Consider the following 924,532-nt stretch of genomic DNA (forward strand, 5'->3'; position numbering starts at 1 on the left):
TTAGTACCGTGTGTCCTTCACTCTCAGCCAGGATAAGATAATTCATGCATCATTGGAAAGATGAGTAATGGTTCAGAGCAGAAATTCTCCAGTGGAAGCTTGAATCAGCTGTTAGGGCTTCTACACTTGACATTTGTTTGGCTGTAGAGCTCACCTGCTGCCTTGCTTCATTGTGGTATGTGGCAACTAGAGCTGAGAGGAGGGCATTTCATATTAAACCTCTTGCAATGAAAGCTATAACAAATACCTTTTCTTTACAAAAGAGATCAGCTGTGCAGGAAGGTGATCCTAGTAATGTCTAACAGTTCTGTAGTGGTTGTTTACGTCATCAAAGTGAGGGGGAGGGACAAACTGCATGACTTATATGTCCTGGTCTGGGAGTTTGTATGCCAGGGCTTCTGGCACAAGATCAAAGTTCAGATCAAACACATTTCCAGTAGACTCAATGATTTGGCTCATTTTCTGTTAAGAAGGGTCCAGACTCTTCACATGAGTCCTTTGATCTTTAAGTGGATTTGCATACTTGGGGGGCATCTGACAATAGTTCTGTTGTGATGAGGTGATAGATATCTCCCAGGAAAATCCAGGCAAAATTCAATGTTCTCAAATGACCCTGCTTGCAGGTGTTTCATCCCTGCCCAGACAGACTTTTTCTTTTTTTACACTTGGCTTCTGCTCAGGAAAGACATTCAACCTTCAGTTGTGGAGATAGTCTCATGAGCCATAAGGATCTTCACTTTGAAGGCTTATGAGGGAAAGTGACTCTTTTTAGGGACTGGCAGGTGCAAATGTAACACTATTCCTTTCAGTGGAATGATATCTCAGCTACCTTTGTTCCCTGGCTTTCTGAGGAATAAATTGTAGCTCCTGTCATTACAAGAATATATTGCTCCATGATATTTAGCACATTCAGACATCATGGTAGAATATGAAGCAAAAAGAGGCTATGCAGAAAGAATCATTATAATGAGACATTAGCAGGTAATTTTTTCCTTAATATGCATTTTAATCAATTTTCAGTTCCGAAATTCTATTTTACATATTGCAGAAAGCTTGAATTCCTTTTTTGATTCAGACTTTTCACATATGATCCTATCCATTATTACATGCATTAGTTATATGGATGTTAATAGACGTCTTCAGTAATCCATCAGGATAGAAAGGATTTGAAATCTTGTTATGGTAGTATGGATAGATGATTGGCCTACATACCAGTCCAATAATTCTGAGACATCTCCATAGTAATAGAACTTGGGGAGTAGGAATGATGTAGCAGGGTTGTAGGGAATGATAACTGAAAACTGGAGTAGGGTTTGGGCAAATATTCCTTTACTGCAGATTTTAAGTTTTGGTTTTGGTTTCTATGAGTTTTGATAAGTGATCAAGATCAGGGCTGAAAATGTGTTAAGTTTGCCAATCAATTATTCATCAAAGATGTAAGACTCATCATCATTATAATTGTTTCCATGCATGCATTAAACTTATCAGTTTGAAACATGTTACTGTGTGGTGTGGATCCATGCTTCTGCTTCCCCCATCTTGCAAAGCCACGGAGGCTGACTTTCACTGGTTTGTGTCTCAAGAAACTGGTCACTTTTACATCATACACTGTCTCAGAATGTTACAGACATGTTAGCTAATGACCATCACTGACCAGCTGAAACCTTCTCTAAGTGGAAGTTCCTATTAAAAATTTAGTAGCTCTGTGAGCAATTTGTTTACAAGTAAAGTCATTTTGCATAACTTATTCCCATTTAGATATATTTATAAGGAATGCAGGGTGAGTTTATATTTACAAGCAATGCAGTTGAGTTTATTTTTATATGATGCTGAATGGAATCTGCATTTTTGTAGATGTCCATCAATTCAGTTTACAATCATACTAAAATTATTTAAGCTTGAAGTAGGGATCTAAATATTTATATTTCCAGTATTCTGATATAAAGGGAGAGACATATTTCAAATTTCCAAAAATCTATACTAAAATTTATTTCTTATTCAATATTTTGCTGTATATTATTACTAGTGAGCAGTGGGGAAAAATCAGATGTTTTGGGAAGGTATTCAATGATGGCATAGATTGGCCAACTGAAACTCAGCAATGATTGGACAATGTGGCATAGTGAGTTTTTTTTTAAATCAACAGTATTTGATGTGTACAGTGAAGTCTAGTCCATTGAATATCATAAATTGAGGTTTTGTACCAAAGTTAACACTATTTCTTTGATGGATATAATGGGTAAAGTATTGTGAGTTATTTTTTGGGGGGGTGCCACAAAAATAATGATTTAGCCCCATATGGATAACCAGATTTTTTGTTGATGATATTTAATCAATACTTAATCATGAATTTTACTGGATTACAAGTACATTTTACTGTGACAAGTGAATAAACTTTAAAATGTCTTCCAGAATTCCCTGAAATTAGGGCCATTACAAATGGTGAGTTACAGTTCCTGACAAGGACAAGTGTGGATGATTCTCTTTTGAAACCGCTGATAGACTTGACCATTGGCACTATACAGATACAAGTAAAGGTTTGTATGAGGCCTACTCCATACATAGCTAAAGGAATCAATTAAGGGATTAAAAAGATAAAATCATATAGGAATGTTGTTATTTTGTAATTAACAACAGTAGGTAACAAACATGTTTGAATTACAAATGTAATCCTTGTAAGGAGATGTTTGAGGACTGTTTCATTTAAACATACATAGTACCTAGGGAAGACATTTAAAAAAAAAAATATGCCAGGGTACTCTGAGTACTCTTAGAGTTCTAATGGAAATGATACAAAGTTTTAAGTTGAATCTATGGATGACTGCTCCACATTAGTAGAGCTTTTTCTGGGGCTCAAGTGTAATTTTTAACTTTAACATCCCTAAAGTTAAAAGTGAAAGAAATTTGAAGATATATCCATAGATAAAGAAATACCCAATAAATGGTTGTATGGTTAAGAAACACATATCTTTTGTTATACTTGGAGCTATGATGGTGATATCAGAACCCATTATTACCTAGTATTTCATACATAATTCTCTTACTTATCGTATATATTTTTAAAAAAACTGAACAAGTTTAATTTCTTGCTTGATTATGCCTCTCGGCATATTTCTTTGCTGAGAAATTTAGTTCTTTATATGATTTAAACAAATGTAAGAATGTATTACACTACCTGACATCAGCCATTTAAGGCAAAAATCTACAGACTATACAAATCCCCCAATTTCCACTTGGCAAATATATTTTTAGCTATACTTATCATACATTTGGTATGATGGAGTTTCTCAAGAATTTCTGAGATGGTTTCATTGCTTTAATAGCAGTTAAAAAGAATAATGAAACTAAAAATGAGATTTCTCATGGATTCCTGGAAATTCATTTTTGCCAGCAGAGCACAGATCCCATACCATATGAAAATTTTGATTGGCTTTGGCAATTTTGGTAATTTACAGTTCCAACATAGAAATATATGTCTATATAATTCTTTGCAGGTAAGGAAAGCTCCAGTGGAGAAGAATCTGACACAAGTCCTAGAGCATGTAAATGGAAACTTGAGCTGTGTTGTGAAACAACCGAAGGGAGGTAAATAATAATAATTTGTGAACTGAATGTCAAAAAGTAGCAATGGCAGAACTGTACCTTACTAGTCTCTACTACCAGTATAAATGTCTCAGATTTTTAAAGGCAAGGATGTGCACTTCCTCCTTACTTTTCATTCCAAGCACACATGTTAGGTTTTTTTTAAGGGAGAAGCCATCAGAACATGCAAAATTGACTGTTGTTTCTAGTAAAGTATAGTATAGTCTGTCTAGATGAATAATTTTAATAGAGCAAAAATATTCTTATTTTTTTTTTCCTTTTGGCAAAAGATTTAAATGCAAAAAGAATACAATTCACTTCTTACTGACTTTAAAGTTTAACATTTCATACTGATATGAAATTCATCGCAACCTTTCATGCCATTAGAGATATATACTTGATGTGTCTCATTTACACCTCATATTAAAAAATTGCAAAAGTTGGAGTTTTCCTCCCATTATTAAAAAATATTACATTGCATTTGTCATGTTTATGCCCCTACCATTTTCCAAGAAGTATGGGGTATAATATTATCTCTGTATCTTGTAATCATGTATGACATGCATTTTATTGGTACCCATTAATTTTTGAAAGTCTTTATATCATTAGATTCAACACAGATTTGATCTGCAGCTTAGTATAAAATCTTGACTGAATTATGGCAGAAAAACAGAATTTTGAATTATAGTCCAATGTTGACCCAGAAGCTTGTCCTCGCATAACAAATTTATTTTGCTCAAAACATTTTGCAGCAGTAAAATTTTACGAAACTTGTCACAGGGCTTCAAGTAAAGAAATTGTACATCAAGTTAGATATTCCATGGCTATTCAACCAAGGTTTCTTTAATTCAGTTATATTTTGGGGGTATCTTGATACATTTATAGTTATGAATAGGTTGTAAATTGCATAGTTGATAGTTTGCTTTAACCTGGCTTATGTTTATTTGCTCATCTAATTTGTGCAAGGTAGTAATTGCAAATATGCATCGCATTTCATTTTACAGCTTGTTCAGTTTATTTGAGAGATATTTATATCCACAATTTTAATGCAATTTTAATGTAAATTTTGAGATGAATAACACTCAGACTACATATAGAAATTCTCAGTTTTGAGACAGTAATGCAGCATCGTGTAGCCTGGATTCAGACACAAGTAAGTAGATTTCCAGAAGGATTTTTTATCTGGATGATCATAACATTCTCTTGAAAAAACTTTATGTATAAATGTACCTATACAAATTTGGTGAACAACAGGTAAAGCCAATTGAAGCCATTATCAGTTTTCACTAACATTTACCATGAATGCTTTGTTAAATTGGTCATCTGATTTGTCTGTGAATAAAAATTTACATTGATTTTACATAACTCAAACTTGTATAAAAGAAACCAAGCATTTTATCTAACTGTTTACAAATAGGACACACTTTTTTGACAATCTTTCTCCTTTCAAGTCCTTCAAAGCCCTTCTAGCTCTATATTTGACTGTGACAATAATTTACATTCTTGCTCCTGCCATGATAAAATTCTCTCTCTCTCATGAACCACATCCTGATTTTTTTCCTTCTAGTAATATCCTATTGTAATAGTTGTTTCCTGCTCCTGTATCACATTACAGAGAAACATTATCTTTTCGGTATGCTCTAAACTAGAGATCCATCTCTTTAAACTCTGTGTTTGTGTCTGCTTTCCAACCCAACTTCAAAACTTGATACAAAAATAAACCAAATATCATTGCTAACTTTCACATTAAAATATCTTCCAGTCTTGACAACACAAAAATTGACCTTACAGAAATCCAAAAGTCATTTGTGCCTGTAGCACATCCTTGGCTTATAAAACAACCCAAGGTACTTTTTATTTTGCATGAAGGAAAACATATCTGATACAAATCCTTATATTTTTCATAACTCTTATAAGGAACTTCTTTCTAAATTTAAAGAACAACTAAACAACAATTTATACTGATGGTTCAAAAGGATTTTGAATAGTTTCAGAGATTGGTTTAAATGACCACTTTGCAACTTTTCTTATACATAATGTCTAAGGCAAATAATAAAAAAACATAATATTCATAAATCCTTTAATTTAATAAGTTTGATACTGTTCAATTCTTGGAAGATCTGAAACAGATTCTATGGAATACAGTCCAGATCTTTGAAGATATTGATGATGTTTTATGTACTTGGATGGATCTTTTCATGGAACCAGTTAACAAACATGCCCCTTTAAAAACACACAAGATAAAGACCACAAGCCAGGCTGGGTCTCCCAAGAAATTTTAGATGCATAAAGAAAGAGACCATCTCAAATCTGTAGGAAATCAAGCTGAATATAAAATTTGGAGGTATTAAGCTAATGAAATGATATTTGAAGCCAATCGGACACACTAATAAGAAAATGCTGGATGAAAATAGAAAGAACCCGAAAGCTATCTGGGGAGTTTTTAGAGTTTGGTGAAGGGAAATGTAAGGATAAGATGGAAATTTTATTCCTCAAACATGAAGGCATTTATGCTGGTAATCCATGTGACATCTCAAATATATTTTATGACTTTTTATGTTAAAATTGCAGAAAATCTTAAAGAACCTAAAATTCAACTGATCATCTGGAACTCAAACAGTTTTGTACTAAACAGCTCCCAAACAATATAAAGTTTGAAATTCCTGAAGTGAGTTCTGAATTTGTGTTGAAATAAATTCAGTAAAATAATGATCATAAAGCTACAGGACTTGATATGACTGGACCATCCAGTGTAGCTGCCAGGGTGATTGTTTTGAAAATGTTGTTATTACTACTTCTCTTGATTTGATAGTTGGATTGACATTCTTATATCTAGTTGGTCCTAAATAAAAATGGTGCTGATCAGACCTTAACTATGGCTGCCATAGTAGCCTTCTTGAAAATGATTTTTTATCGCTTCTTCAGAACAGTTGGTTACATAGACATGGGATTTTCACAGAATGACTTCTAATGATACCATAGGGGCATCTAAAAAATCTTACATATCTTGAGACAGATAATTTCAGTTACTTTCTATCCATAACGGTTGAATGGTTAGAGACCAAAGCAAACAATTTGCACTGTAGTTAAATTTATATTTTGAATGTGTCAACTTACATGTGTAAGAAAATGGTGTTAACAAATTTGTTATGTTAGAGTTTCAGAATTATATCAGAGAGGGTTTAAAATCAGCAGTTTAAATGAAGACATGGACAGATGAAGCAGATATATTGTGGGTTTCTGGAAATTATTTATGGTCAGCAGAGCATTTTCCCCTTTGAGGGTCTCTTATGCCATTATGTGCAATGTGTTGCATGGTAGTTAAATGTCTCAAACAATGTTAGTGTTTTGCTGGGTTCGCTAATTTATTCAGAGACAAGCCACAAATCAGACAATGAAGTTACTTGATTTGGAATTCCCTAAGCAAAGGAAGGTGCCTTCATTACCAGCACAGTGTGGGAAACTTGATGTTTTAAAATAGAATAAAATAATAGTATTACTTGTGAAACATCGTTAGTATTGATAAATTTATGGCAGAATACTCTCAAAAGCAAATCATCTTATGTATTTTTTATCTCTATATAGGTTGTACCAGTAGTCAAGATGATTTACATTTAAAAGACTTTGGTTGAAAACAGAATTGTTTGATTTTGTTGCAAAAAAATAGCATTTTATCATCACATTTGCAAGTATCTGTAGAACCTTTAATGTTTTATCTTTTTAGGCTCCCCAGAGTTTATTCACTGTTCCATGCATCTGGAGAGAGCATTGGGAAATCTACCCACATCTGAGCTGGAGAAACTTGCTGATTATCACTTTAGACGTCCAGGGTATATTAAATGTTTTCACACTATAGATTTATAAACAACAGTAACTTTTAACTGTCTTAAATCTCTGCACAAATTTTGGTATATGAAATGAATTAGCACACAAATTTGCATGTTTATAGATCAAGTTTCAATCAAAAGGTTCACATAATTGCCATGAAGGGAAAGACTACCTTTTTCTAATACAGAACAGTTATCTGAATAAGTTTGAAGCGTGTCATCATTCATCAATTATATAAAGTATTATATATATGTTTCCTGCTTGTTAGAGAAAAATGGGGTATTAAAGATTTTTTTCTTCTGCCCATACTTCCTTCATCTGTTACTATCACTTTCATGTATTTACAGTAGCACTGTTAATTATATATTGACAAGATCTCAAATGTTACCTAAATTTGTGGACAGTTTGTACTTGGTAAAAGGAAAGAGATTATTGATTCTGGATTTAAAGTCCAAGATCACTTTTAATAGAAATTAAAAAATGGTTTCTGCTCAATAACATTGATTCTACATGATGTACAGGTGCATCAGCCACATTTATGGATTGCCTGCATCTGGGATAAGGAAGAAGGACTATTTTGGTGTCAAAAGGCCAAAGGCCAAGGTCACCAACTGGAAGAATAAAATTAGTTTCTGCACAATAATATTAATTCTATTTTACAGACCTGGCTTAAAATTTCTTGTGGTGTATTGGGCATCACATTAAGAGTCATATATTCGTGTTCTAGGTCTCAAACCAAAGTACTGTTGTTTTTTTTCCTTCAGCTTTTTTGATTAGGAAGCCCTTTCAGATAGAGACATAAAACTTTGTACATACAGTTATCAATTCTAAGAGATGAGTGTCACATTTGGGGTTAAATTTTCAAGGTAAAGGCCAAAGTTTTCAGCAGGTGAGGCACAGGACATACATTTACTAAATTGGCTTGTTTGTTTCAGATGCATCTATTAATTGCCTTTTTGAAATTAGTCTAACAAATGAGAATTGTCAATGCGATAGGCAGTGATGTGTAACATCTTGATTTGAAAGCAATTTCTGAAGTTTGAAATAGTTTTTGCTAGCATGAAAACATATATAGCTATCATTTAGTGGTACAGTTGGTTTCAAATGGCATCATAAATTGGCATCTAATGCTGCATTTTAAAATATATTAATACATACAGGTTGAAAAATGCATAAAGAAAGTTTCTATTACATGGGTTGTGCTAATTCCACACCTTATTTGCATTAGTGCATCATTTAATGATCAAGACGTTTGTAATGTTAAAACTGCCTTCATGTTGTCCTAAGGTTTCTTCATGCAGTGGTAAGCAGGTTATAACTTTCCAGTTATTTTTAGTCATTTACTCTTTTAGCAATTGTTTTAAACATTTTATTTGGTATCAAAGAAAGTTCTTCTTTTCCTAAATAATCTTTTTATTAATACTTTTAGAGATTGCCAGTAATGCAGGTGACAGTAATATGTGATTGTTTAAGGTCATACTAATCTCTGGTCAATTTTTGGGGTGCTGAAAGTTTACATTATCAGAGCCTTGAACTTTTGAGGGTGAATTGTATGCATTTTGTTCTAATTAATGGAATAGGAAAAGGTAATATGAAGTTAATTGAAGTCTGTGTAAAACAAACTCAACGTTTTATATATTCTGTGAGTGATCCATATTAATTTCAGAGGCATAAACTGTCTAATGGGTAATACATGATAACACAGATAAACAAAAAATAACAGTGTCAAAAATATGACCAACGGTAAAATCTGTCTTGCGAGCCAACCTCTTTTAATAGCATAAATTGGTCTGTCAAAGAAAAGGTAGACTCTCTAAACAGGTATGTGCAAAAGGACCAGTTTCCAAGCTTGAAATTCAGCAAATATACGTGAATTGTGAAATGAACCAAGGCAGTATTCGTCCAGTGCTAGCATTGTTCTCTTTTTCAATGGAGGTTCTGCCATAGTTTTATTAAGGTGTTAATGTTATTAGTGATCAGTTGTAATTATGACTTGCAGTTTTGATCAGGCTTTGGGGAAATGTGTCGTATATATATATATATATATATATATATATATATATATATATATAATATATATACACACACACACAGAGAAGAATATTCTGCCCAGTGGGTGGTACATAATAACACAGTTAAACATTAAATAGCAGTGTATAAAATAAGTTATATATTGTAAGACAGATTTTCATGTAGACTTGTTTTAAAAAATTCAACTCCAGCTGACATTTATGGAACGGACATCTTATCTTTATTCCTCAAAGACAATAAGTGGAAATGAAATAAGAAAGAGAAATATTGTGGCTCAAACCTTTCAATGACATTGTGAAGAATATAAAAGAGGTTCTCATATTGTGAAGACTGTTAAAGAGATTTTAATATTGTTTGTATAGTTTATGATTGAACTTGTTTGTGACAATTCAGCAAAAATTTAATCTTAGTTTCTTACCTAAAAATGGAATTTTGGAAATTGGAAGGTTCTGTTGTATCAGAAATGTTGTTTTAAAAAAACAGATTTATTTTATCTCTGTGAATCAAACTACATCCTTCTCTGAGTCAGGGAGATGCTTTTCCATTTTAATTTTCAATTAATAGTTCATACTTTTATAGATTACATATCTATATTGGCAAACACTTTCTAGCTTTTCATTAATGCATACTGTTCAACAGTCTGTTTTCTTTACTGGTTGTTGCAATATTTATCCATATTTAGTATTTCAAAAAGTGGTATATATTTTATGGTCCATTTGCAGATGATCCTTTGCTGTGTACTTCATCATACTACAGTTGACCCACAATACAGGCCCTACTTTTGTTTATGTTAATATTGTTACAATTAAAAGAAAGATGTACCCTGACTTTGTCCTTACACTGCTGATAATAGCTGCTTTATTTCAGGATGGGTATATTTTTATATGTGTGAATAAATGCACTGTTGTAGAGTCTAATGTAAACTGTTAATTTCCCAACATTAGTCTCATAATAGAATTGAACATAAAATGTTAAAGCATTTTTTTATTCTTTATTTGTAAACAATGGTACATCTACTGATCTTCCTGTTAGTAATGGTATTATTTCTGTGATAAAATGACAAAGTTCACACATGTCAAGCAGCAAAATTGTATTTAATATTGTATTGCCTGTCAGTTACTGTTTACCTTTTTTACAAGACAAATTAATAAAATTGTTTAAAAACTAAGATTTATTGTGTTTGTGTGTACAATACTAGCAAGAATAAATGGAGACTGTAGAAACTGCAGTGCTGTTTCTTAATACATAGTGGTGACTGAACAAGAGGCAGAGTTGAACAGCAGCAAAATGCAAAAGCTATTTGGACAGTAAATCTTTTTTCATTTATAGTACGAGTTTAGCCTTGCTCTGTTGATTTGTTTTGTGAAACAGGCCTGTGTTCATAACATATTTTGAGTTTGAAAGTTACTATTTTGCAGTTTCTAACACCAAGGTTGTCCTCTGGTATGAAACAGAAATCTATATAGTTACATAAAATACATAAAAAGTTTCATTTGTTTTGTCAATAACACATTGTGACAAACTGTAATTAAATATATTAATATTCTTTTTCATAAATACAGGGTCAGAAAATGGTCCTTATTCAGTATTGTACTTTGCTATGACCATGTTTTAAAAGATTTGTCCTTATCTGAATTGGCTTACAGGGTTTTCAAATGTTTTGGTTCGATGTGTAAAAATGCAAGGCCAGGTCAACACAATCAGATCAGGTACATACATAAGCAAGCAGGTACATATTCTGAGGTCTACTGCCACTGTTTTATACCCCAGCTTATATAGTGCAATAAATTTTGGTGTAAACAAAAACCAACACATGCAGGTGTTGATTGACTTAATTTATTTTTAGGGTGTTATGTGGATATCATGGTTGCTGTAGAGCACAAAATTGCAAAAAGCAAGGTAAACATGACAGGAAAATAGAACTTTATTTTTTTTATTGGGCATATTTTTGACCCACATGGTGTGACAAAAAAAATAATGATATCAGTGAAAAAAATAAACCCAGATTCTATGAAGTAGATTTTGAAGGGTACATGTATTTGGTTAAAGGAATGGACAAATTGTTTAAGCCAACAGCTTCTTCGACACTAGACTGTATTATCTATTTATGGCATTGCACATGTGTAGATCATTGCAATCCAGTAGGAAAAGAAATTTTTGTATTCTATAAAATTAGCAGTTGCCTTCAAAGCTTAAATACTTAGGAAACCTAAATGAGGTGTTGGCTTTAAACCACTGAAGTAACTCAAAATATTTTAAAGTCATATTAGATATTTGGCTGAGCAGTATATATTTGGTAGTAAATGTATAGAGTAGATCAGAGCATGTTGACTTTAATAGAATCACATGTTAGACTTTTGAAATCATAAATTAGGCAATATGAATATAAAGAAAGTTGTTATTGGAGAACTTACATTTTACTGTGAAATAGCTTTTTTTTGTGTCGTACCAATTTTTATGGGTTTTATGGTTGCTAGAAACTAAAATTAGGGACTCCATGAACCATGAACCTTCCAAGGAAAGAATAGAACACCTTTACAAATCCATGAATTAAGTTGCAATGGACATGTGATATATTTTCCGAAACCATAAAATTGATACTCATGAAAATATGTGAATTCACAGTATTTGCTCTCATGTTTGAGTTGGGTCATGACACTTTCCAATTCATATGATATAATTTAGGTTTTCATAAATTTCAAGTTATGAGTAAAAAGGAAAGGAGGGATTTGAACTTTCTTTGGATGCGATATTACTAGCCATTTTTTGTTTGTTTAATATTGATTATTGAGGTGAAGAAAAATGTAAAGTATGTACTTAAATTCCAGTAAGCAGTTTAGCTCCTACACAGCCCAGGCAGAGCAGGATGCCATGTTGGATGCTTTGGGCTCCCTTCAAACCAACGCCTCCCAAATGATCCTGTATAAGTACATATTTGATTCTGATAAAGTGGATGAAAGACTGGTACAGAGGCTGCTGGTCCATATCTCTGTCATGGATGAATTGCCAGATCAAGTAAGAGCCTGCTGATTTTTAAAAAATCCTATGTCTGGTTAGAAAGAAAGAAAGAAAATAATGTTTTTTTTTAAAGCTCATTTACATATATTTTTGTGCCCCCAACATACTCATTTTACAAAGCATGGTGCCACCCATGCCATCTGTCCATTCATCTGTCACAGTGTGTTTTCTGCTCATTATTTAGGGAAGTTTCAATAGACTGCAGCCAAATTTGGAATGGATCATTATATTACAAAAATCTTATGCCCCTCTCATCTCCTGCCACTGCTCTCCTGCCACTGCTTCTAATGCTAAGTATTACAAAGCATGAAGTCTTGTAAGTATAATAATATCAAGAAGACAGGAAAGTTCAGTTACAACTTTGGTCAAAGTTTGAGTATTGTTGCCTTTGGACCCAAGGCATTACAAACTATATTTGTTTTAAATCAGTGATTTTTTAGGACTAAATGGATATATAAACTAACTTTTAATAGCTGCAATACATTATCTGCTACTATCGCATTGTGTACATTTTCCAAGAATCAAGCCCTCAGTGCAAGCTAAGTATTCCTTCCTCCAATTAGTATATTTAGGCCCAGAATTGGAAGGAATAATTCCAGTTTCATTCTTAGTCATAGTAAGCATATGGAATATCTTCCTCTTTTATCATGGACTTCATATGAGTAACACACGTGCCATGTTTGCTTATTGAAATATGCCTTGTTGTTGTTCTTAAAAGTCTTTTTGGAAAATCATATACACCTCTTCCTTGATAACTTTTGCACAGTTGGGTCCAAAAGCAAATTAGACCACAGTATAAGCGAGAGCATGAGTTACTGAAGTACCTCTGAAAAATTAAGAAAGTGATGCACATCAACAGTTAGAAGAGAACTGGAGAGGTTGGGGTGGGTGCAGGTAAATGGATGGGTGGTTATTTGCTTCATAATCATGTTGGGAATTATTCTTATTCTTTTCTAATGGACTTGTTTGCTTTTCTACATTTTCAAGATAACCAATCTTTGAAAGATTGTTGAAACATTACTGTAAGAGGTTTCAAGACACATTACACGTGTATCAGCGTATTACATCACTGCTTTTTGCATGTGAATGTGGATACATTCTAGTCAATTGTTGATTCAGAACAAGACAAGATTCCTTTTTTCAGATGAATGAACAGTTATGTTGAGAACAACATTGAACTTGATTTTCTATTCTATCAGTAAAATATTTAAGCTGCAACTTCACTGCATGTAGTTCTGAAAATTCTGTTTATCCTTAAGGAAACCTCTGAATGACAATTTAAGACTTTTAAACCCACTTCAGACTTTGCCTCTTGCTTATTCATAATTAACCCTATCTATGAAACTAGAGGATTAGGATGACTCACTGATTAATGTTGGATACTTTAATGATGTTGCTAACTTTAATATTTAAAATGGTATTTTGGTTGTCCAGTTGAAATGAGTTAACTTTGTTACATAGCTGTGATGACTAGCTCTGATGCAGGTAGGATTCCATTCTTTTAATGGTTTTTATTCAGCAACTTGATTTGATACAGTAGATGTAATTATTATGATAATTAAATTCTGTCTACTTTTAATTGATTGAAATAAAGTAACAAACACGTTTGTTAGTTGCAGATTAGAACACAACTGGCACAATTAGGTTCTTATGAAAATGTTTTTGGGCATTGCTTCGATGGTCAGTTAGTGCTTTTCATGCTTGAATACAAGAGGGCACATCACATTTATGATGATTATACTGAAACTGAATTAAAAGATAAAACTGAAACATGAATTTCACTTGACAAGACTTGTTTAAATGATATCTATTTCTTAAAGTGTTGGTATCACTTGGCATTACAGACATTTGCACTGATCAATATTTCATTGTATATTTTTATTTATAGTACTGAGAATTTTAAAAAAGAAAATTTAACAAAATATATGACTTCTTGTTTCAAGTGGTAAATTTCAAGCTGTTGATTCTTGGCACTAACTGCCATTTTTGATGATAAAACAAGCATATATATATATATATATATATATATATATATATATATATATATATATATATATATATATATATATATATATATATATATATAAAGGTTTTGTGTATCAATTTTATTTATGAGTTTATTCATGTTCAGCAAATAGGGCCTACTGTTTTGGTATTTTCTATCAGAAAAAATGGAATCCACACATGCCTCTATGTTATAAGTGGGTTTGTGAGTTATCTGGGTGCACTGAAATGAGGAGAGCTGCATCTTTCTGTGACCATTGAGCATTTTTCTTGCATTATATGAGCTTTTTGGTTCCATTTGCTAATTTTGAAAGGGTTTGTGCCTTGTTTAGAAGGTGGTGCTTCTGTTCATTGTCCATCTTCTTAGTAACTGGTGTTCACGTAAGTATGACATACCCTTGCTTGGTTTCTGGTTATTTTGGTTTTTTGCAATTTTTTCTTGTCACAAGAAGACCACATGGGGTATACCCACCACCTATCTCTTGTGTACTGGTTATTTTAACTGGACTGATCAAGTGTTGGACTTAGCAGGAAGTTGCACACCTAAAGAGGAGGGTGGAAAGGCCCTACTTCCTCATCCTCATCACAAGACAACCCCCTCCATTCAAAGGAGGGCTCTGGATCCCTTCTCAGTTTAGGGAAATCAACTTCCCCTGTTGGGCTAAAACTAGGAGAGATTCTGTATAGTTTGGAGGTCACCAAAAGGCCAAGGTTCCTGGATGTTTAGGCCCATGCTGTGAGTGCTGGTGAAGGATGGATCCTTGGCTGCACAGAAGGTAAAGTGCCTGAAAGCGAGTTGCACTTTCCTTGCATGGATGAGCAGCATCATTTCAAGGTAGACATTGTGCCAGTGATCTTTATAAGCAAGTTATGTCTTCCCAATGACAGGAAAGAGTAGTGATTTTTCCCTTATATAACCAAGGGATTCTTATTTGTAAGATCTTTGTCATCTTATTGGTCTTTAACTGGTTACCTGGTCACCTTTTGCCAGCCACCAGGTGCCAATTACTGGCCACTGAACGCTGATCACCATTATCACTATCACCAGATACCAGCTGTGCCTTTTGAGCAACTGGATGCAGGGCTTTGATTGTTGTTCTGGGGACAGGAATCAGATTGATAACCCTTTGTATATTACTGTTCAGTCCCTTTGAAGTTAGATTGTTAGGTTGCTCACCTACATGGCAGAGGGAACAGATAAAAATCCATCCCTTCCTTATGTTCCTGTTTAATCCTTTGGGCTTTATGGACCCCACCCCCTTACTTGGTAGTGCATCATCTTTCCTGCAATGACATCGTGGATGTCATGACCATGGTTTCAAGGTTATGATGGATATGACTGGCCAAGGACCTGCTCAATCACCTCTTTGTCCAACAAAACGGAGGTAAGCTGACACTCTTTCTTCTTTAACTACATCACTCGATCATAATATCTTAGGAGAACTACTACTATCTCACAAATCCAGCTCTCCCAGCTGAAAGACTTGCTAAAAAGCTAAAAGTTATATATTCACCTAGGTGGTTATCAGGCAGAGTGATCTCCCCTTGTTACATGGATTGGTGCCAAATCCCCAAAATATCTCATTTACTACTTCTGCATGTGCCAAGAAGCATTCTCTCATCACAAGAGATCATGCAAATGCCAGAATCTGCTTAGAAGATATACCCTTACAAGTTTTTCACAAGCCAGAATCCACTTAGAAGATATACCATTACAAATTTTTCTCTTCAAAGGAAAGCATACTCCATCTATATTTCCAACTTTTTCTCTTCCTATGCTGACAAAGTTCTGCCTTTACAATTTTTATGTGCATGCAAGTCTCTACTACCTATAGAAAACTCTTAATACATGTGTAATTCCATTATGAATGGGTGCATACAGGTGAGTGTTTCAGCACCAAGGCATTCTTAGTGTCTGGATGCGCTTGTTCAATGATTTTACTTGATCAGGCCATCCTTGACCCTTCCTATAGGTAGTATTGTAATTATACCTGGACACTTCATTGCTTTATTAGCTTGTCTGCTATTACTAAATTCCAAGTAAAACATCATACACTATAGCATTGCATCACACCCCGAGTTCAAAGTAGGTGCACTGAACTGACCTGTACAGGCTATCATTGAGCCATCCTACAGGTAGTATTGTGAATTGACTTGAAAAATATATTTACTCTTCATTGCTTTCATTAGGACATCTACTTGCGTAATTCATAGTTGTATTCATGACACTTCATTGATTTTACCTGTATGGAATATCATTGGGGCCTTTTCCTATGAGTAACATTTTCTTATAATGGATATTGTTGCACCTACACCTCTCCCTCGATAACTCATCCAAAATCAATAAAGAAATCGACGTAAAGGCAAAATATGGGGTGGGTGGGTTGGCAGGTTAAAGTGTTGAATACTCAACTTATAATCGTGCTGAGATTAACTGTGAACAAATATCTCTTCATAACGGTGTACTTTGTTTATTTTTTCATAGAGCAACATTAATTTCAGGATAAATTACAGTATATTGAGGAGATCATCAAAAACATTATTCCACATAGTTTCCGTTTGCTTAACACGTGTACCACTTCACACACTGTGTACTACATCACTAATTTGTGTGTTGAATTGGATACATTCTAGTTTTATTGTTTGATCCAAATTAGACAGGTTTTTTTAATACAAAAGATCGACACTCTTTTCGAGAAATGTTGTCGATCGAACGATAGATAGATTTGATTGTGGTAGAAGTAAATGAAAAAAAAATCACAAGATTTAATCATTACAAACATGAATTTAATGGGTCTACAAATTTAAAGCAATGTAAATTTGAACACGATAATACTTGCCGTTTGTGACACGCTTGACAAATATACAATGCTGTAGGGCATTTCTGTGCACTTAAGGTTTTCGTCTCCAATATTGAAGTAAAACGCATACCGAATTCGACCAATTGATGAAAATAAAATACAGCAATGCTTACCATTTGAAAAGAGGCAATTGTCACCAGAATTTTCTGTTTAAAATAATATTAATTTTGGACACAGGGGATACCACCCCTGTGTTTTTTTGACTCATGATATGTCGGCCTATTCTGTGCACAGCATTGAAAAGATGTAATGTTTATCCATCGGGCTATAGAAATGAAATACATTACTTTGGACTGTTTCTGTCAGCAGTTCAGTCGAGTAATCAGGTCAGGTTTATAGCTATTTTTACAAAATTAAAGATAAAAATTCCAATAAATGGCAAGAGATATTAAGCAAACTAAACCGTTCTTGTAAAAAAGTTAGTAAAGTTCAACGTTTTATAAAAAATAACTATTATGTGAAAGAGAAACAACAATGAGTAGGATGTAATGTGTTTATGTCTTATTGATGGTGAAAAAATTACTAAAGAATTTATAAACAGACTATACACTGGGGAATTTCTTGAGAATTTATGTTCTAGCGGCAGGTTGACACGTTGGGTAGCAGATGATTTTGTACATGTGGGACAACTTCTTGCAAAATTGGAAACTTGGATTAAAATGCAGTATTGTTTAAAGGTTTACATTTCCCTCTTTTATATAATGTATTTATGGCTGTCACTACCATTTACTGCATATTGCTGTGAAAATTGCCACAAAGAAACTGATTTTTGTGGATACTTACTTTTATTTGAAGAAAGAATTAATGAAATTTCAAGAAGAGTATGGGACTCAGTTCTAAACATTTTAAAGCATGACCCCACAAGATAGTTTTCCCTCACAGAAAATATCAGGTGTTCACTGGAAACAGTGGGGAGCCACTTAAACTGATTCTGCACAAAAGTATCCCTTCATCCAATGGTCTTGCAAAAAATGTGACAAAGATAAACCAGTTTTTTGCTAGCAGCATGTCCAAACTATATTGCCTGTTTTTTTTACTCATACCAGTCATTACAAAAGCAAATCTTGCTCTTCAGAAAGATGCTTCAGTGATTCATATCCTCAAAGGAGACTACATGAGGTACTTGCAAATCTGTTTGCATGTTTCCTAAAACCTGAAGCTGTTACTTAGGCTTGCAGTTTCCTGATTGTGGACTATATGAAGTCAATTATAAGGAAGCTGAGTACTGGCTTGATGATTGTGCAAGAGTCAAGAAAGTACATGGCACTTGAGAAAGGAAAAGGAAGTCATACAACAGATCAAATTTTTTACATTTCATGCAGAGGTTAGGCATTTCTTTAGAGAGGCCTGTAATTTTGTGATTAAAAAATTCCCACTTGGCAGTGAGATTTTGATCCATGCAGAAGTTTTGCAAATCAGTGAAAGACTGCTGTCAGCTGTGGAAAATATTGATTACCAGCAAATTTCAAAATTTGGTGAAAGAAGAACATTTGGATGCACTGAAGACTGAATTCTTCAAATTCCAGATTGACTCATCATTGTCTTCTCTTGTTGATGCAGAGCCTAGGAATAATGTAGCTTGGGGATAAATATTGAAGATAAGAAAGAATAACCCAAACTAAAATTGCAAGCTTAATTTTAAGGTTGTGGCAAGCTTGCTATGTAAGCTTGTGGCAAGCTTAGATTTGAAACCATGGCAAGCTTGCCTAATTGCAAGCTTGTGCAAGCTAGTAATAGGGAAGCTAGCTCAAGTTTGTGTGTGTGTGTGTGTGTGATTTTGATTTTTAACGTAGCTTTAACACTTTTTCAGTCATATCGCTACGATGTCTGCCATGTGACAGTTTATAGTGATGTTCTTTGCACTGGGGTATCATGCGGCAGACATGTAGCCTTATGTCCCACCCAGTCACATTATCCTGACACCAGGCCGACCAGTCCTAACACTAACCTCTTAATGCTGAGTGTCAAGTGAGGCAGCTGTTAGTACCATTTTTGTAAGTTTTTGGTATGACTTGACCGGGAATTGAACCCACAACCTCCCGCATCCAAGGCGGACACTCTAACCACTAGGCCACCGGAGCGCTCTAAAGAGAGAGAATAACCCAAACCAAAAAAAAAGCAAGCTTAATTTTAAGGTTGTGGCAAGCTTGCTATGTAAGCTTGTGGCAAGCTTAGACATGAAACCATGGCAAGCTTGCCTAATTGCAAGCTTGTGCAAGCTAGTAATAGGGAAGCTAGCTCAAGTTTGTATTTGGTAAGCTTGCAATTAGCAAGCTTGCATGAGCTTGTCATGTAAGCTTGCTGCAAGCTCAGATTTGAAACCGAGCAAACTTACCAATTACAAGCTTGCAAGCAAAAGCTGACCTAGCTAGCTGCATCAGAAATTATTCTATACATGGTCATATACCTCCATTTTTCTAGCCCTTGATGTGCGAAAAGTATGATAATTTAATATCAAATATTAAAATTAAAATCTTAATATATGGTGAACATTAATTAGCATGAGATCTTTCTGTCACAATGAAAGAAAAGAATGAAGTCATCAAATCATTTAATATTTAATTTAAAAAAGATATAAGAGCATATCAATGGGATCTGTGTGAGGAAACTCTTATACTTTTGTTCTGTATGCCTTTGCAAATGTTCTATTAATTTACTTCCACATCAAAATCTATTTGGGGGAGGCTGGTGTCAGATGGTTAGTTTCCCTTTCTCATCTGTCAAAATGATAAACTATTAGGTGAAAACAAGAACTTTTGCCATTTTAATTACTCTGGACCACCTCTTCTAAAGAAAATCCTCAGAATAAAATTGTGCATCCTCCTCTGCTTCTGGTGTGATTCAAGTATCATCCACTGAAATGATTACAGCAACATGTACTATGTAACTATGTAATTTTTAGTTCAACATTCCAAAATCACTTATCAAGTCCAAAATATATCAGTAAGTGTTATTCAAGATCATCCTTTGATGAGCTCCTAAATTTAGTTTTACCATCCATTTTGAAAGGGCTATGACACATGTCAAACAAATGGCAGAGCTTTATACAAAAAATAAAAAAATAGGTTGAGACTGTTTAGGTACCTTAAGACATTTTGAAATGAAATAACTGTCATCTTCTTTGAAAATGAAAAGAATTAAATGTAACAGCCTCGGAACAATTGTGTAATTTGATATACAAGAGGAAAAAAAGACCCTAAGAATAACGGAAATGAGATTCACAAGGGCACATTTAATTTTATAATCTCGTACCCCTTTTGTTGATATCTGACAGCACAACATCGATTACTGCAGTTTGGCAAGCGCAGCAATAAATAATAATGATCTTTAGAGTTGTCATATCAATCATTGGGTGAAGCAACATTACAGAGTTGTTGTTGTTGTGGGGTTTAATGCCATTTTTCAGCACACGATAGGCTATGCATGGCAGCCAGTATCAATGGTGGAGGAAGAACCAGGGAAAAACCACCAACCCACGAGAAGTTACTGGCAAGCTTTCTCACATACCCACATGTGCTGAATCCTAGACTTGAACCCACACAGACAGAGGTGAGATGGCAGTGATCCGTAATGGAGAGCGCCTTAGTTTAGACCACTCGGCCCCTTGGGGCCCCTAACAATACAGAATCATTTTTTGATGTATTTAAATTGTAACAGTGAAAGAGAATGCTGCCACCAATATACAGTCCCAAAAACTGGCAAAATACTACACACTCTTGAGTTTACTCACCAACAAAATAACTCCGTTACTTCTAATTATCTCTCGGGTTATAGGATTGTTTAATACACATACATTGGTTCTGTGTGCAATGAAATTTACAGCATTAAGGAGCTAAATTGTGATGGTTCAACTTTGAAAATTACGCCTAATTTTGTAACACGAGGCTTCAATGGTTGTTTTGCGTTCTTGCCACTCAGATATGTTGTGTGTGTATTTAGAGTTCGTAAACCAGTCTGCTGACTGTAACAGGGGGAAGTAACCGCTTTTATGACTCTATACTGAATTAAGTCTCTGTCTCGGAAAACCACATCGCATCTTGCATGCTTTTATTTGATTTCTTTTTCAACAAGCGAAATTCACAAAGCTCAATTCTTTTTAGAATGTTGGCAGAATGGGATGCATCTCTCTCTCGAAGAAAAACAAAAATTGTAAATATATTTAAATTTTTATTTAGTAAGTAAATAACTGACAATTATTTTTTTTCTTCTCCTGGCAGCAGATTGTCATTGAAACAAATATATGACAATTCTTTCAAAAACTTAATGCCAGAAGTTAATATTACAAGAGTTATTGAGACTATATTTGATGGTGCATACATTGTTAGTAAATAGCATTTACGAGTACTTGACATCAGGTATCATGCTGTATTAAATTAGTCTGTAAATAACTTTGCAGTCAGCAATTACTATCTATTTTGCAGGATTTTACTAAATGAAATTCTTTATTCAGTCTTCCATTCTATGACAAAATGACTGCATAGCTATTTAAAAAATTTCCTTAATGCAAAAAAACTCAGTTGTTTCTAACATGTATAATATTTGTAAAAATTTGAAAATGAGAAAAAAATACATATGTATGTAGAAAAAATATTTCATAAATTGCCTTGGTCAAGAAATAATTCAGTTTGTTTTGAAATATATTAATAATGTTCATAGTTAATTTAAACATAGAGAAATGTTGGAATAATATATTTTATTTATGTATCAGCTAAGTACAAGTAATTAAAGTTTTTAGCATTTTGCAACACTGAAAATGTATGTTATTTAACTCAAGTGCATTATCCGATGCTATAAACAAAAACTAGATTACCACTAACATCTCTTAATTTGACAGTGTAGTTTCTGATACTGAGCGTGATCTAGTCACAACATATATTCTTCAATATTTCAGGAAGTACGGCATGATCTCATGTAGAACTGCCAACTTTAAACTTTCACAACTGATTATTGCAAGCTTGCGCAAGCTTACATCAAGTATTTTAGATTTTGCAAGCTTGCAGACTTGGACAAATTCCTTTGGCAAGCTTGTGCAAGCTTGAACTTAGATTTTGTAAACTTGCAGACTTGGAAAGATTCCTTTTGCAAGCTTGCACAAGCTTAAACTTTAAATTCTGCAAACTTGCAGACTTCAAAAAATTCCTTTTGCAAGCTTGCTCAAGCTTATGCAAGCACCATTACTAGCTTGCACAACCTCAGCTAACTTGTTGTAAGCTTGCAACAAGCTTTGTCATAAGCATGCAGTTTGGTATGGGAAACATGCTGGCTAACATTGGGGATTGCCTTGAAATGGTATTGGAAAAAAGATTCTGGCAAAGCTGAAAAGAGCCAGAAGAAGTTTGCAGGACAATTAAAATAATACAAAGAGCTGTGTACTGTAAATAGTGTAATATAACGGCACATAGATATGTTTTGTAATGTTATTAATTGATTTTATTACTATTCTAATGTCCACATGGAATTTTAATTTTTCTTTGCTGTGTTGAGTGTACCTAATGTTTATATAGAATCACTCATTTTTTTCCCTCTTGTCCCTAACTTCCCTGGTGGGCAATGGGCATCTCTATATTTTTCATTAAAGTTCCAAGCTGTCAGATTCACAAATCTGAATCTCAGTTTTTTTATTTGGGTGTTAAATAAAGCATACTGTAAAAAGTATTTGTTAAATATTTGGACAATTGAAGATATTCAAGTTTTAAATGTTTTTTAAGGAGATTTTTCATGAAAAAAACTTAGTATATACATGTATGTTTATTGTACCATTACTAGGTTCTTATTAATGGCATGAAGCAGATTTGTGAGACTAGGTGTTTGGGTAAGCAGCAACTGTCCACAGAAACCTACCACAGAACTCTTCTATCACTTGGATCAGTAGCACGCAAACTGGACAAACATGGGCAGAAGGACCAAGCCAGAGAAATTGCTCAGTACCTACAGAATATGCTTGGTTTGCATGGTTAGTGGTATGATTAGAATATCTAAAATAATGATAATTCACTTTTTGTGTAAATGGTCACGTTCATTTGGCTGTATTTGTATATGATTGTTTATTATGTCAGCATTTAGTCTTGTTAGTATGACCAGTGTTTTCAGTAGATGTTTAGTTGCAGCTTGATGCAATATACTGAATGATTTTCATAGGCATCCATATTTGTTTATGTAAATAGATTTCATTGTTATATGAAATTCATGGATTGGTGAAGAGGTCTTCTTGTCTCCACTTTTCTGTGTCCTATGACTTATATGCATGCAAAAAATCCAATTTTGGTGTCTAATAGTTTGCATGTGCATATTTTCTGATTTCTCCTGCATGACATTAAATAAAGGTAAATAGAGACTTCATAATTCACAGGCTGGTTTGATTTTACCCAGGGGACCAGGCTATAGTATATTGAATAGTACTGACACAGTGCAAATCATGCTTAGCGTCACTTAAATCCTTGTTTATTCCCAAAAATATTAGATGCAGATTTTGCTTTATTCATTGTTTCTAGTAAATTGCATTCTTCCAGATTTCATTTCAGCTAGATGTGCATTTCTGTTTCATTTATGTTGATCCATGCACACATGAGTTAGAATTTGTTAGTGATACAAAGATCCTAAAAATTGAGGTAATCTTTATGAAAAGGTACATGTGTTTAATTGTGCAAGGCATATAACTGTTATATATCCTTAATATAGATTCTCAAAGATTATCATTGATCTATTTTAGTTTTCTGTTTTGGCTGAACAAAATCATAATTTTCCACACACTGGAAAACTTGTTGTTTCAGCAGCTCCTTTGTTTATAATTGGCAGATTTTGTCTTTTGTTTTTGGACAGCAATGCAGGCCAGTTAATTGTTAAAACCCTGAAACTAACTTGGGTTAAGAGGGAATTTTGACTCTAACATTATGACCAAGAATTTTGACCAGTGGCCTTGCCAGTACTTTGAAGTGTAATTGCCTTTTACTCCATAATATCAGCAAGATTACCATAGTTGCGTAAAACGGGGTGTAAGGTCGCTTACATCAAAGCAAACTCCAACTCAGATTAGAGTATTACCATAATTTTTGAAGCTTTACTTCTGAAACTTCGTTATTGTATTAATATTATTAAGTTTAGTGCAGTGGTGCCTATGATTCAAATATGAGGGATGTACTCAGTTCACTGTGATGTACTTCATTCAGCGCAAGTTCCAACCTTCATTGTACATGTGGTGGCGCCCTGATGTAAATATGCTCACTAACCTAAATGCAATCATTCAACCAAACACTATTGTTGTTTGTTGTTGTCATGCAGAGCTCACATTTGAATGAGTTAGGTATTTACAGAAAACAGAGCATTAAATAAATTTTTTGGCTGTTAAAACAAATTATATTAACTTCCATGTAATAATCATACATGTCAACCTCGAGAGAGGTATATGCAAAATTTTGCTAATATTTTTGTCTCAATAAATGCATTTACAACTTACTATGTGCATCTTGTGATGTGATCTTGGACTTGTGGGTCGGCTTATGCATGGGTCATGCACTTTTTAATGTTTATGCCTATTCAGTTTGGGGGTTGGCATTTAATTACGCGAATGGGCTTATTCTAAAGTATATATGGTATTTGTTTTGTATACGGCTACAATTTTATGTTATGACCTTATATGTCCTTCCATCAATTGTTCTCCTACCAATTTTGATTTTGCACAATAATTTGAGTTGTCCATCAGCAACAGTTAACAAACTTTGTGGATGGCTTACATTTAGAGTAAGTTTTAGAGTGAACCCTATTGATTTCAGATACAGAAGATCAAAAGTCCGGAAAACTGTGGCGGGAGGAAATAAAATGGTTTCCACACAGTAACTAGAGTTTCCCACCATCAGCAGTTACTAAAAACATTATAGATGGCTTGCACTAGAGCTAAGAAAGCACTCTTTTGATTTTGGTGTCAAAAGGTCAAAATTGAGAAAATAGCAACTGAAAGAAAAAAATTATTGCTGCACAAAAATTTGAGTTCTGAGTTCTGCATAATTTACAGCTCCCTTGTGGTCATGATTCCAATGCCTTAATCACTGACTCATAGTGGCTTCCGGAAGAAATACAGACTGTGGAGCATTATTGAATGGACAGAAAAATGTTCTGTACTTAAGAGCAGAAACTTCCTGTGTCCAATTTGGGCATTTTATGGTGGATAAAAATGTATGACATACATTGACCATGGATTAATAAGAATGACAAATTTTTCTCAACCATCTTGTAGCAGAAATGATTGAAAATTTCATGACTGTGTGTATGAGTGTTGTGCAGGTTCTTGGGGGAGAAGAGAATACTGTTTTGGAATGGAAGTAAGGCTATAATACTATACTTCATAACGTTTCATTCAACCCATATTGTCATACATTTGATAGGCTGATTCAAATACAATTGTTTATATTTGGTCATAGGTCCATAACCGTACCATGTTTTATTTTATGCTAGGCCATGAAATGCAAGATTTTTTGAGAGATATAACTCTGAGATTTCACTGGAGTGAAATACGATAAATATTTTTACACTGCCTGTCAATAGACATTGATAGCATTATGACCAAGAAATTTTAAAACTTGTGAATGACAAGTGTTCTAGTGGTAAATATGACCACTTTGCACATGGACAACTCTGGTTCAAATCCAACAGTGAGAATGTTGCTTTTTTTTCTTCATTTAAAAGAAATTATATACTGTATGCTGTTTTACCTTGAATTTGTGAGGAGAATTATGTTTCTACTTACATTTTCTGTGTGAATATACACAAAACAAGGCGGAACATACTGGCAAACCATTGGCATTATCACAATGGATTCAGTAAGAAATCGGCTTCAGTTTATTGTACATATTGCCTGCCGATATGTTTGAGCAAAAAATAAGACTTTTCTTGCTCATAGTTACTAATGGATAGATTTCATTTTCATCTTGGTGGTGAAAAACTTTTCACCCACTCGGTGAAATGTATCCATTATTCATTTGGAGCAAACAAATATCCTTTCTGTATCTCAACTGTGCATTAACAAAACTCATTATAATTGGGGAGAGCTGTATATATGGAATTTCATTATAACTCAGTTTGATGTAATCAGGTCTCTTTGTATGTCTGATAATCCCTTAAAATATGTTTATTCTTTTAATTTATTCCATTCAGACCCTTGGGTATATCGTCAGAAGAGGTCCATTATGACAGAAGAAGAATCCATTGAATATGATACGTTCAAGGTGACCCTTGTTGGAGCTCTTGGTAATGCAAGGCATGATGACTCCTACCAATACATTATATCGCATATGAATGATACTAACTCCCCCTGGATCAAGAGAGCTGCTGTCTATGCTCTGAGACATTACGAACATCAAGGAGTAAGTTTTCATTGTAAAGACTTTTGTTATGATATTTTTGTTTAAGAAATACCATGTGAAATAAAAAATATATTTTTTTCAATATCAATTTTGTAGGTCATTTGTACATAAAAATAGTTACAAGAGTTCATGACTGTTTATCACAGTCTTGGTGTACCAGGATCCAATTCGTTGGGAAGTAGGTTTAAATGTGATGGCTTCTAAATTGAACACTATGAAAATACTTATCAATTCTAGAGTGTGTGAAAAGTGAATATTACATGTAAGTACCACTTTTAACTTAAATAATCTGACCCTCCAGCTTATCTGACACCATATTTTAATAATTTGTAATAACTTTATGCAGTAGAAAAATTATTGGGACACCAAAATGCATACGTACCAGCCATTATGCTTATGGCGTATCATTACCTTTTTTCCCCCAAATTATGTTTTGACAGTTCCGGTGGCCTAGTGGTTAGAACATCTGCCTCGGAAGTGAGAGGTTGTGGGTTTGAACCCCGGCTGAGTCATATTAAGACTTACAAAAATGGTACTAACAGCTGCCTTGCTTGGCACTCAGCATTAAGAGGTTAGTGTTAGGACTGGTTGGCTTGGTGTCAGGATAATGTGACTAGGTGGGACATCATGCTACATGCCTGCATCATGATGCCCCAGTGCTAGACATCACTATAAACTGCCACACTGCAGACATCATAGTGATATGATTGAAAAATTGTTAAAGCTACATTAAAAATCCTAATCACACACACATACACCAAATTATGTTTTACACTAGACTGTATATGGATTAAGCTTTTTTGGGTACATTGAAAAATAAAATAAAAATAAAGCAATAATAAGCTTTTATCATTTTAATTATCATCTCTTTAATTCCAATCATATAAATTTGAGAATATTCTTAAAAAGGTGACTGATGCAGAAGAAAAGCATAAGAGTACTTTCCTTATTTGTTATTTATAGCAACTGTATATGACCCATTTCCAAGAAAACAGACGGGTTTCTTCAAATGTGACCTTTGCCTAACAGATTCATTTTTTTTATAAGCTAGTTACTGAACCAGTCTATCCTTTTAAAGAAAATCATGCCAGATGTTAAAAAAGTAAAATGCTGTATGGTATGAGTTGTGGATGTTATGTGATAGAAAATGTTATAGCAGATGGATCTATTCAAACTTCAAAACATGTCAGATCACACAAAGAATTCAAATCAACACTTACAAATGTTCAAAAAGAATATGAGAGTAATGTAATAAAGCACTCTGAGCATCCGACCATGATCATTGCAGAATTCCAGTTCATGATCATTCAGTGAAAGTGACACATGTAGACTAGTTGAAATGAGTGCTGAAGATAAATAATTTTTTGGTATATTTTATGTCTGTACTCTGGTTCTAATCCATGTTGATTTTGCACTTTGTGACTAGAATTTTGACCAGTTGCAGAACCAGTTTAAAGCATAAATGTATCTTTTTATATATGCTGTAATTCTGGCATGTAATATATACATTACACTTTGTATTCCCAAATTATGCTCTTTTGTCACTTATAAGAGCATACTTATGTTATACCTCTCTGGGTGGGGTGGGATGGGGTTTGAACGTATGAAAATGGACACAGAATGAAATAATTAAAGTTGGAGCATAAGCTAAGAAATGCTTTACGTGTACTCAAAAAAATTGTGATTGAGTAGTCAACCCTCATACCGTGAGACTGCTCTCAGTACCAGAATTATTTGAAGGAGTTGTCAGTAGGTAGCAATATGTTCCACAACTTGTGATTGTGCAATTCTCTAAACAAAGTCACTTGCAAACTAGGTAAAGTTAATGATAAAGGAAACACTCTATTTCATCTAAGTACAATGGATGGCATTGCTAAATACAAAGTTAGACACATCAGTCATGTACATTAAATTGGAAAATTTTTGAGTAACGTGAAATGAGACCATTAACAAGTGTTGTTAATTAATTGTAACTTTTTATGAATTTATCATTATTGTATATTTTAACCAATTAAAGTGGAGTTACTGATAAATAACTGTTGAATAACTTAAAAATACTGTGCATGTTGGTAAACTTTATCCAATGAAATATCTTGTTGCAATTGGTAGATACCCTCCTCCTTATCTATTGGTTGAAAACATAATTATGGGTAAAACCACTCTTAGGGTATATTAACAAAACTTAGTTTATTAGTTTATTTTAAGCCATTTTTTCAAAACTACCACGACTGACACTCTTTAACTTCTTTTTGCCAATCACTGAGGGGAGCAGTCTGTATTCTGTTGCCAGAGAAGCCATTTTCATAACCATGAAAAAGAGGAAAATGTGGACTGAGTCAATCAAGAAAAGCCCCTGTGGCTGAAAATGACAGTGCCAACCCATTATAGCAGAGATATTTGTGATACAGAAGCATTACCCAAAATTGTGGATGTTAACACATATGGTGAAAATGCATAAAATAGACAATATGAGAGAAGTATGAGATTGTAAAGGAGGCGATGTTGGCTGGTATAAAACCAGAAGCTGCAAAGTAAAATATTGTCCAAAAGCAGCCACTGTGACTGGAAAAAACTGTTTATTTTTTTTCTTCTATCAATGAAAACAGTCATATAATGAATATATACCTTGGCTGGGTGCATGCTGAGCTATTCAATGGAAAATGAACAGGACATTTTTTTATGCCATGGATTCTAATCATATGGGATCACCATATTTCTATAACAAAAAAAATGGTGCAGGATTATGCTTTCACACTAAAGGCAGACTGTATGTTATGTTTGTGATACATTCTGTTGTCAAAAATAATCTTTATGTTATGAAACAATATTGATATTAGAACTGGGTCACACCTTCATAGAGAGGTTTATAGAGAGTCATATAAGTATCAAAAAATGGCTGTACATGTATTCAGTGATTAGAAAAACAAACACCAGCAATGCAGCAAAAGTCTTTTTATTTGACTATAATTATGTTGCAGATGTCTTTATTAGCAAGCAAGGATATGATGCAAACTAGTTTATCTACCTAGACCACTACCAACTAGCATCATATTTGCGTGGTACATCCATGCAGAATATGAAAAGAAAGATATTAATTTTCTGTACATAATGTTCATGGAAATTGATAATTTTCTTTAGTACATGAATTATCCTGACAGATAAAAGAAACTATTTTTTTTCATGCAGAATTTAGCTCAGGCCTAAGTGTTCAATAACTCATTTCATAATCATACTACAAAAAAGTAAACATTTGTTCTGAGTCTTCTGGGTGCGCAGATTTTCCTTCAGCAATATTTTGATATCTTATTTGAAGTTGGTAGTTTTTGTGGTATGTATTACTCAGATATGATTACTTAATTGACCAGCTTCGGTGCTTGCAACTCTCAACTAGTGTCTTATATTTTAAAGGCAGCAGATGCAATATTGACAGCAGCACTGACAGATGAAGATGAGAATGTGAGATATGAAGCTCTCTTGCAGTATCAGAGCCACCCTCTCTCTCGGATCATCATGCCATTATACACAAGGTAATCCCTGATTTGCCCTTGCAGTTTCAAAATACAGTCGTTTTTGCTTTTATACCCACACATTCCCCCTGTAAGCTTGAAAAGGTCACTTCTGTTAAAAGGAAGCTAAAGTCAATTCTTTGCTGCCATGTTTAATTTTACTGTTTATATTAATAAGTAGGGACTACAGAGTTCTAGATCGCATTACTTGATAGAGTTGATACTAATTTCAGTCCAATCAAAAACCCACTTCCCAATTTAGGTAATAAGGTCTACAATTAACAGGTAAGAAAATGTTTTAAGTTCCTGAGTTTTATATTTATCTTGCATAGTAGATTTTTTACTCTGCCAATGTCTGTGACTACTGAAGAGTTTGAATTGTAAATAATTTTAGTCACCTCTGCAGAAACAAAAGAGAGGGAGATATTAAGATTACTCTTTGCTGGGAGTTTTTACATCAATGATCAGTGTCACAACAGACAAATATAATTTATCTAAACAAAGTTTATAGCAGATACAACTATTTAACTTGTGAAGTGGAAACATTGTATTATAACAAGCACTGAAGCCACAAGTGACAATACAAAGTGCTTCCACTTCACAATTGAAATATTTCCTTATATCTACTAAACAAATGTAGATTTGGTTTTACTATATATATATATTTTAAGGCAAAAACCTTCAATTTGCATGGATTTGTTTCTCCATTCTGCGTAATGTGATTAGCATCTGTATAACTGAATTGATAAAAATAAGTCCCAGAATTTTACAACAATTTGAGGACAGCAACTTTTTATTACAAATTTAGATTGTACATGTAATTGTTTCAGATTGTGCATTATGTGAAATTAATAAAGGTTTTCATGTGAACAGGAAGAGATTTTTAATTTTGTTAACACATTTTTGGCACAGATTGATAGTGAACATTGTTTGGGTGGCAGTACAATAGCAACATGATAACACTCCAACAGACTTCAGAACATAACATCATTAAATAACAGATTTTAATGATCGTGAGTTAACTTGTAAGGATTTTGGCTGATATTTTGTATTATGTTTGCATTCAGTTGTAAATGTTGTGTGTTTGTAGGCTGGCAGTCTATTTTGGTAATAAACACTACTCTGAAATTACCATTATCACTTAACGTTTGTTTGCTGTTAACTCTCATTAATACCTGATTTCTTGGTTGTTCTCAGACTTGACTATGATTGTGGTGACAGTTAAAATTGCTACTTAAACAATTTTATTACTAGATGTGATCAGGATTTTTTTTAAAAATGTGTACCATTTGTTGTTGAGTGTAATGTGTATATTATACTGTATGAGTGGCATAGAATATTGAATAGCAACAGGTCATGAACTTGCAGGATTCATATGGAAAATGAATAAAAAATTAATACTTGCTGCCTGCTTTTTGTTTTGGGGATCATTTGTATGCATTCATTGGCCATATAAATGTACAACAGCTATTGTTTACCCTGGACTAAGCACACAGGTTGCAGTGAAGACAAACACAAAGAAGACGTAATAGCCTTATCCTTATTGTTGATCATTCAGTAATGATTAGATTAACAGTTATAAGCTTATAAGAGTTGACATGTTTCAAAAGTAAGCTAAGATCCGAGTGCAATATTGAATAGTGACACAATTGAAATAAACACTCACATATAGAAAACTTTTAACATCTTCATTCATAAAGAGAAAGATGCAGTGTTAACACATTTTCTTTTACTGCAAGAATCAACATATCTCGCCATATTATTAAATCAAGCTTTTGTTTATTTTGGCACTAAAACTTTGTACAACTTGATTAAATTGGTAAAATTACATTTAAACTTTTTGAAGCCACGCCATGATTGTGCTTCATCTGAATTCATGTTATATTAAAATTTGCTATAGCAGAGTTTCACTGCAGTAGGCAAAACAGAGTTAGGGTTTGCAAGTTATGCATGAGTGTTGTTGCATTGTTTAAATATTTGGTGTGATTATTGAGAAAATACAGTTGTACTCCTCTCATAAGAACACACTTTCTGCAGCAGGAACGTTATCTTATGAGAGGATTAGCTTTTCTAGGGAATGGGGATTACACAAATGTGAGGAATAATTACATATAAATTATGAAAAGTGGATCTACTTTTTTAATATTTCATATTTTCATTTTATAATCATGTTATAGAATCAGTATCTTAAATCTTAAATGAGTGTTATTTTAAAGAAAATTAAATCCATAATCATCAGTCATGGTGCAGAACTGTGTTGCCAATAAAATCAGGGTACAATCATCTGGCTGTATCTATCATGGTTCATCCTTTCCATTTTCCCAGTTCTGTACAATGTATAACTAACGATGTATATTTAAATCTTTCTGATCTCAAATTCCTCAGCAATGATCAAAGGATGTCCATCCATTCTTTTTATGAATGATAACATATAATTTATGTTTAAATCTTTCTGACATCAAATTTCTGAACAGTGATCAATGGAATCTTCCTCTTTTTGTTTAATCGAATTGCTTTCACTTTTCCTTTCTAGACCAATAATGTTTGATGATAATTTGCACTTTTTGCAACAACTTGTTCCTTCATTGTCAGTTTGTACTTATGACACATAATGCTGTGCAATTAGAAAGGAAGAGAATTTGTTATATGATTAACTGGTTTTAGTCTGGCTCCCTTTCAAGTACATTTCATAATCTATGAGAAGGAAGGAATTCACATTGACTAACATCATCTTTGCATTTGGGCAACCAGATGACATGCAGACCTGAGCGGAACAATACTTTGCTTCTTAGCTGTTAGTTTTTCACATCTTGATAATTATCAAAGTGACAAAACCTAACACCTAAAGAACACACACTGTAGGGATAATCTGATTACTTTACGTCTTTGTATGGATTAATGTTACCCTAACGGCATGTTGGGGCAGATGTCAGTGTGTTGAATTTAGGAATTAACAATATTCATGAAATTTGTTTGTTTGTAAACCCCGTTATGTGGCTGTTCAGGATAGGTAAATTTGACAATCTTTGTCATCATTGGGAGGGGTTGACCTCTGATTGCCTGCCCTCCTGACTTTTATTTCTACAGATTAATTTTACTGATGATTGTAATATTTTTTACTTACTGCTCAATATTTTATAAGATTTTTATTGAGTGTGATTTCCTTTATATGGCATTATGTATAGAACTTATGCCCCTGATTGCACATACTCCTGACTTTGGTTTTTGCACCATGAGTTTGCAAAGATATGTTGAATTTGAACCAAATTTGGCATATGCTGTTATATTGATGAAATATTGAGTTAAATTTATAGTGTTCCATGACATTTACATAATTTATCATATAAAGCTTTATATTGGTGAGACTCTGAATAAATTCAATTTCCAGCATTCCGTGATATAATTTGTCAGAGTTATGATCCCCGAATGCCTGATTTTCTGACATACATTTTTACAGCATAAATGTACCAAAATGGGTTGGATTTCAACCAGATTTTTTATGCAGTTTTATTAGACCTTGAATTTCATGGAATTATGCTCCCTGATTGTCCATCCTCCAGACTTTGGTTACTGCAGCATGGCTTTTCCAAGGATTGTTGGACATCAATCAAATTTGGTATGCAGTTTATTTTTATGAGAACCTTTAATGAAACTAATTTCTAATTTAATGAAACTAATTTCTAACTTTCCATGACATAATTTACAGCTGTTTTGTGTCATGATTGTTCACCTTTCTGACTTTGATTTCTATAGCTCTAGTATTTGTTTGTGAAGTGTTTATTTTGTAAAAGTTAAACAGAAAAGGTATCTAAGTTGCTGAGTAATAGACTGCATCAAATAAGATAGCATAGCTATGCACATGTTAAACTGCACACTACAGTCTGCATAAACCTCATACTTTGGATACATTCAAAGAAGACTCATTTTTTATGTTGCTTTAAGTTCTGTAACAAAGCCTTTTTGATGCTCACTGGCTTTAAAATGCACTAAGAATATGGTTTCACTTCAGTTATAAAGTCAATATTTAGACTGAAGTTGGCTAGCATGCTTCATTCTGAATGGTCATATTCTTCCTTGTACATGTAGTGCAGAAAGAAAGAAAAAAACAAAGAAAACAATGAAAATGGTAAAAAATAAATTTTTCTACACCTTCATAGTAACCCTTACCAAATAATTCTTAGACTGAGCGTGAACAAAATGGATGATGCAGAAACAATAAAGTACCATGGCTGTTAATGAATGTAGATAAGGAGGGGCTGAAGTTTCTCATTCATTTTCTTGCACACCCTCCACATGGAATAATTAAAAACATATTTCAGTATATTGCATTTATATTTAAATTAAAACTTTTGTGAAAATATCAACTTTGTTGTTGTTTGTAGAGGTACGTGTAGTTGAAAAAGCAAAATACTTTTTGAAATATTTGGTGACCTCCTTTTGCCACCGAGCATATGCAGCTACATTTTTGCAACTCCAGCAGGATAAAAGATATTAACTGAAGGAAATAAAATCCTAAAGAATTTTCATACTTTAATGCAATTTATGCCATTTTCCACCCTATTATCCCTTGCCCCACTTGGCCCCATTTGTATAAAAGATTTTGATTTGTATGTACTAAAATCAGAAGCTCACTTTCCATGTAAATTCACATTTATATACAGTATTTGTAATAAAAATTATAAAGAACTTTCTTATTATAATGGGTTATGTAATACTGGCATTCTAATTTCAAATAATCAGTTTAGCAAATCCGGATGTTGTCAAGGTCTTGACATTTTGTAAAAAGCAAGCTTAACTCAGAAAGTAGAATTAAGCAGATCTAATTCAATACCATACTCCCTTGCTTGTAAGCTTTTATCCTCAAAGAAATTACCTGTTTTACCGTCTAGTGTTGTCTGTAACCCTTAATCTTATTCACTTTTGTTTTCAGATGCAGGAACATTTTGTATGGAAAAAAATTAATTTTAATTTTCATAAGTAGCTCAATTGCTTAAATTGCCAAATGAAGTTTAATAAATGAAAAAACTGAGGAAAAAAAGACCTTCTGGATTGATGTATGAAAAATCAGAATGAACAAAGATTTGTTGTTGTTGTTCTAGGGTTTAACACCATTTTTCAGCACAATATAGGCTTTACATGGCAGCCAGTATAACTGGTGGAGGAAGAACCCTGGAAAACCCAGGGAAGAACCTCCGACCCACGAGAAGCTACTGAATGAACAAAGATGTACAGAAGACAGATGATATGGTTGGTGGTCTAAGTTTGGTACCATTTATCAATATACATATATTCCATAAAGAATCAATATTTTTAATTTATATTCAAAATATCCAATATATTGTGATATTGAAAACATTGAGTATTACACATATTCACTGTTAATTACTTTCCTTATCAGGAAAGTACTTTCTTTGTAGTTGTTGTTGTTCTAGGGTTTAATGCCATTTTTCAGCACAAGATAGGCTATACATGGCAACCAGTATAACTGGTGGAGGAAGAACCCTGGAAAACCCAGGGAAGAACCATCGACCCACGAGAAACTATTGGCAGGCTTTCCCACGTACCCATGCTAGCTGAGCCTTGGACTCAAACCCACGCAGACAGAGGTGAGATGACAGTGATCCATAATGGAGAGCACTTTAGACCACTCGGCCTCTCGGGGCCCCACTTTCTTTGTAAGGAATATGAAACCACACCCACTGGAATATAACTATAGGAACTTGCCATAAGCCATAACCCTCTTTCAGCATTTGACTTGAAACTTCTCATGGAAGAACACATAAGGTTGAGCAGTATCCTTAGTGGAACAACAAATGTCTAGAAATTTAATTTACCCCTCAGCTGTGTAAAATGCCAATTCAAGATATATATATATATATATATATATATATATATATATATATATATATATATATATATATATATATATATATATATATATATATATATATATATATATACATACATACATACATACATACATACATACATATATATATATATATATATATATATATATATATATATATATATATATATATATATATATATATATATATATATATATATATATATATATATATATATATATACATACTTGCGTATAAACCTGTTTGTGTATAAGCCGACCCCCCCCAACAAACTGAATATGTACAAACACTAAAAAGTGCATGACCTGCATATAAGCAGACACACAACTCTGAGACATCACAAGATGCATGTGGTAAGTTCTAAATACATTAATTTAAGCTAAACTTATATTAATAAAAATTACACATACTTCTCTTGCGGTTGGCATGCATGATTATTGAAAAGAAATGGTATAAACTTGTATGAAAAGTAATTTATTTAATTTTCTGTTTTCTTAATGTTTCTGCCTAATTCAGGTTTGTGTATAACTTGATCGAACAATGACGACAAGAATTGAGCATTCGTAGGCTGCTGTAACACTACCTCTTCCTTTTCACTCAGTTATTGTTTGTTTATGTGTTATTGCATTAGACATTTTATATCAGTGCACCAATAATTATGTTTTTATTTTGCCTTAAAATTGTATATGCCATACTCATTAAAATGTGATCCCAGTATGATAACACAATGAACAACAATATGGTTCGTATCACTGCCCGCAATTATGCTACTGAGTATATTTACATGATGGTGCCACCACATGTACATTGGAGGTTTGAACATGTGCTGAATGAAGTAAATTCCACTGAATGAAGCACATCCCTTGGAGTCAAATCATGGGAACCACTGCACTAAACTTTAATAATATCTCCGATGTACAATAATGAAGTTTCAGAAATAATGCTTCAAAAATTATACTTTGAAAATTATGCTAATACCATAAAACCTGAGTTGTAGTTTGCTTTGATGTAAGTGACCTTACTCACCATACCTGTCAACTCTCACGCCAGGAGGGAAAAAAAATTCAGATTTTTGGAATCATTCTACGCCTACCTCCTGATTTCATATCTCCTGATTTTTGCAGAGAACTCCCAATCATTACATTATGTCTTCGATTTTCATTTCTCCTAAAAAAGAAAAGTCCTACATAAGTAGCTATGTAATCCATGGAAGTCATCTTCCATCACTTGTGAATATTGTTGTGACAAAATAATTACTAGAAAGAATTGGCTTCTTCACCAAATAGAATGTTAAGTTTAAACATTATTCATGTAAATTTATTATTTTTTTCTTTACCTCTGTAACAATACAAAATTCAACAGATAAACCAGAACAAAAAATAAGCCACAACAATAAAATTGCTGACAATTAGTTTCAATCCCAAGAATGATCACATGAATGCTGTAACTTCATATGCAATAGCTCCATTCCCACCAAAGAAACTTTCATGAGTGAACATCTGGCATTTTTATACTGTATATACAAACACTAATTACCATTGTTAAATTAAAAGAAGGAATGAAAATATATATTATGTAGCATATGTGTCCTCAAAAAACTAATTTAGAATACATATGTTTTATAGTAAACAATACCATTATGAGTTGACAATAGGGAAATAAGGTTGGATATACGAGGGGAAAATAGTTGCAACATTTGGCGGAGTACCATGAGGCTGCCTATTTAGTTACCTTTTGTTCATTAAAATTTAGTATCCTTTATTCGCCAATCAATTGCTGGTGCTTGCATAACACAGTAGTGTATACCATGGTTTCTTTGAATTATGACAGAGGGCCAGTCGTTTTCACAAAATAGATGCATCGATAAGGATTAACTTTTAATTAGTCGTGCTGGCTTTGTTGCTTGTTCATTCAAGACTAACCTTGGGCTATTGTGCACTTTGGCCACAGCTGACCAGAATATGAAAATAGGGCATGTCCTGGGGGAAAATAAGGCATGTCATGGAGAAATGGCATGTCCTTTGCAAATTCATGCATATATGACCCGGAAGATTGGTCAATATTTAGTGAAAACAAGGCCTAAAAAATGCCATGAAACACCTCTCGAGTTTAGGTCCCAATCTCCCTATTTTTTTATTCAGTCTCCCTACTTGGCTTTTAAAAAGTTGAGAGATATGTGTTACACACCATTTTACAAAACTATGCTAATTGTGCTAATATTATGGAGTGAAAGGCAATTACACATCAATGTACTTCTATAATTGCTGGTCAAAATTCCATCTTAACCGAAGCTTGTTTCAGGGTTATAATGATTAACTGGCCTGTATTGCTGTTGGGAAACAAGAAACAAATCCGCCAATTATTAACAAAGGAGAAGCCAAAACATCAAGCTTTCCATTGCATGAAAAGTTATGCTGTTGTTTAGCCAAAACACAAAACTAAAATAGATTGATGATGATCTTAGTTGATCTATAATGAGAATTTTAGTCTTTATTATTACCACTCTTCATGAACATGTAACAGTTATGTTGGTCATGTGCCTTATACAATTAAATGTGTGTACTTTTTCATAAATATTACCTCAGTTTGTAGGATCACTTATATCATTGAAAATGAGTAACTTGTGAGCATGTGATTCAACATAAATGAAACAGCTATTGACCCATTTTATCCTGAATACGCCTGTGGTTATATTATCCCATTTTGTCCTGAATACAACTACGGTCATACTCTACTACGTATGTGTGTAGTGTCTCGAGAAACATGTGTTATACATCACAAATATTTGTGTACTACTTCATCAACACAGGAAATGGTTAAAGCATGTGTGAAATTTAAAAAAAACATGGTTAGAAAAGAACTTGGCTTGAAAATCGATCGATAAAATGATGGACGACACCTCAGATGTAAACATGGATGTTTTTAGCGAGGTAAGCAACATTGAAGTTGACGATTTGGATGATTCTGATGATAATACTGACTTAAATGATAGGTTAGAATTGAATCAAGTTGATGAAAGAGATGATGCATGGCTTCAAGTACTTTTTGACAGTGATTTGGAGAATGAAGCTGACTTTGAAGGCTTTGAAGAGGAATGGGTCTGGGATGATTTTTCACCATGGCAATGTGATGTGGACATTTTTATTCACCATTAAAGTAATATTGTTATTACTCACATAGTGATGATGTGGACTTCAAAATTTGGACAAAAAGTGTTGTGATTAACTGCCTTTATCTTACTGAAAGATTTCTAGGATTAATTTGTGATACATTTTCATGAGAAACTGCACGTTGAAGTACATGTTCTGGAATGTGAAGCAAACAAATTGTTCCAGGTTTTTGTTGTCCAATTTTAGTAAAATTATTATAACTTCTGAACTAACAGTGCTAGAAACTTCAGATTTAGACCAAAATACTAGAAATAGAATTATCTTTATTTTATTCGCGTACTATTAGGAGCACTTCATTCATCTTCATGAACAAAAGATTCATGGTAAGTTTTTTAATTTGTTTTTTTTCTTTCAAGTCATATTTCAAAATGCAGTTGTGAGAATGTACATTGGTAAATGATAATAAAACACACATCACTGTGTTGCAAATTTTATTACCTTTTCAGAGATACATATTTTTATGTACTTTAAATAAGAAATAACAATGTTACAACATGTTTAGTAAACATGGTGAAGGTCATCACAATTTCTGCTGCTGCTGCTGTATGAAGCTCCATTTTACCACAATGTATTTAGAATTGCCTCTCAGGAATCAGGCACTGCATTTGAAATTGGTAAACAGGATAAAATGTGTTAAGGACTTGCTGAAATGTTATCTGGAAGAATGCAATTTGGTTGAAACAATGAATAAAGCAAAATCTGCATCTGATATGTTTGGGAATAAGTGAGGATTTAAGTGACGCAGTGCATGATTTGCACTGTGTAAGTACTGTACATTATAGTTCAGCCTGGTCTCCCTGGTAAACTCAACCAGTCCACGAATTATGAAGTCTGTATTTGCCTTTATTTAATTTCATGTTGGAGAAATCAGAAAATATGCAAATGCAAAAAATAACTAAGTCAGTCAAAGTACTTTGTAACAGTAGAAAAAATGTTGGGACACAAAAATATTTTTTTTGCATGCATATAAGTCTTAGGACACAGAAAATATGTTTTCATGTCCCAAGATTTACAGCCACAAAAAGACTTAAAAAGTGTCAAGTTTAGACACTGGCCTGCATATAAGCTGTCCCCCTCCTCTTATTCCAGGCCGTTTTTTTCCCCAAAATTATTTGGCTTATGTGCGAATATATACAGTGTATATATATGTACTTGTACACACATACATACAGTTTGCCTACAACCATATTTCATACCATTTCCTTGTATCTATTTACAGCTTTTTCTGCCATGCAGTTTCATTCATTTATACATATGTGCATACAACAAGTTCTTCTTGTTTGTTTAATGGTTTTCAACACCATATATTTGCCATATTCTAATTTCATGGTATTTGTTTTTGTAATCATATTACATGTTTTTTATCTTATAGGTGTTGTCTAATGTTGTAAAGCGCTTAGAGCTTCTAAAGATTAGGTGCTATACAAAGTCCCCATTATTATTATTATTATTATCTAACATGAATAGCATGTTATATTTTCATAGATCTGATGGCAATGGAAGTTACATAGCAGATCCATATGAATCTGGTATTGTTGATATCCAGAATCATCCAGTATCTAAGAGGGGAATTTTAGATGAGGGATTGAAATTTCGACTGGAGGCACCATCAGTTGACTGGCAGAAGCGACTAGGTACTAATGACATTGGAGCATCGTTTGGATTAATTATGGTCAATCTGTTTGACCTAAAAGTTGGTGAGTTTTAATGTTTATGAAATATGCACTGTAAAACAAATTCTAAACAACTATCATCCACTTGGAATGCCTAGGAAGAATAGTATTTTGAATAATTTTTGGAAAGATTCACAGGAAATGAGGCATCAAAATATCTCCACTCCCCGTGTAACAAATGTTGCACAGCACTGGATTAGCTCGGTCCAGGTACTTGTTGAGCTTTGTTTTGGACATATGATTGAAGGCAAGAAGTGGAGCCTTTCAAACAGAAAAGTTCCTAATTTCATTGGCAAGAATTTGGAACTACCTTGGCTATTTCTGTGAGACAAAATTATTCCTCAGATGTATGCTGTTGCAGTAATTTACAGAAAAATCATACATTTTATTTACCCGAAATTTCTCCACGAAAAATGGAACACATTTTATTTGGATCACCTTGGCTATTTCTACAATTGGGTTGACTGTAGGACTGACAAAGAGGTTATGAATGAAAAAAATAGTTCTGTCGTTCATAAGATCTAAGTAAATCCTTGTTTCATAATTAGCTGAAGCAGTCCAAATGACAGCTGTCAACATAAATTTGAGGTATGATCTATGTGATTGATCCCAAAGTTACAATTATAGTTCTTCCTCCACCATTAATACTGGCCGCCATGTATAGCCTATTGTGTGCTGAAAAATGGCGTTAAACCCAACAACAACAACTCTTGAACATCTTAGAGCAAAGTTTTGTTCTTGGTTGTATGAAGACTCTTTACCACTCAGATATTCATAGTATTATGTGTAGTTTCTTAGGATCTTAATAATAACAGACCAACAGACTTAATACAGAGGATTTAGACATGCTAGACAATAGTTGTCTTGTTACATCTGGCTCAGATCAAGAGACATGCTAATACATCAGGCTTATTCAACATTTATGTGAGCCCATGGGGGGATTTATTATGGAAATACTGAAATGTGTAGATTACTTCCATCTTCAAATTATGCTTGGCTTTCTTTGCAATCTCTTGAACATTCAATTCATTCCCAATCCATTTTTGTATTAATTATGCATAACAGAATAGGACTTGCATCAGCTGCAGTGATATTTGGTGAATTTACCATTATTATTTCTATACATGCTATGTGATTATATGACAATATAACAAGATAAATGTTTTTGGCATGCATCAAACATCAATAGACATCTTTCTTAAAGAATATATATATCTTCTTTATATCTTTATGCTGTAGTCCAGAGTTTGAATGTACATTATGCTGCAATTAAACTCTCACCCAAATCATGCATTTTTGCCTTCAACATGGAATTGCATGCTCATTGTCTTTTCCTGATAATACATGGTGTGTATTGTTGGTTTTGCAGGTCTGAAAATTCCAACTCTCATACTCACAAAATTATGTTTGCCTATAACAATTGGTGTTCTTGAAAAATATATGTTACTCTCCAGAATAAAAAACTTGGGTTGTACATTGACATTTAATGAGAGCTGCTTGTAATTTTGTTTGTACTCTTGAAAGTTTCTCATTCATAAATTGTGGAGAATTCACCTTTATAAGACACATTAGACACTTTTTATTCAGTCATGTGACATAGCATTCAGGATAGATGGACAGAGCTTTCAAGACACACCCTCAAATTTGCTAAGATGATTGATTACCTGTGTTCAAATTAAATAATTCACTAGTGTGTCTGGTCAAGGGAGTGACTACCTAAATGTTCCTACAAGAACAATATGGGGCCTCCAGAAAGGCCTTTTGTTCAGGACTCATGGTACTAATTCAGTTCCCATAGTAAATCTATGCAAACACCATGATATTAAAATTTCAATAACTTAAAATTTTTGAGTGCTCATAATCAAATCTATATTTATCAGTATAGATGAAACCTGGACATCGGCTTCTATGTAGAGGAAAGGATATGAGCTGCAGCATTTTCTGGACCTGCATGTGTTTGAAACATGTGCTTTCAATTCTGCACCAAAGAGTCAGGTGCTAATTTTAGTAATGAGTGTTCCAAATTCAAGACTGTTAAAGGACTGAAATTCCATCAATAAAACAATGTCTCTATTTTTTCACTTACAACTAGGATAAGCTCTCAAAAGATTCTTTTTCCTAAAACATAACTTACATTATTAACCAATCCTGGTCAGCCAAACCCATATACACTCTATTTTATGTTCACCCATTTCCAGGCTGGTTCCCATTTTTCCATAACATTAAGATTGGCCATTGTGGGTATGTGAGAAAACTTGCCAATAGCTTCCTGTGTGTTGGTGGTTTTTCTTCCATCAATTATACTGGCCGCCATGAATAGCCTATCATGTGCTGAAAAATGGCATTAAACCAAAACACAACAGCAACAACAAGCCTTCAGTTTCAGTACTGTTTATGTTTTTGTCTCTCAATCCGTCTGACCATTATCCACATTTATTTCCATGGCAAAACTCCAAATTATGTCAAATAACTCTATGAAATTTTTAATTTGCCACATATTACATGGTGTTGTGGATGTACCTTTTCTCTCCACAATTCTTTAGTTTCAATATTTTTCATTTATCATCTGTTTGTTAATCCATATCTTTATGAAATTTGGTTCCCTTATTGGAATTGTGATATAGGTGTGCCTTTTGCTATTTTCAATTCCTGATTCAACAGTTTTAACATTTTTTGTGTCTGTTCATTCATCCCTCCATTATTCACACTTTGATTACAGAGCATAACAAAAAAAATTCTTCAAGCTACATCTTTGATTCCTAGTGCACATTTTAAACCATTGATCCAGATATGTCTCTTTTGCTTTTGAGAATTCTTCAGTTTAGTATTTTTAGTGTTTTTGTCCATCTATTAATTGTTCTTTCAATTGTACACACACTTTTGGTTCCAGGGAAATGCTACAAGACCTTTCAAGATATCTCTTGTAATTTTATAGCATATATTAGACTAGTGATTTAGATATGCCTTTTGCTGTTCAGAATTCTTTAGTTTCATAATTTTTGTAGTTTTTGTTTGTTTGTTCATTATCCTTGAACATGTGTTGGGTACCAAAAACTTGGATTACTTTATAGGATTATTAAACAAAGTTTAAGATCATGTCTAGGCTCTTAATTCCAATAGCTTTTCCCCTAATGCCACTAGCCTTAGAGTAAAGATACATCTTACCATTGTTATGAATTTACCTGAACATGATCATAAAAATATTGTTTTTAGTTGGTTTAAATGGCACTTGAACACATTATTCACTTTAAGAACATTATTGTATTATACTGAGGAAAGGCTAGGACAAACCATGGCAGCTGACCTTGGATGGTCTGCTCGATTATTGGACCTGTGACCCTTGGATTATGAATTAATTGCTTTATCAACCAAGCTACAGCAAATTTAAAATATCAGTGACTGATTTTATGTCCTGACTGCAAGTTCATCAGTAACATCAAGATTTGTTTATGTTTGTCAGTTGTTCTGTGGAACATCACATATACATGTCTCTGACTAGCTTGTTAGCACAATTACAGTAAAATCAAACCAATTGACCTTGAGTGCAATTTTGTCAGCATATTTCTTCATTTAAATACAGTTATGTTTTTATTTATTAGTTTTTGCTTTTTTGGACCAAGACTTTATGATGAGCATTTACTATATTTTATTTATCATTATTTACATTATCAGCCATAATAAGACCATGTGTATGGTATAATAAAGTTGTCAAAAGAGCTGGGGCTAGTCTTATGATCAATTATGTCCTTACTAAATAATATTCCAATATTCTTTGATAGGTTGAGTTTGGGGTCTGGAGTAGGCTTATTAAGCATTTGTTTATCATCAGTTAAATAGGTATTATTTGCACGGTTTGGCAGAAATTGTTGGACCTTGGTAGATGAAATTAGGAAGACATTTACATACATGGATGACCTGATTTGATTTTTCACCATTTTATTGGGGTTGTTGTTAATTTTGGAATTTCCTGGCTGCACTGCAAGCTGACAAGTCTTGCAAACACAAATTAATATGGTTTTTCTTTTCTTCTGTCTTAAATGAGTTATTTATCTGAAGACTCTTGAATACAACTTTATTGAACAAGTGTTTGATTCTTGGTTCATTCTTTCTAATTGCAGCCCTTTCCAGTGGACACATTAAAGTCAACATTCATGATGAGGCATATGCAAGAGTTCATCTTGGAATAATCAGGATGAACTATAATTTTTTTACAGCTAGATTATGCTTCAAAGGAGGTGCAAGTTATAAATTGAACATTTTAAAGGTATACTGATTAGATATGCCCCATTCATTTTAATATGGAATTCGCACAAAAATTATCTTTTATCATTTTATCATCTAGAACAGTTTCCAATAATATGGATTAAATTGTCATAGGTTACAAAAAATTTTTTCTCTCACATTACTAGGTATATGTTCTTTGAATGTAAGATAATGTATCAGAAATTGTATGTTTTTATAATTGAGGTTACCACATGAAAAGCTAATAGATTCAAACCATTTGAAATTTTTTGGCAATACATTGTCAGAATTGATTGAAATTATGAACAGTAGCTTCCAGTTCTATATTTTCAACATGGACATTTTAAGTTTTGTATCTAAAGCAAGTTTTGGGTTTAATTTATATGTCTAGTATGATCCTACTACAGCACAATGGTTGGGGTCCATAGTGCCTGACTTTGATATAATTTTCTAAACCAAACTGTTATAACCAACCAAGCCAGTTACGTGATGAAAATTATGCATATGCTAAAAATGATGGCCCCGGGGTAGTGTGGGGTGGGGGTGATAAAGGCAGACAGAAAAATATGAAATTTTGATGAAATAAAGACAAAACTAGTAGGAAATACACTTACATATTGACAACTTTCATTTGTGTAGTATTATATTATTGAGTCCATAATGTGTTAAGTACTGTACATGTGTATGAAAAATCCATGAATTTTGAGTATAAATCACATGTTATGACATTCATGTTTCTGTTGCATTCTGTTAGGAAATGAAAATAGCATATAAAAAATGTAATCCTCATTTGATCTATATAGCATAGTTAACAAACACATATCACTAAACAGTTCACTAGGATATTGTCGCCCGTAGCTCATGGCTCTAGTTGTTTACATACTACATGAACACCTACTTCAAATGGCATAGATTTGGGTCAGCTGTCATCTTGCCCAGGCTACCCAGGGGAGACTATCAACGTGAACAAATTAAAAAGTTACTTTTTTGATGGCCGTATATATGGTGTCATGAAATTGAAAATTTAATTAGTGTTTTATGCTGCTGTTTATATATATATATATATATATATATATATATATATATATATATATATATATATATATATATATATATATATATATATATATGTATGTCATTGCTTACAGGATTTTGATCCAAAATTTGGATTCAACATTGTGAAGCAGTTCATAGGACAAATCCAGAAGATTGTAAGCGCTATTAAAAGTGGTGTAGATACATTCACTGCTTTGATAAATGGAGACTTGTCTATCCAAAGTATTGTGGAGGATTTCATTACAGCACTAAAAAATATTCCAGGCAGGGTGAGTAATACATGTTTAATTTAGCCATCCTTCATAAGCAGTAGGTATGCTTTCTCTTTGAATTTATTGTGAAAATAACTGGTTGTTTGAAGTCAAAAGCTCCCTTTAAGGAATTCCTTGACATTTGTTGACAAAAACAATATACGTAGAGATTAATTAGAATCATTTATTTGACCAATTTTACAGGGAAACTCTGTAATAAAAATGGTTGGGATCCACAGCATGCTATCATGTTAGACAATGTATCTTGCAATAATAAATAGCAACAAGTCATTTAACTGAAGAAAATATTGCATGCATAGACATTTGGCTCTCCATGATGGAGTATGGGTGTGGATGGGCACAAAACTATGGGCTTTAAAAATGCAATTACCAACTTAAATCGGTGCACATTAAACAAGAAATATTGAAAACAAAGTGCTTACATACTTAATATCTGGTTTTCTGCAGAGAACTGTGCGTTGGTACATATATATTTAAGAAACTCAGAACATGACTGACACGCTGGAGAAAAAAAACAGATTTAAGACCATTAAAAAAATTAAACAATTTTATGTAACATCTGGAATGTTTATCACCACTCTTTCTTTATAAATGGTCATAGTGACATGGGGTTTTCACTAAAGGATTATGATGTCTGGTTTGTTGTAAATGAAAATAGTGCCGATTGAATCCCCAACATACCTGCCAAATCTTGTTATTGCTACATCTACTATAAACAGATTACTGTCATGGCATGGGTTTTCACAAAACTTCTTATCAAGTCTAAATGGTCTTAAGTGAAAATGGTGCCAATTTAACTCAAATATAGCTGTGAGGTGGCCTTCTTAAAAATCCCATGACTACTTTCTAACCAAATCATCATATAGACATGTTGTGTTTCCTAAAGACTTCTTATGATCTTTAGTTGGTCCTAAATAAAAATCTGAGCTGATCAGATGATGAACATGGTGGCTACCTTGAAGATCTTATCACTATTCCTGTTTAAGGAATAGTCATATGGGCATAGGAATTTCACTAAAAGACTTTTCTTACTATATGTGGCTGGTTGTAAATGAAATTTATGGCAATGTGACTCCAAAAATGTAATAGTTCTCAGAATAGCTACTTCTGAGTGGATGTCCATACCAGCATATAATCAGAGATCCTGAAATTCTTATTCCCAAAAATTAACATAGTGGCCTTATATTTTTGAAATTTAATATAAAATCATTCAAAAGAAATATAATTGCTTACAAACTGTCTTGAGAAATTTTACCCAACAAGAGTATCTTATTCCAATCTTCTCTTTGAAATAAATGGTTATTAATGGAGAAGGTGATGTACTACACTGAAAATGCACAACATATAATTAATGGGTATTTCCTGTAAATTTGGATTATGAAGTTTTACTTGATCTTGTTGCCAAATAAGTCTTGTAGGATGATAATACAAGTTAGTTATTCATGCTAGTCTTCTTAATTTTGGCCTAAACTTCACATATTGTATTCTAAAGTTATCATGTGCTGACACTGATAAAGGATTGATATGATTTTCATAAGTCATGGAGATAAATATTCACATTTCTTTTATCTTGTGTTTTGAGGCTACAGTGTTTAGATTATTGGGAACTATAATGATCAAATTTGCTTGGTCATCGACACATCTATTGATTGTCCAACAAAGTATGACTGTAGTTAAGTTTTGAATTAAGCATTGTTCGCAACATTTTTATTGTTTTTTTTTACAAAGAAACATCTGCAAATTTGACCTAAGACCACTGATTTTACTTTATTATTTGGCAGCATAATCGATAAACAAATCAAGGACAAGTTTACATAATGATGTTTGATAATCTGATGTCAGGTTGTTTAGAGTATGTGCTTGTCAAAACTATTGACCTACAAAATATGTCACTAAAACACAAGTATTTTTAAGGATCTCTGCTTGCAGTATATAATCATTTTTGTATTAAAATGATGCTGATCCAATCTCCAAAATGGCAATTTTGACAGTGATCTTGAAAATCTTTATATGGCTTCACTTGTGGATAATTGTATCAATATGAGGTTTTCAGCTGGTTCTGAATGAAATTGTGTTCATCAGATAAAGGCTGTCTTGATAATCTTGTTATCACTACTCCTCATGCATGAATAGTGGTATAGACATGGGTTTCTTCCTTAACCCATTACCTCATAGAGTGTATGGCTTTTTAGCCCTTCAATACACATGCGGCTAAGTTACCCAGTGTAGTGTGCTATAAATAGAACACCTTTTACCTATTTGACTCCATACACATGGGCCTGCCTGTTAGCTCTTAACACATGAACCCCTAGCCACGACTTAACAGGGCAGGAGGTAGTAGCCTACTGCCGAGCTCTGTAGCGTTATGGTCGTGCATGATACACTAAAGTGGATGGTATTATAGAAAGGTAGATATATGTAGCTCTACAATGATACCAAATAATCTGGAATATCTAGTTGCACTACAAATATTTAAGAGTCAAGTCCGATCGTTATAGCTGTGTAATTGTTTTCACAGAAGAATTTTTTATGTGCTTAAAATCTTGAGACAACTCAATCACTGTCAAGTTAGTGAAGCCGCGTGATCAACTATAGCTGCCATTTTTCATACTTGAAAGTTACAAGTTCTTTTTCTGTGTCTACATCACTAAGTCATCTAAATTTGATAATTTATAAAAACTAATTGCTGCCTACGTCAATATCAGAGCCTTTACCTAAGTTATTGAAGCTTTCATAGTTGTGATTCTGGTCATGAAAACTCTGTAAGTACTGAAAGAAATCCATGACCTCCATTTTGGAGAGTGGAGATTATGATCCAGTTACTTTAAGTAGCAGATTTTGACCAGAGCATAAACAGCGACCACATAATCTGACAGATATGAATGTATTATCAAATAGGTGGTTTTGTCCGAAGATTGCGCTATAAAAACCCGCTCAAATGGTTCATGTTTACAGCAGGCATCAAAAAGGCACTTGTATGCAAATTGGTTATAGGTTCCCAAAGGCGCTTGTAGGTGTATTGGGTAGAGGTGTCCAAAGGAGCTTGTATGTGAATGGAGTAAAGGCATCAATGACGTCATCAATCTTGCAAATAGAAATCACTTAGGGAAATCAAGATAGTCCCTCATCTGCTCAAGCAACCAAGTTGGCAGGTGTTTCACCCCAACCCAGAGTTGCTTAACCTGCAAGTCTGGATCTTATTAAACAAACTCTTCTTTCAACTAGTGTTAGAGAAATCACTCAAGTGAGATGGTGCTCCAGTTTACACTTACAAAGGCAAATGGAAAATCTTCACACAATTTCATGCCCATGAACATATACCACTGCAGGCATCACTACCTCAAATAGCTAACTTCCTACTATGGCACTTTGATGAGTTGTTGTTGTTGTTGTAGGGTTTAACGCCATTTTCAGCACAAGATAGGCTATACATGGCGGCCAGTATAATTGGTGGAGGAAGAACCCTGGAAAACCCCGGGAAGAACCACCGACCCATGATAAGCCACTGGCAGGCTTTCTCACGTATCAACGTTAGCCGAGGCTGAGACTCGAACTCACGCAGACAGAGGTGAGATGGCAGTGATCCGTAACGGTGAGCGCTTTAGACCACTCAGCCACTCGGGGCCCCCACTTTGATGAGAAACTTTTAGCACCAATGTGTCATCAAAGAAGAGAGGATAAAAACAAAGATCTATCAGATCTTCTGTCTAATTTTTTTTTACATACACGTGTCCAAGATGTTGGCATTTTGCTTAAAGAAGAATCTATAATGGAATACTAACCTGGCTGAACAAGACAACATCTGAACTGCTGTTGTTGTTGTTGTAGGGTTTAACGCCATTTTTCAGCACAAGATAGGCTATACATGGTGGCCAGTATAAATGGTGGAGGAAGAAACTGGGAAAACCCCAGGAAAGAACCACCGACCCACAAGAAGCTACTTGCAAGCTTTTTCACATACCATCATTAGCTGATTCCAAAACTCGAACCCACGCAGACAGAAGTGAGATGGTAGTGATTCTTAATGGTGAGTGCTTAAGACCACTCTGCCACTCAGGGCCCCTTATCTGAACTGCTCTCAACAACTTTGCTTTGCTTCTTGCTTAATGTTTCTTGGCTTATGAAATTAGGTCAGTTGCCATAAGCATTGCATTTGAGCAGAACTGTTCTCTGTCATTATCTGTGTCATGGAATCAGGAGTTCCCAGTCCACTTCTCTAGCTTTTATCTCAGAGATATTTCATCCTAAGAGATTCACCTTGATCTCAGGTGGCACTTTTAGCTGTAGTGCAACAGGTTACCTTCCTTAGTAGTTTGACAGCTTCATAAGAATGCGGCTTTATGATTTCCACTGGATTTGCAGGGTAGGTGATTTATCCCCTTGGAAGCCACCCCCACGCCCAACAGATGGAATCTGTTTTCCAGTCTTGTTATTTTAAAGCTGTCGCAGATACCTTGAGATAGGGGAGATGGTCTCTTTGTGATAACTGGATGTATCTCTCTCCATCTCTTACATGTTCTCCTAGGATATTATCATCAGATAGCATATTTCAAGAAAGACCCATTTTTTATAGTTTAGTACGTTTCCTTAATAATTATAAGCAGATGTGCACCAAACAACAATACAGTTAAAACTATAGGATAAGTGACCATTTTGTTCTTATGGATGCACCCCATCCTCTTGCACACTTGACTGTTACCCCACAATAATACAAAATACATTTGATTGACCAACTTTCATGGCATTTGACCTTAAAAACAAATCTCGGAGAGTTAACATGGCAGTCCATGAAAAACTCCAGGTCTAGTTGTGCAAACATTGTAATACACTGCATAAAGGTACATGAACAAATATGGCAGAACCAAAGAAGATTGTTGATATGTGCATCTTCAGTTGATGACCATAATGATTACAAAACTCATGGCATTTGAAGTTAAAAACCAGTCTCAAAGAGTTGTTTACTATTCAGACTTTTTCTGCCTAGAATCTCAAAAGTATAGGTGGTAGATTATAGTCTTCATTGTCAACATTTCCTCTTTTTATCAACAAACTCTCTAATGTCAGCTTACTGTCTTGCACAGGGTCTCAGATATAGTGTAAGCTTAATTAACTCGTGTTAGAGTTTTAGATCACAACTTCTATAACAGTTAACATTCACAGAGCAAATTCGCCTACTCTAAGGTATTGACCATTTAATTTTCAGGATGGGGAATGGGCTGTGATTTTCTTTTGAGCTGAGAAGTTTTATTTTGTTTTATCTCAAGAGAATTAGATTTTTTTTACAGTTATATACTGGATATAATAAGGTGTCATTTTGCTATAAATAAGAGCAAGCTATATTTTCCGCCTCTATAACAGTTGGAAATATTTTTTAAAATTCATCAGGCCTATGCCACAGAACATTAACTTGTTGGTCTATAATATAATTGCAGTATACAGAGTTACATCTTGAAGTATATTCATAAATACTCTAGTACATTTTTTTTTTCTTGGCACCCAGCTCTAATATATTACGTAAGTAAGTGGGCTGGGTGGGTAGGTAGGTTGGTAAGAAGGTATTGGTGGATGTATAGTTAGATTGGTGGGTAGGCTTAATAGTATGTCAGCACAGTACTGGCTATATAGTATTAGCTGGAAGTTAAAATGTTAAATTGTTAAAGGATAAAGACAAAAAATGCAAAAAGAAACAAGCTTGAGTTAGAAAAGAAGACAGCTTCTTGTCAAGATCACTTTGGTCTAAACTTTGTATTGCTTGATAATTAATGATTGCATTGGCTGCTGGAGACTTCAAAAAATGAAGCTGAACTATGTAATCATTAATTAAACACTGGTTGTATGGCACCCTATTAAGACCTTCCATCCATCTGACTATTTTGTTTTGCTCATTTGACTGGACTTTGTGCATTTTTAAAAAATATGTATTCATCATCCTCTATTTTGGGTCTTAATTTGTGATTTTTATAAACATGCTCTCCCAAATGTTTCTGATTATTTATCTATTGCTGTATATTTTCTCATGATAACTAAGAATAGCAGTGTCACAGCATTTGATTAATACATTTTGGTGTAGTTTCAAGTTGGAAATACTAATCATGATTATTTTGTAGGGTGTTTTACCTGAGAACAGAGTTATTCCTCTTGTTATATTCAGTTCTTCATCAAAGTGTTTTGAGATACATCACAAGTTTAAACATTTGTAGGAGTTAAATAAAATGACTGAGTGTAAACTTTTGTTTGTTTTAGGTGATGGGCTTAGGATCCAGAATTAATCAAGTGGTAATGCACCTGCAGCAGATAAGAATTGAGAAGTTGCCATCATTTGTACGGCCTCTTCAGAACCTGGTCAAATACGTCACTGGTTTCATTGACAATATTCAAATGGATGTTATGACATTCTACAATGTATGTTTTCACTGTATATGTATATTAATGCCAATACTTCTAGTAGAGAATGATATTATTTTTATCCCTGGGTGTCTCTGGCAATCTGTCCATCTGACTGTCAGTCCATCTGTCCATGACATTTAATTTTGCTTCCCACACTGCTTGCAGGATTTAAATTAAACTTTGTAGGCTGCATATGCTGTTGGTTACATATGTGCAAGAAATATTTGGAAAACATTAAATTTGATGCATCTAAGATCTTTTATACAATCTGGAATGTGGTCTGTACTGTTAGCTGCCTAGTAACATTATTATTATGGGTAATGAAAGAGCTGATAAAGTAGCCAAACCTGCCCTGCAATCATCTCTTTCAGAAGGGAATATAGCTTGTTCTGACTTGAAATATGTTCTTCATACTTGGCATACTCCACAACTAGTTTTGGAACATCAGACCCACTATTGGAGAGGAGCATCCCTCGTGTAGAAATAATTTGCAGAGATGAGGTGGTATTGCACTAATTTTGTTTCAGACATACATATTCGACTCATGTATACCTCCAGTATGGTGAACCTCAACTAGAGTGCATACCCTGTCAATATCCATTGACAGTGGAATACATTCATGGCAAATGTGTTAACTTTGACACATTGAGACCGAAGTATTTTGAGTAAACTTTATGACAATATATCACTTGAGAAAATCATAGTCTTTTTGTGGGAATTTGGTTACAGCATTATTCTTGAACAGTTACAGAGATAAACAGTCTGATATTTCATTGTTTCAAAGCTCTTGCAAGAGGTGGAATGTATGTTATCATATTTATGTAATGTCTCTGTGTATTAATCACTTTATTAATCTGACACTGATAACAGCAGATTTAAGATTAAAATATTTTGGGAGAAAAGAAAATACTTTAAATTTAGACTTGAAAGACCAATACTTTATGAGACCACCTATTATTTAATAGCACTGTAAATGAACACCATTTATGAACTTTGTAAGATTATATGAGAATTTAGTTTCTTCTCTCAATAGGATATTTTCAAATATAAGATACATATACCACTTTAAGGCAGTGGGTTAGGTTTGACAAAAATGTGTGTTATATATTTTGGAAATACATTTGCCATATATACTTATGCATTCTAAAGGCAAGACTGTGTTCTGCAAAACTATTAATAAGAGAAGGGTTTGTTGTTTATTTTATTACCATTAAAATATTTTGACCTTTTTCTATCTTCAGAGAATAATTGAAACAGTCACAATTATCATACCTCAGTCTGCAACACAGATCTTCCAGTCTGCCAAGGACATAGTTACAAGTTTTGCAGGAATACTCAAAGATCCCAAAACAGCACTTGGAAATATTGGAAAAGCAGTTCTTAAGTAAGGAAAGTCTATTCAGTTAATTATCATGACAGATGAACCAACTTGGAAATTACTGCAAATTCTTAGTTATTTTGTAACAATTTAAGTTCATTGTTTTGTAAAGACCATAAAATGGGTAATTTTGCCAGTGAAAAAAAACACAGAATGTAGAACATATGAAATATCAGTGGAAAATAAAGGAAGAATGAATGCAGAAGGAATGCAAATAAAATAATGAATGCATTTTGAAGAAAATGGAGAATGCAGATGTAGAATATACAACATAAAATTGTGAATTATAAATGAAAATGAAATAAAACATAGATGTTTCTACTGACTGGATTGAAAAATTGATTACTATTGAAGCTGCCACTGAACGTCCATGGTCAAATACTCTTTCACATAATATTCCTTAATTATATTCTTGACATCCATTTAGCAATTTTTTTCATTTAGAGGCAGATATTAACAACTGCCACATATGTGATGACCTCATCACTGTTGATTCTATCTGTAAGGTGATTATTTGAATGAAATATTAAATAAAACCAACTTTGAGAAATAATCTAAATCTATATATTTTCATTCATTGCAGTTGTTTGTTTAGTATAAATTGAATTTTCTCTTCTGAATTTGATGCATTTTCTAGTTTTTTAAATCACACTTTTAAAAGGAGAGGCTAAAAAATTACTTGTTGTCTCCTTTGAATACCCAGAAATATAAAATCCAACTTAAGTAAATGCATTTTTGCTTTGTTCTAAGTGAATTAAAATGAAAGAAAACAATGAATGGAAGCACAAAAAAGTGCATAGTCATGAAGCATTTATAAGGCACTAAATGTAAAATAATGCAAACATATCTGGAATGCAAATGAAACAGAAGTGAAATACATTCCACATGCATGTCAAATGCAATTGAAGTTTATATGAGCTGTAAATGGAATGTTGATTTGGTTAAATTACCCATTTTAGGATTTGTACAGCTCTGCATGGCCTGCCATGTGTCCTAAATCTTCTACGATTATCAACAAAAAAAGATTTTTTTCTTGTACAACTTCTTGGCCAAAAACTTGAGAATGAACAAGGTCTTGACCTAGTAATGTTTGGTTTTTCATAGTAGTCAATGTTGAAACATTTTTGTGTGAGGATGAATTTCCTATCTTAAGGTTTTGTCTCCCTTCCTAGCAGCTGTTTTAACTGTTTACTTGTCTACAAACAATCCTCACATCAAGTCTCTTGATATATCAAGGTTTTTCATAATGTTAAGAGCTCATTTGTTGTTTTCCATAAGAAAGGCCCTCATTCATGGTGGGGAATGACATGGTCTTTACTGGTATACACAGCAGCATTTTGACCAAACATTTAAGTTACTCTCCAGTTATTGTGTTGAACATTTTGAAAAAAAACAGATCTTCACTAATTCCTGTCTAACAGTATTTAAGTGTTTAATATGGTCAGTACTGCAATGAAAGATAGAGACCCAGATTTTACCTCAGCTGAATGAGGAATCACTTCAAAGTACCCTGAGATAAAATCTTTCTAGTACTGTGACTTAAATCTTTTTGCTCCTGTTGGATTTGTGACAGAGAGGATTTTGAATTTATAGATATTTGTTTATCTCTGTTGTAGTCCTTTAATTTTCAAGGCAGTTAGTGGTGTAAATGTTGTGCCCATCTACTTTTTGTTTTAAATCAGATTGTATTACATGGTTTAGATAAACCAAATGATTGTTAGGAGGCCTTTATAGTCAGTATACACAATATACTGCTGACATTAGATTCTTGGGGGAATGGAATGAAGTGAATGCTGGGTTTATTCTGTCAGTGGATAATTTAGCAGCAACAGCATCCTCTTTCATCCAAAAAGGCAGAGAATGAATCTTGCCTCCACCTGCCCCATGAGGTTGAAGCAGCAACCTCTCTACTCGCCCACAGCTTGGTGTGGCAAGCTGAAAGTAAGTCGAGCCTCCTGTAAGGGGGATGGTGGCATCACCCTTTCAGTCCATGGGACCCAATGTTTGTGACAGGATCAAGCAATCCAGTACGGGGGCAAGCTAAAATCTAAGTCTGTCAGATCTGGGGAGGGATCTTCCAATAGATCTGATTCTCCTGACTGGCCTGTGCCCAGTGACCAGACATCAGTCACCAGGCACTAGCCATTGTATCCCCTATGGTATGGAGATATGAACTGGATCAAATCTCCCTTCTTTCCAGACTGCTGTTTCACCAGATTAGGAAAGGGGATTGGATCAGCATTCCACCTTTCCTTTTGTCTCTTTAAATCCCTATGGAATATGGGGCCTTCCTCCACAGGGAAGAAATTGGTCCTTCTCTGTAGGCAGCCATGAACTTCTTGACCATGGCCATATGGTAGTGAAGCTGCTGTGAGCTGTGGACTCTTCCCCAAACTCTCTAGGAGGTAGAGAGTCACTCTCACCCATCTGCTGAGTCCCTTCCTAAGGAGAGATCATTATCTCCACGGGAGGAGTTACTAGTTCAAGTTCCTCTATCCCTCTTGCACAGCAACTGGTGTCCCAACCATCAAATTCTGGTGACTAACATTTTATCTAGTTGAGTTAAACATTCTGGAGCAAACTCTCAATCTCTTGTTGCTTGCTCACTTATTTATGATTAAGGGGGTCAGTTAAAGGTTTAGCAAGGGTCAAGACTTTACTAGACAACATAAAGGGTGGTTTGTCCTCCAATCTACTTTGCAACACTTGGTAGCTGCATCTAGCTATTAGGTCCATACCCTACCTGGCCCAATAAAATGCTCACTTTGGATGCTGAAGTAGCCCATGTGTTGATTTTCACAGGGATGTGAAGTACCATATTTCATGTAATTGTTCCTACACGAAAAAATAATTATTAATTTCAGTGTACAAAAAATTACTTGTGATACAAATACTTATTATTCTGTGGTACTGACCACATATGAAAAATAAAGCGATCATACAAAAACAAGTTCCATGGAACACATGCCACATGAGAACCTAATGGTACAAATGTACAAAAAACTTATTTTCTGTCTCATTCTGCCAATTACAATAAAAATAAAAGTACTCAAAGATTTGTGTTGTTTGGGGGGGGGGGCAAGCTTGTCTGCATTTAGAGCATACTTCTTTGTAGCTGTTATGCTGTGCAATGTTGGCAAAATGATTATGATGGTTTGAACATGGAATAGTTATGGGTATTATATATTGGTAAATTGTATGCAACGATATGAGTCCACAATGTCAAGAATTCAGTGCAGCTTGAATTCTTACAGCAACAGTAACCTCATTATCAAATTGCAATTAAAAAAATATTTTATTTTTGTATGCCTATAATGAAACTATAAGACTAGTTGATCAGTGGTCTGTGGTCTTCACTTTAGCATTTACTGAGATATATTTTGTTTTGGATAAGAAAACATCAGTGGCCTTCCAAACTCATTTAAAAATGCATGTATTGTTTTGTTATGGTGATGGACTTAATAAGGAGAACTAATTAATGATAATATTTAGGCATATGTTCTGTGAAGGCCTTTGTCCAGTTGTTAATAAACACCAGTAGGTATTGTAATGACAATGAAAGGGCTTATGCATCAATCATTGTCTTTTTTCACCAACAATTATTAATTTTTGTAAAAACAAAATGGAAATATGGTATTTTCGATCTTTTTTGCAAATGTAAATCTTCTTAGTAGAAATTTTGTCTCCAATAATTTAAAGAATTTTTTGACAAATACAAAGTGATATGTATGAAAAAATGATACATTTAAATAATTATTATTTTGATAACTGGATTATATATGAAAAATTAAAGGGTACAAAAATATAATTGAAATTCAGTAGTTCATATGATTTCCACAGGGACCTGGGCTCACCTTCAGGTCAAACTCTGGAATCCATTGAGTGAAAGTCTAGGCTACTAGCAACCATAGTTGCACATGCTGCCCTATTTCAGTGGCCTCGTTAAGCCTGATGAAAGAGGAATATGTCTCCAATGACTTCATTGTTTATTGGAAGCAGTGGCAAAAACTTGTTGGCATGTGTTGTCCTTTTCCATGGCCTTGTCAGCTGAACTTGCACCTCATGGATGTTGCTCTGGATGCTTGCAAGGCTAAGTCTTATTTGAGCATCATAAAAACAAAGTAGACAAGATCCTGTCTTTTTTCGAGGCATTGAGAGTAAAGACCACATTGTAAGTTGGTCTTTTTCTGTCTCTGCTCGGGACCTTGAACTCTGTTGTGGACCTGGTTCCCCTAGGCAGACTGCACTTGCATCCCCTTCTGGTAATCCTTTTGACTGTGGAAAATGCACAAGTACCCTCAGAATGCTCTGATTTCTCTATGCCTATATTTCCACCATCATCCGTGTCCTCATGCATCCTCTGAACCCACTTCTAATTGTTAACAGATGCATCAGATTCAGGGTGTTTTGGAGGGATTCAGGGTGTTTTGGAGGTTTGGAATCTCATTCACTGGGCATCATCAAAGTAATTACCATCCAAGTTCACCACATTATGTGTAAAAAAGAATACTTTGGTGGACAGTATATGTTGGAAAGGTAAGATAGTCCTCATGAAATGTTTGCTCCACCAATCCATAGATTACTACCTGTTCCAACTTTGGGTGACTCTTTTGGGGAACTTGTTTGTAAACAAGCTAAACAACAAGCTCCACTTTAAAATTTTCATTTTTTTGACCTTAGGGCATGGGCAATGGATGCTGGCTTTCAGAATGATCCCACAGGTTCTGCAAGAAGTCATGCACTGCACTGTTCAGCTCATTTTTATCACCACAAAGTGTCCCCATCAATTGTGGTTAAACAATCTTTTCGATTTGCTGGCAGACCATTCCAAGACCTTACTTCAGAAGAGAGATTTCCTGTCTTCCTGTCACAGCACCAGGGCTGTCTCCTACACAACAGCCCATAGATTATCCACCATCACACTTGGCTCATCTCAAACGAATGATCTATCTACAAAGAAAAGATTTTGATCAAAGTTGCAAAGTGCATACTTAAGTCCAGGAGAAGATCGATGTCTAAGGCATATAATGGTTAAACTTTTGTGATTGGAGTAGTAAAATCCTGTCAGTCCTAGCTGTCCCTCCTTAAGTGCAGTGGCTGATTTTCTTTCCTTTCTTTTTGAAGAGAGACAGTGTTTGGTTTCTACTATTAAGGGCTATCAAGAGTCCTTTTTAATACTCTTAAAAGGTTCGTTCATTAGGACAGAGTCTCACTTAAGTTAAGAGACTTGATGGTATTTTAAGCTGCAAAGACCAGTGTCTTGCTCACTAATGCCTATATGGAATCTTTCTTGTGTCATGTGTTCTCTTAATAAACCACTCCCTGAACTGTTTGGTGAATCTTCCTTCAAAAACCTTACCTTCAAGATGGTTTTTGTGCTCTCCTTAGTGTCTCCAAAGTGGTGGAGTGCACTTCATGCCCTCTTTTAGAGCAGGGCTATTGCAGATTCAATAGAAATTATGAATCAGTTTCTCTTTTGCCAGCCTGGTTTTCTTTTTTTAATATAGCAGAAACCAGATTCCATCAATTGCTCCACTCCCAGCTGAGATCCCAAGTCTTGGCTGTATCTGTGCTGGGGATGATAAAGATAGACTTTTATGTCCAGTTAGGGTTTTGCATTTTTATTTTGCAGCCTCTAAAGGGAAAAGAAAGGATAGGAAGTGTCATATCCTCCCCACTAAAGTTTCAACTGATATTTCAGCTTTCACCATTCCTGGGTGCATTGCATTAACTAACAAGAGAGCTTATCAGTCCTTTGCCAATAGGAACCTGCCATTCATGAAAATTAAAGCCCACAAGGTATGAGCAATTGCTGCCTCATGGGCCTGTCTAATGCATTCGTCTTTGGAGGATGTGATGAAAACTGCCATTTGGCATTCTCACACTACTTTCTTCTCCTTTTATCTTTACTGGTTATCTATCCAAAATGAAGGCCTATTCTCCCAGGGCTTGATTGTCATAGCTTAGAAAATTACCCATACAGAATCCAGCCCGCAGTTGTCTCCTACTCTTTAATGAGAGTGTATATTGACTTTGTTTTTACCCGCCAGTTGTGGGACTTTCAGTCTCCCACCAAACTGACAAATTCTGTGCAACAGCGAAGGTATGGCAATGCTGATATTAAAATTTAGTTTTATGGAAGGATAAAACTAATTTTAATGATGTACTACTTATCTGTTCCTGTTGTCAGATTCCTTTTTTTTCCCCATGCTGATGTCTCACTAAGTTCTGCTGTGTCCTATAAAAATATGATAGACATTGTGCATGGGTAATATATCTGTGGGTGTTCTTGTGATCCAGTGTCTCTGAATCGTTTGGTTCACCCTGTTGAGGAGATGAATTCTTGTTATGCATTTGGGGTATTTTCTGCCCAGAAAGGTACCAGCTAAGCAATAGCAACAGGAAAGTATTACATCATTAAAATTAGTTCCCACCCCTCAACAATTTTTATTTTTTTATAAATATTTTGGAATTGTTTGGGACTTTTTATAAAAGCAATGCTAGCATAATTACTTGAAATCCACTTGATCCAAACAAATCTAATTTAGTAGACATGATTGTATGAATATACTTATCAATTATTAGGTTTTGATGGCATTACATCCAGTTTTTAAATTTTATTTACCCCTTATACACACAGTTACATGAAAACTTTTTTTAGCGCGATTTTGTAAAAACCACTTGGCTTAGACAGTGATAATTGCTGAAATTTAGTAGGTGTTTTTGTATGCATGTGTTAATGGCCTAATTATATATTTTTTTACATTTAAGTATTTTTTAAAACTAAATAAGTAGTTTGCACTTTTGGGTCTGAGAGTTTTTCTCTACATTGGGGCTTACATGTTTTGCAAATGCAAATCTTCAAATTATATTTCCTGTTGTAACAACATAGAGACAATTTCAGAGGTAATTTGGTTCACCATTAAAAGGAAAGTTTGATAATACAAGTAATGCTTGTCGTATTAATACAATAATAGCTTTATAAAACTCATCATAAAAGAAAAAAAATGTTTTTCAGCATCGTTCTGTCTGTAAAGCGATTATTAAGTGCCAAGGACAAATTGCTGGAAGTCATTCCTAAGAAAGGTAATTATATTTCTTAAATGATAAAATTCATAACTTTAGGTTTTGTGTATTTGAGTCATATCATTGAAATTCTTTTTTATAGGCATTATATAACTAGCTAGGTGTAAAGATTCTTAGTATTCACAAGGGAGAAAGGAGAACCAAAATGCACTTGAATGAAAAAGTGAATACATGTTTGGGAAGAAGATTAATTTACCTGGATATACATTTTACCCTATGTACTATGTTGTACAGAAAAAATAGAATACAATGTGAAAGTGGGATGAAGAAGGGGCAGTTTGGAGAATCTGGTTCTGATTAGGTAAACTGAGAAACAACACAGTTGTTCAGTTTATGGTGTCTGCATCACCAAAACCTTGACTGACTTTTGTTATGTGCATTCATTCTGTAAGGACCTATACCAGCAAGAAGATATGGCAGAATATTTGTAATGAAATATGTATCTCTTGATTAGCAAGTTGAAGTAATTCAGTAACATTGATATTATGCATTTCATTCTTTAAACCATTATTTTAATTTCTTAGATTTAAATTTTCTGTAAATTTATATTATTCATTTACTAACTGATCTCTCAATTGCAAAATGCTGAAGTTTGCAGACTAGACTACCATAATTACACATTGTAGTCATGAATAGAAGATACAGAGATGATCTTGTAAATCATGTACATATGCTGTCAAGATTTGTTCTGAATAAATTTACATCTTGCTTCATTGATAATAAATTTTCTTTAATATGTAACTGCATCATTTGACAAAAATGATATATTTTAACATATACACTGTGCACAGTAATCATGCAAGCATATCAACGTACAAAATAAGCACCTTGAAGGGAACTGTAACAAAGCAACATGAAGGTACAGCCCCCCACCCCCCTTATAAAGGACACCTGTGTGTAAATTGATCTTTCCTTTATATATAGATTTTGCTGTATCTGGAAGTACACCTTCTAGTTTTTTCTGGGCAAATCTGAAAATATCAGGTTTATCAGTGTAAAATATACATCAATTATTGATCATTTTTTCAGCAGTCTTTTTTGTGTTTTTATGTTTTTGAAGTACTCTTCTATTTTATTGAAATGTTTTTCACATAAATAATTTGCTGGGTTTTTTTAATAAATTTTTTGTGTAAAGTCTGAAATATTATTGTTTATTCCAAAAATTTGAAGGAATGGGTCAAAGTTTCAGAAGAAGTATATATCTTGCAAAATGGCAGCAAAGTTCACATTCTAGCTCATGACATTCTGTTTAATTGATGTTTGCATTAAGAAAAATGTTGTATGATACTTTTTATTCCAGACCCTGTGTCTTATTGGATGAATATTAGTAATGTGAGAGATGAAGTATCAGAAAAGAGTGATGCGGCTCTTCAGGCTTTAGAGAACTCTGGAGAGGCTTGGATTAGAGAGCAGCTTAACCCAGGAGATGACCTTATTAAGAAGTTTACTAATGGAAATTACTCTCAAGTAACTATTTGTTTTATATTAGTTATACAAAAATGTTAGCAACATTTTGAAAGTGGTCTTTTGGGGCATAAGTTGTGCAGTTTTTATTTTAGGGTATGAAATTGCAACATAAGGCCTTCGTGATGTCATGCATATTTTTCACTGATTTTCATTTTCTTGCACATGACTGTTACTGTGATTATTAAAACTGTATAAGCATTTTTCTTGTTCATTTTTAATAAGTGAAAGAGGTCATAACATTTTACATCCAGTCTCTCTCTGAGTTCATAACCGTATGATACACTTGGGTAACAAGTGATGTCATATCAATGATGTCATAATGCAATGATCACGTTATTTTTACTTGTTCAGTAAATGTTGAGTTTTCAAAAGTTAATGTCCTTTACTGGAAAAGTTTACACTTTTTCATAGCTAAAAATACACAGTAGCCAATAGGAAATATGCTACCTGATACAAGGTTTGTGTATCCAGGCAAAAGATCTGATGGAAAACGTACGTTGCTAAGGATTTTAAAGGGAGAAATGTCCTAGCAAAAGTAAGATTTGAATTTTACTGATAAAAAAGAATCATTCCATCACCTTTATACTGCAAAGGTTTAAATTGCAAATATATATCTCAGAATGAAAGTTGGTCAGTTTGTTGTCTACAGTTCATGGAATTATTTAGTAAGCATTTTGACAGAGATGATCAAAATGGGCATGTACCAATGAAAATGAGAAAGAATAGAATTTTGCCATATCCCTCTCAAATAAATCCCTGGCTGTTGATAACCTTGATGATAGGTCCATGGAAAAGAAGTGGGAATGAGCCAGAGGCACATTCATGTCAACCTGTGAGGAGATGCTGGTATTCAGAAGATGGAGACTCAAGAGTTGACTGTCAGAAGATACAACCAAGAAGTTTGAAGACAGAAGAAATCAAGCAGAGACTTGTAACCAGAGCACAGAAACAGTCTTCGGGAGAAATACAATGCAAAGAACAAGAAAGTTAAGAAGCAGATGAGGAAAAATAAGTGGAACTTGCCACAGATGCAGAAGAAGCTGCTAAAATAATAAATGAGCTGTAGACCCTCTATAACATCACATGGTAATTATCGGGAAGATAAACCAATGCAAGCAAGCCTATATGTGGAGTGGATGAGAATATCCTTAGCAAATCAGCAAAACAGCTCAACAGGTAGAAGACACATTTCAGCAGCTTGGTTAAGGCCACAACTGTGGAAAACCCACCCATCATACAAGTGGGAGAGAAATTGGACATCAACATAATGCCCATTACTTAAGAAGAGGTCTTACAGAGAGCCAGGAGAAACCTTTTGTGGTAAAGTCCTTGATGCAGACATAATCTCACCAGAAGCATTAAAAGTAAAAACCACAGTTACAGCAGACACCTTGTTTGACCATTTACAGGATATATGGGACAAAGAAGAGGTGCCAATAGAGTGGAAGAAGGGCTACATTGTCAAGATTCCCAAGAAAAGAGACTATAGCAGCTGCCAGAACTGGAGAGGTATTAGCTCTTATCCTTACCAAGAAAGATTCTCACAAAGTTGATTTTGTAAAGGATGAGGTCCTCACTAGATTCCAGGCTCAAGATGAACAAGTAAACATTCTGGGCTGGGAAGTCATGTACATGCCAGATAGCTATGCTATGTATTATTCCTGAACATTCCTAGAATGGTGTCACCCCTGCATGTAAATTTTATAGACTTCGGGAAGGCATTTGACATGGTGAATAGAAGCACAATCTTGAAAAATCCTGCGGTACGATGGCATTCCAGAGAAGATTTTCAGGATTATCCACTGCAAAGACATGACCTGTCGTGTCATACACAACAAAGACTTTTGCAAATGATATTGGACTGTGTCACACACTCCAGCATAATCAAATATAGATAGAGATAACATACCATAGTTCAAACTACCAGCCTGGAGAACAATGCTGGCAAGACAAAATGCCAGTGAGTCATTTCAAGCTAGGATGCACAGATTCTCTTACAGGCAAAGCATTGAGAATGTTGACAATTTTAGCAGTATTGTGAACATGTTTTGTTAGAACAGATGAGGACATCAAGGTCAGGAATGGCAAGGCATGCTATGCCTTTACCACTCTAAGAGGAATAATATCATCAACCTGAAAGCAAAGCTCAGACTGTTCAACTCAAGCATCAGATCAGCACTGCTCTATGGTGCAGATACCTAGGGACACAAAAACTTGTCAATGCTTGTCACTGATGGTTCCTGCATAGATGGCCGCACCAAATCCCCATCCAGGAGTATTTTTTTTATTGTATGCTTGCAAGAACACAACAAAATTCAATATCTGACACCATTAAGGAACACAACTGGAAATGGAATGGACATGTATTGCAGAGAGATCAGCACAACATTGCTTCCCATGCCCTGGATTTGAACCTTTGAGGCAAATGCATAAGAGGAAAACTAGCCATGACTTAGCAAAGAACCATGGACACTGCATTTAAGGCCATCCATGTATCCTGAAGGAGCAGAACAGATAGACCATTAGATGATGACAAATTGAGAGCTGCAGTGAAGGCCCTGTGCTCCAGTGGAGAAAAAAAAAAGAAATGATGATAATGATGATGATGACAGATGAAAATAGTATTGATTGAAAGCATCTATAAAACATGGATCAGTTGAATGCATGTGCAATTCATTGTTTTTCTGCCCAAATGTCATAGCAGACAGCATATTCCATATGAGTGAACTATAACATTATGGATATAAAAGAAGTTTCTGATGTAGCAGAGGTCAGGTAAATATGTTGCCACTTGGTAAGCCATTTCCTATTGGATTTACAGTGTGTAGCTAAAAAGTTGCTAGTTCAAACACTGATTTTGGTAGAAGAATTCAGGCACATCTGCACTTAGATAAGATTCTACAAATTTTAAGTCATTTAACCAAGAAAAAGTATCATTCAATTGATAGGTGATTTATTGGTACTTCATTAAACTAATCTATGCAGAAAAGGGGGACTTTTCCACCTACAAATGTTTATGTTTACTTGTTACCTTAACCCTAGTATAATTGATCAATCTAATAAGGTCAGAGCCCTCATTTTATGAATTAGGTAGTGCATACCAGTTAATGGCTTGTTTTGGATGGAATAGTTGATAGTGATCAGTCTTTTTGCTTTATCTTTTACATGTTTTATTTCGCTCATTATACACCATCATCCACATCTCAGCAAACAAAGTTTGGGTCATCTAATACTCTTTTGTTTACTTAATACTTCATGAACCCCTCAAAATATTTTTTGTATCAAGACTAGATATTGTATCTTTTTAAAAATATAGACTCTATTTTTAAGACTTATTCTTTTATTTTTATTGCAAGTGGTGTCTGTCAATTACATTCTTGTCTGGTTAATTGCTCCAAAACTTAAATATCTTGATGAAACTTGTTCACAACTTGAATAACCAATGTTGATAGGGTTTTTAATCAGATTTTGGTATACCTTGCTCCATTAACAAATAGGTTTCTCTGTGAAACACGTGTTCAACTTAAAGTATCTTCACCATACTTTGTAGTTTGGTTGCTCAATAATGGGACCAATAATCCTCTTGATTTGGTGGAGTTTAAAAGGTTGAATAAAATAATTGCTGCTTCACCTACATAAGTCTTTACAGTGGATTGCCTATTTTTGATTTGGAACTTGATTGATTTTGGGATCAAAAGGTCAAAGGTAAAGATCATTGTGACCAACAGTAGGATAATGGTTAGTGTGCCATAACTAGAGTTGTACCAGATGTACCTTTACCAAACTGTATATAAGTTGCCCTTTAATGTTTAACTTAACCTGTTGATTTAGAGCGCCAAAGATAAAAGGCCAAGATCACATAACCTGAGAAGGTAATGATTTCCATGCAATGTTCTTACATTCTACTTAAAATATTTTCATTAAACTGTGTACATATGTTGTCCTTGATGCAACAAAGAAGCATAGTTATTAATTTTATAAGTCAGTGGTTCAGGTGACTACAGTTTGATATGGTGAACAGTTATTATCGTAATAATGTTTTCTGACATCCCAACAAGTTTATGTATCATCACTCATACATGTAGAAGTTGTGGTTTAGGTCTGTTAAAATTGAGTTATTTCTTCAACTTGTTCTTTCAAAGGTTTCAGAAATGACACAAAAATTCACATTACAGAATTTCATTGACTGTTGAGATATCATTTAATGTTCATTTTGAAGTGTACTTTTTGTTATAAGGACTTTCTTTGCATATTTAGTTCTTCCACCAAATTACCCAGTTTTAGAAATATCACTACTACTCCCTTTCTGTGAGTTGAGTATATACAGTGTTTCTCGGAAAGAGACATGGATGTTCTCTGTGAGAATTAACTGAATGGTTTCAGGATTCAAACAACACCTATCCATTTAGTAGACATTTATTTCTTTACTTATTGCACTCACACTATGATATGATTCATATCTCTTGATTAAATCAGCCTTTATTTTAATTTATTTTCTCCTGATGAGTCTTTTTTATAGTCATGAGCTGGAAGTAGGTGATGTACACTTCTCAATGTTGTATTGATCTAAAGTCATTCTAGGACTAAGGTGATCTTACTCCCTTCAAGGTTTATTGGAACATCATTTATTAATATTGCTCCAGGAATAAACTGGCTGTTAGTTTTTAAATTGGAATTTTGGTCTCCCGCACACAGGAAAAAAGCTTTCATTGGAAAATTATTGTTTTGACAGATTTGGTGGTCTGAAATTATCATATTGTAAAGTATGCATTTGTTTTCTTTTATTAGTGAAGCATGCAGCCATTTTAGTTTCTGAAATGATTTCCTTGGTAATATTTGATATGGAGAACTGGACACTCACACATATTTCCTTTGAGTCAGTTAATTGGTTTGCATAATGCATAATGTCTCCACCAAATCAACTGAGAATTCCTTTTCACTCTCAAAGCATTTTATCATGAGCTGATTTTGTAGAGATAAGTTTAAGTCACAAAAATGTTTCCAAATGTGAGTGTCATTATTCTAATATTAGAAGTGAAACTCTTGAATATTCCTAATACCAGGGATTCTTCTCAGAAAAGCAAATCTATCCACATAAACATCATGAAATTTCCATAAAATAGTGACTGCAGATAGTTGACTCAGTCATTAAATACAGTGGAAGAGGTCTTAAAAACCTTAGGTAATAGTCAAGTCATTATCTGTGGTGGTAATTCATCATATGCTTGATATGATCAGAAAAACAGACTTCTTTCAATTTGACATTATCATCATCAGTGTTGGAGAAAATGATGTTAACAAGAACAATGATATTAAACAAATTGAAAACCCTTTTTAACATTTTTTGAATAACACCTACTTAGTCAACCCAGTTTGTAAGGTGTTCATTTGCAGTTTTGCAGAGTTATCATTGATGTTTGAACCTTGAATGCCTTAGTAGAGCAACTATGCCATGAACATGATCAATAAATGATTGACATTGAAAATGCTAGTCTGGCTGGGTGCTGGAACGCTTGATGGTCTAAGGACAGAATTTTTTTAAGCAAATGAGACTTTGACACCTTCTGCATGCTGTAAATGAACATGTACCAATACTTGAAGGCAAATACATTAAACAGAGATATAACAGGGACCAAGATAACACTTGCAGTGAACCAGACAAGCCAGGAGGTGTTACAATTTCTGTGAACCTGGGAATGGCTAAGATTCATGCAGACACAAGGAAAAGTTCAATGCATGACTATCTGGAATATGAACACAAGGCAAAGTACCATGAAAGTTTATTGGAGCAAAAGATGCAGTAGGCAATTGGCTATAAAGATATTGCCCTGTTTATAACATAATTTCTCAGCTGTTTCAAGACAAGCCTTGGGAACTGTACTGGATGATGATGATGCCCATGTTGTTACTTTTGGGACCTTGGTTAAACATTTTATCTCTCAAACGAATAACTGTGATGGATCTTTTGAAAGTTGAGGTTCCTTATGTGATTGTGAATGTTTAAACAGTAACTACATTCATGTTTCAAGAAATTGTATAAATGTCAAGGTGGATCTTAACTCCTTGTTTGACCCTCCTAGTAATATTTACTTGAATGAAATATTAGGTCTAGAAATTTAATGAAAATGTATACATTGGAAAATGTCAACAGAGATGAAGAATCAGATCAACAGAAATTGGTTGAATGTCATAGAAACATTTTGTCTGAACCAATTAATGGATCAACCAACATGAGAAACTGACCACTCCAGAACTTGTAATAGATACAAGTATGGAAGAAAATGTGAAAAAATACATATTCCATGAGTAGGTTCAGTGATCACTTCTCTATTTTCCTTACCTGAAAATCCAGCTTAATAAAAGCTGTAAAATCCAAAACATATAGGTCATTTAAACATTATGATGAAGGCAAATGTCTGGAAGATCTCAGTATTGTTCCTTGGAGTAGAGTATCTACGTTAACTTTGATGATGTGGATGATGCTCTGGCTATATGGACCCAACTTCTTTTGCAAGTGGCAGAGAAACCTGTACTTTTGGAAACACAGAGTAAAATGGGACTTCATCCTGACCAGTTAACTCTTGACTTTCTAGAGGCTTTGAAAACCCATGATTATTTGAAATCTGCCAATCAACAAGCAGATTACAAAACATGGAGAAATAAAGTCATTAAAATGTTAAATGGGGCAAAGAAAAATCAATATTAGTTAGTGCCAAAAAAATAATTGCAATAAGAATTCTATGTGGAAAGTTTAAACTTGCTAGGTGCAAATAAATATTCCACAAGTTCATCCAAACCCAACAACTTAGCATGGAAGGCCCAGTTTTTGATCAGGATATTGAAATACTGAATACATGCAATGAAGTTCATGTCACTATAGCTTTCAAAATTAAAGAACTCATTGTAAACTTCAGTCATTATGACCTAAGAAATTTCTGTTTAGAAAATACTCAAGCTGACACAAAAGAATTTGTTCACCACAATATCAGATGAAAAGTTATACAATTTTTGCAAACTATTGAGACAGTCATAGCAACAGACCAAGATAATATTGGAGGCCTGAGGGCCACTGCAAATAGCATAAGTGACATATGTAATCAAAGCATATCCACCCCAGACATGGATATAGCAAAAGTTGCCTGCATTCACAAGTCAGTCAAGAAAGATGTCAATAACTACAGACCCATGCCTAACTTACCTTGTCCAAATTACTTGAAAACATGTTTACAACAATGGTTTAATATACCTATCAAATCAGGGTTCTGTGAGACAACTTTAGTCTTCCTAACAGAGGGATTACTGCCTAATATATCAAAGGAAATTAGTTGATATCATGCTTGGTGATGAAAGCCTTTGACCTTGTTGATCATGATATTCTTATAAACTGAACATTTATTAACATTACAATTTTACAATTGATTGATTTACATCAGATCTTACAAAGAGAAACTGTATATCAAAATAAATGGCAGTTTTTCAAAGTCACATGTCAAGTACCAAAGGGATCAATGCGAAGCCCACTACTCTTTCTCATTTTGACAAATAATTAGCTAGAGAAAATAGGCAACTGTATTCATCTGCTGACCTGTATGCAGAGGGCACCACTGCTTCAGATTTCACACAGCTAAAATCAGACTTAGTGATACCCCTTCAGATATCTGTACTTAGAATAGGTTCTTGGTGTAAGGAAAAGAGAATGGAAGTAATTACAGACAAGGCTAAAATATTAATGATTAACACCCAACAAAAGAAATCAAAGTTGGGAAATAACCATTTGAATCATAAGTTGAATGAAATTTTGTCTACAAATGGTTTCCCATGACAAAATCCATGGAGTGATGGTGGACACAATTTGCAATGGAATGATGACATTTAGGTCATACCATATATACATGATTATATGTCAACCATTTTCACTAAAAAGTTGATAATTGCAGAGTAGGGTCATCTTTTTAGTGAGATATACAAAAATTAAAATCTGATATTACTTTCTTAACTCGCAAAAGCAAACTTATGTTGTTTTCTCAATTCAGAATGTTTTAATGTTGTTGTTGTTGTTGTAGTGTTTAACGCCATTTTTCAGCACACGATAGGCTATACATGGCGGCCAGTATTAATGGTGCAGGAAGAACTCGGGAAAACCCTGGAAAGAACCACTGACCAACGAGAAGCTACTGGCAAGCTTTCTCACATACCGACATTGGCTGAATCTGAGACTCGAACCCACGCAGGCAGCAGTGAGATTCAGAATGTTTTGATAGAGCTGCTAATTAGATAATTCCAGCCCTAATCCTTTTGCATGTAAAAGCAGCTCTGCTTTGTTTTCCACAGTGGACAATCAGTAGCACTCTTGTTTTTCTCTGCAAAGTCTATACCTCCCAACTGACGCCTATTTTGCTGTGGTAGTCCTTTGATGTGATTTCAAATACTGTATGAGCAAAGTGTCACTTACAGACCACAAGCTCAACCTCTACATAAATAATGGTTTATGAATAGTCATTGTTCTGTCAATTACAGTGTACTTTTGTCACTTACATATAGATTGCAAACTTCTAAACTTAGGTACTTTCATCCAGTATGGGCAAAAGAAAATGTAATGTGTATGATGGTTCATTTAAGTTAAAGGTTATAGACATTTCAGAGAAAGACAACAGTATTAATGCAGAACATGAATTTGATGTGTCAAAGAATCAGGTGTGTGACTGGTGCAAAAAAAAGTCAGTTCTAGATGATGGTGCCAGACACCTAACAAAATTCAAATAATGGAAAGCCCTTATGCAAATAGGGAGTTTGCTTTGATCTCTGGTGGTACCATATCACTACTACAACCATGATATGCTTACCTAAACAAGCCGTTCAAGGCAAATGTTGCATAAATAGTGACACAAATAGATTGTAGATGGACACAAAGAATTTGCAAAGGCAGGAAATGTAAAGTGTCAAGGGGTTGAGTTAGTATCTCGGTGGGTGTGTAATAAATAGGAAGAAATTCCAAATGATATATGTCAGATTTAAGAAATGTGGTATTTCAAATGCAGTGGATGGGAAAGAGGATAATGAACTTTTTAGCGATTTCATTCAAGATAATGAGACGAGGAATTCTAGTCAGATTATGTTATTGATGACTGGATGACAGAGGATGATGAATTCAGAACTTTATTTGGTAACTCTTGATGATGATGAATTTTTGAGATTTAAACCAGAAGATATTAGACAGTGTGAATAACAAAAGTATGGACATTACTTTGCTTATTATCATACTTTGAGAATTAATACATTAAATGATATAGTGAATTGCATTGTGCAGGATTACCATTTTTTACCCTTATATGACATATAATTAAATGCATGGATTTATTATATAAATAGATTAAATATTAAGCATTATGGATTTCATTACATGAAGATGGACAAAATAGAAGTTGTCAGTTTATTTGTACATATTCACCCCAGTGATACAAATGTATTTATTTTACATTAGCTTTTGCTTGCCTATCTCTTTGTCTATCCATCTATCCAGTTTGACTTGAAAATTTTCCCCAAGTGCAACTCTGACTGAGCAGCCACATGTCACCCCTTGCAGATGGATTTGAACTGCAAAAAAGCACCTCAATGTTTAGGAGGGTTATAGAGATTTGCTTTTTGTAGCCCTGCAATGGGGTGTCAACTTAGTCAAATTGTCTTCTAAGCAAATATATATGGTATGTCATAAAGCCAATTTATGTATGTGGCTATTAACCAAGATAAGGCCATGTCTATCAATTAAACATAGGTTTGTATATTATAACAGCTATATACAATCTTACATAGACTACTGTAATGCTATTTGGGGAAATACTTCTGTCAAGAATAATTGCAAATTAGTCCATTTGCAAAAATAGAGCTTGTAGACTTGTCCTTGATAATGCTGAAAACATCCTAAGTGCAATGAATGATATTAAAATGTTAACAGTCAGTGAACACATATTTTGAAAAAAAATCATTGGTGTCTGTTTCAAACAAAATAGCCCCATTATATCTCAATGAACTATATCATATTAGAAAACAAGGCAACACTTCCATTTAAGATTAATTTCAGATAACCACCTTTCCACTTCAAAACCAAATAAAGAACTCTTTAAGAAACATTTCAGTATTAGGGACCACTAATTTGGAATAGATTCCAAATGAAATCAGAGAAAGTACAAAATATAAATGCATTTAATTATAATCTAATTAAATGGATGATGGGTAGAAATGGTTTGATTTAACAAAACCTTCCACTTTGTTATGTTGCTAGTTTTGTACTGTATATACACAATGTACCTAGATTAAGCATGTTCTTAAACAAATTATGTTTATTATGTCCGTATGAGCTTTTTTAAAATTGTGTATGGAAATATACATATAATTAATAGAGGTTCACAAGGAGGATTAGTTCCATGCAACTAATTGTGCCACCATCTTTAAAAAAAGATTCTCATTATTATTTTTATTATTGTTAATATTATTATTCATGAAGCCAGCAACACAGGTGGAAGTTACCAGGTCATATTCAAATTTAATGAGTCTTCTGAAATTTGTCTCATTATCCACTACAGGAGGACCTGAGGAGACAGATTATTGAAGAGCTAAAGTCCATCACATACGATATTTTGCATCCTTTTAATGATGTCCAGGACCTGGGTGGAGAATTCCTAAAGCAGTTTTTCAAGCTGTTTAATCTTGTGAAAGACATCAAGGAAGCCTGGTCACTCTTGAAGAATGGGTAAAACATCTTGACAGCTAACAAACTTTAACAACTTAAAATAAGTATTTACAAAGGCACAATTGTAGGCATAGTGTTTTTTTTATCTTTGGATATGCAGAGAACATGGAATTTTGTGGCAATAAGACAATACTCATGCTGGCATGATGTTCCTTTTTGTACCAGACTGTAGATCAAGGTGAAAGGCATGTGCTGTTCTTGTGTAGATATGCCAACATCTCAGATTTTAGTAGAGTTTCTCAATTTTTGTTTTTACTGAAAATTAACACTTTCAATTATGATATCTTTTTCTCTGTTATTTGCTATGTGATTCTTGCAGTAAAATATTTAAAAGTGATTTTCCTTGGTAGGAAAACTTTATCACAAGTTCTGTTCCTTGGTAACTTGTAAATTTATTTTTCTTTGACCCTCACTGCCAGATACATTTGAAGAAAATGAGTACCTTTCTATATGCTTAAAATCATATGGGAACATAGCAGCCAAATGGAACATCACTGGGGAAGAAAGAATAGAAAGTTTCATGCAGCACAATGATTTAAATACCCAGATATCAAACTAATATCTCCACATCTTTCTTTTTCCCCCATTTGAGTCCTTGAAAACATTATTCTGATGAATTCCAACACCATAAGTGGAATAGTTTACAATACATCACATCATTTTTCAGTTAAGGGGAGGCTATCTACAAGTGAAAAATTTGAGAGCTGTACTTACCTGCAAATGCTGTATCTACATTAGTCATTTTGGTGTGTATGACATCCAGGATGTTTGACACTTCCTCACAGTAATGCAGACAAAGAAAAATTAATTTATGTGCTAAGATAAATTTAGCAAGATCTTCAATTAGGTTTGAAAAACAGTTCCATCCCATCTCTAATTGGCACAAAATTTGAACACAAATGACACTTGCATTATCTGTAGACTCTCTACTGAACTATTGAGAGCTGCAAAGGCTGCATCTTATTAAGACTATGTTCCACTGTCCACTGTCAAGGCGATTTAAAGACAGAAACCCGATGTATTTTTTTAAATTTAATGTCTGTGTTGTTTTGCTTATGTGAGTGTGGGCACCTGTGCATGTTTTAATAATTTGGACACAAACTAAGCATACAAACTTTGTTATTTTTTATATTTTTAAGATATGATTTTTTAAAATAGAAACATGTATAATTTCAAATTTGAATTTACAGCAGTTTTTATAGGCTTGTGTGATAAGGTAACATGTTTTCCATTGGAAAATGTTGCTTTTTGGTGGTTATGCACATTGTCTCCACTCACTCCACTCCACAGGGGTGAGTGGAGTGTCTCCACTCACAGGGGTGAGTGGAGACAATGTGCATAACCACCAAAAAGCAATACAACACTGTTTGGGAATATGGCAGGTGTGCATGAGTTAAATTGGTACTATGTCTTTTGGTATCTGTGAAACCATTCAATGAAAGAGAGTTTTACATAAAAGTGTAATGATGCTATTTACAGCATTGTGGGTGAATAATGTACCATATACGTTATTCTTAGAACACATACTGGTCAAAACCTTTGACCTGTTCGTCACATGTGGCAAACACATCTATTCAAGTCTTCTTGATATATACACAAGAAAGTATCAGATTTAATTTGGTTCTAGAACTGTATGCTATCCTAACATTGTACATATTTTAAATAGAAATAAATGGTTAGAGTACTAAACTATAGCTTTGCAAGGACTTAAAGAATAACAATGACAAATCCTGTTTCTATGGCTGGACTCCCAAGTTTGGATGCAACAGCCTCATTTCAATGAAATGTATATTTCTTGTGGAGTTATTTTCTTAAGTAAAAGAAAATTCTCTAAAGAAAAGTGTAAATTTGAAGGTTTTGTGTTGTTTCCTTTTGGTTATTTTGCACAGCAGCTCACTTGAAAATTTACCATGAATCCCTAAAGTACTTCACTAAATTTGTATGTGAGTTTCTGTGTCCATCTCTTTATTGTAGCTAAGCCAAGGTTACATTTTTGGTCTTGATCTTGTAATCATATGAGGTTCACTTGAAGATACTTAGTTGTGGTACATATTATGTCACTATAAGTGTGTATTATTTCACTTGAACTGTGAAAATAATTAGATGTTAATTTTGGATTTTTCTTATTGGCATGGCAGGTATAAGACAGACTAAATCAGTATCAGAAAATTCATGCTGTATTCCTTAAATCAGTGCCTTACTTTCCATATTTGTAGGTATGAAGAAGCAAGGTCATTAGTGGATAAAATTTTTGGTCCAAAGTGTCACAAAGATTTTCCACGAGACATACGAGTTAGTGGTGGTGGCTGCAGTAAGGATGGTACTTTTCCTGGTCTAAACCAATATGAGCATGGTGGAGTTGATGTAGAGATTGTGGAAGGAAGAGATGTAAGTATATACCATTATTTTCACCTTTGTCATCCTGGCCATAGAGCTTAACAGTGAACTCAAGACAGAATTTGTCTTCATTTTAGATTACTGACATAATCCCAAATCAAGCTTTATGAGATAAAATTTTAAACAAAATTTAGATCTCACCAATGAAAAGTTTTAAACTTAGCTCAATTATTTTGGCAGTATTTTTTATGCTGGTGTTATGGTCAGTATCACCACAGAAAAATATTATTCAAACTTTTGTTTAGTATCATCACAGGCCATAAGTTTGCATCCAGATGTGATTGGGAACCATTAATCACAGAAGTTCGATATTCTTGATCCTGCATATTAATGGCAGACATTTATGTCTGAGGTCAGTTGAGTGAAAAAAACTCACTGTATCAAGCCTGATTTAAGTATTATCCCATCCAGTGAAATCAGCAGGTTTTATAGAGATGGGTGTTCATCATTCTCTTTGGCCATTACACTTTTTTCTGGTGCATACTATAACTCCAGAACTTTTCAGGATATCTCTCTAGCAGTTGATACACAGAATAAACTATTGGTTGAAATGTTCCTTTGGCTATTCACAGTTCTTAGGTTGTAGTATTTTTACTGTTTTATCTGAACATCCTAGAATAATTCATATGTTCATTTCTAGGTCAAAATGCAAAACTGTTTAAATATCTCCATAAAATTTGATACACATAATAGACTAATTGTGAAACTGTGCCTAATACTATTCACCAAATTATAATTGGTGATTTTTTTAATGTTTTTATCACTTTGTATATTCATTCATCCATCCATCATCAGTTGTTGATATCGCATGACTATTGGACTTCTGATGTCAGTGTCTGAGAGTAGTGAAGTCATGTGACTATTAACGCAAATGGCGAGTACCGGGTCAGGTTTCATCTATGCCAAGTTTCATCTAGTCTGTCAGTGGATTAAAGACATAACGATTATAATACTTGCCATTTTTGAGAAAATAAAAAATTTTCCTATCAATTTCCTGCAGGTATAAGTCGATATAACATAGTTTAAATTTGCTCTGCCACCTGGTAAGCTATCTTAGGGTGGCAGCAGATTCCAATTTTTTTTTATATATAATTGCTCTGAACCCACACTCCATCCTAAATGTCCAAATATGAAAAATGGGGTTGGAATATTTGTAGGAAACCCGGATTATAAAAATTTTGAATCTCTGAGCTGAACTTTGGTGTGAATCTATTACAGTGACATGTAGCTTGAAGCATTGGTTTCAGATCTTAAATAGAATGCAGGTGAAATGGGAAATTGTCATCCATTTTATTATATATTACAAAACGATAAGAGCCCATGTATCCATACAGGTTTTGGGACTGGTTTCTTGAACTTCAAGAACACAAGTTGATTTTACAGAAAATTCATTCCTTGTTTATACAACAATATATAATTTTGAAGGTCTTTGTTAAAATTTAAATCAACCCTTTTGTAAATGTCTTTAAATGATGGAATTTTTAACCAAATCGTCTTAAGGAGTTTAGGCTGGTTGAAAATTCTTGTTTGAGATTTTATTGGCACACATAAATTCAGGGTTAAACTTTGTTTCATTACAAGATAAGATTCTAATACATTGAATTTATTGTTGTTTTTTTTTTCATACTGTGATAAGAAATGTTTATAACTTGCACATATATTGATCTAGAATTCTTTGTAATTAAAAGTTTGAAAGGGAACAAAATAATTTATGTTCATTATGTTGTTTCAACAGCAACATAATGCAGGTCAGCAAAGTTAGAATTTGTATTCTGTACACTGAAATGACTTTAATTGCCAATGTATAGGAATATAGTCAAATTTGTTTTGTGTGATTCATTTTGTGGTTCTTTACATGATTATCTTTTCTGACATACATGTTTTGGATCGTCTTGAAAGAGAAACATCTTCATATTCGGAAAATGCATGTTTTATAATCCAAAATGCTTTTTAATTCCATTCAGTAATGGTCATATGTTAACCTTGAAAAAATTAATTTCATCCTGGAAAAAACCTGGAAATTTATATTTAGAAAAGCGTGGGAACTAATGTAAAGGCCAAATTTCTGATGAGACTTTTATCAGATGATATTATTGAGATTTAATGTAATACTCTTGATAGAATGCACATCTTAAAATTGCATTTCGAATATGTTTCTTTATGAAATAGTCTACAGCATGAACCTGGATGTCTGAGTGGTCTAAGGCACTTGCCTTTGCAGATCATTTGCACATCTCACCTTTGTGTGGGTTTTGAGTTTCAGGCTTGGCTATTCTGGGTATGTGATAAAGCTTGCTAGTGGCTTTCACTGAGGTCAATGGTTATTAAATTCTTCCAAATAATCTAGCCATGATGTATAGCCTGTCACATGCTGAAAAATGGCATTAAACCCGCAAAAACAAAACAAAAATGAATTTCCTTTATATGAAATCTTCAACAGAGCTTTTCATTTGAATATAACAGGCATTTTGGTAGGCTAGGGGAGCATACTTTTCCTTCCACTCTGTAACTTTTGAACCAGCGGGAAACTTGATATACTTACAAAATGTCATTAGCATGTGTTTGTGTACCATATTGAGGGTGGTTGTACTATCTTCAAGGTCAAGGTTACAGCTCATTTTTTTAATTTTCCAAGACACTTCCTCTTGACTCTGTAACTTAACTGCTGGTTGAGATTTAGAAATGCATCTTTATATACCAATATGTCATCATTTGCAACTCATGTTGCACTTGGGGATCATTACCATATATACTCGTGTATAAGCCAAATAATGTAGAAAAAATTACGGCCTGAAATTTGGGGTGTCAGCTTATCTGCAGGCCAAGGTCTCAACTTGAAAGTTCTTAAGCCTTTTTGTTGACTGCCATAATGGCTGAAAATCTTGAGACATGAAAAAATATTTTTTCTGTGTCCTATGACTTATATGCATATAAAAAGAACATCAGCATTCAAACACTGACTAAACCGTTATAAACTGTTATAATTGAATTTGTTATTATTTAGCATGTGCTTATTTTATGATTTTTCCAACACAAGATTAATTAAAGGTAAATAGAGACTTCATAATTCATGGGCTGTTTCAAGTTTACCCTGGAGACCAGGCTGTAATATAATGTACAGCACTTACACAGTGAAAATCATGCTCAGCATCACTTAAATCCTTGTTTATTCCCAAAAACATTAAATGCAGGTTTTGCTTTGTTCATTATTTTGACTAAATCACATTCTTCCAGATAACATTTCAGCTAGTCATTAATAGCTGTTTCATTTACATTGATCCATGTGCTCTTGAGTTACTATTTTTCAGTGATATAAGGGATGCTATAAATTGAGATAATAATCTTTATGAAAAGGAACACATGTCTAATTGTACAATGCATATAACCAGCATAAATGTTACATGTTCATGAAAGAATGGTAATAATGAAGGCTTATATTCTGAACATAAATCGAATAAGATCTTTGTCAGTTATTTTTGTTTTGTGTTTTGGCTGAACAAAATCATAATTTTTCACACATTGGAAAGCTGGATGTTTTGGTGTCTCCTTTGTTTATAATTGGCAGATTTGTATTTTGCTTTCCAACAGCAATAGAGGCCAGTTAATCATTAAAACCGTTAAACTGGCTATGTACCAGTACTTTGATGAGAAATTGCCTTTCACTCAAAAAATTAGCATTCAATTCACTCAAAAAGTTAGGATGATTACCATAGTTTTTTAAAACATAGTGTATGGTCACTTACATCAAAGCAAACTACAGCTCAGTTTTTATGGTATTAGCATAATTTTTTTAACCTTATTTCAGAAACATCATTATTGTATTTTGGATTATCATTAAAGTTTACTGCAGTGGTGCCCAATATTCAAATCCAAGAGATGTACTTTATTCAGCAGAACGTACTTCATTCAGTGCATGTTCAAACATACAAGCTACTGTAATCATACATGCCAACTCCGAGAGAGATACATGTAACATTTTCTGACACAGCCTAACTTTGCCTAAATAAAGGCATTTAGAATTTAATGTGTGCATTGTGTGACATCGTATAGGACTTGTGTCAGCTTTAATGCAGGCCATGGACTTTTTAGGGTTCATACCTATAAAGTTTGGGTGGTTGGCTTCTCTGCAGATGAGCTGATATGTGAGTATATATGGTTTCTTACTAATGAATGTCTTCATATATGTTCAATTTTTTTATTACGCTTTTCTTTCTGCTCTATAATTTTCAACCCATTTGAAAAGAAGGTCTGTGTTGTGATAAAATTATATATCGTTACTAGAAGGTGTGCTGCATGTCATTTTGTAGTCTTTTTCTAGGTCAAGGTCACAGGTCAGTACTTCAGGTCTTATTCACATTTTATCCTTCAGCTTTCTCACTTAGGAGCTGTTTGGGATAATAGAATGAAATTTGGCATTAAGGTCGATGTCACAGGTCAATATTTTAAGGTCTATTATGTTTCTGCTATATATCATAAAAGTTATGTGATGTTGAGAGATGAACACTTGTGATTCTCAGTTTGATGGTATCATATTTAACACAGTCAAGACTTTATCTTTAGGCTTATGGTCACTTTACTTTTGCTCTAATGCCATAATCTGAATTGTGTATAAAACATATTTGCTTTTCATGTTTATCCATCAACCTTTTCGCTAAGGTGTTCAAGACCTTAGTCACATTTCCCTATTGTGTATTTTATGACCTCATCAAGGTAGGCAGGGGTTACAATAACTTAATGAAAGTTACTAAATTTGCTTATTTTTATTTTACAGGTTGTTGCACCATTTTCTGGTGTAGCTATACTGTCAGAAAAACCAGATGAGATAAAGATTATAGATTCTCCAGACCTAGCTCTTGGTAGTGTCATTGTGTTGACAAATGTTGCCCCAGATGACAGAATTCAGCACCCAAATGATGCTTCCTACACAAAATTCTATGTAAGTGGTGGCTTACCGCAAACAATGGAAGCAGCAGAGTAGGATGGTTAGATTCAAAATGATTAATTATCAAATAATAGTAGAGTAGAATACACTTTATGTGATGATTTGGTACCCTCCCTTGAACTTGGCTCAAGTTAGGTCAGACATTACAGAAAGTACATGAGTATGAAATAACATGGAGCCATGGTTTTGGTAAGAAAATAATTTCATATGTGCACTTTTATTTCAGCTATGTATTTATGGATGCACATTAGATGAATGGATGACAATCTGTTAAAGTCTGTCAGGATAAATAATAAAAAATGAATTGCATAGTATCAGTGTGCTTTGCTTGATTTCTTTTATTATTTACTATGTCAGTGTCGCTCTGAATACCAGGCAAATTTTCAATAAATGTTTTTAATTGTGGTTATTAAGAATAGAAAGAAAATGCAGAAAAAAGTAAATGGATATAATAGATATTAGTTAAGTCAAATGAACACAAGGGGAAGAACAGTATACTATGTTTTAAAATGTATCCTTCATGATTTTTTGATGATATTGTTGGTGTTGGTGTTGGCAATATTTATTTTATGTTATCTAAATCTGTAACAATATGCAAAACAAATATAAATGAAAGAATTTATTAAAACATAATTACAACTAAAATTATTGCAAAAATAATATAATTTAGAAAGAGAACCATGATTAGTAATTTTAGCTAGCATCTCGGGTTTACATGGTTATTGTTTTTTGCCAGAACTTTTACAGACCTGCCAAAGTTTATGATTTTGCCATAAGTCTTACGAAAATTACCCTTAAAATACAGACTTATGGTATACTAGCAAAAATTACAGAAAAATTGATCGTTGCCAAAAAATCCAGATAATTGGTTCATCTATGTTTTATTTGGATCAAGGGTTCATCTTAGAATGAGTAAAATTAGTCAGAGAACCAGACTAACTTTACAGCAGCACCCCAAACGCTTTAAACTGCACCTGTTAATTCATGCAAAGCATCTGTACGATCAAATTGTTGATTATAGAATTTTTAAAATGGCATTCAGAAAGCAATGCATGTTTAAGACGATAGGGAAAATAAGCTTCTAGAAAAGTGTTAATAATCAACACAGAAGAATAAATGGAGTATTCAGATTCTTGTGAATAAAAGCTGGAAAGGGCACAATTAGTTTATTGAACATCACATGCCAATTTGAGGATGTCTCGTGGTGGAGATATGATTGCTGTTGTCATGTGAAAAGAATTTCCATTAATTATGTAAAGTTGGGAGATAGCAAGAAGCCATTGAGCTGCATAGGGTTTGGAACTAGAGTTTGTGCAACTGTACTAGTAGTGAATAAAGTCTACGCGTACTTTACAAACTTTTCAGTTGAACATAATGTTTATCATTGATGCGTCAAACTTTTAATTACATTTTCCAGCTTTACAATAGCTGTTATTGATATTTTGTTACACCTTACTGAAAACTGGTCAATCTTACAGAAGAAAATCAACTGCTTTACTGAGACAGACTCGTCAGGGTTGGCAGGTCTACTTTTGTACAATGAGCAAAGCCAGAATCCTTGTCCTGAATATATCAAATACAATATTCTGAGTTGAAATATTTGTGAATTTCTTTAGTTTTCAGTCTTGCAGTTTTCAAACAAATTTTGTGTTGTAGTAATATCTGGACAAACTGAAAATGAAATTCCTAATCAGCTTGTTTGTAATGTCTTGTCAGTTAAAGTGATATTAATGCTATTTTACTTAAAAACCATTTTTAAATTTCTTTTTTAAATGAAATATTTAAGAAGCTGTATGTAAACCAATCAGATGATACCTTAGGACTTTGACATTTCCTTCATGAAAATCTTGTGATCATTTTTTTAATGGACAAGACGATAAAACTCAAACTTATGTGATGATGACAAGATGATGTGCTTCAATGTTCAATGGTAAATTTCCTTTTTAAATGTTGATATCCAGCTTTAAATTGTTCACATTTCACAATCTATTGAGTTCATTGAAAGCATTTTACAAATTTGTTTCAGTCAGTAAATTAATCTTATAGGCAAATAAAGGCACAGGATGTGCAGGTCTCAGGAGGTAGTGATGTTAGTCAGCTAAACAGGTAGTGGAATTTGTCATGCATCATCACATGCTGAGTACATATACAATTTGCTCCTTTGATTTGGCTAAGAAGGTAGCAATGTTATCTTTGCTCCAGGCAGTAAAATAGCATGAGGGCAGTACAATCAGATTTTTGCCCTACTTTGCAAAGTTGTGTGATTCAGTTTACAGTCAAATTGTACACAAGCTGAAACATACACAAGTCAAAACATATCCAAACTGAAACTTACCCAAGTCAAACAATTATTAGCATCAGTTTTGAAAACTAATTCTGTTTTCTATTTTACAATACAAACAGATATGTAACATCTGATGATTAAAAACTTCTTTTGATTTACTTTTAAATTAAAAAATTAAAAACATTGAATAATTTACATCGTTTCTTTATTTCCATTACATTAATTTTCCATTGAGTATTTTGCTTTATTTTCATGTCATTCATTTTCATTTTTCCATTGTGTAGTTTACTCACAAAAGCATCAATTATTAGGAATAATTTTCTTCAGCATCTTGATTTGTTAAATACTATTGATTTTAATTAGCAATATAAAACATCTAGCTGCATTAAAATCCATTATTCCTACAGACTTTTAGATTAATCAGATGATCTGAAATCAACCCAAATCCAAAGTAACATTTGGCAGAGATGCTAATTATCAAAAAAAGCTCACTGGCTGACAATTTTCTTGCATTATGTCCTCTTGCATCTCTTTGCATGGAAGTTCTATAAAATGCAATTATTACATTAATCAGATTTTCCACTTATTGACAAGTGAACTAGAAATATGTGCTGACTCGTATGCAAAAAATCCCTGCATAAATCCAGTTGAATTTATGTTGCTTCTCTGTTCTTTCTATGTTTAGTGTGTTTTTTTATAATGTCAGGAGCAGTTAATTATCACAGTGACTGAGTTGTGTATACATGATTTTGTCACTGTGAAAACTTTTACATATGCAATGCTTTGATCTTGATGGGAAAGCTAAATATGATCACAAAGCATTCTTGCTGACAATCATATTACTATACTCCAAAAACATCTATGTTTATTAACAACTTCATGAGAATCACTTTCAACTTGTAAAACTTAACAGTAAAGGGCAGGACCTCTTGCTTTAATTGGGTTGGGTAGGTTTTTAATTTGGGTATGTTTTGACTTGAGTACATTTTTACTTTTTGGTATGTTTTGGTTTGGGTACATTTCAGTTTGGGTACATTTTGACTTGGGTATGTTTTGGTTTGGGTATGTTTTAGCTTGAGTACATGTCAGTTAGGGTACATATTGATCTGTTCTCTGTATTTGTAATGGAATGTTTATTACAGCATTACTACTAGCCTTGAACTTGATAATTTAATTTTCTACTAACTTCAGTAAGAAGTATCTTTTCGTAATTTTGAGCATTTAGCATCTAGTTTAATATTTAAGTGTCTGTTATGTATATAATTGCTAGATCTGTTCAAAATAAAGAAGAAATAAATGAAGCCTTTAGTATGAGGACAAGAGCTTCAGGTTAGTTTTCTGTATTTTTTACATATGTGATATAAAAGTTCAAACATCAAAGTATAGGAATGTGGTGTTGACTTGATGTTTATTTTCAGCATAAGTCAATCCTTTGTCATGACACATGGAAACTGATTTGGAATGGTAGTTAACACAGGGTCTTCAGCTACTAGTTTTCTTTTTGATTTCAATCTCTTTTATAAGCTCCCTTTCAAATTCCCATGTCTGATTTGCCATTTCTATTTATGTCACTTATTATTTTCAGAGAGCCATTAATAAATTTGTGTGAACCAGTAGCTGTTTGTCCTGGCCATTCCTATTCACAGGTGATACATGTAGAGTATATTTATTTGAACCCAACCCCCCAACCCTGTACTTGTGTAAATAAAGGTTGATGCATGTGACAGCTAGACTAAGTGTAGTTTTTGTATACTATTCAGGTTGGTAAAGGAGACAAAATAGGAACTGCAACAAAGTCACCCTGTACTGGAATGAATCACATTCATTTGGCAGTTGTGAGAGATGGAGGAGCTGTTGACCCTACAAACTTCCTTGAGTCTAAATTTGTTGAAGCACCTAAGTGGGTACAAGAATGTGATGACATGAAGCTTGTGTACAAGGTTGGTCAATCCTTTGTCTTGATAATATCAAGGTTGTTTCATTTGTTTGATCTGATAAAATTGCACAATACAGCTGTTCTTGGTAAGAGGCCTTCCAGTCCATTAACTGAGTACTATGCAGACTAATTTGAAAGAATAAATGGATGCAGTGGAGCCCTTTTAAACTGAGACAAGGATAGAAACAATTTCTGGTAAAAACAATGTTGATTTAAGTAAATATTTAAATGAAGTCTACACGTTTATTATTTTAAATGCTTTATATCTTTAAGATATAGGTTTCATTAACATTGTGTATGGTTTTTGTTAAAGTTTGTTTGTATTAAGTTCCAAATGCTTGTAGTGACAGTTATAAATTTTGGACTGTAAAATTAGTCAACACTGACATTTCATATCGAAGTACTTGTATCCTCTCTATGACATTAGCTCAAAGTAAATATCATTTGGAAATATTGGTCAAATTTTTTGGCAACATTTTTCTATATGGTTCTATATGACCTAAACCCTGAAAGGAAGCATATCAGGTTGGTCTGTAAATTATGAAGCACTGTTCTTTTGTATCCAGTAACCCCTACCCTTCCTATGACTCAAAAGGCAAAGTAAGGTCTTTGAAAACTTTGGTTATGTTTTTGATAAAGTTTATTATACTTCTGATGCACTTTTATTTACCTAATATCACCTGAACCTATTGAGATATCTTCATGAAACTTTGTATGCTTTTAGATCATGACAAGACATTGAGTCCCGTGGAAAAAAAGGGGTCTGTCTGATTTCTGATTGAGATTTTTAGAGTTATTGCCATTTATTTTACAAATTGTTTCAATCACATTAATTTCTAGTTAATGTCTCCAGAACTGTTCAAGATAAAACTTGATATGTATTGTATTATGATAAGAGTTTGAGCCCCTTTAAGAAATGAGTCCTAATACATTAATTAAGTATATTTAATTTGCATGTTGTGTTTAACCTTTATCCATAGTTGTAAGTTGTAAACATATTTACATTGATAAAGTTTGTCCATGCTTGTTTGTTGAAAACAACATGTTTAGATGGCAAGAGTTCAAGGTCAGTCATGTTTACAGTCATACTAGGTTTTTCCATTGGAAATCTTCACAGTCTGTTACATTATAATTGAAGTCTATGATGTTATGGTTCAAGAGAAAATTTGTATAAATAGGGATTTGATAAATTAATAATTAAATCTTTGTTTAGATCAGGCTGTCAGATTTAGTTTGAGAGAAATTATTTATTTAAAATGCTCCTTGGAATTACTAAAGTGCTCATTAACTTTTAGATTTATCTACACTACTTTGGGTTATTATGAACACATTCAAAGACATGCTGGATTGCATCATTACATTATATCAGGACATTCGAGACTTTTGGAATTCATTTGGAACATTTGATACTTTTGGACTTGGGACAGGACATTTAGGAATTTTGGGGATTTAATTCACAATATTGTCTCTTGAATTTTCACTTTGTATTGTATAGAACTAAATAACTTGTTGATTTTACTGAAATTGATGGTTTCACTTCTTTCTGTTACTTGTTTAACCCTTTACCTAATAGAGCATAGTGACAAAGTACAGCGCGCTATAAATAGAACACCTATTACCTAGTCGACAGCATATGCATAGGCCTGCCTGTGAACTGTTAAGCAATTTAGTGTATGTTACGTTTCACAGCAATTTTAACCATTTATTATATGTGGAAAAATTTAAAAGTAAGGTCCAATTGTTATAGCTATGTAATTATTTTTCACGGAAGAATTTTTTATGTGCTTTACAATCTTGAGAGAACTTGTCCACCGTCATGTCAGAGAGGCCACATGGCCAACCATAGCTGCCATTTCTACCATAGCTACTCGAAATTTACATGGTTTTTGTCTGCGTCTACATCACTAAGTCATCTGAATTTGATAATTTATAAAAACTAACTGCTGCCTACATCAATATCAGAGCCTTTACCTAAGTTATTAAATCTTTCATAGTTGTGATTCTAATCGTGAAAACTTCATAAGTACTGAATGAAATCTGTGACCGCCATTTTGGAGAGTAGAGATTACGACCCAGTTACGTTAAATAGCAAATATCGACCAGTGCGTAAACAGCGACCACATGATCTGGTGTAATTGTCATTTGCAGAAATTAATGTAGTATCTAATGGGGGGGGGGGTCCCCAAAGGTGGCACTACGAAAACCAGCTCAAAATGATTGATGTTTACAGGAGGCTTCAAAAAGGCGCTTCCATTTGAATGGAGTAGAGGCGTCAAAAGGCGCTTCCATGTGAATGGAGTAGAGGCATCCAAAGATGCTTGCATGAGGTAAAGGGTTAAGAGCTGTAACACATGAATTCATAAAATGTACGTGTATTTCATGCTGTTCTCATTTATGGAAAGTATTCCTTATTTTGCGCCCTCCATTTTCTTCAAAATGTGTTAATTTCATTTGTGTTCATTTCTGCATTTCACATAAGATTTCATTCGTTGCCCATTCTGTTTGCATTAATTCTCCATTCTGTTTGTATTTATTCTAAAATAAATTATTTGGTGACTTTATTCTTTTTAGGGTCTGTTAGCATTTTCTTGACTGTGGACTCCATCATGGTACTCAACTCCATCATAGGGGTAGGGGCTGATGTGTGAGAGAAGGGGGTATATTTATATGAGCATATTGTTCAGCATTTCCTCCAGTTTGAAAACTGTTCTTACACTTGATATCTTTTTGAATCTAATTTATTTGAAAATGAAAACGTCACTATTAGGAAAAGGATTTTGTGTGTGATGATTTTAAGAAATTTGTGTAGTAAGTTCCTCGATCCTCAGCTGTTAATGGAATGCAAAACCATTGACCATATTGTCGTTAAGTCAAGTTTTACTCAGTAATTAGATGAAATTATAAAATCAGTTTTTTATGATTTATTCTGCTAAGTAAAAAATAAGTAACATTATTTACTAGTCTTATTCTTTTGTGCAGAATGAAGTTCTGGTTGACAGAGCCTTAATTGGAATAGGTGGGAAAAAAACTGAAGATAAAACACCAGATATTCCTGAAAGTGGAGACAAACCCAAGGAAGTAGATGAGGATAAAAGACCAGGGCAAGATCTGGATGGGTATAAGTGTTAGTATCATTCATCTGTTATTTTCAAATTCATACTTCATATAGAAAAAGAGAAAGCATTATGGGCTCCATTTGTGTAAATGCACTGTGTGAGCAGATGAATGGCTTCATAGCATGGGTTATTGAAAATGATATAATTTGAGAAACCAACAGATTTCAGCTCAACTGGCTGTAGTGCCAAATGCACTTTTAGTATGGCCTTGTCTCCAACATTATTTATCTGTCATGTGTTCTCTGTCCATATGGTTACTTTTAACTTCTTTAAATAACAACTGGACCATTTTCAATCATGGTAGAAATGTTCTTCAAGACTTATTATCTAAAAAATATATACACTGCAATCAGAAGCAGTTCACTTTTATGGGTTCCATGCAGTTTTTCAGCATATGATAGGCTACACATGGCAGCCAGTATATATGGTGATGTGAGAACCTGGGAAACCCTAAGAACAACTAACCCATGGGAAGCTACTGGCAAGTTTTTCACATACCCACATTGGCCAAGCTGAGACTCAAACCTATGTGAGCAGCAGTGATCTGTCTGTGTTCTGTAAAGTTTAGCACCTTTGACCACTTGGCAACCCAGGTTCAGGTCCCAATTGGAAACAGATTAACTACTGAAAATGTCAACAGAATAGTGCTAATATAGCTACAGGGTGGTTCATGTGAATATTTCAGTATTAGCATAGCACTGGATAATGGAAGGGAAAGAAGGATGGTGCATATTTTCAGGTGTTAAAGGTAAAAATTATACCACCATGTAATTTTCCTGATGCCACCTTTATTTAGAAGCCAAGGCGAAGATACTTCTCTCCTGCTAATTCTTGACAGCATCACTGCAGTGTCTTCCATGGTATATGGAAAACATGTTTTCAACTTCTTCTCCAAAGCGGTTGAGTCAGTTTTAATCTATCATAGAAGGAATGTTTCTTGGGACAACATTTTATTTAGAGTGGGTCCCCTAATAACAATATTACATCATTAACAACCGTATGGAAACTCAAGTTTTGACTTTTGTATGGCTGGTCAATTTTTCATCGTATTTGGTAGGAATGTTTTTAGGACATGATCTGTCAACTAGTCATAAGGGTTGGCTTCTCTACTAACCATATGAAAACCTATTTTCAGCTTCTTTTACCAAAAATCAGAGCCAGTTTCAATACATTTTAATAGGAGTCTTTTTTAGAACATGAGTGTGTTATAATTTTGTTATTGTTACTTCCGAGGTAATCAGATGGGAAGCCTATTTTTGATTTTGTCTTTGGAATGTTTGAATCATAGGTATTTCAGAAGGGCAAATCTCTCTTATGCTCTTGCTCACCTAGACTTAGGGTAAATGATAATCCTTTGATTTCAGGCTTAAATGGTTAAATATTGAGGTTTATTTGACTGAAACAAGAAAAACGGTTCTGGAATTTTCCATTATTGGTGGTTACCAAACTTTGCAGATGGTTTGCACTTTTTTATAAGAAAGAAGACTATTGATTTGGGGGTCAAGGTCACTAAAACACCAAAAGAAGAAAAATGTTTTCTGCTTAATAACATTGGTTCTATATTACAGACTTGGCCTAACCTTTGTGAAAGGCTTGCACTGAGAATAAGGAAGAAGCCTGTTGATTTTGGTGTCAAACCATCAAAGGTGTAGGTGACTAAAAATGAAAAACGTTATTTTTTTTATAGACAATAAATGTAAAACCTTGTAAACAGATTTCTTTCCAAATTATTGATTCAAGTTTCTTCATAAGAAGCATTTCCTGTTCTAAGATATACAGTGTAACATTGTTAACAGATCTTATAAGAGAATTTGTTGATCAAGAAAATGCAGAAAAAAGTTATCTGTACTTCTTCTCTATGTATACTCTACAAATAAACATGAAGTCAACACTAAAATCTTGGGTAATCTATGTCTGTACTTGTGATGCTTTTATAATATAACAGTGTTAACTGCAATAAAATATTGTAATTGAAACTTAACAAAATACACCGAATAGTTGATATTCAGCTGAAAAAATGTCATTTAAAACTACTGAAAAGTGCCCAAATCATACAAAACCCTTAAAGAAGGCTTATTATAACCAATCCAGTTAATTGTTGTACATCTCTGATTAACTCAAAACTACCTTTTATGCAAAACAAAATCTTTTTGCTAACTTAATATTTTTTTGTGTCTAAGATGTGGCACAATAAATAATTAAAATTAGAAGAACAGATGTATTTTGTATGTTGATTGTTATGAATTAGCCTGTGGTCATTATTCTGGACCTTCAAGGAGGGGGACATAATTAGCTTTGACTGGGGAACTGACATCCTGCAAAAAGATAAGCAGTGCAATAGTAGCAGGTAAGTATTAGCTAATTAAATTTAAATTTTTACCCCTCCCATGCAACTATATTTTGATCTGGCCCATCAGCTTTTATAATACTTTAAAAATACATTATGTGTTGCATTGACTTAGCCCTCAGTAAAATTAAGAGAAGGCTGGGAACTAGAGACCTCACCTAACATATATTGAAACATTGGCTGCAGTAGCTCACTTGGTAGAGCATTGAACTTGTAATCCTTGGGTCACAAGTTTTATATCTATCCAGATTAGACTGGGTCTGATACCTTGGTGTGTTTATTCAAAAGCATTTTCTTAGTATGATATAGCCAATAATTTTTCTAAGTGCTGTTAAACAAACTTAAACAAACCAAACCAATCATCCTGAGAGAAAAAGAATGGTCCTCAGATTCCACATTCTTCCTATCCTGGGTTGATCTCATGTTTATTATTATCCATTGGTGGAGCCAATGGGTCATGAAGTAGTTAATATTTTATCCTGACATTTCAATAATTCCTGACTGAATTTTCATAACCAATCTTATTCAGCTCTCTTTGTATTTTAAATAAAATATTATATACTTACTTCTCTAAGTGCCACCCATGCCTCCGGGCTTTGCTCTTCACTGGGGTCATTTAGGTCAAGAGTGAGATTTGGTCTCACATTTTGGTTAGCCAATTAAGCCTACTTCCTCTCACCTTCACTGACAGTATGAACTGACCAATCACATATACGCAGTATCTGCTGATTTTACCTAATTAACAGCACAAGTCTTGGACAAAAAGAACTGTCCATATTCAGTTGAATTATATAGTAACCTTGAACGTAAATACTTAAATAATTCAGTACAACATTTTGTGAAATTTATTGGTTATATTCAATGTCATCAGTACTATCATGCCTGAAAGTTTTCATTAATAAATTGTATCAGATAAAAAATGACTGCTAAAAATGTTGGAGTTGGAAGAGGTCTTCTGCAATTGTGTCACATGAATTCCATTTTTTAATATAAGTTAGTTAGATCAACGTATCCTTATTTTGTTCCTAACCTTTTGTCAAAACCCTTGGAGATGCCATGGAGTCAATATTCAAGGCATTCTTTTGGTTAAAATTTCGATTTCATCTCTTATGTTTTAATGAACGTTGTATGAATGTTCACTACAAATTTGTAATATTATCTGATTCCAAATTCTGTCTTCTCCCTAAACTGTTTTGTACCCTGGGTTACATTGCTAGATGGGCTCAGTAATCAAACAGTAGGTCTGTGACCTTATAGTTTGTTTTCTTCTAAGATGTAATTAACCTGTTACTCAGTTCACAGTTGGAATATTATATTATCCAATGCTTCCCTTTATCCACATACCACTATTACCCTGGGTTATATGCTGGGTGGGGCAATGAGATTACTTCTTCTTCTTCTTCTTATTATTATTATTAATTTCAGTAAAGCAGTATCCAGATCAAAGCATGTTTTGAATATGCTACAGTCACAATCTTACCAGACACCTTGTGCCACATCTTGATTGTGTCCTTAGTTTTGGCATTTGGGTCAAAAAGTATAACTTGTTGCTTACAATTATTTGTGCATCCAGTTTGCACTCTGTATGGAATATATGACATCATATGTTTTTCTTATGTGGCATTCCTGTCTTTGGGTCATGCCCTGCTCCAAGGCATATGATGTCATAGGGTTATGCCTTTTGATATTTGATCAGTTCATCTCAGAGTGGGGTGGCTCTGATGGCTGTGGTTGGGATGTGATAATGTATTGACCATAGTAGCAGTAGCACTACAAATGGAATTGAAGAACCTTGTATTAATAGGTCTTAATGATCCTTTAGTGATAGTAAGTTGTAGATGAGTCAGCTTGTGTTTGCAGTGTTATAGGATTGGAAGACTTAGATCAATTTATGAATGTATCTGAAGTGCAATGTAATAATTACAGTTCAAAATAAAAGTTTAATAAATCGCTAGACACTACAGCTCACTAAATGTTTCATTTCTCCACCCATGGTAACCAGGGGCAGTTAATCCCCTTTATGCTTGCTCCATCTTCAGCACCAATAGAAGGGCAAATACCTACCAACTCAACATCTAAGCTCCATGGGACACATTCACTACAGTGTGGTTGGGAGATTTCAGAATGATATGCAGGTGAATAGCCAATGCAAAAAGACCTGCACCCATGGAAAGACAGATTTCGAAGTGATTGAGAATTGGATAAAAAATGAATAATAGTCTTCATGTAGATTATATTTTGTATCTAATACATATGTTGTAATAGAACCAGGACATGAAATCCAGAGTTCAAAATTTTGTTGATAGATTCTAAACCTTATTGACATAAATTTTATATGTTTTAAAGGTATCAAAAACTAAACAAGTGCATATTTGGCCATAATCTATATTCTCAATCTTCTGACTCCTGTACCTGTTTTTAGCTTCCCAGTCTCACTGGGGGACCAGGACCTGAGTGACAATATGTGTTCTCTGTACCCTGGAATGAACATAATTGTGCAATCTCTTAGCCTGAAAACATAACTTTATCCAGTTTCATAAACTGTTTTGCATTGATGGATGGTAAATTGTGCTCTGCCACAAAATTTGTAAACACAGTCTCAGCAAGTACACTTTATCCCATTTTGATCCAGTCCTAAACAAGGCTTTCAAAGTGGATGTGTTTGTTACAGAAATGCAGTTACAGTGTCCTCATGTGCTTGGTGACATCATTTCTTCTTTCTATATACTATATCAAAACTGACTTAATGAAACAAACTCAGGACCTACTTGCTTGCACACACTTAAACTCAGATTTCCAGGTATTGCTGAACTTGTAATATTTCTTATCCATGGTTTTTAGTATTGGAGAAAAGTGCATGTTTAGGCATTTTGGCATGAATCGACCAAAAGAGATAAGAACTGCTATTAAATATTCCTCTTAAGAAACATTACTATATTACTTCAGTATTTCTGCCACAACAGCTTTTTACTCAATCTCTCCTTTTACATCATCACCTAATTTTAAAAGATTTTGTTCATATTCAATAAATGTTTCTTTAGACAAGGCTGGTCTGCTTCTGCGATTGACCCCTGCTTGTCTTTCATGTGCATTCCTAAGTCTGTTTAAACAATGTAGCATGCCAATTGTACATCATGATCAGAGGAATGTTGATATCACTGATACTTCTAGGAATTTTATGTTGTTACTTTAATTCAAAGATATGAGAAATGACTTGAGCAATGACTTGACCAAAGGTGAAGCTTTCATCTTCTTTATGAGTGGCATAAATTTATCCCATGTTACAAAAGAAATGTAATCCAATAATATGCTTAATGATTCCAAGTGTCATCAGTGCTATCTAAAATAAAGAATAGGAAACACTTAAAATGTATACTGAAATATGAATCCTGTGCTTGGTCCTTGCACAGTTATGCCAGTACAGTACATACTGTTAACTACAGTATGTGTTCCCATTGATGTTTAATGTACAACTTCTAGCCAGCTTTAGATTCAGTGCAATAAAGGCTACTGTGCAATAATAATAATAATGACTTTATTTAAAGAGGGTAACACAATTAGCTAAGAACTAATCTACCTTGAGGCCCTCATACAAAGGAATTTATTTTAGCTGCATCTCTGAAGCCACTGGATATATTGGGTTTGGGCATTTCTAATATCAGTTGGAATACTATTCCAGAGCAGAGTTCCAGAGTATTGGAAATTTTTTTAAAATAATTCCTTATTTGGTTTGGGAATTTTGGTAGACATGGATCGCAGGTGGGGAGTATTGCCAGGTAGCCCATACTGGAATAGTGATCGTAAATATTCAGGAGCACTATTATTTGATATCCTGTACATTAATTTGGCTTTTCTCAACCATGTGCACTCCAACCATGACCTCACCTCTGTTAATGTTCTACAGATATCAAGGCTAATTAGCTGTTGTCAACATTTATAAAATAGTGACTTAATTAGCAGCATCAAAAGATGATGTCATTTTCAGGTTCCAGTTTAAAGTTTTTGTTTAAATTGCATGAAACCATCTCACTTGAAGCATCATATTTGACAGCCCGAGTTATAGCTGTCCAGAAATTACCAGTGAAGTTTGCTAATTGTCCGTACAGTAAAACTTGTATTGAAAAACCACTGCTGTGCAAGACCACCTGTCTAGAGAAACTATATTCTCAGTGCACAAACTTATTGATTATATGGTATTAAGACCTGTTATAAGAGACCACCTGTCTTGGGAGACCATAATTTTTGGGCAGAGGGATAGTCATTCAAGATAGGTTCTACTATAGTAATACTCCATTAAATTTATTGCTGAAATTAATAAGTGGGAAATTGTAATGATTTCAAAACTTAAAGCTCTCTATCCATCTCGGTGATGACTTCGTTGCAATCTAAGATGCTCAGATATATTTTGTTTTTTATTCTCTGACAAATAAGCAGAGGAGAACACATCATTTATAGCTCTGACTCCTGCATTTCTGTGATTAAGTCTAAAATTACACAAGGTTGGTGACTATGATATAGCCCTCAGTGTCCTATATTCTCTCTCTCTCTCTCTTGCAGTAAAGCTTACTGATTCTGTAGAGTGTTTTTTAGATTATGTTAATTGCAGGAAAGATAATCTGTTATTTATGACAAGCTACTATATTTTGGAGTGTGAATAATGCTCAACAGTAAAATGTTATTATAGTCAACACTTTTTACACAGAAATAAGTAGGTCAAAATATTATTTCAAACTATTATTCCAAATTTGCAAAACAAAAAAAGACCTCATTGTCCAATAGCCATTATTATTTTATGTAGCTTTATCAAAAGTTTTTGTGAACATATGTGCAATCATGTTGGTGTCTGTCTTTGTTAATTCTGTTCACAGGTCTTCTATCCTATCTTTCTATATTTCTCTTTAATTTGGTGGCTTGGTATATTGTATTTTCATTTGATGTTTAGATGACATTGAAATTGCTACATTTTGATATTCTGTTGTTTGAAATGTTAAGACTACACATACCCACTTGTTTTGCCACAATCTTTAATCTGTACCCTTTAATATTCCATTTGTTATTCTCGCATTTTAATTTTACATTTTTTCTTCTTCTGATTGTGGTAAATTTTGAACTGATCCGTTGGCTTATTTTTTTTAAAAATCAGTTCAAAGTTGCAATTCAGATTTAATTGATAAATAAAATTACAATAAAGAGCAAATATAATATAATTCATAGCAAGCTCATTTTTATGTCTGGACAAATGAATGTAGATAATAGGTTACATGTCATATTAATTTTTTAATACATATACTCAGTAACCATTTGTCTTTCCGAAGATGACTATTTGAATTTCTTTTCTGGTTTGGTATATTATTATAAAGAACATCTTTGTTAACATTTGGACTTTAATTTGTTAGTTTTTCTGCTTCAGACAAACATGCATTTGAAGAAAACCATTTCTTGCTGGGAGAATAGATTAAACATATTTTTTAAAAATACAGGCTGCGCATAAAGTTTATCTTCTAGTTTACAGTATTGTTTATGTATTAATTTCGGAAAATGTGTTGTGAAAATATGAAAATGGATTTCTTTCTCAGCTGTTGGCAAAATTTCATGTTACCACAATATTTATTGTTCTTTCTCTATCAAGGAATCTGATGATTAGAATATATTGATTTGATGTTGAGATGATCAACTAAATTATAAGTCAGAATTTTCTTTTTTTTCTCCAGAATAAAAATGGGACTACATTCATGCTCTCATTTAGCCTAATCTTTAATTCTGATCTTTTGTTATTACTTCCTGCCTTCTCTCTGTTATTCTCTCAGATTAATTTTTCATTGTTTGCCATCCATAGTTAGTTGAAAATATTGAACATTAAATTTTAGCTGTAACTCAAGATCCTGTAGTGCATTTTCAGTGACTGCTCACACACACACACACACACACACACACACACACACACACACACTTAATATATTCATTTGGAAAGATACTTATGCAGGTAACTATTCTTTAATGAGACTTATTCTGATTTAAAATTTTTCCATTACTAATATGCATGGTTATTGTCTGTATTTATTTGTATAGATTTTGAGAACTTTTTTAAAAAGTATTTTTCATTTTGGCAATATTGAATTGCATTTAAAATTCAAAAATATTTATTAAAAGTTCAGTATGGTTAAACTTCATACATATTTGCCTGTTCTTATAGTATGCAGATAAACTTTCAAGTTGGCTATGACCTCACCACAGCAATTCGGTAGCATGACATGAGGATACATATATATGAGTCTATTTTCCTCCTTCAAATGCTGCAACTCTACAAGTTTGTAACATGGCAACATTAAGATTTTTAAAATTTGTAAAGAACTGAAAAACTTGCATCAGCTATACTGTATACAGTGTATTTTTTTATTTACTGAGCTTGAGTCAGTAACTCAACATGGTGCTATGATTCACAAGTTGTTGTAACCAGTCAAATTTCATAAAGGGAGACAATTTATGAGCATATACTTCATTAAACTGTCATCTTATTTAGAAAGATCAGACATGTTTCACAAACAGAATTACTGAATCATTTCAAAATATGACATATTCTATTCCACTGACTTGATAAAAGATCTACATCTCAACAAAATACACTCCTATATATGTGATTCAGTCCTCATCCTAAATCCACTGAAGTCGTCATCTTATCTGCCACAATTAAAGAGTTTGGCAATGTCTGTTGATAATAGTTCATTAGGATTGGCATTGGAGGTGTTAGTGCTTGCATTTTCCCTATCCATCTTTGTGTGATCATTTGAATCAGATGATTTTCCATACCGCTTAATCTGCAATTAATTGATTTTTCATCAGCTAAGAGTTTTTCCCTGAATATACAAATTGCAGTTTGTGTTGCAGACAAGAATGGTACATAGTGGCCATTTCTGGATGCATAAGCTGTACCCTTTTATGAATTTCAAATGCATGTAATGGTGTAATTAGCAGCATGCAGATTGCTTTTTGATGGAGTCTGCTATTAGGCTTAGATCATCACCTCTTACAAACATAACAGTTGCGTGTTCATTAGTTGATGTGTCTTTTGATTTGCATACCTTGCAAACTGTATTAGAACATATTTGATTGCAGTCATATGTATTGATTATGTAGTATCAACATCAGTCATTTGACCATGGCAATACATTACAATCACCCTATTTGCTACATTATTGCAGGTAAGCTATACAATGAGTAATAACTGTATGAGAAACATGATAGTCAATGTGGAGTTTACAGGTTAAAATTGTAATTTTGTTTGCCATATCCCAACCAATAAACTATCATATACTAGGGTGTGGCAGCCCTACCTCCCTCTTTTAGTCTTGTTCAGTGAGTAATTCATCTGTCCTGCATCAATTTTTGTTTGTGATGTTTTATGAAATTTATTTTACAGCTGATGCCAACAGTATGTACACCAGGGTAAAATCCTCTTTATCGGAGTACAGCAGGAAAAAAAAATCTACGTCTGCTCTATCTGATGCATCTGACAGTGGAAGCAATGGTTTTGGTAAGGAGGAACCATTATTTATCAATAACATAGGCTTTGTCTGAAACTGCAGATTATCTGGGATACTTGTGCTTGTAGTAATTTTGAAATCTACAAGACAGAAGTGCATGATCCTTTAAAATTATGCAATGCATTTGTAAAGAAAACTGGCTCACATGAACGATAATTTGTGTTAGTGGTTACGGGATGTAAAGTAACCATAAATTCCTTAAAAATGCAAACATTTATTAATTTTTCCTAAAATTACTATAAAATAAATGTATATTTAAAAAAGAAACATTCTGGTCTGAAATTTTAAAATTGGCAAACTATTTGTTAATGTCTTTTAAAAAGCAATTTGGGTTCAAGAATGGAATGGTTCCACTTGAAAATTTTACTCTTTTGCCATATAGTATGCTTTTCTATATGTATCTTACCAAGAACTATCATCTAATGTAAGCAGATTAAACTATTCTTGATTTTGGAAGAGTCAGCCAAAATTGCCATGTTTCTAGGTTCTTTGACAACTGTTCAACTTTTCTTATGTTTGATATTTATATTAAAATAACCAAAATGAATTTGTAGCTAAAATAAGACACATGGAATCTTGTTTGTCAGTACTAGTACATCAGACTTGGAGGAAGGCCAATATTTGTTGAACGCGTCATTGAAATGCAGTCAAAGATCTCAGATGTCTTGTTTTGTTGTTGTTGTTGTTGTTGTGGGGTTTAATGCCATTTTTCAGCACAAGATAGGCTATACATGGCAGCTGGTATTGATGGTGGAGTAAGAACCCGGGAAAACCCCAGAAAGAACCACTGACCCACAAGAAGCTACCAGCAAGCTTTCTCATATACCCACATAGGCCAAACCCGAGACTCAAACCCACGCAGACAGAGGTGAGATGGCAGTGATCTGTAATGGTGAGCGCTTTAGACTACTTGACCACTCGGGGCCCCTATCTCGTTTTGTCAATCATAACATTTAAATTTTTTATAAAACTACTAATTTCATTGGCCTAGTCCTGTTTATAACACATTCAACTCAAATAGCTGGACCCACCAGATTTCCAGGCACTACATTTTCAAAATTTGTAATAATGTTAAATATTACAAACCTTATTTGGACACTTACACATATTGTTTTAAAGCTGATAAATCAAAAAAACTTTTGGTTGAACAGTGAACCCTCAGGTAGTAAAGTTGCCTTGATTACATTAATTATCATGTGAATAAACTGAAGGTGCTATCAATAGGCAGTAATACAACATCAAAAACAGCTGACATGCCCCAACACATGATCAAGTGGATCCCTAAATGAGCCTGTTTAATGGTATTGATAAAGGAAAAATGACTTTTTATCTTGAGACAGTTGGCAGAAGTAATTAATGACTCCTTTTTAACCATAAAATCAAAGGTCATCAGCATTACATGAAGCTAATATGTGATTGCAAGCTTCTTTTATATTAACTGCTGAGGATTATAATTCATGTGACAGTAAAGAGAAGTCAGCTTAGGAGAAATCAGGAGGTTCAGTCAGTAGTTTTGACTTCAAAAGAGGGAGAATCTTCAATGAGAATGGCAAATTTTTCATTCTGGTACATGTCTAATTTTCTTATCGTCATGTGGACCCAAAGCTTGGGTCACAATGTGAATAGTTTTCCTCCATTTGTATGAAAATGTTTTGTGTGATTTCCAAATCAGGGAACATTTTTACAGGACAGAAACTTGATATGCAACCATAAATGGGATATTATGTTCAGCTATAAAGCAGGCAAACAGTATCTTGGTATGTATATCTTTATCCACATTTGATGCATATGGACTCAAGCTCTTCGCTGCCATTCTTGACACTCCCAAACATCCCCATTGGTACTCACTTGGACCTCTTTTCCTGGATATAGGTGACTCCTTTCCATCAGGAGCAAGAGTCACTGACTTTTGACTCCTTTTTCAGAACAAACCTCTCTATCTCTGACCCACATGTTTTTCACTTGTCTAATTGCGTGAACTTGAGAGAGGAGATACACACTCTTTGCAGAAAGCGGCAGTCAAGAGGGTCCTGAATGACCAGTCTCCTGCATTTTACTGGGTTTGCTTGGACCAGGAAAGTTTCCAGTTCTGGGTTTTGCCACATGGAATTGCTTCTGCATCAGTATCACCTAAATCATGGGAGTAGTAGCATCTTACCTCTTGTTACTGGGAACCAATTTTCCATTACTTTGACAACTGGTTGATTCAGAATGTTTTTGCTCAGTCCCTCTATCAGGATCTGTTTGTTTGTTTGTCCATAAGGAACTTGGTTGAGCATTGTACCCAACCTCAAGAAGTCAGAGGTTATTCCATCTTGGGGGTTTGTTTACGTGGGAATGAACTTCCTCATGAACCAGAACTTAGTGAGAGCCCCACAGGATTAAATCGGCACTTCAAGAGCCACAGTGAGCATAAACATTGTTTACTTGCCTTTACATGGATCTGCATGCCTGCACCCATCCCCCTCTCCTATCTGTTCAACAACACATCAGATTCCAGTTGGAGTGCACATTTAGAGCCAGAATGCATAATTATCCAGGGTCACTGGATTCATAGTTTGTAATTCCTGCGCCCCCCCCCCCCCCAGATCAGCATTCTAGAAATGAAAGCTGTATTTCCAATTTTGCAAGGGTACATCAGCACAGTAAGAGGCTGACCAACAGCAAGTCTTTTGTAGTGTATCTCCAATGTCCAGGAGGCTTGCACCCTCCATTTTCTTTGCATTGAGGTTTGGAACCTCCTTTGCTGTGTGCCTAGGAAGAGATTACGCTTTGAGCCAGCCACATTACTTGTAAAACAATATTTTAAAGGAGGAAGAACATATTAGTGGAGAGTCTGTACAGTCTGGTCAAAATAGTCCCCATGAATTAGTAACAGTTTTTAAATTACAACTTTGTCAACAATTGACATACTCATAGCAAATTCATCAATGGTAAGGTACTAACCATTTCATTTTGGGGAGGTAGGGCTGTGATTTTCTTTTGAGCTGAGTTATTTTATTTTATTTGATCTCAAGATAATTATTTCGCTTCAGACAATATAATGGATATGATTATGTGTTATATTGCAATAAATCAGGGCAGGATATTTTTTTTCCAGTTATTTACAGATGGAATTTGTTTATATAAAAAGTGACAGTCCCCTGTCTCAGGATATTAAATTGTTAAATTAAATTAGATCCCTAATATAATTGCAGTACACCATGGTACATATTGTTGTATGTTAAGAATTCACATGGAACAAAATATTTTTGGGTACCCAGCTCTAATGTAATGTGGGTGTGGGTATATATATATATATATATATATATATATATATATATATATATATATATATATATATATATATATATATATATATATATATATGATTCTGGATCCATGAAAGTTAACAGTTTTGCTAAAAGAAATTTTAGTGAAGAGGTTTTTCTTCATTTCTTTAGGTGCAACAATAGGAAATTTAATAAAGCAGACTGCAGCATTCCTGGAGAGATTCTCTATTCGACGTCTGAAGATGGGTGAGATCATTTTCTTGCTGGACGTTCTGCAAATGACAGAGAGCCGAGATAAACTGGCTGAACTTTTAAAAAAGGTCAAGGTAACAGTGAAAATATTAATTTACAAAGAAATGCAGAGTGAATTCACAAATTATGTGATTGACCGAGCTGAGAGATGTTCCGTCAGAAAAGCATAGACCATTCAGTCACCAATATTAATAAAATTCATTAAATTATGCATCATGGATGTACTATAATAATTTAGCACCTGCTTCATGAAGTTGACAGAGCCATATAATTATTACATCTGTCCATCTCTCACTCCATATGCCTGTTAACAATTTGGTTTCCACAAGACAAAAAACTTTAATGGGATTTGTTGGATTTTAATATAATTTTGTATGCAGCCTTATACAGATGCATAACTGAATGTGCCTCACATGAATAGCAAAATATTTTACTCCCATACCTCATGACTTGGTCATGTTTCGAAATACATTATTTTCAGTAATTGTACTTTTAAAAAAGTAGACCTTTCTTGAAATCTAGATACATGTACTTAACCTGTGTAAAAAGTAAACATTTGTACTTAATGCTTACAAAAAACTCACCTCAGGGCAGTGTATACAGTTGACAGTCAGTCTAAACAAACAACCACCCTTGGACACATTACTTTATAGACTGACAATAGGTAGGGTGATGTTGTGATAAAAATCCTGTGGTGAAACAAATTTGCATAGGTATGTCAAAGAAAATGTAACAACCCATTTTATTTATGTAGTAAATGAAAGAGATACATTTTGAAGAAACCAAAATTATTACTCTTCCTGACCCTGAATGCTAACGTTTAAGTCATCTTTATTAAAGATTATTGGCAAAGTTAGAATCACCAACAATGTTTATTATGGTTGTTGGAAAATTGTTTAAGTATATTTACTTTTTGTAAGGCAAAATGCTGAAGCAACTGTGATTTAGGGAAGGATGAGTCACTGGCAAAATGAGCAAGCCTAGCAATAATAAATTTGATTGCTTCTGGTTGAAGGAGTTTTAATTTGTGATGCAAAGCAGTTGGGGTGGAGGGTGGGGCTTTTTATTCTTTGCATATATTGCAAACACCATATTGAGCTTAGATACAACATCCATTGTCATGTCATATAGTACCCAGCATTGGGACAGTGCAAAAATGCAGAGCTTAATTCCAAAAGTAACTAACATCTTTAAACATTCTAACTAGTGTGGCCATTGCTTATTTCATGCTCTCTCCTAGCAGTGTAGATGTAGAAAGATTTCTTTACATGCTAAGAAGAAAAAAAATCAAGATTGTTGGGAACATTTGAATTGCAGCAGCATCCAGTCTCCAATGTGTGTAAAGGTGAACTCTAATGACACTTGAATCACCTTCACCCCTCCCCCTAATGAACTGTCAAGAGCAGCAAAGACTGAAGACTATATTCCATTATCCATGAAAGAAAAAACTTGTTGTATCTGGGGTTTTTAATGTCTTTGTGGTGGTGATTATGTGTGTGTGTGATGATTTTGACAGTGCTAAGTCTGCTGACTATTGTCTGTTTGAAAGTGTTGTTAATACATCAGAAAAAAATCAGATATTTTATTGTCTTTGATTCAAATATGAATTTCCAGTTAATTTCTGTTGACTTATACGAGTAGATAACTTATTTTCAGCTGTCTTAAAAGTATGACTTTTTAGTTTACAAAACCCCCAACACTGATGAGACAGAGAATTTAATTCCTACTCTTCTCTCTCACTATTTGCAGGAGTTATAGCTGCTGATTATTGATCCCCTTCCAAAAATTGGCATTTCCACAGCTTAACTTTTGCAATCATTTTTTAAAAATACTTTAATCAGATTTGGCATGAAATTCTGTATTGATGGGAACTTGAAAGAATTAGATTTTTACTATTGTAATGTAATTTGGGGTAATACCTCTAATTCAAACATAACACCACTTTTAAGACTCCAAAAGAGGGCTTGCCATTTAATTCTAGATCAATGTATAGACAATTTCCAGAATGCAATGAATGATATAAAGATTTTAACAATACATGAAAGAATATTTCTTGGAAAGGCCAAATTGATGTATAAAGTGTACAGAAAAGCCATTCCTGTCTATCTAAGCAATATCTTTCACCAAAAAGATGCTGATGGTACTCCATATTTAATGTCCATAAGAAGGAAAAATAACATTATGCCAAGGCCAACAACATTCCCAGTGACATAAGGCAGGCTCCTAGCATTTCTTCTTTTCATAATCAGTGTCTCAAATGGATGAAATCTTTAGACAACTGAACAGTTCTAGTACAATAAATACTGCAAGCTATTCTGTAATTTTGCATAATTTACTCAGTTGAATTTTTCAATGCAGGGTGATATTTTATATTTTTTATATGTTTATGTGTTCACAATTGCCTGTGCATGTGTTCAACGCTAGAGACTTTGATTTTTAAAATCACTTAATTATTTAGTGTCAGGCCAGATTCTTCACACCTTGTTGTATATACTGTATATATTGTTCATAACAGATAAAAGGCCTAAAAGTAGATTAGTTCCGTAACTAATTGAGTTACCTTCTCTAAATTAAGTTTTGATTGTTATTATTATTATTATTATTATTATTATTTTTAGTGTTCTAGCATGTTCTTCATAAGAGTTATGTCCCTGATTGCCCATCTTCCTGACTTTGGTTTCCATCATTACCAAGGAATGTTAATTTGAATCACATTTGGTATACAGTTTGATACTGTTGAGACCTTGCATGAATTCATTTTCCAATTTTGCACACCATCATTTACAGGAGGCATTTTGGTTTCTGCAGCAACAACTTTACAAGTGAATTTTGTATTTGAACCAAATTTGGTATGGGTCTTTATATTGAAAAGAGCTTGAATCAGCCTGTTTCCCAGCATTCCATTAGATTATTTACAGCATTTACATGCTGCCAAGTGTCCTGTTTTTCTCATATTTGTCCTGTGTTTTGGACATGACTATGGCTGTACATTTTTTGTCAAAAATCTGTTTTTGTAATTTAAAAGAAAAAAATAAAAAATTTCCTTGCACTTTTTCTGTCTAGAATGGGCACCCAGTTCCATTCTTAGGGTAAATATATTGATGTATATAGGGATTTAGAGTTTTAAAATATGATTGGTTCATTCAAAATTGAGGCTTCCATGCCAGTCTTTAACCACCATATTCGATTGTGCAAAGCATGTGCTACTTTCACTGTATTTCATCTTCTTCATGTCAAAAAGGAAAGAAGAGGATTCAGAATTTCCTCCAGCAATGAAAATAAAATAGAACTGGAAGGAGAGTTATGCTGTCATATTTAAATTTGTGAAACCATTTGTAGTAAAGGTGTAAATTTTGCATTTTGCTAATTGTGTAATTCTGATTTGCTATTGGGCATTGTGGTACCCGTGATATAAAACATCATGAAAAGCTAATAAACATCAGCTTGCTGCTTCATCATCAGCTTGTTTATAAATACTAGAGAGATGTAATGTGATTGGAAGTTTGTTTTACAAACTTTCTTTTCAAAGGAACCTTCCTCTTTCAGTTGCTAGTGACATGGGCAATTTATTTTGCACACTTTTTCCGGACAGTAAAATTGCAAAGGATTACTCATGTGCAAGAATGAAAACAGTTGTCTGAATTATTTTATATTAGGACTTCTTTCTTTACCACACTCTAATACTGATTGTGATAGGATTTTTAGCTCAGTAAAGATAAAAATTCACACAGAATTCAAATCATCAGTGAAAGAAAGTGCATTGGAATCAATAATGATTGAAAAGACAAGGTGTGGAAAAGGCACCTATAAACAGCCTGTGTCAGATGACTTACCTAGAAGGTGCAAGAGTGCAACACATTCATCTTGGACGTTAAATAATTATCCAAGTTATTGTCCAGCTTTACTGATGGTTGTAGATGTTGTAAATAGTTACTTATGCATTAAAGTTTTAAAAATCAGTATTTCTTCCTGAAAATCAGCATTTTTGTCATAAGCAATCAGTATTTTTGTACTCTGGGGTTGGCAGCTAAATATTTATGTCTCCTGTTTGCCTGTCCTCTTGGTTCTTACTTTTGCAGCATAACTTTATTGGAATGTGTTGGTTTTTAACAAATTTGGCATTGTGATTTATATTGATGAGACTTGAATGGGTTGGATTTCCAGCTTTTCATGTCATGATTTGCAGGACTTATACCCCTTGATCAACTATCCCTCTGACGTTGGTTTCAGAGGATTTATTTTTGAAGAATTGATGGATTTCAACAAATTTGGCTTGCAGCTTTATACATTTGAGACCTTGAATGAGTTTGATTCTAGCATCCCACATTATCATTTAGAAGAGTTATGAGTCTTTGCTGTCTGTTTTTCTTTGGTTTCCATTGTATAACTTGACTAAGAAATGTTGGATTTCAATTAAATTCATCATGCACCTTTATATTGATGAAGCCTTGAATGAGTTCCATTTCTAGCATTCCACTTGATTATTATCAATGAGTTATGCTATTGTAGATAGCATAACATTCATATTTAATTTAAGTATTGCAACCTCATCTGTCCCCAAAATATGGAAAACTGCAAAAGTAACTCCTATTCACAAATCTGGTTCTAAGAATGATGCTGATAACTACCGACCAATCTCAATACTACCAAACTTGTCAAAATTGATTGAAAAACATGTCCATGACTCATTGTTACACCCTAATCAATCAGGTTTTAGACAGAACCATTCCTGTGAGACTGCCTTGATCTCCCTAACTGATAAATGGCTTCAAGCACTTCACAAGGTAGAATAATAGGAACTGTATTTGTAGATTTCAGGAAAGCTTTTGACATGGTGGATCATGAAATCCTTTTGAAGAAATGGAAAATCTACCAGTGTGATGAAAGAACAATTAGATGGTTTACTTCTTACTTAAGTGAGAGAACACAACATGTTTACATAAATAATGTTCTGTCTGAACCTGAAACAATTAGATATGGAGTACCACAAGGCTCAATTCTAGGTCCATTACTATTCATTTTATTTATTAATGACCTACCACTTTTACTAAGAGACTCAATAACAGTTACAGATCTCTATGCAGATGACACAGCATTGTCAGACATCCAAAACACAAAGCATGAACTCGAAATTTCTTAACAGAATGCCATCAACAAACTGGAAAACTGGTGCACATGTAATGGCATGGTGGTAAATACTGGTAAAACTAAAATATTACTTATCTCAACACGGCAAAGAAGGACAAATCTTGATAGTGATGAACTATGTCTGACATGGAAGGATACAAATTTGCAAATGGTCTGTCATGATAGACCACTTGGTGTTCTGGTAGATAATAACCTATCATTGACTGAACATATCAAACATATCAGTAAAAAAGTCAATTCAAGTTTATGGCTTCTCAGTAGGATAAGACATTTTCTCCCAGAAAGGCACAGAAAACTATTTTATAACAGTTACATACAACCCTATGTGGACTACTGTAGTACAGTATGGGGTAATTCAAACGATAAAAACATAGCAAAGCTGGCACATCTTCAAAAAAGAGCATTTGGGCTAATATCAATCCAGAAAGAAAGCAAGGAAAGTTTAGCTGGTAGGTAAATATATATTACCTATTAAAGACCGAATCTGTTTGAGAAAAGCCAAATTAATGTACAGGATATCTCATAATAGTGCTCCTGAATATTTACAATCACTATTCCAGTATAGGCTACCTGGTAATACTCCCCACCTGCGATCCATGTCTACCAAACAGTATAAAATTCCCAAACCAAATAAGGAGCTATTTAAAAAAAGTTTCCAGTACTCTGGAACTCTGCTCTGGAATAGTATTCCAGCTGAGATTAGAAATGCCCACTCTATTTCCTTCTTCCAAACCCAATATATCCAGTGGTTTCAGAGATGCAGCTTAAATAAATAAATTCCTTTGTATGAGGGCCTCAAGGTAGATTAGTTTTTAGCTAATTGTGTTACCCTCTTTAAATAAGGTCATTATTATTATTATTATTATTATTATTATTATTATTATTTTTATGCTCCCCAGTTACCCATTTTCCTAAGTTTGGATAGCAATAATAATTTCCTGTTTGAGGTTCATTCTTTGAAAATTGTAGTGTGTCAGTTCTTTGCAATGTTGCCATTACTAATAGCTCTTGATTTTACCTGGAATTGATTGGAAATGACCTTGTTTTATCCTCACTTCTAGAATATTGGGAAAATGGGATCTTGTCTTTTTCTTAGGTGCCATAGTGATCATTTCCATATTTAAAACTTAAACATCCAAAGCTCTAATGCTAGGTCAAAGATGGAAATTGAATTAGGCAGTTTGAGGAATGTTTTAGTTTATCTGTGAATCAAGCCTAAAAATTGATTTATTTAACCACAGAGTGGATCCAATCTCCTTTTGTATATATATATATATTCCAGGATGTTGCTATATTCCAGGATGTTGCTATATTCCAGGTTGTTGCTAGTGATATGATGCCAATCTCTTAAGTGATTCCTAAATGTGTCATCTTACAGTGATTTCATAATGCATGCAAAGATGGTATCAGAGAATGTAAAAAGATGCTTACAAAAATCAATGCCAATCCAGTAAATGAAAATAAGAATAACTATCATAAATACTGAGCTAAAGCTCATCATATCACAATAGAAAGCAAGATGATAACTAAGATTTTATGTGTTTAGGTTGAAATGTTACTCCTCTGTTAAATCAGAATGGAATATGGTTTGAAAAAGCACTGGCAAAAAGCAAAAGCTGTATCAAACACCAATAGAAATCTGATGAAATGTTCACAACCTCATCAGAAATCTAACATTCTCAAAAAAGAATCTGCACAAATGAATTATTCTGTTCTGTCAAAAAGCTGAAAGATAATGTTCTTTTTAAATTTATAATCTGCTAATGCTGAAGATTACAATAAACCTTTTACTCTGAGGGAACTATTTATCCGATGACACTTCATTTGGACCAGATGGTATCCACTGTCATCTTTTGAAACACCTGCTACAGCTCTTAACAAACTAATAACCATTTTCAGTAAAATCTGGGAAACTGTTTATATCTAGCCATCTTGGCCATAAGAAACAGTGATCCCAGTACATAAACCTGGAAAGGATCATACTCTCCTTTCTATCCATCATCCCATATCACTAACAAGATGTATTTCAGAATGATGGAATAAATGATAATTGACAGGCTTCTCTGATATCTTCAGTCCAACAAGCTATTATTAGACCTCAAGTATGAATTCAGATGCCAGATAATCACAGTAGACTATCTAGTCAGAATTATTAGAGACATTTTCATAAAGAAATAACTTATAGTTGCTATCTCATTTGACATTGAGAAAGTTTATGATACCACATGAGAGTGTGGCATAATGAATCATCTATTCATTCTAGGTCTAAGGGGCCTTCTACCTGACTTTATAACTAAATCTTTAAAGATCAAAATTTGAAAGCTAAGTTGTATCCACCCTATCTAAAAACTATCCTAAGGATAGGTGTACCTAGGGGCATCATATTGTCAGTCTGTCTATTCAGTATCAGAATTACCAGTCCCATTTTTAAAAAAATTGTTTTCTGCATTATGTGCCAACTGCATTTTCCCCCAGCAATGAATTGCATCCATCTGACCATATTGTCTGGTGTTGTTTTATGGGTAAAATCTGTACCATTAATGCTTGTTGGGACAATGCCAGGGAAATGTTATTAACTGCTATCTCATTCAAGACAAAGTCTGCTTTCACAGTTATTTTTTGACCAATCATAGTGAAAAAACAAAACAAGGAAAAGACAGGGGGTGACTTTTTTTCCAGTGAAAGTTGTTTTGACCTGAAATTGTTAAGAAACTGTATGAAGACTTTCCACCTGAGCAAATCTTGGACTTTTTTTTATAGAATGCAGTTTAAACAAAAAAATTTAATGATTTTTTTTAAACAGGATTTTGCATGTGTAAAATTATCTGGTAATTTATATACATCGCATAAATTTCAACATCTTTATCTTTTATATATTATTGAGTTGTACATACAGTGCGACCCCACTATAACATGCCCAGTGATGACGCAAATTTGGATTTAACGTGGTTGTGGTGGGGCTCCCAAAATTTCATATATTATTCGCACATGAAAATATATGTTTTTTCAAAGTACATGAAATAGTGTATAAAAAATTTAATATCATTTTGGGGAAGAGATCGTGTATGAATTTTGAATATAATACAATTGTGGCGTGGTTCCTGAAATTTTAAATACATGTATGTGTATATTTCTTGTACCCGGAGAAAAAAAAATTCTTCTAAAGTACAAGGAAATAGTGTGTAAAATGTTTATTATCATTTGGGGGAAGAGTTTGTGTATGAATTAGAATATAATATGATCATGGTGTTGCTTCTGAAATTAACAAGTTTACCAGGTTCTTGAAGTGTTATACCAAAATAAACATTATTGGAAATGTTACTTATTACTGATCCATGAGTAAGCCAGTAAGTCTTCTTTGTGATTGTCTTAAATTAATTCTTTATACAATCGTTGCTCAAACAATAGCCAACATGTGTTTTTCTGTAACTGCATACACAAGCAAGCAGCAGACAATGTGGTGGTTGTTAAAAGATTCCCACAATTTAAAAAAAAAAAAATGAAAGCCACCAACATGTTTGCTGGGCTTGGCAGTGTTATTAGATGCAATTAGTTGACCAGTAAATAAAGTCCACTTTATTAGCTGGAATTTAAAAGGGTATGAAATTATACATGCGTTCAGCTTAAAAATCTTTATAAGAGTATTTTTCACATGTTTCTTTCGCTATTCACAAAATCTGAAGTAAAAGTTATATGCACGCTGAAAGCATGTGTTGTTTGTTAATTATTTCTTGCTGTCATTGTTCACATGAATAGGCATAGAAGTATTAATTATTGGGAATTTACAATGGATAAAGGTACACAGAAACTCATGTGAAATTTTTTTAGCAGTATGAAATTTGTACAGAACCGTACATGTGCTTCGCCTTTGTTAACCTAATTTTGCTGTTAATTTTTCCCATTGAATTCAGACACATAATGATCTCTGACAAAATTACTGAATAGTTTAAATATGTATGCAATTTGTGCAATGGAATTACATGTATTATGAATTAAATGCATGCCACGATGGTACGATATCAGATGGTATGTAAACAGTGTTAATACTCTGTTCATGCTATATATTAGATATTGAATTTAGACACAATGATCTGTGACAAAATTATTGAATATTTTAAATCTGTGTGCAATTTTTCAATGGAATCACATGCACTATGAATGAATTGCATGCCACAACGGCACGATAGTAAATGATGTTGATACCCTATTCATGAGATACATTAGACATGAATGATGGTATATGTGCCAATGCGTTGTTCTCTGAAAAAGTAAAATGCTGTAAAACCCCACATTAACATGACCCTGATATTAACGCTATCCAATTTTTTTTTACCCCAATTATTGTGTTATAGTGGGGATCCACTGTATTTATTTGCTTACTTGGAAGCAATTTTTAAAAAAAAATTTCTGTGCAGTTTTATTTTACATTTTCTGAGTATAACTTTTTGTTGAAACTATGTATCCACTTTTGTACTGAGGTGCCATTAAACAACATACACACACACACACATGTTGATGCATGTCATAAACTCCATAATGACTTATCTCAGTATGGTGTTTGTCATATGTGCAAGGTATAAACTGCTTGCCTTTTCTGATGCACTGCACAAGATCAGACTCCATCAACCAGGAGTTCTAAAATTTAGTTTCTGGGCTGCTGGGCACTGTGTTTTCTTCTCTCATGGTTCATCCTTCACAGAATAACTAGTGTATTTCATCACGGATTAAAAAAATTAATGACAATTATGCACTCTATCATGTCTACTGTAAAATTCAGAAGGAAATGTTACTGATCACAAACTATCCAATAATCCTTAACATTAAGATGGCTTAAATATTATTGTTGAAGGCAAGGAGAGTAAAAAAGTTTTGTTTCTTCAACAGACATCTCTTACTTAACTTCAGTAGAATTGGGTTGTTCCACCTTGTATACTTTGCTAATGGAAATAAGCCATTAGTGTTCTCCCACAAAGAATCATTATACAGCATCACATAAGATACTGTTGGTCACTTAAGTAGTCTATGCAAGTATGGTTGTTTATCACTGACTGATGTACATTTTAATCAACTCTGTGACTCTAAGCTGTACAAAACTGTCCTGAGCATTCAGCATGACTGTTTACTGTTTATACAGGTTCCTGGCACATATTGTGGTGTCAAGAAAGTTCTCTCACTGTATCTGTTTTGTTTGTTGCTAAGCTGACTTGTATTCACGTTTTTCAAAACATGTCGATGACAGTGGGGATGGGAGTTTATCATGAGACACATCATGTTAAGCGAACTATGATGTACCTAGCTACTACTATGCATGTGTTGTACATGACTGTGTAGGTAAAATAGATAAATTAATTATAGAAATTACCATACATAATCATTTCAGTACAAAATGCATGGAAAAATATCATGATGTCTTATGACTATGTTAGATTAAGAGAGAGAGAGAGAGAGAGTGATAATAATTCTGACTATCAGACTATCCTTCCAAATAAAGAGAAATTATGTTATCAAGGGAATGTCTTTTAGGATTAGATGTTCATGGCAGTAACTTCTGCAAGGCAGTGTTTATGCCAACAGATATGAATCCTTGAATGGGATTTTTCTTTTCCATACTAAAAGGATGCATTTCGTTGGTCATTTATTAAGTCTCTGATCCTTTCTTCTAGCTTTTGGTGGACACCAAGCCATGTATGAATCCATACGTCATGCCTGATGAAGATCTTCAGGTTGAATTAATGAACCGAGGTTTGGACACTGGGGGCTCACGAGAGCAACAGATCGAAAGACTTGCATCCATTAGCCACAGTAAGTCATATTAGGTGTTGTTTCCTTTTTTTTTTATCTCATCACCATTTATGAGTTAGTTTGTAGCATATTCAGTATAATGTCACATCTCAACAGCTTTAATTTTTATTTAATCGTTTGTAAAGATCACTGTGTAGGAGGGGTTGTTCTAAACTTACCAGAAAGTTTAGTCTGGTTACTTGTTTTATAAAACCTACATTATTTGCTATGAACTGTAAGCCAGACTAAAGTACATGTTACTAACCAAGATTGTAATCCTAAAGTCATGTAAATCTCCATTCTTCAAAGGGAGAAATCAAGGATGTACATAGTTAATTCAGTGATCCATATTGTTTCTTTATCTTTGCCAAAAACCACAAGGGGCCCCGAGTGGCCGAGTGGTCTAAAGCGATGTCTGTTATGGATCACTGCCATCTCACCTCTGTCGGCATGGGTTTGAGTCCAGGATTCGGCCAATGTGGGTATGTGAGAAAGCTTGCCAGTAGCTTCTTGTGGGTCGGTGGTTCTTCTTGGGGTTTTCACGGGTTCTTCCTCCACCATTAATACTGGCCGCCATGCATAGCCTATCGTATGCTGAAAAATGGCATTAAACCCAACAACAACAACAACAACCAAAAACCACACAAACCCCAACAATGTCATATATAGAAACCTTCTTTAGCATTTCATTGAAGTGGTTAAGTACATTGTTTGTCATTTGAATCAATCATTAATGCATAGGGTAAATTAGGTCTATGTCTTTGTTTAACTCATTAACCCCTGGCACCGTGTTTACGTGGCAGGAGGTAGTAGTCTAATGCCGAGCTCTGTAGCGTCAAGGTCATGTATGATACACTAAAGTGGGTGGTATTATAGAAATTTAGACAGATGTATTTCTACAATAATACCAAATAATCTGGAAGTTCTAGTTGCACTACCAAATACAGAGGGAAAAACCTCATGTTTGGAACTAAAGTTTGTCAAACTGTACTAGTAGTAAATAAAGCCTATACATACTTTACAAACTTTTCAGTTGAACATAATGTTTAATGTCGCTGCGTCAAACTTTTAATTATGTTTTCCCGCTTTACAATAGCAGTTATTGATATTTTGTGACACTTTACTGAAAACTAGTCAATCTTACAGAAAAAGTCAACTGCCTTACTGAGACAGACTCATCAGGGTTGGCAGGTCTAAAAATGTGTTTCCTACTCACATTTCAGGTAAAAACGACAATGTGACTAGTTGGGACATGATGTTACATGTCTACAGCATGATTCCCCATTGCTCATCATCACTATAAACTGCATACATTATAGCAATATGACTGTAACATTGTTAAAACTGTTAAAAATCTAAATCACACACACTTACACTCATTTCACCTCATGGTATTTGTGTATTTAATTTTGTAAACACCTTTCAACCTAGATTGTCATACATTTATTAAAACCAGTTCATGTACAGTGGTTTAATTTTTGACAAGCCAGTATCATTTCAGATGCAGAATCGTATTATAATAAATGGCATGATAACAATTACAATTTAAATTTAAAGAGAAATTTGAAAAAATTAGTGAAAATGGGGCCTGGATAGACTTCAGCTTTAAATAAATGCAACCATATTCATATAGTTTGACATGATGGTCCATATGAAATACACTCCCCAGTGAACTTGGGGATCTACCAGTAGGCCTGATATGCACTGTTGCATGTTGTCAGAGGTGACTAATGGAGGTAGAAGTTGTGGTTGAGTGGTTAACATGCTGGACTCAAAATCCTACCATCAGGTGGTAAGGCTCTTGACTCCCCCAGTTATCTTTATTGTCACTAAATAACCTTCTTTTGTAGATGTACCATTAAGTAACCAATCAAACAAACCAATGAATCTCAATATTTATCACTGGGCACCAAATTTTTGCATTTTATCACAAACTTTTAACACCCATTAAACAATGACCTATCTGTGGAAACAATTGGATCCCTTCCTCAGTCCACAGATTTAAGTACCAATCAAAATACAATACACTGTTTTGCCAAATGAACAAAAATGTATACCCACAAAAATAAATAAATCTGTTAGAATCAGATTATGAAGACTTAATGTGATCATAATTTAATGTTCAGTGCTGGATTATATACCTTTTCCAAACATGCAGCAACAAACATTTTTTTATTATGTAGTGCAGTGTGGACTGATAGCACATTCAACTTTACTTTAGTATCAGTTTGTTCACTACAAACAACTAACATTCAGACACCAGTACATGTAGATGAGATCACTTAACAATACTGGCATGTTATTCTATACTTGTAGATAGTTATTACAGATGTCTCCTGTTTTATAAGGTTTACTAATAGCTGCATGTTTAAAATCTTCAGGTTGTCCCTTGATTTCCCTGTCCATGCCTGAGACAGAACTGATGTACTGTAGTCTAGATGAGCAATGTCTAGGTTTGGAGTGCTGTATCACCATCAATGTCTTTGACTTGCTGCAGATGACAGTACGTGCCTTTGTTCGATATGATCCTTGTGCGAATCAGATTCATATGGGCTTCAGTGACTGGGAGAAGACATTTGATGTGTTAGAAGAAGGTATATTCCTATTATATGATACAGATGAGTGCAACACTCATGAGTCTAGACTAGTGGATGATTTAGCAAGATAGAGACTCCATAGAATGACAAAAAATGATGTTATCCTCAAATATGTCAAAGTTGACCTCTTCACCCCTTTTTCTATTTGCCACAGAATAGTTTTGCATTCTGAGTTCTATATCAACTCCCATGTCTTGTGTTTGTTGCAAGTTTGATAAAAAGGTATTTTAATGCTTTTTGATAATTTGTTTTTACTATTTAATGATTTTGTGTACATTTGCAAATGCAAGATTTCCACTGAAAATTCACATGTAGCCTTGCCTAGAAGTGAGTGAAATTCCATACATATGTATCCTAGCTACAACTATATTATTACTCTGTCAAGGTTTATAGAAAGCTAAACAAGTTTATTTCATATTTTAGTCTGTAAATGTGGGATGAGAGCAATTAAACCTCAAGATCTTTCAGTTGTTTTCATTTAAAACCTATTTTCAAACTTAGACTTTTGTGAAAAACAAGTCATACAACAATTTTTTAGGAATACTTTGCAGAAAGTTCATTGATAAATCTTTTGTTTTTAATATTATTATGCTCTGGTTTACTTAAACAGAAGTTTAATGTGACTGCTTTGCAGTTTTAAAATTTCACCCTATCTACACTCATTTCCCAAACCAAAATTGCAAGCTTGTTTTAAAGCTTGCAGCAAGCTTGCCACAAGCTTATTTATAAAGCTTGCGGCAAGCTTGTATTTGGAACATTGCAGCAAGCTTGCGCAAGCTTATTTATAAAGCTTGCGGCAAGCTTGTATTTGGAACACTGCAGCAAGCTTGCGGCAAGCTTGTATTTGGAACATTGCAGCAAGCTTGCGCAAGCTTATTTATAAAGCTTGCGGCAAGCTTGTATTTGGAACATTGCAGCAAGCTTGCGGCAAGCTTGTATTTGGAACATTGCAGCAAGCTTGCGCAAGCTTATTTAACAAAAGTGTCATAAGCATGCACAAGCTTGCGCAAGCTTAAGCTTGCACAAGCATGCGCAAGCTTGTTATTTATTTACCTAGTACAATAAGTATACACAAGCTTGTGCAAGCTTGTTACTAGCTTGTTGCAAGCTTGCAGAGATTTCTTGCTACAAGCATCTGGGCTTTCAAAAATCAGACATGATTGTGTTTTCCCCCCTTCCAAAAAACCCCCTGAAAATGTGAAAGGGGGGGGGGTCTGGGAGTCCGAAGGCCCCTGTCCAAAAATGCATTTTAGACTCAACTGCTCCTGGTGGACCAAATTATCATAATATATTGCAAAGTTTTACTTCATTCCAATGAAGTAATCTGCATATTTAATGATTAAATAATGCAATCTTATAGTTGCAATGCAGTGGAAAACAAATCTGTTCTGCCAAAACATTAAGTTTAATTCCATTGTTCAAGTTTATTCATTTACTGCAAGCTTACCCAAGGCTGCAGAAGCTTTATGTGTTCCCCTAGCTGCAAGTGTCATGCCCCTATGAAATGATTATGAATAATGAATGAACTGTTCATGAACTTGGTTCAAGAACCATTCATGAAAGTTCATCAAAAGGTTCATGAATTATTCTAGAATGTGCATGAATTGAAAACAGTCCACAAATTGGATCATCATCATTCATGAACAAGTGCATGAACATATTCATGAACTATGATGAACAAAGTTTCTCAATGATTCATGACTTCACGAACAGTGCCTATAAAACAAAATATGATAACCTGACAAGTCACAAATACCTATTCATCCTGAATCATACAATAACCTTAGATGGGGGATGGGGTTAATACAGTATAAAATGCAACATATTATCTTAAAAACTGTATTTGATTTCAGATAAATTTAAACTGACAAGTGATATTCTTTTTTTTTTACCCTTAGCAACACTTTTTGTATGTTCTGTAATTTTTCTTTGAAAAATGTTCAAGAGATATTGGGGCAGTTGCCTGCAATCAACTGTTGAAGCATATTTCATCGTCATGGGGCTGTCTTTCAGCTGGGGTTTCTCCTGACCAATCTTCTTCCAGAGACTGACCTGTCTGATAACTCTTTTGTGAAGATGTTCAGGGTCTATAATTTAATCAAATCCTGTCCATTGTCACTACTGAATGTCTCCTTCTGCAACTTAAGCTGTTCCATCTGATTACTGTTTGGATCTTTAACATTGTTGCAGCAGTCACAATTTAATGTCTCTTCCATCTTGAATCCTCCAGTTTTCAAATTTTCATCCTTAACCTACAAACTTCATCCTCTAACAATTTTACTTTTCTGCTGTCTGGTCTGAAAAAAAGGTAAAGTTAGTTAATTACAGATAATCTCTGATTAACATTGTTTTTAGCTTTTAGCACATTATCATTGTACCCCACTTTACTTACTGGAATAATATGATCCAACTCAAAAATGATCTAATCCCTTACACATAATACTGAGCATTTATATTATTGCAGAATTTTGTCACTGTTTTATATTAACTGAATCTGTCTAGCCATAGGTATAGTCACAGGAGACGGATGTTTTATATGTTTTATTCAGTAAAATATGACATTTTTTTTGACAACACCGTTACACTAAATAACCGTATATATTACAGATAACGGTTATTTCATGCTTTCAAATATTTTCGCCATTTTTTATTAATAAAACGCCAGACTTGTGTGGTATAGGCCCTTAGTATGTCACTAATGCAACCACTCCGACTCCGCATGTTGCGTATAGCTGCTTCCGGTTTCATTACGTTGTTATTTGCACTTTTATTGTGAACAGTTTAACGCATTAACTATTTTCTTAAGGTTTTTTTTTTAAATTACGAAATTACATCAGATTATAGAAATAGTGATGTCATGTAAAAGAAAACGATCTCGAACATCTCAACTCCTATCGATATCGAACCACGTCTGGTATCGAGAACTGGGGGGTGGGTGGGGGTGATAATGTTTAGTGATTTTCAAAACTTCGATGAGCAAGTTTAAATTAGGTCTGAACAAAATCGTGTCATTAGCTTGGTTATAAATAATATGATGACATATATAAACCAATAAAATATCCATATAACTTCTACTGAAATAATCACGAATGACAAAGAAAAAGATACTCACCGTAATTCTGGTCATCCGGGCTTGGTACGCTTTTCCGCCTAATTTTGCTCTCACCAAATCATTTCCTTCACATTCTTCAAAGTCGCTTCTCTGCACTTCTACTTACTTTAAAAAAATGACATTGAAAATATTCTCATCTGTCCATTCCATGGAGTCCACGGTTTTTGTTCGAGGTTTTTGCCTAACGGTCTGCATGATCTTTGGTTTCTGAGGAAGCTTAACTGTTGAAATCGCGCGCGTATATTAACCAATCATATCACGTCTTTTTTCAAAGTCATCCAATCAGAATAATCGTTGTTAATATATTTCGGTTTTTACTGCAAATTGGCAACCAGTGGCTAAGTCAATAGAATATGCAGTTTATAACAGTAATGGAGAGAAGAAAAAAAACGTTAGGACAAAGTCATTGAAAGCTTTTTAAAGCAAATACATTTTGTTGATGCTGGCCAGAAAATATTTTCCCATATTAATCCAGAAATACTCAGGTTAAGTAAACAAGTATTGAATTAAAGATCTGTATGAACATTTATACAGTATATCATTTTAAAAAAAGAAGAAAAAATTCACCTTTATTTAAATTTCACTAATATTGTGAGAAGTTTGTATGATAAATTTTCATGAACATTTTATGAATATAATGATATAGATATTTAATATACATTTTTTTAAGAAATACCATGGTATTGCATCAAAGTACTTGAATTGTTCATGAACCATTAGTTCATGACATTTCAGGAACTTCAAAGATATTATAATAGTTCATAAAAATTCATCAGTGTGTTCATGAACTTCAAGTACATGATTCATCAAAATTCTTGAAGTTCATGAACTTACTTGAGGAACTTTCATGAACACTTCATGATTGTTCATCAAGTCATGACTTTGTTTTCGTAGGGGCGTGACAGTGATGGTGTCTGCTACTTGGATACATGGTCTCAAACTTTCACAAGCAATGGATATATATATATATATATATATATATATATATATATATATATATATATATATATATATATATATATATATGAAGAAACTTGTTGCAAGCTAGCTTAAATTTACTTTCTGAAACATACAAGAAAGCTTGCGCAAGCTAGTTTTACTTTCTGAAGAAAACAAGCTTGCGCAAGCTAATTTTACTTTCTGAAGAAAACAAGTAAGCTTGCGCAAGCTAGTTTTACTTTATGAAACAAACAAGAAAGCTTGTGCAAGCTAGTTTTAATTTCTGAAGCAAACAAGAAAGCTTGTACAAGCTTGTGCAAGCTTGCGGTTATATCCAGCTATCTTGCCTAAGCCTGCACTTGCTTGTACAAGCTTGCGCAAGCATCCATGTTAGCTTATAAACATCAAACTAGCTTATCGCAAGCTTACCGCAAGCTTGCCACAAGCTTTCAGCAAGGATGCATTTTGGTTTGGGTTGTCCCAATTTTCCATCCACTTTGCCATAATCTGATAGGGTACAGAAGTTGCTTGTCAAATTTGAATTCATGATGGACCTTGGTAAGAGTTGTTTTTGCAGACTCAATTTTAGAGAGATAATACAAGATGATTCACTATATAGATGATATAGTAGGTAATTTCAAATATCAACGTGACCAAATATCTTTGCAGTAGTCAGCTGCCACATCTATTTAATTATCTTACCAACATTTTCTCTTGATGATTCCTTTTCTGTCTGTAAGGGAAACGCATGTGCTTGTATCTTGTAGAGGTGTTCTTTGTTTTTTCAGCTGTAATTGATACAGAAGTTCTCTTGAAAAGGGAAGAGTTTCACATCCTTGGAACAGTAAACAAAAAAAAAACAAAATTGAAAAATTTAGCATATAACGTTTGAAAGTTACCAACCAATAGTTGTGTAAATGATTTATATAACCTGAAGAAAAACTTCATTAGTTTCAGAATAATGTCAGTTATATGGACAGATAATAATTTCTGATTTTAATGATTGAATAATGACTACACTTTGCTACAACATGTTTTTTCTTTTGTTTATGGCTAGGTTTTGAAGACACAATCAGAATTGGAAGCCAGTTAAAATTCCTTGGTGGCTTACAGTTATTGATAAAGTAAGTAATATGGTAGTTAAAATGTTTCAGTCTTTCATATGAAAAATATCTTCACCATTTTATGATATCTGTGAATGTTTTTTTCAATATTAACTGGTTTTATTGATCTATTTAACATACACCTAATAGTGAGAGGAGCAATTATAATTTTTGGCCCAAAATAAAATTTTAATGCCTTGAGGGATTGAGGTAAAATTGATTATAATTTGATATGTCCATCATAATTTCTTGTCTAGCCTTTGAGAGAATAAAATGCAGTACATAGTGATTTTGATTTCATTGTTTGGCAGCAGCTTTTTCTTAAAGTCTTGTTCAAGCTAATGTTAAAGTTTTTGTGCAGGTCCATATCACCAAAAACAGCAAAACATAGCATTCAGCTGACTGCCTGTCGACAAGTTCAGTAGCATATAAGAATATGGCTAGTCTGCTTGACATAGTCATATCTATTTTATGTAAGTGATTGCAATTTATTTATTGCTTTTATAGGTGTATTGTTGAAAGTTAATGTAAAGACAGTAGGTCTTTCATACTGATTGTGCATAAAATATGAAGATATTTGTTTAGATACTTGGGAAATACTTTAGGCTGAGCCATTTAATTGAAATCAGATCCTTAGTCATCAATAAGTAAAAGTTTGAAACTCTTCATATGTAGTTTCACCGTAACAGGATGACATTTGCCCTATGACCATTTTACATTAAAATTATTATAGATATCAGATTCGGAAAACTGAAGCTGAAGTGGTTGCAACAGTCGGTGCGGGAGTTTGCAAGGATAGCAATACTAAAGATTGTCCAGTATTCTTCAATCTTCTGGAGGATGCTGTATTGCCAATCCCAGTGTGTAATCCAGATGGTTCTGTTACTTGGCCAAAAGGTTGGTCACATTTCTAATATTGTTATTGTTTTCCTAATTACAATAAACAATGTCAGTATGAAGAGGGTCAGTATTTAAGAAAAGGCATGAATATATTTTAGTATAAACCATCTAGAATGATAAGATGGGGAACAGTGTATTCAAAATTTCACTTCGGTGTTTAGGTCCTTTCATTAGCCCAACATTGGAAGTCTTGGTATATAAAAGCTGAGATTGTCTATTGCTTAAAGCTAATCCAAATGAACTAATTAAATTTTGTGTCGACAATGGAAAATAACCATGAGTAAGGCAATGATATAAATTTACAAGTTATCACTTGTTTCTGTTACATTGGTTACAACAAGTTTAGTACACTGAACAAAATACAAGTTACACCTTACTTTATATTGATGCATCTTTTGGAAAAATATTGACTGCCATATTGAGATCTCTACTGGGTTGGTAGGTTTATCATTGTGACTGAAAGAAGAAATGGTTTTTGCATAATAACTTTTAGTTCTAGATCATGAACCTCAATTTCAAGTTTGTATCAGTCTTGCACTTTACATATGGAAGAGGTCTGCTGAGTTTGGATCAAAGGTTCAAGGCAATAGAGTCCCACTTATGCAAACTGTTGTGCAAATTACAGAGATGAGGCACAATATGCTTTCAATGTGTGTATTATTGATGAAGATAAACATGTAGGCAATAAGTGTTTTCAGCCTGTAAATACATGATTCAGTATGAAATAATATCATACAATCCTAAGGATGTTTTACTCAATTATTCAGATATTTTCAGCAACAATAATTCTTAAAATCTGATATCACTTATATGGTAAAAAAATGTAAATCAAATGAAAAAATGGTAAGGCTACAAAACGAAGTAGCACCTGATATAGTAGAGAGTACAGCTAATCAAACTATTAAATCTAATAAATTTCCACTGACTTGCAAACTGCCAAGATAACAACATTGCATAAAGCTGGAACAAAAGATTATGTAAATAACTTTAGACTCAATCTGCCCTTCCTAGTCTTTTTCAGATTACTTGAAAAACATAGTTATGACTAAGTCTTAAAATATGTAACAGAAACAAGTGAAACCAACATGTTTAGTACAATTGAACAAACAATTTTTAGTAAGGTAAAAAGTGAAAAATTAAGAGGAACTTACAGTATTGTGAAATAAATCCAAAATAATCAGAAACATCCTTTCACAAGTCTAACAGTATGTAATGTTCTGAATTAATTGCAATGGTGTTAAATATCTTGATGTATCATATTGATATAATCCAGAATGTCTTTAAATGAATCCTCGATAATCCCAAAGTATTGTTTTAGTCCAAAAATCCAATGATTTCTTCATAATTCCAATGAATAATTTAAATAAATAATTCTTCTAGAATTATATCTTTACACAATTACAAGTGATTCCACAGATTGATCATAAATAGGAATGAATAATTGTGTACAAAATCTTATACATACTAATTTCTTTGAACCTAAGACACAGCAGCATTTCCTAGGGAAATAGCCAGGTCTTGAACTCAAATCCAAGTAAACGTCTTGTTTACATCTTAGAAACATGACATAAATAAGTTAGGCATTATCCTCAGTCATGGACAGAAATTAAGCATAAATATAGAAACACATAACAACATGTATATGATTCTCTTAACAGCTTTTTGAACACTTATGATCTTATTCTTGATAATCAATCTGGCTTTCAGAAGAATCACATATGTGAAACTGCACTCATATCAGTGATGGATAAATGATCTTGAAGACAATAAAATTTTACTTGAAAAACTGAAACTATTAATGTTATTAAAACTCCCTAAGCTGGCTTAAAAAATAAATGATTTCTTGTCCTATAACTTATTGTTCCATTTTTTGTTACCTAGATCATGTCTCAAGTGAATGGACACAAAAACAAAATTGTGTTGAATTTGCAGCCCATGAATGTGATTAAGCATGCATATCCATAGTGTGTACTGAGGAAAGACTTTGACATACTAGTCATTGTTGTGAATATGTATAAATGAGTTGGGTTTGATTCTTCTCAAGGGTTTGAACATTTTATCAGACAGAAAATTGGATCCAACAAAATCACAAGAGAAAGAGAGAGAGAGAGACAGAGAAATTGCTTCAAGGCAACAGCTATTCAGGCATGACAGTGGTGCAGTATAACAGTATTTTCCCAAAATAAAATATTAAATGCATTCACTGTGAGTGTAATTGACAATATTATTGTTTGAATGGGTTACAAGTGTATTCTTAAAGACAATGCTGTGCATGCGATTTTTCCTAGCAGACATCACTGCTGGTTTGTATCAGTTATGATAAAAAAATGTCAAACAATAATAACTTATGTGGTGAATAAACACACGCCAACTTTGGATTCTTTTAAGTATGCTGATTTTTTTTATATACAAAGTAGACTGACCCTGGTTTATTTGTACTGGTATTCACAAGAAGCTTAAAAGTAAATTGAAACAATAGAACAGTTGGGGCTCTGTAAGTGACAAGTTTAGCATTCATTTTGTGAAATCTGTTTTAGCTTATGCTGCAACTGGATATGATTCAGATGTGCTGTATAATCACATGATATTCAGATAAACTGTTAATTGAATATTGGACTACGTGGAACAGTGTTTCAATTTATGGCTTGGTCAGAGGTATGGGAAAAGAAAGTGCTGTCATTTCAAGCTAAGGCTTTGCACTAGCAGATAACTAAGGAAATACAACTTGGGAATTAGACCTTGTTGTCAAAAATGCATATATAAATCAAATTAGGGTTTTTATTGCATCAAACACAGTGTAGAGCCAAACACACAATATAATACAAATATGAACTGTTTTTGGACTTGCATGATAATGGAAGCAATATACTTAATAATAAACACCTGAGGGAAACAACATTGATGAACTCTTTACTCTGTGGCAAGTGATATTTAATTTGATATTTTAAGTTATACAAAGCAAAAGAAATATAGATATTAGTATCATGTTTTGAATACCATATAAAAGCAGATAAATGCACTCCATACTATAGTTTATATGCATTTTTTAATGGGAATAGTGGCATGATGATATAATTTTTTTGCATCTAAAGTATTTTGTAAGTACTCCAAGCCTCTAGAGTTCCAGTATTGCACCTGGATTTAGTGTCAAGTGAAATTTATTACATTGTGCTGTATATATTGTGCATAAAAGAACCTCAAGGTGGATTAGTTCTGTAACTAATTGAATTACCTTCTCTAAATAAATTCATTATTGTTATTATACTTTATATTATTATAATGTTGAGTGAGGTAGGGCATGTATATTGTCTTTGGGTTTTATATAAATAGCTGTCACTGTATGCCTAATGTGCAGATTGAGGGCAAGGTTGAGTTTTCAATCATTTAAATTACACAGTATTTGCTTGGTTATTATATATTTTGTACATGTTTAGAAGTTTTGGTAAATGCTGCATCCTTGACTTTTGATGACATACACACTGGTGCATAATGCACTTGTAGATAAGGATCTGTACTGTGTTTCCAGATGATTCAGAATAAAACACTTAAATCAGTGGCATAATGCATAGACAGATCTGAGTGTACATCATTGGCAGCCATACATGTTTTATTATCCTCTGAAACAAGGTAGCATATTATCCTGATGCATTTATCAGTATTGAGTTCTAAGAAGGGAGCAGAGGTAACTTGGTTTTGTTTTGGACTTGTAATTAAAGGTCTTGGGTTCAATACCTGCCCATGCCAACCCAGGTCTGCTGCCTCTGTGTGACAATAGAAAGGACACTTAGCTTAAATTTCCTGGGATGATATAGCTAGTAATGTGTTACAATTGTCATTAAAACCAACAAAACACCACAAAATTACCTAAAAAATCTGAATGCTACTCCTGAGTTTGACAACTTGGAGGTCATCTGACTCTTAATGGGAAACATCCAGTGAGAGCTCGGGTCATGGCCATTGTATCATGAACGAAAATCTATTTTGTAGAATAACATTTTATCTTGGGTTAATTCTTTGACCATACTTTGTGGACTGCACCAAGAGTGGCAAAGTAATTTGTAGATTCCATGTTCTAGAGGTCAGAGGTCACAGTCATGTTAAGTCCAAGAAGAAAATAATGGTTTCTGCATAATAACTTAAGGATTGCAATTCCTTTGCCAAATTTCATTTTCACTGAGACCCATTGTTAGTAATATACAGAGTTAGCCCTGCCCTTTTTGTTCTTACCGGAGATCTTTTAAACATGGGGCAGACATAAAATGGATCTTTCATGGTACTCATTTATATATAATAAATAACATTACTATGGAGATTGTTGTCCAACAAAATTTGCCAGGTAATGACTGTTTTGTTGTGAAATAATCTAACAAAATTAGTGATGTTGGTTGGGATTTCTGTAATTTTTTAGGAGTAGCTATTCCTTTAAAATTAACAGAAGTAAAGACTATAATCTGAATAGACCTCCCTGTCCATTTGTATCCCCCTGCCAATTTAAAAAACAAAACACCTTGATTGCCAGTCATTTCCATTTCCTGGACAAGTGTCCATTATCAGCTAAGGGGCGAATGCACAACTACACATGTATGTACATGACAAATACTGCATTGTCTGCTTCCGATGATTACAATGTCAAATCAAGCAAAGGAAGAGAATGACAACTATAAATTTGTCTTTATGTGGATTTAACAAGTGGTATAATTTCTGTGTACATGTACAGTTTCTGGACAAGTCCATTTTCAGTGAAGGAGTTGATGCATGACAACACATGTATGTACATGGAAAATACTATGTCATCTACTTCTGTTATTTACAATGTCGAATCAAGCAAGGAAGAGAATGACAACTATAAATTTGTCTTTACATGGATTTAACAAGTGGTGTAATTTCTATGTACATGTGTGCAAAGGGATATAACTCTAAACTCTCAACCTTTATGTAAGTTATGGATTATCCAGCAGTTAACGACTAGGCTGAACTGCATCATTCTGTTGTTGGAGGAAAATAGACTTGCCCATAAGTGTACGCAATATGGTGCTGTGTTAGTATGGAAACTCTGTTAAGCATGAAATTTGCAGACAATGCCAGTTTTTGGGCACCTCTGGTCATAGGTTAGAAATTATATATTAGTGATTGAATTGACTAAGTTATATGTACTTTTTAACACATTAAAGATTTTAGTTATTAAAATCAGTAGAGGGGTGCAAACAAATGGGGATTTATGCCAAAACTGTAATACCGCAGAGAAATGTAATAATTTTAACACCAAAAGAATGCCTGATAACCTTTTGACCATGCAAATGGAGGTTGTTTAACAGGTGTTCCTGGATGTACTTATATGGAGATATGGCAGAGGTGCTTACATTGAAATGCAGTAGGGGATAACAATGCATTTTCTTTGATATGAATTAGTCACATTCAGATGCACTTGTATGGATGAAAGGGTTTAGCCAGTTGAGAGTGGGGGATGTTTGATTGTTGATTATGTTTTTTTATATCTGTGTTCATTTAGTTTATTAATGACATTTTCAATCTTGCAACATATTCCTTTTCTGTGTCTGTTATAGAAAACTTGGTTGCATAATTGTCCTTGATTGTCATTTTAGTGGACTGGAGTACCTATTTTAGTAAAGAGGCAGTTCGTAAAAGACTTCAGGAAAGTGCAAGAAAGACACAAGAAAAGCTTCTAGAAGAAGTAATTGCCAGTGTTTTGAAAACCTTAGGTTTGCCTGAGGTGAGTTAATGTAATAGTTAATACAAGGGCTTTACTTAAATTTGCAAAGAAAAGTATCAATTTTGTTGAGACTGGTTCCCATAGCAATGGATATTTCCAATATCAAATGATAAGCTCCACCCACTTAGTTACTGTTGCTGCGACTCCCAAGCTATTGAGAAAATGGCAGATCCAGTAGTATCAGCAACAGATTCATTGGACGATATTCTCGACAGCATTTCTGAAACTTTTATTCCTGATTGCAAGATTCATTTAGATCATGAGTTAAACTACTACACACAAGGATATATTCATGAAATTAGGATTTTTTATGGTGAAAATTGTGTCAAAGTTGCAGCACTTTGCTGGTGATCTATGATGAAGAATGAACATCCATTCAAACTTCATGAAGACATTTATCAGAATTTCTAGTATGGCTTAATTTTTTATAATTTAAAAAGCTTTCGTTATCTATTTGTTAAATTTATTACTGTTCATCTAATAATTAAATTATGTTTAAGAAAACATATCATATTGTTACAGTATATAAATTAACAATTTATACAAATTTGTCTGAGTGATTGAAGGGAATGTTTTATGTTCTTTATGCTGCATTAATGTGAATCCTCAGTTGGACAGATAAACATTTCATAAGGATATCATACCAGTAAATTTAAATTAGAGTAATGTTAAACAATGATTTATCATAATCTCTTAAAAAAAGATGGAAATAATTGAAATACGCCACTTTTATCTTTGTTCGCCAGTTAGTGTAACTCATTTGACCTTATTTCATTGATGTGACAACATTTTGCAGGTGTTATAAAGTCAGTAATTTGTAAGAAATCAGTTTTATTTGAGTTAGCATGACAACAATTTAAAATAAATGGCAGGATGTAGATTGCTGTTATTTATAGTCCCAAGCCTAATGAGGAAAAAAGAAATATTTTATTACAGTTTTGAAAATAATTCACTTTAAAATTTAAAATAATTGGTGTCAGAATCCAGTTTTGCTTTTATATATATTTGAATAGAAGTAGGGACAGTCCAGAATTTAAAGTATAAGGTGGTGTTTTGTCAAGTAGGTACCAATTGCAAGTAAAAGAATGCTCAGTAGTGAATTTTTTAATTAAAAAATCAGCATTATTGAAGCATGATGCAGATGTCTAATATTCCAAATATATTTTTTTAAATAAAAAAGCAAGATAATAAAAACGACAAAAAACAACACATATGCGCACATTTCGTTTATTGCATCTTAATTTATAACTCAAACATATATACAATTCAAACATAAGCATGCAATTAGCATAAAATTGTATTCAACATTTTCACCAGCATGACAAATAATACCATTATTGTGTTTTTATATATGAAATATGATTAGATATAATGTATCACTTCCAACACAGATGTTTTTCCACGCTTGAATTTTTCAACCTAGTTTTAAGGACAACTGAACTAATTCTAATGAAATCTTTTACGAATGTTTCAAAGGACACTGCCAGAATTTCATTTGAGATGGTGCCCCTTGCAATGGTGTGTCTTCCATACTAGCCATGTGGAAAACTTATTTATGATTTCTTTGTCCAGACTGGCTTTCCAGACACATTCTACAATGGATTTTTGTTACAGAAGAGAGTCTTTCTGGGCAGATCCAAAGTTGCTCCTGTTGCTGCTTCCTCACTCGGTGATGTTGTAGGAGCAGAGTCAGCAATTGTCTAGTGACCAATAAGGGGCAAGACAGTAAAAGGGGTGGTGTGTCCACTGTTTTGCGGTTTGGCCCCAATTGTCAGCTATTAGCTACAGAGTCAGTTTGCCTGTTTATTCCCTTTGGCTTCAATTTATTTATTTGGGTGCACTACTGGGAGGATTTTGGTCAAGATCTGTGCCCTTCTGTCCATTAAGACTTGCAGGGCTTTGGAAATGAAGTTGCATAAACTAGTTGCCATAGTCTCACCTGCCAATCTTTCTTGGTTTCCTTCAGTCTGTTGAAGGAGTAATCATTATCTCCAGCAGCATTGCAAGATTATTTGAGGCTTTTGCATAGATGTCATGAAGCATGCTCTCAATGTCCATGGAACTCTATGCAGAGGTTCTTCACCTTCATAAGGAGGCTTCCTTGGAGACATCAGAGGTCATGTTGGAACACATCCCTTCTTGATGTGGCCAATGTTATTTGGAGTGCTAATCCCAATAGTGGCCTTTGAAGAATTGTGCAGTCAGCAACACCAGTCTCTGGCAATGTTTATGGGCCAGCTAATCTGGTGAAGAAACACACCCATTCTAAAAGGTCCAAGGCTTTCCTCTTAAACAATTTAAACATGCCAGTCATCAAAACCAGAATCAGACCCAGTTTAAAAGTCCTTTCTGCCTGTCTCTCTCATAATCTGGCCTGATGGGTCAGGCGTGGCAGTCTATTGAATCCTACTCCATCTCTAAGGAGGAAGGGAGTCACACTCTCTTCAGATGAGTCTCCATTTCAAGGACTTTCAGTTCCACCTATCCCAGCTAATATGCAGGAAGATGTGTGCACCCTCTTCAGGAAGGGTGCAGTAGAGAGAGTGGACAACATGTAGAGTCCATTAATTTATTTGCAGATCTTCTTTGTTCCAAAAAGAGGGTTGATATTTACCCTTGAACAAATTCCTTCTGGATGAACAGTTCAAGATGAAGACAACTGCTGCAGTCAGGAATACCTCCAGGCCAAACAACTAAATAGTCTTCATAGATCTTCAGGATGATTATCTTCATATAGTCATATTCCCCGCCCACTAGAAATTCCTTCAGTTTTGTCTGTAACTGGAGATTTTCTGGTTTGGGCCTCTTCCCTTCAACTTAAATTCTGATCCCAGAGCCTTTACAAAAATGTTGGGTGTAATAGCAGTAATTTAAGGTACATAGAAGTTCCCATCGTGTAGTACTTAGACAAATGGTTGATGCACATCATCCTTCTGAGGGATATGTATCTCTGTTGGGAGACAGTAACTTGTCTGGGCTGGAGATGAATTTTTTTTTCATGACTGAACAGGACGACTTTGTTGTCTACTTGTCTCTTCCTCACTCTCCTGGTGAATGTAGGGGATGTAGTTTTCCTAAGGCTTCATATGCTATCCATCAAGCTCTTGCTTCAAGCAAGCAGGAGACCACCCAAGGACCCCTATTCACAAGAATCCCCTTCTGATCCAAGTTTCCTCACCATCTGAGATGTTAAAAAAGTCAGGAAAGGTTTTTGACCAGATAATGATTCATATTCTGGAATCTTTTTCCTTCATTTTCACCAACATCTCAGGCTTGTGGAGCTCATCTAGAGTAGAGTAGAGCAATGCTGCCGAGTCTGTGGTCTTGGGAATAAACTTTCCTTCACATCAACAATCTAGCAATAAAAGTTGTTTTTCTGGCATTTGCACTGTGTGTTAAACACGTAAGACATCACTGCATCATGGTTTCTATAGACTGTATACATTGTTCCATTATTGTTTCACACTTTTCATAGAAAATGTTAAATTGGGCCTTTCCATCTGTTCTTTTATCTGCCTGACACTTTCATTTCCATCAAATATCTCCCTTAATAATTATTTGATTGAAATTAAATGAAGTATACAGCTAGATATTGATGAGACCTTCACCAAGTCAGATTGTTAGTATTTTGTCTTCATTTAACTGGGTTATAGCCTCATATGATCTAATTCACCCACTTTTGTTTCTGCATAATAACTTGCACGCTTGTTATCAGATATAATCAAATTTTGGTATGCAGTTGATGAGACCATGGCTGTGCCTAATTGTCAGTCTTTTTACGTTATTGTTTAGCAGAATTATTACCTCACATTAATGGAATCACACACTTCAATTCTCCTCAGTACCTCCTTTAATTATTATTACGATCAAATTCGCTATGCAGCCTGATACTTATAGGACCTTTGCTGAGTTCAGTTGTCAGCTTTCTGCATTGCTGTTTATCAGAATTAGGTCTGAATCTCAGACCCTTGTTGTTCACAAGAGTCATGGACCTGTTTGTGGCATGCTTCAACAACTATCAATCTAATCTCCAGCTGAATTTGTGGCTGTTGGTGTTGACCTCATGTAGACCTCTTTGTAACTAGGTGGATTTCAAAGCTTCTAGTCTTTGTCTCCCCAGTCCCTGATCTGAAAGCCTGGGTACTTGACACTCTGAATTGGAATAGTCTTGATGCATACACCTTTCCCCAGACTCCTCTGATTCAGAAGATGAAGAAATTCAAGTATAGGCTAATCTATATTGCTCTTCTTAGGCCAGAGAAATCTTAGATAAATGACCTTTTAAATCTAGTGGCAGATATTGAAGGGAACTTTTGCCATATAACTTGAAGTTCTTTTAATACATTGGGAGGCTAAAGCCATGCCAGCTTGAGGAACCAAACATTTAAATCCCTCTGCCTATTGTTTTTTAAGAAACCAAGTTCTGCAGTAATAGTGTTCTTTGAGATAATTACCTGATCATAATACAGGTACTCCCTCCCAAACCCTTCCAGCATTTACATTCATGTAAGAACATGCACATTTGCTTCAGTTGCTGTACAGTTGTTGTTATGGGGTTTAACAACATTTTTCAGCACAATATAGGCTATATATGGTGGCCAGTATAAATGGTGGAGGAAGAACCCAGGATAACCCCAGAAAGAACCACCAACCCATGAGAAGCTACTGGCAAGCTTTCTCACACATCCACACTGGCCAAGCCTGAGACTCAAACCCAAGCAGACAGAGGTGAGATGGCAGTGATCTGTAATGGTGAGTGGTGTAGACCACTCAGTCACTCTGTTTACTTCAGTAGTAACTGATGAAGGAGTTTGATGTGAGTCCTTCTATTGACAGCAAGACATCTCTTGTCTGATTTTGTCTCTCAGTAAGCATTCATGTCAGCACTTACATTGTTAAAGCAAATAAAAACATGTGGTAAACATCTTTTATTTTGTTCAGTAGGGCTGGATTTGCAAGGTATATGAAGGACTGCTAACATATTTTTAACTGGATGACATTGTATTTGAAAATGGCAAAATCGCAATTAAATTTGTTTTGTAAGACAAGTTTATTTTGGAAGTTCTTTTTTTGTCTTATTGTTTTTCAGCATCCACCATATCTTGAGTTGATAGCATTTGTGAATCTTCCTGTCTGTAATTGTTTTTGCTTTTCTACCTAATAACATATAAAGTGATGTATGGATCCAAAATACCCCAGTTCAAAGATATACATCCATGCTATCATGGTTGAGCATAATTTTAACATTTTGCTATATATTTTGTATTTTAACAAGTTTTAACCCCAGCTTGATTTTCCTTTTATTATGACTCTATGGTCTTACACTAAATTATGGAAAAGAGCAAGAACCAATAAGTTTCGTAAAATTCTACATATAATTTATTTCTATGGAGTACAAAGTAAAAATTTAAAAAAAGACTTACAGTAATGCAAATTAAATCCCAAAATAGTCCAAACAATTATATCACATGTCCTAGTGGTGTTTGAAATAAGATCCAGTGCTGAAAGTGTTGATGTGCCTGTAATGGCCTGTGACATGGTAATATGACAACAGTCTTTTGATGAATCACAATAATATAGTCCAAGATGTCCTTGTTTGAACTCGCTATGATTCTCAGTCAATGTCTCTGTCCAAGAATATTACTAATGAGCCCATTGTATTTTCAGCAAATAAATAATTTCACCTAAATGAAATACTGGACACAAAAATACAAATTATTCTGCTTCAAGATCTTACAGCATGAATGAATAATATTTGGATAAACAAGATTATAAAGCCCTCTGCATGACCCAGGTCATAATTAGCATTTCAATTAATGCTATTACTTGTTGGAATTTTTTCATTATAGAACAATCTGTTACTTAAAATTATAATAGTACCCACCTCCATTGTGAGAGGTTGTGGGTTTGATCCCTGGCCAAGTTATACCAAAGACTTATTAAGATGGTATTGCAGCAGCCTTGCTTGATGCTCTGCATTAAAAGGTTCTTGTTAGGACTGGTTGGACTGGTGTCAGGATGATGTAACTGGGTGGGACATGATGTCATATGTATGCGGCATGATGCCCCTGTGCTAGACATCACTAAAATCTGTTACACTGTGGACATCATAGTGATATGACTTGAATTATTAAAACTACATTAAAAATCATAAAAAGCACAGAACCCAACCTTGTTATAGATTAGACTGTGTTATAACCAACCAAGTCCGTTAGCTGAAGAAAAGGATACATTTACCTAAAATATGGAGAGCGGTTAATAACTGCAGATGCAAAATTACATGCTTTTGAATAAATGAAGATAAACTGCTCTGAAAAACACTTGTATATTGAAAAATTACATTTGTGTAGTATAGTCCATAATCCATTAAGTACTATACATGTATATAATAAACTCATGAGTTCAGGTATAGATCACATGTTCTAAAAGCATCTATGACTTGCATTCCTTCAGGAAACACAAATCAGATGTATATTATCACATATATAAAAAAATTGGTCCCTCATTTTGATTTATATCCGATTTTTACTAAACAATTCACTACAACTGTCGCAAATAGTATGTGGCCATAGTTGTTTACATGCTTCATATACATGTACTTAAATTGGCCTAGATTTTGGTCCAAAGTTTAACAAACCTATTTGCAAGATACCACATCTTCAATTAACTTAAAGGCCAGATATCTGTAGTTTCAAAAGATTGGAAATTTAATTGCATTTTATGCTGCCCTTGGGAGCAAAAATTAAAATTTCATGGCATAATAAATCTGTCCCAGTCACGTTGGAAAATGTAACAGTCCATCAAATTCCATTGCTTTTATTTAAATTTGGTGCAGACTTCCTTCATTGAAAGGTTCTTTGTTGTTATTGAAGATTTTAGTCAGTTTTCTTTGATGAAGGGTGCATGTGTTATTAATGTTACTGGTACAGGACAGTTTTGAAGGACCAAACAGATTTCCATTTCTTATTGCAGTGGTAAAAGGAAATAACTGTTGAACAATGAGACCGATTTTCTTTTCCTTTGCTTAGTATTTATATGGAATGATCAGTGCTTTAAAGGAAATCAGTTTTCTTTGAAGTTTCAGCAACACTTTTTTTTTGTGTGTACACCTTAAAAGAAGCGAAATTAGCTTTCATTTATTTGATTGTAGCAGTTACTGTTATTATAGCTAGTCCCAGTAGCATGACTATTGGATAGACCAACAAGTATATCTCTGTTGTTTTTAGCTTTTGTGTGTGTTTTTTTTCTGTTTTTTTTTATACATTTCTGATAGCAAAGTTATGCTGCAATCCATGCATGCATCAGAAATTTTGGGGAAAAAAATGTCTAAAAGGTTTCTGTTCTGACAGGGATTACTACAGAAATGTGAGTGTTCTGATTTAGTTTGATGAGTGAAAAGAGGAGGTAGTTTACTTACCATCCACAATCAATACAAAGGTCAGTTTAAATTACTAGTGTGTGGCCAATAGTCTGACACTATTTTGTCAAAAGGACCCATTATGAGACAGTGTCCAATCCAGTTGATTTTTGCTTCCAGAAATGTTAACAAAAAATGTTTAGATCTCACAGCAAACAGTACTCAAACCAGATGTCAGAAAAAGGAGATTATGATATAACAATGCACTGTTAAGATGGTTTGTCAATATGAACAAAGAGTTTGTTTATCTAAAAATAAATTCTAGTGCATTTAATATCAAGCTTGCAAGTTACTTTTATGGTGCCTATGAATTTCATTACTGAAGATTGTATTTACAAGTTTAAACAGCCAACAATGTTGCATTAAAACTTGTCAGATGGTATATTTTTTGCCAGGAAGGAAAATAAATTGCAATTTGCGACATTGGCAAAGCCAGTGTGATGCCTGAATACACTTTTTATGTGTTAGTTTATGAACTTTTAAGAAGAAAAAGCTTTTTCTTTGTACAAGAAAATATATGTTTATGAAATTGCATAAGCCATACCACGAATATCTTAGAATTCATCTCTTCACCAGAATGATAATTAATTTTTTACCTTTTTTTGTACTTTTAAGAAAGAAAGAAAGAAAAATTTGTATGAGAAAAGTACATATATATGAAATTTTGGGAGCTATGCCAAAATCATGTCATATCCAAATTCACGTTATAATAGAGCATGCTATAGTGGGGTCATGCTGTACCACTATATATTCTGAGAGATCCTATATAGTTCCAGGCAGATGGGTGATTTGAGCACACAATAATTTTTTCTTGGCTATTGATATTCACTGAGTTGTTAATAAAATAAGTTTGATAAGCTGCACATTTTAGGCCTTGATGGACACTTTTGTATTTACCTTGGGAGATGATGCATTTAATATGTTTGTTGTTGGGGATATTTTTTAGTTTATCATAATTTTTGATTAAATAGAGTATTAAATTTACCCTTTATGTCTTTCCATTCAGGATCTGCTTGCCAAAACCCCACCCTGTCCAAGACCAGAGACTATGACCATGGCTGTTCTTTTGAAAGAACTAACTCTGCGGAATCTCTCAACAGATGGCACTAAAGAGGAGTTGATCCAGCGTTTGAAAAAGGATGATCTTTGTAAGATAGATGAGTTTTCAAACTTTCTAGTCAGTAGTATGGTGTAGAAATTGTTCCATATTGTGTCATTTTTGCCCATGTGCTAAAACGCAACCTAAAAATTAGGTTTGACTGAAGTTTCGTGCATGTTGATGTAGTGCCAAATATTCTGATTATTCTTTAATTTAGCTTCATCAGGTACATATAGAATCAGATATTGAATATTTAGCAATTTCAGCACTTTGACTCTCCAGACAATACAGCTGCATGGTGCAATATTGTACTTACCCATTTGTCTGACAGTTAATATTACTTTCAGTCATATTTTGTATTTGACTAATTTGCTATTATGTAAAATGTTGTTTCTTGAATTTTGGTATTTGACATCTTTGAATCAGAACAGTGCTGTGTCAGAAGGCTAGAAATTATGATCTGTTTTTTGGTAATTTCTTGAGTTTACACTTGTTACCATTATTTTTTATTTCATATACCTTTTACAGAATTAACATATTTATTGTTTATATATTCTGTTTGTTATATTGTATTTCATGCTTACATTTGTTTGGAAAGTGTTTGCTTGCTGGGATTTTGCACTCAGTTCTTAAATTTTTCCATGTTTCAAATTTTATTTCTGATTTTCCCCCTCTTGCCACTATTGTGCTGAGCTGCCATTAAATGCAACAACAGATACATATATACATTGTAATTTCTTTCAGCATGCGAACGTAATGGAATGATCCTGTCACTTCCAGAGATTACCAACTCGAGTTTGAATAAGTTGCTATACTACAAGATTGCCAGTGATTGTATGAAACTGTCTGCCTGTTTAGACATAACAATCCCAGCAGTGAACTTCACCAAGGCCCTTTCTACCTCCCTGGAGCTGGACCCATGCAACTTCATTCTCAAGGCTGCTTTTGAAAGCTTCTCCAAAACCTTTATCTTGATTGATTATGAATGGGGTAAGCTAGTATAAATTTTAAAATAGAAGATTTAATAATAAAGAATGTATAATTGATTGAAATTGACATATCAGTGTGAACTTTCCTGGCAATTATCTCCTAGTTTTTCAAAACTTTGTGGACTTTGACCTTTTTCGACAAAAACCTTGTAAACAGGATTTAACTAAAAGCACTTAAGTAGAAATGTCAAATCTGATAGGCATATTTTTTTATTCATTTGTCGGCCAACAGCCATCTTGTAAATCTTGTTATTGCTGCCCCTTCTGAATGGATTGCCAGACCAACATGGGGTTTTCACTTCTTGGTACTAAATGATAACGGTGCTGAATTTGTATCCAATATAGCTACTTTGGCAGCCATCCTGAAAATTGTGTTATTACTGCTCCTGAATCTAAAGATTTTTTAAGTTGTCTAGTTGGTTCTAAATGAAAATAGTCCTGATCTGACCTCCAGTATGGCTATCTTCAAATTATTGTTATCGCTACTTCCACCAGAATTGGGATTGATATAATAGTTTTCACCAGCAGACTTATTGCAATATCTTTTTGGTCCTGAATAAAAATGGTGCTGCTAGGACATATATTATGCAGGGTTCCCACACTACTGGGAAGTCAGGAAAAGATCAAGAGAAAGAATAAAATCTCTTTAAGATAGCAAATATTGATCAGAGTTGGGGACAACCAGGAATAATTTTCAGCTGCCACATGATTGCAGAAAAAATATGTAATGGAGTTTTAATTGAACTAATCATGAGTTAAATTTATTGAGTTCTTACTAGCTTTTTGAGGTTGTGGAACTCTTTAATCAGTTTAAACATAACTGTTGTATGGAACATTTGGGTGCTTGCCTCAACATATTTTTATCATCAATCCAAGTACTGAGGCAATTACACTGGTCAAGTAGACTGATTACACTGTTGTCTATGACATGTGAGCTCAACAAGTTTAAGAGAAAAATAACAAAGCTTATCTTTCCTATTTCCCCTTTTAATATGTAAGTTTAATGAAAATATATTAGGAAATTTGATTTGACATCCAGTGGTATCTCTACTCAACCTAAATGGAAAGTCATAATGACTTGGTGATTTTCACCAAAAGACTTCTTATTGGTGTTTTGTTGGTCAAACAAAATACGCAAATTTGACATCCAACATGGTCATTATGGTAGCTATCTTGAAAATCTTGTTATCACTACACCCTCTGAATAGATGACCATATTGAATTATGGTTTTCACCAAAAGACTTCTTATGATCTCTTATTGATCCTGCATGAAAATGGTGTCAGTCTTGCATCAGATATGGTGGCCATAGTCACTGATTTGAAAATCTTGTTATCATTCAAGAATATCAAAGGTGGCTCAGTACTCAGCAGTTAAACAGCAAAAAATGATCTGATCTTGAATTTTTGGCCAGTAGAATATCATTTCCTTCCAGTGACTTCTGTTGCACTGAGACATCCTTCGGTCTGCAGCAGATGTATACCTTTAGGGCTAACATTAATTATTGCTTGATTGCAAGAGGGAAGTAAAATTAGGGTTAGGACAATTGAAAACTAAAAGTGTTTGTCCAACTGACAATTTATTTTCATGTATTATTGATGAAAATAGTAAGAGGAATTAATTACAGAAACACTAACTAAATGTAAATTTTTATTCCACAACTTTTCCACTGTGCTCTTAACAATCATTAAAAGACTTCTGCTGAAATATTCTATTCTTTGCTTAAAACAAAGGCCTAATCTAAATAATCCCTGCTCTTTTAAGTTGTTTATCTTTTCTTGTTTATCATTTTTGTATTTGTTTATTGAAACAAGGTTGCCTGACACTGAGTTTACACTGAATTTATACAATCTATATTATTAAATATGACACAAATAAATATCTCGCACAAACTCACTCACTCTCTCTCTCTCTCTCTCAGACACACACTGCAAGCACAAAAGAATATACTCAAGACCTCACACACAAAACAAAATAGGGTGCTGCTCAGATTGGAAAATGAGACATAAAATTTCAATACTCAATATTAGTAACAGGTGTAGTTATTGTATTCTACAAGCTTTTAAAGTTATAAAAAGGGACCACATTTCTTGAACATAAACAATTTAGTATACAGCCTTACTAACTATTTTGCCATTTCTTTTATTGTATGAAACATTCTTTTTACAAGGTGACTATCTTTTGTATATCAGCTGTGTAATTGCAAGATAATCATTAAATATGTTTGTGGAATTAAACTAGATATTTCAGTCATGATCTGTAATTCAGACTTGCAGATTTGCCATATTAGTGTGCATTAGCCAAGTTATTTTCAGTCAAACCAGTAATCCTATTTTATGACTTTAAGTTAGACTGAGATAAGTTAGACTGAGATAAGTTACACATGGTAAACACAACAGTTAAATGTTAAATGTGGTTTTAGCATGATCTTTTGTTGTTATTAGTCTTCCTTTCCAAATATACCTTAATCCATTATTAAAACAAATCATATTTTCATTAAAATAATAGAAATCTCATAAATTGGATAAAATATATTATAAAATTGTTGATTAGCTTTGATATCTTGCTCATTTTTATAAAATATTTTAAATGCTCAATCAGATATTCTATTTCTTTTACAAGATATTTTATAAGCTGTGTAAGATAACTTAAATAATAATTAAGATATCTGATCAAGTTTGTAAGACATCTTTAAAAAAAGAATCAAAATATCTTACAAAGTGTAGAAGATATGTATAATTTTTAAGATATCTTGTACAGTTAATGAAATATCTCATAAAATTTATAAAATATCTGAATTTACACAGTTTATAAGATATAATTTTTCTTTAATACCTTATGAACTTAATCAGATATTTTGTGAACTTTATCAGATACCCTATGATATTTTATAGAATATATTCCATACCTTTTATACTTATGAAATATCTCATAAACTGAATAAATCTTATAAACTTTAGGAAATATCTTAAAAACTATATATCTTATAAACAAAATAAAATTAAGATATCTTATCTGATACAGTTTATCAGATATCATATAAAGTTTTAATACATCTTAGATACTTTCTGAGGTTTCAGTGGACTGAGACTGACCCTACACCCCAACATAAATATCCAAATACCAAAAATGGGGTGTCAAGGGTCAGAGGAAACTCGGACTAATATAAAATGTATGAGATATCTGAAATAAATTATATAATTAATCAGATACCCCATAATTTTATAATATTTTGTGAATTTTTCAAGATAACATATAATCTTGATAAAATATCTTATATAATAAATAATACAAATGATCAAGTGTTGAAGATATTTTAAAAACAGAATCAAAATATTATAAACTTTCTGAAACAACTTCAAAACTGTACATGATATCTTATACAATTGATACGATAATGCAAGATAAAATACTTAATCAAATATCCTAAATATTTGGTTGTAACTTGTAAAACTGTTATTATATAAGATATAATGTTCTTTTTTATAAAAAATCTGTTATGTTTAATCTGATATCCAATAAATTTGAAAACATAGGTGATAAATTTAACCATTTACCTCACAGTGTATGGCATTGTGGTCAGTGTTACACGTGTACCAAAGTTCCACAGTGCAGTGTACTATAAATAGAACACCTGTTACATATTTGACTACATACACTACTGCCTGTTGACTGTTATAGCAGTGTAGTATGTTATATTCAACATCAATTTCACCCATTTTACATTTTTGATGCACATCTATTATGTTTAGAAAGATTTAAGAGTAAAAGCAGCATAATTATTTTGTATGCAAGAATTTTTTTATGTGTTTTAAAATTTTGAGAGAACTTTTTCACCATCAAAGCCAGTGAATCCATGTGACCAACTGTAGCTGCCATTTCTCATACTCGAAATTTACTGGTGAAGGGGCAACTTTATTAGCCATTTAAACTTTTATATACAATCTTGGGTTTGGAGTAATGAAATTCATAGGCAATATGAAAAGAACCAACAAAAGTTTGACATAAAATGCACTAAAATTTATTTATTGTTAGATAAACAAATTCTTTGTTTATCTTGACAAACCATCTTAACAGTGCATTGTTATATCATAATCCACTTATTTTGACATCTGGCCCGAGTATTGTATGCCATGAAATCTCACATTTTTGAAAAAATATATTAGCAGAGATCAACCAGACAAGGCACTATCTTGTAATGGATCTTTCAGACAAATAGTGTCGAACTATCACCTGTTCACGAGTAATACAAATATTTATTTAGACTGACCTTTTGTATGCAGAAGGTAAGTAAAATTCCTCTTCTTTTCACTCACTGAATAAAATCCTTCAAAACAATCACATTTTATGTAGTAATCCCTATCATTTTATGTAGTGATCCCTATCAAACTTAACACCAGGTTTTTTTTAAATGTCTGACACATGCATGGAAGGCAGCATTAATCTGCTACCAGAAATGTCACAAAAAAACACCAAAAAAAACATAACCCAACAAAAAACAAAACAAAAACCGGAGATCTACTTGTTGGTCTATCCAATAGTCATGCTACCAGGACTAGCTACAATCAACCAACTTCTAAAGGCAGGAACAGTAACTGTTACAAACTACTAAATTACAGCTAATTCTTTTTCATTTTAAAATGTACACAGAAAAATGTTTTGCTGAAACATCAAAGAAAACTGAAGCACCAGTCATTCTGAATCAACACTAAGCAAATGAAAAAAACATAGTCTCAATCAATGTTCTACAATTATTTGATGTTGCTGCTGCAATGAGAACTGGACACATTTTTGGTCCTCCAAAGCTGTCCTTTGCAGTAACTTCAATAACACATGTACCCTTCATCAAAGAATGGTGACTACAGTCTTCAATAACAACCCCCCCCCAAAATACTTCATCAAAGGATGTCAGCACCAAATTTAAATAAAAGCAATGGAATCTGATGGATTGTTGTAATTTCTAAAGTGACAAGAACAGGTTTATTGTGCTGTGAAAGTTTCATTTTTGGCTACCAATGGCAGCATAGGTATTTTGCAAAGATGTTTGCAAAACTCTTAAATTTTATTCACATTTTCATTTCCTATCAATAGCATCATCCCCTAGGTATCCTCGACAAGATGGCAGGCCACTTAAGTCCATGTACATGTAGTATGTAAACAAATATAGCCACATGCTATTTGCGACAATTGTAGTGAATTGTTTAGTGACATCAGATATAGATGAAAACAAGGACTACCATTTGTTTTTTTATATTTGTGTTATTTGTGCTTTCTGATGGGATGTGAGTCGTACTTGAATTTATAACATGTGATGTATACTTGAATTGACAGATTTTTTATATACATGTACAGTACTTGACAGATTATGGACTGTACTACACAAATATAAGTTGTCAATATACAAGTGTTTTTCAGAGTAGTTTATCTTCAGTGAACAAAAAGCATGTATTTTTGTGTCCACTTTTATTACACCCTCACTCCAGCTATAATTAAGGTAAATGCATCATTTTCTTCAGTTAATCGACTTGGTTGGTTATAACACGGTTTGGCCTTTAACACATTTGTGTTCTATGGACCCCAACTGTCGTGTTATAGCAGGGTCACACTATACATTGCAATTTGAGTTTTCTCTTTATGTACCTTTGATTTATTGTGATGGAATTGCCCTTGATCAAGGAATGTTTCTGCTTTTTTCAAACTCTCTAGAGAGCTGCAAGCATTTTTTTCCAGTTATATTAGGTATGGCCTTGGTGTTTTAGTTCTTACCCCACAGGGGTATTAATGTAGGTATTATTGCTGAGAATTTATTTCTAGCTTAGGTAGGTATTTAGCAAATATCCCTTTACTTGCCAAATTTAGTCTATAGACTCATATCGATTCTGTTTATTGTTTTATTACAGTAAGGATTCTTCATATTACACATTTTCTTTTCATGTGAATTAGTATCAGATAGTATTATTTTTTATTAGCAATCATATCAAAGTGTTCTTTTGTTAAATGATGCATTTGTTGCCAGTTCTCTGATAAGCTGCATGACCTCATTTATGTTGTATTCAGTATTATATGATGGCTTTATTACGTTAAGTAAATTTGGTCTGCAGAGTTGTATTGATTCAGTTTATGTTTTATTACACTAACAAATCTTCATATTTCACATTTCTTGTGCTTTTTTTATCTCAGAAAAGCAGGTCACACACCATTTTTTCCTTTTACATTGTCTACTTCGTTATCAAAAACAAGTGCATTCTTGTAATGAGTATTGGATACTGTTCCTTTTTATTATCTTCTAATCAGCAATGTTACCAAATTGGTTTTTCACTAGAGTAGTGACCACTTGTTCTGAAATAAGGTTTGTCAATGTAATTTTATTTATCATCAGTATCATTTGGTGGTTTTATTGCCTTAACTAAATTTGATCTGTGGATTTGCATTGATTCTGTTAATTGTTTATTACAGTAACAAATAATATTCCACATTTTCTTTTAATATGACTTATGTAATTTTTATCTGAGAAATGCAGGTCATACACCAGTTTTTCCATTTATGTTGCATGTTTAGATATCAAACATCATTTATTGCTTCCTTTTTGCGTTACAGCGTCAGTGATGATTTTATTTTTCTGAGACAGCAACTTGGAAATGCAAGTTATTGTTGTTATCATCTTAACAAACAATTATTCCTTGCAAATACATTTAAACATTTGTATATTAAACATTGATACATTTACTTGTATGAAAATTTTTCAATTAATTTTCTTTATAGCATTCTCTTTTAGCAATGGCTAAGCAGGTGTGGGTGGAGTTTACATTCTCTGGGTCCCTTGGGTCTCAAGGAAGGATTTCTATAATCTCGTTGGAGACTCAAGGGAGGTTATAAATGCTTGGAGAGTCATTTGAACCCATTCACTACATGGATAAGATTGTGTCAAGTTCCCCTTCTCTCCAGACTAAAGTGTCATCCCATTGAGGGTTTGGAATTGGCTCGAGAGGGGTTCAGACCAAAACATCCACTCACCCTTTTTCCTTATAATCCCTCTCAATTCATACAGGATGTGAGGCCTTCTACTGCAGGGAAGTTATTGGCCCTTTCCTTGTATGCAGCCATGACCTTCAGAACCTTGGCCACTTTGTACAGAGGTTAATGCTATGGGTCATGAACCTAGATCTTACTCTTATGACCTTTGGTCTATAAAAGAAAGAGTGAGATTGGCTTTCTTCCCTCAAACAGGAGGGTAGAAAGTCACATTTTCAATAATCTATTAATTGCACATCAGGTATTTTGGATTTATGTCCTTCTTATGTTCAAGTCTAGCCTGTAACAGAGTGACATTGGGTTGCATTCTCCTACTTCCCAGGAACAAGACGAGATGAAAACATCCTTTCTGTCCTTGTTTTGCATGAGTTTGGTACAGCATTGACATGCCCTTTCTTTGGGTACCCTGGTCTCCTTCCATCCAATTGTAAAGATGGCAGAGGAGGACAATATATGGTCTTTAGACCAAGCAGTAAGTAAGGTTTACTGTCTTTTGCTCAGTGATCTATGTTCCAAGCATTTAGACTGGTGACACTAAAATTCTTTACATTTTGGAGAAACATTCTGGGTCTAACTCTCAATGAGATCTCTTGTTGCTCCTCATTCAGTGAAGATTAAGGTGCTTTCCCAAAGGTTTAGTAAGGGCCAGGACATTGTTCTCAACAAACGAGAAGTCTGTCAGAAAAGAAGAGAGAAACCCTCCCCATGTTGTTGAATCCCTTGGGGTATGCATCAAGCTATATGATTCATACCCATTCCTCAAAGAGATTTAAGTAGTTATTTTCAGGGAGATCTGAGCTGCAATGCAAGCTTTAGGTCAAAAGGCTAGGTCTCTTGTAAACCTTTGCCTTGCATGCCAACCAGTTTTCAGTAGTGTCATTCAACCTGCTAAGGGTGTAATCTGTTGCCCATTACACTTCATTGTTTGTTAAGGAAGCAGAGGTGAGAACATCTTGGCATGTATTTTCCTTGTCCATATTTTGTCAGTGGAGATTGTTCACCTGCATAGAGATGTTGCTCTGGACACACCCAAGGTCTTAAGAACCTTCTGGGGGCCACTGCCATTTTTCCTTTGACTTATCTCAAATGATCTCAACAAGTCACTAAGTTCATTATTTAGTCCAGGAAACATTCTGTGTCTGTGGTCTGTGAGGCCAAGTGGAGAATCTTTGGGGATTGATGCATTAAGAAATGTGTCAGTCCTAGCTATCCTTCTATGTGTGTAGTGACTGATTTTTTTCTTCCTTTTGAGGAGAATGCTCAAAACAAGTGTCTCATTAATGCCTAGGTGGAATCTTGCATCTTGTGGTCTAACTAAGCCCCTTATTAACCATTGGATTAAGCTTTCTTTGAGAACCTTACCCTCTGCTTGTTTTTTTGCTTCCTTAGCATGTACATGACAAGGGAGCAGCTTGATGGTGTATCCGTAGAATCATGTTGTATGAGGTTCAGTGGAATTATTAGTTGGCTTCTCTTCTTTGCGAAAAGGCTTTTAGCAAATATCAGCTTCCATTGGTTGTTTCACTTTCAGTTGTGATCCCCAGTCTCAGTCATATCTATGCTGGGGTTAATCCAGTTAGAGTTTATTGTCCAATTAGCACATTAAGGATTTGGCAACTTCGAATGGGAGAAGAAAGGTAGAGAATGTCTTTTCCTCCACATTAACATGCCAACCATTGTGCTTTTTGCATAAACATTACTCTTTTTTTTTGTAACCAAAATATATTTTATATTTAACTGTATATGGATTACACTTTGTTGGTACATTAAAAAATGTAATAAAACTAAAGCAAAAAAACTTGTTTTTGTCATTTTTATTATCATCTCTTTAATTCCACTCAAGTATATTTTAGAATATTCTTAAAAATATTACTGCTGCATAAGAATAGTGTAAGAGTATTTTGCTTATTTACTACTTCCAGCAAGTGCACTTGACCCATTTTCAAGAAAACAGACAAGTTTCTTCAAATATCAACTTTTTTCAGAGATTCTTTATAATGATAAGCTAGCTTGTTAGTGGACCAGTCTGTACTTTTAAACAAACTGGCACCAGCTGTGCAAAATGTGCTATGGTGTGAATTGTGGATGTTATATGATTGATCGTGTTCATTGCAGAATTCCAGTTCATGATCATTCAGCAAAAGTTACACATGTAGAATAGTTAAAGTGAGTGCTAAATATAACTAATTTTTCAGTATATTTTGTGTTTGTATTCTGGTTCTAATCCATATGGATCTTGCCTTTTGTGACAAGAATTTTGATCAGTTGCAGACTGAACCTGGTTAGTAGCAAAAATAATTCTGGTATTTATTATATAGATAAATGCTATGGGTCATGAACCTTTCTGCCCAAGTTATCCTTTTTTGCCAATTATGATAGCAATAATTATGATTATACTTCTTGGGGGATAGCATTTATGCATTAAGAGTTTGGCTGATCTTTCAGCTTCCACCCTTGATTGGATTGCTTTTCCTAATAGGAGAGCTTATCAGTCCCTTCTTGAGAAGAATGTTCATTCATGAAATTAAGCTCCTGAGCTTTTAGACATTACTAGTTTGGGACCTTGTTATCTCACCAAAGCAAAGGCATATTTTACTTTGGTCCAATTGTCATAGCTCAAAGAGTGACCCTTGTGGATACCATCCAGCAGTAGTCTTCTATTCTACAGGCCAATTGTGGGATCATGTCTCCATCCAAACTAACAAATTGAGCTATACATTAGCAACAGGTTTTGTATAACTGATATTAAAATGTATTTTTCTAAGTGGGGGGGGGCTAACTTTAATGATGGAACACTTACCTGCTGCTAGTGCCTAATTCTCTCATACTGCCTTTGTTGTTTTATAACCTGTAATTGAGTGTTGTGGCTATCATGCATAAATGAAATGATTGTGCAAGATCAGATTGATAATGCTTACACTTTTATTCACTATTGTTGACAAATAATTTAGTTGTGTATCTGATAATACATGTTCTACTTTAAATTGTGAATTTTTCTGTTCTTTTCCATAGGAGTTGAGAAAACAGTTGACATCTCAAGTAATTGGAAAGTCAGGTAATTTAATTTAACAAATGGATTCGAGAATAATGAATGGTTGGGAATGAATTTGATGGATAGAACCATGGTCTTGAAAATTGCTACTTAATATGGCCAAGTGAAATACAATGGCCATCATTAAGAAACAACCAGTGGACCAAGATTGTTTCATTTCATTCTTTGAAAAGTCAATTTTGTGGATTTATTTGAATTTGAAAATTCTTTTTGCATTGATCCAAACATCAGTTTGTCATATCGAACCTCTAGAATAATATCTTGATATGTAATTTATTGATTTTCTAAACTAGTTTGCTATTTTAAATATTTTAAGAGTGTTACTGCAAGTATTTAAATGATATGTATATTTCACAAAGATTGCACAAAAAAATTCCTATTGATTTTAAAAATGGTGGTCTAATAGACCCAACTCTTTGTTAAATTAGGGGTTAAAAGTGAAGTTTTAATGGTCAGAGTGAGAACGGATTATGAAATATATAGACTTTCAAAGAAAAAAATAAAATCTTTAAAAAAGGTATTGACATTTTCAGCATTTTTCTTTAAGCATGAATGCATCTGAAACTATTAACTGTTTCAGACCCTCAACATGTCCAATTTTTAAAGTTTGTGTACCTGGTTGTTTGACTTACCAGTTTTTATTTCTCAGCTCATTGCCTGTAACTCCAGTTTGGATGAGACTTTGCTAGGGGGAATAATCCTGTGTGAGATTTTCCTAACGCTCAGGTCATTGTTGAAGTATTGCTAGGATAACACAAGAGAGTCTTTGAAGAGTTTCTTCCAACCTTCTTGTGATCATTTTCCCTTCTTCAGATTTACATAGAAGATCTTGTTTGGCAGCAGGTGATCTGACATCTTGGTGATATGGCCTGCCCATCTCTGTGATTTCATCAGCAGAGATTGGATGCTTGTAGTGCCTACTCATGTTAGAACCCCAGTGTCAGGGACCTTGTCCTACTATCTTATTCTCAGGCAGCCCATGTGAAAATGATTCAGCTTCATGGCATGGTGTCTATACACAAGAAAGGTTTTGCATGCATACAGCAGAGTAAGCAATACAGTGACCAAGTAGAACTTGAGTTTGGTCTGCAGGCTGATACCTCTGCATTTCCACACATTTGTGCATAGTCCTCCAAAGGTTACACTTGCATTGAAAATTCTGATATTGCTTTTGTCATTGATTGGGACTGCACATAACAGTGTACTGCTGAGGTAGGTGAACTTGTCCACTGCCTGGCATTTCTCTGCAAATCTCTTACATTTTCCTGAAGCCATGCTGATTCTGATCCATGAACACTTTGTTGATGTGATGCACAAGGTAATATCAGCAAAATTCTGGTTAGAATTTTGGTGGCTATTGACAGTAAGGAGATGCTCTGATGGTTGTGTCCGGATTGTCTGTTGCCTTTCCGCTTGTATAAATGGATGATATATTACTGGTATATAGTTCCTTGAGTATACATCAATTGGAAGAGTTCAGTCAGTTATAGACTTATGCTGGTGTAGCATCCAATCCAGGTTCTTTGCCATTTGACAGCAGGTTGGTTGCTTTCTCAGTTTTGGTCAGGATTGGATTATCTTTGAGTCATATGTTTCTTTCCACTTGAGGCTGTTGATCAACAACCTCAACACTGATAGATAATTGTTGAATCAGGATGTTGTTGAAGTGATGTACCCATCTTTTTAGTAGCTTTCTTTGTCTGTGAGTAGTGTGTGCTCTTAGAGCACACATTATTGGAGCTGTTCTTATTGTCTGTGGCATGACACTGTATTGTCTTCAAAGCAATTTAAAAAGTTCTTGATGTCATTCTAGTTTTCCTTAACTTTTTCAGAGTTTGCCTCAGTTGTGTCTAGTTAGTATCACAGTTCTTCAACAAATGCCATTTTATATTCTCCAGTTTAAATTTGGAGATGCTGAGGCTGTCTGCTACTAGTTTGAATCTATATATTGAACCTGGTGACTATGATCTTATGGTTTCTCTAGCATTCTGCATTCCTGATAGCCTTTGTCACTCAGGCATCCTGCTTGTCTCTCCTCCTGATGACATAATAAGTGAGATGCCAGTGCTTAGAGTGTGGGTGCATCCAAGATGTCTTGTGATTTGGCAGGCAAATGAATGTGTTGGTGAATAGGAGGTCATGTTCAGTGCACATCCTTTATTAGGAAAAGTTTGTTGTTATTGCAATTGCCAAAGTTATTTTTGCCACTGATGCCTGGCCATGTTTGGTGATCTGTGCCAGTTCTAGCATTGAAGTCACCAAGGATGATAAGCTTGTCTGCCTTTGATCTGTCAGCAATAAGAGACTATTACATTTACAACTATCCATATCAAACAAAAATGCTTAATGCAGATCACACTAATGATCATTCTATGGACAGAGGTTTGAAAATTCAAGATATTGAATTTAATGGCCAAACTGAGTGAACAAAATTGTTTTGAAAGTTAGCTCCAACACAGAAGATGATACAGTGGATAAGAGCAAGCCTAGAATTCATTTTAAAACTCTTCTGGGATAAATGCCTGCCAACGGTAGCATGTGTTAAAAACTGCAATAACTAAACAATAGAATTAACATTAAAAACACATTTTCCTTGAGTGGTATGCATTATATGAAGAAAAGCAAATTGCATAAATGTGCTTGTTGATGCTTATAATTATGTAATTTTTTTTATGGTACCATGGAAAAACAGTGTAGGATAAATTGTATATAACGTTAGAAGGTACTTTAGGGTACTAGCATAATTAGTATAAAACTGAGATTGCTGAATGATCCTAAAACATCTGCTTAAAGTTCAAAATCTTGATCTTACTTCTCACTATGGTCCCACAATTTCACTTTATTCTGGCTGGGGAAAGAAGTTACTTTGTCCTAAAATTTTAATCCAGTGTGAACCCAGAAAAGATAATTTAAACATTGACTGGTGAATTATATATAATGATAATTTATTAAATTTTAATTTATGCACAACTTGATGATCTCAAGTTATTTTAGGTACATGTTGCTGGTTTTATAATGGCATCCTCTTAGGGGCTTTCATTTGATATATTAATATCAAATTCAGTTTGGCATTTTCCCCCCATCAGACACTCATAAACTATCAGCCTAGCATAGATTTAGTTAAGATGGGATCAGCCCATAATACATTAGCATGCTGGAATCAGCCTAGCACATAGTCTACTTAAGCTGGGGTCAGCCCAGAATACACTTGAATGCTGGGATCAGTCTAGCACAGATTTTACTTGAGCTGGGATCAGCCTAGCACCAATTTTACTTAAGCTGGGATCATCCCAGTATGCACTGTAATGCTGGGATATGCCTAGCACCAACTGGGAATCAGTCTTTTACATTCAGATTCTAGCCCATGAGTAGCCCCCAAAGAGAGAGCCATATATTGTTTAAATAATTTAATTAAGTGTTGATGTTATTTTAGTTATGAGTTGATGTTATAGAATACTAGTAATAATGAAAAGTGGCATTTTTGAGAGAGAAAGAGATAGAGCGAGTGAGAGAAGAGAATAAATGCATTTACTTATATATCCTATATTTCTTACAATGCCTGTATTAAATCACATTTTTCATACACTTACTATTATGTTGTGCATAAACATTTATATATTGCTCAAATTGTTATTAAAGTTATTATCTCCAAAGTCAAAACAGAATACATCTTTGGATGCCTGTCTCTGTGCAATGAGGATACTGAACTTGTATTTCAATAAAACATGTATGCATATAAAAATGGATAACTGACTTGAATCTTTTCTTTGTACTGACAGGTTCATCATTGATAAGGACAATGATAAAAAAGTGTTTGAGGTTGACCTTGGCCTGAAGAGTCAGTACATTGATGCCATGTTTATTCGAAACATTGAGATACCCATTCCCGTGTGTAATGAGGACTTTTCAATAGGAGGTATATTGTTTTGTATGTGATTTCTTTATTTCACTTGATGGTAAAGTAAAACCTCCAAGTCAGACTACTAATCGACCTGGGGAAAAGTGGTCATAATTTTGAAGTGGTCTCATTTCGGAGGATATGTTTGCTCTTTTACATATGAAAATAGACATATATGGTTGTTGTTGTGTAGTTCTTTTTGTGGTTGCTATGGTAGGTTTTAAGATGTATTTTTGTGTATGTAATTTGTCAGTTTGAAAGTTTCATTACACAGCATTATTGGTTAAATGGTGTTTTAGCAAGGTGGATGTGAATTTCCAACTTATGTGATTTCATTTCACCCTAAAGCAAAAGTGAAGAGTGAAATGGAATCATATAAGTTGGAATATTCCCATCAACACTTCTAAAATTACTATGCAGCAATTTTATTTCATTTTTACAAATCCTTGGCACAAGCAACAAAACATTACCAATGTTTAACATTATTTATGCTTGGGTAATATAGTCCTCTGGACTAAATACAAAAATAGCCATGCGCATGTGAAAGCAGTTAACAACAGCCCAGTTTTGCATACTAGACACAAAAGTGTCTTGATGTATTTCTCAATTGAAATAAAACATATGGTTTGAATATTATTTCAAGTGGAGATATGAAGTAATGAATTGATTTAAGCCAGAAATTGTTCTATTTGACTTACTTCTGAGAAACCATGTTTTACATTGACAAGTAATGGTTGGACTCTCTTGAACTTGGAATGTTTGGATTTCAGGTGGCTCACTTGCCAAATTCAGTCCATTGGGCTGACATTGTATTCAGATGGAAAATATAATTCCTGAGATCTCTCAATTAATTATGCTGAATCTTTGAAAACTTTTTCTGAGTCAGCGACCTTTCGTTAAGGAGCTATTAAACATGGCAATCTCTTTATCAGTCATAAAGCCATATTTTTTGTGTGGAGATAAACATTTTTTAAATTCAGAAAATAAATAATCACAAAATAAATAATCTGCATAGAGGAAGTACTTGCAGAACAATCTGCATCCTGAATATATAATAGAAGATGGTGGAAACATTATATCCACGCAGTTATCTGTCACCCATTTACAGGGATGGGCTTGTTGCAGTGTTTCCCTTTACCCTCATTTGTGCTTCAGAGACCCCCAAATTTTTAATTTGACCCCCAGTTTTGATACCAAAGTTTGTTTTTTTACTCAGTCTGACCCCCAGTTTTGACACCAAGGAGATATTTTACTCTCAGTCTTGCACCCCTAGGGGATACACTAGCTTGTTGGTATTGTGCTATTCTTGTTATACTTCCACAGGTTTGCTTTTAGGCTGTGTGTCGTTGTGGCTGCTTTTTTATTGTTCCTTAATCTTATACACATTGGGAAAGTATATAAATTCTAAATTAGGTTCTTTTTGAAGTTCGTCTCATATTTAATCCAAGAGCTACATCTTTTCTTCTGCTCTTAAGTATAATTGTACTTCTTTAAAGTTAATATTATCTTGCCTTTTAGGGATGAAGAATTGGACCAGTTTGGCAGCAGCCCTTGGTGGGGAGTTGAGCAATGAGGCATTCAATTTGCTTCTCAAACAGGCTGGACTTGATGTAAGAGACCCATAGAAAATAGAATACATTATCCAATGATAATAGAAAAAAAGATGTAACACCATTATTCCATTCATCATTCTTTTTTAGAAGTGTTTTTGCAGATTGATATATACTGATCTTATGTATCAAGAGGTACTATTTATCCATGTTAGATATTTGCTTGGATATCATAGCTGAATTCATAAAAAATATGAAAATGTAGTTATAGTACAGAAGAGCCTTGTTAATCCAGACTCCGTTAACCTTGCTATCCAGACATAATTCAGCAGGAATGGAATTCCTAAACATTAATTTGCTCTGTTAATCAAGAATTCCACGTTCCAGATCTGGAAATCAAAATGGGGGACCAAGGTGTAAAATTACTTTAAAATTTGTATCAATAATCTGGAAATAATCTGTCCAAAAATAAGAAAATTTGAAAAATCATATATGAAAATACAATCGGTCGGATAATACAGATTCACCTGCGCACATTTGGAGGTGTGTCAATGTATCAATCTCTGATTGGTCAAATTCTAGTGGTATGTTAAAGTTATCAATTGATTATGTGATCATGTGTGTGGAAAAACTAAGTAGCCTGACCATATTGTAACCAGTGATTATATAAACAATGTTTGTTTTAGATAGTCGCCGATAGGGGTGTTGATAATTAAATAAACACACGGGGATCAAATCGTCCACACTTTTTGACATAACATATGGTAAATAAATTGTGTCATTAAGCCTCTTTGTTGTTTACCAATTGTATATAACAATCCCAGTTTATTGATGGCTGTACAAATACATTTGATTGATTTAAGCTCTGGACAGCATAGGTTTTCGTTTCCGAACAAAATGGGGATGTCAATTAACAGCTGTAAAAATACAACTTATAAATTGACTGCATTTTATTAGTTTACCATAACGCATATATCCATTTCTATTCATTGTACTTTTTACATATATTATGACAACACCATCAAGCAAGCGTAGACGAGCACAGATACCAGCCAGCAAAAAAAAGATTTGCCAGTCAAAGAAGATCACCCAAAAGCTACCATTCAAGATACATGCCAGTATATTATAGCTTACTCATCCTTAGACACTGGCAAGTCAACAGTTGTGGACATCAAAAAAACAAGGACAAATGGTTGTCTGTACCTGCCGACTCAGCAGACCTAACCCGCGCTCGCCAAACACCAAATATCGACAAGTCGATGATGCCATCTTCATGTGGTTCTCAGACATGTCGACCCATCATGCCACCATCAACGATGAAATGCTCATTGCCAAGGCAAAGATACTCAGAAACCAACTTGGCATCACTGACTTTGCCTATTCTTGTGGTTGGCTACAAAGCTTCAAGAATCGGTGGGGCATCGAACACAAATTGTATCAGGGAGAAGCAGAGAGTGCCAACATGAACAAAGTGCAGGCCATCAGAGAAGAACTACAGCGACTACTGCAAGACTATGACCCATAAGACATATTCAACCTGGACGAAACTGGATTGTTTTTCCGACTGGGGCCAAACTACAGTTTAGCAACCCACAACATTAAAGACAACAAAATGTTTAAACTTATATTTACTTTACATGTATGTACAAGTGCATGTTATAATAATGTGAAATAAACACACATTAATAGATGTATTCATTAATTTTTTTCAACCATTATTGAATATACAGTACATTTACAGCTAGCATATACATGTACATGTATACGGTGTGATGACATCATAAAATAAAAATGTGCATGATTCAGTTATTTGGAAACTTTGTTAATCTGGACACATTCACCGGGAACGAATGTGTCCAGATTAATGAGGCTCCACTGTATTTATATGTCCCAGTGTATCCCCCAGGGGTGTAAAATTGAGGGTACCAAAAAAACTTAGGTGTCAAAACTGGGGGTCAAATAAAAAATGTGGGGGTCAAAAATGTACTGACATATTTTCATACGACTCATACTTTTTCAGCTTGAAATAGGATATTGCAACTTGCACAACATACTCTCTTTCTCTAAACATACAAATACACCAACATGCACAATTAACAAACAAATGCATTGTCCATTCAAAGAATAATTTTATTAGTTCATTTTTCTTTTAAAGTCGTACTTTTAACCGTCTCCTCAACAATATTATAGCCCAACACATTACATATATGCCAATACAAAAAGCCAAATAAATCATTTTAACTAAATAGGAGTTAATTTACTGCCTTTCATCAAATGTGTACTATCATAGGTTTCATTGTACTTCGTCCTAGAACACATTTATCCAAATATCAAGGAGGATACTGATTCATCTTCTTTCTAATAAGTTACACTTGAACTTTAAGATCTTTCTTTTATTGCAGTAAAAGTTAAAAACCAACAAAATCTGCAATGACCCACTGACTTTGTAATCCAAATAACGCATTTGTCTCAGAAGTTTACTGATTTCTATGTTGTGAAATAATGTCTTAGGTTATAATGTGTTCTCCAGATATCTTATGGCGAATGAGGGCCTATTTTTAAAAATTCTAAAATCCTGTCACGAAAGGATTATTCACTTTTGTAGTCCTTGCAATCACGCGATCAGAAGTCACACCGGTCTTCATAATGAACATCCCAGTCAAGGGAATAATTTTCTCTATTTTTCATTAAAGTTAGATCCACAGTTACTCTTTTGTGTTTTACTTCTTTCATTTTCTTCGCTAATGCTTTTTAGTGCATCATGTTTTAATCTGGTGATCACTTTCTAGTGCAACGAGCCTTGATGCTAAATATCTAGAAGAGCCGGCTGAGCTCGATGGAAATTGCCAGAAGCTTGCAAGATTAGGGGAAGCTACTCTGTCATAACATTGCCTATGCTAGTCTGGTTCATTGTTTTATATGTTTCTTGCATTGCACTTTGCTATACGAATAGTGGAGCGCAAGGCAGGGAGCAAACAAAGCGGGGAACCAGTCAATGCCTATACGCGAAGTATATACAATGCCACCCATTGTTCAATGCATTGGCTATTTAATAAATCATGATCATATTATGAAAATCCTTTGCGTCAAAAAAACATACGGTAACAAAATGTGTGCATCAATTTTCTCCAGCATGCATCCCTGATGTACAAATGTGCATAAAGGGAAACACTGATGTCCTAATTTGTTATTTCAACTTCAAGTTCTGAAGTAATCTTTAAATTTTGTTTGTTCCTTCCAGGTTATTCTCCATGACAGTTCCTGTGTTGCACAAACTGCATCAGATGGTAATTAACAGTTCCAGTAGTAGACTTTTTATTCATTTTCTCTGCTGTCCTCAGAAAATGTCATTTTTTCATGACAGTTAATATAATTGGATAGAATATCTGTAGGGAGTTTATTTCTTGATTGTGTTGATGGCTAGTACCCCCTGGCATGTTTTTGGGGTAATATTTATCTCAAATAATTGTTGGATATTTCATCTTACATTTTTTTGAATTAATATTTACATACTTTACAGGATCTTAATTTTCTTGATTAAACTAATGGATGTAACATAGCTACACCAATGGATCTATTAAAAAATGTACCATTTCTATATTTTCAACAAATTTGCTCTTTTTAAAAACATTCCAGTGGTATCTATCTAGTGTGATGTGATTCTTTTCAATGTATTTAATGACTCACTTGTTTGATAAAATAATTTGATTTCTAATAGCAGCCAATGAATTGCAGTTATTTTAAAATTGTTTTAAATGAAAGCTGCATCAAAACAGAGTTTTGAGTAATGTGACTGACTGAATACTGGAATGGTATATATGGCACTTTAAATTGATTTTTTGTGAAATTACTATGCTGATACACACTGTAGCTAACATTTTAAATTATCAGTCTTGTACAAGTTGTGAATATCTTAAAGTCTATCATGAAAACCATTTTCATGAGATTTTCCATGTAACTGTCATTAAGACAGATTTTACATAAGATCTTTGAGTGACTTTTTTCAAAGATAAATTCATAAAATTACATCATGTCATGGGATGGAAAAGCATAACATAAGGGCAATAACTTCTGAACTCTTTTACTTTATTAAGTAAATCTTGGGGAGACAGATGGCATGGTTTGAATAAGAAATGGCATTTTGGAATTTCCATCCTAATGTACACTTTGCAGAGTAGAGTATTTTATGAATGTTGTCCAGTTTATTTACCTCTAGTTTCTCTGGGCATTCTATTAATGTAAGTTAATTACTTTGACACTTTTTAAAGGAAGATTTTCCTAAAATGCCCCTTGCTTTCTGAAGTCCTGTGTAAGTGCCAACTTAAGAGATTATATGCTTAGTATTTTTACATGGGTCAGTTCTAAATTGAATGTGGGCAGTGAATATTGTCCTGGTTCTTCAATGTTCCTCCATTTGGTCACTTTTTCCTGCTCTTGTATTGAAATTACAGATGTATTTAGATCAGTTTCTGATTTTAAAGTCGCCAGGTTTGGAAGAATAAAGTCATACTGTAAAAAAATCATTAGGCAAATAGATTGGTGCAGAGATCAGGAATGGTATTGATGGAATTATTAGTTTTGTTATTGATTAGTGGATTTTCAGATACAGTATGGTCCCTTCAACTTTTCTATTTGGAAAGGTGTAATCAAGGTCACAACAAGTATATTGTATAGATCATAATGGTGTTTAATTGAAGATCGCTGACATGTGTAGAGTGTGCGTTGTCTTTGATTTATACCTTTTTTTATTGCCAGCAGATGGCTACTTGCTATTGTTTAAGCTTTGTTTTCTCCCTTCTGTTGGTGGTTGCCAGATGATGTTTGCTTACTGTTTATCCTGTAAGTTCATAAGAATTGAGAGTCAGTAGTTTCTTGTATGCTAGTTCTTTTGTACTTTCTACTGAGGTGTTTAAATAGATAGTAATTTCTGAGAAATGGTTGTCTGCATAATTTACAGTAGAATCACTTTACCGTGTGTTTCACAGAGTGTTATCTCAAGTTGTGTGCTATGGAAAATTCCTCTCTGCCCCCTGTACATTTAAACACCATTTTTCTTAAGTGAAGGTAGGTGATGTAATTTATTTTCTGTTGTGATCATATGCATTTTGTTTAATTTTACAGAGTGCTTGGGAGTTCTGAACATCACAGATATTTTGCCATCAGCCCTGAGTAAAGTTGCTCGCTGTGAACTGACAGACAACTGTATTGGTCTGCAGTGCTGCTGGGGACTTAACTTCACTATTCCACTATCATCCAAGAAGGTCCACTTTGATATTCCCTTTGGATTCAAGCTGGACCCTTGCAAATTCATGTTTGAGGCCTGGATAGGCAGTTATTATCACAAAGAGAAACTATTGCAGTATGACTGGGGTATGTTTATACACTGTTATATAGATTCTGTATGATAAAATCTCCACATTTGTTAACTATTAAAACTGAGTGGAGCATGATGTTTTAATTTGATCTAGTTTCTTTCTTACATCAGCTTTTATATGCCTGTCATGGAAAGTCATAAATACATAGGTGCCAAGTGTCCTGTTTTTCCTGTATTTGTCCTGCATTTTGAATCTGAATATGGGTGTACTTTTTTCTTGCTAAAACAAAGTTTTTTAATTTAAAAAAAATAATTAAAAATTTCCTTGCAATTTTTTGTTAGAAATGACACTTGGTTCCATTCTGATATAAATGTATTGCATGTATGTAGGAATAGAATTCTAAAATAAGGTTGGTTCATTCAAAATCGAGGCTAACATGCCTGTCTTTATCCGTCATATTTGATTGTGCAAATAGTTGCTGCTATCACTGTATTTTATCTTCATAATATTCAACTTCTAATCATGTTGAAAAGGACAGCAGAATATTCAGAATTTTCTCCATGAAAGACAAGAAAACAGAACTGGAAGGTAAATTATGCCATCTTGTTTAGATTTGTGAAACCGTCTAGTAAAGGAGAAAACTTTTCGTTTTGCAAATTGTGTAATGTGATTTCGCTATTGTGCATGTGCCCATGACTCACAAGATCAACAAAAAGCTAATATATATCAGCTTGCTGCTTCATGATCAACAACTCAGCCTGTACTTATGACATATATAGACCGCTCTGCTGGCCTAGTGGTTAGAGCATCTACCTTGGACGTGAGAGATTGTTGGTTTGAACCCTTGTCGAGTCATACCAAAGACTTATACAAAATGGTACTAACAGCTGCCTCAGTAGGCATTTAGCATTAAGAGGTTAGTGTTAGGACTGGTCAGGCTGGTGTCAGGATTATGTGACTAGGTGGGACATCACTATAAACTGTCATACTTCAGACATTGTAGCGATATGACTGAAGAATTATTATAGCTATGTTACAAATCCAAATAACACACACACACAGTGATGACATATATATATACCAGAGACAACCTTGACATAATTCAATTGAAATTTGGTTTATTACATTTCTTTAGAAATGAACCTATCTTATTCATTTACTTGTGTTGCTGGCAATTTATTTTGGACAGATTTAACAGACAGTAAAATTGTAATGGATTACTTGTGTGCTAGAATGAAAACAGTTCAGTAAGATAATCAAACAGTATTCAGATCATCAATGAAAAATGGTACATTGGAATCGATAATGATTGGAAAAAACCCACCAAGGTGTGGAAAAGGCTCATATAAACAGCCTATGTCTGAGTGTGTGTTGCACTCTTGCACCTTCTAAATGGGCACCTGAATGGAACAGGGTGCCCATTCAGAAGGTGCAAGAGTGCAACACATGCATCTTTAAAATTAAATAAGTAAGGTACTGTCCTACTTTACTTATGGTTGTAGATGTAAATAGTTGCATTTGGATTAAAATTTAAAAAATCAGTATTTGTTCCTGAAAATTAGAATTTTTGCAATAAGCAGCCAGTATTTTTATACTCAGGGGTTGGCAGCTATGTAAATAATTATATCATCATGCTCTCTGTCCTTACTGTTATTCCATCAGTATTTTATGTTGAAATTTAAAAACAGATGTTGTGAAGTATCTACCCTGATATATACAAATTGATCTTCTTATTTTACAGAATTCATGAAGTTGTAAAGCTTGAAAATTGATCACACAGTGAAGTGAAGGCTGATCATGCAAAGTGTTTTATCAAATTTCAAGATTCACAAATTTATGAAGCATGTAAAATATGAAGTCAGATGCTTATAATTGCACACATTTATAAAGAAGCTCAAGAAATAAACAACATAAAATTTACTGTAAAAATTCTTTAAACATATTTGTTAAATCACACAAGGGAATATGAGTACAAAATTTATTCCTTTCTGGCTTAATGAACAAATAACTTTTAGTTTTCTGCATCATATGATGTGTTTGTAACAAATCCAATGCTTTTGTGATAATTTCATCATGTTTCAGCTATTTTGAACATAAGCTTCAAGATTAACAGATCATGGCTTACACCTATGTCTAAAAAAAATTATATATATATATATATATATTCTTTTATGTTGCTCTTTTAGTCCTTTCACAAAGAATCGCATGTACAGGTACTATGGATTTAATTTCAGTTAATAAAAATTGTATTTTTGGCACGCGTTCAATTTAAGAATGTTTTTGTGACCTTTACAGGTAAACTAGGAGTTCTAAAGATTGGCAAGGGAGTTCCAGCACCAATTGAAATCAGGCAAGTTGAGGGTTTGACTTTGTTGGTATTACATTTAGCAGCTTGATGGATATGAAATTTCCTTTGCAGTGAGAACTTGTTAAAGTGATACATTTAGTTCTAAACAAACATGTCATGATTACAAGGTGTTTAACTAATTTGGCCCCAATCCTGCCTGTAGGCTTGATGAGGCTGTACCCTATTTCCAAGCTCTGCAACATCAAAGGTCATTTAAGATACACCAACGTGGGTGGTACTACAAAAAAGCAGACAGATATAGCTCTAAAATGATATCAAATAATGTGGAAGTTCTAGTTGCACTACAAAATACAGAGGGAAAAACCTCATTTTTGGACCTGTTTTTTTTTTCTTGCCCAAAATTCGCTCATGGTCGGAATGCAATTTTGTGTTCAGATTTTAGACCTTTTGGCCTCAGATCTAAGGCAGACTGGTCTGAACTGCACACAGACAGGTGAACCTTTGCAAAAACTAGGATAAGGTGGGCATTTGGAATAAAGAGCAGTCTCCATACGAAAATGATGGGTCCATTAAGCCAAAAAAACAAACAAAAAAAACTCCAACTTTTACCCTTCTGCTCATGCACAAGCAAAATAACCAATGGAAAATGATGTTTCCAACACAACTAGGCATTCGTCTCATGGAAAATCTGTTGAAACCCGACATATTCGGAAATAGCCCCCCAAATGTCTTTCCTACGCGCATTTCAGGCAAAAATGGCAAAAACCTCTGGGGCCGAATGAGTTAAACAATCAGCTTGTATATTAAAGTAATATCACTTAAATTTCCATCAGTCAGAATAGTTAATATCAAGAATACATGTGCATGATTGGCTTTCTAAGAATACATGTGTATGACTTGTTTTCTATGGAAGAATCACTGGTTAATTGGCATCATCCTTAACATATTTTGTTTTAAGATTAAAGTTAAAACTTTTGAGAAAGAAAGAGTTTTATACCTGATAGTTCACTGCAGATTTTTATTTAAAAAATTCCATTAAATACACAAATAGTTTTTGTTTCCTTCACAAAACCACTGACTGGTAAACACTGATGACATTTATTGTAATTATTTAGTTTCACACTTAACTTAATCTCAACAGTTTTCTGGTCCAAGCTTTCCTTGAATCACTTTTATTTGTCTCCGAAGTTGTTCAAACCACAGTCTTCCTGTGGCTTGGGTTTTAAGACTGCTAACTGCTTTGCAATACTCATTCAAGTTCACCCCAAGGAGGTATTTCCTGAGCTGGACTTAAGATTGTATTCATGAGTCTCATATTTCTTAGCTGGTGATCTTTTAGCATTGGGAGAAAGTACATGTTTTGGAATTTCACTCCATCTAATATCTGCCAAATGTTGGATGATTTTAATAAAAACTACTCAAAAGTCTTAATAGATTAACATGGATTTATTTTTATTATATCATCTCATAAAACACTGCAAATTTGGTCTTAAACTTTCCAGATTATTAAAAAAGTGAATTAATTAACAGTCTGTTGTGTACACATGTTAGTCCAATTATTCAGCCCACATCATTGCACTGGCATAACATTTATGGTCCACGATGTCTGTAATACGGAGATTGCACACCTAAAAATATTATTTAAAAAAAATTATTTAAATAAAAACTTTTTGTGTTAAAAAAGTGTTAGATTTCAACTATAAAACAGTAGGTGAGGTAGATGGCCATTAAAATGGTATTTTGTCCTATCACCAGTAGAATCATATTTGTGCATGTTGGTGTCCATTTGTGCATCTTTTCATTTTAGATTAATCTCAGTGTTCTTTTTATTTTACCTCATTATCAAAGGTTGATAAAATAGGCCTTGTCCAGCTTCTCCTAACTTCATTGTTTGACAGTATGATTACAACTAATACACATAGTGAAGATCTTCTTATTCATGGAAATTTGACGCAATCAATATTAAGTGGATTTTCCATAATATAGAAATAATCTTTAGGTTTGAGATTTTGTTGTTGTCTTTTCATTTTTTCCCATTTCATGAATATATTGTAGCTATACTTTTTTAGAATATGCTATATTTTTTAATATTATAAAATCAATTCTCTTACAGTTACATGGTGGACCAATATGCAGATGGCTTTATTGTTGATGTGGTCATTACCCTTTGTATTCCTGTGGATGGAAAAGCTTTTTGTTATCCCCAAGAAGGACTCCATGTACTGAATATGGCTAGACTACCTGCATGTAATCTGAAGCAAATCACCAGCATCATGAGTAAGATCTTTACATAAATCTGAGCTAAAATAAAATTATTCCAGTTATTATTATTCCAGTTATTACCACTGTGTATATCTATGCTTCATATCCAATGGAAATGAAAATAATTTTTCAGGTTTAAGCAAGACTTTTAAGACAGGACATACCTCATTTGCTAGATATACTATTTTGTAGAGCTAAAATTTTATGCAAAAGGTTTCTTTTTCACTTTTTTTTCTTGCACTTTTTCTTTCTTTATGAATCTATTCCAAATGAAACATTTGCAATGTCAATATTTTAATTAGTTTGCTTATTTTCTGTGCTTAAATCTAAGACTGGAAACAATCAACAAAATTCTGTAAAATATAATACCATGTCAGACCAAATTTTTTAAAATGTTGCAGAAAGTTGTAAAATATTATTCATTATTGTGACAAGTTGGGAGTCACCCACACTTTTATGTCTTTTTGATGCTTTGTAAAATAAGAGAAAAATGTATAAAATCAAAACTTTCATTCTTCCTGCTTCAATGGTGCAATATTTTGAATAATTTAACAATCAGATTGTGAAAATACATCTTATAGGTCTTTTACATCTCTAAATATACAATTGCAGAAATATAAGTAGCCAAATTTAAAACCCACATTTTTGGACAAAATGTTTTAAATATTTACTGTTTGTTTATTTAAGTTTGGTGAAGCGGGTTTATATTGGTTATAGTAAATTTAGTGCACTAATGCACTTATTTTAGTAGCTACCTTGTGTTAGTAATTTGTCTCTTTTGGTTGTAAGTGTGCAAAATATTGAGGTATCCTTCAGTTTGATTGATTATTGGAGAATCTGTTGACTGTCTTTGGGACAAAATATGACCATAACTACAATTAGTTGATGTTGATAGTATCTTTATTTGGAACTAAAGGTGATAACTTTATGTTTTGAAATATTTTATCTCATATTATTGGTTTTCCATTATGTATGGTTAAGCAGGATTAATGCTGGAAATTTTTAATTTAGTGCACTTGTTAAAGTAGCAAACTTAAGTCAGTACCTGATATCACTTTTGATGGTATCCTTCACTTTATAATTGAATTTTTTATAATTCATTTTTGGAACTAAATTAACTAATTACAATTAGTAGATATTAATACTTGTGTCAATTTGGACAAAATGCAATATACATTTACTTTCTAGTTTATGAAACTATGGGGTCCTGAAACAGCTGTTATACAGCCATGTTCTTCAGGCAACCCGTACAAATATTCTTCTTATCGTATTTCTTTTTTTTTCTTTTCAAAAAGAGATGTAACATTCTACTTGTAGGCTAGTGCAATCTTCAGAGGGACATCAGATCATTAATAAGAGATATAATTAAGTTACAGCTGTAACATTTAGTTCGGACATCTATGATGTTTTCAGTAAGATGTTTGTTAACAAACTTACTGATATTTAAGTCTTGTTTGAATTAATGACATGTTTGGGCTGTGCATTTACGTAAAATGTATATATGTATCTTACAAATCCTGATGTTTTGTATGTAAGACTAAACTTTTGTGATGCTTCACACAATTTGAACAGACTTTTCCTTGGCGGAATGGCTTGTTGACCAGAAGATGAGTTTGGATGGACAGCTGAGAGAAGCTGGTCTAAAGCTTTTGCTGATGCAGTTGGGTCTGGACAAATACTTGCGTAAACCTTCCTGTGACAGAAAGCACACTCCTTATACACCCTCAGTCAGTGGATGGAACAACTGTAAGTTATCTTTTAAAAGTCAAAATAAAGATGGGCATCTACAAATTACTAATTTACCAGTACCCAAAATTCTATCCGAGGCAGATTCACTGCAACTATCTTGGATATGTACTTAATACAAATTATTTCTTAGTGTAGTGAAAGCTGCCTATAATAGACACTCAACATGGGCAGGTGTTTTGCATATTCTTTTGCAAGTTTCTTTGTATCAGTTGTGTAATCAATCATGCATATAATTAACAGAGTTTTAGATAAGGTATGTATCTGTGTAATTTATTATGGTTCATATGACATTGAGAAATCCTTGAATTTGTTGAAAAACTTTGAATTTGTTCAGAAAATCTTTGAATTAATTAGAGTTATATCAAAAGTTGGAACTGAACACAAGCATAACTTTTTTAAAAAGAATCTTATAAAAAAACATTATGAAAAAACATAATAAATACATAAAATGGGATAAAAGTTGATGGCTCAAATGACACAACACTGGTAGTCAGCAGTATATGGGCAATGTTCAGTTTCTTTAAGACAAAATACTTCTTGACTGCTTGAAAATAAACTGTCCACAGGTGTATGAACCAGGTTTATGCATATAAAGTAGCTTTTCATAGTATGCAAAGAGTTAAACGTTTTAGCTTTTTGGCCATTGTTGTAGGCCTTTTAACACATTCAGAATTTAAATATGACACACTTGATTAATATCAGATATGCATTTGGGAGAAATTATGGATGGTTCCGTTTATGTTTGCATTGATAGTACTGATAACTTTAAGAATAGTCATTCAGCTGTGACATACTTGAGTGCACATTGAGTTAGACTTTGTCACTAAGCTGTTCTGTATTTTACCAAGGCATGATAGTTACCAAGATGATTTGTCTACAAATACTTACCAATGACAAAATGATGGGTGACAATAATTTGCATTGAAATGAATATTTTCATGTCATGTGTCATAAAGTTGAGTAATTTCTATGGTTTTTAAGTAAGATAAGGCCATATTCATCAACTAATCATATTTTAATATATTGTTATGAGTCTATGCCCTTAAAATAAGTAACAGAAAAGAGTGAAAGCAGCAAACTTTGTAAAATTCAACAAATAATTTACTTCTCTAGAATTCAAAGTGAAAATGAAGAAAGAAAAAAAAAACTTGTGCTGTTGCAAATTAATTCTAAAAATAATCCTAGAATTTCAGGCACAAATGCTAATAATTTAAAGTTCTGAATAAACTTTAATGGAAATCCAAAATAAGTCCAATGCTGAAGGTGTTGATGTACCTATGGTGGCCTGTATTGTGTTGTTCTACCAACAGTCTTTTCTTGTAACACAGTAATATAATTCCAGATTTTATTTCACTCTAAATCTCAGTGAATGTCTCTGTCCAAGAATGTTATTATTCTTTTGATGAGCACTATGTTGTATTTCCAGAGAAAATGAACTTCTGGAAACAACATTAAAACAAAATTGATTCTGCTAGATCTTAAAGCATGAATGAATAATATTTTCAGTAGCAAGGTTCCACTTGACCTCAGGTCACAATTAACTTTTTTATTTTGCTGATGCACACTCCTTATACACCCTCAGTCAGTGGATGGAACAACTGTAAGCTATCTTTTAAAAGTCAAAATAAAGATGGGCATCTACAAATTACTAATGGAAAATAACCTTCTGGAAAGATCTTAATGTTATAAAATAAAATGTTAGCTATTATTAGAAAGTCTGTAACTAAAAATTATCATATATAACCTGTACAGTATCAAGTATGCCAGGTATATTGTAGGAGAATTCCAATAACCTAAACCCAGACCCCAAAAAACATGTTTCTTTCTGCTAACAATGATTCTGATATTAAATCCATACACATAGAGATTTTTTAAGTTCTGTAAAAATTATTTACAGAATAAAATTTAAAAAAAAACAATAATTCAAGTCAAGTAGACAATAACCTTGATTTTGGATAAGGTTACATCCAATATGCAATGTTACATTACAATAGTATATAATGAAATAAAAAATTATTAAAGGAAATGAATCAATAGCAAAAAATGCAAATTAAATATACATAACAATATTATAAAAGCTATATACAACTATATTTAGACTACTGTAATATTTTTTGGGGAAGCACATTATGTCAAGAATATTTACAGAATAATTCATTTGCTAAAAAAGAGCTTGCAGACTGATCATTGATAATGCTGAAAACATTCCAAGTGCAATGAATAAATTAACATGTTAACATTAGGTAAACTAATATTTTTTTAGAAAGGTTAGACTTATGCACAAAGTCTCAAACTATTTGATCCAGTTATATCTGAAGGAACTATTTCATGCAAGAAAATAAATCAATGCTCCCAGTTTAAAATCAATCTCAGCTAATCACCTTTCATTTCTGAAGCCAAATTAAGATTTCTTTAAGGAGTGTTTTCAATATATGATGCCACTAATTTTGTAACTGAATCCCAAAGGAATAGAGAAAGGACAAATATAAATGCATTTAAATATAATCTTATTCAGTGGATGAAAATTGGAACCTGCTTGATTTGACAAATACAGTTCTCAAATGTTCTACTTCATTGTCTCACTATATTTGTACTGTCTATAACTTCTTGTCAATCCTTTTCTTATTGTGTTTGTGACCATGTAATAAATATGTAACGTATATTTGATTTACTTTATATTTTATATAGTTTAATTGTCTGTTTGTAAGTTTAATTTTTTTAATAATTTTTAATTTCATTTCGTGTCATGTAATGTAATTTTGTTTTCTAGGAATTTTATATTTTCCAGAAAATTCAGTTTGACCTGAATCTTTTTATAGATACCTAATAACAAGCACTGTTTCTATTTCTGACCTAATTCCTGGCCTTGATTGGAGGTCAAGTAAACAACTTTTTATTTTTTATTTTATTCTCGGGTAAAATGATTGTTTTTTATCAAGGTCATACTAATAGTAGATAATTTATAATATGTAAACAGCCTATATTCTGAAATTGCATCGTAGTCAGGTTTGATATTGACGTCTATAGCGATAGTTCTCAGTTGGGCTTTTTTGATTACACTGGAGGATGTCTGTTGTGGCATTTTGGAGTTCTATTTAATTTTTATTAAGATTTTTTGGATTCTAAGGGATAATTCTTTTTCCTGGAAATAACTGAGTGGTCATAGTTTTTGGACAAAGATTTTTATTTAAATTTTATTCTGAATTCAAGCACCGGAATATTATTTTCTGTGGTTCACAAAGGATTGTACACATCAGTTCTCTACTGACTACAGTAAATGTCATCACCTTCTATTTTGGATTTTTTTGTCGGGACTTGAACTTGAATTCATTAGAACATTTCATTACTAGGACTTCTAAATTTAATTCGTGGATTAATCTTGGATTATGTTTGGATTTGATTCTTAAAACTGTAAGTTCTTATTTTTTTCATTTTTACAGCATTTTTCCAGGGAAGAAATGTATTTGTTACATTTTTTAAAGCTTGTTTTTTTTCACTCTTTCTTTTGTTGCTATTTATTGAAGCTTAAACACAACATGCATATAATAAAGGGGCATGAGGATGATTGGTTAAATACAACTAAGTTTGCTGCCCTCTTTAAATGAACTTGTCAAAATTGTAACTGTAGTTCATTCTACAAAGCATAAATTTTTTTATCCTGTCATTAACTCAGTAAATTTTCAGGTCAGCATCATTAAATGTAGCTAAATGTATCTAATTTTATTTCACACGTATTTAATGAATTAGGTACGTTAACTACATTTAATAATGCAGACCTGAGATACAAATGGGATAAAATCTGCTATGCTGTGTGGAATAAATTATATTCTGTCAAACCACTGAGCTAAATACTCTTTTTAAATCTTAATATACAGTATGGTGAATTAGCAGCTTATTTTGAATTAAAGATGACTTCATTTGGTAGCTGGTGAGCTAACTAAAGGCTAGATTTAAAGTTCAAATTGTCTTAGTTGATTATTTAAATAATATAGTCATCAATTAATTTAGGCATGAGAAATATGGTCTGTGGGAAGTAGCTCTGAAAAACAAAATTGTTTTCTGATATGATTTTACCATATTTAATAAGAAAGTTCTCTGAAAATATGGGCCAAGGTTGTTGGAGTAGATTTTATCAGCAGCCCTTTTCCAAATAGATACAACTTTTCAGCTCAGTCCATATTTTAATGTCATTAAAAATATCAATAAAATGTTTAATATTGTACAAAGTCCTAAATTTTATCAAGGCATCTATGTGACTTTGAGAAAAGATATGTGCCAAGTATGTGGTGTTTGAGTTGTGATGACAGGGCTTTCTGTCTGAATATTCAGCTTTATTATAAGGCTGGAAACATTGAGATTTGATTGAACATTTTATTCCATCATGGACTCATTGAATTGACAGTATATAAGTGATGGTCAGTTTGTGGTTTCGCTACCAATGAAGTTTGTAATGTGTCCTGGCGTTTAAAGGTTTTTCTTGTGTTTTAAATGTTAAAGACAATAAGATACTGATTATTGACTGTTTTCTTTTATTGGCCTGACTTGGTTTGATTCTTTCCTAGAGTAATATTTGATTACATTGTTCATGCACGCAGCCATAATGTTGGATAATGTAGGGTCTGTCTCCTGTTGCATAAGGACTTTTGCAATAAATTATGGACATCTGTGCATGGTTACAGATAAACAAAGAGTTTTCTTCAGGTAGAAGGCCCACTGCAACCATATCTAGTATCAGTATGGTTGATAACACCAAGGTTGAGCATGTTGCCAGTGCTCAGAATTTCAGAATAGCCATATCTGCAGTCATTTCTGACAGTGGTTCCAGGGCTACGATGACCCTCTATGTTTTGAGTGGCATGATAACTGAGTCACATGACAATAAATAACCAATGCACTGTAAACGAACAGTTGTGGCAGCATTAAGCTCATCTCCAACAAAAGTTATTTAGTAATTGTTTATAAGCCAAATGTTGGCAAAAACATCATATAAAAATGCACAAGCAGGCGTTTCATGAGACCAAACTTGAGCAACAAAGTGACCCTGGTCCTCCTAATAGCAATGATGATGACTTGCTCACTCAAGCACTGAGGGTTAGATTATAAGGTCTCTTTGCAGAAAATAATGCAAGATCTCTGAAAGCACCTTTACAAACCTCAGACATATCTCCAAATTAAGCTCATTATACAAACCAAAATGTTAATTTACTGAAAAATATGTAAATGAAACCAAAAGGGATTTTCAAGTGAGAACAAAAAAACCCTTTAGATGATATCCACAAAAATTGGATAGCGAGCTGGTATATAAACATTTTTAAATACCTGACCACAATATAGATTGTGTTCAACATCAAATTACACTATCAGAAACAATATTTTTCAGCAAGTATACTTTTTGAATCACTCTTTTAAAAAACAACAACAAAAGTATGATAAACTGCTGCATCTTTTTGGAAATTTGAATTACTCAGTATAAACTTTGCAGAGAGGATTTATTATGCAGACAATGTTATTCATAGTTTTCTCCGTTATTTTATAGTATGTCCACTGAGTTTTGTGAATCTGCCATCTCTGCCGGATAACTACATGACGTGCCACATTCCAGATTACTGTACTGGCATTGATTGCTGTGTGGATATCAAACAGTTGGGGCTGTCTTTCAACATCAAGCTAGATGTCAACACTTGTGACTACTATGTTGCTGGCTACATTGAAACATATGGATTTAATTTCAGCTTGTTTGGCTATGAATGGGGTATGTTACATTTGTGTATTCCACAAGTGAATGTTAGTTTGATTTAGTTTGGTAGAAAAGGATTTTCAAAGTTTCATCATTGACTTGAAAAATAGATGTAGTACAAAATAAAAATATTATTGAACATAGCATTCATATTTTTATGACTTTAATCATGAGAGTATTGTTTAATCAGATATCAATCTGACACCATTTTGTTATAAATGTGATAGTTACATCAATGAGTGGGGCCCCGAGTGGCCGAGTGGTTTAAAGTGCTCTCCATTACGGATCACTGCCATCTCACCTCTGTCTGCGTAGGTTTGAGTCTCGGATTCGGCCAATGTGGGTATGTGAGAAAGCTTGTCAGTAGCTTCTCGAGGGTCGGTGGTTCTTTCTGTGGTTTTCCTGGGTTCTTCCTCCACCATTAATACTGGCTGCCATGTATAGCCTATTGCTGAAAAATGACGTTAAACCCTACAACAACAACAACAACAACATCAATGAGTATTTTAAAGTATCAGTTTTTAAAGGACATTGCAGATTATCTCTTTGATAATAATCCATACATTTTTATTTTTGTCATTACACTTGTGAATGTGTGTTTATATATGTGGTTGGATGGATTAGAGTGTTCTGTATGAGAACTAGGTGATTGGTGTCATTATTCAGAGCTTGGGTTTGAGTCTGTTTAGAAGAGATCATAGCTTTCTAACTTGTTTGATTTTTCTGTATGCATACCATCCTGCCTAGAGCCATTAGAATTGAGAAGTACATAAATCTTGATAAGTTCTACATCCTTTTTGTAAGAAGAGGTCTCTGTGAGGTATGTCTTCAGCTTCATTGCCTTTCTTGTAATTATGTGTTTAAAGTTCATTTCATGGGTGCTGCTGATATTCAGTAATAAAACTTGATAATTAAAACATATAACTTGGTTTTCTCTTGGTGTTTATGTGCTTCTTTTGTTTTTGTTAAGAGCTTGATTACCTTGAAACATTGGGGAACTGATTTTATAGTTGTACTGTTATAAGTAAAAACTTATATCCTTCTCAACATGTGTGTTTGTATGTGTTAAATTTATCATGCTTGAGTGGATGATTACAATACTTAATGATTTATTCTGTCATATTGTGTGTCCCTCGAAACAAGAGTCAAACAATCCATGTAAAATCCATGTTTTGCACAATAGCACAAACACTCTTAAACTTAGAGCCATTATATTATACATGGTATTATGGCCATGGACAGATGACCTGATTAGATTTTCAGTCCAACACAGCAATTTCCAATTTTTTCATTTATTTATGGGTTTTAATCTTTTTAGCCTACAACTTTTTTGACAGAACCCCTGTACATTCTAATACAGTTAAGCAAAAAACATGTGAGGCAGAGAAATTAAAAAAATTTGTATGGATAAATTTGCATTTATATATAGATGACTTGATTAGATTTTCAAACTATTACAACAGTTTGTATGCACCCATCATAAGACAGAGCATATCATGTGACATCTGTCCTTCTCTAGTCTCTATTTTGTTTCCACACGGTAAATTCTTCCCCATCTACTATTACCAAACTTTGTCACTTATTTAAATGTACCATTGTTTTTGACGTAGGTTTGTCCATACCAGAATCATATTTAGCAAGTACATCTGCGTTATATTGGTACATTTCTAGTTATCTTCTATATTTACACAATATAAAAAGATGGACTGATGGACAGGTGGACTGTGAACTGAACTCACTAATTCACTCAATACATGTACAGCTAGATGGACAGGTGAACTGTACATAAGATACATTATGGCATAAGAAGTAATAGAGAAGTAGCCTATAAAAATTGTAATTACCGTATATACTTGCATATAAAGCTGAATAATTTAGGAAAAAATAAAGGCCTGGAAGAGGGGGTGGTGTGACTTATCTGCTGGTCAATGTCTAAACTTGACAGTTTTTAGGTCTTTCTGTTGACTACTGTAATGACTGTAAATCTTGGGACATGAAACAATAAAAAAAAATTCTGTGTCCTAAGACATAGACATGTAAAAAAGAGTATCTTTTGGTAACCCAACAATTATTAAAATGTTACACAGTGCTTTGATTGGTTTTGTTATTATTTTGCATTACATATTTTCTGATTTCTCCAACACAAAGTTAAGAAAAGGTAAATACAGTCTTCATAATTCATGGACCAATTGAGTTTACCAGGGTGACCATGCTGAACTATCATGTACAGTAATTACAGAGTGCAAAGCATGCATAGCTTCACTTAAATCCTTACTTATTCCCAAACATATTAGATGCAGATTTTGCTTTATTCGTTGTTTCAACCAAATTGTATTCTTCCAGATAACATTTCAGCTAGTCCTTAATTGCTTTTTCATTTATGTTGAATCACACACTCACATGTTACTCATTTTCAGTGATATAAGCAATCCTACAAATGGAGGTAATATTTTTAAAAAGGTATGCACGTTTAATCGTACAAGGCACATAATCATCATAGTTTATACGTTCATGAACAGTGCTAATAATAAAGGCTAAAATTCTCATATAGTTCAACTAAGATCAAATCAATCAATTTTAGTTTTGTGTCTTGGCTGAACAAACATCATAACTTTCCACACAATGGAAAGACTGATGTTTCGGTGTCACCTATGTTAGTGAATTTCTTTCATTTTGCGACATTAGTACCGACCATTTAATCATTAAAACCCTGAAACTGGCTTGTGATAAGATGGAATTGTGACTGGTATCTATACAAGTACATTGATGTGTAATTGCCTTTTATTCCCTAATATTAGCACGATTACCATAGTTTTGTAAAACTTTTCAAAATCCAAGTAGGGAGACTGAATAAAAATAATAGAGATTGGGACCTAAAATTGGGAGTTTTTTTGTGTCATTTTTAAAGCCTTGTTTTCACAAAATATTGATCGATCTTCCTGGTCCAATATGCATGAAATTCGCAAAAAAAACTTGCATTTTCTCCCTGTGACATGCCCTATTTTCCCCCAGGACAGGCTCTATTTTTATATTCTAGTCAGCTATGGTTAAACTGCACAATAGCTAAAGATTAGTCTTAAATAAACAAGCAAGAGAGCCAGTGTGACTAATTAAAAGTTAATCCTTGTCGATGCAACTATTTTGTGAAAACAATTGGCCCTCCGCCGTAATTCAGAGAAACCACATTCTACACTTTTGTGTGTTATTCAAGCACCAGCAATTGATAGGCAAATAAAAGATTCCCAATTTCGTTGAACTAAAGATACCAAAATAGCCAGCCTGATGGTACCATACATATGACAACTATTTTCCATTCTTTGTGTATCTGACCATATTCCCTTATAGTCAACTCGTAAAGCATTTAGTATTGTTTATTATAAAACATGTATTCTGGGTTTGTTGTTTGAGGACATTTTTGCTGCGTGGTATGTATTTTTATTTCTTCTTTTAATTTTATGATGATAATTATAGTGACCCCAAAAATTGTGAGTTTTTTTCCCTCCCAGCATTAGAGTTGACAGGTATGGTGTAAGGTCGCTTACATCAAAGCTAACTACAACTCAACTTTTATGGCATTAGCAATTAACCGTATTGTTTGTTTGTTGTGTTGTCATACTGGGATTACATTTTAATGAATTAGGTATTTACAATTTCAAAGCAAAGTAAAAGTGTAATTACTGTGCACTGAAATAAGATGTCCAATGCAATAATTCATAAACAAACAATATTAGACTCAGTAGGAAGAGGTAGTACTACACCAACTCTCGAACGCTAAATTCTTGTCATCGTTCAATCAAATTATACTCAAATTTAAATTAGGCAGAAACAATAAGAAAACAGACAAATTACTTTTCAAAGAAGTTTATACCTATTCTTTTTAATAATCATGTACATTGACCTTGAGATATGTATAAATGTAATTTTTAAAAATATAACTTTGCCTAAATAAATGCGTCTAGAACTTACCTTGTGCATCTTGAGATGTTTTGGATTTGTAGGTCGGCTTATTCGTGGGTCATGCACTTTTTAGTGTTTATACCTGTTCAGTTTGGAGGTCAGCTTATATGCAAGCTGGCTTATATGCAAGTATATACTGTAGACAACTATTATGTGATTATTAAACAGTACATATGTATACATCTTTGGCATTCCATGGGTCTCACCTTATGCCGCATGAGGTTAATTACAGTAAGATGGTAAGATAAGGAAGCATGCCATATCTTTGAAGTGGAATCACCAGTATATGACTGAATGACAGCGTTGTCAAGGCCTAATTGCTGACATACAGTATCTAACAAGTAGAATCACAAGTATGAACGAATGTTAGAATTGTCCATGCCTCTTTACATGCATTATTTGTGAAGTAGAATTACTAGTATGACTGAATGACAGAATTGTGTGTTTTTTGGTGGATTTGCTAGTATGACTGACAATAATGTATTGAATTGCTGCTGTTCTAAATTGGAGTTGCCTCAGGTTGTTGTGTCAGTAGAGTGATCTGGGGACTGGATACCCAAATGACACTGCATGCTGGGTAGGGAAGAACTGTGTAGCATGCAGAGAGACATTAGGAAAAACTTGTATGGGAGAAGTACCTATATTACTATTAGCATGAAAATTACACAATATAAACAAACCAGGAAATATGAATTAATACCAGCTGTATATGTTTTATTTTGATTTGAGTTACTTATACATTTTTCCTGTAATTTCAGGTAAAACAGAGGTTAAGACCATTCTTGGAATTTTTAAATTGAGGTATGCTTTGGTTGATAAATCATTATGTAACAAATTTAAAGTATTTGCTTACTGAAAATTATGTAATACTTATTAAATTTTTAAATTATGTATTTTTTTATGCATGAATTTTTCAAATCCAAAAGACACCATGTTTCTGATAATTTGTAATATATTTAAAATAAGGATGGACCATTTTTTGAAATGTTGCTGTTGTTTTAGATTTATTACTTTAGGAGGATATGACAGTTCTTATGCTGGCCTTGCCCCTTTTACCTTGGGATCAAGGTCACATCATCAAATATTTTGCCAATGGTGTTTGATTAATGTGAAGGAACCATTATACAACATTTTCCTATCTGTAGATCCATATCATATTTAAAGTTTTTGTGTCAGGTACACCATCAAAAAACCACCCAAAGAGAAAATTTTCATCATCGACTTGGGAATCCATGCCTGCTTTGAAAAGGATGGAAGTTGCATCATTGACATCTTAGTAATGAAAGGAACAGAAGTACCCCAGCCCCTCTGTGATATGTCTGTAGCGCTGGGATCAGGTACTTTTTTAATTTGTTAAACCATTTTTTGTATCCAAGTTCAGAGTGTTTGATAAAAATTCCTATTTTGTACAGAATGAGAAATTTTATCTTTGAAACAAAAGTTGAATGAAGATTGAAGACTGAACAGAAAATGAACATAAATGAAATGATGAATGCAAAAAGAGAACTCAAATGCAAATAAATGAATAATGAATGCTGTGCAAACTTTTTGTTTCTCAAGGCTTGTAAATATCCATGAAACAACTCTGCCAGTACACATTCTCTGAAAATGGGTTTATTTTAAAACAAACGAAAATAGTCCTTTTCTTTTCTACATATTAATACCACATTGCAATGTAATAGCAAGACTAGTTGTGTTTGTCATTTAAGCTTTTAGCTTTTACTATGTTCACAAACCAAGTTTGTCTTATAATAGAAATGAGAATTACATTTCTTACTTTTAACTTGTTTGAAAGACTTGGATTTTGGAACCATTAATTGGGTGTTTTTTTATTATGAAAATAAAATAAGTCACCAAATACTCAAAAAATGTACATATATTACAGATGGTAGAATTTGTGAGTGCATGATACAAGTTTTTTTTATTCAAAGCATTTTGGTTCAGGATCCCATGTTTGTGAGTTTGTGTGTATGTATATGTTTGTGTGTGTGTGTGTGTGTGAGAGAGAGAGAGAGAGAGAGTTGCTACATGCTAAACAGAACATTTAATTACACTTATTGTTCAACACAAGCTGCAAATTAATTTTCATAACTATTTATAATGTATATGTAAAGTAATAAAAATATTGTTAGTCTGAGATAACTTGCTTTTTAAACAAATGAAAATAGACATATAAGAAATATTTAAATAAAATCAGAATTCAGCACAACATGGTAAACACATATCGCCTTAAGATATGTATTGGAGAGAGAAAGTTGGCCAAAGACATTTAACCCTTTCATCACTAAGTAACTTTGGGGGCATAGAGTCCTCAACACTGAGTAACTTTGGAGTTGTAAAGCAAAATGACTTGTGGATTTTGAAATAACATAACTTTGCAAATTTTAAAGATATCTGGCTGGATTTGGTGTCAAAATCAAGGTTTAAAATCTAATTTTATGACTAATTGACTAAAATGTACATATCTATTACAACTTTTAAAATACTGGTGCAAACAGGTAACACAACAGGTAAAATACAAGTAATTATCTATTTACTAGAAAGTTCCCAAAACTTGTTCAATTGACCCTAGACGTACTCGTGAATAATTCCACTAGCAACACAGGTCTTTCTTTCATGTATATAACAGGTAAAATTTAAAATTCCATAAAATGCCTTGATTTCATCCAAGGTGAGATCGATCCACACACCTCTATCGCCTCTGGCACGTTTGATTGTTGCATTCAAAAATGCGTTAGACAGACAATGTTTCCAAAAACTTCATCGGAATAGAATATTTGAAAATATTCCAAAGCTCTCATGGAGCTATCTAACACTCGGGTGGGTCCAACTCTTTTAGAAAACTGAAACAAATCTCTTTGGTTTTCCAACTTCATCCAAACAAAATTACGTGGAGCATACACTTCATCCGGTTCAAAACCTTCAAAGTCCTCTTCATCGTCATCACTGTCACCCACAAGTGCATTCCATTGGCTCTCCAGACACCTTCTCTCATTTTCATCCAAATTTAAAAAATTGGTAAAATCCTCTGATAATTCAAAATCTAACACTTCACTCACTTTTTTTGAACTCCGCCATTTTGTATACAAATTTCACCATTTGGAAAACTTGTTAAAAGTGCCTACTTTGTTCGATATTTCTAGCTGTATACAAGCTAAACTAATGAGATAATCCAAATATAATATCTACATTACAAGTAGGAAGTTATTAGAGGTATCCCAAAATTTATATAGTCGGGTACTATAACGTTAGAGAAGAACACTGCCCCAGACCAGTAAAGCGGTCCATAGTGTTTACAGACTTACTTCCCCTGGACCAGAAAACCGGTCTATAGTGAAGAAAGGGTTAAGCCAACACACACACACGTACTTGCTGGTAATGAATGCTGCAAATAGAAATCTACCATTTTGTTGTGAAATATCATATCTATGGTTTAATCCCAGTACATATTCACCAATTGTAATTAAAATTTGCACTGAATATGCATCATAGAATTAACATGTGTTGTGCACTAAAACAGGGACATTGGTACCTACTTTCCACAACTTCTTTTGCTTGAAAGCCATGTCTAGTCTCCCTGTTGAAACTGCTTAACACCCTTTAGATCAAGTTTCTCACTACCGTCATGGTGGGTTCTCATTACAAGTTTTTCTGCCTTGTTAGTTTTATTTGTTTTCTGACGTTCTAAACATTTTTGAAGAAGAGTTTGATTGCTTTTTTTGTTGTAGTACAAACATGCATTTTCTTTGAAAATTTCCTGAATGAAAATGGTCCTGATCTGACATCAAATATGACTGCCACAATAAACATTTTAAAATCTTGTCACTATTTCTCCTGTTTGGATGATTATGTCAACATGGTATTTTTATCAAGTCTTTTAATGGTGTCTGGTTTGTCTTAAATGAAAATGGTGCCAAAATTACAACCAATATGGCTGCCAAAGGGGTTAATTTGAAAATATTTTCACTAAAGATTGTAAGAAATGGTTTAACCAGTCAGCAATTGAAATGAAGAAATGGTCTTATTTTGAATTCCTGGAAATTCTTTTCAAAAAATAGTGTTAGTCTCTTTGACAGACTCTTTTTTTTTGGTTGCTTTTAATGGAACTTTTAATATGTTTTTTGCTATATCATGATGAGGAAATGGGAGTGCCTTTCCCACAAATATACAGAAGGCAACTGACACAGATCGGTCTAGGCATGTATCCAACCTTTGACCCTTGGATTATTAGTCCAGTGCTCTTGCAACAGAGTTACTGCATCTCTTTTAGAATAGCCATTACACTTAATCTTAACTGATAACATCTTTATTGACCATCTGTTAATGATATTTAACAGAGTTTTAGTCTTTGAATGTTTTAGGTGTCTTACTGGCTTTTAAACTCTTGAGCATTTGCCTGTAACTGCATAACATAATAGTTTTCCTCAGTTAGGTGTCATGCAAGTTGGGTAATGATCAGAATTTGACTATACTCTATTTTAAAGAGTTACAGCATTTGATTCACTTAGAATAACAATGCATATAATATATTTTGAATACTATAATATGCACATAGTTAAATTGTTTGGTATCAACCAAATTTTCTGAAAAGCTTTATTGCCTGTGATTGAAAATGTGTTGAAGTAAATTTTTAAGAGGACATTTCTAGTTGATAAATTGTGTTTTTTCATTGATGTTTGAAATGAATTATTTTAGTACCAATTCTTTTGTACACATAGTATCATACTCCCAATTAGTTTGTAGTTTTTCAAAAGTTGTTATCATTTTAAGAGCCTGTTATCTAGATTCAGTGGTACACATCAAATTGACAGTGTGATTTGTTTATAGAAACAGTATCTTGGAAACATGCGAATTGTTAGATCAGCAGTATATTTGCATAGTTCATGCAGATATAATTTTACAAAAAATGCATAAAGTAATTTGTAAATGCATTGAACTTACACGAAACAATTTGACTTTAAGCCTCTAGTCCAAGTTGTGTGGATATTGCTCCTGAAGTAAGCACAGTTGATATTGTTTGAGGGTGTATTCAATCAATATGAAATATGTTATCAATTCAAGTTCCAGATTTTCTGTGCACATTTAAAATGATTGCACTTGATCATTGTGAGAATGATTACTGAAATAGAACAAATCAAACACATCCTCAATAACATTGGCTATTATGCCATTTGATAATGTTTAGCACAGCGAATATATTCATATTAATATTAATTTCTGTTGTTAGCTTTGAAAACAAAACCAGTTGAAAAATCAAACATTTGTCCTAGATTTGTACATGATTAATACTTCTTTTAAGTTTTGTAAATTTATCGAAAGATATATTCCTATAGTGCTTACATTTTTTCATTTATGTTGGCTTAATTCATTTTTGTATAAGTATGATCAGTATTGTCATAACATTGCAGATTTCTATGGGTGGCTGGGCAACCATGGACTTGCAGGATTAATTCCTTCTGACAGGCAGTGGGGAGAAGCCATTAATCTGTTTTCTAAGCTTGTCGGACTGGACAAATACTACAAAGACCCTCAATGCTCCAAAAAGGAAGGACTCTATACACCAGCACTCAGTGGATTTAAAAATGGTAGTTCAATTTTGTCTACAGGAATAAAGAAAGTAACTGTGTGGTAGAAATTAACAAAAAGCAATCCCAATAATTGTACCTTCCAGTATTTAAGTGTCATATATATACCAGTGATGAAAGCATAAGTTGAAACATTCCAAGACTGCAGAAGTGAAATTTATGGACTTTGAGGTTCTAATGTCAAATATTACTATCGCTGATTGATGATACCTTCACAGAAATTAAGCTGACCATGCCTTATGACCAGGTGAACAGATAGTGACTTGTTTACTAAATCTGAAAAGTTTCATTGTGAATATCCTTCAAGTTAGTTGCCTGCACAATTTTAAATTGTCAGGGACAGATATAAAATAACTGAAATAGAAGATTTAAATTAGCAACAATGCTTGTGATTATCCATTGTCGAAGATCCAAATTTAGAGATTCTTAGGACACTATTTGTCTTCTCTCCTGCATAAATTTGTTAAGTGGAACAAACTAATATCACCTATTTGGTCATAGGTAAGACTAATAAATAGCCATATCTGTATATCTTCAATAATGAAAAATAAATTTAATTGGTTAAATGAACATTTTAAAGTATTACCCTGCATCCAAAGTATGTTGTCCACGATGCATCACACATCATTGTCATCTATGTTTTCTGTCATAAACTTCTCAAAACCACTGGACCATTTTAAAATAAATTTGACACAGATCATCCTGGTATAAAAGGCTTTAAAGTTTTATAAATGATGCTAATTAGCAACCATTACTAAAAGTTGAAAAACATTTATATGACTACTTCTCATAAATCTTTTTACAGAATTTAATAAAATGGTACAGAAAACATCATGGCATAAGTTTTTTTTGTTTTCTATAAATCATGCTGATCAATCTTTAGTAATTGCTGCTTTTATTAACTCACCTAGCAATGAAGCCTTGAAAGCTAATTGTAAGGTCCATCATGCATCCACATTGAGATATAGCTACCATTATTAAAAACAGAGAAACATCATTATATGACTTTTTAAAAAATATGAAACAGAATTTGACAAAAGTTGATAAAAAGCATATGGGTTGAAAGGTGTTTAAATTTGTACAGTAATGTCAATCTGCCATTAAATATTGACATCATTACTAAAAATAGTGATATGACTGAAAAATTGTTAAAGCTACATTAAAAATTCAAATCACACACACACACACTAAAAATATGTCTTTTAATTACTTTTTCTTAAATAAAACAAAACAATGCACAACAGATTTTGACAGAAAGCATCCTGCCTTATAGGACTTTAAGTTTTATACAGATTACATCAATACACAAAACTGAACTTGGTGTAAAAAGGTGCTTAACAGAATTTGATCAAATTTGATTGAAAGTATTAAAAAACAAATGTTAAATCATTTTCTCATAAAGTGTTGCACATAATTTGCCCAATCTGGCACCAAAAAAGGTTGCCTTACTAAAAATATAAAAATATTTAAACAACAAATACTGGTCAACGGATCAAATTTGATAAAAAGAACCTTTGCATGATGGGCCTTCATGTTTATACAGATTATTTGACTCCACCGTCAAATATACCCACCATTATTTAAAACAATCCAAAAAGTTAAAGAATCTGTTTAAGAAGCCATTCAGCAGAATCTGACCAAAATTTGACAGAAAGCATCTGATATAAAGGTTTTTATAAATTTGTACAAATGATGCCTAACTGCCATAGATAAGCTACCATGAAATAGAAACATCTTTTAAACAGCTTCTCAAAAAGTGCTCAAAAGAATTCAACCAAAACATTTCATATAAAGCATCCTGGCATCCAGGTCATTTCAGATTTATAAGAAATGATGCTGATATATTAAGAAAAGAGGGTTATCATTACTAATAGAAAAAAATGACAATGATTTCTCAAGAAGTGTGTAACATAATTTGATCAAATTTGAAATAAAACACTGGTATGAAGGGTGTTTACAATTTTATAAATGACACCAATCTGCCGAGAAATATAGCCAGTTACTAAAACCAAACATTATTTAACCATTTTTGTCTTTAAAGTGCTTTTTGCAACTTAAATTGTGCCATCATTAGAGTTCCTGTATGCTGTTTTTCAGGTAAGCAACTGTTTACACATCTGGGTACATCAGCTTGGCATGTAATGTTATAAAACTAAATTTGATTGGTAGTTCAGGCCCTTTAATGCATTCTGTTGTAGTTTTACCAGACATTTAACAAAGAGGTTTTACACATACTTGGTTGAACATGCTACGTGGAAAACTCAGAATGGCTCAATCACAGCATGATTCATCTTCTGATGATGATTTCATTTTGCAAATACTGGCTAATGATAGATGTGATGACAGTGATTTTGAAAGCTTTTAAGCAGATGAGATTATTGGAGTTGGGAAAGTGTTGCTGTAAATAACCATTTTTAAATCTGAGTGTAAAAATGATTTTGAATATTAATCCATTATGTGCTAGCTGAACAAAAACAAATGGCATGCTTTTCAACCCATTATTCAGCTGTGTTTTAAAATTAAATGTAGAAATGCAGATTACCAAGCCTATAGAATATTTAAGGCTATTTTTTAGAAAGATTTCTTTGTTACATGTTTATGCTTGAATAAACAGTAACACAGAAAGAGTGAAGGCAACAAGCTTTTTAAAATTTAACACATAATTTATTTTCCTGGAATATACTGGATAGCTGAATATGTGATATCAGCCCCATTGTTAGGCCCCAAAAAATCAGTAGGAATATATTTCTTAATATCCTGAGTAAGGGATTTGGACAGTTAATGAACTGGACAGGTGACTGTCTGTGTAAGTTCAGAAGTGGAGATAAGATTACAGCTGTGTGAGAGAACAGTAAGAAAAACTGTAAAGTTAGGTGAACATTTTTTCTTACTTTTGGGGTGTAAACTTATATTTGGCATTCTTAGACTGGATGTTTATTAACTGTTACCTATTCTATAACTGATTTTCACAAGTTATGATGGACAAATTTGTTCACGGTTGAGCTATTAAAGAAGAGAGTTATTTTTTTAGACATAAAGAAACTGTTTCTTTAAAAATAAAAAAATACAGATGAAATAAAAAATTTAAGGTATTTTGTAATTTTACCTTTATTTGCACCTTTAAGTGCAAGTATGATAAATTTGCATAAGTGACTTTGTGCATATCATAAAGTTCAGACATCAACAACCATCTTTAGGTCTGCTGGTCACAGACTGATGGACCTCATGTGGTGGCCTCTTGTCCGTCATGTGTTATCCAGTGTCCATCATCTGTTGTCTGTCAATTAGCATAGGTTTGTTACATTGCTCCTCCTAAACAACTTGTTGGATTGCCTTGAAACATTAAAAACTTCTTCATCCTAAGGTCTAGTTGCTCCTGATGGAAAATGGTACTGCTCATCCAGTATGGCCACACAGTTTTCACCAGAATGTCTAGTTGATACTAAATGAAAATGGTTCACTTGGACATCAGGTATAGTCATCACAGTGAATTTCTTGAAAACCTTGTTATCACTACTCCATCTGAGTGGGTGATCATATAAAATATGGTGATTCACTAAAACAAAATCTTATTATGTTCAGTTAGTCTTAATGAAGATGGTACTGATCTGACATTTAATATGGTGACCATGGGAGCCATTTTGAACTTCTTGTTATCACTAGTCCTCTTGAATGGAAAGTCATTTTGACATACAATTTTCATCAGGGGACATCTTCAGATGTCTTTTTGGCACTAAATGAAAATTATTCAGTTGGAAATTCAGTTTAGATGTCACAGAGGCCTTCTTGAAAATCTTGTTATTGCCACTGCTTCTAAATGAGTAATCATATCATGGAGTTAACACTAAAAGACTTGTGATGATGTCCAGTTGGTCCTATATGAAAATGATGCAATCTGATGTCTCATGTGGATGCAGTGGTGTCTATCTTGAAAATCTTGTTATTGCGATTCCTCCTGAACAGAATGTTATACATCCTGGGATTTCCATCGGAAGAGTCCTTATGGTATCTGGATGATCTTAAGGGAAATTTGTATCAATCTGGTGTCCATGGTGGCTGTCTTAAAAGTCTTGCTATACCAAAGTCTCCTGAATGGATGGGCATACCAAAATGTAATTTTCCTTACGTGAAGACTTCCAATGGTGTCTAGTTGGTCTTAAATACAAATTGTGGTAATCAGATATCCAATATGGCTGGAAAACAGTAGCTATCTTGAAAATCTTATGGCTATTTCAGCTAGATGGAAAGTGATTGGGTTTTGCCATAAGACTTCTTATAATGTCTGTTGGTTTTAAAGGGAATAGGTGCCAATCTGGCATCAAGTATGACCACCATGGCAGCTATCTTGAAAATCTTCTTGTCTTTTCCTAAATTGAAGATCTTACTGATATGGGGTTTTCACCTGAAGACTAGTTATAATGTCTAGTTTGTCCTGCATGAAAATTGTGCTGATTTGACCTCAGATATGGATGACACACTGAACATATTGAAAATCATGTCACTAATTCTCCTGAATGAATGACACATTAACTGAGTTTTCACCAAAAAGTCGTCTAATAGTTTCCAGTTTGTCCTTAGGAAAAGTAGAGCCCAATCTTACATCCATTATGGCTCCTAGTTTGAACATTATACTGCTCATTTATATTAGAGATCGTTTCAAGACTCAGAAGTTAAAATGAAAATTCTAAAATAATTGTTTTTATAATCCCAGTAGAGCATCAGTACATTGAGGGACTGTTGTTCATATAGGGTTTGTGTATGGACTATGTACAATAATTAAAACACAGGCAGTTTAAATGCAGGTTGCAATTCATTTCTCTTCAAAAACAATTAAACACTGGGCAATATTGTACTACAAAACTATATAGAAGTTTAGAAATTAAAAATGGCACAGTTGAATTTGACCAACTTTGACAGAAAGCATCCTAGCATAGCATAGAGGCCTTTTAATATTGGCCAAATGATGCTCATAAGGTTACTAAATATTGATGAAACAATTAAACAATTGTTTTCATCATGTGCAGTTAACAGTTTGAAATATTTATACACAAAGCATCTTCCTGAGTCATACCTAGATTTCTTAGCAATCTGTTCCAACCTGCACTTGCCTGTTCGGTTGATATCAGCTAGGTGTGCAATCTCAGGGCTAGTTGGGCTTCTTGCTAAAACTAGGCAAATATTAAACAGCTTCATCTCAAAACCCAGTTATCAGAAATTCACCATATTTTACAGAAATAAATGACTGCACAGAGTTTGATCAAATTTGACATAAAGCACCTTTGTTCTAAAGGCTTTCAGATTTTTGCAAATGATGTCAGTCTACTATTCAATAAGGCTACCATTATGCCATCTACTATTCAATAAGGCTACCATTATGCCAGTCTGCTATTCAATAAGGCTACCATTATTAAAAATAGAAAAACCACTTTACATATCTGACCAAGTTTGCCAAAAACCAACATGGTATGAAATTGTTCAAATTTGTATAAATGATACCCATCTATCATTAAGTATGGCCATAATTATAGAAAATATAAAGCCTTCAAACAACTTGTCTACATTTGCTGAACAGAATTTGACCAAAATCATCCAGGTATATAGGGCCTTTAACTTTGTACAAATAAATATTATAAAACTAGAAAAAGAATGCAAAACAAAAATTTGCAAAGTTTGAGAGATAATATGAATGATACTGATCTGCAACCAGATATATCTACTGTTTTTAAAAATAAACATTTAAAACTTTATGTGCGAAATCCATTGAGCAGAAATATCACCAAATTTGAAAGCATCTAGGCATGAGTGCCTTTCAGCAGTGGATAAATGATGACGATGTACTATCAATTATGAAGATACAAAAAGGATAGGAAAACCTGAAACAAACTGGTTTTCATATGATAAGCAACATGGAGAGAGTTGTTCTCAGAAAGTATCCTTCTGACCCAGCTATTTTTGTCATCTCATTTTGTAGACTGGCTTTTTGGCAGATGTTGGTAAGATGAGTGGTCTGAGATCTATTTGGGCCCATTGTCCTTTCAAGGACTTATATTGGACCCAATGTTGAAGAGCCCATCTGTCAGTGTTTGGGGATAAATTATTGGTAAATCAGTATTTTGGCTTCATGCAGAATAGTGGAGATTAAGTGAAAATAATTGGACTTTTTTTGTTCTCTTTGTATCAAAATCTATTCAGAATTTGCATGCATGGTAACAAACTGAAACAATAAACCCACTGGATTTGACATTTATGCTGAATATTTATCCATGTTTTTGACCCATTTTGTACTCCTGTCATTGCTATGGAAGGAGCATTTGATGTTCCTCATGTTACCTATGGAAAAATTCAGGTGTTACCATTTCAGACAAAATGTTGTGGAATTAGCCCTATTTGACTTGGAACATTTCCTTTCTGTTGAATTATTTTGGTGGTAGCATCCGTCTTATATAGACATATTTTTAGTTCCTTTTAAGCATTACAGTCTACATGCAAAATATTTTAAATAACATTCAACACCAAGACTGTGAGTACAATTATGACTGTTCTTTTCTTTATTTCCAGAGTGCCCAGTTGTCAGCAACTTGCCAGTGATACCACAGTCTGTAGTGTGTAATTTGCCCAACTATTGTACAGGTCTGGACTGCTGTGTAGAGCTTGATTGGCTGAAGCGTTCAGTTCATGTCTATTTTCACATAGACACATGTCAGTATATTGTCAGGGGAGGAATTGAAAAGTTTACCTTTGAAGAAAATATTTTGGATTATAAATGGGGTAATTATCTCTGTTTCTTTATATCTTGTTTTTTCTCCTTTAAAAAAATTACCTGATCACATTAACATAAGAAGTTGCTCTACTACCTCCAAATCCAGCCCTACTCAAAAGACACCAGATTCAGCCATTATTAATAAAACGAAATTCTTTCCATCTGTGTAGATCATATAGGCAAAGGGAAGTAGCTCTTATCGATTTAGTCTCTTTGTCTCAGCTAGGTGGCCACCCAAATCCTAGATGTAACCAGTTCAATCTTTCACTTCCGAATGTGAATTGTGACTTTGAAAAAAAAAATCATTGCAATTTATATTTAATTTTGACCATCCATCAATTGTTTTTCAGTGGTATTGCATTTATTCTGTTGAATTTATTTGTATTTATGCAATTTGTTACCAGCTGTTGTCCATGTGATATTGATTGGTAACATTTAATTTGTCACTGGTAACATTTAATTTGTCACCAGTGTGTAATAATGCACATGTTTATTTTTTGTTTCTTTCTTTGATTACAGAAATGTCATTAAAGTGCAGATTCTTTAAAGTCATGAAAGACACGAGAGCAGCCTGGTCTACATAAAATACTCATCCTCATACTCTTTCAGCATGTATTCACTATGTGTAAAATACATTTGGTCCAACATCCTGATAAGACAATTGAAGGACTTCAAAAACGGGCACGCTCTAAATTTTTCCACACTCAAAGTATTAAGCATTCATCTGAATTCAGAATTGTTGACCAGTTTTATTTGGGGAAGTTAAGAAGCTGTCCCTACCTCTTATAAATTTAATTTAAAGATTGCTTCACACAATGACAATCTCTTCAGATCCTGTTGAAGACACACTGAGTGCTTCTACTCAGATGATATTGATACCATGTTTGATACACACAGCATTTTTGTCATCTAGAATGTCAACATGTGAGTTGGACAAAGCTTGGACCATTTTTAACCAATTTTGTCAACCCAATGGCATAATCCCTATCCTTGAAGTTGGGCATGTTGGTTTGACTTCCAACTTTGTCATCCAGACTAGCATGCAAGTTTTGTCCTGGCAGCTGACCAAGTGGTTCAGCTGTTTGGACAATCAATGTGTGGTTTCAAAGGTAATGAATTTGTCATCATGGCCTGACAAACAGCACATTATTTTATAGTTTCTGCACCAGTGGTGTCCTATACCTAGTATCCTGGAGATTCCTAATGACCACAATCTCTGCTTAAGAAACAGAAGTCACTAGTATTCTATCCTTGTTTGAAGGAGCTCCTTCTCTATGCTTGATTCTTGTCAGAGATGACTTGCGCAGAAGGGAGTCCAGCTCTTGGAGTGTGGAGAGGACTACTTCAGTTAGATGGCCCTCAACTTCAAAAGCATATGACAGTGTTTCCCTTTACACATATTTGTGTGTCAAGGAGGCACGCTGGAGAAAACACATTTTGTTACCGTGCATTTTTTTGACGCAAAGGATTTTCATAATATGATCATGATTTATTTAATACCCAATGCATTGGACGATGGATGGCAACGTATATAGTTCGCATATAGGCATTGACTGGTTCCCCGCTTTGTTTGCTCCCTGCCTTGCTCTCCTCTATTCGTATAGCAAAGTGCAACACAGGGAATATAAAAAACAATGAACCAGACTAGCATAGGCAATGCTATGACCGAGTTTCTTCCCCTAATCTCACAAGCTTCTCGCGATTTTCATCGAGCTCAGCAAGATGTTCTAGATAATTAACATCAAGGCTCATTGCACTAGAAAGTGATCACCAGATTAAAACATGCACTAAAAAGCATTAGCGAAGAAAATGAAAGAAGCAGAACACAAAAGAGTAACTGTGGATCTAACTTTAATGAAAAATGGTGACAATTATTCCCTTGACTGGAATATTCATTATGATTACCGACGTGACTTCTGATCGCATGATTGCAAAGACTGCAAAAGTGAATAATCCTTTCATGACAGGAATTTAGAATTTTTAAAAATAGGCCCTCATTCGCCATAAGATATCTGGAGAACACATTATAACCTAAGACATTATTTCACAACATAGAAATCAGTAAACTTGCAGAGACAAATGCGTTATTTGGATTACAAAGTTAGTGGGTCATTGCAGATTTTGTTGGTTTTTAACTTTTACTGCAATAAAAGAAAGATCTTAAAGTTCAAGTGTAACTTATTAGAAAGAAGATGAATCAGTATCCTCCTTGATATTTGGATAAATGTGTTCTAGGACGAAGTATGATGAAACCTATGATAGTACATATTTGATTAAAGGCAGTAAATTATCTCACATTTGGTTAAAAAGATTTATTTAGCTTTTTGTATTGGCTTATATGTAATGTGTTGGGTTTTAATATTGTTGAGGAGACTGTTAAAAGTACGACTTTAAAAAAAAATGAACTAATAAAATTATTCTTTGAATGGACAATGCATTTGTTTGTTAATTGTGCATGTTGGTGTATTTGTATGTTCAGAGAGAGAGAGAATAGTGCAAGTTGCAATATCCTATTTCAAGCTGAAAAGTATGAGTCGTATGAAAATGTGTCAGTACATTTTTGACCCCCACATTTTTTATTTGACCCCCAGTTTTGACACCAAAGGTTTTTTTGTACCCTCAATTTTACACCCCTGGGGGATACACTGATATGAGGTGAAGTGGTGGGTTGTCAACGACTGGTGTCATTAACTCTTTACCTTTTGCTAACGCATATTTGTGACCATAAAAATAGCCTTGTAACCTGAGAGACACATATACAAGCTACTAATAATACTCTCTCTGTCCCGGCTGGCTCATACATGCGTTTCTGGCCAAGGGTTGTGAAACCCCAGATACGCATATACACGTTTCATATTAAAGCTTTGTATTGGATGAAATTACAAACATCCGTTCTCTTTTATAATATTTAGCCAATGAAAATAGTCCTTACATAAAATGATGAACATATTCTATTAGTAGTTTTACAGCATATAAGCAGGAAATTCTACTGAAAATGAGGTCAATGGAGACAGTAAAACAAAATGTCAACATTCATGTATTCCGACGACGACTCTGATGGAAGTTTTGAAGGATTTGAAAGTGATTATATTGATTTTAACCAGATTCAAGATGAAGGATTGGTTTTGTTTTGTTTTGACACCTGACATTTCAGATTTATCTGAATCCATGGATGAAACGCGAGACAATCAAATCTGGTTGGAACACGTGAGACCGGTAAATGTGGATGACTTTACAGCAGTTTCAGGGCCAGCATTTAGTTTAGAAGAAAATGCAAGGGAGATAGATTTCTTTTTACGTGCTTCAGGCAGTATCATAAAAAATTACCACATCTGCAATAAAATAGTGGACACATTGGTGTGCAAAATAGTGGTGAGAAATGTAATTTAATATACATTTTAAACACAGATATATTGAGATATATTTTTTATTATAAATATGTGAATATAAACATTGATTCCTGTGGATTATGTGTACTTGTTGGTGGAAATGAGTGGCTCAAAACATTGGTAAGTGTTGAAAATTTTATTTTGCATTAAATTACATAGTTTGCATGGGACAAAATTGATACAGCAAATATAAATATTCTCACTCAGGCAGCTATTATGATGCTCTGAGGTTCAGCCTACAAACTGCTGCTAGTAGGCAGGCTGCCTATCAGGCTTAGTAGCCAGGGCAGCATTAAAGTACTTGAAGAAGGTAAAGAGTTAATGACATGACACCACTTTAAGCCTCCATTCCCCAACTGGCCAGCTCTTTTTTTTTCCTCTTTGAAGACAATAAGCTAGACTCACAATCAAGGGATACCATTCAATGATCTCAAATACATAGAAGATATAATAATGGCCACAATAAGGACCATTCCATCAGCTTAGTCTTATTAATAATGCAACCTGGTGTTTTGTTTGTGAAAACAGGTTACCATCGATAGGTACCCAGCAAATAATTATACTCTTTCTCTTCTCTTGATTGATTGTCTGAAAGTGGTGAAAATGAAGGATCTGGTATGTGCCCACATATTCTATCTGAAGTGTTGGGACAACAGTCACAGCATCCATTTGAATGCTTTGTTTCTACTGGTTAAGGCAGAAAAGCAAGACATAAACCCATTAAGTGCTGATCACTGGGGTAAATGGGTTTGTTAGATCTTTGTACTCTGAACTACCACAGGATCATTTAGCTGATGAAATATGAGGAATTTCCGTGAGCCTGGCTTTCAAACATAATGTCTCATTTAAGATGCAGTGGAGTCAGTTGGCTGGCATGCCTAGACCAATTTATCCTGTTTCGTTTTGAGCTGAATCTTGTTGGACCACCAACAGTTGTTCAGAAAGTTATCACACACCATTTAAGACAGCACAGCCTCACCTCTGGGAATTTTCTTGCAACTCTCACTGGATTTACCATAGAAACTTTTGAATATAAGGCAATTGCCAGGTGTGGGTTCCCACAGCAATTGCTCTTAGACATGTATAAACACTTAATTTTCAGTTGTGCTTATTTCACATTAGGAGAAGTTCATCCTTTCAGTGGAGCAATCATCATGCTAGTACAAGGTGATGAGGATACAGTTTGGATCATAAGCATATTCTCCTCTTCTTGCCTATTCTCCTAATGTTAATTGGATTGAGTATTGTTTTCAGTGCAGAAAGGGTATTTTAGGAAATCGTTTCAATAAACATACTTACCCGATCAAAGTACTATCAATCCCTCCCACCCTTTCCCATAAATATGAGCATCATGTTACAGATACCACTCCAGCTTAAATTTGTTGCATCTGGGATATGGGTAACCTTCCTAGCAAAAACAATGGGTTTAATTTGTAGGAGTTACTCTCCTTTGTCTATATGATATCTTTACAGAAAGACAATTTTTGTCTTTCAGGAAGGTAGCAGAGAGTAATTTACTAATAAGAAACTGACTTTTTAAGGATTTTCTTAGGAACATAATTTACAACAAAAAATTTCTTTCTCTTCTTTTTTCAGTATTATCTATTCCTAGCTGCAAATATTTTTAGAAAATTGTTTTATAAAATTTTTGGTAAAGAGCATCTCAGTGTAAAAGTCATACTTATCCTTTACAGATACAGTATAAAATGTTTGACAGAATGGAATCTTTCAGTATTACATCTCTTGTTTTAGGACTGAGTATTTACCAGTAGCATGTTTTACATTTGTTTAATTGGAAAAAAGATGATTGACTACAAAATTTAAGAGTTGAAAGAATGAGAAGAACCCAATAAATTAATGTTTTCATATACCATAAGCAGGGCTTTTCTTCCTATGCTAAATTTATTGATACAAAGAATTTATGATGCAATGATTATTACATCTTAATGACAATGAAAGAAAATGTTACTGTCAAAGGCATGACTGCATTCCTGTGTTGAGAATATGGCATAAATCATCTGGATAGACAATGAGTTTAGTAGGTAATACTGCTGACAAACAAATAGCAATCACAAACTAACAATATATGGATTAGAGTTTTAGCAACTGAATTGGTAGAATTTCAATATAACTATCCAATGAAATTTTGTTTATTTTATCTTGATAGTATTTTTTGCTTTAGAAGTATTACCCTGACATATTCTGCAAGTCATATTCATATGATCTCTGAACAGCCTTTTATGATGTTAATTGGATAACACCTAAATAATTATCTTAACTTTTCAGGTACAGTTAAGGAAATTGAATTGCTCCATATCTTGAAAATAAGGTGAGAAAATCATGTGGTTTTATTTAATTTTATTTACGAACTTACATTCATAAAGAAGATTTAATGTAGAAGACCATCTTTGACTTCAATTCCAGATATGTGTTTTAGTACCCAAATGTATTTGTGGTAGGAATAAAAGAAATTGGGATATATTTTGTCAGAATTTGTCATCCGTGTATACAAATTTGTCTTAAATGTTAACTATTATGATATATTCATCAAGAAAGGAGGCAGATTTATCACAGGATATTTAGTTTTACTGGTCAAAGATTTAAGAGAGCTTATATAAGGTTTTGGTGTGTTCAGTGTCAGTCTGGCACCTTTTAGCAGTTATTTGCTATTGTTTACCCTCCTAAACTACTTGGAGGGAGGTAATGCAATTTTGCAGTTTCAATCTGTGGTCTAGTTCATCCTAAGTGATCATGGGCACACAGTCTTCTGATTGTTGCAGCAATCTTTATCACTATTTCTCCAAAATGGATGGCCATAATGATGATAGCTTTTTACTAAACTTTGTTTTATGACACCGTATTTGCCAGCCAATAAGTTGATATGAAGTGTAAGTCAAATCAGCAAATTTGGCAAATTTTCCATCCTCCATCCATATGTAAGTCGATGCTGAGGCCAGATCAATACTTCGGATTGTCTTTCACTTCATTCCACACAGCAGTGTGAATTTTATCCTGTCTGTAACTCATTAACCTTTCCAGTCAGGATCATTAAATGTAACTAAAAGTACATAATTTGTTTCATATGATGTATTTTAAATGTATTGTGTACTTTTAGCTACATATAATTGACATGGACTTTTTGCTGCAATAATTCTTACATTATGTAGTTGACTCTCCATAAAAAATAGCATAGTGGCCATCATGAAAATGTTGGTACTGCTTCTCTTTAATGGATGATTTTATTAATGAGAGAGTATTTGTTTAATACTCTGATTGGTTATAAGTAACTGATGCGAGCACAATGATATGAAGATAAATGCAGCCAAATCCAAAGCCATGATCATAGGTAGTCAAGCAAGAGTTAAAATTGAGAAAAATGAGAGTAATGATAAAAGGAATGGATATACACTAGTCTGAAAATGAAAAACTAATTGGCATCATGATAGACAACATCTTGTGCTGGAATATACAAGTTGATAAGGTCATAAAAAAGTTAATTCACTGCTTTATCTCTTGAAGAGAATAAAATATTATCTTCCTCAAGAACAAAGAAAGATATTATACAATGCATGTATCATGCCACTCCTTCTGTCAGGGACAATAGTGGTACAGAAAATCAAAAAAGAGCAGCTAGAGTTATTATTGATGCTGTTTTAGATACACCATCAACAAATTGTTTTAAAACCTTGAGGTGTCTTCTATTTCAACAGAGAAATCAATTAGGGTTTACTAGTCTGCAAATCCTTAAATGGTTTGGCTCCTGATTATCTTAAATGTAATTTTAAATTTGTTAAAAATGCACATATGTATGAACTAAGATCCATCTCAAACAAGTTATATTTACCTAAACCAAATTCATAGTTTTATAAGAAGAGTTGTCCTTTTCCTGAAGGAAAACTATGGAATTCCATACCACCTTATATAAAGTCAGCTGATACATGCCAAGCTTTTAAAATGCTTCTGAGTCAACATCTAAAAACAACAGTTATTTGTATAATTTTGTTTAATTTAGTACTACTACTTTTTAACAGCATTTGTTGTCTAAAGACAACTCATCTTGTAAAAACTGTGCATTATATATATCTATGTACAAATGTCATTGTAGAAGGCCTCATGGAAGATTGGTCAGTTGACCAAATGAACTTCTTCTTTAAATAAAGTCATTATTGTTGTTATTACTATTATTATTATTATTATTATTATCATTATTATTATTATTATTGAAATTGGTGCTCATCTGATGTCCAACATACCCACCATTGTATCCATCTTGAAAATTTTGTAGATGCTACTCCTCCTGAATGGATGGTCATATTGACAAGGGGCTTTCACCAAAACATATATAGTTGGTCCTAAATGTGAATAGTGGCAAACTGACCTCCACTATGGCAGATGAAAATGATTCAGCTCTGACCATCAGTTTGAATGTGTTTGATAACCAAACTTGCTTGACACTTGTTATGAGTCATAGGTCACTCAGAACTTTGTTCTTCATCCAGTTGATAAACACATTGATTTTGACCAGTTTTTGTTATTAGTTGCATTTCAATAAACAAGCTGATAGTCAAATAGCACCCATACATTGGTTTCAAGGTCAAAAGTTGACTTTAGTTTCTCTCTGTGATTACTTTGGAGCCTGATAATATGAAGAAGTATGAATGGATTTATAGCAAACCTGATTTGTGGATATATCTCAAGAATATCTTGAACAAATTTCAATTTATTGGTTATTTTCTGGGGTTTAGGACAAGAATGGCCAGTGAATACAGCAATTGAACCAAACTTAGCAGTTTAGGTAAATTGGCTATAACTTTGTGAAAATGTTAACACAAACATATAAGGAATATGTTTGACAAAATTAATTTGTGGTTTAGTACTCCTCAGTTAACAACATTAAAATGGACTCCTTGTTTATTCTTGCCAGTTCTTTTGGACTAGTTGAGTGTTAGTCCTTTTCAGGAGTGCTTATTTTATAAACTCAAAAAATTTGAACATCATAGTCAGCAACAGCTGATGCTTTGAAAGGCTACCTAAAGAAAACTTATCACAATGAAAGAGGAATTGAGTGTGGTTTTGCCAAACAATCTTGATATAGTATATATTAAATATTATTATAGATGATAGCACTCTTGTACTTAGGGCTTTACAGAAATTTCAGCCATTCCAAAAAGTGAAAATTCATGAAAATTATCAGTTTCTTGGCTGCCTACATTCCAAACAGTTGATGCTTGGATTTCTGAAAATCATATTTTGAGGATAGCGACTTTGACTATATTGGAAGGTCATAATGTAAGTGTAATGTCAGAAGCAGTTGCTTTGCACATTTGAATGAATATAGTTAATACCTGTTTACATTCCACTTAGACATGTTGGTTTGTTTATTTACGTTATTTTACATATAGGGACTAGAAGTACTTTTCTTTGTTGTGTAATACTGTTAACATATTTACAAATAATGCAAGTTCTTTCATCATCAGATTTATGCTAGAGCGTTTGGATGGAGAAAAAAAATTACTTGCGGACCTGGACTTTTCCCTGTGCATGGAGGGCAGTGGGCCTTGTCAGTTTGAATTGTCAATCATGAACCAGACCTCACTGCCACAACCGTTATGTGACATGAACATGAATTTCAGCATAAATGGTAAGTTCTTTTATTTGATGTGTGGAAAATTACAAGACTAGTGTAGATTGCAGTGCTTTCAAGACTGAACACTATGATCTGAACAGTCAGTCATATCTTACTGTGATATATTTGTTTAATCAGTCTCTTATGATGCCTCTGTAAACAGTTGTCTGTCCATGAAGAGCACTTTAGCAGTCTCCAAAGAAAATTGCAAATATACAGTTGTACATTAATAGTAGAATTTCTGTCAGATAGGGTTTCTCGTTCCCATGCCTTCTATGAGCTAATGCTGACTTGCCACCCCAACCACTTGCAGGCAACCTTCCAGTGGGTGTCAGTGGGTCCTTCATCTTCAAACTGCATTGAGCAACCTGTTTCTCCACCTAATACATTAACTAATCACATTCATATTAAGATTGCTGAATTCTACCTCTGAATACCTACTTGAAAAACAAAACTCTTTCTGTCTACATATCATATAGATGAAGGGATGTAACTTTTACAGGTTAGCTCCCCATGTTTCCACTTGTAGCCACACTGGTATCCCAGTTGAAACAAGTTTAAACTTTCAATTTCAGCTGTCAGCAGCACCTTCTTTGATCCTTTGAAAATATTTACTTAATTATGACCATTATTTATTTTTGTTGGTATATGAAGTCAAAACATTGTTATAGATCATGCGAAATTCCCAGTGAATCCATTTGTATTTTGCAATTTATTACTGTTCAATATCATCCATGTCATTTTGTTAAAGTAACATGCAGTTTTCATGGGTGAAATTTTGGTGTACTGTTACATATCAATTTACTACACTTCATTGATCATCTTGGTAAATGTAAGTTTGCCTTCATTTCAACAATTTATATATTTATTGCATGCAGTATTTTTTTCTTGGCTCTTTTATTTCACATTGACTGTGCCTTCCCAGATATGTTTTACTGGAACAGAATTAACTCTTAATAAAGTGATGAAGCATAAATTATAATATTTATTGGTTATTTCTTTGTTTGAAACTGGAGTATGTTAGATTCTTGTGATACTGTACTTTTCAAGCAATTGTTCAAAGATGCTGTTGATGTTCTGTGAAATACTTGTAACTTAATCTGTCTGTGTATCACATGTGAAATGATTTAAGGACATCCGCCACAAATAAACAAAATATAAAGTCTGTATCACCTTTACCCAGACATTCTAAGGAACATTCTGTTTGATCTGGTTTTCTGTGGGCTGAATAGAAATGTTGATTAACTTCGTCTCTTATTTCTTCATTTTTTTTTCGTTGCATTTGTTTTGGGTTTAATGCATTTTTCACCACGCAAAAGGCTATACATGGCATTCACTATATCCAGTAGAGGAATAACCCTTACAGATCCTTTGAATCATGCCTTTTTGTTACTTATATCAAATATATGCAAATGACCTATCAGATGTGCTTTGTTACATGTGTAGATCTTTTAAAATGAGTTTTGTTTTTTTTGTTCAGATTTTTCTCTAACAGAGTGGATCAAAACAAAGGGTGTAGATTCAGGGAAGGCCTTAACCTCTTCCCTAATTGCATACCTTCTGAATGATCTGGGGCTGGCGGACTTGCTCCTAAAGCAACCCTGTGAGGGAACCAAGGCTCCCTACAGTCCATCACAGAATGGATGGAACAAAGGTATAAAAGGAACCACTGAATGATCTGGAAAAAAAACTTTAAATTACTTTCCAATATCATTTTGCTAGATTTTATTGTCTTTCTTTTAGGTTTATTTTCCTCATGGTACTAGTTTTTTTTGAAGGAATTGACAAATTTTGGGCAAATATATCCTTTTTTTGTGTTGCTTTTAATTTAGCTTTTTTTCTGAGGAGAATCTGAAATATTCACTGTCACAGAGATGCCAATATCTCAGATTTCATTGGAATTTCTCATTTCTTTTTACTGAAAATATATGCTGAAGTTAAAATTCCTTTTCTCAGATGTTTGGCTTTTTCAATTTTGTTTATGTCAAATTACATTTTTAGTGGTATACACTTTCCAAAGTGAGATAAGATGCTATCACTGGCTTTCTTTCCAGTAAGTGAGCCATTTTCTACATTTTTTTCTTGTCACTGCTAGACACAGTAAAAGATAATTGAGTAATAGTCTAAATACTTTAAACCACTAATGAAAATGGAGATCAGTGAACAGGGTTCCCATGCTACTGGGAAATTGGGAAAAAGTCAGGAGAAATGATAATTTTTTTCCCGACTGTGAAAAGTCCATGAATTTCGCAAATATTATTGAATGTTGGGAAAAACCTGGGAATTTTCTGCAACTACTTGATGCCCGAAACAATCACATAATTGAGTTGTAACTAAACTGATCATGAGTTAATTGATTGAATTCTAACCAGAATATTCGGAGGGTGCAGTATGGATCATTTAGTTGCTGGCAATAAACATATATGCTGAGTGAATCCAGATACTCAGTGGATTAGATTCATCTAGTAGACTTTTATTTTCATACTCAGTTAGATATCTGTATCAGTTGTTAGATAGATGGTATGAAAACCAATCTAGCATCACAAAATGCCAACATGGTCATGGCAAAGCATAGTTGCTTACCAGATGACCAAGCAAACTTAAACATTGTTAGATCAAGTGATACATGCATGAAATTGATATGAAAATTACTTATTTTCTCAGAAATTGTGAGTATTAAAATCACTATGTTTAATCTGCTGAAAGACAAGATAAAGCTATGGCATTGTTGTTTGATGAAATGTTACCTAGTACTCCCAATCTGCATTGCTAGTCACTTAGTACACAAATCTAACAACCCACATTTTCAAATGTAGAGAAAGAAAAAAAAACAAATTAAATGAAAGTCATATTCTGGTTGTAATAAAGTTACAGAAACAAAAGAACACAAAATTCTCCATACTTATATGTTCCAAAAACAGCTGGAGTTTTGTTGTATCATGTGACTACCACGCTGACATGTGCTCTCTGCTTAATAAATCGGACTAGCCAGATTGCTGGTTTTCACAAAAAGTATCTGACTTTCATTTAATATAATTGAATTTCTGTACAACACCATTTAAAAGGAGTTTTTGATTGATATCACGTGACTATTGTACTTCTAATGTCATCGTTTGAGATTTGTGAAGTCATGTGACTAGTAATACAAATGGCTAGTACAGGGCCAGGTTTCATCTATGCCATAGTTTCGTCTAGTTTTGTCAGCGAATTAAACTAAAAGACATAACATTTATAATACTTGCCATTTCTGAGAAAATAAATCCTATCAATTTCATGCAGGTATGAGTTGATATAACATAAGTTTAAATTTGCTAGGCCTACTGGTAAGTGACTACCGTATGTTGCTGAGCACGGTGGCGGCAAATTTCAATTTTTTTGTATGCAATTGCAATGATCCCACACCCCAATCTAAATGTCCAAATATGAAAAATGAGGTGGGAATATTCAGAAGAAACCAGAATTAGAAAATGCACTGCTATTCGTTATAAGCCAAAGTTGTCCAAATTGTTGAATCTCAGAGCTGAAATGAGAAACTGTCGTTCCTTGTATTATATATTAAAAAACGATTTGAGCCCCGGTATAAATACAGGCTTGGGAACTGTTTAATGAATTACAAGAAGACAAGTTGATATTACAGAAAATTCAGTTCTTGTTTATACAACAGTTTGTAATTTTGAAGGTCTTTTGTCTAAATTTAAATCAACCCATTTGAAAATAATTTTGAAATGATGGACTTTTAACCAGATTGTCTTAAGGAGATTAGGTTGTTTGAAAAATCTAGTTTAGGATTTCATTTGCACAGATAAATTTAGGGTTAAACTCTTTTCAGGTCAGCAAAATAATGTTAGAATTTTTACTCTGTACATTTAAATTACTATACATGCCAATTTATAGGAATATAATCAAATTTGTTTCGTGTGATACATTTTGTGGTTTTGTACATGATCATCTTTTCTGACTTAGATGTTTTGGAGAGTCTTGAAGAGAAACATCTTAAGATATAGAAGATGCATGTTTTACAGTCTAAAATGTTCTTTTATTCCATTCAGTAATGGTTATATGTGAACCTTGAAAAATTAATTTTGTCCTGGAAAAACCTTGGAAATGACCTGGAAATTTATCTTTAGAAAAGCTTGGGAACCATGAAAGAAATACTGCTGGGAAAGAAAACTAAATAAGATTTAGAATGTAAATCAACAATATTTGGAAGAGTATTCCATATTTGTTTTGTATGTTTGTAGAGAAGAGGACACATTTTATGCAACATTGGTGCAGGTGCCATAAATCGAGCACATGGACGAAAGTCTGATCTTGCAAGACATACAAAAAAGCAAGTGTCAGCATATTAAAGATTCTAGAATTATTCTTAAAGCACAATGACTTAGATTTATTGTTCACATCAAAGTCATATAGACAATGGACAATGTTTCTTGTTGAAAATAATCTACCTTTGGTAGTGGTTGCAATGTGGTGAAAAAGAAGCTTTGAAACATGTTTTCTGATTAGCTGAAAAATAAAGAAGTGGTAGGACAAAGAGTAAGAGTACTGCTATAGTCTAATCCATTGCACAAAATGACACTAAGATCATGACAGAAATCGGACATGAGTAAGAGAGAAAACCAATTTTGCTTTACCTTGTCCAAAATGCAGAGATATACAGTTCGTCTGACAAAAAAATATATGACTTCCTAAAGATTTGTGACATTTATGGGTGCAGTATCAACAGCAGATGTCACAACAATGGCAAATATCACAAAGTAGTTCTGTAACTGGTAATGTTGCTCTCACATTTGTGTAAATGTTGTAAATGTCTGTGCAACACTTTATGACATTTTCTGGTTTATGTCACTTACAAGCATCCAGTTCCATTATTATTGATTAAGACAGAATGCTTCTTCTAGGGGATGCACTTTAAGACAGAATGCTTCTTCTAGGGGATGCACTCTATAGGTTTATAAGATCCAAAAGATGATAAAGCATAAACTGTGATGTCCATTCTCTTTTAGAATACAGAAACATGCATAACATCAATACTAGATCATGCAATTTTTGCCTGGAAATTCACAATACTTCAATCAGATAAAAACTTATTCACATACATACAATGAACTCAGATTCTTCAGCTTAGGTTTATTTGCATTTAGTTTTAAGAAACTTAGTAGTATTAAACTATGATTATATTGGGTTTCCATAACATCTCTAAAATGTGAAACTGGATTTGAAGGTTACACTTGTCATTTTTACTTTCAGTCTGCCCAGCCAATATAGAACTACCCTTTCTTGGAAAAGACATGTCATGTTACATCCCTGACTACTGTACTGGTGTGGACTGCTGTACTTATGTGGACCTGGTCAGAAGATCATTCAGGGCATATGTTCTGTTAAATGCATGTAATTTCTCCATTGAGGCTGGAATAGAGAGACTGTCCTTCAAAATCATGCTGCTTAACTACACCTGGGGTATGATTATTATCTCTATGCTTAAGTGAGGGATATTGTGACCACCCTCCACTTGCCCATCTCTGTCTGTCCATGTTTTCCATCTCATTAATGGGTGGGTGTGGGGGAATCTCCAAATTGTATAGTTATTGTGCACATGGGAAAACTGTTAGTCATCATTTGCTCTGGCTCCTGCCCCTATGGTTCAATTATTATTACATTTTCAGACCAAATGTATATATGCAGCCAATGCAGGGTGATGTGCCATACATATGACAAAGTTTTTCTGGAGGTTGGTGTGAGTATGTTTAAGTGGTGGTGGTGGATGGTGGAATGGAATATACAATAAGAAAGCAGGAGAATTTGAAATGTCAAACCATTAGTTATTTTCTGGTTTAAATAGCAGGATGGATGATAAAAGAAAGTGTGATAGAAATGTCTGCTTAATATTTGGATAGTTCTGGTAATTTTTAAAAATCCTTTTATGTGCCTATCAGTAAAGTAAAACATCTTCATATCTATAAATCATACATTGTATGTATCAACATGTTTGTATGTACATTTTGCATGTTGATTTAATTGTCATGCATAACTTAGATGTTTCATACTCTCATCATGTGATGGGCACAAGTAAACAGAACCTCACACATCAAGTGCTATCCAGGTTATAATATTATGTTTTGTAAGTAAGTTTTATCCAGAGCTTTGTTTTTATGTCTTTTTTCTGCATCATCTTAAGACTTATTGCATTTGCATTGTGGAGGTAAAATTACTTCATTTTGTTTCCAGGAAAGATTGAACACATCACACTGAGAAATGTTATAAGACTCTCGTAAGTATAATGTTTAACTCTTTACCTCATAGAGCATATTGACAAAGTACAGCATGCTATAAATAGAACACCTGTTACCTAGCCGACCGCATATGCATAGGCATGCATGTGAATTGTTAAGCAATGTAGTGGTGTTATGTTTAACAGCAGTTTTAACCAGTTTACGTTTTAGGTAGACATCTATTATATGTGGAAAAATTTAAGAGTAAAGTCCGATTGTTATAGCTGCTTAATTATTTTTCACAAAAGAATATTTTATGTGCTTTAAAATCAAGAGAGAACTCGTTCACCGTCATGTCAGTGAGGCCACATGACCGATCATAGCTGCCATTTCCCATACTCGAAATTTACACGTTTTTCGTCTGCGTCTACATCACTAAGTCATCTGAATTTGACAATCAATAAAAACTAATTGCTGCTTACATAAATATCAGAGCCTTTACCAAAGTTATTGAATCCTTTGTGGTTGTGATTCTAATCGAGAAAACTTTGTAAGTACTGAATGAAATCCTGCCTGTGAATTGTTAAGCAATGTAGTGGTGTTACGTTTAACATCAATTTTAACCATTTTACATTTTTGGTACACATATATTATATGTGGAAAAATTTAAGAGCAAAGTCCGATCGTTATAGCTGTGTAATTATTTTTCACGAAGAATATTTTATGTGCTTTAAAATTGAGAGAGAACTCATTCACCGTCATGTCAGTGAGGCCGCGTGACCGACCGTAGCTGCGATTTCCCATACTCGAAATTTACATGTTTTTCATCTGCGTCTACATCACTAAGTCATCTGAATTTGATCATTTATAAAAACTAATTGCTGCCTACATCAATATCAGAGACTTTACCTAATTTATTGAATCTTTCATGGTTGTTCTTCTAATCGTGAAAACTTCGTACGTACTGAATGAAATCCACGGCTGCCATTTTGGAGAGTGGAGATTATGACCCAGTTACTTTAAACAGCAGATATCGACCAGTGCATGAATAGTGACCACATGATCTGACGTAATTGTCATTCGCAGAAATGAATGTAGTATCTAATAGGTGGTTTTTCCCCGAAAGTGGCGCACAAAAAAACTAGCTCAAAATGGCTGATGTTTACAGCAGGCGTCAAAAGGCGCTTCCATGCGAATGGATTAGAGGCATCCAAAGACGCTTGTATGAGGTAAAGGGTTAAAGTTGTAAGTATTAAATTTAATTCAACAACAGTAATTAGGGACCTGTTTTGAGATGCAGGAGCCTGGAGTAATTGCCTTTTCAGTCTGCAATTTATCCATTAGTCTTTCTGTCTGTCATTCACACTTAGTGTAACCAGTTTATCACTGCAACCCTTACACATAATTGGATGTTGTTTATAAATGATATGCTTATTATAGCTATGTTTACATTTTAAAGTTTTGTTTTCTTAATTCTGATTTTTAAAGAGTTGTTGACTTTTTCTTTCAACATTCATTTCCAACATATCCTTGTAACAAGTACAGTTTAAAATCATTCTAAATATTGTTCAGTGTCTCATAGCCACAGATGTGCTTTTTGTGGGTTTAGTCATGTCATCCATGTATAATAGAGTTAGGGCCCTTGAAAATGTATTATCTTCTCATAGGGTAGGGCCCATGATAATTTATTATCTTCTCATGGGTAGGGTGCTTGATAATTAATTTATTATCTTCTCTTGGGTTATTACAAATTACCAGGCATTGCTCTTCAGCCCTTGGACAAAAATGAATGCCACTGAATTGAGTATTACTTGTAAATATGGCTGTTCAAGATTTCATGTTTTCAGGTCCAATGTTAATGGAGTTGTTGCCATTTCTCCATCAATATTAAATCTTCATTGCAGTAGATTATTGTAACCTGCATAGCATAGGAACCTTTCAACATGTTCTGATGCAGTTTGTTATGTAACTTTGTCTCAAGGCATGGATGTGCCTTTCAAGGTTCTTCTCACACCTACTATATTTGAAAGGCAGTTTTGGTTCTTGACAATTTATTGTATTTTTGAATGGGGTGTTGCTTGCTCCAGCATAGGTTAAGAATAATTCAGCATTCTTTTATTCATTCTGGAATGAGCACTATATCATAGACTTGCAAGTGCCATTATAAAACTTGTTTAGTAGAGTTATGGCCCATTGATTGCTCCTGTGATAAACTTTGGTTTCTGCAAGATAAGTTGTTGGATTGGAGCTAGATTTGGCACATGGTACCAGAAGGATGAGACTTTGAGTGAGTTTGATTTCAAGCATTCCATAACATCATTGACAGGTGCTATAATTCCTAATTGCCTATTCTCATGATGTTGAGCTCCACAGCATAACATTAAACACATGTTTCTATTTCATTAAATTTGGTATGCATTTTTTATTTTGATGAGACTATCAATGTGATTAAACTTAAGTGTGCCACATTATCATGTAGATGAGTTAAAACTGCTGATTTTCTTCCTAACTTTGCTTCTACAGAATAACATTACTAAGGATTATTATATGCTCATTTTTTTCCCTGTTAACTTTACATTGACAGAATCGTTCAATATTCCCCGATACTGAACGCGCGCGATAATACACATATAGCATTCACGTGAATAAACGAACTACTTTATTTTGTAAATAAACAATGGACTCACACGCCAGCACTTTTGATTTGTAAAAAAATCTTGTACACTCGCGTAACAGACTCTTTACGTTGTGGTTGTTTATTTGTTTCTGAATGAACTAAAACATGTTTCGTGGACTGCAAAAAACCCCAGATGTCTTGACATTTTGCACTCATACAATGTTACGAATTTAGGCTAGCTACCTTAAATAAATGATGGATTTGGTCCTTACAAATAACAAGGCATATACTGTTTTCTTTAGCTGGTGATAAGAATGGCAAAATAAAATATACTTACAGTTTTACATCCTGAATTTCCTCAAACTGTTTTTTCTTAATTCTGCAAATCTGAATTACATGAGCCATGTCATAGGTTTTCAATCTGGATCACACATTTCGAAAGTGTGCTGTAATTTCGATGATAAGTGCAATTGCATCCTCCTTACTGCACTCAAAATGAAATACACATTAAATTCCATAGTGTCTTTTTGAAAATTGCAATTGAAAGACTTTGTATTTTCCCCAAGTTATGTTTTCAAACATTCAGTGACAGAAACAAAAACACATTTGCAGACATAAACACGCTTCTCCCACAACACTTCAATCCGATGTATTTCATGTATAATTTGCACAGATGAATCCAGTCCAAAATCACAAACTTTCGTCGAATCGAAACAAAATACCAAAATATATTCACTCCAGATCAAATGGAAAAGTCGCTGCAATGTGCATTCATTCACAATATGACTGCAAATTTCAATTTTAACTAGACACGCCATTTTCTTTCGAAAGTTTTGTCGACCGCATGACTAAGTTCAAATTTATCTGGGCGGAGCTATGCGCGCATTAATAATGATGTCATTTTGTAATGTCAAATCTGCGCTTGTGTATTTAGTTTGGAATATGGCATTCATTCATTTATATTGTTTCTTGTAGTGTATTTTGTGTATATAATTAAACCTTAGGTTGAATAAAAAAATGAGCATATAATAAAAAGGTTACTGCATTTGTATGGGAAAATAGGAACTCGTTTTGTCGGAAGGATATACTGCACTCACAAGTTCGTGCAGTATTCATTCCGAAAAACTCGTTCCTATTTTCCCATACAAATGCAGTAACCTATAAATATTGCATTGCAGACAAAGTTTTTACTGTGCTGTTAGTATTTGATAAGACATTGAATGAGTTGGATTTGCAGCATTTCACATCATAGAATAGAATAGTTCTGACCCAGAATGGTAGTCTTTTCCAAAATGGTTTTCCAACTGCTCTTTTCCTGACAGCAAATTGTTAATAGTAACATAAAATCACAGAACTATGGCCTGACAAGCAAATTGTTAATGGTAACTTGAGATCACAGAGCCACTGGCTGATAAACTTGTAGTGCCTCATTGTTCACATGAGATGTCATTGGTCATGTAGCTGATCAGTCTTGAGAGCAAAAGAAAAGGAAGCCTCAATATCTTATTTGGTGGAAAATATCAAGGGTGGGCATGTGATCACTAAGGCACTTATGGGGTTCATGAAATGACAATCAGACTTTTAACTTTGTTATTCTAGTTTAATTTATCAATTTCACTTCCCCCATAAGTACCTCATGATCCCATGAGATTTTAGACAGAGGCTTCCATTTATGGAATAAATTGACAACAACTAGAAGAAAAAGAAGAAAACTTGCATGTGTTGATACTAAACCAGATAACCCAGAAAACATTGTACATTACATGACCATTATGAACATATGTATTCTGACAAAACCTTTGTACTGAGTTCAGTCTTGTTTGTAATAGACTACAGTCATAGAATTTCCTGAAAGTACAGGCACTAGCTCAACCAAATTCAGTCAAGATTGTACACAACTGTATGCCTTTTGCACAGGCCACAGAAACAGATGCAGCCCTTGTGCTTTGAGCCTGAAAAACTGATGCATCAGTACCAGACTTTCTCATAACAGTCTTTATCCAGTTTGATACTGTGCCTTTAGCAACTTCTTTTTTTGGGGATTGTGTGCTGATGAATAACTGTATTTCAGACTTTCACAAAACTTTGGTGCATTGCAAATAACACTGTATATAAGCCACAAAACACAATTATTTGTCATATGGATAAGATTTAAAAACAAAGGGCTCCACATGGTGACCTGGTTTAGATTGTTTCAACATGAAGGATTATGTTTTTATACCATGTTAACACTAAATTGAATGCTATTTCTCTGTATATGGTGAAGTGTCTGATGTCTCTGTCCTGTTAACAAAGCAAGCAGCATGGCTAACTTCATAGTAATTTCCTGCAATGACAATTGGTCATTACCTTGTAAAGAGAGAAAATAGTTGCACACAAGCTGCACATCCCACACAAATGAGTACTTTCAAAATGAAGGCATTGCAATGAACATCCCTCTCATAAATCTCTTAAGTTAAACATTATTGCAGAGATTGGATTGAGAAGTAAGATTAAATAATGACAAAATTGCAGATCTAGCTGTATTTACAGAACTATAACCTAAACCTCTGTCTACTAATTCAGTTAAAAACTATAACAAAAGCCACAGGTGAGTCAAGGGGATTAATTTGTCTTTGATTTGAAAATAACATCCAATTTTGGAGATGACCCAATTACTGTTTTTTTATTGATGGTCTCCATGTATGGATGATGAAGAAGGAACCCCAATTATAATCCTTGATTTTTTATTGCTGTCCTGAGCAGTGAAAAACACCCATCTTCAATCTGAGGAGGGGGTGTTGTTATTGCGGATTGCATGCCAAGTGTAGAATCTCTTGTAGGCATGGCAGCAGAAAAAACAAGGACTGACAACAGCATGCAGGAGGCTTAGAACCCATGGTTGTGTTGGCCATAGTGGTGCCTTTAAAATAAGATCTGCTATGTCTTTGGCCAGTTTTTGCAAAACTGCTCCCAGCAGACTGAAAGATGGAAATCAGTAATAACAACTGTATTTCCATTTTAAAGAAAAGGCATCAACTGCTATAGCTTTTGGGGATTTAGCCTGGAAGCAAATAAATCCACTTCTGTATGCCCATACACTTTAATGATGACATTAAAGACTGTAGGACTTAACTTTCATTCAGAATCCTTATTTATGTTTCAAGACAGTCTATCTACATCACAAGTCAGTGTTCCTGGCAAATGAGAAGCACTTAACCAGATACTCCTAATTCAAGACCACAGCCAGCTGTCATGAGATAATATTTGCAAATTAGAAATGTAGCCCCATCCGCCCTATTTTGTTCTCATTTGAAAGTGCTACAGAGTTATCCATATAGATGTGCACATAAGCATTTTTCACCTCTGAACAACGAGATTGTAATGTCAAAAAGCAGGCTTTCAGTTCCAAGAAGTTAATATGATACAGTTTTTCCTCTTGATCCCAATGACCACATGTTTCAGCTTTGATTGTATGATTTACTCACCACCACCACCAACATGTGAGCTGTCACTGGTCAAAACGACCTGTGTTTCACTATGTGCGACACTGTCTGCTCTCTTTCTCATGTTCTAGATCTTTATAATATAGAGGTGCATACTGGTTCGATAGCATCAAACTTCCCAACAAGTTGAGCCAATTCATGAATAGTGATGTTCTGTTTCCACAGTATGTCACAACAAAGCACTGAGACTGCTTTATCTAAAGTTAGTCTGACAGCCATTATGACAGAGTCAAACAAGAATCCACACAAAAATTATGGGTGGGTACAGACCCAGATTTTCTGGGGTGAATGGTTAATCCCAATCCATCAAGTGTATGAACTGTTTCCATAATATTTTACCTACACTGGTAATAAGAATCCCCCAACAAACAACCATCATCAGTGTATGCCACATTAGTGAAACCTTTTTGTCTTAGTGATGCAAAAGCTGGCTTCACTAGCTTGGTAAAAATGTGGTGCAGATGCCAAACCATTCAGCAAATAGGTAAATACATTTAAGTATCCCCAAACCACATAAAACATAAATTTTTATTTCCTACCTATGTTTCTGAGCCACAGGAACAGAGTAGTAGGCTTCCTTTAAGTGAACAGATGCAAAGAAACCATTTTATGGCATGGCCTTAACAGCTGTTTTTAATGTTATCATTTTCAAATGTATCTCCTCAACATTTTTATTAAATTGTTTTTAAATTTAAAATAAGTCTCAAAGACCCGAATGAAAATGTTTGAAAAATATTGTCCAGGTGTGGAATTAACTCTTCATTTAAAGAGAATTTGATTTGGTTGGTAAATATATTTGCACAGGTCACTGTTCTAACTCATTTCATAACCTTAAACAGTATTCAGAATCCAGGCATCTGAAGTAATATTTTGCCAGCCTTCAAAACATGCTGAAATATTCCCAGCAACACAATTGTCTGGTGTATTGTTCATACAATAAACATCATATGTACTTACATGATGCTGCATGTGCCTGGAAAGATCTTACTGACCCTTCTGATATTTGGGAACCCTGGTTCATTGTTTCTGAACTTTTCTGAAGCCTTGCCTCCAGTGATGATTGGGCCGCCACTGATAATTCAGGTTCTGGGAGTGTCCTCCCCATGAATATGGTTGTCCTAAAAAAGGCACACTGCTTTTGAAATTTGAGGCCACTTGTCATTTTGCTGCTTTTTGTTTCTTCTTTCTATATAGCTGAGTTCCAGCCTTCTGAGATTCATTAAGCTTAGTGATTTGCTCATTTAGGTTATCTCCAAAAAGCCAGTTGGTGATGTGGTTCATTGTAGTGCAGATGGGTTTTGGTTTATAAGCTCACGGTGCTTGAAACTGTAGTTGTTAAACAGAAAGGACAACAATTTAAAAATGTCCATGACAAATTCCCTGAATGAATCCAGCAGTAATTCTTGCAGATTAATTCTGTTTTTTAAATGTTCCATTGCCTTTAAGGTGGGGACCAACATTTGCCCCAGCTGAGTTTGCAGCTTTTACAGTGATATATCAACACTTCTGGCCTGTTTAGACATTGCATTCCAGACCACAGTATTGACTCTAGGCACCTTTAAAATGTCATAGTTTCCTGGTCTGGGATACCTCTCCCACAAAGGTTTAACCTTGTTTTGAGTTAACACGGAACATAGGCCTTTATTGAGAACTTGGGAGGCTAAGTTTTCATCCACATTTGGGCCTGCTTTTTGTTGCAAGAAACATTTGATCTCCACAAACAAATCATCCTTGGTGCAATCTGTATCTGGTATAATTAGCCCTACAACATCCACATCCAAGTCCACCTCCCCTTCATTGTGCATAGAATCCAAATCCTTGTTGAAGTGACCAATGTGTGCTGTTACTGCAGAAACCGCAGCTAATGTGCTTGTTATTTGCTTATTACTAGCAACACTGGACATGATCTCTTCCATTTTTGTCAAGTGCACATGCATTTTGGACACAACATCTGCATTTTGTGCCAACAACTGACATTGCATGGCTAATTCTTTATCCAGGGTAGCCATATTGGTGCTTTGAGTGGAAATCATGTGACTTGCACCAGTAGAGCTAGCAATGATGTCACATCTTGTTGTTGTAATGACTGACTTAATGTACACTGTCCAATCTGGCCAACATATGCCTCACTAGGCCTCACATCTATGTAGGTAGTTGCTGAAGGCAAATGAGCTTGTTTCCCCATCAGAATCTATGCGGCAGACCTACTGACATCATCTGTGATGTTTTCTTCGCATTTCCAACAGTTTTTGAATATTTCACTCATTAAGCTTGTTCATCTAGGATCTGCCTTGGGTGGTTTGCACGCTCCATTGTCTTAAAGTTAGAGTCCAGTGAGAATTCACAAAAGTTTTGAGAAATGGCCTGGAACACTTTGTCTCTGCAAAGGTGCACCCCAGTTTGCAATAATTATTGCTCCCTAATGGCAAAAAAATCATTTTGGCAACACATTTTTTGCAGAAATTGTAAATGACTTTGTTACATTTGACATTTACTTGTTTAAGATATTACTTCCAAACTAATAACTTCCATGCAAACATTGTTCTGATCAGTCACATGACCAGTGTCATCTCATCGGATCACAAGGCACTTATGGGGGAAGTGAAATGGAACATTTTTTTTGGACACAGTTTATCTTAATTTAGAACAACAGTGTGGGACCAAAGTGGATTATAGTTGTTAAATCCAAGGACATTTTTTTGTAAATATATATCTTAATTCAAGGCAGCAATCTGATCCCATGTGAACTTGATCTTTGCTATGTAAAAAATTTTGTGTACATATTGTTCTCTTTTTGTTGTAGGTATAGTGTCTTTGATCTAGCTAGTGAGAAGAAATACTTGCTGAATCTGAATCTAAGTATATGTTTTGAGGCAGAGACATGTGTCATCAGTGAACCAGTGCTTACAAATGTGAAGCTGCCAAAAGTCCTGTGCGATTGGAACAGTAGTTTCTTAATACCAGGTACACATGAATGTCAACATTTTCAGCCCTAATATTCCCCAAGGCTGGGGGTTGTTAGAGTCAGTTGTCTGATTTCCACTGTATAATTTAGAATGATGACATTTCTTTGTTTCCTTTTCATTTGCAGTATTAGGAATATTGAATCTGGGATATTTATGGGCAAGGCAAGTGTCTCAACCAAATTCATTCAGGTCTTAAAATAGGTCTTGTGTGACATATTTAACATGAATGAAAACTCATGATTTTAAGGCTTGAAAATTTAATGTTTGTGTAGCAATTGCAAGAAGTGAAATACTGAATGAGCTATGTATTAAAAAGTAAAAGTATACCAGTTCATTTATGAGTATATGTAAACAGACTAATGATGTATTGATGTTTATGCTTCTGCAACCTTCCTATGTAAATATTCTGAAGTTTAATAATACAAGAGGTTAAAAGTAGAGATGTTTCCCATGAAAAAATTGTGTCATGGTATTACTTATTATATTTGTTTCAAAAAGTTAAATTATCTTGAGATGAAAGCAAATTAAATGTCACAATTCAAAAGAAATTGTGGCGCCCCCCCCCCCCCAGTTTAACAGCAGGGAAACTTTGAGTGGGATGCCAACATCTGGGCTAGATATTTATGAGAGAGGGCAAGTAAACATAAAACACAGTTACTCAGCAAATGAGAAAATATTTACTGTACTTGGGAAATTATGTAAAGATTCAAACAGAAAACAATTGCTGTCCTGAAAATCTTGTTATGATTATCTATCCTATAAAGAAATGTATGTATTTAACACATTAACATATGCTAGCAAATGAAAATAACTTTTTAAAATTTATTATTTGATCAGAAAGTTTCTAAAAGTTGGATTTGGTCCAGATACTTTCCTCAACATCTCATCTGGCCACCATGTTTGCCTACATCAGATGTATCAGACATGTGATTAAAGGATCACAAATATAATATTTGTAATATTCAAGTGTAAGTTGTGACAAATACAACTACTTTGTCGTAAGAGAAATACATTTTTCAATTAGTTTGTCATGAAAATATGTTGTTAATATTATTAAAATCATATCAGGATTATTTGGGAATTTCTATAGTTCCTTACTGACAGAAACTGCTAAAGTATTGGTATACCAGTAATACTGCACACTTCTAGTTATAAGGCATTTCAGCATGGACCTTAGAAACTAGATTGAAAACTTAAGATGCCATCAAGAATAGGATTGGGAGGTTTTTAAAAGTTACATTATGGTTCACATGACTACACTTAGACTTGATTATTAGAATTTTCTCTTACTGAGAGCATAAATGTATTAGATATCTTAGAGTTTGAAATTTTTGGCAATATCACACTGCCTTCATCAGTGACTACTGTTGATTATGTGACTTCAAATGGGCATGTGATATGAAGAGACTGGTGTTGATGGGAGATAATCCAAGCCCCCTCATCCCTGTTTAGTGTTGGCCTCCACTGTCCTATTTCAGTTGCCTCATTCACCTGCCTTGTCCATATGTTGTCCTCAGTTGGGATGACCTTGGTCTAACTGGGAATGATGGGATGTCCCATTTTGCTATAGTGTTCATGTATTACAGATTGACTCATTACTGATGTGTCCCTTAATCATTGTTTTTAACATTGCCTGTTTTCACTAGTATAGTCTTTCTCACTACATTTGATATGAAAAACCACACCCACTTTTGCAAACTTTGTTTTATTCAGATTACACGCATAAGTTGTTCTCTTCATCTTCTTGTATCACCATTGTAAGTCAAGTGATCAACAGTAATCACTGATGAAGGCAGGGTAATATTTCTGAAAATTTTGAACATATTTAAAATATTGATGCTTTGAGTAAGGTAAAAATGCTATTACTCATATATTATCCAGAGCATGGAAACAAACTTTTCAGTTGTACAGTCAGACTTGTCAAAAGTTCACATTTAAAATTGAATATGTTTTTCAAGGGGCATTTTTTATTAGTTTAATGCAATGGAACAATCAAACATGTCTATTTGTTGCATTTTTTAAGTCTGTCAGAATGGTAAATTATATCACAGATTTTCAAGAAATAATTCTCATTGGATTCAAATATTAAACTACCAACCATAATTCTTGAAAATTAAAATATTTACATTCTTTCTACCGAAGATCACTTTAGTAGAATATTAAATAGCTGGTTTTGATTGGCTGTTGCTTGTGTTTAATCATAGTACTTTAGACTGTAAAGAGAAAGGTTGGCTTAACTGGAGAAAGGATAAATTTATGCAACCTGAACTTGTTTCAGACTTTTCATTAGAGGGATGGTTGAAAGAAAATGGCTATGACCTTGGTAGACCATTGATGGGTCTCGCAGCCAGTAAGCTGATTGAGGGATTGGGTTTGAGCAGATACCTCCAGGATGTCCCCTGTAACAGATCATTGCACACTTACTCACCAAGCACTAATGGTTGGAATAAAGGTAAAAGAAGAGACTAGTGATTAAATGAGTATCAATATAGACTATAGTGTATTTGTCATGTCATTTACCTTCCTTGCTGGAGACCATGATTTGTTAATTTCACTTCATTTGCAGTTCATGAACAGATTTCCTTGTTCTTGTTTGTCACCAGCTTTCAGTAACAAAGGTATGTCTGACAGCAAAGGTCCAATTCATGACAATGCAATTTTCATTAGTATTATCAATATTTTTAAGTATATGGCCCTGAATTTTAAAATCCTTTCAGGATTATGATCATATTTCAGTCATTAGAAATAATATTTTCATGACTGAATTCACAATTTTCATCTTACTCTCACCCAAACAAGTTTAACGAAGGTAATGAAACTTGGCACAGCTGCATTAATTTTGCTCTAAAAGGAATGGCATTCCTATGACATGCAAGACAGCTACCACAGTGGGCAATCTCAGAAACACTGTTATTACATTACCATCTGAACAGATGGTTATTATGACATCAGCATTGGTGTTTTAAAAGAAGGAAATGCAGCTAATGGAAACTTTAATACTGAAATGGTACTGATCTGAACTCTTGAAATATGTGTTATTCACCTATTTCTGAATGGATAGTAGTATTGACATGTTTTTATTCTAAAACACATCTCAAGATATGTAACTTATTCTGATTCAGAATTATACCAATTGGACATCAAACCATTCCATCTTGAAAATCTTGTTAGTACTACTTGATATGAACAGATAGCTGTAATGACATGGGGTTTTCGCCAAAACCTTTGTGGTATGTAGTTGGTACTAAATGATAAAATATGCACTATGCACTATGTTCTCCAGCATGGCCTTTTTGATGTGTGCTTTTCAGTCCTAAAGAAATGTAGTGCCAGTGAGGTCTTCAGAATGGTTGCCACAGTGGTCCTTGCAGAAATATCTGTAGGCCTACTTCTTTTGAACTGATTGCTGCAATTGACATTTGGTCTTTTGCTTAACATTTCTCTTTTGAATACATTCCCTAATAATATTAACATTACATGAATAAGCTAGCTATTTTATTCATGAATCCAATTTTCCTGGAAAGACCAAATTTGTTTTTCTGTCTATATATCATATAGACAAGGTAAATAAACTCTTATCCATTACCCCCCTTGACCACATCTATTTAGTGACAGTGGTTAGTTTTCTCTTTGTACTGGTGCAAAATAGTTCTACAACACCTCCCAAAAGCCTTTGAAAACTTCACACAAATTCAACCATCCATACAAAAAGCTTATTAAGTTTAGTATGGTTGTTTTTACATGTGGTAAACATTATTTATTTTTGACTTAATTAATAATTAATATTTATGTGGACTCTATTCATATCTTAGAGTTTATTATTTGTGCAGCAACATGGTAGCGTTGGTACATGTTGTTGGTTGTTATTCATGTGTACTGCATAACTGTTTCATAGTGTCTTTGGATTTTATTTATCCAACTTCCTACACCTTTGTCTTATCTTTTCATGATCAGTAAGTGAGATTATGGAAAAGACTTAATAGTGTCAAAAGCATTAGAAAGATCATGCCAATCATTGACCTCATCCAAAATAATAAATACTTACTGAAGTTAACAAAAACAAACTCAATCAGTGATACTTTCCATAAAAAGGGACACATTTTTCATCTGTCTAGACTTGACTGATATATATTTCCACATCCCTATTCATCTGACCTTGCATGAGTCCCTACTAAGAACAACTATATTACTTTTGTGTGACCCAATTTGTTCTGGAGATATAGCCTTGTAGCTTAAACAAATTAAACAAATTATTAGCTGTGTTGTCACCATGTTTCAGTTGACATTGTCTGCATCAAATGTGGCATATCTAGATGACAGCCTCCAAAAATACATAATATTTTCTATTCTGGTGTATACATCTGGACCAGGACATCAAACTTTATAGCTAGGTATAATTGTCCAAGGTCGTTGGACTCAAGACAAACCATCCCTCCTCATCAATAACAATATAGAAATCAAATCTATATTTCTAATGTTGCATAGGTGCATTGACAGAGTAAGGGGTCCAAGAGTCTGTCATAGTGCATCTTTGATGCATGGAGATGCATCAGATTCTGGTTGAGGTGTTTATTTAGAGCTAGAGGCTATAATACTCTAGGGTTATTGGACTTGAGGTGCAGCATCCCTTCCCATCAAAAACCTAGAAAGCAAATACTTATTTCTAAAGTTGCAAAGGTACATTGACAAAGTAAGTGGTCATTGTGTCTGGGGCCCTCTGACAACATGTACATCATGTATATCTCTGTCATCAAGGAGGCACACATGCCCCTTCCCTGTGCATGGAAGTCTTGAATATCCTCTGCCAGGCTACCTTGGTGTTCATCACATTCTGGGTAAGTAGAGAATTTTAGCAGTCATTGTATCCAGGACTGGTAAAGCAATCATCATGAAATGGACTCTTCATTGTTTCATGAAATAGTCCATTTTCTCACCATGGGGAAAGACCCTGATTGACTTCCCTTTTATGCCTCTGTAGTCCCAGACCATGGGAGCATTGGCAGTGGATGCATTCAGCTTTCAGTGGGATCATTTGTATGCATTTACCTTCCACCATTCTGACTGCTACTCAACTTGTACAAAAAGTCAGAACTTCACTCATTCTAATAACCCCACTATGGCTCCAACAATCATGGTTCAGTGATCTTCTAGACCTGTTGATAGATCAACTTGGATCTAACAGGAGGGATCTTCTGTAAAAACAAAGAGGCTCCATCCTACACAAAAACCTGTATGTTCTCCATCTTCATGCCTGACTCTTCTCATGTTATCTATCTGCCAGAGCAAATTTTTGAGCTGGGTTGCCATTTGTATCATTCAGGCTCAGAGATCTTTAACATACAATGTCTATGTTGCCGGTTGGAAAGATTTCTATGATTAGTGCAGAAGGAAATGCATTGATCCTAGCTATCCATTTGTAGCTTTTGTTAATGATTTCCTTTGTATCATGTCAACAACAAAAAATGTTCATTAGTGGTGCCCTTTGTCTGGTTGTCCTGATCAAAAGTCAGGATCACAACAAAAGTGGTACTATTCCTGCATCTGTGACACAACAAAAAAGTGGCTACTGACAGGGATTCCTTTGGAAAACCTCCAACTTGAAATAACAATTAGTTCCTAGTACATGTGTATCAAATATAATACAGAAATTACATTGTCAGAACTGCAAACTGGATTTAGCCCTTCTTGAGTTCTGGTTCAGAGTTCTACTTGACCCAGTGATAAGTGTGCCAGAAACAGTCCCAGTGAAAGTGAATCTTTTCAAATGCTACAAACATGGGTATTTCACCTCTGTCTAATCCAGCTCTTTTTCAATGCCTGGCTTTTTGTCAGGAAAGTTTTGTGAAGAAATGAATTTCTGCCTGTAATTGTGGAGAGAATATTGTGAGATGAGCCCTCTACATGTACTTAGAAGGCATATGAGGAAAAGTGGCAATTGTATTCAAGGACTAGCACAAAGTCATCAGCATCCCTTTGAGTGTCTTAGTCCTACAACTAGCAGATTTTTTTCTAAGGCAGTTCAAGGAAACAAAATTAATCAAATGGCTATCCAAAGCTACTGCTTTCTGACACTTCAGGCATCATGGCAGAGAGGATATTGGTGATAATAATGATGTATTTGACCTACTAGTTAATTTTTACTTCAATAGACTAAAATCCACAACTGGTTTCAAAAATGAAATCTCATGGGTTCTTAAATAGCTCAGTTTGGATAATTTGTCCCTTCAGCAAGAACCTAACTCAAGTTACTGTTATACAAAACATGCATTCTGATAACCTTGCCTTTGACATAAGAGCAAACTATATGACCATTCAGTGTACCCACACTCCAGTTCCGATTGGATTGTTCCACAGTCCTAATAATACAGACAGGCTTCATAGCAAAGAATGGGCTGCCATCTGGGAGTCATCATATGCTACCTCTTTGATAGAAAGTTTGAGACAGTTACCATGCAAGGATCTGTCCGTGTCCTTAAGCTTTACTTGAAGCATGCAGAGAAAAGTCATGGAACAAGAAAGCAACTCTTTCTTCAATTGAAGGCCAGGAAAAATTATATCATCTATTAAGCCCTATTATTGTGGCTAAAGTGCATTCTACGATTTACATCATCTGAAATATCAAAGGATCATGAAAATTTCAGCTCATAAAATTAGATCTCTCTCTGCAAGCCTTACTTTTGAATATAAAATTTTGATCTGAGACATAATATAAATTGTTGGCTGGCATGCCAATGTACCTCTCAAAGATTTATTTTGTGGGATTTTGGTTGGCAGCGACAAGATCTCCCAGTCTTGTCACAAATACAGGCATCCTATTTGACGTATCGCTGATGAACAAGGGAGAAAATAGTTTAGAGTTTATTTCTTCTGTTTACATGATATATAGACAGGATACATTTTCATCATTCCAGGAAGGCTTTATTTGGAAGGTAGAAATCTTGACTTCTCTTTTATTGACTTCAAATAGTTAAGCATCTTTTTTAAGTGGCAAGAGGCACTGGGTCATCAGCTTGAAGAATTATGTGCAGATTTTTAAAATCATGAGCCATGTAGTAAAATGAGGATGGAATTCCTAAACATTCACAGGGAAAACATTTTTGTCAACCTCTCTTTCAGTTGATTCATAATGAACTGTATTTGAATGTATGCAAAATGAAGTTACTGCAGAATACCTGACAACTAAATGATTACTTCTCTTGCTAAGGGTAACACCTGTCATCTACAATTAGTATTCATAATACAGTGGACCCTGTATTATGAGGCCACCCCTGCTGTAGGTGGTAAGATGCCTTAAAAGAGTGGTGGCCTTTCAAGAGAGGAATCACAGTTGTGAGTGGTACATGTAACAACACATGAAGAAATGAAGTCACAGCTACATTTAATTCTGAAAAATTTATTATTTTCATCTAAAAATATCATGCACATGCACATGTTACAGAATCATAATATTTGAGATCACATCATCTGTCTGCAATTAAGACTTTAAACACTTTACAGAAGTTTGTTCATCCCATGCTTTCCATGGCTTTTCTTTTGTCATTTTTAAGAATGTTTTGTGTGTTGGTAATTATGTCCACAAGTTCAACATTTTTTGTAGCAAGGACATAATTGATCTATTATCTAGAATGTGCCATGCAGTTTATAATGTAATTCAAATGTTTCTATATCTTGTCAGTATTCTAAACATGATTTAATGATTGAACGAAGAAGACACTAAAATTGAAAGAGACCAAAGAGTTTGCAAATTATATCCTAAGGAAAATATCAAATGTATAGAAGATGAGTGTCTTTTTGTATGTTTATGTACTTACACAAATTTAAGACAGAAATATCTTGATGAGATGTATTATATAAACCCTTCAGTTGATAAATTTGCAAATATAATGTCCACTTAGAAAATAAACCTTATTACAAATGTTTAAAAAATGTTGTATTTTGCTTTTAAACAAAGAGATGAGTTGTTAAAAAGGTACCAATATCAACATCTAAACAGTCCATTTTACTACACAGTTTATGGTGCACTGTGTATTGTATTCTCTTTTTTATGTTTTGTATTATGGGCCAGAGGCATCACATGGTTTTCAATTATCACATGTTGTGTCACTCATTAGTGCATAGACATTTTCCTCATCCAAGTATCTTTCACTGGAATTCTTAACACTGTAACAGTAATATCTCCAAGTCATCACCAGCTTTGTACTCTGGCTAATATGTCACCACACTGAACATACTCTTTGAGAGTTGTCCCAGGTGGTATAAAGGGAATATGTCATCACACTGCACATAATCCTTAAGGGCTGTCCCAGGTGGTATAAAGTGAATATGTTATCACACTGCACATGATCCTTGAGGGCTGTCACAGGTGGTATAAGGCGAATGTGTCATCAAAGTGCACATAATCCTCAAGGATTGTTCCAGGTGGTATAAAGAGAATGTGTCATCACATTGCATATTATCATCAAGGGTTGTCACAGGTGGTAAATGGGGAATATGTCATCATACTGCACATAATCCTTGAGGGTTATCTCAGGTGGAATAAGTGAAAGATAATCCTCTTTATCACAGTCTTCCTCCTCTACTTATAATACTTCTGAAATCTCAGGGAAGAAGAACACACTTCGGAAAGCACATTAAATGGTCTCAGCTGTCATAACATCCCATGCTGAATTCAGACATTGGATTGCATCCATCAGTCACCTGTCATGCTGGCTCTGATGCATTTGATACCTCATTCATCAGGAGAGTAGCTTTTTCAAGCACATGACTTTAACAGTTTGGATTATCTATATTTGGGGGGAAGTATGAAAGTTTTGCATGTGACAATTTTTGAGGGTTCAGAACAGTTATCAAGGAAGAGCAGGATCTTTTATTTTCATATGCTGATTTACTTTATATATCCTTAACTCAATTATTTATCATGTCATCCATGTATTTCTGTTTGCCTCAAAAATGTCCCTCTCAGATTTGTTTTGCTGTATCCCTTAGACACCTTGGGTTGTCTGATTTTCCAATTGCTAATAGCCAGAATGACTTGCACTGGGCAAAACTGAATGTGTCTTTTGCTTTTTTCCCCCCACCTTGACATGTGTTGTAATAACAGCTATGGTGATAACATTCTGAAAAACAACCCAGTTTCATCATAGTTAAAAATATCCTGGCTGTCATCCCATGCATATATCATGAAGTCTTTTGCTATACATTCCTCAACAACTTCATTATTGACTTACACAGATTTTTCACCAATTACTGTTGTGTACGACTTGAAATCTGTATAACCATTCATTATTTGCACTAAAGTGATGTCTCAATTCATCCGACAAAATGATTGCCTTTTCTTGAATTATTCCACCAGTAAATGGAATGTTCTTGGCATAGACAGTGCAAAACCATTAGAAAATCTTGTTTTCCAAATCATCATACAGACATCTCCTGGCTATAACTATCTTGCTTTCTCTGGCTATTCTATGTTCCGATTTCTGCAGAATAACTTCCTTACCATTTCATAGTTATGTTTACATGAGTCAATCCAACATCTAATTACTCTCCCCTCTTCATTCAGTCAGATCACTCTTACCTTTGACTCAGAATGCTTTTTTTCTTTTCAGAAGAAATTTTACTATGATGTGAACTACACCAATGTTCAAAGAATTTTTTTAGCATTTAAAGCAAAATGGACTGTGTTTAAAAAAGAAGAGATCTTTGTCACATGATTCATTGGTTAAAGTTTGACACAGTTCAGTTTACGTTCTTGTCTCTGTTGGGAGAAGCAAAAAAGGCTATCATACCATTTTTATATCATGCAAATCTGTACTGAAGGCTCAAGTCCATATGCTTCATAATCCTGATAATTATTGTCAGAGATAATAGCCACTCATTATCAAAGTTAAAAAAAATCTACATTAACAGGAAGCCAAAAGGCTATCACATTAGTTTTCATGAACTTGTGCTCATCAATACTGTGTTTCTCATCTGTTAGTTTTTGTAATCTTAACAATTTTCAGCAGTAATAATAGCCAGCAATTATCAAAGTGATGAAACTTGACAAATATGGATCACATGGCAGTAAGAGATAATCATATTACTTCCCTCTTTGCATGGATTTAAAGTTTGGCTTTTTATGAGCATGTTGGAAAAAATATGGCCACTTGTGAGAGGTAGAAGGTCTGACATCCTGGAGTGGTACTTTTGAACATAAACATGTCAGTGCCATGGGATTCCAGCAAATATAAGTGGTTGCTGATGCTGGTGGTGGTGGGGCATTTAAGAGAGGGGTCCCATGATTGCACAGACATGCCATAAAACTTTAACATCCATTCATACATAATTATTATTCCAACCATACTTAGCATTCTTTGTTTTCTTTCAGAATGCCCATCTAGTATTGATGTCTCACCTCTTCCTGGTACAATGACCTGCCACATCCCAGACTACTGTACAGGTGTAGACTGCTGTGTAGATGTGGAGTTAATTGGGAAATCGTTGCATGTATATGTTCTCCTGGACACCTGTAACTATACACTTACTGTAGGCATAGAGAAATCCATGGTTACCAAGTCCTTAATATCATACAAGTTTGGGACTGTGGAGAGTTTCACTCTGCTCGGGGTTGTGAAAATAAGGTACGTAATTGCAGACCATCTATTAAAATTGAGTTAGTACTGTTGGATAAATCCCCTGTTGGTAATATATGCCTCACGTTCTTTCAGAATAATATTTTAAGCAAGAGTAAATTGTTATGAAATTTTGTTAGAAATTGTTAGATGGCTGGCTACTTGGAAGAAAGTCATGAAACTTGAATGTCTAGTTGGTCCATGTGCCCCTCAAGCATTCAGATTTGCCTACATGAAGGCCATCTTGAAAATCTGTTAGATGCTTCCTGATAAGGTCATTAACAGACAATGTTTTGCCCATTTTACCTGGACGATGGGCAACCTGGCAGTTTCTCCTATATGTGATCACCAAAATCTTTACTTTTTAACAAGGTACACTAAAGTGGAGTCAACTTATAAATCACAAATATAGATACTATCAGAAAGCCTAATTTGTGTTCTGTTTATATATTTAATTTTCTTAAAAGTATCTTGAGATTCAAAGAATTTATTTCAACTTCCAAACACCATATAAAGTCAACAGCAAATCTGCCAGCTGACCACAAACATGGTGGCTGATGGTGAGATTCAGAAAATATCTATTGTTAATCTTACTGAACTAATACTCATATTGACATGGGATTTTTATGAAAAGACTTATGACATATAGATAATCCTAAATTAAGATTGTGCTGACCAAAATGCCCAACATGGTAGCTATCTTGAAAATCTTGTTACATTGCACTCATGATAACTTATGCACTGATAACACTGGTCAACAGTGAAATCATTACTGACTTGAAAAGGCCCTAATCTGTAGTATTTTGGTGTGCCGAACACGAATATAACCGTGAAAAATTTGTATTGGCTCTCGTTTTGAAGATATTCATATACCTCATTTTCTATGTTTCACTGTGTAAATTTCTCCAGTAGGACTGCAGCAACATCCGGAATAATGATGTAACATTGCATAATACCATCATGCTCACATCATCCACAGTTGATTGCATCATTTTCTGATGCAATGCAATACTAATGCCATGCGGCTGCTGAAGTAAGTTGACGTCAGCAGTGTACTATACATGTGTAGGCCTATTATACTAATGCCAGGCGGCTGCTGAAGCTGACGTAAGCAGTGTACTATATAAAGCCCAATCAGATAGGTTCAGCATTTAAAATATTTTAGACGTTGTGCGAGACAGTTCAAGCTACTGTTACATAAAACTTATTATTTTATCCATTTACGTACAATAAAGAACAGTAATGCCTCGAAAGTGTGTTAATACCGCGGACAATTTTTGCTATATTTGTGGGGAAGTGACATTTGCCAACCAGAAGAAAAGTATCAATTCTCAAGTGAAGAAGGCATATCATCTTTACTTCGGATGCAAGGTTGGTGACCAAGACAAGCCTTGGGCTCCGCATATATGCTGTGCTACATGTACAACACAGCTTTCACAGTGGTTGAATTGCAAAAGGTCATCAATGCCGTTTGCAGTCCCAATGGTGTGGAGAGAGCCAAGCAACCACCTAAATGACTGTTACTTCTGCTTGGTTCCTCCTCTTTCCGGCGGAATAACGAAGCGAAAGAAGTCGAGAATAGTCTACCCAAACATTCCGTCTGCATTGAGACCAGTTCCACATGGTGAGGGACTTCCTATTCCAGAACCTCCAGCAGAATATTCTCTTGATTCATCTGACGAAGACAAAGGTGAGTCGACCTGTTCTTCTCCTGGTCCATCAGCATGCAGTGATCCAGATTTTCACTGTGGTGCATCATCAACCCCACACAGAATAACACAGGAAGAACTAAATGACCTGATTCGTGATTTGGACTTATCAAAGAACAAGGCAGAATTGCTAGGATCAAGACTCCAACAATGGAATCTTCTAGAAGAAGATGTCACAATTACTGCATATCGAAAGCGCCACCAGCAATTGGAGCCTTTCTTCAGAAAGGAAAGTAATCTGATATTCTGTTCCGATATTGAGGGCCTCATGAATGCTTTAAAAATCACTCATGACCCACAAGAATGGAGACTATTTGTGGACTCTTCGAAACTGAGTCTCAAGGCTGTGCTTTTGCACAATGGAAACATTCTTCCATCTATTCCAGTAGCGTATGCTGTCCACATGAAAGAGACATACGATAACTTAAGGCAGCTACTGAATTCCATTGAGTATAACAAGTACAGCTGGCACCTCTGTGGTGATTTGAAGGTAGTTGCCCTTTTAATGGGACTGCAGCAAGGATATACAAAATACATGTGTTTCTTATGCGAGTGGGATAGCCGAGCAAGGGAAATGCACTACATGAGGAAGGAATGGACTCACAGGCAGAATGTAGCCATTGGAGAGAAGAATATCCAACACCCAGCTCTGGTTGAGGCTCAGAAAATCTTGCTACCACCCCTTCACATCAAACTAGGTTTGATGAAGAACTTCGTGAAAGCCATTGACCGGACTTTGCCAGCATTCCGATACCTGCATGAAAAATTCCCTCGACTCAGCAAAGCAAAGATTAAAGAGGGAGTTTTTGTGGGTCCTCAGATTCGAGAGCTTTTCAAAGATGACCGGTTCAACAACTTGCTGGAAGGTGACGCGAAACAAGCATGGAATGCTTTTCGCCTAGTTTCTACAAACTTCCTCGGAAATGTTAGGGCAGAAAACTATAAGGAACTAGTAGAAGACATGTTGATGAAGTATAAGAAACTTGGCTGCAATATGTCTCTAAAGATTCACTTCCTTCATTCCCATTTGGATTTCTTTCCTAGCAACTGTGGTATTGTTAGTGATGAACACGGCGAACGTTTTCATCAAGATATCGCAACAATGGAACAAAGATACCAGGGAAAAGGTCCACTACAATGCTGGCTGACTACTGCTGGACACTCCTCAGAGATGCTCCCGAACAGCTGTACAAGAGACAGGCGAAGAAATCTAAGATGTAGTCAATGACTTGATTTTTTATAGGTAGGCTATTACAGTTGACCTTTTACTATTGGAATGCATTTCGTTATGTAAACATTAATTTCTTGCAGATTACAAGAAAAATAGAGCCAATTTTGCAATTTGACTGTCATATTCGTGTTCAGCACATAAAAATTGATAAGAATTGACTAATTTTATTTCAGTAACATGACTTTTGTAAAAATTTGTTGTCCAGTGTAACTCACAAACCCACTTATAATTTGGATCCTTTTTTAAAAAGATAAAAGATATTTTAAAAAATGCTCCTTTGCATTGAATTTGAAGAAAATTGCCATCAGCTAGTAAATGAAACTTTGATATATTGTTTTATTGTTGAAAATGGCAGTTAGTTCCTGAAAAGTTAGAATCAACATCAATGCAAATTTTAAAATGAAATCACATATTTTTTTAGATTTCATTTGAAACATATTTCTCAATACATTGAAAATCATAATATGTGGCAAAATAGCAATCAATGAAACATTCTGGTAAATGCTTACAGGTCACAACTTTGAAAGAAATAAGCACCAGTTAAATATGTCTTGTCAGGTGAAATTCATGTTTTAATATTTTTAATTCAGTTTCATTGTAAACAGTGTAATCATGCCATGTCATTTTCTGTTAAACCATGAAAAAAGTCAATCGACTATTACATCAATACCCACAAACACTTTGTTCAGAACCTAATTAAGTGCTTGCTGTGTTTTGGATCTACAACTTGGGGAAGTGCTTGATGCATTGTAAATATCATGTAATAGAGACCTGTGTTGTTTTATAATGTTAAGTATGTCTTTGTGTCAAATCAAGTAAGGGAGGTACAATGAAATAGTTTAGAGGCATGCAAATCCTATTTCACACAGCAACATGAAAAATTTTCTATATCTGGAACAATTCTCAATGCCCAGGCTAGGCAGATGGCAAAATTATGGATAATGACTTTGATTTTAAGGAAAGCCATGGTTGGTGTTTGAGATTCCTGTGCAGACTTGGAATAAAAATAAAATTTGTATTTGGAAGAGATATGCCAGGTGAATCAGGCTGTGAAATGTGAAATGATATTCATCAGGTGTGTCATAAGCTTGAAATACTTATCATGTTCTCATTTGCATTTTTTAATTTATGTTTTTAAGCCTGTTAAATTTATGTTTGGTAATGATTAGCATTTGTGATTTTTTGTTGTTGTATTCTACTGTAACTATATCTAATGATCAATCAATCTATCTAGTAAAAAATAAAATAAAATGAAAACAACACAAGAATCAGTGTTGTTATTCTTGAAAAGAATGTTTATAAAATTCTTGTTAAATTTGAATGAACAAAACTCTAAAATGTATTCAGATCAACAAAAAAAGCAATGACATAATACACAGTGTGTTTAGTGGTTCACGTATTAAGTGTACAGAAACCATGTGGAATAATGTTTATAACAGTCTCTTTGATATAGTTTATCCTAAAATTAAAGGTATTTTATGAAGCTCAACAAATTTCACCATTATATAGAGATATTTGCAGTTAATATTAATATGAACGAGTGTTCAAAATGTCATGTAGCCCCCATCCACTCTACCATTGATTTCCATTCTTTTATTCAGGGTTCCCATTCTACTGGGAAATCTGGAAAAAGTTGGGAGAAGTGATATATATTTTCCCAACTGGAGAAACTACTTGAATTTTGCAAATGTTGATAAAAATCAGGAAATAACTTGGTATTTTTCAGTTGCTGCTTCATGACAGAAATATACATAATTAAGTCACCTCCAGTCACCACCTCTACTGCTGTGACAACAGCTATACCTTCAGATATTACAATGTCAGCATCACAGTCTACATTATCACTTTCATCATATGGCATGAAATCTGAGCCATTCAATGTAGAGGTGTGGTGGTGTTTAAATACTATAGCTCCTAATTATTATTTTTCATCAAAAGAAGAAATATCATATTTGTTTTAATGGATGTTTCCAGACAGTGTCATTGTGAACAGTATCAATTGTGGTGAGACAAAATCTATGTATGTTGCATGTTTTGGAATTGCACCATACTCAAGTGCTCTCTTGGAAACAAAACAAAAGCAATTGGATATATTACTTTGATTCTGGGAGAGTGCTCCTGTGCAAAGCAGGTACTGCACATCAAATTGTCTAGGTCATGTTGATCTTATGCAGAGTTTTGATACAAGTATGGTGAATAAAATTGGATTTAAGAATCTAATCTGGTTGTAAATGGATGAATCTAATGTTAACTGGGCTGCATTCAATAAATTGCAAAAGAAATTGGAGTTGGAGTACTGTAGTAAACAGCTGAACATAGGCTTATGGGACCTGCACAGTGCATTCAGAACTGGAATCTCTAACAATGGGTGGGATATATCCTGCAAGCTGTCAGCACTATGCTTGCTCTGGGGGGATGTACTTGCTAAGAGAGATGACTATGTATCTGTCACAGAGCAGAATTAATATTCATTCCCTGTTTGTGCACACCGTTGGGTAGAAAATGTGACAGTTTGTGAGCATGCAATAGAAATCCACCCAGATGTTAAGCAGTATGTAGAGAGTGTTGAGGAGAAAGAAAGATAGGATCCTGGAGCTAAATATTTCAGTTACAGTAAGAATATGGACCAGAGATAAGTTTGAGAAAGCAAAAGTAGCATTCATTGTGTCTGTAGCAAAACCTGTAGAAAAGTTTTTGAAAGTGTATCAAATTGACATACCTACAATACCTTTCTTACAATGATGGAGAGATTTGTCAAACAGAGTGCATTGGAAGCATCTTCCTCACCACACAAATTTTGTAATGTTGATATTACAGACAAAAACAACGACAAAGGATATCAGCATGTTGATATAAGATTTGTTGCAGATAAGGAAGTAAATAAGTTATTAGCAGAGAAACAAGCAAGTGAAAATGGCAGCTTTTTTAGGACAAAGAATCAAGAATTGGTTTGTACATTTGTACATAAAATGAAAGAAAAGACCCCACTAGTATACACCTTAGTTAATCATTTTGTCAGGTATTGATCCTGCTCCGATATGCAATGCCAAGATCAGTGTATAGATAAATTCAGAAGAGTACTAAACATTCTTCACTCGTGTCAAAGAGTTGATATAAATGAGTGTGACCAAATTAAAGAGGAGTATAACAAATTTGTACAATAGGTGTGGCATCTATCAGAGTTCAAGGAATTTAGAAAAATAGATGGTATGGTTCACAAACGGTTTTATAACAGTATGACAGGCAAGATGTACAGTAAGTTATGGAATGTAGACCATGCACTTCTAATTTTATCTCATGGCCAGGTTAGAGTAGAATGTGGATTTAATCTGAACAAAGAAGTCAGTACACAAAATCATTTAGAAAATAGCTTGATTACACTCAACTAACAAAGGACCATGTACAGAGTGTTGGAGGATTGAAGAGATTAGTGTTGTCAAAGGAACTCCTACAGTCAGCCCTGAGTTCCAGGCAAAACTACCACTCTCATTTAGAAGCTTAAAAGACAGAGAAATAAAGAAAAGAAAAAATATTATGAAAGAGAACTCTTGGAGGATGAAGTTGGTACTGAGAAAGAGATCAGAATGCTGGAGTAAAATATTAAATTGTTGTTTACAAATGCAAACAAAGCTTCAGCTAAAGCTGAACAATTACAAAGCTTTGTTCACATAACAAAAGCCAATACTCTGCATTGAAGAGCAAAAGACAAAGAGGAGGAACTTGAGCTTGTTAAGAAAGATTTACATGAAAAAGTGTATTTGCCTAATAACATGTACCAGTAATGTAACTGATTGGGTATGTTCACCAGCAGAGTTCTAGCTTAGTCAAGTTGAACATAACTTGATGGAACTGGTTTCTCATATAAAGGATGCATGCATGTTATTGGACATCTTTGTCTGTCAGCATTTTACAGTAAATCTCAATGAGCCAAAATGAGTATATAACTGATGTTGAATTTAGATGATACACTTTGCATTTTTTGTAATGTCATGCATGTAGATTTTTAATGTGGAACTAATTTATTTATAATTAAAAGTTTGAAAGGACAACAAAACTAGTTTCAATTATTCATTCTGTTGTTTTCCACCAACATAATGCAGTACATTTTTAGTATGTACATTGAAATGACTTAACACGAGAATTTATATGATTTTCAATAGTAATATCTGTTTTTTGTGTTACATTTTGTGATTTAGTAAATGGTCATTTGTCTGATTCAGGTGTTATGGAAGAGTCTTCAAATAGAAACAGCTTTTAATTTGAATGATGCACATGTTGTTTAATTTCATTTCTTATTGGCCAGAAATGAACCTTGAAAAAATGAATTTCATCATGGAAACAACATAGAAAAGATCAAAATAAATTTTCTAAAAAAGCATGGGAACCCTGTTTATTAGTATTTTTGACTTGCACCCTCACTTACAGTGCAATATTTTTGGACCTCGTTGTGTGCAAGTTATCAAGGGAGCAGCGTATAGTGTTATCAGTACTGCTTAAGGAATGGTTACATTCATGCAGTATTTTTTACTAAAAGACTTCTTGGATGTTTAGGTGGTCATCAAATAAAATGGAGCTGATCTGATATCCAGTATAGTCACCATGGTGGCCATATTGAAAATATTGCCTTTTTGTTGAATACAAGATCTAATCACATTAACATTAGGAAATAAACTCTGCTTCTCCCAAATATAGCCCTTCTTAAAAGATACAAATTGTCTTTCTGTTTATGTTCTTTTGTCTATCTTAAGTTTGTTAGCAATTTTGCTCAAAAGTCACTTGATTTTAGACAAATACAATTATAATTTCAGGACACTACTGCAGTTTAAAACAATTGTTTTTCACAATTTTGAATATTATTTGAATTTTCTGGTTTTTTTTATAAGACCTTGTCAGCACAGTAAAGAAAAATTGACTTCATTTAGACAATGACATTTGGTAGGCATAGTTGTATTCATAAATGAATGACCTGGTTTGAGTTTTAGACAATTATAAGTTTTCATTTTTTTTAACATATTTTCTAAAAACTGTTTGTACTTGAATAGAAAATGGTGTTACCATCATTAAGCTGTAATGCAAAAGAAGATGAAGTACAGAAATGAAATTTAGGATGCATATTGGTGTTCATATATAGATGATTTGATTAGACTTTGATGCCATGACATCAATTTTTAAACTTCTGCATGCAAGTTCCTGGAAATTGGACATTTTAGTCAGCGATGAAGACACACATGTTTACAAACAGATGTAGTCACCATTTACTATTCAAGAACTGTTTTGCATTTTCTCAGACCAAATTAATCACTGCAATTGGAAATCATAACTTTTTTACTTTTCCTGCTTTAGATGTGTAAAACCAATCCTAAGCTCGATGTTTTATAATCTATATATCATACTAGCTACTACTTCTTGAATATATCGATTGCAGGTTCAGCATACTTGACTTGAAGACAGAGAAGAAGCTGGTGCTGAATTTAGACATGAGTATTTGTTTCGAGTCACATGGTCCATGTGTTTTCACACAGGCAGTATTCAGAGACACTAAAATTCCAAAACCAGGCTGTGACTGGAGTGGCATGAATGAAATTATAGGTATGATTAAAACAAGTATGTTTTGTAATGTGCAAATGCTACATTTTAATTTACATGCATCCATGAAGTGGCAAATTCATCTTTAAAACTGCTGTGTAAGCATATTTTGGGCATTTTTTTGCTTCACAGAATGATTCATAATTTTATTGAGGTAAACAAGTTTTTAACCTTTAACATGAAAGAAAGTCAACAGAATTAGATTAAATACAGTGAATATTTTTATTGCATTATCAGATAAAGTATTCATTCATTCAAGTTTAATTTCCCTGTCCAAATTCCTAATTAGTAAACATTAATTGCCTGTAGCTTTTGATTCACATGGTCCATCAGGGAAAAGTAGCTCAGTTATATCATGTTTATCACCTAATGTGCTGAAGCCAGATGTAAAAAAATGGCAGTTATTTAAATAACAAGGGCATGGTAATCACACTTATTTCACATTTGATTACCTTAGAATCTAGGGGTTGCTGTTTCAGTGCAATTAAAACATGAAACTAACTGTTTTTGTTCTGTATCATGGGGCCCTGGTTGGACTCCATTCTTTGTGTAAACATCATTTAATTACATTAAACACCTATTTTTGTTCTGTATTTTGTTTAAACAAATACTTTAGAAATATGCTTCAGCTGTTGTTCTTTGTGTACATGTTAAATAATCTTGTACAATTTAGTGACACAATCATACATGATAGTCTTTATGGATGTTTTCATATAATTGAAAAACATTTAAACAAAATAATCACATTTTAATAAAAAAACACATGACTATTAACAATTTCTTTTCATCCAGATAAAGTAAGGAAAAATTTACTAGTTGTCAAGTAATTAAACACAGTTGTTTTCACATGAAAGTTTAAGTAATTGTAAGAGTATAAATTGTTTACTGCAATATAATCAAGATGTACATCAATCTATCATTATGCACATTGACATGACCAAGTATATAAACGTTATGAAAAATAAACTGAATTAGGATGTAAAATTTATCAGTGGTGACTAAGGCTGCAATGTTTATCAACATTTCTAAATGTGCACATGGTTTACAATTACTGAAATAATAAACATGCTGTACCTCACTCATCTTTTCAATGTTTCATTTGCCGTACATCTTCTAAATCTTATGACAGGATTCACTATGCAAGTTATATCTGACATTTTTGGTAAAGCCTAGAACTCTTCTGATTTTGTTTTCCTCTACTCCAAGCAAATAGACAATACAACTTAATTTACTTTTGTGGTCATGTGCATGGGATATGTTTATAAGATCTTTAATCACTGAAAAAGAAACTGTATGGTGGCTTAAAACTTGAAGTGGTGTTACTCAAAAATGTTACTAATCTAAGGTTCTCTTAACAGACATGTTTTTTAAATGTAAATAATGCAGTTTAAAGAAACTTTTATCAGCCTGTTCAGTAAATTAGCCTGATGGGTAACGTGTGCTGCAACTGACCCCACAGTTTTGGCTTTTCCTTGACTTTGGTCTCCATGAGAGATAGTTGGATTACATACAGGTTGATCTTGAAAGAGCTTTTGACCTAGTTGATTATGATATTCTTGTCAAAAAATTTATCATCTATCATTGCAACAGTTCAGTGACTGCCTGGTTTACATGATATCTAACAATGATAAAACATTGTTTCAAAAGAGTTACATGTGGAGTACCACGAGGATCATTCATAAACCCACTTCTCTTTATTTTCATAAATGATCTGCCACTGAAAATAGGCCTTTGTATTTCATCTACCAACTTACATTCAGATGATACCACCCTTTCAGATTTTAGACTTGGAGGTATCACTTCAAATAGCCTTACTTAGAAAAGATTGCAGGTGTGTGGACAATGGCATGAGAGTGAACAGAGACTAAAGGTGTAAACGGTTATTTGGGTACTTGGCTGTCCACTTGTTCACAGTTACCTGGGTAATAAAATTAGCTATGGGGTACCCATTTAGTTCATGTAAACCACCCCAAAAAACCAAACCCCAAAACATGTGTTCAAGTTTAGATCAAAGATTATATCTGGTGATGTTAGGAGCGAGTGAGACACAGTAATGAATACAGTTTTAGGCTCATGTCGTGGAACATTGATCCAATTTTGTATTATTGACGTGTGCAATCAGTTGGCTATGTACTATGAACCGTTTCCTTATTTTCTATTTATAGTAACTGTACATGACATCCCAAGGAACAGACAGGTTTCTTGAATTTGAAACCATGTACCACAGATTCATTATAGTTTGATACACACTTAAGTAGCAGACCAGTCTATAAAAATTTTTTTAAATAATGGCACCAAATATCAAGTGAAATGGTCTTTATTGTTATGACCTAAGGATGTTATATGACTAAAAAATGTTAGAGGGAGAGGGATTTTCTTAAACTGAAGAACATGTTGCATCAGGAAATAGACAATTCAACAGCACTTTTCAAATTTTGAAAGAGGAATTCAGTAGTGATGTAATATAGCATTTAGAATTTGTGGACTTTATGACCTTTCAGCAGAAGTTAAAAATGTGATGCAGACTAGTTAAAGGCAATGTGATGTATACAAAAAATTATTGTTTCGTTTTGTGTCTGTATTCTCATACTAATCCATATGGATTTAGATGAGTTTGTGACAAGAATTTTAACTGCAGATCCAGGTAAGTAGCAAAAATAAATGTAAGTTTTTGAGATGGTTTTGTGTAATTGTGGCATGTAATATATAGATTACTTCTTTTATGATAAGATTGCATGTTTTTGCAACTCATATTAATAGTAATCACATCACGCTTATACCTCTTGGGGGAATTAACAAGTATAAACTTCAAACAAGTCAGTTCAAGTTCGCATTTAATATAATGTCCCTTTGATTGGGTACCTGGGTATCCAATTATTAGGATCGATGGTTACCTGGGTGACTTTACTAAACATTTTAGATCTGTAACACAGACAAGACTAAGTAAATAGATAGTCAAACTGGAAAATAACAATTTGAATATAAGCTGAATGAAATTTTCCTACAAAAGGTTATCCATGACAAAGTTCTTGAGGTGATGGTTATGGAATGAATATATTCAAGACATATGTCATAAAGTCAGTTCATGTCCAATCTGAATGTCTGACTGCAACTGCTTAGGGTTCATGTTCTGGTGACCTATGTTATTACCATAATTGCTAATTTTATCAGCCAATCAGATAAGTCTTGTATCCTCAAGCTTGGAAGACTGAGTAATACGAGTGAAAAGCATCAATAAATGCCAAATGATTTTATTCACTTTTAAATTTCTGACAGCTGCATTTTCATTGACTAATTCAAAGTCATCAGGATATAACCTCTAAGCAATCACTGTAAGATCTTCACATAGGATAGTGGAGAGCTGATTTTAACCAGATTGTTTATGTCTGTGGTTATTTAGCAAGATAAGGCTATATCTAGCAACTAAACATAGGTTGATACATTACAAGTGCTATATACAACAATAGGCTACTGTATTGTTATCTTGGGAAACACTTCTGACAAGAATATTTACAAATTATTCATCTTGCAATAAAAGGACATGCAGACTCATCTTTGATAATGCTGAAAAGATCCCAAATGGCATGAATGATATTGTTTTAAGTGAACAAATATTTTTGAGAAAGGCTAAGGTTATGCACAAAGTTTCAAACAATATGGCCTCATTATATCTCAGTGAACTATTTCATGCTAGAAAACAAGGCAACACTTTCAATTTAATATTAATTTCAGCTAACCGCCTTTCTATATCCCAAAACCAAATAATGTAATCTTTAAGAAAAATTTCAATATTCAAGGTCAGTAATTTGGAACAAAATCCCAAATGAAATTAGAGAAAGTACAAACATAAATGTGTTTATTAATGATCTAATTCGGTTGATGAATAGAGGAACCTGTTTGATTTGTCAGATACATACATTACAACCTAATATAAATTCACTAATCTTCCCGTTTGTTTTCTCCCTATTTTTGGAACTGTATATGCACAGTGTACCTAGATGGAACATATTCGTTCAAATTTTCTGTTTATTATGTCCCTATATAAAATGTTGCTTATTATCAATGCTGTCTCTTTGTGTGTGTAAATATGTACATGTATATAACAGAGCACCACAAGGAGTTTAATTAAGTTCCATGCAACTAAGTGTCACTCTCTTTAAATAAAAACATTATTATTATTATTGTTATTGTTATTATTATTATTATTATTATAATTATTATTAATAGATGCCACATTGGACGTGAAAATCATTCCTACTTTAGGAGAAGAATGAACAATCATATGAAGGCTAATTTTATACATTTATTAATTCTTAGAATATCTATCATCAGTAAACTAAAATAAGCCATTTACACCTGTAAACTTTGCTGCCTTAGTTATAATGTTATAAAATTCACAGTCCCCTGTGACATATGAGAAACAGCCCATATTGGATTTTGATGAACAGCTGAATGTATATTGATCTATGGTTATGTAAGTCAGTGTCTACCTTGGCTGTACCATCAATTTTAATTATTTCTGATTTTCTTCCTAGTTAAAAATGGCAGTCAGGCAGAATTCTTTTAGTAACACCATGATGAGTTCTTGATTTCATAAGGAGAAAATCTCATTTAAAGTGATATTCAAAATTTGATGCTCAGTTGATTATTAATGACTGGATGATGTATGAAGAACAATATCACAATTTATGGTTAGAAAAGCTATCCAGATTTAATCAGCCATATTTGATGTTTAATTAACAAAAATAACATTTGAAAGGATATAGTTGTTACTGTTGGTGTCTTTGACATCATTCACAAGTACCAATGAAATAAAGAACATTGCACAGTTTTCAATCTTCTAACTCTTTACATTAATGTAATTGTAGAATACACATTTGGATGATGTGGAGTCGATTGTGTTATTTGAGTCAGATATATTGAGATCTTGTTTGCTTTTAAAATGTCTTGTAGATCTCACATGGAGCAAGTTCAAAGAGGGCCTGAATGTTGATATAAATGGAGTCATTGCTGGACCAGTTGTAGATGTTTTTCTTGAGAAACTTGGTATTGCTCCTTTCTTGAAGGAACAGAGATGTACACGACAAGAAACCTCATATTCTTCATCAAGAGGATGGAATTCAGGTAAATAACTGGGTCCACAGTGGAGCTAAAAAACTTGAAAAACCTAAAATGTCATTTTGACCTTACAAACCTTTCAAAAATCATTAAAACATGAAGGAAACTAAAAATAAAATAAAAAACAAATAAAAATTTATGAATGGTTCTACTGACCTTACAAAAAATGTTTTGCACACGGTTTTTCATTATAGGCTATCCTAGCAGTGAGCCTGGGAATTGTGTAAATTAATGATATGCAGTTATTTTATTCTCATTCGTTTGATTTGTCCTTAATAGCATATCACTATTGGATCAACAACAGCTTTTAGCATTGCATTCACTTCAGCTATCACATAGTTCAAAATCCATTTGATTCAACCATTTTTTGGATTAAGATTCTTTGACCAGAAGTGTTTTAGGCCAGTGAAAATGACTAGCAATAGTAAAACTTGTTTCCAACTGAGCTGGCTTTCAAAACCAGATTATGCAAGATGGTTGGAAAAGGAGTGACATTTTTTTCTGCATGATGCAAATTGTGCATGAAAAGATTTATTGTTATGAGACTTGGCAAAAGTGTTTTAGGCTTTCATTCCAAAGAATCTAAACACCAGATACATAAAATAGTTCAGCACCAAAAGCTTTTGACTTGTAGGCAGTTTTCTTTGCAAGTAGATTTTGATTAATTAGTTAATTTAATCTTGAAATAAGTTACATGCATTAATTTTTGTGTGTGTGTTGTGTGTTGTTCATCCATCGAATTGATGAGAACCACTCTAGTCATCCGAGGGTTGACGGGGCAGGTTCTGTTCTTTGCATGCACAGGTGGCTGATGAGGCCAGACCTTGCACGGAATGTTCATTTGCATAAGGGACAAGGAATGAGTGGGACATCTCCAGGAGGGTTGGTGGCATGTGCTTTTCTGGCATAACCATGTTTAATTATTATTCTGATACTAAATGGCGAAATGGCATCAGTGAGTCAGAGTTGCAGTTTGAACAAATAAAGGAGCCCAGCTGGATAGATAGTATATATAATAATAGATAGCAAGATAGAAATTAAAAATAATGTAACCAATGCAAGCTACAATTATATTATTGAGTGGAATGTCACAAACAGACTGACAACTTACAGTTTGTCCTTATTAAATCCATTAAGGTCCATAACGTTGACATTTTAAATCCATTTATATGATAGATCCATGAATTCCATTATAGGTCACTTACCAGTATAAAATTTTTTTAGAATGCTCTGATTCACAATATCCCATAATATGTTAATTCCAGACATCTGACAAACAAACATTGAAAGTTAAATCATCATTCTTTTTGCTCACAGTATCCTGTAATTGTCACTATCTAATTATTAAAAGGTACTAAGTCCAAAAATTCAACTTCATAAAATTTAAAGGAGACTAGAAATCAAAATTTTCCTTCTACGTATGTAATTCTCTACAGATTTTAATTCGACTGTCATGTTTATCAATTAAATATCGTAAGCGGGTAGTGATTTTATTGCATGGAAGATGCCACGATTCCGTAAATTGCCGAGTTTTTCCGAGTTTTAATAAGACGACAGATCACGTGGTACTGTGACACAATACTAGCCAGTCCTCGAATACAAACATAAACATTGGCGAGCGAGGCAGACAGAAGGAGACCACATTTGGGTTGCACATTCAAAATTTGAATCTGCAGTCTGATGTAATAGTTTATGTACTGTACTGGTCAGTGCTAAAAGAAATTTTTTAGGCACAGGCCCCGGGCTGGTGACTTAAATAAACTCAAGCCCTGACTGAAATTCCACAAGCCCGGACAGTTCATACCTTCCTCATCTACATCCTGATCTTGTAATATCTCTAAATTTTTTGCAGCGAAGTCCCGATTATTACATTATGTCTGTCAATTTTCATTTGTCAGAAAAAAAAAACGAACCCCAAACCATTTATAAATAGATATAACGTATGCAATTCACAGTCTAAACTGCCACACTGCAGACATCGTAGTGATATGACTGAAAAATTGTTAAAGCTACGTTAAAAATTCAAATCACACGCACACATGTCCGGCACTGGATGAAATAATTAATATCACACAACAGTTTTTTTCTTTTTTTTCTTCTTCAGTAAATAGAACGTGAAAATTAAACATTATTCAAGTAAATTTCAGATGTTTTTAAACAACTTCAACAGTACTATAGTATAAAAAAATTAAAAGAATAAAATTGTCATCAATTAGCTTAAATGAATGATCACTGAAATTTTCTATGCAAAGAAAATCGCATCTCCATTTCCGCCAAAGAAACTCGGCCAGTTAACACCTGACATTCCTCTACCGTATATGTAAAGTTTAATTACCATGATTAAATTACAAGGAATAAAACAAAATATACCATGCAGTATATGTGGCCCTAAAGAACTAATTTTGAATAAATATTTTGTTCAGCAAACAGTGTTGTATGCATTAAGACTTAAACCTGAAGTCCATGGCATCGTAAGTAACAACAAAATAGGCATCGTTTATTTTGGCAATCAATTGCTGGTGCTTACACATACACACACTGTCGAACATGGTTTCTTTGAAGTATGTCCGAAGGGCAGTCCTTTTCACAAGATCAATGCAAGGATAAGGAGTATGTTCATTAGTAACACCGGCTTTATTGTTTGCGTACTTAAATCAAAACTTTAGCTATTTTGCAATTTAGCCAGAGCTGACCAGAATAGGCAAAATGGGCTTGTCCTGGGGGAATTATAAGACGTATCACATGGAGAAAAGGTACGTCCCATGGGCGCTCGCACATTGGGGCAAGGGGTTGGGGGTTGGGTCAATAGCCCCCCCCCCCGTTTCTATTGTCAGCCATTTAATGTGAAACTTTGACCTCTTTTCTTTTAATCGCTGCTATTTAAACTGTCCAAGGAATAGTTTTATATCAGTTCCAATCATTACAGATTACCGTTTATACATACTACATGTATACAATGATTTTTTTTTAAAATTTGTAATTTTTATAAGATTACTGAAAATTGTGTTTTCTCGAAACACGACAGGTTTAGAATATTATTTTTGGCAAAGCCTCCATTTGATTAAAATCAAATCTAAATTTCACCTTGGACAGTAGTGATTTGATTTAGATTGTGCCGTGTTAAGGCATGTATGTCAACATCTTGAAAATACATTTACTAATTTCACCAGCGCAATCAAAGTTTCCTCAGGCAAACAATTTTTGTTTCGACAAGCCTGATGGGCACCTCACTTTGAATACAGGATGGGCCGGAACTAAAACCAGAGGGGCCCAGGGTGTCGGGCTATCAGATTTATTTTTAGCACTGCTGGTGTAGATAAAAGATCTGTGAATTGATTGTTGCATTTTGTGGTCACTTACTCGGCCTTCTGCCTATTTTCGTAACTCGCACGTTTAACACTTTTCCCAGGATTTAAAACATTCAACGTTATGTCTAGAACAGCGCCAACTTTTAGTCTAGGCCTAGCATTTGCATTATCCTTGAGCTGCCATTTTTTCAGAATCCCTCTCGTAACAGTCCTTTGAGAAATGTAACGAGCAGATAGTGCTGTAAAGTGTTGCTTTGAAATCGACTCGTTTGTAATAATGTATCCATTCTTTCATTATGCCTTTATCTTTCGGAAAAGATAAAAAAAAATGTTGTCCACAGGCTTTTCTTAATGTTCTATTACACCTGTAAGCAACGCAAAACGGTATTGTCTTTTACTCTGGCAACTCCTACTTGGGCTGCCGAGTCGCTACTATGACGTCACATCCCGAAAGTAACCAAATAGGTGTGGAAATTTTGCATACGAGGTCACAGAAATTCAGCTCCTAGAAGATAGGCCAATATTTTAATATTGGCATTACGGTCGCAGATGATACTTCAGAATAAGGTTTTCTGCTATAGTACTTTTATTATTATTCTATATTTCCATTGGTTTCTGGTCTCCTTTAATGTTCAGTTTGTTGTTATTGTTGTTATAGGGTTTAACACCATTTTTCAGCACAAGATAGGCTATACATGGTGGCCAGTTTTAATGGTGGAGGAAGAACCCGGGAAAACCCCGGAAAGAACCACCGACCCACGAGAAGCTACCGGCAAGCTTTCTCACATATCCACATTGGCCGAGCCCGAGACTCAAACCCACGCAGACAGAGGTGAGATGGCAGTGATCCGTGACGGAGAGTGCTTTAGACCACTCGGCCACTCGGGGCCCCTGTTCAGTTTGTAAGATTACAAACAACAGTTGACATATCAGTTTTAACTGAGACTGAGATATATTTTGTCTCACTTCTTTTTTAGCACAATATGAGGTATGCTAATGCTGATGTCATCAACATTGTCATCAACACTGTTACATTTTACTTTGAAGCCCATAACTCTGTAAAAGGCAAGACACAGTGTTCTGGTGGAACAAATGTGTAAGAACTCATGAGCCTTTGCCTAGGTGCTGTAATTTAATTTTGCTTTGCTAAGTGTGCTGTTGTGTTTCTTACCTTATTGTATGAACCCTTGGTAAGTGTTTGAAAACTAAGGATCAACCTTGAAATTCAGATTCTGTCAAATACATTCAGAGAAAATGATGAATACCATATTTCATGTTATTTTTTGTACACAAAAAAATAATTATTAATTTCAGTGTACGAAAAGTTATATGTAAAAGAAATAATTATCATTTGGTGGTACTGACCATGTACGAAAAATAAAGGGATCGTACCTGAACAAGTTCTACAGAAACATGCTACTTGACAACCTGACGGTACAAATGTATGCAGTAAACATATATTTTCTGTCTCATTCTGCACTCAACTCAAGAATCTAATTACAATAAAAATAAAAGTACTCCAAGATTTCTGTTGTTATTAGTGAACAAGAAAGAGAGAGAGAGGATTATGTCTCAGTGTGCAAGCTTGTCTGCATTTAGAGCATATGTAGCTGTTACAGTTTGAAATGTTGGCAAAATGATTAAGATGGTTTGAACATGTATTAGTTATGGATATTATTTTTTGGTAAATTGTATGCAATGATATGTAATTCACATTGTCAAGAAATTAAGTGCAATTTGTATTTTTACATTAACAATAAACTCATTATCAAATTGGATTTAAAAAAATAAAGAATTTGAAATCACGTTTAAGTTAATGCACACAACCGGGCATGTGTATGTGTGTGTGTGTGTGTGTGTGTGTGTGTGTGAGAAAAGGGAGATGAAACAAAATTTTGTCAGTGTACAAGACCGTATTTATTCAGGGTGGTTTTTATTTGTAGCATTTGCAAAGAGAAAAAAAAAGACTGTTACTTGATGAATCCTCATGTATTGCGGCCCTACTATATTTCATTATCAACAAACACCGCTTAATAAGCAATTCATTCTTGTTTTAATTATGATCTACATGTCACAACAACCACATGGCTATGCAGTGTTATTTACATGGTAATTGAACATGCTTAGCTTTGGGTAATTCCCTTTGAAACCAGATTGAGTATAAGAATCAACAGAAGAGGTCAAATCAGTGAGATTATCAGTAGGGAAATGAAGCTATCTTTAGGGAAATGAAATCTGTCACTGTGCTATTGAAGCCGTTGTCCATACAAGCAGATGTTATAAGTACAAGCGATCATATGCAGTACTTGTTGTTTGAACTTGCCAATAAAGATAATAGTGGGATATATCATAGAATAGATTTGCAATAAAATTTTAATTATATCCAAGTCTAAACAGAACAAGTACTTAAAATATAGTATATGTATATATACAAATTGATTTAATCGAGTCCGTGACTTTCATATTTAAGATAGAAAATGACTAGGTTTTTATATTTTATGTTTATATGACTATAATGAAACAATAAGACTAGTTGGCCAATGGTCTGTGGTCTTCACTTTAGCATGTACTGAGATGTAATTTTTCTTGGATAAGAAAACACCAAAGGTCTTCAAATGAACTAATTTTAAAATGCATGTGGTGTTTTGTTATGGTGATGGACTTAATAAGGAGAAATAAGTAATGATAATATTTAAAGATATGGTCTGTGATGTCCTTTGTCCATTTGTTAATAAACACCAGTAGATATTGTAATGACAATAAGAGAGCTTATGCACATGGGCACATGCAGGATTATTTTGTGGGGCGGGTTCAATCAGTCACAGCCAGGAGAGTTAGTATAGTGAGCAGTCTGAAACTAAAGCTAATATTTACTAAGCATTTCGACCTGAATCTTGTGACATTTTCAGATTCATTTGCATGATTGAACTTGTCAGGGGGTCACATGACCCCCATGACTTATACTGCGGGTGCCCATGCTTATGCATCAATCATTGTATTTTCTCACCAAGAATTAATTATAACTTTTTGTAAAAAACAAAATGGCAATATGTTATTTTTGATCTTTTTTGCAAACGTAAACCTTCTTAGTAGAAATTTTGTGTCCGATAATTTAATGTATTTTTTTCTAAAAATACAAAGTGATATGTACAAAAAATTATGATACATTTAAATTAATTTTTATTTTGATAACTGGATTGTGTACAAAAAATTAAAAGGTACGGAAAAGGACATGAAATATGGTACTAAACAAAAGAGAAACAAGGCAAACAACTTATAAGAATGAAATGGATAGGGGAATGAAACAGGATATTACCATTAAATATAATGGTATGTATAACAACTAATTCAGAGAAGCAGCACCTTTACTTTTGATTTATATTTTAATAGTCACAAGTAATTTAATTGCTTCAATCCTGTTTCAGGCATTTGTATAACAGTGATTGATTTTTCTCACTTTACTATGTTGATAACCTATATTACTGTACTGGTGTAAATCCACTGAGGTTTTTCTTTAGATATTTCATTATTTTTTCTCCACTTTCAGCTTGTCCAGCAGCTCTTTCTAAGTTACCTTCCTTGCCAGACTCTGTATCATGTTTTGTCCCAGACTACTGCACTGGTGTGGACTGTTGTGTTGAGATACGACAAATCCAGAGGAACTTTAATCTATACCTTTTGCTGGATGCTTGCAACTACCAACTAACAGTAGGCATAGAAAAGTTCATGCTGAACAGGACTTTGTTCAACTACAAATGGGGCACAGTGGAACACTTGACATTGAAGAACATATTCCACATAGAGTATGTAAGACATTTATAACCTGAATTCTTTTTAATATCCTTTCTTTAAGACAACAGTAGTATATAGACTTCGCTTTGTTTCATTTGTTTGTCCAACCTATTTTTGAATCTATTTCTAATGTACTCTTTACCTATGACATAAAAATTGCAATGTTGATATACCTTGGGATGTGTTACACACCAAATGTGGGTTGTGCTGATCTACTTTTAAAGCATTTAATTAAAAATAGGCTAAAATTTTTTTTAGAAGAAGACAGCTATTGAAATGGATAGGTCTTGCACTGCATCTCATAAATTTTCTGCTCTTAAATAAAGGGAGGGTGCATTAATTAGAGTAGGAGTATTAATTAGGGAGTATATAGTTTGTGCTGTCCATGTATAAATATGCTTATTATCAGTGCTTCTGTGTGTGTGTGTGTGTATAACAATGTATTTTGAATGTAAATTTGCATTTAATTGAGGACCACAACGAGAAATAGTTCCATGCAACTAATTTTGACACCCTCTTTAAATGAAGTCATTATTATTATTATTATTATTATTATTATTATTATTATTATCCCCTTCCTGGACTTTAAACTAATTTGGTAGGCAGCTTGATGTTAATGAGTCTATGTCAGAGTTTGATTGTCAGTGTTGCTTTGGTACATGTTCAGCATATAGGATCATCTTTTAGGAGAGTTCTGACCCCTAATTATCAGACTTGCACACTTTCCTTTTTGTGCAGTTACTCACTTTGAATACAGCTTTATACTGTTGACATCTTGACTTAGTTTGAGTTTTCATCATGAATCATATTTGCATCTTTATTTATTTGAGTTGTTGCCTCTGATTGTTGATCCCACCAACTTTTGTTTCCAGACAATAATTCCCTTAATATTAATTAGATTTCAAGAAAATTGTATATACAGCTAGCTCTTTTATTTGTTGTTAACTCTAGCTGAATTAAATATTGGACCAACATATTGTATGTAGCTTTATACTGATGAAACCTAACCTGATTCCAATTATCATTGCTGTGTAATCAGTAGTATCATCCTTTACAAAATGTATCTTAAATACTATACTAAACCACCATTGTCACTTATCATCTTCCTCTGCAGAACTACACACCACAATCTCCAGTGAAAAGTGGGGGATGACTATTTCTAGAATTTCCTCCTAAAAAATTAGTTTAAAGTAATGTTTGAGATCTAATTCCAGTACCTTTTCACCTGTTGCTAGGAAGCTTAAACTGGGGGTGCAGCTTATGCTGAAATGTAATGTGCACTAAAGCCGGTCACTGTGACCTACTTTCCATGAATTATTAAAAATTGCTTCCAAATTTTATTCGCTTCTTGTCTTGGCTGTAACTATTATACTACTATACCTATTGACATCAAACTTCCTCTGTGTGTGCATTTTAGTATGAATATATATTGTGCACCAAAAACTGGGTCATGGTTACCTCCTGTCTGGGAGTTTAAGGTTTTTGACCATTGTGTCTATGCTATAATTCCAATTCTTATTATATCTATTACAATCAGATATATGCTAAGTGTACATCTTGGGATGAATACATTTCACGTACCACTTATGGTCACTGTGACCTCTATTCCAGGAAGTTTAATATTACTAAAAAATTATATCTGTTCTCAAATTTCAACACATTTAAACCTATTGCCAGTAAACATTTATTGTAGGTGCCATTTCAAATTAGAATGCCATGCACAAAAATTGGGTTGCAGTAACCTACTTTTACACTTTTTTAAAACACTTTTTAGAGATACTGACTCACACTACAATGCAGGAGATATTTTGTTCACTAAAACAATTATGCATTTTTCATTTACTGCTCAGGATTTTCCACTATGGAGTCAGAAAATTCTATCTGATCTAGGAAAGTAGGGCTTACATTAAGGAAAAGTTGTTTAAATGAAATAAAACACACATTGGATGTTATAAATATCAGCTGCAGTGTTTTCAGTATTTGCATCAATGTTCAATCTGATTCATAAGGTATGATTTCACATGATTCCATTTAATGTATACTTTTTGTAGTTTTTCACACCAAAATGGGATCTACAGGGTTTGTAAATGATGAGATGTGTTCCTTCTTTAAAAGTGACAAATATTAAAGTAATTATTCTGTAAATGTGCTATTGTGAAATATTTCTGAAATTAGACTTTGAATATTTATCAAGTGTAACTTGGTTAAATTCTGATACATCAGGATAATTTATTTGGAGATGTATACAGATATTAACAGTTAGATTTTGCAAATGTTGTATTATAAGATTAACTGATAATTTACACATTCATTTTCCAGAATATAATTCTGTTCTCACTGAGCATTTTTCTGAATTAATCTTTAATTTTTAGTTTTAACTATACAAGTCCTGCAGGTTATAACTATTTCAGAATGATTGGATCTAGATGAGGAATCAAGGATCTAAAATTGATCCCAAGTCCTTGAATTTATTCCGTTTTTGATATAACAATAATGTAGTCTGAAGACTTATTAATCTCTAAAGAAATCTCATTGTGATTTCAGCTTTGCTATTGAGGACCTACCAACAATGAAGAAGTATTCTGTGTCTCTCAATATTAGTGTATGTTTTGAATCTTCATGTGATATCAGTATATTAGTTGTGAACCAAATGGAGTTTCCCAAACCCCTGTGCAATTGGGAAGGGAATTTCAATCTTCCAGGTCAGTTTTCCCAAAATTCTGTCATTTTCATTTCTCTCTCTGATCTGAAAGAATGTATTAATTCGCTGACTGCAGTCACTGCTTTCAGTTTTATTTTGTTTTCTCTTTATATGAAGATACATTATTCTAGATGAATTAGTTTTAATAAATTGTATTAGCTCACCTGCAATAAATGCAGGATAACTTAATTGCTATATACACCAAGTATCAAAGTTAGTTTCAAGCAGAATCATTAACAGATGTGTACCTTTTTGGCTTGGTGGCAATTTTTTCATTTAAATCCTATGGTATTCTGTTCTGGCATTGGCACGAAGAATAGTTTGTGTTCCTAACAGTTATGTACTTTTTATAAAGATTTCTGCTGATCTTTTTACCCTGAAAGGCAGTCAATATATGTAAAGGGAAATAACTGAGATTCTTGTCTTGGGAGGAAATTGATAAATTAAACAAGACTTACCAAGTCGAAGTTTGATTGTAATTTCATGAACCCCATAAGTGCCTTAGTGATCACATGAGATGAGATGACGCTGGTCACGTGGTTGGTCAGTCTTGAGAGCAAAAGAAATGGAAGCCTCAATGTGTTATTGGGTGGGAAGTATTAAGGGTGGGCATGTGATCACTAAGGCACTTATGGGGTTCATGAAATTACAATCAAACTTCAACTTGGTAAGTCTTGTTTAATTTATCAATTTCACTTCCCCCATAAGTGCCTCGTGATCCCATGAGATTTCAGAGCGAGGCTTCCATTTATGGAATTGATTAACAACAACTAAAACCCGAAAAAGAAGAAACTTTATATGTTGATATTAAACCAGACAACCCAAAACTAAGATGTACATTACATTACCATTATACAATTCTGGATGCAGACAAAACCTTTGTACTGAATTCAGTCTGGTCTGTAACAGGCTTCTTATAAAATTTCCTGAAAGTACAGGCACTAGCCCAGCCAGCTGCCTTCAAAATTGTACCCAATGGTACCCCTTTTGCACAGGCTGCAGAAACAGATGCAGCCCTTGTGCTATGAGCCTGGAAAACTGCGGTATCAATACCAGACTTTCTCATAACAGTCTTTATCCAGTTTGATATTGTGCTTTTGGCAACTTTTTTATGTGGAGATTGTGTGCTGATAAATAACTGTGTTTCAGAATTTCTCAAAAGCTTAGTCCGTTGCAAATAACACTGTAAACAAGAAACAACACACAATTTTTTGTCAAAAGGATAAGATTCAAAAACAAAAGGTTCCAGGTGTTTACCTGGTTTAGATTGTTTCAGCAATGAAGAAATGAGTATTTGTACACTGTTTACACCAAATTTAATGCCATTTGTCTGCATAAGGTGAAGTGTCTGACACCTCTGTCCTGTCAACAAAGCAAGCAGCATGACTAACTTCATAGTAAGTTCCTGTAATGATAATTTGTCATTGCCTTGTAAAGAGAGAAAATAGTTAAACACAAGCCGCACATCCCACACAAAAGTGTATTTTGGAAATGAAGGCTTTGCAATGAACACTCCTCTCATAAATCTCTTAAGTAAAATATTCTTGCTTAGTCTGGATTTAGAAGTAAGACTAACTAATGATGAAATTGCAGATCTAGCTGTATTTACAGAACTATAACCTAAACCTCTATCTACTAATTCTGTTAAAAACTCTATAACAATAGTCACAGGTGGGTCAAATGGATTAATCTGTCTCTGATTTGAAAATAGCATCCACTTTTGGAGATGACCCCAATACTGTTTTTTAGTTGATGTTCTCCATGAATTGATGATGAGGCAGGCAGCCCTCTCTGATAATCCTTGACTTTTGAGTGCTGTCCTGATAAGTGAAAAACACCCATCTTCAATTTTTGGAGGGGGTGTCGTCGTTGTGGATTGTGTGCCAGGTGTAGAATGTCTTGTGGACGTGGCAGTAGAAAATAAGGACCGACTACAGCATGCAGGAGACTCAGAAACCAGGGTTGCGTTGTCCATAGTGGTGCCACCAAAATAACATCTGCTTCGTCTTGGGCCATTTTTTGCAGCACTGCTCCCAACATACTGAAAGGTGGAAAACAATAATGACAATTGTAATTCCATTTTAAAGAAAAAGCATCAACTGCTATAGTTTTTGGGTCAGGTCGGTATGAAACATAACTCGGAACTTGGTGATTTAGCCTGGAAGCAAATAAATCCACATCTATGTGCCCATACACTTTAATGATTGCATTGAAGACTGTAGCACTTAACTTCCATTCAGAATCATCATTTATGTTTCTAGACAATCTATCTGCATCACAATTTAGTGTTCCCGGCAAATGAGAAACACTTAACCAGATACCCCTAACTGTACACCACAGCCAGATATCACGTGATAATTTATGCAGTTTAGAAATGCGGCCCCCCATTTTTTTCACATATGAAACTGCTACAGAGTTATCCATGTAGATGCGCACATGTGTGTTCGTCACTTTGGAACAAAAAGATTGTAATGTCAAAAAACATGCTTTCAGTTCCAAGAAATTAATATGATACAGTTGTTCCTCTTGATCCCAATGACCACCTGTTTCAGCTTTGGTTGTATGATTTACTCCCCCCCAACCAACAAGGGAGCTGTCACTGGTCAAGACAACTTGTGGTTCACCATGTGAAACCACTTTATAACTGGCGGACACATTAGATATCCACCAAGATATGCACTGTCGGCTCTCTTCCGAAAGAGACAAATAAGCATCGAAATTACCTTTATGTATCTTTAAGTATTTATCTTTTTCATGTTCTAGATCTTTATAATATAAAGGTGCATACTCTACGCCTGGTTCGCAAGCAACAAGCATTCCCACAAGTTGAGCTAATTCACGAATAGTGATGTTCCGTTTCCGCAGTATGTCAGAACAATGAGCAACGATACTGTCTGCTTTATCTTGAGTTAGTCGGACAGTCATTGTGACAGAGTCTAGCAAAAATCCAACAAATATTATTTTTTGGGTGGGTTCAAACACAGATTTTCTGGGGTGAACGGTTAAGCCCAAGCCATCAAATGTACGAACTGTTTCCATAACATTTTGCCTACACTGATCATAAGATGCCCCTAACAAACAACTATCGTCAATGTATGCCACATTTGTGAACCCTTTTTGTCTCAATGATGCAAAAACTGGCTTCAGTAGCTTGGTGAAAACACGTGGTGCAGATGCCAAACCATTTGGCAAACAGGTAAATTCATATATATTCCCAAACCACTGAAAACGCAAATATTTCCTATGTATCTGAGCCACAGGAACAGAATAGTAGGCATCCTTCAAATCAACAGATGCAAAGAAACAATTTTTTCTCATGGCATTAACAGCTGTTTTCAAAGTTTCCATTTTAAAATGTATCTTCTCAACATTTGTATTGAATTGTTTTAAATTCAAAATAAGTCTCACAGACCCATCTTTTTTAGGTCTAATGAAAATGTTTGAAAAATACTATCCAGGTTTTGAATAAACTTTACGAATAATACCTTTTGCAAGAAAATTATTAATTTCAGCATTTATCTGTTTCTCTTCAGTTATTGAGACTTTAAGTTGGTTAGGTATACATGTTTGCACAGGTTGCTGTTCAAACTCTATTTCATAGCCTTTCACAGTATTCAGAATCCAAGGATCTGAAGTAATATTCTGCCATGCATCAAACCATGCTGAAATTTTCCCAGCAACAAAATTTTAGCTTGTCGGTGGTTAACACAGAACGTAGTCCTTTATTGAGGACTTCCGCTAATTTCTCATCCACATTTGGACCAGCTTTTTGATGTTCCAGGACAAAACTTTCCAAGTCCGTAAACAAATCATCATCATCATTTGCACTGATCTCAGCGGAATCTGCATCTGGCATAATTAAACCTGCAACATCCACATCCGAGTCGACGTCCCCTTTATCGTGCACAGTGTCCAAATCCTTTTCAAACTGCCCTAGGTGTGCCGATCCTGCAGAAACCGCAGTGGATGTGTTTGGCATTTGGGTTTTATTAGAAACACTCGCCAAGATCTCTTCCATTTTTGTCATGCGCGCATGCATTTTGGACACAACATCCGCGTTTTGTGTCCACAACTGACATTGCATGGCCAATTCTTTATCCAGGGTAGCCATATTGATTGTTTGGGCGGAAATCACGTGACTTGCGCCAGTATCAGACAATGACGTCATGTCTTCTTGTCGTAATGGTCGACTTAATGTAGCTTTCCCCAGCTGCCCAACATGTGCCCCACTAGACCTCATACCTATGGTGGCAGTTGCTGATGGCGAATGCATTCATTTCCCCATCAGACCCGTACCGGAAACCGTACTTACATCATCTGTGACGTTTCCTTTGCGTTTGCGACAATTTTTGAGTATTTCACTCATTAAGCCTGTCCCCTCTGGGAACTGCCTTGGGTGGTCCGCACCCTCCATTTTCTTGACACTGAAGTTCACTGAAAACTCGCAAAAGTTGGGAAACTATCTGCAACACTTTGCCTCTGCAAAGGTGCAACCCAGTTTGCGGAAATTAGTGCTTCGGAATGCACAAACCCGATGACTGCCAAACTTTTCTCCCGAAATCGTATATTACGCTGTTAATTTTTGGTGTTTTCTTCTTTAATTTGCTCCAAACTGTACTCTTCATGCAACCGTTGTTCTCTGACCAACCACGTGACCAGCGTCATCTCATCTCATGGGATCACGAGGCACTTATGGGGGAAGTGAAATTATATCAGATTGATCATCTCCATCTTATAACCCTGTCTACACCTTGGCATATTGAATAGATATATCTGTGCTTTAGGTGTGTGAATTTCATTGGATGCAGTGGCAAGCCACCACATCCAATCAAAATTAAGTTGTTTAAATTTGAACATTGTTCCTATGTGATTGAGACAGGGGAGCACATAACTTGAATGGATTGATAACTAAGCATTATTCTAGTGTCAGTTCATCTTTGCACAAATACCTTTCACTCAAATACACCTGTAATGGCTACCCTCTGGTACATAGTCATACTTTTTATGTTAAACTTACAAAGTATCCTTTTTAGGTCAATTCCAACCACTATTTTCAGCAGATGTTCAAGGCACCACACTGTTGGTTAGTTGGCATTATAAGGGGGGCAACACATGAAATCCAATAGATGTTGACAGGAAAAGGCACCAATATAGCTGTTCGATTTGCCAAGGTGTAGATAGGGTTATCGGAACCTTGGTTAGTGAAGATGGGTCATCTCCTTTGATTTAGTTTGTCAGCTTCTGCATAGAACTTTAGACAATACAGATTCTTTCTAAAATACATTACATAGTACCTTGGGAGAGCTGCTACTACCTCACAAATCCAGCCTTCCCAGGTTAAAACCTTTTAGCTGAAAAGCTAAAGATTATCCATCCACCTAAGTAGCAGTTAGAGTGATCTCTCCTTGATAATTGGAGTGATGCTAAATCTTATGAATTTGCCATTAATTTACCACTTCTGCTTGCACCAAATAGCACACATTCTACAGAAAGAGAGGATCGTAAAATCCATACAAGCAGCATGAAAGTTTTCTTCCTCAAAACAAGTCAGAGGAATTTTGTCTTCTAAAGGAAGTATACTCTATAAATTTCCAACATTTCTGCTCTTCTTATTGCTGATGATAAAGTTTCACAAGTTTCTTTGTTATCACTAAATTGTTATAACACACCTAGATGCCTTTGGTACTTGCACACACACATGTCGCGATGCTATCCCCTAACATTGCTGTAGCCATATTAATAAGTGCATGACTGGTGCTTGATAAAGAAAATTCCTTTAACATTACTGTATAATTTAAGCTGAGCCTGGATACATACAGTTCAGTTTCTATATTATCTTGTCCTTGCAGTTAATTCCTAGTTGTATATGTGACACTTATTTTACCTGTATAGAATGTCATTGGGTTTTTTCCGACAGGTAACCTGCATTCTCTTAATGGATATTGTAGCATCTATTTTATAAGCGACACTAATGATGCTTCTGTTCTTTTTTTATGTGTACATTTTTGTGTGTAATATAGAAAACATTTATATTAGTGTACAGCTTCTGCTGTGGTCAGATAAGTACAGGTAAGTTTTCTATACATGGATTCACCGATAGCTTCCAGCTCATACAAGATGTTACTATAAGTGACACTTCAGTGATTTTTGCCATCCACCCACCCACCCCCATTTTTCTCAAACTTTGCAGGTAACACAAGAAACATTGGCTTCACTATCTTAATCCAAACCAATGAAAACTGGCCTTCAAGTTCCTTCATTGTTATTAGATCTTACTATGATGAGTGAAAGTCTTCCTTGCAGTCTTGGACTGAAGAAGTTATCTGCCTATTCCCTTCGGAGTTATATCATCCTCTTTCCCTACATCACCTGCCAGGTCTGCAGTTCTGATATCAGGTGATCATTGTATATGGAAGAACCTACTTTCAATTGCTTCCACAATCTGTCAAGATACTGACATTTAGGAAATTACATAATCAATTTCAAGTTTGAAGCATCAATGCATGTCTTTCTCATAAACGCCTTCCCTCTGTTTTTCCTTTGGATATTATAGGTTGATTCATAATGTTTTGACCATGTGATCAATGTTGCAGCTAATATATATGGTGATCTTGGATAGGCGGAACACATTTTACCTTCTCCCACCATGAGTCTCACAGGAATATGTGGGAGCATGTTTATAGAATGGCCTACTTCATAACATAGAAGCCGAACATACAATGGACATGGCCCCTTTAGCAGCTATGAATTTGAAATAGGTAGAACAAGATGCTATGCTGTCTACCTCCACCTTACTTAAAGATCATCATAGGCCAAGCTACACTCACAACTGTCGTCATCTAATCTCCTTTTTAATGATTAGGTTGATGGCATTCTCAACAATCCACCAGGGGTACATTCCTTCCATCCCTCACAGTCTCAGCTACAGTGGAGGGATATGCAAGGTAAGCAATAAAAGGTTGCAAGGATGTCCCAAGACCTCATGCCACTGGGGAGCAGTCCTACCATTTTTACAACCTTGGAAAACCAGTTCTCCCAAACTAAGTGGAAGAGTCAAAGGAGGTCAATCATTTTCCATGAGACTCTTCCTAACTCATATGAGATACTTTCATGGCCCCCTTATCATGCATTTCATAGGGAGAAGGCTGTAATCTTCATTGCCAAATGGGGAAAATTTACCATGATGATATGTGGACCTGACAAGTGGTTTCATGGGGAATCACATTTAGTGCACCTCCTAAGCATTTGCCCAGAGCTTTTTCAGCTACAAAGATGCATTTATCACTTGTTCATGAACCAAAGTGCATTTAGTGAACCTTTTTACACTCTTGGGTTCACATCACAACGGGTTCTAATACTGTCCATTGCAGAAACTACGCAGTCAGTGAGGACCAAGAAATGTGACTTTATGTTCCCACTCACATGGCTTCCAAAAGTTTTGTGAATCACCTACAACAGGCTTCAAAAAAGCAGGCTAGTTATATTTTGGAGCAAGACCTGATTTCACGTGTTACCCACCTTCTCATTCTCAATCTCCTTATGAACATGGACATCATCAACCTTGTACCCTTTCAAGATTTTGGTTGACTGGGTCTGGAATCAGCCTTTAGGTAAGAATGTCTTTCCCCCAGGAACTAGAATTGAATGAATGCAATGGTTATTTCATTGTCTATATGGTGAAATCTATCTGATAGAGATTTCCTTCACATTCTGACATTTGCTCAAGTGGCAGCAAACATATTAGTCCTAAGTCACATTCTTGGGGTTCCATAACAATGATTATACGGTCCAAATGGAGACTGAACCTTGACCATTGAACTAACTTTCACAATCTGTGCAAAATGAGATTGCATCTCAAAAAGGTAGAGAACCACTCTAGACTCATGTCACAGGTACCTCTGCAAGGACAATCACCAGCAGTTACAATTGATATGGATGCAAACACAGAGAACTAGGGGGAGCGAGTCTCTTACTATTTTGGTGTACCATAGGCATGTGGCTCACTCAGGATTACAGTAATACCTCATGCATTTGTGTTTCTGGATTCTTGAATTCACAGATTCGCAAATTTTCATGGCTTAAATACAGTCATGGAAACATACAGAACCCTCTACACCACTATGAAAAAACAGCAGCAGCAGAGCAAAATAACATGGTTCTTCGATCGGAAACCCAAACCCTCGCATGAACCCCCACCCAAAGAAGCCCCGACAGAAGTAGTCCTGGCAGAAGAGTCTCCTCTGCCTAACTTTTAAATGAAATTAAAATGCTTTGGGAGCATGATTTGGGTCATATTTAGGGTTTAAACCCTTGAAATAAGCATTTATTAGCATTTTTTATGACTCGTACCAAACATTCACAATTCCTCCTGATCTGAAACTGGTTCTGGAACCTAACCTCGCGAATGTTCGAGGTATTACTGTAATATATACATACAGTGGTACCTCGGGTTACGAACTTAATTCATTCCAGAACTTGGTTCGTAACCCGAAACATTGAAATCAATGAAATAGAGACAATCCATTTCAAGATGAAAGAATCGTTCTTTTTATTAACATCCGGTCGTTTACCTGACAAAACGCAAAGAATATGTGTACTTCACGTATTAAATAAAGAGAAAGAAAACAACCAAATCAATTAAATGTAAAATAAAAAAAGATTTAGTCCATCTTTCTTACCAAGAAAACGATCATGGGAAATTTGTCACTTTGTTTGCTATTCTGAATCATTAGTTTCAGGAGTTTCTTATTGCTGTTTCTTGGCAGCCAACTGGGAATCTTTCTGCACCAAGAAACTATCAAGGGAAATTTGTCGCTTCCTTTGCTGGAGAATCTTTCTGAAGTGGGCCATCGCGTTATCATTCATCAAGTTTACTGCCCTGTTAGCAACAAGTTTGTTTGGATGATGGTTCACAATGAAGTCTTGGACGTCTGCCCACTTGCTGCAAATTTCTTTAATCCTGGCAGTTGAAACGGTCACTGGCTCCTCATCATCGGACGACTGCTCCTCCTTTAATGTCTTTATCTGTTCATTCTGAAGATCCACAAGCTCATCTGTAGTGAGCTCTCCACTGTGGTCCTCAATCAGCTCCTCCAAGTCGTTACCATCGACTTCCAGGCCCATTTTTTTGCCCAAAGACACAATCTCATCCACTACAGCTGTTGCATCTGCCTCTAATCCTTCAAACTCTTCTCTCTCTGGTACACACGATGGCCAAACTTTCTTCCAGGCATACTTCAAGGTACGGGTGGAGACATCATTCCAGGCCTTGTCAATGAGGTTGATGCAGTGGAGGATGTTGAAATGGTCTTTCCAGTAATCTCTCAGAGTCAATTCGGTGTCATTAGTGACCTGAAAACACCTTGAGAAGAGCTCCTTTGTGTAAAGTTTCTTGAAGTTGGAGATCACTTGCTGGTCCATGGGTTGAAGCAGAGGAGTGGTGTTGGGAGGCAGAAATTTGACCTTGATGAAGTCATACTCCATGTCCAAGTCCTCCTCCAGACCCGGTGGGTGGGCAGGAGCATTGTCCATAAGCAGCAGACATCGAAGGGGCAGACTGTTTTCTTCTAGGTATTTCTTCACACTTGGGGCAAACACTTCAGTCAGCCATTCCATAAAGATGGCTTTCGTCATCCATGCCGTAGCATTAGACTTCCACATCACAGGCAGTTTGCTTTTTTGGACATTGTTGCGTTTAAAGATGCGAGGATTTTCTGAGCGGTAGATCAACATTGGCGTAATCTTGCAGTCACCACTGGCATTGGCACAGAACAGCAGAGTTAGCCTGTCCTTCATTGGTTTGTGCCCCGGCAGTGCTTTCTCCTCCTGGGTGATAAAGGTGCTCTTTGGCATTTTCTTCCAGAAGAGGCCCGTTTCATCGCAATTAAAGACTTGTTGTGGAATGTAGTCTTCCTCTTTATGATCTTATCAAATTCCACCTTAAACGCTTCTGCTTCTTTCTTGTTAGAACTTGCAGCCTCTCCGTGCCTAATTACACTATGAATGCCACTTCTTTTGTTGAACTTTTCAAACCAGCCTCTGCTGGCTTTAAAATCGTCAGTCTCAGCACTTGTACCAAGCAATTTCAACAATAAATCACTGTGCAACAGCTTTGCCTTTTCACATATTATTGCCTCACTAACAATGTCTCCTTTAAGTTGCTTTTCATTGATCCAGATCAAGAGAAGATTTTCAACTTTCTCTAAAATTTGAGGTCTTTGCTTCTGCAACTTAGTTACGCCTTTAGCCACATCAACTGATTTGAGTAATTCTTTGTTCTTTATGATGGTGGAGATAGTTGATTTTGCCATGCTGTACTCATTAGCGATGTCACACACATGAACGCCATTTTCATGTTTCATAATTATTTCTTTCTTTACCTCCACTGTTATACGTTTCTGCTTTCTAGCAGCACCACTACTGTTCTTCGAACTCATAATTGATGGGGTTAACAAGGAAAATAATGAAAGAGATAAACTGAACACAGTGCCACTGCTAAGAAATCTTTTACTGCTGTGTAGTAAGGCCAATGAAAGCAAGGCTGTGCACGCGTGCAAAACTAGGTTACTAGGCTAGCGCTAAGCGATGTTAGTACATGTACATGTACTGCGTGGCCTTCGTTTGTACTGTACGCGATCGTTTGTCTCCAACGTTAAACCTTGCTCTCTCTCTCTCTCGCCTTCGTTCGTAACCCGAGGCACTGTTCGTTACCCAAGACAAAAATTTTTCGAAGTTGTTGTTCGTAACCCGAATTGTTCATGACCTGAGGCGTTCGTAACCCGAGGTACCACTGTATCAACAATCTTGAGACAAAACGTATTGTGAAAGCTTTTCTTTGGTGGCTGTAGAACCTACATGAGTTTTCTATCAGCCTGACAAGTCAGCTGTGTTGACGTATCTCAAATAGCAAAGCTGAAACAAGTGCCAAGATTTTTGTAATCTTGTTTTAAATTTTCTAAAGTGGCATTATCAATGACAGATATACATTTAATTTTGACACATCCTTGACTGGTTAATATATTGGTGGACTGATTGTCTTGCAAGAAGGTACTAATGCAAATGGAATAGTCTCTTTATCCCTCAGTAGATGCTTGATGGGATCAAGCTGTGATGGACCTATGGGTGCCAAGTGGAATGTCAATATCCCAACCTTGGCCTCACCAGTGCTGGATCCATAAAGACCAGGATAATTTATGCTCTTTCTGTAGAATGGAATGGCCAAATATATACACTTCTCCAACACCTCAGGTTCTGAAGGTGATACATAGTCTAAAGAATCGAAGTGTCTTCTCATTTTGATTACTCCACTCCAATGGAATCATGGATCAACTTCATCAGTCTCACAACTGAATTGCCATGGAATTTAAATATTCTCTCATCTGTGTTAAGCACCATGCTAGCAGGTGTTTCATCCAAACACTGAGTTACTGAACCTGCACTTTTAGATCTTATCAAAATATACCGTTAAGAACAAAGAGATCTTGCAACAAGTGATTAGAATCCCTCACTGACATGGCCATCCACCACAGAGGCATATGTAAGTAATAGAATATGTTCTCATCAGAGTGCACAAGAGCACTTTTACCAATGTAGGTTCCCCTACCACAATAACTAACTTCCTATGGCACTTTGATGCAAAGAGTTTTGCATAAATCACAATTAAATCTAATATTCTGTGATCACTGGCATACTGTATTATCATGGAAGAGAGGATATGGGACAAACCAAGGACCTATCTGATATTCTATTTATGTTGGATTTCACCTGTCCTATGACACTGGATCCTTGTTCAAGTGACATTTTTCATGGGTATTAATCTGACTGAGCAAGACACTATCTTAACTATTCTCATGACCTTATTCAGTTGTCATGTAAGTCTTGCCTCCTCACTGCTTTAACAATCAGAAGGCAAAATCAGTGAAATTACATTTCCTATTGGGAAACCCATCTTCATATGGTTCCAACAAGCTGGATCAAGATCATTCTTGAAGCCACATGCTTTCATTCCCAGGAACAGGCTGCCACTCGTGTAGTCAGATATTGGTAATAATTGCTATTCTGGACACTTCATCACAAGGTCATGTACAGAACCCATTGTGAGAACTGAAGTGATATTTCTGGCAGACAGAGCTGTTGCATCGAGGGAGGTCATGCCTAATTTTGTTTTCAAAAGAGGGGAAGGACAATATACCACATGGACACTTTCATCCTGAATAAAGTGGTTATATATACCACATATGGGACTAAACACACACCAGTGAATTTGCTTTACATATCAGCTCACAAAGTTAGTATGTTTGCCATAAATATTGCATATGAGTGAAACTGTTCTCTGACTGTAATTATGGGATGGAGATAGAGTACACTTCTTCAGTTTTTAATCAGAAATCTTTCATCCTATAAGGTTCAATTTGATCTGGAGGAACCGTTACCCATTGTGCAAAAGGCTACCTTTCCAGGTTGTTTGAAAGCTTCATAATGATATGATCACTCTAACTGCCTCCTAGGTGGGCAGAAAACTTTCAGCTTTTTAGTGAAAGAGTTTTAATCTGGGAGAGCTGGATTTGTATGGTAGTAGAAGTTCTTCTAAGGGGTTATGATTGGGTAAGTGTTAAACACATTTTATTTGAAATAACTGGTATTATTTCAAAAATAGTTCTCATCAAAAGTATTTAGTTAAATATTTTCTCAAAGTATTTTATACAGTTCTTCATACTTCTCTCTTAAGAGATAAAGATAAGAAAATACTTAACACATTTAAAACATGTATTAAAGGGATATTGGTCTTTGCTGATGATGTAATAAGAGGAACATGATAAGCAATATCTTGCAAGTCATGTTCATCCCTTTGATCCTGTGTAATGTTGTTTAAGCTCAACCCTCCAATCAGTATTCACAAAACTTTGGATGGTTGAAGCCAGTATATGCTGTCTTCTAACAATTCCATTTCTTTTTGCTTTTGTTTATATCATGCACAAGTTTGAAATGTTATAATAAACAGATTTACAATTTTGCAATTATGAAGAGACTTTTGCACAACAAACCACATAGATTTTTAACTTTAAAATTCTGACAGATTTTGTTTGTTGATGAAAACTTGAAGCATTTTGATATACCATTAATATTGAGAGTAAAGGAAAAATGTCAATGTAGGAGATCATTTATTACCAATTTTGAGTCTGAAATTTTTGCTAAATATTGTGATTGACTTTAAATTCATGGGTGTAAAATTGTATGCTTTTGGTACCAAACAATTACATTCATGGGTATACACTTTTACAGATTTATCTTTAAAAAAAAATATATATTAAGTGATGATGTCTATGTCTTTACAAAAAATTGATACTTATATGCACCTCCATGGATTTTGAGATAAACAGGCTTAAGTATTTTTCTCAAAATAATTTATAAAGTTCTTCATTACTTCTATCTTAAGAGATACAAATTAGTATTATTATAAGAAAATACTTAACACATTGAAAACATGTATTAATGGGATATTGGTTTTTACTGATGATGTAATAAAAGTAGATAGGTTCAGTCAACAAAGTATTCGGTACTAACACTTAGCATAATATAAATACAGAAGCATTAAGTGAAGATGATGCAAACATATTTTTGCTGACATGTACAAGCAAACAAGCTTTTTTCCACTGCTGTAATTAAGATTGCAGGGAAGTTTTCCAGTTCTTAAATACTACTTTTGAAACATAAAGCTCTGAACAATTAGGGACAAGGATTATAAATAAAGCCAACGATAGTAAACCAAATGTATTCAAAGCATGTCTTTTCCAAATGGAAATAGTTCTGTTGAAGTAAAGCTTCACTTTCTCATCTAGTACAATGTTACTGACACAGTAGTCAAAGTGCAGGAAACAGAAAGTAACATCTCCTGATGCAAGCCTGCCTGATCCATGGGAGTCATCTGTTTTGTTAATTGGATCTGATGCCATAATTGACACAGTTGTTAATGCATTGAAGTTAGTAGCAATATTTGATGATTTCAAAGCACATGTGCAGGTAGAGGCTGTCATCACAACTCCAGGAATGGATAATTTGAAACCTTTTGATATATATATATCATAGCCCAGGTGATTACTCAATTAAATTATCAAAGGACAGGGTGAGAACATCTACCCCTAAGCATGTTCATGCACAAGTGGATTATCTTAACACATGACAGTGTCACTTTGAATAGATTTAATTAAAATTTGCTTTGAGATTGCAGAAATGATCTGATGATAGCTTATTCAGGATTTAGTTGTATGCATGTAACATATTTTGTAATAATAAAGCAATCCTTTGTTCTGCTTACAATGTAATTTGAATAGGACAGAATAAAAAATCTTGTTTTGTTTATGATATGACTAATATTTGAATGAAACATTGTACTTGCTTTCAGTATGAAACAGTGTTTTATCAGTAGATATTACCTTGCTTTCAGAATCCATGTATTGTGTTGGATATTTCAATAAATAAATTGTGATTAACATTATTCATTGACATGTTTGCTTTAAAAAGGTGCATAACCACATTTGATTTTCTTAAACTTTATAATTATTTTTGTCATGTTTCTCAGATGTTACATGTTTCATGGGATTACATACAGTTTTGTAGCATTGATTATTATAAATGTATTTAATATATGCATTGGACAGTAAAAAATGAAGGAAAAAAATCCTTGAGTAATTTTGTATTTATTACTATTGTATCAGTCTTTACATTATTCTAGAAATTTCAAGTTCATAAAATTGTACATGCAGATAAAATCATAATCATTATATTTCCATTCTTAATCATTGTTCATAATTACATGATATATATTTCTAAGCATGATAAATACCATTTGTATTAAAATAAATGAACGATGTTTTTATCATCATATACAGTAGAGGAGGTGCGGGTGTTCTTTGAATATCTTTCAGTTCCTGTTTCATTGTAACTTTAAATTCATTGTCTAGCTTGCCTATGAAAGTCATAAAAATTGGTACTCTATGAATAACAATGAATTTATATTATTGCTCTGATGTAGATTCTCAGGATATAGAATTTTACAAAGACAGTCATTACATTTTTGTAAGTATATAGTGACTATGGATATTCAAGAATATGTGCAAGGAAATGTTTAATGATAAAACGCCCTTGTTATTATGCTGTAGATTTTTCTTTGGACACATGGATGGAGGATGCAGGTATCCAGATTGGAGAGAAATTAACTAATCTTCTTGTGTCTCGCCTGCTTGAGGATTTGGGCATTTCCCCTTATCTTAAGAGTCCAGAGTGTCAGAAATCTTCAAGCCCATTCAGTCCTGCTGTGCAGGGATGGAATAAAGGTTGAAGTATATTCTAAAATTATTCATACATAATGTTAAGTTTACATTGCACATAATAGACTTTTGGTTTAAAGTGATCTGGATCTTTAAATTACATCATAAAATCTCGATATCTTCCTGTACCTCAGTAGTTTGTAGCACTTCTGTATTCGGTAGGATATTGTATTCAAATATATGCCTGTTTATTACCTGCCATCACCACAATTAGAGAATTGCTCCAAGTTTATTGTTTTAGACTATCAAGAAGCAGAAGCAAATTGCAAGGAGGATAGCACCCAATTTGACAGAAAGTATCTGTGTAATAATGTCTTTAAAATTTATATGAATGATGCCCATCAACCATTAATAAAAATAAAAAAAATCTTTAAATTACTTTTGCCAAAAAGTACTTAATAGAATTTGACCAAATTAGATGTAAGGCATCATGGCAAAAAAATCTTCAAAGTTGTTTGAAATTTGTGCTTTTTAAAAAAATTATACCAATCCACCATCAAATACTGCCACCATTTAAAAAAATATAAATGCCTTAAATAAGCCTGGAAGCATCCTGACGTAAAGGTTTTTGTAGTGAACAATAAATAATGATGATGATTAGCAATCAAGTATTGCTTGTGATTAAAAAAAAGAGAAACCTTGAAGCAATTGTTTCCATAATATGTGATCAGCAGCATTGAAGAAATTTATACAGAAAACGTCCAACTCATCCCATTTTCTTGTCTAATTACTCAAGCAACTGTCTGGCTGTTAGGTAGATGTTGGCCAGGTGAGCAATCTCAGACCCACTTGGGTCTCTTGTTATATCATGGCATTATTATTATAATATAAGATGCAGGGGTCTGCAATGGAAAAAAGTGTCCTGTTGAGATGAAAGAAATTAAAATGGATACATACCTAGATTTTATCTTTCAGTTGTGGAATGTAATACTTTAAGAAGGAATTAGTGTAGCCCCTATATATATATATATATATATATATATATATATATATATATATATATATATATATATATATATATATATATATATGCATGCTTTGATTAATTAAATATTATAGCAGATGCATCGTGTGCTGATATAATTAATTCAAAACAAAGATTTCTTGAATCATCAGGTTGCTTTTTTTAACATATAAAGTGGTGGTTAAACACTTAGGTTTAGCTGTGTTGATGGAAAATTAACTAATGAAATCCAATTTGCTTTTCCAGAATGCTCCTCCGACCTCAGTCTTCCTGCCCTGCCAGACTACATAGGGTGTCATATATCAGCTGACTGTCAGGAAGTGGACTGTTGTGTGGAGGTTCAGAGGATTAGTCGCTCCTTCAATATCCATCTGCTTATTGACACTTGCAACCTCAGATTTTCCATTGGCATTGAACAGCTTCAAGCCAACCTCTCTCTGATAGATTATGAATGGGGTCAGTAAAGCATCCAATCTATTTTTGTTTGCCAGAAAACATCCAATATATTATTTTGTAATGTTAGTTAGAAGTATTGTTTTCTTCAAGGGTATTTCTTTCCAAAAAAAGCTTAATTGTCAAATGACTTTTATCTTTTAGAATTTCATGTGTTTATAAATGAAGATGAAAATACAACTTAGAAGAATTTTTTTTCATTACTTATAAAATACCAAACAGCTTGTATGCATTATCACATACAGTGAAACACTGCTGTAACATGATGATCATGATTGACAAAGTACCCTCATACTGTGTACCTTCTCCATGCAGTATTCAACCAAGTCATTTAACAGAAGAAAATATTACATGTCTATCCTAAGATGAGACAAAGCAATGTATCTCCATTATTTAGTTACCAACTAGATGCACATTAAACAAGAAATACATAAACAGTTATTACATATTTAATATTTTTCTTTGGTGTAGTGAACCATTCAATAATTGCAGTTGAATCAGTTGATAAATGAAGGGAAGATTTCCACTGATCAGAACACAATCATGTAATCAGACCCAAACGGGTTTATTTCTGTACAAACTGTACAGAGAACTACTTTAGAATAACTTTTCTGAATATAAATAATTCTTTATTTGACCCGATTTGAAGGAAAAAAAGCTGGGAAACTCAAAATCTGCCAAGAAAATTGGGTCTACAGCACTTTCACTGCAGCTCGTTATAAATGAATTTAAAACAATAGGTAATGGATATAGGGATTGGGAGGAGGGGGTTCAAAGTCTAACATTATAAGAATTGGATTCACAGTCCTACAATGTAAGATGCCAAACTTGACATTTACGATGTGGGGTGGGTGAGAGATCCGCTACATGGCCTTCATAACCGTTAGTCTTGATGTATTGCACTGTATGAATATTGGACCCCATCACTACAACCATTTACCGATGGTCTAAATTTCATTTTTAACTAGCCCCTGTAGGTAACCTAAACTGTTAAACTGTTAATCAGCACGAAAATAGATTTAAAGATGTGAAAATTGATTGCTCACTTGTCTACACAGTAACGAGTCACAATTCGCAATGAATTCATGATAGCATAAGAGTCATTCATATGTCAAACAAAACAACACATCCTTTGCTTTGGATATTGAACTTCTACTGAGAAAACATATGCCAATTTAGATAAAGATTAAGACCATGCTGTGGAATGTTCAAAACCTTAGATTGCCTACGATTGGTGGAATTTTTTGTTTTTGATATTGACGTAGATATTGTGTTGCACATGGAGACTTCCTGTTCTATAAATAGCTACATAGCAAATGCCTCAACAAGAATTCATATGCTTAAACAGGCTCTTAAACTGATAGGGAAAAATCTTTTAAAAAACAAAATAATAATAAAAAATAAATAAAATTATAAATAATTGCAATTATAAGAGTTTAACATTGTTTTTTTCTAGTTTATTGTGGTATAAGCTGTCAGTTGCCAACTCCCACAGCTTACATAATGTCCTTCATGTGTTATTTGCTGTATGATTCAGCAATTGACAGTTTATGCCACAATAAACTCCTAAGAAGAAAAACATTAAACTCTTAATTGGTACAGACAAATAAATATATAAGTAAAATAGTGCTCACTGCCAATCCCATTGTATCCATAATAGTAATTTCATTGAAAATGTACATAAGGAAGCATACTTTCTGAGTTTATATTGCTAGATTACATTTGAATCCAAATACTTTATTTCTTGCTAATACACTCTGGGGGCCCCAAGTGGCCGAGTGGTCTAACGCGCTCTCCGTTACGGATCACTGCCATCTCACCTCTGTCTGCGTGGGTTCGAGTCTCGGATTCAGCCAATGTGGGTATGTGAGAAAGCTTGCCAGTAGCTTCTCATGGGTCGGTGGTTCTTTCTGGGGTTTTCCTGGGTTCTTCCTCCACCATTAATACTGGCCGCCATGTATAGCCTATCGTGTGCTGAAAAATGGCGTTAAACCCAACAACAACTGCTAATACACTCACACTAACTTTTAAAACATTGTATTTTCTGTAACATATTTGCTGGACATGTCCAAAGGGTCCCACTTTTGATTTATAATAAAATGCATAAATCAGACAATAGAGTTTCTAAAAAAGAGAAAGTTGTATTTGTGCTTTAAAAATATTTTAATTGATTTATAAATGTGTGTAACACATTTTATTGAGTAGTGATTATCCACCAGATATAATGAGCTCATACACAAAGAAGACTTAAGGGACCAACCATTTCTTGGGGTGAGAGATTTTAATTTGAGCCAGGATTGTTATTTTATCTTGTCTCTCTAGGTAGTTTATTTTTTCAGCTAGTAGAGTGGATATAAAAAGTTTGTTTTTATATAAATCAGAGAAAGAATATTTTTTCAAGTTACCTGGGAGCACAAAACAATCCCAGACACACAAACACACATGCACTGCAAAAATTAAGTGGTCTGACCATAATGGTTTTATTATTGATGGTTCAGTAAAAATTGGATTAACAATTATCAGTTGAGTCAGTCACTAAAAGGTGGAGGAGTTAACATTGTATCTAAATAGGTTTTTCCCTCGGCTAATGTGGGTCTTTGAAAAAGCTTAACAATAACTTCCCGTGGATCAATGTTTGTTACCAAGTTCTTCCTCTGCCAGTTATACTGGCCACCATGTATAGTCTTTCATGTGTTGAAAAGTGGTGTTAAACCCCAAAACCCCAGCCCAAAAGACTACTTGTGATATCTGATTGGTTCTTTGCTGATCTGACATCCAATATGGCTGCAGTGGAAATATTGCTATTGCTAAACCTAAATGGAGAGCCATATCAATATCAGTTTTACCAGAAGATTTCTTAGGATGTCTGGTTGGTCCTAAATGAAGATGAATTCAATTTGATAGCCATTATAGCCACTATGGTAGCCATTCTTATGTTTCTTGTTATTACAATTCCTCCTGAATGTATGGCCATATTCACTCTGGGTTTTCACCAAAAAGTCTTCTTATGATTATTTTATTAGCCCTAAATTAAAATGGTACCAACCTTACTTACAATATGGCTGCAGTGATTACCATTTTGAAATCTTATGACAACTCCTCTGAATGAATAATCTTATGTACATGAGGTTTTCATCAGAATGCTTCTTATGATGTGACTAGTTGATTTTAAATGAAAATGGTGCTGATCTGATGTCCAGTGAAACCATGACACCAGCTAATTTGACAATATTGATTTTGCTGAAAAGTAAAAATGGTTTCAGTACTCAGCAGTTAAAAAGGTGAAACAGTCTTTTCTTGGATTCATGCAAATTGTCCAAAAACTCATTTTAGTTTCTCTCATCTTACTGTTGGAGAAGTACATTTGTGTTTGAAAATGTAAGTGCATTAATAGAATTCTTGTTAAGTGATGTCCAAAAATTACAGTGCATGAAGAAATCTTTTTTTGTGCAAACAGAAAACATGGTATATTGAACTGAAATTACTGTAAGAAAGTTCCCTTTTTTGTGCAATTCAGTCATCAGCGATTGATGATACTGGTCATAATAAAATCATACATATTTACATATGTGTGTACCTCCCTCCATCCATCCTTCCACACACTGCCAAGTTTGGATAAGATCATGACAAAAGTTAGTAATAGTCCAGTCAGTTAGCGACCATTGTAGACATGAGAGACCAAATGACACCAAGTGGAGGTTACAGAAAGCTGTATTAGGTGAGAACTGTTATTGGTCATCATTCTTTCAGTGAGAATATACACATTATTTGACTCGCAGAGAAAAGAACACAGCATATTAATTGTAGGTCACTAATTTTGCATCATGTGTGATTCTTGTTAACTTTAAATGGATCATGGTCAAGTTGACTAGTGCTTAAAAGGCCCAGCAATTAAACTTCTTTCTACTGTTGATCCAAACACTATAATATGAGATCAATGAATATTTCACATTGATCAAACTGCATCCATTTTCTCTGTGCAAATAACTTGTTTTAGACTTGTGTAATTGTTGAAATATCAATTACATGTTTTCAATGAAAATGGCAATGTTTTCATCATATAGGTACATAATTCAAGGTCAGTATTTACAAAATCTTCATCCTTAGATAAAGTCACTGATGAAAATGGTTCAAAATGATGAGTAGTTTGAAAGATACATAAATTATCCATGTAGAAGATATTGAAAATATCAGGAAACAGGAAATAAGGAAATTTCATTAAAAGATTATGAAGTGGAAAAATGTATAAATGATGATGGATAAAACATTCTGAGTGAAGAGAAGAAAGAGGCACAAATATCATATGCCTGAAGTTTACCGATAATTGCCAGGGGTAGTTCAGTCAGGAGTGTTTCAGTAATCGCTACAACAATTGTTAAAATTGTATGACACATCAATCTCTGTTGAGACTGGAAGCATGGGAAAGAGTTGAGATGTCAAAGACTTGTATTAATGTTTGATTATCAAAGTTTTCTGACATATGAAATAATTCTGAGACAGAAAACAGGTAAAGAAAGGGTGAAAGGTACAGTGCAATTGCTGATTCTTTCCTGATATCAATACTGCAATCTGTATAATCTGCAAAGGTCTGATGTTTTCTATCAGTGGTTTACTTGAGCCTTGGTTTCATAAAATTATATGACTTGGACACCATGTTCACAGCATCTGAACAGGGAATAGACCAGAAATACTCTTGGATGATCCTTTAAATACTTTTTAAATTCTTACTTTATCTGCTATGCTAAAATGCAAACATTTGTTTTTAAAATATTTTTAACTTTTTTTTACAGGAGAAGTAAAGCATATTGCCTTGATGGGTCTTATACGGTTAAGGTAAGGCATAATTTCTTGTAGAGTGCAGGTTTTGTTAAATTGGAAGAAAAGCTTGTTTCTGGCCAGGGTAAAGGTGTGTTATACCTTTGGTTTTGGATTTTGAGCATGAATCCAGTAAAGTTGCCTCAATAAACACTTCACAAAAATGCATTATCTCTCATTGCTGGTAAATATTGGTCATTTACCTGAAGCACAGATCTTGAGGACTTAGTATTGCTTTGGATAACAATTTGAAATTTGGCATCTCTATCTAAGGATTCAGATTTTTTTTGTAATTACATGGTATATTGTTTCCTGGATTTTGTATGTCACTTCTAACATGTGGGCAGGCATGGATCCCATTTTCTGTTATAGAAAATAATAAAATAATAGGTTCTGTATTAGCAGAAAATGAATATAATCTCAAATCTTTTTTAAAATTGGTAAGTGGAATCTTGATATACAGCTCATGTTATTAGTGCAACTGGCTGATAGTGCCCCAAAATTTGGAAGAATCATCATCAAATCTTCAAAATTTAAAGGGGCATCTTATATTTTGTTTCATTTCAATTTAAAAATTCTCAATACAATGTCTATTACAATGTATGACAAAATATTGATCACTGAAAACAAATCTTGGTAATATCAACTGGTAGCAATACTTTAAGAAATTTTAACAAATATAATGTCTTGTGAAATGGTGTTTTAGTTGTATCTTTTGATTCGGTTTCAGTGTAATCATAATTAATGTGATATGCTTTATTGCATTCAAACTTTAAAAGTGTTGATTGACAATCAGAGCAATGCCTTGAGCATTGCTATGAGAACCTAATTTAATGCCAATTGTGTTTTGATCTGCAATTTGCAGAAGTTTCTGGTCTTTTTGCAATCAATTACAAGTAGACCTGTTTTGTATTATCACATTAATGACACATTGTATGAAATCAAGTACAGGAGTTGAGTGCTATGGGTCACAATTTTCATGCGTCAATTCATTTCAAAGCCTGCAAATCTTACCTCTGTAAGAGCTATGGGTCACTTTCATGTGCAGGGATCATCCTGGGCTTCGCCAATGTCGCAAATTGCAATTTGTTTCCTTATTGGCGACAAAAATATCCCATTTGGTGATTTATTTGGCGACAGACTTTTTGGTTATTTAATTTTGTACATACAATCATAGATTTGGACTGGATAAATTAAAAGGAAGAACGAAAGGAAGCCACAAACTTGACTAAGCAATGCATTGGAATCTATCTGTTACACAAATGTTCCTTTGTTCGTATTGACAACCCCATCTTTACAGTGCATTGTTACATCATAATCTGCTTATGCTGACATCTGGGCCGAGTACTGTATGCTGTGATACAGTCCATCATGCTACCGAACTATACCTACAACTGACCGACTTCTGAAGATGTGAATAGAACAGATACAATTAATTAAATGGCTAATCCTTCTGTTCTTTTTTTACATATACCAATACAATAGTTTTGCTGAACCTTCATAGAAAACTGATAACCTTTGAAGTACTGACTACTGTGTATAAATACAAAAATAATTATTTATTTCTCAAAATACAGGAGTGAAAGAATCCCTAAATTGGGTAGAATTTATGCTTATATATACGGTCCAATATTGTCAGGTGTTGACTCATGTAAGTTTCATTCGTGGGAATGGAGATCCTATTTTGCTTGTCGAGAAAATGTATACAACATTCAGTGATCATTCTTGGGATTTAAAAAGCAATTCACTACAAGCTTTGTGAAGCTAGCCATAAAGGGGGGAGGGCATTTAATTACGGAATGCATGCAATCAACGGTCGCATTATATGTCACTTATCTTACATTGCAATGTACAATCATAGGGTTTTATTATTATTAAAATGTCAACTAAATTTGATAATGCATTGGTTAGTTAGGAGTTAGTGGGCATTGTGGCTTATGCTAGGGTTCAAGTTCTCAGGAATGGTATGGTGTATAGAGGTGTTAAGGACTTGATTCAGTTGGCAGTGCGATCCAGGGTAACGTACCCTTGCGCATCTGCGGCTGCTGAGAGACTACTGGTGTCACCTGTCAGCACTGTAGGCTGTGAACGTGGATTCATTAAGATGAACCTCATAAAAACTGACATCAGAAATAAACTCTGCATCTCATCTCTCGAGAATTTAATGAGAATCAGCATGTACAGGTGTGAAAAATTAGACTTTGAAACTGCATTCAGCAAGTGGGAAGCCCTAAAATCGCGACGGATCTTCATGTAACACTTTGTAACATTTTGTTAATGCTTGTTGTAATTAAAGTATTAACTAACTCATCTTTTGTAATTTTCATTGCCTGTTACATTAATAGACTAAATTAACACTTGGAAAAATGTACACTACTTGTTCTGGTGACACTTTTTGAAAATTGACAACAAAATATTGAGGTTGGCAATTTTTTTGGCGATGCTTTTTAAAAGCCAGGACCATTGATGTGTCAAGTCAATACATTTCAATTCACCAATCAAACACTGTTTTCATTATCATATATGTTACAGAACGGAGAAATCAGCTTAGGACAGATGAGGAAATTGGCAAATTTGGTCAGACATTTTTACTTCAGATCGAGGAATTTCATGGACCTGATTTTTACATACAAATGGACAAAATTAATAACTATTGAACAAATTTCTTTTTCTGTATGAAAATATGCACATTACCTCATCACATCAGTCATTTGTCTTTCATACTGATTTTGTATGTAGCAGAATAATTTTTAGCCTTTAGATCATTGCCTGGATTATATTTTGGGCAGTCCTGAACAGTGATGATTTGACACTTAGCAGATCATGTATTGTTGTTTGACCCAGGTTTTCTCTGGAGTCTTCAGAATGGAAAATGTCTTTTCAGTGTTTACATTTTAATATGGCAATGTTAGTACAACTCTGCTGACTCCACAAAAAAGTTTTAATTGTTTCCCACTTGTGTGTAGATACAGACTGCTGGCTGCCTGCTGGAACTGCTCATGATTGGTACTGTCTGGATCAAATTTCTTGATTTCAACCAATGAAATTTCTATTTTCATCCATTATTGAATTTTGTGTAATATTATGGTTGTTTAGATTTTGGCATTGGGATATAACATATGCTATGATATCTCAACAAACTTTAAGTATCAAATCTAACCTGACCTGTTTATGTCACTTGAGCTTGTTAATAATGACTAATCCAACCATAATCCATTAATGTCTTTAATTCTTTCCCAATTACTGCTGATTGTACATACTGTAATCCATTTTTACCAACTTGAAACACCCAAGCCAAACTGACAATGCTGAAAGAATCCAATTAATCGTTATTGTTTTGTGCTTCTTGAGCTCTTCAGTTATTCAACCATAATCTAGATTCCTTTCCAAATTACAAATGATCATACTTTCTATGACCCAGTGACTACTTTTAGGTTCTTGTTTGTTGATTTAGCAATTAATGAGTCATGCTCACTTGCATGCTCACAGCCATGTGATCACAGGAAGTCTTTACCTTAAATATACTACATTGAAATCAAAGCATATAAAAAAATTGCAATGGAATTTTTAAAAATAATGATTCTGAGTATCTGGGAGATTCAGGGATGGGAGACACCCTCATCTTGAGATGGAAAGTCTCCTATCTGGGAAATTCAGATGAAGGCAGTATTATTATGCAATTAAAATTATTAATGTATATAACATTATTCAGCAGTTTTACCTAATAATTAAATAATTTCATCAAGGTTAGCAATAAACCAAGCAAAAGGTATACATTATAGAGAAATGAGATCAAAAGTTTAAACTGGGCTTAACATTCCCAGCTTGGCATGAAGAGGTTTGGTCAAGGATGAGCAAACCTTTTGCAATTACATGTACTTGTAATAAAACTCACAGCCTAAATATTTTACCAATAAAACAGCTTAGTCTTGTTTTTATATTTTGGTTATATCAAAATAACAAGCTTCTCTAAAAAAATGAAGTCTAGTTCTTTTCTGAATCAGCAATGGCACTAGGATGTATCCATTTTCATATGCAAAAGGAAGTGATGTATACTGTTTTTGCTGATACATGTGAGGTGTATGAAAACCTCTTTGAGTAATATTATTAGTGACCATTCAATGATCTCAAATAAAATAAAATTTGTTTATACCTCAGAGCAAACAAATTCATTAGAAAGAGCTTATTTATTTTTATCATAACTCTCATGATTCTAATCATACCTATCTGTCAGAAGCTAGCATGTTGTTATTGGTAACATTAAATCAGAACTGATGTCCATCAACAGAGGAGTAAAATAGGGATCTATTTTTTGGCCTGTATTATTCATATGGTTTATAAATGACTTGCTTGTGTATGTTCAGCATTCAAAAACTGATCTATATGCTGATGATACAGTGTTACCCTGCTATAGCACACTCCGTTATAACACAAATTTGGATATAATATGGTTGTGGCGTGGCTCCCGAAATTTCACATGTATTTTTCTTGTGCACAAAAAAAATTCTTGAGTATTATGAAAAAAACCCATAAAACATTGCTTATCATTTTTATTTGTTGGCAACATTGTTGGCTGTTTAAACTTTTATATACAACCATTGGTTTGGAGTGCAGAAATTCAGAGGTCCCATGAAAGGAAGCCGCAAACTGGCTATAAAATGCACTGACATTGATCTATTGTTACATAAACAAATTCTTTGTCCATACTGACAAACCATCTAAACAGTGCATTGTTATATCATAATCCACTTATCCTGAAATCTAGCATGAGTTCTGTATGTTGTGAAATATCCACTTTTTTGTTGTTGACATTTCTGGTAATGGAGATCAACGGGGCGAGGCATTGTCTTGTAATCTGTCTTTCATCGGATTTTTGGCCAATCGCTAGTAATTAATATATTTACAAAGACTGATATTTGTATGTGGATGGTAAGTAAAATTCCTCTTTGTTTCACTCAGAATTAAGTTCTTCAGAACGCTCACGTTTTCTGTAATATCCCTATCATCAGATCACCTCTATCTCTACCGTCTGTTGACCCTTTGTTAATTTTCAGACACGTGTGGAAGGCAGCATGACACTGCTACCACTAATGGAGAAAAAAATACACCTTACTTATTGGTTTATTCAGTAGGCATGGAGGGACAGTGACTAGAATAGTCTAAACGATGGCCAATTCCTTTTTAAAAATGTACCCAGATAAAATAGACTGCTGAAATTTCAAAGGAAACATTAACTTTGAAGCACCGACTGTTATGAAAATGTGCTCAGCAAATGAACAAAATACCAGTCTCAATCATGCAATACAATTATTTGATTTTGCTGCCACAATAAGAAATGGGCATTCATTTGGGTCTCCAAAGCTGTCCTTTAGCAGTGACTTCAATAGCGCATGCACCCTTCATCAAAGAAAGCCAACTACAATCTTTCAATAACAGCAAAGAACTTTTCTTCAAAGGAAGTCAGTAACAAACTTAAATAAAAGTGATGGAATCTGATGGATTTTTGCATTTTCCAGCGTGACTGGAACACGTTAACTGTGCTGTGAAAATTTCCTTTTTGTAGGAGAAAGTGTATGCTTACGAACGCTACCAATGGCGGCTTAAAACGCAAACTAACTTTTACTGACTTGGAACATACTTTAAATGTGTTTCGTCATTCGTTACATGATTGTGCTGTGTTTTTCCACTGAACTCAGGCCAATATGTCCTGTTACAAAATCATTGAATATTTTAAAGCTGTGTGCGTGCATATTTTCGATGGAATCACTTGTATTGTGGATTCAATGTATATGATGAGGTTCACAGGTGAGTACACGGTGTTGATACTCTATTCATGCTATAGGGGCCCCGAGTGGTCTTAAACACTCTCCATCATGGATCACTGCCATCTCATCTCTGTCTGTGTGGTTTCAAGTCTCGGGCTCAGCAAATGTGGATATGTGAGATAGCTTGCCGGTAGCTTCTCGTGGATCGGTGATTCTTTCCGGGCTTTTCCCGGTTCTTCCTCCACCATTAATACTGGCTGCCATGTATTGCCTATCTTGTGCTGAAAAATTGTGTTAAACCCTATAACAACAACAACAACAACAACTATTCATGCTATATATTAGACATTTATATATAAACAGGATTCACTTATTTGTACCAATTCATGGTTCTCTAAATAAAGTAAACTATTATATTATGTCTTCTGTTTTCACTACAGGTGTATTTCTCATTTAATATGCATCAATTTAAGATGGCAACTGTGCCGACGAAGCACGTATTTTACTGCCCGCATTTATTACCCACCCACAATTTTCTTTGGTGTTTTTTTTTTTTTGGTGGGGGGTACATTTTCTTCAGCTAACTGACTTGGTTGCTTATAACACGGTTCGGTTCATAACACGGCCCGAATCTATGGCTCCCAAGTACCGTGTTATAGCAGGGTCACACTGTACTACTTGGCACCAGTTTGATTATCATGTTATGACTTTGAACCAACATTTGGGAAATATTTTTATTAAGTTGATATTGCTGCACATGGAATAATAACATGTTTATCAATCCCTCACAAACCAAAGCAATGTTGCTTTGAACCAGACCAAGAAATATCAGTGTCCAGAAATCCAACCTGAAGAAATCTGAACAAGAATTTGCCTTTTACAGAGGATAACATTTTTTCTACCACTCATCTATCAGAAATTATTTTACAATGCATTTATTCTTCATTTTTGGACTAGTGCTGCACAATTTTCAGAAATATAACTGATAGTAATGTATAAATGATCCAGCTACATCAAAAAGGGGAAGAAGAAATTATCCTAACTTTACAATTTGATACGCCATCCAGAATTCTATTCCTAAAAGGCAAATGGCTGAAATTTGAATATGGATTAGTCTACCACAAGATCATTTTATTAATGTTCACAGTAAAGAATGAACTTTGTCCCTAATACTTGTATGGTATTCTTAATTTTAAGTCCAAAGAACAGTACAAGGACCCAAATTAGGATCAATAGCAAAGGATCGCTGCAGGACACCATTTCCAAAAAACAAATATTTTAAAAATCTCATTTGCTTACTCTGTTGTTATTCTATGGAATGAACTCCCCAAAACCATTAGATCAGAAACATAATGTCTTCAAAACAAAATTGTCGGACCATTATCTCAAAATGGAGGTTTGATTTTAAATATTGAAATACATGCACTCCAGTTTATTCGGGTAATGCATATTATACACACTTTGTGCAATTATACTTAATTCATTGAAGTGCACTTTATTATTTTTATATTCTGTTTTGCTTCTGTATATACAAGTTTGTTAATTCTGAGGGCCTCGGGGAGAAAACTATATTATGATCAAGATATCCTTATAAAGAAATTATTTATTATTATTTTTATTATTATCATCATCATCATCATCATTATTATTATTATCATTATTATTATTATTATTATTATTATTATTCCCAACATGATTATAAACCAAGTATTCAGCCTTTGTACAACTGGCTCACCTTCTCTAGTCACTGTTGATGATTATTCTTCTGAATTTTTTTTAGATCTATCTTGGTAATTCATGCCCTCACTTATGCTGCTATTTATGTGTTTCGACACAAGTTATCAAGGAAGAAGTAATTCATTTTATCATTGTATATTTTTACAGCTACAACATCTCAGACCTGCAGGCAGAAAAGATGTACCAGATAACTTTAAATATGAGCATCTGCTTCAATAATGGGGATAATTGTGTGATACAGAAAACTCTTTTAAAAGAATCAAAAATTACCAAACCAACATGTAACTGGGAAAGAGGATTTGCCTTGCCAGGTAAATTAGTGTGCATTGTAAGGTACTCTTTCTCTTTTTCTCTTTTTAAAAAAAAGGGAAAATGACTATAGGAAATTGTCATAGTGGTCTGTCCTCAACCAGAATGAAATCTAGTCTCCACAAATAATTACAATGATATGGATACATCTGAAATGCTTACATCTAGATGTTAACATGTTTTTATATAGAGGCTGTGGTATTCAGTAATCCTTTTTTCCTCCATTCATGAAAAATTGCATTACTGCAACTAGCCCTGCATGTTTTAATATATTGCCATGAAATTCAGTAATACTAAGGTCATCACCTGAAGATATGAATATCAACCAATCATTTCAGTCCTGTAAGTCTTATTTCATCTATTTTCATTGTTTTCCTGTAGCTGATATAGTGTATGATACACCTAGACTGGCATTTTTTTATGGATTACTGTGAATACTGCAGACATGATTATTCTCTGTTTTAAAGCGGAATTCCACTTTTCTCCCGACTTGAATCCGATTTTTCTTGATGTAGTCCTTATTTTTAAATATCATGTCCAATCTGTTTTTTTCTGGTTTTTTAAAATGATCTGTTCGGTCCCATTCTGCAACAACCCTTGTAACATATTGGTTCCATATATTAGTTAGCCCACAACCCTCGTAAAGTGTATTCTGATTGGTGAAAAGTTTAAATTCATCCAATGAATCATCGTGTAAAGGAAACTGATACCAATGGAAAGAAAAAGTGTGCTTGCAAAAAATGGTGTCCAGAGTTGTTGAGAGACCATGACATGAGAAGTTTAGATAAAGGTTTAAAAAATGTATGGAAATGGGAATGGCTGGAGTGAAAAGTCGACGGAAATTTAGTTGGTCAGTTTATAAGAAAACTGAACTCTCAAGGACTGTCATTTTGTGACGTCAGCAATAAAGATATAAATTATGGAAGTTGTGGTTGGAAGAGTCTGGAAGAGCACCTACAAAAGAAGCTGCATACGGAAAAATTGAAGCTCATAAGCACATGATTTTTTGCATGAGAGAACAGATGTAGCCCTCTGTCAGAATATGTGCACTGCATGTCGACAATACAAGCTGGAGCTTGGAAGGAAAAAGGCTCTTGTTGAGAAGGAAAAGAAACAATTGCACATTGAGCCAACAAAATCAGTGGTGACAAAAAGGAAGGCTACTGAAATCTTCGACAAAGCTGCAAAAAGAGCTCGACTGGCATATCAACAGGTTGTGTCCAGTGGACAAAAAGACAAGTGAATATGTGGGATTATTTGTATATTGGTGATGTACTTGGGTGTTTATTTTACAGATTTGTTATGAAAAGAGAGAAGTGTAATATGTTGGCAACAAAATTTGCCAGATTATTGACTTAATTATGATGTGAACACTGACATGCAAATGAATTAACTTAAGGACCAACAGTATTGGAGAACAAATTCATGTGACAATAAATATTATGAAATTACTTCAAGCTGAAATTTTTTGGTTAAGTTTGTTAGTTTTTCAAATGATTATTTTGTTGTATATTATGATCATAAGTTGCACTATAGGAGCAGTTTTTCATGACTGTAAAATGCATTTTTGGTCAGGGGCCTTTGGCCACCTGGACCCCCGGATCAGGGCTGCTGCCCCTTTAGACCCCATTGGGGGAGAACCCCCAACCCCCTTTCAGATTTTCAGCTTTTTTTATGGAAGACCAAAATCATGTCTGATACTGGTAATGCAGTGTATGTGAATCTTGTTAGTGCAACTGGTCTCAGTTTTTTGTATGGATTGCCATGAAACTTGGGATGATTGTTGTTACATGGAGATACACATATTCATAAATTAATTTGCTACTTTAGTTTTGGGTAGTGTTATTGCCCTTTTTATGTTGGAGTTTAATGTATTTATGACACAATATCATTAATGTAACTAATCCTGCAGTTTTCAGCTCTACTGGGTATAGACCAGAAGAACTTACAGGATAATGGACTTTTTCTATTGTCTGTGATCCATCCATCTGTTAGCACAAGCTTTCTTATGTGATTTTTGAAAGGCTCTAAGTCTGAAATTGTAATCTTTATAAATGTAAAGGCTCGTTTAAAATAAACCCTATGCGAGATTTTGTTAAGTGAATCATTACATTTTTTTATATTTCCTTAAGCAGATAAGGCAAGAGTTCATTGATGAAAAAAAATAATTGGTTGTAATGGGGAAAGAATCAACTAGCTAATTCTGTACCCATCTCCCATTTGTTAAGTGACTCATTATATGGATGATAATTCACTTGTAGGCCTTAAGGTATTACCATAGAGCCCATCAATGAAAATAAATTATTTGTTTGTCTGGTGGTGGTGGGGAAATCAGCTATCTGATTGTGCTCCCCCCTTTATTTATTAAGTGACCCATCACAAATATGATATTTCACATGTTGGCATTAAGCTTATTACCAAAGAGTCCATTAATGAAAAGAAAATAATTGGTTGTGGGTGGGTCGGTGGGGGAGAAGAAATAACTAGAGTGGGAAAGAATCAGCTAGCCAATTAGATAAGAACATTGGAGGCACTGTGTAGATATTATATACTTCTAAGAGAGTGACAGGTGTAAGGTGAAGTTGTTTGCATTTGTAATATGCACTGGAGAGAATGTACGCATAGCTCTATATTACTTTCTTGTACTGAGGCTGTGATTTCTTTGGATATTGTACTTGTGGAAATTATACATAATCTAAACACACAGTTAACCAAAATGGCTGCTTCTCTGTGCTTGAAAAATGAGTCAGAATTAGTAAAAAGTACACTATCTTTAACAGTTATTAAAATAGGGAAATCAAATTTTGCCAGACTATGCAATACCAGCTTTTGAAAGTACAATGAATTAAATACAAAATATATATAATGTATTTCCCAAAATTGTATAGGGTCTTTTTTAAATACAATTTACCATTGAAATCCAGGAAGTGAAAACGACCAAGTGGATCTAGCCGTCTTTTTTTTATAGGTGCATATCTGTACTAAGGCCAAGCTGTGTATTCTATAACCCAAATTATCAATCATACACCAAAAATAAAGAGAATTAAAAGTTCTTTTAATAATACCTAAGATATATTACATATTTTTAAATAGCTAGTATAACTGGTGAAGAAATCCTGGGAAATTCTTCTGCTTTTAAAATCTAACCCGATGCAAAATACAATACTAGTTTTCAGTGAATTTTACATAGGCCCTTCTAATCTGCCATTGTCTAAGGGTCATTTACTTCAAGGATTTGAATTGAGCCATTTTTAGAAAAGTTGAATGGGGAGATGGCAGGTGAGTCATCCCTTTCCTACCCTCTAATCAGAGAACATCATTTGAGTAGTGGAAAAATATGAAAAAGAAAGATATGGACAGTAATTTGAAATTATGGCAAAGAGCACAGCACTCAATAGAGACCTAATAATCATAGAAGTGGCAAAACACTTGTTTAAAAAATTAATGCTGAAAGATTAAGTTGTGTTATTTCAACCATCTGTTCTGTTCTCAATTCAGTCCACAGAAGATTTCTTTTTTTTAAATTACTAGGCAATGATTAACATTCTTGTTTAGGGGTTAAGCTTCTTTATAACTCTGCTGATCTGTACCCTGGGAAGAAAGCAGTTTCTGTTTGTTTCATTTCTACCCTCTGGTAATTCATTACTCTTCAACAAAATGCTCTCAAATTTCATTCTGTTATTGAAAATTACATTCAACTCATCATTTTAGATACTTGCACAGGCACAATGCACATGGAACTAATGTGGTCACTTGGATTGTCCAGAATAAAGGGTTTTTAATAAAAATACTGACACATGAGGCATTTTCATGATGGGGAAAATATGCACAAATTTCCAATCATCATTTTGTAAACCTGTCAGTTCGACAGATCATCAGTTTCACCCAGTTAGATTCATTGTTAAGCAAAAATATTGCTAAAATAAATGTATTGATGATCTTTTTAACAGTATTTCTTGATGGAGAAAGATAATTCAATTGGTTTTGAAGTATTTGTTAGCAGGTTTAACTTGTATCCTATTAAACAGGATATATATATCTGCTTGTGTGCAGAAAAACTTGTTCAAATTTTTAACATTGTTTAAATTGCAGATTTTTCCTTGAGTCAATTCTTGTTGAACCATAAAGCAGATGGTGTGAAACTCTTGTCAGGACTTTTATTAGCCAAACTATATGAGACTTTAGGTATTGGTGAATATCTGGAAGAGAATCCATGTCATAGATCACAACAACCATACAGTTCAGCTGTGAATGGATGGAGCAAAGGTGACAGTAAAAAAAGTTACACATAATTATAGCTGAGGTTATTGTTGAAATTACATTTGTATTTTTATTGTAAAACTGTTGTAATCTTGAAATGGATGAGAAGGCATCATGTTTGTCAATGAAAAGAATATCATTGTTACAGATACATGGTGGTATTCTTAGAATTTTTACGTAAAAATAAATACAAATTTGATTTCTCTTGACATTTGAATTGATTTTGATGTGCATGATGAAAGGCTTTCTGTCATATTAGTTGAAATAAATATATTTTCTGTGCTACTTGAATTTTAAGTCAGTGGCTGAGAAGTTGACATCCTTTGTTATTCTTTTGCAAATTTCAGATGAAAGGTTGGGTAAATCAGAAAGTCCAGATTGTTATGTACATATATGTATAAAATTGGAAGTTCCAACAGAGAGACCTTTACATTGCTCATTGTAGACCTTTAAAGTAAATAGCAAATGCACAAGAAAAGTCATGCAGCCTGCAGCTAATGCCCTAAAGACATACTCTAATATGAAGGAACAAATTTGTCAATTTAGATATTTTTGTTTTTAACATTTACCATCCTTTTAGCCTGTCCTTTCGATGTGCCCACCTCCACATTGCCAGACACAGTGACCTGTCACATTCCTGACTACTGTACTGGTATGGACTGCTGTATGAATGTAGAAGTAATAGGAAGGGGTGTACATGCCTACATCCTGATGGACTCCTGTAACTACAGATTTGTGCTTGGAATAGAGAAAATGAAGATGAATATATCACTGTTAGATTATCAGTTTGGTGAGTAAATAGAGATGGAAATAATCAGAATACCAGACTGCTATTTGACAACATATTCAGTTAGATTTGATTTTTATTATTATTGGTTAGATGTTGCTCATCAAAAAGTCAAGTGTTTAAAGTAAAATTTCTGATGGTATTGCTTTGATGATTACATTCTCCTGTCTGGGTTCCTGAGGTAAGGACCAATTTAAACTCCTACCAGCATATGGAGTTGTATGTTAACACTGGTTCAGAATTAACCCTGTAAGAGGCTTTCTTTTGCTTTTTGTTTGGCTTGACCTTCCAACCAGCAAATGATTATGTACCAGAATTATGTGTAGTAATGTTTTATATTATAAACTGTTACTTTCAGAAGGGGGGCATATACTGTTGATGAAAATTATATTTGTTTTAAAGAACTTATTTTAAAAACAGTTTATAATTTATGTCAAACAGTGAGGAATAGAGGGATATGATCAAATGAAGACTCATTTAGATGCTTTAAATTGATGTTGTTTTTTTACAGAGGTACCTGCTTATAATGTTTGAAAGACGGTGTCATTTTTGTATCTGCTTTTGAAGATATTGTTTGTATTGCTTTTAGAGGAATACAACATTATTTTAGGTGGATATAACCTTTCTAGACAATGGATCAAGAGATAGCCAGATGTTTATATTTCTATCCTAAGTTTGCATCATGGCAAGGGTATTCATTGTCAGTAATTGTCTAGAAATTGTATAGTGTCAACCGAATTTGACTGGGAAATAGTCAGAACTGATACATTACTCTTAACATTGCTATTTCTCTACATGAATATGCTTGTAATTCAGTAACCAAAAGTTTCAGTAATTACTTTATCCTGTATTATATATTTCACTTAAAATATTTATTTAAATTATCACTAGAAAACAAACTTTTGATTAAATTGAAATTTTTTTTCTAGGAGAAGAAGATCACTTCTATTTACTTGGTGTTGTTCGCTTAGAGTGAGTATTCCTAGAAGAAGCATGCATAATGTTGAGCATTGTAGAGTAATTACATTTCCTGGGTTTGGTTTGCTTAGAATGGGCAAACTTATTTAGTCTTGAGCACAGTAATACCAATGTTTGCGGTCATTTTTCATTAATAAAAGAAAACAAATATTTTTTGTCAAGTTTGTAAAATAATATGAAGATGATTTTGAATAGATTGCTTGTAAGGAAAGAGAAGCTTCTATAAGAATCTGATTAAAAACAATCATGTTTGATTACCATTGGGGGAAGATTTTTCAAAACAGTTTCACATGTGGCTTTTATTCAGATTTTCAATAATTATCATTATATCTATTTGTTGCTTATATCCAGTTGTTAAAATGTACAAGACAGCCTTAAAAAAACTTGTGAATGATAATTAAGAAATATTATTTTTCAGTTACAAGATTGAAGAAAAAAGAACTGAGGGAATTTTCATTGTGTCAGTAAATTTGAGCCTGTGTCTAGAGTCAGGTCAAGACTGCCAGCTGGTTTTGCCAATATTTACCAAGACCATTCTGCCTAAGCCATTATGCAACTGGGAATCTGGATTCTCCATACCAGGTATATTCTACTATCCACACAAAGCTATGCTATGTTTCTTGTTACTTTTTTTCCCAGTCAAGTAGATTTGGATTAATTTTAAGTGTTTCGTTTCATGCAAAACTAGTAGCACAAATCATACAATGACAGTCCATGATTAGGATCATCATTAGCAATATTTGTTGCAATCAATAGCAACAAAATCAGAAAATGAGTGGAAAATGTTGTCTAAAATCAGCAAATTCACAGACACTGCCACCATTTATAAAGAAATTGTAGGCTTTGTCATAATTGTTTACCTACACATACCATTGGGATTTTTAATTCATTGTTAGTACAACCATGACAAATCCTGAAGAATGTCTCAAATATATCTGGAATAATATTTGAGGTTATACTTTAAATGTTCTGAAATTTGTTGAAATAACTCAAGTCCTTGAATGTAGCCCAATGTCATGACTCTGGTTTTAAACTATGTAACAGAAAGAAGCGAAAGCAACAAGTTTATGAAAATCAGCAAATTATTTCTCTAACATGGTACAGGCAGTATTGTGAATTAAATCCCAAATAATCCTGAAAGTTCCATCACAAGTCCAAAAGTATAGAGTGTTCTGAAAAAAAATGCAATATTGATGTGCCAGAGTCTTGATGTGTGACAATGATATAATCAATACTGTCTTTAAATGAATTGACATTTATCTGAAAATAGTGATTTAGTCAAACATGTTAATGAACACTTTGTAATTCCAATGAATAATTTTTAATTATATGAATACTTTCATATTATAAATGGACACTACTAAACACTCTGATTATAGATTCCCAAAGATTATGATACTAAAAACTCTAATGAAGACATTGTTGACAAAACCTTCTTTTATATACATCCTGTCTTGGCCTAAGAAAACTCAATATTTTTATTGGAAAATTACACCAAACTGTAAATAAGTTTACTTCCAGAATCATCTGAAGTCATAATTAAAGCTAGGTGTTACACTCAAATGTCAGTAAACATCTTATTTATAATTTATAAGCATGTCAGAAATCACATAGGCCATAACTACTTTACCCTTTATTCACATGACTGGTACTACAATTGCAGTTAGTGACATGCATTTTATTCTGGTTGGCAGTTTATAACAATAGACTGTTACATGCATGATCTGTAAAATTGGAGATACTGATAGCCACCCTAACTTCTTATTTATTTCTTAGAAAAGTCTATGATTTGATAGTCATGATTACAAAGCAGTCATTCATTGAAGTGTAATTCAGAGTAATCTGTATTTTATATACATACCATCCTAATTGGTCATGGTTACAGAGTATTAAATCAAGGTCAGTGGTGTTAATCTATTTTTGTGATGCAGCAGTGTATAAATGCATAATTTGCCAAAATGGTCATTGGTTGTGTTTTGCAGGTTGTTGTTCATAACAGTGAGTTTATATAATAAAATTGTTCAGTGCATTATGATTGTGGTTGTAAATGACAGTTGGTCATTCATATCAGAGGTTGCTAAAGACAGATTTACTCTACTGACTTCAAGTATTGTATAAATCAGCATGTTCTTCATGCTTGGCAAAATATGTGGAAAGAAAACTCATCAAGCAAACTTTAGAGTATTAAACACACCATTGAAAAGTGGCATCCCTTATGTTCAGGAGAATGCAGAGATGAGGTGGTATCATGCCATTTTCATATTGGACGTACATACCTGACTCATGAATACTTTGTGAAGGTTGAACTTTGACCAGAATGCATACAAATTTGACCCTATATCTTAAGAACTTTATATCTGTTACCATTATCTCTTCTTTTATAAACATTTTACAGAATGTTTACATCATTATGTTTTATGCTTTATCTTGTACTTCATGTTTCAATTTTTGGGAAGTGTTTTATCTTCCTATATTTTTGTGCAGTCAAGTTTTATGTTTTTCAAACTTTGCCTTAGTTGGCACCATGTAGATATTGTGCTGAGGTGTCATAAAAGCTACTACATCATTTTCTGTTTGTAGGATTTCATTAATATCTTTCTTTGTTGTGTTTGTAAAGCTTTGTTTTAGTCACTTTTCTGACTGGCAACAGCAATAATGTCAGTTTCAAAAGATTTGTTATGGTTTTGGTTTAAAGTTTTCAGTGACATTCAACCTCATTGGTGTATTCTGGTTGGGGGGATATTTTAATTAAGAACAATGACTGTTCATTTTGCAACTCACTTATTTACCCATATGACTTTAGGGTGAAAGTCACAAGGTTTGTGTTAATGTTGGGATGAATAATTGTGAAGCAAAGAAAATGAATTTTGTAGTTGAATTACCTGCCCCTAATTGGCCATAGGATGAAGGTCATAGTCTTGGAAGATTTGCATGATCATTTTGTTTGAAGTTTCTCATTTGGATATATTTCAGAAGCCCCATGATGGATGCTCTTTTATTTGAGATGTTTCATTATAATACAATCAGTCACATTTCTGAGTATTGGGTCACTGCCACAAGGTTTATAAAAAACTCTTGAGTGTTGGCTCTGTGTAGATGCTGGCCTTTATTTTTGTACTGCAGGTTTTTCTCTTGGGTCCTGGTTGGATCAAAATGGCTTTGAAATCACAGGTCGGCTACAGGCAGCAGTGGTAGAGATATTGATGGAACAGCTTGGAATCTCCCATTATCTTCTGAAGCAACCCTGCTCTAGAAACTCCTATCCCTTCATCCCACAGAAAAATGGCTGGAATGATGGTAATATTTAAGTTTTCAGTATTACAACAATCAAAGAAATTCTTTTTAATTGCTTGGATAAATATCATTTATCAAAATTTATTTAGATTCAACTATTCTTTTGTTTTCCCCCATTTGTTCAACAGTGATTTTATTTTATTTTTACCATGGTGAAATTTTAGAGCTTGATGATTAGTTCATGACGTTCATTAAAATCATCTTGAATTAAATTTTTCATATACTTTATATGAATTGCAGATTGTACAAGTTTGGTATTAGTTTATGCATGCTTTATTGCATCCAAATTTCATGAATTGCTTATGCAAACATATTTGTTAAATAGGCTTACTATTTTCCATACATTCTTTTCAGATTTGTAAAGCAAACTTTTCAGTATAAGGGTTTGAGTATTGAAGTGCGCTGTGATGACTGTGTAACTAAAATATAAATACTGTTTTTATTTACACCTAAGTGTTGCTTTGCATAATAAAAGAATTATCTGATCTCAACAGTGGATAGTGTGATGTGTCTGTTTTAGTAACACTTGTTGAGACTTTGAACACATGGAGACAACTGCAAGTAATTGCATATGAAGTTTTCTTGTATTATTTTCATAACTTAAATAAATTTCAGACCATTAAACAGAATCACATTTGCCACCTCAATCCAATATATGAAATGTTTTTACATGATAATGTTTTGAACATCTGCATAGGTCACATAATTGACAGGATAGTGCAAAGGTGTTATTCAAGACTTGCAACAAAGAAACATTACAACAACTGTTAATTTTATAAAGTTTAAAAAGACATAGTTATGCATACTTATAAGTAATTGTCATGACTTATTTTTTCCTTTTAAAACAAGTTTATAAAATTCAGTTTGCTTATATCAGACATAGCATATATATATATATATATATATATATATATATATATATATATATATATATATATATATATATATATATATATATATATATATATATAAACTAGTACTTTCTGCATGCTCTAAAGTACAGTGCAACCATGCCATAACGCGCCCTGCGATAATGCAAATTTGGACATATCACAGTCATGCCATGGCTCTCGAAATTTCATATATTCATTCGCACATGATAAAATATTTTTTGTTCAAAATATGTGAAATAAAAAATGTATTATGATTTTGGGGAAGAGATCGTGTATGAATTCATTTATAATATGATTGTGGTGTGGTTCCTGAAATTTAAATACATGTACGTTTATTTTTTTCATGCCAGGAAAAATATAGCTTTTGTTCAAAGTACATGAAATAGTGTATAAAAAATGTATTATCATTTTGGGGAAGAGATCACATGAATTTGAATATAATACAATCGTGGTGTGGTTCCTGAAATTTTAAATACATGTACGTGTATTTTTCTCGTACTGGGATGATTTTTTTTTGAATATGAGAAATAGTGTGTAAAACATTTACTATCATTTAATATAATATGATTGTGGCGTAGCTTTTGAAATGTAACAATTTCACCATGTTCTTGAAGTTTTATGCCAAAATAAACATTATTGGAAATGTTACTTATTACTGATCCATGAGTAAAGCCAGTAATTCGTCCTTGTGATTGTCTTCAATTAATTTTGTATATAGTCATTGTTCAAACAATAGCCAACATGCATGTCTTCTTTAACTGCATACACAACCAAGCAGCAGACAATGCAGTGCTTGATAAAAGAGTTTCACAAAACATAAAAAATTGAAAGTCGCCAACCTGTTTACGGAGCTTGGCGGTGTTATTAAATGCAATCAGTTGACCAGTAAATAATGTCCACTATATTAGCTGGAAATTGAAAGGGTATGAAATTGTACATGTATTCAGCTTAAGTATTTTTAATAAAAGTGACTTGTGACCTTTGCAGGCCTACTGCATTTAGTTCTTGGGCTTTACATGTGTATGGTGTATGCTTATGAACTCGTTATTAATTTCCTTATTTTTATAACAATATTTTACCGTTATGGAAAAGCAAGCTTACAAATGCAAACAAATAGGTGAACAAGCATTAATTATTGGAAATTCACAATGGATAAATGAACATGGAAAAGCACATGAGAAAATTTTAGCAAAATGAAATTTGTACAGACACTGTTCAGAAACCCTGGAACGTAATGAACCGTACATGTGTTTCATGTTTCTTAACCTAATTTTGCTGTTAATTTTCCCATTAAATTCAGACACATAATGATGTGTGACAAAATTATTGAATAGTTTAAATATGTATGCAATTTTTGCAATGGAGTTATATGTATTAATTGCAAGCCCCAACAGTACGATATCAGACAGGAAGTAAACAGTGTCAATACTCTGTTCGTGCTATATATTAGATGTTGAATGCAGACACAATGATCTGTGACAAAATTATTGAATATTGTAAATCTGTGTGCAATTTTTCAATGGAATTACATGCATTATGGATGAACTGCATGCCACAATGACACAATAGTAAATGGCACTGATATCCTATTTATCATATGCATTAGATGTGAATACACAAATATGTGCCAACGAGTTGTTCTCTGAAAAAAAAACAAATACTGTAATGCCCCGCTATTAACACCCTCCAATTTTTTGGACCCCAATTAACGCGTTATAGCGGGTTTCCACTGTAACTATATTTCCCAACTGAGTATTTAATCTGAAAAAAATCTTGAAATTGAAAAAGAGTCATGATAATTGGGAAAGCAGTGACTGACAAGAGGATTTAAAGTCATTTGAAGTTTGATTGGAAAGTTATAGAAAAGAGAGTAAAGTCCTTCCATTATTGATGCATGGTAGATAGAGATCAGCAGACCAAGCTTTGTACTGGGAAAATGTTTTGAGTATGGAAGTTGAGTTTGAGGTCTTTTTTTAAGATCAAATACTTGGACCGTGTGTATCATAAATTATACTGACATGAGAATGATACAGCATTCAAGATCATCACTTGAGTCCTTATCCTAAAGAACTAAATTTTTACATATACTCTTCTAAGTATATTTACTGATTTGATTGTTTTTGAGTCTAGGCACTAGCTTCTAATAGCTCCAGAATGTTTGGAGAAAACAGGGCCAGATATTAGCAAATGACATTTACTTGACTTCAAAATAATAATGCAAGTAGGGATATTTCACTCTAGGTTCATGGACCTAAATCTCATGTACATTTTTATTTTTATTTTTGTTTCGTGAGGTCTTTTAGAAGAATAGAAAAAATGTATTAAGATGAAAGAAAGTTTGTGTAAGTGACAGTTTGTTTATCTTTTCATTTTTAGAACTTTACTTTTAATTAGCACAGTATTGTACTGATGTGCTTTCATCATACTTGCATGTATGTACATACATACATACATACATCCATACATACATACATGCATACATACATATCAATGTGAATCAGACTTATGGATTTTATGCACATTTTGGTAGGACGTTATGACAGCAACTCACAACGGTTTACAACAAGACACAGTCATGATAACAAGAGACATAATAATAGATCTTTAAGGCAGTAAAAAGGAAAAACATTTGACATGTTTGGTATATCCTGCAAGGGTTGATAATTCACTTGCCTAATTCAAAATGGCAAGTGAAAGTTTCACGTGGTCATTTTTTGGATCTGATGACTGCTGATCCAGGTCTTAACGGTTCTCTTTAATCAAAATCATGTTCCATCAAAAATAAATGCCTACTTTATTCATTGAAATCCAACTTTCTGCTAGAAATTTGTTTTCAGTTAGTTTTGGTCAAGCTCAAACAACTTTTCAGTACTAATGAACATTACCTGATGGAAAGCAGGCTTTTCTAAATTTGTAAGTACTTACGACTGTTGTTAGAATCATCACAGAATAGGATCTGGAAAACAACCATTCACACTATGGAATTTTGGTCATTAAAATCATCAGTGTTTAAATTTCTAAAATAGCTGGTTGAAATAGATTTTTAGGGGGGCAAGTAAAGTCTTAGGATACTTCATGACTGAGTTAGTAGATCTTTTTAGATTTTTCAATCCCAGAACTATTAAACATCAGGAGATGATACTCTAAGCATTAGAACAATGTGCTTTTGTAATTACTAGTAGTATTGTAGCAAACTTAAGGCATTTTACAATTAAAGATGGATTTCAACATTTAATCTTAAAAGGCTGCTGCTACATTTACAGTAGTTGTGTATGTGAATCAAACATTTCATAACAATTAAATAAAACTTTGATCATTCTTACTTGGATGTATATTTTTATCTGCAGAATGTAAGATAAAGTCTAATCTAACAGCACTACCTGGAGTAATATCCTGTCACAGACCAGATCTTTGCACGGGAGTAACTTGCTGTGCAGATGTGGAATTGATAGGGAGATCAATCAGTGTATCCATCATGTTGGATGCTTGTAACTACAGACTTAGCCTGAAGATAGAAAAACTTACAGTTGAGGTTCATTTCAGGGACTATGATTGGGGTAAGATATTCAGTTCAAAAGCTGTCATTATACAGTTAAGAAGTGTTTGTTTTTCTTTGTTTTCACTATAATTTGTTTGCTGATTGAAGTTCTGACAGAATTGCAGAATTAAATTTATTGATTCCATTACAAACTCTGAGGAAAAACTCTTTCAATACAGTCATTTGAATACATCCATATTGAATAAACTATGATGATGTTCTGGTGGCCTGCTTTGCAACCACTTGTTTTTACAGCAATGTGATCAAGCATTTTTTTTTTCAAATTTCTAAATGGATTATGCCTTGTAGAATATATTTGATGATTGTTTCATTCACCATATCATTGCTTTCCATCCATGGCAACAACTTCAAGATGTAATTTTTGATGTTATTAATTTTCACATTTATAGGCAATATTTTTTCCTTGACTATCACAACTCAATATTTTAATTAGAGCTGTAACAGCGTAGCAAAACATATCAAGGAATAAAGCTGTTTTTAATGATTCTACAAAGTCAAGTTCATTATAGAACATTTAGAACATGCCACATATGTAACTTTAGTATCTTGATATTTGTCAGATTGCACACTAGTGGCATTAATTGAGTGTGAAGTTTCTTATATAATGCATTTAATAGACCATTCATTTCACACAGGGATGACTATAAAATGATCACTTGTTGCATGTTCTGTAATTTGCACCAGTTTGAAAATAAGCTGATCTCTAAAAAGGAGTATTCATAATAGCAGCTGTAAATAAATCCTATTTGCAACATATGCTTCAAGGTTAACATATCATTATATATATATTTATGGAAACTTTATTGGTACAAATCTCTCTTCATTATTGATTTAAATACAATATCTTTTCTATTCATAGGGAAAGTGAAACACCTGTACTTACAAGGTGTGGTTCATCTTGAGTGAGTACTTTATGTTGTCTTATATATATATATATATATATGTTTTGTAGCTTTAAAAAGCATGCAATTTCACAGTATCTGAAACATAATTCTTTATTGCTTTTAACTATCATAATCGGTTGAAATGTGTGTGAAGAATTTCAGTTATATGCTATAAAGAATAGAAGAAAGTTAAAGTGAAACTTTTAAATCATACAGTAAAGTCATCTATCAAAAAAAGAATATTTTTAACTTCCTGTTCTTTTTCACCATACATTGGGCTCTCATTTGCTTTTAGAATGCTTAAAGAGTTCATTTAGCAGATTTTAAAGAAAGTGTTTATATTTTTGTAGCTTCATACTGGCTGAAGCCTTGGACAGCACAGCTTTTGAAATAAGTTTGAACATCAGTGTGTGTTTTGAGAGTGATGCCAACAGATGTGTACTCAGTGTCCCAATACTCACAAATGCCATACTGTTTAAACCATTCTGTACATGGGGAACAGATATTTTCCTACCAGGTAAGTATCTTTCCTTTTATATATTCTTACATTGATTAAAAATGTTCTTGCAGTACTGCCATTCTTGTAATCTGTCATACCCTCTAATTTTTCATACACCATCTATCCATAAAGACCATAATTAAATGTATCATATTGTTTCTTGAAAATTTGCATCTTTTTCATATCAGTTAAATTTTCATGCAAAATTGTTCTACTGAGATTTACATTTACCAAAAAAAAGACAAAAATATTGCCAAATTTGCATGTAATAGAATAACAGATTAAAATCATATATAGTAAAGGCATTGTTTTTTTTTTTGTTTTTTTTGTGTATTTTCAACAATTTTCACCTTGCAATGTAATGTGCTATTACTAAGTCAAAGAGAGAAATTCATATTTCAAATGGCTTTGAAAATATATCTTATGATGTACAATTTAGATACAATGATCAATATATAAATAGTGATTAGCCTTGCATTTATGCACAATAAAACAATACTGAATTGTATGAGTATATGTATTCATCTCTCTCACTCACTCTCTCCCTAATTTCTCTCAAACATGCCACTATTCATTATTACCAATATTCTACAACATCAAATTCATAAATTAAATAACATCAATACCTAATATCAATATTTAAAAAAATATTTGGCTCTCTTTGTGTGGCCTACTCATGGGCTAGAATCTGAATGTAAAAGACTGATTCGCAATCAGTGCTGGGGTGATCCCAGCATTACAGTATATTCTGGGCTGATCCCAGCTGAAATAGATATGGTGCTTGGCTGATCCCAGCTCATTGTAAAAGACTGATTCCAAATTGGTGCTAGGCTGATCCCAGCATTACAGGGTACTCTGGACTGATCCCAGCTTAAGTAGACTATGTGCTAGGCTGATCCCAGCATACTAGTCTATTCTGGGCTGATCCCATCTTAACTAAATCTATGCTAGGCTGATCCCCACATAAGAGTGTATTCTGGGTTTATCCCAGATTTGTGGAATAGAGCTAGGCTGATTCCATTCCAGCATAAAGAAAATATTATTATATTTTCATATTTAAACTGTGAAATTAATGTATTTAATGGGTATGATAGTTACGTTATTAGTATAGCTTGAGTATCCGATTGGGGAAAAATGCTAACAGACTGATTTCCAATCAGTGCTAAGCTGATCCCAGCATTACAGTTTATTTTGGGTTGATGGCTGATGCCTGAGCTCAAATAGAATTGGTGCTATGCTGATCCCAGCTCATTGTAAAGTACTGATTCTCAAGCTGTGCTAGGCTGATCCCAGCATTAAAGTGTATTCTGGGCTGATCCCAGCTCAAGTAAAACTGCAAAAGAAATTTATTTACATTATGAGTTTAGCATATGAGTGTCCAATTGGGGAAAAATATTCTATCCCATGGCAGCCCCATGCACATGAATAGCACTAGAACACAACCCACGATGTATCCATTAATCGGTGGTGATGGGGGGGGTGGCAGGCCAGCACAAATCCCTAAGAAAAGTTTGATGCAGAGACTCTAAATCAGGGTTGTACCTGGGGTGGTGGCAGGCCAGCACAGATCCATAACAAAAGTTTGATGTGGAGACTCAAAATCCATTTTCTGTACCTTTGAAAAGCCAGAGAAGTGAAACTCTACAATCATTGTCTTATGTTCATTTAAAAAACCAGAGAATTTACTGATCACATGGTACACTTTACAATTATGCAATGTTACATAAGATTATCTATTTTGGTTGGCTCTTTGAATTCTGCTGCCAATGCCAGCCAATAGGAATTGTTCTGCTCATGTACCCCCCTGCAACAAGCTCCATGAAGACAGCAAGTAAGAGGCCAATAACAGTCTCTTGCATAATTCCCTGTCTGCCTCTCAATTTCAAGCACTCCTATCCAAAATGTTAGCCACTGACTAAAACCTTATAATTTGGCATTATATCATCTTACCACACCACCAATTCCTCCCTCAATGGTCATTAACAGACAAACCCCATTGGAACACTGGCAGTGTGAACCTACAATAACTCAAGACCATCAAGTTGTGCATAAACTAAAATTTAATAAATTATCATTAAGTTTTAAATTGAAGTATCAAATAAAAAACAGAAGATTAGGAAATAAAAGAAATTGTCATTTGAGTTGAGAAGCGGCTTAACATTGATGTATGATTTAGGTAAATCAAACAATCAATATATTGTTTACTAAGTACTTGATATAATCTCATAATTGAAAAACAAAAAGTGTTTGTTAACTTCAGGGTTTTAACTAATGCATTTAATAATGAAACAGAAAGCTAAGAAATGAAAGAATCACCATTTGAATCAGCAACATAATTTCATGTCTGAACTGGCTTTTTATAAAGTACTGTCATATGATTTGGATAATTAGACCACCAACGTATCGTTTCCTAAGTATTTCTTTGATATCAACTTATGCTTATATGCTTATACTTATAATATTGATGATTCAGGCTATCCACTTTCATCATTCTATATGTGAAAATTGTAAAAAGAAATTAGTAAAAGTAACTTACCTCTTTCACGGCAAAGAGCCAGTCTTTCATAATCCTTGAATTTTCCCTAACAGCACGTCGTCTTCTGTTTCGTACTGGACATTAACATCAGTACCGATGTGGACATCAGTAGATGTTGGTATTGGTTTCTATTTGTTAATACTGTCCACATTCTAGCTGTCATAAATTTTTATAAGCAAACATGTTGCAGGAGAATATTAAATAACTTTCTTCCTAAACAGCATGGTCCTTGCAAAGAGAACATGGCCCGCACGCAAATTTCTGTCTATTTGGTTTAAAAGTGCTATTCTACATGTACACTGTAGGTCAGCATGCAGCATCTGTTGAGTTCATTTGAGGCGCCATAAAGGGTGAATTATTAGTAAACATTTTGTTGTACGCATAGGGGCTTGTATCATTGATTACAATATAAATACTTTTATTATTTTGTGCTACTGTATGACTGACATTTAAATTGTAAGCAACGATTAGAGCCCTTGTGGTTTTGCACTCCTTTTTACATATTTACTCAGGTATTTCTTAATGTTATATTTTATATATCAAATAAATGATATTTTATCATCTGATGTTTCATAAAAACTGAGCTATATGTGAATTCATATAATTAATAAGTTAATTAATATAGACGTAGTTCATTTTGAGGTTTTTACAGTAGCTTGTGCCGAGCCATGCCCCATAGGACACTCCAATGGTTCTAACAAGCCGATTCTTCCACCATGTACTCTGATAACCTGGGTCACAGAAAAGTTAACGGAAGCATCAGTGATTTGTTTTGTGATTATTTCAATAGGAAACTTCTCTTATAAACTTTGAAATGACAATATCAGAACATTTAAAAGGCTGCAAATAAGCAAGATTTTCCATTGCCAAGAATATACACGTGCAAACCAGTGCGAAACAGCTACACATTTTAATACAACTGGATTAGGCAGTTTCTTATGGATTTATTAAATTTTATGTACATTACATATTGTTGAATGTCAATGATAATTTAGTGCTATCATTAGATAACCCACTGACAGCTAATAGAGAAGCTGGATTCACATTTCCATACAATAATGTCACTGAAAAAAGACAAACAGAGCACATTGTTGCCAGTAATAAGGGGCCGTCCATTTAGCATGTACGCATGGAGGGGGAGATGGGAAACCCAAATGCATACACTTTGTATGTTTTTTTTTTTTTAATTGATAATGTACATACGCATAGGAAATGGGGTGGGGGTGAAACCTCAATAATCATTTGTCTAATACGTAACCAGTTCAACTGTTCAGTTGGCGTTTGAGTTTTAGCAGACACTAGACAAACTGTTTAATGTTACGCAGCTTATTTCTTTGGTGCCAGACATTCAACGTCGGTGGACTATGTTTTAATAAACACGTTAATATTATTAATCCTTTATGGTTTCTGCATGGATTAAATATAGGCCATTCAATAGAAATAGGGGAGTGGGGCATCAAGTGTATGTATGCAGATGGGGGGGCATAACAAGTTTGCATGCATGGGGGTGGTAAGCTTTGCCAGATTTTTGCATATGTACTAAATATATGACCCCTAAGCCAAATTACACAATTCAGTAAGTATAAGATTGTATTGACTTTTGTGTGAATGTTGGGAATGGAAGAAAATGACATAGTTTATGTAATTTTCCAAATTTTCTGGAAAATGACTTGAGAGTTTATCAGGCCAAAAGGACTGTGCATCAGTGTTTATTTTTTTCCAGATATGTGGCTACATATTTGTTTTACAATTTTATATTGGGGTTTGATAAGTTTGTGATTAAAGGGCTTGCATCATATGTTTATGGTACATAGCATTCATTTTAGGGCAAAAGTTTTATTTCCTTTTCATATTTGTAAACTGCATATTTTGGGGAGAGAAACATTTCACCTTTATATGGATTACTTTATTAAACATCAACCACAATCAGTATGCAAGTTATTAACTCTATTCTTTGACAGCTGTTAAAGTTTAATGGGTAGTCTGGTTATATGAGACCTTAATGCTGAATTGTTTTGTTTCATGAATAGTGAAATGAACCTTAATATGTGCAAATACAAGGAGCCAGTTGGGTCAAAATAAGACTATAGTTTATAGTGATGTCTAGCACTTGGGCATCATGCTGCAGACATGTAGCATCATGGCCCACCCATTCACATTATCATGGCACCAGGCCCACCAGTCCTAACACTAACCTCTTAATGCAGAGCATCTAGCAAGGTAGCTGTTAGTACCATTTTTATAAGTCTTTGGTATGGCATCCACAACCTCCCGCATATGAAGTGAACACTCTAACCTTGTATGCCACTGGAGTGGTCTATTTGTTCTTAAGAATTATTGCAGATGAAGGAAATATAAATCATAATGTGGAGAGACCATACTTTTTGAAGTAAAATACAGCCATTAATTTTGTCTGTAGTGCCTAGAGATCATGTGTTTTGGAATATCATGAATTTTTGCATGTAATTTAACATGGATGCCTTGAAATCTTTTGAAGTTGACATTCTTTGTGTAGATTTCAGTCTTAACAAGTGGATAGCAGACAACAAAGTGACAAACCTAACAGGAACAGTAGTGACATCCTTACTGGATCACCTTGGAATCTCAAAATTCTTGCTAGATAGAAGTTGCCACAATGACACAACCAGATACACACAGGAAAATGGTGGATGGAAAAATGGTATTATTCACGATCATATATAGGCAAATAATATTGTTAAGTTTCAAGAACATTTTATAAATACTAGTAAACAATTTATGGTTTAAAAAGGAATACAAATCTGTTTAAGTGTATTTGCAGGGATCTGAAGTAACTGGACAAATATGAAACCCCACAACAGCACAATGGTCAGGATCCAAAGAGTGCCATCATGTTATTTAAATATATTGTGTAGAATCTAGACAAGTCAATTAGCAAGGACTTTTCAAAAGATTTGTTACATATCCAATATTTATTAATATGCATACTCATTGACTGCTCTGAATATATATATATATATATATATATATATATATATATATATATATATATATATATATATATATATATATATATATATATATATATATATATATATATATAATAGTAATTCATCGAAAATGTGCATCAAGAACTATAATTTCTTTTTCAAATACATTATCTGATCTAATGCCTTAGGATTATGACCAGTGTCTCACAAGTCCAGTCCTGCCAGGCTAAAGTGTTTAACTGTTAAAGCTAAAAGTTATCTGCCCACATAGGTGGCAGTCAGACTGTTATCTCCCTTTGAGATATAAGGATTGGTATCAAATCCCATCAGTACCTCAGTTACTACCAATGTTTAGTCTCATTATCATGCTTTCTTAAGAGATCTTTCGAAATTGATGTCAAGAGTTTCTTGCATGTTGAGTGGAACAAGTGGAGGAGCTTTTCATCTCATGGAAATATATTACATCAATGATTTAAACTCTTTCTTGCTCTTCGCTCTCTGAGACAGTTTATCTATCTATTATAAAATTATAACTGCAGTGTGACCTTATGTATTTTACTGCATGGGTCGCTGGGAAGTGCACTGTATAATATTCACCTCATGTTTGATACAAAGAGGCAAGATTTCCATAGGTAGTGGATTGTCACATAGAATCCACTATGATAGTTACAAAGCTATATTTTAGTTACTATATTGGAATAAGCCGTCACTTGGGCCCTAGCCTTGCAGTACTTAAGCCCTGTAATGTCTGCTTTATAGTTATAAAAGCAATGCTTGGCTGGCTACTTCTGTATAAATATTGTCTTACTCTAAGTATATTTACAGAGTGTAGAATATGGGCATGACAAAGTTCAAGCAGTGTTAACAACTGAAGAGTGTGGATGTAATACATGTTACATATGTGCACTGTATGGACTGAGAGTCAGTGGGTTACAATACTGCTTGGACAATCTAGACAGAAGGGGAAAGCAGATAAGTACATCTTGAGAGACACCATCACCATCAATAAATTCCTGATGGACAAGTATATTGGCTACAATTATACACACAGACACAGCTGCAGCTTTGCCACCTCAGCTAGATAAGAAGTTTGTATGGTACCAATAGGCCTGATGCTTGAAGCACATGATATACAGTCTTCTTTCACTGTCACATAAAAACCATATTGATACCATTCCAGATCAGATACTATCTCAGACATTGCAAGTAGGAACTGGCTTTTTGGACCCCATATTCCATAATTTAATAGCAACAATATGAGAATACATCATCCCACAGAGTGGATGATTGTCAATATGACATGGTCAACTCGTAATACCTTGTATACCCATGCACAGAATAGTCATCTTTTTCAAGGATGCCATGTTAATGGTTGTATTGTTCACAATGTGACCAGAAAAATATTGCTTTTGCAAGTTAAAACCATACTGTGGTTCTCCCTTCAACAATACTTCATCTAGTGTTACATTCGTCCATCTCATCTGCTGTTTATATTCTGGTAACCCTTCCCTTTTTAAGAAATTAGTTGTGGAAAGGTCCTCTTTGGTTACCACAGATTCCATCTTTATTGGCTAGAGTACATCCCTCTTTTCTTTTTTGAAAAATACAATTGGTTACGGGTAAGTCTTATGTATTAAGTTATAATGTAACATAGGCCTTACATTAGTAAACAGGAATTTGTAAATCTTTTAATTAACTAATTTATTAAATATCAGTTTGGAATTTCTCTATTTCACTATCATAATTCATCAGGAGTGAATTATTGTTTATCTTGTGGATATCTAATGTATATTGCTTGCAGTATGTGCAAACAGGGGAGTTTCACACATGAAATAGTACAGATTGTCATTATTATTGTTCTCTTTTCACATAACTTATTCCAGAGATTATTGTCAGGACAGTCTGTGGGAAAGTGTGGCCACAAGAAGGGCCTTTGGAACATTTGCCCAGACTGCTTCACATGTTCAGAGTGCACATGTAAGTAATCATTGCACATTTTGAAAAATATGAACCAGTGAAATCTGGAATCTAACCAATTCCAGACATATGTATAGAGGGAGGAGGAAACATCAATCCCCACATCGTCTGAATTTTGAGTTTTTTCTCTCACTGTCCTGCTCAGAGTGTTATAGATGATGATGCGTTACATATTCTCACTGAGGTAGAAACAGCTCATTTAACATTTCCTATCAGGCCCACCAGCTCCTCTCAGTTGGATGATGATGAAGAGTTCTGGTTCTTTGTTAAGATGTTATATAAAGTTTGCTTACCTGATGACTGGTGTCTGAAACTCTCAGGTCCACAACTCAAGAGGATCCTTTCCATTTTGGAAAAGATCTCATGGACTCAACAACAACCATATTTTGTACTTTTTGTCCATTTTTTATGAATAAGGTGATATCACTGAGGTTTGTGACAGGTTAAGAAATCTGTCAGTGGTGTATTGGTGGTCTGTTCTTCACTTACATTGAGACCTGTGATCTCTGCTTTGAGTTAGTGGGTATTTGATTTTGATTGTGCCATGTTCAGGTATGTATGTCAACATCTTGACATTTCACTAGCACGATCAAAATTTCCTCAGGATTTTTTTTTTTTCGACAAACCTGACGGGCATCTAACTTTGAATACAGGATGGGCCCGAACTAAAATTAGAGGGTAACGGGTGTTGGGCTATCACATTTTTAGCACTGCTGGTGTAGATAAAATATCTGTGAATTGACTGTTGCATTTTGTGGTCACTTACTTGGTTTTCTGCCTATTTTTGTAACTCACACGTTTAACACTTTTCCCAGGATTTAAATATCCAACAGTATGTCTGGAACAGTGACAACTTTTAGTCTAACCCTAACATTCACATATCCTAGAGCTGTCATTTTTTTTCAGGATCGTTCTCGTAACATTCCTTTAGAAATGTAATGATCACAGAGTGCTGTATGGTTTTCTTTGAAATGAACTCGCTTGTAATAATGTATCCATACTTTCTTTATGCCAATGTTATCCATAGGGTTTTCTTAATGTGCTATTACACCTGTAATCAATGCAAAACGGCATTGTCTTTTACTATGGCAACTCCCAGTTGGGATGCTGGTCACAAAAATTCAGCTCCTAGAAGATATACCAATATTTAAATATTGGTGTTACAGTCGCAAATGATACTTCAAATCAGGTTTTCTTCTATAGTGTTTTTATTATCATTTTGTATTTCCATTGGTTTCTGGTCTCCTTTAAACCTCCCCATTTGGATGCAGATTCATCTTAGGTAAGTATTTCCACTGGATCCCAGGCTAACCTTCCCATTTGAACAATTCAAGCTATCAAGCAGAAAGACGGGTTTCTGGTCACCATGACTTCCTGTGATGATCTCTTATCTACTTTCTTTTGTTTGCTGAAGGAGGCTGCTCTGAACCCAGCTGCATTACAACATGTGCTATAAGTTATGCTCAGGGCATCCAGACATTCATTTTCTGTTACAAAGCTCTATTGGCAGAACATCTGCACATCCATGGTGACATTGTGCTAGGCTCTATATCTTCCTTACCAACAGCAAAAACGTTTTAATAGTTTCTTCAATGAAAGTCAATTCCCTCTTCAGAGGACTCATCCCTACCATGACTTCACAAGATTTGAGGGATCATCAGCATACATCCTTCACTCTCATTCAGCCAGAATCATAACCAGAAACAATCCACTAAAATCTTCAAACAGATGCAAAATTAGTCCATTGCACCATCTCAGATGAGACCTCCTCCACACTGGATGGGTTAATGGGGTGGAACTCACCAAAGAGCCATTAGGTGAAAGTTCTCTGTCTTGCCTTTCTTTCCCAAGAATGGAGGTGGGGTAGAGCCCCAGGGACTGTCTCCTGCCATGCATATCTGTCTCAAGTGTTCCTGTAGGTACTCATTGAGACCTCTTTTTGGACACTTTGCTAAGCATCACAGACTTTGGTTGGGTCCTTCTAGTGTAAGCAGTGGTTTTTGACTTCCATTTTGGGGATAACCCCCTCTATAAATAACCCCCATGTTCTTTCATGAGTTTAATCTGGTGAAATTGAGGGAAGGGGTGCACACCAGTTTCAGAAATGGGCAGTCAAGACAGTCCTGAACTATTAGTCAACATCATTCCACTCACCTAATGTGACTGGTCAGTTAAAAAAGCAGGAGATTTTGTATCTTAATTTCCATACTCAGAGTATTCACCCGAGTTGTGGGAGTAGTAGCATCTTTTATGATTAACTAATCTACAATGTGCAGGTCAGGTCTATCTTTCAGGATGTTCCAGTGTTAGTTCAGAGTAATTCCATTGGTCCTCTTACCCAACTTTGATTAGCCAGAGTTCATTCCTCTCAGGAAGTTGTTTACATGGGATTAAATTTTGTTATGAACCAGAACTTAGTAAAAGTCTGACAGGATCACATAGATTGAATCATGGCACTTCCAGATGTGCAACAACATTGTTATTTGTTCACCTTTAGCTGTCTATATAAGGACCTTGAATGCCACTGTTGACTTTATTCCCTTAGGATATCTTCATGTGTCACTTCTTTATTTTCTCCTAACAAAATGGAAACAAAACAGAGATTCTCTATCAGCTCTGATTCCTCTAGGACCAGGTTCTCATAACTTTTTACACAGATGGATGAATTGGGGGCAGATTCCTGAATCTGCCCCCCACTCTTATTTATTCACTGACATGCGAGATTATGGTTGGGTTGCTCATTTAGAGTGGGAGGCATAATTCTCCAGGGTCACAGGACTCAGGATGAATCATTAGTTTGCATCGACAATCTAGAAATGAAAGCCATATTTCTGGGTTTGTAAAGATGCATCAGCAGCATAAGGGACTGATGTGACATGGTCTCCTCTGACAACATGTCATAGTGTGTCTCAGATGTCAAGGAGGCATGCATGCGCCTTCTCTCTGTGTTGAGGTCTGGAATCTCCTTCACTGGGTAACATTGAAGTACATAACTCTCCAAGTTCCACCATATTCCAGGGAAGCAAACATATTAGCAGACAGTCGGTCCAGAACAGGCAAAAGAGTCCTCATAGAATGGTCTCTGTTCTGTAACAGAATCTATTTTTTTTTTCACTATGGGGAAAACTACTGCTGGACTTGGTTGTGACCAGGCTTAAAAACAAACTTCCCTTCAGTTTCTTTTGTCCTGGACCAGACAGCATGGGCAGTGGAAACATTCAGTTTCTAGTGGATTGTCTATTTGCTTGTGACTTCCTGCCATTCAGCTGCTTCCTCAAGTTCTACAGAAATCAAAACTTCCACTTCTTTCATCATTCTCATAGCCCCACTTTGGCCTCGACTTCCATGGTTCAACAATCTTTTAGACCTCTTGATAGATCAGACAAGGTTGGTACAGTATCTCTGCCTTCATGCTTGGTTCATATAAAGCAATGTTTCCATCTCAACAAGTTTTTGGACCAGGGTGCCAATTACAGCATTCAGACAGGAGAGCTTTGACATCCAAGGTCCACGATGCTAGGTGGAGAAACTTCTGTGACTGGTACTGAGGGAAACACCATAATCCTATATGTGCCTCTGCAACTTTCATTGATAATTTCCTTTTGTTCCATTCAAAAACTAAAGATGTTTCAGATCAACTAGCAGGGGCTATAAATCTGCCATTTCCAACATAGATAAATTCTCCCAGGTCTCTGCAGTTGGTTTTGATTCACACTATGCTAATTTCATTAGGTTTTTTGAGCTGCAGAGACCTAACTTATGTTTTATGGTCTTTAACTGAAACTCGATGTGAGCCAATGAGTGAGGTTTCCTTCAGGACCTCATTCGAGATGGGTTTTACTGGTTTTTGCATTTGCAAAAATATGTTGTGAGATGGATGGTGACTGAGGATTAATAGCAATTTCACATTTATTTGTCTCCTTTTGCAAGTTGGATTTTTAGCCCCCAAAATGGTTAATTTCATTAGCCCAGTTACCTATAGAGATTCCCAGTCTCAGCTGAATCATTCCTGAAGATGATAAAAGTAGGCTGTTATGCCCATCACTGCATTTTTTTCTGAATGGCTTGAGGTGAAAAAAGGAAGGGTAAGAAACACCTTTTCTTTCTCCCAAGAGCTTTGTTGATATTTCAACTTCCCATCTCATGGTGGATTGTCACCACAATCAACAGAGCTTCTCAGTCCCTTATTGATAGAGACCTTTACTTATGAAACTAAACTCCCATGAGGTTTGTGCTGTCACTATTATGGGCCTTTCTAACTCGTTCTTCCATAGAGGATGTCATGAAGGCAGCATTTTAATTATCCCATACCATGTTCTACCTCCACTCATGAGCACAACAAGGTACAGGTATTTTTTCTCTGGTACCCATGGTTGCAGCACAACATGTGGCCCAATGAAAAAACAGCATCCTGCAAGTGGATCTCTCCCTCCAATGGTGAGTATTTTCCATTTTTCTCCGTTTTTTATCAGTTCACTACATCAGCCTACCCACCTCACAGAGAAACCGTTCATTTTACATATTTTCCATCAAATATCAGTAGAGTATTTTATAAGACACATGCTAGTGATTCACACGAAAGTCCTTGCATTAAGCAGAGACATTGCAGAGCTGGGGATCTCAAAACCCAGTTCAGTAATGCTGGACTAGAGGCACCTCAGTGACACACAATATTTGTTCTGGAATGTTGTCGATATAAACAATATGTTGGCCTCAGTCTCAATGGCAATTTTCCAGCAAGCTGGAAACAGTTTATCCTCTCCCACAGTGATATCCATCGGAAGTGTGTTGGAGTCTGTTTTGCAAATGACATAAATAATGAACAGAACAGTAAAGCATATCCAGGCCAATGACTTGACAGCATCATTTTTAAATGAGCACCACAAAACCATGATGAGATCACAAGCATTTTCTTCCAGCCTCCATTTTCATGGTGATGTGGAGGAAGTTTGTAAACAGGCCATCAAAGACTCTAATCTACCTCAGGCCCAAGGTTTTTTCAGGAGAGAGATCAAAGGAACAGAAAGGACACCTCTAGGACACATCACATTGGGAAGCAGTCTTACAGACCCTTTAAACCTCTGATGCCACAGTGCTTGACAACAAATGGGGACAAAAACAGATAAGTGATCAATTTTGCTTCATTTCCATCATTAACCTCTCCTTCCAGAAAGAAATAACACTATTCTCACACTTCTGTAATGAAATTTTGAAGTGGAAGTAAGACTCCTCTTCTTCCCTGTCAAATGGGAATGAATATGCCACAACTATCCATGGACCCAGCAAGTAGTTTCCAAGAACCTCCCTATCACATTTAATACCCCTCCATTATCCTGGGCCCCTTCAACTCTTGATGTCCCAAAAGACCAATTCAGGGCTGATGTTCTGCAGCAGGAAATGAACAGGCTTTGCCAGAAAAGAATAATAGAGATTGTTCACTCTTCAACCATAGTTCAAAATGGAAACACCTAGATGGGTTTTAAATGCCATTCAGACAAGAGACTTTGCAATCAGTGTATATCAGTATGATGCTTACCTACAGGCCCCAATTCACAAGTCCTCCAGGAAGTTCTTTCAGTTGCCTTCAGGGATACTGTGTACCAGTTGAGGGATCTCCCTGGTCTTTGCAAGAATTATGGACAGAGTAGTGTCTCACTTCAGGACCGTCTCCCTATCCATGCAACTACCTGGATGACATACTTGAAATTACCAGGTGGGTTGTATTTTAAATTTTAAACCAATACATGAAATTCCTTGCTGCACTCCTCCTCAGTCTTAGATTCCTTGTCATCAGGAAAAAAAACTGACATCATATCAGTTCAACATTTCATCCAGTTGGGTATGCTGCTGAAAATATACCTGAAAAGAGTACAGTATGTCTCTCTCAGGAATATGCATAGAAAGTCATTTCATCAGTGGCATCAGTTCTTGCAAAGAACTGTATCTGATAGCAGCAGGTTATTCAGCTGCACTTTTCATTGATGTGGCAATATGACTTGTGCTTGATTTGTGGGATACAAATTTTTACCTTTCTCACAAAAGCCATATATGAACATATGGAGTCAATATTCCAGTCAGGTATATAAGAGGCTTGGATGCTTCCTCTCGTAACTTAGGGGACTGAAGAGGACCTCTCTTCAATATAAGGGTGTGCAACTCCTTTCTCCTATTACCTATTATCCTCAGGTATTATGATCAGGTAAAATATTTGAAGAAGAAACCAAATTTTGAAGTAGAATATGATTCTCTGAGATAAGGATACACCCTCCGAGTCTCCTCACTGTTACAAAATACTAGGAGAACATGCATTCCACTCCAGTATTAACTGACATACAGAAGGGATTTAGTATCAATCACTAAATCTATGGAGTGGCCAGTTTAGCTGCCAACTTTTAGCTTTTGTAGCTAAAGTATATGTTCAAACAGCCAAGTCAAACATTACTAGATATACACCTTGAATGTCTAGCATTTCTTCAAGTGTTGTGGGTTGCCAGAGAGATCTGGTCCCTTCTTCGATACATTTTCTTGATAATTGTTTCAGGCACAATTCTTCCAATGAATGCCAGAGAAAATTATTTTAAGAAGAAATATTGTCTGTCCTCTCATCAAAAACTAAAACAAAGGTAGGATTGATGCTTTCTGTGAACTTGGTGACATATGGGACAAGCACCTCTCTTCATCATTCAATTATTGTTCGTGTTCTAACAAACTGGATGAAAAAGATAGATCAGTATCAATGCCAAGAATCGCTAGATTGATGTTGTGAATCTTGTTCTTCGAAAAATTCATAATGGCAAGTGAAAGCCATGGTCTCAACTATCAACAACAACTAGATTTTTTTAACCCTCATATGGTTCAAATTTCAGAAACCACCCTCATTAGTAACCATAGTTAGTATATGACATTCTTCACCGCACAAACTGTCCTTTTGCTGTCCATTATTGACAAATTAGATCAACTATAATATTGACATGAAGTGCAGATCTATTTATCACTGTGGAAGTTTGTAGTGCTTGTTTACAAATGGACTTATCAACCAATGCAGAGGCAAGGCACATGGATGCAGTGGTTGGGAAAGAGATGTAAATCATTCTCTTGAGGGTGGGTGGGGTTTGGCACTGAAATGTTGTAGTACTTTAAGAAATTGGTGAAATTATTAAGTTTCAGGAGCAATGCCGCAATTGAGCTATATCCATATTCATGTTGCCATGATATGTGTTAATAGCAGAGTTTCACAGTGTGCATGGTACACTTTCATTATTTGACAAAATGTCACATGCAAACCAAATTAAAAAGTAGAATTTGTAATGAAAGTTTGCCTTAACTTATTTCCTTTGGCACTATGCCTTTAAAACTGTCTTAATAAACAATCTCTTGGATTCTCAGGATACTCTAAATATGTGATTAAATGAATGCATTTTTTAGCAGACCAATCAAAAAGGGTTTATTGTAAATTCCTGTAAATGTATTTGATTAGGAGAAAATATGATGGATTAGATATTAGTTATTCCTAATGTGCCGAGTCTATACAATTTTCCAAAGCACACTAATGGTCCATAATGCTGCTGCCTATTCCAGTTCCTATCAAGGAATTTACTCAGTACATGACATACCTCAGTAGGACACCAATCCATTGAAGGTGAACACCTCATATCAGATGCTGATAACTTGAATTATTTATAATTCCTAACTTGCAAAATCTTAAATTGCTGAAATATACCAAGTAACTCATAAACTGCAGTATAATATGGATTTCATGGAGTGAAGTTTCAATGAATATCAATTTCCAGGGATTTAGCCCTAGTTTATATAGAGTAACACTGTCAAAGTACATGATGGTATCCACATACTGCTAGGTAAACTGGAGAGATTAAGTTAGGTGCTGTGCTTTTGTGCATAGTGGTATTGTTCATAGATGACTTATTATCATAACCTTAGGATGGATCCACCGTATACAGTGTTTGTTGCTAGAACATGCTGCTGCTTACTTACAGAATCATGGAAAGCAAAATATAAGATGTTTTTTTTTTGTATTTGTGTGATTTTGTTTTCTTTTCAGATTGCTCATCATTATCAAGAGGCACATTTTTGCCAGCTTTACCGGGAACATCTTCATGCTACATACCTGATTATTGCACTGGTATTGAATGCTGCATTGATGTTCCTCTTATTAAGAGAAGTATCCATGTCTTTGTGGACTTTGATGTCTGCAAGTACAAGTTGAAACTTGGAATAGAGAAGTTCAACACTGAGATCATGCTGTTCAACTTTGACTGGGGCCTGAAAAAGACTTTACAGTTGCAAGGGATTTTCCAAGTAGAGTGAGTGGAAATGCCTTTAATAGATTTTCATTCATCATCAATTAGTTTTTAGTGCTTTATCTTAATTTTTTGTATTATTGTTGTTGTTGATAAAGCCAAATAAGTGTTATAACTTTCCAATATGATGCATTTCCCTAGAATATTTAGTACAGCATCATTACTACCCAGAATTGAGATACAGGAGTTCTAGACATATCAATTTATTCATCCATCTCTCCATCCATTCTTCTGTTTGTGCATTAATTCACTCTTCTTGTAACCACCATAGTTTTCCATCCCTTGCACATAATTGGATTTCAATAGGTATGTAAAGTGCCAATTACATGAAGATTTGACCTTTTTTGGTACAAACATTAGGTTATAGACCTTGATGACTCAGGTTTTTTTTTTTAAATTGCCCTGTTATTGCCTGTCCTCTGGACTTTTCTTTCCGCAGCAGTACTTTACCAATATTTGTTGGATTTATTTAAAAAAACTTAGACCTTCAATGAACTGATTTTTCAGTATTCCACAGCATCATTTTTAGGAGTTATGGCCCATTCTCCAGACCTTGGTTTATGCAGAATAACATTACTAAAGATTTTTGGTTTTCAGCTGAATTTGGCAGGTTATGCTGTTTGTTTGACCATCCTCCTGATTTAGGTTTTTGCAGCATTAGTTAACCAAGGATTTTTGGATTGGAATTAAGCTTTTTTATCAGAGACTTTGAATGAGTTTGATTTCTGCATTCAATAACATCATTTGCAGGTGTTATATGATCTGAGTGCTGTTCCTTCTGAACTATAAGTTTACTAAGGTTTGATGAGTTGGAATGAAATCTGGATTGCAACTTTAAATTGATTTGATATTGGAACAAATATAAAATTCAACTTTCCTTGGAATCATTTATGGGAGTTATTGCCCCTGATTGGTTTTCACACTACTGGGAAATTTGGAAAAAGTGAATAGAAAAATAGGCTTTTCCATACAGGGGAAAGCTTTTTAATTATTGCACATACTGATCAAAGACAGGGAAAAAACAAAATTTTCAGCTGCCACTTGATTGCAAATTTTTTTAAAAAGAATATATATCTTAGTTGTAATTGAACAGTTCAAGAGTTCATTTGTTTTATTTCTGACTGGACTTTTTAAATGCAGAATAAAAGGATGAAAAAAGACATGAATTGCTAGCCCAATTGTTGAATTTAAATAATTTGAAGTACAAAATGTGTGTATCAGTCATTGTCAATATATATTATCAAGTATCCAGACAGCTAGTACAAAAATATAATTAATCAAGGAATATAGGTCCTTCTTTGTGAAATGGAGTAGCTGTCTGCCTGCTTTTTGACAATGCAAATATATTGGAGAATCTGAATGCTTTCAGGGTCCACACAAAGGGTTGCTTCAAGTGAAATAGTCACCTCAGAGTCTGTCATTTCACCTAAAAAGTCCAAGAAAGCAAAGTTCCCTTTGCCTTCTATTGTTTTCATGACATTTCCCCAATCTCCATTTGTTTCTATTATTTACATTATAATCAGGGTAAACAATTGACTGTTCATAAGTTTTCCCTTACAGCAGAAGATGAGAAGATAGGAAAAGAATTTCCATCTTTCCTAGTCAATTATGGTGCTAATTTGAAGATCATAAATTTCTGAAATTACATTGCTTTCTACATAATTCCTGACAAAATTCACAAATGATCCATGAATTACAAGTTAAAAATTGAATTTGTGTAGATGAATGAGAAACAAATTATAACCCATTGGATGTATTCAGGTCCATTACTAATAAAATACTCACTGTCTGATATTTCATCATATAGATGCATGAATAAAGACCCTCTGCTGTGGAAACTGTTGCTGATTTTGAATTTACCTTATTTTCAGAGTTACCATTTTATGTTATACCCTCTTCTATGGAAACTGTTGAAGGTTGCAGTATTATGTTATATATGAAACTCTTGTGAAGCAATATTAGAAAAGTTGTAGTATTTTTTTTTAATGTCTAATAGTATTTATTCCACATTTTTTTCATCTGAGATGAAAATATGGAAAACTGAAGTGACTGTTGTGAATTTGTGTACCCAATTCTTCCTTCCATAACCAGTTTTACCCTACTTGGGTTATAGAGAGGTAATGCAATTATTGCCAAAGAATGAGTCAAGCTGAGATCCTGACTTTTTATGATTAAATTCAGGGGCCATGAATGGGAATAGGGGCTGCCAGATAGCCCTTGTTGACAGTAGAGTCATCCCTGTACCTAGAAATCTATTAACTTTGTAACTGGGCCAATTTTCAATACAGAATCCCATGTTCTGGGTATTCTTGACAATGAATGCATTAAATATACATTGATAGTAGATATTTGGGCACCAACTAGACATATTGGAATTTAAACAAAATGCAATTCCTTTTTTTAAAATTGTTTTTATGTCCAAATTTAAAACATACCCTGCCTAAAAAGGCTTTCTTCATACCAACATATGCAGTTAAACAGAGTAAAGTTAACATTTTTATTCTGTAAATTAAAATGAGTTACATCCTAATTTATATGAATTTCCAGTTATAACTGTTTCTAGTGATACAACCTGTATTTTTTGTATATGGTCATATGATTAATGAAGCTAAACTGTATTTAAGAATAGTGGACTTGAGTCAGATAATAATTTAGAGGAGTTATGGTTCCTAATTTCCCCATGCTTTAGTTTTACAAGACAAGATCCTCTGTTAAAAGCCATACCAAGTAAATTGCATTGAGTGGACCGCTTTCTGATGCATTTTTTGCCAACCAGTATATTTACATTTTGGAGAATATTATATATCTGCCAAGCATATGTTATCAAAGAAATCAATGAATATCTTTTTTTCTATCACTAATTTATCTTTCTTAAATGCATCATGGTTAATTCATAATTATTTTAGCATTATTTGAAAATATTTATAATTGTGGTTAACAAGATAATTTGCAAACAAGTGATTGTTTAGAACCATTGATACTTATTTTCATTTTATTTTGCCTAATTGTTTTAAAAAAATTATATTACTCCAGAAGTCTAAAAATATAATTTTCTTAATATCATTAGCACCTTTTTCAGAGGTGTCAGCGATACTTACCATAATCAAGTGTGTGTAAATAAGTCTCCATGATAAAATAATTATGCTAGATTATCACAACAGCCAAATTTTTTTTAAATGATTTAATTATATTGGCTCAAATTTTAAAAATATTTCAGATTAATAGGAAACTTACACCTCAATCATGTAAGCATATCCAGGCAGGGTAGTGAACTTTTCAGTATATAAGTTGAGACAATTGTATCAGATTTAATAGCTAATTTTGCTTAGTTGCATTTGTTCCTTTTGATTAGTTAAAATGAAGGAAATAAATTGCTTGGCATATTATTTCTATTTAATGAAAGTTTGATCTATAAAATGAATTGAACAGTTTTAATGATCTTTTTTTATTGGGTAATGAATTTGTCATTGCAGATTTACAGTCTATGATATCAATACAGAGAACAAGCTGGCGATTGACCTTGAATTTAGAGCTTGTTTCAGTAAAGACAGGGAATGTGATCTCATTGTGCCAGTGTTTAAGAAGGTTATGATTTCGAAGTCGATCTGTTCGTGGAATGTAGGATTCATCAAGGAAGGTATGACAATTATAGCTTGCTAAAAATGTTTCCCTTCAAAAATTGAACACTTGAGTTCATTAAATTTATTATCTGTTCTCTCATTTTATTGGCCAAAAGTTATATTTTCCATTGAAGTTAAAATTATATTTCTAATGTTAAATAGTAATAATCTAACTTTATAAGTACAAATTACTTCTATATGGGACTTTTCTTTATAAAAATCTTTATGCCCATCCATCTGTCTGTCCTTCTATACAGTCTTGATCATAATGCTAGTTCAACAGTTTTTGATGGATTGCCATGAAAACATGACCTTTAGATGTGCTTTGAAGTTCTTTGTTTACTATTTCTATTTGTATTCAAGCTGAACTCAAGAAATAATCCAAATATGATATCTACATTACAAGAGGGAAGTTATTAGAGGTATCCTGAAATTAATGTTTTTGGGTACCTTGACTTTAATGAAGTACACTGCTCCAAACTGGTAAAGTGGTCCATAGTATTGACAGACTTATTTCCCCTAGACTGCAAAACCGGTCCATGTAGTGAAAGGCTTTTCAATGCTCTGGTTCTGACTCAAAGTATCATAATATATACTTGCTTATATATATGTTCCAAATGCAAACAACACAGAGCCTGATTTTCCATCACAACACACTGGCAGATAAGGTGAATTTGCACTGGAAAGTTTGCCCACCTCTGGCCTAGGGGGACTGTTTGCTGCTACTTATGAAACTGTTTTGGTTCATTCTGTCAGTGCGTGCTGTCGCTATCAGCTCCAAACTAGAACAGTTGAAATAAAGGAAGCTGCACATGACAGCTGGGACTGTTTTGATTGGCTGGCAAGTGATGTATTAATTCATCTTATGCATATTAATGTGGACTGTTTGCAAGAATGGTAATGAGTGGGTGAGTACCTATTGCTGTGTATAAGCTATGCTTAAGTAAGCACTTAAACAACAATATAAGAAATGCAGACAAAAAATAGAAAATGGACAATAATCAGCTCTTGAAATGTATGCAGCTGAGAAATATAAAATTTGCTTTAAAAAAATGATCTGGTTTCAAACAACATAAAATCATGAAATGCTTCCAATAAGAAATGCACATTATGTGAATGAATAGTGTTTATTCTATTTGATTACTTTTTGTTAAGATATGTGTTGGTTTTGGACATCATTTGGATTTTAAATGAATTACATTGATGTATTAAGTTTATCACTGTTTTTTTCTTTCTTTCTTCTATTTTCTGGAATCGCTAAAAGCTTACAGCACATGATGTGATGTCACTCAGATGCTAATAATATGTAACTGATATTTCAAACTGAAAATGAATATTTTATTGATACAATTAATGGCTTGACATTACTCATTGTCCTTGTTACAGTTAGCTGTTCGTTCATTCAATTGAAAATGGGCCCATAAGTAATAAACATGTGATTGTAAGCTTGTAAATTAAGAAAGAATTAAGCTTTTGATGTCGGGTTGCATTGGCCTCAAGTGCAACCTAAATTTTATCAATTTTGGGAAGTGATTTCAAGGTTCACTTTAAACTTGATTCAGCTGTAAACAAAAAGTATAACTGGCAAGTATATTTATCACAATGAGGTGTTTATATCGTTGTTTTTAATGTTACTCATGATCTGATCTATGATATATACAACATAAAATATGGATTTAAAGAAAGCAACTTAAAGCTTGGTGTTATATTTTTTTTTATTTTTAAAATATTATTCAGACACAATTAAATATATCAATACGATGCATTGAAGAAGGAAACAACATAACTTCCATAAATTAACTGTATTACTATATATTTGACTGGTGTTTTGTCTACCACCACCCCACCCCATTCCTGCATAAGGATCCTCTCAAAAAAGGACACACACTAATGAGAGGCCACATTATCCTTGGTCCCAAAGCTTGTGCATTGTTTCTATTTTTCTCTTTCACCTGAGAACATGGCATTATTTATTCACAGAGAGAGAGAGAGAGAGAGAGACCTAATAAACAGACAAACAACTGTACTACATGGTATTAAGGAAATTATATTAATACTAAAGTAATAGATAATTCTACTTTTGTGCTCTCAGATTTCTCACTGACAAATTGGCTGAAAGATCTTGGCTTCAACTCAACCGATGATATGACCCAGGTTTTAGCTGATCATTTGCTAGATCAACTTGGTTTGTCAGATTACCTCAGTATCCAACAATGTAGAATCAATACAGATTCCATTTCCAGCAGTGGTAAGTGTTATTCCAGACTTTTACTTGATATATACTAGACTTAATGATATCTCTTAAACTACTTTCTTCCTATTTATCCCAAAGGAAAGGACATCTGTAGGAGGATTTGTCTTTCACCACATCCCATTTGTACACCACGTTGGCATAATTGTAACACATGTCAAATATGTTAAGAATAATAAATCTGTATTTGTAATATGCAAAATTAATTTGTTACAAAAACAACTGTTTTGTTTACAAAGTAACAATAATTTTTACAATTATTTTTTCCAGAAAACTAAAAACATTGTTAATCATTAAATTTATAACAAGATTACTTGATAATTTCCATAATTCCTTGCTGACAGAATGTACAGAAGTACTGGTACAGTGAAAAACTACCATGAGGCATACTACCAGTACAAAACCTTATACCAGTAATACTATGCACCTCTAGTTCAAAGTGTTGAGACATTTGGGGAACTGATGATTAGACAAGCATCTTTTTCTTTATTTTATTATTAGTAGACTTTTTGTTTTTAATTTGCTGCAGTTCATAATATATCATATGTCTGATTATATTTCTGTCTATGTAAACAACCTCAACACCCCATCTTGGTTCTCTACTCATGTTTTCTTGGAACCTATTTTTGTGCACAAAAGGCAAAAGTAGGCAACTACTAAACCATTTTAGCTGAAGGGACTTGGCAAATACATTTTAAATATTTTGTTGATTTTTATTCTTTCAGAAAAATGTTGTGTGCTATTCTATGCTGTAGATAACACTATAAAAACGATGATTTTCTAAGTGTATTAAGTATAAAGAAATTTATTGTCACACCACATTTTGTTACTCATCTAAATTTCATTTGAAAGATAAAGAAGAAAATTCATATCTAACTAGTGGGAAAGACTGAACTTTTCATTCAAAACTGACTAAATTGCCTTATCCACTGTAAGCAGTTTTCCATGTTATTGATATGTAAATTGGATGCAGAATCAAGCTATCTAAGTGTCAAAGAATGTACAAAATTAACATATTTTTGTTGTAGTTACATGACATAGAAGTGCAAACCATGATCATTCTTTCTAGATAGTTTTAAAACATGGATCATGTAGTAGAATGAACAGAACTACATAATAACATGGCTGTGTATATGTAATATAGCACACAGAGCATCTTCAGGGGGGTTGATATTTCTAGTTGCCTGACCTGATGATATTTGCATAAATGATTCAGAGATACCATGGACCTTCTTATGTCCCCTGTCATACTGCAGCAGTTGTTCCCAGCCGTAATTATTAATAACAAACGTCAATTGCTGACATATATCCATAGCTAGAAGTGAATTTACAAGAAAGCAGCAAAACAGCAGCAGTCACACTACAAGTGACCTAGTCTGAGATAAAGTAAAGCTTGTAGGTGATTGGTGTTCTCACATTTGGCAATGTATTAGTTCTAGCCATAAAGAGCAGATAAGTGATGCATGAAAATAAATAAATCAATAAACTTCAAAACTGATGACATATGAGTTCTCCTTTCACATATTTGTTTATGACCGAAGCATTCTGTCTGTCTCAGTTTCTGTCTCTCTTTCCCACAGTCTTTCCAAACAGTATTTTCTGTTCTCACACAAGCATCCAGTAAACCTGAAATGGTAATTTTGATTGAGTTTATATAGGCTTGCAGTTTTGGAGTTTGTAATAAATGATTCTTTTGTAAAGAAATGTGAAGTTTACATACCTTATTAAAATAAACAACAGTCTTGATTAACTGACTGATTCTTGGTGTTTGAATAGTTGTGCTAGCTGCAGAAGACCTGTCTGGGAAAGACATGAGCAAAATGGTAATGTTCATTCCAGTGGCTGCTTTTTTCAGAAGTGTAGGTTCTAAATCATCCATTGCATGACTAGCAGTATATCTGTGTCGGAACGTTTTTTTCAGTACTATTATACATCATATAAAAAAATATTGTGATCTTTTTGTGTGGCATTATTTTTCTTATACCTTGTACAGTGACGACATGTTTGAGATTTTCAAAAATTAAAATATTTGGAAAATTAATGGAATAATGAATGTATTAGTTAGGGGTTTTATGTTCCTATAGAAAAGAAATGAAATTGATAAAAGTTAAATCATTCAGCTCTTATTCTGATCTTTAATTATTTACTCCAGAATGTGCCAGTACACTATCAATACCACATTTGCCTGACTTGTTTATGTGCCACATGGTGGAGAACTGCTCCAAGCTGGAATGCTGTGTAGATGTGACTATTATCAGAAAATCCTTCAGATTTCACATCATGCTGGACACATGGAACTACCAATTATCAGTAGGAGTGGAGAACTTCATGAGGAATATTTCCTTCCTGAACTTTGACTGGGGCAGCTTTCAGGAGTTCAGCTTTTTTGGTCTTCTCAAGATTAGGTACTGTAGTTTAGGTTAGATTTGATTGCTAATTGATGTTTTATATAATAATATCTGTCTGTAATCTAAAATTATGGAATCATTTATTTTGTAAATAATAGGGAGGTTTTAAGAACTGAAAGTTGCAGTTCTGTTTGGAGTGCTTTCAATCATTTTTTTTGTTTTAAATCAGCAAAGCAGATATTTGATGTTCATATATTTTGTATTTGTCATTTCTGCTCATGTCAAATTATTTAAACTGACCTGTTTTCTAAATTTAGAAAAAATGTCACCTTGAAAGGTATTCCCATACCACAAGAATTAAAATACTTAAAGGTCCATCTCAATCCTTCCACATTATTCCAGATTGCCAGAAAAGCAAGTGCATGGTTATTTCAACCATTACAACTATCTTTATAGAAACCACGAATGCTTTTGACAGAATCATTTTTCTGAAACTATATTAATATCCATAGTTTGTAAATGTCTGAAAACACTAGATAGAAGAAACATTATTGGCAATATCATGGTTAATCTTTGAAAAGCTTTTGTCTTGTAGACCAAGAAATATTGCTTGAAAAAGTGAATGTTTATACATATAGTGAGGACACAGAGTATGTCAAAAATATTAGTTGTGGAGTATTCCGTCCTCAGGCCTGTTTTTCATTCTGTTTATAAATTACTTGCTCAAAAGAGAAAAAATTCAGTTTCTTCCACTGATCTCTGTGAAGATGATATGACACTTATATGTTCAAGAAAATGCCTTTAAGAATACTTTACACAGATCTGAAGAATATTGAAGGAAAAAAGATCAGAATTTCTACTTCAGATACATTATCTGACTAATTCTTTAGGACTGTGACCATTACCTAGTAAATCCAGCTTTCTCATGTAAAAATGTTTAGATCTGGCTATGGTACTAAGAACAATCTTGTGCAAAAAGCCCATTTATTTTGTTCTATGAACAGTATCTGCCACCCACTTCTGCATTTCTCAATGAAGAATGTCAATCTTAAATGGGTCTTTTTGGGACATATGCAACTGAAGGAATCTTGGACAACAGAGGAGGGGCTTTGAACATGATACCAATACAGAGGCCAGTGGAAACGACTTAGTTTACATGGATCAGCGTCACAATTTCTTTCCAATTCAACACTGAAGAATTGGAGTCTTTCTGACAATTGATCAAAGACTTTCACTTGTTGTTTCCAAAATTTTGTCTATCTCATTGAGCTCCATAAAAAAATTTGACCCAAAGTTCCATCATCCATTGATATTTTAAATCAAACAAGATCAACTACAGAAATGAATTCCATAAGACAAAATTCAGTGTTTATCAATTGGACATTGATAGAATGACATTGCAGGCCATGGAATGTTAAACCCTTTTCAGTAAGGATTGATCGGAAGCACTTCAGTAGCACACATTAATTCAGAATATAGTTGCTTTAGGTTTGATGTTGATCTTAATTCAATGTCAGCTCTTCAGAAAGCTAAAAGCAGCATATCCTCTTGCACAATGATACACATTAGACGTGTGCAAATCAGTCTCATGAATGGTATGAATACTGAACAGAGCTGGATGGAACATGCAGGCGAGTGCCTTGACAGCATTGATATTGGATGAGTCACAGAAAGATATGCAGTACTCATTACTCCTATCTTTTTGACATACCTGATGTGTCATGTGAAAAATATTTTATTACAAACCCCCGACACAGTTTTATTTTGAAAAACATGATTTTCATTAATCTTAAATAAAAGGAAGAAGTAAACAAAGAGATATATTTTTGGACCACCACTCTCTATGTAGTCTTTATAGCCAGTAAACAGTCTTGCTTAGAGCCCATGTAAAACTATCCATGGGTCAGTTTATACAATATATTATCATTGAGGCAATTCAAATGTAAGGTGGTCACAAATAATCAACCACTACATCACAGATTACTGTATTAGATGAGAATAGCTAATGTGAAGCTGGTTAAATTCTTTGAAGACTGCTGTGAGATTACCCATTATTCTAATTTACATAGATACAATGGAACAAGCCAGTCTAATAGAAGTTAAAGGTAAATCAAGGTGTAACATGCGAGAACAGAAGTTATTGCACATCATCGCCTTGAATTTGAATAATGAAGTCATCTTTATTAAAGCTTATTAACAAGTTCGTGATAAGTGGCCATGCTTCTTTGAACTTGGGTTTAACTCCATACATAAAACACGAAGCATGATTAATTAAATTTGTAGTCAGAATAGTGTACAATTTATTTTGAACACACGCCATATTTACAGTATTCATTCTGGAGCATGCAGCATCTTTTGACATAGCATCGCCATCCAGCATATTTGAAACTCCCTCACAGCAAGGGTGGGGCAATAAGATATTTTTTTCTATACCAAGAAAAATTCAACAAGATCTTTGAGGAAATTTAAACAACAGTAACATATAGTCATTAATGAGTGCAAGATGAATGCAAATGACATTTGTATTGCCTTTAAACCCCCACCACCACTGCTGAACTATTGAGAACAGCAAAGACTAAGAACATGTTCCACTGACCAATGGATTTTAATGACAGAAACCTGGTATATACTTTTATTATTTTTTTATTTCATGTGGGTTTGGTTGTGTTTTTGTGAGTGCAGGCACATAAGTGTACATGTGTGGTGATGATATTGAAGAATGCTAAGTCTACCAAGTTTTAAAAAAAAAATAAGTATATTAAATACTTTTAAATAAAATTGATATATTATTTGAATTTCCAGTACTTTTATAATGGCTTATTTGAAGATTTTTGTTTTACTCTCAATCGACTATGTTGCTTTGTTAGGTCACACTCACTCCCTAATCTCAGAACACACTTTCTAAGACCCAGAACCCCCCACCTCAGTACTTTTTGGGATATGGCAGGCATACTTTTTAAAGGAGCACCACAAACCCATTATGAGATCATCAATCTACTCTTTAATGACCATGTGGAAGAATTATGTTAGCAGATTACCTATAAAAAAAACAAATCCACCTTAGGCACAGCATGAGAGACAGATTTTTAAGTAGAGAGATCAGTGGAACAGAAATTACACCCCAGTGATGCATCAAACAGGGAAGCAGTCCAACAGACTCTTTATATGTGCAAGGGGCTGCTGTTCTTAACAACAAAAGGGACAAAACCTAAGAGAGAAGAGGATATTTTCACTCCGGTTTTTTTCTTCCCACAACAGCTTTATACCAGAAAGAAATGACACCATTCTTATGCTACCCTTAAAAAATATCCCAGCCTCAGGAAGACTCCACTTTTTCAATGTTGACTGGGAAAGGAAGTATCCATGGAAACAGCAAGTCCTATACAAGGACCTCTGTATCCATAACAATATCCCTCTTCCATTGTTCAGGGTCCTTTCAGCTGCATATGTTCAAAAGACCCATTTAAGGCAGACATACTTAAAAGATGCTCCCAGGGCATGTGATTGCATTATTCATGGAAAATTTGTATGAATTCACACATTTGGAAAGCAGTGATGTTCAAGAACACCCACAGACAAGTACTAGGTTGCAGATATGAAAATGTACTCTGTGCAGTATATAATTTTATTCTGCAGTTCATCCTTAGAGTGCTTGTAAGCCAACATTATGGAAGAGTAAATCTGGCATAATAGTCAGTCAAGAACTAATTTAATAAAGTTAAACTTTGGCAGAGCTTATTTTAGTGAAAATCTTATTTTGGAGTAGAAGTATCCAGAAGACAGTACCTTTGAGCTGTGGAGAATTGTACTTAACCCTTCACCTCATACAAGCATCTTTGGATGCCTCTACTCCATTCACATGGAAGCGCCTTTTGATGCCTCTACTCCATTTGCATGGAAGCATCTTTTGACACCTGCTGTAAACAGCAGCCATTTTAAGCCAGTTTTCATAGCGCCACCTTCAGGGAAAAAACCCTATTAGATACTACATTCATTTCTGTGAATGACAATTATGTCAGATCATCTGATCATTGTTTATGCACTGTTCAATATCTGCTGTTTAAAGTAACTGGGTCATAATAATCACTCTCCAAAATGGCAGTCGCGGATTTCATTCAGTACTTACAAAGTTTTCACGATTAGAATCACAACTATGAAAGATTCAGTAACTTAGGTAAAGGCTCTGATATTGATGTAGGCAGCAATTAGTTTTTATAAATTATCAAATTCAGATGACTTAGTGATGTAGACGCAGACAAAAAACTTGTAAATTTCGAGTATGAGAAATGTCAGCTACGGTTGGTCATGCGACCTCACTGACATGACGGTGAAAAAGTTCTCAAGATTTTAAAGCACATAAAAAATTCTTCCATGAAAAATAATTACACAGCTATAACAATTGGACTTTACTCTTAAATTTTTCCACACATAATAGATGTGTACCAAAAATATAAAATGTTAAAAATTGCTGTTAAACGTAACATACAATACATTGCTTAACAGTTAACAGGCAGGCCTATGTGTCTGGAGTTGAACAGGTAACAGGTGTTCTATTTATAGCATGCTGCACTTTGTAACTATGCTGTATGAGGTAACGGGTTAACTACCTTAAAAAAGTGTTCTGAAACTTATTCCCACTGGATAAGCCAGGGGCTCTCAAACATGCAGCCCATGGGCTGCATGCAGCCTGCCAAGCTGAATCCTATGGCCCACAAAATATTGGTAACACAAGGTGTCATGAGAGATAACAAAGGTGGTGCGGCCCTTGGATTATCAAAAATGCCCTCATATGGCCCTTGGAGTTGAGTTTGAGATCCCTGGGCTAAGCTATGTGTATACCCTTACAAAAGCAGACTTTGAAAGAGGGATCTCAATACAGAACAATATTCATACACAGATAAGGAACAGATTTAGGTTAGAAACAACTAACAGATAGTGCTTGTAGAACTAGAAGCAACATCTTTTAAAGATTTTGATTTCAATAGGGGTGTCAGAGTGGAGCAAGAAGAGAGAAGGATATTTAAGTTTTAGGTAATTTTGAACCATGGCCATTTTCTCTGCCTCTTCCTTTTTGTTCTACTCCCCTCTCCTTATTTTTGTAATGGGGGGGGGGGGAGGAATACTACCTTGTGATAAAATTCTGGGAGGATTTCTGCATGCTTCATTGAGAAATTCAGAAAAGTGGAGTACAAAACTCCTTTGCTATGCTTCTAGTCCCAGGCAGTTGATTTTCTTTCCACTGATTTAAATAGTTTGGATGCCAACACCATCATATAGTTGAAAAACTTGTGTTTTAAATTACTTGTTTCACTTATCAACCTTAAATTCCTCATCAACAAGTAAAATATCGATATCATACTAGCTCAGTATTTCACCCATTTGAGTGTGGAGTTTAAAATGCATCTGAACAAAGCATGACTTTCCCAGGAGCTTGTATTGAAAATCATTTCAACTGTAGCTCCAATTTTATTTTAAAGAATTATTTTTCAACTTGAAAATATGTTGGCCATTTGCTTGCTTTAGTAGATTTTCATCAAACTTTTTACATAAGTTTATTAGAAAGCATAAAAAGTTCCATGGGTCCAGGTTTAGGGATTCGGAATTAAAGGTTGGGTGTGCCACTAGGGGAAGCGGTTTACCTAAATTGTGAAAAGTCTTCATTGAATATTTAATTTCTTTTTCTGAATTACTATTTCAGGTATCAAATAGATGATCTTAAGGGAGCTGGGATGTTTCTTCTCAATCTGAACTTGAGTATTTGTCTTAGTGCAAATCAGGACTGTGATTACAACTTTGTCCTCTTCAACAATGCCAAGTGGGTGAAGACACAGTGGTCATTGGATGCAGGATTCATTCATCCAGGTTAATAGCATGAAAGAGATGATTTTTATTGTTTCATTATTGTAGAATTGGATTAAAATGACACTGGGATGTTTTTACTCTGCATCTTAGTAATGAGAAAAAGAAATACAAGGTAAAATAACTTTCTTCATGAACATGGTGTAATTATTTCCAAAACATACATGGGTATTATTTTAAATTTTGAAAGGATGCTAATTCCAAAAGAAGCTAGCACATTATCTGTTTGTATGAAAATAGGTTTTGATCAATGAACTCTAAAAATTAGGCTAAAGGGGTAAAGATTTAAGTTCATATAATGATTACCAACAGTGGTAAGTATATAATTTGTATGAATATTTTATATTTGATTTCACAGAACCACCGATGTTAGAAAATGTCTCAAGAATAAAGGATTATACCATAGTACAATATTTTTCAGATCTATTGGTTGATTTGGAGTGCAAGTCAAAAGGGTATTTTTTGTCATTCCATCATTTAGTGATAAATGCAGTTAACTGTAAAACAGGATTCCAACCCCTCAGTAGAGAGGACTGTCTTTTTGATCACCCTAGCCCTGAAACAATGCTGTGTTTGATGAAGTATTGATAAATAGTTTGGTGTGGTTACTATATATTTCTGATGTCAAACAAGATCGGAATAAAATAATTATATTATTTTTGTTTTATTAAAGCCTTTAAAAACTTTCTTCTTTTGACTGTGTAGGGTCTATTTTAGAACTAAAAATTTAGATTGCAGGCAGGGGGAAAAGATTGTGTAGGGTCTGTTTTAGATTTAGATTACAGGTGGGGGAAAAGATCCTTTTTGAATATAACTGGTATTCAGTGAAGAAATATAGTAAGGACTTAAATGTCTTGTTTGTTATTTTTAGGTAATATTTTTGATGTCATTTCTAGCTCATGACCAGAAGATCTTAAGGATGGTCTGTTCTCTGTCATTTGTTATCCTTCCATTAGTAAATGTTTGTTATTGCTGTTTCTCCTAAACTATAAATGGAAGATTGACATGAAACTTCACACACACACAAACACACACACATGTTCTAGCTGGTCCTAATTGAAAATGGTGCCATTCATATATACAGTAGGCTACCACAGTGATCATCTTGAAAATCTTGTTATAGCTCCTCCTTCTAAATGGAAAGTGATATCTGCATAATGATTTTGCTAAATGACTTAAGTGATGTCTGGTTGATCAAAAGGAACATGGTATAGATCTCATGTGCAATAAAGCCACTAGGTCTACATTTGTATCACAAATTTTTGTCACCATTTATCTTCCCATTACATGACCCCCAAGTGGCAAATACTGTTACTACACACAATCATGAGAAGAGAATATGACTTTAGATACTTTTTCACTTGTTTTGGATGCTTTTTTAGAGACCTGCATTGATTTATTTCTTGATGTTCAACTCCATCTGCTATTTGTGACTCCATTCAATCAACTTGTTGAGATCTTTCTGTAAACACCAGTGGTCATTTTTTGATCTCTTGATACAATATGCAGTCATCATGGAAGAGACTGGCAGTTGCATGTAACCTTGAACAGTGTCTTTTATGTACATCAGGAACAATGTTGGACCAAGTTCAGTCCCCAGGAGTATGTTAGATGATGGAGGAGGTTATTGATGAGATATAATCCAGTACAACCTGTTGTCCTTGGCCTTGTAGGAATATATCAGTTCACATCTGGGTGTATTCTGTGCTTCAGTATTGAGATAACTTGTATAACAATCTGTGACATAGGACTTTATTAAAAACTTGGAAGAAATCTAATATTTCCATTTGTATTTAAGTGTCTTTATCCAGTTTCCTGGCAGTATCAATGGTTATAAGTAGCTGTGTTTCACAGGACCTTTTGGCTCTAAATTCCTGGTGGTTTTCATTCAGGAGAGTCTTGTTGTCCAGGAGTGGTTCACTGTATTGGAGACTATAATGTGTTCCAGCATTTTTTTATGCAGGAGAAAATTAGTATTAAATTTACTGGTTTGTATTTATCTTTATCAAAGAGAGTCAAAATATTAGCATTTTTCAGTCAGATGACATCACTTATGCATGGCCATGGGATATTATTTAATGTCTTTTTCAGGACTAATATTGGCAGTCTTATCTGAATTACATTGCTGTAGTTGTATGCTGAAAATTTTCCCCATATCCCATTATTTGAACTAAATTGTTTGATATTCCAATGAGATCTTCTCATCTTAAATACTATGGAACACAGACAAAATCTGTGGTATCATTCTTAAAGATGCTGATGTAATTGTTGGTGCATTGAGAATGGTGGCACTTGGATGAGAGATCTCATTGGGGTTTAATTTTGACTGAAGAAGAAGCAGAAACGTTGAAAACCTATGTAAGTAATTAGTTTCATCTAACATCAGAACCTCTCATTTGACAACAACATCAATGTTTTGGGGGATATTTTTATCCCAGGTATCCATAAAAAGAAAGTTGTGGTGGAATATGGTGTGTTATATGACGTGTAAGTCAAAGTACAAAATAAGTTGAGGGTCATACCTTAGAGATAAAAGAGTTGAAAATAATTCATCAATACAATATGGTTTATACTCTAAACTTATAAAGGAAAGTATATATACACTGTTATGACTTTAGGTCTTAAACTATGTAACAAAAAAACAAAAAAAAAACAAAAATTGCAAAGTGAAAATTTAAAAGGCACTTACACCATTGTGAATTTAATCCCAAATAATCATAAATATCTTATCACAAGTCCAAAGGTATAGACTGTTCCAATGAATTCCTATAGTCTTGAAGATCCTGATGCATCACAATTTGCAATCTGAAATGTTTTTGAATAGGTTCTCAAAAATCCCAAAGTAGTGTTTTTGTCCAAAAAGTCATTGAGTACTTTTGTGATTTCACTGAATAATTTCAATAAATAATATTTAGAATTATGTCTGAAGACAACTATAAAATGTTGTCATTGATTCCCAAAGAATTATGTGTGAAACAACGATAATAATTACTTACAAAATTTCCTTTTTATACAGACTGTCACTAGACTATGATGCAACAGAATGTTCTGGAATCTAATTATTTCTGATCTAAAAAATCCCTAACTCATGAATACAGTCAGGTCTTAAACTTTAATTCAAGTAAACATCTTTACCTCTTAGAATCATGACAAAAATCAGGTAGGCACAACCCTCAATCATGACAAAAGTCAGGTACACGATATATAAATTAAATATACATAAGATCACATAAATCTAAGCTAGCAGCTTGTATAGATCAGAAAAGCAAGCTGATTAGAAAATTAATCATTTTTGGGGGGAAATTTGAAAATGGGGGAAAGACTAACTAAATGCAATTAAAACTAGTATCTCTTTTTCTCTATTGATAGATTTCTCTCTGAAGGAATGGTTAAAGTCCAAACAACTTGACATGCAGTCCAAGCTGGACAGATTTGATGCCACAATCTTACTAGACAAACTCGGTATTCTGAAGTTTCTCCAGGAAAATCAGTGTGACAGATCCAGTCCTGTCTATTCTCCATCTGTAAGGGGTTGGAAGAATGGTAAGCATTGTAGTTGTACATACATTTTCCTCACTTGACAATTCATATCTTCACATGGGATGTTGCTTCTAACTAGTGAAATGTTACAATTCTTATACATAATTGGATACCATTTCATACATCCATTGTCTGTTGCATATATATATATATGTGTGTGTGTGTTTTTAATGGTTTCTTCTTTGGAAGGAACAGATTTTACTTAGTTATTGTACTTTCCTTTCACTATTTAATCTCCACTGTTGTAAAAGTAGATCCTGGTAATGAACATGGTCAGGTATCTATTACACTTATTGGGATGATATTTAATATGAACAGTAGTAGTTATGTCTTGCAGACTTTGCTTCCCACATCATCACATAATGATTCCTTGCTGCATTTCATCAAGATCTGGCAAGTAGCTTTATAATGAAAAGAGACCTTGAATAAGTTTAATTTCATTTGCTATACATTATCAGTTAGATGAGTTAAGGCCCCTTGTGTTTACTGAGAAATAGTACATTTTGCCAAAATTATTGTGGATAAGATGTTGCATGAGTTGATTTACGGCATTCCACATCATAATTAGAAGAGTTATGAATGTTAAATGAGCAGCAGAGAAACAATAATAATATTTTGAAGGCAGAAACTTAGGGTTGTCTATCCTTGCAACAGAAGCAATAACAATATATACAGTATTAGAAATTGCTACCAGCTTGACAATCAAGTGAGCTTTTTTTGTTTGTTTTTTTTGTTTTTTGCAGAGTGCCCCTCCATACGATTCTTTCCTGATTTGCCCAGTGATTCAGTCTCCTGTCATGTACCAGACTACTGCACAGAAGTCACATGTTGTCTCCATGTTGAATTTCTGGGGAAATCATTTGAAATTTCCTTTAAATTTGATGAGGGAAACTATTGGATTCAGACTCAGATTGAGAAACTTAAGAGAACCATATTGTTTTCTAATTTCCAATGGGGAGTGCCACACATATCTGACATCTTCGGAGTTCTCAATTTAAAGTAAGTGAAAAGTTTTAAATTAAAGCGCACGTTTAATACTTTCCACATACATTTAGATCTAGATATTTATGCAGAGGGGAATACAGTCTTTGCCCAGCTACATTCTCAGTTACATATATTAAAAAAGGCAAAACAAATACACAATTCCTCCCTCCCCCAATAAAAACTATTCAGATGCCATAAAATCATTTAGTCAAAATGTGTGGACTGTTAGTTTTATTTTAACATAACATTTTTAAAATGTACTTAAGTATTCTATGGTATTAAACATATTGTATAGATTCATTGACATACATCAGGCATATGCATACTGTTGCTCATGGGTTGGATCCTGCGCATGACCTGGTTTTATCCACTTATTGTATCATAGCATGTGACTTTAAATTGCTTATCCGGCTATGTCCTGGAGGAATTAGCACACGTCTGATGTAATTGTTATATCTACAGCATTTACAGCAATTTCCTGCACTTCTTTTGTCTATTTTTGGAACAGTCTCAAGCATACCTGCATGGGAAACGAGCTATCAGGCAATTTATACATTGAAGCAAAAGATGTTTAAAAAAAAAAAAATTTAATATTTACACTAGTCAAAGGAGACCATTAAAGAAAATGTACCAGCATTATTTTAATACCAACCACCCCTGCACCCAGAAACAAAGTTTGGGGGATATTCTGGGGTCAGCTTTCTTGCTGACAGATATAGTTCAATCTCCATCATTGTCAAATGTGATATCCAGAATTTAGCTTTAATTAAGACCTAAATGTGACATGTATGGAATCACCAAAAAGAGAGGCAGTTCTTTTATTTTCGTTTCTCTTTGGCTAGTAGATCAAGTGAATGGGATTTATAATCAAGTCAAATGATGCTATTATATGATGATATTTTGTATCTTGTGATTTGTTTTGTTTTATTAGATCTAGATTACCCATATTGTGAAGACCTACAATATCACAATGAGATAGTCATGCAATATCTTGCCTATTTGGATTTGGATAGATGTACTTCAATTACAGATATTTCTCTTTCAGGTTCACAGTGGACAATTTAAAGAGCAGAGCTAGCTACCTAATTGATCTTGAAGCCAGTCTTTGTTTGGACAAAACTGACTGCATCTTGGAATTATCCATTTTCAAACAATTGCAGCTACCACAAATTTCACTGGACTGGAACAAAAAGTTTAAATTGCCTGGTATGTTTCGAACTGAATTACCTTAAAATATTTATATTGCTCATGATACCTACTTAGTATCAAGAATTACAAAGAATTCTTCACTTGTTTAACATCAGTCAGCAAATATAAAGAAGGCTTTTTATGTAGAAGATTCATCAATGTGTACATAATTTTACTTGTTTGCACTGGAATATCTTATCTTGAAAAAGTGTAGGTTGCTGTTTTGTATTCAAATATTAGGCTGTAAAAATGAATACAGTCAGACTTCTCCTGATGGTTATCTGAGTTCATTTGTCTTCTGTTTTTAACGGTCATTTTGATTTTCCATAACAAATTTTCTCTATAATTGACATGTAATAAGTGGTCACTTGTCTTCTACAGTCAGCATCCAGGTGTTTCTTTACCCAGCAGTGGTTTCACTCTACCTTCTGCAGTTAATGGAGCATATCAGTAGTGACATCTCCAAATATGAACATTGATCTTATTTTGTTCGGTGCACAAGGCATGGTGTTTATAATGGTATATTATGTGAATTGATGTTTAAAACATTTCATATTGTGATTGTGCTTACCATAATCCATTGAAACTCAAAGGTATCAGCATGTCAGCTTCGAAAGCAAAGCAGTTTTTATCCTTACAGTAGGTATAATGCACTAGTGATATCTTTTATGGTTTAGTAATCTGAGTTTCATGTGACCCTTACAACCCCATTTTTACATTTTTAATATCAGAGTTGTTTGTCTATCGGAAAAGTTGGAATTCATTGTATTGGCAGCATAGGGTAACTCCTTATATGTGCGCTAGCAAACTTAAACAATGATATATTGAATCATGTCATCATGAAATTGATAAGAAAATTATTATTTTTTAAATCATTGAAAGTATTACAACTGTTATGTCTTTAATCCACTACAGATGAGATGAAACTACAGCATTAATGAAATTAAACATGGTACTTGCCATTTGTATTGCTATTCACATGACTTCACAAATCTCACAACCTACATGTTCATGACATCAGAGGTCACTTAATATGAACATTAAACCCGTTTCCAATGTTGTTGTACAAAAATTCAAATATGTTAAAAGAAAGTCACACACTGTTTGTAACAGATGAACGGGCACATAATTCTCAACATATTTATTCTGAGAACAATGATTTGAACTCTATCGCTATTACAACAACTTAGAGAATGTCAGATATAACAAGAATACAGTATACCTTGACAATGGTTATGTTGTATCACATGACTATCATGTTGACATTTGTTCAATGCTTGATGAATCTGGCTTTTTGGTGTCAAATTCGAACTTTTCAATATGCAATATACTCTGACCATACACCCCAATACAATCGTCCCGATATCAAAACTGGGGTGAGAAAATCCAGAGAAAACTCTGATGAACAGTTTAGGTACTACTAACAATATTCCCAGGAAGCTCCACATCTTCCATAGTCATCAATGGTTGCTGAATTTTGCTAAATAGCTAAACTAATTATGTGTATCTTGCTAGCATATTGCTACTGCTAATAATAATACATGTAAAATAATAATGATAATGCTACTAAAACTACTGCTAATAACGATAATGTTATTTGGTTCATGGTGCATAAATTTGTCTTGAATCATGTTTAAGAGTTGAACCTGCCTTTAGATCTTGCCTGACCACAAAGGCCACTTTTGCCTTTGCCATCATGCCTTTAGATCTTGCCTGACCACAAAGGCTACTTTTGCCTTTTCCCATCCTGCCTTTTGATCTTGCCTGACCACAAAGGCAACTTTTGCCTTTTCCCATCCTGCCTTTAGATCTTGATTGACCACAAAGGCCACGTTTGCCTTTGCCCATCCTGCCGTTAGATCTTGCCTGACCACAAACGCCACTTTTGCCTTTTCCCATCCTGCCTTTAGATCTTGCCTGACCACAAAGGCCACTTTTGCCTTTTCCCATCTTGCCTTTAGATCTTGCCTGACCACAAAGGCCACTTTTGCCTTTTCCCATCCTGCCTTTAGATCTTGCTTGACCACAAAGGCCACTTTTGCCTTTTTCCATCCTGCCTTTAGATTTTGTCTGATTACAAAGGCCACTTTTGCCTTTTCCCATGGGTAGCTACTGTAGACAGCTTTAGCTGTACTTTATTTATATTCTGATGATGAAGTTTTAGAAACTAATATTCCATTTGAAGACTAACTGTAAATTCAGTACTTTTCATTTTGTTAATGGAGTATCAATTTTGAATGAGCCTATTATCAATGGCCCTTGTACTTTTTACCTCTGTGAAACATCACATGTAGTGATATCAGTTTTTAAAAATAGCCAGTTGCTCACTTTGGGACAAGGCAAACCTGCATAATGGCAATCAGTGGTGATCTTTTCCATATTAATTTATTTACTGAAAACCATGTACGAGGTTCTGATTTTGTTCATCTGATTATGTGCATTCCATATTTAGTTACAGTAGTGGTTAGACTATAAATCTTCCATTCAAATTTGATGAGTGTTTATAGAACAGTATAATACACCAATTGTTTGCATTTCATCACCAATACATATACCCTGAATATTTTGAGATGAAAATTTCAAGGGAACTGCCCCCAATTAAATAATGTTGATACAATATTCTTATATGTGATTCATGTTTTAATATATAGATGGATGTACACCTCTCCCTTGATAACATGAGTGTGTGAGTTACTGACTGACCTCTAAATATTAAAAAATTCCACTTGGACATTGAGAAAACTGCAGAGGGGGGTTAGGGAACTGGGCTGTTTAATGACTGAATCCTTGCTTTACAATCATGTTGATAATAATTGTTAATAACGTGCTTTTTCTAATGGAGTTGTTAATTTTTCTGTATAAATAACATTTATTTTTAAAATGTCCAACATGTGAAAGATCATTCCACTGGTTTCAACAACCATCACGGGTATGTGAAAACCTGTGTATCATGTCACTGTTTTTTGTTTTGTTGATTAGTTCCCAAAACGGTATTTAATAGTATAGTGCCAAGTCAAGAGGCAAAGTAGCAGGAAACTAGACTAACTATCAATACACCACCAGATACGATTCCTTTTTTTAATTAACTAGTGACATTTATTTCATGAGACAAACGTCTACATCAAAACTCAATTTTTGTATTGTTCAGTTAGTACAATAATGATGTCTTGATTTTGTTTGAAGTAATAGTGAAACTTCTTGTCATCCTTGAGGATATCTCTGAGTGCCAGTTCAGGACTTTTCTGAAACTTGCTTGCCCATAATAGTCCATATCTGTGAAACAAAGCTCTTTATTTTATGAAGTATTCATTTTGCTTGGCTGCCTTGCTTTAATGATAATCATTGATCACAGTTATGAATGAGTCAGTTAATTTAAGGTAGTTTAATTATGTTACATACACAATAACATTTATAACAGTGTTCAATTGATCAACTGAAGTGAATTCACCAAACATACGATTGGGGCTGCTAGATTTTAAGTACATGTATATAGGATTTGCATGCCTTTTAACTTTTCTTCATTCCAAGGATTATTTGATTCAAAAGACAAAATTAACGTGATAATACAAAGCACGCCAGCTTTTAATTCAGTGCAACAATACAACAAATACCTCTGCATGTCAGTTTTCAAAACATGGTCAGCACTTAATTAGGTTCTCAAAGAAACACTTGTGGTCATAGCTATTACGGTAGATTGACACATTTTATGTTTAAATACGCATTGCATTTATGATGACTACACTTAAAAGAAACTAATAGATAGAACTAGAACACAAATTTCACTTGATATAAAAAAAATGAATTGGTATTTATCTATTATGGTACTGCCTCCACTAGGTGTAAGTGACATTTTCATTGATCAAAATTTTCTTGAATATCGTTAATTACAGTGTACTAAAAATGTTGTTTGGAAAGAAAATGTAACAGATTATATGACTTCATATTAAAAGTTTATATTTCATAATGTTGATTAAAATTTGCAGGTCCTGTCTATTGTTTTTGACCATAAAATGAGTGATGTATCAGTGTTTCAGTTACCAATTTTGATTACGATTTTCTTAAAGGTCAAGAAATCAAAATCATTTCTGGGGGGTATTTTCTGGTTTTCAAAAATGGGATTCATGCATGACCCCGCTTTAGAAGTGGGTTCATGAGTTATCAGGGCATAAGTTATCAAGGGAGTGGTGTATGTAGGAAAGTGACTATTTCTTATATTTTGCTTAGCGCATAAAATTACACTCTGCTTCATTATGTGAAGTTATGCATGTAGAAACTATAAATTTTGCATATATATTCCATATATTTCAATAAGAAATGTATCAATGTTTGTTTTTTTGTTTGTTTGTTGTTTTGTTTGTTTGGGGGGTTGTTTTGTTTTGTTTGGGTTTTTTTTCATGTTATACATTAGCATTAATTTTATTACCCTTTTCTGATTCTGATGTATAAGTATGTAACAAAGTTAAGAAAAGAGGAGAGAAAATTTCTATGTTTATTTCAATGTCACTTTTACGAACAAATCATAATTTTGAATGACATATAAGAATGCATTATATTCATTAGAGTTATGATGTTCAAAAGAGCAGCACTAGTTGATAATATTTATACTATGTGGAAAATCCATTTCCATAATTAAAAGGAATATACAATTACATTTTGTTGGGAAGTATAATTGTGTGGATGTAATGATGGAAAGAGCAATACAAAAACTGTTGTCCCTAATGATGACAGCTACCCTTAAAACGATACCCATTTTACACACAAAAAATAACTGAAAAGGAAACAAAGTAGATATAAATGAATATTATTGGTTTCAACACATTCATTTGGGACACACACACACACACACTATATATATATGTATATATATATATTTTTTTTCCTTCTTTAATGTGTATATGCAAGAGTTTTACTCAGCGTAGATTTGAAAACAATACAAAAGGATGACAAAGAAATAAGATGTACAAAATTATTACTGAACACACTCATATATTATAGGCAATTGTATCAAAAAATTACATTGTGAGGGAAGTGCAAATAAAAACAACATTATTTTGGCATATGTGTTGTGAATTACTATGTGTTACTACACATCTTTTGGTGCTTAGTCCGAAAACAATATAGCGGCAGCTGGGCACAGTGACATCATGTTCTAATTTTAGGACCAGGTTGATTTCAATACAAGAACCATTGTTCACCAATCCAACATTACTTCTTGGAGGATTGCTATGAAACTTTACACACACATTCATCCCAAGGTCATAAATGAAAATGGTGTTGCTTGGACAGCTAATGTAACTGCCACAGTGGCCATTTTGAAAATGTTGTCTCTACTCCTTTGCAACAGATGATCAGATCTGAATTGGGTTTTCTTTAAATGACTTTGTCTAATGTCTTGTTGGTCCTCAGAAAAAATGGTGCTGATCTGAGCTCCAGCATGGGTGCTATATTGGCTATCTTGAAAATCTTATTATCATTACTGTATTTGCCAGCCTATAAGATGATACTTTTTAACCATAAAATCTTAGCTATGTCTTATACTCTAAATCGACTTGTACCTGGATTTTTTCATCCAAATTGCTTTATTGTCACATAATTCTTCATATAGAAAAATTCTCCATAAGTATGAAAAATTATGTGTAAAAACATTCTTCAGTTTGGGGAAGGGATCATGTATGAAAAAAATATTAAACCCCAAATTGAGAAGGATTTTAAATAATTACATTTCTGTCAGTATTAAAACTTAACTTACATCAGATGTAGCTGCACTAAAGCAGCATGCATTAGTAATATACTTTGTTTGCAATATATGTTGTTTAAATTTGACAAGGGTGCATTAGAAATTTGTTAGAACATGAATAACCATGATCCAGACAGATATCCATCACAACTTTCTTACTGCACCTCATGATGAGATAAAAATTATGCCCCATTATGAGAGAGAAAGAGAGAGGTCTTGATAATTGTACGTGAATCAGTATTGTTTACTTATTTGATGACTGTGATCATACTCATGTACAAAAGTGCAGTGGCATATTCCATTATCTATTAATACTACTAGGTAAGCAATTCCTTCTAGTTTTAGTTATCACTTCCATTGTCCATTAATCAGAAGGCTTTGTAGTGGTATTTACATGCTAATTAGATATGCTACAGCTGTAGTCAGGTTTTCCAAAGCTAACGCCTGTTTGAGGTCATTATTTGGCAGACCACATCAGATTAGTGAGGCTACAAATAAGAAAATCGGGTTAACAACAGGGATAGTGAATATGTTACCATATAATAAAAGGAAATGCCGGGTAATTATATGTGTAAATTTATCAACCAGTGACATCTTTTGAACTTGCTGATAGGGCTGACAGCAATTTAAAGTAACAGATAGCATGAGCAAAGATATAAAAAAAACAATTGCCACCCAAGTACAGGAACAGTACATGCACTTAAAAAAAGTCTTATTCATTTTGAATGGAGAGGTTGTTATACTTGGAAAGAAAATTTCACAGCATGGGAAATGGTCATTCTTGGGATTTAACTTTGTAAATGCAGTCTCTATGGATATAACTATTGTTAATATTCAAACCCTAAAGGAGTATGGTATCTAGTTATCATAGTTTACATTTACTATTTAATTTATTACATTTTTCTCTCTTTGACAAAAGCTTCAGCTAAATGGGCAATAAGGTGAAGAAAAAAACAGAAAGGCCTGGAATATCTCTCTCTCTTTTTCATATATATTGGACCATGTTTTTTTTTAAATCATGGGTGCAAGAAGAAAAGTGCGAGGGAATACATATGCATCTGTCTCTGTATCTCTCTTACCAAAAATGTGGAAAAAGCATTTTAGCATTAATGATGTAATTTCCCTATTGCTGGTAATCTTAAATAGCATACAGTGGTACTTTTAGCATTTATGAAACCGGAAGTTATTAGTTTAATTCCACACAGCATTGCAAATTTTATCCTATCTGTAACTCAATGAATTTTCATTTGAGCATCATTATAAAAAGTTAAAAGTACACTATCAATTTAAAATACTTTTTTTGAAACAGATTAGGTACTTCAAGTTACATTTATTGATCCAGACTAGAAAGGTTACTGAGTTACAGATAGGATAAAATTCGTGATGCTGTGTGGAACAAAAAGAAAAAGATGTAGCTGAGGTATTCATCTGGCCTTATATTATACACAGCATTGACTTATAAATGAAGGATGACTTATGGATGAAGGATGGAAAATTTACCAAATATGCTCATTTGGCTTATACTGTGCATCGACTTATAGACTGGCAAATACAGTAATCCTCATGAATGGATGATCATATCTACATGTAGTTTTTCTCCAACTGACTTCCTATGATATTCAGTTGGTCCTAAATTAATCCACTAACTTGACAGCCAATATGGCTACCATGGCAACCATTTTGGAAAACGTGTTACTATTCGTTCTAAATTTAACATTATATTGACATCAGATTTTCACCAGAAGACTTATTATCATGTCAAGTTAATCATGAAGTAAAATTGACATCCTCATGGTAACCATATTGAAAATCTTGTTATCACTACTTATAAAGCGAAAGTCATATTAGCATACAGATTCACCAGAAGACTTGTTATGATGCATAGTCATTCCTGAATGAAAACTGCAATATGGCTAATATGGCAACTGTCTTTTAAAAAAAATCGTTTTTGCTACTCTTCCATATAGGATGGTCATATTGACATGGAGTTTTCACCAAAAGAGTTCTATGATATCTAGTTTGTCCTAAATAAGAATGGTGCTGATGTTACCTCCAGTGGCCATCTTGAAAATCTTATTGCTTCTCCATCTGAATAGATGATCATATTAACATAGGTGATCCAAGAATATTTGAGATTGTTTCAGTTAAAATGAAGAATTAGATTCCTGGAAGTTCTTTTGGGATGGTAAAGCATCAATCCTCTGAAGAGATTCTTGTTCTTGTAATTTTTGTTCTTCTGCAGACTGAAAATTCAAAGCTTGATCAATGAGCATTCTTTAGAGGCAATGAGACCTTTCTCCAACCCATGAATCTAAGAATCAAGAACAATTTCATTTTTCACAAAACCATTGAAATGAATACCCACAAAAATAAATAAATTCCCATTGTTTTCCCTTGTCAATTACCTGAATTGAATGGTGGTATGCAGGCTTTTGTTTTATATTATACCCAGTCATTTCATCCTACATTTGAATAAGGCAGACAAGACATAAAATATGCAATATGAACAGTTCTTTATACATTGCAGGTTTTTCTCTTGCGAGATGGAAACAAGACCATGGCATTTCTACTGATTTACTGAAAGGGCTTTGGACTGACAGACTTCTTGAAGAACTAGGGATAGCTGAGTATTTGTTTCAGCCATCATGTAACAGAAGTAGGCTACCTTATACACCATCCATTGGAGGATGGAATACTGGTAGGTTTACATGTTAACAAGTTTTTAGAGATGTATTATACTGAAGGATCTGTTGTGTTCCAATTCTAGCAAGAGGTTTATACTCTACAGCTTTAGGCCAAAATGTACATAATTCATTCATTCTTGTAAGATGACCCATTCTGCAGCAGGAAAGTGGCTTTATAAGAGGGGTGACTTTTCTAGAGAGCAATCATACAGATGTGAGTAAGAATTATATATAAAGTGAGAAAGGCATAACTAATTTTTTAATTTAATATTTTAATATAAAAATCAAAGGCATCTTTAGGAATCAGTGTGATAAAACTTACATTTAATGGTATTTTAAATTATCATAATTTGTGGTACTGAACGACATTATTAATAAAATTGGGGTACAAATATCTTACTGCAACAATTATTGTCTGTATGTTCCATTTGCCACTGGTATAGAATGTATAACTAAGAATCCTTTTTTGAATGTTTCTGATATAAAAAATTTCAGCAGTCATAAAAGGACTTTCCCTCATTTTGCTTCGTCGAAATGCTTTCACTTTCCATCTTAAACTACAAATGTTTGATGGCATTTGGCACTTTTGGAAAAACTTGTTCTTTCATTGGCAATTTGTAGTTCCTACATGAAATGCTCAATGTTTACAATGGAAGTGAACTTGTCACATGGTGAATTGGTTTTAGTCTGGTTCACTTTCAAATACATTTTGTGATTTATGTCAGAGAAGTCATTAATATACCAGTTTTACTTTATTGTGACCAGATACCATGCTGATCTGAGCTGAACAATACTGTGCTTCTCAGTGATTATCTTCTGTCATCTCGATAATTGCTGGTGTTAATAATAACAATTAATTATCAAAGGGACAAAACCCAACATCAGAGCAACACACAGCAGTAAAGATGATCGGATTTAACTTTTCTTCTTTGTATGAATTAAATTTGGATACTTTGTTCACATGTCAATTGGAACGAAAATGTTTTAGTTGCAGTGTGTTTAATTTAGAAAGCAACAAATATTCATGAGATTTCTATCAGCAGACCTCATTATGTGGTTTTTGCGATGGGTGCCCATCCATGAGAGGTTTTTTGAACACAAACTCATTGGTGCCAAGGGATTATGGCTATAAGGTGGATGGCTACTGATTATGGGGGCAAGACAAAGGGGGCCACTAAGGTTGGCATTTTCACCTGGTTTTATCTGTTTTACAGAGTGTCCATTACATACCAGTCTACCTGATCTGCCAGATACTGTGTCCTGCCACATTACTGACCAGTGTCTGAATCTGACCTGTTGTATTGATGTACCAGTTATTGGACGGTCATTTCACCTGGCATTGGAAATCAATATTTGCTCCTACAAACTTGTAGCACAGATAGAGAAAATGACTCGCAACATTATGCTGATCAACTACAGATGGGGTCAAGTGGAAACAATCTCCCTATATGGGCCACTGAAGCTGGAGTAAGAGGACATATTTTCCATTATAGGTTGTAGAAGATATTTGCTTGAAATGAGTAAATCAAGAGATATATCTCATCGAGTGGTGAAAACTTAGTATTTTCATGAATTTCTATATCCTGCATGATGTTTGCAGTTTACCATTTATGTTATGTTGTGTTTTGTGATTATTCACACTGAAAATATAAACAGTTACATAATTTTCCTTCCCAAATCACAGTAAACTAGCACATTAAGAAAAAATATAATAATTCATGCTTTGCTGGATTTGAACCTGAGTTGTCTTTAATGGGAGGCAGCTACTTATTTACCACTTGTCCACATAAGGATCTAAAATAGATTCAGGTTTCAGTTATCTTTTTATTGATGCTGCAATGAAAATACTTATCATATTTCATGCCAGTGAATTATCACAATTATTTTACTTGAAAAATTAATTAATTCATGGCCTGGCATAAAACACAACAATGTATTCATTAAAAATAGAGTGGTTGGTGCTCACTATGAGCCTTAAGAATCACTTGCACAGGATGCAGTAATATTTACTGTCAAAGTATGTTTGTGAATTCCCTTTAAGATTAACCAAATTCCTTTTAAGATTGCTGAATGGTCTGACAATGTAATATTGAAATTCATTTTCAAGGTATACAGTGAGATGTGCACACATAATGATTTATTCCTAAGATAGCTAAAGATAAATACAAAAAAATTGTGGGAATAATTTCATTATTTTGTAAACATTTATATATTTTGCATTGTAGTTTTTGATGCACCAAAAAAAAAATGAATTTACAATTCAGAGTATTTCATTGAATGTTTTGAACAGTAAAACTTTAATAACCTTGAAGAACCAGTGCAAGTTAGGTTAGATTATCTTTATTTCATTACAGGTTCTTATCATTAAATTTTGACATATTTTGACAGTAAAAGCCAAGCTAAAACAAAATGAAAACAACTTGAACATGTTTTGTCATAAAAACAAGAGCATATTTTAAGATGTTTTAAATGAAATTGGGTCCAAATGACCAACACATCTCAAGCCTGCACTTTTTGAAGTTGTAACAAAATGTTGAAAAGAAAACTAAAGTAATGAAATCCATAATCACTCTGATAAATAGGTGACATGGTCTTGATAGTCTCTTGTACATCATAAATTTTGACCTTCAATTTGTCAATTCCATGCAAATTGCTGTTTCTATATAATAGAGGTTGCAGTGTCAACAGTGGTTGATTAGCTCCACTAAGAATACCTATAGAAAACATTATGAGGTACTTAGTAACTTTTGATGATAGATGATATCCAATAAACGGGTGGTTAAAATTATGGATAGGACTTTCGCATACTACTGAGGCGACATATGTTTCAGTAGACTGGTCTAAAATTAAAAAAAGGACAGAACTGGGGTTGAAACAATGTGACAGCAATTGTAGTGTTGTAGAAATAGATGGCAGTAATGTAATAATTTGTCATATCAGACAGTTTTGAAGCTGGCTTCTGATTGTTAATGAGAAAACTGCAAAATCATTGCATTATAATAACTTTACTTTGAAAGAACACTGGGAATTAATGAAAAGATGGATCTTGTAAAAAAAAATGAAAGAAATACAATAGGACCTCGTCTCATGGAAAAATGGATCATATAGAAAAGTTCTTCACTACACTGGGGCAGGGATATTATGTGACACATTTAAATTCTAATATGAAATAGGTAAAAGTTAGTCACAAGCAAAGCTTGGTGGGTATCATATGTGTGTGTTCTGACTGATGCGATATCATGAGGTTATATATTTGCCTTGTTTACATTCTTTGCCTGTGCAAAGTACTGTTTCTGAAGTGGGAAAAAAATCTTTATTTAGATACTGTTATTGAATTGAAAAATAGGAGTAGGACAGATTTTTAGTGGTGATTAAGTTTCATGACCAAGAATATAATACAGTGAAAGTGATAACACTTACTTACCATTCTTTGTTTGTTTCCATAATGGAGCATGTGCAAAATGCTAGAAGGTAATGGAGACAATAGGTATTTCTGCTATGGGTATGATTTTTACATGCCTTGTATTACATTGTATAGAAGAGGTCAAGAGCTTGAGACAAGAATGGGCTTTTAGCTCTACTCAAGCCATGCTCAAGCTTTGTTTGCTTTTAAGTAAGCTCTTCTAGTTAGACTATTGTGTTACTATTTCAGATACAGCCTGTATGATTTGACTGGTGAGAAGTCCTTTCTTCTGAACTTGTCAGTACTGATCTGCACCGAAGCAGGAAGATCATGTGACACACGACTGACTCTTTTGGATGAACAGAAACTCCCTAAGCCCCTCTGTTCTTGGAATAAAACAAGTCTTCTGTCAGGTACATTGCTATACAACATACATAAATAAGACATGTTATTTATATTGATTTCCATTCTTCGGAGGGGTCATATAATACATCTGTCCTTCCATCCATTACTCCCATAGACTTTTGTCTATAATCCTTCTGAATGGATGGTCTTATCAACATGACGTTTAAACCAAAGTCTTCATATGATGTCTACTTCGTCCTAAATGAATATGGTGCCAATTGTACATTGAATATGACACACTGGCTAATTTGAAATTCATACCCCTCAAGAAAACATCAGAGATGGTTTAAGCACTCAATAGTTATAAAGAAGAAATTGTCTTATTCACACCTGCTAGGCTCACATTGGGGTTTATTGAGACTAAAGAAGTGTGTTTTGATATTCTAAGGGCATATTTGTGACAGAACCTACCCGTACAAAATTTTCCATATGGACTGGATATGGAATCCATATGTACTTTTACAGAAATATTCATATGGACATTTTTATTCCATAGCTGAAACACTCTTTTGGATTTCAGTGTATCCATATGGAAATGTTATGAATTCCTTACGTACTTCTTATGGAAAATCCCATGGAATATACAAATTAATCCATGAGATCTGTAGATTGTCCATATGGAATAAAATAAATATTCCATATGGAATTTAGCAATAATCCACATGGAATTTGTGAATAATCTATATGGATTTGGCAATAGTCCATATGGAATTTGTGAATAGTCCACATGGGATTTGGAAATATACCATATGGAATTTGTAAATGGTCCATATGGAATTTGTAAAACTTTCACTTAACTTTTGGCAAGATCTCTAACATTTCATGGACAGTTTTGTGGGTGTTTACTTGAACTTTCATGATATATCACTAAAATGTTGATCATTATATAGTATTTTACTGAAATTTCAGTAGTTTTTCAGACATTTAAAAAGGTTTCAAATAAATAATGGATATGAATTAAACAGGACTTTATTAACCAAGGTGGGGGCCCTGAGTGGCCGAGTGGTCTAAAGCGCTTCTCGTTACAGATCACTGCCATCTCACCTCTGTCTGCGCCGGTTCGAGTCTTGGATTCAGCTGATGTGGGTATGTGAGAAAGCTTGCCAGTAGTTTCTCATGGGTCGGTGGTTCTTTCCGGGGTTTTCCCGGGTTCTTCCTCCACCATTAATATTGGCCACCATGTATAGCCTATTGTGTGCTGAAAAATGGCGTTAAACCCCACAATAATTAACCAAGGTGGTATTTCAGTGTACATGAAAAAAATTATACAGACAATAATAATAATAATAATAATAATAAAGATTTTATTTAGAGAAGGTAACTCAGTTAGTTACAGAACTAATCAACCTTGAGGCCTTCTATCTGTTATGTACAATATATGCAGTATATACAACATGATGTGAAGAATCTGGCTTGACACTAAATAATTGATTTTAAAAATCAAATTATCAAGCCTGGAACATATGCACAGGCATCTGTGAACATATAAACATATATAAATAATAAAATATTATCCTGCATTGAAAAATTCAGTTGTGAAAATGATGAAAAATTGCAGAAAAGTATCCATTTGAGACATCGATTGTGAAAAGAAGAAATGCTAGGAGCCTGCTTTATGTCAATGTTGTACTGCAAACTTGATTTTTGATTAATGTACAAACTGTGATGCTGTTGTGGTCTCTTGAATTAGTCCTTGTTCCATAAAAAGCTGTGACAAATGTTTATCATGATATAATTACTCTTATTTTCCACTGAATTCTAACACACCTAGAATATTTTGATAATATACACAATAATACAAGTCACGATATTGAAGGATGATTCTACTTGTGGGCCAAGAAAACTCCGCAAAGATATGACTATCTTGGATAGTCCTGGGTATTTGGCAACAATTCCTGCCAGTGATCTATATGTTGTCCCTCCTTAAATTCTGGATGTTAATCAGTTTGGAGTTATATGACTTTGAAATCATCCTGGTTCAATTCCTTGTCATATTTAGCATGTCAGCCTCTACTGTAAAGCTCTTTATGGCACAAAAAGCAAAACGCTAGTCCTGGCTTTCAGTTTTCTTACAGATTGACCAATTACATTCCCAATGACTTTGCATTCAAGCTATTCTAATTACCACTCATTTTTCAAATGGTTATTCAAACTTGTATCCTGCTTGAAAATTTGAAATGCCATGTTTAGCAAGCAAGCTCATTTCCATCAGTTTCCATTACACGATGATTCATTGAGCAAGTACAAAATTTTGTCCAATCAGAAAACTCTGTACAGCAACCATCTGTTAAATAATAAACGAAATAAATACTTATTAGAAAGCTCGTTGTGGAATGGGACCAGATATAGCATTATTTTGAAAAAAGAAGTTTTGGAGACAATATTAAAAAAAAGGGTCCATATCAAGGAAAATCAGATTCAGGTCAGGAGAAAAATGAAATTCTGTTTTAATACGGAAAACAAGAAAACATGTTTGAGGGCAGTTAAATCCAATTGAAGTTAAAACAAAAATACAACAACAGCAGCACAAATTTGAAAAAGAAATATAACAAGGAAAGATGTAAAAAGAAGTTATTTTGCCCAAAACAAACAATAAAATTACATCTATCAGAAACAGGAAATATAAATGTTGCTGAAAATCATTAAAATTGTACAAGAAACAAGAAATAAATTTTATTATATCTTATTGGTATTTTTTATTGAAATGCCAGTGATATTACAATCACAAAATATCACTATACACCTCATACCCAATAACTCATGCACATCAGGGTCCAAAAAATCTACCACACTATAAGTGTGGCTCGAGTTATCGAGGGACCAATATAAAAAAGCCAAAAACCAATAAAGTGATCAATGTAACGGAAAATGCAGAGGTGGGTGGGTTGGCAGGTTATACTGTTGAATACTCAATTTATAATTGTGCTGAGATTAACTGCAAATAAATCTCTTCATAACTGTGTACTTTGTTTATTTTTTCCACATAGGGCAACATTAATTTCAGGATATATTACAGTATATTGAGGAGATCATCAAAAACATTATTCTACATGGTTTCCATTCACTTAACACGTGTACCACTTCACACATTGTGTACTATGTTTAAAGTTGGGAAAAGTGTTTAGGGATTAAAGTTGTAACTTTATTCCATATGGAATTATTATAAAACTGTTTGTTTAAAACATGAATCAGATTCTGATGGAAAATGTCAGAGTAATAAATAATATGAGTCAATGTATTGTCAATTAAATAAAAAAGGAAGAGTTTGTACAGTAAAACCTGTTATGAACAACCTCTGCTATGAGTGACCACCTTTCATTTATTATATAAACACTCTATTGTGAGCAACCACCTCCTGAATGCGACCAGCGACCACGATATCTTGGCAAAATATGCATTTTGACACTGCTATGAATGACCCCATTGCAAAAATTATGATAACCTGCACTGTCTTTTTATTAATCAATGACCGCTTATACCGTTCTAATACAAACAAAAAAACAACAATAAAAACAAAACAGGCTGGCTACTGATATCTAAACAGTGTTTGGCATGCCTTTAATGTCTTATGGTTTTGGTTGTGAACTAGACTGAAGTACTAGATATGTAGATAATGCCTATATGTAAAAGTAAGGCTGGGGACTAGCCTATCCAGCCCTATGAATTACTGTATCTCAAGAACAGAGACAGACACCACTGATCGTTGTATAATCATTTGTGACAATGACTGCTTGAATAGTAAAGATTGTTCTGATAAAAAAAACAAACATAAAATAAACAAAACTAAATGAAAAGGAGTCTGGCTACTGGTATGTAAATTTGGCAAGTCAAATTTATCTTGTTAGATTTTACATACTATAAACCAGGCTAATGTACATGTCATGAATTGCCATTGTAGTGCCAAAGTTAAGGTAATGGTCATGTATATTTTTTGTCTTCATACATATTGCCAGGGGGATGAGGTGAGTAAGGTTTGTGTCTATTAAACCAGCTATTGAGAATCATTTCTGGGATTCGATTGATAGTGTTAAAGGCTTGCGACTTTGTCGCATTTTCCCCCAATGTTACAGTGATTAAATCCCACACACCAAGCTATCTATTAAAGTTGGTGCAACTGGGTTACACACCGTTGTTTATAGAGTTAATTTTTATATGTCTTCTGTGAATTAAGCCATTGACTGATTCTGTTTCTGGATGAGATAATTGTTTCTTTTTATTTCATTAACTGTTAGCTTTACAATGAACATGTATAGATTTGTCATATTTTCTTACATCCTAGTCAAAACTTGTTCTTACAGTTTAGATTACAAAAGAGCACTAATAATGTTAACACCTCTTACTTTAATAACAATGGAAGAACCTTGGACTAAAAAGAGAAAAATTTTAATGCTGGAAAAAAAAATTATTGTAACTAAATGAAGTGAAATTTAAAGAGCAGATTACTCACAAAATAGCGGTTTAAACATCGCAAAAATAAATTTAGGCTGTTGTAAAGGAAAACAATTTCATATGCTAATACATGTACATGTGATTTTCAAATGTAAATGAGATTCATCTTTCATGATAGAATTATATGCTTATTGCTATATAATTTGTTTTTAGATGAATGCATACATTATTTTAGCAAGAAGTATTACTAAAGAATAGAATATATGTAAAGTGATTGTGGTTATTTTCATTTAAATAGTTCTGAAACTGGACCTTGGAAACTGGTCTTTTTGTACAAATGTGTTACAGGAGACCACCCGTCTTGAGAGACCATTTCTTTTTGGCAGAAGGGGCGATCTCTCATAACAGGTTTTACTGTATATCTCATAGTTCACTATAATGATATTTTAAAACATATACAAGCACTTTGGTTTCTTCACAACATGACTGACTGGTGATCACTTATGTCATTCATTGTGATTATTTGACACTTAACAGGCTCTCAGTAGGTTTGTTCTCCAGATATTTGCTTGATTCATGTTGATATTGCTGAAAATTTTGAATTCTTAACCCTGGTAGTGCTGTGTTGTTTTGGGATGACCTTGAAGACAGTGCTGATTTGTTTCTAACTGCCCTCTCTGTGAATGCTGAATTGTTTTAGAACAATACAGACTTTTTGGGCCAAATCCATATAACAACTACAAAACTAGTATTTATAATCAGATTGCTGTGAAATTGTATAAAGTGATGCATATATGCATGCAAATTGCAAACACTAAAAAAATGTCAGTGAGATTGATACGTGTTCATGAATACCATAGCAACCAAATACAGAAAATGGGTGGAAAAGTAATTTTTGACCCCAATAATCGAGTTTAATGTATACTTTTCCATCAAATGTAGTCATTCTGAATGTGTACATGGACAGTTAATTTGTTTTACATATTACATATCCTCATTTCATTACTTTTAGCCCTCTGCTAGATAATTCAAACTTTACTTTCAAACATGTCTCTACATTTCAGTATGTTACAATATTTAGATGGTGCAATATTTATGTAGTTATTATTCACAAGTTTTATCCACATCAAACATAATTCCATTCTCTTATATAGTTCACTGATAAGGAACCAATACGAATCATACTGAAAATGGTTAATAATTATAAATTTACTTTGGTTGCCATAGCAACCAAAAAGTAATGTTAGTGTTTGAAAGGTTTTAAAGACTTTAAAATAATATTGTTGGCAGAATCTTTTATCCAACTAAAATACAGCATTCATTGTTGAAAGAACTCAATATTATCAAGTTGTTTAATTATGAAGGTAAAATAATAATTATCATAATGTAGAACAATTATATTTGTCATGTTTTAGGGGGAAGAGAATACTGTTTATGCAATGAAGTCATGCTAGTTATCTCATTTGAAAATGGCTGAAAGGCAGATGTCTTACAGATTTGTATGTAAACATCTCTATAAGCAATTACAGTTGGTTGCAAGAATAAATTTAATGAATACAATTATCTCTATACATGTGACAAATGTAGTAACTGACTCAAAATCCATTTGCAGGTTTGTTATCAGTTGCAGTGGACTATTATTTCATTACATCATGTAAATGAAACAAATATAAATTTTTCTTTCAAAATAAAAAAATACTATTAAAAATTATTTGCTTCCACAACTGCCAGTGGCATACCAAATAGAAGTATTTAATTCTTTTACATTCTAGCATCTACATCTGAATGATTTGAATGCAGTATCATCAGATAGAGCAATATTATCACAACCATTAGTCTGGGTCTTCTTACGACACAGAATACTGTACCAATTTTCAGTCATATATGGTAATGAAACAGCCAAAAAATGCCAGCGTGCTACAAAGTTAGCTCTTTGATCTTTACCACCATATGAGGCAGAAATAAACAACAGTATGAACACACACTGAGATGGAGTTTAAAAACACTTGGGAGCTATTGTGTCTGGTACACATGTTTGATAGTGAATTTGGTTATCAGGTATTTGTTAGAGTGGAGCTGTACATTTGAGAGGCCTGAAAGTCATTATTACCGAAAATTAACATAAATATTTCTCAATGATTATAAATTATGTAGCAAGAGTTGTAAGTTTTCAATGATAATTAATCATTGCAGCTTGCCAAAAATATTTTAAATTAAATTTCTCAGCAACAATCTTAACATATCTTAACTTCTACATTGTCGAACATTTGAGGGGAAAAAAGAGAGCTATCTATCATCCATTTCTTTTTCAGCTTGATTGTTGAGAGAGAGAGAAAAGCAGAGCAAAATGAACTTTATAATGCAATAGAAATATTGTGATTTTTTTTTTAAATGATAGGCAAGGAAGGAAGATGGAGTTGACACTTGACACCCCACCCCCACCCCCTGTAAAGTGAATGGTTGGTCCCTTTCAAGCTAGTACAGTTCTTACTCTTGATGATACAATGTATCACCCAATATAAGAAAAGGCTCTGCACATGACAGACTCATTGATAAGCTATATAGTTTAAGCTTGATTTAGTGGAACTTAAAGTTGTTACTGAATGGGATGGCCATGTTAACCCATTTTATCCTGTTTACCAATTTCAACTGCAGTACCTGATTCCTGAGAAGCAATTCTAAATACATTGTGGTAAAATGGAGCATCATACAGCAGCAGCTGCTGAAATTGTGATGACCTTCACCATGTTTACTAAAAATGTTGTAACATTGTTATTTCTTTTATAAAGTATACAAAACTATATATCTCTGAAAAGGTAATAAATTTTGCAACACAGTGACATATGTTTTTTTATCATTTTTCAATGTACATGCTCACAACTGTATTTTGAAGTATGACTTGAAAGAAGAAAAAAAACAAATTAAAAAACTTACCAAGATGTTCAGTGAATCTTTTGTCCATGAAAATTAAAGAAATGCTCAATATTATGCAAATAAAATAAAGGTAATTCAATTTCTAGTATTTTGGTCCAGATTTGAAGTTTCTAGCACTGTTCGTTCAAAAGTTATAATAATTTTACTAAAATTGGACAACATGACACAAGGAACAATTTGTTTACTTCACATTCTGGAACATGTACTTCAGCGTGCAGTTTCTCATGAAAACTTGTCACAAATTAATCCTAGAAATCATTCAGTGTAACGATTTGTTTCATCAACAAGTTTTTTCCAGTTTAAATCATCCTAAAGTAACTCAAAATAATGTTTTGAATTGGCTTCTCCTGGGTGTTGCTCCTTCTATCAATTTAAATCTTGGCTGCAACCAAAGTGAAAATCATCCCGGACCCATTTTTCTTGAAAGCTTTCAAAGTCAGCTTGATTCTCCAAACCACTGTCAAAAAGTGCATGAAGCCATTCATCATCTCTTTCATCAACTTTATTAAATTCTAACCCATCATTCAAGTAAATATTATCATTAGAATCATCCAAATCATCAACTTCAATGTTGCTCCCCTCGCTATCAACATCCATGTTTACATCAGAGTTGTCGTCCATCATTTTATCGATCGATTTTCAAGTCAACAATTTCTTTTCTAACCGCGTTTTTTTAAAAAAAATTAACTGTGCATGCGTGCTTTAACCATTTCCTGTGTAGGTGAAGAAGTACACATATATATGTGATGTATAACTTGTGTTTCTAGAGATGCTACATGCATACGTAGTAGAGTACGACCGTAGTTGTATTCAGGATAAAATGGGATACTACGACTGCAGGCGTATTCAGGATAGAATGAGGTATTACGACTGCAGTCGTATTCAGGATAAAATGGGTTAAAACACTTATTTAGCGACACTTGGCCGGGGTTCAAACCCATAACTTCTTGTATCCAAAATGGACACTCTACTACTAGGCCACAATAATAACAATAATAATGACTTTAGGTGTCTTTAGACAACAAATGCTGTTAAAACTTGATGATGGATCTACTGCTGCAGTGAAATGGAACGTGACAGATAGACATGGTGTTTTTATGTGTCATTACCTTTATTGCTCAGCAGAAGATAAAAAATGAATAATGTAAATGATTATTATTCATATTGGTCTCTGCTCCAAAAAGTATTTAAACACTTTGACAAAAAAGAATCTAAAACTGTCCAATTGATAATAAAATACATTAATGTGTAGAAAAATTTGGTAGACATTTTTTTACAACAAGTTTAATTATATCTCTTTAGTAGTGTCAAACATATAATGCTATCCATTGTCATATGCATTTTCAGGGATGTACACTGTGTAATTTGCTCTTAGTATGGAATTTAAGAATTCTTTAAATGGCTAACCTTGTACTTGATTATTGTTATACCAAACAATGACAATGGTTGGAGCTTAAACTGTTAATTTATCTGGGTTTTTTTACGCAGCAGTTGTATTTTTGTTTAGTTTCTATGGACTGCATTGGTATCTATGTTCCATCAACACATCTCTGTTTTATTTGTTTTTACTTTAATGTATTTTAAATGTATATATTATCAGTCTTCAGCCTTGATGGTTGGTTGGAGAAGAGAGGATTTACACTGGGTGCTCTGAGTGAGCAGGGGACATTGCTTTTGCTGGAATATCTGGGAGTGGCCCAATACCTAAAACAACCAGCTTGTACTATACAGGATAAGGGGACATTCAAGCAGCTTGGTAAATGGACAAACTGTAAGTTGTATTTTTTTCTTAAACTTTGATTATAGTAGAAATATAAAAAATTCTGTTGCAGTGGCAATCTGCAAGTGAAATAATCCACAAAAGAGGCTACATTATTTGATTGTATTCTGAGCAATTTAGATTACAATGTAAAGTTTCCTCAATATTGTTTGAACAGCTGATTATCCTGAAATATGCTGTACAGAGTGCTGAAAGGCCACTTCAGCTGACCTTTACTCCAGAACCATGAGAAATAACACTAAATGTCAGAAACAAATGATTGACATGTGCATTCTTTTGTGATGGACAGGTCTGTCTTTAGTAATTGATGGTTTTTATAAATAGGTAGACATCCAAATCATCAAAACAATATTAGTACAAGTTAAAGTGCTAATTAATCTAACTAGGTTTGCATTTAAATAATTTTCTCAACCACTGCTACTTGTAAAGTCACATCAGTAATTTAGTATGTATATTTCATTTTTCATTTGAAACTTAATCAGTGTAATATATTTTGCATTCTTCAGTGACCTGTCGTAACCTTTGGATTTAATTCAATATACTGGTCACTATGTATAGCTTATTTAACCCATAAAAAAATTAACAACAGTTTCTCAGTTTCTTGAAGAATCATGTGCTGTAACTTGGTTTATAAATAATGAATATTATGTGCTATGCATATATATATATATATATATATATATATATATATATATATATATATATATATATATATATATATATATATATATAAAAGACCAATTCTTCATGATTCAATGACCTGCATTAACCTTTAGATTTAGTTCACTTTCTCAGACACTATTGTTTACACAGTATGTATGATGATACATAGGTGTATCGTGAAACACTCCACCATTTAGACATAAGAAAACAATCCAGTCTTGCCACCATTGGTGATTTTCATGTTCACACTTGCCTTGGTGATATTTATAAGTCATACATGCAGTTTTGCAAGTTACTTACTGTTTGTATAACTGTTATTCTTATTATTACACAGCCTGTCCAGCCTCAGTGAAGCTGCCTGATTTATCTGGTCAGGTAGTGTGTAACTTGTATAACACCTGTACATCAGTGGAATGCTGTGTCCAAGTGCCCATCATAAAAAGAAATGTACAGTTCATGGTCTCCATAGACACCTGCCAGTTGCGGTTGACCCTTAGTATAGAGAACCTGTCAGTTAATATCAGCTTGCTGGATTACCAATGGGGACAGAGGATGACATTCTCTATTCTTGAGGTTTATCAGATTCAGTAAGTTGCATGACATTACACAGTGTTTTCACATTTCATGTTTTGTAAATGAAAAAGTACAGTTTTCCCTTGTTATAACTCTATTCTGGTTATAATGCAATACCATTATGGACCCCATGACCAAAATTAAACCAAAATATGACGGTATGGGCTGAAAGAAAACAACATGATGCTTAGTGTTATCTTTTTTTTTATCATTATTTCCTTTTCTAAACACTATTATTTGACAAATTAGAATCATTCCTGCTATACTGCTGTTGAGTATATAATGTTGTTCTCTCTATACTGGGGCCCCGAGTGGCTGAGTGGTCTAAAGCGCTCACTGTTACAGATCACTGCCATCTCACCTCTGTCTGCATGAGTTTGAATCTCAGGCTTGGCTAATGTTGGTACGTGAGAAAGCCTGCCAATAGCTTCTCATGGGTCGGTGGTTCTTCTCGGGGTTTTCCAGGGTTCTTCCTCTAACAATTATGCTGGTCGCCATGTGTAGCCTATCTTGTGCTGAAAAATGGCGTTAAACCCTACAACAACAACAACAAAATCTCTCTATACCATGTTTTGGTACATAATGCTGTTCTCACAATACAGTTCAGTGCAATACAGTCAGCAATTACAAACTCCAGTCAAAATCTAATAAGGTTTATATATATATATAGAGAGAGAGAGAGAGAGAGAGAGATTGATTGGAAAACAGCTTAGGTAGAAAGATAATGGTTCCTATATTTTGACCTTTAAAGCAAAGTCTTCCACAGGGTACAACAAAGAGCTCACAAACATGCATAGAAAGAGTAACACATGTAGAACAAAACATATTTGGGCAAAAAAGCAACAAGATCCAGTATAATGAAAATGTCAGAATGATAAAGGATGTAAATAACAGAAGAATTAACTAGCATGACCTATTTTATTTGTGTCAGTACAAGGAATTAGGTCACATAGGCATTATTGATAGTAATGTTTAATCTCTTGGTTCCAGTCTTTACAGGCAATATCTCATTCAGTTGTGAGAAACAAAGATAGGAATGTAGTTATGCTATAATACTACAAAGAAAGAATTCTGGTAAGATATAATATTGATAATAATAATGAGGGTAATAATTAGTTGATGCTACTGAAGTATGAAGTAGAGTTGTGATGAAGAAAGTGATATGAATGAACCTGATGCACAATAGATTGCTCATTATCAGTTCATCTAATGATTTCACTAAAGGAGCAGCATTTCATTGTACTGGACAATGTCTTACTTGAAATGGTTGGTGAATTTTGTTTTAACCTTGTTTCTGGCTTTTGTGATTTTATGTTGGATATATACAACAGTTGAGTTATTGAAGGTCACTTCATAACTAGACTAGTGGTATGTGCACCTTACTATGAAATGAGAACTGGTTTTTAGTCTCAGCAGCAACATTTAAACTTTATACAATTCCTTCATGTAATATATATATATATATATATATATATATATATATATATATATATATATATATATATATATATATATATATATATATATATATATATATATATATATATTAGGTCTTCAGAAAGACAGCTGGGTATAATATGTATCCAGTTCTTGGACCAGTAGGGTTAAATTGGCACCCAAGGAAGTCTCAGTATCAGCCTGAGTTTCTTGTCATTATACAGAGAATTAAAGACCTCGTGATCCCAAAAGGCATCAACAGATGGTTGAATAATTCATTCAACAGAAGTGTTATGATACAATATCAGATTTTTTTGCATATCTCAGTCATGTGTTCTAATTATCTGTGAATTTTATGTGTTGTGATGAGGCATAGCTTTACAATATCCAACAGGATGGGACAATTTATTTTTGTCAAGTAAATCAGTTACCTTGCACTTTCGACACTTGCATTGTTTTTTTGGGGTATGGTTTTAGGAAACAGATAGAGAAATCATGAAGAACACATATGACCCTGCTATAGCTTGCTCCATTATTACATGAATTCAGATATAACATGATCTTGTCATGGCTACCAAAATTTCATATACATATATTTTTCTCATGCACAAAACAAATTCCTATCTTAAAAGTACCAACAATAACGTGTAAAAAGTTTATTATCATTTTGGGAAAGAGATTGCATGTGAATTTTAATACAAGACCATGATGATGTCCTGAAATTTCATATGTATTTCTTAAAACTACAACAAATAACATGTAGAAAGTTTATTTCAGGATCAAACTGAGATTCACCAATGTTGCAAATTTTAATTTATTTTTCATATAAGTGACAAAAATACACCATCTGGCTAGTTTTGTTTTACAACATTGTTGGCTGTTTAAACACGAATAATACAATCTTCAGTTTGGACTGGAGAAATTCAGAGGCATCATGAAAGGAAACCACAAACTTTATATAAAATGCACTGGAATCTATATATTGTTACATAAACAAATTCTTTGTTCATATTGACCAACCATCTTAACAGTACAGTGCAGTGTTATATCATAATCCACTTATTCTGACATCTGACCTGGGTACTCTATGCTGTGAGATCACTACTGATTTTTTTGGTGGACATTTCTGGTAGCAGAGATCAACTGGATGAAGCACTATCTCATAATGGATCTTTTAGATGAAATAGTGTTGGACTATTGGCTGCTAGTTAGTAATTAATGTGTTTTTTTAGACTGATGTTTGTATGTGGATGGTAAGTAAAATTCCTCTTCTTTTTATTCTTAGAATTAAATCTTTCAGAATATTTACATTTTATTTAGTGATCCCTGTCAGAATAGAACACCTGTGTATCCATCGTCTGTTTGCCGTTTTCTAAAATAGTTTCTGACATGTGCGTGGAAGACAGCATCACTCTGCTACCAGAAATGTAAAAAATAAGTAGAGTTCTCACTTGCTTGATCCAATAGACATGCTACCAGGACTACTACAATCAACCAACCTGTGAAGGCAGGAACAGTAGCTGCTACAATCAATCAAACAACAGTTAATTCCTTTTTTCAATGTACCCAGAAAAATAGTTTTTGCTAACACTTCAAAGAAAACTGAATACCTTTGAAACATTATGTATGAAATGAATGCTAAACAGATGAACAAAATTCAGTCTCAATCAATGCTCAACAATTATTTGATCTTGCTGCCACAGTCAAAAATGAGCATTTGTTTGGGCCTCCAAAGTTGTCCTTAGCAACAACTTCAATAACACATACACCTTCATCAAAGAAAGCCGACTACATTGTTCAATAAAAGCAAATAAACTTTCATCAAAGGAAGTCAACACCAAATTTAAATAAAAGCAAATGAATATGAAGGATTGTTGCAATTTCCAAAGAGACTGGAATATGTTTATTGTGCTGTGAAAGTTTCCTTTTTGCAGAAAAAATGTTTATGCTTACAGTCGCTACCAACAGTGGCATAAAACAAATTTTAATTCTTTTGAAATCATAGATATCTGGCCATCAGGTTAATTGAAGACGTGGTATCTTGCAAAGACGTTTGTTAAACTTTTTAATTTGTTCACATGTTTTCATTTTCCTATGAATAACCTCCACCCCTGGGTAGTCTTTGCAAGATGACAGCTGTCTCCAGCTGACCAAAATGTAGGCCAGTTTAGGTACATGTACAGGTAGCATGTAAACAACTATAGTCACATACAACTGGGCACAGTATTGTAGTGAATTGTTTAGTGACAATCTGATATAGATCAGCTGAGGACTACACATTTTGTAAAATCCCTTATGTGTGTGTTCTAGCGGGATATGACTATGAATTTTTTAATATGATCAAATTCATAGATTTTTTTAAATACATGTCAGGTACTTAAAGGCCTATGGATTGTACTACATAAATGTAAGTCGTCATTATACCAATGTATTTCAGACTAGTTTGTCCTCATTTAGTGAAAAGCACATATTTTTGTGCCTGCTTCTATTATCCCCCATCCAATTTTTAGGTACATGTATAATTTTCTTCTGTTAATTGTCTTGGATGGTTATAACACAGTTTGGTCTATAACATGGTTGGTTTCTATGGACCCCAGCCACTGTGTTATGGCAGGGTCACACTGTAAATGATTCAAAGAAATACCAAGAGTAAATTAAAATATGGGTGTCATTGATTTTGAAAATTATTCAGTGATTTTTTTTTAGTGTGGTGAAAAATGGTACTCACACAGATGCAGAACTTTTGGGATACTGTTATTCAAGGTAGTGGCAAATGGAGCTTTCATTGTAATAGAAATAAATGCATAGAAAATTATTCATGATCATGCCAACACACAAAGCACTGATTATTATGTTATCTGTAATGAATTTAGGTATCAAGAAGTGATGAATTTGAATTGCAAAATGTTTGCAAATAGATGCATACAATTAGTAACAAGTAGCAGTGATTTAATAAAATACCAAACTGGTGTGTGTGTGTGTATATATATATATATATATATATATATATATATCGTTCAATGTCGCAATGGGGCCTTCATAGTTCAGATTAAGTGACATCCAAATGTTCAAACCCTAGAATTTATGGACTCCAAAGATTTGACAATTGGTTGGAGTCCTACATGAAATGTATTGAAAATGTGTGTATTCTTAACTCCAATATTCAATTTTTTATGGCTGTGAAATTACCCATATGATTAAAATATGACACAATTCATTTTTTATATTTCTTAACATGTGGCTAGAATTGCATATGTCAGTTATGTATTAAATTGTATTGCTCTGATAGACTTAAGTACATGAAGCATAGCTGGAAAAAACTTTTGAACAGAACCATCTAAGTTGTTGGGATGGTGAGGTTTTCTGTTACAATCAAATTTGCAACTTACATCCCATCCTGGCTGTGCATTAGTACAGAGCAATATTGATCAACATATATTGTAATCTGAGCAGGAAATATTTCACTACTTCTTTATATTGTCTTTTTGAAAATGACCTGTTGGATGGGATCCCTTTTTGCCCATGAAATTGAAAGGTCTCCTCCAAAAAACATGGTAGAAGCATGGAATCAATTTTTTCAGTGTGCATCTCATTGAACATCAATCAGTACCCATGTTTGAGTTTCAGTTAAAACAGTTATTACATCTCAATATGATTTTCTTGGCAGAAACACCCACTGTCTGGTTTGGGCATTTTATAGTAGGTTTAAAAACTAAATTCTGTCAGACATGTCTCAAATATATGACCAATTCTTGATACTTGATATGTTGGTATACATGCATGTGATTAGTAAAAATTAATTATTTCCAGCAACCTGTTACTTTACTTATTTGCATCTCTAGATTTATCTGTGAAGTCGATATTCAGTTGATGTATGAACAGCCAAGCAGCCTTTACACACACACACACACACACACACACACACTGCCAAAATATCAGAGAATGGCTTTAGCTTGTGCTCACAAATTACATGTTTATAAAACTGCATACATTCATTTAATTTTAGGTACCGAGTAGCAGATCTCAAAAGTGAGAAGATGTTTGAAGTAGACCTTAATTTCTCCATGTGCATGGAAGCTGGGGACAACTGCCAAATGAAAATTCCTGTTCTATCACATTCCAGACTTCCTAAACTTATTTGTAACCTGAAGCTGGGATACACTTTACCAGGTCAGAGATTAAATGTTATTAAAGATAACTAGTATGCAAATTCAGTTATTTTCATGTTGGAAAAGACACTGTCTTTCACATTATTTAGAAAAATAAGATTCATCCTAACTCTGTATACCCAAACACTTCACAAATGTTTTTTCAGATGTATGGATATACTTGTAGACATTATTGTTTTCTTGAATTTTACAAGGTTTTAAACAGTGGACAAACATCTACAATTGAATAATGTGAGTGTGGTCAACCATTGGTTGATTTCAAGCCATTTCCTAATTATGCAGGCATTTTAACCAATAAAATTTTAGCTTACTTAGATATAATGAACAATGCTGAACAAAGGAAAAAAAATTGACTTAATTTGATAACAGCAAAAATAGTGGAAATATTTAGATTAGAAAATGATGAAAATTATGAGAATCAGTCGCTGGAAGTAGATGTTTACTTGACAGACTCTGACAGAGTATTAAGACGAGGTTAAATTTGCAAGAGAGATGAGGAATTTCGGTGTACATAAAATGGAATGAATTTCATGTGTTGATAGTGTTAATTATTGAGTGTGACTTCAAAATGGTTTTAATGGATTATTCATGGCAAGAAACAAATTGGTAAGAAAATCATTTATTTTTAAGTCTGTGCATGAGTTTTATTTCTGGATGTAGCATGAAATTTATACCACTTTGTACATAATTTTATTGAGAACTGCTGTACCAAATTTTAGCTTAATTAAAGGAACATAAATAAGAAAATAACATTTATTACATGTAGCTCCCACTGTAAAAATATGCAAGCCAAGCACCCTCAGCAAGTCTCAGGGATACAGGCACTGGTAAGGCTAACACTGCTCTAGGTGATCTCTCTGCACGTATGCTGAAGGGGAATGCCTAGCTGTTTGGCTCAGGGTTTAATGAGTTGAGATATTTTTGTTGGTAAATATTTTGAATTCATTTTTGTGGTAAATTGTTTGATCACCAAAAGTAACAAACTTTTTCATCTTTTCTGATAGACTTTTCCTTGTCCAAGTGGTTTGAAGGTCAAGGGCTTTCAAATCTTACAACCCTGACAGGCTCAATGAAGTCGCTTCTGATGGAGCAGCTGGGTGTTGCCATGTATATGAGAGAACAGCAGTGTAACAGAATGGAACCACCATTCAACTCCACCAACATGGATTGGAACAAAGGTATTGAGGTTAATAATATTAGACTTGTGCATTGTCTAGAAATCAGAGGCTCAATACTCATCATGATACATAGCAAATGTGTATCAGGATGTGTATTGGTTTGGAGACTTTGAAATGATACACATTGCATTATTGAACTTGTGATAGTTAGACAAAACTACATATGTGTTTTGTTCTGAGTTGGCAGAAACAAATAGTTGTTACAGTGAAGGAATATGACCAGGTAATCAGGCCAAGATGTTATGTTCATATGCCATATCAAATGAGTTCTTTCCCCCGACTTGGAACAAAGCACTTATACTGTTTTAATTTATACTTTTAAGAAAATGAATTTGGCATCATTGGTGTTTCATGAAAGATATTTTACAACCCTCTGAAAACATCCCCATCTATGTAACCTGGGCCAGATCTTGATATATAATGTGGAGATATGTTATCGGTCTGTATGCATTTGTGATATGGTTATTTACTCTTTAGCTTTGAAATTTTATTTTTAAAATGTTTTATGGGAAATAATTTTGAAAATGTTGTATGGGACATATGGATGCATTTAATGCTTTACATCATGTAAGCACCTTTGGATGCCTCTACCCCATTCCCATGGAAGTTTTAGTGGATGCCTCTACCTGATTTGCATGCAGGCATGTTTGATTGCCTCTGTATAATCAGCATGGAAGTGTGTTTTGACACCTACTGTAAACTTCAGCCATTTATAGCCAATTTTTTTGTAGTGTCACCTTCGGGGGTGGTGGGGGGCACCCTATTAGATACTGCAGGCCTTGAGGTAAATGAACATTACATAACAACGTGATTGCTATTTAAGATGTAGTTGTCATATTTTATTTAAGGGGCCCAGAGTGGCCGAGTGGTCTAAAGCGCTCTCCGTTACGGATCACTGCCATCTCACCTCTGTCTGCATGGGTTTGAGTCTAGGATTCGACCAATGTGGGTATATGAGAAAGCTTCCAATAGCTTCTCATGGGTCGGTGGTTCTTCCCGGTGTTTTCCCGGGTTCTTCCTCCACCATTAATACTGGCCGCCATGTATAGCCTATCGTGTGCTGAAAAATGGCGTTAAACTCCACAACAACATCATTTTATTTAAATTGTAACTGGGTCAGATTGTCCACTCTTCAAATTGCAGGTCACAGATTTGGTTCAGTACTTTCTTGAGTTTGAATTATTAGAGTCATGACTATGAAAGCTTCATTTAGTCTGATGTAGACCCTGATCTTGATGTAGACAACATTGATTTTTGATAATTTATCAAATTCAGATTATTTAGTGATTTAGACATAGACAAAGAACTGCTTAATTTAGAAGCTGAGAAATGTCAGCTACAGTGGGTCACACTGCATCACTGGTTTGATGGTGAAAGCATTTTCTCAAGATTATTCAAGCCCATAAATTCTTCAGGGAAAAATATTTTTACTACAATAAAGATCAGATTTTACTCTTAAGTCATTATATATAACAGATGTGTGTGAAAAAGAGAACTGTTAAAATTGATCTTGAGCTTTGCATATACTGCACTGCTATAAATTTAACATGCAGGCCTATACATATATGTCATATAGGTATCAGGATTTTATATTTATAGAACATTGTACTGTGTGACTTTGAGATATGTATTTAAATTGCCTACAGAGCAAATGATTCTTTGAGGTAAAGAGTTTTTTTGAAGTCACAGACAAGTAGAGTTGTTTCCTAATTTCTCAGATGGAACATAATTTTTGGTCCAGTAAGTGACCCCAGTAAGTGACTAATTTTCTTACACCTATCTTACTAAACATGCATACAAATGATTGTTACTGTTGATGTTGACCAAGAGGCTTTTTAAAAGCTTCAAGCTTGAGTCAGCTTACTTGATAATAAGATTGTTTGGAATTTCAATGTTTGGCTCCAGAAAAAGCAAAACTCTTCTTATAAATTCTGATCTGGTTAAGGTAAATATAATTTGTTATTTGAGATGGATCTTAGTTCATACATACATACATTTTCAACAAATTTAAAGTTACATTTAAGATAATCTGAGGAACCAATCCATGTACGGATTTATAAACTAGTTAACCCAAAGTATTTCCATGTTGTGTGTCCCAGGCAATATGGAAATTTTAAGTGTGTGGTACAGAATCACAGGTTAAACATCTGTGTTGACTGCCAGATTAGCCATGTAAGATTAAATGGATATGTAATAATTGTCATGATGCATTGAGTTCTAGTCTACAAACATAACTAAGATCTTGGTGAATAAGACTAGAAGAAATCTGCAGATGCTAATCTGGTACATAATTCTTGAGAGAGCTTGCCCTATTCAACCTCATTTAACATTAGGTGGAAATGCTTATTGCTCTGAATATAACTTAGATAAATCTCTGTAATAAAAGAGAGAAAAATTCAGCTTTATTTGTTAATTTCCTTATTTTACTAGCCTCTTCATAGATGGTGTAAACAACCCACAGTCCACTTTGTAGAGACCTTACACAAAATCCCCTCTTCTTGTAAGAGGTTTGTGTGTTGGTGGATTGTACCTTCTTTCAAGGTGTCCACTTAATTTGGTTCTCGATATCCAGAGGTTGACCACCCTCGATGTTATTGCCCGGTTTGAGTAAATATAAATATAAGTGGTGAAACTTATAGGTGGAAAAGATAAAGATATGGTATACCTACCAGATTTTCACAAATAAGAGAAGATAAATAAATATACATTATTTTTGTGATATATTCTGTTGTCGTAGTCAGTCTTTATTTTTTAAGAAACACTACATCTGTTAGAACTGGGTCAGATTCATAGGCACAGTTTCCAGACAGACTAATCACCAGTTTATGGAACCTGGTTTACCTAATTAAACATCAGACTTGCCAGGTCCACTGATGCACAGTGATGACAATAAATATATTAATTTTCCTGACAATACTCAGTTATTTAGGTTGATGATGGTAGATCAGATTTAATATCATTTCTTGATATTTGTAAATTAAAGATTTTAACAAATTCTTTGACAAAACATATTTTAATTTAAACTTTAAAAATTTTAATTTTAGCTATTCTGATTTCAGCCTGTTCTCTGGACATTGACCTTCCTGCACTACCTGACAATCTCTCATGTCATATTGGTGAAAGCTGTACCAGTGTTGACTGCTGTTTGGATATTCCCCTCATTAACCAAGCTATTCAATTCCAAGTTCATGTGGATATTTGTGCCTTTACCATGTCTGTTGGTATAGAGAATTATTCACATAATGTTAGCCTTTTTAACTATGAGTTTGGAAAAGAAGAACATGTCTGGTTGATGGGACTCTTCAGGATTGAGTAAGTGCCCAAATTTTGAAAATTGTATTACAGATTTCTAGGGGTGAATTACATTTTTTAAATTTTGCCATGAGCTTAAGAAAAAGAGAAAAAATCTAGATTCACTATGATATATGTATATCAGAAATTTATAAAGTAGACATAATGTCATATAGCAGACTTAAAGTAAATATCTTCCATGTATGTCAGTGTCAAGCATTTTGAATAAAAGTCTTGTCTTTTATAAACACAATCTGGCAGATTTGAAGGAATATCTAATGCAGTAACATTTACCCAAGACAGTAGCTTAAAATTCATGCTGGTAGACTTAACAGTGTCATATGTCATTGCCACACTCACTCACTCACTCTCACACACACACACACACATTCTTGTAAAACATACAAAACAGGGACATATGATTTTTACCATCAAAACGGGGACATTTTTATTTTAACAAATTATGAGTGATAAAGATCTATTTTAATATGCATTTGATACATACATGTCATTTCTAATTGATTTGTGGTTGATTTCCAAGAAACATTGTATGAGGATCTTTACCATCAGAACGGGGACACCCATATACACAGTGCTAGAAATCATACAATCAAATAGGGGACATTCAATAAGTATGTATTTTGACTCTAAATAGAAATCAATTCAATCTAAATACTGCAGTAATCTCACTTGATACACATAGTTCCCATCCATATTAATAAACTAAATTAAAATTATCATGTTGAATCTTTATATAATGTTTGTTGGATATATAAGTAAATATGGTGTCCAGGACTTTGAAGAAGTTGAACTGTCAGAATTGAAAATACAGAGAATGTGTCCCTTTTTCTAAAATGAAATAATCAAAGATCTGCATGCCAATCTTCAGTTAAAATTTTATTGTCAAGACTATGGTTTAGATCTTAAAATATCCCACACAACAACACATTTTTAACTTTGGTGTACAAAAATTTGCCACTTTAGTGCAATCCTCTTCATTAATAAGCCAATGCATGATAACATCTCTTCAATATGAAACGCACCAAAAGTTTATTTTGTATGATGGCATGGTTTAGTTTTAGTGAGCTCAGGTCAGAGCTGCATAAGTGTCCCTGGAGCCAGATAGTCCCTACTAATTAATATCTAATTTTGTTGATTGATTGTGTGATGCCATGTGCAGTATTTATGATAGAGACTGGTAAATCATACAATTGAATGATCGAGAAGAGACTGTCCCATTATCTGGAGACGACTTTTATTCTTACTATGATGGTAAATATGGTGTAGAGTTACAGGCAAAATGAGGCTTAAAATCATGATTTGACTGACTTAAGGTAGTGTAGGAAAAAAAGTTCCCAGTATTTGGTGTTTCAGTTGTGATTTGTATTTTATGGTAGTTAAGTACCGGCACTACGTTACGGAAATGTATTAAGGAGAAACAATGCATTTGTAAGGCAGGCAATTGTGAAGTTGTGATGTAGATGTGTAGTTGTGATATTGGTGGTCATGCATTAATTAGAGGAAAATTATTATAGTTTGTTTCATTTGTTCACTAAAGAGACCTCTTGTATGTAACATTATTAATGTTCTGCATTTCACTTAGTGAAGTCAGTTGTAAGTTTAATGTTTCATATTTGTGGTCATTGAATGATTAGAGAAAAATTGATGACTGTTATCATCATCATCATCAGTCTCATGACCTAGTGTGATCATTGAGGCACTGTGCTGCTGAACATCTGACCAGTTCCCTCCACTTGTCTCGATCATGTGCCAATGCCTGTGTCTCCGTAAAACTTTTCCTGGTCCATTCTGTGATGTTGTCAGTCCACTTTTTTCTCTGTCTACCTCTCCTTCTGCCACCCTGGACGCTGCCCTGCAGGACTGTTGTGGATAGACTGTTGGCTGTAGTGACATGGCCATACCATTTCAGCTTTCTCTTTTTGACGGTGGTGAGGAGGTCCTCGTATTGGCCTACTTCGCGCCTGATGGTGTTATGCACTTCTTCATTTGTGATGTGATCCATGTAAGAGATGCCAAGGATGGTTCTGTAGCATCTCATTTCAAGTGACTGGATTCTTCGTTGTAATTCTGCTGTCAGGGTCCATGCCTCACATGGTTACAAATAGACTGAAATGACTAGAGCTCGCAATAGTCTGATTTTAGTTTTCAGACAGATATTCTTGTCTCTCCAGATGGGTCTTAGCTTTGACATAGTTGCCATTGTTTGTGCTGCTCTTGACAAAATTTCTGCTCTTGATCCCTCATCAGTGATTATAGAACCAAGGTATTTGAACTATCTCACTGTTTCCAGTTCATGTCCTCTGACTTTAATCTTGGCTGAGATTTGTTTGCCACTATTTATCATCAGCTTTGTTTTCTCAGCGCTTATCTCCATGTCAAATCTGGAAGATGTTTCATCCAGGTTCTTCACTAAGGTGGCAAGCTCGTCTTCACTGCCTGCCAGCCCATCAATGTCGTCTGCAAAGCGAAGGTTGGTGATGTTATGCCCTCCAATGCTGACTATCCCACGGTGGTTTTCCAGGGCTTCACTCATGATGCACTCTAAGTAGATGTTGAAAAGCATGGGTGACAGGAGACAGCCTTGATGCACTCCCACTGTTGTCTGGAACCAGTCCCCCACAGAACCTTGGGCAATTACTGCACTGGTAGCCTTGGCATACAGCTGCTTGATGGTATTGGTTAACTTTTGACCCATGTTATACTTCTTCATTGTGGCCCACAATGCCTCATGCCACACTCTGTCAAAGGTCTTTTTGAAATCTATGAACACATGATAGACGTCTTGTTGGTGTTGCGAGTACTTTTTGCACAGAACCATGAGATTGAATATTTGTTCTGTTGTGCTTCTTCCACTCTGGAACCCAGCCCGTTCTTCAGCGATTATTTCTTCTGCTTGTGGTTTCAGTCTGTTCAAGATGATCTTCAGCATTACCTTACTAGCATGGCTGATCAAACTGATAGTTCTGTAATTTTGGCACAGTTGGAGATTGCCTTTTTTGGGAAGTGTTATAATCAGTGGCTAGGTCCATTGTGTTGGCCATTCACCTGTCTGCCAGATCTTGTTGCAGATTTTTGTTAGTAGCTCTTTCACTGATTCTCCCCCATTCTTGATAAGTTCAGCTGGGATGTTGTCTACTCCAGCTGCCTTCCCATTCTTCAGTGCTCTTATTGCTGACTCCACCTCTTCTTTGAGAATGGGGAAGTCATCATCATTTGAGGAGTTTGGAACTTCAAGCACCTCTGGGTCTCCTATGAACTGATGGTTGTAAAGTTATTTGCAATACTGAGTCACTCGCTTCTGTGAGGCATTTTCCATTTTTGTCTTGAATGGTACTGACTCTTGGTTGTTTCTGTCTGGTGAGGTCTTTCATAATTTGGAATGCCTTTTTGCTGTTATTCTTTATCAGACTGTTCTCCATTTCTGTGCACTTTTGTCCAATCCAATTTTCTTTTGCTTTGCTCAAGTTTTTTCTGATATTCTTGTTTATTTCTTGGTACTCCATTGCCCCTGTTGTGTGTCTGGTGTTTTTGAGTTCTCTTCGGGCATCACACAACTTCAGAATCTCTTCTGTAACCCAGGGTTTTTCTTCCGGCTATGGAGGCCAATGATGTCCTTGGAAGCTGCTGTCATGACTGTGTTGAAGGTGTCTGTCATCTCATTGACATCACCATCCATCACAAGGAGTGGAGCAAATTTCCCTCCAATTGTGGCTTGGAATGACTTGCAGATGTTAGGGTCCTTCAGTTGTTCAAGGTTAAATTTGAGCCTGATGTTCTTTGGCTTGTTAATTTTCTTCAACCTCACTCAGAAGTTCATAATCACGAGGTCGTGATCACTCCCAACATCAGCACCTGGGAATGTCCTTGTTTTTGCTCTATTGATGCCAGATCAGTAACGGTTTTGAGCCAGTATGTAGTCGATCTGGTTGTGATGGGTTCCATTTGGTGAGTGCCATGTCCAGCATTGTGAAGCTTTATGTTGTCCCAGGGTGTTGGGTAGTACCAAGTTGTTGTAGCTTGCAAACTTGAGCAGCCGTCTCCCTCTTTCATTGGTAAGCTCATTGCAAGAAGGTCCACAATGTACTTCCCAGTCTTTTATAGCATCTTTGCCAACTTTGGCATTCCAGTCTTCTTGGACAATGAGGATGTCTTTTTTACTGACCATGTTTAGAATACCCTGTAGTTTGTTGTAAAACTCCTCTATTTCTTCATCATCATGATCGGTAGTTGTAGCATAGACTTGGATAATTTTGATGTTAAAGGGAGATGCTTTCAGATGAATGGAAATGATTATGCCAGAAATGGGGCAGCATTCAAGAACAGATCCCTTGAAGGCTTTGTTTACAAGGAAGCCTACTCCATTTATGGACTTGTCACACTCTCCACTATAGTATAATATATGCCCATCTTCGGTTTGGTGTTCTCCTAGGGATTTCCATCTAACTTCACAGAGTCCCAGAATGTGTCATGTGTAGTGTTCCAGCTCATGTGTCAGCTCTTGGAGTCTTCCAATTTGTACCAGAGTTCTAATGTTCCAGGTGGCGATGGCAATATTGTCTCTCGCTCTTATTTTATGCATGTTATCATCAGGTCCTTAGAAAAAGGGGAAAACAAGGGACTTACAGCCAGAAAGAAATGAAGCTAGCAAGAAGGAAGAATGGCAGGCATAAGTAACAAAGAAGAGAGAGAGAGAGAGAGAGAGGGAGAATATAAAAAGGTACTGACTAAACAAGAAGAGAATGTGAAATATTTGATAATTTATCTCCGAGTCAAACAAAATTTATCTGATTGTTTTCTTTCACATTATTTATACTTCAGCCAGCATGCACATTTATGATACATTGAGAAACACTAAATTTGAGTATAAAAACTTGTATTTTCAGCATCGTGACTGGTGCTTTGTACAAGTACTTACAAAAGTTATTTTTATTTCCTATTGGCTCAATCTTAACTTGTTGGATTTACCTCTAATATGGTTAATTGGAGGAAAGAAATGGTATTATATTTTGGTTATCATGTAGACTGTTCATTATTATGCTTCTAACCACATTTGAATGAACTAAAATCAATGTTGATATTTTCCAGTATATTTCTTATTCAAATGGGCATGGCTCAGAGTTAAATAGGAGATAAAATATACAAGCACAGATGAATTGCTAGAATCTCTTGTCCATTGTAAAAACTGTGCATAATATCTGCATGAAACCTTTTATTCAGTTTTCTTGGTTCCCGATCTAATTTGGTGAAATGTGTTATGAATGTTGGACTGCCCATTAATAAACATGTATATCGATATTGCTTTCTGTGTTAAAAGAGAAAATATATCATATATATTTGTCTATGTTTATATAAATGACTAAAATCCTGTTAGCTCTTCTTGATGCCATCTTCGGTCAGTAATTTGAAAGCAAAGTGCACAAGCTGACAGCACAACACTGTGAATTTTTACTGCGTAAATGGGGATGCAGTTTTCCAACTGATACACATGAGGTTTTGAGTCGATTGGGATGTGTGTATTGTTGTGTATAGCATGATGTGAAAAAATACCAACAAAATGGGGACATGCTCAGATATGCTTATTTTAAGGTTTGTATCATTAAATAAGGCCTTGGCATTCCATTTAAGCCAACATTACAAAATGGGGATGTCCCTGTTTTGAGGTGTGTCCCCGGTCTGTTGGTGTGTATTCACACTGATGTCCCCATTTTGTGCCTTTTACACACACACACACACACACAAACACACACATAAAGTCACAACCACATATGCACACACATACACAAAATAAAACTAGATATGTGTTCATGGATCACATATGCAGTACCACAGTGTATGAAATGTTATTGATGCAAAGCATAAGCTCAGAATGTCTGCAAGAATCTAAGCCATTCCCAGGTTGTAAGCAATTATAACACCTCCTAATCTTGTCGGGTCTGCTGAAAGTATTATCTTGATCCCTGTTGTATCATTGATTAATGTATTTGCCTTTGAGTATGTATTCATGAACGTTGTGTATGCATATTCATTTATTGCATGCAGAAATTGGGAGAGACCATTTTTATTCAAAATGGTTTCTGATCATAGCAGTGGAGTGTTGCAGCATCAGGACAGACTTGGTAACACATGCATTTTCAATGTTGATCATTGTGAGGTCCCATTCATTATATAGTTGCTAAATTAATGCATTAAGTTTTGCGCAGAAGTGTCAATTCTTGGATAAACTGTACAATGAAGACCTTATAAGCTGTGTTATCAAAGTAGAGGTTATTTATAAAGTGGTAAAAAGAGTCTTTAGTTTTTTCTGTGTCAAAATTATCTCAATTTGTTCAATATCAGTGCTTGTAACATCATGCCCTCCAACACTAATGATAATCTTATAAAATTGTGAAAGGTCTGTTTCTCTGATTATATCAAGCATATGATAAGTTCCCATCCCAGGTAACCACATGACTTTGACCCAAGGTTCAGTACCTCTTTTGCTGATATTAATGATTGCATCAACAATTTCCAGTGCTTGTTTTATGGAAATCGCTTGATGTTTTGGGTGGCTAGATTTTCATTTCTGGGAAGAATCTCTTGAATTGGAAGAGCATAGAGTTTCACTGTTAATAATAGAATAATAATGCTTACCATTCACAATATTTTTGTCACTGGAGCTTATCTCAGGCAGAATTAGTAGCATGATTTTCATGAAAGAATAATTGAGACTGAAGAGAAGTTCTCAGTTGCTATCAATTAAAGCTTGTGGCTATCAGTAGCATGGTTTCATTTTTGAATCTCTGCTAGGCTTAATTTAAATGTATCATCACCACCTATGATCTTGGTGATATTTTATGTCTGATTCTTCTTTAACATACTGAGTCTTTCATTTTAAGTTTTCAAGTTTCAAATGTCTTCCATTATTGTTGAGAGAATTTCAGGATCAATGGCAGTGGACCCATATTTCATTTCAGTTATTTCTAACAGCAGATTATCTTTGTTTTTATTGAAATGCTTCACATTATCCTTCATCTTAGTCCTTTCTTCTTCAGAGGTTAGACAGTGACTCAGTGATTGGCTTAGGTCACATTTTGTGTGGGGGTTTATCTAGAAAATCAGCTTTCACTTTTACATTTGAAAATTGTTCAGGAAGCTTGTAATGTTGGTCTGTTGCTGACTGCTATTTTGCTTCAGACATTCATTTTTTTATAGAAATTTAGTTTGTTGGGCCATCAATTTTGTAATTTTATTGATGGAGTGATTTTTTCCCCACACTTTATGACTGTTATGTTGTTCCTGCTGCCTTTAGCAACCCCTATCAGCATAAACAATTTTTCTGCTAGAGCTTTTAGCAGGGTGTTTTCCTCCAGGAGCAATTTGTTATCATTATCTGTTGTTAGGGATGTCAACTCCTGTTCATTGCCAAACTCAGATTCCTGGTGAAGGAGGTCTGGACACAATGGACTGCCTGACTGGATTTCAGAATAGCTTCCCCAGATTGATTAGGCCTAGAACCACTAATCTGAAGCCCCTAGGGGGAAAGTTTTATTTGATCTCTAGTTAGTCCAAATATTTATATCACCTGATGCTATGGAACACTGATTTGATGTGCTACACTGGCCTGGAATATTATTTGGTTGCTGGCATGGTTACTATCACAGGTTTTGGAATAAATTTCTTGCACAATGAGTTGAAATGTCAGTCCAGTCTTCCTAATTGGATCCCAGAGAAAATAGTGTCTATTGGATTGTAAAGGGTTATATTAACTTTGTAGGTTGTTGATTGTTTGATTAATTTTAAGATGGTGCCATTATGCTTATGATCAATTTCTCGTCCATATCTAAAGCTTAGTTTGTCCTTTCATTAAATACATGCACTTAGAAATGGTTTAAATTGTAATTGAAAGTAAAACATTTTCCATCAGCATTTGTGCTTTGTTTAATGAGATCAACACAGATGGTGTCTACATCAGTTTTTCAAAACCCTGAAAGTCACTAGTCATCATGTGAATTGTCATTACTTAGGTACAAAAAATTGATTAAATTTTACATATTAAAACCTGAAAAGAAACAATTCTCCCAAATATGATCATGTTTAAACAGAAGTAAGTACCCAACTGACAATGTAGATTTAGTAAAGTTCCAGATAAGGACATTTTGAATATATAATCCTCCCTAATTAATTTAGGAATGATGGTTAGGAGTCTAGTCTCTAGATTCCACTGACATTACAGTCCAGGATATAGTGAGTGTTGGCACTGTTATTACATACAGAAAGCATTAATGAATGGTAGGGTCCTGAACTACACACAAAGAAAATAAGTTTTTCCTAACAGTAGCACATTAATAATACATAATATTAAATTATAAATTGGATTTCCAAAAGTTAGAAATTTTCATCTAATTTGGTAACAAATTTAATGAATTAAAACATGTTTATCTCTTATGAACTTGGAATATTTTGAGCAGAGCAGATGATGTGCCTTTTGCCACAGTTTAGTCTCTGCGAAGTCTTAGACTAAAGCACCTGGTTCACTGAAGACCTTTTCACCAATTATGTTTCTGACTGAGAAGATGTTTGGCAATCTATTGCTAAGTGGAGAGCCTTTTCAGACATTAGCCTGTCAGATCCTGTATATTAAAGAAAAGCCCAGAAATGTTAAAGTATTGTGTTGGACATAGGATCATCTTGTCTGTATGAATTGTGAGGCCTAATTCATCCAAAAGAGTGACAGTATCCTGAACAGTAACTGTACAGTCTAAGACGGTATCATCTTGCAAAAAGTTGTCATCAATACATGCAACAATGTTATATCCAATTTTTCAAAGTGTAGAAAATACAGGCATTAGAGGTTCTGTGAAGAATCTTGGAACAGAATATACCTTTGCAACAGAAACTGAAGTATTTTTTATACTTAAATCTGAACAGAATAATAAGTTTATTTTAAATCCGTGGAAGCAAACCAACAATTCTTTTTCATGAGGTTAATGGCAGATTTTAGTGTTTCTAATTTTGAAATATTTTTACAACAAATTTGTCAAAGGTTTTCAGGTTCAAAATAACTTCCTACTCTACCATGTTTCTTAAGTCTAATAAAAATGTTTGAAACAAATTCTTCCTGTTCTGTCTGAACTTTCTGTATCACACCTATCTTATCAAAAAGTTGTTGGCAGCTTTTTATGTTCTCTTAAATGTGGAAATTTTTGTTATGTTGGGCCACCATGCTACTCTCATCAGAATGAACAAATTTTCAATCTGCAGAAATATTCAGGGTTTGGATCATGGATTCTATCCTTTGCTTTGCCCTCAGTACATTTTCCCATTAAATCTTTCTGGATTTCTCTGCATCCAATAACTTAGAAAAGGGTGCATGATTGAAACAACCTTGCTGCCTTGGTGGGAAGCTACTCTTTTTACCAGTTGTTCGATCTCCCTTATGTCTTTCACTTGCTGACCCAAATTATCACCAGTTGGTAATGCAAATAGTTGCTGAAATTCTATAATTCTTTAGAAGAATTGAAGGTGACTCAAGTTTAATTTATTGCTTGTTGTTGCAATCGGTAGACACTGGACGATAGTCTACTGTTGTTCATTTTTCCCCATAGAGCTTGTTTACTTTTTGTGAGCTATGAAAATGATTTTTTTGCATCTGAATTGCTATGTGGGAGTGTAAAATTTGTAATGGCCAAACTAGCTATTATGACAGATCTTGGCATTTTTTATATTAGATGACAGTTTCATTTTTGATATTGTGCCTTGGGAAAAGAAACCAACTTATATACTTCTACTAACTTTACCCAAATTGTAAAACCAGTGCAATAGGAAACATATTTTTTTCTTGGCCTTATGTGCATTAACTGCACCCCACCCCACAAAAGCCCAAGCCCAAGTCCAAGTTTAGCATGGATGAACTTTCACCACTCTCTGTAAATATGGCAGATATATCATGATCTTTATATTTTTGTACATCAAATTGAAAATTGAAATAAACACCAATCAACAATACCAATGATATGTGTTTCACATATTTCTATATTTACCATTAACTGTTGGACTTTATTTGTAATATGTATCCCTACAGCTTCATCATCCATGACCTGAGTAGCAAGAATGTTTACCTTGTAAACCTGGACATCAGTGTGTGCTGGGATGCTAGCAGAAGTGAAGATTGTGCTGTTCATATATCTGTCTTTAGAAACACACTCCTACCCAAAATTCCATGTAATCCTACTCCAGGATATAATATTCCAGGTAAGACTTACTCTCTGTGTATTTGTCTTCCAAGATGCACTTCTTTTCTTAATCCTGTGATCCTCAGCTTGAATATCCTGTTCCAGGTGAGACTTGCACTCCAAGTACCTATGATCAGAGACTATCTCCTTACTGTTATCTTGTGATCCTTCTTTGGGATGACTGTTCCTGGGAAGACCTGTATGCCATTGAATGTGTACAGATTTGCATCTTACCATAATCCTGCTATCCTGCACATAGATAATATTCCAGATAAAATTTACAATCAGTGTAAAGCTATCTTCAGAGATACTCTTCTACCCATAATGATGTGATCTGTCATCTAGATATATTATTTCCAGGTTAAACCTACACTCCAGGTCTCTGTCTTTAAGAAACTGCTCCTTGATGTAATATTTTAGGTCAGACTTGCACTCCATTTATTTGTCTTCGGAGACAGTGGCATTTCTATGATCTAACTCCTCAGTATAGTATTTCAGTTAAAACTTAAGTTCCATATATCCATCTTGTATGAAGTCAACAGCATAGAAAGAAATTTCTTTCGAAAGGAATCTACTGACCCCAGTTTATTCTCCATCTGCTGCTACATTTAGTTATCAGCTGTCAGGGAGGTGAACAGCCTTAATCCAACTTGGGTCTCTTGTTTAAGAAAGAAATTAATGTTGTTTGCGGATCTCTGCAGTAGGTGTTAAGACAGCGCTATGAGGCCAGATTTAGATGAAAAGGGAGGGATTAAAACTATAAGGTAGCACTGGAAGAATAGGTATGGAATGGAAAGCTCTATCATCTACTATTTATGTTTTGACAATAATTCTGAAGAGATGGTACTAGGAAGAAGTAAAGGTCAATAAATTGCTTGCATTTGGTGTCTTAATATCTTTGTTTCCAGATTTCTCTCTTGACCAGTGGTTACGCAGCCAAGGGTTGGCTACACATGAAATTTTGACTGGACAGAATCTGAACAAACTGATGGATGACCTTGGTCTGACTAAATTCCTGATAACTGAGCAGTGTAATGGGAAGCAGTCACCTTACATTCCTTCTACACATGGATGGAGGATAGGTAAAAAAAATTTTACGATGATCATGTGCATTTTTTGAAAACTTTATCAAGTGTATCATGGGATTGTCTTGTTTCATCTGCTTATAATACATATCTAACAACACCATGAAAAGTATTCCTTTGTATCAGGAGTCAGTTTCCATTAGACTGTCTTTTGCAGAAGAAGCTCATATACTCCTTGTAACATGTACACTATTTAGATAAACTTGAGCTGGGGTTAAACGATGCCTTTAGTGTCTGGTGATCATATAATTTGGATTTGGATAAACATAATTTGAATGAACAAGATTTAAAGAAATGAGATTATATGTTATAATATATGTGTCATTAATATATGACCAGACAAGTGTTCCTAATCATTAAATAAATCAAATTTCTTTTTAACCTTACAGGACTCATGGTATTTATTCAGTTCCCATAGTAAACCTATGCAAACTCCATGATATTAAAAATGCTATAACTTAAAACTTTTGAGTGCTCATGATCAAACCTATATTTATCAAAATAGATGAAATCTGGTTGTCAGCTTCTGTGTAGAGGAAAGGATATGAGCCACAACATTTTCTGGACCTGCATGTGCTTTCAATTCCGCACCAAAGAGTTAGGTGCTAATTTTAGTAATGAGTGTTCCAAACTCAAGACTGTTAAAGGACTGAAATTCCATCAATAAAACAATGTCTCTATTGTTTTTTTCACTTACAACTAGAATAAGCTATCAAAAGGTTCTTTTTCCTACAACATAACTTACATTATTAACCAATCCTGGTCAGCCAAACCCATATATGCTCTATTTTAGGTTCACCCATTTCCAGGCTGGTTCCCATTTTTCCATACCATTTGGACCGTGTGTCCTGCATTAGTACAGTTCCTAATAATATGATATGCTTTATCAAATGTTGCCTTGTACATCTATGACATTATAATGCCATGTTCCCCATTAAAGGTTTAAAAAAAGTGTCATGAAATATAAATATAAACTTAGACATATTCATTTTTTCCGCCCTGCCCCCCCTCTTCCTAGTTTCTTGAAGAATTTGAGTCTTCGCCTTTATGAAAGAGGATACATTTAAACATGGTAGGAGTGACAGTACATTTTGTTAAAACAAATATGTAAATCACAATTTTCATTAGGTGTTTTTTTTTTCAATGAAAGGGTCCCTCATAAACTTAATCAACAGACTCATTTTTGTATGTGGTACAACAGGAAGATATAACTTGTTCATGGCATTAAGAAATGTGTCATTATTTGATATTGTAAAGACCTATGATGCTACACTGATGCACTTTTGTAGTGTCCTGCTTTTCCAAATAATGGCAGATTTTTTGATGGCAGTTATGAGTTGGACATATTATTCAAAGGCTTTTTCTATCTGTCTCATTTTCAGTTTGTAGAGATTTTGTTTCATTTTCAGATTGTCCACATGACTTGATATTACCCCAGTTGACCTCAGGTCTAACCTGTTACATACCAGACTACTGTACAAATGTGGATTGCTGTGTCCATCTAGATAGATTGAACAGATCATTCCAGGTCTATGTCCATATAGACACATGTCATTACCAGCTTACTCTGAATTTGGAGAAATTGACCTTCAACCACTCCCTGCTGCAATATCAGTGGGGTACTGACCAACATGTATGGCTGTTTGGGCTTGTTAGAATGAGGTTATATACTTTTAAGTACCATAACACTGTTTAATAAGTCTAACAATAAAACATCAATCTTGAACCATTAGTTTCAGTTTATTATTAGATTTATTATTACCCTGAATGTCTCACGGTTGTAGTTTCGGCATAGGTGAAATTTCTCCATCATATGATGGAAATTCCATCTTTAGAATGTCCCCAGAGGTTGATTGTGCAAATCTGTTGATTTTTCTGTGTTTGGGGCTGGTAAATGGTTAAAGTGGTTGGAAAGTGTTTAGTAGGAAAAAAAATATAAATGCTATGGGATACTAAATTTTAAATCAGTGATTTACTGTTGAGTGAGCAAATGGAAGTTCTCATACAGTATTTAGTTCTGCTGATCTCAGAGTTCTTACTACACTGCATTATTCAGTGCCCTCTATGGAAACCTAAATGACTCAGTCATAAGATCCCATTGCTATTTAATTCTACATTTGCCTCATAGGCATGAAAGCAAATAGAGGGTGCTGAATTATTTAAGTGATACACCTTGGCCGATTCTATACCTCCATATATCATTCTGCCATTGTTTTCTCTATTCCACCCCCACCCCCTTGCTTCATAGAATGATTTGTCAAAAAATAATTCGTTTGATTTTGCCCTGTTATTCATATAAGCAAATTGACTGAAACTCGTTGCATATATTACACTTTATACAACAAAAAAGAGCTCATAATATTTTTTGAAAACAGATAATATTAGATGTGTAGATTGTTGAGAAAGATAAAGGAGTGGAGGAAGAACACCTTTTTTGAAATATTTTTTGTTAAAGGAATTAAGAATATTTAGTATTTCTCAAATGATAAGTTATGGGGTGGGACTGCTTTGAAATAAGTTAAAGCATGCTATCATTGGACAAAAACTTATAAAATAAAAAGTTATAAAATAAGAACTGCTAAAATGTTTTAGAAGTATGGATTTTTTGTGTGTGATTTATAATAATTAAACTTGGGTTTGTTATTGGAATATAACATCTGTTGCTATACAATGATCAAATGATAACAAAAATAGTTTTGAAAAAGAGGTTTGCATATTTCCATCTTCATCATTCATGAATATTCTTTGAATGAATGAAGATTTGTTTATACACCATCAGTGTACAGTCTCTGCATTGTCTTGCCATCAGATAATCAAACCATCAATTACAGTTCTGCACCTAAACTAAAAGTTTGACAGGCTTCACTCATCACTACTGCTGTATTTAGCTGTATATTATTAGTAATGCTATCAACACGTGAAGTGAAACTGCTATGAGCCCTGCTCCATTGCCTTCCAATTTCAAGGTGGATGAGGGCAAAATATGTGTAGATTGTCTGTCTGGCCAGCTGGACTTCTAGGCACATAATGTGCAAATTTAATCTACAAATTTGATGTTAGTAAAAGATCTGTTAAAAACCAAGCAAAAAATAAATGACAGTGAATTGTTTCTGATGACCACTCATGAATCATGGTGATATAAGAAGATAAATAACTCTCATTTAATCTGTGTTCGCTAGATGCTTGCAACTCCAAATAAAGACTGTTCTGTGTCTTAGAATGCAATGTTTGATGACAAGCTACTTGCAATTTCCAATGTCAACATGTGGAGATATTTGGATGCCTTGAAGCCACCAGAGGCTAAGAAACTAAACACAGCAACTGAAAACAAGTAACTATTCAGAAGGAATTTGACAATCTCAAATGAAAACGATTGTTACAGAATTTACTTGGATTTATAAACAGTATGTATGCTCAGACCATGACAATGCTCCTTCATCTCAGAATAATGAATGATATCCTAGGCTGTAGTTCAGTGAATTGTCATTTTAACTTCTCAAAATGTAGCTAAAGTTACTGAATTTGTTTTGTGCACAGCATTTGTATCAACATACAGAGCAACACTACTCAGTAAATAAATCCTGAAAAAGTGTGTGTCTGTGTATATGTAGTCAGCCATGTTTGCCCTGGCATAATGGAATAGTTCATTTTTGTATACAGGCCTAATAGTTAAGGGAACTTTTGCATGCCACAGGAAAACAAAAATGCTAATTAATTTAAAGAAAACTAGATGATGTAGATGATGTTTGATATAGGTAAATTTATTTATATTTCAAAACGCTGATGTGCAAATTCAGTGAGCTACAGACATGTATGTCATTGAATCATTGATTACATTTTGTCTTGCTGTATAAATATCGATTTGTTATGGACATTTCCAATAGTATTTCAGATTAATGGCCCTATAGGCTTGCAGGGTTTCACACACTGAATTTTATGCATTTTCAGTTCTTGTTAAATGGAGACAAGTTTCAGGACTGTCAAATTTCCATAGGAAAAATATTATAACTTGCATCATTGTCCTTGCAGCTTTCGAGTGAATGATCTCAGCACGGAAAATAATTACCTTGTAAACCTCAATATCAGCATATGTCTGGAAGCAAATGGAAATTGTGCGCTTATGGTCAGTGTACTAAATGATACCAAGCTGCCAAAGATCAATTGTGATTGGAAGCGCAATTTTGAAATTCCAGGTATGTGTTCATTTAATCTGATACAAAAGTATATTTATGAAGTATTTAATTACTTAGCCTTGTTTTGATGATGCTTGCTGAAGGATTACATGCCTTTATTGCTTTAAGTGAATGTTTTTTTCACAAATACACATTGTTTGAGCCAACAGCTTTACCTGAACAGTAAATTGCTCAATTATATTCTTTCTAATCAATGTGTGGCACAACGTTCATCTCATGATGAAGAAGGGTTTATATCTCATTTTTATAAACATATGCAAAATATTATCAGCATGCAGATTGTTTGATATGGGCTGTTAAATTAAAACATACATGGGATCCAAGGAAGGCACATTTAAAGTGGGGTACTCACCCAGAAGATGCAATTTAGAATTTTCTTTTAATTTTAATATGAACACTATGAAATCAAAGTACCCTGGTATATATTTTTTAAAAACTGCCTTCCCTGGGTACCATATATGTTTAAATGGAACAGCCCTAAATTATCAAGTTTCCTAAAGTGTTAAACATTACAGTTAATTAGTAAACAATTTAACAGGGAAACTGACGGTTGTTTTGGGTGGCCCAACAGCAACATAAATCAAAAGGTGTGTCAGAGAAACTTGGGTAAAATAGTAAATTACATTCATTGTCAAAGCTAATTTACAGCTCACAACCAATCTTTCATGGTTGGTGTGGAGAGAGAGAGAGAGAGAGTAGAGAAAATAAAAACAAACCTCTCTACCATCTCAATGCATGTTCTGGCACAGTTGCCACAGTATCTCACAGAGATAGCTCTGCACAACCCCTTCTAATGGAGTTGCATCCAATCACCACCATGAAATGGACATGGTCTTCATTGAAAGGGTGTGATTTACTGTTTATGGCTCCTGCAAGCATGCTTTAAACAGGTTGAGAGAGAGAGAGGCACCAATTTATCTACATTGTTATCTCTTTCAGGAGCATTAAGCTTATTCTTTTATAGTGAACAAACATTATATTTCTGTTAATTATCAACATTTCCTAGTTCAAGCAAAGATAATATTTGATACATAATGCCAAATCAAATTTTAGATAGCAGTAATATAATGACATTGTTTTGCAAACCGTATTTATACCACATTTTGTGCAATGAACTTTTTTCATATTACCTAGTTATCAGAATCTACAGATATACAGATATACTTATTTCCTTGTTTCTGTTGCTGCTCATATAATATGCCTTTTTAATGTTCATGTGAAAATCATTGATATTTGTTTCATGCTGTGAAAATACAAATAAAAATGGAATTGGTAACAAAATCACATTATAACCTGGATGAAGTGCAACAAAAATACATGTTCTGATGTTTACCCCATGCATGAGTTCTCATTAACATACTGTTTGATTTCATTGGACATCCAGTCATAGTATTATAGAGGGGTAATTCAGACTTGAGAAAGCATAGTTCTGGACATTGCTATATGAACATGCAAAAACATCAAAATTTAAAAACATATTAAGATTTCAGATCTTTATTTTAATTTAAACGTGACTATTTTGGTGTTATCAAAGTAGCATTTTGTTTTCTCTTTTAATCACAAATGGTCACAAAATGTCATCCTTGATATATGAAGGTTCATATAGACACTTCTTGAAAATAAATTTTTGTGTGGAAACTAATAATCAAGCACAACAGAATGCATCAAGTGTTTTGTTTTCCTTGTCATAAACATGTTAATTTCATGTTCAAACTAATAACCTAAAAGCACAACAGCAGCTCTTCTGCAGGTTTATTTTCTTTGCCATCATGTTGACAATAAACATTGTACTCAGGGATAAGTGAATCATACTGTATAACCACAGGATATTTCGTTGTTTGATTCTTGTAAAACAAAAATCAGTGAAAGAAACAAAAACTTATAAAGTAATCAATATTGAATCATATATTTGCATTTATCTGTATATTGTCTTCCATCTCTTGCATCATTCAGATCACCTAAATAAAGCTTATTTGTTAATCGAAATAACATTAGTTGTTTGAAATTACCAGTGGTCTTGCTCCAAACTATTAATAAAGAGGTCATTCACCCTTTTGTTAATAACAATGAGACCGACCTACTGCATTCAGTCATTTTAGCCCACTTTCTGAAGAGCTAGCATGTATCTAAACGAATTCATGTCTTTGTACAATTCACTCACAGAAATTATTAGCAACCCATGTATACAAAATCTCAAAACTTACCAGAACCTGGATTACCATATACCCATCTGTTGTAATGTAAATATATTATGTCAATTATATGCCTGTATATTTATATCACTATGTAAACTTGAGCATCAGATAAAATTAATGTTTTACTTTTGTGTTCATTTCCTTATTGCATATTATTTGTAATACAGAAAAATTAGATGAACCTGCTTTTCTTTTGAAGACTTTTCCACCAATGTGAAATAGACAAAATAATGCTTAAATGTTATTAATGTGAATTTTATTTTAGTGTTTTATGCTTGACACGTGAATGTTTTTAGGCAAACTTCAGAATTAAAATATTAAGAATCAAGTAATTGTAAACCTGTTGAGAAAATGAAATCTGGAAAAGTTTGTGGTAAGAAAATTATTACTTTATAGACATTATAGTGTCATGGAGGAAAATGAAAGAAAGAACTTTTCCACCTACAGTGGAACCCCGCTATAACGCGCCCCGCCATAACGCGAATTCGGATATAACGCAGTCGTAGCATGGCTCCCGAAATTTCGTATATTCATTCACACATGAAAAAAAAAAATTTGGAGAAAAGTAAAAAAAACAAAACAAGAAATTAACTTCATTTTGGGCATGAGATTAGTTGTGACTTTTAAAATAATATGATCGTGGCATGGTTCCTGAAATTTAAATTCATTTACGTGTATTTTTATCGGACTGTGAAAATATTTGTTTAACGTACGAGAAATAGTGTGTAAAACGTTTATTATAATTTGGTGGAAGAATTCGCGTATGACTTTTAATAATAAACGATCGGAACTTAACAATTTATCCAGGTTCTTTAAGTGATTTTGGAGAAGTGATCGTGTATGAATTCTAAAATAATACGATATATATATAGTACGAGAAATAGTGTGTACAACGCTTGGCTTCTGAAATTTATCAATTTGAACAGGTTGTGGTGAAGCTCCATATTCTACTCTAGAAGAGAAAACTGGTTTCATTAGGTTTTTGAATTGTTAAGCCGAAGTAAACATTATCGGAAGTGTTACTTATTACGGATCCATGAGTAAAGCCAGTAAATCGTCTTTGTGATTGTCTTCCATGAAATCTGTATACAGTCGTTGCTCAAACAATAGCCGACATGGGCTTCTTATTTAACTGCAATCACAGCCAAGCAGCAGACAAAGCTGTGGTTGATACAAGAGTCGCACAATTTAATAAACATCAAAGGACGAAAGCCGCCAACATGTGTGCTGTGCTTGGCGGTGTGATCAAACAACAAACAGTTGAAAGTAAATAATATCCAATACAGACACCGTATGTAGACCCGGGAATAGCTGCATGCAATGACCGTACAATATCAGACGGCAAGTAAATGGTTTCAATATTTTGTTCATCCTATATTTTACACGACGAATTCAGACTATTACAAAATTATTGAATGTTTTAAATCTGTACGATTTTCAATGAAATTACATCCATTATGGATGAACTGCATGCCACGACGGCACGGTAGCATACGGTGTTGATACACTTTTCATGATATAGCGATAGTCTGGTATTATCGGTCAATCTGTATTATCGTTCAAACAAATAAAAATTAGTAAATGTTTTTAATGCACAGTAATAACCTATAAATATATTAGCCATCGATTATTTTGAATATATCTTAATTAATGCATTCCAGTTAATATTCATCTGATGATAAGCCGACTTTTGATCATTGCACATGTATACACGTATATGTTCTCGGAAAAAAAGTTAAATATTGTAAAACCCCGCATTAACGCGACCCCGCTTTTAACGCGATCTGATTTTATGGACCCCGATCATCGCGTTGTAGCGGGGTTCCACTGTATGTGCATGAACTGGAAACCTCATTATTCAAAGTCAAGTGTGTGTTTGTTTAAATTATGCACTTTATCCACTCAGTGACAGTAACTGTGCTGTAAAGCAGCCTACCAAATACAGAAACATATAAAATACTCTTTAACCCTTTACCTCATAGTGCAAAGTTACCCAGTAGTTACCTATTCGACTCCATATGCATAGGCCTGCAATGTAGTGTATGTTACGTTTAACAGCAATTTTAACCATTTTACATTTTTGGTACACATCTATTATGTGTGAAAAATATGTGTAGCTTGTCTGTCTGTTTGATAATTTATAAAAACTAATTGCTGCCTACATCAATATCAGAGCCTTTACCTAAGTCATTGAAGCTTTCATAAGTTGTGATTCTAATCATGAAAACTTGGTAAGTACTGAATGAAATCCGCGACCTCCATTTTGGAGAGTGGAGATTACGACCCAGTTGCTTTAAATAGCAGGTTTCGACCAGAGCATAAACAGTGACCACATGATCTGATGTAAGTGTCATTCACAGAAATGAATGTACCGTATTTACCACATATGTTGGGACATGATAAAATAATTATTTTTTTTCCTGTTCCAGAACTTATGGTGAAACATTTTTTCACTTTGGTTATATGTCCCAAGACTTAAGAAACGAAATAAATTTGTATTGCATTTGTGCTCCCCCCCCCAACTGCACGTCACAATAAAATAGATAAATAAAACGCTTAATTGATAATAAAAAGAAAGAAACTAACCTTGTGTTGTTATCATTTATTCCTTTATTCAACATGAGCATTAAAGAATAAAATATTTCCACGAAATCCGTATAAGTAGCGTAGGCTTCCATACTGTAGCATGTATCAATTTTGTCCGATACCACAGAGAAACAATTGTGTGTGGTTGTGCTCAAAGGTTTGAGCATGTTATCCGACTGAAAACTGGAGCCAACAAAATCGCATACAAGAGGGAAATAGTCAACTGATATCTTGAAGACGCCATTCACGCATGACACGATGTTGGGTGCAAAATAATCAAGATTCATTTTCTAATGGAGATGGGGTGGGGGTGGTAAATGCTTGAAAACAATTGCTTGCTCTGATTTGTAGCATAGAAAAGACAGTATTCCATTCCTTATTTTAGCTGAATCAAATTTAATATGTGATGGAAGAAAAAAGATTGGGTCTGGAAAGCATATTCTAGAACCATAAATAAAACGGTCAATCCCTTACAATAACCATGCAGTCAGAATTGAACTAGTTCAAAGCTGCGTTTATTCAGCCTCATGACTGTGCCATTACTTCTTAAGGACTAAGAACATGGTTTGCATTTCAGTGTAAATTCAGTTTGTTTGTTTGGTTTTTAAACTGTAATGGTTGTCGTTTGGAATTTAACTGACCATATCTTAGAGGATTAATATTTCTTTGTAAAAGGAGGATACATTTTTGCTGTTCAAGAGAGGCTCAAGAAGGTTGCCTCTCATCAAGTCAATGTTTAAGTTCAGATTTCTTTTAAAAATGAAAGCATCAATTTCTGTAAAAGAAGTTGATCAACTTTTTCATTATACACTTACTGAATATGCAAGACTTCTGAACTTATTTTTTTGTTGTTGTCCAAATATATGATTGAAGTAAAGATGACTGATTCTTCAAATGGTATCTGCTTTTAAAACACTCTTGACATCTCAGTATTTCCATTGGTGATTTTTATTCTCTAGCCTTTAAAATGTCAGTTATATTAACCAGCCCATCCATGGTGGAGTTGCTTTCAGTGTGCCTGATGAGGCACATTGGTAACTTGTAGGTATTTATTCCTCTACTGTGGAGCATTATCATGAAGCAAAACTGGAGGGATTTGGTTCACCCATCACAGAACATAGGGAATTGAGAAATTGCATGAGCTGTATTGTTCCATCATAGACTCCTAATGCATTAAAAAAATTTACTGTGAGAGCATGCCTTTAGTTCTTTTGGTTTATTATTTGTTTTTCCATTATTTAAGTATGACTTTGCCTGCAAAAAATGTCATATTGAACAAGAAGGTAATATGACAGTTATCATAATTAAAATTTTATTATTTATATATGAACTTGTGAATCACAGTTAAATTTAAACATGTGCCTACTAAATTAATCTGAATTGGAAAGAATAGATATGTATTCCTTACTTGTACTTCATGTGCAACAAAAAATACACAGGATTATGCTAGCTTTATCTTTGATACATACTATAGCATGTACCATTTAATCTAATTTTATAATAAATTTTTTCTATTCAACAGACTTCTCATTACAGTCTTGGTACAAACAAAATGGACTAGACTTGTCACAGCAACTGGACAGTTACATGGTGAGCAGGCTTTTGGAAGAAACTGGCATAGCTGAATACATGAGAAGCTTCCAGTGCACTCACAATGCTCCCCCATTCCTTGGTGGCTCCAATGGATGGAATAAAGGTAATTTACTTTACAAGACATTTAAGAACGTGACAAAATTTGCTTTGTCCAGAGCAATAATCACATAGATATTGTTTCTGTGTGTGACTTTAACCTTTGATGGATTATTAAAATGTTTGGATATAGATTAAGGTGAATTAACAAACAAAAAAAAAAGCACCCACCCTCATGAAATTTCGTTGTGGTTGTTCTAAGGTATAATGCCATTTTTCTGCACAAGATAGGCTATACATGGCGGCCATGGTGAAGGAAGAACTCTGGAAAACCCAGGGAAGAACCACCGACCCCTGAGAAGTTACTGGCAGGCTTTCCCACGTACCCACGCTAGCTGAGCCCTCATGAAATAAGGTGATCATTATAATTAGGGCCCAGCAACAAGATGCTGGTGCCCTATGGTAAACACCTTTTTCATCTGTCCATGTACATGTTTTTCTGTTCACACTCCCCATAAGCTAAGCAACCCTTTGAATAAGTTTAGCAGCCCTTTGACATAATTCAGCGCCATTTGGTTAGTGAACTACCTTATCCCTGGTGATGTACATTGTGCTTTAATAGCAGTTATACAAGACCTGTTATTGCATTACTCTATCTTTTCCACACTTCAAATTATGACTTGCTGAAACTTGAAATCTTCCTGATTCCAGCCACACCTATGGGCAGCAGAGGAAACATCCCTCTCCCTCATCATTAAGAACACTAGTCACTATAAGAAAGTGGCATCCCTCATTAAGAACTAATCAGAGAGATGAGGTTGTATTGTGCCAATCATGAATTGGACACACATACCTGACTCTTGCATAACTCCTGAAGAGAGAACTACAGCCAAAATTCATGCCATGCAAGTGACCACTGACAGTGTAATTCATTCTTGTTAGTTTTCACTTGGTAAGACAAATATTTTTATGTGAACTGATTGCAGAATCTGTATGTGGACATACCAGTTGAAAGAAATTTTGAACTTTTAAAGGGAAAATGGTTTATACACCAAACTTTTAATAATTTTTTAAGGGTTTTACATGTGTTAGATTTATTAGTTATTTTATATTCATTTGACAGAATTTTGAATTTACATCCTGTATTTTATCTTGTACTTAATATTTACATGATTTGGGTCAGGTTCACCTTCCTAAATTGTTAGAAGTTTTTTGTGGGACATTTTTTAAACTTTACCTTTAGTTGGCACTAGATAGCTACATTTGTGCTGAGGTGCTGTAAAACACAACCACGTGCATATCCCTGGCTGCTGTACCAGAGTTGATATAGACAGATTGTTTGCCCAGTTAGATCTTGATGGTACAGTTTGTCTAAATCAAAAGGGAGAAAAGGGTCACAACCATCTTTTTCTCCATTTTAAAGGTGCTTCTGAAATTCTGACAGCCACCATCTTGTGATGGAGTGTTTGGACTGTTAAAAGAACTGATCATTCTCTCACTGAGAAGTCTCTTTTTGATGAAAATTAAAGACTATGAGGTCATGGCTATTGTTGTATGTTGGTCATTTTTTTATCCTCCCTCTTTGGGTGATATTCTGAAAGCTGCCTTCTAGCATTCTCTCTCATAAATGTATAATCTCTAAGTGGTGCATAAGAGTGAGGGTATTTATGTTTTGGGTCCTGATGTATTAGCCAAACAAATCATGAAGCCATTGTGCATCTGGCAGTAGAACATTCTACTGACAACATTGGTATGTTCACTTTCCATTTAAGCTGGCAGATTTAGCAGTGCAGAGTTAGCTGGTAATGTATTACTGCTATTAAAATTAATTTTTAAACCCACTGTTATTGCACTATTCCCTACTCCTGCACTGGGGAGATTCTATAGCCAATAACTATCAATTGATTATATGGCTATTATGATGTCACACTCCACATACCCAGGCACAGCTTATGGGTAGAAGATAATGATGGCCTTATGGAATATGGCAAGAGTGCAACTTGGTGTAAAGATAGATGAAGATGTTTATTATAAAAAAGGAAGAAAAATGATTGTACAAAAAGTATTAGTAGAGCCTGAGTTTTTTTACTGGAGATATCAAACAAGGATGTGCATCAGACTGCGATCATGTTGCTTTTATTCAAAACCTCCAATTAATGAATGGAGGAGGGAGTAATGTCCTTGGACTGAAGAGCAGCACCAGGAAAAGATATAACAATGCAATAATAGTAGGCAACTATTAATTAAAATCAGTTTTACCCTGACAAAATTTACATTTTTGCATGTTTTTTTGGATAGGTTTGAAGCTTTATTTTGATAAATTTGTAACCTTCACAAATAGTTTCTTGTAACCAGCATAGCTCATGGTATTCATCATATTTTTGTGCAGTTTGGTGCCAGCACTGCCTTAACAGACCTAAATTTACCTTTCTTGAATATGCCTTTATTGATCAATTCATATTTACCAAGGGAAGTTTCTTGTAGTAAGCTTAGCTTAGGAACCATTGGTGAGTTGGTGTGAAAACTGTCTTCTAGATATTGATGTTCCTTTTAGAAGTTTTTAGTTGTTCATCATCATTTTTACAAAGTTATGGGCCATGTGTGTTAATTTCTTCTCTAACCAGCATAGCTCAGGAACAGTTTCACGTAACTTGATTGAGAAGCAGTATGTTGTAGTTTTCTTAAAGTGCTTGAATATATCCTATTTCAGTTTTTTTTAATGTTTGTCCTTGTCTATCAGATTCCATATTATCAAAAACTGAAATTGTTTTCTGAATAATAATTCTGGAACCATGAAACGTTCATGCAAGTTTGATTTGACATAGATTGCCTTTATATAATTTATAAAATCTTTACAATTTTGACAGAGTTATGGGCCATATGGATTGAATTCAGCTCTTGACATTTATAATAATAATAATAATAATAATAATAATAATAAAAATAATGAGAAAGATGATAATGATGATGACTCTATTTAAAGAGGGGGGACACAATTGCATGGCACTAATCCTCATTCTGGTTTTCTATTACATTTAAATTTACATACTGGTAGTACAGTATATTATTGCTTACACAATTATGAAAGGCACATAAAACTCTTGTTTCTTGCTATAGAAGAAATGAAGTTGCCATTTAGAGTTTGAAGATAGCTAAAAGGGAATAGTGAAAAATATTCTGATGATGTCAGTTGCTTTAGAGACACAAATTTGCCTTTTAAGGGCTGTCTTTTCCACCTAAATTTGAGTAGAGCAATAGCCCATTATTTTATTTTGCTTTAATTCCAAGTCCTTTGAGACTCTACCACTCTTTCTAGTTTTGAGCATAATAATAATAATGTTTTAAAATGAATGTCTTTTTTTCTTCAAATTTCTATGTGCATACTAAAACTACATTGAAGGTTTATTAACTTGAAAATATAACTGCCTGAACATCGTTACAATTTCAGGAATCCTTGAGTGTAGATAGTAAAATCTTCTATTATGTATGCAAAGAACTTTATTTGTCACTTGTTTATCCTTATGCAAGGAAATTCATTCTTTCAACCATCAAGATTACTCATTCACAAACTGTTAGGTCAGATGCCATGTTGCCTGAAATTATTGCTCTTCTTTTTCTTTCTTATTATATCAGTAATCTCATGGTGTAAAATTTTAGTTGCTATGTCTCCATACGCAGGGTGCTAGGAATTGGGTTGTGCATGTGTAACTGAACTATTTAGATGATCAGTAAAACTTTTTATCATAATTTGTTGAGTTTACAGGTACTGAGTGGATGTAAGAACTAACACAGTTTTAGGTTTTAAAAGCTGTCCACTGTGTCAGCTGATACGATGGATAGTGGAAGAAAGTTCCTTTGAGTGATTGTTTCAATATAAAACGAGTACAAGTAGTGTGTGCAGTTCTAAAACAGTATTGTAGTGTCTGCTGGAAATTAGTATATTTGAGGGATACATTGCTGCTCTTTTTTCCTCTGTCAGCGATATATACACTTTGATATCTAATTTCTATTTTTCAGAGTGTCCCTTTGATCTGCCATTGGTACCTCTCCATAATGGAGTTTCCTGTCATATTCCTACCTCTTGCACTGGAGTGGACTGCTGTGTGGATGTGGACATGATTGGGAGATCGATGAGGGCCTTTGTCCTCCTTGACCCCTGTGACAACAAAATGGCAATTGGGATTGAGAAACTTGTGGCTAATCTTTCTTTATCTGACTATAGGTTTGGTGAAGTAGACCATTTCTGGCTGAAAGGAATTTTTAGAATAGAGTAAGTTTAAACCTGAACAGTTACTGTCAGTGGACATATGGTCTTTCACTGTATACTGGCTATATCATATCTTTGGTTGATAGGGTGACCAAATTAGGACACCTTTGTCCATATTCACCAAGATATCATACATTTAAAATCTAGACTCCATCCATTTGATTAGTGGAACTATATCAGACTTAAATTTCAGCAAATCTAATTGCTCACTTCAGTATCTAGTTTAAGTCTAGAGTTAAGTTCTATTGATGAAAGCCGCACAAGGTCCAAATGTCACCAATGTTAGTCTTTACATTAGGTCATTGATTGGTCAGTTTAAGATCAGTCTTAATTTCAGTTTCATTTATTCAGATATATTGGTTCTAGACTGATTTACTGGTAAGTCCAGATACAATTTATTTTATGTTAAAACAAGTCCAGATGACATTCATGGACATGGAAAGTTTACTGTTGTAGAGTACATTCATTATCCAAAATTTATATGGACTGGAACTGTCATCCTAGATGAGTACTTCTTGTCAAAATCAATAGAAGACATTTCAGCTATTATCTTAATACTTCTCTCATCCACTACATAATTAGTATTGATTTTTATTGATGCAATATCTAAATCTATATTGCCTGAGATGTTTTGAATTTATTTCCAAGCTCTTAAATGATGTCACACATTTCCAGTCAAAGAATTTATTTTATCTAATTAAGAAACATACCAATCAAATCTTATGAATGTGATGATTTTCATGGTTAGGTTAAGATGGTGTGTTACGGCTTGAATAGCACCTGAAGTCTCTAAAATAATTCAAAACATTTAGAGAAACTCCTGCATTTTATACTAATTTTCTAGTTGTATAAAGCAGAACATATAACACTTGCAGGATCCCGAAAAAAATTGGAAGCGGAGATATGATAATTATAAATTAATGAATGCCAATAATGCCAAGCCAAACAATTTAGGGTTACTTAGAAGTTCCTGTTGAGAAAGTCCACTTTATGAAGCCCTTTTCTAAAGTGCAATCCTGTATAATAATACATCTATTACTGACTGGGACATCCACTACTGACCACCAGGATTACTTGAAATGTGACAATATTGACAAATATGCTTAACATACCACTGACCACATAGTGTTGATATCTGAATAATATATTCCAAATGGAAATGGTAAAGTTTAACCATCAGAAGCTCCATGGATATTGACAACAAACAAGGTCAATACATACATGTAAGAGAGCCTTTTGCCAAGCCAATCAATCCAATCTAACCTCATTTGACTAAGTTTTGTTCCCAGCAGAACAAAACAATCTCAGATTCAAGAAGCCAAACAGATACTTAATGATAAGTTAGCTCAAAAAGCTGATATCTAGCATATCTTCCAAAAATAGGTGGTCAGCCTTTCAGCTGTTTTTTTCTGCCCTCACAGTACACATTTTTGTACAATGAACATAATGTTTCAGTATTCACCAAAGAAGTTGACAAAACTGTTGCATTTAATTATCTTTTTTTAATAGAGCAAATTGTATTATATGAAACAAATATTGACCTTCTAGATGTATCTTTATATATGGATGTAAGCTTGAGTTCATTAGAACTAATGCATAACAGAAAGAAATTGTTCCCAGAAGCCTTTGTTTTGGTAAAGCTTCTAATCACAGTGGCATGAATAACTGTATTCTGCATGAGCTAGATAAGGAACTCACATCCACATTATTTACTTTGCCAGTCACTTTGATAAGCCATCTTTTCTAGATTCTTGAAACGAAGCAAATGATTGTCCAGGTTTAAAGTGTGGCCCTCCATTGTATTTAATTACAGACCTGTGTCTCTTCTCCGTACTGTTGACAAAGTTTCCACGGCTGATTTTTAAACATATATTTTAATTACTTCCATAAATTTAACAGTTGTTTACCTTTCTTGTCTGCATACCTTCTGTAACATGACATGTCCTGATAAAACATGATTTTTTACTCCCAAATCCCTTGACACAGTTGTGTTTTTAAAAAACAACAACATGATTTCAGTAATCTTTCTGAAAAAATGCAAAACAAAAACTCCACAGCAAACAGTATATGTTACAGTCATGGTCAGATGTCATATAAAACTATCTTGGAGCAGTTTATACAGTTAATTGCCACAGAGACAATTAACAAGCAAGCTGGTCTGGGATAAACAACCACCATTTCACATATTATTTACTTGATTGACAATAATGAGGATGATGTGCTAAACAATTATAGAAGACTGTCTACTGCTGAATTAGTGACAAAAGTTGCATTCAAAGGAGTTGTAGTTCTAATGTCAAGTATGGAGTGGAAGCATAGATTCTTTTCACTAGAATTTGATCAAAACAAAGTTGCTGTGCACGCTGAGTGTTAACACTTTGGTGTTGATCATTGCTCAAAGAAAGTCTTTATTTAGACATAGACCCAGGGCTGGTGACTTTTAAAAAAATCACAAGCATTGACTCCAATTTACATATGCCCAAAACTGCACTATTCTTTATACTATAATTTATCACACAATGTTGCAATAACTGCACTTCAAATATGAAAAGATAAAAACAAAATTATATTAAGTTGACTCGTATGTTTATTCAGAACTCGATATAGATTATAAAAAGCAATATTTTCTTCCATGTCCTGAAGTCAGCCATTGTCGAATTGCTGTATCAATGCCTTTATTACAAACGGATCAGCAGCGTTCATGAAATGTGTCTTGCTTTGCACAGTTCCTTTTTTCACTTTTGATGTTGCTCATAGGTGCTGCTTAATATGTATAATCAGTATTGTGTTAGACTAGTGTAAGCATGAGCAAGGACAGCTTAATTATTGTTCATTAAACTTGAACTTGCGACATCCTGAACAATGCAGTTTGTTGCAGTTAAACAAGACCATAAATAAATTTTAAAAAATCAGATACTTATTCAAGTGTTTCTGCAGAAATAATGTTTTAGGCAGTCTTTCCTTTTTATCTCATTGCTGCCAGTGGATGGATGATATTTCATCAAAGACTCAAAAGCCATCATGGAGCACTTCTGATATTATTACTTATAATACCTAAAAAAATAATGAACTAATGAATTAACAGCTTGTTGGGTACACTTCTTAACCTTAATCCCTTTATGTGGTCACACATCGTTGCACCAGTTTCAAGGACTGCTGGAACAGTTATGATACCTGCTTGACCAGTTCTGCCTAGCTTCTGTAATGCATATATATATATATATATATATATATATATATATATATATATATATATATATATATATATATATATATATATATATCCAGAATGGTATTTTGTCTTACTTCCAGTAGAATCACATATATATTAAAGCCAATTGAGTTATAGGTGACCCAGGCAATCTGTTCCCCATTCTTAGGTCAGTGCATTCAAAGTTTTCTAACATAAACTAATCAAAGAGAAATGCTTTCACCAAACTGATGAACTTTGAGTGAATTGACCATAGCACAGACGTGGCAGTGTTATAGTTAGTGAAAGAAATACAATGTAAATCTATTTTGTTTTAAAAACACCTGTGGGAAAATTTATAGAAAATCACAGGGATGAACTTATGGTTTGCTACTACCACCTAGTGAGACCTATGGAGGGTCCAATTTTTTAAATTATTTTTGTTTACTGTATATTACAGAGAGCAGATTTATGTGTGTCTGTTAGTCTGTCAAAATGTTAGGTTGCATTTAGGGAAACTTGCTCTGTATATAGCTTAAGTATGAACATGTGTCCTATTAAAAAGGATTTTTTCATTTATATTTTTATAATTTCAGTTCTAGCTGATGAGATCCATTGATAATACAGTTATACACAATGGTGTAACATATTTTCAATGGTTTTGTCTACAACAGACCTAATTATGCTTGTAACATTTTAATGTAAGGTTACCTCCTTTGCAATGTGATACATTTTCATGGTTCCTTTGCAAACTTAATTTTGATGTGAACATGGGGAGTGTGGGGAGTGAAAGGTGTCTATCATACCCTACTGTACTTTGATTTTTTTAAAACCATTTTAACATACCTGGGGAGGGGCTAGGCAGCAGGCTTTAATCAGTCAGCCAGGTCCCAGGAGGGAGCCTGGCAGATTTAGATCATACAGGAATGTACCTTGTGGAGTCCAGCAGTTAAAACTAAACAGTTGTTGTTGTTGTTTTGTAGAAGGGTTTAACACAATTTTTCAGCACAAGATAAGCCTTTACATGGCAGCCAGCATAAATGGTGGAGGAAGAACCCAGGAAAACCCCTGAAAGAACCACTGACCCATGAGAAAAAACTATACAGTATATCAAGATTGTTTAGTTGGCGCGTACATAAATAAAGGCTTTTAGCATTCTAATGTACATGGAGAAGCATGACAGGTTTAGAATATACAGTAATGTACATGGGGAAAGCACAGCAGGTTTAGATCATATAGTAATCTACCTGGGCAGAGGAGGGGAGCTCAGCAGGTAGACTAATCAGTATTTCAAACTTGATTAATTATGACACATATGAATATAGTGAACATCGGTTGAGGGGTTGGTGTTGGCAGGTTTTGATCATACCCTACTGTACTTAAGTGACTCGAGTGAGCCCAGCAGGATTACATCATACTGTACTAATAATGTACCTGAGGAGAGTCCAATAAGTTTAGATCATATGGTGATGTACTTGGGGGAGCCTGAAGGTAGACAAAACAGTATTTCAGGCTTAATTAATTTCCACATATACAGAAATGTACATAGCTATTTACAAGAATGCTTATTATAAACCAGGCACTGATATTGTCTGAATTGGTGTAAAATTTCAAGGAATTAAATTAAACAGCAGGACTCTAGAGAAGAAGAAGTAGTTGATGTCATTAATAGATCCCCAAGACTGCAAATTGAATAAGGAAAGAAGAGGGAAAGACAAATTTTAATTTTCTTCTAGGACAGTCAATCTCATTATTATCACATGTCAAAGGAATAATTGCAAACACTTTAATATGACTCCAGCAGCAGTAACAGTGTTTTATAGATCCTTTAAAATCAGATTCTTTGAGCTAACAATGTGATTTATATTGCTCATGGCAGAGGTTGGAATAAATAAACCAAACTTGACTTTATATGTTCTCTTGCTCTACCTTCTAAAATGACCCTGTTTGTATGGCTTAAAATTCACAGGCTGAGAGAAGGCATTTCAGTATTACCCCCTTAGCTTTAAGATTTCCATTTTTTCCCATTTGATGAGACTGGGTATTCTTTATGAAATATGGACAGAAAATAATCTCTAACAAATCATGACTTCATCAAGTAATGAACAGGTCTTCCTGATTTGAACACATGGCAACCCACACTCAGCATTTTGATTGCCCCTGTGCTCTGGGCACAAGAGTTGTTGGACCCTGATGCATCCTTCTATGACAGTATCATAAACCATATAAAATTCTGTGTAGAAACAAAATCTTGATCAAAGCACCACTAACTTTATGTTTACAGTTTCAGAATATTTGATCTGAAGACAGAGGGAATGTACTTGATCAACCTGAATATCAGTGTCTGCTTTGAAGCCAGAAACTCTTGTGATGTTGGGTTCCCAGTCATGAGAAATACCAAGCTGACCAAACGACAGTGCCAGCTTAATGAAGGATTTGTTATAGCTGGTAATGGAGAATGAAGCATTTATGTTATTTTATACCCTACCATTTCTCCATCAAATATGTTACAAGGAATGACTTTCTGTGACCTCCAGGACTCAGCCCTCTTTTAGCTATAAAAAACATCATACATGTAACAAATGGAACCAACTCTCACTGATTAATTTCCCTTATCCAATACATGGTGAACCATAACCTGGATGTACCTAGATTAAAATTTCTCTTACAATTGTCAGTAGGCCTCTGACCATTCAGTAGAATTTACATGTAGCATCATCAATTATTTTTTTTATTATTGCATAGTAAGTCTGATTGTAGTTTTATGTAGTGTGTACTAAATGTACATGTATTTTGCTATATTAGTAATATTTTTTCAAATATTTCCAGGTACAATATTGTTCATGTGATTCAGTCTCATAATTTCCATTGCATTTTTGCAGACCTCATTCCTTTCCCAACATTTCATTCATTTAGTTATTGCATTTCTAATCCATATCAGTCTGGTTAATTGGAGAAGATGTCTTTCAAGAATTTCATTATGGCAATAGACTTTCTTCAACTCCTCAGGCTGTTTAGTGTAGTGGCAGATCTTTTATATCTTGGCTGTCTTTACTTGCACCCTCAGCAGATGGCTCTCCTCTCTTGGTGGCACTTGATATCATATAGCAATCTTCAAGGAAATCAAACCACTTCCTGCTTTTGTCATGGTCAGTAGCTAGTGGACACAATACAAAAAGACTTTTTATGTTAACTTTTAGAAGTGAAGGCTATTCTCAATGTTTGCCACATGTGGCAGGATCACATTTGAACAAGGATGGTTTTGATATTGTCAGACAAACTCAGTCATATTGACGTGTTACCTTAATAATTAGGGCTACAGTGACAATGGACTTATTATGATATTCAAGAACCTTTGTTGTTGTGCCCAATAGCAGATAAATGTAAAAGTCAACACATTTCGGACAGACCCACTGTTCTGTCCATTTCATTATCAAGGGGAGGTCACTGCTACAGTGGATTCTCCATCTGTCTATCTTCCACAGTCTACAACCTATGAGGTTGACCAGTGGTAGATCTATTTATGACAAAGTGGAACTTTTGAACAAACTGCCCAACACTGTCTCCCTGTTCCTGGATTGAAATGCATGGGCTGTTGAAGGATGCCCTTTCAATCATCTGATAGGGAATATGGGCTTATGCTTTCCCTCATTCAGTTCTGATCCCAAAGATAATTCAGAAAATGAAGGGTGCATACTGTGAACTAAATCTTACGATCTCTCTTAGATGGGATAAATACTGGATCAATGATCTGCTTCATTTGGCAATAGAGGTACCAAATCATAGTGACCCTAATGCTGCTCAAAAAGCAAAGGTCACCAGTATTTTATTCATGTTCATAGAAACTGCTCCTTCATGTATGGATCATATCCAGGAAATCATATGAGGAAAAAAGTTGAGCATTTCAGTTGTGGACATGATCATGATGGCCAGATGGCCCTCCATCCTGAAAGCATATGAGAGTAAATGGTGAATTTTCAATGACTGATGTCATGCAAATGATGCCACACCACTGTCAGGTTCCATTCTGAAACTGACAGTATACTTTCTCTATGAAGAAGAGAGGCTGGCACCTATAATAATTTTTAGTACCTTCAGACATCATGAAAGAAAGACATTGGTCACATCAAATACATTTCTGATATTTTGACTAATTTCAACATTCAGACCACATTGGCTTTACCTTGTTACCAAAGTGGAAGCTCTCTTGAGTCTTGATGTGGCTTAATTAATCTATGTTAGAGTCTCTGTCTACTCTCCCAATGAAGCAGCTATAATATCAGACCTGCTTCTTGAAAGCTGCAGCTTCTGACTCCATGGTGAGCAAGCTGCAATTCAAGTCAGTGGAACTGAACAATATACAGTTTCATTCTGACAGTTCATTTGTTCTAAAGATGCAGCCTGGCTTCACTGCATAGAACATGCTGCCATCAACCAGCAACCCATAAAATAACAATACAACCCCTTGAGAAAGTACAAAGTTGCAAGGCCCAGTAGATGTTCTCAGATGCTGCCTGAAATGCAAGGAGAATGCAATAAGCCTACTACTAAAGTCAGGAAAGCAAGGTATAACACATGGCAAAGGGAGTTATTAAGTTTGCATACTCAGAGTTCTCAAAGGACCAAGTACAACTTATGAAGATTTAATTACTATTAAGCCCTCACACCTTTCAGCACAATGCGAGCAGCCTGCCTCATGGATCGGTCAAGTCCAAATAGGCTACATCCAGGTCACATGTTGCCACCTAGTTGGACAAAGGGAGCTAATCTTTGAGGGTTTTCTCCCTTTGACTACACAAGATATGGACAGAAAGACTATTTGTATATGAAGTTTACCATATATACTCACATATAAGCTGACAAATTTAGGAAAAAAATAAGGCCTGGAAGAAGGGGGGGTCAGCTTATCTGCGGACCAAGGTCCAAGTCTGAAATTTTTAATGCTTTTTTCTCTCAGTTTCCAGTATTTATTGTTTCTGTTGATTGCCGAAGATGAGATCATGTGCCTGATGATGCCACATGGCTCATAAGATTTGTACTGTCGTGAAGTGTAACAAATATTTTTTTTTCTAACTTACGTGGTAGGATAATGAATGAAAAACATGTTTTAACGTACTTGACGTGTATTTGACAGATGTCCACCAACCAGAAAATGCAGCCATACATGTTATTTGGTACGTGTATTTTCCAAAAGAACCACCATATTAGTAATCTCCAGTCAAGTATTTAACCCTCAGCTAATCAGTAATCATTGAACTTTATGGTATCGTACAAATGCACGCTAGCTTATTTCTGTGTAAATATGAAAAGAATCACGTAAAAAAATAAAAGAATTACGATACTGAAGGTATATACAACAAACATTTTGATCAAGAGTAAAAATACATGTACGATAGTCTTAGAGGAACAATAGCTGGAGGCTCCATAGAGGTTTGTTGCGCGCACGCTTAGGAAGGGTAAATAACAGGGCAATATACGAGTCAGCGTGAATAATTGTAAAACAATATAATTTGTGGGATTTCTTTGACAGGTGTTTTAGAAGTAATCGGTAGCCACAGTTTATATACTACTGTTGTTTAGTTGTTTGTAAAGCAGAGTGGTTTGTTAGCGGTAGAGTGTTGTACAGTAGCTACCATTTGCTTAATCTGTGGTAAATGCCTCGGGGATAATAGGTTTATTTTGTTGCACAATGCCAATGACTTTACTAATACATGCCGACTCTCAGATGTATTGTTTAATGAGATATGGTAGTGGACATGGTTTCTGCTCAAAGTTATAAACTGTCACAATACTTGAATAATGTCCATGCTGAAACCAATCATATTTTGATCAATTGAATCACACTACTGGTAGTTTAAAAACAAACACACAAATAAACAACAATGATAAATAATTATCAAATACAAATTGATAACCAACCACACATGGAAATAATTACAGGATAAGGTATATAAATAGTATAGTACCACTATAAGAAATTATTTCAGTTTAATCTCTCTAGAAGTTTATATTCAATTCAATCAGATAAAATGAATAGTGTTGGAAGTAAAAGAAAGTGTTCTGCTTATGATGCAGCATTCAAACTTAAAGTTATTGAATATGCAGAAGCAAATAACAACTGTGCTGTAGCACGTGAATTTTTTGTGAACGAGAAGCAAGTACAGAGATGGCAGAAAAGCAAAGCAGCATTAGAAGAAACGCCAAAATCCAAGAAGGCTCGTCGGACTGGGATTGCCTCTTTCCCTGAATTGGAGAAAGAACTCAGTGATTTTGTAAGTGAACATTGACAAAATGGATACATTGTCAAACGAACTGCAATTTGTCTACGTGCTATGCAGATGGCAAAAAATGATAAATATAAGTTGGCAGATTCAAAATTTGTTGAATCAGCTGGCTGGTGTTCTCGTTTTATGAACCAGAATGGTTTCTGCCTTAGGCAGCAAATGAAGATAGCACAAAAGCTACCAAAAGACTTGGAAGAAACATTTGAATTATTTCAGCAGTTCATCATTAAACGCAGAAAGGAATGCTAATTTGAACTATCACAAATTGGAAATATGGATGAGACGCCTATGACCTTTGACTTACCAAGCAATAAAACAGTCAATGCTGTTGGTGAGAAAACTATTCTGATAAAAATGACCGGCCATGAAAAAATGCATTTCACAGTTGTATTGGCTTGTTTAGCTGATGGATCAAAGCTGCCTCCTGTCACCATTTTTATAAGGAAGACGCTGCTGAAAAGCATGAAATTTCCTGCTGGTGTCATCATTCGTGCACAGCATAAGGGATGGATGGATGAAAGTGGAACAATTGAATGGTTGGAGAAGGTATGGAACAAGAGACCAGGTGTAATTCTTCGGAAACCTTGAATGCTTGTATGGGATATGTTTCATGCACACAAGACTGATGAAGTAAAAAAGGCCACAAAAAAAATGAAAACAACACTGGCTGTGATACCAGGAGGTTTAACGTCAGTGTTACAGTGTCTTGATGTCTGCCTTAACAAACCTTTTAAGGACAAGTTACGAAAGATGTGGGCAGAATGGGTTTGTTCAGGGGCTGTGAAAATGACAAAAGATGGGAATTTAATGAGGCCGGACATCGATTTGTTTGCCAGGTGGGTAAAAGAAGCGTGGGACTCAATTCCATCAGAAATGATTGCAAAATCGTTCAGGAAGTGCTGTATCAGCAATGCCATGGATGGAACAGAGGATGATGCTATATTTCTATCCGACAATGACAAGGACAGCGAGAATGAGAACGACACTATCAGATGACCATGATGACAATGACAACATATATGAGGAAAGCACGCCTGTAACAGAAGCCAAGTTTTGTGAACTGTTTGGCAAGTCTGATACAGAGTCAGATTTTGAAGGATTCTAAAAGTGATAGAACTTTTATAATTCATGATTTTAGAATGAGGATTAATTAAATTTCCATTAAGACTTAACACTGTAGAATTGTTTTTATTTCAACATATAAATTAGCTTTCTTATTTTCATTTTATTTAATAATGTGATTTGTCTAAATAAACATAGTCAGAACTCACTTTGTGCACCTTATGATGTACCGGTAGCTAGAAATTATGGGTCGGCTTATACGCAGGTCATGCACTTTATAACAGTTTTACCAATTCAGTTTGGGGGTTGGCTTATATGCGAGTATATACGGTAGATTGAGAAGGTAGATTGATTGATTGTGGATTTTACAGTGTACCAGCACTATCAGGCTATATACAAGGTTCCCACGCTACCGGGAAATCGGTAAAAAGTCGGGAGAAATGATAATTTTTTTCCTGACCATGAAAAGTCCTTGAGTTTTGCAAATATTGATGAAAGTCAGGAAAAACCCTGGAATTTTCTGCCAGCACTTGACGGTCAAAACAATCACATAATTGATTCGTAACTAAACTGATAGTGAGTTAAATTTATTGAGTTCTAACCAGAATATTTGGGGAATGCAGTATGGATTGTTTGAGTACTTGCAATAAACATATATACTGAGTAAATCCCAATGCTCAATGGATTAGATTTGTCTAGTAGACTTTTGTTGTCAAAGTCAGCTCAATATCCATATCTTTTCTTACATGGAAAGTATGAAAGCTAGTCTAGCGTCACAAGAGGCCAACATGGTTGTAGCAAAGCGCAGCCGCTTACTGGATGGCCTAACACATTTTAAACATTGTTAGATCGAGTGATACATGCATGAAATCAATATGAAAATTACCTATTTTCTCAGAAATTGTGACTATTATAATCGATTATGTCTTTAATCTGCTGAAGGACAAGATAAAACTATGGTGTTGATGAAATGTGACCTGGTACTTGCAATTTGCATTGCTTATGTTTGCATTTCAGTTGAATCTGCATCCATTCCATTTGTGTTCTATTTACATTCCATTTGCATTTGTATTTCATCTATCAACTTGTAGTTCTTTTGTTTATGGTCTCAAAAATGCATTCAGATTTAGCATTATGACTCTTATGCATCTTTTTCTTTTTTTCTTCTTCAAAATGGAGATGCATTTACTTAGGCCAGGTTTATCGTTTAGAAACATTATGTTGGTTTATATGAAGAACTATGTCATGTCTTTCAAGAGGTGAAAAAATGTCTGTATAACTAAACAGATCCTGGATTATCATGTGAAAGATTTTTGACTATGGAAATGTAATAGCAGCTTGAAAATAATAATAGATTTTCCTATCAATTTATGAAATGCATTTACATTTTATGATGTCTTATTTTATAATTCTTCATGATGTGCTTGCACATATCAGTATTAAAAAAATGCAATTATCATTGTTTTTGCATTTGTTGTGATTTCATTTGCATTCATTCTGCATTCTGTTTGCATTCCATTTTCATTTGACTGGGAAATTAACTATTTCAGGATGTGTTCCGACTAATAAAAATAAGTATGTTCCAATGAATTCGATCAAATTTTACTCTGATGATGTTAATTTCTCACATTAAACTAGTCATTTTGTGAAAAATGTACTGATGAATGCTATTTACAACAGTGCACCTTTTTTTGACACATAGTATCACTTTTCAGTTTGAATGACACAATAAAAGTTTAGTTTTATGTGGCATTGGAATTTATGCCAGCCAACTAAAGGCATACATGCCAACCATTATGCTTTTGGCATGATCTTTACTTTTTTTCACTACGTTACATTTTTTGCTAGAATGTATAAAAACTTTCAATACAAATTTGTTTTTTATTATCGTCACTTTAACTCCACTCGTATAAATTTGAGAATATTCATAAAAAAAAGATTATTGCTGCATAAGAAGAGCATAAGAGTACTTTTCTTATTTGCTATTTATAGCAACTGTATCTGACCCATTTTTAGAGAAAACAAGTTCTTCAGATTTGAACTGTGCCTAACAGATTAATTTTTTGGATATGCTAGTTAGGTAGTGAACCAGTCTATATTGTTAAAGAAAATGGCACCAGATGTTAAGTGAAATGCTTGAAAGTGTAGTGTTGGATGTCATATGACAGAAAGTGTTGGAGCAGATGTATCTTTTCAAAGTTCAAAACATGTCAGATCAGAAAAGAAGGACAAATCAAATGCCATTTTACAAACTTTAAAAGAAGAACACGAAAGTAATGTATTACTGCACTCTGAGCATCTGATTATGATCATTGCATAATTCCAGTTAACAATCATTCAGTGAATGTTACACATGTAGTCTAGTTGAAACAAGTGCTGAATATAAATAATTTATTAGTATATGTTGTGTTTGTATTTTGATTCAAATCCATATGGATTTTGCTCTTTGTGACAAGAATTTTGACCAGCTGCAGAACCAGGTTAGTAGTAAAAATGTATCTTTCTCATATGTGCTGTAATTCTGGCATGTAACGTATAGATTACATTTTTTTGCCACTTATAATAGCAATAATTATACCACTTATGCCTCTCAGGCCTTAATCTTACAGACTAATCAGAGACCTCTGCTTAAACATTTTTGTATAAATTATTATACTGAGATAAGAATAAACAGCATTGAGATATTGGTTCCAAATCAGACTGCAAACCAGACTGACATTGTACTGTCATCTTTGCTTAGATCATTGTTTCTAGGAATTCCTCAATGGCAATGTATGTCATATTGAAAACTATTTATAAACTTTTTATCCAGTTCTTAGTTTTGTCTAAGTGTGTTGATTTTTTTCAGGTTTCTCCCTCCAAGAATGGTTAGAAAACCAAGGTATAGCTCATGGTAGTGTGCTACCTGACCTGGTAAAGTCTCAACTGCTGGAACAGATTGGAGTGGCTCAATATTTGAACACAGAACAATGTAAACTGAATACCCAACTCTATCAGCCAAATATTCTGGGATGGAAAACTGGTAAGGAACACAGTATAGTAAAAGTGAAAACAAAAATAATAAAGAAGACTGTTTAGTTGAAATTGCTGGACTGCCTTTTAGTTTTGGCAGTTTCAGATTGCTTCACTCTTAAATGCTTGAGAGTATAATTATCACCTCACCTATAAAACTTTAGAGGGATATTGTATCTTGCTTGTTCATACATTCGTCTGTCTGTGCATTTGTTTTTGCTTTCATTATGCACCTAATATCTTAGACCCTAATTCATGTACACTCCATACATTGATATGTGGCTGCATCTTAGGGATAGTGACTTGCCCACTACTGGTAGGTCAGTGTAACCTGTTTGTCAAATGTGAATGGCTTTTGTATTTTCAGCTTATCTATTCATTGCATCCTCAATAGCTTGGACCCTGTTTCACATAATCTAATGATAACTGATATGTGGATGCACTGAAACAAGAGAACTTGGCTATACAAAAACTTAATCATTGTTATGCAGTTTCACACAAGTGATGTTTGTATTTTCAGATATTTTTTTATAACACCTGCAGTATCTTGAGCAATAATTTAGATAAACTCATGAATTTTTTTAATATAAATGCATCCCATGAAAAGCTATTCAAACATAAAAAACTTGATAAACTGTGACACAATATTTATGCTTGAATGACTTTTATATTTTTAGCTAAAAGTTTGTTACACCTGCAAAATCATGGATTCCATCGGACTACATTTTTGAAAGTTGGTATCTGATGCATCACATAGAGAGTAACTTAACCATACCAAAAGTAGGTCACTGTGATGTAGTTTTCAGGCTTGGATGACTTTTGCAATTCCTCAATACCAGTTTGTATATTGGCTTGTCAGAACTTGCTTCAGTTGCCAAGGATACTAGTGTTTGCAAATAGATACGTTGTTGTTTAAGAATTTTTTGTTGAAGATGATGTATCTCAAAACTAAAAGTCTGTTAAGGGTAAGACTGGAGGTCATTTTTCTTGGAGCTGAACACAAGTGTGGTGTATTCCTGCTGTAAGGTTTGACTGTTAATAAAACACAATTTAGGGTCCCACATTGACATGCCAGAGTCAAATAGTTAACACCTTTTTCATCCATCTATGCGTCCATCCATCTAGCCACCTGTTAAAAACATCTTTCTCTCTATATAATAAGCCATACAGATCAAAGAAAGTAACTTGCACAGATTTACTCTCCAAATTTCCATGATTTTGAATGGTAACTTTCACTTTTTCATCTGTGTATTGTTTTTCAATTAAATTTTGTGATTTTTTCTCAATTTTTAAGTCATCTCTGTAATGTAAGTTTGCCTATTTGTGCAGTTCGTATTTTACTTATATGCACTAGTTTGTTTTTTCTTCTCTCTCTCATTACAGAGATGTCAATCAAATGAAAGAAGTGCAGACATTTAAAAGTCATAGAGAACAACCATGAAACATACCTTGACTGTACAAAATGCTCTTCATCACACTCATGCAGTGTGTTTATATAGGGAAGAAGTATGGTCTAGTGTTTTGAATGATGGCTATAAAAAGGACATGCTCTACATCTTCTGAACAAAAAGTACTAAGCAGTCATCCTTATTTGGAATCGGGGATGAATTTTATTGGAGATGTCAAAGTGTTGCCCCCTATCTTGCACAAAGATAATTAAAACAGTTCCTACAGCAACAACCACTTAAGCAATTCCAAGTGATTTCACTCAAGTGATATTGGAATCTTGTACAATATACACAGTACAGCAAGTCTGTTGTCTTAAATGTTGGAAAAACTAGGACCATTTTAAGCTAAATTGGCATTCGACTGGTACAAGCCCCTATCCATGCTCATGTATGGAATTTAAAATGTTGAAGCCAGGCTTGCAGTATTATATTCTAACTTTGCTGGCTGGACAGTGCCACAAGTCATATAACATACACTGGCCCAGCTGCCAAGCTGATCCAGTCATCTGGACAATAAATGTATGGTTTTTGTCAATCATGAATCTGTCATCTCAGACTGGCAAACAGCATGTTGTTTTACAGTTCCATCATTGCTTGTGTTCCACATGCCCAGACTGGCTGGCCAGCTGACAAGCTTTACAGTCCATTTTCATGATACTAAAGATTATTGAGCAGGCTTCAGATTTGGAGCAATCCTCCCAATCATCTGGCCCAGACTAACTGGCTACCCCAGATGGCATTCCCCAGCCAGATCCTTCTCCATGGTGGACATGACGTGGCTAGCTTTACTAATATATCCAACAGATAGAACCTTTTATTCATGTGCTGATGATTAACCATTACCTTTGTCATAAGGACACAGAGCATACAGAAGGACTGTCTCCTAGTTGATGAGGCAGGTGACAGACTTGGCAGTCTAACCATGAGAAGGACATAATTTATCTTCAAGGTGGCAATTGAAGAAATAGACACAATTTTGCCTCCGTCAGAATACCTCTCTCCATTGGCAGTCTGCACTCAACTGGTACTCAACACTATGTACAAAATGGATATGAATGATGATGATAAACATTCACTATTCAGAATCTTGCCACAGAGATTGCAGAAATTACCATGCATATCTCAAGTAAAATTTGTGAGCCTGGTACTTTTGAGTTGCCTTTCTTTCTTGCCAACAATTTTTGCACTGCTATTGGTACAGATCATTAACCAATGTTTATCATTCAGATGTACCTAGCCTTGACAAGAAAATTACATATATCAGTATGTCTGCTCAAGTCTGGTATAAAGTGGACAGACAAGTGTTTAATACCATGTCATAATTTGGATGGGAATGGTGTGTCAACTTCAGAAGAGGGAGAGAAAAGGTTTCTCCTCCCCCAAGTCTCCCATCACCTCTCAGTGACTTGCCATCTCACATGCCTCATGGCAATCCTCATGTGGGCACCAGATTTCTTCAGTTTTGCCAGATTTATATCAACCTATGTCCAAAAAGATTACATAATCCAAGTTGTTTTGAGGGGCCCCAGATCTTGTTCATCCAGCCACTTCCAGTTTTGTTGTCTACCTTCATGACAAAGATCACAAACGATCCCATTAAGGTAGATCTGGATCTGGCCATTTCTAGATTTCTAACCCTGCAGGGAGGAGTGGATTTGAATGGGCTGACTTTCCACCATTCCACATTGACATTTAGAAGAGAGAAGGCCTTTTTATGCCCTTGACTCTTCTTAAAAGTTTGGTTTTACAACAGAAGTCTTTTATTTAAGGGCCTGCAAATTAATTTTTGCAGGGTGCAGTGTTGTGGTCTCTGATGCACTCACTGCTAACTCTAGTTTCAAAACAGCCTTGCTTCTAATGTGCCCATTTAGTATGATGATCTAAACAGAATAAACAAAATAAAGAGATAAACTGATTACTTGATAATATTCCTGTGTTTGATATGGAATTATTTCTGACATTTACTTTAATCTTGTTTTATTAAGTGTTGTCTACTTAGTTTACATGCACAGGTTAAAAGTATTAAGTATGAGGCTAGGTTAATAATGAGACTGTTTGCACATAGGCACTTTGCACATGCTTGCAAAACTTGACTTTCCTAATGACTTCTCAGTATTATGCATATTTTTTTATTTCTTGGAGAGATATAAGATTGAATTTACAGGACAGTTCTGGGACATATATACACCAAGCTTAAAATTTGCCAGGGTCACTTTGTCTTTACTGCTGCTCTTGATACTTAGTGTGCTGGCATGTTCTTACTCTTGTACGCATTTGTACATGTGAGCAGACAGATAGCTGCTGTGCCTTTCTATCCACCTAATTATAGAGTCATGCTGTATGGTGGATGGATGTTGTGGTGGTGGTGAAAAAGTACATTTCCTGAAATTGTAAGCTACTTTTCATTATATTTCAGTTTGCCCCAGGTTGTCCTCTCGAATAGTTTTACCAGACTCAGTAAACTGCCATGTATCTGACTCCTGTACCAGCTTGGACTGTTGTGTAGATGTAGAACCACTCAGCTACTCCTTCCACTTGTACTTTTACCTAGACACATGTGATCAGATGGTGACTGTGGGAATAGAAAGACTGAAGTTTGACTTAATGATGGTAGATTACATCTGGGGCACTGTCCAGGAAGTGTTTCTTAAGGGGATTGTAAGAATCAGGTAGGGTTACAAAGAAAAAAAATGTCTCTGAGATGAGAAAAGAAATGATTTTGTATATTTTATAATACAATATATACAGAAAAGAGCTTTTCAGCCATATCTTATATTTAATACTTTATCTTTGTAATATGTGCATAAATTATTGGATTGTAGTTCCTTGTCCAGAAGTAGATTTTTTTTACTGATTTACAAAATCTGCACAGTTAATTCTGTAAGAATATGGACATGTCTTGAACAATTCAGATTTAATAATTCTTCTAGGAGTTGGCAAATTTCACATGCTATTTTCTTCCAGTGGTTTTCATGTTTTATTTGTATGCTATCATGGCAATAACAAAAAGGGGCATATTATATGTGTGTTCATCAAGAATTCATTTGAGTGAAATAGCACAAAAACTGTCAAGAGCTCTGAAATATTGCATAATTTATCATAGCCATAGGTATATTACCTGATTAGATTTCAAGGTGATTGCATCAGTTATTGTTTTAAACATTCTTGAACTTTTTTTTACTACTTTTTTTATATAACAAAACCATTTTAGCATATTTAGTAATAACCAGTTTAGGCAGAAATTAAGCTTAAGCTAGGATGCATATATGATGCATGTTTTTATCCACATGTAGATGACCTTAATAGTTTTTCATGCCTTTTTAATATATTTTCAAATTGGTCTAAAGTTTAAACATTTTAGAATTTAAATACAAATGATTTTTGAAAGGTTTATTCAGGAGTTTTTCCCGGTTCCCAACAGTCATACAGCATATGCAAAGGACACCTATAGAGACAGTAAGATAAAATAAAAAATATGCCAAGTCAAATTATAAATAAATTATAGCACTATTGTATACATCTTCTTTACAAATCATTTACATGCAATATCAACATTTAATATCAAAGGTTTAACATAATATGCAAGCAGGAAAATACTATTCCTAAAGGAAACTAACACTGCTGCCACAAATGTCTCATCCAAGGTATTTGCCATTATTCTAGTAGAATATGACTTACATATACAACTTACTCAAGATACCATGCACAGAGTATACTGAAAAGGGAAAAGAATAATAGAGAGCATACAAAGTGAAGTTTTGGAATAAATTCTTGTATTATGAGCTTCAATTATATCTGTGGAGGAAACTTGAAATTTTGTTGATGTTGGTCCATTCCATTTCCATCATATCATGTTCCATCCATTTTGATTTTTGTTCCAGTTTAATAATTATTGAGGACTTCATGAATTTAGTATAAAGCTTTACATATAAGAAGGCCTCGATCAAATCCAATTTCACTATTTTCCAGAAATGTTTAATTAAGTCATGGCCCATGTTTGGCTTAGACTTCTACCCTTAAGTTGCTTCATATTAGCAGGGGCATCTGTGATGTAATGACACTATCTAGTTTGCTTCTGTTAAACAAGAGCTATGTAGTTTTATGGTATTTAGGATTTATGCAAGTGAACTCATGAGAGTAGGAATAAGTTTACATTATTTTCAGATTATGATCTAGTACAACACCAAAAGTATAAAGTTGAAAAACCATTATTCATCTCATTATTTCCTGTACTCAAATTTTGTACAGGTTTTTTTTGGATGGTTTTAACTGTAAACATGCACAGTTTAAGCTTCAGATCTTGATAGAAAATATCAAATAAATAAAACAATTGTCATAATGAAATAATTGTTTTATTTTTTTCTTTATTTTAAGGAGAAAACAAATCATACTTTGACTTGACTTTTTCTATCAGGTTCAGTATGGATGACCTGGCTGGAGAAAAAGTGTATTTGTTGAATTTGAACATTAGTGTGTGTCTGGAAGGAAATGCACTGTGTGTCATCAACACCCCAGTGTTTGAGAATACCAGACTTCCCAAACCTATATGTGACTGGAATTCTAGCTTTACTATACCAGGTAATGGCTTGATTCTAATCGCAACATAATTATGAAACTCATTTTGACAGCTACTCATTAAGAGGTTATTTTTTATGAATATCGGTAGGGAGTGATTCAAATATGAATTTTGATATGCTGAAATTATGATACGCTTTTACTACTTGAAATGTTTATAAATGCTAAAAGTTAAGTGTTCAGTGGTTTGTGAAAGGGTGGAGGGAGTATTCCCATTGGATGATAATATCTAAGTCTGTATTTTTTCGTAGGAAATCTAAATTTTTCATGCTGGATTCTACTTCTCACCTAAACAACACTGAGAATCTTTCCTCAGGTTCCTTCTTAGCTACTACACACACCAGATCTGCTTATTCAAGAGGCTTCCAGATCATTAGGACTTTCTTTGGAGCTTCCCATTGCAGATGTGTTATGTGCCATATGCATATGCTCTGAACTATATGGACTGAGAGAGGTTGTTGGTGCATTAAGGTGAACTGTACAGACTTACATTTGCACAGAGATATATGTTAAGACATGTTCCTAGTAGCCAAATATTCACATTGCATATATCATTTTTCTATTCCATTCCTACAATGGTGATACCATTATATCATTTGAATATGTCAAAAACTTATTATATATGTATTTACATACTTTTCATTTCATTTTTCACATCCTATGCTCATTTGTCATTTTCTGCTGTATCACCTGTTAGTGGCCATATGAATTCATAGAATTTATGTATTACATATATCCCATATGTTTGCATAACAGATTATTTGCTGCTTAAAGCTTGATACTGCACTGAGTCTCCTTTCCACCCTTCTCCCAATCATTCATTTTTCAGGGTTTTCTCTGATTGAATGGACTGTAACAAATGACTATCCTATTGGGCAAAGGCTGACATCACTAGCACAAGAGAAGCTCATGGAGGCACTAGGACTTGCCCCCTATCTCCTTCAGAAGCCTTGTAATCATACAGTGGACCCGTTTTCTTCAGCTGTGGATGGTTGGAATAAAGGTAAACATATATCTACACAGTTCTATACACAACAGTAATATATCCTTATCTCCTTTAACAATGCTGGCTCATCTCTTCAGGACTACTCCAGAATTAAATGATGTAGGGTGCAGAAAGGCTCTTTCTTAGAGGCTGTACCACTCTTCACCCTTTATAGCCACACTCTTGAAGATACACAGTTTTCTACTTTGTGTAGTTTGACAAATTTTGCTAGTAGTTTCTGACTTCTCTGTAAAAAGGTCAGACATTTGATTTGTTGGCATTCTGAAATCAGGTAATCCAGTTGGCTTTTTTTGTTGATATCAGCAGGTCTTCTAATAACTGTGGCTATGGAAGAGCTGAATAAAAGTGCTGATGTACTTATACGATTGATATCCCACAAATGAAAATGGTGCATATCTTATATCCAGTAAGACCACCATGGTATCCATCTTGGAAGCCTTGTTGTTCCTACTCCTCCTGAATATATGATCATAGTAATATGGAGTTTTCACTACAGAACTTATTATGATGTCTACCTGGCCCTGCTTGAAAATTGAACATGATTTTGGATATCAAATATTGCCACCAAGGTGGCCATGTTGAAATCTTGTTATCACCAATGATCCTTAATCATTTTTATTTAGCATTAACCCCATGTTGCTATGACCACCATGATTAAGATAACATGGTGTTAGTGTTAAATAAAAATGATGCCACTAGGATCTTATGTGGTTAGAGTGGTGGTGATCATGAAAATCTTTTTGGCATGAATCCTCCTGAACAGATGGTTGTATCTTCATGGGATTTCTATAAAAAAGATGACTTTTCCAGTAGCCTAGTAGTTAGAGCATAAGCCTCTGATGCATGAGGGCACAGGTTCAAACCCCAGCTGAGTCATACCAAAGACTTATAAAAATGTTTCAAGCAGGTGCCTCATTTGGCACTCGGCATTAAGAGGTTAGTGTTAGGCCTGGTCAGCCTGGTGTCAGGATAATGAGACTGGGTTGGGCACAATTCTAAATGTCTTCAGCATGATGCCCCAATGTTAGACATTGCTATAAACTGCCACACTGTAAACATTGTAGTGATATGAGTAAAATTGTTAAAGCTTCGTGAAAAATCCAAACACACACACACACACACACACACACACACACACACACAAAGACTGTTGATATCTATTTGCTTCTAAATCAAAAAGGTGTTGCATTGTGGCCATCTTGAAAATATTGTTATAGTTCTCCTGATCTGATTGCTCTAGTGACTCATTATGTCTAGCTGGTCCTGAGTGAAATTGTTGCTGATCTGATGTCCATTATGGTTGCTGTGGTAATCAAATTGAACATCTTGTTATTATTTGCCCTTTTCAAGGAATTGTCATATTGGCATGTGGTTTTGGCTTCTTAACTTATGTAGTTGGTCCTGAAGAAAAATGATGATCATGTGACCTTTCAGAATTTGACAAATTTTGTTAAAGTCACTTGTCTAAAATGTATTGCCTTACTGATTTTTTTTTTGGTAAAACAATACCTACTTTCTTCAAATATATTCTTCATGTCCTAAAATGATGCCAATACACCATTAAAAATGGCTGCCCTCGAATATATATATATATATATATATATATATATATATATATATATATATATATATATATATATATATATATATATATATATATATATATATATATATATAATATCTTAAAGGATACCATTTTAATAACTTTTTTTGCATGTGTCTTCTTTAAATACCCAATAATAATAGCTTGGGAGAACTATTACTACCTTGCAAATGCAGCCTTTCTCAGATAAAACTTTTAGCTAAAAGAGCTAAAAGTTCTCTGCTTACCTAGGTGGCAGTCAGGCAGAGTGGTCTTCCCTTGATATAGTGATTGGTGCCAAAACCCATGAATATCCTAGTTACTACTTCTGTTCATGCAGAGAAGCATGCTCTCACCATGAGAGATCTCCCAAAAGCCAGAATCAATGTTGATACACGTTCTTGGAGTTCTCACTTCACAAGGAAAGTATACTTAGTCGATATTTCCATCTTGTCTATCTTTATATCTCAAGAAAGTTCTGCCTTTACAATTTTATCCACACTTTGTTATCTTTACACATTTAATTGTACTTAGGTACTTGCAAAGTTAGCCTATGCACCCTTACAAATAAATTTGGACTGCACTTTTAATTATGCTAACATGCAAGTCCCTGATACCTTTAGAAAACTCTTTATATACATAGAATTGCACAATGACTGGCTACATACAGGTGAGTTTTCTCTGGTAATATGTTTATTGTCCAGATGCCATGCTTCATTGCATTTACTTGTATAGGTCATCCTTGAATCTCTCACAGGTAAGATGATGAATTATTTTGGTAAATTTGTCTGCTATTGTCCAGGCAATGCTGTAAGGCGTAACTACAACAGGTTTATACATTCTGCTCTTTTTGTCTTGCAGATTAGACCATGGGCAAAGTGCAGAAATGCACAACTAAAGACGATGACACTATAAGCATACATGCTGACGTGTCTCAGTGCAGAAATATTTGGTGGATAAGGAAAATAATTCAACAAAGTTACAAAACATCAGAAATCTATGCAGACACAGCCCCAGTACGTATGTCACAACCACAGGACTGCCATTAGGCCTTGCCTTCTCTGGGTTCCACATTACAGCTCTTGATGATAAACAATGAGCAAACGATCAAAACAAAGTATCCTTTTACTTCATTGATACACGGACTGGTCACATGGATCAAACATCCCATAAACAGTCCAAACATTATGACTCAGATGACATCCTCCCTACAGACACAGTCTGTTTCCATTTTGATCTGTCAAGGCCTGCTATAAGGGATCTTCAGGGACAGAGACTTCAACAGAATAAGTTCTCAGAAAATCAACCTGTCATACAGTGAGTTGAACTCAGTGTATACTGGCAATTATGGAGACTAGTCTAACCCACATACCTCTTCATTGCACTCTCCATTTAAGATGCCACCTCTCATTTCTCTTGACCCTTCGTCAGTAGAAGGAATTCTTTAATTGGTGACTGATTGGAAATCTCTTTTTCTACTTCAGGGCACTCCTTGAGTTTTGCCAGCGACAGACATCAACACTTTTCACCTGGTCTGTTTCAGGCAGCTCAAGAGATGTCAGCCTCACCTCATGCAAGCAGAGACGACAATGCTTGCTCTTAGGCTCCCTCTTCACTTCTTGATTTCACTATGTGAAGACTCAGCCTTTAGAGCATCCATTGAAGAAGTTTTCTGCCTTTTACCTCTGGAGTTCTGCCCTCCTCTTCCTACCATTTCAATCACCTGGACCAGTATATGTTGATCTTATCTCTTCAAATTACTTCTGCAGTCTTGCAGAATCAGACATTTTGAACCATTTACAACATCATTTAAAAGACCCTAGCGTCTACAATCTCTTTTTCTCACAAAAACACCTTCCCTCAACTTTTCATCGACAGTTCTTCCCTCGCCATACACCATTTTTTCATTTATAAACCCCAATGTAGCTTTGGGGATGACAAAACCGTACTCTGTAGTGATTGAACATCTTTCAATGACACTCAACAATTGATCAGCAATGTGGTAACTGTGGGCTGTATGTGGACTATCTTCTCCTGATTTAACAGATCCACTCAACATACTTTAATACTTTAGCCATTGCTGTAACTGCAAGGAGGAGGGGATTTGAATGGGATGACTTTCCACCATTCCACATTGACATTTAGAATTCACAATTGGCACAATGAGATCTACTTCTCTCCACCTCTACTTGCTTTAAGGATGATCATAAGGCCAAGCTTTGATCGCAGCCATTATTCTCTTATCTATATTTTTTTGGCCAGATTGATGAGGTATGCAAACAAACCACTAAGGCGATGAAATATCCTGCCTCTTAACTGCAACCCTGATGCAGGAACATTTTGGGAAACCAACAAAAAGAACCAGTTGACACTACTCAAACACAAATATCTGATGGGTTGTCCTATTGTAGTTCCTCATGTCAAACACCATGGTTCTTGTAAACCAAAATGGACAAAAACAGGAGAAGGGATTGCTAATATCAAAGTTTCTCTACATGGTACCTCCATCTCTAAAAACAATGACATCCTGTCCACACCACCCTCCCATTCATCCTAGTAGGAGGAAGGCTTCTTCAATTCTCTTCTGCTGAATGTGACTAGATTTGTCACAATGAACATTCAAAAAAGAGACTTCACATCCAGAGTGAACATATAAAACCCATATCTTCATGACTTATTCACAAGGTCTTCCAAGAAGTTCCTGTGTTTCAACTACAACATTTTCATCAATTCTGAACACTCCCATTTGGACTCAACATTAGTCCCTGGGTCTTCACTTATCTGATGAAGCATGTTATGGCTCATGTCTGGACCATCTTCAAGGTGGCAACATCAAGTTACGTTGACGACATTCTGCACAAACATCAGGTGAGTTAAAAATTAGAACATGACATGATAACCCTTCTTACACTGCTTATAAATCTGGCTTTCCTCACCAACAAGGACAAATCTAACTTAGTGCCATCTCAACAATTTATTCATCTAGGTATGGAGTTCAACACACAGGTCAAAAGAGTACATCTCCCTCAGAAATGAGTAATGAATATTAGGACAATGGTGGCTTCATTACGCTCAAGGGAATCTATCTGCACAGGAATTCCTGAATTCCTTCACCTTCATGTGGCATGCTGAACATGGCAGCAGACCTCATCATCTTGGTCACCATTATATGCATCTATTACAAATGATTCTCATATCCCAACTGAGGCCAAAGGTTTGACCACTGGACCAACCTCACTGCATTTGCACAAATATGAGGTACCCTTTGCAGACTTGGAGTGACCTAACTTGGCTCACAGCAGGTATACCTCTCAGGTACAACTGCCAGAGGTCACAGTCTGTATGGATGCAAGTACAGATGTCTAGAAGCACACCTACTACTGCCATTCCATGAAGCCAGTGGAGCGTGGTCTCCCCATGACCAGCATCTACATATCAATATTCTTAAAATAAAGGCCATTTTGAAAGCCTTTGACTGGTGACAGGAAATTTTAATTGCAAAGGGAGTCCTCATTCTTTCCAACAGCTCTGTGGTGGTGACTTGTTTCAACAGGCAAGGCAGAACCAAGTCCCCAGACCTTTGCATACTGGTGTGGGACTTTCTAATGAGGTGTCATCAAGTTCATCATATTCTGGATACCTAAATGTAATAGCAGATTCTTTGTTCCAGAACAATCAGCTGAAACAGATGGAATGCTCTCTCTATCCTCTGGTTTTCACTGAGATATGCACCTGATGAGACCAACCATTGGTGGACCTATTTGCGACAGGGTGGAATGTCAAGCTCCCAGCATTTGTGTCAATATGTCCCAGATCCCAAAGCCTGGGCAGTCAATGCACTATCCATAAATTAGAATGATCTGGATGCATATGCCTACCCTCCAACACCTCTGTTTCCAACAGTGATACAAAAAGCAAGTGAATTCCTCATTGCACCTTTCAGATGGGAGAAATCATGGATCAATGACCTCCTCAATCTCATAATGGAAATTCCTGAAAAAATAGTGAAATTCCATCATGTATTCAAACAATCATGATGGAGTTGTTTCACCCCGACCCAGAGCTACTGAACCTGCACATTTGGTTCATATTAAACAGGCCCTCAGAAATCAACAGCTCTCACAACCAGTAAAGGAGAGAATGGCTCAAGCCAGAAGGCCCACCACTCTGCAACGATCATATGAAGGTGAATGGAAAATTTGTACACAGTTGGGTAAACAAGAACACATTCTACCAGTACAGGCATCTGTACCTGAAATAGCTAGCTTCCTTCTCTGGACAAAGCAAAGACTTTTCCGACCTCCTCTCCAACTTACTATACAAGTTCATAAACGTTGGCTCTGTGATGAAAGTAGAACCTCTCATGGGTACTGACCTGGTTGAACAAAACATATTTTTAAACAAATTCATCCTATATTCAGAAAATTCCCCGTTTTTTCAAATGGAGGGGAGAATTTACACCCTTAAGTTTCAATTCCAGAATAGATTTAACCAAACTTACCATGTGGTTTTATCTTGACATTGATTGAAGTTCAATGATCTTCTATCCATATCATGTTCAAGGTCCAAGGCCATAACAAAAAATTGTGTTCTGCACTTGCAGTTATTTTGTGAATATGCCAACTCAGCTATAATAAAAATAATTTTTTTACCAACTTTGCTATGTAGGAGTTTCGCAAGAATATCATATATGATTACAACAAAATAGAAAAGATCTTTCATTTGGATTTCTGTAAAAACTGGGCTGGTAGAGAATCAGTCTTTGACCTTTGGTTTTTTGAGGATGCTACCTTTAATCTTTTAGTTTAATGTGGTATATCAGACAATCTCAGTAGTGCAATTTGTTTTACAGTTTTGTAGTTTTTATATCCTGCCTCTATAGTGGTGGAGGTATATATAGTGAGTGTGATCTTGTATGACCCAGATTGCATGGAACCAAGTCAAAGTTTTTGTTTATGTCGTGTTCAGTTTACAGAGGGTCTCAGAATTCACCAAGAATGAGATGCAATCATATATATCCCCTTAGTTATGACCTAATTTATATATATGTATATTGTATTTTGTATGCATATATAGATCACATCTATGTTTAAGAAACTGAAATCTAGTTTTTCTATTTAGACTGTGCCATTGATCAGCATCCAGCATCACTGCCTGACTTTATGGTATGCCACATTCCAAGATCTTGTACAGGAGTAGAATGTTGTACTTTCGTGGATACAGTGGGCAGGACATTCAGGACTTTCCTTCACCTTGACCCTTGTGCCTACAGACTCAGTATTGGTATAGAGGAACTGCAGTTCAACATCTCACTTCTGAACTATGACTGGGGTAAGTATCTTAATATGTATAACTACCTAAGATTTCACACTATCAAGATTATATATGAATGGAATACACTACATAATGAGATCTCAATTTTAAATATACTAATGCTGGAGATTACAATAAACCTTTCACTATGAGATTAAAGACTTTTGAATGGACCACTGTCTCTAAAGCATGAACAGCTGATATCTGCTGTTAGCTTTTGGAACACTTACCTGATACAGCTCTTAATACACTACTAAATATTTGCAATAAAATTTGGCCAACAGGGAATTTCTTGCAGTCTTGGCAAGAATCAACAACTCAGATTAAATTAAATGATGAACTAATCATCACTTTGGACTTGCATGCTATCCAGTCATATGACCTATGTGTCTTGTGGGGTCACTTAGGGTACAAAAGGTTCAGTGAAATAGGAGTCATTGCAAACACAGATTTGGTAACAGATCTTAAGGATTTGCACTGGTAATATGAGTCATTAGTTTGATTGAAACTTGACTTTGGGTTGATTGTGTATCGACCTGTTTGTAAATCTTACCTGTAGACCCTTGACATACATGCCAACAATTATGCTTTTGGTATAATTGTTATGTTCTTTTCACCTAAGTAAGTCATATGCTCACCTGTATATAGATTACACTTTTCTGGTTCATTAAGAAAGAAACAAAAAATAAAGCAATAAAAGTTATGTTTGTCATTTTTATCATCATGTCTTGAATTCCACCCTTCATATAAATTTGATAATATTCTAATAAAGAAAAACTACTGCGTAAGAATACCATAAGAGCAAATTTGTTCATCCTAAATCTATATGTACTTTCCTAATTTTCTGTTTGTAGTAACTGTATATGACCCATTTCCAAGAAAATAGATGGGGTTTTTTAATGTGAAAATTTTCATAACAGATTCATTATACCATATTTCATGTATTTTTTTGTACCCTTTAATTTTTCATACATAATCCAGTTTTCAAAATCATAATTATTTAAATGTATCATAATTTTTTGTACACATCACTTTGTATTTTTCGAAAAATCCATTAAATTATTGGACATAAAATTTCTAAGAAGATTTATGTTTGCAGAAAAGATCAACAATACAGTATTGCCGTTTTGTTTTTACAAAAATTAATAATTAGTTGTTGGTGAGAAAATACAATGATTGATACATAAGCTCTCTTATTGTCATTACAATATCTACTAGTGTTTATTAACAAATGGACAAAGGACTTCACAGACCATACCTTTAAATATTATCGTTTATTAGTTCTTCTTATAAAGTCTGTCACTGTAACAAAACACCACGTGCATTTTAAAATGAGTTCAGAAGCCCTTTCATGTTTTCTTATAAAACAAAAATTACATCTCAGTACATGCTTAAGCGAAAACAATAGACCCTTGGTCAACTAGTCTTATTGTTTCATTATAGTCGTACAAATGTAAAATATAAAAACCTTGTCATTTTCTATCGTAAATGTGAAAGTCATGGACTCCATTAAATCGATTTGTGTGTGTGTGTATATATATATATATATATATATATATATATATATATATATATATATATATATATATATATATATATACATACACTATCTTTTAAGTGTTTGTTCTGTTTTGACTTGGATATAATTGACATTTTATTGCAAATCTATTCAACGATATACCTTCTATTTATTGGCAAGTTTCAATAACAAGTAATGCATATGATTGTTTGTCCTTATAACAAATTCTGTATGGACAACGGCTTCAGTAGCACATTGACAGATTTTCATTTACTTAAAGAGAGCCTCATTTTGCTACTGGGCAGCCTTGCTGATTTGACCTATTCTGTTGATTCTTGCCCTCAGACTGGTTTCAGTGGGAATAACCAATGTGCTAAGCATGTTTAATTACTGTGTAAATAACACTGTATAGCCATGTGGTTGTTGTGACAATCTACATCATAATTAAAACAAGAATGAGTTGTTGATTTAGAAGTGTTTATTGATAATGGAATATAGTAGGGTCGTAATACATGAGGATTATCACAATTGTCAGGTAACTCAAAATACAGTCTTTTTTCTCTTTGTAAAAGCTACAAAATAAAAAACGCCCTGAATAAATATGGTCTTGTACACAAATTTTTTCTCTCTCTCATGCACACGCTTGTGTGCATTAACTAAAATGTGATTTCAAGTTCTTTATTTTTTTATTGCAATTTGATAATGAGATTATTTCTGCTGTAAAAATACAAGTTGCACTTAATTTCTTGACAATGTGGACTCATATAGTTGTGTACAATTTGCCAATAAATAATACCCTTATCTAATACATGTTTGAACTATCTTAATTATTGTTTTTTAGTCCTACACGTAAGACCTTGATGCTGATATTTATGTTTTGACTTATGTGCGTACTAAAACATAATAACATGTGATGTAGGACTATCATTTTGCCAACATTACACAACATAACAGCATCATATGCTCTAAATGCTGATGAGCTTTCACAATGAGACATAATCCTCTCTCTTTCTCTCTCTCGCTCTCTCTCTCTCTCTCATTCACTAATAACAACAAAAATTTTTTGAGTACTTTTATTTTTATTGTAATTAAATTCTTGAGTTAAGAGCAGAAAGAGACAGAAAATATATGTTTACTTTTTATGTTCTTACTGTTAGGTTGTCGAGTAGTGTGTTCTGTAGAATTTGTTCAGGTACGATCCCTTTTATTTTTTGTACATAGTCAGAACTGCAAAATGATAATTATTTATTTTACATATAATTTTTTGTACACTGAAATTAATAATTATTTTTTCATGTACAAAAAATTACATGAAATACGGTACTGATAATCAAGTTAGTTAGCAGTCCAGTCTGTACTTTAAAAAAAAAGTGGTGCCAGATGTTAAGCAAAATGGGCTTTTATGGTTTGTTTTGTAGATGAAAATTCTGGTCAGAAAAAAATTACAACTCAAACACTGGTTTACAGATATGTAATGAAGAATATTCGGTTGAGGACATTATTATGCTCAATGCAGAATTTATGGACTTAATGATCATTTGGCTAAAGTTAGACATGTTGACTGGTTTAAGTGAGAATATAAATAATTTGTCAGCATTCTAGAATGAATATTGTTACCTGCTACAGCTATTTGCAGTCAATGAAACTAAGAAGAGGTACCTTTCTGTAGTATAAGAGGTTATAAAATTTAGCTTTTGACCTTTTCACAAGGTCTTAATCAGAGGAATGACTTCTGGACTGGAGTCACGTGATCAACTAAATGTTGACCATGTGACAAAACCCTTCTGAACAATGGCAGAAGTTCCAATCCAGAATCATGGTTCAATACTCTTCCCCCTCCATGATTTCAATAGCCTCTCTTATATTCCTCCTCACAATATTATTCTCTCTACATTCTCTTTGCTCCAATGTAGGTATCTGAGAAAGCTTGCCAGTAGCTTCTCGAGGGTCGGTGGTTCTTTCCTGGGATTTTCCGGGTTTTTCCTCCACCATTAATACTGGCCGCCATGTATAGCCTATCGTGTGCTGAAAAATGGCGTTAAACCCTACAACAACAACAACAACAACAATTCTCTTTGCTATCTTGGTACATCCAAAAGACCAAACTCCTTTGAATAAGAAGGGCTAAGTTATCTATAAATTCCAGTGTGATAATTGTGGAAAAGACTACATAGGGCTGTGTTTCTCAAACTTTTTTGCATTGTGGCACACCAAAAAGATCTAAAAAAATTTCACGGCACACCTGAAAAGATTTAACAAGAACATTGTATAGCTGCCACCCCTAGTGGCCAAATGTAGTGGTCTGATTTGTTACATCATGTATTTATTATTTTAGCGTGGAAAATTCAAAAACATTGCATAATGGGCTGCATGTATTTATTATTAGACTATTATTATAATTAGAGCGATCGATATGTTCAAGGTTTCAAAACACTAGCAATTTTAAATATTTGCCAAAACTCCCATGGCACACCTGCAAATCTCTCACAGCACACTAGTGTGCCATGGCACAGTTTGAGAATCACTGACTTAGGGGAAACTGCTACAAACAAGAGTTAAAGAATACACCAACAAGGAATCACTGACAGCAGTTGGTGAACATTTCCAAGAATCAGGGCATACCATTTCTAGATATAACATCAGAGTATGCAGTACAGAGAATAATACCTTGAGGAGGAAAATATGAGAAGTTTTTGGAGGGGGAGCCAGTGTTGAACCATTATTCTGGATTGGGACTTATGCTGTTGTACAGAAGGATTTTGTCACATGGTCAACATTTAGTTGATCACATGACTCCAGTCCAGCAGTCATTCCTCTGATGATGGCCTTATGATAAGGTTGAAAGCTTAGAGTCACAGCCTTTTATACTGCAGAAAGGTATCTATTCTTAAATTGTCAGTATCTTTTGTGTTTGTATTCTGGTTCTAATCCATGTGGATTTTGCCCACGTTTGCCAAATATTTTGACCTGGTGCAGAAACAGGTTAGTAGCAAAAATGAATGTACATTTTTTTCATTCAGTGTACTGTAATTATGGCATATAATACACAAATTGCACTTTTGATTCTCAGATCACACCTTTTTGCCACTTATGTTATCAAATATTGTGCTTACTAGTATACCTGTCTCAGGGAGAGCATGTATGCCTTGATTCAATATGCATCCAGGGACTTGGACTTTGTATATGCAGAATGTATATTCTACAAACAAGTTTCAGGACATCTTACCTATCTTTGGAGATTACTATTGATCATTAGTGATGATCGCAGTGATGAGGTGGTATCCATTATTATTAAACTTAATACCTGACTGATGCATACTTCCTGAGGGGTGAACCTTTGACCAGAGTGTGTTCCTTAATTCATTTCTTTGAAAATACCTTAAAAGTTTTTGAATTTCCTGATGAAATGTATGTATGAACCATGAATTCTGTAAATATTAAAATCCATTAGACAAGTATTTTTTTGGGAGATTAGAGATCTCCTGCATCAATGAAAGTTGATCTCACAAATACCCACAATTACCCAAAATTTGCATTTACTTTATATATACAGTAGTCTATCTTGTTGCCACATGCTATGCACTAATTAAAATAGAGTAGGTGGATTATATCAGTATCTCATTCAACTACAAAGTTGATCACCTAATTACTTTGGATCATGACTTTTATCTAAGAAGTATAATAATGATACAAATGCATTCATTTTTCAGGAGAGAAGAAGACGTTCTATCTGGCTGGAGTAGTTAGGATGGAGTAAGTATTTATTGTAATGAATAGTGATGTGAAGAGTGTATGATACCAGAATGTTGAACTGCAGAGAGCAGATATGAGGTATATAGGAACCCCAGTAACTGAAACTCAAGAAACATGATTCTGATAAATCTACACAGGATGAATATGAATTAACACAAAGACTTCATTGAGTTTGTAGAGTTGTAAAGAGAGTCTGCTACTGGTAATGAAAACAGGTATGAAGTATATGGGCATAATAATTGAATACATTTAGAAATGTTTGGGGTCAAAATCTAGGTCATGAGCACATAAAACTTACATTTGCTACTTAGAGATGGCCCAAAATTGAATGAAGGGAACACTGACTGTAGTAGATAATAAGACTGTGATTAAGACCCCCATAAAAGGAAAGTAACTTTATAATGATAATTGTGAATGAAACTGTAAATTTGATGAAGCAGTGAAACAAAAAACTGACAGACTTTTGATAGACTGTTTATAAACAATATGTCCTCTTAAATGAAAGTATTGAAACACAGTGTTATTGATACAATCCAGTTTAGGCTCAATTTGTAAATGAAAGTGATTAGTTCGTGTGATGCTGCTTTTCATAGTAATAAAGACAAAAATTACATTTAAATGGAACTAGTGAGCTTGGGGATATAAGTATCTGTCATTGGAGTAGGTGGTCTTCAAAGGAGTTAGGTTTAGACCAATATATGATTGATATATGACTTAAAATTACAGAATAAATGATAATAATAATGTATTGGAACAATGAAACTGCTTGTTCCTTATATCTAAAAAATTATTATGTAACATTTAAAACTCCAGGACAGTTTTCATAATTTAAAATTCTGTATTGAACAGATACGATAAAATAAGACTCTAATTTAATGGACAGAGATTGTCATTATAATACGCAGTTAACCAAATTACCTAACAATGAAGAAGAGATGTGTGGCATTTTTTACAATTTTTAAAATAACACTGAAAGGTGCAGTTGTAGAAGCCTTTGAGGTAAGTACCATGTACTGCTCACAAATTTGATATTTCTTGTACATAAATTTATGAAAGGATTACATTTTTGTTTGACAATAAATTATCTGCATCAGAGGCAAAAAGAGTGAGAAGTAAATTCTTGTATAAATGATATGAATGGGCAATTACCTATGAACAAGCTTTAAAGGGAAGAGATACATTCTTGGTCTTAAATAGTACAGTATACCAGGATTTTGATGCAGATATAAACCTGTCTGTTACAGTAAGGGAGAGTCAAAATGTTGATCCAAACCTAAAACGTGCAGTGTTACCATAAAAATTGATTTGTTATTTAGACAGCTGCATCCAAAGATGAATGGTGAGTTCTTTCAGCAGATTCAACTCAACCTATCTATGTCTGTGTTAAATTTGTAAGGGTTGGGCAATTTGACCCTAACAGTGCACAATGACTGGATGGTCAATTGATATAGAAAAAGAATGAATATATATATATATATATATATATATATATATATATATATATATATATATATATATATATATATATATATATATATATATATATATATACATATATGAGTAGGTTTTAATTTAATTTTCAAAAAACACTCCATAAAATACAGATGCAATACAGATAAAGTCATTTCAATGTTAATCATTATACTTAAGATCTCTTGTAAAGTGAAAAGATAATGCACAGAGGGTGAACTGCTGTGTTTTATATGATCTGTCAAGCAAGCACCTGGGTCAAAATTCTAATCTGTACATGCAAAACCAAAGACTTATGAAAAATAATGACTTGAAAGAGGCTGTCTGATTTGTATGGAAAAGATATAACATTCCATTTGTGCCAAAAAGGAGCAACTGACTAGATATATCAGAAGTAATTGTTATGCATAAGAGATTGTACGTGACAGGTTTTGTTGAAATACATTTAGACGGGGTAATTTGTTCGCCAGATTGGTTTGAGTGCCAGGTAGTGTTACGTCGGCTGGTTGCAAGATGATTCAGGGTCATCATCTTGGATTTATGTGCCGATCCAAAAGAAGGCATCTTGTGTGATAACTACCACTACTGTTCAAGTTGTCACAGATAGATTTATCTTTATAATTAAATTACCTTGCAGCCACATGGGTTGGCATCACCAAAGGAGGGAAGTAGTGAGGTAACAGTTGACCATGTACTCTGTAGTTCATTTCGTGAGAGAGACAATCTGTTGGTGTAAAATTGAACCAAGAAACCTGGCAGAAATTAGCCTCCCCTAAATGATCATTTGCAAGAGATTTTAACCTTAATTCCCATGTTTGTTACTTTGGCTGCTGGATGCAAGAATGAAGTTATCATTTGGTATGATTTACTGAGTCGGTTTTCTCAGTTGGACCCCATTTCTGATGTATTAGCTATTTTTAGATATTGGAATATCATAAACAGGTACAAGTGGTGTAACCATTTTCACATGCTATATCATTTGTGATTTTCCTGATCTTAGTTCCTGATCTCATTGTGAGGCAGTTGTTCACCACTATGCCATTTTTGCCCTCTTGTCATGGTCATATGTTATTTTCGGGTCTTATCATGGTGAGTTCACTTCTCTGACTGGGTGTTTGTAGAAATCCTGCAAGTGGCTTATTTTTCCATCATATCTTTATATTCCATCAGTATGTTACTGATGCTTGTAGAGTGTCCCTGGTGACTTGCTAGGTGCCCAGTTACAGAAACAAAGCCATGCCTATTTCATTCCCAATGGATGAGAAAGTAATTCTTAAAATCTTGTCTACCAACTGATGTCATGTGTGCATCACACACCATTATAGCTTTCTTAAAAACTCAACTGTGATGACTTACACTTGCCCAGAACATTCCAAAGTTGTTGTTGTTGTTTTAAGTATGAACTTAACTAGAGTACTTTCATTTAGTGAACTTTTGCAGATAATTTCATAATTGCAGCTGCCACGTTATCTGGTATGTATTTTATATGGTGCAGGTCTTGCTGAAGGTTGACAACTACCTTCATTGAACGCTGAAAGAATGTGATGCCATTTTAAGGGAGACATATTATGAAACCAATTTGTGATATATTGCATAACAGTTCTTTAGCTTTGAACATTTTGCCAAATTAACATAAACTAAATATAAAATCCATATTAAAACCACATCTTTACAGACATATAGAATTTGTTCCGTGAAATGTAAACAGTTGTGGCTGAGTGTTTGATCACATGTCTCTGTCCAGTCACTTGATTGTCTGTATAGAAATACATATGAAAAATTATTTATAAGGTTATTAGTTTAAGATTGGCTTGTATTGACTTAATATGTGGTCATAGACTTACCATGATAAATGACCACTCCGGTGGCAGGATGTTGCAGGTTCAGACCTTGGCTGAGTAATACCAAAGACTTTAAAATGATGGTACTATCAGCTGTCTTGCTTGGTGCTCAGCATTAAGAGGTTAGTGTTGGGACTGGTTGGCCTGGTGTCAGGATAATGTGACTGGGTGGGACATGATGACACATGTCTTTGGCATGGTGCCTCTGTGCTAGACATCACTATAATCTGCCACACTGCAGACATCATAGCGATATGACTGAAAAATTGTTAAAAGCCGTGTTAAATATCCAAATCACAAATTTTGTAGGATGCTTTACGTTTACAAGATCTAGAGAAATTTTGCTTTTCATCATTATTTGGTAAAATTATATGGTTTTGACCCCTGTTTGAGTTTGAACTATGTTCTTCAGTTGCATCAAATTGGCAGGATCATCCATGTTGTGTGGACACATTCTAGTAAGTAATGAAGTGTAGCTTTATACATGAATGAAATTCCAGTTTCAGCAACTTTAGAAAGGCAATAGTGAAGCAAATATTTTTTCCAGTGTTCAGATTCAAAGAATATGGTATTCTGCATGTGCAGCAGATATGTTAGACTTGTTGCACATGGACTGCAGAAGTTGTGCTGTGTCTTAAAATAATGTTCTATTTTTTATAAATTTTCTTTATTTTCCTGTCATGCAGTTAGTCATGGTCTGAAAATTATGATGGACCAAAGTACAGGACAGATTTTTTAGGACTGCAGACCTGCCATGTATTACCAGCACTCACCTGTTGGACCTTTAATATTTCCTTGTCTGGGTTGTTAATTGGATAGAATGTGCTGTTTGATCCTTAAAACGACTTAAATGTCATGCAGGTGCACTGATTTTAGCTTTGTTCATTGGTTGGAGACAGGTGTTGTAACATAGTTTGGCTTATTTGGACCAAGACTATAATATGGTCTTAATGGTAATGAACCAGTGACTCAAATACAACATTTTCATGCCCATCAGTTAGTAGCAGTGATTTGATGAAGGTCCCTTTGCTGTTAGAAATACCTAAACTAGCAAATTATACAAAAATTTGCTAGTTTAAGTGTTTTGCAAGTTTGATGCTATTCCTTGTGTTGTATACTTTCTACTTTATACAAATTGTAGATGGTAATATATCTTGTAAAACTTGTAAAACAGTCTTCATCTAAAACTTGCTCAGTGCCCTTTATGCATCTTTCTTTGCTAGGTTCTCAATTGAAGACCTTTCAGCTGAGAGATTATACTTGGTCAATATGATGTTGAGTGTGTGCTTTGAGACCAGAAGCTCATGTGTCATCAAAGTTCCACTTCTACAAAACACCCTGATGCCCAAAGCCCTGTGTAGTGGGAAGCTGGACTATTATGTCACAGGTACAAACAAAACTGAGGTTCACTATAGTTTTAAGCATTACTGGTGATAGACCAAAAGAGCATATCGATGACCTGTTGTTCTTTGTCTTAAATCATTGTCTCTCTGACTGCTGTCTATCTTTTAGCACAAGATTGTTATTGCTGCTCTTCCTAAATTGCTCAGGAGATTATTATGGGACTTTACACATACATTCATTCTAAGTTCTAGTTGGTCCTGAATGAAATGGTGTCATGTGAACACAACAGGGTCATCTTGAAAATATTGCTATTGCTTTTTTTCCTGAATAAAAAGTCATATCAACATGGTACAGGCACCAAAATACATTGCATTATATCTATGTGGTCCTAAATGAAAATGGTGCTAATATGACATCCAATTTTGCCTCCATGACAGCCATCTTGACAATCTTAGTTACCAATACCCCTCCAGAATAGAGTATATTGACATGGTATTTTTACCAGAAATCTTGTTATGATGTTTGGTTGATCCTAATATAAAAACCATGCCAATCTCATTTTTTATTATGGTCCCCATAATGACCATGTCCAAAATCTTGTTATTACTTCTTCTGGATGAATGGTCATATCTGCATATGGTTTTCACCAAAAAACTATCCTTGATATCTGGTTAGTCCTGAATGAAAATGGTGCTGATCTTTTTTCAATATAGCTTATATGGTAGCAGTATTCAAAATCTTGTTATAACTACTCTGCATAAAAGGAAAGTCATATCAGAAGAGGATTTTCACCAGAAGACATCTTATGGTCTGGTTGAAATGATGCCAATATGATATCCAATATAGCCATCTTGAATATCTTTTTTATCACTACTATGAAAAGGCTGATCATATCAACATTTAAGACTTCTTTTGATACATGGTTCCCATGCTACCAAGAAAATCTGAAAAGGTTGGGAGAAAATATAGGCTTGTTCCCGAATGGGAGAAACCATTTATTTTGCAAATATTGACCAGAGTCAGTGGAAAATGGGGGAATTTTCAGTCAGCACTTGATGACAGATAAAATAATATAAGGTTTAACTAAACAGGTTGATGAATTAAATTTATTGAGTTCTTACCAAAATGTATGGAGGTTATAGAACTCTTTGATTAGTTGAAATACAATTCCTGTGCAAATATTTGGGTGCTATCCCTAAACATAGTTGCATAGTCAGTTCAAGCACTCAGGCAATCCACTTGGTCAGACTGACTTGCTACCCCATGTCTGCTCAATATCAGTATTCTTTTCCTATGCAGAAGATAATAAGACCAGTCTGTACCAACATGATGCGATGTCCAATTTTGGTAAATGTTAGAAAAAAATAAAGCTTTTCTTCCTCAGTTCCTCTTTCAATATGTTAATGAAAATGTGATGTTGCTTAGGAAAACTTTACTACTTACTTGCCACTGGGTTGAGTAGATAGATGCAAGTTCGTACCTTGAAAATATCAGTGTGCATTTTCTCTTCTTAACAGGCTCTGCAGCTCAACATTTCTTAATGTATAACATATATCATTTATGGATTACTTTTGTCTTTTTGCCAGTCTAAAACATGTTGCAAAGACACCTTACTTAAACTTGATACTAAAATTGGTTCAGATAATGAACATGTTTTATATTCATACTGAAGACGGTAGGTTTAAAATCCTTCAAGTATAGTTTTCATTAGGTGCCAGTGTTTTATATTAAGAAGTAGTATAGTGATAAGTGTATGGTGTTGAGTAAAATGATAAACTGAGGCCTAAATATTTTTTTAATCGAAAAATATCAGTATTTGTTAAATATATGTGGTTAAATAAATTCACATTTTTATTCTGCAAATTTAAAATGAGTTGCATGCAAAAATTTATATGAATTTTAGTATCTATAGTAACTTCTCTCTAGTGTTGCATCCTGTGGTTTAGTACATTGTCACATGTCTGATTCAGATGTTATAGAAGAGTGTCAAAGTAGAAACAGTTTGTTGATTTTAAAAATTCACAATTTTTCTAAGCTCACACTTTTGTTTTATTCTGTTCAGTAAGGGTCAAAACTGAATCTTGAAAAAATTTGTTTCATCCAGGGAATAACCTGGAAAGACCTGAAAAGTTTTGTTTCAAAGAGAGTGGGAGCCTTGGTGGTATCTAATGTGTTTTAAATGATAATTGTGCCAATCTTGTATCCATGATGGCAATCTTGAAAATCATGTGATCACTACCAGAGAGTCAGTCCCTTCAGCAGAATCATTAGTTGCCATAAAACATGATGTGTTTTTGCTTTGAGATAATAACCAGCCAGCTCTCTGCTGATTTTGTGTTGTGAAACCTGCCTTTGTACATGTGATATTAAAAAGTGTCTTGTCTTGTCATACTGATTGTGCCATAAAGCATTGCAGGGAGAGTTTCTCCTGAAGAGCTATGCATGAGACTTAGCTTGTTATCATATTGTGTTTTCTCAGTGTCTCTGCTCCATCTATCCATATTTTCCTTGGTCTTCCTTTTCCTTTAAAGCCTGATGGCAGGTGTTGTTCCAGACATTTCTCTGATTGCATCTTTCCTTATCTGATCTTTTTTGATTTTGTTACATTTCTTCTCAAGAATCTAATTTCACATGCAGTGATTATTTTGCATGTGGTTCTTGTTTAGTGCCCATGTCTGGCATTGATAGCACACAGTTGGGATGAATATAGTATTTATTAGTTGTCTCCTTCTTTCGGGGGGGGGGGCCGAGTGGTCTAAAGTGCTTTCCGTTACGGATACGTGCCATCTCACCTCTGTCTGCGTAGGTTCAAGTCTAGCATTCGGCCAATGTGGATATGTGAGAAAACTTGCCAGTAGCTTCTCGAGGGTCAGTGGTTCTTTCTGGGGTTTTCCCGGGTTCTTCCTCCACCATTAATACTGGCCGCCATACATAGCCTATCGTGTGCTGAAAAATGGCATTAAACCCCACAACAACAACAACAACTTTCCATGGAGATACTTGGCTGTTTTAAGACTGGGATTAATTGATAATTTAAATTATTGTCTTTCTGAGTTCTTGTTTCAATTTCTCTTCTTTTCAATTTCTCTATCGTTCCATTCTCTATGAATAGATTTGCAAGATATTTGAGTTCTTTTACTTGCTTTATCTTTGTGTTATCAATGTTAATGTTTATCTCTGAATGTGTTCTGCTTATCACCATTGTCCTGTTTTACTTATTTTGATCTTCATATCATACTTTGTACAGGTGTTGTTAGGCCATCAGCCTATTCAGTATAGCCATCAGCCTATTCAGTATGACCATCAGCCTGTTCAGTATAGCCATCAGCCTATTCAGAATAGCTATCTGCCTATTCAGTATAGCCATCAGCCCATTCAGTATGGCCATCAGCCTATTCAGTATGACCATCAGCCTATTCAGTATAGCCATCGGCCTATTCAGTATAGCCATCAGCCTATCCTATTTTATTCAGTCTTCTCTATTTTATTATTAACATTAACTGACCTCAATGCTGATGACAGTCTGAGTCAGGTGAAACCAAACTGAACTTGAAAATAACTTACCAGATGCTCTTAGCAAACTTAAAATATCTGTTTAACAAACTGGAAGTATTTATACAAGTGTTATGAGTCTGTGCTCTTAAAATAAGTAACAGAAAAGAATGAAATATAACAAGCTTTGTAAAAATTTAACAAATGATTTTTTTCTCTAGAATATAAAGTGAAAATTAGAAAAAAAGAACTTAAGGTATTGTGAATTAAATCCCCAAATAATCCAAGAATTACAGACACAAGTCCTAATAATTTAAAGTCCTGAATAAATCTCAGTACAAATCCCAAAGAAATCCAAAAACTGGAGGCAATGATGTGTCTGTTATAGCTTATAGAGTGTTGTTGTGTCAGCAGTCTTTTGTTGAATCACAGTAATATAATTCTAGGTTTGAATTCAGTATAAATTTCACAATAATACTTAATATGACATCTCATAATAAAATTATTTTGCATTTTTAGATAACACACTAACCCAGGTTAATCACATCAGACTAATTTAGAAAAGGTTAATTCTTATCTCTGGTAACAAGAGAAAATCAGAATATAATTTTTTTGCAGTATAGGGTCATCTGTTATAAAATTATATTCAGCCATATTTGGATTATTTTAATGCAGTTTGGGGTATTTCATCTAATTCAAACATAAAAAAAATTATTACCACTCCAAATGGTCATGCCTTTTAATTCTAGATCAATGTATAGACAGTTTTCAGGATGCAATGAATTATACAACAGTTTCACCAATATATGAAAGAGTATTCTTTATAAAGACCAAATTTATTTATAAAATGTCTAGAAAAGCCATTCCAGTCCACCTAAACAACATCTTTCACCAGAGATATGCTGATTTTGTTCCCAATTTAAGGTCTGTTAGAATTATAAATGACTTTATACAAAAGTCAAAGAAGGAATTATTTAAAATGAGCTTTCAATATACTGGTCCACTGGTATGAATCATTATTTCCAGGGATATAAGACAGGCTCCTGGCATTTCTTGTTTTCATAATCAGTGTCTTCAATGGGTAAAATCTTTGGACATTTTAACTGTTCTAAGTAACATAAATACCTCCTGCTTTTCTCTGCCTGTACATCTTTTTCACAGATGAATTTTTCAGTGCAATAATATATTTTATATATTTTTATGTGCTATGTTATGATCATACATGTGTTACAGCCTTGAAACATTTCTTTGATTTTCAGAATAATTTAGTTCTTTAATGTTAAGCTAAATTTGTATCACATTGTGCTGTATTTATTGTACATAACAGAAGGTCACAAGATAGATTAGTTCTGGTAAATAATTGTATTACCTTCTCTAGATAACGTTATTTTTATATTATTATTATTATTATCATTATCATCATCACCCTTATTCTTCTTCTTATTATTATTGTTATTGTTGTTGTTATTATTATTATGTGCTCTTTCATAATCAGGAATTTAGAGTACATTCAGTTTAATACCTCACAAGAACTGCTTAAGAATATTATTCTGGCTATTTCTTCATAGTTTTTACCTTACTTTTTCATCACTGAGAAATGTTAAAGTTCTGGCTTCTAGATGCAACACTAACTAGCAAGTTATTATTGTCTTGTAGACTTCTCTCTCCAAGCATGGCTTCAGGAGAATGGACTCCATGTTTATCAGACTCTTACATCCCTGGAAGTGTCTAGGCTTCTGGAGAAAATGGGCATCAGTTATCTTCTGAATGACCAGCAGTGCCATAGACAGCAAGTGCCCTTTGTTCCTCAGTCAGATGGCTGGAATTCATGTGAGTTAATTACCTTCATTACAGAGTGAAGATTGCATGTACTACATTCAGTGATGGAATCAAATACTTTGCTTATATGCCATCTTTATACTGCATTTATGCATGCATAAAAATTATCTTTTTTGATATTGCGAAAGCTTAAGGACATAGAAACTAATTCCCAACAAAACCGTCCATTAATTTATGTTTGAGGTGGTGGTGGGAGGCAAGACTGGCTGCAGTCTTTGTGTCTGGAGTCATTTGCAAAATCTTTGTGTAGTTAATATAGATATAATAAAAATTAGAATCTTTGTAGCTTATAAATCAATTAATTTTGATTTTTTTTATGTAAATAATGTTTCCAAATGAGAAAAGCAACCTACATCAAAAACAACAATTTGACATTGAAATTTAGTTTGTTAGAACTGCTAAACATTATCATCTTAGTTTGTATTAGCAGCTTAATTGGTTGATTGAACAGACATATTAGAGGATATTGAAGCCTTTATGCAAAGCTGAGAAATATAACTTGCCTTTATTCCTCAATATGGCCTACTCTGATGTACAGCCACAGTTTTCATACAGACTGAACTTTCAAACCATTAACACATTAACCCCTGGAGCTTTTTGTCATTTTCACCTGAAAATCGTGTAGGAAACACATTTTGAAAGCTATTTCTGAATAGTCTCGAAAACACCAAATCCCTGGTCATCTTTCAATAACATGCTGCCTAGTTGTGTTAGAAACATTGTTTTTCATTGGCTATTTGACTCGTGTATGAGCAGAAGGGTAAAAGTTGGAGTTCTTTTTTCTTTTTTTCTAAACGTAGCCATTATTTTTATATGGAGACCACTCTTTATTCCAAATGCCCATCTTATCCTACTTTTTGCAAAGGCTCATCTGTCTGTTTGCAGTTCATACTGGTTTGCCTTAGATCTGAGACCAAAAAGTGTAAAATCTAGACACAAAATCAGATTCCAACCACATGCAAATTTTGGGTAGAAAAAAGTCGGGTCCCAAAAACGAGTTGCTTTAATCTGTTTTTTGTAGTGCAACTAGATATTCCAGATTATTTGGTATCATTGTAGAGCTACATCTGTCTACCTTTCTATAATACCACCCACTTTAGTGTATCATGACCATGACGGTACAGAGCTCGGCAGTAGGCTACTACCTCCTGCCCTGTTAAGTCATTGCTAGGGGTTAATGTGTTAATACTTGCATCAAAAGGGACCATTGAAAAGTGGCATGTGAGGTGAGAATATTGTTATACATTATACCTAATATAGCTCAGACTTTATGCTGACATCTGAATAAGTTAGTTAATATTCATTTGGATAAAGACTAATCTATTATAAGTGTTTTGGTCTAAAGCTGTTTCTTAGGTTCTGTCCCTTGTTTGAATGCTAACAAATAAATAGCTTTAACTGACAAATATATATACTAATTAAATTTCCTTGCTGTTTGTTAATGCAAATTGTAACTGATCTTATTAAGTCTGGTCAAAAATCAGTTTGAAAATTTTTTTACTGACCACAACTGTTCAGAAATAAAGTCTGCATTACAAAAACTGTTCAGAGAAAATATGAAGAGTTTTCTGAACACTTAAGGTGTATGAAAATGTAGTGCAAAATAGTGTAATTTTAAATTAGCAGATAATAGTTGTCCATTAAATTTAGTTACTTTTGATGATGATTTGAGTAAATTCTGAATAATTATAATTTAAAATTTAATATGGAAAGTTTAACAAGGAACTTTTTTATATAAGTCTAAATAGCATTGTTTTCTGGCATAGTCTGCCAACATACTGTACAGCTCTGGTAGCCTAGTGGTTAGAGCATCCTCCTGGGATGAGGGAGGTCATGGGTTCAGATCCAGGCGAGTCATACCAAAGACTTATAAAAATGGTACTAATAGCTGCCTCGCTAGGTGCTCAGCATTAAGAGGTTAGTGTTAGGACTGGTTGGCTTGGTGTCAGGATAATATGACTTGGTGGGACATCATGCTACATGTTTGTGGCATTGTGCCTCAGTGCTAGACATCACTATAAACTTCCACACTGCAGACGTCATAGTGATATGACTGATTTTTTTTAAAGCTACGTTAAAAATCCAAATCAAACATGCACACACACACACACACACTGACAACATACAGATACTGTTTGAAGATACAATGGTGGTAATTGAAATGAAGTTAAAATATAATGTTAATTTGAATAACTAGTAATTGCCTATAATTCTCTCTCGTTCATCCCTTCCCTTGCAAGAGGGAGTTGTATACTGATTTTTGCTGTCCATTTGTCTGTCTGTACATAGGTAATATTTATAATGCTAGCAGGATGCATAAAAATGTTTGAGCTAAACTGGGCAAATACCTTCAAACCTTATGCTTTTATCATAAGTCTTATTGAAACATCCCTAAAATTATGAACTTTTTGAATAATAGCATAAAAAATACCAAAAAATGATCATTGCTTTTATCTTTAGATTTGGCATGTCATGATTTTGTCCAGATTTAGGCTTATGTATTAAACTTCATGGAATGTGTTATTGAACCAGATTTACTATACATTTTATTTCAGATGCTTTAATCTATGTTGTTCATATCCAGCATAACATTTTTTCAAGATCTGATTTTAATATTTTATCATCCATTTATCAGAAAATGTCATCCAAACTAAAATGCATTGAAGATGGAGAAGGCAGTCTCATTATAAAATAAAACTGAGACAGTGGGCACAAAAATATAATAAGGATTATTTAGATAATAACCATGCTGAGATAAAATCAGTCAAGTTGATCATTACATTATGTCATGTTGACCTGAGCATTGCCCTATGACTCACTTTATTACCTGGGTAATTATGAATGGGTGGAAACAAGAGTACCTATGTACCCATTGACAGCTTTAGTCACTGGAACCGAAATTAGGTCAGGTTTGGTGCACTGATACTAAAAATATCTTTGACACATAATAACTTTTCTTCTGGGCACAAAATATTGCCCATTGCCTTTAAAAAAGTTCCAGGACTGTCTATTTCACACTCATGACAAATTTTAATCACTATGCTAGATTTGTCTGTTCCTTTTGCCAAGTATTAGTGTCACAGAAATCTAATTGTAATGAGAGTGGAGGGAAAGACATTTTTCTTTCAAGAACAAATCCCTTCTTGTGTGTGTATTGTTTTGAACTTTATTTTCATATAAACTATTACAGCCTGTCCTTATGATATAAAGTTACCTTCCTTGCCAAGTGGTGTTGCCTGTCATGTACCCAGTCTCTGTACTGGTGTCCAGTGTTGTGTGGATGTGGATTTCCTTAACCGATCCTTCAGTGCTTTCCTCCTCCTGGATTCCTGTAACTACAAGCTAACTGTGGGCATTGAAAAACTCAACTTTACAAGGCACTTGTTTAACTACAATTGGGGCAGACAAGATCAATTCTGGCTGTTTGGAGCAGTACGATTAGAGTAAGTATGATCTGATTATATTGCAGACTTGAATGTCATGTATTATAATAAGGTCATTTTTACCATGCTTGTCAAGTTTATGTTACTGCACAACTTGCTGTAGTTCAGTTTTATTAATATATATGTATATCTGTCAGAAAATGTACAACTTTACTCATTCCTGTGTAGATGTGAACATACATTTTATGAACTAGTAAAACCCATATTGATCACTGGGAAGTGAATCTGTATGTGTTAGGTTTATTAGTTCATAAAACTTTTATAGAAACCAAGATATATCATTGTTTTATTGCATGATTTATTGCAAAATTTTAAAAAAAGTAACCAGCTATATGGTGCCACAGAAAATTGAGAGTGGAATATGATGGTTTATTGCAAATTAGATGCTGTTGTATCATCCAAAAATGATTTCTCACAGACATTGTGTATTAACATTAAAAATGTGCAATTTACAATACTTAGAGGTGCAGTTTTGTGGAGCAGTATCTTTAACTTGAGCATCCTCTTGTTGCCATATTATAAGCTCTTCTCAAGATTGACCATTATAGACAATATCAAGGTAGTAAATTTCTCCTTTGAATACATTCTCTTATCACATTGACATTAGGAAATAAAACTCCACTACCTCTCAAATCTAGCCCTCCCAAGAAGGCAAAAAGATATTCTTTTCTGTCTATATGCCATATAAACAAAGGGAAGAAACTCTTACTCCTTACTGCCTCTTAACACTGCTAGGTGAATACCCATCAACAATTACCAGTTTTAAGTGCTAATAGCATAGTATCACAAAACCTAGCATAACTTTTTTAACATCTTTATAATTTCAACCATCCATCATGGAAGTTGGTATAAAAGTGTGTATTAATATATTTGGACTGCTCCAGCGGCCTAAGTGGTTAGAGTGTCCACCTTGGATGCAGAAGGTCATGGGTTCAGACACCAGCTGTATAATACCCAAAGACTTATAAAAATGGCACTAGCAGTTACCTCACATGGCACTCAGCATTCAGAGGTTAATGTTAGGACTGGTCACCCTGGTTTCAGGATAATGTGACTGGCTGGATTATGATGCAACATGTCTGTGGCATGATGCCCCAATGCTAGACAACACTATAAATTGCCACACTTCAGACATTGTAGTGATGTAACTTGGATTGTTAAAGCTATGTTAAAAATCCAAAAACACAACATATTTGCTATGTGGTGCAATGAATATTTCTTAAAAATCAATATTTTTATGAAATTTTTTTCAGTCATAGATGTTTATCATGACCTTGAACTTCAAAAAAACATTGTTGATTATTGTTGTTGGTTGTTTATTTGTGACTCGAAAAAAAAACAATGTGTCCCAGAATATACAGTGCACACAAAAATTACTTTTAAAATAAATTTATGGTGTCCCAACAAATATGGTGTCCCAACATATACAGTAAATACAGTACTGGTAAGAAGACTTCATTATTTTCTTCATATCTGTGTATGGTCATTATTGGCTATGTGACTGACACTTGTAATACTCTCATGTTTGGAGTTAAATTATCCTTTATGTTGGGAATCCTGACTGTCTTCTCATGAATGGTGCCCATGTAGGATTTGCAGCCTATTTCATTAACAGCATTAAATTAATGTGTTTAAGGGATGTATTCAAAAGAGAAAGGGAAAGCAAATGTTTTAGTCAATTACATTTCCCCAAGAATACTTACACAATCACAACACCATAAATCCTGCTCCCCCCATCACCCCCAAATGTCTCCCCATTGATGAGACCCTTAGCTTAAAACTAGCAACATCTGAACATCTGGCTGACTGGTATCCAAAGTGGTCATGTCTGTTGGTAGCAACAGATAATTTTGCATGTATTTGTTGAGAGATATCATTCATTAGCTGGAATCTGATGTGGAGTCCAGTGTAAAAAAAATCCTTTATTATCAGACTCAAAATTACTCTTAGTTGTGGGCTTGAGGGGTTGCATTTAGAAAAGGATCATTAAAATTTCATACTAAAAGTTATCTTAGTGCTGTTTACTTCAAATAATCATGATAAAGGTCAGAAACACATACTTGTGTAGAGTTTGAAAAGGCACTACAAAGGTCTGAATATATGTCAAGTTTCAAATCATTCAAAGCTGTGTCATAGATGAAATTTACTTTTCAGTATTTAAAAGTATGCATACACTGAAAATTTTTTTTTATGTAAGTTCCAATTCACTTGCCCTACAGAGCAAGTGGCTAAATTAAAGTTTGCCAAACCCTGTTATGCATCATAGTTACCCGGTAATGTTCTTACAAAGTAACAATTATTTTTCAGAGAGCATGGGGCTATCTTATTCTCAGTTGTTGAATAGATTGGTAGGAAGTAAACTTATTACAACTGGTACAGTATATATTTGAATAGTGTGATATTTATCCCCTCAGTGCAAAACCACAGATTAGCAGGGAAACATAAATTGTAGAATTCATTGTATAGACCATGTGGTCTTTGCTTGAATTTCCACAGTATTAAAATGTTGGGTTTTTCTGATGACTTTATTACATTAGAATAATGTAGGAGGAAAATAATTTGTTGTCATGTTAAATAATATGAAGGTATTCAGAAATATAAAAAGAAAAATTAATTTTTTGTCTCAATATCTCTTGTCATTTTGGTTGCAAAGCAGATTTGTGTCACGAGAGAAATTGTGTTATTACAAGTGTCCATATATATTTTTTTGTAATCCAGATGGTTAAATAAGATTTATCCACATTTTTGGAATAGATATAAGGAAATATTTCACAATTGAAAACCACAATTGACAATACAAAATGTTTCCACTTCACATGTGAAATATTTCCTTATATGTAATCAAAAAGTGTAGAATTTCTTTCTTTAAGGCAAAAACTTAAGATTTACATGGATTTGTTTCTCCATTCTATGTCATTGTGATTGACAGCTGTACTACTAAATCAATAAGTAGAGGTTCTGAAATTTACAATAATCTTAGGATGCATGACAGATTTAAATTGTGCATATGATGCTTCAAATTGCATATTTTCTCAAATTAGTTACTTTTTTAAAACAAAAATGAAGAGATATTTATTTTTGTGCACATATTTCCTGCATATTTTGATACAGTGAACATTAGTGATAGGGGTATTGTAGAAATATGACAGAACAGTCCAACAGATTTCAGAGTGTAACAAAATTAAACAAAATATTTTAGCGATTGTGAGTTTACTTGTATGGATTTTGTTTAATACCTTTGTTTAGCTTTGCTTTCAGATGTGAACATTTTTGTGTTAACAAGTTTGCACTCTATAGTTTGCACTCTATTTTGGTGATGACACCACATGATTAATTTCATAAATGTATACTAGAGTGGCAACAGTTTTGACACATTTTGGAATCGCTTCATCCCGATGGCAAGAGAGAGAGAGGTAGAGAGGGGGAAAGAGAGGAACATAAAAAGAGAAAAAGTGAAATAACATTTAATATGGAAATACAAATTTGCATAATGTAAATAAGGGAAGATATGCTTCCTGAATAAGATAAAAATAATGTATAATACTCACTTATAAGATGAGTTCAACTGCAAACTGTGCAGACCTAGATATGCTATCACATAATGTGCTGGCAAATCTGGGTCTATACAGTTTATTATCAGTAATCAGTAGAACAAACACCATAGACCATGATCTGCTGGTACATTAGTCTTTTTCAGATCAGGATCTTTGTTGTTTGTGGTTTGACTTGACTTATAGTTAAGTATATTCTGTAGTTCCAAAAGTGATATTGCTTCTATGGTGATAAAAGTGGTCTTGCCACTGTGGCAATATCAGTTTTCTCCCACTGATATATTTCAAAATCTCATCAAGAAATATAAATATGTATTCATATATATATATATATATATATATATATATATATATATATCAGTATTCATTACAACAAATTTTTTGGAAAAGTTTCATTCTAGTTTTATTTTTTCATTTTCCAGCTATGCTATCATCAACATAGCTTCAGAGGCTAAATTCCTGGTGAACCTGACATTATGTGTGTGCTTTGAAGCCAATGACTCTTGCTCCAAAACCATTCCGATTTTCAGGAATGCACTGTTGCCTAAGGTCACCTGTGACTGGAGTCTAGACTTCATCAGCCCAGGTGTGTCATTTAAGTGCTCTTTTCATTTGTAAGGATTCAATTTATTGCATGATACCATTTGAAATAGGGACATTACATTTTCTTCCTTTGGAGTGTACCTCTGTGAGAAATTATTTTTTTATTCTTAAGGATTCCTGCAATTATTTTGTAGCATATACAGCTTTATAAAACAGAAAATGTAGATGGTTATTTACCACAGTTTAAGGTATAGAAGATATTCATAAAGAGAGATAGAACCAGGTTTGTATGCTATTATCCCCTCAGTATTTGTAAAAGGTCCTCTAGATGTGGTCATATTCATCCATCCATCCTTCTGTATATCCATACATAAGTACATATGTCCATATGTTCCAAGATTGTTAGCAAGGTTGCACAAAGACTACTTCATGTTGACAAATGAAATTTAACTAGCATATTGTATGCATAAATAGATGATCCATTTAGACAATTTTCAATCATTTAAACTTTTGTAACTTTCTAGACTTATTTTGGGGATTTGAAGTGGGATATACATAAACTTTTGGGGCTGCAGTGTGGTGCATACATATTTTACAAAATGCAAATCCAGGTTTCTTTTTTCTTTTATTGCACTTTCATTATAAATTACATGTGTTAAATTCAGTAACTATTATCAGACTACTACTACTATTACTACTACTAGTAAACTTTTTTAATGAGTGTGACTCCATTATGCTGTACTATACTCCCCTGAGGATGAGCAAACTATTGTAAATATAAAAATTATAATAATGATAGTCCTTTGAAACTAAAGAGGATGGGTTCTGTGCTATCATCTATGGGAAAGGCAATGGTTCTTTAGTCCTACCGTATATACTCGCATATAAGCCAAAACATTTAGGAAAAAAATAATGCCTGGAAGAAGGGGGCTCAGCTTATCTGCAGGCCAAGGTCCAAGTCTGAAAATTTTAATGCTTTTTTCCCTTGATTTCCAATATTTATTGTTTCTGTTGATGGCCGAAAATGAGATCACATGCCTAATGATGCCACATGGCTTATAAGATTTGTGCTGTTGTGAAGTGAAACAAATATTTTTTTCTAACTTAAGTGGTAGGATAATGAATGAAAAACGTGTTTTAACGTACTTGACATCTATGTGACAGATGTCCATCCACCAGAAAATGCAGCCATACATGTTATTTGAGCCACAGTGGTACATGTATTTTCCAAAAGAACTGCCATATTAGTAATCTCCAGTCAAGTATTTAACCCTCAGCTAATCAGTAATCATTAAACTCTACGGTATTGTACAAATGCACACTAGCTTATTTCAATGTAAATATGAAAAGAATCTACATAAAAAAATAAAAGAATTACGATACTGAAGGTATATACGAAAAACATTTTAAACTAGAGTAGAAATACATGTACAATAGTCTTAAAGGAACAATAGCGAGAGGCTCCATAAGTGTTTCTTGCATGCATGCTAAGGAAGGGTAAATAACAGGGCAATATACGAGTCAGCGTGAATAATTGTAAAACAATATAATTTGTGGGATTTCTTTGACAGGTGTTTTAGAAGTAATAGGCAGCCACAGTTTATATACTACTGTTGTTTAGTTGTTTGTAAAGCAAAGTGGTTTGTTAGCGGTAGAGTGTTGTACAATAGCTACCATATGCTTTATCTGTGGTAAATGCCTCGGGGATAATAGGTTTATTTTGTTGCACAATGCCAGTGACTTTACTAATACATGCTGACTCTCAGATGTATTGTTTAATGAGATATGGTAGTGGACATGGTTTCTGCTCAGTTATAAACTGTCACAATAGTTGAATAATGTCCATGCTGAAACCAATCGTATTTTAATCAATTGAATCACACTACCGGTAGTTTAAAAAAAACACACAAATAAACAACAATGATAAATAATTATCAAATACAAATTGATAACCAACCACACATGGAAATAATTACAGGATAAGGTATATAAATAGTATACTACCACTATAAGAAATTATTTCAGTTTAATCTCTCTAGAAGTTTATGTTCAATTCAATCAGATAAAATGAATAGTGTTGGAAGTAAAAGAAAGCGTTCTGCTTATGATGCAGCATTCAAACTTAAAGTTATTGAATATGCAGAAGCAAATAACAACTGTGCTGCAGCATGCACATTTTTTGTGAACGAGAAGCAAGTACGGGAATGGCGGAAAAGCAAAGCAGCCTGAGAAGAAATGCCAAAATCCAAGAAGGCTCATCGGACTGGTATTGCCTCTTTCCCTGAATTGGAGAAAGAACTCAGTGATTTTGTAAGTGAACGTCAACAAAATGGATACATTGTCACACGAACTGCAATTCGTCTACGTGCTATGCAGATGGCAAAAAATGATAAATATAAGTTGGCAGATTCAAAATTTGTTGCATCAGCTGGCTGGTGTTCTCGTTTTATGAACCGGAATGGTTTCTGCCTCAGGCAGTGAACGAAGATAGCACAAAAGCTACCAAAAGACTTGGAAGAAAAAATTGAATCATTTCAGCAGTTCATCATTAAATGCAGAAAGGAGTGCTCATTTGAACTATCACAAATTGGAAATATGGATGAGACGCCTATGACCTTTGACTCACCAAGCAATAAAACAGTCAATGCTGTTTGTGAGAAAACTATTCTGATAAAAACGACCGGCCATGAAAAAATGTATTTCACGGTTGTATTGGCCTGTTTAGCTGATGGATCAAAGCTGCCTCCTGTCATCATTTTTAAAAGGAAGACGCTGCTGAAAAGCATGAAATTTCCTGCTGGTGTCATCGTTCATGCACAGCAAAAGGGATGGATGGACGAAAGTGGAACAATTGAATGGTTGGAGAAGGTATGGAACAAGAGACCAGGTGCAATTCTTTGGGAACCTTCAATGCTTGTAGCGGGGCCCTGAGTGGCCGAGTGGTCTAAAGCGCTCTCACTTACGGATCACTGCCATCTCACCTCTGTCTGCGTGGGTTCGAGTCTCGGATTCGGCTAATGTGGGTATGTGAGAAAGCCTGCCAGTAGCTTCTCGTGGGTCGGTGGTTCTTTCCGGAGTTTTCCCGGGTTCTTCCTCCACCATTAATACTGGCCGCCATGTATAGCCAATCGCGTGCTGAAAAATGGCGTTAAGCCCTACAACAACAACAACAACATCAATGCTTGTATGGGATATGTTTCGTGCACACAAGACCAATGAAGTAAAAAAGGCTGCAAAGAAAATGAAAACAACACTGGCTGTGATACCAGGAGGTTTAACGTCAGTGTTACAACCTCTTGATGTCTGCCTTAACAAACCTTTTAAGGACAAGTTACGAAAGATGTGGGCAGAATAGGTCTGTTCAGGGGCTGTGAAAGGGTAATTTAATGAGGCCAGACATCGATTTGGTCGCCAAGTGGGTAAAAGAAGCTTGGGACTCAATTCCATCAGAAATGATTGTAAAATCATTCAGGAAGTGCTGTATCAGCAATGCCATGGATGGAACAGAGGATGATGCTATATTTCAATCTGACAATGACAAGGAGAGCAAGAAGGAGAACGACACACTATCGGATGACCATGATGACAATGACGACGTATATGATGAAAGCATGCCCGTTACAGAAACTGAGTTTCGTGAACTGTTTGGCGAGTCTGATACAGAGCCAGATTTTGAAGGATTCTAAAAGTGATAGAACTTTTATAATTCATGATTTTAGAATGAGGATTAATTAAATTTCCATTAAGACTTAACACTTAGAATTGTTTTTATTTCAACATATAAATTAGCTTTCTTACTTTCATTTTATTTAATAATGTGATTTGCCTAAATAAACGTATTCAGGACTCACTTTGTGCATCTTGTGATGTACCGGTAGTCTAGAAATTATGGGTCAGCTTATACGCGGGTCATGCACTTTATAACAGTTTTACCAATTCGGTTTGGGGGGGGGGTCAGCTTATATGTGAACAGGCTTATACGCAAGTATATACAGTAGTCTTGACTTGCATAGTTGAAGACAGATGGGACATTGGAAGTCCATTATTGTTACAGGGATAGACGCTAACCTGTGGCAACATTTCCGGGCCTCTTCCATCTGCTTCTGTCATTCATTTTCAAAGTCAGTTAATGCTTTGAGGGCGAGGCATGCACCAGTTCCCCAAGGAATATCTGTTTTGGCAAGCAGGTGCCATCTGATGACATGGCCTCACCAGCAAAGTTGGGCCTTGATTAACATTGCCTCGATAGTTGTTGTCTTTGCTTTATCCAAGATTTTGTGGTTGGTAATCTTCATCTTGCCAATGGATCCCACAGATAGAGCAAAAAGCCCACATGGAATTTCTCCAGCTGCTTGGTCTGTCTGCAGAATGCAGTCCAGGTCTCACAGCTGTAGAGCAGAGATGTAAGGACCACTGCATTATATGCCTTCAACTTGGTGGATAGGGAAACATTTTCATGGTTGATTAATCTATTGTGAAGCTTTCCTATGACTGGCTTGCTTTACTGGTTCTTGTGGAGATCTTATCAAACAACCCATTGTTAGAAATGTCACTGCCTAAGTATTTTAATCTGTCCACAATTTTCATTTGTCAAGGGTGATGACTGGCTGTGGCACAATGGTGCATGTTTATATGTATTATGTATAAAAATATAATACATATCAACAGTTTATGATGCAATCTTGTTAAAGCAGCTAATTTCTCAGTATGTCCTACAATTTTTTTATGGACTTCTATAATGTTTGGTCATTTGAAAATCTTTGGTTTTAACTTGTAGCTCAATGCAGTACCGGTATGTGACAATTTTGAAAATGCAACTACTCTTGCAATATTTAGTTGATTGCTGTGGAACTTTATACATGGTATGATGATCATCATCAGATATGCATGTTGTCAAACTATTGTACTTATAATATTTTCAGCAGAGTTATGTGCTTTTTAGTTCTACTGGTCATAGACCAGAATATATTATGGTCTGTTGTCCATTGTCTATCCTTCTGACTGTTAACTCAAGGTTTTTTTTACCACTACTTCTCCTAAACTACCTGGAGGATTGACCTGAAACTTTACGCACACATTCATCCTGTATGGTCACAATGACATCCAATTTCAAAATTCTTTATTTTTACTTCTCCATAATGGAAAGTCCATACCAGAATGGGTTTTCCACCAGAAAACATCTTATGATGTCTTGTTGGGCCTAAATAATGTCTTATTGGTCTTAAATGAAAATAGTTCCAATCGGACATCCACACCTGCTAATTTTAAAATATTGTTATTGCTGAAAAATATCAGAGAGGGTTTCAACACTCAACAATTAAAAGGAAGAAATGGTCTTGTCTTAAATTCCTGGAAGTTCTTTTCAGTCAATAGAGTATGAGTCTTTTTAAGTGACTCTTAATTTTAAGATAGACTCATCTCTGTTATGGGGTAATGATGGGATGTTGGAGACATAGGTTTATTTATGTAAGCAAATTGTTCATACTTCAGCTAGTTTGAAGTTTGTTGATCCTTTCAGTATTACCATCAGTTGCATTTGTCCAAAAAGAGGAATAATGATAAAATAATTTATGATAGTAGATATCATTGTATCATCTGTACTGCAAATAAACATGAACTATCAAAAGTGTGCTGTGCGATCATTTTCAATTAGATTATCTTCCATGTACAGCTTCAGACATGGATTTCTTTTTAACTGATAAGTCATCTTCATATAGTTTGGGTTTGAATGTTGTACAAATGGAGGCAAGTCATTTTTAAACTATATGAAGAGCAGGGGTCCTTAACTTGTTCCCATGGAACTCCTTTATCAATGAACAGTAATTTTGATTGAATGTTGATGATAACAATTTATTGGCCTTTGTCATGGCAGCTTGATTTAAGTCATGAAGGTGATGAATGACAGATGTAGTTTCAAACATCTATATAGCTATAGTATGGTTAACTATGACATTCTATGTTTATCATATGGATATAGAATGAAATATAATTATATATAATTGTAGCTATAGAATGGTTAACTAAGACATTCTATGTTTATCATATGGATATAGAATGAAATATAATTACAGTGTGACCCTGCTATAGCGCACTTCGTTATAATGCAAATTCAGATAAAACACGGTCATGGCATGGCTCCTGAAATTTCATATACATGTATTTTTCTTGTGCACAAAATAAAATCTTAAAAAGTACGAAAAAAATGTAAAAAGTTGCTTATCATTTTGGGGAAGAGATCGTGTATGAAATATACAAGATAATCGTGGCTTGGATCCTGAAATTTTATATGTATTTTTCTCGTAGAAGAAAAAACGCATAAAAAGTTTATTCTGGGATCATGTATTTCTTCGCCAATGTCGCAAACTTGAATTGTTTTTCCTTATTGGCTGCAAAACATACCATGTGGCTTTTTTTTATTTATTGGCGACATTGTTGGCTGTTTAAACTTTTATATACAACCATTGGTTTGGAGTGCAGAAATTCAGAGGCCCCATGAAAGGAAGCCACAAACTGGATATAAAATGCACTGAAATTTATCTATTGTTACATAAACAAATTCTTTGTCCATACTGACAAACCATATAAACAGTGCATTGTTATATCATAATCTGCTTATCTTGACATCTAACATGAGTTCTGTATGTTGTGAAATATCCGCTGTTTTGTTGTTGACATTTCTGGTAACAGAGATCAACTGGACAAGGCCTCTTCTCATAATCTATCTTTCATCGGATTTTTGGCCACTCGCTAGTAATTAATATATTAACAAAGACTGATATTTGTATGTGGATGGTAAGTAAAATTGCTCTTCTTTTCACTCAGAATTAAATCCTTCAGAACACTGACGTTTTCTGTAATAATCCCTGTCATCAGAACACCTGCATCTCTATCGTCCGTTGACCCTTTGTTAATTTTCAGACGCATGCGTGGAAGGCAGCATCACGCTGCTACCACAAATGTATAAAAATAAAAAATACACCTTACTTATTGGTTTATTCAGCAGGCATGGAGGGACAGTAACTAGAATAGTCTGAAACGACGGCCAATTCCTTTCTAAAAATGTACCGCGATAAAATAGTTTGCTGAAATTTCAAAGGAAACAGCTTACCTTTGAAGCACTGACTGTTATGTAAACATACTCAGAAAATGGAAAAAAATACCAGTCTCAATCATGAAGTACAATTATTTGATGTTGCCGCCACAATAAGAAATGGGCATTCCTTTGGTTCTCCAAAGCTGTCCTTTAGCGGTGACTTCAATAGCGCATTCACCCTTCATCAAAGAAAGCCGACTACAATCTTTCAATAACAGCAAAGAAATTTTCTTCAAAGGAAGTCAGTACCAAACTTAAATAAAATTGATGGAATCTGATGGATTTTTGCATTTTCCAACATGACTGGAACACGTTAACTGTGCTGTGAAAGTTTCCTTTTTGTAGGGAAAAAGTTTATGCTTACGAATGAATGGCAGCTTAAAACGCAAACTAACTTTTACAGACTTGGAACATACTTTTAAGTAAATGTGCTTCATCATTCGTTACGTGATTGTGCTATGTTTTTCTACTGAATTCAGACCAATATGACCTGTTACAAAATTAATGAATATTTTAAAGCTTTGTGTGTGCATATTTTCGATGGAATCACTTGTATTGTGGATTCAATGTATATGATGAGGTTCACAGGTGGGTACACAGTGTTGATACTCTATTGTGAATATGTCATAATATTAATGTTCTTTATTTGCAGAATTTTCTCTTAAGAAATGGTACCAGGATATGAATGTACCACCCAGAAATGTCCTGGGAGGTCACATGTTGCTGCGGTTACTGAATGACCTTGGTTTGACTCCATATCTATTAGACCAACAGTGTGACCCTTATGACAACCCTTACACACCAACCAATGCAGATGGCTGGAACATCAGTAAGTTTTGTCATTGGTTATTCATTTAATCTTCTTATTTAAAAATAGATAATATATTATTGGTTTAAAATGTTGCTAATGTCAGGCCATTTAAGCAGATGTTTTACAGCATGACAGTAACAATATTGATGTAGATCATTTTTTCCCATATTGCTTTAAAGTGTATAAGTTATCATGTGTTCATGCCATCACTCGCTTATCAGATATAAATTTAGAATTTTCTGCTAAAAGTTTATTAGATTTATTTTTTAAAACTAGTATTTAATTATTTTGTACTCTTTTAAGCATGTCCATCAAGAGTTGAAACTCAGACATTGCCAGGGTCTGTAGTTTGCCATATTCCTGCCTACTGTACTGGTGTTCAGTGCTGCATGAATGTGGAACTTCTTGGACGTCACATATCTACACACCTGATACTGGATTCCTGTAACTATCAACTGACAGTCAGCATTGAGAAGCTCTCCTTCAGCATAGCTCTGTTTGATTTTGAGTATGGCAAAAAGACAAGAGTACAGTTGCAAGGGGTATTTGGAGTGCAGTAAGTTAACTTGGAAAATGTTGGAAGATATTTCTGTTGCAGTAAGGTAAAACTTGGATATTCAAATGTAACAGAGAATTGTTTTTTCATTGTTTGAATTTGGGTACCAACAAAATTGTGAATAATTTTGGAGCTGTATTTTGTTTATTTGCTGTGAATGACCACATTAGGATGATCGCAATGCTGAACATTGAAGCATAGAAAAGCAAGTTATCTGTTGTATTTATATCTTCCACCAGGAAATTTGCAGTTTAAAATAATTGATAAACAAAATAAACAAAAATGAATAAGCAAATATATAAATTATTCCTAATAGCATTAATAATGAGTTCTATTGTGTTGTTTATATTTAATTTGCATTCATTTGTCTGTTAGATATTTTTATTCATTATAAGCTATGGGTAATTGTATTTTGGACTTGACCTTGTTCAAAATCAAGTTCATTCTCTACCCGAGTCCAGAACAACAGAAGAAGAGGAAAGAGAGAGGAAAATGCAGTCGTAGAAAGAAGTAAGAGAGAAAGAGAAGATAGGCTAATTCAAATAAAGATGCAATGAGAAAAGGAAGAAAGAGAAATGCAGATGCAGGGAGAAAGAGAAAAGGAAGAGGAAGAAATGGAATTTCAATTTAGATTAAAGAAATTAGAGTTGGAAAGTGAAATGCATGTCCCCACTTTGCCCACAAGTTTAGATTTTTTATGTTACTAAGAAGATTAGGTTAGTTTCCCCTTTTAAAGAAAAGAAGTAGATAAATATTTTCATCATTTTGAAAAAAACTGCCAAAAGTTTAAAATGGTCAAGGAAGCATTAGATTATGTTATTACAAAGTTCATACCACATAATAAACAGTCATGCCATTGTATATGGAACCATATGGGGATTGAGCTGCCTGATCTATCTGTTTCATTCAATGTTCTGCACTGGCAGTTTTTATTTTGACATTTCACGCAACTGCCTGGCTGACAGCCAGATATGACACCTAAATGGCGATCAAGATGACCATTCAGTTGGCAGTTGATCTAATCAACAAGCACCAGTCATCCAAACTAGCTAATTCAGCCTTCTCATCTGGTGAACCATGTATTGACAGTATATCCCTTGGGATACCATACTTCTTTTGGGGGCACTGGATGTGCCATGTCTATGCCATGATGGATGTTTCATATGAATATAGATGTATATCATGACATAACTCACATTGGCAGTGTAAGGATATCAGTGATGACTAAACTTGATCAGATCTGGCAATGGAATGGACTGAATTTAGTTTTAAGGAAGCTGTGGGGGAAATCTGCATGATGCCAGCTTCTAGATGTTTGCCACTGCCATATCTATAAAGTAAAGGCATTGGCAAACTTGGAAGACAAGGAGGAACATCCCTCATTTTGCTGTGGTCAATGAAAATGAAGGAGTTTTTAATCATTTGTAGTAAACAATCCACGACCCTGGGAACACAAAGTGTGCTTGTCAGAAAGTCAACTTCCATTTGGGAGCTATCACCAGTGAGTATCTGACATTATATAAGGAGCTATCACCAGTGAACATCTGACATTATATAAGAAATTTATGGTGTTGAATATGTCTACTGCACTGTTCTACAAGGTGAATAAAGTAGGCAAGCAGCATGAGAACTACCCCTTCGGCTGACTGTGACTACTGTACCAACCTTCAGCCCAAAGGAGAGTTGATCATCTGCAAACATTCATGAGGCTAAATTCGGACCAACAACAGTTTCATCTGCAATTTCAATTTTTGGAGACAACAGGCTCCTTCATATAGGAGGTATTTTAATGAAAGGGATAAGAAACTAACTTTCTTTTCCCCTAATTCTAACCACTGTTGACCTACCACCCTGATTGCTTACAGATAACCTCAAGTTAGTGCTGGATTTACCTTTCTTTGAAAAATGAATGGGCAATTCAGTTTGTTTTCAAGAGGCTTCATATTTCATTTATCCAACCCCCTCCCTTGTATCTTGTCCTTTATGCTGGAAGTTCTATTTTTTTGGAGAAAGACTTGGACAAAAATTATAAACTGCTTAATTATTCCATACTGACTTACTTCTTTAACAGTGACAGCAGCATATCTGGACAGCATCCTTCAAAATCATATGGTAAATTCTATTCTGATGAAGGGCAAGAATTATCTTTGATCCTTTTAGCCCACTTGGAGTAAACTGGGTAAATCAGATCTTGAACGTTCCCAGCATTTTGTCCATTAGGCATAGTTTTTACCACCTGTCTTCCTCGCATACATATGATACAGATTATCGAGCTTGCTTAGTCAGTTTCCAACAGGAAGTGGATTACAGCAAGATAGTTTTTGCAACTCCTTGGCATTCTCACTGTAGCAGCAGATCTGATTCTGCTTGATCAGCTGTTCATGCACCCTTTGTAGATGTCCCTGCTGGCTCATTGGAAGCTTATGATTGAAGTAGTAGTATTCCTAAGTCAGTGGTACATTGAAGGTTGGCTTATGGCAAAAATCCCACTGGCAGTGTCCCAACCAAAATTGATTTATGTAGATGCCACTTCATAGGGCTGGGAACCCCATCTCTCCCCATGTTTCAACAGCTAAATAGATCCATACAAGTCAGACAGACTCCAGGCTGGCTCAGTGTCCTGTCTGATTCTCTGTCAAGAAAGGGCTAACTTTTTCAGATGGAATGATTCTTTCATAAAATGATCTTTCATCACATTTGTGTACTTTGCGGCATCCAATGACAGACCTTTTGCAACAATGTGGAACCACACGCTGTCCACCTTTGTCTCCCCAGTCTCAGACCCAACAACATTGGCTGTGGGCACAGTGTCAGTCATTTGGGAGGTGTTTTGGCCTTTGCCCACCCACCCATGGTACTAGTACTAAAATAACACAGATATTGAGGGACTGGAAATGCAGACTGGTTCTTATTGCTCAATCCTGGGTATACTTGATTTACCAAAGAAAATCCCAGTGAAACTGAAGGTAAACAAACACCTATGATCAAAGGTTTTTCATTCCTCTCCGGCCCAGCTGCTCCTTCATGTGTGGCTCTTGTATCTCTTCAAGGCTTTAATTGTGGAGAGAATTTCACAATCTAGAAGACCCTTACCTTTTAAGGCAAATGAAGGAAATTAGCATATATTCAGGAACTGGTGCAAAGTGAACATTGTTGTCGCTTTGTGTGTCTCAGTCTCACAGTTGACTACTTTCTTTCTCTGGGTGTTCAAGGACAAAAAATTAGTTCTGATTACTATCAAAGGCTTAACAATTTCCAGCACATTCAGTCATCATGACAGAGGGGATATATGTCATGATAAAATTATATCAGACCTGTTAGCCAATTTTGACTTCAATAGATTAAAATCATTCTGTTTCCAAAGTGGAATCTGGTGGGTCCAATGGCTGTGACCCAGGTGTCCACCAGACTCATTTATCATCAGCACAATCTCCTCATAGGAAACAGCTCAGCGCTTTAGCTGGATTCACCTGTAAACTTTCATTAGTAAGAAGAATTCAGTGATTCTCTTGTACGCTATATATAGGTGTCACAAATCATGTGACCTTTAATTATCTTTCTATAAAATTGGGAGAACAGGCTATCGTTCATGTAGGGAATCCAAACATTCTTCCTTCAAAAGTGTCCATGATAGAGATGGTATGGTTAGCATTCCATCCATCTGTTACCTTTTCTCCTAATACCAATGTAACTGGTATTCAAAGGAGATTGCACATTTTTAAGTAAATTATATTTCTTCAAGAATGCTTACCTAATCAATTACGATGAAAACCTCCCAGCCTCCCCACATAGCCTAATATCCTTCTTGATGTAATGCACAACTTAAAAATAATAATACCTAGCAATAGTCAAAGGGAGGTAATGGGTAAGAGCTTTTTACTTTGCCTATGTAGTACATTAATGAAAATGATTTTTTTCAATTTTGTTTTTAGGAAGGCTGGATTTGGGAGACAGAAGCAATTTCTTCTTATCTTTCTTTTATTCTGTTTTAGATTTTTACTGGACAATCTACAGAATCAAAGGATTTTTATTCTCTCCCTGAATCTGACAGTATGCTTTGAGGCTCATGATGAATGTGCATTCCAAGTTCCTCTGTTAAAAAACACAAGATTACCAAAACCCATCTGTGAATGGACATCTGGATTTGTCATACCAGGTACATTCATGAATTAGATTTTTCTTTTCATACTGCAACTTCTGTTCTATGGTTTATTCTTTACTAAAGTAATTAAGTCAGTGAATATCATCTTCTATAATAATTTCTTTAATCTAGCATTTTTTTGTAGGAAAGCAAAGACTGGAACAGTAAATCTGTTCTTACTCTTTTTTTTCTTCATATTCTATTTTACTATGCAGATTATCTTGTGGAGTCTCAACTTAGTTTGAACCTTTCCCTAGGTATGCATTGCAACTTTATAATAATACTGAAATGTCTTAAAACATACCATAAATGAAATCCTTGTAGGTAACATCCATATGAAGATAATATCTTAAGATGTACAAGATTATTTGAAAAACATTTCAACACAAGCAGCCAGAGCTTCTAGAATTTTGAATGGTGGATTCTTCATAATAGATAATTTTGCTGAATTTTGTTTGTTTTTTTGGTAAACTAAAAAGGATAGTGAGCCTGATATGTAATATTAACTTTGATGCTTTGTAGACTTTTCTTTGGAGGCATGGCTTCAAGAGAGACAGCTCTCATCTAACAGTTTAGGAACTCTTGCCATCTCTCAACTTCTGGGTGACATAGGAATTGCCCCCTACCTTCAAGAAGAACAGTGTAAATTGTCAAATCAGGCCAGTCAATGGGGTTCTGGTAAGTTGTTTCACTCTGCCTACCCAAAATTAATAGTCTTTTAAGTTTATAAATTTGCTCCGTATATACAGTGTGACCTCACTATTATGCACCCTGCGATAACACGAATTTGGATATAATGTGGTTTTGGCATGGCTCCTCAAATTTCATATATTCATTCACATATGCAAAAAAAAATTCCCTTAGAGTACGTGAAATGGTGTATAAAAAATGTATTATCATTTTGTGGAAGATATCATGTATGAATTCAAATATAATATGATTGTGGTATGGTTCCTGAAATTTTAAATACATGTATGTGTATTTTTCTCATACCTGGAATTTTTTTTTTTTTAAGTATAAGGAAATAGTGTGTAAAATGTTTATTATCATTTGGGGGAAGAGTTCGCATATGAATTCAAATATAATACAATCTTGGTGTTGCTTCTGAAATGTAACAATTTCACCAGGTTCTTGAAGTGTTATACCAAAATAAACATTATTGGAAATGTTACTTATTACTGATCCATGAGTAAAGCTAGTAAGTCATCTTTGTGATTGTCTTCAATTAATTCTGTATACAATCATTGTTCAAACAATAGCTGACATGTGTTTCTTCTTTGACTGCATAAATAACCAAGCAGTAGACAATGCAGTGGTTGATAAAAGGTTCTCACATTTTAATAAACATCAAAAAATGAAAGCCGCCAACATGTTTGTTGGGCATGGCTGTGTTATTAGACACAATCAGTTGACCAGTAAATAATGTGCACTTTATTAGCTGGAAATCGAAAGGGTATGAAATTGTACATGCATTCTGCTTTAAAATCTTTACAAAAGCATTTTTCACATGTTTCTTTTGATATTCACAAAATCTGAAGAAAAGTTTATATGCATGCTGAAATCATGTGTTGTTTGTTAATTATTCTTGCTTTAGTCATCAAATGAATAGGTGTACAAGTGTTATTTGTTGGGAATTTACAATGGATAAAGGTACACGGAAACGCATATGAGAAAAGTTTAGGAGTATGAAATTTGTACAGACAATGTTCATAGACCCTGGAATGTAATGAACCGTACACGTGCTTCGTCTTTCTTAACCTAATTTTGCTGTTAATTTTTCCCATTGAATTCAGACACACAATGATCTGTGACCAAATTACTGAATAGTTAAAATATGTGTGCAATTTTTGCAATGGAATTACAAGTATTATGGAATAACTGCATGCCAAGACAGTATGATATCAGACAGTAAGTAAATGGTGTTAATACCACATTATCGCGACCCCACTATTAATGCGATTCATTTTTTTAAACCCCAATTATTGTGTTATAGCGGGGTTCCACTGTATAAATATTGGACTGCAATGAATTGCACAGGAGCCTGATTTGCTCCTACAAAATAGGAGAAAGTATTCTGTAATGTTGGCTGCTTAGTCACATTGGTATTAACCCATTTTATCCTGTTTACCAATTTCAACTGCAGTGCCTGATTCCTGAGAAGCAATTCTAAATACGTTGTGGTAAAACAGAGCATCATACAGCAGCAGCAATAATTATGATGACCTTCACCATGTTTGCTAAAAATGTTGTAACAATGTTATTTCTTTTTTAAAGTATATATAAAACTATGTATCTCTGAAAAGGTAATAAAATTTGCAACACAGTGATATGTTTTGTTATCATTCATCAATGTACATGCTTACAACTTTATTTTGAAATATAACTTGAAAGAAAAAAAAAAACTAATTAAAAAACTTACAATGATGTTCAGTGAATCTTTTTTTCATGAAGATGAATGTGAATAAAATAAAAATAATTATATTTCTACTATTTTAGTCCAAATTTTAAGTTTCTAGCACTGTTAGTTCAGAAGTTATAATAATTTTACTAAAATTGGACAACAAAACACCTGGAACAATTTGTTTGCTTCATATTCTAGAACATATACTTCATTGTGCAGTTTCTCATGAAAACATATCACAAATTAGAAATCTTTCAGTAAGATAAAATTTGAATGTCCACATCATCACTATGTCAGTAATAACAATATTACTTTAATGGTGAATAAAAATGTCCACATCACATTGCAGTCAGCTTCATTCTCCAAATCACTGTTGAAAAGTGCATGAAACCATGCATCATATCTTTCATCAACTTGATTCAATTCTAACCTATCATTTAAGTCAATATTATCATCAGAATTATCCAAATCATCAACTTCAGTCTTGCTACCCTTGCTATCAACATCCATGTTTACATCTGACTTGTCATCCATCATTTTATTGATCAATTTTCAAGCCAAGAATTTCTTTTCCATCCATGTTTCTTTATAAATTTCACTGTGCATGCATGCTTTAACCATTTCCTGTGTTGGTAAAGAAGTACACAAATGTTGTGATGAATAACATGTTTCTAGAGACAATACACACAAACGTAGTAGAGTACGACTAGTTGTATTCAGGATAAAATGGGATACTACAACCACAGGCATGTTCAGGATAGAATGAGGTATTACTACTGTAGTTGTATTCAGGATAAAATGTGTTACGGGTAAAGAAAGGGCAGATAAAGCAGTCAAAGCTGTGCTGCAATGACTCATTTCCAAATGGTAGATTCTATATACTGACCTCTGATATGATATCAACTAGGCATATTCTCTATACTTGGCAAAATATGTGGAAATTAAACTCTACAAACAAGCTTTATAACAGTGAAGTCATCATCAGAGAGCTGCATCCTTCATAATGAACAAATTACAGATGGGGCAGTACTGGTGCAGATCGTGTATATATATGTGTGTCACACATACCTGACTTGTGCATATCTCCTGAAGGGTGAACCTTAAACAGAATGCATGCCCTGTTGGCTTCATGTAGAGAATATCTCCACACACTATTTATTTTCATGGAGTTGCATCCATCATTCACAGTGAAGTTGAAGTAGTGTAAATGAAATAGGCATTGGTTTGCTGTTTACGACCCCAGCAAATATGTGCTAAAGAGTTTCAATGAAAGACCAGGCACAATGGGTACTTAGTATGTGTTTCCTCTGACCCTTGCAAACAATTTTCAATATTTGGACGTTTAAGTTGGGGTCTAGGGAATATTAAAAATGGGGTTGCAGGGGTCAGTGGAAACTTGACCAAGTGGGCACTGGGTTATCTATGTTGTTGTCCTTATAAATGTATGGACATGGTCCTTTTATTATTTCCAAATCATATTGTAGGTAGCATTAACATAATGCCATTGTTGCACCAAAATAAACTATATATTGCATGAAGCATCTAAATTTTAGTTTGTATTTAGCTCTACCAGTCATACAGCATATTTTATGGGATGGTCTGTTTGTCATCTGTTTTTCACTGTCATTTGTTGTACATCAGTCTCCTAAAAACAAATTTGTTATTTGCTAACTTTAAACAGATATTGATCTCCTATATTGTTTGTCCTGAATGAAAATGGCACTACTTGGACATTCAATATGGCCACCACAGTGGACATATCGAAAATCCTGTTGTTTCTACTCCTCTTGAATGGGTTTTCACCAAAAGCCCTTTTATGATGTCTAGTTGATTTTGAATGAAAATGGTTCTGATCTGACATCCAATATAACCACCACTGCAGCCATTATGATGATTCTTGTATTGCCAACCCTCCCGAATGGCAGGTAATATTGATGCTATTTTCACCAGAAGATTTCTTATGACATCTAGCTAGTTAATCCTAATTGTAAATGGTGGTGCTCAGGCATTAAATATGGTCATCACAGCACAACTCTTGAAAATATTGTTGTGTGTGTGTTTGTGATTTGGATTTTTAACGCAGCTTTAACAATTTTTCAGTCATATCGCTATGATGTCTGCAGTGTGGCAGTTTATAGTTATGTCTAGCACTGGGGCATTATGCTGCAGACATGTAGCATCATGCCCCACCCAATCACATTATCCTAACACCAGTCCTACCAGTCCTAACACTAACCTCTTAATGCTGAGTGCCAAGCAAGGTAGCTATTAGTACCATTTTTAGAAGTCTTTGGTATGACTCAGCTGGGATTCAGTCCCCCGACCTCCTGCATTTGAGGCAGATGCTCTGACCACTAGGCCACCAGAGTGGTTGTGAAAATATTGTTTTTGCTACTCCCAAATGAATGGTTATGTCAACATAGGGTTTTCACTAAAAGTCTTCTTAAGATATTTGGTTTGTTCTTCAATGAAAATGGTGCCAGTCTCAGATGTTCAATATAACTATTATGCCAGCCATCTTGAAAATCTTGTCTCTACTCCTCGTGAATGGAAAGTCATATCAGCATTGGGTATTCACCACAAAACTTCTTATTATGTCTTGTTGGTCTCGAACATAAATAGCACCTATCGAACATCCAGTATTACACCATAGTGACTGTCTTGAAACTCTTGTAATTGCTATTCCTCATGAAAGGAAAATAATATCAACATTAAGTTTTCACTAAAAGATTTTGTATGATGTCTATTTGGTCCTAAATAAAAAATGGTGCCAATTTGATATCTAATATGGACATCATGGCATCCATCTTGAAGTTCTATAATAAGTGAGATCTGCACTTTATTATTATCATATCATATTAATATTATATCATTATAATAAGATGACTTTGCATCTGATTGGCTGAGTACGTTATCTCTATAGATATAAAAAATATATTTCCTCTTTTATACATTACCTGATCATAATACCTTAGAAGAACTATTACTCCACTGCAAATCCAGCCCTCCCAGGCTAAAACATTTTAGCTAAAATGCTAAAAATTATCTGCCATCCTAGGTGACTGTTAGATATAAAGATTTCCTCTTGATACACAGACAGAGTAGCCTCACAATCCACATACAAGCATGTGGAAGTTTTCTACATTAAAGCAAGTTGGAGGAGTGTTCTCTTTGAATGGAAGTATATTCTAGCTATAATGACCAACTTTTTTGCCTATTTCATGGACAAAGTTATGGTTTTTAAGCATCATCACTTTGCCATCTTCACACACTTAGGCACATCTAGATATGTACCTGCATGGGTTGCTAGTGTGTCCCCTCAAATAGCTATAACTGTATTTAGATATGTACAGGTTTGGTGTGTAAGATAGAAGTTTCATATAATATTGCTGTATAATCTGTGCTTCAGTTGGATAGATAGAGGTTAGTTTTGGATACTGATCTAGCCTTAAGGTCCACCTCATAGTTATGTATATGATGCTTTATTGATTTACCTGTTTAGGTAATCGCTAGCCTCTCCTACAGGTACCATTGTCTTTCAGATTGATATGGTAGCATCCACTGCATACCTATCAAGAGTGATACTTCATTACAATTTTATGTGCAGGTATTTCCTTCAATAAAAAGACAGTTATATTGCTGCATAGTTCTGCCATGGTCGAATATATACAGGTAAGTTTCTACATTGTTTAGTCTAAGCAGTCAGTTGGCCTTTCCTACAGGTCACTTGGTAGAATTGCTATTTTAGCATCCTCTTTGTAAGTATTAATTGCAATCTATCTGTATTGGTTGCCACATGCACCCTTTTATAGGCAATGTGATCACATGATACAGAAAGCAAGAGTATTGCCTCTTCCTGATTGCTCCACCCAAGTGGGAAATGTCAAGGATGAATGACTTCAACAATCTAGCAGCAGAAATCCCCAGGCAATAGAGATATTTCCATGCTTAAGCAACTACAATGGCATGCATCCTTCCCAATCCAGAGTTATTGGACCTGCATATTTGGAATCATATTAAACATGCCTTCAAGAATAAACAGTTCTCTCATCATGTGGTGGAGATATCATTCAAGCGAGATGACCCTTCACTTTTGGAGAATTTTGCACAATGGTGAGAGTGTGAACACATTGCACTGCTGAATGCATCAATACCTCAAATTGCTTTGAAGACAAAACAAAGACCTATCTAATCTGCTATCAAATTTTGAGTTTACACTATCAAAAGCTTTGGTTCCATGCCCAAAGTGGAATCTATCATTGCTGGTAACCTGCCTGAATAAGACACAGTTTGAACCTCTCAATAGGGCTTCATTGGTTCACCTCTCATATAAGACCTGTTTCCTACTCATACTAGCGAGTGTAGGTTGAATCAGAAAAATATATGTTCTACTTGTTGATCTGAACTGCTTGCATTTCTGACAAGATTGTTAAGTGTCACTTGTAATAACCTTTTCTTTCATTGCCAGAAAAAGACTCCCTTGCATAGGAAATCAGATTTGTTTTAGTGAAATCACTGTCTACTCTGAATACTTCATCTCAAGGTCATCTATAGGACCCAGTATGATCTGTGATCTAAAAAGGACCAAGCTGGTGTGCTAAGGGAAATCCTGCCTCTTCTTATGTCTCAAAGAGGAAAATGACAAAACATCAGTACAAAAACTTTCATCATGAATAAAATGGGGTATTCACTCCACATATAAAAAAAACCAGATCAATGAATTTTGTCAGATGATAGTAAAATAAGATAAAATTTATATATATATATATATATATATATATATATATATATATATATATAAAGTTTGGGAGAGAGTTTACATGAGGTGTGTTTATGTAACACAACAAAATTCTCATGTCAGCCATTAATTTATGTAATGTAGGTGTGTGGTACTAATGCCACATTGGCCTCTTGTTTCTACATAGCATGTGTCATATCCACATATTAAAAAAACTCCCAGATCAATGAATTTAATCTGCTTTTTGGCTCATGATGATAAGGCCGTTGCTTGAAATATATTTTTCTATAAAATGGAACAGACACTTGTAACACTGAAACTAATTAAAAACTGCAGAAGAAGACCGCTGTTTGCAGTAAGTTGCTACAGATGTAATTTCTCTGGTGACAGTTTTGGCAAATGTCTGCACAGTATGGCATCCATGAAAAGATGACATATAATATCTACCTTCTGCATATAACCACGTGATATGCAGAGTGGTGTGCAAATAAAAGAGTGGAGTGCAAAAGATCATTATGACTTTTTCTCCACTCTGTGGGAGGATGTATTCACAATGAATGGACAGTAAGTCTTCAGCATGAAAATAGGTTAGCTATGCAACAGGTAAGTATTGCATAATTCAAATTAGTTTTACCTCCCTTTCCGCCCCCCCCCCCCCGAAAAAAACATCAATGAATTTGCTATGCTTGCTATGCTTTTTGGCTCACTATGTTAGAGCAGTTGCCATAAGCATTCCATTTGAGAGAAACTGTTACCTAACTGATATTATCCATGCTGTGGGATGACAGTCAGAGTTCACTCTCCAGTATTTATCTCAGAGATCATTGATTCCACAAGGTTCAGTTAGACCTGGTAGTACCTATTGCCATGGTTCAGCAGGTTGCCTTATGGGGTCATTCGATAGCTCCATAAGGACATGGGTTGTCTTATGACTTCCACTGAATTTGCAGGAGGGAAAAGTTTCCTTTTCAAAGCTGCTCCCCAAAAATTAGGTCATGTTTTCTAGAAACTGTCTTGCATACATAATTTAATGGACCGGAGATGGCCAATCCAGAGTAAAGGAATGTAATTTCCTCCATCTCCTTCCTAATCTCCAATGGTATTATGATCAGGTAACATATTTTGGAAGGAACCAATTTTCTTCAATAATACTTACCTGATCACAATATACACACATTTTCCCAGCCTTCTTACAGGTACATCCATATAGAGAGTGTGCCTTCCACTCCAGTAGTAACTGAAGTATTCACAGGATTTGGCACCAATCTCTTTATCCAGGGGAGATCACTCTAACTGCCACCTAAGTGCAAAAATAACCGTTAGCTTTTTAGCTAAAATGTTTTAGCCTTGGATGACTAGATCTGTGAATTAGTAGCAGTTCTCCTAAGGTATTATGGTTGGGTAAGTCTTACTGAAGAAACATATTTTGCTAGAAATAATCGGTTTCACATCCATTTCTAATAGATCCTGATAAATAGGTTTATACAATCTAGATTGGATGAGTTTGCTTATGAGCAACAGATTATGCATATAAAATATTTATATACCTTTAGAATGATTTTTGATCAGATGGTAGTAACATAAGGTAAAATTTATATGATATAAAGTTTTGGAGAGAGTTTACATTACATGTGTTCATACAAGGCAACATAATCCTCTTTAGTCAAATTTCAACTGTTAGTTTATGAGATGTAGGTGAGTGGTACTAATGCCACATTGGTCTCTTGTTTCTACATACCACTTGTCATATAAGAGTAAAATGCATTGAAAAATAAATTTCCTTTAAACTGAATTTCATTTCTATTTTTTAACTACAGATTGTCCTTTGAATATCAGTCTACCAGCTTTACCAGACAGTTTGTCCTGCCATATCACAGATAAGTGTACATACTTTGACTGCTGTGCACATATCGACTTTATTGACAGATCATTCCATGTTTTTGTCTACATTGATGATTGCAGCCAGAAGTTGATCTTTGGAGTGGAAAAGATGAAATTTTCTGTCTCTTTGTTTGACTTTGAGTGGGGTATGTAGTGAATTGATGTCAAATGAATTTAGAAAATTACTGGAAATAATAATAATAATAATAATAATAATAATAATAATAATAATAATAACATACTATATTTTGCAAAGCAAATAAACATGATATCACAGGCAGATCCATAACTTTTTCATAGTGGGGATTGTATTCATGTACAACTTGTGGGGTTTGTATTCATGTACAATTGGTGGTTTTGTTTTGCTTAAGATGATAGTTTTCTGTGTTTACTTAGATCATTTAGAAGAGTTAAGGCCACTAATTGTTTGACTTGCTAAAATTCAGTTTTTACAGAATAACTTTACTAAGGATAATTGAACTTCAACCAAATTGGTTATGCAGCTTTATGTTTACAAGACATCAGATGAATTTCAGCTTTATGCATTGTGATTTAGAGTAGTTGAACTCTCACATCACTTTTAAATCAACATGGAATATGGTATGGAAAATCGTTCGCAAACCGACCTTGCCAGACATATCTATAACACTGATCAAAACATTCTCTAAAAACACCTAATGAGAGAGCTATTCAGAAAATTTCCAATGTGTCAAAAACCTGAAAGAAAAGGTTTTTTTTTAAATTTCAAATCTGTTAATACTCAAGATTACAATAAATCTTTCACTCTATAAACCTTTGCCACAACTGTTTGTTGGTTGTTGCAATTTTGCCACAGAGTGCTGAAAATAGCAACAACAAAATATTTCTGCATGACTGTGGCAGACATACAACAAGTTTGCCACAACTGTGTGCTGGAGGCTTGATTTTTTGTGAAGGAAAATGTCACTGTGACTGACAGAAGAACAATGGTTTCCTCACAATAAGTCAAATTCCCCACTATCTATAGTAAGCAAACTTTGTGGATTATTTTCACTGGGATAAAGAAAAAGCCCAATGAATTTTTGGTGAGAAGGTTGAATGTCAAAATCACTTTGAAAGAAGATAATTGATTTCTGCTCAACAACTTGAATTCTCCATCATTAATGGTTACCATACTTTCTGGATACTTTGCATCTGTGGTTAGGGAAAACTTTAAAGATCTTTGGGTCCAAAAATCAGGGTCACTGTGACTGAAAAATTAAAAAATGGTATATGCACAATAACATTAATTCTACATCACATACCTTGATCAAACATGCACTTGGGGTAAGGAAAAATCAAGCAGTTTCTGGCTTAACTGTGACTGAATGGAGAAAAATGATTTCCACAAAGTAACATTAGTCCTACATAACAGACCAGTACCAAGCATTATGGATGGCTTGCACTTATATTAAGGAAGAAGCAGTTTGATTTTGGCACCAATAGGTCAAGGGTTAAGGTAACTGTGACTGAAAGAAGAAAAGTTATTTCTACACAAAACTTTCAATTATCTATGTAGAGGACCATTAAACATGGAGTAGGCATATAATGTATTGTTTACATTACGGTGTTAACCTATGGTATATCTGTTTTAATTTACATTGGGAATGTTAAAAATATAAGTCATTTTTATAAGAAAATGGTTTTATCCTCTAACTTTGACAAGTACAGTTGGATTTGTAGCCTGTGGGTGTGGGTCTCCCCAGTTATATCTTTAATCTCAGGTGTTCAGTAGACAACAAATGACCACAATTGTACATTGATCATTAGAAATTGTGAGTTATATGAGGGCTCTAGAGTTTTCAGTTCTATCAAATGTACATCTACTTGACTCACTAAATTCACACCAACATTTTCAAAACATCCGGGGGGCCTCGAGTGGCCGAGTGGTCTAAAGCGCTCACCATTCCGGATCACTGCCATCTCACCTCTATCTACGTGGGTTCGAGTCTCAGGCTCAGCTAACGTTGGTATGTGAGAAAGCTTGCCAGTAGCTTCTTGTGGGTTGGTGGTTCTTCCCTGGGTTTTCAAGTGTTTTTCCTCCATCAGTTATACTGGCCGCCATGTATAACCTATCTTGTGCTGAAAAATGGCGTTAAACCCTACTACTACAACAACAACAAAAGATCCAGCATGTTATTGTTATCTTCATTTTCAATCCTTTCTGACTGTGGCAATTAATTTTAACTTTTGTTTCAGGTACAGTGAAAGATTTCTATTTAAGAGGAGTGATTCATGTGAGGTAAGGTAGTGTTCAATGCAAGAATTCACATACATTAGCACTTATGCCCACATAAGAAAAATCACATTTTTCCTCTTTCTGTCAGGACAGAAAAAGATTTCTGACATTGAATGTTAATGCTGCATACAATAATTTCAGTGCAGTTCTGATATGATTTGAACATAAGTTTTTAATTAGCATGAAATTGCCATTGTTGTTTTGATGTGCTGTTTTGCCACATGAGCTATTTGTAGTTATTTTTAAAGCAGTAGTTACATCACAAATTGACATGGACAACCTTTCATTTAGGGCTAAGACTTAATGAAAATTCAATGATAGAACTTCTACTTGAGTCTAGCCAATTTGTGTTCAGTGTGGCAATTAAAAGATCTGGCTCTATATATGAAATTATGGTAAAAACTGTTATGAGAAACCTCTGCTATGAGTGACCACCTGTCATTTCTGACCACAATCTTAATGCACAAATCGATTTTATTACATAAATGTTCTGTCATGAGTGACCACCTGCTGAACACAACCAGTGTCTGTGATGTCTTGGCAAAATATGCGTTTTGACACCTCTGTAAACATTCCACATTGCAAAAACGAGAATAAACTCCACCAAGCTTTATTAAATCCCTGTAACAATGACCGCTCATACCATTATAATAAAAAAAATAGGCTGGCTACCAATATCTGAAATTTTGTAGATCTGCTTATGATGTTTTATACTTTGTGTTGTAAACCAGCCTAAAGTATATGTAGATGATTCCCTAGTCTGGTTCCCTGCTTTGTATACTGCCTGCATTGTTCTCCGCTATTTGTATAGGAGAGAGCAATGCGGGAGCATCATAAACAGGGAACCAGACTAAATATTCCAGATCTTAGCAGACCAGCATCATTATGAACAATTGTATCAAGAGAACAAAGACAAAGACTGACCTAAATGTAATCAGTTGTTACAATGACCGCTTGATTAGTAACAATTGTTCTGATAAAAAAATAAATGTAAAAGGAATATTAATAAATTAAAAAAAGGATTGTGGCTACTGGTGATAGATGATACAGTCTGTAAACCAGGCTAATGTATGTGTCAGGAATTGCCATTTTAGTGCCGAAATTGATGTAGTGGTCGTGTTTATTGTTTGTCTTTAGAGTTAATCCATATTGCCAGGGGGTGAATAAGGTCATTGTCTATTAAACCAGCAATAGAGAATCATCTGTGGGATTCAATTGATAGTGTTCAAGACTTGTAATATTTGTTGTTTTTTCCCCCGATGTTAAGTGATTACATCCCAATCACAAAGCTGTCATCTATTCAAGTTGGTGTGACCAGGTTACACACTTTGTTTATAGAGTTAATCCCTGTATGTCTTGTTTGACTGAAGTCATTGACTTTTGTCTCTGAGTAAATAGTTCTGTTTCTGGATGAGATAATAATTTCTTTTTATTTCATTAATTGTTAGATATATGATGCACATGTATAGATTTTTCATATATTCCCAAAGCCCAGGCAAAACTGTCTTTACATTTGATATTAAAACTGATCACTAATAATGTTAACACCTAGAATCTTAATAAAAATGGATGAATCTCCAACTAAAAAGAGACTAATTTTAAGGCTGGAGAAAATAATTATTGTAACTGAAAGAAGTGAAAAAGAGCAGACCACACACAAAAAGGCGGTTTAAATGCCGGTAAAACAAATTTAGGTTGTCATAGGCCTAAAGGAAAAAGAGTAAATCAGAAATGATTTCATATGCTAAAATATGTGATCTTCATATGTAAATGCGATTTCATGTTTGATGATAGACGTATATCTTTATTGCTATATAATTTTTGTTTTTAGATGAATGCATACAATATTTTAGCAAGAACTATTAATAAAGAATATAATATATGTACAGTGATTGTAGTTATTTTTCTTTAAATTGTTCAGAAACTGGACCTTGGAAATGTCTTTTTGGACAAACCTGCTATGACAGGCCACTTGTCTTGAGAGACCACTTTTTTTTGGCAGAAGGAGTGGTCTCATAACAGATTTTACTATCTGTACAGTTAAATGTATTAATCACCATTCTGAATTAAAGTTTAATAAATGGCAACACATATATGTATTCTTTCTTTTTTAAAGGTGATTTGCCATGAATTCGTGACAAAGTAGAGTGCAGCCATTTATAAGTTGTTGTAACCAATCACATTTCAGGAGGTCCTGCACGTTTAAATCATTATCATGTCTTGATCATACAAATAAATAGCCACAGTTTGCTAACAAATTTTGTTCATTAGACATTAGTGACTAGACATATTTTGATAGTTCATAGTTGGGTGCTTACAATATCAGAAGAGTATACATGACCCAGACTTTATTTAGATCAAGTGGCTGGTGATTAGATGTTGTAATGCTGACTTGGGCATAAAACAAATACAACCACAGAATATCAGCAGTTTAGCTTTTATCCAAAAACTAAAATTATGTCATTCCTATCTAATGCATATTAATGCATATTAATTGATTGTAACATTTGTTTAACATATAAATTACTTATAAAACCATTAAGTTCACATCTGTATCCCAAATTTTACAGAAATATGAGTTGCACATAAAGTGTGGGGAAAAAATATTTTCATACTCTTGGCTGCCAAGTCACATTGGTATTATGGGTAATGAAAGAGTATATAAAGTAGTCAAAGCTGCTCTTAATCAGATTCCATATACTGAATTGCAAAATATATGGAATGATAACTCCCCAAACAAAATTTAAAATATCAGACCTTGATTAAAGAATGGCATCTCTGGCATAAAACAAATCACTGATTTGTTGGTATTGTCTCAAAAGGAAAGAATATTCAACTCATATATACCTCCTTATGTTTAAATTTTGATTCCATAATTTAGTGACTTTATATTTTATATCCTTTGCTTTTATATTCCTTTTACAGAAAAAACCTTTACTTTTCTCTTTTATCTTGTTGGATTACATGCATGTGTTTATTTTTTGCAGTTCTTTATCGTTGCATTTTTAGAACTTAACTTTTAGTTGGCACCATATAGGCAATGTTGTGCTGATATATTGTTAAACCTTATACAGACATATTTCCACTTATTTATATGAATTATGTAGTTGGTGTTATTATATTTTTATAGATACTCTATTATTGACCTGCCTATTGAAATGAAGTACATAGTTAGCTTGAACATCAGTATCTGCTTCGAGTCAGCTGGTAACTGTGTCTTCAGTGCAACAGTTCTGGACAATACTCCTTTTCCTAAACTTCCATGTGACTGGAACTCCACCTTCATAATTCCAGGTTGGGCAAAATATTTCTTTTTCTTTTACTGTATATACTCACTTATAAATTGACTTTTTGAATGACAGTTTGATTCATGCAGAGTAGGGGTCATCTTAAAATCATGACAGGCAAACAAATTTGATAAATCTAGGGCTAATGTTGGAAACACTAAAGGTTTGCAGTACAAAATATTACTGTCAATTTAAATATTTTTATGTTTTCATGCCACTATTTACACATTCAGAAATGCATATGTGGTATGCATTGTAATTATCCTTATCATGACAGTATTCATTACACAATACCTGTATTTACAGTCAAAATGGAATTTAAATAATTTGAAAATATGGTTAAATTAAATAGTACTCACCTCAGTGTCCATCAATGTTGTTTATAGTGGGTGTTTACTAACATGTATATTGCTTCCATTTTCAAACAAGTTCCAACAACCTGTATTTTTATTAGTATTTGTATTTTGCTGTATAAATGATATATTTGATGCATTAAAATTATGATTTAATTTGTATTTTCATTTGTCATAAGTTAGATTAAATTCCCAAGGGATTTTTCCTAAGTTTGTAGATACTATATAGGCAAGGGAATAAACTTTTACCCATCACCTTCCTTTGCCACTTAGTGGTGGCACCAGTTTAAACTTTCCCTTAATTCTATTGAGTTAGTTCTACAAGATCTCCCCAAAAGTCTTTGAAAATCCGTACAAATTCAAACCATCCATACAATTCATCTCAGACACTGCTGGAGCTAAAATGTGGAGCAATTTCTGCCCATATGTTTGTCACAATCCACAGATTATTTGGACCTTATGGGGGAGTGTCCCCGCCATCACACATTTTTAGGCAGCCCACTGTGTACAAGTTCCCCCACATGTCTGAGCATATTTTTTGGGTCTGTAATTTGAAGGACATGGGGCTTTTATTGAATCTTGATGATCCATTTCAACTTTTCTTTCATCATGCCAGATAGCACCATTCTGGCTGCTCACCAGCAAGTCCAACTGGCATGCTGTACTTATTGTCTAGTGACTGTACTATATGGCAATGTCATCTTTTGCAGACAGCCAGACATACTATCCAGCTGGCAATTGAGCAAACTGTCCAGTCAGTCAGCCAAACATATTCAGCCATTTCAACTGGCAAGTCATTTTCTTTTATGGAATATCCTTTAATGCAATGGTACATTTAGGGCTCATGGCAATGCCATGTCTATGCCACCAGGAATGTTTTTACAAAGACATTGGATGACTTTGAGTTTTAGGCTACACTGTAACAAACTCAGATATAGGCATGGAATGGACTTAACTTCATTTCAAAACAGGTATCGCTGGCTTCCAAATGCCTAACACCACAAACAATAATCCAGGTCTATAAGGTCAAGGCATCAGTAGATCTGGAAGACAAGGAGAAACATCCCTCCTTCTTCCTACTGCCAGAGTAAATGAAAATAAAGAAATTTCATACCATCAGTCTGAAAAATCCATAACCCAGGAAATGCTAAGTCATTTTTCTTGGAAAATCACCTGCCAGTCACTTTTCATCACACTTTTACCATTGATCTTCCAACACTAGATAAGAACATTGTGGCAGCAGACATGGCTACCTTACTGTTTTATAAGGTGGAAAAAATGTCTTGCACATTGCTGTGAAGCATGTATGGCAACAGCTTAAATGTTGAGCTCAGCATCATTAACCATTTTTCACCTCGCAATAAAGCAGACACTAATCATGCCTCAGAATCTCTGGCTAGGATTGCCAAGGTCTTTAACATTCTATGGTCAACACTCTGACAGTCTTCTCAAACTTAGATTGGTGAGACAAGATGCCTGTCTGTGCTTGTCATCACTCAGTTCACACCATTCCTTGGCTGTCCATGTGACACTCTTTGGGTCACCATTATTAGTTGGTGATATGATTGAGAAAGTGAGGAGGCAGTCAGCACAAGAACTGTACTGCTCAGACCAAATCAACCTCAGCCTCAATGACAAAGATATTATAGGCTGTATACTACCCAGCAACAGCAACAGTTTTGACTAAAATCAAATTTCAGCCTACCTGTTACCATGATTTGACACATTTACTGGCAGGTGGGGTCCACAGGGATTACCTCTTCAAATTAACCTTGTAGAAATGAAGGCCATAATTAAGGTTTTTCATGTCTAGAGGGATAAATTTTGTGGGAAAATAGTCCTTATTATGTTGGACTATTTGTTCATGGTGGTCTGCCTTCAGAAATGTTAGGGAAACCGGATCACCTGACCTATGTATTTTGATTTTAACATTTCTAAACCGGTTTTCCTAGCTAAATATAACTGTACAAATAAGACATATTTACACCTGGCTCAGTGTCCTGGCTGTGACTCTCCATCAAAAAAGAGACAGATCCTTTTTTCAGAATGGTCCATTCATCAATCAATCCTTCACTGGATTGGATGCTTTGGGAATGTCTAATGATAGACCTATTTGCTACAGGGAGGAACTGCACTCTGCCCACATTTGTCTTTCTGGTCCTGGACCAGGAAGTCAGGGCATGAATACATGATAAATCAGTTGGAAAACATTTGCCTACCTTGCCCTTTATGGTCCAAGTGCTGAAAATAGTGAATTTGAGGGGTTAGAACTGCAGACTGATTCTGATAGCCCATCACAGTTATTTCATTCCTGTTTGGACCAGTTCCTCCTTCATGCCTGGCTCTTTTCTGGAGAGCTCAGCAAAGAAAACAATTTCAGCTAAGAATTTTGGAGAGAATCTCTCAAGCTAGAAGGTCTCAACTTTGAAGTCCTAAAAGGGAATGTAGTGCATGTTCATGGACTAATGCAAATTCATCAACATCCTGTTGTGTGCCTCAATCCCACAGGTGACTAACTTCTTTCTCTGGCTGTTTGAGGGAAAATAATTAGCCCCAGTTTCTATCAAACATTACCATTCCATGACTTCCAACACTTTTAGGCATCATGGCATGGTAGACATCAGTCATGATAAAGAGCTATAAGACCTGTTAGCCAAGTTTGACTTGAACAGACAAAAATCCCTCACCCTGTCTCCAAAATAGAATCTCTCATAGGTTTTGACATGGCTCAATTTAGGTCAGTTAAAGCTTTTAGGCAGAGCATCACTGAAGCTACTGTCATGCAAAATCTGCTTTTTAATAGGCTTAGCTTCAGTATGCAGGGTAAGTAAGTTATATGCCCTTTCAGTCAACCCGAACTATTTCCAGTTCATATTGGATGGTTTTGTTGTTCCTAATGATGCAGCCAGACTTTTTAGTCAAGAATAGGATGCTGTTAATGGACAGTCAAAGAGTCATCATATGCTCCCTCTTTTGATCGATGTCAAGAAAAGCAATCATGCAAGCTACTGTATTTGCCCTCAAGCATTTCTTAAAGTGCATAGAGAAATGTGGTGGATCAAGAAAACAACCCTCTCTCCTGGTGAAGGCCAGGAAAGAGGATATCACCCCTAGAGCCCTATCATCATGGCTGAAGTAGGTTATATGCTCGATGTACTCTTAAGTCTCAGAAGATCAGAGACATCTCTTAAAGATTAAGCTATCATATTAGAGTGATCTTTGTTAGTCTCACTTTCGAACATAATATTTTGCTCAATACATAATACAAATTCTTGACTGGTGTGTACAGTCAACCTTCTTAGGTTTTTATCTTAATGAGTCAGCTTCACAGTGACAAGATTTTAATTTGATGGATCCTGTGGCTGCTGCCCAGATGACCATCAGACCCAGCTGACAACTGCACAACCTCCTCACAGGCAGTTAGATTAGCACTTTTGTCCATAAAATTTATTTATAAGAAGAGTTCATTAATTTTCTTGTAGCCAGTTTTGTTGTCAAAGGTTACATGACCACAGGTTGTGCTGCTCTCACATAAGGAGATCAGATGTCATTCATATAGTGAATCCAACCATTCTTCTCCTGAAGAATTCACATGGTTGAGGTAAGATACTCAGCATTTCCTCCTATTACCGTACCTATTCTGTTAATATGATTAGTGAATGTTTTCAAAACAGAAAGTAAATTTAAAGTAAATTATGATTCTTTGAGAATACTTACCTGAGCACATTATGATTAAATCCTTCTAGCCTCCCTGCAAATGTGAGCATCTTGTTCAGTTTTTCACTCAACTTAAAACTGGTACTACACAGTGGTGGTGGTTGTTGTTGTTGTAAGGTTTAACACCATTTTTCAGCACAGGATAGGCTATACATGGTTGCCAGTATAAATGGTGGAGGAAGAACCCAGGAAAACCCTGGAAAGAACCGTTGACCCATGAGAAGCTACGGGTAAGCTTTCTCACATACCCACATTGGCTGAACTGGAGCCTTGAACCCATGCAGACAGAGGTGAGATGGCAGTGATCCTTAATGGTGAGCGCTTTAAACCACTCGGCCACTTGTGGCCCCTACACAGTGGTGGTAAAAGGGATGTAATGGGTAAGAGTTGTTTCGCCTTCTCTGTATGATGCATATACAGACAATATGAATTTTCATCATTTTGGGAAGGCAGGATTTGGGAGGTAGTGACCTTATTTTCTTTTGGTAATTTCATCAGGTAAGTATTCTTGAGAAATATAATATAACTTTTATATAAATATATATATATATATATATATATATATATATATATATATATATATATATATATAAGATAAAAAATGAGGGGGAAAATCCTAATTGTCCATTCTGTTAATAATCCACAGGCTTTTTACAAATTTTGTATTTTGCAAGCAAATCTGCAGAATATGGTTTGTCACTCAATGGTAGTGTATTTATATGAAATCAAACTATAATGGGTCATAAAAAGCCAAGAAATAAAATTGAATGAGGTATATTAACAGCAACTTTAAAAGTAAATATATCTCAGAAACTTTGTCATGTTGTGGCTTCTTATGGTGAGATACTATTTGTATTTAGAATTTTCTTCGAAATCTAATTTCATGATGTTAACGAAATTGTATAGAATCTGTGCTTTTACTAATTATCTTGTTTTTAATCAAGACTAATTTGTTATTTTATAATTTTGTTTATAAACATTTTGTACACTTCTGAGGGTCACTGTGATAAATCAGGTTAATACTAAATAACAATAAATAGTATACTTATGATAAATGGATACAATTGAAGCATAAAAACATTTTTTAAAAAACACTATTGTTTAAATGGTATCACAGCAGATTACTAACTGACACAGGTAGTATCTCCATTTCAGATTTCTCGCTGACATTGTGGTTTGCAGAGAAGGGGTATCAGCGAGACACCATACTGTCTGAGAACCAGTTGACAGAACTGATAGAGAGACTGGGAATCACAGAGTACCTACTGCAAGATCCATGTGTCAGAACAGCAGTACCTTACATACCTTCCGTAGCAGGTTGGAGTAAAGGTAAGTTATGGGGTCAAATTATCATTCACAAAAGAGTTTATGTTTTAGAACTTTTATTTCCAGTCAGAAGAGACATTCACATGCTGTATAGCTTGTTGGAGTAAAGATTTTTGCTCCACATCAGGGCAAAGGGTATATTTGTTTGGAAAAATCGTAGCCAAGTTGAAGCATGTGTACCTAAAATTCAAAGGGAAGGACACCTGATTTGCCAAAGTTATGCACTGAGATACCATTTCACCACTAATATATTGTCTCAACTGTGAAGGCATTACATTATTTATTTCTTTTTGTGCAGTTTCATTAGCTAAATGGTGTCATTCACACATTAGTGCAGAATCAAATCATTTCATGTGTAATTTTGTACACACTAATTAGGCTTATATTCTTCCATACATATTTTCAAGAATATATTGTGTCAATCTATACTGCAATTGGAAGTTTTAAAAAATCTTATGTATCATGAGTCTTACTATGGTTTAACTGGCACAATTGGCATTGGAAGAAATTGGTAGTAACTGTAAGCTCTAGGCATAAGGCATGTAATGTTAGATAGGCACATAAGGGAGGCAACTTGTGATAGCATTAACCTCTCCAGTTGCAAGTCTTGGACAAATATTTGAACTCACTGTGTTTTACAGAATGTTTCAAAATACATGTACCAAACATAAAAAATAATCTGTAAAATAAAATTCATGTACCTCAATTTACAGATATTTCTTTGAAACGTGAATGGGAAAGAGAGAAATGTGTTGTGCATACGTACAACTGACCTGCCAACCCTTATGATTTTGCTGTAAGTCATATGGAATTGACACTTAAAATACAGACTTAAAAGCACAAATTAGAGAAGTATATTTGGTGGCATTAAAATCCAGATACTGGCTAGACCTAATATGATTCAGATCTGGGTTTCATATTAGATTCAATGGATTTGGTATGGGAAGCAGACTAACTTTACAGGAGTATCTCAGATGCTGTAAGCTACATGTATTTTGTGATAAAAAAATCTGCATGATCAATATGTTGCTTTTTTTGTGGCATCTAACAAGCAACAGTTCAGGATGAAAGGGACAATAAACCTTTTAAAATGTTTTGATAGTATAGAAATATTCTGATTCTTGGGGTGAAAAAGCACAAAGGGCAGCATGTACATTTAGTGGACATCATGTGTTGATTGTTGTATGTTTCACATGTGGGAAAGATGATTGCAGTCACCATGGTCTACATGAAATCAGTTTTTTGAAAGGTTTCTTAAAGGTGAGATATGGCAAGCAGGCATTTGATCTCTATAGGGTTTGCAACTGCAGTTTATGAAACTGTACTGGAGGTAATTAAGGTTCAAGTAAACTTTCGAAAACTTTTAGTCTTGATTCACACTTCAGGACTTTGAAATGCTTGTTTTCCTGGTTGACAAAATCAGTACATGATATTATGTTACAAATTACTGCCTTACTTACTCAGTTGTGTTAGGTTTGACAGGTCTGTTACAATGGTCAATCACCAAAAATGCACATGAACATAATTCTAGAAAGGTAATTTTACACTTCACTTTAAAAATCCTGCATCCATCAATCTAATGGCATGTCAGGTACAAGTGTCACAATAAATCGATATAGTAGTATAATATTTGCCAATGCCTCAAAAACTTTAAAGCACTTAACATCATTTTAGCCTTTGTGGCACATTAAAAAAAATAATAAAGTGAAACCTTGCAAGACCAAATTCCCATGGGACAAAGTAAAAGCTTATGTTCTGAGTGGTTTTAAGTGTGCTGAGGGTCTTAGACTTCACCTAACATGAGATGCAATCAGTTATGTCCACTTATTTACAATGTAAGGTGTTCAAGTGTATATTTATTAGTGCCTATTAATATAATCATGTTTCTATTGATATTTACTCAGATGTCATTGAAGTATCACCTTTTTGCATCCATGTTATTGCTATAATTCATTATTATAGAAATCTTTTCTTTATAGAATATCTGTGTCAAGTCCACTTGATATTCAGATGTGGCATTTTAAAAAAATGGTTTTAGTACAGAGTCATATTTATTATTGATAAAACTGACTGTTTCCTGTAGGGATGAGTCAGTCCTGCAATGTATAGCTAGGTATTTTGAGATCTTGGTATTCATGCAAAGGCAACTGATGATTATAGTTACTTAAAAAAAAATGTCTCATTTGAAAATTAAGTGAATAAAACTTCACATATCTTTTGTTGGTTTTTGTCAGTGAAAAATGTCAAAATGAACTTGTGAGCTTTGTTTGAAATTCAGAAGCCTGCTGATTGAGAATCATTAGATGTATGTTATAAGACATAGCCAGATGATCAGCAAATATACATGAACTCCACCACCAGCACTATATTATAGACAATTAACTTTGAAATCTATTGTTTTAGCTAGGTGTAAGGACTACTGATTTGGCCTGTTTACATGAGCTATAATGTGTGTGCTAGGCTTTATTTAACTTCTTAGGATATTGCTGGACCATTGGTTAGACTTCATAACTGGGATTTGGCAGATACTGAGACAAGTTTTGAGTAAGTTCAGTTTAATGGGGTTCATTTCAGTGTAAAGTTAAATTTGCCACCAAAAATTTATTTCATTTTCAGGGGAGAGATGTTTTGGTTTAATGAATAGATATTTTTAAATTAAAAAGGGAAAAATTCAGTGACTGAAAATTGTCTTGGTTTTAAGAGAGCTACAATTTAATGAGTTGTTGGTTCTGAGGGCTCACTGTTGATACCATTTCTGTCAGTCATCTTTTGAGGGTCACTATGAAACTACATTGCATTGGTTAAATCATAAAAAATGCACATATATTTGACTAGAACTAGGCTAAATCTATTTTACAAAATTTTCAATTTGAAAGGAAATCAAAATTCAAGCTTTCACAGCATGGATCCTGCCATTAATATTATTGTTGCGATTTCCCCATTGCCTTTTACCATAATATTAGTATTTTCACAAACAATCAGTATGTGTATTCATTATTATGTCTACTATTTCAGCTTGTCCTCTTGGAATTAGTCTCCCTCATCTTTTGGGCCCAGTCTCATGTCATGTGACAAGTCTTTGCACCAGAGTGGAGTGCTGTTTAGGTGTAGATGTCCTACAGAGGGCTGTTAAAATCTTCATGTTCCTGGATCCCTGTGCCTACCAGATGACAATTGGCATAGAGAAACTTACCTACCTCGTGGACCTGATGAATTTTGAATGGGGTAGGTCATTTCCATATAGAACTCTTCTGTTTAAATTTACCTTATGAGGGTAAAATACACTCGCCCTCCATTTTTGTTGTTTCCACTACAGTAGAAAATTAAAGATTATACTGACCTGTTTACCCATACAGATTCTCCTTTTTTTGTATGGATGAAGCCTGACAAATACTCACTACAGACAGTTTAGTCAAGACTATGGAAAATGGCCACATTGGCAAAAATTATGTCTTAACATTTCGTTCCATTTTTAAAATTTCTTTTTGTTACAAAAAAATATATGTGATCATTATAAAAGAAGTGTTTATTCAATGGTTCCTGTGCAAACTGGTAAACCATTTTCAAGCATTGAAGGAAGCAATCAACAGTTGTTTTTGAAAATGGCAAACTAGCATCATGTGAAGAAAAAAATTTGAAGAAGTTGAAAAGTTAAGTGCTAGCTAGAAGTTTCTAAAGATTTAAACAGATATTTGGCCATTTATAAAACAGTCTAACAATGGAGTTCATTCTGTTTACTGTGGTGTGTGTGAATTGGATTTTCTGTCACACATGGTCACCATGGTAGAAGTAACGTAAAATGACATGTTGAGTGCAAATCCCAGAAGGAATTGGCCAGAATAAAAGCCACAAATAAATCTGTCCTCATTTTGTAAAGCATAGTGTCCAACAGTGAGGAAATGCACAATATCTGTGCTCAAGTGATGATAAGTCAGTTTTTGGCTGAGTTAAATTTGCCATTGAAAACAGCTGATTCATTAAACCAGGATTTAAGGAAAATGTGTCCGAACAGCAAAATCACAGCAGGGAAGGTAAACTATTTAAGAATATAGTTAGAAAAGGTAGAGTGATACTGGTTTTAGGAAAAGGTGTTTTTTTTCTTGGTAAAAGAAGCAGATGATTGTGTAATTTGTCATTGTCATTAAAGACAATAAATGTATTTCTGGATAAAGTGATTTTCTTGTTGAACTGTTAGCTTTATAGCTATACTGCTGACAGCTGTTGAAAACTATGGACAGACTGCCTGAAAGAGTCAGGAAAGGGTGAACAGGTCTGGATTATATATTTTTTCCCCTTTGTCCTTGTTTGGCCTAATCTTATAGAAAAATTATTCTCTTGCATGCAACAAAAGAGGAAACAAGTTAATTTAAATGTTTTGTTACAGAGTAAATATTGTATAAAAGTCAACATCGATAAATGCTGTGTTGACAGTCTCAGAAAAACCCCTGGTATACTCTTAAATAGATCATCTATATTTAGTGGAGGAGAAATCATAGAAATTATAAAATCCTGTTCTATATATTGGTAAATGCACAACTTAAATATTCTTGACTTCTGAGAGATAATAGTATTATGTTAAAATTGCTCAAAGGCAAAGTTGTAGGTAAGTCAAGATATAATTTTGTTTTGATTGAGTCCTGAAAGTTATTATTTGCTTGAAAAAGGGTAAAATCTGAATTTTGGAGTACTGGCATATTTTTGGCAGAAATTTCATAAATTGTTTTCCATGAAATATTGTTCCAAATAGTGTGATAGCCAAGTTAAATCTTTCTGCTCAATCCACCCCCACCCCACAACTATTATTGCAGTTGTTACTATTAAAAGTAGAATATTTGCTTGGAAGTCCATTCTTGAAGACTGGATCAATGATACATTGAAAAATTAAAATGTCTTGCTTGCTTGTCAGGAGTAGTGTTGATCAGTTCGTAACATTTCATTTCTTTGCATATTGTAAATAAAAATAGTACAATCATATTGACTATATAAAATGAAAATTTATGATGTTCTTTCAGTATGGATACCCCTTCATAATTTTGAAAAATATTAATTACCTTAAAATATGATAGTGAAGTAAACTTGAGATAGAAACATTGTTCGAGTTTGCAAACATTTTTGTGTGTTATATAATAGTCCCTTTTTAAGTTAATTGATTAATGTTCAGATCCATGTGTATTGAATTAATCATGATTACTGCATCACAGTGTCATTATTTCTTTTTACCCTTTATGGAGTCTGCATGTTACTCTAGTTCATTATTAAAAAAAATAAATTATATAACCACTTGTCTTGTTTTTATCCTAATTATCAACTGTATAGTTTTATTTGAAGAACTTTCATCTCTTTCCTGATGGCTTATGTTTTCATGTCATTAATTTCAGGTCATCAAAAGAGACTGTGCCTGTTTGGTGTCATCTGCATTGAGTAAGACATCAACTCTTCAAAATGTATTCATCTTAATACCATTGTAATTTTCCAGCAGAAAAGGCTTTGTTTATTTCTTGATACTGGGTCACACTATTATAGTTGAATGATATGCCTAAAACACAGAGATTGGATACATTTCAATCAGAAAGTAATTAAGAGCAGTTTTGTACAAGTCTTAGAATTTATGCTTATAAAAAGGGTCATAGTTCCATCATTATAATCTAAATTTAACAAAGAAATACATCTGCTGATATAGCGTACTATGATATATTAGATTAAAATAATTATGTCATGTCCACCACAAATAATACATTTGGGAGTTGTGCTTTTCAAAATAAAATTGAGTATTGAAGTTTGTAAAGTTGGCTTGAGGATTGCAAAGTATTGTTGAGCTGAAGTTATTACCTTTTATTTTTGTCATCATCACTGCAGATGTGAGTGTTAACATGTTTTTATATTGATTTTATGAGTTGAATGAAAATGATAGCTTACTGTGAATTTGCTTTTCTTCTTGATGTACCATTTTTTATGGATTTGGTGGTTGCTACAAACCATGACTTGAAACAGGTCACAGCGATCCTTCCATGGAAACCATCTCCCAATCAATGAATTTAAGTACAAATATGTCATCTATTCCCAAACCATAAAAATGGATATCTGTTAAAATGAAAAATCACAGTATCATTTCTCAGGTTTATTTGATGTGAATGATTTATGCGCATCCAATACAATTTCTTACATTTGTAAAAAAAAAATATTTCTTTTTTAGCTTTATGATTGCTGATTGGAGATGGGAGGGCAAATACTTGACAAGTTTGAACCTCAGCATCTGCTTTGAGTCATCAGGGCCATGTGTGATGAACATTCAGGTCATGAAGAATGTCCGCCTGCCCAAATTGCCTTGTACTTGGGACAGTGGCTACTTGAATCCAAGTAACTTTAATCTGACTTCTCTCCAGCCTTTCTCCCCAGTAGACTGAAGAGTTTCTTTTGTCTTATGTTTTTAGCAATATTAATTTTGTTTTAATTCGTTTGGGATAACTTTTTTGAAAGTTATGGTTTTTTCAATGGTACGTATTGTCTTGGCAACTACTTCATGGATCATTCTCAGTAGTTCCATCTTGTTTTGAAAACTATGATAGATTAAAAACTGTTAAATAGATTGTGTCATTTAAGTTATTAAATACATTCAACAGCAAAATGTAACATATCTTATATACAATGCAGATAATTATGACATTATTGTTGATGAACAAGTTCAAAGATTGTGGTGATGTATTTTTCATTCATTGTTAGAGTTCTTTGGTGAGATATGAAAGGGTGGTGATGATGAATCTTTAGGAGAGAAAACTGAATATTTGATGTAAATTGAGCTCATGGTATGGCCCTACATTTTAGTGTGTCATATATTGTGTTCTGTCAACAATTGCTATTTTCAATTTCTTAAGAAATAGTAAACCAGTGTAGCCAAATTTGGCAAAACCTATCCTGGTATGAAGACCGTTAAAGATTGCACAACTGATGCCAATCAGCCTTCAAATATGTCAGTCATTACTAAAAAACTTAAAAGGTTTAAATAACGTCTCAAAACTGCAAAACAGAATTTGAGCAGTTTTGACAGAAAGCACCATTGGCTGTTAAATTTATAGAAATAATGCTGATCTGTCATCAAATATGGCCATTGTTACTAAAAATACAGACGTTTTTAACACCTGTTGAAAATTTCTCAACAAGATTTTACCAATGATAGCCATCCATAAGATAAGGCTGTTGTTACTAAGTATAAAAACTTGTAAAATCCTCTCAAACCTGCTTAACAGAATTTGACGGAAAACATCCTAGCTTGAATGCCCTGCAGAGTGATATAAATGATCATAATCCTCCACCAAATATGGTTACTGTTACTAAAAATAAAATAAAAAATACAAAGCAACTTTATATCAGAAAACAGCTTTACAGAATATCACTAACTTCGATAGAAAGTATCATAGTGCAGAGGCCTTTCGATAGAGGGCAAATGATAATGTGTCATCAAATATGGATGAAGATACCGAAAACACAGGTACCTTGAAGCAATTGATAACACATCTACACAACAATATTGTAATAAATTTCTACAGGAAAACATCCTTCTGATCCAGATTTCATGGCCAACTTCTCTTGCATTTGGTTATTTGGCAGATGTCAACCAGGTAAGTGATATCAGGCCCACTTGAGTTTCTTGTTGTATCAGTTTAAAGTCACGTTTCACAACTCTCAGTGGTGAGACCAAATTTATTCAGTTGGCATATTATGTGTACTTCAGTCAGGTACCCATTTAGCAATATTTTTTACAATATTTCTTATCCTTATTGTTGAGTGTTAGTTTTGTTTTTGGCTCCTTTTTCAGATTTTTCTTTAAGCAGCTGGTTAGACAAGAAAGGCTTGCATCATGTACAGTTACTGCCAAAGTACATACTCTACCAGCTGACAGAGGACATGGGTGTTGGCAGTTACCTGAATGACAAATCTTGTGACAGAAGTGTGTCTCCTTATGGCCCAAATGTTGGTGGATTCTCTACAGGTATTTAGGTGTAATATTATATTTGCCACCAAGATGAATCCATAGATAGAAATCCAGTATTTAACAATGAATTGCAGCACAGTCACCAGAGTTTCAGAATGGCATTTTGAAGATTGCTTGCTTATATACATGTGACAGCTTAGGACAAACACAAGCATTTGTATAGCAGACCATTGCCTGGATTATAATTGTGGCAGTCCTCATCACTGTTGATTTTAACACTTAGAGGATGATGTATCATTACTTGATCCAGGTTTCCTCTAGAGTCAGCCTGAATTTTCCTCAGAATAGAAAATGTTCTTTCACTGTCTGCATTGGAATGTGTAGACATGCTGCTAGGATGCTATATAAGCATGCAAATCATGCATTTTTAGAAAATTGTGCACATGGAAAGCAGTGATGTGCAAGAACTCCAACCAATTAGTGCAAAGTTGTACATATAAAAATGCAGTATAAAACTTGTACCTAACTGTTAAGATAAACTGAATCAAAAATCTAAATCAAAATTAAAAAAGCAGGATACTTATTTGATCTAAATTGCCTCTGCCCATTTCAATGTGTATTTATATAATTTTAGACAAAAGGATGCCTAGAAATCCCTCTAATTATATGTGACAGAAAAATATGTATGCTAGAGGAGTTCCAGGATTGATTCCCTTTTGTCATATTTGTGCATGCAGAAACTTTTGTCCATTTCTGGACCACTCCGGTGGCCTAGTGGTTAGAGCATCTGCCTTGGATGTGGGAAGTCGTGGGTTTGATCCCCAGCCAAGTCATACCAAAGACTTACAAAAATGGTACTAACAGCTACCTTGCTTGGTGCTCAGCATTAAGAGTTTAGTGTTAGGACTGGTAGGCCTGATGTCAGGATAATGTGACTGGGTGGGTCATCATGCTACATGTCTGTGTCATGATGCCATAGTGCTAGGCATCACTATAAACTGTCACACTGCAGACATCATAGCAACATGACTGAAAATTTGTTAAAGCTACATTAAAAACCAAATCACACACAAACATGTCCATTTCTGAAAGGTTAGTCGAGCGTGACTAGGAAGATAATTACTGATTCTTTGCAACTTCAAGTCAGTGCTAGTGCAAATATACAAAGTGCATGGCAGAATGAAAACGTGAAGGATGAATTGGAGATTTTGCCAAATGTCGATGATACTTCTAAAACTATGTCAGATGCCAGGTTAGATGAACTGCCAATGAAGGGGTCAAAATTTGATTAAAAGTTTAAGAAATCTTGGCTGTTGCAGAATATATATTAGAACAAAACACCAAGATGGGTGGTATGTTGTGTAATGATTTAGGATGCCTATATTTACATGCAATAAGCAGTGATGTAATATACAATGTTTTCACATTTCATAAAGAAGTAATTTTTTCATAGAAGTCAGTGTCATATTTTTCAGGATTCTTGAAGTGATGAAGCTTGGATATCAGTTACACACTGCATAGATGGTCATAGTGCAGCAAAACCCATTTATTCAGTTTATAATTAATTTCATGATATAATATTAATATCTTATAATTACAAAAACTTTAAAAAATAATGAATCTGAAGAAATGAAAAACAAACATTTTAACCATTGTTTGCAAATGTTGACAAACCACACATACATGTGCCAGAACCAGGATTTCAAACCATTAGATTTACAAATTTTGATAATTAGATTAGCTTCTAAACCAGCAGATCTTTTTATTGGTGTATGTTTTACATGTTCTATAGGGATTAAAAACAAAACAACTGAAATTTTAAAACTACCTTGATTGAAGTCTTTTATTCAGTTTTTAGTTTTAATTCTTTTTTATTTACAAAAGTGATAGATTTCAAATATAAGATAGTATGTTCAGTACATAGCCTTAAAAATGGTATTTTTGGCCTACTGCCATTATAATCACATGTATGCAGGCCAAGAAGGGTACATGAATGCATATTAAGTTATTTTCTTGTGGTATGAGCTAATAACTAATAATTTTCAGCACCACCAGTCTAAATGCTTGATCCAAAGGTTTTGTAAAAAGTTTTGCAAAAAGTTGCAATTGTAGAAGTATAAAAATGAAAGCCCCTGCAAAAAACACAGCATAAGTTCTACATAAACACTACCTCTACAATGTCTGTGTCTCTCAGGTCTTCTTGCACATGAACAATTAATAATTCATCAATTCTACATAGTCACTCTCTCTACAATATCTGTCATTCAGGTCTTATTGTACATAGAATTTATAGTTTTAAAATAGGAAAATTTGTATGCTTATTTTGTTAGTGTCCAGCTGTCCCCTGAATGTTCAGCTTCTTGACCTGCCTGGATCAGTCACATGTTACTTCTAATACTTATTTTGATAGTGTCGGGCTGTCCCTTGAGTGTCCAGCTTCCCACTCTATCTGGATCAGGCACATGTTACTTCTAATACTTATTTTGGTAGTGACTAGGTGTCCCTTGAGTGTCCAGCTTCCCACTCTGGATCAGTTACACTACTTCTTATACTTATTTTGTTTGTGACTAGATGTCCCTTGAGTGTCCTGCTTCCCACTCTGTCTGGTTCTGTCACTTGTTACTTCTAATACTTATTTTGTTAGTGTCTGACTGTCCCTTGAGTGTCCAGCTTCCCACTCTGTCTGGATCAGTCACAAGTTACTTCTAATACTTATTGCAATAGTGATTAGATGTCCCTTGAGTGTCCAGCTTCCCACTCTATCTGGATCTGTCACATGTTACTTCTAATACTTATTTTGATAGTGTCTGGCCATTCCTTTGAGTGTCCAGCTTCCCACTCTGTCTGGATCAGTCACATGTTACTTCTAGTACTTATTTTGATAGTGTCTGGCTTTCCCTTGAATGACCAGCTTCCCACTCTGTCTGGATCAGTCACATGTTACTTCTAGTACTTATTTTGATAGTGTCTGGCTGTCCCTTGAGTGTCCAGCTTCCCACTCTGCCTGGATCAGTCACATGTTACTTGTCAGACATATGTTCTGGTGTCCACTGCTGTGTAGATGTACCAATCCTCCAGCGATCAGTCCATGCCTTCTTGGAGATAGATGCCTGCGAGTACAAACTGAGGGCAGGAATAGAGAAACTAACCTTTGAGAAAACTCTCTTTGATTACAAGTGGGGTAAGTGTATTTATTTGGCAAGTTTTGAAAGGTTATTTTATGATGATCACGGTAAAAGAGTTATTAGAGTATAATGTAATTTAAAGTGGTTTCGCTAAGTTTACTTTTCAGAGCTGCACCAAATAAAATGTACTAGCATGGAAAAATTATGTTTTATACAGAGAAACTCCAAAGTAACATAATGATAATGACCCATATAGAACCATCATGATATGTAATGTACCCATAAAATGCAGTACAGAGATCAGTCAGTCAGTATAAGAAAATACAACATATGTATCCTCTACACCAGGTATGGGCAGCTTCGTACAAGAGTGCAGGCTGGATAAGTGATTTGTAAAGTCACACCCTATGATGTAAATTAATGGATAAAACCAGGTCACAGGCCAAATCCAACCCATGGGCCATGTTTTGCTCACTCCTGTTCTACACTATCAAAAAATGGGAGGGGGAGGGGCATGAAACTACAGGCTTGATTTACATTATTACCAACTTAAATTGATGCATGTTTGTGAATACACAGTGATTAGATGTTTATTATTTAATTTTCTGCAGAGAACCAATTATTGGCACATGCATAAGAAAATGGACAACTGCATAGCATGAATAGTTAAAGTACATGTTTACTCAACAACTGATCTCAAAGATCTGTAACAGAGAATCCATTTTAATTCCATTCAGATATGTGCACAAAGAAGCATAACTTTTAATCATCCCATCATAGATTATGATTTATCTGAATTCATTGCCAAAAATTAATCTAAGAGTAACATAAGGAAACATATAGCACTGTTATGTTTCAGTATGGTCATGTACACTAAGTGGTGTCTGTATATATTTTAGACCTCTGGAAGTTTCTCAGCTTAATTCCATTCAAATCTGAATACTTAATTCCTTGCTAATAAATGTACACAAAATGATAAAACACTATATACCTACAGAAAATATCTTGTATGTCTTATTTAGTAACAGACATAAAAAATAGAGTTTATTGTTTTTTTTTAAAAAGTATAGTTTTCAACTACCAGTTGATCAATGATGTGACAATTTACTGACAACATGACCAAGTCACATGTGCATGAAGGTGGCTTTTAAATTATAATTTTTTTTTTCTTTAGCAGTAGCACCCAATAGTTGCAACAAGCTTTTCCCAGTAGGATTAACTTTGGTGATTTTTAATTGTTTAATTAAATAGCTCAATAAATTAATTTGTGATAAACTTTTTTCAGTGATATTATTGTTTGGCTCAGAAGCATAAATGCCAATTGATTGTGCAAGCAACATTAGGATTTTGTTTGCCCTGGACTGAACAAAAACTGTACACACTACATTGAAGACCAACTACAAAGAAGAATTATTAGCTTGATTGTGGATGGTTAATAAAATTAGTCGAAGAATGATATTTTGCTAAGAAGTGATGTATTCAGATATAACTTTTTGAAGCCCTATTTTTAAAATGTTTTGGGTACAATTGGGAAGTTTAACTGGTCATAACTTGCATGATGAAACTTTTCAGTTGCTAAGGAATATGGGATTTATGTTTTAACATAATTAACACATTCACCCCTGGAGGTTTTGTTGTTTTCACCTGAAATTAGAGTAGGAAACACATTTTGAAAGCTATTTCTGAAATAATCCTAAGAAAACAACTTCCAGGTGATTTTCCAATAACATAATGCCTAGTTGAGTTAGAAACATCATTTTTCATTGGCTATTTATCTTGCCCATGAACAGAAGGGTAAAAGTTGTTCTTTTTTGCTCTTGTTTTTTGGTGCTTAATAGAGCCATTAATTTCGTATTGAGACTACTCTTTATTCCAAATGCCCATCTTATCTTACTTTTTGCAAAGGTTCATCTGTCTGTTTGCAGTTCATACTGGTCTGCCTTAGATATAAGACCAAAAAGGTCTGAAATCCGGACACAAAATCAAATTATGACCATTGGTGAATTTTGGGTGAGTTTTTCCATCTATATTCTGTAGTGCAACTAGAAATTCCACATTATTTGGTATCATTATAGAGCTACATCTGTCTGCCACCCACTTTAGTGTATCTACATAACCATGACGCTACGGAGCTCAGCAGTAGGCTACTACCTCCTGCCACGTAAACCTGTCACCAGGGGTTAATGTGTTAATGAGTAACTTTGTCTTGTTAAACTTCCTCTTTCCAGTGTTTTGCATTTTCTCATAACAATCTGCCTAAAGTTTTTGTAGAGTCTTTATTCATTTTCAGGTACAGAGGATTTTGCTTGGTTGATGGGAATCATCAGAGTCAAGTAAGTTTAACAATACTACTCCTCGATTTGTCATTGTGGTCTACATTTTTGGGGGCGCTATGTTATTGTTCAAATGATTTCTTAAGATTGATTGTGTGAACCAGTGATTCTCAAACTTTTTTTGACCATGAGACTAAAATATAGTTTTCTGAACCTAATGATCATGTTTCCACAATTTGATAAGTTTTGCCACCTTCACAAAAGATCTTGGTGACCTTCCAGAATGTTCTTGTGTCCCTGATTTGGGTCATGACCTAGGGATTGGACCACTGGTGTAAGCAATATTTATCTGACTGAGTACAAACATAAAGTGAGAGGAAACATAATCACTATAGATCTCTAAGTATGATAGTATGGCCTTTATTTCATACTTCAGAGTCTTGTTCAGACATTTCCCTTTGTGAGACAGAATTTTTTAGTATCTGATCTCAGTAAAAAACTTTATGATGATGTACCACCAGAGAAAATGTTGGACTTTTGAGAGAATGTAGTTCATGTTATAAAGGACTATACAAAAAAGAGGGCCATTTTCACACCCATCTCAGATTAACTTTATATGATGTATATTACAAGTAAGAGCCAGTTTCATTTTATTTCTGATGTTTTATATTCACTCGCAGCTTGCCATGAAAATGGTGTTTTGAGAAAATATAAAGAAAATAAACAGACTTTTTTCATCTTTTCCAGGTGTTTTTTTTTATTGATACTGCCTATCCATAAACTATTCTTGTATTTTAATTACTTTTCTGGTATAAAGCTGCATAAAATAAAGATCTCAGTTCTATTCACAAAGTTGATAATTTGACTACTGTGTTTTTTTCATATGTCAATAGTGTTTGCACATGGGTGTTGTATGTGTTTTTCTTCACATTTTCTGTTGTATCTTTGTTTCATTTTATATTATCTTATCTCATTAGATTTTATTTTTCATTTAAATTTGGTTTCTTTCATATGGCATTTGTTAATTTCATTGGCACTTTATTTCTTTTGATAGTTGTCTGTCTCAGTTGTGCCTCATTTGTTTTATGATGGCCCCATGTGGTCTAAAGCACTCACCATTCTGGATCACTGCCATCTCACCTCTGTCTGCGTGGGTTCGAGTCTCAGGCTCAGCTAACCTGGGTATAAGAAAGCTTGCCAGTAGCTTCTCGTGGGTCAGTGGTTCTTCCTGGGGTTTTCCAGGATTCTTCCTCCACTAGTTATACTGGCGCCATGTATAGTCTATCTTGTGCTGAAAAAATGTTGTTAACAAGGTTCCCACGCTACCAGGAAATCGGGAAAAAGTCGGGAGAAATGATTATTTTTTCCTTGACTGTGAAATGTCCTTGAATTTCTCAAATATTGATGAAAGTTGGGAAAACCCCAGGAATTTTCTTCTACCATTTGATGTCCAAAACAGTCAAGTAATTGAGTCATAACTACACTGATCATGAGTTAAATTTATCGAGTTCTAACCAGAATATTCAGAGGGTGCAGTATGAATCATTTAGTTGCTTGCAATAAACATATATGCTGAGTCAATCCAAATTCCCAGTGGATTAGATTCATCTAGAAAACTTTTATTTTTAAAATCAGCTCGATATTCGTATCTTTCCTTACATGGAAGGTATGAAAACCTAGCCGCTCACTGGATGGCATCACAAACTTTAAACGTTGTTAGATTGAATGATGCATGCATGAAATTAATATGAAAATTACTTATTTTCTCAGAAATTGTGAGTATTAAAATCAATATGTCTTTAATCTGCTGAAAGACAAGATAAAACCACATCATTGATGAAATGTGACTTGGTACTTGCGATTTGCATTGCTACCGGTAGTCGCATGAGTACACAAATCTAACAACCCACATTTTGAAATGTGGTAGAGAAAAAAAGAACAAAATATTAAATGAAAGTCGTATAATGGTTGTAGTAAAAATACAAAAATGAATGAACACATATTCTCCATATTTATATATTCCAAGAACAACTTCTGGAGTTTTGTTGTATCACCTGACTACCACGTTGACATGTGCTCTCTGCTTGATAAATCAGACTAGCCAGATTACTGGTTTTTACAAAAAGTATCTTTCATTTAACAGCATTATAAAGGAGTTTTGTTGTTGATATCATGTGACTATTGGCATTCCGATGTTGTCATTTAAAATTTGTGAAGTCATGTGACTAGTAATGCACGCAGCGAGTACTGGGTCTGATTTCATCTAGTATGTCAGCAGATTAACAACATAACAATTATAATATTTGCCATTTCTGAGAAAGTAAATCACTTTTTATCAATTTCATGCAGGTATGAGTCGATATAATATAAGTTTAAATTTTATAGGCTCGCTGGTAAGTGACTACCAAATGTCGAAACAGCACAGTGGTGGCAAATTCCAAATTTTCTAAATGGAGTTGCAGTGACCCCACACCCCAACATACATGTCCAAACACGACTAATGGGGTGGGAATATTTGGAGGAGGCTTGGATTAGAAAATGGATTGCTATTCGTTTTAAGCCAAATTTGTATTCTAAAGTGTCAAGATTTGTCCTTCTTTGCTGTGTTGAGATAAGTAAAATTTTAGTTTTACCAGTATTTACCGCCATGCCATTGCATGTGCAGCAGTTGTTCAGTTTGTTTAGGGCATACTGTAAAGAAATGTTGAGTTCCTGTTTGGTGTTTTGGATGTCTGACAATGTGTCATTTGCATAGAGATTTGTAGATGATATTGAATCCCTTAGTAAAAGTATTAGGTCATTAATAAATAAAATAAATAGTAATGGACCTAGAATTGAGCCTTGTGGTACTCCATATCTAATTGTTTTAGGTTCAGAAAGAACATTATTTATATAAACATTATAAACATGTTGTATTCTATCACTTAACTAAGAAGTAAACCATCTAATTGTTCTTTCATCACATTGGTAGATTTTCATTTTCTTCAAAAGGATTTCATGATCCACCATGTCAAAAGATTTCTGAAATCTACAAATACAGATCCTATTATTCTACCTTAATGAAGTGCTTGAAGCCATTTATCAGTTAGAAAGATCAAGACAGTCTCACATGAATGCTCCTGTCTAAAGCCTGATTGATTAGGGTGTAACAGCAAGTGGTTGGTTAAATATGACATGTTTTTCAATCAATTTTGAATTTTGAAGTTTGGTAGTATTGAGATTGGCCAGTAGTTATTAGCATCATCCTTAGAACCAGATTTGTGAATAGGAGTTACTTTTGCAGTTTTCCCTATTTTGGGGACAGATGAGGTTGCAATACTTAAATTGATTATGAATGATATGCTATCTAAAATAGGAGGGACAGAAGATTTAATGAGTCGTGGACCAATCTGATCAAGTCCTGTAGGTTTCTTGGTATCAAGTTCACTGAGACATTTTTAGCAAAGTTTTTTTATACTGGTGGGATAGAGAAACATACCTCCTTAGAGATTTTGCTTCTGCAGAACCTTTTCAGTTCATTAAAGTTATTTTCTATCACTGGTTTTTTTTAACCTTGTGGCAATGTTGGTGAAAAAATCATTGCAAACATTTGCAATGTCAATGTCATCAGTGACTATGGTGTAATTTACCAAAAGTAAGTGAATTTTATTTGTCTGATCTTTGTGTTTTCCTCCAGTGAGTTCATTGAAGACTTTCCAGATGGAGTTTGTGTTGCTCTTTTTGTTTTCAAGCAATGATTGATAAAAAGTTTGTTTAGCTTTTTTAATCATGCTTGTTATTTTATTTCTCCATACTTTATATTGCATGGTTTCCCATAGCCTTGACTTGGTCTCGTGTTTTCATAGCATCTAGGATTTCAGTAATAAGCCAGTTAGGTTGGATTTCATTCTTTACTCGATGTACTTTTAGTGGTGCATGCTTAGAGACTACATCTATAAATAAGTCAGTCCACACCCTCAGAGCTTTATCTGTGTCATACAAAATTTTGGATTATATTCCATGGAACTTTATACAGGTCAATGAGAAATTGTTCGTCATTAAAAGTTTTGAACAATCTGTAAGTGATAGTTTTGTGTGTATTTTGTTTGTTTGTCTAGCATTTGACCTTTCTCATCAAAAAAGTAGGATAGTGGTCACTAAGACCAACATTTGGTACATTAACATAAGCCACATTGTCTGGTAGGTTGGTATAAATGTCATCAATATGAGTGCTTGATTTTTCTGTTACCCTTGTGGGCTCATTAACCACCTGGATTAGGCCTAATGATTCAATAAATTCCATCCAGTTGTTCCTTAATTTAAGTATTGAGAAGGTCCCTATTTATATCGCCGAGTATATATGTTTCTTTCTCCTGTTCAAGAACATTTTCCATTTGTTTCAGAAAGTCATTCCAAATTGCTTTTTACATACACCAAATATCAAAAAACGTTCCTTTTGTAGCTAAACCAAATAATCAAACATGTTAGTAATTGTCTTTGGACCAAATTTGTTGACCTGTTATAAAATTATAGTGCCAACCTAGAAATTCTCACAGTAACAAAAGATCCTGGATAGTAATGCAGAGGTGTGAAAACAAAAATCGATAAAACTTTGTTTCTTCACTTTATAATCATAATATGGCACATTACAATGCAACCATGAAGGTGTTTTTTTAAAAAGTGATGTATATATTGATAAATCAAATGACAACACTTTCTGCATATTCATTTTTCAGTTAAATTCCTAATGAATAATGATCATAGTAAATTATCACTGTCAAAACAAAGGTTCTGCACATGACTGCTGAAGCCACGTTTAATTTTAATAATCAACTGTTTATAGAAGCTCATGAATACTAATGTGGACCACTTGTAGAATTCAAACCTGCACAGAAATGTAAACAATAGGGTAAGTTATGGTTGTATTAATACAATGCTTAAATAATGTACCTAAGCAACAAACCTGCAACACTCTGAGTTTTTGAAGTCTTACTGTTTGGTCAGGTAGTCTTTATTAGAGTTTTTACAGTTTTGCTGTATTGTCATATAACATAAAACAGATTATAAGTTTCAAAACAATACATTTCAAATTTCAGCTTCACCATATTTGATCTTCCTCATGCAAGATCTTATCTGGTAAACATGGATATTGGGGTGTGCTTTGAGGCAAGAGGACAGTGTGACATCAGCACAACAATCTTTAAGAACACTCAACTGGCAAAACTTCCCTGTACTTTTGACTCTGGTTTCTTCCAGAACAGTGAGTAAATGTATTCAATTGGTGCTTTTATTTCATTGTAATAAGTAATGTTGGCTTATGATACTAAGTAGTGTAGCAGAGGTGAAGGCAGCTGTTATGTATGTTTAACCTCAGTTAAATTAAGATTGTGCATCTTAGCTTGGTCAATACCATTAAGTATTTCTCGCATTGGTTGAACAGCAGTTATTTCACCTGGAAGTTCTTGTAGACTCTTTTTTTTATATATATAGTTTTTTCTGCTATTTTTCCAGTTGCTTTAGCAGTTTATCCCAATGTTGGAAGAAGACTTTTGGTAGCCTTCGTAACTGGTTCAAATAACTGTTCTACACCTTCTGTAAATTCCATCTTAGACTTCTGACACTCTTGTAGTTGTTTCCTGACAGAATCACATATGGGGAGATATTTCTTAATTGCTTGTAGTCATTCTCAAGCTAATCTAACTGTGTGAGATTCCATTATTGATATAATAATGACTTAATTAGGCACACACTAAAGCAGCAGGGAGGATGATGACCAACGATGAGTGTCCAATGGGTAAACAAACACACAAAAACACAAGCATACAAAATATAGTAATCCATTTAGAGAACTCTTGGTTAGTTAGAGGCTTCAGTTTGGCATTATTGACCTTGTAGGAAGCTTTATTTTTGTGAATGGACTTGTCTAAAAAGTGGTCTGTTCACCCTCCCTGCTGCTAAGGTATATGGTAAGGTAATGTATTTTATTTTTATGACATGTATATGCAAAGAAGGCCCATTTAAGATAAAATGGTGATTTTGATTGATTGTTTGTTAGTCATTTCTGCTGTTCTATCAAACTGCAAGCATTTTTAGACTGAGACTTAAGGCACTTTTGATAAAATAATGATGCAGAAAATGATGAATTAGACATTCACTGAGTAATTTTAGTTTTTTCACAGAGTAATTTTAGTTTTAATGATTTGTTGGGCTGAAATATTATGGAGAATAAACCATTTCCATCAATACATGTATTATGCATTTAACACAGACTTTAAATACTAGTATTGGTATTTGTGTTTTTGGTTGGAAATACTGTTAATTATGAATCCTGATGTTCAAATGTGTTTGAAAGATTTTCTTTTCTTTAAATAGTATTTTGGGTCAGAGTACTGATTATTCATTTACATTGATATCATAATGAAAACAGAAGTCACATTAAGAATGTCAGTTGATGTTCTATAATTTAGCTTAGAAGTTGTTAGGATGATAAACTTAGTGCACAAGGAATGTCTTTGGAATGATATGTGTAGCAGCCTAATGATTTGTTTCTTTCTCAATAATGCCTTAATCTGCAGTAAATTTTAATAAAGAACACTGATTCTCTTCCTCACTTGACTGACCCTCTGTTTTTCAATTGGTATGGGGTACATAACCAAAACTTTATAAAGCTAGATGTAACCCTGTGTCATGATTGTAAGGAACTTGTAACTTTTAATTTCCCAAAGATGGCTTAATACAGGTTGGAATGAATGGTACAATTTGCTTGCAGACTTTTCTCTCAGTGATTGGCAGTCTTCAAGGGGAGTGCCCAGCAATAGTCAGCTCAGTTTGACCTTCTCATATCAGCTTCTGGAAGACCTGGGAATCGCAGCCTATATGAAGGACACTAACTGTCAAACTAACAGTCTTCAATATACCCCTGCAATATATGGGTGGAAAAATGGTAAGATATTTAATCATTAAATACTGTTTGATTTTTTCTTCTTCTAAATTAGGTATAACAAAATTCTACCTTTTATTTTACTTGTAATCTTTGTGCTCTGGTTTTGCAAAATTTCTTAGATATTTTCCTCAAATTGAAAAATAACTCATAATTTTTTAAAATTGTACTACAGTATAGTGAAAATGTACTGTGAAACAAAATCAGAAAAATATGCTGCAGTAAAATGGTGTGCTGGCAATATCATACACCTATGTTACCCAATTTTGTTGGTGGCTTACATATTAGATAGAGAAAATGTCTTTGAATTTGGAGACAAAAGGTCATTGGTCAAGTCACTGATTGAAATAATAAAAATGATTTGCAAGCAATAAATTTAGCACAACATTACAAACCTGCACCAGACTTTTTGTGGATGGCTTGCTTGAGCAGTAAGGAAGATGCATATAAATTTGGGGTCAAAAAGTTACATGCCAAGTTCACTATAACTGAAAGAAGAAACAATTTTCTATTGAGAAATTAAAGTGATCAACAGAGGACTATAAAACATGGGGATGGGCATGATGGTCAAATTTACTGTAACTGAAAGAAGAGAAATATTTTCACAAAACAAAATAAAGTGATCTGCACAGAGGACTATAAAACATGGGGGTGGGCATGATAGTCATAGGTCAAATTTACTTTAACTGAAAGAAGAAAAATGTCTTCTCTAGAGAAATTTAAGTTATCCATATGGACAACTATACAGCATAAGGTAGGCTTGTACATGTAATGTGCCATTCATAGTTCTTTTGTTTTATATGTGGTTTTTGTGTTGTATATGTAACATTGACAGAATTTAATTGTAGTATAATTTTTAAAAAAAACTTTAATTGAAATGTAAAACAGACTTATATTTGTATTTAGGATTGTCTTAAAGCAATTATGAAGCAAATTAATAATTCTCATCACAATTAAAATGTTAGCCAAATTTTGCTTTGTTGAGGATGTTTACTTTACTTTTAATAAAATAAGTGTATTTCAAGCTAACCACAAACCTAGCAGAATCAGCAATGTACCTTTCACTGAATGTATTTCTGGTATTTTAAAATATTGAAAAAGCAACTAACAATTAAAATTAATACAAACATATGTGGATGTTATGTAAGATATATTGGGGCCCTGGGTACCAGAAAACAGCAGCATAGTTCCTTCCACATACTGTATTTTTCTTTTAAGTTAAATGTATATAATCTTTCAGTGTTGACTCACAGTAACTGCAAATTGTAGCATTATATTATATAACATGTTCATATTGGGTAAGGGTACAAATAACCCTTGAGTGCAGAAGGACACAGTATGATAATAAGTCATGCCTTATACACAATCTAGTTAATCAAGATTTTTTTCACGTTTTTCTTCGCAGCCTGCCCATTCATGGTTGATTTACCCCACCTACCCAGTAGCTTGGCATGTAACCTTCCCAGCTATTGTACAGGAGTGGATTGTTGTGTGGATGTGGACCTTATTGCATCCTCTTTCAACGTGTACTTGGTACTGGACCCCTGTAGTTACACACTGATGGTCGGAATAGAGAGGCTTAAGACTAATATATCCCTCATCAACTATAAGTTTGGTGAGATTCATTATTTTGATTGGTTTTCTAACAAAATTTGTGAACTAATATCTAATTGATACACTGTAACTACTGGTAAATATAAATGTTTTGTTTGCTATCAGCTTCTTTCAAGGTTTCCTTTGTACTGGAGCTGGTAGCTTTAATCATAATATTGGCATAGAAAGCAGTGATTAGTATCAGCAAGGATGATTGATATATGTTACTTTGTTAGCCTTTCTACTCCAATACAAATATTTTGTTTCATGTATATTCAATAAGTACCAGGTCCAGAATTCCTGCAGTAATACACACTCATGCATACACACACATGGCTGCCATAGAAAAGTTCAGTGCAAATATATTTTACTCATTGACTGTAATTGGACATTTCAAGTAAAGGTAATTATCTTGAACATAAATAAAAAGTCAGTTTTTTTAACAATAGATTTATAAACTAAATAATATTTATGAATCTTTTCATTTTTTCAGATTTGGCCATGTTTTTAAAGTCAGATAATGATTACAGATATTAGTAAATAATTCATGAACCAATGCCAAACAAAAATTATTATTTGAAAACAAGATTTTTAAAGTATACAAATATGTAAGTAAAATCGGAGTAATAATAGTTTCAAATGTCATGCCCCTTACTCAATGAATCCTTGACTTGATATAAGTCAAGGGATCAATTATTTGTATCATAAATAAAGCAAAACAATAGTTTTCCATTTTACAAATTCAAATATTCATATTTTTTATTGATCGATTATTGTGTTTTAATTTATTATTTCAAATGAAGGATAAAATCTATTAGCTATTAAGTCAAAGTTTGCCTTTTCAGTAAGAGTTCATAATTATAATATAATTTTTGTTTTCACTTTCTGTTCTTACATGCACATACTGATCTTGTTTTGTAGGCACTTGGAGCAATTTTTACCTTGATGGAGTCATCAGATTGAAGTATGTAAACACTATTTTTGAATACTTAAATTCTTTTAGAAAATGCTATAAAAAGGGAAATTTTAAATTAATATTAAGTTGAACTTTATATAGGTTGCATCAATTTAAAATTATATCAACAAAAATATTTCAATAATATTGATGGCCAGGGAAACAAGAGAGCGATAAGCTTGAAAAGCAAACTTATCATGTTAAAGCAAACCCCCATTCACAGACTGGCAACCAGCTTAACTTGCAAATACTAATGCAGGAACTTAAACTAACACTGTTTGGGGCAAAGCAGGTAACTGAACCTTTGTGCTGTCCATGTCCTTTTTATCATTATTTTGCCATTGATCAGATATATATCTCTGATGTAACTTATACATGACAATTTTGCTTTATGTACAGAAGAAACAAAGTGATTCAAATCTATTAATAATTTCAATCATATATTAAAATTTTGATGCATTGTTGTGTTTTGCAGAAATTATCATCTTGTCCTTGTTTCATGAAACAGAGTTTGCAAAATTACATTAAGGAAAAACTAATTGCTTATGGAATGATGTTGATTAACTCAACTTAAAATTCATGTTCTCATCAGAGCAGTTTGAAATTCAAGGAATTATTACAAAACAGTGACATTGGTAATCACGCTGTAGCATGAATTAATTTGATATAGATACCCAAAGTAAACCAGTCACCAAAATTTGAAGACATAAACAATCTTAAAATTTTATTTAATTTGTGTTGATATTGAGTGACATGACCCATAGTGACTCAGTGGTTAACCCATTGAACTCATAACCAGAACAATGCAGGTTCAATTTCCACTATTAGATATGCTCAGATCAGCTTAAATTTGGCACAGTTTAGTATTCATTATGTTGCTGTGTCCCAAAATACACAAACATTTTGGGTGAAACTTTCTTTTTGTGGATTTTTATCAAGCTTAGTATATCGCTGTTTATTTTTATTACTCATGTTAAAATAAAAGATCGAACTATCATGTAGATTTCACAATTTATTTGAAATTATCTTCATATAATTCATTAATGAAACTTCATTTTTTCCTCTTTAGCTACAAGATTCTAGATTTTCAAGGAGGGAGGAAATTCTTTGTCAGTATGAATATCAGTGTATGCATGGAGAGTTTTGGTTCTTGTCTATTGTTTGTGCCAGTCCTAACTGATACAGTTCTGCCAAAGACAAGCTGTGATTGGGCCAATGGTTTCTCCATTGAAGGTAGTAATGCTTAGTTATCTTATTTGAATTAAATCCATAACTGGAAACTGGCAAAACTATCTTCAACCTTTAGCAAACATGTCAGTTTTGCTCATTCCAGCTTTTCCACTTAGCCTTCTCAACTGTGGTTGGAGAAGAAATGAAATACAATCATTAGATCCTTTACATTTTTTGTCTTGCAACACTATTATAGGCAATGCTTCATTACATAAGAGCCAGGCTATGATAATTAAAACCACACTAATGGCACCAGTTTTTGAATTCTTCATTTTATGAAAGGACTTTATCTTTCCAATTAAACCTACAATAGCTTCCCATTCCCGTATCCAGTATGTTTTGTGTTGTGGAATAGTGAATATTGCCACCTTGCACTTTTTCATTAGTAAATAAAGGAACCTAGATGAAAATTACAGATGATGAAAAATTGTAGGACAGTAAAGATTTTATTTTATGAATCACTTAAAAGTTAAGGTAGAATTAATTAATTTAGAATTCAATTAAGGTAGTCCACTTTTGAGAAATTAATTCTTACTGCACAGCTCAGAATGATACTTTTATTTCATTATAACATCCGTGATGTCACACTTTATTTAGATGTAGAGAGATGCGATAAATTCCACTTTTGGCAGAATTATTCCTGTTTTTAACCCCACATTATACCAGTTGGATTACATTCATTAGATTGTAATTTTCTGGTGAGTTACAATTTTATGTTGGCAAACTGCAAATTAAATACTGGTCTAACTAAATCTCTGAAAGGCTTGTAATGTTGGATTGTAATTCTTTTGAAAGACTATGCATGTGTTTCTACAACCATTTCCTACATGATGTCATAGATAATGCATTATTCAAGAGATGTAACAGATTACATAAGCATGAAGTATTCCAATTTTATGTTCATATTCTGATTTTGTAGCTAGCATTCCTATTTTACACTGGTAAGAGGTTGGCATCTCTACCAGTGTCATGACATTATGAACACTGGCAGAGATTGGACATAAAATGATATTGTGACTTCTCTTATTAAATAATAAAAAAGAAAATTTCTTATACAATTTTTGAATGGCATAAGATTTCTGTGAAAGAAAATGATAAAGACAGTGAAAAGTATGAGACCTTAAGGAATGTTTAATGATTTATGACCAACTATAAATTGGCTGCTTGGTCTTCCTTTTGTGGAAAACTGAAGTGACTTCAGTACTTGGGTCATATGGACAAATGTACACTCTTCAACAGACTCTTTTCTTTGTGTATTTGATAAGAGGAGTTGATGCTCATCAGCCTGTGAAGATATTATGAATCTTTAATTATTCAATCTGCTGTTTTTGTATAGACAAGTAATAACTGGGTACTTTTCCTATACTTGTCTCAGTAAAGACCTATACTTGGAGATAGATATTCAACTAAGAGTAGTGCTAGAAAATACACACCAACCTAAATATTTTAAAGTGATTTTGGATTGATTTCATCCACAGCTATGTAAAAAGAAAAATATTTAAATAAAAATAACAAGTTTTCACAAAGTGAAATACCTCAACATTTCATAAACCTTCATCCTTAAGCTTTTTTTAGAAAATAATTCACAGTTATGTTCTTGCTATTTTCAGGATTCTCATTGGCTAATTGGTTGTCTGGGAAAGGCTTGCAGTTCAATGGCACATTCAACACCACCTTGCCGAATATGATTTCTTCACTACTTTTGGAGGATCTGGGTGTTGCCAAGTACCTCAGTAATATACAGTGTAACTCCAGTGCTCATCCCTACATCAAAGCTCCAAGTCAGTGGAACAATGGTAAATACTGTAAAATACAGTAAAAACTATGTAAACTTAAGGTGACACAGGTCAAAATGTTGTGCCAGTGGAATTCTTTCTTCTTTTCTTTTTGAAGCTATAGGCAAGAGATATGTGTGAAGTTGACTTTGGTCAACTATGTGATTATTTAGATGAGCTTTTCTTTTCTTAAAATATGGATGATTTTTATATCAAGCTGTGAGACCTCTAGGAAAATGTCAAAGTTGATGGGAATTGGTTGTTGAAGAGAATTGGGAATACCATACATTACATGATGTATATGGTTGATTTACTGACAATGCTGACAAAAAAAAATTGTTTGGATTTTACTATATAAAAGGATGTTCAGTAATGGAACATTCAATGAAGGTTGTTCCAGTAAAACATATATGGGATCTAGGGAAGGCACTTTTAATGTGAGCTACTCACCCATAGATGCAATTTAGAATTTTCATTTTAATATGAACTCTGTGAAATCAGAGCATCCTGGCATATAGTTTTTTAAAACTGCCTTCCTTGGGTATCATATATGTTTAAATGGAACAGCCCTGAGTGACATATTTTAAATAATATCATTTTATTTTTTTTAGACACTCTACATTTTATCAGTGCAATTTCTACATGCCACTTGTGAAGAAACAAAAATGGGTCAATGAGAATGATATTTATACATTTACAAAACATTAAATACACAACAAGTTCATGTTACATTTATTTTATCATATATTTAAAAATACGGAAGTATAAATGTGAAAGCGAATTTGTTTGAGACCTTATTCAGTACTGGGTGTCTTACCATGGAATTGGCTTCTTTGTCCTAGCATTTATTTTGACTTATCAGGAATCTGGCTACATGTGGTTTCTGTCAAGGTACTTTGTACACCTGAATGACTACCACAGAGTGATTGATGGCAACCACCAATGACACTTCAAGAGACTGGGCTGTGTAATGGCTGAATACTCATTTTATAATCACATTGAGAATAATTATCAATAAAGTGCTTTTTCTGACAAAGTTGTTTGTTATTTTGTGTAAATTACATTTATTTTCAAGATGCCAAACATATAAAAGATTGTTAACATTATTCCAGCTAGTTTCAAAAACCTTCATGTGTACATGAAAACATTTGTGTATTAAGTCACTGATATTTGTTGTTGATTAGTCTGGTTTCCAGCTTATTATGGTTGAGCAGAGTTTAAAGTAGGGAGTCTATAAAGCAGGAAAGCATATTAAGTGTTGATACATGATGAAACAAGATTATTTTAGTAAAATATTGATGACATAATAATTTACTTGACTTTGAAATCCACTTATTATCTTCATCAAATTACCAGTGTCAGGAATGTTATCTGGTTAGCATGATTTATTGTGGTACTTCATATACATGGGAACACATTGCTGTCATGGGACCCATGCATAGGTTATTGAAGCCCATCTGGTCCTGATCATCATGGTTACTTTGAAGGGAGGTTGATGATACTAGATATGACTGTAGCATTTGTTGAGGGCCATTCTAAGAATTTTTTTTCTGAGTCTCCACTGTTTAGCTCCCAGTCCCCTTGCCACAACAGATTTCTCCTTTGAATTAAAGGTTAAAGTGCATTTCAAACAATCTAAATGAGGTTTTACAACAAATTTATTAGGGCTTTTACTGTCAGTGTTAAACTCCTTGTCAATACATTTTGAAACTGCCTAAAAAACACCAAGATAGGAATGTAATAAAAATATGTGTACAAGAAAATTCCTTTCTTATGAATTTCAGCCCTTCCAAAGTGTCTTTTACTGTACAATCCAAATCCCAGGGAAAAATCCTTCAAAGGTTGCACAGCTATCAGTAGCAATATTATTATTAGAGTCAGGTGAAATTTCAGATCCAGAGATGGAAAATTCTTCCATCAGCATGTGAGCTGCACCAGGATTAAGGTCCCAGTGTCTGCCATTTTTGAAGTGGTCCAAACAGAATGTAAAACCATGAATTTCCATTTTGTTGAAAGACACAAAAACTATACATCCAGTTCTCATGAGATTTTCTAAATTGCTCATTTAAATTTTAGAAAGTAAATTTGACTAGAAAGACCTTAGGACACTCATAAAAACACCCTTTTATATAAGAGTTTCAGAGCCTCATTGGTGCAGGTGCCTCAGGCACATGTAGCTGTGGTGACTATGATATTTTTATATAAAAATGTGTGTATGAAAATATCATTCACACATCACACTGTACATGTACACATATTTTCATGTGTGTCTGCAACTTCAACTGATGATATGCCATTGGTGACTAAGTTATTGCTTCTCCATACTGTGTGTAAGAGTTATTGCTTCTCCACACTGTGTTTTGTTCATTGGTTCTATAAATTCATGGTTTGTAGAAATTGCACAATTCATGAAGAAAGGTACCTCACGAAAATTAATCAGTTTTCAAGTATTCAAAATCATCACTTGAACTGTAATATATATATATATATATATATATATATATATATATATATATATATATATATATATATATATATATATATATATATATATAATGAGGACTTTGTATAGCGCCTAATCTTTAGAAGCTCTAAGCGCTTTACAACATCAGACCTATAAGATAAAAAACATATAATGATATGATTACAAAAACAAACACCATGAAATTAGAAAACATAAAAAAAATGCTGAGAATATTTAAGGTAGGGAACATTATTAGGTCTTTAAGTTTGTTCTTGCGGTCGAAATAAGTGAGTTTTGAGAGCACTCTTGAATGGGATCACTGTGTCTTTGTGTCTAAGTTCAGTGGGCAATTCATTCCCACGTTGCTGGGCCCTGGTATGCAAACATATTTATATATATAATCAGTTTTAGGTTGTAATCTATGTATGGATGGAAATTCAGTGAAAAAGTAATGTATTTTATGATTAAGATAGAAAAATGGAGTCATTTTTTATAATTAATTGCAAGAAGCTAATTTTTGTACTGATTTCTTTTTAACGTAACAGAGTGTCCCATGTTGCCTGGTTCATCACTTCACAGTCTGCCAGCCACAGTAGCTTGCCATGTACCACCACACTGTACAGGAGTTGAGTGTTGTGTAGATGTTCCGCTTATCAGTAGATCTATACATGTCTTTGTGGATATTGATGATTGCAATTATCAGATGACTGTTGGAATTGAAAAGCTGGTCTTCAATGTCACACTTTTCAACTATGACTTTGGTAGGTTCTATTAAATCATTACCAATATTGAGTCTTCAGTTTTGATGGGAGTTCATCAATATGGTTACTATGTAGTTAGTAATATTTTGGAGCAGTCATTGAAAACATTCCATTAGACTTGAATGAAATATTTTTCTAAGCAGTTAGTGGGGAAAAAATACATTTTTTTTAGACTTGTGGGTCATTTTAACTAAATATAATTGGATCATTTTGTGTATGATTTATAGAACATTTATGTATGTTTTCTCTCTCTCTCTTTCCATCTCTCTTACACATACATACATATATTTACACACAGGCACTGATTATTGAACTTAATTTAGTTTAACTTTTTCTTTCTTTCTAGGCAAGAAAGAGTACATGGATTTGGATGGGATGGTACAATTAAAGTATGTAACTAGAGATGGAAGCCATCATAATGAAGTAGACTTTTAAATTGTATGCCTCCCTTTTTACACTCCTCTTACACCCAGCAATTTTTGCAGTTCAAAAACAATTGACATATGTTGGAAACATCATATTGCACTTCTTCATTCCATATCAAACATTCCATTTAACTGCTGCTTAGTCTAATCATCCAAGTATGAGACATACTGGCATTGTGATATCCATCTGTCCACCCACGCCATTACAATTGCCTTATAAACAGGATATATAGAAAACTATTGAATGAATAAAAACAAATTGTATATTTGAGATATATTGAGTGGAGATTTGATTAGGATATGATGACAGTGACCTTGTTTTCAAATTGTTAAACACATTATAACCTTGGATTTGTTGAAAACAAAAATTGGTAAGAAGAATTATGCAAAAATTTGCTAAAGTTAAATAATGAAATTTGGTGGGCACATTTGCATTAATATTAAAATCACCTGATTAGCTTTTTAGGCCACACACATGTTTGAACATTTTGGACTTAGACTTGGTTTAAATAATCTTTTTACCATGATTATGTAAATACCACTTGAGGTAGACAATTGAAATTTGATTGGCTTTAATGTTTGCAATCTGTTCTTTTTTTAAGCACATTTTTTAACTTTTTGGAATTTGTAAAAAAATTTGACAAAAACCTTGCTAGCACTATTTAGCAAAATAATCACTTATGGTAGACTAATGAAATCATGCCATCACAGCAGTTTTTTAAAACATTTCTCACACTTTTGAATTTTTTATATTTAGGCTTATGGGGTCTGCAGTAGGTGCATGTGTTTTACAAACACATATCAAGGATTTTTTTATCATTGTAATCCAAGTTGTCACCCCTCCTGTCTTTTCCTTTAGTCAAATGTCAGTGTTTTGCAAAATTTAACTGGTATGAATGCCGCTTAAATTAAACATTAATGTTGATTTTACAAGATGTAGACAAAAATATGGGCTCAAGATCCAAACCCAGTACCATTTATTTGTTTTACTCTGAAAATTTGGTACACAAAATCTCAGCATTTTTATGATTCAAAATGTTTAAATTACATAGAAAATGCACAATGTTATCTTCTTAAAGCTTATTCATATTGATGGGACATTATATAGGTCTATATAAAAAACTATTGGTATCATGCATCCTGTACATTGATACCATCCCATGCCACATAGAGAAGTCACTAGTGCTGAATGTGGTAATAGCAATGACAGTTTTACTTTGTGTCCCTTCCAGTTACATTTCTGGATCAAAAGATGGCATCATTTGTCATCACAATGCCAGAATATTTTACACACAAGTGAACATCAACTACATTGCACAAAATATGAACAAGTGACCATGGAAATATTTTTAAGGGTCACCAGAACAAATATTGGACAGGTTTTGTCCAGAGATGCTAGAAGTGTCTTAGTCACATAATGACTTCTCCTTCTAGACACAGAATGTTGCCTCTTGATATTAAGAATCAGGAATTTTCAGTATCATGCTTCCATTTCATTCACCTTGGTTGATTCTTCCTTTCCTTTTTTAAGTTCAATTATCACATAATAAAATTAGTTTCCATGGTTCTACCAAGTTAATGTGGGAAATATAATATTGCTGAAAAAAAAGTAATTCTTTTTTATTTTGCTTCTACAGATATAGTTTGGCACTGAGAAAAGGTTTTGTGCAACCAAGAGGGCCTTCTTGAAAATTTGGTTCTTAAACATGTATAATTTGAAATCTTTGTTACATTAACATTTTACAACTTTATTTGATATATTCTATGAATCACCATTGCTTGCACAATGAGAACAAAAAGCTGATTTTAAAAAATAGCTATGCAAATTGTCAATGGAACATTCTCCTAAAATCTGAGATGTCAATTGAGATCTCTACCCTAAATACTTGGCTGTCCATAAAAATTGTGATGTCCCATTTTTGACACTGACTTGGATTAGTATCCCTTTATTATTACTTTTGAAAGACTGGCTATGATGATTCCTTTGTTACAGGGATTCTTTCACATACACATAAACTATTAAATTTCATTTCTAAAACTTGCAAATAGTCATTTAAGATGTTTTACTGATGCTAAGAAATAGTTGATGACAATTAAAAACTTGTGTTAATCAAAAGCACAAAATTTAATGCCAGATCTTTCTAGGTCGCCTTAGCTGATATTTTTTTAAGATTCTGATTCTGTTTGTAATCACTAGTGCCCTCTAGTGACAATCTCCTTGAATTGACATAATGCTTTACTTTACTTGGATAACAACTCATTATAAAACTCCATCAGTGATAATAATAAACAAATCCTATTTCTTTGTACAATGATACATGTTGTCACTTTTAATTCATTATTCTGCAGATAAGCTTACGTTGGTGTCCCTGTTATCCTTGATTATGATGTTTGGATTTCCTTGGGGTTTATTTTACCTTTGATGTTTAGAATTTATTTTTTCTTGAGTTTAGTATGTGTAAATCACTCAGAAAGGGTGGAACTGATATAATGGTATTTAATATGAGTGATGAGAGAAGTATGAAGATTGTTGTGTTGTATTTAGTCAAGGTAAACATTTCTTTTTCTTTTAATATAGTTTCAGTATAGTAGACTTGAAGGCAAAGAGGAAGTACTTGATAAATATGGAGGTTGGTGTGTGTTTTGAATCCGAAGGCCCCTGTTTGATTCAGTCAACAATATTCAAGGATGTTGCAGTGCCAAAGAAACCATGCATGTTCAATTCCAGTTTCCTCAATCAAGGTTAGTTGTTGCAGTTCTGTTACACCTAATTTGTATTACTTTCACACTGTACCATTCTCTTCTCTTCCTCCATTGATTATGGATCTTATCCATATATCAATTTCTGATGCTATGTCTCATTAATCTTTCTTCCATGTAGGAATTGTCACTTTCTTCAGGTGAGAAGTCAATGGAGAATATAAGTTTAAAGGGCCTTTTTTCTGTTTTCCTTTTAAAACCTAAAGTTTTGCAGTGATGCATGAATGCAGAGATTAAGTCTAAGGCCCTATTTTTTATGTATTAGTTCTTTAATTCTTATTTAAATTGAAGTGGAGGCTAAAATAGAATTATGACTATTAATAGTGATTGGTTGTATGGGATCACCTACCTAACCTTTATTATGTCTAATTAAGCAAAACATCAACCTCTTTGCTGTGCTTGCTGTCAATTGATCTTTTAAAATAAAGTTCAGAGCTTATTGTTATGTTCATTTTGTGCAACTGTGAATATAAATATAATCTTTTGTAAAATGCGTTAATCAATTTTCAACATATTGACATAAATAAATCATGGGGAAGTCTTTTTCAAGTGTTACATGATCGTAGAAGTGGCTTCTATTTAATCTACAATTTACTTTAACAACATTTTTACATTGACTTAAAACGTTTAAATTAAGGTGTTACATTACTTATTGAGAAGTTGAATATGTCATGTGTATTTTTTGATATATTGGACTGTGATTGGGATGTTCACCAAAGGGTTTCCTGTGTTGGAACAAGGCTTTGCTGTGGACATCAATTATGAATTCAAGGAATTCACCACCTACACCAATAAATATGGTTGATTGTTATTTTCTCACATTTCCAGGGTTAATTTTTTTTTAAAATTGGACCCTGTTGCTGCTGTTAAAAAAATAAATTGACATTTAGTTAAAATCCAGATAGCTGAAGTTCCAAAATTAAACAGATGTCATTACATCATATATCAAATAATATAATAAATTTTGAAGAGTAGTGCTCTTTTGATGTAATGAGAGGTATAAAAGCAGTGAAGTAGGATTGAAAAGTACTGCTTGAGTGTCACTGGACAATAGGGTTCTACACACACACACACACACACATATGTATATATATATATATATATATATATGGGAATGTGAGAAAAGTGGTCATGAAGTAATTAGAAAAAAAATTCTGCTAGTGCTCAGATGAACAATTGATATATACAGCATGTCTTACCATGGAGTTTCTGTCCCTGCAGACTTTTCTCTGAGTGACTGGGCAATCAACAAAAGCTTGGACCTTGATAATGTATTGAGCCAGATATATACTGTGCAGTTATTTGAAGAGCTTGGAATTGCAGAATATTTACTGGCAGACGCATGTGACCCGAATGGTCAGCCTTACAATCAGACAACAACTTCCTGGAGTAGTGGTAAGCTTTGTGCAATTTTTGCATTAAAGTACTTATGTTTGAATACTAATATAACATATAGACATTTTTTAAAAATGGTTTCTTTATTATGCCAGTATTTAACAAACATAAAGCAAGAAAAATATTAAATGACAAGCGGAAGTAGTTAATCAGCATCAAATATAAAACAGATGAATAGAAATATTACATCTGCTTGTTTTATGCCCTTACAGCTAGCCATCCATCTATTACCAGTTTTATTTCTGCACAGTAACTCGAGTTGTGCATCAAATGATGTGGATGGCTAGCACTTAGGATGAGGAAGAACCCAACTGACTCTGGGTCAAAAGTCAAAGATCAGTGTCACTGACTGAAAAAGTTAACCTGGTTTCCACACAGAAACATTGTTTCTACATCACAGACCTAGATAACACTTGCACTTTGGTTTGGAAGGATCCTGTCAGTTTAGGATCAGATGGTGAATGGGCAAGATTGCTGTCACAGAAAGTAGAAAAATGGTTTAGAAATGTTGCCTTTTATAATAAAATAGCCAGTGATTAGATGGTTTTCATTCAAGGCAATGAAACATAATAACATTTATTTCTTCAATACGTGTATCTGATTTAGCTGACTTCAAATGAATTGGGTGTTCCACTTTGTGTAGTTTACCTATGCAAATTAGCCTAGTAGCACAGCAATGCTCAAACAAATTGCAAGCACAAAATTTCCCTATTGTCAGTTATTTAATCTCTGGAATAGTGGTTCTTTATTTCAGACAGCCTTTACCTTTTAATTTCCTCTTGTGACAGTTACACAATCAGCTGACCAGTAGTAATAGTTTTCCATTAGCATCAAGTGTGAAGCTATGTGAATCATGGCTGTGTTTACTGCTTAAACAGGTTTCAACCATGTAGCATAGTGTCAAGAATGGTTTCACTGTTGCACTCTGTCTCGTAAGGAAATGCTTTTTTTTATTTGACATGCTGTAATATGCTTAATATATCATATCATAATAAAGACTTAGCATTTGTTTTCATACAGCATTATGTTACTATCAATTTATAATTTATTTACTATAGTAAAAATTATTTATGCAGGAATTATAGACCAAAGTCTAATTACAGAAAACTTTCAAGTATACCCATGCTTAAGTTGAAATGTATGTGAGGCAGCCTCAGACCATCTATTTCATGTATAAGCACTTAGAGCAGTATGCCACTTTTACCATAACAGATTGACCTCAGTTGGTTTTTGCACTCCTTAGTTTAATAAAGTATCAAAGGATTCTTGATAGGCTGACTGGCTCATTTGTTACTAATGCAAACAAACTGACACACAGGAAGTAACGAAAACATGTTTGCATGACTGAGAAAATGGGACATTTTACTTAATTTTACATCTTGCAGTTTTCATTACATAACATTCAAATGTGACATTATAGTTTCATAAAGATTACAGTCTAACCTTTCATAATTTTTAAAAATAACTATTTTTACCAATTAACTCATTTCAAACAGACCATGAAAAGAAGGCACTAGTTTTTGTGAATATCTTTCCACTTTGGGTAAACATCATTATGATTGAGGGCGAGGGGGTTATTGTGATTTGACACCAGCCATTTTTTACTGCACATTTACTGTGTCTTTAAGACATTTTAATAGATAGAGGACAAATGGTCCTAAGTGAAAGTGATATAATTTCAGAGGATTTGTGTCCAATTTTTCAAAAAAAAAACAAATTGGTAATAATTATATAACACAAGCTATATTTATATCTAGCCACCTGTGGTCAGTCACTTGCAGGCTGTTTGAAATTACAATGGACCACTAGAGAGTCTAATCTAGCAATTTATGAATCATTTTATGTTGACATCTGTTCTTGCTTTCATAAAATGTCTTAACTTTGAGTAAAACTCAACTCAAATGTTGCATGCAAATATTTTGTAAGCTACTATAGGATGAGTGCATTATACCCATGTTTTTAAACAAGTTGGTTAATTTGGGCTATACCTTTTAATTCAGACTTGTGAAATCTTTTTATTCAAGTAAAATCTTAAGCTTAGTAATTTCTCAACTTTAGAAAGTATTGTGAAAGTCAAGCTTGGAATGATGAACTTGTCTGAAGAAGTTTGGGTTGCAGGTGGTTAGACATAAATGGGAAGAATGATAAATCTGTTATTGCCATGGTAAATTAAAATGGTTGAGGATCTATTATGAAGTCTATAAACTAATCATTAGAAGTAGCTTTTTTGCCATTCACACATTCCAAATTTCTAATCATGAACATTTGTCTCAAATTATACTCAAAACTTATCTTAAAGGAATGGAGACTACATTTTATTAAATCCTTTTTTATGCCATACAATGAACTTTTGCATCCTGTATAGGTCTGTAGCCTAACAACTATAAATTTAGTGAGCCCATTTTCTTTCAAAGACTTCCTGTGGACTGCTTGGCACTATAATATAAAACCATGAATGCAGAATCCACAGTTCAGATTAATGTGGAAATTTCTCGTAACTCTTTGAAAAAAATAAAATTCTACGGTTGATAAGTTTTTTTGGTGTACAAGACCTGGTTTTGCATGTGATATCAGAGCACTGTGGATTTTAGGAGTAGCAATTTTAACAGCTGTCAGCAAAGGATATTACTTGCTGCTGTTATAGTATGCTTGACAATATGGCTGTCATTCCTTAATCTGTGACTTCCATTTTTATTTTACAATGTCAGTTTGTGATTTATCAAGTCAGGGTACATATACTTTATTATTACTCCAGTTCCATCATATTTCGATCCGTAGGTAATTAAAACAAACTAAATAGTACAATTTATAGTGCTGGGAGAGGTAGGGAACAAAGAATATGAAATTACTTTTGATAGAAATGATCATCAGAACATTGAACATTATTGATTATAAGCATAATTAATTTCTAGACTTCCATTCAGATCTATTCAGTTTAGTTTTGCCTGTCACTGCTGCTATTTTTCAGATCTATTAGATATCTATATAGTTTTTACCATACACCATTATTAAATTCACATTATTACAATTCAGTTTGCATCCAATTTTCATGAAATTCAACTACCAGCCAAACTTATTTCTCTAACAACATACACATTTTCAAGATAACATTTTTTTAATGTTGTGGTGGTTAGTCACTTTTGTTATGTCTCGAATGTAAGTGCTTTAAATATTTTTCCCCCTGAAAACAGACAATACTTTACTTGGTTATATTTTATTATCTCTCTTTTTTTTAAATCTTTATTCTTTTCTTATCCTTTCTTCAGCCTGCTCTTTGATATCAGAGGGATCACCACTCCCAGACTTTGTTGTATGTCATATTGACAGCCTCTGTACTGGGGTTGCCTGCTGCAGCAAGTCAGCATTTGTTGGGCGGCCATTTTACACCTCGCTGTTACTGGATCCTTGCAGTAAAATTATGACTGTCACCATAGAAAACATGCAGTTTAATGTGTCCTTTATTGACTACACATGGGGTAAGTCATGTTTCACTTGTGAGATATCTTAATTTTGTGGTTTGACACAAGAGTGAAAACCACAAAAATATATTCCCCATAAAATTTTCTGATACTACAGTAAATTATCAAGATTTTAATAAATTCAGCTGTGAGGCTTGTTATATATTCTAGAATTATGCACTTGTTTGATTATTTGTCACCTAATCATATTTAATGAATCATTGTTAATTTTAATTTTTAAATCCAGAAAATTGGGTTGATGGAAATAGTCCTTATTTGCAGGAAAACAACTTGATAAGATGTTGTAAATCACCTGACTTGACTTTTCTGAGCTTTCACATGTATGACCCAGGCAAATTGTTAGCTCTAAAGGATTATATTTCTTTGTTGTACTGATACTGAGTAAAGTATGCTATAACTAAATTCTGTTGATGGAAGCAATATATTTTATATATGTTTACATAAACACAAAAACGTCACATCATTAAAATAACACCCATCAGTTTGACAATGCTCTTTCAGTATTGATAATAAGCGTGAGTGTTTGCATTGCTGACAGTATTTTATTATTAAGTACAAGATTCCTCAAAACTTTAAATGAATTGTGCCATCTATTGTAGAACTGCCTTGTTTTTTCATTGCTTCATTTTTATTGCACTTAAAGTTTTGTTTTCAACAGAAAAACAAGAACAGTTTTTCCTCTTTGGAGTTGTCCAGTTAAGGTATGTATATATAATTACTTTCTTGGGTGTTAGTAATTCTGCAATTAATCTGTTAATTTCCTATATTAATGATCCAATAGTTTTTGTAAAGATAACTGACATGGTATTTTTCTGATGTTTGACTATAGAAGATATGTTTATTGATAATGTTACAGCTTTCTTTTGTTTGAATATAGGTGTATCTTGAATAGAATCTTACAGCTTAGAACTTAAATTATGTTGTGAAATATTAGTGTCTTATGTACAGGCAACTTAATATGGCTATTGTTAGGTTCACCCACCTATCAACAAAATAATTGAGTTATTGTGCTAATTTTGCTGATTGAAAAAATATATTATATTCTTTAGATTTAATATTAAAGAACTACAGTATGGACAGAAGTATCTGGTGAATTTAGACTTGAGTATTTGCTTGGATCCAAAAGGAGACTGTCAGCTGCATGTAACAATCCTGGAAGATGCTCTCTTACCAAAAGTTCCTTGTCAGCTGGATGCTGACTTTGTCCTTGCAGGTACAAGATGTTGAATAATGTTATAGCCCATAGACGAATTTGAATCCAGCTCAGGGAAAAAATGGTTTTAGATAGATCATTTTTTTGGCATGAGATTAAGAAAGGGCCGAAAAATACCAGTAAGCAGGCTATAGTAAAAGTTATACAGGCAATGTATTCATTCAGAGCTTACTTTTTCAGTACTGGGTGTCATTTGTTGGCATATGGTTACACATACATTTTAATGGTCATTATTTGCTTTATTTGGATCCCCCTGCATCCATATTTCTTTGGAAAGTCATTATATACATGCCCTGAGAAGTACATAAATCAAAATCAATGGTAAATTATGTGGACATTTTTAGACAAGGTCAACCTAAAGGTGTGATCCAGTACAAACTGGTTTGAGTGTTACGTGCTGTGATGTCACAATGAAAGCAATGCACAATGAAAGAAAAAAAAATTCTACCAACCTTGTTATGATAAACCTGACATCCTCTTTTCGTGTGCAATGGTTTAAATAGCCACTACAAACATGTCTGTGTTCTGAGATGGTTCTACTCTTCAATTCTACATTCATAGATTCTTCTTTTAAATTCTGTTTTCGAGGCATTGTTTTGATTCTGGACAACAACAAAAATCATGGCTTCTAAAAGAACAATTGGATATTGATGAAAGTGATTCGAAACCTACATTAAAAAATACTCACAACTTTTAGTAAAGAATACCATGACAAATATGAATTCATGATGCCAGGGAAAGATGCAAAATCTTTCTGCAATTCCTGTATTGTGAATTTTCATAAAGTCTGAAGGAATGTTCAGTATACACAGACATGTTTCAGGAAAAAGGCATTCTGACTTTGATAAAGAAGTTAAACGCTCCAAGAAATTGTTGGATGTTTTTTCATCATCTGCTGGATCTAGTACAACAGGTGAAGAAATATTCAGTCTGATACAGAATGAATTACAAGTTCATGACATTTCTTGAGCTGCAGGACCTGAAAAGTGCGTACTACATGTCCCTTAGGAAGAACTGAGTAGTCATGGACTTGAATTTTGTATACCATATATACTCACGTATAAGCCGGTTTGTGTATAAGCTGACCCCAAAACTGAACTTGTATAAACACTAAAAAGTGCATGACCCACATATAAGCCACCCTAAATCTCTGAGACATCTCAAGATACACAAGGTAAGTTCTAAATGCATTTATTTACGCAAAATTATATTTAAAAAAATTACATGTACACTTATCTTGAGGTTGGCATGCATGATTATTAAAAAAGAAATGGTATAAACTTGTTTGAAAAGTAATTTATTTAATTTTCAGTTTTCTTATTGTTTCTGCCTAGTTTAGATTTGTGTATAATTTGATTGAATGGTGACAAGAATTTAGCATTCGCAAGTTGCTGTAAAACTACCTCTCACATTTGACACAATTATTGTTTGTTTATGCATTATTGCATTGGACATTTAATATCAGTACACCAGTAATTACGTTTTTACTTTGCTTTGAAATTGTAAATACCTAACTCATTAAAATGTAATCCCAGTATGACAACACAGCAAACAAAAACAATACAGTTCGATGCTAACACTGTAAAAGCTGAGTTGTAGTTTGCTTTGATGTAAGCGTCCTTACATCATACCTGTCAACTTTCATGCCGGGAGGAAAAAAACTCCCGATTTTTGGGGTCGCTCCATGCCTACCTACTGATCTCATAATATCTTCTGATTTTTGCTGAAAACTCCCAATTATTACATTATGTCCTTGATTTTCATTTCTTCTAAACAAGAAAAGTCCCACATGTTCTATTGTATCACCTGTGAATTATTGTTGTGACGAAATAATTACTTTACTATAAAGAATTCTCTTCTTCACTAAATAGAATGTTAAGTTTAAACATTATTCACATAAATTAATGATTTTTTTTTACCTCTATAATAATAAAAAAATAAAAAAATAAACCAGATCAAAAAAGTAAACCACAACAATAAAATCGTCCACAATTAATTTCAGTCCCAAGAATGATCACTACCAATGCTGTAACTTCATATGCTATAGCGCCATTTCCACGAAAGAAACTTAAACGAGTGAACACCTGGCATTTTTATATCGTATATACCAATGATAATTACCAACATTAAATTAAAAGAAGGAATGAAAATACATACCACGCAGTAAATGTGTCTTCAAAAAACTAATTCAGAATCCATATTTTATAATAAACATTACTAAATGCTTTAGGAGTTGACAATAAGGGAATTGGTTGGATATACAAAGAGGGGAAAATAGTTGCCACATGTACAGTACCATGAGGCTGGCTATTTTGGTATGCCTTTGCCCCCATTTTACAAAACTACGGTAGTCGTGCTGATATTAAGGGAAAAAAGGCAACTACACATCAATGTACTTGTATAGTTATTGGTCAAAATTCCATGTTATCACAAGCCATGTTTCAGGATTTTAATGATTAACTGGCCTGAAGTTCTGTCACAAAACAAAAGAAATTCACAGACTATCAACATAGGAGATGCCAAAACATCAAGCTTTCCATTGTGTGAAAAGTTATGATGTTTGTTCAGCTAAAACACAAAACTAAAATTGATTGATGATGATCTTAGTTGAACTATATGAGAATTTTAGCCTTTATTATTACCACTCTTTATTCATGAACATGTAAATTATGATGGTTATGTGCCTTGTACAATTAAACTTGCGTACCTTTTTAACAATATTACCTCAATTTGTAGGATCGCTTATATCATTGAAAATTAACAACTCATGAGCGCGTGATTCAATGTAAATGAAATGGCTGTTAAGGACTAGCTGAAATGTTATCTGGAAGAATGCAATTTGGTCGAAACAATGAATAAAGCAAAATCTGCATCTTAGTATGTTTGGGAATAAGTAAGGATTTAAGTGATGCATTGCACACTTTGCACTGTGTAAGTACTGTTCATTCTAGTTCAGCATGGTCTCCCTGGTAAACTCAACTGGTCTGCGAATTATGAAGTCTGTATTTACCTTTAATTAACTTTGTGTTGGAGAAATCAGAAAATATGCACATGCAAAATAATAACAAAATCAATCATAGTACTGTGTAACAGTTTAATAATTGTCGGGTCATCAAATGTTAATCTTTTTCTACATGCCCGTGTCTTAGAACACGGACAAAATTATTGCTTCATGTCCCAAGATTTACAGCCATTACACTAGTCAACAAAAAAAATGAAAAATTGTCAAGTTTAGACATTGGTCCGCAGATAAGCCAACACCCCTTCTTCCAGGCCTTTATTTTTTCCTAAATTATTCAGCTTATATGTGAGTATATACGGTACTTGTATATATTGTGAATAGGTGTGTACTTGGTTTTATATATAAATACATATTTTAAACATGCATTACCAGTATTTAGTGATGTTTTTAAAGAATTTATTACGTTTATTTGTGCTAAAATACTTGTTTTCCTCATTTTCATACTCTGTCTCTCATTTTTGGTGGTGGTGTCCTTCACAAACATTCACTGGGGTAGGCATGTCTTAGTGCAAGGCATTCAGGATTGAATAGACGTGGGTTAAACTATTTCAATATTTAGTTTAGAACAATAGTTAAAATTAATGACCTGTATTACTTTTACTATAGACAGAATTGAATACCTGAAACTATTCCAGTATACCCTTCTTACCTTTCTCTTCCAGTATGGATACCTTTGTTAAGGAGCAGTTTAAAGCCACATAACCTTATGTCCTCCCTTCTTCTTTCCTCACAAAGTTAACTCAGATATAACTCCACAATTTTTCTTTTATATGAGAATTTGATTTAGTATATAGCATCTGATATAAAATTCCAATTTGCTAAAAATCTAACTCAATCCTATTTATTTTTTGTCACAAATGCAAACATTAGTTTTATTTTACTACCTGGAGAATGTTCATATTTGATTAAACTGTATTAATATGTAAATTGTGGATGGCTTGTACCTATTTAGGAATAATGGATATCTTTATTTTAAGAATGTTGATCTGTAAATGATATTAAATTGATACTTACCTGTATGTGGACTTGTCATGCAATTCTCTGTAATAATTTATTTTATTTTCAGCAATACCTAATTTATTGCTGTAAAAATTGATAACAAACAGACAGAAAGTAACTACCTTCAGCTACTCTTGTTCATTCCATATTATTTTCTCATTTCAGGATTTTCTTTCTCTAATTTTCTCATCAATGAAGAAATTAATGTGTCATCCCCACTGTCTAACCTGGATCAAAGTCAACTGTTTGAACTATTGGGAATTACCTCATATCTCCTTGATGACCAATGTAACAGAACTAATTATCCATATTATTCAAGTTATGGATGGACCAATGGTAATAATATGTTTTATTATATGCTCATTTTTTTCTCTGTTAACTTTATATTGTCAGAATCGTTAAGTATTTTACAATATTGCACTCACGTTTACTTCATATTGCACTCACATGTGCCCAATAGTGTATTAGGAACTACTTTGCAAACAAATCATGTACACTCATGTAGCAGATGCTTTACATTTTGGTTGATTAATTTGTCTGAATGAACTAAAGCAGATGTTTTGTGGACTGCCACATACCAGCTGCTTTGCCACATTCCATGTTAACTTTGTTGATACAATGTTTCAGATTTAGGCTAGAGTTAGACACCAGATTTCATAAAATACAAATAACATGCAAGTGACAAGGCATAAACTGTCTTTCTTTAGCTGGTAATAAGAATGGCAATAAGTATACTTACAGTTTTGCCTCCAGAATTTCTTAAAAATGTACTTTTTAGTTCTGCAAATCCAAATTATATGTGCCATGTCATGGGTTCTAAAGCTTGATTACACATTTCAAAATTGTACTGTAATTTTGACTATATTCCAAGTGCAATTACATCCTCCCTACTGCCCTCAGAATGAAATAAAGATTACATTCCATAGCATCTTGTTGTTAATTGCAATTGAAAGACTTCATATTTTTCCCACATTATAATTTCAAACATTCAATGACAGAACAGAAACATGCTTGCAGGTGTCAACACACTGCTTCCTCGCTGCTAAAATCTGATGTACTTCATGTAGAATTGGCACAGAAAAATCCAGTCCATTATCACGAAATTTCATAGAATCAACAAAAATAACAAAATCTATTCATTCCAGATCAAATGGAAAAGTTGTTGCATTACACATTCATTCACAATATGACTCCAGATTTCAATTTTAAGTAAACCAAAACACCATTTTCTTTCAAAAGTTATGTCTAGCGCATGGCTAAGTTTAAATTTCAATGGGCGGAATTATGTGTGCATTAATAATGTTGTTGTTGTGTAATGATGAATCTGCACTTGTGTATTTAGTTTGGAATATGGCAAACATTCAGTTACTTTGTTCCTTGTAGTGTAGTTTTATTTATATGATTAAGCCTTAGGTAGAATAAGAAAATGAGCATATAATAAAAAGGTTACTATATTTGTATGGGAAAATATGAACTAGTTTTGTCGGATGGATATACTGCACTCCGAAGGTCATGCAGTATTTCTATCCAAAAAACTTGTTCATATTTTCCCATACAAATGCAGTAACCTATAACTCCTGATGCTCTATTACTGAGCAAAAGTCCATTTTCCCTAAAAATAAAATTTCTGTGTGAATAAATGAGCATTCATGTATTCATGTAATACAGTCTTGTAATATGAAACTATAATATAAATATGTATTTTATTTGAAATAAGTTTTAGATGTTTCTAAAATTTGCATTCCATTGCTTGAAGAAGTTTATTTAGATTAACTATGAGGTTTGCACATACACAAATTAGTGAAATACAGACTTCATTTTTGCTAATGGAACCCATGAATTTCGCCTGCTTGGCCCATTTACCCTAAATCCCAAAGTTACATTTTTGCAAAGATTAATCTGTTCATGTGAAGTAAAATGTTTCACTTAATCTTTTTTAAATTAAGATTGTGTGGTGAACACAACACTCCCAGGTCTCCCACAAGAAGCATCCTGTTACATACCTGTGCAGTGCACTGCTGTACAGTGTTGTATTGATGCCAGATGGATTAACAGAGCAGTCAGCAGCCGTCTTAAAATCAACCCCTGTGACTTCACACTAACAGTTGGCATTGAAAAGCTGCAGTTCAATATTTCCCTTCTTGACTTTAAATGGGGTAAGTTTCAGATATTATTTAAATAAATATTTCATGGTTTTATAGCATTAAATAGAATACCATTCTTTAAAATTTTCTTCTTCTATAAATTCCTAGTATTAACAGTGAAAAGACTCATATAAAAGTTTTTGCATGACTTTGATAAGAAAATGTCATGTAATATATTGTGAAGTGAAATTGAATTAAAAGTGATCCACATTTAAAATATATTTTTGTAATATATTTTATAATTCATCAAAGATGCAAAAAAGCTATTGAATAAAAACTATTGATGCAATAATAGAGACCTACATTTTGATGAGTGATTCAAAATTTATAACTAGTACCTGATCCAGTATTGAAGGTCTTGATTATGTTATAAAACTGATTATGTTATAAAACTGAGGAATTGATTACAATGAATATGAAATGTGAAATATAGCCCATTAATATCCAGTAAGTTTTGTAATTTCTCAGCCATTTGAAGAAGTGTCAGCTTGTCAGACTAATATCCATCACATAATTGTATAACTATGTGTCTGTAGGATTTGATTCACTGCACTGAAATTTGATAAACATTTTGGTGATCAAATGAAGATGTGCAGATCAACAAGTTACTTTGCTTCTGCAACTTTTTACTTGTGTCTGAATGTGAAAACTTTCAGACTTTTTATTTCATCCCCAAACAAAGTAAATGTGATGGTCATCATCTGTGAGGTGAGCTTTTCAGGAAATCACTGTGATCCTGCAATTTTTCTTTGAGTTATTGGCTTCTTTTTTTGACGTTGAACTAAATGCCATGTGACAGAATCATGTGAATACAGCTAGTCTCAGAAATTTTGATGGATGACTGTGAAACCTGTTGCATATTATGGTCATCTGATGATGATGTGCATAAGCAAAGTACTGTGTTCCTGCAGTTATTGCCCTTTCTCAGCTGAATGCAGTGTATGGCACAATATTTGCAACTAGTCTCTTCCGTTCTTTAATGGGTTGCAATAAAACGTAGTACATGTAATGGTCATCCAAATGCTGCTTCATTGATTTTGGTCAGTGTTAATGCTTCTTTTGACTTGGAGCAGTGCAGTATATCCATGTAATGTATGACAAAATATTGTGAAAGCAAATACCGTATTTCATGTATTTTTTCATACCCTTTAATTTTTGTACACAATCCAGTTATCAAAATAATAATTATTTAAATGCATCATAATTTTTTTGTACATATCACTTTGTATTTTTCGAAAAAAATATATGAAATTATAGGACATAAAATTTTTACTAAGGTGGTTTATGTTTGCAAAAAAGATCGAAAATGTCGTATTGCCATTTTGTTTTTATAAAAATTAATAATTGTTGGTGAGAAGATACAATGATTGATCATTAAGCATGGGTGCCCGCAGCGTAAGTCAAGGGGGTCACATGACCCCACCAACTGACAAGTTTAATCATGCAATTGAAGCTGAAAATATGTCACAAGATTCAGTTCAAAACGCTTAGTAAACATTAGCTTTAGCTTCAGACTGCTTACTATACTAACTCTCCTGGCCGTGACTGACTGACCCCACCCCCTGCCAAAAAATTCTGCGGACACCCATGTGCATAAGCTCTCTTATTGTAATTACAATATCTACTGGTGTTTATTAACAAATGGACAAAGGACTTCACAGACCATACCTTTAAATATTATCGTTAATTAGTTCTCCTTATTAAGTCCATCACTGTAACAAAACATCACGTGCATTTTAAAATTAGTTCGGAAGACCTTTGATGCTTTCTTATCCAACAAAAATGACATCTCAGTACACACTAAAGTGAAGACCACAGGCCATTGGTCAACTTATAAGTCTTATTGTTTCATTATAGTCATATGAACATAAAATATAAAAACCTAGTCTCTTTCTATCGTAAATATGAAAGTCATGGATTCTGTTAAATCGAGTCATATATGTACTATCTTTTAAGTACTTGTTCTGTTTTTACTTGGATATAATGAACATTTTATTACAAATCTATTCTACAATACACCCCACTATTATCTTTATTGGCAAGTGTGAATAACAAGTAATGCGTATGATTGCTTTTCCTTATAACATCTGCTGTATGGACAATGGCTTCAATAGCAGTGACAGATTTTCATTTCCCTAAAGACAGCCTCATTTCCCTACTGGCAGCCTCACTGATTTGACCTCTTCTTTCGATTCTTGCATTCAGTATGGTTTCAGCTGTAATAACCCAAAGGCTGAGTATGTTTAATTACCATGTAGATAACACTGCATAGCCATGTGGTTGTTGTGACAATGTACATCGTAATTAAAACAGAAATGAATTGTTGATTTAGCGGTGTTTATTGATAATGGAATATAGTAGGGTTGTAATACATGAGGATTATCACAATCGTCAGGTAACAGTCTTGTTTTTCTCTTTGCAAAAGCTGCAGATAAGAACTACGCTGAATAAATACGGTCTTGTACACTGACAAAATTTTGTTTCATCTCACTCTCTATCTCACACACACACACACATAAGCATGCACGCTCGTGTGCATTAACTAAATCGTGATTTCAAGTTCTTTATTTTTTATTGCAATTTGATAATGAGTTTTTTGTTAATGAAAAACACAAGTTGCACTTAATTTCTTGACAATGTGGTCTCATATCATTGCATACAATTTACCAACAAATAATACCCATAATTAATACATGTTCAAACCATCTTAATCATTTTGCCAACATTACACAACATAACAGCTACATATGCTCTAAATGCAGACAATCTTGCACATGGAGACATAATCCTCTCCCTCCGTCTCTCTCTCTCGTTCACTAATAACAATAAAAATCTTGGAGTACTTTTACTTTTATTGTAATTAGATTCTTGAGTTGAGAACAGAAGGAGACAGAAAATATATGTTTACTTTGTAAGTTTGTACCATTAGGTTGTCAAGTAGTGTGTGTTCTGTAGAACTTGTTCCAGTACAATCCCTTTATTTTTTGTACACAGTCATTACCACCAAATGATAAATATTTATTTTACATATTATTTTCGTGCACTGAAATTAATAATTATTTTTTCCTGTATAAAAAATAACATGAAATACGGTAGTCTCAGTTTTCAGTGGATCATAATAAAACTTTGGACATATTATGGTTATCATCATCATATGTGCTTATTGAAAAATTTCTATTCTTTCATAACTTTATTTTTAGATTTGTTGTTCTTTTCTGTCCTGCAGCTAAATGCATTGTATGACAGAATTTTGTGAATGTATCTTGCAGTTTTCAGTATATTACTTTAAAACTTGCATCATATTATGTTCACCATTTGTGGATGTACATATTTGATTTTTAGCTGACCTCAACTACTGGAGAGCTACTGTAATACACCTAGTGGCAGATAGATTCTGCAAAGACAAATGCATATACCCATGTACAACCTCACTGAATCTGAACCATTCCTTCCACATCCTAGGTAACAGTTTGGATTATGCTTCATAGCACTGTTCCCCTGGGGAAGGAGCTGAAGGGTTAACTTTGTGTATAAATTTTAGATTTGTGGTTAAGCTTTTGCATTTAACTTTTTATTTTATTTGCATTTTGTATATGTACTGTTACACCTAAATTCATGAAACTAGTTGAGGGGATGCATGCATCATACACTACGCCCTCATCAGAAATTTAAAAGTAGTTCATTGTGACCCATATTTCATGCTTCACTAACTTTTAGCTTAATTAAAAATACAAAAAGACCTTTAGTTTGAAATGGGATCAACATTTCATTGTCAAGATCACACAAGTCTACCCTTATTTTCTGCAGGATAATTATTGTTTACAGTTGTTACTGGAGACTCCTAGAAGCTTCACAAAGGTGATCTTTGTGGTCCATGATTATACTTTGGTCATAAGAGTTATCACCTTCAGACTTGTAGCTTAATGCAATACATGACAGAATATTGTAAAAGCAACTATTCCTGCTGTTTTTAGTGGATGCTGTGATATACATATTGGTCAGTCTTTTTACTCCCATCATTTTGAAAGAGTTCTCTGTTTTACTATAGATTCATCGGCATCATGGAGGTAGGTGTAGAATGCCAGAGATACTGGGGTATGTGCATGTGAGCAAACTGCTCACTGTTCCTCTTGTTGGAAAAGTGGAGTAGAATATATATATATATATTTTTTTCTCAGGTACAACACAGAAGTTTTACGTGAATGGAATCTTTCGTATGGAGTAAGTTTACCTGTTATTTTTATCTTATTCTACTGTGTCATTTTTAATTACAGCAAATGTAGTAAACATTTTGAGTTGAATGTTCATTTATCTGTAAAGTATATCCCCTGGTCTTATAAATGTTAGGAGATAAACTCCACTTAGCCTCTCAATTCCAGCATTCCCACATACACTTATATTTTGTCTTTCTTATCTTATGACATATGGACAAAGAAAAAATTAACTATTACTCCCCTTATCGCCACTATGTGAATACCTATCAACCCAATGCTTATCAGTTTATGCTTTCACATGGTACAATCTACATCATATCAACTGGCCTGTTGACATCCAAGGATATCTTCATTATTTTGACTCATTCATCTTGAAAGTCAGTATCATATTGTGTGTTAATATATTTACTATATCTTGGAGTCATTATTTTTGTTATTTGTTATCATTATTTGCATGCATTGTTTTACAGTTGTGGACTTTGTTATTGTGACCTTTGCTCCAATATGATATTATTAGTATTTGTTATCGGTTGTTTATATGTGCACACTGCCAGTATTTTTCATTTGTTTAGGTAGAATGTGTTTGTTGAAGTTAAATGAAAAGACTTTCTGGTTTTTATTTTCTGATAATATTGTCGTTCTTGTCATTTCATTTGAGCAATGTCTAGAAAATGGCCCAGGTGCATACAATTTTAATAGCAGCAATTACTTATCCTGTCACTATTGCTTATCTAATCTATTTTCATACTGAAAATATACCATCCATGTAACGATGTGAATACATCCTCCCAGAGTGGAAAAAAAGTCAGCATGACCCTTTGACCTTTAGCACACCACTCTCTTGCATGGTCATGTGCAGAAGGTAGATGTACCTATATGTCATTCTTTTCACGGATGCCATGCTGTCTAGACATCAAAGTTGTTCTGACCAAGAAATTATGCCTGTGGACAACTAATATATTGCTGCTAGCGGTGTAGCTCTACAGTGTTTAATAATTCTCAGTGTTACTACCATCCGTTCATTTCTAAAACCGTATTGTAGCTTTTTGTTTTCCTTCTTAGAACTTCATTCTTTGCAGGAATTCAGAAGCTACCTCATGTTCTACCTGTTGGGGCAGACACTTTTACTTAAAATATTAACTCAATGATACAGGTAAATCCTTATATCTAGGAACAATAACAGGCCTCTATCAAATGTTGAGGACATAGTTTCCTCCATTTGTATTTTCAAGTCGATAAAATAGTTATAACTTCATACAATGATCACGTTGATGTTCATGAATTTGCATGTTACCTCAATAAACAAATAATCAGAACTGGAATATCTTGTTTCTTTCAATAAATAAAAAAATATTTAAATGATTATTTCCATCCTTTATTTATTTGTACTGTATATACTTGCATATAAGCCAAAAAATTTAGGAAAAAAATAAGGCCTGGAAAAAGCGGGGTTGGCTTATCTGTGGGCCAAGGTCCAAGTCTGAAATTTTTAATGCTTTTTTCCCTCGATTTCCAGTATTGTTTCTGTTGATCGCCGAAGATGAGATGACATGCCTAATGATGCCACATGGCTCATAAGATTTGTGCTGTCGTGAAGTGAAACAAATATTTTTTTTCTAACTTAAGTGGTAGGATAATGAATGAAAAACATGTTTTAACGTACTTGACGTCTATTTGACAGATGTCCATCCACCAGAAAATGCAGCCATACGTGTTATTTGAGCCATGGTGGTACATGTATTTTCCAAAAGAACCGCCATATTAGTAATCTCCAGTCAAGTATTTAACCCTCAGCTAATCAGTAATCATTAAACTTTACGGTATCGTACAAATGCACACTAGCTTATTTCTGTGTAAATATGAAAAGAATCTACGTAAAAAAAATAAAAGAATTAGGATACTGAAGGTATATACGACAAACATTTTGATCGAGAGTAGAAATACATATACGATAGTCTTAGAGGAACAATAGCTAGAGGCTCCATAGAGGTTTGTTGCGCACACACTTAGGAAGGGTAAATAACAGGGCAATATACAAGTCAGCTTGAATAATTGTAAAACAATATAATTTGTGGGATTTCTTTGACAGGTGTTTTAGAAGTAATCGGCAGCCACAGTTTATATACTACTGTTGTTTAGTTGTTTGTAAAGCAAAGTGGTTTGTTAGTGGTAGAGTGTTGTACAGTAGCTACCATTTGCTTAATCTGTGGTAAATGCCTCGGGGATAATAGGTTTGTTTTGTTGCACAATGCCAATGACTTTACTAATACATGCCGACTCTCAAATGTTTTGTTTAATGAGATATGGTAATGGACATGGTTTCTGCTCAAAGTTATAAATTTTCACTATACTTGAATAATGTCCATGCTGAAACCAATCATATTTTGATCAATTGAATCACACTACCAGTAGTTTTAAAAAAAACACACAAATAAACAACAATGATAAATAATTATCAAATACAAATTAATAACCAACCACACATGGAAATAATTACAGGATAAGGTATATAAATAGTATACTACCACTATAAGAAATTATTTCAGTTTAATCTCTCTAGAAGTTTATATTCAATTCAATCAGATAAAATGAATAGTGTTGGAAGTAAAAGAAAGCGTTCTGCTTATGATGCAGCATTCAAACTTAAAATTATTGAATATGCAGAAGCAAATAACAACTGTGCTGCAGCACGTGAATTTTTTGTGAACGAGAAGCAAGTACAGAGATGGCAGAAAAGCAAAGCAGCATTAGAAGAAATGCCAAAATCCAAGAAGGCTCGTCGGACTGGGATTGCCTCTTTCCCTGAATTGGAGAAAGAACTCAGTGATTTTGTAAGTGAACATCGACAAAATGGATACATTGTCACACGAACTGCAATTCATCTACGTGCTATGCAGATGGCAAAAAATGATAAATATAAGTTGGCAGATTCAAAATTTGTTGAATCAGCCGGCTGGTGTTCTCGTTTTATGAACCAGAATGGTTTCTGCCTCAGGCAGCGAATGAAGACAGCACAAAAGCTACCAAAAGACTTGGAAGAAAAAATTGAATTATTTCAGCAGTTCATCATTAAACGCAGAAAGGAGTGCTCATTTGAACTATCACAAATTGGAAATATGGATGAGACGCTTTTGACCTTTCACTTACCAAGCAATAAAACAGTCAATGCTGTTGGTGAGAAAACTATTCTGATAAAAATGACCGGCCATGAAAAAATGCATTTCACGGTTGTATTGGCCTGCTTAGCTGATGGATCAAAGCAGCAATCCTGTCAATATTTTTAAAAGGAAGACGCTGCCGAAAAGCATGAAATTTCCTGCTGGTGTCATCATTCGTGCACAGCAAAAGGGATGGATGGACGAAAGTGGATCAATTGAATTGTTGGAGAAGGTATGGAACAAGAGACCAGGTGCAATTCTTCGGAAACCTTCAATGCTTGTATGGGATATGTTTCGTGCACACAAGACCGATGAAGTAAAAAAGTCCCCAAAGAAAATGAAAACAACACTGGCTGTGATACCAGGAAGTTTAACGTCAGTGTTACAACCTCTTGATGTCTGCCTTAACAAACCTTTTAAGGACAAGTTATGAAAGATGTGGGCAGAATGGGTTTGTTCAGGGACTGTGAAAATGACAAAAAACGGTAATTTAATGAGGCCGGACATCGATTTGGTCGCCAAGTGGGTAAAAGAAGTGTGGGACTCGATTCCATCGGAAATGATTGCAAAATCATTCAGGAAGTGCTGTATCAGCAATGCCATGGATGGAACAGAGGATGATGCTATATTTCAATCCAACAATGACGAGGAGAGCGAGAAGGAGAAAGACACACTATCGGATGACCATGATGACAATGACGACATATATGATGAAAGCATGACTGTAACAGAAGCCGAGTTTTGTGAACTGATTGGCGAGTCTGATACAGAGCCAGATTTTGAAGGATTCTAAAAGTGATAGAACTTTTATAATTCATGATTTTAGAATGAGGAATAATGAAATTTCCATCAAGACTTGACACTAGAATTGTTTTTATTTAAACATATAAATAAGCTTTCTTACTTTCATTTTATTTAATAGTGTGATTTGCCTAAATAAACATATTCAGAACTCACTTTGTGCATCTTGTGATGTACCGGTAGTCTAGAAATTATGGGTCGGCTTATACGTGGGTCATGCACTTTATAACAGTTTTACCAATTCAGTTTGGGGGGGGGTCGGCTTATACGCGAACGGGCTTATACACGAGTATATACGGGGTAAGTCGAGTTTCACAACAACAAAGGACCACACCGCTAATAATATTTTTAACAAAAATAATTTTAAAAAATTGTCAGAGACAAAACAGTCTTTGGGGCAGTGTTGCCACAAAAAAAGGCAACATAAGATACACACACAGACTGCATAAAGTGCTCCAGGTGCATTCGGAAAAACCATTACACCATTTGTGATTTGTGGTCTTCCTAAGAAAAAGCATTCTCTCTTCTTCATCCAATTTTTCTGGCTTTTTTTCCAGATTTCACATGTTAGGACAAACATCTTAAGCAGCTGTTGAAGCCCCTCCAGAAGGAGGGTCTCAGCGTTCAAGAAACCGTTCAACTTCCCCCAGTAGGGAGATGATGGAAAGTTCTCGCGTCCCTAGCAGCACTCATGCATCAGGTAGCGGGTTGCCCTTTCCTGTTGGGAAGGTGGAGCACTGCGACTGTGGGATGCACCCTTCCATTAGGGAGTTAAAACACCACAATAACAGGTTGACCCCTCCCATCGGGGAGGTAGAACACTGCAGTTAGGTGGTTGCACCCTTCCTCTAAGGCAGTTGAGCACCATGGCAGTGGGTTGCACCCTTCCATGAAGGCAGTTGAGCACTGTAACTGTTGGCTGCACCCTCCCTTAAGGGAGGTTGAGGTCCATGATAGCAGGTTGCTCCCTCCCATCAGGAAGTTTGAGCACTGCAATACATATTGTGCCTCTGGCAGCATGTTGGCCCCTTCCATTAGGGAGACAACACACCGTACCCATGAGTGAAGATGAGATCTTCTCCATCTATCACTCATCGACCTTGTGGTATGGAGACAGGGCCAGGACTGAACTTCCCCCTCTCCCCTGTCCACCATCCCACCCTGTGCAGGATTTACATTCCATGCACAGGATTGAGGCTTGGGATGGGGACCATTGTGGTGTCCCCCCTACCCAGTTTTTCCTATGAACCCTTATGGGATGAGTGGCCTTCTACCTCAGGGACCTTGGCCATTATGCTCCCATGGACTACAAGATCATGCCATACCAATTGAAGTGATGCTGCGGCACATGTTCACCATCACCTCACCAAGTGGTTTCCTTTTGGAAGGCTACAGGTGTTAAATTATTAAGGGCTAGACATTCTCGTCTCCCCTCCACACCTCCTGATCAACCAGGGGCTGCTACACATAGTACTCCTATGCCCCTCCATCAAGGGACACAGTTATACCCAGCCACTCTCCAACTCAGAGAGTCCTGGACTATGAGGATGATAATGCTTCTCACCATCCTCATTGACTCCAATGAGTTTGAGACAGAAGCTGTGGCAATGACACCTTCTCTCAGTCCCACTCCCTCATCTCAGGTGGATGAGGAAGTAGAGGAGTTCTGGTGTTTTGATAAGGCGGTAAACAAGGTTTACCACTTGTTACCTACTGACTTGTGCCCCAAACCATCAGGCACACAGTCCAGAAAGATCCTTTTCAGTTCGGAAAAGATCTCCAGAGTAACACCTCAACCAGACCAATTACTTCTCCCAAATTCATCTACGATTGAGGAAATATCAGGGAGGTTTTTACAGGGTCAAAATATTGCTCAACAACGTAGAGGGTGGTCTGTTCCTCCCTCTATGTTGAGACCCCTTATCTCATTCAAGCTAAAGGGTACATTCCCCAAAGTGGCCTATTAAACCTCTTTTGGATGCTGATGTGGCCAAAGTGGGTATTTCTTTGGGATCCTGGGCACAATTGATGCCATGGAACAGAAAAAAACAGATACTTGTAACTATAGCCTTGCATGCTGACATTTTCTTGGTTCCTCTCCTTTGTAAACTAGGGTTATTGACTCCAGTTAAGGAACAACCCCTACTATCAAGGACCCCATTTTCTTTCCCCAGTCCAATCTGGTGGAATTAAGGGAAGTGGTGTACACCCTTTTGCAGATGGGGCAGTCAAGAGGATTTTAAATGATCAGTCTCCCACCTTCTATTCCTGAATCGTCTAAGAAAAGCAGGAAATTTTGAATCATTATTGATCTCTCCCAACTCACCCAGTTTCCGATGGAGACAACTTCTTCAATCCAGAACACTCTTCGTCCATCCGATTGGGCAGTCTCCATCAACCTTCATGATGCCTATTTACACGTCCCCATTTTTTCCTCTGCACTGCAATATATTCATTTTTGCCTAGACCAGGAACTTTTCCAATTTTGGGTTCTGACACTCAGAATCTCTTCCGCACCCAGAGTCTTCAGCAGGGTTATGGGAGTAGTAGCAGCCTACCTTCAAATACAGTATTTGACAATTGACTGATTCACCATGGTCATGTTCAGTCCCTTCATCAAGATCTGATCTGCTCTTGTTCCACCATAACTCACTTGGATCTCCTACCCAACCTCAAGGAGATGGAACTCATTTCATCACAGGAATTTGTTTAAGTGGGGATGAACTTCCTCACAAACCAAAACTTGGTCCGGGTACCCTTGGATCACATGGATCAAATTCTGGCTGTCCTAGAGATGCTATGAGCAAAAACCATTTTATCTGCTTGCCTTTATCTGTCCTTACTCAGAACTTTGAATGCCTCTTCTGAATTAGTTCCTTTAGGAGGTCTTTACATGTGTCCTCTACAGTTCCTTGTTCTGGTATGGTGGAAACCTCACAGAGAATCTCTATCAACCCCGATCCCTCTAGGACCAGTATTTCATCACCATTTGCTTTGGTGGATGAATCAAGATAGATTCCTGATGGGGTTTTGCATGCATGCACCCAATCCCCATTCCTATCTGTTCGCACATGCGTCAGATTCAGGCTAGGTAGCCCATTTAGAGCTGAAGGGCATAATTCTACATAGTTCCTGTACTCAGACCTAATTGTCCCTCCACATCAACAATGTAGAAATGAAAGCAGCATTTATAGCATTGGAAGGGTGCATTGACCTAATAACTGGCCGATATGTCATGGTCTCATCAGACAACATGTCTGTCATAACCTGCCTATGACATCAAGGAGGCACACATGCTCCTTCTCTTTGTGTGGAGGTCTGGAACCTTTTCCACTGGACAGTCTCAGAGAATGTAACAATCTGAGTTCACCACATTCCAGGCAAGATGAACATATTAGTAGACAGCCTGTCCAGAACAGACCAAGCCGTCTCCACAGAATGGTCTCTTCACCACTCAGTAATAGAGTCCCTGTTTCCCTTTGGGGCAGACCTCTGGTGGACCTGTTTGCGAGCAAGCTTAACAACAAACTTCCCTTTTATGTGTCTCCTGTCCTGCATCACCAGTGGGATTGCCTATTCGCTTATGCCTTCCCACCTTTCCGACCACTACCATAAGTTCTGCCAAGAGTCTGAACTTGCATTGCTCAGATCATTCTCACTGCGCCATTGTGGCCCCAACAACCATGGTTCAGTGGTCTCCTAGACCTCTTGATAGATCAACCCAGGTCTCTACCACACAGGAGAGATCTCCTATCACAACACCAGGGATCCCTTCTCCACATCAGCCCAGACATTCTCTACCTTCATGCCTGGCTCATCTCAAACAATCTATCTTCCGGACCAAGTTTTAGGACAGAGTCTAGTTGCATCATTTTAGCCAGGAGAGTTTCTACATCCAAAGTTTATAATGCCAGGTGGAGAATTTTCTGTGATTGGTGCAGTTGGAAACACATTGATTCTATCCACCCTTCTGTAACTTCCAATGCTGTTTTCCTTTTGTTCCACCTTGAGACCAAAAGAAGTTCAGTATCCACTATTAAAGGCTGTTGAGCTGCCTGTGTTCTTTGGTCATTAACCAAAGCACCTTATGAACCACTGAGTGAAGCTTCCTTTTTGGATCTCACACTCAGAACAGCTCCTTTTCACCCTTGCCTCAGCAAGACAAAAAAGTCAAATTCATGCCTTGTCCATTGACTCTGGCTGTCTTATCCCCTTACCCATAGAGATTCCCAGTCTCAGTAAATTTGTGCAGGGGATGATCAAGATAGAGTTTTATGCTTCATGTGTGCACTTTGCTTCTATCTTAATGTCTCCAAAGCAGAAAGAAAAGGTAGGAAATGTCTCTCTGTCCCTATTAAGGGCTCCCTAGACATTTCAGCTGCCACTATCTCCCGGTGGATTGTCATGACAATCAAACAAACCTATGAATCTCTTACTGATCGAGACCTCACCTTTATGGAACTTAAAGCCCATGAGGTTCAAAGTGTAGCTACCTCATATGCCTACTTTGCAGGATATTATGAAAGCATTTTTTGTCACTTCCTTAATCCCTTTTCCTCCTTTTACCTCCGCTTATTAGACACAACAGAACACAGGCATTGTTTCTCTGGTTCCCATTGTTATGGCACAGCATGTTACTCAGAGAGACATGAACATTCTTTAGAAGTGTATCTCTCCCTCTATGTTGAGTACATTTAATTTTTCTGTTTTTGATCAGTTTTACATCAGCCTACCCACCTTACTGACAAGTTCAGCTGAGCAATAGTGACAGGATAAGTAATTGCTGCTATTAAAATGTAGTTTTTTTGGGGGTAAAACTAATTTTAATTATGCTTTACCTGTGACTATTGCTGAATACCCTCCTCCCACCCTGCTCTGATATACTGCATAATTGTCATCTCTGAAAAAATGACATATAGGTACATCTACTTTCTGTGCATGACCATGGGACAGAGTCGTGTGCAAAAGGTCAAATAGTCATATGGACTTTTTCTCCACTCTGGGAGGATTTGTTCACATCATACAGATGGTATATTTTTGGCATGAAAATAGATTTGCTAAGCAATAGCAACAGGTAAGTATTGCATAATTAAAATTAGTTTTACCTCCCAAAAAACTACATTTTAAGCCAATGAAGACATGGATGATAGTCTCTCTTGTACAAAGCATTCATCATATTCTATATGCAATATATGTGCAATGTGGTCAGATGGCATTTGGTCCACATTTTGGAGGAAAGGTTTGAAGAGCATAGAGAGATGGCTGAAGTCTCAGCTGATGAAATGCAACATCTTGAGCCTTCACTTAACTACACCATCAGTCAGTGTAGTGAGGTATGCCATGATGGTCTCCCCTCTACTCAAAGATGATGCATACAAATGCCTGCTGCAGCTGTTACATCTTGCCAACTTAAAATATAGGAACAAGAGGCTTCAGAGATGCCAGCCTTTTACCCTTCCCATATGCCACTGGAGTTAGAGATTCATAGATTGTTGCAAGAAACAATGACACATTTGCTTGCCTTGGGGGGGAATTATTTTCCATCCATACATTGCAAATCTCCGTAGTGAATTGCAGTGAATGGGAGAGTGTTCTTTCTCATGAAGACAGCCCAGTTGGTATTAAGTCCCCATGTATGTACAAGCATAACCTTCAGGCCAACAAGTCTAGGTGTATTGGCTGTTTTCCAGACTGATTATCAATACTTCCCTCCATGCATTCGTTATGCTGCTGTTGAAACTACCAGCCTGCCAGCTGTACCTTTTGACTAGTGACCAGAGATACATCACTTCAGCAGGTCATGCTGCATAATGACCAGCCATGCTATGGTATGAGTAATTGTACAGTGATTCATGGAGTTTGTCTGTTTCAACACACTTCTGACCTGGCAGTTCATGAGTCTACCATCCTGATGGTCATCAAGCCAACCATGCAGCTAACCATCCAGCACACTCTTTGGCTGGCAGTATTGGCAAGACAAACCATATCACTTCTCTGGCCACCAGTTAAACCAGTAGACCAGTTAATCACAGTATATCTATTGGGGAGATATAGTGCCATTCACAGGGGTGATTATACCCCTTCATTCCTGCCACTGGATGTGTTCTACATGAAAACAATTTCTTATAACCACAAGCCCCCAAACTGAGTGGGCGGATAACTTCATTCATTTAGCTTACTCCATTCCCACAATGGAGCATATGGAGTTCATCTTTATATGCCCTCACGATGGACCCAAACTATCTCCAGTTCAGATTGGATGGTTCTGTGTTCCTGATCACACAATGAGCTTTGTAGCTGACCTGTTTCACTCTCTCAAGCACTAATCAGTGTGCATGGGTCAACAGCAGCTATTTCTTCTGGTGTAGGTTGGGACAGAGGAGATAACCATTCAAATTCAAACATCATGGGTTAAAACACTTAGCATACTCTGAAATATCTCGAATTCATATATGTTTCTTGAAATTTCAGCTCATGAGATTAGAGTGATATGTACAGACTTTGCATCACAACATAACATTTCAGTCTGAGACATAACAGCAGCTGTAATGCTCGCATGCACTGACAACTCTCTCAAGCTTATATTTATGTTATCTAGCTTTGCAGAGACAAGGATTGATTGGAGTGGATGCAGTGGCTACAGTCCAGTTGACCATCAGGCCAAATTGACTTCACCACAGCCTCCTCATGGGGATGGGTTTAGCACTTTAGCTAAATTTGCCCAAATTTTTATTTCTTCTTTTGGAAAAGTCATTATTTTCTTCTTAATCATATAATGAGATGGGTCACATAACCATTAGTTGTGGGCCCTGGGTGACAGAGTAGAATAAGGTGATCATCTTTATTGATCACTGACATCTCACATCTGTTTGCATTAGTTTTTCAAGTCTTGGGCTCAGCAAATGTACATATGTGAGAAAGCTTTCCAGTAGCTTCCCATGGGTTGGTGGTTCTTCTACCAATAATACTTATAAATCATTTGCTAAAAAATAGCATTAAACCCATACCAGCTGACCAACCAATCAGTTGTGATGTCCTCATGTTAGGAGAGTAGTTTATTATCCTTCACACAAGGAATCCAGCCTTTAGTAAAGAGCTGGAAGACTCATGGTGCAAATTCAGTTCCCATAGTAAACCTTTGCAAACACCATGAGATTAAAAATTCAATAACTTTAAATTTCTGAGTGATCATGATTAAGCCTATATTTATAAGTATACATGAAACCTGGATGTCAGCTTCTGTGTTGAGAAAAGGATATGAGCCGCAACATTTTCTGGACCTACATGTGTTTGAAACATGTGCTTTAAATTCCACACAAAAATGAGTCAGGTGCTAATTTCAATAATGAGTGTTCCAAACTCAAGACTCTTAAATGATTGAAATTCCATCAATAAAACAATGTCTCTATTATTTTCAGTTACAACTAGAATAAGGTCTCAAAAGATTTTTTTCCCTAAAAAATAACTTACATCATTAACCAATCCTGGTCAGCAAAACCCATATATATTCTAATTTATGTTCACCCATTTTCAGGCTGGTTCTCAATTTTCCATACAATTAGTACTGTGTGTTCTCGAGGTTCATGCATTTAATTTTTCAATTACTTACTCTCTGTATGGTGACAGCAGAAAGTATTTGATTGTGAAATTAAATTTGTTTGGTGAATTATGTTTCTCCCAGAATACCTATTTGATGGCATTGCTATTAAAACTTCCTCACAAATGCAATGTTTTGTCTTTTTGGAGTCACTGAATTCAAGAGGTAGTGGAGTTTATTTCCTAATATTATTGGGATTTGGTAAGCATCCTCCAAGAAATGTTATTTAAGAAAATCGTTGCTTTCATACCATACTAGAATCAAATGATTTGTGTTGTTCCTGCTCTTAAAATGAAAGTTTCTTTCAGAGATAAAACATGGACTGCATCATTAAAGCATTACATGGTACTAATATTTTATCAAAACTGTATTTACTAAAAATGTTATTCCTGTATTATGAAGAATGTTTCCACCTTATATGAAAGAAATCTTCCCTGAATACCTATTGCATTATACAAGACACAGATGTTAAGTATAATTCAGTTTATCTTTCATGATATGTAATTTCAGAATTGTAACATAGATTGTCAAGAATATTTAAAAATATTTTATAGTTACAAAATTGATGAGCTGTACAGTCAGGGAGGTTACCTGGTTAGCCTGAATATCAGTGTGTGCCTGGAGGCAAGTTACTCTTGTGTTCTGGTAGTGCAAGTTTTCAAGAACACATTACTGACAAAAACACCATGTGCATGGAATGCTGGTTTCCTCAAACCTGGTGAGTCAAACTTTCTTAAACAATCTTCACTTCTTAATCATAGCTTGCCTTCGAATTGCAGTATCTGAGTCAGCGGCAGCAAGATGCTTTGGCTGGAGGTCATGATGGAAGCATTTCTTTATTTGTGGATTCCATAAGATATTCGTTTAGTAGAGAACTTTTTCTGTCTTAATTGAAGCTTCTGCTGGCGGGTATAGGCTATGAAGAACAAAACCTTACTGGTCTTTCATTTTGTATTGGAACAGCCACAACTGCAGCGCTGCTGCAGTTGGTATGGAGGACCATTTAATTAAGACTTTAGGACGATGGTCTTCATCATGCTATATGCGCTACATCAGAATTCACCCTAACCCACTTCTTTCTGTTCAAGAACAGTTGTGTACATATATTTAATGTTATGTGCTTTGGACACCATTCCTTCCAAATGGATTGTCACATTCACACTTGGGGGCTGTCTTTTGATATATTTTAAAGTCAAATTCAACTTGTCATTTTTCCAAAATTGGATACTCGTATGCTATACTAACAATGTATAGGTTGTAACTGTTTAATACATCTCTTTTACAGTTTAAATAGGAAAAAATAAGAATACTTTCATGCTGGGATCAGCCTAGTTCTATTCCAATATTCTGGGATCAACCCAGTATATACTCTTTATGCAGGGATCAGACTAACGTAGATTTAGTTAAGATGGGATCAGTCCAGAATACACTAGCATGCTGGGATCAGCTTAGCACATTAGTCTACTTAAGCTTGGATCAGCCCAGAATACACTTGAATTCTGGGATCATCCTTGCACAGATTTTACTTAAGCTGGGATTGGCCCAGAAGAGACTATAATGCTGGGTTCAGCCTAGCATAGATTGACTTGAAGATGGGATCAGCCCACCATAATACACTATTATGCTGGGATCAGCTTAGCATATAGTGTACCTTGAGATGGAATCAGTCCATAATACATTTGATTGCTGAGATCAGCCTAGCACCAATTCTAGCTGAGCTGGTATTAGCTCAGAATGCACTAATGCTGGGATCAGACTAGCACCAATTGGAAAACATGGTCTTATATATTCAGATTATAGCCTATGAGTAACCCCCACAAAGAGAGCCAGATATTTTAAAATATTTTAATTAAGCATTGATGTTATTTTAGTTACGATTTTGATGTTGTAGAATATTGATCATAATGAATAGTGGCTTCTTTGATGGAAAGTGTGAGAGAGAATGATGCATATACTCATGTATCCTGTATTTTCTTACAATGCATGTATTAAATCTCTACACATACAACTCAGTATTTTTAGTTGTGCATAAAAGTTGTATTATATTATCACAATAAGGCCATAAATGTGAACTTCCACCACAGGAGGGTTTTCTCTCCCAAGTTTAGGGGTGTTCCCTGCCCTTGTCAGCCACTGAAATCTCCCACATAAGCAAAATTTGTAAAAGCATTTTTCCATTTGCATTCTTCATATTTTGGTTTCACTGTTGTGTATATACAATAATACTGACTGTGCTCACATAATTGAACTGGCTTAAGCAGGGCAATGCACTGTAGTTTCTAATTTCACCCATTGATCTTGTCAATATGGCTTAAGTTGGCTTCATTGTTTGAAGTTTGTCAAGGTGGATTATAATATGTGTGAGTAGAAGTAATTACAAAAGGATTAGAGACATTAACTGATTATGTTCTGATTCAGTGCTTAATGTTGTCTAGATGGATTAGTGGTTATTAGAATTTTCCCTTACTCAGAGCATAAATATCTTAGAGTTTGAATTTTTTAAATACTATTTTCACATGCTACATGTAACAGGATACACTAAAGTGGTCTTTCTTTTTCCCCTGAAGATTATTGAAAATCGTGATTTTTTAAACACAACTGTGTAAAGGGGTTTGGGGAGTAAAAAATCATGGTTTTAGCATGACATGCTGTATTATCACAGGTTTGCACTATTATGAACACCTGCATAGCAAAAATTGATATTAAGACCACTAACCTTGATTTAATCCTTTGTTAAGCATGAATGTAAACCAGACTAAAGTACATGTCACTAATTGCCATTGTAATCCATAATGCCTGGAATGAATGAGGCTGTTGTCATTGTCTGTTATACTTGTAAGTGATACATTTTTTTTTTGTGTTTGTCATTATTATTGAGTGGTGATAGTGATGATAAAGACAGCAACAAAGGTATGTGCAAACGAAGCTTAAAGTCGCAAAGGGTGTGATGGTTTAAAAATGTGTGTTTGTGCTTCATGTGGAAAATGACTCTAAAACAACAATAGACTCAGACAGTACCAATCTTGTGCTGTCTGTGACTCATTTTTCATGCTATTCAGAATTACTTAATTTATATACATCATCATATTTAACACCTTCAAAATAGCATTCACTGACCTCTGAAAGTTGAAACCTCCAAAGTTAGCACCCCCAAATTTGAAACCTTGTAACATTTATTTATCACAGATGCTCTCAACTTTGTAACTGGCTAGAAAAGCACCTAAAATAGAATAACTGAAGTAAGATATTTGTCGCATGCTCACTTCAGTAGTAGTGGAGCAATGTTTTGAAAAGACCCACATTTTCTTTTGTTGAATGATGACATTTGGGTGCATTGCTGGGTATCTTTTTTGATACCATTACACAGACTCTATTTTCTTGTTGTTTTTTTATAGTGGATTTATTAACAGTTGATCCATTTTTCCAAGTACATGCTTTCCATTCAGTTTTTTAAATATGGTAAGACACGTACAAGCCAGTAAAAGGTTTGTAGAATAGCAATATCACTGATCTCAATAACACTAAACCCATTTTGAAAAACTCCAAGGAATTTATACTTAATTTAGTTTATAAAAAGTTCTACATTTACATTATGCCTAAAAGCCATAATTGTATGATTTACAGTTGAGATTTAACTTTTTGTTTAAATATTAGAATCAAAGTATTCAAATAATCCATTAGCTTGAGTACTGTTTTGGAAAATAATTTCTCTGCAGTGCTATGTTCATGCAACATTTATCTCTTTTCCTGTAGGTTTTTCTTTGACCAAGTGGCTTCAGGATAGGAATGCTACACTGGGATCCCTGTCTGATAAAGTTCTGATCAGCTTCCTGTATGAGGAACTGGGAATTGCTCCATTCCTAAATAAGGATATGTGTAATGAAAATGCAAGCAAAGCGTGGCAGTCAGGTAATAACTTTAGGAAAAAAGTGAATCAAGGTAATGAAGACACATTAGCACTTTTCATTAACTTGAAAAGCAATCACTTTCATACTCAGCATCATTTGAATCACTCACTCAGCTTTAATACTTCTGAATGTCTGTGACCTTGAGACAGTAAAACATCAAAACTCAAACCTGAAATTTGGGTACTTAGCACATTGAATAATTGGCTTGGATTTGAAAAATATAAAATTTGCCAAAGAAGCATATCTTACATCATTTAAGTTTTAAAGTTTACTGCTAAGATATGAGATTAATGTTGAGATAAATTGTGGAGATTCTTTATGTTGATAATGATAATTCTGTAAATTGCATGATTACATTGTCAGATTTTAAAAAAATAAAGTTTTGGGGGAATTTCTTAGAAAACTTTTTATATATAAATTTGTTGCAAGATAGTATAATTGTGAAAAATGTATTAAATACAGAGCATTAGGCATTGTTGCAGCCAGGACATGCCATTGCAGAATCTGTGCAAAAGGTTATAAAAGTAACTAAATTGAATGTTCCAAAGGTTGTGCAATAAAAGTTAACAAAGTGCAGCTTTTTATCCTTTTTCTGATTCAGATACACCAACCAATCATTAAATGCCTGAATTGCTCAATGATTGTTTTTATGAAAATGTAGAAAATCCATTGATTGATCCTTTCCAACTGCATCAATCACTATACTCAAATCTGTTTTCCCCCATTCTCTAAATCCCATATATGGTGAAACTCTGGAATCATGTGCTCAGTATATCCCATAATATTTCTATCTTTAGAATAAGCGTCATATGCTACCAGATTGTACCGCTCCAGTGGTCTAGTGGTTAGAGTGTCCACCTCCGATGCAGGAGGTCGTGGGTTCGAACCCCTGAGCCAAGTCATACCAAAGACATGGTACTGACAGTTGCCTTGCTAGGCACTCAGCATTAGGAGGTCAGTGTTAGGACTGGTCAGCCTGGTGTCGGGATAATGTGACTGGGTGGGATATCATGCATCATGTCTGCGGCATGATGCCCAAGTGCTAGACATCACTATAAACTGCCACAGCACAGACATCGTAACGATATGACTGAAAAATTGTTAAAGCTTCATTAAAAATCCAAATCACTCACACACTCTCAGACTGTAATGGCCACAATGAAAACATGAAACAAATTCAAGTAACATATTGAGGTTACTTACACCCAGTATATTAACACCATTTACACCATCCACCCCTGCCAAAATTGGTATTTTCACAAGTCATGTGCTTCCAGGTACATTATATGGCTCTGATTTATTGTCATTTGTATTTACAAATGCAGCAAGGTTTCGTTTAGAGATAGATATGAAACAATGGATGACTGATTCTTTTATCAAGTATCATGCTCAGACCATAAAGTGATAAAACCATCTGCATGGTTGGTGACTCCTAGTGAACAAGCCATAAAACTCACAAAAGCAAAAGAGAAGTGAAACATCTAATGAAAATAATGAAACCAAAGAAAGAAATGAGATTCATACACCTTCAAGAAACCAAAGAAAGAAATGAGATTCATACACCCTCAAGAAATCATTTCAAAGCTAAATCTTTGCAATGACTGATGACTAAAATAGTTGGCAGGGATATCACATTTTTTTGATGTAGCTTTTTAAAAATATGAATGGTAATAAATTTTGTTAAGTTTATATCATTTTATTATGAGAAATCACCAATGGTGATGATACACCATTCATCCACTTTTTTAAATGAAGGGCATTTTTTTTCTTCAAATCTGGCTAAACAATGGTTAAAAAATGCTTTGTGTATTTCAAGTAAATATACATGTATAATCTATTTATTTACAGATTTAGAGGCAGAATGAAGTTTGTCTACTGAGATACAATCATTTGAAGGTTTTAGAAAGAAAGTCATATGGCAATGAACATCAGAAGATGTTCATGAAGATTGACAAAAGTATAATAATTACAAAATACAGAATTACATGGAACAAGTTTTGCATGTTGTTAAATGTCTTCACTTTTTCAACCACAGTGGTTTTGGGAATGTAAAATAGGCATGGGATGCCATCCTTTATGTTGTAAGATGCATCTTGCAGTGTTGTACCAACTGAGAAGGTTTTTTAATTTTTCTTGATGAATGTGGTTCATACAGAAAATGATTGACCTTTCATTTTTAAGGATTTCAGCTTTTTGCCTTTATCTTTTCTTTACTTTTTTGATGCAGTGGGGTGAGGAGTGTGCAACATCATTATCTTGTATCTTTTCTCTATGGTGGACAACTGCATTTGACTGGAGGGGGCTTGTTCACCTGGAGATTGAGCTAAGGTGTTTGGATTTGCCAATATAATAACTGGTCTTTGCTTGTTACTATATGGCCACAATTTTGCTGATGTACTGTTAAACCTTTACATACATACATACATACATACATACATACATACATCCATCCATCCATCCATCCATCTACCCACCCACCCACCCACCCATCCATCCATCCATGCATGCATGCAAATACATACATACATACTCCTGTTTCATCTTACATGTAGACTGTGCCAGTGAGTTGACCTTACCCATTCTGCCCAACAACATCCATTGCTCAGTATCAGAGACCTGTACTAGTGTGGAATGCTGTGTTACTGTAGACAACTTAACCAGGAACATAAATACTTCATTATCAATTGATACATGTGGACACTGGCTGACCATTCAGATTGAGAAAATGACAGTGCATCAATCCCTCTATGACTATCAGCTGGGTATGTACTACATGTATTTACCATTGTTCAAAATAATACTCAAAATTATTAAGATAAGAATTCTTCATTTTCAGACTGCATGGTCCATACATCAAAATTAAAATCTGAAAATATTAGATTATTTTAAACACAAAAGATGATAGGTGCAAGCTAGATTAATTGCCTTTCCTAGGATGGGAATAATTTTTTTTTATAAAAATTGAGATAAGTGAGTTTAAAAGAAAGTTTGAAGATAAATATACAAAAAAGCATTAAAACAAATATGGGATGTCACTGTAAACTTGCAACTTCATGTATGGCAAGCATGATACACATATGGGTATTTATACATATAATATTCAGACACATCTTCAACTATAAAATATATCCAGCATTTTTAAGAATGAAATTATGAAGACATTTAAAGAATAATTTGTTCCATCTATATATAATCCAAAAATTTAATGAATGTCATAGTTCCACAGAGATTTCAAGATACATTTCTTACTGTTAGATATTCTTGTCATCATTGAAAATACACTTTCTCATGACTTCTTAGAAACTGAATACATTATTAACAAATGTGGTAGAGGCATTGTTCCATCTTGGCAGGGTGATTAGAAAATGAAGACTATTACTATAACCAGTAACTAGCTTTCTTTTCATACATTCACTAATGTTTGTCCACAGAGGAGCACAATACATTGTGCAGTAATAAGAGTTGAGTAATCTAATTTTGATATTCAAAGAATAGTTTTTGAATTTTCATAGAAGAATGTTTGCTCAAGTGCACAAAAATCTGTAATGTCTAATCACATCTTCATCATCTGACCCAATGGATTTTAAATAAAGACCCAATATGTATAACTGTTGACATATGCAAGACCATGGCCATTAAGACCTACAGAAAAAGGAGATCACAGTTTGAATGAAGTTGAATGAAAGACCATGCATACCAATTTTTGTGTATTAATAGAGGATATCATTTTCAAACATGTACTGATTACATATCTTATAATTTCTTAAAACCTGTGATTTAAGGACTTATCAATGACATATCAGAAAATTTAAAATTGTTAAGAAATAACACATTTGGTGTCTCTGACCAAGGATACAATTTCATTTTTCTACTATATATTAAATAACAAAGGCAAAAGAACACCTCCCGGCCTCACCAATTGGTTACATGGTAGGAGGTGGATACCATACTTCCCCAATGTACATAGTATAGCTGTTTGCCATACCAGTTAACCAAACTTTGAACTGTGTAGATGGGCATTTGAATGTCAAGCAAGTTTTTAAAGATTGTCCAGTGACGGATCCTGTCAAATGCTTTACTAGCATCTAGCATTGTACTTCCCCAACATACATAGTATAACTATTTGCCATACCAATTAACCAAAGTATGAACTGTGTAGATGGGCATTTGAATGTCAAGCAAGTTTTTAAAGAGTGTCCAGTTAGTGATCCTGTCAAATGCTTTACTAGCATCTAAAACACCTGCAAACACAGGGCCTACATGTTTTACATAATAGTTGACAGTTTCCTTAAAGGCATAGAGGCATACATCTGTTGAATATTGTATAATAAAACCAAACTGATTATCAGAGATTGTGACTTCACATCATTGTAGTATGTTACAATCAAAGATTTTCAAAATAATTGTCATAAGAACAATATGTCTATAATTATTTTTGTCTGAAAAGTTACCAATTTTTAGTTTTCAATAGGAGGATAATTGTATTTTTGTGAAATTATCTGGAATAAAGTTATGTACAAACATAAAATTATATAAAATTAACAAAAGGACATGTAGTCTAATATCTGAAAATTTTAAATGTTTTACATGGTAATCTTGTTTTTAGCCTTTTTCTGATGATAGGTGAAATTTTTAAAACAATTACTGCTTGCTTTATGTTTGAAAATTTTTCTTTAATGTTTTTAACCTTAATTACCCTTACTTACAGAAAATTTTATTATGTAATATTTTTTTTTATAGAAAATGATGTCATAAAGTAAGCAGTAGAATCAAGTATATTTTTTTTAATTACAGGAACAACAAAGAGATTATCTTTATATGGAGTCTTCAGTGTCGAGTAAGTGAAAGTTCTGTTGCACAGGATGCACAGTTGTTAACACATGAATGATTAATTTTTAGGAAAACATGATTTATATGACAAACTAAGACATAAAAAGAAAAACCTGAATTTAGAGGATATGGTTGAACTTAATTATTTGACAAAGTTGAAGGAAGTTAAAAAATTGCTCGACTCATGGAGCAGAAGAACTTTTTCCCTTAATGGAAAAATTGCTTTGTAAAATCCTTGATTTTGCCAAAATTTATTCTTTTTTTTGCTGCTGTACTAAGTCTTCCATCCCATATAGAAATGAGCTGAATACATTATTTTTCAGATTTATTTGGGGTGGCAAAAGTGAGATGGTAAAAAGAGTTACTTTTATAGCTCCCTTTTGAGGAAGGTGGATTAAATATGATTCACTTGCACTCCTTTATGTGTCATATAAAACTTTCCTGGATTATGCGCCTTATACTGAGTGAATATGGTTTATAGCAAAACCTTGTTTGAGAACAAGTATTTGTAAAATTTGGAGGTATGCTGTTATTAAAATTAGGAAAAACTAAATTGAAAGAAATCTAAAAGAATTAATAATATCTTTTGGCGTGATGTTATTTATACTTTATCTCAATGGAAAAATGAACCAATCGACTGTTCAGGAATACTTGTCTCAAGATAATCTTAAATTTAATAACTATATACAATATTAAATAATACACAAGGTGGAGAACAAATGGTGTTGTACTTACTAAGCACCTTTTTGATGCACAAGAATCTGTAAGTTTTGATGAAATGAAACAAACAACACAAACTACTAATTTTATACAGTACTTTGCTCTTATCTTAAAGAAATCAGTGAAGTGGAAAAAGAAAATTCACTTTTTTTAAAAGTGGAAATACTTTTCATGTAATACTCGACAAAACTTTTCTCCTTAGGGTAAGAGCAAAGAATAAATTTGTTTATACAGATATAATAAAAACCAAGATACAGACACCAAATGGCAAATATAAAACTTGGTTCAGTCAGCTTGGGTGTGCAATTGAAGGAATGGTCCAACTCTTTTGTTTTGACAAAACTTTGTACAAAAGTCATAACACTGATTGGTTTTAATTTTAGATTTCTACATAGAACTATTGCCTCAGACCAGTGCTTGAAAAGGATTAATTCAAGTAATAATTATATGCACCTTCTGTAAGGAGGGAATAGAACAAATTGAGCACTTATTCTATAACTGTTTAGTTACTGAACATTTTGGAAATTATTTGTGGAATGGGTTCAAACTTACAACCCAAATTTTAAAATAACATCAAAGATTTTTAAATCAGTGGTTCTTTACTACAATATTTGAGAGTGTACTTGTCTGTAAATGAATGTGTATGTACATGTGTCTTGTGTCTGAGTAATGTAACATGAGTACAGCTCAGGATGGAAAATATTCTTACGGTAATGAGCCATACACCTGGCCAGGTGGAGATGTAGGGGAACATGTAAAATCCTGACAACTTATGTTCCATAAAAAAAAAATAAAAAAAAAGAAAGAAAAACCCACATGAGGGTAAAAAATTCATTGTTCTAGAAGAATGAGAAAGTTTGTTATAATAAAACATGTGACATGCATCATATAGTCTGGGTATTGCTATGTGCGAAGTACAAATGACCCTGACCCAAGTGTAGATAATAATCCTAATAGTAATCCTAAGTTGTTTACAAAACTGTCACTGATCTTGGACAAGGTAAGCTACAATGTGTTATATACAGTATTACATTATCCATAGATAGTAATGAAATAAATTAAAAAAACTAACAAACATTGCAAATTGAATATACAAAACAGAAGATGACATAGAAATAGTCATCTCTTATTAAATTTAGATGCTTTGAACTGGAGTACCACTCAGTCAAGTTCACAAGCTCAAATGAAACCACCTCATCATCAGTCAGGTTCAAGGAATGGAAATTGCTAAAGAACCAATAGAAGGAAGTTTTCTAACCCAATGAGGACTTAGACTCCTGCCATGCATTCCTCTCCCAAACATTCCCATAGGTGATCATCTAGACCTCTTTTGGGGTTACAGACTTCAAGTTCAGGAACAAACCTGACTATCAAGGACCCTCATAATCTTTCACCAGTCTAGTCTCATGAAATTAAGGGAACAGGTGAATACCATTTTGCAGAAAGGGGCAGTCAAGAGGGTCCTGATTGATCAGCTTCCTAAATTCTACTCCCAAATCTTCAAGATTACCAAGAAAAGATGGAAAGTTTCTATTATAATTGATCTCTTGCTATTAAACCTGTTTATTGTGAAGGAACATTTCAAGATGGAAACCACTTCCTCACTCTGAAATACAATGCATCGATCAGATTGGGCAGTCCCTATTAATCTCCAGGATGCCTATTTGCACATTCTGATATTTCCTACACATTGAAAATACCTCCAGTCTTGATTGCACCAGGTTGTTTTTCAACTGATGGGTCTGCAATTCAGTAGTGTCTTGCTTCTGATTACTGGTAACCTCAGTTCACAAGAACTTTGATGACTGACTGATCCATGATGTTCAAGTTCATTGCCTCCATCAGAATCTGTTCCTTTGTTGGTCCATAGTAACTCAGTTGGGCCATGCATCCAACCTCAAGAAGTCCGAGCTTATCCGATCTCTTGACTTCTTTTATGTTGGAATGAAATTCCTCATGAACCAGAACTTAGTCTCAGTTTCACAGGATGAGATAGATTGAATCCTGGAAGTTCTAGGGGTGCTGCTAGCAAAAACTTCATTGTCTGCTTACCTTTACCTATCCCTGTTTTGAACCTTGAATACCACTGCAGGTCAGGTTTCCTTAGGAGATCTCCAAATGCACCTTCCATAGTTTCTTCTCACAAGGTGGAGATCACACAGAAATTCTCCATTAGCTCTGATTGATTAGGATCAGAGTTTCATCACCATTTGAACTAGTTGATGAGTTAGGACAGATTCCTGAAAGGGGTTCCCATGCATGCACCCGATCCCCACTCCATTATGTTCGCAGATACCTCAGATTCTGGTTGGGGCACTAATTTAGAGCTGGATGGAATGAGTCTCTAGGGTCATTGGATACAGAATAAGTCATCCCTCAGTGTCAGCTAACTAGAAATGAAAGCTTATTTCCAACTTTACAAGGGTGCATTGACAGAGTAAGGGGCTAATGTGTCATAGTCTCCTCTGACAGCATGCCCATCATAACATATCTTCATTGTCAATGAGGCACACATGTCACTTTTCTGATTTGGAACCTACTTCACTGGGTCACCTGAGAGAATATCACCTTCTGAATTTGCCACATTTTGGGGAAGAAAATTGTATTAGCTGATAGTTTGTGTAGGACAGTCCTCATAGACTGGTCTCTGCTGGTCCCAAACAGAGCTCCTTCCCTCACTATGGCAAATCCTCTGGTGGATTTTTTTTGTGACCAGGCCCAGTAACAGGTTTCCCTTTTACATTTCACTTGTCCTGGAAATGAGAGTATGGGCAGTGGATGCATTCAGTTTCCATTGAGATCATCAGTTCTTGTGTCATATGCCTTCCCATTGTACTACTTCAAGTTCTACAAAAAGGCAGGAGTTCTGCTGCTCACATTATTCTGATAGCTCAACATTGGCTCCAATGATTGTTGCTCGTCAATCTTCTAGACCTCTTGACAGATCAACTGAGGTCTCTACCTCACAAGCAGCTTCTCGTGGGTCGGTGGTTCTTCCCGGGGTTTTCCTCCACCATTAATACTGGCCGCCATGCATAGCCTATCGTGTGCTGAAAAGTGGCGTTAAACCCAACAACAACAACAACTACCTCACAAGAGGGATCTTCTGTCACAACACTGGGGCTCCCTTCTCCACAACAGGTCTTACATTCTCCAAGGGCATAGCAGTCGTTAATGTGAGGAGAGGCCAGCTGGTGGCAGAGAAATGTGAGAGAAAGAAGAACACAGCAGCAACCCCAGTAACTCAGACTTCCCAGTATGTCTGCACCAACTGGAATGGGGACCGTCACTCATGCATAGGCCTGCACAGCCACAGCAGATAATGCCAAAACCCGGGAGAGAGATGACACTGCAAGAGTGCTATTCACATGGTCTCTTTACACTGAGCCACCAATGATTACATGTAGTTTTTATGCATGTAACTTAGTGCCATTATCATAACACAACATCATTGTTGTGCTTTGCTGTTAATGAAGACATAAACCACTAAGATTTATCTTCATTCATTAAAAAAAAAATTATCACTTAGTTTTGTTGAAGCATACTGTACGAGGTTTCTTTATAGATACTATTTGCACAAAAAATAAACTACCCCATTGCAAATTGAAAATACCTTCTGCTAAAAATGCCAAATTAGGAATTGCACTTCTGTGTGAAAATCCTGGAGAAATCATGGGGCATGGGAAAGGTCAGTAGAAACTTCGACTGTTCAGATTCCTACTGTCACTGCTCAAGAAACTGAGCCATGCACTTGTGGTAAATATTGCAAGAATAAATATTTACACACAGTGGTTCTTTGGCTTCAAGGTGTGTAACAACACTACTTAGTAAAATTTTTAAGTATATTTTTAAATCTCATTGCAATCATACTCCAATAGGATATTTGAACACAACTTTGTCCACAATCTGTCTAACTTTCTTCATGAGTAGGCCAAATTGCACATATTAAATTTGTAGTTTAAAGTTAAATAACTCAGCATGTATTCTGCAATTTCCAGTTTACCAATATAGATGTCTTCAGACAAAATTACTGTAAAACAGTTTTATTTATATAAGGTATGACACATTACCACGGAGAGTCATGAAATGAATCATTTACCGTTACGTGTTGTAGTGAAATATATAGGGTTTTGAAAGTTAAAACCAACAACTCATAAGGAGAATCAGTGTGCTCCTAACCTAAACTCAGCTATCCAGGTTTGTTGTCTTTATTGTAAATCTATGCTAGGCAAGTTCTGTTTCTTAAGATTATATTTCCTTTTCCAGTTTTTACCTTTTATATGTGTTTCAACTGCAGTGAAATTGCTGACATTGATTTTACAAGTTGATGCATATACTGTGATGAAGCAACTCTTAAGGATTGTCAAGATCCATGATGGCCATTACAATACACATTCTGCTTTGTGATGAACCACACAAATTAATAGAAAAAGTTTGATTGTCTAGTTTCAGAATTCATAGCCTTCTGTATGAAAATGCTTACGTTGTCAACATGAACTTGAGTACATGTCTGGAATCGGCTGGTAACTGTGTGTTATCTGTACCAGTGCTGAAAAATACAAAGCTTCCCAAACCAAACTGTGGTCTGATACAGAGCTACTCAATCAAAGGTAAATTTTGCATACATGAACAAAAAGCATGCAATTTTATATAACACAATTCTAAAGTGATGAGTTTTATGTATAAACTATTTTTTATGTAATGAATATTGACACAGTTATCATAATGACTTGAAAAAATGGCCACTCGTGTATTGGTGAATAATGTCAAATCTTGAACATGCAAAATGGATGCTAGTTATTTCATGCTATGTTCTGTGTAGGGAACATATATTACATATTTCCATTACTTTCTGTGTATCTATTCATATTTCTCTTTTTTCATATTCACTCCCTACAAATTGTACAAATAGTAAAATAATTGTATTTAGATGAAATTACTAATTGTCAGCTAGTTTTTATAATTCCATTTAATTATGATGAGGTTATTCTTTTGTTTATCTGCCTTTTGTTGTACTAAGAAGCCTATTGTAAATTTGCATCTGTTTACTTTAGAAATATAGCTGGTTGGAACATGATCCAAATTTGAACACAAAACATTGACAATATTTTCATGAAGAGTTCTCAGCATTTTCCATCAGTTTTGACCAGTGTTATATAAGCTTATGGCCCTTTATAAGTTTTAGTTACACATGCTAAAGCTATCCTTTCTCCTCAACTATTTTAATTTATTTGTGTGATTTCAGTGAATCATGGGAATCTTGTCAGACAGATCACATAGATACATAAATGTCTGTTGATGTACTTGTATACTTTGACACTGATAGTTCCATGGATATAAATTGTACCAACATTTTGGGAATTTCAGTTTCATCCCAGGCAATTGAGCTGCAGGATATGGGTGGTGTCACATAAATTTAAAATATGTCCTAATCTATTTTTCTCACATGTCAGAATTTAATTGTGTCTTCTGTAACCAGTGCCAATGCATGTCAGACTGAGACCTCTGAGTCATGTTATAGGGTCTTTCCCTACTTCCACTGCCATCACTATCCCTCACCACCATCGCCACTCACCCTCCACCCTGGAAGACCTGGACCCTGCATGATAACATAACATAAAGAAAACTATGGAGATAAACATCTTCTGTCCATATATTCACCTGCTGAAAAGACAAATGTTAAAACATGCAAATGTCATAAAAACTCCAGGGTCAAATCCCTCTACCCTCTTCCCTGACTGGGACCTAGCTCTCAGCTCATAACATGAACATTTTTGTGATCCCCACCCTCTGTGGATATTTACACATGAAAAGACAAATTTATATATGCAGCTGGTATTGGCAGGGTCCATCCATTTCCCCTAACACCCTGTAACTGCATGTATACAGTATGTGACAAGATAATTGCTCATATGCTAGAGACAATGGCCTCTATTGGTCCATTCTTGCTTTTAGGGACTTACTGGTAGTCAAGAGGTTCAGACTAAGTAGTGGGTGTCAAAATAGTGAAGCCAATGGTATATGTGTTTTTAAAATGCATAATTGTAATTTGTTATACCCTCATCTCTCTCCATACTACTGTAACATCTGGATTTGGTCTTGTCTGTCCCAGGAAGCATGATAGTGAAATCATGCAAAAAGTTCTCAACATAGACCAATGAAATTCAGCATGTATGTCATGCTATTTGAATGATTTTGGGAATTTTTAAGTAAAGTTTTACATGTAGAATTTTACAGCACAAACATTGTCAGCATGATTATGCAGATTACAACCTTGGCCTTGGCAAATGAAATTTTATAGGATTGCTTCTGTCCATATTTAAATGACATGACCTGGAAACCATACAACTCTTAATCTTGAGATTGTGTTTGAGATTTTATTTGAACAATTAAAAATGATGTAACCTTTCATTCATCCATATGTCCATGTGTCTATAACATATAGCTTATTAGCAAGATTGCACAAGATCCATTCAACACAGATAAATGAAATTTGGTTAACTTATTTGTATGCATATGTAGACGACCTGATTAGATTTTGAGGCATATTTTCAATTATTGAAAAAGAATTTTACACTTTGGACTTCGACTTATTTGACAGACACCTTCCTAACACAATTACAGATACCTTCCTATTTTGTGTTGCTCCACATGCATAGTGCTGGCATTTATTACCATAATGATAACTTTTAATTTATTTGATAAGGGCCTTTAAAATAAAAATAGAGACCAAGAAAATAACATGTTTCTTGTAATTTTTTCTCACTTGGCTTCACACTTCTACAGGTGTAAACGATTGCTTTGAAAACCATTTTAGTGTCATAGTTTCAAACAAATGAACATTTCCATTTAGCAGTTTTCAAGATTTCCAGTTGGATGGCATCATGAGCAGTCTTAACATCATATTTGCCAGTTTAGACATATTAGGCTCTCTTAGGCCTCTTGTTCATTATATATTTTCAAGTTATTCATTTTCAGATATTGACTCTGTGTCTTTGACTCTCTTTCATCTACAGATTTTTCTCTGCATTACTGGCTTGAAGTGAATGGACAAAATTCTAGTGAACCCATCAAGTCTTATATTGTCAGATTGCTGCTAGATGACCTTGAAATGGCCAGGTATCTTATGACCTCTGCCTGTGATATAAATCTCCCTCCATTCCAAGGTGCTGTGGCTGGTTGGAGAAATGGTAAGCTAGCTACCTGGTATCTCGTGAAAGATTATATTCTTAACAATGTCAGGTTGCTTCTGGAAAACCAACTTGATTGTGCTAGTCCATGCAAACATTTGCTGAGAAAAGTTATTTCTTACCCATACAAAATTTTCCACATGGATTGGATGTGGAATCCATAAGTACTTTGACAGAAATAGCCATATAGACATTTTTATTCTATAGCTGAAGCACTCATATGGATTTCAGTGTATTCATATGGAAATGTTATGGATTCTGAATGTACTCCATATGGAAAATCTCATGGAATATGTAAATTAGTCCATGAAATCTGTAGGTTGTCCATATGGAATAAAATTCCATATGGAATTTGGCAATAATCCATATGGAATTTGGCAATACTCCATATGGAATTTGTGAATAGCCCATATGGATTAGGCAAATATACCATATGGAATTTGTAAATGGTCCATATGGAATTTGTGAATAGTTCATATGGAATTTGGTAATAGTTCATCCCGTACGAAATTTTCCAGGCATACTTAAGGCTGATTTCAGACTGGTTTTTTAAGCGCTTTCTGCCTAAACCATACAAAAATCAGCTTCAGATTTCTATTAAGCTGCCTAATGATTCTTAGACATTATTGGGAATCAATGATAAATATTCACAATAATTTTAAAAAGGATCATAAATTTTATTTTGACAGACATTATCAAATAAGATTTAGGTTTTTCTTGTCCTCATTTTCTTTCTCGCATACAAAACCTAATCCATGATGGCATCACTTAAGTCTTTTTCATTTCATTGAAAAGTTTGGTGAGATTTCACAAATATTTGACTAAAGCTTTTGTGAGATTTCACTAAAATTGTGATCATTATATAGTATTTTACTGAAGTTTCAATAGTTTTTCAGACATTTCAGAAGGTTTCAAATTAATAATGAAAATGAATTAAACAGTACTTTATTAACCAAGGTGATATTAAGTTTGCATGATTTTTTTTATACAGATGTTGTAATTATATGATATCCAAAGCGAGAGATGTGGGAGATAATAATAATAATAATAGTGACTTTGTTTAGAGAAGGTAACTTAATTAGTTACAGAACTAATCTACCTTGAGGACTTCTATCTGTTATGCACAATATGTACAGTATATACAACATGATGTGAAGAATCTGGCTTAACACTAAATAATTAAGTGATTTTAAAAATCAAAGTATCAAGCCTGGAATATACACACAGGCATCTGTGAACATATAAACATATATAAAATATAAAATATTAATCTGCATTGAAAAATTCAACTGTGAAAATAATGCAGAATTACAGAAAAGCATCCATTTGAGACACCAAAAGAAGAAATGCTAGGAGCCTGCCATATATCACTTGTACTGCAGACTCGATTTTTGATTAATGTACAAACTATGATACTGTCGTGGTCTCTTGAATTAGTCCTTGTTCCATAAGCAGCCATGACAAACCGTTTATCATGATATAATTACTCTTATTTTACACTGAATTCCAACACACCTACAATATTTTGATAATATACACAATAATGCCTCACTATATTGAAAGATGATTCTACATGTGAGCCAAGAAAATTCTGCAATGATATGACGATCTTTGATAGACATGGGTATTTCACAGCAATTCCCACCAGTTATCTATACATTTTCTTCCTTAAATTCATTTTGGAAGTTAATCAGTTTTGAGTTATATAGCTTCAAAATCATCTTGGTTCAGTTCCTTGTCCTATTCAGCATGTTAGCCATTACTGTGAAGCTCTCTATGGCACAAAAAGCAAAATGCTAGTCCTGGCATTCAGTTTTCAAACATTCTGACCAATTACGTTCTCATCGACTTTGCATTCAAGCTATTCTCGTTGCCACACATTTTTAAAATGGTTATTCAAACTCGTATCTCACTCGAATCACCATGTTTAGCATTCCCATCAGTTTCTGTTATGCAATGATTCATTGGGCAAGTACAAAATTTTGACCTTTCAGAAAGCTATTTGCAGCGATCATCCTTTAAATAATAAACGGAACCAATACTTTTTAGAAAGCTCATTGCAGAATGGGACTGGATAGAGCATTATTTTAAAAAAAAGTTTTGGAGACAATATTGAAAAAAGAGTCTGTATCGAGAAAAATCAGTTTCAGATCAGGAGAAAAGCGAAATTCTGATTTAAAACAGAAACCAAGAAAACTTGTTTGAGGGCAGTTAAATCCACTTTAAGTTAAACAAAAATACAACAACAACAATATAAAATTTGATAAAGAAATATAACACGGAAAGATGTGGAAAGAAGTTATTGTGCCCAAAATAAACAATACAATTACAGCTATCAGAAACAGGGAATATAAATGCTGCTGAAAATCATTCAAATTGTACAAGAAACAAAAAATAAATTTTATTATATCTTATTGATATTTTTTACTGAAATGTCAGTAATATTTTCAATCACAATATATCACTATATTTTTTAGAATTTTTGACAAACTCTCAGTGAAATTTCAATCACAAATTCCCACTGATATTTTCAGAAACGTTGGCAGAGTCAGTGAAATTTTAATCACAAAATTTCACTGATATTTTCAGAAATTTTGGTAAAATCTCCTAAAATGCCATAATTTTAGTGAAAAAAGACATTTGAGTGAATGTCAAGAAATGTTCAGTGATTTTGCTGAAATTTAAGTTACATTTTCACTAGGGTATGATTTTTGTTGAGCATATTTTAATAGAAAGCCAAAAAAATTACTTTTAGAATAAACATCAGATCAAGCCCAAAATCCACCTAGCACCAAATTTTCTGTCCAAAGATTCATCTATGCTTGTACTACCAGATATCAACTTTCTGATCATGTTTACATTTCTTTACATTTTTGGTCATGTCTTTGTTTGTTTTTAAACATCTGTGGAAATAAATTAAAGAAAACTCACATATTTTATGAGTATATATTCATCCTTCCACATCAGCTACACTGACATAGCCATCTGTTACCAACTTGGTTTATGCAGAATATAGTTGCCAAACTGTGTGGATAGCAGGTACTTTGGGTAAGAAAGATCCATATTGATTTTTGGATCAAAACATCTTAGGTCAGGGTCATTGTGACTGAAAGAATTGTTTCCACACAGTAACTTGAGTTGTCCACCATCTACACATACCAAACTTTACGGATGTTTTCCACTTTGGGTAAGAAAGTACCCTTTAGATTTTGGGTGCCAAAGGTCAAAGGTCAGTGTTACTTTTGAAAGATAAAAGTTTTCCACACAATAGCTTCAGTTCTCCATCATCAATGATTACCAAACATTGTGAATGGCTTGTACCTGAGATGGAGAAGAACACTTTTGATTGTGCAGCCCGAAGGTCAAAAGTCAAGCTCACTGTGACTGAAAGAGATTTCTTGCACAAAAGTGAAGGTCACCAACTTAAGACAAATGTTTTTTTGTGCAAAAGTTTCATTTGTTTACATAGAGGACTATTAAACATATGGCAAGTATATAATGTGCCATTAAATGTACTCTTTTTAATATATATATTGGTACTTTCCCTCTTTACTTACAAAATAGTATTATAACTACAGATCATTATGCTGTTGATACAACACTTTTTGATGCACAGTTCTCTTTAGCTGTGTTCCAGAAATAATTTCCAAGTTGCCTCAGATAATCTGGAAACTTTGTGTAAACAGTATGGAATGACAATAAATATACTGAAGACAAGTATTCAGACTACAACAACCAAGAGTAGATCATGAACTATCTGAAGCAATGCTATCTCTTTCCTATAAGAACACATCATGGCAAGTTTTCACACATGATAAAGTTCTTTGTGTGCATGTTGACAACAACTTAATAATGAACAAGTATGTTTGACATGTAAGACATGCAATGAAAAAGGTCTCCTCTACACTTTAGGTCATAACGTCTCCTCTACACTCTAGGTCGTAACATCTCTTCTACACTCTGGGTCTTAACATCTCCTCTACACTCTGGGTCGTAACATCTCTACACTCTGGGTCTTAACATCTCCTCTACACTCTGGGTCTTAACATATCTACACTCTGGGTCTTAACATCTCCTCTACACTCTGGGTCGTAACATCTCTACACTCTGGGTCATAACATCTCCTCTACACTCTGGGTCTTAACATCTCCTCTACACTTTAGGTCTTAACATCTCTACACTCTGGGTCTTAACATTTCCTATAGGCAAGTGCAAATTCAACCTTTTTATGGGCTTTATTAAATAACAATTACAAAATTCCAAAACAGTAAGTATAATTATTTAAGAATTGTACATATTCTTATCCATTGATTTAGAATAGTTTAAAGTGATAGAAGCATCCTCACTAAATTCTCTTAACTAAAGAATACTAAATGGCTACAAGATAAAGTGTGTTAATAAGTGGTACATTCTTTCTTTCCTCAAGTTTTTTACCTTTTATGTTCACTTCACAATATCTTACTGTTATTGTCCTTCAGTTTTTTTTCATAAAATTTTAAATAACTGAACTATAATGCAAGGGCAGCAAGGAGATTTGTTTTGGAAACTCATTGGATTACACACTAAAAATAAAGATGTTATTATTATTATTATTATTATTATTATTATTATTATTATTATTATTAATATAAATAGTATTATTTATATGTTTGACCCATTATTTATTATTTTGTTTTATAAGGACCTCTAGCTACATGATTTTTGAGATTTCATTTAAATTTATCCATTAGCTTTATGAATTTCTAATAATTACATTAATCAGAATTATCTCAGCTGCTGAATTGATCTTTGATCTTGCACAGAATGTAGGTCAGACCTGGTGCTTCCAGAGATGACAGATAATTTGACATCATGCCATGTTTCATCCAAGTGTAACAGAGTAGAGTGTTGCATCCATGTTAACACCATTGACAGATTTATACAAGCTGCAATGGAAATAGACCCCTGCAACCTAGTTATTACAGTTCAGATTGAGAGGCTGGAACATCAGATTTCTCTTGCTGATTATACATGGGGTAAGTGATATAATTTATAAAAGTTTTGCAGCTATGTGGATGCAGAACACTGTAATTTGTAACTGCTCTTCATTTTTTTAACTGTTCTGAATAATTTGGCATTTTAACATTGAAACTTAAATGCTTGATGCAATGAAGGTATCATTTATCAATGCAGGCACAGAAATTTAGATCCTCATCAAATCAGATGATATTAAGTTTACATATTAAAAAAGTATTTCATACTTATGGATTCATAGGTAACACTTTTAAAAATTCGACAGATGAATTGACATGTCATAAAGTGATTTTGTCTTTCTTTCTTTCTGTGAATATGGAAATATGATATACAGTAAAATTTTGAAAAGTCAAAGTTTTGTGAGTCTAAATATTTGGTTTGAGTTTTGGGTTGTTTCAAGTTCTCCAATGTCACCAGCATGAAAAATTTGTGTGTTGCTGTGTATTTTGAGTGATCTGTTTAAATTATCAAAGTTTCACATGATTATCTATATCACAAAGTTGGTAGATCATACACACACCCCCACCCCTAGACAACCTTTCTGGGGGCCCTGAGTGGCCAAGTGGTCTAAAGCGCTGTCTGTTACGGATCACTGCCATCTCACCTCTGTCTGTGTGGGTTCATATCTCGGATTCGGCCAATGTGGGTATGTGAGAAAGCTTGCCAGTAGCTTCTTGAGGGTCAGTGGTTCTTTCCGGGGATTTCTCAGGTTCTTCCTCCACCATTAATACTGGCCGCCATGTATAGCCTATCGTGTGCTAAAAAATGGTGTTAAACCTTGCAACAACAACCTTTCTGTTTCTAATCAGCACATCTTCTATCTACTCAGTTCATAACAGTTGTTTCCCCTGAATGGCACTTCCATTATAGACATCAACACTACCAGGCTTTGTTGTGTGTAAATATTATGTGCACAGGTCTTGATAATTTGGAGAAAGTTCAAAAGCTGCTTTTGAAGCATAGAAACCAGCCATTAGGTATTGTGCTGAAAAATTCCAGAACATTAACTCTTAATAGATTCTAGCTTTTCTGTATGTCTGATGTATTTGAAAGGATTTGTCTCCCAAAATTTTTCTTTTTGCATTTCTTTATCTTTCTGATGTTAGAACTTACCAATTCATCAGCACCATATAGCCAGTATTGTGCTGATATGTCATTAAACTCTATAGATACAAACTGATGTAGTTTGTTGCTTACATTATCTCATAGACCCAGATGTGCCTCATATGGACTTTCATCTAATCCTCTCACTTAATGGGTCGATATATGGCCATTGACAATTAACATCTTTATACATGATATGTTACTTGTAACAAGCATAGATCTAAAACCATGTACATATTCTTATGCAATTTGATATGAAAATTATCTCATAGAGTTGCATGTGTTTTTAATGGGTTTAGTTTCATTCTTTATATACTGAGGTCTTTATATACTGTTTCCTGGTCTCTTATGCCCAGATGGAATTTTTCTTGTGTTTTATGGTCATTAACCAAAGTCTCATATGAACCTTTGAGTAAAGCATTCTTTCTAAATCTCACACTCAAAATGGTGTTTGTACTTGCTCTTGCCTCCACAAGACAAAGAAACAAAATTCATGCCTTGTCCATTTGTGCTGGATGTCTGTTTTATTGGGAATTGTGACTGGTTCCCTTTTCTGACAACTGGGCTTCCCAAGATCTTGCAGTAGCATCAAATTGTGAAGGTTTGAATTCTTCATTATAGATCTGATGTGAGCATCCATGTTTCACAAGCACACAGACAAATCTATATGACAATCGAGTGCATCAGACTTATTTTGAAACCAAGAGTCTAATGTCTATATTTTTTCCTATTTAACTAATAAGTCATTTTTAAATGTAATGTGATGATATGATTATTGGGGTGGGGAAGTTGATGCATCTGAATTCTGCAATGTAAATGTCCTTGAGCAGTTTAAAGTTAGGTCAGCTATTATAAATGGTAATTTTCAATCCATGAATTCACTTGCAGCAATTAAGAAAATAGTTATAGTGTCTTGGATTAGGGAGGGCTTTTCATTAAAGGGGCAGTTGATTAACACCTTGAAATTCTGAATTAAAGTACTTGAGCAAATCTACTTAATTTAGTGTCACAGAAGACTAGAGTACTGCTGCACAGAATAGTGAGGTGCTATGGAGGAAAAAGGCACTGCAGGTAACTTATGTCAGTTAGTATCATATTGAGCTGGGTTGGAATTTATATGTTGAAGCAAGTAGCATAAAGTACATGACTAGGTTCTTGTTAATCAGACCTTCTTTTCTCTTCAGGCACGGTCTTGAACGTTGACCTAAGAGGAGTCTTGCGACTGGGGTGAGTTTTCCCATGTTTGTTGAGCATACCTTGGCATCCATATGCATGACTATTATACATTCTCATGCCCACTTCCTTGGGTACCTCTAGGTGTTGAGTGCTTCTATGTAATATACAAATTTTAGAAACTTGTTTTATTGTTTTATTTTTCTAAAACGTTGATTTGTGTATTAATATTTCTATGAAAACTTCATTTGAGAGGAAATTTTTAGTTTCATCCAAAAAATCATAAATAATAATTAAACTGCTGACACATTTTCTTTAAAAATGTACTTTTCCTGCCAGCTTTAAGTCTATAGATTAAGAAAATAAGTGGTTTCTGTAATATATTTAAATCCCATTGTCATAAATGTGACCCAAGCTTTAAAAACATCATGCCAAAGGTTATTCAGTCTTTATATGTTGTTTTCTGTGTAATCAATCCCAAAATTAGTAAAATTTAGAGTAATCAGGCCACTGGAATTAACAATTCTACAATGTTATGGGGATTTATTAATCTTTAAAATTTTCTAATCCAAGTGATTTTCAGTACAAGAAACATATGTTTCTATATCTGTTATTCAGCAACCCTCATACATAAAGTTCTTAATAAATATCTTTGGTCTGATTCTGTCATCAGAACCATTCCTGATGAACAATGAAAAAAAAAAAGAATTGAGTTCCTTAAAAATATGTTGTAATTGGTTTGGCATTGATATGAGTAGATGGTTACTATTAAATATGCCAGTGTTTTTAAAAAGTTATTTTGCCCAAAAAAGGGTTAATCAGCTGCCTTGCTAGGTGCTCAGCATTAAGAGGTTAGTGTTAGGACTGGTCAGCCTGGTGTCAGAATAATGTGACTGGGTGGGACATCATGCTACATGTCTGCTGCATGATGCCCCAGTGCTAGACATTACTATAAACTGCCACACTGCAGACATTGTAGTAATATGACTGAAAAATTGTTAAAGCTATGTTAGAAATCTAAATCACACACACACACACACACACAAAGGGTTAATGTTTTTTATTGCTAATGTAAAAGTAGATTCCTTATATAATTTTCTATCTTTGCTGTCTTAATTTACCTCATTTTATAGAGGTTGTTTGAAAACTTCGCACCCAACACAATACATTCTGCTTGATTCCAGTTAAGATTCATTTCAGTGCAAAGTCTTAAGTACTACCTTTCATGCTACCTATCTGAAAAATTCTAAAACTTTGTAAATAAATGACCAGGTCAGGGAATCAAATGCCTTCTCAAAATCTATTAGTAATAGAAACTCAGAAATTTTGTTCTTGTTTTGTACAATTCAATTGGTCATTTAAAACCCTCGTATCTTCCAAGGATGAACCTGGACTGGTCAGAATTTATTAATATAGTTAAAATTGATTTCAGCATGTTTATGTAGATAATTGCTCTTATAGTAAAAGGATTAATATCTTTCCAAAAGAATTTATAAAATTCAACCTTAAAACCATCAAAGCCAGGACTTTTTTTATTTGGCATGATTTTAAAACCTTTAAAAACTTTTGAGTAAGTAATCAGCCCTTCTGATTTCTTTTGCCTTTATTAAGTTCAGGAAAATCTGGAAATGAAAGAATATCACAGTTAACTCAACTTATCTGTTGAAATTTATACAAATTTCAGAACTGTACAACATTTTGTCAGTCAGATGAGTGCTGCCTTTACAAGCTAAGGGCTTAAGAAGCCACATGCACTGGCAGAAAACTTGGGAAATATCACATGGGGATTAAAAATCTAACATTTGGAAAAGGGAAAAATGCAACATAAATCAAAACTTTTGTTGCATCAAACAAGGTTTACACAGCAAAACACAAATATTGATATGAATACAGGTTGCTAGAACTTGCATGAAAATGGAAGCAATATTCTTGCTAGTAAATACCCACAGTAAACAACATTAGTGGACTCTTCACTTTGCAGTCCATAGTATTTAATTTACCAACAATATTTTCAAATTATTAATATCCTGATAACTGTAGATACAAGTATTGTGTAATGAATACCTTCATGAAACAGATATACAGAATGCATACCATATACACACTTTTGAATGGAAATAGTGTCATTAAAAGGTAAAAATATTCACAGTATTTGTGTGTATTGCAAATAACTAGAGTTTCCAATGTTACCCCTTAATTTATCAATTTTTAAAAAGTATTTTGTGCTTATAAGACAACCCCTCTTCTACATGAATCAAATTTCTAGTTAAAAGGTTGACTTATAAGCAAGTATATATGGTAGACTAGGAGGTAATCTGCTTCTAGTGTTTACAGCGCAAAGCATATATGTGAGAGAGAAGATAATTAAGGTCAGGACTGACTGATCATGAAATGTCCAGTGTTATGTTTCTCTATATCTTTTGTAACTACTGGTATATGATTTTATTTAATTTTTGTAATTTTTAGTTATGGTTGTAAATTGTACAGTATATCTTTGGTTAGATTTTGCCTACACGACCTGAGTCTGTTAAGAGTTAAATTACATAGGATCTGTAAATAAATGCTTACATGTGTGTTGACAGGTAATTATAATAATCTTAATAATAAGACTTAATGGTGCCTTTGGATACATTTCTCATTGGCTGTTGGATTTTAACTGTTATAGAAGAATTCAGTAATTCCCATTGGTTGGACTAGGCCACATGAGTAGACAATTTTGTGTCAAAATGAGTAGTAATGTGGGTCACATGGCATATATTGTGAAATATAGTTGTAATAGAAGGTGTACATAAGGAAAATTCTGAGCGATCAGATTCATTCCAATTTGGAGTCATTCTCATTTCTTGTGTTCCTGTTTTAAGTATGCAGATATGTTTTTTGTCGTACTTAGATATTACTGGAGAGGAAAAAACATTGGTTTTAACTGTTCAGCACAAATAGAAAGTGCTCATTATTTGGACTATAATATTACTCTGGAATTGATTTGAATTATTTGAAGGAGCTCTGGATGGCACCATCTTGACAATATCCTGATTCTTGGTGGACCATTACATTTCTGGTTTTTAAATTTCTATGGAATTTTTTATTCCTTTGGACTTTCATAGAACTTTATCAGGATTGTTTTTTTATTCACTTCATAATACTATAAGTTCCTCTCACATTTTTATTTATAACTTTGATAATTAAATTGGTTGATAAGTTTTACAAAACATGTTGGTTTTGCTTCTTTCTGTTACTTAGTTTATGAGCATAGATTCTTAACAGTCAAAAGATTTTTATCAGCCTGATTTTTAGCATGCTGATGGATAAAAGATATTTGCACTTTTTGTAAATATTAAAATATGCACATCATCTCATCAGATAAGTTTTTTCACAGTAATTTTATGCCATTCATGCTCTTCTTATATGTACCACAAACACTTTTAGCATTTCTTAGATCATCATCTGGATTTTATAGGTGGCAGTCTTCATCACTGTAGATTTTAACAATTTGGAAATGATGTACTCATACTGGATTCAAGTTTCATCTGGAGTCATCCTGATTTATTCTCAGTCTGAGAATGGAAATGTCCTTTCAGTGTCTACATTAAATTGTGGCATCCTTAGAAAAGCTCTCCTGAGTCCACCAGGTTTGAATAGTTTCCAGCCTGTGTGTAAATTCAGATTGCTATGATAATAATAATAATAATAATAATAATAATAATAATAATAATAATCTTGGCATCTGTCTGTCTACGAGAGACGATGGCATAGCTCCAAAGTACGCTTTTGCTTATCCTTCTTTTTAGCTCTCTTTTCAGCTTGCTTTATTCTTCTCTTTTCCTCTGCGTTTTGAACTCCCTGCCTGACAGCTAGACGCCAGCTGGAACGGTTGTTTGCACAGCTCTCCCAGTCGTTGACATTGATGTTTGCTGTCTTCATATCCTTCTTGCAAACATCTTTGTAGCGCAGATGTGGTCGTCCAGTTGGTCGTGCACCTTCTGCTAACTCCCCATATAACAGGTCCTTGGGAATGCGACCTGGGTCCATTCTCTTGACATGGCCGAGCCAGCGAAGGCGCCTCTCGCTGAGTATGGAGAGCATGCTGTTCATGTTGGCGCGTTCTAGAACCTCTGTGTTGGGTACTTTGTCCTGCCACTGGATGTGCAGAATGCGCCGCAGACATCTCAGGTGGAAGCTGTTGAGTTTCCTCTCGTGTCTTGCATAGGTGGTCCATGTTTCGCTGCTGTAGAGAAGTGAGCTGAGCATGCACGCTTGGTAGACACGCAGTTTGGTCTTCTCTGTGAGGCTGGGGTTGTTCCAGACCCTCTGGTTAAGTCTGGCCATCACTGCTGCTGCCTTGGCAATCCTGCCGCCCACCTCAGAATCAATGGAGAGTGAGCTGGAGATGTTAGACCCGAGGTATGTGAAGTTCTCGACAACTTCCAAATTGTACCCATCGATGGAGACAGAGGGAGGGGAGTCTGTGTCCTGTGCCATGACATTTGTTTTCTTCAAACTGATGGTCAGTCCAAATTCCTTACATGCATGGGAGAGGCAGCATACCAGCTGCTGAAGTCCATCTTCCATGTGTGATGTCAAGGCTGCATCGTCAGCAAAGAGCAATTCACGGATGAGTACCTCTGTGACTTTAGTCTTAGCACGGAGACGGGCGATGTTGAACAACTTGCTGTCAGCCCTGGTATGGATGTACACTCCCTCGCTGCAGTCCTTGAATGCGTACTGGAGAAGCATGGAGAAGAAGATGGCAAAGAGCGTCGGTGCAAGGACACAGCCTTGTTTGACTCCGCTAACAACTGGGAATGCTTCAGATGTTGCGCCATTGAAGCACACTGTGCTGTGCATGTTCTCATGGAACGACATAATGACAGCAAGCAGACGTGGGGGGCAGCCGATCTTCTGCAGGAGTCTGAAGAGTCCACTCCGACTAACCATGTCAAACGCCTTCGTCAGGTCTATGAAGGCAATGTAGAGGGGCATCCACTGCTCGCGACACTTCTCCTGCAGCTGACGTAGTGAGAAGATCATGTCTACAGTTGACCTGCCGGCTCGAAATCCACACTGGGATTCTGGGTAGACGCGGGAGGCTAGGATCTGCAAGCGTGCCAAGGCAACACGGGCAAAGGCCTTTCCGACGATGCTGAGGAGGGAGATGCCCCGATAGTTGTTGCAGTTGCTACGGTCTCCTTTGTTTTTGTACAAAGTGACGATGTTGGCGTCACGCATGTCCTGTGGGATGTATCCCTGTTCCCAGCAAAGGTAGAGGAGTGTGTGTAGGGTCTGGAGCAGTGCTGGTTTTCCGCTCTTGAGGACTTCAGGCGGAATGCCGTCGCTTCCAGGAGCCTTCCCACAGGCAAGGCAGTCGATGGCTTTTCCGAGCTCTTCCAGGGTGGGCTGTGTGTCTAGCTCCTCCATGACAGGCAGGTCTGGAATGGCGTCCAGGGCAGTTCCAGTGACATTGTTTTGGGTTGCATATAGCTCGAGATAGTGCTCAACCCATCGCTGCAGTTGTTTCCCCTGGTCTGTGATGACTTCGCCCATCTTGGACTTGAGGGGGGCAGTCTTGTATCTGGGGGGGCCTGTCGCCTTTTTGATACCCTCATACATTCCTCTTGTATCCCCGGTGTCAGCAGCTGTCTGTATACTGTTGCAAAGGTTCAGCCAGTAGGTGTTGGCACAGCGGCGGGCGGTCTTCTGGGCATTATTCCTTGCAATCCTGAGGGCTTGTAGTGTTCTGGGGCTAGGTGCAGCCTTGTATGCCAGGAGGGCTTTCCTCTTTGCCTCAGTCACGGGCTCCATCTCCTCCAAGTTTGCCTCATACCAGTCGACATTCTTTCGCTCCCTCTTCCCGTAAGCTGTGATGGCTGAATTGTACACAGAGTCACGGATATGGGACCACTTGGAATCAATGGTGTCATCAGGTGTCACTTTGGTGAGGGCTTCCTTCAGTTTGCTGATGAACTGCTGTGTTTTCTCTGGGTTGCTTGCACAGCAGGTGTTGATACGTGGGTGACCCTTCTTCTTGGCGTGGTGCAGCTTCTTGGGTAACATTCGCACCTTGCTGGCCACGAGGGAATGGTCCGTGTCACAATCGGCACTGTGGTAGCTGCGGATCAGGAGGACACTGGCCAGTTCTGCACGCCTGGTGATGACGAGGTCTAGCTGGTGCCAGTGGCGTGAACGTGGGTGTCTCCATGACACCTGGTGGATCTCCTTGCATTTGAAGAAAGTGTTTGTCACACATAGGCTGTGGGAGCAGCACATCTCCAGCAGTCGCTGACCATTCTCGTTGATCTTGTCCCTTCCGTAAAAGCCGAGACAGGTGGACCAGGCCTCATGGTCAGCTCCCACTCTAGCATTGAAGTCTCCTAGTAAGTAAAGGCTTTCATTGTTGGGGATACTGGATATTGCCTGATCCAGAGCCTCATAAAACTTGTCTTTCTCCTCGTAGGTGGAGTTGAGGGTTGGGGTGTACACACTGAAGATGTTGACCGGGCCTAAGGATGTTGACAGCCGGAGGGCAAGGATTCTCTCAGTACCTGATGATGGAGGTTCAATAAAGGCGATTAGTGTGTTCTTGACGGCAAAGCCTACACCATGCTGCCTAGGTTCATCCAAGGGCTTCCCCTGCCAAAAGAATGTGTAATTGGCTTCCCTGATGGTGCCGCTGTCAGCCAGTCGGGTCTCCTGGAGGCAGGCAATGTCGATGTTCAGTCGGGAGAGTTCTCTGTCAATGACGGCAGTCTTCCGTGCATCGTCGATCTGCTGTATGTCAGTGGTCAATCCAGGACACATTGTCCTGATGTTCCAAGTTGCAAAACGAAGAGTTGGAGTCTTTTTGTTTCTTCTTTTAGTCTTTCCTGGTGCAGAGTTTTGTGGCCCACTTGTCGAGATGGTTCTCTAAGCTCCACGCACCCAGTGAAGCAGGCAGGCCATGGCGGGCAGCACCTTACTGACTGGGGGCTGCCCAGCTTGAGGCGGGCGGTAGCTGTCCAGTGAGACCTGATGATCTCTCCCACCATCAGAAGTAACCCCTGGCGCCAAGCTCTACGCCAATCGAGCTTTGACTTAGAACCGGTAAACTGCTCCTTCTCGTGTTGTGCCGACGCCGTACGACGACGCTGGAGTGTCCTCTCCAGTGGAGCTATGAAGCCTGGGCAGGGTGGTATGGAGAATCAGCTGTTGCCCATGCAGCAGATCCCCCCTCTCCACGCAGCTGGTGTGCCCAAGGGAACGACGAATGCCGATACAGCTTGGCACCAACGGCATCGCAGGAGTTGCCGGAATGACGTTGAAGTCAATGTCATACCGCCTTAGGGACTCCATCTCCGGATTTTCTGTCGGGGTTTACTCCCTTAGCCTTTCCCATGAGTGGGTATAGCCACAAGGCAGCAGAGGTTTGGAATCGGAGTTTTCCTTCTCCTAGATGAGCTACCATCCAAGGTTTACGAGTCCCATCTACCCGAAGCAACTGGTTTTAAGGCGCCAGTGGGCCGCCTTCACCCCTTCTCCTGTTAGTAGAAAACATGGTCTGCCGGGCTTCAAATCTAAGCCACTCGCGAAGGCCAGGAGCTGGATTTTAGTTGACAGAGGCAGTAAGAGACGCAGGCCGTATGGGGCATTTTGGAGGATTGGGGCACTTGTCTCCCACTCCCACCCTGGGCAATGTCAACCTTAGACCACAATAATAATAATAATAATAATATTTATTAAAAAATAATAATAATAATATTTACTTTATTTAAAGAGGGTAACACAATTAGCTGAAGAACTAATCTACCTTGAGGCTCTCATACAAAGGAATTTATTTATTTTAGCTGCATCTCTGAAGCCACTGGATATATTGGGTTTGGAAGAAGGAAATAGAGTGGGCATTTCTAATCTCGGCTTGAATACTATTCCAGATCATAGTTCCAGAGTATTGGAAATAATAATTCCTTATTTAGTTTGAGAATTTTATACTGTTTGGTTGACATGGATCGCAGATGGGGAGTATTGCCAGGTAGCCTATACTGGAATAGTGATTGTAAATATTCAGGAGCACTATTATTTGATATCCTGTACATTAATTTGGCTTTTCTCAAATAGGTTCGGTCTTTAATTGGTAATATTTTTAACTTACCCACTAAATTTTCCATGCCTTCTTTCTGGATTGATATTAGCCAAAATGCTCTTTTTTGAAAATGTGCCAGCTTTGCTATGTGTTTATCATTTGAATTGCCCATACTGTATTACAATAGTCTAAATAGTGTTGTATGCTGACTGCCTCTCAGAACTGCTAAAGATTGGTACTGGCAGGGTCTAATGTTGTTTTAATGTCAGTACAAAGAGGAAGACCTCATTTCAGGAATTATGGATTACAATGACAGTTAGTAACATGTCATTAAGTGACAGGAGAGATGGCAGACATCTCTAACCTCAGGAGAAAAACCCTCCCTTGTGGGAGGTTTACATGTATGGAAAAGTAGATGATCTCTAATTTCATGTTGTGGAAAATGCGTTGATCCAAGCTGAACCCCTTTGAACATAGTTGAAGATTTTCTTCTTCCTTTTTGAGGAAAGGGAACTTTCAGTATCCACTATTACAGGCTAAATGGCAGCCCTTTTCTAATACTCTCTAGGGTTTCTGCCTTTGGGTTGGACCCTCATCTTTCTGATCTCATCAGGCATTTTGAGCTTCAGAGACTGGCATCTTGCTCACTATGGAATCTTGCACATGTTCTTTGGACATTGTCTAAACTGCCTTTTGAACCCTTGAGTGAAGTTTCTTTTAGGAAGCTTGACCTTAAGGTTTTTTCTCTGCCATCTTTAGTGTCAGCAAGAAGGAAGAGTGAACTTGTCAGTGGAAATGAGTTGTTTATGGTTCAGTGGTAATTATGATTCAGATTCTCTTCTTTACCAACTTGGGATTCTGGCCAAGAATCAGCTACCATCATTAATGTAGTTCTTAATGAGACCCCCAGTCTTAGTCACATCTATGATAGGGATGATCAAGATAGGCTCCTTTTCCCCTTAAACTTAAGGTTTTCTTGGCTTCTTCTGAAGTGAGAAGGAAGGGTCAGACTAATCTATTCCTACCTATTAATTAGGGTTCTTCTAATATTTTGGCAGCCACTGTATCCACATGGATTGCTTTCACTTTCAAGAAAGCTTATCATTCCCTCATAAGAGGAACTGTATTTTTTTATTAAGCCCCTGAAGTTAGGACAGTCTGAATCATATTATGAGAGCCATCTTCTGGTGGTTTCACACAACATTATCCTTTAACTTTAAGCTTTAAAATCCCTTTCTCATTGGGCCTATATCCTTCAACCAGCTCACAGTTGTGAGAACTCCAACTATGAGTATTTATAAGTACAATAGTTTTCTATACTAGATTTGTGGAAGCCATCAGCCTTCCTTCTAACTGTTACATTCAGATTATGTATTACTACTATGAAAATGTAGTTAGGTTGGGAGGTGAATTTAGTTATGTAATACTTACCTGCTACTGTTGCAAAGATTCTTTCATCCCACCCAGCTCTGATAACCTCTAATATTGATCCAGTTCAAATGAGGATAGTATTTTATATGTATTTCCAGAGAAAAAAAATCACTTGAAATAAATAATTTGAAGAAATAAGTTCCAGCCCAGATAAATTACTGGACATATCATGACACAATTGATTCTGCCCAGATCTTACAGCACAAATAACAGATTTTCAGAAATATATCAGTTATATGACAAACTAAGATGCAAAACAAAACCCTGGAAGTTCATTGTTCTAAAAGAATTAGAAAGTTTGTTACCATAAAGTGCATGACAGAAATCACATAGTCCAAGTATAACTATATAACAAAAAGCAATATCCTTGACAAAGTTGTTTACAAAATTCTCACTAATTTTGGACAAGGTCAGCAACTAGATATGATGTTACCCACAAAATATAATGAAATAATTTTTTTAAAAAAAAGAACAAACAAATAATGCAAATTATATATGTACATACATAACTCCAGGATTTTCCTGACCAGATATACTGGCCACCTTGTATGGCCTATAATGTGCTAAAAGATGGCTTTAAACCCAAAACAATGTCATTACATTCAAATTTCATTTAGTTTGCAGCTGTACATCATCCAGATCTTCAAGAATCTAATTTTCAATCCTTTGATTTATTATTTTTATGGATTTTTATACTTTGATTATGCATTGCATCCACAGTGACTGTTAGGGCCATGCTTGACAAGCTGTATATTTGCCCTGTCTTTCCATCTATTCGACCACCACTTCATGCCTTGGTTTCCGGAGCATAAATAGTAATAATATAGATTTTACAGATCTAACACTACACTTTTAATACTAATAATACTGCTTTGTTATGTATATTGCTTCCCTATATGAAGGACAATTTTTGATTACACTAGTCTGAGTAACAGCGCCAGTAGAAAATAAATAGTTATTGCATGATTACACCTCCATTATTCATTTTTAGATTCCAAATGCAGAGAGATGACATAGCAGGGGTATATAAAGTGGACTTGTCATTTAGCATTTGCTTTGAGGCAAACGATGCATGTGAGGCAGTCATACCAATTTTCCAGAGTACCATACTACCCATTGAGAAGTGTAACTTCTCAGCAACATTCTTAAACTCAAGTAAGTAGACACAGTTATTATTTTGAGTCTCTTCAATCTGCTCCTGTTAGATTCAGTGTAGGCAATTGTTCTACTCCTGTGTGGCAAGAGGATTGCAACTGACATAAATTGAATTTTTTCAAGAAAATAGTATAAATATTAAATTTAAACCATTGCAATTAAAGCTACTTTTATCATATGCTGTTAACCGCTTACACTTGGGGTAAGAAAGAAGCCCATTGATTTTTAATTAAAAAAATAAAAGATCAAAGTCGATGTGAATCTAAGAAGAACAGTTGGGTTTCTCCACAATTACATTAGTTCTACATCAGAGACCTGGGCCAGACTTTGTCAATTACTTGCATTTTGGCTAAGTAAGTAACCTTTTTATTTGTGGGTCGAAACAATCAAAGGTTAATGGCACATGTGAAAAAACAGGAAACGTGGTTTCTGCACAATAGTTTCACTTCTGCATCATAGACATGGATTAAACTGTGTGGCTCTCTTGCACTGGAAGTTAGGAAAATGCCTGTTAATTTTGGTATCCAAAGATCAAGATCACAATGGCTGAAGAATGGTTTCTGCACACAAATTTCAATTATTGACCATGTACCTTCACCAGAGTTTTTGTGAATATGTTACTGTTTTGAAAAAGAAAGCTGCTTATTTTTTGTGTCAAAATTCAAGGTCACTATGACTATAAAAAGAAAAATAGTTTCAGCATCAAAATATCAGTTATCAGCCATGTACCTTTGCCAATGTTTCTGGACTTGCACATTGGGTAAGAACAATGCCAATTAATAGTGGGTAAAAAGGTGAAAGATCAAATTCACAAGAGGTCAGTGGTGCACACAGGTTTTATTGTTTTCTTGCATTTAATTATCAGTTTACTTAACTAGAGACAAAGTGACCAAACTTTATCAGTTTCCTTTAGTTTGTCTGGCATTAACTTGTGGTAAAATCTTTTTTCAAATTGGTTGTTGTCAAAACTCTTTTAACAAATTTTTACATTTCAGATCAACGACCCTAAGAGACTAAAACTTAAAAGTTCTAAAGTGAAGGTCTAAAAGAATATTTTCATTTAAGCAAGAAATTATGTCTCAGTTTTTAGATTCAGCTCTAATAAAGAGACTGAGCTTCACATGAAAAAGCTGTATCTTTGTTTTTAGGATTTTCACTGTCCAGTTGGCTGGCTGCTGAAGGAGTAAATAATTCATCTGCCCTATCTGATGTCCAGTTTGACAAGCTTATACAAGATCTAGGACTTCATACACTGCTTAGATCTGACCGGTGTAACATATCCTCTGAGCCTTTCCAGCCAAACATTCTGGGATGGAAAAATGGTAATGTCTGCAGTATGATGCCCCAGTGCTAGACATCACTATAAACTGCACACCGTAGACATCATAACAATATGACTGAAAAATTATTAAAGTTATGTTAAAAGTTCAAATCACAAACACAGAATTATTCTGTTTGTTGAACATGAGGAAAATCATTTTTAAAAATTGGTAAATCAGACTTTGGTATATTGCTTTTTTTTGTTGAAAATGATAGTTTATTCCCAGGAATATGAATTAACATTATAACGTTCTAAACTTTTCATAAGAAGTCATAAATGATCTTTAATTTTTTTTCTAAACAACATTCTCAGTACACTGTAAATAGCAATATTCAACAAAATTTTGATCAATGAAAATGTCACTAATGCCTACTGGTGGCAACACTTGAATAAATAAACACCAATTAAATAAGTTTTGCCATTAGTGAAATTTATCTTTTTGTTCTTTTTTAATTCAGTATTGGTGTAGTCATGAATACAATATGCCCACTTTTATTCAGACATGAATAATGTCAATCTACTGTCACAGCTATGTCAGAAAATGTTTTTGTGGGAATCTAATTAAGTGCTGTGTTTTGATTTCTGACTTGCAGAGGTATTTGTTGTATTGTTAAACTCGGTTAAAAGCAAATCGCATTAAGTACTTCTTTTGTATAACATGTCAGATAAAGAGGGTGGAATAAAAGTTAAAAGGATATGCAAATCCTACCTGCTTAAGAGCTAGTGTCACAGTTGTTTCATATCAACTCATTTCAATTGGTCAATCAGACACTTATAAATATTAATATGCAAGTAATATAATTTAACTACCTTACATTAGACTACTCTTTTTCACAAATGTGATCAAAGGCAGTAAGGAATCCAAGCAAAATAAGTATCTGGAGAAATAAAAATCTTTGTTTCACAGATACAGTTCCTTATGGAGAACCAAGTTCCAGAGTTTCTAGTGAACTTAAAATTCCAGAGATTTCCTTAAGGATAAGAAGAAGTTTCACTAGTACTTGCAATTAAATCATGGCATCATTATGTCACTGATGGTTGTTGAAACCTCTTGGAGTAATGTTGTTAAAAATCTTTCTGGAGATGTGTATCTTGAAGAAAAGATAATTTATGTAAAAAGTAAACAACTAAATTAGAAAATGTTCTTTATTTGACAATAATTCCTAACACAATTATAAAACAAGTATTCAGCCATTAAACAGCCCCATTATCCACCCCAACCATTTTAGTTTCTCAATGTCCAGTCGGGATGGCATCCCCTTCTTAATTGTTGTGAGGTCTATCAGTAACTTGTACCCTCACTTATAGTCTATGATTTTGGACTTAGTTGTGTGCATGTTATTGAGGGAGAGGTGTACCAGTGCTGTCTTCATATTAATGGCAAGAGTTTGTCTGCCTTGACAAGAACAATAATACAACTTGAAAGGGGTGATAAATTGTCTACAAATATTTTGATCCTATAGTATCATATGAAAGGATTTTGATCTTGGAAAATGAGCAGCAGCTTGGAAGTAATGGATCTTTAAATTCATTAGTGAAATGTTTTTCTGTTTCTTTGTGGATTCTTTTACTTCCACCCTGTAAGACCTAAGGATTTAGATGTGAACTCAATTAAGGAGCTTTCTGATGCTTTACCACCAGAAACAAAATGTTGGCCTTTGAAAAGAATGCAGTTTGGAAATCAGTGTTTGACTAAAACTTACAGGATTGTTTTAAAACCATTATCTTTTATTATTTATTTTATTGTACTTTTTTCAGATATTTGAACATCCTTACCTTATTTCTTTGGCTCAGTTTCCTCAGTTTTTTTAATAATAAATTTTCACTTTTGGATTTGAACTTTTAATCAGCATTATATATTAAGGGTTGTGCTGACATGCCTTTAAACCCTAAACACACTAAAACTTGTTTATCACCTTTAACTTTCAAAGAGTTACAAGAGAAAATGACTCTTCAGCAGGATGAGATGATATCTACTATCAATTTCTGAAACCTGTACAAGACTGTAAAAACAGTGTTAAATTTGCAATAAAATTTGGGAAACTGGCAGTATCCTGCTGACTCAGCAAGAAACAATGATGATACCAGTACCCAAACATGGAAAGCACCAAAACTAATCCTCCCAACAGTTTGTTCATTCAGTTCCTCATGGGAGAAGAGAATATTATTTGTATAATATGCAAACTTAGTTACCATCATTAAATAAAGCATTTATTATTATTATTATTATTATTATTATTGTTATTGTTGTTATTGTTGTAATCTGATTTGTATTGTGGATTCAGACATCAGAAGCACAAATGACCATCTTGACAGAGTTAAAGTATTTATTAGACAAGCTTTTATTCAGAAAGAAATGTAGTTGCCATCAATTTCAACATGGAAATAACTTTTGACACTTAATGGAAGTATGGCATAATGAATGACCTATTCAGTGTTGGTGTTAAGTCCTGCCAACCTAATTTCATCTTCAATTTTTGGAAGGTAAAAATTTACGAGTTACGGTGCACTACACCCTTTCTATAAGCTATGGACAGTATATGGGTGAACCTTAGAGCGACATATTGTCAGTTACTGTATTCAACATCAAAATCAACACTATAGTGAAATGCCTTAATGCAGGAACTGACTGTTCATTATATGCTGATGATATTTGGATTTACTGTTGATTAAAAAGAATGCACACTCTTGCACATCGACTACAAATTGGCATAAACAAAGTTCCAAAATGGGCAGAAAAAAACTTGTTCAAATTTTCAAAATAAAAATTTCAGTGTATGCATTTCTGCCAATAACCTCATATCCATGACGACCCAAAGCTCTATATTAATAGTTGTCTTATTCCTCTTCCTGGGAAGAGCAACTATTTTGAGTTATTTTCAACTTTAAACTAGCTTCTCTTCCACATATTACATACCTCATGGACATGATGACCCAAAGCTCTATATTAATAGTTGTCTTATTCCTCTTCCTGGGAAGAGCAACTATTTTGAGTTATTTTCAACTTTAAACTAGCTTCTCTTCCACATATTACATACCTCATGGACATGATGACCCAAAGCTCTATATTAATAGTTGTCTTATTCCTCTTCCTGGGAAGAGCAACTATTTTGAGTTATTTTCAACTTTAAACTAGCTTCTCTTCCACATTTTACATACCTCATGGACATGATGACCCAAAGCTCTATATTAATAGTTGTCTTATTCCTCTTCCTGGGAAGAGCAACTATTTTGAGTTATTTTCAACTTTAAACTAGCTTCTCTTCCACATTTTACATACCTCATGGACAAATGTACAAAAATAGCCCAGTCACGGCAAACATTGTTTGTGAAGCAGATCAGAACATCTTGTTTCAGTTATTCAAGTCATTAGTAAGATTTAAACTTGACTATGGAATGATTTTGAACAGATCAGCTTGTAAATCTTACCTGCTGATGCTTGATCTGATACAAAGTCAGGTACTTAGATATTGTCTCGATGCATTTAGAACTGCCCCTTTAGGAAGCCTCTATGCTGTGGCAAACAAACAATAACTTTATTTCAGATAATTAAAATTGGATCTCCTAATCAATCTAAACCCTTCATTTGATACAGTGTTTATGCCCCTGATACAAAACCTTATACTTTTAGAAACCAAGCATCATTTCACCTTTTGAATTCATCCTTACTTTTAAATGCAAAACTCAATGTTAAATATTAAAAATTTCTGCATTCCCAAATTGCCACTATGATTACTAAAATCTCATAAACAATATTTGACCTTTACGAATTCAGAAAGTCTGCAACTGATCCTCTCCTGTTTCAAAGTAAATTCAATGAAATCAGGGTCTCTTATACATATCTAGCCATGCATCCCTCTATACAGACGGCTCAAAAGATGAAGACAAAGTTGGAGTTGCCATTGCAACATTCCATTCCATGCTACCCATTCAAACCAGATACATGTATTGGATGGGCATCAATATTTTTTACTTTGGAAATTTACAGCAAGACTCAAAACTTTGAACTACATTGAAATTTCATCATCATTTAGGATTTCGATTCCACATTGGAAACCTGGCAGAATCTTAAATGTGACGACCATTAATATCCCTGATATTAAAGAAACATGCTGTCATACAGACTGGGAAGAGTGTTCTGTACTGACAACTGTCATGTCACCTTAGCACAAAGCTGCCCTGCATTCACCAATTTCCATTTTGGAAGATTCCTTATACTGATTTCAGCTATTGTATAGATCAGCGTGTTTTACTTGGCAAAATATGTAGAATGAAAACTCCACAAGAAAACTTAATATCATCAAATCCACTATTGGTGAGTGGTATCCCTCATATAGAACAAATCTGAGAGATGAGCTGGTATTGTGCCAGTTGCATATTGGACAAACATACCTGACATCAAGTATACCTCCTGAAGTATTAACCTCAATAAAAGTGTGTACCATATTTACCGCATATGTTGGGACACGATAAAATAATTATTTTTTTTCCTGTCCCAGATCTTATGGTGAAACATTTTTTCACTTTGGTCATATGTCCCAAGACTTAAGACACAAAATAAAATTGTATTGCATTTGTGCTTCCCCCCACCCCACTGCACGTTGCAATAAAATAGAAAAATAAAATATTGAATTGATAAAAAAAAAGAAAAAGAAACTAACCTTGTGTTGTTATCATTTATTCCTTTTTTCAACATGAGCATTTAAGAATAAAATATTTCCACGAAATCCGTAAGCGTAGGATTCCATACTGTAGCGTGTATCAGTTATGTCCAATACCACACACCACGTTGTTCACATGAACATTGAGAAGCAGTTGTGTGTGGTTGTGCTCCAAAGTTTGAACATGTTATCCGACTGAAAATTGGAGCCAAAAAAATCGCAAACAAGAGGGAAATAGTCAATCGATATCTTGAAGACGCCATTCACGCATGACACAGTGTTGGGTGCAAAATAATCAAGATTGAATTATATCCAGGTCTACTTATGACAATATGTCGCAAATAAAAATGATCATTTGAAAACACATTCACTTAAGTGTAATTGATAATCTTTTCACCAGCTTGGGTTACAAAGTTATCCTTACTATTTACCCGCAGATGTCAATGATACTTTGTATTAATTGTAACCACAGATGCCAAACACATAGAACATAGAAGCCCTGGTGGTGAATAGACATGACTGGCAGCAGTCAGTTAACTCCTTCTTTGAACATACCGACAGGACATCAGAGACAAAAGGTGATTTTTATTACAAAGCAAGCGGATCTCAGAAGCCAACTTTGGTTACTTTTTTTTTTGTTTGTGGTAAAGGATATCAGTACAAAGGTTATTTTATTGCAAAGCATGCTGACATCAGTGTAAACAGCTTATTTAATATCAGTAATACCATACCTGTTGATATTGCTTAGCTGGTACCTTTTAAGGAGAAAAATACCCGCCTGATTAGTGAAAATTCCTTCCTTCCATTATTGTGAATGAGAATCTTCCAGAACACTGGACCAGCATTATATCTCTGGGATGCATGAATGGCTCTCTTCATATATTTTTCAGTCACCTTACTGTAACATTCAACATCATTTACATATTTGAATATTAGCCAGTGCTTTGTGGGTCAATGAGTGAAGTATTAATTGTCTTGTTTGCTTTATTCATCATGCTTGGTTATTGAACTTGGTCTTTCAACATTTTAATTTCAGATTGGTTACTTAATTTTTCAGTTTTAACTATTTTTCATAACCTACTGTGTTTTTCCTAATTTTTAGTGGTCCCTTAAGTCTGGTTGATTTAATTATTGCTTTTTCTGTCCTAAAGCTTACCATTGCTACCTTTTTAATATTTAACCTTTGTGAACATGCAGGTAAAGTTACTTTTCACTGAATAATTATATTAGCATATATATAATCCATGCTTTATTTAGAAGATTTTGTATATCATTCTTCTTTCAGAATTTTTGTTTCAGGAACAATGTTGAAGCAAGGTGTAGGTAAGTGTGGCAATAATAAATCTCCTTGGGACACCCCCATTTGTTTGTCTTGTACTCACTGTAAGAGGACAGACAACTGTCCATTATGTAGCTTTTTTGTGTGATTAGACAGGTGATCTACTGGATAGTTGATGAAACTACCAAGCAAAGAAGAAGAGATCAGATGAGTAATGTGGGGACCACCACTCTTTTAGTCCCAGGGATATTGTTAGCAATGAGATCTAGTCCTCTGAGAAAGGGAGTGCTCAAATCTGAGATTCATGTAGAGTCCTTGCCTGGTGACCAGTCAGCAAGCACTAGTCAATGTATGAAAACCAAATATTAACAGAAAGACCTCCAATGTAGAGTCTTGAGTATTGGAAGAAATTTCTGCAGAAAGCACGCTACTGACCTGTATTTCTGGGCCAACTGCTTCAGCTTGTAATTGGCTGCTGGGCAGTGATCAGCCAAATAAGTGATCTGGCCCACTTGGATCCCATAGATCCAAACAATACTTTATGAACCATCTCACAAATGAAAACATATGGTGACATGATTTTATAATAGAGTGTAGACTTGTTTTGTAGAATAGATTTATAGAATAAATTTTATTTTTTCCTTTCAGAATGTAGTGAGATAGGGAACTTTACCATGTTGCCACCAGAGGCTGTGTGCCATGTTTCGTCTGACTGCATGAGGCTGTCTTGCTGTGTGGAGTCATATGCACTGAGAAGGACCCTGAATATGACACTAGAGATTGACACATGTAGCTACCTACTTAAGTTAAATCTGGAGAAACTTTCCCTACAAGAGTCGCTCCTCAACTATGAATGGGGTTGGTAATTTTGTTTGATTGCTTCTTTATATGATGCTACATGAGTTTTCATTAGGTATGATGCAACCTGCCAAAAGTTGTTTGCATTTTAGTTTTCAATAATTGATCTCTTACAAATACATGTTTACAATTGTATTTGTCACATATGTGTCATTGCTAACTGTTGTGCTACAGTGTAACTTAAACGTTTTATGATAGAACTTTATGAGTCTAATAAATATTGATAATAATAATAATAACTGCCTGTCTTTGGAACGTTTCCTGTATATAACTACCAGCTTTTAAGTGACCTGAGTTTGAGGTCTAATAGAAATTTGTATGTTATTTTCATTTTTTTATACTTTGTATCTTGTTTTTAATCAAGAATGTTCATATGGTTGAAAGGTCAAATGAATTTAATATATGAGATTTTTCTCTGAATACTCTGTAACAATTTTTGTTTACTGGGTCAAATGCAAAATTTATATTCAGGACAATTTACTGTATGTCAGCAATCCCTATTGTTCCAGTCTTTAAATCAGTGATAATTTGGTTTTAAATTATTGTTCAGCCACATATTTATTTAAACCTGAGATTTTCAAAGTCATAAGTTTATGCATGAGGTAGTTTTCATGAATTATGAAGAAGATAATAATTAGTAGTTCATATTTTATTATTCAAGAACAAATTTTCAATAAATTTCAGAGCTAATTCATTTTAAGGTTTTGTTTGAACATTAATCCATGAAAAGTGAAGATCCATTACAATAAGTGGTAAATAATTCTGTATCCACTGCTTCAGTCAGATATAACCTTAATTGATTCATAATTTAGGGTTTTCTTTAGTTGAATATAATTTCTTTTTCAGATGTTATTAGTGTGTATTTTCTATCACACCCTGAGGCTAATAAATATATATATATATATATATATATATATATATACATATATATATATATATATATATATATATATATATATATATATATATATATATATATATGTGACTTTTTTGTATAAAGATTCTCCATCAGAAGCTTGTAAATTTTGCATTAAAACTTAAATTTACAGATTACTATTCCTGGGATAATCCAAATTCTTGAAACAGAATTTTCTCATAAATTTAAATAATGAGCACCTGAAGTACCAGTAGGAAAAAATACATTTTAATCTTTATATTTTTAGAATTATTGACAATGTAATTTGTTTATTAATATTTCTATCTATAAAAATCAATTAAGTGTGGATTTTTTAAAATTATGTTTTAGGTAAAAGAGAGATCATCACATTATATGGAGTTTTCCGACTCAGGTAAGGTTTATTAGCTCACCTGGACAAGAGGTCCAGCATCTGTTGTACATCATCTGTCATCTAACCACATTTGCTACTGAAAACACTTCAAACAAACCTATTGACTCATTAACCCTAGTTGCCTTGTTTACACATCAGTAGGTGGAAGCCTACTTTTGAGCTCTGTAGTGTCAAGGTCATTTAAGATACACTAAAGTGATGGTATTATAGTAGTAAGGTAGACAGATCAATTCTGAGATACTTCTTAAGATGCAAAGATGTGTTATGAAATTTGTAAGATGAATATTATTAACTATCTAAGGAACAATCCTTTATTTCAAAATGTTCAAAATGTATTTATCAGGTAAGAATTTTATGAAAATTATTGGGTGAAAAGGAAAAATATTAATGTTGTCAATATCACCATCATCTTTGTCATCACTGTTATCATCATTATCATCATCACTGTCACAGCCTCCACCAGCATCATCATCAAAACTAAAATACTAGGTACTGGAAATATACTGTTAAAATGGTCTTGAGAGATCACCCCTTCTGTCAACAAAAGTGGCATCTAAAGACAGGTGGTCTCTCAGCAGAGGTCACAATACTATATGACAATCTTGATGCTGTATTAAGAATCAGATCTCAAGTTACAGGTATTTTTCCAAAACAGTGGCCTTTAAACACAGGTTTCACTATTTCAGTACCTAACAAGCTGTTTATTTGTGCCTTTTCAGTTACACTCTGAACAACATAGTTTCAATGCAGAAAATCAAAGCTGATGTTTCACTCAAAGTTTGCTTTGAAAGTAGTGGTCAGTGTGCTCTAGATTTGCAGCTGTATCAAGGTGTGGACCTTCCCTATAGTGCATGTGACAGGACAAGTGTAGATAATCCATTTCCAGGTAAAGTGGGAATGAAGCAATGAGGTAATTTAATTACTGCTTGGATGTGCAAGTCAGACACCCATGATAATATAACTGTAGTTGATGAAGACTCGAGTACAGAATTAAATTTTATATCTAATATATATATATATATATATATATATATATATATATATATATATATATATATATATATATATAAAGAGAGAGAGAGAGAGAGATTTTACATATATATCTCAAGACTTAGCAAGCATAAATTTAACAAACAAACTGTTTTTCTCTTACATTTCAACCATGCCATAATTTTGTGTTGAAATACTAGTATGACATAAATACAGATGGATGGTTGTGAAATTTTGTGACTGGTATTACATATTAGTAGTAACTGTTTCAGGTTATACTATGGATGAAGTACCAAAGACTGAACAGGTGGGCTTGTCAATGGCACCTAGAAGGAAATGCTCTTAGTAATGTTTTGTTTTCCTCCTTCCAGCAAAGTGGGAACTGAAAGAGCATTTTCCCCATTCATTCATTCATTTGTTGCATCTTAAAAATATTGGTCCTTATTCCACAAATACATGAAAATTGATATGTGGATACATCTCATGAAAAGCAACTCAATCAAAGTGAGGTTACTGTGACCTAAATTTCATACCTGAGTGACGTTTGTATTTATATAAATGCATTAATTACACCATCAGTACCTCCAACCCATTTTCAGCTACACTCAAGAAAATTGGTCAAAGGATGCAGCTCTGGTGGAATAACTCGGTAATACAAAAATAGGCCATTTCAATTTAATTTATATACTTGAGTGACTTTTGTATTTGCAGCCATTCATTAGTTATACCCTCAGTATTTTGGCCCCTATTTGCATCCTCACTGCAAGTTTTATGAGGTGACCAACTGGAAGCAATCCATTTGCCATGGGTTATATGCCATGTGAAAGGATCCTGGTAGTTGAGTAGTGGAATGGATTGTTGGTTGCCTTTCTGATGCAGCACATTACTTTGACCACAATTTCAATAGATGGGTGGTCAAAATGACATTGTCTGATCCATCTGCTAGTCATGGTTGCTTCAAGAATTCAGTTTCATTGATCTCTGTACTTTTCAGTGGTTACCACTGTGATCAAAGAAACATTATTGTTACTGGAATAAAAGGCTGATGGTGTGGCAAGGATCAGTTGGGTAAAGTTTGTTTCATTCTCAAGTATATCTGTCAGCAAACCCCTGACATGAGAAATGCTTTAAATCAGTATAAATATCTGTCCCCTTATTTGTATTTTGAGGTTTTTTGGGAAGCACATGTGACAAATATTTTAGTATTTTATTATGGGAAAAAACTACAAAGTCATAACCAATAGAGTTAGCCTGGTCTCAAAAGGACCATGAATAATCCAACCACTAACTCAGCGGAGGAAACTTTTTCAGGTCAGGGAAATTGGTCACGAGTTCTCATCATTGATTGCTTTGATGAGAATCAAAGCTGGCCAAGCTATTACATTTCATGACAGCTCAAGGACTTCAGGGCTTGACTGGATAGCTAAAGAGTGTGAAGAAAATTAGCATATGCAATTACTTGTTGAGTGTTCTGAAAAGCTCAATATGACTATTTATTTTGTCTAAGTGATTTATTGAAGTACCTAGTATTGGCAAGTTGATTCCTAAAAGCACTTATATCCTAATGTTTGACTGATTCACATTACTGTCATTAGTCAAAGTCAGAATCTAGAACAGTCTGCCCTTGATAGGGGCAGAGGGTCATAATGATCATCCTGTACTGGGAAAATCTCTAGTACAAATTGCCAGGGGAGATGATTTCTCATATTATGGAGACATCTCTGAACAGAAACAAAAGATGGACATCAAATGCATCAAACAGAAACACATTTTTTTCCCTCTGGCCAGGAAACTTGTGGAAACTCCACTTAACACAGCCAGCAAATCCTACACAAATATGGCTAAAGTGGAGAAGAAACCTTCCACAAATACCATCAATTCCCAGACAGACATATATGGCCAAAAAGCAGGATCAAGTTATTAATCTTGATGTCTCCAAATCTTGTGATTGCTGCCACCAAACAGAGGGTAAAGCAGATACATCCTGTAAGTGTGACAGTATAGCCAAAAAGATGCCCAATATTAGAAGAAAAAAAACTATCAAATTCAGCTTACAAATAAATCAGCAAATAACTGGTGCCAGGGGTCATATAAACAGTATGACTAGCAAGATGCCCAGCTCTACTTCCAAGAAACTGATTAGATCCAGCCCACAAAAAAGCAGCAAACTGCAGGTGCTATTGAAAATGCTTGCTCCATGCCAATAAATGAATCTGATCTTAACCATCTTATTATACAGTTGCTTGCACCTTTTGTTTTGCTTGGCAACTTTAATGGTCACAATACATTTTTGAGCTGTAACGATTATCAACAAGAGAGGAAAGAAGATAGATGGCTTTGTTTTAGAGCACAATCCTTTCATTTTTCTGATACATTATATACCTACTTACATCCTGCCACAGGATTCTACTTGTCTTTAGATCTGTCCAGCTGCAGTCCATCTCCTTTACTTGAATTCTGGAGATCAACCTATGTGGTAGTGACAACTTTCCTGCATGTTAAAAGTAATAATTTCCATACCTCATTGAGAAATATTTGATCCCCTCTATATGTCATCTGACAGCTGATCTTCAAAGTGGATTCAATATTGCTATTTACAAAGATTCTTCAGGATGTTGGTGCAGATACAATACAAAAAAATTCAGTTTAAATGTGTCAACAAACCTTTGATAATGCACATGAAGATTCTATCAGGAAATGGAAGAAGCTTCTTAAAAATTTCAATTTCATTCCAACCACTGAAAATCTGAATAAATGCTATATAAACTGACTGAAAGTTTGTTATACCATTAAAGAGAGCAAGAAGAAAACATGGAGATCATATATCTCCCAGTTGCAAGAAATTTTATTTTAGAGAATAATGTCAGGACAGTCTATGGGGAAGTGTGGCCACAAGAAAGGCCAGTGGTACACTCACCCATTTTGTCTCATTTGTTCAATGTGTATATGTGAAAAAAGAAAACCACTGTGCATTTTGTAAATTAGAGTCATCTTAAATCTGGAAGCTCACTGACTCCAGAACACATAAAGAGGGAGGAGCAAACAGCATCTAACCCCTTTTTCTTCAGAATTCTCAAGTTTGTGTCTTGCAGATCCCCTAGGACCTCACTGCAAGATGATTAGCTCTTCAGGTCAGAAGAGCACTCCTGTGTCCCAAGAGATTAAGAAACCAGTCTCGTTAGACTTATAGTCTCTGCCTTGAGCTACAAGTTACATTCCCTAAAGTGGCCTATTAAACCTCCCCAATTGGATGTTAGATCATTACAAGGGGTATTTCTTTTGGTGTCTGGGCCACCTTCAGATGAAAAGTATCAAAGCTATTGAACAGAAAACCTGTTCATTAGTTAACATAGCTTCTCAGGCCAACCTCTTGTCAGCTGTTTCATTAAGTATTCTAAAAGATGTCTAATGTGCATTGTGTGCTGTGAAAGCTGTGGCTAAAAAAAAAACAATATGTTTTCTGTATCAATGACTTTATCTGTGAAACTTCAACACATTTATTGTGATATTGCATTGTACTGCTCTAAGGTATTTGTCCATCAGGGCTGCTTTGGAAGCAGAGATCTACAGAGGACTCATTCCTACCATATCTTCCTTCCAAAGATCTGAAGAATCATCTGCACAGATCATTTACAAGTGCTCCTGGCCCATCACAATTGACTAAGAAGCAGGGTAATGAGATTGCCCTTAGATGTCATCTGCAAGGAGGCAGCCCCTGTCCAATCTGTGACCACGGTTTAAACTTACTCTTTGACCATCAGGTCTACAACAAGGTCACCAAAGACTCCCAAAGACGAAGTTTTCTAATCACCCTTTCTTTCCAAAGGAAGGAGGGTGGGAGGACAGCCCTAGGAACTCAACATCTATTCTGCCATAAATTCCTCCTCCAAATGTCTTTGTAGATACACATCTAGGCCTACTTTCAGAGGCTTGATCAAGCATCATGGATGATGGTGGATCCTTTCTTTTATGAGTGAGAGTTACCAACTACAGTTTTGGGAGCAACCCCCTCTGTCAAGGACCCATCTTTTCTGATCAATCGGTCTCCCATATTAAACTCACAAATATTCCTGGTCAAAAAGAAAAACAGGAAATGTCATCTCAGAATCAATCTCCCCCTTAAACTAGCTTCTTCTGGAGGAATCTTTCAAGATAGAGACTACATCTTCAATCCAGAATGCAATGCATCCATCAGATTGGGTGGTCTTCATTGATATTCAGGATGCTTACTTGTACATCCCAATATTTTCTTCTCATCACGGACACATCCAGTTTTGCTTGGACCAAGAAGTCATTTGATTCTGGATTCTCCCATTTGGATTTACTTCAACACCCAGAGGTTTTACCCAATTTATGGGAGTAGTAACATCCTGTCTCTGCTTACTGGGAACCCTGATTCTCTAGTACTTTAATGTCTGGCTGACTCCCATTGTTCCGGTACCAAACCATAAAAAGTCATTTTGCCTCAGGACTTCGTTTACACAGGGATGCATTTTCTCACAGTCAAGATCATATCTGGGTCCCCTGGAACCAGAAAGGATAAATCCTGATGCTTATAGACATCATTATTTGCTTTCCTTTATCTCTCCTTAATGGAAACCTTGAATGTCTCTGCCAATACAGTTTCCTAGGGACATCTCACTGGTGGAACCACACAGAATTTCTCTTTCAGGTCTGATTCCAAGAGAACCAGACTTTCGTCCGTACCTGTTGGTCTATGAATCTGGACAGATTCCTGACTGGGAACCCCATGCATGCACCCAGTACACAAAGTTCTATAAAAAGTCAGAACTTCCACAATTTATATCATTCTCAGAGCCACACTGCTGCCCTAATGATCATGATTCAGTGATTGTCTAGATCAGTTGATAGATCAATCAAGGTCCCTACCTCACTGAAGGGATCATCTGCCACAACACAAAGACTCCTCCTACACAACAGCTGTACCATTCTCCACGTTCACACTTGGCTCATCTTAAGTAGTCTATCCATCAGAATAAGTTATATGGCTGGCTTGCCAGTTGCATCATTCAAACCAGGAACAATTCTGCATCCATTATCTATGAATGATGCCATATGGAGATTCTTCTGTGACTGGTGCAGTTAGAAATTGATCCTAGCTGTTTCTCTGTGAATATCATTGTTTGAGAACAAAGGATGTTCAGTATCAGCTATCAAAGGCTGTAGAGCTGCCATTTCTAACAGACTTAAAATCTCTCAGGACATAACAGTTGCTTTGCATTCCTACCTTATCAATCACATTTAGCATTTTAAGCTGCAGTTACCTGTCTCCCACACTCATATGCCCAGATAAAATCTGTCTTGTGTTTAACCAAAACTCACTATAAACTGTTACATGAGGCTTCCTTTCAAGACTTTGAACTCGAGACAATGCTTTTGCTTGACATGGCATCTGTGGAAGACTTAGAGATCATTTTGCCATGTTTGTTGACACTAATTGTTGCTGGTTTAATGGCAGTACGAATCTCTTTTTTATCAGCCAGGATTTTTAGTAAAAAATCAATTACTGTCAGTAGCTCCACTACCTATAGAGATTCCTAGTTTCAATTGAACATATGGAGTGGATGATCAAGATAAGCTTTTATACTAAGAGAAACTTTGTTTCTATTTCAGTGCCTCCAAATTGAAAATGGAAGGTCAAACACATCTTTTCCTTCCTATAAGGGACTCCATTGATATTTGAACTTCGATCATTTCTCAGTGGATTGTTATTACCATCAAAAGAGATTATCATTCCCTACCAATAGAGACATGTCTTTTATGAAACTAAAATCCCATGAGGTTCCAGCAGCTGCTATACAATGTACCTACCTAAGTTGTTCTTCCTTAAGATTTTCATGAAGGCAGTATTTTTGACAATCAAATACTGCCTTTTCCTTCTGCTTCTGCTCTTTAGCACAACAGAGCTCAGGCATTTTGTCTCTGGGATTCATAGTTGTGGTACAACATATGGCCCAGGTTGACACCAAAATTCCATTACATGTCTCGCTTGCTCCTGCAGATGGTGAGTACATTCCATATGTTGCTGTTTTTTTATCAGTTTTAACACAACAACCAACCAATCAACCCCCCTCCCAAACTGACAAATTCAGGTATGCTATAGTGACCGGTTATGAATTACTTATATTAAAATGTAGATTTTTGTGGGGTAAAGCTTTCACTTTTACATTATTCTAATATATCATTAGTTGGTTCCATCAAGCCACTATTATACTGTTGTACCATAAAGCACTACTGAAACACACCACACACACACATCAACACACACACAAACATATATATATATATATATATATATATATATATATATATATATATATATATATATATATATATATATATATATATATATATATATCCTGTTTTAGCTATACATAAAAATTGGTATTTGGTTGTATTGCTAGAAAAGTAACTTGAGCATAAAACGGTGTAATTAGACATAATTTTCATACTTAAATGGCATTTTTGTTCCAATATGTCATTAGTTATAGCCTCAGTATACTTATGTTTTTTACATACACTCATGAAATTTAGTATGGTGATGCATTTCAACTTGACCTAATTGTACGCTTAGGCATTTTCAGCTATTGGTTCATTATACCCTCAATATTTTGGACCCTATTTCACCCACACTCATGAAAACTGCTATTAATTTTATATTAATTTATCTACAGGTGTTTCATTTGACCTTTGGCAACTTAGTCCATGTGATAAGAAGAGTTTTATGCAAACATGTAAGTACATTGTTATTTTATAACAGAATAGGAACTTTGAAATGTTTTATATACATTTTAAAGCTGACTTCCCATAGAACAATTTTAATTGTATATGTTTAAAGGTATATGACTTTGTGATTCTCCTAATAAATAATACTGAAGAATATTTTGTGAAGATATACACCAGACTGAGTTAGAAAAAAGTTGGGTCAAATCTGAGGGAGTCCATGCAAATTACCTGGGATAATGGTTTGTTCATCATGCATATATATCATAATGTAGCAGATTCAGTAAAATGGTCAGCTTGACACATGCTGGTGTAAACAGCTCACTGAGACAACTCTCCCTCAGTATAAGCCTCTAGTTGTGGTCCTATTTAACTGCTGAATATGTTATATACCAAATTGCCATATTAATGATCAGAATTTAGAGGAATGCATGTATGCTTATCAAAAGGTTTGGGGTGGGATTAATGAGACAAGTAAGACACTAGTTAAATGTATAATAATAAATATCAGTTTATTACATTATATTTTTTTCACTTTTTGGTATTTGTTCATTCACTTGTGTCATGAAATTAAGATGTGAAATCATACATATGACAGAATCAAAATTTAAAAGTAGTAGATTTAACAAATTTGATCAATAGATAGGCTTCTAAACCAGAAACAAGTGCATTTGTTGTCATAATATGCACTTTTCATACTATAATAAATCAGCAAGTTATAAACGTAAATTCTGAATTATGATGGCAATGTTACAGTAATAAATGAGTCAGTAAATTGTCAGGTAATGAAAATGGAAGAGTTGTTTATCTTGTAGTTCATGTAATAATAATAATAATAATAATTACAATAATAATGACCTTATTTGAAGAGGGTAACACAGTTAGCTAAGAACTAATCTAATCTACCTTGAGGCCCTCATACAAAGGAATTTATTTATTTTAACTGCATCTCTGAAGCCACTGGATATATTGGGTTTGGAAGAAGGAAATAGAGTGGGCATTTCTGATCTCAACTGGAATACTATTCCAGAGCAGAGTTCCAGAGTATTGGAAACTTTTTAAATAACTCCTTATTTGGTTTGGGAATTTTATACTATTTGGTAGACATGGATCGCAGGTGGGGAGTATTACCAGGTAGTCTATACTGGAATAGTGATTGTAAATATTCAGGAGCACTATTATGGGATTAACTTGGCTTTTCTCAAACAGATTCGGTCTTTAATAGGTAATATTTTTAACCTACCAGCTAAATTTTCCTTGCTTTCTTTCTGGATTGATATTAGCCCAAATGCTCTTTTTTGAAGATGTGCCAGCTTTGCTATGGTTTTATCATTTGAATTACCCATTACTGTATTACAGTAGTCTAAATAGGGTTGTATGTAACTGTTATAAAAGAGTTTTCTGTGCCTTTTAGGGAGAAAATGTCTTATCTTACTGAGAAGCCATAAACTTGAAATGACTTTTTTACTGATATGTTTGATGTGTTCAGTCAGTGATAGGTTATTATCTACCAGAACACAAAGTAGTCTATCATGACAGACCATTTTCAAATTTGTATCCTTCCATGTCGGACATAGTTCATAACTATCAAGATTTGTCCTTCTTTGCTGTGTTGAGATAAGTAATATTTTAGTTTTACCAGTATTTACCACCATGCCATTGCATGTGCACCAGTTTTCCAGTTTGTTTAGGGCATTCTGTAAAGAAATTTTGAGTTAATGCTTTGTGTTTTGGATGTCTGACAATGTTGTGTCATCTGCATAGAGATCTGTAGATGATATTGAGTCTCTTAGTAAAAGTGGTAGGTCATTAATAAATAAAATGAATAGTAATGGACCTAGAATTGAGCCTTGTGGTACTCCATATCTAATTGTTCCAGGTTCAGACAGAACATTATTTATGTAAACATGCTGTGTTCTCTCTCTTAAGTAAGAAGTAAACCATCTAATTGTTCCTTCATGACGCTGGTAGAGTTTCAGTTTTTTCAAAAGGATTTCATGATCCACCATGTCAAAAGCATTCCTGAAATCTACAAATACAGATCCTATTATTCTACCTTAGTCAAGTGCTTGAAGCCATTTATCAGTTAGGGAGATCAAGGCAGTCTCACAGGAATGGTTCTGTCTAAAGCCTGATTGATTATGGTGTAACAGCAATTATTTGATTAAATATGACATGAATGAGTCATGGACATGTTTTTCAATCAATTTTGACAAGTTTGGTAGTATTGAGATTGGTCAGTAGTTATCAGTGTCATCCTTAGAACCAGGCATGTGAATAGGGGCTACTTTTGCAGTTTTCCATATTTTGGAGACAGATGAAGTTGCAATACTTAAATTAATTATGAATGTTATGGTATCTACAATAGCAGAGGCAGAAGATTTAATGAGTCATGTACCAATCTGATCAAGTCCTGTAGCTTTCTTGGTATCAAGTTCACTGAAACATTTTTTAACAAAGTGTTTTGAAGTGTAAAGATTTTTTAATAACATCTAATAGCATTTTTAATTTCCTTCACAAGATCACATTCTGGTGATAGTGATGACATTCAGTGTGATTATTAAGCTTCATACTGAACATGCTTTCAATAGTTTTCTGGTCCAGATTTTATCTTGAAATACTTTTTATTTTATGAACAATTGAGATTGTCTTCTCTGTATCAGTATTGGGATGTTGTAATGAAAGGAAACTGTGCTGAGCCTGCAAAGTAGTTCTATCTTCAGTTTTCCTCTTGATGAGTTTGTAAGGTTGCTGTCTGGTGTCCTCCAAGCTATGATCACTCCATGGAGTAAGTTTCTGGCTTGAACTTAAGTTTTATTTCTGAGTCTCAGCCTCAAGATCTATTGTCTCTTCATGGTTCAGATACCAAAAATATATTAGCATTTTTCACCACTGCAATAAAAAAAATAAAGTTTGACTTAGACTTGGAAAAAAAGAATGAAATAATTCATGATGTATTTATGCTTTTATGAATAATTTATCCTGACTTTAAAATGAATTATCTTGCAATATATTGTTAACTGATATATTTTATCTAGGGATGAACTTTGTTTATGTGCATGAAAACTTTAAATAGTTAATGAAATACAAAGTATGCATACTTCTAAAATCAAAATGCAAACTGAGAACCTTTGCTACTTGCCTGCACATGCTTAAGCTCTTATATCCAAGTATTGTTGAACTTGAATTATATTTTAGCCAGTGGTTTCCTAAACATCAGGTAAAAACACATTTTGGTATTTTCTATGAATTGAACAAAATATGTGTGAGCTGCCCTTGAATTTTCATCTTAAGACATCTTGAATAATACAGTGACAATTAAACATGACACAAAAAATCAAAATACTTTTGTTTGTCTGCCAAAATCATTTTTTATGGTTGGTCTCTCCATCTTATTTTCCCCTCTGCCAAAGGTGAGCCAATTTTCATCAAAAGCTCAGAAGATAACCTGATCAACTTTTATTCCTTTATTATTTACAACACCTCAAAGGGATGCCCCATTTAGCTTTAAACACCCCAAATTTCAATAATATGGTACAATTAACAGATTGTTGTGTACATAAGTCATCTGTTCTTTAACAATTCTAATCATATTGCTCTGCCATGCATCATTGCATTGGTCATTGTACTGGTGGAACATGGTATCCAATAGACTGGTTCTGGCTGGTTTCTCTAATGTGTTAATAGAACACATAAAAATACTGTGTTGCTAAGCTTCATGTACATTGTTTCAGTCGTATTATGTTATACATTTGATAGATCAAACCATATGAGTAACATGAAAATGATAATGTGATATCGGTTTTTGAAAAATATACTAGTCATTTTTAGTATATCACTGCATTGTCATAAAATTTAAAGTGATTGCAAATGATTAATAATCTTAGTCACATAGAAGAGTTAATTGCATGATTAACGTCTAGTTTCAATTTAGGCCCGCTTCCTGATGTTACAGTTTATATCATTAATCCTTTATCATTCACCATTTATTATTTGAGTTTCAGCATATGTTGCTTACATAAAGCAGCTTTTAGCAGACAGTGTATATCGCTCATTCTTTGGTCATATTTTATCCTACTGCATTTGCTCATCATTCATGCTGCATTCATTTTCCATTCATTTACCATTTGTTCATCATTATGTTGATATTTCAGTTGGAAACTTAAATATTTCAGGGCCTGCACATACAATATGCACACATAATGCACTGAAATTCTGTTGTCTTTCTTGGAAATTTGTTTCCTGAAAAGCTATGTGAAATTTAATATAAAACATCAAAATGAAATTTGCAAATTGTTACAACAAAACTAAAACATCAATATTCATAATTATTGAATGTACTGGAAAATGTGTCACTTTTGGTTCTGTATTTCAGGCTGCTTTAGTGCTAGTTTATCCCTCGATGTTTAATTGGTTTCATCCTTAATTAATTAAATCTGAAAATCATTTTTAATTTCCAAAAACTTTACTTGAAGAATTTGGCCTTAGAACAGTTTTTTGATTCCAGTGATGTGCATTTCAGGTATAGTTAGTTGATTAAGTTTTATTTGATCAGGTTCCCAAATAAGTCTTTTGGAGTATGATAGTAAAATTTTTTTTTTCTTTCTATTATCTCTTTTCCTTAATTCAGCCCAAGGCTTCACATATTTGATTCTGATGGTATGATGTGCTTACACATACCATGGCACAGTATAGTTCAAAACCATGTGCCATAAGGGATTGATGTAATATCAGTAACACAGACTCTAAGGCAATCCCTCAGTTATAGGATTTGTGTTGAGTCCAGGGAATAAGCTTTCAAACCTCTTTTGTCTTGTGTTTTATGGATGCAGAGTGCTTAAACAGTTAGGAAAATAAAATAACCAAGCAAAGCTTAATCTGCAATACCTCTATTGATTGTCCAACAAAGAAACAAAGTGTGAACTAGACCTTAGTCACCTTGGAATAAGGTTTAGTGAAATACACTTTTATTGATTTATTTGCAAAGAAACAATTTGTGAACCAGACCTAGTACCCTCTAAATTTTTCTTCCTCAGAGTGCTTATTTTAAAGTTTAATGGATAAACTAGTTAAGACAATTTGAATAATATCTGATTGGTCAGTATATATGCTGATTAAAACCTTTGATCTGCCAGACATGTCTGGCAAATAGTGATTTCAGGATCTCTGATACATACATACCCCAGCTTTAATTTAGTATGGCATAATTAGTTTAGAGTGTGGTTTTCTTCAGGTAGTATTGTTCCAGAAAATGTATGACTGTCTTTCAAGGCCATTATTCCGATATGATTGAATTGTACAGTATGTCTTGCCCATTAGTTTGGTCTACAAGAATATTTGGGGCAGACTGCACATACTAATATGCCTCAAGCTATCATTTGTAGTCTTTGATGAAATTTGTGATGCCAGAGGTTGACTTTTGTTGTTGTTTATTTTTTTTAAAAATGCATTGCAGATATGAAAAATGATTTTATTTTTCCAAGTACTACAACTATGTTACTCTCATGTGTATTGTATTCTGAATATAAGAAAGTCAATCATGTTGATTTTTCTGCTTTTTGACATAACTTTTATTTTTAAAAGAAGTTTCAAACCCCTTGGAAATTTATGATATTGTCCAGAAACATGCACAATACTTTCTACAATTGACAAGATAAAGATAGTAATACCTGAAGAGTTCTACTATATAATCCTAATTTGTAACATATTTTGTACTTGTATACCATGAGTACCTTTTATGAGTATTGTACATATTAGCACTTATTGTTCAAATACAGAATATATATATGTATACATTGTCTCTATTTTTTTTGTACAGCCTGTAAAGCAAACTTAACAGAAACAGGGGATATCTGTGCCATGCAACCAGGATGTAAAGAAGCCACATGTTGCATTCCAAATAATTTTATTCATGGAGAAAGAAATGTTTCTCTCCGCTTTAGAATTGACAACTGCACAAATGAAGTCATCTACAGTTTAGAACGAAAGGAGTGGAACAAAACAACTGCAGGGTTTTCATTTGGTAAGCTGTATGTCATTTGTTAGTGGTGGTTCACACTGAAAGCAAAATGACGGTTTTGGAATGTCAAAATAGAAAGAAATTACATGATGGATGGTGTGTAATTGCTCATGTAAATTTATACTCACCTCTCCTGGATCCCACCCCTAAACTCCACGATGGTGATAAACTTATACTAAAAGAAGTGTATCATTATTATTAAAGTATCTTCTGTTGTTGACCATAATCCACTGAAAGCTGCAACAATATTTGCTTGCACAAAAATCAGTGGTTTTTGCAAGTGGCTGTTAGTAAAACAAAAGGCAATAACTATTACAGAAATTGAATGAGGACAAAAATTTGTTGATATGTTTATCTTAGATAATGACCATAAGAAAAAAGAAAGTACCAAGTTTGACAGTAGTATATAAAGAACTATGACACAAGTTGCAACTCAGAAGATTCTGTCTTACATTGCATTCACCTTCTGGACAAAGAGTTAAATAACTCTAACAGATTTGCAAAAGCACAGAGATTTGTTTGTAGTATAGGCCGATGACCATTGCATATATAAATTTGTAAGGCAATCCATTGAAAATTGAGCCCCAGACTAAGGATGGATGAATATATATAAATGCATGACAGAATCTTGTGAACATAACTAATTTCAGTTTTCAATGAATTGCTGTGAACTTGGGAAATAGGATGGTCATCATTTTGAAGATGTGCATATCTGTTAGTGAATTTATCCTTTCTTTATCTAGGTAAATTTTCAGGTCAGCATCATTAAATGTAGATAAAAGTACTTGATTAATTGAAGATACTTCATGTGAAACAAATTCAGTACTTTTAGTTACATTAAATGATGCTGACCTAAACATTCACTGAGTTAAAGATAGTATAAAATTCACGATGCTGTGTGGAACGAACTATACTGAAAAGACAAAGCAGAGGTACTGATCTGGCCTCATCTTATACTCAGCATTGACTTATAAATGGGTGAAGGTTGGAAAATTTACAAAATTTGTAAATTCATCTAATATACTCCAGATCAACTTATAGGCCAGCAAATATGGTAAAATGTCTATTTAGGAAATATTGTTTATAATTTGCTCCTCTGAAGCTATGTTTCTGTTGGAATTTGCATAATTTCATTTCATTCTTGTATAAACTTGAATTTACTAATTATTTAAAGATTTATAATGCAAATTTCACTACTTGTATGCTGACATGAAAACAATGTCTGTTACTGAATTATTTGCAGATGTGGTGCAAACAGAGAAAATAGGGGACATATTTGAAGTCAATTTTACAGTGAAAGAGACAGCCACATCATACATTTTGAATCTAACTGTTGAAATATGTGGCTTAAAATCAGGTGCTAATGGATGTGATACTCTTCCACTCTTCCAAAATGTTGAATTAGAAAAATCTTCTTGTACTGGAAGACGGCGGAAACGATCTGTGAATGGGTAGGTTGTTTGACTCTTTCCCCAGCTTTTCTTTTACTTCAGTGCCAATGCTTGTAGCCTTGTAATGATTTTGTTAGTGCATCATGTATTAATCAATAAGTCTTATATCTTGAATCTAAAATTAAAACTTAGATGAATCACAATTTCTTTGAAACATATTATGGGCTCACAATTCCATAAAGCCTGGTAAGCTGAGGGTATGTTCCTTTGTCTGTATTGCATTGTACATCATGCATCATACACCAGTATTTGCTGTTAACAGCTCCTTAAAGGTACAGTGTGAACCCACTATAGCGTGCTCCGTTATAACATGAATTCGGATATAACACGGTCATGGCGTGGCTCCCGAAATTTCATATACATGTATTTTTCTTGTGCACAAAAAATAATCTTTCTTAAAAAGTACGAAAAAAAGTAAAAAGTTTGTGATCATTTTGGGGAAGAGATTGCATATGAATAATACAAAACGATCGTGGCTTGGCTCCTGAAATGTTATGTGTATTTTTCTTGTACACAAAAAGTTTTTTTTTTTCTTCTTAAAAGTACGGGGAAAAAACAATATAAAAAGTTTATTCTGGGATCGCATAGGTCTTTGCCAATGTAGCAAACTTGGATTGTTTTTCCTTATTGGCTGTAAAACAAACCATGTGGCTTTCTTTTATTGGCGACATTGTTGGCTGTTTAAACTTTTATATACAACAATTGGTTTGGAGTGCAGAAATTTAGAGGCCCCACGAAAGGAATATGCAAACTGGATATAAAATGCACTGAAATTTATATATTGTTACATAAATAAATTCTTTGTCCATATTGACAAACCATCTAAACAGTTCATTGTTATATCATAATCCGCTTATCTTGACATCAAGCATGAGTTCTGTATTTGTTTAATATCTGATTTTTGTTGTTAACATTTCTGGTCATGGAGATCAACCAGACGAGCATTGTCTAGTAACCTATCTTTCATCGAATTTTCGGCCACTCGCTAGTAGTTAACATATTTACAAAGACTGACATTTGTATGAGGATGGTAAGTAAAATTCCTCTTTTTACTCAGAATTAAACACTCACATTTTATGTAATAATCCCTGTCATCAGAACACCTGTGTCTCTATCATCCGTTGACCCTTTGTTAATTTTCAGATGCATGCGTGGAAGGCAGCATCACACTCCTACCACAAATGTAAAACAAAAAATACATCTTACTTTTTGGTTTATTAAAATGGCATGGAGGGACAGTTACAGAATAGTTCAAATGATGGCCAATTTCTTTTTAAAAATGTACCGAGATAAAATAGTTTGCTGAAATTTCAAAGAAACAGATTACTTTTGAAGCACCAACTGTTATGAAATGTACTCAGCAAATGGAAAAAATACCAGTCTCAATCATGTAATACAATTATTTGATGTTGCTGTCACAATAAGAAATGGGGCTTTAGCGGTGACTTCAATAGCCCATGCACCCTTCATCAAAGAAAACTGACTACAATCTTTCAATAACAACAAAGAACTTTTCTTCAAAGAAAGTCAGTACCAAACTTAAATAAAAGTGATGGTATCTGATGGATTTTTGCATTTTCCAACGTGACTGGAACATGTTAACTGTGCAGTGAAAGTTTCCTACCAACTGTGGCTTAAAACACAAATTAACTTTCACCGACTTGGAATGTACTGAAAAGTAAATGTGCTTCCTCATTCATTATGTGATTGTGCTATGTTTTTCTGCTGAATTGAGACCAATATGAACTGTTACAAAATTATTGAAATTTTAAAGCTGTGCATATTTTTGATGGAATCACTTGTCTTGTGGATTCAATGTATATGATGAGGTTCGCGGGTGAGTACATGGTATTGATACTCTATTCATGCTATACATTAGACATTTATATATAAACAGGATTCACGTATATGTACCAATTCATGGTTCTGTAAATAAAGTAAACTGTTATATATATCTCTGTTTTCACTACAGGTGTATTTCTCATTTAATATGCATCAATTTAAGATAGTAACTGTGCCGACGAAGCATGTATTTTACCGCCTGCATTTATTACCTACATCCCCCACAATTGTTTGGGGGTACATTTTCTTTTGCTAACTGACTGATTGCTTATAACATGGATCAGTCTATAACGCGGTTGGGTTCTATGGCTCCCAACTACCGTGTTATAGCAGGGTCACACTGCATAGTCACTTTGCCCAAAATTTGATTCCAGCTTATTCATCCTAAAATTTGCTTGATAAATAGTTTTCACACAATTATGCAAAATCCATAAGGCAGACAAATGATATTAAGCATGCATGTTGGTATAGATTTATAGATGAACTGGTTTGATTTTTATGCTCGCAGTACATTAAAGCAATTACCAGATATCTAAATTTTTAACTTTTTATTTCTGCCAGTAATAGATCAGAAGAGTATATGACAAGGCATGCTGTCCATCATCCATTGTATGTCGAGCCATTTAGCATGAGTTTTTCACTACTCCTTCTAAACTACCTGGAGGATTACCATGAAATTTTACACGCACATTCATCCCAAGGTTTAGTTGGTCCAAAATGAAAATGGTGCTGTTTGGACCTTTAACATGGCTGTCACAGTAACCATCTTGAAATTTTTATATATATTTCTACTCTTCCTTGATGAATGGTCATATCAACATGTGAATAATAATAGACATTCTTTGATGCCTTGTTGGTTGATCTGACATCTAATATGGTCACCACAACATCTATCTTAAAAATCTTGTTATCTACACTCCTCCTAAAAGGATTGTCATATTGAAACAAGGTTTCCACCATAAAACTTCTTATAATATCTGGTTGATTAATGGTGGTGATCATATATCCAGTATGGCTACCTAAAATTTTTATCAATACTCATCTTGATTAGATGGTCTTATCCAAAAGGGCTTCACCCAAAAACATTTTGATTTCTGGCTGGTCTTAAATTAAACAATGGTGATGATCATACATCTAACATCAGCCATCCTTATCATCTTTATATTGCTCAAGAGATATCAGAAATGGTTTCTGTACTCTGCATTTAGAAAGAAGAAATAACTTTATTATAGATTCCTGGAAATTCTGTTTGGCCAGTAGAGTAAAATTCATTTCAATGTACTCAGTTTTAGCTAGATGGTCTCCAGTGTGGGAATACATGTTTGAAAGATGTGTATAGTTTTCTTTTATTTTCTCTACTCTGTTATCCAGCAGGGACTATTTACTGATGACAATTTTATTAACATTACATAATCTTTGTATTCATAATGCCAGACAAGTAACATGTAAAAAAAATGACTTTTTTATTATTGAATCACAGCAGTCTTTTGTTTTTTTGTGAAGACATTTTGACTCCAGTATCGTTTTTAGGTTGGATTCCTTCAAGAGCAGGCTGCAACAGCTTTTAACTGGAGGGGCAAAAAATGAAGATATTCAAGAATTTATGGAGTCATATAAACTTGATGCGGTACAGTATACATTTTTACATTAAAAGGTTTCTTTAATTTAAAAAAAAATTATTTTGACTATCTAGCCATAGATTGAGTGAAGTCCGCTTATGGTATTGCCTTGTTTCTGACATGCATCAGTCCTTCATCAACCATAGTGCATTTCTCTTTTCAGGTTCCTTTCAAAAACCTATAGACTAATTTAAAAGACCATTCTCACATGAAGGTGTTTAGAGTTTATGCAAATCATGCCAAACCATTTAGCTACAACAGCAGTTTTGCATATTCTCTGCAGCTGAGTGTTATTATAGCTTCTGAGACTGCTGAGGCTGGCTGCTAGGATGAATACCTTAGCATCATAATAACTGATTAAAGAAACTGACAGTTAAAACATGGTTTATGAAAAGATAAAAGAATTATTGAAATCCATTTCTCTAATTACAAAGTTAAAAGTGGTACTTCTTATAGCAGTCATCATTCACATTTAAATGCACTTTGCACTGTTTATATCCAATGAAAATTTCAATTCTTCTCCCTTCCCTAACACATATATTGCATCTCCCACATTTCAGGAACCATCTTGGCCAGTGCCTTAGACCCTTGGTGCTAGCATTACACCCTACTTTTCTTGTTCTAGTGTCTAGAAAGCCAGTAACCATCTTTTCTGCCAAATTCATCCTAAATTCAAGCTGTGTTTGCTATTTTTCTTTTCCATACTTTGTTTTCATCTGATGATGTGGTGGCTCTTTCATATATATTGGGGCAATACACATTGACATGTCAATCAGAAACCAAGAAAGGTTCTTCTATGATTTCTTTGTTTTGCTGCAAGAACTGAATCGCATTTGATTCTTGTCTGCAATATCCATCCCCAGTCCCACCCACCCACTTTGTATTTAGGATAATCATCTGCAACTTTTGGACATGTTACTTCTTTATATCACTAATTTTTTTCTTGTCAAGTTACACTGGATAGCTGTGTGGGACTCATGTTGTTAAATAAAATATGGACAAATTTATTGCCGTTCCAGGTAATACAGATTAGTTTCCATTTTTGCATAATTTTCATGTCTCTCTTGTTTTTAAAAAAATGTTCTAGCATTTCTTTTTTTATTTTCTTGGACCATACCACAACTTTATAGTCTGCCCTGTAGCAAATTTTCAAATAGTTGGGGATCTCTAAAGAACCTGTGTATGTGTGTGTGTGTATGTATATATATATATATATATATATATATATATATATATATATATATATATATATATATATATATATATATATATATTGTCATTCTTATTTTATATTTTTCTCTCAAGATCTTTCACCACTTTAGTCCCTAATTCTTCTTCTGCCATTTTGACACTGTCCATAAGGCTTATGTAGACTTGAAAAATTATAAACATAGCCAGTTTGGGGAGTGACTCTAAGCCAGATTTTGCTAGCATTTATTGTTAATATGAAAGTCTTCCCTGTCATACATGTAGTCTGATCTTACAGCCACATTACAAACTTCATCCATCCCAATAAACCCAATGTAGGTCAAAATAGCATCAGACAACATGGTCATCCATATCAATACAATCAGTACACTTTGGGATGTGATTACTGTGGTGAGATCAAACATTCAGCACAGGAATGCAGGCACAGACAGCCAGTAAAATGCCATCAGTGTGGTTGCTTTGGACACAAAGCCAAAACTCACACTAGTTTTATGGAATAGGAAATGGGCAATGAGGCCATCTCAACTCCACATGAAGACTCTATTCAGCAGGAGGACCAATATATCTATCAAGGACTGTCATACACATCATGCATCCCTTGTAAAAACAGATTTGATCCCCTTGCTGATGGATGTTCTGAATGGGGAAACTTACCAGCTACTTGTACATATTCAAATATGACTGATGTTCAGATTTATACAATGATTATAAAAGTAGAAAATGCAGTTGCAGAAAAACTAATTTTTATACAGTAATGATAGTTGTAATGATGATCACTGTGAACATAGTTTTAATACTTTTAATATCTCCTTCAGTGCCTTTGATAGCATTGTTATTAATCTTATGAAGTTAGGAGTGTCTAGCAAAGGTTTACACATAGGTCATTTAAATATTCAAGGTTTTCATGGAAAGATTGATCAAGTGAAGTTACTGCTAACCTCTCCAAATAATAATATCCATTTATTTGGACTCTTGGAAACAATGTTAACAGAAAATCAGGGTGAAAATTTATTGTATATCAATGTCTATGACAAACCTTATCGAAAAGATAGGAAAGCAGGTGGTGGTGGGCTCCTTGTGTATGTTAGAACTGGTACTACTTGTAAAAGACGGAAAGACCTTGAAATACAGGAAATAGAATCCATTTGGCTACAGATCACTCCAGAAAAAGCTAAGCCCTATTTAGTGGGTTTTGTGTACAGACCCTCATCATCACATACTGATTGGTGTAAATATTTTGAACTTCACGTAGATAAAATTTCAAATGAAGAGAAAGAATTTTACATTCTAGGCGATATAAATAGAGACCTTCTCAATGATCAAATAAAAGTGAATTTTATTGCTTTGTTAGGTATGTAGCAACTAGTAAATGAACCCACCAGAGTAACATCTACCTCTAAAACACTTATAGATCATATTTATCCCAACACAAAAGAAAATGTTTTGGAAGTAATGGTTCAAAAGATTGGTATAAGTGACCACATTGCAATTATCTTAAAACATAAAGGTAATGGCAAATCAACAGAAAATTATATCCATAAATCCATTACTTATAGGTCTTTTCAAAACTTTGATACTGTTAAATTTCTAAAAATCAGAAACAGATTCTATGGAATACAGTCCAAATCTTTGAAGATATTGATGATGTTTTAGATACTTGGGCAGATCTGTTCATCAGTATACTGGTAGTGAACAAGCATGCCCCTTTAGCTCATTAACCCCTGGTGACGAGTTTATGTGGCAGGAGGTAGTAGCCTACTGCCGAGCTCTGTAGCATCAAGGTCATGTATGATACACTAAAGTGGGTGGTGTTATAGAAAGGTAGACAGATGTAGCTCTACAATGATACCATATAATCTGGAAGTTCTAGTTGCACTACAAAATACAGAGGGAAAAACCTCATTTTTTTTAACACCATTTTTTTCCACCCTAAATTCGCCTTTGTTTGGAATTTTATACTTTTTGGTCTCAGGTCTCAGATCAAAGCAGACTGGTATGAACTGCAAACAAACAGATGAACCTTTGCAAAAAGTAGGTTAAGATAGGCATTTGGAATAAAGAGTGGTCTCAATACGAAAATGATGGGTCTGTTAAGCAAAAAAAACAAAAAAAACAAACAGAACTATAACTTTTACCCTTCTGCTCATGTGCGAGCCAAATAGCCAATGAAAAACAACGTTTCTAACAGAACTAGGCATTAGGATATTGGAAAATCACCATGAAGTTGATGTATTAGGATTTATTCAGAAATAGCTTTCAAAATGTGTTTCCTACTCGAATTTCAGGCAAAAGCACCCGTACAGAAATTTCTTATGGATTCCATATGGAATACTTATGGAATCCGTATGGAATAGATATGGACTGAAAAACTTATGGAATCAGACAACTTATTCCATATCAATTCCATAAGTACTTCACAGCAAGTGAAAATTCCAGATGGAATACAGTTGCAACTTTAATCCATAAGCACTTTTTTCCATGTATTATAGCATCATGGAAAATACTCTTTGAAGAATTAATAACCTAAACTATCTGATTAAAATAGAAATACTGGTGGGAGTTTGTGTACCTGTATATGTCAGTGTAGCTGATGTGGAAGGATGAATATATACTCATAAATTTTAAGAAACACATGTATGTCAGTTTTCTTTAATTTATTTCCACAGATGTTTAAAAACAAAGACATGACCAAAATAGTAGGGAAAATGTAAACATGATCAGAAATTTAGTATTAAAATACAAGCATAGATGAATCTTTGGTGCAAGGTGGATTTTGGGCTTGATCTAATGTTTATTCTGAAAAGTAATTTTTTTGGCTTCCTATTAAAATACGCTCTACAAAAATCATACCCTAGTGAAAATGTGACTTAAATTTCAGCAAAATCAATGAACATTTCTTGACATTCACTCAAATGTCCATTTTCACTAAAATCATGGTAATTTAGGAGATTTTACCAAAATTTAAGAAAATATCAGTGAAATTTTGTGATTGAAATTTCACTGATTCTGCCAACATTTCTAAAAATATTAGTGGGAATTTTTTATTGAAATTTCACTGAGAGTTTGTCAAAAATTCTAAAAATATATTGATATTTTGTGATTGCAATATCACTGAAATTTTAGTTTAAAAAATATAAATAAGATATAATAAAATTTATTTTTGTTTCTTGTACAATTTGATTGATTTTCAGCAGCATTTATGTTCCCTGTTTCTGATAGCTGTAATTGTATTGTTTATTTTGGGAACAATGACTTCTTTCCACATCTTTCTGTATTATATTTCTTTATCAAATTTTGTTATTGTTGTTGTTGTATTTTTTTAAACTTAAACTGGATTTAACTGCCCTCAAACAAGTTTTCTTGTTTTCTGTTTTGAATCAGAATTTCGCTTTTCTCCCGACCTGAATCTGATTTTCCTCGATATGGACCCTTTTTTTAATATTGACTCCGAAACTTTTTTTAAATAATGCGCTATCCGGTCCCATTCCGCATCGGGCTTTCTAATAAGTAGTTGTTCCGTTTATTATTTAAGGTGGCGCTATACAGTTTCGCATTTTGCATAGGGTTAGGAATTTAAAGAAAAAGAATGTCCCGGGTTTTCCTCACTGGTTATACTGGCTATTTAAAAAAGACCTTGTATATCTTAGGTATAATGCAAAGAACCTTTAATTCCCTTTATTTTGGTGTATGATTGATGGGTGTACTATGGGTTATAGAGTATACAGCTTGGCCTTACTTCAAATGTGCACCTTTCAAAAAAGTGCTAGCTCTACTTGGTCATTTTCACTTCCTGAACTTCAGAGGTCAATTGTATAAAAAAGAGCCGATAACTTTTTTTACATTTTATATATTTGGTAATTCAGACTGATTTTTTAACACAAGGGAGCAGTCATTTTAGTTAGCAGTGTGCTTAAATCATGTAAAATTTCCAGAAGTACAATATCCAAAAGAAATATCATCCACATTACATTAATGTAGCATAGAGGTATGCAAACATTCTCTCCACTGTGCATGTTTTAAATGCGAACTACTTCACCTTACATACGTCACTCTCTCAAAAGTACATATTATCTGGTGAGCGCCACCTAAAGGATGATCATTGTAAAGAGCTTTCTGATTGGTCAAAATTTTTTACTTGTCCATCGAGTCGTTGCGTAACGGAAACTGACGGTAATGCTAAACATGGCGATTCGACCGGGATATGAGTTTGAATAACCATTTGAAAAATTTGCGGCAAAGAGAATAGCTTGAATCAAAGTCAATGGGAGCGTAATTGGTCAATGTGTATGAAAACTGAACGCCAGGATTAGCATTTCGCTTTTTGTGCCATAACAGCTCTACAGTAGCGGCTAACGTGCCAAATAGGACAAGGATTGAACCAGGATGATTTCGAAGTTATATAACTAACTCAAAACTGATTAACTTCCAGAATGAATTTAAGGAGGACAAAGTATAGATCACTGGTGGGAATTCTTGTGAAATACCCATGTCTATCAAAGATGGTCATATCTTTGCGGAATTTTCTTGGCCCACACGTAGAATCATCGTTCAATATCGTGAGGCATTATTGTGTATATTATCTAAATATTCTAGGTGTGTTGGAATTCAGTGTAAATAAGAGTACTTCTATCATGATAAACGTTTGTCATGCTGCTTACTGAACAAGGACTAATTCAAGAGACCACAACAGCATCATAGTTTGTACATTAATCAAAAATCAAGTTGCAGTACAAGTGACATGGCATGCTTTTAGCATTTCTTTTCATGTCTCAAATAGATGCTTTTCTGTAATTTTGCATTATTTTCACAGTTGAATTTTTCAATGCAGATTAATATTTTATATATGTTTAGTTCACAGATGCCTGTGCATATTATCTAGGTTTGATACTTTGATTTTTAAAATCACTTAATTATTTAGTGTCAAGCCAGATTTTTCACATCATGTTGTATATACAGTACTATAAATATTGTACACAACAGATAGACCTCAAGGTAGATTAGTTCTGCAATTAAGTTACCTTCTCTAAATAAAGTCATTATTATTATTAATTTTATTTTTATTATTAACTCCCATATCTCTTGCCTTGGATGTCACATAATTACAACATCTGTAAAAAAAAAATCCTGCAAACTTAATATCACCTTGGTTAATAAAGTCCTGTTTAAGTCATATTCATTATTAATCTGAAACCTTCTGAAATGTATGAAAAACTTCTGAAACTTCAGCAAAATACTATACAATGATCAAAATTGTAGTGAAATCTCACAAACGTTTTAGTCAAATATTTGTGAAATCTCACCAGACTTTTCAGTGAAATGAAAAAGACTTAAGTGATGCCATCATGGATTAGGCTTTGTATGCAAGAAAGAAAATGAGGACATGAAAAACCTAAATCTTATTTGATAATGTCTGTCAAAATAAAATTTATATCCATTTTAAAAATTATGGTGAAATATTCATCATTGATTCCCAATAATGTCTAAGAATCATTAGGCAGTTTAATAGAAATCTGAAGCAGATTTTTTTATGGTTTAGACAGAAAGTACTTAAAAAACCCATCTGAAATCCGCCTCAAGTATGCCTGGAAATTTTTGTATGGGATGAACTATTACCAAATTCCATATGAACTATTTACAAATTCCATATGGTATATTTGCCAACTCCATATGGACTATTCACAAATTCCATATGGAGTATTGCCAAATTCCATATGGATTACTCACAAATTCCATATGGATTATTGCCAAATTCCATATGGAATTTTAATTTTATTCCATATGGACAACCTACAGATCTCATGGACTAATTAGCATATTCCATGAGATTTTCCATACGGGGTACGTACAGAGTCCATAACATTTCCATATGGATACAGTGAAATCCATAAGAGTGCTTTAACTATAGAATAGAAATGTCCATATGGATATTTCTGTAAAAGTACATATGGATTCCATATCCATTCCATGTGGAAAATTTTGTACGGGCAACAAAAACCTCCAGGGGTTAATGTGTTAAAAACACACAGGATAAAAAAAGACCATCAGCTAGGCTGAATTTCCTCAGAAATTTTAGAAGCAATAAAGCAAAGAGACCAACTAAAATCAGTAGGAAATCAAACTGAATATAGAGTTTGGAGGAATAAAGTTAATAAAATGATATCTCAAGCTAAACAAGCGCACTTAAAAAAAGTGCTGGATAAAAACCAGAATAACTCAAAAGCTATCTGGAAAGTGTTTACATGGTTTTTTGCAGGCAAAACTGAAATTTTATCTCTCAGTCATGAGGGCATTTATACTGATAATCCAACTGACATCTCAAATATGTTTAACAACTTTTTTGTTCAAACTGCTGAAAAACTTAAAGAACCCAGATTTTTATCTGATTATCTGGAACTCAGACATTTTTGTGCTAAAAATCTACCAAAAAATATAAAGTTTGAAATTCTTGAAATGAGTCCAGAATTTGTGTTGAAATATATTTAAAAAATGGATGATTGTAAAGCTACAGGACTTGATATGATTGGACCAAGGCTACTAAAGGTATCTGTACCTGCAATTGTAGAGAGTATAGCTTTCATTTGCAATGAAAGTAGTAGGTCTAATAAATTTCCACAAACATGGAAAACTGCCAAAGTTATACCATTGCATAAAGCAGGAACAAAAGGTTATGTAAATAACTACATAACCATCTCTATCCTTCCTTGTCTCTCCATATTACTAGAAAAATTATTTGAACACTTATGATCTTATTCATGATAATCAGTCTGGCTTCTGCCAGACTCATTCCTGTGAAACTGCAGTTGTATCTTTGATTGATAAGTGGCTGAAAGCATTAGATCAAGGAGAAATGGTAGGCACTAATATGGTTGATTTTCGTAAAGCTTTTGATCTTGTAGACCATGAAATTTTGCTTGAAGAACAAAAAATCTGTCAATGCAGTGAAAACTCCCTTAACTGGTTTACATCTTAACCAATAGAGGGCAAAAATTATCTTTAAATGGTCAGCTTTCTGAAAGTAAAAATAGTAATTGTGGGGTACTACAGGGCTCTATGCTTGGACCTATGTTATTCATTCTATTTATCAATGATTTACCTTTTAAGATTGGAACTTCAATTTCTTCCACTGACCTCTATGCAGATGATACTACACTGTCTGAGATGGGTAAAACCAAAACCGTACTTTAAAATAACTTACAAGATGCTCTCAACAGACTTCAAGTATGGTGCAAGAAAAACAGTTTGATCATAAATACAGAAAAAATGAAATCCCTACTAATTACAACACAACAAAAATGAGCAAGCTAGATAGCGACAAACTCCAGGTTGATTTGACAATGTGAACCTTATTATGACCTCTCAAGATAGAATTCTTGGTGCATTCATAGATAACAATCTTACTTGGTCTATTCACATTAAAAAAGGTTAATTTTTATCTTTGGATACTGAGGAAAATCAAAACATACATTCCTTTTCAGTATAGTGTCATCTTTTATAAAAGTTATATTCAGCCATATCTGGACTACTGTAATGTAATTTGGGGTAATACCTCTAATTCAAACATAACAATATTTTTAAGACTCCAAAATTGGGCTTGCCATTTAATTCTAGATCAATGTATAGACAATTTTCAGGATGCAATCAAGGTTTTAGCAATACATGAAAGAATATCTCTTAGAAAGGCCCAATTGATGTATAAAGTTTCTAAGAAAGAGCCATACCTGTCTATCTAAACAATATCTTTCACCAAAGAGATGCTGATAGTACTCCAAATTTAAGGTCCATAAGAAGTAAAAATTACATTATACCAAGGCCAAAGAAGGAATTGTTTTAAAAAAAGTTTTCAATATACTGGTCCACTGGTATGGAACATCATTCCCAGTGACATAAGGCAGGCTCCTAACATTTCTTCTTTTCATAATCAGTGTCTTAAATGGATGAAATTTTTAGAAAATTTAACAGTTCTAGTACAAAAATTACTGCCTGCTTTTCTATAATTTTGCATCATTTTCATAGTTGAATTTTTCAATGCAGGATGATATTTTATGTTTTATATGTTTATGTTTTTACAGATGCCTGTGCATGTGTTCAAGGCTTAATAATTTGAATTTTAAAATTACTGAAGTATTTAGTGTCAAGCCAGATTCTTAACATTATATTGTATATACTGTATATATTGTACATAACAGATAGAAGGCCTCAAGGTAGATTAGTTCTGTAACTAACTGAGTTACCTTCTCTAAATAATGTCTTTATTATTATTATTATTGTTATTTCAATTATTATCATGCCTTCATCAGCTGACTGACTTTTTGGAGGGTCATAATTTTCCAGGTCTTTCTCCAAAATGGGGTCATAGAAAGGTCTTATGTGGGAAATCTTGTTATGTCTGGACCACTCCAGTGGCTTAGTGATTAGAGCATCTGCCTGGAATGTGGGAGATAGTGGGTTCAAACCCTGGCCAAGTCATACTAAATACTTATAAAAATGGTACTGACAGCTGCCTCGCTAGGTGCTCAGCTTTAAGAGGTTAATGTATGGACTGGTCAGCTAGGTGTCAGGATAATGTGACTGGGTGGGACATGATGCTTCATGCCTATGGCATGATGCTCCTGTGCTAGACATCACTGTCAACTGCCACACTGCAGACATCATGGCAATATGACAAAGTAAACAAGTGTTACTGAAAATGTGTATAAGCAGTATTGGGGTTGAGTTATGTACAGGTGACACGTAGGTACAACAGTTTAGCTCAAGGCTTAAATATGGCCACCCATAATATAAACAGAAAAACCATTAAAGATATTCTCAAGAACAAGAACTGCTGAACATTTTTTGAGTAAATTCAAAATATAGCATCTAAGTACAAATAAATTTCAGGTTTGTACAAATGATGTGGATCTGGCATTCAACATGGCTACTAGAAATATAACAAATTTCAAACAAGTATTCCACAAAACTTTTTTAATAGAATTTGACCAAATTCAACAGACAGCATCCTCATATTGTAGTTTTATCAATTTGTATAAATGATGCCAATCCCAGAGATACCAACCAATTTGAGTGGAACCATTTGCATTTTGAACTTCTGTTTGCACCATTTCTGATGACTTCTGTTAGATTCCAATGTTCCATGCAATTAAAAACAGAAAGATCTTGGAAATGCTAAATGTAAACGCATGTAGCATGAAAACAATTAAATATTGTCTAATCAGAAATATTGCTAACTTAGTGCCTTGTTTCACCTCAGAAAATCAATGATGGCTTCAGTTCCCACAAACCTTGTGACTTGTATAGATGCAGCTGTATAGCTCTCTCTGACAATGACCTTTACTAAAAGCATTTTTATAAATACCCAGTGCTCAAAGAAAATGTTTTTAGACACAAGCCCAGGGCTGGTGACGTAAATAAACTCACAAGCCCTGACTGAAATTCTATATGCCCGGACTCCAATTTCCATATGCAGAAAATGTCACTTTTTTAAATATTATCAGACAATAATGCAATATCTACAGTTCAAATATAAATTCAACAGGATTCAAAGGGGTTTGAAGATAATGCAAGTGTCATTAGTGTTCATCACTACACTCACTAGGGACTGGATGGCCCTGGTGTTCAAACTTCTCTGCTGGCTTTTCTGAGTGAGTCCTGGTCAGAACTGAGTTGACATATGTTGATGTGTTGTTTTACTGTATGTGCAAAGAATTAATAGCCCCATCTTGGAGGTGGGGGGGGACTGGCGTGCGTCACAAAGAAAAACACCATCAACCAAGAGTTCTGAAATTTATTTGGACAAATGAAATAATCATGCTTTGCATTCTATATACAGTAATACCTCGAACATTCACGAGGTTAGGTTCCAGAACCAGTCGTGGATCAGGAGGAATCGCGAATGTTTGGTATGAGTCACTAAAAATGCTGATAAATGCTTATTTCTAGGGTTTAAACCCTAAATATGACCCAAATCATGCTCCCAAAGTACTTCAATTTCATTTAAAAGTTAGCTTAATACATTACCCTTAAAAAGAGAAATAAATGGTTGACATAAAAATAGAGTATAGTATCGCCTAATGGGTATTTGCCACACTAGCGCATTTACAGTACAGTATACTAATATTACCCCTGTATTAATTCATTGGCTGCCATTTTCTTTTGCACTTACAGTAAGGTAAAACCAAGCAACGAATGGGACTGTAAACTTAATGACTGATGTTTTCTTTGTCATTGTCAGGAAGGTAAAATAGGTAAACTTCATATGTCACAGAAGTCATATAATGAAGGTACAATTCAATAAAATAAACTTTTCAAACCACCCCCTGCTGGCCTGAAAACTTCCAGGGTGTGGTGGTGTTGATGTTCCTGGCTGCGGGTCTTGTGTATCCTCTTCAACAAGCTTCTTATAAAGATTTGAAGCCTTCTCCTGAATCACATTGCCCTGCAAGGGGATGTCCTTTTTACGGCAGTCTTCAATCCATAATGAAAGGGCAGATTCCATCTTAACAATGTACGGGTCTCTTTTGGTCGAAACCTGCTTTGCTTCATGCAGGTAGCTCTTGGAGACCAATTTTCTAATTTCAGCCTCTTTACTCTTTATAGAGCGTACGGTGCTTTCATTCATGCCATATTGGCATCCTACGCTTGTAGCAGTCTCACCAGATTTCAACAAATCTAAAACTTTTACTTTTTCCTCTAGTGTCATCACCTTCTTCTGACACTTAGGAACACTGCTAGGAACTTTAGAATGTGCAGAACATTTAGGCATCTTGAGGGTTTTTAGAATTAAATAAAAACCAAGGAAAAAAGCACTGAAAATACTTATCACACTTGTATGGAATACGCACGTGTTGAACTGAGATGCAGGAAGATGAACCGCAGCTTCACTCATATACATGTACTAGTGACAGTACATACACAAAGCATCTGAGCTACAAGCCAATCAGCAACGAGGAAAGCTGGTACCCTGCTGTGTGGTTGGCTACTTCCAACCCTTTCAGCAGTTAGTTAGGTTCCAATGAAAATTTCGCAAATCTGTGAATTCGTGAATCCAGAAACGTGAATGCACGAGGTATAACTGTATGCAGTAAAATGTGATGTCAGAGAAACATTGCTGCTCTTAACAAACTTGTCCAAAATATAATACATATGGCTTAAGCATTCTTATTCAAGGCAGTGATATGTAATAACTTTAGTTCTTGTACACGCATTCCACCTATGCTAATGAGCACAATGGCCTAACCCACTGCAGCCTTCAAACATGTCTCACTGGCTATTGGCAGCCAGTTAATTAATATGTAAAATGGTGGATTATACCAGGCCTCTTTGCCTTTAATTGCTGCTATTTAAACTATCCAATGGATAGGTTTACATCAGCTCCAGTTATGACTGTTTACCATTTATGCATGCTACATGTAACAGGCATTTACTAAAAGTGGTGCTTTGTTGGTTTTTTTCATTTTTTATTTTGAAGATTACTGAAAACTGTGTTTTCTCAAAACACAACCGTGTCAGGGGGTTTAGGAATACAACATAGTATCTTTAGCATGACACACCACCCTTCAGTTTGATCAAATTCAGATATCAATTTCACGTAGGACAGCGATGGTGATTTAGACTGTGCCGTGTTATGGCAGGTATGTCAACATCTTGAAAATACATTTACACATTTCATCAGCATGATCAAAGTTTCCTTAGGCAAATTATAATATTTTTCGACAAGCCCAATCGGCACCTCACTAAGAATATAGGATGGGCTCAATCTAAAATCAAAGGGGCGTTGGGCTATCATACTTTCTGAGCATTGATACCTATTAAGATATCTCATTTAGTGATGCCATGTGATTAAGGGATTTAGATAACTGTAGTGAGAATGCAATGCTTGAAAATGTCAGAACATAGAATATCTTTCTAGTGAAACAAATCAACATTAACCATAAAGGCAAGTTGATTCCCACCAAAACTTAGTCTGGCATTCAATTGTGCTACTTTGCCTGCATTGATTGGGGCTGGAGTCCTGACTATAACAATGAACCCCTTCATTGCTTAAACAGCTATGGTATGGTCACCAACATTGTTATTCCAAAAGAAAACTGGTCTGCAGCAGATGTGGACAGGGAGTCCATGGTGGATTATCATGCATGGATAAATTTCCTATGTGAATTGCCATGATGACCATTTGTGTTACTCAGACTGCAGAAGTTTGAGAAGATTAAATGCATTAAATATAAAAGGGTTGAGCTTTTCAGAGTCCAGGAAGTTTGTAGATTCCACAACTTCACTTAAAACTGATGAAATCCTTCACAAACATGGCAGGAGATAAATTCTGTCTGTACCAATCAGCATAACTTAAGAAACATTCACATATCCTGATGGAATTTGTTAAGAACATTGTCTCTTAGACCTAGATGTTTCTTTTCATGGGTTTTGTATTGGCTACACCATTTGAACAGAGTTATTGCCCTTGTCTATTAAATTCATATCTTTACAATGGATGTTGGTTTCAATGGGCATAGATCAAGAACCATTCAGCCTATTTGATGCAGTTTCATGTCAACATCATTTCATAGACCTTAATATGTTTTTTATGGTTTTCATCAAATGTGTTCCATTTTTTACATAGTTTTGACCCCTTTCGATCAACTTTGATATTCTTTACATCAGATATTGCTTGCTTTAATGAGTCTTGGAAGGAGCTTGATTTCAAGCATTCCACGTCAGTATTTAAAGGAGCTGTGGGCCTTGAATGCCCATATTCTTATTTTCTGTTTGACTTCCCTCATTCTAAAGCCCCACAGAGCAAATTGCATTAAGTTGTTGTTGTAGGGTTTAACGCCATTTTTCAGTACAAGATAGACTATACATGGCGGCCAGTATAACTAGTGAAGGAAGAACCCTGGAAAACCCGACCCATGAGAAGCTACTGGCAAGCATTCTCATGTACCAACATTAGCTGAGCCTGAGACTTGAACCCACACAGACAGAGGTGAGATGGCAGTGATCTGTAATGGTGAGCTCTTTAGACCACTTGGCCCCTAAATTGCAGTAAGTTGGGCCCTTTGCAATATTCCACAATGTTATGGTGCATACTGTACTTCAGAGACATATAAATACAGTTCAACGTACATCAACATATGGAAGACTTAAAGTCTGATTTGCATTATCACAATTACTGACTTTGTGTTCATTATATTAAATGTGTTCTCTCCATAAATATTACAGATAGCCAAGAAAGCGAAGAATTTGATAAACATCCCAATAGATCCAAGTGACACTGGAACAGGTTATCACAGCATCCTGAAATCTCTTGGTTCACACAACCCAACTACTTTGCCTTTCACGCAGGGTTTATCTCTCAGCCAGGGCAGTTCACAAGGAGGTAATCACATGAAAATCATTAATCATTAATCTTACTGGAAGTCCAGTAGAACTGGTTGAACTGTGTTTGCTGTAAACATAATTACCATCTTTTTTCTGAAGTTTTTCTCTATGAACAAATAATCAGTTTTTCATAAATAATATGGTACAGCAGTAGTTTTAATTTCATAGTTAGGAAATATGATACTTAACTAATAGTTCCACTCAAGCAAAGAAAAATATTTAAATGAGGAAAAATTGTAATTAAGCTTGTAAGTACAGTGGTCCCCCTCTTGAACGGCCCTCTGACCAGCAGCCATCCACTTCTTATGGCCAGAAACCCTAGACACTGACGAGTTTGTGTTCCAAAGTACCTCACAAGAATGGCCATCCCTCTAATGTGACCAGTGACCAACATATTAGTACAAAGATGTAAAATGTTCCCCTCACAAGTGGCCACTTTTTATTTCAAATGTGTCCAGAACCAATAATTAATTCATATCATAAGGAAAGTAATCAGATTATCTCTACTATAGATACCTGTCTCCCAATGTCAGGTTTCTATTACTGAAAGAAGTGTTGGCTAAAGTACATGTAACACTAAGATTAATATTATATCATTATCTATGAAAGCTGACATTTATAGGAAATGTTGTGATTGAGTTTTGGGCTTCACACATCTGTGCTCTTTTTGATGATTACTATCATACATAACTGTCAAGATCATAACATGGTCAGCATAGGCTAAATATAGATTTAGTGGATTAATGCACACAGTGAAATTAACCTTAAACAAAACAGGGTATCAGACAAAGACCAAAAAATCATGTGACAATACATATATAGCTTCCAATTAGGAAGAAGACATTTCGTCCACTCTACAAAAGTTTCATCTGCATACTTAAATTGCATACAGTTAGCAACATCCAAATAAATCATTACCAAACATTAACATGTCGTCATATAAATGGAGACATATTACTTTAGAAGAAAGTCAGCTATTCTACTCTACAACATTGGGGGTGGGTAGGGGGTCTTGCAGAACATTTTTATGTAGAAAAGACTTGAATATGACAATTTTATGCTCAAGAGACTTGAAAAACAATACTGTAACTGATAAAGAGATTATTCAGCAGCAGTGGCAAAATGGAAAGAGAATTTTGTATGTACCAAGATATAAATGCCATTTTTGAATGGTTTTGCAATGTGCATGACAACAATACCTGCTTGCATATCATGCTTAAGTCAAGAATAAGAATTATCAATGTATATTCAATTGAAATGTCTATTCTTAAGAAAAAAAGAACCTTTTGTTAATTATTGTTACTTTTAAATGAAGATATTAAATGCTTTGAAGTATGTAGCTTTCTTACTATGTACATTAACACATACCTTTCACAAACATTTAGTCCCCCTTTGGAAAGGCCACCTGTATTATAAGGCCACTTTCTTAGTGCAGAAGTGGTGGCCGTATAAGAGGGGGACCACTGTAGCTATTTCTTCCATTGACCACTTCAGATACTTTCAGTACATTCTATTATATGCTTATGTCCAATCCTGTGTTAGAATCCTTTGAATTGACGGGAAAACTGTCAAATTTAATCCAATATTTATTCATTTTCATCTTAATGAATTCCTAAGCATTCTTATACATTTTTTTCAGTTAATTCTCTGCAACCAAAGAGACAGGCAGGTCATGTGATATTGTATATGTCACCAACCTTACTCATTGACAAATTGGATAGAAAGTTGTATACAGACCATAAAACAATGCCTCATCCATTCCCTTTTGACACTGGTACCAAACTATTTATTTTTATGTGCCAGAATAAAAAGAAGGGAAAACATGGAAGCAAGTGCTGCATTGTTCTACTGGGCAATTTGTATGTGTGGCTGCTTTTGTAAAAGATAAATGTAATTTATAGCATATGCTGTTTATAAAGTAATGAAGTAGTCAAATGAGTCAATACTTATTTTACCCAGTGATCACAATATTATACTGTAATCTGAACCAAAACCCTTAGGTACAGCATTGAAATTGCTATTTCTCACTTTTGGGGGCAAACCATTCCATGAAATTGTTGTCTTTTTGGCAGATTTAATACTTTTTCTATACAAAGATGCTTAATATCTCTAAATTTCCAAGGTGCAAAACTATCTTGGACTTGACATTTTCAGACAAGAACACCAACAAAGTAGTCTACCTTTTTTCATTTTGATCATGTCATTAGTTTAGTTGTTGCTAAACAAGATAAGCAAGTCAATGAAAACAATGTGAACCACCCTGTAAATTTCTCAGTTCACCAGATGTCTTGTTTCAGTCTGATCTTTTGTTTGGGGTTAGAGACAGTCATTTTAAAAAAAGGTTTGTAAAACAGGTTACTCTCTGTTTATCTTTTATGTTAAGATTTGCCAATTATGCATGTTATTTTTCCATAGAGATCAATTACTCTGTTCTGTAGGAATTAAGATGATAGAAAAATGTGTTATAAGCAGTCAGTTATTGTCATGAAAAGTGGGATGCATGGTGTCCTTGTTTTCATCTGTCCATTTCTGCTTTTGAAATTTATAGCTGTTTGAGATTAAGGGATGAAGGTTGGTATACTTGCACATTGTTATAAGAAGGTTTCACTCACCACAGTGAGGAGTCCAATCTTCAAGGTCATTTAGGTAGTGGGCAAATATATTGTTTTCTTAAAACTTTCATTTATATTCATTAACTATAGAACAATTTGAGATTAAGGAATGAAACTTGGTATACATATATCTTGTCATAGGAAGTTGTCATGTACCACCTTATAGGTCCTCTCTTCGAGGTCAAGGTTACAGATTATTATTTTGGTCCCCAGATACAGAGCTAGGTGACATCCATATTGGGTATGCCTTCTGTACTACTGTCATTGTTACATTTTCCCTTCCACTCTGCATTATAGGATAAAAGTAACTAATTCAATTTCCGTAGACTGTAATAGTAATGTTTGAAAAATAAGTATACTACTTTTGTAAGACCTTCAAAATATGATTAAATCCTATGCATGGTACATCCAAGAGAAGACTTTCACAACAATGAAACTGATATGCTGAGTTATTCATTGTTGCTAAAGGATCCCTTGCCCACTATCAAAACCTTGCATGTTGAGAACTCCCCACTGTCATCCAGGAGTACCTGTGCAATTGCAGCAGTAAAATGAAAATGGTAGTAGATTCAAGCCTATGAACAGTTTATCCATGCATACATTTTTAATTCTGATCATATTTTATCAGCCAGTCACTGATTCTTAAATGGTGTTTGTAATATTCCACCATGCTGTTATGCGTGTTCCAATATCTAAGATATATCAGTAATGTGAAACCTGCTGACTGATACCCACAAGTTACCAACAATTCATATCCAGGCCATTTGGGCATCTAGGCAAAATGACACAGTCAGCGGATCAGACCTGAATGAGAGATTAGCATACATTTTGTTTCCAAAGTTCACATTTTCTAGTAGTGATATTCCATGATAATTGTAAGCCAATGCATACATGCCAACCATTACAATTTCAGTGTAATCATTGTGCTTTTTTTCACCAAGTGATACATTATGCTTGACTGGATATGGATTACACCAGTTTGGTACATTAAAAAATAAAACAAAAATAAGGCAATAAAAAGTTGTTTTTTTTTTCATTTTATTATCATCTCTTAAATTCCACTGATATAAGTTTGAGAATATTCTTTAAAAGGTGACTGCTGTGTGAAAATATTATATAAGTACTTTCCTTGTTTGTTGTTTATAGCAACTATATATGACATATTTGCAGGAAAACAGACAGGTTTCTTCAAATGTAAATTTTGCCTCAGATTCATTGTATTGATAAGCTAGGGAAGTTGTTAATGAGTCTGTACTTTTAAAGAAAATGGTGTCAGATGTTTAGTGAAATGCTTTTCAGTGTGAGTTTTGGATGTTATATGATGGAAAATGTTAGAGCAGATGGATCTTTTCAAACATCAAAACATGACAGATCAGAAAATAACGACAAATCAACAGCACTTTACAAACTTTAAAAGAAGTATACAAGAATAATGTAATAGAATAATCTGACACTTGACCACATTGCAGATTTCCTGTTCATGATCATTCAGCAAAATTTACATGTGTAGAATTGTTGTTGAGTGCTGAATATAAATGATTTTTCAGTGTATTTTGTGCTTGTATTCTGGTTCTAATCCATATGGATTTTGCCCTTTGTGACAGGAATTTTGACCCGAACCAGGTAAGTAGTAAATATGTATCTTATATTCATTCGTGCAGTAATTTAGACATGTGATATATAGATCACACTTTTTGCACCCAATTACACTTTTTGCCACTTGAAATAGCAATGATTATGCTTATACTTATAGGAGGGTTGGCATGTATGCTAATAGTGCTACTGCTGTGATATCTTTCCTATGAAGGATATAGACTGGTTCTAAAGCTCACAAAGTAATTAGTTGAATGTGGCCCTACTTTGCATACCTGTCAACCTTTAAAGCATTATGATTTTTTTAGACTCACAAAGTGTTTTGTGGTCCCAAGGGGGTTATTGCACATGATCCAAATAAGTGATTTTATACAAATGAGAATAAGGTATCTGCCAATATGAGCCAATGAAAATTCAAATTTGATTAAAAGAAAAAAATTTTGGGCAGCATTTAATACATATCCTAACAAACAAAAAGCTGGTCTTCTTGGCATTGTTACATAACATCAACACACACACACTTCTGTGCACACAGTCAAATGATCACAGCCTCACCAATATTAAAAACAAAAAACAAATAAGCACAAGTTTATGTCTTTAAAACCCAGTGGACTGTGGAATATGGTATGGACTTGTACTTGCTGACTCTGCTCCTCTCAGTAGTTCATTGGATGGTTTGAAGGTGATGGAAGTCTCATTACTGTTCATCTTGGCACTCATTAGAGATTGGATTGTACCATTGTTTAAACTCCCTGAGTATCTTGTTCAATTTTTTTGAGTATGGAAAATGCATTGTCTGCATAAGCCTGATATAGGATTGTTTTGCTATGTCAATGAATGCCATACACATTACTCTGGAATGAATTACATCAGTATGTGGTTTGCATTATGTGAAAAGTATAAAATGCTCCTACTTGCAACTGAAACAGCCATTGCAGAGAAAAAAATTACTTTTAGCAAAGTATAACAGTAAAACAAAACAAGCATCTATGAAGTAGACAATAGAACCATGTGTTATTTAAAGTTGACCCGAGAATTCTTATGCTGACATATGAATTGGTTTTGTTTAAGCATTGAATTTGTGCCGGATGATGAAGATATCTGGCTTAGTATGATTATCACAAGGTTCAAATGTGAAACTATGGATCAGAATGAATACCTGATTTTACAAAGTAATATTATATATCAAACGTTTGAGAGGCAATTTAAGTTTTTAGCCATTTGGAATTTATTAAAATTTTGTATTGTGAGAGGCAAATGCAGTTACTTAAATCTCCAATGAGTGTAATTGTAGCAGACATTTGTCAGAACAGGGACAGGGCAGATATACTGATCTTTTAAAACATTTTCAGTATTTTTTTGTAAGTTCACCAGCTGGATTTGACTGAATTTGGAATAATTCAGATTTAAAGGCACCATACAATTGTAATCTAGAACAAATAGAGAATTTTATTTTGGATTGTAAGTGATGAAAAAGGTCTCACTGTTGGGCAGTTTTCACACACAAGACTGAATATCACAAGATTGAATATTCTTCACATGTATGAGGAAGTGACCTCTTATGAAAACTGATGAACATATCTTCAGGATGCATATGCTGTATCAACAAATCACTATGCTGCTTTGATTTTTCTAAGATTTACATGCAGCCTGACTTGGTGTATGGCACAGTTTCATGATCACAACTAGTCTCACAGTTTTCCTAGATTGCAGTGAAACTTTGTAAATATTACATTTATCATCAGCAATTGTGCATATTGAGAAATCACTTTGCTTATGGTTGTGCTTCATTATTAAAATTGTTTTATACTATTATAACTGTTTCAGCTGATCTGATCAAGAGAATGCTGGGCTCTGTGGCTGATCTTGCTGGAAGGACAGGTCAGAAGTTTGTTGTAGGAAAAGGATTGTCCAATGCAGGTATCCAACTTCTAGGAGAACAGCTGGCAAATATGACCATTGGAGACTTGGAGGCCATGTTGACAAGCAATAAAATTGATCCTCTCCAAGTATTCAAACTGACGCAAGATTTGATTGACCTAATGAGAGCACTGGTTAGTGGTTTGATTTTACAGTTAGATGATGTCATTTTGTTTTACATATATTAATGCACACTTTGTTTCATTTTGTAGTGAGATCATAATTACTTTTTATGTGCCCATCATATCATTAAAGGTTGCATATAGTGTTGCCTGTGTCATATCACATTATGTTATGTCAGATCCTGTCATTCAGATCTCAATACCACTCACTGCCTTTTAAAGGACTTAATGGATTCTAATCAAATTTGATATGAGGCTTTACTTTCAAAAGACCAGTCAGGTTAGATTTTCACCATTTTCTGGAAAAGTTATGGAGTTATGGCCCCTTGTTTGACTTGGAACTTTGCCATATAATTTCTTACTACTCAGAAACTTTTGAACGACTTCATGGATTAAAATCAACATTGGTATGAGGAGTTTTACAATGAATACAAGGTTAAATTTGATTTCCATTGTTTCCAGCATGTTTTTTGGATTGAAATCAAATGGTATGAGGTGCTTGACATTCAGAAGATCATTGTCAGGTTTAATTCTTGATATTTTCTGGCAAGATTTACAGAGCTATAAACAATCCCTGTTTGACATTGAAATGATCCATCAGTTTCTAGTGAAGGATATTTGATAGACCTATAGATTCAAATTAAATTTGGTATGAGATGTTATATTAAAGGAGTCAAGTTTGATTTGTATCACATTTACACATATTTTGTTGTTTTATAGCCCATGTTTGTCTTCTTGAATCTTTACCATTTAATTGTATCATGTTGGCAGGGGCATCTGTTTCCATAAACATGTTTCTGATTAAAATTAAATGAGTTTGTTTTCAAAATTAAGATCTTAATTCTTTTTATTTTGTTTCATTGAAAGAGTAACATAAATTTACAAAATGTGGCTTGTATAAGATAGGCGTTTAATGACTTAAGCTAAATAATTAATATTCTTTATTGTCATAGGACTTCATCATTAATGATATATCACAGAAGAACTTTTGGGCCCAGGTTGTTTAATATACTCTCTACTATTGCAGATTTCTGAGCTTACCAGCAAAGTGATCTCAGGACAGTTTGGCAATATTTTCTCATCCTTTGACCTAGTTCTGAAGGGTGACTTTGGTTTTCCCAAAGTTAGTACCACACTATTTCAAGTCAGCCATCAGATACCTATTGCAGGAATCATTACTGTCACATTTGGTAAGAATTTGTATGGTCCCAACTAGAAATGAAACTAGTATAAAAGTTTATTTAATGAATGTTTATTGAAGGTATTCTTCAGATAGGATTCATATAGTCATTGATGTTAATAAGGGTATCAAATCCATCTATTAATTGTTGCTCCCCTCTTAAAAATGTACCATGAACTCAGTAATCTTAGTCTAATCCTACTCAAAAATAAGTTACCCCCGAGGAAGAAATTCCTGAGTTGAACTTCAGATGTATTGCAGAGTTTCATATTTCTATGCCAATGTTTTTTTAGCATTGGCAGTAAGCACATGTTTAGGCATTTTGACATGAATTGAACAAAAAACAGGTGAGTTGCCCTTAAATATTCCTCTAAAAACATCTTGAGCAATGCATAACAATTAAACAATATGAAAACTCAAATTACTAACTTGTGTTTTTCAGCAGAAATCATTTTTTGGTCAGTCTCTCCATTTTATGATCTCACTTCTGCCAATGGTCAGCCAATTTATTGAGAGATTCAGAAGCCTTCATAGGCCATCTTAGATCCCTATAATACTTATAATACCTCATAAAACATTCCAGTTGTGGCCTTTGAACACTCTAGGTTGCAACAATAACGTAATCCTTGTACAGCTTGTTGTGTATACATGATAGTCTTCTTATGCCAATTACTCAAAACACATCCTTTGCAAAGGTGCAAGTCTGATCCCCTGTAAACTGACTTCCACTGGTTTCTATAATATGTGGCAAGAACATATATTTTAATGTAAATTTTAAAAAAAAACTTTTATTGTTCCCACTGGTTTCTGTAATGTGAGAATCGAACACATACAAATTCTATTGTTTTATAAATTTAAAAAGTCTTTTAATTTTTTCAAAAGTAGTAGATTTCAGCCATAAAACAGTATGTATAGCAGATTGCCTTTCAAACTGTAATTGCTTTTGGTCTTACCATGGTCGTATCACATGTATGTAAATTTAGTTAAATTCAGATATCTTGATTTTAGGTCTCCAGAATTTGTCAGACATGAACAATGGGACTAACATTTTGACCAACTATAAAATGCCCAAACCAGACATTGGGTGTTTCTCCTAAGCTATGAGAAACTCGTATTCAGACCTAATAAATAATTGTTTTAACTGACATGCATATATGGGTCTTGACCTCATGTTACCATTAGGTATACATGTTGCAATATGTCTGAAATGGACTTGGAACTTCCATAAACAGTACAATGTAACCTCTACTAAGACTAGGTACCAGGGAGCTAGTTCCCTATCTCAACCAAGTTTTGGAGTACACCATTCAACTGCATGATCGACAAGGGACAAACAGTTAATTCATTTTCAAAAAGGCATAGAATAGATACATGGAATAATCCCTGCAAGTATTAAAATGGATGCTGATAACTATGGTTTTGTACAAATGCAGAGCAAACACAATGAGTATCAAGCTTTATTATAGCAGCAAAATCTTCACCCCCATCAACTTATTTGGTTCGGTTCCAAAAGTCATGTCAGCTAGCCCATATGTGTCTTTATGATATGAAGTTGACATCAGCTTTTATGACTTTGAGGAACATAAGAAAAGGATGGTAATTCTATTGCTGTTTTATGACTTTGATATGACCCCAGTTCTATACCATATTCTTCATCTGCTTGCTATATTTCACATAATCTTTTCAAGACTGCCTGAATAACAGTAGAAATAATGATGTTTTGAACAATGTGACTATTCAAAATATTCACAATATGATTACCTTGTGAGTGAATGTTTGAATTTTAGGTTCTTGGCAGGTTTGAAGTTGTTCTCTTGACTAATTCAGCATTGCATAGTACATTTTGCCTTGTTTCTTTCTTTTACGAAATGTTCCCAAAACTTACTCAGTAGATAAATAAATATTTGAATTTTTTTAAATATGTGTGAAAAGTTATTTTGATTAATTTAAAAGTTCATTCCATACAGCACACAGTTTCATCCCCTACCCCCTAATGTTTGTTAAAGTTATGGTCAACCCACCTTAAAAAAAAAATAAGAGAAAATTGTGTATGTGTTTCCATCTGTCCATCCAATCACTTCAATTTGAGATTGAGGGATGAAACTTGGCATACTTTATACATCTTACTTGAAAGTGACCCATACAAAATGTTGGAAGGGTGGGGGTAATTTTCAAGGTCATGTTCATGGTTTAGTATTTCATGTTTTTGTCAAATTTTCCCTTCCATCCTATAAAGTAATGAAACTAGGTATACTTATGTCATCAGTAGAAGGTGTGTCACTTACCAGAATGGGATTTATGTTTAATGGCAAGTTCAAGGATCAGTATTTTGTGTTTTCATCACACATTTCCTTTTGCTGTATAACTTCAAAGCCATTTGAGATTAAAGGGATGCAACTTGATATACATATATATGTCATCATTAGCAGGTGTGACACATAATACATCTGGGGTACTGAATTCATGGACTAGGTTTGGCTCGATATTTTATTTTTTCAGCACACATTCACTTTCTCTCTATGATTTTAAATCCATTTGAGATTAAGAAATGAAACTTGGTATGCTAATACATCATTGCTAGAACTTTAGTATGCAGTTCTGTAAGTTTCACACACCAGTTTTCCATGTGGATACCTCAGCAGTCGACCAAGATGTTGCAGCATTGGGGATGAGGCAGAGATGGTGATTGTTTATGCCAACATTTCTCTCCACAAGAGCCTCACTATCTTGAAAAAATTAAATCATTTTCACACTTCATATCTCAAATCCCAGTACAGGGAAGGCTCCAATTCTTCATTGTCTAATGAGACAAAGTATCCCACAACAACCTGTGGACCTGACAACTGCTTTCCAAATGATTGAGTATTAGTTTCAGCATACCTGTTCCTTTGTCCAGGGTTCCCTCAGCTACAAATGTGACACTTTTCACAATGTCATTGACCTATGTGAACTCGGTTCATTTGCACCCCATGGTTCACAATGAAAACCCATAGCAGGTCCTAAATGCCACCCAGGAGGGAGACTACACAATCAGTGTGGACTTGAAAGATGCTTATCTTTATGTCTCCATTCACATTTCTTCAAGGAATTTTCTGCAATTCACCTAGAAAGACAGTTTACCAGTTCAGGACACTTCCAGTTGGACTCGGCACCAGTCCCTGAGGTTTAAATCGATTGATGGACTGGGCAACGAACCATGTCTGGACCACCATCATGGCAGCAACAACTACCTGGACTACTTTTAAGTGAATTATGAGAAAGATACGTTATCCCTTGTTACTCTCCTTCCTAACCTTAGTTTTCTGGTCAATAAGGACAAATATGAACTCATACCATCTCAACATTTCACTTAGGTTTGTAGGTCAACATTCAGTAAACAGACTAACAAGCATTGAAAATCAGTACATAGGTGGCTTCCTTGCTTATACAGGATGATCTCCCCACCCGAAAATTTCTTCGCCTGCTGGATTTGCTCAGTGCAGATACAGTGGACCTGTCAGTCCTAGGTCACCTATTTATGCGCTCATTACAATAATTCTGTTTTTCCAATGAAGGCTGAGACTTTGTCCATTGGACCAACTTCCCACAATCTGCACAAATATGAGGGTCCAACTCAGACAATGGGGCAACCTTACTAGGCTCATGTCAGATATACCTCAGCAGTACGACTGCCAGAAATTACAGTTGTGCACATAGAAGGCTGGGGGTCATACCTCCTTCCATGATTCTGGGGAGCCAGTGGAGTGTGAACTTCAGGATCCTTATTTGCATATCATCATTCTCTAGATGAATACCATTTTGGGAAGCTTTTCATTGGTGGCAGAAGGATCTACATGGGAAGTGAGTTCTCATTTCTTTGACAACTCCATTATGGTGACTTATCTCGAACAGTAAGGTGGATTCAAGTCCCCAGAAGTTTGCATTCTTTTGGGGATTTTCTAAAGTGGCATCTTCAATGACAAATCCATATCAAAGTTCATCATATTCCAGGTCGCCTTAACATATTAGTGGACTTGTTTTTCCAGAAGAATTGAATAATACAAACTGAATGGTCCCACCATCCTTCAGTTTCCACTCAGGTATGAGGACTAACCAATGATGGACCTATTTAGACAAGGTGTAATGCCAGACTTCTAAACTTTGTCTCATAGTCCTGTATCCAAAGGCCTGGGAAGTTGATACTCTTTCTGTAGATTGGAATGGCCTGGATGCAGATGCTTACCCTCCAACACCTCTGGTTCGGATGGTTGTATAGAAAGTAAGAGAATTGGAGTGTGACCTCATCATAATTGCTTCTCTCAAATGAGAAATCTCCAGGAAACTGAGATAGTCCTTCATCTGCTGAAGTAACCATGAAGGCAGGCATTTCATCTCAACCCAGAGTTGCTGAACCTGCACATCTGGATCTTATTTAACATGCCCTCAGGAACAAACAGTTCTCACAACCATTGGTGGAGAATTTGCTCAAGCAAGATGTCCCTCCAAAACAACTGTATGAAGGCATATGGAAAATCTTCACACAGTGATGTGGCCAAAAATACATTAACCATGGCTGCATCAATACCTCAGATAGCTAACTGCCTGCTGTGGCTTTTTGATGAGAAACAGCAGCAAGCACAATTAACAACTACTGTTCTGCAATCACTGACACACTGCATCACCATGGTAGAGACCTATACATTCTTCTGTTCAGTTTTGATTACAAACATTCATAGACACTGGCTGTTTGCCAATGGGAATTCTATCATGGGTACTAAACTGGCTAAACAACACACCATTCAAACTGTTCTCAAGAGTGGCATTCATTAATCTCTAATATCAGACCTGCTTCCTCACTATGTTAATGAATGGCAGGCAGATCAGCAAATTACATACAGTTCCAAAAAGATGCATAAGCATCCATCTTGACAGCCCATTTTCATTGCCAAGAAGCAGCTCCCTTTCATTTTGAATCAGACATTTTTAATGAAATCCCTGCCTACTCTGGACACTTCATCTCAAGGTCATCTACATGACCCAGTGTGAGCTTTGAAGTGGTACACTCAAGAAGGACCGAATCATTGCCTCAAGGGAGATTACTCCTCTTTTTATCTTTCACAATGCGAAAGGACGACAAATGAACATAGACACTTTTATCGTGGGTTGTTTGTTCTACATATAAGAAAACAACCCAAGACCATATGAATCTGCTTTGCATCTCACCGCAAACATTACATTTGATTAAAACTATTCTCTAACTGTTATTGTCTATGCTATGGGTTAGAGAGTCCACTTCTCCAGCTTTTTTCTTCCTAAAAGACTCAAGTTGATTTGGAGGAACCTATAGCCATGGCATAACAGGTAACCTTCATAGGTCGTTTGACAGCTTCACAAGGATATGGCTTCATGACTTGCTCTGGACTTGTAAAATCTGCCCCTTTCAAAGTCACTTCCTAACATAAGGAGTCTATTCTACTGTTGAGTTATCTAGAAGCTGTCTCACATACCTTAATGTACTGGACATAGTCTCTCTGGCATAAGAGTGTGTGTCTCGCTCCACCTTTTTCCTATTCTCAAAGGTATTATTATTGGGTAATATATTTGAAGAAGAAACCAGTTTTTTCTTGTAAAATATGTTTCTTCACTGATACTTGCCTGATAATAATACACACCCTCCCAGCCTTTGCAGTTACATCTATATAGATAGCATTCCTTTCTGCTCCAGCAGTTACTGAAGAATTTAAAGGATTTGGTTTCATTCCCTGTATCAAGAGGAGATAACTCTGTCACCTATGTGGGCTGATAGAGGTTTTAGCCTGTAAGAGCTGAATTTGCGAGATAATAGCTTTTCTCCATAGGTATTATGATTATGTAAGTATTATTAAATAAACAATTTACTAGGAAATATTGATTGTTTGTAAATGAGGTAAGAGATAATCTGAAGAAACTTTATCATGCAAGTTTTTAAATATTAGTATTAAAGATTTACATAGTTAAGCTGATAGGCTGTGATAAAATGTAACATAGCTATTGGCTAAAAATAAGCAGATTAGCAAGTTGTGAAAGTTTACAATGCATTTTCGAATGTAAAGTGGGAATCATTATTCATGTCAGTATTATTTTGCACTATTTACTCTTGGCATCCTAAGTTTTGGTAAAAAGTCCAACAAGGATTTATGTGGTAAATGGTGTTCACACACAAGATAAACATATATAAAGCCTCAAGCTTTTCTAAGAAGTCTATTGATGATGTTGTTTTATTCCTGAAAAGGCTTTTATAATTTCTTTGCCAATGAATTTTGGACAGGATATAGTATTTTGTATTTTCATTCATTTGTATATTTGTTCATTTATGCATATGCTCATTAATTCAAGTGTTTATTCCCTTATTCCTTATGTTCTCAATATTTTGGATCCTATTTCTCCTACACTCTTAGAAATCATCCTGTTGGTTCACCTAAAGAAGAATAATTCAGCAGTAATCAAAGCTGGGTCAATGTGGCTTTATTTTCATGCTTCAGTGACTTTACATTTTCATTTGCATATGAAAATTAGTATGTGCTTACATCTTAACAAGATTTACTTGTCCATACTAAAACTTGGTCACAATGATCTGATTGAAAGACTTGTAATTTCAGACATTCATTTGTTACCATATATCACCTACACTTCTGAAGTGGATGTTACATCAGTAAATGTGCCCATAGCAAAATGTAGACCACTGTGACCAATTGTCCATTCTGAACCAACTTCGATATTTGCAGCAATTTCTTTGATATGCCTTTAATATTTGAATCATATTTAACCAACACTGATGAAAATGTGGATGGATCTTGAAAGAGTAACTCAACCATGTCATAACTAACACAGTGTGACCATATTGTATTCTTTACTGAATATGCCTTTTTGACCAATTTTTCTTTTTTTTTTTACATTTTAGAAACTTTGGCATCATGTACCTTGTATTTGTTTCTCTTAAAACCGAACATTTTACATTTATTTGGAAAAGTTGAGTAATTTTGAACTTTATATTTTTTAACCTTGTAAAATTGTTGCCTTTTATCTTTAATTTCTACATATATACATTTATTTGGTAGATTTTATTTTGCTGAAGTTTTTTCTGTGTTTTCCTTTTTAATTTTAAACCACACTTTAAATTGGCATTATTTAGTCCGTATAAATATTTTGTGCCATTAAACCCTCTAATGCATTGAGTAGCTTCTGTATTTTCATGTTTGTTCATTACACCCTCAATGTCTTGGACTTTATTTCACCTAGACTCATAAAAATTGGTATGTGGATGCATCTCAACAAGAGTAACTCAGCATACTAAAAATAGGACACTATAACCTAAGTTTTACACTTGAGCAACTAAGATTTGTGTTTTCAGTCATTTGTTTGCTACTTCCTTAATATGTTGGGCTGTTTTTGATAAACAAATAAAAACCTGAAATGTAGATGGATCGCAAGATAAGTGATCACCAATCCATTCCAAAGCTTGGTCAGTGTGATCTAGCTAAGCTATATCCAAATATGCCATTGTGACTATATTTTCATGTTTGAGCAACTAATGCATTTTCACTTATACATATGTTACATCCTCAATATCTTGGACCCTATTTTGCCTATGGTTGAATTTTTTTAATATGAATTCATCTTGGTGAGCATAATCCAAATATACCAAACTCAGATCAATGATCAAACTTACTTTAATGACATTTGCTTTTTTTGACATTGTTTTATCACATCTTCTGTATCATTAACAGTCTTTTAAATCTAGACAACCAATCTTTATTTCAACCCAACACATAAAAGATTGTTTTGGCATCATACTGAGCAGAATGTTGCAGTACTATTTCCTTTCTCCAAAGGTGGTTAGTTGTTACCTTAGGCTGGCATCCATTGAATAATGGGTCTGAATCCTGGCCAGACCAGATTGAATCAGATGTCACACCATCTCTCTTTGCAAGTATTTTAAGTCTAGTTGCCTCAGTTTTAATCTCAATTTCAATCTCTATATAGTCAGCACTCTTTACGTGCTCCTGTTGGCAAAGAAGATTCATGCATACATTTACACATCTTGTTTTTTTGTAACACATGAATATAAAATTCTGCTGTTGTGTGATCTTAATTTCTCCATTTGGAAGAGAAATAGGACTGAAATGTCTTCTGAACACATTCTTGGGTTATGTTGCCTAGGACTCTGCAACAGAAGAAAGGCATCTTATCAAATGACAAACATTGAACATCATGTCAATTTAAGAATATTTTGAACAGACATCCATTGATCAAGGAAATGGATTTTGCTTTTACTATATTACTATAAGTAGCCTGTACCAGAACACTAAGGAAAATACTATAATGTAAACCTGCTAGTATGAAAAAGGTTTTTACTGTCATCATACTCTTCATTTTGGAATAATACAAGATGGATGTATATAAATGCTTTCTTTAATGTTGTTTTACCTTTCTGAACATTCTGTCAGTGTATCTGAACATGGCACAAACAATTTTTATTTACTACAGAGTTTGGTGCTGGATGTTACTATGGACTGGATATAACTCTTGCCCTCAAACTGTTGAGCATGAAAGCACAAGCAGTGTTGACTCCCTATGGTGGTGCCATGGTATATGGAGAAGTGGGCATTGGATTCATCTTGTATGCTAAACTTCAGTTGGTTGGGTACATCATGGATCTAAGATTCCCAAGTACTGCTGAAATTGGATTCTCCAAGTTTCCATTAGATGTGGGGTAAGTTTGGATAGGAAGGTGTTTACAAGACAATAAATTTACATGCTAATCTTAAGGGTAAAAAACTTGTAGATAAAAGATTTTTAGGAAATAAAAAAAGTAATTTTTAAAGGTAATAACAGTTTGACAGCTTACAATAAAATGAACTGCAAACTTATAACAATTTATGCCAGTTTTCATGTACACTTAGACATTATGAAAATATAGATGAACATTGCCAATATTTGTAAATTTCATAGGCACTTGTAACAATTTTCATTATGTGTGAAATACTATGGAATGTTTATCTGAATATAGATGCCATTAATATACAGAGGTGTTGTAGTGCTAATTATACTACATTTTTTAAATCTTGCATCTAGAGCAAGCTTGTCTGTCTGTCCAACCATCACTCTTTTGTTTCTTAATGTCTTCTGAGATATCATTATCAAACTTTATATGCTTTAATGTCACAACTATCCACTGTGTCCTGTAAAAGTTGTCTTTCTGCAGAATTTTAAGTTACTCCATTTTATATTACAAATTCTCTCAATCCTTCCATCAAACTCTTGTCTGGTCAATATCTCCAGAACTATGTGAGATGTGTCCATGACACATGCTATGTATTCGTATTATGACAAGAGTAGTTATATATCCCTATGCTTTAGTTGGTATATTGAATGGAAAACCCTCCATCTCTCCATCCATTTGTCATTCCTTAACTCTATCAAACAATAGGGACTTATCATGGCAAAACATGGAAGTAGTTCTAGTTTTAATTGTTATAATTGCCTATAGCACACTGTTGTTAGCAGGAAGTGCCATGATCATGTTACTGTTGACATGCCCTCTTTACAAAATATGGTATATGTATGTATGTTCAGTTGCCTTCTAGTTATTCATCATTTAAGGCAAAATATCTTCTATACCACACTGCAGATTGTGAATATGAATGTGTGTATGTATGTATATATAAATAGATATATATAGATCCTAAATTTGCTGTACTTGTAAATTCTTAAATCTGACAGCCTGTTCATATTCTCAGATGATGCACTTGTACAATATCTTGAAAAGTATTCTTTATTATTGGCTCAGAGAGAGAAAAATAGATGAAGAACACATGATTTACTTCAGCATGACATGAGGACAAACATGTGCATGGAGTCAGATTTATGGTACATAAGAACATTATGAGTACAGTCATGGGTTGTCAGGATGATTACTGTCCAATTGAGGGCATCTACCATCAACATCATCATCATAGAGCTTTATGCCCTTGCATCTAAACATAAGGACAAACAAGTGGATGAGTTCTACAACCAGCTTCAAACTTAAAGATCCATGCATGGCACAAGCATTTGAAGCATCAATAAGTAGCAGATTTGCACATCTCACAATTCTGGATGCAGAAAAAATTTACCTTGACTAGTTGATGACCATCTTCATCATGGCAATAACAGGCTCACCCAGCAAGATCCTTGGCAAGAATATTAGGATGAGGAAGCCCAGCAGATATCCTCAACTTCTGTGATGTGAGGAGATAGCTGAGGAGGATGCAAGAAGACCATGAAGGAGCAGAAAAATACAGGGAGATTAACAACAGGATTAAGAAGAGCTTAAAGAAAGTGAAGGAAAGCTGGATAGAGGACTAATTTAAGGAAGTCAAGAAAAGCCTGAACCAGAATAACAGTAAAAAAGCATACTGGTTGATGAAAAAGATCTGACAACAGAGAAACAGGAGAGATCTACCCTGTTCCAGGACAAGGCTCATAAAAGTCATATAGAAAGAAGATCAAAGATTCTTAACAGATGGACAGGATACTGTTTAGAGCTTTACAACCAGGAAACTTCTGGAGACCAAGCTGTACTAAATTTCCAACTGACCACAACAGAGGTTGACCTCCCAATTCTCAGGGAAGAAGTAGAGGCTGCACTGAAGGCACTTGAGAAAGGGAAGTCAGTTGGGGTAGACAATATATCAGCAGAACTTGTTCAAGCAGGATGAACCTCCTTGATAGATGACCTCACAACAATCTGCAGCAAAATCTAGCAAACAGGATATTGGCACACCCCATGGACCCAGTCTCAATTGGAAGCAGTGTGCCAGAACTACTGAACAATCAGCCTCATCAGTCATCCAAGCAAGGTTATGCTTAAGATCATCCTCAACAGAATGAAACCCCATGAAGAGCACATGATCTGTGAAAAGTGTCAGCAGCATTAACAGGACATCTATCATGCCTTCATTGACTTCAAGAGGGCTTTTGACAGGGTATAGCTTTTGGCCTTGTGGCTCACCATGTGTATATACAACATAAACACAAAACTAATCAGCACCATAGAAAACCACAGTCAGAGTCAGATAGGGATGCCTTCTCTCACCCACTCTTTTCAACATCTACCTTAAAAGGATCATGTTCAATGCCTTACAGACTGCTGCAGTGGCCTAAGTGGTTACAGCATCTACCTCAGATGTGGGAGGTTGTGGGTTCAAATCCTAGCATAGTCATACCAAAGACTTTAAAAAGTGGTACCAGCAGCCACCTTGCTTGGCACTTAGCATTAAGAGGTTAATGTTAGGATTGGTCGGCCTGGTGATAGGATAATGTGGCTGGGTGGGACATGATGCCACATGTCTGCAGTTTGATGCCTCATTGCTAGACATCACTATAAACTGCCACACTGCAGACATCATAGCGATATGACTGAAAAATTGTTAAAACTACGTTAAAAATCCAAATCACCCCCCCCCCAATGCCATACAAGACCATGAGAGCAATGTCATTGTTGGAGGTGGAACAATCACCAACTTGCACTTTGCTGATGATATCGATCACTTGGCTGGAGATGAGCAAGAACTGGAAACCTTAGTGAATTGTCTCAACCAAGCTACAATATGGTATGGGATGGAGATCAGCTAAAACCAAGCTAATGACAAATAACCTCAGTGGCAGCCAAAGGTGAGTGGACAGAAGCTGTGCACAGTGACAAGCATCAAAAATCTAGGTACTATAACCTCTGATGAAGGTTCAGAACCTGAGGTTCTTTCCAGGATTGCACAGACAAAAACTGCACTGTCTAGGCTGAAGCCTATTTGGAAGGACAGCAACATTATGCCTGGGTCCAAGATCTAAGCTTTTACTCTCCCTTATCATGTCAATATTTCTGCATGCATTTGAGATGAGATGTTATAGAAAGATCCTGAAAATCTGATGCATAGATCATGTCTCCAATGACGAGGTGCACATTAGAATCCTAGGTACAAATGGACCATATGAAGATCTGATCACCACCATAAAGAAATGCAAACTAATATGGTATGGTCACATCTCATGCTCACATGGCCTGTCAAAGACAGTGCTACAGGACACATTGAGAGGAAAGAGAAAACAAGGCAGACAAAAGAAGAGATGGGAAGATGACATCAAAGAGTGGACATGCATGGACTTTGCAAAGTCTAAAAGAGCAGTGGACAATCAGGCAAAATGGAGAGATTGTCACAAAGTCATCAGTGGTGTCCCTACAACCCACCAGATTATTGGAGACATGGAAAAAATATGATTTAGCAACATTGGATAAAACAAACACATCTGACCTGCAGTCATCATTTTCAGAATGGAATATTCCATAAACCAAATTCAAATACTCTATATATTAGGATGTTTGTCATACTTGGTAAAACATCTGGAATGAAAAGTCCACAGATTTTTGAACATCAAGCACAGTTTTTGGAGAATGATTTCTGTTGTTTTGAGCAAATGACAGAGTGCATACCATGCCAGTGTCTGTAGACAGTGGAACACATTCTTGTCAAGTTTGTTGACCTCCACCGCGTGAGACAGAAGTACTTTGATGCAAACTCAGTGTATGGTGATATATCACTCAAGAAAAACTTGATATTTTTGAAGAAATACAGTTTGCATAACAGATTTTGAGTACATGCTTTAACAATTTTTCATGCGTTACTTTTATATGTTATATTCATTTTTTAATTAGTTTGAACATCTTTACATTTTATTTTTTATTTTGTTATAATTCATGTTTACATTTATTTGGAAGAGTTTATTTTTGACAATTTTGTGCAATTTTTTATTTTTACAGTTTCAGAGTTTACCTCTGGTTGGATCTATATAGCCACAGTTGTGCTTAATTAACATTTAGCACTCACATATACATACATACATACATACATACATACATACATACATACATGCTTTGAATGATTTTGGCCTTTCTTTACATTTTTACAACAAAATGTTTATTCTGCTTTGCATAACCAGGGATATGCTGATGTACCCATTTTCCACATCCATACATACACACACACATACTGTATATACATACATACATGTATACATACATATTCTCACCAGGTAAAGTGTTGGAAATATCAAATTATGGCTCAACATTAATATCAAGGGTTAGTGTTTACAGTTTTACTTTCCCATTAAATCTAAAGTCAGGGAAGATGGTGGAATTAAACTAGATGCAAATTACTTTGTATTGCTGCAAGAGAGTGTGTGACATTAAAATTTGAATACTTTTATATCATTCTTAGAAGACTTGATGAGATGCACATTTCAGTTCCTATTTAAGGTCCAACATTATGGCTCAGAATTTTCCGTCACACTATCCACATTAGAACTCTAGAGCTCCTTTGAATTAAGGGATGAATCTTGGTATATGATCTTGTCATCATTAGCAGGTTTTTGTGTACCACTCTGAGGGTCCATTCTTTGAGCTCAATATCAAAGTGGTAATGTTTCCATTATATTTTCCTTTCTACTCTTTAATTTTAAAATCATTATAGATAAAGGGATAAAACATTCAATTACTAGATATCATCATTAAAAGGTGTGCAGTGTACCACATTGGGGCTCCAGTCTTCAAGGTCAAGATGCCAGTTAATTGGGTTGTAGTCACTTTATCCAGTTTATGACTTAACAGCTGTTAAAAAAAATAGAAACTTTATATACTTTCTTTTTTGTCAGTTGAAGATGTGTTGTTATCTACATTTGGGTTAGTATCCTTAAAGTCAAGGCCACAGGTCAATATTTTAAGATTACTTTTGTTTCTGCTTTATATCATAAAAGCTGTTTAAGGTTCAGGAATAAAATTTACATTTATGCTTCTCAATTTGATGGCATGTCATGTAACATTGTCATTGTTTTATCTTCAAAGTCAAGGTCACTGTTGGACCGTTTTACCCCTTTTCTGCACTTCTCTAATGCTGTTTGAGATAGGGCCATCAAACTTTGTTGCTTTTTATGTCTCCACAATTACATTGCAATGAATTAAAGATCACAGTACAGTTTCATTATTGTGAAATTTGTGTCCTCATTAAAAAAGGTGAGAAACAAACTTTACTGAATTTGCTTGTTTTCCTGCCAATGAAGGCATGAAGCAAGCTTTCACAGATCAGAATTTCTAATTTTCCCATAGATCTCTCACATGTCAATACAGCACCTAGTTTAAAGAAACTTATCAGTCACCAGCACTTCAGGTTTTATGCTTTCAGTTTGAAGATGGACTTAGTCCTAGTTCCTTTGAGGTTGGACTTGAATGCCCTGGTCACATTGGAAATTAATCTACGTTTTTTTAAAATCAAAAAGACACTTTTCCGTGGCAAGATTTGGAGTTACACCACACCTGAAATCAGAAAGAACATCATCAATAACATCAAGGAGGAGCAAGATAGCTCACCACCTGAAATGACTAGTCCAGTCCAGTCTGTAAGTACCAGATTTAACAGGCAAGGGAATAAGTTTTGTCAAATGACTACAACTTATGAAAATATTCTATAGAACTTTTGTAACCTGGTTCCTTGAAATTCTCATTTTTTGTTAAATGTAATTTTGATTGAAAGAAAATCCAGAACTTTTCTCTGCAGAAAACAATGATGAATAAAAAAATCTTAGCAGTTTGTCATATCTAAGCAAAATACTTGTGAATACTTTGTAGTTAAAAGCAAAATATTTGTACACAATTACTCTTTCTTATTCACACTGGAACTCTCATCATATACTTTAAGAGACCAATGATGTTTGTTGGACAAAATTTATTGTCATTGCTTATGTTTTTATACACCCTATTTATTTTATTTAACACTGTTTTCATATGCATTGTGTATAGATTAAAGCTTAATAGGGACTTAAATCATTAAGTTGTAAAATATCAAATGTTTCCTAATAAACCAGAATCCTATCTCTATCTCTCCACCCCCCAACAATAAATGCACACATGCATTGTATTTCTTCCATATTAGAGACATTTTACCTTTTATCTTTTATCTTGTAGTACTTCCTATAGCCATTATGGATTGAGGTGTGATTAGATGCTAATATATACTCTCATAAAATGCGTATCAGAGCTTCTAAAGCACCAGTATTTCCTGGACATGTCCAGTAGACAAGCTGAAATGAGCAGTTGTTAATATGAAATGTCAGAATTTTGATATACTTGTATGGTGCCCAAAATTACTGCATGCATTTGTTTGATTTTCCTAATTATTGAAACACCATATAGTCCAAATGCCTTAAACACCTAAAAGATCTAAGAGTAACATACTTATATATAGCATAGGCCCTAAATTGGAAATTAAAGTAAAGTAAAATTTGAAACTAATTCCATTGCTCTTTTGGTACATGAGGGAATAAATGTGTTAATGTGTCATTCAGTTATTTTGGTAGGCCTTCACAGTTCCATTGTCTTATGTTGTTTCTTTTAATTCTAGCTTTTTTTGAAAATCATTGAATATAAAAGAAAATTTGATGACCAAAATCTTGCATGGGATAACCAAAATCTTGCATGGGATAATTATGTATGGTGTCTTTTGTAAAATGCCTAGTTTTTCACATGAAAAATTCATATTAAATGCAGACCAAATTGCCAAACAAGAAGTATACTTGCCATTTTTTGCAATAAATCAGAAAGTGTAGATTATAAGAACAACAAAACAAGGAAATAGCAATTTGGTTCATATTTTCTGATTGTGTTATATGATATTCTGAAACATTGCCAAAAATTGCTTATTTGCATCTGTCTCTTCCTGTATGGTTTTGAGCCCTAGTTGGCAGAGTGTTCTAAGGTACTTGCCTTTATGGATCACTCACGCATCTTACCTCTGTCAAAGTCTCGGCTTAACCAACATTGGTGCATGAGAAAGATTGCCAGTAGCTTCCCACAAGCTGGTAGTTCCTTCCAAGGTCTTTCTGGTTTCTTCCTCCAGCAAATAAGCTGTGTACAACATATAGCCTATCATGTCCTGAAAAATGGCATTAAAGCCCACAAAACCAGACTAAAATCTATATGGTTCTCAGGACATCAACAAGCTATTGTTATTTCATGTGGCTTTATATTGCAAGCATACTTTGATACATCTTGGATAGAATGTTATTAATTTTCTCTTTGATAGTTTACCTCATTTATCATAGTTTTTTTTACAGCTCTGGTGGCCTAGTGGTTAGAGCATCCATCTTGGATGCAGGAGCTCATGGGTTCGATCCCCGGCCAAGTCATACCAAAGACATATAAAAATGGTGCTAACAGCTGCCTTGCATGGCACTCAGCATTAAGAGATTAGTGTTAGGACTGGTTGGTCTGGTGTCAGGATAATGTGACTGGGTAGGAGATGTCATGCTCCATGTCTGCGGCATGATGCCCCAGTGCTAGACATCACTATAAACTGCCACACTGCAGACATCATAGCGATATGACTGAAATATTGTTAAGGCTATGTTAAAAATCCAAATCACATACATATTTAGGATTTTCTCTTCTTCTTCATCCACCACTTTACACACATCCCTCCATGGCATAAATGTTTTCACATTATCTGTTTCAAAAATGTAAATTCTATTACTCTCCAGACATATCAGTGAAAACAATGGACATGAACTCATTTGTAAATAAAAGAAATGGGTGTATAGAAAGATAAGTAATGGCAATCATACCTTTTATCTATTTTATGTGTGTTAGTTTTTGTTAAAGCCACATAAGTGGTAAGGAAGACAGCAGTTACTTTTCCTATGCTGCTGACAGTATGACAGACTATCAACATTTAAGGTTTTATTAAATGATTTTCTGCAGTTCTTTGATAATGGGCTTTATATGCAGGCCCTGGTCTTGCTAATAATTGTTAATGCCACTCATCAATACATAATAAAAACCATCTTTAATTTTACCTTCCTGATGATGATACTTGTTTGCAAATGTGTACTTATTATGGAAGTCTTGTTGCCCCAGAATGGACGTGGTAAAAGATCAAGTCCTGGCAGACCACAGTGTGATGTGATGCAGCTGCCTAACAAGGATTACACAAACCCAACATTACAGATCTCTGTAGCTGCAGCTGATGACAAGAGCAGTGTTAAGCTCTTCCTTGATGTGGGAACTGTTCCAGGAGGACATGATTCTTTGCATGATTTTGAGCTAGGAGGACAGTCCACAGTTTTAGAAATGGTAATAACTTCCTCATGTTCCATTTTCAATATGGGATAAATTAAATCTAATTAAACATACATGACTTTATAATTATTTAAGTTAGCATATTTGCCACAGTAGGATCATGATCTTTATTTAAACATCCCATATTGTTCTTTCAGTTACTGATAAAAAGATTTTAAAATTTTTATATCAATTTAAGGATGCAGAAATTTCAACCCTGTACAAATTTCAAAGAGTTAAAGCCCCTGTTTTGGCTCAGACATTTCAGTGAAATACTGTTCTTTTTATGATAGCATAACAGAAATATTCATGATAAGGTTGAGGGAGTATAATGTAATGTGCTTTAATTGTTCTGAGCAGCAAAAGTTAGGGCATCTAGAGACTAAATCATATCCCTTTAAAGAATCTATAACACTGGTAATTTTATTTATGGGGAAGTTTGTGAGTGGTACACAGGCATTTAATTTTTCTTCATGAGCTAATGTAATAGTACATCATAATCAACTGCTGGAATTTTCAAGTTTGAGAGTCATACCCACTAAAAACAATTGCAAGTATGTATTTTTTATAATTGAAAGCACCCAAATTTAAATTTAAATTTGCTTTGCAGGTGCTACACCCAACAGGTGTGCCATTATACTTCACTGTCTATGCTGAAAACAGTCAGGGTGTGAGATCCAGTGTTTCTTGCAGTGTCTCTACATACGATGTCACCCTCCCAGGTGGTCGGTTCACTGCAGAATTTACCACCACCAGCAACCCTTCAACTCTCAAGGCCTCTGTAGTGGTTTATGAAGATTCCCCTTTAGACTATATACATGTGGGAGTTGGTTATGGCAAAAATATCTTTGGCACTCAACTTAAAGAATGGACAAAGGTTGACTTGAAGGAAAGGACTTCTGATATAAACACAGGTAATAAAAATAATATAATTCATTGTGTGCACTGGTGTGATATAGTGACATCCCTCCCAAGATTCAGTAGTTTTGGTTATAAATGAGGCTGTACGAAGTTAAAATTCCTGCCCACAAGATTCTGACCTGAAAATGTGATTCTAGTAACAATTCCACACTAGTACATATGATTGATTATATTAATCTTATTCCTTTGTATAATAATGTGTTTAAGTTTTCAATGTTGGATAGTCTGCGGTATGCTGCAAATGAATGGACATCCTCTGGATTTTAAGAAAGATGACGTTAATTTAAGACCATCATACCACTCTTTCGCACTCAAAATTAAATGTAAAACATGATGTAAATTATGTTAAATTCTGTGTGTAACATTATTGTTCTCCAGTTATTGTTTTATGTGCAACACATTTGCTGATCAGGCACATGTCTTTTGTAGCCTTGTCTTTTGTAGGAAGGCAATAAATCTGTCTTGTGTCATTACTGCCTATCATAAGAAAACCAATTAGAGATTAAGTACAAGTGGCTGTCACTCATGTGGGCATTCACAAAAGATTGCTATTGTATATTTTGAAAAGGAACCAAATAATTTTATCCATTGCCAACTTTTTATATGCTTGTTAAAAGATAAAGTATATATTATAATGTTGTCTTTCCATAGAAACAACAGACTTTACTTCAATCCATCTATTACACGGTAACAATAATTATATGCCACTTACTTTTAACAAGTTTTGCTGATATCTTTTACCTGGGGTAAGTAAAAAACTAATTATGTACCAAAAGGTCTGAGGTCATGATTACAGTGACAGAAAGGAGAAAAATTGTTGCTGTTCAATGACAGTTTAGTTCTACATTTTAGATCAGGACTAAAGATTGTAGATGGCTTTCACTTGGAGTAAGGTAAAAGCCGATTGATTTGAGGACCAAAATGATTAAAGGATCACTGTGGCTTAAGAATATAAAATTGTTCCAATACAAAAACTTCAATTCTCAATCATATACTTTCAAGTAAGTTTGTGGATGGTTTACACTCTAAGTAAGGATGAATCCTTTTTATTTTTTGTTCTAAATGGTGAAAAGTCAGGCTCACTGTGAATGAAAAATGGTTTTCACATCATCATTTTAGTTCTAAATTTTGTACCATGATGAGAGTGAAGATGCATATTGGGGTCAAAAGTTCAAGGTCAGGGTTATTGTGACTCAGAACATAAGAAGTTTGTACAGACACCTTTATTCTAATGTAAATTCCTGCATGTCTGCTAAGAAAATAATGGTTCTTGAACAGTATATTTAGTTTAGAACTGCATACATCAATTGAGACCTGTAAGTTTGTAATCTCCAGAGTCAATCATGCCCTACTAATGCCTATACAACTGACTTTATACACAGGTGGGCATACAATGTGCATTTCATTGATCTCTAATTTTTATTGGCTCATCTAGCCATATGGCCATGTGAGTTTCTGATATAGCCCTTTGTGCATAGTCCAGCATCTATCAACATTTGCTATTTTCTTGAAAGCCACCAGACCAGTTTTAACCAAAATTGGTGGAGAACATCCTAGGTTAAAGGCCTTTCAGATTTTTAACTCTTTTGATCACAGACCAGAAGATATATTACTGGATGTTTTTATATCCGTCATCATTAAGTCCTTTAGCAGAAGATTGTTATATTTATGCCTCCTAAACTACTTAGAGGATTATCATGAAACTTGATAAGAACATTTATCACATGGTCTAGTAGGTCCTGAATGAAAATGGTGCTGATCAGATGTCTAATCTGGCTGCCACAATAGCCATCATAAAAATCATTGCTGCTCCTCCTAAATGGATGGTCACATCAAAATGGGGTTTTAACTAAAACACTTCTTATGATGACTAGTTGGTCCTATATGAAAATGATGCTGATCTGACATTCAATATGGTTGTCATAGTGGCCATCTTGAAAGTCTTGTTATTGCTTCTCCTGAACAGAAAGTCATATCAACATGGTGTTTTCACCTGAAGACTTTTAATAATCTCTTTTAGGTCCCATATGAAAAGGTGCCAATCACATGTCCAGTCTTGGCTGTCTAGAAAATCATTTTGTTAGAGCGTCGGCCTCGGATGCAGGAGGTCGCAGGTTCTAACCCCGGCCAAGTCACACCAAAGACTTATAAAAATGGTACTAACAGCTGCCTTGCTTGGTGCTCAGCATAAGGAGATTAGTGTTAGGACTGGTTGGCCTGGTGTTAGGATAATATGACAGGGTGGGACAGCATGCTACATGTCTGCGGCATGATGCCCCAGTGCTAGACATCACTAAAAATGGCCATGCTGCAGGCATAGAAGCGATATAACTGAAAAATTGTAAGAACTACATTAAAAAAATCCAGTTCACACCCACACACTTTTTGTTTGCTAATTCCTATTTTTAGTTGATGGTCAAATCAACATGGAGATTTCACTAAAAGATTTATTATAGACCAGAAGAACTTATGAGATTATCTTTTGTTTATCATCCTTTTTCTATTGTCTTTTGTCTGTCCATCTATTTGCACAAGTTTGTTGCAGCTACTCATTCTGAACTACTTTGAAGATTGCCATGAAACTTTATGCACAAATTCATCCCATGGTCTTGTTGGTCCACAATGAACATGGTGCCACTTGGACATCCAATATGGCCACCACAATGGCTATCTTGAAAATCTTGGTATCACTACTCCTTGTGAATGAATGGCAATACCAACATGGGGTTTTCATAAAAAGACTTTTTATGATGCCTAGTTGGTCTTAAATGAAAATAGTGACAATCTGAAATCCAATATGGCCTCCACAATGGCCAGTCTTGTACAGACAACCAGGTCTCCAACCAGTAGATTTACAAATTTTGATCAGTAGGTTGGCTTCTAATCCAGTAGATTTTGTATTAGAATGTTTTTTTACATTCTTCAGCAGATTGAAAATAAAATAGGTGCATTTTTTGCCATAATAAGTATTCTTTTCAAAATATAACAAACCAACAACTTTTGAACAGAATGTGCAATTTAGATTCTGATGTTGCAGTAATAACTAATTTCTGTGCGTCAGTATGTTGCCAATTAATGACAAAGAAAGAGTTGTTTCCCTTCACAAGACCACTGCCTGGTGACCTCTGATGATATGCACAATGATTATTAACCTTCACACTTATCAGACTCTCAGTAGTTCTCTGATCCAGATCTCCCCCTGATTTACTTTGTATTTTGCAAAGAATGGAGAATGTCCTCAATTTCTCAGCATTAAAAAGTTGTGATGACAGGAAAATTATGCTCAGCCTGCAAAGAACTTCTAGCTTCAGTTTCCTGTTGCTGGGTTTGTAAGGATAATACTGCTCTGCAATACTCCAACAAGTTATGTTCACTCCATGGAGGAAGTTCCTGTCTTAGATTTAAGATGGATTTCTGGAGTTTCATCCTCAATGACTTCTTTCTTTTCATTGCTCAGATCCAAAAATCTGTTGGCATTTTTCACCACTGTAAATTTTATAAAAAATAAAGAATTATATTGGCTTTAAATAAAGAATTAAAAACACATGATGTATTTATGCTTTTATGAAACATTTTACCAACTTTAAACTTATTTATACTGCAATGTACTGTCAACTGATATATTTTAGGGATTAAACTTAATTATATGCATACCTTTGAAACACACAATGCAAACTCGGGACCTTTGATGCTCACCTGCCAACACTTAGAACTCTGATACCCATGCACTGTTGAACTTGAAATATTTCTTAGCTGGTGGTTTCTTAGCATTGGGAGAAAGTAAGCCTTTTATCATCTTGCCATGAAATGAACAAAAACCACAAGAGCTGCCCTTAAAATACTTTGAACAAGACAATCACAATTAAACATGACAAAATAAATCTATTTGCTTGTGTTCAGTCTCTCCATATTATCTCCCTTTCCAGCAGTGGTTGGATGATTCTCATTAAAAACGTATTTGGCCGTAAACTATCCTTATTCCAACGATAAGGTAATCAGTTACCATCCTCTGTACATATGTCAACTGTTCTTAAACAATTGATCTGCCAAGCATCATCACACTGGTTCATTGTGTTTGTGGAACATTTCCAGTCCCTATGAGAATGTTTCTGCCTGGTTTTTCTATTGTATTGATAGAACACATACAAATACTGCATTTGGATTGTTAATTTTTATTTTGTTATTTTTGTCATTTTCTAAAGTGGTAGATTTCAACTACACCACTCCCTCAATAACTCGAGCCCTAATAACTCACAAACCCATTTATAATGCAGGATCCCATTTTTTAAACCTGAAAATACCCAAAAAATTGATCCCTATTTGTTGAACTTGAAGAAAATCACTATCAAAATTGGTAACGAAAACTTTGATGTATCACTCGTTTTATCATCAAAAAAGGTAGATAGGACCTGGAACTTTTAATCAACATTATGAAATATCAAATTTAAAAAATGGTCATACAATTTTTTACATTTTATTTCTAAACGACATTCCTAGTACACTGCAATTAACGATATGTAAGGAAATTTTGATCAATGAAAATGTCACTTACGCAGAGTGGAGGCAGTACTTTAATAAATATATACAAATTAGATAAATTTTTTCTCAATTGAAATTTGTGTTCTAGTTCTATCGTTTAGTTCCTTTTAAGTGTAATCATCATAAATACAATGTGTCTTCTTGTAATTAAACTTAAAAGACATCAATCTACCATGATAACAGCTACATCAATGAGCGTTTCTCTGAGAACCTAATTAAGTGCTGACTGTTTTGATAACTGACTTGCAAAAGTATTTGTTTTATTGCTGCACTGAAATAAAAGCTGGACTCCATTGTATTATGATGTTAATTATGTCTTTTGAATAAAAAAAATAGAGGTGGAATGAAAGAAAAGTTAAAAGGCACAAAAATCCTACAAACTTAAAATCGGGTGGCCCCGGTCGTATGTCAGGTGAACTCACTTCATTTGATCAGTCAAACACTGTTATAAATGTTATTGTGTATGTAACATAAACTACTTTAAATTAACCAAATCTTTCTTAACTTTGATCAAAGATAACAAGGCAGCTAAGTAAAATGAATACTTCATAAAATAAAGAGCTTGATTTCAGAGATATGGACCATTGTGGGCAAGCGAGTTTCAGAGAATTCTTGAACTGGCTCTTTGAGATATCCTCAGGGATGATAAGAAATTTCATTATTACTTCCAATGAAATCATGACATCAATATTTTACTAATGGAACAATAGAAAAATTGAGTTTTGATGTAGACAATTATCTCACAAAAAAAATGTCGTGTGTTTTTGAAGAAGAAAAAAATCTTGTTTGGTGGTGTATCAACAGTTAGTCTAGTTTCCTGTTTATGTACTCCCGATTTGGCAGGATACTATTAAAAACCACTACGGGAACCAGACTCATCAAGAAAACAAAAAGCAGTGATGTAATACACAGATATTTCATGTACACATGATGGTTGTTGAAACCAGTTCGAATGATCTTTCATATGTTGGACATTTTGAAAATAAATGTTATTTATACAGAATAACAAACAACTTCATTAGAAAAAAGCAGATTATTAAAAATTATTATCGACATGATTGTAAAATGAGGATTTAGACATTAAACAGCCCAGTTCCTTAGCACCCCCCATAGTTTTCTTGATGTCAAAGCAATTTTTTTTTCATTTTAGGAGGTCCCTTGGTAACTCGCGCCTTGCTTATAGTGTGATCTATGTTTGTGGACCCCATTGTGTGCAAGTTATTGAGAGAAAAGTGTATCCAGCAGTTTGTGCATTAGACGGCCTTTCTAACAATATTTGTAGCCTACTACTGGTAGAATCACATGTATGGCTACCCATCCTAAACTCATTGGATGATTACCACAAAACTTGATGCACACATTCATCCTTTGGTCTAGTTGGTCCTAAATGAAACTGATGCCTCTCAGACATCCAATATGGCCACCACAATGACCATATTGAAAACCTTGTTGCAAATCTGACCGAATAAAAAGTCATACTTACATGAAGTATTCATCGAAAGACTTCCTATGCTGTCTAGTTGGTATTAAATAGAAATGGTACCAATCTGGTACAAAAAATGGCCACTGTGGTATCCAAAATGGAAAGTCATATCAGCATGGGGTTTCCATTAGAAGACTTCATTTGATGCCTTGCTGGTCCTAGTTGAAAATGATGTAGGTGGCATTGGCAATTAATTAAAAATCTTGTTATCCCAGAAGAATATCAGAATGGTTTCAGCATGTTGCAGTTAAAAGGAAAATTCTCTTGAATTGCTGGAAACTTTTCAGTCAGTACACTGTCCATCTCTATGAAGGACTCGTTTAAAATCCATTTTAAGTGTTCACATGTTCATACATACAATCATATATTCTTAACCAGTATTATAGCTTGTCTTTGCTAGCACCTCTCATTCACTTTGGTAAGGGTATGAGTAGAATTTCTAGTTATATTTTTGTGTCATTTATAGCATTATTGTCAACTATTTTTGTCAGATATTTTGAAAAACATTCTTCACAAATTTATGTGTGCATTTTCCATGTATTGGACATAAGTCTGTGCTATCTCCAGAAATAGTAAATCAGTCAGTGACATATTTGTTGGATACAAAGTTCTGATCAACTGTTTTAATGTCCATGGAACAGATAATGCACAAATTTAATGCTGCATTCACCTGCCAAGTATAAAAAATAAAAAATAAAAATATAATACACATCAAGTGAGGTCAAAAAGGTCCATATTTTGGATAGCTATGTTAAAACAAAGCATAAGAATAGTATTGACCAGAGAAGTCAGTGGCAGTTCATTGCAAAAGAAATTTATGCACCCCAAATCCAAATTTATACCGGCATTTTTCACATCTGAAGGTCATTTTTGATGCCATGTGATGCTCACAGTGCAAACACAAGCCCATTTCCTAGATGATAATTCTGTAAAACAATGTCTACAAAACAGGTTGATTCAATTGAAAATAGTTACCATCCAAGCCATTTTTGAGATATTGTACTTGCCCTGAACCCACATGACTGTTCACTTCTATGTGGGGGCCCTGAGTGGCCGAGTGGTCAAAAGCACTCTCCGTTATGAATCACTGCTATCTCACCTCTGTCTGCATGGGTTCGAGTCTAGGATTCGGCCAGTGTGGGTATGTGAGAAAGTTTGCAAACGTGGGTATGTGAGAAAGTTTGCCAGTAGCTTCTCATGGGTCGGTGGCTCTTCCCAGGGTTTTCTCAGGTTCTTCCTCCACCATTAATACTGGCCACCATGCATAGCCTATCGTGTGCTGAAAAATGGTGTTAAACTCCACAACAACAACAACTTCTGTGGGTGTGGGGCCTAGCTTATCTTTCTAGCTGACAATTGGTATTTCACTATCTACATATCTACATTAAAGAAACTATCCCATGCCACCTGACCTATGCATGCCTTGTGCCTAGACCAGCAGTGACAGAATTTAGAAACAGACCGAACTTTTGTACACGTTTTTATTATTTAAAAGAGATAATTCCATGAAAGGAATGAATGCATTGAGGATGAACAAAAGGAAAATGGTGTTCAAAAGTATTCCTGTTTGTGCTTGAAAAATACTATTGATCCTGATATCGATATATGTTTACAAGATGTTTTTTTATTTCTGCCTTTTGGGGCATACAGTATATTTAAACAATTATGTTGATGGTAGGAGTATGATGAAAGCTAAAGGCACAAAAGGACCTTCAGTTGCAGTTCTTTAACAAGGCTTAGAAATCTAGTATCTTTGCTTGCTAAGGTTCTGTTATGTTAGCCTATCTCAGTATTTCAGTGCTTAGCACTAGCAACATCTATTCGATTTCATGAGTTGACTCCCTTAGTATGTATTGCCAGCTAATAAATTGGGTGTAACAGTTGTACATCAGCTGAAAATGGTGAAGGCAGTTGACTTCAAAAGGATAATTTATAAGTTTACCATTGAAAGTCTGACTACACACCAGAAAGAAGCCATCACAAATATATTTGAGGGAAATTATGTATTTGTGCAAACATGGACTGGCAGTGAAGAATCACTTATTTATAAGTCCATTCCAGGTGTATGCTCCCCTTGTCTCAATAATGGAGGAACAGTGTTCACTTCATTGGCTCCCATTTATATAGATAAAAGAGCACATGGGCCATATTTGACAAACCTAGTTTTTGTCTTGTCTTCACCAGATGAAACACATATATCATGTTTTCCATTGCATCTCAAGCCTTTGTGACATTTTTTTTTAAAAGTGCTTTATAGGTCACATTACAGGGAGGGTACTTTATCATAGTTTGTAAGTGTAACATAGTGTTCAGTGGAAACCAGCCTTATTTTAATTATTCATTGAATATTCTTCTTGTTTTTAGGTGATGATCCCCTGAACCTGCAGACTCTGGAACATTTTACTGGATTAAAGAAAGGGAAACTGGTTGGCCCCATATATGATACTCTAATGAAGATCCCTACATCTGCAGACTGTGCCAGAAAGTGCCTGGATCTCTCTGAACTGCTATGTCTCAGTTTCAACTTTGACTATGGTACCACTGGACAGTGTGAACTTATGCAAGCCATAGAGGGACATGACCATAAGCTGGCAGAAGTAAATTGTATTCACTTTGTTAGCTGTCTTTCTTCTAAGTGCATATATGTATCTCAGTCCATCAAAGTCACTCTTGTTCCTTTGTTATAAGTAAATATTTGCTACTGTGGTGAAACTTAAAAATGTAACTGTATGTCTTTTTGTCTGTTTCCTTTTAGTTCTACAAGAGAGCTACTCAGAATGATCATTTTTGGCAAATTAAACAGCACTAGTAAATTTGACATGGAATAATCTTAACTTTATGTTTAGCTCACCCAGTCATAAGGTGAAGTGAGCTAAGAATATGGCCTGAATCCATTGTATTGATACATCATCAATCAACATTTGCTGATTTCATCTTCTCATAAACTACTGGCATACAGCTCTATCAAGTTTGTAGAAAATTATGCTTGTCAGTTGGTGGGTGTTCTTTTTAACACATTAGTGGCCACCATCACTAAAAATGGAACATCTTTAAATGATCTGTTTCTCAGGAAACATTTAACACATTAACCCTTGAGCCAAACAGCTAGGCCGTCCCCTACAGCATACTTGCAGAGATCACCTAGAGCAGTGTTAGCCTTACCAGTGCCTGTATCCCTGAGACTTGCTGACAGCACTTGGCTTGCAGATTTTTATAGAGAGAGCTACTTGCAGTAAATTTGTTATTACTTTATTAGTATTTGTTTAAATAAGCAGAAATTTGGCACAGCAGTTCTCAATAAAATTACATACATAATGGTATAAATTTCATGCTACATGCAGAAATAAAACTCATGCATAAAGGTGAAAACAAATGATGTATTTACCAATTTGCTTCTCTTGCCACGATTAATCCATAAAATCCATTATGAATTCACACAGAATTATTAACATCATCAACACATGAAATAATTCTATTTTATGTACACAGAAATTCCACTTGTCATCTCTCGTAAACTTAACATCCTGTGAATACTGTACACAGATGGGCATATTTTCCTTGCTCTTTACTTACCTTTCTTCCATAGAATTCTCACTGAAAATTTAAAAACTAATAAAAAACTTAACAAACCTTGAATTATGAACACTCATGCTAACAAAATTTATTTCCCAAACATTTATTTAATGATTCTTCAAAAGAAAAAAAAAACTTAAAAAAAATTAAATTCATTTGCATCAGGGTCTAAATCTGTTGTTGGCCCTGGTGTTGGTCCTGTGTATGGCCTCTTGTCAATGTGTGTATTATCATTTATGATCCATCGATCAGCTCTTCTTTCATTTTCTTCTTCTTCTCCATCCTCTTCAACATTCTCATTCTCATCACTACCACTGTTATCTCCAGTAGCTATTTTGATGTCACTATTAATCTTGTCTGATTAAAATCCTGAAAATTCTCCGTCAGAGTCTGTCAGGTAAAAGTCTGCTCCCAGTGGCTTATTCTCATCAATTTGTATCATTTTCAGATCTATATACTTTCACTATTTCTGCTGCTATCAAAGTCAAATTTGTTTCCCTTTGTTCAGCAATGTTCACTCTATCTATATAAGCTAAAGTTATATTGGTTAATCTGCCTACATAATTAGGAAATGGCTTCAAATCAACCAATGGTTTGTGCTGATTTAACTCATTGTGCAGGATACAAGCCTAGACAAATACAGCTACTCAAACTTGGCACCTGGGATACAAGCTAGGTAAACTCAGCCACCTTATTGAGGCACTTGGGAGATGAGGGAGGTAAAGTATGATGAGTTATCAAGGCAGCAGGGGTTAATATGTTAATAGAAAATTTAAAGAAATTTAACAGAATGGATCCTAGCATACAGTATCATAAATGCCTTTCATATTAATAAGATCCACCAATCAGTGTGACTGCCATTGTAAAATATTTGATAAGAATTTACTTTTGACTAGGAGCCTGGTTTAGTGTCTGACAGAATTAGTATAAAACTTGGTACATATTATTGTGATCATCTGAAGATGTGCATATTGATTAATCACAGTGCTCCTGCAATTTGTATGCACCCACCATACAGTGGAGAGTATTATGTGATGATGTTGTCCATCAGGTACCAATTTTATTTCAGCACAATAACTTGAGCTTATCCACTGACTGCAGTTGTTAAACTTTGTTGATGGCTTTCACTTAGGTTAAGGAAGAAACCTATTGATTTTGTGGTCAAAAGATCAGAGGTCAGGGTCACTGGGACTGTAAAATGAAAAATGTTCACAGACCTTGATCAGACTTTGTGGAATGCTTGCACTAGAGATCAGCAAGAAGACCCATGTATTTTACAGCAAAGGTCAAAGGTTAAGGTTTTTGTGACTGAAAGAAGACAAAATAGTCTAATAACATACCTGGACCAAACTTTGTTGATGGTCTGTGCTTGAGGTAAGCAAGAAATCTACTTACATTAGCATTAAAATGTCAAAGCTCAGGCTCACTAACTGAAGAGCAAAACATTTTCTGCTCCAAAATGTAATTTCATGACTATGTATCTTCAACAAAGAGTGTGGATAACTTACACTTTGGATAAAGAAAGAAGCCTGTCAGTTTTGAGGTAAAATGGTAAAAGTTGAAATCAGTGTGATAGAATGAAGAAAAATGGTTTCTGCATTATGATTTTAGTTCAACATCGCAGATCTGAATTCAGCCATGTGGATGGCTTGCACCTGGAATGATATAGAGGCCTGTTGATTTTATGGTCAGAAAGTCAAAGGTCAATGCCACTGGCTGAAGAATGAAAATTGTTTTCCTGCACAAAAAGTTAGTTATTATTGATCTGTGGTTAAAATATTTTAAGGTCAAGGTCACTGACTGAAAAAGGAATGCTTTTAGCTCAATAATATCAGTTCAAGAGCACTTTGACCAAAATGTGGAAAGCATACACTTAATGAAGAGAACTACAGATTTGGAGGTTGAAGCCAGGATCATTGTGACTTGAGGAAAAATGGTTTTGCAAAACAACTTTTTTTTCTTGAATATATTGCTAGATCAAATTCATGGATAGCTAAAGAAACCTGTATACATCTCTCCCTTGATAACTCATGCACAACGGGGTCCACAAACATAGACCGCACTATAAGCGAGGTGCGAGTTACAGAGGGACCTCCAAAAATGGAAAAAAAATTGCTTTGATATCAAGAAAACTGAGGGGGTAGTGGCGTTAGGGGACTGGGATGTTTATTGACTGAATCCTCATTTTACAATCATGTCGATAATAATTTTTAATAATGCGCTTTTTCTAATGAAGTTGTTCATTATTGTGTTTAAATAATATTTATTTTCAAAATGTCCAACATATGAAAGATCATTCCAACTGGTTTCAACAACCATCACATGTACTCAAAAAATCTGTATTACATCACTGCTTTTTGTTTTCTTGATGAGTATGGTTCCCGTAGTGGTGTTTAATATTATACTACCAAATCGGGAGGCCACAGAGCAGGGAACTAGACTAACTGTTGATACACCACCAAACAGGATTCCTTTTTTTCAAAAACACGCAACATTTATTTTGCGAGACAGTCATGTACATCGAAACTCAATTTTTGTACTGTTCAATTAGTACAATATTGATGTCATGATTTCACTGGAAATGAAACTTCTTATCATCCCTGAGGATATCTCAAAGTGCCAGTTAAAGAATTCTCTGAAACTCACTTGCCCACAATGGTCCATATCTGTGAAATCAAGCTCTTTATTTTATGAAGTATTAATTTCACTTGGCTGCCTTATCTTTGATCACAGTTATGAAAGAGATGGTTAATTTAAGGTAGTTTATGTTACATACACAATAACATTTATAAATGTTTGATTGATCAGATGATGGCCTGACATGTGGACCAGTCACTGTACTCAAAGTATTTTCAAAAGACTCCTGCTCATTTTTTTTAGTATAGACTCACCCCTTAATGGATTAAGGGTGATGATGCAGATTGGGTATATGTACTAAGAGGAAATTGCTCACTATTTCTCAAGTTTGCTGATTTGGTTTTACATATTAGCATGAATCAAGTATTTTCATGTTTTAGAAAAGACCCTGAATCTTGTTTTAACCTGCACCCCATTTACAGCAATTGAAGGGGATGATCAAATTTGCTATGATGTTTCACTAGTGTAAGCAGAAAGCAGTGAAAGTTTCATTATTGCAAGTTTCCATCAAAGTTTCCTTTCCACTTTATAACATTAGAGTCCTTAGAGATTAAGAAATGTAACATGGTATACTTATATATCATCACTAGAAGGTGTCACATATGACATTAGGGTCCTTGTTGTCAAAGTCAATGTCTGAGGTTAGTATTTTAAATTTCAGTGAAATTCTTATCTCTGTTCAATTTAATATGTTCTGTATAATATATACAGATCAAAGTTGATATACCTATATATCATAACAAGAACAGTGGATTCTATATTTTGGGTCCTATCTTTAAGATCATATCAGAAGTCATTATTTCAATATTTTCAAGTTTCTTTTCTTTCTGTTTTATACTTAAAAGCTTCTTGAGGTACAGGGTTAAGCCATAGAACACTTTTTTTTCTCAGTTTGATAACATTTCAGGTGTCATGCCCAAGGTTTTATCTTCAAGGTCAAGGATGTTTTTTTTTTTAAATGCCTTCTATTTGCCCACTGTTGTAGAATGATCAAATTTGTGGTTACCATTACTTTCCATATCTGCCCAGTAACAGTACAGCCTTGTCAAAGAGAACACATGCAGATTTATTATGGTCTTCCTTTGATGACTTCACTACAGCATGGGAGGAAACAAATGCACTGAATTTGCTTGTGTGATCAGCAATCTTCAAAGGCAGGGTTGTGTTAAGTGGCAAATACTGCAGACTGATTGTTTGGTTTTGTAGTTTCACTACATTGATATGTGTGACCTTTGCTTCTTATTTTCTTATTACCAATATGTGAATTAACCATTGTCAAATTTTTCTCATCTTTTCAGTATGGACTGTTTTACCACTTTGAGAGACTGGGTATTGGTCATGCCGTGGAGTTCAGCTATGGGCTAAACTTAGAGCACAACAAACTTTATTTCTTCAACTTGGACATGAAGAACACACTAGGCTACAGACACATCATTTCAACACAGGGAATCCTGGTTGATTTGACAACTCCAGAGCCAGGTACATCTGTTCACAATTTACTTTTCAGGCAATTTCAGTTCAGCTGCCAGGGCATGGGAGTGGAGAAATCTCACATTTTTTAAATGAATTTTCACATTGCCATGGCAGTGATATCAAGAAATTTTGCCAGAAAGTTCCAATTCACACAAATGTCCACAGCATATAATCTGGTTTTTATGTTACTTTAAAAGTGGGATAAGTAACTAGATAAAAAAAGCAAATAAAAAAAGGGAAAAACAAATCTATATTTGAATAAAAGTCATTGCTTGTAAATCCACATACTAAGAATAACACCAATACCTGTCACAGAGGGATTATTTAATTGCTTTCATTCCCTTGAACTATGTACGTGTGTGGCAGTTAAGTCTGTTTTCATCCTGTTGTCTTGGAAACAGATGTTTAGCTGTGATAATTGCCAGTTATGTGCAGTTATATGGTTACCAATTTCTTCAGAATATTCTGTCCCATTTCTCCAACAACCCTTTTTTTTCAGTAGATTTGGGAAAGTCCCCACTTTCAGCAAATTCCAGTCTTTTGAAACTGCAGTCACATTTGACAGTTGTATTTCACTGGCACAGCTTTGGTGGAGAAAAAGTAAACAAAAACAATAACATAGAAATTAAAGAGAAAGAAAAGATCAGTTCATAAGTTTAGTCAATCCAGCTACCTAAGCAGCCCCTGAGTTTCAGCTCAACAATTTCTTGACTTTATTAAATCTTACTTGCATTCTGGCCCATAGTTGTTCTTAAATCTTCAGAGTGGACATCTCAGTCTTGAAAGATGCCATGTTGTGAGTCTCAACTACTACAGAGAGGAATTTGCCAGGGAAAAAAATCTGTGTTGAGAGACATCTATAAAGCATGTATGCTGAATAAATTTTAGAGAATGGCTTGATCTTATCCTATAATATGCATGCATAAGGAATTCTGATGCTGGGATGTATGTTCTTAACTCATTGTCCACTGGAGATTCTTTCTTTTCACCTGAAATGCAGGTAGGAAACACGTTTGTGTGGGTTACTTCTGAATGCATCCAGACACATCTGGATTCTTCGATGCATAAAAGACATCTTTTTTAACCTTTGCACATCTATTTCCTGATGAACTAGCTGAAGTCTATCACTGGGCAGACTCTTCCATTGGCACAGGGCACTTGAAAAAGCATGGAGCAATATCCCAGAGAACTCTACACCACCCACTTGTCAAGTAATGAACAGATCTCCACCTGCAAAATGTGTAACTTCCAGATTGGATGGCATGTTCTCAGTCTGAGTTTTCTCTGTACTTGGAGTGATCAAGATAGGACCATTTGCTTAGTTAGGACTTTATGCTTTTATTTGTACCTCTCAATGATTTGTCTGATATTTTGGTTGCCACCATTTCCAGGTGGATTCTCCTCACTATCAAAAAGGTTTATCAGTCTTCTCTTTTATGAAAATTAAAGCCCATCAAGTTAGGACTTTTGTTACATTTTAAGCCTCCTAATTGAATCACTTGCCTTTCAATGGTATTATGAGACCCATCTTTAGGTGGTCCCACACTACCTTCTCTTCCTTTTGTTTTGCATCTGTTGCACACCAGAGCAAAGGCATGTTTTTCATTGGGTCTTATAGTGATACCACAGCTTGTGGCCAAACCTGCACCAGTCTACAGTAGTGAAAAATCCTACCAAAAGGGTAAGTGTGATTATTTTCTATAGTAGTGATGTGGCCATCAGCATCCCTAATAACTGTTAAATTATGCAACACAGTCGTAGCAGGTAATGTAATTTTGGAGGGTAAATCTAAGTTTAATTATGTGCAGCATACCTGATCCCATCTCACTCTGATGTCCTTTAGTCTCACTCCAGGTCAAAATAGGAAGATATTCCATATATTGGCTGTGACATAGACCTGAAACCATGTTTTTTTAAAAATATTTTATCTCAAATAACAATTATCAGAGGGAATAATTAGCAAGAACTGGGGGTTAGGAGTCTCAGAAAAGGAAAGCACTGGAAAAGTAGGAGCTAAGTATTACATAATTAAAGTTATTCTTATTCCCACAATAGTACTGATGCTACATTTTTAAAGGTTTACTTTAATTTATTTCATATCAAAGCCATTGTTTTACCAATGTGCCATTCAAGTCTACATACATACATACATACATACATACATACATACATACATACATACATACATACATTACATACATACATACATATCAGAATCATTAACATGCAGCAATGAGTTCAGATATGGGAATCTGCAGAATAACAATGACAATTAAATACAGTATTATCATGTAAAATTGATAATTAAGAATGTTGATATCAGTTTCAGATGAAAAATAAGTGATAAATTTACTTCTGCTTGTCTGTCAATATCTTGAGGATTCTATTTGTTCATAATTATGACTCCTATAAAATCCAAATAATTTAAAATGGAATCTATAGAATATTTTGACTTACAATACTTTCAGAAAAATTCAAATTGTTTTTGGGTCTATGAATTGGCATGAAATCCAGTGAAAATTTGGAATTGCACAATTTAGGCTGTATACAGATAAATGAATTCACACTGGATGGGTTAAGTTATATTTAATTTTTCAGGAGAAGGTTTGATTGCAAATGCTGCTGAAGACAGGTTGGAGACTATTTCCTGTTTAGATGGCATCCCAAATGACCGCAGAGACTGGGAAATACGTTGTGTTGGGGTGCACAGCTCAGTTCTCAATCATAGGTATTTGACTGTATTTGGTCGACTCATTTGCCTATTAAATTCTTGAAAAGGAAAAATGTTATTGTGAAAATTAAAAACACAGCTCAGCATCTTTGTTGAGTATCTGCTAAAGATTTCACTGTAATTTAGCAATAATTCAAAAAGTGTTTTTGTTTATTCATTAGGCTATCAAATAAACACTATAATAAAGTTTTCAAATATCTCTACATCTGGTTTGCACATTGTTTCTTTTCCAGACAATAAAGGTGTCACTGACTTAGCTTGAATCAAGGGTGCCTAGGTCTGGTTTGCACCTTATTTCTTTATCAGACAATCAATATGGTGTCACAGACCTAGCTTGTTTTGTCCTTATGTTATCCCAGTTGTTAAAACACTCTATGTCCACAAAGCACAGGACAGAAAAGGTGTGAAAGCCATTCTTCTGGACTTGCCAAATACAGATAATGGAAATTGTGTCCCAGGGCTTGTACCATAGACAGTATGTAACCCCACCACATGCTATTTAAACTACATTGTTGCATGGTGTCACCACATCATACCTTTTGAACAAAATATGCAAAACTTAGGCCTTAATTAAGAACAAAAACATATTAGCATGAAAAACAAACTTCTATTATACTCCTCCAAAAATATATTTTGGGACATTGTCAAATAAAACCTTCATCATCTGACTTTACCAGAAATGCATGTCACTTTGATGTTATGTTTTTTTATGTTGGTAAGTCTGCTTTTTGTCAGTTAATAATTAACTTCTGGAAACAATTGAGTACAGTAAAATACTGCTGCTGGATAAAATGCTGGTGAACATTTTTTATTGTAATAAAAGATTTTAAGTAAACAATTCATTTAAGAAGAGACCAGTTAATAATGGAAGGATCATACAAATACTAAAGTAGGAGCAAATCCAAAACTAAAAATTGTCTTTTTTCAGTACACTTATTACTTAGATATATGTCTTTTATATTTTTTATGGCATACTATATCTTTTTTCAGTGTATTTATATTAAATGTAATAAATATATTACCACCATGTTAATTTATACCAACAATTGTACATGCTTAAGATTACCACCACGTTAATTTATACCAACAATTGTACATGTTTAAGATTCTAGAACTCCCCCAGTACTGTTTAATCTTTACAAATCAAACTTAGTTCAGTTATAATCCTCTTTGTGTAGATTATGTAAATTTGTTTGAATTTTGATATCATCCCTAGGGAGGGTTAGAGCGAATTTGTATTTTAATAAAAACTGCACTTACCATGTATGCTTGTAACAAGTATGGACTAATAGAAAAAAAGATTTATTTATTTTCTGCACCTTTATTTGTTTTTGACTGCATTATGTTGAATAGAGGAGCATTTACACAAAAGACAACAGCTGTTAGGACCTTATGGCATCTGCTTCTCACCTTGTAATTTTATAAATGTCATCATTTATCAAATATTTCTTATGATATTTTGTTCAGTGCAGATGCCTTGTTTGGGTCAGTCCTGTGGGGTTTAATGCAATGACTGTCTAGTAATATTTTAGATGATTTTGATTGGCTTGAACAGAATACAGTGTAAATTGAACAGTAAGAGAAGACTCCTTCAGTTCATCTCAGTTGAGTTCATCTTCTGGTGCCTGTGGTTTGAATTCCGCATCATCATTATCTCCAGTGAATTGCATCAGGCCACAAATCAAATAAATTGCTACATAACTGTCAATGAGAAGTATTAACTATATGGTCCACTGACACAGACACCAGTAAATACAACATAAACAAAGACATGAGAATCTTGGATATCAATATTGTGTACACAGAAATAGGACTATCACACTATATCTGTGCTAATTACCTATCATTGGTCTTCTGGCACAATACATACTAGTTGCAGTGTTTATATAAAATATGTTTCATGAAATGTATGTAATAAAAGTGTAATCAGTATAATACTTGTAGACATACATCAGATGCCTACTTGAGGTGAGATCTTTTTATGCAATTGCCACAAATGTTGAATGGGTTTATAGTGTTACCAATGTTGAATTATTGCTCCTTTATTAAATCAGTATGGAACATGATAAGGACAATCAATCAGACATCTAAGAAAATCTGATAAATTTGTTACTATACTACAGCAGTTTCAAATACATGGGATGAAGCATTTTCCAAAAATTTCCAAACAGAAAGCTATGTTAAATGTCTGCCATGTAAAAGACCTAAAATAACAGGCTTGTGTAATTTAATATTTAATAGAGACTGAAGATTGCAATAAGTCTTTGACTCAAAACAAGTATATGACTCTATTCATTAAGCCCATGACATTCAGCATGACCAGATGACCATCAACTTAGCAAATACTTACCTGACACAGCTCTCAATACACAATTAAATAGTTTTAATACAATCTTGGAAACTGGCCACTTTCTGCCATCATGGGAAGAAGCAATAGCTACTATAGCTACTTTGACACCCAAACCTGGCAAATACCATAAACATTTCCAGCTATTGTCTTATAGTAGTAACATGCTTTATTGGTAAAACCATACAATTAGTGATAGACTCCTCTAATATCAGACTTTCAGTGTGGATTCAGATGCTGGAGAAGAAGAAGAATAGTGCATCTAGTTGGACTTGGAACATTCGTCAGAGAAATGTTCATAAAGAAAATATGGTTGTTATATTTTAGTTCACTTATATGAAGTATTGTTGTTCACACAGATAAAAGAATATACTTATGTACATCCTCTCTAAATGTCAACCATTCTTTCTTCATATTAGGACAGTTAAGAATGTATTGCATAGCACCTTTCCACAACTGAGGATTCTAACTTTGTACATATATGCACATGAGTTGTACCTTCTTGGTTAAGTTGTTGCATATAGCTCAGGTTTTTTGCATATATTTACTGTAAAAATGCTGATATTCCTGGGATCATTAAACTTGGTGATGGGATGCATTTTGATAAGTGCTACACTCTCATCACAAAAGTAGGTTAATGTGACCTATATTTCACACTTCAATGATGTTGGTTATTCTTTATGGTTTAAGTTTATTTCTCAGGCTTATTCTGTATAATACAAATACATACTAATGAACTTTTAATTTATATGTAGTTCATTCGCTCATATACATCAGGCTTCAATAAAAGGGAGAAGGCAGTGCATTAGTATTCTTTGAATACATCTCTAGCTGAAGAATAAACAATACTAATAACGTGTAATACTTTAGGAAATCAAAATTGCTCTAGACCAATGTGTCCTTACTGGTAAAAACCTATTTCTCAAATGATGGATTTTATAACCCTTGCTGCATTAGCTGAAAAATTAGATTTTCTTCAGATAGAAGTGAGATAAGTCATTTCATAACTTTCTGTCCAAATTTAGCTGACCTGGCCCCAGTTTCAATAAACTTTTCAAAATGTCTTCCTTGGGATATTTAATATCTTATTGCTTGGCTGGTAATGGTGATTTTTCACAGCACAGTCAGCATGCATCAGGGATTGAAATACATTAATAAAATATTGAACTTTCCTCAATCAAGTCTGTTCATATCTTGGAGTAATGTTTGAAGATTTCATCAAATTTGAATTCCAGAGTCTTTTTTCAAGGATTAAGGAGGTATCCCTGTGGTAGATTTTTATACTAAAAGTGATATTTGCATATTTTTAATACCACTGACAAAAATATTGTTATCATTAGAAGTATCATAAGTTTGAATATGTAAAATCTCAATTTCAGGAGAAATTTAGAGAATTTTATTAAAATGGGACAGATATATAATGTATTGCATAGCATGTTAATTGATCTTCATGCTTTTATAAACCCTAGGAAAAATGTGAAGATACCATTATCTATTTACATACATTTTAGAACTATTTTATTTGCCTAACTTATTTTTCACTTGTATAATAATTATTCAGTCTAATATTGTGTAAATTGTTACAGAGTTATTATTGATGGACCCGGGTCAAGAACAGTTTTTAATGGAGATGTAATGCTTACAGACCTACTCTACACCAGAAGCAACAACTTTATATCAGGTATATCATCTCAGCCTTGTGCTTTCAGACACCAAATAAATGTTTGTCTGTAGTCTTGATGGGGCAAGATCAACCATTATGTTGGTTCCTGAAGTTGGTCAATTAGCATTTGTGTTTGCAGTGTGCCATTAGATATGATGAGATCAAAATCTGTGTGATCTATATCTCAATTGCTGCTGGCAGATTTTATGTAAATGTAGTTTCTTCTAAATGAAAAAATACCTACATCAAAATGGCAGTTTTTCAATCATCAGTGTGAGGGAAGAATGTGTTCAGTTGTCAGAGCTACTGCACATGCCATCACACTGTTACCGCTTAAACAGCAGATTTAACACAAAGACTATTGATGTTTTCATGCAAAATAATCCTGCAAAATGTCAGAGTTTGGCTCACTGATGAATGCTGCCATTTTCATAAAGACTGATTGGATGATTGGTTGTCTTTGTTTGTTTAATGCTGGCACTTTGATTGTATTATTGGTTACATCATGCCAAGGAAATGGGAGCTAAAGTGGAAGCTGAATGCATTTCCCAAGGACACCACAAGGATGCTGACCTAGGCTGGCCTTACCACTTACTGAAATAACAATACTTGCATTACAAGTCTGCTGCTCTTCTAACTGAGCTACCATACCACCCTGTATAAAATAAATAACCAGTAGGTGTTTGTGTTATAACAAACAATTATCAAAGTGCCATTTATGGGATCAGCTTGCGAAATGAGCATTATTTTAGTGTTACTGGACTTAATAATAACATGTGAATAAGCTGTTTGATATTCAGCTGGGTTAACATTGATAGTGTTTGAGCATCATAGTTAATTTGCAGATAACATCAGTTACCTAGTAATCTGAGAAGAAAATGTATTAACTCCACCTTTTAGAACAGGTATTAAAATGTTCTGTTATTCTCATGCAAAGATAAATTCCACATTCGTAATCTGCCAAACCAAGATGTTTTTCTTTGATTCACAATATTTGTTCTATAAAGAGGCAAATGCATTTAATGTATATGTTTATAAGGAGTTTTATGATTTAGATAATGCATCAACATTGTAACTTACAAAGGATCATCCATCTTAAAGACTCATATCATGGCTTGAATTGGGTTAATTGAAATGATTTTCAATATCTAATTAAATGGTATTTTTTAATTAAAGTTTATGCGTAACTTTTTATCAATTTATCTTTTTAGTGTTTATTGTATATTGTATATTTTCTCTAAAAGGATATTAATTTCAAAGTGGAATTTCTTACTTCAGCAAAAATAAATGTCTCTTTTATCATGCCTGTCAGTCAGTGTTTTAACTATAATTATGTTTTATACATGTAGTAGACAGCTTAACTATTTGCCTCATATCACTGAACTAAAACTCAGTAAACATGTCTCTTGCTATATTGTACAGTGTGCCATCATTAGAATTGGATGCCACAACAGTATCTAAATACACCTGGCTTGGGTAAACTGTACATTAATATACATGTATGTTGACAGCTTTCAGACTGAGTTTTAATACTTTTTGTTTCTTTCTATAGTAAAAGGTTATAAAAAGCAACATTCTAGCTTACATGTACATCAAGCAGTGAGACTGAGACTAGTAATTATAGATTTCACTCTTGGTTTTGTTGGGTTTAAAATGTTGATTGATCAGTTGTCACTATCATTCCTGTGCACACTATTTGGGCTTGCCATGTTCGTTTTTATTAAACAGTTTTTTATGATTACTAAAAATGTTTTGAAATAAATTTTAATCCTCATCATCATCATCATCATCATCTTTATTTCCTTCCATGGAAGATTACATGATATAAGAATAAATCATCTGAATACAATCAAAAAAAAAAAAAAAAAAAAAAAAAAAAATTCTATATTGGAATACAAATTCTTACACAATATCAATCAACAAAGTGTTCGTCAACTCATAAGTTGCAAGTTTCAGTACCTTATTTACAGAAGATAGCTGCACACTGCATGACAAAGTATGCTGCATACAGGACGAATAGCTTGGAGCTTTCTTTGTCGATTACTCCTGATGGTAACCTTTTACCTAAAAGATATTGTAGTTGCAGCTCATCTTCTGCATTAAATAACGTAATGTGCAGGCTCAGGGGAAATTTATCAGTAAGGAAATCCCAGAAAGAATTTCGAAAGTTCGACATATAAGGACAACTAACACAACAATGAAGTATCAAGTCTGTATAAACATTCCCACATCTAATACACATATCAAGCTGTGTTTGTGGAACAGCAGCCCATAGTTTAGCTACATATGTAAATACCTTAGTGTGTGGTCTAGTTTTAGCCGACTGCCACACTGAGGCAGGTCGTAAGTATTCGTGTATCGAAGAGAATCTATCAAAATCTGCTTGATTAGACATACGAACTCTCCAGAGGCTATTTTCAAGACCAACAATTTTTGACCTTACAATTTCTTTCCAATTATCTTTATCTGGAATTTCAGAATGATGTAAATAATCAGTTAGATACCCGAGCAAGTCAAACTTCTTTGAGGTATAATATAAATTTGAAATTAACCCGCAGCTTGACATGCATCCGCTCAGAATGAAGTGAAATAACGCAACGTTAAACACACGTTTAGTATGTACATTGTTAGGCATCAAACACAATCTGTGTAAAAACATCAATTTTCTTCTATCAATTTCGGACTGCGCTGATGTCCATCCTAGCATTCCCAGGGCAATGTCTGATCTTGTATGTATTGGAAAACCTTGTAAATGTTTGGCAAAATACCTCAGAGTTTTATCCAATAAAGCGAGGTCACTTTTTGAAATGTTACACCATAATTCACTTCCATAAAACATTGAAGGGAAAATTACCTTTTTAATTACATTTGCAGCAACCAAAGGATTTAAACCATTCGGTTTAATGCCAATACCAAACAGACCGTGAAAAGATTTTTTCCCTTTCTTGCATGCATCGAGTATTGCGTCATGCGACGTCAGCTTTGAGTTAATCCGGTGACCCAGGTGTGTTGCCGAATCGGTGACCGGCAAACATGACGGGCCAAGATACCATTTCATATTGATAAAATTCTTGTATTGGGGTCCGAAAATGATAATGTATGACTTTGTAACACTAAGCTCGAATCGCCACTTATTACTGTAGTCGTATGCTATATCTAACAGCTTTTGTAGATTGCTAGGATATATAGCCAAAAGTGAAATATCATCAGCTAGGGTTGGATTTCCCACAGCTAAGGATCCAATCTTTGTTCCAAATCCACTATTTTCTAACTGTAGCAGCAAGTCATTTATAAATATTGTGTACATCAAGGTTGACAAAACACCCCCTTGTCTCACTCCTTGGCCAATTGAGAACCAATCTGAAAATTGCCCATTTACAAGAACTTTACTCTGTAAATTTGTATACATGTTAAAAAATATCAAAAGGGATTTACCCGTAATTCCCAACGTGAATAATTTAAAAAGCAGTCCTTCGTGCCACACGGTATCAAATGCCTTTTTTGTATCAAGAAAAGCAGCAAAAACCCGTGAACCCATGTTTACATTATATTGTACTGATTGCAACAGCACAAAACTCGCTGTTGTGCAGCCTAAACCTTTTTGGTAGCCATGTTGTTGTGAACTGGGTATACTAGAATTAGTATCTTTGAGCCAAGTTACCAAACGTTCATGAATAATTTTCTCAAAGGTTTTGTAGATAACAGGCAGTAAAGTAACAGGCCTGTAACTTTCGAGGGAGTTCTTTGATTTTCTGTTACCTTTGTACAGTGGTATTACTAACCCTTTTTTGCAATCTACAGGTATGTAAGATTGATCAATCATCCGAGTAAATAAAATTGTCATACACTCGATGAGGTAGTCGCTGCCATAGATCAAATGTTCATTGCAAATTTGATCATGGCCCGATGCTTTTGATTTCTTTAGACCTTTAATGATTTCTCTTACTTCATTTAAACTGATACTGGTCTGTAAGGCCTCGATATGGCTTACTTCGTCCTGTAGACCCCGATTTAATTCTCTCTCTATAAATTCATAAAAGTTTCCGTCAAAACTATGGTTTAAATTCGGCGTGTGAATGTCCTCATAGTATCTAGCAAAGCCATTTGCGATGGAATCATCATCACGGACACAAACTCCATCAGTTGATAGTTCCTGACAAAAATTTGTATTGTTCCCTCTCTTAATGTTGATCATTTTCCAAAAGTGTCTTACATCGCATTCATGTGCTTTTTCAATTTCTTCATACACCTCCCCCATATATTTTTCCACAGCCAGTTTTTGAACGTTTCTAAAGTCTCTCTTCTTATCTTTATATTCTCTGTAAGAATTAAATTGACTACCCCTCGGTCTTCCCTCATTTATCCAAGTATACCTAGCTTGTCTTTGAAGTTTATGTGCTTCTTTGAGTTCATTTGACCAATATGGTTTGGCATGATAATTGAATTTAGACTTTGGAAGCGCGATGTCGCTTGACTGCTGTATTGCATTAACAATGTGCTGGTAAAAGCTATCAACATTGTCCGAAATAGTATCTATATCTAAAGTTTTCAGGCAAAGGTCCAGCTCAGATTGATAGTTTTTCAAGATATCAGCGTTTAATTTATTCCAGGCTATGTTGTTTCTCTTCATAGACTGTCTGAAGTCTCTCCCACAGGTCACTGTACGAAGGGAAGTAAGGATAGGGAGGTGGTCAGATATCGCGTGCTCTTCGTGATCTGAAACAATGTGCACACTTCGTAATCTACCTATGCATTGATCCGACAGTACAAAATGATCAATCATCGTTCTTGCTGGGGTGAACGTATAGCGGGAACCAGTGCATATTATTAAATGTCCAGCACTCACTAGATTATTATATCGCAAGAACTCATGAAATACTCTATCTTTGTAATCTCTGAAAGTGGCTGGTTCAGCTACTGCATTGAAATCACCAGTAAAATACACGTCCCCCAGCTGTGAGTACTGATCATAGAGATTTTGAATCAACTCAATTTGCGCTTTGTAACAATCTATGCCATATAATAGGGTCGGCATATATACACAAAAAATATATACATTTTGCATATCAGGAAATTTGAATTCTATGCCAACAACTCTGTCACTATTAACTTCATCTATAAAGTTAGCATATCTCATGAGAGAAGTTTTGCAGAAGATTGCAACTCCTCCTTTACCACATTTTATTAACATACAATTAGAGGAAATATCCTCTGCCTTAGCAGTGCATTTATAATCAGAACGAATAGTATCGCAAAATGGAAGTATGTGCTGTAATAGTTTATGTTCAGTTACGCAAGCTACGTCAACATTATATTTATCCAGCATTGCACTAAAGCTAAGAGCAGAGGACATAATTCCTCTAACATTCCAGGTCAGTATATTAAGATTCATATTAACTTGCAATATAGGCATATTAATACTTATGCATCGTGAAAGCAGGACTAAAATGACAAAGATGACAAAACACATTAACTTACGACAGAACATAATGGCAAATTTATGAACAATTAACTGTCACCCTAGTCACAGAATATCGCATCCTGCACCTTCATTTGCCACAACAGTATCTAAATACACCTGGCTTGGGTAAACTGTACATTAATATACATGTATGTTGACAGCTTTCAGACTGAGTTTTAATACTTTTTGTTTCTTTCTATAGTAAAAGGTTATAAAAAGCAACATTCTAGCTTACATGTACATCAAGCAGTGAGACTGAGACTAGTAATTATAGATTTCACTCTTGGTTTTGTTGGGTTTAAAATGTTGATTGATCAGTTGTCACTATCATTCCTGTGCACACTATTTGGGTTTGCCATGTTCGTTTTTATTAAACAGTTTTTTATGATTACTAAAAATGTTTTGAAATAAATTTTAATCCTCAAAAATCAGTCTGTTAGTCTGGACTTTGTGCTTCTTACCTGCAATGATAGCATAAGCCATTTTCATTTTGGGGAAATCTCTGATGACCTCAGATATCTCTGTTTGACTATTTAGAACTCATCTAATAACTAGTACATGCTATTATATTACAGAAACGTCCAAAAGGCCTCTTTTACTAGTGGGTATATTCCCAACTGATGGTGCTATGAAACTGATCATGCAAATGGCAGTTGTTTACAGTGGGCATCTGTTAAGTGCTTGTATGGAGAATGGCAAGTGCATGCAGATACAGTGAAATGTGGTAGAATCATAAAAAAGTGCTTGGATTGAAATGCAGTAGGGGCATCTAGATACACTGGTATTGGGGAAGGGTAAAGAAATCATACTTTTCAGACATTTTTCCAAATGATGAACATGTAACTCTATGGTTGATTATCTTAAATAGCAACTAATCTTGAAGCAGCAACTATTTATAGACAGTTTTTCATAGGCAGAGCAAACTTTCATTTTTACAGGTTTAATATTGTCTTTTAAAAGAATGCATGATTTTATTAAAAACTTTTTTCCAACATAGCTAACTGGGATGGTATTCATGACAAGGAAACTGGACTTCTGGGTTACTCCTGGGCTGTCGGAACTCAGTTCTGTGAAGAGTTAATACACTATCATCATGATCCTCACAGGCACCTGCTTTCCCAGTCTCAGTGGACAAACATGGGACTCATCTATCCCATCCCAGCTCCTTACACAGTTCTACCAGGTAAAACAAGTGTTAAGGAAACATTTGCTGTTTTTTATCCAATAATTTGACAGATTTTTCCAATTTGTTTTTGTTGTATTGGCTAATTTCTTATTTTGTTTTCCTCATATGTAATGTCACCAATGGATAACAGTGATTACTGAAAGTATCTTTTCATGAGATTTAAATGTTCTCAGCCTGTTTGAAATTAGTTTTATACAACAGGTCATCTCCATGCCAATGAAACTGGAAGTTCATTTCTTTGTTTATAGCAGGGGTCACAAACTCGAACCACACTGAGGGCCACATGATGGCATTTTCAATAGCCCAAGGGCTGCACCACCTTTATTATCTCTCATGACACCTTGTGACGCCAATCATTTTGCGGGCCACAGGATACGACTTGGCAGGCTGCATGCAGCCTGCAGGTTGTGTGTTTGAGACCCCTAATTTATAGCAATTTTTGTGTTCATCCATGTACTAAAGTTATTGCTACTCCTCCTAAACTACTTGGAGGATTGCTATGAAATTTTATACAAATATATTGATCTCAATGTCTTGCTGAACCCAAATGAAAATAGCACTTCTCATACATCCAGTATGACTGCCACAGTAGCTAACTTGATATTTGTATTGCTGTTATTTCTGAAAGGATAGTCAAATATTTATTTCACTAAAATTGTCTCGTGACATCTAGTTGGTCCTCAATGCAGATAGTGCCAATCTGACATCCACTGTGACCAATACAGGAACCATCTTGAGCATCTTGTAACTGCTACTTTTCCTGAACAGAAAGTCATATTGGCATTGGGTTTTTACCAAGAACCTTCTTGTGATGACTAGTTGGTCCTAAATGAAAATGCAGACATCATAGTGATTTTACTAAAAATATTAAAGCTATGTTAATATTCCAAATCACAAACATAATGATAATTGTTCTGTTCAGACATCCAGCATGGCCTCCACAATAGCCATTTTTAAGATCTAGTTATCATGACTCCTTTTGAAAGGATGCACACATTAGCCTGGGGTTTTAATAAAAGCTATTTTGTGATGTCTAGTTGGTCATGATTGAAATTGATGCTGGTCTAACCTTCATTATTGTCACCATAGCAGCCATCTTACAATCTTGTTGCTACTATTCCAGAACAGAAAGGCATATCATGAGTTTTTTACCAGAAGACCTTGTATAATCTAAAGTCATGTCACATGTGGTTTTCACCACAAGATGGTGTCTGATTGATTTTTAATGAAGACTGTGTTGATTTGATATCCAGCAGAAACCTGAGTAGTGGGAACCAGACAGCCAGGGTCCATAACTACTGTAAATAATGCAAAGGAACCCAGGAAATTAAACTCATTCAATAGGAGCACATACCAAATATATTTGGAATCTAATTTTGGTGGAGTTATCATGCAGAAACCAGAATCAAGAGGATAAGAAATACGAAAGTTGTAACTCTTCAAACTGAGACTAAGGCCTAGTAAGGTATTGGCAAGGCTATGATACAGTGTTCATACCATATTACATCAGAATATGTTGAATGGTTATTGATTTGTGCTATTTGTGAGCAACATTCCAGCTGAAGATATTGTTAATTTTGAAGGGGCGCAGCTCTATCAAAAAAGGAGTTGAAGAGACAAACCCTGTAAAAGGCACATCTTGTCTTCAGATAATCTGTGCACTAAATTGCATCAGAAATTGCTTAATGGTTCCTGTGCAATGCTGGTTACAAATATCTACTGTAGTGGAGATGTAATTGGTGGAAAAAGGACAATAACTCCCTCATAATTGGACTTGAAAAGACAGAACTTTTAATAGAAACATTTGCATGTAATAGGCAGTTCACTACCAAATTGCATCCAGTTATAATTCCAGCTGACGACTAAGATGGTGGTCTAATGGGTTAGAGCATCTACCTTGGATGTGGAAGGTGGTACTTAAGTCTTATGAAGAATGGTAATAATAGCTGCCTGCTAGATGTTCAGCATTAAGAGGTGTGTTAGGACTGGTTGGCCTGGTGTCAGGATAATGTGACTGGGTGGGACATCATGCTACATGTCTGCTGCCCCAGTTGTTGTTGTTGTTGTGGGGTTTAACGCCATTTTTCAGCACAAGATAGGCTATACATGGCGGCCAGTATTAATGGTGGAGGAAGAACCCGGGAAAACCCCGGAAAGAACCACCGACCCTCGAGAAGCTACTGGCAGGCTTTCTCACATACCCACATTGGCTGTGCTGCCCCAGTGCTAGACATCACTATAAACTGCCACACTGCAGACATCATACCAATGTGACTGAATTTGTTTTAAAGCTATGTTAAAAATCCAAATCACATCACACACAATTCCAGTTGTTATGAATTGATTGAGGTTTTTGCAATCTGATTGGAACTAAACAGCAATGTGATACTTTTCTGGAAATTTTTTACACATCAATCAATTCTGTGGACTACTTTTGGTTTCCAGTTTCCAGGTCATTTTATGAGAAGCTTTATCTCTATACCATAATAATAATGATGAGCCCTGCACCCACCCACCCACCCCATGGTTTCTGATCAAAATTTGCAACCCCCTGATTAAAATTGCCCATTTTAGAAGTTAAAAAAATATAATTGCAGTCATTTCAGCACTGCAACACTCACCCCTTTAACCAAAGAAAGCCCGTGGCATGTTTTTATAAGCCACTTTACATTCAGAAATTATTGCATTTTGCTTTGATGATATGTTTCAGCAGTTGTTATTAAATGTCAGGGTCATGTGATGAGCAGGGGATCTCCCTAAAAATGGACACAATTTATTTTTGAAAGATGCAAAAACAATGATGCTTAAGCAACACATGCCATATATAAGCTTAATGTTGAAGAAAATGGAATAACCTACTTTAAACAAGAACAAATAAATAGCCATAACGAAATTCCGTAGGTCACTGGAATGACTCATTCTGACAATCTACTCTATAATGCTGATAATACAATATAAGTATCTACAACTTTTGACACGTGAAGATGGGGCTTGGTATTTTGGTGGAATGAAGTTAGCTAGTGAAAGAAAACTGAGCTCCCTAATATTGAATGCTTTATTGATGAAATCTGCTAATATGATGACAGAAAGGAAGCAGATTGGAATTATAAGGATTTAATATCATGGTTGGGAATTTATCAAAGTGTAAATTGTTAATCTAATCACTCACAAAGTTAACATAAAGTCCTTTGGACTTTATTTACAATGTGAGTGTTTAGGTAAAATGGCCATATCAATAAATATCCAACCATAATGATTGAATTCTATAATGTATTACTGCAATGCTACAAGTGACATTCCATCTAAAGAAATGAAGTTAATTGTCAAGGGCCATATCTATATCAAAATTGGAGCAGACGGAACAGAATATATAAAAGACACATATAGGTCATATCTGATTTAGAATATTTAAATGGTTTCTGAGCTAGCCTGGTCACAAGACTCTGCTGTGGTGGAGATACAGCGCTGATGGAAAAAGAGCAATAACTCCATCAAAAAGGGACCTGCCAACAAAAATGCTTTAAGGGACACATCTGCATATAATAGGCAATTCATGTACCAAATAGCATAAAGTTATGTGCATAGGCTGCCATGTTATGTGGGTTTAAAAAAAAGTGTGAATGTAGAAATAGATGAATAGACAGAAAAGGTGAGTACCATATGACTCCCACATCTGGATACTGGGCACATCTGGGTCCTAATTTAATAAAAAATATTTAAATTTTAGCCTAAGAATGGGTTTTAAAAGTTGAATAAAGCCCAAATTACTTGTTTCATAAGTGATACAGTGTTTAATCATTCTGTCATGTGGATTTTTATGTATACAGTAAATAGAAAAATAATATTTTCAGATGGGAAATACTATATCACACTCAGAGCTCTGAATAGTGTTCAGTATGGTGGTCCTCTGTCACTCACAGTCTGCCACACAACACCTTATGTTGTTGACACATCACCACCACTGTTCCATGAAATATTCAATATGAAGTATAATGAAGACACATTTGAGATATTTGCTGAATACAATGTCAGGTAAGATAATATACAATAAAATGAAATTATTGTATTTTCCATTTCTTCTTGGATGACAATTATACTTCTTTCTGCAAGTATAAAAATGATTTGATTCATTGTCTCTCCACCCCTAAACAGATTCATAATTACAAGCCAAAGCAACATTATAAGCCTTATGATCTCAGATAATGCAAGATTAATATGTGTACAATGGTGAATTAAAATGAACATTACTAGCCTGGTTTTTGGTTTTACATTTAGTTCATGAGAAAATGTAAGAATATTACAATACTCAACTTTGGATATTTAATCTCTTGCCATCACCAGCTGTTCACAAAAATTTATGCTAATACTAAGATCATTCCATAAGTTTGTCATTTAATATTAAAAAAATCAAAATAGACAAAACAGGTAAAAACTTATAATTTTTCACCTAGTTATGGCAATACTAATAACTGTCTATCTATTGTAGTTAAGAAAGTAGAAGTATCAGTCACAGTCTAAATATTACTAACAGAACAAGCTACCTACATGAGTTTGTACATTCATAACAGTGTAGAATATATTTGAAAATAAGCCTTTTATAAGCTAGATTATTTGTTTAAATAATTCTGCTATGAAACTATACCTAGATATGTAATCACAATGCGACTCAGTATAGGTTTTATTATTATTCACAGTAGATGTGTTCTTTTAATCATGGTTACAAAGAAGTAGCTATGTAGAGGTATTTGTTCTTTGAATAATATAAATGTTTTACAATCCAGCTAAAATTAGAACCTAACATTTATTTTACAGATTAGGCACTGAACCAGCTCAAGACAATGCAATGACATTAAATTCTCTGCTAGAATGGTGATGAAAACATGGAATATTCAGTGTTCAAATTATATTGGTTTCCATGGAATATTCAGTGTTCAGATTATATAGGTTTCCTTTCAATCTTATGGTATTGACATCAGAAGACATAATTCATTTTGTGATAAATATTTTCCTTGCTCACTTTAAAAAAATATAGCCATTTAACTTGTTTATCTTTCTTCAGTGACCCTCACTCTAATGTGAGTGAAATAGATGTGTGTATGGGAAGAACCACACGAGACTGTGCCTTGATGAATTGGTTCAGGTATCCATATGGTCAAAACATCAGCCATATATATCAGATTCCTGATGGAGTACCAGTCTGGATCAGGTTGAGAGCTATCAACAATGGTAAGTGTGTACAGGAACACTTATAATCATCTAGTTAATAAATACTTTATTATCAACAGCTTTAACCATATGAAAATATGTAACTTCAAACTACAGATTTTAAAATAGAAAACAGCACATGACAACATCCACAAAGTACTTAACAAGCAACCTTCAACAAAGAAAGAAAGCTGACAGAATATGTTTAGACAATGAATCCTTGGTGCCAATCTAACATTTAATTTGGCCACTACAGCAGCCATTTTGAAAATCTTGTTATTGCTACTTCTTCAGAATAGAAAGTCATATTTTAAAAATATTATTATCACCAATCCTATCCTAATGGATGGCTATGTCAACATGGGGTTTTGCCACTAGACTTCTTACAATTCCTAGTTGGTTCTAAATGAAAATGATGCCAGTCATACATCCAGCATTTTTTGCCATGACTGTCTTAAAAATCTAGTTGTTCCAACTGCCCCTGAATGGATGATCATTATGATGAAAATTGTTACAGAATTACATCCAGTAGGGCTGCTATGATGGCTGTCATAAGAATGTTGTTGTCGTTATTCCCCCTGAATGGACAATCATTATGAAATGGGAATATTACCAAAAAATCTTTGTGTACCACATATGTAAATCTTGTTATCACTGAAGAATATCAGAGATGATTTCAATACTCGACAGTTTAAAGGAAGAAATGGTCTTATCTTGAATTCCTGTAAATTGTTTTTACTTGGTAGAGTATCAGTCCTATTGAGGAGCTTGACTTAATTAGAAAAGCTTGGAAACAAAAACCTGCATTGCAGTTTCTTTACCCTAGAAACTCATTTGTGGGCACAAAAAGATAACATTTATAAAAATGTTAAATTGGGTTAAACTTTTTAATGCATTTTTTTTGTATGCAGGCATGAGGGGAAAAAACATGAAACATTGATTTGGGGATACTTTTCTTGGGTCATGACTCTGGGTTTGTGGCTATCTATCTGTCAAGTGTGTTACACAATTTACAATAATCTTATCTCATTTGCAGTGGAACTACGCACAATTGGCCATGCAAACCAAGCCATCATTGTGGACAGGACACCCCCAGTTCCTGGAGTGGTCTTTGATGGGCCAGTTTTCAGGACAGATCTCATGTTTACCATGAATATTGACTCTGTAAGTTTGGATAGCTTTCTCTATCCAGGTTTATATATGTATTAGTAATATGATTGTTATGTAAAAAATGTAAACCTTACAAGTACTTTGTTGATTTCACTTTTGAGACCATGCTACAATGGATGAGATGAAAGGTTCATAACCTAAAAATTAAGAAATGGTTGAAAAATAGCTTGACAAATATCCAAAGGGGGAAATAGCATATAACATTGAGCTTGTCCTTGCATGACATACACTCTCTGAGTATATAACTTAATGTACATACATCCCACAGCTCTTGTGTGTACAACTACTTTCCCAATTTTTCACAAACTGTATTGAAACTTGGTTGATATTATTGAAATATAATCAACTTGCTCACATCATGCTGTCCAGAGTTGTGTTCCTTTTGGTGTTAAATATATCTGCCATATATGATAGTTCTTGTGTGGGCAACTAGTTCTACAGCTTTTAACAAACTGCCCTGAAATGTGGAAGACATATTTAAGTAAGGCATACCATTTAGTCTTCATGCTTTGAAGCAACAATAGTGATTTGTGGCTCTTTTTAGTGTTAAGATAGCTACTGTATATATAAAATGTGTGTGTGCACCCAGTCCCACAGCAATTTATAAGCTGCACTGAATCTTGTCAGATATTATTGACATGGGATAAACATATACCTGGTGCATGTGGTTCTGTTATATTTTGATCACTTTTCATAGTTATGCCCTTTTTTGTGTTAAACATGTACAAAACACGTCGCAGGAGTTGCCGGAATGACGTTGAAGTCAATGTCATACCGCCTTAGGGACTCCATCTCCGGATTTTCTGTCGGGGTTTACTCCCTTAGCCTTTCCCATGAGTGGGTATAGCCACAAGGCAGCAGAGGTTTGGAATCGGAGTTTTCCTTCTCCTAGATGAGCTACCATCCAAAGTTTACGAGTCCCATCTACCCGAAGCAACTGGTTTTAAGGCGCCAGTGGGCCGCCTTCACCCCTTCTCCTGTTAGTAGAAAACATGGTCTGCCGGGCTTCAAATCTAAGCCACTCGCGAAGGCCAGGAGCTGGATTTTAGTTGACAGAGGCAGTAAGAGACGCAGGCCGTATGGGGCATTTTGGAGGATTGGGGCGCTTGTCTCCCACTCCCACCCCGGGCAATGTCAACCTTAGACCATAAACATGTATACTATATATGATATTTCTTATGTGTTTTCATCCATTCTTCTGTATAATCATGTCTGCATTGGTCTACCTTGGTGTCATCAAGCAAGTGACTATACTACAATTGCATAATATACATATTTTAATTTCTGGAGTATAACTTTCAAACCATCCAAAGTATCTCTGTGAAGTTGTTACCAGTTGTCAGGATGTGCCTTTGCTAGCCACAAATTTAATTTCTTTTTTGACACTTTTCTTTCTGTCTATATATCCATTATCCACACTTTCACCATAATGTAGTATATCTCTCAGATCATTAAAGGTATCACAATTAAACTTGGTACACACATTGCACCAGACATGCCATTTGCTATTTCATATTAGGTATTCGTCTTAACTATCTTTTGGGGTTGTTTTTATTTTCTTGTGCATCCATCCATCCATTATCCACTCTTTTGGATTTAGGCAAAAATTCCAAATTTATTCAAAATATATCTTAAAAACATAGTACACCACTCCCTCGATAACTTGCGCACATCGGGGTCCAGAAACATCGACTGCACTATAAGTGAGGCACGAGTTATCGAGGGACCTATAAAATAAGCCCAAAACCAATAAAGTGATTGATGACATAACAGAAAAATAAGGGGGGGGGGGTAAGCAGATTATACTGCTGAATACTCACTTTATAATCGTTCTGAGATTAACTGTGAATAAATATCTCTTCATAATGGTGTACTTTATTATTTCCTCATAGGACAACATTAATTTCAGGATAAATTACAGTATATTGAGGCAATCATCGAAAACATTATTCCACGTGGTTTCCGTTCGCTTAACATGTGTACCACTTTACACATTGTGTACTACATCACTAATTTTTATGTTGAATTGTATACATTCTAGTTTTATTGTTTGATTCAAATTAGACATTTTTTATATACAAAAGATCGACTCTTTTCGAGAAACAGTGCCGATTGAACGATATATAGATATATAGATTTGAATGCGATAAAAGTAAAATGGAAAACAAAAAAAACAAGGGTTAATCAGTACTAACATATTTATTTGGTCTACAAATTTAAAACAACGTAAATTAGAACAAGTTAATACTTGCCATTTGTGCCACGCTTGACAAATATCAATTCACTTTTTGAAAAAATCAGTTAATTTTGTGTGTGTGTGTTACTCCTTGGTTTCTCTGCCACCGAGCAAAATCCCTCAGATTTCTCAACTGCATGAGCTTTACGTAGTCAACATTTTGGGTCTCCAGCCACCTTACGGCAATATCAAAATATTTGATTGCTTCCTGTGCAGAGGGGTGGGGGGTGCAACATCTGCGTCTGCATCACTTTCAACACTTGTGTTACTCCAGTTAGAACGTCTTCTGCTGCAAATTTGTTCATTATAGAATTAATTATAATTTCATCTGACATGTATTCGGCTGTGGGGCAATCATTGTCAGCACAAATCCACTCCATATCATCAACAGAAACGCCCATCTCAGGACCATGAGTCTGTATGAATTTCTCCCAAACATCCTCAGCATTAATGACATCAGTTTCACTGAAACATTCGAAGTCACTATCATCGTCGTTGTCTCTGTTACTGTTTTGCTTTACGTCAAAGGCAGCTCCAAGACCCTTAATCCAGCACCCCAGGTCTCTTGTAATCGATTTTTTTTTTAATGCAACAAACACTTCCCCAAGTTGTTGATCAAAACAAAACTGGCATGTACATGTAATTAGGTTCTCACAGAAGTACTCACGGGTTTCGATGTGACGGTCGATTGACTCTTTTCCTGTTTTCAATGAACAGAATATGTTGTGATTATAATGTTTACACTGAAAGGGAATTAAAGGATTAGAATATGACTTTCACGCAGGAAGATGTTTAATTGGTGTTTATTTCATTCTCTGTTGCCACCTGTTAGCATTTACCAGAAGTTTTCATTGATTGCTATTTCACCAGACTGTTCATTTACAGTATACTGACAACTATTTATCATAAAAACTTACATAATATATGATATCTTTAAACAGAGGTCTCGCTAGGATTTTAAAACTGGGTCATTCTGCCTCTGAATTCAATCACTAAATACCAGTACATTTTCTCACTCGGCCACCAGTCAAAGCCTTTGAAGTAGCCGCCTAGCTGTTGCATCATGTTCTTTTTTTTTTTTAATGTACTCTTATAAAATGGCAACAGTACATCAAAGAGTCTTTCAGTCACTGAATTCTGTCATTGTAAATATCAGCACAGTTAACTGATCAACACATTTTCCCACAAAGCAGGTGGCTGAAACAGGACTGGCAAATCTTTGAATTTTCCCGTGCACCTATTACATGCATACGGACTCCCGCCTCAGTGATTTTCTGTGTCCCAGATCAAAAATTGGCATCCAAATACGGGTAATTAAGCATTTTCGAGATCTCTGAAATTAATTCTTCTTTAGAACTTGCAAATTTCAAAATATGGATTATATTTTTATGGGTATTAATCACCATTTTCGATGATAAAACGAGCAATGTATCAAGGTTTAATTTATCAATTCTTATTGTAATTTTTTCATGTTCAGCATACTTTAAAGATATTTTAAATACATTTTCTCTGGAAAAAATCGGGAGCCAAGACAGACACCACGTTATAAGCGGGATTGCGAGTTATCTGGGCATGAGTTATCGAGGGAGCGGTGTACATGTAGTTATATTAGGCTTGTAGTCCAGATATGCTTTGCTACAGTGGTACCCCTTTTATAAGGTCACTCCTTCTACAACAGGAAACTGTAGGAGTGAACTTTCTAGAGGGGGATCACATTGATGTGAGTAATATTTACATATAAAGTATGAAAAGTAAAAATTACATGCATCTTATGAGGTCAGCATCATAAGCTTGTTTTAATGTTATTTAAAAGAGCTATGAATAATCATAAACCACTGCAAAACTGCTCAAAAACCTTGTGAATAAAATTGAGGTATACCAACATCTGGCTGTAACTATTAGTCTCATTCCATTCATTTTTCCACTGCTGCAGAATGTATCATTGATGATTCCTTTTTAGTCTCGTAGATGTCATATTTCTTAGCAATTATCACAGGAGTCACTCTCATTTTGCTTAGTCCCATTGCTTTCACATTTGCCAAACCTGAAAATGTCAGACAACATTTTGTACTTTTTTCAACAACTTATTCCTTCACTGGCAAATGTATGGCTGTCAAACAAATTTGTAACTCTTACATGAAATCCTTTGTGCTTACAAATGATGTGAACTTGTGACACAATCAACTGGGTATAGTCTCATACCTTTTTTCAAATTAATTCATAATTGAATTGTGAAAAGCCAAATATGTTAATGCCTACCATACCATTGCAACTTTATGGTATCTGTGGTACTGTCATTTGAGCTGAGCAACTGTGTTTCTTAGCTATTAGCTTTAGTCATCTTGATAGTAATTGGTGGTCAGTCATCATCACAGTGACAAAATTTGACATCTAAGAAACACACAACAGTAAGCTGGATAATTGGATTACTTACCTATTTTTATGAACTAAAGTTAGGTACTTTACTATTATGTTGGAACAAGTGTGGATATATTGAATTTAGAAATTGACAAATATTCATTAGAGTTCCATCTGTTAACCCAAATATGTATCTGTTGATGAGGGGTTAATTTTAATTTTTTTTTCTTCTCACTAGTATAATAACATTTGGCTGCATTAGAGTGGGGGCCCATCCTAGAACAATACTTTTTAACAAAAACTAAAAACTCTTAAATTTCAGGAGCATAACTCCAAACCATTCATTATGACTTGATATTTTTATGAAATTTGAATACACATATTAGACTAGTGGTTCCAATGTGCCATTTGTTATTAATAATTCTTAAGTTTAATTTTTTTTAGTTTTTTTTTTGTCCATCCATCATCAATACTCTCATTTCCAGGGCAAAACTCCAAAACTGTTTCAGATATTTATATGAAATTTGGTATCCATATTAGACGAGGAGTTTAGATGTCTCTTTTGTCATTCACAGTTTTTCAGTTTCAATATTTATTCCATTTTCTTCTGTTTGTTTCTCCATCTATCCATTATCTCCTCTTAAGTGTATGGGGCAAAACATAAAAATCTCCATGGTTAAAGAAAGCACACCCAATACCTAACCAAAATTTACAACACATCACTTATTATAATTAAAATTATTCTTGTACAAAAAGTAAACTTGCTAGAATTGACAAATTACTTACTTTATGGACAAGTTCTGTGCAAATTAGGTATGCAACCTTCAAACAAATACACATCAAAGGGTCTTTCTTTTTAACATTAGCTTTTATTTATCTTTTAAAGAATTTTAACATCTGACATTATTATGTTTTACATTTTCTCTCGTTAGATAACATGTTTATTTCCCAAAGCTCTTTGCAGTCTTTGATTTTTTACATTTTTAGAATGTCTGTTTTGATGAACTCTATACTGCCACTGTTGTGATGATGTGCTATTAAACCCATTACATATATACGCACACACATATACTGTTTGTCTATAAACATTTTTGTTTCTGGAGCATAACTCACACTGCTGATGATGTTTCAATCAGACATAAGTACAGATGTCATGCATGTTGAATAACAGTGTTTGTTGATGCTAAGTATTAACCACATATTGTTCTTTTATGTTACCATGGAAACAAACTGTAGTAAAATTATTATGTAAATTGACAGTGCTGCACCACAGAGTAAATTCAGGGGACGAGGATGGGATATGTCTAGTGCCATTGTCACAGAATAGCATTAATTATCATAGTGGGAGCACTGGAACAACTTTGTTTTGCTTTGAAAACAAATACATTCATGTCATCAAATTAGATTTACATATTTCCCCAATTGTGTGTAAATACTTCATTTATTTCATCTCAAGGTTCTTCCTTCACCATTAATACTGGCCGCCATGTATAGCCTATTGTGTGCTGGAAAATGGTGTTAAACCCTACAACAACAACAACAAATAAGTACAGAAGAGCTATCCCCATATGAAAGCAGTGGTGTTTACACATTAAAGAGCATATATAAAAGCATAAGCAATTGTACAGCATCGCTGAATCTCAACAATTCTTTCTTCCTAAATCTTAGGCAACAGTCTGGAGTTGGTTTCAAAGCACTTAATCCTAATGGATGATGCTAAGGTGGCCAACATTGCACATGTACATAAGTTGAACATTTTTGGTTATGTTTTTATATATTTACCATATGGTCAAGTATTTTAGGGTATGATGGTCCTTCTGTCTATTACTAAATTCCTTTCTGCGCAGAAAACTTGTGTTGTTCACCATCTACAGTTATCCAGCTTAGTAGTTTGGCTTGCACTTGGGGGAACAAAGAGCCCTATAAATATCAGGCTCCAAAAGGTGAAGGTCACTGGCTGAAAAAGTTAAATGATTTCTGCACCATCTACAGTTACCAAATGTTGTGATTAGGTATCTTATGGTACAGCAATATAAGTAATTTATTTAGTGCCAAGGCAATTGAATTAAAGTGCCTTGCCCAAGGACACACAGTAGGGTAGATTACAAAGGCTGGTCCAATGGTAAGATTCAAATCCACACACTTTTGATTATGTGTTCAGCATGCTAACCATTGGATAGCTTGCACTTTGGTATGGAAGAATCCTATTGATTTTGGGTCGATTGGTCAAGATCAAGGTCAGGATGACTGAGAGAACCAAAATAGCTATTAAACAATGACATTGGTTCTGAATTATAGACCTGGACCAAATGTTGCGAATAACTAGCACTTGAAGTAAGGAAAAGGCCCAGTGATAAAGGGGTCAGTGATCAATGTCAATGTGGCTGAAAGAATAAAAATACTTTCTACGCAGCATTTTTAGTCAGTAATTATGTACATTTACCAAAGTTTGTACATGACTTACAAGTTTGTAGTTAAGAAGCCTATTGAAGCTGGAGTCAAAAGGTTCACGGGCAAGGTCAGTGACTGGAAGAAGAAAATGTTTTTGCATAGTTCTAAAGCACATACATTGACCAAAGTTTGTGGAGGGTTTGCATCCATGATGTAAAAAAGAACTATTGATTTGGGAGTCAAAATGTCAAAAGTCATGGTCATTGTGGCTCAGAAAAATATTTTGTTGTTGAATAATTTAAACTGTGTTTAAGACCACATACCACAATAATCATCATACTAAATAATTGCATACATCTCTGTTAGTACCACACCCTTACAGCAGAAGAAGGTTGCTGTAACCTATATTTCACATTTTGCTGGTTTATATTAGGCTATTGCATTTAGCTTTGAACACATGGGATATTCATACCATTTATACATCCTGTTATCCTTATACTCAGCAAACTTACTCAAGGGATGAAACTTTATGGACTGAAACTAGATGACTGTTTGCATCACTGTTAGTACCAACCCCTTGCAACAAAAGATCATCATGACCTTCCCATTTTGTGGGCTTGGGTTAAGGTTTTTCCATTAAGCTCATGAACACCTGGCTGTCTGGCATCCATTATACATACTGTTATACTTGGAATCATGAAACTTGGTGAGGTGATACATCTTAAGAGATGAAGAAAATGTTTTTGCATAGTTCTAAAGCACATACATTGACCAAAGTTTGTGGAGGGTTTGCATCCATGCAAAACATAGCAAAGCTGGCACATCTTCAAAAAAGAGCATTTGGGTTAATATCAATCCAGAAAGAAAGCAAGGAAAGTTTAGCTGGTAGGTTAAAAATATTACCTATTAAAGACCGAATCTGTTTGAGAAAAGCCAAATTAATGTACAGGATATCTCATAATAGTGCTCCTTAATATTTACAATCACTATCCAGTATAGGCTACCTGGTAATACTCCCCACCTGCGATCCATGTCTACCAAACAGTATAAAATTCCCAAACCAAATAAGGAGTTATTTAAAAAAAGTTTCCAACACTCTGGAACTCTGCTCTGGAATAGTATTCCAGTTGAGATTAGAAATGCCCACTCTATTTCCTTCTTCCAAACCCAACATATCCAGTGGCTTCAGAGATGCAGCTTAAATAAATAAATTTCTTTGTATGAGGGCCTCAAGGTAGATTAGTTTTTAGCTAATTGTGTTACCCTCTTTAAATAAGGTCATTATTATTATTATTATTATTATTATTATTAGTTACACCCTCTAAATGTGGGGCCCTGAGTAGCCAAGTGGTCTAAAGTGCTCACCATTATGGATCACCACCATCTCACCTCTGTCTGCATGGGTGCATCGAGACTCGGGCTTGGTCAGTGTGGGTATGTGAGAAAGCTTGCCGGTAGCTTCTCGTGGGCTGGTGGTTCTCTCCAGGGTTTTCCCAGGTTCTTCCTCCACTATTAATACTGGCTACCATGTACAGCCTATCCTGTGCTGTAAAATGGCATTAAACCCTACAACAACAACACCCTTTAAATGAGGTCATTAAGATCCACATCTCATCCTTCACTGACCTTGGTTAAATTTTGTATTTTAACAGTTCATACTTGAGCCATTAAGCAAGATGATAGTTCACATCTCTATTAGTTCCACACCTGTACAAAAAAGGACACTGTGACTTGGTGACTTACATTCCATATTTTATTAAATTTGTTAAGTTCTGTGTTAAGCTCATGACCACATAGGTTTTCTGCATGTACTGTACTATGATCCTATCTATTATCATTAAACTTGGTGAGGGGATGCTTCTTCATGAATGGTTATTGATATAACTAGTGAATTCTGAAAACTTAACTTCTAACTGAAAGAAATAAAAAGTCTAAGCATTTTAATTTAAGCAGGACATGGTGGGTGGGTAATAATACCAGAAAATATCATGAAAGTCTACAAAATAACTAAAAGTATACTAAATAAAAGGAAGAACTGGTATTCCAGCCAGAAGACTAGTAGTTTTACTGTAAGTTACAGGAGACTCAGAAAATCCAAGGTACATATCACATATGTAAATGTGGGAAAGACATGTTGGAACTCAGTGTGAAACATAATTCCTCTATTTAGTTACTTTTATAGAGTATCATAACCAACATGACTATTTAAATACATTTTGGCTAAAATAGGCCATCACATTTTTATCTGTATATGAACATTTTGCCAGTTGTCATAGCTTTCAATGATCTTTAATAACTTTCTTTGGTTAAACTCGGTGGTTCTTCCCTGAGTTTTCCAGGGTTCTTCCTCCACCAGTTATACTGGCCGCCATGTATAGCCTATCTTGTGCTGAAAAATGGCGTTAAATCCTACAACAACAACAGAAAAGAAAAAAAATTGGTTAAACTGGTCATAAGTCACTTCTTATATTCATCCTTTGTAGGTTTGTGCCAGCTGGTTTAACTTCTATGACCCAGAGTCAGGGATTGGAAAGTATGAAGTTGGTGTTGGAACTGAACCTGGACTTACCAATATTGTAAATCTAACAGCATTTGATAGCCATATGCATGAGTCTTGTTTGAAACTGGAGGATGGGCGCCAGTTGGAGCACAACAAAACATATTATACCATGATCTGGGCCAGTAACCAGGGCATCCAGCAGAGAAATACCTCAGCTGTGTCTGATGGAGGTAATTCAATTTGTCCTGCTCTTTGTACCTGTCTGCAAAAGCAAATAGGCAATACTGTTTTTCCTTCTCTTTTTTAATTAGTAAGATCATAATTGCTTATCACAGAAAGTCAGTATATTTTAAGCATTTTAATGTCACAAAAATAAAGGCCCTTACAGAGTTCATGGCGAATTAAGAAGTCACTTAGATCCATATACTGTATTTTGCTCATAAAATTGAAGAAAAAATATTAAGATTGTATTAAATTGTTTGTGTTAAAACATAAAGGGGGGAAAACAAATGCAAATAATTTGAAAATAACATAATAGGTCACAGAATTATTTTCTGAGGGCCTGCTTTTGTTTGACTGTGATAGATCATGCAGGAAAAAAGATGATCAGATTATTATGTACTTGCCCTCTTTAATTTTGAATCTATGCAAACTTATATAGAAAACCTGTTATCATGATTACATACCCAAACCAAAATTGCAAGCTTGTTTTAAAGCTTGCAACAAGCTTGCCACAAGCTTATTTATAAAGCTTGCGGCAAGCTTGTATTTGGAACATTGCAGCAAGCTTATTTAAGAAAAGTGTCATAAGCATGCACAAGCTTGCGAAAGCTTAAGCTTGCACAAGCTTAAGCTTGCACAAACATGCGCAAGCTTGTTATTTATTTACCTAGTACAATAAGTATACACAAGCTTGCGCAAGCTTGTTACTAGCTTGTTGCAAGCCTGTTACTTGCTTGTTGCAAGCTTGCAGAGATTTCTTGCTACAAGCATCTGGGCTTTCAAAAATCAGACATGATTGTGTTTTCCCCCCTTCCAAAAAAACCCCTGAAAATGTGAAGGGGGGGTCTGTGAGTCCGAAGGCTCCTGTCCAAAAATGCATTTTAGACTCAACTGCTCCTGGTGGACCATATTATCATAATATATTGCAAAGTTTTACTTCATTCCAATGAAGTAATCTGCATATTTAATGATTAAATAATGTAATCTTATAGTTGCAATGCAGTGGAAAACAAATCTGTTCCGCCAAAACATTAAGTTTAATTCCATTGTTCAAGTTTATTCATTCACTGCAAGCTTACTGCAGAAGCTTTATGTGTTCCCCTAGCTGCAAGTGTCACGCCCCTATGAAATGATCATGAATAATGAATGAACTGTTCATGAACTTGGTTCAAGAACCATTCATGAAAGTTCATCAAAAGGTTTATGAATTATTCTAGAATGTGCATGAACTGAAAACAGTCCACAAATTGGATCATCATCATTCATGAACAAGTGCATGAACATATTCATGAACTATGATGAACAAAGTTTCTCAAAGATTCATGACTTCATGAACAGTGCCTATAAAACAAAATATGATTACCTGACAAGTAACAAATACCTATTTCATCCTGAATCATACAATAACCTTAGATGGGGGATGGGGTTAATACAGTATAAAATGCAATATATTATCTTAAAAACTGTATTTGATTTCAGATAAATTTAAACTGACAAGTGATATTCTTTTTTTTTACCCTTAGCAACACTTTTTGTATGTTCTGTAATTTTTCTTTGAAAAATGTTCAAGTGATATTGGGGCAGTTGCCTGCAATCAACTGTTGAAGCATATTTCATCGTCATGGGGCTGTCTTTCAGCTGGGGTTTCTCCTGACCAATCTTCTTCCAGAGACTGACCTGTCTGATAACTCTTTTGTGAAGATGTTCAGGGTCTATAATTTAATCAAATCCTGTCCATTGTCACTACTGAATGTCTCCTTCTGCAACTTAAGCTGTTCCATCCGATTACTGTTTGGATCTTTAACATTGTTGCAGCAGTCACAATTTAATGTCTCTTCCATCTTGGATCCTCCAGTTTTCAAATTTTCCTCCTTAACCTATAAACTTCATCCTCTAACAATTTTACTTTTCTGCTGTCTGGTGTGAAAAAAAGGTAAAGTTAGTTAATTACAGATAATCTCTGATCAACATTGTTTTTAGCTTTTAGCACATTATCATTGTACCCCACTTTACTTACTGGAATAATATGATCCAACTCAAAATGATTTAATCCCTTACACATAATACTGAGCATTTATATTATTGCAGAATTTTGTCACTGTTTTATATTAATTGAATCTGTCTAGCCATAGGTATAGTCACAGGAGACGGATGTTTTATTCAGTAAAATATGACAACTTTTTTGACAACATCGTTACACTAAATAACCGTATATATTACAGATAACGGTTATTTCATGCTTTCAAATATTTTCGCCATTTTTTTATTGATAAAACGCCAGACTTGTGTGGTATAGGCCCTTAGTATGTCACTAATGCATCCACTCCGACTCCGCATGTTGCGTATAGGTACTTCCAGTTTCATCACGTTGTTATTTGCACTTTTATTGTGAACAGTTTCATGCATTAACTATTTTCTTAAGGTTTTTTTTTTTTTAAATTACCAAATTACATCAGATTATAGAAATAGTGATGTCATGTAAAAGAAAACGATCTCGAACATCTCAACTCCTATCGATATCGTACCACGTCTGGTATCGAGAACTGGGGGGTGGGGGTGATAATATTTAGTGATTTTCAAAACTTCGATGTGCAAGTTTAAATTAGGTCCGAACAAAATCGTGTCATTAACTTGGTTATAATAATGTGATGACATATATAAACCAATAAAATATCCATATAACTTCTACTGAAATAATCACGAATGACCAAGAAAAAGATACTCACCGTAATTTTGGTCATCCAGGCTTGGTACGCTTTTCTGCCTAATTTTGCTCTCACCAAATCATTTCCTTCATATTCTTCAAAATCGCTTCTCTGCACTTCTACTTACTTTAAAAAAATGATATTGAAAATATTCTCATCTGTCCATTCCATGGAGTCCACGGTTTTTGTTCGAGGTTTTGACTCACCATCTGCATGATCTTTGGTTTCTGAGGAAGCTTAACTGTTGAAATCGCGCGCGTATATTAACCAATCATATCACGTCTTTTTTCATAGTCATCCAATCAGAATAATCGTTGTTAATATATTTCGGTTTTTACTGCAAATTGGCCACCAGTGACTAAGTCAATAGAATATGCAGTTTATAACAGTAATGGAGAGAAGAAAAAAACGTTAGGACAAAGTCATTGAAAGCTTTTTAAAGCAAATACATTTTGTTGATGCTGGCCAGAAAATATTTTCCCATATTAATCCAGAAATACTCAGGTTAAGTACACGAGTATTGAATTAAAGATCTGTATGAACATTTATACAGTATATCATTTTAAAAAAAGAAGAAAAAATTCACCTTTATTTAAATTTCACTAATATTGTGAGAAGTTTGTATGATAAATTTTCATGAAAATTTTATGAATATAATGATATAGATATTTAATATACATTTTTTAAGAAATACCATGGTATTACATCAAAGTACTTGAATTGTTCATGAACCATTAGTTCATGACATTTCAGGAACTTCAAAGATATTATAATAGTTCATAAAAATTCATCAGTGTGTTCATGAACTTCAAGTACATGATTCATCAAAATTCTTGAAGTTCATGAACTTAGTTGAAGAACTTTCATGAACACTTCATGATTGTTCATCAAGTCATGAATTTGTTTTCGTAGGGGCGTGACAGTGATGGTGCCTGCTACTTGGATACATGGTCTCAAACTTTCACAAGCAATGGATATATATATATATATATATATATATATATATATGAAGAAACTTGTTGCAAGCTAGTTTAAATTTACTTTCTGAAACATACAAGAAAGCTTGCGCAAGCTAGTTTTACTTTCTGAAGAAAACAAGCTTGCGCAAGCTAATTTTACTTTCTGAAGAAAACAAGTAAGCTTGTGCAAGCTAGTTTTACTTTATGAAACAAACAAGAAAGCTTGTGCAAGCTAATTTTAATTTCTGAAGCAAACAAGAAAACTTGTACAAGCTTGCGCAAGCTTGTGCAAGCTTGTGGTTATATCCAGCTATCTTGCCTAAGCCTGCACTTGCTTGTACAAGCTTGCGCAAGCATCCATGTTAGCTTATAAACATCAAACTAGCTTATCACAAGCTTACCACAAGCTTGCCACAAGCTTTCAGCAAGGATGCATTTTGGTTTGGGTACAAAGACACACAGAACACAGAATCATATTATCAAGAAATGAAATGATGTAAATTTATTCATAATTACATTTTGTTGACTTTGATATTAAATTCTTTAGGAAAACTTGTGGAAATACTCGTTCTCTTTGATCATTAATATTCTGTACTACAGTGGTCACCCTCTTATATAGTCACCCCTTGTGCACCGGCAAAGTGGCCTTATAATAAGGGTGGCGTTTCCAGAGGGGGACTAAATTTTTATGAGAAGTATATGTAATGTACGTAGTAAGAAAGCAACATACTTCAGAGCATTTACTATCTTCATTTAATATCTTCGTGTAAAAGTAACATTAATTATTAAACGGTTCTTCTTGTTATAATAATAGACTTATTTCAACTGAATATACATTAATAGTTCTTATTCTTGATGTAAGTGTGATATCCAAGTGAGTATTATTTTCATGCACATTGCAAAACCATTCAAAAATGTCATTTACATACCTAATTCTCTTTCCATTTGCTCCATTTTCCCACTGCTGCTGAATAATCTCCTTATCGGTTATGACATTGTTTATTAAAGTCTTTTCTACGTAAAATTCTTCTGCAAGTCCCCCCTCCCCACCCCACATGATGATGTCAAGTAGAATAATCAACTTTCTTTTAAAATAAAATGTTTCCGTTTATGTGATGACATGTTAATATTTGGTAATGATTTATTTGGATGTTGCTAACTGTATACGATTTAATTATGCAGACAAAACTTTTCTAGAGTGGATGAAATGCCTCGTTCATAAATGAAGCAATAAATATATTGTCATGCGATTTTTCGGTCTTTTTCTTGTACCTTGTTTTGTTGAAGGTTAATTTCTCTGTGTGTGTGTTAATCCGCAAAATCTATTTTTAGCCTATGTTATGATCTTGACAATTACATTAGATTGTAATTATCAAAAGGAAGAACTTGACAGATGTGTGAAGCCCAACTCTCTTATCATAACATTGTTGAGCCCATTTCCTGTAAACATCAGCTTTTATAGACAATGATATAATATTAATCTTAGTGTTACATGTACTTTAGTCAACACTTCTTCAGTAACTCGAACTTGACATTGGGAGACATGTATCAACGGTAGAGATAATGTGATTACTTACCTTACGTCACAATATGAACTACTGGTTCTGGTCACATTTTAAATAAAAAGTGGCCACTTGTGAGGGAAATGTTTTACAATATTTGTACTAAAATGCTGGCCACTGATCAAGTTAGAGGGGTGGCCATTCTTGAGGGGTAGTTTGAACCAAAACTCACTGGTGCCAAGTAATTCTGGCCGTAAGAAGTGGGTAGCCACTGGTTGGTGAGGGGGGCCGTTCAAGAGGGAGACTACTGTACATTCTACTTAAGCTGGCATTTTTATTTTCTGCCTCCATTGTAATATAACAGAAGGTAGTATATGGTGTTACTGCTTCATCTTTATATATCTGTCCAGTCACTTTAAATCCATTTATTGGTACACACTCAAACTATTAAACTTTGATCAATAATTTGACATAATTTTTCATGCTTATAAGTAGATAACCTAGGCATTTTTCAATATGTCTACCCATCTTTTGAACATTTTGGACTTTAAATATATTTTTAGCATGATTAACCAAATCTACTTTTTTTAGGCAAATAAAATAATTAGCCCTGTGATTAAAAGGTAGTGTAAACTTGTCCATCAGAATGTGTGTGTGTGAAAGTACTATGCACAATTTTTCTTACATCATCTAAGACAAAGGTTTCAAACCATTTGATATGATTGGGGTGATTTGTAGATGTGCAGAATGATTTAAAACTTTTGAAACAGCTCTTGGTGATATTGGAGGAAGGGTTGATTGTTGAAACTCACAAGTTTATGCTGTGGTGTGCTACGAGCTCCTGTCTTGCCTGTCTCACCTGCTTAAGCAGAATGCTTGTTGCATCAAGGTGAGCAATGTTAAAGTTTTTCATTTAAGTCACTTATCTTTGACATTAGTGGCTGCTTTCATCAGAAATGCCCTGTCTTGCTGAGATATATGTTTAAGCAGAAGCTTGGTTCATCATTATGAATAATGTTAAAGTTCTGTATCCAAACATTTGAAGGTCACATTTCTTCATTAGTTGTTGCATTTGACTGAAAATTTGATATAATATTACCATCGGTCTAAAGTTTATTTTGCTGATAGGATAGGATCCTGTGTTTTCTGCTTGAGCAGAAAGCCTGTTTGATCATTGTGAACAGTGGTGACATTCTTAAGTAAGATGTCTTTGAAATCATTTGCTCCTATTCAAATGAAACTTTAAGTTAATATTACTGTGGGTCATAATGTTTCTATTTGTAAGGAGTTCCTGTATTGCCTGTCTCTCCTTCTGAAGTTTAATGGATCAACAATGTTGAAGGTTTGTGCTTAAGTTTATGAAAGTTCAATATTGTGGTTATACTGACATTTAATCATTGGTTGGTTGCTTTTTTTAACGATACTTCCAGTACATTTTTGACTATAGTGTGTCCTGAAATCAGAGTTTGTTACCTTTCTGAATGATATACCAAGGTAGCCAACCCAGGCTGGTCTGAGCAAGTATCAAACCCATACACCTGGATGCAGGTCTGACACTAGGTTCTGCTGAACACTTGTTGATAAAACCTTGTTAGTATAATTAAGTAAAAACCAATTAGGTAGACAAATTAATTTAGTGATACATCTTTCTGTGCATATATTGGTGTCTGATTATTATTTCATGTAATAATAGCAATTTTTCAGTTGTCATAAATTTGAGAAGTTTTTGAACTTGTACATTTTATGCTTCTATTTGGAGTTCATTGGTGGAATATTTTATGTAACACAAATTTCTATTTTCTTTAAATAAAATGCGACAGTAGCCTATCAAGGGTGAATTAAATTTTCTTGGTCTGCATATCTTCATCAGAGCAAACTATGGAAGCTATGGCCATGTTATTGTGGAATGAGTGAAAGTTCCATTGGTATAATGAAAAAAGTTTACATTATTATGATGATTAATGAAGTCATTCTGAATTCAATCTCCCTCTTTCTTTTAAAATGTTTACAAAATATGTCATGTGAACACTATGGGGAATAAAATATATATGTACTGCAATTACAAAAAATGAATACATGACAAATGAATCATTTGTATAAGTTTTCAATTTAAAGGATACATTTATGAAAATGTGATGATGATGATAAAGACCAGGCTTGGAAATTTCTGACATACACTGATGATATTAAATAATTAAGCAAGCAAGCAATTCAGCATCACAAGAAAAATGGATCAGCCACATTGGATAAATTTTCAATCTAAAAACTGTATTATTGTAGCCCTTATTAAATACCTATGTCACTCTACTTTTTTATATTCAAGTAACTGTGGACCTGACTCCACCAGTAGAGGGAGAAGTGGTAGATGGGAACCAAAGCAATTTCCAGGACCTTGACTTCAGCTCTTCCAGGTCAACTGTCAAACTGCAGTGGAGGAACTACTATGATCCAGAGTCAGACATCAATCATTATGAGGTCCAGGTGCTGAGATCAAGGTTTGTAGTTGCTCTTCCAAGATTTTACTGATTTACCATGGGACATTATGAAGTCCAAGTGATCAGAGCAAGCATTGTAGTAGCTCTTCAGAGATTACTAAAGCTGTATACTGGGCATAAGTCCACTATAAAGGTTCTGTTGAAAAATTGTAATCCAGAGCTCTTCCTACATATTTAGTCGAGTCAGATTCATAGGAAGTGAGACATAGTCACTTTAGAGTCAGTTCATTAAGGTTTTGGTTAATGCTTTTCATTTGTATTTATTACCAAATCCCCTTGATAGGTTCTCATCACACTTTGCATGAACCTTAAGAAGCCAAGACATATAATTCCACAACATCGCTTGTTTGGCCAGATGATCTGGAATTAAGGTCAATTAAAAAAAATTGGTTCAGGTTTTTTACTTTTCTTATATTTCCTCAATCCATTGGTGGATTTTCTTTATCCTTTTGATGAATTGTTTCAGAGGCCACCCATTCTTGCAAGTGGAATATGATTACTCAAGGCATGTGGTAAAATACCCATAATTATTGTACATATATTTTATTCTTTCTTTATAGTTCTTATTAAAATATTGAATTTTCATGTATATGGTACTCAAAATACATCAATCATAATGTTATAATTTATATTTGAAGTTAACATGTAATCTATTGACATTGTGGCATATGAATTGGATAGATAACTATAATATGATACATATTATCTGTCTGTAAACCGCTCTGGTGGCCTAGTGGTTAGAGTGACCACCTTGGATGTGGGAGGTTGCAGGTTTGAACTCCAGCCGAGTCATACCAAAGACTGATAAAAATGGTACTTGCAGCTGCCTTGCTTGGTGCTCTGCATTAAGACGTTAATATTAGGACTGGTCGGCCTGGTGTTGGGATAATGTGACTGGGTGGCACATCATACAATATGTCTGCAGTATGATGCCCCAGTTCTAGAATTCATTATAAATTGTCACACTGCAGACATCATGGTGATATGACTGAAAAATTGTTAAAGCTATGTTAAAAATCAAAATCACACACACATCTTGTCTGTAAATTGGCCATTTATCTATGATAGCACTTACTCAATAAATTTATTTACAGCCAAAATCTAACTCATCCAAGAATGAAACAAATCAACTAAAAATAAAGCGTAACAATGTGCTACCAAACTGAAATCACAAGCTCTTCATGACAGCTAGTGACAACCTTGCACAAAACATTTCTGTGCAAGCTAGTATCTGGAACCTTGTAACAAGTCTGCATTGAATGAACTGGCAAGCTTGCATGGTTCTTTATAGCAAATTTGTGCAAACCACATAAAAGAAACATTGCAAGCTTCAGAAAAATTGCTGCAAGCTTGTACAAGCCTAAATTACGTAATAAATGAGCTTATGTAAAGTTGCATGGACAGACAACAAAACTACAAGCCATAATCAAGTAGAAAACATGAACTTGCACAAGCTATCAAAATCAATGCAAGCTTCATTGCTGTAAAAAAAATGCAGAAATGTCAGAGGACATTCAAGAATACACATAATGGTGATAAAACTCTTGCAGTCACATTAGAAAATAAATTAAATGTAGTATCAGTCTGAAGTAAAATTTAATGAAAAAACTGTTTCTGAAGTAGATTATTTAAAAAAAGTGTAATTTGAAAATAACAGCCATTCTTTAAGTAAAAAAGTTTTAATACAATGCTGAGAACTAAACATTACATAATAAAAGAACAAAGTTCTAAAATAAGAACCAAACTATAAAAAAACAACAGATATATACATATCCTCAAGAAAGAAATGACAAGAAGGTCCAGATGATAGATCCAGATGATAGCCATGGTAATAACAAGCCTCCATAACATTGTTTCAAAGTACAATTTTCATATTGTCATTTGCATACCTGCTATGACTTGACATGTCACATGAAATACATGATTTTTTAATAGTGGGAATAACTTGCCCATTGCTATTCTGTAGCTTTTTCATATTGAAAATTTTTGTTCATTTGATGTGAATAGATCCTAACACGGCATGGAGAATCATCAGTAAGAGTCTACTGGTACACCTCACATGCCCATGCACTGAACATTCAACTTTTTAATGGATGCCATATCAATGGTTGTATTGTTCATAACATGACCAGAGACATTTTGTTCTCCCTTCAACAATATTTCATTTAGTGTTACATTAATACTACTCATCATTTATAATGACTATAGAATTAACTCATTTGCAGAAAGCAAATAACAAGAGAAAGAGGCAAAAAGAGGCAAACACCTCATTAAAGAGGTCTTTATGTATTGTAACTCCACAAACAAACAATTTTAGGCAGAACCCATCATGCTACTGTTAAAGCAGGCTGAGAGGATCTCTCAATATGACATCAGAATTTTATAGTTTATTACAAGAGATAAATGGTGACTATAATCCTTTAAACATGGAATGGTTAATCATGGAAGAGATTTGATGTCTATGGTACTACAATAGCATTTTGTTACAAGTACATAGGTGTTGTTTACAGTCTTCAGACTGAGACTTTACCTTGTAAATCTAATGAAACTGGTAATCAGTAATGGTTAAATGCAACACCAGTGCTGTGTATTGATATGATTCATGATACGCAGCCTGCGATATGTCACATATTGATACACATATGAACTTGATGGTCTTTCCATCTTTGGAAGGTAGGTGGTACCCTTTGATGTAGACATTCTGGTCCTATTTCCAGTATGCAGATAACAGACATACTTTCAAACAGACTTCCTGTTGGTTGCAGTGAGTTTTATCCAATGTTTTAGGCCAATTAATAGTGACTCCATTTAACTCACTTTGTTTTGTACAATATGAATGATTTGAAAACATCTTACCAATTCTATCTCAGTTACACTTGGAAGACATTACATGTTATCTTCAAAACAGAAGAAATAATGCAATTTCCTCATGCAAAGAATATCTCATCTAGATCAAATCCGGGCATGGGAATAAGGTTGAATGCCAACAAAATCTATCATATTTTATTTCCTGCAGGTGCAAAAGACCGCTGCAGCCACAGGTACTTGTTAGTGAAAAAGGAAAACTATTGATTACACCCAGTCCTATTCTACAATTTGTTTTTATACAAGTTGATAAACTTGAGCAGTTTTGAAATCTGCCCCATCACTCATTCTATGCTAATTTCATTTATTCCGTCAGTGCCTTCACTCACTGGTTAAACATCTCTGCATAAAAAAAGAAAATTTACAAATTTGTTTCTCATGTACAATTTAAGGAGAGATGATGTCAGGATTTTATCTTACGGGAGACCACCATACCCTTTATCAAAGAAAAAAGAAGTGGGAGGAAGAAACAGTCATGGGTCAATATTGATCAAAACTTCAATATCTGACTCTCTTTCTTCCTTTTCCACTTTTTTAGAGCTCTACTGAAATCAACATCTTTGACAAATGTCACCTCAAGTTGTATAAGCATTATTAATCTGTTAGTTTTTTCTGAGCATACTATGCTCCTTTTCTTTGTATCAGTATTGTACATTGCTTCATTCTGAAGAGGCATTTACATTGCTAGCTTTGTCAGTTTGAATGTCATGTACAATTTTCCAGATCTCACATTTTCTTTTGGATGCATCTGCTCCAAAATAGGATTTTTCACTAACATAAATTTCCTTTGTTAAATCTGTTGTTTACTGACTACTATGCCCAATTTATTATCTGTTCCATAATGTTGTATTTAGTCCATCAATGCTTGTGCAGACAGAGGTATTAAAATGAATATCTTTACTTTTTAATTTAATTTTTTACCCTTATTTTATTCAATTTATTTTAACCATGATATCGATACATGTATATGGTTTTGTACCTGATGATTCAAAGGGTGAAATTGATTAATTAAAAAATATGAAAATTGCATTCTACTTTTAATTGTCTGTATTTTAATTTGGCTTAGCATTCTGCCCTTTGTACATTTAATTTCGAAATATCACTGAAAGGGCAATGCCTTTTATTTTTTTTCCATCCAGCATGTACATTTGACTCATATTTAACACCATTTCTGGCTCAAAATCAGTCACTGGTATCTCCATGAACACTTTCCCAGCTGCAATAATCTGATACACTTTAAAAATTATTGTCATCATCACTATCATCATCAAGTATTTGCTGAACAAGATTGTAATGAACCATGCTGGGAATAAGACATTTTGGGTTTTCTAGGTTGCCCCTTATTTTAAACACGCGTTTGTAAAAATTTCTTCATGAATGGTTCAAACTATGTCATAATGCTTATTCCTGGGAACATTGTGCTAATCATATTTAGTCTCACAACCATTCATGTCATGCTTGAAGAATCCAGATGTTAAACAGTTGCTATCCAAAAAACATGTCATGACAAGAATGGTTAAATAAAAATGTATACTTCATCGAGCACATTTTTATATGTGGGACTTTCAATGAATTTGTGGGAGTACTCGCATTTCACTGTTCTCCAAGTGCACACAGTCATACAAACTTTGCATGATTCATGCAGTGGCACACCCTGTTAGCATCTCCACTTAAGTATTTGACATATCTAATGACTTTCCTGCAAAGTCTCTCTTTTGCTCTGCCATTACTTCCTGTTTGTCATGCAGAGAATAAGCCACTTTGATTTCTGATCAGTGGTTATTGTTTAACCTGGACTGGAAAAGCAATAGCCACAAATGAGAATTCAGTATAATATATTTCACCATGCAACACACTGGTAACATAGCTTTCAAATCAACCAAAGGAGTAAAGATACAATACAAAGTAGAAACTTCACACGAAAGTGGTTATTAAATGATGAGAAAGTACTTCATTAAACTTGTGGAACACATTTGGAATGTATAGTATAGGCTGAACATACTTCTGGGTTAAGATAATTAGTATGGAATTGTGGGACCAGACTATGAACTATGTCACCGTGTTAACTTGTGGATGGCAAGTGGGTATTCTCAAATAGTCTTTTTCATCTTTACTAATAAACATGAGTGCCTGTGACTGCAAATGCTGTTTCAAATGCATTATAATTTTATAGAATAACAAAATAACTAATAATAAATATTCATGACTGCTGAAGACTAAACTAACATGCATACAATAAGTATCTTTTTGTATCAATTATCCATCTCTTGTATTGATATGTGTATTGTTTCAGCAAAAGTATTGATGCATCAATATATCGATGAATCGTTTCACCCCTTGTAATCATACTTGACATTTCCCTTACTTTGTTTTTGTGTTACATAGTTCAGAATCATTTGCAATCTACCAGTGGAAGTTTACTAAGCAATCATGGTTACAATGGACTAAATAAAGGTCTGTAGTGTTTATATCTTGTTTTACAATACAGTTGTTCAAAGTCTGTGTTGAAACGCATATTATTCCAAAGATAATTCTAACTGGTCATGTGTAGCAGGTGGTCACTCATACCAGTACATTTATATAGTAAAATCAATCTATGCTCAATGATTGTGGTCACATATAGCACAGGCTGCTCAAATGAGGCTTTTCTGTAATGCTAAGACAATTCATTCTTTGGTTTGATTAATGTTTTATCATTGGCTTATATTTTGTTAATCCCTTTAATAGATTTTATTCATGTGTGGTTTTAATCATTATGTTGCAAAGACAACTCATTCTGTGACGTGCTCACATTTGACCTTGGGGTCAAAGTCATTGTCGTAAAAAATTTACATTAATGTTTTGATTGTATATTTTTTCATTTGTTAATAGTTCCTAACCCTCATGATGGATTTTCTTCATGCTCAGCATGATTCATTTTGAAAGCTAAGACAATGCCTGCTGCATACTCTTTCAAACTGTTGATTTTGGGGTAGGGTCACGCATTTTACAGTAGTTCTTTAATTGTGGGCTCTACATGTAAACATGGATTTCTCAGATGGGGATAGGTTATTGTATTTTGATCTGAGTCATCTATCCAGCTTAAATGTATGGTTTAGGAATAAAGTCCACTAATTAAGAGGTCAGTTATTTATCATGTCCAAATTTTTAGCATACCCAGAAGTCAGCTGTTATGACACATAGGGAAAACTGCACAATTTTTTTAACTCATTATGAGATTTCCTTAACTGATTTTGGGCTTCACAGCCAGACAGAGGAGGAAGTTGTATCATCTAGAACCAAATATCAAAAAGTGTTTGGTCCAAATGCTGAAAGTATAATGCATAGTTTATGCATATACACACAGTACAATAACAAAACAGCACCATCTTTTCCAGGTTGGTTAATTATTTTCACCAGAAGCTTTTGTCATATCCATCAGTACTCCATATTACATGTATAATAATACTTATATTTTTGTGGGAGATACCACAATGGTTGTCTGTTGCCTTTATGCTTATACAAGTGGACAATGGATGAATCCTTGTATTCCTGGGGTGTAGTTCTCTGAGTAAACATTGACTGGAAGAGTTCAGTCCATTTCTGTACCATGTGTGAACCTCCATCTTTGTAGACTTCAGCTTGTACAACATGCACACCAGGTGTTTTGCCATTTGACAGCAGGCCAGTTGTTTTCTCAGTTTCAGATAGCTTTGAAGGATTAGCAAATGATGTTTTTATTTCCACTTGGGGCAGTCAATATCACTAATAGATGATTGTACATTAAAGATATTGCTGAAGCATTCTGCTGATCTTTTTAGTATCTTTTCTTTGTCAGTGAGTAGTGTGGTGTTGTGATCACTTAGTATTGGGGATGTTCCTGATGACTGTGCCATATAGATGGTCTTCAGACCATTAAAGTTCTTCTTGTCATTCCTGCAGGCAAGACTGAATATCAACTGCTTTATTATCCAGCCATGAGTCTTGCAACGCTCTACTTTTGCATTGAATGGTCTTTGCTCTCAATAGCCAGCAAAGTTCTTGCCAGAATTCTGCTGAATTGCCTTGCACATGACATTGGTGAAAGGCTCCTGTCTGAGAGACATTATGGTCTCAGAAAAGGACAATCACAGACATGGTGTTTGCAGCCTGTCAACTCCAGGAGAAATGCCAGTAATAGAACTCAAACTTGTACACAACATTCATCAAACAGACAAACGTTTGACATGGTCAGTTATGTGGGAACACATGGCAAAATTTGGTTGCCCACAGACATCTATCATATAGTTTGGCTATTCCATGATGGCATGCTCACTCAAGTCATGGATGATGGTGAGTCATCTGAACCATTTCCAGTCACCAGTTGAATCAAGCAAGGTTATGTGTTGGCCCCAGCCCTCTTTATTATTGTTTTATACCTTGCTTACTGATGCCTTCCATGATTTAGACACTGGAATTTAAATCAGATACTGGACTGATGACAAGCTCATCAATCTGAGGAGTTACAGTGATTGTTCATGGTCCCCTATTTTCTGACAATTGTTCACTGAATGCCAAATCTGTGTCTGACATGCCACATAGTGTGAACCATTTTAATAATTTTTGTCTGACAGTCAGTATCAGGAAGACAGGTGTTGCACCAACCTGCACCAGGAAATCCTTATGTAGAGCCTATCATAACAGTAAATGGCCAGCAGTTCACCTTTCTCAGCAGTACATTGTCATGAGCAGTCCATATCAATGATGAAACAAATGCCACAATTGCTAAATTGTGTGTAACAGTTGCCAGTTGATGCATCAATGTTTGGGAGAACAGGGGCATCAGTCTGCAAACAAACCCGAAGGTCTATGAAGTCATTGTGTTGCCAACCCTGCTGTATGCATTCAACACCTAGATGATGTACAGATGCCATGCCAAGAAACTGAACTATTTTCACACAGGCTGGCTGAAGAAACTGATAAAGATAGAAGGCAGGACAGTCCTTGACAATGAGGTTCTCATATGGGCAGGCTTTCCAAGCATCCACACTCTGTCACCAGGATGTCAGAAGAGCAGCTACTAAAAAGATCTTCTGTGGTGAGCTGAAGGAAGGAAATTAATCTCAGGATGGTTGAAAGAAATGCTTCAAAGATTCTCTCAAGTCCTCCTTGAAACATTTTAACTCTGACCCGGAGTCTTGGGAAAATCTCACACACAATTACTCCACCTGGTACAGAATAATATAAAAGTATTTTTGTAAAGTTAAATTTAACATTGTAACTTTTTTGTTAATTGTAGCAATGACAGTGGACAGTTTGAGGTGATAAAAGATTTCACCACTTTCCCAAAGGACACCAGCAGTGCATCTTGGCAGAATTTGCACCTTTTTCATCAAGATAGAGTCAAGGTAGAACTCAGAGCAGTAAACAGAGCCCTAAATGGTAAGGAAACTGAGACAAACAGCTTCATTGTTGACCTTACTCCACCTGTTCTAGTATACCTGGGGGATGGAACTATCGCCATGGAAGATAAAGAGTTCCAGGTGAGTAGAACATTTAGCAAGGGCAGTCAGTTTTCATACCACCTTGGCATATCAGTGTGTTTAAATGGTTCTGATTCCTCAACCAATACAAGGGTGAACATCCAAAGTAGGAATTTTTTTTAATTGCATAGAGACAAGTTGGCCTTTCTTGAGGTTCATCCAACAAATGTAAATAATAATTGCACATTGAGCAAGGCTCACATAACTGACTTGGAAATATTTAAGATTTTTATTTAAAAATCACTAATGTGATAATCATTTTGCCTCATTTAAAATAATTATGAATAATCATCAGTCTGTTCTCACAAAAATGTATTAATAGTGAAGTTTCAATTCACATTTTAACTGTTGGAGAAATTTAGTAGTTCTTAAAATATTAAGGCATGAAAGATGTATCGAATTGTATGTCTCATGCTGTCCAAAAAGTCTTTTTTGTCTTTCTTGAGAGTGTCTTATGCTTTGCATGTTTTTTAAGTTCAGCATTATTCATGGCAAGGCCATAATCCTTTTATTCTGTGGAATGCCAAAATGCAGTTTGTAATGTAAGAATTTAACACGTGCAATGCAAAACCATTCCTAAACCTAGTCTTTTAAATCAGGGTACAAACATCTTGGCTGTAATCATCATACACCAGCCAGCTATTCCATTTTCCAACTGCTGCAGAATGTTTTCTTTATCTAAGATGATGTTGTTTATTTAAGCCTTCTGATCTCAGATTTTTCAGTCATGATTCTGTAACCCTTCCTCTGATTACTTTCACTATTTATTCTGAGCTGAGAATTATTCTGTTTTTCATTAAGAATATTTTGCACTTATCACAACAACATATTTGTCCTAGAATGACTGTACCACTGTGATACTAATTTCCTGGTTTTACACAAAATAACATGTTTATAAAGGAAGTGAGCTTGTCAGTTTTCATAATATGATGCCCAATCCAAAACATTTCATTATCAATGCAAGCAAAAGCAAAAAGGCCTTCTTGACCATTTTTACTTCAAGGTGACCTAACAATGTCATGCTGACTTTAGCTATACAATAGGCCTTTTCAATAAGGGTTGTTGTCTCCCCCTAGTAGGAACTCTTTAGTGGATTTTTGTGCATGTGTTAGCTGCCACTTCAACTCCCATGGGCTGCCCATTCATCAGCTGTCAAAGAATGCCTGTGTCAAAAGCACGCAAGTATTGTTGCAATTGTAGCAATTTCAGATGGAAGGAAGTAGATAGGAAAATAATATCATTGCACAGATTTCCTGCAAGTTGTAAACTATGTAGAGTTTGGCTTAAGCGGTCACAGCTAGTACGGAAAGATTTTGCTTACACAGCTAACAACCAAATGTGTTTCGATCATTTTGTGAATAGAAGTGGGCCATCAAAAGAGCATCCAGTGCCTTCAGTTTTCCCAAACAAGGTGTTTCAAACATCGGTAAGTGGCTACATTGAGTACTATTATGCTCCATCCATTTTAAACGAGATGGGGGGTAAATTTATTCTTATTTTGTGGTTTTAATCATCTGCAATCAATAGCATTGTGTATACTTTTAAACAAATAGTCATATTCCATATTTACCTTATTAAGTGTACTCCTCTCTCTGATGTGTTACATGCATGTGTTCAAAGATAACAAACAATTTCAATTTGCTTATAGTCTGCTACTGCATTGTAGTTTAATTTGATGTTGTAATAACCTTTATCAACTGTTGTTGTTTCCATTGGGACTGTAATGTCTACAGGTGCACAGTTACACTATAAATATGAACAAACTGTCTACCTATCCAGTACTTAAAGGAAATGCGGTAACTTAAACTAGCACCAACTTTTAATTGTGCATGCTACACATATATATGTAAATATTAATTGACTTTTAACAAAATTATGTCTATATTTGTATAATTGTTTAATTCAGAATCTAGAAAGTGAAAACTTGGAACTTGCCAATAGTGACTTTCAACTAAATGAAGATATAGAACAAGGTGACATTGCTGAACAACAGAGTGATGACAAGGATAATTCAAATAATATTTCAGAACCATTTATAGCAAAAACTGAATCATCTCTAGACACCTCTATACATTTACATAATTATTGTGGACCAATAAAGTTAAAAGATATGGCTGCCAGTCATATTAACAACCAATCAACACAAACCTATACCTACTGAGGATAGATGTTTCTACACAGTGTGATTTTAATGAAATGTCACCTGAATATGGGACCCCTGTTAACAAAGTGACAACTGTAGATTGCAGGATACAGGTTAATTCCCCCATTTTAACATTTGAGGATATTGAACATGATGACTAAAAAATTATATTTTATACTGGAGTTCCAAATTCAGCTACTTTCAAGGCATTATTTGATGAAATTAAGGATGATACTACAAGTCAGACAGCTCATTATTGTGCTACAAGTGGAAAGGGACATCAAAGACACTTGCATCCGATAGATGAAATCTTTTTTGTCTTGATGCAATTGAGACTAGGCTTGCTATTGGAAGATTTGGCAGATCAATTTAACATTGGAATGTCACATGTGGAATGATTTTTCATAAGTGGATTGATTATTTGTATATACAATTAGATTTTATAATCCAGTGGCCTTCAAGACATGCTGTTGATGAATATGTACCACTTTGTTTCAAGGAAAAATATCCAAATTGTAGGGTGATATAATTGACTGTACTAAGTTACACACGGAAATGCTTAGTTCCTTACAGCACAAATCTTTGATGTACAGTGATTACAAATCACATATGACATGGAAAGGGCTAATTGGAATTAGTTCTGCAAGTGACAAATAAATTACAAAAGACAGTGCCATGGTTGACATGTGTGAACCTGGAGATACCATTATGGCAGATAAAGGATTCATTATTTCAGACATCACAACCCCAAAAGGTGTCCATCTCATCTTCCCTCCATTTAAACAAAAGAAAAAACAGTTCTCCAAAAGAGAAGTACAACAAACACAAACAATTGCAAATCTTCATCTCCATGTTGAGAGACAGATGGAAAGGATTTAAACAAATTATATTCTTAAAACTGTTATGCCTATAAATAATGCACAATAAGTAACAAAGATATGGAAGATATCTACACAATTAACAAATTTTCAGCCACCACTTTGCAAAGCAAATTAGTATTATAATACTTTATTTCAGATGTATTACAGCAGTCTGTTATGACCAAATGCTAGATATTACTTTCAAATTTTTGTGGTAATAATTTAAACCACATGTCAACTGCAGTTTTAATAAAGAAAACATTAAACTCTTGAGTCCATATTGTTGTGTAACCTTTTATTCAAATCTCATTCAGTTGATAAATTACATGAAGTGTCACCTTATGTCATTAATTTTACAATCACCTTATTTCTCTTTCTTGTCATCACTGACCGACTGGTAGAGAGGAACATCTCTCAGCACACATGTTGTGTACATTTCAGGAATAATTCCTTTCAAGTAGAAAGAATTTAGTTTTTCTACCATAATATTCCAGAATTCAGAGTCCAAACCACAAAATCACACCAATCCTTGCCCGTGATGGCCATTTGTCCTTACATTTAAAAATAATATTCATGCTTCCTTTTTAAGATTGCACTGCTGTGGAGGTCTAATGTGCAAAAGAAATTTGAATCTTGAGCACATTCACTTGGAGATTTAAATTTCAGATGCTGGACACTTTATTTCCAGTAACCCTGAGGAATCTTGACAACAAGGATCATGTACAACTCCATGTGGACTTGCACCCAAATGAGGAAAAAGTGTGTTAACATAAAGCCCACATAGTGTCACATGAAGATCTGGATGAGATTGTGTCATAATATTTATGTATATTCTCTAGGCTACAGGTTCATGATCCCAACCCCATTTGATATACTTATTATCAATTGATGTATAGCCCATGATAACTTTTACTAAATTGTCTGGTCAAGTAGTTTCTTTGCGCATTACCTCTTGGCCAAACTTTGAACTTGTAATTCTCCCTTTGTGGTATGCCATCCACCTATTGTGACCTCATGTTCCACGTTCTGTTTTGGCACATTGTTCTTTAGATAATGATATGTTTCTGAAGTGATTATGGAAATGAATTGTGGCACTTTCAGAAGATAAATCTGTTTATCAGAAAACATGAAGTCAATGTTGTCGTTGAGTGTTGGTATGCTATCTTCATCCTTGATCTTCTCAAAATTGGTTAACCACCCAGCTTTGGAGTTTAGCTTTAAGAGCTTTTGTCTAAACCTTTCAACATTAACAGTTGGTTTTAATAATGGCTACTCAATATTATATAGTGAGTGGCAAAAGGAAAGATCCTTTGTTTTCTTAGGACTAAAATGTTGTTTCTTGGCATTATTCCATTTTGATTTGGCAGAAGACAAAGCATTAGTTCCATCTTTGTTCTTTTCAGATATATCCACCAGTGCATATAACATTTCCCCAGTATAATTGCAGGCTTAACCCAGACTGATAAAAAAAGTCAAGAAAAAGAACTGGTGTACAAGGTCCCTCACTGTTGTATATGTATAATTAAATATATTATGGAATAAGTGATTAAATTTAACTAGGGGTAAGGTAGGGTGGATGCATGTTGTAAATGCATAGCCATATATTTTTTTGTATTATTCCCAAAACATTTATAGGTGTAATTAATGAAGTATTTTTTAAATCTTGAACTTGGATATTTAAATAATTCAAGCAAAAGGTACAGGTTATGCAGATTTATATTTTTAAGCCAATTTGAGAAGATAGATTTGTGTAGCATCTGGGCTTGACATTAACTTTTAATAAAGCAAGTATAACAAGACAGAATATATAAAAATGAAATGATTACCCAGTTGTACAATTGCAATCTGACGACATCACATTACCATTGACTTTGGACAGACTGACCCATACAGTATATTCCTTCTTATCACTCTTTGGTAGTGATGGTATCGCTTGACATCTCACATAACAATGTGAACATTCCTCCAAAACATTGTTAAATTCAACATTGTGGATGTGCCAATCTTGATAAAACACTTCACTCTTCAACTGTCGCTTCATCTTCATTCTATAGATTCACCTGCTCTCAAGTGTCATAGATCATCATCCAGTGTCTCACCAATTGTACGCTGATGACACCCAACTATACAAATCTAGCCACCCACCTAAAGTTAATGCTAACATCCAAGATGTAGAGAGGTGCATTTCTGATGTGAAATCATAGATGACATGTAACAAGCTGCAGATGAATGATGATAAAACTGAGGCCATTCTGATCACAACACAAAAACTTTCTCATTCACATCCCTAACCTCAAAACAATAAATATCAGCAACACCAACATTAAATTTACACAGTCAGTACAAAACCTAGGTGCTACTCTGGACAGTAGTCTCACATTGCACCAACATATCATGAACATATGGAAGTCTGCATATCTTGAGCTTAGATGCATCAGCTCCATTCACAAATATCTTTCAGTTGATGCCACTAAAACACTTGTGTGTTCATTAGTACTTTCAAAACTGGACTATTGTAATTCAGTTATGTTGGTTCATCTCAATATCTACTCCAGAAACTTCAAAACGTTCAAAACACAGCTGCTCGGACCATACTTAGAGTGCCACAATCTGAGCACACCTCCCCGCTGCTCTTTACCCTACACTGGCTATCCATTCGATCCAAAATCAAACACAAAATTTGTTTTCTGTGCTATGTTTCACTGTCGGACTCCAGTCCAACAAACCTATCTAACCTCACCCATGTGTACACACCAGCAAGATACTTACACTCCTGTTCTGACACTTGTATACTCATTATTCCCACTATGAAAATGAAGTCATATGGACAACGTTCTTTTGCATACCAGGGACCAGCAGCATGGAATGAATTGCCCACTGAATTTAGTCACAAAGACACAGTGATCCCATTCAAGAATGCTCTTAAAACTCACTTATTTTGACTGCAAGAACAAACTTAAAGACCTAATAATGTTTCCTACCTTAAATATTTTCAGCATGTTTTTTATGTTTTCTAATTTCATGTTGTTTCTTTTTTGTAATCATATCATTATATGTTTTTTGTGTTATAGGTGTTGTCTAATGTTGTAAAGCGCTTAGAGCTTCTAAAGATTAGGTGCTGTACATAGTCCTCATTATTATTATTGTCAAAACAAAATAATTGTAAATGTCATTGTCTGTAAAATTAGGAATGTTACACAGATCTTTCATCCAATTATTCAATGATGATAGCGATGGCATTTTCTCACCAAGAGGAGTGACCAGTTTCTCGGTTGTCCTTGAATTGTGTCCCTGCTGATCGTTTAACGAAACACAGTTTACATCTTGCTTTAATCCCCTCCACTCGCTTGACTAATTCTTCTTTTCTCCCATTCTGTTATTGCTGTCTCGGGTAAAATTTAAGTTCCGGGATTTTACACCTTTCCAAAAGGTCATCATTTAAATAGTTCATTGTAGCGAGTAATCAAAATCAATAAACATAACCCCCAGAAGTTGATTAAGTGATGACAGCACCCCCTATCTAAGGGAAGTAAGTAACTTATTGAAAAGGCCTATACTGCACCCTGCAGGTATAAGCTTTTGTCATGTTGATAACTATGAACAGGAATAATATCCAGTAATTATCAAAGTGATAAAACCTAACAACTAAGGAACACATGGCAGTAAGGATAAAGAAAGTAATAGTTTACTTCTTTGTATGGATTAAAGTTACGTATCAGTGTGCTTGAACAGATATCATTATTTTTCAGTTTAGAAATAGGAAGACAACAATGACATTTTGGTCTGTGAGCTCTAATATTTCTACACTTGTAAGTGGTAAATTTATATATTTTTGCATTAATATACTAGCTGATGGATGGGTTAAAGAAGTGGCTTGCCATGATGGGTAATTTTGAATGTTAAATCACTGATGCAAAGGTGTCCTGACAGTAATTAATAACTCATCAAGAGAGTTGCTCCAGAGGGATAGTACCGAAGTTAAATTCTAATCATCAGAAATTGGTATTAGAAGGTGTATATAAACAGGTTCTGGAAAATTAAATTTTGCTTGATTGCCAATCTTGCAAATTTTTGCAGATAAATTAACAAATTATATAAAGTAAAGATGCTTGAAACAGAATTTTCAAGACTGGATAAGAAATTCTATAAGCAAGAAAAGAATGAATCAAAAGGGTATCTATAAAAAAATTGAGAGATTTGAAGGTAGGACATAAAAATATAGGCCTATAACAACCAATTAACAAAAAATATATACAAAAAATTTCCTCCTCTTTGTTTTCAAAGTTTGTGTTTACATTTATTTAGCTAGGCAAGTAAGTGTTTATTGTAGATGAGCAAAATGTTTTGATACTTGCCCAGCTTCTGTACATATGAGAGAGGGAAGGAGAAAACTAAATAAAATGAGAGATCATGAAGTTCAGTTACAGTAACAATGTTATTATTTAATTATGATCATAGAACAACAAATTAAATGCTGCTTTATAAATTGTATTGGTGGTGGTGGGTCTGCCTTTATGAGTAGTTTTATTATAATGGTGCAGCCTCTCGGGGGCTCTATACTAATAAGATAAAAGTCATGCCTGCTTAATACATTTCTTTTACAGTTTGAAAAGGAAAAAATAAGAATACTTTCTTCATGCTGGGATCAGCCTAGCTCAATTCCACTATTCTGTGATCAACCTGGTATGTGGGGATCAGCCTGGCATAGATTTAGTTAAAATGGGATAAGCCCAGAATACACTAGTATGCTGGGATCAGCCTAGCACATAGTCTACTTAAGCTGGGATCAGCCCAGAATACACACATATGCTGGGATCAGTCTAGTACATATTTTTCCTTTAGCTGGGATCAGCCTTTCACAGTCTACAGGATCAGCCTAGCACCAGTTATACTTGAACTGGAATCAGCCCTGGATAGAATGTAATGCTAGGTTTAGCCTAGCATAGATTCACTTGAAGATGGGATCAGTCCACCATAATAAACTGTTTTGCTGGGATCAGCTTAGGACATAGTGCACCTTAAGCTGGGATCAGCCCAGAATTTACTTGAATGCTGGGATCAGCCTGGCACAGATTTTACTTGCACTTAGATCAGTCTAGCACCAATTCTACTTTAGCTGGGATCAGCCCAAAATACACTGTAATGCTGGGATCAGCCTAGCACTGATTGGGAATCATAGTCTTGTATATTCAGATTTTAGCCCATGAGTAACCCCCACAAAGAGAGCCAGATATTATATATTTTAATTAAGCATTGATTGTATTTTAGTTATGATTTTGATGTTGTAAAATATTGGTCATAAAGAATAGTGGCTTGTTTGAGAGAAAGTGTTAGGGAGAAAGATGTATATACTCATGTATCCTGTATTTTCTGACAATGCATGTATTAAATCTCTCCTTGTACAATTCAGTATGTTAGTTGTGCATAAATAGTGCAGTGTTTGATTATTTCTTACAAGCTTGTCTTAGTTTTAATGTTAATTAGATGTAATGGTTTTGCAATATTGATATAGTGATTTAGCTTCTCATGTTAGTCTTATGATTATTTCAAAATTTCAGAGCCATTCAAATCAGCTGTCCTCCAATTTTGAATTCTATGATGCTGAATCTGGGATTGATCACTTCAGGATTCAAGTGTATCAGCATTCTGATGGTTCAAAGCTTCAGATTTACCCAGGTATGTAAAATTCAATAGATTTTTTAAAAAATATTTCCATTTTTACCCTTAGATGTGGGGGTATATAATAATTCTCATGTTCATGATCTGTCTGTCCATCTGTCTGGCACTCTTTAAAGCAACAAGTCCAATGGTTTCTATGGGCTGCCATTACCTTAGTAAATGTTATGGTCATCAACTGAAGATGTTCATATTTAGAAATCATTTTGGGTCTACAGATCTTTGTTATAGTTTTTATCAATTTTATCTTGATGTGAATGACACAATCTTCTTGGTGCACCTAGTACTGCAAGTTTTGATGGTTTGCCAGAAAAGTTGGCAATTATTATAGTCATCACCTGAAAATGTGCATATTCATACATGTGAACCTCCCATGTTTAGGGTTCTCTCCAGTCTCTCCAGTCACTCACTGAAATCTCCTGCATATGCAAAATTACTAGTGGGAAAAAAAATTCTCCATTTTTTCATGTTCTGATTCCAGTGTAGTATATTTATGCTAATGCTGCCTGTGATTACATGACTAAACTCGCTTAAGAAGAGCAAGACCCTGTAGTTGCTGATTTCACCCTTTGATCCTGTTGGCATGGTCAGCTGGCTTCGTTATTTTAAGTTTGTCAAGGTAGATAATACTATATGTGAGCAGAAATCATTCAGTAAGGATTAAAGATGTTAACCAATTATGGTTGAGTTACTATAGAGCCCAATCAGCATAAAATATACCGTATATACTCACATATAAGCCCATTTGCGTATAAGCCGACCCCCTAAACTGAACAGCTATAAACACTAAAAAGTGCATGACCCACATATAAGCCGACCCACAACTCCAAGACATCACAAGGTGCACATGGTAAGTTCTAAATGCATTTATTTAGGCCTGATTATATTTTAAAAAATTACATATATACTAATCTTGGGGTTGGTATGTCTGATTATTACAAGGAAATGGTATAAACTTGTTTCGAAAGTAATTTATTTAATTTTCTGTTTTCTTATTGTTTCTGCCTAATTTAGATTTGTGTATAATTTCATAGAACAATGACAAGAATTGAGCAATCACGAGTTGCTGTAACACTACCTCTCCCGTTTGACCCAATTACTGTCTGTTTATGCATTATTGCATAGGACATTTTATATCAGTGCACCAGTAATTACGTTTTTACTTTGCCTTGAAATTGTAAATACCTAACTCATTAAAACATGATCCCAGTATGACAACACAACAAACAACAATATGGTTTGATTCAATGCTCGCAATTAGACTACTGAATGTATTTACACAATGGGACCACTGCATGTACATTGTAGGTTTGAACATGTGCTGAATGAAGTACATCCCTTGGAGTTGAATCATGGGCACCACTGCACTAAACTTTAATGATATCTCCAAAATACAGTAATGAAGTTTCAGAAATAATGCTTCAAAAATTATGCTAATACCATAAAAGCTGAGTGTAGTTTGCTTTGATGTAAGCAACCTTACATCATACCTGTCAACTCTCACACAGAGAGAAAAAAAACTCCCGACTTTTGGGGTCACTCCACGCCTAAGTCATGCTTTCATAATATCACCTGATTTTTGCAGAGAACTCCTGATTATTACATTATGTCTTAGATTTTAATTTCTCCTGAAAAAAGAAAAGTCCTACATAAATAGATGTATCATATGCAATCCATGGAAGCCATGTTCTGTTTATCATCTGTGAAACTTGTTGTGACGAAATAATTACTTTACTAGAAAGAATTTGCTACTTCACTAAATAGAATTTTAAGTTCAAACATTATTCACATAAATTTCACAACAATACAAAAATAAAAAATAAACCGGTACAAAAAGTAAACCACAACAATAAAATTGTCAACAATTGCAGTAATTTCAATCCCAAGAATGATCTCTATGAGAAACTTACACGAGTGAACACCTGGCATTTTTATACTGTATATATGAACGTTAATTACCATTGCTAAATGGAAAGAAGAAATGAAAATACATACCACACTGCATATGTGTCTCAAAAAACTAGTTCAGAATACATATGTTTTATAGTAAACAATACTAAATGCCTAACGAGTTAACAATAAGGGAATAAGGTTGGATATATGAGGGGAAAATAGTTGCAACATGTATAGTACCAGGATGGCTGCCTATTTACATACATTTAGTTTAGACCAACAAATAGGTCTCCGCATTTTTTTCTGACAGAAAAAAAGTAGAGACCTACTTGTTGGTCTACCTTTAGGTAACAAACTTGGAAACCCTTTATTCGCAAATCAATTGCTGGTGCTTGCATAACACACAGTAGTGTAAAACATGGTTTCTTTGAATTTTGACGGAAGGCCAGTCGTTTTCACAAAATAGTTGCATCGATAAGGATTAACTTTTAAATAGTCGCACTGGCTTTCTTGCTTGTTTATTTAAGACTAAGCTTCAGCTATTGTGCACTTTGGCCACAGCTGACCACAATATGAAAATAAGGCAAGTCCTGGGGCAAAATAAAGTGCATCACAGGGAGAAACAGCACTTCTTTGCGAATTTCACACATATTGAATCAAGAAGATTGATCAGTACTTAGGGAAAACAAGGCTTTAAAAATGCCATCAAAAAAATCCCAATTTTAGATCCCAATCTCTGTTTTTTTATTCAGTCTCCCTACTTGGCTTTTGAAAAAATGACAGGTATGCTTTACAAAACTACAGTATTAATGCTAATATTATGGAATGAAAGGAAATTACACATCAATGTACTGGTATAGTTTCCTGTCAAAATTCCCTCTTAACACAAGCCAGTTTCAGGGTTTTAATGATTAACTGGCATGTATTACTGTCAGAAAATGAAAGACAACTCCACCAACTATTAACAGTTTAGACACTGAAACATCAAGCTTTCCATTGTGTGGAAAGTTATGATGTTATTCAGCTAAAACACAAAACTAAAATAGATTGATGCTTATCTTAGTTGATCTATAATGATAATTTTAGCCTCTATTGTTACCACTCTTTGTGAACATGTAAGTTATGCTGGTTATGTGTCTTGAACAATTAAATGTGCATACCTTCTCATAAATATTACCTCAGTTTGTAAGATCACTTATATCATTGAAAATGAGTAACTTGTGAGCACGTAATTCAACATAAATGAAACAGCTATTAAGGACTAACTGAAATGTTATCTGGAAGAATGCATTTTGATAAAAAAAACAATGAATAAAGCAAAATATGCATCTATTATGTTTGGGAATAAATAAGGATTTAAGGGCCGCTATGCATGCTTTGCACTGTGTAAGCACTGTACATTATAACTCAGCCTGGTCTCCCAGATAAACTCAACCAGCCTGCAAATTTTGAGGTCTGTAATTACCTTTATTTAATTTTGTACTGGAAAAACCAGAAAATATGCACATGCGAAATCAATCATAGTACTTTATAACAGTTTAATAAGTGTTGGGTCACTGAAAATGATTTCTTTTACGTGCAGATTTTTCTAGGATATTGAATTTTTTCATGTGCCAAGATTTACAGCCATTACAGTAGTCAGCAAAAAGACTTAAAAACTGTAAAGTTGAGACATTGGCCCGCAGATAACCCAACCCCCCCCTTTTTCCAGGCCTTTATTTTTTCCTAAATTTTTTGGCTTATATGCTTGTATATATGGTAAGCATTACTTTGAATCTCTCTGCAATGTATGTTCTGCTTTGGTGCTTAAAGTTTTCAAAATGGATTAGAATTTTTGCATATATGATTGAAAGTAATTTGGACAGGATTAAAGATGTTGATTGGTTATGGATTGATAACTTAAGAGCAAACGTTTTTAAAGCTTGTTGAGCTGTCTAAACATAAAAATGTCAAATACCAAATTCAATTCAACCAAGATATCATAAAGTCCAACGATGGTAGGAAATGGGAATTTCGCTGGTTGCAATAATATTCCAAGGGACATGAATATGCATTCTGCTTTTCCTGTTAAGCTGATTTTAAAGTCTAATGATTAAATGTACATGTTAGTGCTTCATGTGAGGAATTTTACTGACATTAAAAATATATGGACCCAGACAGTACCAATCATGAGCAGTATTGGCAGGCAGTCAGCAGTCTGAATCTACACACAGGTTGGAATCAATTTAAGCTTTTTGATGAAATCATTAAAGTTGTACTGACATTGCCAAATGTAGACATTGGAAGGACATTTGTCATTCAAAGGAAAGTTCATGCAGATGTGAAAGAAAACCTGGACCCAGTTTCAGTACATGATCTCCTAAATGTGAAGATCAACAACTTCCACAAATATAATCCAGCAATGATCTAAGAAATGCTAAAAATGCTTGTGATACATATAAAAAGATTATGAATGGCAACAAGTATCAGACTGTGAAAGGACTGACTTGCTGAGATGATATGATTATTTTAATATTAAAAAAGTGTAAATCTGTTCAATAGTTTTACTTTTTTCCATTTGCTTGCTAAAAATTGGGTCGATGGAAATCCTCCCTCTTTTGAGGTCAAAACTCCTGACCTGAAATTTTGGAATTTTTTTATCGGTTCTGACCTCACCATTAATATCTATTTCACATATGCATATTGACAGATCACTGTGCTACCATAATTTTTGTTAGTTTTACTGTCAATTTTGTCTTAATACTGTGCATCTCACTTATAGTCCCATACATTTTGATGACTTGCCATGAAACTTCGTAATGATTGTGTTTATCACCTGAAGGTGCACATTGGCAACAAATCACTTTGCTTCCACAGTTTTTGTCAGTGTTTTTTCCCATTTAGGCTTATTGCAATGTGTAACACAATCTTGTTGGTGCAACTAACCTTGTATTTTATTGTCTTGCAGTTTTTTATGGATTACTGTGAGACTATATATATACTATATTTATCATCTGAAGATGCACTTAGTGACATATCCTTTTGCTTCCATTTGACTTAAAGCTGGATGCAGTTTATGACAGAATTTTCTGAAAATCAAGAGTTTTAAAACACTACTTTGTTTCCTTTGCTAATTTCACTATATTTATATTTTTCTGCAACCATCCAGCTATACATACATCCAGTCATCTTTCCATTTGTCAATTTAAAGTTTTCATTAAATTGATTTCTTTTTGTACCAGCTTGACATATCCTGATGAAAGATTATATAAAATTTTATTATTGTATATATGTATCAAAGAATTTCATTGATTTCACCATCAAGAATGCACAATATAGATTACACAATTTGTGAACTGACTAGACATATTAAACAGCTTAACACTCTCTTATGTCCCAGTATATCAGTCATTTTAAAGAAAATGTCAATCATAATCTTCTCTACATTGTCAGGTATTGATGGAGACTGGTACAATATAAATACCACCACACTGCACCAGCATACACAAACAGGTCTGACTCTTCACAGTGGGGCCAAGTACAGCATGAGGGTAGCAGCTGTAAATCATGCAGGCTTTGTGGCTGCATATGACACAAATGGTGTTCTCATTGACACAACAGCTCCTGAGGTAAAAGTTAATAATAACAATGAAAATAATTTAGTATTTGAAGCATTCTTTTCAATTTGCGTATGATAATGTGCAGGGAAGCATTCTTAGAAGAAAATTACTGGGCCATATTGATGAATCAAAGGCCCATTTACATGTATTATCAAAAGAAATGCAAAATTAGAATAGCAGTGGGTAATATTAAAATTGTTTGGAACCATCAAATAATCAGATTGACCAGGAAGTTCTTCCTATTGCCATGCTCCAATCAAAACAAAATCATAATTAGATTGGTCATATAGCTGGGCCATTTGAACATGAATTTACTTTAACAATATCTTAGAGGGTTTTCTTTGATATTGATATCATCCCACCCAATGGATATCCCAGAATGTGTAATGAAAATTTTGACTATAAAGTCATAGATTGCAGGATTCGATCTGACTGTGTTCAGAAAAATAGAAATGTCATTTAAATACACTACCTACATTACAAAAATATCAAATACCTTTCAAATCAAACCCACCCAAGCTAAGACGGGCATGAACTACATCATTTGTATTGTTTTAGCAGTATCAATGCTTAAAAGGTATTGTTTTAATGGGGCTAGAGGTCAGAGGTGAGTGGTATCCCCTTTAATATAGAAATTAGCATAAAAAGCCCATCAGTTACTACTTATGCTTATGCCTAATTAGGATCCTCTCACAGGAGGGCTCATAAATACCTTCCATTATGTGCCTTTTCACCACTTGGAGTGATCCTTCATTGCTATCTCATCACTGGAAATTATGCTCTCATTTGTAGAGTATAGAAAAGCTTGGGGATTTGAAGCTCGCGCGAGCTCGAGCTCGATAAATTTTTCAAGCTTTCGAGCTTGAGTAGTACGAAAAATAATTTTCTTTATAATTTATTTAAACATCATTCTTGTTAATATAATAGTATTTAAAAAAGACAAGAGTATGCAGAGATCTATCTGATAACTTCGCAATTTTGTACAGAAATTAGTAGCAACTGAAAATGCTCTTTCTGAATCAATTGAAGTGGTTTGATTGTACTGATGGCATCTGGTAATCGCCTCAAATTTTCAGTCAGTTCACCATTACTTTTTGACAAGGAAAATTCTTGGCGTAATTTCTTAAATCGATCGGTTTGAAGAGATCCCTGAGTGCTAGAAGCTTCCAATCGAAATCTAAGTTCATCTTCAAGTGAGAGCTCATTATGGTTAATTGTTATTTTCTCATCATGTGCTTCTTCATTTGCAGTATTTGCCGATGGAAATAGCCACTATTTCTTCCAGTGAAGTTTTGACAACAAAGTTATCCATTGTTCTCATTTTCTTCGGCTCTATTTCAGACTCATCCTTGTTGACGTCAATATGATGAATGCTAAGCAGATGTAGACGCATTGTTGAAGTGTTTCCTTGTGGACATGAAATTGTCTGCTTACATTCATTGCAAGCTGTGAAATTATCCTTTTCGCGCTTGTTAAAATAAGTACAAACAGCTGATCTCTTATTTTTTGACATCGCTACTGCTTTAGAAATAAAATATAAGTAAAAATTAACAAACAAAGAGCAGGTACAATATGAAAAATCGCTGATAACACGTTTATGTTGTTTGAACTGTTCAAAAATCAGTTTAAAAGAAATCCCTCAGGCATCAGTTGTGCGCCTACTGCTTCTCTGGCACCACTTATCGTCAGGCCAAACGCTTGAGAAGTTCACCAGTTCTCTCGCTTGCAGAAGTTGAAAAACCCCTTCTCCCTGTCAGCCGCAATCATAATAGTTGGAATTATTATCTTAGGAGCCCCCAGCGATGACCGTTGCAAGGCAACGACCGCCCACTGGTCGACCAACACATGGGGAAGCGTAGACCATGTGAATCTGTAAAGCCGCTCATTCCCACAGTCAGTTAATTATCGCATGGGTTTATCCGGTCCGATAATATCAAAAAGTGGAGAATTTTTCTAGGCGTAAGCTCGAAGTTCGTCGAGCTTCGACCTCGAGCTTCGAGCCCCCGAAAATGCTCCAAAATTATCGAGCCTCGAGCTTGAGCCTAGGCTTGTCCCAAACTCTACTCATATGCACTGTCACCACTTTAGATGAACATTTTGCATTTCAGGTTTCTATTTCATAAGTGGTAAGCTGATTGATGCTATATGACTATCTGTCCTAATAGCAAATAGTACTTGTAATTTATTTCAGCACTGAACCTTTTTTGAACTGTAGCTAGTAAATATTAATTTATTCTTTGTTATTAGATCATTCCTGTAGTTATTGTGAGGCATTTATCTTAATTTATATCATGAATTTCACTATAATGAGATTACAGTGATTTCACCTGTGTACGTTATTATTTTGCCATTTGAATTATGGGTAACAATGGACAGGATTAAGTGTGTGGTCTGTATGAAAATTCAGTCTAGCTAAAGACAATCACCCAACATGTTAGCAATACAGGATGTTGGTCAGATCATACTTGTTATATCTTTTTTCTACTGGTTTGGAGTTTGATTGGTAACACTTGAGGCTAAAGAATTATCTTGGCTAGCAAGAGAGTTAATAAAACCTATTAAAAAGATATGGACACCATCACTATTGCTGTCAATGCTGCCTTAACCACTAACTTTCGTAGGTCTTGGTCACTTGAATGAGAAAGATCACCAGTTCCTAAGAAAGTCCAGGAATCTTCAGAATCTTCTACTCATCATTGCTTCTGCCACCACCCAGAGACCCAGAACTAGAACATATCAGCACTGAAGAGATTACAAGACCAGTATCAATATGCTATATTGGACACGTGTTCCAGATCCAGCAAAGGCTTGACCTATGACCTCTACCACCAGGGACTAGGTATTTTGTATGGTTTCTTTACATTACCAGTTCCACATTCAAGAGGTAATTAACAGCATCCAGCCATACCATTTCCAGTCCTGGTTCTGCCATAGATGCCCGGAACAACTGACACCAGCTTTGGTGGACAAGTCACCTACAGTATCCAGTACCACACCTATCAAGACATCACAGACCAGTAACAGATAGGTCCATGACCAGAAGAGGCTCTCTCACAATCCAATACTGACTAAAGCTATCATCCCAAACAGCTGTTACCCGTCTTGGATATTTGACAACACTAAAAGTGAACACCTACAAATCACTGTGTCCTAATATGGATGGACTTCTAGCTTCATCAGTCATTCCCAACTACCTGTTTTGCCAACATAGTTGTTGCTGACCTTGCAGGAGGCTATTTTGTTGCCCCACATCTTTGATTTTGAAGACATCGCTTCCAAGCGTCATCTTTTCTCATTGATCTGATGGTGTCCAGGGAGTCTTCTGCTTCTGTCTCTAGAGTTCTGTCAACCACCCAGTGTAGATCTAGCATGACCCTTTCACCCCAAATCCCTTATAGTGCTTTAACTGCCAGAATCATGGTCACCATGATGATGACTGCAAGAGAAACCAGCCTGCCCCATATGCAGATTGCCATTGTGATACTCCAGAGATTGCCAGACATGAAAGCTTGAAAAGTAAATATAATGGGTGAAATATAATGGCCTGAAATTCCTTGAAGCCAGAAAATGTGAGGAAGCCACAATTACACTAAATATGCCTACAAAGTCTATGCAAGTGCAACAGCTGTGGGAAAGATAAACCCTTCCCCAAATTCTGTCTTTATCCAGAGAGACATTACACAGGAAGAGATAAGGTCCACAATGATGATGCACTTCTGACATGCAAGCAGCTGCCCAAACCCAAAGAGAAACCAAATGCAAGTAATTAGTGTATCAGTTTGAGAAATAAAGAATCCCAAAACTGCTAGTGAAAAACTGGTTAGTTCAGTTCTGGCCCGCAGGCAGAATAACAAACCCATCACTGGTCAGTGTAACAGTGTGACAAATAAAAAGCCTAAGACTGCTAGCAAAAATCTGGTTAGTCCAGAAAGAGGGCAATAAACTGCTGTCTCCAACAGCAATGCATGCTCTCAACCAAGCCAGGAATGAATTAATAAATCTATTTGGCTTCCAAAATTATCCGACAATTTTGTAAAGTTGTAAAATAAGTTTGAAAGTCTAGAAAGAAAAATAAGTGTACTCCCTGATATCATACCAGGCTAACATCCCAGTACATTCACTACTTCCATAAATATATGTTTATGCCACATAAATATATGTTTATGCCATATTACAATGGAATTTCCAAGGCTTAAAGTCAAACATGATCAAATAAGTCTTCAGGTTAAAAAAGGACCAAATGTCAGACGTCAGGAAACCTTAAAAAATGATTGCATTAATATATTTCATAACCAACAAGAATCTTTCAAGAAATATTGATTGGCTTTTACAAGTTCCCATTAACATGTGTGAAAATATGCTTTCTTTCCTTGAATGTGAAATGGTCCTTAGACATTTCAAATCTGTCCAACAGCTAAAAATCTGAATAAATACCATATATACACCAAGCTCAAGCTCTTTTTTTCAACAGAGATGGAAGAAAACATGGAGATAATATGCATGTATGTTGGACTCTGTATCCTCTATTCATTTGGTATGGAATATTGTACCAAATACTATTGTCAAAAATTAAAGTGCATTATTAAGTTATTTTAATCACTTAAAGAAAATATGATGAATTGATCACAATTTTGCCAGAAATCATAAATACATTGGCTAAAATATTCCTGAAAATCTCACAAGAGAACTATTTAGAAAATATCCTCTGTGTCAACAGCTTCAAGAGAAAACATTCCTTCAACATTAAAATTTGCTATGCTGAAGATTACAATAAACCTTTCAACCGCTCCAGTGGCCTAGTGGTTAGAGCATCTGCCTGGGATGCAGGAGGTCGTGGGTTTGATCCCCAGCTGAACCATACCAAAGACTTATAAAAAATGGTATTAACAGCATGCCACGCTTAGTGCTTAGCATTAAGAGGTTAGCGTTAGGACTGGTTGGCCTTGTGTCAGGATAATGTGACTGGGTGGGACATCATGCTACATGTCTGCCAAATGATGCCACAATGCTAGACATCACTATAAACTGCCACACTGCAGACATCATAGCGATATGACCGAAAAATTGTTAAAGCTACATTAAAAATCCAAATCACACACACACACAATGAACCTTTCACTTTTACAAATCTATAAGGCTGTCTTGAACAAGCTCCCTAGTAAAAATGTTCAGTGGATTTCCAGTTTTCCAGCTGAATTTTGCTGAGAATACCATGGGAATAATTCGCAGGATTCCAATGGAATTCCATGTGGTTTCACATTTTATATATATATATATATATATATATATATATATATATATATATATATATATATATATATATATATAGGAGAAGGAAAACTCCGATTCCAAACCTCTGCTGCCTTGTGGCTATACCCACTCATGGGAAAGGCTAAGGGAGTAAACCCCGACAGAAAATCCGGAGATGGAGTCCCTAAGGCGGTATGACATTGACTCCAACGTCATTCCGGCAACTCCTGCGACGCCGTTGGTGCCAAGCTGTATCGGCATTCGTCGTTCCCTTGGGCACACCAGCTGCGTGGAGAGGGGGGATCTGCTGCATGGGCAACAGCTGATTCTCCTTACCACCCTGCCCAGGCTTCATAGCTCCACTGGAGAGGACACTCCAGCGTCGTCGTACGGCGTCGGCACAACACGAGAAGTAGCAGTTTACCGGTTCTAAGTCAAAGCTCGATTGGCGTAGAGCTTGGCGCCAGGGGTTACTTCTGACGGTGGGAGAGATCATCAGGTCTCACTGGACAACTACCGCCCACCTCAAGCTGGGCAGCCCCCAGTCAGTAAGGTGCTGCCCGCCATGGCCTGCCTGCTTCACTGGGTGCGTGGAGCTTAGAGAACCATCTCGACAAGTGGGCCACAAAACTCTGCACCAGGAAAGACTAAAAGAAGAAACAAAAAGACTCCAACTCTTCGTTTTGCAACCTGGAACATCAGGACCATGTGTCCTGGATTGACCACTGACCTACAGCAGATCGACGATGCACGGAAGACTGCCGTCATTGACAGAGAACTCTCCCGACTGAACATCGACATTGCCTGCCTCCAGGAGACCTGACTGGCTGACAGCGGCACCATCAGGGAAGCCAATTACACATTCTTTTGGCAGGGGAAGCCCTTGGATGAACCTAGGCAGCATGGTGTAGGCTTTGCCGTCAAGAACACGCTAATCGCCTTCATTGAACCTCCATCATCAGGTACTGAGAGAATCCTTGCCCTCCAGCTGTCAACATCCTTAGGCCCGGTCAACATCTTCAGTGTGTACGCCCCAACCCTCTACTCCACCTACGAGGAGAAAGACAAGTTTTATGAGGCTCTGGATCAGGCAATATCCAGTATCCCCAACAATGAAAGCCTTTACTTACTAGGAGACTTCAATGCTAGAGTGGGAGCTGACCATGAGGCCTGGTCCACCTGTCTCGGTTTTTACGGAAGGGGCAAGATCAACGAGAATGGTCAGCGACTGCTGGAGATGTGCTGCTCCCACAGCCTATGTGTGACAAACACTTTCTTCAAATGCAAGGAGATCCACCAGGTGTCGTGGAGACACCCACGTTCACGCCACTGGCACCAGCTAGACCTCGTCATCACCAGGCGTGCAGAACTGGCCAGTGTCCTCCTTACCCGCAGCTACCACAGTGCCGATTGTGACACGGACCATTCCCTCGTGGCCAGCAAGGTGCGAATATTACCCAAGAAGCTGCACCACGCCAAGAAGAAGGGTCACCCACGTATCAACACCTACTGTGCAAGCAACCCAGAGAAAACACAGCAGTTCATCAGCAAACTGAAGGAAGCCCTCACCAAAGTGACACCTGATGACACCATTGATTCCAAGTGGTCCCATATCCATGACTCTGTGTACAATTCAGCCATCACAGCTTACGGGAAGAGGGAGCGAAAGAATGTCGACTGGTATGAGGCAAACTGGGAGGAGATGGAGCCCGTGACTGAGGCAAAGAGGAAAGCCCTTCTGGCATACAAGGCTGCACCTAGCCCCAGAACACTACAAGCCCTCAGGATTGCAAGGAATAACGCCCAGAAGACCGCCCGCCACTGTGCCAACACCTACTGGCTGAACCTTTGCAACAGTATACAGACAGCTGCTGACACCGGGGATACAAGAGGAATGTATGAGGGTATCAAAAAAGCGACAGGCCCCCCCAGCTACAAGACCGCCCCCCTCAAGTCCAAGACGGGCGAAGTCATCACAGACCAGGGGAAACAACTGCAGCGATGGGTTGAGCACTATCTTGAGCTATATGCAACCCAAAACAATGTCACTGGAACTGCCCTGGACGCCATTCCAGACCTGCCTGTCATGGAGGAGCTAGACACACAGCCCACCCTGGAAAAGCTCGGAAAAGCCATCGATTGCCTTGCCTGTGGGAAGGCTCCTGGAAGCGACGGCATTCCGCCTGAAGTCCTCAAGAGCGGAAAACCAGCACTGCTCCAGCCCCTACACACACTCCTCTGCCTTTGCTGGGAACAGGGATACATCCCACAGGACATGCGTGATGCCAACATCGTCACTTTGTACAAAAACAAAGGAGACCGTAGCGACTGCAACAACTATCGGGGCATCTCCCTCCTCAGCATCGTCGGAAAGGCCTTCGCCCGTGTTGCCTTGGCACGCTTGCAGATCCTAGCCTCCCGCGTCTACCCAGAATCCCAGTGTGGATTTTGAGCCGGCAGGTCAACTGTAGACATGATCTTCTCACTACGTCAGCTGCAGGAGAAGTGTCGCGAGCAGCGGATGCCCCTCTACATTGCCTTCATAGACCTGACGAAGGCGTTTGACATGGTTAGTCGGAGTGGACTCTTCAGACTCCTGCAGAAGATCGGCTGCCCCCCACGTCTGCTTGCTGTCATTATGTCGTTCCACGAGAACATGCACAGCACAGTGTGCTTCAATGGCGCAACATCTGAAGCATTCCCAGTCGTTAGCGGAGTCAAACAAGGCTGTGTCCTTGCACCGACGCTCTTTGCCATCTTCTTCTCCATGCTTCTCCAGTACGCATTCAAGGACTGCAGTGAGGGAGTGTACATCCATACCAGGGCTGACGGCAAGCTGTTCAACATCGCCCGTCTCCGTGCTAAGACTAAAGTCACAGAGGTACTCATCCGTGAATTGCTCTTTGCCGACGATGCAGCCTTGACATCACACACGGAAGATGGACTCCAGCAGCTGGTATGCTGCCTCTCCCATGCATGTAAGGAATTTGGACTGACCATTAGTTTGAAGAAAACAAATGTCATGGCACAGGACACAGACTCCCCTCCCTCTGTCTCCATCGATGGGTACAGTTTGGAAGTTGTCAAGAACTTCACATACCTCGGGTCTAACATCTCCAGCTCACTCTCCATTGATTCTGAGGTGGGCGGCAGGATTGCCAAGGCAGCAGCAGTGATGGCCAGACTTAACCAGAGGGTCTGGAACAACCCCAACCTCACAGAGAAGACCAAACTGCGTGTCTACCAAGCGTGCGTGCTCAGCTCACTTCTCTACAGCAGCGAAACATGGACCACCTATGCAAGACACGAGAGGAAGCTCAACAGCTTCCACCTGAGATGTCTGCGGCGCATTCTGCACATCCAGTGGCAGGACAAAGTACCCAACACAGAGGTTCTAGAACGCGCCAACATGAACAGCATGTTCTCCATACTCAGCGAGAGGCGCCTTCGCTGGCTCGGCCATGTCAAGAGAATGGACCCAGGTCGCATTCCCAAGGACCTGTTATATGGGGAGTTAGCAGAAGGTGCACGACCAACTGGACGACCACATCTGCGCTACAAAGATGTTTGCAAGAAGGATATGAAGACAGCAAACATCAATGTCAACGACTGGGAGAGCTGTGCAAACAACCGTTCCAGCTGGCGTCTAGCTGTCAGGCAGGGAGTTCAAAACGCAGAGGAAAAGAGAAGAATAAAGCAAGCTGAAAAGAGAGCTAAAAAGAAGGATAAGCAAAAGCGTACTTTGGAGCTATGCCATCGTCTCTCGTAGACGGACGGATGCCTATATATATATATATATATATATATATATATATATATATATATATATATATATATATATAAACTGATGTGCTTTCATATGTTGATGAATTTGCATACAGTAGAGAAACCTTGCAACAATCATTTTCTTCATATGCAATCAACGGTACTGGAAGAAATTTCTGCAGAAAGCATCCTAATTACCCAGTTTTATTAAAAACTGCTTTTGCATTTGGATGTTAGGCATATATATGTGACAGGAACAATACAATTTTTATGGATATATGTTGGAAAAATTGCAGTTCACTTATTACTAAAAATTGTATAAAATTAGAAAGAAATGGTCCTCATATCATCAAACGTGCTTTAAATGTATTACTCTCTTGATTTCTCATGCCTGCATAACTCACTAATCTGCTTATAATGATGGGTCAGGTGTGGATCCATTTTTTGTTTCATTTATATATAAAAAACAAGATTGGTTATATATTTGCAGAACATGAAAAATAATTGCATTCACAATTGGTAAATAAAATTTTTATTTATATAATATTTTATCATTGAAAAAAGAAGGTTGATAGTACCTGTAAATCATGAAATTTCAGTCAGTTAAAATGTCACTAATGCTTATTTGTAGCAACTGTGAACACTTTAAAAAATAAATAGCAATTAAATAAGTTTTGTTAAGTTAAACGTATGTGTTACTTCTGTCCTTTTGGTTTCATTGTAATCATCATAAATGCAGTATGCCCTCTTCTATTCAAATGAGAAAAATTTCATTCTACCATCACATCTATGTCTGCAATTGTTTCTCTGAGAACTTAAGTGCCAAATGTGTTTTGATCTCCATCTTGTGAAAGTATTTGTTATATTGTTACACTCGCTTAAAAGCAGACCTGTTTTGTATTGTCACATTAGTTATGTCATCTGTACCAAATCAAATAAAGAAAAGTTAAAAGGCATGCAAATCCTAACTGCATAAGAACTAGTGGTCATTCTTATGTTTAAGATCAACTCATTTCAATTCATCAATCAAATTCTTCTTATAAATAGTGTTAAGTAATATAATTAAACTACTTTTAATTAGGCTATTCATTCACAAATATGATTAAAGATTGAAAGGCGAACAAGTGAAATGAGTATTTGGTGAATAAAAAGCTTTCTTTCACAGATACAGTTTATTATTGAGAAGTGTGTTCCAGAATTCATAGTGAATAGAAAAGTCCTGAATTTGCCTCAGTGATTTCCTTAAAGATAGACAGAAGTTTCACTATTACTTGCAGTGAAATCATTGCACCAATATCTTACCAATCAAACAATTAAAAAAATTAATCAGATTTTTACAGCAAAAATTGTTTCATGAAATAGGTTGTTTTATTATTAATCACCAAAAACAAAAGCAGCCATGTAGTACAAAATGTTTTCACATTCATATGATGGTTGTTGAAACCTCAAGAAAAATGTTGTTAATCATCTTTCAAAGGTTGGGCACCTAAATATAAGGAAATTTATACAACAAAGCTAAAAACTTCATTAGTAAAAGCTCTTTTTTGACAATTATTCCCAAGATGATTATAAATGAATATTCAGCCATTAAATGGCACTTTTACCCACTCCCCTCCCCTCCAGCCCTACCTTATTTTTCTTATTGTCCAGTGTGGATGGCATCCCCTTCTTAAATTTCTTGAGGTCCCTAGATAACTCATGCCCTCGCTTGTAGTATAGTTGGTCTTATTGAACCTTATTGTGTGCTAGTTACCAAGTACTTTATGTATCTATATGTATGTTTATTTATGTTTTTTTCTCATATTTCAGTTCCATTGGCTGTATATTGGAGTGATGTCAGGGCAAAAAGAGGAAAAACTGCATGGTTATGTCTGGCAGTCAGACCATGCTGGTATCAAGTGTACCTTCCTTGCTGTTGATCCAGAATCTGGCATCACAGGCCTGATGGTTGCTGTGGGAACAAAGGGTATAAAACCGATTTCTTCACATTCCATAAATTATAATTAAATAAATTTGGGAATATAGTCTGATCACTTGTATGTAAAAACAATAAATACAACAGATAATACATATTTTTGTAATATCCTAATGAAGATAAGTAGCACCTACAGCTCTATTAAAATGCATTTTAAAATTACACAAGTGCATCAAACAATGCAGTTTTTATTCCAGACAGTATGATTCTGTACCACTATTACAAGTATCCAAATAAAAAACTTAGCTTTTAAGTGAAGCTTTCAAAACTTAATTGAAATATTTTATGTGAACTGCCATCTAGTTTCATATCTTTTTTATCAAAATAATCCAAAGACTTACCTAGCTAATTTGTCCTTAAGTGCTAAGAAGGCTTTCTGAAGTTAAAACATTTTGGTAATAAAAACTTTAAACTTGTTTGCTGATTTCAGATTTTTTTAATATTTTAAGATTGAAAACTTTAGAATTGTCTGATAAATCAAAAACTGATGGTTGTGGTGGGGGATGGTTATAAGTTGCTTCAGAATTTTGCATTAATGTTGCTCTTATTCTGGACTTTGCTTGGTTTGTCTGCTATGTTAATTTAAAAAATACTTTGTTCTTTCTTCATTGAACAGAGAATTCTACTGATATTCTTGACTGGCATGATATTGAAGCTGATGCAAGGGATGTTTACATTGACAACCTGGTGCTCCAGGACACAATATTTGCAAATAACTTTGATAATGATCCTATCAGTAATGTCTACTACGTTACTATCAGGGCCAGAAATGGTGCTGACCTTTTGAGTGATCCTGTGGTGTCAACACCCATTGTTGTTATACCTGAAGATGTGGCAGGTGAGGAAATAAATAACCAAAGTTTTGGTAACATTTTTGTTACACTTGTGAAGGACAGACATATTAGTACAACCATAACCTTATCCATGTATAGGTGAAGATTTGCTTTAACGTTACAAATGGATCTTTCATGCAACATTTCCTTATTAATATAAGTTCATATAAATTATAGATATATTGTGCAGCAAGTTCTCCTGAAGTACTGCCATTACTGGATTTTTTCAAGGAATAATGGTTGCTGTACAAAACACAGGTCTCACGTAATTCTTTTTTTTTTCTTTTTTGGAGAGAGGCGGGTAATAGGCTTTACATCAAAAACTTGAACCTCTGGTGATGGTTCCAGCACTGACTCCAGACATCTGCATCACATTGTCTTAATTTTCCCTGTAGCAGAAGATTACACACACACACAAATGTGTATGTATGTGTGTGTGTATATATATATATATATATATATATATATATATATATATATATATATATATATATATATATATATATGTGTGTGTGTGTGTGTGTAAGAGTGAGAGAGATTCACCAGTCATTTTTTCAGAAAATTTAATATGGCAGCCATATATTTATACAATTTAATATAAAAGCATTTAAAGGAAATAAAGTTATGACAAAAAAGGAAACATTGATATACTTAATTATTAAATTTACCAGAAAATGTGTCATTTTCGATTCTTGTTTTGCTGCTGCCTTGGGATTAGTGTTATCCTTTCATGATTCACTTGTTTCCACTTAAGCTAATTATTTTATAAAAATAATATTTTCTTTGAAACAATATGCTATATAACTTCACCAAACAAAAGTATCTCATTCAAAATACTTTACATAAAAAATATTTATTAATTGACAACAAGCAGATTTACTGCAAAAATAAATAGTACTTAATCAACTGACATTCCCAACCAAGACAGATCAGAAGTTTTATTTGATCCAGTCTTTATAAAATCTTAGATGATTAGTCATACAATTTTGTTGTTGTTACTCTCTGTTCCAAATTCTGGCCTTAGTGTCAATATTTTCTTTGAAAACTTTGATGTGCAGATACTCCAGGGCACTATATAGTTAAAAACTCTAGTGTGAGCGCCTAATGCACAACTACTGACCCTGAGGCAGTTGTCTAACAATAGAGCTTTTGATAAGTGCAGAAGATAATCTTTCAAACTTCTTTTGTCTTGTGGTTGGTGGCTATAGTGTGTTTAGACAATTGAGAAAACATACTGACCAAACCAGCTGGGTCAGTGACACCTAGTGGTGTTATTATGGATCTGTTGCCCTTAGAACCCTGATCCATCAACACATTTATATCCCCAAATGATTTTGCACAATTTCAAGTGCAGCCATGCTAAATATTTATATTTATTACCGCCACTACTCAGTGTGTTTTGAATTTTTTTTAAAACCTCATAACACTGCTGGTCATCAGCCAATGGCACAATCAAATACAACTAAACCCACTCAACCATCATAAAATCATGTTTTCCCTGATCCAGCTGGACCAATGATTGGTGCATAAACTGAATTCTTGAAATATGTAGCTTCAGTTTCATTGCCATGCTTGGATGGTTAAGGTGCTGCCCGTATGGAAATGTCAATGACTGTGAAATCTTTGAAAGCATCTGCAAATTTCCTTTTTTGTCATGCCTTTGCAGAGATGCTTCCAGTGCATGCAATCATATGATTTGCTCAAAATTTGTATGAATCTTTGCACTTGGAAAGCATGATGCATGAGAACTGCAAATTAGTTTCAGGTTGTCCTTATGAAAAATGTACTCTGTGCAGTATACAAATTTTTTCAGCCCTTCACCCGTATAATGCTTGTTATGACAGAAGTCATGCCGGTAGAAATATTGTAGCACTTCTTGCGATGTTTTTTTTTTTGTTGTAACTATTTACACATCTGGTTTCTTGGGCTTAACCTGAATAGTTGTTAAACTAAATATGATTGGAACATTGGGTCCCATTACAAGCATTCAGTTATAACTTGAAACTTGCAAAAAGGAAGTTATAAAAATGCACGTTTATAATACATGCTATCTAAAAGACCTAGTATGGATGAGTCTCAATATGGTTCATTTTTAGGTGGTGAATTTGTTCAACAAGTGCTGGCTGATCATAATGATGAAGCAATTTACTTTTAAAGTTAGGAAGTTTAGGAAGTATACCAGTGAGTGATTTTGAACCCATAAATGGTATTAAACATGAGTCTGATGTACATGCTGGATGGACAAAAACAGATGGCATGATGGTCAATCCTTCATTTTATAGACAATTTAAAAGTAGATTGCATTTTTCGTTTCTTTTTTCAAAACAGTTTAGCCCTGCAGGATCATGTGCTACAAAACCATATAGCCCTAGCGTAAAGGTTAAAATAAATCTAATAAATGAGAATCTAAGAATGAAATTAAGAAGTAAAGATATTTATTTGATCAAAATAGCTCTGTTTGTCCAAGTAAACTATGACATAATTGGACTTAAAATCCTAATACAGCATTATGGAACAGTCAGTTTGGCATAATCTAGTCTCAGATTTATTTACCAAATACGGTTGTGCCATGTCTGCATATGATATGAATGATCAGTGTAGAGCATCTTGACCCATTCCTGGTAATATGGTTTGATTTTGTTTTAGCAAAACTTGTACATGAACAGCTTTGTCAAGTCCAACATTGATGATGCAACAAAGATTGTTTTATTAACTTGAGTTTTGATAAAAAAAATTGCTATGAATGGCAATAAGTCCACCAGATTTTTCTGGATCCAAATGCAGGGTGGGCAGTGAGCTTTTAAAGTTTGTGAACAAGGTCAATTCAGATTCATTTGAACAAATTCTCTATGGTTTTTCCAAATATGGAATTGTTCATGGGCTTAAAAGAGTCCTTATCAAATTCATTGGCACCCTTAGTTTTCAGATCCGTATTGATATGGATGAATATCGGTTACACTCATACCCTATCGCAGCTGGGCGTTTAGCATGTGCAGTACATAATTGTTTCATCCTAAGACTTGGTACCAGTTTGGTGCATTCAGTAAAAAGAAAATCTGGATCCATCTACAGTTGAATACTAATAAGGAAATAACCACATACCAGGCACTGACAGAGCTACTGGTGCCAGCAGATGATAATCGTTATGTACATCCTGTAAATGTTCTGGATATTCTAGATCAATTTCAAAGAAGTATTCATAGTTGCTGTTGCTGTTATAATCAGTTATATTTTTTGCTCTCTTCTATACTCACACATCTTAGACAACTTGGCCACCCAGGGCCCTGCAACAGAGTCAACTCAATGATGCATAAATTTATTACATGTAAAATTGATTTATACTAAAAGTCGGTCACAAATATATTCACTTCTTGTGATATAATATTCATAATATTAAAATCGATTATGCAAATATTTGTGTAGGACAAATGATATAATAGTTTTCATGTATCAATGTAAGTTGCTAGCAGCATTTTCCTCCCACCAACTAGTAATATTAACCAAACTTGAGTCTCTTCACTCTCTTATGACCATTACCTTATTACTCAAGAGTTATTCAAGAATTAAAAAATATAACAAAAGGGAAGAAATAAACCATGAATTAATTCCCTTTGGCCAATAGCACATCAAATTCCATCAATGTAATCTTGTTCAACCTTCATTTAAAATGTTTTTGTCAGCCATGCACTAAGTGAAGATTTGACCACTCCAGTGACCTAAGTGGTTAGAGTGGGAGTTCTAGGTTTGAACCCTGACTGAGTCATACCAAAACATGTTAAAGCTATGTTCAATATCCAAATCACAGACATGCAAGTGAAGATTTCAGTCAGCAACTAATACAATTCTTGTTGGTGACAAACTGATTAACATAAATGGTTTCACACCTAAGTGCACTTATTGAGTACACTCAGCTACAGAATTTACCTTATGAAGGTAGTAATTACATCGAATTAATTTTCTTAATAAAGGAGCTTTATAAGTTGGGACCTTGATCATAACTTTATTACCATTCTTAAAATCTTGTATCTCATTATTTTGTCACTTCTTTCCTCTTAGGAATTGCAATTGATGGCCTGAGTAACACAATGGAACAGGACATTGACTACCAGTGGGATATCAGCTCTGTAACAATGAGGTTCTCTGGTTTCACCAGTCATCTGCATGGTGTGGCCTCTTTTGAATGGGCTGTGGGTACAATTCCTGGTGGGGAAGATGTCCTTCCTTTTATACAGTCAGACCTCAGTCATGAAGAAGAGGCAGATGTTCCTGGAAATGGTTTGCAGTTGTTTACTAATACTTTTAACATTTTTTCAAAAATTTTGAATACATTTTTTTGTTGATTTTTTGGGGAAAACCCTGATAGCACAATTAAGCAAAGTTGACTTGATGTACATAATGATTTATAGGCATGTTTGCATGCATAAGTAAGTGAATCTGAATAGATTTTTAGGCTATTACATCAATTTTTTCAATGTTTTATGTTTTTAAACTTTTGAGACTTTCTGTTAAAGAAATCTTCTTGATACAGTTAATTGCAAAAGCCACTTGAGAGCAACAAATGATTTTTATGCATGTTTGTATGTACATATTGATGATCTGATTAGATTTTATGCCACTGTGGCAGGTTTTCACATTTCTACCAGTTTTTTAAACTCCTTTTCAACAGGGGCATACATGTTAACCCTTTACCTCATACAAGCATCTTTGGACGCCTCTACTCCATTCGCATGGAAGCGCCTTTTGATGCCTCTGCAAGATTCGCATAGAAGCGCCTTTTGATGCCTGCTGTAAACATCAGCCATTTTGAGCTAGTTTTTGTAGCGCCACCTTCGGGGAAAACCCCCCTATTACATACTACATTCATTTCTGCGAATGACAATTACGTCAGATCACGTGGTCACTATTCATGCACTGGTCGATATCTGCTATTTAAAGTAACTGGGTCGTAATCTCCAGTCTCCAAAATGGCAGCCGCGGATTTCATTCAGTACATACGAAATTTTCACGATTAGAATAACAACCACGAAAGATTCAATAAATTAGGTAAAGGCTCTGATATTAATGTAGGCAGCAATTAGTTTTTATAAATTATCAAATTCAGATGACTTAGTGATATAGACGCACACGAAAACCTTGTAAATTTCGAGTATCGGAAATGGCAGCTACGGTTGGTCATGCGGCCTCACGGACATGACGGTGAACGAGTTCTCTCAAGATTTTGAAGCACATAAAAAAATTCTTCTGTGGAAAATAATTACACAGCTATAACAATTGGACATTACTCTTAAATTTGTCCACATATAATATGTGTACCAAAAATGTAAAATGGTTAAAATTATTGTTAAATGTAACATACACTAAATTGCTTAACAGTTCACAGGCAGGATTTCATTCAGTACTTACGAAGTTTTCACGAGTAGAATCACAACCATGAAAGATTCAGTAACTAAGGTAAAGGCTCTGATATTTATGTAAGCAGCAATTAGTTTTTATTGATTATCAAATTCAGATGACTTAGTGATGTAGACGCAGACAAAAAACATGTAAATTTCGAGTATGGGAAATGGCAGCTACGGTCGGTCACGCGGCCTCACTGACATGACGGTGAACGAGTTCTCTCTCGATTTTAAAGCACATAAAATATTCTTCCATGAAAAATAAGTACACAGCTATAACAATCGGACTTTACTCTTAAATTTGTCCACATATAATATATGTGTACCAAAAATGTAAAATGGTTAAAATTGATGTTAAATGTAACAACACTACATTGCTTAACAATTCACAGGCCGGAATTCATTCAGTACTTACGAAGTTTTCACGAGTAGAATCACAACCACGAAAGATTCAATAACTTTGGTAAAGGCTATGATATTTATGTAAGCAGCAATTAGTTTTTATTGATTATCAAATTCAGATGACTTAGTGATGTAGACGCAGATGAAAAACGTGTAAATTTCGAGTATGGGAAATGGCAGCTACGGTTGGTCACGCGGCCTCACTGACATGATGGTGAATGAGTTCTCTCTCGATTTTAAAGCACATTAAATAGTCTTCTGTGAAAAATAATTACACAGCTATAACAATTGGACTTTACTCTTCAATTTTTCCATATATAATAGATGTCTACCTAAAATGTAAAATGGTTAAAACTGCTGTTAAATGTAACACCACTACATTGCTTAACAATTCACAGGCATGCCTATGTGGATGCGGTCTGCTAGGTAACAGTTGTTCTATTTATAGCGTGCTGCACTTTGTCACTATGCTCTATGAGGTAAAGGGTTAAACACAAACAACTCATGTTAAATATGACTTGTCCTGTTTTTGTATACATATTTACAGATACCTACAAGTATGTTAGTGCAATGACATAGACCTTTTGTAAAACTTGTACAGTTTTTACCTAATGTGTTGAAAAGAATTGTAAAGCTTCTGCTAATATGTATTGAATTTTATATTTTTCTTTCTTCATTTTGTTGATATTTCTCAACAACTTTCAAAAATGACATATTTTAACAAAATATAAAAATATTGTAGGAAAGATTTTCTTCCAAGCATTTCTTATGTATCATGTCATTTATCTCTGTATGGTCATGTTGAGTCTAAAATGTATAGATTTGTGTCATGATAGTCATCTTCAGGTCAAATGCCACTTATATTTATAGCCATCTTTTGCTGTCACACTATATCCAAGGATCATTTTGCTAGATCATTCAGCCTCTTATCCTACAAGTGTTTTTGTTTCACTTTGCATGGGTTCTATACCTGCCCTGACCAGCCTGGGTCAGCAGCCTCAATTTGTCCTTGAGAAAGACACATATCTCTCATTTTTTGGCATCATAGAGCCAATTAAGTGCTGGAAATAAAAAACAAAAGACAATTACAAAATCTCAATTTATTGTATAACTTTATTTACATGTATCACATTTTCTTGAGTTTTTCTTTGTATGTTTCAAATACATGTTATGAACTGATGTCAAACTCGAACCAATAAATATCTGCCAGATCATTCAACCTCCTACTCCATGACAGTCTTTTTTTTTGTTGTCCTATTTTTCTTGCATTCTATACCTGCCCTTGACAGCCAAGGTTTATGACCTCATTTTGTCCATGGAAAAGTCACATAATCTTGTTTTCTTGGATTCATGTAGCCAATAATGCTAAAAAGAACAAAAGAACTAAAGACAATAACAAAATCTTATTTTATTGCATTTAAGGCATTTTCTTTTATTTCACATTTGCACTCTTTGCACATTTTAAATACACATAATGAATTTAAGGTCAGTGTCAACTAGATGATTGAGATTGGGTTCACTTTGGCCTCTTGTTCTAGGGTCATCTTTATTTCAGTTTAGTACTGTTTCATACATCTCTAAGTTGACTTGTATTTTGCTAGTAAACTCTGTGTTTGATAATAATCTTCAGGTATTGCCAGCCATGGTTATGCCCATACCAATCTTCCCCTTGATCATGGTGTTACCTATTATGCATCTGTAAGAGCAATCACCAATGAGGGAAATGTTTTAGAGGCAGTGACTGATGGCTTCAAAGTTGATGTCACACCACCTGACATCTATCTGGACAGGTAAGATGACACACAATTTTAACTGCAGAATTCATCATTTATTTTGAAAATAGAGACAAAAATCTGAATAAAATCTTTACAATCACAGCTGAGTCCATTTCTGCAGGATGAGCTGCCTGACAGAAATTATTCAGCTGTCACTGTTTGCATCTTACAGAGAAATTAATAATTTTGTATTGAAAGTCATATTATAGGGACAAAATGAGTACATATTTTTTGAGTATTTTCAGTAAATTGTTTTGGGTCATTTTGAGTGATCTGTATGTCACTGATAATTGCATTTCTAATATATATTGCTTTGAGATGTGTACTTCTAGACTGAAATTGCTGAATGTTCCATGTAAATTGGAACCCAGTACCCATGATTTTTGTTTTTAATATCAGAAAAAGAATAGTCAGTGAAAATGTTATGATATAGTTTCTGACTAGCTCTTCATGTAATGAGTAGGAATTTCATTGAAAATCCAATTATTATTTAGGACATGTGGCTGACAGTCTGTTCATGCTAAAGCATGGCTTTTAGAGAAAATTAGTCCCATTCATTGTCCAATTTTAATTCTTACTGAATGAGACTGGTTTTAGCTAGTTAGTTGCTTTAGTTACTTTGTTTATGTCAGCCATACCCAAAAATGGAATAGTATATGCTGCTTGGATCAGTTGTTTTAATGCTAAAAAGTTCTTTTCAGGATATTTGCTATATTATTTATATTCTCAGAAATTGATCATGTAAGAATAAGTATGATGTACATGATTCACCTTTTGGAACCTGTGCACCAGGATTTTCTTTTTGCTGATAGATCAGTACAATCTATATTCTTCTGTTAATGACAGTCGGGGGGGGGGGGAGAAAGACTAAATGTCACACAGAATTAATGGAAATGTGTCATTTCATCCTGACAGTGTATCAAAATAAACAAAATGAGGCAGGCAGATTAGCAGTAGGATGATGGATTACAGCAAAATTGACACAGGCACACAGTTTTCAGTTCTGTGATATAACTCACTGATATTTGTGGAGAAAAAAAATATGGATGAATTTTCAACTCTCTGGTCATGGACCAGAAGGGCTTATGGAATGGTCTGTTAGTCTGTCACCAAAAGCCTGTCATCTGTCATCCGTTGGTACTTTAGTACAGTGTTGTTATTGCTACTCCTCCTAAACTACATGGAGAATTTCAACGAAACTTTACACACATGTTCATCCAATGGTCCACTTGGTCCTAAGTCAAAATGGTGTCACTCATACATCCATTATGGTCACCACAATGGCCATCTAGGAAATCTTATTACCTGAATGGAAGGTCATATCAACATAGGGTTTCCACTTAAAGACTTCTTATGATGTTTAGTTGGTCCTAAATGAAAATTGCACTGGTCTGACATCCAGTGTGATCTTCCAGAGTAGCCATCTTGAAAGTTTTGTTATTGCTACTCCTTTTTAATGGATAGTTATATCAACATGGGGTTTTCACCAGAAAACTTATGATATCTATGTGGTCCTAAATAAAAAATGATGCTGATCTGATGGCTAGTATGGCCACCACATAGGCCATCTTGAAAGACTTGTTATTGTTACTTCTGAATGGAAAGTCTTCTTCACATGGAGTTTTCACCAAAAGTCTTCTTATAATGTCTAGTTGGTCCTAAATGAAAATAATACTCATCTAATGGCCCATAAGGTTGTGACATTTGCAATCTGGAGAATTTTGTTGTCACTATATTTCCATAATTAATGCTCGAGTCAGCATGGCATTATCTTTAAATTGAATGTATCCAATACAAAATATTCAAAATTCACATTCTTAAACTGTCACAGTTTACACACAAGATATTCACAGACAGATCAAATGGGAACTAAACAATGCCTGGCAGGTGCCATACCACTTTGTCTATAACAATTTTGTTATAATACAGACATATATTTTGGTGAGAAAATAACATGTTTTGAGCAATTGCCATATTTACATGTAGTTTCCAGAGCTCAAGTGATGTTTCTAATTTGTTTTTCATTTAAAACATTTTCATTTCAAAGTTAAAATTTCAGAATCATCTAAGATCTCTCAAAAAAGTTTATACACCTATTATGCTATTCAAAGTTGTTAATTTTAAATATTTTAAAATTTTCAGTTCATACATCCATCATTGATACTTTGGTTTCCAGAGCATAATTAAGAAACCATTCAAGATACTTATGAAATTTGGTATACATATTAGACTATTAGTCAAATGTGCCTGTTTACATGCATCCATTTTTCACTTTCATTTCCAAGGTTTAGTCAATAACTGATAGAGGTATTCCTGTAAATGATCAAACACATTAGACTTTTTATGCAGAATTGTCTTTTGCCATTCATAAGTCTTCATTTACAATATTTAAATCTATCTGTCCATCTATTCATTATCCTCACTTCTAAATCCCAAAAAGGTGGAGATATCTTTAAGAAATTTGATCCACTGGATAATAGTAACGTAGTATTCAATTGAGAGTGCTAAACTGTGGTACTTTCAATAGTTGGAAAAACCAGGGGCATCTGATATGTAATCTCTAGAAGACTTGTTAAAAAATGCAGCGTGTATAACAGATTTTGACCAGATAATTCAACAATTGTATATTTATCTTTATCTTTTTTTCTCTCATATCTTTTATAGATTTTGGCATCTTTATCTTTTACCTTGTATAAATGTATTTTTACATTTGTTGGAAGGATTTGTTCCTATAGCTTTTGCAATTTGTATGTTTAAAATTGTTAGCTTAACTTTTAAATAGCATCATATTGCCAGTATTGTCTTTATATGTCATTAAACCTCATGCATGCATATACAGTGTGGGTCACACTGTATAGCATGTTCCATTAAATCACAAATTCGGGTATAAACACAGTGTCGCATGGCTGCCAAAATTTCATATATGTACATGTACTTTTCTCATACATGAAAAAATAATCTCTCTTGAAAGTAAAAAAAATAGAGTGTAAAAGTTTATTATCATTTTTGGGGAAGAGATCGTGTATGAATTTTAATATAAGATGAGTGTGGCATGGCTCCTGCAATTTCATATACATGTATTTTTCTTGTATGTGAAAAAAAGATTTTCTTCTTAAAAGTATGAAAAATGACGTGTAAAAAGTTTATTCAGGGATCACGCAGTGTTTGCCAACATTGCAAATTGTGATATATATTCCTTACTAGTCACAAAATACACCATCGAGCAATTTTTTTCCCCAACAATATTGACTGTTTAAACTTGTACATACAACCTTGGATTTGGAGTAAACAAATTCAGAGGCATCATGAAAGGAAGCTGCAAACTTATAAAATGCACTGGAGTTTATCTCTTGTTAGATAAACAAATTCTTTGTTCATCTTGACAAACCATCTTAACATTGCATTGTTATATTATAATCTGCTTATCCTGACATCTGGCCTAAGTACTGTATGCTGTGAGATCTAGGCATTTTTTTGGGGGGCAACATTTCTGGTAGCGTCAGATTATTGGCCACTTGCTAGTAATTAATATATTTGTTTTGACCGGCCTCTTTATGTGGATGGTAAGTAAAATTCCTCTGCTTTTCACTCATAGAACTAAATCCTTCAGAACACTAATATTTTCTGTGGTACCTTATTCCATGTATTTTTTCATACCCTTCAATTTTTCATTCACAATCCAGTTATCAAAATAATAATTATTTAAATGTATCATGATTTTTTGTACATATCACTTTGTATTTTTCAATTAAAAAAAATACATTTAATTATCAGACATAAAATTTCTACTCAGAAAGGTTTACGTTTACAAAAAATGCAAAAACAGCATATTGCCATATTGTTTTTACAAAAATAATAATTGTTGATGAGAAAATACAATGATTGATGCATAAGCATGGGCACCCGCAGCATAAGTCAAGGGGGTCACGTGACCCCCTGACAAGTTAGTCATGCAAATGAAGCTGAAAATATGTCACAAAACTCTGTTCAAAACGCTTAGTAAACATTAGCTTTAGTTTCAGACTGCTTACTATACTAACTCTCCTGGCTGTGACTGACTGACCCCGTCCCGTGCAAAATAATCCTGCATGCGCCCATGTGCATAAGCTCTTTTATTGTTATTACGGTATCTACTGGTGTTTATTAACAAATGAACAAAGGACTTCACAGACCATACCTTTAAATATTATCACTAATTAATTCTCCTTATTAAGTCAGTCACCATAACAAGACACCACATGCATTTTAAAATTAGTTCTGAAGACCTTTGATGATTTTTTTTATCCAACAAAAATGACATCTCACTACATGCTAAAGTGAGAACCACAGACCATTGCTCAACTAGTCTTATTGTTTCATGATAGTCATACAAAGATAAAATATAAAAACCTAGTCATTTTGTATCTTAAATATGAAAGTCACGGACTCTGTTAAATTGATTCGTATATATACATAAACTATCTTTTAAGTACTTGTTCTGTTTTGACTTGGATATAACTAACATTTTATTGTGAATCTATTCCTTGATATACCCCACTATTATCTTTATTGGCAAGTTAGAATAACAAGTAATGCATATGACCATTTGTCCTTATAACATCTGCTGTATGGACAACGACTTCAATAACACAGTGACAAATTTTCATTTCCCTAAAGAGAGCTTCATTTCCCTACTGGCAGCCTCATTGATTTGACCTCTTCTGTCGATTCTTGCACTCAATCTGGTTTCAACTGGAATAACCCAAAGGATAAGCATGTTTAATTACCATGTAAATAACACTGCAAAGCCATGTGGTTGTTGTAACAATGTACATCGTAATCAAAACAAGAAAGAATTGTTGATTTAGCAGTGTTTATTGATAATGGAATATAGTAGGGTCACAATACATGAGGATTATTACAATCATCAGGTAACAGTCTTTTTTTTTTTCTTTTTGCAAATGCTACAAATAAAAACCATCCTGAATAAATATGGTCTTGTACACTGACAAAAATTTTATTCATCTTTCTCTCTCACACACACACACACACACTTAAAGTTCTTTTTTTAAAATTGCAATTTGGTCTCATATCATTGCATACAATTACCAATAAATAATACCCATAATTAATACATGTTCAAACCATTATAATCATTTTGCCAACATGACATAACATAACAGCTGCATATGCTCTAAATGCAGACAAACTTGCACACTAAGACATAATCCTCTCTCTCTCTCTCTCACACACTAATAACAGCAAAAATCATGGAGTACTTTTATTTTTATTGTAATTAGATTCTTGAGTTGAGAGCAGAATGAGACAAAAAATATACATTGACTTTGTACGTTTGTACCATTAGGTTGTTGAGTAGTGTGTGTTCCATAGAACTTGTTTAGGTAAGATCCCTTTATTTTTTGCACACGGTCATTACCACCAAATTATAATTATTTATTTTACATATAGTTTATCATACACTGAAATTAGTAATAATATGAATATGGTAATCCCTGTCAGAACAGAACACCTCTATTCATCATATCTTGGCCTTTTTCAAATAATTTCTGATGCATGCATGGAAGGCAGCATCACTCCACTGCCAGCAATTTCACCAAAACAATACACACACAAAAACAGAGATCTATTTGTTGGTCTACTTATCCTACTGGGACTAACTACAATAGACCAACTTTTTAAAGGCAGAAAAAGTAACTGCTATAATTGACCAAACAATAGTAAATTTCTTTTGTTTTTAAAATGTACCCATAAAAAATTAGTTTTGCTCAAACTTCAAAGAAAACTGACCACCTTTGAAGCACTGATCATTTTGTACTAATACTAAGTTAATGAAGAAAAAAATCAGCATCAGTGTTCTACAATTACTTAATGTAGCCGTTGCAATAAGAAACAGACATCTGTTTGGTCCTCCAAAGCTGTCCTTTAGCAGTAACTTCAATAACACATGCACCCTTCATCAAAGAAAGCTGACTACAGTCTTCAATAAAAACAAATAACCTTTCATCACAGGAAGTCAGCACTAAGCTTAAATAAAAACAATGGAATCTGATAGATTGTTGCATTTTCCAAAGTGACCTGAATGTGATTATTGTGCCATAAAGTTTAATTTTTGCTTAAGGTCACTACCAGTGGTAGCAAAAAACACTGCAAATTAAATGTCCAATCTTATGAAACCACAGATATCTCACCATCAAGTTAATTAAGGATGGGCTATCTCGCAAAGATGTTAGTTAAACTTTTTTATTTGTTCAATTTTTCATTTCTCTATCAATAGCCTCATCTCCTGGGTAGCCTCGGCAAGGTGATACTGTCCCAAAATCTAGGCTAATTTAAGTTCATGTATTTGTAGCATGTAAACAGATATAGCCATGTGCTACTTGCAACAACTGTAGTGAATTGCCTTGGAGACAATTGGATATTGATCAAAATTTAAATAAATACTTCTTATTTGTGTTTTCTAACAGGATGTGAGTCATGCACAAAGTTTATAACATGTGATGCATACTCAAATTTGTGGATTTATTATATACAAGTACAGTACTTAATGGATTATAGATTGTACTACACAAATTCAAGTTGTCAATATACATGTGTTTTCAAACCAGCTTGCCTTCATTTAGTCAAAAGCATCTATTTTTGTATCCACTTTTATTACCCCCCTCCTAGCCTGCCATATTTTAGGCAAATGCATAATTTTCTTCAGTTAACTGACTTGGTTGGTTATAACACAGTTTGGTCTATAACATGGTTGGGTTCTATGGACCCCAACTAGCTTTGGTCACTGTGTGCATACAAATAGTCTTATATTATTTATAATGATTTATCACCATAGAAGATCTTGGACTTTTTACAAGAAGCTTGCATAGCAAAATGTTAATTGTGCTTTGTAAGCTAGGTGAGTGATATCAGAACTACCTGGACATCTTGTTTTCCTCAATGGATCAGGTGAATAACTGTTTCATACTTACTCCTGCAAATTATTATCATTATTACTATTATTATTGTTATTATTATCATTATTATTAATATTAATATTCAGATTGTCAGAACAGCAGGTGGCTGGCAAGTCCTCTGGTACAATTTACCAGCAGTCTACTGACACACTAACAGCTGCATGGCACTTCAATGACACTGAGATCCTTGATCCTGAGGTGCTGGACAATATTGAGACCACTTGGTATACTGTTGGGACATATCCTCTGGGTGAAAACATCTGGAACATGACCGAGTCACCTCTTTCTCCATTGTATGAGGCCTCACTTCCTCTAGGGCAGGTGGTGCCATACCTTGGAGGTAATCATGTAGTGTTTACCTACTTATGACTTATATTAATGAAGCATTTTGATATAATACATTTAATGATCTCCAGTAAAATTTATTTAGATCACTTAAGCATCAATCACTTGAATACTCTGTATCAAAGAATTTAACTAGTCCCTGCATAAAACCATTATGCTGTCTTCAACCTCCAAAACTTGAAACTACTGAAAACTTGAACAAAATCATGGACGCATAGCATTATGTATACCACCTTGTCGGCCGATTCAGCACATCAGGTAATTCTGCACAACAATACATCATTTCCATAAACATTGGTTTACGTGTTTTTTTGGGTCAAAAATCCATTTCATATCAAGAAAGATTGATCGTACTTTAATTAAGAAAAGTGAAATGTATAAAGTGCATAAAAATATCCCACATTTTGACTTGAAGTGCATATGAAAATGTGATTTCTAAATGTCAACATGAAGACCCACTCCATGACCTTCTTGAATCTGTAACCCAGAAAATCTTATTTACTATGTATCTGTTAAAATCATACAAATAAATAATTATATAAAAGATGGAAATGTATACCTTAAAAAAATTCTGCATCTTAATACATCTTTCCAATTTTTCAAGAAGTTGTGCCACACATACAAAATTGTCTGCTACCCAACATATCAACTTGCTGATAGAATGGGGTTCTCAAGAAATTCCCTGGCATATAGTCTGTTTCTAAATTCTTTTGTAATAAACATATTACATCCTATTCATTGTTATCTCTCTTCCACTTAATATCTTATTTTTTATAAATGTTGAACTTTACTCATTTTTTTACAAGATCAGTTTAGTTTGTTTAATAACTCGTGCCATTTATTGGCATTGTTACATTGAATTTTGTAAACTAGCTTTAAACCTGACCTAATTACTTGACTGATATGCTGACAGAACAGTCCAAAGTAATGTATTTCATTTATGTAGCCCAATTAATAAACATTACATCTTTTCAAAGATGTGTGCAGAATAGGCTGACATATTGGGAGTCATGAAAACATGGGGGTGGTATCCTGTGTGTCCAAAATTAATATTATTTTGAACAGAATATTCTGGTGACAATTGACAATTTTCAAATGGTAAGTATTGCAGTATTTTATTTTCATCAATCGGTTGAATTTGGTATGCATTTTGCTTTAATATTGGAGATGGAAACCTTACATGTGCAGATATGCCCAACAGCATTGTATATTTATTTATCCATTTACCCTTTTTAGTATCTATTTTCATTCTGTGAATTACTTATACTAATCCTGTGTAGTCACTAAAGTGTATTTCTATGCTTCCAGGAAAACCCAACATTGTGTCCTTGTTCGCGAGGAACAAAGCTGGTTTGACAAGCCATGTGATATCCCCATCAGTTGTGGTTGATCAGACTCCTCCCTTGGTGGGCATTGTCACTTGCCCAACATTTGTACAGGTGAGAAGGTGGTCACAAATAAGTTTGCACATTTTCAGTATCTTTTCAGGTACCATTCAAGTTGTTTATAAAATGGTCAACATATATACAGAAGTGACTGTCTAGTCTGTCTTAAGTATTTTCCAACTTCCTTTTAAGCGTGCATGTTCTCCTGTCTTTTTCCTAAAAACTGCCTAAAAATTCATCATGTTGAAGACTAACCTGGTTTCATTTATTTTATTTACAAAATATTTTGTCTTGTTATAGGACCATACAGCAATGGAGTGTGAGTGGAGTGGTTTCTTTGATGAAGAGAGTCCAGTAGTCGGGTTTAGAATCTCTTTGGAGACTGATATAGGAGAATCAGTTGTACTGCATTATACAGAGCTTCCTGGCAACACCTGGTCATACACAGTCAAAGGTGGGCAAATTTTATTTCTTGTATGGTGTTGAAGATGTTATGACAGGTTTGGAAATCCATGATCATTAAGTATATCACAGTAATTTCATCCTGCATAGTCAAATTTCACCTGTTTTGTTTAGGGATTTTGAATACATTTCTCTCATGATAACTTGTGCACAGTAGGGTCCAAGAACATGTCCTGCATTTTTTCTGAAATGTGCTTCTGCAATTGTCCTCAGTTCAAAATCTGTAGCTCCAGTTTTGGATGAGATTTTGCTAGATGGAGTGAAATCTCTGCAAGATCTTCCCAAGACTCAGGAAAATCATGGCAAACTTTGGTTGGCCAGAGAAATTCATTGTAACAGTTCAGCAGTTCCATGATGGCATGCTTGCTCATGTTGTGAACAATGGTGGGTGATCTAAATTGTTCCTGTTTAGCAGTAGAGTCAAGCAAGTCAGTGTATTGGCCCCAGTCATCTTCAGTTTGATGTTATATGCCATGCTTACTGAAAACTTATATGACACTGGGATTGACATCATATACAAGACTGCCAGATTTGGATATTTTTGGGATGGTTACAAATCTTATGCATTGGACACTCAAAGCATGAATGTTATGAAAATATGATATAAATTGTTTTATAAGTTAGTGCATTTATTAGCAAGAAATTAAGTATTCTGATTCAAATGGAATCTAGTAGAGAAAAGCCTAGAAAAGTTGCTTCTTTATGCACATTTTCAATGATAGAATGAGTACATATGTACTCTACTGACACTATTCAGTTACCAGTTCTCCCTACAAAACAATTAAATATTGAACATGTGATCAATGTTGAAAGTATTTAGTAGTTTAATATGCTTAAATTTAAGTTGGCGGTTGGCACTAGAGCCCATTTTTTGCCCCTGCCCCTTTGTGTTGAATAGCAGAAAGGATACATATGCAATATCTATTATTTATTCAGTTAACTGACTTGTCTTGATATCATACATTAGTGTACATAGCTTGATGGAACTTTGTGGCCCCTTGACTATAATGTTAGTGAGGTTTCACTTTATATTCCTTGGCAAGTGTGTTGCACGCAAATTGGGCATCTTATCTTCAGGATCTAAGCCTAGGTGTTGTTATGTTGAATCTTCCCTTATATTTTCCTTTCCACTTCCCAGTTTTAGAGCCATTTAAGAATAAGTGGTGAAACTTGGTATATATAACTATAACATGTGTGATGTGTGTTGTATACCACATTGGGAGTATTACCCTTATGATCAAGGTCACAGGTCAGTATGTTAGATTTCAGTCACATTTGCACATCTGCTTTCTAACTTAACAGCTTTTAAGATAAATGAATGAAGCTTGACAGAGTTTTATACTGTCACTAGAATTGTACACTTGTGACCTTGTCAAGGTCAAGGTCAGTAACTTAAGGTTGTTTTCTTTCAGCTTTTTGATCACAAAAACTGTCTGTGGCAATTCTCAATTTTGTGACATCTCCTATATATTACAGTCAAGGTTTTATTTTCAAAGTCAAGGTTATATATATTATTATACATTTTTTGGTACCCCCTTTTCTGCACCTTTCCGTTAATAAGATAGGGCAATCAGACATGATTAACTCTTCATGTGCTTCCATTAACTTTATAGCTTTGTCTTAAACAAGTCATAATCAGATTTCATTATTATGAACATTTGTGACCTCACTGTCATGGTAGGTTGGGATACAAATTCACTGAATTTGTATGTTTAATTTGAGCTAACTCATCCACATTCCATTTATGACACTCACATAAATCATTCAATCCACACATTGGGCTTACCATTGGAGGACATTAGCAATGTTATTAGCAACCTCTTGTTGCATCAGATTTTTGTCAGGTCTGCTTTAACATAGGTCACATGTAAGTACCACTCATTCAGGTACCACCATTTAACATTGGTTAAGGGTTCATTTTTATGTATGGTTACATGTCCATAGCTGCCAACCCTCACAAATTTGGTGTGAATATCACGACTTTTTTAGCAATTCATGAATTCATGCCACAAACCAAAATTTCACGAATTCTCCAATTCTCAATTATTTTAAATCTTTAATAAAATAACCGATTTCCCGTTAAGCGCAAGTCGTGATATTGGCAGTTGCCGAAACGGTCCAGTACTGCTGGTCGCAATATTAGTAGAACTACAGCCGATTAGTACAGTTGGCCCGGTGCAAGCATTTTAGCCTATTTTAATCTATATGTATAAAAATAGTTTTACAAATGCTTTTGAGAGAAACTGGGGCCTAACCAGAATTTTGTTCCGCGCATGCGTCACCAGCTCTGCTTTTAGTTAATGTTCAGCATTGCATGTAAGATCTTGCAAATGTCTTCACCACCAAGGAAAAAGAAATGTATTGCTCAAAAAGTGAAGTTTAAATTGGAATATAGCAACAATTGGCCACGCAATCTGCCATTAAACATTCATATACTCATGCTTTTTGCACACAGTGTGCAAAAAATATTAGTATTGGGCATGGTGGCAGAGACAATATGAGGAAGCACATTGGTTGCAAAAAACACCTTGAACTTGGAGAAAATTAAGAATTCGCAGATTTCAGCTCTGGAATATTTTAAGCCATTGGCGTAAGACCTGCAAACTACCAATGTTGAAGCATTATTTGTGAGTTTTCTTGTTGAACACAATCTACCATTATCAGTTGGAGACCATGCTAAACATTTGTTCTGACAAATGTTCCCAGACTCGAAAATCACTTCCAAATTTTCCTGTGGAAGAACCAAAAGTACTGCAGCAACATTGACAACAAAAGAGTATTTCTCTAGTGAGGAAAAAAAAGACAGACTTTAGGGCCTCCTTAGCTGCAGAAAATTTGTCAGCAATTTTAGTCACCAGGATCAACCAGCAGGCAAGAAATCTGAACTGTTTAGAAAACAAATTTACAACCAAGCAGTTGAGGAAGTTTAAGTCTGCAACAGTATTATGTCTTGATAAATAACCACAAGAACAAGGAAAGTTTATGAATACCATAATAAAAATAAATGCAGATATATTTCTGCACATATTAGTGTTTTAGTTTTACATTGTGATGTTGATATAGTGTAGTATTGATGGTCAGAGTGGATGGAGTTATTGTCATAGTATTTTTCACTAATTCATGTCCAAATTTACTACTTTTTATCCCTATTTTCACAAATTGCGAGCCTGAAAGGTTGGCAGTTATGCATGTCCCAAATGCAGAGAGGGGTTTATTTTTTATATGGGGACTACAGAGTCAATCAACAATGCTCTTATATAACTTTTCAGCCCTAACTTCCATCTAGCTCTCAGGCAAGGTCAAAGTCATCTGAAAATTATCTTTAAAGTTTTCAATTAAAGTTTATTTTAATATGGGCATAAGTCCAAAACCAATACAGGGAGAGCTATCATACCTGTAATGTAGCATCAGAAGCCACATTCTTTCAAAGTCATGCACCTTAGCCACATTTGCAACCTCAGGTAAGATCAGGTTCAAGGTTATTTGAATGCAATTACTTACTAGTATCAGGCAGGGGAGAAAACAAAACACATCCAAATTCCTTGGATTTTCTTTTTTTATATATATCTAGAGGTTGACTCAGAAGTATTACATGGAAAGACCTACTACATTAAGGTTGTGGCTGTCAACCAACTGAACCTATCCAGCTCAGCCTACTCTGGGCCAATCACTGTGGATAAGACACCTCCTTCTGCAGGAATAGTGGTGGAACTACTAAGGGATTACAGGGTTAATGTTACCAGTGATGTTGACACAGTGCAGAAAAATCTACTTGCCTGTGAAACAGAGGAAGGTATAGAATTACATATTCTCTCTCTCTCTCTCTCTCTCTCTCTCTCTCTCTCTCTCTCTCTCTCTCTCTCTTTCTTTGCAGGGAGACAGATAAGATGTAATTTATATTTTAGTCTATCTGTCTCTCCCTGTAACTCAAGGGTCTGATGGCTACTTTTTATCTATATTGCCCTTTTACTCAGTCTGTCTAATGCCTCTTTTCACTATGAAATATTGGAAGATTTTGCCTATTTCGTTTTAAAGAAAAATTTGATTTATGGTGTCCATTCCCAATTTTCATTATATAATACATACAGTGCTTCAGCAAGATTTGAGAATGAATGTGCAGGGCCACAAGTGTGTTTTTCCAAAAACTTAGAGCCTATAGACTAGTTTATGGAAAAAAGAAAAGACATTGGATCCATGATGAAAGAATACAAGTCCAGGAAGCTTGGGCTCATGATCTTGAGATATCCAGTTCTAATTCAAGGAATATCATATCACCTGCCTTAATGGGTAATTTAATCTATTAATTACTAATGGTGTTACAAGCATAGAATACTCCACCATATGGAGATTGATATTTTCAAAAGATGGAACTATTAGTGTATTATGTGACACTACTTGAATTACACAACTGGCCCTTCTTGCAGGCTTTATTCAAGATAATGGAATAAACAATTTTGGTTGCACAAGTGAATAGTGGATACTAAAACATGAACTCTTTTAGAACTTAAATATTCCAGAAATAAATTTTGACTTCACAGAATATTTATCAAATTTTGCAGAATGTAAGAGGATAGATTCTGTCTGCCAAGAGAGCTTCACAAGTATTTCTGCTGCCTGGCAACCCTTCAGAGATGAAGAATCAAGCATTTCAAAGTATGTACTGGTATATGTATTATGTTAATTCTTTTAGCTAGTATTCAAATGATTCCTCTTATTTGCTTCTTTGTTAATTTGAATTTTAGATCATTAATGGAACTATTCTAGTCACTGATTATTTATTCTGACTCCACTTGAAGAAGTCAGCTATAATAGTAATCATAATGAGTGTCCATTTATCCATCTCTCCATTCAGGCTTTGGCGTTTACTTAAGATCACTAGGAATTATTGGCATTTCAACCAAATTTAGTATGAAGATTTATAAAGTTATCTGCCTCTTGAGTGGCCACCCCATAATAAGAGTGCAATCCCTGATACAAGAATATTAGATTCTTATTTGTTTTTTCCCCAAAGAAGGCAACATATTATTAGGCAGAAAAGATGACTTCAGAAAGAGATGTTTCAAGTATTTATCAAATATTGAATCGGTTTTTCAGCATTATAGATCATCATTCATTTGTTCATCCTTTCACATTTTGGTTGTACAGAAGTATTATTGGATCTCGGTTAAAAGAGCTTTGATTGACTGGATCTTGGAAGAGGGAGATTGTCGTCATTTTACAATATCATTTAGCAGAATTATGGCCCCTAATTTTCCGTCAGCCCCACATATATTTTCACAGAATAGTTAATTGTTCTTAGAGTACAATCAGATTTGCTGCTGTTCATATTCACAGTGTTTGACACACTTGACATTTCCATTTTGTGGAGTTATCATACATGTGAGGATTTTGCTACCAAGATGATGGGTGTCTCCCATCCCTCCTGTCACTCAGTGAAATTTCCCATTTATGCAAAATTATTTTTGGAATAAAAAATTATTCCATTTTTGTTCACTCCTTCTTTCATGTGTAGTATATGTACAGTAATGCTGCCTATGATCATATGACAGTGAACTGGTTTAAGAAGTGCAAGATGATTTCATTGCATTTTACAAGCAGCTTAAAGCAACTAACACCATACTGATTCTTGTTGGCAGTGTCAGTTGACTTCAGTCAAGTTTGTCAACATGAATTCTACTATGTGTGGTCTGCTACAAGTCTGAATGAATTAACTGATTAAGGATAATTACTGAAAAGCTTAATTAGCATAAAACAGTTGGTTTTGCTTTGGTGTTTAAAATTGGTCAAAACACCAAAAGCCAAGCAACCAAAATATCACATGAAATTTAATGATGGATGGAAACAGGAATTTTTGTAATTGGATTGAAGTAAAAAGGCCATGAATATGCATTCTACCCTTCATGTAAAGCTAATTCTAACATCTGCTATGGTAGCAGGAATGACATTATGTGTTATGCAATTTATCACAACATATTAAAAGTTAAAAGAAATAAGCCATCACTGAAATCCATGTTTTTGGAGTCTGCCTGAAATGTGGTTAAAGCTGTATGTGCTGAGACACTGTTTGCTAACATGTAGCCAAACATAATCTTCCATTTACAGCAATAGATCATTTTTCAAGTGTAGTCTAATTAATATTTCTTGACTTGGAAATTTGCAAATCTCCCAATTTATCTTAAGCTGGCTTCTTAGTTTTCTCACATGTATGAGTTATGGACTTTGATTAACACACAGACTTTCATTTTTTACACAGTGAGTGTTTTTTTTATTATCAGGTTGTAATCAGATATTGTGCAGTTTTATTTTGATTACATCTAAGTTTCACATCATTATTAGCATTTTGTATAATCATTTTGTAGAGCTATGGCCCTGATTGTCTGAACACTTTTTTTTTTTAACCATGCTCTGTTTCTCATGGTCCTGCAGAGTCATCTTTAGTTATTTGGGCCCTTTGCAATGATATAATTTGCCAGTAGATCGGACCTGATTTAATCACTGTCCAGTTTTGGTGTAGATTAATGTTTGCAAGCAGTGATGTATGCTGTCTTTAATCAGTTTTGATTAGATACTCAGAAAGGTAATTAAAAGACCTGTAGTTACCTTTTATTCATCTTGACAAAGCATATATAATACTGGTTGTGTATTTAAGCAGAATTGATTGCAGATTTAGGATATTTTGGTTTTGAAAATTAATTAGAATGTAATAGTTACCAGTTTAAGCAACGATTATTTTTCTGAAGTGAAATGTAAATGAGATGCTGGAAAATGAAAGTTTGGCATTTTGAAAATGTCCAAACTTACAGTCTAAGGAAAATGTGCAATACATTGGTAGGTACAAAATATAAAAGATCTCTGACAGTCTCTTGCATTCAAAACTTCCCTGCAGGCACATGTTTCCATATGGAAGACTCCATTTACTGACTTCAAATATTATATGAATTTGCATGTTCTTTATAACTGGCAAAATATATGGAATGAAATTGCCACCAACAAGCTTTACAACATTCAACCTGTCATGGGTGTGTGTTTACCCTCATATAGAAAAAAGTCACAGAGATGAGGTGGTATTGTGCCAATCGTATATGTGATAACTATACCTGACTCATACATACTGTACAAAAAGTGAACATTGACCAAAGTGCAAACCTGCAAGTGTCTACTAATAGTAGAACATAATCTTGTTGAGTGTGCCACCTTTTTCTCTGTGAAATAGGTTTTAAGATGTGAACTCAATGTTAAGAACTTAGTGATCATGATTTACCACCAGAGAAAATCATAAACTTTATTATGGGAATACAGGTTTCATAAACAATTTTGACCATATATTTTAAGGATTTTTTTATTTGTTACCATTATCCTTTATTTTATACACATTTTAAGGAATATTAAAATGTTCATCTTTTCCATAAAATACCTCACATTTACATTTACTTGAAAGGGTTGATCTTCTTAATTCTTTTTGTTAAATACAGTTCTTAATGAGCACCATAGAACCATATACCCATTTATGAGTTAAAATGCTTATATATATATATATATATATATATATATATATATATATATATATATATAATCTTTCTGAGTGATTTAAGGATGGAGTAAAATGGCATTATAAACTTTTGATTTCTACTTTTTTTTCTTAGATATCAGATTGGTGTTGGGACCACACCTGGAGGAACACAACTTAAGTCCTTCTTTGATGTCCCAGCAGAATCCAACAACTATGTCATCAAGGGACTGGATCTATATGGACTCCGACAGGTTATTTCATATCCCCTGATGATTTATAAATCAAAACAGATTTTCCTTAAGTGCAGGTTACTTGTTGGCAAACATATTTGATACATTCTCAGTGACCATTGTCGAATGTATACTTACAAGTAAAGAATAATACAGTTGGGATGTAATTATTATCCTCATTTTTCATATTTTCTTGTGTATTACAAAATCTGATCACCATAGCATTTCAAAAGTAGTCTTTGTTATGTATGTTAATTTTCAATTCCCAAAATGTAGATCAAACGGAACTCACTAACAGTAAGAGGGTAAAAACAAAATGTAAACAAATTAATCTCTTTGTCATCACTGTAAGATCATGCATTAGAGAATGATTGCCATTTTGACCTACAGTGTTGGTCTATCTGTAATTATCTAGTATCTTGTAAATCCTTTCATCTGGTACTCAGAAAATATTATGGGATGAATAGTTATCCATTGTCCATTGTCTGATGTTCATATTCCAATGCGTGTGTGTCTGTCAGTAAAAGTTTTTATTACTAATTCTATTAAGTTAATGGGAGGATTGACATGAAATTCTACACACACTTTCATCCCTTAGTCTGGTTAGTCCTTTCTAAAAATGGTGCTGCTCAGACATCCAGTATGACTGATACAGTAGTCATCTTGAAAATCGTGTTATTGATACTCATGAATTAATGGTGAAATCAACATCATTGGTTATATCAACATGGTTTTTTTGCTAAAATAATTCTTACAATGTTGAGTTTAACCTAAATGAAAGCAGACAGCTTGAAAACCTTGTTAAAGCTAATTCATTTGAATAGAAAATTATATCAACATTGGCTTTCACCAGAAGACATGCTATTATGTCTAGTTGCTCCAAAATGAAAATGGTTCTGCTTGGACATTCAATATGGCCACCCAATGCCATTTTTAAAATCGAATCACTGCTCCTTATAAATGGATGGTCATATCAACATGGGATTTCACTGAAAGACTTCCAATGATGTTCACTTGATTGTAAAAATAAAGGTGCAGATCTAGCATACAATATGGCTACTGCAACAGCCATCTTTAATGTCTTGTTACTGCTACCCTTTCTGAATGGAAAATCATATAAAGTTTTCACTAGAAGTTTTATTATATCTGGTTGATCTAAAATAATACAGCCACCACAGCAGCCATCAAGAAAATCTTATTGCTGTTCCTTGATGGAAAGTCATATCAACATTGGATAGGTATGGCCACCATGGCAGTCATTTTAAAAGTGTTGTTTCTAGTACTCCTAAATGGAAAGTTGTATCTTCTACATAGGCTTGTACCAGAAGACTAATTATGTTGTCTAGCTGGTCTTGAATGAAAATGGGGCTAATCTTACCACAATACGGCTGCCATGATGAGCATATTAACATTCTGTCTCTTGAATCAATGGTCATAACTACATGTAGTATTCATGAAACATGTTCCAATGGTGTCTAGTTTGTCTAAAATGAAAATGGTGCCAGTCGTATATGGCTAACAGAGTGAAAATGTGTTAGCTCAAGAATCTCAGGTTTGGTTAAATATTCAGCAGTTAAAAAGAAGAAATGGCCTTATCTTGAATTCCACGAAAATCTTTTTAAGACAGTATAGTGTCAGGCCCTTCTAGGTACTCCTGTCATGGAATTACTATCACAGGATGAAGCCGGGTTGGGACTGGATTTGGGAAGACACCAAAAGCAACTGCGTTTACAAGATGTTTATTTATAAATGCAATTTAAATATAACAAATCTGACACCATTATAATCAAAAGATAAGGAAAATGATAAAGTTCCTAACATGGAACTATCAACAATTAACTCAACGAAGAAAACAAAACTCCACATTAATTTAACGAAAGGAATTTCAAAACAAACATGAATTCCTATCACTGATCAACAAAATAAAAGTGACCTACACCTCAATATAAAAAGTCTTGAAGGTATCGTTCAAACAACGATTTACAAAAGAATGTAATTATGTATCGTTCAAATAATGATTCAGAAAAGAATGTAATTTTGTATTGTTCAAATAACGATTCAGAAAAGAAATAATTATGTATCGTTCAACTAATGATTTAGAAAAGAATGTAATTATGTATCGTTCAAATAACGATTCAGAAAAGAAGTATAAATTACTAACCTATCATTCATAAAATGATATTGAAAAGCAGTGCAAATTACGAACCTATCGATCGTAAAACTATTGAAATAGAAATGAATGAAATGATGAACCTATCAATCGTTCACACAACGGCATTGCAATACGAATGAACAACATTATAAACCCATCCATCTTTCACACAACGGCATTGCAATAGGAATTAATAACATTATAAACCCATCTATCTTTCACACAACGGCATTGCAATAGGAATGAACATAAACCTATCGATCGTTCACACAACGGCATTGCAGTAGGAATAAACATAAACCTATCAATCGTTCACACAACGGCATTGCAATAAGAATGAACATAAACCTATCGATTGTTCACACAACGGCATTGCAATAGGAATAAACCTATCAATCATTCACACGATGGCATTGCAATAGGAATGAACAACATAAACCTATCGATCATTCACACAATGGCATTGCAATAGGAATGAACATTATAAATCTATCGATCGTTCACACAACGGTATTGCAATAGGAATTAACATAAACCTATCGATTGTTCATTTAACGATATTTTCATATAACGATATGAATGAATAAAATTATTCGCCTATCGATCGGTCACATAGCGATATAGCAATACGTGTAATTATTCGCCTATCGATCGTTCAGATAACTATATAACAATGTGTAATTATTCGCCTATCGATCGTTCATATAACAACTTAATAGGGATGAATGACATTATGAACCTATCGATCGTTCATATAACCATAGTAATGAATGGAATGATGAACCTATCGTTCGTTCACACAACGATAGTAATGAATGGATTGATGAACCTATCGATCGTTCATATAACGATAGTAATGAATGGAATGATGAACCTATCGATCGTTCAGATAACGACATAACAATAGGGATGAATGACATTATGAACCTATCGATCGTTCATATAACGATAGTAATGAATGGAATGATGAACCTATCGATCGTTCAAATAACGACATAGCAATAGGGATGAATGACATTATGCACCTATCGATCGTTCATATAACGATATAACAATAGGAATGAATGACATGATGAAATGATGAACCTATCGATCGTTCATATAACGACATAGCAATAGGGATGAATGACATGATGCTATCGATCGTTCATATAACAACATAGCAATAGGGATGAATGACATAAATGCAATTGTGGAAATAACATGGAACACTACAACCATCTTGGCACCCATTTGACAACCAAGATGTTAACTCCGGTTCCACGCGCTCTAGTAAATGGTCAGAGAAGCACCCACAAATGGTCCGCTCCTCTCAGTCTGCTGAAGGATCCCCTCACATCACAGACCCATTGGTCGCGAAGCCCTGGTCCCTCGCACAGAAGAAAACCAGTTCCCTCTTCCGATCCAACATCACCAAACACAGCGCATACGTCACAGTAACCCCCACATAGTTCTGTGACTCCACATCAAACGATGTACAAGGCATGGCAGGCATGTATAAAGCAGCTCTACAGCTGGTGACTCCACATCAAACGATGTGCACAGCATGGCATTTAGGCAGCTAAAATGATAACAACTAAACTGTGTAGTACACATGACACGGTTAAGTACTTCTTCAGTCATATATGTAGCGCATGCGTGCACATGAATTCATTACCCAATACATTAATTGTTTAATGCAAACATTGTATAATTAAATACAAGTTGTCTGATCAGTTGCAACAAATAGCTAACTCGAACTAGACCATAGTAGTTATAATATAGTGTTGTATAACCTAGGTATTGACTCGCCATAGAATTTAGAATAAATCTATGTTTCCTGCTCGTTAGCTACTGCACTCAATGAATATATTTGCAGATAGAAGTCTTTTTGAAACATTAAGGTTCTAAAACATATAAAGTATGAAAACAATTCTGTCATATAGACGAATGATAATAAAGAATTTCATTACCTCTACAGCTGGAGATTTGCTTCTGTGAAGGGGTGAGCGTCCTGACAAGACTTGGCGTAATGTGATTTGTTTATCGAGAATTTGCACTATATGTACACTAGCTGTGACAGATGCGCAGCTAGGTACTTAGTTTCCCTGCTGCAAGCTTCACTCAGGATTTCGAAATAACTAAGCCGAAAAAAGTATACCACCCTCGGGTGACGTTGTACGTGGCAACGAAACCAGAGTACATTTTTGACAACATATACATATTGATATTACTCCTACCCAATTCCATGACAATTACTTTGAAACTTGGTAAATAGTATGGTTATCCCCTGAATATGCACATATCAAGAAATCACTCTCATTTAGCAATTCTTTTCTTATAGTTGTTGCCCTCTTTTCTCTTGTAGTTTAATGCAGTGTATGACAAAATCTTGTAAGCACAATTAGTGCCATTTGTTTTTATGTATTACTTTGAAACTTTGTACATCTTATAGACATCTTCAAAATCTGCATATATTTACAAATCTTTTTGCTCATGTAATATTTTAGGAGTCATTGCCCTTTTCTCGATGCAGTGTATGATATCATTTTTTTAATGCAACAACTCAAAGACTTGTAGTTTTTAGTGGATTGATTTGAAACTTACTTCATCAGAATTAAATATGCATGTTGACATATAATTGTCTTCATACCACTGGTTGTTTTCAGAGGAGTTGTGCATTTGGACAGTAGATTCAAGGAGCCACAGTGACTCAGTGGTTATCCTGCAGCACTCATGAACAACAGGGTGCAGGTTCGAATCCTACATCAGACTAGCTTGGGTCAGCTATTGTGGTATGTCCTCAGCAAGGCATTTTATTCCAGTTGCCTTGGCACTTAAAAACCTACTTGTATTGCTGTGCTGTAAAGCACAAAACCAAAGCAAACCAAATATCATGGCATATAGTTGGAATACAGGGCTATATTTATGTGAGCATATTGCTCACGATTCCTCTAGTTGTATATGGACTTTGGGGAAAAAGATAAGTGTGCGTTAACAAAATTTCATATCACCTCACCTTGCAATCACAAAACTCCTGAACTTGAGTGCTCACTCACTCTCAGAATGTCATGTGTCTTAAATTTGTACAAAAAACTCTAAATATTGCTGGGCAGACATCTATATCTAACTCTACTAAACTGTTTTGAAATCTTGTGTATTTTGGTTAGTTTCTTTTAAGTTATCCAAGTTTTAATTCTCATATGTACATCCAAGTGAGATTTTTTTATAGAAAACTCTATTAAGATGTACCACTAGGGAAAATCTGGGACTCTTTGATGGAATTCAGTTTGTTTGATAAATTTTGACCCTTTATTTTATGGATTTCGTACTTTTCACCTTTATCTTTTATTTGGTATTACTTTATGTGTATAGGTATTTGAAATAGTTTATCTTCCAACAATATTTTTTGCAATTCTTTATATTTACATTTGTTGAACTTTTAATCAGCACCACAGAGGTGGTATTTTTATAACATACTGTTAAACCCAAGTACATTCATACATACAGGCTGCTACTTTTTTAATATCCTACATATATTTTAATGACACTCTACTGAGGTCCACATCTCATTATAAAGTAGTCAAGACTCTAGCCCAGAGATCAGGGAAAGTAGTCAAGACTCTAGCCCAGAGATCAGGGAAAGTAGTCAAGACTCTAGCCCAGAGATCAGGGAAATGAGTAGGAAAAAATTAACAAGATGGGCATATTGTGTGCCATTTGAGTCCTTTGTTTTGTTTTTTATTGGAGGGAGGGGGGTTGCATTCATCACCTAAGCATCATCAAAGACATCACTGACTTTTCATCATTTCTATATGTGTATCTGACATATGAATACAGGTCATGTTGAACCACTTCAGGATTCTCAACATTTTTTGCATGAACTGAGTAGAATAAGAACAAGTTGAAAATGCTGTTACTTTCTTTGTATGCATGCACCCAATGACCATATTATTTACAGATAGTTTAATGGAAAGAAAAACAACAGTGTCTCCTATTTTTCTGCCAATTGTCTATATTTTTAAAATTTCCTATCTTCATGTCCAGGTATTTGTGACAGTGAAAGGCATAAATGGAGCCAGTCTGGTGACAGTGTCCACTTCTGATGGTGTGTACCTGTCTTACCTGAGCCAAGGACAGGAGCCCCTGTCACATGTTGGGATCTGGGACCACCATCCAGATGCCTTCCACGACATGTAAGACTGACTAAATAAAAGTGTATAAAGACACTTTATTTAGAAATAAGTTTTAAGTGCTGGTACAGTAAAGCTTTAAGGCCTTTCAAGATTCAGTATTATTTTGGTGATTTGGCATATACAACTTTTTGCACATAATGGCAGCATTGTCGCTTTAAGCTTTGGTGTACAGTTCTCTGAGTTTTCATATTTAATTTTTATTTTACCCCCATTAACTTCTATTTCTTTTCTAGCTAGCCCTTCATCAATGAGACCAACTGAATATTGTCTTGAAAATGATTTTCAGTAATGCCTTCCTGCTTTGCAGACTGGTCTGATTACTGCTATAAATGTTAGCAGCTTGACTCAGGATAAATAAAGGCTAAAAGTGGCAGCAAAACTTGGATAACCACACAGTAGACAATGTAAAATAAAAATCAATAAAAACATAAAAGCTATCCTTGTACATAGAAGTTGTACAACAGGCTCCCATTTTTACATTCAGTTGCTCCTTGTTGAATATTCATGTTTCACCCACAAGCTCTGAGCAGCCTACAAAAGGACAGCTTGATATCTGTATCAAATATTTCTTTGCCAGTCTTCACTAACAAGAAAACAGTCTTCTGAGAGTATTGACTTCATTACTGAGATAAAAGTGTTTCCATGTGAACTCAAATAGGAAACTTTATGGTGATGTACCACCAGAGAAGATCTTGGAGTTTTAAAAAAATGCACTTTTTATACATAATTTACCCAATATTTTAAGGATTTTGTATTTTTTACTTTTATCTTTTGTGCTATACATTAAAACCTATCTTGTGAGACCTCCTCTTTTGTCCATTTGCAGTCTCTCAAGTCAGGTGTTCTGTGATAATCAATTTGTGCAAGATTATCATTTTTCAAGGTCCAAAAGTTGCAGTTTAAAAAAGAAAAATATTTATACTGCTGTACATGTATTTTATTTGTTATTTATGTCAAACTATTGCAATCATTTCTTCTCAGAAATTGTGCATAACAATAAAGATAAACATCTATTATAAGACATTTACAGTTATATTTGAATATTATATGTGCATGAAGCTTAGCATATGAAATGCAAAATTAATAACGTAACATTTATTTATCCTGTCTGTAAGTTAACTTTACATATCCATAAATTTCAGACTCACTTTAAATGTAATATAGGAACTGCATGGTTACCTAATGATAACACTTATTCATCCTGTTTATGAATAAGCAGCTTTGATTGGGCTTTAGGTAAATATGGAATATGTATGCACCAATGAATGAAATCAAAAGACACAATCATCCCAACCAGAAACAAAATAAATATATATATATTGAAAGACAAAACCAAAATGCTCAATTCATGGGTGACATAAAGAGATTAACTCATTAAACAAATTGTATAACATGCCTGCACCACAGTGACTACATTGATGACTTGACATGGGTTTTAATAATGGTAACTTTTTTTTAAAAATCAACAAAGAAGATAAATCTTTTACAATAACATTTGAATCTGGAAAATGATAATCACTTATTAAAGACAAGGGCAAAGACTTCATTCACTCCTGGCTAAAATTGACTCCAAAAACAGATGACTTACTCAACTGCTACAATGAAGACCTTTCAAATGGGTTTTCATTATGGCATTATTGTGGTTTTGTGGTTTTTCACAAACAATATTTAATGAAAAAAGCCTTGAATTGATCAAATACATTGGTGACAGTTCCTTTTAATGAAGCAAATGATTATTATATTGGAGATTTACAGGAATTTGTAACTCTGATGGCAGTTAGTGACAGCTACTTTAGTCCAGTTTATGACCTTATGCATACAACAGCTGCCTGCATCAACTATATATTTTAGGATCCAGTAGCCAGACTCAACTCTTTTTTATTCTTTTTGTTTTTTCTAAAGCACAAGTTGTCTCTTAAACAGTCATGGCTTCAAAGGATTAAATTAAAGTCAGTGGTATTTTGCTCTGATTTTGCAGTGCAAAAGCTTTTTACCACTAAGAACTGTTAACAGCACCCTTTCTTTATTGTCTTGCAAGTGTTCTTATAGTTCACTTCACTGGAAAAGTCTCTTGCAGGTAAATGGGGAACACAGAAAGATTACCTGCTCAGGATCATGGGGCTATGATCAGAACACCAAAAGTGCAGAAAACAGTTATGTAGAATCTGACCAGAACATAGAAAGGGAAAATAGCATCTGCAAAAAATTGTCCTCCATCCAACACAGAAGGTTACTGCCTACCAATATTTACCCCTTCCCCCCCCCCCAGTCAACCCCTCACATCTGCATAAGAATTATTCTGGCAGGTTCCTTATTCCACTATTCAGGGATAAAAATGTCAACAAACTTTTATTGACTGTTTACTTACAGTCACCCTTCTTACCTTTAGTGTGAAGTTTCATGAGTTAAAGTATTCTAACTAGCCTACAGTAAACAACAGCCATTGTGTCAACATTTGTTCATACCTTGAGGTGTGCCATAGAATTTATCTCATCTCAAACTGAAAGGAAGAACGTATTTCAACTTTTAGTCCATGTCTTGAACATGATATTCTAAATTTTTTTAATCACACTGATACTTTTTAACTTCAGAGATTACCAGACAGATTTGACCACACTCTATGCTAAATGGGATATTAGTGGTGACCCCTGTCCAGCCATTCAATCTGAATGGGCAGTTGAGAGACTTGATGGACTTAGGATACAGGACTATCTCAATACATATGGTATGTACCTTCAGATACAAAATTTTTGTATCAATTTTACTTTGATTACAATATTTCCACAACTCCTCTGTTGGGATAAATTGTTCTTTAGCTTAGTAATGGCTGTGCATAGTCAAAAATATTTTCATTGCTTGCACTAGTTAGGTACATTCAAGCATCCAGTGTAAGGCTTAGACATGAGAAGTTGTTTGCAATGGTTGTTATTCTCTGTTATATATAAATTTGTATATCTCTAATTGCAGGTATACCATTCAAGACATAAATCATAATATTTATTGTTTGTTCTCTAAAAAAAATTTTTACAGGTAAATTTTCTTAGTAAAAATGTGCTAATTTTAGGAACCTAAGAAAAGTTATAATTTTTTCTTCTAACATATTTGGGGATAAATATACCTGACTAAAATAATTAATAAAATGTGCATGAAAAATGTGACAGTATGGTAGTTATGGCACTTCCAGAAATATACATGAAGCCAATCATAAATGTGAAAATTTTAGCTTTCAAATAAACTGCAGTTACTCGTGGATTGACTTTCATTGTGTCATCAATAGGAGTCCTGAAATACTTAAGATCCTTATTGTACACTTTTGCCTAAAAATTTAAATCACTGCAGCCGACATTAACGAAACTTTCTGTGGAAGAAACTAAAGATATGAATGATAGGTACTACAGTGGAAAGACCACCTGTTCTACAAAATAAAACAATGTTGATCTTTCAAAACACATGGACTATCAAGCAGTGGTCTTTCAATTTGTACAATTGCTTCCAATCCATTATGAAATATGGTTGTCATAACTAAAATAAAAAAAACAGACATTAAATGACTAAAAAAATATTTTTCAAACAAACTTTTTGATTTTACCAACTTTTACACCATTTTGGTTTTTGAAGGCCATACAGATTCATGCTAATGATGCTGATCCAATATCAGGTATGCCTCTCCTCAAATAGTGAATCTTTTAAATGACTTCTAAAGAAACTCCCAAAAGAATTTTGCCAGATTTGAAGTAATTAAATTATTTTGGCGTGAAGGTCTTTCAGTTTTGCACATAATACTGATCTGCTATCCAGAATTGCTGCATTATGTAAATTTGAAAAGACTTCAAATAATTTTTAATATCTTCCTATAGAATTTGAAAAAGTTGTCAGAAAGCATCCTGGCATGATGAACTGTAAATTTTATACAATATTCAAAATTGTCACATTGCTGAAATTTAAAAAAAAGTTCAATGTCATCATCTTAAGAACCAGTCAATCAAATAAACAAATTTGACAGATAGCATCCTGGTAACTAGCTCTTTCAAGATTGTTCAAATGATGTTAAACAGCCTCCAATTTAACCTTTTTGCTAAAAACAGGATAACGTGCCAGATGACTGCTCAACATCATTTCATACACTTTTACAGAAACCTCCTTGAATCAAGGTCTTTGAAATTGCACCTGTGTTGTGCTGTTATCAAAAGTATAAAAAATGCACAATAGAATGCTATAAAAGTTTAATGAAAGTGTCCTACCATGAAGTCCTTTTTATATTATAAAACAATTATACTGATTTGCAATCTAATATTTGCAAAGCACACACAGTATATGATTCTAAAGCAAAACCTTCATAAAAGTCACAATAGGATGTAAAACTTTGTGGACTGTATATGAATATGGTTTCAGGGGAGTTTCCTTATTTTGTAATATTTGTTAAAGAAATTTTGATATATAAATAATAATAATAATAGTAATAAATACTTTATTTTAAGGGGGTGACTTGGTTACAAACAAACATTTTCTGTTTTCTGATCAAGAATTATTCTACATGTCCTTTCCTGGAGTCTGAAAATTATCTCATATTTGTAGCAGTTGTGTTCCTCCAAATTGCATTACAGTAGTCAAGATGCAGTTGCATGTAACGTTTGTGAAATTAACTCTGTAATGTAATGGAACAAAGACTTTGAGTTTCTTTAGGAGCCAAAGATAAGAATTTATTTTCTTTGACTTATCATTTATATGATGAGACCATTACAAGTTATTATCTACAAGTATTCAAAGAATTCTATCTAAACATGTCATTTTCAGATCAGTGTTATCACAGAGAACATGCAGCATATCAGTTTACAGTCTTGCTCTATTCTGCCATGTAGTTATCAACAAGACTTTTCTTTTGTCCATACTGAGGATCATACCATTTTCCTTGCACCATATTTGAAGTCTGTTGAGGGTAGTTTAATGTATTCTGTCACCTTCAGCTTGGTTGCTTTAAAAATACATGATGTCTACAAGGTACTGATTTTACATCCATTAGGGTGACCACCATATCAATCTTGAAAATTTTGTGATCACTACTTATCATGAATGGAATATGATATTGACCTGTGGTTTTCACCAGAAGACCTCTTAAGAGTCTATATGGTCCTAAATGAAAATGATGACAATATGACCTTAAATATGGCCACCATGGTGACCATCTTGAAAACAATGTTTTGCTACTTTTTCTGACTGGATGGTCATATCAACATGAGGTTGGCTTCATATCACATTTGCTTGGTCATAAATGTTAATGGTGCCAATCTTGCATCAAATAAGTTAGCATTGATGGCCATCTTGAAAATCTAATTATCACTACTCCTCGTAAATGAATGGTCATGTGGACATTTTCACCAAAATGACTTTTAATGATGTCTACTTGGTCCTCAGTGAAAATGATGCTAATCTGACATCCAATATGGCCACCACAGCAGGCACTTTAAAAGTCTTGGATTTGCTAAAGAATGACAGAGATAGTCAACATTTAGCAGCTGATAAGAAGAAATGGTCTGAACCTTTGAGATTTCTTCGGGAAGTTTGGTATGCTTTTGCATTGTGACTACACATTTTGTTCTGTAATAAAAAGAAATCTTTCTGATCAACATTTTAAGTGCTATAACCATTTGTATCTTCAATTGTACCCATCCATCCTTCATGATCTTCTCTGGTTATGTTTCTTAAACTTTTTGTTATATCTTCATAAAACATTGTATGCATTTGTATCATAACACGAGTTTGTGCCCCATATAAGATATGACTTTGTCAGATTAATTCTTTCAGAGTATCTCTATATTTGAAAATTATATCTACACTTATGTTACTTTAACCATTATAAGATTTTCAGGAACCTTGATATCACTAAATAATGTGTCTGTCATGCTATTGACAACTAATATCTTCCAAACCATTCAAGATATCTTCATTAAACTTTTTAAACATTTCATGCCATGACTAGAGTTTATACCATACGAAAGAAAGGACTTTGTCAACTTGTTAGTTTTAGAGATGGGTTATTCTGTAAGTACTTTCTGACAGATATTGTTTACATCTCTTTTTGTCCAGAGTAAACAAATTTATGTTCATTTTTTGGCCATTACATTGATTCAGATTAAATGATGATTCAGATTTCCAGCATTCAAATAATAAAGGTTATTGTACCATGTCTTATGTACATTTTAAAATGTATGGGTTGCCACAAAGCAGAAAAGAAATTTTAACATAGCTGAAATTGTTAATTATGGTCAAACATTAGAAATAAAATAAAATTAGTTTTGTTATTTTGGGGTATTTTACTGAGGAAGTTATGTTCAATGTTTATCTAATTAGTTTCTATAAATTTGTCATAAATATCAAATTAAGATCATAAAATTGCTGCATATTTCAAAGCAATTTTTTAAAATTCTTGTTTGATTCTGCCTGAGATTAGTATATATTTCTATTACCAGGAAGGACAATTGGTTACAATGACCAGCTACAATTGGAGGAAGGCCAGCGCTACTACTCTCTCCTGCAAGTGAGGAATGCCATTGGATTTGAGTATACCTTGAGGTCCAATGGTGTTACAATCCACCATGATCCACTGATAGCAGGTCAAGTGTATGATGGAGATGTGGCTGGATATGACCTTGCTATTCTGTCTTCACGACACAAAGCCATGGCTAACTGGGAAGGATTTGGTATGCCCCGAGAAGCAATTAAGAAAATAGATATTCTGACAGGTAGGTACTGTATTGTAATTTTTTACACATTCATAACAGATATTAAAAAAGAAATTACATCATCCTGGCAGTTTTCTTAATTATTTTCCCCCATGTATGTAATGGCAGGTGGGATTAAAGATTGCAAAAAACTAAGTATTGGAATTTGAAGAGAATCTAGCAGACAAATTCTTGAAATTATGATTTTTTGATTATTCACTTGCCTGTTTTTTCTGCATATATATGTGTGTATGAATGCATAGTTCTCTGCTACAAAAATAAATATCAAATAAGTAATCACTGTTTGAAGTATTTATTGTATCAAATACATCATTTTAAGTTGTTTACTGCATCACTAGAGTCTGTCGTTTTGAGCCTTCCCCCCACATCTCTGCCCATGTTTTTTAGTTACAACTCAGAAAGGTTACATATGCAATATTTTCTTCAGATAATTGACTTTTGGGTGTTTCATGATACATTACACAGCATGATAGCACTTTGTGAATCCCAGCTACTGTGTTATAGTGTGGTTTTACTGTATAGCTGTCAGTTCATAAACATATTTGTTTCTGGAGCATATCTCAAACCATATTTTACACAAATTTGGTTTTGCACATGTCAAGAAAGTTGTGTATAGGTGCCTTTTGGTACATAGTATTCTTTAGTCAATCTTTTGTGTGTAGTTATGACTCTCTAGTCTTAACCTAAGTAACAGAAAAGAGTGAACACCAATAAGTTTAGACAAATTCAAATAATAGTCTGTTTCGTAGTATACAAAGTGAAACTTAAAAGGACCTTTCAGTATTGTGTATTTTAAAAGTTATGTCGCAGGTCCAAAAGTTTAAAGTATTCCAAGTGAATTCCATTTTTTTTCTGAATAAATTCCAATATTGAATTTGTTAATGCACCACTAGCCTGTAATAGTGCAGATATGCTAATAGTCTTGATGTATCACAATAATATAATCCAAAATGTCTTTAAATGAATTTTCAATATTCCCCAAAAGTGATTTAGTCTGAGAAGTCTCAATGAGCACTTTGTAATTCCAATTAACAATTTAACTAACCCTTTACGTCATAGAGTGTATGGCTTTCTAGGCACTTGATAGTCCTACCCATTTATGTCGACATCCTCGGGCCCGAGGAAGTATTGTCAACATAGGCAGATGTCGAGAATAGTGTTGGGGGGGTCTGAAAAAAAATACAAGTTAAATTCGTCAGTAAGAGGTGACCTGTCGTCAATGAGTAGCACTTACACTTTGAGAAAACAAACAATGGAAATTTTGAGTACATGAAGACAAAACCAGTGTGAAATACACTTGTAAATTGACAAATTACATTTTGGTTACCTTTATGTAATAAAATCCACAATAAAATATTGCATCGGTCACATCCTGATATGAAAAACATTCACTATGATATTCAAAGTTGATATTCAATGTCGGTATCAGCACATGGTTGCATAGTTGTTATTTACATGCTTCAAAGTACATGTACTTAAATTGTCCTAGATTTTGGTCAGTCTGTACTTCCCATCTTATTGAGGCTACCAAAGGGATGGGGCTATTCACAGGGAAATGAAAACATGTCAGCAAGTTGGTTTAAACAGTACATGTATTTAGTTACAGAAGTCATCATGAAAAGTTCATAAAAGGGAACAAGAGATATGATTAATGAAGGCATAATATTGTATTCATTGACACATGCTAAATAAAGTTAAAAAGAAAACTGTCACAGCACAATTAACTTGTTTTAATCACCGATCACTTTGGAAAATGCAAGAATCAATCAGATTTAATTGCTTTTATTTAAATTGCCACGAGAGGACAATTTTATAGGACCAAACAAAAGCCTTTTTTTCTCTCCGACCGTGACATTAAAGCCTGGTGGCAAGATCAACTAATTGTTGAACAAAGTATGGGTCAGAACTGGCAGCTTGTCAACATAAATGATTAGAAAACAAATGATTTGTTCAAGCTGGGACCAACGGTTTCTGTCAATATGTTTATTTTTTTATCTCGACATCGACATAAGCATGACAATTTTGGTAGTAATAGTAGTCCAAGGGACCAGGATTTTGCTTTTTTTGTCAAAATAGGCAGCTTGTCAACATAAGTGATGTCGATCTGAGTGGGTAGGACTGTATACATGTAACAAAGTACCGGTAACATAGTGCAGTACACTATAAATAGAACACCTTTTACCTATTTGACTTCATACACATAGGCCTGCCAGCCTAACTGTTATAGCAGTGTAGATTTTATGTTAGCATGAATTTTAACCATTTTACATTTTTGGTACATATCTATTATGTATAGAAAGATTAAAGAGTAAAATCTGATTGTAATAATTTTATAATTATTTTTCCCGGAATAAATATGTATGTGCTCTAAAATCCTAAGAGAACTTGTTCACCATCAAGCCAGTGAACCCATGTGACCAGCTGTAGCTTCCATTTCTTATACTTGAAATTTATCAGTTCTTTGTTTACATCTACATCACTAAATCATCTCATTTTGATGAATTATGAAAACTCACCATTGCCTAAATCAATATCAGAGCCTTTACCTATGTTATTGAAGCTTTCATAGTATTAATTCTAATCATGCAAACTCCAAAAAGTACTGAATGAAATCTGCAGACTCCATTTTGGAGAATCGAGAATCCAACCAAGTTACTTTAAATAACCTATTACAACTAGAGTTTAAATAGCCACCATGTGATCAGATGTAATGGTCATTCACATTAATGAATGTAACTCAGAATCTAATAAGGGTTTTTCCCTGAAGGTGGCTCTATGAAAAGCAGCTCCGAATGGCTGATGTTTACAGCAGGCATCCAAATGTGCTTTCGTGAGAAAGATATACAGATGTCCAATTGCTTTTCCATGTGAATCAGGTAGAGGCATCCAAAAGCGCTTCCATGGGAGGGGTAGAGGGATCCAAAGGCACTTACATGTGATAAACGATTAAAAAGCTCCTTTCAAATATATCTTGAAACAAAGCTAAAACACTGATTCAACTACACAGATGTTAAAGTAGGAATGACTGATTCTGATATAAACAACCCTAATAAACAAACCTTGGTCACAATAAGAGGACAAGAATGAAGGTCAAATTAATAGAAATTTCCATCAAACTGTAGACAAAATTTGTGTCCAGAATCTTCCATGATCAGAATCAACACTTTATCAAGAACTCAAAAACAAGTCAACCTTTTTACCCTACATAACATTAGACATGTTGGACCAAATTCCTATCTTCATTTCTGAACAAAAGTTAATCACACAATACAAATTAAATATACATAAGAATGTTACCATAGAAACAAAATGTAGCATAAGTACTGGACCATATTGTGGTAGTATAAGTACTGGTAATATAAAATTGCAACTGACAGACCATAGGAGGACCACCTCAAGATGACTTTGTTTTTACCTTCACTTGTGTGTCTTTCTGCATTGTGTTGATTTTTCTTTCAGAATAAAACATTGAAACTAAGATATAAGTTATCATTATACTTTGCATGGATGCTAATATATAAATTCTCATAAAGGTTTGCATGGATGTCATCATGCTTTGAATGGATGCAGTTAATCTTGAACAGTCCACAAAGTAGATCAGCTTTTCATGAAATTAGGCAGATGAAGGAGTGTCAGAAATCACAAATAACAAAATTACTTTTTGCCAAATGAATTTCATTACTAAATTACAGACTATAGCCATTTGTGTGTGAATATTCAAAACTCATACTTTTCTCAATATATCTACCTCCCAGTACTGATCTTGACAGGTTCTTATTGAACAGTTACTAGCCCCTTTTGTTCAACTTGGGGATTTTAACTGCCACCAAATACTTTCGGGATGCAAAGATATCAGTGAAAGAGGAGAAACAAGAAGACTTTGATTCAAAACACAGTCTTTGCCTTTTAATGACATATACCTACCTCCATCCTGCCACAGGATCCAATTTTTCATTAGATATGACTATCAATTTTATTTGACTTCTATTAGAAAGTTGTTAAATTCTCTGTATACATTTTTATGCATTTATGACAGGTGGTCTTCCAAAATGGTGGTCTTGCATGGCAGTTTTTTTCCTATATTGTTGTGTAAACCTTTTTATCAACAGCATTTATAAATATAATAACATATCTTTCCTGTTCAGGTAATGCAGGTGTTCAGATTAGCAATGAAGAAGATATCCCTGGCTACCAAGAAGTTTCCTACTATGAAGTTGCCTTGGGGACAGATAGAAGATTTCCCAAGACTCAGGACAATGTAGTGCCATTCACAAATGTGGGTAGGAACACTTCAGTGACATTCTGGGACCTTGACCTTCTTCCAGGCAGTGCTGTGTACTACTTTACAGTCAAGGCTTATAGCGAGTCCTACTCCACTGCAATTGTCACTTCCAATGGGTTCTTTGTAGGATTTGAAGGAGGTGTCACAGGTGAAATCTTCATTTGTACTTATAATCAGACATTTGCTCCACAATGATGTTCATCATGTACATGTATAATTGTTAGAAATTTAATTATTTGTTAACCTTAAAGACACCCAGTGAAGAAAATAACATTATATCATATAAGTTAATCATTAGCCTTAGCTTTCATTTGTCTCATTGTATTTTTAAGTCAGATTGCTTCATATTATCATTCTCATGTTTTTTCAAAAATAGTGTGATGGGAAAGCCAAAAAGAATGTCTTAAGTAACTCTGATATGAATACATATATTGTTTTTACAAAATAAGTATAATGTATTTCTGCAGCCGCAACTATTGACATGCCCCGCTATGTCAATGTAGACACTTACCTGGACATACAGTGGAATGACTTCTCTTCAAAAGTGGATATACTAATGTACTACGTGGGAGTTTCTGACCAAACTGAAGCTCTTAAAACAAGCTGCAGACATTATGTAAGTAAAAGCTATGGCTATTACACACTTAAATTGATCATTATAATAATTTGCAAAAACTCAGACACATGTATCAATATATGTTATTAAACTTCAACCATACTTAATTTTGAATTTTGAGTTTGTTAAGGTTTAAAATGTTTATGAAGATGAGCAGGTTTTGTTCATTTCTTTACAATGTACAATTTTGTTGTTATTTAGACTTTGGTGTGCAGTAAACTTTTTTCATAACAATATCAACTGTAACAGAATATATGATATTAAAAAGATTTAAATGTCCTTCTAGCATTTTGTCTAATATTTTACCTAGTTTGTTATAATTACATTTTCAGATGTCATTATATGATTTTTGGGGTCCATTGGGATTCATTATGCACAGAATTTACTGTATTTCAGATTTTAATAAAGTTACTTCTCCAGACATGCAGAGACTTGAACCAGAGAAGAGTTGGCAAATTTAAAGTACTAATATATACCAAATAGCACAGGTGTCACAATATAGTAGTTTCCATGTGCCAGTCTATAGTAGTCCATATCATATTATCAGGTCATATGTACATCAGTTTGTCTGTTACTTATTTTATTTCCAAGCAGAAACATGATTACTCTACAATCTACTTTACCAAACTTTGTGAATAGCTTGCATCTGGATTAATAACAAGCCAATCGATTTTAGGGTCAGGTGTCAAATGAAAAAATCACTGTAACTGAAAGAAGGACAATGGTTTTTGCATTCATAACTTTAGTTCTAGACCATGTACATCAGCCAACATTTGTGGATGCTTGCACTTGAGGTATGGAAGAGACCTATTAATTTTGGAATCAAACGGATCATTATGATTCCATAAAAAATGGAATTTGCAAAGTAACTTTCATTCTAGAGAAAGTTTTTGGGCTTTGTGGATGGCTTGCACTTAGCTAATAAAAAATATATTGGGAGTCTAATGGTCTGTATTCATGGTCATGGCAAAATCTAATAAGAAAATAATGGTTCCGGCATAGTTAGATAAGTTCAAGACTGCATGCCTTGACCAAAGGTAGTAATCTTTCAAGCCAACCATGCCTTACTTGAGGATTATTAAACACGTCAGGAATATGTTATGTATATTTAATTTAGTTGTTTGTTTGTAAGTTTTAAAAAATGTTTTTTCATTACATGTTATTGTAATGTAACATTGTTTGCTGGACCAGACCTCGTCCAAAAGTGAGTTCATTTCTGCTTGACCTGATTGACTTTTTTATCTTTTTTATTTCATTTATGTAAACAACTAGTAAAAGCTTCATTATTCTCTGTGTATCTGAACTTATTATCAGGATTATTATTCAGGTAAACAAAGAAGGATTAAATACGTTGATCAGGGTCAGGGTTTTGAAGATTCCTAAATGAATTTTGTAGGCTGTTGTGTTGTAATTAAACAAGGCTCATTAGATCATTGAAGGTTATTTTCAATTAGGTAATTATTGTTCTTAGAAAATGCTAATTTTGACCTTAGATAAAACAGAGAACTGTATTATCTTGTGACTGTGAGGATTTTACCAGTCATGCTTCAACATCTAACTTCAAGTTGTATTATGCTGTGACCAGTTTGGGCTAATATTTATTTTCTTTAAATTATTGAATTCAAGTGATTATTTTTTCTGGAAATACAAAAGTGCTCTGACAAAATTCTTGGATAAAGACATTCATTGAAATTTAAACAGAATTCTAGCCTGGAATAATATTTCTGTTATTCAACAAGAGACTGTTGACACATAAGCACTTCACAGGCCATAACAGACACTTTATCATCCTCAATTTTGGATCTATTTGGGACTTGAACTGAGTTTTTTCAGGCCTTGTTATTACTAGGACTTGTGTCTTTCATTCCTGGATTATTTTTGGATTTAATTCACAATACCATAAGTTCTTTTGTCTCATTTTTCACTTTGTATTCTAGGGAAATAAATTATTTGTTAATTTTACAATGCTTGTTATCTTCACTCTTTTCTGTTATTTTAAGAGCATAGACTCATAACAGAAATTGTGTACTGATCATAGAAATCTTGTTATCAGTGATTCAAGGTGGTTTGGTTTTAGAATGACTCATATGCATTCAATATGGCTTGCAAGCTTGATTCAATTTATGACAGCAGAATTTGTGCTATGCTGGTGGTAATTTTGCTGTATGCTTCATTTTCTTTTCTTTAATTGCAGATTGTTGGTGGAAGAAATACACAAGAAGAGAACTCCAGGCTTTTTAACATATATACAGTGACAAATGTTGGACGAAATACTTTTGCCAAGCTGCAGAATTTAAAACTAATACAGGGAAAGACCTACTATGCTTGGGCAATGGGTTAGGAAGAAAATTTGTTTGCTCTCAAATTTAATTAAAGAAATATTTGTTATTATAATTCAAGGTCATTAGAAGTTATCTTGACTCTCTCTCCAACCCTCCATTCTTCGTACAGTCTTATGAATGCAAAAATTTAGTCTTGTAGTGTATTTTACTGATTGCTGTGAAACCTGGTAAATATTATGGAATATGGTCTTTATATGAAGATGCTCCTATTGACTGCCTTTATTTATTATTTTTTGTTGTTGGTCAGGTTCATTGTCCTTACTTGTAGTATATGAATACACCTAGTAGCTATTGTTTGATTGATGCAAAGTTCGGTACATGTAGTGGCTATCACCTGAAACTGCACATATTGTCAAAACATTGATTCTGCAAGTTTTTTATGAGTCATTGCTCTTTCTTTTCTCAAGACAGAACCTTATGAGAGCCAGTAGTTTTGCAGTTTTAATGGATTAATGTGTGACACTTGGTACTTATTACTGATAATCAGAAAATGGACATTATGGATAGTCATTGTACTCACCCAGTTTTTGTTAGTATCATGTTAGAGTTTTGGTAGAGTCAGTTTTCCATTGGTTTTCCCTAAGATTTTGTTTGATACCTTTTGCCATTGATATAAAATTTATAATGACCAAAAACTCAGTCTTCCTTCTACATATTAGATACCTCAGAGACAGATGTAAAGAAGCCCTGGATTTAATACAAGTTGTGATAAAAACAGATTATGGATCAGACTGAAAGATATTCCATTTATACAGGACTTGAGTAAGATCTAAATTGGAATGGTGGCTTGATTTTATTTGGATCAGCTTCTGAATCTACCTGCAGATGCTTGTTTTGGAGCATTTAAAATCTGCATGAAAATACTATTATGTTGTGGCAAATAAACTGTAATGTTCTCAGATGAAGGAAATTGACTCTTCCATTGATTACCAAGCTATCCTTTAATCCCTGCATATGACGTTGAGGTTAGACCAAAATATCAAATCATGTATGATCAAAAATATTGTTCCATCTTGCATAATAAAAATTCTTCCTCATCTAAGAGCATCAAAAATCGTGTCTTGACAATATTGCAAAATTCTTCATACCCAGATTAAAGCCATGGCTATAGACTCCACACTCACACCCCCACCAAGCAAATAGTATAGTATTATAACTTGTATGCCACTCCAAAGTTGGCACCTTTTCTTTTGAACTTGTAAAGTAAGTTTAGTGTACCATGTTTACTCACTTATAAGTCAAGTCCTAATGCAAACAACAAAGATCATGATCTGCTGTATCATAGTGTGCTTGCAGGTCAGGGTCTCTGTTGTTTGTTCTTCTGACTGCTCCTAACAAACTGCACAGACCCAGATTTTCTGGTGAGGGCAGATTTGGGTCTGCATTTTGTAGTTGGACTCATCTTATAAGCAAGTACATACAGTAGGTGCTCTAAAATTTGAACATTTTCTGTTAAATTATGGGAAAAACATTTACACGTAAATGAAGAGATCTATGGATTATTTCAAAGACTATTTCCATGTCAGTTGTTCTAAGAAGTATGAATGATTATCGTATGTTGAAATGTGGCAAAGCTAGGAAAAATGCAGAAGTTGGTGAGAGTTAGTCATACTATGCATTAACCAATGCACCAGGTCAATTTATCAAAAATGTTTAACAATAGAACAATCAGTGAATAGCATCATGTTTCACAGACTAATTATTTTAGATTTATAAACCACTGCACAGATTCCCATCATTGTAGATCCTACAAAGGAATGGAAACAGTTATGCAAACAAATTAAACGTGTTCAGTGAGAATGATATTTCATATTTAAATTTGCAAAAATATGACACAGCACTTTCATGTTATTTTATTTTATCTTGCATTAAAAATTACTGAAAATATGAATATGAAAATAATTTTTTGGATACATTACTAGCTTGAAATCAACTTTGACCTAACCTTCATTCAAACTGACTTCAAATCTGGATACAGGTGGTTTTTTATCAAAATGCATTGTATATGGAAATTTGACACTTTGAGCAGTTGATAGTATCCAACTGTGACTGTGTACTGCAATGAGGATCAAATGGATCCTGACTGTCTGTCAGATAGAGCTGAGATTATTTTGTGCCTGGGTTATTCAGTTATTGGAATAGTTCTTGTCCTGATAGTGTAATGACACAAAAACTAGATGGCATTGTTTTGTACACATTGAACATGAAGACACAACAACTAGATGGCATTGTTTTGTACACATTGAACATGAAGACACAAAAACTAGATGGCATTGTTTTGTACACATTGAACATGAAGACACAACAACTAGATGGCATTGTTTTGTACACATTGAACATGAAGACACAACAACTAGATGGAATTGTTTTGTACACATTGGACATAAAGACACAACTAGATGGCATTGTTTTGTACACATTGAACATAAAGACACAGCAACTAGATGGCATTGTTTTGTACACATTGAACATGAAGACACAACTAGATGGCATTGTTTTGTACACATTGAACATGAATACACAAAAACTAGATGGCATTGTTTTGTACACATTGAACATAAAGACACAACTAGATGGCATTGTTTTGTACACATTGAACATGAAGACACAGCAACTAGATGACATTATTTTGTACACATTTAACATGAAGACACAAAACTAGATGGCATTGTTTTGTACACATTGAACATAAAAACACAACTAGATGGCATTGTTTTGTACACATTTAACATGAAGACACAAAACTAGATGGCATTGTTTTGTACACATTGAACATGAAGACACAAAACAAGATGGCATTGTTTTGTACACATTGAACATGAAGACACAAAAACTAGATGGCATTGTTTTGTACACATTGAACATAAAGACACAACTAGATGGCATTGTTTTGTACACATTGAACATGAAGACACAAAAACTAGATTGCATTATTTTGTACACATTGAACATGAAGACACAAAAACTAGATGGCATTGTTTTGTACACATTGAACATAAAGACACAACTAGATGGCATTGTTTTGTACACATTGAACATAAAGACACAACTAGATGGCATTGTTTTGTACACATTGAACATAAAGACACAACTAGATGGCATTGTTTTGTACACATTGAACATAAAGACACAGCAACTAGATGGCATTGTTTTGTACACATTGAACATGAAGACACAAAACTAGATGGCATTGTTTTGTACACATTGAACATGAAGACACAACAACTAGATGGCATTGTTTTGTACACATTGAACATGAAGACACAACAACTAGATGGCATTGTTTTGTACACATTTAACATGAAGACACAACAACTAGATGGCATTGTTTTGTACACATTAAACGAGAAAACTAATGGATAAATGAAAAGCACAATGAATCACTGTCAACAGATAATTTTTCTGCTATTAATAATGTAAGTACATGTAGTCCAGGCATCCTAACATTCCAGTGACTCTTGCTAAACATATTTTCCAAAATATATTGGTGAAATTTAATATTATAATATTTAAAGAAGCTGACAATAAAAAATGATTCATATAAATCATTATTAAATATAACAGAAAATATATAATTTTTTTATTTTGGATTTGCTACTGCTTTAGTGTTAGTAATTTACCTCTAATATTAAATGGCTTCCTCTGAAACTAAATATTTTTTAAAAGAACAATTTTTTTCTTTCTAAACACTATTATATATAATTTCCCCTATAACAGTATATTAGTCCACTGTACTGTTTTTAATTTTTTTAATATTAATTGAGAACATACTGACTTGTAACCTTAAGATTATGTGACATCTAATTAATGGTTTTTTTTTCAGTACAGTAAACTTTTATTTGATCTCGACTCTAAATAAGTCTTTGAGGATGATGATAAGAGTCAAGTTTTTGTCCTTTTTTTATATTCAGGCTTAGGCTTCATATTTTTTGTTTTTAAAGGTACAGTATTATGTACTAGCACACTTTGACACAAACCATATTGTGTGAGAGACAGATTTAATATCTATAATAATAACCTGAGAAAATTAAAAATACTACACAATTATAGGGTTTTTGTGAAGTCCATGGGATAAGCTTTCATACCTTTTATGTTTTGTGTCAAGTGTTGAAGCAATTGAAAAAGTATAATGACCAAACAGGCTTAGTTGATGATACTCTGTTGATTGTCAGACAAGGAAACTATATGTAAACTAGATCTGGTCACCTTTGAATTAAGCTTTTTAGATAACATCTTTATTGATTGTCCAATAAAGAAATAATCTAAAAACTAGACCTAGTGACATTTGCATTGTACTTGAATTGCTTGGCATTTTAATGGATAAACAAATCAAAGACAAACTGCTATAATGAAATTTGAAAACTCATAGTCCTATGACCAAGGTCCAGTTGCATACCGTATGTGCCATGAAAACCTTTAATCTACTTGATATATTCAACAAATACAAGGATATCAGGATTGCTGATGTAGTTACCATCATTTGCAGCATCTATCAGATGGTACTTATTGATATATGAAAGCTGAAACATCCTAAGCTGGTACCCCCCAAAATTGAAACTATGTACAATTTACTTAAAACTAGTGATGATTGTTGTCTGTTTTACAGCAGAATTCCACTTTTGTCTTGCCTGACCTGAATCCAGTTTTCCTTCATATGGTCCATTTTTTTTTCTATCATCTCCAGTCTGGGTTTTAAATAATGGTCTGTCCAGCCAATCCTTGTAATAGTATTTATTCAATATGTTATTTAATGGCAATCTTTATAAAGAGCATTCTGACTGGTCAAACATTTCTCCTAGTTTAGTACTGCTCCAGTGGCCTAATGGTTAGAGCATCTGCCTCAGATGTAGAAGGTCGTGGGTTCAATCCTTGGCCGAGTCATACCAAAGACTTATAACAATGGTTCTAACAGCTGCCTCGCTTGGTACTCAGCATTAAGAGGTTAGTGTTAGGACTGGTTGGCCTGGTGTCAGGATAATGTGACTGGGTGGGACAGCATGCTAGATGTTTGTGGCATGATGCCCCATCACTATAAACTGCCACATTGCAGACATCGACGTGATGTGACTGAATAATTGTTAAAGCTACATTAAAAATCCAAATCACAACACATTACACACTACACACTACTATTTTAGTGAATCTTTGTGTGACAGAAAGTGATGGAAATAAGCATGCTTGCCAAACATGTCATCCCAAACTATTGATAAGGACTGAAATAAAACAGTTGGATAAAGGTTTGAAAAATATGTGGAAATGGGATCGGCTTGAACAAGTCATTGGGATTGTAGTTGGTCAATTTATATGAAAACTGAACACCAGAGGACTAACATTTGCCAACATTGCCAACAAGATCTGAACTACTGTTGCCAACTCTAGCATTTAACATGTTGAATGAGAAGTAGTTTACCCAGTATGATTTGGAAGTTAGAAAACTCTAAACTGATTAAAGGGAGGGACAACATATAGATCACTGGTGGGGAGGTAGTGGTATTGTTGCCAGATAACTTCTATGTCATCCTTGAATGTTATTGATTCCAAATCAGGGAGAATAAATATAAAAGCATCAGTTATGGTCTGATTGGATTAGGAAAAGTGATACAGTGTTAAAGAAAGATTTCTTAAATGAGAAGGCAGATGCAGAATATGTGAACTGCATGTTGACAATGTAAGGAAGAGCTTAAAGAAGAAAAATAAAATTCATAGAGAATAAAAGAAACAATTGATCCTTCACCCACAAAATCAATGGCTACTTAAGGAAGGTAAATAAAAAAAGTTCCAAGGCTGCAATAATGCATGCCTAACACATCTGTATCAATACATTGTGTCCAATGGGGGAAAGACAAATGAATTTATGTAAATATTTTTAAATAGTTGATGGAAATAATTAACAACTTTAACATGAAAGATAAAATAAATAGAGTTATTATGAAAAGACAGAAGTGTGATATATGTAACATGTGCTGCAAAATTAACAAATTATTGTGACGGAATTATTGTGTGAGCACTAACATGCCCATGTAATACATTCAGCACTAATATTACTGGAGAATAAATTGATGTGACTATGAACATTATGAAATTCTTAAAGTTGGGTAAGTTTGTTGTTTTTCAAATTATTTTTTTTTAATAAAATTAAGAAATTTGCAATATATTATGATAAGGGCTCCCAGGTACAGTCTTGTATGCTCTCAGAGTAAAAAAAAAGTCATTTTTGGCCAGGGGCCTTTGATTCCATCAACTTTTTGATAAGGCACACTGCCCCTTGAAACCCTACTAGGTGAGAATCTCAAGGCCCCCCTTCATATTTCCATGTGTTTTTAAAATGTTTTTTTATAGAGAACCAAAATTATGTCTGTAAAAATTGCACTTCCAGATTTAAAACAGGCTAAAAAAGGATACCTAAATTAGAATAAATACAGTATTTGATCATGCCATTACAAAATGCCCACAACCAAGTCTCTCCTTTTTCAGAATTCAGTGAAAATAAGACCTTTCTATGATTTTCATTTATCTGCCATTTGTCCCTGTAGACTGATGGTTCAAAAGATGGAGATAAGGCTACAGCTGCCATTGCAACAGTACATGGCACCAAAAAAGCCTCCATTTTTAAAACTGAAATGACAGCCATATTCATATCTTTGAACTACATTGAAACCTCTCAAAAACAATTTACTTATATTTTTGGATTCCTTCTTGACACTTAAAGCCTTGCAAAATCTCACATTATTTATTATTCACATATATATGCCTTAGTTTCAAAACACAAGTTGGGAGAACACATCCCTGGGAATTTGCAAGAGTTTGTTTTGTCATTGCAGTTGATGTGAACATCTACTAATGCCACAGGCAATACATTTTGCCTAGGACTTAACACTAGCTACTTGTATGGGTTGAGGAAGTATCTCAAAAAGCCATGTCCACTGTCAGTCACTGCATATCCAAAAAAATGACAGGGCAATGTCATTTTCATTTTCCTAATAGAAGAAGGCAGAGTTTACTTTTTTTCAGCAACTTGGTCACCTATTTGACCTGGCAGTGTGACCCCTGGAATACCACCAAAATTATTTTTTAATTTGCTAAAGTTTTGTATCATCATTATGCTCAAAGATTCTTTAAAATAAATGCTACTTAAATATTGTGATTGACATTGAGATCTGTAAAGTCAATCAATCCATACAATGATTCTCAGTTCCAGGATTTAGGATAGTGATTATACAACACAATTTTGATGTTATGTATAGCAGGAAGACCTCAATATTAAATTATTTTCATCTTAGTTGTGCATGCAAGTGGATTCCATATAAAAAAAGGTAGAAATTTATGTAAACTCTATAACAATTTAATCTTACAGTTTTATATTGGTTTTTAGATTTTATCTATAAACATGAAAACTTTTTAAAAACCAAAAAACGATACTTTAACAAAATGAGAGATTTGACAGCTAGAGATTATGTTGACAATGCACACACATTATCATAGTAGAAAATAAATCTTAAAGTCAAGAGGTGGTCTTTTGAACCATGATCAACATCATTTGTGAGATTACAGTTCATGATAACTAATTTGTACTGGATACAAATCTTACAGAAATACATGGATGTTAAGTATGTTTTACATTGAAGCTTTGTAACAGTACACTTTAGGGAAATCATTGAAAGTTGGCTCCTAATGCAGAATTATAATTGTAGGCTTGGACATGGCTGGAGAGTGTAATATGAGCATGCATGAGTTTACCATCGATGTTACCCCACCCAGCAGAGGTCAGCTGAGAGCAGGACCATACTTTGGCATGGTAAGTCATCCCATTAATATTTTAGAGAAACGTTACGTAGTACTATATGCTGTTGAATCTGACTAATATCTTCCAGTTTTATGAAACCATTAATTACATACATATTCAAATTTCATTCTTCTCACTTTTTTTATACGATTACAATATAATTTTAGCTTTGAATTTTGTGCCAAATTATCTTCTCAAGCTTGGATTGCTACCTGAAACTTCATACATTTTTTCTCTGATCATTTTTCTGTTTTCTATATATCTTGAAAAGTGAATAAAAAGTTCTTTAGATGATTGCCACTAGATACATAAAGATGTACAGGTTTTGCTGTGGTATGGTGCAATGAGATCAAAAAAGTTGGACACTCCACATTGCTATTTTTAGTATTACAACACTCTTGCTTAATGATGTGATTAATTGGAATTTGAAAAAGTGTAATTCAAAACAATGATATTTCACAATCTAATCCATTTCAGGCTGTATCTTATACACCCAAGTCTGACAGTATTACTGCTTACTGGGAGGGCTATATGGATGCAGAGTCTGGTATCAAGCACTACAATCTGACACTGTTGAAGAGAGATTCCTGTCAGTCAACAAATAATGACTCAATGATAACGCTTGTGTCGAACATCATCCTGGCTCCTAATACCACCACTTTCACAATCAGAGATTTATCTCTTTTGGTTGGTACCAGAACTGAATGTCTTTTCTTTTTTTCAGGTGTTCTTTTTGTGAGATGCTCTTTTGTCCAAATATTCACCTCTTTAAAATCTGTTCATAATTTTTTTTTACCTGCTATAATTTTAAAAGAATTACTTTGAGAATTTTTATTTGTGATGATAATTTTTATGATAATAGTGGGAAGTCTGTATTAAGCGATTGCCATAATTCATATTTATTTATGCTCCCATCATCAGTAAAATTACAAAGATTATTTCTTGCTTATCTTTAAACTTCTGTACAGATTTTTGAGTTTTTATACTCTTACTCATAAAATGGAAACTGAGATTTATTTTGTTAAAACTTAAAGCAAGTTTGATTCATTATTGAACATTAGTTTTGTCATATTTAAACAAAATTTTAAGCATTAGAGGGTCTAAATGTGGGATGCAAATTTATACACAGGTGTAAACTGTTTTTTTGCCTTAAGGGTAGTCTTGTTAGACCAAAATCTAACTTTGCTCAGTGAGATCTCTGTTACCAGATCTAATAAAAATGCTGAATTGGTCTTTGTTACTGATAAAAGGTACTTCTCTAAAACTTTGTGGAAGCAGAACTACAAAGATATCTCTCCCCATATATTTTTTCTGGACTTTCTGCAGTCAATCAATCCACAATAAGTTGAAGGCCTTAGTTATATCATTGAACATTACTTTGTAAACAGATGTATAATTATCCAATGAAACTGTCATATTTATGTGAAATACAAAGGCATTACAACAGCATGATGACATAGGACATTGAAAACCTCATCTCATCTGGAAAGCCTCTTTCAAGCATTACATTAGGAAAACTCATTGTTATACCAGATCCTGACATTTCAGAAATAAGGAGCCCTGTATGAGTTCTGTTTGAATTTGCACACTTCAGAAGGACAAATTTGCAGATAAATATTGACAAATAAACCTTTACAGTAAATACTACAGTTTACTAATGACTTCAGGTTATTCTTCTTTTCTTTTCAAAAAAGAAATCATAATTTAATAACATGAAAATTATTACATTAAAAGTTTTAAAGTCATGGAAATATCAAATGAATTTGAGTACTGGTAAGAGTGAAATCTGCATAAACAGTAAAACAGGTTTATCATTAACCCTTTGTTTTAGCAGTGGATTGTTCCATCCATGTTATCACGTATTTAGTATACCTCATCGTATGTTTCACTTGTGTTTGTAATAACTGATTTACTGTATATCAAGTGTTCTGGTATTGGCTTACTTATTACATTTTGCAATTTCTGGAGGTCAAGTCAAAGAGGTTATTTTTTGATTTTCATTGGTAAAGAAGAATAATGCAAAAAAGGAATTGTTTAAATATGATGCACATACCTGTCAACTTCTCAAAAGCCAGGTTGGGAGATTGTCTTAAAAAAAATAGGGAAATTGGGACCTAAAATTGGGAGTTTTTCACTGCATTTTTTAAGACTAATATTGACATCCCCCAGGTTCAATATGCATAAAATACTATAAGGATGCACCATTTCTGCCTGTGGTGCACCTTATTTTCCCCCAGGATGTGCCCTCTTTTCATATTCTTGTCAGCTTTGGCCAAACTGCACAATAGCTAAAGGTTTGTCTTGTGTAAACAAGGAAGAAAACCAGTGTGGCTAATTAACAGTTGATCCTTATCATTGAAGTTATCTTGTGAAAAGGACTGGTCCACCAACATAATTCAAAGAAACCATGTTCCACAGTGTGTTTTGTAAGTGCCGGCAATTGATTGGCAAATAAACATTGCCCTAATTTGATGTAAATAGGCAGTCTCAAGCTACTATACATGTGGCAACTATTTTTCCCACATTTTATATCCCACCTTATTTCCTTATTCTCGACTCAAAAGGCATTTAACATTGTTTACAAAATAACATATTTATTCTGAATTTGCTTTTTGAGGGCACATAAGCTGCTTGGTATGTTTCTTTCTTTCTTTTTTTAAATTAATAACAATAATACGGTACAGTAATGTCAGGTGTTCACTGATGTAAGTTTCTTTGGTTAGAATAGAGATGCTACGGCATCACAGTGATCATTCTTGGGATTGAAACTAATTGCTGACAATTTTATTGTTGTGGTTTATTTTTGTGTGGTTTATTTTCTGATTTTAGTATTGTTGTTGGGTTAAAACAAAATCATAAATTGATGTGAATAATGCCTAAACTCAACGTTCTATTTACTGAAGAAAAAATTCTTTGTAGAGTGTGTTAGTAATTATTTCATCACAACAGTATTTATGGGTAATAAATCAGACCATGGCTTCTGTGCATTGCATAGGATATATCTATTTATGATGGATTTTTTTAAGGAGAAATAAAAATTGCCAAACATAACATAATAATCGGGAGTTCTTTGCAAAAATTTGGGAGATATTAAGAAATCAGAAGGTAGGCTTGGAATGACCCCAGAATTCTGGAGTTGTTTTCTTTCTTCTACTGGCTTGTCTTGGGTGACCTCTACTATGAGCAACCACCTGTTATTTATGCCCACAATCATGCAGTTGGATCAGTTTGATTATATGAATGCACTGTCATGAGCAATTACCTGCAGAATTTGACCAGTGACCACAACTATCAGGCAAATTGAGCATTTGGGTAATGCTTTAAATAACTGCATCACAAAAATAGAAATAAACACCACAGACCTTTATTCTGTTGTTTGTAACCACCATCACTTAGGAAGATCTGCAGGCTTAGTGCAGATTGTTCTAAACAACACTGCTATAAATGACTACATTGGTAGAACAGAGATAAAAACCACTGACCTTTACTCAGTCCCTTGTAAACATAACCACTTAGGAGAGTTGGTTATAAATAAAAGAAACTGAGTCTGGCTACCAGATCTCTAAAATCTACAGGTCATACTATTATTATTTGTATGCTGCACACCTAATTAAGATTAAAGTACATGTTACTAACCATAATTGTAGTACCAAAGTCATGTGAATCCAAATTATAATTAACCATTCCTGCTTCAAAGGGAGCAGTCAAGGACATACATAGTCAAATTAGTGATTGATATTATATCTTTAACATTGGCAACGAAGACAATACCATTAATGTCAAAATGAGAAACTTTCTTAAAGGTTTCACTGTGGCTATTGAGTATGTTGTTTGGCTTTGGAGTGAATCCATAATGGGTGATTATTATTTTCCAAATTTAATTGTCATTGTAAAATGTTCATGTTTGTTCCTTTTTTGATGTTATTAAACCCCCAACCCAACCATCATCTGTTCACTGAAGTGCAGCCAGTTACCATCTTTGTTTATGAAGACAATCTCTTTATGTCATCAGTGAATTAAGCTTTTGACTTTTTCTTGTCAATAAATTTATTTTGTTTCTGGATGGGTAATTCAGTTTTTTTATATATATATTTTGTTCATTTGTAGATATGTATTCCATATTTACCCAAAATCTGATCAAATTTATTTTAGTGCAGTTCAAATACGTGATAGGGGATTGTTATCATAGCTAAATGTGTGATTCCTAAGCTACATATGAAGTAACTCTGAAATCTATGTACATGTGAAGTAAAAATATGGACAGGATAAATGTTACCTTGATTAATTTTGCAATTTATATTTAATGCATGTACGATCTGCTCTTCAAATGTAAATGTAAATATTTTGCAACAGATGTATATCTTTATTGCTGTATAACATTTTTTAAAATTAAATTAATGCAATATTTTGACAAGAAATGTAAATTAAAAAGAAAATGCATGTACCATAATTGATGGTATTTTTCCTTATGTCCTGTTTAATTTCTACCTTGTAAACTGATCATCTTGCACAAAAATATTTGAGAGACCATCTATCTCAAGAGATGACTTTTTATTTGCAGAATGGTTGTTTTCTCAAGAAAGATTTTACTGTATTAAGCAATATTTGTACTAACAAATGAAGTTATTAATTGGCTGCTATTGATGCTATTGACTAATTTCATTGCCATCTTAATACCTCTATCCCTGAATACTTATTTTCATTTGGATATATCTGTTAGCTTATATTTACAAAATTAACATATTCCTAGCTTATATGCCTTTAAAAATAGTTTAAAACATGCTAAATAGTAAGGTTAACTGTAAATGATTTCAGGCCTGCTTGAACCTAATGTTAATGGGACCACTGGATAAACAAAATTTAAATGTTAAGCCCAAATGGTATGACTGCACGAGTCTTCTTAAAACTCTTTCAGACCTCAACACCTTACTATGTAAAGCTGGTGGTTGTCAATGAAGCTGACCTGTACATAACAGAGATTAGTTCCCCTATTCTGTTTGATGATTCATTACCCACATCTGGACATGTTACGGAGGGTACAGATTTCGAAGATGATGTGGTTTGGTGGGGATCAACAACAAAGGTATCAGGTGAGTGAAATTGAGATGCATTTACACCAGAAAATTAACGTAACCCTTTAGCTATGACTGCCACATCTAAGCATCACCTGTAAATAGCTCCTGAACCCCATTGATGCATATATGCAGTGTCGATAAGCCTAGTTTATTACCCCAGTGTTGCTTATTTGCATATAGTTCAGCAGTACTCAAAACCCCAGTGTTGCATCTATGCAGATGTGACTGCTATATTAACTAAATGTTGATTGGTTGAATGTACAGAAGTTTACATATTTTTGATTATCATAACCAATGAGAGGACTGTTTACTCAACATTTTGATACAAGTTTGAAATCTGAGAGGTTAAAATTAGACACACTGTAAAGGCTTTTCTGCACTTTATGAAACACATGTAGTTGAGATAAACAAAGATGGATTCCAATTCAGATATGAGCGACTTCATATGGTTCAGTGCAAGTGATATCAAAGAGTTTAATGGATCATTTTTAGAAAATGGATCAGATATTAATGTTAATCCCATTTCACCACCAGTTGTAAGTGGTTTTTAATCAACTGACGAGACGGACATAGTTCCACTTGCACAATGGAGTTATGACCTTGCCATGTTCGAGATCAATGATTTTTATTCTCATGTTGGTTCAACAATCGAGCTTAGACTACTAAGCAATGAGTAGGATTTTTTTCTCAAGTTTTTTCCTGTCTATCTGGTGGAAAAACTTGTGAAAGAAACAAACAATTGTGCCAAGAAAATGGGGGACCAAAAGCAGACCTGAAATGGTATGAAATCAGCATCATGGAGATGTGGGCATGTCATGGAATATACATCGTCATATATGTGTGGATAATGACTGTTTTGAGAGGTACCATTCTCACCTTTGTAATCAGAGTGTTCATTCATGTTTCTATATGTACATATGTAAATGTTGGATTTATTTTTTGGGATTCAAAACTGTTTACTTGCTGGGATTTCTTGTATGATAGGATTTAAGAGTATTTAAAGTGGAAATATATGAATAACAGACACTATACAAGGTAAGCTGTTTTTTATTTCACTGAAATCCAGCAAAAGCTAATGAAATAAAGAATACAAATTAAACCATGTTTTTATTGTCAGTTTCTGTAGTCAGCCTTGATGATGATCTAGTTAGTATTCAGCTTAGCAACCAGCCTCAGTAACTGATATGATAGCACTCAGCAGTAGTGAAACTGCACAACAGCTGTAATACCAAAGGGTTAATAAATCTTATGTAGAATGTGCTTAGCCTTGCAATGTCTACTGACAGTATAACACATTCTTGTTGATTTCCACCCAGTAAGATAGCAAATTTGTAATGCAAAGATAGTTTCACCAGAGTAAACCCTTATATTGGTTAGCTTTATCTTTTATTTTATATAACTTTTCTAGAATTGTACACCTTATTATAATTTATCTTTTGAAGTAAATAGTTATGTTTATTTCGAAGGGTTATCACCCTTAAGATTGTCCAAATTTTACCTTTGCATAATTTTTAAATTAACTTTTAAATACCACTATATAGTCAGCATTGTGCTGATGTACCATTAAATCCCATCCATCCTTGCATTCATATGTCCCTCTATACCTGTCCAATTGTTCAAAAGATGGGGACAAGGTTGCAGCTTGTGTCGGAAAACCTCACTGCACTATCTTGATCTGGTTACCATTGCATTTCACAAGTTCTTGTAATCCCAGTTTTATTTAAGTTGTATATTTCCTCTTGGTAACCTCATTTTGAATATATTTGATCGAGTCTTCATACATATATAATCAGAGCTCAAATAATGGTATTCCCACAATTAAATTCCTAAACCAGTTTAAGTGATTTGGCTCCATTACATATTTAGCGTGATGATTGCTATATTTGGAGTTTTAGTGTCAAGATGCTTTAAGCCTTTTTGAAGGAAAATATAGATTACCTATCAATCATATGAATAGATGTATATTATTTCATTGATACATTCTGTTGTCAAAGACAAACTTTATATTATGAAACAATATCAATGTTTAAACTGGGTCACATTTGTGACCATAGTCTCCAAACAGACTTGTCACCAACAGCAGTATATGCACACACTGAACAGACTGTCATAGCTTTACAAAAAAAGAAGAAAAGCCAAAATTAGAAATTCAACTAGAATTCATTTTTTTGTAAAAGAACGCTTTGGTATTATCATGCACACATTCTTGATTGGCACACATAGATATAATGCAATATTGCTGGACTACCTAGTTGATCATGACAATAAAAATATTAATTTTCCAAACAATTTTCCAGTAAATTTATCATTTTAATTAGTACATGAAATATCAGGACAGAGAGAAAAGTAATTAGTTTTTAGTGTCTGGATATTTTGATCATTGGTGGGATGTTCAAACTAAATTTTGTGATCATTTTGTAACCTCAGCCAGAGAGCATATCTTTTAACTATTTTAAATTTTTTGTTTTGTTTTTGGTTTTATTTATCATTTAAAGAATACTAACACTGCTATGTAAATATCTACTAACATTATAATGATTTAATAATTTTCTTGATAAAATTTGTTCTCATATTATGAAAAGAAGAAAAATATTACTAACAATTCTACACAAAATAGATATTTTTGCATAAAATCCAGGCCACAAAAAAAATGAATTACCCCACCCCTACCAAAAATATTGATACACTGATTTATATAGTCTTCTAATGCTGGAAAATATAAAAATATAGAGCATTACATTTGGTAGGTATATAAATAATTAAAACAGCAACCTTTGAAATTATCAATTATTTCCATCTTAAATAATGAAATAAAAGTTAAAGGGCCTATCATTAAGTAATTAATCAACATTTCACCATTTCTTTTGCTACTGCCTTTATTTTATCTGTTTCAGCTGCAATAATGTTTTCCCTTCTTATGTTCGCGAAGTCATTTAGCTGATTTAAGAGACAGGAGTTAAAGTCATTTGAAATAAACATGGAGCTGCCTAAGCAACGAAAAATATTTTATATATGAAATATCATCACACTCATGTTTTTCTCCATACAGCTATTTTTGCAGTATCTTTTTAAATCTCTACACAACAAAGACCTGGAAATATATCATCTGTCAGACATATCCAGACTACCATAAAACATTGTCAGACTGATTATTCACACTTTAAATCACATGACTGTAACAAATCTTCAGATGTTTTAAGAAAACTAAAGTTAAAGTAATGCAGCTACACATTAGTTGCTGTGATTAATATTAAACTTGGAAAAAAAACTATTATACATATTTCACAATCTAGATGGCTTGCATTCATTGGTGCTTACATCAAGTCAAAGAGTTTCAGTCTATCAGCACATGTATCAGTAAAGTATTGCTCAAACATTTAGGCCAAATCAATCAGTCTCATGAGAGAGATGATCAACAAGAGGTCAAGTACTGTCCAGCAATAAGCAACAGTAACATTAATCAAATTTCAGGCAGCAACAGGCCACTCAATTGAGCAGGCAGTTTAATAAAGTCGGTAAGAAGGAAGGTCCTCTATCGCCATTACTCCTAACAACTGCTGTTGATTTTCCACCCTGTCTACCAACAGACAGCCTTCCAATTGACCTTATTTTCATCAGCATGGATTGAAATAATTTTGCAGCGTGAATGGGCACAATCTAAATTGCTTTGGTGGGGCTACAGATTTCATTAATCAAACTGTGGGTCATCCCATCTCATCTTCCCAATTAATGACAGCTGTGCCATCATATTTGGAGTAAGATGAAAGTTTGCTGAACAAAACCTGATTATTACTTGACAAGCAGGTGGTGCAGATTGTTCAGAAACCAAACTGTCTCTGGTTTTATTCCAGGTGTATTCTAGTGTAAAAATCCAACAGAAAGTTCTAGCTGTTCACTAACCTTGACTTTCTCAACAAATACATTGCCAAGCAAAAGTTCAGGATGGAACAGCATGATTAAAGAGGCTTTCCATTGAAAGAGACAAATTTGCAATCAGTCTAGACTTGACCGAAATATATTTCCACATCTTTATTCACATAGGCTCATACAAGTTCCTTCGGTTTTCCTAGCAATGAAATATGTAGCAGTTTTATGCATTGCCATTTAGTTTCAACATCAGTACATGTGTGTTCAGAGAAAATTATAAACTCCTTCATCACCCTCTTTTAGTAAAAATTTTCAAAAATGACTGTAGCATATCCAGATGACATCCCATAAAAACAAATGGTAAATACTATTTTTCAAAGGCAGGAATGATCTTCTGTCCCTTTTTGTTAGTAGGCTTTATAATGAGCTAGGAAACCTGAACATTTTGTCCACCTAGGAATGGAGTTTCATACTAATCGTAACAGGTCAGTCTACTTCAATATACATGTGGTACAGATAATAAAACTTGTAGTAAGAGCTGATTTCCAACATGGAGTGGATTACAGTGAGAGCTCCTACAACTCCTGAGCTTGTTCAATGGGACAGCAGATCTGATTCTGCTTGGCCACAGTTTCATGTGGACTTTGCAGATGGTTCTGCTGGTCCAGTGACACCCCTTTTCCAGTCTTCTTGAGAAAGTCAGGATCATGTTCAGAATAGTATTATTTCTGTGTCATTGGTCCAGTGATGTTTGCTCATGACATGAATTCCTTTAGGAAGACAATACCTATAATTACAGTATTTACAGATGTCAGTTGATAGGGTTGACGATTGACATTGTCAGCAGCAAGTAGGGTCTGGAGGAAATATCTCTTCATATCAACTTTCTGGAAATGAAGGCTACAGTCATATTGGACAAATGAGGAGCCAAATTATTTTTCATTTTACTTTATTCAAAAACCAATTTTAATTATACTGACTACCAGTAAGTAAGAGCCACACACATTGGGGAAGAGAGGACTTTTTAAAATGTTTCAAGGGTTTAACCTGACCAGTTAATTTGTCTTTGGACATTTGTGAAAACTTCTGGGAGAAGGAGATGTATGTTTACATGTACTACTTTCTTAGACATGGTATAATGGGGGGGGGGTATAGAAAGTTTCATGGATTTCCATTAATTGGTTTAGAGACAGTATAGTAATGGACAAACAGGGTCTTGCAATATCCTCCACAAAAGCATGGAAATAATAATTATTATGTATCATAGTAAGAATAATGATGATAATAATAACAATGAGAAGAATGAGACAGAATTGATCATAGTAATGAAGACAACAATAGTGGGGGAAACAGTGGTGAAATAGATTTCATTAAACAACTGAATTTTTGTATATTTCAGTTACAAAGTATATTTTCACCACTAAAATTTGTAGGTAGATATTATCAGCACAATACTGTTAACATGAAATACTGAGAAAAAAAATAGAAGGTAAAGATGTTACAATTTCCTGTAAAAGATATATCAAATTTAAAAAACAAAAACAAATATAAAATACTTAAAAAACAAGTAAACTGTCAAAATTTGTTAGATAATCCAGTTTCCTCAGAAAGGCCAAGATTTTCTCTGGTGATACATCATCATAAGTTCCTATTAGAGTTGACACGAAAGACTCGTGTCCCATATTATATATGACAACACACTTGACAAGAACATTTTCCACCATCAGTTGATGCTGGCAGAATCAAAAAGTGCTTATGACATATCTGAACTAAAGATCAAAGGTCTGACACCTAAACTATGTGGTATATTAGCCTGAGAAATAATACAATTATGAAATAAAATCATCATTCTCTAACATCAACTTTAATTTGTGTGAGATCTTGTCATAACTGGATACAGTAGTAATAGGGTCTACAGTGAAAATGAAGATACCATACTGGGGAAATAATATTTGATAGTTAGGATGTATCAGTTTACTACTAGTGTATAATATTGTTTCCATGCAATACATTATACTGGAATGGTTTCTACATTGTTGTCTCGTGTATTGTTGTTTTGGTGATTCTGACACCTTTTGATGGCTTAAAGGGACAGAGCAGGTGAGATCTATTTATTGAAGAATCTTGAATTTTTAATGGAGCAAGAACATGTTAAACCATACTGAATTCTCCACCAACATGGTAAAAGACGTCCATATATTACCAAATGAAACTTAAAGTTTATTCAGCATGACAATTTTACACTCTATTATTTGGTATAGCATGCTTGAGAAACCCACATTCAAGTGATTTACCCTGTCTGTGCAGAGTGCAAAAGTTTTAACATGTTACATCCATTATATATTCTTTTCTGCAGACCATGGTCATATGGTCTCAATCACAATAAATTATCTTTTATTGTCTTATTACCATTTAGACACACCATTTACATTCTTACATTCCCATTGACCTGGAACCTTCATGTGTTTTCTTAACCATCTCATTAATTTTCTTTTTGTCTTTTATTGCTTGTTGATAATGGATCAGTTTTCATACATAAATCATTTATCACATAACCTTTCTTGTGACGCTACATGGCCTTAAAGTGCTGACGCATCATAAAACCACAATCAATCAATCAAACATTTTTTTCTGGACCAGTATGAAGTCTATTAGTAACCAATGATAACAAATAACTCATGCAGGGTCATCAGATAAGCATTTTGGTCTTCATCAAGTGTTATTTATTTCATGCTTTGTAAACTTAAGAAAAACATATAATCCATAAATGGTCTCTTTTCATTTGTCCGTGATCATCCCATAACATGGATACAATAATAGTCTTTTTTATTATCAACAATGAAAATGAGAAAAACAACTGATAAGTTATGCAAATGAAATAGAGGTTTTCTTCATAATAAAATGTTATTCATTAGAAAAGATGAAAAACTTTTCTTGAAGGTAAATAATAAATAATATTGCCTGAAACAAAATATCTATCAATTCTGTTAGTATAATTTAAACTGCCACATTGTAGATTGTGCAGTAATCTTTATGTATGTAGACTTGGCTTGTTCCTGGAATTGGTGATGCCATGGTAGATATATGAAATAAAAATTTCTGATATAATGTTAGTAGTAATTTACTGTAAAAAATACAAAACATATTTTAAAATTTTTTAAGAGTTGTATAAATTCTGATTTTAAGAAAAAAATAATAAACGTTTTTCCACATAAAAATTAATTTTTGCATGTTTTGCCATAAATCAGTTTTGTATATATTCAATATTGGCTCAAGTCATTATTTTACACCACATAGATAATCCTTTATTTCCTCAGTTTTAATGTTTATTCATGAAATGAGGCAAGGAAGAAAAAGGTTTACATTATTAAAATATGTTAGTCTAGTTGGTACCAGGTACAATACATATTTATCTGTGTTTCAGTTTTCTTCAAGAAAAACTTGCTTTCAAAAGAATTATAATTACATTGCTGTAAATATTCAGTTTTCTTTCATGGAAGGAAGAAAAAATATTATGCTGGATTTTATTTGTTGCAAAACTATCTAAATATCATTTTCACTGCTGACATATGAACATATTAGACAATTATATTCTTGTATATCTGATATAGAAATTGGATCCTTCATTGACTATACATGTTTATTCTGTAGGTGTGATTCTTCACCTCCAAAGCCCTATTGGCCCTGCTTGCCCACCCAAATCAGTGTCCCTCACAGACTCATCAATGTGGAAGTCCATCAACATGTCAGGTTTTCATGATGCCAGTGGCAAAGCCTGGAGACTGCAGCATCGGGAGGCCAATGTGTTCAAAGATTATGTCCATAATGAGGTCAAAATTAAACTTGCCAGAGACTCTAAAGAGAACTCCATGTATTCCTCCATCTACTACAGGTCTGCTGAGATGGCCTCTGGGGGAACATACGAGGTAAGATTTGGATACTGTGTGGATCAAAATGTTTATCTTTCCTCTACAAAATAGAAGGAAGCTGGTGCCATAATGTCAGCATCGGCATTGGTGTCCATATAGATTAAAGTATATATTACATAAACAGCATCCTTTCCTAGGTCCTTGACAACAGTTTTGATTGAGTTTCCTGGCACCTACATTATGTTTTGGGGGGCTGAAAGGTCTAACTTTGGATGTACATGTATATTAGTTGGAAATTCTTAGTTAAGTAACTGCTTTTAGTTCAGGTTTTTTTGCACTTTATATAAATAATGTTAAATGGTAAAATCCTGTTTTATGCATATTTAACTAACACACCTCTCATGTTTATGTGAATTAATAATAACATCCAACAAGAAAAATATACCCCAAGAAGCACATCATTCACATATGTACAAAAATGCACAGCCTAGTCCTGAAGCAGGAACCACCATTTTTTATGTCTTTGACAGGGATGAAGATGTGGCTTTGCAGCGATGGATGTACTCATGTCAAGCAAATGTGTCATACACATGGTTTCTCAGAAATGCAATGTATGCATAAATCGGAGGGTTTGCTTTACTCAGAATCTTGAAACTTGGCAAAGAAAGAAATTTTGATGACTATATTAAACCCTCATCACAAAAATTGCTTAACGTGACTCATATTTTATTTCACTGACTTTGGTTAACTCTTGTGTTTAAGTTTATTTCTCAAGCGCTGTTCATGCTATAATCAATAAACTAGATTCTATGCATCACTGTTATGATGATAATAATAATAATAATAATAATAAAGACTTTATTTAGAGAAGGTTAACTCAGTTAGTTACAGAACTAATCTACCTTGAGGCCTTCTATCTGTTATATACAATACATACAATATATACAAAATGATGTGAAGAATCTGGCTTGACACGAAATAATTAAGTAATTTTAAAATTCAAAATTATCAAGCCTTGAACACATGCACAGGCATCTGTAAACACATAAACATATATAAAACATAAAATATCATCCTGCATTGAAAAATTCAAATTGATGCAAAACTATAAAAAAGTAGGCAGTCTTTTTTGTACTAGAACTGTTCAATGTTTTGAAGATTTTATCCATTTAAGATACTGATTATCAAAAGAAGAAATGCTAGGAGCCTGCCTTATGTCACTGGGAATGTTGTTCCATACCAGTGGACCTGTATATTGAAAACTTTTTTTAAACAATTCCCTTTTTTTGGCCTTGGTACAATGTAATTTTTACTTCCTATGGACCTTAAATTTGGAGTGCCATCAGCATCTCTTTGGTGAAAGATATTGCTTAGATAGACAGGAATGGCTTTTCTGGGTACTTTATACATCACTTTGGCTTTTTTAAGAAATATTCTTTCATGTATTGTTAAAACCTTTATATTATTCATTGCATCCTGAAAATTGTCTATACATTGATCTAGAATTAAATGGCAAACCCTCTTTTGGAGTGTTGTTATGTTTGAATTAGAGGTATTACCCCAAATTACATTACAGTAGTCCAGATATGGCTGAATATAACTTTTATACAAGATACCCTGTACTGAAGAGGAATGTATGTTTTGATTTTCCTCAGTAGCCAAAGATAAGAATTAACCTTTTCTGTTATTACTACATCTTACAACAAAAGAAGATCACTGTCACCAATATTTGACATTTTACAGGACTAGATTAAGTGCTGGCATTTACCTCATGACCACAGAAGTTTTTACCTCCAGTATAATACTATTAGATCTGGAATTATGACACTTGGTTAGTAGATATATCTTAATGAGTGGTACTACACATTTTTAAAGAAGGTCATTGTGACCCATATTTCAAGTTCAGTAGCTTGGGGTAAATTTTGTGTTATTGCTATTCATGCTTGAACCATTAAACTATCTGATTGTATACTTCTTTCTTAGTACCACACTTGTAAAGAAATCGTCTCAATGACCAACGTTTCACATTTTGCTGACTTAGGTTTTTATGGTTAATGTATTTAGATCATAATGATTTACATTTTCTGCATGTTATGTACATTCAGTTCTGTCATTAGGAGCCTGAAAGTTCATGAGATGATGTAACTTCATGAACACTACTACCATGAATTCATTTCAATAGTTGGTCATTATGGTCCATAATTTATGCTTCACTGACTTGAGTTATATTTTGTATTTGTTAAATTCTCAGGCACAGTTCACACTAGACTCATGACATTTATGATGATATGAATCACTGTTACTACTCCACCCTAGCAACAAAAGAGGCTCATTGTCACCTATATTTTTTCTTTAACTGGCTTTGATTATGATGACCACATTAGTTTTGGGCATGGTGTATGCATATTATCCAACCTAAAAGCATACAACTAAGTGATTGGATGCATTTTGTGATGGGGCTCCGGGTGGTCAAGTGGTCTAAGGCACTTGCCTTTACCAATCACTGCTATCTCAGTCTGTCCATATGGGTTTGAGTCTTGAGCTTGACCAATGTGGGTCTGTGAGAAAGTTGCCAGTAGTACCCCCCTGTGGATTGGTGGTTCTTACCAGAGTTTTGCCAGGTTCTTCCTTAACCAGTTATACTGGTCACCATATATACCCTATCTTGCACCAAAAAATGGCCTTAACCTCCCAAAACAACAACAACAATAGCATCTTGTAAAGTTATAAATCCTTATTGACAGCAAGAGCTGTCTGACATATATTTCATACTTCAGTGACTTTATTAACATCTTGAATTTAAAAGATTATTTATTGGGTGCTGTTTATGTTCCAGTCATGAAACTTTATAGTTGGATGTGTTTCTGCTAGTACTACAACCTTAAAACAAAAAGAAGGTCACTGTTGCCCACATGAGAGACAGTCTAATCAATTTACTAGATGTCCAAGTAAGATTTGACTAGATTAGGTAAATTTGTCCAATTGAATTTTGGGTAAGAAAATTGAATAAGATCATTATCCATATGATTTGATTCCATAATATTTTCTTGTAATTTAATAACAACATCAGTTTTATGCACTGTTTTTCTCTCACTTAAGGCTAATTATACATCTGAAAATTACAATGTGGTTGGCTTAAATCAAAGGTGTGACTCACATTATGGACAAAACTAAGGTATGGGCTGCCCTTATTCAGACATGAAATAGCCCCTCTCCCACATTTAAAATTAATTTATTGCTAAATCTTCAGGATCAGATGATGTGATTCATGTTTGTGACACAGAACAAATTACCAGCCATCTAAAAAAAATTTGGAAGTAAGACCAAATCTCTGCAGTCCATATTTATAGGTTACTGCATTTATATGGGAAAATATGAACAAGTTTTTCAGATGGATATAATGCATGACCTTGATATTCCCATATAAATGCAGTAACTGTTTTATTATATGCTCATTTTCTTATCCTACCTAAGACTTAATCATATAAACAAAAATACACTCCAAGAAGCAAAATAACTGAATTTATGCTGTATTTCAAACTAAATACACAAGAGCAGTTTCATCAGTTACACAACAACAACATTATTACTGTGCACATAACTCTGTCCAGATACATTTGAATGTAGTTGCATGCTAGACATCACTTTCAAAAGAAAATGGCAGTTTGATCTACTTAAAATTGAAATTTAGAGCATATTATGAATGAATGTACAATGCAACAACTTTATTATTTAGTCTGGAATGAATAGATTTCATTATTTTTGTCGATTCTGCTAAATTTTGTTTGTGATAATGATCAGATTTATCTGTGTCAGTTCTACATGAAGTACATCTGATTTCAGCAGGGATGGAGCAGTGTGTTGACATCTAAGTGTGTTTCTGTTCTGTCATAGACTGTTTGGAATCATAATGTAGGCAGATTTTGAAGTCTTTCAATTATAATTATCAAAAAGACACTATGGAATATAACGTTTATTTCATTTTGAGTGTAGTAAGGAGGATGTAATTGCACTTGGAATGTAGTTGAAATTACAGTACAATTTTGAATGTATAATCAAGCTTTAGAACCCATGACATGGCTCATGTAATTCGGATTTGCAGAACTAAGAAAGTACATTTTGAGGAAATTCAGGATGTAAAACTGTAAGTATATTTTTGCCATTCTTATTACCAGCTAAAGAAGACACTTTTATGTCTTGTCACTTGCATGTTATTTGTAGGAACACAGCAATTTTATGACCTGTTTGGCATCTATAACTTGCCTAAATTCGAAACAGTATGTCAAAAAAGTTAATGGGGAATGTAGCAAAGCAGGTGGTATGTGGCAGTCCATGAAACATCTGCTTTAATCAACCAAAACATAAACCATCTACTAAGTGAGTATACTTGATGTGTTTGCTAAGTAGTTCCTAATACACTATTGGGCACACATGAGTGCAATATGAAGTGCACATGTGTGCAATATCATAAAATACTGCACAGTTCTGAAATGTAAAGTTAACAGAAAAAATGAGCATATAATAAATGTTTTGGAGAACCAGCTAAAAAGAGCTAGACCCATCAGCACCTGTGTCAAACAGTTCTTGATGATGAGAGCACTGACAAATGTTTTGTCATCTATGTCCAGATAATTAAGCCTAAAACTATGCAGGTTTCAACAGAATTTATCACAACTATTAAAAACAGTGAGGCCACAGGTTCATCCATTGCCAAAGAAATACTGTATATGAGCAAATTTGTCACCTTTGTGTTCAACCAAGTGATATAAATGGCTTTGGATCTGATGGTGCTAGTGTCATGACAGGACTGGCAAGGGTGTTAGAGGAGTTGTGCTCTAGGCAACAGACTTATTATACAAGAGACCCAAAACATGTTGCTTACAGTGAAAACAAGAATAAATCATGACACATTTTGCAGCCCAGACATGGCTTTCTGCAAAGCCATTACACATTTTAGTAAACAGAATGTACAAAATTTTGTTTATGGTTTTCCATGACTAATACGTACCAGATCATGTTGCACTTCGAATCTCATACCAAAACAAATTTTATTTACAATTAATAGTTTTGAGGAAACTAAACATATGCAATTCTTATGATACCTATATTTTTCCCCCAAGATTTCTGTGAAGGCAGCAGATGGAGATGGTAAAGCAGTGACAGGGATTACATTCTGGGATGGTCCTGAGGGCCAGCTGGCCCCATTTGACTATACAGCCCCTGATGAGACAGACACAGTGTGTGATTGTTGCTTTGATGATGATTCTGCTGTGAGTTCAGTGCATTCACTTTTTCTTAATAGATGAATATACTTTATTGGTAAACCAGTTACATGTATGGTTTGTAAGGTATGATCAATTTGTTTCAAAGTTGGGACAAAAATACAGCTCTAAAAGCATGTTTTCATTACTGAAGTATACTCATAATAAAATGGGGTTTGAAAATTGCACATTCTCTTGAGTCAGTCAAACATACAAGATGTATTTTTGAGAAACTAGATTTGGAGAGCTGCATTACGCTGTACCAGTTATATGTCTGTATTCCTGAGTAAAGTTATTTCAATAGTGGGTTGTAACTGTTCAGATTTTATTCAAAGTATTTTGTAAATAAATAATGAAAGATGAGACTTTGACCACTAATTCAATATTAATCATTTATGTTCCATTTATTGTGGCTTCTTTCTTAGTTATATGCAGTTTTTCCACATTTATTAGGAAATTGTGCTATCCATTAGTCATATGAGTGCTTAAAATAAAATGTCTATTAAAAAAAAATGAAGATTTTCTAATTTATTTGGCAGGTCAACTGTTCTTGTGATTGCAATATATACAATAGTACAACCGAACCCACTTCTACTTTAACCACAGCCACAAGAGCCTCTCTGACAAACATCACCACATCCTGGGTTGTGGTACAGGATCTAGAAGAATATGAAAAAATTGAAAAAGTGGAAAAAATTCAATACATGCCACAAAGGTCATGTGGCCTCCAGATTTATTCAGGTTTGTGTTTAATACTGATGTATTGATATAAATCAATGCATTAAAATGGCTAAAGAATTGAAATGCTTGTAAAGTTAAAAAAGGATGCAGGCAGTAAGTGAGAACATGTACATGAAATATTTAACAAGAAAAATACTTAGTTTTCAAACACTGAAGATTTCTGGTGGTTACCAGATCAAATATTTTGAATATGAAGTCATTAGTTATAGCATTTATTTTAAGTGCGACAATTTCAATTTCATCGAAGATGGAATCAATTATAAAACATTGTTTTTGAATTAATGACAGTGCTATTTAAAAGGGAATGAACACAATAATGAATTTGACCTATAAAGTATTACACATTTACTGTAAAACCAAAATCAAATGTAAAAATATTAAAGAAGCATTCATAACGAAATATAGTCAAACCTGTATACTGTGGTCACTCATGGGAAAAAGCCAAAGTGGCCTTTGTAGACAGGCATTCCCTGAAGGCTGATTTAGCTCTCATACTTGTATATTTTGCCAAAGTCCACTGACAATGAAATCATTCTTGTCACACGTATAAAGATTGCTTACATAAACTCAATGAGGCAACTTTACGATGATGTACCATCAAAAAAATGTTTGGACTGTTCCAGGAATGCAGTCCATACAGTGGTAGCCATCTTTTAATGTCACCCCTTCTGCAGAACAAAATTGGCTTTGTAGGAGGAATAGTTTTTCAAGAGGGGATCACACAACCATATATAACAACTATATTAAATATTTAATATTTTTATTAAAAATATCACATGCTTGTTATGGAATCAATATGATAAATCTGTAGTAATATTATTTAAAATAATTACAAATACTAATCAATCACAGTGCAAAACCATTTGAAAATGTTATCAAATAATTTAGGTACAAACCTCTAGCTGTAACTATCATTCTCATTCCATTATTTGTTCTCACTGCTACAAAATGTATAAATTATAGTGCTTATTCAATCCTTATAAAATTTCTCAGCAAATATCATGTGACTCTTCCTCTTTATGTTTAAACAGTTGATATTTTGCAACTTACTTCTTCACTGGCAACTATAACAGTGAAACTAAAGTGTAGCTCTTATACAAAATAATCTGTGATTACAAAGGAAGTGGGCTTGTGGTCCGCTGGTTATTTTTTGGTACCCTTTTTGAATACAATTGCAATCTACTAAAGGGATGCTACAATGGCTGAGGTACCATTTTTATTTTATGGGAGCTGGACATCATGCTGACTTAAGCTGAACAATACTGTACTTCTGATTAGATTTTGTCATCTTTATATAATTATCAGTGGTAATGATAGCCAGTAATTATCAGTGTGATAAGACCTGAATGAACACACAGCAGTAAGGGTAATCTGATTACTTACCTTTTTTATATGGATTAAAGTTAGACACTTGTTTGGTATATTGGTACACATTTTATTGTGTTAAATTCCAAAATCAACAAACATCCAAAAGATTTCTTTCTGTAAGAACCAATATATGTTAATTTGTGTGGTATGAATATGGCATATTTTGTACTGATATGCTGGCTGCTGTCCATATTAGAGGGGTGACCTACTAGAAGTGTTACGTTTGAACAGAAACTCATCAGTACCAATGGATTATTCTTCAAGGGGGTAGAGAGAGACCCCAATATAACAAATTGTTGCCCTATATTTTAGAGATTTTATATTGGTGACTTGCATCTTTTATTTTTTATTCATTTCATCTTCTGCTACATGTTTACTTTTATTTGGGAAGGTTGACCCTTGCATTTCTTTGTCTTTACGTTTTTTTGAACTTATCTTTTTTATTGGCACAGAGGTCTCAGGTGTCAGAGTGGCCTCAAATACTTGCTTTACCAATAACTGTCATCTCACCTGGTTTTTTAAAGTTAACACAAGTATAAAAGTTTTGTTTCTTAGGCATATCTCCAGTTGTAGGCATTATGTTTTGATGGAACTTGGGAAGGGTATTTCTAGCATCATTCAAAACCATTTCTGAGAAATGTGGATTGCTTGAACCTTCTTTCCTTATCTTACATTAATTAATGTTACACTTGTTTTAACTCCAGTGTCAAAGTTTTGTCTTACTGGGAAATCTCCAGCTCTTGGGAAATCTCAGTAGGTATGCAGTGTTTATATAATTTGTTGGGGTGTTTCTTGCATCCATCATAAATCATCACATGCATAAGTTGGTAACATTGTCCTACTATTCTTCTAATAATAACACTGCTGTTTGGAAGTTAACCTCAGTATAGAAAGTTGCTTTTAGGGATTGTTGCAATCATCAATGATTTTTTTAAGGTTTTGGTTCAAGTTTTCACTTGCTTGTTTTTTTCCAAACCCTTTGACAGAGTCTCATCATACTGGGCATGAATCATTACAAAGCTAAGACAATTCCTTCTACAACATTTTTACTTGCCCCTCTTGGGTGTTAGAAATTTTATGTTTTGGGTTTGGTTAAAGTATTTAATTTTGGTTACATTTTCTAAACCCTTTGATAGATTCTCATCATACTTTTCAAGTCATTATGAAGGTAAAGCAATTCACTCCATGATTTGTTTCTTGTCCTTATGACATTGAAGTTACCTTATGATATTGGAGTTACCTTATGACATTGAAGTTACCTTATGACATTGAAGTTACCTTATGACATTGAAGTTACCTTATGACATTGGAGTCAAGGTGTCAGTCAGAGAAAATTTGAGTTATGGTTTTAAGTAAAGGTTGTTCATTTGCTCACATTTCATAAATCTTGTCATTGATTTTCTTCATACTTGGGACGAATCATTATGAGGATAAGATAATTCATTGTGACAAGCATGCTTGCCCCATTGACCTCAGAGTTAAAGTGACTGTCACAGTAAATTTACCATGGGGTTTTGGTTAAGTTTTTTCATTTGCTTATATTTCCTAAGATCTTTTGGAAACTTAGACATATCATTCTGTGACATTGTCACTCGTGCCTTTGATCTAGGTGTTGACACTTTTATTAAATTTGCATTAAAGTTTTGATGAAAGCTTTTTCATTTGCTTATATTCCCTAAATTCCTTGATGGGTTTTCTTCATATTTTAGATGAATCATTATGACACTATGTTGGTTCATTCTATGGCACATTCCCTTGCAGTTCTCATCATTTCCATACATTAAAATATGAAGTAATCTGCAGTTGCTTAGACATGGACAGCCAGACAGTAATGTAATGGAAAATTGTTTATGACTGTGTAATGATGTAAAGAAAATAGCCTGTTATGCAAATGTTATACAGTGATGCTGCAAGATAGATGATAACATGCACAATATAGATCTGTGCCAGGACTTCATATGGTTAAAGACCAGAAGAGCTTATCCAAAGGCCATCACCTGAAATACATCTGTCCATTAGTACAACTAAACTACTGAGAAGATCACCATGAAACCTGACACACACACACACACTCACGAATATAAATACATACACACACATGAAAATCATTTTGTCAGTACTTCAGAACAACATGGGGTTTTCACTGACAGGCATCTTATGATACCTATATTTAGTTTGTCATGAAAATGGTGCTGATCAGACCTCCAACCACCATAACATGCAGTTTAAAAATTTTACTATAGCTTTTCTAGGATAGATGCTTGTAGCAATGTAAGGTTTTCACTAAATATCTTCTTATGTAATTGGTCCTAAATAAAAATAATGCTGATGAGACCTCGCAACATGAAATCTTGTTATAGCTACTTGTGTCAAGCAGACGGTCATACTGAAAGTTTTAACTAGATGACTTACAACAAGATGGCCATTTTGGTGATCCTGAAAATCATGTTATCACTACTCTTCTTTCAGACATGGTTGTAACATGATTGTATTACAGGCAGATTAAGGATGGAGGAGGTGTGATCATTTATGTTTACAAATCTTTAAATCATAGAGGAGTTAATCTTGAAACCATAGATGTTAAAAGGTCTTTTGGTTGAAATCAATCTTTCATCTTCCAACCTATTATTTACTGTTCCATCTGTAAACCTCCAAATTCAATGGCTGACTGGTTAGATGAATTGAAAAAGAAAATGTTAAAGCTCTAAGTATTGATTACAATATTGAAATTATTGTAACAGATGACCCAAATACTGACATCTTGAAAACCACTCCACAAATGCCCAACAGTGTTTTGTAAGTGTATGTGTGATTTAGATTTTTAACATAGCTTTAAAAAATGTTAAGTCATATTGCTATGATGTCTGCAGTGTGGCAGTTTATAGTGATGTCTAGCACCGGGGCTACTACTTTATGAAGCTTTTAATGAAAGTGGAGGAAAACAATTTGTCCAAAATTCAGCTTTTTAAAAATTAATGGTACAACCTATTCCTTGAAGTTCTAAAATCCCATGCACCTGCAACCCCTGAAATAAATTATACCAGGCATTTGAGATAAAAGCTTTGAAAGTGGAAAAAACAGGAAAATTATATTCCCAGGAGTAACAAAGTAAAACATGACTGAGAAATCAAAAAAGAGTTTTTACAAGCTTGAAGAAGTAGCAGAAAAACAGGCTAGTGGTCAAATATGGAAGTATGAGTTAAATCCTAAGAAATCATTTGCTTCTCAATCTTAACTACAGTATGAAAGTAATGTCTGCAGATCAATTAAAGAAATCACTGATGTTTTTAATAAATACTTAACAAACATTTCTCTGTCTTAACTATAGTGTGAAAGTAATGTCTGCAAAATCAATTAAAGAAATCACTGATGTTTTTAATAAATACTTAAACATTTCTCTGTCTTAATTACAGTATGAAAGGAATGTCTGCAAAATCAATGAAAGAAATTGCTGATGTTTTTAATAAATACTTAACAAACATTTCTCTGTCTTAACTATAGTGTGAAAGTAATGTCTGCAAAATCAATTAAAGAAATCACTGATGTTTTTAATAAATACTTAAACATTTCTCTGTCTTAATTACAGTATGAAAGGAATGTCTGCAAAATCAATGAAAGAAATTGCTGATGTTTTTAATAAATACTTAACAAACATTTCTCTGTCTTAACTACAGTATGAAAGCAATATCTATAAAATCAGTTAAATAAATTGCTGACGTTTTTATTAAATACTTAACAAACATTCAGATCAGCTGTTTGAAGAAAATGGAAACGTTAAAAATCAAACTTTGGTGAAATAATTAGTGTAAATATACAGACTAATAAAAATCCAGACCTATTTAAATGTGCTAAAGTAATACCCATTTTGTAAGAGTGAAATAAAGGATAATCCATGTATCTCCAGGCCAATTTCAGTCTTACCAGCACTGTATAAAGCCTTTGAAAAACATGTTAATAACATTGTTTATTCATGCCTGAAGAATAACAATCTTTTCCACCATTTGCAGTCTGGTTTTATGAATTTTTATTCTAGTCAAACAGCCCTCACAAAAATAAACGAAAAATAACATGTCATTTACTTTGGTTTTAAAAATGCATTTGATTTAGCAGATTACTATATCCTTATGTCAAAATTACATTTATACTATAAGTTTGGTGGGAAAGCCATAAAATGGTTATTTTCTTTTCTTCACCATGGTAGACAGAATGTATTTGTAGCTAAAGCACTAAATCTTTTGCATTTGTTAAGGTTTCTGTTTCACACAGAGTAAATAATGGATCCATAATTATATTTAGTCATTATTAATTACCTCCCATTTACTAGGAAGCCAATACAGACCTGTTTGCAGATGACACAATATTCTATGCTTCTTCTCCATCCATAATTGCCATCCAAACCATGTTCAAGATTTGAATAGCAATGCTTCTCCAAATCAAAATAAGACTAAGTCCAAATTAATAACCAAGATTCAGAAATTGAATGCTAAGCAATTTAATTTATATCTTAAGAATAATACTTCCGAAAATGTTTCATAAGCAGTCATGGACTTCTTGACATTAATGTTAACAGTTTTCATCAGTAGTGTGTGTAGAATAATGTATTTAAATCCCTTTCTTATAGGATAGCACTGCTTTGACAAAATTAATTGATCCGTTCCTGATGTTAGAATCCTATATTTTACTGCTGAATTTAGCGCAGAATTATCACCATAATGCATGTGAAAACTGCTCGAGACAAAACTTTGACAGAATTTTTAAAATACAGAAAGAGCAGTACTTGTACTTTTAAATAAACCATTTGATTCACCATCTGAACCCCTTAAAAAATAAATTGGATGGAAATGGAAATTGACATAACTGATTACAGTAATGCTGTTTATTAACATAAATCTTTTCAGTGGAACTGCACCACAATAGCTACATGTTTGGCCACATGTCGGGACCACCGTTGAAAATATTTTTCTTTGTGCCATGAAATTGGCCAAATTAAAAAATTTGGAGCCACTTTTCAACCAAAGGAACTATTTTATGCCATGATGCAGGGACTTAAAATATATGTAATATTATATTGGCCCTATTTTTAATCAATATAAACATGAAAATAAAACAGTTTTTACATGTTTTTATTACATTTAAAAGCAGAAGAATAAGTATTAATAAATATAACAATACCATTATATACACGTGAAGTTCAATGTATAGCATGTGAAAAGCAAGAGTGAATAAAAATGTTTCTTTATAACTGATTATACAAAATACTGCGTAGTCTTTATGAACAATGTCACAGATACTTCATCAATATCTGCCTCATTGTTTTCCAAGACCATTCCTGAAATAAATATTCTCAAAACTGGGCCCATCAATAGAAATTGTCATTAAATTTTTCATGCTAGATATACCCATAGAATTTTGTTTGTTTTGATCAGATTCTGGTGACTAAACCCTCTCTCAGTCAGCAAAGAAACTGTTAAATATTTCATTGATATAAGTGACTTGGGCCCTTTACAGTCCCTGTAGCAGCATCCTGTGTTACTCAGTTAAGTTCAGACCACAAAACCTTGTTATCTAAGTAAATAATCCCTAATATACTAATGAAAGGAAAGAAGAATTTTTTTTGGCCTCATAGGCTAAGTTACTGCAAAATGGACACTCATCAGCCAGTATCTGAGCATATTAATGATAATGAAGTTTGATATGTTCATAAGTAATTGGAATTTTTTTATATTTTTTTCACAGGTTCAGAATCTTTTATTATCGCTTGGTGCCGATTCTTTAATGATTCCAGTCAATTGATGTACACCTCTGCTGTACTTCCCTTCAATGCATCACAGGATTTCCACAGATATACAATGAAGTTCTCAGTCACTAAGGAGGATCTTCAGGTAAGTTAGTTAAATACCAGTAGTTGTATGCTTCATGTGTACTTTCTGAAGAGTATATATGCAAAAACAAAAGTCTATATACCATATTGAAATTCCCATATAAAACAATTTAATTAATCTGTAGGATCATCACTGGCAAATAAAGTGCTACAGCATATGAAGTACAATGGTGTTTTCCCAGAAAACATCCTGGCATAAAAGCCTTTAAACATGGGGAAATGATGCTAGTGTGCTATCAAATATGGATGACAATGCAAAAGATAAAAAACATTGAAACAATTTTTTTTGTATGACATGCAATCAAGAGCATTGGAAGAAAGATCTATAAAAAGCATCCTACTGGCCTAGAGTCCCTGGCCAAATGCTTTTATATTTTGCTATTACATGTATATGTTAGTCAGGTGATTGATCTCAGGCCCACTTGGTCCTTTTGTTTCACAATTCTTATATTTACATATTTATAACTTAACTTTACTGCACTCTGTTACCAGGATTGTACTGACACATGATTGATCTCTATGCAGACATGTTTACATACATAAACTGCTCTTAACCATAATATCCCAGTTCCTACCCATCATCCTGCTCTCCTAGCCACATATTCTCAAAACATTTTTAGAAAGAAACTTGAGCATAATATCAAATAAATTTGGATATCATACTTGGACTAAATCTGCATTAAAAAAGTTTAGCATGCTGATATAGGAACAGTTCAGTATATCTTGAAAGTTATTTTCTCACTGAACTTCAATGGCAGCTTTGGTGCATTATATTGAATACATTGTCCAATAAAACCTATTCATTGCTTTGCTCGTTTATACCTTGCTAGAAGAAATAATAATAATGAGTTTTCAAACATTTTCAAAATCAATATTTGTTTGCATGAAACAACTGTAAAATTGTTTCAGAACACATCCACATGCACATATACTTGTTTTTCATGTGATACACCTTGACTTGAAAAATATTATTTGTTATATAAAAATTAGGAAATGTGATTTTTCAAAGGAATGTTATTTTTAGTTTTAAAGAATATTAAAAATTACAAAATTCTTTCAGCCAACATGGTGCCTCATAGTATATGTAGATGGAGTGGAACTCACTATGCTTTGTGGCATACCAATCCTTAGCAACAAAACGCAGCTTGTCCTGCATGTATGGAACAGAAATGACTATCTTCCTGAGATACATGACATATTTGATCTTTGGTCAACTCGAGCTACATTTAGAGAGCTGAAGTTCCCCCCACCCACCTTGTGTCGATATGGAGCCCCCTTCAGAGGTGCCACTAATGCCATTGTGAAGTATGAGGCTGGAATTGGTAACTCCAAGGGTGATACAAACATTTTCCCATTTACTGAGGTAAGAAATGTCAACTTTGCTTTGAATTATTTGGGAGTAATTTGTGTGTGTGTGTGTGTGTTTTTAATACTTTTCTAATATAACTTTGCATGCAGTAGTCAAATAAAAACCCTAGACATTTCCAAACAATTTTTTTTGTTGAGATTCATTAAGGAACAGTTCTGATGGCTGTAATCACACCATAGTTTTATCCAGCTTTAAATGTAATTATATTTGCTCCAGCTGTTTGAAGCAGTGGACATATTGGAAACTGGAACCACAGCAATTACATCACATGGTACAGTAGTGACAACTGGATCCAGAAACACACACCCAGGATGGAAGAACAGTGTCAGTTTTTGACAAATTTAACTTGAGAAATGCAGTTTCTAAGTGGAAGTGCACATCGCCCACACAGAGATGAACGGTTGGATTGAAGGAATCCTGAACAATGAATTCCCCACATCTCAGAAATCCAAGGAAAGCAGCTATGCAGACAGTGAACAACAACAAATCTCAGTGTGTGTCAAATACTCCTCCTCACAGAATTGTACAAATGCTTGTCAGTGTATTGTATGTAATAGGCTGGCACAATTTTGCAGATGAACCTTGGGTTTTTTGATGACCTGGAGGATGGTGGCAAGATGCAGCATATTATTTCTGTCTGTGGTAAATGGTGATTCCATACCAGCCTGCATATACTTGAACCTAATGCCACAGAGGTACAATTTTATTGTAGAATGCTTTAAGGTGAGGGCTCTTGTGCAATGTGTCACTATGTCTGAGGCAAAGCCACACATCAGCATGAAGATCCTAAAAGCATTTAATGCAGTGTTGTAGGCGATTGGTGTAGCACGGCTTAAAGTCTGGTTCCATTAAAAGTCCACCTCTTTATCCAGGTCCATAAGACCTCTGAAGGAGGGGGGTATTTGCAGGATTGTAGATCTGCATCCGGAGCCAGTGCATGAAATTTCTGAAATTGCATGTGGTACAAGGCATTAGCTTTATTATTGATAATTCCTGGAATGTGTTTGGCAGAAAAATAAAAGTTACAAGAAGCTGTACACCATGTAAGTTTATATGCATACATTTTGATCTCTCCTTTTGAAGTATATTCACCGTGGCCATATTATCACATGTAAATATTATGCATTTGCTTGCCCATTCTGCACCCAAATAATGGCAGCCACAATAGGATACAACTCCCTGAATGCCACAGAGAAATCATCCTCCACAGAAAAAAGCATTTGAAGATCATCAGACCATGCAGCTGCAAACCAGCGAGTTTTGAAATAACCCCCATACCCTACTTTGGATGAAGCATCTGTGCATACTGTAATTCAAAATTGTCCGATGTAGTGGACTGATTGTCAAGAAACATAGAAACTCTATTCCACGAAGCTAGAAATTGGTACCACATGTATAATTCCTCTCTGCAATTTGCATCTAAGTGAATGTAATGATCGAGTTCCCTGACTTTGGTAGATAGTCATATGAGATATGACACGAATGCATGCCCTGATAGGATAACACGAGTAGCAAATTTTTAGTGGCCCAATAACTGGAGCAGTTCTTGCTTGCAGACACTTTGTTAAGAAAGTGTTTATTGTAGTTCACAATATGCTCCACTTTATCATGCGGTAAACATAGTTGCATTTGCTCTGAGTCTAGAATTATTCCCAAATATTCTATAACTGTACATGGGCCAACGGTCTTGTTTGGAGCTGTAGGAATTTTCAATCTGTTGAAAATTAAAGTCAACAAAGCCATCGTTCTCTCACCACATGCAGAAGGAGGATCTATTGTAAGAAAGTCATCAAGGAGGTGCAAGATGACATCAATACCATAATTATGTTTTGCTATCCAACAAATCGCCTGAGATAAGGTATCAAATAATTTTGGACTTGAACATGACCCAAAAGGGAGGCGAACACAAACATAATAATGTCCTCTCCATTTTACAAAGAACAAGTGCCATTGTGAAGGTTCAATGGGAATCTGTTTGAAAGCATCGGAAATGTCAGTTTTGCAAATAATAACTCCCTTACCATAACTCTGAATAATTCGAATGGCATCATTAATCTTGACATAGCTTAGGGAGTATCTATCCGTGTCAATAAGTTCATCAATACTTGTATGCATGTGATCGCCATGGGGAGAGGACAGGTGATTTAAACTCCTGATGAAATCCCAGAATAGAACGATGAAAATAAATGGGGAAAATTTGTAACACATTTGTTTTGACCGAAATATGCATGCTGTGATTCTCAAACTAGAACAGTTGAACAAAAGATCCTGCATGTGACAGCTGGGACTGTTTTGATTGGCTGGCAAGTGATGTATTAATACATCTCATGCATATTAATGCAGGCTATTTGCAGGAATGGTAGTGAGAGGGTCACCTATTGCTGTATATAAATTAATGCTTAAGTAAGCACTTAAGCAACAATATATGCACTAGTGTGGGGTAGGGAAATCCCACCCAAAAGTTAAACTATGTGGGTAGGATGCTTTGCTGAGTTTCTATCTACAGATTTTATCCCAGAGGGTGCAATTTTCCTAATTCACACTGACATATATGACTTATTTTTCTCTAATTTCTCCCAAGGAAATAATGTTGGAAAAAGATGACATGATATCTTTATAGATGCAGGTTTGAAAATAAAGAAATAAAGAACATTATATTTTTTAAGGTTTTTCTTCATTCAAAAAGGGCATAAAAAGTTTAATTTGTAACATGTAATCTGTTGTAAACATCAGTTATTGTTTAAAGACCAGCAAAATGTGTTCCTTCAGTTCTAAAAGTTTGAGAATCATTGCAAATGTAAGTATAATGACATCATCTACTGTGTTAGTGAGTGGACTTATATGAGATAAGTGTATCTCATATCATTCGACTGCATAGGCAAACTGTTTTGCACAAATGGAGGAATAATAGAAATGAAGATCTCTTTTTGTCTGGTGGCACCACATGTGTTATAATTGCATGTATTTGCAGGTGTGATAGGCATTTTGTGGAATCCTGTTTGTCTATACAGTTTTCAAAAGTAAAGTCATCCATGATTAAATATATTGCAAAACCATAGATACATTTAATTATAGGTAAGGCAGGCCAAATAGCCAACCCTTGTTCTGTATACATACATATACACACACACACACACACATGCATACATACCCAGTCACACAGTTTAAACAATGAAGGAAGTAGATAATAGTGTCAAGTTCATGAATGCATAATTCGTTCATTTAAAATATTTTGTGGTCAAATGAAGATATCAGAGTTGGAACTAGTGACTGTTTGTTAAACTTGGAATGATCAGCAGGAAAAGAGCTTTTTTATTATATATCATTGAATAAACTTAATGGCCAATTCAATGTAGGTCATATAAAGTCACATAGCAGCAGTTATTATACACATGAAGACTATTTTCCTTTTGGTTTCCAGTGATACTGATATGTTCTCATTTAGAAATTTGTCAGCTTTCAGTTCATTGACTTGCAATTCTGTTACAGTAGAATGGCCGAGTAGTCAAAAGTGCTCTACGTTACGGATCACTGCCATCTCACCTCTCTCTGCGTGGGTTCGAGTCTAGGATTCGGCCAATGTGGGTATGTGAGAAAGCTTGCCAGTAGCTTCTCATGTGTCGGTGGTTCTTCTCAGGGTTTTCCCGGGTTCTTCCTCCACCATTAATACTGGCCGCCATACGGTTTTCCCGGGTTCTTCCTCCACCATTAATACTGGCCACCATATATAGCCTATCATGTGCTGAAAAATGGCGTTAAACCCCACAACAACAACAACTGTTACAGTAATTTTCTGTATTGAATCTATAATAATTTTCACATTATTTATGTTCATACAGGTGTATAGTCCATGCATTCCCTGCATTGATGCCTGCTCCAAGTACAACTGTGACAGAGACTGCAGAAATGAGGTTGTCAGAATTCCATTCTCCCTCTCTGGGCTAAATCTGCAGCCATTGATGGAGATTCAAACTGACAATGGGACAGAAATGATCCGAGCCACATACTACATTACAGGTAATCAGTAGTCTTAAAATAGAAAAAAGGCCTCTTCCAATCAGCAATTAATAAACTATCAGTTTCTAGTGAGAACATATTTTAAAAATGACTCTAAAAAGAAAGGATATATTTGTTGCATGTGTGCATATTTTCTATATTGTCACTCTAGAGATGAAACTGCACCTTTCCAATTTTCCTTTGCAAAGATACATTTATTTGTGCAGAAGTATTATATATATACTCACTTAAGTCACCCACTACCCTTCTTTTATAACTTTAAAGGTAAATTTCTCTTTGACCTCCCTATAAGTTGGGGTGTATCTTGCAAGTCAGATCTATTGAAGGGGTGACTTCTTGTCAGTGAGTCTGAGTTGCATTTTGGAAAAATAAACTAGCCAAACATGATTGTTAGATAGATAAAATAATAACAAAACCAGTGTAAAATGCAGTTGTGTTATTGAGTTGAATGTCACAAATAAATTGACAACCTATAATTTGTTCTAATTAAATCCATTATAATCCATAATGTCTGACATTTTAGATCCATGAATTAAACAATGGACATTAAGTCTGCATTTGTGTGATTCACAGTATACTATAAATGTTGCTCTCCAATGTCATCTGGTACAAAGTCCAAGACTTCATCCTCATTTTCTGATAAAGTTTTGAAGTCCACTATCCTTGTCTAGTTATTTTAAATCTATTTAGTCTAGTCATTGTAAATATCATCCAACTCAATTTTCCTGGCTTCACTGTCATATATCAGTTTCTAGTGAGAACATATTTTAAAAATGACTCTAAAAAGAAAGGATATATTTGTTGCATGTGTGCATATTTTCTATATTGTCACTCTAGAGATGAAACTGCACCTTTCCAATTTTCCTTTGCAAAGATACATTTATTTGTGCAGAAGTATTATATATATACTCACTTAAGTCAAGTCCTTCATTTGGATCATTTGAAGATGGCTGCCATGTATATGTGGTCTTAACACAGCTCCACTCAACTCCATGAACTTGGTGTAAAAACTGGTGTTAAATATGCTAATACCTGTAGCCATCATTTATACTGTGGATTTATGACAATATTAAGTTAGTGTAAGTGAAATTTTATGTGCACATGTTCATGTATTCAAGTGAATTTGGAAACCTATTCAGAACAAAGGATTTTTGGCTATCCAAGATGGCTACCAAAGTGGATATACTTGAAATTGAACTACACCTACCATATCTGAACTTCAGTTGATACCAACTCAAACACATTATGCAAGTCTCATTCAAAAGTTTATGGACATGTGCTAGTCATAAATAAGGATCTGATATACTTTTGCTATCACTGCTATGAACAAGCTGAAAATATCAGAATCATGGAAACATATTTAAATACCAGCCTTGTAGGTTCCTTACTCAACACACTCAGCTCAGCCTTTTCTGCATCATTCTCTGGCTTTAGTATGTCTGATATACCTGAAGATCAGAGCCACACAGATAATCCCATGCAGGAAAGTCATGTTCAGAATAAAAATGAAAACAATGGTGCAGATGAGGATTTGGAATTATCCATTATGGCTGACACTCCAGAATTCTTGAGGGTCAAACATAATAAATACAGTATCACTGTGAATATAGATCCACAAAAGTTTGAGTTTGTAAAACAGATATTGGATTCAGAACCTTGCATGACTTCATGCAGTTCAAGTGTACAAAATGGTATTATCTACAGAACACAAGAGAAAAACACTGTGACAGCTACATTGTATAAAACAACATGTGTCTTACATATACAGGGGCTGAACAGTCTCACATGGTTAGATCATATTATCTGTAAATGTAGACAGGATGAGAATACCCATGCTAAAGGCATTTATATGCTGACATCTACACCAGTAACTAGATGTAGTACCAAACATGAAACAGTTCCTAAAGTCTTTGACCTAAATGACTCAGGCAATAAAATTAACACCCCTCCAGAGTGTCAGGCAATTACACGCTCCATAAATCATGACCACAGCAGTGATGGCTTAAGCCTTAATGATTTCTTCATGTGTGTACATCAAAAAACAATTAGGAAATTGGAGACCCAAATCGAAGAATTAAAACTACAGTTACATGCTATTAAATCAGCACAGGGAAAGGTTAATGAGCAAGTAACCTCATGTGAAACAGCAATTCAGACAGACTCCCAAATATCAACAGTATCAGATGCTCAGACACAGACAATCCCAGTACCAGCCAAAAGAAAATGTAAAATGACCATGCAAATAAAAACTGATGCCCAAAGTAATCCTGCATTGCAGACAACAGTATCCCCCTCTCAGTCATGTGACACACCTGCAACAGCAATAAGTGTACATCCATGGCCCGCAGTTCAAACAAGTCTGTTACCTTCACCAACAACTGCATTTCCCAGTGCTCAGACAAATGTGTCAGAATCAACAACAGTAGTTCACACAACTGAAACACCAATTTCAGCACCCCTTCCTCCAAGATATGTGTCTGAAATACAATCCCGAGTCCAACACACGACATCACAAGCCAGAAAAGATAGAACTCTAATAATTGGCTCCTCAATTTTGAAAAGTATAATACCAAGGAGACTTTTTAAAACAGATGTACAGACTTTAAGAGGTGCAAAAATCAACAACATCACTGACAGAATAATGAACAGTGACCTAACCAAATACAAACAAATTATTATTTTAGTAGGTGGAAATGATGCCTGTGAGGGAAGGTCACTAAATCAACTCAAAACAGATTTTGAAAGTTTATTGTATGCTGCTAGATATTGCAGCCCAAATACATGTAAATTAATGATATCGGGACTACCTCCTCGTGTGGACACCAAGGCCAAAGAAATAAATTATCTGATAATTGACTTATGTGAAGATTTCAACCTACAGTACATTCCACAATACAAATCTTTCTTCATTCAGAATCAGGATGTCAACCTTAGTCTCTACCACAGAGACAAAATTCATCTAAGCAGAAAAGGAACCTCTCAGCTACTGAGAAATATTAACATGTATGCCCCTATTTTCAAGCACTTTAATGAAGAGTGTTGTCTTAACTGTGGAGAAACTGGGCACATGACACAGGTATGCCATCATGGCAAACAGATCGAGTGTTTTAGATGCCATAAATATGGACACAAACAAAGACTTTGTCCATCAATGTATACATATTAGGAAGCTGGCAAAGAGGAGAATGCCAACGCTTCATTTACAAAAAAACTAAATGTACCCAGTGGGACTCTTGACTCTAACTATTCAATGGACACTATTGTAGATGCAAATGTAAATGGATTTTCAGGGTTTGTATGTGACTTTGAAGATGCTAATATATATGAACATTTAAATATAGAAATAGGATGTCAGAATGATAAAAGCAGTATGGAGACAATCTCAGTGAGTACCCCATTGCATGATGACATACATGTAATTGATATGAAACTAAATACAAAAGGTTTTAACATAGGTCACTTAAATGTACAAGGTATAGTGGGAAAGATAGACCAGATTAAGTTAATGTTGTCTTCCACGGAAAATAATATACATGTTTTAGGACTCACTGAAACCAAATTAAATGCTAACCACAATGATGATCTATTTCACTGTCAAAGCTACAAGAAACCATTTCGTAGGGACAGAGAGACAGCGGGGGGGGGTCTTGTTGTATACATTAGGGAAGATGTAAATGTGAAAAGGCGACTTGACTTGGAGTCACATGAAATTGAGAGTATCTGGGTGGAAATTTTTCAAAATAATGCAAAATCTTTCCTAGCTGGTTTCATTTATAGACCACCTTCCTCCAAAGCATTTTGGAATGATAACTTTTTGAAACAAATAGAAAATGTTCTAGCACAGGAGAAAGAAACATATATACTCGGAGATATAAATAAGGACCTTCTCAATACTCAAATAAGGAACAACTGGATGGAATTTATTGAATCATTAGGCCTAGACCAGCTGGTAAATGAGCCTACAAGGGTAACAGAAAAATCAAGCACTCTTATTGATCACATTTATATTAACCTACCAGACAATGTGGCTTGTGTTAATGTACCAAATGTTGGTCTTAGTGACCACTATCCTACTTTTTTGTCAAGAAAGGTTAAATGCAAGAAAAATAAGAAAAATACACATAAAACGATCACTTACAGATCGTTCAAAACTTTTAATGAAGAACAATTTCTCAATGACCTATATAAAGTTCCATGGAGTATGATCCAAAATTTGGATGACATAGATGAAGCCATGAGGGTGTGGACTGACTTATTTATGGATGTAGTATCTAAGCATGCACCAATGAAAGTACATCGAGTAAAGACTGATATTCAACCTAATTGGCTTACTACTGAAATCCTAGATGTTATGAAAACACGAGACAAATTCAAGGCTATGGAAAACCATGCACAATATAAAGTATGGAGAAATAAAATAACAAGTATGATCAAAAAAGCTAAAAAAACTTATTATCAATCATTGCTTGAAAACAAAAAGAGCAACACAAACTCCATTTGGAAAGTCTTCAATGAACTCACTGGAGGAACGCACAAAAACAGACAAATAAAATTCACTCACTTCTGGTAAATGACACCATAGTCACTGATGAAACTGACATTGCAAATGTTTTCAATGATTTTTTCATCAACATTACCACAAAGTTAAAAGAGCCAGTGATAGAAAACAACTTTAATGAACTGAAAAAGTTCTGCAGCAGTAAAATCTCAAAGGAGGTATGTTTCTCTATCCCACCAGTGTCAAAAAACTTTGTTAAAAAATGTCTCAGTGAACTTGATACCAAGAAAGCTACAGGACTTGATCAGATTGGTCCACGACTCATTAAATCTTCTGCCTTTGCTATTGTAGATAGCATAACATTCATAATTAATTTAAGTATTGCAATCTCATCTGTCCCCAAAATATGGAAAACTGCAAAAGTAACTCCTATTCACAAATCTGGTTCTAAGGATGATGCTGATAACTACCGACCAATTTCAATACTACCAAACTTGTCAAAATTGATTGAAAAACATGTCCATGACTCATTCATGTCATATTTAACCAAACACTTGCTGTTACACCCTAATCAATCAGGCTTTAGACAGAACCATTCCTGTGAGACTGCCTTGATCTCCCTAACTGATAAATGGCTTCAAGCACTTGACCAAGGTAGAATAATAGGAACTGTATTTGTAGATTTCAGGAAAGCTTTTGACATGGTGGATCATGAAATCCTTTGAAGAAACTGAAAATCTACCAGTGTGATGAAAGAACAATTAGATGGTTTACTTCATACTTAAATGAGAGAACACAACATGTTTACATAAATAATGTTCTGTCTGAACCTGAAACAATTAGATATGGAGTACCACAAGGCTCAATTCTAGGTCCACTACTATTCATTTTATTTATTAATGACCTACCACTTTTACTAAGAGACTCAATATCATCTACAGATCTCTATGCAGATGACACAACATTGTCAGACATCCAAAACACAAAGCATGAGCTCGAAATTTCTTTACAGAATGCACTAAACAAACTGGAAAACTGGTGCACATGTAATGGCATGGTGGTAAATACTGGTAAAACTAAAATATTACTTATCTCAACACGGCAAAGAAGGACAAATCTTGATAGTGATGAACTATATCTGACATGGAAGGATACAAATCTGCAAATAGTCTGTCATGATAGGCTACTTGGTGTTCTGGTAGATAATAACCTATCATGGACTGAACATATCAAACATACCAGTAAAAAAGTCAATTCAAGTTTATGGCTTCTCAGTAGGATAAGACATTTTCTCCCTGAAAGGCACAGGAAACTATTTTATAACAGTTACATACAACCCTATTTGGACTACTGTAGTACAGTATGGGGTAATTCAAATGACAAAAACATAGCAAAGCTGGCACATCTTCAAAAAAGAGCATTTGGGCTAATATCAATCCAGAAAGAAAGCAAGGAAAGTTTAGCTGGTAGGTTAAAAATATTACCTATTAAAGACCGAATCTGTTTGAGAAAAGCCAAATTAATGTACAGGATATCTCAGAATAGTGCTCCTGAATATTTACAATCACTATTCCAGTATAGGCTACCTGGTAATACTCCCCACCTGCGATCCATGTCTACCAAACAGTATAAAATTCCCAAACCAAATAAGGAGTTATTTAAAAAAAGTTTCCAATACTCTGGAACTCTGCTCTGGAATAGTATTCCAGCTGAGATTAGAAATGCCCACTCTATTTCCTTCTTCGAAACCCAATATATCCAGTGGCTTCAGAGATGCAGCTTAAATAAATAAATTCCTTCCCGTACAGAAAAATCTCACCAGTTCACATGAGCTGCTCATAAGCTGCACATGAGAACCTTGTTAGAAATGTATGCAAATTGGGTAGATTTTGCAGGCTCATGTGTGCAGTTTGTTAGATCTTGTGAGCCAAGGAAAAACTAACCTGATTCTCACGTGAGCAGATTTTGCTCACGTGAGAATCTAAATTTTCACATGAGAAAGTAGAACTTAGAAAACATTCTTTTCCATTACATACAACAATGTTTGAAAATAAGACAGAGTTCTAATTTCTCACGTGAGTTATCACGTGAGAAACTTGGACTTTGATTCTGATTAAACACTTTTTTCAAATTTATTCAAAGTTGGATTTTCTCATGTGAGTTATCACATGAGCAATTTGGACTTAAATATTTTGTGCATGTTGAATGTCAAGCATCTCCATTATTGTCAAATAGACATTATTTCTATTTTGCACTTGCTGTTACTTTGTTGTAATTTTTAAATTTTAAAACATTTTCAGCTTATTTTCTCACAGTGAGTTTTAATCTTATATTGACCCAACAGGCTCCTTGTATTTGAACATATTAAGGTTCATTTCACTGTTTATAAAACGAAACAATTCAGAATTAAGGTCTTGTATAACCAGACTACCCATTAAACTTTAACAGCTGTAAAAAGGTGAAATGTTTCTCTCCCCAAAATTCACAGTTTACAAATATAAAAAGGAAATAAAACTTTTGCCCTAAAATGAATCCTATGTACCATAAACATATGATGCAACTCCTTTATTCACAAACTTCAAACACCCCACAATCAAATTGTAAAATAAGTACATAACCTCATATCTGGAAAAAAATAAACACTGATGCACAGTCCTTTTGGCCTAATAAACTCTCAAGTTATTTTCCATAAAAATTGGAGAATTACATAAACTACGTCGTTTTCTTCCATGCCTAACGTTCGCACAAAAGTCAATACAATCTTATACTTACTGAATTGTGTAATTCGGCTTAGGGGTCTTCCATTTAGTACGTACGCAAAAGTCTGGCAAAGCTTGACCCACCCCACCCCACCCCGTACGAATGCATGCTTTTTTTTTTTACCCCCCCCCCTTACCGCGTACTTACGAATGCATACTTTTTTTTACGCCCCCCCCCCCGCATACGTACGCTTGACGCCCCCCTTCCCCATATTCTATAAAACGGCCTATGTTTAATCCACGCAGAAACCATAAAGGATTAATAATATTAACGTGTTTAATAAAACATTGTCCACCGACGTTGAATGTCTGGCATCAAAGAAATACGCGGGGTAACATTAAATATTTTGTCTAGTGTCCGCTAAAATTCAAATGCCGACTGAACAGTCGAACGGGTTACGTATTAGACAAATTATTATCCAGGTTTCACCCCAACCACGTTTCCTATGCATGTGTACATTATCATTAAAAAAAAAAACAACAACATGTACTGTACATAAAATTTAATAAATCCATAAGAAACTAACTGCCTAATCCAGTCGTGTTTGGTTGTGTAGCTGTTTCACACTGTTTTACACGTGTATATTCTTGGCAATAGAAACTTTTGCTTATTTGCAGCCTTTTAAATGTTGTAATCATGTTATTTCAAAGTTTATAAAAGAAGTTTCCTATTGAAATAATCACAAAACAAATCACTGACGTTTCTGTTAACTTTTCTGTGACCCAGGTTATCAGAGTACACGGTGGAAGAATCGGCTTGTTAGAACCATTAGAGTGTCCTGTGGGGTATGGCTCGGCACAAGCTAGTGTAAAAACATCAAAATTAACTAGGTCTATATTAATTAACTTATTAATGATATGAATTCACTTATAGCTCAGTTTTTATGAAACATCAGATAATAAAATAGCATTTATTTAATATGTAAAAATAACATTAAAAAATACCCGAGTACATGTGTACACAGGAGTGTAAAACCAGAAGGGTTCGCATCATTGCTTACAATTTCAATGTCAGTCATACAGTAGTATAAAATAATAAAAGTATTATTTTTGTACTACATGTATGACTGATTTTTATATTGTAATCAATGATACAAGCACCTATGCGTACAACAACATGTTTACTAATAATTTACCCTTTATGGCGCCTCAGATGAACTCAACAGATGCTGGATGTTGGCCTACAGTGTACATGTAGAATAGCACTTTTAAACCGAACAGACAGAAATTTACGCGCGGGCCATGTTCTCTTAGCAAGGGCCACGCTGTTTATGGAGAAAGTTATTCAATATTCTCCTGCAACATGTTTACTCTTAAAACATTCTGACAGCAAGAGTGTGGACATTATTAAAATATAGAAACCAACACCAACATTTTAAGATATCCACGTCGGTACGGTTGTTAATGTCCAGTACGAAACAGAAGACGTCGACGTGCTGTTAGGCAAGATTCAAGGATTATGAAAGACTTGTTCATTGCCGAGAAAGAGGTAAGTTACTTTTACTGATTTCTTTTTACAATTTCGCATATAGAATGATCAAAGTGGATAGCCTGAATCATCGACATTATAAGCATAAGCATAAATTCGCATGGTCGTTTAAAATTGAGCCAAGGGTTTGTTTCAGATTTTAAAGATAATAATTCAACCTCCTGTTTCTAAAAATGATATCTACACCACACTGTCATCGAATAGTTAAGCCTTCCGCAATTAAACTGTGCAACCATGTCTGGCTCTTACCCCCACCCCCAATAATAATGCGGGCGCTCAGTGAGGAGCACTTGCGTTACCAATTGAAACAATTTGTACAAACGTAAATGTTCTTCGTATTATTTTATTGCTGATTGGGTGGATCAAGATAAGCATACACGATTGAGAACCAAATGCAGTAGCTTAATTCATGATTTTATTCCTAAAAGACATTTGCCCTGTCTGTCAAATATTTTGATTGGTAAATTTAAAATAGAGATTTAATTGGATAAGGATTACAGCTTTTCTTAACACTTATATACACTAGGACTCTTGCCAACCAAATCGTTTTCTCATTTCAGTGCATTCTTTCTGTTATGCATAGATAAATAAAATGATCAATTATACTAATTTTTTTCTTTTTACAGATTAAACTTCATGAAGGTCACAAAATTTAATCAACACAACAAAGGTAGCAATCATTTGAAAGAAGTGCAAAACATTGACAGCAACAGGAAGAAGTCAGACAAAACCCCATTGCCATGCTAGAGGAAATTCCGACTCCAGTAAAGGGTATGTATAAGACGCTTCAAATCTTTTGATGTAATACACATGATAACATATGCATTTCAGACTCTAAAGTTTGACCCCCAATACATTTGTTTTTTTAAATATATAAGTTGGAAACCAGATTTTGAATTTCTTTGTATATTGCAAATGTACATATTTTGGAAAAATGTATCCCAAAAGTTTTGGAGAAATCTTTCAGAGGACTGTTCCAGAGGTAGAGATGTCAATTTTTTTGCAAATTTCTAATGTGTACCCATCATTCCTAACAGTTGGTTACCAGAGTATACAATCAAAAGGAAATTGTATTAAATGTGAAGCTGAACTGCTTTGTTGTAGGTTCACATGTTCCAACCCCAAAATGAGCTGTAAGCATAATTATTACTAATAAGTGGCAAAAATCATAATCTGAGCACAACAAGAGTATAAATTACACGCCATTATTACAGAAAACTGTATGAAAAATGTATATGGAGTTATAATTTTTGTCACAAATCAGCTGAACTCGTGTGGATTACTAGTATAGATGAGAATAGACACAAAAGAAATTGATAAATTATTTGTGCATAACATTCATTTTGACTAGTGTACATGCCTACAGTAACTTTCGCGAATTGTCATAAAGTCCATAAATGTTGATTGTTGTATTATCCTCAACCTGCCATGGTTCATCCCTATACGACGTTCCAGTGCAACATGTTTTTAAGTTTAACAAACTATTTTTTCTCCAACATTTTTCAGTTACATAACATCCAGCAGTTGCATTGATACATCCCTGGTTATTTTTGTTGTTTTTTCTTCTTTTAAAAAAATGATATCTGGTGCCATTTATTTTCTATTTAAGCTGGACTGCTATGTGTGTAGTATCATAATAGAATGAATCTAGGGCAAACGGTTTCACATTCAAGAACCTGTTTTTTCAAAACTGTTATTAAGTAGCAAACTTTTTTTATCTTTATATTTCAGTCTGTATAGTTGTCCATTTCATTCATTTTTTGTCCTAACATGGTATAAGAAGTACATGTTACAGTAGCCATGTTAAACCAGACATTCATATTGTGCTTAATTTTATTTGACCTAGATAATGTCACCAGGTTCTGAAAACAAGTGTTTTAAGTCATGAGAAAATTGGCACATGAACCATGGACAGGCATGAATTTTAGGATGGTTAGGCTTGAAATATCAGGGTTGATTCTTAAATAGGTCACTTGAGAAAGGATTGTATTGACAAGTAAATTGTAAGCAACCATATGAGCCCCTGTGAACACTTTTTTTTTAACGGGTACCCAATTGTTCGTTTTATTACCCAGGTTATTATCAATGGGAGAATGCCCGGGTACACATTAGCATCTTTATCCAGTAGTAGTCAAATTTGGAATATGCAGTGTGACTTGCAGGTATCTCATCAACAGTGCAGTTTATATGTTTGCTACTGAACTATGGTAATTCTATTGGTAGAGTAATTTGACTCATAGTCCAAAGGATGAATTTTCAGACTGGGTTGGCTGCGTAAGTGTGTCCTTTGGAAAACAGTTGGCTCCTTTTTTCACAGTGTGATAAAGTGCCATCTAATCCAAACTACAATTATGTATTTTGCCTTTACCTTGTAAAACAAATCTTCAAAAATCCACCTTACAGAATGTCTCAAATGCTGTGATCAGAAAAAAACAAACTTCTACCAACTTTTTCATTTCCATTTCAGGTTTCTTTTTTCAACAGTTCAAAACTGAGCCTGCTAACTTAAATTCAGTGGTCAACAGGAAGTGCATTGATTCAAAGAGAACAATCTCCAAGTGAAAATATTGTTGCAGACTGGCAAATAATGAAATTCAGAAGCAGGAATGTCAATTACATGTTTTGTTTGCTTTGAATTTTCTGGAACAGTGAAGAATTGTCTTCATGTGAAGCAAATTTCCAGCAGTATCTTTCATTATGACCTTAAAGTTTTTAGAATAAATGTGATGTATTAATATAACAGGTACATACATACATACATACTCTAGTTGTCTTACCTTATTAAAAGATCACTAATCGAACTCAAATTATATGCTTATGATTACGGGATTTGAATATTGATCTTACTCTGTTTAATTTTTGTATTCAATAAAAACTAAATACTATAGTTGTTTTTTGTTGTTTTTGCTGATGTGAGCAAAATCTTGCTCACGTGAGCAAGGTGTGGCTCACATGAGCAATATGTTGCTCACGTGAGCAGATCTTGCTCACATGAGCGAGGTGTGGCTCATGTGAGCAAGGTGTGGTTCACGTGAGCAAGATATTGCTCTTGTTAACAATTCCTGCACATGTGATTTTCTTATTAAAATCTATTTGCTCACGTGAGTTCTAACCTAATTTGCATGTTAAATTGCACATGAGACTAACCTGAGTTAGATCTCACGTGAGAATCTCATGTGCAGAAGGGTAGGCAGTTTTGGTGTGGGTTTGTATGAGGGCCTCAAGGTAGATTAGTTTTTAGCTAATTGTGTTACCCTCTTTAAATAAGGTCATTATTATTATTATTATTATTATTATAGAGGTGTTTAGGTAGAGACTGAGCTTGAGCTCTGTGAGTAACACTATGATCATAAAGTTTGAAAAATCTATTAAAGGCTGAAACTTAAAATGTTTCAATTGATTACGGGCAGTTCAAATAAGCACTGTATGTTCATTGGAACTGAGTATGCATTTAACTCATCGCTCAGTTTAGGGGTCATCAGGTGGGATAATAAAGACAGTGCAGCCTTTACAAGCTCAGGAATTAAGGTGAAAAATTTACTGATAGATGTAGAACTCTTCTCGGCACTAAAGTAGTACATGTATTAAATTTGCAGCTCGATGAAAAGAATTGTCATCTTGAAATCATTGTCAGCGCTGCCCTTACCAGCCAAGGCTTATCAGGCCACATGCACTGGCAGAAAACTTGTGAAATATCACTTGGGAATTATATCTTACATATGAAAAATAAAATAGAAATTAGATAAAAATTTACATCAAACACAGCATTTATACAGCAAAACAAAACTATAACACAAATGCAGGTTGCTGGGACTTGCATGAAAATGGATACAATATACTTGCTGGTAATCATCAATGGTAAACAACATTGACAGATACTTCATTTTACAGTGGGTAGTATTTAATTTACTGTAATATTTTCAAACCATTATGATCCAAATAAATACAAGTACTTTGTAATGAATATTGTCATGAAACAGATAACCATAATGCATACCATATACATATGTCTGAATGGGAATAGTGACATGAAAACAACAATATTTTGGTATGTACTTTGGCAGTATTTTTGTGCACTGCAGACACCTAGAGTTTCTAAGATTACCCCTAGATTTATCAATTTGTTTGTATCTAACGCATATGACCCCCTACTCTGCATGAATAAAATTTACATTAGCATATAAATGAGTATACAACACCAGGAGAAATTGTCATCAGTCAGATATAAAAACATTTATGTTTCTTCTATGTTCTAGGAAAGGAATTTGTTTTATCCACATTTATAGAAAATTCTACAAATTTAATTGGCATTCACCAAGTCTGATCAATCCATACTACAATGGCTCTGTCAGGTACTATGGTTGTTTTTCTTCTCTAAAATTTGCTTCCTAACTGATCACATCAATGTAACCATGGTTCAGGCACAGGGGAGGTGGCGGCAGGTAGTGAAATATGGAAATCTGTAGGTAATATCCTCAGCAATATAGAGACCACTGTTTTGGCAACAAGTCAGTAGGAGATGGTTTTGGTTGCTTGGAAGAAACAAAAAATTATATCCATCACTCATAATTGAACTGCAACTTGATTTTATTATCTTTGCATATTGCTTGCTGTGGATGAGAACAGTTGCAAATCCTGGTTAAAGGATCAGACTGCAAACATCACTGGGTTGACTAAAATTTTAATAAACTCGAGACTAATAGGTGTTCAGTTATTTAAATGTAAGTTTTGAAAAGTTGTGATTCTTTGGATTGGTAGAAGAGGGATTAGATTTGCTCTATAGATACAAAAATCCAGCTGTACAACTGAATTTAGCAATAGTGATCTTCCTGAAATCCATATTTTATTCCTGAATAGTTCAATTTTTTTTATTCAGTCAAAGCTGTGCTTGGGTCAGGCCTGTATGACACATCTTCCTCTGATGGATTCTATGTGGATGTCACACCACCTACATTTGATCCAGATATCATGCTGTATATTGATGTAGCACAAGGGGACTTTACTCCAGTAGAGTTCCAGAAATCCAAAGACACAGTTAAATCAGTATGGCTGTGTGAGGATAAAGAAAGTGAAATTCAGGTGAGAAATTTTGTAAAAACAAGCTTTTAATTTAAGGTTTAATTTACAGTGAAAACTAGTTTTTGGTAACCAAACTTGAAGACTTTATTTATCTGAGTGAAACACATAGCTTATTTGTCAAAACGTAAAGCTCTACAAAGATCCTAAATACATCTGAGACATTGGATTCCATCTAAAGGGGTTGCATGATGGTAGAGCCTTGATGATCCAAATTTTTTGTTTTTTTGAATGAACAGTTTTTGCCATCCTTGATATTACAATATGAACAAGTACAGACTGTTTTCTCACATCCCAATAGGTGTATGATCATGTTTTCCATTGTGGAACACCATTGCAGGATAACTCTTTCCTATCTCACAGACATGATCTTTTATCCTGACTTGTGCACAATTTTGACTGCACACAAAATAGCAAACACTTCTTGATTACCACCACCACTTTAACATTGTTTCACAATAATCATGATGAACATTAACACAGCACATTTGCATTAAAAGAAGAGCAGTTGTTGAAGGTAAAGTTTCCCACAAACAGTCTATTTCATATCATTTGACTGAGATTCATGTATGGCTTCTTGAGTGCAGTTTTGAGTTTTATGAAAGTTTTATGTAAACATTGATTTTTTGAATTTTTTTATTTTCATTATTATTTTTTAGGGGGTCAAAAAGTTCTTGATCAGAGTTGAATCAAGGACTGTTTTATTACATTTTGCCTGCCTTGATCAATCTTGTAGATAAGAGTGGACTTTATTTTTTACCTGTTCACATTTGTTGTTGTTGTTGTTGCATGGTTTAACACCATTTTTCAGCACAAGATAGGCTATACATGGCAGCCAGTATTAATGGTGGAGGAAGAACCCGGAAAAACCCTGGAAAGAACCACTGACCCACAAGAAGCTACTGGCAAGCTTTCTCACATAACCACATTAGCTGAATCCGAGACTCGAACCGACGCAGACAGACGTGATGGCAGTGATCCGTAACAGTGAGTGCTTTAGACCACTCGGCCACTCGGGGCCCCATTCACATTTGTATCATTGTGCAAGCTATCAGCATGACACAATTTGGATGCTGCCATTTTAACCTCTGTTTTTTAAAGCTAAACTTTTTAAACATTTAAAGTTTACACAAAATAATTCAGTATATACCTATTTTTGTGTGCTCATGTCTTAAGGTATGGAAATTTTCAATGTATGCTTTGATCTTTGAATGTTATATCAATATTCATAATAAATCATTTTCTACTTTGATCTTCATTTTTTTTTGTCAGAAATGGAAAAGAAAATTCATTCTGTGTCAGTTCAGGGTAGGAAAATGTATAAATCAGGATCAAAATTTTGCATCAATATCCTTGGCAAAGCCCTATGTCTGATGCAAATTTCTGACTCTTCCTATCCTACACTGATGCATATGATGAATATTGTTAGTCAATGCTCCCAATTATCCGAACCATTCTCTCCATGTCCTTCAGTCACTATTCTACTGTATGTTGAGCCATAAAGATCCAAAACAATTTGCAAAACTGTTTACTTTGTGAGATAATTTTCATTGAATGGATATTTTGTCTTATGTTCAGGTGACTTTAATTTGGTAAGATTTTTTTTTATTTTAAATTTGATACATACATTTTTTTTCACTTCAGAATTATGAATGGGCTATTGGAACTACTGTTGGGGGCCAGGAGATTCAGCCTTTCATCTCCACAGGAACAACATCACTGGGCATAAACTCAAGCCTGGAGGGGATACTACAGCATAATACCACATATTATGTCAGTGTGAGGTGCCAAAATCAGGCTAGACTAACTACACTGGTCAACTTTTCTAAAGGTAGGAAATGAATTTAATACACCTATTCTACATATCAGGCTGGACTAACTACACTGGTCAACTTTTCTAAAGATAGGAAATGAATGTATTTTATACACCTCTTATACATAGGCTGGGCTAACTACACTGGTCAACTTTTCTAAAGGTAGGAAATGAATGTATTTTATACACCTCTTAAACATATCAGGCTGGGCTAACTACACTGGTCAACTTTTCTAAAGGTAGGAAATGAATGTATTTTATACACCTCTTAAACATATCAGGCTGGGCTAACTACACTGGTCAACTTTTCTAAAGATAGGAAATGAATGTATTTTATACACCTCTTAAACATATCAGGCTCGTACTGTAGCAGTGTTAAATGTCTAGATAACATGACAAATGTGAATATAGCAAATTATTCTGTACTAAAGTTAGGCAAAATTGTTACAGATGTTGAATACTGCATGAAATGAATGAAATTTGTAGTATGTATAGACTGTGAAGTCATCTGCCTTGTTGACATAACCAATCTTTAGTGATAGTTGTTAAAATTATATCCAATAATAATGCATTCTGAACATGGCCAAAAGTTCCAAGAGCAATCAAATTTCTTTGCCTGCTCTCCTAGGTCTTTAAGCATTGATGTGTGATAATGATGAGCATGATTCTTTCTTTTAAGAAAAGTGAGGGATCAGGATATATTTGTTAGTATGCAAGGCTGAGCAACTTTTTAAATGATAGATTGTTATTAAAATGAAACAAAGTAAACATGGGTAATGCATTCCTGACAACATTCTGGATAGTGGTGATGGGTTTTTACATACATATAGGTGGATGGGTGGAGATAGGGTATGAAAAAGAGGATCATTATGTACAACTTGCATCAGTGTCAATTTATATTGAATAAATGTTTGATTTGGTTGGAATATTCCATGATGCCCACTAAGTTGAAGTTTTCCAACAATTACAGATCACACACGATCATTTGTAGGTCATGTGACTGGTCATTCTTTTGATAGGTCACAGATACAAAATATGAGACAGAAAAGGTGGATGGGCCTCCCACCAACACCCTCCTGAGCAGAGAGACACTAGGTCACATAGTCTTGTCTCACTGGAGAGAGTGCAATATGAAGATGTCTTTTCTGTCCTCATGGAAGCCAACAAGTGTGACACAAATCAGGCTAATGGGGTACCCCTACCTTCAGAGTGTGGCATTGGACACTTTCAAGGTCTTACTAGAGCTCAGTCAAAAAACTTTTATGGGCTCCTCCTGGTGGCCAAGACACTCTTATACAGGCTAATCCCCTGGTGGCCAAGACACTCTTATACAGGCTAATCCCCTATGTGGCTACTCATGATTTGGGAAACCATCAACACCAGTATCTTGCATCTACTTCTAGCTCTTTGAAGAAGTGGATTCATCCTGACTGCTTTTAGTACCCATTGGCTAATTTCTTTAAAGCAGGTCCAGTCAAAGCAGCAACCCCTTTCCACAGCTCCCCCTCAGCATGTAAGCCCAAGAATGAAATGCCACAAAGGCCCATGGAAGATGTTCACTCTGCCTTCCTCTCTTCCCTTTAGGATAGGTTGAACTGCCCTAGGGACTTGCTTTCTCCCCTGCAGACCATACCTCTTCCCTTGGTTCCCATTGGTGCCAGACAAAACCTCATTTTACAAGTTTTGTTGGGCATAATGGTTGATGATTGGATCCTTTCTGTAAGAGGTGGTGTCTGGCTTGGGTCCTGGGATCTCACTCTTTTGGTAAGGTCCCCCAGTACATCCTGCAGTTAAATCTGGTCTAGTTAATGGAAGAGGTCCATTGCTTCTACAGGAGGGTGCAGTTAAGAGAGGTTTAAAAGACCTATCCCTGGCCCTCAATTCCCAAGTTATCAAGATTCCCAAGAAAGGGGAAAGTCTCATCTAATTATCCCCCTTTAGCCCCTAAACAGATTTCTACTGGAGACACCATTTGGGATGAAGACAATGGTCTCAGTCAGGATGCGATAAGACATTGCAATTGGGCAGCATCCATAGATCTTCAAGATGTGTACCTTCACATCCCTACCTTTCCTCCAAACAGGAAGTACCTCAGATTTTGTTTGGATGGGGAGGTCTTCCAATTTTTTAGCTTAATGTTTGGCATGTTCTTTGCACCCAAAGCTTTTGCCAGGGCCATGGGAATAGTTGCAGCCAATTTAAGATCACTGCTATCCCAGTCCTCCAATATTAAAATGATTGGTTGTAGCACATTGACTGTCCAGAGTCTCTCAGACTAGACCAGTCTTACTGTTGCTCTTCTATCAAACTGAGATAAATTGGAACTAAATCCATCTCATGTCTTTGTCTACATGGGGTTGAATTTTAACACAGATAGAGTGTTCATCCATGCCCCTCTGGGCAAAACAGACAAGATTCTCTCTCTGCTGGGGACATTTGTTTGGCAGTATTTTTAAGCCTTCAGGGGTGTGTCAAACAAATAAGAGATTTATGTATGATGGTCTGTTCAGACAAAACATTGATGGTACCATGGCTCAGGATACAAGAGGGCACACAAGCACTTTCTCTCTGCATGGAGGTTTGAAACCTTTGCTGGACAGCTTCAAAAAGAATATTTCTTAAAGTATGCCACATTCCCAGCAGAAAGAACATTTTGGAAGTCTGTCAAGGAAAGGGAAAATAGTTCTTATGGAATGGTTTCCCACCAATCCACAGACTCACTGTTCTTAGGTAAAATCATTGCTGGACTTGTTTGCCACCAACTGAACAACAATCTCCCCTGTTATGTTTACCCAGTCCACAACCAGATGGCCTGGTCAGTGGATATTATCAGCCTGATCTGGAATCATCTGTTCACTTATGCTTTACCACACTTCGAGATGATCCCTTAGGTCCCACACAAAGTTAGACATTCCAAAGCTCAGCTCATATGGTTTGCCTCTCTGTGGCCCCAGCAATTTTGGTTAAACAATCTTCTTGACCTGTTGGCTGACCATCCCAGGACCTTATCTCATAGGAGGGACCTTCTGTCACAGCACATGGTCTCTCTCCTCAACAGCCCACAGATTATCCACCTTCATGCTTGACTCATCTCAAATGATCTCTCCACATGAAATGTTTTAAAGCCAAGATCAGCCTCTAAGGTATAAGGTGCGAACTAAATAATCTTTTGTGATTGATGTAGTAGCTTTGAGCACAGTGGTAAATTTTCTTTTCTTCCATTTCTAAGACAAGCAGTGCTTGGTTTCTACTATTAAGGGATATCGAGAAGTCATTCCTAACACACTAAAATGTTCAAAAGGCCCTGCCATCAGGATGGATTCTCATGTAGCAGACCTGACTAGATATTATGAATTGCAGAGACCAGTGTCTCACTCTCAAATGCTTCAGTGGAATCTCTTGTGTCTTTTGGTTTCTAAATAGACCCTCAATAAACCTTTGGGTGAAGCTTCTTTGAGAACCTTACCGTGAAGACAGTTTTCTTGCTTGCCTTATCATCTGTGAGACAAAGGAGTAAGTTCCATGCCCTATCTTTAGAGCAGGACTGTATCAGGTTCAGTGGAAATTATTGGTCAAATTGTCTCCTTTGCCAACCAGGGGATTTTTTTAAGCAAAAGAAGGCTTCCTTCTGTCTCTCCACTCCCAAATGAGATCCACAGTTTCAGCCTTATTTATACAGGGAATGTCTGTAATAGACTTTTATGTCCAGTTCGGGCTCAATGGTTTTATTTGGCAGCCTCTATAGGGAGGGAAACATCTTTTCCTACCCATTATAGGTTCATCAGACTTTTAGCTTCAGCCAGTCTAGGTGGATTGCATTAACTATGAAGAGAGCTTACCAGTCCCTTAATGATATGGACCTGTCTTTCATGAAAATCAAAGCCCATGAGTTTTATACCATTGCTGCTTCATGGGCCTATCTAACTCCTTTATCTTTGGAGGAAGCTGCATTTTGGCACTCTTATACTACTTTCGCCTTTTACCTTTCTCATTAGTTCATCAAAGCAAAGACATTTTCTCACTGAGCCCAGTCATTGTTGCTCAGAGTAGCCAGTGTGGAATCCATCCTGAAGTAGTTTCTTGTGCTTTAGTGATGGTGAGTATTCCTTGTGTTGTTTCATTCAGTTTCAGGATCATCAGACCTTAACCAAACTGACAAATTCAGCTATGCCATAGTGACAAATAAGGTATTACTAATATTATAATGTGGTGGGGAGGTAAAATTAATTTTAATACATAATACTTGACTGTTGCTATTGTCAGATTGCCAATCTCCCCACACTGATGTCCTTCTCAAATACATGAAGAGGGCTTTTCACACATGCCCAAGATGTATGGAGCTCTCAAGTAGGGCTGACCCATTATTCTGGAAGATTCTGGTTTACATTAATGGGAGGACTGAATTTCCATCATTTGTTTGGATATTTTGCTTCTGAAAATGTACTAGCTATGCAGTAGCAAAAGGTAAGTATTACATCAGTAAAAAATTAGCTTCCTCCCAAAGAAGACATTTTTAAGAGAATGCTATACAATTATTTTAACTCTGTTTTAAGGATTTCTTATCTTTTGGTTCTTATAGACTTAAAACAAATTAAAGTTTTTTTCCTTTTATCCTGTCAGACTACATGTTTACATTTAGTTATAAGGGTTTATCTTTCTTAAGTTTTTTGAGCTGGTTCTTTCTATAATTTTAGAACTTACTTTTTAATCAGCAGCATATTGCCAGTGTTTTCCTGATGTGTCATTAAACCCCATACATATATTTTCCTGACAGAGACTCTTACAGAAGTGTTTGAAAATATATCCCCCACTAATTCTTTTGTCATGTTTGTAAATGCATATTTTCCAAGCCTACTTTACCTCAGTAACCTCTGTCACCGCATTTACCTAGCTGGAGGTAGAAGCCCACTGCCAAGTTCTGTAGCATCACTGTCATGTATGATACACTAAAGTGGATGGTATTATAGAAAGGTAGACAGATGTAGCTCTACAATGATATCACATAATCTGGAAGTTCTAGTTGCAGTACAGAATACAGAGGGAAAACCTAATATTTTGGACCTGATTTTTTTCCCACCCAAAATTTGCCCATGGTTGGAATACAATTTTGTGTCCAGATTTTAGACCTTTTAGTATCAGATCAAAGGCAGACTGGTCTGAACTGCACACAGACAGATGAAACTTTGTAAAAGTAGGATAAGATGGGCATTTGGAATAAAGAGTGGTCTTGATACGAAAATAATGGGTCCATTAAGCCAAAACAAAACACACACAAAACCTCCAACTGTTACCGTTCTTCTCATGTGAGAGTGAAATAGCCAACGAAAAATGATGTTTCTAACACAACTAGGCATTAGGTTAATGGGAAATCACTTGTAAGTTGATGTATTAGGATGTATTCAGAAATAGCCCACAAAATGTGTTTCCTACTTGCATTTCAGACGAAAAAAGCAAAAACCTCCAGGGGTTAATGATATAATCATGTTAGTTGACAGTAGTCATGCAGAGCTAGTAATCATCTGAAAGATGCAAATGAAAAGTAAAGCTTCATTGTTTAGTTTAAAACACATATCAGCCCTTTTCACCATTTCATAAAGAGATTTTAAAATAATTTTAATTGATTCATAAGATTTGTAAACTGTTGTTTGGAGAAAACATTTTTTTCATTGAAGTTTATTTTCATAGGTGTTACAGTTCTGCTGTTAGCTCCTGATGCAAATTTAGTCTCAGCAGAAGTTGTTGGTGCTGAGAACTTTTCAGAGCCAGTAGATCCCCCAACAGCCAAGAAATCAGAGGATCCTACATCCATTGGAGGATCCTGGACTGTCAGTCCTGATCCAAGTGTCAGGAGATATGGTAATGGTATACTTTTCTCTGCTTCAAAATGAACAGTTTTTTGTTGGGAGGGTGTTCAGATTTGTCTCTTTTATTCCCTCCACAAATGAAGCAATCTTATCATACTACATAATCAAATACTTCAACTCATTTTGCCTAGTCACAGCAGTTAGTTAAAGTGTGAAGCAAGAAACTCAGCTGTGATAAATAGCTACCATTTTAGTGTCATTGGTACACTACATTTTTTGTCAAATATTCTTTAATGCAGATTTATGGGCAGAAATTGGTTTACCATCTTGAAAAATACATTTGTTTCAAAGTAAAGTTTTGCATATAATTTTGCTTTAAGCAGTGTTTTGTGAAAACAATGTATTTTACACCATAGATATTTAAAAAGCAGCTATTTATCTTAGCTGGTTTTCGTATCGGATCATCTTTGTTTGTTTTTTTGTAAACATTTCAATAAATAGATACATTCAGCTGAGGTCTAGAAATACAGAAAGACCCTAAGTAGTCCAAATGCACATGATGTAGGATGGTGATACTGTGAAATGAAACAAAGATAAATAAAAACAAATGTAATATAGGAGTGATTTTATGAAAAAGTAAAAATAGGGCTTGTAAATATGATGCAATCTTTTCACACATTCACTTGATTTCTTTGCACAATATTTGAGAAATTTCTTGTCAGATGTCCTAGAATAAACCCTGGTTATCATTTTTGTTATGTACAAATGTCACTTGTTGGTCTCTAAAAGCTGAAACTGCTCCAAAGCTGTCACCTCTAGAATTGACAGTTTTTCTTAACACAGGGGCTCCCAGCATGGACTAAAATAAACTGCTTACATTAAAATAACTGCAGTATTATAAACTTTCATTGGGAAGTGCATAAATTTATTGATTTTTAAGAGAAAGATTTTGATGCTTGCATGGGTGTGGAATTTGTTCTGTCAGTCTTTTAGGTGTTTAATGCAAACTTCATTTGCTTGCCAGATTATTGTGTTGGAAGTTCTAAAGATGTGCTTGATGACATTTTCCCATGCACCTGGGTTGGCTACAATACATCCGGAGAAGTAAAGATAAAAGATGGCTACCTGCTTATAGACAATGTCCGGGTGAGGCGTATCTCAGAACTTCGACCCCTTGCAGTAGAACCTAATGACACCAGATACCAGGGGGATAAATACAATGTGTACAACATGGAACCAGGACGGACCCAGTTTGTTTCCATACGGCTGTGTAATGAAGCTACCCTCTGTACAGTGAAGGCTGTCAGTTCAGTAGTTGTCACATCACCTGGATCAAAGATGTTAGTATCACACAAAGGAGAAACTGTGGAGACAGAGATAGAAGGAGCAACAGTTGGGAAGCGAAAAAGAGATCTTACTGTAATGAAAATTAGAACACCAGCAGGTATGGTCCCATAATATTGTTATGTTTCCATACCCCATCACAGACGGAGACACATTGGTTGTGTACTGTCCATTTGTCATCTATCTGCCCATCCATCATACTTTCTTTTAAGGAAGATAACTCAAAAACTATTCTTCCAAACCAGACCAGATTTAATACTTAGATATTGTGAGTCATTCCAAAGACATGTTTGCACATTTTTTTGTTTGCAAAAACCTTGTAAGCGCATTTAAGCCAAAATTACCTCAGGAAGAAAACACTGAAACTTGATATAACATATTTTCATCAATATGTAGATGACCTTATTAGATTTGTAGGCATTTAAAATTTTGTCATGCCAATTTTTAAATGTTTCATCTTGGATATTTTGTACAAAAACATTGTAAGCATAATTAAACCAAAAATTCACATGAAGTATACAAATGAAATTTGGTATGCTTATTTATATTATTATCTAGATGAACAAATTAGACTTCAGACAATTACAGCAAATTCATCAGCAGAGTACATTTTTGAACTTTATTTTATGAAATCCTTGAAAAGCATTATTAAACATAAAAACATAAAATACTTGAGGTAGACACATTAAATTGGTACACACACTCACACATGCACAAACACACATACACATATATATGCACATTCTTTGTTGCTTTGTGTTACTGTTGACTTTACATGAACTTAATAAAATAAATCAGTTGCTACTCGATAAAGTATTAAAATAAGGTCCACCAATGTCTAAGCACTTCAAATGGTCATCATCAGCAAAAATTATTGTTGTGAAAAGAAAAGAAAAAGTTTTGATATACACCTCTCCCTCGATAACTCGTGCACAATGGGGTCCACAAACATAGACTGCACTTAAAATGAGGTACGATTTACCGAAGGACCTCCAAAAATTGAACAAAATTGCTTTGACATAAAAAAAACATGGCGGGGGACGCGGCGTTAGGGAACTGTACTGTTTAATGACTGAATTCTCATTTTACAATCACGTCGATAATAATTTTTAATAATGCGCTTTTCCTAATGAAGTTGTATCATTATTCTGTTAAAATAACATTTTTTTCTCAAAATATCCAACATATGAAAGATCGTTCCAACTGGTTTGAACAACCTTCACGTGTATGCAAAAAATCTGTGTATTATGTCACTGCTTTTTTGTTTTCTTGATGAGTCTGGTTCCCATAGTGGTATTTAATAGTATCTTGCCAAATCGGTAGTCCACAATTTGGGAACTAGACTAACTGTTGATACACCACCAAACAAGATTCCTTCTCTTTTTTTAAAACACGCGACATTTATTTCGTGACACATCTACATGGAAACTCAATTTTTTATTGTTCATTTAGTACAGTGTTAATGTCGTGATTTTATTGGAAATAGTAATGAAATTTCTTATCATCCCTGAGGATATCTCTACATGCCAGTTCAAGAATTCTCTGAAACCCACTTGCCCACAATGGTCTGTATCTGTGAAATCAAGCTCTTTATTTTATGAAGTATTCTTATTGCTTTGCTGCCTTGTTATCTTTGATCACAGTTATGAAAGAGTTGGTTAATTTAAGGTAGTTTCTGTTACATATACAATAACATTTATTAGTGTTCGATTGATCCAATGAAGTGAGTTCACCCGACATACGACCGAGGCTGCTAGATTTTAAGTTAGTCCGATTTTTGTGCCTTTTAACATTTCTTTTATTCCACCTCCTTTTTTTATTCTAAAGACGTAATTAACATGATAATATAAAGGAGGCCAGCTTATAATTCAGTCAACAATAAAGTACTTCCGCAAGTCAGTTATCAAAACACGGTTGATACTTAATTAGGTTCTCAGAGAAATGCTCGTGGACATAGCTGTTACAGTAGACTGACGCATTTTACATTTAATTACAAGAGGACACATTGTACTTATGATTATTACACTTAAAAGGAACTAAAAGACGGAACCAGAACACAAATTTCCATTGATACAAAAATTATTTAATTTGTATTTATTTCTTAAAGTACCGCCTCCACTCAGCGTAAATGACATTTTCATTGATCAAAATTTCCTTACATATCGTTAATTGTGGTGTACTAGGAATGTCGTTTGGAAAGAAAATGTAAAATATTGTATGAGTTATTTTTAAATTTGATATTTCATAGTGTTGATTAAAATTTTCAGTTCTTATTTACCATTTTCAATGATAAAACGAGCGATACATCAAAGTTCAACAATTAGGGATAATTTTTTGGGGTATTTTTGGGTTTAAAAAATGGGATCCACGCCTGACACCATGTTATAAGTGGGTTTTTGAGTTATCAGGGCGTGAGTTGTCAAGGGAGTGGTGTACCTAATTATGAAATGTACCTAGAAGTGTGTCATTTTTGGTTCCAGATTTGCTGCTGCTTTAGTATTATTCTTCCATGATCAATTATTATAAAACATCATTTTTCAGAAAACAGTACTTTAGAATTTCACACCAAAACAGCTTTTTATTCTACTCTGATGTTTGTAAAAATTATTAATTTACAGCATGCTGACATACTATCACAAAAATATGTAACACCTGTTTGACAGGCATTTCTGTAAAGTTGGAACTTGAAGTTTTATTGCATCAAGCACTTGAATATGTCTTAGAGGATCGTAGTAAAGTCAGTTGTTGCTTGTATTTCTTTTGTCTTAATTTAAGTCTAGACTTTACAAATTTTGTTCTAAAGGTATCATGCACTGATACACCATGATACAAACTAATGGGTGTGAGGAACTGTAAAGATGAGTAGTACAGACCCTGGGTCAATCATTTTTTTATAGCTTTTGATAAATACATTTTCACTCCTCTTTTTTGGCATGATTATTGGCTATAGAGTATTTAAACAATTAGGAAAACACAATTCCAGATTTTTCAATTAATAATAAGTCATTACATATTTATACTTATCTTGAAATAGTTAAATTTTGGCATTAATGTTTATTACTGCATTACTCATCATTTTTATTTCTTGCAGCATCCCCTTCAAAAGGTTATTGATGCTGTTGTGTTCTAGGCATTTTTACCTGTTTCTCTATATCAAAGCTACAAATATCTATCTTCAGGTCTGGAGGAAGGTCAGAGTATTATTGTCAATAAACTGACAGCGGAAGATCTCAGTAAACAGTACAGGTCTGATGCCTCAATGAACTTTGTCCCATACATCACAAATCCAAATGAAACAATGGACCTGACAGAAAGACTTCTAACTAGAAGGTAGACAGTACCATGATGTGCAAGGATTGAAGGAGTCTTCATAAATTAGTTATTCCTGTTTCACTAAAATTCTTGAAATTTTATCTCAAGGAGAGATTTTTTTTCTCATGTTTTCATCTTTGACCACAATGTTGAGGATAGTATTAGAATATGAGAAATGTAAAAGATGAACCTTTGAACTTTTAAACTATGCATTGAGGAGTCTTACATATTTACAGGAAACAAGAGTGCCTAATATTTGGGATTATTAAACGCACAAATTTTACTTAAAAAATAAACAAATGTTAAGAAAAATACAAGATGCAAACAAATGTTATGTTCTCTTTCTTTTTGAACGTTACATTATGTCATTGTTGCAAGCTGATAGAAATGGTTATTAAAATACTAATTTTAGAAAGAAAATTTAATCTTAATGATGGCGCTGATAAAAAAAATACGTACATTAAGTTTATAAATTATCATTGGCCAGTGTCTATAATGTGGCAGTTGATATGAATCAAAATTTTGCTCCATTATTTTGTGATGATCATAATGTTTTCCTTTTTGAAAAGAATTGAAAGTTATAATTACAGTTGGGTCATAGTAACCTAATATTCCATGCAGAATATAAATTTTGGAGCAGTAAATAAATTGCAGATTGGCTTTTTATTACATCAATAAATATGAAAAGGATTATGTAGATACATGTATTCCCCACAATATTCTGAATCACAATAGGTAGTAAGGTTTCACATACTTACTTCATTATTTCTTTTTATTTCACATGCATGAAAATGTGCTATGGAATGCTAGGTGGAATACCTTTTATAAACAAATAATGGTGATAATGATGATTATATAATACTTATATTATTATTATTATTATTATTATTTCAGGGTAAAAAGGGTAGTGAATAGCTTTACTGTGACATCCATAGGACAGCTCCCAATGACTGGTCCACTAGACATCACCTACCAGCAGGGTTTTTCTCTACAGGACACCAGGCTCATGTTGATTCACTGGAACCCAGGTAAATACCATAACACAATAATTAATCTTTCAGTTTATCACTGACATTGTTAAATAGGGAATAGAATATAATCTCTTTGTATCTTCTAAACTTTAAAATACTAAACAAAATGAAATTATAACAATAATCTTAGTGTTATTCTGTAAACCTAAAAATTATTGATATAACACATCATAATCAAATTAACAGTGGTCCAGATGTTGAAGGAATGATGTTTTTATACCCTTCATGGTGACTATTTGCTGCTGTACTTCAGTCATTAGATACATCCATCCTGAATCCATTATAGCGTGATCACATGAAAACTGTTAAACAAAGAGCCATGAAATTATATGCACTTAATTGTGGTCACATGTTGATGACAACTAGCTAATTAACTTTTCTAGCCATTAAAGCAGGTCTTTAAATAAATTTTATACATTTTCTTTACACTTTAGATTGTTTTGACAAATACTTCTTTGCATGACTGAACAAAACTCATTTGATTTAGACAAATTTTGTAGGCATTTTGTATTCATATGTTGATGAACTGATTATATTTTCAGGCCACCACAGCATTATCTCTGTGTTCTACTATTGTTAAATTCTTTACAGATTTTAAAATCTTCTTTGCACAATCAAACAAAAAGCACTAGAAGCAGACAAATGAAATTTGGTAGGCATACTTTTATTTATATTAAGATGGTCTGAGTAAATTTTCAGACACAGCTATTTTTCAATTTGTATAATCTTGCCACATTGTGGAGCATATGATGTTTTCTGTCTTTCCATCTGTCTAATTTTGCTTCTGCACAAGAACTTGAGTTGTCTACATCCAACAGTTACCAAAGTTTTTGAATGATGACTTACAGTTGGCAAGGAAGAACCCCATTGATTTTTGGGTCAAATGCTCTAAAGTGAAGGTCATTGTGACCAAAAGAAGAAAATGATTTCTGCACAATTACTTGAGTTTTCCACCATTTACATTTACCAGGTTTTGTTTATAGCTTGTAGTTTGCATAAGAAAGAACCCTGTTAATCTGAAGGTCAAAGGCAAAGGTTACTGACTGAAATAAAGAAAATGGTTTCTGCACAATAACTCTCCACCATCTACAGTTACAAAGTTATGTAGATAGATTGCACTTGAATGAAGGAAGAGCCCTAAAACGTCAAAAGTTCAAGTCACTGTGACTTTAAGAAGAAAAGTTATTGTAGCACAATAACTTGAGTTCTGTACCATCTTTACTTTGCACTTGGGATAATGAAGTCAATTAATTTTGGGGTAAAAAAAAGATCAACTGTCAGTGTCACTATGAAAGACTAAAATAAATATGATTTATGCAAAACAACATTAGTTCTGCATTTAAGATCTGAACCAAACTTTGCAGATGGCTTGCACCTTGGGTAAAGAAAAAATCTATTGATTTTAGGATGAAAACTCAAAGGTCAGGGTCATTGGAACAGAAAGAAGAAAGCACGTTCTACACAGTAACATTAGTTTTCATCACAGACCTCGACCAAACTTTGTGACTGGTTTAAAATTAAAGTTCTAGGTCACTATGAGTTAAAGATGAAAAATGGTTTCTCCAAAATAACAGTTGTCTACCATCTGTAGGAACCAGACTTTGTGTATATATTGCAATTGGAGAAAGGAAGAAGCTTATAGAATTTGGGGCTAAAATAATTATATACATGTTTTACGAACATATATCAACTTCTTGTATTATTTGATTTTTTACTTTATCAAGGTAGATGATTCTACTAGTGCACACTTATCTTATATAAATTTACATATTTTTTTTCCAGTAATCTATATTGTCATTGATTATAATCAGTGAAATAAGTTCCAATCAGTTCATTAAGATTTGCTTTCACCAGGATGGTCCCAAGGCTACTATGGTACTTATTGTACCATCTGAGACCAAAAAGTTATTTTCCAAAGAAAATAAAATATATAGAATGTAAAAATAAGGGTCCTAATTGTGTTTGTTTGACCCATTGTTTGGCAAATCAGGTTTATCCTTCTGTACTTTTAATCCTAATAAATTCTATCATAAATAATGAGTCATGTTATCTTCTGATTTCTTCTAAAACAAAAAGAATTTTGGTGCCAAGTAATCATCATCAGCATTGTCAGTGAAGTTTAAATTTATTCAAATGATTCACAATTGATCTCAAAGACAGCAAGGAAAACTTCTTTGTTTATGTTTTCAAAGCATAACAAAGTTAAGAAACACTTAATTATAGTCACAAATATTCTTTTGCAGGCATCTTCATCATGTAGTTTTTATGCAGTATGTATTGTTTTTCTAAAATAACGAATCCATACTAGGCTTAGGGATTCAATATAGGCCCAATGTACTTTCCTGCATGTCATATTAGGTGACTAATGGATGCAACCTGTTGTCATGGACTACATCCCATGTCAGAGGAAACTCATACTTGGAACCTTACAAAGACTGTGGCCTCTGAAGGCAATGGTCAATAGAATTAAGAATATACTTTTGGCCAAAAGAAGGTATGCATGTCTCTGGTTGGCTGACCATCACTGTTTTTCAATGCACACCCTACACTTTTTTCCTCCTGTAAAAAGTATTTTTAAAATTCTAATTGAGTTGGTATAGCCCAGTACTTAGTACATTATATATACTAATCATTATAATATAAATAACAATTAAAGGTACCCCCCACCACCATTTTTTTTAAATTCCTGAAAAATTTATTTGTGCATCTAACTAAGGTATTTGAAGTGCTTAGTACCTTAAATATACAAATCATTATAATATATGTATTGTTTAAAAATAAAATATAAAAATATATTTTAGAAACCTACCTTCCTACCCTAATTTAAAATAACATAATTTTTTGCCTTTACTGAAACCCTGATAGGAAAAAAGCAATAAAATATCCTAAATCTCTGTCCACTTTTGGGGCTCTGGTGCAGATGGTAAGTCAGGTGACAAACTAATATTCTTCACCATAGGAAGACACATAACAAAAAATGAGAAATGGGAGACATGATCTATAATAGATCAGGAATAAAATGACTTGGAAGAAGCTATTCTGAGTAGAGGGTTTTGGCAATGCATTCTTATCATAGAATCAACCAATGAGAACAAGAAGGTAACAAAGCTCTTGCTTTTTCTCATTGATAAGAAGCTTTCAGGGTTAACTGTAGAGCTCTTAGGTTTGTAAAGAAACTCAGCACAAGCCAATTACTTGTTGAGTGCAGCTATAAAGCTCACTGTTAATCTGCTTTGCTAACAGTGATTTGTGTAGTCATCAATCAAGTTCTCCATGCATATGACTTTGAACTTGTGTCAAGGTTTCATGTGATCTTACAAATGAGATGGCTGTGATGTGTTTGAAATGCTTAGAAATCTCAGATCTAATGTCGCCAAAGTGAAATGAATGAACATTTGCTGAATCAATAAATTGATTTTACACTTACATATTGATGTTCCACTACACCACTTTGTCTTCATCAATCAAAGCTGCATTATTAAAAATCCCAACAGATCATTCCCTCCAGTGTTTTAACTGCCAGAAATATGGTTACCACAAAGATGACTGCAATAAAAAATGTGGGCCTCCAGTTTGCACAGGAAAGCATCAGTGGATCATCCTAAAAAGAGAATTATTTTTTGGCAAATTACATGGGTCACCACTTAAAGTCCAGAGACAGCCCTAATAGGTAAAACTTGAGAAAGATCTTAACTTCCATGAGGCCATAAAGTTTCCTGAAACCATAAAATAACTGAACAGTTCCAGCCTATTCAACACAAACACAGCTGGAATCTTCAGGTTCATGTTGATGGGAGGACAAATTCTTGTTATGCAGTTGTGTTTTTCATAATGAAAAGTTCAAGCTACCATTAGTAAGAGGTAAATATAACATCATTAAAATTAATTTTACCATCCAAAAAGATGCATATTGTCATCTTTTGTCTTATCCCTTGTTTCTAGGTACTCAAAAGTGGCATGTATCACAGAGAACTTGTTTGGATAATGAGACTCATGAATTCAACAACTCTGCAGAGGGAACTGTGACTGAAAAAGTAAGTATGTGAATATTTACTTAAATTACTAGAATTTACCCTGATTATTTTATGTACTTCCTTTGTTCGGATAATATCCCCTTTGATGAAAACCTGTATTTGTCAACAAAGATAAACTAATGTTTTAGTTATTCTCCATATATGGAAGTGTGCTCAAGTAACCATGCCGACTGACCAAAAATTAGTCATGCATTGTTTTATGTATTTTTTTTCTCCAGGTGTGCAATACAAGAGTTACAGAACCTGAGATAATCAAATTCCTATCAGAACTTGAATTAGACAATAATCAGGATGATGCTGGTGCGAACAGGTCAAAGCGGTCAGTGGAGAATACAACTGACCAGACATTGTCTGTGGAAACCAATCAGACAGCAGACAATCAGACCAGATACTTTACCATGGACACTCAGTTTGCTTTGGCCGAAGTCAATCTACAAATGGTCAATGATCCACCCTACCTAACCAGTGATACAAATGTTGTCATGGAGGAAGACTCTGGTATTTTTATTCATAGCACAGGGATGATTTATAATTATATTAGTTTTTTTAGGCTGGATTACTTAAGAGAAAATTATTGTAGGAATTGGAAGGCTTCTATAATCCAATTTCTCCAAGATATTATTAACAGATGTAGGTCAGGTTCCAGAATTTGTCTGGCTGAACAGACTTCTTGGCTTACTATAAGATGCTCAAATCTCTGCAAGTTTCTGGTAGATGATAACAAATACTCTTTTTATTTTTACTTGATTAATAATTATTTTAACTGAAATTCATACACAGGTATTGGTTTCATCTTGTATGTAAGATGTATATGACAGTCGGTGCGAAAATGGCTTTGGAGGTTTCTGTGAACAGTATAATATAATCTTTACCAGGGCCATGTACAAGGGAACTAGTTCTGTAACTCAGTCAGGTCTGGAGTAGGATCATTTGGTTTCAAATGTAATAAAAAGGATTCCCATCCCATCAAACATGTAAGTAATTTTGAAAAGGCATATTGGTAATTATATATATAAAATGCTTTTAAAAACCTGAGTAATAGACCAGATGTGAAACTAAACTTAAGTTTTCATGGTAAGATGATTGGGAAGATGGGATGCAGGGGGTAATAGTATATAGGATTGACTACAACTGTTCTTGATGGAACAAATGCTGAACAACAGTTTACAGTTTTGATAGCTTTGATACGGGCTCACATATTTCCAAAAGGTATTCTACAATGCTGCCACTAGGCTGGTAATATACCAGTACCAAAACTATTGGTCACAAAGAACCTGTCGTAGAATCATGATATAATTTTGCATGCCAAGTTTCTTCATATCAGAATTTACATGCTTAATGTTGCCTCTTAAGTGGTAATAAAGAATAATTAAAAAGGACAACAAAATGGTGCATGACACACCATTGTGGATTTGCACAGGCAAAAGCTTCAGTTGTAAAATATAACTTAAAATCTATGGCTTCAGTTTAAGAAATCTCCTCAAAATGTTGCTAGAAACATTAAACCCATGATGAACATTTTGCTGCTGTGAACAGCATATGGATTTTAATGCTGATTATATTATGAGTTTGTATAATTCCATTCCTCTATCAGGTTATTTCCATCCTGATATGATAAGTGAATTTCTGTCAGATTTCAAGAGACAGGAATATATTTGTTGACATTCTGCTACACATGGAAAACACATTTTCACAATAATTCTTTAAAGCTAACAGTTGTTTTTTAATAGCAGCAACAACTCACCTGAGTATGCTGTTGCATAGCTTTTACTTATTTACATAGAAAAGTTAAATCCGTTCTATGTGAAAACATCCTCCCACAGTGGAGAATTGTTCATAAGACATGGTCCACTCTTGTACCTCACATGCTCATGCATAGGACAGGAATACTTTTTAAGGATGACAATTTGCTTTTGTTTCACCAGATTGCAGTCTTCCTTAAATAAAAAGTCTATAAGTGTTATATTTATCCTCTCTCTATACTATTTAACATGCTGGTAACCTGGATATCCTTTTAGAAATTGGTTCATTAATTTTTCTTTTTATATAGGGTTTAACGTCATTTTTCAGCACACAATAGGCTATACATGGCGACCAGTATTAATGGTGGAGGAAGAATCCGGGAAATCCCCGGAAAGAACAAGCGACCCTTGAGAAGCTACTGGCAAGCTTTCTCACATACCCACATTGGCCAAATCTGAGACATGAACCCACGCAGACAGAGGTGAGATCTGTAAAGGAGAGCGCTTTAGACCACTCTGCCACTCAGGGCCCCCATTAACTTCTTAGGTTACTAAGTCATATCCCACCTTTTAGGGTTATGGTAATTGCCTCTTATTTTTGAAAATACAATTTGTTACATGTAAGTCTCTTGTGTGTGATAAATTATAACACAAAATAGGCACTTAACTTCAATTATTAGGAATTGATAATTCCTTTAATTAAATACTTGATTAAACATCAATTTTGTGTTTTCTCTGTTTCACTATATTTTAATATGATACAAGTGACAAGTCAAATTTGCATTTAATTGTTTTTGTTTTTTTCTGCATTGCTTGTAGAGAACAATAAAGGTTTAACAATTTCTTTCTTAATAAAGAAAAGACAGGAAATTCCTGACTGGTGAGTCATTGCTTTCCTTGTGCAAATACAGTGGAGTGTATGTAGAATGTACTACATACTAGCAGTTAGGTTTCACATGTGAAATAATACATGTTGCCATAAATAATGTTCCCATTCAGAGAACTTTTATTTCTGAGAACAATGTTGGGACAGTCTGTGGGAAAGTGTAGCCACCAGTTGGGCCATTGAAACACTTGCCTAGACTGCATCACGTGTTCAAAGTGTGCATATAAGAATCATTTCACTTTCTGCACAATATGAAATCTGGAATCTAGTTGATTGCAGATGTACTTATAGAGGTTGGAAGAATTGTCAATCCCCATCATTGTCTGAATTTTCAGATGTTTCTCTTATAGAATCCCAAGAAGCCCAATGTAAGAAGATGTGTTCTTCAGCACAGAAGAACAATCCCAGGTCCCAGGTGCTTATGAGACCTGTCTCTTCAGATGATGCCATGCTGCATGGACTTGTGCCTAGATTATAAAAGGAGGGACCTTTGCACACTCACACAGACTGCATAAATTGTTTCAAATGCATGTGAAAGAAATTTTGTACACTTTGCAAATTATGGCCTTCTGAAACCTAGAATCAAGCTGATTCCAACCACACCTATCTAGGTTAGAGGAAACTTACCTCCCTTTCATCTTCAGACTTTTCAGGTTTTTCTCTTGCAGGCCTTCATGACTCTACATGGTCTTAGTTCTTCAGGTCAGTCCTTGGTCTCAGTTTATGGTACCATCTTCATCGACAACCTATGATACCCCTCTAAAAGGTTGGACTGAACATTCAACTTGTCAATCCTCCTGTTAGGGAGGCGGTGCACTGCTCACATTATGGCTACAGCAGCATGTTGCTCCCTCCTGATAAAAAGGTGGTGAACTGTACATGTCCAGGAAAATGTGTTGTTCCCTCCCACATGTGATGTTGTTCAGTGCTCTCAATACTTTATTCCTATGACAAGATGTTGCTTCCTCCAACATGAGAGATGGTACATCACTCCTAACACTTCAGGGGTAGGGTGTCATACCCTTCTGATGGAAGGGATTAGTACCACACACTACTGAATGATGAGTCAGCTGAAGATGGAGTATTCTCATGTATCACTCAGCAGCCTTATGGTATGGGGCTAGAGTACTGACCTAGGATTGAGATTCTCCATTTTCTGTTGCAATGACCTTATCTTAAGATCTTCTGTGACACTGTATTGGAGACCTTGAAGATCTTATTTAACTATAGCAAAGACCTTTTAAGGGCTGCTCCATTGGAAGTGTACACATTCTAGAAAGGTTTCATCTTTACCATGGGTTCTCAGGATTTGCAGGATCATCACCATCAGTCCTTCACAACTGCTCCTGGCTCATCACAATCAACCAGTAAAAAAAGCATACTAATGTGAATTGCTCTCAAGCTATCCACCAAGTTCTTCAAACAGATGCAGCCCAATCTGTAACCTCAAAGTAGACCTCCCTTTCCTACAGCAGGAAAGGGGAGGAGAATGGCCCTAGGGACTTGAGCCTTCTCCTGCTGTGCATCCCTCTCTGAACTGTCCACTTAGGTGCTTCTCTAAGCCTGTTTATAGAGGTTTGGTCAAGCATCAAGGGCATTGGGTGGGCCCTTCCCATTATGAGGGAGGGTTAATTATTCCAATCTGTTAACACTGATATTAGAAGATAAACACTCTTTTCCAGAAATGGTCAGTTGTAAGGGTCCTAATGACTACTCTCCCACATTCTATTCTTGAATATTCCTGATTACCAAGAAAAAAAGGTGGAATGTTTTGCATCATAATCAATCCCTCCCATTTAATCTCATTTCTTCTGGAGGAACCTTTCACGATGAAAGCCACCTCCTCAATCAGAAATGCACTTTGTCCACCAGTTTGGGCCTTCTCTTTTGACCTTCAGGATGCCTAATTGTACATCCCAATATATCTTCAACAATGCACATACCTCGAGTTTTGCTTTACCCCAAAAGTTTTTCAATTCCGGGTTCAGCTATTCAGAATGTCTAAAGAGTCTTCACCCATGTTATTTGATTTGTGTGTTTGTGTGTATTTGTTTTGGATTTTTAACATCAGTTTTGCCTGTCACCTCTGCTGTGGTAAAGACCACCCACAAAAGATCGCCAGAAGCTTCTGTCCTGTGCCATCCCCTCAAGCTGACTCCAGGTGTGACCCATTTTAGTGATGTCTGCCAGGTGTTTCTTGGTCATCCCCTACTCCGCTTGCCTTGAGGGTTCCATTTCAGTGACTGTCTGGTAATGTTGGTTGGCAGCTTACATAGGGTGTGTCCTATCCATCCCCACCTCTTCTTGATCTCGTCTACCGGAAGCTGGGAGGTTCTCTGCCACAGGTTGGTGTTGCTGGTGGTATCTGGCCAGCGGATCTGGAGAATTATTCTTAGGCAGCTGTTGATGAAGGTCTGAACTCTCTTTATGGTCGACTTGGTGGTTCTCCAGGTCTCTGCTCCATACAGTAGGACTGACTTCTCATTGGAGTTGAACAGTCTGATCTTGGTAGTTAAGGAAATTTCTTTGGAGCTCCAGATGTTCTTGAGCTGTATGAAAGCTGCTCTTGCCTTTCCGATCCTTGCCTTGACATCTGCATCTGTGCGGATTTTTAACATAGCTTTAAAAGAAATTCAGTCATATTGCTACGATGTCTGTAGTGTGACTGTTTATGGTGATGTCTAGCAATGGGGCATCATGCCACAGACATGTAGCATGACGTCCCACCCAGTCACATTATTCTGACACCAGGCCAACCAGTCCTAGCACTGAACTCTTAATGCTGAACACCAAGTCCTTGGCATGAGTTGGTCGGGGTTCAAAACTATGACCTCTCGCATCCAAGGCAGATGCTCAAACCACTTGGCCACTGGAGCAGTCCATGTTATTTGAGTGGTAATGGCCTACCTGTGATAACCTGGAATACTGATTCTCTGGTTTTTTGATGACTGGTTTGTCAAAAATATTCAAGTTCATTCCCTTCATTAGGATCTGTTCCATTGTTTGGTTCAGGAAAACTTAGTTGGGTATTTTACGTTGTGGAATTGTTACTTATTCCAGTGCAGGACTTGAAGTACTTCAGGATTAACTTCCTGACAAACCAGAACTTAGTCTCATTTCCACTAGATCAGATAGATGGAATCTTGGCACTGCTGGAGGTGCTATGAGCAGAAACATTCCTGCCTCACCTTTACTTGTCCCTATTTGGAATGATGCTGCAAACTTGGTTCTCTTAGGTTGTCTCCATGTGTGCCCTATACAGTTCCTATTTACATAGATTTTCTCTCATCGCCAATCCATCTTGAACCAGTTTATCATCACTGTTTGCACTGGTGGATGAATCTGGACAGATTCCTAACTGGGGTCCTTATGCATGCACCTGACCTCCCAACTCCTTTCTATTCAGTGATGAATCAAAATCTGGTTGGGTTGCTCATTAGAGGCAAGGGCATAATTCTCCAGGGTCCTTGGACAAATTGTCCCACAATATCAACCACCATGAAATGAAATCTATATTTTTTGCTTTGCATCAAAAGAATGCCTAATGTCTCATGGTCTCTGCCAACAAATTGTCTGCCTCTATCTCCAATATCATCATCATGAAGATTTACATGTGTAGAGATTTGGAACCTACTTTGCTGTGTGTCTCAGAAGAGATTATCCCCTCAACCAGCCACATTCCTAATGAAAAGATATTTGGAAGAAGAAGAATGTATTAGATGCATTTTTTTCAGGTCAAGGTCTTTTCACTGCTCCATACAGAGCCCCTTTTCTCACTTTGGTGAAAGCCTTTGGTGGACTTGTTTTTAACAGGCTCAACAACTGACATCCCTCTTATATTTCCCCTGTCCTGGACCAGAGAGCATGGGTAAAAATGCATTCAATTTTCAGTGGGATCATCTGTTTGCATATGCCTTCCCACCACTCCAGCTGATACCTCAGTTCTACAAAGGTCAGAACCTCAACTTCCCACATTGTTTTAATTCACATGGCTTCCACAAGATGCTGTGAGATTCATAGATTGTCTGTTGACACTGGCTGTTTCTAGTTTCATTGAAATTACAAGGTCATTCTACCTATGAGGACATCAATAAGTCAGGAATTTAGCAATCCAATGCTGCCTTCTTTTCCTTCTAACTTTACTCATTAGCACAAGTGCAAACATTTTTTCACTGGGCCCCATAGTTATGACTCAGAGGAACACCAGCATTGTAGAAAGTGAATCTCTCCCTCTTTTGGTGAATGTACAAAATTCTTTCGGTTTTCGATCAGTTAATAATTCAGCCTACTCTCCTACCTGACAAAAGCAGCTATGCAACAGCAATGGGTATGTTAATAGTGCTATTAACATGTATATTTTTAGGGATGAAACAAATATCCATTATGCAGTACTTACACATCACAATTGCGGAATGCCCTCTTTCCACCCCATTCAGATGTCCAGCCATAATCATCTATCAAAAAATGGCTGCTCTATACATGAGCATGTAAGATGCATTAGTGGACCATGTCTTATTGACAAATATCCACTATTTGACAGGATATATTCACATTAAAAGGTTTAAGTTTTGACATGAAAAGTAATTTATCACATTTTTACCATTCTTACAAAAGAAATATTGTCTAAAGCAGACAAACAGGGAGATGGATGGCACTTTTACTCTGTTGATATGCTGTTTTGTAGGAACTCTTGTATACCAGTTGGAAGCAGAGGACACAGAGTCTGATCCCATTGAGTATTTCCTGGCAACAAGTCCTGCATTAGGTCAGATTTCATTGACTTCACAAGGAAGGTAATTTCATAAAAATGTATACCTAATGATAAAACAGTGTGGGTCCTGGGCTGATGTTCCTTCCTGTATGTCACAGGAAGTGACTAATGCAGGCTACCTGTTTTTTTTTTTTTTTTGCATTCCATGTCTGTGGAGGAGAGGTTGTTGCTGGTTTAGCAGAAGAGATGGTTGAATGCTCCATATCTATTGCAACACACTACTTAAGCCTCACCTTTAGGTTAGAAGGGCAGTCAGATTAGCCTGACAAAGATAGGCTTAGTGGGTTTTAGATTAGTGGTGGGATAAAGACCAGTTATGAAAATTATATATTTATTTACAATGTACATTATGAATGGAAACGAATTTAGATAAACAGAGTGAGATGTGCAATTCCGACCACCTCACTAAATGATCAATCTTTTATTTAGTGCATAATTTAGGTTAAACAAATTATCTATACACATAGTCGATGTATGCACTAAATACTGCTATTTCTAATTCCATATGAAGTATTGAGAAGATTTACACACATTAGATATTCCAAAATACACCATATATTGGGCATATAAAAGAGATTGGTTATACTATTCTGTTAAAATTACAGATATGAAATTGTTACATTCACTTTGTCAGATACAGCATTCAATTTGTCAGTCAGAGTTGATGCCACAGAATTATGAATCTATGATATTCACATATGATATATGAATCTATAAAATGGTAATGTTCACATAAACATGGATATATGAAATTACTGCAGTCAGCAATGAAGATGAAGATTTAATTATGAAGATAAGCTATTCAATAATAGATATGATATTATGATACTATTGTAACTTCATGTCATTTATATAACAAATATGAAATTGAAATTATAAAATACAACACTCAGTGGATATGAAATATCCCTTTCTTACCAGAATAGGGCATACACATTGAGTAAGCTAAAAATATACAAAACTGATCCGTGTTACTACATGAACCATAAAATGTAGTGTGTCTTAGTACAAATACCACTACACATGTTATGTATCTGCATCAGAATGACTATACAGACTTACATGATAACTAAATTCCAACATGAATATATATAGAAGGCAGCACCTGATTTACAGCACTGCTACTGCAGTTCACATGAGTCAGCCAGTACCATTCTTTAGCCAGAGGGTCCACCTGTCCATTGGACTGCTAACATCCCAGCTGGTAGTTTGCTTGCATATTGAAGTGTAACGTTTCCTTTTAACAACAGCGGTACCCTCCTCTATTATTCAATAGCAGGAGACTCATTGATATACATGTATTACCGGACTTAATATGTCTTTCTTCTTCCACAATTATGTGGGTCCCTGTGTCAGCATATGCAGCATGTTTCCCATGCACCCACATACCACATCATCAAGATACCAGCCAGGGCTCTGACGTTACTCCCTAAATGTTGCCAAAGTGAATGATTCAGCAAAGGCAGCTTTCCAGCCAAGTTATTCTGCACTACACTTGGTCATCCCAGGCAAACATATCGGTCCGTGTTTGCCTGGTGGCTCATCATCAATCTTCGTTATATAATACATAGCCACATTGTGGATGCCAAGATGCAGTGCTCCATGATGGTAGCTTGTCAACATCCTCCTGTTGAATGAATGAATGAAAAGTCTTTTTTAAAAACTTGGTTTATATAGCAAATTTTGACCCAATTTTTTATATATAATTTTTTTAAGCTTTATATATTTTGGGTGTAAAGGATTTTAACATCTTTACCCTTTATCTTTTATCTTGTAAGACTATAACCTTGTTTTTTGGAATTTTTTGCTTTTATTTTCCATTTTTTAACTAAACTTTTAATCGTCACTATATACTCAGTATTGTGCTTAAATGCTGTTAACCTTATGCATGCATACACATGCATGGCACTGGCAGAAGTGAGAGGTCCGCTTATGACAAATCGTGAGAGCTGCACAAACTTGGTTTGGATTTTTTTATCCAGTTCAGGAGGCTTTTCTTCGATCTGATATTAGCATGAAAATGGACAAAAATGACAATTATTGAACAAATGTGTATGTATTAAAATAAGTACATAATTTGATCATTTCACTGTAACTTATTGCCTTTTATACTCTCCTTGTATAAAGCACGATGATTTTGACTTTTCTTGTGGATTATATTTGTCACAGTCCTCACCATTGTTGATCTCATTACTTAGGATATGATGTATTATTACTGGATACAGGTTTTCTTCTGGAGTCAACCTGAATTTTGCTCAGAAAGAAAATTTCCTTTCAGTGTCTGAATCAGAATGTAGCAATGTTAGTACAGTAAAAACTGTTATGAGCAACCTATGTATTGAACGACCACCTGTCATTTCTGACCACAATCGTAATGCACAGATCAATTTTATTATATAAACACTGTCATGAGCAACCACCTGCTGAATGCAACCAGCGACTGCGATGTCTTAGCAAAATATGCATTTTGACACTGCTATGAATGACCACATCACAAAAAATCGGATAAACTCAAAAAAAACTCAAACAAACTTTATTTAAACCCTGTTACAACAACCGCTCATACAATTCCAAAAACAATTATTAAAAAAAATAGGCTGGCTACCAATATCTGAAATTTGTAGCTATGCCTATAGTGTTTTATAGTATCTGTTGTAAACCAGACTAAAGTACATGTAGATTATTCTCCATTATTTGTATAGGGGTGAGTAATGCAAGGAGCATACAAAGCAGGGAAACAGGCTAATTATTTCCACACTTAGCCTGCTTCCTGGCCTATAGTAGAACCCAGCATCTCTATGAACAACAGTATTGTGAGAAAATAGACGGACACCACTGACCTACCCTGTATATGTAATCAATTGTTACAATGACTGTTTGATTAGTAATGATTGTTCTGATCAAAAACAAACATAAAAGAAATAATAATACCCCCAAAAAGGACTGTGGCTACTGGTGATAGATGCTACAGTCTGTAAACCAGGCTAAATGTACATGTCACGAATTGCCATTGTAGTGCCCAGGTTGACATAGTGGTGGCGTATATTGTTTATCTTTAGAGTTAATCCTTATTACCTGAGGGTGAATAAGGTCATTGTCTATTAAACCAGAAAGAAAGAATTGTTTATGAGATTCGATTGATATTGTTCAAGACTTGTGATGTGTGTTGTTTTACCCTCGATGTTAAGTGATTACATCCCAATCACAAAGCTTTCATCTATCATCAAGTTGGTGCAATCGGGTCACACACTTTGTTTATAGAGTTAATCTCTGTATGTCTTCTTTGAACGAAGCCATTGACTTTTGTCCCTTAGTAAATGGTTGTTTCTGGATGAGATAATTGTTTCTTTTTATTTCATTATTTGTTAGATATGCAATGCACATGTATGGATTTTTCATATTTTCCCAAAGCCCAGTCAAAACTGTCTTTACATTCGATATTTCAACTGAGCACTAATAATTTTAGCTCCTAGAACCTTAATAACAATGGATGAAGCTCCAACTAAAAGAGATAAATGTTAAGGCTGGAGAAAAGAATTCTTGTAACTGAAAGAAGTGAAAAAGATCAGATCACTTGCAAAAAAAGCAGTTTACAGGTCAGTAAAACAAATTTAGGTTGTTATAAAGGAAAAGATGTAATTCAGAAATTATTTCATATGCTGCAATATGTGATCTTCAAATGTAAATGTGATTTCATGTTTAATGATAGAAGTATGTCTTTATTGCTATATAATTTTGTTTACAGATGAATGCATACAATATCTTAGCAAGAACTATTAATAAAGAATAGAATATATGTACAGCAACTGTGGTTATTTTCCTTTAAATTGTTCTGAAACTGGATCTTGGAAATTTTGGTCTTTTTGTACAAACCTGCTATGAGAGAGCACCTGTCTTCAGAGACCACTTTTTGTTTGCAGAAGGGTGGTCTGTCATAACAAGTTTTACTGTACAACTCTAATGAGTCTACCATAATGCTTGTTTCTTGCCAGTGGGTGGATTCATTTTTCTTTCTGCTTAAGTTCTTATAAAAATATACTTTACAGGAATGGCAGAATGTATATTCATGTCAATTTGAACTTGATTCCAACAAATGAGATTCCTGTTTCCATACTCAGTGGAATTTCATGTGATATTTCATTTTCTTTAGATTTTGGCATTTTAGCATTAGGAGATGATACATGCTTAGATATCTCAACCAACTTTAAGTACTCAAGCAAAATCAACCCCTTTTATGTTCACTTCAAATCTTTAGTAATGACTTATCCAACCATTATCCATTAACCTAGGAAATTATATTATGTCCTTTTATATATGCATATTTTCAAGATGAATTATAATAATGTTAGATACTGAATTTTGATAGCTATCATATCTGGTGTTTTGGGGGTTTTTTTTGAGCACTTTCAGCACTTTATTTGGAAAAGGACACACCAGCTTAGTGCAACTTATTCAAGCTGGCCATACAGGTACAGTATCTGGATTATGAGCTATATACTCTACCAATGTCAGGCATTTATGAAGGATACAGTTAGTTTAAAATGTATGAAACATTTTGCATGATCATTTCCTGCATAGAGATTAATTTATATGTCTTGGCAGGTTGTTTTTCACACCATGTGTAGACTGTCATGGTAATGTGACGATTGGAATAAGAATGCAGGATGTTCCAGGTGTGACCGAAATAGCTCCAGCAATGTCAGTTATGAACATCTCTGTTGCAATTCTACCTGTGAATGACCCACCTACAGTTTTTCTCTTTGATGATTCCTGGAATTCCTTGATACACGAGGATCCCACAGAACCTGTCATGGTAAAGAGTTAATTTATCCATGTATAATTCCAATAATGCTCCAAAATCTTGGGCATTGTATTTATTATGATGCACGTTTGTTATTGACAGAATCCAAAATCACATTATATAAGCATATACAGTACAGTACCTTTGCTGGAAATAATTTTTTTTTTGCATTTACAATTACAGAACATTAAAGCCATATTCCACACAAAATATATTAAATTGAGATAATCATTTGACAATATTATTTTGATCTCCCCATGAATAATAAAGAAAAATATTTATCAAATACGTAAACCAAAGTTGAGAGGGTGTATCTAACAGGGGAAAGGGAGAGATATAGCACCAGACAAAATAGCATGTAAGTAAACTCGGGTGATTATGTACATTGCTTGTGATCCACACTATAATGTTAACAAAACAGGCAGTAAGTTAGCTTGCACACAGCACACTCATAAATAACTTAAGAATAACTAATGTCAGGTGTCTTGTGGTCTCAACCAGAGAGTTTGTGCCCGATCTAGAGCACATTCTAGTCAACTATGTAACATTACATTTGTTGGTCTTTCTGTTTATTATGTGTATATTTTAAATAATTTTGCAATCTTTCTGTTTATTTTTTTTCTTGTAGGACTATATGGTTATGTTTATTTGAAAGGCTTTAGCTTTCTCAAGTTTTGTGATTTTTACGTTTTTTAGAACTTAATTTTCAGTGGGACACAATAAATTGAGGATTATGCCACATGCCATAACACACACACAGACACACACACACACACATATACATACATATTGTCTCCAAAAAAGTATTTGACCCAGTCATAAGCCAAACAACCACCTGAAGGCTATACATGCTTGCATTTTGGTGAAAGTAAATCTCACTTTTAGAACTTTCATGTAAGTGTTTGTAATCATTTTTATTATTTATTTCATAGTGAAATAATTAAATGTATCATTGGAAGAAATGTTTTATTGCCACACTGGTAGTACTACTTTTATTATGACCACTGTAGTGATATTACTTTTGGAACTACACCATTGGTGTTTTCCCAAAACTGAAAAAACTGACCTGGATTTTCTGGGTGGAATTTGACAGTAAGACAATTATTTGACCTAGTTCTGAGCTATAAATAACATGTGTATCATACTAGTTTAAAGTTGACATCAGTAGGGAATGTAGCTTTCACGTGGGTCATTCAACACTTTGAGGACATTTTCAATCTTTAACCAATAATTGTTTTACTTGTTCATTACTTATGTTTTTACTTCAGGCATCAGTGTAACTAGTGATACATTAAAGCTTCTTTCTTTACATACTAGAGTGTGACTCAACATCACTGACAGTATAGAAACTGCCTTTGAACATTTTCAAAGCATGAGTCAGTGGTGATGTTCTTAAACATGACACAGATTTCTTCTAAGATTTTTTTGGTTGTATAAATTCATATTGAGTAAGTAGATGTGCTGTATATAGTTTGTTAAGGGTCAATTGTCAGTGTTTTCAGTTTGTTTAGTGTTGTAGTTTTTTACCTTTAATTAATAATCATAAATTTCATTGTCAAGATTTGAGAGAGCTTATATAAAATCTTGAAAATCCAGCTGTGTAGTATTTATTAAATCATTGATACTGTAATTGTATGTAATCAGATCAGCCTTATTACTCATGTCAGATTTACTGAAAGAAATACATAAGTAATTTTTGTATCCATCAGATTTACAAGGACCAAGGAAACAGTATTAAGTTCCATGCTGTAATTGGGGCATATGATGTGGATGATGAAGACACACTGTCATACTCTGTTAATACTAGTAGTAATGGTACACTGACCATTGAGACCACAGACAATATTGTCCTGAATCATTTTTCCACATGCAAGGGAGAGAAGGTACAAGTATGTTAAGTCAGTAAGAATATATTTGTTAGGAATGTAATGAAATTCATATCATATGAGGTAAACAATCCATCATAAAGAGTTTTCCTTCACTCATTCTATTTAGAGCAATGGCATAGACATAAAAGTAGTCTCAGTACCATATTCTGCCATTTAATTTGTGTGTCCCCATCTTTAACCCCAAAAATCTCATACCTATGTGCCTATATATTTTGCATATCTCCTGCTTCAGTAAAGATCTAGCTACCAACCCTATCAATATAAAAAGGTAGCTGTGGTGATAAAGGGTCAAAGAAGGTTATGAATAAATGCAAGGTTCAGCACTTACATATAGATGTCTATGATCATACCCTGAAAGAATCATATATATGAATGTTTTAAGCAGAATATTCATTTTCCTAATATCAATCATATGTTGCATCCCTCCCTTCACTGTTTTAAAATTCCCGTTTTCTAACCAAATAAGTATGATACGAAATATTATGTTCAAATGTATTGACTCTGACCATCGTGGTAGCAGTAATTCAGATAAGCAACTTTGTACATTTTTTTCATACTTTTTAAGATTTTTTTGGGGTGCACAAGAAAAATACATGTATATGAAATGTCAGGACTCACACCACGACCGTGTTATATTAGAATTTGCATTATAATGGAGCGTGCTATAACAGGGTCACAGTGTATTATGTTTAACTGTATTGACTGTGTCCATCATGGTACCAGTTATTCAGATTACTATAATTGGTTATTACAGCATAGGGAAGATATTTATTCAAAGCATTTCAGTGAATGGGCAATTCTATAAAAAGAATAGTGAGGGGTTCCAAAACCCTTCATCAACAAAATACTGAATACTTCATAACGTATGAATTCTAGATGATGAAGAAATTATGACATGAATTATAAGAAGCTAAATATCCTTGACAATAACACAAAATGGTATTTCTCTATCAATTTATGGACACAGACCATCTTTAGTGTCATCTAACACCAAACATTGTGCATCTGTTTTGAAAACAAATTATTAGATAAAGTGTTTATTATATCAGTCAGTACCCTGCATGCCAGTGATCAAATTTTTTTAATCTCATTATGTAACCATTTCAAGGTGTCACTTGTATTAAGAATTCAACTTTCAGCATTATAACAATATCTTTCAAGTTGAATCTTTTCCATTAATTAAATGGTGTTAAATTTGGGCTACTGCAGTTTGAGCAGAATATACTTGTTGATTTTGACTAGCACTGTAACTGCTTAAAAATCATATCTCTTCCTCTTTCCTATGTCCACATTATTTGTCAATTAATGATAAATAAGTTGCATGTACAGCAGGGTATATTGAAGATTATACAGCATGCAATTAATATAAATTAACGAATAGTGATTACCCATGGCAGCAATTGTTGGTGAGTAGCACCTAGTATCAACATAAATATAACAACTACTGCTTATATAATGTAATTCCCCCATTTCACGCAGTTGTTAACAAGCAAGTTTTTTGGGGGGTAGGGAGAATTACTTTCCATTTTGGGGGGAGTATGCTTCATTCTTAAAAATGTGTTGCAATGTTATTTTTGTCATATTCAATTCTTCCCCTGTCTTCTTGATTTTAAGCTACAAACAAGAAGACAACACTGTTACTAGGACATTTTATTGACACTAATAAGTAATGAGATATGATATTAAGGTAGGTTAGTTCATGACCTTTTCACTGTTATGGATCACTGCCATTTTCACCTCTGTCTGCGTGGGTTCAAGTCTTGGACTTGGCCAATGTGGGCACATGAGAAAGCTTGCCCATAGCTTCTCATGGGTCAATGGTTCTTTCTGGGATTTTCCTGGGTTCTTAATCCACCATTTATACTGGCCACCATGTATAGCCTATCATTCGCTGAAAAATGGCATTAAACCATACAACAACAACAACAACAACAATCATTACCTTTTCTGTCTGAATATGTTAATAGATATGACATTGTTCATCTAATATTTCAATTAGAGGCTGTCTTTTAGGACTGATTTACTCTTTATAAGGTCCCTTTACTATGCATGTGAGAATGACCAACACTAATTGAAAACTGATTTCTTGCTTTCTATTCCTATATAATTTGAACATACCAGTGAAATAAGTGATAATTATGGGGGAAAAAAGTAGATTGGTGAGTATGGTGTTTGAGCATTGACAGAGGCAGTCACATGAGAGTTGTCCAACCATGGAACATTATTCTAAAAGAAAGGTCCAATGGGCTTTATTTTGTTCTTTTTTTCTTTCCCCATTTAACTGTTCATTACAATCAGGTACATAAAATAGAAAGAAAATACTGAGTTAGATTATTTCTCTACAATGCATAGTGTAACTTAAGCTTAATTGTATCCTAACTTTTAAAAAATTCATTTTTTTCAAGAAGCATAATTTTGGGGAATAGAGAATGATAGATTTTACTGAAAGATGCAACAAAAATAATGTTGTCATTGATTAGAATGATTGCTACAATTTAGTGATTGTACACACATGTCTAGCAGTTGGTAGAAAAATTAAAGCATTATCTCATCATTTCTCTGGACAGTGTCCTGTGGTTAGATCAAGTGTTAACCTACCTGACATGGCCTGGCTGGTAGCAGAGGTCAGCTATGAACAAAACCTGTCAAATTTCACTGGATTGGAGATGGTTAAATTTGTTGTGAAGGACAGTAACACCAAGTTCTCAGATGTTATCACAATTGCAGTTGCTGTGCTGGAGTTCCCATGTCAGAATGGAGGAACATGCCAAAGTAAGATCACTGATAAATGCATAATAAATGAGCATCATACATTTTTTTTTATGTTGCATTAATTTATATACCCATCCAATGTTAGTTGCTGGATACAGTGGTCACCCCTCTTATAAGGTTACCACTTGTGTAGCAGGAAAGTGGCCCTTATAAGAAAAATAGCCTTTATAAAGGGGAAAACACACATCAGTAATAGTTACATATAAAGTATGAATGATATAACTAATTATAAATATTAATTTTTCATTTAAAATATCACAGGCATGTTGTGGAATCAGTATGATAAAGCTTATATTAATTATACTTTAAATAATTACGAGTAATTATCACTTGAGGTGTAAAACCACCTAGTTAATCAGGGTACAAACATCTGGTTGTAACTACCAATGTCTGCCTATCCCATTTTTCTACTGCTTTAGAATGTATTAACTGAGTAAGTTCATTGGAATCTTTCTGTGCTCAGAGTTATCGATAGTGATAAAAGGACTCCCCTTCTTTTCACTGAGTCAACTTATTTTCCCATTTCCTTCTAAATTGGGAATTTCTGACATTTTGCACTTTTTGCAGCAACTTGTTCCTGCATTGGCAATTTGAAGTTATAACACAAAATACTTAGTGTCTACAAAGGAAGTAAGCTTGTCATTTGATCAAATGGTTTCAGCCTGGTACCTTTTCAATCTAAGAGAGATGCCACTAAGTCTAACATACCATTTTTACTTTATGGTGACTGGATGCCACACAGTCTTGAACTGGACATTACTGTGCTTCTCAGCAGTTAGCTTTGTCATTTTGCAGGGATATATTTGTTTCCCATAACATGAGAAGGTGCTCAATTCAATTGGGGCTAGTAGATTCAAGGCTGTCATGAAGTCCCATATTTCTGAATGGAAGACTCGATCTACTGACCCCAAATATAAAATGGCATGTTCAGTATTCTGGGTAAATTGTATGAAATGAACTCTCCAAAAACAAACTCATCGCTCATATTGAACACATTGCAAAGATAGATACTACAGTGATGCTTGCACACATGACACCTACCTGACTTATGCATGCTTCCTAAAGGGTAATCTTTGTCCAGAGTGCATATCATGCCAGTTGGCTATCTTGAAAATATTGTTATCAGTATTTCTGCTGACTGGATGGTTGTTGTGACATGGGTTTTTCTCACAATAACTGTGATAATATTGATGTGTAGGTTCACTTATAAAGGGTAGCAATATGTAGAGGAAGTGGGTTCTAAATGAAAATGATGTTCATCTGACCTCTAACATTGCACTGACCATTTGAAAAATCATATCATTATTCCTTAGCTTCACTTATAAAGAGTACCAATATGTACAGGAAGTGGGTTCTAAATGAAAATGATGTTCATCTGACCTCTAACATTGCACTGACTATCTGAAAATCATATCATTATTCCTTTGAAACGAATGATGGCATTCACATATGGTATTCACTAAAACACTCCTTGCAATATGTAGATCTGATTACCAACATATCCACACTTCTGAAAATAGTGATACACTGTTGATAGTTCTGAATGAAAATTGTACTCATCTAGCCTCCAGCATGACACCAAAGTGGCCATGTTGAAAAACTTGTTGTCCCTATTCTTGTTCAACAATTGGTTACATTAACACTGAAACACCTACTACACTTTATAATTGGCTCTGAATGAAAATGTTGCAGATCTGAGCAACATATCTGCACTTTTGTGAAAGAGTTTGAAATCCAAAGCTGATTGGCCCTGTGGTCTAGTCATATGTAATACTTGCATTTTTGCACTTCACTGATTTTTTTTACTTGTACATATACAAATGAATTTTCAGTAGACTTTGTGTTTTGTTGCATTCCAGTCAAATCAAGTCGATATTCAGAACTGTAATAAGGTCAGAGAACTTCACTCTGGTTTTTAGTTGCATTGTCTTGTGAACTTGACAACACAAACAAGAATGAATAGTTTTTTAGAAAACAGTGTGTGGATATACCTGAAGAATTCTTTGAATGATGTTGGTTTAGTAACTTGTTTTCTTTTCACCAAAAATATTTATTTTAGATTTTATCTTTATACATTGTTTGAGACAAGTTATGTGATCTATCCATGATATCAGGTTAAAGATCAAAGACAATGATAAAAAAGTGTGTACTATTATTACAGGTATAATCTCTTGTGAAAATGCTAACTCAGCTGTAATTATAAGAAATATTTTGTTATCAAGTTTGATATGATATAGTTTCTCAAGATTATCTGAGTTGTTTATCAAGGATTTCTGGAAATTCTCTGCAATCATTAGAGCATCGGACCCTCTGAGGGGCTCTTGTTTTTTTTTTCTCTTCCAAATTTCACATATTTCAATCATTCCTTACCCAATTCATTTTATATTTGAGATATATGATCTCTAACCTTTTTCTTTCCCTTTCTTTGTGCACAACTCTCATCCATTAATCATGTTCCTCATTAAGGACCATAAGGTCCAGAATTAGGAAACTTGTTAAATCCCCACCACCTCTATGAGAGAAGGGTAGATAGGATTCTGTCTGCATTTCCATCCATCATCTATTCATCCGTGACACTATCTTGTGACCACAACTAGTCTTGCAGTTTTTTTTATTCATTTTTGTAAAACTTTGTAAATATCATGATCATCATTTGATGATAGTGTAGCATGCAACCTGGTCTAGATCTTATAATGGACTCTCTTATACTGACCTAAAGTCTAGATTTTCTCAGATTTTTCTTTCCTCCCTATAACTTTTCCTGACAGTGACATGTTACAATCTTTTCCAAGATCAAAAGGTCATTAACCTTACTTCTTAAGCCTATAACAATATCATTCCCTAAAGAACATATACCAGCCAGCCTTTGTCCTTACCAGATCATTTCTCCATTTTTACAACACCATTAGACAAACACTGGCCTAATGTAATCTCTACCACTTAACAGGCTAGCTTTGGGAACTATTTACAAAGTCAGCAAAGATACCTTGCTACAATAGACATATTAACCAGTCACGGTGCTTCCACAATGTTTGTAAAAGTTATTGACTTTTTCAACTTGAAGCTGGATGCAATGAATTATGAGTATTTCGTGGGAGAGGTAGGATTATATGTACATGAGCACTTTCCCAAATTTTAACTGAGCTTATCAACCAGCAAATATGCCCCCCAAAAAGCAAATTTGTTTTAGCTGCCCCTCTCACTTTAAAATCATGATACCTTTTTTTGCTTTCTAAAATGGGACATTTACAGTTAGTGCATAGTTTCACACTTTGAATCCTGTAGTGGTCATAGTCATTGAGGTACCTGAATAATTATGTAGATATCCTGAAAGTGCTTAAATTAAAACAATGCACACCAACATAAACACTCTTGGAATTCTCTTCACATAACAGATGAATAGTAGCTTAAATGCCAGGATCTGTTTGTTTTTACTTTTTTAATTTACCATTAAGTAGAATCAGAAAATTGGGTTGTTATCTTACTCTACAACCCCTTCCTCTGGGTGGGGGCCATGGAGTCAAAGATTATCTGTAATACTTCTATAGCTCATCATAGGGGTTCGGGGGCATATCACGTGTTTGTTAAAACTTGGCATATGTTAATAATACAGCAGAATAGGCAGGACATAACATGTGTTAGAATTCTAACCTTCATTTTGTTAGATTTGTCAATTTTACTTTTTGGTAGTGAAGTAGTAAGTGGAAAATATATATTTCAGTATTTTGATGGCCTGTATATTTTGTATTGCAGGTAAAAATGGAACAGCTTACAGCTGCTATGACATAAGGCGCATTAAGGACTTTGATGTAAACTATTACTGTGGCTGTATAAATGGCTGGTCTGGTAATTACTGTCAGCATTGTGACAATGATGAGTGTCAAGATGATGAGCCATTCCCTGTATGGGCCATTGTCCTTATAGTTCTGATGTCAGTAATTCTTGTTGGAGCACTTGTTGTTGTTATCCTGTACAGAACTGGGTAAGTTAACCAATTATTTTTGTTTCTTCTGCTCACATATTATCACTTTGTCAATTCATATTTTTTGACAGTGCTAAGTGATAAGCTATTACCTATTTGGCAAACATTATGTTTGGTCTGATTTCAGCATACCATGCAGCTCCATTCATCAGTCCTAAGAATCTTTCTGTTCATTGTTTGGTGATTCCATATGATAGGTTTGGACCAATGCATCTTAACAAAACTGTGCAAACCTTGCACCTAGGGAATGAACAAAAATATTTATTAGAATGAAAAATTCAAGTTTGCAAAGACAAAAACAAGAATTGTTTTTCACCACTACTTATGTGCTAAACAATGTAAAATTCCTCATGTATATGAAAGGCTTCCACTTGATGCAAAAGAAACCAACTCATTTGAAATCAAACTGGGTCTAAGTTCAGTGTTACAATCATGTAAAGAAGGAAATTGTTTTGCACAACAATTTTATTGTAAACGTTCTGTACAGTAATGTTAGTTCTAGACAATATACCATAAAGCCAGGTAAGCTTATGGTAAGGTTTGTCATGCATCTATCTTCAACTGCTATTTTTAACTTCATCTAACAAACCACTGAACCAATTACAAGAGAGCATACTGACATGCAGGCCTTTCATGTTTATAAAATAATGCCAATCTGCCATCAGATATGGGCACCAATACTAAAAAGAGAAAATTGTTAAACAACTTTGTAAGCTCTGCTCAACAAAATGTTACCAAATTGGACAGTAGGCATCTGACATGAACACCTTTCAATTTTAAACAACTGGCATCAATCAAATATGGCAGCTGTTACAAAAAAAACAAAAAAGGTGCATAAGTGAAATTACATAGTAAGAAAGGAAATGATTTGGAAAAATGCAGAATGAAGAATTCTAATTCAAAATGAAATGTTATCATAATGAAATATGTTGCAAAATTAAGCTTTATTTAATATGCAAGAAAAAAGTACAAGAAAATGATTTAAAATTAAAAAAACTAAATGTTCAAAATAACAGGATGATAATCAAAGTTGGATAACTTAAACAATTTGAAGTATAGCTAAATTACATAAAAAGATATGCTTGGAACACAGAAATTAAAATGTAAATGAATCCAGTATCAACCAATATATTAGAATGTTGCAGTGACACAAATTGCTTCAGTAGGAACTGTTTTAACAAAGTCTGTCTTGGACTAGAATTTACAATATAAGGTCATACTGCAAATCATTTAGCAAAAACACAGTGTAACACTTGGTGGTGCTGCCATCCATGACTTCTGGTGTCTGACACCAAGAATTATGATCTGCAAGTCATTGTTGCAGAAATTTTACCAAAAAGTCAAGTTGTCAGAATTAAAAAGTTTACTTGTCCATATAAAAGGCCCACTTGACTGTATTTTCATACTTAAAGAGAACAGTCAAAGATAGGACTGTTAAAATGTTTATTTTTATTAAGCTGAACCATTTAAATGTATGCATGTGACATGTAAAATATACTGGATATTTCAACTTGTCTTATTTTAGCAGTAAAAGATATACTTAGAGTACAGATATGAGAAACCAATACAGTTGACACAAACCTTTAAGTAATTTGTTGTATTTTTTAGTCAGTTTGTTGGCAAATAAAATAAGGAGGAACGTAACTCTGAAAAAAGTTAAATGGTCACAAACAGTCATCAGTCCACACTCATTACTAAAGAGAACACTGATCAGAAGCTATGGCCTGCTTCACTTCTGCTGTCGCCAAAGACGTCCTGCATAAAGTCTACATTAACTGGCTCAGGCTCAGACTGGCCTGTACACAGTTGTACTTCTGGCTGATAACTTGGCTGCTTGGCTTTATGTATGAAATGCCTTGTTTCAGGCCCTTGGTTTAACCAGCGTGTATTGTGCTTGGCACTGTATTCTAAGGAGTGTGAACAGTGTGTCGTTCCTTGTGATTACCTATCCTGCAAACAATCCACTGGTTTTTGTCTGCAGTTGAAGGGTGTCTCTTACATATATTACAAGATTAGATTGTTTGATTTTCTTTGGCCTTGGGCCAACAAAACTTCAGCAGCCAAGAATACTTGAACTCCCATTTTCTCTTTTTATTGTATTCCCAGTCATAGTCAAGTTAAGTTTTAGCCCATTTTTTAAACTTTTCAATCAACTTTTCACCATTGGTCCTTAGCTTTATAAGAAAATGTTCCATCTAGATGCATTCTCAGGATAATGTATCAAATATTGTGCATCATGGTTTCAAGGAGCCCAACAATTGGTTCAACAGATTCCTCAGGGAAGCCCTGTCCTCCAGCTAATGAAATTTGTTGTGATGTAACCATCGAAAGATATTGTCAAAACCAGTACTGTTTGTATCAGTTTGTTGCATCCATAGAAGCCGCAACTGGTTTCAGTCCTAACAGATACATTTCAGCATACACTTTATAAATATACAAAACTCCCATATAGTACTCATTGCTAAGTATGAATGGCACTTGTTTAAACATCACTGCAACAAAATGGGAACTACTGCCCTTTCAAGTTAACAGGACACAATATTCCTTATCCATGGACAAGTAACTTTGCTATTCATTGTTTGTCCATAAGAACAAACTTCAAAATTGGACATTGACAGTGGATATCTGCATCCCTGCAAGTGCGTTTAACTTTCAACAGATCATTGTTTGGAGAAAAAACTCAATCAGCCAAGACCTAATAAATATCAGCGGTAAGTATTTGTTTTTCGAAGATATAAACCAGTCATTCTCAAAGCTATTGCACCCAGGGAACACTTCTGGGTATTCAGTGTATGGCTAATACATCACCTGCCTCAAACCTGTGGGTCATGACACAGTGTTTGAGAACCTATCATATGAACTACTACAGTACTTTCCAGTCAGCACATTGTGACCCACATTATAGAGTATGTGTGCCAAAGTGTGTAGGTTTTCTTTTTTTTTCTGGCACTGCAGCTTGCTTTTAAGGATTTCAGATTTTCTTTGGTCAGTAGTAATAGCCATTTTTTTAAAACCTGAAGTTCTTCTCTGCCACTTTGTTTCATTTATCTGCCATAACTGGCTGCATGCACATACCCATAAATTTGTCCAATATTGGTCTGTAATGATGCATCATTTTCATTTGTGTAGAAAGAATCATCTTTTTCAGGATGCCATGCTAATAGTTGTGTTTTAATGTTCATAATGTGACCAGTCTCCTGTTAAAACCCATTGAGTTCTACATACAACAATATTTCATCTAGTGTTACATTCATTCATTTGGTTTTTGTTGTTATACCTATAACCGATGCAATATTTCGTTCAGAAAAGGTCTGGATTACCAAATAGTATTCCACACTTTAGGGGTTTAGTTATACCCCTCTTCCTTTCAAAATGTAATTGGTTCACATGTAAGTCTTGTATGTTAAGTTATAACATAACCTAGGCCCAACCACAATTAATAGGAAGTTATAATTCCATTAATTAAATAACATCTATTAATTTTTTTGCCATTTCAGCATTGTATTTTAATATGATGCATCATGCATCACTTTCATTTTTATTGTGTGTTTATGCATGGCTCCTAGGGAACAATAAACATCCTCCTTATTAAAATAATTGGAAAGTGAGAAAACAGGAAATTTCTCACAAGTGAATCATTGTTTACCTTTGTGCTGTTTGCATGGGGGGTGTATAGCATGTAGTACATACAAAAAGATGAGTTTCATGTGTCAGAATAATAGAATATTGTTATTACATCTTACATATTACATTCTTGTTACTTTTATTGTGAAAAAAATGGTTATCTGAAAAGCTGTTTAGAGATTTGAGACTTCAAAAAGCCCTTAGCCGCTCTTATCTGTTGATTGATTTGGTACTAACAGACACTAATAAATTCTAACCAAGGTTAGCATATTTCATATTTTGTTGCTTAGTAATGCATTGATTTTGAGTTTGCTTTTTCTCTCAGAAAACTGAAAGACTGCCGGAGCCGTAAATCTTTGAGGGACAGCTTTGCAGACATAACATCACTACTTCACAAACATAGACCTGCAGTGGTATAATTCTCTCTCTCTTTCTCTCTCTCTCTCTCTCTCTGTTTTACAGTCTGAACATAAAGGTGTGTACCTCTCATTTTTTATCTTGTTGCATGTTTACATTCATCTGAAAGGTGTTCTTCCTAAACATTTTTGGGCAATTTTTTTATCTTCACATCTTTTTAGAATTTTGCTTTTAATGAGCAGCATCACTTGTATAGTTCTGTCATGTCATTAAACCGTATACATGTACACATATTCTCTCAAAAAAGGTAAACATTACTTGCTAATTTTGTAGATTGGAGTGATAATCTTGCCACTGTAGACCATGCTGTCTGCAGGATAATCCTAAATTCATTTTAATGTCACAGAAACCACTTGATTTACACAAATGAAAGCATTTTTAAATGCACGTATACATGAATTAATGCTATATTTAAGCTGAAATGATCTTCACAATTGAAATCCCACAGTATATGACTGCCTCTCAATGAAATAGGCATGGTCATGGATTGTATGAAATTGGTTCAGTTTTGTTCTACTGTTGCTCTGTGATCAATTACCCAGCTATAGATTTTCCATAGTATTCCATTAAAAACCATGGAAAATGGTGGAGTAATCGGACTAGTATTCCAGGCAGTGTCCAGGGTAGGCTGGAAAACCATGAGAAAAAAAAGAAATGGAAAATGCTGGATGATTTAAGCATGGAAAATACTGGAGTATTTGGACTAATATTTCAAGCTCTGTCCATGGTATGCTGAAAACCCTGGAGAAAAAAAGACATGGAAAAGCATGGGTAATTCTAATATGCAAATCCTGGAATACTGGCCTGGACAAAACTGTAATATTTGGCTGGAACACCATGAAATATTTTAATGAAAATGAGAGTTCCCTATAAAATAATTTTCATTTGGCTGAGACCCTGAGAGGACCCCTCCCATCTCATAAAATCACACACTGTTAAGTGACAAACTAAAATATTATCCATTTGAATTACATTCAGTGCTCAAAATATCTGAGGTGGCTGAGCGGTCTTAAGCGCTCTCCATCACAGATCAATTCCATCTCACCTCTGTCTGGATGGGTTTGAGTCTTGGGCTCGGCCAGTGTGGATATGTGAGAAAGCTTGCCGGTAGCTTCTCGTGGGTTGGTGGTTCTTTCCTGGGTTTTCCCAGGATCTTCCTCCACCATTAATACTGGCTGCCATGTATAGCCTATCTTGTGCTGAAAAATGGCATTAAACCCTTAGCAACAACAACAACAAAATGTCTGATAGCCCAGTACCTGGGTGCCTATCACTTGAGAAATCGATTGCACTACTTGCACATACGTCTATTGAAAGCAGTAAGCACTGAGTACAAATCAAAGCATAAATATTGTGATCTATGAATTGGGAACATATTGTTATTATAACTAGTGCTCATATGGCTTTAACATACATGTGATTCTAAAATACTGTTTCAGATATTTATGGAACAGAAACCAGCTAGAACCAGTCTAATGATTTTGTGGGGTTTTTTATATTTGAAGTGTAGCAATTGCACTGATTTTTTAAAAAATAATACTGAAAAGGGGGCAATTTTGGGCACATGAAAATTGCAATCAGGGCAAGTAATTTTTATTTAAGTCACTTGAGCCCTCAGGGGCCTGTGTCTAAAAAAATGTTTTCTTTGAGCACAGTCACATTTAACCACCTCTTCTAAACAAATCCTCTCAGAATATAAACCTGCTTTTTCATATGATTCAGGTACCATCCACTGAAATAAATTACAACAGCATTTAGTACACTGTATTATCCTGAAATTTTTTTGGGACTATTTACTCGATCAGCACAAAGATTTTTTTTTTAGTTCAACATTTGAAAATCACTTCAGAAGCCTGAGAAACATCTCTAAGTGTTGTTTATCATCATCTTTTAAAGAAATCCTAAATTTGAGCTCTACCACCAATTTTGCACCGCTCCAGTTGCCTAGTGGTTAGACTGTCCAACCTGGATGCGGGAGGTCATGGGTTCGAGCCCTGGTCAAGTCATACCAAAGACTTCTAAAAATGGTACTAACAGCAGCCTTGCTAGGCAGTCAGTATTAAGAGGTTAGTGTTAGGACTGGTTGGCCTGGTGTCAGGATAATGTGACTGGGTGGGACATCATGCTACATGTCTGCAGCATGATGCCCCAGTACTAGACATTACTTTAAACTGCCACACTGCAGACATCGTAGCGATATGACTGGAAAATTGTTAAAGCTATTATTATGTTACTTGTTTAGGCTCGAATAAACAGTAATACAAGAAAGAGTGAAAACAACAAGCTTTGAAAAATATACAATAATTTATTTCCCTGGAAAAAATCTGTAAATATGAAGAAAAAAATGAACTTACGGTTTTATAGAATCCAAAAATAATCCAAGAATAATCTAAGAATAAAAGTTTAGCAGTCCTAATAACAAAATGTTCTACTGATTTCACGTTTGAATCCTGATGAAGAATCCAAGATGGAAGACGATGACGTATGCTTCAATCTGTAGTGTTGAAGTCTACAGTTCTTGTAGAAACAAGAATTACCACTCCGGTTTCTGATAGCTGAATAATTTTTTAAAAAACTGTTCTTGTTCCACAGTATTACGTGAGCACATGTATTTTCCAGAAAAATAACAGAATTAATCCTTTTAAATCAAAGTAATTTGAAATAACTCCAAACAATATAACATGCAACAGTTTCACAGCCCAGCTTCTACTGAGATTAACTCTCCAAAACATGGGTTATATGGTTTTCTAAACGTAAACAAGGGGTCACGTGATCTTCTTCTGGAAGCTTATAGAAAGCAAGTACCTGTTATAGGTCATGTACATCCAGTGTAACCCTATTGAAAACTAATCATTTTAAAATAAAATAGAACTTGTTTTCAATGGTTGCTACAAATTTTGAAACAAGGTCAGGATTTAAATCAATACCTGGTGTTTATAAACTAACAGTCAAGGTCAAACTATTTCCAATTTTTTTTTATCTCTAGTGAATAAATTTACGCTACAATATCATGTAATGAAAAATAAAACAAAATAAAAATTTAAAACTGACAAGCAGTTAAATTGAAATAAATATATATTAGGTCAGATAAAATTAAATCAAATATACATAACAGCTATGTTAAAAATCTAAATCACACACACACCACCCATTTTGCAAGGGCTACATGTCCAAGCAAAGTACTTAAATGCTCTATCTGTAAACAAAACGAAGCAATGAAAAGTTACTTTCTTCTTATCTTTGAAATATAGTGCTCCAGTCTTGTTTAAAAAATGAAAAAAGTAGATGCAATGATCTCTGAAGAATTGCCAGATTTGACATGTGAGAAGAATATTGGAAATATAGATTAACAAGCTTGCATGCAGTTTGCTAACTTCGTCAATCTATTGTTGGCGACTGACAACAGTGTATTGAGAACTGTGGTTTGGCACGCGCAGTCACAAATAGTAATGATCTGCAAAATTATCATCTCAGTGATTACTTGAAGCAAGAGTACAAAACCTCATCTAACATATTAAATCTTATGTGAAAGCTGCGCAGCAATAGACATAGACCCTACTGAACAGCCTCCAAACTAGTCCCATAAACCAACAAAATGTAAAAGTTTTGATTCTTTTCACCAACATGATAATTCCATAATTAAAAATTATTTCCGGGCTTCTAATAAGTTGCTGAACATGTTTCGGTACAGCTTGCAATACAATTTCCCATATTAATGAGCTAAATTGTGTAGTTTAATTTAAAAAATTTCATTTTAAATTATTTTTTTTAAAATGAGGCTGTCACAGTAATTCTTTTTTCTAATACCCCAAAGTTGTTGTGCGTATATTTCAAGGTTTGTAAACCAGTCTCAGAACTGTATACAAGTGAAATAACTGCTGTTAAGAACTTGATATTGAACTAGATCTCAGTTGCAGAAAACCACATTTTATCATGCGTGATTTTATTATTCAATTTCTTCATAAAAAGCAAACAATTCTTTGTAGAATGCCGACAGAATGGGATTGATTTCTCTCAAAGAAAGCACAAACTATATACAATTTAAAGTTTGTACTGAGTATGTAAATAACTATTTGCTTCTGGCAGCAGATAATACTAACAATAATAATAATAATCGCCATCATCTTAATGATACTATTTTACATTATTCACAACATAAAATTGTTTCTTGTACATTTGCTACTTGAAATTGTTTAAAAATTAAGTTTTTTGATACCACTGTTTAAGAAAAATTGCATACAATGTGCAGATGGGGCACTTAAACATTATAATCTTGTCCTTGAATAATATTGTATTCCAGTGAAATGTCTATTTGACATTGGTCTGGATGTAATGATAGATATCCAACATTTGCACATAATATTTAAGTCCAAATTGCTCATGTGGAAAACACGTGAGAGAATCCAACTTAGGACAAATTTATCTTGTGTGGAATCAAAGTCCAAAATCTGCACATGTGAAAATTGGGTTAGTTATTCCTTGGCTCACTAGATTTAACAAACTGCACACATGAACTCACAAAATCTACCCTTTTTGCATACATTGTTAACAAGGTTCAAATGTGCAGTTTATAAGAAGCTCGTGAGAATTGTTGAGATTTTTCTGCATGGCTAACCCTAATCAGTTGAGCAGAAGAAATGAAAAATAATTCTAAATGCCAGTCTTGAAAACAGACTACCTAAGTTCTTTTGCAGTTTTCTATGCTGAAATATATCCAAAAATTTCAAGTCCAAACTGGCCACACTTTTCCAGGGTTTTCCATGCTGAAAAAGATTCTAAATCCAAACTGTCCATGGTTCTCCAGCCAGATCCTGCTTTTTCCATGCACAATGTTGAGGGTTTCCATGCCAAATTCTTCAAAATATTTCAATTTTCCACTGTTTTTTCCATGCTTTTCTCTGGTATTCCATCCTTTTCCAGAGTATACTATGGAAAAACTGCAGCCTGGTACCCCCCCCCCCCTTTAGTGCTACACTCCATATCTCCACATCAAACTGTCCATAACTCTGCCTTACTCCTTTCCCTGGAAGAGGGTCAATTGTCAAATATACAAAAATTGCAAATTTCAATGAAATTATTTATTTTTCATTTTTGACCAGCATGGGTTTGTAATAGAAGGAGACATACTGTTTCTTCAGCTGATCTTGGAATGTCCCCCTACCCAATGCAGGAAGTTTGAAATATGCTGCAAAATCAGCCAAATGAATTTTACAAGTCAATCTTGATTGGTCTTAATAAGAGTAAATCATTAGTGGAGTTAGTTTTCATTGGCATTAGATGATATCTTAATCTGGCAGCCAGTTTGATGCAGCTGAGATCGTGTATGTAAACTGTGACCCTTCTAGAACTGACCAAACTCTTAAATGATTGACTAAATTTAGTTAATGATCATATCAACTGACCTGGGGAGTATCCAGACTGCAAGCAAATTAGAAACTACATGTATAACAAAATTTAATATTTGAAAAAGTAGCATGTTAGTCCCAATGTCAAGTCACAACATAAAGATCACAAGTTTTGACATGTACACACACATGCACAGACAAATAAAAACACAATTTGCAATAACGTTTTAAGGATTTTATATTTTTACCTTTATCTTTTTTTATATTCATTTCAATGAAATTTAACATTGGATTTATTTTCCTAAAATTGTTTTTTTGGAATTTGCCTCCAGACAAAACCTGGGACTTTTTTGAAAATGTGATTCATGTTACAAATTTGGCACAATATTTTAAAGATGTTATATATTATACTTTATTTCAAGCACCATTTAAAGAGTTTTATCATCTGTGCCTTTTTTTATATCTTGTTGGAGTACAGGTTTAAGCTTATTTTGGTTTGTCTTCATTAAGTACTTTTCAAATTTCACCTTTACATTTGTATAACATAACATTTAATGGTCAATATATAGCCAAGATTGCTGATACGCACATTTGGTTTTTGTTCCTGCAGAAGTTTGGATCAATGAGACGAGTTTATCTCCTGTGACATAGGATGTGGGGAGGTTGACAGACTTAATAGTGGACCAAATTTGTTTGCAAATGATCTAAATTTTTTACTAGAGAACTACATCAAATATAATGTATTTTATATGTTGACACCATAATAATGTCATCACCTAAAGATAAATGCCATCATTACAAATGTATCAGATATTTTGAAATGGTCATCTTTTTCTTCAGGTCCCAATGATTAGTGAGGAAAACCTGAAGTCTGCGATCCTGCCACATGTGGAAGAGATACCATATCAAAAGGATATCACACCACAACCAGTCATAGTTAAGGTGGGCTGAATGCTTATATTTTTTGTACAGTTTAGCTAACCTGGCCTTAAGATAAAGTGTGAGTGTAGTCTGTCTTGTATCATGTGTCTTGTGTCCTCCAACACCTGTTTTTGTATTTTATTTCACAAAAACCACTTGAATAAGTTTGCACAAATGACATGATACACTCACCAAAGTGACCACCATTACTAAAAATAGAAAAAAATTTGCATTACCATATTTGCCTGTGTTTTTTTTAACTCCATGTGATTATAACCTACATTTCATAGAACTTACCAGTATTCACCTAAATTTTAATGGTAAAGTCTATTTACATGAGGTTATCATTATGATAGCATAGCCTACTGCTACAAGGTTTTCATTTTGAATTACTGTCTTTATCAGGTCAAAAGTGCTAGAAAATATAAAGGTATCTGCCTCATCACGGAAAAAGTTCCACAGGCAGGCTTGGAACTCATGAATTTTCACAGGAAATGTTAAGATTCTGGTAGCTTTTGAAAGGATTTGATGGTTGGTGGCTTTGTGGTTTTTGTTTTTAAATTTAAGGACTGTGGTATATGTTTTCCAAAAACTTAGTGTTTGGTTGGTCATGTTTCTTTTGTGTGTTGATTTTGTGGGTTGGTAGTCTAGTGCTACTTAGGCGCAAATATTGAGGGCTGGTGGTTTAGTGTTTTTTCTTTAAATTTTGAGGGTTGATTGTCTAAACATTTGCTTTTCTAAAATAAAATTTTGAAGGTTGTGGGTCAGGTATTTTATTTTACAGAAAAAATATGTAGTTAATTAGGTGTGGGGGGTAAAACCAATTTTATTGATGTAATACTTACCTGTTGCTATTTTATAGTGATTAGTTTTCTGGGAGGAAAATACCTGACCAAATGATGGAAATATTGCCCTCCCATGAGGGTGAATAAAATTTTTCCAGAATACTGAACAACTAGTTCCTGATTTGCATTTGTTTTTCATTTGGACAAAACAGTTAGACTCTGTAATATGTATAATAAAATAATTACACCTTATCTAAACTGTATTCTAATACTTCCTTATTAAAGCTATTAAAAAGATCTATATTCTTGGCATTTCTTGCTTAAATATCACCTTTATAGTGAGGTTTTGAATAATACATTTGTGTGGAATGTAATACAGAGGAACTTGTTTATAATGAACCACACATGACCATTTGTTGATTTGCATTTGGTAGCCAAGAATAAGACTTTTTGTTAACATTGAGTACAATGAGTACATTAAATAATGTACTCATTCGTCTTGATCTTGAATAATTAATTACTCACCATACCATCAGCTCATTAAATCAAAGTTACTTTTGAAAGGAGTACTGTCTATTTTTGGTTTCTAGCACTATGTTCTCTCCTCTAGGTCCATTTAATTATAATGTACCTGATTTCTTTATTTGTATTTGATGTGTCTTGACCTGACATGATTATTATTGATTTAGATTTAAGGGTTCAGTATGATACAGCATAATGTTGCACATGAATGAGTAACTTTAATTTTGTTAAAGAAATTAAATTGTTGTATGTTCCTCTTGGTATATAACAATATGTATTCTCATTAGAATTCTCTGGTAAAAACTTTGTAATTGGCAAAGAGACAAGTACACCCAAACTGCACCAAGTGCTGTAATATATGGTAATTAGTGTCCATATGTCTCTGAAGTCAGAATTGTAGTCTTCCAAATATTTTCAATAAAAAAAAACATTTGGAGTCTGTGATGGCTGTGTCAAACAGATATTACCATTGCTGGTCTTCCTCTGGCAAGTAGCTCTGGTTGGAAGAACATTCTGTAATTGAATAAATTCAAATGTTAATTTTCAACAATGGTTATATTCCACCATATGTCATGCTTCAACACACCATCACAAAAATTATCTCATCTGGTTAATCTTCAGCACTTGTTCAATGTCATTGCACTGTATCAAGTTTCATTTTGTGTGTTTTCCCCACCTTTCACTCATCATTAAATATCATCCATTCTAGAAACCCAGTATAATATTTCTCTACACCCAGTTTGATGAATTTGGTTCTTGTTGATGATTGTGATCAGCTTCTGTACAGATTGCTTAAAATATCTTTCAAAATTCCTCTTTATTGTTTTTGTGTACAATGGTAAGTGCTCAGACAATTAAAAAAACTTCTGTTGTATTGAACTGTTTTAAATCTTAGAAAGCAGTACTTCAAGAACTCTTACCTGTCTTATTACATCATATTATAATACTCTTATCATCATTTTCATTACATTTTTTTGTTACATTTTTGTTATGTGTTATTGCTTTACATATGAGACTTAGTAGATGACTCATAAACTTTGGGATAACATTATGTGTCTTAGTACTGTTTACTTGTCTATAACTATTTGCTCATTCGATTGGTAATGCTACACTGTATTGTTAAATAGTTTAACTTATGACCAAATGCAACGTAATGTTGACTTGATGCAACAATTTTGTTATGATGTAAGTCAGTTTCTGAGACAGTGCTTTTACATTTATGAAACTTTATATGTGCATACAGCCTTAGGAATCCTATACCATATACAAAAAATAGATCACACACCTATCTTGCACAATCCAGTGGTCATTCATTCTACATTTTAGACACTTTCTGAGACACAGTTACTTTTACAATGCTGAAAATAGATCTTTGCATGCATCCTGAGGAGGGTTACAGTGTTTTAACAAAAGTAGGTCACTTTGACTTGCATCATGCTCCAGTTATCATATAAACTTTTTATGTTTAGGTCAGTTTCTGAGGCAAAGTTGCTTGCACTATCGTTGAAAATAGATATGCAGATGCATCTTGAAAATTAGTGCACAGTCATACCAAAATCAAATAATTTTGTCCAAGTTTTCATGCTCCTGTGATCTTGTATACAAATCATGTTGCAGTGAGTTTCTCACTGCTCTGGTGGCCTAGTGGTTAGAGCGTCCACCTCAGATGTGGGAGGTCATGGGTTCAATCACCGGTTGTCATACCAAAGACTGGTTGGCCTGGTGTCAGTGTAATGTGACTGGGTGGGACATCATGCTACATGTCTGCGGCATGATGCCCAAGTGCTAGACATCATTATAAACTGTCACATTGCAGACATCGTAGCGATGTGACTGTAAAATTGTTAAAGCTACGTTAAAAATCCAAATCACACACACAGTGAGTTTGTCAGACACTTGCATGGTACTTGATATGTACATGCATTCTAAGGATTACTACACTGCAGTATCAAATATAGATAACTGTGATTTGTGATACTTAACTAATTATTTACACATTTAAATTTAAGTGATCTTGCTAACTCCTGATGCTTGTTGTCATTAAACTAGATATGAGCATGCATTCTGAAAAGTACAGCATCACTGTATCAAACAAAAAGTAACTGTGACCCACATAAACAACTTGGTTATCAACATTTCTCAGTATTGATCATCGTCAGTATTAACAAATACAACATTTTCTGCATAAATAAATGCAAACAAAGTTTGCTGTCTTCTGAAATGAAGATATATCTTCATTTTTTTTTGGCACTTTTGTTTCTCATTTCCTGTATGTACTGTACTTTCAGTTTTTGTTGTCACTTCCATTCCTTGTTGAAACTTCCATGCCATTTGTTTCTCCTTCTTGTTAAAAATTATTCATACAAACTCAAATTCAAATGTCACTATTCATGTCTAGAAAGAGAATAAAATTATATCTAAATATTAGTATTTTTTTCTCCAGATTATTGATGTGCAGGAAAGAGAAGTACCTTATAAATGGCAGCCCGGGATACTTCCGCCACCACACAGGAGAACCATGTACACCCATCACAGCTGAAAAATTCTTGAGCATGCCCCAGTAGCCAAGAAATAATTGCAAAGATGTGAATACCAAACACTTATAGATTCTACATACTTGTTTACTTACATGTAGTTATTTAGAGAATTCTTTAATGATCTTCGATACACATAGATGATTTATTTGTAAAATAAACAGAGTTGTTCTTTGTCTAAAAATATTATATATAACAATTTTGTTTTTCCTACTGAAAATGGCTTTTGTCTTTTTTTCTGTATCAGTTAAAAGTATTGAAATGTGATAGCAATAAAAAAAATAATGAAATATATAAACATCTTAGTTCTTGTCTTGTATTTTTATCAAGTTTTCAGTTGTACGTGAAACATATGAGGTTACATCAGGCTCACATCATTTTATAATACACCTTGCAATAATGGTTATTAAGATTTGTTATTGTTATAATACACATTGCAATACTGTTTATTAAGATTTATTATTGAATGCATCGATAAATGTTTTCTCGCTCGCTCTCTAAGAACTTGTTTGATGTGATATCTACATTTTGAATTTATTAATGATCTTGTGCCATGTACTGATTTAACAGCATGATGAATTACATGATGCCTAACTTACTCCTTACTTATATTTGTGTGATTTAGCTCCAGTAGTTTCTCTTTTTTTACATTTATATATTTTCTCCAAAATAAAGTTTTTCAAACATTTAGACATATATATATTGTCTTTTTCATTTAAATCATATCTCTCTCTAATTTACAACTTAACATTTCGTCAGCACTGTATAGCCAGAATTAAACCCTAAACATACATACTCGCTCCCTCTCTGAGAACTTGTCTGATGTGATACCTACATTTTGAGTTTATTAATGATCTTGTGCCATGTTCTGATTTAACAGCATCATGCATTAAACTTGGTTATACCAGTCACACTATATTCATCTATAATCTATAATATTTGGTCCAGAATGTTGTCTGGTCAAGTCTTTCTCTGATTAGTTTGTTGTAAATAAATTGAATTACTGAAAATTTAAATGTATAAATATTCTCAAAAGCTCCTCACGAGAGAACAAGTCTAATCCCATTCTAACATTTTGTAAAATTTCCTATTATGTGAAAAAGATAAGAGACATTTTTATTGAACAAATCACTCTATCATGTGTAGTCGGTATCTGACTCGTACATAGCCAGAAAGATTCATGGTTGTGATGTACAGCTGTATTAGCAAATTAGCAATACATTCACATGGATTTAAAGATGGGCATGTAAATTAGATGGACAAGTCAAAAGTGTTTGATTTTCTTGTTACAAAATACAGACATCATAAGGATAATACAGGATATGTAATAAATAAATTGCCACCACTGACAGCAGCATTGCTAATAATGATGATAAGCAGAAAGAAAAGTTTTATTTGTTATTATCTGTTTGTGTGTGAGTGTACATATATACATATATATGTGTGTATGTATGTATGTATGGAACACATACATTAAAAATAACATGGCTTTTAAAGTGTTGGTACAAAGCAATTTGATATACCAAATTAATACTATTGGTATATCAGATTGTTATCTGCCCATGGCACAATAATAAGCATATATAAACATTCTTGCGACCGTGTGCAGCTGATTCTAGATCAGTGATGAATTTCCACACATTAAGCATTAGTGACATATAAAAAAAAATGAAAAAAAGTATTAATAATCCCCGCTTTCTAAATGAATTTAATAACGTACACATTTTCATCACAATTCTTTCTGCTTTCTGTTCCCTCCTCCCGTCTCATGCATTTTGGACAAACTACACTGAAATGTTTTAGTGATAGAGAAAAGGATAAAACCTTGAAATAGATATTACACCAAGTAACCTACAAGAATATGGTTCATTCTAATGATATGTGTTTCCTTGGGATTTATCTACGGTGTTTATCAATAATACAAGTTGCAAACTATGTCGACATTATACAATAAATTTCTCGGTTATGTGGTACACATACTGTGATGTATTTAATGTTTTGTTGTTGTTGTTTCTTAAACATATTATAATGTTCTAAAAATTGATTATTATTAATTATCTATGAAAATGTCCAAAGGTCTCTCTATCTCTCTCTGGACCGTCATAGCAAGATACAGGCTAAAATCTATGAAATGATGAGCATAGAAGATTTTCGTTGGTGTCATCCCATGATGTCTCTGGACTTATGAACGATGGTAAAAGTTAAGTCAAACTGACCAAAGGATCAGAAAGAAAGAGAGTTTTCAAGTCAAACTGACCAAAAGAGAGAGAGAGTTTTCAACTCAAATCAACCACAGAGAGAGAGAGAGATAGTCTTACAGTCAAACTGACAAGAGAGAGAGTTTTAAAGTTAAACCAACTAGAGAGAGAGAGTTTTAAAGTCAAACTGACCAAAGAGAGAGTTTTCAACTCAAATCAACCACAGAGAGAGAGAGATAGTCTTACAGTCAAACTGACAAGAGAGAGAGTTTTCAAGTCAAACTGACCAAAAGAGAGAGAGTTTTCAACTCAGATCAACCAGAGAGAGAGAGAGAGAGAGAGATAGTCTTACAGTCAAACTGACAAGAGAGAGAGTTTTCAAGTCAAACTGACCAAAAGAGAGAGAGTTTTCAACTCGAATCAACCACAGAGAGAGAGAGAGATAGTCTTACAGTCAAACTGACAAGAGAGAGAGTTTTCAAGTCAAACTGACCAAAAGAGAGAGAGTTTTAAAGTTAAACCAACTAGAGAGAGAGAGTTTTAAAGTCAAACCGACCAAAGAGAGAGAGAGATTTAGTTTGATGGTCGGTAGTACAGATACTAAAGCATAATAACAACTTGGATTTATTGTAAATATATTAAAATAATTTAATTACCTCTTGTTGGTTCGTCATTTTGCTTAGTTTCTATTCCACATAAATTTCCATGCATCGGTACATGAATGGATAAGTGTTCATGTGAATGATGTCCACTCAATCATGCAGCTTTTTGATGTTCTGATAGAGAAAATAAATCTTCGACTTTCTTAAAGATGCAGTTTTTATTTTAAAACATGTATTCTATTTCTTATTGATATCCTTTTATCTTGTTTTATTTTATATAATTTTTATGCCTGCCTAAAGGTCAAGCATTATATGTTATGATTATATCCATCCATCTGTGTATTGCCAATTTCATTTCCATCCATCATCAACAGTTACCAAGCTTTATGGCCTGCTTGGCTTTGTGGCAAGGAAGATTCCAATCAGTTTCAGAGTAGAGAGATCAAGGTCACTGAAAATGATTTCTATACAATAACTCAAGCTTTCCACCATCTACAGTTATCAAACTTTGTGGATGACTTACACTTGGAATTTGAAAGAACCATATTAATTTTGGGGTAAAAAAAACTCAAAGGTCAGGGTCACTGAGACTGAAAGAAGAATTATGGCTTATGCACAGTAACTTGAGTTCCCAATAATCTATAATTATTAAACATTACAGATGGCTTGTGGGGTCATAAGGTAATTAAAGTGTTATGTCTGGACATATATGTGTGTGTGTGTGTGTGTGTGTAAATTGATGGTGAGCAAGATATTGTGCTGGAATCTAAAATATTCATTGATGATATTAACATATTCATTACTTTCTGTGATTAGGCAATTATGGAATATGGTAATATCAAAGATTTGTATATGTTTCTACATAGTCTTAGGTGGTCTAAAATATGGTCTAAAATAGTAGTTCCATGCCAGAAAAAAGAAAAAGTATTAATTTTTTAATCAAAGAAATAGCGAAAAACGTAATTCCTTGTTTTAAAAAATATGAGGAATTGCAATTAGTCATTTATGAAAATTGAATGGAAATTACCTCAGTAAGTTATAAAGTAAATTATTTTGAAAACTATAAAGTATGAAAATAGTAATAATTTGGAATTTGAGATAGCATATTTAAAAAATACAAATGGTGGTCAAGCTCCAATGCCAGGTAGAATCTGGTTGCATGCATTCCAAGCTCTGTGTACAGCTGGAGGTTTTGGTAGTAAACCATGCATCCCTCTTTGTTGCATAAGCGTGGAACATATTTAATGGTTTGAGAGAAATTAGCCACCTCCAATTCACTCACCAAAACCACTCTGGTATTTGTTAACCAGTCCTCTTGATTGGTCATTGCCACAAGAGCCAGTGGATAGTCTCTGTGCATGCCATGAAGCTGCTCCAGATACTTGATGTCTACTTGAAGGAGGTAGCCCTTTGTGTAAGATTTGGCTGATTTACCCATTGAAAGCTACCAGTTGGCAAATGGTGCATCATGACTCAATGATGTTGCTATTAAGGATGGTTATCCAGCAGTTTGGCTCTCTGCTGTTGTAGTCAATTCAATAGGATGCACACATAGGATCGTTTGCTTTTACATCATGGCAGCTCACCATTGAAATTTCATGGAGAATTTCCTTCTCAGTAAATGGGCACATTTCAGTGTCTGTCAGTAGCTTAAGCTTAACATGAAAAGGGTGTCCAAAGTTCATGTCTAGTAAACTACAAAAGTCAGATGGGTCAAAGCTGTACTGTTCAAGCGAGGTGTTGTAGAACATGTCAATGACCTCTGCTAGCAGAAGCACATTGTCCTTTCTGAGGTAGAGGTCATCAATGTTGTCTATCTATGCAGCCAGGGATCTTCCACATGTTCTGGGCATGTACATAGTATTTCTTGGTTATAAATGTGTAAATTAGTTGGCTGTAGAATGCCTTTTTTGGTGGAAGTTGTGTTTCTTTGAATCAGTTTCAGCTTGGTCATGTATCTGTATGGGTAGACAACATTGCAAAGCAAAAGGTCAATGCCATGTTCCATTTACAACAAAATTGTGTAAAACGAATCCCTATGCATGTTGGCAGCCAATTTATCAAGGCCGCTGTTCATAAACCATAGGTTGTCAACAAACAAACTGTCCTAGTGAGAACATACATATATCTTTATGTTGATTGGTATGGCACATATAATTTTTGCTGATGCTGTTTAAATGAACTCCCTGATCAGCTGGCAATGATAGCTCAGCAAATTATGAATCATAAGAGGCACCTATATATTTTTTCAGTAGAGGCACTGCTTGAGATTGCATGCCTGATGGGAGGCTCTGCAGCATTTTCTGGTATGGCAGTGGTCGCACAGTTGTATTCAAGTATTTTGCTGAAGATGTGGCAGTTGTTGATGTTCATAAAAGACTTTTTGGTCATCTTCAGGATTTCAGAGAAACCCTCTGAATTTGTCTAGCTCACACTATAGGCTCTGGGTGAAAGTGGCCATATATTAAGTACCACATCATAACACTGGCTCCTTTGATACTCTATCACAGTGAAGAACAATATAGCAGAAGCTACATGGAAAGTGGCCAGCAACGTTTGGCATGCTGCATTGTTCTTGAAAACTAGGATGGCACTTTTCCAGCATTCCTCTAGTAAGGACACCTGCTACAGTTTTTTGCAGTGGCAGCCTTTACTTTGGCGTTCCAACCAAAGACAATGCCATCAGCAGCAAATATGCTTTCTGTGCTCAGTTTTGTTGTAGTTGTGTATATTTTTTCACTGATTAGTGTTGGATGAACTTAATTCATACATCAAAATAAACAGAATATACCTGATATCAAAATGCTTAGTGCTCCACTCAGGATCACTGTTACTAGTGTTGACTCGCTGTTCATTAAACCTGATCATGTAGATGCGTAGAAATTTCTCCTTTATTTTGCTGCATAAAGCAGGATTACCAGCATTCCATTCTCCAAAGCTGACTGAAATTTGTAAAATGTTTAAAAACAAGGAACAATTATGAAAATCAGTGAAACAAAAAGGTTTTAGTTAATATTCTTTTTTCTGATGTTTAAATTATGAATAATAATTTGTACAAGTTATCGGTCACGTCATTTAAAGTTTAATTATTAAGGCAAACAGACTTTAAATTGGATGAAACAAAGTGAATAAGTGCACAATTTATTCTCATGTGTGAAGGCCGATTCTGACAGATTACTAGTATATACATGAAATAACCATGTCACAATAAATGTGTTTATTGCAATCTACAAATTAAGTATCATTATAATTATGAAATAGACGTTTTATGGTGTATGCTTTTACTTGATATCAGATTATTTCTTTCTCTTAGTATTTATGTTTGTCACTGTCCTTTATTATTTATTTTATTTATTTTCTTTTTTATTTTTCCTGGTTTCTTTTCCTGGGTCATCCATTCCACAATTCAGAACCATATGTAGATGTCATGTATTTACTCTCTTTCATAATTTAACAATTAGTTCCAGATTGATTTGTGTCTTATAACTGCATAAATATTTTATATCTATGATAAATTTTATTTCAGATTTTAGGAAGTAACTTTATTTCCATTTGAAATACCAACGTTAAAAATGTCATATATGCTTAATGTGAAAGAGCATGTCAATACAATTTGTTTTAATAAATAAAATACATGACAACATATTTACTTGAAAAATCAACGTTTTAATAATAAGAAGAACTCAGAACAGAAACATATTTACAAGGTTGATGACGTTGTGGAGCCAAACGTGACTTCCACTGATCTATGGCACTGTCATTTTGCCATTGTACACACTTCAATTATGAGCTGAAGAAAAGAGATAGCCATAATTTTCACAAACCCATCTTTCTGTATTATCATGAAAGAGAATGCTCTATGGCAAATCCAAAGACTGCACTGACAAAGAAAATACACACAATATTGTCAATACACCATGGAATCTGATCTTTGTAATCTCATATTATTGAACTGAGCCAATACAACATTCCCTCTCATAAAGACAATGACGACATTGTCCAGAGGAGCTAACCCATAAGAATCAAACTATTCCACATGTGATCTTTGGGAAAGTAGATGGTTACCCAGTGGATTCCTGGTTGATGAATATCTTCTTTGTTGATGACATAGGCTTGAACATTTTTAGGTTTTCGATGGAGAAGTTCATCTTTAATGCACTTAACAGAATTCTGAGAATCTTATGTGTATGTCTTATGTTGTGTCTTTAGGCTAAAAAAAACAGTAACACAAGAAAGAGTGAAAACAACAAGCTTTGAAAAATTTAACAAAATATTTATTTTCCTGGAAAAAATATTGTAAAAATAAAAAAATAAGAACTTATGGTTTTAAGAATCAAATCAAAAACTCATCCAAGAATAATCTATGAATAAAATTTTAGAACTCCTAATAATAAAATGTTCTAATGAATTCAAATTTGAGTCCCAATGAAGAATCCAAGATGGAAGGCAATGACGTATGCTGTATCCTGTACTGTGTTGAAGTCTACAATTCCTTGTAGAAACACAAGAAATAATCCGGTGTTTGAATTAATAAAATTTCTTTGTGCAAGAATTCTGCATGAGCACTCAAAATATTTCTAGAGAAACAAATTAACCTTTTAGAATCTAAATAATTCAAATAAACATTAAAATGTAATTCCCAAAATGACACAGTAAGAGAAACACTTTTATGTCCTAGCGTTTAGAAGCCCAACTGAGAGAGAGATATCTCTCTCTAAGCATCACTATTAAAACTAAGTAATGCGCAATTTCGGAATTGCCTGATTGAGAAATAGAGGATCACGTGATCATATTTACATATAAAAGAACCGCGTAGCCCTAGTCCTAGTATGACCTTGATAAGAACCAATCATTTCACTCCGAGAAAAAAGTTGTTTACTTCACTAAAAACTATTTACAAGTCGAGGGTCACGTAAGCAGCACAGCCTCGATCTGAGCCTTATTATTCCCACAATACAAATAAAATTTAAAGACTTGTTCATGTGACTGTTACTAAGTGTGAATTAAGGTTGGGAACTGGTCACCTTTAAGCATTTACAAAATGAACAGTCACGGTCAAACTATTTTCTGGAATAGTATCAAATTCCTAGTAAACGAAACTACATTATTTTGACATAATGAAATTTAAACAAAGGATTGTAATACTTACAAACAATTCAATCAGAATTAAATTAATAAAATATACATAACAGTTTGTTCCTACCCCTTTTTGTTGGATAGTAAATGTGAGGGTGTTGGTTAGTAGATAACTGGGTACTGGTAAGTGGTAGCTGCAGCGGCGTGTTGATGATATAGTTTGAGAATTGAGTAGCATATATCTGGGCGCCAGATGGTATATTACTGGGTGTTGATCACTCTAAACAGAGTGTTGGAGGTATGGTGCTGGTTTTGGATGGTAGATAACCATATGATGGATAGTAGATAATGGGGCATGGAGTGTTGATAGTTTAGTGTGAATGCTGGTTATTGGATAACTTGGTTTTGGGTAGTAGATTGCTGAGTGTTGTTAACTCGATGGAGCATATTGGTTAGTAAGTGTAGTTTTGCCATTAAGGGTTCGATTAGATGGTTTTGAGGCCCATAATGTTGAGCCTAATGACATTTTCAACATTATATTTCACCGTAGTGGTCATATAGGCCCAAAACCAAAATGTATAGCCTCAATGATAAATTCTCACCTTTTAAATTAACTAGTGGTCCAGAGTTCTTATATATAAGGATTTTGTCAAATTATTTTCCTTGGATTAGACTTTCGCATATCCATTCTTTATATAATATTTCGCAACCTACAGTCCCTCTAAGTTTTGGCAACTAGCATCTTTGCCAACAGATCTAGTTTATAGTTTTTTATTATTATCAGTAATGTATATTGAAACGTAGCATGTTAATTTCATAAATATTGAGAAAGCCGTTGGTTATCTGGATATAGCTACACCAGAGCTTGTGGGTAATATGTTAATACCAATAACAAAAAAGTTTCACGTTTGTGATGTTTGAAAATTTACTGTTTGCAAAAACAACGGTTGCAACCTGTACGACAGACGTTTTAAGCGTTGGTATATGAATACTACATTGATTAGTTTGAAAATGTTCGAATGGTCGGAAGCTACTCCTATGAATGAAAGTTTGGAATCTACAACATGTATTGCTGAAAAGCATTTACAACTACTTTGTACAAGCTCAACTGAAACGCAAAGAACAATTTGCATTCGAAACTGCATAAGCTTTTGAATCATTCAGATCTGAATGTTATAAGAAGACTGATTACTTTGAAAATATCCAGATAGTTAGATATTGATCCACTGCGATGATATCATAAGCCTTGTCATGCCATGTCATCAATGTTGCACCAAATTCCATGCAAGAATGTCAGTGATACTTTTTCTAAATCACTTTGTGCTATCTGGAATGTGAATCTTCAATAGATCCGAACGACTTTCTTTCTTGGCTGATATTGACTATCTCTTTCCAGTTGAAGTTGATGGAGTTGGATATAGGTCAATAATGTTTTCTTTAAAAAAACTATCGTGAACTTCTGTCAACACGTCTTGGAGTGGGTTGGGTGACTGAGTTATACCAAATTTCATGAAGAAATCAATGATACTTTGAAGAATTGGATTTTCAATTTCTATTAAAAGAACTGATTTCAGTAGACGAGAAGATTTCTTTGAATTTTAAACACCCTGCCGTGTGTGTGCGTGCGTGCGTGCGTGTGTGTGTGTGTGTGTGTGTGTGTGTTAGCATTCATTTACCAAAAGATTCTTTGTGGCAAATTTACGAACATTACATGCAAAGACATTACAACCACTGGGAATTTATATGTTTAAATGTAGTGGTGTAAGTGTAAACCCTCATGCTAACGTTTTTGGAAGTCACTTCTTGGGAGGTATCTAGAACGTGAAAAAAATCTTCATTAGCTACCGAAGGACTTTTTTTCTCGGCCGATCTTGACTCTCTCTCTCTTTCCAGCTGAGATTGATGGAGTTGAATATGGACCAATCATGTCTTCCGGTTAAAACGTTCTCCCTATGTATAGAGTACCCCTCGATCTAAGAGAATGAACTGTTTTCGTTTTCAATCTGCATAATGCAACAGTTACAACATATTACACTTCTGTCCAGATATTTACACAGAGTCATTTGAACTACTCCTATTGTGACAAAAGTCAAGATACATGCTTAATCTCTCAGAAAAGAAGGTCATTTGGCTCTGAATATCCACATTGTCAAAGAAACCGAAAAGCAACCTCTTTCAATGTCAGGAAAAAAGACACTGGCCTTAGAGTGTCCAACAAACACAAACCAAAGAGCTTTGAGAAGTAGAGTAACCCATTCGAGTCAAGAAATTCATAAAGACAAGACAAGCAGAAAAAATAGTAAAATAGGAAGTAAACATGCCAGTAAAGAAATTCAAAGAGAAACGTTAAAAAGGTAAACTTTTACGTTTTCTTTATAAAATTTCCTTGTGATTCTGATTTCACAAGAATATACAAAAGAAAAACGTAAATGTATTTTGTCTTGTTCTTGTTACGGAATTATGTATCATCTTTTATTTATAATATAATTCTAATTTAGGTCATTTGAGACTCTGAAGTGATATTTTAAATCCTTTAATTCAACAATCAAAATAATAGTAAAATTATAAGTATACTTCCTCGTTAGAGTTTCATTCATGACAAGGCCGGTTGCAATTGTGCTAAAGTGAAAATCAACAATTAAGCTGGTCGAGAATGGCACATGAGTATGAATAAGGGTCACATGAACAAAAGGTTTGATTTAAGGTGCAATAGGCCTATGGAGAACTATCACGCGCTCTCTAGCATTTGATTGTTTCAGTAAGATTTGAAGGTCAGAATTAGGCTGTATTTGTTAACGACTGTTTGAGTTATGTTGAAATAATAAAATTTAATTGTTCGAGGTTATTGTGAATCAAAGATTGTTTATTTTAAACGCAAAAGAACACTTTATAATGACTATAAGCACCACATATTGTATTCTTTCAGTTATAGACAACATCAGTTAGAGTAAGGAATTTCTGATTTAAATGTTTGCTGTTATAGCACAGTGAATAATCGTTGATTTGAACAATCAATACTTGGAGGATAATGTCAATATATTCAATCATTTTAATACTTAACTAATTACATCAGATTACTTGAAACCTTCAAGGACTTTAGTGATATTCTTCGTTCACGAGATTACATTGAAATAAAAATAGTTGGATTAATAATTCTGCTAAATTGAGTTGTGGTAATACATAAACACTCTAGTAGCTTCTTTCGGAATACGTTGGAACAGTTTTCAGATTAATGAGAAATTGATAGAACAGTTAGGATTATCAGGATTACATTCTAGGAATTCATACACTGTAAGTTAGTTTTAATTCTATCACTTTAATTTTATACTTGTTGAAACAGATTTAAATTTTGAAAAACTGTAACGCTTGTTTGGATTTTACAAAATCTTGTTATTTAAGTTTAAACCCCTAGACGTAACAGTTTTTGGTTTTTGGTATGGATAAGATTTAAACACTTTCACCGACAAAAATGGCTTGATGGATCTTACTTGTGGGGTGTTGGATAAATAAATTTCTTGTGTTGGATAGTAGACGATTGAATGTTGGTCACTCTTCTTTTTTCTTTGGTGAGGAAGTGTGGTGTTTTTCTTACTGCAAACAGCGTGAAGCATTTTAATTTTGAATGTAGTTTTTAAAAAAATTAAAACTTAAAATTTTAATTTTCACAATGTCTACAAATCTTAATAAATTGTTACTTTGTATGGATATTGTTCAGTCTTCGTGAAATACTTATAATTTGTTTATTTTTTGTTTGTTATAAACCTGTAAATTCGTAAACTTATATCTTTTAGACTTGTTGTCATAATTTGCAGCAATTATTTTTACAATATTTCCATTTTGGAGGTAACTGCTGTTTCATCTCCACTAAATTATGTATTAGTTTAGAAGATTAGTATTAATTTTAGCCTCGACCATATTTTAGCCATCTTCGTTAACGTCCGTATGAGTTTCTGAATTTTCGTATTAATATTTATCAAGGCCAATATTTTTTGTTTTACATTTATCCGGACTTTTTTCAGTCTCCGTTACAGTTAGGTACAATTCGGAACTTTAGCCCTATTTTTGGTCTCATCCATTTCAATATAAAATCTTCCGGATTTTTCTCATTCTCCGCTAGAGTCAGGGACATTTTCACAACTAAATAATACTTTTAGTCAAAGCAAATTCAATCTAATGTTCAATGTTCTGTGATTCTAGTCTCCGGTGAATTCTGGGAGTTTCATACTTTTAGTATTACTGCTAGTTATATCCAGTTTAGTGCTATTATGAGTTGGTTTCATTGATTATGGATATTTATATCATCAGTACAATACATGCAATTTAACAACACTGCCAACATTTGCGGTATACAGTGCTTTATATATAAATCGCGGATATTATGCATATAGCCACTAGACAGCAAATATTCAAAAATAGCGTGTTGGATACTGGATAGTGTGTGTGCCATGTGAGTCCGGCCACTTAATCAATGTAAACAATAAAGCCCAATTGGATTTCCCTTTGTCTCTAGAATCATCCAAAGTGTGAACTTGCAGTGTAGTCTTACTTCCCATATGTTCCCAGACACCCCCATATTACTGCTGTTTAGTGTTGTACTTTGTCTCTCTTTGTATTTCTTTAAATAAAAACTCCCAACCCACAACAATTCTGTGAGGGGGTTGGGGACCGAGTAATCTTTTACATCCACTACTACATTTCTTTTTACCATAATTTCCAGCTGCATTTTCTTTGGTACCTTTTATTTCATCTAATTAGTTTAAAATACCCCTCTCAATGTGTGAATTTTGGTCATTAATCTTATTGTTCATCTTTAATACTACTGGTAAAAATTCTGGTTTGGCAAAATTAATGCAGTCAAGGATACGATGGTAAATAAATTTTCAAAACGCTTGATCAAGAAATATTTTCATGATTTGACATTAAATCAGTACAGACCACCTCTGTGCTATTGAGTGTCGTAAAGTGGCAAATCAGACAAATGCTGAGAGTAAAGAACACACAAGATGATAACGGCTAAAGACTTAAAAGTTCACATGATTTATTAACACAAACATTTATCGACACTTCAAGTAGAGAGAAAGAGTATGATTAAATACAAGTATTGAAATAATCGTGGTTGGTGGTGGCATGATTTAATCGATTACTGAAATGTTGACTAGCTAATAAAATTTGTGCAAGCTCTTCGTTTCGTTTTTGTAATGCCATAAATATGGCCTATAAACGAATCTTGTTTGGTGGTGGTGGTGGTCGAAATAGATTATGTCCGCGTGAATAATTTTCATTGAAAACACAATGCAGTGAAAGAAATAGTACAATAACCATGGAGTGATTTATTTATTTATGCGAACTGTTATCTGACAATGTTTCACTTATATTATCGAAACAATCGTCAGTGTTTTAGGATTCAGTTTAGTTTATAAAAATACTAATATTAAAATGTATTTTCCATTTCCCAATTTAAAATTAACTTATATACAGATGCAGCCAATTATATTGGAGACCTTTAAAATATGTAACAAAATTAGTGTCACACATTAAGAAGATGTATTTCCTCTTTACTTTTCTTAAATTACCAATTTCATTTTCATGAGAGCAAGCCCGATGGTTGCAAAGAAAAGTTATCTTTTCTCTATGCCTCGTCAGACCCTAGGACATTTTGGTATATTTTGCATCTTAAATTAAACTCCTGGAGAAATTCCGGAAATGTGACAGCAGTTAGGTATCAAAGATTGACAAGATTACATAGTAGCTTTATATATATATATATATATATATATATATATATATATATATATATATATATATATATATATATATATATATATATATATATATATATATATATTGTAAGCCATATGTTTAGATTTTGTCCTGTTAAACTTTCTAGCTCCCATGAACTTATCAGATGACTAGAAGGACGATATGGGCATGTCGACCCTTTCTCGTTTCTTCCGAGAACTCATCAGACGACGTTATCGAGTGACACAGTACATTTGTCTCTTTAAAATTTCTTGTATACAAACTATTTTCAGTTATATTTGATGTGACACATGACCTCTGAATATTTGCATGTGTGTCATCAATTTCATTAATCAATGCTTCTTTCCGTCGCTTCTTCCCTTCTTTGGTCTCTTCGTTGTCCTTCTAACTGCATATATAAACAGCATCTATTGAGGTTATGTCAATTTTTAAAAAAATATTTCAATGCAGATTTAAAAAGTATTATACGATATATAATAGGAAGAATCGACACAAAAGCCAAGATTGACAAGATTACATAGTAGCTTTATATATATATATATATATATATATATATATATATATATATATATATATATATATATATATATATATATATATATATATATATATATATATATATATATATTGTAAGCCATATGTTTAGATTTTGTCCTGTTAAACTTTCTAGCTCCCATGAACTTATCAGATGACTAGAAGGACGATATGGGCATGTCGACCCTTTCTCGTTTCTTCCGAGAACTCATCAGACGACGTTATCGAGTGACACAGTACATTTGTCTCTTTAAAATTTCTTGTATACAAAATATTTTCAGTTATATTTGATGTGACACATAACCTCTGAATATTGGCTTGTGTGTCATCAATTTCATTAATCAATGCTTCTTTCCGTCGCTTCTTCCCTTCTTTGGTCTCTTCCTTGTCCTTCTAACTGCATATATAAACAGCATCTATTGAGGTTATGTAAATTTTAAAAAAAAATATTTCAATAAAGATTTAAAAAGTATTATACGATATATAATAGGAAGAATCGACACAACAACCATGATGCGTCAATATTTTCCTTTGATTATCTCGGGATTTTGTAATGATTAATTTTGAAACACCGACAGCATGATATAATATTTGTCCATCTCTTTTAGAGAAACTTGCATTGTTGTGGATACATGCACGATACACATGTCTTGATCATGTGTCGTGCAGTTCAACTTTATAATATTATAACGGAAAAACACATTTTCTTAGTTATTAAGGGCTTTCACATTCAATGGATGGATCTTTATATAAAGGATTACAACCATTTTCAGAAAGACAAATACTTGATCAAACAAAGTAAATTGTCGCTCTTAAGTCCATAAGTATAGTGCTGCACCAAAAGGGTATGTTCATGAATTCTACTAAATTGGCCAAATATGTTTGACCATTTTTTTAAATTTTCAGCTTAGGAGTGCTTATCATATTATTGCATTATTGGGATACAATCTTATTGTCACATCCTTTTCTATAAAACCCCTTACTTACAAAGCAAATGACTTTTTATTTGTTGATCCACATTGGTGAAATTTGAGATGAAAGACGGTAATGCCAAGCTGCTCATTCATGCTGAGGCACAAATGGACTTTAATTTTATACCTAGACAACACGGACGGACTGATGGACGTGGGAACCTTATCACCAGAAAGTAACTCCATGACTTCACCCATTGTCTACAACCAAGTGCATTTCCATCGGTGACCGTACGCAACAGAAATAAAAATTCATTCTATTATCATTACGTCTCAAGCCTCAAACATGCATCAACAACTCTGGAATCATTACAAACCCCTCGTATACTTCAGAGGTTACTGTTGATCCTGGTGGACTGCATTTCACTAAACCATTATGATGCCTCATAATATTCAGTGCTAATTTGACGTTGCCGGCTACGATTTCATTATGAGGTTCCCAGTGTGAATTTCTTAGCAGGACAGAATTTCAGCCAGTTTTTTTTATGGGGTTAAGTTAGGCAGTTTCCGAGAGGCCTTTCCATCTATGTATTGTTTTCTTGAAGCATCAGTATCGTCGATAGTTTCTTGCATCGTTTACATTCGGTTTCCATTCATGTTCAGATCTACGCTCATTCGTTCGACGAATTTTCGGACTTTTAATTTTGTATTTGCATTGACGCAGTCTTTGATGAAGTAATCGACACACCAGGGTCTATGATTCCCTGGTTCTCGGTGATTTCGGTCATGTATCTACCGATCTCCATAAAAACGTCGTTGATATCCACTTTCGGATGTGTAAGTTTTCTGGTTTTGCCTTGAAAGGTCACAAGCTCGTCCGGGTCGACTTCAAGAACGATATAGTTGCTCAACTCAGTCAAATCCGCTTCTGTAGAAAATCGGGTCCATGCGCTTTCGTAAAAGTCAACATACATTCTATATACGTTAAGGTAGTTTCAAAGTGGTTCTCTCTTTGACAAAGCGAAATCGAAAAGTAAGTGCGTTTGGGTCAACGCTCAAGTGCAATCTACACCCCAACCGCGAAATATCCACATACTGGGCCATCCATCTGAGTTTACAACGGTAGCATTGAATAAAACAGCTGTGGCGCGACGACTCACTGGAAGCATTAGTGCATATAACTAACAGCTTCACGTGGCTATGCAAGCCCGTACGAGTCAAAGTACAAAATATGCTTATGTGTCACTGGGTAAGCAACCCAATGATTTCCAGGCCCTCTTGTTGAATCCAGGTTGAGGATATAGGTTTTCCACTCTCGGAGATCATCGACGCATATTCATCCCGCTTATCGACTCCACTGAAGCGCTTTAGTGATTTTGTCATCGCGAACAAATCAAAATTGGTCAATGGACGTTCGAGAAACTTCGCTTCCTTAGTCATCAACTGCAAAATCATACAGGAAGACCTTGTCCCCAAATCTGCCAGGATAGTCAAAAAATCTTTTCTTTCAAGGAACCACCCATTGGTTGCCTTTATTAGACCCTTCTGAGATGCGATTCCGACTGCTCCTAACGCAGTTGCATTCGCAGCCGTCAACAGCGTTGCAATGACTGCATTTCTTTTCGTCTGAAAGAAGTATGCGTATCTAATCGGCATCAAGAGTACATAGTCAGATTTGAATTTAAACAGTGGTGGTTAGGTATAGGTGCTAAGGAGTTTATTCCAAGAAGAACTAAAGGCACCAGTAATTCGTGGAATTTTGTTCCCTACAAACCCACCAAGCCTATTAAGCGAGACAATATTCACAATGCAGGGGGCAGATGTGCAACCGATAATACACTAAGCTGATAAGTGTAACTTCCAATTAGAGGCTCTGCTAAGGTTTGTCTCGCAGAAGCCCTCTGCGGGCACGAACAAAACAGTCCTCAGATTCGTACCTCTTACGTACGATCACCCGTGGAAATGCATTAGCGAGTGCAGAAAGAGAGTACAGTCGGGGGCAGGGGGTGTCGGTAGAATGCGTGGACCTGGATTGGTAACCAAAAATCTCAGTCTCTCATTTGACTAATACTACTATCACTACTACTACAACGAGAGACAGACAGACAGACAACAAATGCAGCATTAGGCAGACAGGGGCCTTTGGAAGAAATTACACGCAATGTTTAAGGAATGTCTAACATATTTGTATATTTAAAAGTAAGGATGATAATGAGGTCTTTCACATCAATATAATTCTGAAATATTTGTTTAAGTAGCTGCCATGTAATTCTTTGTGAAACAGAAAGTAAACAGTTGATACAGAACCTTCCAAATTATTATGGCTTGTCAGTAGAAGTATTGTCTTTGCTTAAACATGTCACTAACAAAAGCTATATGTAATCACCGACTGCTCTGATTATCTCAATCCTTTGTCATCTCGAATTGTTTCTGTACGTTTTAGAGGTGGTGGCCACTGGATGCCATTTACATATGGAAATGAGAATAAGAGACCGTTTTAACAACAAATACTGACTCTTTTAGCATATGCCAATTCCTTGCCCACTAAATGTTTTAAAAAATATTTATGGGGGCAGTTTTATGTATATTTTTAAACATTCATTCTATACAATATTTAAAGAGAAAAGTAAAAATACTCAACACCCACTGAGCGCAATTAAGAGTTTCCTCACAATCAAGAGCACGAAGCACAAATGAACAATGTACCTAATGAAGACATATTAAACTTCCGGGTTGATTTGACTGGTATGATCTTTCAACCAGTCTTCACAAATCACCACGTGACAAAATGGTATTTATACACCTAAAACTTGTATTTTAAACCACTTTTACTGTTGATTCCTCGCGAGAGAATGGGTTTTAAATGTAATACATGTTTTCTCGTCCACTTAGTGATCATTTTATTTGCGCTTTCCTGTGCAGCAGCAGTGCAATTGACACCAGGAGGGTATGTACACATGCATCTATGTCTGAATGCATTTACCTAAGTATACTTGCATGTCTGCGTCGTTTTGTTTGTTTATCTTATTGTCTATCTTTTCAGAGAGAAAATCAATCAAGCGTCTGTGTACGTTTATTAAAATTAATATATTCAAAAAGGAGAGATTTATAATTGTCAGTACAAGAAATATATATTTCCATGCGCCGATATGATATTAAGTTCTGTATAAGTTGTGCATAAAAGGGCTGCATCTAAGAACATTCTTAATGGCCTGAGCACATATTCTATCGTCAGCGTAATGGATTGGAAAACAAGTGTCATTTCTTCAGAAAGTTATACGACATTTTTATCAAACATATTAAAATCATGCCTTTATATGCCTTTGCAGATCTTGATCAAACTTAAATACATGATTTTCCATACTCATTGGTAGTTGCCATGTAATCTTTGTCCCCAATAGGTGTCCTTTGAAGTGGAGTGTTGGAATTTATACTTCGATAAAAGAAAAGCTAGCTAAAGTTAATAGTCCACTGTAGATAAATGAAATGTCGTATTGAAAGACAGAGGGATATCTGATTTTTATAACATATATCTGGCTGCCCTAAATGCGGAACCATTTCATATTGTACACAATATTGGATCAATACAAACGTTAAAAGTTATAAATATAGGTAAACATGAAGAAAACTTTAATTTTTAACTAGCCTACTATGTTCAAATATATGACTACAATATGTTAGGTCGAAAGAAACAAAACAACAAATGGTGTCTCGGAAGCTGAATTCTTCTGAATGGTGACACTACAGTGGCAGCAATTCTCTATTATCTTTCAAACTCTTATTTCTGCTTCAGTCCGTTTGTCCGCCAATAACTATGTATGCATACGGTTTTCCATTTATGGAAATTATCAAAGTATTTACATTTTTGTTTAAATTTCAGGCTGGAATGCAAACAAATGCATGTTTTAAAAAAATATATTTTAAAAATTGTGCAATAAACATACCGATTTTTAAAGAAATGGAAATTTGCTAACATGAAATACTATTATGAACGTAATTTTATATCTTACTTATACGTTCAGTGCACAAACAGCAGGGTTTTACATAATACATAATAACAATATATTTAAAATCATGTTTATGTTTACAAACTTTCATTAATAGGTGTTTTAGACTTATTTGGCCGTCTTTTCAATAAAGCAGTGGTTTTCACATCATCAGTTTACAGTAATACATATTTGTTTACGAATTCTTTCAAAAATATATGCACATAGATAAATAGATATTCGGAGAGGTAGGTAGATGTTAGAGGGTTTTTAATACTTCTCATTTTATTCAGTTTAAGCGTCTATTGAAAACTATACAAAATGTTATTTTCGTCACAATAACGGATATATAAAGGCTTGTTAGCGCCTTCTAGTGTTGTATAGAATAGCCCGTACTATTGTTGAATAGAATAGCCCCCATTATTGTTGAATAGAATAACCCGTACTATTGTTGAATATAATAACACGTACTATTGTTGAATAGAATAGTCCCCATTATTGTTGAATAGAATAACCCGTACTATTGTTGAATAGAATAGCCCCTACTACTGTTAAATGATTATTGTTAGTAAGATAATGAAGACATTTCTTACTATATGTGTGCTTTGCTATTTTCAGTATTTTCATTTATCATTCCTCGGATTTAAATACATCAATCATTTCTATATAAGTCTCTCATTTCCATAGGTCTCTGCATCTATATATATATATATATATATATAATAGATACATGTCTCATTCCATTTTATTTCAGGAAAAATGTACAAACAATATATTACTATCAATATGTTCGATACAGGACATGCGATTGGTTTCGACGATGCAAGACTAGATATCGGTAATTATTGTTTTCTGAACATTATTCTGCAACTTATGCATCTGGCTAAATGTCAGATTTCTCAACTTCGTTATTGTGGTGATAATTGCATTAAATCTGTCAGACAAATCTCCATTCAAGTTATTGGATTTGAGCTTTTTCTAATAATAAGTAAAATGAGTCTACATAAAGAGGTGGAGTCAGTATATTTATACATAGACTTAACTGATTAAAAACTACTACTCCCCACCAACACAATTCCTTATCGTCTCATTAAAAATTACTCCGCCGAACCAACATAACTGAGTATCGTCTCATTAAAAAGTACACCTCCTCATCAACACAATTCCTTATCGTCTCATTAAAAACTACACCTAACCACCAACACAATTCATTATCGTCTCATTAAAAACTACTCCCCCACCAACACAATTCCTTATCGTCCCATCTTTTTAGTTATGTTCTTTACATTATAAAAACACACATGCCACATGTTATCGCCGTTCAAAATATATTTTCTTTTTATTTTATTTTTGTTCATTCACAGACCAGTACAGCAAGTGACATATAAATGCACACCAGGATGGTCAAATAGAGGGACAGATTCTGTATGTCCTTATCGTAAGTAATGGATAAAAGGAAACTGGCCAATGTGAAATTTGGGATGATAAAAAAGGTTGGAACTTTATGTTAGTCTCCTACCGGCTAATGTAAATTTATTGTAATGTACTAGTCAGTCTGTATGCATATTCACTAATGAAAAGGGCTCAACACAAGTTTTAAATGGAAACTCCTTTGGATCTGTTTGTAAATTTCATATGTCTGTATGTCAAATTCATATGTATGTATGTATGTATGTATGTATGTATGTACGCACGTACGTACGCACGCACGCACGCTATGTATGTATGTACATACGTACGTACGTAAATATGTATGTATGTATGTGTGTGTGTATGTATGTACGTATGTAAGTATGTATGTATGTATGTATCTACGTATGTACGTAGGTACGTATGTATGTATGTATGTACGTACGTACGTATGCATGCCAGCATGCATGTATGTATGTATGTATGTATGTATGTATGTATGTATGTATGTACATAGGTACGTACCTACGCACGCACGTACGCATGTATGTATGTATGTACGTAAGTATGTATGTATGTATGTACGTATGTACGTATGTATATATGTATATATGTATGTAAGTATGTACGTACGTACGTACGCACGCAAGCATGTATGTATGTACGTACGTATGTATGTATGTATTTACGTATGTAAGTATATATGCATGTATGTATGTATCTACGTATGTACGTACGTACGTATGTATGTATGTAAGTATGTACGTACGTATGTACGCATGCATGCATGCATGCATGTATGTATATATGTATGTATGTATGTATGTCTAGCGGCAGATCAGCACAATCTCGGCTGACTAGTTTAGGTATCCAAAAAATGTTTATAAAACAAAGATAATAGTAAAAAGGGGCAAAACCCTTCAACTGCAAAGTAAATTTATTATAAAAACAGAACTCAGACCTTCTTAGCTGGAACACTGTTATGAGACTCTTCCCAGAGCAAAAAGGTCGCTTCCGTTAATTGCCGCTTCTTAAAGCATGCAGGATGCCGTAGCGGGTCTATTGTACATATCTGAGGCAGCAAAGAGGGGATTTGGGTTTACACAAAGAAAACATTGATTTAATAAAATTGGCAATCTGACTATGATCTAGCGAGGTAGGAAGCTAAGCAAATTTTTCATGGAATGAGAATTTTCAGCATGCTTATAATTTATCAATTTTAGGAGGTATAGTATTTACAAAGATTAAAGAAATACGGATGCCCCATGCAAAAAGTGGCATCAGTTAACTTAAAAAGGTTAAGCCTCTAGTTATCAATCATTTCTTTCAGGAATACATATAGTTGATATTGTTTTTAGTATATCATCTTTCTGAATTACAACAAAAGCTGCGTTAGTGAAAAGAAAGAACCATCTACATATTAGTTGTGCTTTTACCTCATGAATTGAATTTAGCTGTATAACACACCTTAAAGATGAATATTCAGATATAAATTGCTAAATAATACGTATTAGGATACATTTTATTATTTTTTAAAATAGAAATGTGTGGATTTTAATGAATAATTTTTCATGCTCTTTCTCCCCCTCCACCCCCACCCCCGAATTGCGAAACAGAAGTTTTGAAAATTATTTGTTTCTTCTCTGTACATTTTTTTTTCTCAATTATCTTTACACTAAAAGTAAAACTACTGTCATTTGGCTGGATTAATACGACAGTAATTCTTTTATAAATACAATTTATAACGTGTTAGAAGATCATTTCACAGTATTGGGTTTCCATCTAAAATTACAAATATGACGGGTGCAAGAGTTACCAAATAGATTACATCTGTGCGGTTTTAGTAAGCACTATCAAATATATCGGTGTTGCTTTCTCGAAGCTCATGTTTCAACATAAATAACTGAGATTTAGCCACAACATCAGCAACTACTACTAGTACAAATAATAATAATAATAATAATAATAATACTATACTGAATTAAATTTTTAATCCGCAGAGAGAAACAAACGTTTTTGCAAGAAATAATATACAGCTATTTAACAATAGTTTTCTTTCCTTTCTTTGAAATTCGAATCGGACCAAAACTGTTATTGCCCTTATTTCTTGTAGATATAACCGTTTCTTCATCTCTTTGGATGTTAACTGAATTGCATTGAAATAAACATGATTTGTTTTCTGTAGCAAACGAATGTGGTAATAAAGACCAGTACTGCGTACTTTTGATACCCCTTGTATTCTATGAATGAGCATGTATGTATGTTTCTTTCCGTCTTATTTATAGCCCTTTGTGGGTTGAATCGTCAGGCGACCGATCCGGGAGCATGCAATATTCATACCGGCTGTAAAGTTATCACACCAAGTGAAACTATCTGCCAGAGTGGTGGACTTTGTTCGTCGCCTTACCATTGTGTCGATTGCAACCATGGCCATTACATTGTAGGTTCATACATTATGTTCGAAAATATAAATTAATAGTTACTTCAGTTTTGTATATATCAAGAAGAAGGTATTATGACGAATTTCTGACAATTTTATCATCAAAGAAGCAGTGATATCATATAAAGGAATGTATAATGCCACAATGCTCTCGCATTATGCCTTCTTTTATGCGTGAATAAAATTGTACTTTAAGCTAAAAATCACTGTGAAATTTTGCTTATTACCCACATCTAATAATAACTAGAGCACTTTTAATTTGATAGCATTGTTGCACTGAATTTGTGTTAATGCGCACGCAAAAAAACTACTCTAATTAACTACAAGTCTGCAAAATTTCCAACATGCACACATTCCCAAACAATTCTTGCCACATCGTTGGTGATCAGTACCGAATATATCCCGAGTATTGTCCGATCTATTAATGATATATTTTACCCATCTTCCCAAAATCCATGCCTATCATTTGGCTTGGAAAGAGTAAATGTTCTCTAATAAGGCCGTGCAAACAACCCGTCCACACACAGTATTGATGATGTACTTTCTAGGAGATTTGCATGAAAGTTTGGTATGGAAACATCGATGGTGGCAATTTTGAAATCCACATCTGCATCCACATTGGCAGATTCATAATAAAGCCAGTAAAAAAAGCTCCGACTTTTTAAAATCTGACACATAACTCAACATTTTAAAGTGGAACAAATCGCGCCGGAAATGACGTAACTGTGGGATAACCGTTGAAGTACTGTTTCTGTTGTTTGTTTGCGTTTTTCGGGGAAAGGGTGAGTAAACAAAAACTTCCTTTTCTAAAATACTTGAATATAAATAATTAGCTGATTGAGAAATGTTGTTTTAAAATTTTAAAAATACACTCATTAATGTTTGAATTTGTTCTTTTCTGGAGTATTATTTTACATACACAGTATTATGACTAAATGACATGCTAAGGCAATCTAATGGTGCAATGGGTAGACATGAAGTTTCACACGAGGAAATTAACTAAACAACTATCCAAAGATTTTTAAATTATGTGTTAAATAGAATCTCACATTTTTGTTTCATTTCATGCGATATTTATGAAACTCGTAATGCATTTGTGAGTTTAGATTGCGAAAGACTCTTTAAAATAAAAGCAATAACAACTCGTGTGAAAGAAATCCATATATAATGAAAACTCATTTGACAGCATATATTCATCTAATCATGTACAGAAGTAAATTTGTTTTAAAGGATTTTATTTATGGTGTTCATGACTGCTTGTTATTTTGCATTTATTAAACACATAGTATATGCTATATCCAAAAGTTCAATACGATATTGGTGGGAATATTACACAAGGCATTCAGCTTTATGGTATTAATCGTCAGATGGATTAGCAAATGCCAAGTACAAATGCATGATACCTTTCTTCTTAATATGATGTCTGTGATCCATAAAAGGAATCTCAAGATCACTGAAATCATCTCTTTGTGTCTGTCTGTCTGTTTCTCTTTGTCTCTGTCTCAAACTTTGTCTCTCATTATCTGTCCTTTTTCTTCTTATCGGCCCATTGCTCCATTGTCTGGATAATGAGAATTTAATTCCTTCTCAATTACACTGCAGAGTTCCAAGTCCTGGGGTTACTGTGCATGTGAGTATTCAGCATCTCTTGATTCGTTCTTAATATCAGTTACTTTAATATCAATTACTTCAACACTGTATTTCTATTAATGCAGTTAATGAGGCAATTCTGAACTTGATGGTGATGTTGAATTTTTTAATTGTTGATTTTAAACTTTATCCTGTTTGAAAATGAATACTTCGTCAATAGAAGATAAATCAGATACACTAATTGATTTCAGTGCACCATCATATTTTGTATCACTAGATCTGAGCGAAAGAGCAGCCTCTCCTGTAAAGCATAACGTGCAAAAAAAAATTGCGTTATCATTAACTGTATAAGACAAAGCATGTTCGGTTTTATATCGCTCCGGTGGCCTATGTGGTCAGAGCGTCGGCCTCGGATGCCGGAGATATAGGATTCCAAACCCGGCCAAGTTATACCAAAGACTTATAACAATGGTACTTGCAGCTGCTTCGATTGGTGCACGGCATTAAGATGTTAGTGTTAGGACTGACCGAGCTGGTATCAGGATAACGTGACTGGATGGGACGTGATGCTACCTATCGGATGCATGATGTCCCAGACATTACTATAAACTGCCACACTGCAGACATCGTAGCATGTTTAGGCATATACAAAATTGTTAAAACGAAGTTAAAATCTGAATCACACTCACACACACACACATACACAAACTATCTTATATGAAAGGTTTTTAGTCCGACTTAAATAATGACTTTCAGTGATCAATATTGTTCATGATACATGTATGAGATGGAATATACAGAGAAAAATGATATTACGAGATTTAGAAAGGAAAATCGTCCAGTGGTGATCAAGTATCTCATAAATATTCGTTACCTTAGTTAACAGACAAGTTCTCAAACCCTAAATTTCGACTTAAAATATATTTATATGTCACTTCAAACTGTTTTGGATGGGATATTGTAAATAAAGACTTTTTGCTCTTCAGGTTTAAAGATTACAAGTTTAACTTTGCTCTCATATAGTAAAGAGGTAATGACTAGGAATAGATTTACAACGACATTGTGCAACATGATATATGGTCTCTGTCACATGCATACATGCCAAGAATACAGATCGAGGTGCTATTGTTGTGTGGGAACAGAATGTGACTCGATTTTACTATAACTCAACGTAAATCTATACAAAAGGTGATATGTGCCGGGTCGTACGAGATTTCATATATCTTGAAGTGAAAATATCTTCCATACTAGACTGCAGATTTTAAAACAATCGAAACTATTATATACAAGGTTATAAACTTTCATTGTATTAAATGTAAAATGCATAGAAAACTAGATTTTTAGCTCTCTAACACTCTTGCCTAGGTTAATTTCTCACTTTTTCGCAATCGACGATTTTCCTAATGTATAGGAAGGCGACATATATTTGTAAACTCTTCATCCGAGAATAAGAAGTGTATATGTAGTGTACATGTACTTTTACTATAACACAAGCCAGTCACTGAATTAAATAATTTAAAATATAAACCCAGGTGACTTAAAAAAAAAACTGATAAATTTAATAGACGATGCAGATGTCCGTAACACTTCATACAGTTATGCGTTTACGAAACGAATCGTAATAATTTAACCGGTCTTTATGTAATGTAAACAGACAGATTCCTGGAGAAGTTTATATTAAATTTGACAGCCTTGTGTTTTACCGTGTATCTCCATAAAACGAATTTATTATCATTGCTTACGATACGGTTGAACATCGTTGTTGTGCATGATTTTGTTTTCAGTCACTCCAAAACTTTATTGCAACGGTTAATCGACAGATTAGTGTATCGGCGACACACCAGATTTTATATCACAACTGTATCCATCTCGGTGACTCTCTAAGACCAGGCTACAAACGCAAATGTTTGAAATTAATCGGCCATATCTTTAAAAGAGCGCAGTACATTTAATCAATTTTTGGCATATATTCCATTTACATAATATATTTATTCAAAGTACAAATCAAAGTCAGATTTCGTTTTCCTTCGACTATACGTCTTTTTCACAAATAATTTTGTGCAATTTTTCGATTGCAGCACAAACGTCTCGTTACATTTCATTATTCCTTGTCTGTTAAGAACATTAATCATCGCAGTTAATGTACTTTTATCTTAAGTAATGGATGACTTAAAACGAATCGTTTAACAATTATGTATAATTGATGTTAGATCGTCCCTACCTTAACTAATTAGAATCCTTGAGGATATTTCTACTATACAAAATTTGTTAATTATATTTCTGTGTCAAGTGTTTAGCACGCCTTTTGGTTCATTCTTAATTATCTGTTTGAACGGTTATCTGCTTTTACTTTAATAGTGTGTAAGCAGATCGATCATTGCAACTATACCGAGTGTACTCAAGAGTTTGACAACAGATGCAAGTTGTGTGAAGGTGAATACATTCACGAATACGGATCTTATGCTTACACTAGATTCACAGACGATGGGGTGTCTTGTAAAAGTAAGTATTGAATTTCACTGATTTGACAGATGCACGTGTGTACTAATTATATAATTGCGTGTGTGTGTGTGTGTGTGTGTGTGTGTGTGTGGTGGTAGGGTGTTTAAAATAATTAAATTTGTTTGAAGTCTTAGATGTATTGTAACATGTATAATTCGTAGAAAACCCGATTTTTATTAAGTTATTCAAATAATTGATAACACTGGACAACAAATTTTTACAAAAGTCATGTTACTGAAATAAAATTAGTCAATTCTTATCAATTTTTATGTGCTGAACACGAATATGACAGTCAAATTGCAAAATTGGCTCTAGTTTTTTTGTAATCTGCAAGAAATTAATGTTTACATAACGAAATGCATTCCAATAGTAAAAGGTCAACTGTAATAGCCTACCTATAAAAAATCAAGTCATTGACTACATCTTAGATTTCTTCGCCTGTCTCTTGTACAGCTGTTCGGGAGCATCTCTGAGGAGTGTCCAGCAGTAGTCAGCCAGCATTGTAGTGGACCATTTTCCCTGGTATCTTTGTTCCATTGTTGCGATATCTTGATGAAAACGTTCGCCGTGTTCATCACTAACAATACCACAGTTGCTAGGAAAGAAATCCAAATGGGAATGAAGGAAGTGAATCTTTAGAGACATATTGCAGCCAAGTTTCTTATACTTCATCAACATGTCTTCTACTAGTTCCTTATAGTTTTCTGCCCTAACATTTCCGAGGAAGTTTGTAGAAACTAGGCGAAAAGCATTCCATGCTTGTTTCGCGTTACCTTCCAGCAAGTTGTTGAACCAGTCATCTTTGAAAAGCTCTCGAATCTGAGGACCCACAAAACTCCCTCTTTAATCTTTGCTTCGCTGAGTCGAGGGAATTTTTCATGCAGGTATCGGAATGCTGGCAAAGTCCGGTCAATGGCTTTCACGAAGTTCTTCATCAAACCTAGTTTGATGTGAAGGGGTGGTAGCAAGATTTTCTGAGCCTCAACCAGAGCTGGGTGTTGGATATTCTTCTCTCCAATGGCTACATTCTGCCTGTGAGTCCATTCCTTCCTCATGTAGTGCATTTCCCTTGCTCGGCTATCCCACTCGCATAAGAAACACATGTATTTTGTATATCCTTGCTGCAGTCCCATTAAAAGGGCAACTACCTTCAAATCACCACAGAGGTGCCAGCTGTACTTGTTATACTCAATGGAATTCAGTAGCTGCCTTAAGTTATCGTATGTCTCTTTCATGTGGACAGCATACGCTACTGGAATAGATGGAAGAATGTTTCCATTGTGCAAAAGCACAGCCTTGAGACTCAGTTTCGAAGAGTCCACAAATAGTCTCCATTCTTGTGGGTCATGAGTGATTTTTAAAGCATTCATGAGGCCCTCAATATCGGAACAGAATATCAGATTACTTTCCTTTCTGAAGAAAGGCTCCAATTGCTGGTGGCGCTTTCGATATGCAGTAATTGTGACATCTTCTTCTAGAAGATTCCATTGTTGGAGTCTTGATCCTAGCAATTCTGCCTTGTTCTTTGATAAGTCCAAATCACGAATCAGGTCATTTAGTTCTTCCTGTGTTATTCTGTGTGGGGTTGATGATGCACCACAGTGAAAATCTGGATCACTGCATGCTGATGGACCAGGAGAAGAACAGGTCGACTCACCTTTGTCTTCGTCAGATGAATCAAGAGAATATTCTGCTGGAGGTTCTGGAATAGGAAGTCCCTCACCATGTGGAACTGGTCTCAATGCAGACGGAATGTTTGGGTAGACTATTCTCGACTTCTTTCGCTTCGTTATTCCGCCAGAAAGAGGAGGAACCAAGCAGAAGTAACAGTCATTTAGGTGGTTGCTTGGCTCTCTCCACACCATTGGGACTGCAAACGGCATTGATGACCTTTTGCAATTCAACCACTGTGAAAGCTGTGTTGTACATGTAGCACAGCATATATGCGGAGCCCAAGGCTTGTCTTGGTCACCAACCTTGCATCCGAAGTAAAGATGATATGCCTTCTTCACTTGAGAATTGATACTTTTCTTCTGGTTGGCAAATGTCACTTCCCCACAAATATAGCAAAAATTGTCCGCGGTATTAACACACTTTCGAGGCATTACTGTTCTTTATTGTACGTAAATGGATAAAATAATAAGTTTTATGTAACAGTAGCTTGAACTGTCTCGCACAACGTCTAAAATATTTTAAATGCTGAACCTATCTGATTGGGCTTTATATAGTACACTGCTTACGTCAGCTTCAGCAGCCGCCTGGCATTAGTATAATAGGCCTACACATGTATAGTACACTGCTGACGTCAACTTACTTCAGCAGCCGCATGGCATTAGTATTGCATTGCATCAGAAAATGATGCAATCAACTGTGGATGATGTGAGCATGATGGTATTATGCAATGTTACATCATTATTCCGGATGTTGCTGCAGTCCTACTGGAGAAATTTACACAGTGAAACATAGAAAATGAGGTATATGAATATCTTCAAAACGAGAGCCAATACAAATTTTTCACGGTTATATTCGTGTTCGGCACACCAAAATACTACAGATTAGGGCCTTTTCAAGTCAGTAATGATTTCACTGTTGACCAGTGTAATTTGTCTTTTCTATTGGTTTTAGTAAGGAAGAAGATATCTATGTTCAAGCCGAAACATATTCAGAAAAGAGAAATCATATTCGAATACTTTGTTAGTATGAGGGTAGATACACTATGCGTGATTTCTCAAGAAATTATTTAGACAGATTAAAATAGACAGATAACATATCCAGAAAAGAGAAATCATATTCAAACACGCTGTTAGTATGAGGGGTAGAAACACTATGCATGATTTCTCAAGAAATTATTTAGATAGATTTAAATAGACAAACAGATACAGCAAAATTAGCTGTGCCTAAACCACACTAAGTTTTAATAAGGTCCTGCTATTGATATTGTTTTAACTTCTTGTTTCCCAGGAAATTCTTGGGATTAAAATCTATTGTTTTTTTTATTTAAAAAAATCCGTTTATTGCTTTAGTGCCTGATTCAGTATCGAAATAAATTAATTTTGTATAGAGTTTCAGTTTCCATCCTCAAGCTTTATTTCTGAATGGTGAAAGATGATTCAAAGCAAATGCATAGAACATCTATTTATCCAAACTGAGAAAAAATAATAAAAAAGCTGACATTTCAATCATTGTTTAATTCGGTTTCCGTGTCTTTGCCTTTGATGGTACTAAGGTTTAGTTTATATATCTCACGTGTGTGTATGTGTGTGTGTAGGCAACATAAAATTATGATTTCAAGCAAAGTGACCAGAGACACGAAGAGAATGCACTCTTTTAAAATAGAAACAAACAAAACCTTAAGGCTGCATCAGTAATTCCAGCTGGAAATGTGTCACGTTCACACTAAACAAAAAGTAAAGCTTGGATGGGGATACACAGGGACAATTCTTTGTCATTATAAAAGCGTCTGAAAACCGGAGTTAAAAAGATGCAAGTAAAATAGTAGCTCTGGTAAACGTTTCACAAGTTATTGGCAAGTTACAAGTATAAGTCGATATGTATGTAACCAAAGTATTATTTTTAAAAAGTAGCTAACTAATACGCATTGAGTATTACAAGAAATGTGTAAGGGCGCTAATTGTAAGAATAAAGTTTTAAAACAAACCCCGAAAATATAACACCAACATTAATGTGCTAGAACATATAATGGCACCAATTCATGCCAGTAATTAAGGTATATGTGTGTCTGCAGCTATTATCGATACAGTTCCTCACATGAATTAATAATATAAATTGCACGCTTTTTTTCAGAATTGGTTCATTTAAGAACGGAAAATTATATATCATCGGAGCTTTGTATAAGTATTTTCCTATACAAACGAAGCCATTACGTTTTTCAGTAATCCATCAGGAAAATATAGTAAAAAAGAGAACAATAACTAAGATTTTTTGTATAATGCATTTCAGGGGCCTGTTCTTGGCGTGCTGGAAGTAGGTGTTTTCCTGGGAACTGTTCAGATACGACTTTAAATTCATGTACATGTGCTCCGGGTTATAGTGGCACGGACTGCGCGACGAGTAAGTTAAAGTCATTCAACCGCCAATGTCCTTATAACTTAATGACTCTTCATATCATTTATGTTCAACCGAATGTATTCGATATCCGTGCACCATGATATATGCAACAAATAATTAACAAGATTGTAAGTAAAATCATTTTATTTAAATTTATAAGCAGATAATTGTTACTTGTATATATATATATATATATATATATATATATATATATATATATATATATATATATATATATATATATATCATATATTAACAAATTTTTATTTATCCTTGCTTGAATGCATTCTGTCGTATCCTAATTGGGGCGTTTGACTAGGAATTAATATCGCCTTGTAATAAAAGATGCATAACTACCATGGTGATTCCCATCTCTACGATGGCTAAGTTTGTTGATGACTGCATGTATATTTAGCTTGGATTAAGTGTTTTATATAAATTAAGTAGGTTTCCAAAATTGTCTCAGGCAAGTTAATTAGCATTCTAATCTTGCAATTTGTTTCAGTTGATGTTGACCCAGTTTTATTGCAGACGGAAATGATTTTTGAGCTGATCGGAGACAATACTGTAGAAAGGGAGATTGTGGAAGGAGAGGATAGTCATACTTCTTGGACAAGTCTTCACGTATTCACTCGAGTTGCGGCTAAAGTTCAAACATATTTTAATCAAAGTCTTACATATTCACCTCCGAGTTACATCGACCGAAACAATACTCGAGCTGGCATCTTAAGAGTATCATTGAATCTATATTTGTTTAGAGGTAACATTTAGATTAAAGGTCGAAGTGCTCTTTATATCATGTTCCTAACTAAAGGTCAACGTGTACCACTTCTTGTGCCGAGAAAAGGAAGACGGGTATAAAACAATTGAATAACAACGTCTGTTTGAGTTTTCTCACCATGTATATTTGAATCATCATTTCTTTTAGTTTCGAAGAAATCATGCTGTAGGATTTTCTGCAGGGAAATTGCACAATAAAAAAGTACATTAATACAGTTCTACTAGAAAGAACATGCAAGAGAATGCTTGATGGTATTTTCTGTTTTAAAGACAAGAATTTTACGAAAAAGATGTTTGATGAAAATAATGTGGCATATGTGGTTGTCAGAGAAGATTCAATCAAAAACGTTAAAGAACATATGAAAATATAAGCATGAGAAAATTAGAGGATAGCATAACCACACTTCCTAACATTTGTATACGACTTTAGGGAGCTTACTCAATAACTTTATAGCTTAAAGGATCATCTAATCTCTATCCACTAATTATCTCTTGTCATCATAGCCACTTAATGCAACCCTTAATATAATATTGTAAAGTTCAGTATGGTAGGCTCGAATTCAATTATTATCTTGGTAATTTACAGCTTGGAAAAATAGAGCTTCTTTGCATAATTCCAAGTTTAGATTCGTTCCGATCACATATGTTTTTAATACTATATTATAGTTTCCATTTTGGTCATTTGCAAAAGCATATAAGTTCAAAGTCCATAATAGTCTTATATTACTGTATTATTCTAAGTTTGCGTAAGGTTAGGTTGACATTGTAACAAATATTCATTTCCTTTTGAAATGTTATAAAATGTCTTTCACAATGAAGATACTTTGTGCTTATTTGATTAAATTTGAATGTTAATTTTTCATCACCTAAATTCACGTATCAATGGATGTTTAAAAACAAAAGTAACTCGTAATCAAAGAACAACTTATAAGCTTAGAAGCATTTTGCTCCATTTACAAATAAGTAATAATCTCAAGATTACAATTTGGTGTAGAGCAATAAAACCGGTTACTTTTTGGACAGTGTAACTTTGCAAATGTGTTATGTAAAAATAACGTGTCGTGCATTTTCGTAGTTTTCAATCTACATACGATAAATACATTTCGTTCTTCTTTAGAATATATCTGATGATTGTATATTGCGTACCCAGGATTTTATCGAAAGGTACCTCTCTGTGGATTGTAGAACAATGATACCTTTTTAATTACTATTAAAATATGTTTTTATGTTGGTTATTGCGATGCTTATTTCCAAACAGGTAACCTTCAGATAGAGACGTATCTGCATTCATCGTGTGAAGCTGACAGAGTAGGCAGCCAAGTGTGTCATCTAAATGAATCCTTGGATGAGACAGCTTCAAAGTGGAAAAATTATCTCGGCTTTGATCATGGCGACATGTAAGCTGCCTGTACTTATGAATGTCTTCACAAAAATTATATTATTTTATGCCAGAAAAATAAAATATCAGCTTCGAGCACGGCGACAGGTAACTGGCTTGAAATTGTGCATCTCTGCACAGAAACAACTCTTATTTGAGATACAAAATTATCTACTTTAGATCTTTATATTTCAATGTATAGTGCAGTTTTCTATAAGGTCAGGTCATAAAAACATGATAGAAATGTGAATTAAAAGACTTACAATAGGATAATATTTATGGCTGCGATGTATTAGATATGGACGCTTTTCTTTTTCAATTACATAAAGTACATTCCTATGGATAATAATTGACAATTTTATTAGAATTCGTGTAATAGATGAAAAAAAAGCTCACGAAAGAAAGCACAACATAATAAAACATGTAACATGTGCAAAACGATTCTTATCCAAAATGCATTACACCAGGCAAGGGACAACACTCTTTATGCCAGAAGAAAATATGTAGTCCAAGTTGTTACACTAAGCTTTTTACTTATTCTCAGCGTCTGGTTGGATTTGTCCAAAATCATTCAAAGAGTAATAAACTCTCGAGCAAGCAGTTTCCAGATGTAGATAGCAAACCAAGATTTACACAACTTATCTTTAGTATGGACCAAATAACTTAGTAAACAGAAATTGTCAAATTTACAGTCTGTTACTGGTGTTTGATTCAATTTAGAATTTCAAGCTAAATCTCGGTTCAACAACTGCTGGTTATGTGTATGAAACAATTAAAAACTTATTCATTTCCTCTGATGAAAAATTGAGGTTTTGGTTTGCTATGACATTTCACGATATTTTTCCACTGAGTCTAACTTTAAGAAAATATGCTTCTTGAAACAAAACCAAATGAAGTGAGCATATATCATTAGTTGCATGTTCATTTGTCTTTGATGCATTGATCCTGTTGATAAATTGCATTATCGGTAAGCCTCGATATAATGAACTGACGAAAGAATGACTGAAAGGATTCCAAACTATATTGCCTTGGTTGCATGAACTATTTTGCTACTCGCAATGATCATATTCTTTTGAACAATGTCATAAAATGATCCATAAAACTGACCTTTATATAGCATGCTCTGTTTTCGAGCTGTAGCAAAATATTTTATGACGTCATTCTTACTTAAAATAGGTTCAAGCTAACTGTAAGTGTAACACATGGAGGAAAAGTTTATTACTACAACAGAGATAAGGGTGACCAGCTGGAATACTACAACCTGATCGGGAGGACGTCCCAAAAGACACTTTATCTTGGAATTGATCGCATTTCACCGGTCCATTGCTGCACGCAACAACCTTTTTATGTACCAGACGCAACAAGTAACGTAAGTTTGTTAAGTTTAAAAATGCTTGATTAATTCATGTTATGTCAGAACACACACACACACATACACAGACACACATATATATATATATATATATATATATATATATATATATATATATATATATATATATATATATATATATATGCAAAAAACTGAAACGAACATCAATTTCTAGGTCAATACAAATATTTTCCAGTATCAGCAACAAGCTGAAATACACTAGTTGAAACATAGTAAAGTTAAAAGGTGAAATTCTTGTAAAAACAGCCATGTAATGTTTTGCAAACATAACCGTTTTTCTGTTTAATTTGTTTCTATTGTCTATGTTTTCTGAATTTGCCTTGAAAAAGACTCATTAAAGTGTTGAAAGCGATCAGGCTAGCTAGATACTAGTTTCGCACTGTTCGTTGTAGGTTTATTGCATTTATCTTAATCTATCCCTGACACACGTGATCCCGTGCTGGTCCCAGTACAATTGAAAGGATTGTTATTCACCATATCGTTTATATATATATATATATATATATATATATATATATATATATATATATATATATATATATATATATATATATATATATATATATATATATATATATATATATATATATATATATATATATATATATAATATCATGATATTACTAAACATTATTTCCTTTTAAGGAAGCATTAATTACATTTTAAACATTTTAAAATTTAAACGGTGACCAGAAGGTCATTTTAAAATTTGGTTTTGAATTTGATCCGTTTCAAGTGCGACAGTTCCATATTAACCGATATGATATATATAAATATATATCCTTTCCTTGAAAATGTCCTGAAGGTTGATCTGGTTGATTTGATTATGCATCGCCAAAGTGCTGTATTCATTGTGAATTGAATTGATTATGCATCGCTAGCATGCTTTGTTCAGATGATTATGTATCGTTAACGTGCTTTGTTCAAATGAGTATGCACCGCTAACGTGCTTTATTCAAATGATCATGCATCGCTAACGTGCTCTGTTCATTGGGATTATGCATCGTTAACGTGTTTTGTTCAAATGATTATGAATCGCTAACGTGCTCTGTTCATTGTGATTATGCATCGCTAGCGTGTTTTGTTCAAATGATTATGAATTGCTAACGTGCTCTGTTCATTGTCATTATGCATCGCTAAGGTGTTTTGTTCAAATGATTATGAATCACTAACGTGCTCTGTTCATTGTGATTATGCATCGATAACGTGTTTTTTTCCAAATGATTATGCATCTCTAACGTGCTCTTTTCATTGTGATTATGCATCGCTAACGTGTTTTGTTCAATGATTATGCATCGCTAACGTGCTTTGTTAAAATGTGATTAGGCATCACAAACGTGCTTTGTTCAAATGATTATGCATCGCTAACGTGATCTGTTCATTACGATTATACATCGATAACGTGTTTTGTTCAAATGATTATGTATCGCTAACATGCTCTTTTCACTGTGATTATGCATCGCTAACGTGCTCTGTTCATTACGATTATACATCGATGACCTGTTTTGTTCAAAAGATTATGTATCGCTAACATGCTCTTTTCACTGTGATTATGCATCGCTAACGTGCTCTGTTGACTGTGATTATGCATCACTAACGTGCTCTGTTCATCGTCATTATGCATCGCTAACGTGCTCTGTATCATTGTGAATATGCATCGCTAAAGTGCTTTGTTCAAATAATTATGCATCGCTAACGTGTTTTGCTCAAATGATTGTACATCGCTAACGTGCTCTGTTCATTGTGTGTATGCATCGCTAACGTGCTCTATATCATTGTGATTATACATCGTTGGCGTGCTTTGTTCAAATGATTATGCATCGCTAACGTGCTTTGTTCAAAGGATTATCATCGCTAACGTGCTCTGTTCACTATGATGATGTATCGCTAACGTGCTTTATTCAAATGATTATGCATCACTAACATGCTCTGTTCATTATGATTATGCATCGCTAGCGTGCTTTGTTCAAATGATTGTTATATGCTCATTTTCCCCCGTTAACTTTACATTGTCAGAATCGTTCAGTAATAACCGATACTGCATAAAGGAACTACTTTCTATTGTAAACAAATAATGGACGCAGACGCCTGCACTTTTGATTTGTTCACAAATCATGTACACTCACGTAAGAGGCTCTTTACGTTGTATTTGTTTAAATTTGTTTCTGAATGAACTAAAACAGATGCTTAGTGGACTGCCACATACCAGCTGCTTTGGCACATTCCGCGTTGAAAAAATGTCACGGATTTAGGCTAACTACAGTATAAACAGACACAAAACCAGGTCCTTACAAATAACATACAAGTGACAAGTCATATACTCTCTTCTTTAGCTGGTGATAAGAATGGCAAAATAAAATATACTTACAGTTTTACATCCTGAATTTCCTCAAAATTTATTTTCTTAATTCTGCAAATCCGAATTAAATGAGCCATGTCATAGGTTTTCAATCTGGATTACACATTTCGAAATTGTGCTGTAATTTCGAATATAAGTGCAATTGCATCCTCCTTACTGCACTCAAAATGAAATAAGCATCACATTCCATAGCGTCTTTTTGTTAATTGCTATTGAAAGACTTCATATTTTTCCCACATTATGATTTCAAACATTCAATGACAGAAACAGAAACACATTTGCAGATGTCAACACGCTTCTCCCTAGCTTATTAAATCTCATGTATTTCATGTGGAATCGTCACATACAAATCCAGTCCATAATCACAAAATTTCCTAGAATCGAGAAAAATACCAAACTCTATTCATTCCAGATCAAATGGAAAAGTTGTTGCAATGCTCATTCATTCACAATATGACTCAAAATTTCAATTGTAACTAGACACGCCATGTTCTTTCGAAAGTTATGTCGAGCGCGCGACTAAGTTCAAATTTATCTGGGCGGAGTTATGTGCGCAGTAATAATGTTGATTTGTGTAATGATGAATATGCGCTTGTGTATTTAGTTTGGAATGCTGCATACATTCAGTTACGTTGTTTTTTATAGTGCATTGTGTTTATATAATTAAACCTTATGCAGAATAAAAAATGAGCATATAATGAAAATGTTACTGCATTTGTATGGGAAAATATGAACTCGTTTTGTCAGAAGGATATACTTCACTCCCAAGGTCATTTTTTTCCCATACAAATGCAGTAACTTATAAGTATGCATCGCTAACGTGCTCTGTTCACTACGATTATGCATCGCTAACGTGCTATGTTCACTATAATTATACATCGATAACGTGTTTTATTCAAATGATTATGCATCGCTAACGTGCTCTGTTCATTATGATTATACATCGGTAACGTGTTTTGTTCAAATGATTATGCACCGCTAAGGTGCTATATTGAAATGATTATGCATCGCTAACGTGCTCTGTTGATTGTGATTGTGCATCGCTAACGTGCTCTGTTCATGGTCATTATGCATCGCTAACGCGCTTTGTTCAAATGATTAAGCATCGCTAACGTGTTTTGTGCAAATGATGATGCTTAGCTGATATGCTCTGTTCATTGTGATTATGCATCGCTAACGTGCTCTGTTCATTGTCATTATACATCACTAACGTTTTTTGTTCAAATGATTATGCATTGTTAACATGATTTGTTTAATGAGATTATGCATCGCTAACGTACTCTGTTCATTGTGAATATGCATCGCTAAAGTACTTTGTTCAAAGAAGTATGCATCGCTAACGTGTTTTGTTCAAATGATTATACATCGCTAACGTGCTCTATTCATTGTGGTTATGCATCGCTAACGTGCTCTGTATCATTGTGATTATGCATCGCTGGTGTGTTTTGTTCAAATGATTACACATCGCTAACGTGCTTTGTTCAAATGATTATCATCGCTAACGTGCTTTGTTCAAATGATTATGCATCGCTAACGCTCTCTGTTCATTGTGATTATGCATAGCTAGCGTGTTTTGTTCGAATGATTATGCATCGCTAGCGTGCTTCATTCAAATGATTATACATCTCTAACGTGCTTCATTCAAATGATTATACATCGCTAACGTGCTCTGTTCATTGTGATTATGCATCGCTAGCGTGTTTTGTTCAAATGATTATGAATCGCTAACTTGCTCTGTTCATTGTGATTATGCATCGCTAGCGTGTTTTATTCGAATGATTATGCATCGTTAGCGTGCTCTGTTCACTATAGATTATACATCATTAACGTGCTTTGATCAAATGATTATGCACCGCTAACGTGCTCTGTTCCTTGTGATTATGCATCGCTAGCGTGTTTTGTTCGAATGATTATGCATCGTTAGCGTGTTTTGTTCGAATGATTATGCTCTATTCATGATGATTATGCATCGCTAGCATGCTGCCTAGGGGTTGGACCGTCCGCCTCGGATGCGGAAATATCGTGGGTTCGATCCCCGTCCGAGTCATACCAAAGACTTACAAAAATGGTACTAACATCTGCCTCGTTGGGCGTTCAGCATTAAGAGGTTAGTGTTAGGACTGGTCGGCCTGGTGTCAGGATAATGTGACTGGGATGGACATCATGCTACATGTCTGCGAGATGATGCCCCAGTGCTGGACATCACTATAAACTGTCACACTGCAGACTTCGTAGCGATGTGACTGAAAAATTGAATTGTTAAAGCTACGTTAAAAATCCAAATCACATCACATTACTTACACTAACGTGGTCTGTTCACTGTGATTATGCATTGCTAACGTGCTCTGTTCACTATGTTTATGCATCGCTAACGTGCTTTGTTCAAATGATTACGCATCGCTTTGTCATAAATACCAATTTCTTGCAGTCTGGCTGATTTTTTCAGCGCAATATTATAAAAGATGACCAGAGAGCCTTGGTAGGAACGCTCCTGAACGTCCAACCCGGGTCTACTTGGATAGTAGGATTCGAATCTGAGTCATCCTGGTTGCCTTGTTAGTCCACTCACCTATGAGCTACAACTGCTCTAGATAACTATGCAGATAATAGATGAAAACGTAAAGTTTAATGTTCCTAATTTGAGCATCTGAATCATATGGTCGTTATTAATAGAAATATCAATTATATTTTTATTTAATTAAGAGATGATTAACAAAGTTGGTGCGAATATAATAATTTGTGCTACTAATTTTCTTCTTATGTTATGTGTATTTTATTTGTATTTGGGTTTTTTCTCCATGATCATATGTTATATATAATTGTGTTTTGGACTTGACCTTGTGCAAGATCAAGTTCATTGTGTACCTGACCAGTAACGTGTAAGTTTGTCAACAAGTAATATAACTATTTAATATTTCTCTATGAGTGTGGGCAAAATATTAGGATCATTACTAATAGAAGTAAACATGTTTATTTAGGTCTGGGTCTAGGATAATGGTATTTCCCATGGATAAATTGTTTTACCTGATGTTTACCGCATTCTTTATTATAAGTTTAGGAACAGAATTTGTTTGTTGACAACCCAGAATGTTCTAGAATGGAAAATTCCATTAAATGACAATATTTAAAGAAAATGGCAATTGCGACCTATGTTAAACAGAGGGGTTTAGAAACTTGTTTACTTGGGAAATTACTCCTTCTTGCGATAAGATCAGAAGGAGAATCATTCTTATTATTGTGTAGAGTTTTTGATTTGGTTAGAATTATTTATTCAAATTATTATTCTTTGGAATTACCAAGTGCTTAATACTATTCCTAGACATAAACATTAATTTGGAATTATAGTGAATTCAGACTAAGACATCTTGGATTATATTTTTGAGATTAATTAGAAGACTGCTAGCACATGATCATACTTCAGGCCACTGGTACATTAGTACATTTAAGTCTACAGGCACATCAACGTCTTCAGCGCTGGATGTTATTTCGAACACCAGCGGAATTTATTAGAACTTGATTTATTTTGAACTATTTTGGACTTAATTCGCATTACTGTAAGTTGATTTTTAATTTTCACTTTGCATTCTATGGAAATAAATATCTTGTCTAATTTTACAAAACTTGTTGGTTTTCGGTCTTTTCTGCTACTTTTTTTATGACCATGGAGCCGTGATACTTGAGCATTATTTTCTCTTCCCAGTTGCAACTAATCAAATAAATTTACAATAAATTACAATAATAACATCACACTGGATGTCATCCAGGTTATTTCATGATCTAACTGGTATGGCACTTAATCTTAACTTCTCATTGTATTGACGAAAGTATCGTTATGTTGGTGTTTTTTTTTTTCGCCAGTTAATTTAGATTTTCTTAGATGCCATACATATCATGATGCTGTTATAAACTAAATTGCAAATAGTAACTAATCCCACTTGGAGAATTGTATTACTACATGATTGTTAACAGGAGAACATATTGATGTAAACAGCTCCAATACAAGCTGTGGCAAATTAATTGCATGACTGAAAAATGAAGACGCAGTGCTACGGAACTTTTATTGTCATTAAATACTGGTGTTATACTTTGAAATAATAATGCAATGTTAAAACCAATAATTCTGACGAAGGGAATTCATATTTGTATTTAAAAAAAAACCCAGGTAAGATGCTACCTTTTGCAGATTTCAAGCGAATTCAGTGGTCCAAAATTGAATATTTCTGTTCATCTGTTACAATATGTTAGATGCTTTTACAAATGTTAAAATAACTCCATTTGATGGATATTCATTCTAGGCCTTTTAACTTGTTGAGAGCAACATTATTCATAGCATCGTATTTTCTAAAGTGTTTTATCTGATGTCAACCTATTTAGATTTCCTAGCGTTTATTTTTAATGATTGATTGCACCAAACAACCCAAATTTTCTAAGACAATTACTGATAATTTTCCTTGACATAAATAAATCATCATGGTCACTTGGCTTTCTGTTTAACATTTTGTCCATCTTGTGATTGTTTTTGTACTAGACATATTCAACAATGTATTATCGCTTTATTTTGATATCGAAAATGTGCACTTAAATCTATAACGGACTGAAAACTCGGCGACTGCATAGACAAGGAATGTTTTCAATCAGTTATGTGATCTGTATATCAAGTTTGATATTAAATTTCTGTATTTCTGGTTTCTTTTGTTTGTCAACTGCACACACATTTTGTTTTAAAATCTACAAGTACATGATGAAATAACCACGCATTTCATTTTCTAGGCGACAGTGCTAGTGAGATGGGACGGTTGGACGGACGCCTTATCCGGAATAGACCACTATGAAATAGATATATTCCACCTCAGCATTTCAGGTGGTGAACACAACGACGAGTCAGTCCTTAAAAGTGGTGTTGAAAAGATTACATGTGCTGCTTGCAGAAATATCACACATCTCCAGGTGACAAAAAGAGTAGTAAATACGTATGAGAAATTTTTTTAAAATTAAGTACAAAAGATTCAACAGTATTCATCAGACAGTTTCGTTTGTGCATGCAAATTTCCAAGATACTGATTAAAGCGAATAATTGATTGCATAGGGTCAGTAGATCAATCACGGTAAATGCAGTTCAAGCTATGTAACCTTAAGTTAATGACTCTGTGAGTTCATAAATATATCTTAAACATGAATGGTTGGTTTTCTGAAGGGTCGCAGGAAGTGTAACTCTTTTAGAATCACGGACCTTCTTCCTCGACATCATATATTATATAGAAGATTGTTTACACTTGTTCATTGCAGTCAATTTAAGAAACGTTGTGAATCCATGTTCATTAAAAACGCACAAAACAGATTGAAAATTTAAAGTAATGATACATATGACTTCCTCTCTAAAACATCATTATGACCTGCTTGTATTTATTTTTAAAAAGAAAGATGAATGCATGAGGAAAGAACTTTCGCTTGTTTTATCTGTTTGATAATAATTGTTGCAATGCATCGGACTCTTTTTGATAATGTTCAGTGTGTATCACAAATATGTTTAATTGCATTGTAAAATGAATGCATATGCCCTACATCATATATTCGGAAAAGTTTCAAGAATCTTTTGATAAATACTCAGTTACAAATCGTATATAGGGAGTAACACCGAATTAAATTCTTCATAATCTATGTGATATTTTGCAAGTTTGTGACGTTTTTCTGCAGTCATAGCTATTACTAATTATGAGCTTAGAAACACTTTTGTGATCCTTTTCACAAAATATGATAGACGGACGAGACGAATGAGCAACCAAATTCATTTAAAATATTTCTACATGATATTTGGTATCATCGATAACAGCCAGATGGATAAAACATTCAGAACATAGCATGCAGTCCGTAGCTTTAATTATTAAATTTTGTTTGTGCTGTTATGGGCAATTAATTGCAATTTTCATCTTTTCTAGGGTATAGTGTGATCCTTGCATAATTGTTCTTTTTCCTTTAGCGCCCAGATGTCTCTATTAGGTTTCTGTTTGTCATTTAGTATTGCTCTTACTACTAGTTTTTACTTGCAGACTAAAATAGAATTAACCAGGAAAGGCACATATGCGTTGTTTCTTATTGCCTTTGACAAAGCTAAAAATCACGCTAGTGCAAGGCAGATAACCGTGTTTGATGACGACCCGGTAGTACATTTCCGAGATGAATATCGAACCATAATAAAAACTGCCTCTGTGGAAACTAACCACACATGGATATCCCAAACCACTCAAGTAGTAGAAGTTGATTGGAGGGGAAGGTTTATCAGTAAGAATACTGATCAGGGAAAATGGCTCAATAAAGTGGAGAGCGTATTTTTACCCAGATCCTTAGATGACTACCACGGAAAAAGAACAGTTTATCGAACACAGAATGTGAGAGGTAAATGTGTATATTTATTTTCAATGTAAGGTAATAGAGGAACCTCATGTTTGTTTCACACTACTTGCTGCAAATGTCTTTGACTAAATTTGTATGTGATTAGTAAAACAAAACTTATAGATACCGTCAATAAATGTTAGACTCATACATAATACGCTGAATTCGGATACATTCTTATTTCTCGAGATAGATAGATAGATCGATAGATAGATCGATCGAGATATAGATAGAGATATATATAGATTTGTTAGTCTGTTCAAACTATTGCATTGGAAAGGGTGGTTTTCCATCCTTTTTCTTTGGAACCAAACAAATTTAAAGTTTTAAATATTACGGTTGAAACGAAATTAGAACAATACTTTTGGGAAAAAAGTTCAAGATTTCCTCATGATATTTTGAAATCAAGTTTGCCTACATTAAAGAACTTAGCATGTAGAACAAAATTGAACAGGCTGTGCCACTGGGCCAAAGGATAATCTTTAGGTCAGAACCACATAATGAACAATACAGAAAATACTTAAATATCCTTGTACAACACATTCAAGTATGCCTAACAATAATCAAAGTCATACGATATGCTTTTCTTTTTCAGGGATCGTGATGTTTGCTGTTAGTTATAAAACTATATTTGATGACATCATTATCGACTACAATATGACTACAGTATCAGATCTGTATGCCGAGGGAACAAAAGTGAATGTTGGTCTTAAAGATGGCATGCGGCTTTCCATTCATGTCAGGGCCTATGACATATTTGATTCATTTCTCGAAGAGATCGTCAATGTCAGCTCAGACTTTTCACCTCCAGTTATTCAAAACCTTTGGCTTGTAAAAGGGGATCGTCTTAATATATCCGTTCATAACATGAGAGAGTTTTCCAATCTAACGTGAGTGTTCTTGTATATGGTTTTGTTCAGAAATTATGTTTACTTTATGAAGAACTAAGTGAGCTCAAGGAGAGGGTGTCATCGGAGGCAGAAAATATCGTACAGCTTTGCATGTTCTGCTATCGATGGGAAAATTGATTCAACTTCGTTTCTGTATTAGCATATTTAAGGCGTACTGAATAATGGGAAGCTCCGAATTAGCGTTTTATATTATCTCGTACATTGCATATATTAGGACATTACATTTAAATACGTTTTTGGCAAGTTAGAGGTTTCAGATCACAAGCTGGACAAATGTCTTACGTCAACTTAAGGGAAGTTATCCTTGCGTTTTTCATAAATGGTGTGGCTTTTATGTTGACAAAACGTGATTCTAGTCGAATTAATCTTCTCGTTACAGTGTAAGCTATGTTTTTTCTCACCTGTTCATTGGTGTTTAAATTAAGTCTTCTCGCCTACTGTAGTGGGGTTGATTCTCACAGTGTTAAACGTTAGCCTCTTCGATCTCATTTGGCGTCAGCTGTTTTTTGATTTCTCAGTGCTGTATGCCACACCTTATTATAAGATAGTTATTTTGGTACATTTACTTTTTTTTAATACAATTTCGACTTTTTCGCCATGAATAGAGAAAACAAGAAACACTCATGAAAAGTACGTTTCATGCGTTATCTAAGTAAATATTAGGTCCAGTAACTGTTATACACCGGCTTCAGAAACTTATCCTTTCTCAGATATTCTATACACAACGAGATATATAACTATATCCCAACTCATGCGGCTGGGGAATGTATAATAATAATAATAATAATAATAAAAGCTTGTTTATGACTGTTTTGGTTAGCTCTCTTTTCTCATCTCTGGATAGATTTTCTACTCTCGTGTTACATATAGCACAAACAGAGATTGTTAGAAGTTCCTGACAAAAATAAATATTCCTTAAGCAAAATACCCGTAGGCAATAACACCATTGATATCTTAAATATTGTGAGGGTTTGTTATGGTTGGGGTGTGGTGCTCCCAATATTTTATTTAAAGTATTATAGAAGTCTCACCCAGGCTGGATTTTGGTTGGAAGTTAAATTAGTGAAAGATAGATGTAAAGCTCTGAGCACCCGGTCAGTAATGCCGACAGTTAAATGATTAAATATATAAAAAGGTTCAAATTCAATAAATAACAATTTAATAACAATTCAATAATCCTTCTCCTCCACTTTCTCCTCCAGACTCCTTGTTTTCCTCCTCCACCTTCTCTCCACCAATTGGACTTTCCTCAGCTTCGATTGTTCGGCTAGTCTCAATTCCGTCACCACCTCTTGGAGACTCGGGACTCAACGGAACCGGAAGTTCTCCGTCCCCTGAAAAGCTTCCAGTGAAAACACAAGGACTGTACAGTCTTTTCTCATAGCCCTCTCATCTCACACTACCCACAGCCTATCGCCAGATAACGGATGTTAAATTTATTCGGTCACCCATTCATTCACATCGAGATATCCATACGTTCTTATATGGTAAAACAATTTCATAATACAGCACAGTAGCAATTACCTCTTACACATACATCAATAAATTCCGTCATATCAGTACATATTCCTAATCCCGCTATCCTAAATAATATCACAATAATCAGACGCATTTCTTTACCTTCCACTCATAAAAAGTACGCAAATATTCAAATATTCATGCTCTGATATATGCATACGTCCATATTAACTAATCTTACATACTTCACCCATTTTCCAAATTCACAATTCAAGCATGTGTAAATTCTAACATAACGCATTAATAAATGCACTAATTTGCTAAGAAGTAGCCTAATGTAACCTAATGGTGAATTACAAAAGTAATCCTGACCACAAGCTAACAATCTATATAATTCTGCCTCGCGTCTAATAATTCTCTACGTAGGTTCAAGCCCATTTCTCAAATACGCATGTAAACACTACAAAGGTATTTCTACATACTAAACGATGCTATTAATTAAATATACATTAAATAATTACAATTATGATACCGTAATATTCTGCAAAACTTGAGCAAATGACTCACTGACCTTTCCGAAGATTTGGCTTTCCTTCGAATCTACGTCTACGTTTTACCGCCAAATTACAAGTGGCTTCGCTCGGAGTAACCCTATTGATCAGCAATCTGTCGAGCGGAATACTAACCTTTCATTTACAAGTTCTGAAAGTTATAATTCGGATTGGAATTGTAATCACACCGTCTATTTAAATTCCGATTGGATATCGCTGTGAACCGATCAAATCAAACTTAGCGGACAATGTATCTCGCTGTCTGTCAACGATGAGAACACACCTCGTTCACCCCGCGCCCTTCCCTTGATCTTTGGACTAATCTTTAACACCTAGGTGTGATATAAACAAGCCTAGTTAAGTGATGTGAGCGGTCTATCTCCTTTGCCGATTCAAGATTCCGGTCTCTGGCTGGTCATGTAACCTTGCGTAAGAGATTAACACTAGCCCGCTGTAATCTTTAGACATCAAACACATGGCCGCAGTAATATTCCCAAGAGAGTAGATTGTAAACTATACATGACTTTATAGCTGGGGCTTAGCAAACGCGACAAATATATTAATGTGAAAATAAACAGTCCTCACGATCGTACTATTAATACTCTAACCGTTTTGGACAGCGCTCTACTAGCCCTCTCAGACTGATGAAACCACTGGTATAAAGCAAAAATGGTGCAAACAACAATCTGGTAAGAAAATATAGTGCAACTCATAGACGTGTCATTAGTAATAAAGCAAATAAACTACTTTTTATTAACCAAAAATAAAAGAAATCCATTTTATTCTTGTGTCTCGTTATAAGTAACGCAGACTAATCTTTAACAATAACCTGCCATCCCTATTTTCTGTCGTACGACATTAGCATCGTTGGAAAACCTTATTTCAGGTCTAGCACTTCTGTTCATGAGCACTTGTATTTTTATTTCAGCGCTTTGAAGAGAATTATTACTGTATTGGCTGTAAAATAAAGTTAACGTAAATGTAATAGATTTTTATAGTTCAAAGAGATCTACACATAGCGAGATAGTGCAGGATATTTTCATGCATGTCTGCAGTGTATCTGTAGTTGTTTGACTGAGTTCTTGTTTTAATTGTGTTTAATTCTTGCTCTATACATGATTTTGTTTTACTTTTATCATTTATCTCAAGTATCTGTTTATTGAAACTTAAAATTATTTTAATGATTTAAATATGCTACATACGTTTGTGTATAATGTATTACTTGTACTTCTTTTCACCTGTACGCGTGAACTATTGTTATGTTTTAAGCGTTGTGGAGTTGTGGGTATTTTTGCTTATATTTAAAACAGTAACCAACTATTCTTAATCATAACTGACCTGAATGTCAGGAAAGAAGATGGGTTTGAAGCTTGCATCGGCTGCGTGGAAATGTTTGATATTCTACCTTTTGTTGTTTTGGATGTTAATTGTTTTCATCCTTGATGAGCTACTGTTCGCTAGTAGCATTAAAATTTAAGCTCTTCGAAGATCATAGCAGCTGATTTACGCCAGTGGATGGATACTGGAGGCCAGCTTGACGCTTAATCTACCTGACTAGAGACATGATAATATTGACAGCAAACCGATTTACAGGGTATTGAAAGTTAATTATATTCCGATATTTTTCTGCAGGATAGAATGGGAACTGTATGACCTTCATAGTGGGATTCAGGAAGTATACTGGCGATTATTTGACAACCATACGTCACTAGAACATAACTTGCTTCATGGAGCGTCATACATACCACCACAAGGGAATGCAAAGGTATGTATTTTTTGACTGAATGAGTTTAAATTTAATCACAAAATGCATTTATCTTTCCAGACTAGTTAAGAATATTTGGTGCAAAAACTCCAATGACAGTTGCTTGTAATATTCAGATTGTCTTAGTGAATTAAGTTGATTATACTTTCCCTCTGTGCCAAATATAGTAAATATGAATTGTGCCTAAACATACAAATTTCATGCACTTTAAATTTTTCCAAATAGGAGAAAAATGATCAGCAAATATGATCCCTCTCTGGTGTCACCTGTAATGCATCTAGTATTTATCATACATATACCTCTCTTACACACAGACAGACAGACATATATATATATATATATATATATATATATATATATATATATATATATATATATATATATATATATATATATATATACATTTTCGATGCACTCCTTCAAAAAGTATGAAAGGCTTGTGGCATGTCTCAATCTTATAATTGTTGATGGGATCGCAGATATAATTTGCGATGGTGATTTTAATAACATTACGACTGTTTAAAAAAAAAATCCAGGTCCAGATTGTCCAGGCATTTCCCTGCACGGTCATAGTAGGTACCTAGTGTATCTGGACTGATATTAACGAACTGAACCCAAATTTAGCACTTTTCTTTCTTTTATTGTTTTCTCGTTATATATAGTTCCACACTTGCACGTGCAGTCACAAAACTTATTTACGAACATGCATGTTGAAGAAGATAACGCAACTTAACAATCAAAATCATTGTTCTGTTGATTATACTTCATGTAGGAATATATTTCTGTCCAATTAGTTTTATGCAGGGAAGGTTTTTTATCGTATAACAAACCCTACTTGTGTCTTTTTTTCTACCTCTCTCTCATAGACAATGTCGGAATGTATGCAGAGGTATGGAGAGTTTCCGAGAGGCGCCAATTGTTATTGCACGCCATTCCATGGATGTTACCATAGGCACTTTCAGGTGAAACCGGAAATTGTTTTGTCCGGAGAAGGAGGATTATATCCAAATGGCTCAAAGGGACTTCACGACGGCGATTATTACCTTCAAGTTGCGGCATCGAATGGTGCACTTCTTAGAACCGTGCACACAATGAAGGTTACTGTAAAAAAATGCATTGATCTTGCAAGGATAAGAATTTTAGGCTGCTTTTACGATTGAATGACTTAATGAAAATATTCTGTACAATTGTTTGCAAGTTGAAAATATGTATAAGGCATATTTATGTAAATACTCTGTCATTGGGCATTAATGATTCTAATCGAACTGATGTCAATGGGCATGAATGATTTTAATCAAACTGATATCATCCATTTGTTGGAAAATTCAATATAATGAGTTTCTTTCGTTTTGATAATAAAAAAGTGCAAATAAAGACATACAAATATTGTTTTAATCACTCGTAGATAACCATCGACACCAGTCCTCCTCATGAGGGAACTGTCTGTGAAGGATTCCTGGGCGATCCAGAAGTTGATTTCCAAAACACATGGGAAATCCATGCATACTGGAGTGATTTCTTTGACAAGGAAAGCGGGGTTATGTTTTACAGATATAGTTTTGGCAAATCGTGCCTGACAGCAGATAAGTTTGTTCTTGACTACATTGGGCTGGAACAGGTATTTGCATTATCTAATGTAGAATCTTTGATTTTATTAAACGCTGACTTCATCTTATCATCCATTAAAATTATTATGTACCTAAAAAGCTCATTGACATATGAGTTTAAGCCAGTGTATCATTATACGTACATGCTTAAATTCATTTAATTTTCAATCTTATTTTAAATAAAATATATACAACTTATAATTCGCTATCGACACCAGTGCTCAGAAATATAATTTAGCAATTTAAGAAAGATTTCTTATTCTTGCTATGAGATACAATTATACCTATTATTCATACGATGTGCTCACTGAATTTTATTTTAAGTTTGTGATGTAATTTTACCAGCTGACAGAGACTTACGTAGCACAAGCATCGTTTACCGCACCCGAGGAGGGAACCTATCATATAACCATAGCCGCATATAATCACGCCCTTGAGCCATCAAAACCAGTATGTTCCGATGGTGTTACTATAGATAAGACTGTTCCCAAAGTTACTGACTTGAAGGTGGAAACAATGAAAATAAGGCCAGCAGTTGTAAGAGCTTCAGAAAACTTGGAGATATGGTACATAAGCAAGGATAGAGAATTATACCGGGTGTTGGATGCTACAAGCACATGCGTGTAAGTTATGTGACCTTTAGGTGCTGTATATTTGTACTTAAACTAGTGTAAAATGGCTTTTTATCACATAGTATGTGCAGTTTTCCTATGTTATGTGCAGTTTCATATTTTTGATATTATCACACGTTATAATATCACTTTATGTGATTTTGATTGGTCCAAATAAGGCCATAAAATTATTGTGCAGTTTCCTCTTTAATGATTATCTGCGATAGTGGAAAAATTTTTTGAACCCCGCTTTCTGGAACTTTTTGTTTGGAAGGAACTTTTCTTGGCCGCCATTTTTTTTATTCGACTCGCAAAAAGGATTTGGGGGAAGTGGTCTCGTGTCATTCAATATGGTCAATTTACGCCCACAGAGTTTATGTCATGCATAACATATCATAGCCTGAAAGATGGCAAAAACCCCAAGACAAGAGCAATAATAACAAGTAACACTTACTCAGATGATAGCGATCGTGGGGGTGGGGATCGAGGGGCGGTATATTTGTAGCATGGAATCCACCCTATATACATGATTCGTTTAAACACCTTTGTCCACAGTAGAAAGGAGACTTAAACCAGTCTCCATAACTAACAGAACTTTATCCAACCACAGCATATTTACGCGGTAAATATGTGATGCAACTCCGATTCAAAAAGAGATTTGTTTACATCTTCTGCACAATCTAATATTCCAAATCAAATACTGCAAATATCTGCCACAATTACACTACAGTAAATATATGCATTTCTGTATCCAGTAACCTTATTTTCACAAAAATATTGAAACAGTGTAATGTTTAGTGATGTAGCATTTCAATGTAAACACTGCCACTGGCGTTGTATAGGACAATTCAGACCGGTACTGTGCACCGTATCAAACAAAGTGAAATCATACGCATTGTACATTTTGTGTTGTCAAATGTTTTGTCTTTTGTAAAATGTCCTGTTTGTTTAGATAGACGTGTATTCTTTGATTTATAGCTGGCAAAAATGTATAATACGCTTTTACTATCTCAACTTTGTTTGGACTATGATTTACACGCACAACCAATTAAAGGTACACCGTCTGTCAGAATGAATAAAATTTTTCATTCTTCATTTTATCAAAGTAATTTCCACTGAAGTAAAACTATGTGATAAAAAGAATCTCAAATGGGTAATGATTTAATATTAAATTTATGAAACTCGTTAAATAATATCCAGCTATTGCTCGCTAAGGCTCGCAAAAGCTGGACATTATTAAACTCGTTTCATAAATCCAATATTAAATCGTTACCCATTTGAGATTCTCTATTTGTCTGTCACACATCGTTGTTTGCACCACGTTCCCCTTTTCTCCATCCGGAATTGGCAGGTAACGTAAAAGGAATACTTTACAACAGATGCTGTATAATGTTTACATCAATTGTTATTGGAAGCATCCAGACAATGGGTTTTTTATATATGCAAAAATGGTACTGATTAGCCAATAAAGCAACAAAAGCGGCGATAGTTACCTAAAAGATACTCGAACAACACTGAACAAACACTGTAATATTTAACATTATCTTGTCGGGTCTTTCAAATATTTTGATATCATTTTCGTTCATGTTCACAAAAAACAAACAAGCATTCTGGTATTAGCGTGCAGGCCTTTGTCATGCAGTTGAGCGGTATTATGACTACTTGAATTTTTTTCTTCAGAGACAAAGCTACTGTCTTATATGAGAGCGAAATAGAGCAGTTTCCAATGAAGAGATTTGTCAACGGAACTTCGCAATCAATGGCAGCAAAGATCGCATGCAAAGCTGGCCCACTTGGGCAAATCTTTGGAATTCTCCCAACGATACATAATGTAAGTTTCGGTACCTCCAGCTTAAAATTAGTATGAAGATGTATGCATTTATCTATGTTGAATGTATTTGTCAAGATACATCTAAACACTGTATTGTTCTTTATATTTCCAGCATTACTGGATCTTTTAAGTGGTTTTAATTTTTCGCAATATTTCTTTAACGTTGTGTGTATAGAGGTTACAATGTTTAAACCCTTGAGTAAGTTTAAATTTAAAAGCTTAGACAAAGGTTTCAACATTCTTGCTCAAGCAGTCTTGCAAACACTTTAAAAATATTTGGTCCCCATACTGGCCTAACCAATCCTCATACTGGCTCTAGAAAAAATAAACAAACAAAAACAAAAATCTCTTGAAACTTAACTTCCTTACAGTGTTACTGCATAAATTATATTAAATTACATTGGTTATATAAATACTAATGGGTTCACACGTAGCGATATACTGCCAAAACTTAATTTTCTCCCAAGTGATCTTAACATAGTGTCATCCGATGTTGTTTTTTGTGTTGTGATTTGACTATGTAAGTTATATTTCCAAATATTTTAGATGAATTTAGCATGTATAATTCTTCTATTTGAAACTACACATACCCAGATGCCTTTCCCAGTCGGAATAATACCCAAATGCCTTTCCCACTCAGAAAAGGCCACAATATGGATAAATGGGCAATCCAATTGACATTGTAAAGACTTAGTTTCGAATTTTGTTCACAACGCGGTGGGTGTCAATAGATACATATCTTATTATTTCATTTATAGTTATTATTATTACAGATCATTTGTTATCTGAAAAAGAGCGATAGTTTCAGATTGCCGCAATACTCAATGATTATCCGTTTGATAAGGGGGAAAAAAAACTTTGATATATTTGCTTAATAACATTTGCATATTTGCTTAAATAGTACAGCAAGGTAAGAGGATGAATTTCTCAAAATGTTTGACCAATATAATGCCATATTCGTGAAAATTAAATAAAATGCAAAATAAGTGGTTTTCTTAACATTAATCAAAATAATATTGAAACGAGGTGTCTTTTTAATGTAACACAAAGAATATATTTTCGAAGCCAATCCATGCTCAATATTTCTCTGTTTCAGCTCACGATGTCATGGAAAACATTGAGTGGACCAAGTGGAGTCCATGACTACGAAGTCGGAATTTCATCCACAAACACGATCTTTCCCAACCGAATGGACTTTATTTCCACCAAACAGCATGCCGGAATTCATGTCGAAAATCCAAATATACTGAATGGAGAAAGATTTTATGTTCTATTAAGAACCACATCGAAATCTTCGATAGAAAATGTTCAGGTTGTACTTAATGATTTTTGAATGAAACAAATTTTAGTTAGTAAGACAGTTTAGACGAGTGCAGCAAACGTCAGTCTGATTTTAGAAATCTTTTTCTTTTCATCCCTGGTATTCATTTGCACATTCTATTTTAGCACAAATGCATATTTTATGGTGTTTCTGTTTTTCAATTACTGTTTTATAACATTCACATATGTATTGAAAAACAGAGATATAAATCAACATTATACTGATGACGGTTGCAAAATAATTTCAGATCTGGTAATTTTATTCCCCGCCTTGATGTAAAATCAGTGTGATGCACAATTTTCCCCAGTCGATTGATGATTACTAATACATATAAGTCGATTTGTAGATAGTTGGTCCTTTCATCGTTGATACCACGAAGCCATCTGTCGGTGGTGATGTTTCCGTTGAATTGAAAGGCCAGTATTTGGAAGCCAGCTGGTCTAGAGAGATGTTTATTGACGAAGAGGACCCGTCACCATTGACATTACAATTCGCCTTAGGTAGTTTATACATATTGATTATTAATAATATTGCCAAAAGGAAATGTCATTGTTTATAATAATATCCATTAATATCCATATGCATTAGCTAGACAGATGTGATAGCAAATCGGTACTGTGCCAAAGGAAAATCAACAAATGATGGCGTTAGTTTTCTCCAAAGTGTTGATCAAACGTTTCAGGTTACGTTTCATTTCAATGAAAACAAAAGATTTGATGATTTAAAACCAAAGTGAATGTGCTATTACCTGCCGATTTTCGCACAGTTGTCCCTAACCTCTTCTAGTGTAATATATCTTCGAGATTGTATCAAATTAGGTATGAAATATAAATTATTTTTTTCTTCAAAATATCAATAAATGCATAATGTGGCAATAACTCGACCTTTTGTTGATTTAATAAGAATTCGATAAACATAGGGGTATGAGTTTCATTTTCTTAAACCAGGTCACGAGAAATTTGGCACAGATGTAATTAGCTATACTGATGTTCAAAGTGGTGGAAGCTGTGAAACTTCAGTCAACCCTGTGACGTGTACCGCCATTCGCCTTGACCATTTGCACTGGGCTTTACACGAGAATAGGAAGTACTATGTTACCATAAAAGCAGAGAACACTGTCGGTTTGGTGGCACTAGCGTCTTCAGATGGTTACTTACACAGTACTCTACTTCCTACAGAGGGCGTTGTCGTCGATATTGATATTAGCAACAAACGTCTGGTATTTAGAACTAAACTAATAAATGTCTTGACATTTTAACAATTATTGTAGTAGAAATACTAACAGCTGAGGAATTAAAAAAATTAAACAACCTGCATGGGCAATAACATAGAGTCCAAGAAAAAAACGTTGGGAAGCTAACACAGCACTAGAATTGACAACAGGTATATTTTAAAATGATGGGGATTGCAAACAAAATATAAAAAGTGCATGCAAATATAGTATTTAAGAACTTTAGAACAAAACAAATCATCCATCAAGGTAATAGTGAGCTAACAAAAAAATATATAACCATCCTGACAATGCTAATAATTTGCATAAATATTTGTTCTTCCTAAAATAAATGAGATAAGTAAAAAGTCTTCTCATATATTTCAATTTTTCGCATTTGTATTTTTTCTCTATTAAAAAAGGTTATTAGTAAAGAATTCGGGCTGCAAACACTATAAATATATATATATATATATATATATATATATATATATATATATATATATATATATATATATATATATATATATATATATATATATATATATATATATATAAGCATTGTCTCATTAAACTCTAGTTCCAGACCATTGATGACATAGATTTCCAGACAAGCACATCAGATTTCCAGACAAGCACATCAGAAGTGTCAGGCCGATGGTATGGATTCTATCATCCTCATCTGGACATAGTATACAACATCTGTGTTGCAGAAAGTGAAGATGTTAGGGCCGCCATCCACTGCGTTGATATATCGAATTCATCCCAGTTCACATTCACAAATCTAAATTTACAAACACTGAAGGTACTATTTACTTTTTTTATCATTCATATAGTTTTATTATTGATAAATAGAAGATATTTCTTTTCCGACGTTAATACCGGATATATTTCATGGTGTGATATCAAAAACATGACATTCTCTTGGTAGTCTCATGAGCCAAAGAAGACAAGTTGTGCAATCTCATCGATGGTGGATGCGCATGTTTCTCCCGAGTCCAAATTCTGATGCACACAGGCAGTTGCAGGTTGGGCATGGGACACCGGTGGTTGAGGGTGGCTGGGATACAGCTCTGTGACGTCTCTCACGAGCTGCAGCAAGACGCTGGTGTCAGTCAACCATGGAGATGGAACAGGCTTTTCTGGTCAGGGCTCGCCAGTGGCTTCTGTCTGAGTCAACGATCTCTAGTTGGTGGGATTGAAGGTCTGTCCATTTGATGTGCGTCTTGAGATTGTCTTTGTACATCTTGCAAGGACGGCCTTGGTTTCAGGTGCCCTGGGCTAGCTCGCCAAAGAACAGCTGCTTTGGGATTCTATTTTGATCCATGCGGATGACATGGCCAGTCTAACGAAGCTGGACCTGGATTAGTTTGGCTTCAATGCTTGCTATGTTGGCTGTATCGAGGGCTTCCTGGTTGGTGATTCGGTCCTGCCATTTGATCCGCATGATGGATCTCAGGGAGCACTGGTGGAATTGTTCCACCTGACTGATATGCCTTCGGTAGACAGTCCACGTGTCACAGCCATACAAGAGAGACGTGAGGACAACTGCATTGTACACTTTCAACGTTGTTGACAGGCGTATGTCCTTGTGCTGCAAGACATTGGTTAGGAGTCGTCCGAGTGCTTGACTGGCTTTGTGGATCATCGCAGTGATCACTTTGTCCAGGAAGCCATCACTGGATATTGTGCTGCCAAAGTATTTGAAACTATCCACATTCTTCAACTGTGTGTAGCCAATGGACTCCTGTCTTTCTAATTGTGAGTCCAAATAGGTTGGAGGCTTCAGATACCTGTCCACGATTGCCTGTAGGCGAATCTCTTCATGGGCCATGAGACACGGTCATGTGCAAAAAGTGCTTTAGTGATGAGTCTTTCTAGCGTCTTGGTTTTTGCGGCTAGGCGACAAAGATCAAACACTGATCAATCCAGGCGATATCTAATGTAGATACCAAGGTCAAGGTCAGGGATGGCATGGAGCAGTACTGTGTGATGAAGTGGTTGAAGGGTACCAGAGTGAGTACACAGCCCTGTTTGACACCATTAGATATTGGGAATTTCTCAGAGGGTTCACCGTCTGAGAGATTCTCTCCAGTCATGTCATCGTGGAAGAGCCGGATGAAGTTAGTAATTTTCTGAGGACAACCAAGCTTCTTGAGTACTACCCACAGCGCGTCTCTGTTGACTGTATCGAAAGCTTTAGTCAGGTCTACGAAGACGGCATACAAATTCATGTTCTTCTAAAGGCAATTCTCTTGGACTTGTCTCACTGCGAAGATCGTGTCAACGGAGCTGCGGTCTGGGCAAAAACCACACTGAGACTCGGGGAGGTTATCTTCTGACACTGCCTCAATATGCCTGTTGAGAATAATGCGAGCAAGTATCTTGTCAGCTATTGAGAGCAAGGAGATGCCTCTGTAGTTACTGCAGTCCGCGTGTGTGCCTTTATCCTTATAGAGAGTCACAATTGATGTGCACGGAGGTCGTCTGGCATCTCCTCTTCCGTCCAGATGCTGATTAGCACATCGTGGAATGCCTCCAGCGTCTGTGCACTGAGAAGCTTTGTACACCTTCGCTGGGATACCATCTTTTCCAGGTGCCCTGCCACAGTTCATTTTATTAATGGCCGTCCTCAACTCCTCTATCGTTGGCGGAACATCCAGTTGATCATGCATTGGCTGTTCGGGTATTTGGTCGAGAACAGATTGGCTAACCGATGAGGGCAGGTTTAGGAGCTGACTAAATTGTTTTATTTCCATCTGTACTTAATGCCAGCCTTTTCCTTTATTAGTGTACTACCATCTGCAGCAGGCAAGGGAGAAGAGCCAGAATTTGAAAGGCAAAATATTGACTTGATAGCGTCGTAGAACTCTTTGGAGCTGTTAGTGTCAGCATAGCATTGCACTTCATCAGCTTTCCTTTCCCACCAATGGTCATGCATCTTGCGAATTTCTATCTGAGCCTCAGCTTGATAGGATTTGAAGCCAGTCCATACATGCTTTGTTCTTTCTGGCAAGCAGATATTCAATGGCACCGTTGTTCTCGTCGAACCAGTCTTGATGGTTTCGTTTCTTGGGGCCCAGAGTCGCCATAGCTGTTTCTCTTATTATGTCCCTGAGCTTGTTCCATTTCTCGGAGGCATTTTCACGTATTGGTCCGTTGGTGGACAGCTTGTCATTTAGGCTGTTCTGGAAACTGAGCTGGTTGGAAGGCTGATTGAGTTTCATAATGTTAAAGGATGTGCACACAAGCTTAGAACGCCGTAGGGTAGTTCGGACAATGTCTGTGGTCTGTCCAGCATTCTGCACCTCGCATGGCCTTGATGATGAGGACATCCTGGGCATTGCGCTGGCGAACTATTACATGTGGGGATATTCTTGCGAGAGGCAAAGCCACGAGTTCAGATATATCGTTTTCCGTACAACAAAATGAAATATATCTGCTGTTAACGTGTAAGAAAAGTAAATTTATTTTTATTATGTGCCAAACTTGCTCCAGAAATCGAAGTATAGAATATTAAAATCATTGACCGGTACAACACTCACCACCAATCCATTCTGGTAAATTTACATAGCTTTCATCGCCTGATCATATAAATAGACGTGACTTGAGAAAGCTGTAGGTTTTGATTGACCTAATATGTCACAGTAAATTCCATTTTTGCCATTTTGTAACACAATGCAAGCCCTATTCAGCAATGCGTCACAGCGAGTTTGTCGTTGTATTCAATAAAGAAAAGGGAATTAACTTCAGAGACATGCTAATGACGTCTGGTTAATTATCATTATCAAAGATTAATATCCATGTCTGAAATCAAGTGCAGTTTCTATTTAATTGTTCTAGCTAACAAAGTATACGTTTTTATTGCTACAAGTACAACTTTTAAAGGCACACACAATTAAGCGTCGTGTGGCTTAATGCGAAATATAAGGATATGTTTATCACATTTGAAAATATAGGAATGCAAACATATGAAAATTATTAAATTAATAAGTTTATATTTCACTCTAATGAATATAATAAATAATAGTTATTGGACTTTCCACATAATTTAGTTGAAGAGTCATACCTTTAAGGAAATACTCTGATATAAAACATGTATGTATGTATGTATGTATGTATGTATGTATGTAAGTATGTATGTATGTATGTATGTATGTATGTATGTATGTATGTATGTATGTATGCATGTATGTATGTTCGAATTTTATGTTTTCAGAAGTACTACTTTATGGTAACAGCCGTAACACATGTGGGAAACATAACACAATTCTCAAATGGTTTCACTGTTGTGGATGAAGACATGGACGTCAGGTTTATCAACGTTATGGACGGGCCTTCGTGTGACGTATTAAAGGGTAAATATTCAGCTAATTTAGATAGTTATTGCTGATAGAGGTAAGCTTAGAAGTAAAGACACAAAATGAATTTAACAACCCCCAAGTATGATTCCAACAAAGACAAAATTACTGATATTAGCATTGATATTAAAACTAAAATAGTTTTGCTAAAGTTTTCTATATACACTGAAATTCTTTAAAACGAAACCCTCACTTCCTGAATATCACTGTAAAAGGTCAATTAAGGGTAGCACGTACTATGTATGTAGGTTTATCAGTGTGATAAAGACCTGGAAAATTCCCGAAGAAACAAAATGTTCAACCAATGCTTGACACGCGCGCCAGCACAGATTAGGGCTGACAATTAAGTTATTGTGTCATAAAAATAGCCAGCTTTTAAGGTGAATTATTAATAAGTAAATGCTGGTAGGTAAGTCATTTAAGAAATACTGTGTATGTCTGCTTATTATCTAATTGTGATTGGTGCCATATTTGTTTGTGTTTTTGTGTTTTTTAATTTAATAATAGGGTTTTTATTAACAGGGAATGTGGCCTCGTTTTTATGTATTGCAAGATGGAGACTGACAAAACTCCTTTAATATACAGATTGATTCAATTGACTTTCAGTGGAGAAAATCAATACATGCATGAAGGGTCGGCCTTAGGCCAATTAGACCAATTTGGCCCAATTGGGCCCCTGCGCTCACAAAGGTCCCATGCATTTGTAATTAAAAAATATATATCTTTTGAGGAAAAGTAATTTGAAAGCGAAGGAAGAAAATTTCAAGTCACTATCATATAAAACTTGGTTTAAAGGTTTACTTCCAAATGCCGTCTTCACTGGATGCCCCGCGCGTAAATCGGGGTGGGGTGGGGCGAGGGGGGGAGCGCCAAAATGATCCAAAGCGGGTCCTGCATTTGCTGGGGCCGTTCCTCCATGCATGTGTTTAAGTAGTCATCACTGTGATTTGTCTTCACCAGCATATTAGGATGTAAAAATTGTCGTTAGATTGAAGTACCCTTGCTGGATAAAATTAGGAAAAATGACGGACTAACACAAAAGCGGATGTACGGGGCCCAAGGTAGCAAGCATTGAACTAAGCCCCAAGCAAAAAAATTCCAATGCGAAGTTAATTTTCGTCAGCAGTGCTTTGCCCCTAAACGTGCGGGGTTCAAGACGGTTGCCTCGTTTGCCTTGCCCTAGGGCCAGGCCTGGACTAACATTGATAATCATGGACTAATATAAAAGTTACAGAAGTATCTAATTTCTAAAATGTTTCTGGTGATGGGGACTATTTTTATGTGGAACAACTGTATTTATTCATGTGACAAGATGGGATTTTTTAAGCACAATTGTTTCTTAAATGCTAAAACACCCAACAGCTTTCTAAATTTTGTACACTTTTAGACACATAGACTGAATTTCTCTTGTAATCTCTCTCTCTCTCTCTCTCTCTCTCTCAACGTAAGCGATTAG

The 924,532-nt window shown here is 34.5% G+C and overlaps 4 protein-coding genes and 2 long non-coding RNA genes across 6 annotated transcripts; 5 read left to right on the forward strand and 1 right to left on the reverse strand.

Annotated features, from left to right (window-relative positions):
* The first annotated feature begins 1,496 nt into the window (after positions 1 to 1,496).
* LOC149805304 (uncharacterized) lies at positions 1,497 to 115,218 on the forward strand. The gene is made up of 29 exons (XM_089933962.1): positions 1,497 to 1,569; positions 2,413 to 2,537; positions 3,495 to 3,585; positions 7,307 to 7,412; positions 12,270 to 12,456; positions 23,091 to 23,277; positions 26,472 to 26,680; positions 30,089 to 30,207; positions 40,712 to 40,923; positions 45,018 to 45,163; positions 46,290 to 46,466; positions 52,713 to 52,871; positions 54,098 to 54,240; positions 61,253 to 61,320; positions 62,621 to 62,821; positions 63,570 to 63,718; positions 64,197 to 64,296; positions 68,389 to 68,587; positions 71,364 to 71,481; positions 73,368 to 73,534; positions 75,751 to 75,922; positions 80,703 to 80,867; positions 84,918 to 85,097; positions 88,073 to 88,209; positions 90,458 to 90,556; positions 100,361 to 100,503; positions 101,541 to 101,689; positions 112,433 to 112,571; positions 114,932 to 115,218. Exons 1-29 carry the CDS (start codon positions 1,497 to 1,499, stop codon positions 115,216 to 115,218), a joined length of 4,407 nt encoding a protein of 1,468 aa, XP_089790088.1.
* Positions 115,219 to 116,972: 1,754 nt separating this feature from the next.
* Positions 116,973 to 119,154, reverse strand: LOC149805305 (uncharacterized). The gene is made up of 2 exons (XR_016414852.1): positions 118,260 to 119,154; positions 116,973 to 117,444 (listed from the first exon to the last, which is right to left on the reverse strand). It is a non-coding gene; the product is annotated as an uncharacterized LOC149805305 (long non-coding RNA).
* Positions 119,155 to 128,973: 9,819 nt separating this feature from the next.
* LOC149805306 (uncharacterized) lies at positions 128,974 to 179,615 on the forward strand. The gene is made up of 15 exons (XM_089933969.1): positions 128,974 to 129,048; positions 135,356 to 135,497; positions 136,193 to 136,438; positions 146,481 to 146,523; positions 150,300 to 150,436; positions 151,937 to 152,028; positions 155,210 to 155,255; positions 157,090 to 157,338; positions 159,579 to 159,633; positions 161,705 to 161,868; positions 163,426 to 163,599; positions 169,139 to 169,354; positions 174,055 to 174,097; positions 174,473 to 174,633; positions 178,705 to 179,615. Exons 1-15 carry the CDS (start codon positions 128,974 to 128,976, stop codon positions 178,926 to 178,928), a joined length of 2,067 nt encoding a protein of 688 aa, XP_089790095.1. The 3' UTR covers positions 178,929 to 179,615.
* Positions 179,616 to 333,675: 154,060 nt separating this feature from the next.
* LOC149805307 (uncharacterized) lies at positions 333,676 to 392,996 on the forward strand. Its single transcript, XM_089934005.1, has 16 exons — positions 333,676 to 333,992; positions 336,178 to 336,341; positions 345,257 to 345,427; positions 346,434 to 346,686; positions 352,116 to 352,279; positions 353,283 to 353,456; positions 356,516 to 356,768; positions 366,829 to 366,998; positions 367,888 to 368,061; positions 369,474 to 369,697; positions 371,283 to 371,395; positions 372,094 to 372,257; positions 378,561 to 378,734; positions 382,685 to 382,937; positions 388,409 to 388,572; positions 392,812 to 392,996. The coding sequence occupies exons 1-16, from the start codon at positions 333,676 to 333,678 to the stop codon at positions 392,994 to 392,996; spliced, it is 3,117 nt and encodes a 1,038-aa protein (XP_089790131.1).
* Positions 392,997 to 393,363: 367 nt separating this feature from the next.
* On the forward strand, positions 393,364 to 864,769 carry LOC149805308 (uncharacterized). Its single transcript, XM_089934018.1, has 119 exons — positions 393,364 to 393,475; positions 396,319 to 396,492; positions 400,347 to 400,599; positions 402,345 to 402,508; positions 403,335 to 403,508; positions 410,215 to 410,424; positions 415,636 to 415,678; positions 420,213 to 420,376; positions 425,482 to 425,655; positions 428,855 to 429,107; positions 433,081 to 433,244; positions 440,947 to 441,123; positions 441,409 to 441,661; positions 445,654 to 445,817; positions 446,325 to 446,480; positions 454,759 to 454,968; positions 457,040 to 457,082; positions 460,210 to 460,373; positions 465,592 to 465,765; positions 468,778 to 468,987; positions 471,141 to 471,183; positions 471,956 to 472,119; positions 473,576 to 473,749; positions 476,658 to 476,873; positions 479,108 to 479,150; positions 484,166 to 484,329; positions 485,839 to 486,012; positions 487,415 to 487,624; positions 488,524 to 488,566; positions 489,627 to 489,790; positions 491,398 to 491,583; positions 494,572 to 494,787; positions 495,134 to 495,176; positions 497,791 to 497,954; positions 499,194 to 499,367; positions 502,634 to 502,843; positions 503,505 to 503,547; positions 503,896 to 504,059; positions 508,246 to 508,416; positions 510,027 to 510,236; positions 514,403 to 514,445; positions 526,549 to 526,712; positions 529,748 to 529,903; positions 532,455 to 532,664; positions 534,697 to 534,739; positions 539,899 to 540,062; positions 542,469 to 542,642; positions 547,445 to 547,657; positions 549,944 to 549,986; positions 560,408 to 560,571; positions 561,720 to 561,893; positions 568,481 to 568,690; positions 569,937 to 569,979; positions 570,699 to 570,865; positions 577,665 to 577,724; positions 583,532 to 583,735; positions 584,976 to 585,183; positions 588,556 to 588,652; positions 603,066 to 603,222; positions 609,257 to 609,483; positions 610,499 to 610,661; positions 619,157 to 619,382; positions 624,883 to 625,096; positions 627,609 to 627,824; positions 628,420 to 628,723; positions 637,117 to 637,349; positions 642,261 to 642,441; positions 645,034 to 645,163; positions 649,100 to 649,194; positions 655,635 to 655,820; positions 659,675 to 659,855; positions 660,883 to 661,049; positions 662,065 to 662,192; positions 671,667 to 671,913; positions 679,395 to 679,566; positions 687,689 to 687,932; positions 696,494 to 696,611; positions 701,937 to 702,112; positions 712,928 to 713,084; positions 713,710 to 713,931; positions 717,983 to 718,201; positions 721,355 to 721,514; positions 728,539 to 728,792; positions 730,106 to 730,236; positions 730,483 to 730,636; positions 734,216 to 734,437; positions 735,204 to 735,297; positions 738,288 to 738,405; positions 744,563 to 744,711; positions 747,303 to 747,436; positions 751,179 to 751,451; positions 755,597 to 755,881; positions 756,201 to 756,349; positions 758,544 to 758,685; positions 766,383 to 766,486; positions 766,952 to 767,161; positions 771,390 to 771,564; positions 779,068 to 779,342; positions 784,406 to 784,555; positions 785,086 to 785,287; positions 792,392 to 792,537; positions 793,597 to 793,899; positions 797,745 to 797,922; positions 811,545 to 811,747; positions 813,389 to 813,575; positions 819,243 to 819,413; positions 820,386 to 820,805; positions 823,885 to 824,035; positions 824,912 to 825,045; positions 828,991 to 829,082; positions 829,301 to 829,580; positions 836,395 to 836,503; positions 841,084 to 841,294; positions 842,992 to 843,165; positions 845,739 to 845,943; positions 849,697 to 849,925; positions 853,875 to 853,962; positions 860,152 to 860,253; positions 863,983 to 864,769. The coding sequence occupies exons 1-119, from the start codon at positions 393,364 to 393,366 to the stop codon at positions 864,076 to 864,078; spliced, it is 20,172 nt and encodes a 6,723-aa protein (XP_089790144.1). The 3' UTR covers positions 864,079 to 864,769.
* LOC149805309 (uncharacterized) lies at positions 806,267 to 811,537 on the forward strand. Its single transcript, XR_016418581.1, has 3 exons — positions 806,267 to 806,668; positions 807,295 to 807,439; positions 809,136 to 811,537. It is a non-coding gene; the product is annotated as an uncharacterized LOC149805309 (long non-coding RNA).
* Positions 864,770 to 924,532: the final 59,763 nt, after the last annotated feature.

Source organism: Sinohyriopsis cumingii, chromosome 2 (assembly GCF_028554795.1).
Source record: "Sinohyriopsis cumingii isolate HCF-2022 chromosome 2, ASM2855479v2, whole genome shotgun sequence".
Classification (NCBI taxonomy): domain Eukaryota; kingdom Metazoa; phylum Mollusca; class Bivalvia; order Unionida; family Unionidae; genus Sinohyriopsis; species Sinohyriopsis cumingii.

Bases quoted from the DNA above. Each gene is read 5' to 3' on its own strand.
- LOC149805304 (XM_089933962.1), top strand. From the start codon at position 1,497: ATGTTACTGTGTGGTGTGGATCCATGCTTCTGCTTCCCCCATCTTGCA. The intron at 3,586-7,306 runs GTAAATAATAAT...TTATCTTTTTAG, and splicing joins TGTGAAACAACCGAAGGGAG to GCTCCCCAGAGTTTATTCAC. The intron at 45,164-46,289 runs GTATACTGATTA...CATTGCTTACAG, and splicing joins ATAAATTGAACATTTTAAAG to GATTTTGATCCAAAATTTGG.
- LOC149805306 (XM_089933969.1), top strand. From the start codon at position 128,974: ATGCTCTCAATGTCCATGGAACTCTATGCAGAGGTTCTTCACCTTCAT. The intron at 157,339-159,578 runs GTATGTTTATAC...TGACCTTTACAG, and splicing joins ACTATTGCAGTATGACTGGG to GTAAACTAGGAGTTCTAAAG. The intron at 161,869-163,425 runs GTAAGATCTTTA...CAATTTGAACAG, and splicing joins GCAAATCACCAGCATCATGA to ACTTTTCCTTGGCGGAATGG.
- LOC149805307 (XM_089934005.1), top strand. From the start codon at position 333,676: ATGGGGGCAAGACAAAGGGGGCCACTAAGGTTGGCATTTTCACCTGGT. The intron at 353,457-356,515 runs GTATTGAGGTTA...TTCTGATTTCAG, and splicing joins CAACATGGATTGGAACAAAG to CCTGTTCTCTGGACATTGAC. The intron at 356,769-366,828 runs GTAAGTGCCCAA...GTATCCCTACAG, and splicing joins ATGGGACTCTTCAGGATTGA to CTTCATCATCCATGACCTGA.
- LOC149805308 (XM_089934018.1), top strand. From the start codon at position 393,364: ATGACAAGGACAGCGAGAATGAGAACGACACTATCAGATGACCATGAT. The intron at 491,584-494,571 runs GTAAATACTGTA...TTAACGTAACAG, and splicing joins TCCAAGTCAGTGGAACAATG to AGTGTCCCATGTTGCCTGGT. The intron at 497,955-499,193 runs GTTAGTTGTTGC...CTGTCCCTGCAG, and splicing joins TTCCAGTTTCCTCAATCAAG to ACTTTTCTCTGAGTGACTGG.